The sequence below is a fragment of the Cydia strobilella genome, chromosome 10 (genome assembly GCF_947568885.1).
Source record: "Cydia strobilella chromosome 10, ilCydStro3.1, whole genome shotgun sequence".
Taxonomy (NCBI): Eukaryota; Metazoa; Arthropoda; class Insecta; order Lepidoptera; family Tortricidae; genus Cydia; species Cydia strobilella.
The window spans coordinates 12,868,348-14,021,780 of NC_086050.1; the positions used below are offsets into that span (position 1 = coordinate 12,868,348).

At 37.6% G+C, this 1,153,433-nt stretch overlaps 30 protein-coding genes across 33 annotated transcripts; 17 read left to right on the top strand and 13 right to left on the bottom strand.

The window, feature by feature from the left end:
* The first annotated feature begins 149,826 nt into the window (after positions 1-149,826).
* Positions 149,827-216,347, top strand: LOC134744628 (early growth response protein 3). Of its 2 annotated transcripts, none has more exons than XM_063678512.1 (2): positions 149,827-150,568; positions 213,032-216,347. In XM_063678512.1, the coding sequence occupies exons 1-2, from the start codon at positions 150,319-150,321 to the stop codon at positions 213,919-213,921; spliced, it is 1,140 nt and encodes a 379-aa protein (XP_063534582.1). In that variant the 5' UTR covers positions 149,827-150,318; the 3' UTR covers positions 213,922-216,347. The 2 variants fall into 2 exon arrangements, with proteins under 2 accessions (XP_063534582.1, XP_063534583.1); XM_063678513.1 differs by lacking the exon at positions 149,827-150,568 and adding an exon at positions 210,557-211,004.
* Positions 216,348-226,434: 10,087 nt separating this feature from the next.
* On the bottom strand, positions 226,435-233,749 carry LOC134745012 (protein TAPT1 homolog). Its single transcript, XM_063678980.1, has 10 exons — positions 233,479-233,749; positions 233,127-233,391; positions 232,109-232,422; positions 231,448-231,545; positions 230,719-230,957; positions 229,616-229,804; positions 228,938-229,087; positions 228,520-228,643; positions 227,846-227,992; positions 226,435-226,605 (listed from the first exon to the last, which is right to left on the bottom strand). Exons 1-10 carry the CDS (start codon positions 233,606-233,608, stop codon positions 226,450-226,452), a joined length of 1,812 nt encoding a protein of 603 aa, XP_063535050.1. The 5' UTR covers positions 233,609-233,749; the 3' UTR covers positions 226,435-226,449.
* A 1,800-nt stretch (positions 233,750-235,549) lies between these two features.
* On the top strand, positions 235,550-252,531 carry LOC134744577 (eukaryotic translation initiation factor 2 subunit 3-like). 3 transcript variants are annotated; one of them, XM_063678427.1, is made up of 9 exons: positions 235,571-235,791; positions 236,160-236,334; positions 240,947-241,183; positions 243,377-243,594; positions 244,346-244,531; positions 245,588-245,770; positions 250,179-250,316; positions 251,352-251,500; positions 252,353-252,531. In XM_063678427.1, exons 1-9 carry the CDS (start codon positions 235,729-235,731, stop codon positions 252,408-252,410), a joined length of 1,407 nt encoding a protein of 468 aa, XP_063534497.1. In that variant the 5' UTR covers positions 235,571-235,728; the 3' UTR covers positions 252,411-252,531. The 3 variants fall into 3 exon arrangements, with proteins under 3 accessions (XP_063534493.1, XP_063534496.1, XP_063534497.1); XM_063678423.1 differs by lacking the exons at positions 240,947-241,183; positions 243,377-243,594; positions 244,346-244,531; ... (2 more) ...; positions 251,352-251,500; positions 252,353-252,531 and adding an exon at positions 236,935-239,676 and having other exon boundaries at positions 235,550-235,617; positions 235,694-235,791; XM_063678426.1 differs by lacking the exons at positions 240,947-241,183; positions 243,377-243,594; positions 244,346-244,531; ... (2 more) ...; positions 251,352-251,500; positions 252,353-252,531 and adding an exon at positions 236,935-239,676 and having other exon boundaries at positions 235,559-235,791.
* Positions 252,523-256,175, bottom strand: LOC134744558 (cullin-5). The gene is made up of 4 exons (XM_063678396.1): positions 256,033-256,175; positions 255,386-255,947; positions 253,043-254,673; positions 252,523-252,716 (listed from the first exon to the last, which is right to left on the bottom strand). The coding sequence occupies exons 1-4, from the start codon at positions 256,039-256,041 to the stop codon at positions 252,579-252,581; spliced, it is 2,340 nt and encodes a 779-aa protein (XP_063534466.1). The 5' UTR covers positions 256,042-256,175; the 3' UTR covers positions 252,523-252,578.
* Positions 256,176-256,431: 256 nt separating this feature from the next.
* On the top strand, positions 256,432-258,937 carry LOC134744677 (uncharacterized). The gene is made up of 3 exons (XM_063678584.1): positions 256,432-256,601; positions 256,684-257,099; positions 258,735-258,937. The coding sequence occupies exons 1-3, from the start codon at positions 256,519-256,521 to the stop codon at positions 258,905-258,907; spliced, it is 672 nt and encodes a 223-aa protein (XP_063534654.1). The 5' UTR covers positions 256,432-256,518; the 3' UTR covers positions 258,908-258,937.
* A 409-nt stretch (positions 258,938-259,346) lies between these two features.
* LOC134745013 (protein CREBRF homolog) lies at positions 259,347-274,204 on the bottom strand. Its single transcript, XM_063678981.1, has 6 exons — positions 272,988-274,204; positions 271,404-271,587; positions 267,938-268,139; positions 266,648-266,898; positions 265,151-265,270; positions 259,347-264,674 (listed from the first exon to the last, which is right to left on the bottom strand). The coding sequence occupies exons 1-6, from the start codon at positions 273,714-273,716 to the stop codon at positions 264,580-264,582; spliced, it is 1,581 nt and encodes a 526-aa protein (XP_063535051.1). The 5' UTR covers positions 273,717-274,204; the 3' UTR covers positions 259,347-264,579.
* A 427-nt stretch (positions 274,205-274,631) lies between these two features.
* LOC134745016 (peroxisomal N(1)-acetyl-spermine/spermidine oxidase) lies at positions 274,632-280,132 on the top strand. The gene is made up of 3 exons (XM_063678984.1): positions 274,632-276,059; positions 276,495-276,615; positions 277,331-280,132. Exons 1-3 carry the CDS (start codon positions 274,705-274,707, stop codon positions 277,538-277,540), a joined length of 1,686 nt encoding a protein of 561 aa, XP_063535054.1. The 5' UTR covers positions 274,632-274,704; the 3' UTR covers positions 277,541-280,132.
* Positions 280,133-282,827: 2,695 nt separating this feature from the next.
* On the bottom strand, positions 282,828-284,640 carry LOC134745014 (8-oxo-dGDP phosphatase NUDT18). Its single transcript, XM_063678982.1, has one exon. The coding sequence runs from the start codon at positions 284,415-284,417 to the stop codon at positions 283,422-283,424; it is 996 nt and encodes a 331-aa protein (XP_063535052.1). The 5' UTR covers positions 284,418-284,640; the 3' UTR covers positions 282,828-283,421.
* A 787-nt stretch (positions 284,641-285,427) lies between these two features.
* Positions 285,428-288,438, top strand: LOC134745015 (ATP synthase subunit O, mitochondrial). Its single transcript, XM_063678983.1, has 4 exons — positions 285,428-285,568; positions 285,646-285,900; positions 287,515-287,706; positions 288,215-288,438. The coding sequence occupies exons 1-4, from the start codon at positions 285,542-285,544 to the stop codon at positions 288,368-288,370; spliced, it is 630 nt and encodes a 209-aa protein (XP_063535053.1). The 5' UTR covers positions 285,428-285,541; the 3' UTR covers positions 288,371-288,438.
* An 8,936-nt stretch (positions 288,439-297,374) lies between these two features.
* LOC134744778 (c-Myc-binding protein) lies at positions 297,375-298,257 on the bottom strand. Its single transcript, XM_063678689.1, has 2 exons — positions 298,067-298,257; positions 297,375-297,804 (listed from the first exon to the last, which is right to left on the bottom strand). The coding sequence occupies exons 1-2, from the start codon at positions 298,079-298,081 to the stop codon at positions 297,556-297,558; spliced, it is 264 nt and encodes an 87-aa protein (XP_063534759.1). The 5' UTR covers positions 298,082-298,257; the 3' UTR covers positions 297,375-297,555.
* Positions 298,258-299,783: 1,526 nt separating this feature from the next.
* LOC134744588 (T-complex protein 1 subunit theta) lies at positions 299,784-305,738 on the bottom strand. Its single transcript, XM_063678446.1, has 7 exons — positions 305,551-305,738; positions 304,691-304,928; positions 303,966-304,285; positions 303,408-303,782; positions 302,453-302,679; positions 301,664-301,859; positions 299,784-300,461 (listed from the first exon to the last, which is right to left on the bottom strand). Exons 1-7 carry the CDS (start codon positions 305,608-305,610, stop codon positions 300,240-300,242), a joined length of 1,638 nt encoding a protein of 545 aa, XP_063534516.1. The 5' UTR covers positions 305,611-305,738; the 3' UTR covers positions 299,784-300,239.
* A 4,731-nt stretch (positions 305,739-310,469) lies between these two features.
* On the bottom strand, positions 310,470-321,756 carry LOC134745017 (kelch-like protein 5). Its single transcript, XM_063678985.1, has 11 exons — positions 321,383-321,756; positions 320,967-321,127; positions 320,646-320,848; positions 320,084-320,281; positions 319,495-319,619; positions 319,047-319,104; positions 318,764-318,916; positions 317,056-317,216; positions 316,180-316,387; positions 315,694-315,883; positions 310,470-313,480 (listed from the first exon to the last, which is right to left on the bottom strand). Exons 1-11 carry the CDS (start codon positions 321,610-321,612, stop codon positions 313,341-313,343), a joined length of 1,827 nt encoding a protein of 608 aa, XP_063535055.1. The 5' UTR covers positions 321,613-321,756; the 3' UTR covers positions 310,470-313,340.
* Positions 321,757-330,620: 8,864 nt separating this feature from the next.
* Positions 330,621-332,574, top strand: LOC134744947 (uncharacterized; the record flags this gene model as incomplete). The annotated part of the gene is made up of 3 exons (XM_063678894.1): positions 330,621-330,939; positions 331,172-331,463; positions 332,136-332,574. Coding segments are annotated over exons 1-3 (1,050 nt in total), but the record flags the coding sequence as incomplete, so codon positions are not given.
* An 8,717-nt stretch (positions 332,575-341,291) lies between these two features.
* Positions 341,292-540,337, bottom strand: LOC134744690 (uncharacterized). Its single transcript, XM_063678599.1, has 4 exons — positions 540,186-540,337; positions 469,009-469,518; positions 347,582-347,742; positions 341,292-347,318 (listed from the first exon to the last, which is right to left on the bottom strand). The coding sequence occupies exons 2-4, from the start codon at positions 469,358-469,360 to the stop codon at positions 347,259-347,261; spliced, it is 573 nt and encodes a 190-aa protein (XP_063534669.1). The 5' UTR covers positions 469,361-469,518; positions 540,186-540,337; the 3' UTR covers positions 341,292-347,258.
* On the top strand, positions 513,400-518,503 carry LOC134745018 (uncharacterized). The gene is made up of 2 exons (XM_063678986.1): positions 513,400-514,385; positions 518,167-518,503. Exons 1-2 carry the CDS (start codon positions 513,426-513,428, stop codon positions 518,200-518,202), a joined length of 996 nt encoding a protein of 331 aa, XP_063535056.1. The 5' UTR covers positions 513,400-513,425; the 3' UTR covers positions 518,203-518,503.
* On the bottom strand, positions 535,603-849,259 carry LOC134744616 (spondin-1-like). Its single transcript, XM_063678489.1, has 8 exons — positions 849,002-849,259; positions 837,067-837,278; positions 836,237-836,341; positions 835,521-835,700; positions 834,729-834,970; positions 833,857-834,008; positions 829,573-829,786; positions 535,603-535,614 (listed from the first exon to the last, which is right to left on the bottom strand). The coding sequence occupies exons 1-7, from the start codon at positions 849,174-849,176 to the stop codon at positions 829,584-829,586; spliced, it is 1,269 nt and encodes a 422-aa protein (XP_063534559.1). The 5' UTR covers positions 849,177-849,259; the 3' UTR covers positions 535,603-535,614; positions 829,573-829,583.
* Positions 582,955-584,393, top strand: LOC134744779 (phospholipase A1 2-like). Its single transcript, XM_063678690.1, has 2 exons — positions 582,955-583,363; positions 583,438-584,393. The coding sequence occupies exons 1-2, from the start codon at positions 583,231-583,233 to the stop codon at positions 584,382-584,384; spliced, it is 1,080 nt and encodes a 359-aa protein (XP_063534760.1). The 5' UTR covers positions 582,955-583,230; the 3' UTR covers positions 584,385-584,393.
* LOC134744626 (D-beta-hydroxybutyrate dehydrogenase, mitochondrial) lies at positions 618,775-712,293 on the top strand. The gene is made up of 8 exons (XM_063678507.1): positions 618,775-619,011; positions 630,958-631,091; positions 634,527-634,706; positions 678,440-678,643; positions 692,262-692,415; positions 694,411-694,598; positions 699,476-699,649; positions 708,947-712,293. The coding sequence occupies exons 2-8, from the start codon at positions 630,981-630,983 to the stop codon at positions 709,103-709,105; spliced, it is 1,170 nt and encodes a 389-aa protein (XP_063534577.1). The 5' UTR covers positions 618,775-619,011; positions 630,958-630,980; the 3' UTR covers positions 709,106-712,293.
* LOC134745019 (DNA fragmentation factor subunit alpha) lies at positions 736,087-738,864 on the top strand. Its single transcript, XM_063678988.1, has 2 exons — positions 736,087-736,683; positions 737,476-738,864. Exons 1-2 carry the CDS (start codon positions 736,205-736,207, stop codon positions 737,588-737,590), a joined length of 594 nt encoding a protein of 197 aa, XP_063535058.1. The 5' UTR covers positions 736,087-736,204; the 3' UTR covers positions 737,591-738,864.
* On the bottom strand, positions 741,238-741,942 carry LOC134744780 (guanine nucleotide-binding protein subunit gamma-1-like). Its single transcript, XM_063678691.1, has 2 exons — positions 741,849-741,942; positions 741,238-741,772 (listed from the first exon to the last, which is right to left on the bottom strand). The coding sequence occupies exon 2, from the start codon at positions 741,675-741,677 to the stop codon at positions 741,465-741,467; it is 213 nt and encodes a 70-aa protein (XP_063534761.1). The 5' UTR covers positions 741,678-741,772; positions 741,849-741,942; the 3' UTR covers positions 741,238-741,464.
* On the top strand, positions 745,783-748,547 carry LOC134744950 (uncharacterized). The gene is made up of 2 exons (XM_063678897.1): positions 745,783-748,169; positions 748,489-748,547. Exons 1-2 carry the CDS (start codon positions 745,796-745,798, stop codon positions 748,545-748,547), a joined length of 2,433 nt encoding a protein of 810 aa, XP_063534967.1. The 5' UTR covers positions 745,783-745,795.
* Positions 754,662-763,426, top strand: LOC134744710 (uncharacterized). Its single transcript, XM_063678629.1, has 4 exons — positions 754,662-754,781; positions 757,324-757,386; positions 762,444-762,566; positions 763,204-763,426. The coding sequence occupies exons 3-4, from the start codon at positions 762,447-762,449 to the stop codon at positions 763,390-763,392; spliced, it is 309 nt and encodes a 102-aa protein (XP_063534699.1). The 5' UTR covers positions 754,662-754,781; positions 757,324-757,386; positions 762,444-762,446; the 3' UTR covers positions 763,393-763,426.
* LOC134745020 (uncharacterized) lies at positions 766,458-776,948 on the top strand. Its single transcript, XM_063678989.1, has 4 exons — positions 766,458-766,611; positions 766,721-766,895; positions 774,591-774,758; positions 776,298-776,948. Exons 1-4 carry the CDS (start codon positions 766,541-766,543, stop codon positions 776,736-776,738), a joined length of 855 nt encoding a protein of 284 aa, XP_063535059.1. The 5' UTR covers positions 766,458-766,540; the 3' UTR covers positions 776,739-776,948.
* LOC134744894 (uncharacterized protein K02A2.6-like) lies at positions 768,845-772,979 on the bottom strand. Its single transcript, XM_063678841.1, has 3 exons — positions 770,500-772,979; positions 770,015-770,187; positions 768,845-769,582 (listed from the first exon to the last, which is right to left on the bottom strand). The coding sequence occupies exons 1-3, from the start codon at positions 772,967-772,969 to the stop codon at positions 768,845-768,847; spliced, it is 3,381 nt and encodes a 1,126-aa protein (XP_063534911.1). The 5' UTR covers positions 772,970-772,979.
* Positions 778,895-784,270, bottom strand: LOC134744951 (uncharacterized). Its single transcript, XM_063678898.1, has 6 exons — positions 783,938-784,270; positions 783,110-783,235; positions 781,947-782,108; positions 781,375-781,475; positions 780,493-780,779; positions 778,895-779,825 (listed from the first exon to the last, which is right to left on the bottom strand). The coding sequence occupies exons 1-6, from the start codon at positions 784,082-784,084 to the stop codon at positions 779,386-779,388; spliced, it is 1,263 nt and encodes a 420-aa protein (XP_063534968.1). The 5' UTR covers positions 784,085-784,270; the 3' UTR covers positions 778,895-779,385.
* LOC134744781 (probable methylthioribulose-1-phosphate dehydratase) lies at positions 785,216-788,795 on the bottom strand. The gene is made up of 6 exons (XM_063678692.1): positions 788,637-788,795; positions 788,385-788,479; positions 788,059-788,172; positions 787,375-787,525; positions 786,403-786,605; positions 785,216-785,732 (listed from the first exon to the last, which is right to left on the bottom strand). The coding sequence occupies exons 1-6, from the start codon at positions 788,652-788,654 to the stop codon at positions 785,630-785,632; spliced, it is 684 nt and encodes a 227-aa protein (XP_063534762.1). The 5' UTR covers positions 788,655-788,795; the 3' UTR covers positions 785,216-785,629.
* Positions 791,468-802,172, top strand: LOC134744952 (uncharacterized). The gene is made up of 11 exons (XM_063678899.1): positions 791,468-791,626; positions 792,608-792,711; positions 793,835-794,009; positions 795,335-795,547; positions 795,979-796,215; positions 796,285-796,470; positions 796,868-797,386; positions 797,577-797,672; positions 799,146-799,286; positions 801,594-801,857; positions 802,167-802,172. The coding sequence occupies exons 1-11, from the start codon at positions 791,468-791,470 to the stop codon at positions 802,170-802,172; spliced, it is 2,100 nt and encodes a 699-aa protein (XP_063534969.1).
* Positions 801,959-806,426, top strand: LOC134744782 (uncharacterized). The gene is made up of 2 exons (XM_063678693.1): positions 801,959-802,004; positions 805,194-806,426. The coding sequence occupies exon 2, from the start codon at positions 805,208-805,210 to the stop codon at positions 806,423-806,425; it is 1,218 nt and encodes a 405-aa protein (XP_063534763.1). The 5' UTR covers positions 801,959-802,004; positions 805,194-805,207; the 3' UTR covers position 806,426.
* A 98,975-nt stretch (positions 849,260-948,234) lies between the features above and the next one.
* LOC134744613 (spondin-2) lies at positions 948,235-1,006,143 on the top strand. Its single transcript, XM_063678486.1, has 8 exons — positions 948,235-948,426; positions 975,711-975,973; positions 985,823-986,022; positions 992,806-992,910; positions 993,843-994,022; positions 1,001,439-1,001,659; positions 1,002,085-1,002,269; positions 1,004,076-1,006,143. The coding sequence occupies exons 2-8, from the start codon at positions 975,784-975,786 to the stop codon at positions 1,004,276-1,004,278; spliced, it is 1,284 nt and encodes a 427-aa protein (XP_063534556.1). The 5' UTR covers positions 948,235-948,426; positions 975,711-975,783; the 3' UTR covers positions 1,004,279-1,006,143.
* Positions 1,006,144-1,036,045: 29,902 nt separating this feature from the next.
* On the top strand, positions 1,036,046-1,037,290 carry LOC134744783 (glycylpeptide N-tetradecanoyltransferase 2-like). Its single transcript, XM_063678694.1, has one exon. The coding sequence runs from the start codon at positions 1,036,070-1,036,072 to the stop codon at positions 1,037,288-1,037,290; it is 1,221 nt and encodes a 406-aa protein (XP_063534764.1). The 5' UTR covers positions 1,036,046-1,036,069.
* The last annotated feature ends 116,143 nt before the right edge of the window (positions 1,037,291-1,153,433 follow it).

Sequence of the window (1,153,433 nt, forward strand, 5' to 3'; positions counted from 1 at the left end):
TATATATACTTTCATCATTAATGTCCAAACTTTTATGAATGGAAGCCCCCAAAGTAATGTTTCCGTGATATTTTTCATTAGTTGTTATGACTGACGAAGCCTTCATCTTGTTACATGAATGGCTGCGCATTGCCTTTGTATGTGAATCCACTTGAATGTAGCACGTGCGCGTGCGTCGCGATGTGTTAAAATCATTTATTTAATCATACGAGTGCGAATAACGGCCCACGCACTGAACGCATTACTTGCGCGTCTTATGCCCTTCTTTATACAACAACCTTAATTGTATTCTTAATACATTTTACCAAAAGTAAACCACCATCTGTTCAAAGTTACGGTTTGATTTATTTATACAGTAATCTTTTTATTTGTAATTTCACAACTCCAGATTAGACCGTAACGTAACGGTGACATTTTAAAGTATCCATTTTACCGATTCACTTTGCAATGTAAAGAAGAACCTGTAAATAGCGTTATTTATTCGGCTTTCCGGCATTAAAGATAAAGCCATATAATAGCCAAAGGTGGTCGTAATTTGTGGAGACTCAATTGAAAGGTCACTCGAAGCTCGTACACGCACTCGTAGAGATACGGCTCTCGGCCGTGCTCTTTCCGAGGCTTTCCAATTAAGCAATTTAGATACGAACTCGGACTAACATTGCGTTATACGAATGTAAAACAACGACTATCCGAATGATAATTCAGTGATGTAAATAACAATAAAGTTATCAGGGGAGGCAGGTCGGTATGGGTTTTGACAATAAAATGCAGCATGGAGTGCAGGGCCGGGCCGGGCCGGGCAGGTATTAGGACGAATTTATAGTCCTGGTCATTGTCTGGACGCTGGGTTATCTCCCTCGGGTGACGGCTGGCCGCGACGTAGACCATCGACGCGTCCAATAGTTATTTACGCTCGCATAACAGCCTAGACTCATAAATCGACCACTTCTGAGGTAACATTTAATATCAGTCCGATTTAGTTATTACATACACATATTTTGTTATTTCCTTTGGTACAGTCAGTATCAAAAAGTTGGCCATATAAATATACATATTACAATATATTTAGCCACTTTGATACCAGCCCACCAAATAATATTTAAAAAATCATAAAACTCGCAGTGATGTCACTACCCTACGCCCGGTTAACTGTGAGTACCTAAACTTTGCTGGTAAGCTTAAAATCCCGTTGAAGTCTTTGATAGGCAAGCGCGTAAACCAAAAGATTCTGGTATCAGCATATGACGCTACCATAAAACGTCAGACAGAAACGCCAATAAATAAATACACAAATATAAAGATAATAATAAAATTAGTATAAACAAGATTTACATACAGACTTACTTATGTTCGATTGTAACAACATAATGGATCGCTGAGCGTAATCTATTGCTATTTAAATAACAGATGAAACAAGAAAGGCAAGGCAGTGTCGGCTGCATTATTGGGAACCTGTTTCTGGTGCTCTAATTAACAATACACAAATCGTAGCTTGTATGCAAATGAGGAAGGGATCGGGACGGCTCCGGCGGAATTCCTGCCTGATAACAGGAAAGGCGCGTTTTGTTGCACGTGTAGCCTTTTTATTTTACAAAGAGCACATTATAATTTATTGTATATTTCCATCTACTATTTAGTGCTTTGTTAGAAAATATTATGTATTTTATTTTTACGAATATTATTTACCTTTTGCCTTCTGTTTGTTTCTCAATTTTCCATTCATACGTCTTATCTCATATTCATATTCCATGAATTGCAGGAGCTTTACTGGAGTCGTTTTAGTATGCGATGATAAATATAACCGCAAAACGAACTCCGTGATGAAAGTTTTTACTGCCTAGTGACAGATTAGTGCGGCTTCTTAGCCTCAACTATGGTCCCATCCGGCAGAAAGCACGAAACTTGGCATGCAAATAGCTTTTACGTTTATAAGAATAAATAGAAGTAGAAACACGCTGAGAAGTTACCTTTTCCCCCCCTCTGCTCCATATGACACTCTTCGAATACGGAACCCAAACAAAATCCAATATCAGAGCAATTGAATATGATACCTATATGTAACGAAATAAATGATATTTTTCCATTATAGATATCATAATGATAATATATTGGCATAATATGTGTCCGATATTAAAATATCAATGACCGTCAATGCCAGTAACTTTACAATGGGTCGCTGTTGGTATCATCATAAATCTCTGAGACCGTTTTTTCGCATCCATTCGTTTATGATTTTTTCCTGCCTGCCGGATCCATTGTGTCGACAATGTGATTATGAAATATATTTCGGTTTCCGGTTATTATTGTTATTCTAATTCAATTCATACCTATCTATAATTAGTAACAGCGCAAAAACCTACTGCCTACTGGTACCAGCCCAGTACAAAAACCAGTCGGTTTATGGTTGTCTCTCTGGACAATTTATAAGTATATAGAGGTCGTACTTCTAAGTAGGTGAAAATTCTAAGTTGCTTAAGTTATTTTTTAATACAGTTGCTCAAAAAGTGCTACTTTTCGTGGCTGTTTAGCGTGCGGAAAGTTGGTTTTCGCGAACTAGTGCTTTTTACTTTTCTAATTTTTTTAAATTTATACATGTTCTAATTCATGACTACTTATTGATGAGTGTTTATATTAGTTTCATTTAAACGTCGTAATCAACATAAAAACCTACTGTTAATGTAAGAATACGAAAAATATGCATATTTCATATTTTATTACTTACCTCTTCATCATTATAAGTATTATAACACGTTTATTTTTTAATGTTGAAAAACCGTTCTTAATAAGTTGTCTGAATGGAACGGAACGCCTGTCAAAGAAGAGGCGTATTTTCTTACTGCAAGAATGTTTTAAGTTTCCAAAGGCAACGTTCGATATTGTTTTTATAAATATACGAGACACAAATAATCGTAAATAACGATATTTAGGTAATAATAGTACAATGTTTTAATATTTACAATTGTTTCTGTCTTATAGAACATGCATTTGAAAAAAAAACTTTCATTGAAGTGGGTTCAATAATAATAACAAAATCTATTCTAGTCGAACAAAAGCTAGAAAAACACCTCTTCATAATGTCAATGTCAATGATGTCACAGAATTAATAATATAAAAAGTTTCGAATTCCATTCCTTAATACTTGTTGCTTTTCTTATTTTTTCGCAACTGTATTAAAAAACGTCGTTCGATACACGTGCGGATATGTCATTCTTCACTCGTCCCCAGTCTTGCCACGAGCCGTAGGCCGTATATCTCGGTACTCGTAGAATAATGACATACTTTCCGCACTAGCATCGAAATGTACTATTAAAAGCCGGCTCTTTACTCGATTTTTTTTTACCTATCTTATGAAGTCTTGGAATTTCTCCGCGCGACTTCTCAATAGTATCACAAGTTAAACAAAACATACTTAAACTATATACATTTATATTACGTATACTAACTAGTGTCTATATTTAAAGCTTATAAAATATATACATACACTTTAAGTATGTATTCACCTAATCTCCTTCTTAAGAGACTATCAGTGATTTGCATTTAAAATCTTTGGCTGCCAATGAATAACCGAGTCCATTGTGATATTGTATGTTATTATGGAAATTATTTGAAGTTTGGCATAAATGATTGACAAAAACATAAGCTGTTTTAATATTTATCTCGAAAGCTATATCGATAATAAACATATAATATTTGATGTCTAGACTAATTACTATAACTAATAATAACTATGTGTTTAGATCTTATTTAAATTATCAGGCATTATTATTCTAAGTGCATTACTCAGAGGAACGGTATCGTAATCGTAAAATAAATGACGCTGTGTGGGGCGATAAGGCAGCCTTTTTTAAAAAAGAAGAGAGGTTATTGTTTTCGAGTATATACAATATTTTTCTGATCATTTATTGGAATGCACTGCAGCCTAATCACACACAGTTTGATTTTAAGCTATCGTGAGATTCACTTTATTGTATGAATGAAATTTAATTTAGGTACATTTGCAGTATTTACATAACTGAAATTTTCCAATTTACTCTTTCTAATTATAATCCGTAGAGAGCCAATATTTTTTTAAAGTTATGGAGAAATCGGAGATTTGCATATAAACTATAAATATAATCGCTAACATTCTAAAATGTCCAAAAACATTTTAATAATATTGTTAGTGTGATCATTCTAAGTTGTATCTAAACATTAAATTTTATGAGCTCGCGCGCATCAGTCAATGCGACGTTATCGTAAAATTGAATTAAAAAAAGAACAATAAAAAACATCGGCTCGCGCGACAACGCAGCACTTTTATTTGAGACGCGTGTGGCGGGGGGAGCCATCATGTTCTTTTTACGACTGCAAATTAAATTCCAGTTTTGCCATTAACGAAGTTTGCAATAGTAAAAATAAATTGTTCATTTTAGACGACAGTGGACGGGCGCGCCTCGAAATCGCCTTTCCATACAAATGTAGTCCTCATTTTCCTATCTGGATATTAATGTTATTGGAAATATTTTGACACAATTTGACGTAGTAAATAAACCACAGTTATTTATTTATTTAAAAATTTTAATTAGGTAACAAGGCCTATATTACAAATACCTTACAGACTAACATATATATGCATTTTATAAATTTAAAAACGAAAAAATTAAAAAATTTAAAAACTATCTAACAACAGTAATATCGCAACAGTAATATATATATATATATATATTATTACAATAACTTAACTTAGTTATGCCCCTTCTTTTGATATTTTGGTATACTTAGTATAGTTGATATTTTTAATTTTTATAAGAGTTACATTACATAGCATTATTCACCATAGCTTGATTAGCTATCAGCATATTTTTAACAATTATGTAAATTATGTAAAAATAATTTCCATAACGTCAATAAGTGGTCTTCCCCTTTCCTCTTAATTATTGTTTATAAATAGCAGCGCCCTCAATTAAGTGAAACATAATGAAAATGTCGTCTTATTAAGATCAATGAATCAGCATTCAAGTCGCATTTTTTATACCGATCCGATTGAAAACTAACTCGTTGCCCTAAAACAAAGTAAGATAACAAAATAAATCATAATTTACCCAAATATATGTGGAAGAAAATTATATCACTATTTATAGGTATTTGTTATAACGATGGGATAGAATTGTTGTTTTTAACCCTATTCTGAACAAAGGTTCAATAGTCAAGGTGCAGTGTGAAGCGCAGCGCTCGTTATGGGCCGCGCTCGAAGGACCTTTTATTTATACCGGCCGGGTCTCGCGCCTCACCCGGCAGACCCAATGCTTGACTAAAGTGCTTCAAAAACACATTCTTGGCATGTACAGCGGGCTGCAAAAGTGCATACCCACTTTATGAAAGGATTTTTCAATCAAGCAATAATGAGCATAGCCGTAATTGAGTAAACTGTATGCTTAATTGTGAATAGGGCATAGCATAATAAGTTTCTCTTCGTAGTTCCTTAATGAGATGACACCCGCTGACAAAAATCTATCTCGGCCGCTCGCTATAACTTTTTTTACAATGAAGTGTTATGTTTATCTACTTACAACTTAAATACAACTTCACAGGCAAAAAACTGAGAACAACATTGCTACTTATGTATGTATTTACTTGATTGTATATTAACCTTTTCGACGCCGTGTAACGTGTTAAACACAAAAGCAGTCATCCAGACGCCACGTCACCGAAGTGTCAAAACTGAAATTGAACTTTATACATATGCACGTAGGTCTATGTTGCTCTGTGGTCTATGACCGCAGCAGCATGTATATTATTATTGTCATTTTTAGTGACATACAATCAGTTATTGATTTTAGAAATGATTATATATTAACAACTATGAAATAATTAAAAGTTAAATAAGACATTGTCAAAGATATTGTACATACATAAATCAATCTTTATCAACAAATATTAATTGTTAATTCGAACGGAACATGTATTATCAATCATTCACGTAGGTACTACTTTATTTAACGGATAGGAAAGGTCGTAAGGTTAGCTTTTATGTTTGTTTTATATTCTTTATAATTATTCGTACGTATACTATACCGCATGAAGAGTGTACGAACAATAATATCTGCTTATATCAAAATCCTCCATTTATATTTAATTTCGCGATGGTAACAAATGAAGGGTACACGGAAAGAACATGTCTAGTCACTTTTTTTGGAAAATGAGATTTTAATCTCGGAATGTAGAGCCCTTAATGAACTATTAGTTACAATTTCTGTTACCGCTGCAATTATAAATATAACTCGTTTTTGTCTCACTTTAAAAACACCTATACACAAAAATAATATGGTTAATTACCCACATCGTTCCTTTCAAACCGCGATAACTCAAAATGTTGTCAAAGTGACTAGACATGTTCTTTCCGTGTACCCTTCAAATAGAGTATAGCTCCTACAATGCTCAACAGAAACAGTATTTACATTTAGGTAGTTAATAAAAAAATAAAGAATTAAGTTAGTCACCCGAGAAGGCATTATGTTGTGGCCTTAGAACAATATTTTTATAGCTGGCGTAAGATTGGAAGCGCATTTTTCCTCAGGCCGGCGCAGGCGCGGCTGTCCGAGCTGACTTGTAATTTCAAGTGTTTACCCGGCGCGCGCAGCAGGGCGTCCTCCAACAATGCCCGTATCCTTTTCACATAAAATTATATGAAAAGTCCAGCTACCAAGGCTCGGATCGACGGCGCGATACTGCCCCGCATTATCCCTGCTGCCTACCGAGAACTTTTTATGAGGGATCAAATTGATTGGTTCGGTGATAATATCGGAGTCGCGCATTGTGCGCGCGGGAGCGAGCTGAACGGTACAGCACGGCTTCCGTGCCCATCGATTATGCAGCTTAACTTCTCACACCTTTTAAGACGTGTAATTTGAAGATGCGGCCGATACTAGTAGCACGTAATAGATATGCACATTTTAATGCGAGAAACGGTGCGAGATTATTGATCCGCTTTGAGCCGGTCGATGAAGCATTGAACTCTTATTATAGCTATCGAGCAGTATCGACACCGCGTGTAAATTATCATAACACGTATTGAAATAATGAGAAAAGACCTTTTTGTGGCAGAAATACATTATAATGTCTTGTTTTACCAAAATTGGAGATCGAGATACCGAAAATTGAATCAAAGTCACAGATTGTAATTTATTGGATGCACACAACGAATCATACGCGGGCGGGCCGGCCAGGACGTGCGCGAACGAGAAACACAAAACCACGAAAACAAAAATATATTACAAAATGAGGCCCACTTTGTGTTTTGAAATTACAATCAAATAAATTACTTTTTATTGCTCAATCTTGTTGGGTTTTATTAAGGTATCGGCGCTGAATGCGAGAGAATAAAACATGGCGGGTTTACACGAGATACAACATGTTTGGAGCGCCATCGCCATGTGACGCGGACGGCTTTACATGGCCCTCGAGTTTTTGGAGATAAGCCATCGTGCGGGTCATGTCGACAAGCGGACAATGAAGGAACACACTGGTCACTTTCTCTCCTCCAACCTGAACCCTACTCACCCTACTTTAGCCACTCATGCATTCTCTCACTCGGATTGAAATACGGCACGCTTGTGAATCACACGAGTCCAAATTCAAATAAGCTGCTAAAATACTGAGCCCTGAAGCAGGTTCGGTAATAAATTGTCATTTGTGCCATCATTTGTTTAAAATATCACTTATGCGCGCGCAAATAATGGTGTGGCCTATTTAAGTTGTCTAGTGTTCATCGCGAGCTCATAACAAAGTGTCAAACCATATTTTCAGTTCAGGGTGAAAATAAACAAATCACAATGACATGGCGGCAGGCATGCGAGCATATTGTTGATTAATGCTGATTGCTAAAGTGCGTTAACGCATGAATAAGTAATGGTTCAGCCCACCGCGGCGTTTCCGTCTCAACCGGTCCTAGAACAATGTGCCCAAACATTTTCCTCACTTATTATTCGACATATGGAGTACCCATGACTTATCAACTAGACTCATTTACGTACATACACACATTCCGGTGTGCATTAAACATCGGACGTTCTGATGGGAATGAGAGCAAAGGTAACGACTCACTTTGGTTTCAGCGTGTTAATGACAACCATTTCCAATTGACTTTAGATACCTGTACAAATATGTACCTACTTGGTTGACTTCCTCTTAATTTAATTTTAACAGTAACAAAACAATTCGTGAGAGATGATTAACATTGGAACTCAATTTAGGAAAAGGATGCTACAGCTCATAGGTCGATAACCGAACTCAATTTCTCTAATGTATAGGTATGTATGTATATGTAAGAGCTAAAAGGTTCCATATTTCAGCGTGCGAATTTATCGTTTAAACTTTCTTTTCTTTATTTAAACTTTATAACACAATATAAAATTGCACAAATGACGGACTTAATGCCTTAAGGCATTCTCTGCCAGTCAACCATGGGTCAAACAGAAACTAATGATGAGAAAATTAATACAATACAATACAAATCCTCTTTATTGCACTGTAGTGTGTCTTTATTCTGGATAATGTTCCAAAGTGCTAGCGTATATATAATACGAGGCTATGTAAGACAGCACAACCTCAGAATAAATGTACATGGAAAGACACATAATACATCAAGACACAGGTAAACAACGCGATCTCTTCCAGACAAGTTTTGGTAGTGGAAGTGGATGTAGATTATAGGTATGTATTTATTGTTGTAATAATGTTCTCTTAAACAAAATCTGTATCTGAGAATAGGAAAGTAACTATACCTACCTTACCTATACGACACAATTTGTTTTGACGTCAGTGCGTCGTTACCCTCACTTATTCCGAAAGTATGCTTATTCTATAGTCCCTGCATGCTGGCATACTAAATAGCCGCACGGTACTACAGTGTAAATATATAAATATATTATTTCCATTAAATATTGTGTCGTAGGTACACCGTAAGTAAAAATCGTTAAAGTTAAGCATAGGATCTCAAACTGGTCTACAGATCTGCACAATGCTGGTGTCCCGCAGCTCGCGATTTGTCATCGTCACCAGCCAGCGGCTTGTAATTGAGCGCGTGCGCCGTATTGTTGCCCTGAGTTATGGCAGCGCTCGCGAATTCGATCTCTTCCGCTTAAACCGTGCTTAGGAAACGAGCTTATCTTTAACCATACGGGACCATAAGTGATTTATTTACTACTACTACTACTACTACTATCGTACTCAATTGAGGATTTCATGTGTCAAAATGATATGGTTTCCTGCGGTCGCCTGTTTGCGAACGCCACACACTAGGACTGTACTGTGTATAAGTATGTAATCGTAGTAATGAAAATTTTATGCTACTGCTTGATGCTTTGCTGTCCTGTTAGTGCCGTTGCGTATGTTTGTTTTGCACGCTATTAATGTTATCACCCTTCGATATTAATTTTTCAATAAGTGGCGGAAAATCCAAGTAATAATATTTAGGTATTAGAATCAGAATCAAATCAATTTGAATATCGCATGTAGGTGGCCGTATTTAAGAGGCGCGAGCGTACTATAGTACGTATTGTATACAATACGTTTTCAAAATTTCGATGTATTTTCATATGTAACTTTGGTTGTTATGTTATGTACCGAACCATCACGAGAAAGCTTCAGGAAAATTGTAAAATTCCGCTGTAAATCCCAAGGAAGACAAAAACATAAATGAACCGCTAAGACGTTAAGACGCATGTCATCACAATATCCTTAAATGCTCATTGTTGCGAGAAACACTGGCAGCGAGTGGCGAGGCGCGGACGCCGATGGCGGATAAGGACCGTCATAAGTCGGCGCGTCGCGTCGGCAAATAACGACAAATCGCGTCGTGCGACCCGCGCCAGCGGATCTACTGCTTGGCTGGCTCTATTACGGAACCACGAGTTGTATGTCCAGCATTTCGAGATTTGAATATTTGCCCAGCTTACCACAACTGTGGGCCTAGCTGTGGGTAACTGTGCTGAGGGCGCCAATCAAAATTTAATGTAAGGAAATCATGACGTGATTTCTCGCTCGCATCCGTCATCACTATACATTTTTACTTTTAGATTGATGTACGTCGATAAGCGATGGCCTTTTTGGCTTTAACCACTAAATTATCGAATCTAGAGTATAAACTAATCGAAACGAAACACAAACACCAACAGAACCTGGTTACAAAAAACCTACCTATTGCCTCGATCGAATGATAATAGCACAGGCCAAGAATAAAAGGCTAAAAAGAAGCACTCTATTTATGACCAATTATGTCATTAAGACGAAACTATTAGATAATCATAATCATAATCATAATCATTTTATTCATAAAACCAATTTACATGTCAAAAACTTATAATTACAATACAGTTAAAATATAAATCGAGATAAAACTTAAAATTAATATCTAAACAATAAATATACAATTAGGTGTAACAAAAACAAAAAATTAAATAAAGTAAATCATGTTCGAAATTAGAAATAAATATCAAAAAACAAAGAAAGAAAACAAAAGTCAATTCACATGTCACAAAAAATTATATTAAATTTATTATAATTATAGAGGTTTTTTTTCTTGACTACAATGCTAGGCACTGACCTTGTGTGCAACGAATTCCCCATAGGTGTAGAACGAGCGTTCGACGAGCCACTTTTTTAAGCCATGCTTAAAGATACTATATGGGCTCTATAAGAACAGCTTATTTTGCTCCTGACATTAGTGAGTAGATTACACAGCCCTGAGCGGAGCGCACCGACGGCGCTCGATCAACGCTACCCGATGCACGTGCGCGCTGTTTTATGCTCACTTTTCTACAATCCCTTACCGCACGTATTGTCTCCACACTGACAACTGAAATATATGGGAAAACGATGCGATTTTTGTCTAGTGGCGCTGCGTGGGGTACGCTCCAAGTGAAATATTGTACCTTAGCCTCTAAAGGAATGATATCGATATATGTGATCTAATAGTTTTGTTTTTTTATTTATAGTGTAATGTAGGTAATTAACTTATTATAACTTTAAATAAGACATGCTTGGTTTGATGAATGGAGAGGAAAAATTGTAGAGTATCTATATTTTATTCTCTTGGTTTTCAAAGGATAATTTAGTTAAATTAATTGTAGGTACATAAAAAGGGTGTAAATTTAATTAATATGAAATTTATATGATGGTAATATATAACTTTATATAGGTAGATAGTAAACTAGTATCATAAAATGATTACACATCATCTAATTATTATTCATTCTTCATAATGAACCTAGTATAGTAAGTCAGAGTTGGTAAAACTTTACCTACTTTACCAATTACATATAAAATGTTTAAGGGCTGCATTTTTGCCTGCTTAGCTACGGAACCTTAAAAATAGTACATGTGCTACTGCTGATGTAAATGTCGGATAAAATAATAAAAGCACTACTTCACTCGTAAACATTTGTAACCTTCGGTTAAAAAGGATTGCTACTATTCACTACAATCACTACACAACCATATTTTCTTTAAATGCAGAAATCTCGATACTTTGTGGCTAAGAGATTTATACCGAGGTGTGGCGAGACGTGCTTTTGTCGCGATCCTATCTCGGCCATTATTTGTACATCATTACATCGGATATATTACGCATATGCAAATTTATGAGAAGGCGATCACAGGGAATTCGATACCTATGCATTCTTTGGATTAGTCTTTGGCTATTATTTTTGTCAGTATAAATTCCACACTACGTGAATGTGCAGTTGATATTTCTCGGCCTTCGTAATTTTCTTAGTTACAGATTGCGTCGTATTAGAGGGTACAATAATTTATAGATTAAAATATTACTTTTCATCCCTTATTAGTAATAGTCAGATTTATGAGATAAACATCGATTATAGATACATCATAGGGAAAAGGAGGAACATACAGGGCATGATCACTTTCGATTCGAATTCGAATAGATTTTTTTAAAAGTTATATGGCACACCTAGCTATATATGCTTAAAAGTACGTATTCAAATAAAAAGCTTTTGGAGGTTTAATAGTCAGGCTGAGGCTTCTAGCCCGCCCGCCCGGAGCGCTCGGCCCCTATAATAACCGCTCGACGACGCTATCGCGGCGATCGCCGCCGAAATCAATTTTAAACAAACTCTTACTCTAGCCACCACCTACAATTATCATACGGAACAATGACTGGTACCCACTAAATATAAGCCTAGAGTTTTACGAATGTCGCTTGTTATCGCTTGCCTAGAATAGGCGAGATGATCTCTAAGGTCGTCCAGCGTTTGTGTTCTTGGTTCTTCGATGTCTAACGGTAGTGACTTTTAGGTGCGCGACTTTCAATTCAATCTATTTATTCAATTTATTTTTAAGTTTAGTTTTTAATTTTAGTTTTTAATTTAGTTTGTAATTTTGCTTTTAATTATTTTTAGAGATACTTGTTCCCCAAATATCAATTCATACAAAACTTGTTTTTGCAAAAATACATTGTTTTTTTTCGAAAGAAGCTCGAAGAGAAAAAAATGTTTCTACGAAAATTCAATCTGAAGGGCTCAGACCTTGACATCGTATCAATAAGTTTCTCGGCACTTATGTACGGAATTTAATTTTTAATCGGCCGTGTCCCAACACGGAGGCCTATTCTGATTGTAATGACAGTTTTAATTATCTGTCAGTGTCAAAAGTGACGTTTCTGGTTAAATAAATGTCACTTTTGACACTGACAGATCGTATCCACAACAAGTCCAGATCAAATTAAACTATTATTACAATTAGAATAAGCCTCAAGATCGAATTTTACCTCTACTAAAATGTCAATCTTTGATCAAACCCCAAGCTCTTTTAAAATACACTAAGAAAAGCTCTGAGTTGAAGATACAGATATCAAAGTAACAGCTAGCCTTGTTCTCACACCCTGGTTCTCTGTGTACAACTCGCCTTAGCTCGGGAAGCAATTATAATTATCGGCCTAGTGTTAGAGGTCATTCGGCTCCATCGATAATGGAAGGTTCTTTTTTGGATCGCACGAGATACGATCGCGATGATTTGTTGACTGCACACAACTTAAATATTGAAATTAACATTCATTTGTGATTTTTATCTCATAAGTAAGAATTTATTTAGTGAATAGACAATGTGTAAATCATTACATTGTCATTTTTTGTGATATATGCCTGGTAGATATGGAGAACGATACGGAATTTTGCTACGATTTTTTAATATATCAAGATTGTGTACCTAACCGAACCGACAAATACGCATTTTTAGCGGTACCATCAAAAGTACCTACTTAAACAATTTCACAAGGAATATCCGACTTGCTTAATGATATCTTGTGATCATACTGCTACTAGTGAAATTACACCTCAACGCTTGTCTAACTGATTCGCACATAGCGAAGAGCTTGTCCCCTTTCCCGCGCTAGTGTAAAATACGAAAAGCAAACATTCTGATTTACCGCGAGCAGTCGTCCCGGCAGCCGCGGGGCCCATGTCCAGGTTAGTAAAATTGAAATTAATGATCACGTAAGCTTTATTAGTAGACGCATAAAAATGTTGAATAAATCAAAGAACGCGCCAGTATATTGCAAGGCACCGCATGATCTACTATCGGGCACCGTTAACACTTTATTGCCCTTCATACTTGCACCATTCCGAGAAAGTAAATTACTTGTGGCGATCGTAAAATTAATGCCCTATACGGTAATACGAGTACTTTGGCTTGTCAGTGTCAATTTTTATGACGCTCTCATTTGATATCGCGACGTATTGGAATCTATTAAAGGAGATACTTTCCGTCCATAAACTGGGATTTGACGGATTTTATTAAAAATAATGCGTTTTTATAATACGGCGTGCAAAATGATGCTGGCCGTGCAAAGAGACGAACGCAATGCGACATAGCGCCAGCGACAATGTCAAATTCCGCTGTCCCTGCAATATGTAGATGTGGTCGAGTACCTAAAAAATGTTGCAAAAATATGAAGATCGCGGTGCACCGCGTCGCCTTGGGCATTCAGGCTAGGACAACGAGTAGATAAATATGCGAATATTTTTTCTTAATTTTCAATGAAATGTAGCTGTCTATGGTAGTTGTTGTTAAATATTGCATTTCAACGAAATATTTACGAGGGTAGTAATTTTTCAAGCTAGACAGGCCCCGCAGCGAGCGGCGCGCGCCGCTGCCCGGACATGGTCACAATAACATGGAACCATGCTTCGCCGCGCTCCGCCGCGGTACCCCGACGAGAGAATTTAAGTGTTTCATCAGTGCAACCCGATTAGTTTATGCATCTAAAATAGCTTGAACTTCTGCGTCCGATGCTTAGATCTACTTTTAACGACAAAGTTTTCTTTTCCATACATCCATACTCCGTAGTAGCCGTGCATGCCGTAGCGTAGGATAGCCGGGGAAAACTCGCACTTCGCTAGTCGGAAGTTTTTTGGTATTTAAAATAAAATTACCAGGGGCTGCTTCCGCGGTTCCTATGTGAAATGGGCTGTGCGTCATCATTTTGGGGGCGGTGATGAAAAGGATAGCGCGATTTGTACACAAATTTACTCAAGGTTTAAAAAAGCTAGATCGCCCATCGTTGCGGGGCGCTTCAATGCAACGCGTCGTATCGTATGTTTTCCGCCATAGAAACAACTAGCCTTATCTTAAACACCGTTTTGTGCTAACCTGTAATAACTAACTTTGCAACTCGAACAATTACACTTACCTATATTATGCCCGGTGTACCCAAGCAGAGCGTTATTTAGGTACCGACCAGCTTAAGTTAGTCTAGGCTTTTGTAAAACTTTTTAGACTAACAAATAGTTTGATAACTTTACGAATTATCTATTTTATATATTTATAAGCATTTTAAATAGTAAAATGCTACTTTCTTTGGCGCCTATATGATCTAAGCTACATAAGGTAACTGGTATAGAATCAAACGGGCTCAATAAATATAGATAAAATTTAATAACCTCGTAGAAAATATGATTATTAATCATCGTAACCCTTAAATATATTATCGTTTAAAATATCTTCATGTTTTATATACTTTGATCGTTGGCATAAACTTAATGTATCGTTGGTAGTTATAACATCACTTAATTATATATCGATCATAAATTACATTGTAGTAAACTACTTAATTGCGTAGTTTATTTACACTTTCCGCTTAGAAATGGATAACACCTAAAGTGCATTAAACAGACAGGATATACCCGTGACTATATTATGAATATTATGACGAATATTTAAATTGGAAACTACAAATAGACGTAGTTTCCACTAAAATCAAAAAAATTATTTATGCCATAAAAAAACTGAAGCGTATCACTTCTGACAAAACCGCGCTACTTGTTTATCATAGCTATGTTGCTTCTGCACTGCGCTATGGAATAGTATTATGGGGAAATGGCACAAATGTAAAACAAGCTTTCATAGCACAAAAAAAAAATGCGTGAGGGCTATAGCGGGAGTCAGGTGGTCAGAGTCATGCAGGCCGTTGTTTAAAAAGTATGGAATCTTGACAGTTCCGAGCTTATACATCTTATAAATGTGTAAATTCGTTAAATGCAATTTTGAATTATTGGATCAGAAATGTAACATTGGAAAGCGCACAGTCACACATAAAGCTTTGATTGTCCCAAAAAGTAGATTAGAAGTGAATAAGAAAAATTACCAAGTTACCAAGCAACAATTTTTTCTCTAAGTTTAAAACCTTTCTATTAACTGAATGTTTTTACAATCTCGATGATTTTTTTCTCAGAACAGAACAAAAAATAATGTAAATTATAATGTATATTGACTTGAATTGTAATGTAAACTATACTAATATTGAATTGACTCTGTCTTTGGAATGTAATTTATCTGGCTATTATATACATATTACTATTTTATTTTAGAAATAAGTCTATTGTACACCCTAAACCGGTTGATTGTGACACTTACTATTATAAGATACTATTGTAACATCTGTATACTGACATGCACAATCTGACAATAAATGATTACTTACTTACTTATATTGGGAAATTTATATTTAATATTAATTTGATGCCAAAGTAATAAAAATTCAATTAATTTCACTCATAAATTAATGTGATTGCAAATATGAACGAACGAGTGCACGCAATCAATGAAAAGATTTCGATATATAATAAGTTTGTTACATAAAATTCGAATTTAGGAATTAGTAGTTTCCTGGGGTACCTAACGGTATAGCAAGATATAGGTAGCTATTTATGCAACAAGGAAGTTTCATCTTCACGCACGTGTATCATACAATGTTTTACTATGCATTGTGCGAGTAAATAAAAAAACATATCATGGCAAATAAGTTTAATTATTAAAAGGAGTGTTTTAAATCGACACGAGTTGCAAATTACGTTACGTTAATTAGTGATTCGTACAACGTTTTATAGTACATATGGCCCTTTAAACTTTCGACATATGCACGAAAAGTGCTCTTTTCCGCACTAGTGCGAGAAAGTAGCACCATTTGTACTGTAAAAAAAAATTAAAAACAAAAAGCACTAGTGCGGAAAAGTAGTACTTTCCGCATGATATGGCTCCGTAGGAAACGCACTTTTCGAGCACATGCATTGTAAAATATAATTTAATATACTATTATTACTTATAAATAGAAATAATACAAACATATACTAAATTATAATATTACAAAATTAAAACTAAAGTTAAACCTAGAAATATAATAAAATGTTCGAAACAAAATATATAGAAATTGCCATCATATAACTTTTGAATTCGGTGCCCCGTCACTTCAACTCAGTTTAAACGGATTTTTATTTTTGATCTATTCGAATTTCATATTAAGCGTTCGTACGCCTCAAAAGTAATTTCCTTTTACCTACATCAAAAAGTTGTATTACCAATTTGCGCTTCTCTCTATTCCCATTGTCTAAACAAAGCAGGCTCGAACAAACGTTAAGCAGTTTATAACCGATGGTACTCATTATAGGGCGCCGCGGGCTCCCAGACGCAGGATAACGCAGCATCTTCACACAGAACATCACTCAACTCAACAGTTCTGCGAAATTCGTCGAATATCACCCAAGTAAGTTGATATATAAATGGATGAATTGATTAACCGTAAAGTTGAGGTTGGGAAATATATTTTCCCCTCACTAGCTCGGAAAGTTGTCGTTTATCCTTCAATACAAGCGGGGAAAAACGCGTTTTATCCACTAGTGGGGAAAGTAATTTGACCTTGGATGGAGCGTGTTTAAGTAGCTTGACAGATAACAAAACGTAAAACGCTCATGATAATGGTTCGTTCGATATTAATTATCATTAAATAAATGGTTTGAGAATCTAATAAAAAATACCAAATTTAGCTTTATTTAATGATTTTAAGTCATACACCTTAAAATTCCATAAGAAACGTTTGTTTTTTATAATGATGTTAAATATAATTCTGAACGCACAAGTTGAGTCGACGCAATTTCAAAACGCATCGTTGACATTTCATACATCAGAAACATGGAGACTATATAAAGGAGCCAAATCTCTCTGTATGAAAAGTGTCCATCAAAAAACAGTAATTAGGCGGCGCCACCATACACCGAAATACTACCAAAAACAACCTACGTAATTTGGTCGGGTTATTTGTTGGTTCATGTTATACTCATGTCCCAGAGCCTAACTAGCGCCACCGGAGAGATTAGAAACTATTATTTAAAGCTGAAAGCGGTCACTTTTGCAACAATTCTGCCATAAGAGATTGGCATCCTTTCTATACCATCCATACTCAGAAATGTCAACATTGTCAACTAATTTTTTACTTAAAACCTTTTCTCACCGACTCGCGTAAAAATACACAACTTCCAGAGTTTTCTGTTATAATATCGTAAAGAAATGAGTGATTTCAGTGATGAAGATGATCTAACGTGCGGATGTGGAACTTTCCTCGCTATAGTGAGGTGAAAAGTTTTGCGTTACACACGGGCGCAAATGTATTTTACTTCTCGTGTGTTGAAACACTCGCTACGCTCAGGATTCTATTTTTCTATTTCACCTATAGAATCCTTTCGCTTGCTCGTGTTTCAATTCTACACTCGCGGGTAAAATACAACTTTGCACCCTTGTATAACAAATAACTATTGAAACTAGTTACTACACCAATTCTAGGGATTACTTACACAGAGGTAGTGTGTCTCCTTCAAGATACAACTGAAAAACAGCCATGGGATTAGGTAGCTAAGAAATTGACCATGTCAAGAAAACTCCCATCGTCAGGCGCCGTTAATCTAATTAGTTGCAATAAATCCCGGTAAGTACACGTTTTGCACAGGACTGCTCTCTTAGTACATAATATACGAACGTAGTGCGTATGTTATGTACTGAGATGAGAAGGGGTAAGACAAACACCGGGGCAAGAAGAACAAACTATGGAATCGTCAGTGTTCGTTTTGCCCCGAGCAAAATAAACTATGTATGTTAATGCTTCTTATTAATCCATCTCTCCTTGAAGGTACGTACAAATATATACTTACTTACATAGTCGTAACGTAGAGGCATCAATGACCGACAAGAACCAATAACCGACCATTTTTAAGTGAAATTTTTATTCTATCGTCTCGAATTTTTTGTTCCGCCTTTAGCATGTCGCGTTACAGAATTACAACATTAGTAAAATTCTACTTTATTTTTAGTACAGTCAGCTGCAGAGAAAAGGTACCCCCCTGCATATAAATTTCTATGCAAATGTGCTAAGCGAATAGTATTGCTGACTGTACCTACTTAAGTTTTTGAAATATTATAATACTTAATTCACGAAGGCTGATATTTGCTTGTTATTTCAGAATACTTAAATTTAAGGACAGTAGACCTTATTAACCTTAAATACGGTGAGTTTTAATTATACGTCATCTGTCAAATTCTACGGTGAATGGCAAATAGTCATATCATAATAGGAAGTTTACAGTCACATACGACTTTTTATTTTCACACGTCACGGTCGTCACGGACGTCACGATTCCGTCAAACAATTTCCAATGGTTGGCTACTCGCAAACGTGTAGACATCTCGAAAATCCCAGTATAACGAGACCGGGAGAGGTTGTTAAGGATAACAACCTAGATGCGTAATCAGAGAACTTTTCCTTATACCGGTTTCTTTAGTCCTTCACTCGCGTATGATACGTAAGCGATAATTAATTACAGCGCCATTCCGTGTTGAGTAGCTGAATTACATTGGCGTAGGGCGAGCTTTTGTAAGATACTTTAAAAGAGGATATTGATAAAGTTAAGACTAAAAACGCGATTTTAATACCCTAAATCGAATATTTTTTTGAAAATTTTCAGTTAAATGCCTACAATCCGAAAAAAGTTTCACTTGCATCGTGGTTTCATAAAATCACACAATCACTTTATTTTTTGTAAAAAGTAAGCGTAGAAACAGATTTCTTAATTTTGCAACACTGTGCACTAGAGAGCACACTGTTGACTGACACCCATTGAAATTTGAGCGAAATCCGTCTTTTTGTTTGAAAATGGCAGCGTGAAAATCCAGTGCGGATAGGGATCTGGTGAATGAGTACAGTTTTTTGTTAATAATCCCAATTTGTTAATAATGTGATTTACTCGAAATTGATGTCTTTAACGGGTTATTATGAGAACTATAGGATATATTTTTGTTATAACGATACTATTATTTTGATGGAAATTGTGGGTGTCGATTACTGGTTTTTACAAACGTGTCTGTACCAATTATCGACATGTGTCGATATTTTTTTTAAACGTATTTCATTTGACAAGCGAATATGATTTCTATTGCTTTGCCTCTTTGGTAGATATTTGAAATAGATTAATCAAATTAGAGTTACCAGAGGGCCTACCGCGAACACCGAAGTTAGCAAAGTCTGCGCGGAAAGAAAAGAGTCAGAGAATGTTTTGATTCTTTTTTAAATCCACGACTGTTTACGTACAGACCCTATTATATTTATTATGTGTGTTTATTTGTATAATTAATACACTTACCACGAATGTTTTTAATATGTGGTATTTTCTAGAAAAAGGGACCTTATTGTCGATGGCGCTTACGCTCCGATGTGCGGCGTAAGCGCCATCGACAATAAGGTCCCTTTTCATAGAATATGACCCATATAATGGGCGCTGTAGACAATAAATGAATACTTATTGAATAGTTAATTTAATTTAATTTAATTAACGACGAAGATATCATGGTATCATTGTGGTGATCTAGCATAAGCATATTACGGGTAATTAATAATCGATACCTGGTAACTGTCGATAATTGGGTGTTGGTTACTGGAGATTTAGTGTCGATGATTGGAGATTTGTACACATTTTCTTTTTTTGGATTTTCTTCTAGCCTGTTTATAGTTAATATGATACCCTAGATAAGATCTCAAGTTTCTCAAGAATATACCTTACCATACTCAATTGTGACTTTTGGCTTAATGATGACTAAATCACACTTAACTTTATAGAGAACCCCACTATCTCCTAAAAGTATCGATCATTGGTGCCACTATGTTATATTGCCATGGAGTTTTAAAATACTTTCAGTTTGCAAATCATATACCCGCGCTTCATCAACGCTATCTTCATCTCAAAAAACATGGAAACATCGGTCTGGAGCGTGTTCCGCAGAAAAGCAACTCAACGGCGCACTTTGATAAATGCCTCGAAGAAGTCTTAACCCGGGGGCTCTTGCAAAATAATTAAAACTACTTAACATTCATGCTGTAAGTACATACAGTAGCCTGGATTGTATTCCTGTTGCGTACAGATTGTAAGCTAGCGGTCGCCGGAGATAAACCAGTAAGTACGAGTATAAAATTTTTTTTCGCTTATGACGTATATTTAGTTCATACCTAGTTAATTAATAGAAATGAGGAGAGATACAGATAAAAATTGCAAGGCTGAATTACAGAGAATGGGGCATTTCACATAGGAACTATAGGAAGTATGAGCGTTGGAGCTCAAAGCTTTGAGTAGCGAGTAGCGACCAATGGAGAATATATCGCGGAAAGGACCTTAATAAGACAACGATTCGAAGGGTCATTGAAATTTTGTTCGGCATTGTCATGCTACTGATATGGATGGTGTCGATGTTGGTAGATGTTAGATGTCCAGGATACTGGCATACCTAAGCCCAATGCTTGGTAAGTAAATAGAATCCACGGCCAGTTTGTGGCTCATTTAGCGCTTGGGCCGGTCGGCGCGGGCCCATTACTCTGCCTCGCGATTGATATATTCCTCCGCGACATGCGATCGCGACACGTCAAGCACTCCGCTCGCCGCCTCGATTGCAGCTATTTGCTACTGAACTATGCACGGTAGCTAAAGCGATTTATAACTTATGCTTAATTGTGAAATCCGTAAATGTATCTATAATAATTGACGACGATTTGACGAGCGGTCTGGCCTAGTGGGTAGTGACCCTGCCTGTGAAGCCGATGGTCCTGGGTTCGAATCCCGGTAAGGGCATTTATTTGTGTGATGAGCACAGATATTTGTTCCTGAGTCATGGGTGTTTTCTACGTATTGAAGTATTTATATGTTATATATATCGTTGTCTGAGTACCCATAACACAAGCCTCCTTGGGCTTACCGTGGGACTTAGTCAATCTGTGTAAGAATGTCCTATAATATTTATTTATTTTATTTATTTTATTTATAATTATACTTAGCTCCTGTTTTATAATAATAAAATAAGCAGTTAATAGCAATAATTTTAGTTGTAAATGTTTAACATACATTTTCTATAGCACACATGCGTATAAAGATGGGAAAATATAAAGAAAACAAACGCGATTAAATTTCAGCTGGATAGAGCGCGACCACTATTGCAACTTTATAAAGGTCTTTAATATAAATAAATAAACAGCCTGATAAATATCTCGGCTAACACCGCACGTGACCATAAATTCACTAATTCTTTTATTGTAGGTTCTAGGATCTAGTCCGCCCCATATTAAAATCTTAGTTAATTAACCAGGCCCGATACCGATCGAGATAATTATTAAATACGACCGTTACGCCAGCCATTTCAAATTGTTATCAAGATATCGTAATAATATATCTGGTTACAGTGCGATTGTAGCAAGAAGTAATAAGTCGGATCAAACACAAATATTTACATGTGTACAAGCGGAAGGCGGGAAGGTTTCACCTTTTACAAGCAATTTGAGGTTATTTATCATGCTGAGTGCGCGCGCGTCGGTTTTGGTGCAACTTCTTTACACACAGAAGCCATTATAAGTATCAGTTTCAGATCATAGATCATAAACGCGTTTTTATTTAGAGGCGGAGGTCGGGTTATGGGGGGTCCTGTCGCGGGAGCCTCTCCATTCATTGTTGACTTTTTATTCTCGTGTGTATGTCACAATTTTTGTGGGCTGCACCATAGATCTCGGGACATAAATATCGACGGAATGTTTCGTAGGTATGGATTCACGCTTACCGGGTTCCTAAATCACATATGTAGATATATCGTTGCAGCGTAATCTGTACTTTATGATTATCGTAAATTTCAATTTTATTTTATTTAATAACTTATTTACTGTTTGTAATGTCGCCTATATTTAGAAATTAATCTAGATAATCCTTTTAAAGCATATAAAGACACAATTTTCTCCTTTCAAAACATGACATAACTTGGGAGATAATATTTGAATTATTATATTTATATGCTTCTAAAGCCTGTTTATTGTATACGCATTCCTATATTTATGAGACAATTAAATTTATTGAACCTAAATTAAGCTGAAGGGCTTATTTAACATGTTTAATACCAGCTGTAGGTAAGGTGTATTAAAAATGTAAAAGAAATTAACCCGATAAGTGTTGTGTAATTAAAAATTAATCAAAGAATGGAACTAGCCAGTTATATACCCACACCATAATCTAATTGAGCAAAAGGCTTCTAGGTAGTTACCATCATAATAGACATGAAATAAGCTTGTTTTAGTCATAAAATCTTAATAAAGTGCGTAAATCAATATAATGTCAAGTCAAGTTAAGAGCGTTCGAGACAACGAAATACTCTGAGGCAAGGTGGAACTTTATACCTACGTGTGACTGCATAACTCTCCGATCCAATTCGGCCCGTGTTCCTGCGTAACGTTTATCAGTTGCTGCGGCCGTGGTAGAGAAACAGAATTTGGGGCATCACGGTGAGTCAGTTAAGAGCACTAAAATTTTTAGTTATTAACAATATATTTACACGTCATTACAGAAAAGCCAATACACCGAATAATTAAACATTACAAAATACACAGTATACAAACACATGAAATATATAACGAAATATAAATGTAGGTGACATTAAACATAAGTGCTCGACAGCCTGCCATCCATCAACTCTCAGAACTTTAGACATTCACGGCACACAGTCGCCCATCTCCAAGCAAACAAGTCACATTCAAGTGCCAATGTCAGGAGCGCATTGAGCAGCATCGGCGCACGACAGAGCGGCGAATTCCTATGCGACACCATACTGCCAGCAGTGGACGCCCTCGCGGTCTCAGTGATTTTTGGCAAGTGCGCACTGAAAAAAATAATTAGCCGAACTCGTTGAGGTATTCAGAAAATTACTGAACTTAAGTAATAAAGAAATGAATTTTGATCAATATCATACAACTGATTTCGTTGTACGATACCGACCTGTTGGCTGGGTAACACATAGTTCGCAAGTCCCAATTTTTGGATAAGTAATAAAAAAATATTTTGTTACTGTTATGCAATCATTCCTTTCAGTGCTGGACGTACAACATTAAAACTCGAGCCACAAGCTCCACAATTTCCTTAATAAAATGGGTGTCCTTCGCCGCCGCATTACTACCGCGATTATGACATTGAATCCCGTCCCTCATCTTATCAAGGAAATTGACGGATAGAGCGCCCGCGTCAAGGCCGCAGCAGTACTGTCACAACAGTAATGCTGCTGCAGTTGTCATCCGAACGTCACCTTTAACGACGCTTAACTCTGTTACTGTCAAGGAAAGTGATACGCACGTTCAACCAACATTGTTTAATATTTTTATAAACAAACAAGCAATATTAAACTTTTAATCATTAAATAACGGGTACTGACGTAAAGTAGCGACAAATTTACAGAGCATTGTTTGGTATTTTAAAGGCTTTTGCTTTGAGCTAATTTTCTATCTAGGCAAAGACAAATTAACACGTTTTTTAAACTTTCATAGATTACTATCTACTATTGTCGTATTTACAGGATAAACGCGATTTTTCAAGACTACAACTTAATAGTAAATTATAGTACTAAATATAACTTTTATGTGTTTTCTTGAAACATCATGATACCTACCTTGTTCGGTATCATTGTATCATGCACTGCAGTAGCAGTCGCTTTATATTTACGATCCAAATTCAGGTTGACCTCGTAAAAAGGCCTTAGTCAATACCAAACGTACGTAGGTTATCTACATATGTATTTTCACAGCCAAAATATTGATACCATTAAAAAGGTTTAACAATACTTTTATTGGTCACTAAAATACACACAGCAATAATAAAATGTACGAGTTTATTGTTAAAAATAAGCTCTTACGTGTTGTTACTTCATATCGAGTACATATACCTATTAAATCACTCATGAATTTAAGTATTTTATAGCTATTCCAATGTGAAAACAATATAAAAGGATTTTACGTCACCTTTGATTTATATTTTATAGGTGAGATGTGATATAAGATTTATTACGGATCGATTGAATACCATCCGCCTCTACTTCTTTTATTGCCTTATTTTGAACATAATAATATTGGATCTGTTTTGTTATTACCTGATACCATACTTCGATACCGTACCTAGATTTTTTTTTCTAAGAATGCATGATGTTGCATGATGATCTTAAGAGGCCGTAGTCGATTTTGGAGCAAAAATTTTAAATTGATAGATTTAATCGTTGAAATTATACACGTTTTGTTACGTAATATCTAAATAACAAGTATTGGTTTCTATTAGCACGTTTTCTCATCTTGCCTTTTAATAATGAGGTCGCGAGCGTGCATCACCGGTAATATATGAAGAGAAGGGGCAGTTTTTAAAAATTCATCAAAAAATTATGGTGGTAAATTATACAAATTGATGTATACGAATAGTTTCAGCAAATGTTGTAGATTGTTCAAGTATCCAAATTACGTTGAAATTAAGTCGATTTTCAGAGAAATTGTAACTTGTTTTGAAGTAATTTCTGGAGAAAATTGAATTCGTTTAACTTTCATTTCCTCGAACTCTAAGTCATATAACAAAAATGTAATCTGATAAAAATCCAGTACAGAATATGTGTAATAGAAATTTACTATTTTTAGCAGTCCAAACTTTACGAAATTTATAAATAAGAGCGACAAAATCAGTGCTTTACGCGCGTTTACCTAAACGTCCTTCAGAAAAAAAATCATTACTAATTTAGTGAGTCTGTTTAAAAAAAATTGATCTGATAAAAGGCAAGATAAGAAGACGTGCTAATAGAAACCAGTACTTGTTATTTCAATTTGGTAACAAAAGGTGTACAATTTCATCGACGAAATCTATCAATTTTACATTTTTGCGACTAAAATCGACACCGGGCCCTTAATACGGTTATAATATACCATGTTCTCTACTATGTTAATTTCCATTATAAACGTTAATATAAATAAAAATGCTGGCAGAAAATGCTAATTATTATCAAAAATTAACTTAAAACTATTTTTATAAACATATTCTCTGCCGCAACAACTAAAATCAAAGGCAAATGTCGTGTCTTATAGAGACCTAAAGAGCTTGGCCGAGGACCGCGAAGACTGGCGCATACTCCACCGACAAGAGCCATGATGATTCTCTGCCGCGTCACGTTAAAAAGAATAGCATTAAAATGTTCCGCTGGCATACCAATTCCCAAATTTCCCCCGAAGTATTGCTTATCAGACCTGATGGCGTTTTAGTTATTTGACGTATGTGCGAATTAGTCGATATCAAGATGTAATAAAATGCAAGCGGTTCGGAGCGGCAGACGGCCGAGCGGACATCGCGCCGGCCGCTGGGTGGCCGCTACTCGTCTTACGACAAACTTATCTTCTCAATCGATCCCTTCGATAAAAATAAAACCACCGATGCCGAATGCTTCACGCAGTACTACGTAGCAATAACATTTCGAATTTTATAGAAGTAGCTGTCCGCATTTGCATCTCTATGGGAACCAATACATTCTGTTAACATATTATTAGCATTCCTCCACTCCACCACCTGCTTTAGATTCATCCAGAGAAGATTTTTTGAATTGTAAGTGCTTATTATTTCGCTTTAACCTTCGATTGAGTGTAAATTATTGTGAAAATAACAAACTAAATTTGGTTAAATACCCTAATTTAGCATGCCAAATTTTATTTCACTTATAACTAGTTAAGTATATGACTAAATCAAAGATGATCAAAATACTATTCTTATACACGAATACTACATATGTGTCGCTTAACTTCAAACTCGGATAAATCCATTCGACCCTCTTAGAAATTTTCTACCCTATTACCTTTTCATAATACCAAAATCGCTAAATCTGACAGTTGGATTTATCCGTTCTCATTCTCACATTCAGTATACTCGAAATCTAATCACCAATCTATTGATCACTTAATGTCAATCAGGCGAAACAAAATTTCAATATCATGATTGGAACATAAACAGAGGAATAATGGTGTATTGTGTGCTAGACACTAATGCTGGCCAAGCCGTATATTCCTTCCTTACAGAGCCCAGGTGAGTCGCACGATCATTTAACCCAGTGTTACTTTGACTTTGCTGCCAATGACGCCTAATCGTAACATCGTAGCTTCCTAATATTGGTTTGTTTGAGTGTTTGACTAGATAAGCGACAAGATTAACAACCCAGAGATGTCCCAGATGTGTGATGGAGCGGACCAGAGCCACACACGCCAAAATGTCAAGGCCCTATATTCCTTTCGCTTTTTAAATACATCGCCTCAGATTCTCCAATATAAATGTATCTCGATATTCGTTCTAACGCTTCTTAATTGAGATCAGATATATACTGGTAGGTTAAGGCGATAAACTGGAAAAGAAGAATAACAGCCAAGGTCCGAGAGACCTAATCTGATGGCGAAGTGCTCGTGATCAGTGTGATCACATATCGACACTAATCTATTGGTACGTAATGAAAACGGTAACGTATAACAACAATTGTGCGTAATAGGGAGCTCACGACTATCATGACTGTTCCTAGTAAAGTGAACATGATAGACGGATGGGTTATAATTTTGTTTATAGATTATAACATGCGGATGAGTACATGTATTAATGATGTTTATTAAAGATAAACGGTATGATCAGTAGGTATGTAAAAACGAACATTATTTAAATGTTGATCACAGTAAAATAGAAAATTTCGACCGACCGAAAAGTGGACTTTGGTCTAGAGGAGGATCTCTCTTCCTTTGCAGGTACCTATTCTCATTTAAAAATGTTTAATTTCTATATGATATAGAAAGATATAAAATGTGATAAAAAACAACTCTGTTTATAAATTTATGTTAAGCAAATGGTTTAGGTTTAGGAGATATGGGACCAACATTCTATTGTTTTATAAAAAACGAAATGCTAGAAAAATTATATTTAAATATTGGTAACCGTACCGTACTGATGAGTTTTTATTTATTTGTATACTTTTATGCCTGTCTGGCTTTCTATATTTTTTTCTAACTTACATATTACCTAGAAGAAAGTATTGCAAGGGAAATAAGCTTTGATTCACATCTGAATAACACTTAAAATAGGTAGGTATAGGTATTATGAAATACATAAGTTAATATTAGATTACTTTCTCGTATGAATAAATGTAAAACTGGATCTACATTTGTCTAGCCTTTAAATGATTATTTTGAAAAGACACATTATCGATGATAGATTTTATGCAGTACGTAACCAATCGTTAAAATTTCATAACTACAATAAGCCGTAACTAAACCCTGTAACTCTGAATAGGCAATAGCAGATTAGAACCAGCCATTAGTGATATTCATTCAACACTAGATACGACACTGACAAAACTGGGTAACACCTAGATAACAAATCTGGCCAAAACTTGTTTTCTCTACAAGAACATTAATCAAGCAACTCGGTTTTAGGATCACAAATAACTGTAAACAGTAATCTTACATAAGAGTCCTTAAATGGAGTATTAAAACCAAGTGCTTGCCTTTCAAGTATTATGGATACGGGTATCTGTAGCAATGTGTCTTGTCTATGCACCATTAGATAAAGTGAACTTAGTAGTCGCTGGTCTCGGGTTCGCAATGAATTAGTAGCGTTAACCAGGAAAACGCAAAGGCATTACGGTAACGAAGAAATGCAACGGTTATGCGATGTTTGTATACATATAGTTAAAGTTAGAAAGTAGGTAATAAACCTAAATGAACGAAGCCGTTTAAAATTCAACCAGCTAATAAAACAATCTTATTTGGTGCAGTTTATTGCTGAACTTTATAAGAGTAATCGCAGCTACATGTAAGTTCGCAATAACTTACGTAGATAAATCCTGAAGTCAAAAGAATGAAGATGACGCTTGCGATTAGTGCACGGCCACGGATATAGCCACGTACGCGGCTTTTGTCCGCGTGCTGTCCGCCGGAGACAGTGCTTCTCAATGGCCGGACAAGAATGAATGAAATAATCTCCGCAGCGACGTTATTTATATCACATATCTCCATAAACGTCGTAGCCATTGAAGCGGTCGTAAAGCGGCAGGCGGCTTCTGTTCGACAATTAGGCAGGGCCCGTGCAGAGCACGACACGGCAATGCCCGTATCGGCACTCGGTAGTTGACAATCGCAGCGCAATCTCACGAAAAGCCCATTTAGAGCTGCACCTGTCATAAACGCGCAGGTTCAATGCCCGGAAACTTTCAATTAACCACAAAATGGAACATTTTAACAAAGCTGAAGATAAGCAAACAAACGTGATCCTCGGGCTATTTGGTTATGGCGGGCACTCATCAATAATGCTTCGGGGACGATAATATCGCGGACGCGTGTCTCTCGTAGAAGAACCTCCAACACCGTTATTAACCCGGCGATAGTCATCGCGACCGCGAGATCATTTAGTGATACGCTTTATATTAAATTACTCGGTCGTGCGTTGATAAAATATTCCAGGTATTCTATTACCGAAAACGAGATAACACTGCCGGAGGTATCAAGAATTATTTTAAATAAGCTTTATGGAAATTCGGGAATGTCCAAAACGGTCATGAGAGAGTCGTTCATAACGCATACGAGTATAACCGATAAAACCGGATTTTGACAAAAAAATATCGAAAAGAAATAAGTACCTACAGACGCGGATTTTCTAACCATCAGAAATATCTATTTCTGTCTCGTCTAAAAAATAGATTCCAGTATGCCGTTGCTTGGACGATTGTAATTGATGGGTAAAGGTAAATGCGCCAATGTGAGGACGTCGCGTCAAGTTGCGTGCTGATATAGCATCATACGTCGCAGTTAGGGGCAGTTAATCCTCACTTCACATTAGTCGCCTTTTACCCGCTGTCGCGTCGCCGCGTGGTCCGCTGTCGCTTTAATCTACATCTTCATCGACCTACGTTATTGTGAACCATTACTGATATTTATCTATCATACATGTCCACATAAGTTGATTAAAACTTTCATCTCTTTAATATTAAACAGTTGTAAGTCAAGGATACAACTTAAACAAATCTTATGTGGCCACATAAAATTAACATTTCAATAGAATATTTGACACTCAACTTCCAATGATTGATTGATTGAACTGCTATACATTTAGACAGGAGGTGCAAACCTATATAAACAGTGTAGAGCACTGAGATATTTGCCTTATCTTAAACATAAACGCGCTGCCGTGTACTTTAAACACAACGGAAAATACTTAACTCCCATCTCTACTTATTCCAATCAATACGCGTTGTGGAGATGGCGGTAGACGTCCAGCTACTGTCGATATAAGTAAGGACGACGTTCATTACACCGCTAAATTACTAAATAGCGTGCGCACGCCTGCCCCGACCGCATTCTCCCGATAAACCGTACACGGATAAACTGTAGTATATTTGCGTGAAAAATAAACCGCATTACCATAACAAACATTAGGCGTATGCGAAATGATGCAACTAGCTGCCTCTAATCAGGTTCTAAATATGTAATCGTTAGGAATAGTCCGGGTTGGATAATGTTGCACTACAGTGATACCGTTTTGTTTTGCTGTACATATACGCTTTGGAATGTTTGTTTTTGCGAATAAACAGAAATAACTTAGCCGTCTACGAAGTAATCTATGGAGGAAGTCTAAAACCATGTAGTAATAATATATGTAAATACATTATACATCATCAATTCATCATTAACATAACCCACAGACATAGAAAATCTTTTCCTATAAGGTATCGCTTATTCAAGTTATTACCAATATCTGATTAAATTTAAGGCGTTGGCAATCTCGGTAATACTTATAGCAACATAATTAAATTGACCATCGGTAGACCTAATCTCATTGCAATAAGGTTTTCCAAAGATCAGCCAATTGTGCCGTCGATAGTGCAAAAGTTTACGATCAACTCATAAGTCCCGCATACATTAGGACTGCCTAGAAGAGATGTTACATTTGAAATTGTTACTGATACCACTGGATGCACGCGACTGCCATTTGATGTTGACATTAAAAATATCATATGTATAGCCAAACTCACAAAATATTTTTTTAGAAAATAGGAGCGATAATTTTGTTGCGTTAGTACGTAAATACACAATTGCACATAGGCACACTTGGGGGGCCAATAACACAATCGTACATCAACAAACGCCAAATCAAACGATAAAATGTGGGGTAGGGTAGCTAACAATGAACCGGTAGTACACATTGAACCAATGCTTTGTTTTGGATATGTGACGTTGCCAAACCGTGTTGTGAGCAAAAATATGCCGTAAGTTGGTCCCCTTCCGCGCTCCCTAGTATATGACCAGTCCGCGCAAAAAATCACATGAGTAGCCAGGAGTTAAGTGATTTCCGATACAAACACAAAGAAAAGGTAAAGTTTATTTTACTTGCTTTAACCCCATGAAAATAATGTATTTTGTAAAGTACCTAACTAAATTTTTCTAAAACGTAAATAACCTACACTCTATTATTCTAAAATTTCTAAAATTCTAAAATTTTAGTCTCAAATTAAAGCCAGATAGTTATAACTAAGAAATGTTCAAACAAAAACATATTTTTGATACATTTACAAAGAACTGACTTATGAAGGTCCAAACTTTTGGTGTTTCTTTGTTGACCAAGATGCTACGAAATGTCACGTGATTATTTCCATTCACTTATACAAATTACAAAATACCTAATATCTGAGAAAAAGTGCCGTTGTATCACGAAATCCCTAGAAGTTAATTTAGGTACTTATATCAACACGGAGAAAATTTAACGAAGTATCTTGATGTTCACATGTTTGATAATTAATCTTAATACCATCGACCTTAATCTACCTACTTAATAAAAGCCCGTAGATATAATTTATTTGGTTTGCGCATTAACATTCATGTAACCACTATCGAGATATAAAATTAAATGACGTTAGAATCACTTCCATTAAGGGCTCATTAATTTCTTAATCTTCGCTCAGGGGCTTCCTTGTGTCAAATAGGTACTTGATTTAGATGGGTAGGGGGGAGAGCGGACACGCCGCACCGCCGCCACAAAAGCCGCAAAGGGCATAATTTACCTCTCCCACAATACTTCTAATTAAGATCATTCGTGAGCCCAATGAAGTCCAGAACTATGTACCTACTGCACAAACTGGACGCTATAAATAACTCTCGCCGTAACTCATGCCTTTTTCAAGTTACTCTCAATGAAGAACTCGTTTTGTGAGGATGCAATTTAGACCCTAATTCTTTATATTTAAAGACCGTTATAAAATGTTATTAGTCGAATATTAGAAAACGGCAAGGGCTCATGCCACAGTATTGTTACACGGACTAAATAAACCAAACGAACTGAACTTATTTGTTCCTTCGGGCAGGGCAAGCAGACGTAAGCTTAATCTTTTGAAAAAATACTTCGTACTTATTTTGTGTAATACAAATCACGCATCGTCGAGACACTAGGCCCGTGGGGTAGAGGGGCACGGGGGCTCCACAAGGCGCTCAGCAAACGCCTAAGGGAGGCCACAGGTGACCCTCGGGCAGGCGGCTTTCTCGCGCAAAGATTGGCCATAGCAATCCAGCGCGGGAACGCTACCTGCGTGATGGGCACCCTACCAAGGGCACAAAATTTTGATAGGTATTTTTAATTTTTAGCTTTAGTTATTATAATTGTAGTTAGTTTTAGTTTTAATTTTTATTTTATAACTTTTATTATCAAATAAATGAGTTTTGCGCATATAAGCAATACTGTAATTCAATAGCTGATGACGTTTACGATTTGGTAATAAAACATACGGTAGTTGATGGTAAGAGAAGGTTACAACACTTACAACAGTTACAACGAAAGAACGCTTGCAACCCTAGACTCCCTAGAGGTGTCAATAACTGTGAGGTTAATTCGAACTTACATTCTGATACCAAAGTGATGTAATTTTGTTATCATTCGCGAGTGCATTCGCTAATACCTACCTACTTGTTCGTACATGTACAGGCGCGAGGGTGACGCACGGGCGTATAATAACAAAATGACATCATTTGATATCAAAATATAAGTCCTAATTAGCCTCTGTGACACCTAACGTTTATTAAAATGTGACCTTTACGGGAACCTCATAAAATATCACTTAAACAAATACATAATAGTAATGGAGAATACGGCTGTCCAGCAGAATATATGTTGGGTCTGTGCCTTGATAATGTCAGTCCGCAAATGAGAGCTGAATGGGGAGGAATGCAACCATGAAGCCTGTGATATGCTGCTGCGTTGCGTGGTCATAAATTAACATAGTCCTGATGTTTGTTCTTACATGTCGTATTTTAGGATTAGCTTAGGTACTTTAGTTGAGTTCTTGATATCAAGAGTGACAAAACAAATAATCAAAGGATCCGTTAATCCAGCATAGGAACGTTAATAGATTAGAAGTGCCTTGCGTGTTTTTTCGCCATGTATGCTGACGGGGGAATATAAAATTCAGCGATTTTTAAATTAACTATGAAAAAGAGAAAGTTCAGGATAAAACTGCAACAGCCCGTTGTACGAGTTTACAAGAAAAGCAGCACTCAGAAAGAAAGCTCGTCAACTGTTTAAATGATTTCCACTAAAAACAGTAAAAGTGAAGAAGAAGATGTAAAGTGCATTGAGACATTTCCGAAAGTCTCCTTTGAAAGACAATTCTGTTCAATTGTTCACCATAAATTGAGATGGTTCGTTAAATGTTTATGGTCATTTTTCATTTAAAATTCGCAATAGAGAGAATTGGGGCACCTATTGTCCCTTTTAACGTAAGACAAGGCAAGCATGACAAGAACAGCCGTCTGTTTATATATTATGTTCGATGTCGCGGTTGAATTGTCACGTATGTCGTTAAGTTTAGACAATGCCTTTTCATGTATGTGTAAACGTTATACCTATTAATAATTATTATGCTTAATGCTTGATCGCAGGAAGTTCTTAAACACATTAACATTACTCTTAATACAACCTCCAACTCCATATCTATTATGTTTATCCATTTATGATAATGAGATACGGGACAGAAACAAACCAGTTGTCGCAGGAGGCGCATTCCTTCTCGAGCTGTCAACAGAATCAATAGAGTACAATAAAATGGCTCCTTTCAATGCAACGTAGTTAGGTTTAAATGAGCTTTGAGTAATGCGGCAAGCACACGAAGGGCTCGCGTGGAGAGACGCATTATTGTCTCGGGGTCCTGAGTCCTGTACTGAGTCCACAAGAACTCACGAAGAGCCTCATCGTTGGTACCTAACTAAGTAATACCTTAATAAAGAGATAATTGAAGCCCTTCTGTGTGATTAGTGTAGCAACTGAGTTCCTGTCACAATGTTAACCTGAAGAAAACGCGCCGTTAACAGTCCATTTTATATATATATATATTATAAACTACGTAGTATAAAACAAAGTCGCTTTCCGCTGTCTGTCTGTCCCTATGTATGCTTAATAGATCTTTAAAACTACGCAACGGATTTTGATGCGGTTTTCACCTATCAATAGAGTTGAGGAAGGTTTTAATGTATAATTTGTAAAGGTTTTGTGTAACCCGTGAGAAGCCGGGGCGGGTCGCTAGTATATTATAAATTATAAAAGTCCTAAGTTTCCAGCGGTAATGGGACGTCATTCCTATAAAACAACACTTGGTCCCGTATTTTTCCCTAAACTTAGGACCTCTTCTGATCACGACTAGCTAAGAGGAAAGGGGAAGGCCGCTTCGCCATACAAACGTAGTCCCCATTTTCCTCTCTGGATATTGACATTATGGAAAATATTTTTACATAATTTGATGTATATTAAATTAACCATAGCTATACCCCTACGTTTGACTTTTTTCGATTTTTTGATTATTGTAAAAAATAGGAGCAAAAGCCAGATCTCATTTAAAAAAATGCTTCTAACTAAAAATAATTAAAAATTCGAAAAAAAATCAAACGTAGGGGCTAACATAGCTATGGTTGATATACAACAAATTGCGTCAAAACATTTTCTATAATGTTAATATCCAGAGAGGAAAATGAGGACTACGTTTGTATAAAAAGGCGATTTCGCGCGGGTCCTCCACTTTCGTCTTAATAAATTTTAATTAAACCACATGCGTATCCTGTCGTGATGTAACTAGGTACCTTGATGCCTGATGGTGCCCTATTGATTTTCCGACAACGATTTTTGTTTCGCCGACAACGATTCGCCGACGGGTTCTTTGGCCGAGTAACGATTGGCAGAATCTTATTACGCATAATAGTATTTAATAAGCAGAGCATTGATACGCATATTTACTATTCGTAGAATAATCATTTAGAAACTGTCACAATTACCCGAGAAACCATTGGTCAAAACACAAGAGGTCGAATGTTCATTTGGCATTAGTTAATATTGATTAGTAGGACTTCTCTCAGCGATTACTCCGGCACCCATGGTCTGATTTGAGTAATTATTTTTTTGTTTGAAAGAAGTTACCTCCGAGGTGTTCCCATAAAATTGATTCTGCGAGGTTCTGATCTGATGATAGAATCCATAAGAAATTGAGGGAACTCCACAATTTTTAAAGGCACGACGTGTAAGGTGATTTCGATGTTTTCTAAATGTACAAGAATTATATGTACAAGAATAATATAAAATAGTAGGTATACCTAAAATAAAACTGCTTATGCGAAATACCTAATTTGAATCACTTGAGTGTATTAATATTTTGAGGATTTCACTCCAAACTCATATGTTACAACGCCGACAAAGGCTGGAGCATTGACCGCTACGTCAATTTATAATGCGATTAACAAAGACCGATCCGACTGATTACGGATCTTTGCCCAAAATTCAACAACAAAATAATGACGACCGTCTTCTTAATCGTCAAAGCAATCAAACCACCGAGCATAGGTAATAACTTATCGACTTTCATTTATTTCGCCATATCGATTTGGACTTTGACAGTGCTTCGAAATGTCTCAATTAATATTTAGCCTAGAGAAAGGCTGTAATGAGGCCCTTTATCTGGGAGCGCGTAAGCCAAGTGGGTCCGCAATCGGCTATTAATAATGTTGATGAAGCGAAGACATTCATCGAGGATGGTGCTGGGGGCCGGACCACCTCGGCGGAGTACCCGGCTCCGCTTGGCCAGAGTACATTTTATATAATAGCAATCCATCTTCAAACAAAGGTATAGTGGGTATACAGGCGGGGAACACGAACAAAATCAACTGATAATACACACTGCAAGAGCTGTCCTAGCCTGGATTACTATGGCAGAGGTCGTTGTGTTCAAGATTTGAACGAGAATTCTTACATTGCCGGAGATAGGTTACTGTCATTGGCTATAATACTATGACTGGTCAGCCTCCGTAATGTAATGCTATCAGCATACAGCGTTAATTGCCCTCAATTCTTTTCATTGCGTTTCACGTGAGAAGGGATTAACGTTCTCTTATTTGGATAATCCATGGCTAGTGATCTAGTGAATCGAATGGTTTATATTTATACTATTAACAGTCGTCAGACATTTTTGGGTTAAATGTTTTAAATATCCAGATAGGTACCTAGGTAATTGTTTTTTTATTTTTACTTTGATGATACATATCATTTGTTGCCATAAATTAGCAGTGTTGAGTACACCTATTCCAATTTTAAAATACCCTATTATCCTTCAGCCCGCCTCCAGTAGCAGACGGTCTGGTGCAACCAACCCTAATACTTAGTAAGTGCTCTATATTAAGTGTGAACCTGGTATATAAGATATTTTGGGGTTATTTCCACTAGTTACCATCAATTTGTTACCAGTGGTAACGGAGAATCTCTACACGATAGCCCAGCGTAGGCCAGTCTAAGGGACGCAGCTATGCGGTGGAATGAGATAGCAATATCACGTGCTCCCTCTAACGCATAAATGCGTCTCTTGGACTGGCCTATGCTGGGCCATCGTATAGAGGAGCCATGAAAAAAAATCTTGCTATTTACCACCAAATTCCCAGTTCTAAAACCTAGTAAGGCTGGATGACCACGCCGAAACTTAAGTAGTATGTCTCACATCCTTACTAAGTTTTGACATGGGATTTGTGACTCGCTGAGTTTTACAATGGTAGACAAAATTACGGACAATGTAATTTAAGAGCAATAGATAGTTTCCGTTTAAAGTTTTGAAAGTTCTCGTGCATAAAATTTCGAAATACCATAATTTAGTTTTTAATTTGAAACCACTTGTGTGAAACTGGACCCTTTAAGGCGGCCCAGCTCTATCACTGAGCTTTTGTTCAAGTTTATGGTGTCAAATTTAGAATATATGTTTATTGAGATAAAGTTGCATGAAAGGGACATAATTTAAATAGAACCTTTAAGTTAACTTCAAAACTGGGAAGAGTAAATAGGTTAATAATAAGTTTGTTATAAATTGGGACGGGTACCGCCGTGGCGAGGTGTTCATGGCGTTAGCCGCGATAGCTAAAGACGCCGGTTCGAATCCGGCCTTCACCACTGGAGGGCTTCGTAATTTTTTCTTTAATATATGACATCTATTATAGTTTATAATTTATATACAAGTAGTGTGACTACTTAACAAAACACAAATCAAAATATTTAACAAAATAATTTGATTTGTTTCCATAAACTTGTTAATAAGTTTGTTAGTCATAAATTTTGGTTAATTATTTCTCCTCTTAACTTTCCTTCAGCAAGGGACTGATATCATACAGTTTAATTTATATTTTCATTTAGTTTTTTGGTTAACATGGCTTTACCCATTTTGAACAAGCGGGAGCTTTATTATCATTTCTTTTACCCTTTTTAAAACAGCTATGTTACAATGGGGTCCGTTCCGGACGTAAAATTGTTCAAAAATATTTATTATTTACATTGTTATAATTGTAGAAAATGCAAGTCACACAAAATAACTTAACTGACAAACTAGTTGAGTGAGTCACAATGTCCTAAAACCTGTCCACCTATGCTACAGTCTCAAATCACATAAAAGTAAGACCTCATCACGATGGCGGACAAATAAAGTCGTATTAGGAGTTGACAAAATTAGGAACTAATAAAATGGATAGTTACAAGTTTCCCTATACGGAGCGGCTCTACGATCGACACACAATAACTGATGGGAGTCAACGACCAACCAAAAAAGATGTTATCTCCTCGATTTACCGCCTATCGAAAACGGTTACGAGCGTTAGCTTTTCTCACTTCACTAATTTAGACGTTCCCAAAGTAGCTCAGCGTTAAATGGAGGATGAGCGGCCACAGTAAATACGGGCACTTTATGTGACCAGTAAACAGCGCGTGAACTGTACACAAGGTGATTTTTTATTTGTGTGTGCTGGCCCAAAGACCCGTGAGAAGGCGCGCGCCTCCCAGCGAGCCCTGGGACGCGGCATAATCTTGAATGACACAGCTCGGCGCTCTATCGAGACCAATCAGCACATTGCTCAGATTAACAGCTAGTTAACACATGTCATGTCATACCTTATGCTGTGACAATGTTGTCATAATAAATGTACAATATTAAAATTTCCAGAAGCAATGCCCTGAGACATTTCTTAACTTTAATTAAACTTTGACAATTATATCAAAATGATGATAGCAGCCATTAAGAAAAGATTGTAAATCTATGTCGTAGGTACCTGTCTAACCACTGATATGCAAGATATAAAATGATTACTTGGTCCAACGGAAGACATAAATTTTACGGCGCTGATAATACAATTATTGAAGTTCAAGAGGTCCATTTGGGGCACTTATCCTAAATTCTACGATAATTCGAACACAACTACTATAACAAACCGTGAAGCTATTTCTGCCCACGAACGCTTTGGAATATCAGGCTAACAATTGACAACATAAACTTAAGATTACCTGAAAATCCTATGAGTGAGAAATTTCCTCAAGCCGTAAGCGAATGTTATTTGAATGTAAATTGTATGAAGCGCGGTCGGGCCGGCGCGCGCGCCGCTCGCCGGACGCGCGCTCTACCCCTCATTGTGCGTATAACAAGATCAGTATCGACTTAATGACAATATATTGCTAATAAAATTAGATAGTCCATACCGTCACCGGGGCGAACATCACTGAACACTCCAACGCTTCAACTCTCATATTTATTGCAAACTAACTAGAAACATTATCGAACGACGTCGGTGCTGTGCTCTGGATACCAATATACATCTTGACCTCTTATGTTTCTCGATTCAAAATCTTAATCATATCACGTTAAGTTTTATATTTAAACGAAAGCGTAGAATCTAGAAAGCGCGCTTAAGTTTATGACAGTGGACCATAAGAAAGCAAAGTTATGTTATAAATATTATGACACTTTTATCTGTGAGTGCGGTTGGAAAGTAAATACTGTGGCTTAAGAAGCCTACAGGAAAATGCAATTTTGCACTTGCTGTGCACGCGGTAATATCCCTATCTATTGTAATTCAATGACATTTGATTACGGATTATAAGGTCAAAATGCTACTATATGAACAAATTTTATATACGTACCTAGGATTCATTTTACGTGTGTTTTATATAGGTATGTGTAAATCATATTTAATCATTTCTTCTAGAAAATTACAAGTCACAATGTATTAGGTACCTATTATTAGTCATAATTATCATAAACCGTAAAACCTGAGTACTTTGTGGCTCCCGGAAAAGATATAATAATAATTATTATTATTATTCTGTATCCCCACGCACGCCTATCAAATGACCGGGATGTATATACCCGTGAGTTGATACGAGATACAAATAATAATAAAATCATTTCCGGTTGTTCTCATCTTTCTAACGGCGAGTACTTGCACAGACATAACCTCGTAGCCAGGATTATTCACCAGCAACTTGCTCTTCTATACGGCCTTGTGGACCGCGAAGTACCGTACTACAAGTATTTACCTGTGCCAGTTCTCGAGAATGGTCGTGCCACGCTCTATTGGGATCGATCTATCATCACTGACAGGACTATTGTAGCCAATAAGCCTGACATTGTGATAATATATCGATCGCAACGCCGGGCCGTGCTCGTCGACATCACCATCCCCCATGATGAGAATCTCGTGAAAGCCGAGAAGGACAAGTCCAGTAAGTACCTAGACTTGGCTCACGAGATAACCGCCATGTGGGATGTTGATTCGACGATCATTGTCCCGATAGTCGTTTCGGCGAACGGTCTCATAGCGAAGAGTCTCGACCAACACCTTGAGAGACTCGCTAGGTGGTTGGATCAAGGGTCAGATGCAGAAGGCGGTGATCTTGGACACGGCGCGGATAGTCCGGCGGTTCCTCTCTCTGCAGCCCTGACCACCGGCAGCTTGGGCCCTGCCTCGCTGCTGGCGGCACCCTAGGTTAGGTTTTTTATAATGTGTTTATATGTATTTTGTATTGTTTTGTAAGTGTTTTATATTTTACTTTTATATGCATATTATAAAAATCCTAACTTAAGAAAAAAGATTAATAAAGAGAAATAATAACCACTAATCACCTTGTTTTGTTAAAAGTGTATCGGCCGATTTTATTTTATTGTATGTTTAAATAGCTCTCACTGCTTATCATGGCTACGTCTCATCCATACTTAATTACGGCCTTATTCTATGGGGTAACTCTGTTGATGTCGAAAAGGTATTCAAACTCCAGAAGAAATGCGTGCGTGCTATAGCAAATGCTCATATACGGACTAGTTGCAAACCACTTTTTAAACAGATGAACATATTACCTCTAGCTTGTATGTATATACTGAAAATCTGTAATTTTTCAAAGAAATACCTAAAATATTTCCAAAAGCGTATGTTGTTGTGTGTTCACTTAACCCAAGAACACAATACAAAGATATCTTACATCAGCCACGATGTATGACAGATATATACAGAAAAAATGCTTATAACATGAGTATAAAAATCTATAATAATTTACCTGTTCAAATAAAATCACTTGAAGGCAATAAGTTTAACACAACTCTAAGGAAATGGCTTCTTGATCACTGCTTCTGCAACATTAGTGATTATATTGCCTATAAAGAGTTAAATGATGATTTCACTAATTGTACATAATGTTTAATTTACTGTTGTTCGTTCTTTATATTTTTAGCCTAAAGTTAAAGTAAAATGATGTACGCTTGCAAAATTCCTGTACCTTATAGTTTTTTTATTTGCATGGTTTAATTCATTATTAACGATGTGTAAATTTGCATGCTGTTTAAACAGCTGAAGAAGGTGAAACGATTGTATGTAATGTACATTTAACCTAAGACAATTATTGTACCCTTTTTCTGCAAATAAAATTATTTCTATTTCTACACTCTATGTTATTAGTTCTTTCGCTAATTTCATGCAAAATAAATGTATTTGTGTAGTTTTAAGTTCTCATGTAAGTGAATTGTCAAATTCTTAGTGAGAATAAAGAATCTTAAACCTAATAATAATAAATCCGTTTATTAAAAGACAACATAGGTCCACACATTACAATGTAACAAAGCATAATTACAATTAAATAAATTAAATAATATATATTAGTAATATGATAGTTAATATTAGTTATACATAATAATTTAATTAGTAATAAAGGGGTCTCGTCCATTTCATAATCATTAATTCATTTCAGGATAGAATCGCAATTCATAAATTCTCATAAGTTAGGCCAAGCAATAAGAAGATATAGAGGGAAATGCTAAGAACACAATTTTTGACTCCGTAACTTTGTTTGGACTAGTTAGGTGAACATATCAAAAGTCCCCGGCCGTAAACCTGCTGCCGAAGGGCAGAGGGGGGTTGAATGTCCCACTTTTCGGTTTTGCACATATCTTGGAAATTTTGCATCTTAGCGACATGACTACTTAAACAAAACGAAAGCTGATTAAATTTGCTACAAGTTTAATTTAGTCAAATTTTTCGATATCTTAAATAGTTTTCGAGATATTCTCTATTGGACGCTTATTTGGGGCTCTCAATTTTATCTTAATATCTACATCAATAAAGCTATTAGGCCATGTTTGGTATCGTTTTCGTATATAAATCGGGAGTACCAAATTCATTTATGGTATCACATTGACACCATCTACTTTGAAGTGAATTGATTCAGATTCGTACATAAACAATTTGAATTATTGGCAAAAAAAGTTGTTACAAGAAAGTTCCATTAAGGTGCGTTACAGTGTTCAATATGACAGTTTGTGAGGATGCCATTATTAATGTTTTGTGAGTGTCCATGGCCAACATTCTGTTTATTTAAATGTAATTCAAATCAAACCTTCAGTAAAACTTGCTCGCACATATTTATTTCGAGTTACTCTATAAACGGAAAAGTTTGTGTGTTCTATCATACTTAAAGCAAAGACTTAATTTTATAGATGTTAGCACATGTAATTAACAACCCTGCAAGTATAATTCCGTGCTTTAATTATACACTCTGCCTTTGCCTTCATTCTAAGAGGCATTGATTACTGAAACATTTATCCTAATACTCAGCAGGTCCATGACACTTGCACACGCTCATTTTAGTCATATTTTGAAGTTTGTTTGACAAAGGATCAGAACTGAACGCGCGAATTCATAAAAATCCAATCAAATATTAATACGTCATCGGAGAATCGGCGCACATGTGCAGGCGCACCACAGCGGCCGGGCGCGAGCTAACACGCGATCATCTCGATTGCGATCTACAAGATTAACGACTCGCGGTGCGACATCGCCTTAATTACTCACACGATAAACTTTATCGATCGATTTTCGAGAGGATAAATAAACTTGACTGGACGTCGTATTCGATGTAGAAATTACCTGCTCTAGGAAACATTAAAGTGGCATATTGACGGAGTCGCTTTAGCTTTGAATTTTACTACAACGTTAGCTACTTTTGCGTAAAGAGTTTTCATTTTATTCATTACTTGAATGTATAAGTACTGATAGGTACTTAAGGTCTGTTTTTTTTATTCCGTAGACTAAAATGACGTTTCATGTGTAAGACAAGACATGACATTTCTTAGTACCACATGAAATGTCATTTTAGTCTACGGAATAAAAAAACAGAATATAGTTCCTAATATATTTTTTATATTAATTTCTTCTTTGAGATGAAAAACAAAGTATTGACCGAAACAGACGGTCATTGGTGAACGTCTTGCAAGGTTTCTTATGAAATAAAACAATAAAGGGGTTTGATCCATGAGAACGTAGCGTCCTAAATACGAGCGGGCTCCAGATTATTCCTATCCCTTGCCGATCACAAACAAATGCCTTTTTTGGGAAACCAGTATAATGTAACCTCCAATATTAATATAGTTTTTACGAAACATGGGGTCATATTAATACTGGCTGGCATGATGCAACTACACCTACAATCGCCAACCGACGGGAGCAGTTCCGCCAATGCGTAAAATATAACAACATGTCTTTATTCAATTAAAAGCAATTAGGGTCACTCGAACGGGCTCTCCTTGTTGCTTGTGAAGGTTTAATTGAGATGGGATAGAGAAGGAGGTCGACTCGACTATAAATTTGACGTATTTACTAGATTTAGAATGAACCTGTAGGTACATCCGTTATGCGAATTCGATTACAGTTTGTCAGTCAAAATGGATAAACTTTATTAAGAAAGACAAAGTTTTAGAGCTTTTTTACAAGAAATCTTATACCTATAGTGAGAGGAAGCCTGTGCTCAGTTATCAGTGGAATAAGCCCGTAACCTACTACTATTTCTTCTTTTTAATTTTGTGCGTATTTTTACTCATAAGTGTTGACATACTAGTGTAACTTAAACTTAACTATATTAAATTCATGTTTAATTTATGCTGTTTGTTTTCCTAAATAAAAAAAAATAAAATGATGACGAGACGATTAAATTATGTCTTAGTAACATTATAGTTTCGCTTAGTTAGTATGCAGTGACCGTTTACACCGTCATCAGTTCGATCAAATTGGTTGGGTGACTCTTACGCCATACATATGTAAGTGAGGTTGACGAGTTTACCTTTTTCACAATAAGTGATAACAAGTTGAGAAAACCGGCAAACTTATTTATACTTGTAATAAACAACACGTTATCAGATAATCAATCAAATTTAACCAAAACTGCTACGCAGCCGCAGCGAATACTCCAATCTACAGAACAGATAGCATCAATCCGGTGGTGGATAAATCACCAAACGTTAAATATATGAAAAACTATATGGCTTAATGCAAATGAGATATAATGTACTTTGTTAAATCTGATCTTTAATTTAGAAAGTAGTTAAGTAGCTGTTAACAAATGAATACTAATGTGGATACGTGTTGCGGCATCAGTCACTGGAAGCGGCCATAGTGCTACGCATTACCCACCCATCATCAGCTACTCGCGGATTCCGACCAAGACGGAACCAATTTGACTGGAGACTCGTCGTCATCCATTCTAATTATCTATCCAGTATCGGCCGACCGTTTTCATTAAGATTCATAATAGCGTCGAATCCGTTTAATTCATCAAATTATTGTCTCTGAAACGCGTATACAGCGTACAGTTTGTTCGGCTGCTGTTAGAGGAGCGGACATCTGTAGTCGTATTTAATGGTTTATCTGGCTCATTAATCTCATAGTGAGCGCGTGCTGATGTAGATTAATGGGGTGGTACGGGCGCCGACGATAGCATCGTTGGATACCATTTATTCCGGGACTGATGTGGATCTGTGACTCGGCCGGGCACTGCACGCGACCCGAACGCACGCTTACTTACTTAAAACACTCCTTTAAATGCCACTTAAGAAGCACTTGCTCTGTGTCGCGACAGCTTCAGAGAACTCATTTTCTGAGTCAGTTGCAATAACTTTGTAAATAAAGCTTTTTACTCGATAACGGTAAAGCCAGAATTTCAAATATACGAGCAGATGCAAAACAGTTACTTAGGTCATCATAGTATTTTTGAAACTCGACGGGTAGGGTGACAGGTGTCTGCTCCATATAATTTACAACCTAAAAATGCCAAATCTCGCAAAATTGTATTAAGATGACATATCTGTCAGTGTACCCAGTGTCGAGTTTGAAGATGCTTATACCTATTTGAATCAATTTGAACTCAAAGTGATGATTGTTTCGACGTGATAAATGTGAACTTTTGTAGATTTCTATTTTCATACTATGATTTGTGTCAAATAATATATTTTTCCAGTTGAGAATTTTTCATCTTGGGAAAATCTGTGTAGTCCACCCTCCATCTGGAACTAAAACCTGGGCCGTTAGCAGTAAGCCGAGCTAGGGGATTATATAATCTGAGCTAGGGGCGAAATTTCTTTGAATTTATAGAAATAAGCTTTTATTATATGGGATGTGTGTGTACGATAGTGAAGCCCGCCAGGATCTATTCGAACTTTTTAAATCGATTTGTTCTTGAAAACATATTTTTTTATATGAATGTCTCTACAGGTGCCTATGGGATACATTAGTAATTTGACAGTCCACAAATATCAAATGTTACAAATCTAAGCCCACAAAAAATATGTCACATCGAGACAATTATTCCTTTTAGTACCCCTCAACACACTGCACATAACCTGTAACTTTGAGTCGAGAAAAAATATTATTAAGTAAAATACTAACAAACCGTGATTCATACCTAAGTTTACTGTATCATATGTGCCTATACTTTGTATAGTTTGCTTAGAATGTATTGAGCTAATAACATAACAGGATTGTTTAAGAAACTGTTTCGCCGTTTGTGTAAAGTGGTTATCTTATTCACGTTTGCTAACACATGTTATTTGTCGAGCCGACATCTATAGCCTTTGTGAGTTTATTGCTCTGGTCAATGAAGCTGCCTTGTTCTACCTTAATATCTGTTAAATCCGTTTATTATAAAACTGTCCTTACGATAGGTATAGGCTGTGGTATAGGTACATTATAAATAGATACTTATCTGCTCGATGTTATCTTCATTCATACGTACAGGTTTATCTCATCTTCGCACCTTTCCTTATGCATAAGAAAGAAACCCATTCTGGTTTGCTCGGCTAACCATCTCATGTTTCGGCATAAACACCAACTGTTACACAATCAACTGTTAAAGATAAGTAACAAAATATTTATAAAATCTTACGCAAATCGAACTATTTAGTTAGTCCCACATTAAGCTCTGTAAGGCTTGTGTTATACCTATATATAAATACCCATAACTCAGAAACAAAAGGAACATTATTATGACATACATAATGTTACATACCTAAAGGTTGGCTGGAAGAGTTCGCTCTTTAGATCGCTAAAGAGCGATTTCGAGCGAAGACTGCCTGTTGCTACCTCTGTCTTTAAGTATTATGTGTTTTTTCTAAATGTTATTTTGAGGTTGTGCAATAAAGAGTATGTATTGTATTGTATTGTATTGTATTGTATTGTATTGTATGTATGTATTAATTCTATACAGAGTCTAAATTGATAGTAGGGCTATTGAAGTATGTATGTGAGCTTTTGTTTATTTCACCAAGTTTTTCCGGAAGACTGTGCATCTGATTCGCAGGTTTATTCCGTTAATTAAATGTTCCAGAGATGGCTTTCCTTCTTCAACTCAAGCTCGTGCACGCCACCCGCTGCCTCGACATTATCAATAAAAGTTTCCAACTCAATTTATCTTATCGCACGGTAGTATCGGGAGTAGTTTCCACAATGAACGACGTGCCGATAACTTCCAATTTCTAATCTGAATGATCCACCTTGTTAATTAGGGTCGAATATAAAAAATGTATCCTATGATAGGGTAGCAAGGTTAGGATTCGCTTGAAGCGCGAGTGACATTTATTTTTAATTTAATAACTTAATACATGAATAGGTATAGGAAGGCAGTGGTGCGCACGCTATCGACGCGATAACAACGTCTGGCTGTCCGTGTGTGCCCAATCAAAGTACTTCATTAAAATCTTATCGACGCTAGATAAATCACCTAACGAGTGCGATCGATTATTTGGATAATTAATGGGCGCCGTCTTAATATGTTGGATTCTTGTCCCGTGGCACTGGTTGCACGGGTGTCAACTGGAGGCTTCAGATAGGTATGCAAAAGAGACGCTATGCGACATGTAACACCATTTGAGGTACTAAATACTATTAGACTATCGAGGAAAGTCGGCATCGAACCTCTTTCGAACGTTGACGCGCTTGTATAAGGTCATATTATCACAATCAATCAATGAATAAATCAGTAAATGAATAAATGAATAAATCAGCGAGCTCGTATGCGCGTATATATGCCGAAACATGCTTATGTGCGCTGAAAATTCGCTGAACACAGATTTAAACTTTCACGGTTTTTACTCATTATTACTCACAACGACGGGACTTAATCGCGTAAAATAAGTTTTAAATTTACCTCCGACGTTTCGAGGAGGGCGACGGCGGCAGCGGGAGGAGGGCGGCGGTTTTAAAACTTATTTTACGCGATTAAGTCCCGTCGTTGTGAATAATAATGAAAATTCGCTGGTTTGAAAATGATGTGACGTAATGCACTGCATTTTTTATCCCACAGTCGAAGCCACTGGTATTCACTCTCTCGATTGCTTTCCTATGTTTTTATTTTTTATCGACGGCGTGTGAATAATTAACCATTTGGTGGCCGCTAGTGTTAGATCTCGGGATTAATTAACAAAAAGTAACGTTAGTAGAACGTGTACAAACTAATGATCGAGAATAGGTTCATTTGCATGAAACACCCGATGCAGGATTTCGTTGGGAAAATTACAAATTAACTAAAAATTTATGGTCGGACCGCTGACCCAGCGGAGAGGTTACACAATGCTAATAATTAACGTACCTACCGTATATATTTACATACAAACGTTTTATTGGACGCTAAAGAGCTATTAATGTCTACCAGGTAGGTAATGCTCGTTACAGTACCTATACAGAAGCTACCGACTCTTTATACCTATCGGGTGCAATGTACGAAACCTTTGTACGAGTATATTGTACTTTGACACTTGCAGACCTTTTAAATGTTGCTTGCTATGTATTTTTCATGGCATTATATGATGTCACTGTAAATGTTGCAATACAACAAAGCAAAGGCTTGTAAAAGAGCCCTTGAGACACTTAAGTCGGCACTTATATAATACATTTTCGAAACTTGCCACAACTTTTATAAAATTATCTCAGTTATCAGGTACCGTAAAACGGGGTAGCTTTAGGAAAGTTTGGGGTGAATTTGATAGTTTTAAAACGGCCATAAAATTATCACTATTCATTATTTACTAAAACAGTTCATGTACCTAACTAGTTAGATTACTATACATTGATGTTCACCTACTGTAAAAAATCTCGCATTAAAATATATTTATGTCTTAAAAACTAAAATATCAAAGTCGCCCCCGCATTTGAAAGCCACCCCGTTTTACGGTACCTTCTTGTTTTGCGTCAAAGTTCTTATAAAAACAGCGGCCCCGGAGGTTACGTTAAGCATATTAATCTTAGTGTTAGACAAATTTCAAACAGAAATGCAGAGAGGTTAATGCTGTCAATCCCATCTTTAGGTTTGTTTAAAAAAATGTTACATTAGTAACCATTATCCTTTTGCTGGCGCCGTCCGGCCATTTCTTTCATGCGCATCTTTAGGTAGGTACCCTATTCTATGTAGAGTAACATGGGTAACGATTTCAACAATAAGAACAAATCAGCGGCGTATAAAATAGGTTTATCTACCTATATATGGAGGTATCAAGGTACATGTGCGATTATAAATCATCTTATCTTCGCATTAAATCGGATTTAACTCAGACTTTGTTCAGAAATATAGCTTCAAAGCCATAAATTAATCATGTAGGCTGTCGCTAAAATATCGCGTTTCTAAGGTGAAGCGTGCGCGGCGCGGTGGGGATACGGCTAGGGCGCATCGCGGCTCGGCGCTAGAACAAGAGCGCAGGCGCGGCGCGATCGTTTCCTGGCGGCTAACCCCCGATACCATCAAACCTCGACGACTATCCGGATATAAATCAACGCTAACGCCCCACCAAATCTCTTAAACTTCATTTAAATAAGCTATCAACACCACACCCCGTCCTAATGAACACGAAACTCCAATAAACCACGAGAAATAATAATAGCACACAACTAAAGCCACTTTACCGACACATCTCATTTGAATAAAGTAAATTACATTCCAATTCTAAAAAGTTGCCTGCAATTAATTAAACGAGCATTTCTTAATTATCTATTAAAATAATAGTAAGATTTAATTGGAAACTTTTAGGCGGACATGCAAAATAATTAAGTGATCAATTAACCGTACACGACGATGTATATCCAGCGGCACTCTTATCTACTCGCATCTACAACGCCGGCAAAGAGTATGCGGCACGCCTAGACCCTGGTCCCTGTAGCCCTATAGATTTTTAATTATAGTTTATTAACTCATAAACACACACCTTTCAAGAGATATCATTGTCCACATTAATGCAGCTGCAAATTCTGTCAGACCAGCTCATCCCATACCAGTTGGTATCTTAGTTAAAAAGCGTACTTAGATTCTGGATATTCATTTATTTAATTGCCCGTATATGTATAGTGTTACGTTCCTTCGCGTCGAGCAGTAAGCTGCGTGCCCAGAATCGAATGCGCAAGCGCAGGGAAATCGAGTTCTCAGTCCAACTGGTGTGACATGAACTCGTGATCCATAATAACCATTTGTTACCAGAAAACATATATACATTACTGGTCTTACGACTCTCTCGCGCTCGGACAGCGATGGGAGTATCATCCCCATTGCGTGCCCACTGGATGTTTACGCAGTAATAGCCAATGATTGACGACTCCTTCCACGCACTTGCTCACTAATTTCCACATACCCCGCGGGCCTAATTAACACTCAAAACAAATACGACTGTTTGTTGAATATGCGATGTTTATCACTCTTTCTAGATAAAGATTTTGATGTTAATTAATTGATAAACATCAACGTCAATCGAGTCTTAATATAGACATCAAAAGAGACGTTCGCCACCCATGGTCAGTAAGAATGGCTGAAATTACTCTGTGTGTAAGACACGACCGCGTGAGTTATTCAAACTATTAGTTTAATCGGCGACGGCGCTGCGTCGCCGATGCACCGTCACTTCGTTCTATTAAGTCAACAACTTTCCTTCAAGTTTCTAAATATAGATCCAACGGTCAAATTTCGTTCGATCGGTTTTTTAAATACAATAAACTTTCCTGTCAGTAACGTTATGTACACGAATTAAAGTAAAATTTCAATGTCCCCGTTTATTAGGTTGTTGATTTTATTCAAGCTATTCCAAACAATCTAATCACACGAAAATTACCTACGACCCTACAAGTACCTTCTGGGTACCGCTATAGTAAATAGGAAAAATACTTAAAAAATTAAGCAATTATTACATTTACGTACACCAATAATACCAGTAAGTAATATATAAGATCCATAATAAATAAACGGTTAGGAGCTACACATTTTATTGCCCCAAAAAGCATACATCGGTCAGCGAAGTAATTATGTCAATAATAGAGTTGTTTATCGTTACCCCTGATTACGTACCACAGTAATTGGACCGAAACATTTTCCCATGAATATTTAGCGATCAGTTTTATTATACCCAGATGTTCACGTCCGCATGACTTAAACTGTATGATTAAGTATTACATCTTAAGTCTTAACTGTCTTAAGCAAGCATCAGATCGCCTATTAGTTGTATGCGAAAGTCGGAACTTAGTTACTATAATTCTTCGGTCAGCGCGATGAATATTACAATGTTTGCTTTGATCAGAGACGGGTATTAAATTTACTAAGTTAAGTTTAAGAGAGGTTTAATATTGCCGCGTATAATTAATGAGTTTATTTCCAACTAGATGGCATCATATTAGCGATACCCAAAACCTACAGGCTATATTATCCAAAAAATATGATATCAGTTTAAAACTGTACCCAAACCATATCTAACTTACTAACAAATAGCAGCTACTCTTATTAATCTGGTAACTGGTACTAAACCAAAACTGAGACGTGAGTGAGTTTTGATTGTTAACCATGAATATGGTAACGAGATCTCTCTAAGTGACGCATGGGTATCAGATCAACTATTTAAGCTAGGTAACCATCTATGGATACAGTCTTTATTATTTATTCGTCTTTTCCGTAAAGAAGATTTTACCATTATAATGACGGCATGGGTTCATTGGTAGCGCGATCGCGGAGTCAACTAACTAGACGGCGAAGTTCGTTAGGACTCGCGAGGGCGCGCGCCGCCGCGCCGCCTGTCCTGCGCCGGCACTAAACGCATAAATATTATGCACCTCACTACACCTTCAATATGGATTTGAGATTTGTGCCCAATTATTACTGTTTGGCTGTTTAAATAAATATTATGCAGCAGTCTTGAACGTAAAAACTAACGAAAGGTAGCGCCCCGTTAGCGAGAATCCACTCAGATTTAGATCTGAACGAGTAAGTAAGTAATATTCTTTATTGCACCAAAATTATACATTTTACGTACATGTAAAATAAAACTACAAAGAAATTTTAAAGAATTTTTAAGTGTTTGTTACCTACGAATACATTGTCAAAAGACAGCCACCGTACTTACATAATTGACTATTACCGCTGTTATGGTGACGGGGCATTACACCTAAGTCACTAGCAAATATGACACTGTTCTTAGTACTAGTAGCAACATATTAGGTAAATTCATCTCTTACTCTAATTGTATACTATTTATTATGTATATAACTAACAAATTGAAAATAATTGTCAGTATTCGGTGACGCCTATGTGTGTAAGTATAAAGCTTATTTAAGTTTAGTATATTTAATGTCTTTAACTTTACTTGTGAAGTCTCGGATCGCGATAAAGACTGAACGTGTATCAGCCACTGTATAAACGCTGCATTCACTGAAATCGATATAGATTTGATTTTGCCTTCATTAAGAATCCGGTTCTTCATTTCAATGAGCCTTTAGCCATAATGATTCCGCGGTACAACCATGTTACTCTGTTTAATGCCGTATTTAGTAAGCGGCCCTTTTGAACTCGCTGCCAAGTCTGAATAAGTAGACGTTATTTTAGTTCGTTTCGATTTTGTTCAGTTTTGTCTGTCGTTAATGTTAACTTTATAGACTGTTTGCTCAAGTTGTTTGCAGATTACTTAGCGGATTGTTTAAGTATAGGAAATGAAATCAGGTGGTCATTAAACTTTAGCCCTGGTGCCTCAATTTTCGCTAGGAGACGTGCCAGAGTGTTTGTAATACATGACATTATAAAGCATTACATCATTTATCAGTCTAGCAAAAACACGTGCACTGTTGGACAAAGGCCTCCCCAGGGATCTCGACATCGCTCGATCGTACGCTGGCCTCATTCAACAGTTCCTAGAGACTTGAACCAAGTCATCTACTTACATTCTTTGGGTTGTACCTATATTTTTAGCAGATTGTGCTATGAAAACTCATTTATGCCATATAAAGTTGAAGCGAACTATTTCGTGATGTTGCTTCCATGTCAAAACAATTTCACTACCTATTATTAGCTGTCATCAAATCAAAACAAAGTCTTTAACCGCTCCCGCTTACTAAATCGTTCGTAGTACGTAATGGTGTGCGCGGTTGGCCGTCGAAGAGATAGCGCCTATCCAGCCAATTAATATGCCTAATGCTAACATCATTATTACTAGGCTCGGTGCACTTAACATACTATATCCATTTACATTTTGATTTGTGTAGAGCTCGCTGCGATTAATCGGCGAGCGGGCGGCGCGAGCGCAGTGCTGCTGATTTATAACTTTTACAAGGCGCGCCTCGCCTAGCGCACACGGCGCCTGCGCTCACCGTGCCATCCACGTAAGTGGCTCACACTTATGCCTAGCTCACATATAGCTTCCCAATACTCAATCCCAGATTACTACTGCTGTTTTAACGGTTAATTTCAAGCCAATGGTCATTTGTGATCCTCCTCCTCACCTGAGCGCAATTCTGTTTGCATTCTTATAGAGCCCGAGATCCGCTAGGAGGCACAGGCACTGGTTTTTCATAAACGCATTTACCATGCCACCAGTGCCTCAGTGTGACCTTCCAAGTCAAAGGGGAAATGAGATTAGCCCGGTTTCCTGTGAGTAAGTAAATAAATATTCTTTATACACTTAAAAATGCACATAAAATGGAACACAGTTAGAATCTAGGTAACAACAGGAGTTCTGATGGCTAAAAAGCTTTAGATAAATCTAAAGATTTGTCAGTGTCAAAAGTGACGTTTTTGGTTGAAGAAATGTCACTTTTGACACTGACAGTGACAGATCAGTATCGTGTAAGTATTGGAAACAGATCAAATAACTAAAACTCGAATTGGTCAGTAAAAATATTTATTGTTCTTTTAGGGCACCCTAATATATATAAAATTAAAGAATTATACTTATTGAACTTGATTGTCAAGAAATTTTCAACTTTGTAGTACTATAAAGCCCTGAATGCAATCAACAATTAGGTACCTATTCTTTTGGTAGTATAGTCTAAACTTGTGACAACAAACGGCTTGGTATTAAAACATTAAATGGCTGACTTGGTATTAAAACGAAGGCTAGAAACTATCGTGTACCAGAGCAGAGGGCGGGGATTCTTGATTTACATACCGAAAGACATAGAATCAAACCTTTCAGTACTTTGATGGATTTATTAGGTCAATTACCATTTAATTGCATTGACTAATGGCGCATTGTGGCAAATACATTTTTATTTTACTAACACTGGAAGAACTGAAAAGCATGAATGTGCAATTACTCAAACTGTTTAAATTTCTTCTCATCGAAATAAAAATGGCTAAGATTTTTTTGGGAATATTTAATGTGTTTACAAACAAAATATACACGTTTGCATTATTTCTATAAATTGCAGAAAAAAGAGATTGAGAGGCCTATTCTACATTTCTTCTAACTAGTATTGTCACTCTTGACAACTGACAGATCATATCCATAACCGTTTGATAACAAGAAATTACTATCTAAATATGTCACTGAGACAGGGGAACTTACAATTGTATATACCTAAGTACTATGTAGGTGTAGTCAAGTTTCGTGCAAAAATAGGACATTCGATGGTTGGCAGTCCTCAACTATGCGTTTCTCCAGAAACTTCCTGCCTCGCACAACTAAACTGTGGAATAAACTGTCGTCTGCGGTATTTCCTGACCGTTACGACCTTCAAACCTTCAAGAAAAGAGTTCTTAGCGGCCTCGAGCTTATCTTAAAGGCCGGCAACGCACTTACAACCCCTCTGGTGTTGCGGGTGTCCATGGGCGACGGTAATCGCTTACCATCGGCGATTCGTCTCCTCGTTTGCCTCCTATATCATTAAAAAATACCTACAAGAATCCTTCAGCAAATTTTTAATCATTCAAGGGGCCAACCTGTTCCTAGCATACACTTAAACCTTGGTATTTGGAAAATTGATTCAATATAGGGTTTCCTGCAGCAATATTAAATCAAGTATCAGATGATCAGAGGCAGGTAAACGGTAGCAGTTATTTAGCCGGGCAGCGCCGGGAGCGCCGCCCACTCTCGTGATTTATCCGCGGAGCAGAGCCTCGTGGCAATTTACTGCCCTGGTGAAATATCAGCAGATCCGTGACGAAATATGCCTCCGTTCTATCGTGTAAGCTTCGAGCTGATTTGTCAGGAATCAGTCGAACTCGTTTGATAAATCACACGAACGTGGGCGCCACTAGCCAAAATATGTGCGAAATGCTCGTGTCAAACCCCTTTAAAATGATTTTGATGACTTGCGGAAAAATAAATGTTGAATAAAGGATATTTATGTAGATACTTATGCATATTTATGTCCCAATTTTCCATGAAAATACCAAAGAATACACGTGTTACTTTTTTGTTACAGCTAGGGATGTTATAAATAACACAATAAATTTATGCATATTTACTCGTATTTTCCATTGTTACAGGACTGTTATATAACGTAGGTATTAATCAATATACACGTGTTTGTAAATAAAATAAACCTCGGTCTCTTGTGTAATCTATCAGTCAAATAGGCCTGTAAATCATTGAAAGCGCCGACTATTCTGTTCTGATACAAGCGACACTTTTATAGACCGCTTTCAGCAAGCTCGTACCGTCTGTCAGTTCAGTTCGAGAATAATATACAGAGCGGATAGTGTGCCTCCGACATTACCATACCCGTCGGTTTATGAGGGCTTGCAGTGTTTAGGCGCCCACTCGAGATCACCACCGGTCTACCATTTGAAATTATCACTGCTGTGGATTATTGCTTATTGCAGTTTGGACAACGACCAGTTTATCTTAAATATGCAAAGATAACGCCACATAAATCTACCGCGTCATACAACATCGAATCAATCCCCACTAACGTACATTTAATAAAACCAACACGAGTAATGTTTTTATATGAGTGGTCGGCACTGGCACACGCAATCTGGGATCTCAAATAAGCTACATAACATCTTAAGCCATTATCTTTCAATAGTGTTGCGCGAGCGCTCGACTTATCTGGCAATTAAATCGACATTCAGAAGCCGATGTGGCTTTAATTCTGTGCACGCCACCGCCAAACACTTTACAATGACTCGGATGCATGACAAATAACGTTTTGATTGGACACCCGGCTAGCAAATGCCGTCGCGTGCGCATCTCCATAACACTGTCAGCAGTTATAGTGAGATATATATATATAGTGTTTTTTTTTTAGCAATGGTTTGCTATGAATACAGGTGTTGGTTATAGATCGTAATGATAACTGCTGTCCTCCAGTAGGTAGGGATGATGACATCCTAAAAAGAAGAAAAAGAAGTTCATCGCAAAAACAAAGCATGTATAAAATCATCCTTATTACATATGTTATAATATCGTTAGCTGCTTGAAAACAAGTACGGCATCTGAATATTGTTACTCGTCCTATTGTTGTAAAAAGCCTATGAGGACCCAGAATATTCATGTGATCTGATCATCAATTATCAATGAATTTTCAGCAAAAAATTGTTCACAAATGAGCTAATACGTATTCTCAGAATATACCTAATTACCGACGTAATTCACAAAATCATCATCATCTTCCTCGCGTTATTCCGGCATTTTGCCACAGCTCATGGGAGCCTGGGGTCCGCTTGACAACTAATCCCTAAAATTTACGTATGCACTAGTTTTTACGAAAGCGACTGCCATCTGACCTTCCAACCCAGAGGGGAAATTAGGATTAGTCCGGTTTCCTCACGATGTTTTCCTTCACCGAAAAGCGACTGGTAAATATCAAATGATATTTCGTACATAAGTTCCGAAAAACTCATTGGTACGAGCCGGGGTTTGAACGCGCGACCTCCGGATTTAAAGTCGCACGCTCTTACCGCTAGGCCACCAGGCCCCTATTTCACCACGGTGACAGGTGCGACAATTGTCAAACTCAATATTACTGACGTCACAGGCCTCCATAGGCTACGGTAACCGCTTACCATCGCACGGGTGTTGTGCTTGTTTGCCACCAATATTTTAATTTAAAAAGAGTCCATTATATCGCCAATAAATAGGTACTTATTTTGCGAAGCTAATGACAATAGTCACAAGAAACACAACAATTGTCACGAAATTCCGACACAGAACTCATTTCCTGTCAAGAATTACCGAAAATTCTTTTAAATCTGTGACAATTGTCATCATCATCATCATAAACTTACCTGTTTTTTGCCCATTATAATAAAGTTTTTTTAAATAATACAATGATGGTGGCCAACAGGAATACGGCCCGCCCGATGGTAAGCGGTAACCGTAGCCCATGGAGGCCTGTGACGTCAGCAACAGTGATGTCGACAATTGTCGCACCTGTCATCGTGGTGAAATAGGGGCCTGTGCTCACCTTAATTCACAAAATATCGGTTAAGAATGGACACGCAGTCGGGAGAATGATAATAGTCATCTGCGTCGTTATTACTTTCTATAATGAACACGGGGTGATGAACTTTAATATTGGATAGGTGGACCATGACATTTTAAGCCACCAAGCCCTCATCAATTATAATAACGTTATGATCTGTTTTAATCAATTATCATTACTGGATCATGTTGCATGAAGGCATACTTATACGCCATTCGATAATGTCGTCATACAAGAGGAGTTTGCTTAAGCAATTGCTAAGCGATAAATAATATTTGACCTGAAACGCTGACAATGGCCATAAATGCTAATTTATACGCAGTCGCGCTGTCTACGAGATTCATCAGCTGGTTCTGAATGTCGCGTTTGATTTGAGATTCAGATTCAGGGTGTGTTGAGGATGGGCTTCCCGGGAATGGGCAGGACTCGTAAATATTCATAGCCGCAGCTGGCGACAAAACGCTTTTCATCGACGCTGGAGAGGCCACCCGACGCGCGAGTTATGGCTCGCAGTACCGGAGCTGACGCGCCTTCATATATCCCCCTCTTTAACTTGGGCCCGAGCCTTCCATCGGAGCACCAACCTTTTAATAGTGCCCCATTATGAAGGCAATTTTTACGGCTTTATTTTGGGACAGCTAATTTTCTTTCAATCTTTCGCGTAATAACTTAAGCGTCGTGCTGCGCGACTCATGATTATTATGCGACAGCGTCCGCTCCGAAGCCGATATTCATGACTGTCCCCGCCATTAACAGCGAACTTGTAGGGCAACACGACACTACGCCGCTTAAGTAAACAGTTTAAAGTGGTAAACCACTTTTAGTTGCTGGATTAAAATAGAAATACTTTCCCGTATGCTTTCATTTAAATTTCGGGCTTAATGTTCAATATACGTATGTAGTTAAGGTAGGTAGATTTATCTATCTGCCTACATGTATATCTAATATTCATTTATTTATGTGCCATCCAATTAGGTTGTTCGCTCTTGCTCGCAGAAATTTAAATCTGTATAGTGATACAAAGCGGCAGGGCCCCGCCTCAGGGCTCCAATTTCGCCGTTCCCACAACAAATCGTCGAGTCAAAGTTCACCGGCTAATTGCGCGGCGTTATCGACAGATCGACCGCTTCGGGAGAGAATATATCAATAACATGTAATTAAAATTATTTAGTCGAAGTCGGGCGCGGCGTGTCCCCGAGGCGGATTATTACACATTCGCCGCGAGAGGTCCAGCCCGTCATTAGGCGGGACATTTTTATTCCTTTCTCTTTAATTTCCGTCAGTGGACATAAATGATGGCGCTAGTACCGCTGCAGCGCCGCGGGGTCGCCGCTGCGGTCGCGGGTCAGCTTGTGTGTTTTATTAATAACGTTGTTGCCGTGCTCTCGATTGGCGATGCCGCTCTCCTAATATACCCACTGGACATATTAAAATAATTATAATTAGATACGACCTTTACTCCCCATAAACATGAATAATAACACCGTATCAGTGCCCCGATATGGGTATAATTTACACAAAATTACGGGATCTTAACGCTTGACCGTCGCCTCAATCGGTAATATATTATCAGCCCGCCATGTTGCCTAAACCCAGGCAGAATTAATGCAATCATAAAATCATTAGCGTTTCATATTCGTGACATTCCCTAACCTAAGTCGCAAACCTGTCTTAAAGCTGCTTAAAAGCAGCTGTGTATGAGTTACATTATTTTATAGTGAGCCATATAAGAAGACGGTTCATTTTGTTTTCCGACAATCGAACTGTCATCGCACAATGGGCGTTTTGACAGTTTACTTTAGCCGTCGCTACTGCATTGACGCGAGTCCGTCCGTCATAATACCCTAAATCGGCGTGACCAGATAAATGCGCTCAAAAGCCTCATACAATGGCGCCCTGCATTTCCATTGTGCTACCACGCTGCGAGATAGTAACGAGAACTATCTGATAAAACGGCACTAAGTGGTCGAGCGCTCACGAACGTCCACTTGATGAATTATACAAACACCAATCAGTTAATTATTTTATTCAAGTCGCTCAACCTCTTATCTGGCTTTGTGTTCGACATAATTGATATGTTAAGTCGTCGGAACAATCGACCCGTCTCGCCGGAAGATAGGCTTCGGAGCGTCTCAGCGGTCAAAAGGCCCGGCCCGCGCCACTATCTGACGACTTATTTTAGCCGACACAATGAAAAACTTTTACATAATACGACTAAGTCCATTCTCTTACATCTATTAACGTATAGAAATCATAATCTGTCATGTAAGCGGCGGTACACTTTTTTTTTTCTTAAAACGGAAAAAGAAGGTGGTTACACGTGTTAGGGGTTCATAAGAACTACAACTCATGCTCATGTGTACAGCGAATTGATAATAGTGTACACGTGTGGCATTCAGGTCCACGTGGCGAACGTGTAGCCGTGGCGTCAACCCGTGGGTTTACAATATCAAAGCACCATCCTTAAAGTCTACAAATATAAACTTATCCTTATTCTACTCGGAAGTACCTATCTCAGTTTACTCATTTCGCTTTCACGGCTTACCGTAGACATCAATGATCGTTTGTGTAAAGTCCATATATTATTAGTTTATAACCTACTGAGAAACGGGAGAATAGGGGATTATAATAGTAGTTAGTTTGTGCCGGTTCTAGCCCCTCCTCCTCCTCCCGTTCTAGACCAAAACTTTTCCGCTAGGGGGCGCCACTAGTTAGTTTGGCAAAGATCCGTCAGATGGCGCCACTAGTTAGTTTGGCAAAGATCCGCTAGATGGCGCCACTTGCTAGTTCCATAAAAGTCCGCCAGAGGCGCCACTAGTTAGTTCTAAAAATATCCGCTATGAAATGTATAGATGGCGCCACTTGTTAGTTCCGCAATGATCCCCGCTAGATGGCGCCACTGTGTATGTGTAAGAGCGCCTGTTGTTATTTTCATAGCAAATCCGTTAGATGGCGCCACTTGTGAGTTCCATAGAAATCCGCCAGAGGCGCCACTAGTTAGTTTGGCAAAGATCCGTCAGATGGCGCCACTTGTTAGTTCCGCAATGATCACCGCTAGATGGCGCCACTTTGTATGCGAGTTATCGATTCGCTTAATGGTTCTCGATGAAATGTATAGATGTCGCTAGAGTCAGTGGACGTGGAAGTTTTAGTTCCAAAAACATCCGCTACAAAAAGGTATAGATGAGCTGCCGTCCGAGTAGTTCTAAAAAAGTCCGCAGCTAGTTAGGCAAAGATCCGTTAGAGGAAGCTACGTTTCAAAAGTGCGCTAAGAAATGTATAGATGTCGCTAGAGTCAGTGGACGTGGAAGTTTTAGTTGCAAAAACATCCGCTACAAAAAGGTATAGATGAGCTGCCGTCCGAGTAGTTCTAAAAAAGTCCGCAGCTAGTTAGGCAAAGATCCGTTAGAGGAAGCTACGTTTCAAAAGTGCGCTAAGAAATGTATAGATGCCGCCTCGTCAGTGGACGCTGCTAGTTAGTTCCAAAAACATCCGCTATGAAATGTATAGTGTAGTATAGATGCCGCTAATGCCTCGTCAGTGGATACGTGCATCTACAGCGTAGCCTATGAATGACGTCATATGGCCCAAAACTGTCACTACAAAGTACGGAATTCTCAGTGCGCGAGTCCGACTCGCACTTGTCCGTTTTTTATACCACGTCACTTGTTAGTTAGGCAAAGATCCGTTAGAGGGAGCTACGTTTAAAAATGTATAGATGGCGCTAGCAGCACCGAGTACACTTTGTAAGCTAAGTTTGTAATGGAAAAAAAAACAAAAAAGTGACGGGGTGGCGCATCCATGCACAGCACAGTGGCTAAGGTCGGATTCGAACCGGCGCTATTCTTTAGCTAACCGGGCTGACGTCTCTGATGCATGATGATGATGATGAACCTCTAGGCCGCCTCGTCACTGTGTAACAAGTTCGAATTTCGAGACTATATGTGAGCAGCAGCAGAATCATAGTGAGACTAGGTGTTGTGTGAAATTCGCGGCAAGTCCGACTCGCACTTGTCCGGTTTTTTTTATACCACGTTAGTGGCAAACGAGCAGACGGCTCCCCGCCCGATGGTAAGAAGTTACCGTAGCCTATGAATGGTGTCATATGGTCCACAACTGTCACTAAAAAGTATGGAATCCTCGGTGGGCGAATCCGACTCGCACTTGTCCGGTTTTTTTTAATACCACGTCAGTGGCAAACGAGCATACAACCCGCCTGATGGTAAGCAGTCACCGTAGCGTATGAACGCCTTGTCCGGTTACTCCGGTTCCTCTAACAAAAAGTACGGAATTCTGGGTGCGCGAGTCCGACTCACGCTTGTCCGTTTTTTTTATACCACGTTATTCTTTGCAGTTGGGTTTGTCGCTTTTGCTTATCAAATGTATGGAGTTTGTAGTTTACCAACCGCAAAAAGGTACAACAAGTTTGTTTTCTTATAGCACATTAGTGGCAAACGAGCAGACGGCCCCCGCCTGAAGGTAAGCAGTCACCGTAGCCTATGAACATCTTGTACTTACGGTTTTTTAATACCACGTTAGTGGCAAACAAGCAGACGGCCCGCCTGATGGTAAGCAGTCACCGTAGCCTATGAACGCCTTGTCAGCTTTTTTTAATACCACGTTAGTGGCAAACAAGCATACGACCCCGACTGATGGTAAACAGTCACCGTAACCTATGAACGCCTTGTCCGGTTCCTCTGACTAAAAAGTACGGAACTCTCGGTGGGCTAGTCCGACTCGCACTTGTCCAGGTTTTAAATATGCCGTTATTTCCACCTCAGTTTAGGTATTTATCTGCCGCCCGCCGACCGTCGCGACATTAACGTGACCTAAGCGTGTAAGCGCCATGGAATTTCACGGCGCTTTTGACCTTTAGTGTGGGATATACGTACGAGACTACCAGCGCATTGCCGAAAGTTAAATGTATATATTTTTCAAAATTATTACCTGTACCACGTCAGTGGCAATCAAGCATACGCCCCGCCTGATGGTAAGCAGTGTCACCGTAGCCTATGGACGCCTGCAACTTCATAGTTGCTACATGCGCGTTGCCAGACCCTTTAAACACCTACTTACTCCTTTTGAATAGGGAATGGGGAATTGCGCAATAATTTGGGTGTGTAGATATAGTTGGTTAAACCAAATTGTCAGTAAATAAGAACAATACAAACTATAATCATCCTTTTCTTTTGGGTGCTAGTACTATGTAGTAGTATGATTCTTTCTATAAGAGTTTTGAATGATTCACGGAGTTTTGAACAATTCAAAAAGTAATCACGGTCTATATCCCGGTCAATATAAGTCTAATGATTCTTTCTGTCTATGCTTGAAATGAGACAGTCCTTTGGCAAACTATAGGTAGGTTTTACTGAAATAAAAAAAGTTTAAAAGTGAATGAGTAATTATTTATTTACCAATCATTTAGTTATTTTATAATGTCCTCATACAAGGGTTTTAAAATTAATCTCTTTTCATCTTTACCATAGAAAATTTTCTCTTTTAATTTGGGTGTACATATTGTGCTTATCACTAATAAAATTGGACATGTTATCATAGAGAGTTTTACTCAAGTCTAAACAGGTAGATAATAGTATTTATTAAAATTTGACTGACATACAGTTAGTAGCGGCGTTAACATCTTTCAACGTATTCTAAAAGTTAATAAATATGACGTCACCCAATTTCTTGTCGACTATATATATATGCTAAATTCGCGTCTATCGACGGGCAAACAAGCAGACAGGTCGCCTGCAAATACTATTGTATGTTTGTACTGGCGCACTTTTCTTTGCAGTTGGACTTTTGTCGCATGTGGTTATTAAATGTATGTAGTTTGTAGTTTGCCAACAAATAAACAAACAATCAGACAGCCCGCCTGATGGTAAGCTGTCATCGCAGCCTATGGACGCCCGCAACTTCAGAGTTGTTACATGTGCGTTGCCGACCATGTATTTGAGTACTTGAAGACCAACTATAAAACAAGTTACATAATATTTGAATTACTTATACTGTTCCAATTCTCATCTAGTTTTGATGCTAATTCAATTCTCATCTCATTCATGCAAAATGTTGTGTAATTCGTGTATATCTGGATTCGGGGTTTATTTATTGAATCTTTACTGCGCCATGTGCTTGAAAGTGAATTTGGCCTGCGCTTGTCTGATAGCGAGATTGGGAGAACGTTTAAAAGTCTGATTGTGCCTATTGGTCACGAAACCCATGCGATGCTAGTGGAGTTGTTAGCTCATTAATTCGCGTATATCGGAGTTGACCTACTCTTCAATTTTTAGGGTTCCGCACCCAAGCAAAGGGTAAAAACGGGGGCGCTATTACTAAGACTCCGCTGTCTGACTGTCTGTCTGTCTGTCTGTCCTAATACAAGTTATATCAACTTAAACAGAGGATTCGACACAACTGTAACCCACTGCATGTTATACAAATAAATAATTTTGAATTTCTGTTGCCGCTATAAAAACAAATACTGAAAACAGAATAAAATAAGTATTTAAGTTGGGCTCCCATACAACAAACGTGAGTTTTTTGCCGTTTTTGCGTAATGGCACGGGACCCTTCGTGTACGTGTCCGACTCGCACTTGGCCGGTTTTTAATATTGAACCTAGTACCTATTTAATATAGATAGACGTGCCGTTCGCGTGCACGCGTGGTCATGCAATGTGGCGAAATTAAAAACACGTTTTAAGATTCATGACAACATACCAAACATAACCTTACGTGATTTGGTCGGGTTCTTTGTTACCACCATAAACCATACTAAATTAATTGTGGTGAATAAAAAAAATGTGACAAGGACAAACAATAATAGCGCTTTCTCTGCTACGATACATAAGACTATCCCGTTTGGTCATTTCCCCCCACCGCTCATGACTACGTAACACAACCATACATGTTCCAATTAGGCTATCATAAATGAGACCACAATACCGGCAACGTGCAACTGGTGCATACGCATTCTAAAATTAATTTAAAAAATCAAAAAATAACAATGGAGTACGTCATTGAACTCGTTGTGAGGCTGTGGTTCAGTAACAAGGGGTTTGGGTACAATTATAAATGTGGAGATAACGATGAAACAAATATTGCATTCATCTCAGCAATCGAGGCGCTAGCACCTGACGTGGACATTTACAAGTGGGAAGCGGCCCGGAGCGATCTCAAGAAGCTGATCAAAGAACTCCTGGAGCAGAGGTCCATCCTCCAGTTACACTCGGGATACCATGCGGAGGGGCTTCTGCTGGAGGTGCTAAGAAAACACAACATTAGATCATTCCTCTCAGTGCCTCTTAAACAGAAAACTTTAATGTGGAAAGACGCAGGGGTGTGGTTCGTGGAGGTGATTAACCCGAAAATCATAAAAAGAACGTATGTGTTTTTTGACTGCGAATAAGTGTATGTCTGTGTACCGAAATAAAAAAAAGTTTAAAGACGAATGACTATTTATCTATTTACCAATCATTTAGGTATTTTATAATATCCCCATGCAAGTATGGGGAGCGGGTTTGATATCGATTTGTTAACTGCATAAAAACGTAAAATTCGTTGTTAAGGGGCTACCTGGCGCCAAATACCTTTGATTAGTTTTCTAATGCTTTTGGATCTAATCATATTAACAGCAACGGCTTTAAGCAATAAAGTATGCCATATTTACTTCAAAGTTCATTGTCGATGAGATATTTGGTATCAAAGTTGAAAAATTTTAGGCCAAAAGACAAGAACTGAGTTGATCATGACTTGTGCTCTCACCCTCCAATATTCGTGTTAGTTACCTATCGATCCACTTAATTTTATGCAAATCAATGACATCATTTAAAAAAATGCTATGCCATGATTAGTAAACTCAAATTTGTCAATTCAACTGAGACAGGAAATGAGTAAATACCCGCTAAATTCGTTATACCTAATTATATCGGCAACGGCGACGCTAGCTCTGATATGGCTTGCAAAACCAAACTTACTCTTTAAAAAGCTGTCGCAGTAAAGTTTACCAGAATCATTGTAGGTATAATTATAGGAGGGTTTCGGCCGCGATTTACGTGTCTCACGTATCGCATCAAGGTCAATGAGAAGAGCGTCTTCAAAATTTTAACACGAGAACGCCATTCTTACCGCAGAGAAGCATATATTATACATTTGTTGGAAGATTGAGGCCTGTCTGCCCATGCATTATTGCATTGCCTTTCTTGGAACTCTTCTACGTACATTTGTCTCTATTAGAAGGTATTTCTGGTCTGTGTACAGTTTGGTAAAATGACATTCGATGTACGCGTCACGTCATGTGTTCAGTGGGCATGCTAAGGGCAAAAACCCAGGCCTTGAGTTTAGTTAATGCTTGCAGAGAGCGCCATGTGCATTTGGCGTTGCAGGCTGCTTAAAGTTTCTATTGCCGTCTTTTGGCTGGTTTTGTTACACCAAACTGCGGAGGCGTAGGTGATAATGGGTCGCTGTTATATATTATATAATCGAATGGCAGGAGCAAGATGGGGCATAAGACCCAAAATCGAAGCCCATTATCACCTACGCCTCCACAGTCTGGTCTGGTGTAACAAAACCAACCAACCAAAAGACGGCAATATAAGCCTGCAACGCACTGCTCGTTTAACAGGAACCCCTGGGCCTTCTCCTCGGCACGCCCATTACAATAATTTAAACTTTACAGTAGAGGAAATTATGTCGAAATTGCATCTACGATTTTTATTTTTGAAGATAGACACATCTAGCGTTGCATAATGAAATAAGCTATGTAAGCTATGATATGAAATCCCTCCATGTGTGATATTTCTTGTCCGGCTGGAGTTTTTGCACTCCAAAACAGAACAATGCGGCATATTTGTAATTTTAAGCGCGATATTATCGACTCTGAAATCAAGTGTTATGCCGCCGATATTTTGTGTAATACCTATATTTTTCATTGAATAAGTTTGATGAAAATAAACCAATTGTTTGTTTTAACATAAACCCTTATCTCTATTCCCCATCGTCACCACCTCCAAAGTATACTTAAAAATATGCAGTGTTGTCTTTGATTGATGATGCAATAATCACAATTAAAAATAATAATCATAATAGCCGACTTGAACACAATCAAAATCGAGGCCCATTATCACCTACGCCTCCGCAGTTTGGTGTAACAAAACCAGCCAAAAGACGGCAATAGAAACTTTAAGCAGCCTGCAACGCCAAATGCACATGGCGCTCTCTGCAAGCATTAACTAAACTCAAGGCCTGGGTTTTTGCCCTTAGCATGCCCACTGAACACATGACGTGACGCGTACACCGAATGTCATTTTACCAAACTGTACACAGACCAGAAATACCTTCTAATAGAGACAAATGTACGTAGAAGAGTTCCAAGAAAGGCAATGCAATAATGCATGGGCAGACAGGCCTCAATCTTCCAACAAATGTATAATATATGCTTCTCTGCGGTAAGAATGGCGTTCTCGTGTTAAAATTTTGAAGACGCTCTTCTCATTGACCTTGATGCGATACGTGAGACACGTAAATCGCGGCCGAAACCCTCCTATAATTATACCTACAATGATTCTGGTAAACTTTACTGCGACAGCTTTTTAAAGAGTAAGTTTGGTTTTGCAAGCCATATCAGAGCTAGCGTCGCCGTTGCCGATATAATTAGGTATAACGAATTTAGCGGGTATTTACTCATTTCCTGTCTCAGTTGAATTGACAAATTTGAGTTTACTAATCATGGCATAGCATTTTTTTAAATGATGTCATTGATTTGCATAAAATTAAGTGGATCGATAGGTAACTAACACGAATATTGGAGGGTGAGAGCACAAGTCATGATCAACTCAGTTCTTGTCTTTTGGCCTAAAATTTTTCAACTTTGATACCAAATATCTCATCGACAATGAACTTTGAAGTAAATATGGCATACTTTATTGCTTAAAGCCGTTGCTGTTAATATGATTAGATCCAAAAGCATTAGAAAACTAATCAAAGGTATTTGGCGCCAGGTAGCCCCTTAACAACGAATTTTACGTTTTTATGCAGTTAACAAATCGATATCAAACCCGCTCCCCATACTTGCATGGGGATATTATAAAATACCTAAATGATTGGTAAATAGATAAATAGTCATTCGTCTTTAAACTTTTTTTTATTTCGGTACACAGACATACACTTATTCGCAGTCAAAAAACACATACGTTCTTTTTATGATTTTCGGGTTAATCACCTCCACGAACCACACCCCTGCGTCTTTCCACATTAAAGTTTTCTGTTTAAGAGGCACTGAGAGGAATGATCTAATGTTGTGTTTTCTTAGCACCTCCAGCAGAAGCCCCTCCGCATGGTATCCCGAGTGTAACTGGAGGATGGACCTCTGCTCCAGGAGTTCTTTGATCAGCTTCTTGAGATCGCTCCGGGCCGCTTCCCACTTGTAAATGTCCACGTCAGGTGCTAGCGCCTCGATTGCTGAGATGAATGCAATATTTGTTTCATCGTTATCTCCACATTTATAATTGTACCCAAACCCCTTGTTACTGAACCACAGCCTCACAACGAGTTCAATGACGTACTCCATTGTTATTTTTTGATTTTTTAAATTAATTTTAGAATGCGTATGCACCAGTTGCACGTTGCCGGTATTGTGGTCTCATTTATGATAGCCTAATTGGAACATGTATGGTTGTGTTACGTAGTCATGAGCGGTGGGGGGAAATGACCAAACGGGATAGTCTTATGTATCGTAGCAGAGAAAGCGCTATTATTGTTTGTCCTTGTCACATTTTTTTTATTCACCACAATTAATTTAGTATGGTTTATGGTGGTAACAAAGAACCCGACCAAATCACGTAAGGTTATGTTTGGTATGTTGTCATGAATCTTAAAACGTGTTTTTAATTTCGCCACATTGCATGACCACGCGTGCACGCGAACGGCACGTCTATCTATATTAAATAGGTACTAGGTTCAATATTAAAAACCGGCCAAGTGCGAGTCGGACACGTACACGAAGGGTCCCGTGCCATTACGCAAAAACGGCAAAAAACTCACGTTTGTTGTATGGGAGCCCAACTTAAATACTTATTTTATTCTGTTTTCAGTATTTGTTTTTATAGCGGCAACAGAAATTCAAAATTATTTATTTGTATAACATGCAGTGGGTTACAGTTGTGTCGAATCCTCTGTTTAAGTTGATATAACTTGTATTAGGACAGACAGACAGACAGACAGTCAGACAGCGGAGTCTTAGTAATAGCGCCCCCGTTTTTACCCTTTGCTTGGGTGCGGAACCCTAAAAATTGAAGAGTAGGTCAACTCCGATATACGCGAATTAATGAGCTAACAACTCCACTAGCATCGCATGGGTTTCGTGACCAATAGGCACAATCAGACTTTTAAACGTTCTCCCAATCTCGCTATCAGACAAGCGCAGGCCAAATTCACTTTCAAGCACATAGCGCAGTAAAGATTCAATAAATAAACCCCGAATCCAGATATACACGAATTACACAACATTTTGCATGAATGAGATGAGAATTGAATTAGCATCAAAACTAGATGAGAATTGGAACAGTATAAGTAATTCAAATATTATGTAACTTGTTTTATAGTTGGTCTTCAAGTACTCAAATACATGGTCGGCAACGCACATGTAACAACTCTGAAGTTGCGGGCGTCCATAGGCTGCGATGACAGCTTACCATCAGGCGGGCTGTCTGATTGTTTGTTTATTTGTTGGCAAACTACAAACTACATACATTTAATAACCACATGCGACAAAAGTCCAACTGCAAAGAAAAGTGCGCCAGTACAAACATACAATAGTATTTGCAGGCGACCTGTCTGCTTGTTTGCCCGTCGATAGACGCGAATTTAGCATATATATATAGTCGACAAGAAATTGGGTGACGTCATATTTATTAACTTTTAGAATACGTTGAAAGATGTTAACGCCGCTACTAACTGTATGTCAGTCAAATTTTAATAAATACTATTATCTACCTGTTTAGACTTGAGTAAAACTCTCTATGATAACATGTCCAATTTTATTAGTGATAAGCACAATATGTACACCCAAATTAAAAGAGAAAATTTTCTATGGTAAAGATGAAAAGAGATTAATTTTAAAACCCTTGTATGAGGACATTATAAAATAACTAAATGATTGGTAAATAAATAATTACTCATTCACTTTTAAACTTTTTTTATTTCAGTAAAACCTACCTATAGTTTGCCAAAGGACTGTCTCATTTCAAGCATAGACAGAAAGAATCATTAGACTTATATTGACCGGGATATAGACCGTGATTACTTTTTGAATTGTTCAAAACTCCGTGAATCATTCAAAACTCTTATAGAAAGAATCATACTACTACATAGTACTAGCACCCAAAAGAAAAGGATGATTATAGTTTGTATTGTTCTTATTTACTGACAATTTGGTTTAACCAACTATATCTACACACCCAAATTATTGCGCAATTCCCCATTCCCTATTCAAAAGGAGTAAGTAGGTGTTTAAAGGGTCTGGCAACGCGCATGTAGCAACTATGAAGTTGCAGGCGTCCATAGGCTACGGTGACACTGCTTACCATCAGGCGGGGCGTATGCTTGATTGCCACTGACGTGGTACAGGTAATAATTTTGAAAAATATATACATATAACTTTCGGCAATGCGCTGGTAGTCTCGTACGTATATCCCACACTAAAGGTCAAAAGCGCCGTGAAATTCCATGGCGCTTACACGCTTAGGTCACGTTAATGTCGCGACGGTCGGCGGGCGGCAGATAAATACCTAAACTGAGGTGGAAATAACGGCATATTTAAAACCTGGACAAGTGCGAGTCGGACTAGCCCACCGAGAGTTCCGTACTTTTTAGTCAGAGGAACCGGACAAGGCGTTCATAGGTTACGGTGACTGTTTACCATCAGTCGGGGTCGTATGCTTGTTTGCCACTAACGTGGTATTAAAAAAAGCTGACAAGGCGTTCATAGGCTACGGTGACTGCTTACCATCAGGCGGGCCGTCTGCTTGTTTGCCACTAACGTGGTATTAAAAAACCGTAAGTACAAGATGTTCATAGGCTACGGTGACTGCTTACCTTCAGGCGGGGGCCGTCTGCTCGTTTGCCACTAATGTGCTATAAGAAAACAAACTTGTTGTACCTTTTTGCGGTTGGTAAACTACAAACTCCATACATTTGATAAGCAAAAGCGACAAACCCAACTGCAAAGAATAACGTGGTATAAAAAAAACGGACAAGCGTGAGTCGGACTCGCGCACCCAGAATTCCGTACTTTTTGTTAGAGGAACCGGAGTAACCGGACAAGGCGTTCATACGCTACGGTGACTGCTTACCATCAGGCGGGTTGTATGCTCGTTTGCCACTGACGTGGTATTAAAAAAAACCGGACAAGTGCGAGTCGGATTCGCCCACCGAGGATTCCATACTTTTTAGTGACAGTTGTGGACCATATGACACCATTCATAGGCTACGGTAACTTCTTACCATCGGGCGGGGAGCCGTCTGCTCGTTTGCCACTAACGTGGTATAAAAAAAACCGGACAAGTGCGAGTCGGACTTGCCGCGAATTTCACACAACACCTAGTCTCACTATGATTCTGCTGCTGCTCACATATAGTCTCGAAATTCGAACTTGTTACACAGTGACGAGGCGGCCTAGAGGTTCATCATCATCATCATGCATCAGAGACGTCAGCCCGGTTAGCTAAAGAATAGCGCCGGTTCGAATCCGACCTTAGCCACTGTGCTGTGCATGGATGCGCCACCCCGTCACTTTTTTGTTTTTTTTTCCATTACAAACTTAGCTTACAAAGTGTACTCGGTGCTGCTAGCGCCATCTATACATTTTTAAACGTAGCTCCCTCTAACGGATCTTTGCCTAACTAACAAGTGACGTGGTATAAAAAACGGACAAGTGCGAGTCGGACTCGCGCACTGAGAATTCCGTACTTTGTAGTGACAGTTTTGGGCCATATGACGTCATTCATAGGCTACGCTGTAGATGCACGTATCCACTGACGAGGCATTAGCGGCATCTATACTACACTATACATTTCATAGCGGATGTTTTTGGAACTAACTAGCAGCGTCCACTGACGAGGCGGCATCTATACATTTCTTAGCGCACTTTTGAAACGTAGCTTCCTCTAACGGATCTTTGCCTAACTAGCTGCGGACTTTTTTAGAACTACTCTGACGGCAGCTCATCTATACCTTTTTGTAGCGGATGTTTTTGCAACTAAAACTTCCACGTCCACTGACTCTAGCGACATCTATACATTTCTTAGCGCACTTTTGAAACGTAGCTTCCTCTAACGGATCTTTGCCTAACTAGCTGCGGACTTTTTTAGAACTACTCGGACGGCAGCTCATCTATACCTTTTTGTAGCGGATGTTTTTGGAACTAAAACTTCCACGTCCACTGACTCTAGCGACATCTATACATTTCATCGAGAACCATTAAGCGAATCGATAACTCGCATACAAAGTGGCGCCATCTAGCGGTGATCATTGCGGAACTAACAAGTGGCGCCATCTGACGGATCTTTGCCAAACTAACTAGTGGCGCCTCTGGCGGATTTCTATGGAACTCACAAGTGGCGCCATCTAACGGATTTGCTATGAAAATAACAACAGGCGCTCTTACACATACACAGTGGCGCCATCTAGCGGGGATCATTGCGGAACTAACAAGTGGCGCCATCTATACATTTCATAGCGGATATTTTTAGAACTAACTAGTGGCGCCTCTGGCGGACTTTTATGGAACTAGCAAGTGGCGCCATCTAGCGGATCTTTGCCAAACTAACTAGTGGCGCCATCTGACGGATCTTTGCCAAACTAACTAGTGGCGCCCCCTAGCGGAAAAGTTTTGGTCTAGAACGGGAGGAGGAGGAGGGGCTAGAACCGGCACAAACTAACTACTTATAATGCAATATCGAATCTCTGATGACACGCAAAATGTTTCAAGTATGGCAGTTGAGCGGCGTGAACATATTACCGTCTTATCCTACTCTTTATCTTATGTATATAGCACTTTTCCGGCTGCATGCCTTGCTGCATGCTTTGCCTACTGGAGCCCCTTGTACTGTTCTGTGTAACCGTCTGCATGTGGTGTAATCTTTCAACTTGGAGAAGAAACTAGGCCTTATCGGCCATTTTCTCGATGTTTACTTTAAAAAAAATTGTGGTTCATATCAAATGAGAATCTCTGTAACGTATAGTTCAGAGAAATGTATAGGGACAACAGCTATAAGCTGTAGCGTCTATTAACCATAAAATATAAATGGCAACCATCAATAGAAGCCACGTGCCGACGCTAGCATATACTCTCTTAATATATCCATCTTCCCGACTCGAGCGGTAGCAATTAAGTCATTCGGTTTTAAAATACCGACCGACTTAACTTATCTGAAACGCATAGGATTGAATTATTAAGACATCTCTTTAAATACACGTTATCAATATTTTAATACAGTAGCCGGTTGTATTAAAATGTTATGTACGCGTGACTGTGCTCGTTAAGGAATGACCCAGCCGTGAGTGGTTGCTATCGGTCAAATAGCTGAAATCGTGCAGATAAAAGCCTCACGTCGTTACTTTAGTTCGCGTTAGAAACTTTAATTCCATCTACTTATTTATAAAATGTATCTATTAATTTTGTAAAAACAAAAATGCCGCTAATATGACGAGATTGTCTCGAAATTCATAATTTATATTGTTAAATGTAACTGAGAAATACTTCGTTATTATTCTTCCTCGATTCCTCATGACTGAGGTCGTTATTTTGTGCACCAATGTTCTCCATTCTGCACGATTTTCCGCCTTCCTGATAATTAGGCGCCTGTGTTGATCCCTGGCAAGCCTTCTTTACAGTGTCCACCCAGCGGGTCGGTGTCGTCCTCCATCCACCATGCCAACCATAATGGGCTTTTCAAGGTTGTCCGGCTCCCGTCTGGTCACGTGTCCAAAGTAGTTAAGGATCCGCTGGAGGCAATTGGCTGATAAACGGCACTGGATTTTCAATTCCGTCAGGAGTCAGGATTGACGCAATTAATAGTGCGGCGCACCGTCCAAGGAATACCAACATCTTGCGCCAACACCACATCTCAAATGCGTCAATTGCAAATATGTACTTTGTTATGTAGTTATGTTTTGTTGAGAAATAAAGTATTAAATCAGGTTGTTGCGTGCGATTAACTTCGATGTTGGGCTATCTGTATCTAAGTCGGCGCAACAACATCACTCGTATAAACACTGCATATATAAGACAATTGTTTACAGCGTGCCCTTTCGGTGCTTGCAACTTACTTATGTAAAAGTAATAACTGCCATGACTAAATAAGCATAAGTAAGCATAAATGAAGATCCCTCACAATCAGAACACCAAGAAAAAATTCTAATTGCATAGATCATATGGTAAAAAGTTATAAATACCCATGTCATGTTGCTGGTAATATTCGTCATCTTAAGAATTTTCATTTAAGTACATAGACAGACCGATAATTATATTACCTTCATTAAAATTTGTCTTTAAAATTATATCTGCGCAGTATTGCAACATAGTCCGGTAGGGATCAAATGTTAGAGCGAATGAACCGACTGCAGCCGCGGCGGGGGCACTCTATTTTCTAATCTTCATAAAGCCTTCAAGCGGCGTGACAGCCCGATATCATTATAATACAGTCGCATGCCGATCGGCCCTATCAAATAGGAATGCGTCCGTAGGGCAAACGGGATAAGTGTTGGATTAATAATTTGTAAATATTAAATATTCATGAGGCGAGAGCACGGGTCAAACATTCGTTTTTATAAGAGCCCAAGAACTAAACCCGCACTCGTATTTATTAAGGAGATGCACGTAATTATCATAACTGACTTAACGGGACAAGTTTTGGGCTGCGTCGCGGAGCACAAGAGTTACGGTGGAGATTCCCTTTACATATATTGCCTTCGCGAATGAAATAATCCTGTTGTTTGTATTGTAACATGTAGTCAATATCCTATAGGGAAAATTTCGCGCTTTTGTGAGCTATATTCAAACATGGCGCGAAGTGTAGCGCTTTTTAAACTCTAAGGTAAAATTAACTTTTCATATCTCATGCTCTGAAAGTGGGTCGTTGTTGTTCTAAAAAGTGCACAGAAAGTGATACGTTTCTGCTCTAGTGCAGAAAAGTGGTGTACTCCTCTACGTCCCCGTTCCACGAACAACTGAGTGGAAACAAAATGGAAAATAATGTCTTTATTTCCCCGCCTGGAACAATTGGTAATTGCTTTAAATTTACTAATCCCGCATTGAGTCGTTTTTATCAAAAATGATGTAAGTAAATTGTTAAAACAAATTATTATTGATTTCTTTTGTTGAATTGTATTTACCTATTCGATTACATAAGGCGGGAATCAAAAGAATTGCACCAACAATTTTTTTTTTCAAACCTTACACTTGATCAGAAATGAAACAGAATCTTTTATAGCCACAGTTAAACGTTTGTACGATATTAAATGGGTTTTTAAAGTTATTTAGCACTATATTCATGAAAATAAAATAAAATATAAGATAAAAATTGCTTATGTTTTTATTCATTCAATTGTTATTTAATATTTAAATACTTTAAAATACTTTTATTATGTTGGCTGAATGACTAATGCCATTGATTATTGGGAGTTTTAGAACGAAAAAGTAAAAAAATTAAAACCGGCCAAGTGCGAGTCGGACTCGCGCATGAAGGGTTCCGTACCATTACGCAGAAAACGGCAAAAAAATCACAATCAAATATTTATTTTATTCTGTTATAGCGGCAACAGAAATACATCATCTGTGAAAATTTCAACTGTCTAGCTAACACGGTTCATGAGATACAGCCTGGTGACAGACAGACGGAGAAACAGACAGACAGACAGGCGGACAGACAGACAGGCGGATAGACAGACAGACGGACAGAGAAGGCTTAGTACCTAATAGGGTCCCGTTTTTACCCTTTGGGTACGGAACCCTAATAAGAGGCAATCCCGCTGATTTTCATACTGTAATGAAAAAATCATTTTAAAATTCTTCTCTAGGAGTTATTTATCTTCACACATATAAAGTCTCCGATTGCAAGTAGTTGCGAGGCCTAAGGAATAAAAACATGGCCACGTCTATACTTTAATTACTGATTTCGCAAAATTGTCTTGTCTTGTTTGGTTTCCTCGCATTCGATATGAAAAGTAGTGTTTAACTCGGATGAAAGGCACCATGTCCGTCTCGGACTATTGTCGCTCTCACACAGAAATGGGTGCCTTTCAACCCTTGGTTAACAACCTACTATTCTATTGTAGTTATTTTAAAAAACGTAGTTTCTTATCATTGCCTCAGTTATTTTCATCTGAAATTTACAGTATTTTTTTTTCGGTACACCCCTTATGAATAACTGAAACAGAATTTATGTCAACACATTAACTAAGATACCAAGCTAACGTGATTACACATAATGTGTGTTCACTATTTTATGTTATGTAATGTTTCTACTACAAAAATACATATCATTAAAGCTCTGACGCAACAGTTTCCGTTGCACTATTTTCAGCCCTGGCAAATGCTGCACTAAAATGTATCTGTCCCCACTGTCTTCCCAATTATAATAAACAAACAATAACTCTTATTCCTTCAAAATACTTATAAAACAACGTCTCAAAATAAATACGAAAAACTGTAGAGTGAAAAGCTACTCCATATCAGTGATTTTATTTGCTTGCATTGAGTTGCTGATGGTCGATTTGTAATAATTTAAGTAATAAATGTAATTACATTTTTGGTCGCAAATTAAACTGCCAGCAGTTCAAATAAAATAAATTAAAATCGTCGGCACAAACTTCATAATTTTTGAATAAACCGGAGGATATCGAGGTGAGGCAATTCATTTTTGAAATTAAGTATCGGGATATTTAAACTCACAGAATTTCATCAGGTCGTAAGTTTAACATTACATGCTCTATATGTTTGAATATATTACAATTTTATTGAGATCATTAAAACCCAATGAAATACGAAACGAAGTTATAGTTAATGGTGTCACAAATGAAACCGCCATTATGATGGTGAAGATTGAAAATGAAATAAAATGTGATATTCTACAAAACTTAACTACCTATTTCTGTAACTGAGCGCGTGGGCAAAATAATCTTTATAACATATTTATTAACTATTATATATATATATATTCCTCGACCGTTATTCCCATTTACTTGGGGTCGGCCCTCCTTGTCCATCTTCTCCATTGCACACGATTTTGTGCGGTGTCTTTATTGACGTTTATTTCTATCTATTATAATAATATTATGTTCGGCCAGTTACAAAAGTGTTTTGAAATCGCACTTAAACTATCGTGAGACATATTTCAAAATATTTATCAGTACGGTTTTTACTCACTATTATGTCGCCAAAAGCGACTAAAAATAATAGTGAGTAAAAACCGTACTGATAAATATTTTGTTTTGAAATCTATTAGTTTTCGCAGAAATCTCCTCTTTGTACACCTTCGTCACATTACTTTAGGACAGACCTCTAAAAATGGTGAGATTGTCAATAGTCAAGTGTCAAAACACAAAACAAATTGTATGAATAAAAATTACATGTAGGAATTTCATCGAACCAATAAGCGGAAATTTTGTATATGGTCAATAAGCTTTATGATCTCATGCGGAGCAATGTTACCAATTTTTTTTTTACATTTTAGATTGTTTCTTTATTTATAAATATATTCTACGCATCTATCTTATTCAGATTTAGTAAATACAATTTTCATTTCAATAAAATCTTATTAATGAATACTCAATCATGGACCTATTATTTACATACCATACAATTAGGGAATTATTAAAACATTAAATCTTTTTTGATTTGTGTTTTTAAGTAGTCACACTACTAAATATATAGGTATATGTTAATTGTAAACTGATATAGATGTCATATACTGAAGAAAAAAATGTCTGTTCCAGTTCGATTCCGGCCTCGGCCATCGGGCTTACAGCGCGATTCGGGAAATGAATAGGAGATTCACTAGATATGAAATAGGAAAGTTATGTGACGTCCCACGGGTAAAGGTACCTTATGGTTGTTGGAGCTTACGCTATTATTAACGCCGCTCAAAATAATATTGGATGGCGCTTACGTCGCATAGCGCCGCAATAATTTGCGACGCTATGCGACGTAAGCGCCAGCCGCCATAAGGTACCTTTTGCCGTGAAATGTCACATCTTTACTATTTCATATCTAGTGAATCTCTAATTCATTTCTCGAATCGCGCCGTTGGTCACTTTTTCTTTAGTATACGACATCTATTTCAGTGTATATTTACAATACATACATTTAAATATAAAATTTATCAAAATAAGGATGTTAATTTTGTAGGCGTTTAGGTACTATTATATAAGTGTGGGTAAGTATAATAAAAACCTGAATTGAGTATCATTTTGTAATTAATAACACAAAATAATTTTTATCATCCATGACACCGGTAGCAAACGAGGCGGCGTTACAAATGGGAGGCGTGGGCCGCGCGCGCGCGCGTGCCCGACTGCCCGACTGCCGACTGACCTTTCCTCTTTTAGGGTAAAGTGAGAAAACTCTTATAAACATCGATTTTAAACTAACTTTTACTATCGGCTTTTAAGGTAGAAACCCTTTAATTGCAAAGTCCTCTATTCGATATTAGGTACGTTAACTATGTCATTGCGGAAAATTGCAAAGATTATACCCAACTATATACTTGTTATATATTATGTATTATGATAATTATATATTATGATTATTACAGATCTCATCTTCTATAATATTTAAATTTTAATATAATAACGGTTTCAAATATTAGATATGACTGAAACTCACAAAACAATGAACTATCGAAAGGAAAGTTAATAGACGCAATCAAACAAAGCAATACTTTTATAGTACCGACAGTTAAATTATGTGTAGACAGGTAGAATTGTAAAATACGTGATAGCGCCATAAAAATATGAAGTCTCACTGCGCGGACATGTCGCTAGACAAAGTCGAATGGCTATAAATGATGTGGTACATGGCTAGGGTTACCTTTACTTACCGTTTCTCTTAATACAACCCATTCCTCTTTTGAAACACGAGTATAATGCTATGTTTATAATTGAACAGACAATATGTTGAAAGTACCTTTATAATTTTGTACACAAAGGTAAGTCGCGGCAAGTTCCTTCCCTAAAAAACAGGTGAGGGAGAGTAAGTAGGTACTTTAGTGGACAGGAAGATAAATTCACAAGTGCACATTAAATAAAATAAAAATAAAAATTATTTATTTTAAAATTTAAAAAAAAAACATATTTTGTTAGTAATACTTAAACTAGGGAACCTATAAACTAAGTGTTAGTCTAATTATAACATTTACAACATTTACTATACAATTAAGAGCTAGCCATAAAAACAGCGTCAATTAAGCGTCAACTAGTTAAGGTGGGGCAAGTGCCTCTCAGTAAATATTTATCTTCTATTTTCCTACGACAGCACTTTTTTCACCTGACCTTAAGGCCGTTCCATCGGTTTGCCGCTGTCTCTGTCACATTTCGCAAGAAAGAACGGGAAAGATCATGCGCGCCAAGTCACAGATTAATAAATAGTTTGGCCAAGTGTCAATTTTGATCGAATTTTGTCGATTTTTATTTATTTTAAAAACGTTACCCTACAAGATCGAAATTCGAAAGCTATGAAATTACTATTTAAGTTAAGATTGTTTTTTCTTCTTTTTTTGTTTATAGTATCACATAATAAATAACCGAGTAAAGTTGGATTAAAAGTCCGAGTTAGAGGTTACTTTGGGAAATAATTGTATCGAGCGAAGTGTCATAATTCGTGTATCGGAAGCTATGATATTAAAGATAATATAGTTAAGAACTACATATATTTTTTCCACGTCTACGAAAATCAACGCCTCTTAGAAAAACAGGTACATATAAGAAGATTTTCGCTCTTCTGGCTCAGGGAACCGCCTTAAACGTAATATGCCCACAAACTCTCACTCTCAATCTTTTTTCGGAAGTTGGCAACGCCTAAACCGTGTATTTCTGTCAAAGTTGAAGTCTAAGGCAGCATATAGGTGACGGTCGAAAGTTTCGATAAGTACCTGACCATTATTTAAATGTAAGCGCATTGTTCTTTAATATTACAATGTTGGTAACCCTTATATAGTTCCGGACAAACGCGCGGTGACGCGGCGCGCGCGTCCGCGACCAGCCGTCCGGCGCCAGGGCACCGCCGTGCGGCGTTTCGTTGACTTATGGCTCTTGTAATGTATCGCAATGCCTCTATCACTCATGAATATTTATCAAAAAATATATATTTTAATATTATCGTCTTCTCTTTACGTACATTAAAGCTATAAATATATCACGAAGAACATTAATATCGGATATTACATGTGTAATTATTTTACTTTTGGGTAAATAAAATGAGACGGGCGGTCTAATAAGCGCATTAGGGATGCTGTTAACGGCTCCGGAAAGACTCCAAACGCGTGTCTCGCTCCACGGGCGAGGAATATATAATTTATCATATCGTATTGAACTAGTAATGAACTTAAAAAACTGGGACTTCACACTGTTCTATTTAGATCAGAGACTGGAATCTGGTTGGATTGATGCTAGTAGAGTTCAATTTGTACGAACCGAAAATTGTTGGTAAGAATTCGTTCTTGTACCAGCAGCAGCAACTCCTCAGATACAATGTATTCCGGGAAATAAAAACATCGTCATGTTGACATCTCTCTTTGAAGTAGGGGTTTTTATAATTAAATGAAATGAACTGAGTGAGAACGCTAATAGTTCGTTCAAGTCAGAGATAGTGCAATCACCCGAGTTAAATACTCTATTTTTCGTTTCGAATACGAGGAAAGTAAAATACAGTATGTCTATTTTACAAAACATAACTATTTTTTATGATATAGTAGTAAAACTCTTTATTGTACAAAAAGAAACATAAAACAAGAGAAAAACGCATCATTTGTACAAAGGCGAACTTATCCCTTTCAGGGATCTCTTACAGTTAACCTTACATATATTATAAACGAGCAGACGAATCGCCTGCATGATGGTAAGCGATTACCGTCGCCCATAGACACCCGCAACGCAACAAGAGGAGTATGCTCTTTTCTTGAAGTAGAATCGAGTGTTTTACGAAAAATCCATATTGAACCAAATATTTATTGCTTATCTTAAAAAAAATACTCGGAAAGTAGGTAAAACTCCCAGGGGTCGTATCGTATCACTTTCAACTCGTTTCACAGATAAACAATGAGTCACTTTCAGAGCATAAGAAATGCTTCAGGATAAGTGAAAGCGGCAGCGGAAAAGCGCTGAAATGAGAAGGACAACTTTGTAACAAATTGTACGTAGTTCAGATCACACCTGGCGCTGCTCCATTTCATGTTATTACAAAATATTTACGATCTCCAATTATAATAAAATTAATGAAATATAGCGGCAAGTGTTAAAGTATTTTAAATTATACTGAAAATGCCATTCCCATCTGCATTTTAGCTTCCATAATTTAAGATTAATAAGACGCCATACGTTTGAATCATAAACTGCATCTTGTTTGCGCTCAATTAATTTAAATCTGAAATAAAAATGTTTAAAGGCTATAAAATAAAATGTATGTGTAATTTTTTTAATCTGTATCAAGTTGGGGCGAACCCGGAGTCTCTGAGCCGATAAAATACTTTTAGGGTATAGGTAGTCGTTAAAAGTATTTTTTATCGTGTTTTAAATATTTAGATATTGATCTGGTGAAAGTTCATTACTAGTGCGGCGCGGGAAGGGGTATGAATGCCATCTACAGTACATTAAGAGCATCTTAGATGTCGGCTACCAAGCGGGACGTGCCGTATTTTTACAGAATATTGTTTTCTTAATTAGCTTTAATGGTTTTTTTTTACTTTAATACTACCACAGTATTATGAACATGATCCATTAAATTGTCGCATAGGAATTAGAGGAAATTTATTTAGATTTCATATGTATTGGAAGCTGTAAAGATCGCCACAGGCTGTGTAAGCTGCAATCAAACCTAATAAAACATAATATTTCATACCTATAAATAAGTATTCGTAATTTGTATTTTGCACTGCACGGTGAATTACAGTTTCGATAGTTATTGTAGTCGAGCTGCCAGCAACCACTTAGTATGTGATTAAAAGTAAATATTCTAGAGCACCGGCCCAATATAATATTATCAGCATTTTTAATTTGTTATTAGTGTTGATTAGGTACTTTATTTTATACGATCTTGGGTGACGAATTTACTATCGTTAGTTACAGTATTAATTATTATCCTACCAGCCCTGGAGGTAGCCATGGAAACTGTAAGAAAGCAACGCAACTTTGTTGAGTTTAGTCTCGTTGGAAACGCATCCTTTGTTGAATAGTAGATGACTGAGTGACTGCCGAAGAAAAGTAGATTTAGTCGGCAATAAAAGCATGTATTGAAAATAATATCATGTTTATTAATAACTGATGTTAATATTTTTTGTGGGTATTTCACATACATATATGTATTTTCATTATAGAAGATTAGGTGTGGGGGGGTGAACTTTATTGCCTATAGTGGTTTAATAGACGAAGATTTTTTTTAAATGTTTCAAACACAGAAATGAATGACTGGTAGGATATCCGTTAGCAGTCGATTATGGTACTAATATATTAATAATATTGCCGAAACATTAACACATGCCTCCTCAACACATTCGTAGTAGAATCTACCGCTACCTGTGCGCACACGCATGGCAGCGATAAGGCAGCCGCCTCATTATACGCCGATGAAAGCCATTTCACAACCAATTCGAAAACCACTAAATTTAATTAGAAAACTTATGATTCATCCAAAATGATCGTTAATCGACTCGGTTTTTTTATCTTAGTATATGACAAGAAGACAACATCACAACTTACTAATTGCAATTGAATTAATTCAGCTACTTAATAAGATTTATCTTATTTTCACCAAAAACATGAGCTTTAAGTTGACCGTTTTACAGCCATAATGAGATAGATGTCGCGTGTGCATTATGAGATCAAACCAAGGGTCAGAACCATTGAATAGTTAATTTACAAGCAAAGTCAATTAAACTCAGTTTAGGTATGTTCTTTTCCTTCGTTAATGTTTTGTTATGTTAGAAGAATTTAAATGCATTCCGATAGCATGGATAAACCGCTACCTAATAAAAACTAATGTATGCTTTCAAAAAAGAAATAATTAAACAGAAATCTTTTGTGGTTGTTTTAGTGCAAACAGTTGACAACTGCGACATATTAATATTGACTATAGTAGAAAAACACTTCATATTAAATTAAATCAAAAATCAAAGGACAAAGAAGTGAACTTTGCTTGAGTTTCTCTGCAAGATCGAACTAAAAATTTGTGAATTAAAATACAATACTGTATGCAAGCTTAAAAATTTGACCTATCGGAATTCAATACAGACCCTGCAAACATCTAAATACCTGACCTATACTTACCTCATGAAACAGCACCTATCTCTAGATCTAATATATCAAACTTTTTTGAAATTCCTTCCATACCTTCATTTCTATACAGACAGGCTTCAATGATAAACGAGCTACAAGATTGTGGTAATGACCCCGTACTTCACGTAACGTGTAAACCATTTCCATGACAAAACGACGCGCCAGTATCACTGCGTCGTATCTTATACTGATAGTGTTATGATATTATTTAAGTGTAAACATTTATCATACTGCTAAATGTATCATTCATTCCCTTAACTTTAATACGTAGGTATTTCTAATTACACTTTAATTTAATCTGATCGTAATGTGCATAACGAAAATTTCAGTCTGAAACCTTGACCAAAGTAGGTATGTGTAAATAGACGGTGATTTATTTTATTAAGAATTACCTACTTTTGTTATTTTGGCCAAAATATGATTAACAAATAATTGGATTTTTTTGTATTAATAAAAAAAAGTAAAGCCGACTTCAAAAAGGATAAATAAAAAATTATCCCATTTTTTATGCGCTAGCAAACCAATACGTTTGAAGTCGGTGCCAAGCCAAATCTTGAAAGTCGATGAAGTCACCGTCAAACCGAATGCCAACCCTGGTATAGCTCGATAAGAACAAAAGAACCAGTATTGTAGCCAAGTTTGGCTTGGCACCAACTTGTAACGTAGGTATCAGTTTGCTAGCGCATATAAACGCACGTGTAGGCTGTCATATAGATAGGGTATGTTTCAATAACATAAGCTATGCCGATGACATGGTACTGTTGAGTCCGTCGGTCGGTGGTCTGAGATTGCTTATTGAAAGGTGTGAGTCATATGCCCTAACGCATAACCTTAAATATAATGTAAGCAAGAGCGAATATATGGTGTTCAAAGCGGGAAGCAAGTGCCCATCACACGTCCCACCCATTCGTTTGAATGGCGTGGAACTGAAAAGGGTTTCCTCATTTAAATACCTTGGGCACTTGGTAACCGACGATTTCAGTGATGACGCCGATATTGAGAGGGAGCGGAGGGCCCTGGCCGTCAGGGCCAATATGATAGCTCGCAGGTTCAGCCGGTGTACAGCGCAAGTTAAAGTAACATTATTTCGAGCGTTCTGTACATCGCTGTACACCTGCAGCCTGTGGACTCGGTACACGCAAAGGGCTTTCAACGCCATGCGCGTACAATATAATGACGCGTTCAGGGTGCTGTTGCGGCTGCCTCGGTACTGCAGTGCGTCGGGCATGTTCGCGGATGCTCATGTGGACGGATTCCACGCGACACTGCGCAAGCGCTGCGCCGCGACGCTCCGCAGGGTGCGCGGCAGCCGCCACAGTCTCCTGACCGTCGTGGCTGACAGATGGGACAGTGGCCTGATAAGACACTGGTCCTCTCTGCATTTATCTTTAGCACCTAAGATAGTTATTTAAGTTTATTTTTAAGTTTTAATTAACAACTAACAAAATATTATGGACCATGTTTGTCTGAAATAAATGAATTTTATTTTATTTTATTTTTATTTATTTATTTTTATAAAACGGAATAATATTTTTTGAAGTCGGTTTTACTTCTTTTTTTTAACATAAATTTTATATATCCATTTTTAGTTTTTCTTTATCTGTATGGCCAAACTGTCATGTCACTAAACATTGTTGCGGACCTCATGGAACCTATCATCAGAACTAAATCTTAGCACAAATGTTCGTTCAGAACTTACTTGCTTAAAAAACATTACAAAGAGGACAACTCGCCAAAATTTAAATATGCGTTGTTAAAGAGTCCCGATCCTAATCATCATTAGTAGTTCCACATAATAAAATGGCACTGTTCTGGATGAAAGTGCTTGATTTGTTGATGAAAATACTAAAATCGATATATGTATGCCTATTAGATTTGAGGAGTTCCCTGGATTCCTCATGGATCCCATTATCAAAACTGGATTTTAACAAAAACAGGACCAACTACTGACTACACATTCAAACAAAAAAAATCCAAATCGGTAACATACATACAAAAAAATAAAAATACAGTCGAATTCATAACCTCCTTTTTTTGAAGGCGGTTAAATATCTTCCCCATAATTAGTCGAGGTCGCAAACCGCGATTAGCAAGCCGCATGCAGCTCTTTTATCTGTCCAAAATTGTAAATGTCAATGTCAAATTTGTAAATGTCTAATGTAAAAAGAAGTTTCCAAAAAAATTGGCGGTTTCTTGCCTAGCGTGTAAACGGCCTACGGAGCCTAGTGGATAGTAGTGATGATGACACCGAAGAATTCATTTAATACAAAGTTAAAGTGCTCTTGGTATTAGCAATGTCACAAAATATCAAAAACAAGATTGAAAACAAAATAGCGTTATACGTATCGCTACTAATTGCGGATCAGTAGATGTTCACATAAATAAGATCTGCCTTGAGCGGCTGGTTGCTCATTTGTACCGTGCGGTTGTCATGTCGGAGTATTAATATCGATGAATAAGAAATTCGTTATGGATGGCGTACACGGGCAGCTATTACTGCGATGCGCCGCCGCTACCAGTGCCTCCTGGCGTCGTATGTAGCGCGGGCGCCGTTCTACTCGCTCTTTGACCGCTCGTGACATTGACAGTAATAAAGAATCTGTGACACACCGTTTGCGCAGTGAAACTGAAACGTATAACGAAAATACGATAAAAGCTACTCGTCATTGAATACACACCGAAACTTTTCACGAAAATGTTCATAAAACCCTACCCCACTGCCTACTTGTTATGTTTTAATGCATTTCGAATAACACATTTGACATTTCCCAAACCATTTCAAGCTAAAATCGAAATGTCTAATGCGAGTAAATATGGGGCATTTTCTATGAAAAGGGACGTTATTGTCGATGGCGCTTACGCCGCACAGCGTCGGCGGCATTGTATTTATATCTGAGCATCGTTAATAATGGCGTAAGCGCCATCGACAATAAAGTCCCTTTTTATAGAAAATACCACATATATACACTATTTTAACTACCCGAGGAAAGTGAACCCGTGACATTTTTTTTAATTCGCAAAGATTCGCGGCATACTCTCCCAACTGCACCCACACCCGCTATTTAATAGTGAATTTACTAAATAGTGTGACGATATTGACGCCATGTCACGAGTTATCGTAAAAATAAGCTGAATTCACCTCTTGTGTACCTGTATCTCGGCAGTTCGTTGCTCATTAGTCTTCACTGTCAATGTTACTGTTAAGGCTGTCAATGGCAATCTTACTATTAAACGAGTGATATTCGTAGCTATCCTCCTCCTAGCGTCGTTTTTTTCTGTGCTGGGGGTCGTGAACCCTTGTCATCTCTCGATATCTAAAAAGGTTTGTAATGATTTCCCGCCATTTTCTATCCGAATTCAATATCCATGGTGAACGTATCTGAAATTAAGCGACGTCTTTTCTTACTTGCCTCCTCTAATTTGTTAGTCGCAATAAGTCACCTACGGTTAGGTATTTCCACTGTTCTTGCCAAGGTAACCAAATATCTTGTACTGTTTAGTGGTTTGAGTAAACATGAATACAATACAAAACATAATATGTGGGTGAGGCATTTCTAATTTTATAAATGTTAAAGGTTGTTCCTCAATCGTGCAAAAACATTCTTCATTCTCCTATATTTTTCATTCACGTGTATTGGTTATAATCTGGATTTTGGAATAGTATCCGGAATTAAGGGGCGGAAATGTACTTAGTCGAAACATACTACAGAGTAGTAGTAGGTTATTAGTATCCCCCCTTGGCGGGACAATTTATAGATAAAATTAATTAATAAAAAGCTTTTAGGCATTTCAGGCTGTTACTGTTACCCTTTATGTTTTATACTTCGATAAAATTACGCACAGAGACTAATTTATTTATATAATAAAAAATTACAGATAACAGGACCTGTAATAATGCCATCCAAGACTAAATGCAACTAAGTATCTCACTTATGACTCTGCAAATAAGATCGTGTCTCATGTATTTGCGCGCTTCGTGCAAAATATTATTGCAGCATGCACTATGAATGACGTGAAACGCCGCTTACTTTATGGTTTTCAGTTGCAAAATGGCTACAGAATTTAATCAGTAGGTCGTTGATAGCGGACACGGGGGGTCCGCGGCGGAGATCTATCACGAACCTCCGAAACGCCGGAGCGCACAATTATTACATTCAATAATCGATGAGCATTAAGTGAAATTAATTTTATTGGGTAATGACGGCGGCGCGCGCGCAAACGAGCCGTGTTAGTAGCGCACGAACTACAGGGGTACTCTTACATAATATTTTATAAAGTTTTCTGTACATTTTTTACAAATCAATATATTTTTAACCGACTTCAAGATTTTACTTCACTACCTGTACCTTATCAAGACCATCAGCTCCAAAAAAAAAATGGAAATTACTAGGATCCTTTATACATCAGTAGTAATTATTGAGTGGATAGGTACACCTACCAAAGTAACAACCAATAATGTCATTCTACTTGTAAATAAATAATTTAAATTAATTGACATGACCGCGCTAATGCACCAGTAACATACTTACCTGCAACATTTGACAAAGAAGTGACTGACAACCCTGCCAGCGACCCCGTGTAGCGTCGTGACCGCGCCCGCGCCGATTACCTCCAGTATGCCCTAATAACAACAATCATACTCAACTGTTAAATTACATCGCCCTGATTAATTGTTAACCCGTTCGACGCTCAGTAACCCTTCCACGGAAAACATGACGCATTGTTACTGAACAAAAATACTTTTTTCACCATCAATACTTAATCCTTCAATACACGTGTTTCACAAGCTAAAAATAATCGTCACTCCTCATCGAGCTTGCGGGTCAGATTGACTGTTTAACGGAGCCTATTTATCCAACACATCAAGAAAATTAATCTATCGATCATTAAAATGTCCTTAAGAGGTATCCCACTGTTAGATGAAGTAATGCCAGTGGCCGATGCAATTTACTAGGAATTGGCTTACGTCATTCTCTTATAGTGCGATAATGGTGGTTCCATTTTAGTAAACTATTGCCCTAGTTCACCTATGGGCTTGGCAGCCACGAAACAGATTTGACCAAAACAATGCAGGTTTCAAGTTTCGATATATCGAAACAATTGCCCAGATGGCTGCGATGATAAATGTCCTAAGTAAATATAGGACCACTTATACAATAGACGTTGTTGCTTGAAATTATGAAATATTTTCACATAGAACAGGCGTCAGGCGTGAACAAAAAGAAATAAATGATGTGGTCGGATTTATACATTTGGTAGTATGTACAAGTTAGAGTTGAAGTAGCTCTTATCACAACAGATTCAAAAGAGAGAACAATGACGCGCTGTAGGTACCGCATCATTACCGGTGGTCGATCATTTCCGAATAGCATTCCATTTATACGCAGCGACAACAATATCATTTTGGGTAAATGACAGTAGGTTTTTTTCAGATGGTTATATTAATATAGATATTTAATTTTTACTTTGAAAGAAAGAAAGAAAGAAAATACATTTATTTGACGCCACAACATAGTACATAAAAAAGACAAAAAAACATTTGGACGCCAAAAAGTATCCCCATTCAGCATAGAACCTCAAACCAAACCTAAAGAGTTATTTCATTTGTATACCTCCTCGAGGTGGATAGATTTTGATTACCATTTATTTAGTTTCAGATGGTTGAAAGCATCAAATCATTAAACTTTAGATAAGCAATATGCGGAGAATTATTCAGCAGATATATTTTTTCTGAATTTTGAAATAGTGATGCTCATTGTTCATCATATTTACGTCTATGTAAATCGTATAGTAGCCGTATCATGTAAGTTGTAGCCCCAGTGACTGCGCCATAAACTGAGGCGCAAGGCCGGTATTCCCAACACTTCAAACGCGAGCTACTCTCCGTCTGAGGAAAACCAGTACACATGAGTTCTCGAGACCCAAACAAATCAATAAAACGGACTTCGAGGTTGTGATCTCGAGATCACAGTTTTACTGGTACGCTCGAGCTAAACGCTGCCTAAGTGAAAGGAATGAAGCGCCAGCGCGCGTGTGGCCACCGTTAACTGTCGCGCAACAATGCCCTACTGATATAAAGAAAATATTTATTCTCCAAATTCTACAATAAAATGCAGCCGTCAATGCATTATGTAACAGTATTTTGTATTTATGTAGGCTAAACTGGGCATAACACATCGTTTTCCGATAGTACAGTAATTTATGGTCTACCTACAACAATGTAAACATGGCGATGTCAGGATAGGATTAAAGAAAGCAAAGGTTGCCGTAATCGAAGCACATAAATAAAGATAGACACATTTGCTGGACAAGCCCAAAGAAAAACCTGCATAATTATGCATAAGTAAACCATGTTATATTGACGTCAAATATATGCGAGTGACCCAGCTGTATGCTGCCGCAAAGATGGGTGTATATGATATTCTCTTATAAATAATTTCATGTGCAATGATCCACAATATCTAAAAACAGCGAAATTCGCTTTCCAGCATGAAGTATCAATGGCTTAAAGAACTATACCTACTTACTTATCAAGAGATAAATATTTTAGCTGTATCTGACCAAGTATCAATAAATCACAAAGATCTCAAGTTGCAACATCTCGAACGATATGACTTAGCTTGAGCAGACAACAATTAACGGAAATTAATGAAAGGAGCCGGGTTAACTCGGGGAACATTTGGCCCGCTCTAAATCAGCCGATATGCCGACACGCGCGGTGCTGCTCATATTCCAATAGCTTACTGAGCGAATAAGATCCTTACATTCCTTACCCAAAAGATCGAGCCATGTTATAAGTACTCATAGTAGTTTTTAGTGCACCTACCTACAACAAACTTTTTCTTACGTCTATTCTATCTTAAATTATCTAAGTATTCCCATATCATAATAAACTCTATTACATTCAATGTGGTCTTTCAAGTGTAAATAAATAAATATTTTTATTTGCCCTTTGTATTACCAGGGGACATGATAAACGTAGTTATCGACATGATAACAGCTTGATAAAACAAACGTCACTTTTGGACACCACTCAGTTAGAAAAACACAGACTCGTTATCCTGTCATTGTCATACATTAATGGGGTTGGCCGTTAGTCTAAGGGTATTTAGCAGATAGCGCCAGCATAGCTTGCCCTGTCAATCCCTAGAATTGTGTCAAATTTTTGTTTTATATGCCCTGGATGCCAGCCCTTTAAGCCAAATCTCATAGAAAAAGGGGCAAGCTATGATGGCGCCATCTATGCAAACCTTTGACAGGTGATGCCAACCCCATTGGCTCGCTTAATCAAAAGGACTAAAGTGTTAAAATAAGGGATGAAAAAAAGAAAATTCAAAAACAATAATTTAGCAGAATATTTTTTATATATACCACGTCGGTGGCAATCAAGCATACGGCCCGCCTGATAGTAAGCAGTTACCGTAGCCTATGGACGAATGCAATACCGGAGATATTACACGCGCGTTGCCGACCCTAACACTCCCCTCCCTCGTTGAGCTCTGGCAACCTTACTTACCGGCAGGAACACAACACTATGAGTATGGTCTAGTGTTATTTGGCTGCGGTTGTCTGTAAGGTGGAGGTACTTCCCCAGTTGGGCTCTGCTCTAGATCTGGAATGGCATCCGCTGTCCTGTGCCCTACCACACAAAGCGAGATGTCATTCACAGTGCCCATACCTCTCTTTTGGACGTAGTTTAAGGACATATCCGGGTCCGATTTTTGTATGTATATTACCTACATAAGGCGCCATTGTGAATTGTGTTCCCATCTGATTGTGGGGTCTGCTTTTCTTGTCCTTTCTCTCCACTTCGCACGATCGGACGTGTCGTCTACTGAAACGTCGCATCATGTCTTTTGCTATGGTATCTCATCCTCGGTCTTCCTCTTGCTCTGGACCCAGCGATGTGTGTTTGTGTTCTTAAATACCTACTCAGTTTTTACAGATCCTTAAATTTTCGAAGCTACATCAGTCCATATCTATCTAGGTATCTATATGACTGACTGGCTGATTGAAGTGGTGTGTGCTCGGTAACCAGCGGGAATACATAGCATGCTCTCAATTAATTAGTGCCTTCAAGGGGCCCGCGATCACGAGCGCAATCATAAAACAATATTACTTCAAACAATTATGTAGACACATCTCTAAATGCCGACTTAATGGCCAACTGTTCGTAATCTGATTAGTCTTGTTATTGTACCTTATTATGGTACTACTTAGCCTGCGTATTGAAAAAAACCGGCCAAGTGCGAGTCGGACTCGCGTTCCAAGGGTTCCGTACATTACACAGTTTAAACAATGTATTTTTTATGTGAAACGTGAGTGAAATGTCTTTAAAAACCTGTAGGGGTCGGATCAAAAACTAAGTAATTAAGTCCGACTCACGCTTGACTGCACATTTCTAATAGGTTTTCCTGTGATCTAAAGGTAAAGATCTATTTTGTGTATTTTTTTCAAAACTTTTGACCCAGTAGTTTCGGAGATAAAGGGGGGGAATGGTTATTTTTTGCCTATTTTCTTAAATAACTTCTAAATTGTTTATCCTACAGTTATAAAAAAATATATTTGAGATTCTCATAATGAGCTATTTCATTTGATATGTAACACAATATAGTTTAAAAAACTTTTCTCATTTACCCCCTAAAAGTGGCCCCCGTGTTTAAAATTCATTTGTTTACGTTACATGTCCATCTTTGGGTCACAAACTTACATATGTGTACCAAATTTCAACTTAATTGGTCCAGTAGTTTCGGAGAAAATAGGCTGTGACAGACGGACAGACAGACAGACGCACGAGTGATCCTATAAGGGTTCCGTTTTTTCCTTTTGAGGTACAGAACCCTAAAAAAGTAGTTAACTATCACTGAAAATTTTTGGTGATTTTTTTTCTTTCTTTTCTATTTTGTGAGTATCAAATATACAGTAAAATAAATATTAGATAAAAGTCAGTCTTTATAACAACTTGCAAGCTACTAAATGCATGAAAATTAAGCAAATTACTTTTTCATATCTCATGCTCTGAAAGTGGGTCGTTGTTGTTCTAAAAAGTACGCAGAATGTGATACGTTTCTGCTCTAGTGCAGAAATGTGGTGTACTCCTCTGCGTTCTCGTCCCACAAGCAACTGGGTGAAAACAAAATGGAAAAATGTCTTTCTTTCCCCGCCTGGAACAATTGGTAATTGTTCTAATATTACTAATCCCGCATTTAACCTTTTTTTTATCAAAAATGATGTAACTAAATTGTTAAAATAAATTATTCGTGATTTCTTTTGTTGAATTGTATTAACTCAATTTCATAACGCGGGAATCAAAAGGAATACACCAAAAAAAAAATTTTAAACCTTACACTTGCGTAATTGAGCAAAGGCGAAATCTTATACAGCCACAGTAAAACGTTTGTACGATATTTAATTGTTTTTTTTTTGTTATTTATCACTATAATCATGTTAATAAAATAAAATAAAATATAAAAATTGCTTATTTTATTTATTAAATTGTTATTGATTGATTTAAATACTTTGAAATTAACGCCATTGACTAACTATTGGGAGTCTTAGAACGGCGAAAAAGTAAAAAATTAAGAGGCAATCCCGCTGATTTTAATACTTTCATGAACAAATCATTTGAAAATTACTGCAATTTGTTAAAATATGTGTGTTTTCGTAAATATTGCAAACTAAATGTTTTTCGCTAGGGGTTATTTATCTTCACACATGTAGTCTCCGATTGCAAGTAGGTCCTAAGGAAAAAATCATGACCGTGTCTATTAGGTACTTTAATTACGTTAAAATATAAGGAACCGAATAAGGTTTAAAACAGGATTTCCCAAACTATAGGTTGCGACCCATTGGTGGGTCGCGAGCAAATATTGAGTGGGCCCTGAAACTACCAGGGAACCTGAACGATACCATAAACATTTTGCCCCCTTTTAAGACGGCCAAAAGATGGGCCCCGAATTCGGCAGTTTTTGTTAGGTGGGTCGGATCCCAGTCAACTTTGGGAACCATAAAAATAATGTATTTTTCATTGATCATTTTCAATGGGTATTTATAATACCCATGTATGTTTATTGCAGTGTGTAAAGAATAATGCGTCGGTTTTTCGATTCAAGCATTGCTGATAGGTTTCCGGTATTTACGTACCTACAGCCACCTTTCTTTACGACGTAGGCAAATGCGTCGATGACGTCAGACATGTCCATGATATTTATTCTGAAATAGAGCTTGCATATAGGTACATTGATGACTCACTCTTATGACATTGGTTAGTATTTTTAAACATCATCGATTTGATTTAATTACTTAGCAAAAACCTCTAGACGAAGCGAAGTAATATTAATATGATGTTACAAAATTTATTAATGATACCCGACACTTATTGAATTTAAAACGTTTTAAAGCTACCGTATAAAATCCGTTGATTTGCTAATAAATAAAAAGAAACCGTAGAAAATACGCGACGGTTATTAACTACAAGTAGACAAGTAATCGTTTATTCCTTCAGAGTATGTCACCTGTGTTGGCTGTGGTACCTCATACAGCGGTTTTATAGAGGTAAGTGAACATTGTGTTGTATGGCTGTTAAACTTTACTTATTTTAGGCAACTCCAAAATTACTCAAAAAGTCCAAGGGTACTCAAAAAGTGGCCCAAACCAACAAGCCTGTGTGTGCCAGGGTAGATCGGTAACCCTTCCCAACATATTAAAAGGTTGCCAACTTTGGGTAGGAAGACCAAAATCCAAGCCCTTATCAGGAATTGCAGTCACTCAGCTCAAAAATATCCGAACTCTAGCGTTTTTTTTTTTAAAGTAAGGATGCGCAGATATTTATTTTCTTGCCCCCTGGTCTCAAATTGCAGCCGTCTAACGCGACACTGAAATCATCATCTTTATCTTCCTCGCGTTGTCCCGGCATTTTGCCACTGCTCATGGGAGCCTGGTGTCCTCTTGACAACTAATCCCAAGATTGGCCTAGGCACTAGTTTTTACGAAAGCGACCGCCATCTGACCTTCCAACCCAGAATCCAGAGGGTAAACTAGGCCTTATTGGGATTAGTCCGGTTTCCTCACGATGTTTTCCTTCACCGAAAAGCGACTGGTAAATATTAAATGATATTTCGTAAATAATTTCCGAAAAACTCATTGGTACGAGCCGAGGTTTGAACCCGCGACGGCCGCGACCTCCAGATTGCAAGCCGCACGCTCTTACCACTAGGCCACCAGCGCTTCACGCGACACTGAGATATTGGCGAATTTTACAACATGACAAATTGAGTGCAAAACAGTGGATAGCTCTTAACAGCACGAAAACCGAAGTCCGCCGTCCGCCCGTACAGCCCGTCATCCCTATTGGGGCAGTGTCACTGAGGGTACGATTAAGTACGTTACCGGTTTGTCCATTCCACTCGCCTGAACTCAACAACCTATTGGAATCCATGGTTAGTTCACGGGACTACTCCGTAAGACATCTATTTATCATTCGCAATCAAACCTCGTCGCGGTAGCGTTGATTAAGCGTTCGTGTAATCGCACCGGACCGCGCCAACACCGCTCATAAGGTGCGATGGATCAGAGTATGTTTGGCCAATACGTCGGGCCAGCAAGCCAAGTATGGCTGATGAACTACGCAAAAAGGAATATCAATTTTATTGCCCATAAAAGAAACAAGAAGCTAATGCGTAGGACAGATTTGTAAATAAAATTAAAGACACTTCCTGAGGTGACTGTACAAACCAATACAATATAAATACGACTATAGGTATTGTAAGGCAAAAATTACCAGCTTATAATAATATAATATATCAATGCTTGAATTGTGTTTTTTTTATAAATAGTGGAATCTCTAATAAAGGGTATGTCTTATTAACATTGCGTTACGCTCGTATGCATTAGAGGAAGTTAGTGCGCAAGAAAAATACATACTTATATGAAATTTTTGTTCCCGTTTTGACCTTCAGCGTTAGCAACTATCAATTCTTCATCCGCTCAACAGGCCTTCATGAAACTGGTGTCATTCGTTATTTTTCCTATCATACTCGCTTTTGCATACGATTGCGTCACCCAAGATTAATGCTTCTATATTCCAAACTACTGCTGAGAATGTTATACATAAACAAATGAACCGGCTATCATTAGTTAACAGTGTTCTTGAGAATATGTCCCGTAACCGATGATGACAGACAAGTCCCCGCACTTTTACTGCGATTTTATTTCCTAAAACCTGTTATGCTTATGTAATTAAGTACAGAAGCGCTCTAATCAAGCCAAGTGGATTTTTTATAAAATGCAGTTTAAATGGTAATTAATATTAGTATGTATCGCTGGAACCTGTAATAACATTATACGGTGAATCCTACAAAGTCTCATGTATCTATGAGGCTTAAAGTTAGTTAAGACGTTGTCGTATTAAGAATTCGACAACGTGTGGTGCCGAGACGAGGACCTGCAATCAAACGCTTGTCGTGGTTGTATTAATAGTGTCGCGAGCTCGATCACCATTAAATAAGGACATATGTCTACTAAAATAGCAGGGCACTTACGTCATTTTAAACTAATGTTGACTGTGTAGCCGCCCTGGCCACTTCTCAGCGTTTGTGCCATATCATTATTGCAACATAACTGCACCAGGGTTGCTAGATGACAGACTGACATGTAAGTTTTAATAGTTTCGTCATGCTGAAGTTAATAGCACGGTAAATCTTGTAATTGGACCATGACTACGGCCATTTGCGTGATTTGCGTAAAACGTGATTGTTTCAATTGCAATCAAAAGTCAAGGCTATAATTTTTTTTTTACAGTTATGTTGAAAAACAACACAAAAAAATTGGTGGTCCTTTACTATAACGAGACAGACGTTAGGTATATTAATTAAATAAGGGGATAACCAAATATACAATTTTGCCGCTTAAGCAGTAGTTATGCGCAATTTTAGTACCTAACCTACGTTCAAGGTGACACGTCCGAAATTGCAATAAACCTTATGTCCCTATTATCCTTTATTAAAATTAATAGGTAACCTTCAAATTGTAAAAAAAATAGTGGTCATAAATTTCATAGTGATCATAAATCACTATATCACGAAATGTGATTAGAACAAGTCGAGTCAAGCTGCGCAACAGTTTAATTTAATTGCTACTGGGCAGCGTGCGAAGTGCGATAGGAATCAGAGCATGACCGGGAATTTCAACGGCTAACAACCCTAATTTTGGCCTGCGGCCCCATCAAATAAGAATGAGAGATATTTCAAGCGGCTGCGTTGTCACATTCACTGCCGCCTAATTACATATTACTCCTATTATTATTAGGGTTGTCACGTTAATATATAGAATTTAATTGTAGCCCCGGCTCAACCGGTATTGGTTACAGAACTATGTTTACAAACAGTTATTAATAACAAAATTATTCAAACTTTGATATTCCTTTACGATGGCTTCAGATCCAATTAATTGATAGAAATGTGATAAATTAATAAACGGGTCCGGTTAGTATTTAATTATTTTATTTGTGTGTTAATTATTTTAGAAACTTTTATTAGCCGTGTAAATTATTCATTCGACACAATAGCACACTCAATATTATACCTTTGTATTATGATTATCTACAAATTAAAATAACTAGCCACTGATGTTGTTGTTCCGATTTATTCTTCCGTAGGTAACCATTATTTTTTAATTTTTTAAATTAATTAAAAATTTAAAAGCCTAAGTAACAAGATTTTGACTGAATATGGAACATTTTGAGGATAACCTAGGTACGTGACAATATCGTACCTTATTAGTTTTAATTTTAGTTAGGAGCATTTAGTCAGTTAAGTGCTTGTCAGACTGTGACTTTTGTATTGCTTTGAGGCAATGGGTCCCATCCCATATAGACATTTGATCCTCAAAACAAACCTGATCGACTGACACCATTAATAAAAAAATGTCAACTACCCTATTACAACAGTTGCCGTAACCAGCGACTGTACCGCGACTATATTATGACTGCCAAAAGTCGACGTGTAACGATGTTGCATCAATAGGAAGTCATGGGCTATTTATGAAGTTATGACGGAAAAAGCATTCCACACACACTGATATGTTTATTCTTTATTACGCGATCAACGCGAATAAAAGTAAAGACAAATTAGAACCTACGTATATATGAGCCAAAGTGGGGCAGAAAACTTCAGCAGTTGTGCGTCCGGCGCCGGTGGCCCGCTTGTTGCGGCCATTGTGCGGCGCCGGCGCACCTCACGCCGATGATACATTATTTTTATAACAATAAATCCCCGCAACTAAAGCACCACGGCCGGTGGTCCACCATTGCGAGCCGTTCGGGCCACGTTCAGGCCAAATATTCTCATAGATGAAACGAGTTTAGTTCTTCGGCGGACCAGTCTAATATGATTTCAAGGTCCGTAATAGGTATGCGTAATCAAAGAGCCTATTCAAATACGGATTGCTCAAGCGATCAATTCGCCCGGCGCTCGCGGGCGATTGGATTTGCCGTCCCTGATGCGCATTTGACTTAAGAACAACTTTACGACCCCACTTTACAATTAATTTGTTAGCGAACGAGTTTTCTTCATCACTTTATGATATACGCCAATATAAAGAATTACAATATAATTTAAAAAAACGCTTTGAAGAGAATTTTAGTACACGGCGTCATAAAGAATTGAGCGTTCGGAAGCTTACAGTAAAATTAGGTCAACATCACATTCATCTCATTATTCTGATCGAAGTTTTACTACTAACATAAATCAAGTATCATTATTGTTGAATTTGTAGATTTATTGAGCACAGTAAATACTTACATTGTTACCTACATCTTATAGCCTGGGTACGTCAATCGAATACGTGATCTATGGATATGGATCCAATCTGCATTATCCTAGTTTTTAATATTTCTTATGAATATTTAGTAAATGAAAAAAATATTTTAATCATTAAAAAAGAATAAATACTTCATTGAATTTAGTATAGTTGGGCGAATCAACTGTATCACTAAATAAAAAGAAGATGATAGTCTCATTCTTTCTGTAAGCCCAAATAAGACGATTTGTAGCTGCCTAAGATTGACATTACTAATAGGTATGAAATTACTCATTATAGTTGGTCAAGCAAATCTTATCAGTAGAAAAAGGCGCCAAATTCCAATTTTCCATGGGACGATAACCCTTGGCGCCTAATTTTTTTAATTTTGCCGCCCTTTTCTACTGACAAGATTTGCTTGACAAACTTTATCCAAATTACTCTTACAATGTAAAAATTGCAAGCTTACAATAATATTTCTCACAATTACAAATTAACAATCGATATCAGCAGCCAAGATAAACCAAGTCATACATAGATGAAGCTCCCTCGCATAGCAGTAAAAATTAATAGTGCTTGACACGAAGCATTTCAATTTGCTTTTTAATCAGCATCGCGACCGGTCGAGTCGATAGCCTATCGATATGATCCTCTATCGAGAATCGATAATTCATTCCCTTAATCAGCAATGAGTTTATAACGCTATCGGATCGGATCGTGCGATTAGTGCCGATAGGTATTGAGCTTTTGACTGCTTTTAACTGGGCAGTTTTGTAGGGCTCCGTGAACACAATAAGCACGTAATAATTTCACATTTTTGTTAACCGACGGATATCGAAATTCTGAAAAATATTTTTTTTGAGGTCATTTAAATATAAGTGCGACATTAGACGGAACGATTTCCCAACGACTCTTCATGGATATCATTTGATCTCTAACAAAAATATAACCGTTCGGGAAGTTCAAGCTTTTAATATATTTGAATGACACGAATTTTAGAAGAAATAAACGAGTAAAAAAATTAAAATCGCCTGTCGAGGCCTTGGTCGATTTTCTTTTCGTACATAACATCTATTTCAGGTACCTAGTGAAAATTCGGTCACTTAAAAACACGCGCAAAAACTCAATACAATTTATTTTGTTTTGTAAGTAGTTAGATTTTAAAACTAACCGAAAGGTTAACCTTTGAAGGTGGATCAAATAAAATGTAGTTTTTATGTGCGAGTCAGTAGAATAAAAGCCGATAAACCCAAATAGCATTTAAAATGTTCCCAAATGGGACCACCAACACTTTGTGTTGTAAGTATCCAAAAATTCGACAGGCCTCATCTTACGGGCCATTGCAACATTTCCATGGAACATTGAACTATTCCAAATGATCTTCATTGCGAGAACTAATTGATTTTTAAAGCCAAGGCCAATATTCAGAAATGAAAGTTTCAATACCAATATAATATAATCATCCGACGACGAGCTACATAAATATCATACAGGAGGACACGTTAGGGTTAATTATTTTAATAAGTACGATTTTTAGTAATTTACCTATACAACAGTAATGCAACTGTAATGACAACTGTATGTTTGTTTGGAAGAGATCGCTCTTTAGCGATAAGACCCCCTTTTGTCTAAATGTCTACCATAGGTTAATTTATATGCCACCAATATGCATAGGATAGGATAATATATATATGTTTAATTTGTATGCCACGTATCTTTCTATATTGATGAGAAATAAATAATATTTTTATTTGTCAATAACTGTGTTCTAAATAGTTATATTTGACGTGTAAGGTAACATGGGCTGACTTACCATCGTGATATTGGTTGATCACCTTTTTTTAAGGTTCCGTACCTCAAAAGGAAAAAGCAGAACCCTTTTAGGATCACTTTGTTGTCCGTCCGTCCGTCTGTCTGTCTCAAGACCCTTTATCTCGGAAAGGCGTGGAGGTATCGAGTTACAATTAAAACCATATACTCAGATCTACAGCCCCTTGAAGCTGTGAAACCTTCTAAGTTAACGAAAAAAAAGATACGGTCGTTTATGCCGCAACAAAACGTATACATATTTTGACAATCACAAGGGAATCAAAATTGATAGGGTACTTCCCGTTGACCTAGAACTATGAAATTTGGCAAGTAATATCGTCTTACACTACAAGTACAGGGAAAAATCTGAAAACTATAAATTTGTAAAAAAAAAATTAAAAAAAAAAAACATTGTACGGAACCCTCGGTGGGCGAGTCCAAATCGCACTGCCGGTTTTTATGTTATTAGTAACGTAATTGGAAAACCGAAATAAAAAATGATAAAACGGATAATTTTAAACACCTTGCCCGCTTAGCTACTATCACCTACCGATGATGGACACGTCAAAAGTACCTACATCGGAGAATAAGAGCCAGGTTTCTGCTTAAATATGCGCATTTAAAGTAGAGCTTGAATTAAAACGCATTAAAATGGAATGACGCGCAAATTATGTATAAACTAAGCTCCAAATTAATTTAACCTCCCTCATTACAGGTCGATATCGTTGCGCGTCCAATTTTAGTGGCGTATCAAATTAAGTAAACTTAAAGCTGGATCGGAATAGCTTTAAACAGTTATAGGAGAACCGTTACTCGGAGTGGCCACCGCGCTTACTCCAGCGGATATAACTTGTCATATTGTGTACAATGTAATTTATGTGTATTTCACAAAAACATACAATTAAGAGAGGCAATAACGCAGAGTCTTCTCTTAATCAGATGTCAGATTTAGTCAATATTTACTTTAATAATAGCCTTCGTTGAATTAAGCTCGCATGATTAATAATGATAGCGAGTATGAAGTCAAAATCAAAGAGTCGGACGAGTATTTACTATTGTATAAAAACAATACACTCCTTTTTTTGGGCAGTCGTGTAAAAAATATCTCGTAGTCATTAAATACTTAATTATTTATTTGTTTAAATTTAACCAACTTACATTTACAGCAGATTGCCAAACATGAAAGTTAGGTCACAGTACAAAAATATAAAATTATTAATAATATAACCCCTTACCGTGCGATAAATTCTAACTCTTTTGTTTTATAATATTGTCTTCGGTTACCGCGATAGTTACTCATGAAATAAAACTATGAAAACGGATTATATCGCGTATATTGAATTTATAATACATCCCGACGTTTCGAACTCTTTACAGCGTTCGTGGTCAACGGGTGACTGAGGAAAAATTACAAAATGCAAAAATACCCACATACTAAAATAATGAACAATCATAGACTACAAACTTTAAGGCTGGTTGTACATGCAAAATCGGTTCATAAGGCTAGTTATACACTATAATTATTTTTCAAGTAAAGATATATATATATACGCGATAAAAATAAACTATGCCGGCTCCAACCCTACACCACGGACCCGAGAAGATTTAATTCCCTCCTAAATTGTAGGAGGGTATCCCAATATGGGACCGGCAACAAACTCGGCGGGACACATCTTTTCAAAACATCAGAATGTCCAGCATCATCCAACACTACGGTCTCACAGTCTATGTCTCGCTTGCTCCTTTATCAGGTGGACTACAGGATCCCAAGCTGGTGGTAGAGAAAAGCCATCTTCCCTATTAAAGTTTGGATATTTCTTAATCTCAATGGCCTCGCGCAGCATTCTGGGTATGTAACGCTTCTCCTTGGCAAGAACCAGAGGCTTATCAAACTTGATTGAGTGATTGGCTTTATCCATGACATGCTCACAGACAGCAGACCTAGGTCGACGGTGCTTGACATCAGCTATGTGTTCCTTCACCCGAGTGGAAATGCTCCGTTTCGTCTGCCCGACATATGATAGGCCACACTCACAGTCCAGCCTGTACACTCCTGCAGTCTGTAGAGGGGTATTGCATTTTACAGGCCTCAGGAATTGTGACATCTTCTTCATTGGCTTGAAATATGTTTTTATAGAAGCACGCTTCAAGATGTGGCTGATCCTGTCCGTGACCCCCCTGACAAAAGGCAGAATGGCAGGCCTGCGCTCGACTGTGGGGATCTTAATGTGGGACCTCTGGTTGACCCGCGGTATCCTGAGCTCGTTTGCCTGGAGCGCGCGCCTGGCATGCTGGAGCTCCGCGGCCAGATGCTGGTCATCACATATCCTCTGGGCTCTCTGAAACAAAGATTTGCCTACTGTAACAAGTTGACTGGGATGGTGATGCGATTTGCCATTTAAGTACCTATCAGTATGAGTAGGTTTCCTATACACAGTGCGACCTAGGGTGTTATCAGGATTTCTTTTTACCAATACATCTAAGAAGGGGAGAGAACAGTCTTTTTCCAACTCCATAGTAAATTTTATTTTGCTATGGATGGAATTTAGGTGATCCAAGAAAGTTGAAACACTACTTTTTGGAAGTATAGTAAAAGTGTCATCTACGTATCTTTTAAATATCTTCGGTCGCACAGGAGCCAATGAGAGTGCCCTCTCCTCGAAGTCCTCCATAAAGATGTCAGCGACTACTGGAGACACCGGAGACCCCATGGCCACGCCGTCGACTTGAAGGTAGAATTCACCATTCCATAGCAAGTAGCCAGATGTAAGGCAATGTTCCAACAGCTTAGCATATTCCTCTGACATGTTCTGCTCACATAACCTCTTCTTGACAATTTCAATGCAGTCTTGTACCGGTAGGCTTGTAAATAGCGACTGGACGTCAAAACTGACCATGATCTCATCATCAGTCAATGTTAGGTCTTTAATCTCACCGATGAAATGGTAAGAATCCTTTGTATGCGTGCTAGTGTTACCACGTAATGCTGAGAGGGCTCCCGCGAGGTACTGAGCCAATTTATATGTGGGAGCATCTATCTGGCTCACTATGGGACGTAGTGGGGCACTAGGTTTGTGTATTTTTGGCAACCCATACAACTTTGGAGGCACGGGGCAGTCAGGAACTAAACTTGCAACATTCAGATCAAGGCTCTCCGAGTAATCACTAATTAGTTCTTTAGTGGTTTTCAATACTTTCATAGTCGGGTCCGTCTTTACATGTTTGTAGGTTGTAGTATCCGCTAATAATTCCCTAATTTTCTGGTTATTATTATTATATTGGGATACCCTCCTACAATTTAGGAGGGAATTAAATCTTCTCGGGTCCGTGGTGTAGGGTTGGAGCCGGCATAGTTTATTTTTATCGCGTATATATATATATCTTTACTTGAAAAATAATTATAGTGTATAACTAGCCTTATGAACCGATTTTGCATGTACAACCAGCCTTAAAGTTTGTAGTCTATGATTGTTCATTATTTTAGTATGTGGGTATTTTTGCATTTTGTAATTTTTCCTCAGTCACCCGTTGACCACGAACGCTGTAAAGAGTTCGAAACGTCGGGATGTATTATAAATTCAATATACGCGATATAATCCGTTTTCATAGTTTTATTTCTTTTGTTTTAACTGATACGGATGAAGCTGAAATTGACAGCATTATAATGACTCTCAGAAATGACTGCGCTACTGGTATTGACAAAATCCCCTGTTCTTTTATAAAACAACATAAAACAATCTTGACCCCTCCTTTGACCCACCTCTTCAACTCATGCATTTCTGCAGGCGTTTTTCCCAAAATTCTAAAAATAGCTCTCATTAAACCAATCCACAAAGGTGGCAATAAGAGTTGTATTAATAACTATCGTCCAATAGCTATCTTGCCATCTTTATCAAAAATATTAGAACGTGTAATATCAAAACGATTTGTTAAATTCTTAGACAAGTATAAACTCCTTGCATCATCACAATATGGTTTTAGATCAGGGCTATCAACAAACGACGCAGTTCACGATCTTACAGACTATGTTATTAGACAGCTTGACTCCCAAAAAAAGTGTTTAGCCATATTCCTGGACCTGGCTAAAGCTTTCGATACTGTTACAATTCCAACACTTATTGACAAACTAGAGTACATAGGAATAAGAGGTCACCCTCTAAGAATTTTTTAAGATTACCTTTCTGATCGAAAACAAAGAGTATCGATTGAAAACCATGTAAGTGACGAACTCCCCATTGAGTATGGCGTCCCACAGGGAAGTATCCTGGCTCCATCGCTTTTTCTGACGTACATAAATGACCTATGTACCCTCCCTATCCCTAATGGTCGAGTTATATCCTACGTAGACGATACAGCCCTACTGTTTACTGGCGATACTTGGAATGACGTGTTCAAAAACGCGCAAGTAGGTTTTAACCTAGTCACCCGCTGGCTCAAAACAAACGCACTTACATTAAATACCGATAAAACAAAATATATCACGTTCTCCTCAAACATATCCACCCAACCGCACGATAACTTACACACTTTATTAGCACATAACTGTCCAAATCCCGACACATCGTGTGTCAACCTCTGTCCTAATAATTGCCCAAAACTCAGTACCACTAACAATATCAAGTACCTAGGTGTTATCATCGATCAGCATCTTAACTTTAAAGCACACATTGAATCTCTGACGGCTAGAGTTAGAAAGTTAATTTATGTTTTTAAAAACCTAAGACATGCGGCAAATCGGACTTATTAAATCCGTTTATCTTGCACTTTGTCAATCACTGCTAGTATACTGTATCACGTCCTGGGGAGGAGCTAACAAGACAACGATCATCGACTTAGAAAGAGCTCAGAGGGCAGTTCTCAAAGTTAGCACTTTCCGTCCCTTACGTTATCCCACGGCCCAATTGTTGACCGAGTGTAAAGTTCTCAGCGTTCGACAGCTATTCGTCTTGAACACAGTAGTAAAACAACATTTACTCATACCCTATAACCCCCAGATCTTATCTGGCAAGCGACGTGCAGACATCGTTTGCACCAAAGATTCATTCCGCTCCGCAAGCACACGTAAGTTTTTCTGTTTCCTCGGCTCTTTCCTTTACAATAAATTCAATCTGTTATTGAATATTTACCCAATGCCCCGTAAAGTCTGCATAAGAGCTGTACAAACATTGCTCATCGGCAAGACGTACGAGGACACAGAAATGCTACTAGAAGTAGTTACATAGAAGTTAAGTAAAGTAGGAGAGATCTATATTACACTGTACAAATTAATTATTTATTTATGTCACCAATTAACTTTCTAGACAGTAGAAGATTAGTCATAGTCACTTAGTTTATTGTTATTATAAATAACCATTTTGTCCGGTAAGCATTTACCCACTGATACATTGACCTACAAAAAGTGCATACCTAAGATACAAGTAAATGTTTACTTAGTTTAGGTATTGTTATCAAATTTCCATGAGCGACAGAAAATACAAATTCGTTCGGTATTAAAGTTTTTAACTTGACCTGTACCTATTTTGAGTTGAATCTATGAATGTACTAGTATTTAAGTATAAATTGTATATTTACCACTGTATAAAACCAATTAGCATAAGTTTTAAATGAATAAATATTATCTTATCTTATCTTATCTTATCTTATCTTATAATATTTATAAATAGCATTTTGTTAAATACTACATGTTACTACAATAGACTACTGAATTTGACGTCTCATGTAGATATCATGTGTGTTGCTTGTGTAGCGACGACATAATCCCGCGCTGTTGATCAAAAGCTATTCGAATGCCAATAACTGATAAAAATAAATGTTAAAGTGGATTTTCTTGTAATATCACATAGTTAACAATCACGAACTGCCGATAAAAATGTGTAAGCAAATCGCACATTGCGATAAATGTAAAAACAACATACGTTTAGTTTTGTTTAGATGCAGGCAGTGGCGTAACTAGGGGGGGCGGGGAGGGACAGAGGGGGCAAGTGCCTCGGGCGCCATCCAAGGGGGGGCGCCAAAATGGGCAAAAGGCAGCAGCAGGGAAACTTTTGCCAGTCGTCAGGGGGCGCAAATTTGGTGACTGCCCCGGGCGCCATATCCTCTAGCTACGCCCCTGGATGCAGGAGAAGTGGAATCATCTAATACATCTGCCGGCCTAGCCAAGGTGACAATCGCTATCGCTTCGACAACGAAATGCTTTGTGTCTCTCTATCATTCTTCCACATTAGTGCGACAGTGCCAGTTGCATTTCGATCGCTACTGAGCGTAAGCGATTGGCATGTTTGCTACGCGGCCTCGTATGTCAGGCATATATTATGTTAATGTGAACGCCAGTGTGGCGGCTGCGCTACCAAGGTACGAGCGCGGTCGAAAGAAATTACTACCACACAGAGCTTTGTGATGCGCAAGAGATTAGTACAATGTTAATATAAAATATAATGTCTACATTGCTCTAGGACTATAAGTTGCCTTCTTTTTATCCATAGGGTACCAGCGAAAAGACTTGCAGTATGCTAAGGAATTAAATTAATTCTCAATTTACACAAATTGAATAAACAAAGGGTGAATCAACAAATAAATAACACAGACACCTACACAAACCTTAAAGATCATATCCGCAACTAAAATCCGGTATCAAAAAGAAGAAACTCACCCAGGAAGCGGTTTTAAAACAAATTTATCATAATTCATTAGATGGTCATTGAGCACGCGCGCGCTGGGCCCTGGCCATTACTGGGGATGACGGAGCGCGTGCCGCGCCACCGGCCAACGTGGAGCCCCCGGTCCCCCGCGCCCATAGTCCCCCAACTAACCACCGGGGCTCACACTTAAATGGATATGTTACGCTCGCCGTCGCCTTTAAATAGGAAACGACACGTTTATCCAATTAGAAATTCACCATATCTTTGTGATAGTTGAAGAGGAAATTTGAGCAATCAACTTGCAGAGCGCCTCGTCGTTCCTATCACAGTTTATTCAATTGAGTGCGTAATGAAGCTATGCGAGGTATGTACAGAATGAAATAAGCGCAGCGATTAAGTAGATGCGGACGGTAGCCGAGCGCCGCCGCCGCGCCGGCCCGATATAAACTCACCATTTCAATTACTTTATTTTATATTATTGGTATTAAGGATAACAACAGCCGTAAATATAACTAAGACATAATTATGCTTACATAAAACAAGGCCAATAACAGTCATCCATTGAATTACATTATGTAACGATTAAAAATAACAAAAATAAGGAAACACGAGAATGTACAATACATACACACAAATGCTCGCTGCGCTAGAAGTACTACATATTGGTTGTAAAATATTTAAGTAATAAATAGTTTAGTTTACTTCTTAACATTATTTTAGTTTCACTTAATTTAATTCCGATACAAAACCATGACATTGCATTAATTACAAGTAAGACATCAGCCAAAATCCACAAAATAAGCACCTGGACCTGAGACCCCTTAAATCAAGCGTTGAACGCGAGAAATATTGCTCCACGTAAACGCGTATTACACCAAAAGTGATAGAAATTTACTTTTAAAATTGCTGCAGTTATATAGCCGGTCAATCAACTTTGTCAGTAGAATAAGGCAGGAAATTCAAATTTTCTATAGGACGATATTACCTTTCGCGCCTACATTTTTTTAAATTTGCCGCTTTTTAGGATTCAGTACCAAAAAAGTACAAAAGGAACCCTTATGGTGCGTCTCTGTCCGTCCGTCTGTCTGTCACATTGCTAAATATCTCGAGAACTACTTGAGCTATCGATTTGAAATCCCCTAAAACGCTATCCCCATTTGACCCCATTTGGCCCCATATAAAGAGGGGGCAAAATTTCCAAGTCTAGTTACTAGGTCAAGTGGGGTATGGTTTGAAAGGGCTCAAATTGTAAATTTCAAAAGTTTTAAAAAAAAATTCATAGTGAAAAAAAGTTATAATTTATAAAGGAAAATGTAAAAAAGTCCATTCCCCCCCCCCCACTTATCTCCGAAGTTTACCAATGAAAAATCATTAAATTTTTACATAACATTAACATATATCATAAATATTATAGGAAAAATATAATCTATAAATTGTATATACAGATGTCAATCACAATGAAAAAATCAACGATGATCAACTCTGGTCAACGTGGGACTCGAACCCACATCCTTGGATTGCCGGTCCAATACAACAACAACAACAATTTATAGATTGTAATAATGTGGTACGTCCCACAATAAAAAAAGGAAAAATATATTAACATTTAAAAATATAATCCCGCCTCTACCTTGAAAACTTTTAACTAGGTATCAAAACACTTTTCCGAATTGAATTTGCAATTTTGCCACCTTTCCGAGTGTTTATTATACCTACTTGAAATTTCTATGAGTACAATTGAAACACCTTCTTATAAATATTATAAAAATTGTTGAAATCAGTTCACACGATAAAGAATTATCCCTGAAAAACCAACATAGATACTACCGGTCTCGCAAACAAGCGTGTTTTCAAAATTCCACTTCCCAAAGTAGGTTCCAACTTTGGGAAACGCTTTGGGGACTACATCAGGGTATTCATCTACAACTATATGCTGAAACGATGTAATCTCAAAGACTGTACTATGCCACAAGCAAAGTTCTGTTATTTAAACTGTTAAGCTCACTTGATTATGCCGAGACAGAAAGTATTTTAAATCAGGTAGATTAGTTTAGATTAGTTTAGTTCTATTTATAAGGTATTGTTTAGTTTTAGGTGCCAAACTGTATGACTTTAATGTTAGGTACTTAGTTAATTTTTATCATAAGTCAAGTCACTTTGTAATTGTAACTAAATTCTGATACTCTAATTGTAACTGGTTCACCGCGATACAGGCCATGCCTAGTGCGGAGACCTCTGGTAAATTGTATATTTTGTAATTCTATAGAATAAAGATTTTATTATATTATTATTTATTATATTATAGTTAGCCGATTTGCCGATAGATGGCGCTGTACATAATTATACTTAGTTTACATCTGATCTCTTGTGTTTATAATTACATGAGATAATTGAGTTTGTACGGAACCCTCGGTGCGCGAGTTAAGGCGGGATTCCACCAGTGTAAATTTACTAGTGCCGCACACTGGTGGAATCCCGCCTTTAAACGAACGTATAAAATAAAAATGTAACCACGACACGAAAAGAAGAAGTATAGTATAGGTAATAAAAATCAAAATGTGAAATCAGACAGTAGAGCATTTTTTTACTGTTTGTCTGGCACTCCTTGACGTCTATAGACGTCGTGGTGTCGGTCTAAGCGTCAAGTTTTGCCTAATATTTCGCTCTGTAAGTAATGCACTGCCTTACCTGTAACCCGACGCCAATTTAACTCTAACCTTTGCTAAAGATCGATAAGATATGCGAAAATAGGCGCCGTTCCAAAATACCGTTGTCAATAAATATCTCAATTCAGCTTTACTGGTTGCGCAGTTTAAAATACCGCTGACATGCTAAGTAGGTAAGGTAAGGTAAGGTAGGAAAAATAGCATGTTGCTTGGACAAAAGTTCGGAACAACTTGTTTAAGGATCCGGCCTTCACCACTGAAGGGCATCTATTTCAGTTTATAACTGGTTTTCTGTTTTATTGTTACTTGACATTAGCAACAATCAATGTGTCTTTATGGCAACCTTGTATTGTCTATAATTTATAAATAAATCGACTATGTTATAAACCTAATATACCTAGGTACCTACTCACACAAATTGATTTTTATGACTTTAGAAGTAGAATATTTACCTAGTACGCGGCGCTTAAACATTACCTCTGACTTCTCCTTTGTATCTATCCTCTATCCTCTTTAGCTAAGTAGTCGTAACTTTCATCTTGGCCTTTTACTTCTTAACATTTATTACAATTATTTATCATATCATGCCAGCAAGGTGACAATGACCTCAAATAATATTAGCAGGCTAACAAGACGTAGCTTTAAATCTCACCTAAATTAGAGACAATAGGTGGCATTACCATTGTATCTTTTATTTAAAAGCACAACCAAGCCCGTAAGATATCAAGGGTCCCGTCCTTGCATCACAATAATTGAAATAAATTGTGTAAATATAACTTAATTGCTGTGGCTTTACTACGGGGAGACTTTCGCAATTATATTTTTTACCGATGCTACTATTAACTATTATCAAAACCAGGATCCAATTTTGCTTCAAGTAAATCTCATTGTACTTCGTCAATGCTTCGATAGATTTATGACTTTTAAGAAGAAGAAGAAGAAGAAAGACATTTATTCCATAAAGCACACATACACAGGACAATACAATGAAAGAAAAAAAAATGTTTAAAAAAGGGAATATAAAAATAATAGCAAAAACAAAAAATTAAATTATTTACACATTAAAAACATAAAAAACATAAAAATTACACACGGGTCCAGCAATGTGTGCAGTAGGGAAGAGGCCCTGTCTCAGCATATTGTTGCAATTTGCAAGCGAGGCAAATTCCAACGCTGTTATTCTGCCAAGGCCTTAGGGAGTGACATATAAATATTAATAAGATGTATATAAATATATATAAAAAAAACATAATAAATGAATAGTCATTGAATGCATTGTAATATTTGTAATTTTTATAATTTAATGTAAGGATATGAAAAATGATGTCAATTTAGAATAGTATTGTAATGTAATTACTATGTGTAAAATTGTAATTTTATTAATAAATAATTGACATGACCTGAGCTTGCCACACAACGACTGGCTAAAACTAAAAAATGCCTTAACTTCATTGGTCCAAAGATTTATAATAAGATCCCTCCGGCAATAAAGCAGGCCCCGAGTTACGCTTAATTTGTACGTCAAATGAAAACAAAATTAGTCAAAGATGCATTGTACACCATTGACGAATTCTTTTTGTAAATAAGTATTTAGATTGTAATAGTAATAGTTGTTTAATGTATATTTAATATGTAATGTAATATGTAATCGTAAACCGACGGACGTATAAAATGTAAAATTTTATGAATAAATAATTGAATTGAATTGAATTGAATTGTAATTGTAATGAATACTTATTGGGTGGTTTATGCAACATTTTTTGATATTTTAAAGAAGAAAAATAAATACAAATAACTAACGTGCAGCGGGTCCAGATTTAATTTGATTGTCAAAAAGTATTTTACGCAGTTTCCGTTTCAAACCGAATTTGGAACCACAGTTTCTAATAGGCGGCGGCAAGTCATTCCAGCACTTGGTAGCTTGGAACCGGAAGCTGCCACGGAATGCAGCACATTTATATTTCGGGGCAATGAGCGGCTTCAGGTTAGCTATATCACGGTCGGTCCGCCTTTGTTGACGCCAAAGCAATTTCTCCAAAAGATAGGACGGCTTGCCGTATTTAATTACACCAAACAGAAGAGAATCTAAGTGAAGGTGTCGCCTATGTTCCATCTTAAGCAGCCTTGCACTGGATAGGTAAGGTGTAACCGAAGTTCGAGGGGGAATGTTGAAACAATAACGGGCACAGGCATTTAGAACCCTTTGGATCAGCTTTTGTGTTTTCTTGTAAAAACACGGGCCGATAACTGTGTCACAGTAATTAAATTTAGACAGTACCAGAGCTTCACAAAGTTTTATTCTCAGGTCTATAGAAATGAATGGACGGATCCCGTAAAGCACTTTCAACCTATAGAAACAGTTGCGGACCGTCTCCATAACATGCTCCTCGAAACTAAGGTGACAATCCATTAAGATACCAAGATTACGAGCTTTATATACTCGCTCAATTGGGATACCAGCAACTTGAACATTATCGTCACTCTGCGTAAAGCTTGAAATTTGTTTCTTACTTCCAAGGACAAGGAATTTGGATTTAGCTGGGTTCAAGACTAGGGAATTTTTCGCAGACCATTAAGCAATGTTCGAGAGGTCTTCATTTATACGGTGGATTGCTTCCCCGACGTTGTGTTTATGAAAAGGGACCATCAACTGCAAATCATCAGCGTATAAATGAAATTTACTGTTTTTGATGCTTTTTACAATGTCCGCCGAGTACAATATAAATAACAGTGGGCCAAGACTAGATCCTTGGGGCACGCCTCTTTTAACAGGCTGGGCGTCAGAATGTACGACCAACCCATTGGACTTCCTAAGCTGCTGGCGACCGGAAAGATAACTATTGAAAAACTTTATAGCTGAATTATCAAAACCGTAAAAAGCTAACTTTGACAGCAAGAGTGCAATATTAATGGAGTCAAAAGCACGAGAAAAATCAAGCAGCGTCAAAATTGTCCCACAGCCTTCATCTTGAGATGCAAGAATATTATTTACGACATCCAGAAGAGCCGTGCTCGTGCTATGCTGCTTCCTAAAGCCCGATTGCATTTCTGGCAGTAGACAAAAGAGTTCGCAGTATTGAAGTAACTGATCGTACATAGCTTTTTCCAGGACTTTAGACAACAAAGGTAACAGACTGATCGGTCGTAATTCGCGAAGATTAGAGGGACTATTACTTTTGGGTATTGGCCGAATGACTGCAGTTTTCCAGATATCAGGAAAAGTTGAAGTCGAAATAGCTCTGTTAATCATTGCTGTAATAACTGGCAACGTTTCTGGCAAAGTAAGGATTATCATATCCAATGAAATACGATCAATACCCATAGCATTAGATTTGAAACCCATGATAATTTTGGATATAACATACTCATTGACCGTGCTCAACCTAAAAACTGAAGTTCCGTGCCTTTGAAATTCGTAAAAAGTCAATAGTGAAATGTCTTGGCTGTTTGACCCCGGAACGTCAAGAAAATGATTGTTTATTTGTTCCGGATCATTTAAATGGTCAGGGAGGTCTACTGTATCTTTCTTACTAGGGAGCACAAAACTCTTGAGATTGAGACTTTTAGAATCTTTTAGATGTCTGTTTACATGTTGTTCATAGAAAGCTCGCTTCTCAAAGTAAAGACTGGTATTGAAAGACTTCTTAAAGACTTGTATTGTTCTCTATGAGCTTCTTTATTTGACTTGCTATATCGAGCATGAGCATGATCTCTCAATTTTTTGATGTATTGCAAATTACTCGTAAACCAAGGTGTAGGTTTATGCCGAACCGTAATTGTTTTTACCGCAGCGTATGTATCGAACAGCTCAATAATGCGGGAATTAAAAAAAAGTACGTTTAAACCTACCTAAACTGAAATTTATAGCCAAACTAAGGGCAAATCATGATCCGTCTAAGCTAGCTTTGCGCTTATTTGGCAACGGTAGGTGTAATACGCCACTATTTTAAGCACCATATTTCCATTAGATATGGCTTGTGTGATGGCTCTATCACACTCTTCCCTCGGTGCAGATTTAATATAGACGGACTATGACTGCTAGTTATATTTTGATAAAAACATGGAACTACTCTTCGACTTTTGACACAATTTTATTCGAGAATAACTAGTAACGATGCATAGGAAAGAGGAAGTGGCCTCTCGGGCTCGGTTAAGTGTTGTTAGGTTGGGAGCAGGCAAATGCCATCGTGTGCCGCGGCGCGTGCCGCGGCTCAAGATTGACGCCCGCCCGTTGGTCCGCACCCGCACTCGCCGAGGTCACTTCCCACCGCTTGTTGAGTTGAACTATCAGACCAACCAGTATAGCCATGACCTCTTGATGTGCGTAAAGTTATACACAATTGTCACATACAATGTAGTGATGCAGCGTACGGCGACTACCAGAGATTAAGGTCTAACAATTTAGTGCACTTAGGTACGACATTCCATCCATACAGAAAATTAGGTTAAGGATGAGATTTATTTGTCTACTAAAATTTAACCTGTAAATATACCATTACGTATACAATCATGAATCCACGAACCATTTTGCTCTTACTGATGAGTCGATTAATTGTTGAATGAGGAATGTTAATAAATATTACTAACTCTACTAACACCTAACTGCTAACCTTTTTTTTTTTTTTTTTATAGAGGGGAAAATGCTTTTCGCATACCACCCAGGCGCGGGGACGGGCCTGGGATGGTTATGTGGGACTCCCGTATAGGCTCATGGGACCCACGGTTTACCCACTAAAAACCCCTCTTGACCGCCTCAGGGCTATAAGGCGAGGCCACAGGAACACTGGAGCACACTTCCGCAGCACCTAACTGCTAACCTAACCCTGCTAGGTAACTAAAGGAGCAAACCCCGAGGTACCTCCCTCAGTTATTCAAAGTTTTACTTCAATGGCGTTAGTTTTGGAGGAGGTTTTGGTGCTTTGGTTTAGAACTGTAAACTTGCATATTTGGAAATAAAATAAAATAAAATAAAATGGAAACAATACAGATCGGAACGGTGAAATTGAAGTGTATGTACAGTCAATCAATTTAATTTCCGACCGATTTCCTACCTTGTTACAGTGACAGTCAATACATATGAAAACCTACAAAATGGGTAGGAAATTTAATTGTTTGACTGTACATACGGACGAAAAGTTCGTTATGTGAGCAATTGGAATCGCACTCCGACCTCATTCATAAATCGTCATTTAAACTCATTCCAAAGAGCAAGGGTCCGCGACGCCACATAAATTACGGATCATCTCGAATTATGTTATCCGCCAATAAGTAGCTCGGACGTGACGACAGCATAAAAAATAATACAAGCTTTACACTGATAAATTGAAAATTATAGGTAACACACACTTACAAATAAGTCGTTTTGATTGGGACGTAAATTTATTACCGTGCCGTCGCTCATTTTAATTTTTTAAAAATCAATTAAAACTTAAAAATTCATAGCACTTTTAAAATTTACATATAAATTTAATAATTAAGAAGTTAAATAATTAAGTGGCGACACGTACTACAAATTCGAATATGCTAAGTAAATTAGATAAGTAATTTCGCAGCGTATGATAGCAGTAACAAGTTGAAATATAAGTATATGTTTTAATATAGGAAAATGTTGTAGTATGGCCAGACTTGAACGTGCTCATAACACATAAACTCTTCAATCGTAGCACTTTTAGTATAAATATAAATGCTAAAGGAAACTTCAAATAGGTAATTTTGTCGATTCATTTATATAAAATTTTACGTTTTTTACAATCAGTTTAATAAGTCAATAAAAGACTCTTTGTTTATAAACTGAAATAGATGTCATATATAAAAGAAAAAACACATATTAAAATATTTAATTAAATTCATTTGATTTTGTTCCCAAAGTTGTGACTCTTTGTTTCTTTGGGCAATTGGGCATATTGTGCGGTCACCAACTGTCAGGAGAAACGAATTATTCTCGGATATGTGGAGGGCGAGCGCGGTAAAGGACTATTGAGAGGGCTATTAATGGTAGCCTCTATCAGACAGTCAAATTATCAAAGAACCGGGCTGCATGAAGAGCAATTGCATATGGTCACGATCTCAGACGTGAGGGAACGAATAGAATAGAATATATATTTGTAATCGAACATACAACCATAGATAAAATAATATTACCCTCTTCTATTAGTTAATCGGGTAAAGTATGTCACGGTATGAGATGATGCCAGAGCCAGATCTATCTGGAGCGTCAAGACATTAAGTCTAGTAAGCTCTTTACACAATGACCACTCCAAATTAATATATCCTGGCTCGCGCCGAGATTCCTAATATTATATTTAGACGTGACACGCGCTCGTTTGTATCAATTGGTTCCGTCTGCCGCACTGATATACAGCCGAGGCTACTTTAGAACAATGACAGAGGCAATTGTGCGATTACTAGCTTAGCACTGCTCTGAACTGGCTACTGAGGTAGAGTAACAGACAAGACATTCCAAGTAATTTGCAGGATTAATTTTGGTAAAATGCATATAATAGATAGGTCGAGCATACACATCTAAAATATTTATCTCCAATAAGCACAGCCTTCAAGATATAAAAAACCGATTTTGTTATTCCAAACGAGGCTTAGGCCTAATCTACACATTACCTCATAATAAAATAGGTATAGAATAGGTAGGTAGTAATGTTCAGAACAGAAACGCTTTCGGCATTATTAATATTTTGGGAAACGATACATGGTACATACAAAAAAATTTGAACGTCCATAGGTTTTATGAGCGCTTTCGTAAACCTCGGCAGCAACTTCATTGTAACCTAATCGTCCTATAAATAACACCCTCCTATTCCGATGAGCCCGATGACTGACCAGCGGCATTTCATGTAAATTAGAAAATGTCAAACTAACGGCCAACGATAAACGAGCACACAAATGATTCTCATGTCAGGGACAAGCGATTACAATGCTCATTAATAACTCCTTGTGCGGCGCCGCGGCTGCACAACTACAAATCAGTCTAATGAGCGGATCCCATGAAAGCCTTTTAATTTCCCATTTGGTGCGGCCACCTCCGATATCGGTGGACTGTTATTAATATAGGGCTGCGTGGCATCCGCTGAGCGGGCCCGGTGGCGAAGCTCCCGACGAACTCGATTACGGGCGAGACTCTGCGCGACTTATCTCCCTTATTAATTACGCTCAGATATGCACCGGACAAGTTTTAATGCAACCGCTTCATTTGTTGCAGCACTAAAAGTGCCATATCAGAGACGTTATAGGAGTGATAACTTTGTACGAGTGACAGCCGGCCAGTCGCGCGGCGAGACAACAGATTGTGCTTGGACAAGAAACTTATTACTATCGGACCGCTCGCATAGGTAACCGATAACTACCATGGCTGTATAGATGTTGTGTTTTTAGGGTTCCGTCTTCCGTCAACAAGGGACCGCATATAGTTTTCGACATATCCGGCTGTCTATTCGTCCTTCCTGGCGTTCGTCTGCGAGTCCCAGTATCCATATAATAATGCACTAAAAGATAATGTTTAATCTCCCCTACAATGAAATAAATAGGAGTGTTTTTATTCTCTTGAACCATAATAGTGGTGACGGACAACTTTTTCTCGGTTTAGGAATCCGTTTGCCAAAAAATATTTACCTTTCAGTGATTACGTGAAAGATTTGATAAGGTAATAATTTTGATTTTATTGGTTTGATTACTTAAATGTAGGTATGCGTTAAACGTTAAAGCTTCAATTAATATGTAAATATTTAAATCCTCAGGCATTAGAACTATCAGTACTATCACTTTTGAAATTCAAAAATTACGATAACAAATTATAAGTGAAGCGACACAATAGCTTGGCAAATTTATGTCTTCTGCCTCCTTTGTGCATGATTCGATATCGCTAGATTACCCCGGAACCACAGAATAACTAATCCGGAACTTCCGAAACACGACCCGGACCCGGGTATGTCCTTAAACTACGTCCAAAAGAGAGGTATGGGCACCGTGAATGACATCTCGCTTTGTGTGGTCGGGCACAGGACAGCGGATGTCATTCCAGATCTAGAGCAGAGCCCAACTGGGGAGGTACCTCCACCTTACAGAAAACCGCAGCCAAATAACACTAGACCCTACTAATAGTGTTGTGTTCCTGCCGGTGAGTAAGGTTGCCAGAGCGCGAGGGAGAAAAGTGTTAAGGTCGGCAACGCGCATGTAACTCCTCTGGAGTTGCAGGCGTACATAGGCTACGGAGACTGCTTAACATCAGGCTTGCTTGTTTGCCACCAACGTAGTATTTAAAAAAAAAAACGACACCCTTCGCCATCATGCACCAGTTATTGTAGTTAAGTAGCGGTAAAGTCACGCCGATAGCCATCTAGCACTAAAGCGGTCAGCGTTTTGCAAGCTCGAGGTAGCGAACAGTGGCTGTTGCAATTACAGCTTGCTTTGAAAGAAATCGGCATCGGATCGGCGGAGCCGCGGGCCAGCAGCGGCTAATAACACCCCACCGGGAATATTGACTGCGGTTACAAATTAAACTAGTATCGCGCTCTATTTAAAACACTATTTATTTCACTGCGAGCGCACGCAATTGCCTAAGCCTAGCATACAAAAACGTCAGCCCTAAGGTACATAGCTGTATTGAAATTTAACATACGACCGGAAAAGGAAAACATTTTTAGGCATTCAACTCCGCCCCCTACGAAAATTTTCTTGTCCTCGATGGAACCTTGAAAAATCGTATTGATTATTTATTAATACTCCATAGAAAGTTCTACATCGAAATAATCAGGCGTATATTTTGAGATCCTTCGATATGCTTTCGAGAGGCAGTCCAAGAAATCAATCACCCTAAATATCCGATTCTATTTATTTTGTTTTATCCACTTGAATACAAAATACTTACTCAATTTCGTTTCATTTTAACGTGGGCAGTCTGGGCGCAGTGAAATGATTATCTAAAATGTAATGATTTATTTCATCATGTTTATTAGACAGGGTAATAAACAAAACCAGCTCAAAGTAGGGACTTAATTATTCTGTCACTTGCGGTGACTTAAAATCAAATCGAATCTATCGACAATTGATATTACAGTTAAATTTCATTGCGATTTGCGCGACAGTTTGTAGGGTTGGAGCAGAACCAAAGCAATTTAATAGTTCTTGCACCTACAGGTGAAATATTTTCATTTTTATTTTATTACTTAATACATTTCTGGATTCCGTTTTACTACTTTGCAAGGCTTATAAAAGTTGGGTAGTCGTTCTAAACATATGTTGTACCTATGTCGTATTAGTCATATCTATCATTCATGAAGTAAACTCGTGAAAATATCTGCCAAAATATCAGGAAAGCCATCTCATTTGTGCGCATCTCGTTAGTACATTAAGAAATTATTGCAAAACTAGCGGTTGCTTTTAAATTATCTTCCAATATTTCAGCTCCTGAACTTTAGTTGAATAATTTGAGCCCTGCACACGCTGACAGCAGCGCAGGCGTGGCTGACTGAGATGGTATCGTGCGCATTACGCACGCGTGATCATCCCGCACCACCGGCGTTATCTCCGCGCATGACGGACGGACCTCTTGAAACCGGAGCCCTCCGAGAATCTCTTCAACGAACCTCCAATCTGTTGCCATAATTCAACCAGATAAAAATAAGCCCGTAGAACTGTTAACGACAAATAACATAGATAACGTAACGGGCACGTAAGCGGTCCTATCTAATAGTCAATAATATTTAATAATTATTTACATATCTAGTTGCATTTATCAGATGTGATGACGAGTGCGCTGTGACAAAATTGCCTCCGAGCTTTTCGACTAATTTGTTTGAGGCGTTTAGTTACTGCCGATGTAGCGATAAAGTTAAATATTCGTGATATAACATCATTTTCAGATAACGTACTAATAGACAGCTTTAGTTGAATAGTTTCACAAGTAAATTAGATTTCCTGTTTACTTTTCGAAGAAGCCACAAAGGCGAATTAAGGCGTTTTTCTAATGAGGATGCTTGTCGGACGAGTTTTACAGCGATTGCCAACAATTAACTGCAGTTAAAGCACAGGGCGCCATAGGCTAATGAACAGAATTAGCATAGGAAGCTGGCACTAACTAAATAAATCTAATGACCAACTCGTTACTACCGGCCACGATTATATTTGTTTTGTATGTATGTGCCTAATGGTTCAATTAGTGGGAGAATGGTATTTAGTTTGCATAGATTTTTAAATTTAAAAAAGACTACACTTAAAGTTGTTAAGCATAGTTAAAGAACTCTGGCACTATTTATTTAGTGATAAAAATGAAGCTAAGAAGAGTAAGTAATATTCGACAGTCACAGTTTGGCTCGAAATTATTAAATAAGTAAATTAAATAAGTAAATTTGTTGTGCTCGGCAAAACCTGGAACCCGACCATGATATATTAAATATTAGTGGCAGTGATCCTTATTGACGATTTTTAATTCGTTATCCGTAGTAAACCCCTGGCCATTTGACCTTCAAGTCACAACGTTATCATATTAAAATTAATTAAAAGCTAGTTACCTGTGTTTGATGCTCCGTAGCTTCCCACCCTTTTCCATGGATTCCAGCCCTATTAATTAACAAGTGTAAAATATAGGTACTTATTAGACTCCTTCATTAATAACTGGCCGGAAAAAGCTCAACATGCAACGGGAGTCGTGGAAATCAAGGGGAGAGGCCTTTGCCCAGCAGTGGGAAACTATAACAGGCTATTAAAAACAAGTGCGAGTCGGACTTGCGCACGAAGGGTTCGTTCGGGTTACGTTTTTTATATGGGATCCCCACTTAAATATTAATTTTATTCTGTTTTTAGTATTTTGTTGTTATAGCGGCAACAGAAATACATCATCTGTGAAAATTTCATCTGTCTAGCTCTCAAGGTTCATGAGATACAGCCTGGTGACAGACGGACAGACAGACGGACGGACAGCGGAGTTTTAGTAATAGGGTTTTACCCTCTGGGTACGGAACCCTAGAAATTACTTGTAACTTAAACACAACACTGGTGAAGGTCCCGGGAATTCGGTAGATGCGAGCGGCACAGGATCGGTCGGAGTGGCGAGCCTTGGGGGAGGCCTCTAGCTTGTTTTAAAAAGAAATTAAAAAATTGGCTTCTCGAGCACACATTTTACAGTTTTGACGAATTTTTAAATCTTAAATTATGAGTTACCTAGAGTATAATTATTATAATTACCTATATTATTAATCAACTTTTATTCAATATTGTTTGTAAATAACTGACATGTAATATTAATATTATACAATAAATGATTATGATTATGTCCAGCAGTGGACGTCTATCGGCTGACATGATGATGATGATGATGAAACACAACAAAGTATTCCCCTAAATTACTCATCTCCGACGGACGCTAATAGCTACGATTGCGAGGATAAGAAGTTGTTACATGAGTAAATAAAACTTCCAAGTAATTAATCAGCGTCATTATATAATACCGAAGTCTGCGACGTTCAGACCGTATTTGGAAGCCGGAATAAACTAAGATCCTTTTGCGTACATAGTAGGTACATGGTACCTATAGTCACTAAGTACATAGTAACCTATCTATAATGTGCGGTAATAGCAAAAAAGATAGACGATATAACTATTTATATGTATATCTAAGTAAGACAGACAAATTGACGTTTCTTGGCGGTAAAAATGTTGCCTGTATTAACTTCAATACAGACACAATACAGACGATAGATTTTTGAAAGTTTTGACTTTAAAACTGAACGGCTCTTCATTATATTTGTATCCGACACATGAGGAAATTTGTGATACTCCACCACAACAAGATTTATATGTATAATGCAATTTTAATTACCTACCTAGTGCACAGTATTCCGAGAAGAATGTGACTACAACCCTGCTGTGTGCTTGCGAACATACTCAACATTTGTCCCATAGTTACCCCTTATATGTTCGTGGAAATATTGTGCGGCAAATGCTAATTGCCTGTTTCCTTTTTTTGAAGATTTTTATAAATCAATTTAATGTACACTAACAAAATATGGATCATTTGTTATCTGACAATAAAGAAATTTACCAATGCAATAGTTTCTAATAGCAAAAAACTACTAAATTAAATGTAGTAAAAATGCGTAACTTTGTAGTTTGCATGTGTCACATCTCTGGTTCTTTTAAACTAATTTTTATGTATAACAAGATTGATGGATGTGAACGCAATCAATGTTATAATTTGAGCCTCTTTGCGTGTCAGGGTCTCGGGCACAGCTCGGCTGTTGATAGAGATCTCAAAGATTTACGTGCACTTTACTCATTAAAGGATCAATTGACATTGTTAACTGCTCAGTACTTACTTAAAGAATTACATATTACAAGTATGCTAGAATAGTTATTTACGATACAAGTGCGGAAAAGAGGAAATTAGAAACGAGTGGCGATAAAATAAAACACGACCGCAGGGAGTGTTTTAAATCGACACGAGTTGCGAATTACCTATTCGCACGTGTATCGTACAACTTTTACAGTACATATGGCCCTTTAAACTTTCGACATATGCACGAAAAGTGGTCTTTTACGCACTAGTGCGAGAAAGTAGCACCATATGTACTGTAAATATCATTATACAATTTTGAACAAGATAATCAGAAGAACACTAAAACGTCAAAATTTCATGGTACTGAGACCGATTTAAATTTAAAGACAACAAAATTAACTGCAGACGAAAATGCTGTTGGGTAAATAAATAAACCAATTTAAGTTCTTACTAATTTGATTATAAGATAAATTAACATTGTTATTTTTTCTTGTCGGTTATAAGGGCCATCATTGCAAAACCTATCGTACTCGTATCAGAATGCTGGTGTTATCTGCCTCAGAACTCGTCCGACGCGGACCGTAGCGGTCGCCATCGCCACTCAGCCCGCTCTCACTTAATGTCATAAATAACTTTGTCAATCTGCTAACTTAATAGCATAATTTATCCGTCGCAGGACAACATAACGAGCAATGCCGATAATAAACCAGAAAAGCCATGAGGTGATAATAGCAGTACGTAAATAATGATGCCTGATTGCCGGTCCACACCTCATCGCGCGGAAATATAATCCTCGTGACGTAACCCCGGCACTTGTTATGCTCATCTAATAGGCCGTTTTGAGGCTAAATGATGATAAACCCGCTATAAATTTCAGGATTTATCCTCTAGCTAGAGTAATGTATAATGTACTATTCAAACGATTCTGTAGTATATTTTGATAGCAGTACTTCTGCTCGCAAAACTTAGCGCTCCTACGTTGGGTTTTGATTTTAGGTAAAAACGATACCAATTTATATTGTGTGATGAACACGAATATTTCTTCATCTATCCTCTTCCTCTCCCTTGTTCCTCTTGTAACTACCAAGACAGGAGACTGAGGAGACCTTTACTAACGTAACTAACGTAGAAAAGCTGGCGATTATTACAACTTTTTATGTAAGAATATCGTCGGGAGGTAGGTGCAAGTATTAAGTATGCCTACCTATATACATATTTCTTAATCTCGGACGAGATTGACTTGTCTTGTAACAGTCCCCGTCCGTTTTCGATACATCTTTTGAAATATCAGCATTCAGTTCCTTAGTTGTTTAATATTTCTATATGTATTTAATAGAAAGAGCCTTTCAAAAAAGGACCGCGCTATCTATTGTCGACGCAAACAAGATCTGACCTCCAGCTCATGTCTTTTGCCTCGAATGCAATCTAAGCCTAATTAACTCTCGGACATGGCGAGGATGTACCGATTAGAGCTGCGCCCGTTAAGGAGAAACAATCACTTCTCCTATATGGTATATCTTTACAAGGTTAGTTGTTCTGGTCATGTCGTGTTGCCTTTGCTTGCACAAGCGCCAGAAAGTCGACTTCAACGAAACAATGTTACCTCGGCATCTGCTGCAACTATGCACAATTGGAAAATTCTCTCATAGGTACCACGTGAGATATCAACTCGTTTACGGTGGCTGAGCGATTGAAATAGCACGCCTAATAGTCAAACTAAAATCAGTCTTAGCTAAGATAATAAAATTGCTACAAGTATTTATGGTGGTCATATGATAGCACAATGATAGTCATGTCAGCTTCTGGAACTTTTCGGAGCCAAATTCCCAGTTTTGTGTTCATATAAATTGAAACTTTATCAATTCATCATTTGAACGCCAAGAACCCATAATGGTGTGTTTTTGTTTACTATAGCGCCAAGAAACGAAAGAACTATTACATACTTACGTTACCTGATGAGTAACAATCATACTTTCAAGCTAGGTGTTTATTTGCTAGTACATCAAACAAAGTGGATTGACACTCGTTTTTCACGACAGCACTGCCATCTGACTTTTTAGCCTCTGTGAAGCTCAAACGATGAATTCATGATCACTTCATTAAAACATTAAAACATCAAAACACTTGAGTAGAAGTTTTGTCGCACCGAAATTCAAGCGAATAAAATTGCTACAGTACTTATGTAGCCATTAGTTGGGTATAGCGGTCACGGAGTGCCCTACGAGCCCGTTACGCGTGCATTGCCGTGTCACATATTGAATGGGCTGGGTGTCCGAGCATTGGTAGACTATTGGGAGCTGCACTGTCTCGATATGTTCCCCGATACGCTCGCCGACACCATTTATTCATGGTGCAATAAATTCAAATTACTGGATTAACAATAGTACGGATACCATCTCCGGGAGCGATGCTGGCCGCCTGATACTAGAGTAAATGCATGCTTCCGAGTTTACGCTGCTTGGGCTAATTTTATTGTATTTTCATTCAGAATGTTTACACATTTTCAGAATGTATACACTGTTTCTATACAAAAACAAAAGTATCATCAACTACAGTGGAACCTCGATAGCACGAATCTCAAGGGAAACGCCAAAAACTTAACGAGGTTTCGTCTTATAGAGGGCACGTCGTCTTAGGGGGGTTCGTCATAAAGAGGTTTCGAGTTACAGAGATAAGACGTATGAAAAATTCGTGTCTTAAATGACTCTTTTTATCCGCATTAATATTTAATTTGACATTATCAGGGTCGAAGTCAAAAGTACCCAGGTTTCTCACGGCATTACTTAGGTAGGTACTTACCTAACAACAAAGTGATACAAAAGTGAGAAGTTAATGACGACTGTAAATACTTCTTTAGTATCTAAATATAACTAGTATTAATACCTTGAAATACTGACGTCAAATTAAAACTTAACTGGCTGTGCTATTAAAACATTACGACTGCCTATATTCTACAATCTCCCTCGCTTACCACTGTTGTAAATGTGTGATATGCAGCGTCGTAATCCGACTAGTGCGAAATTGGATCTAATTTTAATAAACACAGTTTTCTAGAGACATTGCCATCAATAAACGTCGCTGCAAGAAAGAGCATGTCGCGAAGACACATGGCTCTTGGGCACAGATTACATCATTCTAGAACAGATACGACGCTCGTATGAAAACAAAAAGCAACCTTATGATCGGTTTAAGTGTTTTGACATGTCGAACTCTGAGGTACGGGAAATTGATTCATTAACCAAATTAGCAGGATGTTATCAAGTTGGCTTGACGTTCTGGTAAACACTGAAGAAAACTGCTAGTTTAGGCTAGAGGCACAGCGCAAGGCAGATCATCGGAAAAGGGTTTTTTGAAAGGCGCGTATTAAAAATTTTCGGCTAATTTTCAATCATGTTTAAACTGGGTAAAGTAGGTATAGAGTAGGTAGGTTATACTAACCTAACCTAACTGGTGCGTTTTTATAGCATGCAGAATAGAATCTCAGCGACGGTGCAGTAATCGCACAGAATTTGCAAGATGACGACGCTTTGTAACATTTCATACGCTTAAATATTACTTAGAGCTTGCGATGTAAACCAGTAAGAACTCTTACCAAACAGGTTGTATGAATCTTGAGGCCACTGTTACATTGGAGGGCCTGAGCGTTCAAGTCAACTAAGCTCGGTAAGAAATGGAAATAGACGTTGAACCCTCGCGGGCGGTGCAATGAAACCAGACACCGCGACGAATCGAACTCGAGCCTGTCGCATTTGAGGTCCGCGCAATATTTCTACCTTTTCACGGAGATATCCGCGCCCGTGTCTGACGCCGGACGTGAAACACAATATCGCGTCGCGTCCAATTTATACCGTCGCACTAGCCTCGATTCGGGATAAGTACTCCAGCTAATCATGGGATTGTGGCTGTGATAGGGCAATAAAGCTTATTTAATATGTGCGATCTTATATCGCTGATTTTATTAAGCCGATTTACTTTAAACAACAATGCGTTAAGTTTTTGATATTTACATTTATCGCTTTCGCTAATACAGTAACTTGGGTATTACACACTTAATACTAATAATAATACGCAGGGCAGCTTGTGACGATTTGTAGGGGAGTAGCGACCCCACGTACCCGAGTGCTGCTGGGGAGTTCTGTTTTACCCGCAAGGAGGGTGGGTGGGACAGGAATCTCTGCCTCTGGCTTGCCTTAGCCTGCCGGCCAGAGTGGAGTCGTTAGAGCTATAAGCTCCAGGGGTGGAAGTAAAAGATGCATAAGACGCGAGTTGGCACAGTGGCTGTTAACAGCCACTGGGTAGAAAGCGGCGCACACCTCTCGACACCCCTGCGCTGCTCACACCGGTGTTGCCCTTGAGCCATCCTAGATGTCGCTTTTTGTGTGGGCCCATCTTGTGAAGGCGAGTCACCGTGTGCCGTTTGCATATTACCGTTTGCATATTACCGTTTTAAAATTGCATACCGTTTATTAGGCAGGCGTCCGGTTTTTTGTCCCACAGCTCAGTACGTGTCGTCCATCCCTATCACCCAATAACCTAGTACATTTTAGATTCCATTAACTCTCAATAGCCCTTACACCCTGTAGGGTGCTGCCTCTGCGTGCATCCCATGACACGGGCAAGGGCAGCATCCGCTCGGTGTGCCCCTTACATTTCATGAAAGTGTCAAAACACGCACGCCTCCCAAAGGTCCGGAACACCATTGTTCCGTGATGGGAAAGACATAGTAATAATAATTCAGCCTATATACGTCCCACTGCTGGGCACAGGCCTCCTCTCATGCGCGAGAGGGCTTGGGCTATAGTCCCCACGCTAGCCCAATGCGGATTGGGGACTTAACATACACCTTTGAATTTCCTCGCAGATGTATGCAAGTTTCCTCACGATGTTTTCCTTCACCGAAAAGCTAGTGGTAAATATGAAATGACTTTTCGTACAGAAGTTCCAAATAAACTCATTGGTACAAGCTAGGATTTGAACCCGCGACCTCCGGATTGAAAGTCGTACATCATAATATATCCACTCGGCCACCACCGTTTCCACACCTGCAAATTGTACCTGTAACTTGGATGATAAATTTACAGTTAGGTTAGCTTCAAAGACTAATCACGAATAGAAATTTGTATGCAGTGTGGCCAGTTCGTTCATTATTTACTAGCAAGACAATGCATGGGCACTTAAATACAGATAGTCCAGCAATACTTAAATACAGAAAATGAATGATCAAGATAAATGAGGAAATGCAAAAATATGTCAAGTCCAATAAAGAGGAATGTAGGTACTGTATGTATTAGGTAACTAAACGTTTTTTATCAACAGTATTTTTCTTTAATTATAGGTAACTAACTATTTATTTCTACTTAGTACGGTGCCAAGACACTAACACCAAAAGTTTTCATACGTCAAACGCAGAGGGATTTCTTATTTATGTTCTTGATTAGTTTCATTATGAACTTTAATTAAAGACTTTCTCGATAAGTGAGAGTTAAGTTTGAGAAGTGTAGGTCTTGTGTGCTTAAACTATAAGAAGGTAAATATTAATACAAGTAAGTAAGCAGATATATGGGTAATCTCATTGCTTGTAACACAGAGATGCGAAAGTTACAAAAACCTTTAACATAAGCGTGTTAAGCTTTTGTGTTTCAAATAAGGTGGGCAGCAACAGTTAGCTATACCTAGCTAATGTATTTAGTAGGCTGAATCCTAAAGGAGATTATCTCTGCTTATACCCTCCTCAACTAACTTAAAATTATTTTGTTTTAAATGGCAATCTATCGTATATTAAAATCTATAAATAAACGAAAGATAAAAAAATACCTGTCTTAATTATAGGCACTAGGCACCCTTTACCAGGAAATCGTGTCCAAACGTAAAGGTACATCCCATCCCATAACACAGCCCTCCATAAATCAATGAAAATGAAAGAGTAAGAAGAAGCTTGCACTTCTTTCAGGAAATACAGACAGTAAAAATTCTTATCATCCTAGTTATTAAGTACTTACGTTTAACACTTCTATGAGTTCTATGAGGTTCAGGTTGAAGTGCAGATTTCCTGCATTCGTGGAAATATCTTAAGTCTACCAAGACTAATAACCTGAGTCAAGACACTAACTAATAATCAAGTCAGACGTTAAGAAATATATGAAAAGCCATAATAACTATAATGTGACGGTTTTTTTAACCGACTTCAATTTCATAGAAGGAGGAGGTTCTGTATTCGGTTGTGGCAATTTTTTTTTATCGATAGTTTTTCATAGGTACTTTAAAACAGGACTGTAATATGTTGATACCTGCTGCATATTTTTACTGTGCGAGAAAGTTTTAATAAATAAATAAACCCATAGGGAATCGTTCAGTAATTTTGCAACGAATTATGAATAAAAAAATACTTATTTTATTTGCGAAAAATTTAATTATGAAACATCATATTAACCATATACCTGTCTAATATAGTTTAATCTGTTAATCAAACTCCTTGTGTATTGAAACTATTGAATAACCGGGAATGCAGGATATGGTATGAACACATTATTATGCAAACAACGTGGAACATTCGCCAGAGGATGGGGAATGTATTACAAAATTGTCATATGCGCTTATCAAGATAGCGGACACTCTTACTTCAACTTAGTTATCGACCTCTCTACGATCACCTAGTCTATAATTTGCGTCTCCTGCTTACATTTTACATGTAGGTACTTATTTACGTTCTTATTATTATATTCTCAACAATTTAATTAAATCAACCGAATATAAGTAGGGATATAAATAAAACTTTGGCTTTGTTAACACATTCACTGCCAGCGGTAGGCGGATTCTTTGTTCGTAAGCGCTACGTAGCGGAAAAATAACGTATTCGGCTACACACGCATACCGCGTAACTCAAACTGGCAGTGAGCGCGTTAATAACCTAACACGAGGTACACAATAAAACACATAACTCTATTAATGAACTGAAGGCTGAAGATGATGAAGGAAGGACCGTTAGTTAAATCCAATTAGCACTGCAAAGGTTTGAAGATGTCGTAGAAAACAAAATATGAAGCTAATGAAATTTGTTTTGTTATGACAAAGGTTTCAAATAAACTATTGATAGCATACAGAGGACTGTCTATAAACACGTAATAATAAGGAGAGACTAGACTTTACATAACAAAATACTTTAAAAACAGGTAACGCGGGAGTGCGTAGGTAATTGCGCGCACAATCTCGCAAGCGTCGCGCCCGTTTACCTAAATAGATTCAAATGAATGCGCGCGATTAGCTCGCTGCGCTGGCGCATCCAGCACAGAACATATCTGGACAGAAAGTCGTGTTGTGGTCGTGTTGCTCATGATGTACTGTAAAGGTGGTCTACTTTTATAGTTTCTTTGCTTTCACTGACACATTATTTAGTTAGGTATTTTAAATTTAAAACTCTTTCTGATCCAGTGAAAGGAAAAGTTTTCTGGAGCATTCGTGAAGTGGCAGCCAGGGTACCTATATAAAAATAATTGAAAAACATAATTGAATTTGTGTGAAAGCTCTCCCCATCAGACCGTATTTCTTTACACGATGGAGGTGCGAGATTTGTGTGGTTGTGACCCCACACAGCACACAGGGGATATCGTTTTGCGCACTAAATGCTCTCTTTGCTTTTGGACTTGATTATGGCTTGTCAGATCTCTTACACTTGGCACTTTCCCGGTTCTTTCATACAGTTCCAAGTATAAAAATGACAGATGTACAGTTTTTACGCTCGGTAATCGAATGTCAAAAATTGGCGGAGCCACAATTTTGTTCGAAATGACTGACATCATAGCATCATACCTTCTCACCGAAAAAAGAAACTTCTAAGATTTGTCAAATTTTTGTATATGCATACACAATGTCAACAAATAAATTTACGAATGTACATACATAACTTAAAATAAGGTGCTAACTAACGCTGGTCTAAAGTTATCACGAAAAAACCTAGTTCACTATCTTCGCTCAACTAATCTATATGTCAGATCCTCGACAGAAAAACGGGTTTGATGTGTTACTATATTTTAATTGGGATCAGACGGGAGACTGACGGGTCGCCTCAAACCGATCAGATGGGTTTACGACTATTACTTACGAGATATAGATCTCACCTTCTTTATGCCGTAGCAAAATAGCAATTAAACTCTTTACTCAACTCGTTTGTAATCATTTTTATTATTTTTTTACTAAGACATATCAAAGAGGTAAAAGTATCATTGACGACCGGTCTGGCCTAGTGGGTAGTGACCCTGCCTGCGAAGCCGATGGTCCTGGGTTCGAATACCGGTAAGGGCATTTATTTGTGTGAGGAGCACAGATATTTGTTCCTGAGTCATGGGTGTTTTCCATGTATGTATTTAAGTATTTATATATATAATTTATATATATATATATATATATATATATATATATATATATATATATATATATCGCTGTCTGAGTACCCATAACACAAGCCTCCTTGGGCTTACCGTGGGACTTGGTCAATCTGTGTAAGAATGTTTTTATTTATTTATTTATCATTATAACTTCTACACCTGCTGATACTTTGAAAATTAGAAAGCATCCATTGTTTAGTAACGTTTGTTAGCAACGTACCTTACGTACCTATAGGTAATGTAGAGAGCCCACCTACCTAATATATTATTTTATCCCCTACCGCGAGCAGGGGGCTATGCAATGAATTAATTTTTTACCAATTTTTATTTTTATCAAGTTTATCTATAGAGCATCCCAGGAGCATGCTGAAAGAATTGAACCCTAGCTGACAAAAGCAGCTGATAGAAAAATAGACCTAAGTACGTTGTTTTTTTTGTTGCTTTATCCATACTAATCTGGCATGAGTACACTTCTTAATTTTCTAACGTACGAGTGCATGTCCAGAGCACGCTATCAATCTGGCTGACCGTCACGGCTCACATTGTGCACACTTAGCCCACCAGTGATCAATCAACCGGCCGTGTCCCAATCTCACACAGACCAGCCTTTGGTGCCCGAGCGCTCGTAAATCCAGTGCTTGGGCGAACCAGATTCTATTTCGTGATGCCACTGCCAGTGGTATGAGGTGTGCGTCATTTTGTAGACGACTATATAGGTCCGGAGAATATCGTAGCGGGCCGGCGAATGTTGCGATCGGATGGGCTCTGACCGCTTTACTGTTGTTTTTAACGTGATATCGACTTTCGTAACGAGTATGCGTTAGTATCAGTAAACGCACTTATCAGCACTTATTAAGTGATCGCCGAATAAATACTAGCACTTAGATTTGGTCGTGCTCGGTATTCGACTCGAAGCCTGTCGGCTTTTTCTTTTTGCCCTACATTTCATCCAAGTGTCTTAGACTGGAACAGATAGCATTCTCAATCGATTGATTAGTATTTAGCGTCACACTAATTCATGTAAAATTGTACCCGTTTATGTGAGTACGTGAGCTAAAATTGTCAAAATATGTGTTATATAGTTGATCAAACCAAATTGGCAGTAAATAAGAACCAAAAAAACTATACTCATCCATTTCTTTTGGGTGCTAGTACTAGTGTAAGACGAAGATAGTATGATTCTCTCTGTCTATGTTTGAAATGAGACAGTCCTTTGGCAAACTATATATTAATTACTATATAAGGAACATTTTCCCATTTTTTCCCCGATAAAGAAGAGGGATTTTCTGACAGCGAGTAACGCAAATGATGTTCATCATTATATTAACAATGCTATTTTTAAACACACTCTCTAAACGAGGTACCTACATATGTAAATCATATACATACATATGTTTTTTTAAGAATATACTAACAAAAATAAGATCATTGTTATTGTTTGTAAATATTTTTATTTTTAACAAAAATATTCGGAATTGTATGAAATAGCCATGTGCGTCGATTTAGTGACAAAATGTGTTTCCTATTTATAATTAAATTCATTACATTATTTGTAGTATTTGTGAGCAGCATCGTGGTGTTTCACACGCTGCAACAATGTTGCTGAAGAAATTTGATAACATTCTAAAAATAATCGAACGCTGGCAACTGCCCAAAACAAATTACCCAGTAACAAATTAATAACAATTTGTTAGCATTAAGAGATCGCAAAATATAGCGACACTTATGTATGAACACACTTAAACAAATGTAAACATGCACATTGTAGGTACATTTATAAATTCATGCTGAATGCTGCTATATAAAGCAGGGTGCAGGGTCCGCTGTTTTAACAGTACCTGGGCGAAAAAAGAAAAACTGCTGATAACATAATAGTGTGTAATATAGTACGAGTAGTAGTAATCGACTTTTGTCAATGACATGTGTTAATTTTGTATGGTCATCGTCAGTGACGCAGTCAAGTTCTTGCGTTTGTTGCTTTAATTTGGGCTATATACCCTGCTTTTGATTATCCAGCATACGGCCAAAAACATCTGCTTATGCATTTGCTGCGTGCTCATGTTAGCCGCGCTCTTTCATCCGATCCGATCCGATGGTCGGCCGCGCAGCAAACAATTTATGCATCAACCACGATAATGGCCGTATTAATGGAAATTGACACCAACGGCACCAACCTCACCTCGTGGGATCTCTTCCATACCCGCTTAAGGAAACATAATATTAACGATGCAATCGTGATATAATAATCTCGTCCTCACACTCCGAAATTGCCTGTCTGTGCGTCCATCATAAGGCTAAGCGGCGATAATTAATTCGTCGATGGCATCAGCTTTCAATTTACTATTTATGATTATGGCCCATTTTTATTTCCGTGCTATTTGAATTATTATTGGGTGTTGCTTTACTCGAATGCGTGAACGTAACCACATTTCACAATTAAATTCATTTAAATTTGTTATTTTACTACTGTGTTAATTTAATTTACGCAATCCTCATTATTTTAATTAGCTATTTAAATATCCGTATATTCAAAACGCTTATACCTAATCATATGTGTATTTACCGTCATTTCTATTAGTGATCATTACTGCGACATGAGTTACCGCGAGACTGCGAGCCGGACTGTCTCCCCGCGTTATTTATTGGCATGTAATGGCTTCTAATGGGGGGCTATTGAATCCGCCACCTGGACCTCTTTTATTTCTGGCGAAGAGGGCGTGCCGTCGTCTCGGACCATGTGAATATTCATAACGCGGGCCCCGATTCAACCGATTTAATTGATACCCGACCATGCTCTGTTGTCTGCAACTCTGCACGTATGGACAAAACGTAATTGCTCGTTAAGGCCCGATTCGCGATTGTTTCTTGATTATGAAAATAAAAACAATCACGACTGTAAGAAGTATCTTAAAGGAAACCTGACAAACGATCCAACAGCGGGCTGTTATTATTTTGCATTTAAAAACATATCTTTGTAAGGCGATGCGTACTCATAAAGCTTGTACATTAACTAACATATATAATGAAAATGAACGCACGGTTTTCTACATAGCTTGGGTAGATGATGATATCAACTACGCAACAAATAAGTACATATTCGAATTTATGTAGACCTTTCGTCGATAACACGCAGTACTCGGTTCTTTTATTTGTGCAACACGACAGACGCAAGTGCAATTTATTGATACAGTGTTCGATAACCAGTAGGTGCGTCCCACGCGGCGCGAACACAATAAGAGATGAGCGCCCAATGCCCAACATTTACAAGTATTGTGCTCGGAAGGAAATAGCGAAGGTTCATGCTAAATACGCCCAATAAATAGTGAGTATTATGGTGTTATAAAAACAAAGCACAGATCACTTGACTACTAGAAGGAGCTTATGAGACGGCTCGTGATCACCACGCATGGACGCTCTCGTTCATATATATGAGAGCGCACCCGCTCATTTCAATTGCATCGACGTTTACGTTCAGTAGACATGTTATAGTTACAACAGCGATCAAGCTCCAATGGAAACATGACCTGGTATAGTATAATTAAAATAAGTGTATAATGTAATGCGGAGTGTATGGAAAGTAGTCGATTAAACAAAGTCAAGCTGCGCGGACAGCAGCGATAAGCTAGGAGAGTCATCCCGCGTGTCCCGTGTTGCATTTGCATTGTTTCCAAGCACCTTGGACATGTTAAAGTTATATCATTGGCTGGCCGTTCCAATATAGCACGTAATGAATCATATGAAGATACTTTATTCATATGTACCTTCTATAAATGAAAAAAGCTAGGTTTATAAAAGCCTACATATCTACGGCTATTTATTTTATTTAAATACCTACAATATTATATGTGTGTCATAAAGTTCTATGTTATGTTATGTTACAATTCATTCTTCAGTTTATAGTTTTTGTTCTGCTTTAAGACAAGGTACTTAAGTGCAATAAGATTGTGTCAGCTTTTGTCGAGAAATGGAAAACTATTGTCGTTTTCTAGCTTATTAAAAAATACTTTGAGGAAAATTGTTACCTATGTCATTGAAATGCATTCAGACTTTTAATAACCACACACCTATATGTCATATTTTTTCTATCTGAATGTAATAGGCAGGACAGGTAGGTATATATACATTACATGTTTAATACACTTAAGAAAAAATATTCCGCTATAAAAGTTCCCATGGCTAAAATAGCTTTCAAGTTAATAAATTCAAAATTGTCATTAAATCGTGATGATTTTTGAAATGAAATGAAATGAAATATATGAATGAACCTTAAAATTTTATTACTAAATTCTGTATGTATCCAATCCAATGAATTAGATTTTACGACACCCTGTGTACACATTCTATTAAATTCTCATAATAAAAACTGCATAAATTATATTTATATAAACATTGACTTTTACCAATAAATGTGGAAAACAAATAAGAAGCGACAAGTGACAGTCGGTTATGGGCATTACGGTGCTTGGAGCCATCAACGACCGAGAACTAACACGATAGAAAACACCTTCAAATATCGTTTACATGGGGCATTCCATCTGCATACGTGAGTCTAATCTTCAAGCAAACCAGTGAAAATGTGCCCTTTAATTACGTAAAACTGATTTTAAAAATACTGGGAAATTTTTAAAATTCACTAAGTACCTCCACGTTGAATCTGTACTAACTTGCGGCTCTCCGCTAAGAAACCAATTTTTACTCGATCGCGGCAAATCTCATGTTTCGTATGGTGGCAGAATTGTAGGTTTCTCTGAGTTAGGTGTTTCAGTTTAAATTTGGCCCGAAACGGTGAGTAGTTGTGATTTTGTAGGTAGGATCTTGCTCAGCTGAGTGCAGTTATTTTTTTGTTTGAATTAATTTGTGCATACCTAGTTGTTACGGGTCTCAAGGTAACAAGGGTCATTCGAGAACTCAACGAACTCGCGCTATCCACTGATAAGTTTGGAATATACAGGCATTTCGGATGCTCCACCATAGGTATGTGAGTAATCTACGCACGCTGCGCCGATGCGTCTAACTATCAAAACTGCATTAACCTCAAGGAATTTTACATTAGATTTAACTGCTTACAAATATAACATATTTTTATGATAGGAGCATCTACGATATTTAGGGCGTTGACACTTTTTTTACTTATGTAGTTATGTCTATCTTGGGAAAAATCATTCGGATAAACATTTTTTATTTATTTAGAAAGTAGTAAGCAAAATGTATTTAAGAACACCTTTTATTTTGAAAAATTCGTTTATTCACTGTGCGTCTACAGTAGGTAACTTCGAAGTTAATTACTCAAAGACGAGAAAGGTTTACTCGCCGTGCTCGAGGTTCAGTAGGTAATAGAGAATCTTTCGCTTCCTCAAAACCTACACCAGCGCCGGTAATCAAAAAGTTTACTTCCAAGTTGTACAAATTATGTTCATATATTTGGGTAAACGATATTTTAGGTGTGCCCGCTAAGTATGTGTATGCTACGACTGTTGATCAAAAGCGTCAGTAATTGCGTGTGCAATATTGTCAATCGCGAGTGAGTAATAGTGAGAGAGCTCGCTCCTCCGGCACAATTATAAGATGCCCGCAGGCGAACGCGTGGTGCCTTCACCACCGCTCCATTCCAAAAAGACAAATGTTTAACACATTTACGCTATTACAATAAATAATGTATTATACCAAACGGCAACGCGGCGCCATCAAAAGTACCACTGTCCTAGGTTTATATATATGCTTCTGATAGTCTGGTTGCTATCGTAATTTTGTACAATAACATTGCTCACTTGAGTATTGTATGTAATTACAGGCCGGAATAGTATCATGTATCCTAATCCCCTTTAATTCTGAGAAATACCTACTCATATTTAAGACACAACTGCCGTACATATTCCCGTCGGCAACAGCGAGATACATAATACATTACATAGATAAATATCTATCGAATAATATCTAGAACTGGACACAAACATACAACCTTTCTCAACTTCAGGCAATCCATAATTCCATACTCGTACCTACTAATACAATATTTTCACGGCTTTGCTATTGAAACGGTTTTTAAAAGATTAATATGTCTAAAGTGTAAGCCCTACTTAGGAACAAATATAGGCTTTTTTTAACTACCTCCTCTGGTAAAATAACCAAATGAGTACCTTAAGTTTTTTTGCGAGATGAAGTAAACACAAGGAATAGTAGATTGTTAACCAAGGGATGAAAGGCACTCATTTCTGCCGAGGTATTTTCTCACTGCGTTCGAGCGCCAATAGTCCGAGGCTGAAATGATGCCTTTCACCCGAGTTAAACAATCTACTTTTCATTTCGAATACGAGGAAAGTAAAACGCATGTTTTTAGGGTCCCGTACCTCAAAATCAAAAAACGGAACCCTTATAGAATCACTCGTGCGTCTGTCTGTCTGTCTGTCCGTCTGTCACAGCCTATTTTCTCCGAAACTACTGGACCAATTAAGTTGAAATTTGGTACACATATGTAAGTTTGTGACCCAAAGACGGACATGTAACGTAAACAAATTAATTTTAAACATTGGGGCCACTTTAAATGAGAAAATTAAAAAATTAAAAATTTCAAACTGTATCGTGTTATATGTATATCAATTGAAAGAGCTCATTGTGAGAATCTCAAATATGTTTTCTTTATAATTTTAGGATAAACAATTTAGAACTTATTCAAGAAAATAGGCAAAAAATTACCAATCCCCCCTTTATCTCTGAAACTACTGGTTCTAAAATTTTGAAAAAATACACAAAATAGATCTGTAATTATTTATTACAGGAAAACCTATTAGAAATTGCAGTCAAGCGTGAGTCGGACTTAATTACTTAGTTGATCCGACCCCTACGGGTTTTTAAGACATTCACATAAAAAATACATTGTTTAAATTGTGTAATGTACGGAACCCTTGGAACGCGAGTCCGACTCGCACTTGGCCGGTTTTTTTTTAAACATGACTAAATATACATTTTTATAGTATTTCTTAAGGGTACTTTCAGTTAAGGCCGTTCCATCGGTTTGCCGCTGTCTCTGTCACATTTCGCAAGAAAGAACGGGAAAGATCATGCGCGCCAAGTGTCAATTTTGATCGAATTTTGTCGATTTTTATTTATTTTATAAACGTTACCCTACAATATCGAAATTTGAAAGCTATGAAATTATTATTTAAGTTAAGATTGTTTTTTCTTCTTTTTTTGTTTATAGTATCACATAATAAATAACCGAGTAAAGTTGGATTAAAAGTCCGAGTTAGAGGTTACTTTGGGAATTAATTGTATCGAGCAAAGTGTCATAATTCGTGTATCGGAAGCTATGATATTAAAGATAATATAGTCAAGAACTACATATATTTTTTCCACGTCTACGAATATCAACGCCTCTTAGAAAAACAGGATCATATAAGGAGATTTTTCGCCTTCTGGCTCAGGGAACCGCCTTAACGATTTAGGCAAAAGTATATCGTTATTTATGGAATGGAGAGTCAAATATCAGAATAGAAATTGTATAACAAATCCATTTAAACTCAAATTTCAATTGCCTATCGTAAAAAAATCGTACTACGAACGTAAAATGCTCCAGTGCAGACACGTATCATTTTCTGCACACCTTTTAGAACAACAATGATCCTCATGAGTTACCCTACAATATCGAAATTTGAAAGCTATGAAATTATTATTTAAGTTAAGATTGTTTTTTCTTCTTTTTTTGTTTATAGTATCACATAATAAATAACCGAGTAAAGTTGGATTAAAAGTCCGAGTTAGAGGTTACTTTGGGAATTAATTGTATCGAGCAAAGTGTCATAATTCGTGTATCGGAAGCTATGATATTAAAGATAATATAGTCAAGAACTACATATATTTTTTCCACGTCTACGAATATCAACGCCTCTTAGAAAAACAGGATCATATAAGGAGATTTTTCGCCTTCTGGCTCAGGGAACCGCCTTAACGATTTAGGCAAAAGTATATCGTTATTTATGGAATGGAGAGTCAAATATCAGAATAGAAATTGTATAACAAATCCATTTAAACTCAAATTTCAATTGCCTATCGTAAAAAAATCGTACTACGAACGTAAAATGCTCCAGTGCAGACACGTATCATTTTCTGCACACCTTTTAGAACAACAATGATCCTCATGAGAAATTAAAAGTAATATTGCATGTAGGTTTTATTAAGATCATGAATATCCATGACATGTGCATGATCAAATAAATAAAACTAGTTTACCAAGATAAGGCAAAAATAATAAGCTCAATCAAACAGTATGGTGTAAGCTGGTACGTAAGTGTCAAAGTTATTTACAGGTCGTAAATATATTAATTGCCTTTCGATTAGTTAGATTTACAGACAGTGAATATTCTTCGACGGAGTTTATTTGAGTCGTAACTTTAGTTAGTGAGCAATTAATTTGTTATGCAAACTGCTACTTAACGCATATTAGAAAACTATACTGAAATAAAGTAGATCATCAAGCATCTCTTTTGACTAATTGAATGGAAGGCATTTTAGGAAATTATATAAAAAAATATTATATTTAATTCGTAATAATAAAAAAAAAATATTCCGCAGGGCAGCTTGTGGCGAGCTGTTGGGGAGTGACGACCCCACGGACCCGAGTGCTCCAGAGAGTCGGTCAGGGTCTCCGTCTCCGGCGTGTCTTCGTCGGTCGGAGTGGACCCCAAGGGGACCCGCAGGACTCTCAGCTCTGGCTGTCATTGGCCGTCCAGAGGGGAGTCGTAAGAGCTATATGCTCCAGGGGTGGAAGTGAAAGATGCATAAGACGCGAGTTGGCACAGTGGCTGGTAACAGCCACTGGGTAGAAAGCGGCGCACGCCTCTCGACACCCCTGAGCCGTTCACACCGGTGTTGCTCCTGGTCGTCTTCACGACGGCAGTTTCAGGGGCCCATCTAGTCAGCGGCAAGTCACCGCCTGCCTCGATAACGTGTTTTAACATTGTTATGGCAGGTGTCCGGACTTCTTTATAATAGCCCAGTCTCATTGTCCACCCAAACTTCAATCCATAGACCGGTATACTGTTCACTTTTTCTACGATAGTCCCAATGCCTGCTGCGACCGGTTCATGGGTGTCTATTGTTGCGCCTGTGAACGGGTTCCAGCAGGCGTTCTACATGACATTAAAGCTCTCCAAGGGGCCTCTACGTGTTGGATCTATATCCCCACGCAAGCCTATAAAAAGACCGGGATGCATAGGCCCGTGATATCCAAGGAGATACAAAAAAATATTAGTTTAATATTTGAACTGTTGAAAATTATATCCGCCATATATGGTTTCGTATGCGGTAAAGGGTTAGTATTCAATGCAGTGTGAAAAATTTATAATAGTTGACAATTTTAAACAATGATCATTGGGGCAGAAAGGATCTTAAGTAGAAAGACCCCCGGGAAGATACTCATTGGGTGAGGGCAGTGCAGGATTGTAGAGATTGTAGAGATCTTCACGGGATGTCTTTGTTCAGCTTTTAGACGTCGACCAGCATAATAGTGTGATGATGATGAATTATTTCAAAAATTATCGTTTTTTTATCTACTTAATTAGTAGACTGATGCATTCCTAATTTTCTCGAATGATCAGAAGCCGATTAAATTCAAGCGTAATAAAATTTATCCCTTAGAAATAAAGAACCCGTTGATAGGCAGTTAATCGACCGTTATTACATCATAAAGTCCAATTTTGGACTAATTGAAAAAGGAAAAGCGGAACCCAGTCACAAATTACCGACACTATATCAAGTGTTAAACGGCACTTATCGACGCCGAATCGGCGAGCGGTTATTGACGATGAAAAATACACAATTTGTGGCAATAAATCTACGTCAGCGGCCGTCGGTAGCCGCTCCGATGCTTTACTTTATTATTTATTACTAAAAAGGTAATTTTTAAGAGGAAGCACTTAATTACAAGATGAAATGGTACGAACGAGCTTCTAGTTCTTTGCACAGAAGCATTCAGGGCTGGCAAGAATCTATGGCCAAAACACTTTATTTTGGAATGTGTTTTATAATAAATAATACCCGCATTCTCATGTAATTGGTGATTTTGTTATATAAATTTATTTTCAGACTTATGTAGCTACCTAGTTTAAGTAAAAGTAATGCATTTTGTTTAGGGATAACGTAGAAAGGTGTTATTTTTAAAGCCGGGTCGAGACGGGTGTAGCGTGTAATGTAATCCATCGTGTAATGTAACAGGAATTCTGCGTGTGGACTTACATGTTACATGTAACGCTCTCGTGCCGGAATCCATCGGCTGTCGGTTTTTAGCGTGAACACAAAGGCGCTCGCACTCACAGTGCCATCCACACGTTGATGCTATATTATATTACACGTAATCTTACATTACACGTTACGGCTTAAGAAATATTGGGATACCTAATAGACTCACAAAAATGCATCATGTTTTTCTGCCAATCGAATTTAATTCATATGTACTTTATTATTTTTAGGGTTCCGTACCCAAAGGGTAAAAACGGGTAATTACTAAGACTCCACTGTCCGTCTGTCCGTCTGTCTGTCTGTCACCAGGCTGTATCTCATGAACTGTGATAGCTAATACAGCTAGCACAGTTGAAATTTTCACAGATTGTATTTCTGTTGCCATTGCCACTATAACAACAAATATTAACCCTTAAATGCATAATGATGTATATATGCATCGTATATTTGATGGTCCGTGGCTCAATATGCAGCTATCCAAAATATTATTCCCTCAATCTATACAACATGACACATCTATTTCAATTTATTAAAAAGTTATACAAAAAATCATGCATTTAAGGGTTAAAAAGTTCGGAACCCTCTGTAGGCGAGCCCGACTCGCACTTGTCCGGTTTTTTTTAAATATGATATTCTGATCGAAGTCCTACTTTAATGTATTTACTAGTTAATTCGTAGTTCAAATACAAGATAGCCAGTATTTTGCCCAGCCCTGCAAGCACAGATTAGGAAATAATAGGTAGAAATTCTATGAATAACCAATTGATAGTTCTGCTATTTTTGCTATGCTAGGGTTCAGAGTGTTTATACATATACAAGTTACCTGTGCGATATGTGGGAAACTACAAAGAGCTTTATTAATTACAATAGTAGACTGATAATGTAAATATTATGGTATAGGTTGGAAAAACATACAGGTTGTCCCTAAAACCAACGCCAGGACTTAAAGGGCTTATAGTGCCGATATCTCAAAAACTATGAGACACCCGATATACATAGTATGAAACATTTTCACTTAAAAATAAAATAAATGTTTATTAGACTTTTAATCATGGACAAAATTAAATGTAGGTTATATAACCTAAATAAGGGATAAAAAAATCGTAGTTTTACAAGGTTACTTTTACGAACGGTTTTCTTTAAACTATCCTGCTTTACTCTTGACAGATGTTTAATAGGTGGCCGTTTGATTTGGTTGAATTACCTACCCTCCTGCAGATTAAATTTGTAAGGTTTCAGTTTTGCTTATGCTTGAGTCATTTCATTAAGGCCAAAGAAAGGAATACCAACAGTTGGCCAATACAATAGACGGATCCCGTAACTTTTTATGACTACTAAAACAATCGCTTTAGGAAAAGTGTGCTGATCTTTGAGAAACAAACTCAATTTATTGTAAAACTAGTACCTATCTGGCATACACGCGTACCGTCTCCATTTGTATTCAATACGCATGCTCTAATACGGAGCGCGACACAGACAGCCCGACGATTTATCTCGCCCGAGAATCGAACCCCAACCTTGCAATTGGTGCGTGTATTTCCTGCTGCACGACACCAAATTGCTTCTGCAAACGGCGCGGAATGTAGATTGTACTATTATTGCTTTGTTCTAGCCATTCGTTGCATACGTTTTAGTCTTGCACTAGGGACATGTAGGAATTAGAAGTATTGAATTGAACCATTAGGTAAACACGTTTTCTTCTCTTTTTACAACAATAAACCTACTAGATTAAATTTATTTTAACTTTTATCCACAGAAGATAAAAACAAGCCTGTTGGCGTGGCGGACTTTATGTACCTATTACCTTTAACAATAAATACCTACTAGCAACCATCTGAGAAACAAGCAATTTTTGCAAATATAAGAAGTTGGCTTTTTTTTAAATGTGCAAGACACGAAAGAATTAACAGACAGGCCAATTCGAACGTACACCGACATCAGAATGAATTTTGAAACATATTATTTATTTATCGTGCGTCTCGCCTGCGGCAATACATGTACGGACAAGTACGAGTGATATTCATAATAACTGAATGACATCACATTAGTTAGAGTTCATTCTGATATCAGTGTAGGGGAATGGAAGGTATAACGGACCCTGTGGGTAAAACGGACCGGGCTAATAACTTTCAAACTATTAACGTCATCTATTTAATTATCGACTTATGTCAACTTGACAGTCGGCTCTCAGTGTACTTGGGCAGTGAGTTTTTATCAAGGTAAGTTCATTTTTGTCTAGTCACTTCCCGGCCTAGGCCTGCAACTTTATGAAATTTCATTACAGACCTCTCGTCTACTCGCGCCCGAGACGTGAATGACGTGATACTTCCCAGCCTAATATAAAGAACATAATATCAATATTTCATTGCATGTTTGAGAAAAACTTCATACGTCAAAGGATACCTACTCCATATCCAATCATTCCAGACATGCCATCCTTTTGTCTGTGTGTCATTATATGTTTTCTTGTTTGTTTTGTTTATGTTAGTCAACTTTATAACATTGTTTTATGGTTTTCATGATCAATAACGGATTACAATTAATAAAATATTAGATTCACTCACTTCACTTCTATATTTATGCTTGTTTGTCAATTCTGTCATTGTCATTGAATTTAATGTCATGTAGCCACCACTGGCGCTAGTTATGCACGCTTAATGTCGCGCCACGATATGGTCCGACCGGACCGGCACATGTTCGGTCGGTTGATCCGTGTAACTTAATGTTATGTACTTATGTTATGTTCTTATGTCGTCATATTGTATCTCTTTTTGTATTAGTTTGTGTAAACGATGTGTAATTTTATTTTTCGCCATATTTTATGTCTCTTTCTTTTATGTTGCTTTCTTTTTGTCTGTTACCTTCCGTGATTCTCACCTGATGGTCTCATCGGAAGATCAGCGCTGGAAGTCGCCAGCAGCATGCTGAGATGGGGCCATTTCGTGACACTTTATTTTCATGTTCTTTTAATGTATGTCTATTGTCTGTGTGTGTGTTTACGAATAAAAGTATTCTATTCTATTCTATTCTATTCTATACGAAACAAATCGGTAGAAATAGAAAACAGAGTATAAGTAACTCAAAGCAGACTGGACGCATTATGAATGCGCTTTAGACTTGCACTTTAGATTACTGTAATAAACTTTACAGCCATGCCATGCGTCACATGCGTGCCATGTATTCCCATAATTTATTTGTCACAACCATGTACCATGGTTCGCAATAAATTATTTATTTATTGCATTAAGTTACTAATATAACATTAAGTTACTAATACTAATGTTCTTATACAGTTTTTGGTATTTCAAATTATGTCTTTTTATCAAATTATATAACTTAAAAACATTTGCTATATTTTGCAGTTTTATTTATATAATTGTCATGAACATATTAAGAACACATTATTAACAAATTCCAATAAATGTGAATTGCTAATTTAAATACACAAAGTTAACTAATGTTACGTTAAAACATAACATTTAAATTGACTCTAAACCTAACAACACTTAGCCTAAAATAACCCCCCCTGCATCGTATCTGGCTTTTGGTAGGAATTTTCAATTTATTCTGAAGTGTAATCCAGACAGGGCACGGGACATCAATAAAGGCCCTTTAGGTATTTTTGCATTGCAACAAGCGTGCATCAAAAGTCAAAAGTAGCGAACGAAACAACGCTCCAAAAGTATCTGCCAACCTGAAATTATTTTCCAAATTTAGATATATGATATACTCTACAGTTCGCGTTCTAAAGTACATATCTGTCATAGTCTAACTGTTCTGGTTCTCTGCCTTTTCGCCGAAAATTGTATTGCAGAATTTCACTTGGCAACCAATTTTTCGCCAAAGTTTCATTTGGGCGAATTTCATTTCCCACCTAGTACGTCATTTTCATTTCGCAACTATAGGGTTGGGAAATGAAATGGTTGCGAAATAATTATTTGGTAACGATTGGTTTGTCAAATGAAACTTTGGCGAAAAGTTGGTTGCCAAGTGAAATTCGGCAATACAATTTTCGCCAAAAAGGGAGTACAGCAACTGTTCTACATATAAAGACATTTATTTTTGTTAAAGTATTACAGAATGGTAGATACTTTTGACGCGTAGTCTGATCCGTTACTTTTGATGCTGACCTTACCATTATTACTATTACTCGAATTAAATTCCTATTGAATTATTGTAGCTGAATGCAGGCTCTGGACCTGTGCCGTGTAACCGTCACGAATATTGATAGTCGGATTTGCGGGTACCCGCTTGAATAATCATAACCACGACGACGTGGTTAATTACCCCTCTCCGCACACAATATTAACCGACCGCATAACCCCGCTATGCCAACCATCTACCGCACTCAGCCTCAGAGCTGGCCCTGTCTAATTAATCTGTGATGTAAAACGTTAACTGAATAAATTATTATAAAAGCTTATTAAATGCACGTTTGTTCCGCCTCTTGGCCTTATTAGGTCGCGTGGGTTTTGTTCAGATATCGATAATATGTCCTTAAAAGTACAGGTAATCGAGTTAGATTTTTTTCTCCAAATATAAGACAACACTCGTCATTTACGACACTCGAAGCGCATCGCTTCAGCCGGACCTGTATAACTCTGACCTGTGATTACAAATAGTAGTAACGTGTCTTTAGGCCGACACATACGAGGTTGGATAAATGGAGTTGAGATAAATGTGTTATGAATGATGTGGCAGGTCGATAGTTACGGCGGTGACGCTAACGCGCGTCCATGCCTTATAAGTCAATCTTCCTATTCGCCCCCGCATTGGCCGCTGACGGAACCTCGGGCGCTGAACGTTTTTCCAACACCAACCTTAACGATATGCTAATGCCAATAATTTAATTTTAAAAATGGATGGATGTTATAGTCTATAGAACGTTTACGTTAACAAGTAGTGTTAACTGCATAAAATATCCGATCCAATAGGCAAGTATAAATACTTTGCAACGATAACATAACTTCACTTTTCTTTGAAAGTGAAAAACAGAGTTTATAACTACTTTAATTCTGACCTCGGATAACAACTGCTATAAATGTATAATGTTTTTACACTTGTCAACTTTGGACAGCTTTTCGACGAAAGTCGTACAGCAGCATGAGGGTGCAATACAATAATGCATTTCGCGCCCTCATGAGGCTGCCACGCTGCTGCAGCGCGTCCGGCATGTTTGCCGATGCGCGTGTGCCGGACTTCTACGCGGTGAAGAGGGCACGTGTAGCTTCCTTTTGGGAGAGGCTGGGGCGCTCACAGAATGAAATTTTGAAAACCATTTTTAGGGATCCGGATAGCCTATTTTTCCGATATTGGCTGTCTGTACACCGAGATGAGAATCGGAAATAACGTCGTATGATGTACTTGTGACATAATTGCAATTTATTTATTGTAAGCTTAGTTAAGTAGTAATTAGTGTTAAATAGTGTAATTGTAGTTGTCTGTAAATTTTTCATGGGTGATCCTTGCCTGTTATTAAACGTTTTATTATTATTTATTTATTTTTATTTATTATTTATAAACACGCACATTACGCAACACTAACATAATCCAATTATTTTTGGATTATATTTCATATTCAGATTCTATATTTAAAAAAATACAATTTCCCCGGCTCTGATAACTTAATATTTGATAATCGTTACCTTGTTTATAATCTGCCAAATATCTAGATTCCCTTTTCCACGTTTATGTCATATATGTGAAAAATATATTACCTACTTATTAGTTCACGTTTTAACTAGATTTGTATGATATCAATATATCTTATTTTTATGAGGATCAAATGGGACCAAAATTGTATCAAAGAACAAAACTGCAACACAAAATAAAGATTTAAGCTAAATTTACCTAAACGCCTCATAGGGATTTAACACAGCTTATTTACAAGCGGGGTATTTTAATACTGTTTTCAGTCTAAAACTAACTGCCACTAATTCTTTATTATGTAATATCATAGAGTAACTTATACTAGAGCGGTACTGTCATAGTAAATTTTGTAACCCCAGTAAATTCACTGCCATCTGTCGACACACTTTAAACTTTAAACTTTAAACTAAAAATAAAGATTTATAAAAATACGATAGAATGTATTTAAATATAGATAAATGATTTTTTTTATTTGCATTAATTATTTTTATGATTTTGACCCATGTTCTTTCACTGATATGCGTTAAAATTGTTAAATAACAAACGAAACCGTCAACGCCATCTATACGACTGTAGGCCAAAACTAGTAGCGCCCTCTGATCGAGAATCAAATTTTCTTGATTTTCGAGGCACGTTTTTTCCTTAGACTGTATCCATCTATTACGGAGTTATATCTATCTTTGGTAATATTGTTAAAAAGCAAAACCCACGCAGGATATCCGAACGGTACGCATAAAGAATACACGTACTCCCTATAGTACCATAACTGTCGCAATTCGGCACCGTGGGCGCCGGATGCGCGTAGGCCTATCAGTCGACACATTTTCACAATTTCCACGTCGCATTTATTCGCTTTGCAATCCGTCTTAACGTTATTGATATCCGCCCATACTTTTGCCTAATTAATATCGCCACGCATTTCTAATAATAAAATGCTGACATGTTCAGTCAACACATTTTCACTATTTCCACGTCGCACTTATTCGCTTTGCAATCCGTCTTAACGTTATTGATATCCGCCCATAATTTTTCCTAATTAATATCGCCACGCATTTCTAATAATAAAATGCTGACATGTAGTGGGACAAAATAAATTATATCATTGAAATAAATAAGACCGTTCCTAGAAATCTTTTTATATGGTTAATGGGTCCTATTGATAGACTAATTAAGGGATTCTGCTTATTTTTTCACGTGAGATGTTTCATTTTTGTAATGGGGTTCGTTTAGTTCAAGATATACTTTGAGATTTCATTCAGAAAACGTATTAAAATTTGGGTATCATTTAATCGATCTGCAAAATATTCCTATTTTGATGAACAAAAATATACATTTGGTCAGCCAAAATGTAATTATATAATTGGTAAGCAACTTAACGTTAGCAAGTATTTCTAAACTAGTTCGCAATTAATGTCATACTGAGCTGTTCTAAATGGATTTGGTTGGAAAATTAATTGTATGATCGGCAGTAAGCGATCCACCATTAATAAAATTTTGTTAAGCAATCAGTGGCTAAGCGGATTATTTAATTTTGGATTACAATTTAACTGATCCGCAAAAATTGGTTAGCTGAAAAATCTGTTGATCGGTAAATGTCAAGCCGAACCTAACCTACCCCCTTTGCTGATCAGCTGATGTTTTAAACAAAAAATATATTAGCCATCATTTGTTTACATACTTACATACATACATTATTTTATTTTATTTTTATTTATTTATTAATTATTGTGGAGTGGCGAGCCTTGGGGGAGGCCTATGTCCAGCAGTGGACGTCTATCGGCTGACATGATGATGATGATGATGATTAATTATTGTAGCAGTTGGTTTCTGTGAAGGTCGCAGTTCTAACCTAACCTAACCCACTTTTCTAGTAGCAGTATGTTTCAGTGAAGGTCGCAGTTCTAACCTAACCTAACCCACTTGTCTAGTAGCAGTATGTTTCAGAGAAGGTCGCAGATCTAACATAACCTAACCCACTTTTCTAGTAGCAGTTGTTTTCTGTAAAGATCGCAGTTCTAACCTAACCCATTTTCCTAGTAGCAGTTAACGTCTCACTTCACACAAACCGTTAGGTTTTTCCACTAAGGAGATATATATATTCTCTGTGCACGAAACTTTATGGTGGGTAGGTCGGTATTCTTGTTTGACACTAACTGCCACTGTCTGTCATAGCCTCATTGATAGCTGACATACGTGCGTTTCAATACTATTAAAAATATCGCAGTATCATTTATTATATATTAACTATCAAAACACATAAAAGACTTAGTTTAGAAAAATACTTAGGTTTTTGGATTTTCAATTTTGGTTTAAAGTTTAGGGATGTAAATGTATTCAGAATAATTATAATATTTAACGAAACGCATCCGTATTTTTTCAATCTGTCAAATATTTGCAAGCACCGCCATCCTTAAATAAACCTTATTGTTGTTGAAAGACGTGTTACAAATGGTCAATTAATATGTTCAATGTCTTTAGGAAATAATAAACTACAAACAAGATCAAAATATCGCTGCAGAGTTAGCTTGGTCTAACTGTAAACAAGTACCTAAACTAATAAAAATTAAAATAAACATTAAGTAGTTGACATTAAACTTAATTTACCTTGAAACAAAAACTTAGTTTAGTAACAAAATTAGGTAGAGTTAGACCAAGATAAGTCTGCAGCAACTTTGATAGCACACTACTGCGACAAGTAATATCGATCAATCATCATTCATTATTTCACGTGAGATGTTTTATTTTTGTAATGGGGTTCCTTTAGTTCAAGATATACTTTGTTCATTATTTTTAGTATATGGGTATTTTTGCACTTTGTAGCTTTTCCTCTGTGACCCGTTGACCACGAACGCTGTAAAGGGTTCGAAACGTCGGGATGTATTATAAATTCAATATACGCGATATAATCCGTTTTCATAGTTTTATTTCAAGAAGTATAGATATTAATGTGTATATTTCTTACCTTTTCATGCTTAGACCGATTTGACTGGAGGACCGATTTGGATGATATTTGCCATGGACTTGATTTGGATAGGTACAGTCAAGGACGTAAAAATACAAAAGTGGTACTGGATCGTCCAACATACACCTACTACTTCTCTATGTCGCTTAAATCACGTCAAAAATTTGGATAAGGGTGAAAAAAACTGTTGATTTTGGAGTGTAGTTTTATGGAGCGGTACCTAATTGTAAAATATTTTATCTAGACTACAGTCCTCTAGCGTATGCATCTGTCAACTTTACTTCAAGTTCCGCCGCCAGGGGAGAGGGAGAGAAATTAGGGGTGAATTAGCCGCTTACTGACACAGACCGAATTCCACGCGGGCGAAGCTAGTAAGCCAATAACTTGAATTTTAGTAGAAGCTCTCGAATGTACGAACCTATACATATATTCCGCCGAGGGGCTACATTCGTAGATAGGTAGGGAACATACAGGACACATCAAAATTATAACTATCAAATATCGTCTAGCTTGGCCATGAAAATAGCAATGATGTATATACCTAATAAACTAAACGTTAAAACCGTTTAACAAAAACATACATTTCAGTACCTACAGACAGGTTTAATTATGTAAGACAATGTTCCTTGCAAAACATTTTTGGCCGACGTCAAATATTCTTTATCTAATAATGTGGATCTAGTGTCTTCTTGCTTATGATTCCCTACCATTTTTGGAAATTTTGGTAATTGGGCTACATTCGTACTTACAGTTTGTCTTTAATACGAATGTGCCCCTGTAGTAGTGTACGAATCCACCACAAAGGTAAAAAAAAACCTGCCCATCGATCATGTAGAAAAACCTACAAAATATATACATTATTATATTAACTCGTTATCGTAGTTTCTTACGATTGAGCAATAGTTTCATAGAATAAGCACGAAACATCTGAGAATATGGTCCAAATATTTTATACTTTGAGGGTGCAAAAACACATTACTTCCATTCATGTCGCTTGCGATGGCTGCGTTGGCGGCTAACTCCGTGGACACCTGACTCTCGCCACTTAAATCGCAAAGCTGTAATAAATACGCTGTTCTGATAATATATTAGTGAATGTATGAAGCTACCCCGTGTACGAATGGTGCTAATCTACCCCTAATTGGTCTCTATATTTTCATAAGATTCCTCAAGTGTGGATAATTCATCCCGAAAGCTCAAGCTAAAACTATTCGAATTAAAAAATAACTCGCAAATATAAGATGGCAAGTACTTAACATTTGATTATGTATATACTATCAATTTCTTATGTAAACTGAAGGCGGTGCCTGGTCCTACAGACGTCTGAATACTCTGTACTTGCGTGACCTTTTCATTGATGAATACAAATAATATATACCTACTTAGATAGGGTAGGAATAAATAAGTTAAATCGATCATCGGTACGCGGGGATACAATTTAGGGAAAATAAGCGCCGCCTACTACTAGGCCCGTGCACTCTGACATTTGGAGCGGATCAACAGGTGGTCGCCATGGCAACGCCGCGACCTTTCCTTGTTCGGGAATATCGCGTATCAGTCACCTCGCCGCTGCCGGGAACGTTTTTTCCCCGGGGAACCCGCACGTCTACCTACATACAAATTGTATGGGATCAATTGTATAATAAACTTGTACGGGGTATTAATATGATATGTACCTCAAACGTAATTAACGTTTTTCGCCCTATTACAATGGAATAAGGTGCAAAACGGCAAGCACATCTTTGACCTTTGTACCCTTGACATTCAGCCATTCATTATTCGAATAATTTACCTAAATCATCTTTGCTTCTCAAAATTAACTAATTGTTTACATACTGAGAAGTATCCTAGTATGTTTAGTCTAGTTATTAAAATAGCTGCTTGAAAGTTGTCACATTTTAATGCTTAGCATTGTTGCTAATTAGATACTTTTATATCAACGGGACAGACGTAATTAGACAATTAGGCTGATTCAAATATTTAATTTTTATTTTCCGTTGTGCTAAATATATCTTATGTAGTAATAGAGAATCGTTACGTAGCTATGACCAGGTGAGTATTTTTAGATGATTTATCCGTTCGCTCTACGTAATGCTGAAAATATTTAGACCAGTGAGCTCGACGTCACGGGCTCGTCTAATTACGGCGTGACCAAAAACAACCGCGCGCCGGCCGCCTAGCGCGCGAATGCGGACTATGATTCATTCTACGGAAAAAAAGTTAATTTAAACTGCTAGTACACTTTGTATGCAACTTTTTCAGTAGTGAAGTTGCCTCGTTGTAGTATGAAGCAGTCGCGTCAGCTACTGGCAGCATGGCGCTACGTCACACGCGCACGATCAGCCGACGCGGCGAGCCTCCGCGCCCACGTGCCGGCACCCACGCGCCGCCGCCGGTGCTCAACCATCACTACACTTGTGCGCCGCGCGCTTTTCGCGCGCCTCCCTTCATCGTCGCGACGCCGCGCCATTTCTGCGCACGTGGGCGACGACGGCTGAGCGAGGGCGCCTGGCCCGCTCGCCATTAACGCAGCCGTCGTGAATGAACGCCGACCTCGACCGGGTGGCTGTCCATTGAACAGGGCTCGCAGCCGACGACCGGCCGGCGCTCCGGGGGCGGCAGCACGCCCTCACCGCGATCACGCCTCAGTCGAGGATGTGGCGTTGACGACGACTCTCTCTCACTGCGAAATCTGTGTTCATTTACCTGTAGATTCTGACTAAGTGATTATCGTGCCGCATATTCGTAGTTTCCTAAATGTTCTGTGATTGCGTCAATTTCATTAGGACGTAGGTAGAGATAATATATTAGTGAAGTGTCGTGCGAGTTGATGCCGGCAAGTGTCGGTGGTGAGTGAGTGCGCGCGAGTGCATGTTGTGTTGTGAGGCAAGCGGGGATGCGCGCGTGCGATGCTCTCGGTGATCGCGATGCGTCGGCCCGAGGACGAGGAGCTGGGGCGCGGCGACGGCGACGAGTTCGTGGACATCTCACAGATGCAGCTGCTGGTGGAGGCGGGCCCGAGCGGGCTGCACTACGGCGGGCCCGCGCCGCCGCTGGCGCAGCCGCAGCCCTACGCGCACCCCCCGCACCCCGCGACCGTCACCTCCACTTCCTCCGTCGATGATCTCTTCGCGATATACTTCACTCCGGCGCAGCATGGTAAGCTAAAACTTCGCGTATTCAAATCTCGCCGCCATGACACCGTCCATGTAAAACCGGTTATAATTTAAGGTTAGGTTAGACTATATCTCTTGAACTATCTACATGTGTGCAAACGGAACTCGTTTGGCGATAGGAACATTTATCACTGTACTAATAATATCGTCGACTTGGCCACACTTACAATGGGAGTTTTGCATACATTTTGCGTTTATTAGTTTTACAGTGGAGCATTTTCAAATGATACCTATATATATATATAGCTCCTTCAAATCGGCTTTTTTTCGGAACGACGAATATAATGACATTATTGAAATTACCAAGTTAAAAATAATAATCTAACGCAGCTAAGAAGTCAATTTTGACAGTTATGAATTGACCCTTATATGTATATATATTATGACACAGGCTATCAGTTAAACGGTAGGTCTTTAAGTAAATATAAGGGTAATATAAGGGTAAATATAAGGGTCAATGCATAACTGTCAAAATTGACTTCTTAACTTACAGCGACTACAGTATTAGAACTTTATAGTATAAGTAGGTGAACTTCTGAGAACTGCCCTCTTTCAGGACTTAAATAATAATCTACAAGATCCAAAACTGACTAAATAAAGGTCGTATGTAGCGATTAAGTTATTCACTTTTTACAATTTTTTCAGTTTATTTAGAGCTATATTTTAGAATTAGTTCCCGATTATAGTTAAAATGTTGCATGTTTACACATGCAAGCTGACCTGGTGATGGAGACCAAAGATGCCATAGCGACTCTTTATAAAACACTGTTTGGGCTCGTAAGTATTGTTTTTAAGAGGCCGGTGTCGGTTTTAGTCGCAAAAATGTAAAATTGATAGATTTAGTCTGTGAAATTGTACACCTTTTGTTACCTAATTGAAATAACAAGTACTGGTTTCTATTAGCACGTCTTCTTATCTTGCCTTTTATCAGATCATTTTTTTGAAAACAGACACAAAATTACTAATGACTTTTTTTCTGATGGACGTTTAGGTAAACGCGCGTAAAGCACTGATTTTGTCGCTCTTATTTGTAAATTTCTTTAAGTTTGCACTGCTAAAAATGGTAAATTTGTATTACACATATTCTGTACTTGAACTTTATAAGATTACATTTTTGTTATATGACTTAGAGTTCGAGGAAATCAAAGTTAAACGAATTCAATTTTCGCCACAAAGGACCTCAAAACAAGTGACAATTTCTCCGAAAATCTACTTATTTTCGATGTAATTTTGATACTTAAACAATCTACAACATTTGCTGAAACTATTCTTATACATTAATTTGTATAATTTACCACCATAATTTTTTGATACATTTTTAAAAACTGCCCCTTCTCTTCATATATTACCAGCGATGCACGCTCGCGACCTCATTATTAAAAGGCAAGATGAGAAGACGTGCTATTAGAAACCAATACTTGTTATTTAGATATTACGTAACAAAACGTGTATAATTTCAACGACTAAATCTATCAATTTTACATTTTTGCTCCAAAATCGACACCGGGCTCTGCTGAGCTGTCGTGGGTTCAGCCAGCAGAGTTTTTGAAAGATCGTAGCGCTTTTTTATGTCACGGCTACACGGTTGCCAAAGAATATAAATAGGCATCTTGAGGCTGTTCTCTAGTAACTTCATCGATTCGAAACCTGAAAAAATTTCGTTCGATTGAAAAAATCACGAGCATAGGTCTAAATCGCACCATTAAAAATGTATAACAATTTTCGCACAAAAGCTATTAACTTGAAAATTCCTTCTAAAAATGCGTAATGTTGTTTTTAATCTCGAACTTATCGATTACTTTTTTTGTTGTTTATTTATAAAACTAAAAATAACGTACGCACGGCCGTCCGCTCAGTGCTCAGCGAACTGCGTTGGGAGAAGACCTGCTGAACTCACTGCACCTTAAGACGAAAGTGGAAAACTTGTGCGAAATCGCCTTTTCATACAAACGTAGTCCAAATTATTCTCTCTGGATATTAACATTATTGTGCCCACTATTGTGTACTATGCCTCTACTTTTGTTTTTTTTTTCGAATTTTTTATTATTATAAGAGATAGGAGTATTTAAATATTTGTATGAAATCTGTTGTACGCTCCTATTTTTTACAGTACTCGAAAAATCGAAAAAAGTCAAACGTAGGGTCAAGCTATGGTTATTATACATCAAATTATATAAAAATATTTTCCATTATGTCAATATCCAGATAGAAAAATGGGGACTACGTTTGTATGGAGAAGCGGCCGGCCCCTTTCCTCTTAAATCAACTTTAGAAAACTTTACCCGACTCATAACAACAAAACAAAGTCAAAACTGTTTTGATTTCAGACTTTCATTCTTATTAAATACACAAAAAAACTCGATAATAAAGATTATGTGAGGCTAGGTATATAGTTACGTTTTTCCTTATTAAATAAATTAACACAATCGAGACAGAACAAAGGTTGAAATCTCGAGAACATTCGTGAACAGTAATGTATTATAGAGACTTCTTTTTATTTCACGTTTGGGAACCTTCGATGAATTGTCTCCACCTTGAAAAATATTCTATTTTGGAAAAATTCGTCTTTTACTCTAAATCTACGCACTATGAAAATATGGTCTAGGTAGGTACCAACTCTAAGATTACCCAACCCCAGGATAGGGGATATTCAGGATTTGAATTTACTATATTTAACCGCGTTATGGATCCTGGCCCGACCACGGCATGGTAATAAGATTTAATAATTGCACAAAGTCATCATTTTCAGGTGCTATTTAGTGCCACCATCGCATGAATTTGTGCCGCTTAGTTTTAAGGCTGTTTTAGTCGGGCGGGTATACCGGGATGCTGGCCAGACCACACCACTCAACAAGATTACATGCTATTATTGCACATGTTCATTATACTTTATGTTCTATTTATTACGTACACAGATTATGTAGATTTAGAATAAAAAGCGAATTTTCATTCCAGAATGGACGCTGGCGAGAAGAAGTTACTTCAAAGTTAACAAATAGTATAAAATAAAAATGGGATCTCTTTATATTAATTTTTTGAGAGGGGGGTAAAGCCAGGAACTTAGAAAGGAACAAAAGATGTGGCGCACCGCACGAAACTTGCACCGGAAGATTTAGCGATTAAACAGAACAAAAACGTCATCAAGGAAAAATAAATGTAAGAAAAGAATCGATAGGTGTCTCGATCGAGATCTCGATCTGAGAGAACGAAATATGCATGCAAATTGCATTCGTGTAATGAAATAATTCGCATCAGCGTTCCGCATAATGTTATCTGAACCGGACGGCGCTAATCGGCGTCAGCGCAGCCTTATCAACTTAGACACATTATTATCGCATTGTTTACAGCTCTAAAGCTCCCCCCTTATACCAACAGCAGAATATGCAATATGAATATGTGCCCACTTATAGCACAGAATAAGAGGCCAATTCTAACTTACATTCTGACGTAAAAATTAAAAACTTTTTTCGGCAGATTTTGGCCAGAAACATAATTTAACTCGAGGAAGTGACGAGTAGCTACTGAACTTTAAATACCTTTAATATCGTTTCCTACCTACAAAAAAAATTTATATCTAAATGATGTCAGTGCAGTGCGTCTCGGTCGTGCCATTACGGTACGGTAAAGGTAAAGTCTGTATACAGGATACATGCATTAGGGTATTTAGAACCAGTATACAAAGTATCATAACAACCGGTGTAGCGGTTAAAAAGAAATTAACAAATTACGATTTTTACTTTGGAGCAGCCTGTGTTAGTAGTAGCTCCTGAGGTAATAAATAGTATGAAACCTTCTTCGACCTTTTTGATTACCTTTTTTATTTATGACACTACTAAGATTCTGACTATTGACAAATGTCATCATTGCCACACATTTTCGAACAAATTGTCAAAAGCACTGCCAATGAATACAGCATGTTTCTTTTTGTTGTCGATTATTGGAAATAACTTTTGTTTGAAATTTTTTTTTTTTATCTTTTGTTCTAATCAAAAAAAATATGAACGTTACAGCAATAGCATTCCTGAGAAGTAACCCTACGTGGGATTTCAGGGTTTATCCAATGGCTAAGGACACCCTGTATAAGAAGAGACAAGTAGGCATTTCAGAGGTAAAATAAACTTAACGTTATACAATCCACATACAATTCATAAATACTTTATATTAAACCTATGCCAAATCGTTTCGAGATTTTAAAGTAAACTAATTAAATAATAAATGTCCGGACAGCAGCGAACCCAAATTAAAACTGGACTAAGAATCAGTAAACAAAACGAAAGTTGATAAAGGCCATAAGGAACGGTCATAAATTGACGTCATCTCAGTGCTCTGTACTAAATAATAGTTATTTGTTATACAAGGGTGCAAAGTTGTATTTTACCCGCGAGTGTGGAATTGAAACACGAGCGAGCGAAAGGATTCTATAGTTGATGATTCTAAAATAAAATCCTGAGCGTAGAGAGTGTTTCAACACATAAGAAGTAAAATACATTTGTGTAACACAAAACGTTCACCTCACTATAGCGAGAAAAGTGCAACATGCAAAAAAACAGCTCATAAAAAATAAGTTTATTTGTACACATTATAATCGTCATCAATATAGTATAACATAATGTAAAATTTTGAAACGACGACGACGACGATTTTGACGGACGATGCGTTTTGAAATTGCATCGACTCAACTTGTGCGTTCAGAATTATAGTTTGTCACAGGACTGTCTCATTTCAAACATAGACAGAGAAAATCATACTATCTTTGTCTTACACTAGTACTAGCACCTAAAATAAAGGATGAGTATAGTTTTTTTTTCCTTCTTATTTACTGTCAATTTGGTTTGACCAACTATATATTTAACATCATAAGAAAAAACAAATGTTTCTTATGGAATTTTAAGGTTTATTACTTAAAATCATTAAACAAAGTTAAATTTGGTATTTTTTATTAAATTCTATTAAGAATAATTAATATCGAACGAACCATTATTATGAGCGTTTTACGTTTTGTTATCCGTCAAAAGCTACTTAAACTTGAACACGCTCCAAGGTCAAATTGCTTTCCCCACTAGTGGATAAAATGCATTTTTACCCGCTTGTTTTAAAGGGTTAAAGACGGCTTTCAGAGCTAGATGAGGGGGAAAAATTAGCCGAACTCATTGAGTATTTCGAAAAATATCTGAACTTAAGTATTTGTTCCCGAATCATGGGTATTATGTAGGTATGTATTTTAGTATTTATACATTATATGTCTTTGTCTAAGTACCTACAACACAAGCTTTGAGCTTGCCGTGGGACTTAGCTAAGTCAATTTGTGTAATAATGTCCTATAATATTTATTTAAGTACGACTAGGTACGATTGAAACAGCTCGTATATTTACGAAACTATCTCCAGGAGAGTGAGCTTTTCAAGGAGAAAGAGAACCGGTGCGTAGCAGTAAACAAGATTCTCAGCGATGCTGCGCCCTCCGCGTGGAAATACGTGTGCAGATGTGTGGATACATTGTATTTTTTGCATTGATTTATTTCCAAATATCTTAATTATTAATAATTTATTATAACATATAAATATAATTCACATTTTATAACGGAGATTTATCAATTACTAATTTTGGTGTAGGGTCAAGGCGGGAACAGTGGCTCAGTCGCCCAAATATCGCTATACACTGTAGCACCCTTACGTGTTAGGATAGCCATTGCTCGTCCATTTGAATTTGTGTGAATTACTGAATGTTTCTTCTGTATTTGAACAACGGTTTTAAACTGGTTTTTTTTTGTTCTGGTTTGAACTGCCATCAGTCGGTAACGACTATAATCAGTGTTTCTGTATTAAATATATTTTTTGGGTTTTGGAGACCATCGTCCCACTGCTTTCGTTTTGCACGATGTGCTTCCTTTTGAGTCTTTGTACTGTTTCAGTCTTGTCCAGTAATTTTGAAGCCAGTGAATTGGGATCCCTTGCCAGGCGCTCAATATAATTCTTAGTGATTTTTCTGATCTCTTCCTTTACGGTGGTCATGTTGAGATAGTCGTGCACTTCATCGTTTCGAGTGAACCAGGGAGCGTTGGCAATCACACGAAGGATGGCGGTCTGAGCTCTTTGAAGGCACATTATGTTACTGTCGCTAGCAGTTGCCCATAGCTGGATCCCATAGGTCCAAGTGGGTTTAATGATTTCGTTGTATAGGAGTAGTTTATTGTCCACTGAGAGGGTTGAGTTGCGTCCCATTAGCCAATGACTGGTTTTATGAATAAAAAATGATTATGATTATTATCAGGGAAGCAAATAGCCTCTTTCATGTTGGAATTTGGAATTAGGTTGAGTGAGCCACTGTACCCGGCAATTTTTTTCCGAGTCACTGTTCCCTCCTTGATCCTAGGCTGTTTTGTTTCTAACGTGTGGTTCCTTTTTATTGGCAAACCAAGGGTTGGGTACGTACGGTTGTAACAGAAATACCTAATTTAATAATAAATTGTTGTCTGCTAACGTGAAACAAATCATCACATCAAGCGGTGCACACTGACAATTTGGTGGATTTGACTATAGAACTTAAAGTGATATAAAGACAACAAAATACATCAAAATTTATTGTCGCCTTTAGATGATTTGATCAAAATTAGTTTAGAGACTATTCTAAACATTCAGCTAAGTGAGCCTTCCTGGTCTCAAGCGTCCCTCCCTATTCGGTTTGGAGGTTTAGGAATTCGCAAAATTTCCAGTGTGGCTTCCCCAGCCTTTTTGGCGTCCACTCATAGCACGTCTGGTCTCATAGGAAATATTTTAAGGGCTTTGCCCACAAACTGTGAGATTGCGGGCTTTGAGGACGCCAAAAATGCTTTTAAAATTGCTTGCCCGGGAAAACAATTTCCAGACAACCCAAATTCACAAAGGAGTTGGGATAATGTTTACTGTGATTTAACTTACAATATTCTCCTAAACAACTGTACAGGTCCAGACCGCGCGAGGCTTTTGGCGGTCGGAGCCCGGGAAGCGGGTTACTGGCTACATGCCCATCCTTCGCCTAATACTGGTACTTTCTTGGATCCGGCCTCCCTTAGACTGGCGACTGGTTTGCGACTCGGGGTTTCGGTGTGTACGCCACACATATGCTCTTGTGGCACGGACGTGGACCGACTGGGACACCATGGATTATCTTGTCAAAAAAGTGCCGGCCGTTTTTCAAGACATGCGTCGCTTAATGACATAATCCGTCGGTCTCTTGCCACCATCAATGTACCCGCTCTTCTTGAGCCGACTGGCATTATCAGAGATGATGGCAAGAGGCCCGATGGGATGTCCTTGGTTCCTTGGAGCTTGGGACGGATGTTGGTGTGGGATGCTACCTGCGTAGACACACTGGCACCGTCCCACCTCCAACGGACTAATGTAAAAGCGGGCGGAGCGGCGGAAAGCGCCGAAATTTTAAAACGTAATAAATATAAGAGCCTCGGTAGAGAGTATCATTTCGTTCCATTTGGAGTTGAAACTCTAGGTCCATGGGGTCCCAGCGCGCATAAGTTGTTTGCAGAAATCGCGAAGCGTCTGGTTGACGTAACTGGTGACCGAAGAGCTGGCGGCTTTCTCGCACAACGTATCAGCATTGCGATACAGCGGGGAAATGCCGCCAGCATCCTTGGTACAATGCCTCAAGGGCCTATTTTAGATTTAAGCTAGTTATTAATTTCGTTTACGTAGTACCACTGTATATATCTTGTATGTAAATAAATGTATCCAACTATAAGACAACATCAACATCGACTCTAAACATCGATGTTTTAATTTAAATAATATATCCGATTTATTTAAATGAGATAATAAATAAATAAAAACGTTGTTCGTCAGACATTGTAATGCAAGTAAGGTTTAATTTAATTGTCAGGCCGTAACAAATGTAATGTGTCCTACCCGCGGGCTCGGTGGAGCGATGAGCCTGCCATTGTTTCGGAAGGAGCCAAATTGTCGCACCAAGGCACTACGTTCCCATAACGGCGGCGGCGGTGCCAGCATTTAACTCAGATAAACTAGAATAAGTCCTTGTCTCTGGCTGACGTTGCATAAAAGAAGGCAACATTACTATTGAAAGTGATGCAATGATGCTATACGCGTCGTATGGTAGCGTATCAAACGGAGGCCAAGGCTTATAAGCTTTTGATATTTACCAGTTTCTGTTCGGTACATAGTACATCCAGGGACCGGCCCGCTATCCCTTATCGGGGTTTTATAAGGGTATTGCATAAGGCTTAACTCACCATACCCTTTGCCAGACGAAACCCTTTGTTTTGGTTTTAAAAACCCTTATATAAAGCTACCACATTTGAGTAATCGGTAGCCCAAATACCCTTACAAAACCCTTATCATCCGCTCACCAACACCTTGCATATTGCTTATAAGGGTTAGCCTTATAAAGGGCTTCCCTTTTAACATATAAGCGTGCTAATTTAAGTCGTCTACCTTGTTCATAAAGCACACATTACTTCGAATCCGAGCGACCGTCGGCGGCAACGGCGGCGTTCTTTGACTAGGCACGTATTTTTTTTCCTTTTCATACACTACCGTAGATATATACTAATCCTGTCTCTTTCACGCAAAGGGAAACCTTTATAAAAAGCGCTTAAAGATAAGGGTAACCCTTATTAAGAGCTAGCCTTATTTTTGGTTAGCTTTTCGGTAAGGGTTAGTCAAAGGTAAGGGTATGAATGGGTTTGCAGTTCAAAAGGGAAAGTCTTTCAATGTGTTAGTCGTGTTTAAGTGTCGCCCATTGAAAAGGTTTTATCGCGGAAAGGGTTGTCCAGTCCCTGGTACATACCTAGCTACATACATCTGCAAAGAAATTCTACCTAGGGTAAGGTGGGGTAAATATAAGACACGAGTAAAAATAAGACTAAGTTTCTAACACTCAGAAACTTATTCTACTTCATTCCTATTAATCCAATTCCATTTAAAAAGATGCCTTGTGTGTAGACTTCTTTTTAAATGAAATAGGAATGAAATAAAGACTGTACACAATGAAACCCGGGCCCTACCACGCCTGATGTGGTAAATCTATTAAATGAATGTACATTTTCAAGCAGTGCTTTTCTCTTAATAATTTGTGGTTATCAAACAACATAATAAAATTAGAAACATAATATAAAGTTAGGTTGTCTCTGACTTGGAGCATTATATATTCCACAGTACCAATTTTTTTTGTCCACGGTCTTCTGACAGTCTTTACCAAATTTTTCAGTTAAAGATATTTTATTATTTTTAATTATACAAACCGAATTATACCTTATTAATTTTTTTTTTTTCACAATACCTAACATTTCTCTGATTGTGTTCAGATTGAGATAGTTCTGATCTAAAGTGTTTTAACTTTGGTGAATTTGACTTTTTAACAAAAAAATGCCTCCCATATAAAAACAACTTTCGGTGCTTGGAGTAGAAAGTTTTCCTGGCTACCTCAAATAGAAAAGAGTTTCAAAAAGTATGTTTTTGGTAAGATGACATTCTAATGAGCATACTCGTAAAACAGCTTATGAACGTATAAATACAATTGTGGCATTGTAGTACGAAGCGAGTGAAGAATAGCAATAAACGCTGGACAAAAAATTAAGGTATGATGGAATATATTTGGCAAAAACTCACAGAAGCCCATACATTGTAATATGATTGTATTTTTATTATAAATAACAATAATTACAGATTATTAAAAATGGTTCGCTAAAGGTCGATAAAGCGGTTCTTGAGATAATCCACACTGCATGTTTTGCACTACCTGGCCACGTGGCCACTCGTAAACATTTGCCCGCGGGCGTAGGAGGGGGAGCCACACACTACACTGGACTGTAGGTTGCACTTTCGGTTTCGCCTGCCCGAATTGTACAGAATCTCATAGGGAAAACACTTGTGTATATTCCAAAAAAAGCACTAGGTCGATGGTAAGAACGATTTGTGCTCTGGATATACTAGATTACGGTCAAAGGGTAGGTGTTAAAATCACACACTATTTATAGGGAATTAGGGCTCCTATAAGGTTTAGTCTAAATAACTGATTGTTTGTATATATTTCACTTTTAAAGACTTCAAATTGTTGTCTAAATCTCCCAATCTTTTAATGTATCTGTTTTTATAAAGTATTTATAAAATCTTATTATATTTTTAGCAATTAAATTTCTGGTTTTCTGGACTAGAGACGAGATAATGGGTATTTCATTCGGGTTTCCAAGGTATTTACAAAATAAATTCTTAAATATCAAGCTGGATTTATGAACACAGACTATACTGAGATAGAATAATTGAAGAATGGTTTTTTTAGGGAACCTGTATTAGGCAAGACCATGTCTAAAGGGTACTTTAAGTTGAATGACACTTGTCTTGATATTCTTAGTCTTATAAAAATTGGTAACAAATAAACTTAGTACTTCGTTTGTATATCAAAAGACTAGAAATACAGTCTATACTTTCAGTTCTGGGAAATGCAAGTAGGATTAGTATCCCTAGTTTTTGAACATAAAATAGAATTTGATTGGCTGATGATACTTGGCGCTTCTTTCATCAGATCATCTAAGAATGCTTAGGTGGCGAAGCGTTGGTCACAGCCCGTCCGGCTAAAGAGGCAGGTTAGGTGTTCCGATTGCTATTGCTGATCGGAGTAAGAGCTTTCAGACCTGCATCAAGCATACGAAGTAGCACATGTGAACAGATCACACTTCGTTTAGTATGTGATAGTTAATTATATTTAATCTTAAAATACTAGGGTGTAAATGCGCTTATCCCTGGAGTGCTGCTTCTATGTTATCCCGAAAGCTTAATAGGTGTAGCAGGATTTTACCAAAAAATATTTTATTATTCTTAGTAATAACATTTATACCACACCATAAAACTAGTTGAATTCACTATTTCTGTAATTTAATAAAATATTCTTCATTTTTTTTGCAACGTATTAAATTATTTTAGTACTATAAATATTTGTTCCTTAAAATCTAGGTATTATTCAAATAAATCCAGAGTCCAAAGTATAGCTGATACTTATTAAAGAATTTGGAGCACCGCGGTGCACTTCGAGGGGTCCTACTCTTAACTAGACGATCACATGGCAAATTTAAGGGGGTAAATTTAAAGGGTCGGGGGAGGGGTTAGATTATATTAATTTTTCAAATTAAATTGAGGGGAGTTACACCAACTAGGGAACAAATCAAATTATTTTATGAAATATTTACGCCACCGACTTACACCACTTAGTGTGGGAATTACTCCGTTTACGAATTATTTACGAAAAACTATAAAAAGGCACGTTTAAACGTCAAAAGCTCGGTAAGCGATCGGAACAACATCCAAGGTCTCATGGTACTCGTATGGCAATCGCCCAATTCCCTGTTTAGGGTCGGTGATTTTGAATACTGCCAATTAATGTAAATATAGTTATTTGTTATACAAGGGTGCAAAGTTGTATTTTACCCGCGAGTGTTTTAACACACGAGAAGTAAAATACATTTGCACCCGTGTGTAACACAAAACTTTTCCCCTCACTATAGTGAGGAAAGTGCAACATCCACAGGCGTTAGATCATCTTCATCAACTGGAATCACTCATTTTTTACGATATTATAACATAAAACTCTCGAAATTCTGTACATACTTTTACGTGAGAAGTTTTAAAGTAAATTTTTTGTTGTCAATGTTGACATTTCTGACGTATGAAATGTCAATTATGCATTTTGAAATTGCATCGACTTAACTTGTGCGTTCAGAATTATATTTAAAATAATTATTAAAAAACAAACGTTTATTATGGAATTTTAAGGTTTATGACTTAAAATCATTAAATAAAGCTAAATCTGGTATTTTTTATTAGATTCTCAAACCATTTATTTAATGATAATTAATATCGAACGAACCATTATTATGAGCGTTTTACGTTTTGTTATCTGTCAACCTACATAAACACGCTCCATCCAAGGTCAAATTACTTTCCCCACTAGTGGATAAAATGCGTTTTTCCCCGCTTGTTTTAAAGGATAAAAGACGGCTTCCCGAGCTAGTAAGGGGAAAAAGTATTTTCTTACCTTGTTCCTGTCAAGGTTCTTGCAGCTTTGGACTGTATTCACAGCAAACTGGAGCTAAAACACAGATTAAATAATTTTAACAGGTATACCAACAGTAATTTCCACTCTTAGGCTAATGCGTCATCAGATCATCAGTTACAAATCGAAATCTAGTAGAGAATAGTTTTTCCCCGTATATAGAAAAATTTCGCAGTGTAAAGAGACTATATAATGTTTTTTTCATTCATTATATATCCTTTCCTCAACCACTGAAAATTAGCGGCATGTAGTTATATATAGTAACAAACTTACCCCTGTTACCGTTTTCGATGGAAACATAAGTTGCCAAATTGATAATGTAGTTATATACCTCAGGTGCAACTTTTGAAGCACCCATAGCCCATAATTAATAATCTATACATTCTAAACATTTATGAAAAATTTGGTCCAAATGCATTTTAGCAACCTTTAGATATCCCATCTTTAATTTTGTTATATGCAAAATTTCCAAAGTAAATCAGCTGTGATAGGTTGACAGTGGTTATTTAAGTAAAATCTGAATATAAAAGGAGAGTGCAAATTGTAAACGTATAGCATATTCAATACTATATTATAAAATTTAACGACAATAGACATGCAAAAAAAATATTGCGTTACTTTTCAACATAATAATAGGCAGTCAGTATTTTTTTCTTGTTGGTTACGTGAGCTACGTTGAGATCGTTAAACGAAATAGGCGTTTAATACTTCTTTCTAAAAACTTCCGAATGTTAACTCTTCCCACTCAACATAGACATAAATCAGGAGCCCGATTTTGATATTATTTCTTGTTATGAATCTGTTACGGATTTGACCTGTCAACTGTCAAAAGTTACATTTCTGGACCAATAATGTCACTGATACAATGGCAAATACTGTTTAAATTCCGGTATCGATCTTTGCGTTTTCAAATATTATAGAAAACTTATCCCGAATGTAACGAAGGTCATTAAACATTACATCAAATACAATATTAATACTTTATGTTGACTACAAGAATGATAAGGTATATATTGATTGACAAGGCCACAAAAGCAAACTGAAATCATAACCATATTTTACCCGTTATCAGGTAAAATAAAAATAAAAACTTGGGCCAGGCTTAAGAACAAAAGAGGCATCGTTATAAATACTTCTGAAGTACAGAAATAAATGTCTACCTGATACTTCTATCGATATTCGTGTGGTTCCATTAGAAGCAGAATAATTAATAGATAGGGGCACCTTCCGTATTCAGGTATAAATAACTATATGACCTTTGAACTTTCTTAGCTATTTCTATAAGTAGACATAATTATAGACTTACAAACTGAAATAGATATCATACACTAAATAAAAAGTGACCAAGTCCACCGGTGGCCGAGGCGGGAATCGAAAAATAACAAAACAAATAAAAAAAAAACATAAAATAATTTGATTTGTTCCCTAGTTGTATATAGACTTACAGTTTATCATTAAGAGTAAATAATATGTAGTATACATTACTACAGAGGCCGGAAAAGAAAGGCTTACCGGCTCAATAGGTATAACTCTACCTAATGGTAATGTTATACTCGTATACCTATAGACCGGACCGGATAGGGATAGGGATATGAGGCTGGCAATGGCAAGCCCTTTTCACGCCGAAGCATGTATCGAGCTTTTCTCAAAAATGCAATGAAATAAAGAAAAACAAAGGAAAATCGAATTATACAATGACAAGAAAAAAAACAATTGTAAGGTCTCTGTTTTTGCCATTTTGAAGTGGCTGTTAATTGTAAAATACGTCCCTATCTTTGCCAGATCCGATTACCTTATCTTACAATAACTTCACTTGTACCGTTGCTTGGCATGGTTAGACAAATTAGTGATAATATCTGACATCGGCATTGTAACATTATAAAAGGCATATTTGTGGTACAGTCAACGCACACAGCGCCAAGATCTAAAACAAATGCCGTAGATATCTGTTCATCTTAGCCAAGACGTGGCGCCTCTGATGTCGATTTGTCAAAAAGCTTCTGGTTAACCGCTGATACTGTCACAAAGGTGGGCATCCCACGCCTCGGAACCACAGAAAAGGCGGCCTGTCAGAGGTGCCCACATGCCGGGCCATTACACCTTTAAGTGACTCTCGTGAAAGACGGAAGTGTATTTAGCTTTCTGTATGTATATGCTCTTTTAAGTAGGTTTGTTACTTCTGGACGTTACTAGATGCTTGATAGGCGCTCTCTTTGAGTGGCCCGCGGTTACCACCGGGGCCACGCACGTGCCTTTGTGGCGGGGCATGCCGCCTCGCGTCACCGCACATAAATTGACAATCTAGCCTTCGCCAGACGAATACCAGCAAGTTCCCGCGCTACCGAATGTATGAAATCATACGTACGATCTCGTGAATTGCAAAACACTTCCGAAACAACTTAAGAGAGTTGCTTGGAGCTTTTTTATGACCTCTACATTGTTTGGCATGAGATTTAGGTAAATTCAACTGTCAGCACAACGAATCCCTGTGTCAATAACTGCACGGTGCATACAGTACTAAGCGCCCAAAATCCAAGGTTTCTGCTTCCAAACACGTAAACTGTACGCTTATTTTTAACTGTTCCAACATAAAGACTAAGCTTAGTATATGTGTGTTGTAATGTACCTAGTACGAGTTAACTCTTAGTAAGTATTGTGTATGTAAATATATTACCTACCTACCAGGAAATAACGCGAAAATGCTAAAGAAAATTATATTATCACGTTTATCACCTTAAAACACAGTTAAATATTTCATTTAAATTAAACGCAATTAAATTCAATTCCTTTAGAAATTCTAACAATTGAACCCTTAACTTTTCCTTAATTATGGTTCCACGCTTTGATAATCAATTAATTTTACGGAAATTTCCACTGTTACGTAGAGCGCCTAGAGAAAATGATGTTCTTAACTTTTCAAAAGATTAAGGACCACTTGCACCATCCCACTAACCGGTTAAACCTGCGAGTTACCATGGTGACCAGTACAATTTGACACTGGGTGTACGGGTTAACCCCGGGTTAGTGGGATCGTGCAAGTGGCCCTTATAGCGCCATCATTGTAGGTAAAGAAGTCTCTGAAGACGTAGTACATTTTCCATGTCTCCCTTACGTCCGAGGCGCACCTGCGCGCGTCCAATGATGGAGAACAATTGCTATCATTAGGGACCATCGCCCTGCGAACCCACACACTAGTTACATATTTAAATAATGCCAACTACAATACGAGTTTATTCCAAACCCAATAAATTATCGCTAATGCCCAATTTGCGTCGACCGGTTAACAATAGTAGTTCCCGCAATTACTTAAACGCGTGTAACTGCGTACGATACGATCTGGCCGTGTGTTTCCATTACAGAGTGCAGGTGAGTCGATCGTTCATGCTAGCAACTTTTGGTTTGTTATCGCGTTGCACAGTCAGCATCAATAGTACCGGATGAAACAACGCGCCAAAAGTATATGACACCCTGGAATAGGTACTCTTCCAAATAGAGATATACGTACTCTACAGTTCGCCTTTTTTTCGCCTAAAATGTTGGCCTTTGTATGGAGGGCTGGCCGACTTGGACAACCTGCCCCATAGAAAAAAAATTTCTTCACGTCAAAAAATGTTTCTTCTACTTTTTTTCTAATCAGAACACGATACTGAATATTCTCTTAAACATCTTTTTTTGTTAAGTTTTTAGAGAATGCGAACGAATACTTTTGAGGCGAAGTCTGATCCACTACTTTTGATGCCGACTGTACTACTGCGGCATTTTTGTTTGTCATATTACTAAAGAGATTGCTCACGTATGTCTGTGTTGATAGAATTGGGTATTTGACTGTATTTAAAATAAATTATTTTACACCATGCATGAAATAAAGCAACAGGTCATTAATACAGAAACAGCACAGCAGTTATTTTTAGACACAATTTCTATTTTAAAACTCGTATGAAACTATAAAGAGTAGGTAATTTGATTGTGACGTCACATGCTAGTTTTTCATATAGATTCCATAGTAGTAAACTCGTTTTGACAGTTCGAAAAAAGAAACTGATTTGACTAGTTGTCAAATACCCTATTGTGGCATTGCTCAAACTACAGGGATTTACAAACCACGGCTCTCGTGCCGCATGGCCCGATGCGACTCTTTCGGTATGCAATTGCTTTTTCTGAAAATAAACATTTAGTGCACTCAAGCTGGATTGATTAAAACTAGTGGCTCTTTAAACCTCCAGGAGCCGATGACATTGAATTGAACACATTCTTACTATAACTAGTTTGCCTGTTAACTTCTTTCTCTAATTTCTCTTGACATCATCGTTGATATTTATTTAGCAGTGCTGTTGCTATATCGCTTAATTTTGCGGGTGTATTAATGCTCCGAGCCGCGCGGAGCATTTAATAATGTAATCACTACTAAATTAATCACCCCAAAATAATCTAATAAGAACCAGCCCTGCATTATGGAGGACCTGATGATTCGCGATCTTCAGATATCAGCTGAATGAACGAAGTAGATACCTATGTACCTATCTATGGACTTGTTGCCTGAAAATAAACGATATTTGATTTGATATCATTCTTTACTTTATTTCATTATTCAATCAAACTGGTATACCTTTCTGTTCGACTCCATATGCAATGAAAATAAATGGCCCGCGCTCGGCTGCGACGTCATTGTCTCTCGGTACATGCTCCGCAATTACACTGTATCGATTACAACTGACTCAACCGATTGAACCGATTGACTGCGCTATAAAACATACTTTTTAGTAGCTGTAATTAGTCCGGGTAACAATATTAGCCTTCTATGTAGGTATTACTTCCACGATCCTCCTTTTGAATCTCAAATAAGCCTTTGTTGGCCACCGTCTTTTGTTTGTTGAGTCACGCTTGATTTTATTCAGAAAACGTAGCTTTATCTTTTAGGCTACTACCGTGTGTCAAAATCCGGTTAGAACGGTTGATTCAAGCTATTTTGTTATCCTTTAGATCGCCGGATGTCATTTACTTAGGTACACGTTAAAATTCTTGTGTTGAATCGTGTGTAAACGCCTAAACGGCATTTGTTAGATGGCAATGATGGAAGTTTCAGCAAATAAATCTTAACCACAACGCAGTTCACATGCTTAAACCACTCGGCTGGCGACTAACACTGTGATAATTAATTTTTGAGTAGACCTACCTAACATTTATGGATCAATACAATAAACATAAGCACTTTTTCAATTAACAAAAAATAAACGATTTGAACCTTTCTTTGAACCTTGGAGCTCTGCTGCATATGATACCAGCAATAAAACCATCAAAGAAAGCAAATGCCAAGGCCACCGAAGTATTCCATTGAATAAAACACTTTAATATGTAACGGCCAAGAAAATGGACAGACATACTCCGCCGTAATCAAACAACCAGGAAGACGAAAGATAATCTGGCACTGAATTCCTTTAAGTGCGAGAACTGTAGACGACGTGACATCTCGACGGGACCATTCACCACGCACCCTATTACCATTCAGCCACAAAAATACCTCAATCTCAACCAAACACGTAAGTTAACTTTAATGACGCATGTTACTTTTTTCCCGACTAAGGTAAAGCAAAGGTATTTCTTTATTTAAAAGGTGATTATACCTACTTAAGATATATAATGTTACCTATATGTTACATATATAATATTGTATATGTATATGTGTTTGACGACCGGTCTGGCCTAGTGGGTAGTGACCCTGCCTGTAAAGCCAATGGTCCTGGGTTCGAATTCCGGTAAGGGCATTTATTTGCATCATGAGCACAGATATTTTGTTCCTGAGTCATGGGTTACCGTGGGACTTAAGTCAATCTGGGTAAGTGTCCTATAATATTTATTTATAACGGCCCGATTCGAACAATGGGTCAAAAGTGACATTTTTCAAACTAAAACCGTCACTTTTGACACTGATAGATCAGTATCGTATCGCTGTGACATCTTATAAGCATTATTTGAATCAGGCCGTGACAATTCCAGTATTATTTTCTTGTTTCATACATTTTAGAACGCGAGTAGATATGTCAGCCACATGTTATTACCTAGACATCATAAAGTCTTATATCATATCATAAAATCATAAGTAACATAATTAGATCAGGAATTATGATTTTAGCTATTGGAAATGCAGCAATTGTTTTTGCAATACATATTTGTCATGATTTAAAGTTGCTGGTAACACTAATTATTTGAATTTACTTACTTTCTGTAATACTCGTATCTCTCGTAACATGTAGGTATTAATTTTATGATGAAAATATTCCTTATAGACCTATGGACAGAGGGACTTATTCGCGTATGTTAACTGATAAGTGTTTTGGAATAACTAACTTAATTCATAGTAGATATACTTAGATTTCAGATTTCAGTACCTTACTTATTTATTTTACACTAGGTAAACACGGGCATCAATTTGTCGTAGAGAAACAATATTGTAAACTACTAAAAACAAATTTATCTACGCAAAAAATGTACCTTTGTCTCCGCGATTTCCTGAGCTAATTCGTGAGTGCTCGACAAACGAGATGAGGACAATTTAGTATTATCAGTGCGCCGACTGGACGGGAGCCAAGCTGTTTTGTGCAATCGGCCTATTTTTCTAAACCGAAACAGTTGCACGCGACACGGTATTCACGAAATGGGCCACACTTTCGTTATTACACAGACGAATGTTACATTTTCACAATTTCTACGATCTTAAACACGATGATACGATAACGAACATGTTTATGTTAAAAATATTTAACGGAGGAATGGACACAAAGACTGTCGTAAAAAGAGTAAACATCAGTTATTCGCATTTAAAGGGCCTCGAAAACGTTGTCTCTCGCATATTTGAGCGATAAAGCAGAGCAGATAGAGAAATTTCGTTTTTAATACAGTTGCTCAAAAAGTGCTACTTTTCGTGGCTGTTTAGCGTGCGGAAAGTTGGTTTTCGCGAACTAGTGCTTTTTACTTTTCCAATTTTTTTTAAATTTTTTACTCGTTCCAATTCATGACTACTTATTGATGAGTGTTAATATTAGTTTCCTTTAAACGTCGTAATCAACATAAAAACCTACTGTTAATGTAAGAATACGAAAAATATGCATATTTCATATTTTATTACTTACCTCTTCATCATTATAAGTATTATAACACGTTTATTTTTTAATGTTGAGAAACCGTTCTTAATAAGTTGTCTGAATGGAACGGAACGCCTGTCAAAGAAGAGGAGTATTTTCTTACAGCAAGAATGTTTTAAGTTTCCAAAGGCAACATTCGATATTGTTTTTATAAATATACGAGACACAAATAACCGTAAATAACGATATTTAGGTAATAATAGTACAATGTTTTAATATTTACAATTGTTTCTGTCTTATAGAACATGCATTTGAAAAAAAACATTCATTGAAGTGGGTTCAATAATAATAACAAAATCTATTCTAGTCGAATAAAAGCTAGAAAAACACCTCTTCATAATGTCAATGTCAATGATGTCAGTGGCACAGAATTAATAATATAAAAGTTTCGAATTCCATTCCTTACTTGTTGCTTTTCATATTTTTTCGCAACTGTATTAAAAAACGTCGTTCGATACACGTGCTACGGCTCGTGGCAAGATATCTCGGTACTCGTGAAGTAATGACATACTTTCCGCACTAGCATCGAAATGTACTATTTTCACTTAGGTACGTTTTAAAGTAAATCATGGACTGATTTTGCTTTGTTTTTTCTTCTTGCAACCTGTTTTTTTTTCTTGTCATCTTTATACAATATTACATATATATATATATATATATATATATCTAGTACTGCGCAAATACATGTATACCTACTGCTAGATAAGAGTACATGTGATCCGGGAGAGGTGGTGCTTCCTGCCGTCATACAGTTTTTACTAGTACGGAGGAATCGTTTCCTGCTCTTATGAACAACATGATGTAAAGTTAAAATTGTACTTAAAGGAAATAAATAAATTGAAATTGAATTGAAATTGATTGATTACCGCTTTACATATTGTATAGGTACAGGTATAATCTCATTTATCATCATCAATCATTAATGTTAGTATTATTGACTTTAATCGATTATTAAAACTAATATTTTTTGACCTAGGTAAAACAGGTTCTGTGAAAAATTTGTTTAAATTATAGCTGATTATTTATCAGTGAATGGCGCTCAGACACCGCTAACGAGTGTGCACAAATCAATCTTAGGCCCTTACATATTTACTTTGAAATCAAATGAATATTCTACCAAGAAAAAAAATGAGATATTCTACCAAGTCGATATAAAATACAGCTTTATACCAACTTGATAGAATATCATACAAATTAATACATTTTAAATTGGTTATGGGTATTAAGTACCGTTTACCTCCCACATCGCCTACCTAAACAGTGGGTGACAGTGGCGTGATTAGTACATGCATAATAAAATGTTGATTTATAGTTTGAAATCAGGTTTCTAACTACTATTTACCGTATAATTATTTATACATATATAGAATGAAGCTAAATTTATAAATTCTTAAGTGGATGAAAGTAGGTAAACAATAAGCATACCCTTCTTACGTAGGATTTCGTTTCATTGAATGTTTTATCACCCACGCAGAATTTTCATTTTGAGGAACCCTTTTTGTCTGTTAACTTTTCAGAATTAATCAAAACAAACAACTCACTTGACTCGTAGAGAGTGCTTTTAAGCATTACATTGACTTTATATCTACCTATCTTACGTAAGGCAAAATTTTACTATGAAGGAAAGACTCAAGGTGTTTTGTTCCCAACTTTAATTTGCAAATATGTATTAAGAAAAATATCCAAAGGTTTTACATAACTATGTAAGCCTCTGTTCCATGGTTATTGCTGTAAGCGCTGTCCCGCTGGATACATCTCGTATACGATACGAAGACAGCAACGTATAAAAACATGACACGTAACCTTAGCTCAGTTTTTTTAAATGCGAATACCCGCAATCGTTAACCGACGGGAATGCACGACCATTGCGTTAAACTAATTATCGTTGTCGCGTGCCCTCGCGTTTGACTCACCAGCGTCCTCGAGGAGCACTAATGTAATAAACGGCCTAATAGAAAAAATGCGGATACTCTAATTGATGGGCAAGCGCAAGGCTCCGACGATGGACTACAGACAAGTGACAACAGACTTATTGTCTAAGTACTTACGTCTATGTACCGAGACACATGAAATACAAGTGCCTATTTCTTACTTTTCGAATTCAAATTCGGATCTTGTTTTGTGTAACGAATAAGTTCATAGGCAATCATTAAGGTAAGAAAAAATTAAGTCGTGCGCTATTTTATGAAACTACAATTTACAATTTTACAAGTCTATAACATAACTGACATACTGACACAAGCTTAAGAAATGACAAATCGTCATTTAGTCAGTGCTGGTTTAGTCGCAAAATTGCAAGTAACGGGTAGGTAGCTTTATAAAATAGGGTCCTAGATTCGACCATAAATCTATTGAATGTGCTTTGCAAAGCACGCGAAGATTGGTATGCTTTGTCAACCCGCAACCGGCATACATTTCTGTGCAAATAACTAACCTTGAAAGCAAAATACTAAAGCACAGTGTATGCTCCGTTTGAACTGTCAACTTGTCAAATAGATAATGGCTGAAAAGAAATGATTTGTATATACTCCGAGATGACAAGTCATCAGTCACACGGGCTATTACGCTGACCGCCACAGACTTCCTAGTATTTCGTAAGTGTTGCAGACTAATTTTGAACAATACTGATTAATTAGTACGAACGTAAACATGCTACAATGTGACAAGGAATGAAATGTCATGGACGCGACATATGTTTAGGTGCCTGCCCGTGCGCTTTTTTGCAAATCTTCATTCAGTATATACTTACGTAATGTTACAATGTATATTAATAAATAAAATAATATTATGCATGCTCGAATTTATGTGCGTGTTTTCGTCTAGCGCCACGCCAGCGAGCCTAAATTTACACAGATATTTAGTAAACCGACTTGTCGGACATTATATCTGCATAGCAACGGTAATGGGCACACAAAGGCATAGGTATATTTATAATCATAATAAGAATTTCCTGCCAGTTACCCTTTAATTTCATCATGTAGTTTAATTTAATTTCAACGCCTGGCCTAATTATTACCTTATCAGGTCATTCCGAACGACTATTACTTACTATGGCATCAATCCCGAAATTGCAAACAAAATATTGGATGTTCCATAAGCACGTGTAAACTTCCGAACCGAAATATATAAACACAATTAATTTATTGATTAATGTCCTGAAATAATACTTAGTATTTTTCCGCGATTTCGGAATTGACCTCATAATAAATGTCGCGATAAGTTTGTTGGGAAGTCAAATTTGGCGAAAGGTATATTTGGGCCAAACGGAAGTACACCGTCGTTCAGCTTCAATTAATTACTCCATGTATGCCTTTGTAGAATAAATACCCTTTAGTTATGAGCAAACTTGATTAGAAATTATAAACTGAAATAGATGTCAGATATCAAAGAAAAGTGACCAAGTCCTTCAGTGGCGAAGGACGGATGAGTGTGACTTACCTAACTTAAATAACACAAATCAAAATATGTATATAAATGCCTGGCATTGTGCCCGGTAATTAATGAAATAATCAATAACCTTTTAACCACCGACAGACAGAGGGCACCGGGGTGCACGATTATCTCGAAAACCACGAAACTTTTACTATACCTATAAGTCAATTTTCTGGACGCTTAAGGTGCCCTGTGTGGTTAGAAGGTTATCCATGAAGTACAGAACACCCGTTAACCCGGTATAATAAAATAATTTGATTCATTCCCAAAGTAGTGATGAGAAATGCTTTGTGAATTAGATGGCAGGACCGCGCCATGTGACATGAGTCAGAGTCAGTGCGTCCTATATCGTTGATGTACGGGCGGTGGCTGTCGTGTCGTAATTGCGGTCCCGACCCCGCGACTTACGGCTCGTTTATCTAATTAGCGAGAGCGGGCGAGTCTACCGACACGTCTGCTTATACCCACTGTAACTGTAGAGAATCCCGACAAGTTTCGAGCGGACCTACCGCGCCGACGTAAATGCTCCTTTATTTATGATATAATATCTATTTGCAAATAAGAATTCTACTTAAGATATACAATATAGATATTATTAGATATAGATATTTTGACTTTAAATTGTGTGGAATTACTTTAGTACAATTTTTTTTTCAATAGCAGTCAATGTGTATCTCAATGGCATCTTACGAATACATACACCGTTGGATAATGACAGAAGAATTACTCGTAGATAGGCATGTACTTTAGCACTCATTTTCTAATTAAAATAATATAGGTGTTACCTGCTTAGTTCATCGATACTGGATAATTGTTATTAAATACAACCTACTTCACAAATAATCGGAAGCAGTATTCGACTTCAATGAAACGAAGCTATAACAAAGAGCATGATACGGCTGTGATGTCACATGATTACCACCTTTGCTAGCAACTCGGTTATTCCAAATAAATCCCGCATTTTTCAATCCTATCAAATCAACAAATACAAAACAAGTTAGATGAGTATTAGGTATGTAGGTATAAATAAAAAAAAAAAGCCTTTTTATTTTCTTATCAACTACTTACAAACTTGGTAACACTTAATATTGTTAATTTATTTTAATTAATATATATATGTTTACTTTTTAAAACTTATTTTACTCGGTTAGTATAATTATTTTACTTATTTTTATGTTTATGTATTTAAAACTAAAAGTTGATAGAAACCCCACTTTATTGGGTAAAGGCCTCCTCCAATTTGTTCCACTCGTCTCTGTTTTTTGCCTTATTTAGCCATCTTAGACCGGTCGTGGCTACTATGTCGTCGGTATGTAGGTATAGCTTACAATAAACAATAGTTGCTCGTTTGCCTCACAACACAATCCTGATACATTTACTTTGCATCTGACCAACTGGTAACGACAATGATCTCTCGGCCCATTCGTTACAATGTTGAGGTCGTAACACAAAGTTGGAAAGCTGCTTTATCATGCAGGGAGCGTAGCCAAGATGCCAATCGTTTACGCTCTGTAGCGAACGAAACGCAAGTGTCTCTGTCGCACTAATATGGAAGAGCGATAGAGAGAGATTGCCGTATCGTTCGCTACGGAGCGAACGATGGCAGCTGGCTAGGCAGAGGCACCCAGGACACCGGGCCGAGCGGTCGCGAATCATTTCAGCTTAGAACGAGGGACGAATGTAGAAGTAATGCATACCTGCTAAAGTAAGGTTTGTTTGATAGGTAGGTATCAAAGGTCTCGCCTCCTAATTATTGCAATACAATAACCCTTGCTGCTCTCATCCTATCCCTCTCCTTAACCTGGGGACCTTGACCAGATCATCAGCATGTCTTATATCTGCTGCTTGTAACCTATAATTATGGTTTGAATTGTATATTTGTATTGATTTCAATCTTAAGCAATTTGAGAATAAATGGAGGCATTTTCCTGCTTGGCAGACATCTGTGGTAGTATAATTTCTACATATTTAAGTGATTGCCATTGATATGAACGGTTTCCGGGCAGATGGCAACAAGTGTGTTGGCGGAGACAATGCTCTAATCTGTGCGTGGAACCTGCAGGCCTTACCTTGACTCCTACGCCCAATACCTCCTTTTACCGGTCGACCGAACCTTGTCTACAAGCGCTTAGATTACGCACTATTAACTTAATCCAAGGCTGAATACAGTTGGTTCAATTTAAGACAAGTTAGATGCTAATATCTTAATAGCATATTAGCTTAAATTGTAGGAGAAGAAGTTGTGTTGTAGGAGAGATTCCTGGACGAACAGATTTTAATTAGGCGTCGCAATACTCGCAATGATACCAAAACTGGAACGTTAGAAGGCGATTGACCTTTGTCGCAGGTCAAACAATAAATACAAATACTTACTCCCTCATTTAATTAAAATATATTTGGTTTTTAATTGAGGACCAATCCATATAGATGAAAGTTCAACGGTGGGATGGGCCATGGGGAATAATTGAGCCTATACACGTCCCACTGCTGGGCACAGCATTAATTAAACTTTTGTAAAAAATACGCTAAACAAAACGATGTCATCTTAAGATTCTAAACTGTAACTGCTGTTTCATGGCCTGCTTTGTCACATTCTCATCACAGAGAAGACACAGGAGCCAGGACACCACCCCCCGGTTCCCGCCACCCGGGTTCTTATACAGGAGCTATAAACTCGATCAGCTGCGTTCTACCTTTAGTGTTATCGTCAAGTTTGTTGTGCTATTATTTATAAGGAATGGCCTCGAAGCTAATGAATGGGCCACGCTTGCCGCCGCCCACGAGTTAGTTCATTCATACTTAGCCCTGCGTGGTCGCGCTCAATGCCGTCTTGCACCGCGGTCGCACGACACACTATACACACGAAACACGTGGCGCCACATTTCAATCAAACATTTCGTATCTACTAATTCACCAAAGCAAAGCAAAATTCTCTTACCAAAGCGTTAACAACTGACAACGCAAGCCCACACACGATGCACGACTATAACAGGACGAGCGCCCGCGAACGGTAGCAGCGGAAAATATTCGCTAAACATTAAATGTCAAATGTTAAAGCTTTGTGAATGATAAAAGACTCCCTAAAGCTTTTAAGTGATAAAAGACTGCCTAAAAAGCAACCCATTTAGATACTACTGTTCGACCCGTAAAGGTCAAAATTTTTAAGACAGGAATATCAAACTTCGAGATAAATTAGGTGAAATGTTTACCGGCAGCGGCATCTGCAGAGCAGCCGGCATCACCGCAAATGGCTAGCATGATCGGTATGGTTGCTTAATTCCGAATGCAAGTAGATGGAGAGGAGATCGTGGAGATTTGTCTCGTTTGGGTGTGATGCTAGGCGGATGTTAGGGGTGGGTCCGATGAATGGGGCTCGGAGGATGAGTGTCCTCCCTGGTTGTGTTTGGGTGTGGGGGGGCGGCACGTGTTTGGTGGCCATGGCCACGGGATGACGTCTGACATTCGAGGCGCGTGCGCGCGAGCGACAGGGTTCAAGGACGGCGCATCGATCGCACTTAGTGGCGGGTTGCTCGGGGCCACGGCCGGACGCCGCTCCGCGCCGGATCGATGCCGCTGTCGCCATTCACATGCACACACTACTTACCACTGGACATCCAACTATCCTTCCTAGCTGAAAAACATTATGATCCGGTTGCATTAGACCAAAAATTTGACCAATTATGTAGGTATGATGGCACCGACCGACTGACTGCCATGTCAAAACAGTCGAACATCGTAATCGTAACCTGAACAAACGATAATTTTTAAACAACAATTTAACCCTGCAAGTGGTTAGTGGTTTATTACTACTTATTATCATTAGGTACTCCTATCTTCACACAGCTTGAGCTAAATGTAACAGGAAACATGTTTATCTACTTCTTATGCTCTAGTTGAAAGCGAACGAACAAAACCTATTAAAATTAATTTATCTCTATTGAAAGCTAATTAGCTAATGTTTGTTTAATCCAACGAAAGAACTGTGCAATGTTTGTAACAAACAAATGTAAAATTTTAAGGTGGCGATACATGGCACTAGGGCCAACGCACCATGTCAATTTAAGTTTAAATTATTATCATGTAAAAAGACTTGGTATAGGAGATAAAGTTACAGGTAGACAGGTTATTCTGTTAATAACTACAAAAGAATAAGTACCTTATTCATAGAAAAATTAACAACTCTAATATGTGTTCCCGTTCCCACCCAAGTTATGTAATAGGAGATTCGACTGCAGAGTCGGATTCTCAGAATTCAAGATTATAAAATCTCTAGATGATATGGAATATCATAACCAATTTTTATGCACCACTAGTCGCTACCAAAACTTGATTCCACAGTAATCTCGATGACATTATAGTTATAGCTGTCATCAAACGGTGGTTTTAAAATTATAATAAACAAACTTGCTCAATATTCAACGAAGTGCCACCTTAAGGTCTACATAATGTGTAAAGGGCAATTCAACCACAATGACAACTGTCGGTTACGTTACGCGTATGGGAACTAACTACTGTCTACTATATTAGGTGATAAAAAGCTCGAAAATATACTCTTCGACAAAGGTAAGCTTCTCAGCTTTGTCACGAGTATTTTAAATGTAACGTTACATACGTGCCACCTATATATACATAAAAGTATTACAGGTTTTTGGTATGCAATTTTGTGTTTGTAAAATTAGGGTGCGTTGGGGTAAGATTGAACGGGTTTTTCATGAGGGGTAAGACAAAAAATCGTCCGTATCCCGAAGAAGATATTTTATGCACTTATTTGTGCAAGTTATTATTCCTGCCGGGCTAGCACATGATTGGCGCGAGAGTATCTCGCCGCGACATTGACTACCCGTCCCCCTTTAATTCATACAGTTAGTAAAAGACGGGTAGTCTATCTCGCGACGAGATACTGTCGCGTCAATCATGTGCTCGGCCTACAGGTGACATGCATTACACATGACTTCTAGACTACATAATTCCGAAAACTCACTTCGGCTAACTACGATTCAAACCTGATGTGGTCTGAAAGTTGCACGTCTGAACTGATGAGTGGTAGCTGAGATTAAGTATACAGAAGAATCCGCATATAATGACATCAAATGGAAGTGACATACACGTCATACTAAGCGGATGTCATATAAAGCATAGTTGATTAACTTCTTATTTTTGTTGTCACGAGAATCAAAAATAAAACAACTTACACGCCACGCACGCACCAAACGTCCTCGCAGGGCAAGACGAGAGAACGTCTACGAAAACCAGCGAAGTGTCAGTATAAAGGATGACTCACCTTAGACCGGGCCGTGACTTTTCTATTACATGACAGGTGATCACGTGATGCTTTCCATAGAAAACGAAGCGCCGGAAGCTCCGGCCCGGTCACGGCCCGGTCTAACGTGAGTAATCCTTAACCGGACATAATAAATCGAAGTCTAAATCTAAATCATAATAAACGGATTCCACTGTATTTACATTTAAATACAGTTCCAATCACGCAATGTTTATAAAAGAATAACGTCATTAGGGACTATCGATTTTGGATTAGCAAACAAGTAGATAATTTTTGGTACTGGATGACGCAGTTGGGGTTTACCGCGGTTCTGTGATAGCTGATAGCAATGTATTAGATAGTGAAAACTATGGAACGGGCTTAATGAAAAAGTTAGTCTTGCTTTGCTGATTTAACACTCACGCAGTTACAGTTACAGAACAAAAAACGTATAAGATAAGAACGATAGTGAAATGACTATGTAGGTAATGTAGGTACCTATTAAATTCAAAGATCGTTATTAAAACATGTGAAGATTGTTGTCAAAAGAAATGATAGTAGAAACATTTGTATGGAATTTGAGTGTACTTTTCAACCACTTGTGGTGGCACCTGATTGGCGGAAATTTGGCAAACCTACTTACATAATCGGTAACGATGAAATCACAGAAAATATTAATAAAGTTGAAGAAAAATACTATATTATTTTATTCCGTGGACCGTGGAGGAAATTACATAGTTCCCTCTGGCACACAATAAGCAATATCATCTAGGTAGATGATCTAATAATTAAATGGAAAAGTATAATATGATGGACTCCTAAACCATACATGATAAACCCATCACAGTTTGGTTTGCCATATTTGTAGCTACCTAAATGTACCATCACGTCATGACAGGAAAAACATTGTGAATTATAAACTGAACTAGATGTCATAGATATATAATTAAAGAAACAGTGACGAATCAAAAATATTTAATAAAATAATTTGATATCCCAAAGTTGTACAAAAGCATTAATTTAAAAAAAATCGACTGCAATTTCAATCGCACCCTGAATCGGAACCACAAATATCAAAATGGTACTCCGATGTCCGCGGATGAATTCACAGATCAAAAGTACACATTGTGCGCCTTGTCACACGCGGTTTGTATTTTTGCGGGAGCGAGCTGATTGCGCGCGCATAATCCGCCGTAAATAAGAGGCGCGTGCGTCGTTGATTACACTCAAGGACAGGGATGCCGAGAGTCGCATTTTAGAATACTTAAATTAAAATATAGCCGACTCATAAGCACAAAGTACAGACAAGAGGAACCTTCTGTCGAACACACCGAAATAATGGTCCATATAAGTCACTAAAAAGAAACCCTGCCAGATGGTTATTGCAGCAAAGGCAGTCGGAAAAAGTGGGTAAGCTGAACGCTGAATCCATTAGGTAAATTAGGACGGACAGAGGACGACGATATTCAGAAAAGAGGCCGCAAGGGTAACAACATATGTAGGTATCTTCCTCGCGTTGTCCCGGCATTTTGCCACGGCTCATGGGAGCCTGGGGTCCGCTTGGCAACTAATCCCAAGAATTGGCGTAGGCACTAGTTTTTACGAAAGCGACTGCCATCTGACCTTCCAACCCAGAGGAAAACTAGGCCTTGTTGGGATTAGTCCGGTTTCCTCACGATGTTTTTCCTTCACCGAAAAGCGACTGGTAAATATCAAAAGATATTTCGTACATAAGTTCTGAAAAACTCATTGGTACGAGTGATGGGTCGTTACCAGTAACTTACTCAAAAGTGGGAATATTCCCGGTAATGCTACTAGTAACATTACCCCGATCGGTAACATTGAGAAACTTTGAAAAAATTATTAAAATAAACCAATCAACATCTAAATATATAAATGAAGAAACTGACTGACTGACTGACTGCCTGACTGACATATCAACACGCAACCCAAACCGCTGGTTCTAGAGATTCCAAATTTGGCACAAAGGTTTCTTATAAGGTCTAGGGGTGCACTAAGAAAGGATTTTTCAAAATTCACCCCCCAAGGGGGTGAAATGGGGGTCCAAAGTTTGTAAGGGGAAACAAGATTAGTTAGACTATTTTATTGGAAACTTCACAAAAGTATTCATAACGATAAATGAATAAACACGTGTTACAGGTTTTTTTGCAAATTCAACCCCTAAAAGGGGGAAATGGTGTGACAAAGTCTGAAAATCAACATGGGTATTGTTTCTATGGTTTATCGGGTCGCTAATAACGAAAACAAGAACGATTTTAAAATCAAACGTGACGGACGTGAAAAACAATGGGGTTGAAATGTCTAAATATCAATATGGGTGTCGTTTTTATGGTTTTTTGGGACGGTAATTACGAAAATGGCATCGATTTTGAAATTGAATAATGTGTTCATGAAATTTTTTGAAAGTACTCGTATTTGTGCCAAATTGCAATTCAAACGGTCCAGTAGTTTCGGAGCAAATCGGTTGTAACAGACGGACCGACAGACAGCAACACGTGATCCTATAAGGGTTCTAATTTTGCTTTTGTGGTATGGAGACCCGCGTTATCCTAATAGATTTTTAAATTTGTATTTGGTGCCATCTCGATCGTCGTCAATCGGTACCTAGGCGAGTGCGGGCGGCGCGGCGGGACGGATGGGGTGGGAGGAGTAAGTCATCGGGTAACTTACTGCATCCGTAATGAGTATATTCAAGGTGCTACAAGAAGATGGTTGTCTGTTTGCTTCTTATAAGTTTAGGTTTCCATGCTAAGTAAAATACAAAACATCGTAAGTACCTACATATATACACGGTGGCTAAAAAATAAGTGCATTCCCGTTGCCATATTCTACCTACGAACCATAAAGCATATAAACCATCTTTTGTAAGTCGTTATAAAACCATATTTTCGTAGATCTCCTTCCCCTGCTTCCCCCGCACCCTATACATGAGACAAAACGACATTAGATTCTTAAATCACGCCGGCGAAGCCGCGGGCAAAAGCTAGTTTTGAATAACGTTTCAAGTTGCAAACGTCATTTTTGAGTTGTTGGAATTTCGATTTTATATTAATTAATCAAATTTGAAATTAGAGTAGTAGTAGTAGAGTAAAGGGATAATAAATAATGATCACAGTTTCATATAAAATACTTACTTTTGCCCGCGACTTCGTCTGCGTGGAATTAGTAATTTGGGTAGCTTATTTTTAAACAATCAGCTAGATTTATTGTTTCCCCATACAAACTTCCACCCCTTTTTACTACCTAAATTTTACCCGCTGAACATTCAGCTTGTGGTAGCCCCCTAGTCCTGGTATCAGCAGCGTCTCCAGCAGAAACTTGGTCACCAAAGTCTTCCAGGCACCGAGTGACCCATGGGAAGTCACCTTCAGGTGTTCTAGGTCTTGGAAAATTCAACCTGATTACAGCAAACAGTATCTACTGCACGTTAAGCGTGTGGTAGCTCTGGTCAGACGCCTGCTTCATCTGGCAGACCTCCAGGTGTTCCCGGTCTTGAAGAACTTAACCTGCCTACAGCATACTCTACCAACTTCGGCTTAAAGGAGTTTTATCCTCATCAGATACATCCAGCAGCACTCCAGGTGTTCCCGGTCTTGAGCTATCTCCATCATACACTACCAACGACACGTTGAGCGAGTGTTACCCCTGGCCTTTTGTACCCAGCAGCACTCCAGGTGTTCCAGATCTTGAGCTTTTCCCATAATACACTACCAGCGGTACGTTGAGCGAGTGTTACCCCTGATCCGTTGCACTCAGCAGCACTCCAGGCGTTTCAGGTCTTGAGCTTTCCTCATCACACACAACCAGCGTCACGTTGAGCGAGTGTTACCCCTGACCCTTTGCTCCCAGCAGCACTCCACATTGTCTTGAGCTTTATCCATCGTATACTACCAGCAGCACGTTGAGGGATTGTTACCCCTGACCCGTTGCACCCAGGTGTTCCAGTTCCAGGTCTTGAGCTGCCTCCATCATACATTACCAGCGGCACTTTGAGTGAGCGTTAGGAGAGTGGAGAAGAGAAGAGAAGAGAACAGGATGACTTCGGGAATAAAAACTACTCTACACCCTCCCCATCAATTAAGACTATCTCCATATCAAATTTCATCTAAATCGGTTTTATTGGGTTCCATACAAATTTCCACTCCCCTTTTCACCCCCTATAGGGTTGATTTCTAGGGTAAAACCTATCCTATGTCCCTCACGCAAAATAGGCGCAATAGTATGACGTCGAGTTGCGGAAACCAATCCCGCGAATACCTATCCTATGTCCTTCTTCCCGAGGACTCAAATTATCTCCATACAAAATTTCATCTAAATCGGTTCAGCGGTTATTGATTCCCCATACAAATGTCAACCCCCCTTTCCATCCCCTTAAGGGGTGAGTTCTGGGATAAAAAGTATCCTATGTCCTTCCCCGGTACTCACTATCTGTATACCAAATTTATAAAATTGACCCCATAGCTCTTATGTCAGCGAATTAATAACTATGGGACATATTTTTGAGTGTTGTACTAAAAATATAACTTTTGAACCTTATTTTATCTCATATAAGTCATCACTAGCATCAGTTTCGTATGTTACCATCTTTTGGGAATGTTACTGGTAACATTGGTAACTTACTAGTAACAATCCAAAATGGAAACTTACTGGTAACGGGAATGTTACCGCTGCCCATCACTACGTGATATGTGGTATCAGCTTTTTTCTTATCCTATTGGTATAACTACGAGTATTTTTTCATATAATAAATTTTTCATATAATGTATAATTAATGAAATTAATATTGGATTAGTTTGCTATTATTTAAATTTATTTCTGACGATCACAAAGTAGATTCTTATAAATTGAAATTAATGTAATTTGTACTGTAATCATATGTTGTGAAATAAATATATCTAATCTAATCTATTGGTTACGATCATTTTAGATTACTTCTTCCCACTTCATCTGTAAGCTTCACGGGACAATGCCACGTTGCCAGAAGTCCGCAACACTGGCTAGAAAAAAAAATGCAATTTTTAAATTAACTAACAAATAATTCTACATAAACACAAGGCATGTCAGTGTTCGCGTGCAGTGATTGCGAATGCAAGAGTCGCGAGTGCGTGTCAAATCGTTCTGCGCCCACGCAGCACATCCCGCTGTCGCGAAGATTCGCCATACTACCCTACTCTTCAAAACGACGTATATATCCTTTAACACCTTACACACATACGACTGACTGCGTTACTGGCTTCTTTTGAAAAGACTGCGTCTCTTCCGTCTCGTTAAATTTCTCAAGCATTCAGGTCTCTTTGGACAAGCCAACCCGCTTAGCATAAATAGACGGCATGGGACATCAACGTTTCTTTAATTACTATTGCGTGCGATCGAGTGCTGTTTAAGAAAAACGTTGACAGTAGGCCATTTGTCGTTTAAGATTCAATAATTCGTCAACTTAACAGATTAGCCGGCCTAACCAAGGTGACAATCGCTATCGCTACGACAACGAAATTAACGCTTTGTGTCTCTCTACCACTCTTCCATATTAGTGCGACAGTGACAGTTGCGTTTCGATCGCTATTAAGCGTTATCGATTTGCATCTTGGCTACGCGGCCAGGCCAGTCTAGACAATTTGGTTTACCTACATTGCCCCACAACTATCGACGCTACCCTTAAAAACGGTTTATTAGTTTGATGGAAATAAAAGCATAGGAATACCTTTATTCATAGTCCGATAAATGCAATATAAAAAAATGCGTTCCGGATAGTTCCGAATTTTTATTTTGTTTTAGGGAAATAAAGAAGCATATAGCAGTTACAACAGTTCTTATAACTAGGTAGGTATTTGTAGAGTTAGAATTACTGTAACTCTACAAACTGATATCAAAATCAGAACACAGCATCTAATGGTCCCATTATTATTTGATCCATTACCTTTTGGTAAAGAACTTCTACCTACAGACCCTACAGTTGTTGTTTGCTGCAAATGCAAACCTACCTACATTGTTATATATAACCTATAGGTACATTGTTAAACCGTACGAGTGACAAGAGGAAATTATTGGGTAAAGTAAACTTCTTATTGGGTAAAGAACTTCTGCCTACAGACCCTACAGTTGTTGTTTGCTGCAAACCTACCTACATTGTTAGACCGTACGAGTGACAAGAAGAAATTATTGGGTAAAAAAAACTCCTTATTGGGTAAAGAACTTTGGTTTGCAGTTGTTGTTTGCTGCAAACCCTACCTACATTGTTAAACCGTACGAGAGACAAGAGGAAATTATTGGGTAAAGAAAACTCCTCGATTAAAGGCAAATTTTAAGAAAATAAATTCTATAATGTTATGAATTAGAAACAATGGGGATATAAAAACCCACGCACGTTGCGTATTTTAGATACGCCCACTATTCGTAATTATTATAAACAAAGTTGTAGGCTGCCCACATAATATCCCTTCTAGAGAGATGAAAAAGGACGTTTGGCTCACTAAATGAAGGGCACGCCCTTTTACCCAATTTTCTACTTGCAAAGTAAAGACGTTTTTTGTACCTAAGTTTACTGCTGGGAAAAATCCTCATTGGATGTACGAGAGATGTTGGGTTATTGTTATTAGTCTTTTAGTCTCCTTTACACACACCATTTAATTTTAAATTCTTCGCGGCTCTAAATCTTTTCTTTATGTTTTCAGAATCTTAAATTAACATTCCAATGATATTCCGTACACAACTTTCCAAATACGCATTAGGACGAAATGGACTTCGTAATGGATATGATCCATCAGCTGTCAAAAGTGACATATCTAGTTGAAACACTGGGACTGGGACTCGAACCGCGACTTCCGGTTTGACAGCCGCACGCCTAGCTCCTCGGCAACCGATGCTTTTGATAAAAGTGACGAATCCCCTCATTATATAACGTATAATGAGGGGATAAATATTATACGTTCACTAACAAACGTCCTAATAACGTAATCAGGGCGCAGACATGACCTGTAGTGGGCGTTAAGTAAACAACAGATTTGTTAAAAGTTAACCTATTTTTAAAAGGGTAAATATACCCCCCCCCCTTCTTCTCCTCTTCCCCCTTGTAACTAATATGTATTGTTTGAAGGTTTGTAATTATTTTTGAGTGAAAATGCTTGATTTGTTAATGAAAATATGAAAATTGCTATGTGTGCCTATAAGATTTGGGGAGTTCCATCAATTCCTCAAGGCTCCCATCATCAATACTGGATTTGACAAAAATGGGACCAACATAGAACTGTATACTTTGGGGCAAAAAATCAATTTTCCTAATCGGTTAACACATGATGGATCAATGTTCTGAGGTAACAAAAATACAAAAAACGGTCGAATTCATAACCTCCTTTTATTGAAGTCGGTTAAAAAGGCCTGACATTAAAATTATTTACTCTATTTTATTGGGTACCATTCATCTTTTCTGACTATAACAGATGTCATGAAATGTAAATAGTAATAGTGTGCGGCGTCATTCATGAATTTCCACCCACTACGGGAACTTGGGAGTGGTGTGGGCCCCCCCTTTCGCTGAGTAAGGGTGGGGGGGGGCCCTATTCATGAATGGGGCCGTACGTCATAGGTATCGATTTGTGCAGAGGGTAAGGTTGCCACGCAAGGGCAATGTTGGGGACGAAGCAACAGGTGGGTATACCTACTGACGCACGGGGCAATACTTTCCGCGGCTCGTATTCATAACTTTTGTCACTTGACGTCATACATTGATAAACACAACCTTCGTAGTTATAATGAGATCGTTCAGGCATTTATTATTATTCAATCAATATAATAAACAGAGCCAGAGGAACTGTAATGTTGTTAACTTACCAGTTACCACCCTGTCTATATCTGTTTCGGTTCATTTAAAGTTTCAACATAAACAAACAACCAGTTAGACAATGTTCGGGATTCTGGATCGGATCTACGAGTATTTTGTACGTAAAAGTACCTAAACTTAATTCACAGAATTATCATCTTCGAATTAAGCTTAACCTTCAGCAATTAAAGTCAAGCTTGTTGCTGAGCGGAAAACACGGAAACCTGAAATTATTTGAAACCGTACTGAACTTGGATATTGACAGTGTAAATACGTAATAAGGAAGTTATTAAACATATGAATTAATTTACTCAGTGATTAGATATTTTGTAGGTTAGATACAGTAGGTATATACATACTATATACTATACATAGGTACGTTTGTTGTCACAATCAAGAGGTAATTTCAGATGTTAAAAGCTCGTAAAAACGACTCAATTCGAATACTGTATAACATTCTAACGCCTTTGTTTTGATGAAAAATTGAACTTTTCAGGAGCGAATAATACTCGAACATTTTACGCCAGTGAAAAGGTGAGCGATCTTAACTACCCTACGAAACTGACAAACTTTAAAAGATTTAAACGAGGGATTTCAATAACTTATGTGCATTACCAGATCAACGCACCTAACGCCTCGGTGTTATTACTAGCTAGCTGTTGCCCGCGACTTCGTACGCGTGTATAATGTTGGTGGTTATATATTCTACATGAGCATAACATTAAAACATTATGCAGCATCTGATGGCGACTGTACATGACTCAGGAACAAATATTTGTGCACATCACACAAATAAATGCCCTTACCGGGATTTGAACCCAGCACCATCGGCTTCATAGGCAGAGCACTACCGACTAGGCTGACAGGTCGTCAAATTATGACGATATTGGATTGATAGACAACGATTTAAGTAGGTAGGTAATCTATGTTTAATGTCTTTACGTTGGATGAGTGATTTTATAGATCACATGTGATACAGCCTTTCTCGGTATACTTATTTATTTCTTCTGTCGTCGTAAAGTAGATCGTATCATCTAGTGCATGATAGGCAATGATACGAGGTTGCGCGTCACAACACTCCCGGAGGGCGGTGGGCCCGCCTGACGTCAGTCAAGACACTTGCCGTTTCGCTCTATCGCCAAAGATTTGCAATATTTTTTAAGTCAGAAACCTAAATAATTTTTGAGATTTATATTCCCTTGCATTGCGTCAGTCCCGTCGTAATTTAGAGATATGGGGTTGTGAGTACTTAAATTCGCTGTCAAGGGGGTGGCGGGCCGTGTGACCTCACGACATTACGACTACTATAGTAATTGTTTCACTCAATAAATAGCAATTGCACCTGCAGTTTGACGTTACGGAATCGAACGTGAATATGTGATTGTATAGAACAACATTTATTACGTAATTTACGTACTTAAGACGGCAAGCTCAGTTCTCCATACAAACGTAGTTACGCTCTCATTTTAAAACCACTGGCTAGATTGCTCTAAAACTTTGTACTTACAATGGGATAAGGTATATCTAAGCTGTAATTAGTTTATCTAGCTTCAGATACCATAGTAAAAAAAATACCTACAGCGAATTTAAGTTTTTCCTACAAAACTTGTTTTTGCTCTATTTCGTTTGTGTTATATATAAGAGCTATATGTGGTATTTTCTATAAAAAGGGACCTTATTGTCGATGGCGCTTACGCCATTATAAACGATGCTCCGATACAAATACAATGCCGCGCGACGTATGTGCGGCGTAAGCGCCATCGACAATAAGGTCCCTTTACGTAGAGAATGCCCCATATAAACTAATTACAGACCTAGATATACCTCATGTCATTGTATGTGCAAAGTTTCATTACAATTCAACACGTATTTTTAAAATAAGAACGAAACTGTTTGTATGGGAAGGTAAAATTCGTACGGCATGAATACAAGTAAAACAATTAACTTAATAGTAGAAAAAAAATGGTTGTCTGTAGAGTCGGTTTACGGGCGATAATTTTGCGTGATAACGTCATATTAAGGTCATAAGAAAACATTGACGTAACGTTACCATGGAGATCTGTCCACAACGTGACGTGACACTTTTTCGTGCATGCTACCGGCGTTCATCGATTTATAAGACGTTATCACGTCAAAAAGTATAGGTATTAACTAAAGAGGATATAATAGGATAGTGGTACTGTCATAGTAAATTTTGTAACCACAGTAAATTCAGTGCCATCTATCGACACACTTTAAAACTAAAAATGAAGTTTTATAAAAATACGATAAAATGTATTAAATGATTATGATGTTGTTTATAAATGATTTTTTTATTTGGATTAATTATTTTTATATGATTATGACCCATGTTCTTTCACTGATATGCGTTAAAATTGTTAAATAACAAACGAAACCGTCAACGCCCTCTATACGAGAGTAGGCCAAAGGTAGTGGCGCCATCTGATCGAGAATCAAATTTTTGTGATTTTCGAGGCACGTTTTTTCTTTAGACTGTATCCATCTATTACGGAGTTATATCTATCTTTGGTAGGTATTAACTAAATCTAGAAAAAATAATAAAGCTAAATTAGGACAAAATAAATGTAAACATACCCCTTCATTCATTTAGCAATCGTTTACCTGTTATAGCCGTTAACTAACCGTTTACTAATAAAAATATTTTTTTGAAAAAAAAAACCATTTTAATTTTTTTTATTTTATTTAAAGATGTAATTTTTTTTATTGAAGATTGACCATAACGTCAGTTTATTAAATCCGAATAATAATAGGTAGTAGGTACAGATGTCATTTCTAAACTAAACGATAAAGTACAATTAAAACATTACATTAAATGTCATCATAATTACATTACAATACTATTCTATAATTATCCTTAATTGTAACAAAAATCATCTGTCAACAACCTCTTACTACTACATATTTAAAAACACAAATTTAAAGTATTTAACTAACCTAAGAGCCGATCTGTGGCATGCCTGGTCCAAAAGTCCCCATCACACTCGCAGCGTTGCCGCGCTGTATGGCGATAGAGACTTGTTGGACAAGCCAAGACCCAGATCGGGGATCGCTCCCCTTCTCTCTCAGCCGCCGACCCAGTTCTCTGAACAATTCGGACGCCTCGCTGCACCATGGTCCGGCTGTTTCGACAGCAACGGGCACAAAATCGTACGCCCCCTGTAACCCGGAGTATTTGGCATGCTTATTTTTGGCGGCAATTTCTGCCGCTGAACCTGCCGCTTTTACCGTGTGTCTTAGATGGGACGCAGCAAATGTGCTAACACATGTTGCATCCCATAAAAGACACCGCCCCTCCGCCAGGGAACTAAGGTGAGCCCGTCGGGTCTTTTACCGTCTGACCGTGACAAGGCTGGTGGTTCCAATATGCACGGGATATTGGCCGACACCATTGCCCGCCGCACAATTTCATTTAAAGAGTGGTGTCTCGGGAAACGACCGGCGCACCTCTGGCAACTCAGCCCGCGCGTGGTGACCATTCTCCTCAACCATCATACCACAAATGCATCGGTGCGCGTTGCACACTTTGCATCCCAACCTCAGGGCCACTGCAATTCTCAGAGAGTCGTTGTCCAACAGTGTGCAAAATTTAAATTGCTTTTCTTCAGGTACACAAAGCCCACTTAGACTTTCTATTTGCGACAGTTCGAAAATAGCACTGCTAATTTACCACTTTTGCATGAAGGCGTAACATGGATATCATTAACGAGGCGCTATATCTAAGTAGCCTTATATATATTTTTTTTTAAATTATATATTATAATTAATTAGAAGCGCTGGTGGCCTAGCGGTAAGAGCGTGCGACTTTCAATCCGGAGGTCGCGGGTTCAAACCTCCGGCTCGTACCAATGAGTTTTTCGGAACTTATGTACGGAATATCATTTGATATTTATACCAGTCGCTTTTCGGTGAAGGAAAACATCGTGAGGAAACCGAACTAATCCTAACAAGGCCTAGTTTTCCCCCTCTGGGTTGGAAGGTCAGATGGCAATCGCTTTCGTAAAAACTAGTGCCTACGCCAATTCTTAGGATTAGTTGTCAAGCGGACCCGAGGCTCCTATGAGCCGTGGCAAAATGCCGGGATAACGCGAGGAAGATGATGATATTATAATTAAATATTAAAGCTATGAAAACGGATTATATCGCGTATATTGAATTTATAATACATCCCGACGTTTCGAACTCTTTACAGCGTTCGTGGTCAACGGGTGACTGAGGAAAAAATTACAAACGTCGGGATGTATTATAAATTCAATATACGCGATATAATCCGTTTTCATAGTTTTATTTCATTATTAAATATTAAAGCTTTAGAATAGTGGTTCAGAATGATGACGAGCCCGGAAGTGCGAAACTCAAATTAGCATCTACGTGCCAAACACGGCACGGCAGTCCCGTGGACGGTATCCAGATATCGTAGTCAGGTCACAAGCTACGTATGTAGCGTAGGCGTGGATTACGCTCGATTACTCAGACTTTAAATGAAACGAACATATTTTCAGGTGTCGCGTACGTCATAGGATCCGCTCGAGATTAGCTTTCGAGTGTTGTCGTAATTATAACTCTGCTGTATATTCTGATTGGTTTTGCAAGCGTCAATTCTTGTTGAGACCAGTATTACGTGAGCCCGTATAATTTTATTATTTAATAACGTGACAAATGTTATTGTTCAGGCATAATAAAACATGTCTATCGGCTACATAATTCAAATGACGCGGGAAAACGCCGCCCTTGCGCCGATCGCGCGACAGTCACGCCACTCTCCGGTGAGCTCCGCCCGTGGCTAAAAAGGGAATCAAGTCGCAAGAGAAAACAAAATACGGGCGGCACGTTTTTGCTGTCGCGCTGTAATAAAAACTGTTTTATTGTGAAAATGCTGTACATTTGACCTGTGGCGGTTCTGTGTTTGTGTAAAAGGTGTTAAGGAACTCGGAACATTTGATTTAAGTACCTATTCATTACTATATCGGCGGTTAGTTCGGTTTTTAGTAGATTTATCTAAGATTGTTGTTAAGTAGGTAATATAGTGCTTTCGGTGCATATTTAATTCATAGGTATTGGTATTGTTATTACGGCGTGCCTGTTGTGTTGTGAAAAGTTTTATGATTCAAGATGGCGCTTAAAAGTTATGAAGTAAAATTTAAAATTGAATGCGAGTGGTTTACGGACACGGCTGTTATGATTAAATCAAAGGATTACTCATCAGGGATATTATCGGCTCGTATTCGTAAACTTGAAGACCACTATAAGAATCTATCGGACTCTTATGAGAACTTGTTAACAAAATTAGATGATGAAAAGGATAAGGCACGCGTGTCGGTATATGATGAGCAATATAAGAAGGCTAATATCTGTTACAATGAACTTGAAGCTTTTTCTGTAAAATTACCGAATTCTGATGGTTCACACATGACAACGGAAAGTTCAGTGCATGGCCGTCTGCCTAATATTGATCTCCAAAACTATCACGGAGAACCATTCGAATGGTTCGGATTTATTAGTTTGTTCAACTCGCTAATATTGTCCAGAAATGATCTCTCCAAGACGCAAAAATATCACTATTTGTTTAGTCATGTCTATGATGAGCCCCGGACGCTTATACAACACCTGACTATGACGGACGAGTCACTAGATACCGCCCTAGAAATTTTAAAGAGTAGATATGATAATAAAAGGATGATGATTGACCGATATTTAGGACGCTTGATTAATTTGCCCGTCTTGACGAATTCGCGAAATCTTCGCGTAGGGTTACTTAATCCGCTATTAGAATGTACCAGGTCCCTAAAAAATCTAGGATTATCTATCGAAGACTACATGGTTCTATATATGATGCTTGGGAAGTTACCCACAGAGTTAAGAACTAGATTTGAACAAAAACACGGTGGGTTAAATAATGGATTACCGGAGTTTAAAAATTTTATAACGTTTATTCAAAATGAATGCCATTTCATTGACACTGCCTCGGATTACAATTCGGTTACAGTGAAACCTGATGAACGGACTCGAAAGTTAAATACTTATGAGCAACGTAAACAATCCGTCGGGTGCCTATTCTGTAGTAATGCGAGTCACAAGGTATTCGATTGCTTTAAATTTCTAGGCTCGACTCCCGATGAACGGCGTACGTGGGTTAAGACAAAGGGGTATTGTTTTAGATGTTTCGGTGGACATTCGGCTATTTCATGCACACGTAATGTAGCATGTGCCTTTTGCGGTAACGTTGGTCATCATAAATTGATTTGTTTGACCCAAAACGACAAGTTAAATAAAAATGAAAAAATAAATAAAAACACGCGTCACGTATCCGCAGGTGTATTCGATTACAATGGTGAACGCAATACTTATTGTAACGATGATAACGATCATTTCGACAATCGGTCGATCGACAGATTTGAGAATAACGCCCCGCATTCGGCTTATGGGCGATTTGAGACGAGTCGTGAGTACTCGTGCCGTTTCGACTCAAATGACAATCGTTTGACGGCGCCGGCGCCGGCGACGCAAAATGTACGCGAGAATAACGATTCTCATTTCTCGACTTCGCCCACTGCTGGGCAGAATAGAAACGCATAGCAACTAATTGACAGTCGTGTCGCTTCATCCGTTCCTAAGTTACCGGATAACATATTACTACCTACTGTCATTGTTTATGCACAATCTGCTTACGGTAACTTTGTACCTACACGCGCCTTGTTAGATATTGGCTCACAATTAACAATAATTAGAAGTGCATTTAGTAATTTACTTTTATTAAAGCGACATAACTGTCAAACCTCTGTTTACGGTGTTGGCGGAAAAGGTAGGCTTAATGATCAAATGGTAGTATTGAATTTGAAGCCTAAAGGTAATGATAATAAGGTTTTATCTTGCACGGCCATTGTTATGAATATTCCTACAACCTATATGTGCAGGTTAGCGAATATAATAAAATTCATAAATAAGGTTCCGATTTCAGACACGGATTTATTACATCTATCAAGGATCGATATTATTATAGGATGTGATATTTTAGGCGAGATTTTAACCGGCGAAATTGTAACGTTAGGGCCAGGTGGGCCATATGCGTTAAATACGATTTTCGACTATGCGGTATTCGGGCCATTTAATAGTGGTTTTTCGGCTCAAAACCTGGTTTCGCATAACCTAGTTAATGAAAATTCGGTTTCATTCGGTTCGGTTTCGGGTAATATGTTTAACTCGGTTGGAGAAAATTTAGTTTTAGTCGGTTCTGATTCGGTTAGTGATAATGCGGCTTTATTTGATTCGGTCTCGGTGAATACATCAACCTCTGTCAATGACAATTCGGTTTTATTCGGTTTAAATTCGGTTCATAAGTACACTACGGTTTTAAATAATAATACGGATGCTGATAATATTTTGTTTTCGGGAAGCGCACTTGTCGAAGCTGTTGAAAGGTTTTGGTCTTATACGTCTTATACGCTGGTGAAAAACTGCAGAACGATATAGTTAATATAATTTTGAACTTTAGATACCATAAATTTGTGTTCACCACGGACGTAAAAATGATGTTTAGGCAAACATGGATTCACCCCGATGATCGAAAATATCAACTAATATTATGGAGAGAAAACAGTTCGTTACCCTTGACTGTATACGAGCTTACCACTAATACGTATGGCTTGAAGTCAAGTCCGTATGTCTCGAATCGTTGCTTGCAACAATTAGCGAATGACGGAGAAGTAGATTTTCCCCGAGCGGCTAAAATTCTACTTCACAATAGTTTTGTAGACGATTTGAACGGTGGAGGTGATTCTTTAGAGGAGGCTTTAAGCGTGCGTGACGAGCTTATTGCCTTGATGAGCACTGCGGGTTACGAACTGCGTAAATGGGCAGCTAACGATGCTCGGTTAATACAGGACTTTCCGCGAGACCATTGTGAGATGCCCAACAATTTCGATAAAGATGACCAATATGGATGTATCAAGGTTTTAGGTGTACAGTGGGATCCGAAAACCTTGATACATCCATATTGGTCATCTTTATCGAAATTGTTGGGCATCTCACAATGGTCTCGCGGAAAGTCCTGTATTAACCGAGCATCGTTAGCTGCCCATTTACGCAGTTCGTAACCCGCAGTGCTCATCAAGGCAATAAGCTCGTCACGCACGCTTAAAGCCTCCTCTAAAGAATCACCTCCACCGTTCAAATCGTCTACAAAACTATTGTGACGTAGAATTTTAGCCGCTCGGGGAAAATCTACTTCTCCGTCATTCGCTAATTGTTGCAAGCAACGATTCGAGACATACGGACTTGACTTCAAGCCATACGTATTAGTGGTAAGCTCGTATACAGTCAAGGGTAACGAACTGTTTTCTCTCCATAATATTAGTTGATATTTTCGATCATCGGGGTGAATCCATGTTTGCCTAAACATCATTTTTACGTCCGTGGTGAACACAAATTTATGGTATCTAAAGTTCAAAATTATATTAACTATATCGTTCTGCAGTTTTTCACCAGCGTATAAACAGTCATTTAGAGAAACACCGTTCGACGTTTTTCCACTTCCATCAAACACCACACGAATTTTTGATTTGTCATTGTCACCACTGTCACCAGATTTAAAAACTCCATGATGAGCTAGGAAATAGTGTTCATCAGTATAGTCACAAAAGTCTGACTTCTTCATATGTCCCAGTTGTATATATTCCGTCATAAATTGCATATATTTTTCCCGGAATACAGGCTGAGCCTTAAACCGACGCTCTAAAGCTTGAAATCTCCGATAAGCCATTTGTCTAGAATCGCCTAACCGAGGATGTGTAGGTATAAGTGGCAGACGTACCGTGTATTTTCCATCAGACCCCCGATTTGTTGTTTCAATAAATAAATTCTCACATTCAATATTCATGGGGTCCTTAATTTTCATCATAGGTGGTTCTTCCGAAGACCAAAACCTTTCAACAGCTTCGACAAGTGCGCTTCCCGAAAACAAAATATTATCAGCATCCGTATTATTATTTAAAACCGTAGTGTACTTATGAACCGAATTTAAACCGAATAAAACCGAATTGTCATTGACAGAGGTTGATGTATTCACCGAGACCGAATCAAATAAAGCCGCATTATCACTAACCGAATCAGAACCGACTAAAACTAAATTTTCTCCAACCGAGTTAAACATATTACCCGAAACCGAACCGAATGAAACCGAATTTTCATTAACTAGGTTATGCGAAACCAGGTTTTGAGCCGAAAAACCACTATTAAATGGCCCGAATACCGCATAGTCGAAAATCGTATTTAACGCATATGGCCCACCTGGCCCTAACGTTACAATTTCGCCGGTTAAAATCTCGCCTAAAATATCACATCCTATAATAATATCGATCCTTGATAGATGTAATAAATCCGTGTCTGAAATCGGAACCTTATTTATGAATTTTATTATATTCGCTAACCTGCACATATAGGTTGTAGGAATATTCATAACAATGGCCGTGCAAGATAAAACCTTATTATCATTACCTTTAGGCTTCAAATTCAATACTACCATTTGATCATTAAGCCTACCTTTTCCGCCAACACCGTAAACAGAGGTTTGACAGTTATGTCGCTTTAATAAAAGTAAATTACTAAATGCACTTCTAATTATTGTTAATTGTGAGCCAATATCTAACAAGGCGCGTGTAGGTACAAAGTTACCGTAAGCAGATTGTGCATAAACAATGACAGTAGGTAGTAATATGTTATCCGGTAACTTAGGAACGGATGAAGCGACACGACTGTCAATTAGTTGCTATGCGTTTCTATTCTGCCCAGCAGTGGGCGAAGTCGAGAAATGAGAATCGTTATTCTCGCGTACATTTTGCGTCGCCGGCGCCGGCGCCGTCAAACGATTGTCATTTGAGTCGAAACGGCACGAGTACTCACGACTCGTCTCAAATCGCCCATAAGCCGAATGCGGGGCGTTATTCTCAAATCTGTCGATCGACCGATTGTCGAAATGATCGTTATCATCGTTACAATAAGTATTGCGTTCACCATTGTAATCGAATACACCTGCGGATACGTGACGCGTGTTTTTATTGATTGTTTCACTTATAAGGTCAATGTGCCCGACGAAAAACAACAAGTTACTCGGCGCACTATACTATCATCTACTGCAAAATTATTCGACCCACTCGGGTGGATCAGTCCAGTAATATTTCGGGCCAAACTGCTATTACAAGAGCTACTCAGTAATGGAGATGGCAATAACGCCGTCGATTGGGATTCACCCGCCCCTGAAGAACTTGTACAAAAATGGCGTGAACTCCTCTCGGATCTACCTAACATAACGAGGCTTTCAATACCTCGATGTTTGAAATTATCGGATAGTAAAAATAATACCTACTCAGTGCACGGATTCAGTGATGGATCTGCTGTAGGTTATGGTGCTGTGGTTTACTTACGCACAGTTAGCGGAAGTGGTGAAGTTACTATTAGACTTTTATTAGCAAAATCGCGAGTTTCTCCCCTACGGAAAAGGATGACAATTCCTCAGTCGGAATTGAACGGTACTTTGCTTTTGACTAACCTTATTAATCATGTATACAGCACACTGCTTAACGAATTGTCTATAGAGATCAATGACGTTATTGGCTGGTGCGATAGCACCATTGTACTTTCTTGGATACGGACACAACCTCACAAATTGCAGGTTTACGAAGGTAATCGTGTATCAAAAATCATAACATCTGAAGTAAAAATTACCTGGAGACATGTTCCAACTGATCAAAACTGCGCAGACGTGGCCTCACGTGGTACATCTGCTGCTAATTTGTTAAACCATTCGTTATGGTGGAACCCGGCATGGTTAACCGGTAAACCCAGCACTTGGCCAAGTAAAGGACCCGAATTTCCTGAAATATTACTTCCTGGCTTGAAATCTAAATTTGTCACAAATGTTGCAGCTACTATGCCTACTATAGACGAAAAATGCGATATAATTGAGCGATATAGCTCCTTTAAAAAAATTGTAAATGTTACGGGATTTATACTGCGTTTTCTCCATAATATCCGTAACCCTAATTCGCGAATTTCAAGGACTTACCTTACAGTGAACGAACGTAGGAATGCTATAAGAAAACTTATTATTCTGGTTCAAAGAGATGCGTTTAGCGATGAAATAAACTCACTTAACTTAAAAACTAGGATAAAATCACCCTTAAAAAAGCTAAATCTCTTTTTGGACAGTTTAGGTATTGTCAGGGTCGGTGGCCGCCTCCAACATTCAACTTTGCCATTTGATGCGAAGCATCCAATATTGCTCCCGGGGAAGGGTTCGTTTGTTAAATGTCTAGTTGAAGATTATCACATCACATATTGTCATATTGGAGCTAATACGCTCGAATCAATATTATCACGTAAATACTGGATCCTGACAGTCAGGCGAATAACTCGAAGTGTAACGTTTAAATGTGTTCAGTGTTTTCGAGTGCGTCCACGCTTTACTCAACCACTCATGGCCGATTTACCACCAGATCGTGTTAGGTCTTTACGTCCATTTCAAGGTGTAGGCACGGACTTTGCAGGACCTTTTAACATTAAGACCAGCACTTTAAGAAATGCTCGAGTAGAAAAATGTTATCTATGCATATTTGTCTGTTTGGTTACAAAAGCTGTACACTTAGAAGTGGTTTCTGGACTTTCCGTAGAAGCTTTTGTGGACTGCTTTACACGCTTTGTTTCGAGACGCGGATTACCATCTCTCGTTAGATCCGACTGTGGCACTAACTACACTGGCACTGATAAATATTTAAAGGACGTTTATGTGTACCTGCGGAATCATAATACAGATATTAGTCGGGAACTTGCTAAATCTGAAATAACCTGGTTATTCAATCCTCCGAGTAGTCCTAATATGGGAGGTCTCTTTGAGGCAGCAGTAAAAACAGCTAAAACGCTTATGCGTAGAGTTCTCGGCGAACAAAACCTGACTTTCGAACAGCTTAGTACATTCTTCACCCGTGCGGAGGCAGTTATGAATTCTAGACCTTTGACACCCTTAAGTTCGGATCCAAATGATCTTGATGTCCTTACTCCCGGACATTTTTTAATAACTGAGCCTTTGACGGCCCTGCCTGAGTATGACTTTGAGGAGACAAATATCGGTCGACTTAATCGTTTTCAATTGTTACAACGTCTCTCACAACACTTCTGGTCACGTTGGCGTAACGAATACCTACATACCCTACAGTTAAGGCATAAATGGTCGGATCCGACAGACTCGGTTAAAATCGGGGACCTAGTCCTTATTAAGGAAGATAATTATCCTCCCTTACAATGGAGACGTGGACGAATAACTAAGTTACTACCGGGTAATGATAACGTAATAAGAGTTGTAGAACTTCGTACTCAAAAGGGGACTCTAATGAGACCCGTTGCTAAATTAGCTAGACTTCCACTTGACGCTTAAGATCAACCAAGCTCTACTTGGTTCGGGGGGGGAGTGTATGTTCAGGCATAATAAAACATGTCTATCGGCTACATAATTCAAATGACGCGGGAAAACGCCGCCCTTGCGCCGATCGCGCGACAGTCACGCCACTCTCCGGTGAGCTCCGCCCGTGGCTAAAAAGGGAATCAAGTCGCAAGAGAAAACAAAATACGGGCGGCACGTTTTTGCTGTCGCGCTGTAATAAAAACTGTTTTATTGTGAAAATGCTGTACATTTGACCTGTGGCGGTTCTGTGTTTGTGTAAAAGGTGTTAAGGAACTCGGAACATTAAATTTAAGAACCAACGAGAGCGGGGGCTCTGCCCCATGCCCCATTGAAGCCGGCTTCGAGGCGGTTAGCAACAGGTAATTACCGTGTTATTTGTTTGTGTAGTTGATGATGTGTATTTGCCTGAACATGGGGTTTATGATAGTATAGTTATTAACAGTTATATTATGAATTAATTGGTGCCTGTTTTTATTCGCGGTCTCAATTGATTTTGTTTTATGTAAGTATGTTAAGATACTTAAGATCAATTGTCTAAATGGAGTGCTAAAGTTAAACTGAGAGTTTAAGTCGGTCGTGTGTTCTCAAAGCACCCAAAGCGCTTAGTACTAAATAGCCGTAAGTCACGCATGTCTAGCCGTGACGACCGAAACTCAATGATCGAAAAAGTTTACAGATTTCGCACTTCTCGCAACTATCGGATGACATTGAAAATGGACATCAAAAAAAAAGTTAAGTACTTATCTAGTTCAGCCCTCTGCTCGACCATTGAAATCGTAGTTCCATTTTTCCAATTTTATTTTATAGCAATGACCCTAGACCCTAGTCCTAGACACTGGACCCTAGTTCTTGGACCCTAGACTCGACTCGACTCAACACAACTTTTTGTCCCAAAATACGGAAAATTTTGTCGTTTTTTCCCACCATTTTCGATATTTTATAAAAATTTACTTACATACTTATCGATTTTCGAAAATTTGATACGATACGATGCCCTAAGCTCCTGCATCTTTTGACACCACTGCCTTTTGTCTATCTATATAGGCTTTTGTTTTCAGAATAATCTACTTTCTGTCCGAAAAACCAGGAAAATTTGTCGTTTTTTTCCACCATTTTCAATTTTCCAAGAAAGTTACGGACCTATTTTCGAAAATCTTGTAAGTACCCACCGCAAGCTCCTGCATCTTTTAATACCACTACCCTTTGTCTCTCTTTATACGGAAATATTGCCGATTACATTCCCCCACAAAAAGGATCTGGGCCTCCTTTTCTAATTAAGTTGAATTAGAAAAGGAGTTCCGCTTGTAATATAAAAATAAAAATATCCGCAACGTAGGCTTCGTCATGGGTACAACCATAAATCGGCAACAGGCGTCGTCATTACACACAAACAATAAAGCTATCCGCAACAGGCTTCGTCAATATCCCTTATGATAATAATTATTACAAAGTCATTTTAAAGGACCGCCCCGAATCGCATCGGGCCCAAAAGTTCCCATCACGCTAGCAGCGTTTCCACGTTGTATAGCCAACGAAATTGTAATATTAGTTGTCAATGTTTTCAATGTTAAAACTACTACCATTATTGTTTTGTTTGCTGACTACTGCGTTTAAGTATACATTTGATGTTGCGTTTAAGTATAGAGTTGATAGACAATAAAATTCTACATCTTATTTTGGAAGATGTCAAAATGAATATATTTTCCTATTTTTACTTTTAAGGGCGCTCCAGTTATAAAATTCAAAACATTCTAATAATGCTTAATCGGAAACAGTTGTGATAATAATTCAGCCCAGCGATCAACGTGGTAAGTGATTGCAATGACGCCGTGTGACGCGCGGGCGATTTTGCGCATTACTGTCCGATGAGCACGCGCTATTCGGCGCGTTTGCATCACTGCGCTATTTCGGCGCGCGTTATCGGTCAACGCTGGGCGGGCGGCAATCCAAGTCCTATCCTATATGGCACTTCGGTTGAACATGAGAACATGACTAAGAATTCTAATAGTAAATTTCACGATTTATTATTTCAGAGAAGCATAAAAAGAGATACTTACATCAGAAGATGAGCAAGTTCCAGAAAGTTTTCAGAGTTGGGAAAGTTCTTGGGGACTTAGAAAATTTTAAGGTAGTTAAAGCTATAATCCCAAACACAATGCTAAGACGTGCTGGGAACATATAGATAATCGGCACCGGCTCTTATGACTCTGCACTTTTCTACTTCATATACTGAACTGAAAACATCCCCTGAAAATCAATAGACAAAACAATCGATAACCGATATTGCATTCTATGAATAGAAACGTTCAAATATAAACGAAGTGGTTCTATTTCAGGTCGCTATTGGCATCGTGATAGCTTGCAGTAGGAAGGGGTATTGTCAGCCGTAATACTCCCGTCGCTTACCTAAACCAAGATAAGTTTGACCTCGGGATTCGATACAATAATGTGCAATCGGAGATCACTTTTTAGTTGCTAGCTTGCGATGCACTATGCGCGATTAGCTTGCAATGTCCCGAAGGAACAGCCTTATGATTCTACCTATAATACTCGTAGCTAACCACGCGAGCCAGTAGATCGCATGGATGAACCAATAGCTCTTCGATTCTTCTGCAGTCGTTCCCTCAATGCTGAGGATCGTGGCATCATGTCCTTCTGTTGAAGATCAGGTTCCTCCATAGGCTTCTGTTCCTCGTCAACGGCATGTCCTCGTGCAGTTTTAATTGCATAGGTGCAGTAATTTGAGCACACCGTCTAGCAGGGGGAGGGTCCTGAGGTCTCGTGCCTTCAATTTTGCCCGTCATTGTCACTGTCTTCAGCAGGCTATCAGGGAAGCGACGTGTGAGGTGTCCAAAGAAGTATCTGGTCCCGGCATATCGTTGACAACCGGCGTTTTATGCGTAGTTCTTCCAGTATCGGCTGATTAGTACGCATCGCTATCCAAGGTATTCGTAAAAGTCGGCGCCAACACGTTACCACATCTCAAATGCGTTGATACCCTTGGTTAAGTTTGCTCGGCTAGTCCATGTCTCAGAACCATAAAGAAAGATTGAAAATACCAGAGATCGCACAAGTTTCTTCGATTACATGTAGATATTAATTACTTATCTCAAAGGAGTTCATAGGATTATTGGTGGCCTAAAGGTGCGCGATTTACGAACCGGAGGTCGTGGAGTCAAACCCTACAGTTAGTTAATTGTTAGTTTAGTGAAGGAAAACATCGGCAGCATACCGGACTATTGCCTAGTAATCTCTCGAGGTCGGAAGGTCAAATGGCAGCCGCATTAATAAAAACCAGTGCATATGTAAATTTTTGGGATTAGGTCGCCAAAACCGGTTTCCGGGAAGCACTAAATCTAGATCGATTACGCGTCTCAGTCACGTTACGCGCGCTGGTTTACCCCAAAACTTGATGCGCCCGAGCCGAGCTCGCGCAACCAATAAGAATCCACAGCACTATTTGCGCTCGCTGCATAGATGACTTTAGTGCGCGATAAAATGACTTGCACACGTGACACGGGAATGATTCATGTGACCAGTAGCTAAACAGCTGAAGACTTTGTCCAGACTGCTGGTCTCTTCGCCTACTCTGATTTATTTAACGATAGCGACCGTTTTATCTTTATATGAGGGAAATTGAATCCGTAAATTATTGAGCAAGTAATTCACATGTTTAACAAATACTAACTTTATTGTCAAATATTGTTCGACAAATCAAAAGAAAATACTACCTAATACTGCATACATGAGAATTTCTATAATAATATTTCGGTTCCGATTTGTAGAGTTCAACCTAGAAATTCTAAACGTACGAGTAGTACAACTTTGTAACAAGTGTGATATCATAAGCAATTTTTTTTTATTGCACGCCTGACAACTTGACAGTAAAGTCAACCAGATATGATATTCCATGACCTATCAAAGTTTTGCCAAACCAAGAATATGTAACCTATTTCAACATTCCGTACTTATTACGTCATCGATTGTTTCAGAGCTAATGTGATGACAAACTGCAAGAATTGTATCTATTTGAACGTGTTCTAGAGATATTCTGTTGAACTGTCACATGATCACTAGTACACACTACCTACGTCCTTCGTTGACCCAGCCATCCGCTCACCAACCCTGCCTTGCCAATGTGAGCCGTTATCTGCAATAGAACGGATCGGAACTCATCCAAAAGCTATCGAACTATCAAATATGTATATTGTCAAATCACTGTGCTACTACTATTACATACATACTGCGTCCTCGATTGACCCAGTCGTCCACCCACCACCGGCGCTTGGGCCGTGGGAAGCGCTCGAATGCCCGCTGTTTGTATACTCATTCAACACACGAGGTGACAAATATGACTCACTGACTACTGGTTTTCAAAACTATCATCCTTTCTCTGACCCGTTGTCATAGTACAAAATTTAAAATGACGCGGCATTGCGATCCGTACATTTTTGCACATCTACCTCCTACGCGACTACATAGACTGAACTGAACTGATAGAACAAGTGCATAAAATAACCTAGTTGTTGTTAATATTGTCGTTGTAGCTGGTGGTGCTGCACCCGGCCACTAGCCGAATGGCAAAATTGACCTTACAGTCGTCAAGCTCGTTGTTAAAGGACGATAATGGGATTAGTAAAATACGTTATTTTAGTTTTCTTATTTATATACCCAATATCCTCTCCTGAAACTATTACGTAAGTACCTACTTAACAATAAACTACTGTAAATATTACTGTACAGAAAAATAGACCGTATTAAGGAAAAATGTTTTATTCATATACCAACTATGTCCGAATCCGAAATAAACGAAAAGGAACAATAACAAGGCTGTAAAGTACCTGCGAGAAAAACAACTTTCCGAAGTTGTTTTCGCAGACTGCGAGAACTATTAAGTTATCCTGCCAAGCCCGAAACAGCAACATAAATTCGGGTTACTCACTTCACAACAATAGCAGACTTGTTTACGCAATTAAACATTCATAACAGTCCAAGTCGATATGAATAAACGCGTTAGAAATAGACAACGGTCATTGAAGCGCTGTGGAAATAGCACCCCGCCTCCGGACCAAAAGCAGTCAAGTTAAATTTAGAGCGATTCCCACAGAACCGTTTTCATCTAGTGATTCACCTGCTGAAAGCTCGATTGTCCGCATTTTACGTCAATTGGTTGCATGGTGTTTACGAGCCGGGAGCGTCAGCTGACGGCCAGGAATAGCGCTGACATGGCGGCCACGCTATGCCGGTTGCGCGAGCGCACCCACAAATAGCGCGCTATAATTAGACCGCAGTGAAATCGTGGGTTTGTTATTTTTCTTTATCGTCTCCGTTACGCGATAATTGGGTTAGCGGCTGCAATGTGGGCCCGAGGCGTCGGCGTGTCTCGTGCGCTCGGCTGGGGCTGCCCAGCACCCACCACCGGGCGGCCGTTGTCGCCCGCCACCGCATGCCCTCCACCGCAGCTACTCATCTAATTGCTTATTATTAAAGTGAAACCTTTATTATATCGACGCAAATTTTTTTGGCTGTCTTTAGCATGTCGCGTGATGCATTACAGCATTAGTAAAATTCTACTTTATTCTTAGTACCTAATACTTATAGAGTTCATACCTAATCTTTAAAATAAGCATACGACTTTTTGTTTTTGAACATCACGGATACAATACTTAATTCATTATGGCTGATATTTGCTTATAATTTCATACAAAATTGGGCTTCTGTCAAATTCAAATAGAATCAGTCAAAATACATAAAGAATAATGGGTGTGTACGTTAGTAAAATTCTACTTTAATTCTAGAAGTTAGAGTTCATAATATTTCATATTATTTTTAATATTTCATTTAAAAATATGAAAGATTAACATCTTATGAAGAGATTATGATCTTTTGTCATTATTCTTTAACTCTTTCTTTATCTAGAACTAGCGACCCGTCCCGGCTTCGCACGAAACAAATTTACACAAAACTTTTACAAATTATACATATAAACCTTCCTCTTGAATCTATTAAAAAAAACGCATTAAAAATCCGTTGCGTAGTTTTAAAGATCGAAGCATACATAGGGACAGACATACCTACAGACAGACAGCGGAAGAAGCGGAAGGACAGTTTTATACTATGTAGTGATATTCGATATTCTAAATGTAAAAGAACATTCGCTACTTTAGACTGTTGTTTACTGTCAGGCAAAAGTAAATGTCGTAAACAGATATAAAGTAAGCTTTATTTTTGTCGATTAATTTTAAAGTGCAACCGAATAAAAATGGAGCAAGCGTTACACACGAGAATGATTCAAATAGGGAAATTAGCCTCCCAATATTAAAACATCTGGAGGCTTAAAACTTTAGTACTCAAGGCAATTTTGATTATGTTCACGACAACCATGTCCGATGACATTCTGCAAAAAATAGTGCCATTTGATTCCGCTAAAGGCACGTGGAGGAACTAGAGCGCATCTATGGAGGTACCTGCTTATACAAGAGATAAGAGCTTAGCTGAAGTTCTTCAGCTACAAGATGAACCCGAATCATGACATCATTACTCATGTATTAATTTTAAAGAATTTCTGGAGCAAACTGTGCGGAGCTATAGAGCGTGGCGTGGTGATATTACCCGAAATTCTCCTAATGTGATACCTAATTATTGGAAAGGAAAAGGATATAGAGGCAGAAGCTGCAAGCGCGGTGGATTCAACCTACTTGGTACTTACACCTGCTCTTATTAGTTACTAATGTTACTATCTTTGTATAACAAATTGAAAGCAATAAAAAATACTTACTTTACTATTATGTTTTTATTTTCATTCCACTCTTTAATACCTTTAAATTTCAGTTGAATGCCTACAATCCGAAAAAGTTTCACTTGCATCGTGGTTTCCTAAAACAATTATTAATAACACAATTATTTTTTTATTAATGTCACGGCGACACACTTAAAAGTAAAACCATAGACCACCCCGGAGTTACAGTATCCAAAACTTGTTAGGGTACCGTCCCGAGTTGCAATATTCGGCGTAGGCACCTATGTCCATGTTTTATTGTATTTTAAAACAGGATATTCACCCATAAACCCATATGTTTACTGTTTATAAACAACCCAATCATTTGGAATAAAATAATAATCATTTACCACCAGCAAAATGCTATCAATGCCTCAATATATTATAACGTCGGTTAGGTTGGTACGATTTGTACATACCTACTAGGAGACGTTGAATACAGAATATCGCTTCCTGCTCGTAATGGCAGATTCCGTTAGTTTTTACAATGTTTACCTGCCTTATTGTGTCAACAGTTTGCGGTCATGGAGGTGTAGGTTTCGAGTGGGCGCGACCTGCTAATGCGAACAAGATCAAGGCGATCCATGCCAAACAGTTGAAAGGATAACACTTAAGCATGCATGCATATATTATTCATACTTCGAAACGAGCTCAGGTATTGGTTTTATTTGCATAGAAATAGATATTTATTATTTATTCCGCGCCTTAAATCCAACTTGTATGAACATCACTCATAAACCAATCCGATTTCAATTTAATTTCGATATCTAGGTACCTACAGTAATACAGTTAGCGCTTACTTAAATAAGTCCCCTGCGTTGTTGGTAACTATATAAGGTCACCTGAAGGAGTATATTGCACAACAATATGACACGCTCTTAAGGCTCAGCTCTACAAGTAAGATTGTGACTGATAGGTACCTATTGACGTAGGGTGATGCTTAGATATAGGATGGATCAATTGACCAAAGATCAGTCTAGAAATTGTATTTAATGTAGGTAGGTATTTAACTTGATAGTTTTGAGTGATAAATATTAAAACGTACTATTTTTGGATTATACCTATTAGTAATTAGGTTTACTTATAACAAATAGGATATAATAGGGTAGAGCGGTACTGTCATAGTACATTTTGTAGCCACAGTAAATTCACTGCTATTTATCGACACACAATTAAAACTAAGAATATCAAAAAATGTATATATAAATGATTTTTTTTATTTGCATTAATTATTTTTATATTATTCTGACCCATGTTCTTTCACTGATATGTGTTAAAATTGTTAAATAACAAACCGTCAACGCCATCTATACGAGAGTAGGCCAAAGGTAGTGGCGCCATCTGGTCGAGAATTTCCTTATTGTTGAGGCACGTTTTTTTCTTAGACTGTATCCATCTATTACGGAGTTATATCTTTGCTTATAACATCTAGTATTTGCTTCCCGATGGTAAGGTGAAAAAGAACTTATTGCTAACATTAAACATAATGTTCCTATTCAATGACCTGTTCTTACAAAAAAAATTAAAACCACTCATAGCACAATCGGATTAGGACTAACTTCGAAATCTCTGGAACAGTCCTGAAATTTGGTCACCACGACTGTGCAACCAACCAAAACGACTCTACCCTATTAGTCCAACGATATTGATCTTAAATAAATCTTTTTTGATTTTCTTATAATCAGAGTGTTATGTTAATACATACAAACATGCTCTAATGCACAGATCATGTATTAGTATTTAGTAGTATGAAATGCGTTCATATTTTTTATTATCAAAGCAATTTTCTACAAATCTTATAATCCACATAAACTTAATATTAAATTAGCGTGTTCGGAAATTAGGCTCCTTCAATAAGCATTCTAACCGATTAGTTGCATTATGCATTTTAGAGATTTCGTTACGTAATATGCAATTTTCAGGATAAAGTGGAAAATATTGGAAATAAAAGTTTACAAGATTGTAACTGAGCTTTTTTAGTAATGGTGTATATGTATCATAATTTTATGAAGCTATCCAATATTTTTAATAGAATAAACCAATTTCACAAAACAGTTAGAAAATGCCGTTTAAATTAACCATCGGACGGACGGACGGACGGACGGACAACAAAGTGAGCCTATAAGGGGTCCGTTTTTCATTTTGAGGTACGGAACCCATAAAAAGTAAAACCGAATTGAGAAAGATGTAGAATTTTGGAGTTGGTTAAAAAAGGATAAAATTCTTACTTATACCTACTCCAATTTTCTATTTGCAAAGGAGTCAGAGGATTAGATTAGATTGTTATTGTTACTCGTACCCACACTACCGCTCCAAAGTATTTAGGCACCCGCAATTTTCACCATACAATTGTATACAAAAATTATTTTCAAGATCATACTGTTCGATCACAGGCAAATGACTCTCTTACATGTTGGATTGAATTTTTATTTAGGTAAATTATATTAAGCCTCAAATTTTTGCCAAAGACATCCCTTAAAATTTCGAGTTTACTTTATGCAACGATTTAAAAAACCCTTATGTACTAGTTCATACAAAATAAAACGATTTTGTACTGGAAAATGATTTATGGATTTTTTTACGCTTGCCATTTGGTAAATAGGCAATGTACACGAATATTCTGCACATCATTTTGAAGCTCGATATGTCTGTTAAATTAAAAAAGTAAACTGCACAAAAAACTGTTTCCCGACTGCGATTTAGCGGTATAATTCTGAAAGTCGATTTTGTATACAATTGCATGGAAAAAAATTACGAGTGCCTAAATAGTTATGAGCGGTAGTTTACCTCTACTTTTGAGACTGATTTGTACCGTTTTCTTTTATTGAGGTGTGCACCAAAAATTTTAAGAAACAGAACTCGATGACATTTCGGTAATTAATTTCAACTGAACCCCGCGTATACCTACATAGATAGATACCCTATACATAATAATATGGTATTGGCAGTCACTGCGTGGCTATACAATTTAGTTTGGTATATTAATAATTAATCTCTACATTACATTAAAATTTATAATTTGATGTATTAAGTATAGTTATTTTGTTTAATACTTATAAAATTAATTAAATTTATGCCTTACATTTAATAACGAACAATTAATACATTAGTCATTCTTTTATATTACGTTGAATTTCAAGAAATGATTCACGCAACAAAATGAGTGTGCCTATACCTAAGTAGAGCCAGTAGTCATATTTTATAGTATCTCAGGAATATATATTTCATTTCTTTGCATGGACTATTTATTTTTTAGGGTTCCGTACCTCAAAAGGAAAAAAACGGAACCCTTATAGGATCACTTTGTTGTCCGTCCGTCCGTCTGCCTGTCTGTCAAGACCCTTTTCCCGGGAACGCGTGGAGGTATCGAGTTGAAATTAAAACTCAGGTCTACAGCCCATTGAAGCTGTAAAAAAATCAAACTTCTAAGTTAACGTAAAAATATATATACGGCCGTTTATGCCGCAAAAAACGTAAATTTTGACAGGGAATCAAAATTGATAGGGTACTTCCCGTTGACCTAGAACTATGAAAGGCAAGTAATATCGTCTAACACTACAAGTACAGGGAAAAATCTGAAAACTATAAAGGAGGATGGGCAGATTTGTATGGACTCTGGCCTAGAAACTGTAATATTGACAAGCCATATATCATTGGAAAGGTTTTTTTCATATTCTACAACTTTTTGTATGACAGAAAATCTCGACTCGCTGTGTGAAAAAACTTATGGCAAGATAAAAAAACATTCCATTACTGAGATCATTTTTATTGTTATAGGGCTAGCTTTAGCTCTCTACATCTGTTTTTAAACGATTTATAACCAAATACACAAAAAAACACTAAGTGTTCCGTACCATTACGCAAAAATCTGCTATAAAATCACGTTTGTTGTATGGGAGCCCCACTTAAATATTAATTTTATTCTGTTTTTAGTATTTGTTGTTATAGCGGCAACAGAAATCCATCATCTGTGAACATTTCAACTGTCTAGCTATCACGGTTCATGAGATACAGCCTGGTGACAGACGGACAGCGAAGTCTTAGTAATAGGGTCCCGTTTTTACCCTTTGGGTACGGAACCCTAAAAACCTACAGAAACGATTCAGCTCAAACTACTTTTATGCCTCGTTAACTTTTTTCACGCAAAGATTTGGGGCTACCTGTCATAGTAAAAGTTTTAGAACTTACAATTAGCTATCCAGTGACATATCGCTTGACCTTATTGGTCATATAGGGCAATTTGCCCACCCTCCTTTGTAATAAAAAAGGTAAATTTGTACGGAACCCTCGGTGGGCGAGTCCGACTCGTACTTAGCCGCTTTTTAACTTTTAATACGTTATTTGACCTTTATTTTAAATTTTTTATTTTATATTTATTGGTTCACCGACAGTGGTTTACACGTTAAATATAACTACAAACGTTTTGACTATTATCGCTAAGCGTAACAATTAGGTACTTAAAGGTAAATAAATTACACCACTTGCATTGAATAAAGTAAGGAAATTGCATCTACTTATACGTAACATACTGTTTACAATAACAATGCAGAAGGGGTATAATTCTTACTTAATTAGGTAATTAATTTTATCTGGTATTTTTTTGATAAATAATGCAGTACAATCAAATCCTAAAATGTATGAATACCATTGCATAGTTATTTTAAAGTGTTAAAAACTTTAGTAGATGTGATAGGTATGTATTACTAAATTATACTACTATTTACTACATACACTACAAACTACTAAATTATAAACATTAAAATATTGTGATATTATTATATTAATACTGTCACAACGCTTTTACTTAAAAGCATATATTAGCAAATATTTACATCGATCGTGGTCAAAAAATTACATATCAAGATGGCTCTATCGAATAGGTCAAGTCAAAGTTGAATGAAGTTGCGATCCTCGGAAGCATACGCGACGGAATCGGAGGCTGCTCGGCTCGTGCCGGCGGCGCGCGGCGGCAGCGGGCAACGGCGGGCGGCGGGCGGGCGCCCGGGGTGGCGCGGGCGGTGGGCGGGCCGGGCGGTGACGTCAGCGCCGGGGGGGCGCAGCGCCGCGCGATTGGCGGAGCGGCGCGCGCCGCTACCGAATATGGGACCGCTTCTCCATTGATAAAACTGCGACGCGGGGTCGCGCGGAGCCAGTCCCCTTCGTACCGGCCGCGCGAGAGGCCGTCTTCACGCTGGCGTTGTTCGTAATTCCACTCGGCCAGTGGGCCGAGGAGCAGGTGGTGCCCGACGGCATGGGCACGGACGCGGAGCCCCCGATCGGGGCGCATCTACTGTCCCTGGCCGACATGGGCCTGGGCTTCGACTGCCCGATCAAGCCGGCGCCTGCGCCCGCGCTGGGCCACATGTCGGCGGACCTCAACACGCCGGTGTCCACGTCGGACCTGCCGGCGTTCTTCCCGAGTCTGCTGGAGCCCCCGCCGATATCAGGTGCGACCCTGGTCACTCGTATGCGCCGGGTACGTAGGCGGCCCGCGCCCCCGCAACCGATAACGTTGTAAATAAACAATGCGATTTCTTCCCGTTGCGTGTCCTTCACCTTCATTAAGCCGTAATATTGCCTCGTTTATACATTAATTCACGCGTTGTTACAAAGTTTAGTGTTTTAAAGTTAGTGTGAAATGGAAAGTCCTATCCCGTAGCCGGTCGGATCGATGCGCGACGTTGCATGGAACTCGACGAGTTCGTGAATGGTCTGTTGTCTGCCTTCCTCCCGTCATAAATTCCAATATAGAACGTGTCTTCGTATTTGTGATGAAATGTGTATTTTGTGCCAGTGTTCATAGTGAAAATTCACCATTCGTAGTGAAACTTAAGACCCTATTGGGCAACCGGGTGAATATGCAAATATTTTTTTCTGAATTAGACCAACGCATTTTCAAAACCGCTTTCACATTTCTCATTAAGATATTCTTTACACCAAAACTTTGATAACATTCTTTAATTGTGTTTTAAATAGGTACCTACACACCTCTTTCAAATTTTTATAACATGAATTTGTACCGAACTGAAAACAATTTTTAAACTTTTTACAATTATGAAGATTTATAATCATAAATGTAGGCACAATTCCAGTATAATTTGGCTTAAGAATAACAGAGTTTTAACTGCTAATTTATATATTAAAGTACCTATTGACGTTTAAAATATAAAAAATATATATATCCGTTCAATTAAAAGTTATTCATCTTCAATCATTAGTAGGCATGATTACTATTTTAAAGTACCTAATGACGTTCAAACTAGAAAAATATATCCGTTTAAATCCGTTCTGTGGCACAAATATCATAGCAGCAACTCTGTTTGTTGTTTAAGAATTTCCGATTAGGATGTGAAATCTGACAGTTGGGTGCGTAACCCATTGGCCGGGCGACGGGTGGTGGTGGTGGCGGCGGCGGGCGCGCTGGGCATCGCCGCTGATACCGATGCGCGCAGATACGCGGCATCCTGCGAGTTATCACTTATCAGCTCTTCCGTTCGCAATCCTAGTAAACGAATTAAAAAAAAGAACAAATGAGCTGGTTTTGACAATTAAAACATGTTTTAAGTTATTTTTTCTGGAATAGGTACAATATTTTGCTTGAACGACGTATGTACAAAATATAAAATCTAAGCTACGCTATGCATATTAGTTATGGCATATTAGTTATGGCATATTAGGCTAGGTTAGGGTGTACTTACTTACCTTACCCTGTAAAAATCTGCTTAAGAAGTTTTGTAATTACCTACATAGATTAAACAAGTTTAGTATAAATCTAGATTATCTAGAAGATCGACCAAAAAATATGTAGGTAGTTTCAATAAAATACCAAACCAAACGCAAACGCAAATAATTAACCGACAAACCACAAAATGTTTTTCTTGGATTTTTCAAAATGGATTTCGTATCAAACAAAAGTAGTCTAAACTAACCCATTAGTGTAAATAATGTTTCCCGACGGAATATTTGTCTATGTGAATGAAGGCTTAATTAATTAAAACATGAGTTATATGAAAATGGTAATGCAAAACTAATTTCAATATATCAATAGGTTTGGCGGGAAAGTCTGCAGGTAATTGATACTTTCAAATAGGTCGATATAGGTAAACTTAGGTGAGTAGGTGTAGTTGTAAAATCCGTGAGGAAAAATAACATGAAAGTGCTCCATGAAATAAGGAATTTAAGATGATCAAAACGTATGAATGTTGCGTAAAGTTCGGCTCTGGTTCTATCTTTACAAAGTGGTAGGACCTCTATTGAGAAACTTTAAATTGTATAGGTAGGTACGTTTGTTTTAACTTGATCCGACCGTATCGTGTATACATTTTATATTCGGTGCGTTGTTTTAGAACAAAGTTTAAGCAATTTAATTACATCGCGAAAAAGATCTCAGATCGTTATGATAACTCGTTCTGACAAAGCCAGACTACTCTCGACTGAAGTGTGCCAATAACAGTGCATCGTTTGCTTGTTGCAGGTAGCCTACCAGGCGATGAGTTGTCACTGGGTTGCTCCCCGCGACGCCACAAGCATGAGGCGTCGCTGTCGCCCGGCGCGCGCGCCGAGGACGCCAGCAACGCGTCCAGCGCCAGCGCCTCGCTGTACGGGCCCGCGCAGCCGCCCGCCGGCAAGCACGCGCCGTCGCCGCCGCTGCAGTGGCTGCTGCCGCCCGGCCCCGGCCCCGGCGACAAGTACTACCAGGAGTACGAGGAGCGCGTCGACCTTCTCCCGCCGCCCGAGTGCCAGCCCTCCTACTGCGCGCCCCCGCAGCCCTCCTGCCCCGGGCCGTGCGAGTACCGCGCGCCACCGCAGCACTGGGAGCAGGAGTACCAGCCCGCGCCGCAGCCCGCGCCCGGCCCCTCCGGCCTGCCCAAGCGCGAGCCCTACCCGGCACCGCCCTCCGACCGGCCCGTGCAGCTCGCCGAGTACAATCCGTCCACGAGCAAGGGCCACGAGATCCTGTCGCAGGTCTACCAGCAGAGCGCGCAGCCGCTGCGGCTGGTCGCGGTCAAGCCGCGCAAGTACCCCAACCGGCCGAGCAAGACGCCGGTGCACGAGCGGCCGTACGCCTGCCCCGTGGACGGCTGCGACCGACGCTTCTCGCGGTCCGACGAGCTGACGAGGCACATCAGGATACACACGGGCCAGAAGCCGTTCCAGTGCCGCATCTGCATGCGCTCGTTCAGCCGGTCGGACCACCTGACGACACACGTGCGCACGCACACGGGCGAGAAGCCCTTCGCCTGCGACGTCTGCGGGCGCAAGTTCGCGCGCTCGGACGAGAAGAAGCGGCACGCCAAGGTGCACCTGAAGCAGCGGCTGAAGCGCGAGCGCGGCGGCGCGCATGACCACCCGCCGCACCTCTAGCAGGCGGCGCCCGGCTCCGCGTCCCCACATTCCAGTGACAGTGAGCCCTCCACCTCCGAATCAGTGGACAACTGAACTTTTACTTTCACGTTGAAGTTATGAAATAATTTCATCGCCTAGCCGTAAGAGTTGTCTTTAACGAAGCTTTATTAACTCTACATATGTAAATTCATTGAAATTTATATATCTTTTTATACATAATATTTGTAAGTAATATGATAGATGATCAGCTCGATGTATTTATTTTTAATTTAGATAGGCTAATTGAATGAAATCGACTGGGAACAAGGTACGAAGCGATGTGGCCTAAAGTGTCCTAGTAGCGCTTCTCGCGACCGATGGGTACTCGGACTCGCCCGGGCGAGGCTGGAACATATCTTCTGTAGGTCTGCCGACAAGTTTGTAGCTTAACTGAACTTGTCTCTTACAGTGCATGCTAGTCGATGCACGCGTCAAAACTATACCATGAGAAAGTGATACGTAATGAGCCTATCCACAGGTACGACCAAGGTTAGAAAAAGTTTACCTACTAGCCTCACACAAATATTATAAAATTGACAAAATTCCATTACAGGTGTAAATTGTCCTACGTTTAAGATAGGAGTAATGTTATGTGTCAAAGAAATGAGGTGGTGAACCTTCTCTGACCGCGACTACCTAACTTAAGTATTGTATGTTTAATATTCTTGTACTTGACGAAACTAACGTGAAACTGTGCCATTAATTTAACTTTACAACGTGCCACTGCACTTATTGTTTAATACTAAGTGTAACACGACTGCTGAATACGTGATAAATATTATTTTATTTTATATTTTCTAGTCGAAGATATGGGCATGATAATGTCGTCTACAATATCTTACGCTGTTTTTTACATATGTATATTTGGTACCTTTTTCTATTTCTCGCGGTGCATTAGAGAGCTGCTGTCGAGTCTTCTCTTGCTCAAAGATTTGTTTAACAACATTTTGCTCAATCCGCTTCTTCTGTAGGTAACAGACCTTCTCACTAACCACCCTAATAACTATTCTTTCTTCTGCACTTCACCTGTTCAATCTCGCTATATTGTTTTACGAATTTCGCTAAATATTTCGGGTTATCTTCAGTGTTTTCCCAGTGGCATATATGTTTTTAATGTTCGTATTATAGACTAATCTAGTGAAGAGGGTAATGTTAGCGTTAAAATTATGATCTCTTAATCAATATTAATTAATTTCAAATACAGCGAGTGCTCCTTATTTATAATACTCATAGGTTTTTGTATAAGTAGTTAACATAACGTGTAGATAGGTTATTTGTACAATGTAGGCTTCAGTAACTGTGATTATGTTGATTGTTACGAACAGTTTCTTCCGTGCAATGTGACATCTGCAGTTCGTTTCTCGAGTCATAGCTGTAACTGCATTATTAGATTTCATTTATAGTACAAAATTAAGCACAAATAGCTTTTAGAAATCGTATAACGTGAGAACGAGAGTTTATGAAATTGCCTTCAATACCATATACCTACTGTTAAAAATCACTAGTTATTATTATAAAGTTATAATTGTTGTGTTAGCCATGGCGCGTCTATTAGACTAAAAAGAACATAAATCAAGGTAGTGCAATTATACCTACTGAAGAACTGACAATAATATTACTAATTCTTGAGCCTAAACAGTTTTGAAAAGCGAGTAAATTAAATTTTCACGCAAAAGAAAAGATAGTTCCGAATTGCCAAGTAGTCCATTGTCGAGCGGGCAGCCGCGCCCGCGCCCCTACGACCGCAGACGCGAGCGGTGATGAAATGATATACAAGAGAGGTGTTCGAGTTATATCTAACGTTTTTACTGTTGTAGGCGAGACGACGTCTCCGATAGAGAAGGCTAGAGTAGATAGGTTTTAATAAAGTGTAATCTGTTAGTGAAATGAGTGACAATTGAAACGGAGAAGACTAAATTCTTACACGTTTTACGTAATGTTGCATCGCGTTAAAGTTATTCATATACGGTGTATGTATGAAATAAGACATGTGACCCAGTGACATAACGCGCACTCGGAGCACCGGTTACGACTACGTCCTAATACATGCCTACACGTTGCTATTACTAGCTGCCGAACCGACTCTAAGAGAATTATGACTACATTGTGGTGTTCATTCAATAGTGAATGAGAACGAATTCTTTACGAATTTTGTGTACCTATGTTTATAATTTAAGCTATCTTATATATATATATATTTCACCGGTGTGAAAGTTGTTGATGTTCTAAGATAGTTTTAAGTATGTAGGTATTGTTAAATCTCACTAATTTTTACTAAATTCTATTTAATATATTTGTAAATACACTGACTAAATTTGGATTTAATGTGTATATAAGAGAAAAAGAAATTTTTTATTTAATATGAATTCACCTAAGGTGATAAAATACAAATTGTTGAAAACTTGGACTTTTATGGTTTTATTCCTAATAATAATTCCTAATAATGAAAAAATAAGATGAAAAAGAATAACAGAAAATGATATATTTTTTTAATTTAAAAATACAAGTAATATTAATTAGTCTACAAAATAACAATGACCAAATATTATATGCAATGCATATGCAGGCAATGGTGGAATAATTTATCAGTCATTAAAAAAATATTGAACAAGTGCATGAAGTTGAAGCAATGGATAAAAAATCTGAAACTATTCTGAAGTAAATTCTTTGTTAAAGTCACACACTTGGCACAGAAGGTGGGATGTTAAGTAGTTAAATTTAGCAACAACAGAATATTGGCACACTTCAATGAGTGTATGTATTTTTAACATTTGTAACAAAAATCTAACGCGTGGAAACTCACTAAATTGCCGTGCTATATTTACCTAACCTACTTGTAATATAACTATATAACAGATGTATGGATGGAAAAGAATATCTCAAATGACTTGAGGAAAATTTGCGAAAAATATGCAAGATCACAGGTGATCTTCCCTGACCGATAAACTACTAATTAATAGAGTCAGACCAAGAAAAGTCTGCAATGATTTTGATAGCACACGCAGTGCAAGTGTTATTTTGAACGTCAAACTTCTATGAAATTATGACGTACAAATAACACTTGCACTGCGTATGCTATCAAAATCGACAAAATCGTTGCAGACTATGTAACTTGGTCTATGTAACTCTAATAGTATTTTATGCAACCGTTGATCAAGTGGTAAAAAAAGGCGAGTGGCGTGAGTAACAATTTAAGGCGAGTGGACTTCTACCTACGGTATCTACCTATTTCAAATAGTATAATCTGAAAAAAAACATGTCTATGGTTCACTTATTTGTCAGAGATGAAGATGACATTTAAAATAAGGCAACAATGTATTTCATACGATATTTTTATGCACAAATGCGTTTTTGGGGAATAGACTAAAGACTTATCTTGACAACTAAGGTAGGGTTTTAATGATATGTGCACGACCCTTTATATAAACGTAGTGGTTATATACTCTTTGCTTTATATGACAAATAAAAGTATGGGAGTAGAAAAGAGTAAAAAAAATGTATTCCATACAAAAATATAACCTTAAAATTTAATCGTCATTGTAGTAAATTAGGAAAAATAAGTGCTCTTATTTTTAAAATGTCATAAAATTGATGACTATTCACACTTATGCAATATGCAGACGGTGCACACCACTCTACATAATAAACCCTAAACAAGGTAGATAGCGACATCTACCGTCAGCAACGCGCCGTGATGTACTTACTCAGCGAGGGAGCTTAAAACTAGCTACATGCATAGCGAATGCGATGTGGTCAAGTTCGGTGTGTAGTAGTGCGGCCGAAACTCGACAGATGGCTTGCGCTTCTAATCTGATCCGTGGCACGTTTACAGATTGCTACTACTTTATACTTATAGCAAAGATAGATATAACTCCGTAATAGATGGATACAGTCTAAGGAAAAAACGTGCCTCGAAAATCAAGAAAATTTGATTCTCGTTCAGAGGGCGCTACTAGTTTTGGCCTACAGTCGTATAGATGGCGTTGACGGTTTCGTTTGTTATTTAACAATTTTAACGCATATCAGTGAAAGAACATGGGTCAAAATCATAAAAATAATTAATGCAAATAAAAAAAATCATTTATCTATATTTAAATACATTCTATCGTATTTTTATAAATCTTCATTTTTAATTTTAAAGTGTGTCGACAGATGGCAGTGAATTTACTGGGGTTACAAAATTTACTATGACAGTACCGCTCTAGTATAAGTTACTCTATGCTTATAGTAAGTTACTCTATGCTTATAGTTTATCCCATTAGGATAGATAGGTGTACAAAATTAAGCAAATTTGATCCAAATTTAATTTTTTGATAGTCGAAATGATGGGGGGAAATATATTAATCTTGTCTTATTAAGGGTAAAATATTTTTATTTTAAAATTTCACCTGTCCCAGTGTCTTTATTCAAATATAATTCAAATCGTTTAAAGTGAAAATGACCCACTTTTTAGTTTCCTATCGAGCAGTAATTTTGCATGTCAGTGTAAGCATAGAGTAAATCTATCTTTGGTGTAAGTAAATTGGATGATAATGCAATAGGTATATTATTATAGTGGCTTGAGAATGATCTGACGATAGAGCCGAATGATGGCCATGATAACTCCGTAACAAAACACGCAACCTCATCTCTGCATTGCTCGTTTTTGTCGGTCTTTATTTTCATATATTGCCAATGGTCGGATTCATTACCTCGAACGAATAGGAATAGGACATTTAATTAATTGGTCATTGGATAACATCAATCCCCAGAAAATGGCTCTTTCGGAGCATATTCATTGTAATAAGGATACAACGTGTTTTTAATATTTTACTGATACTGTGTTTTCTTTCTACAGCGCAGTCAAACACTAAATGTTTTGTTTTCAAGAATCTGTGCGGTTTCGCCCATTTTTATTATTATAAGAAATTTTGGTAAGAGGAAAAACAAGACATTAATAAACAAATAATAATTTATTTCATAGAAAAACTCCACATCAACAAAATCATACAATACACGGTGGCTAAAAAACATGTGCATTCCCGTTGCCAGGGAGGTTTGTGGCAACTTTCACTATGGGACCAACCCCGAAAGCGCGAAAAAACTTTAGCTGTTTCATACATTTTGGCTGGTCCATTTTCTATGGGGGGGGGGTAAATTTTTATTCGCGATTTCATTTCGTGGTTGGTCCCATAGTAGAAGTTGCTCAGTATAATCCCAAAACCTCCCTGGCAACGGCAATGCACTTTTTTTCAACCCTGTATAACTATCCCTATTCTGCATACACCTAGGTGACCTAGGTTTAAAGTAGACACCTCCATGCATTGTCCCAAAAGATACAGTGTTAATGTGTTACACTGACTGATGAGGACTAATGGACAAAATTTTAATTAATAAATCGTAAAAATAATGTCTTATTTACAAAATAAGTTTTTCCTTGAAGACTGGAACATGTCATATTTATTCAGCTTAAAAATATATTCAATGAATGCGATTTGAAATATGTGGTGCCACAGGAATGATACAATTACTTACAGTTGTGTGCAATATAATAGCAGTCAATAAGAAAATGAAAATTAGGTGAAAACTGTAACTTTCGATCGATTATATTGGATCTTCTTCTATAATTCTTCTGCATTACTTGACATTGTTTCATAATTAACTGTAACCTTTACTTAAATAATATTGGAAGTAAAAATTTTTTTGTGAAAACCGGTTTTTTTTTTAAATGTAGAACTCTATGAAAGAAGTAGAATTGTGTATAATTGTATTGTAACTTGGTATCTCGCTATTATTTCCAATCAAAGCTTTACATCTAAAGTTTAGATCTAAACCCATGTCATCCAGAAAAAAAGAAACTTTTCTATAAGACCATCTTCGTAGCAGAGTGTACTAGCTAGTAGTTCATCATTCGGACTCTGTTGTTGATTTATGACCAAATACTTGGTTTTGTTTGTTTGTTTGTTTGGCTCTAAATAATAGCTGCCCATGACAAACCAAGTAGTCGGTCTAAAATCAACAACAAAGTAACAAAGTCCGAATTGGTCCGAATGAACACACTAGAACACGAAGATCGTCTTATAGAAAAGTTTCTGGATGACGGGTTTAGAATTAGATGTAAAGCTTTGATTGGAAATAGGCAAGATACTAAATCACAATTAAAGAGTCAAACCAAGAAAAGTCTGCAGAGAATTTGAAAGAATTTATTTCCGCGAATTTCCGCTAGTCCGTAAAAAAGCCGGTTTTTACTTTCAATATTATTTAAATAAAGGTTACAGTCAATTTTGAAACAATGTCAAGTAATTTAGAAGAATTATAAAAAAAGATCCGATATAATTGATCTAAAGTATTGTTTTCGCCTAATTTACATTTACAGATTGCTACTACTTTATACTTATAGTAAGTTACTCTATGCTTATAGTTTATCCCATTAGGATAGATAGGTGTAGAAAATTAAGCAAATTTGAACCAAATTTAATTTTTTGAGAGTCGAAATGATGGGGGGAAATATATTAATCTTGTCTTATTGAGGGTAAAATATTTTTATTTTAAAATTTCACCTGTCCCAGTGTCTTTATTCAAATATAATTCAAATCGTTTAAAGTGAAAATGACCCACTTTTTAGTTTCCTATCGAGCAGTAATTTTGCATGTCAGTGTAAGCATAGAGTAAATCTATCTTTGGTGTAAGTAAATTGGATGATAATGCAATAGGTATATTATTATAGTGGCTTGAGAATGATCTGACGATAGAGCCGAATGATGGCCATGGTAACTCCGTAACAAAACACGCAACCTCATCTCTGCATTGCTCGTTTTTGTCGGTCTTTATTTTCATATATTGCCAATGGTCGGATTCATTACCTCGAACGAATAGGAATAGGACATTTAATTAATTGGTCATTGGATAACATCAATCCCCAGAAAATGGCTTGGTACTGTATTGGTACACAATTGTATTTATTTCCGCGAATTTCCGCTAGTCCGTAAAAAAGCCGGTTTTTACTTTCAATATTATTTAAATAAAGGTTACAGTCAATTTTGAAACAATGTCAAGTAATTTAGAAGAATTATAAAAAAAGATCCGATATAATTGATCTAAAGATATTGTTTTCGCCTAATTTACATTTTCGTATTGACTGCTATTATATTGCACACAACGGTAACAAAAGATCCAATATAATTGATCCAAAGTTATTGTTTTCATCTAATTTTCATTTTCTTATTGACTGCTACCATAAATTCAAACCATCATTAGGAACAATCCAAAAAAACAATCATTATTCATAAGGAATTAGGAAACGACTTTTTTCTAAGCACCCAAGTGACATCAGTCTTAAATTTTAAGCTAAATTAAATAACTACTACTGTAAGTAGTTCATGCTTTATACCTCATATAAGTCACATATATACATACATAATTATTAATATATGCAACTCTTTTAGTCTAGGATACTGTAATCTTACAGGCACTCATTTACGCAAGTTTTTTTCTATAAACATTTTTTTGTCCCGGATCCTAAAATGACAACTGGATTGTCCCAATAGGACCAACCGTTCTGTCATTTCAGTACAAAGTACATATTAATTTTTTCTTGAAATAACAGATCAATTAGACAGATTGTGGCAATCGAAATGTAATTTCACTATCTGAGTTTTAGTTTTTCAGCAATTATTATAATTAAAAAGTGTTGGTAAATTAAGAATTAGCCTCATGCATGAAGTTTATATTTGAACTAAATATGTTTTATTCGGATGTTTGTTACCGTTATATCATGTTACAAATGCATTTCCGTTTTTAAATTACCATTTAATTACTTAAAATTATAAATAAAAAGTACAAAAATTTGCCCGCGAAAAGCTAGTGAGCGAAACGCTCGAAACGCCACGTGACGTCACGCGTTCGACAGATTAGTGTCATTAGTAGCAAACGTCAGTTGGGCCGCCCAACGTGTGACGTCATCACGCTCTGTCGAATTCGCGCCAAAAATTATGAGCGTTTCAACCGCTCAAAAATTTTCAACATTTTATATATTTTTTAATAAAATAATGTTAAGGTTTACAAAAGTATTTTTATCATTTCCGGTGTTCCAACGATATAAATTATGAATCCAAAAATAAAAATAAATTCATGCATGGAGCTAATTAGTATGTCTACCTGTTCATTTAGCACGTTGTTTGTTTATTTTCAAATAAAACATTATAATTTGTCATGTTTCTCAGTAACTCTATGGATAACTGTGTAGATATATGAAATGGTAATTTATTTACCACGAATAGTACTTTACTGCACATTATCTCTTCTGAGCTATATAAGTCAAAATATATTAGTTTACTTCTATTTCACTAATACTTTTTTTTTTTTTTTTTTTTTTTTTAATCTGGTTTTTATGGAGGCTTTGGACACTCTAGGTGAACATGTCAGCCTCATGGGTGCTATCATAGTTCCCTACTCAAGGGAGAGGTCAATAAAGTGGTAAACACTGATTGCTTTGTCCGATATAGGCTCTGCCAACCAACAATTGATCTGTCCATTGTGCATGGAGCCCAGACTACCAAAAATTCTTTTTCTCAAGTCCGAATTCCGGACGCATTCCAACAACACGTGAGACAAGTCATCAGTCTTCTGACAGTTTGCACACAGTGGTGACGATTTAACACCCATCATGCACAGAAAATCACTAATACTTAAAACAGTTAATCCCGCAAAATATAAATACCTACATATCATTCCGTCAAAAATGGACCAAAGTAAACTGAAATTTTTAAACACACTGAATAAATGTAAACAAAGGTGTGTGTGGCCAGTGACAAAAAACTTTTGCACGATAATGATGATGGTAAAACATATTCTATGTTTTCTCAGGCCTCAAACTATCCCCATAATAAAATTATATGTAATAGTGTGCCATTAATAAATAGTTTTTGAGAAAATTCATTTCTTACGTACATTTATTTTTAAGTTTTTCTGCGAGCCCTTACTTTGAGAACCTTTACTTGCCTGCAAGGGTCACCTTGACAGTGACAGTAGTTTGTTTAAATTAATTCCGTGTGTTTAAAAATTCCAGTTTAGAAAGTGTCAAGGCGAGGAAAAACATATTTTTCACCACACCAGCTGGTAAAGGCTCTCTTGATTGTTCAAAAACTGATAGGGAAGTTGCATTTTATTAACATGTACGGCACGCCGGCGCAAACGCACGTGTCAGCTATATTTTGAGCAATGGTGAGAAAATGTGTTTTATATTTTGTCGCAAAAAAATTGGAAGTTTTCTACTACTATTTTTACATTGTTCTGTAGATAAATTACTTGGCTATAGGCATGGTATTTGCGGATCCCTGAATTCGACGCCACTTTTACTCTACACGCGGTGAAACATATCGCAGCGTCGATTTTGGCTTCCTTTGAGGAATGTTAGGCGTCATGACAGTGATGGTGACTGGTGTCATTTTGTACGTACGGGCGCGGCGCACACCCCCCCACTTCCGCGACCTCCGAATGCACGGAATTGGCGCGCGGGCAGTACATTTTCTTCATTTTTGTGGCAATTCACTCGCAAAGTAATCAAATGCAAATTTTGATTTGATTTCTTATGGTTCCTGGTCGAATTGACTTTTAAATGATGATTTTGAACGATAAATATTTAATAACATTCATTTTGAATCGATTTGCTTTGATTTTGTTGATATTTTACAGTTAGTATTTTCCTTGAGTTGGTGTGGTAAAAAAAATTGTGTTTCACTCGGTGGCAAAATTTGTTTAACCCTCTTGCCTTGAAACCCTTGCAACGCTCAAGTTTCCATTTTTCGAACCACTCGCTACGCTCGTGGTTCACGTTATGACACATTGACATGAGTGGTTAAACAACAACTTTGCCTCCTTGTAAAACAAATAACTATTATAGAAAAAATAATAACTTCTTAAAAACCGTATCACGTAATAGAGCACAAGTGATAGACTAGACCGATCGGATTAAAAATAAATAATTTATTATGGTAGTTTTTTATAAATCTCTTTAAACTCGGCGTGTAGACTAGGCGTTAGCTCGACGATAATGGCATTTAGGCGATAATGCAGTAAAATCTAGTCATCCTGACACCTTCCACAAAAAGGTATTGAGAATAAGTGCCGCATGTCACGTTGACGATGTCCCGTAGAGACTGCCTTAGTCGAAAAAGATTCATAAAAGCCTTAGGTCAGCCTTATACGGTCGGAATACCTTACTGAATGCACTGCTGGAATTCTGGCATTAATTTCGCACCACGTTTCCTTCAAAACTTAGGTTAATGTATCTTTTTCTGTTACATGGCAAGTTCGTAGCGCAATAGCCGGTTAAAAAGAAAACTCAGGGTCAATCGCAGCAATCATAAATTGACGGACTGAACAACGGCAATCAGCAGTAATATATGAAATTTCCCATAGGTACAATAAAATTAACTAGTTTTAAGGGTGACCGACGGTTTGGTGCATCTGTGTCTCTAAATTTTTTTTCGTTACTATCTATTGACTTGGGAACATAAAACTTTCGAATTCAGATTTTCGTAAGTTCATAAAAAAACGGTACCTATATACAACTATGTCAGATACGAGGGGCGTTCAATAAATTCTCGATATTGATATCTTACAACCTTTTTGAGTATTTCTTTTGTTACTGGCCACTAAGAGTCATTCATAGACTTTAAAAAAAAAAGTAAAATTCAAACCGATATGTTCTCGTTTTTCTGCAATTGCCGAACAAACGTGAGCACCATGAGCGATTTAACAATGTTAATTAAATTAGAGCATCGAGCCGTAATAAAATTCTTGACCAATCAGGGTAAAAATCAAAAAACTATAAAAGAAGAAATGGATTGTGTTTACCGTGAGTCTGCTCCTTCTTTATCTACCATTCAAAAGTGGTCAAGTGAATTTAAACGTGGGAGAGAGAGTATTGAAGATGATCCTAGACCAGGCCGGCCTGTAGTAGCTACTTCACAAGAAAATATTATCAAAGTGGAAAAACTTATATTGGAAGACGGCCGAGTGAAGGTAAAATCAATAGCTCAAATAACCGGTCTTTCTGTTGGTACCATACATGATATTATCCATTACCATCTTAATATGTCAAAAGTAAGTGCGAGATGGGTTCCGCGAATGCTGACACCGGTTCAGAAAGATATGCGAGTAGCTTGTTGTTCCGATTTTATTGACCTGTGCGGTGAAAATCCTGATGAGGTGCTGCAAAAGATAGTTACTGGAGATGAAACCTGGGTTCATTATTATGACCCAGAAAGTAAACAGGAGTCCATGCAGTGGCACGTTAAGGGTACAGCTCATCCCAAGAAGTTCAAGGTCATCCCTTCAGCTGGCAAGGTCATGGCCACAATATTTTGGGATTGTGAAGGAATATTACTGATCGATTACAAACAAAAGAGTGTAAATATCACAGGACAGTACTACGCTAATATTCTACGTCAATTAAGGGGTGCAATCAAAGACAAGAGGCCAGGAAAATTAACCAAAGGTGTTCTGCTTCTGCATGACAACGCCCCTGTGCATACTGCTCATATTGCCAAGGCGGCTATTCTTGAATCTGGGTTTGAAACTATTACTCACCCACCGTATAGTCCGGACTTAGCCCCCAGTGACTTCTTTTTGTTCCCCAATCTTAAAAAGGATCTGCGTGGAAATCGATTTTCTGACGATGAAGCGTTGAAGGCGGCAGTGGAGGAGCATTTTGACACCAAAGATAAAAATTATTTTTATGAGGGATTAAAAAAAATAATAGATCGATCTTTTAAGTGTATCAACATAGGGGGGGAGTATATTGAAAAATAAAAATATTAAACTTATCGTATTTGTTTGTTTTCATTCACATACCGAGAATTTATTGAACGCCCCTCGTAGTTGAGATAGTACAGTAAAAAACTGTGTCAAGTTATGCAATATATGAATTTAATTGTAAGGGAAATGGCGTCGCTGCGCAGTTGCGCCAACGTTGCGTGGAGCAGCAGCCATAGAGTTGACTAGACGCCGGCGCTCGGGAGACGATAGACGGGGAGCTTCTAGCTACGGAAATAGGTTTGTAATTTATGGAGCAACGAAATCCCTCTAGTTAGTGCCATACTATCATTATTTATTAATTCGGGCGCCTGGCAGCTGTTCAGCGGTGGGTGTGAGAGTGGATGGGCAACAAAGGGGTTGTAAAATCAATTATTGAAGGTGGTTATAGGTTATAGAGCTCCGAATTTGGTGTGATATAATAGCTAATTATGTATTTAACTCGAATATAACATTGCCAGGCGTTTTAATTGGGGGGAAAGTAGTGTCAGGTGACCACTGTCAGCCACCGCTGAACAGCTGCCAGGCGCCCGGATTAATTAATAATGATAGTATGGCACACTAACTAGAGGGATTTCGTTGCGCTATAAATTGCAAACCTATTTCCGTAGCTAGCTCCTTAACTTAGTAGTCTAGGGGAGTATGGGGTGGCCCTAAGATTCAGAATTCCACAGCCGAATTCAGCAAAATGTTCTCAAGAAGTTGATACCGCTATGTGGGCTCAACGTCGTCGACGGTGGCGAGGTTGGGCTCGGACTCGGAGCGGCGCGGCGCGCGCTCGGCGTCGGGCGCGCGCGCGTGCGCGTGCGCGTGCGCGTGCGCGGGGGGCGTCGCCGCCACGTCCGGCGCCGAGCGGCTCATGTCGCCCTGCACAGACCATGTTAAGCGGGATTTACATTACGAAATTAGTGTCATGCATGTTGAAATCAGTTTCACGAAAGTAGTTTCGATATATGCGAAAGTAATTTCGTGAAATAATTAGTGTCGTGAAATTCACAGTATCGCAGTGACCACGGCCCCGGCAGCATCGAAGCTACACGTGCGCACAGCGCAGGCACTTTCGTAATGTAAATCCCGCTTAAGAGCCTACCCACACTAGGGTCTTTTGAGCGGCGTCTGGTCAGCGCTATGGAAAATGGCATCGCTGCGCTGTTGCGCCAGCGTTACGTCGAGCATTAAGGCTTGGCCAAACACAAGGCGCGACCGCCGCCCATGCTAACAGGTTAGCGACGTCAAACAGACTGTGTCCCGCCGGCCCCTTGCGTCCACGCGGCGCGGACGCGGCGCTGCGTCACGCCGTGTGATTGGCCAAGCCTTTAGCCATAGACAATCGACGCTCGGGAGACGCTAGTGTGGGGTGGCCCTAAGAAAAATCGTGCTTCTTGCAACAGGTGTAGTGTTTAACAGCTCAAATAGATGGCTCTGTACTGCACCATATGTTTTGTGGTCACTGGACTGTTGGCAACCCTTAGGACGTTTCTAATATATGCCTACTTTCTAATAAAAACATAGAACAACCCCTTTTTTTTATTTGTAACATCGTAGTTTCAACTCAGCGGCGGCCTTAGTCCTTAGAACAAGAAAGCGAGTTCTCACCAAGTAGGGGTCGAGCAAGTCCCCGGGTTCCTGCTTGGGCTGCGGAGTCATCTTGTTGTTGCTGTACCACACGCCGTTGATGTCGATGGCGCCGTTAAAGATGGCCCTATTGTAGAAGAAAACGAGTTCTCACCAAGTCGGGGTCGAGCCAGTCTCCGGGTTCCTGCTTGGGATGCGGAGCACACGCCGTTGATGTCGATGGCGCCGTTGGAGATGGCCCGATTGTAGAAAAAAGCGACTTCTCACCAAGTCGGCGTCGAGCAAGTCCCCGGATTCCTGATTGGGCTGCGGAATCATCTTGTTGTTGCTGTAGCCCACGCCGTTAATGTCGATGGCGCCGTTGCAGTTGGCCCTATTGTAGAAGAAAACGAGTTCTCACCAAGTCGGGGTCAAGCAAGTCTTAGGATTCCTGCTTGGGCTGCAGACTCATCTTGTTGTTGCTGTAGCACACGCCGTTAATGTCGATGGCGCCATTAGAGATGGCCCTATTGTAGAAGAAGCAAGTTCTCACCAAGTCGGCGTCGAGCAAGTCCCCGGATTCCTGCTTGGGCTGCGGGCTCATCTTGTCGTTGAGGTAGCACACGCCGTTGATGTCGATGGCGCTGTTTGAGAAGATGGCCGCTGCTCCCACTGACACGTCTACTAGTGCTTCCGTCTTCTAAATTAATTAAAAATACATGATATGTTGTAATCAAGAGTCTACACCACCGTGCTAGGTTTTGAACTTAATAAGGGTCTTAATAAATGATTTTACTTTGAGCACCAGCTGAACCATAAAAAGACCTTTTTTTTAAATGTAGGATACACATAAAGACGAATTTTAAGAGCATAAGAAATGAAAACAATAAATCTGTAGGTACCTAATATATACTGATTGATTCACCAAAGCTGGCGTAAATAAACCAATTGAATAACAGTGAACGCATAATATACGTCAAAATTCTTATAAGAATTTTCAGGTTGATGACTTTACTGACCAGCCGGACTAGCACAGAAGTGGCGCGACAGTATGTCGCCCGCGAGATAGACTACCCGTCCCTCTTTAATTAATACATTTAGAAAAAGGCGGGTAGTCTATCTCGCGGGGGAGATAATGTCGCACCTGCGTCGAGATACTGTGCTAGGCCTACAGAGCATAGAAATATAGAAAAAAAAATTAAGAACAATAAATAACTTAAAACTCACAATAACTTCCTCGGGTTCCTCGAACTTCAACTGAACAGTTTTCTTCGCGGGCGGCACTTCCTTCTCTGGTGTTTTTAAATTATACGTGCAGGGAGTTTCCTTCGGAATGAAGTCTTTTGGTTCCCTAAAAAATATTGCCGACATGTAACTGTTTTAACTTAGAAAAAATATTTACAAATAAACTAACACTTATAATATTTGCAGGAAGGGTTGCGTCGTTAGGCTGAAGGACAGTCCTACTACGGTGCAAGATAAAGCAACATACGTGTATTCGTTCCCTCTTCTGTGAATAAAAGACAAATAAACTAACTTAACTTGTTTATGTGTGTAGCATGTAGGTACACAGGTGTGTTTCCTAAGCTATAAAATAACACTTTCTAAAGTAAAGCTTAGACAAACAATAAGTAAATATACGCACTTTTTAGGCGTCGTATGGTGGCTGTCGTTTTTATCAGTCTGGTGCTGCGAGATCAGATCACACGCTTTCCCCAAAATGACAATGGACACAAGCACCCTGATTGATATCAGAGACAAATACGCTATTATTATCAAGAACACGGCAGCAAATCTGTAATAAAAAAGAATAGTAAGAAAGTAATAAAACAAAACGCATAAATATGAAAAGTATTAGGTAAACAAGGCACTTATATCGGTGCTATAAAAATGTTTTTCATTGGATAATATTGTCCTTCACAAAACATGTGGGTCATAAAACAAGCTATCCATGTTTTATCTTCGATGTGTAATTTAACTTTCGCGTATAATTTCCGTCCTATGGCAGCATTTTTTTCCATTTTATGTTCACCAAATATTTAAGCCAAGATACGTTAACGATACAAGGTCACATAAGTAATTAGATATTAAGCGTGATAGGTAATTAAAGGATGATAAAGCCTATCTATTCAGTTTTATATGTACCTATTTTTGTTACGTATGCTAATACTTTGGACTCACCCGTCGACTTTAACAACGTGAACCAGCACTCTAGTAATGACGACTAGCGGCAGCGGGATGAAGCCCATCCTCCTCGCCACCAGATCCGAGTGACCACTCTGAACGCGTGTTTCTGTCGCGTCTGCCAATACCATGGACTCACCCGTCGACTTTAACAGCGTGAACCAGCACTCTAGTAATGACGACGCCTAGCGGCAGCGGGATGAAGCCCATCCTCCTCGCCACCAGGTCCGAGTGGTCGCTGAAGGCGTATTTCTGTCGCGTCTGCGCTACGTCGTACGCCAAACTGACCGTATATTCCCGGTATACGCCAAATGGGATCTCGTTAAACCTGAATAACAATTTTTTGTGTGATGCTTCGTTTGCCAAGTTTTCTTTTAACCGAACCCGGTTTTTTAAACAATTAAGTTTTCTAAAAATTTTAAAAGGCATTCTGTAGATGCCAATTCTGACGGTTTTCCAAAAAGGTTGCTGTAGAGTGTAGGTAACCAATAATGGTAAACTAATATAATATAGGTACATAAAGACAGATATCTGCTGAAAACAAACCGGTTCTACTAATGTGTTATGTGCCGTTTTCAATTAAAAAGTATCATATTGTCGGTTGCTGATAAGGCTGATTCCTAATTGCATTCTTATGGCAGTAACGCCTTAATAACAGTAGATAACAAGTTACCTTTTTCTTGAAAACAGTATGAGTTACTGACCAGCTTGATACGTGATGTCAAGGTCACAGATTGTAACTTCCCAGATTATTACAACAGTGGAAACTTATGCATATCAAACATTGCCATAGTGCAGAAAAAGGCCGTCTATGCTAAGTTTGTACCAACTAGGCTGTAACAATGCATTGACACACATCCCATAGGAGCGCCAAAATACTTAATGAAAACTAAAAGTGGTCGAACTCTATTTTTAGGGTTCCGTACCCAAAGGGTAAAAACGGGACCCTATTACTAAGACTCCTATGTCGGTCTGTCCGTCTGCGTGTCACTAGGCTGTATCTCACGAACCGTGATAGCTAGACAGTTGAAATTTTCACAGATGATGTATTTCTGTTGCCGCTATAACAACAAATACTAAAAAGTACGGAACCCTCGATGCGCGAATCCGACTCGCACTTGGAAGGATTTTCTAGTTAAATAACTAGTTTTAACAAAGGCGTGTACAAATAACTTGCGTGTTTTTTCACGACAGGCATAATATCTGCTGTTATCTATAAAAATACTCCTTATTGAAATTTACCTAGTAATAAAGGCATGCTTCACCCAGTCAATAATGACCTCAAAGGTCAGTACGAGCACACAGTCCGGCGCGAGTATCCAGAAGCGCTCCTCGCGCCACATATACTCCTTCATGGTTTGCAGCACCACGATGAAGAGTAGCACTGACAGGTGCAGCCGCTCTCTCACGTCACTGCATGATACTTGGAACAGGTTGTTCTTGTCAAATTTCTTGAAGACGCTGCCTTTTAGCTCGACAAACTGCAAAATGAAATGATTTTCAGATGTCCTGTAAGGAAATTAAGAGATAAGAAGAATTGGGGGTTAGGTACACGTTTCCTAAAAAAAAGAACAATTGGACATTATAAAAAATATTCCAAATGCAATGTGAACATGACCAATTGATCATCAATTTATTTAAAGAATTTCACTAATCTGACTTCTAAGAATGTCTGATTATACTTGCTTTTCAAACAACATTTGCAACATTTTTCATTATTCAACAACATATTTTATTGTTGTATGAAACATGATAATAGTAACTATGTATGTATTTTATTCAACAACAGTAAATTGGAAACCATTCACTATAATAAAATTTTAACCTGAAACCACTCACTGTACACCAGCAATAAATATTATCACACTACTGCACCTATTATCATTGTACTTTGAACGTTGCCACTAATTGTATAAGGGTGATAATCGGCATGCTGGTCGACAGCTGTTAAAAACCAGTTTAGGTACTTACGTTATTAGTCATCATAATGATGAGGAGGCTTTTATTGTTAGAGTTGAAGGCTACATTTAGTGTTGTCGCTTGAAACAACACCAATAAGCTGTGGAGGACTGAAAATGTATTTAAAGAAATTTTTAAATATAAAATATACTATAATAGTTGTTAAATTTTTCCAATATTATGTTTTAAACTATATTCTGATTGGTTCCCAAACTATTTAAACATTCCTTGGAGTACTTTTGTGACATCACCAAATGTTAAATACAATTATATGCTAGATTCTTAATGACCAGTCTGGCCTAGTGGGTAGTGACCCTGCCTATGAAGCCGATGGTCCTGGGTTCGAATACCGGTAAGGGCATTTATTTGTGAGATGAGCACAGATAAGATATTGGTTCCTGAGTCATGGATGTTTTCTATGTATTTAAGTATCTGTATATTGTATTTATTGTTGTCTGAGTACCCATAACACAAGCCTTCTTAAGCTTACCATGGGACTTAGTCGATTTGTGTAAGAATTTTCTTTATAATATTTAATTATTTATTTATTTATTCTGAGTTTTCCCTGAAAGGATTTACAAATGCTTAATAAAAAAGGGAATAGGCAAAAGCAAACCCATTAATGAGACCATGTTTGATTTTCATAATAATGTTAAATGTTTAAAAAGGATACACACATAAATCATGGCAAATAATAAGTGAGGAATGACCCCCAAATGCTCCCTTCTTCTATCTCTAGGCTCCGTGGCTGTCCAAAACAGAGCATCTATTGTATCCTGTCCAAAGGCTGAAAACAACCGGTCTCCAACCTCCAGCATATTGAAAAATATGTACAACTTCATCACACTTTGACTTTTTACTAAATGATACATCATATTTGTATCGATATAACACATTAAAATACTGCAGATCAGCAGGATGAATCCTTTTAGTACATCACATGTCTCGGCAGGCTTTAAGATGCTCTTCCATGGGTGAGGATGGATTCTGAAAAGAGGAAACAATGAGTAAACTTGCTAGTAGTAAATAGTCTCACTGCAAACATTTGTCTGTAAATTCAATGTATGAGTCTTCCATTCCAAGGGCTCTAAATTTGCAGTGAAACAATGTTGAAATATTAAATTTGGATCCAATATTGTGTCAGTGTGGAGCAAGGGATTAAATAACTAAAATAGGTATTTGCTATGAATATAATGATATTATTCATAAACACACTATAAACCTCAAGGAACTATTAATTGTTTTCTTATTTGTTACTTTGACTTATGTATTTGGAAGAAAGGGATAAAATATAAATTAACTAATTGAGGATTGTTTATGAATATGGGGGTTAAACTACAAGCCTTATTTTTATTAGTTTGAAACAATAATAAATAAATATTATAAGACATTCTTACACAGATTGACTAAGTCCCACAGTAAGCTCAAGAAGGCTTGTTGTGGGTATTCACACAATGATATATATAATATAAGAATACATAAATACATAGAAAACACCCAAGACTCAGGAACAAATATCTGTGTTCATCACACAAATAAATGCCCTTACCGGGATTCGAACCCGGGACCATCGGCTTCACAGGCAGGGTCACTACCCACTAGGCCAGACCAGTCATCAAAACAAGGTTGTTTTATGTAAGATCCTGCAATATTATTAATTATTCTTAATTGTTTAGTAGTTTATAACTTACCCAAAACATTTTCTAAATAATCTGCTAAAGAATGACCAAAAAGCCATAATAAATCTTAATGGAAGAAAAGTGTACACAAACAGTAGGGAATCTGCACATTGGAAGAAACCATAAGCCATGAACTTCTCTAATTCCTGAGGGATTTTTATAAACGAGTAGACTTTCTCGCGGCGCGCAGAAAAACGCTCCTCGTCATGCTCCAGCATATAGCCCCTCGTCAACTCAACGTGTAGAAAAGTGAATAAAGAAGCAGATTTGCGTCCATCTGTAAAAACCGGTTTAATTCTGTAAAAATACATAAAGACATCCATATATCTTATGATAATGATGAAGGAATAGTTGAAGTTCGTACCTTTGCTCTTTACTTCTTTCGCGCCTTTAGCTTCAAAGTTATTATCACTAGTAAATTGTTGAACATTGGACACAGGTTTAAAACGTAACTTTTTAGTGAGTCCCTCCGATTCTTCACTTTTCACGACCATGGTGAAATCGAACTTTAGTATCTAATAAACATAAACACATTTGTCAGAACGGAAACACAAACGATAATCTAGTAGTATTGTGGATTTTATAAATACAAATAGTAAATGATACAAGTCTACAAGATCATATCATCGGTGACAGACAATGACAGCATGTGTTTTTTTTTTATTACGAGCATTGGCAAATGATTGGCAACTTGGCCATCGGCTCAAACCGTTGTCTGTTCTCTTTGACGGCGCAGCAAGTAGTATTACTTATCTCTCCTCGCTCTTGTAAAAATGCCATTTGTCAAAAAAGGACAACCATGCTGTTGACCAGATGAACTTCAAACAGTGTTGCCAACTCGGAATTTGAAAAAATGCCAGACTTATGTCTAAATTATGCCAGAAATATGCTAAATAATTTTGAAATGTGCTAAAAAAGATGCTAAAATATTATAGGTAACTAAAAACCGGCCATTATGACATATGACATGACATTGACTATACCATAGATAACACAAAAAGATTAGTGGGTGTAGACGAGACAATTTTTCGCACAATCTGATTGACAATTTAATTGGTAACGCGTATGAAAAAAAGGTCGCGGTGCGGTGCGGTAGTCTGTTATGACTTATTATAATTCCTCGTATGCATGGAGACTATATAAAGGAGCCAAATCTCTATGTATGAAAAGTGTCCATCAAAAAACAGTAATTAGGCGGCGCCACCATACACCGAAATACTACCAAAAACAACCTACGTAATTTGGACGGGTTATTTGTTGGTTCATGTTATACTCATGTCCCAAAGCCTAACTAGCGCCACCGGAGAGATTAGGAACTATTATTTAAAGCTGAAAGCGGTCACTTTTGCAACAATTCTGCCATAAGAGATTGGCATCCTTTCTATACCATCCATGCTCGTATGTATAAAATTTCCTTTGGCGGTTGTGCCATGGATTGTCTATCACTGCCAAGTAGGTTTCAAACTTGGCTTAGGGACATAATCACTTGATTCACTAAATTATGCTAAAAAAGATGCCAGATGCTAAATGGAAATTTTCGATGCCAGAGAGTGTGAAATTATGCCATATCTGGCACCAATTATGCCAAGTTGGCAACACTGACTTCAAATGAGGGCTAAGGGCTAAGGCGTATGAATTCGCCGCTAGGGGCGCTAGTACATGGTGGTCTTTTCCCATTTCCTTAGTCTTTTGGACCACCATCAACAGAGGCGCCAACTGGTGAGCAAAAAAACGATAGCCCTCACCGTTTTGGGGCGTTTTGGTGGTTAACGGCTGTGTATGTGTGCGTAAAAACGTGTATGCTGCGTTTTTAGGGATGTGAAAAGTCGATTTTAATCATATATATCGATAAGCGCTACACAGTGGCTCGGAAAAGCGACTATATCTTCGCTAAAAATAAACATGATTGAAATGCTTCGATTATAATATATTAAACTAATTCAATTATTGCGGAACACATATTTTAGTAGGTATTTATGTATTGTAACTAACAAAAAGCCTAAGAGGATATAACCAAACGGAGTAGCCATTAACAGGCGTTCCCCTCTTGTTCCCCTGTGTCGAAAATAATCGGCCAATGGTCGTACACAATGTATGCCGTATGGACTAACGTTTATCTGACATGGCTATTTTTACGTTACGTATACATTTGACGTTCCTCTCCCCCGCAAAAATCGGCAGACTTTTTTGTACCGAAAATTACAGACATGACGTCTCTGTTTGGTTATACCTCCTAGGCATCAACTAATCACCACGAGGTGATAAGGCTGATTACACACAAGCTCTACATTTTTTTGTATTTGCAACACTAACAGTACTTTAAGAAGAAAAAAAACCATTCCAACCCCTTGTTTTACCGCTCTCAATAGAGGATCTAGAATCTAGTTGTCTATGGAGCTTGTCAAACACGTTTAAAAAATTAGTAATTAGTTTATGTCTGTACATCCATCCATCCATGCCACTAGCCGCGCCATCCCGCCACGAAATCTACAAATTTTGTGAGGTGAAATAGTTTAAATTTATGGGCAATAGGGCACTAAGATTCGAATAAAACTATTTATTATTACCATTATTTGTAGACGGCACAACAAGAGTTACTATCTGCGGCTGAAACATGGCATCGAGTGAAGGACAGACTGCCAAGTCAAACTTGCATCAGCAAGACTTAACCAAACTTGTAAGTACAAAAAAGAGATAAAGCACCATTTTGCTTGAGTCCAGGGATTTCTTTGAGAAATAAGCTTAAAATCCAAATTTGCTATTGCGTTACGTTTTGACGTTAGTAGATTTTTATGCTGCATTTCGAAAGTAGCACATGAAATTTTCATACTCTGAAATTCGTTGAAAATATAGTGAATACAAGCCTGGATTGGTTTTTTCATTGCTTCTACTCTGTTACTTTATTTGAACTTGGTGTACATTGCTATACTATTCTGTTCTGTAAGTGTGATCAAATACAGTTAGGTTCTAATGATATAATTATTTGCTGTCTTAGAATCATCATTATCTTATTAAAATAGTTAATCATAACTTTTACTATTTCAGGATATCACAAAATTGTCAGCTCTGTCTCCTGAAGTGATCTCCAGACAAGCCACAATTAATATTGGTACCATTGGTCATGTAGCTCACGGAAAGTCAACAGTTGTGAAAGCAATCTCAGGAGTGCAGACTGTCAGATTTAAGAATGAACTGGAAAGGAATATTACTATCAAATTAGGTATGTATATATTTACCAACTTTATTTAGTGTATGTTCTGGTTCATTAAAAAAAAACCATTGATTACCTATATTTTTATACAAAATTATTTCTTAAACCTTAACCTCTAGCCGCCCTAGACCTTTAAGTCTCCCATTCCATTCTAAATTGAATCTTTATATTAAAACAAACTAATCTCATAATCCATCATGCCTTCATTAAGGTATTGCATCATTATAGAAACTAATAATCATTACCTTTTTTTTTCTAATAAGTGATATATTTTTTCATTGTAGAAAGTTAGTATAATTTGCCACCAAATTGTTTTATGTATCGGAAAACCCTATGCTTTGCCATTTAAGCTTCATGTTTCATTTTAATTGAGTATGGATTTTTTGATTTAGATTTAGTTAAGTGTGAGCTAAGAGTGTATTAACTCACACATAAGACTATAAATAAAAATCAGTTTTAAAGTATCTTTTTTATGAATTATGCAGTAGTTGTACAATGTACCATGTGAATAGGTCTATAAGTAAGGTAAATTTAAACATATTTACGCTGTAAATTCTTACCTGAAGTTAATCTAGCATTTACTAAACTTATTCACATGGTATGTTGCAGAGCGCCTGTCGGACTCAGTGTTGAGGTTGTTCCGTGAAAGAGCTGATGAGAAAGATGAGAATATGTATGCCAAAAAGTTGAGAAAATCGAGAAAAAGAAACCATTCACTAGACCCTGGGGAAGAAGATATGCCCGTTGCCAAGAGACAGAAGAAAGGCAAGGTGAAGCAGGAAGAAGATGACTACATCATAGAAAAAATTGTTGACATCAAATTCGAAGATGGCATAGAATATTTTTATATAAAATGGAAAGGTTTTGATGATGATGAAAACACATGGGAACCACTGGCTCATCTTGACAACTGCCCGGAACTTCTGCGAGAATTTCTTACTGATAAAGAATTAACATACTGTGAAAGTATTGATAAACTAAAAAATGAAATTTCATTTGGAGATTTACTCAGTGAAGATAACTTAGTAGCTAGAATAGATGAAGTAGATGAGACTGACATATACAAACTAAAGGAGGCATTAACAATTAAATTACTCTGCATGATAATTTTACCTGCAGAAGAGGAACAATTTGCTGCAGAACTTGTTCAAGATACTAGAAATATATATCAACTCTATGTGTTGTGTAGAAAGAGATGTCGACAGATGATGTCCTTAAAACAATGGGAAGAACACATAAATCAAGTTGATAAATCAAAGAAACTTACTATAGAAAATGAGGTTGATTTGGCTGGTCCTCCGGAAAACTTCACGTACATAAATCAGTCTATTCCTGGTGTGGGGGTAACCATTCCAGATGATCCTCCAATAGGGTGTGACTGCACTGCCTGCAACTGCCGCTCTAAGTCCTGCTGCGGAATGCAGGCAGGCCTGTTTGCGTACACTGTCAACAAGAGATTACGCGTCGCATCTGGGACGCCAATTTACGAGTGCAACAAAGCCTGCAAATGTTCATCAGATTGCAACAACAGAGTTGTTCAAGGAGGAAGAAATATCAAGCTATGTATCTACAGAACGGCCAATGGCTGTGGGTGGGGTATCAGAACAGAACAGAACATAAAACAGGGACAATTCATCTGTCAATATGTAGGAGAAGTAATTACTTTTGAAGAGGCTGAGAAACGCGGGAGGGAATATGACGCTAATGGCTTGACATATCTGTTTGATCTGGATTTTAACTCTGTGGAAAATCCTTACGTAGTTGATGCAGCGCACCTTGGGAATGTATCACATTTTATAAACCACTCCTGTGATCCTAACTTGGGAGTCTGGGCCATATGGGCTGATTGTCTTGATCCTAATCTTCCAATGCTGGCATTGTTTGCGACACGGGATATTGATGCGGGAGAGGAAATTTGTTTTGATTATTTGCAGAAAGCAAATGATAATGATGAAGAACCTGGCAGCCACGCGCCACGGAAACCCGTGGTAGAGGCAGATGACGCAAGTATTCCAAACGGTGATGAAGCAACCACTGCAGACTCCCCTGCCTCTCCTGCTAAATCCAGATTTGAAATTCAACAGCAAAATATGAGCATGCTAAGAAACAGAACTGAATGCAAGTGTGGGACCATGAAATGTAGAAAATACTTATTTTAAATGGTACTACTAGCTCAGTTTTACAAAATGGATATAATTTCCAAGCGTTTATTTTACTTACAGTATCACAAGTGTCTACACACTGAATCTCTTTAAATCTGGAATTAAATTAGTGCCTTAATCTAAGCGCCTTTGATCTTTATGAAATAACAACCATTTTTAGATGTGTGTTTAGATTTTTATTTTATAAAACATTTATAGACGTTTTTATAAAACTTTTGCTGATTGTTAGCTTTTAGGTCTTATACAATGTTCTCGTTATTAATGAGAAGTTTACTGTGTAAGATAAAAATGTAAGGTTCATTTTCACAATGAATTATTATTGTTATTTGTCTGTCTTTCCATATCTCGGGACCATGGGGTCCCGGACCTTTGGGAAGCGTGGGTGGGGCCAACAGCGCAGAGTCCCTTTAATACAAATTAATCTGAAAGCAAGGGATACACGTGGCGGATACCATCCCCGAACGCACAATGTGATACATCCGGAGATGGTCCCGGCCAGGTGCAGAATATTGCAATGCAGCACTTTAGTGCTGGGAACTTAGATCATAGGCTAGATTTGAATGTTGGATGGACTGGATAATGGGAAGAGACTACCGGTCACCTGCTATGACAATCAGGCTCAAAATTGTGAAACAGGTGGTGACTCGCTAACTCAATTGTGACGTTTTCAATCAAAAGGTACCACATTGTCGCTTGTTGATAAGGTTCATTTCTAATTGAAGCTATATGGAAATAGCGCCTTACTATCAAGCGACAATAAGTACCCTTTTGGTTGAAAATGGCACAAATAGTGGCATGAAAGATATGTGTATTAGGGTATTGTAGATGTTTATTAAGTAAGAAAATTGGACGTGTAGAATTTCGGCATTTAAGCTGAAATATTGAGTTCTTCCTTAGATATTTCTTTTTAGAAAATTGTTTATAAATATTAGAATGTTTATGATTTCAGAACCATTGGTTGTTGTCTCTACAGTCAGCAGCAGAAGTGACTAAGCGGACGAGGTGTTTCAAATAATCTGAACATTACTTTTTGGCAGACAAAGAACCTGTGTTGATAAAATTATACATAAACAATTGACCCGCTTAGCCACTTCTGCCATTGACTTTCTCTGTAACATGCTCTGTGGTGCATGCTTTAATTTTATGCATTGTATGTTAAGTATTATGGTAATACATGTATTAATATTCATTATTTATTGTTTTATTATTTTACAGTTGACCGTCTCTATGTAAAATAGAAGTAAAATATTGTATGATTTTGCATTTTCATCAAAATAGTAAATTGTTAATCACATGGTACAGACCTTTTTTTGCTTTATAGGCAATAATGTCTTCGTAAAAAACGCGTTTTAGTGAAAAAACTGAGAAAACTAGTTTTAAAATCGATTTTTTCAGTTCCGAGTTTTTACCGTAACATACATGAAGCAAAAATGTTGTCTTTGTAAAGGATTAAAGACAAAAGCAAGCAATTATCTTTTGAGCCAACTAGGTCAAGATCTATGACAAATCATTTCAAATAAATTAATGTGGCCTGTTTTCTATATGCTTGTCACTTTCTTCACAAAATAACTAAATTAGACCAGGAGTCGGTATCTAAGTAATGCGTGGTTCTTTGGATTGCGGCTCTTCAAGTCAGCAAGTCACCCAGAAGAATCTTGGAGTTCTTAGACCACCTAAAACGACGATTTGAGGTTCCTTGAGATTCCTAAAAGTGGTTATTTCTATTACGCTTTCTACTCTTCTTAAGCTTACCGACCTCTGATACTACCATGATTTGCACCATCCCACTAACCCAGGGTTAAGCGGTTAAACCGTTAACTCAAGTGTCAAATTCTACTGGTAACCAAGGTAACTCCAGGTTTAACCGGTCAACCGGTCCGGGTTAGTGGAATGGTGCAAGTGGGCCTTAGAGTCAGTCCAAGATAAGTCTGCAACAATTTTGGTAGCACACGTATTTTAAACGTCAAACTTCTATGAAATTATGACGTAAGGCCAGGATTACACTTGTAAGTTTTACTTAGGTAAGTAGGGACAAAGCTATTTGCTAGAATGAGATAACGATATTCATATCTCATTCTGTAGTATAGCTGTGTCCCTACTTACGTAAGTAAAACTTACAAGTGTAATCCTGGCCTATAAATAACACTGGCACTGCGTGTGCAGCGTGTGCTATCACAATCGTTGCAGACTTTACCTCGGTCTAACTCTATCAACTGTTTGTTAGATTTGACACACGTTTATGAGTAATGCCATAAAACTAAGTAGGTACCCATAATGAGTTTGATACTGATCGAGAGAAAAAAACACCTGTAACTTTAGCAAAATCAGTAGGTAGATATCATCTTCGAGTATTAGCAGTAAGAACCACCGTGACTAACAGAAACTACAAAACTTATAAGTAGCAGTAGTTATGAGTAATTATAGTCCCAAAATCTAACAACATTGCATTTGTAACCTAGGTTACGCGAACGCGAAAATCTACAAATGCGACAACCCGAAGTGCCCCCGGCCCACGTCGTTCATCTCCGGCGGGTCGTCGAAGGACGACAACTTTCCGTGTCTGCGCGCCAACTGTTCCGGCCGCTTCCAGCTCGTCAGACATGTCAGCTTCGTCGACTGCCCCGGGCACGACATCCTCATGGCGACCATGCTTAACGGTGCCGCGGTCATGGACGCGGCTCTACTGCTCATTGCTGGTTCGCATCATTCCCTATGAACAGGATAGGGCTTCCAGCTCGTCAGACATGTCAGATTCGTCGACTGCCCCGCACGACATCCCCATGGCGACCATGCTTAACGGCACTGCGATCATGGACGCGGCTCTACTGCTCATTGCTGGTGCGTATCATAATAGACCTGGTAGGGCTTCCAAGTTGTCAGACATGTCAGCTACATTGATTGCCACAGGCAGGAAATCAGGGCCACTATGCTTAACGGTGCCACGGTCATGGACGCGGCTCTACTGCTCATTGCTGGTACGTATCGTAGACCGGGTAGTTTCCAAATTGTCAGACATGTCAGCTTCGTGGACTGCCCTGGGCACGACATCCTTATGCGTAAGTAACGGCGCTGCGGTCATAGACGCGGCTCTACTGCTCATTGCTGGTGCGTATCATAATAGACCTGGTAGGGCTTCCAAGTTGTAGACATGTTAGGTACGTTGAACGACTCTTCTTCACACAGAATTAATGCGAGATTGACTTACGCCAAGGGTTTCCCCTTTTCCCCCGAATGTTTTTTTTTTAAATCCAACTCACTTTTTTTTTAACCGACTTCAAGATTTCAAAGGAGGAGGTTCTAGATTCGGTTGTATGTTTTTTTTTTAATGTTTTTTACTCCACAACTCCGTCATACAGATTCGGCCCGTTTTTGTCAAAAAGCAGTTCTGATGATGGGATCCATGAGGAATCGAGGGAACTCCTCAAATGTTAAAGGCATACATATAGTGATTTTTGTATTTTTATAAACAAATCCAGCACTTCCATTTTAAAAAGTGACATTTGATGAAGTGGAACTGCTGATGATGATCAGAATGGAACTCTTTAATGACGCATAGTTTACGTTTGGCGATTTGTCCTCTTCTTTATGTTTGTTAAGCAACTTAAGTTTTTAAGACATATTTTTGTCAAGCTCGAGTTCTGATGATGAGACCCACGAGGAACCGAGGGAACTCCTCAAATGTGAAAGGCATACATATAGTGATTTTTGTTTTTTTATCAACAAATCCAGCATTTACATTAAAAAAAGTGACATTTGATGAAATGGAAACTGCTGATAATTATCAGAATGGAACTCTTCAATGACACATAGTTCACGTTTGGCGATTTGTTCTCTTCCTTATGGACCCAGACCTAAACTTGGACCCGGACCCGGGTCTGAACATGGATCCCAACTCGGACCCGGACCGAACTCTGACCCAAACTTGGACCCGGACAGCCGGACACGGACCCGGACTCTGATCCGGACCCGGAAATGCTACTAGAAAAGTGGGTTAGGTGGGTGGTTGGGTTTTGAGCTGCGATTCTCACAGAACAGAACTGCTATCAGAAAAGTAGGTTAGGTTAGAGCTGTGACCCTTACAGAAACGAAATGCTATCAGAAAAGTAGGTCAGGTTAGGTTAGAACTGCGACCCTTACAGAAACAAAATGCTACTAGAAAAGTTGGTGGTTTTACCTCCTTTTCTACATAATTAGGCAAAAGATGCTGTCTTTTTCATTTCATTGTCTGGAATCTAAGAGTGCACCATCAACAATAAGTGAACTTTAGCGGCATCCCCCATTGAAGTCGGTTTTTTTATTATTATTATAGGACATTCTTACATAGATTGACTAAGTCCCACGGTAAGCTCAAGGAGGCTTGTGTTATGGGTACTCAGACAAAAATATATATAATATACTTAAATACATAGAAAACACCCATGACTCAGGAACAAATATCTGTGCTCCTCACACAAATAAATGACCTTACCGGGATTCGAACCCAGGACCATCGGCTTCGCAGGCAGGGTCACTACCTACTAGGCCAGACCAGTCATCTAGTAGTTTTTGTTATGCAATAGGTATTCTATCTTTACTATCATACTGAATTTTAGGTTTGAATCCAAAAAAAGAGCATTTGACTTTAGAAACTCTCACGCACCTTTTGCAAACAAGAGCATCGCGTTCCTGGTTCTCCTAGATCTGGATAAGCCTTTAAGCGCCACTTGCACCATCCCACTAACCCGGTTAAACCGTTAACCCAGTGTCAAATTGTATAACTATGTATACTGGTAACCATGGTAACTCCAGGTTTAACCGGTTAACCCCAGGTCAGTGAATGGTGCAAGTGGTCCTAAGGGTTAAGAAATAATATACCGCGAACCCTTGATACATTTATATGCATTCCACAGGCAATGAGTCATGCCCCCAACCGCAGACCAGCGAACACTTGGCCGCCATCGAGATCATGAAACTGAAGCACATCCTCATTCTGCAGAACAAGATCGACCTGGTGAAGGAAGGCCAGGCCAAGGAGCAGCACGAGCAGATCGTCAAGTTCGTGCAGGGAACCGTGGCTGAAGGGGCTCCGATTATCCCCATTTCAGCTCAGCTCAAGTACAATATCGAGGTAATAACATCAACCAACTGAAGTCTGTTGCTAGAGGTGAAGACCGCTTCAACAAAACCTACCACAAAAGTTGGTCCACGTGTTTTATGGCCTAGGCTATGTCTCGTCATACCTTTATCCTTGTAAGGCCCACCATACCAAGTTTCCCTATTTTTAATTTGAACCTTGTTGTATAGAAGATTAGGGTGACTTTCGTTTGATTTAGAAAACAATGAAACAAAAGAAATGCTACTTAATTTAGTTTGTGTAAGGTTCAAATTAGACATACACACAGAAACAGAGTGTACATTGTAATGCACATTAGGCCTTACGAGGTTATCAAATTCGTCTCTACTACACGGTTACCCACAGTTTTTGGTCTTGTTGATTGAGATTTAAGACGCCCTAATGTAGAATGAGATCTGGTGAAGGAAGGTCAGGCCAAGGTGCAGCATGAGCAGTTCGCCAATATCCCAAGGGTCCCATCATCCCTATTTCAGCTCAGCTCAAGTAGAATATTGAAGTTAGTTTCAATAATAAGGCAGTGAAGGAACTTCCAATACTGTTATGAAAGGTTAGCTATTTTAGGGAAGAAACTTTAGGGTTTAAAAAAATTCCTCGTATTACGACCTGTATTATTAACATCGTGTTTGTTAACGCTTATTTGTGTGGTATTCTTATGTAAAAACCCGAGTATTAAATTCGTACTCTTAACATTTTTCCAGAAGACGAAATTAAGAATCCAAGAAATGACTATTGTTTTCTTACGCAGGTACTTTGCGAGTATGTCACAAAGAAGATCCCCGTACCGCTGCGAGACTTCACCTCCCCCCCGCGCATGATCGTCATCCGTTCCTTCGACGTGAACAAACCAGGTTGCGAGGTCGACGACCTTCGTGGGGGTGTCGCTGGTGGCTCCATCCTGCAGGGAGTGCTCACTGTCGGCATGGAGATCGAGGTACCTACTGTCCCACTCTACCACTACTGTCTCACTCTAACACAGGTATGATCCGTTCGTTCGACGTGAACAATCCGGGCTGAGGTCGATGACCGTCACGGCAGCGCCGCCGGTGGCCCCATCGTGCAGGGAGTGCTAACGGTGACAGATGATTTGGTGCAACAGTGTCACACTCTACTCTCTCACTCTAACAGATTTGAGCCGTATGGCCATTCTAACGTAACGTAGCGCGCTTCACCGTTTCCTATTTTTTTCATCATCACAGTGCTAGAGTAGCATTCGCTTTAAAACTTTTGAGATCTTATAAGTATTTGACCTATACCACCTATTCATACGTTTTGTCTTGTAAGTATTTGACCTTTGTGCCGGTCAGCAGAATATTATATATAACTAGATATTAGTTGGCGCACGCTGATCCAGGTAAAATTATACATGCATCGCCGTAGATTAATAATGTAGTATTAAGATAACACCACTGTATATAAATAAGCACTAGTTAATACAAACTGAAATAAATGTCATATACGAAGGAAAAAATGACCAAAGCCTCCAGTGTTCAGAGCTGGAATCGAACCAGCGTCCCCCGTTTACCGGACAGGTGCCTGAACCGCTCGGCTATCCGGTCACATCCGGTCCGGTAATATTTTCATAGAAAATAATTTGAATTGTTCTTAGAGTACTAGTTAATACGGAGTTAAGTAATTTGATTGTTATTTGTATTTAAGCTTTCTCTTATTTATTTTTTACATTGTGGCCACTTAGGTATAGTATAACCCATTTACTGAGTGCCACCTAGTCCATCTACTGGGCCTTACTGAAAATCAACGTCGCGGAGTGTGCCATGTTGGCTCATACCGTGACACCTAGCTGAGTAAGGACCATTTAGCGCAACCTGTGTAATTATTTTTTTAGTTTTAGTTTTATGTTATGTTGTGCTAATAAATGCTTTTTCTTTCTTTCTTAAATACTCCACCCTCCAATAGAATGAAGGGAAACTTTACTCACGCAGCCGCGGGCCCCTAAAGACTCTATGTAACCTTTCTTTACTATACGCAGGTGCGACCGGGCCTGGTGTCAAAAGACGCCGACGGCAAGCTGACCTGCCAGCCCATATTCTCGCGCATCGTGTCACTCTACACCGAGCAGAACGAGCTGCAATATGCTGTACCCGGCGGACTCATCGGCGTCGGCACCAAGATCGAACCCACCCTGTGTCGCGCTGACCGACTTGTCGGGCAGGTTAGTTAACCTTGCTGTATACATCGTGTCACTCTACACCGAGCAGAACGAGCTGCAATATGCTGTACCCGGCGGACTCATCGGCGTCGGCACCAAGATCGAACCCACCCTGTGTCGCGCTGACCGACTTGTCGGGCAGGTTAGTTAACCTTGCTGTATACATCGTGTCACTCTACACCGAGCAGAACGAGCTGCAATATGCTGTACCCGGCGGACTCATCGGCGTCGGCACCAAGATCGAACCCACCCTGTGTCGCGCTGACCGACTTGTCGGGCAGGTTAGTTAACCTTGCTGTATACATCGTGTCACTCTACACCGAGCAGAACGAGCTGCAATATGTAGTACCCGGCGGACTCATCGGCGTCGGCACCAAGATCGAACCCACCCTGTGTCGCGCTGACCGACTTGTCGGGCAGGTTAGTTAACCTTGCTGTATACATCGTGTCACTCTACACCGAGCAGAACGAGCTGCAATATGCTGTACCCGGCGGACTCATCGGCGTCGGCACCAAGATCGAACCCACCCTGTGTCGCGCTGACCGACTTGTCGGGCAGGTTAGTTTACCTTGCTGTATACATCGTGTCACTCTACACCGAGCAGAACGAGCTGCAATATGCTGTACCCGGCGGACTCATCGGCGTCGGCACCAAGATCGAACCCACCCTGTGTCGCGCTGACCGACTTGTCGGGCAGGTTAGTTAACCTTGCTGTATACATCGTGTCACTCTACACCGAGCAGAACGAGCTGCAATATGTAGTACCCGGCGGACTCATCGGCGTCGGCACCAAGATCGAACCCACCCTGTGTCGCGCTGACCGACTTGTCGGGCAGGTTAGTTAACCTTGCTGTATACATCGTGTCACTCTACACCGAGCAGAACGAGCTGCAATATGCTGTACCCGGCGGACTCATCGGCGTCGGCACCAAGATCGAACCCACCCTGTGTCGCGCTGACCGACTTGTCGGGCAGGTTAGTTAACCTTGCTGTATACATCGTGTCACTCTACACCGAGCAGAACGAGCTGCAATATGCTGTACCCGGCGGACTCATCGGCGTCGGCACCAAGATCGAACCCACCCTGTGTCGCGCTGACCGACTTGTCGGGCAGGTTAGTTAACCTTGCTGTATACATCGTGTCACTCTACACCGAGCAGAACGAGCTGCAATATGCTGTACCCGGCGGACTCATCGGCGTCGGCACCAAGATCGAACCCACCCTGTGTCGCGCTGACCGACTTGTCGGGCAGGTTAGTTAACCTTGCTGTATACATCGTGTCACTCTACACCGAGCAGAACGAGCTGCAATATGCTGTACCCGGCGGACTCATCGGCGTCGGCACCAAGATCGAACCCACCCTGTGTCGCGCTGACCGACTTGTCGGGCAGGTTAGTTAACCTTGCTGTATACATCGTGTCACTCTACACCGAGCAGAACGAGCTGCAATATGTAGTACCCGGCGGACTCATCGGCGTCGGCACCAAGATCGAACCCACCCTGTGTCGCGCTGACCGACTTGTCGGGCAGGTTAGTTAACCTTGCTGTATACATCGTGTCACTCTACACCGAGCAGAACGAGCTGCAATATGCTGTACCCGGCGGACTCATCGGCGTCGGCACCAAGATCGACCCCACCCTGTGTCGCGCTGACCGACTTGTCGGGCAGGTTAGTTAACCTTGCTGTATACATCGTGTCACTCTACACCGAGCAGAACGAGCTGCAACATGTAGTACCCGGCGGACTCATCGGCGTCGGCACCAAGATCGAACCCACCCTGTGTCGCGCTGACCGACTTGTCGGGCAGGTTAGTTAACCTTGCTGTATACATCGTGTCACTCTACACCGAGCAGAACGAGCTGCAATATGCTGTACCCGGCGGACTCATCGGCGTCGGCACCAAGATCGAACCCACCCTGTGTCGCGCTGACCGACTTGTCGGGCAGGTTAGTTAACCTTGCTGTATACATCGTGTCACTCTACACCGAGCAGAACGAGCTGCAATATGCTGTACCCGGCGGACTCATCGGCGTCGGCACCAAGATCGAACCCACCCTGTGTCGCGCTGACCGACTTGTCGGGCAGGTTAGTTAACCTTGCTGTATACATCGTGTCACTCTACACCGAGCAGAACGAGCTGCAATATGTAGTACCCGGCGGACTCATCGGCGTCGGCACCAAGATCGAACCCACCCTGTGTCGCGCTGACCGACTTGTCGGGCAGGTTAGTTAACCTTGCTGTATACATCGTGTCACTCTACACCGAGCAGAACGAGCTGCAATATGCTGTACCCGGCGGACTCATCGGCGTCGGCACCAAGATCGAACCCACCCTGTGTCGCGCTGACCGACTTGTCGGGCAGGTTAGTTAACCTTGCTGTATACATCGTGTCACTCTACACCGAGCAGAACGAGCTGCAATATGTAGTACCCGGCGGACTCATCGGCGTCGGCACCAAGATCGAACCCACCCTGTGTCGCGCTGACCGACTTGTCGGGCAGGTTAGTTAACCTTGCTGTATACATCGTGTCACTCTACACCGAGCAGAACGAGCTGCAATATGCTGTACCCGGCGGACTCATCGGCGTCGGCACCAAGATCGAACCCACCCTGTGTCGCGCTGACCGACTTGTCGGGCAGGTTAGTTAACCTTGCTGTATACATCGTGTCACTCTACACCGAGCAGAACGAGCTGCAATATGCTGTACCCGGCGGACTCATCGGCGTCGGCACCAAGATCGAACCCACCCTGTGTCGCGCTGACCGACTTGTCGGGCAGGTTAGTTAACCTTGCTGTATACATCGTGTCACTCTACACCGAGCAGAACGAGCTGCAACATGTAGTACCCGGCGGACTCATCGGCGTCGGCACCAAGATCGAACCCACCCTGTGTCGCGCTGACCGACTTGTCGGGCAGGTTAGTTAACCTTGCTGTATACATCGTGTCACTCTACACCGAGCAGAACGAGCTGCAATATGCTGTACCCGGCGGACTCATCGGCGTCGGCACCAAGATCGAACCCACCCTGTGTCGCGCTGACCGACTTGTCGGGCAGGTTAGTTAACCTTGCTGTATACATCGTGTCACTCTACACCGAGCAGAACGAGCTGCAATATGCTGTACCCGGCGGACTCATCGGCGTCGGCACCAAGATCGAACCCACCCTGTGTCGCGCTGACCGACTTGTCGGGCAGGTTAGTTAACCTTGCTGTATACATCGTGTCACTCTACACCGAGCAGAACGAGCTGCAATATGTAGTACCCGGCGGACTCATCGGCGTCGGCACCAAGATCGAACCCACCCTGTGTCGCGCTGACCGACTTGTCGGGCAGGTTAGTTAACCTTGCTGTATACATCGTGTCACTCTACACCGAGCAGAACGAGCTGCAATATGCTGTACCCGGCGGACTCATCGGCGTCGGCACCAAGATCGAACCCACCCTGTGTCGCGCTGACCGACTTGTCGGGCAGGTTAGTTAACCTTGCTGTATACATCGTGTCACTCTACACCGAGCAGAACGAGCTGCAATATGTAGTACCCGGCGGACTCATCGGCGTCGGCACCAAAATCGAACCCACCCTGTGTCGCGCTGACCGACTTGTCGGGCAGGTTAGTTAACCTTGCTGTATACATCGTGTCACTCTACACCGAGCAGAACGAGCTGCAATATGCTGTACCCGGCGGACTCATCGGCGTCGGCACCAAGATCGAACCCACCCTGTGTCGCGCTGACCGACTTGTCGGGCAGGTTAGTTAACCTTGCTGTATACATCGTGTCACTCTACACCGAGCAGAACGAGCTGCAATATGTAGTACCCGGCGGACTCATCGGCGTCGGCACCAAAATCGAACCCACCCTGTGTCGCGCTGACCGACTTGTCGGGCAGGTTAGTTAACCTTGCTGTATACATCGTGTCACTCTACACCGAGCAGAACGAGCTGCAATATGCTGTACCCGGCGGACTCATCGGCGTCGGCACCAAGATCGAACCCACCCTGTGTCGCGCTGACCGACTTGTCGGGCAGGTTAGTTAACCTTGCTGTATACATCGTGTCACTCTACACCGAGCAGAACGAGCTGCAATATGCTGTACCCGGCGGACTCATCGGCGTCGGCACCAAGATCGAACCCACCCTGTGTCGCGCTGACCGACTTGTCGGGCAGGTTAGTTAACCTTGCTGTATACATCGTGTCACTCTACACCGAGCAGAACGAGCTGCAATATGCTGTACCCGGCGGACTCATCGGCGTCGGCACCAAGATCGAACCCACCCTGTGTCGCGCTGACCGACTTGTCGGGCACGTTAGTAAACCTTGATACATCGTGTCTTATAGTTTTAGACTTTCCCATACTGACCGATCTGAATGGGCCACCGTGTATATGAATACTTAATTCCACCAGGTCCTGGGAGCCGTGGGCGCGCTGCCCGGCATCTTCGTGAAGCTGGAGGTGTCGTACTACCTGCTGAAGCGGCTGCTCGGCGTGCGCACCGAGGGTGATAAGAAGGCCGCCAAAGTACAGAAGTTGACCAGGAACGAGGTAAACTCAAAGGGATTTCTTTAATAGGGATGGACACATGTTGAATTTTATAACAAAATCTAGTAATATAGATAGCAAATGAGCAATTTATCGCAATAATGTGGATATTAAAATAATATATCGTCAGGGGACAAGTAAAACAACTAATCTTAAAATATGAGTCTGTAGTTACTCGAAATAAATGATGTATATTTATTTATTTAAAACTTACTAATTCACTAACTCAAAAAAGCGGCAAAAAAATCACGTCTGTCGTATGGGAGCCCCACTTAAATATTTATTTTATTCTGTTTTTAGGGTTCCGTACCCAAACGGTAAAAACGGGACCCTATTACTAAGACTCCGCTGTCCGTCCGTCCTACTAAAACCGGCCAAGTGCGAGTCGGACTCGTGCATCGATGGTGCCGTACTTTTTAGTATTTGTTGTTATAGCGGCAACAAAAATACATCATCTGTGAAAATTTCAACTGTCTAGCTATCACGGTTCATGACATACAGCCTGGTGACAGACCGACAGACAGACAGCGGAGTCTTAGTAATAGGGTCCTATTTTTGCCCTTTGGGTACGGAACCCTAAAAATCAACCTTATTTGGATAATAATACGGTTCACTATGGCTATGAACTAAGTGACTTTTGCTTGTCACCCGACGATATGGAAACGATAAAAAAGTACAGGATCTATGGGTTTCAAAATTTTAAGTTTTTTTTAACATCCAAAAAGGAATAAAGTAAGGGTACTATTCGATTCCCTACATTTTATCCAAAAAAAGATTGTACAGCAACTATATGCATAAACGAAATATACCACCGACAAAATCGCAATTTTTCGCGACTGTCGAACTTTGACTATCATTTCTGACTTTTGTATCTGTGCTTTTGTATTGTTTTAATGCAGTGGGTCCCATATAGACATTTGATCCCAAAAACGAACCTGATCGATTGCTACCATTAATAAAAATTTGTCATCAAGCCTATTTGTCACAGAAACTTGTTTTCGCCAATGTAGGTATTATAATAGAAGTTTTCGATTGCAGGTGTTGCTAGTGAACATCGGGTCGCTGAGTACCGGCGGGCGCGTGATCGCCACCAAGGCCGATCTGGCCAAGATCACGCTCACCAACCCCGTGTGCACAGAGATCGGCGAGAAGGTCGCGCTCAGCAGGAGAGTCGAGAACCACTGGCGGTATGTTCACCTTACTACACCTTACCACACTACAACTAATAAAGATCCTTTAACATATTCATTGCCACCCAGCCACACAAGACATCAGCCGGGCTAGGCGGCTAGCACCTGATTGGCGCGAGAGTATCTCGCTGCGACATAGACTACCCGTCCCCCTTTAATTCATACAGTTAGTAAAAGACGGGTAGTCTATCTCGCGGCGAAATACTGTCGCGCAAATCATGTGCTCGGCCTACTGGGAACGTCGGGTTTTCGGCATTGAATGTATTAAGCTTCATCTGCAATAAGGACCTTTTTATCTGAATTTCTATTGGAATTTCAGATGGAAACTTTTTTATTGTACTTGAAGCATGGGGACCCTTTTCCAGGCATAGTACGATTTATCGACCACATACACGCCAATATACATTCAACTTAAATATTCAGAGTTAAGGTTCAAATTAGATTACATTTTCGGGAAATGTGACTTGTCTCCAAAGAATCATCAAAGCTGGATTAATTGGAATATGTTTGGATTTTTTGGAAAAAACCAGTTTCAATCGAAAATGAGACTGGTGCCTTATTGCTCTATTTACATTCATTCTCCAAATGACATTTACCTGGCTGAACAAGAACATGCTCTTGTATTTATCACAACTGCAAGCATAAAATCTAACATGATTTGTTGTTACATGTGCATTTTAAGATTTTTTTTTATACTACGTCGGTGGCAAACAAGCATACGGCCCGCCTGTTAAGCAGTCTCCGTAGCATATGTACGCCTGCAACTCCAGAGGAGTTGAGGAGTCATGTAGATTTATTCATTTCAAAATGTATGTTATGTTATAATCATGTAAATGTTATTTTTTACAGGTTAATCGGATGGGGACAAATTCAAGGAGGCGAAACGATCGAACCAGCCAAGAATTAACTGCGTTGTCAAGTTAAACTTTTATATTATGCTATCATTATATTTAATAAAAAAATATATGATAAACCACTATTATTATTCAAGCTACTTTACAAATAAAAAGTAGATATAGTACATTTCATTATGATTTTATTTCATTTTGTGTTTGTTTACATTATTGAAGGTGATTTAGGCCATGTATATAAAAGTGTTGATATCCTCGTCGTCCCGTCGCATGTACTTGTGTTCGATCAGCCACTCTAATTGCTCTTTGATCATCTTTTTCGATGGCAGGAACATATTTTTCAATATTTCAATAAGCTCACTCTGTAACAATAATATGAATAACGTAAAAGAAAAATTCATTAGTAACTAATTAGTGAAATTAACAGTTTTAAAATACCACAGTAGTATCATACTCTATAGGTAGGTACAACTGCAAAAACTAAAGGCGATTTAGCTGTTAGTGCTGATTGAATGAAAAATAAATAAAATTAAATACTTTTCAAAGGAAACGTATTGTATGCAAAATCATTTTATAAATCTGTCTGATAGGAAATTCGAAAAAATTGCGCAACATACACGTGTGTACAAAAACAGTAACACTGACAGCCTCTTTGTGGAAGTCCGACATATGTAGCTGGTAATCTTACCTGGAGAGCAGTGTTTGTGATGAGTTTCCTCATCTTCAAGATCTTTATGATGGCTTCTTGCGTCCGCAAGATTCGTAGCTGCACGATCGAGTGATTGTCCTCCATTTGCGAGCGCTCAGTACTTAGTTGCAATCTTCCGATCAAGTTAATTTTACCGCGTCTCTGGGGTTTCCCGTTCTTGATCAGAGCAAACTCTTGATTGACCCAAAACGTCGTGTTTTCTGCAAAATCTTTAGGGTTCTGCACGGCCGGGGCATAACACAGCAGTTGTCGCTTTAGTTTTGGAAACGCAACTAACGACCACAGGGTTCTTCTCAACTCTGGGTCGGGAAGTTCGGTGGCCAGGCGCAAATTTTCGTAGCTTATTTTCTCCATAGGCCTTTGATTCCACGCGAACAAAACCGCCATTTGGAAAGTTGTGACGTCGAGATCGAACCTTCCCACGGCATTCGCAAACGTTATGGTTCCGTTGCTCATGTGGTGGTACCATTGTAGCTTTCTGCCAGAATGTTTTTTCTTATAAAACTCTTCAACTTCTGGTATGTAATCTTCCAGCTCTAAAGGAAGACTGACTGTGACCCTTTCAGAGCCGCGAGCCCAAGCTCCTGCATTAAGTATTTTAATATTAATGGCGTCGTGACGCGTCGTGTCTGCTCTGAACTGCGTATTGAGATCTTCACTAACCTTGATATCCTGGAACATTCGCGCCAGTTTGTTCACATAGTCGGCAGGCATGCCGACTTCTCTTAGCCATTCTACCATGTCCTCCTCTCTCTCTGAATCAGCACTAGAATCTAATATTAACCTTCTAGTTAAATGGGCCTTATGGTACCTCATAAACACGTCTTTGTTTTCAATGTATTTCAACACTAACAACACATCCTTTAGTCTTGACTCTATTTGCTCTGTAGTTAAGCGTTTACTTAATGGCGTTTTTCGTAATAGCATATCACAATAATTAGCCAGCAGTTCAGGGCACTTGCTCTCTGGAGCAGTGCCTTTTGTCCCACGAAGAAGAGCAGATGATGGAAGTTCGAGTTTGAAGACTGTAGTGTCATTCACAACACACTTGTATGCCTTATCCCTGGCAGTTAAAAATCTAGGGTCATCCATAAAAGCGTCCTTAGCTAAGGTACTAAATTTCTTAAATAAGTCTAATAACCTCTCTACATATTTTTCTGAGTCTGTAGTTATAATATCAGCAGAAGCAACCATGTCGGCTAAACCGGCTGATACAATATGGGCTTCAAGGTCCCTTAGTATAGGTGTTACACCATCTGGCACTCTGTCCAAGAGCCGGAACATCAGCTGAAGCTTATCCATCTCTCCAGCTTTGATGAGAGGTGCACTCTCTGCCAGTAAGGTGGGGAGATGTTCCCCAATCAGCACTCTCTCGCAGCATTGAGTAAGTGCGGCCACACTGCCACTGCCAGGCTCCAGGTATCTGTGGGCCCGAGATTCTTCTTCCTTAAGCCTCTGATCTGCATATCTCATGTAAGATTGCACACCATTTGCTGATAAATGCTCGTTGGCTTTGAGTTTGTAAAACTCTTCCGTTGCTTGCATGTAAGCTGCCTCGAAATTGTCTCTATATATTTGTAATTTGTCAACAGAGTTGGAACACAAATTGACTGTAAGAAAAAAAAACCATTAGTGAAAAAAAATATTAGGAAAAGGTAACTAAACTACACTACATAACTAAAACACATAAATCTCAAGCATTTGAATGTAAAGGTTTTAACTATTATAAGCTGTATTCCTCTAAAAGGGTACTTGTTGTCAATAAGAAGACCAAACAAATATGACAAGAAATCAACAACCAACATTGTTGTATCTTTTGGCCAAAAACATCACAAGCTAATTATGGTTATATGGTGTTTTCCACTGTAAAACTGTGTTCAAGATTTTATCATACAATTAATTCATTTAACAAAACTTAAATTTGCTGTATTTTTTTAAGTATGGTATCTGAAGCTACATAAACTAATTACAGGACTAGATATAGTTTATCCTATTGTAAATACAAAGTTTCAGAGCAATCTAGCTAATCGTTTTAAAATGACAACGTAACTATGTTTCTATGGAGAACCGAGCTTGCTGGGGCCTTAACAAAAACTGCCAAATTTGGGACCCACCTTTTGGCCGTCTTAAATAGGAAGCATAAATATTATTAGCACTGGCTGTTAACCCGATCAGTTGGCATGTTGTCTTATGTGTCAGGGCCTGCTCAAAGTTTGCTCGCGACCCATACATTGAGAAATGCTGATCTATAGACATCTTGGCAGTGTGTGTCAATACACTAAAACCAGTACTTGTCAAATAGTGGTTATCATAATCACTTACCATAAGATTCCCTTACTCCTATTACTAGCTGAGAATCAAATGACTCTCCATTGCGTTCTGCCTGCACAAGTTTCATGGCCGAGTCCTGCAATCGCTGCTTAATGTCCATAAAGATACTCTGGTTCCATGAGTCAAGCATCAGCTTCCGCACGAGACTATCTTCATTGTTATTATTGTTGTTTTTCTTCTGTTGATTGGATGTATTTGAAGTAGACATTTTACTCATGTTATTGATTGTATTTTCCAACTGCCTAAATGGTGTGGGTAGATAATTACATTGTGTAAAAAACTTGCCCCATTCTGCTATATAAGCTTTCAACAACGCTTGGTCTTCCCTTTGTGCCAGCACCCTCGCCTGAGCTTGCTTTATGTACATCATTATATCTTGCTGCAATGCATCTCTTAACTTGTAAGGCCCCCGATCGTCCCACAAGCACACAGAATGGACAGCTCCAAAAAGGTCTTGCCATTCCGGCTGGGTCACAGTCTCCTGCTTCAGTAACTTCAAGACAATAGGACGCATCGAAACCCATTTATCCTCAAAGGTGACTTGTCCTTTTTCCTACGGGAAGAGTAAACGAAAGGTATTACTTTAACATATATTAAATCTCGATAGCAACTCATACAAACAATAAATCACAACTTACCTTTAACATGATTATTTATTTTAAAGAAATGGTCTTTATTTTCCATACGAAAGTTCACTAATCGTCATTAATCAAATCAGTTTTTTTTTTATTGAATGACCCTGAATTTTCTAAGCGATGGATGGCAGGCACAGATCGTAGAACTACACAGCCATACAAGGGCTCGGTACGATTTGTAGAGCCCATTAGGGGATGTACACATACATATAAGTTGGTCAAAGCAATTTGTCAGTAAATAAGTATTTATTATCTCTGTCTATATTTGAAATGAGACAGTCCTTTGACAAACTATATATCACTCGATGACTGCATGGATAATTTGAGTGTAAAAATCGTTTAATAAAATAAAAAAACACTAATGTCAAATTTAAAAACAAACCTTGATTTTAGCGACTCATCTTTTTCATTCATTTTATTTTAACTGTATCATCACATGGTTTAATTTAATGTTTATATTTAAATTCAGAATTATCAATCCACGTAAATATGACCACTTTTGGCGAAATAGCTGAGCCAGGTAGCCGTAACCTTTGGGAAGACTGGGATGATTCCAGTCAGGATCTGGTCAAGTGAGTTGTCGTGTTTTAGTAACATTTTTTTGGTTCTACTTTTTAGTCATGGTATAATAAATATATTTAATGTTTTTTCCAGATTACAATGGCAGAATTCCTTAGAAGCACCGAAAGAAATTGATGATGTGATCATTTTTGAAGGGCGATATTTATCAGACTACATAAAACATCAAAGCCAATGCTCTTTAGTAAACACTGTCTCTGGAGCCAGCATTAATCTGTATAAACTGAATAATTGTAATGGATACATTTGTACAGTCAGAGATTACAGCATAGTTCAAAGTAGCAAAATAATAGAATTGCTGAAGGATTATTTGTTGCACAGTCGAGAAGTGATTGCTGTCCAAACAAAACCACTGTCCGACTACAACACCACTGCGCCAGTACTGGACTGCGTCATCAGAAGCGTATCCACGACAAAGCTTCCTAACAATTCGAGATTTACATATCCTAAACTGGAACAACCAAATATTATTTCTGGAGTAGCAGCAGGAGGTAATTCTATTTTAATTTTTAACTATTATTATTAGCGTTGTCAGTCCGTGCGAACATGCTGGCCCGCAGATTTGCATGTTGTACAAATTCACTCAAAATAACCTTATTTAATGCATACTGCACATCACTGTACTCGTCAAGTAGGTGGGTCAATTACACACAGCGGGTTTACAATGCTCTGCATATACAGTATAACAACGCAGTTAGGGTGCTACTATGGCTTCCACAATTCATAGAAAAAGTGGCACAACATAAATGTTAAAACTTCGATCTAATTATACAATACTTTATTGAAACAACTCTTATGTATATTTGCAAGCTGGCAAGTCAACTTTTTAATCTTTTATCATCATTTAGAAGAGAGAAAATGCAGTTTTGTTTCTTTTTTTAAATAAAAGAATGTTTCCTTTAAGTAAAATGAGCTAACTTAAGGTTTTAAGGCACTTTCCCTCTAGGGCCCATAATTTTTTCCATCCTGTATATGTATACTAATAATAAAGTCTGACAAGAAATTGTATAAAATTGTTGGGAGCACCACTTCCTACGTAACTGTTACATGTTAGACGTAAAATGCTTTAACATGGCAACAATTTCGTATAAGTTTTCACTATACCTATTGCAAGGCTTTACGAGTTACATAGAGAAGGTACCAAGGTAATTTTTTTTTGCAGTGTTCCACCTTTACTAGGTTGGTGAAACTTGAGTATTATGTAGATGAGATGTTGGTTCACATTTAAAAAAAATGGTGTTAGTACCACTAGCCGAACTTGTTATACAGGATGCTACAATTTTTTTTTCAAGAAGGAAAAGGTATAGAAGGCTCTTATTTTTATTTAACCTTTAGGTTTGTACAAAATATGAAATTTGAAATCTGTCAGTTACATAGTTTAGGAGAAAATAAATAAAAATGTTTTAAGGTTAAATGGGTTAAAAATTTGTATGAAATTTTTGCATCTCATGGGGCATCATCTGGTAATAGTTTTGAACAAAAATCTCTGGGGGCAATTATTCAAAGGCTATCCTGCTACACCCTTTAAGGATTTAAGAGAATTACATCTGGATAAAATTACTGATTTATCGTAAAACCTGGATAGGGACATGCCAGGGAAGAGACATTTTGCATGTTTGAGTTGCAATCGTGACAAAACTGAGTTAATTGATGAATTGAAATTGACTGTCTATAAAGGAAATGCAATCTTTTAAGGGAAACGACCATAATTTATTTAAACTGTTTAAGAAAAGTATGGATATGTATCATGGATATAGTTAATACCCAGTGCCGGCCCGAGCCCAAGATCAGGGTAGAGCGAAATCGGGTTTTGGCGCCCTTCATTGAAGCTTTTTACCCAAAAGCAAAACGAACCGTATTTTGGACCTGCGTCACACTCGCGTCTTTTAAAACTTATTTTTTTTTCTTATTTGCCATTTTGGCGCCCCCTTTGCCATCTGGCGCCTAGAGCGGCCGCTCCATTCGCTCTACCCTAGATCCGGCCCTGTTAATACCTCTTAGAATGACCCTAATGCTACAGCAAGTGTTTTGCAGGCAGTAAATTAACATAAGTAACAGACTTACTACAACCCTTCCACTTTATAGCAACCACTTATAACTAGTTAATCTTGTTCCTTCTTTTCCAGCTATTTCCTTGAGAGAGCACATGGACCTGACTGGAACAGCGATAGTATGTTACATTGAACACCCGGAAGACTATCAAATAGAAAAAGTTAAAAAACTTTTGGAGAAATTCAACTTGTACCGAAATGACAAAGCAATGCCAGGCACACTTTTAAATTCCAATTTGTATATTTGATTCAAAAATAAAAAGTTTTAAGAAAAAAAATTTTTTTATGTGTATCATTATCAAAGTTTGATATCCAAAAATGACACACACACATGCTAACAACATTGTTACAAGTTAGCAAATAACCTTTCCTGAAATCATGAAAGTTATTTGACAGTGTCACCCAACAGGCTCAATGGACACAGTACCATGTGTCTGTTTTACACATTTTAATCACTTTTGCTAAGGATATTTTTTTCTGTAGCATGACCGCGGCTGGAACGCACGATGTTACGTACGCACGCATAAAACTTCTCAAGAACCACCTGCTTTTGGCTTACAAATATATTTTTTAACTAATATGGTTTCTTACGGCACAGTATTATTTTCAATTCTAGCTAGCAAGCATGTTGGTTAGCTTATTGGTACATCATATTCAGCTTATCAGAATAAAAATGTAATAAAACCATTTCTTTTTACCTTAAATTGGTTTATTAGACATCAATTATACAACACAATAAAATTACAATGATATAAAATACAATTCATAAAGAAAATAAAACAACAGAATCCTAAAAGTATAAGTAAGCACAGCCTATTGAATCGCAGACCAGTTTTGAGTTTGGTTATTATAAAGCAAACACGAAATACGCAAAATTCTGATTTAGTCTTTTAAAATCCTACTCATTTGCAGCTATAGCTGCTGCTGGTGACAGTTAACAGACTGCTTTTCCACCAAAACTACGCGCTTCCATACATCATACAAAACAAATCAGTAGTGATATGATATCAGGGACCGGACAACCCTTTCCGCGATAAAACCCTTTCAATGGGCAACACTTAAACACGGCTAACACATTGAAAGACTTTCCCTTTTGAACTGCAAGCCCATTCATACCCTTACCTTTGACTAACCCTTACCGAAAAGCTAACCAAAAATAAGGCTAGCCCTTAATAAGGGTTACCCTTATCTTTAAGCGCTTTTTATAAAGGTTTCCCTTTGCGTGAAAGAGACAGGATTAGTATATATCTACGGTAGTGTATGAAAAGGAAAGAAAATACGTGCCTAGTCAAAGAACGCCGCCGTCGCCGCCGACGATTGCTCGGATTTGAAGTAATGTGTGCTTTATGAACAAGGTAGACGACTTAAATTAGCACGCTTATATGCTAAAAGGGAAGCCCTTTATAAGGCTAACCCTTATAAGCAATATGCAAGGTGTTGGTGAGCGGATGATAAGGGTTTTGTAAGGGTATTTGGGCTACCGATTACTCAAATGTGGTAGCTTTATATAAGGGTTTTTAAAACCAAAACAAAGGGTTTCGTCTGGCAAAGGGTATGGTGAGTTAAGCTTTATGCAATACCCTTATAAAACCCCGATAAGGGATAGCGGGCCGGTCCCTGTATGATATGAAAGCCTCAACTTTGAATTCCTTGGGAACTAAAATCTAGACCTTGTCCTTTCAACTAAACAAGGCTTAACATAATTTTAAACGTATTTTATGTATGCATAATATTTATGTAATAAGTGTTAACCATTTTTAATGTATGTATCGACAGATATGGCAACAAGTTAGTACGTACGGCACCACACTGGAGAATGAACCTTAATGTTATGAAATTGAAGTTGCAATTCTAGTGGTGACTGAGGTTGCCGAACCATTGTTATTGAAATTGCGACCGTAATATTATAGCATTATGGTCCATTATTGTTCTATATCTTCACAATCTATAGTTGACAAAATAATTACTGTAGGTAGGTACTATTATCTCCTTGTGGCTACAGTTGGTTTTATTGCATTCGAATGTCAACCTTTATTCAAAACCTAAGAGGTTACTTATTGCTTAACCGGCGCTTTGTAATACCACAAAACATGTAGATACTGATACAAAAATGAATTCAAAGTGTTAAATCATCTGTCAAAGCTTTTATCTAGGTGATTGCTGTCTTTTCAATTTGAAATAGGATTTTTATTTACTTTCTTCATCATGTATCGAGCAATACTTAAAATTTATTATTTACATCTCAACCATTGTAAACATAAATAACCGAACTTATTTGATTTTCCATGTAACCATATTTTATAGAAAGTTCCGCAATTGACATTTTATATACAAATTACCTTTTTCGTCCATTGGAATAATAAACATAATGTAAAATAAGTTCAAACAGTCAACAAAACCAACAATATTTACAATAATATGATATGAGTAGTTCCATGCATGTACTATGGTAATTCATTAATTATCTCTTGGGGTAAAATAGCTACGCTAAAACGAATACGGGTTTCAAAATGTAGGGAACGTGAAAGAAATATTTTGTTGCACCTGAGACGGCCTAATAATATAGACAGCTAATCACTACAAAAAGTAGCGCTGCTACAAAATGTTACTTCTACGTGACCTGGGGGCCTAGCCAACATGACAATCAATAATAGAAAACGCCAATCGCAACTTAAATAATGTATGGAAATAGTCACACGACTTTTCGTAGCATATCTCATCCCGCGATACATTTTTAGGGTTCCGTACCCAAAGGGTAAAAACGGGACCCTAGTACTAAGACTCCACTGTCCGTCTGTCTGTCACCAGGCTGTATCTCATGAACCGTGATAGCTAGACAGTTAAAATTTTCACAGATGATGTATTTCTATTGCCGCTATAACAAATACTAAAAAGTACGGAACCATCGGTGGGCGAGTCAGACTCGCACTTGTCCGGTTTTTTTTCTTTTCGTATGGCGTTTGTCGAAGTACGATTGCCATTTTGGCTAGGCCCCTGGGTGGCACCATCTAAATAAACACTTGTACGAACGCAACTTGGTTTGTATTTAGCTGTAATTATTATTAACTCGTCTTGGTGCGACAACAAAGGGTTTCATGAAGGCCACTTTTGTCTACTTTTGAACGCGCACTAATTACAAAATATTATTTCAGCTCTGTTTTAACTTGTCAATATATTATTTCCGTAATTAGTAGAATGTCAAAACGATTTGTCTACATACTTTCTTAACTTGTAAGAACAACAAATAAAATTTCAGAAAATATCAATAATGACTATCAAATATTATAGTTTATAGTCATATCAGTTTTAAACCGGTCATTAAATAGAAAATATAATAAAAGTTTATTAAAACTATACCCATAAAAAAATTAATTTGGCTACCATTCTATACCAAAATGGTTCTTAAATAATAGCATTCGTGATTAACATAACATTACAGATCAGTTTAAAACTATATTACAATCTTATCGTAATTATATATTGTATTATTATTAATAAAGCACTTCCATACCCGCCACATTATATTGCTACGACTAAAATTAAGTGCTCTGGGACAATTCCGAGTAATTTCGAAAAATAATTTAAAATTATACTTTCGTAGTTATATTGTATTTTCGGAATCAACCCAATGCTCCTTACCTTAAACAAATATTTGACTCAACATATTTTTTAACAAATGTATGACAATGCCAATGCAGTTACATATTTTTCCTCATCAAGAGAGAAATAGAGGACAATATATAAACTAAAAACTCGCCCATTGTATGGAAGTGACTTGTAAGGCCTACACCTATCTTAAATTGACTTTAAAATATTTTTCTTAAATAAGTAACTATTCATTATAATATATTAAACTCTAATGCAGACCGAACACGCTAGCATTTGTTTCACTATTGCGTACAAGTACGAAAGGAGTATTGTTAAAATACAGTATGTATTTGCCAATAACTAAAACATCATTTTCAGTCATGCTACCTAGAGTTAACCTCTCAACTGGGTTTAAATTCGCCAGCCAAAAAACGACCTTGACTTGAAGTTTTAAATTGGAATCGAATCGAATTTTGATTATCTTTGCTGACGGGAAGCGTAACAAGTTAAAGCCCTGTGGGGTGGCCCTTTTCCTATCGTTCCTATCTCACATCCAACTAGGGAGCACCGTCTCTCTCGCTATACCGTAATCCAGTAAAGTATTCGTATAGGAGGTGCAAGCACATACTGCTCGTCCTTAGAGTTGGTCAAAGGCGCCTAGCCTTTCAAAGATAGCATACACCAGAGAATTTAGGACGGGTACCGCGTAACGTGAGCCGCGTAAGCTGAAGACGCGGGTTCGATTCCCGCCTCGGCCACCGGTGGACTTGGTCACTTTATCTTAGCGTATGTTATCTATTTCAGTTTATAACCTATCTCACATGTAAACATGGTACAAATACTAGCGTGCTGATCCTGCTGGTGTTATAGTTTCATTATAACATTGTATGAATTAGTACACGGTTCCATTGATTTTTCTACAACGTAGCTAATTGCACAGTTTCTTTTCATACATTGATACGGTTATTGCTTATTACACTGATCCACTCGCCGCCCTGCATGGTGTGTGAGCAAGACAGCGCTATGCATGTATATAGCAATATCCCGCTCCCACACCAGAGCGGCTCGCAGACCGCCATACTGTATGTATCTATTGTATCTGTATGATATTGATATTGCACAACGACTGCACTGTAACACCTAATGTATTATGAACATGACTGCAATACAATAAAGAATAAATTCCGCATAAAACTCACTCTGTATGGAACAATTTGTCCGGCTCGATAATAGTTGGCGACTAATTAAAATTTTATATTTATGAATATAAAACATAATGTCACTACTACAATCAAGATTAAATCTTGCGCTTTCAAATGTAGTTACTACAGAGCTTAGAGTGAGTTTACACTAGGCCGACTGCAACTTTCTAACAACTCTGTGTAAACGAACCCTTAGTGTATTTTCATACATTTTGATTATTAGCATGTTTAGGAGAAAACAAGCAATTAGTTACGTTAGTACTCAAAACACTTTGATATCTAATGGCTTATAATAATACTGTGACAAAGTGCTAGCAGTAGGTACTGCGGTATTTTGTCACAGTATCGCCGTTTTATCGATTATCGTAATAGCGACTGAGATGGAAATAATCGCATATTGGCTTTCTCTCTTTAACAAGTTGGCCATATATAACTGGGTTTATATATAGGCTTTAAAATTCTTAGTTTCATGGATTCATAGGTTATCTGTATAATCTTCGATTTCCAACGTACTTTAATATGTATCGCGTTAAAATAATCATTAACAAATCTAGTTTTAAAATTATATCACTTCCAGTTTTACTGTACCTTAGAATCTAAATTATAATAGCCATTTATTAATTAGAGTTGTAATTAAAATGCATAATTAATTGATTTGATAATATGTACATATTCATAAAATCTAAATATCTTCTGGCTTCTAAAAATACAAACGAACTTGCAAATGTTTTGCGTATATAAATATTATTCTGAATGGATAATTAATTCGCCCTTTTATTTTATTTTTAGTTAGGCTTGGTATCCACAGGCGCGGATTCAGAAAGGGGGGAAGAAATCCATATGGTGGTCATATAGTACTCTGTATCAGAGTCCAAAATTGTGTTACACTTATTCCAACATGACACCTATGTTATGGCATGATTTATACATGAATTATTAAAAAATAAATTCTACCTCTTAGTTGCCTTTAGAAGCTTCTAATGACTATTTCTATAACTCTGTTACCATACAAAAATAAAATTGTCTTAGACAATTAAGCCTTTATATGATATACATAATTTTTCTTTGCTAAATTAACTTTGGAGGTACAATAAACAGCCTTTCGTTTTGCAGTTCACACAGATTTTACCTTATATGTCTTTGAGTCCACCATTTGCCTGGCCACTTTTGACGTTGTCCAGAATTTTGTTTACATACTCTGATGTTTTACCAGCAATTTTTAATTCTGAAAAAAAAAAAACTATTTATTTAGAAAAACAAATTTAAAAATACAAACGCGAGCATACGCGCGAGGCAATTTCCTCGCGCACAAAACGGCCAGTGTAGACATGCCTCGGTCGATACAACACGCGCGCCTCGGCCAAGGTACGTCTACTCTACCCTGGCCGTTTTGTGCGCGAGGAAATTGCCTCGCGCGTATGCTCGCTCAGTGTGGATCCGGCTAATGATGAAGAATCTATCAGGCCAATTCGAGTTTTAGTTATTCGATCTATTTCCGGTATGACACTGAACTGCCAGTGTCAGACCAGTTCAAAGAGAATAATAATATATGTATTCACGACAGATAACCGAACAAGAAAGACGACGACGACGAAAGAGACCGCTCACGTAATAAATATTAAACAGGGGGAAGGGGGTCAACCTATTCTTATTTTTTCTTACATTCATACATGAATGGCGCCGTATCGAAAAAATAAATACCTGTTGCTGTGTTGACAACATTCTTAACATGAGCATTCCAGTCGACACTGGTCTGGGCAGTTCCTGTGGCCTTGTTCGCCAGCACTTGCTTTAGCTGACTTATGCCGTTCAGCAGTCGTCCTGAAACATCACATTACGCACGTAAACAACACGCACTTATACAACTATAAAAAAATATAGTTTATCAATTGCGTTGCACAATTGTATAAGATTTTATGGCCAACTGTAACTTGGTACCTAGAGTTTAACTTTTAACGGGCACAATGTAAGGGCGTCAGTTTTTTCATTGGTTTTAAACTCTATCAAAGATTGATAACGTTCAAAATAAATAGAAAGGAAAATAAAATAACCTTATAAAGGGTTAACAACTGATAGAGACTAAAGGCAAAGGCAGGCAGGCAGGCAAAGCAAGCGCCCCGCTTTCATCGCGCCAAGCTCAACGCCATCACCGCCGCGCTCAGTGTGACGAAGAAACGTTTAAAACAAACTAGACTAAGAAACGGCTCTTCAATCTGAACATCGAGATCAGCTGCATCAAAGAATTGCGAATTTTATAGGGAAACAAGTTATTGAACACACTTATGACGCAACTTTATCTCAATATTTCATAAGTCATAAACAAAGAGATTGTCGACTGTGAATTAATGATAAAGTCTAATAAAAAACGTGCCTAATAGATGGCGCTACAAGTCGCCGTGTTTATCGGTAACTGGATTTGTTTATTTACTGGATCTACTAAACTAGCGCAATTTACATAAGCAGGGCAAGGTCTGAGCCCCAAAAATGTGTAAGATTTGGTCTTCCGCGAATTGCTATCTATAAGAACATTATGGAGAAACACAACTTTATACTATTTAATTAAACTTTTACAACACTTAGGTGAATATATTCACACCATGATTTAGGACTTTATTTTAAAGTGATAGAGTTCGGTTTCGTGTCATTTCTGATGTCCATATATGCCCGGTTTAAGGGTAACTGTTTCAGTAGGTGTTAAAGTATGTGTGTGTAGCTACCACAGACTACATAGACACCGCATAACGCCGCGTTTTCAAACAGTGGGTCACCATAGATAGGCGCAAATTTGTATAATACTACGATGTGGCAGCACAACTGAGTCATATTACACACAATTTTACACTATAACAGCCCATGTGCACTCCAAAAGCTTATTTTTTGTAAATATTTTTAGGGTTCAGTACCGAAAGGGTAAAAACGGGACCCTATTACTAAGACTCATCTGTCCGTCTGTCTGTCACATTTGAAATTTTCACAGATGATGTATTTTGTTGCCGCTATAACAACAAATACTAAAAATTACGGAAACCTCGGTGGGCGAGTCCGATTCGCACTTGTCCGGTTACACGAGTACTGGTCGTAATTGTGGGCGCGACTGAAATAAGTGGTCGTACTTCCATACTAAATTTGTACGGGAGCGCTTATGTGTGGTGTTATGTAGTCCGTGTAAGTAGACTAGGTAGTAGGTAGTATACTTACTGTGTTCTTGTTGTAAACCATACAACTTGAGTTTATTGGCCTCATGCTGCGCCTTCTTCTTTAGCCGACAGGCGCGGGACGCGAGCTTGTTTTTCTCTTTCCTCGTTTTGGGCCTGACGTTGAACGGTAGCTCGCTCACGGGTATCATGTCGTTGATTACTTTGCCCAAATTATCCAGCTCTTTTCCAATTAAGTATAATTTTCTAGGGTTTGGGGTCAAATCGTTTCCATCGCCTTTTCTGGCTTTACCACTGAAATGCAATAGTTATTAAACTTTAGGAACAGGCTTTAGGTTACTTTTCGCTCATGTCGTCGCAAACATGGACATATTTGGTATCAGAGCATTCAGTGTGATGTCCTGAACACAAATACATGAGATGACTAGCGCGAAAGTGGTGGGGGTAGTTGCTGTGACGTCAAAAAGTCGGCAGTACAAAGTTTTTACTTTCTTTTTTAATCATACCATGTGGGGTACCAAATGAAAGGGCTTTATGAGTAAATCACAAATATATAACATACTGTAACATTTTCACTACTTCGTCTAACAAATTATTAGAAAACGTTCAAAAATTTCACAATCCACAGTTAACTTTGAACTGCTCCAAATTGAAAATGACTGAATGGATCATTCCAAAATACATACTAAGTGACTGTGAATATCTCTATATAACGTTAAAAAATAATTAACCAGATATAACCAAAAATAAGAAAAGTACATCAAGTTGAAAAAAAGTATAATTTTCTGTTACATTAAACTGCAACTATTATTAAAACAAACAAATTTACATATATTTTTGAAATGGTTTTTTCAATAGCTTTCATTTGGTACCCATATTGCTATAGGTAGTAAGAAAAAAAAAACAACCTACCCCACCCTTTTTTCATTAGGGGGCGCCATTTTCAAAATTTGTATAGCCTATCTCACTAACACAATTATTCTGACGAATCCAACCACATCTCATATGGGCTATATATAGGTTGCTTCTAGACCAAAAACCGCCGTACTATGTTAGTAAATGTTGTTGCATGGTAATGTTTGTGTGTTGTGTGTGACCTACGAACGAAGCAGGGGCTCCAGGGTTTGAATCCCGGTATAGGCGTTTGTTTGTGTGTTAAATATCCGGGTCCACACAGAGCGAGCATACGCGCGAGGCAATTTCCTCGCGCACAAAACGGCCAGTGTAGACGTGCCTCGCGCGCGCAGCCTCTTATCAAGAATATTTGTATGTATTTATTTAAGACCTTGAAACCTTTATCACTCCGTAATGCTTGAAATAATTTTATAATTACCTATGTTTGATTCCTCTTACGCTGCACTGCGGACTAAATACAGGATCCGTGACACTGTTCAACACATGAGGATCCTCGGACTTCTTTTTCAAGACCAGCCGCTGTCCTTTAGGACCCTTAGCTTGAACATTGTACTGCCAGAAATACCTTTCCTTTTTAGAATTCAGTCGTGATTGTTTACTCTCGGACTCGTCATTTGATTCTGAAATAGAATAGATATTTGTGCTATAAATTCGAAGTCCTAAATGAGTAGCGATATGGCGACATTTTATTACAGATAAGACTATTTAGGAGGGGAGTAGGGTCGACCATGTCTTATTTCTTCTTACAATGGGGGTGGAGGGAGTCTTGATAGCTCTTACGCTAGATTACAAATATGCGCCGAGTATACTTTTAAAAAGCACGGACTGGCCAAAATCTTATATAAAGATCCCACATTATCTGTTGTCGATAAGGTTGATTTCTTATTCTAGCTATATGGAAATAGCGCCTTACTGACAAGCGACAATATAAGTACCCTTTTGGTTGAAAATGGCACACATTCTTACGTAATAAATAGATATTAAACACTACAGGGGGGAGTGGGTCGGCCTATTTTTTTTTTTTCTTACATAGGGGAGGGAGGGCAAAAATCGTCTGTAGTAAAAATGAACGGCGCCTATTGAAAAATCGAGCGAATACCACTATTATAGGGTTAGTGTGCTAGATACCGTCCAGTGCTAGTTTCCGTCTGCTTGACGGAGTTGTTTCAAATAATTGCGTATAATTTAAATATAAACCTACCTTACCACACAATTTTGGACTTATTGCAATCCTATATATGCCTAAACAATAGATCTATCTACATGAGAATGATATTTTGCGAGTAGCGAATTAAAAATACATATTACATACATTACATATTAGTTGCAGCTTCGCATTCGTTCCTTTCAGAGGTCTTAAAACGAAGAAAAAAAGTTTAGGCGGGAAATGTTCATGGTAAGTCTGTTCTAGCTATTTAAGTAATTTTTTTAGCACGTACGTATACTTAGAAGTATAATAAAACCAAAAATTATCAGTTTAAATAAATCTTAGAGAAATTTAGTGGACGAGAACTAACATACCCATTTTATGAAGTATTTAGTTTTCGTCCACTGACGAACGGAAACCCAAATAGCTAGCAGAATATTTAGTATTATGTATAAGTATTATGAATATTTAGTATAATACATTTGTTTTTCCTTTCAATATGATCTGTATCCCCTATTAAAGCAGACATTTAGTTTACGTCCACTCCTTTGTCAACGGTGTGTGAATAGAATGGTATTTTGTACTATTGATTCTGGACCGATTACTATTAAGGATTGTTGAATTTGGTATGAAAATAGCTTGCGTCCCGTATATAATCGATTTTTACTCAATAATGCAGTGGTCGAAAACTAGCTCATAGGTGGACGGAAACTAAAAAAACACTATTTATGCAAAAAATATTTTTTTATATAATAAAAAGTAAATATTATTTAAGGTCAAGTATCAAGTAATAGACAATATGAGCAATACAAACAAATATAACATATTTAAATAAGTACTTTAAGATTTTTTATTTCGCATTTCAAAGTTGGCATCTCCTATAGCGTCTGCTAAATGCATAGTTAAGGATGCAGCCTACACAACAAAATCATACAATTTCATACATAATTAGATAAAATCGACTTGTTCCTGTATAATTATTCTAATAATAAATTAATACATTTTCCAATTTTTTATTCAAATTTAATTTTAGTTTTAAAAATTTACATTCATTTTAAGACGAAATGGCGGTAAATTTGGAAAAAGCTAAAAGTTGATGATCTTTATTCTTTAGTATGTGATTGAGGCGGTTTTTTCGGTGTTTGCAGTTATTTTATATTTAAAATCTTTATTATAGGTATATCATAAATAGTGTACATAATAATATATTCTTTATTGTGCATAATTAAAACAAATTTAGATACATTATAATTAACATAGCGAACTAAGCAACAACAGGCGGTCTTATCGCTAAAAAGCGATCTCTTACAGACAACCTTCAGGTAGTAGAATTTACCGTATGGAAGAAATAAATGGGTAGAAAAATAAACGGATAACAAGAGTAGATTTTTTTTTAAATAAAATCAGCACAGATAAACATATAACAATATACATACATAAATAGTTAGGTGCATACATATTAAAGATCATACTATTAAATATTAAAAATAAATACATATATAAATATCTATACACATATGTATGTACATATATAATACACATTTCAGATGGTGGTAAGATTTTTCATATATCTTTTACGAATAATTGTATATTTACAAAATTTTGGGATTTTCACAATTGTCTCGATGAATACTAGTTGCCTGTTGGAAGAAAAGTACAGTCAGCGACAAAAGCGTGTAAGTATCAAAATTGAAATTTTTAACAAAAATACTTAATGTAAGTTAGCGTCATCCACACCCTTTTATTTTTTTTCGTTTCGTTTCTATTCTATGTCAATTGCACTTATAAGTGTTAAAAACACGCAAACTTTTTGAAATTTCAACAGGCTAGAGCTAGAGGTCATCATTGTTGTGCGCTTGCAATACATGTTGTCCGTCCGCGAGTTCTGGACACACTGTGGTCAAGTGTGGTCTGCCACCGTCTAGCCAGACAACTCAGACGGACCCACAGACCAAGGTCAGACCAAGGTCGGACGGTCTGAAGGCTTGTCAGCGACCGTCTAGCACACGCTTATAAGTGGACGAGATCTGACACACCTACCCTACACGTGTCGAGTTCGCCTTTTGGCACGTGTTTCATACTACGTTTAACAATGCGAGGAAATCGATAAAATGGATTTAAAGTACGAATGAATGTTACTTTAATGTAATTTTAAGGAAACATAAATAACATAATATGAATATAAATAAGTACCTACGATATCATCTTAATACATATACAACCTTGTACAAAGCAGTATGTATGGTTTGATTAAATAATAATACATGATAAGAAATTGTACATTGGAAATAAATATGGAGAATTTGATTGATCAAGATTGTGACCAATCTCAGAAAACAAAGCAGTAGCTATACTCATAGTTGATAACATTGTAGTGGTTTATTAAATAAATAGGTAGGTACAGGATATTTGGACCCGGAAAAGACAAAAGAGTTCAACGAAAAATATGGGAGGACCGATAAGACGTTATCCGAATTTTAATCGTAATTGGGGTTGGACGGTAGATGAAGTACGGTGGTTAGTGTAGACGGGCCTTTAGTAAGTGACATTACCAAATCAGCTAAAAAAACATTCACGGGCGTTGTCAGGCGAGGGGGCATGTGGGACAGCTGCTACAACAACAAATACTAAAAACTACGGAACCCTCGGTGGGCGAGTCCGACTCACACTTGTCCGGTTTTTCTTTTCTTAAATCCTAATTTGTGCAAAATATTGTCCAAGAAATAAAAAAACATACCATCTGATGATAAATCCTCATATCTATCACTATCTTCATCCGTCTCATCCCTGTCATCTTCGTCCTGTGAGAAGTCAGCCGTGCTAGGGCTCAGGAGTCCTCCGGATAGCGAGGACACGGACCCAGCTTCAGCCAAGGAACTGGTTGACAGAAGGTGCTTGCGGGGTTCGCGCCTTTGCCATATCTGGTCAGAGAAATTTTGTATGCAAATTAAATATGCATAAAAAAAATTATAACCAGAAAAGGTGTCATTATTATTAATACATAGTTAAGATACTTAGCTTACAAAAAAATAAGTGATATTAAAATGTAGGACCCATTTTCAGTGCTGAATCAAACACTATGTAGGAAAATGTAAGTTCTAAATTTAATAAGCACATCCTGTATGTTGGTATGGAAATATAAGTACAATTAAATCTTGTGTTTTCATTCACTCCTGTCTTCACAAAGTTTTGGTAAACAAGTTTCTAACCTTAATGTGCATTTCTAACAACACACTCAGTTATTGTTGAACTATTTAGATTACTACACATATAATAAAATTAGTAGGCATTGATAATGTTATGTTGGATCCCTTATGAGGTGTGTGAGGGAGATGTCCTATTCTGTTTGAAAAGTCTGTAATGCTATGATTAGCTTTATACACCAATTACACCATCTTATTCTAAAGGATTCTAGGGGCTTAATTAAGATAGGTATAAGTATAACATAAAACTGCTAAAAGGTTTTAGTCCATAAATTGTTGATTTTGAAATACTTTTTTGTTTGCAACTTTGTTTGTTTTAATAGTTTTGATAATGTATCTTGACACAGTTATTATAAAGTCTATATTAGAAGCATGATAGCTTATAAAATTCATGATTTACTTATGTCTATATATAGATTGTATTAAGATAGAAAATAATTATTTAAAATCATCTGCCAGTCAAACTATTTAGCAGGACCTGTTATGTAAAATAATCCCTATCTTACATAGAATGGTTTTGTTTGTTATGTAATCATGAATAGGTAAACTGTGTAGGTATTTGTTTAAATTAGACAAGTAATGATGACTTATTAGCATAGTACAGTGTTTATCCATTTATCTGACTATGATTATCTATATCAGTCATTTATGAGTTCTATGAATCGGTAAAAAGAACAAAAACAAAGTTGTTTACAAACATGCCTTAAACTAGTTTAGTTTAGTTTTAGTTTTAGTTGTAGTAGTTTAGTAGGCTGGGAATTCCAGAAGTTGTTTATTTCATTTCATATCCTACCAAGTACCTGCTAAATAACCAAATATCCTTTTTTAGTTTATTATAGGACATTCTTACACATATTGACTGTCCGACAGTAAGCTCAAGAAGGCTTGTGTAGTCCTTTTGAGACCCACTCCCTGGGTAGCCATATTTTATATTTACTAGAATATGGGTCCGGGTCTCAAAAGGTTAATGTTATTTATATGTTCCTCTTCAGACCCAGGGCAAATTTTAACTGTTGAATTTGGAACATTCTTTTATTTCTATAAGTGGTAAGCTCCATTTTAATTTGTACTTGTGTAAGTAGGCGGGGACTTATGAGTTATGAGGATATAAATCAGACCTGTTCCATAGTCAGGTGAGTAGGTGCTGATGATGACAGTTGTGCATTCTGCGGCTGAACGGTGGGTGTGAATGGTGGCAGCACAGTGGAGGCCGGCACGGACTGGCCCAGGGCTATCTCCCCACTGTAGCCATCCAGCCGTAACAGCAGCTCCGGCAACTGGTTCATAGGCTGAGCAAAACTGGATGATGCCGAGCTGTGTTGACTAGATGGAGAAAATGCCAGCTGTGCTTGACTGTAAGGACTACAGGGACTATCTGAAGCAGGCACATTAGGTGCTTGAACAGAGCTAGGAGCGCGTCGCGACCCGCTCATAGCTCCACCTATTTGAATACAATAGCCACTCTCCTCAGGCAGAAGTAAATCGTCAAAATTTAGGTCATCTAGCAATGTATCTGGGTTAGCATTTAATTCGGCAAGAGTCGGCCCTAGTATTAAATCAGCTTTGTCTACTTGAAATATATCATCATCATCCATTTTAAAGTTTTCAGTTTTGGTAGAATTGTCTGTGTCGAACACCATTTTGCTGTACGTCATTGTGGGGGCATAGGAGCCTGAGAGGCTGTCCTGCAGGCACAGGTCCAGGTCTGTGCCGAAGTCGCCGAGGTCCGTGCGCCGCTGCGGGATCGGCACGGAGGCCGACACCGACCCTAGCTCGAAAGGGGATTCCTGTTTGATCTCCACCCCCCCATCTAATAGAAAGTCATGTGTGTAAATAGAATCAGACATTGCACGTGTTTTGAATCGCGACCTTGACTTAAAATCGTCTCGTTGATAGAGACTGGCGCGCGCTTCCGTCTTTATCGATCGATTCGCTGCGAGACCCACGTGTCCCTGTTTGTGTTTATTTATTCCGTCAGATTGTTTATACTGCCACTATATTTACACTGACCACTGTTTTACCATAGTTAGCGGAATACAACATGATATTTATCAGTTACATAACTATATCAGAGCATATTAATTCGTAAGCACTTGGTTATTCCATAGACGCGATTATTCACAATGACTTTTGATATCGAATTTGTCAGTAGGACAAAAAAAATGTTTCACAATCACTTGCAACTTTATTCGCACATCAGGTCATCATATTCGGCTTGAAAATAATGACAAAACAAGATATTTTCAACTAGATTTCGGATTCACTACAATTGACAATATTTTCGTCACGACAATAACAAAAACACTCGCCCGTGTACAGTCGAGGAGTAAACAAAGTACATATGACATATCTATAATATGTGGTGTATATATTTAGCATGTTCAAAGGTCATTGAAAAGAGATACCGTATACGCCACAATCAATAGATAGACAGAGATAGACGAAAAATGGTGGGGAGAATAGTGTGATATAGAAATGTATATGCGAGATGACGTTTTTCCGGTATTTCTAAAGGTAGGTATACAACAAACAAGAAACTTGTAAGAAATTAACATTTATTTTGATTAACATGTAAGAAGCAGTAAATCATCTAATAAACAAAAACATTGTTATATTTATTATAACATCGTGGGCAACATATCTTGCATTGTTTCGATATATTTATATGAATGTTTAAAATTTTTAAGAATTGCTTCTCTTTGATGTACAACTACCTTACAATAACTTTTTAAATAGATGGTTTAAAAAAATATTTTCATAGATGTCGTAACCAACCAGCTGAACGTCAAATCAAAAGCGTAGTGCTAAATAATATTATTTAAATTTAATATTATTATGGGTGACGATAATTCAAATTCCAGTAAAAAATGTGATACAAATAAGTGTAATGTTTTAATAATTGGTGGCGGCATGGCCGGTTTGGCTGCCGCCAATGAACTTATCAAAAATGGTTTGGACGACTTTAGAATATTAGAAGCAAGGAAACGAATCGGTGGTAGGATTATTTCTATTCCACTAAAAAACCACGAAGTGGAGTTAGGGGCGAACTGGATTCATGGAGTTCTCGGCAACCCGATATTCGATATAGCTATGGCTAATGGTTTAGTGAACATAATAAATATACCTAAGCCGCACAAAGTGATAGCGGCGACTGAGGATGGCAAACAGGTGCCGTTTGGTGTGCTGCACGAGATCCATGAGGCGTACGTGGTGTTCATGCGGCGCTGTGAGGAGTACTTCCTGTGCCAGTACCTGCCCCCGCCAGATATCCATAGTGTAGGAGAGCATATTAACCTGGAGGCCACCATATACCTTGAGCGTCTTCCTGACTCTGAAGAGAAAAAACTCCGCCGGCTCATATTTGACTGCTTGTTAAAACGGGAAACATGTATATCAGGTTGCAACAGCATGGATGAAATAGATCTTTTAGAATTAGGCAGCTACACAGAACTTCAAGGTGGCAACATCATGATTCCTAAAGGTTACAGCTCTATATTACAACCTATGTTAAAAAATATTCCACCTGAAAAAATAATATCTAATCACCCAGTAAAAAAAATTGTTTGGGATTCCAACCAGCACAGTACGCGGCCTGAAGATTTGGGAGAGGAGTCAGAAGACTCAGACCAGACAGTGATAGAAGATATAACTAAGAACTCTGCCTCTGAGTCTATGGTTAACCCTAGTGAAGGAAGTTTAATGTCTGAAAATGTGCACAAACCAAAGAAAAAAAATGGACACTATGTTGAAGTTACGTGTGACAATGGAGATACTTTTTTTGCTAATCATGTGATATGTACAATACCTCTTGGTGTGCTCAAAGAGACTGCCAAGGATCTCTTCCAGCCTTCGTTGCCTCAGTACAAAATGGAGTCAATAGAAAGACTGCTATTTGGGACAGTCAATAAAATATTTTTGGAATATGAGAGACCATTCTTAAATCCTGATATTACTGAAATAATGTTGTTATGGGAGAGTCCGACGACACCTGAAGACATTGCCGAGTCATGGTATAAGAAGATTTACTCATTTAGTAAAGTAACAGAGACCTTGTTGCTGGGCTGGGTGTCAGGGAGAGAGGCTGAATATGTGGAGACATTGACTATGGATCAAGTTGCGGCAGCTTGCACAAACATTTTAAGGAAATTCTTGAATGATCCCTTTGTACCAGAGCCACAAACATGTGTATGGTCAGTATGTCTAGATATTTAATGTATTGACCTCTGTTGATCCTAATCCCAGGTAGTTTATTTTAACTGATTATTTTATACACATGAAAGTGCGATGACAATGAAATATAAATATCAATTAGCTGATCTGATGATGATGATGGAATGCAAATAAGATCAATAAAACCCACAATTATTAAACATGCATGTATGTAGCCAGATGCTAAATGTGGCTTCAATATCTGAGTTAAACCATTTCATGTTTATTTTAAGATCTTGCTAGACTGTCGCCGACAAGCCCCTTGGACCGCGTGGCCTTGGTCTGGACGGACCGTGTAGACAGTTGTTTCCAACAAAATATCATACAAACATTACCAAGGTCAGACGGTCTGAAGGCTTGTCAGCGACCGTCTAGCACACGCTTTAATTACTAATTATTATATTGTATTATTACAGTACAAGTTGGAACAAGCAGCCCTACACGCGAGGCTCATATACGGCTCTGGCTGTTGGTTCCAGTCAGACAGATATTGAGAGTTTAGCACAACCACTATTCAGAAATGTTCATGATAAAAAGGTGATTTGTTTTTATTTATTGGTAAAACGATTAAATTTATTTTTAATAATGACTAATGACAGAGTGCCCCTCCATATTCGAAAATTGAAAACTGAAATCTCTGCAGCTGACTGCACAAAGGAATAAGGGGGTGATCATTACAAATGTTTTAGATTTATAATATTTCGATTCCCCTTTCCCCATTATAAGATTTCGAGCCACCCTCTCCTTCTCCACTAAATGGTTTACATAAATAATGGAAGCCCCTTGAATCTCTAATGAAAGTAATGAGACAGAAAATACTGCAAAATATTGTAGTAGTTTTGAGGACTGAACTATAGGTAGATGTTGTCGCAAGGCGCCATACTTTAAGATAAACTAATGACAGTAATGACGTAATGACGCGCCATTTACTTCCTTCTGTCAACAACCTTTTTCTATGATGCTAATCAGAAATCTGCTAGACATGCAGGAGTTTTGGGAATCAAATGATGGCTGATTTCAAAGTTTTATAGCCACTTTTGTAGCGTCCGACTTTCACTTGCGAGCTAATCCGTCCGTCTCGTCTCACCTCGCACAAAATCCTATTTCACGTCCCTCATTACTATAATAAGCTGGTATAATTCAGATAAAAACCTACCATTGCTTTACTTTCGATCGGCGTTTTCTTTTAACGATCGTCACTAGGCTCATCGAGAACCGAAGATTTATGACTAAAAGTTATCATTAATTCCAGCCCACGCTGGTGTTTGCCGGCGAGCACACGCACAGCAGCTACTACTCCACAGTGCACGGCGCCTACCTGTCGGGGCAGGCCGCCGGCCGCCGCCTGGCCGCGCCCGCCCCCGCCCCCGCCCCCGCCCTCGCCCTCGCCCCCGCCAGCCTGCTGGACGCCGCACGAGGGGCCGACCTCACCGCCTGGATAGAGGGCATACAACTGGGATAATCGGTATCAAACAAATTAATAATGCATAAATGACAGGTTATGGGTAGATTACAAAATAAATGTACACGTTAAGGACCTGTAATTAGTCTTAAGTTTATTGATGACAAGCGGTTTGTGCCTAATTTACATGCGTGAATATGTGTAATCTATCTTGTGGCCTGAATCTAAAACATAAACATATACATTGCCAAAGCAAGTGCTGCCATCTACCGTTCGCGTACGTTTTCTTGTGCAGTAGGTTAATTCTGCCATATTGTGGGCTACATCGGAAGCATAAACTTCACATTTACGCCTCGCGACAAAAATCTGACGGCTCCTGTGCTGCCCCCTATAGTTCATGCACGCTCCCTGTACGATACATTTTACATTGTTAATTTTCGTAACACAATGGAATCAATTAACTTTAATTGCAGGTCCTTAACTACATGCGTAATTTTTTTAGCAATTCACCCTTATGCCTTTATTAATTGACACTAGAATAATTGTTCCTAGAGGAGACAAGTAAATATTAAAGACTGCTTATCGCAATACTAAGTCCACTCGATAGTCTTTGGACTCTCTACTAGATGGCGTTGTAATATAAACATATTGAAAACTTGATCAGTAAAAGCTATCAATTTTCTAAGGCCATTTAAAGTCTTTATTATTTAACCGTGTCTGATAAAAGTAATGTTTGTATTTACACCTAGCATTGTTGAATACTGTACAAATCAATAAATTTGATGGTACCCGACTAATGAGATTTAAGAGGCTTTTATTAAGATTAAAGCTTTTGAGTAAAAAATAATAAAAAATAACAAGCCAAGACAAAATGCTGCAAAAATTGTAAACAAATTGCATTAAACGGAACATCTGATTGAATCTAAAAATGATACAATGAAGTTACCTTTGCCTTAAAAGAAAATTCTTAATATTAAAAATGGTGCAGTCAGAAAGGTTGTATACATCCTATTTATTTTAGTTATAATTTATGTAGAAATAAGTAGCAATCAGAAGATATAACAATATTCTGTCTGTACCCTTAATAAAAGCTGAAGCTATATTGCGGAATGAAAATGAACTGGAAAATCCCTTTAAGGGAAAGCTTACACATGTATGTATTATTATTATATCAGTGTATCGTGCTCGCACATAAGTGACCACGATCATTTACATACCATACCTTTTTTTATAGCACAGTGCTACTACGTGGCTAATTCAGGGATGCTTGCTTAATATAACTTAACATAAGATCTTATAGTATGACGCAAAAATTATGAATAAAATAAATGTATCTATAGGATAAAGTAGCCTGCTCTCTATGTTCTGATTGTTTTGCCAGTCAAGTTAATCTCTTTGTAGATTTTTCTCGCATTTAAAAAAAACAGTTGTCCTTACAGTTATAAGTTGCGTATCCGACACTATTAAAACAGTGGAAGGACCCCTAACGTGGAAGTCCAAAATAATAAAAATTCTAGATAGCGTATCTTTAGCACCTCGACGTAGCTCTATGATGTGACTATACAGGGTGGCTAAAAAATATGTGCATCCCCGTTGCCAGGGATATTTTGGGATTATACTGAGCAAATTTTACTATGGGACCAACCCCGAAATCGCGAAAAAAAATTTGGCTGTTTCGTACATTTTGGCTGGTCCATTTTCTATGTGAGGATAAAAAATTTTTTCGCGATTTCGTGGTTGGTCCCATAGTAAAAGTTGCACAGTATAATCCCAAAACCACCCTGGCAACGGGAATGCACATATTTTTTGACCATCCTGTATAAGTGTTGCTAACTACATAAACTCTTTGGACACTACTTCGTATGGAAATGTTTCTTTATTATTCAACTATTCTTTCATAACTAGACATCCCACCTAAGAATTTATTTCATGTGTGTTGTTTACTTCTGAACTTCGTATGAAAATTGTGTTGTACACGTATACTTATTGTATTATCTGTCCACTGAAATAATGGGTATTGTATGTGTCTCTGTTCTGTTTAGAACCATTCAAACCATATCCATGATTGTCTGAGGAATGCATTAGGTATGCAGAGGCGTTAAGCAGTGCAAAGTAAAATATTGTACCTTCAAGCTTGACAGCTGAAGTAGATGGCGCAGTACGGCCACGTAGTCCCCGTAAATTTGTATAGGTGCTGGCAAACATCTTGAACATGTGACCTTGCTTTTAAGTTCGTTTAATCCTATCATTTTTTGCGCGACAGAGGTGGAAATATAGTACAACAATGTAACTTTGTACTGTATTTCCATGTCTGTCGCGCAAATAATGATAGAATTAAACGAATTTAAAGGCAAGGTCACATGTTCAAGAAGTTTGCCGGCACCTGTAAGCAGCGATAACTAGGTACTCACGTCTCAAGATCTATACTTATTGTTTCACAATCCAGTTACCACAAAGTGTGTAATGGCGTATCTACAGCGCCATAGTGGCTACATTTTGCACTACTTTACGCGACTTAGTATTCCTTATCTTAGTATTTCTTATACATCCCTGTACCAATGAGTTAATTTTTAACCCTCGCGTAATCAAGTAATTTATTAGCATTATTTTACAGAATCTTTTGTATTGTTACTTTCCATAATATAAAATTTTGGTAGGTGGGGGTGGGCTGTATGTATCAAGATAGTTTAAATTCGATTAGAGACTACTCGCAGAATTAAGAGATTTTCTATCAGGCACTTCATGCGACAATCTTAATCTTAACTAGCACGATTATTTATTATTCATTAACATTATTTAATTCCGAATTTGATCACATAATGTGCGAGCCTCCGATATGCTGACTTGTGTAGGTGTGCAAATGCTTGATAGTATTATATGTAAATACTTTTGCGTTTGCCTTAAAAAGGTACTAATGCGGAATGTGTCTCGCATTAAATCTATAATTGAAATATTTTAGTAACAGCTACTTTTGTAAAACATTACAACATGCTGCAGTAACAACCTGCATTGCTTTTCTAATTTCCCAAAAAAAATTCAAAACACATGTCTGGTACCCAAATGCGGCCGCGCTTCAGAACTTTAGTTTACTTAGTTCAACAGATGTATTAGTTTAGCAGAGACAAGTTAAAAACAAAGACAGCAGATGACACAACGCATCGAGATTTGGATCGCTTTGGCCTCTGCTTAACAGCGTAGGCATAGTGAGCGCTCTGATATATAGATGAAATTTATATAAGTTAAGGTCCAACTGTCTTTACAAAATACCAATTCTTTCTAGGTCTAATTATTGCTAGAGGGCTAGCACGTCTAATCGCGCGGTCTAAACTGTCCATCTATATCTATTTAATAAAGTGGGATAAAGACGGAACTCTTGCGCGACGTCGTGCTAGCTACAGCTAATTGTTAGAACTATGTTCCAACTTTGGGCCTGATTGCAATAATTTTGCATTTGTCAAGCGAATGAAAACATACAATGTTATTTAGGTTTGGTCTTAAACAGAATGTTTCGTTTTAATTTGTGGTTGAATTCTATTGATGTTTTGTTGCATTTATCATATCAATTCTTTTTAAATTTTGTATAGGTACCTACTAAGAAAAAAATTGTATAGGAAATATGTACAAGTTGTACCACTTTTGATTGCTTTTGACTGGCTATATATTTCATGAAATTAAGAATATTGTAAGACATGACGATGTATGTATGTACATATATATTATATATAATATACAATCTGCTTATAACTTATAAAATGCATTTTCTTTAAAATATAGAACAAAATAATTATTATTAAACAAAATTTTCTGTTATGCATTTCGATCGGATAGGTATATTCAATTTTCTAGTCAGTGAAAGTTTTTTGTATCGCTTTAATAAATCAGTTAGGATGACATGAAATATATTGTTTCATTTTATTACCTAATAATGCCTTTAATGGTTTGCCCAAAAAATTGTTTTATCTAAACATTTACCTTTATTATTTCTGTAAGCTTGATAAGAAGCAGCCAGCGACTGAAGTTGATGAGGATGATGTGGATGAAGTGTTCAAACTTATCCGAGCATCACTTTATTGTCATGGGAGTAAAAACGTGTGAAGATTATATTGACCGCCTCACCCGCTTAACTACTGCTGCTGGCTGTACCTAATACCTACCGTTATGCCGGGATAATCCCAGTGTGGCCGTATTGCTGGGGCCACACTAACGGGAAACGCCGTTGATTATCGCGATAATCCCAGTGTGGCCGTATTGTTGGGGCCATCGGCCACACGAACGGGAAACGCGTTAATTCGACGTTTTTCGTACGGCCACACTGGGATTATCGCGATAATCAACGGCGTTTCCCGTTAGTGTGGGCCCGGCATTACCGCCTATTATATCGGCACGGTGAATCAACCCATCTGCACAAAGCGTCGGCAACGCGCACGTGACATTTTTGGCAGTGCAAGCGCAGCGCGGAAGCGCGCAAATGCTGTGGTATCAACTTTACATCAAACGCAACGCAAAACGGTACCTATTTGTTGTTGTTGCGCCAGAATAGAAACTTCATTAGAAGAGGATGTTATCCATTTTGCAGTTTTATGATAATGATGATACTTATCAAATGTCTGAAATACCATTGTTTTACAATGTAATTAAATATGAAGGAATGTGGGCTTTGCAAACACTACTACTTATATTTACTACTACTTGCATTTGTTGTAGTGCAAATGGTTGAATGAAGATTCACTCACCCATGCCCATGACATTGATGATATGACAGTTTTACAATTCGATTCTCTTAAAATTAGTAAATTGAGCTCTTGATTATATTTCATGAGAGCTACCTCTCAAGAGATACCTTTGGCGTTGAACCTACGGTGCGTATATATCGGTCATTGGAGTCCAAAAGGTTAAAACATGTAATAATTCAATATTAAAATACAATTTTGCGTTAGCCCTCTCTTAAAGGTTCTTGATATTTAACTCATGTGAGGAAATTTTTTAGCGGAGTTACTTAATTCAAATATGGCTATATATACAGTAACAGCAATGCGCATGTAATATCTCTGGTGTTGCAGGCGTCCATAGGCTACGGTGACTGCTTACCATCAGGCGGGCCGTACACTTGTTTGCCACCGTCGTGGTATAGAAAAAAAAAAGAGTATACACGGATTAAAAATGCTCCAGACAAAATAAACAGACAAAGACGCTGCTCCTTTGACGCCACATACACGAATCTTGAAGGAATGCAACTTCGCTATATGGTTACCAATACACATTATTATTATTGACATGTCTTATCTATCACAATAATGAAATATCGAAACAAGCACTTGTTATAACATTTTATTATGTAGTGTAAAAATATTGATGTATAATAAAATTAACAAGTACCCAGCACATAGAAATAAACTTACACTAAAAATAGTAGAAAAAAAATACTTGGTTACAGTTTAAAGCAAATATCATGTGATGCTCTTGGTTTGATACCTACACATTAATTGATATAATTTTCAGGTATGTACTGCAATAACAGTCTGAGATTACAAATTAACATGTCTTGTAATCTAAAATAAAACTAATCATATGTAAGAATGTTATGTGACACAACATTGGGTTGGGCCAAGGCAACATTGGCATCAATTTTATTAATATCTATTTTTTAGATAAATTTATACAAATCATAGCATAATCACATGGATAAAAGTCTATATAAAATGGAATGTGTCAGTATAGAACTTATAGAAATGGAAGTAGAATGTATTTTAACATTTTTAAATCTTACAATCCCTCTGCCATTAAAAATATGTAAGTATGTATTGTTGTTCATAACAAATTAGTAGGTTAGTTTTTTTGTTGTTAGTACAGTTGATTAACATAGATATAAACAACCCAAAACAGTAAATTGAGTATTCTTGATATAAATAATCATATGCATTATGTTCATAATAGTCATGGATCAACGAACAACATGCAGTTCTACAGTAGAATTTTTTGTTGTTATTTTAGAGAGCAATTGATGTTCTGATTCCTGCGACAACTCATGCCATACACATTTACCAATTAGAGGCACCTCTTCTAAAGGAGGCCTAAATGCTACCAACAGGGTCAGACAACAGCCATCACTCGAAGGATCAGCCTCCACATTGAGCAGGCCCAGAGGCCGGTGTTGCCCGACATCAGCTCCAAACATTTCCACCATAAACCTCCTCAATGTTGAGTGCACGCTCTTCGCTGGGTTAATTTCACAAACCGGAAAATGTATGGCAGTTTTTTCACTCAACAACACATGGAGCCTGTTTGTACTTCGTTTTTTAATAACTACAATCAGCCTTAGCAAATCTTTGACATGAGGAACAGAAGCAGGTAAGAGGTCTTTGTGCCATCCCTTTCCAGGATGACTTTGTTTGTACAATTGAGTCTTTTCAATTAGGTGCAAGATATCATTGGACCTCAAAGTTATCTCTTGTAAGTTTGAAATCCACTTTGCTTGTAATGATTCCTTATCAGCTTTGGCGGGAGTCTTGAGTTCGCCTCCTGTGACGTCAGCGGTGAGCACGAACCTGTACCACATACCGCCGGCGGTCTCCACGACCAGCAGCGTCGTGGGGTTGCAATGCAATCCTGTTTCTTCAAGCACTTCCCTCATAGTGGCCTGCACTATAGTTTCACCTTTCTCCATGCGTCCTGCGGGCAAATACCACTTGCCGGCACAACTTTCCTTCGCTTCCTGCATCATTAATATTTCATTTCGTTCGTTAATTATAACACAGGCCACAACGTATGTTACATTTTCTCCGAGTATCAGTTTGAAGTTAGACGGCGTTGTCGGTGTGATGCCTTGAGATTCCGCAACAGAATTTTGATCAGCAATGGTAAAGTCACAGAACTCTTCACCTTCCAATCCTAAACCTTCCAGTAACCGAGCAACATTTGTATCTACTTGGCGCGACATATTTACCCACTTTCAATTCTAAAAGAAATGACACAGCGTACTTAACAAATGATTTGACTGATCAATAGTAACGAACTGGATTCGCAGGTTTTGTTTATGAAATTTTAATATCCATTAACGAGCATTAGGAATTTAAACAGAAATATTTCGCACACTTTTGTGTTTACGTCATAATTGTTCCGTTTCGTTTCCGAATGACGTTTGATTGACAAGACAAGTATTCCGCAGGCAATGGATTGGACCACATTCCACAATACAGTACAGCTATGTGAGGTGTGGCGAAAAAAAAACAAAGAGGTAAATAAAAATTCCTTGACTACGCAAATCAAACGCAAATTGAACATGCGTGATTGGGAAATCAGAAGTTCATTATTAAAATATAGTTTGTCAAAGGACTGTCTCATTTCAAATATAGACAGAGAGAATCATACTATCTTTGTCTTACACTAGAACTAGGACCCAAAAGAAAAGGATGAGTATGGTTTTTTTTGTTCTTATTTACTGACAATTTGGTTTGACTAACTATAAACACTAAAATATCTAATGGCTCCTCTACACGATGGCCCAGTGTAGGCCAGTCTAAGGGACATATTTATGCGTTAGAAGAAACAAGTGATATTGCTATCTCATTCCACCGCATAGCTGCGTCCCTTGGACTGCCCTACGCTGGGCCATCGTGTAGAGGAGCCATAATATAATTTATAGCTGGTCAAGCAAATCTTGTCAGTACAAAAAGGCGGCAAATTTAAAAAATGTAGGCGCAAAGGGTTATCGTCCCATAGAAAATTTGAATTTCGCGCCTTTTTCTACTGACAAGATTTGCTTAAAAGGAGGTCTGGGCGCCTGCCGCAAAAACCGCAAATTGCGGGGATCTTTCTCTTTTACTCTAATAAAGGCGTAATTAGAGTGACAGAGAAACTCGCGGTTATAGCCCTGCATATCTGCATTGTTTGAGACACGTTTTATACCTCTGAGTTTAGCAGCGAAATGTCAAAATCTGAATGAATGAATTCGAACTCCGTTTGACTGACAGCTAGCGGGTCGAACAGCTTTTGCTTTTCTTTCCATCATCGTGCATTTGGTGATTTTATAAATCAAATTACGCCAAATTCCAAGCAGAAACAATGTCTTTGACTAAAGCAAATATGCTGGTATGTACCTGTTTTTCATTAAAATTAATTTTAATAATGTTTATAACCTTTCTGACACTTACGTAATGTTTCTCTAGGTGCGATCCCTGAGCACCTCGTCCGCTGCTGCTCAACTTGTAAAAGCTCCTGTACAAGTCTTTGGTTTGGAGGGTAGATATGCGTCGGCTTTGTACTCGGCGGCCTCCAAGACCAAGTGTTTGGATGCTGTTGAGAAGGAACTTTCCTCGTTCCAGCAAAACATGAAGACTGACGCAAAACTGAAGGAGTTCCTTATTAATCCGACCATGAAAAGGAATCTTAAAGCGGAGGCCCTTAGACATGTTTCCAGCAAGGTAATTTGCTTTATTTATAAATTTTACTAGCTTTCATGTTTTAACTGGATTCACTTGTGAGCAGTGGGTGGTGGTAAGATTATATACCTATGTGGCGCCACTGTGCCAGCGCCGCACTTTTTATCTCATTTAGTTATTTTATCTCATTTCTTATTGTATTCATGTTAGAACCATTAACTTACCCAATTCGTTTTATCTGTGTCAATTTTGATCCGCGGGACCAATCAGGGTTTGCCTACCTATTAAAATCTGTCTACCCTTGCTATTTATAGTCTAACTAAGCCTTCGCACAATGTAAGCTAAGGTTTGGATCTCTCGGCCCAGGCAAAACATTATTTGTGTTGTTTTCAAGCAAAAGGTACCACATTGTCGCTTGCCATAAGGACGCTCTGGCAGGTATTTCGTAAAGATACAAGCAATTTTCGTCCTTATGGTAAGCAACATTGTGGTACCTTTTGATTGAAAACGCCACATTTCATTGTAGTTATTGCCTACATAACAGTCAAATTACAATGGACATGAATATACATATTAATTATAAATAAATAATAATTAAAAAAATATATATATAAATAAATAAACATTCTTACACAAATTGACTTAGTCCCATGGTAAGCCCAAGGAGGCTTGTATTATGGGTACTCAGACAACAATATATACTATAATATATAAATACATACATACATACATACATAGAAAACACCCATGACTGGAACAAATATCTGTGCTCATCACACAAATAAATGCCCTTACCGGGATTCAAACCCAGGATCACCGGCTTCACAGGCAGGGTCATTACCCACTAGGCCAGACCGGTCGTCAAATTATGGCAAGTATTACTAAGATTTTATTATTATTATAGCAGGCCGGCAGTTATGACAACTGATATGGCCTGTATCTAGTAAGTAATCATAAAGATAGTTATCATGAACGAAAAAATAATATTAAATAATAATTAATATTTAATTTTGTCAATATTTAAAAAACCGGCCCGGCCTAGTGCGAGACGGACTCGCGCACGAAGGGTTCCGTACAATTACGCTCAAAAACGGCAAAAAAATCACGTTTGTTGTATGGGAGCCCCACTTAAATATTTATTTTATTCTGTTTTTAGTATTTGTTGTTATAGCGGCAACAGAAATACATCATCTGTGTAAATTTCAGCTGTCTAGCTATCACGGTTCATGAGGTACAGCCTGGTGACAGACGGACAGACAGACAGTCGGAGTCTTAGTAATAGGGTCCCGTTTTTACCCTTTGGGTACGGAACCCTAAAAAATGTTTTTACATATTTGTGCTGCTTAACACTTTTACTGTCCCTCGCTTTTAACAATAACATGGGTCGATACGTCTGTGCATTATATGTGATGCATAAGCTTACAGAGCTATCCATTTCTGACGTCACGTAGACGTGACAGAGTTAATTGGACGGTGTAATGCAAGGACAGTGAAAGAAAGTGTTAAAAGTATAAATTTGTAAACTCCTATAACATACATACAGGACAAGATAACATTAAAGAAATACATCCCTGTTTTACAACTTTTTAGTAACAAAAATTTATTATTATGTGTACTAAATGAACTAATGCATTTTTTTTTTATCATTGTCCACAGATCAACCTGTCCCCTGCCACAGGCAACTTGTTGTGCTTGATGGCTGAGAATGGCCGCCTAGGCAAGCTGGAGGCTGTCATCAACGCCTTCAAGATCATGATGGCTGCCCATCGTGGGGAGGTTACCTGCGAGGTTGTCACTGCCAAACCCCTGGATGCAGGGCAGAAACAGAACTTGGAAGCTGCACTGAAGGTACTATTAAGAATATTAAGATCAAGTTGCTAAAGATAATGTATTTGGAGCCTCAGGAATGAAGTAGATAGGGGGTCAGTGGTTTGATTATTCAAATTTTGTGCCTAGATAGAAGATATAAAGATCTAAAGCTAGTATCAGGTTTATAGAAAATCAATAGCCATTAATGAACAGTCCCAGTCTGTAGCGTCACTCAAGGCTAATCTGAAGAAGCTTTGACTTTCCAACCAAGCGTGATTTGGTTAAGTACTGATGTCTATTACTTTTTGTTGACACTTGTGATATTTTTTTTGTATTTATTTATGTAAATACGTTAGTATGTATTTTATGTAAACGTTGTGTATACAATAAACAACTACTACTTACTTATGAATTTTTTTATTATTATTTTACTTGCTTGGTTTATGTGAAGCTTTAATACATATGTTTTTTACAACTTACTAAGTTAAATTGATATAAATATTGCTAATTGTTAAACTTGAATAAATTTTTGTCTGTTCATTTCCAGAAATTCCTGAAGGGCAATGAGACTCTCCACCTCACGGCCAAGGTTGATCCCTCCCTCATGGGAGGAATGGTTGTCTCCATCGGTGACAGATATGTGGACATGAGTGTTGCCAGCAAAGTCAAGAAATACACAGAGCTCATCAGCACCGCTCTTTAAATTATGTAAACAATAGTTGTCAAGGATACCTAGTGAAGGATACATTAAATTAAATCAGTTGAAAATCATTTGTATTTGTTTTAATAAGTAATTTAACCTTGTATGACATGCAGCGGACATAACATACAGGATCAAAATATTTTTGTATTTAATAAGAGAGAGCATAACCTGCATAACCATTACAAAACTATACATTTTTTGACAGGCTAGTAAGAGTAGGGTGTATTCGCTTCATATAAATCATTGCCATTTGGCATCACAAATGGAATACACCAAGAGCAGAGCATCCCTTTTATAAACAATTGTAATTATTTAGAAAACATTTATTATTTCAGTTTTAAATTTCATAGTTTTTCAGTGCTTGATATTATTACTATTAGAAGGTAGATAGACTTTATCACAGACTATCTTACTTTTTAAAAGTCTTATTACAGAACTATGTTTTAATGAGTTGAAGAGTATACGGAAAGAAAGAAGAATGTCTAGTCACTTTAATAACATTTTGAGTAATCGAGGTTTTAAAATTTGGAACCATGTCAAAATGTATGGTAATTCCGTGACCAGCGGCCCATTTCTTGAACGGTATTAGTCTAATATTATTAGTGTGTTGCCATGGGAACCCATACGATTTGACAGTTCGTGGACTAATAATATTAGTCTAATACCGTTCGAGAAATGGGGCCCACGTCTTTTTAATTAAAAAAAATTGTGTTACATATATGCTGTTTTGCCTCTCTTCCTGGACTAAAAGTTTTAACAGGAGGGACCCTACAGATGTTATTTATCTTGACTATGAAAAGGCCTTCGACAAAGTTCCCACAGAGAGGCTACTTCATAAACTGGAACACTTGGGAATCCGTGGGAAACTATTAATATGGATAAGGGCCTTCCTACAACATAGAACCTTTAAAGTTAGAGTTGGTGAGACCAAGTCACAGCAAAGAGAGATACAGAGTGGAGTACCACAGGGTTCAGTTTTGGGCCCTGTGCTCTACATACTGTACACGGTTGACCTTCCATGCCGCCTCAAATGCAGTATTAGTACTTTTGCGGATGATACCAAGTTATTTGCTAACCCACTCGTAGATTACAGCCAACTACAAGATGATCTAGATGCAATAGCAAGCTGGTCAAAAGAATGGTTAATAAATCTGAATACTGCCAAATGTACAATACTTCACATAGGAAATCGGAACCCCCGTCTGACTTACAACTTGGAAGGCGCTCCACTAACGGCTGTAAAAACACAAACTGACCTAGGTGTTAAGATCTCGGAAGATCTAAAGTGGGAAGAGCACATATCTACAATGGTTAAGAAAGCCAGAAGCATGATTTACCTCATTAGGAAAGCTTTCAAGTCCTTAACACCGGATATGATGCTAAAAATATACAAGACATTCGTCAAACCCATACTGGAGTATGCGTTTCAAGTCTGGAGTCCTTACTTTGCCAAGGACATTGAGATGCTGGAGAAGGTCCAACGGAGTTTCACGAAACTGCCAAGGCAACTTAAAAACAAGCCATATGAGGAGAGACTAAAGGAACTGAAACTAAACCCTAAAGCACCGCAGAGAACGCGGAGACCTAATAGAGAGTTACAAAATACTATCTGGGCACTATGACCTCAAGGATTTTCAAGAGATGTTCAAGCGCAACAACAGCGATCGTCTGAGAGGTCATCACTTAAAGCTAGAAAGGCATAGGTCTCACAGTAACCCTTACAACCACTTTCTGAGCAACCGAGTAGTAAGGGCTTGGAACAAACTCCCGGAAGACGTAGTTTCAGCACAAAATGTGAACCAGTTTAAAAATAAATTAGACAAGCATAACACTACATCTAATACTCGTTCATGATATATATCTTTATGATTACTGGATACAGGCCATATCACTTGCCATAACTGCCTGCCTGCTTATTAAATAATAATAATATATTATACAGTGGTAGCAAAAGGTATTACTGATAGTTCATTAACACTCTCAGCGCCACGTGGGCCGCCGGCGGCCCACAATTTGTCGAGTACAGTAGGCCACTATGATTTTTGAGTACTTTACCAGCGGGCCACGTCGTCCGCCGGCGGCCTACATGCATACGAGTGCAGCAGGCCACTATATTTTTTTTAAGATTTTACGGGTAAGCCTCATGGTACGCCGGCGGCCCACAAAAGTTCCAGTGCCGCAGGCCACTATGATTTCTCATCAGTTTTAATTTGCTTTATCAGCAGGCCACGTGGGCGGCCAGCGGGCCAGTGTAAACTTTACCGGCAGGCCACGTGGTACGCAATGATCCCACAAAAATTTAATTACCATATTTTCATCTTGCGACTCCTCTTCTCGTATAATGCAGATGCAGAATAGGCATACGCGTGGTACGGCGTCAAAAATAGGTAACTTTCGTTCTGTTTTGAAATAATGCAATTTTATATATTTGTGTCATTTAAAGCTCAACCAGATATTTATTTTGTTTCATTTAACAAAATCGACGGTTGCCCTAAGTTTTGTGTTATCAAGGTATATATTACGAATTTACAATGCCCAGGTTAGACGTGGGTAAATACCTACTAGAATCAACTTTGAGTTCATAGAAATATTAGAAATAAAGCTAAGAAAGTGCGAAGACAACATTTGTATTTTTTCTAAAAAAATCTATTTAATTACAACTAATCAATTAATGAACAGATAAATTCTAAACTGTATGGTCTATAATAAATTTCAATAGGTACTACAAATAATGAAGAAAATTTAGTCTAAAAACAAAAGGGGTGATCAACCCTCCCCAGTTTCCCCTATGTGTGTGTGGGTGTGTTTTTTTTGTATCTGCGCACTGACTTTACATGCTACGAGCTGGGGTGGGGAATACAAAATGCATTTTTTTTCTAAAAACTGTGCATACGAGTCGTAGATCCACGCGGATTTACAGTGTTAGTTTACGCACGTGTCCGTCCAGGCGCGTGAAAAAATTTTGAATGCCGGGTTCAAAAAATTGGCCAATGGAAAGTTTGGCCTGCTGAGTTAAAACATTGACTTGTCCAGAACTAAAAATGTATTATGATTATAAGTTTCTGCTTTTGGTACGCCGGCGACCCACGTGGCCTGCGGGTAAAGTTGTTAAAAAATCATACTGGTCTGTGTTGGCAATCGAGTGCAGCGCTGACGCCACCTTGCGGAGGAGCGAGGAACTACACCGAATGTCAACACATCAATCGATGGCTCGAAAGCGCCATCTACCCAACGGCGAAGGAAACTGCTTCAAGATCAGTTAGGGCAGAGGAAGGGGTAGAACCAGTTGTGTTTAAATAGGCCGACAGAGGCATCAGAACTCGCTTCTTTCTGAGATTTCATGGGCGAAGCATAGGCGAGATAGGCTATTCGTATTTTTGTAAATAAATTGTAATTTGGCTGTTGAAATCAAATAAAATTATTAACTTCACAAGTGTTTATCCATAGCAATCCACCTCCCCTTAGTTTGGTAGATTTAATCAGAACTGGGGATAATCAACGCCCACCATGGGAAAACGGAAACGCGCCAAGCACGTGCGTGCGCGTTCAACTTCTACTTCAAGTAGCAGCAGTGGTCGGACGAGAACTCCGTCACCTCCACCGAAACAAACAAGAAAGGAAAAGAAGAAAACAAAGGTATCACGTAAGGCTGATACCTCAACTGTAAGTACAGATAAAGCTTCTACTGTGGTGAACAATATTATACCGGAATTTGACCCTTTACGAGACGACATAGGTGCTTGGCTTAATATTATTCAATCTTACGCTAAAACTTTTTCATGGTCAGATGGTGTGGTTAAATTTCAAGCCCTTAACAAACTAAAAGGGTCCGCTAAGACCTGGTACGATTCTTTATTGCGTACGGAACAAGAGTGGCCTTCGTGGCGTTGGGCGGACTGGCGCCGCAGGTTAGCTTGTAGCTTTCAAATAAGACGTGATATGTTTCAACTTTTGAAAGAAGTAGTAGACAAGAAACCGACTGAAAACCAATCATTGTATGAATTTTATTTCGAGCAGAAGAGCAAAATCGATCGTTTGTCACTAAATTTCTCGGAAATGGATATTATATCAATAATTGTTGGCAATATAGGAGATTCTGGGATAGGTGCGTCAATCGAAGCGAGCAATTTTACAACGTGTGATAGCTTGGCAAGTTTCCTTCACGGACGTACTTACAAATCCAGAACCTCAAAACAATTTAGTTCAAATATACGCGATGGTCAAGGCAAGATAGGTGCACATGTCACTACCACACAGCCTAGTACTTCCGCGAAGATAACAAGTCAGTCAGGCTCAAGTCAGACCGTTCCGTCCAATAACAATCAGGTTTATAACCAAACTCAACGAAAACCAATTGAATGTTACGTATGTGGAGGTAATCATAAAAAAGCAAATTGCGACAAGTTAAATCGAAAATGTGAATTTTGTGGCAAAAGGGGGCATGATGAAGCAGCCTGTTTTCATAAAAAACATTCAACTAAAACCGAAAAACAGGAAGAGACTAAATTCATTTCTACCCTAAATTCACGTGATAAATTTATAAAACAGATTTACGTGAATGACACCTACCATTGTGATGCATTTATAGACATGGGGAGTAGTTGTTCATTAATATCACAATCACTGGTAAACAAATACTCCCTTAAAGTTATTCCTTTGCCATCCCCCGTCTTGCTGCACGGTTACAAAAAGGATATTTCAGAATACGTTCAACAAAAGGTGGTACTTGATTTTAAATTGGATTCTGTGTGTTTAAAAAATATTGATTTCTACATATCGAATGATTTATCTGACTATGAAATGTTAATTGGACGAAACGTGACTGAACGATCTGACTTGGTATACTCGCGGATGGGGAACCGCCTCCTGTTTGATTATGCGAAAACATTTACAGAGTTTTGTAACAATATCGCTGAATTTGAATTGGATGCGGACTCTCATCAAACCGAATTGACAGCACTCTTTAGGACTTATAGAGACTGCGTTGCGTCTAACACTAAAGAGTTGGGAAAGGTGGTTAATCATGAAATGATTATTGAGGTTACTAACCCGCAACCTATTCAATGCAGACCCTTTAGGGCATCTCATGCTGACAGAAAGATTATCAGAGACATGGTTAACGAGCTCTTAGAAAATAAAATAATCTGTGAAAGTAACTCGCCATATGCGAGCCCCGCATTACTGGTTAATAAGAAAAACGGGGAAAAAAGGCTGTGCATTGATTACAGGTTGCTTAATAAAGTCACGGTTAAAAAACAATACCCCATGCCTCGTATAGAAGATCTCGTTGATAGGCTTCAGGGTCATAAATGTTTCACCAGCTTAGACTTGAAGAGTGGGTATTACCAAATTCCCATGCACCCGGATTCGATAGACAAAGTAGCGTTTATTACAGAAGACGGGCACTATTCCTTCCTTCGTGTCCCGTTCGGGCTTGTCAATGCCCCGTCAGTATTTCAAGAAATGATGAATAAGGTCCTAGGGAATCTCAGATTTGAAAATGTGATCTTATATTTAGATGATGTATATTTGGTCACAGAAACGGTTGAAGAAAATATAAAATTGCTTGAACGAGTTCTAAAAATATTTCGCGAAAATGGCTTAACCCTGAACCTAAAAAAATGTCACTTTTTCAAATCTGAAATTGAGTTCTTAGGATATAAAATTAAACCTAATTGTGTCATGCCTAATCAATCCAAATTGGAAGCTGTAGGGAACTTCCCGGTCCCAAAAACCGTACACCAACTTCGACAATTTTTGGGCCTCATAAGCTACTTTAGAAAGTTTATAAAAAACTGCGCTATGATTTCTGCCCCTTTGACGAGGTTGTTAAAGAAGGATGCGGTTTGGGTATGGGATACAGTTCATGAACAAGCGTTTCAGATATTAAAACACAAACTTACATCGGATAGTGTGTTGTCGATTTATGACCCAAATAAAGAACACGTTTTATATACGGATGCTAGTAGGGAAGGTCTTGCCGGCATTTTAATGCAGATTACTGATGAGGGAGAAAAGCCTGTGCATTACTATAGTCGGCAAACCACAAATGAGGAAAAGAAATATCACTCATTTGAGTTAGAGCTGTTAGCTATTGTTTGTTCTCTTCAAAAATTCCGGTTGTACCTTTTAGGATCGCCTTTTAAGATTGTCACTGACTGTAACGCGGTTCGATACGCGTTGACTAAAAAGGAGATTATTCCCCGGATAGCACGGTGGGTTTTATCGACACAGGAGTTTGCATTCGATATCACACATAGAGAAGGAACGCGAATGCAACATGTAGACGCATTGAGTCGTAACCCCGTGCCGTCCGGAGAAAAATCTGAGACCGAAATTGTTTTATCAATAACCGAAGCGGACTGGCTATTAACGGTTCAATTACAAGATCCCGAATTAAAACGCATTAGGACGATAATTGAGTCAGGAGACGCCGATAACAATAAAGACATTTTTACTTACTATGAGGTCTTAGGAGGCAAAGTTTACAGAAGAACGTCCCAAGGCCGTCGTTGGGTGGTTCCAAAAAACTGCATATGGCAGATCATTAAATGTAACCACGACGATTTGGGTCATTTTGCTGTAGACAAAACCATTGAACGAATAAGCTTACAGTATTGGTTTCCTAGGATGAGACATGTTTTAAAAAAATATATTAAAAATTGCATTAACTGTATTTACTACAAAAAGAAAGGGGGGGCTAAAGAAGGTGAGTTGTACCCGTTGCCAAAATATGCAAGACCTTACCACACGCTTCATCTTGATCATTTAGGCCCTTTTGTTAAAACTAAAAGTAAAAATCAATATTTATTAGTCGCTGTGGATGCTTTTACAAAGTTTGTGTTTATCTTTGCGGTAAAATCAACAAAAACTTCATGTGTTATTAAAGAACTTGAAAATCTGTCAAAAACGTTTGGTAATCCAAAACGTTTAATAACCGATGCCGGTAGTAGTTTTACCTCAAACGAGTTTACTCAATATTGCACTAATAAGAACATACATTTGCATACGGTGGCAACGGGCATGCCTCGTTCGAATGGCCAGGTGGAACGATTCAACAAAACTATCCTCGACGCTTTAAAAACACTAGGCGCCAATACAACCGATGACAGATGGGATCAGTACGTAAAAATATTACAGCAAGGTTTAAATAGTACCATACACAAAACTATACAAGCAGTCCCTAGTGAAGTTTTCTTCGGATATAGGTTACGTACAGATAGCGATAGTTTAGCGCCAGGATACGATGATAACTTGATAGACGTGACAAGGTTGCGTGAGAATGTAGATAGTAATATTAAGTCAAATGCACAGTATCAGAAAGAGAGGTTTGACCGATCTCGAACTAAGGCACCTGCATACAGTGTGGGAGACCTAGTTATGGTAACGATTCAAAGTCAGAGTAATGATGGTAAAAGCAAAAAGTTGTTACCTGTATACAAGGGCCCGTTTCAAGTCAGCAAGATTATGGGAAACGATAGGTATGAGGTGACGGAGGTAATTGGGAGTGAAAGGAGTAATAAAAAGTACACTGGAGTAACTGCCGCTGAAAATATGAAACGGTGGATCAATATTGGTGATTGGAGTATTAATTAATATCAATCAATGTGTATAAGACCATGTTGGCAAGGTAAGATGATAAGTAAAACAACCTTGCTTTGTTTATATTCCCTTTACTTCTTATGATAAATACTAAACAAAACATTATACCTATTTACAATTTCAGTACTATTTCATTTATTTCATCAATAAAAATATTTAAATTTTTAAATACTGTTACAAAGTTATCTTACACATAGTCCCTCACAAACTTAAAATGGATTAATAAAGTTCAGAGTTAAGATAAATGCTTCAAAATTTATGAATCTGCTTTATGTGTGACATGCGCTGTATTATATCAAAACTTAATCTCAGTGAAGTGACAGTGGAGGTTGTGAGTGGTAAAAATCGAGTTGGGTACACGTAAAATCTTAACTGTTGCGTGGCAAGCTTTTAAGTAGGTATCCACCGATGTGAAACCAAGGCGAACGTGTTTAAGTGAGAAAACCTCTTTGAACATAGGCGGCCTATAAAAGTAACTTACACTGTGGCTATCACTTAGGTATGAATATACAGCTATGTCACGTGGAGACGTGGACTCGATAATGTTTTAATAAGTTTACACATTCTTAACTTATGTATATGTTTCAGCATGTATCTTAACTCGTGAGGCGCCTGAGGCAGGCGCCATAGAGGACGGCCGTGTTGGCAATCGAGTGCAGCGCTGACGCCACCTTGCGGAGGAGCGAGGAACTACACCGAATGTCAACACATCAATCGATGGCTCGAAAGCGCCATCTACCCAACGGCGAAGGAAACTGCTTCAAGATCAGTTAGGGCAGAGGAAGGGGTAGAACCAGTTGTGTTTAAATAGGCCGACAGAGGCATCAGAACTCGCTTCTTTCTGAGATTTCATGGGCGAAGCATAGGCGAGATAGGCTATTCGTATTTTTGTAAATAAATTGTAATTTGGCTGTTGAAATCAAATAAAATTATTAACTTCACAAGTGTTTATCCATAGCAATCCACCTCCCCTTAGTTTGGTAGATTTAATCTGCTACAACAGAATCAATGTGGGCCGCCGGCGGCCTACTTGGCCTGCCGGTAAAGTTACTAAATATCACAGCGGCCTTCTGGACTCGATTTTTTGGGGCGGCCGGCAACCCACATGGCCTGCCATAAAAACAAAATCGTTTGCTCTATGGCGCTGAGTGTGTTAAGAGCTCTACATTTTGAAATGAAAATCTCATTTTCCGAAAAAAGTGACTAGACATGTTCTTTCCGTGTACCCTTCAGTTATAGTAATGGTTAATTATTACCAATCTGCAAGAGAAATTAATTTCTAGGCATCTATTATTTCAGTCACTGTCTAGTATCTACTAAATTTCACGTTTGGTAGACTTCCTTTTTTCTTGAGTTGGTTAGTTTGGACAAATTATTAGGAATGGAAATGAAATGCAAATACTTAAAAAAGAAACTGAAAATTTTATTGTGCGACCTGCACATCAAAAAAACTTAAACAACAAAAATACTCTCCTTATAACACAAGTTATATTTCTTTAGGATCAACAACAATATTTATATCTGAGATCATTGTACAATCAGGTTCTGCGAGATCAGTGTTACTAAAATAAGATAATATTTTTTTAGCCTTCTGTTGGGGCTGCATCTCCTTTTAGAAGCGCGTTTTCAGCTTCTAGTTCGGCTATACGAGCTCTAGCAGCCTCCAACTCGTCCTCTCCGCCATCAGTGCCTAGATGTTTCCTCATATATTCTAAGGCATCCTCAGGCTTGTCTGGTTCTTCATATAGACTGACTAACACTTTGGTAAGAGCATCCATCACTCCTGCTCTTTCTAAATATCTTCTGAACTCTTCGCGTTTAGAATCAATTGGCTGCAATAAAATATAAATGGTGTAAATTATTTTTGAAACATTTTTTATGAAAAGGCAGGTAGGTTATGTAGTGTCCAGATAACGTTTTTGGTTAAATTTTATAATTCAGAATAGTTAAAGGAAATTGGGCATGTCAATAGTCAATATATTCTTTATTCAAATAGGCCTAGCAACAAGTACTTTTAGATTGTCATGCTGTTTGAATTAAAAGATAAGGGTATTTATTTCATTAAGAGTAAAAATCTATAAAATAAAAGCTCACCTTATAAGACGACATTGTAAAATTTTACTACAGTGTCCGAGGGCAGAACTATTGTTGAGTTATTGTAATTATTTCACGAGACTTCCTCTAGAAGATATATCAAAGCTTTCTTCAATTTGCTGCAAAGCCGATCACGCACAACACAACAACAAAATAGTCAATATTTTTCAAAGCGAATTAAGCGAAGTAAAGTGACGTATGTTGTCTATGTCATTGTCAATATTACTTCCGGTTTAGAAATAGCGGCGTAAAAACAAATGAATACCTAATATATCAAGAATGTGTCCAATAATAAAGTTGTTGCAAATCGTTTTTTTCTAAAACTGTTATTTTATTACATACAATAATAAAAAAATATTTAAGATTTAGCTATTGAAAAATGTCAGAAACCAGGCGGAAAAAGCAAGAAAATCATCTAGACGGCAATGCGGTGCAAGGCCTATTGACTTCCTAAACAGCCTATTGAACATCTATTGAAGAGCTTACTCCATAGAGTATATTGAATAGTAGGCTTACTCAAGCGTTCCCTAAAATTAATTAGTCATTAACTTAAAAAAAAAAAATTGTCGTACAAAAATATTGCATATAAAACATGTTCTATATTGCATGAAACCGTCTACTAAGAGACAGTTTTCATTGTCATGTATTTCCAAGTGACAGTGTTACAGAATGGAGACTATATAAAGGAGCCAAATCTCTATGTATGAAAAGTGTCCATCAAAAAACAGTAATTAGGCGGCGCCACCATACACCAAAATACTACCAAAAAAATCTACGTAATTTGGTCGGGTTGTTTGTTGCCTTATATGATTCATGTTATACTCATGTCCCAGAGCCTAACTAGCGCCACCGGAGAAATTAGGAACTATAAATTAAAGCTGAAAGCGAAAGCGGTCACTTTTGCAACAATTGACTTTGCAATGAGGGCTATCCTTTTTTTTTGCTCACCAGTTGGCGCCTCTGTTGATGGTGGTCCAAAAGACTAAAGAACAGCTGTCAGTCATTGAAGTGACATTTCCAACTATGGAAAAGACCACCATCTACACTAGCGCCCCTAGCGGCGAATTCATACGCGTTAGCCCTCATTGGTCCGCTGGTGAGCATGCGTATTCTAATTTTGTAGCCTTTTATAAGCTGATATTTTCTTTGAAGCTAGCCATCCATGTTTATTATCAATCGCAGGTTCTATTGAAATCCGCGCAAAGTAAGATGGACTCTATTATTATAGTTATTTGACTTATTTGTATTAGAAGGAGGCAAAGTTATTAACTCCTCGTGCATAATATTGATACCAGCCGGGCTAGCACATGATTGGCGCGAGAGTATCTCGCCGCGACATAGACTACCCGTCCCTCTTTAATGCATACAGTTAATAAAAGACGGGTAGTCTATCTCGCGGCTACTGAGCAAGAGAAATGAGTCCACAATTGAACCAAGAGCGTAGAGAGTGGTTTGAAAAGTGGACGAATCTTGAGCGTTGCGAGGGTTTCAAGGCACAATAGTTAACCCTTTTCCAGGCATAGTACGATTTATCGACCACATACGTGGCAATAGAATTTCAACCTTAGGAAATGAACGCGGATCCGAGAATCCGAGTACGAGGAAACTATTTAAAAAAAAATTGCGGCACACGACCTTACTTTTACCTCGACATGTCAAACGAAAGGGACGGCAGATAGACGGCAGAAAAATACTCGTAGGTAATAAAACAACAGCAACACTTGTGTAAAATTGTATTTTTTGTAGTGCCACAAACGCATTTTTGTGACATAGAGACCAATACATAGGTAGTTTTAAAGTTTCAAGCTCTGGAAATAATTAAATTATTAGTTCAGTATCATAACTTAACAGAAAAACATTTCAGTTGCATAGATCATAAACTAAAGTGCACCATTATCATCTTTAGTAATTCAATTAAATTACCACATTCAAAGCTAATAATATGGAACTTAGATAATTATTGTTAATGTAAAGTTAAGAAAATAAAATGCAAGTTGTATTGCTAAATTAAAATACTTGTGTTTTAGTATAAAGACAAGTTCACACTACGCTCTTAGTTTGCGGCTGACGATAACCACTGATTGGTTCACACATGTACAGTATATACCCAGCTGTAAGCGCTACGCTGCCAACTAGGAGCCTAATGTAAACGAGCGATAGAGTAGCGTAAGTATTAAGATTCGTCGTCACTGCCTTGCGGTTGCCGTGCCTTGGGTCCGCCGGCGCGCTTGGCCATGATGATCTGGTCCACCTTGAGGATGGTGGTGGCCGCCTCCACGGCGTACTTGAGGCCCCATCGCTTGAGTACGAAGGCGTCGAAGATGCCCTTTTCTTTGGCGTCACATACGCCGTTATTTTCCGATTCGATGTCGTATCCGGCGTTCTTGTTCCCTTCCTGCGAGTTATAAAAACACTGAATTATCAAAATAACATGAATTAAAAAAAAACTAATTTCCACGAAAATTTGGGATTCTTTAAACTTTACCATAATTCGGTTGCGCATCTCAATGGAGACAGGTGAATTTTATTTGAAGTCGTTATACATTTCATATTTAGGCGAGTCCGAATGGTAAGTTCTTATAGTAAGGTAAAATTAGGTATGAAAAAACCGGGCAAGTGCGAGTCGGACTCGCGCACCGAGGGTTCCGTACTTTTAGTATTTGTTGTTATAGCGGCAACAGAAATACATCATCTGTGAAAATTTCAACTGTCTAGCTATCACGGTTAATGAGATACAGCCTGGTGACAGATGGACAGCGGAGTCTTAGTAATAGGGTCCCGTTTTTACCCTTTGGGTACGGAACCCTAAAAAGTGATCAGGTTTTGTAACTTTTTCCCTCACCCTAGCATTTAAGGTACAAGTTGAAACCCGGCGACGCGTGGCGACCGCAGACGACACGTCGCCGCGTCACGTCTGGTTTTTATGTATTTCTATGAAATACCATCCGTACTCAGCGACACGAAGTCGACGCGTTGCCGAGCCCGACCGCAGACCAAAAGTGCCGCTGACGTCAGAGCGAAGTACGTGGTATAGTTTGAAACTTCTCAAATTATTTTTACGCAAAAGACCCTAATTTTTAAACAAAAGCCATTGTTTCTTTTATGCGAGCGCGGGGCCATTGTGTCTGAGCGCGTGGCCATTGTCTTACCGCGTGCCACAATGGGGTTGGCCGGTCGAAATAATTAGCAGATGGCGCCAGCATAGCTTGCCCTGTCAATCCCTAGAATTGTGTCAAATTTTAGATTTTTTAATGCCTGGATGCCAGCCCTATTTAATAGAATAGAATATCATTTATTTCAGTATAAGTACACAGTTATACAATACATACAGAGAAAGAACGAGAAAAAAAAGCTTTAAGCCAAATCTCATAGAAAAAGGGGCAAGCTATGATGGCGCCATCTCTGCAAACCTTTGCAGTTGCCAACCCCATTGCCACGCGCTCGCACAAAAGAAACAAAGGCTTTTGTTGTTAAACAGGGTCTTTGACGTAAAAATAATTTGAGAAGATTCAAACTGTATGCTTGGCTGGCCGGCTGAATGGCTGTATGGTTCGACATGACGCGGGCTGTACGGGCTATTCCGATCCGGGTAGGTACCTTGTGCGCCTTGTAGATGTTGTTGATGACCTCGGTGGCGTTGGCGCCCGTGTTCTCGGCCAGCGCGCGCGGCACGGCCTCGAGCGCGAGCGCGAACTTGCGCACCGCGTACTGCGCCAGCCCGGGCAGCGTGTCGGCGTGCTGCAGGAGGCGCGCCGCCAGCGATATCTCCGTCGCTCCGGCGCCGGGCAGGAATCTGTACACAAACCACAACCACATTATCAACCCTTTGAGGCTCCCGCCGCCTCTTCCTTTTAAACTTAAGCATGTGCCAGACGGCAGACAACCACAGTTTCTGCAACATGACCTTGGTAGGAAAACAGTGGTTTTAAGCCATGCAGCAAGTGGTTGAAACCAAATTCTGCATGACCTTCAAACGCCCTCGGTAGACAGGCGTGCTCTGCCAACCAATGGCAGAAGCAGTGGTTTAAAATCGTCTAGCCGCTTGTTGTAAACCACTCGCTTCTACCTAGGTCATGTTGCAGAAACTGTGGTTGTCTACCGTTTGGCACATGCTTTACCGTGCGCGGCTGGGACCGGACTTTGGCGGTCAAATAGTTATCCTCTCATAAATTTTTAAAATGGATTCATGTAAACATATCCTCCTCTTAGCTCCTTCCCGATCGCATCTTAAAGATACTCTAATCGTAATGATGAGGGAATAGCAAATTTCGTCGTATAGCAGCCATGATGTACCTTTCCGACGTAATGTTAATCAACCTTACATACTTAACAGTAATAATAAGAATGTACATATCGTTTAGTTACAAGTTTAAGCGATATACATACCGCCCATCTCGAGCACTGTTCTTGAATGTGTTGACGCCATCATCGATAGCTCGCTCAATATCGTCCATGTAGTTGTCGGTGGAGCCTCTGATGAGCACAGTGGAGATGCGAGACTCGGTGCTCTCCATCCGGAAGATGACAACGCGGGTGTCGCCCACTTCGTCTACGGCGACTATGTCGCAGTAGCCGAGTTCTTGGGCTGTGGGGGTGGTCAGTCTCGGTAGTACCTGAAAAAATAATAAACATTCATAAAATTTTTGATAAAGACATTTTTTTTTTAATGTTTAAATTTCCTGATTTATCTTTAACCGTTCAGGCTGCATACGATATTTTTGAGTAATTGGAATAACTATGAATTAATTTACAAATTAGATTGCCAGCTGCCCTCCTAAAAAAAATAGTGCTATCTCAATAACAAATTATTTTGAAAATGGAATTGGGGTTTTTGGTGCAGGAATGTTTTACACTAGCCAAAAAATAGGTAAAAACTGATACTATTTTAACATTTTTTAGCACATGTGGAGCTTACTACCTATTTTTAATACATAGTTTGGTAATTATTTTACAATAAACAAAGTAATAAATACACGAAATCATTCCCGCACTAAAACCCCCATGTATGATTATCAGCTGTAGAAACAAAAGTATAAGATAGCAATGAATTTTCTTTTGAGAAAGCGCTATTTGGCTTAGTAGGGCAGTATGGCTGTCTTAAGGGATGTTATTCATAATTTACACCATAATGCTGTAACATCATTATTTAAATTGCCTGTAAACACTGTCTCGTACTGGATAACAATTTATCATTGTTATAGGTAACCAAAATATGAGTAATAGCATGTTTAACGGTTTATACTGATCCTTATCTTCGCGTAATTTGTTTTTTTTTTTTAGTTTTTCCTTAATAATTTTATTGGAATTGTAATTTTTAATTTTATAACACGACAATACTTACAGTAGCATTAACAGTCTTAGCAACACGTCTAAGGTCGAATTTCGATGGAAGACGTACAGCCATAATTCCATATTTGTTCAATAAGTGCAGTGCCATGTCACCAAACTTCGCGCCCGCTACAATAACCTTTACACCAGTGTCAGCAATGTCTTTGATTTGTTTCTCCAAAAGAGATTCCTCGCCTCTGCTAAAGTTGAGAAGTTCATCAGCGCTTTTGATGAGAACTGTTCCTTTGGTCTCTGTTTGGGTGATGTCAATGGGGCATGAGTATATGGCTATCTTAGCTTTCTCGACAGATGTGACATCTCCTTCGACTTCGCGCTTGAAAACCATTCCCGAGAGGACATCAGACTGCAGGAGACCAGCTCCAAGAACCTGGAATTGTAAGGTATTTTGATAGTTGTTTTTTTTGTTAAGCCAAGAGATCCTAGTACCAATCCATTAAATCTTAAAGATGGTAATGACTTCAAGATAAATAAATTGAAATTGAAACAGACTAACAACAGAGACCATTAGAATATCACTAACAAATGTTTTTTTTTAAACAAAAAGTGTTACCTTGCAAATTCTGACATTGTCCACATTGAATGTAGTTTGCTCTGGCAGGATGGCAATGCATGCCTTAGCAACAAGTCCAGCAATGAAATCCTCGTTGCCATATTGTTTAGCCATGATGGCTGGCCTCACACTCTTAATAACTTCATCTGTGTTTTTGACATCCTTGATCTCATGGCAGACAAGATCAGGTAAGATTTCAAGGCACTTTTCGAGGGCAGTTTCATAGCCCTCGGCAATCTCGCTGGTGGTCACACCAAGACGGAGAAGTTCTTCTGCTGCTTCCAGGAGAGCTCCAGACATTACAATGACAAAGTTTGTACCTAAAAACCAGAGGTGGTTTGAAAACGAAAATAAGCTTGCTTAATAGAAAAAAAAAACACTAGACCAGCCTATTATATCCCACTGTGGGCACAGACCTTTTATTGTATGTGTTTGGGCACTTTGGTTTGGGCTACAGTGCCCATACTATCCCAAAAATATTATATGTTCATGCATTTAATGGTTAATGGACACTGCCTTAGTGTGAGGACCATGGACACTTATGTTAATGTAAAGATATAGTCTTTACCATAGCGCTTTCCCAGTCCTATCTTAAAAATGCATAATAAATAAGCCTTATTGAAAAAAACAACAGTTTGGGCTAGGTTGATTTGTCTAACATTGTTGTATAGAATATATGTATAGTTACATATCAATAATTCAAAATCACAAAAAAAATAAAGTACCATCTCCAACTTCAGCATCTTGCATCTGACTGCCCAGGACCATGAGCTTGGCTGCAGGGTGCTCTACATCCAGTTCTCTGATAATGGTGCCAGCATCACTCGTCACGAACTGCTTGTCAATGTGGTTAATGATCATTTTGTTCATGCCATTTGGACCATAGGCAGAGCGCACACTTTGTGCAAATTGCTTACAGGCAGTTATGTTTCGGTATACAGCTTCTTCTAAACCAGAGAACATCTGAAAATCGCAAGTAGCATGGTGAGCGGTATTTACTAATGAAATGTATAAACATGCTTGTCTTAGGGCCACTTGCATCATCCAACTAACCCGAGGTTAACTGGTTAAACCATTAACTTGTACTAGTGTCAAATTGTACTAGTAACCATGTTAGTGGAATGGTGCAAGTGGCGCTTAGCGTTTGATAGGTCTGTGTCTGGTCCACAAGTTTACATATTATAAATAAAAATTATGCTTGTATATACCATACGTACTACATATTCCCATGGTAAATGCTTAAACAATGCCTTTCTCAGTTAAAAATAAAAAGAAATGTTAATTAAACTAAATATTTATTTATTTTATACTCAATTACAAATTATGTCAAAAATTACAAAACAGTTGCAAAAATTTATGTTTTAACAAAAGACTGATCATAGTCACGGTGAACCCAGTAGTCCAGTTATTTTGTAAAATAATCATAAGTTAAACCATTCAATTATAGTTTTCGACAATTTGAAACTCAATAAACGATTAAACATAAGAATTAGAGCAGTATATTATGTACATAAAGAAATAAAAGGAAAAATAAAACCATAATTTCCGATACACATGACATGAGAGAAGTAAGGTTATAATTTACCCGTGCTCCATCTTTCATCATTGAGGGTACACCCGGGGCTCTTGGAACATGTAAAGCCATCTTTTTTGGATTATTGAAACAACTTCAACTTAAAACCCAATATATTTATTTCAATTCTGTTACGAACAAAAAGATAGTGGACAAAATGAATCACACGACCGACACCGACATTAACCACAGATTAAGATAAATCTACATACATGCAGCCAATCGGATATATACTGGATAAACGCAATAACGCCAACTTAATAAACAAAACTAAAAATATCATTAGGTCTATGAGAAATATACTCTAGCAAGTTAACTTTGTGAGTAGAAAAGGCGCGAAATTCCAAATTTGTTGAGAGATGTCCCAAAGAAAACAAAATTAATATTTTATGTTTTCCGTGGAACCTGCGCCTACATTTTTCAAATTTGTCGCTTTTTTGTACTGAGAAAGCTGGTTGGCTAAAGTTAGTTAAGGGTTAAAGAGGGCTTTCTAAACACTTGCCTTCTTTTTGTGGTCTAAATAGCACTATTTTTCTTCAATTTGGTTAATTTTTCGCTTCGACTTCGCATCGATTAATCAGTGGTACGGTCACGTCTCAAAATATTGATACGGATGAGACAAAGTGCCAAAAATATGTATACATCACAGAGTCCCCGGCAAGCTCGGTTCTCGAGTCTCGACATACGTTTGTATCCCATACTGTGTTTGTATGTTTGTATTGTGTGTATAAACTACGTTTGTAGTTACGCTCTCATTTTAAAACGACCAGCTAGATTGCTCTGAAACTTCGTACTTGCAATAGGATAAGGTATATTATATATAAGTTTCAGACTTCAGATACAATATGTAGCTTCAGACTTCAGATATCTACAATAGTAAAAAAAATAGAGCGAATTTAAGTTTTTCATACAAAACTTGTTTTTGCTCTATTTCGTTTATTTTATATACTAGAGCGATATAAACTTATAACAGACCTAAATATACCTCAATCATGTCATTGTATGTGCAAAGTTTCATCACAATCCACAATCCAACGTGTAGTTTTAAAATGAGAACGAAACTCCGTTTGTATGGGAAGGTAAGATCCGCCGAGCTTGCCGGGGACTTTTAATATATGGGCAATAAGGTCGTGTATAGGTAGATATTTTTGGCACTTTGTACGTATCGATATTTTCAGACGTGAATGTAACTATAGTCTGTCAAGCCATTTCCGCCAGTAGAGAAAGGCGGCAAACTTACAAAAAAAATATAGTTGATCATGCAAATGTCGTCAGTAGAAAAAGGCGCGAAATTCAAATTTTCTATGGGACGATATCCTTTCGCGCCTACATTTTTTAAATTTGCCGCCTTTTTCTACTGACAAGATTTGCTTCACCAACTATAGACGCGAAGGGTTATCGTTCCTTGGAATATTTGAATTTCGCGCCTTTTTCTACTGACAAAGTTGATGATATCCCATCAAGAACAGGGTGCAGATATATATGGGTGCTTCAAACTTCAACATTTATTCAGCAAATAGACTACAAGGGCACTTTTACACGTCAACATTGAATTTACATAGAAGCAAAATAATATAAGTACAACTAACTGCAACTACTTTTATGATACTTATCTGTAAGGAATAAGTAACAAACTAAGTTTAAAAAAAGTAACAGACAAAAATATAAAATAGCGTGTACGTAAAAACTAGCCAAGTGAAATCCTGAACTTTAATTACATTCCAAGCGAACTAGAACTAGGCACCCATATAGATTTCAATTCTGTTCCGGCGAAGTCAACAACGACGCATATTCTTATATAATATTGAACTTGGCTCTCATTTCACATGTATGTTTTTGCTGGGATGAACCTACGATTTACATCTTACATCGACCGATCCGGCTCCGTATAGCTCAGCCTCGCAGCAGAAATACCAAGTACCTTGAAGTGGGGTAACTGGGAATAGAAGGGATAACATTAGACACAGGAAATATAAGATACATTATTAGTGTTGAGCATGTAGGTAGGTATAATCACTACAAAAGGACTAAGGAAGTCTTAAATTTTTAACACTTCCTTTGTTTAAAAACGTTTGGTCCTGGCTGCAGTGGCTGTACCTCTTGGCAACCATCGTTTTGAAGATACGACCACCTTGCAACGGATTTAGGGGTTCATACTTCATGGTTTAGAAATGGTTGAGGATTAAAAGGAGCAGGTATTACATTATTGATAAGGCGCATTTGACATACCAAACTATTTATTCATAAAAATATACCGTACATTCAAGTTATAATCTAACAGTCGATTATGATATCACTAAAAATAAGTCTGTGATTAAGTAAGTAGGAATTAGTACCAACTAGTAGTTATAGTAAAGGTGATTTTACATCCAGTAAGATGCTAAGATACCTCTTACTCTTTAATATGTAAAAAAACATATAGGCAGTTATTAAGTAAATAAATCATATCTAAATCGTATTTTCATGTTTAGGTATGTAATTATGTAGGTACACTATAATTGTGCACAATGCCGTATCTAAACTACTATTACTACGTTAAAAATGCAGTTAAAGTAATAGTATATTGAAATGTCGTATTGTAATTGTCAGTTTAAGCGGGATTTACATTACGAAATTAGTATCATGCATGTTAAAATCAGTTTCATGAAAGTAGTTTCGATATATGTGAAAGTAATTTCGTGAAATAATTAGTGTCGTGGAATTCACAGTATCGCAGTGACCATGGCCCCATCAACATCGAAGCTCCACGCAGTAGTACACGTCCGCACAGCGTAGGCGCTTTCACGGCACTAGTTTTCACGTCGCATTTTCACTACGAAATTAGTTGCATGACACTAATTTCACAAAAAAATCGCACAGGACACGAAATTGATTTGCTTTCATGAAATGGCAATGGCATTGTACGAAAATATTAAAGCGGGATTTATATTACGAAATTGGTGGCGTAAAATTGATTTCCTTTACCATCAGTTTCAAGTGTAATTTAATATTTTCGTGAGGCATGCATTAATTTCATGAAAGCAAATCAATTTCGTGCCCTGCACGATTTTTTGGTGAGTGTCATGCGTCATGCAACTAATTTCGTAGTGTAAATGCGACGTGAAAAACTAGTGTCGCGAAAGTGCCTGCGCCGTGCGCACGTGTAGCTTCGATGCTGATGTAGGGCCATGGTCAGTGCGATACTGTGAATTTCACGACACTAATTATTTCACGAAATTACTTTCGCATATATCGAAACTACTTTCGTGAAACTGATTTTAACATGAATGACACTAATTTCTGTCACTGTGACACTAATGTCACGAAATCAATTTCACGCCACCAATTTCGCAATGTAATTCCGGCTTAATGAATGTCGAATGTCAATATGTAGTAAGCAACTTGGTTGTTTAAAAAAGTTAAATTTCTAGGGTATGAATATAAACAGTTCATAAAATCCTAATTCACTGAGATCTGCATTGTAGAGTAAGCAGTGTATTCAAGCTAACCGTGCTCTACCGTATCTAAATAAGTCTGTAAGACAGAATGTAATTTTTTTTTAAGAACCGACTGTTTTTTTTTTTTTTTTTTTTAATTATTATTATTATAAACTGATCGGCGATTGGCCCTAGTCACACCTGATGGAAAGTGAAGACAGGGCCTAAGATTGAGCTCACCGGTTCAGTAACAGCCTATTCAGTTTTGTCATTACAGTCCGCTGGAAAATTACGTAGCGTCTGTTACTACAGAGTAAGCCTTAAGGCGGTTCCCTGAGCCAGAAGGCGAAAAATCTCCTTATATGATCATGTTTTTCTAAGAGGCGTTGATATTCATAGACGTGGAAAAAATATATGTAGTTCTTGACTATATTATCTTTAACAACATAGCTTCCGATACACGAATTATGACACTTCGCTCGATACAATTAATTCCCAAAGTAACCTCAAACTCGGACTTTTAATCCTACTTTACTCGGTTATTTATTATGTGATACTTTAAACAAAAAAAGAAGAAAAAACAATCTTAACATAAATAGTAATTTCATAGCTTTAGAATTTCGATGTTGTAAGGTAACGTTTTTAAAATTAATAAAAAACGACAAAATTCGAACAAAATTGACACTTGGCGCGTATGTTCCTTCCCGTTCTTTCTTGCGAAATGTGACAAAGACAGCGGCAAACCGATGGAACGGCCTTAAAGTGATATTGATATACATGTGGGCACAGATGTGCAGGTTCCTGAAAGTTTCCAAAAAGTTAAAAGTTTTCAAACTTTTTGAAAAATTTCACAGAAATAAAATAACTCCATTTTATGTTTCGGAAACTTTCAATCCCTATACAAAAATGTGAGAAGGTTCTGAAACTTTCCCATGTGGGCCCTACGGACTTACGCCATTATAAACTAAATATGCAACAACATAAATATTCTGGACATAAGCGTCAATCACCTTTACGACCTTATCTACAGAATAGAACGGCACAATTCATGGAAATTATAAAATTCATCTAAGAAATTTGTAGCACGAGAGCATTGGCACGTCTTTCTGGTTTGAGAAACATATCTCGTACCGACATTGTAAATATATCAGGATAATATTGATATAAAATTGATGGAACACCTTCAGAGACGATTAAATTATATGGACTGCAATCTCTATTCAATATTGTGTTCCTTCAGAATAAATTAGTGTTTATCATTTACTCGTCTTTGACAGCCTATTACGTAGTTCATATTCGATTAAGTTCATACAAATATTTTCTGCAGATGTTTTATAAAAATACGGTTACAAGTTAGGTATCTACCCTAAATATTTTAATGCACTAGAACAAATCTAAATATGTAGTAAGAGTTACCTATAATTTATCACTAAACCTTTTTCTAGCTTTAATATCTCTAACATCACAGGAAAGGTCCCCTATCAAATAAAAACCTACCTAAATTAGCTACAAAAAGCTTTTAACCAAATCTAAAAGTATAATAATACTGATTTTATAAAGCAAATAATATATTGAGCGATCAATGATGATAAAGGGACTACAAATGTAACAATTTTTCCACCAACTTGTCGTTGCAATTTGGTAAATGATCGGAATACATACCACTATCTGTTATGCGGTATACAGAAGCAACGACATTGCACTCAACTTATCTTAAGCCATAAGGCTAGGTACAGCTATCCGATGGAATAAGAAAGCAATGTATAGCTTTCATTATAAATAAATAAATAAAATAAAAATCATTTGTATTCATAATTTCAAGCCTCAATTTATAAATATTTTAGGGGACCATTAACTAATGCTTACCCACAAAACCTTTTTAACCCCCGACGCAAAAAGAGAGGGGTGTTATTTCATTCCTAACTCATGCTGTCTTAATATTATGCCTTTAAGATACAAAAAATAGCACTATGATAGTATGTAAGGTAATATAGGTAGTATGAGAACTTGCTTTAGGTTGGTATTCCTTGGTCCAATGTGCATTGCGTTTCACTCTCTCACTAAGCAAAATGTGAGATGCAAATACACATTAGACAGGTGGAATGCCACACTTAGGCAGAAAGGTTGAAGTCTAACTAATCGTTTCTCTAAATAGTTTGTACTTTATTCACTGTTCTAGTATTTTTAGTGATACTTAAGATGAACAAACTATGGCATACAAAACAAAATACTTATTAGAAAACATCATCACATTGTAATACAATTTTTAAATGCATAAAATGGCATCCAGAATTTTGATAGAGTAACTTGACATTTTTTTTAAAACATTTTTTCCAATAAAAAAGGTACGGTTGAACCATAAAAATAAACGTTAGGTACTACAATCTTAATAAAGTATGCCTTCCACTATGTGCCTTCGATAAAAGATAATTTACAAAAACTGTCAGGAAAATTGAACTTATTCGTTCTGGTTTATTTGTTAATATTATATGACGGTTTTAAATTTATCCCTTCTCAAGCTTAATTATAGGATAAAAATAAGATACAAAAAAAATCTAAAATTAGGAGAAGTAAGTCTCTTTTTAAACTAAAGTCATTCTACTTCGAACGCTAAGCAGTTTTCTTAAATGATAAAATTAATAACATACATTGATACTGAGATCAAATCCAATAAGGGAGGAACGTTTAGATATTTCTGGAATTGTGTATTCCTTAATGAGCTTAGAACGGATAGAAATGCAAATATCCCTGTGCAATTTGAGAAAATAAAAAAATATTATACTTTTATAGTAAAAAATATAGTCGTCATACGCGGATAAAAAATACAACTTAAATTCTAGGTAAATAAAACTAAAATAAACCTCAATAAATTCGATATAGCTGCATTATAGTGCATATAATAGTTTTTTTAACAGTTTTTAAATTCCAGCTAAGTGTCGCCTAATTTATTAGGCATTATGCTATATGAAATAGAATGACTAGATCATATTCGAAATTCAGACATATGCCGTTATTCAAAACGTATCTTAGTAACAAGCAGTTTATATCAGAAATAGACATAAATAACTTTAACTAACAGAGGCATGTTTAATGATCACACGTGAACTAACTCAGACACGAACACTAAAGTGATGTTTATTATAGTTTATTACCTTAAGACCTTCGATATTAAACATGTTATTTAACCTCTTTACAGTAACAGAGGATTTTCAATAAGCAAATCCATTAAAATACTTACACTAGTGGTTCTGTGAGCTGTAGACCTCGCGAGCTTAAAAACTCAAAAAAATTATGCCTTAGTTATTTTGCAAAAATTCTAATAACTATTGGACAATTTTTTTATTTAAATATCTAATCGTCGAACCAGCTCACAAAATTTCACCAGAATCGGTTGAGATTTGAGAATTGCGACCTGTAGAGAACATCTGGATATACGAAAGCATTTTTGGCCAAGCTAAAATGAAGACCTTCGCTAACACTTCAATAATAAACATCACTTTAGTATTCGTGCCCCGAGTTAGCTCACGTATGTTAAACACATTGAGTGCCGGGAACCCGCTCGGCGGGTTCTCTGTTTTTAGTCGCTTTCCTCTACAAAGCGTAGCGCTACGAAAACAGTGGCAGTGAATGCGTTTATGAATAAGGAGGGCCGTGACATTAGTGACCAAGTTGATGCAGAATAAGTTACACAAGCATAATTCTGCACTTTGGCTACACTTTTTTTTGTCGTAAAACACTACTCCGGTTATCTTCTTCATCCGTGCGGCAATGAGATGATGGATGAGAAAGAAGGAATCCGAAGAGCCTCTTTCAGTGAACGGGAATGAAAAAGTGCTACGCCGTAGCATTGTTTTCGTAGAACGTATCACGTAATAATGTTTGTAGTAAATGCTCTCACTCTAATGCTATCGGCGACATATTGGTATATCATCGTTTATCATCGGCAAGATCATCGTGCAAGCATCCACATGATCGTCGGTACAACGTAACCATCCCGCGAGTCCCTTTGATGCGTGCCCAAAAAAACGACAACTCACGAGTCGCAGACGATGACTGGCGGGGACTACCGGGTATGCCCTCTACACTATCATGCCCGCCAGTCATCGTCTATCATCGCCGATAGTGTAGAGGAGCCATAACATTTCGTCAATGGGGTTGGAATCTGTCACCGGTTTGCATGAATGGCGCCATCATAGCTTGCCCCTTTTTCTATGGCATCCAGGCCATAAAATTTCATTTAAAAAAAAATTGACACAATTCTAGGGATCTACAGGGCAAGCTATGCTGGCGCCATCTGCTAAATAGTTCGACGGGCCAACCTCGTAGCATGATCTGCAGCTCGGTTCAGGTCAGGGCCCGCATGCTGATAGTTTAGAACAGAGCAGATCAGAAGAGGCTTGGCGGCGGCACGGCCACCACGGCGGCGCCGGCGCGGCCGGTGCTGAGCGGCGCCAGCTTGCGCCAGCAGTCCGCCTCCGGGTCGTACACCTCCACCACGCAGAGGTACTGCACGCCGTCGTAGCCACCTGATGACAAACTATTCATTACAATCAAAGAGGATATAATAAGATAGAGCGGTACTGTCATAGTAAATTTTGTAACCACTGTAAATTCACTGCCATCTATCGACATACTTTAAAACTAAAAATGAATATTTATAAAAATACGTTAAAATGTATTTAAATTTATTTACATTAATTATTTTTATATGATTTTGACCCATGTTCTTTCACTGATATGCGTTAAAGTTATAAATAACAAACGAAACCGTCAAGAAACCGTATACGAGAGTAGGCCAAAACTAGTGGCGCCATCTGATCGAGAATCAAATTTTCGTGATTTTCGAGGCACGTTTTTTCCTTAGAGTGTATCCATCTATTACGGAGTTATATCTATCTTTGATTAGAATGAAAGAAAAACCATTATCATCACACTCGCTCAGTAAATGTGGAATTGCACGCAGGCTTAGCGAAAACTATAGTAAAAGCGTTTTCCCTAGGGAGTTATGACTTTTCTAGTATTATAATTAACAGTTTTTATCTTTATAATTCATTTTTGTATCGCAAGTGTGATGACTTTGTGTGTAACTCGGGGCGTAATAATATTGTAAACTCGAGTCTATAAATCACTCCGGCGAGCCGTCGCGATTTAACTATACTCTCGTTTGCAATATTTAACTTACGCCCCATGTTGCACAATGTACTATATTAGCACAATAACATAACTATAAAACTTCCGTGAGACTCAAACATATTAAATTATTTTAAAACGGGTCACTCGACACTCACGTATTATTAAGTCGAATGTGTGTGTGTGTGTGTGCACGGTTGCCAAAGTGTTTGATTTTTGCTTAGCCAGTATGAATTTACGGAGTTGAATTTGAAAAGGTGGAAACGGTTTTAATAGGGGACATTACTGCAATGTTCTACCACCAGGGTGCAGCACTATAGTCTTTTTAGTAAAGCATAGAGTAACTTATACATGGTTTAACAGGTTTTTGACAAGTTTTCAGAGATAATAAAATATGACTGATGCATCAAGGCGGTTTCTTTACAGAGGACCTACGCGAATCCGAAATTTCGCTATCTGCCTCTTTATCGCTCGAATATGCATTATACTCGTATGCAAGAGTGACAGAGATGTTAGATAACGAAATTTCTATTATCTTGTTTCGCGATAGACCCTCAGATTGTGGTCGTGGCGCCTACTACGCAGAGTTTCGCGTAATATTCCCTATCACACGTCGGTGGCAACAAGCATACAACTACAACCTACCTGATGGTAAGCGATCACTGTAGCCTATGGACGCCAGCAACTCCAGGGATGTGAGCCTGTGAGGTACATGCACGTTGCCGATCCTTTAAAAACCTGTACACTCCTGTTTAGGGTTCCGTACCTCAAAAGGAAAAGACGGAACCCTTATAGAATCACTCGTGCGTCTGTCTGTCTGTCTGTCCGTCTGTCACAGCCTATTTTATCCGAAACTACTGGACTAATTAAGTTGAAATTTGGTATACATATGTAAGTTTGTGACCCAAAGACGGGCATTTAACGTAAACAAATTGAATTTTAAACACGGGGGCCACTTTTGGGGGGTAAATGAGAAAATTAAAAAATAAAGTTTTTCAAACTATTTCGTGTTATATATCAAATGAAAGAGCTCAATATGCGAATCTCAAATGTATATTTTTTATAATTTTAGGATAAACAGTTTAGAAGTTATTCAAGAAAATAGGCAAAAATGACCATTCCCCCCCTTTATCTCCGAAACTACTGGGTCAAAAATTTTGAAAAAAATACACAAAATAGATCTTTACCTATAGATTACAGGAAAACCTATTAGAAATGTGCAGTCAAGCGTGAGTCGGACTTAATTACTTAGTTTTCGATCCGCGCCCTTACGGGTTTTTTAAAGACATTTCACTCACGTTTCACATAAAAAAATACATTGTTTAAACTGTGTAATGTACGGAACCCTTGGAACGCGAGTCCGACTCGCACTTGGCCGGTTTTTTGAGAAAACCTCGGATCTCTTTTCACAGCCGAAGCGACCGCGAGAGGAAATTCCTCTTAAACAGTGCGCGATCATGAAGATTCCAGTGTGTGAGGGTGATGCGAACAGCGATATTTTAAGTATATATAAAACTAAAAGCAAGCATTAGCCGCCCGCAGCGTTAGTTAGAGCATCGGCTACGGCTTACAAGTGTACTGGCAGGGTGTAGCGTTGTATAGAACTCACCCACGGCAACGATGCGGTCCCCGAGCAGGCAGGAGCCGATGGCGTCGCGGCCGTAGCTCAGGCGCGCTAGGAGTATCCATGTGTCTGTGGTGGGATCGTAGCGCTCCACGCACGCTAGTCGGCCGCCCGCTGCGTTAGCAGGAGCCTCGTGACCGCCGAGTGCGTACAGATATCCGCCCGCTGCGCACACCTGCATAATACCAAGGTTTGGGTTAAATTCGGCGCAAAGTACACATGACATACCTAAATTATTAAAGACGTAGTGACGCAAAATTTGTATGGCCACTTTCAAAATCGGAAAGCCGTCTAGCCGTGTGGACGATTTTGAAAGTTGCCATACAAAGTTTGCTGTCACGGTATTCGATAAAATCCCGTATACGGTATACGAGAAATTTACGCTGTGTGAACCTAGCCTAAGCTTACTGCGTACCACGCCCTTGCGGCCCACCTCCCGCCTGTGAGTGAGAGTAAGTTAAGATAACTCACGCTAACTCCTCCTCGCCGGCGCGTCATGGGCGCGCAGTTGGTCCAGTGGTTGGTGGCCGGGTCGTAGCACTCCACGGAGCGCAGGCAGGCGCCGCCGTCGCGCCCGCCCGCGGCGTAGAGGCGCCCGCGTAGCGCCGCTACGCCGCACGTGCTACGCGCGCCCGACATCGGCGACACCATCGTCCACGTGCGCGAGCACGCGTCCCATCTGTCCGAGTAAACGTGATAAAACTTAACAAAAAAGCATTTAATGTACAAAGGTCTTAGAGCTATGTAGTCTTAACATGAACTCTGCGAGCGTATAGTAAAAGGATCAATTTATTAATGTGTTTAGCCTATGTATATTGTCATGTAGTTAAGCGTTGAGCAAACGGCCCCACACTCCGCGGGTTTGCAAATTGTGTACGAAAATCGCGAGACCTTTTCACACTGATCGCCGAATTGCGAGACAATGTCTTGTGAAGAAAATGTATAAGTAAGTGGGTTGGGGTAAGATGGAAAGGGTCTTTCATGAGGGGTAAGATGAAAAGTCGCCCGATACCTCGGCGTACGGACGATTTTTTGTCTTAACCCTCTTAAAAACCCTTTCAATATTACCCCAACCCACTTACTTATACTGTACCTCCCAACTACAGACAAAATAGCCAGCCACAAGGCGTACGACCTGATGTGCAAATAGGATTGGAACGGCGCAAGTCTTTTTCTGTGTAGGAAAAGGTCAAAAAGGTGGCGCGATTGATCTACCTCATGTGTTGCAAAAAACATGCGCTCATCGCTCGACCCCGACGAGGTTCGTGCCGGTGCGTGTTCATCGGCGCTATGGTGCTCCATGTGAGCGATGTCAGGTCGACTCCACCTACAAGTAGGAACGCTCACCGCTCGACGGAGTTGAGATAGATCCAGCCGTCATGGCCGCCGACGGCGTAGACGGGCGAGTTGGGTCCGTCGCCCAGCACCGCCACCCCGAGCCCGTGCCGGTGCGTGTTCATCGGCGCTATGGTGCTCCACGTGAGCGATGTTAGGTCGAAACACTCCACCTACAAGCAAAAAATTAGATCAACCGTGATGTTATGTGAAAATTTAGGTAGTACTATACCAAAGAGGATATAATAAGACAGAGCGGTACTGTCATAGTAAATTTTGTAACCACAGTAAATTCACTGCCATCTATCGACATACTTCAAAACTAAAAATGAAGATTTATAAAAATACGATAAAATGTATTTAAACATGGATAAATGTTTTTTTATTTGCATTCATTATTTTTATATGATTTTGACCCATGTTCCTTCACTGATATGCGTTAAAATTATAAATAACAAACGAAACCGTCAACGCCCTCTATCCGAGAGTAGGCCAAAGGTAGTGGCGTTATCTGATCGAGAATCAAATTATCGTGATTTTCGAGGCACGTTTTTTCCTTAGACTGTATCCATCTATTACGGAGTTATATCTATCTTTGACTATAACATAAGGGCCCTCCACACTCATGCACGATCACGGCGCGAAGCCGCGAACGTAAGTGTGGCAGAATTTCGCAGATTGTTCACGCCTTCGCGCATAGTTCCCAGTTTTTGTCGGTGTATTAGCCCGCGTCAAAGGAGGAGCGAAGCGCAAACTGGCAAGACACACTATTACACACTATTTTAACTCATATGTGCCAAGATAAATAATAATTATATAAAGCGGCTATATTTTACGGTTTTGCAATAAAACAAAAATAGCTACAGCACGTATGATGCCGTAGATAAATGACAGTTAAACTCGATCCGCTGATGCTTTTCCGCCATCTTGGTGCGAACCAAACTGCGAAATAAATCATTTATTTTCGTGATAAACTTACATACTATCATTACAAGGAAAATTAAAAAAACATATTTGCAGTGTTTACCACGAAATGGGCTCGCCTCAGCATAATGCCGACCCAAGTGTCGGCGCTGATCTTCCGGCCGTGAAGGTTGCGAGTGTGGAGTCATACGTCAACGTCGCGACATGTTCTCTCCGCGAAGTCGCGCCGCGATTCACGCGCATAGTCTGGAGAGGGCTATAGAAGTACTATTTCTATAGAATGTACAGCATCAACCAGAGACCAAGGCCTTCCTCGTGTACAGTCAGTTGCAGAGAAAACTTTCGACTCCCCTACTGACTATCAGTAAACTTTATAGCAACGTGACAATATTTACAAATGGAGGCTTATTCTGATTCTAAAAACTGGTTATGATATTGATCTGAATTGTGGTTGATATCATCTCTGTTAGCTGTCCCTGTTGATAGCTGACAGATCATATCCATAAACAATCCTGGTCAAGTCGTCACACAGTCCCTTCCGCCCACGACTATGAGCTTGTTCTGATGCCGATGCCGAACTGCAACCTTCTAGCTCCCACTCTCATCCACGAATTACCGTACGTACCTAAGCGTATTACTGTGAGAACGTACCGTGTTTAATGTCTTCAACCCGTCCCTGCCACCCACGACTACGAGCTTGTTCTGCAACACAGCGACGCCGAACTGTAACCTTCTAGCTCCCACTCTCATCCACGAATTACCGTACGTACCTAAGCGTATTACTGTGAGAACGTACCGTGTTTAATGTCTTCAACCCGTCCCTGCCACCCACGACTACGAGCTTGTTCTGCAACACAGCGACGCCGAACTGTAACCTTCTAGCTCCCATCCGCATGAAAGGCGTCCACGAATTTGTTCGGGGATCGTACATCTCCATGTTGCTGGCTCCCTGTGCAGAACAATTATTATTTATATTAACCTTTTTTATGTCGTAAGTATTGATTTAAAACTAATTGAAATTACAGTTAAATAAAAAAATCTACTAACTTACTAACGTTACTTAAATGCACTGCTCTTACCTTATAGCCATCCATGCCGCCTATAGCTAGCAGTCGTCCGATGGTGGAAGTCCTCGGCCTATCATAATCAAATATCAGTATTACCTCCAGTATTATAGTAGTACCTATAAAGTAAAATCTCTGTTTCAAGAAAATCGGCAGTCAGAAACTTTGGCTTTTTTAAAACAGTTTTAAAATTATAAGGCTGATTTTAAAATAATCAATAACCAAAACATGTGTTTGCCTCTGCTTTTTCAGTAAATTTTCGTAAATCTTGTTTTCTTTCGTACCTATGACTGCTGTTTTTGGAAGTTAAAAAAACTTTAAATTTTGAAACTTTTAGATCATGTATTTTTTATCATTTCGGTATATTATTTTTATATCCACATTATTGTGATAAATTGCTCATTTGCTATCTATTTTACTAGATTTTGTTATAAAATTCAACATGTGTCATCATCCCTATTACCTGGTTCTGTGTGAGAACAGGAGAGACCGCCGCTCGGGCAGGAGATGCCACTTGACGGCCTCCATGATGAGCGGCTGGCATTCCGGCACATTGCCGCACGCTTGCTCCACTTTGTCGATCAAATACTGAAAAGGTACAATATGAGTAAAACACTTAAACCTCTAGCGACCTTTCGCGTCGAATGATAGTTCCAATGACAGTTCATTTTTATATAAAGTAGCTGTCACGTAATATGTGACTAGACATTTTTTGGAGGTTTAACAAATACCTATTTAAACATACGGTAATAACTAATAACATATTTCTTTAATTATTTTCTAAATTTAAACCCAACCAAAAGATACTTGTACGAACTGTCATCATTCGACGGGAGAGGTATAAATTTTACAAACAAAAGATAGTGGCATTGGCCCTTAAGGAACGTCCAGCAGGTTCAGCAGTGGCTGTGTTTTTGCTAATATGATGACATCCTTCAGAGGACACTAGCGTCCGTGGCTTGGCTCATCATCAACAAACTGTCAAACAGATTCTCCTCAGTAATTATGTTGAAATCGCGGCTACTTATCTCAGAAGGCAGTAGCTAGCTTACCTCAGAGGACAATAGAGGTAGTTTGATCAACTTCAGTAGCATTGGCAGGTGTTCCTCCCGTTTGGCGCTGTCATGTTGAACCCACGTCATCAAGCACTCAAACACATTCTCTTCAGTAACCACGTTCAGATCATCAGATTTGAGCAGACTGGCTAGCTGGTCCGCTTGTAGTGAAAGAAACTCTTGATGTTTCACTACCTGAATTCAAAAACAAACTGTTTAGGATATGTTAGGTACCACTGAACTGAGATAATTCTTGACAAGCTATAATAGTAAATGCTAAGTAGAAAGCACTTCACAACATAGGTTACAATGTTTTTTTTTTACAAAAATTAAGGAAGAAAGGCATGTTAACTATAAAACCCTTAGAATATTTTTATTAATAGTAAGCCTCTTTATTTAAACAACTCAAAGTTAATTAGGTTTCTAACATATGTACAGATAATACAGTGTTAAGGGGTTTAAAGCATAGGAATACAGATTACGTTTGGGTAAAGGGCTTCCATTTCTCCTTCTCTACTTCTGCCCTAGTTCACTCTGATCTCAGATCGGACTAACTTACTTGCATGAAATGTTGATAGGTGTACTCCAAGGCACTCCGATGCAGGGCCAGACAAGACTGTTGTTCCGCAAACAGTCCAATCCCCAGACAGTTGCATGGATCAAGCTGTTTCTTCAGGAAAGCGCAGCAGGCAGCTGTGACAGTGTTGAGCTGTAACAAGCTTGCTGTGGACAGCAGGACTTCTACTGTCTCTTCTCTTAATTCTGAAAGTTGTTATTTGTTGAAACTTATTGTGTTTTAGAATAGAATAGAATAAATTTATTTGCAGAAAATGGTACAGTTAAGTGAAAATGCCCATAAATAGAAATAACAACATGTTACCTATAGTGCCAGTGTAGCAGTAATGAACAAGTGCCTGCAGTGACTGGGAGTCCACCCGCTCCAACGTTATCTCAGCTAGCTGTGCTTCCCGCAATGATCCCGTGAACATAGCAGCAAAGTATTCGCTACATGATGTTAATACTATCTTGTGCGCTGATATCCTGTCAGAAGCAATAACAAAACTATAGTTGTGAGGTATTTTAATGCTAAATATCTGTTTAAATTTGTTATTTTGTGAGACAATAGTCTTTAAGTACGTAGTTATTGACTTAACATTTTTAATATTTACAATTTATTGCCTTACTGTTTCACTTTAGTTTTAAGGTTGTTCTTTGTGATTACTGTATACTAATTCCTTCCATATAATAAGTGGGAATAAATAAACACAGTTTAATTCAAAAAATACTGGCACTAACCTTGTTCCACCTGCTATTAAAACTACGTCACATAGCTTCTGGGCCTGATAATATCCGTATATATTTTTCAAAGCTGTTTCGGAATGTCCTTTATCACAGTAAAACTCGTCTTGGCTTGATGCACTCGACAAACTTAACTGGCTAAGTTCTCGAGGAAGGCCTTCGTCGATGGAATTGGTGGATATGTTGTCCTTAGAAGTTTCAGCTTTCTGGGAGTCACAGCCCGACATGATTTGGCAAGTTACAAGAGTTTTAACAAAGCAATGGTTCACATTAAATTTATGAACGTTGTTCGTTTCTAAACAAAGCGAATGTATGAAAACAAAGAAACGTCACACACGGTGTCAACAGTTTGACACACTTGACAATTTCACTTTTTTATTTATTCGTCCTTCTGGACAGGCTAAGACCATAGGCCATACTGCCTCGTCTTTCACTTTTTTTTATTCGTCCTTCTGGACCATAGACCTGGACAGGCTAAAGGGCATATTACATCCATCCTGCCGCCAGGCCTTGCCATCGAAGCCAACGTCGGTTCTTGAAAGGCTCGTTTACCGTTTCACGAAATATAAGAATATAGAACTAAATCATTAATGCAATTCAGACGGCATGACCAAATCGACCGACTTGATCAGAAAAGAAATTGGCGACTAATTTTAGATTTATGGTGATTGGTGATATTTTGCCAAATTGGTGTTTGGGTCCACAACACCATTTGATCAGACAATTTACTCAGACTGGCGAAAAATTGTTCTCCTTTGGACAGGTCTTCATATTCACTAGCTAGTTGTAATGCGTTTTAGAATGAACCCTCCGTTATGCGCGACCCAACACGCCCTTGTTTATAATATCTTAACTTGCTTCATCTTGCGTAATAATATAAAAGTATAGTTTATTTTATTTTTTACCACATTGTATTTATTTATTTATTGTGTACCTGACCTGACCACTTTTTTTTTGTTATTCCAAAATCCGAATTTCCTTTATTCCTTTCCGCGTTATTTCCTACCCTTTTACATGACGTTGGCTACGGGCAACACCGCCCTCAAGTCCACCAAGAAGAAAAAAAAAAAACGCCCTTGGCCTTGCCGGTTTTTTTCAGGTTACTTTCGAAAGGGGGTCGGTGTACCTAACCTACCTATTCCCGTCGGGCTGTTCTTAAAAAAATACTTTCTCTCGAATTGACAAAAATATTTATTATTTTATGTTTTTACTTATACTTAAACTCAAATTTAGAATATTATAAAAATGTCGTAGATTTATTTTATTTTTATTTATACGGTATTTATATTGGTAACGGTGTGGAATGAAAACTGCTGTTAGTTTATCTATTTGCTTCTCTATCGCTCGAATAGGCAAGAGTGATAAAGAGGCAAATATCGAAATTAATTATTTCGATTTTCGCGGTAGACTTGCGGTAGACCCTCTGACTATGGTGCTATGGTGTTAGTGGTGGTCAGGTACGCCCGTCTGTTATAAATTGAAGGGGGCATCCTGCCTGGCATTTTGAATTGAACTGTAAAACCTGTCAAATATTTTGTTTTCTTCGAAGTTTAAGGCGGTTCCCTGAGCCAGAAGGAGAAAAATCTCCTTATATGATCATGTTTTTCTAAGAGGCGTTGATATTCGTAGACGTGGAAAAAATATATGTAGTTCTTGACTATATTATCTTTAATAACATAGCTTCCGATACACGAATTATGCCACTTCGCTCGATACAATTAATTCCCAAATTAACCTCTAACTCGGACTTTTAACCAAACTTTACTCGGTTATTTATTATTTGATACTATAAACAAAAAAAGAAGAAAAAACAATCATAACTTAAATAGTAATTTCATAGCCTTGGAATTTCGATATTGTAAGGTAACGTTTTTAAAATAAATAAAAATCGACAAAATTCGATCAAAATTGACACTTGGCGCGCATGAACTTTCCCGTTCTTTCTTGCGAAATGTGACAGTGACAGCGGCACAGCGGCAAACCGATGGAACGGCCGTAATAATTAATCTTATTAATGTATATAAAAGCATTAAATATAATACAAGCTAAATATAACGTTGTGATTATACGCTTTTTTAAACAAGCTTAGTGTTTAGTTTATGAACTTCATAATATGGATTTTGGGAAAAGGAGTAAAATGGAAGCATGTTACGCAGGTTACGAAAAGCAAGAGCGCACATGGAATGGATGAAGCACACTGTGAAATCATGGTGAAATCAGACAGTATCAAGTACTTGTTATTTTTGAAGTTTGGTTTTTATTTTAATTTGGTATGTCCCTGTCATTCGGCCTACCTAAGGGCAGTCGAAGGGCTGGAAGTGCTTGCCGCCTGGGCAACATCCAGGCGAAATAGAGTCATACTACGAAGTGCGTAAGCTAACACCTACGTCGAACTGTTGTGTATCTGTGTTTAAGTCATGTAGGGCCGTAAGTATGGTGCAACCACCGCGAGCACTGGCCGGTGATAAGAAAAAACATGATCTTTGCGCTCGGCTTTTGTTTTGGTGGTGAAAATTTTCTCTCCTTTCACCGACGCTACGAAATTTGATTTGTATTACTACAAGTTAAAAATTACTTAAGTAAGTATTGTATATAAAGGCTGCCACTTATGAAGGTACCTAACTATTGTATATCTATTTGTTTTTAAACTTGTTCAGTCATTCAATTCTCGTATTCTTTGTCACTGGTCTGCAGAAATAAGACTTGGATGAATTACAAACTAAACTGTGTAAAAAGATACGACTATGATTGTTCCAGCGTTTATAAATTTGGACTTTTTTCAGTTTTGTCCGCCATTAAAATGTGAAATAAAAAAACCGGTCAAGTGCGAGTCGCACTCGCGCACGAAGGGTTCCGTACCATTACGCAAAAAACGGCAAAAAAATCACGTTTGTTATATGAGAGCCCCCACTTAAATATTTATTTTATTGTTTTTAGTTTTTGTTGTTATAGCGGCAACAGAAATACATCATCTGTGAAAATTTCAACTGTCTAGCGGTTCATGTGATACAGCCTCGACTTCCGAGCTCCCCGCCACGGATGGCCCCCCTAAGTGCGAGGCCGTGGGCAATTCCCCATTCGCCCACGCCTAGCTACGCCACTGACTAACGACTCTCGTGTTGACTGAAAACTTACCTACTAAGGTAATTTTTAGGGTTCCGTACCCAAAGGGTAAAAACGGGACCCTATTACTAAGACTCCGCTGTCCGTCTGTCCGCCTGTCACCAGGCTGTATCTTATGAACCGTGATAGCTAGACAGTTGAAATTTTCACAGATGTATTTCTGTTGCCGCTATAACAACAAATACTAAAAAGTACGGAACCCTCGGTGCGCGAGTCCGACTCGCACTTAGCCGGTTTTTATACTTCATCATGTTAACCATTTCTATAGATGCCTCAGACAATGTCTGCGAGAGGCGTTGGCGTCCGCAAGGATTGTTGATCGTGGACATGACATCGCCGACAACGAGTACCTATCAGGGAAAAATCGTCATATTGGTAAGTGGTTTTTAATGCATTGTAGGTACTTGTTGTGCCACAAGATGATTTTAAACTGATAGGCGGAATAGTAGGTACCTATTCCATGTCGAGCGTCAATATCCTATTATAGCCCTCATGCCTACCACTGTAGTGTTGCTGAAACGTCTATTAAAAAAACCGGTATCAACGTCTGTTAACGCCTCGTCTTTGTTCGGGCATCTTCGGGAGCCGTCGCCGACGCAATGCATGGTGCGGGGCGCGGGGCAGCGGGGCCGGCAACGGCCATTCTCTCAGCATCAGCATTCTTGCGACGGACGGTTGAGCCCGTCCGCTTACCGTGATATTATACCACCTCTGTATCACCAAGTTATTATGCGTGGACAACGTCTAATATCTAAACACCCGGCAGCGTATCAAGCCTAGGTAGTTCAAAAGAACTGGCGATGCAGCGGCCGTGTTTTAAATTACACGAACATGTTTTTTTATGCCGAAACCTACCTGTCGCGCCAATTCGAACAATGATCTAGATATCCACTTTCTCGTTTCTCGAACTGCTAAAGATAACTATATAGTTGAGAACTAAACTATAACGTATCTATTAGATCTCGTATCTAGTAATTATCACGTTGTTCGAATTGACCGGTATTTCACTGACCTAGAAGTCAGTCGCGCGTGAATTTCGCTCGTACTTGTCCGTACACGTACCTATTGGCGCAAGCGAGACTGACATCATTTAGACATCATTTTGTTGTCACAATGTAAGAGGCCAGTTCAAACGTTCACCGACATCGAAATGATGTTATTTAGTTATCTTGTGTCTCGCTCGCGCCAATACATTTATGGACAAGTACAAGCGAAACGCACGATAAATGACATCATTTAGATATCATTCTGATGTCAGTGTATGTTCGAATTGGCCTAGGCATGTGTAAACTTTCTTCATGGAGGGCCAGAAAATTTAAGAAATTTCAGAAGAGGGCCAGTATTGCAGCAAAAATGCATTTTGATGATTTGATACCGTTAAATAAATCTTATAAAGTAAAAGTAAAAACATTTCTTAATTGAAATCGCTTAATCAAATAAAATCCTAAATATTATACACTTGTGTTTTATATGTACGGCTAAACCGTCAAAATAGAAGTATCAGGGGCCATATAATATTAATAATATTTGGACAGGCCGGCGGCGGGCGGCCGGGTAAAATCCTGTCGCAGGCTGGATCTGGCCCGCGGGTCGTCCTTGGCCACCACTGCTCTAGGCGGTACTGTTTTTCTGAGAAATACAACCTGAAAACGTATAGTAACCTAAAAATGTAATATACATACTTACGACGAAACAAAAATAAATCGTTTGTTACTGAAATGCCACTGTGCGTGGGCGGTTGCAAATTAAACTTTCTAAATATACTTGCTCAAAGGTTTGTGCTGTTAATAGCTTTTACAGGATGAACTTTTGGTTTATGTAATTTTATTTTAGCATATGGTTAGGTTGTACTGTAAATTAGTTAAATAATTATATATGGTCGTGATAGTATCAAGATTAGAGATTATTTAGGGTTCCGTAATCAACTAGGCACCCTTATAATTTCGCCATGTTTGTCTGTCTGTCCGTCCGCAGCTTTTCTCCGTGATCGTTAATGTTATTAGAAGGTTGAATTGGATATATAACTACGCCTTCTAAGTCGTACAAAAAAACTAGAAAAACATTGTTTTAGGGTAGGTAATAGCTCCCCTACAAGAAAATCGGGGATGATTTTTTTTGGCTTCAACCCTTCTACCCTTATATGGGGTGTCGTTGGATAGCTCTTTTAAAACGAATAGGGGACATAGGTAGAGTAGGGTCTAGCTCTAGGTCTTTAAGAACAATTTTTTGATAAAAATCTGACCCTTTTCTTTCTTTCGAAGCGACTAATTATGCCCCCCCCCTCTAATTTTTGAACCATGAGTCCAAAAATATGAAAAAAAAAAACGTGAAAGTAAAGCTTAGCAAAAAATTTCAACGTTACCTACTAAAAGATTACTTATTTGCCACCTATCGACTGTAATAATAACTAAATGTGCCATATTATTATTATTCTGCTGATGCAGAAAATAGTATGCTGTACTGGATTAAAAATGTCCAATAAGCAATATTTCTTAACACCAATAAGACACGTCTAAATCGCAAGAATTTTAACATAAAACCATGGATTACCCCGGGACTTCTTCGATCAATGAGACACAGGGATAAACTCCACTTGAAAGCTAAAGCAAATCCAGACAATCTTATATTGCAATTGTCGTATAAAAGATATCGTAACTTTTGTACCAACTTACTGAAAAACGTAAAAACAAACTACGACAAAAAACAGCTGGAAATTGCTGGAAAAAACAGTAAATTAGTTTGGAAATACCTTAAAAACGTAACATACACGGCAAAACAACGGGAGTCATCTGCAAGTTTGTTGCAAGTAGGTCCGTCCGAATTGTTGGCGGCAAATAGCACAAATGAATTTTTCGTTAACATAGGCAAAAACCTGGCAGAAAAAGTCCAGGGCGAGCCGTCTGCATTCCCTTCAAGAATACTTTCCGATACAAATAATTCATCCAAATCATTTGTGCTATTAAATACGGATGAAGCTGAGGTGGAAAGAATTATCATGAGCCTAAAAGACGATTCCGCGGCTGGTTGGGATGGGATATCGAACAAAATAATAAAGACATTCAGACACATCTTGGTTCCACCACTGACACACATATTTCAAAAGTGCATCTCTGAAGGAATATTTCCAAAATGTCTGAAAAAAGCCGTTGTAATGCCTGTCTATAAATCTGGTAGCAAAATACAAGTAACAAATTATAGACCGATTTCTCTTTTACCAGCGACATCTAAAATCCTGGAAAAAATTATTAATAATAGACTTGTTCAATATCTGGAGAAAAATGCCTTCTTGGCAAAGACGCAGTTCGGTTTTAGGTCCAAGTTATCAACCGCAGATGCTGTACACGAATTGACTGACTATTTAGTGCAGGAACTAGACAAGGGAAACAAGACAATTGGAATCTTCCTGGACCTCGCAAAAGCTTTTGACACCGTTTCTACTTCCATTTTACTGCACAAGCTTGAATCACTAGGCATTAGAGGCACACAACACAAATTAATCGCGAGCTACCTAGACGGACGAACTCAATGCGATAGATAACATTATCAGTTCCGACTTAGATAACACATCTTTTGGCTTGCCACAAGGAAGTGTCCTGGCCTCGACCTTATTTTTAATTTATATTAATGACCTATGCAATCTAAAAATAGATAGTGGCAAAATCATTTCCTACGCAGATGACACTGCCCTACTTTTTTCCGCAAAGTCAACAAACGAGGTCTACGAGTTCGCACAACGCGGATTTAATGTTGTAACTGACTGGCTAAAACGTCATCTACTAACACTGAACTCTGACAAAACGAATTTAATAAGTTTTTCCATGCGGAAAACAGATCCGGTCGCACATAACCTCAAACTTTACGCACATAACTGTAAGGAAAAATCGAATAATCCCTGTTCATGCCCATCTCTAGCTATTACTGACAAAATTAAGTATTTGGGAGTCTTGATTGACGAAACCCTCACTTTCAAAAATCACATTGAATCATTATGCAATAGAGTCCGAAAGTTAATATTTGTATTCAAAAAACTTCGTTCGATTGCTGATCTAAATTTAATTAAGCAAGTATACTTTGCACTATGTCAATCAATACTAACCTACTGCATTTGTTCCTGGGGTGGCACAGCTAAAACTACCCTACTAACCCTAGAAAGAGCCCAGAGAGCGGTACTAAAGGTAACTACTTCCCGCCCATTTTTATACCCTACTGACCTCCTTTATAAATCATGGGAAGTACTAACTGTTCGTCAATTATATATATTAAGCACAACACTAAAGCAGCACGCCAGAATTCCTTTCAACCCTGATAAGATATAATAGGTATTCAAACCGTTCAAAGGAAACACGTATTTTCATCTAGATTTTTTGTCTTCTTGGGCCCATTTTTGTACAACAGGTTAAATGTAAAACTAGACCTATACCCACTTAGCTATGCTTGTTGTAAGAATACTCTACGACGCGCCCTTCAAAATATGACGTACGATGATACAGAGAACCTACTAATAGTCGTAACATGATTGTGTACTTTGAAATTTAATACTTAAGACCCATTTTGTTAAGGCGATAAGACTTCTATTGTGTAAATACTACTATTAATTTATAATTAAGTGAATAATTAAAAATTGATTAATTTTGTCCTTCGCTGCCTGAAACACAGGAACTCCTAGTTCAGGCATTCGTAAACCACTTTCCTCTACTAACAACTCTTAGTCTTTAAGATGAACCTCTGTACAATACTTTTTTCAATAAATTATTTGTATTTGTATTTGTATTTGTATTTTCAACCAAAAGGGTACTTATTGTCGCTTGTCAGTAAGGCGCTATTTCCATATAGCTTCAATTAGAAATCAACCTTATCGACAAGCGAAAATGTGGGTTTTGGTTGAAAACGTCACAAATATGCCCCGTAGGCGGGCGCCAATCTCGCGCGTTCATGCAGCTATTAGATCACGCGCCGACTATGCGTTCTTTCACCTCTATGAAGTGTAATTTAGTTAGTAAGTAGATGCTAGTCCGTCATATCTGGCTACGGTAATTGTGATAAGTAATCAGTGGTTGAACTTCGGTTTCTATTTGAAATGAATGAGCCTCACATATATATATTATTGAGTTAGTATGTATGTGCTCTCTGAATAAATTTCGGTAAGTATTCCGTATTATATAAACCGTGTAAACAAAGTACTTAATCAATCTTTGAATTTTAGGGATACATAATCAACGTTCACGATCAAAGTTCAAATCTCGCACGCCACTGCTCTTTATTACCTGCTAATCGCATGGCTCCTCTTCACGATGGGCCATCATACTAATTACTGGCCTACTAAGATGGGCTAGCGTGTAGCTCTCTGGGTAGTGGTGTCGGATAGCTTATGGCGTGGCGGGATGGCGATGGGATGGCCAGGGTGTCGGTTTTTCGTCCGCACATCAAAGGTGGGCCAGCGATGGTGCGTACGCATCTACACGTGGCCCATTTCATAGTGCGTGCTCTCAACCATCGCCATTGGGCCATTTGGCTGGTCCAACGCTGGGCCATCGTGTAGAGGAGTAATAACCATCGCATGGCCCTCTCGCTGCGCCATCGTGTAGAGGAAACCAATCCAGTAAACAAACTAAACCACGGTAAATCCAGTCTAGCCTAGTTATGCCGTTGTACCGTACGTCATCAGATCATCACATACTTTGTGCGTGCGGCTCGAACATTTCCGTTCTTTTCGACTACCTACTCTAATAAATGTACTTTGTTTATAGACACATCCAATTTAAGATTATGACTCAGTATCCCGCAAAATATCAAGCAATGTTCGAACACCGATCACTGGCTATGAAGTGTTTTTCTTTCATAACCCTTATTAGATTTTCTAACATAGAATAGATGGTGTGCTTCGAAATTTTACCCCTAATTTTATATTTAATAAAAAGGAATAATGATCTTCCCATTTGGGTTTAAGGTGCAGTAGGTTCAGCCAGCAGAGTTTTTGAAAAATCGTACTGCTTTTTTAGATCAACTATACACAGAAAAGGGTGAGAACCTCTTGACAGCTCTTAGAACCTATTTAGCTAAAGACACCACTGAGTACATCGATGCCAATCTCATGTGGTCAAACTTTGAACAAATGTGCAAAAGTGAAGCTTCGAACATCTTGGGAGTTTCAAAAGGTGGTATAAGTACTGAGAAAGATCCTACTTGGTGGAATGAGGAAGTCAAAGAAGCTGTTAAAATCAAGAGAGAACTCTTCAAACTTTGGCAGCTCACGAAACTGGACGTGGACAAGATGGAGTACATAAAAGCTAAAAAGTCAGCAAAACAAAAGGTGGCACAGTCGATTGCTAATTCAAAAGAACAATTTTATCGTAGACTTGAGGACGCCAAAACGGATGTTGAAGTATTCAGAATCGCGAAACAACGGCACAAGACCTCACTGGACATAAAACGTAATAAATAGATCCGTAACACAGATGGCCAGCTGTTAACGTCAGATGCGGACATTAATAGTTGATGGTGTCAGTACTACAAAGAACTACTGAATGAAGAATTCCCCAGCCAACCGCTACAAGATATCGCACCAACCCTAGGACCTATTCATGCAGTCACTGTCGATGAAGTGCAGAGAACCGTCAATAAAATGAAGAACCACAAAGCTGTAGGACCCATCTTCTTCCATAGGTAGCTGGTATGAAATACCAGCTGACCTATGGAAGAAGATGGGTCCTATAGGATGGGAATGGCTGGCACGACTGTTTAATGTGATTTTAGCGACTACTAAGATACCGAATTCTTGGCGACAGAGTTTTCTTATACCTTTCTTTAAAAACAAAGGCGATGTAAGTGTGTGTGGAAATTACCGTGGAATTAAACTTACCTCACACACTTTGAAAGTCTGGGAAAGGATTATAAACAATCGCCTCATAACTCTGGTGGATGTGTCGGTAAACCAGTTTGGCTTCACTGCTACCAGGTCGACGACCGATGCGATCCAGGCCGTCAGAATTATTATGGAGAAGCACTGTCTCAATCGTGAAGACCTACACCTTGTATTTATTGACCTGGAGAAGGCATTTGACCGCGTGCCTAGAAAGCTCGTCTGGCAAGCTATGAGAGCTCAAGGAATACCGGACTCTCTCATCAGCTTAATCCAAGACATGTACGACGACATAAGCACGAGGGTCAGAAGCCCGGCGGGAGTCAGCGAACCGTTTGCGGTAAACGTAGGAGTCCATCAGGGATCTGCACTGAGTCCACTACTATTTAACTTGGTGATAGACTTCCTAACCAGGAGTATTCAATCACCTCTTCCATGGTGCCTGCTGTATGCCGACGACGTTGTGCTGGTCGATAAGTGTGCACAACATCTGCAAGAAACCTTGGAAGCATGGAGACACGCACTGGAAAGCAATGGTTTGCGTATCAGCAGAAGCAAGACTGAGCACATGGAATGCCTATTCAGCACTGGCACCTCGCATCCATGCACCATAAACCTCCAGGGAAGTCCTCTACCAAAAGTGCATCAGTTCAAATACCTTGGGTCGATGCTCTCAGCGGATGCCACTATTGAAGCCGACGTCACACACCGAGTCAATGTTGCTTGGCAAAAATGGCGAGATCTCACAGGGGTTCTGTGTGACCGAAGAATGCCGATCAAGACCAAAGGCAAAGTGTATAAAACGGAAATAAGACCTGCCTTAACATATGGTGCTGAGTGCTGGGCGCTGAAAAAGGTGCACGAACAAAAAGTCCATACCAACGAAATGAGGATGCTGAGATGGGCTGCGGGTGTAACTAGACTTGATAAAGTGCGTAACGAGCACATCAGAGGAAGTTTCAAAATAGCGCCCATCACTGAGAAACTCTCCGAACAGAGGCTGAGGTGGTATGGACATATTATGAGGCGTGGCGATGACCATGTCGTGAAAAAGGCACTGGCCCTTCAGGAAACCAAAAGAGGACCAGGGCGCCGGCCTGCTACTTGGTGGTCTACCGTGTCAAAGGATTTAGAACGAGCCCAATTAAATCCACAGACAACCCAGGACAGACGGTCCTGGCGCATGAGAACGAGGAGAGCCGACCCCAAATAATGGGATAAAGGCAAAGACGAAGAAGAAGTACTGCTTTTTTAGATCACAATACGTTTGCGAAAATTTTTATTAGTAGATAATTTTGAGACCTTTCTCTAGTCACTTCATCGACTCGAAACCTGATTTCTTGACTTTTACTCCATAGAAAAAAAAGTACGAACATAAATCTAAAACGCACTTTAAAAATTTGTAACAATTTATGCACAAAAGATAAAAAATAACTTCTAAAAATGCGAAATTTTATTTCTGATCGAACTTATCGATTAAGTATTTTTTTTTGTTAAAGCTTACAAAAAAATAAAACAACCATAATATAGAGCTCATATACACTTACAGCGAAAATTAGCCACATGCAAGAAGTTTATATTTTAACCAAATCTTTTTTATTCTGATGTTTGTTACCGTTATATCATGACAAATGAATTTCCGTTATTGAATTATCATTTAATTGCTTAAAAAAATGAAATTCAAAAACATGACTTCCGCGATCCCGGGCACGCACAGCCATCTCGCTCACGCTCACGCTCAGTGAGAGTGAGAGAAGAACCCGAACCCACGGGAACCCTTACCCCCACCACCGTCCCACCCCACCGTCATCAGCCCTAGTGGCATGCTAGCATAGCGTTTATACCCTGCAATAGCTGTACTTACCTAACCACATACCTACGAGTAGATAATGGTGCATACTCTACGTCGGTAATAAAAGTATCCCCCCAACATTGCTGCATATAAGTAAGCATAATCCACGGTTCGTTAAGTTGTATAGGTATATATATATAGGTTATAAACCTACTCTTTATTATACATAAAACCTGTTCAAGTGCAGGGGCACGTGTAGAATAACAACTTTCATAGCAAAACAGCGTAGGGTAACCGGTAAGCTATCATATCATATTGCCTGGGCACGAGGTACCCCACGCATTTTCCCTACGTTGTTTAGTATTTACTCATTCGTTAAGTCTTTGGAAACAATAATAAACAAAACTAAAACCTTAATATATGTATATCAACGTAGCTATCTATATACTAAACTTAAATGAACATATCCTGTTCTCTGGAATAAGCCACTCCGCATCCTGTGCAAAGGCGTCCATTACACTCGCTGCATTGAATTGCATCCAAAGCACCTACGCTGTCTGTTCTCTTTTCAAGTACATATAATTATCATTGTATGAAATGTTGACACTATCGATATGACTTTATCGATAAACGCACACTGCGCAAAGCATCCTTTGGTATATCGTATATAAAATTCATGTAGGTACGCTCTCAACTGACCTTGACTATCTCTATTTTATCCTATGTCTTTGGTTGAATAGCAATGAACAGCCTATTAAGCGCTAGCCCACTCTTTGTCGTTCCTAGGACACCGAGTGGCCGTCAAGACCCCTCTCCTGCAAACCTATACGCACCAACAACCTGACTTGTAATTAATAATTAATTAATTATAATAAAGGTGGGCTTGCCTTAGCCGGCCGTCCAGAGGAGCTCTGGAGTCGCGAGAACTGCGTTCTCGAGGGTAGATGTGGAGCCGTAAGTGGCGGGTTGGCTATGGGTGCGGTTCACTCTATATAACAACTATTGCTATATTATTGGTCGATATAACGATCAAGGGTTATAATAAATAAAGCATATACATACTATTGACATAATTATCCTTATCGGGTATAACTCTCATGCATTTGATCTATACATATAATAAAGCGGAAGAGGGTCGAAAGTCTGTACATGGAAGATATTCGAAAAAAAATTGCCTGGGGATACTTAGAATCGATAACAGAACACATTCCAACAGTTTTTAGAATTTTTGTCTGTTTATCTGTTTGTCTGTTTATCTGTTTGTCTGTTTATTTGACCGCGCTACAAATGAAAACGGCTGAACGGATTTTGATGCAAACTTTACTAATCTGTCGAAAAAATCCACGGCCAGGTTTTAGGCTATAAAAATTTGAGAAATTTTACCCCTAAGGGGGTTAAAAAGGGGATGAAAGTTTGTATGGGGTTCAAGATTTATTTTAAGCTAGCAATTTGAAACTTCGTAAGAAGATATATTATTGAAATACAAGAAAACTAATTTCAGCGTTTTTGAAAATTCATCCCCTAAGGAGGTGAAATAGAGGTTGAAAGTTTGTATGGAGATCAATTTTTTTTTGAGTGCGTTACTTGAAACTTTGTATAATGAGCATATTATTATAATACAGGAAAAGTGATTTTAGCGTTTTCAAGAATTCGTCCCCTAACAGGGTTAAAAGGGGGTTGAAAGTTTGAATCCATTACAAATGCTTTGAAACTTCTTAGAAAGGTATGATAGACGATTACAAAAAAACTAATTTTGACGTTTTTGGAAATTTAACCCCTCAAGGGGTTGAAAAGGGGATGAAAGTTTGTCTTGGGGTGCAAATTTTATTTTAAGCTAGGAACTTAAAACTTTGCAAAACGTTATTATATTAAAAAGCAAGAAAATTACTTTCAGCGTTTTTAAAAATTCATCCCCCATGGTGGTGAAAAAGCGGTTAAAAACTTTATCTTGATAACTATATCATTTTAGCTACTAGGCCAAGTTAGGTATCGATTTTGTATAAATCGGGTATGCCGAATTCATTTATGATATCAAAATGACACCATTCCCGAGTGAAAACACAAAAAATATGAAAAAACTTTTTTTAATTTCTCTTTACGCTTAAACCGCTAAACCGATTTAGATAAAATTTGGTATAGAGATAGTTTGAGTCCCGTGGAAGAACATAGGGTAGTTTTTAACCAAAAAAATGGAGACTGCGTTTGCATGGAGAAGCGGCCGTGCCCTTTCCTCTTAATAATGGTCACGAAGGTGGGTACTTTAAAAAAATCATTTTTCAGTAAATGTCAAACGATTTGGGACTTAAACGCGTTACCATGCCTTGCCGAAAAAAATCGAATCTTTCGCAAAAGTCTCGCAATGCATTGCGGCCACAAGGGGCACGGTCTCAGGAGACTGAGAAAAACCACGGTGAGAGACTCAGTGGCGCTCTAGCCAGGCAGGTCGCTTCGCTTTCGGCTGAAACGGCAAGCCAGCGCGAGTTCGATTGTGATCCCAAATATATCGTACGTAATACATATGTAGGCGCAGATCCTGACGGAGTGTGGCGCCGGAGAAGCCGTGTTCATCCCGCGTATCCTTCTCATTCCGAGCAACTTCCCGTTCCGCTTCAAGCGCCTACAGGTCCCCGTGAGCGTCTGCTTCGCTATGACCATCAACAAGTCGTAGGGGCAGATGCATTTCAAACGAAAAAAAAAAAGGGGCAGACGCTGCCCGCCGCCGGCGTCATTTGACTGATTTGACTGGAGGACCGATTTGGATGACATGATTTTGATGGGAACACCCAAATATTCCGAAATATGTTTTTCCGATTTTTATAACCACGACTTTCATAATCCCGATTATTTATAAGTCCGAAATATTAAAATTACGATTTTTAAAAACACGATGGAATAAAATCACGAATGTGCTATTTCCGAAAACTTAAAATCCGATTGTCACTTGATAGAAAGCTTAAAGTTCCGATTTTACACTTTTCCGAAAAAATTTTTTTTACGAATTCCTAAATTCTGAAAAATCATTGTCCGATCGGAAATAAAATAATTCGGTATTCAGAAATTCGGTTTTTTACAAGATCGGAAAAATGAAATCCGTGATATTCAAATGAAGACTCACGTTTTAGTAATTATTACGGGTACCTGTCGTGCCGCATCATGTTAAATTCGGCATAAAATATGTTTGGCATAAAAATTCGGCATAAATAAATTAGACAGAACTGCGAACCTGCGAACCTGAACTGTTGCTAGAAGTGGGTTAGGTTAGGTTAGAACTGCGACCCCAAAGAAAACGAACTGTTGCCAGAAGTGGGTTAGGTTAGGTTAGAATTGCGACCCCCAAGAAAACGAACTGTTGCCAGAAAAGTGGGTTAGGTTAGGTTAGAACTGCGACCCTAAAAGAAAACGAACTGTTGCCAGAAAAGTGGAAATTTAAAAATTGGGATATTTAAAATAGGAATCACGTTAATTCGGAATAAGGGCAATTCCGAATTCGTGATTTTGAAAATCGTAAATGTTAAATTCGGTGTTTGCCACCATCGGAATTGTTATAGTCGGAATTATGTAGTTCGGAATTTACAATATTCGGCTTTTAGGGTTTTCGGAAATATAAATCTTCGTGATTTTCATCATTCGTAATTATGACAGTCGGAATTTTGATGGGTCGAGCATTTAAAAATCGGAATGATAAAATTCGACATTCTAAAATTCGAAATAAAAAATTTCGGAATTATGTAGTGTACCCGATTTGCATAGGTACAGTCAAGGACGTTAAACAAAAATGGTACTGTATCGTTCGAAATAAAATAATATAATTTGAATAAGGGCAAAAAAAAATATTCATTTTGTAGTGTAATTTTATTTAGTGGTAGCAAAGAGGATATAATATTATAGAACGGTACTGTCATAGTAAATTTTGTAACCACAGTAAATTCACTGCCATCTATCGACACACTTTAAAGCTAAAAATGAAGATTTATTAAAATACGATAAAATGTATTTAAATATGGATAAATGATCTTTTTTATTTGCATTAATAATTTTTTTATTTTGACCCATGTTCTTTCACTGATATGCGTTAAAATTGTTAGATAATAACAAACGAAACCGTCAACGCCCTCTATACGAGAGTAGGCAAAAGGTAGTAGCGACATCTGATCGAGAATCAAATTTTCGTGATTTTCGAGGCACGTTTTTTCCTTAGACTGTATCCATCTATTACGGAGTTATATCTATCTTTGGTGGTAGGTACCTAATTGTAAAATATTTTATCTGGACTACAGTCCTCTAGCGTATCCATCTGTCAACTTTACTTTAAGTTCTGTCTCCAGGGGACAGGGAGATAAATTAGGGGTGAATTAGCCGCTTACTGAAACAGACCGAATTCCACGCAGGCGAAGCCGCGGGCACAGCTAGTATAATATACTTCAGCCTAACGCTAAGGTACCTGGTATAACGAACATACATACGAACTTTCCAGATAACATTCACTAACATTGGCTAATTTGTATTATAGATATATAATAAGGGGGCTCGTATAAACAAAGAAGAGCAAGTACAATCACTATTTTAAATAGGGTAGGTTCGTTAGTTACCTTTTGACCCTCAGAGCGGAAAATAGAAAGATGTGCAAAGCGGGGTTACGTCGACTTGTCACCAAGTTGTATTTGCTATGTAAAAACCCATATTAGTAAGAAAAATATAGGTACATGAATTTTATGGTTTCTAAGATTCAGTTATGCTCATTTTATGGCATTTACTATAAATGAACACGGGTACATAAAAAAAGTACATATTTCAGTCATTTATTAATGATATGGTTTTTAATTATTTTTCGATTAATTATTTAGTGTATTTAATCAAATTAAGTCCGACTCACGCTTGACTGTACATTTCTAATAGGTTTTCCTGTTATCTATAGGTGAAGATTTATTTTGCGTATTTTTTCAAAATTTTAGACCCAGTAGTTTCGGAGATGAAGGGGGGAATGGTCATTTTTTGCCTATTTTCTTGAATAACTTCTAAATTAACAAGTTTGGGAACAAATCAAATTATTTTATTAAACTGGAGGGCTTCGTCACTTTTTCTTTAATATATGACATCTATTACAGTTGTTAACTTCTAAATTGTTTATCCTAAAATTATAAAATAAATATATTTGAGATTCTCACAATGAGTTCTTTCATTTGATATATAACACGATATATTCTGAAATAGTTATTTGTCCAACAAGAGAGGAAAGTTGGTTTTTCTTGCGAGTGTTTATCGCTACGCTCAAGATTCTACCTTAGAATCACTCGCTTCGCTCGTGATTCAATTATAGAATCTTTCGCTTTCTCGGGACTCAAAAACACGAGATGTAAAATAACTTTGCTCTCGTGTTGCACACATAATTTTTCATCTCAGTAGTGAGAACATATTAAAGGTTAAAATGTATATCGAATTACACAGAATAAACAGAAAAAAAAAAGTATTATAATATGTACGATACAATAAGATACGATACGATACGATACGAGACGAGACGAAACGAGACCGGACCGGACCGGACCGGACCGTACCGTACCGTACCGTACCATAAAAAAAATGTAATAAAAGTATGAAGTTCATGGCCTTCACTAAATTAAAAAGCTACATTGTTTCACTCCCTGGAGTGAGGAAAGTCGCACTTTCCTCACTCCAGGGAGTGACGAAAGTAGGCTTGTTCGAGCTGCTGAGGTGAAAACTATATTTTTTAATTTTTTCATTTACCCCCCCATGTTTAAAACTTGAGAATGGTTGAGAATGTCTGCTACAAGAATTACATACAATTCTCCGAAGATCAAATTAGGTCTCGCTCAAAGTATTTGTGGAATTTTATTAAGTCTACTACTTCAAATAAAGGTATACCGCAAACAATGTATTGTGGCGGTGCCTCGGTTTCTGACGGTCCAAGCATTTGTAACATGATTAATAATCATTTTCAATCAGTATTCGAAATCCCTAATTTGCCGCCTTTGGACGTTGGCTGATTGGAACCTTCGTTAAACCCAGTCTTTAACATCAGCACTATTAATTTATCAAGTGACTTAGTTTTAAAATATTTAAAATCAGTTGATGTAAACAAGGGAGCTGGACCCGATAAAATACATCCTTTATTAATAAGGAAATGCGCTAATACATTAGTAGTTCCCCTTACAAGAATTTTCGTGCAATCAATTAATGAGGGGCGTTTTCCACAAATCTGGAAAAGGGCGTGGATTACACCTATCCCCAAAGGTAACATAAGCCAACATATAGAAAAATATAGACCTATTTCCAAATTATGCCAGTTTGGCAAAATATTGGAAAAAAGTGTTACTGACCAGCTCTCCCATGCTGTGCGCCGTCATATCAACCCAAACCAGCACGGGATCTACAAAGGTCGTGGCATTGAAAGCAATCTCTTGTCCTTTACCGAGGTCATACGTCATGCCATGGATAATAAATATTGATGCTGTATATACAGATTTTGCAAAAGCATTCGATAAAATTTCTCATAATACGCTTTTATTAAAAATATGGAACCTGGGTATACACGGTGATCTCTTTCGATGGATTAAGTCTTACGTAGAAAATAGGACACAAGCTGTAGTATTGGGAGGCTTTACATCAGCTTTCAAACAAGCCACGTCGGGCGTCCCACAGGGATCTCACCTGGGTCCTCTGTTATTTATTTTATACATTAATGATATAACGGAGTGTTTATCTAACTCGGAAGCCCTTCTCTATGCCGATGACACCAAAATATTCCGAGTCATTAAGACCCCCGCCGACTGTTCTATGTTGCAAGAGGAGTTACTTAAATTTGAGGATTACTGCACTAGAAGTAGTTTGTTTTTAAACAATAGCAAATGCTCCGTTATTACATTTGCACGTAAAAAAAATCCTATATTATACAATTATAAATTATGTGGCAGTACTCTTACGTGTCAGGATAGTATACGTGATTTGGGTGTATTAATTGACACAAAACTATTCATCCCTCATATCGACAACATTTTAAATAAGGCTTATAAACAATTAGGGTTTATACTTCGCATTGCTAAACCTTTTCGTAGACCGTTAACTTACAGGATACTTTATAATAGCTACGTCAGAAGCCGCTTGGAATTCGCTTCGGTAGTATGGAATCCCTGCTATGATGTACATAAAAAGAGAATAGAAAGGGTACAAAAAATATTTATTAAAGCTCTTGAATTCCGAATAAGGGGTAACTACGAAAATTACGCCTCCTCAATTTCAAGACACAACCTTCAACCTCTGTCATTAAGGCGTTCATGTAATGATTTGATATTTTTATTTAAAATAATAAATAATCTTGTAGATGCCCCTGAACTTCTACATAATATAGGTTTTCGAGTGCCTCGTAGAACAGAACGTGGTTGTCGGAGCAAAATGCTATTCAGTGTTGGAACATGTCGCACTAAATATGCACAGCAATCATATATTAAACGCGCATGTAGGTTGTATAATGAAAAGTGTATGAACGCGGATATATTTGGCAGTTCGTTAGGGTTATTTAAGAAGAAAGTTTATTCTTTATTAAATTAGTATTAAAGTTAGGTTAAGTTATCTCATTATTTGTTAATTTCACAGTTGTCTCAGATAGCATTTCATAGTATTAAGTTTATTAAAAATTTACATACAGCAAACTATTATAGGTCTACATTGTAATAAATTCTAGCTGTAAGCTTATTCACCTACATGTTTTATAACTGTTTCTAAAAAAAAAAAATTGTTTGCGTTACATGTCCGTTTTTGGGTCAGAAACGTATATATGTATACCAAATTTCAACTTAATTGGTTCAGTAGTTTCGGAGAAAATAGGCTGTGACAGACGGACAGACAGACAGACAGACTCACGAGTGATCCTATAAGGGTTCCGTTTTTTCCTTTTGAGGTACGGAACCCTAAAAAGGGCCTCTACGTGTTAGCTTCGGCTCCGCGCACACCTCCCAAATGTCCGGAACACCATTGTTTCGTGATGGATAAAGACCAATAATAAATAATTTATAATATTTAATGAAGTGGACAATGTGGGCCTTTCCCTTTGAATAATATTTAAAAACAATTGCCTTAGGCGAAGACGTGGGAAATATCGAAATAAAACTCTCATGTCATCTGGCTGAGGCATTTATTAACATTTATTTTTTGTTTTCATTTTTTATCTTAATACAACATACATAGTAATTAACAATACATAATAAATAGTCCAAAAGTATATTACGCCTACAAAATAGCGTAGTCGTTATGAAGCCACGTTTATATAGCGAAGTCGACCCTGAGTCGAAGCCTATATTAAATCATATTTGTTTTACAAATACTTTGACTCATTCATACAATATAACTCCGTATCAAATGTACGTAATATAAGATGACACTTATACTGGGGAGACCAGCACCTAATCTGATAAATATAAACAATTCAAATAAGACAAGTCATATTTATTGAAGCGGAGGACTTACTGTCGTATGCTTCAATAAATATTCTCATTTATTATAAAATCTAATTACTCTTCTATATCGTAAATAAATTTCAAGTAAATCGCAAAAATATAACGTAACTTATTACTCGTAGCTTAGACACAGGGTCGACTAGGTAATATTACACCTGACTTATTAGATTATCGCCATATGAGTTGCATACATATTCTGCGAAATGACAAGTCAAGTGAACTCGTGCATGACACGGCTAAACGCAAGAGTCTCAGAGAGTAGGAGAAAACTACATATCAAACTTAGTTGATAGGCATAAAGGGCCGTCGCCAAACACGAGTAATCTTATACAGTGATCTTTTAATACATGTCTGTTTTACTCGCGCGTAAAATAGTATTGCCACGCGATAAATTTAATGAAGATGAGCGCGTGTGACTCATATAGAAATACATAGATACATGTATACCAAGCACAACGTACGATGTTCTTTGTATTCAGTGACGGTCCTTTAGTTTTGACGTGCAAGTGCGGGGGTCGCTTCACTTGGGAGAGCTCTGTAATCATGGAACCGTATTAATTTGACAAATATTAAGAGAATCCTTGGGATTTGATTTATAACGTAATAGTTCCATGTTGACTCGGGCAGAACTCTACTAGGTCGACCAACACCCACTGATACCGGAGCTGACGGCTCAGGCAGACTTTCTTAGTCATTACAAGTCTGCCGACCCTAGTTCTACCATTCTTGGCACATCCACCGTATGTTCTTGAAAACTGGTTAGGTACGAACAATTTTTCTAATGCACATGCGACGATGGGTATGCTAAGCACGACAGAGTTGGGAACCTATATACATAGTCCGAATACGTCTCTCTCCACGTGCTGTTTTCCAAAGTAAATTTTTTTTGAAGGTTTTTCCCTGAAACTTAACTTTCCACAATAATTCGTAAACTTGGTTGCCAAAAAGAAGTTCACATAGGTAAACAAACTTTGGCAGACATATATTCAAAGAAATAATTCGGAAGTATGATAGGTAAAAACACTAGAGCCCCCTAGAGACATATTTAGACTAAAAGGTTGATTCAACATGATAAACAATGTGAGGAAAATTCCCTTATGGTACTGTTGGCATCATATTTTCGAAAACTGAATATACCGCCAACATCTTTTAACAGCGCGTCAATGAGCTGCGGTGTCAGTGAATTTCATGGTGCATAAATGAATATTCGTTTGTCTTTACATCGGCAAACGTAACACTATGAGAAAATATATACTATGTAAATCTCTATCTAGTGGTAATCAAATAGATAATATGTATCTACAAAAATAGTTGCATTTTTAAAGTAACAACTACCATCAAGAAAATTGGCGGATGATTTTTTTATATTTTTCATCACTTAACTTGCATGTTTCTCGCGGAAAAATCTTTGTAGCGTTTTGTCAGTGCATCTAATAATTGACCAAATTAAAAGCATTTAATGTATGTAGTTTATGATAACTATCAAGGGTGACATCTAAAAATATTTTACTTCAACAATAAATATCGTCGAAATAGTTTTCCCATTTGAGCGATTATTGTTAATATATCATGTCTGAGAAATAGGTCGGTATTACAAATATGTACTTTGAACTGAGTTCGGAAGATTCCATGAGCATACGTTGTTACTTCTTGAATATCTGTATTTGTCGCATGTAATTTGCGAAATATAAAAGTGACTAGAAACCTTGATCAACATTTAATTTACCTTCTTACAGGTTAAAGGTACTTAATAAATGTGTAGAAAAATTGTGCTTGTAGTTGTGTGCTTACATAGTTAATTAAATAATATTATAACAATAACTAGATAAATATCATGGTGAGGTGCAATGAAATAATAGTAATCGCGGAGTTACAGCTTAGGACGACGGTGGACAACGATTAGCACTTCATATTTTATTTATTTCTACGTACACAAGTATCCATAAAATTGACGAAAATTGCTAAAGATTTCGAATCAAATACAAACAGTGACAGATCTGTGATGCGGCGTCCACTCTAGTTTAAAATAGAACCTTTTATGTGATAATAGCTTTTTACATTTGATTAATTTTTAAGAGTTTGTCCCGGCCGTCTAACAGTCTTTCTAGGGGGGATGCCGCACGACGCAAGCATAAATAGGCTCTAGCAAAATTACACGAGGCTAAATAAGTAAATGGTCTAGCCGGTCTAATTTAGGTAGGTATAATATAAATAAGACGCGTCCATATTCAATAGAGACTAATTTGACATAATACATATTTAATTTATATGTAAATTAATTATAATCACATTGATATAGGTACAGTATAGTCTACTCGCGAGATCATGATTTGCACTTATCCTATAGTATTTAAAATATCACAATAAATTGCTGTGCACATACAAAACAGGCAAATGTCGGTGCAATTACATTAATAATAATCCATTATAGGTAACATACAATCTAATAAAATATGTACAATCACACTCCTTGATGAAAAAATTTTATTAGTGAAGAACAATGACGTTGTTTAGAAAGACAAACTAAACACAAAATCTGTAGGATATAATGTGGAAAGTGTGTTCATTCAACATATACCTGACATGCCTTTTCTAATAACAGACAGTTGCGGTGAAAAGAGTTAAATAAACTTTTGATTTTGACCCGAGGTTATTTGATTATTGAAATGTTATGAGCTGCCATTGTGGTGCCATCCAGATGATATTTTGTAATTAATGTAGTTGTCTGATATTTCACGCTATCTCTCTGGGTGGGTGAGTCTTTCCTTTAGCTGAACGGGGCTTTACAATTTTATGCCTGTATATTGGGAGTTATAAATTAATTTCAAAGTGTTTTTGTGAATTTATTGCCACAAGGATTAGGTACACAATATTATAGTAACAGGGAATACTTAATTGCTTTTTGATATTGTGAAATATAAAAAAAGCTGTATCATTATGACGCAAACAAAATAGTTCTGGATAGAGGCTTTATGATGGACTAAACCACCGGAATGGAATGCGCTCCCGCCATCTGTATTCCCTGATCAATATGACCTCGATCTCTTTAAAACAAGACTGAATAGGCTGTTACTGAACCGGTGAGCTCCATCTTAGGCCCTGTCTTCACTTTCCATCAGGTGTGACTAGGGCCAATCGCCGATCAGTTTATAATAATAATAAAAAAAACGATAAAGTATATATGAAACCATGTCATCAAAGCAATAACATTCAAAAAGTAAACAATTTCCTAAATTGTCTGCAGTGTGGTATGTGTAAAATAAACTTGACATGCAAACGATTCTAAACGGGTGTATAAACACCGTCGAGTCTGCTGGCTCAAGAACTAGTGTTCTAACAGACTATAACGTTGTTTATTTGGGTTGAAAGTTGTAACATGATGTTTTTATTGCGACATCTGGATATTGTATTCAAATAACCGAACTATAATGTCAAATATTTTTGTATTGCTTTGATGAGCCTCCATAGTCTCAAAATCTTTATCGCGGTGAAAACACTTCAGTTCACATCCTATTCTAAAAATAATTATTATTCTATAGCTACTCTTTTATATCTATAAACGTTATGCCATTTATTTTAAACTGTTTTAAATAAACACTTAATTAATACAGTGAGTTAGTCTCTGACATAGGGAAATCCTACTGTTTCGTATTTTATGCCACTTTATACCAGTAGCGGCCGAGGTCTAGGTCACTCCAATGTTATTTGAGGTGGCCTTTTGGAATCAAATATATTATTTAAAAGTAATGTTCAGACACAAAACAAACTGCGATTTAATTCACAAGAATCACACTGGTAGATGCTTTGCTGCATAGTCACTGATTCTTTGATGATGTTTTTGAAATTAAAATACGACAAAAAAATTGTGTCATTACTAGGATACCCAACAATTCTTATATTTACGGTGCTTGTTCTTAAATATATACTAACTGCTACTTGGTTTGGTGCATTCGATTCCATTAAATACGTCTTACCTACCTATAAATGTAGACAGCTTCTACAGTATCTATTACGATATTCCTAAAAGCTTCACTTATTTACTTTTAAAAATTTTACACAATCTAATATATTTTCATATGCTACTTGACTTTTAAATTTAAGTTTTTTTTTCTTATATTTTATATAGGTACCCCAAACAAAGATACACTGACATATGTATCTTATAACATCGAGTTAAGTAATATCTATTTAAAATATATTTTATATCTATCATTATAAGCAATATTATAATAACATAGCGGATGTGAACTGGAGGGTAAAATATTTAAAATTATTTTTTATAAATATTTATAGGGTGCTAAAGCAATCACAAAAGGAAAATGAATGCTTTCTTTCTATCATTATTGGAAGAAAAGGTCTTCGCTAGATATTGAATGTATACATCGGAATTGAATTTCCAAATCTCTTGTGACAACGAGTTCAACAATAGAAGCATCAATCAAGTATTGAGAAATCTTGTACAATTGTAGGTGAAGTATTGACTAGTTTTGGGCAATAAATTCAAAGGAAATTGATGAATTGTTTATAATACAACTATGTAACATTATGTTTTCGTCTAGGAACTCATTTGACTAGATGGTGTTGATCACTGCTATGAAATAATGTTAATTAATTATTAAATTAACTATAAAATTAATATTCAGTCGAAACCGTTGTGTTACGTATGTTGTAAACTTAAGTAAAACAAATCAAGTAAACAACATGGAATGGAATAGTATATACAGAAAAAAAAGGTATAACCTTAATGACTTGGTATAACTTAATTTATGTGTACTTAAAAGTAATGTAATGAATAAAAAGCCATCTTAATAACTAATGTTTTACATACCAATATACAGTAGCTGCCTTATTCGAGATGAAGTTTGTTAAAGTCTACTGAGACATTATTATATCATAAGCGTTTTGACAAAACTTGGAATGTGCAGAGCTGTCGCGAGCCACGAGACGCAGCTAGCGGCTCAAACAAGCTTCCTTCGTTACGTGTAGGCCGCGAGAATAAACCAATTCAATACACAAATATTCGTATTATATACATTTAAGAGCTTTTTTATCTATATTACAACCATCATAAAGTGTGGAATGCTGTAACTAATAACAGAGTAAAAAGGTAAATACATTAACAAATCGACAAACAATGTTTCGTTAGATGAAGAACTATTCTATATTTAATAATATAATGATCTACCGACTAACAATGTCGACTACCAGTCTCACATTTTAGTTTAATAAATGCTAGAAAGTACGAAATATTCATGGGAAAGTAAAATTGCTGCGGAGAGGCTACTTGGGACGAAACCAGAACAACACTTCCTCGTTCCAACCGATGCACTCTCGCGCATCTCCTACAGAATCGTCTTATCCGTTCACGCTCGGAGTCCTTACCCTTACACACTACACTTTTAGTGGTCATGTTTTTGGCATAGGCTGAACCACTACTTGATATGTTTCATTACGTTCGTTTCAACTCGTCTACGAGTAATCAGCTGGTCGCGTCCGGAACTTCGGAAAATAAATCGCAGCGTTCGCTATTCATAAGAGCACACTGGCTTAATTTCAATCGAGGGTTATAATGATGAGGTCGGAGATGTGGTAGGGTGTGGAGCACTGGGTCAGGGTCCGGAAGGGAGCTTAGCGGCCGCGCGCCCACCGCAGCAGCGCGTCCGCGAGCACGTCCAGGTGCGCCTTGGTCTGCAACAAAACCAATACTCAGTTAATTCTGTCGCTGTGTGCTAGGAATAAGTATTACGTTATATTAGCTCTATGTATTTAGTAGTATGTAGGCCAAAAATGTTCCTCATTGAAATGTAATCTGGTTGAAATAATAGGTTATGAATTTGATATGGATATGATCTGTCCAATTCCACTTTTCGTCAATCGTGGTCGTTTTGGTACAGCGGTAACGTTCCGCCTGGTCCGGTGCGTATTCTGTACAAGCTACAACTAGTGCGTACCGTCTTGTAGAACATGCATGCCTGCCGATCCTCGTCCTCGCCGTTGGGGCAGTCGATGAAGCCGTCACAGAGGACATGATCGTCGATGCAGCGGTAGCGGCCTTGCCGGTCCGGCGTGGGGCACGCGAAGCGCTCCATACCGTCTGCGGCCGGAGGGCATTCTGGAACAAGTAAGTTTTGATGAGTTTCAGTCTACAATTTAGTTTAGATACAATTTTGGGCTAAATTTAGAGGGATCTAACTAAAAATACTTTGCTTTACCAGTAGTGTAATATAGGCGCGGGAGTATGTCGTATTATTTTTCTGCGCACGGGTGCTACGATTACTACGGTGTAGACTGTAGAGCATAGAACTATTTACTTTGAAACCGACTCGAACTTGCAAATTGATGGTAGTTGGTGGCCAAATCAAATGGACATCACTCGTCAGTGCTTGTACTTTCATATAGGAGTGATTCAATTTATCACTGCTGTGTGCCGGTCCTATTGTTATAACATACATAATGTATACCGTATCGCAAGTTGCGCAGTGAAAAATCTATATTTTTTCAAATAAATTTATATGGAGCTATTTAAATCAGTTTTTAGAATATCTCCCCGAGATGAGACTATATTTCTAGTATTAACCCGGATTCATTGAGTCAGTAGAAAATTTGTTGATGTATATTTTAGATCACTATTCTGTAATATGCTATTCCAAGTAATCATTCGTATTTCTGCACTCTAACTATATTGTGTTAATTTGTGTTTCAGTTACCTACTTATTTTAATTTGTGTTTAGTTTGTGAGCACGTTCGGTAGTTATAAATATAATTATTCTGTCGTTTCGTTTTTTGGAAAATGTTTAACATGGTTTAAATTAGCATAAAGGACTTAGGTAGGTGCCAGTACGGTCTATGGCCCTCAAGACCATTCTGAGTTCGCTGTGATAATGACTCAACAAAATAAGTATTTTTTATTTTTACATTTTTTAGGCTTATGAAGCTTATCGTGAGGTCTACGGCTTACAGAGCCACTAAGTTTAGTATTATAAGCCGCCATCACGGCCGGCCATAGCTTGTATATATAAATTGAAAAATTTAAGTATAAAGGTAGGTTGAATGAGTTGCATATAGACCTACGTCAACATTACGACTGAACGTTAAAACAATCGCGCTTTTTCGGCGAGTTGGTTCTCGGCAAGTTTCATTCAGTCCGCGCGCAAGCTAACTCTGTCGAGCGTCTATTTTTAGACTCAGGGGAAAGTGAGGCCGGGCTCGCTGCTTGCCGTGTGTTCTTATTGATCGCGCGACTGCGAGTCGAATTATTTTGCGAACCAGTGTGACGTGCCCCTAAAGATCAGTAACTATAGGTACTTATTCCAAGAACATTTTCATAGTGGTTCGCTTCAGTGACAATATTTAATCGCGACTGAGAAGCGTTTGGAATGAGGCTTCGCTATACAACCTATCTATTCACTTTTGTGGGGACTTGCGAGCGTGCTGTGCATTCGAAAGCAGTCGCGATTGTTCAGGTATACCGATGTCTGAAGATGGTACAAAAGACAGTTAATAGGGGCTTATCTTTATGTATGTGATTTAAACTGGGATCAGATCAGTGAACGTTCTTAATAGAAGCTTAACCTCGTAAGTGCCGGCATACTTGTCGACCTTTGAATTCTTATGGAATTAAATGAGATTCAAAATACAAAAATGCAAACATCTTCAGGAATTTAGGTATCTTCAAGATGTTTACCTAAACTCCTTAAATAAAATAACTTTCTGTAGTTGGTCAAGTATGCGTGCAGATACTACAGAAAACTAGATCCTGCAGAAAATCGTACCCGCAAAAAACTAAACGTCAGTAGGAAAGCGGCCTAAGATTTTTTAAATGGTTGTCCCTGGAATGCCTATAGAAGTTTCTATCTCACGGTATATCACAAGGCGATCTTCGACGATCCTATTAACTTGTACCATCTTCGGACATCGGTATACCTGAACAATCGCGACTGCTTTCGAATGCACAGCACGCTCGCAAGTCCCCACAAAAGTGAATAGTCGGTTGTTGCAGAAAACCGTAAGAGCTTTTACATGAAGAGCTAGGTGTAAAAAAAAACTCTCGCCGGATGCCACATTTGCTTATTGACCAAAAAACGGCTTGCTTTATATGGTGCCGCAAAACTTTACAACAATTCGATCCAGGAGATTCAAAACTCGTTTGTGATATTGTTAGTGGTGATGAATCTTGGATTAATGCTTAAGATCCAGATTCCAAACAGCAATCCACCGTCTGAGTGTTCTAAAACGAACCGAAACCGACCAAATAAGTCATACGCTCAAGAAGTACTTAAAAAATGGTCACCTCGTTTGTCGCCAAAAGTGGACACGTTGCCACTATCGAGTTAAATAGAATATCACAAAACAGTTAACTCTGACTACTATATCACACTGTTTACTAGAAGCAATAAGTGAATTCTGAAAAATCAACCGAATACATCGTATGGTACTGTGCCATGACAATGCAAGCTCACACACCTCCTGGCAAACAATTGCGTTTTTACAAGAGCAATACGTCGAAATTCGCGACCACCCGCCGTACAGCCCTGACTTAAGCCCTAATGATTTCTTTGCTTTCTCTAAAATCTTGCAATGTTTTTGTGATTAACGGTACTGAACCCAAGAACAGGCGGTAGAAGTATATAAAACGGCCATTTGGAGCTCCAACTTCGGAGTGGAATAAGTGGTTTCAAAACTGTATCGACCGAATGAAAAAGTATTTCGTGATAAATACTTTTCGCGAGTTCCTAGAAAAATATTAAAAATAGTACTTGAGCTTTAAATTTTCTTTAGATTTTACAAACGATACAACTTAAAAGGCACCCCTCGTATGGCCTCCTTTATTTACACAATGCAAAGTAATTACGAAATGGTTTTCTTTCAGTAAGATTTACCTACTTATTTTCTTAGAAATTGTTCCAATAGAAATTGGCTTAACGAAATGTGTAGGTACCCTGAGTGATTGGTGAGGTGTATACTTTAGGTGTATTTATGTGCTAAAATTAATGCAACGTGTCTCTGCCTTCATCTTTCCTTCAAATAAGGACAGGAATATAAATTGGTTAAAACCCGATTTAAAAAATACGTATATGCCCGGTCTATGTCACACAAACTCGAGACTTTCTAATGACAGCTTACACGTTCTTATTATTCATCCCTTTTGGCTATATACACGTAAAGAATAAGACATAAAGTACCAACTTTGAAGTTTGACACTAATTACATTCGGTCGTTTATTTGACAGTCGGGGAAAAAAAAAGGAAATTTCCGATATCGGATGTCGGAAGGCGCCTATGACAAAAGCAGCAGCTGCAGGCTCTCCTGCTGCCATTGGCATTAAGTCGGCCTTATTTGCGTTATTTATCGTTTTTTGGTAAAATGATTTATTAAATGCATAAATAAATACAGAGAAACACATATATCTTACATTTTACTTCCTTCCGACATCCGATATCGGATCGGACAATGTGAAAACGCTCTTAAGCTGTGGTTATTATTTGAGAAACGTTATTACTTGTAGGTACTTAAAGTTGCAGTTAACAATCCTGTGAAGGTCAGCGATAGCTGATCGGTTATTTCTTTTATTTTTTGTCATGTTAAATTAATTGTTTTTAAATTTTAAATAAATTAAATCGAAATATTTGAGTTAGGTATGAAATGACAACGCCATAATCTTACGTAACCAACACATATTCTCAAAAATCGGATGCCAGAAATGACACAGTAAGTAAATTGTTAGTATAGTTACCTAATACGTGTGAATACCGAGAGTCAAAGGTGCGAATTGCGATTGTATAACCAGATTCCCAATCCACGGAAATCAAAGCTATAGAAAACGTTGGGCCGTTATCTTTTGAAAATGACTTGATTAAATATTCCCAGAGTTCAAGTCAGCATTGAATTATTTACTCTCTTAAGACGTGAATAGGAATTTAATTATGGTTGAGGTGGGTGATTAGCGGTGAAATAAGTATATCAGTGTTTATTCGTTGATTGCTATAAATCTGAGTGCCTGTACAATAAGATACCTAGGGCGGAAAATTAACAGCAGTGTGTTTGAGGCAATAACGTGCGACGGTAAAATTAAAGACCAGAAGCGAATACGATCCGAGTGTTTCTTAATTATCTAGCACCCGTGGGGCGCATAAAATCTTTCTTTTCAAGGAATAAATATAATTATTACCAAGCGATAATTGCTCCTTAACAACGAAATAAGGAAATACTGTTTGTTCAAATATGAGGGAAAATTTCCTTTGGAAACCGGAAGTACTAACGTTAAACTTAAAATTAATTGACAAAATTGAAAATAGGAACGGATATATAAGTACCTATTGTTCGTGCAGGTGTACTGCTAAATCGTATTATGCTCAAATAAAGCAGATATATTCTTTTTTTTTTATGAAATAGGAGGCAAACGAGCAGACGGATCATCTGTTGGTAAGCGATTACCGCCGCCCATGGACACCCGCAACACCAGAGAGGTTGTAAGTGCGTTGCCGGCCTCTAAGATGGGAATACGCTCTTTTCTTGAAGGTTTGAAGGTCATATCGGTCCGGAAATACCGCGGGCGACAGTTCATTCCACAGTTTAGCTGTGCGAGGCAGGAAGCTTCTAGAGAAACGCACAGTTGAGGACTGCCAACCATCTAAGTGGTGAGGATGGTAATGTTGTCGCGTAGGGCGATGGCGAAAAGAAGCTGCAGGGATTAATCCGAACAATTCCTCGGACCACTCCCCGTTATACACGCGATAGAAAATGCAGAGCGAGGCCACATCTCTACGCAGCGCCAAGGAGTCAAGCCGTTCCGAAATACGCTGGCAGTCGACAATTCGAGTCGCTCTTCGCTGGATGCGGTCCAGAGGGAGAAGCTGGTATTGGGGTGCCCCTGCCCATAGATGAGAACAGTATTCCATGTGTGGGCGAACCTGCGCTTTATACAGCTGTAGGCGGTGGGCCGGCGTGAAATACTGTCTCGATCTGTTGAGCACACCGAGCTTTTTTGAGGCTAATTTGGCCTTACCCTCTAAATGGCCGCGGAACTGGACTTCACTCGAAATGTCGACGCCGAGGATTCCGATACTGGCTGCGGCAGTCAGGGGAGTGCTCTCAAAACGAGGTGATACGACAAACTCTAACTTTTTTGCGGTAAACGCGCAAACCTGTGTCTTAGCAGGGTTAAAACGGACTAAGTTTAGTCGACCCCATTCAGAGATTTATTTTAGGGAAGTCTCAATTTGAGACACAAGTTTGTTCCGGCTCTCGATGACGTTTTCCCGAGAGATATTGGTGCGGCCGGTGTAAGAGGCATCACCCGTATTATCATCAGCATAACAATGAATTCCGCTGATTTGCAGCATGTCATTGATATGCAGAAGGAATAGCGTGGGGGACACCAGCATTCACAGACATGGAGTCTGAGCATTCGCCGTCAACTACGACCTTTATGCTTCTGTCTGCTAGAAAGCTACTGACCCATACACATAATCTCTCGGGAAGCCCATAAGATGGTAGCTTCGAAAGAAGTGCTTTGTGCCAGACGCGATCGAAGGCCTTCGCTATATCCAAACTAACAGCCAATGCTTCACCCTTTGTCTCGATCGCCTGTGCCCAACGATGTGTCAGGTAGACTAGAAGATCACCAGCCGAGCGGCCTCTACGGAAACCGTATTGTCGGTCACTAAGCAACTGGTGGTCCTCTAGGTACCGAAGGAGCTGGCAGTTGATAATGGACTCCATTATCTTCGAGAAAAGGGAGGTTATAGCTATTGGCCTGTAGTTGGATGGATTTGAGCGGTCGCCTTTTTTAGGGATCGGGTGCACCAAAGCTGACTTCCACGAGGTCGGGACTACGCCGGAAGAGTAAGAGAGCCGAAAAAGACGCGTTAAGACCGGTGCCAACTCGGGAGCACACATCTTCAGCACAACCGCAGGGATTCCATCGGGCCCACTCGACTTATGAGTGTCGAGGGAAAGAAGTGCTTTGCGCACCGAGCTTTGTTTGAACCGGACATCCGGCATATAGCTCTCGCACCGCGGTATGGTCGGCGGCGCGTTTCCCCCGTCATCCAAAGTCGAGTTGGACGCAAAGAGTTTGCCCAGAAGATCGGCTTTGTCTTTTGCGTCGTGGGCCAATGAATCATTCTCCGTGTACAGAGGTGGAAAAGATGGCGTGCAGAAATTCCCCTGGATAGCTTTGGCAAGAGACCAGAACGCACGAGTTCCCGACGGGAGGCGCTCTAATTTCTCGCCAATTCTACCAATGTGCAGCGACTTTGCTCTGGCAATAACTCTTTTGAAGGACCTGGAGGCAAAGTTAAACTTCTTTTTTAATGCGCTAGTCTTTACATCCCGTACTGTCGCTGCGTCTACCCAGGCCTGGTAACATTCCTGCTTTCGGCGAGAGGCCTCTTTGCAGGAACGACCAAACCAAGGTTGGGATTTGCCACCAACAGGGACCACAGAGGATGGAATGAAAAGCTCCATTCCCTGCAGCACCACGTCAGCAACAGAATCAGCAACGACGTTGGGATCATCCGGCGTGAAGCAATCCTGCCTCCAGGATAGGATGCAAAGAAGGACCGCATCCCGTCCCAATCTGCTGACATATAGTGCCACACACGGCGGCCACAAGCAACTCGCCGACGCGGCGGGTACGCGAGTGGCACCGTACTCCGGATCAAGCAATGATCCGAGGAACCGAGTGGGGCTTCAACGGATACATTGTAGTCAACCGGATGAGAGGTCAGCAGAAGGTCCAACAGGGAAGGTTCATGGCCTTCCACATCTGGGATTCGCGTAGGCGCAGTAACCAATTGTGTCAAGCCATATGCCAGAGCAAAGTTATAAACAGATCTGCCCGCATGATCAGTCTTGCTAGAGCCGAGCCATTCGGCATTGTGGGCATTAAAATCACCAAGTACAATGATCTCAGCGGAAGGGATCAGCTGCTGCACAGAGTCTGCAGCCGTTTGGATCTGCTCAATGAGTCGGTCAGTTTCGGCATCACCGCTATGGGACCTATATAGGCACGAATAGACACGGGGATGGTGATCGTTGTCTATACGCAGCCATAAGGTGGAGAGGTCCCTACCTTCAAGATTGTTGAGGCGACGAAAACTGATATCGTCTCTAACGTACACGCACACCCCAGCCCTAGACGAAAAGGAGTGTTCCAGTCCGTACCCAGGGTAGGAGAGGTAAGATGTGTCCGCCGGAGACGCTATCTGCGTCTCGGTCTAAAAGAGCAAGGCCGGCTTTGCTGTCTCGAGGTGTAGGTGGACAGCATTAAGGTTGGAATGTAAACCCCTGATGTTGCAGAAGTCCACGGCCAGCGTGGCAAGGGGTGCCGAAGTTGCTTTGGTCTTGCCTCGGGCAGATGACAGATGGTTGAGCGCGGTTTTGCCCCCCTCCCCAGAGTGCGAAATGGGGCGGCCTCGGCGTCCACGCTCAGGTAAAATGTTAACTGAGCATGGAAGCCCAGTGAGGGGTTCTCCAGCGCTAGTGCAGCAACTGGTACCCTCCTGGGGTAACCTCTTTAAGGGGGGTTTGGGGGTTGGAGCTATCTGGGAACCTTACTCACCATCAGGAACACAACACTACATGCCTACAAAGTAGGCAGCAGTGCTATTATGGCTGTGGTCTAGATTCATATTTTTGATTTATAGGATGAGTCGCACAAAGTAAAATTTAATATAGATTAGAATGTATAAATTAGATTAGATTAATATAATAATTATTCATAATGTAATGGGTTGATACCTAAATAAATAACATTTTTATTTTTATTTTTATTTATTTATTATTTATTTAATACACCCTTAACTTTTAACCTTGGTTCACAAAAAAACCTTATTCCCTTTTACGAGCCAGTGATGTATGATGACAATGATAATACGTTGATTAACACATAAAAAGTAGGAAAGTTGTCATATATCACAATGTACGTTGACAGAAGACTGAAGGAGTCCCTAAGGCGGTCGCAACCGGAATTTGTCGCTTATTTGCTATTCCCAACACGTCCCACTCTCCTGTGCCCACTGACCCTCATACTTAAGGATTACCTATAAAAAGACTACGTCAAAACCACAGACATATTGTATTATACATATAGTGTACCAATGGTAAGAGCGCGTGTGAATTAATTGTGTTAGGTAGGTATTATATAATTATCTATATTTATGACGTTATTTAGAAACGCGCTACAAGCCTCAATTAGGTATTAACTATGTTGACTATGTATTTGTAAGGAAGAGATAAAACGTAAATGATCTACAATTAGTTTATTTATGTTAACTTAACCTCAATAGATTTGAAAAGTTTTATGAATAAAGTTAAGCTTTAAATATTGTCTTCGGTTACCGCAATAGTAGGTACCTAAGTTATAAAATAAAACAATGAATTTTATCGCATATAATGAAATGCCGTTTTTACAGTACGGATGTCTACCGTATCCAATTCTCCCTCAATTGGTCAAAGGTTAACTGAAAGAGATCCCTTGGATCAGTTTGCTTTTAACTAAGTACTTTTTGACTATTAACTAATGATGCGTGTTTTTCCTGTTTTATGTTTCTTTTCGTAGACTTAAGTGTTTTGATGAACTATAGACTTATATTGACCGGGATATAGACTGTGATTACCTTTTGTATTGTTTATGAGCTCCCGATATTAAATCGGGAATATCGGGAGCTCATAAACAATACAAAAATTAATCACGGTCTATGACTCGGTCAATATAAGTCTAGTGAAACTAACGGTGAATCATTCAAAACTCTTATTGATGACAATATTTTTAATTTTATTGAATTTTGGACATCTTTGCGTAGACTATATAATCGTTTTCTCTTCCGTCTAGCTTATCTTGTGTCGGCTCGCCTGTCACGACTATAATAATATCAAGCGCGACTTGGCTTATGATGTCGCGAGCGACAGGGCAGTGCGTACTAGACATGCTACTCTGCTCTGGTGAAGAAGGAACACAAGGTAACTAACGAACCTATCTAGGTAAAAATATAGGTAATATTGTAGTTATTTGACAAAAATAAATTTGAGCGAACATTTATAATCCAAGTAAAACATTTGAAAAAAAAAACAGTAAAAAAAAACAGTTGGTCTTATAAAAGTTGCAAAGCAACAGTTTGGGACATGATCATTTTGTCGGATTTTAAGTTTGTCAAATGTTTGTATGGGAAAGATTGAGTTGACAAACGTGCAGTTGGTAAAATTCGGTTGGGAAACGAAATTTGGTCAAAAAAGTTTCGATAAATTAAAAGGATTCCGTCATTTACCTATTCGCCATAGTTTAAGCTCGAACCAGTGAATTAACATCAACAATAAATCAGTTGCAAGCTTCAAATACCTGTTAAATATTTCCGCTTAATTTATTCATAAATAAAATCATTACAAGGCGTTTTTATACCATCACAAATTTCACAGTTTAACGCAAATTAATTGAAATATTAAACATTAGCCCTTAAATTTCTTTGACGACCGGTCTGGCCTAGTGGGTAGTGACCCTGCCTGTGAAGCTGATGGTCCTGGGTTCGAATCCCGGTAAGGGCATTTATTTGTGTGATGAGCACAGATATTTGTTCCTGAGTCATGGGTGTTTTCTATATGTTTAAGTATTTATATTTTATATATATCGTTGTCTGAGTACCCATAACACAAGTCTCCTTGGGCTTACCGTAGGACTTAGTCAATCTGTGTAAGAATGTCCTATAAGATTTATTTATAAACGCACAACAAAAAACGTAATTTTATGCATAATTAGATAAAATCGATTTGTTCCTGTATAATTATTTTGAAAGTAAATTAATACATTTCCGATTTTTTATTAATATTTGCGCAGTATTTTAGTTTAAAAAAATTACATTTGTTTTAAGATTTGGGGATTGCAATTATTTTATATTTAAAAACTATTATATATATATATTTTAATTATTTAGAACACAAACAATCACATAATATGCATGTTACATATGTTGTACACCATGTACAAAAATTGAGATGCGATACAAACAGTACGTCTTACTAGCATTTTAAGACTTTTTTAAAGAGGTTATTAAAAGGATCAATATCGAACAAATATTTATTATAGAAACGGGACTCGTCTGGAAAAGGTATCACAAATAGTGTAAATGTCTGATGATCGTAAGATTTTTCATATATATTTTACCAGTAATTGTATATTTAATAAATTATGATTTACCATACGAGTATGTAACTTCTAACACTGATTTAGCAGTGAAAATGGATGTTTTAATTTTATTTATTATTTTCCCAGTATCAGTAAACAACTACGTGACACATGTATTAATTTCGGGCAAAAAGAAAAAAAACATGCATTTAAGGGTTAAGAATAAAATATAGACTTGTCAAGTTATTATATTACTTACTAAAATTTATGCAAACAGAAAAAGAGCTAGTTAAATCAAGAAGTATGTTCTATTATTTATAGTAAGGAAAGTGTAGATAATAAATGACGTCACATAAGCCTAGCAGTGGGTATTGGCACGCTTTGTTTTCATACACATTTTGGTACATAGGATATTTAGATATATGTCTGTAGGAAAAACAAAACGTAATTATTCCGATTGAGTTTATGCCGGCCTCGTTAACGTTACAGCGACTATGGCCGTTTTATTTCGCTATTTAGTTTCGACGCTACAACTGAAATCCAATAGACTATTAAATTTACGCGTTTGCATGGAAATACACGGTTAAAAAGTAAATTGAGTTTTACTCCAATGCAGAAAAAGAATATACAGTAGGCTAGCTCTCCTATCGGTCAATTTAGCTGTAGATAAATAATTTACAGGAGGCAATGGCGATATGGCCGTAAAAATAAGTTTTGAAAACAGGAATCTGAGCAAACAGTATCGTTCATGTCACATCACATCCCGCTGACTCTGACGCTGTCGTTCGTAGGCGAACACTCGCGAACGCGAAGCGAAGAAGCGAAGAATTGGCACCCGAAACAAAACAAAAAACATTTTATGATCCTTTTCAGATGTATTGACTGAAGGACCAAAATTATTTTGATCACGTTTTACTATTTCGAACACAGTTGCAATCACAAGTCGATACACAGTGTAATAATACTACGAGTATTTTATCTTCTCAAGAGAAAGTTCGTGGAAATCCTATTTTTGTCTGTTTCTCGTTGCAATAACCAAGATATCTCCATCATCAAATTATCATCACGGGCCTATGTATAAACCAGGCACCAGACACGCTGCTTCGTATAGGCCTATAATTTAATTGTACAAGATGGTTTGGCTAGGGGGAAAGGGAGTTGGTTTTGTGAATTTACCACACCATACTATTAAAATTAAAATAAAAGAAACTGTACAAATGGCAGATTTAATCCCAAATGGAATTATTTATCAGTCAACTATATAAGGATAAATATAAACATATAAATCTAATGTAATGGAATAGACCTGAGTCCACTTTTAAAATCTAATACTCGGTCTCTGGATTAACGTGTTTATCCAACTTAGGTATGGGCACTTGTAATTTTATATGTCGCTAAAGGACAAGCCTTTCGTAAATTATTAAGTTACTTCAGTAAGGGTCGCTTCGTACTCGTATCCTTGAAAGGATACAGAGATCTCTGACATCTCTGTAAAGGATATTAAGTAGTAACTATATGTCCTTCGGCAAATGGTGTCACTATGTCGGTTCTCACTTTGCCCTATACATAGACATTTTTGTCCTCTTTTATTTAGAACTAGCTGTGCCCGCGGCTTCGCCTGCGTGGAATTCGGTCTGTGTCAGTAAGCGGCTAATTCACCCCTAATTTATCTCCCTGTCCCCTGGAGACGGAACTTAAAGTAAAGTTGACAAATGGATACGCTAGAGGACTGTAGTCCAGATAAAATATTTTACAATTAGGTACCTACCACCAATGATAGATATAATTCCGTAATAGATGAATACAGTCTAAGGAAAAACGTGCCTCGAAAATCACGAAAATTTGATTCTCGATCAGATGTCGCTACTACCTTTTGCCTACTCTCGTATAGAGGGCGTTAACGGTTTCGTTTGTTATTATTTAACAATTTTAACACATATCAGTGAAAGAACATGGGTCAAAATAATAAAAATAATTAATGCAAATAAAATAAAAAACATTTATCCATATTTAAATACATTTTATCGTATTTTTATAAATCTTCATTTTTAGTTTTAAAGTGTGTCGATAGATGGCAGTGAATTTAGTGTGGTTACGAAATTTACTATGACAGTACCGCTCCATAATATTACATCCTCTTTGCTACCACTAAATAAAATTACACTCCAAAATGTTTTTTTTGCCCTTATTCAAATTTTTGACGTGATTTAAACGGCATAGAGTAGTAGGTGTATATCGAACGATACAGTACCATTTTTGTATTTTTACGTCCTTGACTGTACCTATCCAAATCGGGTACACTACATATTTCCGAAAAAAAATTATTCCGAATTTTAGAATGTCGAATTTTATCATTCCGATTTTTAAATGCTCGACCCATCAAAATTCCCACTGTCATAATTACGAATGATGAAAATCACGAAGATTTATATTTCCGAAAGCCCAAAAAGCCGAATTTTGTAAATTCCGAACTACATAATTCCGACTATAACAATTCCGATGGTGGCAAACACCGAATTTAACATTTACGATTTTCAAAATCACGAATTCGGAATTGCCCTTATTCCGAATTAACGTGATTCCTATTTTAAATAAATATCCCAATTTTTAAATTTCCACTTTTTTGGCAACAGTTCGTTTTCTTGGGGGTCGCAGTTCTAACCTAACCTAACCCACTTTTCTGGCAACAGTTCGTTTTCTTGGGGGTCGCAATTCTAACCTAACCTAACCCACTTCTGGCAACAGTTCGTTTTCTTGGGGGTCGCAGTTCTAACCTAACCTAACCCACTTCTAGCAACAGTTCGGGTTCGCAGTTTTGTCTAATTTATTTATGCCGAATTTTTATGCCAAAAATATTTTATGCCGAATTTAACATGACGCGGCACGACAGGTACCCGTAATAATTACTAAAACGTGAGTCTTCATTTGAATATCACGGACTTCATTTTTCCAATCTTGTAAAAAACCGAATTTCTGAATACCGAATAATTTTATTTCCGATCGGACAATGATTTTTCGGAATTTAGGAATTCGGAAAAAAAATATTTTCGGAAAAGTGTAAAATCGGAACTTTAAGCTTTCTGTCAAGTGACAATCGGATTTAAAGTTTTCGGAAATAGCACATTCGTGATTTTATTCCATCGTGTTTTTAAAAATCGTAATTTTGATATTTCGGACTTATAAATAATCGGGATTATGAAAGTCGTGGTTATAAAAATCGGAAAAACGTATTTCGGAATATTTGGGTGTTCCCATCAAAATCATGTCATCAAAATTGGTCCTACAGTGAAATCAGTCTAAGCATGACGCTGGCGGCCGGCAGTGTCTGTCCCTTTTTTTTTGTTTTCGGAGTGGGAAATGCAACTGCGTAGCGTCTGCCCCTACGACTTGTTGATAGTCATAGCGAAGCAGACGCTCACGGGGACCTGTAGGCGCTTAAAGCGGAACAGGAAGTTGCTCGGAATGAGGGGGATACGCAGGATGAACACGGCTTCTCCGGCGCCACACTCCGTCAGGATCTGCGCCTACATATGTATTGCGTACGATGTATTTGGGATCACAATCGAGACTCGCGCTGGCTTGCCGTTTCAGCCGAAAGCGAAGCGACCTGCCTGGCTAGAGCGCCACTGAGTCTCTCACCGTGGTTTTTCTTAGACTCCTGAGACCGTGCCCCTTGTGGCCGCAATGCATTGCGAGACTTTCGCGAAAGATTCGATTTTTTTCGGGAAGGCATGGTAACGCGTACAGGTCCCAAATCGTTTGACATTTACTGAAAAATGTTTTTTTTTTAAAGTACCCACCTTCGTGACCATTATTAAGAGGAAAGGGCACGGCCGCTTCTCCATGCAAACGCAGTCTCCATTTTTTGGATAAAAACTACCCTATGTTCTTCCACGGGACTCAAACTATCTCTATACCAAATTTTATCTAAATCGGTTTAGCGGTTTAAGCGTAAAGAGAAATTAAAAAAAGTTTTTTTCATATTTTTTGTGTTTTTACTCGGGAATGGTGTCATTTTGATATGATAAATGAATTCGGCATACCCGATTTATACAAAAACGATACCTAACTTGGCCTAGTAGCTAAAATGATATAGTTATCAAGATAAAGTTTTTAACCCCTTTTTCCATGGGGGATGAATTTTTAAAAACGCTGAAAAAAAATTTCTTGCTTTTTAATATAATTAACGTTTTGCAGTTTTAAGTTCCTGGCTTAAAATAAAATTTGCACCCCAAGACAAACTTTCATCCCCTTTTCAACCCCCTGCGGGGTTAAATTTCCAAAAACGTCAAAATTAGTTTTTTTGTAATCGTCTATCATACATTTCTAAGAAGTTTCAAAGCATTTGTAATGGATTCAAACTTTCAACCCCCTTTTAACCCTGTTAGGGGACGAATTCTTGAAAACGCTAAAATTACTTTTCCTGTATTATAATAATATACCCATTATACAAAGTTTCAAGTAACGCACTAAAAAAAAATTGAACTCCATACAAACTTTCAACCTCTATTTCACCTCCTTAGGGGATGAATTTTCAAAAACGCTGAAATTAGTTTTCTTGTATTTCAATAATATATCTTCTTACGAAGTTTCAAATTGCTAGCTTAAAATAAATCTTGAACTCCATACAAACTTTCATCCCCTTTTTAACCCCCTTAGGGGTAAACTTTCTCAAATTTTTATAGCCTATAACCTGGCCGTGGATTTTTTCGACAGATTAGTAAAGTTTGCATCAAAATCCGTTCAGCCGTTTTAATTTGTAGCGCGGTCAAATAAACAGACAAACAGATAAACAGAGAAACAGACAAACAGATAAACAGACAAAAATTCTAAAAACTGTTGGAATGTGTTCTGTTATCGATTCTAAGTATCCCCAGCCAATTTTTTTTCGAATATCTTCCATGTACAGACTTTCGACCCTCTTCCGCTTTATTATATGTATAGATGTTCGGATAGACATTTTTCATTCTGAAAATTTGTCTGAATTTTTTTATGATATAGAATTCAAACGAGCAGAGGAATCGCCTGATGGTAAGCGATTACTGTTACAGGGCATACATATTTACATATATTTAGGTAGTTTCATTAATCCTGGAGGTGTATTCGGATTGTAATAACAGGTTATAAATTTGATTTGGATTTATAATGGATCTGATTTGTCAGTGTCAAAAGTGACTTTTCCGGTTGAAGAAATCATTTCCAGATAAAATTTATAACCTGTTATTTACAATCAGAATACGCTGCCTGTTTATTTATAATCTGTGTTCATCCACAATTTGATGTACTTTTTTATTTTTGGATATATCTAGTTAATTATTTTTAGTGTTCCGTACAAAACTTTGTTTTGACAAACGGATATCACTTCGGTCTTGCAAATCAGTTAAATGCGTTTTTCTCAGAGATCGTTTGACATAGATACCTAAAATTTGAAAGAGTTATAGCAATTACCACCACTAATATTGTAAATAAGTCAAAACCGCTTATTTCTTATTTTAGGGGGTAATTTAGGGGGTTGAGAGGGGTAACCTGCTTTTTTATTTTATTTGTAAGAATCGAGTGGGGTACCATTAGAAAGCTTGCAAAAAATTGAGTCGATAGACTGATTTTGACTTCATTTTAGACTGCAGTAGTTTCGATAAAAAATGCATTTAAAGTTGCAAGTTTTCATACAAAAAGATTCGCCTCTGTCCTGGGAATTTTCGGAAAAAGTATAGCTAACAGGCATCTAACCAGCCAGTAACCAACTAAATCGAGTATGGAGACGGCGGGAAAATTATCAGGTTAACCTTATCTTTATTAGTTTTTTAACTGCAGCCTGATCTTAGGTTACTTAGGTTCAGTTACTAGCTTGGATCAGCTTCTTAGACTGGTAATTTCATATTAGGAAGTCGTTTTAGCGAGAAAGATCTTTACTTAAAACTTTGGCATTGAAATTAATGACTTATGTGTGTGACACAAAGTTTAATTCAACTTGCTTATTTTTGTGGGTTATTTCATTTTTTTGTAATACTCTACCAAACGCATGAGAGAAAAAAATATCTACAACAAAACAACCTTGTTATAATGCAAATAAGCTTAAATTTCGAACGGGCTTTCCAACCAATGGACTATCTCAATGTCGTCGCTATACTTACTCAACCTCATATCTGCAACAATCATTTGATGCAAATGTCGCTTTTCTTTCATTCGGAATACGGGTGTTTTTGTCATCAAATGAGTGTTGCAGATACGAGGTTGAGTAAGTATAGCGGCGATGTGTTCAGTAAGAATTATATTTATTGTTCAAGTAAACTTTAAATTTTTAAATTAAGAATTCCGTTCTTCATTGTCGTTTTGTTTTTTACACAATAAAGCACATAGAGTTAGTAAAACGTATAGAGATAACAAAGTCATTTAATATTTATTAGAGAGTATCTAATTCGTCGAAACAATATACACAATATCCCTTTGCATTAAGTACGATGACATTTGTGTATAATTGTATACAGTATGTATATTTTTGATAGGATCGGTGAGAGCAGCGACCAGATCCCGTTCGGTTACGAGAAAATAATCTTGGAAGACCTATAGTATATGACAATTAAAAAAAATATTCTAGTTTTTGGAAACAGGTAAAGTTGACGAAATTGAGCCGATGTTGTTCAAACTTGTTTGAGAGATCGGCTCACTTTATCGGCCCGATTCGAACTTTAAGATACGTCAAATATTACCATTATATTACGATACGTTTTTGTTTGAACAAACGTCACTTTTGACACTGACATACCTAATACATATCGTATCTAGTCGTAATATTTGACGTATCTTAAAGTTCGAATCGGGCAGTATATTTCGTCAATCTTAGAGCTAGCGACAAAAATATCACTTAAGATTTGGTACTCATGAATCCAAGTTCTACTAAAATATATTTTTCCTCGTCCTAAATTCAAGACGTGCAGAAAATATAAATAACTTACTCATAACTTATACTTTTTTGACAGCTTAAGTAGAGTAATAACATTAATGCGGTTTATATTGTTATAAAAACTTAATTATAAAAACTCGGACTGAATTCAGTATCAAGTAAACGTAGTTTAGCGAAAAGGATTCATCCATAAAATATTATGACATTTAAATTAATTGATTTTCTGTTTGAAAGAAAGATATTTTTTTTAACAAATTGTGGATTAGATACTTTTCCCTAAACTACGTCCAATTATTGATAAGTCCGAGTGTCACTATGTCATCATTAATGTCAAATTTTTATGAAAATATGACGTTTATCTCATTCTTACACTACTTACTTACACTCTCTCACTTTGTTAGCTTAGACAAACTCTACATTTTTAGCAGTTCTAAATAATATTAAAGTCTATATATATATGGCATGGAACTAGAAACAAAATCAAATCAAAATAATAAGTTCTAAATTTAATTCAAATTGAAGCAGTATAGAAGACCGAGCTATAATGGTGAACCATAAAATTGACTTTTTCGAGTCTGAGCGCTTGGATGTAACGTTGCACTTGCCGTTTTGACTGCACAACTCCTATAAATTATCTCGTAGGTTTTTGTCGAATACAATGGCTCGCTTTTCGTATATACTTGCGAATGACTACATTGAGGATGAATGTGTCACTGAGTTTCATAGGATACTTTCCCAAAACACAAATTATCGTCCCCGCGACGTACTCGCCGTCAGAGGCAACATGCTCGCTCGACGGTTTTCTAAGTGCAGCAAGGATGTAAAGACCACACTCTTCAAGGCGTACTGCTTAGGCATGTACACCTCTCAGCTATGGATAACGTTCACGCAGAAGGCAATGAGCAGAATAAGAGTTCAGTACAATGACGCGTTCCGAGCTCTTATGCGGCTGCCGCGGTGCTGCAGCGCGTCGGGCATGTTCGTGGACGCGGGGGTCCCCGACTTTTTCGCGATAATTAGATCCCGCGTTGCCTCGTTCTGGAGGAGACTGCGCTGTTCCGACAACAAAATACTTGTGGCTGTTTCTGACGATATAAGGAGTCCGGTGTTTAAGCGCTGGATTTCTGTTCACATGGATCAGAACAGAAAATGACTGAACCTAGATATAGACTTATTTTTAACATGACTGGCACCCCTTTACAGTGTCAATTAGTTCTTAAGTAGTATTTAATTTTGTACGCAATATGGGTAAATGCCTGAAATAAAAGCTTTTTATTTTATTTATTTATTTATATTTTGATGCAGGCTATGCATCTAATCGAGCCCGTTCCCGCCGAAGAAGATCACTTACTTTGACTATTTAGTACTTCCTTTGCACTTCCGTATCCAATCTGTTCCTTACAAATGGCTTAATATCTAAGAAATTTATTTTCTGTGATCTCTTACCGACACGGTACCGACCGATCATAAGAGACGGATTCTTATGAAAGGAAGACGTTTTGCGATAAGCGATAACTCAAAAACGGCTTGACTGATCATGTTGCCAGTTTTGGCTTAATGTCTTTATTAAACTCTACAGTCACGTTTTTTTTCATACTTTTCGACCCATGATTCAAACATGGTTAGACATGGCGAAACTACGTCTGGCTTTAAGGTTAGGAACCTTGTTGGCTACGGAACCCTAACTAAAAACAGGCAAACAACCTCTGTAAAGTATAACGATGCGCACGGAACACTAAATGCCTCGAGCTTTGACTCGGGCTTGGCCAATTATTTAACACTAGCTGTGCCCGCGGCTTCGCCTGCGTGGAATTCGGTCTGTGTCAGTAAGCGGCTAATTCACCCCTAATTTATCTCCCTGTCCCCTGGAGACAGAACTTAAAGTAAAGTTGACAGATGGATACGCTAGAGGACTGTAGTCCAGATAAAATATTTTACAATTAGGTACCTACCACCAAAGATAGATATAACTCCGTAATAGATGGATACAGTTTAAGGAAAAAAAGTGCCTAGAAAATCACGAAAATTTGATTCTCGATCAGATGTCGCTACTACCTTTTGCCTATTCTCGAAAACCACGAAGATTTATATTTCCGAAAACCCAAAAAGCCGAATATTGTTAATTCCGAGCTACATCCGACTATAACAATTCCGATGGTGGCAAACACCGAATTTAACATTTACGATTTTCAAAATCACGAATTCGGAATTGCCCTTATTCCGAATTAACGTGATTCCTATTTTAAATATCCCAATTTTTTAATTTCCACTTTTCTGGCAACAGTTCGTTTTCTTGGGGGTCGCAGTTCTAACCTAACCTAACCCACTTTTCTAGCAACAGTTCGTTTTCTTGGGGGTCGCAATTCTAACCTAACCTAACCCACTTCTGGCAACAGTTCGTTTTCTTGGGGGTCGCAGTTCTAACCTTTTTTTTTTGTTTTGTTTTTTTTTTTTTTTTCGTTGGAAAAATGCTTTATGCATACCCACACCCTCGGGGGAGAAAGTGCGGGTTATGTGGGACTCGGCAAAAGGCGCCACTACCCACTAAAAAACCAACGGTATGCCTGCGCGCCGCCAATGGGGCGTGGCCACGGGTTCTCTTAAGTACGCAACCGTGACCACGTCGGCGCCGCCCGCCACTACCACATGCAGCGGGCCCTTCTCTGGGGGGGGGGGGGGGGGCTAGGTCTCTGGGGGGGGGGGCTAGGTCGCAGTTCTAACCTAACCTAACCCACTTCTAGCAACAGTTCAGGTTCGCAGGTTCGCAGTTCTGTCTAATTTATTTATGCCGATTTTTTATGGCAAAAATATTTTATGCCGAATTTAACATGATGCGGCATGACAGGTACCCGTAATAATTACTAAAACGTGAGTCTTCATTTGAATATCACGGATTTCATTGTTCCGATCTTGTAAAAAACCGAATTTCTGAATACCGAATTATTTTATTTCCGATCGGACAATGATTTTTCGGAAAAAAAAAAAATTTTCGGAAAAGTGTAAAATCGGAACTTTAAGCTTTCTGTCAAGTGACAATCGGATTTTAAGTTTTTGGAAATAGCACATTAGTGATTTTATTCCATCGTGTTTTTAAAAATCGTAATTTTGATATTTCGGACTTATAAATAATCGGGATTATGAAAGTCGTGGTTATAAAAACCGGAAAAACGTAAGGAAAATATTTGGGTGTTCCCATCAAAATCATGTCATCCAAATCGGTCCTCCAGTCAAATCAGTCTAAGCATGACGCCGGCGGCGGGCAGCGTCTGCCCCTTTTTTTTTTTGTTTTCGGAGTGGGAAATGCATCTGCCCCTACGACTTGTTGATGGTCATAGCGAAGCAGACGCTCACGGGGACCTGTAGGCGCTTGAAGCGGAACGGGAAGTTGCTCGGAATGAGGGGGATACGCGGGATGAACACGGCTTCTCCGGCGTACATATGTATTACGTACGATGTATTTGGGATCACAATCGAACTCGCGCTGGCTTGCCGTTTCAGCCGAAAGCGAAGCGACCTGCCTGGCTAGAGCGCCACTGAGTCTCTCACCGTGGTTTTTCTTAGACTCCTGAGACCGTGCCCCTTGTGGCCGCAATGCATTGCGAGACTTTCGCGAAAGATTCGATTTTTTTCGGGAAGGCATGGTAACGCGTTTGTCCCAAATCGTTTGACATTTACTGAAAAATGTTTTTTTTTAAAGTACCCACCTTCGTGACCATTATTAAGAGGAAAGGGCACGGCCGTTTCTCCATGCAAACGCAGTCTCCATTTTTTTGGTTAAAAACTACCCTATGTTCTTCCACGGGACTCAAACTATCTCTATACCAAATTTTATCTAAATCGGTTTAGCGGTTTAAGCGTAAAAAGAAATTAAAAAAAGTTTTTTCATATTTTTTGTGTTTTCACTCGGGAATGGTGTCATTTTGATATCATAAATGAATTCGGCATACCCGATTTATACAAAAACGATACCTAACTTGGCCTAGTAGCTAAAATGATATAGTTATCAAGATAAAGTTTTTAACCCCTTTTTCACCACCATTGGGGATGAATTTTTAAAAACGCTGAAAGTAATTTTCTTGCTTTTTTAATATAATAACGTTTTGCAAAGTTTTAAGTTCCTAGCTTAAAATAAAATTTGCACCCCAAGACAAACTTTCATCCCCTTTTCAACCCCCTGAGGGGTTAAATTTCCAAAAACGTCAAAATTAGTTTTTTTGTAATCGTCTATCATACCTTTCTAAGAAGTTTCAAAGCATTTGTAATGGATTCAAACTTTCAACCCCCTTTTAACCCTGTTAGGGGACGAATTCTTGAAAACGCTAAAATCACTTTTCCTGTATTATAATAATATGCCCATTATACATAGTTTCAAGTAACGCACTAAAAAAAAAGATCTCCATACCATACAAACTTTCAACCTCTATTTCACCTCTTTAGGGGATGAATTTTCAAAAACGCTGAAATTAGTTTTCTTGTATTTCAATAATATATCTTCTTACGAAGTTTCAAATTGCTAGCTTAAAATAAATCTTGAACCCCATACAAACTTTCATCCCCTTTTTAACCCCCTTAGGGGTAAAATTTCTCAATTTTTTATAGCCTATAACCTGGCCGTGGATTTTTTCGACAGATTAGTAAAGTTTGCATCAAAATCCGTTCAGCCGTTTTCATTAGTTGCGCGGTCAAATAAACAGACAAACAGATAAACAGACAAACAGATAAACAGACAAAAATTCTAAAAACTGTTGGAATGTGTTCTGTTATCGATTCTAAGTATCCCCAGCCAATTTTTTTTCGAATATCTTCCATGTACAGACTTTCGACCCTCTTCCGCTTTATTATATGTATAGATTAGAGGATACCTATTCACAGTCACTTGGTATGTATTTTGGAATAATCCATTCAGTCATTTTCAATTTAGAGCAGTTCAAAGTCAACTGTGGATTGTGAAATTTTTGAACGTTTTCTAATAATTTGTGAGACCAAGTAGTAAAAATGTTGCTGTATGTTTGTGATCTTCTCACAAAGCCCTTTCATTTGGTACCCCATATGGTATGTTTAAAAAAAAAGTTTAAAACTTTGTACTGCCGACTTTATGACGTCACAGCAACTACCCCCACCACTTTCGTGCTTGTCATCTCATATATTTGTATTCAGGACATCATACTGAATGCAGATACCAAATATACCCATGTTCGAGACGACATGAGCGAAAAGTAACCTACAGCCTGTTCGGCCACCCTACTAAGAGCGGCCTTTGTTATTTTATTTACCAATATATCGAAACGGAATGTCATGTATGTTATGCATGTTCCTAATTGAGTCCCGAAAAAAAGATACTTAGGTATCTTTTGTCTGCTACGATTTACTTTCTTCCTATAGGTACCTAACCTTGCATATGTCTGTATGTGTGTGGCATTCAAATAATGAAAATATCGTCTTGATTTAATATTGGTATTTAATAAAGATTATCAGTGTTTTAATGATCGATTTTTGCCCTTTCTGACTTAGAAGAAAGAACAAACTACTTGCACTTTTTTACTTTGATAAACTCCCTCTATTTTGCTATGAAACGCCTATACACCACGGTAAGCGATACGACTAATAGAAATCTCGTGACGTACGATTTACAAAAGATATTGGCAAATTTTTTGTCGCATAAGATAATAGTTTTGGTTAGACCAAAGTAAAAAGCCATTAGCGTTATCCGATGTGTGTGTACTTGTGTAGTAATCGACGAGTCGAGTGCGCGGCAGACGCGGCGGCGCCGGCTGCCTCCCGAAGGGTGTCATTCTAGTCGTCGAGCTTCGACCGAACCAGTATATCTATATGGCGGTTTTAATCTTGTCCTTTCTACTTCTAGCGGCCAGTTGTAACGCTCGTGCATAATCTGTGCGCTTTAGGTGGGCTTCACAATGGATATACACGCCGCTCCGATTAGGTACAGTCGAGTTAATAAATATGTATATTTTTTTACCTCACTGCAATGGATTAAGGTAAAGAAATGTATATATATTTATGAATTCGACTGTACGCTTTGATTAAATATGTTTGGTTAGATCAAAAATGTCAGAATAAAAGTAAATGCAAAAGTTTGTCTGACAGTCGGTGCGTACCATCGAGGAGACTGATAGGTACTAGATTATAAGCGTTCCTTGATTAGTGATTACGCATAGTTTTTAGAAATCTAAAAGTATCGTTGCACTGGCTCTGCCGATGGAATCAACTCGCCCTGCCTTGCTTGTTTGCCAGAAGGGAAATATGTCACGTTAGTAAGAGTCTGTAAACTCGTGTCGGAAGCCAATACTCATTTTGGGTCGCTGCGCCATTAAGGCGGTTCCCTGAGCCAGAAGGCGAAAAATCTCCTTATATGATCATGTTTTTCTAAGAGGCGTTGATATTCGTAGACGTGGAAAAAATATATGTAGTTCTTGACTATATTATCTTTAACAAAATAGCTTCCGATACACGAATTATGACACTTCGCTCGATACAATTAATTCCCAAAGTAACCTCTAACTCGGACTTTTAATCCTACTTTACTCGGTTATTTATTACGTGATACTATAAACAAAAAAAGAAGAAAAAACAATCTTAACATAAATAGTAATTTCATAGCTTTAGAATTTCAATATTGTAGGGTAACGTTTTTAAAATAAATAAAAATCGACAAAACTCGATCAAAATTGACACTTGGCGCACATGTTCTTTCCCGTTCTTTCTTGCGAAATGTGACAAAGACAGTGGCAAACCGATGAAACGGCCTTAAGTATGAGTAGTAGTAAGAGTCTGTAGCAAATACGTCGCGTTTCTTATAACTCGCGTTACTAAGAGACAAGATAGGTAAGTACCTATCATGTCATTTGTGCGTGATAAGTAGGAATGTAATAAGAGTTTGAGCCGTGCACGCACAAGTCACGCAAGCGGTGTGCCGTTTTCCATAAAGATATCTATATTACAACGCGCACGTGCACGTCTGCACAGGCCTATAGCTAATTAATAAAAGTGAAGACAAACGAGTGATACTGCAATTTATGGATACTGTGACAGAATGACTCAATTACTCAGTTCGGCTTCATAACGGTTGCCAGTACTCACCGTCTAGGCTTTATTATTCTAAACCTTTACGTGAACCTAGTATGCGATTTCTAGAGGTTAACATAAACAAAAAGTGCCACGCTAAAAAGCCGCCCAGTCGACAGCCGTTTGATGCTTGTAAAAAATATTGATCTGTCAATCGCAAAGTAACGGCAAACGCGTGAAGCTAAATAAAAGCTTGTAAAAGTCGAACAATGCCCTGCATAGTAGCTGATTGCACGATACGGTAGTGCACCAGCGTAGTGCATTATTTATCGAGTCTAATTGAAAATACGACGAATCAGAGTGACGTCTGTGTGACGACTGTTTATTCATGAAGTACGTCACGGTCTCTTACGTCACAATCATAATAGGCCAAAGAAAATACCTGGCAGTATTCAAATATAAACACTAATATAAGTGCTCTGCCTTTTTCTCTTTTGTGTTGCTTCATAATTATGCTTAAAATTTACTAAGAAAGAACGAGTATGCGTTCAAAGCTATTAATGGTCAAGTAAAGTTGGTTTGTTTACAAATTGCAAGTCGTTCTCTGGATTGTTGAACGCTTAAAGCTGCATTTCGCAAGCATCTGGCTCGCTCGGAGCGAGTGCCTCCTTCGTTTCTATTATTGAATTTAAAAGTTTCCTTTCAGCGCAAACTGGACTTTCTTCAGACTTACAGATTAGATAGACTCTTAGGAAAGTTTTTTATCTAAGTAAGCTACACCGTATAAAATTGACTTTTAATTTATTTTATAATAGACGCTAGCTGTATTTTGCTTTGATTTTGCAAAACTTATAGTTAAAACTTTTTTCAGTTTTTTTTGAAATACTCTATTTTTAGTTCTCTGATTTCGCCCATATCATTGCCTTTTACCCAAAAAAGCCTGCCAAGTGCAACTAGGTCTCGCGATCCAAGGGCACTTCACACAATTGGTATGATGACAGCAACAAAGAATCATGGAAATAATGGTTTCATAAAACATAAGTCCTTTAATATGCTTGTTTTCGATACACTTAAAATTACTTCGAAGTTTCGTGCATTTCATAATAAATAACTAATTTAGGTTGTCTTTTGAACAGAGGTCTCGAAGCGGCAGACCTCTAGGAACAAGTGACCCTTAAGGTGACTGTCCAATTGTAACTGCCGCTGCACTGCAGTTGCGACGTTACGCGGTGCCGCACTACTGTAGCAGCACGACTGCGGCTGTTGCGGCGTGCAGTCGCGACAGCGTTCGTTGATGGCTTGTCAATGTCAAGTCATATAATGTCATACGTACAAATAAAATACTAATTTACTTTTGTATTTTTTACGTGAAGAAGCGAGTGACGATAATGCTACATGCTACATGAAAAAGAAGACCAGTTTGCCTTTCTACAATAGTCAGAGTCCGACGAAGGCAGCTACGCAATATTAATAAAAAATCTGATATTTAATGGTGATCCTTTATTCAGATAATATTGCCGATTAAATGAAAAGCAATTCAACATTGAATGAGACTTAATAATTGACGAAATACAATCAAATTACTCAAATAAAATTAATGCAGAGGAAAAATTATTCTTAACATTAAGGTAAGTTCACAATGTGAAATTTTCTTCCCCATCCTCTTGCCTAAATGCGTGACCACCGCACACAGCAATCCGACGGAAACGGGACTCATGGAGTTCGTGATATATACGGGGGGAGTGCGCACTTGATCCACCTGCATCACGTATTATAGGTACTCGGCCGTCAGAAACGTGCGGCTGGATTTAGAAGTCTGTAATAAACGTCCCCTCAAAACCATGCCAGGTAGGCTCTTTTAGCAGGCCTTTTATTGATTTCTGCAAAGTGATTCGTGGGTTCTGGAGATGACGATGCGACACGTAAGAATAAAATTATCCAATGGTGGGCAGGCAGTCGTTCGGTGTTAGCAAAATATTACAGATTTATCTTTCTAAGTATCCATATTAAGCCAATTTTACTTTCCTTAGGTACCAAACAGTGAAGTATAATGAATAAAATAATTTGTAATTTACACTTCATATTGTCCAGTTGCAGGTGTGAATGGGCGACGGCACTCTATGATATGACCGCACCATCCATATAAAACTTGACGGGCGAGACAAGAAATCCTTTATGAAGAAAGATATTTCCCTCGCCTTGGCCGATAGAAAGAACTTTTAATAAATTAATTTGAATAATAAATGGTTTCCTCGTGTTGGTGTGAAGAATTACGTGTTGCACTGTAACACAGTTTGTTTAACCCTCATGCCTTGAGACCTCCGCAACTGTCAATATTCTAAATTTTAAACCATTCGCTTCTCTCGTGGTTCAATTTTGTATCGTTTCGTATGTTTGGATATCAATATGTTACCATGAGGTATTAAATAACATCTTTGCCCCTTGTAATAAAAATAAATGATTGCTTGTTTTATTTAGATCAGGAATGGCTTTGCAATGACAAAATGAGAAATTGTCACCATAAACGACATTATATAATATGATATATTACAATACAATTACAGTTGCCAGGAATATTCGGCAACTATTCGGTATTTGGCCACTTTGCCGGATATTCGGTATTCTATTTGCCTCTCTATCGCTCGTGCCCTATCGAGCTTATAGCTATCCTCGCAAAACTACGAAAAAATAAAAGAACAGTTTATTTAATGAATCTATAAATAATATCGTCGTATTATTTGAATCCCTAAATCAATAATCTCAAAATACGCTAAATTTGTGAAAGCTGATTCCACAAATCTGCCTTAAGTATATACCTTAGTTTTATTGGATGTATATAATGTACAAATTTCTAGAGAAGGCGGAGAATGTAAAGTTATAGCAAGAATAGTGCCTGGGCGTGGGCATAGATTTAATAATAAACTATACAATTATTTTCTGGATCAACAAGAGTAGAACCTAAATCAACTTCAACTGAATGCTACTAAACAAAGCCCTCAATGTCAACCTTACGTGCAGAACATGTTGAACATATAATGTATACACTTTTTTGGGAAACAGGTTTTTCGTAAATTAATAAAAAAGTAAAAAATAAGACATGTTTTATTTTTCACAACTCTTTATTAACTTTAGTTTTGTCCGCCATGATCGTGATATCAGCAGCCTGAGCCTTGAACTGCAACTTGTAGGTACCTGGAAATTAGAAATTATCTTTTCAGTTTCATGTTGTATTTTGAATATAACTATGTATTTTTGTGTGTATATGATTTATTGCTTGCAAGTTACATATATGTATGTCTGTTTGTTGAATTTAACTTCAAATCAGTAAAACGGAGCTAGTAGCGGACAAGCTGTGTTAAACGGTTTGTCTTTAGATATTCTGGCCACATCATCACAGAAAATAAATAGGTAATATTGACCCGACCACCAAAATGGACTTTTAAATATTCGTAGTAAAATAATATTAATTTTATACTTACATCGACGTGATCCTCACAGCAATATTGTGTGTAACACTTGAAGTATTCCATTCCACATTTACTTCACGACAACACCGTCTTTCACGTAGGTCTTCGCGGACTATAATTTTTGTAAATCATTCCCACAAGTGGAAACAAGGTTTTTGATATATTAAGCAATCAAAATCTACTGTTTAGGTATTAAAAATTATAAATCAAATCGTAAGAAACTAGCGGTTTAATTGAATTTTTTTATTATGACAATTGATGACAATGACATCTTTGACAATTACGTGAGTGACGGATTTATTTATTATGGTTCGATAACTTTTACTATACGATGACATTATTATATTCAGCCTCGCGAGAAGGTCAAAGGTTTGTTGAAATATCTTCAATCCTCGATTATTATATCGCAGCAAATGTCGGAAACTGTTTAAAAACCTAATATCTCGAAATGGTTTTCGAAATAGAACATTAAAAAAAAAATAACAATCCTAATTAGAGATTGGATTTTGCAAGTAGTGAGTGAGAAGTGCGACTGTGTGCACGTTTTCCCCCGCAAAAATGGCAGAACGATTTGTACGGTAAGATATCGCTTGGGCTCCTCCCTTCCGACGTGTCGGAAGCCGGTGTTGCTCGAAGGGTTTGCCAGACTATAGTTAACTTCCGAATTTGACACTCTCTTTTTCGGACCTATCATTCTAGTTTCCTAACTGGCTCTGTGATACTCGTATGGCTCAATATAGATTAGCAAAAAAGTTTACAGTAGTACTACAGTCGCCATCAGATATGTCGGAGCGACCGAGGTGCTAAATATATCTGAACATGCACTCTAGCGCCTTGACAATAAATGCGTGTTCAGATATCTGTGAGCTCCTTGGCCGCCCCGATATATCTGCGATATATGGCGACGGTACCATCGGGGTTGTTTATCCGTGGGTGTAATAACTCCTTAGAACGTAGTGGTTATATCCTCTTTGCTTAAAACTACTAATATCTGTGATCAAAGACAATTCAGTGCAGGTGACAGATTTGACGTGCGGTCTGCAGCCGCAGTTGCAATAATACACCAAATACGCAAAAATGGCCATGCTACGTGCAGTCGGTCTCGTCATTCATTTTACTATGGAAATTGACAATAACACCGACGTGTCGGAGCAGTAGTGCAGCTGCGGTCGGGAAAACGTTAAAATCACCATATTACGTGCAGTCGATATCGTCATTCATTTTACTTAAAGGTGACTGTCCGTTTCCAACCGCAGCTGCACTGCTGCTCCGACACTACTGCGGCGGCCCAAACGCGTCGGTGTTATTGTCAATTTCCATAGTAAAATGAATGACGATATCGACTGCACGTAATATGGTGATTTTAACGTTTTCCCGACCGCAGCTGCACTACTGCTCCGACACGTCGGTGTTATTGTCAATTTCCATAGTAAAATGAATGACAAGACCGACTGCACGTAGCATGGCCATTTTTGCGTATTTGGTGTATTATTGCAACTGCGGCTGCAGACCGCACGTCAAATCTGTCACCTGCACTGAATTGTCTTTGATCACAGATATTAGTAGTTTTAAGCAAAGAGGATATAACCACTACGTTCTAAGGAGTTATTACACCCACGGATAAACAACCCCGATGGTACCGTCGCCATATATCGCAGATATATCGGGGCGGCCAAGGAGCTCACAGATATCTGAACACGCATTTATTGTCAAGGCGCTAGAGTGCATGTTCAGATATATTTAGCACCTCGGTCGCTCCGACATATCTGATGGCGACTGTAGTACTACTGTAAACTTTTTTGCTAATCTATATTGAGCCATACGAGTATCACAGAGCCAGTTAGGAAACTAGAATGATAGGTCCGAAAAAGAGAGTGTCAAATTCGGAAGTTAACTATAGTCTGGCAAACCCTTCGAGCAACACCGGCTTCCGACACGTCGGAAGGGAGGAGCCCAAGCGATATCTTACCGTACAAATCGTTCTGCCATTTTTTGCGGGGGAAAACGTGCACACAGTCGCACTTCTCACTCACTACTTGCAAAATCCAATCTCTAATTAGGATTGTTCATTTTTTTTAATGTTCTATTTCGAAAACCATTTCGAGATATTAGGTTTTTAAACAGTTTCCGACATTTGCTGCGATATAATAATCGAGGATTGAAGATATTTCAACAAATATACTGATGACCTTAGTTTGACCTTCTCGCGAGGCTGAATATAATAATGTCATCGTATAGTAAAAGTTATCGAACCATAGTAAATAAATCCGTCACTCACGTAATTGTCAAGATGTCATTGTCATCAATTGTCATAATATAAAAATTCAGTTAAACCGCTAGTTTCTTACGATTTTATTTATAATTTTTAATACCTAAACAGTAGATTTTGATTGCTTAATATATCAAAAACCATGTTTCCACTTGTGGGAATGATTTACAAAAATTATAGTCCGCGAAGACCTACGTGAAAGACAGTGTTGTCATGAAAATGTGGAATGGAATACTTCAAGTGTTACACACAATATTGCTGTGAGGATCACGTCGATGTAAGTATAAAATTAATATTATTTTACTACGAATATTTAAAAGTCCATTTTGGTGGTCGGGTCACTATTACCTATTTATTTTCTGTGATGATGTGGCCAGAATCACGACATCTAAAGACAAACCGTTTAACACAGCTTGTCCGCTACTAGCTCCGTTTTACTGATTTGAAGTTAAATTCAACAAACAGACATACATATATGTAACTTATAACCATCTTGCAAGCAATAAATCATATACATACAAAAATACATAGTTATATTCAAAATACAACATGAAACTGAAAAGATAATTTCTAATTTCCAGGTACCTACAAGTTGCAGTTCAAGGCTCAAGCTGCTGATATCACGGTCATGGCGGACAAAACTAAAGTTAATAAAGAGTTGTGAAAAATAAAACATGTCTTATTTTTTACTTTTTTATTAATTTACGAAAAACCTGTTTCCCAAAAAAGTGTATATATTATATGTTCAACATGTTCTGCACGTAAGGTTGACATTGAGGGCTTTGTTTAGTAGCATTCAGTTGAAGTTGATTTAGGTTCTACTCTTGTTGATCCAGAAAATAATTGTATAGTTTATTATTAAATCTATGCCCACGCCCAGGCACTATTCTTGCTATAACTTTACATTCTCCGCCTTCTCTAGAAATTTGTACATTATATACATCCAATAAAACTAAGGTATATAACTTAAGGCAGATTTGTGGAATCAGCTTTCACAAATTTAGCGTATTTTGAGATTATTGATTTAGGGATTCAAATAATACGACGATATTATTTATAGATTCATTAAATAAACTGTTCTTTTATTTTTTCGTAGTTTTGCGAGGATAGCTATAAGCTCGACAGGGCACGAGCGACAGAGAGGCAAATAGAATACCGAATATCCGGCAAAGTGGCCAAATACCGAATAGTTGCCGAATATTCCTGGCAACTGTAATTGTATTGTAATATATCATATTATATAATGTCGTTTATGGTGACAATTTCTCATTTTGTCATTGCAAAGCCATTCCTGAGCTAAATAAAAGAAGCAATCATTTATTTTTATTACAAGGGGCAAAGATGTTATTTAATACCTCATGGTAACATATTGATATCCAAACATACGAAACGATACAAAATTGAACCACGAGAGAAGCGAATGGTTTAAAATTTAGAATATTGACAGTTGCGGAGGTCTCAAGGCATGAGGGTTAAACAAACTGTGTTACAGTGCAACACGTAATTCTTCACACCAACACGAGGAAACCATTTATTATTCAAATTAATTTATTAAAAGTTCTTTCTATCGGCCAAGGCGAGGGAAATATCTTTCTTCATAAAGGATTTCTTGTCTCGCCCGTCAAGTTTTATATGGATGGTGCGGTCATATCATAGAGTGCCGTCGCCCATTCACACCTGCAACTGGACAATATGAAGTGTAAATTATAAATTATTTTATTCATCATACTTCACTGTTTGGTACCTAAGGAAAGTAAAATTGGCTTAATATGGTACTTAGAAAGATAAATCTGTAATATTTTGCTAACACCGAACGACTGCCTGCCCACCATTGGATAATTTTATTCTTACGTGTCGCATCGTCATCTCCAGAACCCACGAATCACTTTGCAGAAATCAATAAAAGGCCTGCTAAAAGAGCCTACCTGGCATGGTTTTGAGGGGACGTTTATTACAGACTTCTAAATCCAGCCGCACTTTTCTGACGGCCGAGTACCTATACGTGATGCAGGTGGATCGAGTGCCCACTCCCCCCGTATATATCACGAACTCCATGAGTCCCGTTTCCGTCGGATTGCTGTGTGCGGTGGTCACGCATTTAGGCAAGAGGATGGGGAAGAAAATTTCACATTGTGAACTTACCTTAATGTTAAGAATAATTTTTCCTCTGCATTAATTTTATTTGAGTAATTTGATTGTATTTCGTCAATTATTAAGTCTCATTCAATGTTGAATTATCTGAATAAAGGATCACCATTAAATATCAGATTTTTTATTAATATTGCGTAGCTGCCTTCGTCGGACTCTGACTATTGTAGAAAGGCAAACTGGTCTTCTTTTTCATGTAGCATGTAGCATTATCGTCACTCGCTTCTTCACGTAAAAATACAAAAGTAAATTAGTATTTTATTTGTACGTCTGACATTATATGACTTGACATTGACAAGCCATCAACGAACGCTGTCGCGACTGCACGCCGCAACAGCCGCAGTCGTGCTGCTACAGTAATGCGGCACCGCGTAACGTCGCAACTGCAGTGCAGCGGCAGTTACAAACGGACAGTCACCTTTAGGCCCATCAGAAAGATTGTTAATAGAATTTGCGCCCGCCCCCGCATATATGCGGCTAAAGTGAAACAAATATATAAACAAACATAGTATATAGATTCGTACAAAAGTTTGGATAGCTACAGTAACCGAAAATTTGCGTTATTAATTTCTAGGCAAAGTCGAAAATCATACAATTTCCTTCGTACAAAAAGTCGCATTTTGTAATAGACGATGAGCAAAGTAAGACCACCATACGTCCTGCAGTGCCGTTCTCTTCTATTCATGGGCTCAAATCAAGAGTGTATTAAAAGAGAAGGATAAAACAGCCAAAAAACTTTAACAACTCCAGCAGGTGTTGGGATGGTGCAGGCAAATATGAAAAACAGCTCCGTAAAAAGCTGCCACTGAATGCGCTAAGAACAAGCTGCCTATCACTTCCACAGAAAATTGAATAATAAAAAAACTTTTATTTAATTATTTAAATTAAAAGTAGCTTTATATTCTAGTAATCCTAAAATCCAAAAATCCTTATCAATTGCATCAGTGTTTTTCTTTTTTATATTTACAGTTTTTTTCGGTACATCCCTTATATGTTAATATGGTTCTAAAAAATGGCCCAATTTCAGTATTTATAAACATTAGGATTATTAATATTTTCAATAAAATAAAAGTGCAAAATTCTCCAATCGGCCATTTTGGCTGAAACACCAATCTTGGCCAAACCGTGAAGTCATCATTCCATGACATATTTCTTTGAGCAGCATAGACAACCTCATTGACCATAATCCATACATTCCATACGTCCTCACCAAAGAGTTCGAATGTTCAAATTCTTTTTTTATTTCACCATTAAACATTTATTACGTACAAAAAATATTATTACACGATATAAAGTAATTTTTTATTTGTTATTACCTATATAAATAAAATGCTAAATAATACAAAAATTCACCAAAAAAACTTTTTGGCTGAATGTAACTATCACTGCCATGTTGGCTGTCTTAAACAGAAAAAATGTTTTTTTATTTTTTATTTAATAAAAAATTACAATCGGCGCCCGGTAATTCATCTGAAATTGCAACCGTGCGAGTCTTTTTTGTATAAAATTAGTTCATGTGATAAATTTTTGTAATGTATTTATTATCTCTAATCGTAATATGTAGTGCTGAAATATCATTCGGGTTCAAGGGAAATTTGTAACTAATAAAGCAAAGTATAGTATGTAAAGTAATATATTCGTATGTAAAGTACTCATGCAAACAATGTCTACCACCACCCAGACCATGACGTCACAAATGGACTCGAGGCGTTTACGCGCGCGGTTTAAACTACCTATAGCTATAAAAAATGCAATTATTTATGAAAAAACTTATAGCTGAAATATTGTGTTTTTCGGAACCCATACAAGTGTACCGACAATATTAAAAGGGATTTCAAAATTTGTCATCATGCCAATTGTTGACAATATTCTATTTTTTATTAAATCGAGCACTTATATAAGGTCAAGCCTTATAGGGTTTCCGGTGATAGATTATAGGTATAGTTGACGAAATATAAATGGCAATGGCACCGATTAGTCATAAAACTTTATCTTTACGAATACAAAAGGACAAAAGAGTAGTCTCGACAAAGTACGTGCCCTCCGTATAGTGCGAATAACTAGTTAGGATAATTTGTGTTTCTGGGATAATATCCCGTGGAGCACCCTAGTATCACACGTGTGATACTAACTCAATTTGGGTCGTAGCGAGTCAGTATCAGACGTGTGTTACTACAGATCAATATGATCAATATGATGATGGTGACAGATGACAATATGATGACGGGTGACAGAGATGTATGGAAGAAAAAGACATGCTGCGCCGACCCCAAGTGAATGGGACAAGGGCAAGCGAATGATGATCAATATGATGATGGTCGTTCGACGGGATATAAATACGTTATTATGTAAATGAAACCTTTTTTCGATACCATTGAGTTATTATTACTATACAATTGGGGGACAATTGTTACTGGGGGACAATTGTTACTCGAGTCGGCAGGAATAACCTACCACAACCCTGCACGTGTCCCCTGGGTGGTGCTAAATGAGTAATGCCTTCCAAACGCAACCCAGCAATCAGAGAGATACACTATGGCGATCAGAAATGTCAACGATTCTACAGATATGAGCTCACTCGAAGAGTGCACTCCTAGGAGTCTTCGAACAAGGGATGTCGGACCCTCGGTACGCATCCTGCAACTGAACATAGAAGGAATAAGTTTAGCTAAGAGTGACTATCTGACGAAGGTAGTAAGGGACTACAAAATTGATGTTGTTAATATTCAGGAAACACACACGAGGGATGAAGCTGATTTGGATAGAAGAGCAAGACTACCGGGCTACACCTTAATTAAAGCCATCCACCATCCTAAACACGGCATAACCACTTTCGCCAGGTCAGACATCTCAAACATCCATGTAGTCTCCGTCAGCGCCAAAGATTCTTTATATTACATTGTCACGCAAGTAGACAACATTTCTATCATCAATGTCTACAAACCTCCAAGTGTCTCATGGCCCTCCGAGCTACTCCCTGTCCAATCGCACCCGAGCGTGTATGTTGGAGATTTCAATAGTCACCATACGAACTGGAGATACTCAGAGGTTGACGCAAATGGTGAACTGCTGGCTTAATGGGCGGATTAGAACAATTTACATTTGGTATTCGACGCAAAAGATAAGGGAACCTTCCATTCTGCCAGATGGAGAAAGGACTATAATCCTGACCTAGTATTTATGTCCAAAGACCCCTTCGATCATCCGCTTCCCTGTAGTCGCTCGGTACTGTCTAATTTTCCTAACAGCCAACACAGACCCGTGTTTTTGGAGATTGGTCTTAGAATTCCCCTTCAAAACTCTATGCCCCTACCGCGATGGAATTTTGCCCGAGCGGACTGGAAGACTTACAAAGAACAGTTGGATCTTTAGGTGTCTTCTGCTAACCTGGACCCTGTGGCCTCCAACTATGGAAACTTTTTTAAGCTGACCATCAAGGCTGCAAAGGCCTCTATACCAAGGGGTTACAGAAAGGAGTATATTCCTGGATGGAGTCTGAAAAGCGAGGATCTATATAAAGAATACCAAGAAACAGGAAACCCTCATACTGGCGCCGAACTCCTCGCCTCTCTGGATGAGAGCCGTAGAGCAAAGTGGGAAACCGCAGTTGAGCAAATGGACTTCAAACGATCCAGCAGAAAAGCCTGGAAGACCATCAATAGCCTAACTGAAAAGCACAGCCAAAGCAGAGATTGTCCAAGCGTTAACCCATGCCATCAGAATGGTTGTATTAACTAGAGCCAAACGTGACAAAACCTTCACGAAGAAAATTAAGAAAGAACTGACAGCTCTCAAGCAGAGCTCCCCAAGAAACCATGAGCTAGCCAGGCCATTCAGTGTAGAAGAAGTTGTCACCGCTATTAAGCAGCTCAAAAACAATAAAGCCGCTGGCCCTGACAACATCTTTAATGAGTTCATCAAGCACATGGGGCCCATCGCAGTCAGCTGGCTTACAGTCTTGTTCTTTAACATCCTGGCAAACAATAACCTGCCAAAAGAGTTCAAGCTGGCAAAAGTAATAGCCGTGCCCAAACCAGGAACGCCCGAACACCTTGTCGAAAACTATAAACCTATTGCTCTTCTTAGCTGTTCACACAAGCTGCTAGAACGTCTCCTTCTAGGCCGCATTGAACCTTACATAGAAGCTGTCACACTGCTCGAGCAAGCCGGATTCAGGAAGGGCAGGAACTGCGTCGATCAGGTGTTAGCTCTCACTAACCATATAGAAGCCGGTTTTCAAAAACGCCTTAAATCGACCGCGGTTTTTATCGACCTTACGGCAGTCTACGACACAGTCTGGAGGCACGGCCTGATTAATAAGTTACGGTCAGCTATCCCAAGCAGAGAATTAGTAGACCTCATCTCCAACATGCTGACTGAAAGGACCTTCGAAGTTTTCTTGGGAAACAAGAAGAGCAGGAAGCGCAAGTTAAACAATGGCCTTCCTCAAGGTTCGGCCTTAGCGCCTATGCTGTTCAACTTGTATATTTCAGATCTTCCGCATACAGACGCTACCAAGTTTATATATGCCGACGACATCGCACTTGTCTCACAGAGCAAAGATTTTGAATCTGGAGCCCAAACACTATCATCGGACTTAAAAGCTCTGACAACATACTTTAGCGCGTGGCGACTTATACCCAGCCAAAGTAATGACTGAAGTTTCCTGTTTTTACCTATACAACCAGATGGCCGGCTATCGCCCAGCTGTATATCTGAATAATGAAGCACTCAAGTACAATCCTTGCCCGAAATATCTCGGTGTTACGCTAGATAGGTCCCTGACCTACAAGGAACATCTGTCCAAGCTCTCGCAAAAGGTAGCAACGAGAAATAATCTTCTCCATAAACTCTGTGGCACCAGCTGGGGAGCTTCGGCGGATTGCTTACGCACATCAGGTATCGCGCTTGTGTACTCTGCCGCGGAGTACTGCGCACCGGTATGGCTAGGTAGTGCACACACCAACAAAGTGGATATCAAGCTGAACGAGACCATGCGCTGCATCTCTGGCACTATTAAATCTACTCCGGTCCACTGGCTGCCAGTACTGAGCCATGTAGCCCCGCCTCATCTCCGACGCACTCAGGCTTTGAAGAGAGAGGCGGAGAAGTTTTTGAAAAACCCAACGGGCTGGTAGCCATAAATAATTCTGCCACCCTCCTCCACAACGTTTGGTTTCTCGAAACCCACCCTGTGCTATCGCCAAGCCTAAACAACTTTAACATCTCGGACAGGTAGAAAGATGAATGGTCTACTGCCACAGCTGAAAAAGACGCTCCCTATCTCCCAGACCCAACGATAAAAACCAAAGGGATTCCATCTACCTCGTAAGATCTGGTGTCGTCTGAATAGGTTGAGAACAGGTCATGGCCGCTGTAATTATTCTCAACATAAGTGGGGTTGGAAGGAGTCTGCCCTCTGCGAGTGCGGCGAAGAAGACCAAACCACTGAGCACATATTTCGGCGCTGCCCGCTTCACTCCTATCGTGGCCCAGCTGAGGACCTGGATGCCCTGACACCCGACGTGGTTACCTGGCTTAACAACCTCAAAGCTGTACTCTGATTACCTAAATATGCATGCCATACGATTAAATAAATAAATTATTACTATAGAGAAGTCATACTAAACAATGAAATTGTCGCAATCGCAACCTGTACTGAATAGGTAATTCGCAAATCGACACGAGTATTACCTATTCGCACATATATCGTACAACGTTTTACAGTACATTATCGCCATTTAAATTTTAGACATAGTCACGTAATGTGCCAATTATCGCACTAGTTCGGTGAAGTAGCACCATAATTATGTACTGTAAAGAATATTTTCAACACACTTGCACAAAACGACGTTTTTATTCCACCGATTTTTGGCTTATAATCCTAGATATAAAACACGATATTTAGATCAGTACGGTTTTTACTCACTATTATTTTTAGTCGCTTTTGGCGACATGTTTCGGATTCTTTGGGAATCCTTCCTCAGGCCCGAGTGTCCGCGGCGGTTGTACGTCGTGCACTGCCCGCGCCGCCCGCCTCGTCGCTCGTTACACTCATTATGAACACCGCGATCGTCACAACACAACACACGATCGCGGGGACATAGTGAGTGCAGTGTGCTTGACTTCGTTCGATACAGCCGCCCTACCAGACCTTCACCTGACGACTCCACCTGCGGACTGCCCCGCGCCCCCCGCCCCCGCCACATCAGCGCGTGCGCAACGAGCGACGAGGCGGGCGGCGCGGGCAGTGCACGACGTACAACTGCCGCAGACACTCGGGCCTGAGGAAGGATTTCCAAAGAATCCGAAACATGTCGCCAAAAGCGACTAAAAATAATAGTGAGTAAAAACCGTACTGATCTAAATATTTTGAAATATGTCTCACGATAGTTTAAGTTCGATTATATAAAACACGCGTGCTTTTTCAGTATATTATAACACTCGTGCTTTTTCATTATATTATCCGACTGAGTTAAGAAGGTAACTGATTGCTAATAATATGCATGGAAACGGAGCCTTCTTTAATTGGTCGGACTGGCAGGCACGCCCGCGGCCGGGGCGAGGGGCGGCCGGCAGTATGACAGATGCAATACTGCATACTAACTGTTTTAACAATTAAAATTTGATTATTATGAAAGTTTCTTATTTTTTCCTCGCAAATGTGTTGAAAAACGTCGTATGAAACGCATGTGCATTGGTCATTACACACATCGGCTTTCTTATTGCGCAATATCGCCTCGTGTGTACTGACCAACTTAGCACACTTGTATCACAATGTACTATTTTTATGTACTTGAATTTTTTTAGCCCGGTAGTTTCGGAGGATGGGTGGAATGGTGAAATATAACTTCAAAATTATTAAAGAAAACATATTTAATTTTCACAATGACATTCCTTTCGTTTGATATGTCACATATTATAGTTTTTAGGGTTCCGTACCCAAAGGGTAAAAACAGGACCCTATTACTATATAAGACTCTCATAACCCGCGATAGCTAGACAGTGGAAATTTTCACAGATGATGTATTTCTGTTGCCGCTACAACAACAAATACTAAAAAGTACGGAACCCTCGGTGGGCGAGTCCGACTCGCACTTGTCTGGTTTTTAATTTTAGAGTTAAGGTTAAAAAATGTTGTTTTTGACGGACGTGTAAGCTCGACTAGTACTATATGATCAAGCGCCATGTTGCGAAATTTCATTGGAATTATTTTTTTCATACTAAACTAAACTGAACTATCACTATATAAATGAGAATAACAGCCCTCTTGAAAATGATCATATATTACTGGGTAGGAATTACGTATGTATGAGTACCAAATTCCATTCGGTTCTATAGGTGCGGAGCAAATATACACGGATATATGTATACACTAGTAATCCTATAAGGGTACGAAACCCTAAATTTGGCTATACGATCCAATGCCACTGTTGCTGCTTGTTTTGTTACTAAAAACGTAGAACTATTAAACAATACAAATTTTACTTAATCAAGATTATACTTTCTCAATAAAAATGATATAAGTTAGCCGACCTTACCTAGCCATATTTTTCTCCTTTTCCTAATTTTAGACAGAAAATCGTGACTGGGCTCAGAAGCTAAACGTTATATATTTTATGTACCAGAACGCGGATTTTCTCATTCACAAACCACTTAGTTAATTAAATTACCGCGAATTGTGCAATTAAGATAATTGAGATATTACATATGCCGGTCACGCCGATCGATAACCATTTGGATACCCTTTTCGTGCGTTCAGTGTCGTCCTTAATTGGAAGATTAGAGAACCAGACTTCAAAACATACGAAACGCTTGGCCGAAAATTCGGTGTAGCCCTTCATCAGTCCTCCGAAAGTGGTAGATCAATTTATAGGAACGGATTTGATTGTGTTGGACAGTATATGGAGCATATTTAAATAAAAAAATACTCTATCAGACACGTATTTTTTTGTCACTTAGTTGTGAATATGTGTGTAGTTAATGATGTGTTTTCTGAACTAATATCTTTTTATTCTTGTCTTTGATTTAGCTAGAAAACGCTGAAGTAAATGTAAATGTGCCGAATACCTGCCATAAGTGTCGAATGTTTGGGGAATCACTAATTGAAACATAGGACAAATTGAATTAACATTAGCAGCAGGGAACTAAGCGTGGCCCAGGTTAAAGTAGGTAATGGATTTCTGTCCAGAATTAATCAGAGATAGAATGCAGCTCGACCGCTGTTTTTCTAGCCGAGGGCAGCACCGATAAATATTTACGACGCGTCGCGTACGTGCTTAGTGGCCGGCTTGTGAGCGAGCTCTGTTCGAAGTTCAAATAGGGATGTTGACTGACACACATGTTCAATTTTATCAAGTAAAATGTAAAATATAGTACATTACGATATAAGTGCGTATTACCTATTCGCACGTGTATCGCACATCGTTTTACAGTATAATATATATGGCCCGTTAGCTGTTGTAAACAGAAAAAGTGAAAAAGTAAAACCGGCGCCTGCTATTTTCACTCAAAATTTAGATCAAAATAATTAATCTTAAATGCAACCGTGAGAGTGTTTTTGTGTGAAATAAGTTATTGTGATTAAGTTGTGCAATGTATATATCATCGCTGAAGGTAATATATAGTGCTGAATTAACAATATCATCCAAGTTCGAGGGGAAACTCTAAAGTGTAAGTGTAATACAGATATAATCAATATTTGTTTTATTGTGATTTTTTCGCAAATGTATTAAAAAATGTCGTTTATGGTACGTGCGAAAGTTTTATTATTATTTCTCTTTATTAATCTTTTTTCTTAAGTTAGAATTTTTATAATATGTATATAAAAGTAAAATATAAAACACTTACAAAACAATACAAAATACATATAAACACATTATAAAAAAACCTAACCTAGGGTGCCGCCAGCAGCGAGGCAGGGCCCAAGCTGCCGGTGGTCAGGTCTGCAGAGTGAGGAACCGCCGGACTATCCGCGCCGTGTCCAAGATCACCGCCTTCTGCATCTGACCCTTGATCCAACCACCTAGCGAGAGTTTTATTATTATTTTTATACCACGACGGTGACAAACAAGCATACGGCCCGCCTGATGGTAAGCAGTCACCGTAGCCTATGGACGCCTGCAACACCAGAGGTATTACATGCGCGTTGCCGACCCTTTAAAAACCTGTACACTCCTTTTTTGAAGAACCCCATACTGTAGCCCCTCGGGAAAACCTCGGCAGGGAGCTCATTCCACCGTCGAAGCGTACGCGGGAGGAAATTCCTCTTAAACCGCACAGTACGCGACCATTTAGGTGCTAGGGTGTGAGGATGAACGCCCTGCCGATGGCGAGCGGTGCGGTGATAGAAAGCGGCCGTTGGCATCATGTCAAACAATTCTTCAGAGCACAGCCCATTGTACAGGCGGTAGAACACACAAAAGGAGGCAAAGTCTCTCCTTAGACTAAAAGGTTCAATACCGCTTGTGAGTTTGGGATCGTCGACAATTCGTACAGCGCGCCTTTGGACCGAGTCGAAGGGTCCAAGCTGGCATCCAGGTACTCCTGCCCAAAGGTGACAGCAGTACTCCATATGGGGTCTGACTTGCGATTTATATAGCAGCAGTCTTTGCCCCGGAGTAAAGTATCGCCGTGCTTTATTGCACACCGAGTTTTTTGGATGCCAGTGCAGCCTTCCCTTCCAGGTGGCTACGGAATTGGACGTCACTGGAGATGTCGACACCGAGGATCCCAATACTCCCCGATATGGTAAGGGCTGTGCCTTCGAACTGAGGGACCATAGTAAATGGGGTTTTCTTAGCGGTAAACGCGCAAACTTGTGTTTGCGCGTTTACCGCTAAGAAAACATCTCGGTACTCGTACATAATAACACACTTTTCACACTCGCCACATGAAATGTAATAATATATTATAAATTACTCAAGATAAAGTCAAGTGTCAAATAAATATTGACGGCAAAATGGCTAAATATATTTCCACATATACTCGTACTCGTCCTTATTTCAATGGATTGGATATTACGATATATTTAGCCACTTTGGCTGTCACTATCTATTTGATACTGACTGTAGCATCTAATTCCTTAATTATTTTAATAAATAATGGTTTGTACAACAACTATAACAGGGTTAAACAAATATTGGATTTCTGGTTGGGAGCTAACTTAATCATAACACACCATTTATATACTAAGCTTAAAGGAATGAATCTTCAATTTTTACCTATGTCATTCAAGTTTTTTTGAATTAAATGTACTTTTTTATGCCAATAAATCAAATAAAGGTACCATAAATTGAATTTACAAGTTTTGATAAGCAAGGCAAATAGCGCCTTGGGATACGAGTAGAGTAGAGGCCATAATGCTGATATCCCAAATAAGCGATAGACAATGTTGAATTGACTCCCTAGAGCTTAACTGGCCGGAGCGCATCGCCTTGCTGGTTGCTTCGAAAGGTCGAACCTTCATTATTCTTGTAGCTTTTCAAATCCGGTTTAAGCTTCTTGCTTCCCTAGGTTCAACTTGTTCAAAACTAAGCTAACCTCGACTGCTATAAAGTGGTCCGAAGGAGGGATTTAAGACTAAAAGGACATGTCTGAAACCTTTATACGTATTTTTATAGAACGACTAATGATTTGGGATAGGTTTATCATACAAAGACGTTCGCTACTCAATAGGAACTACATTAAAATATTAGGACAAAGACTCCTATTATGGGCATCCCATCACCAAAGCGATTGGAACCTTATATTAAGACAACAATGGTGATGACGACAGAAAAGGCTAAATAAAGGATAAATGACTTATCGTTGAAAATAACAATGCAATATTCAAATCCCTCTGCATCGAATGAAAAACTTAATTGCTATTTGTTACTTCCATCAAATGAAAGTATTGACTCCACTAATAACGGCACTATTGAATGCTATTCTAGCCATTAAATTAGTTACGAGTGGCGAATTTTAAATCGACACAAGTTGCGAATTACCTATTCACACGTGTGTCCTACGTTTTACAGACGTAACAATTTTCGACGTAGTTACGTAATGTGCTTATTATAGCACTTGGTGTCGTAATGTAGCACCAGATGTACTGTAAAATTAATAACGTAATTCCCACGCTTCGAATCAAAACAGAAGATATCTCGGCGTCTACGGCGTAGCAGCTACGACGTAGGCAGTCAATCTCATGCTACGGAAAGTTCAACGTGGGCATCAGGAGATATATTAACTTAATAGAAAGTAAAACCATAACTTATTCACATGCACATACTTTATTTTTTTGTGCCATAGCGAACTAGCGTAGCGACAATTAAAATGCGTGTATTTTCGCGCGCAATCGAAAATAAGTACCAAAAACTGGCCAAGTGCGAGTCGGACTCGCGCACCGAGGGGTTCGTACTTTTTTAGTATTTGTTGTTATAGCGGCAACAGAAATACATCATCCGTGAAAATTTCAACTGTCTAGCTATCACGGTTCATGAGATAGAGCCTGGTGACAGACAGACGGACAGACGGACAGCGGAGTCTTAGTAATAGGGACTCGTTTTCACCCTTTGGGTACGGAACCCTAATAAAATGCAATATCCTATTTGGAAATGACTAAGGTCGGGTTGCACCAACCTGTCTGTTACCGTTTTAGCGTTTGCTAAATTATATTGTATGGGAAGTTTCATAGTTCTCTGCTGCTTGACGTTAATCAGTCTGTTAATTGTGGTTGGTGCAACTGGCCCTAAATGCTACGGTATCCTCAATATGTATGTTAACGGACAATAATTGATTGCAAACATAATTTCTTACCAATTTCATGTAATTTAGAGATACATCATAAATAGTAAACATTGGTTCAGTTATGCTACTAACTGTATATTATAGTAATTCGTAAATAATAACATAAAATTTAAAAGGGCGCTTAATAGTTTTGACCGCGGCTATTCTAAATTCGAATTGTAACACACAATGTTTCGGTATATTTACGAATGGGCTTAATGATACTCTTTTTGAGAAAATAAAGAAAGAAATATACATATACATTAATTTAACAAAGGGCCGTCATAGCGCCGGTTTTCAGTGGGTACCGAACTTATAACTTTATCTTATTTGGTGTACCTAACAACATTTTCCAGTTTTTGATTCAATCAGATAAGGATCATGATACATCAGTTCACTTCAAAAGATGAAAAAATATTTTACTCAATATTTACTTATCCGTGCGCAACTTTTGGCGTAGGAGTTTGACAAAATATGTATTGTGAGTGTATTAAATATCTGTTTGGTCGTGAGTCACCGAAGACGAGGAACGCGTGGGCGTGGGCGGGGCTCATTTATCATTTTAGTTGTGCTTTATTGCGTGGATGGGGCGCCGATAGTGTGCGACGTTTGTGAATGAGCCGACGAGAACGTCTCTGCATGATCTTTAACACGCTAATAAAATAGATCCCACGCTACTTTGACTGTATATTTTGATAAGCCTTTATTTATTTATTTATTCTTCGATAGCTGCTTGTATAGAAATATTACAATATATATAAAATTATAACTTACTAGCATTTGCCCGCAACTTCGTCTGCGTGGAATCAGTAACAGCAGCTAGAGTAAGTTTGGCACCTGGATAAAGTGTAATAGCAATCATTTAATTTGAGCATAAGCTTAATTAATATTGTCTTCGGTTACCGCGATAGTTACTCATGAAATAAAACTATGAAAACGGATTATATCGCGTATATTGAATTTATAATACATCCCGACGTTTCGATTCATTAAATCTCTCAATGTCACCCCCATTTTCACTCTCTTTAGGGATGATTTCACACAAAGAAACTATTCTGTCCTTCCCTGGGACTCAAACTATCTCTATGCTAAATTTCAACTAAATCGGTTCAGCGGTTTAAGCGTGAAGAGGTAACACGCAGACAGACAGACAGACTTTCTCATTTATAATATAAGTTTTCACACCACGCCATGAGCGTGTCCTAAATTGCTTCGGATTCATTATGCGGCCTTAATTAAAACAAATGAACTTGAGAAGCAGATATTGTAGGTCAAATGAATAGCACGTGTGATGTTTTTTCAGGAAACCTGAAACGATATCTTGTATAAGTAAAATGAATTATCTCAATTTATATCTTAATATATTTAATCAAGAAAAAGGATTTGTCATGCGTGAAACAGTGACATATTATTATTGTAAAGTTATAATGGTAAAAACGCTCGACACCCGAACGCTCGAATTGGCCTGTAAGTATCTATATATATGTATATATGCAACGTGTTGTACTTAGCACTGATTTTTCATATTAAGAGTCCTTGGCCGAATTTCACCTTCTCATACAAACGGAGTTTCGTTCTCATTTTAAAACTACGTGTTGGATTGTAACGAAACTTTGCATATACAATGACATGAGGTATATCTAGGTCTCTAATTAGTTTATATAGTTCCAGTTTATAAAACAAACGAAATAGAGCACATTTTTTTACTATTGTATCTAAAGCTACATAAACTAATTACAGGACTAGATATACCTTATCCTATTGTAAGTACAAGGTTTCAGACCAATCTAGCTAGTCGTTTTAAAATGAGCGCGTAAACTACGTTTGTTAGGAGAACGTACCGAGCTTGCCGGGGACTCTTAACAGAAATCTCATTAAGATTAGTCTAGTAGTTCTTGGGTTTATTGCAAACTGGTTATTACTTTGTAGGCCTTTGTTTTGTTTTGGTTTGTAGGCCTTTTCAAAACGAAATGACATACATGATATTATACTACAGTTTAGTCAGATCAATCCTAGATTTTGCGTGTATCATTTGGAACCCTTTCTTTAAGTGTCATATCAATAGGATAGAACGTGTACAAAGGAAATTTCTCAAGTCTATCGACTTCCGTATGGGACGGAGTCGAAACTCATATAAAAATAGTCTTGTTCACTATGGATTGCTGACACTTGAAGATCGTCGAGCACAGTTTGATATAATGTTTCTCTACAAAATCATTAACAGCTTTATTGACTCCCCCTCACTTCTTGGTACGTTGTTATTTAAGATACCTCAACGCACTGCACGCCATAAGAAATTATTTTCTATTCCTTTCTCTCGTACAAGATATTGCTCAAATTCTTATTTCAACCGTTGTCTCAATTATTATAATATAAATGTGTCCCACATTGATCTTTTTTCGTATAAAACCTGTGAAAGTTTTAAAAAACAAATTATTACTCACTTCAAATCGAAATTGTAAACAATAACAAACTGTTTATTTAAGTAGGTATAATTAAACTTTTGTAACAACTTCTATAATTTAACATTGTAATAGGTAACTTATGCACAAATAATTTATAACTTTCCTTGTGTACCCCGTGTGGATGTATGTACGAGTAAGCAACCTGCCCGTGCATACATATACATGGATGAATGAATATAGATACACTTCAAGTTACTGATAAGTTTGTTAATTAATGATAACTTTGTTTTCCGCTTACTGCTCCTACACTAGCTACTTTAGATTAGAAATTATTTAATTAAGGTAGGGCACTCAAGGTCTATTAACACATTGCTTATTATTACATCATTTTTGTATATGACTGTTTGTTGCCTAAATAATAATTTAAAAAAAAAATACTCCGGGTTTATTGTATAAACAATTTGGTTTTTAATTTAGTCTTCTCTTCGGGCTGTAAGCCATTTTGTACGCACGGATACTGCTTCCCCTGAGTAAGTACCTAATCGACTCACCAAAGCTCAGTAAACGATTGAAATATGAACCTTGATTGGTAGCGAGCGTCTAGCGCGGTCCGCTATGTGAATGGCTTCCGGGCCGCGAGTTCGACGGGCGGAACTATAACACAGCGACGGAGCCGCGGCGGCATATTGCCTATTGTTTGGCATCTTCAACTCTTGGCATCGAACCTTAAACACAACCCGACCGACTGCACTGTCAGTTTTACTGCCTTACCGCCATAACGTATGCACATTAAAACATGACTTTTGAACTAACCATTAAATGTCTAAATTTGATTAATCGTTTACAATCTTATTAAAATAGCTTAAGTAGGTTTGTAAATCATTTTCCAATATTTTTTTATGACAAATTTAAGTGTCGTTGAAAGTTACTTTATAGCGTTTTAACCAATATTTCTGGAATCGTTTCGTAGTAGACGTAGCAGACGATTCAAGATTACAAAAGTTAAAGCTGGAACCGTGCCACGACATTAAACGTATTCTAATTGTAATATAGTACAAGTTACACCTACTTCAGGTGCTCATATGCTTAGAGTAAGACTAAGCTAAGTTGGCAGTGTTATTTTAAACGTCTAACTTCTATGATATTATGACATTTTTCTGACGTTATAACACTCGCATAGTTTGGGCTATCAAAATCGCTGCCAACTTAGCTTGGTCAAAAACAGTCTAAGTTGAATGTCCGGCCGTGACTCATCTGATAGATATTTGCGAATTTTGTTATCGCGTAACCATTGTAAGTACCTGTACCTAAAAGCAGGATTCCACCAGTGAGCGGCACTGTGCGGCACAAGCATATTCGGAAATGAAGCTTATTTGGAACTAGGTACTATTACAACTAAGGACTGGACCTAAGGGTGAAGTTCGACATGAAATGTTGGAGAACATTTATTTTATCTGTTTGGGTACAACATAAATCTTTCCTTAAATCAAAAAAAGGATCACGTCATATAACTATTTTAAACATCACCAAGGTCATACCATTATAGAACACTCTTAAAATATATGATAATATGAGATAATAGGCCAAGTATCCGATTCCACATCGATCGGTTCGCGTCGTACTAAATTATTTAGCCCTTACGACGCTAGGGTTATTTATACCAGAAACGTCAAGCCAGTTCTTATTCTTACATGGCTTGGCGGTTATGTTGAAAAACAGAAAGTGATACATGATATGACTACCAAACTTTCTAAGGTTTTATATACTGTTCTAGTTTTAACTATACTTAGTAAAACGCGTTTTCCCTAGTCAAAACTAGTTTTATATAAAATTAATTTGAAATAATTTATGAAAACTAGTTTAACTAGTGAAAACACGATTTTACTGAGACGATATGGAAAACAAGTTTTAACTAGGAAAAATGCGTTTTCACTTAAAACGGGTTTTTACGGTAACATTATGTAAATGCGTGTGTCCTGACCAATTGACTGACTCATTAACGCAGAGCCGACACTATAATAATTGTTTCCAAGAAATAAGCATACGTAGGTATGGGGTTCAAGTTTTATTTTAAGCTAGGAACTCGACGGCTTGTAAAAATAGATTTTAAGAGGCTGTCAATACTGAAAGCGCGCACACTGTCTATTATTTGTATCGGAGTAAATAAGATAGCACTGTCACTTTTACTGGGCCTGGTTAAGGGAATAATAAGAAAACTATTGAAATAAAATAAAAAATGATTATTTGTTAGCGGTATTAATATTTTGAAATTGATATTTTAATTGCAGACCCATAAGTCAAAAAAATAAAACATACTTAGAGCCGTTTCATGGTGACTTTAAGACTAATATTTGCAATTATAGTTTGTCAAAGGACTGTCTCATTTCAAACATAGACAGAGAGAATCATACTATCTTTGTCTTACACTAGTACTAGTACCCAAAAGAAAAGGATGAGTATAGTTTTTTTGGTCTTATTTACTGACAAGATTGGCTTGACCAACTATACTTTTTTCAATCGCCGATTTCGTCCAATCATGTATCGAGTACGGCCACGGTCTTTGAATATATCGTCAGGTGATAACCAAAATTCACTAGTTACTAAAAAAAATATTAAACAAAAATCAACCTTATTCTAGTCTAAATATGGTTCACTATGAACTTGTGATGGTAATTAGTGAGTTTTGGTTGTCACCTAAAGATATAATGAATATTAACATTTTTTATATTTACTAAAACAAATAGTTTTTCTTAAAAAACTGCTTAAATAACATCAATTTCAACGAAATTGGGTGTTTACAGCCCTTTAAAAAGAATAAGCTTGTGCATGAAAAGTAATGTCAACGTATTTTAAAATCTAACCCTTAGTGAAAAAGGGGTTGAAAGTTTGTACCGAGAGCATACATTTTTGTGAGTGAAGGACTTGAAACTTCCTTGGAAGACACAACATTACAAAAACAAGAAACATGATTTCAGCGTTTACATCTTGTACAGTGTGATGGCGATACCGATGACCGTGACGCGAAAAACCGGATTAGCACAGGATGGATGAAATGGCGACTGGTCGCGGGAACCATTTGTGACGCCCTTAGGTGACGAATGAAAAGAGATTGCATGTGGCGGAGATGATAATGTTGAGATAGATGTGACGAGAATGGATAAAATAAGGAATGAGTATGTAAGAGGAAGCCTGAAAGTTGCACCCATAACTGTTTAGTAACTCTATTATTAATAATAATAATAGTCAACTCTCAATTGTCCTTACACCCTGGCGGGTGCTGCCTCTACGTGCGTCCCATGACATGGGCAAGGGCAGCATCCGCTCGGTGTACCCCTTACATTTCATTAAAGTTTCAAAAGGGTCTATACGTGTTGGCTTCGGCTCCGCGCACGCCTCCCAATGGTCCGGAAGACCATTGTTCCGTGATGGGGAAGACATATAATAATATAAAAAAACTAAGATCAACTTTATCCTTACAACACTATCTACTTATGCCTGCCTATGTTTATTTTAAAAGTTGTACCGCTTGAAAGGAACGCCTTATCAACTAGCATATGATGGCGAAAATACCATTTAGTTGAGGTTATACCGTGCTTGCAGTTGCAGGCAGTTTTAGTTTTACCAGTAGCCGCTGGCGCTAGCAGCTGCAAGCTGGTTTTTGACAGATGGTATGGTCGCATTCATAATTATTAATTGTCTATGGATTTGTTTGTTTGTTTCTTGAATGTTTTTCTTTTTTTTTCTTGTATACTTGTTTTTTTTTATTTTTGTTTGTGCTCTTCATGTATTTCTTTTTGGTTTGGTTAATATGTTTGTATATAATTAGGTATTCTTTGTGTGTATCTTTGTAATGTTTTAATATGTATCTTTGTGTGTTATCTGTCGTGGCATCACCGAATGGGCCCTACGGAAGACCAGCGCTGTCTTTATAGCTAGCATTATGCTGAGTTGGGTCCATTTCGTGATGCACACTGCACACTTGATGATCTCTTCTTTTCTTGCTGTTGTTGTCTGTACATGTTCGTACTTGTGTTGTGATCGTCACGAATAAATGTCTTTTATCTTTTATCTTTATCATATATTTAAAACCAAGGTTAAACTAAAAGCCACCATTGGATTCCAAAAAAACTACCAAAGATAGCCGAATGTCATAGTGACACATGTCATTGTCATTGTGACGTTCCAGGTGTAACCAACCTATAGAGAGTAATAAAAAAATATTATTTTGCTATTAGGTACTTAAAATTGATAAAACTCATACTACGTTGTAGGTAGATCATTTAGATAAACAAAAAACAAAAACTCAACAATGGACATCACCACGACGAGCACAGAAAACAATCGAGCAACCCAAACGTCAGATGTCGAATAAAGTGACAATAGGGTATTTGACAACATTAAAAATATATAACGAATTGCTGTCATCCTGAAAGATAATAAACTAATAAAGTATATTTCACTATATTTGAATGTAAATTATGTTTATTTTTTGGAAAATAAACGAAAGAAAATTTAATATTTTTTGAAATTTCATCAGGGACGTGAACGCTCTGTGATTGGTCAACGCTCGGATGACGTCACACGCGGGTAAAAATTCTTGATTGCCTTGAGTGTTTTAACTGTTTTATTTGTATTTAGTTAATTTTAGTTATTGTTCCACAGTTTTCTGATATATTCCGATTTATCCGTATATCTAGTAGCAAAATATTCATAAGAATCTCAAAATGGAGCCGAAATATGTGAAAGCTGATAGAGCAACCTACCAGACAGACGCATTAATGGTTGCACTTTTCTTAAAAGATAATCCGGATTACTGTGCTGCGGAACTTAGAAATGTAAAAACAGCTGTGTGAGTATACGTAGAAATTGTTTATTTTAAGAACATTTCGATTTCGATGATACGAATACGACGACGATATATATATATATATATATAGAATACGATGACGAGAATAATATCTCCATACTGCACTTTAGTTTGAAAGAAAAAGTATGCTACTAACTACCTACTAATGCTGAGAGCTATGTTATGAGGTTATGTAGTAATACATTAAATACCTAGATCTTGTTTCGTTAAATAACAAAATCCGCTGCTTTAATTACCATATTTATTTACAGTTAAATATTACTTAAGTACATCGAAGTGGTCTTCACACATAAAAACATTTATATGCGCTAAAATGCTCTTTGGGTCTCTTCGCGCTAGTTTTAAACACATTTTTCTTAGGCGTTTTTAAACATTGCGGCACTATACACCATTTATATACCATTTTACAGTGAAATAATGAATTCAATGCACATAAACCATAAGATTAACTAAGATCATTGACTGAGTTTACTTGCGCGTGACGTCACACGTGTCACGTGATTAGCCCCTTTGCAAAAACAGCGTTTAAGGCGCGTTCAAAATAAATAAACTTTAACATTGTTTTTTTATATTTAATACAGGAAATTTCACGGAAATATCAATGTAGTGTAATGATTAAGTCATAAACAATAAATTAAAACCATTTTCAAAAATTAGTCAAATAGCCTATAGGAGATGTCATGGCCGCCACAGAACCACCATAAGCACCACAATAAGTTGTGATTTTTTATAATATTCATAATAATTAATAATATAATACGCACATTATGAGAATAATATTTGGTACCGAATGTAGTTAAAACCTGAAATAATACCTATGTAATATTAACATTTCTTCTACAAAATAGATTTAAATAAATGTCAATTGGTGTGACTAGTATTTATATAAGATTGTTTTTTTAAACTGTTGAATATAATTTTATTTCATAAATATAAATAAAAAAATTAGCTACATACATCGAGAAAAGTAAAATTTACTTTCGCAAAAATATTTCATTTTAATGGCAAGACATGGGTAGCTTTTTTGGAATCTATTTATGGTTTTTTGTTTAGACGCACTCTGTCATTATTGTCCATATATAATGAAAATAAAAGTAGACTCGCTATTCCTAAGTTTAAGGATATATTTATAGCTCTTAGTGACTAGTGTGTGTGGTCAAAGAGAGATTCAATGTAACTAACAAGCGGCGCTCAACGGCGCGGCGCGGTGCGGTCACTGCGCGCCGCGCCGCTTCGCGTAACCGTGCGTGATATTATCTCTTTACTGGGTTATTTGGTAAAAATAAAACAAGATAGAAACACAGTTTCACAATCAACTTGGATAAACGTAGGGTAATTGTTAATAAATTGAGGCTCTAATTAGTGCTCTGTGTGACTAGTGACTATAGGTACCGTTCGGATTCAGACTACACCAACATTATTGCTGCAGTAATGCGGCGCGACATTGCTGCCGACTGAATTGCTGATACATGTGTCAAAAACCGGGCAGCAACATCGATTTTGACATTTTGCTGTAGCAATGCAGGGAGGCCTGTACTGTATACTGTTGTAAGAAAAGTCATTTTATCGAGACGTATATAGGTATTAAATTTGACGTTTCCTGCAGTAATGTAACCTGTGCACGGTTGTTTCTTTTCTTGGGTCATTTGGCTAGGATGAAAGTTTCAATTCTTTTTATTTACTACTAGTGACATTGCAAGTATTGTGAGCAGAGTCTGCTCTATGCCTCGGAGATCTAGTGTCTGTACAAAGGGTACATGAAATGTTTACAGTTCATCTACGACGCGACGTCTCCGAGCAATAAGTTATGGTCGAGGGTATACTTTGGGTATATTATGCAGTGTTTGCTCCTGAAAGGCCAATTCCGTTGATATGGGTAGCTTGTACGTATGGCACCATGAAAACTGCCTATAAAGTGTCAGGTGGGAAAACGCAAGTATCTGCGCTACAAGGATATTTGTGTGATGAGCACGGATATTTCTTCCCGAGTCATGGGTGTTTTTTTTGTGTACGAGTATTTATAAATATTTACATACTATATACTGATTTATATATCCATACCAAATTACACTAATGATCACGGAGCAACGTCGCGGACGGACAGATAGATAGACAGACATCAGATGGACATGGAATGACGAAACTAGAAGGGTTCCTGGATAACTACAGAACCCTAAAAAAGCTTGAAAAGTGCTTGACCTTGTTTTTTCTTCGGCATTTATGCGTTTTTGAATAAGGTTGTAATAAAGGACACGCAGTGGCGAGTGGTGAGTACTCCAGCACAATTGATGCCCAGCCGCGACTGGCTCGCGTCCAGCTATTGTATCCCTAACCCTTACCGAAAGCCTGACAAACCATTCCAGCTTAACACTGACCTCAGATCCGTGAGAATTCGGCCTTCATAGATGACGCTATGACTGGAACCAGGACGTTCAGTAAGTGGTAAGAATACATGGCTAGTTCGCCGACGGAATCGTTAGCGGGCTACCCCGCGATCTAATAACTTTGCCGTCTTTCGGAGACCGCGCAATCCTCTTGTTTACATTTGCTTTAAAATCTGGAGCACAACTCTTTATACAAACTGGATACATTGAAATACTATCTCTTTTGATTCTGGATAAGTGGGCTAAGAGCAAACATGTGTTGGTCAAAGTTTACTAAATAGCTATGAATTTAATCAACTACTGATTGTTGTTATTTTAAGCGCCTCTTGCCCCATCCCACTAACCCGGGGTTAACCGGTTAAACCTGGAGTTACCATGGTTACCAGTACAATTTGACACTGTGTTAACGGTTTAACCGCTAACCCCGGGTTAGTGGGATGGTGCAAGTGGCGCTAAGTGTATTTGCATTAAAAACCCATTGTACGTATATTTCTCTAAGTGATAGGTACTTACTAATATTGTCTTCGGTTACCGCGATAGTTACTCATGTAAGTCATGAAATAAAACAATGATGAAAACGGATTATATCGCGTATATTGAATTTATAATACATCCCGACGTTTCGAACCCTTTACAGCGTTCGTGGTCAACGGGTGACTGAGGAAAAACTACAAAGTGCAAAAATACCCACATACTAAAAATAATGAACCATCATAGACTATAAATTTTAAGGCTGGTTGTACATGCAAAATCGCTTCATTATAGTTATCGGCTAGTTATACAATACAACTATTTTCAAGTAAAGATATACACACATATATAAAATAAAACGCGATAAAAACTACGCCGGCTCCAACCCTACACCTCGGACCCGAGAAGATTTAATTCCCTCCTAAATTGTAGGAGGGTATCCCAATATGGGACCGGCAACAAACTCGGCGGGACACATCTTTTCAAAACATAATATTATACTCAGAATGTCCAACATCATCCTACAACGTAACTTCACGGAAACGCTCGTACGTGTTATGCTATTTCAGTCAGGCTCATTACAAAAAAAAACCCGGCCAAGTGCGAGTCAGACTCGGGTTCCAAGGGTTCCGTACATTACACCATTTTTAACAACGTATTTTTAATGTGAAACGTGAGTGAAATGTTTTTAAAAAATCCGTATGGGTCAGATCAAAAACTAAATTATATTAACTCCGACTCACGCTTGACTGCACATTTATTCTAATAGGTTTTTCTGTGATCTATAGGTAAAGAACTATTTTGTGTATTATTTTCTTAAATAATTTCTAAACTACAATTTGATATGTAACACGATATTGTTTAAAAAACTTTATTTTTTAATTTTCTCATTTACCGCCCATTAAACATAGGGGGCCACTTTTGGGGTGCCCCCTATGTTTAAAATTATTATTTTTACGTTACATGTCCGTCTTTGGGTCATAAACTTACAAACCAACCACCAAATTTGTACCAAATTTCAACTTAATTGGTCCAGTAGTTTCGGAGAAAACAGGCTGTGACAGACAGACAGACAGACCCACGAGTGATCCTATAAGGGTTCCGTTTTTTTCCTTTTGAGGTACGGAACCCTAAAAAAAGTACTGAGGTTGACTGAAGTGTAGCATGACAAATTCGAACGTTTCCGAGAAAACACGATGGCAAATAATTATGCATTACATCTGTACTTACATATAACTGCTACGAGATGTCACACGCACATGTCAGACATCAATAAAAGTTTACATCTAAATCAGACATAAATTGTGTTCCAATCATTGCCCAATTTGATTGTTTTCCCACAGAACATTGTTGGATGAAATTAAAGCTCGCTGTCCTTTGTCTGTCCTACATAAAATCAAACGTTACAACGTTTATGTATGTACTATTTATGTAGAAATATGGTTGTAGTTTTGTATTGTACATTTTGTTCGATACTGTATTTGCAGGTAGGTATGTCAAAACTGATGTTTGCTTATAATTATCTTTTAGTTTCTTTCCCATTTTACCATTTAGTTTTGATATAAGTATATTTTTGTTTAGTTTCTTATGTAAATATCACAATCCGTCAAATATCGCAATTCCCAGAAAAGTTTTATTTTTAGTTTTGTTGACATCGTGTTCGAAACTACCGAGAACCGAACAATAGTAGCAACGGTTGTTTTACGGACGATAGCGATCGGTTTTAATTTGTCAAACAAACACCGACTACTCGCACCGGGTTATGGTTTCATGAGTAGTGTTAGTAACTCAGGTCACCTCAGGTGAACCAGTATAATTACACCTCGAAATCCGTAACAACTATTTATGTTTGATACAATACAAAGGCCGCACTAATTCTGAACTATAAGAATATACGCTTCGAAAAAGGAAGCAAATAGCCGAGCCAGGTGGACACCACTGTTAAGCCATAATTGCGCCGATTTCGAGCTGTCCTGTTAATAGATCGGTTTACAGATCGGTCGGTTGGCGTTTAGAGTAATAGCAAAAACGGTGGATTTTTTTTGGAAAGGGTACCCGAACACTCAACCTGGTGTACAACGTCGTAAAATAGGGGTTCAAACCTTAATTAGAGCTTTAACTGTAATTGCCGATTGCCAGTTACTTGTAAGCCGCACTAAAAATAAACTTTATAGATGCGTGCGTGAGAAGGTTTCGAATAGCTAACTGGAATGACCGCGTAGAATGAGGTCATTTCCCTTTCGACGCTATTTGTGTTGGATTTTATTTTTGCTTCTAAACTAGGTGACGTGAAATTATTTATGTAAACAAGTTTTCCTATCGATTATTAGTGAAACCTTATGGCTAGTTTCTCAAATCCTCGCAGAATTAATTTCTTTTTACAATTTAAGCTGCAGTAGGTTCAGAAAAGTTTTTAAAAAGTCGTAGCGCTTACTTGGATCTCAATACGCCTGCCATAAATTTAATTAGCAATCTTAAGGCCTTTCTAGAGGGACTGTATCGATTTGAATCCTGAGATTTTGCCTATCGGTCGATAGAAAAAATCACCAACATAGGTGTAAAATGCACTTTAAAAATTTGTAACAAATTATGCACAAAAACTTAAAATATGGAAATTGCTTTTAAAAATCGGCAATATCATGTTTGAGGGAACGTATCGATTATAATGTGCACCACTAACATCTCTCAGGAGTACCTTAACAAATTATATCGCCTCCTCAATAATGGCATACGCTTCATCTACGGCCTTCGTAAACACGATCATGTGTCCTATTATCACCGTCGGCTCAATTGGCTTTCCATTCGTCGTCTTAGATCTAGATTCCTTCGTATTCTTTGCACATTATTTTCTAACTTGTACGAGCCTTCTGCTCCAGGATATCTCAAAAGTAAATTTAATTTTGATGCCCCCGTCCCGGATGTGAACTGCGTTCCTCCCGCTCACTTAGACTTTCAATCCTAATAAATAAATAAATATTATAGGACATTCTTACACAGATTGACTAACCGGTCAATTCGAATAACGTGATAATTACTAGACACGAAAACAATACGAGATCTAATAGATACGTTATAGTATAGTTCTTAACTTTCTATCTTTTGCAGTTCGATTCGAGAAACTAATTGTCATTTCACTGCTTGCACTTGGCGGGCCATAATTCTGTAACATAAAATATATAAAATAAAGTTTTATTCTATTCTATTGTATTCTTGTCGTTTCACGCTACAATTATTGTGACGTTTTGGGATATCCATTAGATATCTAAGTAATATCTTAAGCAAATCTTAAAGAGATCGTTCAAGAGGACATTCGGAATCGCGGAAATGTAAAATTAGACACATTTCTAAAATACCTCTTTATCGTTTCTGTTGTGTGTGTGTGTGTTGTGTGTTTCTAGTGGATATCTAGTTGATATCTAGATCATTATTTGAATTGGCCCGTAAGTCCCACGGTAAGCCCAAGGAGGCTTGTGTTATGGGTATTCGGACAACGATATAAATACTTAATACATACAAAATACCCATGACTCAGGAACAAATATCTGTGCTCATCACACAAATAAATGCCCTTACTGGGATTCGAATTCTTTCTCACCGTACCGGTTTTATGTCTGATTCTTTCGCCGTTCAGGCAATCCGTCTCTGGAATGCACTCCCTCTCCCTATAAGACAAGCCCCAAGCAAATTAGTTTTCAAGCGGATGCTCCGTCGTCATCTGTTCAATGAAGAACTCGTCTAGTGTCTATCACCCATATATTAGTATATTAATTTATATAATATATATGTATGTTTATGTAAGTATATATATTATACAATGTTGGCCTTTGTAATGTATTTGTCAATTGTCTTTACTGGATTGTTCGTTTCTCCTTACACCATTTTTTTGTGTTTCTGTTTGGCTCTATGGTTGACTGGTAGAGAATGCCTTCTGGCATTAAGTCCGCCATTTGTACATAATTGTATATCTTTGTGAAATAAAGTTTAAATAGTGGGCCTTAAATTTAATTGAAGTTGAATCCTTTACGTAAATAATTCCAACAACGTTTGCCTTAACTAACTTAGCGGTTTACACTCACGTGTTTTTAGTCACTCGCGCGACATGTTACGCTATGTAAGACATGTTATGTTATTGTGGTACGTGACGCCCATCCGTCGTGATCGCTACTCACTCAGGCACTGTTAGTGCTTGAAAATGGAGACCTAGGCTCTCCGAAACATGACGCGCGAGTGACTAAAAACACGTGAGTGTAACCGCTAAGTTAGTTAAGTTAATATGTCTCAGGATAGTTTAAATTCGATGAACGTTTGCCTTTTTACGTCGCATAGCAACTACATTTTATTTACCTGGAGGACTTTTACATCAATTGACAAATTTCCGGACCGTGTTGACCGCTTGAATAATTCAAAGCAAGAAAGGAAAAGCTGGACAAGTCCAGAGCTTCCTTTGTTAACATATACACTAATAAAATTAATTATACCTACTTTATGCTCTAATTTTACTTCGATTGAAAATGTTAGTTGCATGTTCCTAAAACAATAAAAAATTAAATGTTTTTTTGTAAAACAAAGACTTTATTATAATAAAATGTTTGATTTCAGATTTAAGATGATTTATTGATATTATTAGTCCCCAGTTTCTATAATAAATATTTGTTCGATATTGATCCTTTTAATAATTCCTTGTCTAGTCTAAAAATGCTAGTAAGACGTAAACTCTTTTAGTAATTCTGTTTGTTTGTTATGTATTCTTAAACTACTACGTTGTTCTTACCTTACTTTTTATTTTATTAATATTGTTTTTATGAACATTCAGGTATGTTTGTATCGCATCTCAATTTTTGTACATTGGGTACATATGTAACATGCATATTATGACTGTTTGTGTTCTAAATAATAAAAAAATGTACATCTCATTTACATGTCAATACAAAATATTGGAAGATAAAATTAAAATAAAATTAAACTAATTTTGTGAACCCACCCACTGTTGGGCAAAGGCCTCTCTCTTATTCTTCCACGTATCCCTATCCTCGGAAGTCTCCCGCCAGTCCCTGTCAAAGGCGTCAAGCTCATCTCGCCATCTCCGTCGAGGCCTTACAATTTGTGGGTGGCTGTTTTGGTCCACAGGTCATCCGGCAATACGACAGACGTGTCCTGTCCAGTCCCATTTAAGCTTGGCGGCAGCAGTTTCAGCTACATCAGTTATTCCAGTTTTAGAACGTAGTATTGTATTTTTAATGCAATCGGTTAACTTCACGCACAGAATACTACGTTCCATGGCTCGCTGACAAAACAAACCTTGAGTTTGGATTTCTGAGCCTTTGTCAAAGACCAAGTCTGTGCTCCAGCTGCTCCATAGGTAAGGATGGGGCGAATGCACATGTCCATGAGTTTTCTTTTTAGTGATAAAGGTAGGTTTCCCTTCGTGTGCTCCTTCATGTACCAAAAGCTCCTCCAGGCATTCTCGGTCCGTCTTGCGACTTCTTTGTCTTGCCGTGCCTGGAAGGAGACTATTTGGCCCAGGTATGTATTTGTCCGAATTACCTAACTGATATGATTCCAATACCATTCTAATATCGGTTTGATGGCATTGCACGTTCGAATTGACTTGTACGTCATCCTAGGAAACGTCCTAGCCGCTTACAAGCCGCGTAAGCTGCAGACGCCAGTTTGATTCCGGCTCCGGCCTCGGCCACCGGGGGGCTTGTGTCACTATATTAGGGTTCCGTACCCAAAGGGACCCCATTACTAAGACTTCACTGTCAGTCTGCCCGTCTGTCTGTCTATCATCAGGCTGTATCTCATGAACCGGGACAGGTGAAATTTTCACAGATGATGTATTTTTGTTGCCGCCATATAGTCTGCATCTTCTCAAATATTTTTTTCGCCAAAGAGCCTAATCTGTTAAACAAAAGCTTTTGTTCCGTTTATGCGTGCGCGTGCCCATTGTTGGTGAGCGCGTGACCATTGTGTATCAGCGAGTGGCATACGCTCACCAACAATGGGCACGCGCACACACAAAAGGAACAAAGGCTTTTGTTCAACAGATTAGGGTCTTTGGCGAAAATATCATTTGAGAAAATGCAGACTATAACAACAAATACTAAAAAGTAAGGAACTCTCGCTGGGCGAGTCCGACCTCGCACTTGTCCGGTTTCTTTAGTACAGCGGTTCTCAAACTTTTTGCGACGGAACCCTTTTCGAAAGCAAAATATTTGACGGAGCCCCAAAATAAAAATATAGGAGAGCCGGTTATTGATTTGTTTTGTCTCGCGGAGGGGCTTTGCGGAGCCATAGGGGTCCGCGGAGCACACTTTGAGAATGACTGCTGTCATATACTAATGACATATATTTCAGTATTATCAAAAGACTAAAAAATACTACTTTACTTCCTTCATAATTTTAGGCACCTATTTGATACAAAACAAAATTTAAAATATAAGTATACATAACTTTAGTATTCCAAATGTAGGTACCCACTTAACAGATACATAGACATAGTAAAGACCCCTTGTTTACTTTACAAAATGAGATACTACAAATCCACTTAACAACTATATACCCACGGACATAAACCTGAAACCCGACGTGTTGTAGTGGTACATTTACACAGGGTTTAACCCAAAATAGTACCTACTTAATTTAATTTTCGTGGAATTTCAGTTCCCGTGGGTAACAGAACACATTTAATTAATTCGCCTTGGTTCGATTTCGTTTAAATTGCCAAGTGCAATATGTAGAATGTAGATATTAGTCGAGTCAACCAACAAGGTCGCAAGAAATCTTAAACCATGGCAGATTAGGTATATTAATTATGTCTTTCTAGATTAGAGCTTCACCAAAACAAAACTGATCATTCTCTGTTTTCAAATGTAAAATTTTTTGGTTCTCTACGCTATTATTAGAATTACGACGCAATGTTTTCGAATATATTCGTTCTCTGGCTAATGTTTTGAGGGCGTACTTATAATGGTCGCGGTTATCTCCGTGTCTCCATGACTATGATAGTGGCTGTCTCTGTTAATCGCCCGGTGTCAAAAGTGACTATAATTCCGGAATTTATAACTACTTACTCGTAAACAGAACCAGTAAGCTTCATCTTTGCCTCTGCCGTTATTTCCCATCAGGTGAGATTAATAAAATAAAAACAGTCCTGACCCTGAACAAGTTTGGTAACAAATCAAATTATTTTATTAAATATTTTTTTTAAAGTAGTCACACTACTATATATAAATTAAAAACTGTAATAGATGTTATATATTAAAGAAAGTGACGAAGCCCTCCAGTGGTGAAGGCCGGATTCGAACCGGCGTCCGTTTTCTTCCCAAGTTTATTAAATCAGGTTTTCCAGAGAACTTCATAACTTTTTGACTACACCATAAAATCCTCATAGTGGGCGGACTTTATGAACAAGCAAATATAACCAACACAACGAATGATAACATTACAATAGATAAGTAAGTAACGAAGACTGACATACCCATACCTTTGTACCTATATACCTCTCCATTCCTCATCATTGTTGTATGTAGATGGCTCCATCTCAAGCCACTTGGAGGGGTTTCAAACACAAATAATAGGATAGTGCTTTTAATCTTCGCTAACGTCGTAACCCCCCGCCTAGTACCATCTTCAAATCTTGCCATTGTCAAATCGCCTTAAAATATTAAACATTAAGTAAATAATTTCACGGTTTGAATCACTTGTTTTAGTCACTGGCGCGACATGTTTCGGAGAGCCTCGGTCTCCTTTCTCTAGCACTAATAGTGGGAGCAGCGTTCACGATGACCGTGTATTGCGTCCGGTTGGGGGAGGTCTTGCGCTATCGTTGTAGGCGGGCATAGTGGTGTGTTTGGGTTTGGGTCACTATTAGTGCTTGAGAAAGGAGACCTAGGCTCTCCGAAACATGTCGCGCGAGTGACTAAAATAAGTGAGTCTAAACCGTGAAATTATTTAATGTTAGTATGTCTCACAACAGTTTAAATTCGATTATTGCAGGCCTTAAAATATATGACACTTTAGTACTTGCAAATGTTATGCTATGCTATCTACAAAATAACAAAATGAGGAACTCAAAGAGTGCAACATTGTACTTATGGCGTTATTGATAAACGCGTTACTGGCCTGAAATAGCCATCAATCGTTTGTCTCTATTTGTCATTTTGATTTATGTATTTGTAAGGAAGGGATAAAACATAATTTAACTAAATCACGCCCGTAAAGTTTTATGAATAAGGGGGTTAGACGATAAAATATTTTTTTATTTACATTACTTGAGACTCCTTTCGCCTTATATAATGTTGTTTACTTGATCTCTATCTATGTTTGCTAAGTTTAACGACCGCTCAGACGAAAATAGTTGTTGGTACATTCCAACGACAGAAACCAAATGACTACGTATAGCTTGTCCGGCGGTTTAATAGTAAAGAGCCATAGAGACATAAAGATAAGCTAATGTATTGTGTTGTGCACATTTTTCTGACGCAGCGTGCATCACGACACGTCGGACAAATGTGAACGCAACCATATTAAATGTATGAAACCGATTGCCATTCTGATACGTCACGACACAACACAACACGACAGACAAATGTGTAAGCCGGCTTGATTCTCGCGAGAAAAAAGTCATATTGAGAAACTCGTTTTTGGGAGTCAGTTGAAAAATAAGGAAGTGAAACCGCCAGTTAGCTCATTTTAAGTAGACGATAGGGAAATGGCGGTTTACTCGTAATTGTAGTCGTTAAGTAACTCCTCGGCTTGCGTCCCGCCGCCGGGCTGTCTGCTCTCCGGACTGAATAAACAACTCAACAAAAACATAATAACTGAAGGTCTTTGTGCAGGATTAAAGGTCATTAAATATACATCAAATTTTTGAATAAGTATATGTTTTAAGCAGTAGTATATAGTTCCTAAACATCTTTAAGTTACTATTATTTATACCTACATGTCGTTTTGAAATCCTCTTTAAGAGTCCGTTCTCCATACAAACGTAGTTACGCTCTCATTTTAAAAGGACTCGCTCGACTGCTCTGAAACTTGTCTGTAATTAGTTTATGTAGCTCCAGAATTTAAGTTTTTCATACAAAACTTGTTTTTGCTTAATTTCGTTTGTTTTATAAACTGAAGCTATATAAACTAATAACAGACCTAGATATACCTCATCTCATTGTATATGCAAAGTTTCGTTACAATCCAATAAGTAGTTTTAAAATGAGAACGGAACTTCGTTTGTATGGGAAATGGGAAGGTGAAATTCGGCCGAGCTTGTCGGGGACTCTTAAGAGGCCGTAGTCGATTTTGGAGCAAAAATTTAAAAATTCATCGAAAAATTATGGTGGTAAATTATACAAATTGATGTATAAGAATAGTTTCAGCAAATATTGTAGATTGTTTAAGTATCAAAATTAAGTTGAAATTAAGTCGATTTTCAGAGAAATTGTCACTTGTTTTAAAGTAATTTCTGGAGAAAATTGAATTCATTTAACTTTCATTTCCTCGAACTCTAAATCATATAATAAAAATTTAATCTAAAAAAGGTCAAGTACAGAATATGTGTAATACAAATTTACCATTTTTAGCAGTCCAAACTTTACGAAATTTACAAATAAGAGCGACAAAACCAGTGCTTTACGCGCGTTTACCTAAACTTTTTTTTCAAAAAATTGATGATAAAAGGCAAGATAAGAAGACGTGCTAATAGAAACCATTACTTGTTATTTTAATTAGGTAACAAAAGGTGTACAATTTCACCGACTAAATCTACCAATTTTACATTTTTGCGACTAATATCGACACCGGCCTCTTAAGTTTAACACTATGCTGGACACTACGCCAGACACAATAGAAAGAACAACAGGATTACGCCTATAGGCGTTTAGTGCCCACCAAGGTGTTAAGCCAGGACAGTGATACATATATAGAAATAGTCCGTGGCCATCAATTTAGCTTTTTACGAGCTTTTTATTAACTTGCAATGTACCTATGTACTTATGTATGTACGGGTCAAATCTTGCAAGTTAAATTTGACCTACTTCCCGACTTCCAATGAAGCTGAGAATTTGCATACATATGTAAGTCGGGTGACAATGCAATATTATGGTATATCTGAGCTGATCTGATAATGAAGACCAGGTGGCCATAGGAACTCTGTGATAAAACAACGAAACCTAATTGTGTTTGGGGTTTTTAGAATTGTTTATTGGGTATAATATTATTAGTTGCCTGCGGAAAGAAAAGTACTGTCGGCGATAAACGCTTAGTACCAGAAATTAAATTTTTGCCAAGCACTTATTTATTATTTATTACAAACTGACAGGCATCAGCGACACTAGTTTCAGGGAAATGCAGAGTAGGATAGGCTGGGAAAATGGGAAGTAATGGGAAGTAAATCCCTATCCTAGTTAACAATCTATATATATGTAGATTTTGCTAAGTTATTGGCCACAAAATTGTACTTTTATTAAAATAAACAGTTTAAAAGTTTTTTTTTAACCGGGTGAATGATGAAGCTTACTGATTTAAGGTAAATAGTCTATTAGTCTAGTTTTATTCAAATAAAAAAAAATCGGAGCATCTTATGAATCAAATCCCATGCATTTCTCACGAGTGTGTTTTTCGGACGAGTAAACCTCTTCTGTACACCTCTAATCGTAAGGAGTGAGTAGGATAACGTGGCCGCCAGACAACGCTGCAGTATTCGAAAATACCTACTCCTCACCAGACTATTGCTGTTCATCGGAATACCTACTTAAGTATCTCCCCTATGCACTCTTTATTATACGTAAATATGAGTACAACTAAAATGCATGCCTCTAAAAGTTAGTCATAATACTCATAATTAATGAAAATGAGACAGCTGATAGAATTGTTTTTAAATAATCGATAGTACGTAAGTAGAATTTGTTACTGAAGGCAGGTCATGATCGTACGTGGAAGCCGTGACTGGCGGGTGGGAGGGGGAACACCTGCGAGATGCAGCTTGCATTCGTCGCGCCAGTCAGTCTGGCGCCTGCACCGCCCCCGCACACCGCGCACCCCCGCCCATGCCTGCGCTTGTTTTCAACTTTGATTGATAATTTGTTATTGGAGTGCGTATCCCATTTCGAAAACACTTCACTGTTTTATCCGATTTGTAATTAATGCCTGTGATAGAAATGACGGGTTAGCTACAAAACTGTCAATTGATAGATTAGTAGGTAACTACTGGAAATATATAGATACTGTTTTAGATTGCAGGGAACAAAAAAAAAATGCCTTCTGTCTCCTGTGTGGCACATATAACTTTTGAAACGAAGTTCCTTATCGGACGGTTTGCGGATGGGGGCTAGGCGAAAAAAAGTGTAAGATTTTACCGACACAGACCATACGAGTGCGATAGGTGCAAATGTTTGATATTGGCGTCACAAGCCATACTAGTGCGATAGATGCAAATATTTGATATTGGCGTCGGCGCCGGTGCGCGCAGTGGACGCTGGTCGGGTACATACCAGCTCCGCCATCTTTGTCTCATTTTCATAGTACCAAGCCGCGGCAGCCGAAAGTTCAGCGATTAGTACGTGTTACGAGTAGATATAATATAGGATAAGTGCGCTATTGGTAAAAGAAATATACAGATAACGGATCAAGTCTCAGTTTTCATTCCACGTCACCACGTGCATACCCAACCTACCGAAGCAGGTATTTCTCGTCACACGCGCAGCCGCGAGGCGGGCTGCGTGTCACTGAGCTAGCTGGAGAGCTGGCGTCCTCGACGGAGCGCGGCGAAAGCACCAGACGGCCAGGGCAGCTGCGACACAGAGCCACGTGTCTCGAGTATATGTGGAGGCTAAGTGCCCTAGGGATATGGTAGCGCCAGGCTCGTGGAATACATATGCTGTGAATAGCTGGTGGCCACTAGATAGTATACTAGCCGTCCAAGGTCGGGAATCTAGGATTTCCTGGCTTTGTTGGCTTCATTTTGATGGCCTATGACGAGGAGCTGTGACAGCCACCTTTGTAGTCATCATTCTTGTGACCTATGTCGGGGAGACTGGGTTTGTAGTCAACATTTTGGTGGCCCATGAGGGGAGCTAGGGATAGCCTGCCTTTGTCGTCAACATTTTTGATGGCCCATGAGGGGAAAGGATCAGTACGATCAACAGAAGTCCGCAGCATGAAAAATAAGAATCAAGAAGTAAAAAGAAGATAACCTATCGTTGCGATATTTCAAGGTTAGAGACAACGCCGAAGGTCATCTACGCTCGTCTACAAAGAAGAATCACCGAAGCGGTCGCAGAGAGATAAATCATCATTCATATTTCATCAATATTGATCCATTCTGATCAACACTTGATCAAAACTCATCGAAAGTCATCGGGTCGTCACGTCGTCTTTGCGGTGGACAAAGCACGCGGCGAGTTACGCGGCATTCCAGCGAGACAACATATTAAGTATTGTCGCGTCAGTTAGTCATCGTGTCTCATTTCTCGTTAAATTCAGTGCGTACGGCGTCCTAGTTCGGTTTGGGATATAAGAGTGTACAAGGTCAATCGTAAAAATTGCGGATGCGTGCCTGCCATCTTTAAAATCCGAAGTACGTGTTGAAATGGTAAAAAATTACGTACAAAGTCAATCAAGTTAGTGCCTTTCATTCCGCCAACACGTGCCTACCTCAGCCCTGTAGCAGGACCCTTACCACACAGCCGCGAGGCGGGCTGCGTGTCACACAGGCAACACAGATGGCTGGAGAGCTGGCATCGTCGACGGAGCGCGAAAAAATCGATAAAAAGCAGATTGGACAAAATAAAAGCTACCCAAATTACTAACTCCACGCAGACGAAGTCGCGGGCAAAAGCTATTTATTTTATAAGTGCCAGTTGCACCATCCGCACTTGACAGACTGATCAACGCCAACCGGCGCGCCGCGGCGGTTTACTATGAAACTTTCCATTAAAAAACCACAAATTAAAGCAAACTTTTTTTTCATACATTTGCTATGGACAAACCGTGAAATTTTATTAAATTTTTTATATCTCACCCAACTTATAATAACTAGTGGCTCTGTGAGCTGTAGACCTCGCGAGCATAGCTTAAGATAAGATGGATGTGTAGAGCTGTCCTGCCGACTAACCACCAAAAGATCAGTAGATTCGTAATGTAAAGTAACCTAGATAGCGGATGGAATGCTTATTGTTAAAAAAGATTAGAAATTAAATTAACATTCTTGTTTGAGACTTTGACAAGGCACTGATATTTTCAGACATTAATTGTCATGTGCTCGTAGCATCCGTAATCTCTTGTTTGAAAAAAAAATTCAGATAATAGCTGAGATACGAGATACCTACATGGTTCAAACCCCGACGGTGTTAATTTTTTTAAATAATTTTAACGTTATTTTTCAAGTTAAGCGTATGTTATTCTTATTATCAATTGAGTGTCGCGAATTCTTCTACCGATAACTACAAAAACGCTTCTATTGATAGCTTAGTGCTGTTGACGTGCGAGTCACATTTTTGAGTAGGTAACAAAATTTTACATTTACTATGGAGAAAACGTGAAGTTTTATTCACATTTTTCTATCTCGCCAATTAGTCCTGTTACGTTTAAGAGGGTAGAATAACTACAGACAATAGTTACTTTTTTCATACAATTTCCATTTCGGCAGAAAACGGTTTCCACTAACTAAATCTTAACAAATCACTTTTATTTTGATGTTTATCGCTTCAGCATAATATATTGTAGGTTTGTAAATTTCGCTTTAAAAATAATTGTCATAAAAACGTGGCGTGGAAGTTATTGCGAAGACTGTATAGATTAATTACCCAAAATTTTTGTTTCCCAATAGCTTTTGTTCCATTCGCGTTTATCCCCATTCTGCTTTTTAACCAGGCGTTCATTTTTTCAGTACTTAATTTAATCACACGCGTATGTCCCAGTCGCTTTTTTCCCCAAAAAGTAATATTTCCGAGAACAAGCCCTTCTTATCCTGAGCCGACGGAGCCCCGCTACGCGGGGCTCCTATTTCTGGGCGGTTTGCCCTTCGGGCATCTGAAGCTACCTAACGAACCTAACCTACCTATCTATCGACTTAGTGTGACTATCGTGAAAACATTACTCTTTGGGAAAAAAAGCGACTGGGACAAACGCGTGTGATTAAATTAACTACTGAAAAAAATAACGCCTGGTTAAAAAGCAGAATGGAGAAAAACGCGAATGGAACAAAAGCTATTGGGGAACAAAAACTTTGGGTAGCTAATCTAAACAGTCATTGCGAAGACCGCATAGGGCCGCTTAGGGACCTCATAGCGTAAAGCAGGCGCCCTGTATGTAAGACTTAAATGTTGGGCTTTACCCGTGGGCTTTACCCTAACCTACAGTGAAAAGGTTGTAGCTAAGGGAAAAAGGTGCCGCAGGCGCCCTGTACGTAATCTTTTCAGTGTAAAAGGCGCCGCAGGCGCCCTTTACGTAAGGCGCGCTTTTGATTGACGGGCTTCGCTCGACCCTACAGTGTAAAGCCTGTGTGGAAAAGCGCGCTTAGTGCGCTTGAATGTCGGGCTTCGTCCGACCCTACAGTGTGAAGCCTGTGTGAAAGAGCGCGTTTCGCACGCTTGAATGTCGGGTTTCGCCCGACCTTACAGTGTAAAGGGCACCACAGGCGCCCTGTATGTAACCTTTACAATATAAAAGGCGCCCCAGGAGCCATGTATAAAAAGCGCGCTTCGCGCGCTTGAATATCAGGCTTTACCCAACCCTATGTTGTAAAGCCTGTAGGTAAGAGCGCATTTAAGCTTTTTATGCCTTAATTTTCGCACACGGTGGCCTCAAACAAACGCAGTCGTGATATTCTTGTAAAAATGCTACATTTTAACTCTTTTCCAGCTTTTTATAATACCGCGTATTTTATTTTTATAATATTTCAAAAAGATCTATCAAATGAACTCAATTGTATCGAAATCGGTTAATGGACTGATGAGTAATTATTAATTAAACACTGCAAATAGGGGTCATTTTAGCTCCGAATGCGTCGTTTCTAGCGCAGAATCAGCGCCATATATGTCAGCAGCACACGCAGTTCCGAGTTCCGAGTAATGGCTACTTTCGTTGATACACTGATTTCAAAACCATTCATAATATACCGCCACTGCGCCATAACACTTTTTCGTTAATATTGGTTTTCGATCCGAGACCCTCTACGGGTTTTTAAAGACTTGCACCTTACGTTTCACGTCAAAAAAAGTTTATGACCTTTTTCTCGGATCCTGTACCTATGTTTTTTTCCAAAATCTGTAAACCCCAAAATTCATTAATTTGAAATTGAGGGAAGGCTTTCTAAGACCATTTTCGCGTAGCAGCACGGGATCTGGTAACTGCCTTCAGAGGGACAGAGGAGTCTTAGTAATAGGGTCTCGTTTTTACCCTTTGGAATTTGGATACGGTACGGAACCCTAAAAATCGGCCCGCTTCCACCTGACGATGTCACCACCTGTCGAACAAATTAGGTACTACTTAGTTAGGTCAACTGTGTTAAAGTGACATTTTTGTTAGTTATTATTTATTAAACAACTTGATTGACATGTATAGTGTAAAAGTCACTCACACAAACAGGCGTTGAGTAATATTTTCTCAATTTTTTATTGAATTTTTCAATAATATTATTGAATAATTGGCTCCATAAACCCGCTCAGACAAACGAATCTATACTACCTCAAAGTTTTTGGTGCAAGAAATCTGCGTATTTTAAAAGAAAAACTGTAAATAAAATTGTGCGAAATTCGGAAAAAAGGAGAGAACCACCGTTTAAAACACTTTAGAAAATTAAAATAACAAAAATAAAACATATTTTTAGGGCTAGTTAAATAAAAGCTTGTAAAAGTGAAACGAATACGCTAAGCCCGCGCTTGATCAATTAATTTCAAAATAGAAAATAAAAAACAAATAAAAAAAACAATACGAAATTTAACTTTGTGTAAAAAACAAAATACAAAAAGTTATGTAGCAGCATACACAATTACTGGGGATCGAACCAGGGACCACCCGATGCAAACGAAAAAAGCGAATGTTTGCAAAACACGCCACGATAGTGCTGACCTAAGCTGACGAAATTCAGCTACTCATTCTCGAGTAAAAACTAAATATCTAAATACCGCCGAAGCCAGCAATACAAAATTTCTGCATTTTTCGACATTTAATCTGTAAACATATCTTAAAAAGAACATACTGTTATGATATCGATACGACTATTTGTTTAGGCGCGAGCTATCACGACTCCGCCATTTTGAAAAATTTGCAAAAACCGGATCGACAAAAAAAATCTATTTAGTCATAGAATTTGGTCACAAAATTTCACGAGAATTGGTTGAGAATTGCGACCTGTAGAGGAGAACATCCGGACATACAAAAGCAAAATGCGCGAGTCAAACCGTAGACCTTCGCTACGCTTCGGTCAATTAAAAAATCGAAAATAATCTAACGAAGTGGCATAGGTGTGGATAATAACATAAAATTACGTAAACATATTTTCTATAATGTTAATATCTAGAGAGGAAAATGGGGACTACGTTTTTATGGAGAAGCGGACACGTGACTTCGTCCCCTTTCGTCTTAATATTGTGAAATATGTACAACGAGGAGCGGTCATTCATTTTAACGACCACGCATGACCTGGTTTCTATTTGGCAAATCATGCGAAGGCAATGTCCAATATTTTAGCTGGTGCGTAGGTGTGTCGGTGGATTATAGCCGTGCATTTTGGTTCGCGTTCGAGAAAACCAGTATAACGTGATCTCTAGATCCAAAGTGATGCCAGCTAAGCATTTTTGGGGTGCACATGCATACTGGTTCGATTGATCCTTTGCTTCGTCCGGAAAGCATTTACAACACATACTCATTACTCATGTTCAAAGGCCTAAACTTCCGTGGCTGATCCAAGCACCGGTCATTCGTGGCTTCTCTCTTTTATCTTTAATATCGCCTTATCGTTTCAAACAATAAATAGCGCCCAATTTGCTTTTCACGTGAATCAAAAAAGGAAAATTCATACTCCCGAGAGATAATTCGAGTGGAAATCGGATCTTATAAATCTACCTACCTTCTGTTGTCGATTTCTGTTTATTTTAGTTTTCACCTAAATAACAGATCTATATACCCTTGTCAATTCATCCAACTATAAAGTACTTACCTGGTGTATTTATTAGTATTTAGAGGAAATTCTCTAAATATGAACTTTGATTGTAATATACGAGTATAATATATTATGTTGACAATCCTTATTGGAGCTATAATTTTATTTCATTAGTATTGTTATTATTTTCATTTTTAATTTATTTTGAAATTAAAAAAACATGTCTATGGTTCACTTATTTGTCAGAGATGACATCTAAAATAAGGTTGGCAACAATGTATTTCATACAATATGTTTTAAGTGGTCATTACACGAAGTATCGAAGACTTACTTGTCTTGACAGCTATAAGGTAGGGTTTTAAAGATGCGTGCACGACCCTTTATATGACAAATAAAAGTAGGGAAGTAGAAAAAGTAATTAAAAATTACTTGGCAATTTAAATCATCAGTCAATCAATCGTAAAAATAAAGTTTAGCAAAGAACTGAGGACGACTATCGCGCGTAGGTATTTTTCCGCGCAACATTTTTTCTCCCCACGGGTGAGGCGTGGCCATTAAATGTTATGAATTACCCTTTATTACGAACTATAATCCTTTAATCCAAAGCGTGCATGGCGGCCAGTCCCCTACGTAATATGTGAAGACTCATTTTTATCTTTAATAATACAGTTAGTGAGAGTTAATGGCATTACACAGTTAGGAATAAGTCAGAGCAATGTTTTTGAAGTTTATTAGACAATATTTAGTATACCTTTAGGATAGGTAATGTGCGCTTTTAGGGTATGCACGCACGAGCAACTTTTGTCGCCGCGACTATTTTGTCACTTACACCAAGTCTATGGGCTTGTATGGTAGTGCGCACACGAGCGACGTGACTCCCGGGAGACTTTTTTGTCCGCGGGTTCGGTGACAAGCCCGCGACGAAATTGTCTCCTTCCCTATTGATTTCAATGCAAGTGCGCGCACGGGCGACAAATAGGTCGCCGGTCGGCCAGAGGGCCTGAGGGTCGAAGCACGTTCGACGTGTTGCCTCTCTGTCGCAATTGTAAATTCGTATGTAAGTGTGACAGGGAAGTAACAAGTCGAACATGGTTCGCGGTAGGCCCTCAGAAAGTCACCCGCTTGTCACGTCGCTACATGCGCACAGTTTCATACTTACCCATAGGCTTGATGTGTGAGACAAAATAGTTGCGGACACAAAAGTCGCCCTCGAGCGTGCATAACAAGCAACTTAGTCGCCAGGCGACTTATTTGTCGTAAAGAGACAAATAAATGGCCTGGCGACTAAGTTGCTCGTGCGTTTAAGTTTATCGTATGTGTGTGTGTGGAGAGACCTCCACGGTACCTATAGACACGATTTATCGTCACTATAAAGCAGGGGACCGAAATGTATGAGATTGTATGGAGTCTCTTTTATACTATCCTGAATGATATCATTGATATCGTTCTCGATATGAATACATCCAAAAGACCATGCTGATGTTTATGCAAGGGACAGGTTCGCTAAACCGAACTGAAAAAACTATCAGTAACGTACCGTAAATACTGCGGACGGCGACTGTGAGCTCCAGGCAGTCAGAAGAGCTCAGATCGCAAAAGCAGCGGTTAAAACGTACCCGATGTTTCGAACCCTTTACAGAGTTTGTGGTCGAAGGGAAACGTCGGGATGTATTTTAAATTCATTGAACTACATCACGGAAATCGATGACCAATATTAAGGCCGTTCCATCGGTTTGCCGCTATGCACGCCAAGTGTCAATTTTGATTGAATTTTGTCGATTTTTATTTATTTTAAAAACGTTGCCTTACAATATCGAAATTATTTTCGAAAGCGGTAAAATTACTATTTAAGTTAAGATTGTTTTTTCTTCTTTTTTTTGTTTATAGTGTCACATAATAAATAACCGAGTAAAGTTGGTTTAAAAGTCCTAGTTAGTGGTTACTTTGGGAATTAATTGTATCGAGCGAAGTGTCATAATTCGTGTATCGGAAGCTTATAAATTAAAGATAATATAACCAAGAACTACATATATTTTTTCCACGTCTACGAATATCAACGTTTCTTAGAAACATATGATCATATAAGGAGATTTTTCGCCTACTCGGGTATTTACTCGCTAATTAATTGAGGTTAAACTAGAATCTTATTTTGTGTGCATTACGTCCATCCTATGTGTGACCGATGCGCGCTTCAGAAATGGAAAATATGATATTTCGGATTTGCTCCAGATACCATATTTGGTTTGGATTCAGCTTGTTTAGATTGAGTTCATCAGGCACATGTGAAATTGCGCATCGAAACATTCGAAGCGACTGCGAGTGAAATCAAATTGGTATCATATTTTACGCTGCTGAATATGTAAGTACTTAAATAGTAGAGGACAATTTCACACAGATCGACCTAGTCCCACAGTAAGCTCAATAAGGCTTGTGTTGTGGGCAGTACGAGTAGACGACGATGTATATAATACATAGGTATATATAAATATTTATATACATAGAAAACATCCATAACCCAGAAATAAATATTTGTGATAAACACACAAATAAATGCCCTGATCGGGATTCGAACCCGGGACCTCCTGCTTCTAATTAGACTGGGTCACTACCGATTAGGCTAGGCGGCCGTTATATGCACATTGAAGTGGAATTTCTTTTAGTGCCAGTTCTAATGTGTATTCCGTTCATAAGTAAACAAACACATGACGCAAGTTGTTTTCTGTAAGACGGAGGAAAATAGCCGGAGCCATTGTAAATGCGAGGATAGCGAGGGACTTTAGTCCTTGGCTGACCTCTGAGATACGTGGGATATATCCCACATTTCTTTGCGACTGCGTCAACACCATCTAAACCATCTGCGCCCAGCCAAAAAAAGTTCGAGTTTTATTTCATTCTTAGACATTGGCTGAATTTCGTTTAAGGCGCGTTTTAATAAGATTTCATTGTTAAAATATTTCATAATTCCTCGGATTTTACTGCCTAGTGCTTTTAGTAGATATGCAGAGGGAAAGTTGCCTACTTACACAAAGTTGGCGCCAAATGTCTATGAAAATATTGACACATCCCGTGCCAGCTCCTATGAATCGACCTGTACTGAGAGTGAGTCACCTACTTAAGTTAGATATTTTAAGCTAAACTCATAGTTTTAAGACTAGATAGGCACCCTCTGGTTATTTACACAATAGAATATGTAGAGGTTTTCTCCTCTTACAAATACCTGCGTTATCCTAACTTTTGGTGCCTAATAATAATTCATCTTGACATCTTGACAATATAACTAGTGTAAGGTAACTATTTATTGCTAGAATTAATAGAGTTATTAATAGACCAAGCAAAGTCTGCAGAGATTTTGACAGCACACGCAGGTGTTATTTTGAACGTCAAACTTCTATGAAATTATGACGTATAAATAACACTGGCACTGCGCGTGCTGTCAAAATCTCTGCAAACTTTTCTTGGTTTAACTCTAACGATCTCATCTAACGATCTCATTTTATTTAGGGATAGTCAATTGACTCTTTGGACAAGTCAAGTGACAGACCACGTGACTTGTTCAACAGATCGACTGAGGGGGTTACCCTGTTTTTAAACCGGCTGTTCCCGCCACCAGTCTACCGTAGACTGGCGGGAACACTTTTGTTGGAGCCCCGCTTGCAAAATTTATTCTGTTTTTAGTTTTTGTTGATATAGCGGCAACGCGGTTATGAAATACAGCCTGGTGACAGACAGGCAGACAGACAGACAAACAGACGGACAGAGGAGTCTTAGTAATAGGGTCCCGTTTTTACCCTTTGGGTACGGAACCCTAATAAAATGGAGCTAAAGCTGAAACAAAGTGTAATTTCATTTCCAGTTAAAACTAGATTTCACCAAAATGCTTTGGAAGACAAGTTTTAAAACGCGTTTACATTTAAAACGGACTTTCACTGTAACCTACGTGATATACATACGTTTATGACATAATGTCTTGATTACGTACCTATATATAACGATCTATGTCCCAAAAATGTCACAACGAAGTTTTATTTACCCCAACAGCTTTGGACAAAGATTTGATTTAAAATCAACGAAATGCTTCCATCTCATGTTTACATTATTCATATAAAATTTGATTTCGCTGCCAGTCGAGGAGTTTGCAAAGAAGGTGCGAAAATATCCTGTCTGTCGTTTGAATGGAATGGAACGGAATTCAAGTATTCGAATACATACTTACTAACAAAACTTCCGTGAGACACAGACATATTAAATATATTTAATACATACTTACTTTCCATATTTACGTACATATAAGTTATTTATTTAATTATTTCTTGGCCGCCTGACTTTTCAAACTTACCTTTCAAAGATCGGACGTACGGACAGTCGGTGTATAGATCTATGTTTATTAACCTTTTCGACGCCGTGTCAAACACAAAAGCTGTCATCTAGACGCCACCGAAGTGTCAAAACTGAAATTGAACTATATCCATATGCATGTAGGTCTATGTTACCCTGTGGTCTATGACGGATTAATCGGTGTTTGTCGTTGGACCTGCGGTGCGTAATGCGTATATATCCGTCATTGGCGTCCAAAAGGTTAATAAAGTGTCGTGTTACTCTTTAAGCACGTAACCATCGAAATAATATGAGTTGCTACACTTGCAGGTTAAGACGAAGTTACTTATTTAGCATCCGGTAACTGTCCTGTAACTGGCATTTACAAATCTTTGTAAGAATGCAGTAAATTAATATATATTATGATAATCATGTGAAACCCCTATTTAGGTCATTAAAACTGCCAAGTATCTTGTTAAGGTCAGGTGGGGTAAGAGAAAGATACTTTATTTTGCTCGGGACAATAGAAACCGTATGAGGAAAGTCATTTTACGTAAGTATTTTTAAGTTATGTTGATTTAAACTATTTAACACGATTTTCACTCATAGAATTTAAAAACTGAAATGGGATTAATCCTGTACACTTAACTACGTTTACCTATATGGCCTAACGTTTCGGACGTGAGGTTATGTAACCGTTTCAGTTAAAAAAATATTTCTAAGTTAATTTTTAATATTATCACTTTTTCTTCTTCCTCCTTTCCTTAGTCCCAGTTCTATCTGGGGTCGGGCCTCCTTTTTTTTATGAAATAGAAGGCAAACGAGATGGTACCTGATGGTAAGCGATTCCATTGCGATTCCTTGTACGGCGGCTTGTCATAGGGGTAAGGTTCTGGGCTTTCTTCATCTCCCGCTTGATATTGGACCACCATGTGTCGGGAGGTCTTCCTCTTCCCGGGGATTTAGTGGGGATATTTAGGACGGATTTAACTGGGAAACGATCATCTCGTCTCATTATGTGGCTGTACCGTACGTTTTAATATTATCATTTAATGATTAATATTTTTATGTATCTCAAAACTTAAGTAAAATAATACTATTTGCTATTTGCTATTTAAGATAACTTAACTTAAGTTTAAAGATAAATAAAGGAAATAATAAATTTGCTATGTATGTGTTCATTAGGAATTATTAGGTATTATAAAAATAATTTTTATTTCTCTTTCTTTTCTTTCTTTTTAAAATACCTAATAATTCCTCACGGCATCACCTAAATATTCACATTACTTGTTTTTTTTTTGCCTTGTCTCCACTACTCTAAGGTTGTTTGGAAGAGATCGCTCTTTAGCGATAATACCGCCTGTTGTCTAACATAGTTTAAGTTATGTGCTTGTATGTCATGTTCTTTTTCATATTGGTGAGCAATAAAGAATATTTGTATTTGTATTGTATTGTATGTCTAACTGCTTATTTTTTCTTGTTTCTCTTGCCCTCGTAGTTTCTCTACCCCACCTAACCTTAAATAGTTTGCATTCTGTTTTGAAAAATATAGTGCAATTAAAATAAAAATAAAAAATTAAAATTATTAAAATTATTTATTTTCGTAAAATATACAGGTGTCTATAAGTAGGGGATAGTGCTGCCCGGTAAGCAAAATTTGCCTGGTTTGGGCAACACCGCTCTTCCTTAATTAACAGATTGTTACAGATTGCTGCAATGGTATGCAGGGTAAAGTTGTAATGCATGTTTTCGTGTTTTTTCTATCTAACCAACTTTACATTTTTGAGATTGTTTTCCTTTTGCCCTTGCCCTGGATTTTGCCCTTGCACATATTATTAATTGTTAATTTTCCATGTGAAGTCCCCTTTACGTCGCCACGTCAATGATTACTTCATTACACAAATTATACAAAGTGCCATCAACGCCATGTCAAAAATTGCACGTAGACAACCCGTATACCAATATCAAGTCAATGGCGGCGAAGGTTAAGGAAATGACATTAGCCCTTGATTGAAATGGGTAAAAAATCAAAATAACAACTAGAATTTTGCGTAAGCTTAAGTTGTGTTGAAAATACTTTAAAGATTAAGCCTTTTGGGCCCTACGGCGTGTACATTTTGTGAATAAACGTTAGCTTATCACACAGTTTTATTCGCATTATGAATTGCGCAGAACTTGACTACAATAACGAGTCTAACAAAAGGATGGAATCAAAACTTTCATCCGCGCTACGATTTCTATCAGGAGCGGGTTTGCGGCGGCTATTCAAACCAATCTCTTGTAGTAATGTTGGCAATATCATCTAAGCCTTGACTGTCGCTGTGAAGAGATAAAATCTATTAAACAGAAATATAAAGTGATATTGTAGTAGTTTTATAGTTATATATTATTAGAGACGAAGGCTGGCATCAATTAGTTTTGGACAAGTAAACATTTGTATTTGAAGAAGCTCATGGGAATGCCCCTTAAAATGGTAATTTGAGCATAAACTTCGACTCTTAACTTTAAGCCTGGTAAAAGTAAGGTGTTCATTACTGCGTTAATGACCAGCATAACGGCCATTTACGAGTATAAGGCTATTAACATTTTAATCTCCAGCTAATTTAATATAACATTACTCGTATTTGTTGGTTGTTCGTCAAGGAAACAAAATTAGGGCACCCAACAAGGCCCGCTGTCACAAGCACCGGGATCAATTTGGATTCAATCAACCATCAGGCGGGCCGTATGCTTGATTGCCACCGACGTGGAATAAAAAAAAACCAGCGAATAAATAAGCAGAAATAAGCTTTCAGAAATCTGTTCTGCGATTTCGGGTAATAAATTAAATAAATGTCGGTATTGGTTAAACAGGACTTATAAAAAATGTACTGATTACTATACTAAAGATTTAAGAATATTTAAACAACATATCATCACATCATCAGTCATACCGACACCATGTTTATCTAACTACAAGAAAGGTTATTATAATTTTAGCAGTCTATATGTATGAAATATACCTTATGAAATGTAATGTACAGCCAGCAAACAAATTTTTGGATGTTCGTCAAGAAAATAAAATTAGGGCACCTAACAAGGCCCGCTGTCACAAGCACCGGGATCAATTTGGATTCAATTAACTAGCGAATAAATAAGCAGAGATAAGCTTTCAGAAATCTGTTCTGCCTTTTCGGCTAATAAATTAAATGGATGTCGTTATTGATTTACCAGGACTTATAAAAAAATGCCTTATTACTTTACTAAAGATTTACCAAGAATATTCAAACAACATATCATCAGTCATACACAATCATTTATGTACTGACACATATTAAATGACATTTACAATCTGGTCTATCGCGAATTTATTTTGTTACCTTTATTTACCGACGTTTCGACACAGGTTTCACTGATCGTGGTCGCGGCTAACTGACGTCCCAGCAAAATGTCAAAACAGAGATTTGTGTGACTACCCGACGAAAAGTGTATTTAAAGTTTGTACGTCGGTAAATAAAGGTAACAAAATAAATTCGCGATAGACCCGATTGCAAATGTAATTTAATAATTATGTGTTCAAAACGCGAAAGTTTTAAATGTTATATATACAGATTTGTGGGCTACAAGGGTCCTTTTTTAATTATTTACACAGAGATTTGTGTGACTACCCGACGAAAAGTGTATTTAAAGTTTGTACGTCGGTAAATAAAGGTAACAAAATAAATTCGCGATAGACCCGATTGTAAATGTGATTTAATATGTGTTCAAAACGCGAAAGTTTTAAATGTTATATATACAGATTTGTGGACTGTCCTTTTTTAATTATTTAGGGTTTACGGTTTGTTATTTCAAACATTTAGTAAGGCGAGATACTTATTATTGCATCCATTTGTATTGAGAGAATAAGGAAATTGTAGGCATTCATCGGTGACAATACAAAAAGCGTCTTGCTCATTTCCCGCGACAATATTTATTGTGTGATCAAAATTCCGTGCCTTTGATACGACCATTTGTCATTCCAATCGCTTACCGGACACGGAACTTCAATAAGACTTTTAAAAGACTCCAAAAATTTTTAAGCGCAGTCACGTAAAACGAATTCAGGTTCTTTAGATACTCTCGAAAAATCCTATCAACCGTAATGTAGGCTCAAGCGAGCCATAAATAATTAATTACGCATAGTTACGCATGTCACGGTCTCAGAATGTGTCACAACTTCGAACTTGATCTTGTTATGCTTCGATCGACCTTATTTTGTTATGCTTTACCCTTGCATTTCGGGTTGATAACCGATTTTAGTAGTTCGAATCCAATGCCATTCGTTCAGCGATGGATTCACGAGAATAGTTTTTATTAATCAATCCGAGCACAATTATTGATTCATTATCACCGATTATGGCGATTACGATAATTACAGCCATTGGAATGCATTTTGAGTCTTGTTCGCCTGGAAGGTACTCGGTTAGCATCGTAAATCGCACTCAGGGAGGGCACCACAGGGCACTGTAGGTATACACAATCACTATTAATGGAATCTATTATATTTCATAACAATAGTTATTTGTTTTCCAAGGGGGCAAGTTGTTGTTTAACCGCTCGTGCTAATATTGATACCCGAGCAAGTGAAATATTCCAAAATTAAATCACGAGCGTTGCGAGTGGTTGGAAAAATTTCATCTAGAGCGTTGCGAGGGTTTCAAAGCACGAGGGCGAGCTTTTGTAAGATAATTAAAGAGGATATTTATTAAGTTAAGATTGAAAACACAATTTTAATACCCTAAATCGAATTATTTTCCGGAAATTTTCGGTTAAATGCCTACAATCTGAAACAAAACATCATGTTTAATAAAACCACAAAATTGCTTTTTTCAATTGCGTCACGTTTAAGACTTGAAGTAATGTAAACGAAAATTTGTTACTAATAAAAACATGGGCCCTGAGAAAAACCTCGGTAAGGAGTTCATTCCATAGACAGCCAGCAAACAAATGTGCGTTTATGTGTGGTAATTGTGTTTACGTATGGGTCGCGCACGAATATAATATATGAATCGAAATGTCACCCCGCTTACCCGCCCGACCCCCCCGCCGCTCTCCCGCTTCCTCAACCCCTAAGATAAAAACTGTATATCTAAATGCATAACGCATGCAGAATCTTCGCAGCGTACTATTCTATGTAGTTTATAGTTAACAAGTGGTCGCACGATATGGCAATCGACCCCGACTCTAGTTTGTCTCTGAATTAAAAAATAGCCGGCCAAGTGCGAGTTGGACTCGCCCACCGAAGGTTCCGTACTTTTTAGTATTTGTTGTTATAGCGGCAACAGAAATACATCATCTGTGAAAATTTCAACTGTCTAGCTATCACGGTTCATGAGATACAGCCTGGTGACAGACAGACGGACAGTGGAGTCTTAGTAATAGGGTCCCGTTTTTATCCTTTAGGTACGGAACCCTAAAAACTACGGACGCGTGACATGCGAAAAAAGTTTTAATTTGCCGCCATTTGACGTACAGTTTATCTTTTCATTACTTTGTAAGTGAAAAACTGTAGCATATTTTTAAATTAAGTAATAGCAAAAGTTTCGTGTAAAATGTGCGATAAAGATATTTCGGAGACGCCACCTCATATCCGCGAGTTCCGCCAGAGAGCAACTTATGCCCCAATGTGACATTGTATTTCTGTTACCGCTATATTTAACAACACTACAACACTATAATTTTTTGTTATACTATACTAAAATTTTAAATACATACATTAGACCAGAAAGTTATACTGATATTCAATTTCATGTACTTTTCTTATTTTTGGATATATCTGTTTAATTATTTTTAGATACAATATAGAGGATATTCACAGTCATTGTATATAAATTTTTGAATAATCCATTTAGCCATTTTCAATTCAGAGCAGTTCAAAATCAACTCAGGATTGTGAAATTTTTGAGCGTTTTATAATAATTTGTTAGACCAAGTAGTGAAAATGTTAGACTATGTTATATGTATTTATACTATATATTTGTAATCTACTCACAATGCCCTTTCATTTGGTACCCCACATGGTATGTTTAATAGAAAAAAGTTAAAAACTTTGTACCCGATTTTGTGACGTCACAGTTATCCCTCCCACACTCTTAGAAAGTGACAAGTTATTATTTCGTACTACTGAGTATACCGAACACAACGATACCACTTGTCGGGGAACACCCAATAATTCCGAAATATGTTTTTCCGAATTTCATAAGCACGATTTTCATAATACCGATTTTTTATAAGTCCGAAATATCAAAATTACGATTTTTAAAAACACGATGGAAGAAATCACGAATGTGCTATTTCCGAAAATTTAAAATCCGATTGTCATTTTACCGAAAGCTTAAAGCTCCGATTTAACACTTTTCCGAAAAAATGTTTTTCCGAATTCTTAAATTCCGAAAAACCATTGTCCGATCGGAAATTAAATAATTCGGAATTCAGAAATTCGGTTTTTTGTAAGGTCGGAAATATGAAGTTCGTGATATTCAAATGAAGACACGTTTCGTTTGAGTAATTCGGAATTCAGAAATTAGGTCTTTTGTAAGGTCGGAAAAATGAAATTCGTGATATTCAAATGAAGACACGTTTCGTTTGAGTAATTCGGTATTCAGAAATTCGGTTTTTTGTAAGGTCGGAAAAATGAAATTCGTGATATTCAAATGAAGACTCACGTTTTAGTAATTATTACGGATGCCTGTCGTGCCGCATCACGTTAAATTGGGCATAAAATATTTTTGGCATAAAAATTGGGCATAAATAAATTCGGATTCGGAGATTCGACCTCCAAGAAAACGAACTGTTGCCAGAAAAGTGGGTTAGGTTAGGTTATACCTGAGACCCCGGAATAAACGAACTCTTGCCAGAAGTGGGTTAGGTTAGGTTAAAACTGTTACTCCCAAGTAAACGAACTGTTGCCAGAAGTGGGTTAGGTTAGAACTGCGACCCCCAAGAAAACAGACTGTTGCCAGAAAAGTGGGTTAGGTTAAGTTAGAACTGCGACCCTCAAGAAAACGAACTTTAACAATATATTCGGAATATCGTTATTCGGAAATTTTAAAATTGGGATATTTAAAATAGGAATAACGTCAATTCGGAATTTAATAATTCGGAATAATGGCAATTCGGAATTCGTGATTTCAGAAATCGTAAATTTAATTAATTTCGGCGTTTTTCACTGTCGGAATTGTTATAATCGGAATGATGTGGTTCGGAATTTAAATTTTCGGAATAATCGCAATTCGGAATTCGTGATTTCAAAAATCGTAATTGTTAAATTCGGCGTTTTTCAATGTCGGAATTGTTATAATCGGAATTATGTGGTTCGGAATTTAAAATTTCGGAATAATGGCAATTCGGAATTCGTGATTTCAAAAATCGTTATTGTTAAATTCGGTGTTTGTCACCATCGGAATTGTTATAATCGGAATTATGTGGTTCGGAATTTACAAAATTCGGCTTTTCGGCTTTTCGGAAATATAAATCTTCGTGATTTTCATCATTCGTAATTACGACAGTCGGAATTTTGATAGGTCGAGCATTTAAAAATCGGAATAATAAAATTCGGTATTCTGAAATTCGGCATAACATTTTTCGGAATTATGTAGTGTACCCCACTTGTCGGTAGTATACTGTACAGTCGAATGGTGTTTTAGGCCATCTGGCCGCTGTACTATTTTTTTTAATACCACGACGGTGGCAAACAAGCATACGGCCCGCCTGATGGTAAGCAGTCACCGTAGCCTATGGACGCCTGCAACACCAGAGATATTACTATGATGAGAATCTCGTGAAAGCCGAGAAGGACAAGTCCAGTAAGCATCTAGACTTGGCTCACGAGATAACCGCCATGTGGGATGTTGATTCGACGATCCTTGTACCGATAGTTGTTTCAGCGAACGGTCTAATAGCGAAGAGTCTCGACCAACATCTTGAGAGACTCTCGCTAGGTGGTTGGATCAATGGTCAGATGCAGAAGGCGGTGATCTTGGACACGGTGCGGATAGTCCGACGGTTCCTCTCTCTGCGATCCTGACCACCGGCAGCTTGGGTCTTGCCCCGCTGCCGGCGGCACCCTAGGTTAGGTTTTTTATACTGTGTTTATATATATTTTATAATGTTTTGTAAGTGCTTTTATATTTTACTTTTATACACACATTGTAAAACCCTAACCTAAGACCCAAAATAAATAAAAGGAAAAATATTAGGACTAGGATAATCCAAATTTGTTAGTTATACGCTAAAAAGTTAATGATATATTATATTTTTTCTGAAAACCTTCACATTTGGAAAATAGACTGACTAGATAAAAAAAAAATATTCATCAGGGTACTACTGTCCGCGCGCGAATTTCGTGCATGGATGAGGAATGTTCGGAATGTTGGGCGTCAGGACCGAGTGGTGTGATTATGTCGATATTACGCTATCGATAATATGCAACTTGTATTGCCGCCGCGCGCAAGTTAAATAGGTACGTAATTATGAAAATAAAGATTAACTATTTAGTATGTTTGTGATAAAATAAAATAGTTACACTTTACTAAATTCTATATAATTTGTATAATGAAGTGAAAATAAATGAAATATATTGATTGTCAGGCAATTATTGCCCTTTTTTTTACGCAGGGGTAAATGCATTTACGCATCTCACCCCCGGGCTGGGGAAGCCCATTGGGGGGTGGTATGTGGGACTCGCTCCTCCCGTAACTTCCTCTGCTAGCCAGAGGAAGAGGAGGAGAATACCCACATCCCCTGCGGCGTTTCCGTCTATGCCGTTGAGGGGGGTGCAATGGGGTCGCAAGCATGTCGACCACGGCACCCCCCCGAGGCAATTATTGCCCTGTAAACAAATACATTAAAACTAGAATACGTATTAAAAATAACTTAAAAACTAACAACACATTATTATTGTAGCTACAAGCAAATTTACACTAGTAGACTGAATCGACAAGACTCGATAAACTTGCATTATGCACGGAATTGGCGCGCGGACAGTACCTACCAGTAGGTATAGTGCGACATAAAAAAGTAGAAATTAAATAAAATGGAGCTAAAAAAATTCCATACTAAATTGTTGCCATGTTTAAGCATTTTACGTCAAATATGTGACAGTTACGTAGAAAGTGGCGGCCTCAATTATTTTCTACAATTTCTTGTCGGACTATAGGTAGTTCAACGTATTTTATAATTTACTAATAGGTGGTTAGTAGGTAACCTATTAGTGAATTACCTACCCATCTATCAGTAAATTATTAAAATCCGTTGAATGATGGGATATTTATTTATAAGATTCATTACATACATTCTAACCTAATGGACGGGATGGATGAATTACATACCCACCTATTAGTAAATTATTAAATACGTTGAATTGTGGGATATTTATTAATAAGATTCATGACATGTATTCTAATAGTAATATTATTAATTAATTTAGTACTTAACATAGTTTTTAGGTTTTTTTTTATACTAACACCGTTATGGATCAATGCAGATCTGAAATAAACGATTTTTATTTTTTTATTTTATCTAACCTAATGGACTACCAACGGAAACACTCGTTGTACTACTATTATCATTAAATATTAACAAATAGACTAGAATCAAAGGCAGTTAGGTAAATATGCCGTGTTTCCTTCTTAACTTACTTAAGCTTGGCTATTAGCCACGTGTCGGGGCTTAGAGCGAACGTTTTAAAGGCGTTCGAGCATTCTCGGCGCGGTTCGCGAACAGAAAGTTAAGTGGCCTGCGAACACTCTAATAGTTCAAAGATACTAGACCCCTGCGCAATGTTATAGCGACAAAATCTGCTGTATTTATATACCTTGGAAGTAGAAGTTGTGGCCTGAGATATGCTCGAAATAGTATTTTAACCTTTGGGGTTGTTGCTTACGATGAATCGGACAAAATAAGGACTCCATGTCGTTTGCTGCACTACTAGATAACACCTTAAAGTCACGAGTCAAGACTTAAACGATTTCGCAGGAGACTTGAATAAGGGTATTTATTATAAACATCTTTATAAAATAATATAAAATAGTGGTACCTCTTTAACGTTGCTCACCCGTTACCATCGAAATGTCGTCTCCTTGACTTCCCCAATCCAAGTGAACGAGACCAAACACCCGTCTCTTTAACTCCCGCTTAGTGTTGCCAGGTAAGTAATTTTTTTTTGTTTCATTTATTAACACACATTCTAAAAATTATGACAGTGAACATTCCCCATAAGGCTTAACTGCCGCTGTAATCGCTCTTATTTACTCTTAATATTATCTTATCTTATATAATTATATATAAGACAAGATAATATTAAGAATTAAACATTACCCATCACCCTAATATTAAATTCAGGTATTTTAAGAATGTTGCCAAGTAAAATTCATACTTGCTTGCACTTTTTGATATAATTAGTAAAAAATCATGACATTCGGCCATCCTACTTTGTGCAAATTCAAACAACCTAATATCAATATATCTATATTCCAATAAAAAAAATATTATTATAAAAAAACAAAAAACCCGACTGCACACTAAAAAGAGGAAAACAAGTCCCACAAGAAATTTTGTTTAATCAAATGCTAAAAGCAAGCTATGGAATACCGTATACCGTTTAAACAATATAAAATGCACTATGAAATGTGTTCGTAATCGATAGTTAAATAAATAAAAACTTATTCTAAATACTAACTAAATATAATTTGTAAATGTTGACGGTAAGTATCGCAGGCGGGGACCCCTCCTCCTTTGGCAGTCGGGTAATAAAACACTCGTGTGATGCTTTTATGAAAGAAACGAAGCGAGTAAACCCACAAGCTTATTTTGATACATTTCATTAACCTACCGTAATCTGTACAACGTAATATAAATAATCTATTAAATAAACCCATTGCTGCATTGGTGTTTCTTCCTCATACATTATGAGTATCTAGGGAAAAAGTCCACCAAATCTTTACGTAGGCGGTAGCAAAGTTTTATCGAATCGTTTTTACTATGTAATTGGCAAAGTTCACACATCCAATTAATGTTGAGATAAAATATCGATTCTTTCAAGTTTTTAACCGACTTCAATTTCATAGAAGGAGGAGGTTCTGTATTCGGTTGTGGCTATTTTTTTTATGCATGTTCACCGATTACTGCGACACCCGTGGTCCGATTTGAGTAATTCTTTTTTTGTTTGAAAGGAGTTAACTCCAAGGTGGTTCCATAATAATTTGGTTCTGATCTGATGATGGGTTGGTTCTATTTTCAAAATTTTTATAATTGACTAAACCGTATCGATAAAATTCTTATGCTCGAGTCGGAAGTGCCATAGACTATCCAACGTTGAAAAGAGTAAGGTATTGCATATGAAGTTGTAATACACAGATTATACTCGACGAGTAGAAAAACGTATATTTCGACACTCTCAAGGGAATCAAAATTAATTGGGTACCTCCGGATAACCTAGAACTACGAAATTTGCCAAGTAGTTAATATCGACACACTACAAGTACAGAGAAAAATCTGAAAACTATACATTTGTAAAAAATAAAAATGTAGAAGCAAGAAGCTACTGATTAAGGTGTACATCTGGTGTATAGCCCTTTACAACAACATAATGACTAATTATTATTAGTCTGCCTTTGACCCAAGATAATAAATTCGTTAATAAAATTTCCATTTATTAGAACCTTCAACGAAAAGACAAGTATGTACGATGATAAAATTAACCGGATAAAATTAATTAATTATTGACTTAGTTGAGGTTATCCGAATTAAAGACTTAGGAAGGTGGTTGCTTGAGACTGAGCGCTGGCGGTATTATTACAGAGGAATAGAAGCTACCGCAATCACGTTTAGCAATAGTGGCCGGCGAATGACATCTCAACAGAGGTCGACCTTTACACGAACTGCCCTTTAATATCAATATTAGTTGTTATAAAATAATTAATTTGAACTGTTCTGTGTCGTTGTCTTGACCGCGGTGAGCTGTGATTGATCAATTTCATTATAGTTGACTAAACCGTATCGAAATGAATATTATAGTTGAGTTGGAAAAATGAAAAGCCCATACATGAAAAGTACCCAATTACAGTTTGGTATACGAAATCTCAATTCAACCATTACAGTCAACTAGTCGAAATAGTACATTACTACAGAGGCTGGGAAGAAAGGGGTTGCCGGCCGAATGCATATAGACGATATACGGATAGTTATGAGGCCGACAACCCTTTTCACGTCGATGTATGTGCTTTTTTCAAACATGCAATGAGATAAATAAATAAATCTCCACGAAATCAAAGTTATATTTCCAAAGAAACTAATAGTGAACTATTATTTATCTTTGATTTTTTCGCCTTGCATCCGTCTAGTCAGACGGATGCGACGTTTTAGCCACATGACTAAGTTTACATAGTTTTCATGTTGGTATTATGCTTCACATACATCGTTGTCTTAGCATGGAGTATAATTTCCACAGTGTTGACGATTTTATAGTTACATTCAGTCGTTTGAAATATGCCACAAAAACTTACTGGTAAACTGTGATATGAGCATTTTTCCGAGTTTTTCAATTTATAAAATTGCCTTAAGCATCTATATACTTCGCCTTTTGATTTTGGCGGCAGCAACTTATTTTAAGGCAATTTTGCTTCCGCTCAAGCCAGCCTAGAATATGTAGAACATAATATCAATATTTCATTGCATATTTGAGAAAAATACTTTTAACTTCTAGTACACGCGGAAGACTTCATAATAAAATGAAATGAAAACAGCCTTACGCTTGTGACAACAAGTAAGGCTTTTACGAGTACATAATGCGTAGGTGTTGTAGGTATACGAGTGTAAATATTCGATGAATGAGTGTAAAGACTGATGAATTATAAACCGCCTTGACACATATCTTAACGTAATCCTCTAATATCGTAATCTCGTAGGTTACCTTACGAAAAAAGAAAAAAAAAACAAATTTCCTACTATCTGTCTTACGAGTAATCTGAAATCTATGTAATCTGAACAGCCGTTTAAACTAGTTCTATATAAACTAATTTATACTATATAGACTACTATACACATATGCTATACTTATATATAAACATTTATACTATATTAAACTGTTTTTTAAAATCACCATTAAAGTCTATCTCGATCTCGTTTAGTCTATATGTACGAGTATACCCGTGTTTCAGGGCGTAATCATTACTCCGTTTCAGTGGAGCCTTGTCTGCTATTGTGGGGTGTAACGACTACCAAAAACCTATAACTCCGTATAAGATGAATAAAGTTTAAGGAAAAAACGTGCCTCGGAAATCAAGAAAATTTGGTTCTCGCACAGATGGCGCTACCACCAATACCAACCTTTGGCCTAGTCTCGGCTAGATGGCGTCGACGGTTTCGTTTGTTATTTAACAATTTTAACACATATCAGTGTGAACATGGGTCTAAATCATATAAAAATAATAAATACAAAAAAAAATATTTATTCATATATATATAAATTTTTTGATGTTTTTATTTTTAGTTTTAATCGTGTGTCGATATACATGACAGTATTATTTATTTATTCGTATGGCATAATTGTTCAGTCGTTTATAAAGATATTCTAAGGTTCTGTATCCATTGGATTACGTCACTGTCGAGGGTAAACAAGTCTGCAGGGTTTCCGTCGTATTTGCTAAGTGGGCAGTACTGAATGATGTGCTCGATGTCCTGCACAGGGGCCCCGCAATCGCACTCTGGAGACTCTATCCATCCACATTTGTGCAGGAATGCTCGTGAGCGACCGCAGCCGGTTCTCAACCTATTCAGTTGGCACCATTCTTTTCTAGGCAATGAGAAGCCAGGTGGTTTTACAGTAGGGCTGATAGTAATCCCATTATTCCCAATCCTTTCGGGGGGGTTATCGTTCCATCCCTCTTCCCATTTGTCCGAGATATTAAAGTTTTCTTTCATGAGGTTTCTTGCAGTTCGGTGAGGAGGGTGTCGAGATTTTAACCGGTGTGTTGGAGGGTTCTCAAATTCAGCGTGGGCAGCTAGTTTGGGGTGGATCAAGATCTTCCGTGCCTCACGTACTAGCGCCTGCTGTCTCCTTAAGTGTGGAGGCGGTTTGTGACTGAGGGTTGGAAGCCACTGGACCGGAGTACTTTTGATGGTTCCGGAAATGCACCCCATGGTTTGGTTTAGGTGAACGTCTACTCGCTTTGCGTGCGCACTGTTTAGCCAGATAGGTGCGCAGTATTCCGCTGTTGAGTAGACTAGGCTAAGAGCAGTGGTACGAAGTACGTCCGCTTTTGCCCCCCATGTGGTACATGACAGTAAATTTACTGTGACTGCAAAATTTACTATGATAGTTAGTAATACCCCTCTATCCTATATTATATTCTCTTTACGACTACTAGACCGCGAGCCAGGCGCAAATTTCGTCAGTCATCGCCTCCCGGGCGAAAACTCGTATAGCGGTTAACGGATATGTATGATGAACCCTCGTGAACGTCAGCTGCCGCTCCGTTGGTGGGTTGAGGAATGGCAGCCACCGATACGCGTAACACGGTCTTTCCACCGCGATACAACAGGCTGACGATTTGTTTTATTAACAATAGCATCTAAACTATCATCTGACAAAATATCAAACGGAAGACGATGACGCCGATGACTGAAAATATTTTTTTAGGGTTCCGTATCCAAAAGGTAAAAAGGGGACCCTATTACTATCCGTCTGTCTGTCTGTCTGTCTGTCACCAGGCTGTATCTCATGAACCGTGATAGCTAGACAGTTGAAATTTTCACAGATGATGTATTTCTGTTGCCGCTATAACAACAAATACTAAAAAGTACGGAACCCTCGGTGCGCGAGTCCGACTCGCACTTGGCCGGTTTTTTTTACATGGTCATGTTAGACCAGCTGACGATCTTTCCACAGCGATACAAATGGCTGACGATTTTGTTTATTCACAATAGCATCTAAACTATCATCTGACAAAGTATCAAGCGGGAGGCGAGAGGCGATGACAATTTTTTTTTTATATAATTTATTTGCTGCCATTCCTCAACCCACCAACGGAGCGGCAGCTGACGTTCACGAGGGTTCATCATACATAGCCGTTAACCACTATACGAGTTTTCGCCCGGGAGGCGATTGGTCATGGAAATCTGTTCCTGGCCCGCGGTCTATACGAAAGTGCGTCACCTCACCTGAGCACAATACTGAGGTTATGCGTTGATATTTTTAAACTGCCTCCCCATTTATCTTGGGTTAACTGCAGGCGTTTTATTTTTAGTACGATTTGGTATAATATTATACATTACTGTCGTGGATATTTAAGATAACCACAATTTATTTAAAAAAATTTTTTTTTTTTTAATGAAATAGGAGGCAAACGAGCAGACGGATCACCTGATGGAAAGCGATTACCGCCGCCCATGGACACCCGCAACACCAAAGGGGTTGTAAGTGCGTTGCCGGCATTTAAGATGGGAATACGCTCTTTTCTTGAAGGTTTGAAGGTCATATCGGTCCGGAAATACCGCAGGCGACAGTTCATTCCATATCCAGTTCTTTAATAATCCGCACGTGTAGCGAAATATTTTTCTCAGAAAGGGTGAAAGGTCATAGTGCTTCATTTTAATGGTAATGGTTACAGTCGGTTTCGCTTCTATTTCCAATAGGATTGATACTGAGTTTTGAATCCTGAAATATTAAGTTATACCTGACAATTGTGCTAATAAAGGCAAATTAATTGTTGAATTAGAGACAATTACTGTTCTCAAATACTACTTGGATAAAACAGATGACTATTCTACATGGGTGAAATTTTAAATTTACAGTAGGTTTCGCCTCTATTTCCAATAGCCTAGATAGATATTGAGTTTTGAATCCTGAAATATTAAGTTATACCTGACAATTGTGCTAATATAAAGGCATATTAATTGTTGAATTAGAGACAATTACCTACTGTTATCAAATACTACTTGGATAAAACAGATGACTATTCTACATGGGTGAAATTTTAAACATAGTTGTAGAATGTTGGTGGTTGTGTTAGTGTGCGGGTGTGAATGGCGAGGGTCGCGCGGAGGGACGGGTATCGACGCGCGCCGCGCGCCTGCGCCCGCAACTCACCTGTTGCCGCGAGGCCGTGGAAAGATACTCTTTCAAATTAAGGCGGACACCTGATACGGAAGAGCAAAGTTTTGATACTAAGTCACAAAGCTATAAAATAATACTCCTTCATCTTCTCATTTCAAATTTTAAGACTGTCTGTCTATGGCGATATAGCCATCCACGCTCTTGCCGCGATCCGGATAGACTACTTACTGATGAACATCCGAGATTAGCAAAACATAAAAAAAGTTGCACGATTGTGTGTCTTAATATGTATTTAGTAGTTTATGTGACTGCTACATAATGAAAGGCATTAAAATACGAGTGTGGGTTTATGAAGCAAATGAAATGAGTTTCATAAAAGGATCACACGAGTATTTTAATGCCTAATTTAGTAGTTTATATGTGACTGCTACATAATGAAAGGCATTAAAATACGAGTGTGGGTTTATGAAGCAAATGAAATGAGTTTCATAAAAGGATCACACGAGTATTTTAATGCCTAATTATGTACAGTTATATACACTGCTTTATCTACGTTAGTATCATAAGCTTCAACAAAACAAAGGAATTTTATACTTACAAACTAATTAAACGTCAAGTGGCGGTAATGCAAACTTTTTAGCGCATGTCACGCATTTGTTGTTTTTAGGGTTCCGTACCCAAAGGGTAAAAACGGGATCCTTCTTCTTCTTCTTCTTTCCGTGCCTCTTCCCATTATTTGGGGTCGGCCCTCCTCGTTCTCAAGCGCCAGGTCGGTCGATCCTGGGTTGTCTCTTTGTTCAACTGGGTCTGTTTCAAATCCATTGATATGGTGGACCACCACGTAGCAGGCGGGCGGCCTCTGCCTCTCTTATTATCTGGTGGTGCAAGGGCTTACCTCACGACATGTTCTTCGTCACGTCTCATGATATGTCCGTACCATCTCAATCGGGATTCTTGAATCTTGTCGGTGATGGGGGCGACCTTGTAGCTTCCTCTGATGTGTTCGTTACGTACTTTATCGAGTCTCGTCACACCGGCCGCCCACCTTAACATCTTCATCTCATTTACATGGAGTTTTTGTTTATGCGCTTGTTTGATCGTCCAGCATTCTGCACCATACGCCATAGCAGGTCTCACAGCTGTTTTGTAGATTTTGCCTTTGGTCTTTATCGGCACACGGCGGTCACAGAGCACCCCCGAGAGCGCCCTCCACCTCATCCAAGCTACATTTACCCTATGTGACACGTCCATGTCCATATTTGCGTCCGCGGACAAAACCGAGTCTAGGTATTTGAACTGACTTTCGGTACCGGGTATCCATCAATGGTGATTTTTGATGCTGTCTGTTCCGCACATTTATCAATAAGCGTCTGCGTAGCGTCTGCGTACAGTAGGCACCATGGTAGGGGGGACTCGATGTCTTTGGTGAGGTAGTCCATAACAATGTTGAACAATAGCGGGCTAAGAGCAGACCCTTGGTGTACGCCAACTTTAACCTCGAAGGGGTTGCTTGTACCAGCTAGGCTTCTCACTTGTGTGCTTACATTGTCAAAAACGGGATCCTATTACTAAAACTCCGCTGTCTGTCTGTCTGTCACCAGGCTGTATCTCATGAACCGTGATAGCTAGAGAGTTGAAATTTTCACGCATGATGTATTTCTGTTGCCCCAATAACAAAAAATACTAAAAACAGAATAAAATAAATATTTAAGTGGGGCTCCCATACAACAAAAGTGATTTTTTTGCCGCTATTTGCGTAATGGTACGGAACCCTTCGTGCGCGAGTCCGACTCGCACTTGGCCGGTTTTTTTGTAATTCAGACACAAACTAGAGTCGGGGGCTGACTGCCATATCTTTCGACATCAAGTAACATGCGAAATTTGACAAAATTGTTTGCAAATGACACTACATTTCGAATAAAACGTCATCTCGACAAGTTTTGTTTGTCTTCCGGGCCGGGCGTGAACCGAACTATCGCCGGTCCCCGCGGAACTGAGGCCGAGTTGTTTCCGCTCGCAATTACGTGCCATGGTGACTTTTCCACTGTTAGTTAGTCAAATCCCGACGGGGCGAAACGGATAAAACTTTCCGCTTAGGCCAACTTCCAAATAAATCTACCGCGGAATTTTGTTTATGCAAATATAATTTAGGAGTATCGTCACGGTTTGGAAACTGAATGCTTAGTTTGTTCAACAAAAAAAATCTACGATTCTTATAATTATGATGTTTAAGTGTGCACTCAAGTACCTACTTAACATTTTAAAAGAATGTTGCGCTAAAATATTAACGGTTATTAAACTTCTCTAGACTTCGTTAGGCTAGAGGATAAAAGCCGTAACATATATAAGTATAATATTAACATAAAATTAATATAAATATGTAACAATAATTAGTTAGTAGGGTTTACTCGGCTAATTCCGAAAATCGGGATATTCCGAAAATTACTAATATCTACTAAACGCGGCTACATTATTTGCTCTGGCAACACTCCCTATGACGTTCAAGTATCTCCCTCCCCGCGTTAGAAGGCTCGGGACGCTAGCGACGAAACTACGCGTTTGGCGCATCAGATTAATGAGCGGGTGAAAAATTCCCGCTTTTTTGACATTCGGAATTAGACGACCATTGCTAACTCTGTAATTTGGGGAGTAAATGAATTGACTGCTTTTGTGTTTAAGAGATTATCGTTTTTTAGCCATTTTAAATGGGCTCAAACTATTCTAGCTTGAATTTTATTACATTTTTAGATTTACCCGAAGTGGGGAATTCCGTGTCATAAAGTGTTCCGGAATTACCCGACCTTGTTTTCTCAAAGTGACAGCCAGTGGTTCTCAAACAATCAAAATTAACCTTTATTTTTTTTCACAGGCTATTTTTTTTTCTCTCATAGTAAATTCTGCTCCACATGTATGGAAAAAGTTTTCTTTAATATGTGGATTTTTAGTAAGTAGGTACATTATCATAAGTCGACCCCTAGGAAACTATTGATACTGGATAGGAATGAAATCGATTGGCTTAAAAAAATAAAAGTTTTCATTTTCATACTTATTGTATGGGAATGTTTTCCTCGATTCGTGGCATTTCAAGCCGGATTTTTTTTTGTCCTCTGCAAGTGTCATTAATTTGAGTACCACAGATTCCTGATCGGGTAATTCCGAAATAAAAGCTTGACATACACATGAATAAGTACTCCTATTAGCCTAATCGAGTAAAAAGAGCAGGGAGGGTAATTCTAATTAAAAGAGTAATATGTACCTTATGCGACATACACATTAAACTCGTTTTCAAGTGTATTCGGATTTACCCGAACCAATTCGGAATTGCACGTTCGCAACGAAAAAAAAACTAGATTTGAAACGCTTGTATTTTAAAAATCTTACATTATTTATGAAAAATTCTGTAATCGATTGTTAGGCTAAACCATCTAGTAAGTAAGTTACTCACTATTTCCGTCTAAAAACTTTGCTATACTGACTGGTTCATGGAGACATATACACCTTATCAACTAGTGCAAAAATCATTCGGAATTACCCTAGTGCACCTTACCTACCTAAAATGTAAAATTATTTAAGCATAGATATTATGTAATTTATTGACTTGTAACTTGTAAAATGACTGCTTTTTACCAATAAAACATCTGAATCTGAATCTGTATCTGAGTAATATGTTTAATTTCTACTTTAATTAATGTATCGAAATAAAGCCATCTTTAAGGGTATTAAATTGGAATGCTTAGGGAATTAGGTAAGGAACACTTTCATAAAATTACGTAATCGAACGATGCGAGTGCGTTTTTTTCGGATAATAGTGTATTTTGGGCAGAAATCTCGTAATGTGCTGAATAAGTGAGTAATAAAATATAAAGCCTGGCTATTTTCGGCGTAGGACGTGGTCTGATCGTGTCAGCTGAGCGATTCTATTAAAAATAAATAAATAAAAAGCTTTTATTTCAGGCATTTACCCATATTGCGTACAAAATTAAATACTACTTAAGAACTAATTGACACTGTAAAGGGGTGCCAGTCATGTTAAAAATAAGTCTAAATCTAGTTCAGTCATTTTCTGTTCTGATCCATGTGAACAGAAATCCAGCGCTTAAACACCGGACTCCTTATATCGTCAGAAACAGCCACAAGTATTTTGTTGTCGGAACAGCGCAGTCTCCTCCAGAACGAGGCAACGCGGGATCTAATTATCGCGAAAAAATCGGGGACCCCCGCGTCCGCGAACATGCCCGACGCGCTGCAGCACCGCGGCAGCCGCATAAGAGCTCGGAACGCGTCATTGTACTGAACTCTTATTCTGCTCATTGCCTTCTGCGTGAACGTTATCCACAGCTGAGAGGTGTACATGCCTAAGCAGTACGCCTTGAAGAGTGTGGTCTTTACATCCTTGCTGCACTTAGAAAACCGTCGAGCGAGCATGTTGCCTCTGACGGCGAGGGCCCTCCGCTCGCGCTCAATATCATCGTCGTCCTGCAGCCGTTCCGTCAACAAATGTCCTAAATACTTGAACCGCTTAACAACATTAATTTTCGACCCATTTAAATACACCGCAGGTACGCTGTCCGGCCCAGAACCCGACGCGAATACCATCATCTCCGTCTTGGAAACATTATATTTCAGTCCATGCGCATTACCATAATGCTCACAGACCGAAAGTAGCCTCCTCATTCCCTTGATCGAAGGGCTGAGCAGCACCATATCGTTCGCATAACTAAGGTTGTTTACACAAACATTCCCTACATGACAGCCGACATTGGTGCTCCTCAGCTCCTCGATCAAGCCATTCACGTACAAGTTAAACAGGACCGGAGAGGTGACCCCCCCTTGACGGACCCCACACTCTAGCCTGTACTCGCTAGAGGTTGCGTCGCCCCATTTTACAATGTTTGTTTGGTTTCCGTACCAGAATCTCAGCAGATTAACCACTCCATTAGTCACTCGGGATGCACGTAACTTCGCCCACAAGATGTCATAGTTAACGAGGTCAAATGCACGACTAAGATCTAAAAAACACGCATAGATCGATGTTTTGCGCGACGTGTAGTAGCTGACGGTGCTTTTTAGGCTGAATATAGCGTCATCTGTTGAAAGACCGGGACGGAAACCAAACTGCGCGTCATCAATTTTAATGTTCTTAAGCAGCTCAGGATGAAGAAGACGCTCTAATATTTTCTATTGCAATATCATCATATAATTACCTCTTTTGTATAATACATCGGTGGCAAACAAGCATACGGCCCGCCTGATGTTAAGCAGTCTTCGTAGCCTATGTAAGCCTGCAACTCCAGAGGAGTTACATGCGCGTTGCCGACCCTAACACCGCACCCTCCTTGGGCTCTCTGGCAACCTTACAGGAACACAACACTATGAGTAGGGTCCTCTACAATTCCATTGTGACAAATAGGTAGTTAAGTAGGTATCCCAATTACATACGAGATACTTTAACATAAACAATTGAAGGGTGAAAGTAGATTTCCTCCATAGGTAGTTAAGATTTAAAGCGGGTTGCATTAAATAAATGCCATTCAAGAAGTTTATATTCTTCGGATCTGGTTCGTGTTTCGTTGGTGGTTTACGTAAACAGTTAGAAAATAGAAGTTTTATCGTCATTGATATTAACTAGATTTTAACTGGAGTAAATTTACAACTGTGTGTAATAGAATATCAATTTATGAATAAATAACAGAAAATTAAGGACCGAATATAATATTTGCGGCGTCATTCATAAACGCCTGTTAAGTCTAACAAGCTAGTATTTACGACGGATGTTGTCCTATTAACTAATGGGACATGAATGTCATCCCAAAGTCTGATGATATTGCCTCAAAATTTGCTTTCAACGAGGTACAAGATTCTTGACCGTACGATAGTTCTATTAGCTAACTGACTTCTAAATGAATGAAATGATGAGTCAAATTGTGTAGGACAAGGAATTTTATCGGAATGACGCGTTTAGCCGTGGGAGTTACTGCATTCGCCTCATAAAAGTAGGTACATTGTCTCTTTATGCGCTGGGAAAAGCATTATTTTTCGTTAAAAATCTTTATGTAGCCCTCTAACCGACGAAGTTAGTATAGAAAATACTAACTTCATCGGTTCGGTATTTAAAAAAAAGGTATCTAATATTGTTACGGTTTTAACACCCCTGGCACTGACTAAAATAACCGACTTGGTTTCACATTACATCTCAAAACTTTTTTGTAGTAGTAGAACTGCGTTGCGAGACTTGCATCTTTTTACATGTAATGTTTTTGATGGGATCTCATCTCTTTTTGTAGGCAGTCCTTCTTTTCGTGTACTCATACTCATACCATACTCATACTTTGTATACACATATCATAATTATACACATTCTTAATTCATACTCACATCGTACAACGTAGTGTACCTATACTTAACCTACTAATTGTAGGAACTGCAAACGTAACTTTGTTATCGCATATGTTTATTGTTATCGCTTATATTTATATAGGATTACAAACTTACTTGTGCAGTTATTAAATCTTTAAAACGTGACTGATCGGACTGATGGACCCGGGTATGTCCTTAAACTACGTCCAAAAGGACCCGGGTATGTCCTTAAACTACGTCCAAAAGAGAGATATGGGCACTGTGAATGACATCTCGCTTTGTGTAGTAGGGCACAGGACAGCGGATGTCATTCCAGATCTAGAGCAGAGCCCAACTGGGGAGGTACCTCCACCTTACAGAAAACCGCAGCCAAATAACACTAGACCCTACTAATAGTGTTGTGTTCCTGCTGGTGAGTATGGTTGCCAGAGCTCGAGGGAGAGGAGTGTTAGGGTCGGCAACGCCAACGGCAACGACAACGGTCCTCTGGAGTTGCAGGCGTACATAGGCTATGGAGACTGCTTAACATCAGGCGGGCCGTATGCTTGTTTGCCACCGTAGTAGTATAAAAAAAAACGTGACTGATATTGCAGTATTTTAAAGTTTTTATTGGCTTAATACGCTAAAAACTAATTACGTTTCAAATTTGGAGCTTGTGGGTCTGGTAGAAGTACCTTAGAATTATGATGATCGTGAGTGAGTGTGTCAGTGACAAAACTAAGGAACTTTGACATGCAATAATTCCTAAACTACATGTTCAAATTACATGTTATTGAGTATATACCTAAATCATGTTATGCTCTATAGGTCACTTTAGCTTTAGCTATCACAAAATTACAGGACGTTAAAAATGGCCTGAGTGGCTTCGAGAAAAGGATGGTACAGCCGTGCCTCTTTGTTTTGCTCGACTTGGCGGGATTGGTGCCCCCAGATAATTTATTGCTGTACGTGAACTTCAAGCAAAGCTTTAAGAGACAAATGGATTAATGCCAAAAAAATGACAATTTGACACAAATTTAATCACTTATTGAATCTGAGATTATATTCTGTATTTTAACTTTTTATTTAATATTTTCGATGTTCATGTGCAGTTTTCGTTTTTAAATTGGAAGTGTTTGATCGAAAACCAAACTTCAGTGTTTACCTGGATGTACAAGTACAAGAAGACAGTTCATAAGATACTATTATCAGAGATATAAAGTCATGAGGCGTACGGAGTACAGCATGTGTGGCCCAGCCAAGCCCTGAATTATGTACTACTTCATTAAAACTGCTCACCTGTGTACATGTACATAATAATAATATATTCTTTATTGTCCACCACATAAATGAAAAAGGAATACAGAAAACGAAACACATTACATTAATTTAGGTAACAACAGGCGGTCTTATCGCTCAAAAGCGATCTCTTCCAGACAACACACACATACATGCACATATTTACTCTTTAAAAAACATTAATCTTCTTTAAAATGCAGCATATATACATATACATATATATATATATATATATTTGGACTTTGTCGTGTGCCTGTTTTTAATACGCAAAGCTTTTTCCCACCGATTTCTGCATGTCGGGTCAAAGGGAAATCCTAAGTAAGCTCCTATGTTTCCACAATTTGACGCACAAAATTAAGGCATTTGTGTAAAAAAACGATGTTTATATAATTATTTCGAAAAAAGTTATGTGATTTGTGATTACGGTATTTGTAATGCGCCACTTGGCGTGATAAAATGTCTGTTTTTCTCCTAATTTGAAATCCAAGTGTAATGAACTATTAGATACGAAGCTTTTTAATACGTTCGGGAACGAGGGATGGGTTGAGGATAATTTAAAAATAAAGTAGTGGCTCTGTGAGGGACAAGCTTCGCGATAAAATATGTAAATTATAAAAATACGTAGTTACTTTGCTGAGCCATTATCACAGCGAACTCACAGTGGTCTTACTGGCACTTACGTCCTTTATGCCATTTTTCACCATTGTAAACATGATCAAACAAACGAAACGATAGAAAAATTATATCTAACTACAGAACCTGCTCACAAAGTTTCACGGGAATCGGTTAAGAAATGCGACCTGCATAGGAAAACATCCGGAGATATAAAAGCATTGAAGTAGGTCAAAAAAAAAGCTATGCTCGATATACACTAAGTAAAAAAAAACAGACAAATTAATTAAGTCATTGAAAAATTCAAATAAAACTCGTAATTATAGCTCGGAGTGAAAAGTCGGTGAAACCATAAACTATTATTGGTTCATGGTCAAACGAATAATTTATTATGCTAAATTGAGTTTCCTTGTAGGCTTGTTGTAGTACCCAAATATACAGGTTGTCTCATTTAAATCGGTCAGTATGGGAAAGTCTGAAACTATAAGACATACGGAGATCTGTTAGTAGGAACCATGTCATCGATTTTAATATGAAGAAAAACTGCATTCATACATTTAAGAAAACCTGTACTTAGCTTGGGAATCGAACCCGGTTGTTTTGAAAAAAAAAAAAACACTATTTCTATTTAGATAACGATTGTGTAGGTCTTAAGCAGTAAATGGTTAAAGGTTTTCTTAAATGTATGAATGCAGTTTTTCTTCATATTAAAATCGATGACATGGATCCTACGAACAGATCTTCGTATGTCTTAGTTGCAGACTTTCCCATACTGACCGATTTAAATGAGACATCCTGTATAGCATGAACTATAATTTCAACGATTTTAATTTCGTAAAAAACGCGCTTCTGGCTTGTTTGTTTTCTATACATGAATATAAATAGCGGTAACGGGGAAGGTGGTTTTATAACCTACGCGAGACATTCATCTAAGTCATATGTAATTTTATGGTTAGCAGGCATCCATTCCGTGGGCAATATATCTAAGAGCCTTAAGAGCCTTGCACTCCGCAGGTAAACGAGAGAACCCATTATATCATTTAGAAAAATAAGTTTAATAAACGAGCTTATTCCTTATGACATCCAGTTGCTTTTACGAGTAGAACAATAAAAGTATACATATAACGTGAGCGAATCTGAGACATTCCATCAAACACAACTTCTTTAGGCGCGACTAGAGGGTAACTCAGATTTTTTTCTGACAGAAGTAACGCTCAGTAGTGATACACGCACAATAGGACACACGTCAAAGTGCCAACATAGTGATAAACGTCATCGTCAAAGAAGTTTTACTTCAATCGCGCGTAAAAATTAGAAGCACATACTTTTTTTTCAATTTCTTGTTTTTGTTAGCTGGAGGCGTATTCTTATTAACATGTAATGAATTTGATCTAGATTTGATACGATCTGTCCGTGTCAAAAGTGACGTTATGGTTGAATAAATGTCACTTTTGACACTGATATCATATCCATAACAAACACAGATCAAATTCATAACCTGTTATTACAGTCAGACTACGCCTTCAGTGTGATTCTGGTTATGACCAATGTTGTAATCATTTGTGATCAATTTGGGTTTTGTTTTTAGTAGGTTGGCAAATCAGGTTTTAGGTTACTTTCCGGTGGTTCATGTCATCTCGGATATGGGCAAATATGGTATCATTGCATTCAGTATGATGCCCTGAACACAAATATATGATATGACCAGTATGATGGAGTACAGTTATTTTCTTTTCTTTTAAACATACCATGTGGGGAAAAGGGATTTGTGAGTAGATCACAAATATATAACATACTATAACATTTTCACTACTTGGTCTAAACAATTATTAGAAAACGTTCAAAAATATCACAATCCAGTTAACTTTGAACTGCTCTAAAATGACTGAATGAATTATCCTAAATTTTATACTAAATGACTGTGAATATTCACTATACAAATAATGCTTTTTAACGACAAACTTGAACAGTTTAAAAGAAAGGTGACGAAATATGTTGGCTCACTGGATATCCCAAAGTAGTTAGTTAGTCTTTGTTTCTTAAAAATTCTTAATAATACTTAATAAAATATTTATAGGAAATATTTGCATTCAAGTACTAGTATTAGTTAATGTAATGTACTAGTTCATATAACCATAAGTTTACTGCATGTTAACCATTATTCACAGGTACAAGACACTTATATAAGTTGTGGTTACCTATAATAAGATAAGCATCAGTCATGATTGTTATGTAAGATGTAGGTATTATCTGTTGGTAATCCTAAATAAAGAAAAGAAAATAAAATAATGTTTATAAATAATTGATCAGATATAGCCAAAAATATGAAAAGTACACCACGTTGAAAAACAATATAATTTACTGTTACAGTTGACTACTAATAGTATTTTATACAATCGTGATATAATAGAGAGCTTTTCAGTCGAGTGCTGTGTTTAAGCAACGAAGCTTGCTGAGTTGCTTAAGTTAAGGTACGAGATTGAAAAGCTTGATTATATCACTATTGTATACAATACTTTTTCTACGAGACAAAAAAAAATACTTTCAACTAGTAGAATCATATACTTAGGTAAACAAACCAAAATTATACAGCTAAGATACGCGAGCTGCCGTAGCCCGCGATACCTTCATACTCGTACGCGCACCGGCCGCCGGGCCCGGCGCCCCCGGCGGGTTGGTCTACGACACCTCCTCGTAACTCATGAGGCCCTGGTTCCTGCTCCGCGCTAAATTCAATTTTAAGACAGTTTTTTTCTCGATTTTGGCCACCGTAGCCTATGGAGACTAACAAGCAACGCTAAGCGGTTTTCGTAGGATATGGATGTTGCTATACGAAGGGTGTCACATGCGCGTTTATGACTTATGAAGCAACTGTTGGCCAACCAATCACAAAGCAGATGCGACGCAGCAGCGTGTTTAAGTAGGCTAATTTGCATTGAATCGAGTCTCCTTAAACAAGAAATATTTTACTGAAATGTATGAAGTTCTATTTTCAAAATTTTTATACTTGACTAAACCGTATCGATAAAATTCTTATGCTTAAGTCGGAAGTGCCATAGACTATCCGACGTTAAAAAGAGTAAGGTTGTAGTGTTGCATATGAAGTCGTAATACACAGATTATACTCGACGAGTAGAAAAAGTATTATTTTTTTACTGAAAACATAACTGAACATCCACCATTCCATCCATCATTACTGAACTCCTCTGGAGTTGCAGGCGTACATAGGCTACGGAGACTGCTTAACATCAGGCGGGCCGTATGCTTGTTTGCCACCGACGTAGTTTAAAAAGTATTTTAATAGTTTCTTATAACAGGAAATTATACTGTTATTAAAATTGATGTACTTCTTTTATTTTTTAATATTTCTGGTTAATTATTTTTTACTTACTTCACAGTCACTTGGTGTGTATTTTGGAATAATCCATTCAGTAGTTTTCCATATAGAGAAGTACAAAATCAACTCTGCAGCCCTTTCATTTGACACCCCACATGGTACCTTTACATAAAAACAAATTTTCTGTGTATCGGCGATTTTATGACGTCACAGATACCACCCCCACCATTTTCGCGCTTGTTATCTCATATTTTTGTGTTCAGGATATCATACTGAATGCATTGATACCAAGTATACCCATATCAGAGATAACATGAGCGAAAATCGATTTCTAGAAGACATCTAGACAAAATACGGACTCACTATTTCAGTTCTGTTTCGTATGTTTTTCATACCAAAATTGAGTCATAGGTATGACTATTGTTAGATTAATATCTAATTGTATAAACAATTCTAATGAAGGTGCTGTACGAACCTACACGCGTGTACAAAGGGCTACACTGAAAACGTTCTAACACTTCATTGCCAATCTGATAAAGCGCCAGATGCCACTAGTCTTGTTACTTGTTATTTATGGCCCGGCTGTCGGGCTGTTAAGGTGTTAGTTGGCTGTCGGAAGTTCTAATTAACCTGTTGCGTGAGTGATGGACAGGCGACGTCTAGGAATTCTTACTCATGATCGGACACGGCCGGGCCCTCCTAAATTTAAAGCCTTCAAATGCCTGTCCGATAATAATATAATAAATACTGCAGTGAAAAATCATAAATAGCAGCTGGCAATCCCAAACCATGCGTATGCAATAATTTGTGCAATGTCTGGCCGAGTATGAAGTTTCATAAAGAGTAAGTAAATAATTAAGTGCGGCCAACTAGATAAAACACGGGTTGGCGGGCAATGTTCACATTACTCGTACTTGATGTTAGTACGGTATAAATTGCTAAAGTGTGTGCGTATGTTTGATGTCGACCTACAAAAGCTTTACAATGGATAATAAACACGCCTAGTTTATTCAAGCTCATATCGCAACTACGAAATATATTTTACAATGCATGTGCTCGAAAAGTGCGTTTCCTACGGAGTCATATCATGCGGAAAGTACTACTTTTCCGCACTAGTGCTTTTTGTTTTCAATTTTTTTACAGCACATATGGTGCTACTTTCTCGCACTAGTGCGTAAAGAGCACTTTTCGTGCATATGTCGAAAGTTTAAGGGGCCATATGTACTGTAAAAACGTTGTACGATACACGTGCGAATAGGTAATGTTATTCGCAACTCGTGTCGATTTAAAACACTCCTTTTAATAATTAAACTTATTTGCCATGATATGTTTTTTTATTTACTCGCACAATGCATAGTAAAACATTGTATGATACACGTGCGTAAAGATGATTTTCGATTCGTATTCCTTTATACACTCGCTCGCTTTGCTTGCTCGTGAATAAAATTCCACTCTTCGGAAATCATACACTTTCCGCACTTGTTGCATAAATAGCTATTTTAATGTAAGTAGTTGCTCAAAAAGTGGTACTTTACGTGGCTTATTTTTATTTTCATTTCATTTCTTTATTTGCATTCAACATGCTATACATTATACCTATATATAGTACATGAAAACCCTTGGGGTTTATGTAATGTGTGTATATAATGTATTAGCGTTCGTAAAGTTCGTTATTGCGAACTAGTGCTTTTTAATTTCCATTTTTTTATATTTCTGATCGTATCGTACTCCATGTACTATTTCACCACACCAGCTCGTAGTCTCTCTTTATACTTCAAAACCTGTTGGGAAAGTTGCATTTTATCCACAAGAGTGGCAAAGTAATCTGATGCAAATTTTGAGTTGCTTTCTCATGTTGGCTGGTAGAACTGACTTGTAAGAGCACTGCTGCAAACTATAATTACAATAGAATAGAATAGAATTTTCGTAGACACACAGACAGTAGACATAGGTACATAAAAAAGAACGTATTAGTGAAAATAAAGTGTCACGAAATTGCCCCATCCCAGCATGTTGCTGACAGCTAGCGAAGTATTACTTGGTTAACCTTAATGGTCTAAGATACATTATAAGGAATAAATATACCCCCCTTGGGGTCCCTTTGTTTGACTTAATTATTGAAAGTCATAATGTAATGTCATATTATCATTAGTCATAATTCTGAAACCGTTAACTTTTCAGGATTTTCCTCAGGTTATCCTATAGATAGGTTAGGTTAGGTTTGTTTTATGGCAATCCTGAAAAGTTACGCGTTTCTGAGAAAAACCAAATTATGACTAATGATAATATGACAATCATTACATTATGACTTTCAATAATTATGTCAAACAATAGAGACCCATCTACCCTCATCTGTTATTTATTTGTGATAAGAAATAAATGATACATAATATTCACATTGACACATTGCAAATAGGTAGCCTAGTAAAATTGCGTACACGTACAAAAATTTTTTTTTTCGTTTTTTAATTGTATTAAATGAAAGCTTATTTTTTTATACAGTTTCTAACTGGATCCAGTCCATGATAGCCTACATTTTTGATAAAAATCGGTAAATCAATTGTAGGGTAAATTGGGGACAATTTAAACAATTATTGTTTGAAGGCCTGTAACTATTTTATTTTTAAAGTTAGAAAGGTATGCACCTGATAAAATATGGGTCTAGTTATTTTTGTGTACCCACCTAGGTATAGTACTTATGTAGGAATGTTACGTAAAAGTGTAAGTTTACTTACCTATATCGAGTGGAACAGAATGAGAGACTGTTATGCAAACGGAGAATCGTTTAGGCTACGTTCTTTATTTTTTACTTATAAATCACGTTAATATTTCTAACCGTTTTTGAGTTACAGTTTGTTAAACATTAGTGCAAAAATCTATATGTTTCTACCCTAGCAAGTAAATTCGATGAATGACATGTGTCAATTTAAAATGTAAATAACTTGTCCCCTCACTAGCTCGGAAAGTTGTCTTTTATCCTTCAATACAAGCGGGGAAAAACGCGTTTTATCCACTAGTGGGGAAAGTAATTTGACCTTGGATGGAGCGTGTTTAAGTAGCTTGACAGATAACAAAACGTAAATCGTTTATGATAATGATTCGTTCTATATTAATTATCATTAAATAAATGGTTTGAGAATCTAATGAAAAATACCAAATTTAGTTTTATTTAATGATTTTAAGTCATAAACCTTAGAATTCCATAAAAAACGTTTGTTTTTTTATAATGATGTTAAATATAATTCTGAACGCACAAGTTGAGTCAATGCAATTTCAAAACTAATCGTTGACATTTCATACGTCAGAAATGTCAACATTGTCAACAATTTTTTTACTAAAAAACTTTTCTCACCGATTTGCGTAAAAATACACAACTTCCAGAGTTTTCTGTTATAATATCGTAAAGAAATGAGTGATTCCAGTGATGAAGATGATCTAACACCTGTGGATGTTGCATTTTCCTCGCTATAGTGAGGTGAAAAGTTTTGTGTTATACACGGGCGCAAATGTATTTTACTTCTCGTGTGTTGAAACACTCGCTACGCTCAGGATTCTATTTTAGAACCACTCGCTTCGCTCGTGGTTCACCTATAGAATCCTTTCGCTTGCTCGTGTTTCAATTCTACACTCGCGGGTAAAATACAACTTTGCACCCTTGTATAACAAATAACTATTGTAGGGTTGTCATTGACATAAAAATATTTAATTTTAATGATTTTGTTTTACTTTTTAATCCAGCTTTACGATTATAATAACTCGATTGTAGATCACTTAGATAGCACTATCCCAGTCTCTAGAAATGTTCCATCCTAGACTACCGCTCAAAAGTATTTAGGCGCCCGCAATTTTCACCATACAATAGTACATTTCGATGCCAGTGCGGAAAGTATGTCATTACTACATGAGTACCGAGATATCGGTACGAGTGAAGAATGACATTTCCGCACGTGTATCAAACGACATTTTTTAATACAGTTGCGAAAAAATAAGAAAAACAAGTAAGGAATTCGAAACTTTTATATTATTAATTCTGTGACATCATTGACATTGACATTATGAAGAGGTGTTTTTTTAGCTGGGTGTTATTATTATTGAACCCACTTCAATGAAAGTTTTTTTTAAATACATGTTCTATAAGACAGAAACAATTTTAAATATAAAACATTGTACTATTATTACCTAAATATCGTGAATTACGATTATTTGTGTATCGTACATTTATAAAAACAATATCGAATTTTGCCTTTGGAAACTTAAAGCAGAAAGAAAAAAACGCCTCTTCTTTGACAGGCGTTCCGTTCCATTCAGACAACTTATTAGGAACGGTTTTTCAATCTTCAATATAAAAAAATAGACGTGTTATAACGATGAAGAGGTAAGTAATAAATATAAAATATGTATATTTTTCGTATTCTTACATTAAAAGTAGGTTTTTATGTTCATTACGACGTTTAAAAGAAACTAATATTAACACTCATCAATAAGTAGTCATGAATTGGAACAAGAATAAATTTAAAAAAATTGGAAAAGTAAAAAGCACTAGTTCGCGAAAACCAACTTTCCGCACGCTAAACATCTACGTAAAGTAGCACTTTTTGAGCAACTGTATAAAAAAAAATATTTTTTTATTAGCTTTTTTTGTGTAATTTGACATTTATATTTATGTAATTGTTTTTTTTTCTTTTTGTAATTTTGGGTTAATTTTATTGTTTGTAAAAATTGACATGTAAAAGTGCCCCTGTGGCCTATTTGTTGAATAAATGTTTGATGTTTGAATTCGTTTTAATATTTGTTAGTTGTTTAATTCAGTATTTTGAATGATTGCCAACCATTGTTACGGGGTGCGGCGTAACACGCGTAGTAATAACATGAATAAAAATAGCTTCTAATTAGTCATGGAGGTCGATTGTGATTTAATATTTTGTTTTAGTATTGCTTTTCTTTTGATACAACCTTGTGACACGACTCGTGCAGTGCACCTCACCCGCACCAATAAGTGCTAGTGAGATACATTTGGCAGTGCATTTGGCGCGCACTAATCGGCGCGAGCGATCGTTGAGGTAGTTTCATAATTAGATTAGGCAATTTATTAAATCAGAATAGGCATCCTGTGCTCTTGCTTATATAGAATACAGTTTCGCTGCGAGCGCGACGCCCAAATTCACAGGTTTCATTCATTCAAGTTTTGTTAATCATTTCAAGCCCTGTTCTGGGGCTGCTATCTGTATTTTTTTCTACAATTCAATTAAAGGTATTGGAAATGCCTTTTATAGCTAATATTCAGATCACGGCTTAATATAGAGCTTACTAAAACTCACATTGTTTCAGAATGGCTTGTCGAAATTTTCCAAGTATATGCACTTGTTTCTGAAGGCTAAGGCGCCCCCTGGCCATCCCTAAGGTAAAACAGTATGGTTCGACCTTCTAACTGAATCAACCATGTGATTTCGACCTATGCCGCTGTGGCCCAGTGGCCGAATGGCACAGGCACCTGCCGCGATAGCAGAGGACGCTGGTTCGATTCCAGCCTGGGGCACTGGAGGCCTTGGTCACTTTATCTTAGTATATGACATTTATTTCAGTTTATAGGTAACCTCCCTAAAGTTCATTTTAGAGTTCGAGAAAAAACATTTAAGTTAACAATTTCTGCTAGGTAGAAATAACATTTAAAACATTCGCGTTCTGAACACATGAATTTAAACATATTATTGCAAATAAATTGCGCTATGAATAATTGGCAGGGGGTTACTTTTAGACTTTTAATCAAAATATCAAACTACGTCGAAAAAAATGTCCCGTCCTCAAGAGACTAAGGAACACTGTGAATCGTCCTGAAATGCTGAATTCGTAAGCCCATAAAATTACGATAAAAGATTGTTCATACCCACCAGCTTAACTATATTTAGACCTAGAGTCGCCAAGGAACTGAAATAAATATATGGCAGAGGCATTGGTATGTGTCGCACGTACAAGGACCGTACGTGGTGCGTCGTTGTTCGAATCGATATACCGACTGGTTCCTCGTGAGGGTTCCGTAGTCAAAAAGGAACCCTTACGGTTTCGCAAGGTTCGCCTGGATATCTATTAATCTATCTCCGATTTAGGGGACCCTCAGTAATAAAAAAATGAAATTTAGTATGGGTAAAAACTTTACATATACCGATAAAAAGGTAAAGTAAAGTAAGTTAAAGTTTAGGACCTATTGCCAGTTTTTAAACCTTTTATTGGTTAGTAAAAAGCCACCTTGTTATAAAATGAGAAGTTTGAAAATGACGAGAAAGTAAACAAATAAAATAAATATAAATAAATATTATAGGACATTCACACAAATTGACTAAGCCCCACCACAGATTATATAATAGTTCTTACGAACAGATACTTATCTCTCAAAGAAAACGCAAATACCTGCCGTTTTGATATCTACACAAAAATACAATGGAGTGACCTTCAGCGCGCCGCTCCCCGCACCGCGCGCACTGACACAACGCTAGGGTTGCCGACGCTTAGATATGATAAATACCAATAGGTATTTGTCATTTCTAACAGCGGAGTGAAATAAAATGAAATCTAAATCTTAAATTATGTATTTTAATCATTCATTTACAACTGTTTTACTTTTATATAATGTACTTATGATTTTTTTCCTTCTCTAAGTGATCTGTTATTAAATTTGACTGTGGCTGGTTTTAGTGTAGGTTTCAGGTTTATTATTTAAATGTGTCTTTTGAGACAGTAGGTATTGCGATTATAGATTCTAAGGAAGATACCTACCTACTTAGGTACAAGTATAAATTTTAATTCGTGTGAAGACCTCGGTCTGACACTCACAGCTCACAGCTCGGTTCGGTCCTCTCTAAAACAATTGATCAAACTAACATTAGAACCTGCCATAAGGTACGTATAGGTAACAGCATATCGCAAAATAGCTACATATAAGCATGTTAAATTCTAATAATTATAACATTCCGTTTATGCGTTAGTGTTTGCGAAATACTCATTTTAAAAGGTCATAAGTCCCAGCAGTAACCGCAGTATTTACGCCGTTTTATAAACCGCGCAATGAACCCAGCAATAATTAGTTTTAAAACTTGGTGTAATTTTAAACCAGATAGAGATTAATGTTACACAATAAAGAAAACTAATAGAGAGCCGATGAATACTAGTAGATATCTAACTATAAATTTGTCGTAATAAACACTACATGTTTAATGAAAGAAATTCAATAGTAAGTCCCTATGTAGCTTGTAGCTATCGTAAAAATTGCAAGTGCGGCGCGCGGTAACGTGCGTGCGTGAGCGCGTGTGGCAGCCAACTGGCTTGCTTTTCTACCGTGAACGGGAGGCGATTCGTAGGTATAAATCCGAGCTCGCGCGGAGAGTTCCATAGGCCTGGCCCCACGGTAAGCTCAAGAAGGCTTGTGTTGTTGGTACTCGTTGCTTACATCCGCTTGTTTCGCCACATTACGCACGCATAATGCGTACTCTTAAAGCACCGACTGACAATATTCCAAATGCGATTATAAGATGGAAAAGGTAAACAGTTTAAAAATATATACTTAATAAATACCTTAATACAATTACCACATTTTTACACCGTGTCTAATAAGTCCGAATACAGTACAATTATTGAATAAAATAAATGGACGAATAGTTACTTTACTACAATTAAAATTATATTTTATTAATGGCACACTTATATAATATATTTTCAACAAATGTTTCGGAATAACTCCACCTTTAACTTTTTTTACCAGCCTCAAACGCTTCTCGAATGAATCACACGCAGCACGCACCATTTCCATTGACATTTCGTCCCAAATACGCTCGATAACCTTTTTGAAATGATTTAGGTTTATTTTATAATCATGTAGTTTCGAAAGCATGTACGACCACACAAAATAATCTAATACGTTCAAGTCTGGAGAACTGGCCATTCATATTCATGTTTCGGCAAAAAATCTGTCAAATTTGCCTGACACCAAGCGTGTGTGAAGGAGCTACGTCTTGTTGGAACACATAATATCTATCTTCTCCAAAACCTCGGTTTTATAGTAGTGCGTTAATTTTAACGCCTATCTATCTATAAAATTTATAGATAGGCGTTAAAATTAACGCATTTATAGTATAAATACTGAAGGTGGTTTACCCCTCTTACATACTGCACCCCACACCATGACCGATGGTGAGCTTTGGAACCTAGGAACATTTTTCGGGTTGTCCGGTATGTCTTCTATCTGTGGTGCTCACAATCGATCATTTTGGGCATTGTGAGCCTGTTCTAACACAAACAGTTTCTCTTCAGAAAAAACAAACTCGTCACCTACATGCCAAGAAAGTATTATATTAGATCGATGCACTATCTTTTTCTTGGTCGCTTCGGAAATGCCATGTGCTTTGCGTTTTTATAAGCATGGCATCCAAGATCCACCCTCAAAATATTGTGCACCGATCCTCTTGATAAGAATTTGATGGCCTGTAATCCGTATGTCTTTAGAGCCAAGGTAAAAAGATGTGTATTCGGACTTATTGGACATGGTGTATATACATTAAAATGCATATTATAACAGCAGCAAAACCAAAACAAAGTACAAGGTCAAGTATTTTTAGAAGGTATAATCACAATTTTACATCCTAAAAATACTGTAAAAAGAGGACAAGAAAGACCGTTTACCTCATCGATGAAATCTAGTGAAAAAGATATGGAAAGCCTAAATTTAAGTAAGGAAGACGCTCAGAATAGAACTGCGGGAGACTCCAAAAAGGAAAGCCTTGGTAAAAGCCATGATTCCATTTTACATTTACCGTTTCTTGATTAGAGTTAGGATTTAAATAACTACAATTATAGTTACGAGTATTTAAAGTTGGGTTTGGCTGTATCTGTTTTAAATGCAAGCAGCCATCGGCTGATCGACTTACTTGGGACCCGTAACCCGAACTGCGTAATCCGAGAAGATTTATGTCATTGCATTGTGGGTTTTAAGCTTAAATGAATATTACCAAGTCTTTATACTATAGCACCTACACCTGACCCGTTATGTGGACAGCGGACCGACCGGACTTTCTCAACTAGACACAACTACAAATTACAATACTAGCTATAATAAAATAAGTGCTTCATCTCCTAAGCAAAATAGTGAAGAATCGGTCATGGAGTACCCGTTGAGTACGACGAAAACAAGTGGCGATGTTTGTGCCGTAACGGCCGGGCAGGTAGCAACGACCGCGGTGACGTCACCTACACAGCTGAGCGATATCGGGCGAGCGACGGCGCCTGATCAGCCGATGCCTATAATAAATGCAAGTACAACAAATAACAAGGATATAAGTGATGTTCATGTTTCCAGTAAACCATCTTTTAGGGATACACTGGTAAAAAATGGCGATTTTAAAATAGTCCAGAATCGGAAGTCTAGAAATAAAACTAGGAACGCCTATCGCTATGCTGGTAAAACTGGCTGTAATAATCCGATTGACTGCAAATTTAGGGCAGCTGAACCGCAAGTACCTATATTTATTACAAACGTGGACAAAGAAGCGTCAATGGAGGATATTTCTAACTATATACGAACCAAGACTAAGGAGTGTGTAAGTCTAGAAAAAATCCGAAGTAAAAAGGACAAAAGGTACAATACAACGCGTATAAGTTCTTTGTATTAGAGCGTAAAGTTGAAATGTTTTTGAGCGATACACTGTGGCCGCAAGGCGTTAGTTTTCGGCGTTTTGTGAACTACAAGGACCGGATTAATCGGATAACCGGCAACAGTCATGTTGCAGACGGCGTAAATAATGCTCTGAATACAGGATAAGACCCTATATACATTTGTGAGTTTTAACTGCAAAAATGTTAAGAGTTCTAAGGATGACATACGCCAGTTATGTAAAACATATGACCTAATTCTAAATATTTTGAAATATGTCTCACGATAGTTTAAGTGCGATCAATCGAATGTCGTTAGATGGGCGGGAGCATTTTCGGATGCATACAGGTTGAAGTGCGGAGTAAGGCAGGGAGGATTGACTTCGCCTAAGCTCTTCAACCTGTATGTAAATGCACTGATAGAGTAACTCAGCAGCACCCGCATCGGGTGCCATATTGATGGAGTATGCGTAAACAATATCAGCTACGCCGACGATTTGGTGCTGCTGAGTGCCTCTCCCTGTGGGCTCACTAAGCTGATAGGTGTCTGTGAGCGGTACGCTAGTAGTCACGGTTTAAAATATAATGTCAGAAAGAGCGAATGTATGGTTTTAAGGTTAGAAACAAATGCCCATCCGATATCCCACCTATCAAATTAAACGGGAAGGTACTCACTGTAGTGTCACAATTTAAATATCTCGGGCATATCGTGACATCTGACCTTAAAGACGATACGGACATTGAACGAGAACGAAGAGCATTGTCTATTAGAGCTAATATGATCGCCCGTAGGTTCGCTAAATGCTCTAATCAAGTCAAGGTCACTCTTTTCAGGGCGTACTGCACTTCCCTATATACTAGCGGCCTATGGGCGAACTACACAGTGGCACGGTACAATTCTCTTCGTGTATAGTTCAATAACGCTTTCAGGGTGCTGATGGGGCTGCCGCGATACTGCAGTGCATCAGGGATGTTTGCCAAGGCGCGGGTGGACTGTTTCCACACGACTATGCGCAAGCGATGTACATCCCTGGTGCTCCGGATCCGCGCCAGTACCAACAGCATTCTGAAAATCATATCTGACCGTTTAGACTGTGCATATCTCAACCGCTGTTGTAGTATACACCTGAACCGGGATGTACAATACCTACACTGACACCTGAAAACTTGTAAGAAGTATGAAAGTATTATTGTATGAAGTGATATTTTTATTTAATTTATTTCTAATTTATGATAATACCTATTATACATTTTTAAATTTTAATTTTTAAACATATTTTAGTGACGTTGATATTAATTTTATTGAATTTTGTTTTTTATTGTATTTTGTTTGATTTAATTTCACTTCTTTTCAATTTTTAATTAATTTATTTATTATTAAGTTTATTGACATTCGTTATATAGTGTATAATACTAACCATATATTTAAGCTTTATGTGTACTAACAACAATGATCTCAGTTGATCTATGAATAAAAATTAAATTAAATTAAAAAAAAATATTGTGTTCATTACCCTAAGCTGATTCTGACGCAGGATAATATTTTAATTTTGTAAGGCGTTGTCAGGTTTTGCTTTTATTTGCTTTGATCTGCATTTTTAACCTCGTTTTTTATATTTATCTTGTGGAATAGCAAAAAGTACTGTTTCGAAAAAAAAAATACTGCGAAAGCTAGACAGCTATATAAAGTACCTATTTTTGAGCAATTGTAATAAAAAATAATGTTACGAGTATTTTTCCTGTGTATAAAATGTAAGTCTCGCAATGCACTTTTGCTACTGCAAAAAAGATTTGAAATGTAGTGTAAAACCAAGTTGGTTAATTTATTTAGCACCGTGCTTATTTAATAGAACTCTAATACTGTCAAAAATTGTGACCTAATAATTATTAGTTGACTAAATACCTGTAACAGTTAGCGCATTAAGATGTTTTTTTAAATAAAATTACTTCAAATTGAACTCTTTAGTATTTTAACGTGTATTTTTTCCACAGAATCTCAATAAAATTGTACTCTAGATTTAATCTTGCCTGTCTAGGTCGTATTTTTCACTCCCGTTCATAATCGCTCTCCATACATGATGCTCCCACTATTTGGTGCTAGAAGACACCTTAAATTGTTGAAATTTTTGTATGTATTTGTAAAATTCTAGTAGGATCACGCTTGTCTAATAATCATTTTAAATCGATTATTTTACTTATGCTATTTCACATTAGCAGGCGAATTATTGAAGCTAATTGCGCATGCTATGATAATTATAGTATAATATTTTAATATGTTACTTTCTGACCCCCAAGCAAGGAATGTGCGCTATATATAGTCATGTGGTTATGAAGCGCCATTAAAGGCCAATAGTTGTTTTGTAGAGAACTAGCGACCCGCCCCGGCTTCGCACGGGTTACACAAAACCTGAACAAATTTTTATACACCTTAACCTTCCTCAAGAATCACTCTATTGATAGGTGAAAACCGCATGAAAATCCGTTCAGTAGTTTTCGAGTTTATCGCGAACATACATACACAGAAACAGACAGACGCGGCGGGGAACTTTGTTTTATAAGGTGTAGTGATATGGCTTAAGATACTAAGTTCACCTTTACTAACTACTAATTTGTTTTGCAAGATGTAAAATTAATATAATAATTTAAACAGTCTATTATCTACTCACTGTATTCTGCTAATTTAAATTGAGGAAACTACTCATTTGCACCAATGAAAAGGAATAATAATAAGCTTTAAGAGCCGTGGTCTAATGGTAAGGTCCTTTTTATTAAGTGAATAAGCCCACGAAAACGGCTTGTTTGACTGAAGAGCAAGGTTAATTAAGCCGAAATATAATCGAAATATTAAGGCGGGTAAAATGCTTGCCTCGGATTTATAATTTGAGCCTTATCACTTATTTTTAGGTCGGGTAAAGCGAACACTCCAGGCAAAGCGAATTCGGCCTCCCAATCCTAATTTATTTGTCTTTGTCGCACCACGCGCCTAAGATATGATGTTCAGGATCCTTCATACAGAGCGTTCGCAACGAGCGTCGTCGGTGACGAGTCAAAATGTGTTTTTAGTGTAAAATATTCGATTTTGAAAGGTAAGTAAGTACATTGTCTGTTATTTTGTCATAGTAATTATCTCGAAATTTAATAAAAAAAAGCTTCTTTTAGTCTTCAGAGATGAGTATTCATATGCTTATGAAGTCAGTGAAAATATACCAAAAGTACCTTGTGATAACTTTTCTAATTAATATTATTGAAATGTTCTTATGTGGATTTAAATTCACATAGTTCTTAAAAAGGATACTACGATTTTATGACTGATAAGTATTTACGAAGTTTCTAGTATTATAATTGTTATCTAGTATAATAATGTTTCTTTAAATTAAAAGTATATTAAATAAAGACTAATCGTAATCAATAATTATAGTATTTTTTCATTTCTTCCTTGTTAAACTTTTCTGTTATGTCAAGTCAAAGGTAAAGGTGTTCACTATGCCCGGACTTCCCCTACGTCTTGTAACACCCGAATATTCCGCAGCCACAGGGTGATAAAAAGGTCAGGGGAGGCCATAGGGCGAGTGCGTCGTCTTCTCTAGAAATACACGTAAGGTTAACAGCAGTGCCCGACTCGATGGTACAATATACACCTATACATACGTTTCGCGTCGTTTAATGTAAAATATTATAGCTCTGACCGTTATCCTGTTGAAGCTTATGTAATATTTGTCTCTTTACTAATGACATAACTGACATAAGATACCATCTTGCAAGTTTACGTATGATGACTGGATCTTAAGATGATCGTGGACGACCGCTTCTCCATACAAACTTAGTCCCCAGATATTAAAATTACAGAACCCAGATATTAGAATTTTGTCGCTTTTCGGTGAAGGAAAACATCGTGAGGAAACCGGACTAATCCCAACAAGGCCTAGTTTCCCCTCTGGGTTGGACGGTCAGATGGCAGTCGCTTTCGTAAAAACTAGTGCCGACGCCAATTCTTGGGATTAGTTGCCAAGCGGACCCCAGGCTCCCATGGAGCCGTGGCAAAAATGCCGGGACAACGCGAGGAAGATGAGATGATATTAAAATTACAGAAAAAAATAGTCCCCTTTCGTCTTAAGGCTAAGTAAAATTAATGGGATAAATATCAATGTTAAGGTAAGCATATTAGAGCTACTCAATGATCGACTAAGCTTTTCAAAGGGAAGGGTTGTTTTTTGGTGGTCAGTACATTGGTTAATAGCTGTTTCTCCGTGGCGTAATTTTCCCAAATCGTTTTTGGAACTTACCGGTCAATTCGAACAACGTGATAATTACTAGATACGAGAACAATACGAGATCTAATAGGTACTTTATAGTTTAGTTCTCAACTAGTTATCTTTTGCAGTTCGATTCGAGAAACCAATTGTCATTTCACGCTACAATTATTGTGACGTTTTGGGATATCCATTAGATATCCATTGGATGTCTAAGTAATATCTTAAGCAAAAAACCGGCCAAGTGCGAGTCGGACTCGCGTTCCAAGGGTTCCGTACATTACACAATTTAAACAATGTATTTTTTATGTAATCAAAAACTAAGTAATTAAGTCCGACTCACGCTTAACTGCACATTTCTAATAGGTTTTCCGGTGATCTATAGGTAAAGATCTATTTTGTGTATTTTTTTTCGAAATTTTTGACCCAGTAGTTTCGGAGATAAAAGGGGGGGGGGGATAGTCATTTTTTGCCTTTTTTCTTGAATAACTTCTAAACTATTTATCTTATAATTATAAAAGAAATATATTTGAGATTCTCACAATGAGCTCTTTGATTTGATATGCAACACGATATAGTTTGGCAAACTTTATTTTTTAATTTTCTCATTTACCCCCCAAGAGTGGCCCCCCTGTTTAAAATTAATTTGTTTACGTTACATGTCCATCTTTGGGTCACAAACTTACATATGTGTACCAAATTTCAACTTAATTGGTCCAGTAATTTCGGAGAAAATAGGCTGTGACAAACGGACAGACAGACAGACAGACAGACGCACGAGTGATCCTAAAAGGGTTCCGTTTTTTCCTTTTGAGGTACGGAACCCTAAAAATCTTAGAGATCGTTCGCAGAAATGTCAAATTTGAAATGACTTTCTTAAATATCTCGTTATCGTTTCTGTTTTATATCTAGTGGATATCTAGATCATTGTTCGAATTGGCCTGGAAGTTCCTTATCGGGCGGTTGGCGGATGACGAAAAAAAGTGTAAGATTTTTCCGTCGCGGCCCTCTTTTGTTTAAATTATTTCTCGAGAATAAGTAGCCTAATTTCACTGACTTACCTTTACCTTTTATCCTTGGTAAACAGCCGCTTAGAAACAGGCGGTAACAGCCTAACCTGGGTTCTAACTCCGGAAGTGTATGCAGAATTGCAGATATAAATTTTTGTACTTTCTTGCACTTGAATTTCATATTTTTGATTGACTAAGCGATTGCGAAGCTCGAGCTAAGCGTATCAGTTTTAGTTTGTACCATGTTTGTACAAAAATGTTTTCTTATGTTTAGTTGTTCAAGTCGCATTTCTGAACTGATTTGTGAAATTGTGTAAACAGTTTCTAGAATTATTATTTTGCCGCTTAAGTTTTTTATTTTTTGTATTTGTTAATCAATAATATACTACGTTTATCAATAATAATATACTTCGTTCCAACCGAGTGTTCCACGACACGCATTTTTTTTGATTACATAAGACATTACGGTAGAAGTAATAAAACGGGCTTGCATTACAAATAAAGCAAATGCACATTTCATTACGATGAAATTTGCAATGCATGAGCATAACACGAAACAGAAGATCTGTTTCTTGTTCGCTTAAATATTTTATTCAATGCCTATTATTAATTACATTAAATTTGCAAACTGTTCTGATAATTACTGATTTAATATTATTGAATAACAAACGATTTCTAACATGATAAGTATGCAAAATTGGTGCTGATAAGACCCTGTACATTGTGACTATGTAATCGGCAAATAAGGGCGTTATGCGTTGAGCACAAAGGCCGCTCCGACAGGCAGTCATGCTGTACATATTAAACGGATCACAGTTGCGGTGAACCTGTGCACACGCCACCTATTACGTGGGACTAGTAGCTTTTGGCATTTGCCGCCTATCCGCACTCGACATGCCCACTTGATGTCCTGCAGTTCGCTCGGATGTCTGTTATGACGGCTACACATTTCATTGGGGGAAACCCGTGTGATGATTGAAGTAGGTCTGTTCTCTAAAGCGCAATTGACATCTCAATTTTATTGATTGCGTGTGCTCATTTACACTAGAAGTAGCAAAACAAATCATATTTGTGCAAAACAAAAGTAATCTATCTCAGGAGATGCACATCCCACTATAAAGACGTGCCTTTGAGTGTGTTTAAAATTATGCTCGCTTCGTTGTGGGTATATACAGTTTTTAGGGTTCCGTACCAACTTATGGTGCGACTCTGTCCGTCCGTCCGTCCGTCCGTCTGTCTGTCACATTGCTAAATATATCGAGAACTACTTAAGCTATCGATTTGAAATTGGTAATAGTTGTGAACAATGCTAACCCAGATATCTTGGAAGTGTATTTTTTAAAATTATTTTTATTATTAATTATGGAAAATACCCAATTTAAAGAGGGAGCAAAATTTCAAACTGTAGTTACATTACCAGGTCAAGTAGGATATCATTTGAAAGAGCTCAGATTGAACATTACAAGGATTTTTTTTTTCGTAGTAAAAAAAAATGGAGTCATGAAGGAAAATGTGAAAAAAAAATACCATTCCCCCCCTTATCTCCGAAGTTTACCAACAAAAAATTATGAAATTTTTACATAGTAATAACATTATCATGAATGAAATAAAACTATGAAAACGGATTATATCGCGTATATTGAATTTATAATACATCCCGACGTTTCGAACTTTTTACAGCGTTCGTGGTCAACGGGTGACTGAGGAAAAACTACAAAGTGCAAAAATACCCACATACTAAAAATAATGAACCATCATAGACTATAAACTTTAAGGCTGGTCGTACATGCAAAATCGGTTCATAAGGCTAGTTATACACTACAATTATTTTCAAGTAAAGATATATATATATATATATATACGCGATAAAAACTACGCCGGCTCCAACCCTACACCTCGGACCCGAGAAGATTTAATTCCCTCCTAAATTGTAGGAGGGTATCCCAATATGGGACCGGCAACAAACTCGGCGGGACACATCTTTTCAAAACATATTATACTCAGAATGTCCAACATCATCCAACACCAAGGTCTCACAGTCTATGTCTCGCTTGCTCCTTTATCAGATGGACGACAGGATCCCAATCTAGTGGTGGGAATTTAATTTGCAATTTAAGCCCCTTTGCGGGTATTTATTATAATTGAAATTTCTATGAGATTACACTATAAACACCTTCTTTCAAATAAATCAAAAATTCGCACTTAAACTATCGTGAGACATATTTCAAAATATTTATCAGTACGGTTTTTACTCACTATTATTTTTAGTCGCTTTTGGCGACATGTTTCGGATTCTTTGGGAATCCATCCTCAGGCACGAGTGTCCGCGGCGGTTGTTCGTTGTGCACGACGAACAACCGCCGCGGACACTCGTGCCTGAGGATGGATTCCCAAAGAATCCGAAACATGTCGCCAAAAGCGACTAAAAATAATAGTGAGTAAAAACCGTACTGATAAATATTTTGAAATCAAAAATTGTTGAAATCGGTTTACATGATAAAGACTTATCCCTGAAAAACCAACATACATACAGGTCGCGCAGATTAGTTAGCCAATTTGCTGATAGATGGTGCTGTAAACAACTATGCTTAACTATTACAATTTGTGCTTCTGGTCTAAATTTAAAGTTTGTACGGAACCCTCGGTGCGCGAGTTAAACGAACTCGCACTTGACCGGTTTTTTTTATTTCTTTTAGACTAGTCGACTACTATGAACGATCGTTATTATATAATTCTTAACCGTTGTGATATCAGCAACCTCACTAAACAGTATTACAGCTAAAGCTCACTCCGGACTACGCGGCGCGAAGCCGCGAATGCGAGTGTGGAGTCGATTTCGCTGATCAGCGAACTTATACTTATGACGATATACTTATGACGATGTACAATTACTACAAATGAAATATATTCTATTCTATTCTATTCTACTCCACACTCGCGTTCGCGGCTTCGCGCCGCGATTCGCGCACGAGTGTGGAGGGCCCTTAAGATACACGAGCTGCCGCAGCCCGCGATACCTTCATACTCGTACGCGCCCCGGCCACCAGACCCGGCGCCCCCGGCGGGTTGGTCAACGACACCTCCTCGTAACTCATGAGGCCCTGGTACCTGCTCCTTGCTAAATTCAATTTTAAGGCAGTTTTTTTCTCGATTTTGGCCACCATTGCCTATGGAGACTAACAAGCAACGCTAAGCGGTTTTCGTAGGGTATGGATGTTGCTATATGAAGGGTGTCACATGCGCGTTTCTGACTTATGAAGCAATTGTTTCTACTACAAAATAAAATAAAATGTTTTTGTTGGCCAACCAATCACAAGGCAGATGCGTGTAAGCTAATTTGCATTGAATCGAGTCTCCTTAAACAAGAAATATTTTATCGAAATGTATGAAGTTCTATTTTCAAATTTTTTATAATTGACTAAACCGTATCGATAAAATTCTTATGCTTGAGTCGGAAGTGCCATAGACTATCCAACGTTGAAAAGAGGTTGTGGTTGTAGGTAGGTAGGTTGTAGTGTTAAATTGCATATGAAGTTGTAATACACAGATTATAGTCGACGAGTAGAAAAAATAAATTCTAAACTTACCAATTTGGGGTACATCATAAGGTCGACTGGACCGCGAAGCTCGTAGCATCATCTGATTCGCGATCTCCGAAGGGAGGCGCGGAGCACGTTTAGACCAGGCTCGGTTCCGTCGTCGTTCTTTGTGGAGAGCGCCAGCGGGTAGAGACGGCGGGACCTGGTGCGCCGGCGCTGGCACAGGCGCGGGCGCCAGCGCCGCCGACTCAGGCTCGGGGTCGAAGAGGTCGTGCAGGGGCCGCGCGTGCGCTAATTCGCGGTCGCGCGCTCCGCGCCACTCCGCTGCGTACCGGCGCGGCGCGGTTTCGGCCGCCGAGCGCAGCGTTAGCGCCGCCAACAGCATGCAGTACACCCGCATGCTGTCACCCACCTCCCACCACTTGCGCGTACTAAGTACACAATCTACGCACACCCCGTGGGCGCACGCCCGACCACATTATAGATTTTAATCGCTGGTCGGGGCCCGATATGCTACTGTCTGATTTCCTTAACGATTTGTAATTAGCGTAGGCAGACCTGAAACAACACGAAAAGTTCTATAAGATATTGATAAAATTTTATTATGCTAATATTAAATTATTATTGTATGCTTTTGGCACATGTTTTTGAATATTAGGGAAAATATTCAGTACAATAAAAACAAGTTTTCGTAAAGTAAGTGTCAGCTACCTTCTCCGAGACTTTTGGCACTAGTGAGTTTGTTCTTAATCTTATTTGTTGTTTAAGGAGAGATCATCTCAGCAAATTTTGAATATCATTTGTTACTTCAACAAATTAAATTACTTTTTATGAAAATATTTTAATTTGTGTTATTTCAAGTAGACACACTACTATTCGGGTTGGAATTTAAATAGTAGTGTGTCTACTTGAAATAACACAAATTAAAATATTTTCATAGAACGGACCTTAATTTGTTCTATTAATGGCAGCGCCATCTTTCTTCGCTAGCCCGAAATTCATTTGAGTTGATTTGGCTAGGAGGTCGAACCATACTGTTCTACCTTAGGGATGGCCAGGGGGCGCCACAAGCCCTCAGGAAATTGTCATACTTGGAAATTTCGACCCATGCTACCGTAACCGAGTGGCCGAGCGGTTCAGACATCTGTCGCGTAAAAGGAGGACGCTGGTTCGATTCCAGCCTTGGACACTGGAGGCCTTGGTAATTTTTTCCTTCGTATATGACATTTATTGCGGTTTATCATTTCTTATATAATATTTATTCATGGGAAAATTTGTATCAAGTAAAGGATTCGAACTTAAGCGTAAAAAAGTGCTATGTCACTGTTTCAATTCACCGTGAACTAAATTAATTTTTAACAGATATTTTTGAGCACCTTGCTGGCCGCTCCGATATGTATCTGATGGCGAATGTGAATGTACCGCGAATTCTCACGCGAATCCGTTCGCTTTGCTCCCTCCTCAGTTTTTGACTACGACAACTAACTAATAAATACGATAAACATATACAATGCATGTTTTTAGTGTGTCTTTCGCGAATTTATTTACCTGTATTATGATTTAATATGTGTATAAAACGCTATAGTTTCAAATGTTAAAAATTATGAAATCGAATAAATATTACAGTGACAGTATTATGCGCAGAAAAAAATATGGCCAAAGACAAGTAATAAAGCTAAAATTTTATGCAAAAATGTATTATCATTATGATATGTTGTTACCAGCCAGGGCCATTCCGGACTAAATGGAAACGAGGAGTGGGTTTTTAGGTTTTGCGGCTAAAAATGTATTACCAAGTAAATGATACAATATGGGTGACGTCAAAATAATAAAATTCCACTGCGACGTTTCATGTGACCAACATAACCTAATTACGGTTTAGTATAATCAATAATTAATCATTAGTAAAGTATTTAAAAGTTAGTTCAAAATATAATACTAAACGGAAGTAAACGGGCCGAAACCTGTGGCGTGTTATCGGCATGGCTATTTATAATCGGGTGGCGGTGCTCGGTGGGCGGTTGACGTCATCGCGGGCGCCCGCCGGGGGAGGGGCTGGCAGCGGGGGACAGGCGCGCCCTCCGATACGCACTCGCAAATTCGCACCTCCATGAATGGACGAATTAAATTATCCTCTGTCGAGCACTGAATTTATACAAGCCTGACCTGAACACCAAACGCCGTCTTTAAGAGGTTCTGCCATAATTTATCATCTTGACACGGCTATTGCGCCGCCGCCGTGTATGTTAAATAGCTGTTTCGTGCTGTGGTAAGCGGTCTACCTACTGGAGAGATGCCGTGCGTGGTTGTCTCGAGCCTTGGCGTGGATTAGTAATGAGCTCCAAATAAATAATACTTGTAAATTATACAGTCAGCTAAGACTGGTGTAGCATGATTTTAGTTCTATTCGAAATTTATGACTGTTTAGCTAGTACTTTTAAAACGAACACGGGACTTAATCGCGTAAAAACTTGCGTTTATTTAGAGCCCGACGTTTCAAACGTGACGTTACGTTCGTGGTCACAGGAAGACTGGCGAGGAATTGTATCATATCAACATCTTGCTGCGCGGGTTTTGCGAACTACCCGCACTTGATCTTGATTATTAACTTGTACGCTAGGGTTGTCACTTTGCCTACACACAACACTCACGACGTCCGATGGTATGTGGTGGGATGTTTTTCCCCCCTTACATTTGCTAATCACTGGATTCCACGAAGACGAAACCCCCTGTCCCTCATTTTGATTGAAATTTCGATGTTAACTGATTTCAATTGCTTCACGCAAGTGCCGTGTTAGTTTTAAAAGTATAAGTGAAAAGCGTGTTAGTTTAAATCAATATATTGTTTAGTTAGTGTTAGTAAGGTCAAAAAGATCATAAAACAACACGTAACGTTAATGTCACGGTGCCATTTGCGTAAATATTTAGTTACCTGTTACCAAAGAGGATATAATATATTATAGAGCGGTATTACTGTCATAGTAAATTTTGTAACCACAGTAAATTCACTGCCATCTATCGACACACTTTAAAACTAAAAATGAAGATTTATAAAAATACGATAAAATGTATTTAAATATGGATAAATGTTTTTTTTTTATTTGCATTAATTATTTTTATTATTTTGACCCATGTTTTTTCACTGATATGGGTTAAAATTGTTAAATAACAAACGAAACCGTCAACGCCCTCTATACGAGAGTAGGGCATAGGTAGTAGGGACATCTGATCGAGAATCAAATTTTCGTGAATTTCGAGGCACGTTTTACCTTACACTGTATCCATCTATTACGGAGTTATATCTTTCTTTGTTGTTACTAATAATTCATTGGAAAGGAGTTTCTGAGATTGATCATTTTGTATAGGTATTTAGGCTGGTATTTTGTGAATTTATTTCACATGTAAATTTGGCTACGAATGTTACAAAATAAAAGTGTTTTCACGAACCAATTAAAACAAGTTCTGTCAATTAGTTTGATTATAATTGGCCGTTATTTTGGTCCGATATTATAATCATATTACCTGCCATGTTTTTTGACCAATTAACCTATTAAAAGAAAATTAAGAGTATTGCATGTAAAGGTATGCCCTTAACAAATTATAACATGTCGGCAAGTATGATTTGAATTTAGTACGGATACAGAACCGAGCAGCACTGTGCGTGTGTACCGCTGTAATAATCATTTTGTTCCGTGTCAACAAAATAATTCCACTTGATGTGGGTTTCAATTCAATTATACTTATCACGCAAACAACTACCTACCTAATCGCAGTGCTGGTACAAGAACGACGACCGGGGGCGTATTCGACTTTATTATAATGTCAACTTTTTATTAGGTACCTACCTATAAATTAATTAAGTCATTTATCGTACGGCTTTACAGTTCCTGAATATAATTTAAAAAATAATCTAAACATTGTGGTATGCGCTTTCCAAATGCACATTGGCCCTTTCACTGAGGTTCGCGAGGTCTTCAACCTCTCCCTTGAGATTGGTGAACGGGCATTCCAGGACAATGTGTGCGGCCGTCTGCTCGATATCACTGAGTCACACTGAGGGGATTCACACCAGCCCCATTTATACCTATGGTAGGCGCAGTTTCCTAGGCCTATGCACGATAATATCTACTCTCGACATATAACGAACTTATAACCACTTTTAAACAGACAGACATGAACAGATAGTTGTGAATATAAAAAATGTATGTTCCTTTAGGCTGAACGATTTTATTAAGAGAGGAGCCGTAATCAGTCTGTTGGTAAAAGGTTTTCCAAAGGCACCGGTAATCCAGTTAACTTTGTCGCCTTTTGTAACGGGGTTCGTTTGCGTCAAATCCGGTAGTTCTGATTTTTTGCAGACTTATTTATGATCTTGGATCAATGGATAATCACAGTTTGAGACCTCGAGTGCCGAACGCAACTTTGTCAAAAATTAAAAAAAAGCGCGAAAATTTCGGTTTTTTTTATAGATTTGGGCGATTATAACCCTAAAGAACTAGTTTTAGATAGTACCTTCTCAAAGCATTTTTAAAGTAGACTTAATTTGCTATAATACGAGACTTCACATGTCTGTAGTACTTCAGATTTTCTTTCTGAGATATAGCCTTTCGTTTATATTTTTTTCTAACTTGAATTCGTAGGCTAAGTGAGTGCAGTAAGTATGTACTTTTGTCTCAGGCGATGCCGCTTGGCACGTTTGTTCCTAAGGTCAAACAAAGCTGAAGTGGTCCGGTAGCCACGAGATCGTACCGTGCCTATCCCCTAAAAAGGGGCGGGGAAAGGTCGGCTCCCCGAGTCCAATCTATGCTATATTTCTTCCTGCTCTTAGCAACTAGGGCAAGTTTATATAATATATCATTTTCATATAACTTTTTGGGGGGTATGCACGGTACGATCTCATGGACACCGGGCCAAATCAGCTTTGTTTGACCTTAGGAACAATCGTGCCAAACGTCATCGCCTAAGACAAAAGTGCATACTCACTGCACTCTCATAGCCTTACGAATGCAAGTTCAAGAAAATTATAAAGTTCGGAAACTATAACATCTACGGAGACAATTCTAGTCTCGTATTGTAGCAAATTTAGTCTACTTTAAAAACGTCTTGAGAAGGTACCTAAGTCCTTTAGGGTTATAATAGCCCAAATAAAAATAAAAACATAATTTTCGCGGTTTTATCGATTTTTGACAAAGTTGCGTTCGGCGCTCGAGGTCTCTTAAACTTTGATCATAAACAAGTCTGCAGAAAATCAGAACTACCGGATTTGACGCAAACGCTAATTGTATAAAGTTACTGTATTACGGCAACTGTTCCTTAATGTTTAAAATACACAAATTATGATCATAATCCTGAAGACTTTACAAATATAAATATCCTTCTTCCTTCTTCCTCGCGTTATCCCGGCATTTTACCACAGCTCCTGGGAGCCTGGGGTCCGCTTGACAACTAATCCTAAGAATTGACGTAGGCACTAGTTTTTACGAATGCGACTGCCATCTGACCTTTCAACCCAGAGGGGGAACTAGGCCTTGTTAGGATCAGTCCGGTTTCCTCACGATGTTTTCTTTTACCGAAAAGCGACTGGTAAATATCAAATGATATTTCGTACATAAGTTCCGAAAAACTCATTAGTACGAGCCAGGGTTTGATTGCAAGTCGCACGCTCAATCTCAACTAATTGTTAAATCTGAATCCCGCTCCATTTAACAATGACCACGGCCGACAGGTACTACAAGTGCTACGCGTAGATCTGCGCTGAGTGCTACGCCACTAAATGTTCACGTATTAAAAGTAGACAGTAACTCACTTCGTTCGTATCATAATAGAATCACACGAGTGTTTTAATGCCTAATTACTTAATTATGTACAGTTACATACACTGCTTTATCTACACACATATTATAAACTTTCTTTGATATAGGTATTCACTAACCTCATATTACAGCCGACATTGGGCCATAGTTGCTCTCTGGCGGAACTCGTGAATATGAGGTGCCGTCTCCAAAATATCTTCATCGCACATTTTAAACGAAACTTTTGCTATAAGTAGTTACTTTAAAAATAACAAAACAAATATTTTTTTACTTATAAACTAATTACAAGATAAACTGTACATCAAATGGCGGCAAATGAAAACTTTTTTCATGCTTATCACGCATCCGTAGTTTTTTTTAAGGCATCATATAGAGGGTTTATGATATGTACATACATACATACATATAATCACGCCTACGCCAATTCTTGGGATTAGTTGCCAAGCTGACCCCAGGCTCCCAAGAGCCGTGGCAAAGTGCCGGGACAACTCGAGGAAGAAGAGAAGATGAGAAGAGTTTCATATGTTCTGTTTGTAATGATCATATATTATCCAATTATATTTCGAGTTTAATTTGAATACAATAAATAAAATTATAATAATACTAAACTAACACCATTAACACCATTTACTTTGAACAGCATTCGAACTTTAATAATATTGAACGCCCGAATCAATATGTTAGCACGAACAATCTTGTGTATATGCACGCGCAAGGGATGTCAAATTTTATCAATTTGTAAGTTCGAATTGGCTTCCTTAACTTTCGGGAGAAACAAACTTTTGTTTCCCAGTGTATGTATCCAGCAAAAACGTTAATTAAATTTATTAGGTTGATCAGGCGTCGGGTGGATGAATTGAGGAGGACAGGGAAATCCGCATCCGCAACCTTTCGTGGCACGTTATCTTACGGTCGTTGAAGCCGAGCATAAACGCCGCCTACGCGCAGCTCGTTTCAATCAACAGCGCTAGGGTTTATGCCAGCTTAATGGCTAACTACACGCCAAGCGACTCATTAAAGTATAGCTAAAGCCAAACGTCGCGCTGGAATATAGTTGAGTATACTATTGCTGAGAATTATGTCAATTTTTTTAGAGGTATTTAAAACACTTTAACGGAAAGCCGTGTCCACATGCTACGGTTAGGTATGTAGCTAGCTTTGTTTTAAGTCACTCTACTAGTACGATTTTTTACCCGCTTACATACCGAATATAACAGTTTTGAATAATTCACAGTTAGTTTCACTAGACTTGACCGGGATATAGACGGTGATTACGTTTTCTATTGTTTTTGAGCTCCCGATATTTCGACGCAGTTACATGCATCTTGTTCACGGGTAAACAGAAGATAGCGGGTGGGTGTCAAAGTTGTGTAGACCGCGCTCGGTCTACCCTCATTCGTGCGCGTAGGCTGCGTTCGCTTTCAACGTTACCATCGGTCCCATTCACACTCGTTGCAGGTCTGGTTGCGTTCACACTTGTTGGTCTGTCTCACTCACATTGTCACTACGCGTGTTTGATTCGGATATCACTGGTTTTTTGCACAAACAAATCACAGGATTCCACACATTTGAGAGTTTAAACCCATCTTCACGATTGACGACGATAACTCACGATTCTTTACGATTGATTGACGAGTGTGAATGCGACCGGTGGTAACGTTGAAAGCGAACGCAGCCGACGCGCACGAATGAGGGTAGCCCAAGCGCGGTCTACACAACTTTGACACCCACCCGCTATCATCAGTTTACTCGTGAACAAGATGCATGTAACTCGGGAGCTCAAAAACAATACAAAAGGTAATCACGGTCTATCTCTTTTTCTCCGTGCCTTTTCCCATTTCTTTTGGGGTCGGCCCTCCGAATATTTTTCCGCCATTCGGCTCTGTCACACGGGTGAGCTGGGATTTTCTCTGACAGTCTTTGAAGGTTTCTTCAGCAGGTTGCTTTTGGGCGTCCATGAGGTTGTTTACCTGTGTCAATATTTAATGCCATTTTAACTGGGTGGTCGTTGTCCCGGCGCAAGACATGTCCATACCAACGCAATTGGCTTTCTTGCAGTTTTTCTGGAATTGGTGCCACTTTGAAGCTACCTCTTACATACTCTTTTCTGACTTTGTCCAGTTTGGTTACCCCTCCAGCCCACCTGAGCGTTTTCAATCACGGTCAATATAAGTCTAGTGAAGTCCAATATAATTCTTGTACAGCTATCACCAGTTTGGCACTGACATAAACGCTAGTGTGAAGTTGTGAACGTAACTTACTTTCTATGCATCTCGCTCGTATTGGCATATTAGTGCCAGCGAGATGTATATAGAAACTAAATAACGTAGACGTTAGAGTTTAATATGTCTGTGTTCACACTGTCAGTGACTCATGGTACAGACACTTGTATTTCTTTTGGTTTCTTGTTGTTATAGCGTTAGGGAGCACAATAAGCGCATAAAGGATTTAGTTACCCATTTGTTAATAAAAACCAAATGAAATCCTTTCGTAGAATAAATCAGCGACGCTTGGATGAGTAACTGGTAATTTTCTTGCATATAAAGCATTTGACTTGACAATCCAAACAGTTATTTGGTACAAAGATTCACTTAAACTTTTTTGTCCACTCTAAATTAAGACTGTGTCGGTCAGTCGGAAATTGGCCCTAGAGCAAACAATTTATCTATCAATATACCTAATATAAGTAGAGCTAAAAGGTCCGAGAAGCCAGCTTTACAATTATTTTGTATTTGAGTTTTTCTAGAGTTCCGTAATGACACCATCATCTGTTCTTCTGGTTGAAGAAATCTTACTTTTTACACTGACAGATCAAGCCCATAACATATCCAGATCAAATCCATAACTAAATAAGTACGTTAGACTTCGGTCTTGCAGATCAGTTAAATGCGTTTTTCTCAGAGACCGTTTGAGGTAGATACCTAAAATTTTAAACAGTTATAGCAATTACCACCACTAATATCGTAAATAAGTCAAAACCGCTTATTTCTTATTTTAGGGGGAAATTTAGGGGGTTGAGAGGGGTAAACAATTTTTTTTTATTTGTAAGAATCGTGTGGGGTACCATAAGAAAGCTTGCAAAAAATTGAGTCGTTGGACTGATTTTGACTTCATTTTAGACTGCAGTAGTTTCGATAAAAAATGCATTCAAAGTTGCAAGTTTTCAAAAAGATTCGCCTCTGTCCTGGGAATTTTCGGAAAAACTATAGCTAACAGGCAGCTAACCAGACAATAACCAACTAAAACGAGCATGAAGACGGGGGGGGGGGGGGGGGGGGAAATTATCAAGAGAACGGCGGGCAGTTCGTATTGTCGGCAATCCCGAACTTACTGACGGCTTAGAACCTCTTAGTCTTCGGAGAGACGTTGGCTCTCTTTGCATGTTCTACCGTCTGTACAATGGGGAATGTTCCGAAGAACTTTTTGATCTGGTGCCATCGTCTCGTGTCTATCACTGCACCTCCCGCCAAAGGAGCAAAGCTCATCCTCACTTCTTAGACACATGGCACACCATGAATAAGCGGGCATCTCGCTCGTTTCTTCCCAGAACGTGCAGAATGTGGAATGAGTTGCCTCCTGAGGTATTTCCTTTGTGCTACGACATGGGATTCTTCAAGAAGCGGGTATTTAGGGTTCTCAAGGGTCGGCAATGCTTAAGTGGCTCCTGTGATGTTGCTTACGTCCATGGGCGACGATGACTGCTTCCTATCAGGCGGCTCGTCTGCTCGTTTGCTGACTATCACATTAAAAAAAATAACCTTATCTTTTTACTAGTTTTTTGACTGCAGCCTGATCTTAGGTTACTTAGGGAATCAGTACTTGGTAATTCTGTACTTTACAATGGTTGCCCTATTACCTTAAAAAAACAACCTTATTCGAATAGAAGTAAGTTCAAATTTGGAACGGGATTTTTCACATATTTAAGTCATTTAGTAAATTTGTTCCTGGAATTTATATGTGCATAGAGTTACTAAATCGTATATAGCTAATTTAATATTTATAGTGTTGATGACTTGATTTCTAATTTTGACTATGACTGACAGTTCACTATCTGATTAGTCAAATTACTGTCAAGTAAACCTGGATAAGGGTTGTGTGATGGACAGATAGGAACCTTATACATATTACAAATGAATGGTCATTTATACAATATGGTACAACACAGTTTCATGGCAATAGTATGTGCTTACTATAAAAGGCGTTTTACCTAGTCAAAACGAATTTTATGTAACACCCCAGTGAAAACCCATTTTCACGAGTAAAACTAGTTTTCCAAACCACATTTTCACTAGTTGTAACTCGGATTTTTCAAAACTAGTTGTCGCAAAAGTACATTGGTGAAAACTAGTTTTGACTTTTCGGGAAAACGCGTTTTCACTAGGTGAAACTAGTTTTCACGGTAGATATTCTGCCGAGAATTAAATGTCCCAAAATTAATACTGAAACGGGATTTAATAGAATGCACTCACTTTTATCATTTTGGCCTGACGTTTTGAACGTCACATTACGTTCGCGGCTACAGGCAAACTCAAATCATATACGTACCTAAATGTCTCAAGTCTTACCTCCTAGATAAAATGTATTTTTAGGGTTCCGTAGCGAAATGGCAAAAACGGAACCCTTATGGATTCGTCATGTCTGTCTGTCTGTCCGTCCGTATGTCACAGCCACTTTTTTCCGAAACTATAAGAACTATACTGTTGAAACTTGGTAAGTAGATGCATTCCGTGAACCGCATTAAGATTTACACACAAAAATAGAAAAAAAAAACAATAAATTTTGGGGGCTCCCCATACTTAAACCTAAATTTTTTTTTCATCAAACCCATACGTGTGGGGTATCTACGGATAGGTCTTCAAGAATGATATTGAGGTTTCTAATATCATTTTTTTCTAAACCGAATAGTTTGCGCGAGAGACACAAATTATGCACCTAAACCTTCCTCAAGAATCTCTCTATTGATAGGTGAAAACCGCATGAAAATCCGTTTAGTAGTGTTTGAGTTTGTCGCGAACATAAGTATATACACACAAACAGACAGACGCGGGGGAGACTTTTATAAAGTGTAGTGATTATAGGAGTCATCATCATAGGTGTCTAGAATAATTAATGCTGTCACTGTATTGGTATCGCTTGATTAGAAGATTTTTTGTACCTTAATAGGTAGCTTTATTAAACCCAATACGTCGTAATTACCCAGTCGTCCACTATCGTCTTAAAACCTGTTCGAAATACCTTTCAGCAATGATAAAAGCTTTATAGCTAATAAGGCCCTGTATTTCATTGTGTTTGAGATATGCCTAAAATTTAATCCGCCATAACGATGCGTACGATATTAGATGGATAACCTACGCAGGGGACACTTGCTACCGCAGTTATGACTGAGGGCTTGTCCAATTTTATTAAGAAGAAATGCCTTCAACTTTTTTGCAAACGTTTCGTCCCTCCTCTGACCTAATGAAGTTTGGAAGATTGATATACGTACGTGTGTTGTATGTACGTTCATTTGGATATGATCCGTAATGTTTTACTGTTTCACTCGGTAGCAAAGTTTGTTTAAGCCTCGTGCCGTGAAACTCTCGCAACACTTTTAGAACCTTTATTTTTGGAATCTTCGCTTATCCGGGTATCAATATTAGCATGAGGGGTTAAACAATAACTTTGCCCCCTTGTAAAACAAATAACGGTTGTAGTTGTAAAACAAAATAAGCGTAGGTAGTTGTTATGATTCATCATAAATAATGTTTACTGGTTTCAACCAGTAAACATTTTTTCACATTTAGATGTAACCACTGTCGCCACTTTTTTTTCTTATGCTTCAGAACCGCGTGAAGTAGGTACAGCCAAGGGTATAAATATAAATACATCCCCAAAGTTTCAAAAATAATTGACCGTCAGTTTTGTTACGATTCCTACCCGGCCGTTAATGGTACATAGTTAAGTGAAGATTGCCATTAAGAACTTGAGTACATTTTTATAAAATATAGCAAAACAATATATTATGTTAGTTCTATGTTTAAGTTTTTTGTTTTTTGTAACTTCGATTGAATAGCGGCATCTTTGTTCATCACACTTAAATGACCAGGCCACGCTAACTCTGCGGCGATTTTGATAGCACACTGTGTAAGTGTTATTTTAAACGTCAAACTTCTATGAAACTATAACGTTTAAAATAATACTGGCACTGTCTGACCTATCAAAATCGCTGCAGAGTTAGCTTGGTCTGACTCTAAACAAGTAAAGAAAAATAAATAATAAAACATTAGACATGACTATTTACCTACCTTGAAACAAACTTATATTAGTAACAAATTTATGTACCTACGTATGCTATCTATATTCTATAATTTTCAAACAAAATGTCTGCACGCAAAAGAAAATAAAATATTATTATTATTACGAGCCTATTGTGTCCCACTGCTGGGCAAAGGCCTCCCCCCTCTTCTTCCACTCCTTCCGGTTTTGAGCTACATCTGGCCAGTCGCTCAAAAAGGAGTCCAAGTTATCCCGCCATCGCCGACGAGGTCTGCCGGATCCCCGGTTTGACTCATGGGGCACCCACTCTGTGGTTATTTTGGCCCACAAGTCATTCGGCATGCGGCAGACATGACCAGCCCAGTCCCACTTTAACTTGTCCGCTTTCCGAGCTACATCTATTATTTGGGTTTTAGAGCGCAGCGTGGTGTTCCGGATGCGATCCCCGAGTTTCACACCTAATATGCTGCGCTCCATACCTCTCTGACAAACCCCGAGTTTGGACTTCTGAGCTTCCGTCAAAGACCAAGTCTGAGCACCGTAGGTGAGGACTGGAAGTATGCACATGTCCATGAGCCTACGTTTGAGTGATAGAGGTAGGTCTCCCTTCATGAGGTGTTTCATGGACCAATAGCTCTTCCAGGCGTTCTCGGTCCGTCTGTCGACCTCTTTTTCTTGTCGCGCCTGGAAAGAGACTATTTGGCCCAAATAAAGGTATTCATGGACATATGCAATGTGTTCTCCGTTTACCTCAATCCTACTTTTTGTGCTGTTAGTCATGACATAAAATATGAAATGATTTATTTATTTAATCTTTATTGCACAAAAGAAAATACAAACGTACAAAAGGCGGACTTAATGCTACAAGGCATTCTCTACCAATCAACCTTCGGGCAAAGCAGATAACTTGTAGATTTGGTTGGCTTTAGTTAATATTTGTTTACTTACCGATGATACGTTACGCCACTATTTTTCTTAACGGTGGATGGATTTTTACACATTTTTAAGGCGCAACATGGCATTATCGCGTTTTGTAGACACACAGGCAAATGCTAAGAGCGTCGCATCGGCGAGTGACAAAAATCTGTTAAAATGAGTTGCTGCCGCCCAGCATCAACGCATGGAGCAAAATACATTTTGCCTGTGACGGTTCTATACGAAGTAAATAATGGTTCAATGCTTTTAATAAAGTATTGCCGTCTTATAATCTTCCTAAAATTTGAAGAAACCTTCAAAAGATGACGCTGAGATTAATATTGCGGGATGAGTTTTACTTTTCCTTAGTTCACGTAAATTAATAAGGCTATGGTAGAACTCTTTTATTCTGTTTCATGTCAATCTCAAAAGCCGACCATTTGCATATTTAACCAGTTTTAAGCAAAAGCGGGACGGATTTATTCGATGAATTTCATAACTAAGAGTAGGCATAATGATAAAGGTGCTGTCTATTTTGTCACGTTTTGGCGTCATATACCGGGTGTGGCCTGTAACACGAGCAATCAATTAAACTGTAGGCTGTACTTCTCAAACGCATACCAACATTTGTTCAGCGACTAAAGGATTCATAATTTTTAAAGGTTGTTAAACAAAAGTTTTATCGTTTGAGGAGTACAATATATTAGCACAATCGGAATAAGACAAACTGCGAAATCTCTTGGACAGTGATAAAATTTGGTATATATGTTAATTAAAGGTCCCTTTTTTATGTCCATACCATTTGACATTTGGGGACCTCGAGGAACCACAGCCATCTTGAAAAATGTATGTTCCTGGAAAAATTGCATGTTACTCTGAATTTACCTTACATGTTACCTTTGCGGAAAAATTAAATCTTATTGTTACTTGCTAAATCCAGATTGAGCGCTTATACTTTTCCAGGGGACATTCTCATGATATGAAACTTGGGTGAATAGGAATTCTACTTATTTATGTCCATACATTTGTATATGATCTACCCCAATATCAACATTTTACTCGACTGCGACTTAACCAGAAAGCAGGGTAATGGGTTTAAGTACTGATGATTCTCTACACCCTGAAGCCCAGGCTACTGGACGGATTTCGTCAAATGACGTATAGATGGATTCCTCTTGACGTTCACAACTTATTTAAACTTAAGTATTTACACTTGTTTTATTAAAGAAAAAACAATACAGCCGTCTTGAAAGGACGCTGAATGTGAAATCATATTTTTCCTTCTAGTGCCTAAACTATTGAGCAGGTTTCAATAAATAATACATCAGAAGGTAACTACCTAATTGGAACACCAGTACTAAGCAATACATATTTAGTAAAATGAATGAGGGAGAAATTCCTAGGGCTACATAATGTGACGGCAAAAACAGATTTTAGGTCTTAAATGGGGCTTTAAACGAGGCTTCGTTTTAGAGACATGGTGTTGTGTACCTCTTTTGTGTGTAATTTAAAAAGCTTTCGTTTCGCCATACACAGTATTCACACTAAACCCAGATATTCCGATAAAAAAAGAAAAAACAAAAATATCGTATACTTTTCAAGATGGCGTTTGATCCCCTGGGTCCCCGAAGCTCAAATTTTAAGACATGCAAACAGGGATCCCAGGAATTGAAGGTGTCAAATTTTATTACTGTCACTATTGTCTAAGCCCCATTTGTATTGCAATTTGCTCTTGTTACAGGCCACACCCGGTATTAAGTACAAGCACATCGAGGACACGTGTCGCTTGTATACATATCAATCAATGTGTAAGTTGCTTGACGCTGTTTGAAAATATTATGGCGTAAGGCAACAAGTTAGAAAAAAAGTTGTTAGACCAGAAAAAACGCGTACTTTTAATGTTTCACCTATTTGTGTGTTTTTTCAAGTGAAAAAGAGAAACGAACTGCTTTACCAACAATTGTAAAATTATTTATTGAACTTGACAAGAATCCCATACATTACATTTTAAACCGGCGGCGTTTTAAAGGTTCCGTTATCGCATTGCTAATCGAAATGTTATATGGTCAATCTTCGGTGAAACGCTGCCGCGAGGTACCTACATTTGGGACGGGGCGGAGCATTGCCATTCTGTATGAAATAATAATTCTTGTTCTTTGGTACAACTTTAGGAATAGGTACTTATTTCTAAAGGTTCTACTTAATCATTGGTAAAAACTAAAAATAAATGTTCTAAATATTGCTTCCGATTGCGACTGGAGCTACCTTACTGCTGCCGCGTTGCTGGTACAATACAATAATTGCAGCAGATGAAAGGCTTATGTTTAACTGATCACCAGATATAGTAAAATATATCGTCAATAAAGCCGTTTTTACTGTCAAAAATAGTAAAAGATCATCAACATTAAAACTCCATTTCAATGTGAGATTATCACCAACATTTTTACTTATTGCTATCCTATTAAAGCAAATGACTCCAAACTAATTATTGTTAACCCAAAAATTGTTAATGAAACACTAACATTTTAAACGCATTTAAATTTTAAATTTCATGCAAATATTTATTTGTAAATCATTATATTCATTATTTACCCAAACATTTACTAAGGTCTCAGCATTTTATGTTTTCGGTTCTGTAAGTGTCGCAGTACCTAACCTAACCCTCTTTTCTAATAGCAGTAACATAACCTAACCCACTTTTCTAGTAGCATTTCGGTCTGTAAGGATCGCAGTTTTAATTAGCATCATTATACTTTATTTGATAAATATGCGTACATTTTATGGCAATCAAAGTGGTTTATTTAGGTAGAAATAGCGCATTAATTTGCTCGCTAAGCTCTTACATTAATTATATTTGGTGTTTGAATACAATTTGAAGTGCATTCGTAACTAGAACAGCTAGAACTAGAACTAATGTAATTTTTGACTTAATTTTTAGGGTTCCGTACCCAAAGGGTAAAAATAAAAACGATACCCTATTACTAAGACTCCGCTGTCCGTCTGTCTGTCTGATTTGACTTTTTAAAAATGCAGGAACGAACAAAACGACGACTAACTGTACCGGAAGATACTTACTTGCCAAATACCTAAGAATCAAGAGTTGGATATTATTATAAAAATCCAGAAAACAAATGACACCGCTGGGTTATTTTTACTGTGTGGGTGAATCTAATGGTACCTATTATTAGTGTTCAGAAATAAAATCTGAAAGTTAGAACTTTAAGTTAGAACTTTAGGCTCTTTTAGCCAGTGTTGAGCTCGATATGAAAATACAATACGTTGGTCGCGTTTCGAGAATACAAACGAGGCGACGCTGGTCGGGCCACTACATTGTGCTCCCAACCTACTTGGCGCTAAATCTTTACTTTATGCAAAGATGCAAGAAAGTAAGTTTATGCAACTTTTCCTGACTTTTCATTTTAAATGAAAGTATTTTTATTAGGCATTTCAAAGAAGCGTCTATGCTTAAAAACAAAAAATAAAGTGGAAACATTAATTGCTTCGGGCGAGACACGAACACGCGACTCTGGGATACCAGCCGGCCGCTAAAGTTCGAACGGAAGGTAATTCCGTTCATTTTAACATTAACATTTTTTTTAATCACAAAACTTCCATGAGATCGGTACAGTTTTAAATAAAATAAAAAGTAACCGATAAGTTCCCTCAAATATGATGTTTCCGATTTTCAGAAGCAATTTTTATACTTTTAGCTTTTGTGCAAAATTTTGTTACAAATTTATTAAGTGCATTTTAGACGTGATTTTTTTCTATCCAGCGAAAGTCAAAAACTCAGGATTCGAATCGATGAAGTCCCTCGAGGAAGGCCTCAAGAAACTTATAGCAGCCGTATTGTGACCAAAAAAGCGCTACGACTTTTTAAAATCTCCGTTTTCTGAACCTACTGCACCTTACATCGGGTCACTCGCGTATTTCTAAGTTGAAGATTGCTCTACATGTTTCGCTCCATACGAGGAGCTTCAACGGGGCACGCGTTGGTGGACCGTCGCAGACTGCGGACTGCAGTTTTCCAGGGTAGGGCAGGGCTGGATCTTCGACTTAAAAATACGTTACCGACCCGTTTGAATATATTTAATTATGTAGTTACATTGTTAGCTAACGGCTTTCTAGGCATATCTCACTTTACTCGTACTAAGAAAAATATGTTTAGATGTAGGTACTAAGATGTATTAAAATATAATGTTTCAATTAGTTTAGTAGCTATTTGAAAATTTCAAGATTAACCCGCTTTCGAAGTTATCCTAATGCATGTAATGCACCTTACCAACAATTTAATCGTGACTGGTATTAAATGTTACGTGCTCTTTCAAAGTAGCATCATCATTAATTTCAAACTCGCGTATTCATTAAAGTGCCATTAATCAATTTAATAACAAAGCGCGACGCCTTCGAAAACTCAGTGTTTAAATTGTATTAGTAGGCTTTAATCATAATCTCAAACCGAGACAACAACCCACCAATTACGACTAAGTACTTATAATTTTATAAAATACGACTAGAATTAATATTACGAAATTGTAACTACTTTATTTAAATAAATAATTAATGCCAGCGGGGTAATGCCGTGAGCGTGAGCGGGTTTGGCTAATAGTTACCTGTAATTAATACAATTATTTGTAAGGAATAAATAAATAAATATTATACTTTGGACATTCTGGAAATGCCCCATAGTAAGCTCAAGAACGCTCGTGTTGTAGGTACTCAGACAACGATATATACTCGTATTATATTATACGAATAATTAAATACATAGAGAAAACACCCATGACGCAGAAACAAATAATGATAATATAATGCTAAGCGTGAAAATAAATTAGGACACAAACAGAGATAAAAGCAAATAATCACTGCTCACATGCTGCTATGCTATATCTATACATATAATAAAGCGGAAGAGGGTCGAAAGTCTGTACATGGAAGATATTCGAAAAAAAATTGCCTGGGGATACTTAGAATCGATAACAGAACACATTCCAACAGTTTTTAGAATTTTTGTCTGTTTATCTGTTTGTCTGTTTATCTGTTTGTCTGTTTATTTGACCGCGCTACAAATGAAAACGGCTGAACGGATTTTGATGCAAACTTTACTAATCTGTCGAAAAAATCCACGGCCAGGTTTTAGGCTATAAAAATTTGAGAAATTTTACCCCTAAGGGGGTTAAAAAGGGGATGAAAGTTTGTATGGGGTTCAAGATTTATTTTAAGCTAGCAATTTGAAACTTCGTAAGAAGATATATTATTGAAATACAAGAAAACTAATTTCAGCGTTTTTGAAAATTCATCCCCTAAGGAGGTGAAATAGAGGTTGAAAGTTTGTATGGAGATCAATTTTTTTTTGAGTGCGTTACTTGAAACTTTGTATAATGAGCATATTATTATAATACAGGAAAAGTGATTTTAGCGTTTTCAAGAATTCGTCCCCTAACAGGGTTAAAAGGGGGTTGAAAGTTTGAATCCATTACAAATGCTTTGAAACTTCTTAGAAAGGTATGATAGACGATTACAAAAAAACTAATTTTGACGTTTTTGGAAATTTAACCCCTCAAGGGGTTGAAAAGGGGATGAAAGTTTGTCTTGGGGTGCAAATTTTATTTTAAGCTAGGAACTTAAAACTTTGCAAAACGTTATTATATTAAAAAGCAAGAAAATTACTTTCAGCGTTTTTAAAAATTCATCCCCCATGGTGGTGAAAAAGCGGTTAAAAACTTTATCTTGATAACTATATCATTTTAGCTACTAGGCCAAGTTAGGTATCGATTTTGTATAAATCGGGTATGCCGAATTCATTTATGATATCAAAATGACACCATTCCCGAGTGAAAACACAAAAAATATGAAAAAACTTTTTTTAATTTCTCTTTACGCTTAAACCGCTAAACCGATTTAGATAAAATTTGGTATAGAGATAGTTTGAGTCCCGTGGAAGAACATAGGGTAGTTTTTAACCAAAAAAATGGAGACTGCGTTTGCATGGAGAAGCGGCCGTGCCCTTTCCTCTTAATAATGGTCACGAAGGTGGGTACTTTAAAAAAATCATTTTTCAGTAAATGTCAAACGATTTGGGACTTAAACGCGTTACCATGCCTTGCCGAAAAAAATCGAATCTTTCGCAAAAGTCTCGCAATGCATTGCGGCCACAAGGGGCACGGTCTCAGGAGACTGAGAAAAACCACGGTGAGAGACTCAGTGGCGCTCTAGCCAGGCAGGTCGCTTCGCTTTCGGCTGAAACGGCAAGCCAGCGCGAGTTCGATTGTGATCCCAAATATATCGTACGTAATACATATGTAGGCGCAGATCCTGACGGAGTGTGGCGCCGGAGAAGCCGTGTTCATCCCGCGTATCCTTCTCATTCCGAGCAACTTCCCGTTCCGCTTCAAGCGCCTACAGGTCCCCGTGAGCGTCTGCTTCGCTATGACCATCAACAAGTCGTAGGGGCAGATGCATTTCAAACGAAAAAAAAAAAAGGGGCAGACGCTGCCCGCCGCCAGCGTCATTTGACTGATTTGACTGGAGGACCGATTTGGATGACATGATTTTGATGGGAACACCCAAATATTCCGAAATATGTTTTTCCGATTTTTATAACCACGACTTTCATAATCCCGATTATTTATAAGTCCGAAATATCAAAATTACGATTTTTAAAAACACGATGGAATAAAATCACGAATGTGCTATTTCCGAAAACTTAAAATCCGATTGTCACTTGATAGAAAGCTTAAAGTTCCGATTTTACACTTTTCCGAAAATATTTTTTTTTCCGAATTCCTAAATTCTGAAAAATCATTGTCCGATCGGAAATAAAATAATTCGGTATTCAGAAATTCGGTTTTTTACAAGATCGGAAAAATGAAATCCGTGATATTCAAATGAAGACTCACGTTTTAGTAATTATTACGGGTACCTGTCGTGCCGCATCATGTTAAATTCGGCATAAAATATGTTTGGCATAAAAATTCGGCATAAATAAATTAGACAGAACTGCGAACCTGCGAACCTGAACTGTTGCTAGAAGTGGGTTAGGTTAGGTTAGAACTGCGACCCCAAAGAAAACGAACTGTTGCCAGAAGTGGGTTAGGTTAGGTTAGAATTGCGACCCCCAAGAAAACGAACTGTTGCCAGAAAAGTGGGTTAGGTTAGGTTAGAACTGCGACCCCCAAGAAAACGAACTGTTGCCAGAAAAGTGGAAATTTAAAAATTGGGATATTTAAAATAGGAATCACGTTAATTCGGAATAAGGGCAATTCCGAATTCGTGATTTTGAAAATCGTAAATGTTAAATTCGGTGTTTGCCACCATCGGAATTGTTATAGTCGGAATTATGTAGTTCGGAATTTACAATATTCGGCTTTTAGGGTTTTCGGAAATATAAATCTTCGTGATTTTCATCATTCGTAATTATGACAGTCGGAATTTTGATGGGTCGAGCATTTAAAAATCGGAATGATAAAATTCGACATTCTAAAATTCGAAATAAAAAATTTCGGAATTATGTAGTGTACCCGATTTGCATAGGTACAGTCAAGGACGTTAAACAAAAATGGTACTGTATCGTTCGAAATAAAATAATATAATTTGAATAAGGGCAAAAAAAAATATTCATTTTGTAGTGTAATTTTATTTAGTGGTAGCAAAGAGGATATAATATTATAGAACGGTACTGTCATAGTAAATTTTGTAACCACAGTAAATTCACTGCCATCTATCGACACACTTTAAAGCTAAAAATGAAGACTTATTAAAATACGATAAAATGTATTTAAATATGGATAAATGATCTTTTTTATTTGCATTAATAATTTTTTTATTTTGACCCATGTTCTTTCACTGATATGCGTTAAAATTGTTAGATAATAACAAACGAAACCGTCAACGCCCTCTATACGAGAGTAGGCAAAAGGTAGTAGCGACATCTGATCGAGAATCAAATTTTCGTGATTTTCGAGGCACGTTTTTTCCTTAGACTGTATCCATCTATTACGGAGTTATATCTATCTTTGGTGGTAGGTACCTAATTGTAAAATATTTTATCTGGACTACAGTCCTCTAGCGTATCCATCTGTCAACTTTACTTTAAGTTCTGTCTCCAGGGGACAGGGAGATAAATTAGGGGTGAATTAGCCGCTTACTGAAACAGACCGAATTCCACGCAGGCGAAGCCGCGGGCACAGCTAGTTTAAAATAATTGCCTGGTATGCAAACTGTGCGCCGTCGAGCTCGGCAAGGGGATGATGTATTATAGGTACCTATATATATGTTAATGCAGCCGAGAAGTGGCCGACAGAAGGAGTGTGGGCCGGCGGCTGGGTAGACATCGTGCCGCTAACCTAATTGGCGACGATTTCTCGCAAAATGCAAATTTAACGACTATAGCCATGTTGGTCTATTGTCGCTATGAGACTTTGTCGACTGAAAATTTACAAACTGCTGAAATATTATTACCAATACCAATGATTAAAAAAATTACCGTATTATTTTTATAAAAAAAAACCCTTTTCGAAGATTACGTCAGCGGCTACATAAAAGTTTTAGTGTTTTAACTCCAACTTAATATATTCAAGGAAAAACAGTTGTTTAAAGTATTTTTTAAAGAGGTCTAAAGAGTCTCCTAGTCTAGTAGATTTTTAGTAGGATTTAATTTATAAACGAAGTCGCCTTGAAATCGAAAATACAATTTCTTCAAATTTACTTAAAATAAACATTTTTGATTAGGATTCAATTGATATATTTTAGGTGCATCGAATGCTCATAAAAAGTCATAGAGGGAAATGGAACACAATTTTGACGTCGTTACTTTGTTTGGACTAGTTAGGAGGTGAACATAGCAAAAGTCCCCGGCCGTAGCCCTTGAGCCGGGGGGGAGGAGGGTTTGAAGGTACCATTTTTCAGTTTTTCGATTATATCTCGGAAACTTTACTATGCGTCTTAGCGAAATGGCTGCTTATACAAAATGAAAGTTGATTAAATTTGTTACAAATTTTATTGTTACAAGTAATACAAGTTGAACAATTAATGTAAAAAGAAACTCACATACATACAAACATGAACGCTGAAAACAATACACTCCTTTTTTGGGCAGTCGTGTAAAAAGTACACAAGGCTGCCCCGTGTGTTTTTTAAAGTCCGTTAATTTCAAGAGGCCCCTACGAGCGTGTACACTTGCCTTAGGGCCTGTTTACATATAGATTAGTGTTTAGTATGAGTTTATACATTTGCTACTAAACGCATATATCTCGGACGATCGATATTCGAAATGTCATTGATATGTCATAGTTTTCAATTGTTTGGTGGATTTATATATAAGGTCCGTGTTACAACAACGCTATTAATGACTTTATACGAAAAAAAATTGAACAAATTAAAAATTAACTAAGTCATCACTGTCATCAGTTTCCTTAAAAAAACACCGTGTACAAGGTGTAACAAAAATTGTGGGGATCCGTTTAAGGGCATATTTGGTATCATGTTCTTACTTGTTAGTTGTTACAACCTGTATAATTGAAATCTGACTGGTAGTACGTCAGGGTCACATAATTATAATGTATGAACATTGAACGCGCCGTTGTACAACATGCGCGGATACTCTAGTAGTGTGTTGATTATAGTAGTATCTAGTATGATGCGCCTTTAGTAATTTGAAGAAGCGTTCAAAGAGTTAGTTTCGGTAAACGATTAAAGTGGACTACCCGTGCTACAAAGAGCCGGCTTGCGTGGTCGAGCCAAGTGCCTCGTTTACAGTTTCAACCCTTAAATCAAGCCAATGTAGCCTTCAATTACGCGCACAGACCACTCACCTATATGTATAAGATAAAAAATGTCAAGTGCACTTGACACGTGCACTACTCCTATCTCAGTTATATCCATGTTTACGACGTTTTTGTGCATGCATAAAATAAAAATATCAATAAATGAGTTCTAAGGTGCAATTTGCAATAAAAAATAAAATAAAAATAAAATCGTTTATTTCAAGCTTTTAGCCCATAATACAAATACATGACACAACACAAAATAATAATAAAAAGAAAAATAATGTCAACAATGATTACATATAAAATATTACTTAACTAAGTATATACCTACGTCATTTAGCCCAGTTATGGGACACTGGTGCATGCAATGACAACCAGTGTCCCATAAATGAACCATGGATGGATGGATGGATGGATGGATGGATGGATGGATTGGAATGCAATCAAGCGGTGCAGCTGAAGTACATCACAAGTATAAGAAATCCTTAATGTAGTAATTGAAAGTCTTCGTATATATGCTTGCTGACGCAGTTTGACGGGAATAAGAATGTACTAGGTACTAGGTACCAGTGCTAGTGATTAATTTAATATCGATTCAAGTATTGTCATAATTACAAATGTGACCCCTCCTTAAAGCAAACATTATATATTTAAGAGGAAAGTGGACGACCGCCTCATTTTATACAGTACCTATATGTATCTGATCGTGAAGCAAAGCTTTAAACTGGCTAACGTCTATCAATGTAGTATAGTGGCATGGTGTGCAGCAGTTTTTAAAGAGGTGGGTAAAGCAATTAGTTAAAAAAAAAAACAAGAACTCGTGAAGAAATTAAATAAAATCAATCGTCGTATTCGGCAATACCCTTTACATTTCAAATGACAGTAGGTATGACATTTCTGTTTGTATCGTTCCTGTCATTGATAATAGATGGTAAACAACTAATATAGGGGGTTATACAAAATGATTATATCGTGTTTTTTTTAACCGACGGTAAAAGTTACTGGATTATCATATTTATTAATTACGTTAAATACGATTATTATATTTTAGAGTTACATATAGGTAACGGTGATATATGACATGCCGTAATTTGATCGGTATCGACATATTAGGTAAGTTTTATTTGCTCTAGCACTATTTAACGTCTAACCAAAATTGCACCTCTTCATGTCACCCGGCTTTATGTCACCCCTCATGTTCATAGTGCTGAGTCTATGGAAAGAAGTCACGGATAAGCCTAGACCACTGAGCCTCCGACCCTAACCGCACCTCGCTTTTTATGTTTGCATACAGATTCCATGTTGGAACAGGACAACCCTTCCCAATCTATTTATAAAGGTTTAGATTTAGTCATTTAATAATTAACTTAGAACCCGATGTGACAACCTACTCTGACTTAAAAAGAATTGCCGTCTATTTATTTATTCCTCTCACTACGGGAAATATTTATTTTACCCATAAACAAGTTCATAAGCGACAGGAAAATTGGACTTCAATGACCTATGTTTGTACACGTGACAATAATGATTAAGTAATAAAATCAATTATCACACGCACGGTTAACACTGGCTTAGCTCATTGCTCAGGGCTCTTGTCCCTATGAGCTTATCTACTTTTTTTGAGTTTTAATGGACCGATATTTAAAATATAAATCAACAAATAGAAGCTACGGCAGCATCTCTTAGTGCCACTACTGCTACTTGCACCATTCCACTAACCCGGGGTTAACCGGTTAAACCTGGGGTTACCATGGTAACCAGTATAATTTGACACTGGGTTAACGGTTTAACCGGTTAACCCCGGGTTAGTGGGATAGTGCAAGTGGGCCTTATCTGCACTGCTGGAACGCTAAGCTTTAACCCACTTGTTATACCGACGCATTAGTTCGACCTTGCGCATTCGCTCCGACACACGGCTGAGCTGCGGGAATCCAGAGAGACGTGCGGATCCGCATTAAATGTGTTGACAGACCGCCTTTAGTTCAAACGGTTGGATACATAGTTTCGTAGCTTAGCCCTCGTTAAATGTTTAGATACCTCCGCCCTGCTACCCTGGTAACCTTTGGTTAAAATGGTTACTTACATAGTTTCGTAGTTTAGCTTCCACCTCGCACAAACTTTAGCTACCTCGCGAATCCGCTCAACTACATCACTGAATTTTAATTTAAATGGTCGCATAGTTTTCCGGACCACGCTTTTGGTTCGTTGTCTCGCGTAGCGGAGCGGCCTGAAATAATTTTTGGGGAAAGGTTTGTACACCATTGAGGAAAATTGGCACAAAGAGTTTCATGACTGCAATCAATTTATTCTAAAGTTGGTAAAATTCTGTGCCCATGATTGCTGCAGAATTTCGGCAAACCTATCCTAGTTTTTTGAGTTGACTTTGTATGCCATACTGAGTTGTTCACCCCACTAAAATTCATATGGATGATAAACGTTATAATCCATAGTATAATGTGTGATTTACGTATAAAGAAGAGGCACTTTCCACACTCGCTTTCCGTGTTTTACAATTTATACACACGCTGAGAAATAATATATTATTATATCAATGTAAATCGTCAATTACTGGCCACTGTTTAATAACTGGAAACAAGAAAATTAATTATATTTACCTATAAAAATAATTCATTTTAGGATGTAGGTATAAGGTGTCAATAACTGGCCACCCTTCAATAACTAGCCACCTTACACTAAAATGAATTCTGTTTATAGATGAATAGAATTAATTTTTAGTATAAGGTGGCCAGTTATTAAACAGTGTAACACTTTAAATTTCGAGTTTTGAACACATTTAATTATACGAACGGGCCTACCGCGATTTTATTTTATTGCTTTTACCTTAAATTTCGACGTTTCAGCTGAGTAGCAGCTGAGTTGGATCCACAAATTACTGTCTACTTAGGGACCAGTGATTCAAATGTTGAAACCAGCGTATATATCTTCGGACCCGTGTGCGGATATTGTGAGTGTTGGGTGTCGTGCCGTGGACAATAAACATTAAACTTTAACGGGTAGGTGCAATTTCCGTGTCTACCCCGAACATTTTTATAAACTAATTTAGGGTAGTTTGGTGTTGTTTACTATCTCCGTTGACATTTTGCTGGGACGTCAGTCTTTCCGTGACTACAGCTGATGCAACTCAGCTGAAACGTCGGAATTTAAGGTAAAAACAATGAAATTTAATCGCGGTAGACCCGTTCGTATAATTAAATATGTATTAAACAGTGGCCAGTAATTGACGATTTACCCTACGTTAATGTAAGCATCACAATAGTTAATATCCTATATATGGCCTAATACTACTGATAATTACATGTAGTATGTACCTGGCTTTATACTTTTGATTGTTGTATCTATGGTCATTTGAGTTTTAGAGGGAGAGCTGTCAGATTTGGCGGCAGGCCTGTGCGCGAGGTTATGTTACTCATGTTCGATTTGATCTTTATGTAATCTTATAATTAATCCTGTATATCAATGTAATAAAAGAAATGTCAAAGCAAGCAGTGGTTTGTGTGCTAAACCCCTTTTACTGAGCATTAAATCTATGGATGAGTTCATCTCAGAAAGCGGGATTGTGAATTCAAATGCCCACATAGAAATTGGATGATTATTTTCACCTGTATAGAGATTAAGCACACATCTCGAAGAATGTGAAAAAAAAAAACGCTTAGTTAAGGCGTATATCTGGAGCATTGCTTTAAATGCTTGTGAGACGTGGACAGTGACACAACGGGACAGAGAGCGATTGGAGGCCTTTGAAATCCGGTGTTGGCGGAGGATGCTAAGGATTAGCTGGACAGAAAGGAAGACGAACGTTGAGGAACTGAGCATGGCAGGAGAGAAGAGATGCCTGTTAGGCACAACAGCTAACAGAAGGGGCAAGATGATTAGTCATCTAATACGGCACGACCCGCACGACAGATTCTTTTTAAACATCCTGAAGGGCAAGATTGAGCGAGAAAGACGCAGAGGAACACATATCTCAGCCAAATGAAAGATAGAGTTTCTGTCATGTTGTACGAGGGAGTCAAAAGGCTGGCCCAGCAAAGAATGGTAATTACTCCATCAACAAGAGCATAGCTCTTAAAATTGATGATGATGATGAAAGATGTACATAGTAATGTAAGTTGCTTGGTCTTTTGAATGTTAATTTCATAATCAAGACAATAGTGTATATATATATTAATATATATGATACACGATTTCATTAGTTTGTTTTGTACGGTAAACAAAATGATTGACAATTGGTTTCATTTGTTTAAAATAAAAGTTGTTTTAAATTTGCAATGCACTGGACATTTGCTATGTATTGATCTAGTTATTAACCTGTGTTTTTTGTCATTGTTTGTTTTTGGACTGACACGTTGAGACACGTTGGAATACAATGAGAATAGATCTCGACGAAAATGCAAGTAAACGACCATCACGGTGAGATTGGTGAGACGCAGAGAACTATCATTAAGAGCCAACATGGTTATAAGAAGTCAAAATGGTAAGGATGGTATTGTGCACTGTTCAGGTACAATTCAGGTGCTCAGTGAAGTTAATTATTAACAATGAGTTGTATAATGACAATAATTGAATATTTACTAGGTATTATTACTATTATTTTTTGGATAGTCTAATGACACTAAAAGGTTTTTTTTTGTTCTAATGATGCATGAGTATATAATGCCTATATATGGTAAGAGATAACAAACAAAGGTGATTGATTAGTATTGCAGAAGTTATTGCCATGATGAAATGATGAGATAGCAAAGATGAGAGGTAGAGACTGACAGCGGGCTAGAATTGTAGGAGATTGGCCCATGACGGTTGTCAATGGGAAGATTTAGAAAAGGCCTTTACCAAGCATCACAGAGATAAATACCCCGGTCTCTAATTCAGAATAAAAGAATCTTAATAGATAAATGTGCATATCGGTTATTTAGGTGAAAAGACAAAGAAATTAGTTTTTGTTTTGATGCAAACAAATTATTTATAAACATTTGTATATAGGCAAATGTAAAAAAAAAAAAATGTTAATTAAAGATATTGAATGGTATATTCTACATAGTAGTACTGTAGGTACATGCATTTAGTTGCCAATCATTGTTGTACTGAAAATTATTAGTCTGGATACTCCAAGAGAGGCATATAGAAACAATAATGAATTAATGGAATTACACACAGTATGAATTCTAAATTTGAAATGAATGACATTGATAGTTTTACATCTATTTCATACTACTGTTTTAAATGTCATGCAATTGAAAATCAAAGTAACAATTTTAAAACATCATTATTATCATTCAGGGAGCATGATTTACATGATGACTGGTTGCGTTGTGGATATTGACATAGCATATGAAAATGAAAAAAATGAAAAATAAATGTTTATTTTCTGATAACAGTAAGTACAGTTCACTTTCAGTGGTTAAGTAGGTATTTTAAAGAAGTTGTATTTCACTCTATTTAGAAATCTTGAATACCTACTTCATACCTTTGAATTGGTGACAAGCGGTATTAATATTTAAACCTTATTGCACAAAATATACACCAATGTACACATTTGTTTCTCTAAATTTATAAGTTTAGTGCAAGTCCTGTCTAGTAAAAGCAGATTGGCTAAACAAGAACAGATTACTTTTTCCATGCTGTTGACACAATACTCAATATTTGTATTAAGCATATTGCATAGTATTCAGTTATATTTTTAAATTTTTACTAGGTATGCAAAATTGAAACAATGCAGTTGTACAATACAATAACAAACCACAAATGAAACTATGAATTGTTGCTATGAAATACAATTAATTTGTGACTTTATGGTTTCATTTGCATAAAGGGTGAATCTGAAATAATTATTGTATGACAGATTCAGGTTAAGAAATTTTACAGTTAGTGATGCCTAACTAAGTTAATCAAACTCTTAGGTCACAAATTATAAAATTCAGGTTACTAATAGGTAAGGACCATAAAGTGTCAAGAAAAGGCAAAAGCAGCATACTTGTGTATACATTATCAAGTTAAGAAAGTCTATTTGTAAAATTAAAAAGTTTACAAAAACAGCGCCTGTTTGAAAAAAAACAAGACTTAAAGAATTCTCATTAAAAATTGACTTGAAATGCAAAATCGATGAATAAGTTCAACCACTGTCACAAGTGTTAGTACAAAATTTTAGTATGGTCCTGAGCAGAAGTCTGTGACTGACCTTAACAAAAGAATCAACACCAGAGTAGGTAAGTTAAATAAACGAAGCTAAAAGTAGATAACATTCAAACTTAAAGAAGCCTTATAAAGTAGGCTCAAGAAGCCTTATAAGGAGCTTGGAACTAATTTTTATTTTTCATTTCAATTCATGAAACTTTGTATTCTTAAAATTTGCTTGACCAGTAGGTTTAACAGAAGGTAGCATGGAAGGTAACATGTATGATTTAAATGACAGACACAGTGATGACAAGAAATAAGTTGGTAATATTAATTAAAGTATAGTAAGGCGAAAGAACCATGATTCATAAAGACAAAATGTATGGTTGCATTTTTGTCATTAAGTGCGTTGTCGCCACGATTAGCATAGCCAGGAAATATTGGCTGTATCAATTAACAAAAAGTGAATAAATGTATATTGGAATAACTTTTAATCACTTCCAATACTTCCAATAATATAGTAGGTGGGGTAATGACACTAATGACGCTAGTATATGTTACGGTGTACTCGGTGTAGTACCTATACGCTATTATTTAGAGCTACTTTTTTTTGGGTGCATGTCATCCCGAGATATAGTTGCTGCGTTCTTGCCGATTCCTGGGGCTGAATATTACCATTGTGAAATACTGAACGAAGTTTAGGGTCATTGAATAAATAATTATCTGTTTATATAAATAAATTAATAAAAACCTGTTTTAAATGTAATCTTCTTAAAGTTGATGAATCGATGGAATATTTGTCATTTTATTTAATTAATGTTGAGGATTTTTCGATGAAGATAATGACTGATATCCATGACGTCATTGACGTCTGATTACGATTTCAGTAACGATGAGTAGGTATCTAAGGAAGATCTTAGGTAACAGAGGTCCGAGAACGATTATTATGTATATGACCGAACATATCGATTACAGTGTCGATGTCAACGAATGTTTGCCTCGATGTCCACGACAGGGTCAATAACTGACCATATCGATGATGAAAACGGAGCTGAACGACTTCGATAACAATGTCGGCGATAATGCTTGACTGACCATATTGATGATGATTTCGATGATGATTACCGAACAGATCGATTTTGATGACGATATAGATGATGATAGATGATGATTAGGTATATAGTAAGATTAATTGATGATGATAATGATTGACTGAGTCGATGTTTATATTTCAATTATTAAATTGTTGAGGATGACTGTGACTAAAATTATCTTTGCTACTGCTAATGATTATAACTATTTTTATTTTTGTATGTTTCAACGCTGGTAACCTGGCTGAACGGATGAAGTTGATGATAAGCGAGGGCATCGCAGCAATCGCAGCAAGCGTGGCAAGTACGAACAACTGCCATCCCCTCCCCTACCAGTAAGTGCTATCGAGAATCCACCATGGAATTTTCGTAAGGCTGATTTTAGGGCACTATATTCGAGCATAGCAAATATAGACTGGAGTGAGGTTCTCAGTACACAATGTGTGGATGCAGCTACTGAATTGTTTTACGCAAAGCTAAACGAATGTATTAGTAACTGTGTACCACTGAAGAAGAAGTCGGCCCCTAAGCGCTATGTATACCCATCATGGTACACGCCGGAAATAATCCACAATATACAAAACAAACATTTTCATTTTCGAAAATTTAAAGAAATTGGGATGGATTTCAATCGAGAACTGTACCGCTACTATAGAAGCCGTGTTAAATTCCTCATCGACAATGCCCACCAGCAATACCTCCGAAACCTTGAGAAGGACATTACAGAAGATCCATCGAGGTTCTGGAATTATGTAAAGAGCAAGCGAAAGAATAGGAATCAGACGACCGAATTTACCTATAAGGGTGAGAGGGTGTCGGGACAAAGAGCCGCAAATGCTTTTGCTGACTACTTTAGCTCGGTATTCCATAGTGACGAGCCGCAACTCGACGAGGCGGAAGCAATGCAGGTGGTGAGTAATGCAGAGTCTCAGGCGGCACGAGTCACTGTAGATATTGTGGACGCCGTAGGATTGCGAAAGGCTGTTAAGCGACTTAAGCCGCGCAGTGCAACAGGTCTTGATGGCATTCCTCCATATCTCGCAAAGGACTGCATATCCGCTTTAGAGGATCCGCTCTTGCATATTTACAACCTAGCGTTGAAATGTGCAGTCTATCCTGGCGTATGGAAGAAATCTAGAGTCACTCCTGTACCTAAGAGTGGTTCAAGTAATACGGAAGTAGAAACGTATAGACCCATAGCAGTCCTGTCTGTCTTTGGCAAGCTTTTTGAATCGATGATAGACTGTCAAATTAGCCATCAGATTTCCACCCAGCTTGCTGACGGCCAGCACGGGTTCCGTAGGGGACGCTCGACTTCCACCAACCAGACAGTTTTTGTCGACTATGTCTCCGCAGAAATGGATGCGGGCCACCAGGTTGACGCCGCGTATTTTGATTTTAAGAAGGCGTTTGACCTTGTTGATAACGACATCCTCTTGCAGAAGTGTGCTTCATTAGGTTTCTCGCCAAAGCTTCTTAAATTCTTCGCAAATTACTTAAGGGATCGGTGTCAGGTGGTCAAGGTTGCTGGATGCGAGTCGAAGGCGTATTTCACCCGATCTGGAGTGAGCCAAGGAAGCACCCTAGGTCCGATGCAATTCATAATCATGATAAATGACTTGCCGGAAGTTGTAACCACTGCCAAGTGTTTATTGTTTGCAGACGACCTCAAACTCTTCCTGAGTGTCGGCGAAATAAGCGACTGTGAGGCGCTGCAGCGGGATATAGATGCGGTGGCTAAATGGAGTGAAGTTAATAAATTACATTTTAATGTCTCCAAATGTAAAACTATCACCTTTAACCGAATCCGCAAGCCGATAAATGCACCGTACACTCTGCATGGTATCCCGTTGGAGCGCGTCACAGAAATTCGTGACCTTGGACTAACGCTTGATAGGGAACTTAACTTCCGGCAACATATCACTACCACATGTTTGAAGTCGAGCAAAACACTCGGATTTATCATGAGGATGGCATACCAGTTTCCTAATCCGAATGTTGCCATAAGGCTTTACAATGCATACGTTCGCAGCAGACTGGAATTTGGGGCTATAGTTTGGGATCCCCACGAAGCAAAATATATCCTAAGTATAGAGAAAATACAGCGCAAATTTGCTAGGTTTATATACAGGCGTAAATATGGGTACTACCCCTATATGTATCCGTCACTATTTGTTACGGCTATGGTCGGATTGGACACTCTGGAATTGAGAAGGAAGTTGTTGCTCATAGTGCACTACTATCAGCTTCTAAATAATAGAGTTGACAATCCGAGTGTGCTAGGGCAGATAGGATTGCACGTCCCCGTTCTGAGGCGCGGAGGTGGCGCAGCAGTGGAACCGCGGCGACGCCCGCACCCGTTTGCGAGGAGCGTTGCGCGCACTCGACGGGGTGGTAATGCTCCCACGCGGAGAGCACTTTTGCTGCTGAACAAATTGTACGCGCAGGTTGCTGATACAGATATATTCCACGATAGTATAGGTGTTTTCGTGAGACGTGTTGGGCTGTGTCTTGGCAATTGTAACGCAATATAGGTGGGCAATTAAAATTAATTTTAATTTGATTTGATTTATACATGTGTAATTTCAATATGATTGATTTATAAGATGAGTGATTTATATATACTTGATAATTTTAGGAATAAGGTTTAATGTGCAATTTGAATTATTTATAATGTAATTTAATCATATGACTGAGTACAATTGGTAGTTTAAGAAATGATTTAAATTATAGTTTGACATGTAAATTAATATAATGTAATTTAATAATATGATTTATTGTAGTATGTAAGTGCTTTGGTTTAGAACTGTAAACTTGCATATTTGGAAAATAAAATAATAAGAGCTGACTGAAGCAAAGGAGGTAAAACTGTTAAGACAGTGCTGCCAGCAGTGGGCAGGGCCCAAGCTGCCGATGGTCAGGGCCGCAGAGTGAGGAACCGACGTACTATGCGCCGTGTCCACGATTACCGTCTTATGCATCTGATCAAGCGACTCAGCGAGAGTCTCTCTCGGTGTTGGTCGAGACTCTTCCGCTGACACGACTGCTAGTTATTATATTAATATTATGAATCTAGAATATAACCGTTGAGTTTTGGTAGACTGTCTAGTGCAGGCCGTAATGGCAGACTGTTTATTATGTTAGTTTATATTTTGGCAAAGATAGGTACTTGTAATATGGACCTTGTAGTTAGATTCAAAAATAAATAAATAATTAGTTATACTTTGGCAAACTGTCCAGCGCAGGCCTTGAGGGCAGACTGTCTGGGGCAGGCCGTGATGGCAGACAGGCCATAACAAATTAAATGATTAGGTTGGCTATAGGTATGAATGTTGGCAGACTGTCTAGAACAGGCTTTGATAGCAGCCTGTCTTCTAGAGCAGGCCGTGATGGCAGACTGTCTAGACTGGTCTAGTCTAGAGCAGGCCATAACAACAGTCTAAATAAATAATTAGATTGACTAGGTTGAATGTTGGCAGACTGTCTAGAACAGGCTTTGATAGCAGCCTGTCTTCTAGAGCAGGCCGTGATGGCAGACTGTCTAGACTGGTCCAGTCTAGAGCAGGCCATAACAACAGTCTAATTAAATAATTAGATTGACTAGGTTGAATGTTGGCAGCCTGTCTTCTAGAGCAGGCCGTGATGGCAGACTGTCTAGACTAGTCTAGTCTAGAGCAGGCCATAACAATTTTTATACTTTGGAATGATGTCTAGAGCAGGCCTTAAGGGCAGACTGTGATTGTTTATGATGAATTATACTTTGCCAAATTATTTAGAGCAGGCCTTAAGGGCAGACTGTGATTGTTTATCATGAATTATACTTTGCCAAACTATTTAGAGCAGGCCTTAAGGGCAGACTGTGATTGTTTATGATGTGTTATACTTTATATATTGCCAAATTGTTTAGAGCAGGCCTTAAGGGCAGACTGTGATTGTTTATGATGTGTTATACTTTATACTTTGCCAAATTGTTTAGAGCAGGCCTTAAGGGCAGACTGTGATTGTTTATGATGTGTTATACTTTATACTTTGCCAAATTGTTTAGAGCAGGCCTTAAGGGCAGACTGTGATTGTTTATGATGTGTTATACTATTTAGAGCAGGCCTTAAGGGCAGACTGATTGTTTATGATGTGTCATACTATGTCAAACAGCTTAGAGCAGGCCTTAAGGGCAGATTGTGATTGTATATGATGTATTATGCTTTGCCATAGAGCAGGCCTTAAGGGCAGACTATGATTGTTTATAACGTGTTATACTTTACCAAACTGTTTAGAGCAGGCCTTGAGGGCAGACTGTAAATGTTGATGTTGGTTTATACTTTAACAGACTGTCTAGAGCAGACCATGACTGTAAGTTAGTTCATATAGTGAAAGACTAGAAGAAGGCTGTAAATGCTACTATAGGTGCTGGTTGTATGAAATGACTGTTTACATGATCTCAGGTTAAAGCATCAGGTTGATATACATATTGTCACTGGCTGCGATTGATTAATGAGGGACTGAATAGCCAGAAGGTTAAAATAATGTTGTTATGTATGTTTATCTTTCGTTAGTGTTAAGGTGGATGGCATGTTATGATATAAGGTTGTTGATATAAATGTTTAATTACTTTTAGTGAGAGGACTCACTAAAATAAAAAGGATGGCCGAGCTGTAAGCATCACAATAGTTAATATCCTATATGTGGCCTAATACTACTGATAATTACATGTAGTATGTACCTGGCTTTATACTTTTGATTGTTGTATCTATGGTCATTTGAGTTTTAGAGGGAGAGCTGTCAGATTTGGCGGCAGGCCTGTGCGCGAGGTTATGTTACTCATGTTCGATTTGATCTTTATGTAATCTTATAATTAATCCTGTATATCAATGTAATAAAAGAAATGTCAAAGCAAGCAGTGGTTTGTGTGCTAAACCCCTTTTACTGAGCATTAAATCTATGGATGATTTCATCAAGAACCCATAATACCTACTACACCAGTTATGTTCTATTTTAACACTTCACGAGGCTATATAAATACCCTCGACGGGGTCAAGCCCGTCTGTAGACGTAGACAAATTATTGTAATGTTTTTCGTGACGGTAATAGAATTAAAAGACGGATATTTGTGTAAGGCACCACAATTAATTGTGTCTACCACAATTATTATCAATAGGCATCACTAAAAGAAAATATTTAAGGGGCTGTCAACACCCAATGTCCTTGAATCTGATGTTACTTAAGCAGTTTTTTAAGAAAAACGATTTGTTTTAGTAAAGCAAACATTTTTTTTAATATTCATTAATCATTATACATTTTAAAGACCGTGGCCGTACTCGATAAATGATTGGACGAAATCGGCTCGATAGAAAATAATTGCAAAGATTGGTCTTAAAATCACCATTAAACGATCTATGTCTTTATTTTTTTGACTTATGGATCTGCAGTTCAGATCACAATTCCAAAACATTTATACCTAAACCGCTAACCAGTAATATTACACAAATATTTTTTTTTTTATTTCAATAGTTTTCTTATTATTCCCTTGCCCAGACCCAGTAACATGCGACAGTGCTATCTCATTTACTCCGATACAAACAGTGTGCGCGTTTTAGGTATTGACGCCTCTTAACTGAAATTATATCGTTTTAACACAAGGTCTACGAATGGCCAATTTTTATTGTTTCGACAAAGGTACAGTCAGCAGCAGAAGTTGCTAAGCGGGCCAGGTGTTCAAAATGATCTTGACGCGACTTTATTGTTAAGAGAATATAAGCATGTCAACCCCTCGCCCGCTTAGCAACTTCTGCTGCTGACTGTACATACTACTAGCTATATATTAACTACGAGATACGGTTATACAAGTAAGTAAAGCGTCCCAGGTCCATGTCTTAGTATCATAATACCCCTATATCTAAATTAGGTAATTGTTTCATTTAAAATTCGCCTAAGTATTATGTTCACCTTTGTACTAACTGCCTATCCTGTGCCTTATTTGTGTTTTTGTGTTCTGTTTATACATACATAAAATTGACGTAGTTCTGTATAGCACATAACATATGTATATATACTCTGTATCTTTAGGTATTTAAATAAAAGTAAACAAACAATTTGTACATTTTCGGGTAGTTATAACATTTATTGGTTAACCAACCAAATACAAAACCACTTGGATCTGTCACTGAACGACCTGACTTTAACCTACATTATTCGATCATGTAATGTTTTCAACTACCCTCAACTGACTTAAGGAGCCATTTGAGGGTAGATTTTATTTACTTTTATTTAAATACCTAAACATACATACAGAGTATAAGTAAGCACATCATTTTTACCTACAGTATGCTACAGTGGTTGAATATGTAGTTAAAGATAAACTATACTATCATTAATCATAATCCTCAAATAGTATACCCGAATGTAACAGGTTTCCACACCTGCAATGCTATTCAAAAACCAACAATAGTATTCTTATTCTGGAGCAATTCCACAATTCAGGTCTAAGGATATAGGCGAAGCGGCAAATTCGATATATTTTGCGTGAACACCACCTTGAACGTCATTCTTTAATAATTGCGTTGTCGTATGTAGAGAGTTTCAAAAGGTGCCGCAGTCTCAGAGAATTTATGGAGAGGAGGGGTGGGCAAGTAGTTGTTGCGAGGGGCAATTTTTCTATTTACTTTACTATGTACTTTAGTAGTTACCTACAATAGTTAAAAAGCAAGACCTCTACGTATTTTAAAAGAAAAACTGTAAATAAAGTTGTATTAAATTCGGAATAAGGAGAACCACTTAAAGCTAACTAAATGTATGGCTCCGCCGTTCTGAACACTTTAGAAAATTAAATTAACAAAAATAAAAAATATTTTTTAGTGCTAGTTAAATAAAAGCTTGTAAAAATGAAACTATTACGCTTAGCCCGCGCGCGCTTGATCAATCAATTTCAAAATAGAAAAATAAAAAACAAATAAAATAATCAATACGAAATTTAGGTGTAAAAAACAAAATACAAAAAGTTATGTAGCAGCATACAATTACTGGGGATCGAACCAGGGACCACCCGGTACAAACGAAAAAAGCGAATGTTTGCAAAACACGCCATGATAGTACTTACCTAAGCTGACGAAATACATCTACTCATTCTCGAGTAAAAACTAAATATCTAAATACCGCCAAAACCAGCAATACAAAATTTCTGCATTTTTCGACATTTAATCTGTAAACATATCTCAAGAAGAAAATATTGTTACTATATCGATACGACTATTTGTTTAGGCGCGAGCTATCACGACTCCGCCATTTTGAAAAATTTCCAAAAACCGGATCGACAAAAAAAAATCTACTTAGTCATTAGGATTTGGTCACAAAATTTCACGAGAATCGGTTGAGAATTGCGACCTGTAGAGGAGAACATCCGGACATACAAAAGCAAAATGCGCGAGTCAAACCGTAGACCTTCGCTACACTTCGGCCAATTAGAAACCTCAATATCATTGTTGAAGACCTATCCATAGATACCCCACACGTATAGGTTTGATAAAAAAAAATTGAGTTTCAGTTCTAAGTATGGGGAACCACCAAAATTTATTGTTTTTTTTTCTAAAATCTTAATGACTTAGTTACATTCGTTTTATAGATACCCTATCCGTGAGCGTGAGACAATTGGTGCTGCACACCATACTTACTACGAGTAAACCTATACAAAATTACTAAGTACACATACAACGTTAAGTTTTATCTACATAGGTATGTAACCTATGTAGATAAAACTTAACGTTCCCTTAGTCAACGGGGTGAAAAGGGTTAAACGAGCAATCCACCGCTAGGTAATTATTACACGTGCATCTACCCGTTATTACGGTACAGTGGCTTTGCTTCATAAAGCGTCAGTTGTACGTAACATTACATAGTAATATCTAGCTCGCACGGCCGCCGCATTTGCTGCCCATTCATTGTGCTGCAATGAATGAATCCCTAACGAACTCTTTTTGTAATTCTGCTTTTAACGTATGTAGAAACATTTGCTCAAATCGTTATCTATCTATCTATCTATACATATAATAAAGCGGAAGAGGGTCGAAAGTCTGTACATGGAAGATATTCGAAAAAAAATTGCCTGGGGATACTTAGAATCGATAACAGAACACATTCCAACAGTTTTTAGAATTTTTGTCTGTTTATCTGTTTGTCTGTTTATCTGTTTGTCTGTTTATTTGACCGCGCTACAAATGAAAACGGCTGAACGGATTTTGATGCAAACTTTACTAATCTGTCGAAAAAATCCACGGCCAGGTTTTAGGCTATAAAAATTTGAGAAATTTTACCCCTAAGGGGGTTAAAAAGGGGATGAAAGTTTGTATGGGGTTCAAGATTTATTTTAAGCTAGCAATTTGAAACTTCGTAAGAAGATATATTATTGAAATACAAGAAAACTAATTTCAGCGTTTTTGAAAATTCATCCCCTAAGGAGGTGAAATAGAGGTTGAAAGTTTGTATGGAGATCAATTTTTTTTTGAGTGCGTTACTTGAAACTTTGTATAATGAGCATATTATTATAATACAGGAAAAGTGATTTTAGCGATTTCAAGAATTCGTCCCCTAACAGGGTTAAAAGGGGGTTGAAAGTTTGAATCCATTACAAATGCTTTGAAACTTCTTAGAAAGGTATGATAGACGATTACAAAAAAACTAATTTTGACGTTTTTGGAAATTTAACCCCTCAAGGGGTTGAAAAGGGGATGAAAGTTTGTCTTGGGGTGCAAATTTTATTTTAAGCTAGGAACTTAAAACTTTGCAAAACGTTATTATATTAAAAAGCAAGAAAATTACTTTCAGCGTTTTTAAAAATTCATCCCCCATGGTGGTGAAAAAGCGGTTAAAAACTTTATCTTGATAACTATATCATTTTAGCTACTAGGCCAAGTTAGGTATCGATTTTGTATAAATCGGGTATGCCGAATTCATTTATGATATCAAAATGACACCATTCCCGAGTGAAAACACAAAAAATATGAAAAAACTTTTTTTAATTTCTCTTTACGCTTAAACCGCTAAACCGATTTAGATAAAATTTGGTATAGAGATAGTTTGAGTCCCGTGGAAGAACATAGGGTAGTTTTTAACCAAAAAAATGGAGACTGCGTTTGCATGGAGAAGCGGCCGTGCCCTTTCCTCTTAATAATGGTCACGAAGGTGGGTACTTTAAAAAAATCATTTTTCAGTAAATGTCAAACGATTTGGGACTTAAACGCGTTACCATGCCTTGCCGAAAAAAATCGAATCTTTCGCAAAAGTCTCGCAATGCATTGCGGCCACAAGGGGCACGGTCTCAGGAGACTGAGAAAAACCACGGTGAGAGACTCAGTGGCGCTCTAGCCAGGCAGGTCGCTTCGCTTTCGGCTGAAACGGCAAGCCAGCGCGAGTTCGATTGTGATCCCAAATATATCGTACGTAATACATATGTAGGCGCAGATCCTGACGGAGTGTGGCGCCGGAGAAGCCGTGTTCATCCCGCGTATCCTTCTCATTCCGAGCAACTTCCCGTTCCGCTTCAAGCGCCTACAGGTCCCCGTGAGCGTCTGCTTCGCTATGACCATCAACAAGTCGTAGGGGCAGATGCATTTCAAACGAAAAAAAAAAAGGGGCAGACGCTGCCCGCCGCCGGCGTCATTTGACTGATTTGACTGGAGGACCGATTTGGATGACATGATTTTGATGGGAACACCCAAATATTCCGAAATATGTTTTTCCGATTTTTATAACCACGACTTTCATAATCCCGATTATTTATAAGTCCGAAATATCAAAATTACGATTTTTAAAAACACGATGGAATAAAATCACGAATGTGCTATTTCCGAAAACTTAAAATCCGATTGTCACTTGATAGAAAGCTTAAAGTTCCGATTTTACACTTTTCCGAAAATATTTTTTTTTCCGAATTCCTAAATTCTGAAAAATCATTGTCCGATCGGAAATAAAATAATTCGGTATTCAGAAATTCGGTTTTTTACAAGATCGGAAAAATGAAATCCGTGATATTCAAATGAAGACTCACGTTTTAGTAATTATTACGGGTACCTGTCGTGCCGCATCATGTTAAATTCGGCATAAAATATGTTTGGCATAAAAATTCGGCATAAATAAATTAGACAGAACTGCGAACCTGCGAACCTGAACTGTTGCTAGAAGTGGGTTAGGTTAGGTTAGAACTGCGACCCCAAAGAAAACGAACTGTTGCCAGAAGTGGGTTAGGTTAGGTTAGAATTGCGACCCCCAAGAAAACGAACTGTTGCCAGAAAAGTGGGTTAGGTTAGGTTAGAACTGCGACCCCCAAGAAAACGAACTGTTGCCAGAAAAGTGGAAATTTAAAAATTGGGATATTTAAAATAGGAATCACGTTAATTCGGAATAAGGGCAATTCCGAATTCGTGATTTTGAAAATCGTAAATGTTAAATTCGGTGTTTGCCACCATCGGAATTGTTATAGTCGGAATTATGTAGTTCGGAATTTACAATATTCGGCTTTTAGGGTTTTCGGAAATATAAATCTTCGTGATTTTCATCATTCGTAATTATGACAGTCGGAATTTTGATGGGTCGAGCATTTAAAAATCGGAATGATAAAATTCGACATTCTAAAATTCGAAATAAAAAATTTCGGAATTATGTAGTGTACCCGATTTGCATAGGTACAGTCAAGGACGTTAAACAAAAATGGTACTGTATCGTTCGAAATAAAATAATATAATTTGAATAAGGGCAAAAAAAAATATTCATTTTGTAGTGTAATTTTATTTAGTGGTAGCAAAGAGGATATAATATTATAGAACGGTACTGTCATAGTAAATTTTGTAACCACAGTAAATTCACTGCCATCTATCGACACACTTTAAAGCTAAAAATGAAGATTTATTAAAATACGATAAAATGTATTTAAATATGGATAAATGATCTTTTTTATTTGCATTAATAATTTTTTTATTTTGACCCATGTTCTTTCACTGATATGCGTTAAAATTGTTAGATAATAACAAACGAAACCGTCAACGCCCTCTATACGAGAGTAGGCAAAAGGTAGTAGCGACATCTGATCGAGAATCAAATTTTCGTGATTTTCGAGGCACGTTTTTTCCTTAGACTGTATCCATCTATTACGGAGTTATATCTATCTTTGGTGGTAGGTACCTAATTGTAAAATATTTTATCTGGACTACAGTCCTCTAGCGTATCCATCTGTCAACTTTACTTTAAGTTCTGTCTCCAGGGGACAGGGAGATAAATTAGGGGTGAATTAGCCGCTTACTGAAACAGACCGAATTCCACGCAGGCGAAGCCGCGGGCACAGCTAGTAATATTATAGAAGGTGTTATTTTAAGCAATGTTTTCCACTAACTAATATTATATGTGCTACATGGGTTTAAGAACTTGTTAACACGTAAAGCTTTTACGTTTTCTTAGGAACGCGACTTTTCAGTATTCATAAGATTCAGCTACGAAATCTAAATTTTCTAATCAAATGCATATCATTTTACATTCATGTTATAATTTAAGTTAGGACTAAAAATAACGGGATTTTTTAACACATCGAAAGACAAGCCGAAGTGACCAAAGTTCCATATGAACTGAAGGTATTATTAAAGGTGACTGTCCGTTTCCAACCGCAGCTGCACTGCTGCTCCGACACTACTGCGGCGGCCCAAACGCGTCGGTGTTATTGTCAATTTCCATAGTAAAATGAATGACGATATCGACTGCACGTAATATGGTGATTTTAACGTTTTCCCGACCGCAGCTGCACTACTGCTCCGACACGTCGGTGTTATTGTCAATTTCCATAGTAAAATGAATGACGAGACCGACTGCACGTAGCATGGCCATTTTTGCGTATTTGGTGTATTATTGCAACTGCGGCTGCAGACCGCACGTCAAATCTGTCACCTGCACTGAATTGTCTTTGATCACGGATATTAGTAGTTTTAAGCAAAGAGGATATAACCACTACGTTCTAAGGAGTTATTACACCCACGGATAAACAACCCCGATGGTACCGTCGCCATATATCGCAGATATATCGGGGCGGCCAAGGAGCTCACAGATATCTGAACACGCCTTTATTGTCAAGGCGCTAGAGTGCATGTTCAGATATATTTAGCACCTCGGTCGCTCCGACATATCTGATGGCGACTGTAGTACTACTGTAAACTTTTTTGCTAATCTATATTGAGCCATACGAGTATCACAGAGCCAGTTAGGAAACTAGAATGATAGGTCCGAAAAAGAGAGTGTCAAATTCGGAAGTTAACTATAGTCTGGCAAACCCTTCGAGCAACACCGACTTCCGACACGTCGGAAGGGAGGAGCCCAAGCGATATCTTACCGTACAAATCGTTCTGCCATTTTTTGCGGGGGAAAACGTGCACACAGTCGCACTTCTCACTCACTACTTGCAAAATCCAATCTCTAATTAGGATTGTTAATTTTTTTTAATGTTCTATTTCGAAAACCATTTCGAGATATTAGGTTTTTAAACAGTTTCCGACATTTGCTGCGATATAATAATCGAGGATTGAAGATATTTCAACAAACCTTTGACCTTCTCGCGAGGCTGAATATAATAATGTCATCGTATAGTAAAAGTTATCGAACCATAATAAATAAATCCGTCACTCACGTAATTGTCAAAGATGTCATTGTCATCAATTGTCATAATAAAAAAATTCAGTTAAACCGCTAGTTTCTTACGATTTGATTTATAATTTTTAATACCTAAACAGTAGATTTTGATTGCTTAATATATCAAAAACCTTGTTTCCACTTGTGGGAATGATTTACAAAAATTATAGTCCGCGAAGACCTACGTGAAAGACGGTGTTGTCGTGAAGTAAATGTGGAATGGAATACTTCAAGTGTTACACACAATATTGCTGTGAGGATCACGTCGATATAAGTATAAAATTAATATTATTTTACTACGAATATTTAAAAGTCCATTTTGGTGGTCGGGTCACTATTACCTATTTATTTTCTGTGATGATGTGGCCAGAATATCTAAAGACAAACCGTTTAACACAGCTTGTCCGCTGCTAGCTCCGTTTTACTGATTTGAAGTTAAATTCAACAAACAGACATACATATATGTAACTTGCAAGCAATAAATCATATACATACAAAAATACATAGTTATATTCAAAATACAACATGAAACTGAAAAGATAATTTCTAATTTCCAGGTACCTACAAGTTGCAGTTCAAGGCTCAAGCTGCTGATATCACGATCATGGCGGACAAAACTAAAGTTAATAAAGAGTTGTGAAAAATAAAACGTCTTATTTTTTACTTTTTTATTAATTTACGAAAAACCTGTTTCCCAAAAAAGTGTCAATAACGGCCATAGAAGTCTCTCAAGCAGCAAATAGATGGCGCGATGGTTGCCTCGATGGAGCAACGTCACTGCCATCAACACGTCAAACCAGTTCGTTTTTCATCATGGCCGCAAGAAAGCGCTCGTTCGTCACAACAATGATGCCAGCATTCCCGCCAAAACGGACCAATCAGCGGCGTTCGTACCAGTCACGCTACGGGAATCTCGCAACGTGATTGGCCGAGGCAACTGTAACCAGATTATTGGAGGGAGTTCGTTATCCGGCCGTTCCAAAATGTAGACCGACGCGGGCATTACGGCTTGAACTTTTGTAGCTAACACAAGTGTATAGTGGTTGTGCGGTCATAGTGCTAAAAGATAAGTACTAAATTTAGTCATTATAGTTATTACCTGTGTCTTTGGTAGATTTTGGTGCTTCTCGATTTTACAATTGGTATATAACGGCTGTAGGTTGCTTTCTTTGTTGTATTTCCATAACGGTCGCGTTTGTGCTTAATATTAATCCTTAACTTAAATTATAGCGTTTTGAATTTAACCGTTAAATTATAGTGATAGTGATTGGTTTTATAGACTTGGCATATTTGTTTAATGATGATTAATAGTTCTATTTCGAATGCATAGTTATGGTTTATTATTTAAATTCAGTTAAAGTAGTTAACGCTTAACGATTCAGTTGTGTGGTTTAAATTGTTTGGAATCATTTGTAATTTGTTGTTCCTATTTAATATTGCCAGTAATACTAGAATACCTGGGTATCCTAGTACTTAGTACTTATTATTTAGGAAGCTATGTTTTCTAGATTTAACGATTATTGTGCATTATGGTTTCTATAATCGTGATTGTGAAAAATATACTTTATTAAACATGCATTGGATTTTGAAAGTGTGTTAATAAATATTATACCTGCATAACGGTTTTCCTTATTCGAAATTAACATTAATAAAGTACCCCTTATTTGATTTTACTCTCGAATGCCATCTTTGAGCAAGTAGTTAAGCAATAACTGCATTTTATTATTTTGCTATTAATAAATGGTAGGAGTAGCGGTGATTAAATGAATAGGACTCGCTTAGGTCTTTTGAGTATTATTTCTTTATTAACAATTGTTTAACATTTTCAGAAGTGGGATATGGATTCACGTAGCAGGAGCAGGTCCCGTAGTCCAGTGCGGTGGGACAACACGCGACTGGAACGACGAGGACGCAGCAGCAGTAGCCGCAGGCGCAGCCGTGAGCGTACACCGAGGCGTTGGGCTCCTTGGCGGCCGCGACAATCTGTGGATCGTGAGCCGCCTGCTGCGCTGGATGAACCTGGTAGGATCAATCCAAATTATTATGGTGTAATGGTGAAACCTGACATTATCCCGGAGTTCGATCCTGAAAAGTCGGAGCTACCAGCGCAACAATGGCTCAACAAAATTGAACAACTGGGCGCCATTCACGGTTGGTCTGATAGTGTTAAAAGCTATTATATGCAGTCACGCCTGTCGGGCTTAGCAAAAATGTGGCATAATGCTTTACGGAGTTACGAAATGACATGGCTTGAATGGAAGGAGCGGATTCTTGAGGCTTTCCCTCAAAACTTGGACTATGCTGAGGCTCTTAAGGAAATGATCAATAGAAAGAAATCATTTAGTGAAACAATGACACACTATTTTTACTCTAAATGCAGCTTGTTAACGAAATGCGAAATCACTGGTGATAAGGCTGTGTCTTGTTTGATTGAAGGGCTACCATTTCACTTAAGAACCTCAGCTAGAGCAGGTAACTACAGAACCCCTGGTGAGTTATATTCTCAGTTCTTGTGTATGAACGATGACAAAAAGGGACCTCCAAGCCGACAATATCCAACACGTGGCAGAGATTTTAACGCTCCTAGTACGTCGAAGGAAGTGACCGCAGGAGAACAGAAGCCTACATCATCATCAAACAAACCATCTGTAACCTGTTTCTTATGCAAGGAAGCAGGTCACGTCGTGCGGTCCTGTCCGAAGAATCCCAACGCTGTTAAATGTGACATCTGTGGGAAGACGAACCACAAGACGGAGCAGTGTTTCCGGAAGGCTTCGGTGAATCTTGTTGATTCTCAGGTAAATGATTGCTATTATAAAAACATCAATTTAAATGGTCATGAGGTAAGAGCCTATTTAGACTCGGGGGCCCGGCGGAATCTGATAACATTGGAGTGCTCTCGTAAACTAAATCTCAATTTACAACCATGCAACATGTTTATTAATGGGCTTTACGGGCCACTAATCAACTGTTGTGGTCAGGTGTCGGTAGAGTTCATTATCGACGGAATCAAAGTTAAATCTGAAGCATTGGTGGTCAACATTCCCCTGAAAGAAGCCGATATATTTATAGGTCAGCCAGTTCTTAATAATGGTCTCTACAGGTTAGTTATTCAAGGATCAACGGTTACCTTCGAGAGAAGCAAACAGGAGCCTGCCAACGAGGAGGTAGTCCACATAAGTTCAATTAGTGCAGATGCAGAAGTTTCCAAGGTAAGATTAGTCTGTTCTACTGATACCGTTATTCCTGCTAATACGGCTCAATTTGTGGAGACTGGTAGTAATGAGGTTCTTCAAGATTCCACTGTATTGTTTGTTGATGCTCGCTCTTGTAGTTTTGATGATGTGGAGTACAGTATTCCCTCTTCTCTTTACTGTACTCCAGTTAATTCTGTCTTAGTTATAAATCAAGGTACGAATCCCTTGGCCTTTAAGAAGGGACAGCTGCTAGTTAGAGGGTATGTAGTAGAGGAAACATCCGTGCCTGCTCCTCAAGGAACAAATGTCTCTGGAAATTCGATAATGAAAGTAGATGTTAGTAAGATTAAATGCGGGGTTCAGGATCCATCGGTTTTAAATCAATTGAGTCAAATTTTGCAAGAATTTTCGGATTGTTTTTCAGAAAACACGCGTGAATTGGGAGTTACTAACAAGGTCGAACTTAACATAGAGTTAAATTCTGATAAGCCGGTATGTTATAGACCTTATAGGTTATCTTATTCTGAGAAGACCATAATGAGGGAGAAGATTGAGGATATGTTGTCTAATGGAATCATTAGAGAATCCACTTCCAATTACGCGAGCCCAATTATCCTGGTACGAAAGAAAAATGGAGACTTTCGTCTTTGTGTCGACTTTAGGAAACTTAACAGCATTACCGTGAAGGACAAGTATCCCTTGCCGGTTATAGAGGAGCACATCGAAAAGCTAGGTGGTAAAAAGTATTTTACAAGTCTCGATTTGTCTCAAGGGTTTTATCAGATTCCGGTAGCTACAGACTCTATTCATAAAACTGGTTTTGTGACACCTGAAGGGCATTACGAATTTCTTCGCATGCCATTCGGCTTGGCGAATTCACCTGCCGTTTTCCAGCGGTTGATGGATCGTATATTTTCAACTCTGCGTCATGACAAGGTTTTGCCTTATATTGATGATGTGCTACTCCCTACAAACTCTATAGAGGAAGGTCTTGATCTTTTAAAGGTAGTATTGCAAATAATTAAAGATGCAGGCTTGACTTTAAATTTGGAGAAATGCTTCTTTTTGCAAACAAATATTGATTACTTGGGCTATGAAATCTGTGAGGAAGGTATCAGACCAGGCAGCAAAAAAATTGAGGCAGTGTTGGCGTATAAGGAGCCGACTAACATTCATGAGCTGAGAATGTTCCTGGGGCTCACCAGTTATTTCAGAAAGTTTGTCCAAAACTATGCAGGTATTGCTTACGATTTATACCGGTTGCTGCAGAAAAATGTTGGCTGGGAGTGGGGTCCACAACAACAAAAGGCTTTCCAGGAGTTGAAAAAGGTATTAACGACTCGTCCCCTTCTCTCTCTCTTTCGCCGAGAAGGTGACATCGAGGTTCATACAGATGCCAGTAGCAGAGGATTAGCTGGTATTCTCCTTCAAAAGCAAGACGGCAATTTAAAACCTATATCCTACTTCAGTCGTAAAACGAGCAAAGAAGAATCGATGTATCATTCTTACGAGCTCGAAACCTTGGCAGTCGTGGAGTCCTTAAGAAGGTTTCGAATTTACCTGGTAGGTAACCATTTTAAAGTTGTCACAGATTGCTCTGCAGTGCGTTACACCTTCCAGAAAAAGGATATAACACCAAGAATAGCACGATGGTGGTTACTCATTCAGGAATACGACATGGAAGTAGAACATAAACCTGGTAAGTCCCATAGCCACGTAGACGCCCTCAGCAGGAGTCCGGTCGAGCCTCCTCAAGAAATTGATATCAACACCATTGATGTCTTTGACTGGATTGTCTGTCTTCAGAATCAGGATGAAAAGATTCGTATCATCAAAACCAAACTGGAATCAGGTGAGGCGGAGCCCGATATTAAAAACAATTATATGTTAAAAGAAGAGCGGTTGTATAGAGTAATTGCAGGTGGTAAGGAAAAGCTGGTTGTACCTAAGTACGGGAGGTGGAATGTGTTGCGAAAATTTCACGACTGTATAGGACATCCCGGGTTAAAACGCTGTGAACAGATCATCAAGGACACCTTTTGGTTCCCTAGTATGACTAGATTTATTCGTAAGTATGTAAGTGCCTGTCTAGATTGTCTGTACAAAAGAAGTCAGTATGGGCGAGCTGAGGGTGAGCTTCACCCGATTGAGAAGATCGCAGAACCATTGCATACAGTGCACATCGATCATCTGGGACCGTTCTGCAAGAGCCGTGCAGGTAACTCTTACTTGCTAATGGTTGTCGATTCCTTCACAAAATTCACTTGGGCGGTTCCTGTGAAAACCACGAGGGCTCGAGAGGTAATAAGTTCTCTATCTAATATATTTTGTTCGTTTGGATATCCCAAACGAATAATATCCGACAGTGGTTCCTGCTTTAAGAGCAAAAGTTTCAAACAATTCTGTTTGGACAACTTTATCAAACATATCATTAATGCAGTAGCGTGCCCTCGTGCTAATGGACAGGTTGAAAGGTATAACCGTACATTATTAGACTCATTAAACACCAGCGTGGACAACGAGAGAGACTGGGATATGAAGCTGTCCGATGTAACTTGGGGTATGAACAATCTACAGAGTGCATCTACTGGATTTACTCCCTTCAAATTAATGTTTAGCGCAAGCCGCAGCAGATATCAAGCAATAGCAGGAAATTCCTTCGACGATGAACAGACTGCGGAGCAAACTCGGTGCACTGCATCAGGTAATCTTAAAAGAACGGCAGAGGTCATGCAAAAACATTTTAATGCAAAGCGGAAACGACCAACGAAGTACAAGGTAAATGATTTAGTACTGTGGAAAGGCGCGGCCGATAGAAACATCAACGTGAGGCGGAAGCTGAAAGAAAAATTTAGTGGACCGTATAAGATCACAAAAGTGGCAGGTAACGACAGGTACGTAATTACTTCGCTTAAAGGAGTAAAGGGCTATAAGCGATTTGAAGCTTTAGTATCTTCAGATTCGATAAAGAGATTTCAGAAGGAGACGGATGTGCCAGAAAGCAGTTCTGATGAGAGTCAGGTAGATAGTACAGAGGAGTTAATTGATTTACTGGAAGGATAAATTATCTTTGGGCATTCCTATTTATTTAGGATTATAAGACTTGGATTAATATATATGGTTATTTATTGGTTTAAAAGACAAATATGAAATATTTTTTGGACGAAAAGGTTTATTATTGGATATAAATGTTGGATATTAATGGACTGATTATGGTTTAAGAATGGAAATGGATATAGATTATCATGGATTAATTGATGGAAAATTAAAGTGGATAAGATAAAAGGAAAATGGAAAATATGGTTTTTAAATAAGTAATTTATACTATTTCTGTTAGTCATAAAAATCAGATAATCCTTGTTTTTTTCTCCTTCCTTTGCAGAGTCGCAAAGTCGTCAGGATGGACGAGTGTCAATAACGGCCATAGAAGTCTCTCAAGCAGCAAATAGATGGCGCGATGGTTGCCTCGATGGAGCAACGTCACTGCCATCAACACGTCAAACCAGTTCGTTTTTCATCATGGCCGCAAGAAAGCGCTCGTTCGTCACAACAATGATGCCAGCATTCCCGCCAAAACGGACCAATCAGCGGCGTTCGTACCAGTCACGCTACGGGAATCTCGCAACGTGATTGGCCGAGGCAACTGTAACCAGATTATTGGAGGGAGTTCGTTATCCGGCCGTTCCAAAATGTAGACCGACGCGGGCATTACGGCTTGAACTTTTGTAGCTAACACAAGTGTATAGTGGTTGTGCGGTCATAGTGCTAAAAGATAAGTACTAAATTTAGTCATTATAGTTATTACCTGTGTCTTTGGTAGATTTTGGTGCTTCTCGATTTTACAATTGGTATATAACGGCTGTAGGTTGCTTTCTTTGTTGTATTTCCATAACGGTCGCGTTTGTGCTTAATATTAATCCTTAACTTAAATTATAGCGTTTTGAATTTAACCGTTAAATTATAGTGATAGTGATTGGTTTTATAGACTTGGCATATTTGTTTAATGATGATTAATAGTTCTATTTCGAATGCATAGTTATGGTTTATTATTTAAATTCAGTTAAAGTAGTTAACGCTTAACGATTCAGTTGTGTGGTTTAAATTGTTTGGAATCATTTGTAATTTGTTGTTCCTATTTAATATTGCCAGTAATACTAGAATACCTGGGTATCCTAGTACTTAGTACTTATTATTTAGGAAGCTATGTTTTCTAGATTTAACGATTATTGTGCATTATGGTTTCTATAATCGTGATTGTGAAAAATATACTTTATTAAACATGCATTGGATTTTGAAAGTGTGTTAATAAATATTATACCTGCATAACGGTTTTCCTTATTCGAAATTAACATTAATAAAGTACCCCTTATTTGATTTTACTCTCGAATGCCATCTTTGAGCAAGTAGTTAAGCAATAACTGCATTTTATTATTTTGCTATTAATAAATGGTAGGAGTAGCGGTGATTAAATGAATAGGACTCGCTTAGGTCTTTTGAGTATTATTTCTTTATTAACAATTGTTTAACAAAAGTGTATACATTATATGTTCAACATGTTCTGCACGTAAGGTTGACATTGAGGGCTTTGTTTAGTAGCATTCAGTTGAAATTGATTTAGGTTCTACTCTTGTTGATCCAGAAAATAATTGTATAGTTTATTATTAAATCTATGCCCACGCCCAGGCACTATTCTTGCTATAACTTTACATTCTCCGCCTTCTCTAGAAATTTGTACATTATATACATCCAATAAAACTAAGGTATATAACTTAAGGCAGATTTGTGGAATCAGCTTTCACAAATTTAGCGTATTTTGAGATTATTGATTTAGGGATTCAAATAATACGACGATATTATTTATAGATTCATTAAATAAACTGTTCTTTTATTTTTTCGTAGTTTTGCGAGGATAGCTATAAGCTCGACAGGGCACGAGCGATAGAGAGGCAAATAGAATACCGAATATCCGGCAAAGTGGCCAAATACCGAATAGTTGCCGAATATTCCTGGCAACTGTAATTGTATTGTAATATATCATATTATATAATGTCGTTTATGGTGACAATTTCTCATTTTGTCATTGCAAAGCCATTCCTGATCTAAATAAAAGAAGCAATCATTTATTTTTATTACAAGGGGCAAAGATGTTATTTAATACCTCATACACATTGATATCATATATTGGTAACATATTGATATCCAAACATACGAAACGATACAAAATTGAACCACGAGAGAAGCGAATGGTTTAAAATTTAAAATATTGACAGTTGCGGAGGTCTCAAGGCATGAGGGTTAAACAAACTGTGTTACAGTGCAACACGTAATTCTTCACACCAACACGAGGAAACCATTTATTATTCAAATTAATTTATTAAAAGTTTTTTCTATCGGCCAAGGCGAGGGAAATATCTTTCTTCATAAAGGATTTCTTGTCTCGCCCGTCAAGTTTTATATGGATGGTGCGGTCATATCATAGAGTGCCGTCGCCCATTCACACCTGCAACTGGACAATATGAAGTGTAAATTACAAATTATTTTTTTCATCATACTTCACTGTTTGGTACCTAAGGAAAGTAAAATTGGCTTAATATGGATACTTAGAAAGATAAATCTGTAATATTTTGCTAACACCGAACGACTGCCTGCCCACCATTGGATAATTTTATTCTTACGTGTCGCATCGTCATCTCCAGAACCCACGAATCACTTTGCAGAAATCAATAAAAGGCCTGCTAAAAGAGCCTACCTGGCATGGTTTTGAGGGGACGTTTATTACAGACTTCTAAATCCAGCCGCACGTTTCTGACGGCCGAGTACCTATACGTGATGCAGGTGGATCAAGTGCGCACTCCCCCCGTATATATCACGAACTCCATGAGTCCCGTTTCCGTCGGATTGCTGTGTGCGGTGGTCACGCATTTAGGCAAGAGGATGGGGAAGAAAATTTCACATTGTGAACTTACCTTAATGTTAAGAATAATTTTTCCTCTGCATTAATTTTATTTGAGTAATTTGATTGTATTTCGTCAATTATTAAGTCTCATTCAATGTTGAATTGCTTTTCATTTAATCGGCAATATTATCTGAATAAAGGATCACCATTAAATATCAGATTTTTTATTAATATTGCGTAGCTGCCTTCGTCGGACTCTGACTATTGTAGAAAGGCAAACTGGTCTTCTTTTTCATGTAGCATGTAGCATTATCGTCACTCGCTTCTTCACGTAAAAAATACAAAAGTAAATTAGTATTTTATTTGTACGTATGACATTATATGACTTGACATTGACAAGCCATCAACGAACGCTGTCGCGACTGCACGCCGCAACAGCCGCAGTCGTGCTGCTACAGTAGTGCGGCACCGCGTAACGTCGCAACTGCAGTGCAGCGGCAGTTACAATTGGACAGTCACCTTTATCATCATATCATTATCAGATTTTTTAATTTCGAATATCGCTACCAGGAATAGCAACAATAAATGAAACTTGTGCCAAAGAATAGCCCTGCATGCTTACAATTTGAAATCAAAAGCCTCCGCTAACGATCAGGGCGCGTAGCCAACGTGCCAATCGTTAACGCTCCGTAGCGTATCGTAGTCATCTCTCTCTATCACTCTTCCCTATTAGTGCGACAGTGACAGTTGCGTTTCGTTTGCTACGGAGCGTTAACGATTGCACGTTGGCTACGCACCCTGATTCGATTCCAATATCAATTAAAAGTGTAGAATTGCACATTCGAGTTTAGCTCTTTGCCTTTAATTTTTATTTCATTATTAATTATTAAAAGACTGAACATGTTTCCGATACTTTGGAGTATCTTATAGTAAATTTGAGTTTTTAATTACAAATACTTACTAATTGACAAATAAGTTTCTTTAGGTACTTGAAATTGTGTCCGCTCACGTATCCACTCACAATTACCATCGTCATGAGCAGACGCTTACCGCTTAGCCGGGGTCTATGCTAGTTTGCCACCGACGTGGTATTCAAAGGTAATACTGGGCTGTCCCAGAAGTAAAGAGACAAGACTTAAATGGAAATAAATATTTAAGGAAATAATTTTTAAGAAAAAAAAAACCGACTTCAATGGGGGATGCCGCTGAAAGTTCACTTATTGTTGATGGTGCACTCTTAGATTCCAGACAATGAAATGAAAAAGACAGTATCTTTTACCTAATTATGTAGAAAAGGAGGTAAAACCACCCACTTTTCTAGTAGCATTTCGTTTTTGTAAGGGTCGCAGTTCTTTTTTTTATTTTTTTTTTTTATTTTTATTTTTTTATTACCCAGGGGGAATCCGTAATGGATCCCACCGGCCCGGGAGAAGCCTAAGGTGGGTATGTCCGACTCCCACGGACTAAACCCCCTGGGGTGTTCCGCCGCGCGCTTTGTGGGCGGGGTTTCGGGAACGTGACTTTAGGCCTCCGATACCCCGCCGGCGTTGCCCTCGCGGGCTCGTTTTTTGGGACTGCTCCAGCAGCCTACTCCGCTGAAGGCGCCTCGGAACACTTGAGGGCCTTCCAGCTCAGAACCTCTTCAGGCGAGTGATGGAACTCCCGGCCCATCACCCGCAGGTCCCCGTTAAGGCGGCATCATTCGGGCTGCGTAGGCCCTTCGCCGCCGGCCTGGCCTCCTACGGCGCTGAGGGAGCGAATTTGCATCGTCCTCGCGCACTCTTTCTGCAGCCTCCTTTTGTGTCAGGACGGTGACACTAAAGGTGGCTACTGCCGCCCATACCACCTCACTGCTGACCATGCGGCGTATTAGCGCCGGCAGTGAGAGGTCTCCTCCCACAGCTGCGGACAGGATAGCGCGGGGCTCCGCCCACGCAGGGCATTCTTCGCGCGTGTGTTGGGCCGTATCTACGGCTCCTCCGTTGCAGTGGTGGCACGCCGTCGTCGGCTCTCTTCCTAACCTCTCACATAGGTACCAACCGAAGCAGCCGTGCCCCGTTAGGAGCTGTGAGAGATGGAAGGAGGGTGCGCCGTGCTTGCGTTCGACCCATTCCTTAAGAACAGGCCGCACAGCGGCCACTAGGTCCCGGCTAGCACCCGGGATTTCCAGACGCTCTGACCACTGCTGGTAGAGGGCGTCTCGCGCCTCTTCACGCCACTGGCGGACCTCACGTGGGGCGGGCCAGTTCTCCTCTTTCCTTGCTTCCAGCACTCGCCAATAAACCGCGGACTGAACCTTAGCTTCAAGGTCCCATGGCGGGCTCCCGGCTAGGAGGCCAGCTGCTGCGTGCGAGTTGTCGCGGTACGCTCGAGCCACCCTGAGAGCTATGGCCCGCTGCGGACGGCGCAACAGGGCCGCACCCCGAGAGCTCAGGGTACCCGCCCATATTGGCGCCCCGTAGAGCGCCATTGAGCGCACCACACTCAAGTATAGCCTCCTGCAGGCTCCTCCTGGTCCGCCTAGATTAGGGAGGATCCGTCCAAGGGCTCCAGCTGCAGCCAGCAATTTTGGAGCCAGGCGCTGGAAGTGCTCCTCAAACTTCCACCTGCCGTCGAGAACGAGTCCCAGGTACTTCATCGTCGACCCGGCGGCGATGGAAGTTCCTCCCACAGTTATCTGTGTCCCATCCGGTGGTTTATTTCGAGGCCCGTGGAAAACCAGAACCTCTGATTTATGCAGGGCCACTTCTAAGCCTACAGCACGGATCCTGTGGACCACCAGTGCCACCCCTGCTGTGGCTAGGTAAGCGGCCTCCCTGTGGGTCCTGCCACGGGCCGACAAGAGAGTGTCATCAGCGTAACATGTAATACTGACCCCCTGCAGAGTGGCCCCGCGTAGGACCCAGTCGTACCCAATGTTCCACAGGAGCGGCCCCAGCACCGAACCCTGTGGAACACCACACGACATCTCCCGTCTCCCCCAGCCATCCTTTGTGGGAAATACCACAACGCGGCCTGCAAAATAATCCGCCACTATTTTCTGCAAGTACTCGGGCACGTTATGGTATTTTAGAGCCGCCTTAATTGTTTCCCAGGGCAGGGTGTTGAAGGCGTTGGAAATGTCTAGTGACACACACATCGCAACCCCACCCTGAGAGGTCTCCTCCTCGGCTAAGTCCCTAACTCGGGCAATCGCGTCCAGCGTCGAGCGCAGTGGGCGGAAGCCATATTGGCAGTCACTCAGACCCGGCTGCAGGCTCCTGGCGAGACGACTTGCGATTATGCGCTCGAAGAGCTTACTGATTTCGTCGAGCAACACTATTGGGCGGTAGGCCGATGGCTGATCAGGTGGGCGCCCATCCTTCCGGAGGAGCACCAACTTGCCTGTTTTCCACCTGTCGGGGAACCGCCCTTGAGTCAGGCAAGAGGTGAAAAGGCCTCTGACTCCTTCTTCCAGCTCGGCGAGTGCTACTACCAATGCACGACCAGGTATGCCGTCTGGTCCGGGAGCTGTCTTTTTCGACCGGAGTTTTCGGGCGGCAGCATCGAGCTCGACTTCCGTTACTGGCGGGACCTCTCTCGCCACTACCGGCGGTCTTATGTTGGGCGCCATAGCTGGCGGCACAAACTCGCCCCTCTCTGGAAACAGAGTACTGACGACTCGCCTCAGAAGGTCCGTTTGGAGACTGCTGGTCAGTGGAGGCGCCCAAGGTCGGAGCTTATTCCTAACAGCTCGATACGGCCTGCCCCAAGGATCCCTATCAAGAGTCTCGAGCCACTCCTCCCAAGCGACCTCTTTGGCTTTCGCAATAGCCTTTTGCAGAACTAAGCGTGTTTCCCTGTAGGCATCGTACCGGGCCTCTTCCTCTGCCTGGTCTCGGATCCGCCTTCTCCTATATCTAGTATACTGGCGACGCGCAGCCACGCAAGCGTTCCGCAATTGGCGGAGTTCAGGTCGCCACCAGTACACTTGGCGTTTGGGAGAGAAAGGCTTAGCCCTTGGCATTGACGCATCACACACACGGGTTAGAGTGGCGTTGAGAAGCTCCGCTTCCTGATCGACCTGTACCACCTGCGCTGGGTCATTAGTAGCCCTCCAGGACTCGGTTATGGCCGCCTCCCTTGCGATCTGTCTGTCAAGCTTTGACACCATCCACCTTGGACTGTCCCCCACAGCGGGTCGGTTTTGTCTGGGGGTGGCGGGCAGGGTTGTGACATCAAACCGGATATATCGGTGATCCGATAGCGTCTCTGTGCCAATCTCCACCTTCCAATTTTGTACACGGCGGGCCAAGGCGTTGGACGCAAAGGTAACGTCCACGATGGACTCCCCTTGGGGCCTCACGCATGTACTCTCCGACCCGGTGTTGAGGACAGTCAACCCCATAGAGATCGCCCACTCTTCCAGCACCTCCCCCCGGACGTCTGTCGCTGGGGATCCCCATGCCATTGACTTTGCATTGAAATCCCCAGCGACCAGCACCGGGATAGGGGATATCTGACCTATCAGGGCTCCAACTTCTGTGAGCATCTGCTCAAACTCGGAAAGGACACGTCGGGGTGAGAAATAAATCCCGATGATGCCTAAGCCACCTATGACAGCCAGAACAAACCCCCTGCCCCTCACAGTCTTTTCGATGGCCGGAGATCCGGCTATAGCGGGGGCAATTATGGCCACCGTCATGTCTTGGTCCGACACCCAATCGTCCCGATTCGGGATAAAGTAGGGTTCCGAAACTACAGCCGCCTTGATACCCCACTCAGCCATGGACTGGAGTAATAGGTCCTGAGCCAGAAGGCAGTGGTTAATATTCGCCTGGATACACTTGAAGGCCATATTATTGGGATGGGTTCATCGTTTCCTCCACAGTGTTTTGCTGGGAAGGTGGAGGTGAATCTTGACTCACTCCTGGCGTCTTCCTTTTCCCGGCGCCTTTGTTTGGGCGAGCCTTATTATTCTGGCACCCTTTGCCACCAATCGGATGATCAGCTGGTTTCTCAGCTGCCTTGCAGACAGCACAACTCGGTTGGGCATTGCACTCGCGCGATTTGTGTCCGGGTTCCCCACAGCGATAACAGAGGTTGCTCCGGTCGACTCCCTTGTTGCACTTAGCACCAACGTGGCCCGTCTCCAGACAACGGTAACACCTAAGGGGTCTAGCGTCCAAGAGTATTACGCGCGCCGAAATCCAACCTACTTTGAGGCGACCCGCATCCACAACTTTTTTGGCAGCAGCCACAGGGCAACTCAGCCAGAGTGACCTAGAGCCATTCTGGCCACGCGCCATCACACCGGACTTGACGGCCTCAACAGCGCATTTCCCGAGCTCAGCCACGGCCGCTACAACTTCTTCAGCGATCGCTGAATCGTCCAGTCCCATGACGCGGATGTCAGCACATTTCACGGGCCGTTGGATGTGGACCACATTAGGGTCGAGAACCTCCCGCAGTTTCTCAGCTAGAGTGTCCGCCGCGATCTCCGCTTCTTTCGTGTCAGGAGGAAGCTCCAGCATTCGAGCTCCAGTAACTGCTGTTCGAAAGCGAACAGCAGAAATCCCGAGATCCTCCAGGTTTATGCGTCTCTTGGCTTCAGCCAAAACCGTCTCATATTTAGCTCCAGCTTCCACAGCTTCCGGCTTCAATGTGAGACTGACTGCAGCAGTGCGCGGAGGCCGGAGTTTTCTTTTACGTAGTGACTTAGGCGCGCGCGTTGTGGTAGTTGTCGCAGCTGTCGGTCTCTTGGCCGTCTTTTTGGCCTTTCTGCCCAACGTGTCTTTCCAGCTTTCACGCGGAGGAGCCGTAGCAGGCGTTGGTGCTTCCTGTGGTACTTCTCTAGCTGTAGCCGCTTCCTTGGCAGCCAGAGTAGTTTTCTTGCGCCTTGGTTTTGGTTTGGCGCCTTGTTTACCGCCTAAAGAGGAACTAAGGAAGAGGCCTACAGGGGAAGCAACCGCTGCCGTTTCCGCTACAGAATCAGGCTGGGTGCCTGCAGAGTGTGCAGACGTAGCTCGCTCTGCAGGCCAGTCGTGGGCGAAGGGTGGCCGCATAGGTTGGGCTGGCAGCAGCCTGCCCTCTAGCTCCAAGGCTCCTAGCCTGGCATCCAGCATCAGACCTATCTGGGTCGTCATGGTTCGCATCATATCTTCCATACTAGAAGCCTTTGCAACACCCTTGCGGGAGGTACTGGCCGGCTGTGTATTTTCTTTTGGCTGAGACGGAACTGGGGACGCTCGCCTGAACTGGTCCCGAAAGTCCGCTCTCAGCTGGGTCATTTCTGCTTTAAGCTCAGTCATCTGAGCTCGCAGGGCGTCATTTTGCGCCTGTAGTCGCCTTGTTTCTTCCGTAGAGGTGCGCTCTAAAAGGCAATCGACTGTCTCTTTTATAGACACGGCGGCATCTTTCAGTGCCTTCACGAAGGTGCCTTTTAGATGGCCGGAGTTTTTGGCAACATGTGATATTGCTTCCAGGCTGTTCTGCACGCGCTGGGAGAGTGCAGCCGCACAGAGGTTATCCTGCGCACCGGGCAGGCCAGAGTCAGAACTTAAGCCGCCTGTCTGGCTTCGAGTAGACAATGGCCGCTGTATACCAGCCACCTCCTCTTCCGCCCTTACCCTCTTTTCTCCCCGTTTGGCGCGGTTTAAGTCTTTCTTGGCCTTGGGAAGGCCAACGTAATGTCCGGTGGAAGGAGGCCGACCGCGACCTCTCTTTGGTACGGACTGAGACCTCTTCTCGGTGGCTCCATCAGTCTCTGACCCTGAGCTGAGACCACGTTTCCGCCAGAACCGTCTCTCGTGGTCACCGATTGAGTGAGAACTCATTGCTGAATCCGACTCAGCCCGCTCGTCTCTAAGCCTGTCATCAGGAGCTGACCCGGAGCGCACAGTTATCATGCTCTCAGTATCTTCGTCTACATTCGCTTCTTTTTCGCTTACACATGCTCCTGTCTCTTTTTTATTTGTGGTCGTAAAAACCAGTCCCGTGCATCTGCTCTTTGGAGCTGGAGAATCACAGCGGGTTATAAGCACCCGGTCGCTAGCCACAGGAGAATCAGACTCCGGCAAGCGAAGGGGTTCGACTTCTGTGGTCGCGTGGGGACTCGCACCTACTTTGTCGAGGCGCTCCAGCGACACCCGACACTCTCGCACTGGTGCCGCCGCAGCCTCCTCTGTATGCATCATTGGGGCGCTTGTCTCCGCCGGGCCCTCGGAATCACTGACGTCGGCATCCGATTCTCGGGGGGAAAAGAATTCTCCCCCACTGGGAAGGTCACGGGTGTCCAGCCTTGTGGGGGAGAAGAACTCCTCCCTACCTGGGGAGAGCGTATCCGGCGCACCACGAGCCCTCCTCCCACAAAACACCCTCGTGGGAATTGGTGTGGGCGACCGCACGAACTCCTGCGGTGCCACGGGCGCCTCCTCCTCTCCTTCCTTGACTTCAGGGACGGCGTGGCGTACAAATCGCCCCCTTTGATCCCGAACTGGGCGAAACTCCATAGGTAGGGGGTTTGGAGAGGGTGCAGTTTTCGCACCTTCCTCGTCCCCTCCTCCGCGCAACCTTAAAACTACTCCGCATGCATCGTTGTCCGGTAAACGTTTGCCATGGTCGTCGGTTTTCGTCCTTGAGCGGTGTGCCCCCCCAGAATACGGTGGGCAGCATGGCACCACAGCGCGGGCATTTGCCCGTTCTGTGGTGTCACAGAGGATTGGGACCTCCTGGGGTAGTAATTTACTATTTTGGCCACTCATGATTTGCTATTTTTAGGGGGTATGCCCCCCCTTCTGACGTTCGTGACTGGGCTCCCCCCAGCCACGCATCCCATCGGCACGCCAGTCACACCTTGGGATTGGGGATTTTTTATAGTGGTTAACTCCACGTGACCTTCCTCTCAGTGAGGCAGGTCCCCGGTCCGCTCAGTGCGGGTTACGGGTTGCCCGACGGTGGCCGAAGCCACAACGCCGCACCGGGCGGTCTGCGCCAACCCACGGCAGCTCGTTTCCGAGCACCGACTCCGTCCCAGTGGGACCTGGCGTCTCACACTGTGCCCTCTGCTGGTTTCAGAGGGACACGCGGAGCCGCACATCGGGACCCCTCTCCTCAGGCCTGTCCGGTTTGGGAGGCCCTGTCCGGCATAGCCCTGAGGATCATTGGAGCACACAAACACGGCATTAAAGCCAGCGCAGGAGAAAACTCGACTGCCATTGCCGACTGTGACTGGTAGTTTGCAGAGGGAGAATAGCAAACGCGCAACTGAGCGGCTATCCTCCCCCTCCCAGGGTGCACCACAAGGAGGTCTACCAGCCCTGCACAAGGGTCGCAGTTCTAACCTAACCTACTTTTCTGATAGCATTTCGTTTCTGTAAGGGTCACAGCTCTAACCTAACCTAACCTACTTTTCTGATAGCAGTTCTGTTCCGCTAGCATTTCCGGGTCCGGGTCTGGGTCCGGATCCGAGTCCGGGTCCGTGTCCAGCTGTCCGGGTCCAAGTTTGGGTCAGAGTTCCGTCCGGGTCCGGGACCGAGTTGGGGTTCATGTCCAGACCCGGGTCCGGGTCCGAGTCCAGGTCCAAGTTTGGGTCTGGGTCCATAAGGAATAGAACAAATCGACAAACGTGAACTATGTGTCATTGAAGAGTTCCATTCTGATCATCATCAGCAGTTCCACTTTATCAAATGACACTTTTTTAAATGTAAATGCTGGATTTGTTGTTGAAAATACAAAAATCACTATATGTATGCCTTTCACATTTGAGGAGTTCCCTCGGTTCCTCGTGGGTCTCATCATCAGAACTCGAGCTTGACAAAAATATGTCTTGAAAACTTAAATTGCTTAACAAACATAAAGAAAAGGACAAATCGCCAAACGTAAACTATGCGTCATTAAAGAGTTCCATTCTGATCATCATCGGCAGTTCCACTTCATCAAATGTCACTTTTTAAAATGGAAATGCTGGATTTGTTGATAAAAATACAAAAATCACTATTATGTATGCCTTTCACATTTGAGGAGTTCCCTCGATTCCTCATGGATCCCATCATCAGAACTCGAGCTTGACAAAAATGTTTCTTGAAAACCTAACTTACTTAACAAACATAACGAAGAGGACAAATCGCCAAACGTGAACTATGCGTCATTGAAGAGTTCCGTTCTGATCATCATCAGCAGTTCCACTTCATCAAATGTCACTTTTTTAAATGTAATTGCTTGATTCATTGATGAAAATACTAAAATCAATATATGTATGCCTTTAACATTTGAGGAGTTCCCTCGATTCCTCATGGATCCCATCATCAGAACTGCTTTTTGACAAAAACGGGACCAATCTATATGTATATACTTACAATCAAAAAAAGAATTTTCAAAATCGGTCCCGAAATGACGGAGTTATGGAGTAACAAACATTAAAAAAAAAAACAAAAAAAAAAACATACAACCGAATTGAGAACTCCTTTGAAATCTTGAAGTCGGTTAAAAATATAATGAAGTGCTAACATTTACATAAAGTCCAATATAGAATAAAATCATACATATGTTATTTTAAACTAAATTTGCTTGTGCAATGTCTTGTGAAATTTGAAACTTCTCTTTATTTCTGGGACAGCCTTTAAATAAACCAACCAACCAACCAACCAACTGTAAATTTACGAGTGCCTACCTTTTCTGAATATAACTTGAGTTCTGATTGCAGAACGCAATTCTGTTGAAATTGAGTTTCTGCTAGATGTTGGAGCGCTTTGATTCTCTGGGGCCTAATTAGGTTATTGCTGCTCTGAGCCTACTTAAAATAGGTTTGTATCCTTTGTAACTTGTCTATATTTTACGAAAAGCAGCTATCTTATAGGCTTGCCTTAGCCGGGTGTCCAGACCGGAGCCGCAAGAGCTGCGTTCTCGAGGGTAGATGTGGAAAAATAAGTGATGAGTTGGCTACATATTTAAAGTCCAGTGACACTTCACTACCCTCAGCCCTTACACCGGTGTTGCCTTTGAGCTAAGATCCTAGCTTGTTGCGTTGTTTTATCATAGAGTTCCCATGGCCACCTCCTGCCGCCGTCATCAGATCAGCTCCATATCATCATAATATAGTCATCCGATTTACATTCCGATCCGAGTCATAAGACTGCAAAATTTCAGCTCAATCGGAAATCGGGAAGTGGGTCAAAGTTACCATCCAAGATTTGACCCACACTAACTAACTAACATACAATACATACTACCAGCCCGCGCAGCATGGTTTCCCCTATCACTAAGTCCGTCACTTTCGCACTCACATACTTGTTAGAACGTGACAGGCATGGTGATAAGCGTACCGTGCTACGACTCCAGGGGCCCATTTCTCGAACGCAACCTATTAGTGTAATATTATTAGTGTGTTGCCATGGGAAGCCAGATACGACTTGACAGCCCGGTTTCCACCGCGAATGACAAATGAGCGAGAATTGGCTAAGCTGAGCGGACCTCGTTTTTATAAAGTAGGTTTGCGTTTCCACCAACAAAGAGTATGGTTGTTTGTTTCCCACCGCAAAAGAGAAATGAAAAAGAGGAACGAGCGGAGTCGGCTGAGCGGAAAATAAGAAATAGAAAATGAAAAGTCGATAGTCCTTTTCAAACTAGTCGGCCGGACCTTGACGCAGCGGACCCATTTTAAATCGTTTGACTCGCTCCGCTCACCTCTTTCTCTGTAGAAACGCTCCTATATTTTACCATTGCGAGTTGAACGAGCTCCGTAATGACACCTCTCCGCTCTCAAGAACTGAGCGAGTTCATTTCAACTATTTTTGCTTGTTTTGTCATTTCCGCTCGACTCTTTCTTGGTGGAAATACAAGTACGTAGTTTACTCTTGCGAGTTAACCTAAGTCATTAATGAGTCCGCTCCGCTCGCGGTGGAAACTGGGCATAATACTAGGTATACAGTGTGGAAAGAAAGAATGAATGGGCCCTAGAGGGAAAGTGCCTTAAAACGTTAAGTTAGCTCATTTTGCTTAAAGGAAACATTCTTTTATTTTTGATAATAAACAATGAATAAAAGAAATGAATGCAGTTTATTAAAAAAAATTTTTATTCATTTTGCTTGTATATTCTTGAATACTAAATACATATTTTGTATCCATTAAATCGAATATTTAGTATGCGTGCGGCGTCACCCTCTCAGACGTTGTATGCCCATCATGGGCTCGCGCATTCATTCTTCCACCATGCCCCCGGCGGCTGTAAACCTACGTTTAGCCGTCGCATCCTCCGTACGGTCGTTAAGAGTCCCCAGCAAGCTCGGCCGAATTTTACCTTCCCATACAAACGTTCGTTCTCGTTTTAAAACTACGTGTTAGATTTTAATGAAATTTTGCACATAGTTACAATTACATGATGTATATCTAGTCCTGTAATTAGTTTAAATAACTCCAGTTTATAAAACAAACGAAATAGAGCAAAAATAAGATTTGTATGAAAAATTTAAATTCGCTGTGTGTTAGTTTAATTTATTTGTTTTTTATTATTTATTTTATTTATTTGATAAAATACAGAGTATTCTTACAATTAATAATCATAGCCCCACAAAACTCAATAAAGAGTTTGACTGTGGGGTCATCAGTCTCTAATAGTTACATATGTACTTAACGTAATTTTATAGTAGTGCAATTACTACAAAATATTGAGGTAGTGTAATTTTTTGTTGACAGAAGTCGAATCAGCGGAACGTATGTTGCAATGGGTGGTTTACAGTCGAATGGATTGGATTTTTTTATTACGGAGGACTAGAAAAACGCTCATGGCATATCTAATCATCGTAACCTGTCTGTATAATAATCTGACACGCTCGAGTATTTCAAGATGGCGGTTTTTTTTTTGCGACTTTGTGACTGCCATTTGCTTACCGCTCGCTGAAATCGTCAGATTATTGAAATAGACACTTTTGTAGCGTCCATTTAATAACCCCTTTGAATATCTGACGCGCTCGACTAAATTTTTTTTTTTCCAAATTTTCTACCCTCCCGTATGACCACCGGCAGATTAATATACTTACCCTTGTTATCAGAGACATGTTGCGCAACTGACACTACCAATATGTGACGTGCTCGAGTAACTACACATGGTGTTTTTTTTTACATTTTTAAGAATCTGTAGACGCTTTCCTGCTCGTTAAAAAAGAAAGTATTATATAACATTTTTTTCTTCCTATCATCTAGATAATCTTTCGATTCCAATAGGTCTCTACGACGCTTGCGTTACTACATATTTAGCATCGTCGCCTGCCCTGCTATCGGTGCCGATCTACGGTACTCGGATATGTAAGAATGTGAACGCGGGTTTACGACTTCTAACAGCGTCGTACGGATGCGAAGAGCTTTTCGGAAAATCGCCGTAATCCCATGAAAAGATGCCGATTCGCGTCGGCCGAGCCGAACGACGACTTTTTCGCTCTTATTGCGCAGACAACTTTCTTCTATCGGATTTGGCCGATTCCGCTACGACATATGTGGGGAAACCCTTAGTCTAATGCCGTTCGGGAAATGGGCTCCAGGGCAAATTAAATAAAAGCTTGTAATACCTACCTAATAAAAAGTATTGTGATGCGTGTTATCCCAAGTTCGAATCGTGTTTCAATAAAACCTACTTGAACTTGAGAGGTTGTAAGGGCTTTTTATTAAAATTAATAACGTACCTACCTAGTTTAACAAAAAAAATTGCCGCATGTTTCAAAACAAAATATTGTTTTAGACTTCTTTGTGAACAAAGTTATTTTGCTACAAAAAGAAGCCCTTAAAACTGATTTTAAGAATAGGCAATGTTTTAAACAGAGAGTGAGAGGCCTTTTAACAATTTTGCCAATAAAAAAACAATCATATTTTGCTGCTATTGTTTTAAGTAAGTAAGTAAATCTTTATTGCAAACCATGGTATGCAAATTATGTAAAGTTTCACATGGACCCCGGTGGGGTGTAGCAATTTTTCTTATAACTAGCTTATACATAATTATACAAACTAAACTTAACTACTTTCATAATAAAAGCTCTAGGTATATTTATAATTTGTGAATCGAGATATATAAAGGCTACATGTAATAAATAAATTAATTGTGTCTTCCATAAATTCTTTAACAGTGTAATAGGTTTTTTTTATCAAATGAGTCTTGAGCTCTTGAGTTTAGTTATGAATAAGTTTTTGCTCTCAATGTTTTTCATATCGGAGGGTAATTTGTTGTAAATTTGTATAGCTTGATAATATGGATCTTTTTTGTATATATCTAGGACTGGTTCCGGAGCTACAATGTTATCTTTTCTGCGTGCACTTTTGCAGAATTCGAACATATCGATATTGTTTCTGACGAATTAGCATTTTCCAGAAAGTACACAGAAGGTAGAGTCAATATGTTTAGGATCAAAAAGTGGGGTTTGCAGGTGTCTATCTGAATATTATAATGCATTCCTTTTGGTGGATGAATAAATCGTTCTAGTCTGTACTATTTCCCCATAACAATAAACCATAGCGAAGCCAGGTCTTAGCGTACGCGTGATAGACAGATAAAGATTTTAGTATGCTTAAGGCGAAAAGAAATGAAGATAATTTAGGGCAAATTTTAGCAACGTGTCTTTTCCAGTTGAGATGTGAGTCTAATATCAGTCCTAATAGCTTGAATTCTGCCACTTCTTCTATGTTCAAGTTTAGTAAAAGGGTTGTCAAGTCTGTAGGTCATTTTTGGGAAGGTCTTAATTGGATTATCTTAGTTTTGTTGGTGTTTAGTAGTAAGTTGTGGTCCTGTAGCCATTCGGAGATATCATTATAAGTTTTATTTAAATAAATGGTCGTAATCGCTGGAATTATTGTCATGGTTGAATAGACATGAAATATCGTCGGCGAATAAGATACACTTGTGATTGGATATTTTCGGGAGATCATTAATATATCGACTACCGTAGGCTCAAAGAGCGTAAGGGACAAAATGGCGAAAATGAGTTATGAATGCAGTTATACAGATTTTTTTCTCTATCGAATGGTATATTTAACGTCTCGATAACTAGAAAAAAATGTCCGTTACGCCCCACGATAAAATGGTGCTTGAACTCAATTTTCCAACGTTTTAACATTCTAAGGGCATTGTTATTTGTTTTAAGGGCATAAATTTGTCAAGTAGTGTATGTAAGTGATAATGAAAAATGTTGTAGTTAGCGTTAACATCATTATAAATCAGTATATTATCCCATTCTATTGTTTCTAATGCTTCCTTAAATTTCGCAATGTTATTAGGTTTAAAATTCCTTTTTAAAGTGTCGTTTTCCTTTAATTTTAAGTAATTATACCTATGAGTGATTCCCATTTGTTCCATAGAACAGCGACATCATGACCTAAGTAATATATATAGTATATTTAAATTTTTAATTATTCCATATATTTATTGTTTAGTTAAGTTGCATATCAACAGCTAACACAAACGCAAAGGAGCCTCGTCTGCCAACAAACCACTGTGTGGTTTGGCAGAAGAAAATAGGTATTTAGTTGTAAGTAAGATCTTTGAATAAACGTTTATTTATTTTTTTTTTTTTTTTTTATAGAACATATAAGATTACCAAAAACAAGAAAAAAAACTGCAACAACAACGGAAGTAAGAATAAAATTCCGGACACAAAATATATTTTAATTACTGTTTTATGTACTCAAATTACTTACGAGTAGTAGCATAAAATATACATGCTCACTTCTGAAAATTTTATATTTGAGTGGATTTTTTCACATTTTCACAAATAGTCTAGGTACTCTGAAATTTTCCATATGCAAAACCACTAACCTATAGAAGAATACCTTGTCGAACCGTACAAAGCTGTCTATTTATCTGCGTATATGTCAGTGTTGATATTGTCAGTGGCTCGTGGTACGGGTAGGTATACTAGTCAACAAACGCGACAATCGCTTTGAAAGAGACCAATGCCAAAAGCAGCTATATCAAAGCTGTAACTTGTCATGTGAAATATATATACTAATTATAGGGGGCGTAAGTTGAGCCAGAACAGCAGGTTAAAGTTAGACAGAATAATAAAAAAAACATCTGCCGATTGTAAAATATAAAATAACAAATATGACTTCTGTCCTTTTGTTAATAATTTTCATTGTCGATAGACTGTTTCGCACTTTTGACTTCACTCAATAACTTTAAATTTAAGCGCTTTTTAATAGTTCCGGTATATTGTTTTGTTATTTAGCTAGTTTCTAAATTCTTTACAGGAAACGTGAACTAAATAGGTCAATCGATTTGGAGATAGATGTAAACGTTTGTTTGTACAACACACATAAGCCCCGTTCTGTCGTTGGTAAAAAATTAATAGGTTGCTACTGTATGAGTTAAGCGTTCGTGGAGGACGCTAGTCCCGCTGGAACCACAAGCTCTTAAAATATCATTATATGTCGAATTTTAAACTAAATATTTTGTACGAAATCCTGATAATTTTGGGGAATGAATATCTGGATATTCATTCTCCAAAATTATCAGGTTTTCGTACAAAGCCCGGGCTTATCACACAAATATGGGGAATATATTTGTGTGATGAGCACGGATATTCATTCCCCTAAATCATAGGTATTTTCTTATCCGCTTATTCATAAAACTAAGCAAACCTTTGTTAAATTTTGTCCCTTTCTAACAAACACAAATGTAAAAATGACAGATAAGGATACACGATTATCAAGGGCTTATTAGACTTGACAGGCGGTCAACTAATTAATCGAATTTGAGTAGTTTAAATACTAAACCGGCCAAGTGCGAGTCGGACTCGCGCATGAAGGGTTCCGTACTATTACGCAAAAAACGGCAAAAAATCACGTTTGTTGTATGGGAGTTTGAGTTTGCTGTTTGTTTGTTTGTTTGTTTTTTTGTTTTGTCTTAGTAATAGGGTCCCGTTTTTACCTATTGGGTACGGAACCCTAAAAGATAGAAATGGGTACTAAAATTATATATTGGCAACTACAACGGAGCCTTAAAATATATCAATATCAATACCTATAGTCCGTGGTGCACACGGAAAAAAAGTGCGATTTGCGGCAAATGATGATGGTGGAATTTCCTTTTGCACAGTTGCACCTTTTGACTTACAGATTAATTTAGGAACGAGAGCCAATCGAAGTTTTGATGGAAAATTTTGGACACCCCCAAAATTTGTAAAAATAAAGTTTTGTTATGTGAAATAAAACTATGAAAACGGATTATATCGCGTATATTGAATTTATAATATATTCCGACGTACATCCGTGGTGTAGGGTTGGAGCCGGCGTAGTTTTTATCGCGTATATATATATATATATATATATATATCTTTACTTGAAAATAATTGTAGTGTATAACTAGCCTTATGAACCGATTTTGCATGTACAACCAGCCTTAAAGTTTATAGTCTATGATTGTTCATTATTTTAGTATGTGGGTATTTTTGCACTTTGTAATTTTTCCTCAGTCACCCGTTGACTACAAACGCTGTAAAGGGTTCGACACGTCGGGATGTATTATAAATTCAATATACGCGATATAATCCGTTTTCATAGTTTTATTTCATGAGTAACTATAGCGGTAACCGAAGACAATATTTTGTTATGTGGTCAAGTTTGGTATCATTTTTGTATAACTCAGGGATGCTTAATTCATTTCTGATATTTAATTTATACAGTTACATATCAATATTTTGAAAAAAAAAGAAAAAGAAAAAAATTGATATTTTATGTATGCCTGAATAAATGCCAAAATTTTTCTTATATTTATATACACACAAAAAATAAAAAATTCATAAAAAACCCTATTATTCCTCGTTATAAAAAGTATACACATGGCATATTTATTGTAAAAAATGTGAACAAAATAAAAAACGTATACCTACTTTCGACCACAAGCTCACTGAATAGAATACAACGATGTGTTACGAGAATTACGGCGTTTGATGATGATAAGTTACCCTTTAGCATAGTGAGGCATTAGAATCCTTAGATCATTTGTGCCATTCTCAACCAAAAGGGTACTTATTGCCGGCTGTCAATAAGGCGCTATTTCCATATAGCTTCAATTTGAAATGAACCTTATCGACTAGCGACAATGTGGTACCTTTTGGTTGAAAACGTCACATTTTAGGAAAGGGAGCCACCAAGATTTTTGGTGCGGTGTAAATGAAAGGAAGGGGGGTGATTAGTGCCATACAATCATATGAAAGCATCACCTGTTTAGTGTTTCGGTTTCTTTATTAAGTTTAGTAAATAAATAAAAAGTTAATGAACTAACATAAATTATTTTGTGTAAGATTTTACTACCTATATATTTGTTAACACTTTTTAACATTGTTTATGCTCGGTGCAAAACGTAACCCGTTTTTAGGGACGTAGCTATACGAAGGAAAATAATGTTAATATTATCTAGTCAATATTTACATTACATATTTTGAATTTTTGAAGATTTACCTAAATGATTTCTTCCTTTTGATTTACTGGAAAATGTCACTAAACTTATTGCAGAATCCTAAACAGGTGTGCTCATAAATTTATGATTGTATGGGACAAATGCCCCCCCCCCCCTTTCATCCTCACCGTACCAAAAATCAAGGTGGCACCCCTACCTAAAATGATCTAAGGGTTCTAAGGACTCGCAATGTAAAAAGGGATCTCATTATCATCAAACGCCGTAAATCGCTTAGCCTAGCTCACGTCGTTGTATCCTGTTCTATGAGGTTGTGGTCGAAAGTAGGTCTACCTTTCATTTCTTTTTGTTCATCTGTATACTTTTTATAAGGAGGAATAATAGGGTTTTTACATGAAATTTTGATTTTTTGTGTGCATCTTAAAATAAGAAAAATATAAGCATTTATTCCGGTAAAATAAAATAGCAAATTTTTATTTTTTCCAAAATATGTATATGAAACCGTATAAATTAAATATCAGAAATAAATTTAGCATCCTTTAGTTACACGAAAATTATGTGAATGTCAATGATACAAATTTCGGGGGCACCCCCTTAATAAGTCAAAATTTTGCATCAAAAATTCGGATGGCTCCCCTTCCTAAAGGAGCAACTCTGTGAAAGGAAATTCCATCATCATCATTTGCCGTAGGTATAATTAAGTGTACACCACGGACTAATATGGGTTGTTTTTTAATGCCGTTACCTACAGCTTTTGTTTATTTTTAGGCAGGTACAGTCGCCATCAGATATATCGGAGTGGCTAAGGCGCTAATATAAATTTATTGGCGCTAAAATATTAATACACAGCCAAATTATATTGTTAAATGAAATTGATATTACCAATGAAAATTTTTGTTTAATATTTTAGATGCCCGAATAATAATAAGCCATACTTAAATAGTAAATGGTATTTGAATAATGCAAATGTAATCGAAATATAACTAGAAGGATATTAAAATCATAATAGCATGCGTATGTTTTAGCATTAATACTTAGTTCCAGTTAATATAAAAAAGTCACTAAAAATAATCTATTTTTTTAACCCAGAACTTCCCCTTAAAACTGTAGTAGACATGAGTATCTCAGATTGCCTATTAAGCTACGTGATACGTCGAATGATTTGAGGATTGTTTCGTTTCATACAATAACTGAACTGCGCCTACCACCAGCATTCTGGACACCATAATGATACTGCCCGATTGATTTACCCTGGATGAATATTTACAGTTAAAAAAACATTAAATGTTACTTTTTAAAGGCAGCTATTTTTAAGCTAGTATTTGTTATAACCAGGGAACAAATAAACTATAATATGTATATTCGTTATCTTGATATTCATATTGTACTTATACTAAACTAAAATGATGCATTTGTAGCAACTTGATTGTTAAGAAATAACCAACATCTAAGAAAACGTCATTAAGTCATATTAAATACATACTAGTGCAATTTAACTGCATTTGATTACTTGTTTTTACAAGTAGAAGACTAAATATTGAAAATGTAGAATTTGTGAGTACACAATTGAGATGTTGAATTTGTGAGTACACAATTGAGATGTTGAATTTGTGAGTACACAATTGAGATGTTGAATTTGTGAGTACACAATTGAGATGTTGAATTTGTGAGTACACAATTGAGATGTTGAATTTGTGAGTACACAATTGAGATGTTGAATTTGTGAGTACACAATTGAGATGTTGAATTTGTGAGTACACAATTGAGATGTTGAATTTGTATGACGTCAATAAAGCCGAGGAGTGTACGAGAGGGCAAGGAGTGTGCTTGAAGAAAAATAACGGCAGACTTTTTGGCGCTACTTTCACAGGAAGATTGTTTTTATTTCACTTATGCTATAAAAACAACATAAAATATTATGTTAATGTTAACATCGCGAGGCTAGACAGTAATTTTATGTTACTTTTTTCAGGTAAGTAAACTAATAGCCGACCTTACGAGTCAAATTAGTAAATAATCCTTTAGTTTTCCCTACCTACATTATACAGTATGACAATAACAATAACTATCTTGTCACTGAGTTATTTTCGTGGTGTCAAGAACCATATTAATTAACGTATTGAAAACTTACTTGTGTTTAGAGTGGTCGTCCGCTGTCGGCGTGATCAGAAGCACATAGTATCACAAGGGCACCGAGAGTTTGTTGTGCCGGCGGCGTTGGAGGTGGTGAAGGCTTTAGCGGAGCGGCGACGGGGGTGCTTCCGGGACGTGCGCTCTGGCCGGCGGCGGGCAGGTACTGGAGCCGGGCGGGCGCGGGCGCGGGCGGGCGCCGCCGAGCGCGCGCCGCCCACGGCCGGCCGCCGCCGCCGCCGTCGCCGCCACCGTAGCGCGTCACCGCAGCACCTACCCCATAATCTTAAAAATCCACGTTGAACATTGCTATTCATCAGATTTATCAAACATCGAATACTCTTACAAACTTATGTACCTACCAGTATACTTGACTTAGTCATGTATCTTACCAACGACTACATTGTTTATTTATTTTGGAATCTAATCTCTAAATTATACATAATTATAGATTTTTTGTCATAGCCTTCGACCTGGCACAAGATCCGAGTCAGTAACTGCGTGTTTCCATGTACCTAGTGCTTTCTCAGGCAATGTGAGGATATGATAAAAGTGTTTTGAGGAATGAATTCCCAGCAAGCTGGAAATCGTTTTAATACCTTTATATTGATATTGGTCATGGAAATTTGTTCATTGGCTCGCGGGCTATGAGGCATTTCGCAGGGCTCTCCTATTTCAAATAGCTATATAAGAATAAATTACACAACGCTTTTGGAATAAACTATAGTTTAGAGTTGCTTCTCATTGTATTAGGTACAGTTGTGTGCAATATAATAGCAGTCAATAATAAAATGAAAATTAGGGGAAAACTATAACTTTACGAGAAGATTAATTATATTGAATCTTTTTTTATATTCTTCTGCATTGCTTGACATTGCTTCAAAATTAACTGTAACATTTACTTAAATAATATTAAAAAAAAAAAAAAATTATCATATAAACCGGCTGTTTTACTGACTCGCGGAAATTCTTATAAAAATGTAGAACCCTGTGAAAGATATTTCGGTTTTCGTGATATATTTTTTACTTCCAATATTATTTAAGTAATTTTACAGTTAAGAGTCCCCGGCAAGCTCGGCCGAATTGCACCTTTTCATACAAACGTAATAATTCCGCTCTCATTTTAAAACTACGTTTTGGATTGTAATGAAACTTTGTACTTACAATGACATGAGGTATATCTAGGTCTGAAATGAGTTTATATAGCTCCAGTTTATAAAACAAACGAACTAGAGCAAAAATAAGTTTTGTATGAAGAACTTAAATTCGCTGTATTTTTTTAACAGTGGTATCAGAAGCTACATAAACTAATTACTGACATAGATATACCTTACCCTATTGTAAGTACAAAGTTTCAGAGAAATCTAGTCGTTTTAAAATGAGAGCGGAACTACGTTTGTATGGAGAACCGAGCTTCCCGGAGACCCTTAATTTTGAAACCATGTCAAGAATTATAAAAAACCGGCCAAGTGCGAGTCAGACTCGCGTTCCAAGGGTTTCGTATATTACACAATTAAAACAATGTATTTTTTATGTGAAACGTGAGTGAAATGTCTTTAAAAACCCGTAGGGGTCGGATCAAAACTAAGTAATTAAGCCCGACGAACGCTTGACTGCACATTTCTAATAGGTTTTCCTGTAATCTATAGGTAAAGATCTATTTTGTGTATTTCTTTCAAAATTTTTGACCCAGTAGTTTCGGAGATAAAGGGGGGGGGAATGGTCATTTTTTGCCTATTTTCTTGAATAACTTCTAAATTGTTTATCCTCAAATATAAAAAAAATATATTTGAGATTCTCACAATGAGTTCTTTCATTTGATATGTAGCACGATATAGTTTGAAAAACTTTATTTTTTAATTTTCACATTTACCCCCCCTTAGTGGCCCCTATGTTTAAAATTCATTTGTTTAAGTTACATGATCGTCTTTGGGTCATAAGCTTACATATGTTTACCATATTTAAACTTAATTGGTCCAGTAGTTTCGGACGCGCACGAGTGATCCTATAAGGGTGCCGTTTTTTCCTTTTGAGGTACGGAACCCTAAAAAAAGATCCAATATAATTCATCTACACTTATAGTTTTCACCTAATTTTCATTTTCTTATTGACTAGTAGGGGTCATCCATTAATTACGTCACACGTTTAGGGGGGCAAGAAAATGTGACATGTTGTGACAAGGCGGAAGGGAGTCACAAACTTTGTTCCAAATGCCCCATAGTCGTGACACTTTTACATGTTGTTGGTCGTGACAAAATCAAAAAGACGCCACCTAGTGTCAACATTTCTTAACCTTTTCTAAGAGCTCACTAGATGACGTTCTAGGTGAGCTCTTAGAAAAGACACTAGGTTCGTGTTCTTCTCTCACTCTCACTGAGCTTAAGCATGAGCGATATGGATGTTCGTGCTCGGGACCGCGGATATCATTTTTTGAATTTTAATTTTTTGTAGTAGTAGTAGTAGTAATCACTTTATTGTACACAACACAGGTTTACAAAAATAAATTATAGTAATGGAAGTACAAAGGCGAACTTATCCCTATAAGGGATCTCTTCCAGCTAACCTTCGAGTAGATGAGTGGAAAACTATAGCCAGGTCAGATAGACAAACTTACAGGATGTACAAATTAATATTTAAAAAAAGAAATAACACTAAAGATTAAAATACATAAAATACATACTAGCATATATACATACAATACTAAATATATATTATAATATATATAAATATCACAAGTGTAAGAAAATAAAAATAAAGGTTAGTACTTAACCAGATCACGCTGATTGGAAAGCCAAAGCTTCTTCAGATTAGCCTTGAGTGACGCTACAGACTGGGACTGTTTGAGCGACAGGGGCAACTCGTTCCACAACTTCACAGCGCGAACCGTGAAAGAATTTGCATACGATCGCGTCTTATTAGGAGGAATAGCAAGCATGTTTAATTTTTTGTAAGTTTTAAAGCAGAAAAAAGTAATCGCCGAGTTCTCTTAAAAATAAAATTGCGTTATTTTTAAAAGCAATTTTCATATTTTTACCTTTTGTGCATAAATTATTACAAATTTTAAAGTGCGTAATTTTTTTCTATCGAGCGAGTCAAAAAATCAGGATTCGAATCTCTGAAATCCTCAAGATTGCTAATTAAATTTTTGGTAACAGTATTGCTTAAAAAAGCGGTACGATTTTTCAAAAAACTCGCTCTGACTTTCGCGTTTTGAATTCATTAAATCACATTTTCAATCGAACCAGTCCAAACCAGAATCCAGTGAAACCTGTGTCAAACGTCGGTTACTAAAGGTAACAAAATAAATTCGCGCTAGACCCGATTGTAAATGTGATTTAATATCCGGTCTCTGAACCTAGGGCACCTTAAATAAAAATGTGCCTTAAATGTTTTGTTATACTTCAAATCTACTTTTATGGCTATGATTGTGGTCAGACAAGTCCAATTTTACGTTTCGAAAATTTTATTATAGTTATACCTACTCCAGTAAACATAAAGTCGCTTAGAGTTTTGAATGATTCACGGTTAGTTTCACTAGGCTTATATTGACCGGGATATAGACCGTGATTACCTTTTGTATTATTTGTGAGCTCTCTATATTTCGACGCAGTTACATGCATCACCTGATGGTCTCATCGGAAGATCAGCGCTGGAAGTCACCAGTAATATACTGAGATGAGGCCATTTCGTGGCACTTTAATCTTATTTTATGTTGTAATGGCGCGCCTAGCCGCGCATTACAACATCATGCAACGGCCACGTGACAGACAGCGGAGCTACCTATCGAGCCGCGACCACCGATCGAGTGCCAGCCCACTCGCCCCACCCGTCGCGCGCCGGGCCGAGCGTATAAAAGCGGCGCGCGCCCATACAACAGCGTCAGTTGGGCTCACCGCCTTCTGCAGTGAGGACAGCTGATCTCCCGGTCGAGCCGGCGTGTTTTCAGACGCGTAGGCACCCGGTTCCCCTCCGACCCTTCCTGCTTCCCGTAGCCCAGTCAGAGCCGGCGTGTTTTCAGACGCGTAGGCACCTGGATTACGTACCCCATCCTACCCTGTATCTTGGTCCGAGCCGGCGTGTTTTAGACGCGTAGGCACCCTTGATACTCCCTATCGCCCTGGTCAGAGCCGGCGTGTTTTAGACGCGTAGGCACCCTAGGCGCTCCCCCCCCCGATTCGCATATCCTTCCCGTCTCGCCATCCCCTTCACTCTTAGGGGATACCGTTCCCAAATCCGCGAGTAGCTTAGGGTCCGCGCCGTACCGTTACAATAATTAGAAGCCACCCCGCGTCGTACCTAGTTTAGGATACCTAGACTTAAGGAATCTTAATTTATAATAAACCGGCATAAAAGCCCGCCGATTTGTATTACAACATTAAAACTGTGTTTCCTTATTCTCACTCTGCACCCTCTCTCTCCTCTGAGCTAAATAGGAAACCCTTGCTCCCGTCTGGAACAAGGGAGGTGTATGAGGTCGCGCCCGCCCCGGCGAACGTGACCCCATCACATCTGGCGCCCAACGAAAAAACTCACATAGGAGTCCATAAGGTATCCTGGAAGGAACCATTGCTCGAGTGAGGACAGAATAAATAAATAAATAAATATTTAACATATACCGCCCCGTGTACTCATATATTCCATACAGCCGCTACACGTAGCATCACCGCACCGAGGCAACTGGGACTGTCGCATCCCGCCCACCCGTAGAGTACACCTAGCCCGCACAGAGGTACACCAGGACCCCCGACACGCTCCATCCAAGTTATAAGGTTAAAAAAAAAAAAAAAACACTCCCGCACGGACAACCGTGCACCGTACAACCGCTGCTTACCGGTAGGTATTAGAAATGCCTACAAGGTGGATATACCGACTGAAAAAACCTGAATATTAATACAAGAAGCCACGGCACGTGGCGTACCGACTGAAGGCTTAACCATAGAGGAGATACGTAAGGGTTTGGTGGAGATCCTGAAGGAGGAAGAAGCCGAAAAGATGGCAGAAAATAACGCTAAGGTAATAACAAAGCTAATAAAGGAGTGGAACCTGTCATTTGAGACCACAGACAACGCCGTCGAGTTCATCGAAAGATTGGAAGAGCTCATCGACGCCAGCAAGGTCGGAAAAGAGGACATACTACCCGCATTACCACGCATCTTAAAAGGTAGGGCACTGCTCTGGTACAGAAATTACGTAGACTCATGGACCGATTGGAATCAATTCCTGCAAACATTTAAGCTGTACTACTACCCGGCCAATTATGAAGAGGATCTCATAGCCAAAATTGTCACTAGAAAGCAAGGAGCCCAGGAGAGGTTTACCGACTACGTCACAGACATTCTGACGCTGATGCGCAGGTACGGAAGTCTCGACGAAGCAGCGAAATTACACCGCATCCACGAGAATATGTTACATAGCTACAAGCTATACATCAAAAGGCAAGACTATAAGACCTTACCAGAACTATTGAAATTAGGAACCGAGTATGAAAATATAAGGACACCCACGTACGGTGCAACGACGTCGTCAGGAGCGTGGCGAGACGCCAGCGACAACAACAAATGGAGGGAGGACAAACAAGCAAGTAGCGAACAAACGACCCAAGGTAGGGACGACCGACGCAGCGACAACCAGAAACCGAAACCCGAACCGAGAGAGAGTACGAGCCACACAGTGCATCCGAAGTACGACCCCAAGACCAGCTGCTGGTCCTGTGGGAAACCGGGACATAACGCGGACGCCTGCAGGGGCAGACGCCAAGTGTTTTGCAGCCAGTGTGGAAAACTGGGAGTGCTGAGTAAGGCCTGCTGCAGGAAAGCAACCTGGATAGGGCAGGAAAAGCTAGGAGCAGCCGATAGCCCACAGGCGAGCGACAACCGCATATACACCGATTTGCACATAATGGGAAGAAACTACCGAGGCGTAATAGACACAGGATCCACCAACTCGTACATCAACCAGCAAGTATATAATGAATGTAAGAACATCGCGTACCAAAATAAGCTAAAAACAAGAGAAGTAATACTAGCGAATGGGACCAGGACACAAACCCACAACAACTTGTTGGTCGACATAGAAGTCAAAGAGGTAAAAATCAGACACTGGCTGAGGGTGCTGCCGTCAGCGACGGACATTATAATAGGAATGGACGTCCTGAAACGACTTGGAATGTCTATAAAATGGCCAGGAGACAGCCAAGACTCAGTCGACCGTGATGACAAGAATACCCAGAGAAAAAATCCGAAAAACGGAGAGGACAAGCAAAAAGTAGACACTCCAGAAGAAAACCAGAATAGCATAACCGCCGAATCCAGTCAACAGCAGCCAACCACACCGCTCACAAAGGTACAACACAGAATTAAACTAAAGCAAACAGAACCCGTAAAACAAAGATATTATCCACGAAATCCGAAGCAGCAAGAAATACCCGACAAACACGTGAGTGACATACTTCAACAGGGCGTGATCGAAACGCCACACAGCCCACATAGTTTCCCCGTCGTACCAGTGGAAAAACCGTCAGGTCAGTACCGATTCCGTGCAGATTACCGTAAGCTTAGCCAGATATCCGAAGAAGATGCGTACCCGCTATCACAGGTACATTTCGGTAAGATTGACCAGACATCCGGAAAAGCAGCCGCAAACCGAATCACGCGCCGCCGAGCAAAAGCGAACCTTACGCAGCACACACAGAGACTAGCGACAAAATACAACCGGAAGAAGAAAATTCGAAAAACACAAACCACGCAGCGCGGACACGAACCGACTTCAGAAATGGAACATGGGACCCTTAAACGTCAATTTATTAGAAGAAAAATAGATATACGATGGATACCAAAAAGTAAGTTACAGATCGCCAGCCCCCTGGCACCGGCACCGTCCTCGAGACCAGACACGGAGGGCGGAAACAAGAAAAGGACGCGCAGGGCGGGCAGAAAGAGGAACGGCGGCCAACAACACGGCCATACGAGAAGGCCGCGAACGCGGCAGGCGCACCCGCCCTACGAACGTCACAGCAAAAGAAAAAAGGGGGGAAAAGAAGACTAAATAAAAAAAATTGTGAAGTGAAATAATATAAAAATATAACAGTGATTATATTAAAGTACCGTAATAAGAAAAACAAATAGTGTAGTAAAAAAAAAACCGTAATAGTGTAGTAAAAAAAAAAACGTCAGCAGATTTAAGTACCGTAGAAGCATTAAAAAAAATGTGTATAAAAAAAAAAACCTATTGTTTAAATAAAGTAAAGTAATAAAATGAAGAATAATTACCGTGCAATCAAAAGTGTGACCAGTAAACCGCAATAGATACTTAATATAAACATAAATAAACCCGCGACATGGTGAATAAATAGAATAAAATAATACAAGCACATAGAAAGAATAGGTTACAGACCAAGTAAGTACATAACAGTGAACGTGAATTGGTAACATTAAGTCAAGTGAACAACAATATAGTGGGAATATACTTACAAAAAATAACTTTAAAAAAACAAGACGCGGGTCAAACAGAGAACGTAGGCTCAAAATAAATAAACGTGTTGCAAATAGGAAGACGAATACTTAGAATAAATACAAAAATGAGAGATAAACATAATAGCATCCAGTAAATAAAAAAATAATAATAAAAAAAAAGAAAAAGAAATGGTATCGTCTTTCAGCCAGCATATTCTAACGGTGATTTTTCCCCATAGGTAAAAATCTCCAGACGGGTGACGGGACTGTAATGGCGCGCCTAGCCGCGCATTACAACATCATGCAACGGCCACGTGACAGACAGCGGAGCTACCTATCGAGCCGCGACCACCGATCGAGTGCCAGCCCACTCGCCCCACCCGTCGCGCGCCGGGCCGAGCGTATAAAAGCGGCGCGCGCCCATACAACAGCGTCAGTTGGGCTCACCGCCTTCTGCAGTGAGGACAGCTGATCTCCCGGTCGAGCCGGCGTGTTTTCAGACGCGTAGGCACCCGGTTCCCCTCCGACCCTTCCTGCTTCCCGTAGCCCAGTCAGAGCCGGCGTGTTTTCAGACGCGTAGGCACCTGGATTACGTACCCCATCCTACCCTGTATCTTGGTCCGAGCCGGCGTGTTTTAGACGCGTAGGCACCCTTGATACTCCCTATCGCCCTGGTCAGAGCCGGCGTGTTTTAGACGCGTAGGCACCCTAGGCGCTCCCCCCCCCCCGATTCGCATATCCTTCCCGTCTCGCCATCCCCTTCACTCTTAGGGGATACCGTTCCCAAATCCGCGAGTAGCTTAGGGTCCGCGCCGTACCGTTACAATAATTAGAAGCCACCCCGCGTCGTACCTAGTTTAGGATACCTAGACTTAAGGAATCTTAATTTATAATAAACCGGCATAAAAGCCCGCCGATTTGTATTACAACATTAAAACTGTGTTTCCTTATTCTCACTCTGCACCCTCTCTCTCCTCTGAGCTAAATAGGAAACCCTTGCTCCCGTCTGGAACAAGGGAGGTGTATGAGGTCGCGCCCGCCCCGGCGAACGTGACCCCATCACAATGTTTTCTTTTGTATTATGTAATGTCTTGTTTGTTTGTGCTTACGAATAAAATCTCATACTATTCTATTCATCATGTTCACGGGTGACTGAAGATAGTTCCCGTCCCCCAGTTCCCGTTAAAATTTGGAAGAGGTACGTGGATGATGTGTTCTGCATAATTAAGGGTGGTAAACAGGAAGCTGAACTGATGCTAGGACACCTTAATAGCATGCACCGATCCATGTCGTTTACACTGGAAATGGAACAAGAAAGGAGTATTGCGTTTCTGGATGTGAGACTGAATGTTACAGGTTGTGGCATGCTGGGACACTCAGTCTATAGGAAACCGACTCACACGGACCGCTATTTACACGCGAGCTCGCACCATCATCCCAGACAGTTAAACTCGGTTGTGGCATCACTGACTAATCGAGCACACGGTCTGTGTGACTCGCTACATCTAAACCAGGAGCTGAATCATGTTCAGAGTGTCCTGAAGATGAATGGCTTCAGAGTTAAAGATAAAGATAAAGATAAAGATAAAAATCAATTTATTCAAGTAGGATCTGTTGGATCACTTTTGCATCGTCAAAAATCTACATATTATCTTACACGAAATTAATACTAAACTAGAAATAAAGCATGCATACGCATAAAGTGCGATTACCTAATGGTAGTTACATAAAAATTATACATACCTACTTGTGGGCTGAATCAGCATTTTGCATCGTCAAAAACAAAATTATAAGCACAATAATCAAATTCTAACAATAATAGGTATATAATAAATTTACAATAATTTCCAAAACAGACAAAAAAAGAAGTTTTAGGTAGTTACATTAAACAGTTATTTAAAGGTCTAATTTATATAAAAATAATTAATTATTAAGCTTCATGCAGTCGTTCTTGTTTTGATTCAATTTAGGCCAAGCAGTTTTATCGTTAAGATAGTCTTCGACTCTGTAGTATCCTTTTTTCACTAAGGAGGTTTTTAAATATTGTTTTAAAGCTTTCATTGACAAATTAAACACCTCTTTGGGCAATTTATTATAGAATAATATACATTGTCCCGGAAAAGATTTATAAATTTTACGCACACGAAACTTGTGCATTGCAATTTTATGATTGTGTCTAGTACTATTCATTTTCTTAAAGGAATCTATGTGCTTAAGAGCATAGACAATACACTCGTAAATATATTGAGATGCTGCTGTTAAGATGTTTATTTCTTTAAATCGATCTCTTAATGATTCTCGAGACCCCATCTTGTAAATAGACCGGATGGCTCTCTTTTGTAGAACAAATATTGTTTGTATATCCGCTGCCTTACCCCACAGTAAAATTCCATATGCCATTACACTATGAAATTGGCTGAAATATACTAAACGTGCCGTCTCTACGTCAGTCAACTGCCTTATTTTTCTAACTGCGAAAGCTGCTGAACTTAATTTGCTGGCCAATGACGATATATGTGGACTCCATTGCAAATTTGTGTCCAAAGTTAAACCCAAAAAGATGGTTTTATCAACTAACTCCAGACGCTCTCCATTCAAATGAATATTTACGTTATTGTCAAGCTTAACATTAGGCAATGTGAATCGCATGCACTTGGTTTTTTGGGGATTAAGTAGCAGGTTGTTCTTTGTAAACCAGTTTAAAGCTTTCGCAAGAATATCATTGATGTTGTCGTAATCAACTGTATTTCTATTTACTTTAAAAATTAAAGATGTATCGTCTGCAAATAGAACAATTTTGCAGCTATTTTCGACAAAGGAGGGCAGATCATTAATATAAACTAAAAAAAGAAAAGGCCCTAAAATAGAGCCTTGAGGCACTCCTAATTTGACAGGCGCTCCGCTAGATTGTGTTCTATTTATGACTACTGTTTGAGACCTATAACTAAGATATGATGAAATTAGTTTTAAAGCATTTGCAGACAACCCGTAGTGTTTCAGTTTTAATAGAAGAGTACAATGTTCAACGCAGTCAAACGCCTTTGAAAGGTCGCAAAATATGCCTATTGCGTCGCAAGAATCCTCCCATATGCTGTAAATATATTTAATGAGTTCTGAAGCAGCATCAGTTGTAGAATATCCCTTCCTGAATCCAAACTGTTGGCAGTGAAATAGATTATTGGCTTTAAAATAATTCTGTAACTGTTCCAGCATAATTTTTTCAAAGACTTTACTCAAGGCAGGCAGAATTGATATAGGGCGAAAGTTTGTTACGTTGTTTCTTTCGCCTGATTTGTATAAAGGTACAACTTTGCTTAGTTTCATTAAGTCTGGAAACACTCCCTGTTTTACACAACCATTAAAAATATATGTTAAATAAGGAGAAATTAAATCTATTATATTATCAAGAATTTTCACAGTTAACATTGACAAGCGGGACACAAAAACCAAGCGCCTCACTCATCGCGTTGAGAGACAGCCAGCGTTTATGCCGAACGTCAAGGGTGTGACAGACAAGATATCAAAAATACTAAATAACTACTCTGTAAAAACTATCTTCACCCCGCACAGGAAAATTGCACAATTTCTGCGGTCGCTTAAAGACAATTTTTTCCTGGAAAAACCTGGTGTATACAAAGTTGAGTGCAGCTGTGGTAGTTCGTACATTGGGCAGACCAAACACACTATTGCCTGCAGAATTAAAGAACACATTGCTGCGGTCAAGAACAATGACGTTCGCAAGTCAGCTATTGCTCAGCATCTCCTTGAGTCGGGTACAAATCACTGGACCGAGTTGCATAGTCCCAAGGTCATTTCGACAGAACGCCACCATATACCAAGATTGGTAAGAGAAGCCGTTGAAATTCACAAATACAAAAATTTCAATCGTGAAGATGGGTTTAAACTGTCAAATGTGTGGAATCCTGTGATTTGTTTGTGTAAAAAACCAGTGATATCCGAATCAAACACGCGTAGTGACACCGTGAGTGTAGTGTGTTTGGACAGACCAACGAGTGTGAACGCGACCGGACCAACAAGTGTGAATGCGACCGATGGTAACGTTGAAAGTGAACGCAGCCGACGCGCAAGAATGAGGGTAGACCGAGCGCTGTCTACACAACTTTGAAATCTTCAGTCACCCGTGAACATGATGCATGTAACTGCGTCGAAATATCGGGAGCTCACAAATAATACAAAAGGTAATCACGGTCTATATCCCGGTCAATATAAGTCTAATAAAGTCGCTTATTATGTTCTAGAGCATAAAGTAAAATCATCTATTACGACCCTTAATGACTTAGCAATAAAGTGGAAAATCTACCATACAAACTGCCAGCCCTGCCGGGGCGCCCACAACCGGCGCGCTTCCAACCGGCGTGCCCCGCGCCCCCGACACAACCGAGTACAAATTTCTTTAGTCTTAATAAATACTGTAAAATAACCTAATATATTGGATATTTTTAAATGTATATTTTACTCACAATCAAAGTGAAAAACAGTGTATAACTCAGGCATAAATGTCCATTTTTATCCTCGACTATAGTGGTCCTCGCTGAGCTCGGACCAATAAATTGCCTCGGATAAAAATGGATCGCCTTATGCCCTTTAATCTAACCCGTTCGTATAAAAATACCGCAAATCGATGTACAGGTTAGCCGTTTGGCACACACATACTAGAGGTCAAAACAAAATTTTTGACCCGCAGTTCCTAAAAAAATTTCGCTGGGGGGAGTGGTAAAACATTTTTTTTGTATGAAAAAACAAAGAATTTTCCAAAACCTATCGTGTGTGGTATCATACGAAAGGGCTTTTTGAGGCGATTCTAAAAATATATCACATCATTACATTTCGGGCATTTTTTTTAAATTAAAACAAAAAGAATTTTCGAAACATACCAAGTTTGGGCTCCTCCAGACACGATATGGCTGTTTTTTTTTTTACAATATACGACAAATGATACGTGATATCCTCATGTCTAACCCCAAGAAAGCAATTTTGAAAATAATATCATTAACAATTTTTTTTTAATTTTTCAATTTTAATTTTAATCATTTTATGATTAATATGTACCGTATCTGCAGTATAGTTCCATAAGCCTCGTGAAATAGGTATTGAAGTAGAACTGTGTCACTTTGTAAAATTGAAAAAAAAAAAAAAAAATTAATGATATTATTTTCAAAATTGCTTTCTTGGGGTTCGATATCATGATATTACGTATCATTTGTGGTATATTGTACAAAAAAAATCAGTAAGGTATATCGTAGCTGGAGGATACAACCTTGATATTTTGTGTCAATAACAACAAATTATACCAACTGATGAAAAGGCGCAGTTAAAGGGTTAAAGAGGTATTTCCCGTTGGATATATGGATATTACGTATCATTTTATGATTAATATGTACCGTATCTGCAGTATAGTTCCATAAGTCTCGTGAAATAGGTAGTGAAGTTGTACTGTGTCACTTTGTAAAATTGAAAAATTAAAAGAAAAATGTTAATGATATTATTTTCAAAATTGCTTTCTTGGGGTTAGACATGAGGATATCACGTATCATTTGTGGTATATTGTACATAAAAAAATCAGCCATATCATGTCTGGAGGAGCCCAAACTTGGTATGTTACGAAAATTCTTTCTGTTTTAATTTAAAAAATATGCCCGAATTGTAATGATGTGATATACTTTTAGAATCGCCTCAAAAAGCCCTTTCGTATGATACCACACTCGATAGGTTTTGGAAAAAAAAAAAAAAAAAATCCATACAAAAATTTTTTTAGGAACTGCGGGTCAAAAATTTTGTTTTGACCTCTCGTATGCGTATGCCAAACGGCTAACCTGTACATCAATTTGCGGTATTCCTTTGAAATTAGGGTCGAGCGGCTTCCGCTACTTGTTTTACAATCTACTATTAGCACCATCTACAACAGTAATGATTCTCGCGGCGGCGTTGTATGGAGTTGTCAGTATTCTTAAGAGAAAAGGGGACGGCCGTTTCTCCTTACAAACGTAGCCCTCATTTTCCTCTCTGGATTTGACATTATGGAAAATATTTTTACATAATTTGATGTATATTAACCATATCTATGTCTCTAAGTTTGACTTTTTCTGGATTTTTGATTATTGTAAAACTTAAGCGCGAACAACTGGCAAAAAAATTTTTTGTGACACACTTTTATTGCTGACTGTACTTCTTCTCATTTGCATGTCTATCGAGTACTTCTTAAGACCTTTCTGATGAGCCTAAACTTGATGTGTTTGTGTTTTTCCATCGAGGAGTTCCTTTGTCTATCTACCGGCTGCATCATCAGAACACCTTCATGTTAGCATATTATTGCATTGTCACCGGAATAACTATAGAACTCCAAATTTCAACTGAATCGGATACCGGGAAGTGGTTCAAATTTTAGGTTCAAGATTTGAAGCACTATATATACATACAAAGGTATATGTACGCAGTGAAGCTAAATAAAAGTGTGTAAAAAACACTTTTCATACAATAAATATGCTCCTAACTTATAATCATTAAAATTTGGAAAAAAAAACAAACGTAGGGGCATTGCAGTGCTGTGGTTAATATATAATAATAAATAAAAATGTTTATTGAGTTCGCACAAACAAACGTAATTATAACTGGGCAGGTGCCTCTTCTTAAAGGTGAAGGTGGTTTGTCCATTTCTGACTGCCGCTGCACTGCAGTTGCGACGTGACGCGGTGCCGCACTACTGAGGCAGCACGACTGCGGCTGTTGCGGCGTGCAGTCGCAGTTGATGGCTTGTCAATGTCAAGTCATATAATGTCAGACGTACAAATAAAATACTAATTTACTTTTGTATTTTTTACGTGAAGAAGCGAGTGACGATAATGCTACATGCTACATGAAAAAGAAGACCAGTTTGCCTTTCTACAATAGTCAGAGTACAACGAAGGCATCTACGCAATATTAATAAAAAATCTGATATTTAATGGTGATCGTTTATTCAGATAATATTGCCGATTAAATGAAAAGCAATTTAACATTGAATGAGACTTAATAATTGACGAAATACAATCAAATTACTCAAATGAAATTAATGCAGAGGAAAAATTATTCTTAACATTAAGGTAAGTTCACAATGTGAAATTTTCTTCCCCATCCTCTTGCCTAAATACGTGACCACCAGGTGACCACCGCACACAGCAATCCGATCTGATGAATAAAATTATTTTTAAGAGCTATAAGTAATTGCGCAATTTACACTTCATATTGTCAAGTTTCCTATTTGAAACTGAAACACAAATTAAAATCCCTCTTGTGTTGCAGGTGTCCATGGGCGGCACGGCACTTTATGATATGACCGTGCATCCATATAAAACTTGACGGGCGAGACAAGAAATCCTTTATGAAGAAAGCTATTTCCCTCACCTTGGCCGATAGAAAGAACTTCTAATAAATTAATTTGAATAATAAATGGTTTCCTCGTGTTGGTGTGATGAAAAATTGCGTGTTGCACTGTAACAAAGTTTGTTTAACCCTCATGCCTTAAGACCCCCGCAACTGTAAATATTCTAAATTTTAAACCATTCGCTTCTCTCGTGGTTCAATTTTGTATCCTTTCATATGTTTGGATATCAATATATTACCAGGAGGTATTAAACAACATTTTTGCTCCTTGTAATAAAAAATAATGATTGCTTCGTTTATTTAGCTCAGGAATGGCTTTGCAAATTTTGCAATGACAAAATTAGAAAGTGTCGCCATAAACGACATTATATAATATGATATTACGACTAGAGTTGCCAGGAATATTCGGCAACTATTCGGCCTATTCGGCCACTTTGCCGATTATTCGGTATTCTATTTGCCTCTCTATCGCTCGTGCCCTGTCGAGCTTATAGCTATCCTCGCAAAACTACGAAAAATTAAAAGAACAGTTTATTTAATGAATTTATCATGAAATGATAAAAAAAATCACGTAGGAAAATATAGCTTGGCCAGGATTAGGGATAATTACGCGAAACTGCGTAGGGGGCGCACGGGCGCCAGTACCACAATCTGAGGGTCTAAGATCGCAAACCAAGATGAAAATCGAAATTTCGTTATCTAACATCTCTGTCACACTTGCATATTCGAGCGATAAAGAGGCAGATAGCGAAATATCGGATTCGCGTTTTCCGGTAGGTCCTCTGTAAACAAACCGCCTTGATGCATCAATGTCATATTTTGTTATCTTTGAAAACTTGTCAAAAACCTATTAAAGGTACAGTATGTATACTACAGTATCATGGAGACTATACCACGTGTTTCCTGTAACAGGAGCAATAAATTAAACTCGTAATTAGGCTGTACGCCTCAAACTAACCAACATTTGTTCAGCAACTTTTTAAAATTATGAAATTTTTAGATTATATCTTTTTCATACTAATTAAATATTATTTTCAATGTACGCTGCCATCCGGTGTACCGCCCGCCCGATAAATGCAAATCGCACTTTGTAAACGAGTTATGTTCAACTATAAACCACATCGCCGACAAAAACAAATTGATAATTATTGGAGATATGAATATTGACCTGAAGAAACAAAATAATATTAATACTATGTATTTAAATAGACTTTCTGAACTGGGACTAGAGAGTGGCATAACTCAATTTACCCGTGAGTAAAGTAAAGGAAACATTATGTCAAGATCCTGTATAGATCATATCTTCTTGAGGCCGATCAATTGCCACTCAGTACATACCGGGGTCATTAACATATCTATTGCTGATCATTACATAACGGGCTGTGCGCTACCGATAACGGGCGCAAGCGCCCGTGCGCCCGCGGCGCGATTAGTGACCGTGCTAGACAACGATAAGATCGATATTGCGCTGCAGCAGGTTGAATGGGATGAGGCACTCGCCTACAACTGTCCGAATAGAATATTTAACTTCGTCAAGGAAAAAATTCAAAATGCATACGATGAATGTAAAAAGACTATAAGGTGTAAAAATATAAAATAAATGTAAATGGGTAAATAAAAAAATGCTTAGAATGTGTAAACAAAGAGATAAAATGTACAAAATTTGGAAAAAAGCGCCGGAAAAAATTTAAAATAGAATTTTATATAATAAGTATCGTAACAAAACAAATAAATATATTAATTTCATTAAAAGTAAGTACATTAAACAAGAAATTACTAAAAATTTTAATAATTCGAAAAAAATATGGCGCATAATTAATGAACTGTGCGGCAAAATAAATTGTTCCATTGATGATGTAATCATGAAATATTTTAAAATGAATGAAAGAGAAATATGTAGTAATTGTGCCAAAGAATTTCAAAATAATGTAAAGAAAATATCAGTTACATGTAAAACACAAATTCTGGACCATACCGGGTTCGCCGGGGGCGCAGATTTGGCAATGAGGGTTAAAAAGGCGACATGCGACAATATTTCTAAAATAATCAAAGGTCTAAATGATAGAAAAAGCCCTGGGTATGACAAAATTCGAGTCATGGACATTAAAAAAAATTGTATTAAAATAACACCAATTCAACGGGTATAATACGCCCTATTTACAAAAAAGGAGCGCATAGTGATTGTAATAACTATAGACCAATTACTATATTGTCGTGTATCGATAAGATAATTGAGAGATACCTCGGTAACGAAATCAGTAACTTTTTGACTCAAAACAATATAATTAACAGTAAACAATACGGTTTTCAAAAAAATCGAAGTACCTCTCAGCTACTTCGCGACTTCAACAATGAAATCAACGAGCACATGCATGAAAAAAGGCATGTGCTCGTTGTTTTCATTGATTTCAGCAAAGCTTTTGAAATGCTAGATTATGAAACGTTATATTACAAATTAGAGCAGAGCGGTATACAGGGCCCTCTAGTTAACTTGCTGAAAAGCTATCATAAAAATAGACATACACGAGTAAAAATAAACAATACATACAGTGACGAAATAAAAACCGAAAAAGGCACGGCGCAGGGATCCATAATTGGTCCAACGGAATACCTGCTATATGTTAATGATATGTGCAACATAATAACTGAGGGCTCTGTCTATCAGTTCGCGGACGACACATGCATTATCACAGCCGACCGTGACATAGCTGCCGCAGAACGCATAATGCAATCCAACTTTAACACCCTCTGCAAATGGGCGCACGATCAGGCCTCCTTCACTCGCTCAAAGCCACGCGCTATATGCCTACCGCTCGGCGTATCGTCGACGATATAATCGACAGAGGGCCGCCAAACGCCCGCCTGAGCGCTCGCACCGCACGTTTCCCGCGCTTACGCTTCGAAATGCCGAAACCACGTAATTATTGTGCAGTAGATGGGTGTAAAAGTCAAAAAACAAAAGAAAATTTGTCGTTTTTTTGGGGTTTCTTACCCAAAGGGTAAAAACGGCACCCTATTACTAAGACTCCGCTGCCGCTGTCCGTCTGTCACCAGGCTGTATCTCATGAACCGTGATAGCTAGACAGTTGAAATTTTCACCGATGATGTATTTCTGTTGCCGCTATAACAACAAATACTAAAAAGTACGGAACCCTCGGTGGGCGAGTCCGACTCGCACTTGGCCGGTTTTTTCATTTCCGAGAGACGAAGAAGGTGAGTAGTATTTTAAATCTATCTTTATGAATTTTGTCACTATTTATTTCTTTGAACATAAGTAGATAAATCGTAAATTAAGGAGTTTTTTGAGTCAGGTATTATAAGTGTTGTTTTTAAATATTTGATTGACTAATATAAAATATGGTTGATTCGCAACATTCGTTTTATTACAATAATAACATAAGTTACATAAGTAACAGTACAACCCTAGCGCATTCTTACGATGACGCGTTGGCACGTGGCTCGCGCGGCGAGCAAGGCAGTCTCGACTCTTTGTGCGCATACTTATGGTACATTTCTTCTCGTCCTGAGCAGCAGGTATTATTATTAAGATTTTGTAGGCTATTATAGCGTAGGTATTTTCGCTTTTGTATGGGAATGATGTATCTGTTACGTAGTAACTATTTATTAATCTGTGGCACGATGTCGGTTTAGTAATTAACGCCCAAAAGACCAAGATAATGCATATTCGTTCAGCTCACAATAAAACTACTCATAATATCACTGTATTTGCACACCAACATAGCTGCCTGCACCAGCATAATATCACAACGTGTAACTGTGAAAAAATTGAAGTGGTCACAGAGCACATGTACCTTGGGTTAATAATCGACCACAGATTCAACTGGGGACCGCACATTAATTATGTGTGCGATAAGTTGAGAGCCATCCTAAGTAAAACATTAAGATATAAGTTACCGTACAAAACCCTACGTATGTTGTACTTAGCCCTTGCTGACTCTGTTATCGGTTACGCTCTGGGTACTTACGGTAAAACCTATAAAACATATATAGAAAAAATATATAACTTACAAATAAGATTATTGAAGACACTTGTACCTAAGCATATCAAAAAGAAGTACGAAACAGACTATTCCCAACTTTTCAAATACTGTAATTTACTCCCAGTTCAAAATATGTGTAAACTAGCCATACTAACAGAAGAATATCACCATGTTACTAAACTAAAAGAACACAAAAGATGTACAAAACTAAGAAGTCTACAGAACCAAAACAAATATTGTATACCCAAATATAACAACATATATGGAACTAGGCTGTACACATATATATTACCTAAAATATTGAATGATCTGCCAGAAGTTGTTTGTGCTAAATATTTAAATGGTAAACATATAAAAAAGTCGTTAAAATGCACTTATTAAAAACTAACGACACAAGCTATGTATACTAAGAATCATATTTATGATGATATAGGATATAGGATATAATATTGTTTTTCTTCATGTTATTCTCGAACTTCCCATCGGCACACAAACCTCCATAAGGTTTTGCCTACGATGGGTCTTGTAATGATCTTAAACACTGTAATTTGCTTCCTTATTCAATAAATTAAAAAAAAAAAAACTGTGTGTGTGTGTTGCTTGTCACCCTTTAAACATAACAAATTTTGCAATACATTGCATCTTAGAATAAACTTTAAAGTGTAATGAAAATCAAAACACAAGTTATTTTTTAAAAGTTGCTGAACAAATGTTGGTCAGTTTGAGGAGTACAGCCTATAGTTTAATTTAATGCTCCTGTTACAGAAAACACCCGGTATAAAGGAGCCAAATCTCTATGTATGAAAAGTGTCCATCAAAAAACAGTAATTAGGCGGCGCCACCATACACCGAAATACTACCAAAAACAACCTACGTAATTTGGTCGGGTTATGCCTTATATGGTTCATGTTATACTCATGTCCCAGAGCCTAACTAGCGCCACCGGAGAGATTAGGAACTATTATTTAAAGCTGAAAGCGGTCACTTTTGCAACAATTCTGCCATAAGAGATTGGCATCCTTTCTACACCATCCATATACAGTATGTTAGTATGTATGTGTATGTAGTGGATACAGTGTGTTACTCTATGGTTTACTAAAAAGGCTAGTCCTGCACTCTGGTGGCAGAACATTGCAGTAATATGCCCTTTTGTCGTAGGCTAGTATACTAGTACCTAAAGGAAATGGATGAGTAGATTTTTGTTTGTTCTTATTTACTGACAAATTGGGACACTATTTCCTCTCTGCCGAGGTACAAGATCAATTGTGCATGCATACAACTAGCGCGGTGCGTGTTGTACACAATTATTGTGTACAACACACACATTTCTTAATTGGCTCTGTGATATGGCTCAATATAGATTAGCAAAAAAGTTTACAGTAGGGACAGTCGCCATCAGATATATCGGAGCGACCGAGGTGATAAAAATATCTGAACATGCACTCTAGCGCCTTGACAATAAAGGCGTGTTCAGATATTTGTGAGCTCCTGGGCCGACCCGATATATCTGCGATATATGGCGACTGTACCATCGGGGTTGTATATCCTTGGGTGTAATAAGCTCCTTATTAGAACGTAGTGGTTATATCCTCTTTGCTTAGAACTACTAATATCTGTGACCCAGACATTTCAGTGCAGGTGACAGATTTGACGTGCGGTCTGCAGCCGCAGTTGCAATAATACACTAAATACGCAAAAGTGGCCATGCTACGTGCAGTCGGCCTTGTCATTAATTTTACTATGGAAATTGACAATAACACCGACGTGTCGGAGCAGTAGTGCAGCTGCGGTCGGGAAAACGTTAAAATCACCATATTACGTGCAGTCGATATCGTCATTCATTTTACTATGGAAATTGACAATAACACCGACGCGTTCAGGCCGCTGCAGTAGTGTCGGAGCAGTAACGCAGCTGCGGTTGGAAATGGACTGTCACCTTTAAAATCACCATATTACGTGCAGTCGATATCGTCATTCATTTTACTATGGAAATTGACAATAACACCGACGCGTTCAGGCCGCTGCAGTAGTGTCGGAGCAGTAACGCAGCTGCGGTTGCAAATGGACTGTCACCTTAAGCGTACAATGACACTTGTGTCAAGAGACACCGCTCTCCCATAGGTGGTAACAGAATTTATATAAAAGCAATAGTTGTGGCTTAAAACTAATGTTTCTTCAAAATTACATAAAAATAGAAAGAAATTAAGTATATAAAGCTAATTTTAACAAAAATCTGTTCTTAATAAAGTACCTAAGCCTTTATATGTAAGGTACAATGAGGTGGACTACAATTTTAATAAAGTTTTAATAATCGAGGGAATGTGTGTGTGTGTGTGTGTGTGTGCATGTTTATTAAATTTAGGTAAATTTTCTGTGTGCGTGTGTATAGGTTCTGGATGCGTAAAAATGAATCTGAAGACCCATGCATTAGCTGCAGGATTTTTTTTTTCTAAGATAGTATACAGTATACAATTAATATAAGACGACTCCAACTAATATATTTTCAACATCATTATAGCTTTTAGTGTTAATCCATGTATTTAGTTTACTTAAACATTCTTTAGAGCTTGCGGGGTAAATATTTAACAACTTATTTATACAATTATACAATTTTACCGACTGAGCTACGTACTGCCTCTTTGCGAATACATATTTAGGTACAGGAGCGGATATTACGTCGGGTTTTCTTCTTTTAGATTTATTATCGTCTGTTTCAGGTTTGTATACGGTTTCTTTATGTACATATATGTACAACAAATTGTGTCAAAATATTCTCAATAATGTTAATATCCAGAGAGGAAAATGAGGACTAAGTTTGCCTGAAAAGGCGATTTCAGCGGGTCCTCCACTTTCGTCTTAATTTAGTAAACTCTGGTACAATATAAGAGTTTCATACCAAGGTTACTAAACATGTACAGTCAGCTGCAGAGAAAAGGTACCCCAAGTCCATACTAATTTACAGAACTTTGTATGCAGGGGGGGTGCAAGCTTCGTTGCCTTTTTACCTATTTTTTTTAATGGATGATGAAACATCGCTGTAAGTACTTAAATTCCGACGTCATCGATTGTCTTAAACTGAAATGGAACCCTAAAAACGATACATAAGGTTTTCTTTTCTTAAAATTTGACAGATAACGTAGCGGAATTTACGAGCGAAAACAGAAAGAAATATTTTATCTGGCTAGCAATCTGGATAGGACACTGGACGCAAAATAGTTGCTCTTCTTATTAGTTTATGGTCCTTCATATTATAATATACTAAAATTATGTCGACATTAGATACATTTATTTAGTCCAAAATTTAAAAAAAATAAGAAAAAATATATATTTCTAATCTTGTAATTTATTCATAGTTATGCAGAAATTGTACTATAAGCATTAATCTTTATTAATGATTCATTAATAAACTAATAGCAATGAAACATCGATTGAAATACGAAACAATGAATTATGTGAACGCCAATAAGAGTGTCATTATGCACACTAGCATCCCAACTGCACTGGCTTATCTAAGTAAGTATATAGTCAGACATGCACACGTTATCGATATCGAACAGTTTTCGCTCCAACAGGTGATAAAAGTAGCACAAAAAATTAAAAGAAAAAGTTCTCAGGATATTAATGATATGAACACAAAATTCTTAGATATAGCGCCACAGTTTCTTTTTAGTATTCTGTGCGACCTATTTAATAACTGTTTGAACTGTGGAGTTTACCCCACTACCTTAAAAAATGTAAAAGTTCAGCCAATCTATAAAGGTAAAGGGGAAATGGACAAACTTAAACATTTTAGACCCATATCTCTGATTCCTATTTTTTCTAAAATATTTGAACGCGTTCTAAGTGATGTTCTCATGTCACACTTTAATAAAAACAACTTATTGAATAAACAACAATATGCTTACCAGCCAGGTCGTTCTACCATCGACGCAGCCCGAGACGTTCATCTAAAGGTCATAAGTCACCTAGAGGCAAAACGACAGGTTGCGGCTATATTCTGTGACCTTTCTCGTGCCTTCGAACTCGTGCATCACCCGCTCCTCCTAGCGAAGTTGGACCATTATGGTGTGACAGGTAAACTTCATCACATGATCGCCTCTTTTCTCCAGGGACGTAAACAACTATCGTCAGTCAAGGGAGAACGATCAGAGCTGCTTGACCTCGGAAATTGTGCTGTACCCCAAGGCTCCACAATGGGAAATAACCTGTTTCTCATTTTTATGAACGACTTCTCAGAAGCATCCAATGAAGCTTGTAGCATCTCATACCTGGGTCCTGACTCCCAGTCCTCTTTTGCCTACTCTTCCTGTCTGATTCTCGTCTTCCAAATTACTCCCTGAAACTTTTGATTTAAAATGTGTACTTTCTGGCTACCATTTCTAAATTCTCCCTAAACTCCTTCTACCCTATTACGGCCCTGACCCGTCCGGTTACTTACCTTGCTGTTTTTCTAATCACTTCATGTTTTTATTATAATTTCGAAGCTAATCGACCTAAAATTCACTATAAATTTTCCTTGACATATTTGTTTCTTTGTTTCGACATAATCCGTCAAACTATTAATTTACTCTAAATTCCTTAGCATGAAGTTTAGGTCGTATAGTTTTCAAGTAGTTTGTTCTAAATTTTATCTAAAAATTGTTACTGGTGAACAAATATTTTCAAATATTTTCAAAAATAATAATAAGGTAAAGAATAATTCTAGAAAATGTTATCGCTAGCTATTTAAGCGGCCCAGCGGACATCTGAATTCAGTTTGCTTCTAGTTCCCAACAAAGGAACGTCAGTTATAAGGGTCCGTGCGGGGCCAAGCCAGGCCCCGCACCATCAAGAAACCCTCGCTCGCGCTCCTTAAAAGTACCTGTGTTCCTGGCAAAGTCTGGCGCTCTCTCTGCACGCGCCCAAGTCCGGTGGTGTTTTGCGGTTGCTCTAAGGGAGCGCCTCGTCTCCTAGGCGCGCGCTATCGGCGCGCCTCGCCTCAACATGCGCGTGTTGTCACCGCGCCTCGCCCGCTATCGGCGCGCCTCGCCTCAACAGGCGCGTGCTGTCACCGCGCCTCGCCTCTTCGAAGAGCGTGCTATAAGCGCGCCTTACCGTGCGCGCGCTATCAGCGCGCCTTACCGTGCGCGCGCTACCAGCGCGCCTCACCTTGCGCGTGCTATCTGCGCGCCTTACCGTGCGCGTGCTACCAGCGCGCCTTACTGTGCGCGTGCTGCCAGCGCGCCTCACCTTGCCGCGTGCTATCTGCACGGCTTACCTTGCGCGTGCTATCTGCGTGCCTTACCTTTGCGCGTGCTATCTGCGCGCCTTACTGTGCGCGTGCTGCCAGCGCGCCTCACCTTTGCGCGTGCTATCTGCACGGCTTACCTTGCGCGTGTTATCTGGGCGCCTTACCTTTGCGCGTGCTATCGGCGCGCCTTACCTTTGCGCGTGCTATCTGCGCGCCTTACTGTGCGCGTGCTACCAGCGCGCCTCACCTTGCGCGTGCTATCAGCGCGCCTATCCGTGTGCGTGCTCCTGCCTTGCGCGTGCTACTAGCGCGACTATAATCATTTTTATTCTTTTTAATTAAACCATCTGTTAGCGTGTCATATTTAGACAAAAGCCGATAAATAAAGAACCTACCCCTGTTATATCTATCCTTTCCTTTCTACCTCCTCACTCCCAGCTTCGTTACTCACTCCTCCAATATACGTGGAGGAGGGAGTAACGTGACAGTTTTGGCGCCCAACTTTTAAATTTACCGGCTTTCTTAACCCACTAAATTCTAAATTATAGACAGCATCCTTGTCTTTAAATCTTAAATAACTTTTCGGCCTTTTTCTGTTTAATTTTCTATTTCCTTAGTCAATATGGCACGTCTTTTAGGTTATCAGCTAAATTAGACTAGTAGCTACTTTTTTTAATCACTTTTATTGCTAAAGATGTATTTTTCATAGGTCTTTAACTTTATAATAATTGTACTTCTTTTACTCTTCAGCTCAGCCCGTCCTCGTCCTCCCCTTTTTTCTTCTTCAAGCTCGTTTTCATTCTTCATTAACTTCCATTTTACATTTCTTTCATTTTGTGTGAGTGTGTCATCTGTAGATATTTCTTCATATTCTCGGGTGGCTTAATAAGCCAGGTGCCCTTCTTTTTCTTTTCTTCACCCTGCAGAGCGGTAGTCCAACTCTGAAGAAAAAAATAAGCCTTATGGTCAAACACTCTTCTTTTTTACTCTACTGTGGTAGGTCTACCCCTACCACAACCTAGAAGTAGGCTCTACCCCTACTCTCTATTCTCGTCGGCTCTAAACCGACTAGAACTTGTACATAAACTTATCTTCGCGGAGCGGCTGACTACTCCCTTAAAATAAGCCTTAGGTCGTTCATTATTATCTTATTATCTTTTCCAGTGGAGCGGCTGACTACTCCCTTCTATAAAGAAGCCTCAGGTTATAGCGAGGACTTCCTAGGAGTGTGCGTCATAGAGCGTGAACCACATCCCCTTCCTTTGCCAGAGACTTATGAATGCGTGATTATGACAGGCGATGTATGAGTGCAGGGAAGTTCCTCGATCTATTCATCTTCTTCTCCATTATATCACTCATCCTCTCATTCCATTTATTCATCCCCATTAACGAGCTTGCTCTTTCTTCTGACTTACTGACTTACCTACCTACTTAATTATTTACCTACCTACTTACTTAACTACTTACTTCCTTTACTTTACCCTAAACTTAACTCTTCACAAAAAAAAAACTTTTCCGTTTAAGATTACGACAAAGTTTTTTTTTCCGTGGTTTTTGGGGTAATGTAGCATCTCATACCTGGGTCCTGACTCCCAGTCCTCTTTTGCCTTCTCTTCCTGTCTGATTCTCGTCTTCCAAATTACTCCCTGAAACTTTTGATTTAAAATGTGTACTTTCTGGCTACCATTTCTGAATTCTCCCTAAACTCCTTCTACCCTATTACGGCCCTGACCTTACCTTGCTGTTTTTCTAATCACTTCATGTTTTTATTATAATTTCGAAGCTAATCGACCTAAAATTCACTATAAATTTTCCTTGACATATTTGTTTCTTTGTTTCGACATAATCCGTCAAACTATTAATTTACTCTAAATTCCTTAGCATGAAGTTTAGGTCGTATAGTTTTCAAGTAGTTGGTTCTAAATTTTATCTAAAAATTGTTACTGGTGAACAAATATTTTCAAATATTTTCAAAAATAATAATAAGGTAAAGAATAATTCTAGAAAATGTTATCGCTAGCTATATAAGCGGCCCAGCGGACATCTGAATTCAGTTTGCTTCTAGTTCCCAACAAAGGAACGTCAGTTATAAGGGTCCGTGCGGGGCCAAGCCAGGCCCCGCACCATCAAGAAACCCTCGCTCGCGCTCCTTAAAAGTACCTGTGTTCCTGGCAAAGTCTGGCGCTCTCTCTGCACGCGCCCAAGTCCGGTGGTGTTTTGCGGTTGCTCTAACGGAGCGCCTCGTCTCCTAGGCGCGCGCTATCGGCGCGCCTCGCCTCAACAGGCGCGTGTTGTCACCGCGCCTCGCCCACTATCGGCGCGCCTCGCCTCAACAGGCGCGTGCTGTCACCGCGCCTCGCCTCTTCGAAGAGCGTGCTATAAGCGCGCCTTACCGTGCGCGCGCTATCAGCGCGCCTTACCGTGCGCGCGCTACCAGCGCAGTGATTTTCGAGGCACGTTTTTTCCTTAGACTGTATCCATCTATTACGGAGTTATATCTATCTTTGCTATACACTTTACATACTTACAAGAACGCCAACAAAGACTTATGTACCTGTCCACTTTAAAAAACAACACATCAAAAAAATGTCTGACTTGTTTACACTTTGCAGAGGGGGGTCACTTCTGTGTAGACGGCGAGTCGATTGTACAAACTTAGCATGAGTAGTTTGGGAGATTTATTCAAGCCAGGCCCCGCACCATCAAGAAACCCTCGCTCGCGCTCCTTAAAAGTACCTGTGTTCCTGGCAAAGTCTGGCGCTCTCTCTGCACGCGCCCAAGTCCGGTGGTGTTTTGCGGTTGCTCTAACGGAGCGCCTCGTCTCCTAGGCGCGCGCTATCGGCGCGCCTCGCCTCAACAGGCGCGTGTTGTCACCGCGCCTCGCCCGCTATCGGCGCGCCTCGCCTCAACAGGCGCGTGCTGTCACCGCGCCTCGCCTCTTCGAAGAGCGTGCTATAAGCGCGCCTTACCGTGCGCGCGCTATCAGCGCGCCTTACCGTGCGCGCGCTACCAGCGCGCCTCACCTTGCGCGTGCTATCTGCGCGCCTTACCGTGCGCGTGCTACCAGCGCGCCTTACTGTGCGCGTGCTGCCAGCGCGCCTCACCTTGCGCGTGCTATCAGCGCGCCTATCCGTGTGCGTGCTCCTGCCTTGCGCGTGCAACTAGCGCGACTATAATCATTTTTATTCTTTTTAATTAAACCATCTGTTAGCGTGTCATATTTAGACAAAAGCCGATAAATAAAGAACCTACCCCTGTTATATCTATCCTTTCCTTTCTACCTCCTCACTCCCAGCTCCGTTACTCACTTCTCCAATATACGTGGAGGAGGGAGTAACGTGACAAGCTGAGTTTGTCCTTTTTGCCGACGACGGCTGTGTAATTGTTGCAGCCGACAACCAGGACCAACTAATACTAAAACTGGACACAGTGATGCAGCAGGTTGCGGCGTGGTTCGCGGCGAACGGTATGTCCCTCAACATTGAAAAAACTAATATTGTCCATTTCGGCCTAAGGGGAACTAGAGAGCACACCCTTAACATCACATGCAACGGATTGCTAGTGCCGCAAGTCGACCACAAAATATTTAGGCCTTACATTCGACTCTGGCCTAACATGGGGACCACATATCGATTCTCTGTGTGACCGCCTTGCTGCCGCTTGCTTCGCGCTCTCAAGGTTGCGCCAAAGTCTGCACCCCGACAACGTCATAAAGGCTTACTTTGGCTATTTTCACTCCCTATTAACGTATGGTATAGACCTATGGGGTGACGCCGCGGAGCGCGAGAGAGTCTTCAAACTACAGAAGCGCGCAATTCGTGTAGTCGCCGGTGTCAAATGGGACCACCCTGCCAAAGAACTGTTCACTAGTAACAAAATACTAACGCTACCCTGCCTTTATATCCTAGAGGTAGCTAAACAGGTAAGGTTTAATTACGAACAGTTCCAGTCTAACGCTGCGGAACCCAAATACAACTTAAGGCGCCGCCACGAACTTCGTCCACCCCGCACACGGCTGGCTAAATCTAAAAAATGTCTGCACACAATTGGCCCTAAAATCTATAACCGAGTCTCTGAAGACATAAAAACTGCGAATAGCTACAATTCTTTCGTACTCAAACTTAAAATATACCTAGTCTCTGCTGCCTTTTACTCGTTAAACGAATTCTTCTGATAGGAATAGAATGTCACATGAGTCCTGCATATTTAAAACATTATAATATTATATATAATAAACATTTGGTTAACAATTGTGTACCGAATTTATAATAATGCATTGTAATTTTAATAATTTAATGTATGTGAATAATAATGTAATTTAGAATAGCATTGTAAATTACTATGACGTGTAAAATTTTCATTTTATTAATAAATGATTGTATTGTATTGTATTGTATTAAAAATCATATCATATATGCGTTAAAATTATAAATAACAAACGAAACAGTCAACGCCCTCTATACGAGAGTAGGCCAAAACTAGTGGCGCCATCTGATCCAGAATCAAATTTTCGTGATTTTCGAGGCACGTTTTTTCCTTAGACTGTATCCATCTATTACGGAGTTATATCTATCTTTGCTATACACTTTACATACTTACAAGAACGCCAACAAAGACTTATGTACCTGTCCACTTTAAAAAACAACACATCAAAAAAATGTCTGACTTGTTTACACTTTGCAGAGGGGGGTCACTTCTGTGTAGACGGCGAGTCGATTGTACAAACTTAGCATGAGTAGTTTGGGAGATTTATCTCTAGCAAATTTACCCGGTTCGTGACTCACAAGGCATGTCGCGAAGTAAAAATATTCAAAGTAGTACTCGGACGTGACAGTGAAACTGAAACCTTATAATTTTGTTCATCTGTTTCGTATCAGCTGAAAATTCATTCCTTCGGCATTATTATTTACAGAGTTGAATGATGATAAATATTTCCCTATTTTCCTAATATCTTGAAATTATAAAATAGTTATTTGTTATACAAGGGTGCAAAGTTGTATTTTACCCTCGAGTGTTTCAACACACGAGAAGTAAAATACATTTGCACCCGTGTGTAACACAAAACTTTTCCCCTCACTATAGCGAGGAAAGTGCAACATCCACAGGCGTTAGATCATCTTCATCACTGGAATTACTCATTTTTTTACGATAATACGATATTATAACAGAAAACTCTGGTAGTTGTGTATTTTCACGTGTCGGAGTCGGTGAGAAAATTTTTGTTGACAATGTTGACATTTCTGACGATGCGTTTTGAAATTGCATCGACTCAACTTGTGTGTTCAGAATTACATTCAACATCATTAAAAAAAACAAATGTTTCTTATGGAATTTAAGGTTTATGACTTAAAATCATTAAATAAAGCTAAATTTGGTGTTTTTTATTAAATTCTCAAACCATTTATTTAATTATAATTAATATCGAACGAACCATTATTATGAGCGTTACGTTTTGTTATCTGTCAAAAGCTACTTAAACACGCTCCATCCAAGGTCAAATTACTTTCCCCACTATTGGATAAAATGCTTTTTTCCCCGCTTGTTTTAAAGGATAAAAGACGGCTTTCCGAGCTAGTGAGGAGAAAATAGTTATTTGTTATACAAGGGTGCAAAGTTGTATTTTACCCGCGAGTGTGGAATTGAAACACGAGCAAGCGAAAGGATTCTATAGTTGAACCACGAGCGAAGCGAGTGGTTCTAAAATAGAATCCTGAGCGTACGAGTGTTTCAACACACGAGAAGTAAAATACATTTGCACCCGTGTGTAACACAAAACTTTTCCCCTCACTATAGCGAGGAAAGTGCAACATCCACAGGCGTTAGATCATCTTCATCACTGGAATCACTAATTTTTTTACGATATTATAACAGAAAACACTAGAAATTCTGATTTTTACGTGAGTCGGTGAGAAGAACAGTAAAAATTTTGTTGACAATGTTGACATTTCTGTTCTGACGTATGAAATGTCAACGATGCGTTTTGAAATTGCATCGACTCAACTTGTGCGTTCAGAATTATATTTAACATCATTATAAAAAATCTAACGTTTCTTATGGAATTTTAAGGTTTATGACTTAAAATTATTAAATAAAGCTAAATTTGGTATTTTTATTAGATTCTCAAACCATTTATTTAATGATAATTAATATCGAACGAACCATTATTATGAGCGTTTTACGTTTTGTTATCTGTCAAGCTACTTAAACACGCTCCATCCAAGGTCAAATTACTTTCCCCACTAGTGGATAAAATGCGTTTTTCCCCGCTTGTTTTAAAGGATAAAAGACGGCTTTCCGAGCTAGTGAGGGGAAAATAATATTTATCATTCCCACAACGAGCCCTTTTATTTGATATGTCCCACAATATGAATAGTTTAAAAATCTTTTTTTTTTGTTTTCTAGTTTACCCCTCCAAAAGTCTTTGGGTCGCTGACTTACATATATATGTGTACAAAATTTGAACTCAGTGGGTCCAGTAATTCCAAAGCAAATTGGTCGTGACAGATGGGCGGACAGACACACAAGTGATCCTAATACGGTTCCGTTTTTTCCCCTAAAACAGCCTACATATACATACATTGGGCTCAGAGTCTAAGTTGTATCTTACAAGCTGTAGCTTGTTGTTAAATTACTGTTGGAATTACTTTAATTGTGTTCGTTTGCTCATTGTGTGGGCGCCGGGGCGCGCGAATAGCACAAAACTTGGAACATTAATACATACCGCGATAACGATCACCAATACGTCCTTATCGACATTCCTCTTCACCAAAATATTTTCGTAATTACGGCACGCGTCAGCTGGCATTTTTATACCACAATGGCGACAAAGCAGCCTGATGATAAGCGGTGCTCGCTTATCATCAGGCTGCTTTGTCGCCTATGTGTTGAAATATTAGATTTATTGCATACCTACATGTTACTAATTCCTTACATATAAATTTAATGAGGTTAATGAGGGTCTACTCAGCTGTGTCTATTGTGGGTTCATTGCTATCGACATGCTTGTGTTCTGAAGCATCATTCGAATTGAAATAAATTTCATTTACTTAACAGACATACTCGCTGTGCATCTCGTTCGTACCTACAACACATATTTATGTGCGTGCGAAATGCTCTATGATAAATGTCAAATCAATAAGCTTTTCTAAAGCTTGTTCAAATGCAATTACAACTATTTATTTTATGAAATATTTTTTGATCTGTGTTTTATATAGTCACACTACTATATATAAATTACTAGCTGTTGCCCGCGACTTCGTACGCGTGGATCTGTATGTTGGAGGTTATATATTATACATGAGCATAATATAGAACATTATGCAGCAAAAGATATCAGTAGGGACGGTTAATCATTTGTTAATAATTATACAACGCATGAAATTTGTCTTTCACAAACTACGAAGTTTCAAGACCCTAACTGAAAAAAATTGGTTCCGATATAATCCCTCTCGACCCTCTTAGAAGATTTACAAGTACACTATTTAAAAAAAATATTCGCTCCCGAAACTAATTATACTAACTTTTCAAAAACGGTGTAAGTAACCAGTTTTCGTCTATTTTAATATAATGCCCTTTTTACCATGTTTCAAGTTCCTAGTTTAAAGACAATTTGTACCACATATAAACTTACATACCCTTTTTAAACCCTTTAGGGGTTGAATTTTTAAGAACGTTGAAATAACTTTTTTGGAATCTTATACAATGCCTTTCTAAGAAGTTTCAAAGCATTTGTAATAGATTCACTTTCAACCCCTTTTTAACCCTTTTAGGGGATGAATATTTAAAAACGCTTAAATTACTTTTCTTGTATTCTAATAATATGCCTTTATACAAAGATTCAAGTCCCGCACTCAAAAAAATATTTAATCTCCATACAAACTTTCAACCCCATTTTTACCACCTTGGGGGATGAATTTTCAATAATGCTGAAATAAGTTTTTTCTCTTTTAATTATATATCTTTCCATGAAGTTAATAATGCCCTTTTTACCAAGTTTTAAGTTCCTAGCTTAAAATAAAATGAGGACCACGACAAACTTTCAACCCCTTGTTACACTTTAGGGGATGAATTTTTAAAAACGCTGAAATCACTTTTCTTGTATTTTAATAACATGCCTTTATGCAAAGATTCAAGTCGCGCACTTAAAAAAGTGTTTGACCTCCATACAAACTTTCTACCCCTTTTTCACCACCATAAGGGATGAATTTTCAAAAACACTGAAATTAGCTTTCTTCTCTTTTAATGAAATACCTTTTTACGAAGTTTCAAACTCTTAGCTTAAAATATAATTTGGATGCTATACAAATTTTCAACCCCTTTTTAACCCTTTTAAGAAATGAATTTTAAAAAACGCTGAAATAACTTTTCTTGTATTCTAATAATATGCCGTTATACAAAGATTCAAGTCCCACACTCACAAAAATATTTTATCTCCATACAAACTTTCAACCCCTTTTTCACCACCTTGAGGGATGAATTTTTAAAAACGCTGAAATGAGTTTTCTTGTTTTTTTACTATAATTAATAAACATTTAATATTAGTATGTCTCACAACAGTTTAAATTCGAACATTTATATTATAAAATTTTAACTCCAAAACAAACTTTCATCCTCTTTTTAACCCCCTTAGAGATTGAATTTCCAAAAACGTCAATATTACTTTTTTTTGGAATAGGCTATTATGCCTTTCTAGGAAGTTTCAAAGTATTTGTAACGGATTCAAACTTTCAACCCTTTTTTAACCCATTTAGGGGATGAATTTTTAAAAACGCTGAAACACTTCTTGTATTTTAATAATATGCCTTTATACGAAGTTTCAAGTCCCGCACTCAAAATAAATTATGATCTCCATACAAACTTTCAACCCCTTTTTCACCACCTTAGGGGATGAATTTTGAAAAACCCCTTCTTAGTGGATACTAACGTCATAAAAGCTACCTATTGTGAAAAATTCAGCTCTCTAGGTGCAACGGTCTGGGCTGGGCGTTGATTTAAGTGAGTCAGTCAGTCAGGACTTTTACGTTTATATATATAAACTGAAATAAATCCATACTATCCATACTATACTATATACTGTATTTACTATCCATACTATCCATCCATACTAATAAATACGAAAGTATGTCTGTCTGTCTGTCTGTCTGTTACCTCTTCACGCTTAAACCTTCTTGAAATTTGGCATAGAGATAGTAGAGTCCCGGGGAAGGACAAAGGGTAGTAAAGTTTTTATTCCAGAAATCACTCTTTATTTTAACGGGGTGAAAAGGGGGGTAGAAGTTTGTATAAGGAATCAATAACAGCTGAACCGATTTAGATAAAATTTATTAATATCACCGCACCCGTTACGGAAATATGAATAACTAGAGACCTGTTGCGGCGTCAAAACGCCGCTAGAGTATGGTTCTAAAAGTTAGGTTGCCTGTCCACTGAAGCGGAGCGGTAAGCGGGGAAAAAATCCAGCAATAGAATTTCATTAAAATTTCAGAGCGGAGATTTTATGCCATTCAGTCGGTGGATTTTTTCCTCGCTCATCGCTCCGCCACCTCGCTCCGCTTCTGTGGACAGGCAGCCTAAGACTGAACGCTTAATTAAATCAGGAAATGTGACGTCTTCAGATGAATCACTGGCTGTCACTATCTATTTGATGCTGACTATACCCACAGAATATGAAATCTTACACATAATTATTTCTTATAAAATGGCGACACGTTTGTATAATTTTAGCATATTATATTTCGGTCGCGTAGCACCTACCAGCATGTTTTGTGATCGTTAGTTTTGATGCAAAAAAGACATAATTATATGCATCTTTCTAAACTAAAAATCATGATACGCGACCGCGATATGATACGGTAAATCAAGATTTCGTGGATAGGATGCCTTCTTGTCATTTGGCTCTCATGCCTAAAATTTCATAGGGCTAGAGTATAATTTATATTTAATTCTCTTTTTCCTATTATTCATGAGACTGAAGTTTACAAACATTTTACAAACATTCCGTGACATTCCGTGTCTGGGCTATACCGCGGAAATCGAAGTTCAAATTACGGGCATCTTTCTCTGTCACTCTAATTACGCCTTCATTGGAGTAAAAGAGAAAGATCCCCGCAATTTGCGAATTTCGGTTTTGGCGGTAGACCCTCTGACCTAATAATAGACATAGTATATACACGTACTTATAGACATGAAACCGAGCGACCAGGGTATGGATGGTATAGAAAGGAGAAGCAGAACTGTTGCAAAAGTGACCGCTTTCAGCTTTAAATAATAGTTCCTAATCTCTCCGGTGGCGCTAGTTAGGCTCTGGGACATGTGTATAACATGAACCATATAAGGCAACAAATAACCCGACCAAATTACGTAGGTTGTTTTTAGTAGTATTTCGGTGTGTGGTGGCGCCGCCTAATTACTGTTTTTTGATGGACACTTTTCATACATAGAGATTTGGCTCCTTTATATAGTCTCCATGGACCAGGGGTAAGAGAAAGACATATTCATGTATTGACAGTTTCATGTATGGCAGCATAATCCTTTTTAGGGTTCCGTACCCAAAGGGTAAAAACGGGACCCTATTACTAAGACTCCGCTGTCCGTCTGTCTGTCACCAGGCTGTATCTCACGAACCGTGATAGCTAGACAGTTGAACTTTTCACAGATGATGTATTTATGTTGCCGCTACAACAAATACTAAAAAGTACGGAACCCTCGGTGGGCGAGTCCGACTCGCACTTGGCCGGTTTTTTCTCTTTCACTCTTATAAATTTCGGTATTTCGCCATCGCCTCCATTTCATTCGGCATTTTTTCATGGTCGGGTTATGCCATCATAGCAAACCCGACCATGAAAAAATGCCCGGTCGGTGATAAAAATAAAGCATGGCACTATTTTCTCTTTCCTCTTATAGGAATCGCAATAAAACTATCTTTCTCTTTCAAAGAGTGTCAGGCCCTTGAACCTAATTTAGGTTTTTTTTTAATTTACTTTTTTGAAAGTCTGTACAACGACTGGACCGCGACCTTGGTACCGTCAAAATATCTCTTTCTCGCTCTCGGCGTACGGCCCCCACCTTAAGCGCCTAACACATTACCGCACCGCACCGGTCATTGTTCGATGCACCTATAAGTAAGAGCGAGAAAGAGATATTGCTTTCTCGCTCTTACTTACCCATAAGTCACTCAATGACCTTGGTAATGTGTTAGCCGCTTTATAGCCGTATTTAACAGACTATCGTAAAAGACGTTAGAGACTACCACACCTCACCGCGGCCTTTGTGCGGTGCGGCGCACGTATCGATAGTGTGCAAGGTTGTCACTGTACATACGTTAAGGACGCAGCTATAAGTTAGAGCGAGTAAGAGATTTTGACCGCACCAATACGGCTTTTTGAGATATTCTCTTTCTCGCTCTCACTTATGGGTGTGGCGCACCAAGATCGCGGTGCGGTGCGGTAGTCTGTTACGGCTTTTACATGATGTAGTGTATTGACGCTTCGAGCGCTTACGTCATGGTGACGTCACTACAATACATACAGTACATAAATACAGTACATTACACATACGATCGCACATACGCCGCACCGCACCAAGGGCGCGGACCGATGCGGAAAATGGGGTTGGCCGGTCGACATAATTAGCAGAGGGCGCCAGCATAGCTTGCCCTGTCAATCCCTACAATTGAGTCAAATTTTTGTTTTTTCAATTCCCTGGATGCCAGCCCTTTAAGCCAAATCTCATAGAAAAAGGGGCAAGCTATGATGGCGCCATCTCTGCAAACCTTTGACAGTTGCCAACCCCATTGGCTGACCGTTTACCTTAAAGATCCGACATCATTTAACATCCTCATAAGAACAAACCTCGCCATACGTGCTTTTTGAATTAAATATAGATGCTTTTCCCCACCGTTTTGTATGGTTTATGGTGGGCTGGTGGGCTACAAATTCTGTCCCTCACGGGCACACGCGGTAAGCCACTTCTATAGGATCCTACCTTCTATGTGCCAAAGCAGCAATAAAATATTTTTTAAGAAAAAAAAACCGACTTCAATGGGGGATGCCGCTGAAAGCATTCTTAGATTCCAGACAATAAAATGAAAAAGACAGCATCTTTTGCCTAATTATGTAGAAAAGGAGGTAAACCGACCCACTTTTCTAGTAGCATTTCGTTTTTGTAAGGGTCGCAATTCTAACCTAACCTACTTTTCTGGTAGCATTTCGTTTCTGTAAGGGTCACAGCTCTAACCTAACCTAACCTACTTTTCTGATAGCAGTTCTGTTCTGTGCCAATCGCAGTTCAAAAGCTACCCACCCACCTAACCCACTTTTCTAGTAGCATTTCCGGGTCCGGGTTTGGGTCCGGATCCGAGTCCGGGTCCGTGTCCGGCTGTCCGGGTCCAGGTTTGGGTCAGTTCGGTCCGGGTCCGGGTCCGAGTTGGGGTCCATGTTCAGACCCGGGTCCGGGTCCGAGTCCGGGTCCAAGTTTGGGTTTGGGTCCATAAGGAAGAGAACAAATCGCCAAACGTGAACTATGTGTCATTGAAGAGTTCTATTCTGATCATCATCAGCAGTTCCACTTCATCAAATGTCACTTTTTTAAATGTAAATGTTGGATTTGTTGATGAAAATACAAAAATCACTATATGTATGCCTTTCACATTTGAGGAGTTCCCTCGGTTCCTCGTGGGTCTCATCATCAGAACTCGAGCTTGACAAAAATATGTCTTAAAAACCTAACTTGCTTAACAAACATAACGAAGAGGACAAATCACCAAACGTGAACTATGCGTCATTGAAGAGTTCCGTTCTGATCATCATCAGCAGTTCCACTTCATCAAATGTCACTTTTTAAAATGGAAGTGCTGGATTTGTTTATAAAAATACAAAAATCACTATATGTATGCCTTTCACATTTGAGGAGTTCCCTCGATTCCTCATGGATCCCATCATCAGAACTCGAGCTTGACAAAAATGTTTCTTGAAAACCTAACTTGCTTAACAAACATAACGAAGAGGACAAATCGCCAAATGTGAACTATGCGTCATTGAAGAGTTTCGTTCTGATCATCATCAGCAGTTCCACTTCATCCAATGTCACTTTTTTAAATGTAAGTGCTTGATTTGTTGATGAAAATACTAAAATCACTATATTATGCCTTTAACATTTGAGGAGTTCCCTCGATTCCTCATGGATCCCATCAAAATCGGTCCAGAAATGACGGAGTTATGGAGTAACAAACATTAAAAAAAAAAAAAAAACAACCGAATTGAGAACCTCCTCCTTTGAAATCTTGAAGTCGGTTAATAAACATGTGTCATCTTGATGAGTACGATGTGGATGACACATGTCTGACATGTTGTCAAACACAATAATAAAATTTGATGGTGTTTTAATATAATTTTTAGTGTGGTAAATGCATGTTACAGTCTCAAAACAAATATTTGAATGGATTGGATACCTTACATACCTTACATATATAGGTTTGAGTTCAATTCAATCTCAAGTCAGAACAAAGGTCACGTGGTACATTTTTTCAAATTAACTTTTTAGTACTTTTTCGGAAAAAAATCAAAAAACTAAGAGCTTATTGCAAATCTGTAGCATGAGACGAATCAAATGACATATAATTTATTAAAATCGGACCATAACTGTAGATCTGATGGGATGAACAAAAATCGGCCTCGCGTAATATAGGTATAATAATATAGATAGATGACAAAAAAATCACAAATAATTCGTGGTATAACCAACCGAGGGTAAGAATTTTTTCAATTTCAATTTCAATTTATTTATTTCCTTTAAGTACAATTTTAATTTACATCATGTTGTTCATAAGAGCAGGAAACGATTCCTCCGTACTAGTAAAAACTGTATGACGGCAGGAAGCACCACCTCTCCCGGATCACATTTAATCTTATCTAGCAGTAGGTATACATGTATTTGCGCAGTACTAGATATATATACATATATATATGTAATATTGTATAAAGATGACAAGAAAATGAAAAAATAAAACAGGTTGCAACAAGAAAAAAAAAACAAAGCAAATAGCATTGGAAATAAGTGTTTGTGTATGTGCGCGCGTGTGAGTGTATGTGTGTGTGTGTATGTGTGTGTGTGTGTGTGTGTGTTGTATGTGTGTGTTTGTGTGTGTAGTTGTCATCACTAGTGAGATTCTAAAGATCATGAGAAGCATAGCATGTATGGAAGCATATATGGATATATGATGGATATGTAATATGTGAGGGAAGCACAACGTATATAGAAAAAAAAAATAGATATCAAGATTATCAAGCATTGCGTGTTCATTTTAAGTGGAGGGTAATTCTTTAAAAGTCCAGGTTTTAGTAAGTTAGGTAACCTTTTTGTATTAATTGTATTTAGTTTAGTTTAGACAGTGATTTTTAGGAGTTTTTCAGTGTCATCGTAGTCGTATAGTTTCAAAAAAGATGTAACGGCCGCTTTACAACGATTCACTGTTAGTTGAGTTAAGTTAACATTTTTCGAGATCTTGTTGTACAGAAATGGGCCAAGGAAAAAGGCAAAGCCATGGGCAAAGCTAGTTCTACTAGGTGGATTGATAAAAATTCGGTTTCTCCTTCTCTCAGAAACTGCTGAAGATGGTGCTTTTTTGTGTTGTTTTAGAATGATGGACTTTATATATAATTGTCTTACCGATAGAACATTAAATTCTCTATATATAGCGGTCGTTGAGTATCTGAAATTTTTAAATGTAGCTACCTTAATAACTGCTCTTTGAGCTCGTTCTATTGCAATCATGTGAGACTTTTTGGCACCTCCCCAAGCTTCAATGCCGTATGCTATAATGGACTGGCATAGTGCAAAATATACATTTTTGACAACAATAGGATCCCTCAAATGCCTAATGTTTTTAAATATATACATTAGTTTTCTTACTCGAGAACATAGAGTATTAATGTGGTAGTTCCATTTTAGATTTTGATCTATATTTACACCAAGATATTTAACAACATTAGTTCTTTCAAGTGTGTAGCAGTTGCAGGGAGCCGCGTAAGTGTCTGGACAAGTGTGACCTTGAATATAGAAGTTAGATGGTTGCATGGAGTTCTTTATGCTAAACGTAACATATTTTGTTTTGCTTAGATTGAGAGAGAGGGAATTTTGATTGAGCCAATTCATAACGTGATACAGGCCTTTTTCTGCGGTGTACTTAACATCATGCCATGATGGTCCATCAAACATAAGTACAGTATCATCAGCAAAGGTCACAATAGCTGCATTTCTTAGTTTAAGGCGACAGAGGCCATCTATATATATTAGAAATAAAGTAGGGCCAAGAACGCTACCCTGCGGTACTCCGAATTTTACCAGCGTCTCATCACTTTTATGTTCACCTATTTTAACAACTTGAGTTCTATCAGTAAGATAGTCAGTGAAGAGTTGGTGAGGAGTTCCTCTTATGCCTAGGTTCTGTAGTTTATCAAGAAGGATTGGGATAGAGACAGTGTCGAAGGCCTTGGCTAAATCAAGGAATACTCCTATGCATTTGGATTTGGAATCGAGTTTGTTGACAATATGTCCGACAACGTGATTAATTGCATCTGTAGTTGAAATATTATTTCGAAAACCATATTGATTACTAGACAGTAGGTTAAAACTTTGCAGGAAATGTGTGAGACGTTTATTTATAACCTTTTCAAGAACTTTAGATACAACAGGAAGTAGTGAGATCGGTCGATAATTAGTGACACTGTCTTTATCCCCCGCCTTGTAGATAGGAACAACCACAGACTTCTTAAGCGCTTTGGGGAATACACCAGTAGATAAGGCTAAGTTACAAATGTGGGCAATAGGTCTAGCAACTGTGGAAGTCGAAAGCTTAAGAAGTGCAGATGGTATACCATCCCAACCTGTAGAAGAGCTGTTTTTTAGTGACATAATTATATTTAGTACTTCAGTTTCATCAGTAGGCAACAATACTAGCGAATTAACCGGGGTCTCTATACAAGGTTGTTCATCTGGCGCATTAGAGGGAGTGTGAATGAGGCGCGTAGTAATACTCGCGGCAAGGTCTTGTCCTATATTGGTAAAATATTCGTTGATAAAGTTGACCGAGTCTTTAGGATCTGATTTAATTTTAATTAGGTTAAACGGTTCACTTTGAGGTTTTTTCATATGACATATCTCTTTTATTATATTCCAAGTCTTTTTCAAGTCATTTTTGTTTTTATTGATCATGTCACGTTCATAACTTCGCTTTAGTTTATTAAGTATCTGATTACAAGTATTTCTATACCTCTTGTATGAGATCTGTAGGATTTGATCTGTAGGATATTTTCGTGATTTTAAATGAAGTCTGTCTCTGTGTTTCATACAGCGAAGTAAGCCAGGTGTTATCCATGGCTTGTGTCTTCTTTTCCTATTTGAAATCCGTGTAATAGTCGTGTTTTTTTCTATAATGCTGGTGACAATTGATAGAAAATTGTATGTAGACATATTAGGATCATTACAATCTAAAATAGGACTCCAGTCAGTAGTTAAGGACTCCAGTCAGAATATTGTAGACTTGAGTCTAAATTATAGACCTCGTTTACGAAATCTCGCTTACCCCCCTCGTTGCACAATGTACTAAGTATATTTATTACCTTTTTACATTTTCACTGCAACTGTGTTACGCAGGATGTAATTTAACTTTTTTATGTGGTAATGGTAATTAATTTTTTTAATGGTTTAATCAGTATCGCGACTTGGCGGTAATCGCCGGGAATAACCCGTCTCGTGCAATGAGTAGCGGCCATACCGGGGGTTGCTAGAGGTACTCCATCCCGGGTCTATTATTAAGTTCTTAGGGGTATATTCGCTTATGGTGCTTGTTCGGTATACCTGACTAATCTTTGAATAACTTGGATTATTGTGTAAAAATGTGCATAACTACTTAAACTAGTTAGGTAAATAATTAGTTAGGTTGTCAGCAACGAAGCATATAATGAGATTTAGTATATTTAAGAAATAAAACTATGAAAACGGATTATATCGCGTATATTGAATTTATAATACATCCCGACGTTTCGAACTCTTTACAGCGTTCGTGGTCAACGGGTGACTGAGGAAAAATTACAAAATGCAAAAATACCCACATACTAAAATAATGAACAATCATAGACTACAAACTTTAAGGCTGGTTGTACATGCAAAATCGGTTCATAAGGAGGAAGGAGGAAGGAGGTATTATAAATTCAATATACGCGATATAATCCGTTTTCATAGTTTTATTTCATGAGTAACTATCGCGGTAACCGAAGACAATATTAGTATATTTAAGTCATTTTCAGATAACTAATGATATGAAATAAAACTATGTAAAAGGATTAGATCGCGTATATTGAATTTATAATAGCGCGCACAAGTTGTTTGCAGAAATCGCGAAGCGTCTGGTTGACGTAACTGGTGACCGAAGAGCTGGCGGCTTCCTCGCACAACGTATCAGCATTGCGATACAGCGAGGAAATGCCGCCAGCATCCTTGGTACAATGTCTCAAGGGCCTATTTTAGATTTAAGCTAGTTATTAATTTCGTTTACGTAGTACCACTGTATATATCTTGTATGTAAATACATCTGTTTTATATATATAAAAAAAAAAAATACATCCCGACGTTACGAACTCTTTACAGCGTTCGTGGTCAACGGGTGACTGAGGAAAAATGTTGGATGTTGGACATTCAGAGTATAATATGTTTTGAAAAGATGTGTCCCGCCGAGTCCGGTCCGAGGTGTAGGGTTGGAGCCGGCGTAGTTTTTTTATCGCGTATATATATATATATATATATCTTTACTTGAAAATAGTTGTATTGTATAACTAGCCTTGTGAACCGATTTTGCATGTACAACCAGCCTTAAAGTTTATAGTCTATGATGGTTCATTATTTTTAGTACGAGTATGTGGGTATTTTTGCACTTTGTAGTTTTTCCTCAGTCACCCGTTGACCACGAACGCTGTAAAGGGTTCGACACTTCGGGATGTATTAAGAATTCAATATACGCGATATAATCCGTTTTTATAGTTTTATTTCATGAGTAACTATCGCGGTAACCGAAAATTGATTAACTAATGATATATTTAATAATTAGACTTATATTGACCGGGATATAGACCGTGATTACCTTTTGTATTATTTGTGAGCTCCCGTTATGTAACTGCGTCGAAATATCGGGAGCTCACAAATAATACAAAAGGTAATCACGGTCTATATCCCGGTCAATATAAGTCTAGTGAAACTAACCGTGAATCATTCAAAACTCTAATATTTAATAATTATTTCGTTGGGTATGTCATACAAATAATACGTATGTCTATATTATAATTTACAGGTGGTGATTTATAATAAGATGAAGCAGGTTTATTCGAATTACTTTTTGATTCGTTCTACATTTTTTTACTGGTATTTTATATATCTGTCTCACGTCAACATAACAAGTGCATATAATTAATGTCATTAACGGGTCTAACGCGATTAAATATCATTCTTTAATGATGTGTACAAAACGCGAGTTTAAAGTGTTATATAACAAGTGCATTTCATGAATTCACTAGGTAATTAATTAAAACATTGTACTTATATTAAACAAATATTGCATGGAGATAAACAAAGATTGAGAAACGATTGTTATAGTTTTAGGGGCGTATTACACAGTGAAGTTTAATTCATTTACACAATGGAGCGGCTTTTAAATAATTAACAGTCCAAATTAATCTTACAATATTGTTATGTCAGCCGCGTTTGCCATTTCACAAAGTTCATTAGTTGAGCAATATGCAGTTGGCAATAAAAATGTGCAGTACGTGTATATTGTGATTCGTTTACGTAATGGAGAAACGAGTGTCCGAGAGCGAGTGTGGCGGTGCGTGTAAGTGGTCTAGATAGTCTCCCCCCTCCCCCTGGCGGCTGCGAGAGAGACCTTTCTCCGCTAGCCTGCCAGTGACACAGTGACCGTGTTACTGCAGGGCCTATGCCATGCACCAGTACAGTTTCGTCGTGCCGCTACTGGCCGTGTTGTGTCTGATACCGCCGTCACAAGCGCAAACCCCAAGCGCCGACTCGAATCTGTCGTTTGCTGAAAACGTCTACATTAAACTATCCGGTGCATGTGAGTGTTAATGATATACAAGTGATATTTATCCAGTTTGATGTTCTACATAACACATACCTGTTTTTTTTCAGGTAGAGCAATTATGGATCTTCGGTACACTTCGATGAATGCGAATAATGAGCTAGTTAAAACAATGAAAATTGTTTGGCTCAATGGAAATGAGATGAAAACATATCCTATCGATGAATCGTTCAAGGCCTTGACGTCGGGCTTAATGTTTGATATCACTAAACAGACCAAGGTGATCATCCACGGATATAGAGATAGCTCTCAGTCTCAAGTGCCACTAGACATGGCTAAAGCGTACAATGAAAAAGCTATGTTTAATGTTATAATGGTCGACGCAGAGTACCTGATTAATAAGGGTTATATATTTTCCGTACACAACTCTCGTTTGGTTGGAAAACGGCTCGCTAATCTTTTGGCCAATTTGGAAAAGTTCGGAGCTAATTCGGAGGATTTTCATCTTCTCGGCATCAGTCTCGGGGCGCACATCGCCGGATGGGCGGGGAAGTATTTTCGACGGTACAAAGGCCGTAATTTGGGCCGCATTACTGGATTGGATCCAGCCGGCCCGTGCTTCTCGTACGCTTATGCTGACCAGAGATTGGATAAATTGGACGCGAACTATGTTGACGTGGTGCATTCAAATAGACTAGTGCAAGGTGTAATCGAACCGCTGGGCCACGCAGATTTTTATGTTAATGGCGGAGGCCCGAACCAACCAGGCTGTATATCACCCTCGTGCAGTCATTTGCGCGCGGCTCAACTATACACAGAAAGTATTAGAAGCCCAAAAACTATAGTTGGTGTTAAATGTGTGAACTGGCATTCTTTTATAATCAACAAGTGTGAAGATAACGATTTTGCAGTGCTAGGTTACGGATCGTCGTCCACAACTCGCGGTTTATACTACTTGCGAACCTCCTCTAGTGCTCCCTTTGGACTCGGTATGAGTGGAGCTAAAAATAAAAAAGTGAAGTTAGATAAATGGTTAGCAAGTTTAAATTTAACATAATTATGGTTGGCCGGTCTAGTGTTTGTTAAAAGGTGCTGTATATTGTTGCCATATTGTTTTTAAATGTTGATTTATAAAAAAAAAAAACATTTTTTATGCTAAACCAGTATTGTTTTTTTATACCATTGTAATGGCGCGCCTAGCCGCGCATTACAACATCATGCAACGGCCACGTGACAGACAGCGGAGCTACCTATCGAGCCGCGGCCACCGATCGAGTGCCAGCCCACTCGCCCCACCCGCCGCGCGCCGTGCCGAGAGTATAAAAGCGGCGCGCGCCCATACAACAGCGTCAGTTGGGCTCACGGCCTTCCGCAGTGAGGACAGCTGATCTCCCGGTCGAGCCGGCGTGTTTTCAGACGCGTAGGCACCCGGTTCCCCTCCGACCCTTCCTGCTTCCCGTAACCCAGTCAGAGCCGGCGTGTTTTCAGACGCGTAGGCACCTGGATTACGTAACCCGTCCTACCCTGTATCTTGGTCCGAGCCGGCGTGTTTTAGACGCGTAGGCACCCTTGATACTCCCTATCGCCCTGGTCAGAGCCGGCGTGTTTTAGACGCGTAGGCACCCTAGGCGCTCCCCCCCGATTCGCATATCCTTCCCGTCTCGCCATCCCCTTCACTCTTAGGGGATACCGTTCCCGAATCCGCGAGTAGCTTAGGGTCCGCGCCACACCGTTGCGATAATTAGAATCACCCCCGCGTCGTACCTAGCTTAGGATACCTAGACCTAAGCAATCTTGATTTATAATAAACCGGCATAAAAGCCCGCCGATCTATACTACAGCATTAAACCTGTGTTTCCTTATCTCACTCTGCACCCTCTCTCTCCTCTGAGCTAACTAGGAAACCCTTGCTTCCGTCTGGAACAAGGGAGGTGTATGAGGCCGCGCCCGCCCCGGCGAACGTGACCCCATCACATCTGGCGCCCAACGAAAAAAACTCACGTAGGAGTCCATACGGTATCCTGGAAGGAACCATTGCTCGAGAGAGGACAGAATAAATAAATAAATAAATATTTTACATATACCGCACCGTGTACTTATATATTCCGTACAGCCGCTACACCTAGCATCACCGCACCGAGACAACTCGGACTGTCGCATCCCGCCCACCCGTAGACCATATCTAGCTCCCACGAAGGTACAACAGGAGCCCCGACGCTCCATCCAAGTAATAAAGTAAAAAAAAAAACCGCACGGACAACCGTGCACCGTACAACCGCTGCTTACCGGTAGGTATTAGAAATGCCTACAAGTTGGATATACCGACTGAAAAAACCCGAATTAATACAAGAAGCCACGGCACGAGGCGTACCGACTGAAGGCTTAACCATAGAGGAGATACGTAAGGGCTTGGTGGAGATCCTGAAGGAGGAAGAAGCCGAAAAGATGGCAGAGAACAATGCAAAGGTAATAACAAAGCTAATAAAAGAGTGGAACCTGTCATTTGAGACCACAGACGACGCCGTCGAGTTCATAGAAAGGTTGGAAGAACTCATCAAGGCGAGCAAGATTAAGAAGGAAGATATATTAGCAGCATTACCACGCATCTTAAAAGGTAGGGCACTGCTCTGGTACAGAAATTACGTAGACTCATGGACCGATTGGAATCAATTCCTGCAAACATTTAAGCTGTACTACTACCCGGCCAATTATGAAGAGGATCTCATAGCCAAAATTGTCACTAGAAAGCAAGGAGACCAGGAGAGGTTTACCGACTACGTCACAGACATTCTGACGCTGATGCGTAGGTACGGAAGTCTCGACGAAGCAGCGAAGTTACACCGCATCCACGAGAATATGTTACATAGCTACAAGCTATACATCAAAAGGCAAGACTATAAGACCTTACCAGAACTATTGAAATTAGGAACCGAGTATGAAAATATAAGGACACCCACGTACGGTGCAACGACGTCGTCAGGAGCGTGGCGAGACGCCAGCGACAACAACAAATGGAGGGAGGACAAACAAGCAAGTAGCGAACAAACGACCCAAGGTAGGGACGACCGACGCAGCGACAACCAGAAACCGAAACCCGAACCGAGAGAGAGTACGAGCCACACAGTGCATCCGAAGTACGACCCCAAGACCAGCTGCTGGTCCTGTGGGAAACCGGGACATAACGCGGACGCCTGCAGGGGCAGACGCCAAGTGTTTTGCAGCCAGTGTGGAAAACTGGGAGTGCTGAGTAAGGCCTGCTGCAGGAAAGCAACCTGGATAGGGCAGGAAAAGTTAGGAGCAGCCGATAGCCCACAGGCGAGCGACAACCGCATATACACCGATTTGCACATAATGGGAAGAAAATACCGAGGCGTAATAGACACAGGATCCACCAACTCGTACATCAACCAGCAAGTATATAATGAATGTAAGAACATCGCGTACCAAAATAAGCTAAAAACAAGAGAAGTAATACTAGCGAATGGGACCAGGACACAAACCCACAACAACTTGTTGGTCGACATAGAAGTCAAAGAGGTAACGATCAGACACTGGTTGAGGGTGCTGCCGTCAGCGACGGACATTATCATAGGAATGGACGTGGTGAAACGACTTGGAATGTCTATAAAATGGCCAGGAGACAGCCAAGACTCAGTCGACCGTGATGACAAGAATACCCAGAGAAAAAATCCGAAAAACGGAGAGGACAAGCAAAAAGTAGACACTCCAGAAGAAAACCAGAATAGCACAACCGCCGAATCCAGTCAACAACAGCCAACCACACTGCTCACAAAGGTACAACACAGAATAAAACTAAAGCAAGCAGAACCGGTAAAACAAAGACATTATCCACGAAATCCGAAGCAGCAAGAAATAATAGACAAACACATGAGTGACATGCTTCAACAGGGCGTGATCGAGAGGTCACACAGCCCACATAGTTTCCCCGTGGTACCAGTGGAAAAACCGTCAGGTCAGTACCGAATCCGTGTAGATTACCGTGAAAATAACCAGATATCCGAAGAAGATGCGTACCCGCTATCACAGGCACATTTCGGTAAGATTGCCCAGATATCCGAAAAAGGTAAATACACAACAAACCGAGTCCCGCACCGCCGAGCAAAAGCGAACCTTACACAACACACACAGAGTCCAGCGATAAAATACAACCGGAAGAAGAAAATTAGAAAAACAGAAACCACGCAGCGCGGACACGAACCGACTTCAGAAATGGAACATGGGACCCTTAAACGTCAATTTAATAGAAGAAAAATAGATATAGGATGGATACCAAAAAGTAAGTTACAGATCGCCAGCCCCCTGGCACCGGCACCGTCCTCGAGACCAGACACGGAGGGCGGAAACAAGAAAAGGACGCGCAGGGCGGGCAGAAAGAGGAACGGCGGCCAACAACACGGCCATACGAGAAGGCCGCGAACGCGGCAGGCGCACCCGCCCTACGAACGTCACAGCAAAAGAAAAAAGGGGGGAAAAGAAGACTAAATAAAAAAAAATGTGTGAAGTGAAATAATATAAAAATATAACAGTGATTATATTAAAGTACCGTAATAAGAAAACCAAATAGTGTAGTAAAAAAAAAAACGTAATAAAGCGTAGTAAAAAAAAACCGTCAGCAGATTTAAGTACCGTAGAAGCATAAAAAAAAAATGTGTAAAAAAGAAAACCTATTGTTTAAATAAAGTAAAGTAATAGAATGAAGAATAATTACCGTGCAATCAAGTGTGACCAGTAAACCGCAATAGATACTTAATATAAACATAAATAAACCCGCGACATAGTGAATAAATAGAATAGAATGATACAAGCACATAGAAAGAATAGGTTACAGACCAAGTAAGTACATAACAGTGAAGTGCATGGGTAACATTAAGTCAAGTGAACAACAATATAGTGGGAATAGTATAATAGAATAGCAATATATTTACAATAAATAACTTTAAAAAAAAACAAGACGCGGGTCAAACAGAGAACGTAGGCTCAAAATAAATAAACGTGTTGCAAATAGGAAGACGAATACTTAGAATAAATACAAAAATCAGATAAACATAATAGCATCCAGTAAATAAAAAAGAATAATAATAAGAATTAAAAAAAAAAAAAAAAAAAAAGAAATGGTATCGTCTTTCAGCCAGCATATTCTAACGGTGATTTTTCCCCATAGGTAAAAATCTCCAGACGGGTGACGGGACTGTAATGGCGCGCCTAGCCGCGCATTACAACATCATGCAACGGCCACGTGACAGACAGCGGAGCTACCTATCGAGCCGCGGCCACCGATCGAGTGCCAGCCCACTCGCCCCACCCGCCGCGCGCCGTGCCGAGAGTATAAAAGCGGCGCGCGCCCATACAACAGCGTCAGTTGGGCTCACGGCCTTCCGCAGTGAGGACAGCTGATCTCCCGGTCGAGCCGGCGTGTTTTCAGACGCGTAGGCACCCGGTTCCCCTCCGACCCTTCCTGCTTCCCGTAACCCAGTCAGAGCCGGCGTGTTTTCAGACGCGTAGGCACCTGGATTACGTAACCCGTCCTACCCTGTATCTTGGTCCGAGCCGGCGTGTTTTAGACGCGTAGGCACCCTAGGCGCTCCCCCCCGATTCGCATATCCTTCCCGTCTCGCCATCCCCTTCACTCTTAGGGGATACCGTTCCCGAATCCGCGAGTAGCTTAGGGTCCGCGCCACACCGTTGCGATAATTAGAATCACCCCCGCGTCGTACCTAGCTTAGGATACCTAGACCTAAGCAATCTTGATTTATAATAAACCGGCATAAAAGCCCGCCGATCTATACTACAGCATTAAACCTGTGTTTCCTTATCTCACTCTGCACCCTCTCTCTCCTCTGAGCTAACTAGGAAACCCTTGCTTCCGTCTGGAACAAGGGAGGTGTATGAGGCCGCGCCCGCCCCGGCGAACGTGACCCCATCACACCATCAATCAAATTCATTTTCTTTCAACATAAATTACTCTATAGGTACCTACAGAAATGAATATTAACAAATATCGTGATCTTACGTTACTTACAAATTTATGTATTTTTATCTGGCCGCAATAAATAATCACATGATATATTTTCTGAATCGTAGCAAAATATTAGCTTTCTTAGCGTACCTAATAAATAAGTGCTTACAATTCAATAAAAGTGTAATCAAGTGTTACGGCAAAGTTTCGCAATTTCGGAACTAATCGTACTGTGACAAATAAGGCTATTGGTAACCCAGGACAAATTAAACATTGCTAGAATTGCTTCACAAGATGTTTCAACGCTTGAATGGGTGATTATTATATAAAATAGAAAATTTCCAACCTAGAAACTAGAAAATCTATGAAAATTCATTAATTCGGCTGCGTTAAGCTTTTACATTTTGTAATAGGAATAAAATACTAACAATTAAATTCAATGTTATGAATGTAGAGCAACCGAACCCAAACTACAAAACTATCAATTTGATTTGATATTAACCTTTACATAGTAGCACAAATAATTAAATAAAACTAACAGATAACTTATTTACAAATGTTTAATGATCCCGAACTGGAGCTTGTACACATGATGCACATTTCATTGCAATCCTGTGGTCACACTTATTTAAAACTAGCTGTGCCCGCGGCTTCGCCTGCGTGGAATTCGGTCTGTGTCAGTAAGCGCCTAATTCACCCCTAATTTATCTCCCTCTCCCCTGGAGGCGGAACTTGAAGTAAAGTTGACAGATGGATACGCTAGAGGACTGTAGTCCAGATAAAATATTTTACAATTAGGTATCACTAAATAAAACTACACTCCAAAATCAATATTTTTTTGCCCTTATTTAAGTTTTTGACGTGATTTAAACGACGTAGAGTAGTAGGTGTATATCGAACGATACAGTACCAAAGTCGCATTAGAAGTTTCACTTCAAAAAGTTGAGCGTAATCTTCCTTCATAGTTATGTTCACCTGGTACATGTATGTATATTTAAACAAGTATACACAGAGAAAGAAAGAGAGAGAGAGAGAGATATAAGAGACACCGTGCTGGTCGAGCGAAAGTTTAGTGAGTTAATAATAGAGTATAAAATTTAATTATCTATGGTAGCGTTAAACGTTTAACGCAACCTTGTTGGAAGTCGCATTAGAAGTTTCACTTCAAAATAGCTTTTAAACCATATAAGTGAATACTAAGAGATGTACCTATAACTTTTTTATAACTTTTTCAGGAAATTAAACAACATACCTTGTAACGAATTCAACTATATGTAACATAAACAATATCATCATCTTCCTCGCGTTATCGCGGTATTTTGCCACGGCTCCATGGGAGCCTGGGGTCCGTTTGGCAACTAATCCCAAGAATTGGCGTAGGCACTAGTTTTACAAAAGCGACTGCCATCTGACCGTCCAACCCAGAGGGGAAACTAGGCCTTGTTGGGATTAGTCCGGTTTTCTCACGATGTTTTCCTTCACCGAAATGCGAGTGGTAAATATCAAATGATTTTCGTACATAAGTTCCGAAAAACTCATTGGTACGAGCCGGGGTTTGAACCTGCGACCTCCGGATTGCAAGTCGCACGCTCTTACCGCTAGGCCAGCAGCGCTCTCTCTCTCCCTCTCTGTTTATGTATGTAACATAAACAATATATACAATTATAATAATGTACCAAATAAAAAGTTGTTTTAATATTGTCTTCGGTTACCGCGATAGTTACTCATGAAATAAAACTAAAAGTAAAATACACATACGGATAAAGGTTATATAGATATAGTTTAGTTTAGTTTATTTATTTCGCAATACAATGTTCGTTGTTAATGTAAGATAATACAGTTAAGCAATTACTTATCCTATAGCGATCGTCGGATACAAAGAAAATAATTCAATTTCAATTTATAAGTATTCTTATGTTTAGGAGTAGTCAATATACAATGGTATAACAAATCATACAATGTCAAAATTAATAAATAATAAAAATAAAAACAATTATAATATAGAACTTACAAAGTACCAATCCATAAATAATTTGAATTATAGAAACATGTCAAATGAAAAATAAAATATAAATATAAATTCAGGTAAACGACTTAAAAATAAAAAACAAAAAAACAATATAACAATTTACATTTGGTAGGTACATGTAATTGGTCAATGTCAGTTTAATTTGAGAGATATTCCTTTACTGATGATTTGATGAGATTTCTTTAGAAGAAAGGTTCTTTTAGTTTGCGTCTGAACGTTATATCACGGCTCATTTTTTAAGTCATTTGGTAGGTGCTCGTAGAAAGTTGGACCTTGGGTTTCTTGCATGCAGTGCTGTGCGACGCGGTACTGTCCGAAGTTTTCCCGTACTCCTATTGAGACAGGTGTATACGCGTGAACATAATGACCTCAAGATGTACTGCGAATAGTGGGTCATAATCTGGTGTTCAGCAAACAATGCTTTACAGGACTGCCTCTGTTTTAGCCCGAGTATAGTCCTCAACGCCCTTTTTTGCATGAGCAACACTCTGTCCGCGTCAGTCGAGTTACCCCACAAGATCATGCCGTATACCATAAGCGAGTGGAAGTATTCATAGTATGCGTGCCTTAGCACAGCACTTGAAATTGAAACCAATGGTTTCACCATGCGCAGTGCAAAGATCGCACCACCCAGTCTACCACACAGTATGTTTATGTGCTGCTTCCAGCTCAAGGTGGGATCCAATGTAAATCCTAAAAACCTGCACGTATTGGTTGTCGGGATAGGACACTGAATATTCGCGTTAGGGACGCACCTACCCGAGAATAGCATGAATCAATCCGTTTGCCGAAAACCATCCGTTAAGCTGGTCGCATACAGTCGTGACCTTGTAATTAAGTTGCTCATAAGTTGGAGCGCTGACAACCACAGTTGTGTCATCGGCAAACAAAATTATTTGGCCGTCTGTGATAGCAGATGGCAGGTCATTTATGAATGCGAGAAATAGGGTATTTCCCAGAGCGGAACCTTGAGGAATTCCCACCGTCACGTTGCCAGTCCCTGATCGCATTCTTTTCCCTCCCACATAGGTAAAAATAAAATACAGACAGACAGAAATTAAACTACACACCAGTTTTGTAACTACTAAAGTGTCAGAGGTGACCACGTTTAATAAAGGCGTACGTAAGAGCAATTACAGCGTGACAGAGTACCGGAGACAGGCTGTTACCGGCCGTCATGACCCCCGGCTGTTAGCTGCCGTAAAGCCTTTGATTTGCGAGACAATCGATTCACTTTAGATAAGTCATAGAATTATAAAGTATTTTATTTAACCCTTTAATGCAGTGATAGATGCAGCCTACACAACAAAAAACATATAATTTTATGCATAAATAGGTAAAATCGATTTGGTCCTGTATAATTATTTTGATCGTAAATTAATACACTTTTCGATGTCTTATTCTGCGCAGTATTTTAGTACAAAAAAAAAAAAACATTTGTTTTAAGACGAAATGGCGGAAAATTTGGAATAGTTGATGATGTTGTGTGGTAGGGAGCACAGCACAGCGGATGTCATTCCAGATCTAGAAAAGACCCCAACTGAGGAAGGACCTCCACCTTACAGAAAACCCTATAATCCTATAAAGTCGGTAAAACTAACTCCAATAAAAAATCAAGATAGCTCACTCTACAAAATGTGGCAGCTTTAACTAAATGAGGTAAGATACACACGGCCCTATATAAAGTTACAGCAAACAATTTGATTCGTTGTTTGTTAATACGGCAGTCTATAAGGGAGTTATGAACTGAAATCCTAATTTTATTTCACATTTTCCGCTGAACACGGTCTAATGAGCGACCCTCGACAATTCAACTCGACGTCTCAATTTCAATTTTGCTCGACTAGATGCGGGTCGGTTGTTTTACTTACTTAAAACAGGTATGCATTGTTAGAACTGGGCGTAAAAGGAAACTATGAGATCATATGAAGATTATATATTTGTCTAGATAAGCACTGATAACAATATAGACCGGTTAGCAGGAAAGTCGAAAAGAATGTGACGGCATCACGCACGCGAACGAAAGCTGTTATATTATTCAAACATTTAAACTTGTTCCACGTACGTTTATGCAGTTACATTTAAAACAAGATTCTTTCAGTTTACGAAGACACATTCTAACATGTATTTGGCAGAAACAATTCTTAACGAGGGTGACATTTAGAGCACTGCTGCAACAATGTAGGTAAAGCAGGCTCGCATACGTAGTGAGATAACATTAGTCGTTATTTACGGAGACGTGAGCTTTGTTCTGTTTGGATGTATACAAAACAAACACTTAACAGTAGCACTGAAGTATTTTAATCAACGTATGTTACAAAATATTCGTTTTTCAGTTTCAAAAACATCCATCCAATATTATTTAACTGACTGACTGACTTAACTGAATATTTACATATTTTGTGCCTCGGTTTCTCATCGCAAGTCCGTGTGCATCCACTACATACCCACTATCGGGAACTTTGGCAATATAAGGCAGCGTGACATTGCATAGATCGGGTTAATAAAGACCCGGAGCCTGATTTAGATAAAACAACTAGTAATGGTTTTGAACTGGTTTTGATACGACCTTGACGATCGTCTTAGTGATTGGCGCGCATCTCAAGCACGACTTTCATTTCATTTCCTATGTACTAATCTTCAAGGTCGTATCAAAACAAGATCAAAACCGTAACAAGTTGTTAAATCTGAATTGGGCTCCGGGTTGGGTTGGGTTGAGTGTAATCATAACCATATCAAAATAAAATAAAAAAACTGAATACCTACCCCTCTTGATTAGGTTATTTTAATGCAATGATTGTTAAGACACGAATAGACACGTACAGTCCATTAAACTATTACTACTATCGTATAGAACCGTCACAGAGAACCAATATTTTGCGCCATGAGTTGTTGATGTTTTGACAACAAACCATAGAAGCGGAGCGTGAATTTTGCGACCTAAACGCGTAAGCGCCATGAGTTTTACGGCGCTTACGACGTTTTGGTCGCGTGGTACCTATTGCGATTGCGACAATTTCAGTCCCCGACTTTGCTCAACAAACGACAAAATAATCTGCTGCTCTACTATCATGTCATGCTTTGCGATAAGTAGCTTGGTTCAAACATGTGAAAATTGTATAAATTAAATATCTTAATAATATTTTTTCTTTATTTTCTAAGGTAAGCTTTTGATAACATAACAATTAAGACGTGTCAATCTTGCTCTATCCGCTCGTATAATTTAAGAAAAACCCATTCTTATACTTAGCATGCGCGATGCGCGTCATTGCTGTTTTCCAGAGAATAAATAAGTACCTACTCTATCTGAATCAATTAGGTAAGTAACTTACTGCCTGTTTAAGAAAAACCGAGATTTAAAATAATGTTGTAGTTCCCTTGGCCTCGACTCCGTCTTGGCGTTGCAACGGTTGGGGGCATAATATGTGGGCGTCAAATTCTTGTAATTGAAACATATTTTATTTGTTATTTCCTATTTACGTGTGACCTCATTTTTACTCCGTCGTTAAATAATTTCTTTCCTTTGATATAGTCGTAGAATTATTTTTCTGTAAAATGTAGTTTACAAGACAAGAGTACTTAGGTATAAATACTTACTAAAGTCGAATAAGTAGCAAGTGGATTTTCACTAGTGTTTTTTAACTAGGTACTTAACTAATACTGAAGGCCAATGAAAACGGGCACAACTATAAAATCTCCCAATTTAATCTAAAAGCTCTCAACCGCAGTCCGAAATCAACTCGAAGGCATATTTGCATTTATGTACCACTATAATTTGAATCAAAATATTTTGGATGATAATTGTTTTAATGGAACTGGACTATTATATTACAAAGTTATTCGGTACATTTTGTATGGGAATTATAAACAGACTGTGTGCCTACAGTAAATATGTATTATTGTTCTTTAAAAAAAACATGCTTACCAGAAATAATCGCTAAACCGAAATGAGAACGTAAGCAATAATATGCTTAAGTCCCCGGCAAGCTCGGTTCTCCATACAAACATAGTTACGCTCTCATTTTAAAACGACTAGCTAGAATGCTCTGAAACTTTGTACTTACAATAGGATAAGGTATATCTAATTCTGTAATTAGTTTATGTACTTAGCTTCAGATACCATTGTTAAAAAAAATACAGCGAATTTAAGTTTTTCATACCAAATTCCGTCACTTGTAATATGAATTAACGTAACCGCTAAAATTACGAACATGAGTTAAGTATACAGTTCGACTGCAAATTTGATGATCTGTCGATTACTGCTATTAAAATTGCGTTATCTAAAAAAAAATTGTCGATTACGTTAACCAAAATCAGACCATTTTTTTCATTTTAGGGACTTTTTTTTAAATGTATGGCACATTTTTTATAAATGGCTTACCATAGTTTAACGTAACGTCACATTTTTGACTGTGTATTGAGATCGTTTGAGGTAAAGACCAAAGTTAAAAAAGTAATTAATGTAAGAGTCATCAGATCTGTATACAGATATGACCTTACATTACTCAGTTTGTGGCACATTATAACCGATTGACTGTTACGCTAAGTTAAAAGCTAGGTATTAATATATTTAAAAAAAATAACTACATTACGTTTGATTTTTGTAAATATTTACCCAGATCAGACAAGTTTCAAACTTTATAACGAGATTGCTTATCTTGTAATATGAATGAACGTGGTCCAAATGACAATTTTTCAGGTGAAACCAACAAAAACTAATTTGCAAATTAGTAAACGTGCTGTAACTTTTTATATACAAATCTTATTGAAATCGTATTTATAGCAATTATTTTGAATTCGTAAGATGTTTAAGCTAAATGAAGTATTAAAAAGCCTACTGTTATAGTTTAGAAAACAGCATGGCGCTTAAGTTAATTTTTTTCAAATATCAGGAGTTACATTAGGATTAAGTTAAAAAAATTAAGAACAGTGTAAGGTATGTATAGGAAAAATTAAAGTAAGTGACACGGTTTTTAAAATGTCGACTTACGTTACAAGAAAATAATTAAAGCATTTTCAAACTTATTCTCTAGTAATAACTTTTTTTATAACGTAAGTCCACAGTTAGAAAACTGTGTCACTTACATTAATTTTTCGTAACATACCTTAAACGTTTTGTGACATACCTTAAACTGTTCTTAATTTTTCTAACTAAATCTTAATGTAACTCCTAAATTTTGAAAAAAAAAATTAACGTAAGCGCCATGCTATTTTCTAAACTATAACAGTTTCCTTATTAATACTTTATTTAACTTAAAGAGCTCACAAATTCAAAATAATTGATATAAACACAATTTCAATAAGATTTGTAAATAATAAGTTACAGCACTTTTTCTAATTTGCAAATTAGTTTTTGGCTTCTCTTGACAAATCATTATTTGGCGGTTACGTTAATTCATATTACAAGTGACGAATTTTCTTTTTGCACTATTTCGTTTGTTTTATAAATTGGAGCTATATAAACTAATTACAGGACCAGATATACCTCATGTCATTGTATATGCAAAGTTTCATTACAATCAAACAAGTAGTTTTAAAATGAGAACGAAACTCCGGTTGTATGGGAAGGTGACATTCGGCCGAGCTTGCTGGGGACTTAATGAAAATATACGAAAATACAAGTTCAAACACCCACACCTAACAAAATGATTAAACTCTAAAAAGTACATTCAGTTAATGTTGTGAAGAGTGACCATCAGTGTTGTTGGTATTTTTACGTAAGAAAACAAATCCAATATCATCTTCCTCGCGTTATCCCGGCATTTTGCCACGGCTCATGGGAGCCTCGGGTCCGCTTGACAACTAATCCTAAGAATTGGCGTAGGCACTAGTTTTTACGAAAGCGATTGCCATCTGACCTTCCAACCCAGAGGGGGAAACTAGGCCTTGTTAGGATTAGTCCGGTTTCCTCACGATGTTTTCCTTCACCGAAAAGCGACTGGTATAAATATCAAATGATATTCCGTACATAAGTTCCGAAAAACTCATTGGTACGAGCCGGGGGTTTGAACCCGCGACCTCCGGATTGAAAGTCACACGCTCTTACCGCTAGGCCACCAGCGCTACAAATCCAATATCACGTCTGGTTACATTTTGCCCGCCGAGCGCCTAAGAATAACTAGAATATTGTGACAAAGATCACAGTATTCTAGTTATTCTCAGGCGCTCGGTAGGCATTACCCCGAGTTGCGAATGATCTCGAGTTCATCTTGTAAGGAAAATCACATAGGAAATGTGGGGTATCGAAGGTTGCCAACGGTACCTACCTCCGGTGTCCTTCGCTCCACATGTTTGTCAGCGAAGGGTATCACATGAACCGTAATATAAATAAAATAAAAATAAAAAAGCCTTTATTATTCCAATTCAGTTGATACATAACATGATATATTTTGTTATCGATAGTTTACCTTTAAAATATTTATGTGGTGTTCTAGCAAATAATATTGAATATAATTTATTATTTTAATTCACATTCGTGCAATTACATATTATAATTTTTCATTATTTATAAATTGTTCATTGAAATATTTAGATAAGAATAATTATTAATTACTTAGTGTATTTTTTTTTTTTTTTTTTTAATTTGAACACATTCTTTAGGTGTGGACCGTAATATACAAGAAGATAAGTATTTAGTTGAAATTTTCACACAGTTGTATATCTGCTGCCGCTATTAACAATAAACAATACAAAATTAAATGAATTCACTGTGCACACGTAAATATAGGTTATTTTCTTGTATTAATTGTTTAAGCATGTCAGCCTAAGAAAAAAGTTAAAAATATGTCTGACAGATTGATGTTTACTAACGGATCCATCAATGCACCAAGCCGGTTCGCACAAGGTTATATACCTAAGTTTTTTTTTGTAATAAAAGAAACAGGTTACATCGGCGAACTGTCAAATTTTGATATTAAAAGTGAAAAAAAGTTGAAGTTAAATAATATATACATATAACTATCATATAACACATTAAACTCTCGCGTTTCGTACACATAATTAATGTCATTAACGGCTCTAACGCTAAAAAGGTAAAATAATGAAATATACATACTTACCTATTACTTGAGATGATAATAATGATATGGCCATAATCATTAGTTTTGTGAAGTTACAAACTGACAAATAAATAGCACCCTTAAGGATCGACGACCTCATAATATAGTCGGTCAATAGCATGACGGCAACTCTAAGCCACTCTGAAAAGTAAGCAAAGTTGGTTTTTACTCCATCTCCATTCACCATTCAAAGCGAAAAGAATAACTGATGAAATTCCAAGTCAACTCAAACATTACTTAGATTAAGAGGAGCTCAGTGAACATTATTATTTGCTGAGAGAACATTATTATTATCGGATTAAGTTAGCACTTTGATTGCCACCGACGTGGTATAAAAAAAGGTACATTAATAAAATTACGAGGATAAAAAGTGATGTTGTTATGATTGGTTAGTATTAGTACAAAATTTATGTATACACGGTGTTTTTTTTAAACTTAGTTAATTTCGGGGTATGGCTAAATGCATTCAAGGTAACTGAATGGCATAGTTCGTTTTATTTTTTTTATTTTTTTCATAAAAAGTAATTTTAATAGCGTTGTTGTTACACGGACATTGTATTTAAATCCAACGAAAACGATGAGATATCAATGACATTTCGAATATCGATCGTCCGAGATAGTACCAGTACTAATAGTGTTGTGTTCCTGCCGGTGAGTAAGGTTGCCAGAGCTCGAGGGAGAGGAGTGTTAGGGTCGGCAACGCGCATGAAACTCCTCTGGAGTTGCAGGCGTACATAGGCTACGGAGACTGCTTAACATCGGGTGGGCCGTATGCTTGTTTGCCACCGACGTAGTATAAAAAAAAGTACTTGTAGTACAAGGCGGGGAGAGTGTGAGAACACATCCATAGTGAATGCAACCTAATATGCGGACTCTATCTCACCTGACGGTCTCGCTCTTGTTCGCGTCTATCTAGCATAGGTTAAGATATAAATGGCCGACTGATTGTAAGAATTAAATAATAAAGTGCTTGTTAATAAATAGAGTATCTTTCAAATATCACGATCAGAAAGATACCCCATTTGTGATAAAGTTTTTAAATATAAAATAATTACAAACCCCAAAAAAAACGTTCAAAATCACATACCTACTAAAAAATCATCTCCTTCTGGATTTTTCCAAGTTTTCCGTCATTTCGTCTTAAAACGAATGTAATTTTTAGGGTTCCGTACCCAAAGGGTAAAAACGGGACCCTGTTACTAAGACTCCGCTGTCCGTCTGTCTGTCTGTCTGTCTGTCTGTCTGTCCGTCTGTCTGTCAGGCTGTATCTCATGAACCGTGATAGCTAGACAGTTAAAATTTTCACAGATGATGTGTTTCTGTTGCTGCTTAAATAAATATTTAAGTGGGGGTCCCATACAACTAACGTGATTTATTTGCCGGTTTTTGCGTAATGATATGGAACCCTTCGTGCGCGAGACCGACTCACACTTGGCCGGTTTTTATAAATTTAAATACTGCGTAAATTCAAGTAAAAAATCGGAAAACGGATTCGTTTTACTATTGTAATAATATATAGGAACAAATAGATTTATAAAATTATATGTTTATGTTTTGTAGGCTGCATCCTACACTATACATTTCAAGGGTTAAGATGTGGCTTTTCATTACAAAAGGGTCCTTGTGCTTCAAGTGCAATAAGGACGTTTCCATCTGAAATTCCAAAAGAAATTCTAATAAAAAGGTCCTTCTTATTGCAGATGAAGCATAAGGAACCGTAATATTGTCTTCGGATACCGCGATAGTTACTCATGAAATAAAACTATGAAAACGGATTAACACGGGTGACACACCCGTTGACCACGAACGCTGTAAAGGTTTCGAAACGTCGGGATGTAGTATAAATTCAATATACGCGATATAATCCGTATTCATACATTTATTTCATAAGGACCCTTCTCTGATGTAAAGCCACAGATATTTTTATGCCATTAGTGCCTTAAAATGATTTATTTCGGGCATATGAGCGCCACGGCTGGCTGCTGGCTCGAATGAAGTTTAATCGGGAAGTCCAGTTTTCGACCACTTTCACTAGACTTATGTTGACCGTGATTACCTTTTGTATTGTTTTTGTTTGTACGAGTGTGAAAGCGACCGATGGTAACGTTGAAAGCGAACACAGCCGACGCGCACGAATGAGGGTAGACCGAGCGCGGTCTACACAACTTTGACACCCACCCGCTATCTTCAGTCACCTGTGAAGGCTGTGAACAAGATGCATGTAACTGCGTCGAAATATCAGGAGCTCAAAAACAATACAAAAGGTAATCACGGTCCATATCCCGGTCAATATAAGTCTAGTGAAACAAACCGTGAATCATTCAAACTCTTTTCGACCACTTTTTCGAGCAACTGGGGCCGTATCGGCAATAACGCGGCGAATATTGGCTTCCAAGTGGTCTAACGTCTTTGGTTTATCTGCGTAGACCTGACTTCACATATCCCCAAAAAAAGTAATACATAGGTGTGAGATCAGACGATCGTGTTAGGTATATTTTTTATCGGTTGTACGAGTAGTTTAGATTTTTTTTATATATACCTATATTATTAAACTGGTTTTAAAATTAATGGAATTAGTCTCTAAATTGTGTTTCAATCAGTATGACAGCAAGCTACTTATTAAAATTGTAATCGAACCAATTACGCACATTCAATAGTCACATTCGTCTTTAAATTACAAATACCAGAAAAAAACCTACTAACTCTTTATGGATCTCTTATTTGAAATAAACTAATTGAAATAAAATGAAATCGTTATTTGTGCAACAAGAGAGGAAAGTTGGTTTTTCTTGCGAGTGTTTATTTTGAGTCCCGAGACAGCGAAAGATTCTATAAGTGAATCACGAGCGAAGCGAGTAATTCTAAGTTAGAATCTTGAGCGTAGCGAGGGACTAAAACACGAGATGTAAAATAACTTTGCTCTCGTGTTGCACACATAATTTTTTGACCTCAGTAGTGAGAACATATTAAAGGTTAAAATGTATTTCGAATTACACAGAATAATACAGAAAAAAAAAAAAAACAATTGTAATATAATTTTTAAGAAAAAAAAAACGACTTCAATGGGGGATGCCGCTGAAAGCATTCTTAGATTCCAGACAATGAAATGAAAAAGACAGCATATTTTGCCTAATTATGTAGAAAAGGAGGTAAACCGACCCACTTTTCTAGTAGCATTTCGTTTTTGTAAGGGTCGCAGTTCTAACCTAACCTAACCTACTTTTCTGGTAGCATTTCGTTTTTGTAAGGGTCGCAGTTCTAACCTAACCTAACCTACTTTTCTAGTAGCATTTCGTTTCTGTAAGGGTCACAGCTCTAACCTAACCTAACCTACTTTTCTGATAGCAGTTCTGTTCTGTGAGAATCGCAGTTCAAAAGCTACCCACCCACCTAACCCACTTTTCTAGTAGCATTTCCGGGTCCGGGTCTGGGTCCGGATCCGAGTCCGGGTCCATGTCCGGCTGTCCGGGTCCAGGTTTGGGTCAGAGTTCGGTCCGGGTCCGGGTCCGAGTTGGGGTCCATGTTCAGACCCGGGTCCGGGTCCGAGTCCGGGTCCAAGTTTGGGTTTGGGTCCATAAGGAAGAGAACAAATCGCCAAACGTGAACTATGTGTCGTTGAAGAGTTCCATTCTGATCATCATCAGCACTTAGTTCCACTTCATCAAATGTCACTTTTTTAAATGTAAATGCTGGATTTGTTGATGAAAATACAAAAATCACTATATGTATGCCTTTCACATTTGAGGAGTTCCCTCGGTTCCTCGTGGGTCTCATCATCAGAACTCGAGCTTGACAAAAATATGTCTTAAAAACTTAATAATAATAATAATAATATATTCTTTATTGTGCATAGTTAAAACAAATTTAGATACATTATAATTAACATAGCGAACTAAGCAACAACAGGCGGTCTTATCGCTAAAAAGCGATCTCTTACAGACAACCTTCAGGTAGTAGAATTTACCGTATGGAAGAAATAAATGGGTAGAAAAATAAACGGATAACAAGAGTAGGAGAATTTTTTAAATGAAATCAGCACAGATAAATATATAACAATATACATACATAAATAGTTAGGTACATACATATTAAAGATCATACTAATAAATATTAAAAATAAATACATATATAAATATCTATACATATACATACATATATAATATAGCAGAGATAGTAATCGAATGGTTAACAAGCTTAAGGAAGTGACAGATAGTGCATTTTAAGTTGAGCCTTAAAAATAGGAAGCGATTTAGCATGTCTTAGATCAGACGGCAGAGCATTCCACAACCGAATCGCTTGGAAGGTGAAAGAATCCTTATAGAATTTAGAAGAAGTAGTAATTTGGGCAAGCAGATAATTCTTGGAGCATCTTAAAGAAGAAAGGTATTTGAAGTGCTCTTTTAGGTACAGGGGGGTAGTGGGGTTGAAGAGTATACCATACAGGAGGGCTAGAATGTGAGAATTGCGTCGCAAACGTATGGGAAGCCACTTGAGCTGCGAACGGTAATAGGAAACATGATCATATTTTCGCAGGCCATAAATGAAACGGATGCATAAATTTTGAAGACGTTCAAGTTTATTAAGTTGTTCTTCACAAAGATCGAGATAGCTGATGTCCGCATAATCTAAAATGGGAAGGAGCAAAGCTTGAGCTAACAAACTGCTAAGTTGCTTAGTTGCTTAACAAACATAAAGAAGTGGACAAATCGCCAAACGTAAACTATGCGTCATTAAAGAGTTCCATTCTGATCATCATCAGCAGTTCCACTTCATCAAATGTCACTTTTTAAAATGGAAATGCTGGATTTGTTGATAAAAATACAAAAATCGCTATATGTATGCCTTTCACATTTTGAGGAGTTCCCTCGATTCCTCATGGATCCCATCATCAGAACTCGAGCTTGACAAAAATGTTCTTGAAAAACCTAACTTGCTTAACAAACATAACGAAGAGGACAAATCGCCAAACGTGAACTATGCGTTATTGAAGAGTTCCGTTCTGATCATCATCAGCAGTTCCACTTCATCAAATGTCACTTTTTTAAATGTAAGTGCTGGATTTGTTGATGAAAATACTAAAATCACTATATATATGCCTTTAACATTTGAGGAGTTCCCTCGATTCCTCATGGATCCCATCATCAGAACTGCTTTTTGACAAAAACGGGACCAATCTGTATAAACGGGACCAATCAAAAAAGGAATTTTCAAAATCGGTCCAGAAATGACGGAGTTATGGAGTAACAAACATAAAAAAAAAACAAAAAAAAAACATACAACCGAATTGAGAACCTCATCCTTTGAACTCTTAAAGTCGGTTAAAAAGTATGAAGTGGCAGTTCATGGCCTTCACTAAATTAAAAAGCTACTTTGTTTCACTCCCTGGAGTAAGGAAAGTCGCACTTTATTCACTCCCTGGAGTGACGAAAGAAGGCTTGTTCGAGCTGCTGAGGTGAAAAAAATTTTTTTTTGTGTCTCCTAGGTAAACATGGACAGAGCATGGGCTGTTGTAGTAGATATTTATACTTACACTTATCATCGAGCTGCTCATTAGGTCAGGAAACGAATGCTCAAAAAAAGATATAGAGGGAAATGCTTGGAACACAATTTTTGACTTTTTAACTTTGTTTGGACTAGTTAGGAGCTTGAGCCGGGGGGAGAGAGGGGTGTGAAGGTCCCTTTTTTCAGTGTTTACTTATATCTTGGAAACTTTGCGTCTTAGCGACATGACTATATACTAACACAAAACGAAAGCTGATTTTTGCTACAAGTTTAATTTGTCGATATCTTAGAGTTTTCGAGATATTCTCTCTTGAAAGTTTATTTGGGGCTCTCAATTTTATCTTAATATCTAGGTACTTCAGTGAAACTACTAGCCCAGGGATTAGGGCTTAGGGCAGGCTTAGGGCTACGGCCGGGGACTTTTGATATGCTCACCTCCTAACTAGTCTAAACGAAGTTACGGAGTCAAAAATTGTGTTCCAAGCATTTCCCTCTATACCTTCTTGTTGCTTGGCCTCTGTGGAATATATTATTCATGAGCAATCGCGTATGTAGTTGATTGCTTGAGGCATCCCCGGGTACTCCGGAACAACATGGTAATGTGCTTAATAGGCAACCTGTGGATTACTTAATTAATACCAAATTCTGTTACGGCATGTATTGTGTCAGTTACTGACAGTAATTAGGATCAAAGATTATCAACTGAAGCTAGTTTGCGCGCACGTGTACATATAGTTTGCGCAAAATGTGAGGAAATGGAGACTACGTTTGTATTGAAAAGCGATCGTTCCCTTTGCTTTGACACCGATAAAAAAACACATATTCATTTCAGGAACGAATATGGCATCCCGATTAGTATTCGTGTAAAAAAATATCTGAGGCGACGGGCAGAATTGTGTTAACATCCAGCCAGGGCGAACACTAAACGTTTGTTAAAATACGTGTAAATATAATTTAAGTTTATTGTAAACAGTTTCTTCTTTTATGTAAGCGAAGGAAAATTATTCACGCGTAAAATTAGTGTTTGTTAGACGACATGCACGTGCATGATACTGAATAGTGATAACGTCTGTACTTAGGAAAACATTGCGTTTGTAGTCCGAGTAGGGTAACCAAAAATTATGAAAAGTGGGAATCAACTTGCTTTTTTAATGATTATTATTTACGAGTACGTATCTCATTAATTGCGATAAGCACTATTGCTTTGTGTTTGTCTTCAGCAGCAGTATCGGCCAAATTTAAGATTCACGATTAAAAAACCAACCTCTATAACTCGAGTTTAAGAGTCGACGAGCACAGGTTCTGGTTAGAATTCGCACTGTCAGACTGCCATTTTATAAATATTGCACACAAATGTTAAGCCCTGACAATGACCATGTAAGTTTAAAATTCGCTGTAATCATTTTCTAAGCTAACAATGCCGCCTTCAAAACGAGTATCTAATTTCGCAGATGACCTTTGAATAAAGGATGACTCACGTTAGACCGGGCCGTGTCCGTGCCGGAGCTTCGTTTTCTATGGAAAGCATCACGTGATCACCTATCATGTCATAAGCGTCGTAAGTGTGTGTAAGCGCCGGAAGCTCCGGCCCGGACACGGCCCGGTCTAACGTGAGTCTTCCTTGATGTGGTATAACATCGTCAGGTTTATAAAATAACATAATACTCAAGTCATAAACAGTATAATTACGTTCCCTCTAACGTTAGTAGGCACCGTAACGTTTACTGTCGAGCCTGATAAGGTCAACATGTGGTCAACACCTTTGTTACGTTTGTTCGAATAAGACAGTGGGTAGCTGTACTAGCTGTTTACGTCATCAGACATCATCAATATATATATATGCTAGCGGCTCTCCGAAAATAGAGTAAAGGTGACTGTCCATTTCCAACCGCAGCTGCGTTACTGCTCCGACACTACTGCAGCGGCCAGAACGCGTCGGTGTTATTGTCAATTTCCATAGTAAAATTAATGACAAGGCCGACTGCACGTAGCATGGCCATTTTTGCGTATTTAGTGTATTATTGCAACCGCGGCTGCAGACCGCACGTCAAATCTGTCACCTGCACTGAAATGTCTTTGGGTCACAGATATGAGTAGTTCTAAGCAAAGAGGATATAACCACTACGTTCTAATAAGGAGCTTATTACACCCAAGGATATACAACCCCGATGGTACAGTCGCCATATATCGCATATATATCGGGTCGGCCCAGGAGCTCACAAATATCTGAACACGCCTTTATTGTCAAGGCGCTAGAGTGTTCAGATATTTTTAGCACCTCGGTCGCTCCGATATACCTGATGGCGACTGTCCCTACTGTAAACTTTTTTGCTAATCTATATTGAGCCATATCACAGAGCCAGTTAGGAAACGTGTGTGTTGTACACAATAATTGTGTACAACACGCACCGCGCTAGTTGTATGCGTGCACAATTGATCTTGTACCTCGGCAGAGGGGAAATAGTGTCCCAATTTGTCAGTAAATAAGAAAAAACAAAAATCTACTCATCCATTTCCTTTAGGTACTAGTATACTAGCCTAAGACAAAAGGGGATATTACTGCAATGTTCTGCCACCAGAGTGCAGGACTAGCCTTTTTAGTAAACCATAGAGTAACACACTGTACCCACTACATACACGTATACATACTAACATACTGTAGTATACATACTGTACCTTTAATAGGTTTTTGACAAGTTTTCAGAGATAACAAAATATGACATTGATGCATCAAGGCGGTTTGTTTACAGAGGACCTACCGGAAAACGCGAATCCGAAATTTCGCTATCTACCTCTTTATCGCTCGAATATGCAAGAGTGACAGAGATGTTAGATAACGAAATTTCGATTTTCATCTTGGTTTGCGATAGACCCTCAGATTGTGTTAGTGGCGCCCTGGCGCCCCCTACGCAGTTTCGCGTAATATTCCCTAATCCTGGCCAAGCTATATTTTCCTACGTGATTTTTTTATCATTTCATGATAAATTCATTAAATAAACTGTTCTTTTATTTTTTGTAGTTTTGCGAGGATAGCTATAATCTCGACAGGGCACGAGCGATAGAGAGGCAAATAGAATACCGAATAATCGGCAAAGTGGCCGAATAGGCCGAATAGTTGCCGAATATTCCTGGCAACTCTAGTCGTAATATCATATTATATAATGTCATTTATGGCGACACTTTCTAATTTTGTCATTGCAAAATTTGCAAAGCCATTCCTGAGCTAAATAAACGAAGCAATCATTAATTTTTATTACAAGGAGCAAAGATGTTGTTTAATACCTCCTGGTAATATATTGATATCCAAATATACGAAAGGATACAAAATTGAACCACGAGAGAAGCGAATGGTTTAAAATTTAAAATATTGACAGTTGCGGGGATCTTAAGGCATGAGGGTTAAACAAACTTTTACAGTGCAACACGCAATTTTTCATCACACCAACACGAGGAAACCATTTATTATTCAAATTAATTTATTTGAAGTTCTTTCTATCGGCCAAGGTGAGGGCAATAGCTTTCTTCATAAAGGATTTCTTGTCTCGCCCGTCAAGTTTTATATGGATGCACGGTCATATCATAAAGAGTGCCGTGCCGCCCATGGACACCTGTAACACAAGAGGGATTTTAATTTGTGTTTCAGTTTCAAATAGGAAACTTGACAATATGAAGTGTAAATTGCGCAATTACTTATAGCTCTTACAAATAATTTTATTCATCGCATCGGATTGCTGTGTGCGGTGGTCACCTGGTGGTCACGCATTTAGGCAAGAGGATGGGGAAGAAAATTTCACATTGTGAACTTACCTTAATGTTAAGAATAATTTTTCCTCTGCATTAATTTTATTTGAGTAATTTGATTGTATTTCGTCAATTATTAAGTCTCATTCAATGTTGAATTGCTTTTCATTTAATCGGCAATATTATCTGAATAAAGGATCACCATTAAATATCAGATTTTTTATTAATATTGCGTAGCTGCCTTCGTCGGACTCTGACTATTGTAGAAAGGCAAACTGGTCTTCTTTTTCATGTAGCATGTAGCATTATCGTCACTCGCTTCTTCACGTAAAAAATACAAAAGTAAATTAGTATTTTATTTGTACGTCTGACATTATATGACTTGACATTGACAAGCCATCAACGAACGCTGTCGCGACTGCACGCCGCAACAGCCGCAGTCGTGCTGCTACAGTAGTGCGGCACCGCGTAACGTCGCAACTGCAGTGCAGCGGCAGTTACAAATGGACAGTCACCTTAATACAACATTGCATTTTTATTTACTTGTGCTCATTTATAATCATCATTGGCCACAGCATCTTGACAGATGATTGTTGCAGCGACAGTTTATTAAGAAGAAGAAGTCTGTGCGCCGTCGGAGATCGGAGGTGCGGCATATTTTTTCCTGTTGCTGTTAAGTCCAATTGCAGCACGGCACTTCCTGTCACAAAGATCTCAAGTGAAGCGTGAATCTGTTGCTGGTTCCTGTGAAGTCCGGAGTCTTTTCTGCTTTAAATCATCGAGCCAGACTTCTTCATGCTTCGCTGTGCCGTTATGTAAAAGGTTACGCCATTCTGCTCTTTTAAGGGCTTCCGTTTCCCAAGTGTTCGGGTCGATGTCAAAGGACACCATGTCCCGCTTGCAGAAATCTGTTTTCATAAACCATAAGGCTACACGAGGCTACTTTGTCAAACCACGATTTAATACCAAAACAGTACGCAGCCACACACGCACTGCCGAGTCAATCCGCAATCGCTATGAGAATGAGAACAATCCGCTAACGTTTGGGTAAAATTATTTCGGTAGGGCGTCGTCTGGCACGGATTCAATCGCCCGCCGGCCCTGTATTGCCATCGCTTGGAGAGCGTCCGACTTCAGGCAACCAGAGTAGCTAAGACCTCAAGATACCAAATAATTTTGATTGATTTGGTGTCAGAATTATGCTGGCGTACTTTCGTCTGCGTTTCGGTGAGCAACGAATAATGAGGAATAGCTTTGGTGGATTTAGACTGGCGCACGCCGTGTCGCGGCGCCTACGCTTGTAATCCGCGCTTTTCCATTCTTGTCGCCTTCATGACACTTTGATTATAATAATATTTCATAATATTAAAACCAGAATTCAATATTTTTTGACATTTATTTTGAGTTGTTATACACTCACGCCTGGCATGCAATTTGGCATTCACATGTTTTATCAATTAGCCGAAGCTATTAGGGAACATTTTGAATGATATACATTTGCGAGTAAATATAAATAGGTATTCAAAATTTCCGAATGTTATCGAATCACTACATAGTATAAAACCACAATACATAGTTTAAGTGCTTAATTTGTATGTCATGTTCTTTTTCATATTGGTGAGCAATAAAGAATATTTGTATTGTATTTTATAAAACAAAGTCGCTTTCCGCTGTCTGTATGTCTGTTCCTATGTATGCTTAGATCTTTAAAACTACGCAACGGATTTGGATGCGGTTTTTTTTTAATAGATAGTGATTCAAGAGCAAGGTTTATATGTATAATTTGTAAAGGTTTTGTGTAAATTAGTTGAACTACCTACCCGTGCGAAGCCGAGGCGGGTCGCCGGTTTATAATAAAACAGAAACCCGTTTCAATAGTAATTGCGTTGTGTTGCGCTTGATTAGCTATATAGATTTTATGTGTCGCCGTAATTTTTCTTGCAGAAAAATGTGCTTGGTATATAACTGGGTACATCAACGCCTACCTACAATACATTGCTGTCATCGATCTACCGGTATTATTTATATGTAACAATTATAAGACACATCGTGAAGTAAATCTTAGGCATATATTATTATTATGAAAATTTCATAGTATACCTAGGAATTTCACGATTTGGCGGATCTTACGATCAATACAATAAGTACATTGTAATAGTACATTATGATACAAGTGTGCTAAGTTGGTACACACGAGGCGATAATGATAACGGTGCCGCCCTCAGAATCAACCACAGATGACCTGCGCACTGTATCCACGATTATAACCTGTGCACGCCACGCATAAAATAAAATAACAACAAAAGTTGAGTTCCCGACTTATACACTATAATTAAATTTAATGTTATATACCTACGAACTGAATAAAAAATAATAGTACATTATGATACAAGTGTGCTAAGTTGGTCATTACACACGAGGCAATATTGTGCGCACGAGCTGTAAGCGAGCGCGCAATAAGAAAGCCGATGTGTGTAATGACCAATGCACACGCGTTTCATACGACGTTTTTCAACACACTTGCGAGAAAAAAATGAAACTTTCATATTAATCAAATTTTAATAGTTAAAACAGTTAGTATTGTGTGTTTCATCTGTCATACTCGTACTGCCGGCCGGCCCTCGCTCGCCCCAGCCGCGGGCGGCGCGGCGGGCGGGCCGGCCGGGCCGCGCGCCGCGCACTCGCCTGCGGGCGCGCCCGTGCCCGCCAGTCCGACCAATTAAAGAAGGCTCCCTTTCCATGCATATTATTAGCAATCAGTCAGCTTCTTAACTCAGTCGGATAATATAATAAAAAACCACGAGTGGAATAAATACACTGAAAGAGCACGCGTGTTTAATATCTAGGATTATGAGCCAAAAATCGGTGGAATAAAAACGTCGTTTTGAGCAAGTGTGTTGAAAAATCAGTTATCGTGGCAGGTCGCATTGTGAGTGTGTGGATCGCTTATCTTGTATACCTAAAGAGTACGGGTCTTATTATTTGCTTGTCGCTATTTGTTACGAACCCAATTCCACCGTAACTTTGTCATAGCTCATGTACGCTTGCATGTGTATTGTATATCGATTAGTCGGCGTAGGTGGAGAACCACCATACATCAATCGTGAACAGTTGCATAACAGCGTAGATTTGCCGCACTCATTCTTCGCCGATTGGATCATAAATAACCTCGCGTTCCCACAATATATTTGCTAAGAAAATATTATTGTGTCCATCATTATTCAATCTCCTGCTGAAAATGATAACGGTGCCGCCCTCAGAATCAACCACAGATGACCTGCGCACTGTATCCACGATTATAACCCGTGCACGCCACGCATAAAATAAAATAACAACAAAAGTTGAGTTCCCGACTTATACACTATAATTAAATTTAATGTTATATACCTACGAACTGAATAAAAAATAATAGTACATTATGATACAAGTGTGCTAAGTTGGTCATTACACACGAGGCAATATTGTGCGCGCGAGCTGTAAGCGAGCGCGCAATAAGAAAGCCGATGTGTGTAATGACCAATGCACACGTGTTTCATACGACGTTTTTCAACACACTTGCGAGAAAAAAAAAGAAACTTTCATATTAATCAAATTATAATAGTTAAAACAGTTAGTATTGTGTGTTTCATATGTCATACTCGTACTGCCGGCCGGCCCTCGCTCGCCCCAGCCGCGGGCGGCGCGGCGGGCGGGCCGGCCGGGCCGCGCGCCGCGCACTCGCCTGCGGGCGCGCCCGTGCCCGCCAGTCCGACCAATTAAAGAAGGCTCCCTTTCCATGCATATTATTAGCAATCAGTTAGCTTCTTAACTCAGTCGGATAATATAATGAAAAACCACGAGTGGAATAATACACTGAAAGAGCACGCGTGTTTAATATCTAGGATTATGAGCCAAAAATCGGTGGAATAAAAACGTCGTTTTGAGCAAGTGTGTTGAAAAAATCATTTTCCCCTCACTAGCTCGGAAAGCCGTATTTTATCCTTTAATACAAGCGGGGAAAAACGCATTTTATCCACTAGTGGGGAAAGTAATTTGACCTTGGATGGAGCGTGTTTAAGTAGTTTTTGACAGATAACAAAATGTAAAACTCTCATAATAATGGTTCGTTCGACATTAATTATCATTAAACAAATGGTTTGAGAATCTAATAAAAAATACCAAATTTAGCTTTATTTAATGATTTTATGTCATAAACCTTAAAGTTCCATAAGAAACGTTTGTTTTTTAATAATGATGTTAAATATAAGTTGAGTCGATGCAATTTCAAAACGCATCATTGACATTTCATACGTCAGAAATGTCAACATTGTCAACAAAATTTTTACTTAGAAACTTCTCACGTAAAAATACAGAATTTCCAGTTTTTTTTTTATAATATCGTAAAAAATGAGTGATTTCAGTGATGAAGATGATCTAACGCCTGTGGATGTTGCACTTTCCTCGCTATAGTGAGGTGAAAAGTTTTGTGTTACACACGGGTGCAAATGTATTTTACTTCTCGTGTGTTGAAACACTTGCTACGCTCAGGATTCTATTTTAGAACCACTCGCTTCGCTCGTGGTTCAACTATAGAATCCTTTCGCTTGCTCGTGTTTCAATTCCACACTCGCGGGTAAAATACAACTTTGCACCCTTGTATAACAAATAACTATTATTTCGGACCACAGAAATCTATAACAGGTTAGTCGAACATGCAGGAAATTAAAACTATGTTAGACACAATTAATTGCTTGACATGTAATTTTTAAAAAAAATCCCCTGCGGGGGGTGTGGTAAAACTTTTTTTTTTTTTTTTTTGTAAGGAAAAAAAATTCCAAACCTATAGTGTGTGGTATCATACGAAAGGGCTTTTTGAGGCGATTCTAAAAATATATCACATCATTACATTTCTGCCATTTTTTTTTAATTAAAACAAAAAGAATCGATACACCAAGTTTGGGCTCCTCCAGATACGAAATGGCTGTTTTTTTTATATTTTTCATGTGTATAATTTTTCAATATTTAAAATTTTAAATTTTTAAAATAATATGAATAAATGTCTATGTCTATGTCTATATGGGCATGAAATAATATTATATTATGATGTAATATTTAAAATATTATGAATAAATGTCTATGTCTATGTCTATATGGGGTGAGTCTTTTTACAATAAAATGACAATAAAAATGGTGATGATTGATGATTGGTGACGAATGGTGGTGATTGTAGATGAAAATGGTGATCGCGTGCCGTAAATACTTCACAACGCAAAGTCTATGGGAGGTAGTCTATAAAATAAATGAAAGAAGGCAAAACCTACGCGTTCCTTTTGTGCAAACACTGTATAGGATTAAATTTGGACCTCACAGGAAGCACGTGGGAGTTTCTTTGGAAAGCGATGAACTGGGACTACCAAAACAGGTTTAGAGTAAATATTACTTTGTGACAAGTAAAACAACAACAAGGAAAATAAACAGAAAGAAAACCCGTTGGACCGCCGTGACACCATACATAGGTATTATTTACTTTTTTTTTATACTACGTCGGTGGCAAAAAAGCATACGGCCCTGATGTTAAGCAGCCTCCGTAGCCTATGTACGCCTGCAACTCCCGAGGAGAGGAGGAGGGGAGGAGAGGGAGGAGGAGAAGGAGGATTATTTACTTAAAAACCAAGATCCAACTTATAACGTTATAAATGAGAAGGTTTGTTTTAATGGGTACACTACATAATTCCGAATAATTTTATGCCGAATTTTAGAATGTCGAATATTATCATTCCGATTTTTAAATGCTCGAGTCATCAAAATTCCGACTGTCGTAATTACGAATGATTACAATCACGAAGATTTATATTTCCGAAAAGCTTAAAAGTAAGCCGAAATTTTGTAGATTCCGAACCACGTAATTCCGATTATAACAATTGCGACAGTGGCAAACGCCGAATTTAACATTTACGATTTTTGAAATCACGAATTCCGAATTGCCATTACTCCGATTCCGATTTTTAATTTCGATTTGACGTGATTCCTATTTTAAATATAACGACCGAATATAACGATATTCCGAATTTATTGTTAAATACATGAAGGTACCTACGTCGTTAAAGTAAGCAGAAATGCCTTTTCTGGCAACAGTTCGTTTTCTTGGGGGTCGCAGTTCTAACCTAACCTAACCCACTTCTGGCAACAGTTCGTTTTCTTGGGGGTCGCAGTTCTAACCGAACCTAACCCACTTCTGGCACCAGTTCGTTTCTTGGGGGTCGCAGTTCTAACCTAACCAAACCCACTTTTCTGGCGACAGTTCGTTTCCTTGAGGATCGCAGTTCTAACCTAACCCACTTCTGTCTGGCAACAGTTCGTTATATTGGGGGTCGTAGTTCTGCCGAATTTAATAATGCCGAATTTTTAGGATTAAATTTGGACCTCACAGGAAGCACGTGGGAGTTTCTTTGGAAAGCGATGAACTGGGACTACCAAAACAGGTTTAGAGTAAATATTACTTTGTGACAAGTAAAACAACAACAAGGAAAATAAACAGAAAGAAAACCCGTTGGACCGCCGTGACACCATACATAGGTATTATTTACTTTTTTTTTATACTACGTCGGTGGCAAAAAAGCATACGGCCCTGATGTTAAGCAGCCTCCGTAGCCTATGTACGCCTGCAACTCCCGAGGAGAGGAGGAGGGGAGGAGAGGGAGGAGGAGAAGGAGGATTATTTACTTAAAAACCAAGATCCAACTTATAACGTTATAAATGAGAAGGTTTGTTTTAATGGGTACACTACATAATTCCGAATAATTTTATGCCGAATTTTAGAATGTCGAATATTATCATTCCGATTTTTAAATGCTCGAGTCATCAAAATTCCGACTGTCGTAATTACGAATGATTACAATCACGAAGATTTATATTTCCGAAAAGCTTAAAAGTAAGCCGAAATTTTGTAGATTCCGAACCACGTAATTCCGATTATAACAATTGCGACAGTGGCAAACGCCGAATTTAACATTTACGATTTTTGAAATCACGAATTCCGAATTGCCATTACTCCGATTCCGATTTTTAATTTCGATTTGACGTGATTCCTATTTTAAATATAACGACCGAATATAACGATATTCCGAATTTATTGTTAAATACATGAAGGTACCTACGTCGTTAAAGTAAGCAGAAATGCCTTTTCTGGCAACAGTTCGTTTTCTTGGGGGTCGCAGTTCTAACCTAACCTAACCCACTTCTGGCAACAGTTCGTTTTCTTGGGGGTCGCAGTTCTAACCGAACCTAACCCACTTCTGGCACCAGTTCGTTTCTTGGGGGTCGCAGTTCTAACCTAACCAAACCCACTTTTCTGGCGACAGTTCGTTTCCTTGAGGATCGCAGTTCTAACCTAACCCACTTCTGTCTGGCAACAGTTCGTTATATTGGGGGTCGTAGTTCTGCCGAATTTAATAATGCCGAATTTTTATGCCAAAAATATTTTATGCCGAATTTAACATGATGCGGTACGACAGGCACCCGTAATAATTACTAAAACGTGAGTCTTCATTTGAATATAAAAAATATTTTTTTCCGAATTCTTAAATTCCAAAAAATCATTGTCCGATCGGAAATAAAATAATTCGGTATTCAGAAATTCGGTCTTTTGTAAGGTCGGAAAAATTAAATTCGTGATATTCAAATGAAGAATCACGTTTTAGTAATTCGGTACTCAGAAATTCGGTCTTTTGTAAGGTCAGAAAAATTAAATTCGTGATATTCAAATGAAGACTCACGTTTTAGTAATTAGCCTCCTCCTTTTTGGTACGGACGGCTAAAGAATAGAATGCGTTGGTAGTTGCAGTTAGTTGTCACTACATAGTATAAGACAAAGTCGCTTCCTGCTATCTGGATGGATGTCTGTCCCTATATTTACTACTTTTTTTATTACTTATTAACTACGCAACGGATTTTGATGCCGTTTTTTTAATAGATAGAGAAAAAGAGTGGTGGCGCCCTGTCTGGCCTAGTGGGTAGTGACCCTGCCTGTGAAGTCGATAGTCCTGGGTTTAAATCCTAGTAAGGGCATTTATTCAGTGATGAGCACGGATATTTGTTCCTGAGTCATGGGTGTTTTCTATGTATTTAAGTATTTATATATTATATATATCGTTGTCGAAGTACCTACAACACAAGCTTTATTGAGCTTACTTAGCCAATTTGTGTAATAATGTCCTATAATATATATGTATGTATGTATTCAAGAGGAAGGTTTATATGTATAATACATCAGAGAGTTCGTCTCTATTATTTAGGGTTTTCAACTTTAATTCTATTTCAATTTTTAAAGCAATGCTATGCAAACATTTATATTTGGATCGATGCCATAAAAACAAGTTAGTAATCAAGACTGTGTCACTATTTTAGATGTCAGGGCCACTTGCACCATTCACTAACCCGGAGTTAACCAGATAAACCTGGAGTTATCATGGTACTAGTACAATTTGACACTGGGTTAACGGTTTAACCGGTTAACCCCGGGTTAGTGGGATGGTGCAAGTGGCGCTGATTTCTTTAAAAAGGGACCTTATTGTCGCTGGCGTTTACGCCATTATAAACGATGTTCCGATATAAATACAATGCCGCGCGACGCTGTGCGGCGTAATAAGGTCCCTTTTCATAGAAAATGCCCCATATTTTATCAGGCCTATCAGGGAAAAATCATAATTATGTACGCTCGTAAAACGCTTTACGAAACAATAATTTTATTTGTTGTTAATTTTATGTACGCACGAACCTATTTTTAGGAGAAGGAGTTTTATTTGAATTTCCACCATTTAATTTAATACGTGAAAACTTCACAAACGACAACTCGTTTGAGACATGCTTTTGGTAGAAATGTGTGAAATTTTTCTTAATTAAAATAAGGGTTTAAAAGAATAGATAGAATAGACAAGAGGTGATCTAAAAGTAATGATAATTAGTATGAAATACACATCATGACGTCACATGTTTAAAAACATATTTTATTTTTCAATCTAGTCTCCTAGTAAGTTTACACACATAGACCATAATTTCTCAAGACCTTCTGTTCATTAAAAAAATGTTTTTGTTGACCCTTAAAAATCCCCGGCTATTACCACTAATTTGTTACTTCTAAGATCTTCCTTCAGCAGAGCTGTGGAAAGTTCGATTGTATTTTTCGAGAAAAATAAAATAAAAGTTAATATCAGCCTCCTCACATTAGGATTATTTATAAATTGAAATCTAGCAAGAACAGAAGGAGTACATGTATGGCCCAGTCTCATGTAAAGCATGATATTTCACGTCAATTAAAATTTTATTGTAAAACCACGGCCTGATAAGGATGTCGCTTTGAATCTTAAGGTAATAATAACTTCCCGATTCCAAGCTGTTCCAACACCAAACGAACTCCCAAGATAACTTGAGATTATCTTTTGGGGAGCAATATAATATCATGGCAGTAGTCTTATAGGGAAATTTATCACCAGAAACAACAGCATCTGCGGCCAGTCGATCAGCTTTCTCAATGCCAGGAATTTCACATTGGCTTGGCATCCATACAAAATTTACAGTGAGCCCTTTATTTTCGCATTTTAACAAAATGTCTCGGATATCATATAACAGAGGGTAATTGTTTGCTATTTTGAGATTTTTACTAAAGGGCCTTGCCAGAATGCCATAGTAAAATCGCCCCTGGCTGAAAATGAAATATTCTTATGCAAGTTTATTTTTATTATACCTGCTTTAGAAGTTATGAGGGAACAAATAAACAAAGATACACATATATATATACCCATACCGTTCAAAATCATAACACTCCTTTTTGCTTTGCTGTAGTTGGGTATAAAGTGGTTTCAAAAACTACATGTTACGGACAATACTCATCTTAAGTATAAGTACCTACTTACCTAAGGAAATTGCAAGCTTTGCTTCGGTAGCATATAGTGCAAATGTAGAAGCATTGAATTCCTCTATTTTCACTCCAAGGAGAGAACGTCCGTGTTCAGTTTCAGTCTTTAATCACAAAACTTATTTACCAACTATTTCGTGTCAGTAAATGCAGCTGCTAGTTATTAAATCCCTAAGTTTGGGAGACAAACAACCGTTGCTCGTGCAAAATTAAAAATCGTTTGTTTTTAGGGTTCCGTACCCAAGAGGTAATAACGGGATCCTATTGCTAAGACACCGCTGTCCGTCTGTCCGTCTGTCTGTCACCAGGCTGTATCTCATGAACCGTGATAGCTTAGACAGTTGAAATTTTCACAGATGATGTATTTCTGTTGCCGCTATAACAAAAAATACTAAAAAGTACGGAACCCTCGGTGCGCGAGTCCGCCTCGCACTTGGCCGGTTTTTTTTACAGTTTATTTAAAATAGTACTGTACTTTGATTTCTGGGTTTACATCAATGAAGATTCTTTAATTAATGAAGTAACGCCTTATTACTTAGGTGTTTACTGTCAAATTATAACTCTCAATAGAAGTGAATAAATAATCCGTACTAATATTATAAATACGAAAGTGTGTCTGTTTGTCTGTTTGTTACCTCTTTACGCTTAAACCGCTGAATGAATTTAGTTTAAATTTGGCATAGAGATAGTTTGAGTCCCGGGGAAGGACATAGGATAGTTTTTATGTCGGAAGTCATAAAGGAGGTGAAAAGGGGCGTGAAAATAAGAAAAATAATAAATTGCCTGATAATTGGTGTAAGCAATTAAGCATATTATGCTCACAATTATTGCCAATAGATTTTATCCAGGCGCTATTCTTACTCTAACTGGTGGAACTAATTCCATGCACACGAAGTCGCGGGCAAAAGCTAGCTTCCTTATAAAATTACCCGTTCAAAATATGTGAGTGTCTAACCTTCATATATATCGTCGTATGTACGAGGAAATTTGTATTAAAACTTTTATTTTTAATAGTTTGACAGTTTTTTATTTGCACGATTTTAGTGTAGGTAACCGAAAAATGAGATGTAGCATAATTTGTAGCCAGTTCATCTTTTTGCAGATATCTCGAACTAGACCAGTTAACAAACAAATTTGAGATAAGAATTGGGTAACTTTTTTTAACTCACCTAGATATATCTAAACTTTAACAAAAAAAAAACACTATTATTTTCTTATGAATATTTTGAAACCAATGACATTGATTCAAAACCCCGATGTTTTGCCAAAATACATTCCAGTCTGGCACTCTTGACTATCTGATTTTACAATCTAAGCGAAAATGTGGTAATAAATAAAAATGCGTTAGCGTTTATATTTGGAGCCGCGCGCGCGCCGCCTCTCGCGCCGACAGTGATCGCCCGCTTCGACGCGCGAGTACGTCGATCGACATCCGCGCACCCTACTACGCCGTCGCCTCGGAGACGAATTCTTCATTACTAAAATGTACGTGTACAACCCTAAAATGGTGTTTATTAGAAGTGGCCAAACGTACACATACTCTCAACAGTGGAGTTAATATTTAACAAAATTGTGATAGGAGGAAGAAATTTTTGACGATGATCAAAATTAAATACCTATGTAATTTAGTATCGTAATTAGAACAAATTTGAAATAACATATTTGACATTCTTCTAGCTTTTATAAATATTTAGTTGGATCTTAGTGTAAACCAAAAACACATTAAAATTTGGCCACTGTCAAATTTTTCATTCTGTAGATATCAATTTTAACCGCCTTTATAGCAAATATGTACTTTTGATCGTTAAATTAGTAAAAGTTTAATTTGTATGTGATTTTGCCACGTTTTATAAATGTCATTTTACGTATTAATTTATTATTGTGATGTATATTATGTGAGCAGGTAATTGAATAGTGCAGTGTATTGAAATATTTGGAACGCATACTTTAGCCACTCTTCATACGTAAGTGCGGTTATAAATATTGTAGATGACAAATAACGAATAGTGAATAATCGTATACCAAGTATTTCTCTCTTTATAATGTAAACCGTTGTATTGAACTATTTAAAGCCCAGTAGGCTAATAAATTTGGAATTATGAAATTAATTTACCTTGAGTCCGATATCTGTGAAATAATATTCAAGTAACGATTATAGTAATTAACTAAGGTAAGTACTTAATTTCAAAAACTTAGCCCAAAGAGTTTTTAGTACGTACCCGTAACTGATGTTTTTTTTTTACTAAATACATTAAAAAATATTACCTACCTATAATATAAGAATAAAAAGATTAGCTCACAGAACTGCTACAAAAATTTGGTCAAACTTTAAGCATAGGTATAACGTGAACGAATATTAAAACTATTATGCTGGACATATACGAATATTAAGGCTCAATAGAAATTACAATGGGATTACGTCTGTAGGTGTCTACAGTATCTAGTGTCGTGTCCACCAAGGTGTTAAAACACGCCTCTATTACCAATGCGTTGGAATGCATGCTCAGATATTTTTGAGCACTTTGGATACTCTGATATATCTGATGGCGTCTGTACAGGTACAATCACACACTTCACCTTCTCTGTTCTCTTCTCTTTTCAACCTGAGAACTGAAAAACCTATTTAGGTTCATAATCATACCTCCATATGAAATTACACTCGAGTAATCGACAAGACATGAGCACATAATGTAAATCGGAACGGAAACCCATCAAACACGTTTATTTACGTACGTCGATAAAATTAGTGTATCGATCCATACGTTACGGTTGCCTCGTCCAAGAAAACCTTATTGCTCTACGATCCGTAGAGATTTCGATCGCTTAATCCAATGTTGATTCAGGGTTAAAAACCAATTATACTTACGGTAGGTACGATTAGGTAAACGAGCATTATGTTTTTGTTTGTACAACTCCAAGGATTTTGATATAAATAAATGTTTCTTAGGTCTAAAAATGTATTGTTTGATATATTCATTGCGAAATGAGTTTCTTTTATGCTCACAAACAAAACAAAGTGATTATCCAACAAGAAACATTCTACTTATTTATATTTTTTCTACATAACATGCCTATATTAGGCACACACACAACGAAACAAAACGGTTATCTAATATATGCATACTTGCTCCGCCTCGAATTTGTCTGGTTTCCAGAGATATTAGGTTCTATTACGTCTTTTTACCGACATCAAAAAAGTAGGAGGTTCTCAATTCATCGAAAGCTTTTATTTGTAAATTTTCTAAAATTCTTTTTTGTTTTATAAGTGTTTGGTTTCTAGTTGGTCCCATCGTCATCAAGTCATGATCTGATGACGGGATCCTAGAGTAATGGAGAGAACTTTCAAATACTTATGATACCCTTATAGTTTGTGTTGGTATTTTCTAAAGTAACTCGTGCATTTGCTCTAGCAAATCTTTTTTCTGTTTGTAAGTGCTGGCTATTTTTTTGTTTCATTACATAGGATCCATGAAAGTCGGTTGTTAGAATGTAAACCTACCAGTTTAAAGGTTTAACATAGAATAAATAGTCAGCAGGAAAGATTTTACTATATACTCGTAATTACTATATATACAAGTAGAGTTAAAGATCATTGGAGCTCGTTACAGCAGAGCTGGCGTGGCAGCCTGTAACAAGGCCACGAAACGCCCTGGGATAAATCACAATTACAGGGATCCTATTCCTGCCGCATACCAAAAATGCGTATCAAGTGAAGCAGTATTATAGTTATAGCCTTGAGATCCGTAATAAATTGATTATCATATCAGTGACCAGTTACTCTCCTGCTGTTCATGGTCAATTAGGATTATATAATTACCACAATACTAGGAGCTCATTCGATCTTTTAAAATCTCAACATAATTATTATTTTGATTTAACATTATTCTCAGTTCATCATGCGAACTTTGCTATACAAGTATGACTGAGACGTATTGCGAGTACCAAATGTCAAATCAATATTAGATTTTTAAATATAACAATGTGGCTCCTGGTCCCCGATTGCCCACTCCAGGAGGTTTATTCAAACTAACATTGTGACATCAAAATGATATCTAAATGATGTCAGTCGCGCGTGCATTTCGCTCGTATTTGTCGGTAAATGTATTGGCGCGAGCGAGACGCATGGGCGACTGACATCATTTAGATATAATTTTGATGTCACAGTGACCACAATGCAAATTTGAATTGTCCTCCAGGCGACATTTGAAATATTATAAGATCAGATCAGAGTTCACACTTGTACTAGTATCGCCTGAAGCAAATGTTTGCTAAGCATTAAAAATAGCAAGTCAGTTTATGTTCAGTAGCTCACGCTAAACCTATTACTTACCTTCTTAAAGCGTAATAGTAGATTGTTAACCAAGGGATGAAAGGCACCCATTTCTGCCGAGGTAGTTTGGTCAAATAGTCTGAGACAGAAATGGTGCCTTTCATCCCTTGCTTGGGTAAACTACTTTTCATTTCAAATACGAGTAAAGTAAAATACACGTGCATTTAAAAAAAACACGGCTAAGTATAAACTTCAGTAGTATTTCTTGAGACTTTCAATCAACAATTTAGGTAAAAATATCGTTATTTATAAAATGGGGAGTAAATAAATTATCAGAATGGAAAGTGTACAACAAATCCAATTAAAAACCAAAATTTTAATTGGTTACCTATCGTAAAAAAACGAAAAAAAAAACGTACATAATTTAGAACGTACATACAGTGCTCTAGAGCAGAAACGTATCCTTCTCTGCACACTTATTAGAACAACAGCGACCCACTTTCAGAGCATGAGAAATGAAAAATACTTTTTCAATTGTCATGGAGATAATAAAATAAATCTGCTCTTATATTACTTAATCACTTTGAAAATAATAAGTCTGAATTCAATATTCTGCCCCACCACGCAACACAAACCGTAACTAAACATCGAAAACTCATTCAACTGTATTAAGCGTGCTATAATTCCAAAGTAAATAGGTACAAACCACAGGTACAAACTGTAAAATCGTTTCAAACCTCTGGGTTTGAACATTCACAAAGCCAAAAGTCTCACCGTACCTGTGTTAGTCAAGATGATGTCCCACTGAACAAAGGTCACGCGCTACCGGCACATCATACCCATACTTTTTATATACAGCTAAGCCAATTGAAGAACAACGTTCAGGTGGTGGCGACTCACCTCGCACAACTGGTACAAACATGTTACGAGTCAAACTCACCCTATCTACCCTAGGACCCTATTACTAAGACTCCACTGTCCGTCTGTCCATCTGTCTGTCTATCTGTCTGTGTGTATCTCATGAACCGTGACAGCTAGACAGTTGAAATTTTCACAGATGATGTATTTCTGTTACCACTATAACAACAAATACTAAAAACAGAATAAAATAAATATTTAAGTGGGGCTCCCATACAACAAACGTGATCTTTTTTCCACAATGGTACGGAACCCTTCGTGCACGAGTCCGACTTGCACTTGGCCGGTTTTTTTGGGCAGTCGTGTAAAAATACATCACCATCAATTTCCGTTGACCTTAATGGATTTATTTCGGCCCTGGTAATAATAGAAATATATATTACCTACACATTATTTATAGACATAACAACAAACTGAATTAAAAATATATCACCACCACTTTCCATTAATCTTAATGGATTTGTTTCCGCCCAATATTACGTACAAATTATTTAAAGATATATAATTTAACCTCGTGAGTCTAACTGTACATTAAAATGTACATATTCATTGCAATCTAATTTGAACCTTTCATGAAACAAATAAAGTAGCATTTCTTTCGTTTCACTGCGTTGTAAAACAAACGAAATTCGTTCCAATTTACTTATAGAACAAGGTTCAAATTAAAAATTGAAAAACTTTCTATGGTGGGTCTTACGAGGATAAGCATATATACAAATAGAAATGAATAGAAACTCATCCACGAGTTGCGGCCTCTGCAATAATATACTATTAAAAATTCAAAATATATCGCTGCTGCGGTAGTTATTAGAAGGAATTTTAGTGCTATTTCAAAAACCGGCCAATTGCGAGTCGGACATTTTAACAATGTATTTTTTATGTGAAACGTGAGTGAAATGTCTTAAAAAACCGTACGGGTCGGATCAAAAACTAAGTACTTAGGTCCGACTCACGCTTGACTACACATTTTTAATAGGTTTTCCTGTGATCTATAGGTAAAGAACAATTTTATGTATTTTTTTCAAAATTTTAAACCCAGTAGTTTCGGAGATAAAGGGGGGGGGATGGTCATTTTTTGTCTATTTTCTTGAATAACTTTAAACTGTTTATCCTAAAATTATAAAAAAAATATATTTGAGTTTCTCATAATTTGATATGTAACACAATATAGATTGAAAAACTTTATTTTTTAATTTTCTCATTTACCCCCCAAAAGTGACCCCCATGTTTAAAATTCATTTGTTTACGTTACATGTCCATCTTTGGGTTACAAACTTACATATTTATACCAAATTTCAACTTAATTGGTCCAGTAGTTTCGGAGAAAATAGGCTGTGACAGACGGACAGACAGACAGACGCACGAGTGATCCTATAAGGGTTCCGTTTTTTCCTTTTGTGAGGTACGGAACCCTAAAAAGGAGAGGTAAGGATTATTTTAGGAAAATGTTATCATCTAGACATCTAACCACGCTTGCACATAAGACCAATAATCCAATAAGCCAAACCAATAAGTCCTACTTAAATATTTATTTTATTCTGTTTTTAGTATTTGTTGTTATAGCGGCAACAGAAATACATCATCTGTGAAAATTTCAACTGTCTAGCTATTATGGTTCATGAGATACAGCCTGGTGACAGACAGACAGACAGACAAACAAACAGACGGACTGACAGACAGACAGACATACATACAGACAGACAGACAGACAGACGGACAGACGGACAGGGAAGTCTTAGTAATAGGGTTCCGTTTTTTACCCTTTGGGTACGAGACCCCAAAATGAATTATTCGTTCGTAACGGATACGAATATCGGATACCCGATTACGGATTAATAAATTAATTAAAAAATGAAAAAATATTCTTAAAGTCCGACCAAGACAAGTCTGCAACGATTTTGAAACGTCATAATTTCATAGAAGTTTGACGTTTAAAAAAACACTTGCACTGCGTGTGCTATCAAAATAAAGTAAAACAATAAAGTAGAAATTCGTCGTGGGTGCATGTGCTAAAATAAAATTAATCTTTAAAAAAAAGTAAGGTTTACTTTGATAAGAACAAAAGAACCAGTATTGTAACTATTTAGCTTGGCACCGACTTCAAACGTATCATTACTTAACAAATATACCAAAGAGGATTTAAATCGCCATAATTGAAATATGCGTTGTTAAAGAGTCCCGTTCTGGTCATCATCAGTAGTTCCACTTCATCAAATGGTACTGTTTTGGATGAAAGTGCTTCGTTTGTTGATGAAAATACTAAAATCGGTATATGCCTATAAGTTTTGAAGAGTTCCCTGGATTCCTAATGGATCCCTTCATCAAAACTGGGTTTTTACAAAAACGGGACCAACTAGGGACTATATACATTCAAACAAAAAAATAATTTTCCAAATCGGCTCGGAAATGACGGAGATCTGAGGTAACATACATACACAAAAAATACGGTCGAATTGATAACCTTCTCCTTTTTTTGAAGTCGGTTAATCAGAACATGTTTTTATTTACGAAATAGTGAATGTTTACATATGTTTTAAAATAACATCAATCAATTCATAAACGGTTATTGATATAATTTTTAGGTCGGTCGCAGCGTGTATTCCAGAAATAACCTCGTCCGGGCGGTCACCACGCGACATTTACATCGCGACTGTGCACTTTCTATTTGCGAACCGCACCGGCTGCCCAGGGATCCACTACAATTATAAAATAAATTACGTCATATCGTCAGGTGAAAGGTTATTATATTTGTCATGTTTTTTTTGTTGCACGTAAGTCTATTGTTTAATTATTACATTAATTAGGTAGCTTTTGAGACTCTAGGGTTTAAAACGGTGGTACTGGAGCATTTGCCGCAAACAGCAAACAAATATACATACATGTCATGTACATATATATGTAATAATTATAAAATAATGCAAATTAACAACAATAGACCGTGAGCGAGGAACAGATTTTCATGAGCAATCTCCTCCAGGCGACCTCGTATAGTGGTTCATGGCTATGTATGATGAACGTCGTGGACGTCAGCTGCCTGTCCTTGGTGGGCTGAGGAATAGCAGCCACCGAAAGTACCGAAACACGTAAAAAAAATGTTTGTCATCGCCTCCCGTTTGATACTTTGTCAGATGATAGTTTAGATGCTATTTTAAATTTAAAAAACCGCCAGCCAGTTGTATCGCGGTGGAAAGACCGTCAGTCAGTTGTCAATTCATCGGGACGTTTTTTAAGTAGTTCTCCTGTGTCTTTCGTGTGGGTTTTGAGACTTTTGACTAGACATAGAATGTATCGTACATTCTATGTATAGTCAAAACCCACAAAAAGGTTTTTAAAATGTACCTACCCGTTTTTAAGTTTCAAACGTAGGTATTATTGATAATAGTAGTTAAGTACCTAGGTATAAGATGATTAGAATACTTACTTACTACGGTGACGCAACGACCCAAAGTGAGTCCTTGCCTCCGACACAAGATCACGACATGCCTCTCGGTCTAGCGATAGCTCTCGCCAGTCGCCATGGCCGAGATTGAGTAGGTCTTAAGTTGAGCAACTGCACACTTTCACACTTTATCATTGCAAAGTTTGTGTAGTTAGATAGGTCCGAATCCATCTACTTACGAAATGTCATTTGATGTTCCTTTATTACTAATTCATATTCAGCCGGGCTAGTACATGATTGGCGCGACAGTATCTCACCGCGAGATAGACTACCCGTCCGTCTTTAATTAATACAGTTAGAAAAAGACGGGTAGTCTATCTCGCGGCGAGATACTATCGCGCCAATCATGTGCTTGGCCTACTGTCAAGGAAAACGTCGTGAGGACGCCTGTATGCGCGGCCCGTAAAATGAAATAGTCACGGCTACATCATCTCGATAAAATCATCGATCATTTTTTCATTTTTTTTACATCTTTCGGATGAATAAAGACTTCTTGGGGCTCGCACGTACCTTACGCACTTGCATGAAAATGTACAAGTTTTTTATGGAACTATATCTGCGCGTTATTAAAACACGCTTCGTGAAAATTAACACATCAAAAACGTATCATTTGGTTCGAGGCGATAGCTCTTCCTTGCTCAGCAACCGATTGCAAAGAGCACGGTCTTGGATATTAAGGAGATTACACCGCGGCCTTCAAAAGGCAGCGCAGTGCAACCCGCAGGGAGTGCGAAATAATATATTTTTTCTGGGACGACTAATGTTCTGGGATTATTCAATATAACCCGGTAAAATGAAAATTAAACTTTGTTTTTAAATTTAGCCATATGCACTTATGAATGTAAAAAAATGCCATCGGCTATAAAACAAATGACGTGTTTGTGATAATTTCAAACGATATTATTTAAACTACTAAATTTTTAAAAGCATAGTAGGTAAATAAAATATGTCTAAAAAAATACTTCCGTAGAATACTGAAACAGCAGCTGAGGATGCAAGACTAAGCTAAGAGCGAGAGATTTTTTAATAGTAAATAGGTAGGTATGTTTTTGTTTTTATTGTGTATAAGAATTGTTCGAATAGGTACCTCGCTGCTAGGTTGGTATTCGGACAGGGTTCTAATGATTAAGATCCTGACAGCCTAGCTCCTATTTTTATTCATATTAGATTTTTTATTTTCAAGATTTGTTCTCTTACATTTATGACATTCTTGAAAACAAAATATTCATTATATTCCTGATAGCCTTTTGTAGACCATTTTATCTTTATCTTTATGTTAAAATAAAACTGTACAAAAGAAAAAAAAAACTGCTGTGCGAAATTTTATGCTGTTCACTTGGTTATTTGAAGTTTCTTTGCGAGATCAAAAAACCGCGTAGTAACTGCAGAGCTTTATTTAAACTATAACAAAACAACATCGCATTACTATATTCATCGCTGACGTGTCACCAGAGACGAGCGCAATTGTGGAATAATACATCGTGCAATAAGGGAGCCTACATATGTATAAGGGTAAATTGATAACGAGAGTCGAGTTTTAAATTTTAATATATTTCTTCACACACAAAAATCAACGAAGAAAAAAATTAAATTTTAAGTGAAACAATTGCTAAATACGGTAAAATTAAATATATCGTCCGCCATTTTGTTTATTCGGCATACAGCCACGATTTAAAGTTGTGTAAAAAAAATATCATACATAAAAGAAACATCACTATTTTGAAAGTACAACTCATTTATAACAAGTTTTATTGTTATGATGAACACACCTTCTATGACTCAGTGTCATTTTTATTTGCCTATAAGTGTCCCACGTATCCCTTCTTTCCCGCCATTTAGTCCTATGTCCTATCCAATGCACACTCCAGCCACTCTCCACTATTATTCTAACCCGTTCGTATAAAAATACCGCAAATCGATGTACAGGTTAGTGGTTTGGCACACACATACTAGAGGTCAAAACAAAATTTTTGACCCGCAGTTCCTAAATAAATTTCGCTGCGGGGGGAGTGGTAAAAGAGATTTTTTTTTCGTATGGAAAAAAAATTTTTTTTTCCAAAACCTATGGTATGTGGTATTATACGAAAGGGCTTTTTGAGGCGATTCTAAAAATATATCACATCATTACATTTCGGGCATTTTTTTTTAAATTAAAACAAAAAGAATTTTCGAAACATACCAAGTTTGGGCTCCTCCAGACACGATATGGCTTTTTTTTTGTACAATATACCACAAATGATACGTGATATCCTCATGTCTAACTCTAAGAAAGCAATTTTGAAAATAATATCATTAATATTTTTTTTTTCATTTTTCAATTTTGCAAAGTGACACAGTTCTACTTCAATACCTATTTCACGAGGCTTATGGAACTATACTGCAGATACGGTACATATTAATCATAAAATGATACGTAATATCCATATATCGAACGGGAAATACCTCTTTAACCCTTTAACTGCGCCTTTCATCAGTTGGTATAGTTTGTTTAGTTTTTGACACAAAATATCAAGATTGTATCCTTCAGATACGATATACCCTATCGATTTTTCTTTGTACAGTGACCACAAATGATACGTTTTATCTTATTATCTAACCCCAAGAAAGCAATTTTGAAAATAATTTCATTTAGATTTTTTTTAATTTCTCAATATTGTAATATTGAAAAATTATACACATGAAAAATATTAAAAAAAAAAAACAAAGAAATTATTTTCAAAATTGCTGTTTGGGGTTAGATATAAAGATATTACGTATTATTTATGGTATATTGTACAAAAAAAATCAGTAAGGTACATATATCGTATCTGAAGGATACAATCTAGATATTTTGTGTCAAAAACAAAACAAACTATACCAACCGATGAAAAGGCGCAGTTAAAGGGTTAAAGAGGTATTTCCCGTTCGATATATGGATATTACGTATCATTTTATGATTAATATGTACCGTATCTGGAGTACAGTTCCATAAGTCTAGTGAAATAGGTATTGAAGTAGAACTGTGTCACTTTGTAAAATTGAAAAATTAAAAAAAAAATTGCTTATGTTATTATTTTAAAAATTGCTTTCTTTAGACATGAGGATATCACGTATCATTTGTGGTATATTGTACAAAAAAAAATCAGCCATATCGTGTCTGGAGGAGCCCAAACTTGGTATGTTTCGAAAATTCTTTGTTTTAATTTAAAAAAAAATGCCCGAAATGTAATTATGTGATATATTTTTAGAGTCGCCTCAAAAAGCCCTTTCGTATAATACCACACTCGATAGGTTTTGGAAAAAAAAAAATTTTTTTTCCATACAAAAAAATAATGCTTTACCACTCCCCCCGCAGCGAAATTTTTTTAGGAACTGCGGGTCAAAAAAAATTGTTTTGGCCTCTAGTATGTGTGTGCCAAACGGCTAACCTGTACATCGATTTGCGGTATTCCTTTGAAATTGGGGTCGAGCGGCTTCCGCTATATATGTGTCTAGGTCGTCCCGCGATTTCCTATTTGCAACCTAAGGGCCACCCACACTAGCGTTTTGTGAGCGTCGGCATCTAGTCAGCGCTATGGAAAATGGCGTCGCTGCGCAGTTGCGCCAACGTTGAGTCGAGTAGCAGCCATAGAGTTGACTAGACGCCGACACTCGGAAGACGCTAGTGTGGGGTGGCCCTATCATCTTTCGGTGAATTTATAATACATATTTAACTATAGGTACATTGTGACAATTTAAAATTTTAAGTAAGTAATTTTCAAAATAAATAAATCTGATCTATAGAGAATCTTGTGTATGTCTGTATTGTCTGGTGTATAGGTATTGCAATGCCCACATACTTATTTCATTCATAAAATAAAAAATAAAACCAATTTACTTGTCAAATAAAGTATGGTACAGTATAATATAGAAAGAGCATTAGTGTACCTACGCACCAAAATAAATGTAACGAGTACAAATCATAAAGGCTCGTTAAGAATCAACGTTAAAGCTGGACCATAGGTCCTAAAGACTGTAGTTACCTAATTTTACGGTACCTACTACCTCTTACTAATCTAACTCCAATGTCAGACATTTCAAAATGGATATTAGAACAAAAAAACCCTTACAGTTGAGTTGTTGTGTTGGTTAAATAATCTTTCTACCTAATATCTCTCCTCTATATGTAATTCTGCTCTATAAAAATAAATGAAAACACTTACCATCCATACCATCAGTAGGACTGTTGGGATCCCCATAACGTCACTTATTTTTATTATTTAGTACCAAGCTATTAAATAGCTCACTAAACGAAAACCAAAAATTGCCAATCGGGGGAAATAATGGGGAAATAATGGGGGTGACAGTATTCACTTGGAAAGCCCTCAAAGTAAATTTTGAGAGTTAACATTCACGAGGTATGCAAGCTGTCTTTTCATTTAATTTCTACTACTAGGGGTCCTACCTCCAGTGTCAGTTTGACGTGATATTTTTGGAACATCCTGTATATCTATTTTGTAGGAAATTTAATACATATTATTTACGTAACAGACTATTGTTTTCTATTACGAGTTTCGTTTACGAGTTATTTACGAAAAACTAAAAAAAACGACCGAAAAAATTATAAGTAACTTTCTCACTAACATATTTCGAAATATTGACGATTTATTTCCCTTGTATTTCATTAGTTTGGTGGCCTAAGAGCCTTCGGCAGGCATCTCTGACTTAAATATTGCTTTAACGTAGTCCTATTTAAATTATGATCCCATAAAAAAGGACTGTGGATACCATAGCAGTAATTAATATATGTACGAATATACATTTTTATACCTGTATTTATTTGCAGAGTGACGTGGTAGAGCCAGCAGCATGGTGGCGGGTGACGTGACGAGGCGCGCGTCGCTCACGGCGCCGTCTATGCACCGTCGGTCCTCGGTGCGCCGCGGCTCGCTCGTCAAAGGCTCTCAATCTCAATCCCAGGTACGAAGATAAGTAGAAAGATGATAGCACCTCCCCAATACTTATAAGAGCTGATTTTCCATACGAGTAAGCCGAGTTAAATTGCGAGAAAGCGTCAGAGAGAAGCTAAACTATGTAGCAAACATCAAAAATGATCCACTCTGGGCCTTTTGCCATGTCAGTCAATCTATTTAAGAGGGGATTAACGCAAAATTGTAGTTTTCACATTTAATTTTTACACGTTTTAATCAAGGGCAATTGCCAGAAAGAAATCACACGGAAACTAGACTGTCATTGCAAGGGCAGAATCACCAAAGCCACTTTTTTAGGGTTCCGTACCCAAAGGGTAAAAACGGGACCCTATTACTAAGACTCTGCTGTCCGTCTGTCCGTCTGTCCGTCTGTCTGTCTGTCTGTCTGTCTGTCACCAGGCTGTATCTCGTGATTTGTTATCACAACAACAGCCAGCTAGACAGCTGAAATTTTCACAGATGATGTATTTCGGTTGCCGCTATAACAACAAATACTAAAAACAAAATAAAATAGAGATTTAAGTGGGGCTCCCATACAACAAACGTGATTTTTGACCGAAGTTAAGCAACGTCGGGCGGGGTCAGTACTTGGATGGGTGACCGTTTTTATAGTTAATGGTACGGAACCCTTCGTGTGTGAGTCCGACTCGCACTTGGCCGGTTTTTAATGCTTGATTTGTTACCTGTCACTCACTGTCTGTCAAATCACTTTATGGTATTTAAGGTGTAGAGTTTGTGAAGTTAGGGCTTGTAGAGTTAGAAGCTTGGCTCTACAAGAGATCTGATAACTTTTTGACAGTGCGAGCCTTATGGTTTCGTCTTGGCAACATTTTACATGAAAATGTTTTTGGTGGGATTAAAAAGTTATCTCAAAGGCTTTTTTTAATTCGCAATCCTTTCTGCATTAGTGAATATCATTTTATGTAAATAAGCTTTCGTTGAGTTAGTTCAAAAATTAGAAATAAAAATCTGTTCTTTCCTATATATTTTTGCATTCGTTCTTCTTTACTGGGATCAAAGAGCCTATAGTAAAGCTTCAAAGAACTTTTAATTTTGTATTGTTTTATGGAGTAGTAAAAGTATGTATTGTTTTAAAAGTGGTAGGATTGCGTTTCTATTTCTCCTAGACTTTGTTACGATGTTTTTTTTAATGAGTAGGAGTGACTTTTTACACGCGTTTACTTGGCTTCAATTTATTTATTTGTGTATTGTTTGAACCTATATTTAATTTCATTCAAATCATAAATATCTCTACCTATCTCTCTCTATATATCTGTACCTATTGCTTTTATTAAATTTTAATGTGTTTAATTAATACTTATGGATCTAAAAATTCAAATTTTATTGAGCTAAAATGCCCATAACAATCTTATTATATATAGTGCTAGCGATACGCCAAAAAACGCTGCAAATTGTGATAAAAGCATGAAAATAGGTACAATTGAATCAATTTGACTCGTAGCACCAAAAAAAAAGGAGAGGAGTTATGACATCTTTTTTTTGTATGCGAAAAAAAATTGTCTAGAAACCTATCATGTGTGATATTAAATGAAAGGGCTTTTTGAGCCGATTCTAAAATTATATCACATCATGGGTTACACACGATAGGTTTCTGAACAAATATTTTTAACCATACAAAAAAAAGATAACGTCATAACTACACTCCTTTTTTTTTGTTGCTACAGGTCAAATTGATTCAAATGGCCTAAAGATCAGTCGTACCGATTTTCATACTTTTAAGAGCCCGGTAACGATTTTAGAGCAAAAATGTTAAATTGATAGATTTAGTTGTTAAAATTGTACACCTTTTGTTACGTAATGTGTAAATAACAAGTATTGGTTTCTATTAGCACGTCTTCTCATCTTGCCGTCTTACAGATCTATTTTTTGAAAAGAGACTCAATAAATTAGTACCTAAAGTTTTTTTTTCTGATGGACGTTTAGGTAAACGCGCCTAAAGCACTGATTTTGTCGCTCATTTCTAAATTTCGTAAAGTTTGGACGGCTAAAAATGGTAATTTTGTATTACAGATATCCGTAAAGGTGTACAATTTCACCGACTAAATCTATCAATTTTATATTTTTGCGAGTAAAATCGATAACGGGCACCATTTGCAGCATTTTACTGAATTTCGGGGTGTACCGCTAGGACTAATACATATACCGAACTGATCTGACGTTGCAGTTGGAATGGAAGGTGACCAAAAGAACTAGTTAGGGCTCATATTAAATCACATTTAGAAACGGGTCTATCGCGAATTTATTTTGTTACCTTTATTTACCGACGTTTCGACACTTTCGACACAGGTAACAAAATAAATTCGCGATAGACCCGTTTCTAAATGTGATTTAATATGTGTTCAAACCGCGAAAGTTTTAAATGTTATATAGTTAGGGCTCATTTAAAATTGATAGAAGTGCAGAATATCCAAAAAAACGGTTCCTTTTTACATAAACCAAACCTGAAAATGACACTAATTTTATGACAAAAATAGATTTGTATTCTATGTTTTTTTATTTATAAGAGAAAGTTCTCAGCTTAGTACATAGGTGTAAATATTTAGTGGAAATATAAATAGGACTAGAAATAATTAACCTTCAATGAGATCTACCAATGTTAAATAAAAGTTATTTTTACTTTATCTGTCTTATAAAACTGCGCGCAATAATATAATTATAATATATCAAAGCAGGGCTCCAGTCCACGGGGGAGTGATTTAGCTGTATCTTACTATTAGTAGTATTTATTAGTAATTGCATAAGTATTTAATTAAGTTTGGTGATTAAGTAAACGAAACTTTATTGGTAGGAAAATAAATACATTAATTAAACAAATTAAAAATATTATGGGACTAATCTTACACAAATCTATCTAGCCCCACAGTAAGCTACTAAATCACTCGTAGGAATACACATTAAGAGACAGACCTCAGATCACAGAAGGTAAGTATATAATGGTCTGTCACAGACAACCTAATGTTAAATATTGTTTGTAATTTTATTATGTAGTTTGATAACCACAAATGCGTGCCAGGATTTTGTCCTGTATAGTCTTTATAGGTATCAATTGAATAGCGCGTGTCGTAAACTTCAAGGTCCTACTTTAATTATTTAGGATGTGCGTTTTCTGTCCCTAAATATTTCAGTAACGGAACTCTTAGAAGAGCTAAAGCTTGACAAGAAATAGCAATCCCAGATTAAAATACTTTTCAAAGAAAAATAACATGATCAGGCACATGAAACAATAAGTTTTCGAGCTAATTTGCTTAACTCTGTGAGCAGAGAAAGCCTAAGAACCAGCATCAGTTGCCCTCAGCTTTTTCAACCTTGCTAATGTAGTATTCGTGTGATTAGTGTCCTTAGAAATGTCTCAATAGTAGGAGTCTTATTATTTTTGTTGTTATAAGTGTGTTTGTTATTGCAGGAGGTGCCGTGGGACATAATCGACCGGTGCGCGCTGCCGATCGTGCTGTGCCATGCGTTAGCCGTGGTGCTCTCAACCGTGCTCAATGCTCTACATCTGAGCAGCATTTCTGTGTTTACGTTATTCCTCTGGTTCGCCATCTCCGTCACCGGTTCACTCTGGTTCTACCACAATCTGCAGGTAAATAAATTAGAAATTTTTTGCGCTAGTGATTAGACTTGGAATTTCCAAAAATCTCTCCCACTGCATCCAACTTAGAAAGGCTCTGTTAGCCCTTCGGTTGTCTGGTAGAGGACACTTTGAAGTATTCAGTCGAAAATACCACATCTACACCTCTTGAAAAAAGTAGGGTTGAAAAGTAGGGTAGGGCATATGAGTGCTAGCTCTAATTAGGCAGAGAAATATATTTATCCAATAGCTCCGTTACTCTTAGGTCCACTTGCGCCATCCAGGGTTAGCCACTAACTCGGGGTTAACCGGGGTAAACCCAGAGATACCAGAAAAAATTAACCCTGTGTTAACGGTTAACTCCGAGTTAATGGCTAACCCTGGATGGCGAAAGTGGCCCTTAGAGTAACGGAGCTATTAAATAAATATATTATATTTCTCTGCAAGAAATAGAGAAAAAAGAAAAAAAGAAGAAGCAAAAGAAAAGAAAGCTCTTTTTATTATTACACACTTTTATTTAGCTTCACTGCGTATATACCTACCTATCTTTGTATATATAGTGCTTCAAATCTTGTAACTAAAATTTGAACCACTTCCCGGTATCTGATTCAGTTGAGGAGTACTGTCGTAATTCCGGTGACAATGCAATAATATGCTAACATGGAGGTAACACATCAAGTTTAGGCTCATTATAAAGGTCTCAAGAAGTATTCGATAGACATGCAAACGAGAAGAAGTACAGTCAGCAATAAAAAATGGTGTGTCACAAAACATTTTTTTGACAGTTACTTGTTTATCTTCTATTTTTGTGCTACATTCAGAGGGCCCCACCCCTCTGAATGTCTATTACGAGTATGTCATATAGATTTATATATTTACTTTATGTTCTGGATCCAATTTATAGCCCACGTGTTACAAGTGTATGCCGTATGCGCTCCAAACGCGTTATGACGATGGCGTTTAAATACGTAATAAAAGGCGTGATACTTATATCAGGATAAAGCATCCATCTGAATATTTATGTCTTAAAATTTATTGCATGATATTTAAATATGATACATTAATATGTATTATAAGTAGGTAGGACGATCAAGAAATACTCTAAATGAATAATTACAGTATTTCTTAAATTAAGATCAAATTATTAAATTATAAACTGAAATAGATATCATACACTAAAAAAAAGTGACCAAATCCACCGGTGGCCGAGGCGGGAATCGAACCTGCGTCTTCAGCTTACGCGACTAATGTCCTGCCACTAGACCACGACCACCCGGCCACGGCGGTACCCGTCCCAAATTATCTGGTGTATGTAATCTTTGAAAGGCTAGGCGGCTTTGACCAACTATATTAAGGGCAAGAAAGCCATATACCTAGTAGTGTGACTACTTAAAAACACACAAATCAAAGTATTTCATAGAATAATTTGATTTGTTTTCTAGTTGGGCAAATTATTAAAGTTCGTTGGCGCTTCTGAGGTTGATTAGTGACAGGCACGCCGCAGATGACTCAATTTAAACAGGAGATTACATTCCCGTTTCAAGCACATTTCCACCAACTTCATCGCGTATGAACTCTCTCATGTGTGAATTAAAATGGTACGCGGTTTTTAAATTAAGTCTGCTTTTAGGATAAAAGAGCGTTGCTTATTCCTCTTAAATAATTTTGCTCACCGTAATTGAGTTTATGTTAAAATTTACATTTTTTTTTATTGCAATCATGTTCATTTCATACAGGTGGTAAATAAAATATAGTCGGTACATGATACCCTGTTAGGGCACAGCAAAATTGTCTTAAAAACTAAATTAACAAAACAATTTTTTATTTTATTTTATAAGTTACATATTACATTCTGATAGAAAATGACATAATTACTGATATTAATTATTCATTCTATATTATTTCGTTATTCGTTTATATTATTATCATTTAAATATTCGTTCAATGTGTAATAACATTTTTTTAATAAAAGAGATTTAATTAATTTAAACATTTTTTTATCATTTTCTACATTTTTTATAGCCTCTGGCAGTTTATTAAATATTTTTATTGCCATTACATAGGTACTATTCGAGTGCTTTTTAATTTTAGAGGCCGGTAGTAGTAATTTGTTTTGATGTCTCAGTAGGTGGGTTGTGGGTAATTCGTATCTTTTTTTAAATATATGATTATTTTGTTTTCAAATTTACACATTTCGAAGATGTATATAGATGGTAATGTGAGAATTTTGAATAGTCGGAAAAGTGGTTGGCATGTGTGTGTGTAGTTTACGTTGGCCAGTATGCGGATCAGCTTTTTTTGTTGTATAAATAATGATGGTACGTCAGTACTGTTCCCCCATAAAATGATCCCATACCTTAGCCATGCGTTGGCGTACGCGTAGTACACGGCGAGAGCTGTCTGTAAGTTTGTGGTTTTCTTTATCTCGCTCAGCGCGTATGTAAAACTAGAGATTTTAGATTTTAATAATTGTATGTGTCCCTTCCAGTTTATATTTTTGTCTATAACAAGTCCAAGTAAAGAGGATTCTTCTACTACTTCTATCTGAGTGTTATTATAATGAAATACTAAATCTAATGAAGCTTTTTGATGAGGGTGGAAAGTCATTAATTTTGTTTTCGTGTAATTTATTTCGAGATTATGGTCATACATCCAATTTGTTATATTCTGTAATACCGACGTTAGTTTGTCATTTAATTGGTCGTTATTTTCGCATTCAATGAGTAATGAAATGTCATCAGCAAATAGTATGCATGTCTCCTCTAATATCTTTGGAAGATCGTTAATGTATAACAGAAATAGAAGGCATCCCGCAACGCTTCCTTGGGGGATTGAGGAGTTGACTACTTTGCTGTGTGATCGTATCATTTTTATTTCTCTGTGATTTATGTCATAGTATTCTATCTCCGTAAGTTGTACTCTATCCTTTAGGTACGATTCAAACCATTTGTGGGCTGGTCCTCGTATCCCCACCCCATACAATTTATCCAAAAGTATTGTATACTTGACTTTGTCATAGGCTTTAGTCATATCCAGGAGGACGCCAACTCCGTATTTTTTGGCATTTAGAGTGTTTGCAACCTCCTGCATGTACTTATAGACTGCTGTTGTTGTAGATCGCCCTTTGCGAAATCCATTTTGGCTTTCGGTTAATATTTTATATTTTTCACAGAAGGCGAAAACACGGTCGCACATGGCTTATTCGAAGAGTTTAGATGCCGTTGGTAGCAGGGCAATTGGTCGGTAGTTGTTGGGGTCAGTTTTAGACTTCTTTTTGTGTATCGGCTTTATAAGGGCCGTCTTTAGTTTGTTTGGAAAAACTCCTTCGCTAAACGATTGATTTATTAATTTGCAGAAGGGGAGCGCAAGTGAATCAGCACATTGTCGTATGAGAGATGGTGGAAGTTCATCTATGCCGCTGCTGTTTTTGTTTTTTAGTCCTTTTATACTTTTATAAATCTCTTGGTAGTTTACAGGACTGAGAAACATTGTGTTTTCTGTATAATGTATTACTGGTCTGCCGCGGCGTTCGTGATCTTTGTTTGATGTTTCACCTATTTCAGCGAAGTGGGTGTTAAAAGCATTAGCTATGGTGTTGGGGTCATATATTATACTATTATCTATTTGTAGTTCAATATTTTGTTTAATTATTTTTTGTTTTTTGTTTGTTCGTTCGTTGATTACGTTCCACATAGTTTTTACCGTATTATCCGACTTTTCTAGTTTTTTAATGTATTGTAATCTTTTTGATGTTATTATAGTTTTCTTAAGTGTCTTTTCATATTTTTTATAATGTTCCATTAATATCTTGTTGCTGGATTTATGTGCGATGATTTTTAAAAGTCTTTTGTTTTTGCATGATTGTCTGATGCCTACGGTTAGCCATGGTTTTCTATTACTATCTTTTATTAAGATTTTACGTTTTGGAATGGTATCGTTAAGAATGTTTTTTAAAGTATTTTCAAAATTTGAGTAATTTTCATTTATTGTGTTATTTAAGTGAATAATGTTACCCCAATCAACTGTTTTAAGTTGTGACTTAAAATTATTTATATTATCTTGGGTAAATATTCGTTTTTCTTTATACCAGGTAATTTTGTTTTTAAGGGGTACGGGCATTTTTGGCAGTTTAATGAATTATTATAACCTAATATGATAATAATGTTCTTAGGCCAAAATTACGGGTCTTTAAATTAAAAATAACAAGATATTTAATATTTTTTTATGAGACTTGCTCGATAAGGGTGTTATTCCACTCAAGCATAAGCATACCGGGAATAGGTATCGAATAGTTTTTAACTAAGTAGGTATGTTACTACATCGAGTTGTATGGTTGACTCAAGAAGGTTATTAATGTTATTATACTTATTGGTTCGTAAGTCAATAATTGTATTTAATAATACTTATTTATCTTAATCAAGTCATTTATTTGTGGTTATAATTAATTTTTGAGTAGCATTAAGGATGACTCACGCTAGACCGGGCCGGAGCTTCCGGCGCTTCGTTTTCTATGGAAAGAACCACGTGATCACCGATCAGCCGTCTGGAAAATGACATGTCGGACGCCTCGGCCTGGGCCCGTCCCCGTCTAGCGTGAGCCATCCTTTAGAGTTGGAGTTAGCTGCTTGAAATGTTTTAAACTATTCTTAATATGAAAAGGGATTTCAAAATTTGTCATCATGCCAATTGTTTCTACTATACAACTAAAATAAATCATTCATTCGAGCTATCGTTTTTTTCGTCCTCTTGGCCGCGGTGAGCTGTGATTGGACAATTTTAGTTTTAAACTCGCTTAAAACATAATATGAAGCTTAAAATTTACTTCAAATAAGTTTTCACAAAGCTTGCTTAAAACTGTTATAAATGAATTTAGCAGGTAACATAAGCCAATAGAACCAATTTCGGGCATAACTCTTCGACCTCAGAATGTACTTATATGTATATCATATGATACTGTTTTATGATTTTTATGTTTTATGATACTGTAAGTTAAGTTGAAACGAAAATAATTCCATGAGATTCAAAACATGTTAGTTTTGTATAACAATAAAAATGTATTAGCAATTTGCTCAAATCCTAAGGGTTTACATTCATATTTGTTACACATTCAGCCCGTGAATTGCTTGTAAATGTATTGTAACTTTATCGAAGCTATTACAACTTTGACGGTCGGCATGCATTAGCTATCAGTATTCGACGGGTGAGGGTTGCCACGGCATTATCCTTGTGGATTGACTTTTGTTGTTTCATACTTCAACTTAGTCATAATACGATGCACCTACGCTTGGGAGCTTAATTTCATTAGAAACTCGAATCAGCGCTTACCGGTACCAATACTGGTTTTGCATGTGAAATTTCATTTCTTGGTTTCCGATTACGCTGAAATATTTATGCATGTAAGAAAGTAGCTATAGGAATCCTAAAATAAAACAACGCAACCTAATTATCGGTGATCGGAATAGGCAGAGTATAAATACCTAAACTTGGCAGAACAAAGTCATAAAGTGGAGACTGCCTTGCGATAATATCTTTTTCCGGAACTAAAGTCCCGGAAACGTACGAAGTAAATAATATTGTTATAAATACGGTAAAAAATCAATACATTCCTCGTTTTTCTCCAATACAATGAATAGGCGTAGAATAAAACAACCAATTTTTTTCGTAACTTTCTATATTTCTTAAATCTAAATACATCTCGCTACTCAATGTAAATAAAAAAATATTAAAAATTATATATCGTCAATTATAATTTATATTAGTTGTGAATATGATCCTGATTCTGACGACACTGACGATATAATTTAAGAAATATATATAGCTAGTTTAAAAAATATTGGTTGGTTTATTTTACGAAAACGAGGAATGCTTTATTTTATACCGTATTTATAACAATATTATTTACTTCGTACGTTTCCGGGACTTTAGTTCCGGAAAAAAATATTATCGCAAGACAGTCTTCACTTTATGACTTTGTTCTACCAAGTTTAGGTATTTATACTCTGCCTATTTCGATCACTGCTAATTATCTTTTGGCTCATGAGAATACTCTTCTTCTTAAGGTGACTGTCCATTTATAACTGCTGCTGCACTGCAGTTGCGACGTTACGCGGTGCCGCACTACTGTAGCAGCACGACTGCGGCTGTTGTCATATAATGTCAGACGTACAAATAAAATACTAATTTACTTTTGTATTTTTTACGTGAAGAAGCGAGTGACGATAATGCTACATGCTACATGAAAAAGAAGACCAGTTTGCCTTTCTACAATAGTCAGAGTCCGACGAAGGCAGCTACGCAATATTAATAAAAAATCTGATATTTAATGGTGATCGTTTATTCAGGGAATATTGCCGATTAAATGAAAAGCAATTCAACATTGAATGAGACTTAATAATTGACGAAATACAATCAAATTAATCAAATGAAATTAATGCAGAGGAAAAATTATTCTTAACATTAAGGTAAGTTCACAATGTGAAATTTTCTTCCCCATCCTCTTGCCTAAATGCGTGACCACCAGGTGACCACCGCACACAGCAATCCGATGTGATGAATAAAATTATTTGTAAGAGCTATAGGTAATTGCGCAATTTACACTTCATATTGTCAAGTTTCCTATTTGAAACTGAAACACAAATTAAAATCCCTTTTGTGTTGCAGGTGTGCAGGTTCCATGGGCGGCACGGCACTCTTTATGATATGACCGTGCATCCATATAAAACTTGACGGGCCAGACAAGAAATCCTTTATGAAGAAAGCTATTGCCCTCACCTTGGCCGATAGAAAGAACTTCTAATAAATTAATTTGAATAATAAATGGTTTCCTCGTGTTGGTGTGATGAAAAATTGCGTGTTTCACTGTAACAAAGTTTGTTTAACCCTCATGCCTTAAGACCCCCGCAACTGTCAATATTCTAAATTTTAAACCATTCGCTTCTCTCGTGGTTCAATTTTGTATCCTTTCGTATGTTTGGATATCAATATATTACCAGGAGGAATTAAACAATATCTTTGCTCCTTGTAATAAAAATTAATGATTGCTTCGTTTATTTAGCTCAGGAATGACTTTGCAAATTTTGCAATGACAAAATTAGAAAGTGTCGCCATAAACGACATTATATAATATGATATTACGACTAGAGTTGCCAGGAATATTCGGCAACTATTCGGCCTATTCGGCCACTTTGCCGATTATTCGGTATTCTATTTGCCTCTCTATCGCTCGTGCCCTGTCGAGCTTATAGCTATCCTCGCAAAACTACGAAAAAATAAAAGAACAGTTTATTTAATGAATTTATCATGAAATGATAAAAAAAATCACGTAGGAAAATATAGCTTGGCCAGGATTAGGGAATATTACGCGAAACTGCGTAGGGGGCGCCAGGGCGCCACTAACACAATCTGAGGGTCTATCGCAAACCAAGATGAAAATCGAAATTTCGTTATCTAACATCGCTGTCACTCTTGCATATTCGCGCGATTAAGAGGCAGATAGCGAAATTTCGGATTCGCGTTTTCCGGTAGATCCTCTGTAAACAAACCGCCTTGATGCATCAATGTCATATTTTGTTATCTCTGAAAACTTGTCAAAAACCCATTAAAGGTACAGTATGTATCATGGAGACTATATAAAGGAGCCAAATCTCTATGTATGAAAAGTGTCCATCAAAAAACAGTAATTAGGCGGCGCCACCATACACCGAAATACTACCAAAAACAACCTACGTAATTTGGTCGGGTTATTTGTTGATTCATGTTATACTCATGTCCCAGAGCCTAACTAGCGCCACCGGAGAGATTAGGAACTATTATTTAAAGCTGAAAGCGGTCACTTTTGCAACAATTCTGCCATGAGAGATTGGCATCCTTTCTATACCATCCATAGTATGTATACTACAGTATGTTAGTATGTATACGTGTATGTAGTGGGTACAGTGTGTTACTCTATGGTTTACTAAAAAGGCTAGTCCTGCACTCTGGTGGCAGAACATTGCAGTAATATCCTCTTTTGTCTTAGGCTAGTATACTAGTACCTAAAGGAAATGGATGAGTTGATTTTTGTTTTTTCTTATTTACTGACACATTGGGACACTATTTCCCCTCTGCCGAGGTACAAGATCAATTGTGCATGCATACAACTAGCGCGGTGCGTGTTGTACACAATTATTGTGTACAACACAGACGTTTCCTAACTGGCTCTGTGATATGGCTCAATATAGATTAGCAAAAAAGTTTACGGTAGGGACAGTCGCCATCAGATATATCGGAGCGACCAAGGTGCTAAAAATATCTGAACATGCACTCTAGCGCCTTGACAATAAAGGCGTGTTCAGATATTTGTGAGCTCCTGGGCCGACCCGATATATCTGCGATATATGGCGACTGTACCATCGGGGTTGTATATCCTTGGGTGTAATAAGCTCCTTATTAGAACGTAGTGGTTATATCCTCTTTGCTTAGAACTACTAATATCTATGACCCAAAGACCATGGTATAGTATCTCTGAAGAGGAGTAATGTAATGCTGATAATAATGCCATCTCTGGGTTATGCTGGACATATATTCCTCAGCCGTGGTGCCCTGCTGAGCTAAAAAGCGGTATCTCAATTGAAGATTGCATGCAAATAAGTACCTTAAATTTGAATCATAACGTTCCATTTCCAGTTCATTCGTTTTTGAGATACCGCCTTTAGCATAAGGAGGGCTGAGTGTGGCTAGATATCATTCTTGTGTGTAGATAGTAGAAAACAAAATATACCAAAACAAATATTTAAGCAGGTAACTTAATCGTATTTAATTAAATCTAGAAGAATATATTTTAATAAAAAATGTTTTGATAGTGTTACTAACCTTACGTTGCAAATGAACTAGGAAACAAAATAAATTTGAAACGTAAAAGTAGTTTTTTTAATATGTAGTGCAAACACCGTACAATGACAGACTGACGTATTTAGACGAATAAAAAAACCAAATGACGTTTGGTTTGACGGGAAATTTTGAAATTATTTCTAAGTTGTTTTTTAATATAAATTCCGTTTAAACATATTTTTGGTCAGATTTATGTTAAGATATTAACAAACAGCGTTTCTTTATATCACAACCAACCTTGTAAGTTGTGTTGAGTTGTGCTCTTACTCATTCAACCAAACCAACGCAGGCAAGATGAAAAGCAATGCCGGCCGGGCCGCGCCGAATCTGTGTACCTTCTTGTATGTACATCGGTATAAGGGCAAGGTAAGTAAATTTTCGAGTTTATAATATATATATACCTCCTGAACATTTATTTATTATTTCATCTTTATCAAAAGCTTTGATAGAGGCTTCGGGTAAAGCATATTTATGAAATGTTGGCGATGGAACATGGAACATTGTAACATTTCAAATAACAGCCGTTGATCTAGCACCAATCTTAGTGCCCGTAAGGCCCGTCATACACGTTGCTCTGATTATCATAATTAAGATACTATTTTCCGTGCCTAGGTCTTAATCTGATAAATCAACTACAACCTGCCAAAATTAGAAAGACATACATCTACTGATAAAATCCAACCACAATACGTTACCTTTGTCGACATTTTACATGAATAATATCCCGATTCACTGATTTCTTGTTACCTAACATTAAATGTGACAATAGCACACCCTTAAAATGCATGCTCAACACTTGTCCTGTTTCGCTGTAAAATAACCTTTTTATACTTTTGATAACATCTTAACTGTTAATATATTTTCAGGTATTAAAAAGCTTTCAGAATAAAGTTGCGACACGGCAGGTATCGTGCTTTTCTTCGATAAGTTTTTCGATGTTGTCAATGGCAATTTCAGTGAACCTAAAAAAGGAAAATCTACCTAATCTAATGCGCTGTAACACCCAGATCACCGCACCACAAATTGTGGATAAAAAGCTTGAATGTTCTCAAAACTATGAAATATGCGACAAAAATGGATCTAAATTAAATCAAAAAAAGTTGGATCAAACTATTGAAGCTTTCCAAGTTATTTTGGGATCAAGAAGAAGAAATGAATTAGGTTGCCTCTAATTATTGTTTAAAACATAGTCAGGAAATAAATTGTTACATACTTGCTGTTAAGTTATTTTCACGGAAGTGCGCTTAAAGCGTCGCTGTATTTGCATGTGTCTTAGTTACTTGGAATGGAACGTATGTAAATAAGTAGGTACTTATAAATAATATATTGTACTTGATTCAACATAAGTTTTCATTTATTTATTCTGAAAAACTGATTTCAATATTAAAGTTGTTACATGTAGGTAAAGAACCCATAAGTACGTGTGTGTGTGTGTGTGTGTGTGTGTGTGTGTGTGTGTGTGTGTGTGTGTGTGTGTGTGTGTGTGTGTGTGTGTGTGTGTGTGTGTGTGTGTGTGTGTGTGTGTGTGTGTACATGTGTGCGTGTTTACTGCATATACAGTCTAATTAGTTGAGAGCAGGACCACTAGGGGCAGCACTAGTAGAGACGTGAACGTGAAATGTCCGAGAGTTTCTTATCTATTACAGTAATAACATATACTAATCTATGCCAAAGACATTTCAGTGCAGGTGACAGATTTGACGTGCGGTCTGCAGCCGCAGTTGCAATAATACACTAAATACGCAAAAATGCCCATGCTACGTGCAGTCGGCCTTGTCATTAATTTTACTATGGAAATTGACAATAACACCGACGTGTCGGAGCAGTAGTGCAGCTGCGGTAGGGAAAACGTTAAAATCACCATATTACGTGCAGTCGATATCGTCATTCATTTTACTATGGAAATTGACAATAACACCAACGCGTTCAGGCCGCTGCAGTAGTGTCGGAGCAGTAACGCAGCTGTGGTTGGAAGTGGACAGTCACCTTTATGGTGCCGTCTCCTGCCGGAGGTTAGCTATCATTAAGGCTTTTTTCACTTTTGACGCTACAGCTCGAAACAGCGATCTGGTGCTTATCTTGAGGTTTTTGAGCCACGAGGTACGTCTTCTTCCAGGTTTTCGTTTTCCTTGGGTTTTCCCCTGTATTATCCTAGAGGAGGTGGTATTTGTCATTTCGTAATACATGACCAAAGTACTGCAGTTTCCGAATCTTAATAGTCTCTAAAATGTCTCTTCTCTTTTGCACTCTCTGCAGCACGCTCACGAGAATCAGCAAATTGATAAGTGCCTAAGGAAAAACGAAGTCGTCCCACAATGATTTGACAAAAATGTTTTTCGAGAATACTTAGTTTTTTTTTCTGTACTGTAAATGTCGGTTGTCGACACAAAATCGGAGTCAATCAAACAATGTTTCGCATAATTTTGGTGTATAGTTTCGGCAACGTTCCAGCAATGCGTGGGCAGAGAAACGCTGACTAACCCATTGTGCAGAACTATGTCAGGCGACATTCTTCATTATGGTTTAAATGTGGGTGTTCCCTTGCAGATTCATTTCCATATTCAGTTGTTTTTAACAATAAAATACTCGTGTTTCGTGAGTCACTGTTTGTACCGTAAGGTCGGGGTACTTTAGGCCTCCAAGGTTACTTTGCACACCCATGAAAACCTATTGAATTGAATTGATACATTTTTAAAAACGACATTATGTGATTAATCTGTTTTTGTGTAAGCGTTTAGTGTCGTTTTTAAAAATGTATTAATTCAGTAAATGGGTTTTCATGGGTGGACAAAGTAACCTTGTAGGGCTAAAGTACCCTGACCTCACGGTATTAAAAATATAGGCAGATACTCACAAAGGATAAAATGAAAAGAAACAATAGGGTACCTCCCCTACCGCATAGTGGGGATGTTTTTTTTTTCGCTTTAACCCTATAGTGTGAGATGTCTTTGGAAAGATCTTTCAAAACGGGTATTCAAAAATTATTAAGCTGTTTTTGAGTTATTGCAAAAAATCTTTCCTTCTCAGTAAAAAGACGTACAAACCTACCTATCCGTTCAAGGCAGCCTATTGTGACAGAAGGAACCCGACACCGAGGATGGCCCGACATGCTTTTGGCTGGTTTTTTTTCTTGCTTTCAAGTATTATATTTTTATTTATTGATAAGACATTTTCTGCCTGTTTTCAAATTTATTTTTTATGAAGTGAAGCCATCGCTCGACTGTTTAGTTAACCTATATACAATGTGTTTCCAAGGACAGCTATAGTGGAGCCGTTAAGGTTTGCATCGGGTACGATTTTTTTTTGGCGATTCTCATTTCTCCAGAAACTTCCTGCCTCGCACAGCTAAACTGAAATATTTTCCGGACCGATAAGACCTGCAAACCTTCAAGAAAAGAGCGTACTCCCATCCCCCCGGCCGGCAACGCATTTATAACCTATCTGGTGTTGCGAGTGTCCCTGGGTGACGGTAATCGCTTACCATCAGGCGATTCGTCTGCTCGTTTGGCTCCTATACCGTTAAAAAATACTTGAAAGTTCGTTGAAAGACAATATATAAAAAAAATAATTAGCGTTTTGATTGATAAACGTTTTAACAAAAGCGTTAAAATCGGGTTTAAAAATATGTTTTCAACTGAGAGACTTGACTTCATAAAAAGGCAAATCTTCCTAAAAAACGTAAGCGTCCGGTTGAAAGTTTGTATCGGGAACAAATATTTTTTTGAGTAAACTTGGGAATTTTTGCTGCACAATGTTCATGTAAAATTAAAACAACCAATATAGAAATTCACTCGAAAGAAGTCGTGGGCAACAGTTACTTACTTTATATTTGAACGAGTGTTGAAATTGTTTCTGCTCAAGCAAGCTTTTAAAACAGGGTACATATAAAGTGTAATTACTATATAGCGATTTCTTAGCAAATCTGAGATGTGTTTGTCATACGTTGAGCCTAAAATGTCAAACATTTCCTTAAAGTGCTCCGTGTAAAGTATTTTAGCTTCACCTTTCCTAAACATATCACGTATCTAACTTGATCATTTGAAAGGTCATGCATATGTTAATAAGAAGTAAAGGCCTGATTTAAACTTTAATATAATCGAATTTAAACTGTTGTGAGACAACAGTTCTTACATTCACACAACAGTTTTTACAGATCTTACATTTTTATTCATAAATTAAATTAAGACCCTAACCAAACAAATATCCGTAAGTACATTATTAGGCACAATCGGATTAAGTCTCACCTTAAATCCTTTTAAAGATATGAAATTTGGTATGTATGTTAATTAAAGGTCTCTTTTTCATGTCCACACTATTTGACATTTGGGGACCTCGAGGAATCGCAGCCATCTTGGAAAATGTGTACCATCCTGGAGAAATTTGCGCTTTACTCTAAATATACGTTCTCTATGAAAATATGGTGTAAGGCAACATTAAAGCTTATTAAATTCTACACAAAAAAATCCTAGATAACTTTGCGGAAAAAATAAATCTTGTTATAGAAAATAATAGCTGAATCCAGATTTAGCGCTTATACCCTTTCAGGGGATATTCTCTTAATATGAAACTTGGAGGAATATGAATTCCATTTTTGTCTATACATTTGTACACGTTCTACTCCAATATCAACATTTTACTCGACTGCAACTTAAACAGAAAGTAAAGTAAGTTAAAATACTGAAAATCAGTACACACTGTAGCTCAGGATACTGGACGGATTTTTTAAAATGACATATCGGTAAATTCCTGTTGCCCTACAAAACCTGTTTACACCTGTTTTATTAAAGAAAAATTAATACAGCCGCCTTGAATAGCCGCCGAATAGTAAATCATATTTTTACTTCTAGCGCCTAAACTATTGAGTGGATTTCAATAAAATACACCATAATATCCATCCATAATTTCAATAGGTCCATAATTGGTACACGAGTGCTATGCAATACAAATTTACTAAAATAAATGGAGGCAAATTGTGTAGAACTTAAAAATGTGACTACAAAATTAGATTTTAGGTCTTAAATGGGGTTTAAACAATAGTGACAGTAATGAAATTTGACACCTATAATTTCAGGGATCCCTGTTTGCGTGTCATAAAATTGGAGCTTCGTGGACCACGGGGATCAAACGCCATCTTGAAGGAACATTTCGCTCAGCTTATCTATTAAACACCAGCTCAAATTAAACGAAATATTTTCTAAGGGTTCATTGGATCCAATATTATCTTGGGGACCTAAGAAACTAAAACTGACACAATCTGATTTAGAAATCATTCAATCCTGTCTCCAGTATGGCTTTTTCGGTTTTTCTTTTTTTCTCCGAATATCTGGGTTTAATGTGAATACTGTGTATGGCGAAACGAAAGCTTATTAAATTCCACACTAAGAAGTTATACAACACCATGTCCCAAAAACGAAGCCTTTTTCTAGAAATAGGGCTTACAAGTTACAAGGGAAGCTTACAAGTTTCCACACATTTTTTTTTTTCGTGGTTGGGTAGATAATGTTTTTTATTCCAAAAATTGGTAAAAAAATTATACAAGTATTTTTTTCGGACCCGTCTTAAAATAAAATTTTAGTAGGAGATGATAAGTATAACCTTTTGACTTCTGAGCCCTATTTCTAGAAAAAGGCTTCGTTTTGGGACATGGTGTTGTACAACTTTTTAGTGTGGAATTTAATAAGCTTTCGTTTCGCCATACACAGTATTCACATTAAACCCAGATATTCCGAGAAAAAAAGAAAAACCAAAAAAGACTTATACTTTTCAAGATGGCGTTTGATCCCCGTGGTCCCGAAGCTCCAATTTTATGACACGCAAACAGGGATCCCTGAAATTGTAGGTGTCAAATTTCATTACTGTCACTATTGTTTAAACCCCATTTAAGACCTAAAATTTGTTTTTGTAGTCACATTTTTAAGTTTTACACATTTTTCCTCCATTTATTTTAGTAAATTTGTATTGCATAGCACTCGTGTACCAATTATGGATCTACTGATGTCTATATTATTGAAATCCACTCAATAGTTTAGGCGCTAGAAGTAAAAATATGATTTACTATTCGGCGGCTATTCAATTCGGCTGTATTAATTTTCTTTAATAAAACAGGTGTAAACAGGTTGTGAAGGGCAAGAGGAATCTACCGATATGTCATTTTTAAAAATCCGTCCAGTATCCTGAGCTACAGGGTGTACTGATTTTCAGTATTTAAACCCATAACCCTACTTTCTGTTTAAGTCGCAGTCGAGTAAAATGTTGATATTGGAGTAGAACGTGTACAAATGTATAGACAAAAGTGGAATTCATATTCCTCCAAGTTTCATATTAAGAGAACATCCCCTGAAAGGGTATAAGCGCTAAATCTGGATTCAGCTATTATTTTCTATAACAATGTATTTTTTCCGCAAAGTTATCTAGGATTTTTTTGTGTAGAATTTAATAAGCTTTAATGTTGCCTTACACCATATGTTCATAGAGAACGTATATTTAGAGTAAAACGCAAATTTCTCCAGGATGGTACACATTTTCCAAGATGGCTGCGATTCCTCGAGGTCCCCAAATATCAAATAGTGTGGACATGAAAAAGAGACCTTTTATTAACATACATACCAAATTTTATATTTTTGGAAGGATTTCGAGGTGAGACTTAATACGATTGTGCTAGAAGTCTTACGGCCTGATTCGAACTTTAATATACGTCAAAAATTAGCTCTAGATACGATATGGATCGGATGTGTCAATCAATCAAAAATAAAAAACGTCACTTTTGACACTGACACATCCGATCCATATCGTATCTAGAGCTAATTTTTGACGTATATTAAAGTTCGAATCAGGCCGTAACACTTCTAATAATGTACTTATAGATATTTGTTTGGTTAGGGTCTTAATTTAATTTATGAATAAAAATGTAAGATCAAACCCAAATATTTGTCATAATTATTCCTTTAATGTCACGCATACGACCTATTACAGCACCAATCACCTTCCAAATAAAAACTAATTGAGTGCGCAGATAACAACAGCACTTTGATGTAATACGAACGCGCGGTGATTAATTGCTTCATTACAGCCAAAATATTCAGTAGGTACACGATAACGGAGTAGGTATTCACAGATCACATACCAACCTACAAGATGGAGTATAATTAGGGGAGACTAAGGACAGTTGTGACAATTTTTACGTCAGCTGGCATATCTCAGCAACAAAGCATACCATCGCTATGAAGTTTATAATAATGTGTAGCTTAATTCATACTTTTCCAAAACCTGTTACGAACATGTATAAAAGTATTACAGTTTTTGAGAAAATCTACGAAAACCAAAACAACTCCCCGTGTCACAACTCTCCTAACACCGAGGGAAGTTGTGACAGGCTCCGTGGTAGGTGGTGATACCCCTTTATTTTGACTATTTGATGAATAGAATAATACCATTTTACCGTTTTTTTACAAATTAATATATATTAAACCAAAAGGGTTCCGTCCATTTGGCATAACATCCGTGACCCGAAACGCATCTGGCATAATCTATTTGGCAGAACTGTTTTTCGACGAATGTTAACTTTGCCGAAAGCTTCGGTTTGCATAATATACAATTGCCCGAATGTTTGCGACTTCGAATCTCAAATAGCCTATTATTATCTTGGCCGACTTTTGATACGAATAATTTTATTTTGCGTTTGTTCAATTGTCCGAAACTTTATTGACATAATCTGTTTAGCACATAATAGGTTTTAGCCGAATGTTTACTTTGCAGAAAGCTCATTTCGATACCTTCTATTTGGCATAACTTCTATGACCTAAAACGCATGTGTCATATGCTACGTTTGATAGAATTGTTTTTCGACGAATGTTAAAATTAAAGTAAGCGTCGGTTTGTATAATCAAATTATACAATAATATATGAAAACAGTAAACACCAAATGGGGTGCGCTGCATGAATGATGTTAGATTTCGATGAAAAAAATCATTAATGTTTATATATAGGTATGATATTTTGCATATATTCAACTGTCCGAAATGCATAATTGAATTCAGTTGTGGGTGTTTAGTTAATTATGACAGTTACGGGTAATAAAACAAAAAAATGGGAAGTAATTAAATGATCAGCCTTTTTAAAACTGATTTGCAAAAAATACCCATTAAATCAGGAGGTCACCAAAATGTTAAGGTTATCTAAAACCGAATCAGAGCACCCCACTATCCACGTGGTCTTGTCTGTCCTACCCCTAGAGAGCAATTGCGAAAACGGAGTCGTGGAAGTCCCGTTTTTACCCTTTAGGTACGGAACCCTAAAAAGCGCACAATATGTGATGACAATCGCGGTCTTCTTAAACGCTATATAAAATGTAGCTCATGAATGGTAATCTATGGGCACAATATGTACCTACTTATATCTACGGCTTTGGAAGACGCCCAATCGCCCACGCGCGCGCGTCAAATGGCGGATCTCTCGAGTATAGAAACCTCTCAAGAATAACTACGCTTATTTTATTAGAAAATGTTACATATGCTCGTATAGCACATGCCAGTAGTAGCACCGCCCACAATCTCTCTGCTTTGCCCTAAGGTTGACTGGTAGAGAATGCTTTTGGCATTAAGTCCACCTTTTGTACGATAAGTATTTCTTTTGTGCAATAAAGATTAAATAAATAAATAAATAAAATATATACATGCAATTGTAATAATATACCAGAAGAGAACAATAGGTTCCTATTGATCGCCAGCTTGGCTCTAAGGCCGGGAAACTGCAATTCGTTATAGTTGAGAGATGAGTGATACGACTATATTGTACATTTTGCTATTTCTAAAATGCTATAAGAGAGAGTCATTACTATGGTCATTGGTCATAGTAATAAGGTGGATTTTTTAAATAAATTATCAGTACATTGTACAACGAATAGGAGTGTCACATCACACTTGCGAAAAAAAACTAAATTAGACACAGACCTATCCAGCATTCAGCCACGATTGAAAATTGTGTATAAATATTTTAAATGGTTATTAAATGAATCAAATTTTATATTTTTTTTTTCAACGTAAACAAAATTATTAAATAATGAACGTCAGTATTTTAAAAGTAAAACTCATTTATACCTTGAATTTAAACTTACTACTTGGTTCGGATGAACATAATTAATAAAAAAAGCTATAATCCTAGGGACTTAAAGCTTTTTTTTTTCAAATTCCATAACTCCCGCGGGAACTATATAGGCCTTTGTCCTGCAGTACACCTGCATTAAACAAGATATTTAGCAAGTGTGATGATATAGTAGTTTATGTGACTGCTACATAATGAAAGGCATAAAGGATCTCCGGAAAGCTGGGTTGTCCATACAAACGTAGTTCCGCTCTCATTTTAAAATGACTAGCTAGATTGCTCTGAAACTTTGTACTTACAATAGGACTATAGGTAGTGGCTCTGTGAGCTGTAGACCTCGCGAGCATAGCTTAAGATAAGATGGATATGTAGAGCTATCCTGCCGACTAACCACCAAAAGATCAGTAGATAGCGGATGGAATGTTTATTGTTAAAAAAGTAGAAATTAAATTAAAATTCTTGTTTGAGACTGACAAGGCACTGATATTTTTAGACATTAATTGTCATGTGCTCGTAGCATCCGTAATCTCTGGTTTGAAAAAAAATCAGATAATAGCTGAGATACCCACATGGTTCAAACCCATGGTGCAATTTTTTTTTTAATAATTTTAACATTATTTTTTAAGTTAAGTGTATGTCATTCTTATTATCAATTGAGTGTCGCGAATTCTTCTACCGATAACTACAAAAACGCTTCTATTGATAGCTTAATAGTGCTGTTGGCGTGTGAGTCACATTTTTGAGTAGGTAACAAAATTTTACATTTACTATGGAGAAAACGTGAAATTTTATTCACATTTTTCTATCTCGCCAATCAGTCCTGTTACGTTTAAGAGGGCACAAATACATTGTAAAGATTACATGCAGGGCGCCTGTGGCGCCCTTTACACTGTAGGGTCGGGCGAAACCCGACATTCAAGCGTGCGAAGTGCGCTCTTTCACACAGGCTTTACACTGTAGGGTCGGACGAAGCCCGACATTCAAGCGCGCGAAGCGCGCTTTTACACACAGGCTGCACTGTAGGGTCGAGCGAAGCCCGACAATCAAAAGCTACAGACAGTAGGTACTTCTTTCATACAATTTCCACTTCGGCAGAAAACGGTTTCCACTAACTAAATCTTAACAAATCACTTTGATTTTGATGTTGATCGCTTCAGCATAATATATTGTAGGTTTGTAATTTTCGCTTTAAAAATAATTTTCATAAAAAATAGCATGTGAAAAATAAAAGTTTTCATTTTCATACAAACTGTATGGGAAAAGATTTCCTCGATGGGCTGTATCAGGGATACAGCCGCAGTAGTTGATGTGAAACGTGACGTGGAAGTTATTGCAAAGACTGTATAGATTAATTACCCAAAAATTTTGTTCTCCAATAGCTTTTGTTCCATTCGCGTTTTTTCCCATTCTGCTTTTTAACCAGGCGCTTATTTTTTTAGTAGTTAATTTAATCACACGCGTATGTCCCAGTCGCTTTTTTCCCCAAAGAGTAATATTTCCGAGAACAAGCCCTTCGTACCCTGAGTCGACGGAGCCCCGCTACGCGGGGCTCCTATTTCTGGGCGGTTTGCCCTTCGGGCATCTGAAGCTACCTAACGAACCTAACCTACCTACCTATTTAACGACTTAATGTGACTATCGTGAATACATTACTCTTTGGGAAAAAAGCGACTGGGACATACGCGTGTGATTAAATTAACATATGAAAAAATTAACTACTGAAAAAATATAAAAAAATATAAATATAAAAAGCAGAATGGAGAAAAACGCGAATGGAACAAAAGCTATTGGGGAACAAAAATTTTGGGTAGCTAATCTAAACAGTCATTGCCAAGACCGCATAGGGCCGCTTAGGGACCTCATAGCGTAAAGCAGGCGCCCTGTATACAGACTTAAATGTTGGGCTTTAGCCTAAGCTAGAGTGAAAAAGTTGTAGGTAAGGGAAAAAGGCGCCGCAGGCGCCCTGTACATAATCTTTACAGTGTAAAAGGCGCCGCAGGCGCCCATTGCGTAAGGCGCGCTTTTGATTGTCGGGCTTCGCTCGATCCTACAGTACAGCCTGTGTGTAAAAGCGCGCTTCGCGCGCTTGAATGTCGGGCTTCGTCCGACCCTACAGTGTAAAGCCTGTGTGAAAGAGCGCACTTCGCACGCTTGAATGTCGGGTTTCGCCCGACCCTACAGTGTAAAGGGCGCCACAGGCGCCCTGCATGTAATCTTTACAATATAAAAGGCGCCCCGGGAGCCATGTATAAAAAGCGCGCTTCGCGCGCTTGAATATCAGGCTTTACCCGACCCTATATTGTAAAGCCTGTCGGTAAGAGCGCATTTGAGCTTTTTATGCCTTAATTTTCGCAAACGGTGGCCTCAAACAAACGCAGTCGTGATATTCCTGTAAAAATGCCACATTTTAACTCTTTTCCAGCTTTTTATAATACCGCGTATTTTATTTTTATAATATTTCGAAAAGATCTATCAAATGAACTCAATTGTATCGAAATCGGTTAATGGACTGATGAGTAATTATTAAATCAACACTGCAAATAGGGGTAATTTTAGCTCCGAATGCGTCGTTTCTAGGGCAGAATCAGCGCCATATATGTCAGCAGCACATGCAGTTCCGAGTAATGGCTACTTTCGTTGATACACTGATATCAAAACCATTCATGATATACCGCCACCGCGCCATAACACCTTTTCGTTAATATTGGTTTTCGATCCGAGCCCCTCTACGGGTTTTTAAAGACGTGCACCTTACGTTTCACGTCAAAAAAGTTTGTCAAAAATGACCTTTTTCTCGCATCCTGTAGGTACCTATGTTTTTTCCAAAATCTGTAAACCCCAAAATTCATTAATTTGAAATTGAGGGAAGGTTTTCTAAGACCATTTTCGCGTAGCAGCACGGGATCTGGTAGCTGCCCTCACTGACCCAAACTTGCCCAAACCAACCTGTATACCTGGCTGATTTTTGAATTTCTAAAATTATTGAAATGCTTAGTAGTGGAGATATGTCGAAGGGAGCCACACGAAATCAAGCGCACGAAACTCAAAACCGCACAAGTGCGGGTCGGACTCGCCCACTGAGGGTTCCGTACGTTTTAGTATTTGTTGTTATAGCGGCATCGGCAACAGAAATACATCAATTGTGAAAATTTGGGTTCATTAGATACAGCCTGGTGACAGACAGACGGGTCTTAGTAATAGGGTCTCGTTTTTACCCTTGGGTACGGAACCCTAAAAATCGGCCCGTTTCGACCTGACGATGTCACCACCTGTCGAACAAATTAGGTACTACTTAGTTAGGTCACCTGTGTTAAAGTGACATCTTTGTTAGTTATTATTAAACAACTTGTTTGACATGTATAGTGTAAAGGTCACTCACACAAACGGCCGTTGAGTAATATTTTCTCAATTTTTTATTGAATTTTTCAATTGAATAAACCCGCTCAGACAAACGAATCTATACTACATAAACCTCAAAGTTTATGGTGCAAGAAATCTACGTATTTTAAAAGAAAAACTGTAAATAAAATTGTATGAAATTCGGAAAAAGGAGAGAACCACTTAAAGCTAACTAAATGTATGCCTCCGCCGTTCAAAACACTTTAGAAAATTAAAATAACAAAAATAAAACATATTTTTTTGGGCTAGTTAAATAAAAGCTTGTAAAAATGAAACGAATAAGCTAAGCCCGCGCTTGATCAATTAACTTCAAAATAGAAAAATAAAAAACAAATTAAAAAAAAAAAACAATTTGAAATTTAACTTTAAATGTAAAAAACAAAATACAAAAAGTTATGTAGCAGCATACAATTACTGGGGATCGAACCAGGGACCACCCGGTGCAAACGAAAAAAGCGAATGTTTGCAAAACACACCATGATAGTGCTTACCTAAGCTGACGAAATTCAGCTACTCATTCTCGAGTAAAAACTAAATATCTAAATACCGCCAAAGCCAGCAAAACAAACTTTCTGAATTCTTCGAAATTTAATCTGTAAACCATTCTCAAAAATAAAATACTATTATGGTATCGATACGACTATTTGTTTAGGCGCGAGCTATCAAGACTCCGCCATTTTGAAATTTTTTTAAAAACCGGATCGTCAAAAAAATTCAATTTACTCATAGAATTTGGTCACAAAATTTCACGAGAATGTGTTGAAAATTGCGACCTGTAGAGGAGAACATCCGGACATACAAAAGCAAAATGCGCGAGTCAAACCGTAGACCTTTGCTACGCTTCGGTCAATAAGGTATGTTTTATGTACTTAGTTTATCTAGCTTCAGATACCATAGTTAAAAAAACAGCGAATTTAAGTTTTTCATACAAAACTTGTTATTGCTCTATTTCGTTTGTTTTATAAACTGGAGCTATATTAACTAATTTCAGACCTAGATATACCTCATGTCATTGTATGTGCAAAGTTTCATTACAATCCAATACATTCCATTCCATCCATCTATCCATCCATTCATCCATCCAATTTTTTAAAGTTTATTAATACGTAGTTTTAAAATGAGAGCGGAACGACGTTTGTATGGGAAGGTGCAATTCGGCCGAGCTTGCCGGGGACTCTTAAAATACAAATGTGGGCTTATGAAACGAATGAAATGAGTTTCATAAAAGGATCACACGAGTATTTTAATGCCTAGTTATGGACAGTTACATACACTGCTTCGCGCCGCGATTCGCGCACGAGTGTGGAGGGCGCTTTAGGCATCCGGAGCTTTTTTTTAAATTCCGAGACAAACTAGAGTAGGGGTCGACTGCCATATCCATGAATCTATAGTTGGTCAAACCAAATTGGCAGTAAATAAGAACAAAAAAACTATGCTCATCCTTTTCTTTTGGGTGCTAGTAATAGGGTAAGACTATTGTGTGCCCTTACAGGGTGTCATGATCTGACTTTATATAATGTAACACCTATTATGTACATGACAATACAATAAATAAATGATAAATGATAAGACAAAGATAGTAGGATGAGTCTCTTTGTCTATGTTTTAAATGAGACAGTCCTTTGACAAACTATAGGATAACTGGATCGGTCATAAGGGTGGGGGGGGGGAAATGACCGAACGGGATAGTCTTATGTATCTTTCAGTAGGAGTAGCAAAGAAAGCGCTGTTATTGTTTGTCCTTGTCACAGTCTCAGTTTTTTTTAATTCTCCACCGTAAATTTTGTATGGTTTATGGTGGACTACAAATCTACTCGACCAATCATATTGTCGCATTGCATATGTTCTGTCCCTCGCGGGTGCACGCGTATAGCTCATCTATGTAATGCTAGGTCTATGGCCATATCCTATACCGGGTGTGGCCTGTAAAAGGAGCAAACAAATAAACTGTAGGCTGAACTCCTCAAACTGACTAACTTCAGCAAGTTTATTCTGAGACGCAATATATTATGTTTGTGTTATGTGTTACGTGACAAGCAACCGTATTTTTTTTTCGTCCGTCAATTACAATGATTTATTATTAAATATTCTCAAGTACGTTTCTAAGCGCACTAAATTAAAATGCAAGAAGATTTAAATTTGAAATAAAAAACCGGGAAGTTTCAGCTATAAAACAGTTTATTTGTTGCTACTACTATAACTAGCTGTTGCCCACGACTTCTTTTAGCGTGGGTTATTATAATGGTTTTTTTTTTATTTCTTCATGAATATTGTGCAGCAAAAAGTAGCATTTGGGTTAACATTACTATTTACTTAAAGCATATCAGTTGCTAGTGCATGTATAAGGGATGATATTTTATGTTATCTATTTTGAAATCGGTTTTTTTAGTTATTTTTTATTTATTTATTTGATGCACTGTGTGTGTCTGTGAGCATTTTAGAATGTTGGGCCGTTAGCTCACAAATAGCTAGACTCGTGCGAGGATAGATTTCTCATACGTGTCTGTTCCCAGAGGATACTTTCATAGTTTCGCTAACAATAGAACTCGTACGGGAGCATATTCAGAATCGTTTAATGTGATACCAATGAGGTTAATAACTAGAAGCTAATTCACTGATTTATTTTTAGAAGCTAATTGTAGAAAGTGCCTCAGTGCATTAAGTCCAATCACAAAATAGATACCTTACATAAATACCGTATAAATGTCATTATCATTCCAACGTGTTAGATAAATTCTCAATTTATATTATTACTAGCGACCCGCCCCGGCTTCGCACGGGTAGTTCAACTAATTTACCTACCTATTTACCTTTACAAATTATACATATGTATAAACCTTCCTCTTGAATCACTCTATCCATTAAAAAAAACGGCACCAAAATCCGTTGCGTAGTTTTAAAGTTCTAAGCATACATAGGGACAGACATCCATCCAGACAGCAGGAAGCGACTTTGTTTTATACTATGTAGTGATGAGGTACAGGTTTTATGTACCTGTTGACGTCGCTGTCTTTACCCATATACCTACATATTTGAGTTGCCTCTGTTTATTTAGGCCAAAGATTAGTTGCAATTACGGCAAAGTAATTAGGAACCACAGAGCTGTCTTAATGTACACACAAAAGAAGTAATAGTGCCGCGTATGTGGCCTTTGTACTCGTACATAAAAAATCCTGGGACGATCTACAACGAATAGTTGGCAGTTTATAACTTCATATGATATCGCGTCAAACTATCTATACTTAGTATCAGTTTGATGCTCCTGCATTTAGCCTTCCTGCGCGGAGTTTACTCGTCGGTTCAATATTACTAATCGGCACGACGGCGTCTCCACGGCGTGTAATTTTTTATGGAAAAGCCGAGAAAACGAGGCGCAGAAACGCTAGTGTGTAAGAGCGCATGGTCTCTAGCGCACTATTTCGTGTTCTGAATATGCCACTAAGATTGGCGCCCACTAACCGAAAAATAGCACAATTCCGGCGAGCGTATTTTCGACGACTCCTGTCGCTTAAGGCAAATTGTGAAATATTGCCTCCCTTCTCCGCTCCATTCTCGGAATATGGGTTTTAGGGGGTTCACTTTTAATGACATTACCTACTGTTATATTTATAGTCTCCTTATCATATCACGGACCGATTTTGTTGCTGACAAGTTACTAAACTTGAAAGAATTTGCATTCATTTATAAATTCAATTTTAAATAGAAAAAACATTTTTATTTTCAAACTTACTAAACAATACCACACAATACACTGAAATAGGTACTATCCGTACTATATATCCTCCTTCTATAAAATTGAAGTCCGTTAAAAAGTGTATATATATGTATACACACATATATATATATGTATACATACATACATAGATATATATATACATATATATATACCTTATCCTATTGTAAGTACAAAGTTTCAGAGCAATCTTAGCTAGTCGTTTATGAGAGCGGTATTACGTTTGTATGGAGAACCGAGCACCGAGAACCCTTAAGAGTGTTGCTGTTTGTATTATGCATACCTATAAAAGTTAATGAAGCCTATTATATTTCTTAGTGATTTTTAAAATAAACTTCTTGAATAATGTTTATAATTTCGTACTTAACTTGACCTTTTGCTTTGTCTATTTAATTTGTTTTTAGTTGAAGGTTGTACGTCGTGGATAAGGTTAAGTTAAACTTCTAATTTAAACCGCGATGCATGTGACTAAGTATTACAGGTAACTTGTCTAAACATATTTAGGTGGAACACATTAGGATGTTGCGACATTTAGACATTATTACATTACTGCTGACTGCTGCGGCCTTGAAGCGGGCGCGGGAGCTTTTTGTAATATCTCTTTATCCGATATACCTATTATAAGCGTAACCCACCCAGAAACAGTAACAATAGGGGATATTACTGCAATGTTCTGCCACCAGTGTGCAGGACAAGCCTTTTAGTAAACCATGGAGTAACTTATACATACTGTACCTTTAACAGGTTTTTGACAAGTTTTCAGAGATAATAAAATATGACATTGATGCATCAAGGTAGTTTGTTTACAGAGGACCTACCGGGAAACGCGAATCCGAAATTTCGCTATCTGCCTCTTTATCGCTCGAATATGCAAGTGACAGAGATGTTAGATAACGAAATTTCGATTTTCTTGTTTCGCGATAGACCCTCAGATTGTGGTAGTGGCGCCCCCCGCAGAGTTTCGCGTAATATTCTCTATTGACATTTCAGATTTCTCACGCTACACTAACGCCTCTAGCGACGAATTCATACGCGGCAGCCCTCAATGCAGACCCCAGGCTCCTTTTGCTACCGAGAAAACTCTAAAATGTTAAGGATGTTAGATGTAATTCCTCGTATCGTAACGGTGTATCGTTACAGTACGTCAAGTTTCAGTGAGTAGCACGTATGTATGTACGATATGTACGTACGAGTGTACTGTACATATATAACATTTGCTAATATCTCAAGCGATCACCTAGCGTAACGCTCAGAACAAGATTACACCCCTCAGGAGACTTCACTGGCTTCTTTATTATTTTTAACAACATAAGCTCGATTGAGCTACGGTAAAGAGCTTGTCTTTTTAATACCATAAATAGGTTTTATAAATATACCAAAATTACGAGAACTGGCACCAAAAATATTTATGACAGTATTAACGAAATTAATTTTTAACAAGCAGAAACGTCTGCGATCGATGCTATTAAGCTTAGAATAAATTCAAATCCAGAGGCCGTGAGTTCAAGTCTCACCCAAGGCAGTAATTTTTCCACTTTTAAATTTATTCTAAGCTTAGTATTAACGAATTATTACAAAAAAAATTTTCAATGTTTTCAGCTTTCACTTTGCTTCTCCTCAGTTGAAACGAATAACGAAACATTACGTACAGTGGTTGTGTAATGTGTACTGAAAAAATTGGCATTATAATTTATAATCGTCGAATAAAAATGATATACCTACGGCTATTATGTATTTTTAAAATGGAGACCAGAGACCTATTCAATCCCACGCACGTCATGATCATGCGGTAAATTCGGTTTAAACAAAGATTGACTTGTACAGAGCACTTAATATTAAAAGCTGCATAAAATTAAAACAGAAAGGTGGTTTATTGTGTAAGAAGGTTCAGCTTATTAAGTAATAATATTTAGAAGCTTCTTCTCAATAGATACAATTGGTAGGATGGGATAGGTATGTGTTGTAGTTGTGGTTGTATGGCATGGGGTAGGTAATGTAGGTATTGGTAGGATGGGATGGGAAGACCGTGTTACGCGCTTCGGTGGCTGCCATTCCTCAACCCACCAACGGAGCGGCAGCTGACGTTCACGAGGGTTCATCATACATAGCCGTAAACCGTTATACGAGTTTTCGCCCGGGAGGCGATGACTGACGAAATTAACCATTTGTTGCTGTGTAACTAATATTTGATCACAGCCATCACAGATGCGTGTACAATTCAGACCACCCCGGGATATAATGACATTTCCCGAAGCCTGCCACAGATCTAATTTCAAACCTCCCACGCTCACGACTCAATAAAACTTTCATCGGAAAATCTTGCTTAAAATTATACAATTACGGTATTTAATGTCGATGTCGAAATTTAAATATCAATGAACCTGCTTCCTGCTTCTGTTTATATTTGTCTCCTAATAGACCTGTACCAATAACTTCTGAGGTTATAAGAATATTAATGTTGCTTATTTTTTATATATAGTTTCCAGACCATATACTAAACCTAAAAATAATATTTTGTGTCATCCTAGGTATTTGCTTAGGTAGAAATTTAGGTATTTCTTTTTTCAATCAGCATTCTGTAAAAAAAATATTCGAGACGAAATTCTTTGTTTCCCTGTAAAGGCAAAGTGGCTTCCGACGTACACACGCATTTTGTGTCATTTTCATCCACGGGTATAATGGCATTTAATAAATACCTAATATTGATCCTAAAACGCCTAAAAAAATATTAGAGTCGGTAAGTGAAGTGTTGTACTTTACAGAACATTGTTATATGTTATTCAAACAAATCTGTGTCAAATTCATCCACCGCTTTTATTTAAAAAAAAAATTTTTCTAATTAACACCCTGTATCTGCCACAAAAAAAAATTCATGTTATTAAGTTTACGTCTACAATATTATAATACCACATTGAGACATCATTCATAATTTGGGTCATTTTGATCCACGGTTTTTTTACTATCTGGCAAAATAAAACTCAATTGAGCAAGAAGGGCGTGCGCGGGGAAGGGTACCTACGCGGGTGGGGTGCTTATTATACTTGCCGCAATATCAGCTGGCGACTGAGATCTTAATACTATCTCCTTTACCCTTGTTAAGACCAACCAAGAGATGGCATTATGAGCTGTCTCACCACTTAGTTTTGCGATACAGTGTATTTATTTCATTCGTAGGCATAATTACATTGTCTTAATCTTACCGTAGTAGGTATATAAATATAATTAAAAATAAACTGTAGGCTGCACTCCTCATACTGACCAACATTTGTGACGTTCCTAATCAAAAGGTACCACTTTCTCTGACAGGTTATTTGTATAAAGATATAATCAAATTTCGTCTTTATGGTAAACGACAAAGTGGTACCTACCTTTTGATTGAGAATGTCACAACAGCGATTTAAAAATTACTTTTGTTTCGATTTTTAGTAGACTTTTTAAGTTTATTTTAAGACGCAATTTATTGTGATTTTTGTTATGTTTAAGCGTGGCAAGCAACATTAATTACATTGATGATGATGTTCATTAAATACAATATTTTTTCATACTATACTGAACTGTCACCCTATACATGAGAATGAACAGCGCCCTCTTGACAATGATCATATATTACTGGTCAGGCTTTAATATGTGTCATAATTTAGTAAAGTCCCCTTTGTGGATTCTAAGTTTCCGAGTTACAGCAGTTTAGTGAAAGCGTTTTTTTTTAAATATAAATTAAGGGTTCAATAAAGAGGAAAGAAAATTTGATTATTTTTGCGCTACGACGCACGGTTTAGGAGATACAGCCCTATAAAGTTTTTTTTATTGTTTTTTTCTTTTTTACATTGTGTTTTTTGTATATTACTTTGAGGTTTCATAAAGGGGAACGAAAATTTAATTATTTTTGCGCTACGACGCATGGTTTAGGAGATCAAGCCCTATAAAAAAAAACTCTTTTTTTGCGTTTTTTTTTTGTATAAATTAATGGTTACATAAAGGGGACCGAAAAGTTGATTATTTTTGCGCTACGACGCACGGTTTAGGAGATACAGCCCTATATAGATTTTTTTCTTTTTCTTTTTTACGTTTCTAAATCTTAATTAAGGGCTTCTTAAGGGGAACGAAAATTTGATTATTTTTCGCTACCATGCACGGTTTAGGAGATACATCCCTAAAGTTTTTTTTGTTGTTTTTTTTTCTTTTTTTTGTCATTGCGTTTTTTGTTATTACTTTGGGGTTTCATAAAAGGGAACGAAAATTTTATTATTTTTGCGCTACGACGCACGGTTTAGGAGATACAGCCCTAAAATGATTTTTTTCTCTTTCTTTTTTGCGTTTTTAAATCTTAATTAGGGGCTTCTTAAAGGGGAACGGATATTGATTATTTTTGCGCTACGATGCACGGTTTAGGAGATACAGCCCTATAAAGTTTTTTTGTTATTATTTTTTTCTTTCTTTTTCTTGTGTTTTTGTATATTATTTAGGGGCTTCATAAAGGGGAACGAAAATTTTATTATTTTTGCGCTACAACGCATGGTTTAGGAGATACAGCCCTATTAAGATTTTTTTTTTAAATTTTGCGTTTTTTTTAAATATAAATCGAAAATTTTATTGTTTTTGCGGTACCACGCACGGTTTAGGAGATACAGCTCTATAAAGTTTTTTTTCCTGGTTTTTTTTGTTTTTTTTTTAAAGTATTAATTACGGGTTTCTGAAAGGGGTTTTTTAAATTATTTTTGCGCTACGACGCATGGTTTAAGAGATACAGCCCTATAAAGATTTTTTTATTGTTTTTTTTTTCTTTTTTTCTTTTTTACATTGTGTTTTTTGTATATTACTTTGGGGTTTCATAAAGGGGAACGAAATATTTATTATTTTTGCGGTACCACGCACGGTTTAGGAGATACAGCTCTATAAAGTTTTTTTTCCTGGTCTTTTTTTGTTTTTTTTTTAAAGTATTAATTACGGGTTTCTTAAAGAGGTTTTTTAAATTATTTTTGCGCTACGACGCATGGTTTAAGAGATACAGCCCTATAAAGATTTTTTTATTGTTTTTTTTTTTTCTTTTTTTCTTTTTTACATTGTGTTTTTTGTATATTACTTTCGGGTTTCATAAAGGGGAACGAAAATTTTATTATTTTTGCGGTACCACGCACGGTTTAGGAGATACAGCTCTATAAAGTTTTTTTTTCCTGGTTTTTTTTTTTTTTTTTAAGTATTAATTACGGGTTTCTTAAAGGGGTTTTTTAAATTATTTTTGCGCTACGACGCATGGTTTAAGAGATACAGCTCTATAATGTTTTTTTTTAATTTTGCGTTTTTTTTAAATATAAATTATGGGTTGCATAAAGGGGAAAGAAAATTTTATTATTTTTGCGCTACGACGCATGGTTTAGGAGATACGGCCCTATAAAGATTTTTTTTTTAAATTTTGCGTTTTTTTAAATATAAATTATGGGTTGCATAAAGGGGAACGAAAATTTTATTGTTTTTGCGGTACCACACACGGTTTAGGAGATACAGCTCTATAAAGTTTTTTTTCCTGTTTTTTTTTTTTTTTTTTTTTTTTTTTTAAGTATTAATTACGGGTTTCTTAAAGGGGTTTTTTTAAATTATTTTTGCGCTACGACGCATGGTTTAAGAGATACAGCCCTATAATGTTTTTTTTTTAAATTTTGCGTTTTTTTTTAAATATAAATTATGGGTTGCATAAAGGGGAACGAAAATTTTATTATTTTTGCGCCATCACGTACGGTTTAGGAGATATTATATTCGTTCAAAATTTCGCGCCGACCTCGAAATTCGAATAAATATGATGAACAAACCGACCAAAACAAACAATGCGCTGTCGCCATTCCGTGCGCTAGCGACTGGTCGCTGCATGCATCACTCCCGCCCGCTCCACTGACCCCCATCCCCACCGCATCATCTATCCATCACGCCGCGTGAGTTAAGTGAAAGAACGAACGCTGGCTCACTCACTTCATTGCAGTGCTTGGCTTGACTAGTTTTTTTATGTGATAGTCAGCAAACGAGCAGACGAGCCGGCTGATGGGAAGCAGTCATCGTCGCCCATGGACATAAGCAACAACACAGGAGCCCTTAAGCATTGCCGACCCTTGAGAACCCTAAATACCCGCTTCTTGAAGAATCCCATGTCGAAGCGCAAAGGAAATACCTCAGGAGGCAACTCATTCCACATTTTGCACGTTCTGGGAAGAAACGAGCGAGATGCCCGCTTATTCTTGGTGTGCCATGTGTCTAAGAAGTGAGGATGAGTTTTGCTCCTTTGGCGGGAGGTGCGTGCGGTGATAGAAACGAGACGATGACACCAGATCAAAAAGTTCTTCGGAACATTCCCCATTGTACAGTAAGTTCGGGATCGCCGACAATACGAACTGCCCGCCGTTGGATGGAGTCAAGGGGAAAGAGCTGGTATTGTGGAGCGCCAGACCAGTGATGAGATGAGAACAGTACTCCATATGAGGTCGAACCTGCACTTTATATAACAAAAGTCGGTGACCCGGTGTGAAGTACTGTTTGGCTCTGTTTTTTGGAGGCCAGTTTGGCTTTTTGTTCCAGATGACTACGAAACTGGACTTGGTTCGTAATGTCGACACCAAGTATCGCGATACTTTTAGCGGTGGTAAGGGGAATGCCCTGAAACTTTGGCGCCGTGACAAATGGGTTTTTTTTTGGCGGAAAACGCGCAGACTTGTGTCTTACTAGGGTTGAACTGGACGAGGTTACGTCTACCTCATTTGGAGACCTATTCAAGGGACGTCTCGATCTCAGACACAAGTCGCATCCTGCACTCCGACACCTGCTCAGGGGGGGGCGTTTGCACGACCTGTATAACAGCTATCACCAGTGCTGTCATCCGCATAGCAATGAATATTGTTAGTAAATAACATATCATTGATATGCAGAACGAACAGGGTAGGCGATATTGTATTGGGAACAAAAAAAAAATGTTTCCTTAGCTTGCAGGGTTGGCGCGGTCACTTTTAAGCATTCCAGCTACAAGTACACCCAGTGAAAGGGTGTTTTCTGTAGCTGGGATGGTTTTGACTGCTAAGCGATCGCGCTTAAATCCGGCAAAGGTGAACAAAATATTTTTTATTCACGATAATTACAACCACTGTAGCTGTACTGTAAACAATTTTTAGTCAGTGATTGATGGAGATAAGAAATAAATGTTTATTCCTAGCATAGTTATGTTTTTTTTTAATTATTCCTCCTAAAAAATGTCCTCACGCCGGCGACGCCGCGCCGCGCCGGGTTCAAAACCCAGCGCGCCGCCGCTGGGTTTTTTGGCTGCGGCGTGGATCTCTAATATATAGCTATAATAGCTCTATAAAGTTTTTTTTCCTGGTTTTTTTTTAAGTTTTAATTAAGGGTTTCTTAAAGGGGAACGAAAATTTGATTATTTTTGTGCTACGATGCACGGTTTAGGAGATGCAGCCCTATAAAGATTTTTTTTGTTGTTTTTTTTTCATTGTGTTTTTTGTATATTATTTTGGGGTTCCGTAAAGGGGAACGAAAATTTTGTTCTTTTTGCGCTACCACGCACGGTTTAGGAGACATAGCTCTATAAAGATTTTTTCCTGTTTTTTTTTTGTTTTTTTTAAAGTATTAATTAAGGGATCCTTAAAGGGGAACGAAAAATTGATTATTTTTGCGCTACGATGCACGATTTAGGATATGCAGCCCTATAAAGATTTTTTTTTTGTTTTTTTTTTTTCATTGGGTTTTTTTGTATATTACTTTGGGGTTCCGTAAAGGGGAACGAAAATTTTATTATTTTTGCGCTACGACGCACGGTTTAGGAGATACAGCCCTAAAATGATTTTTTTTCCACTTTTTCTTTTTTGCGTTTTTCAATCTTAATTAGGGGTTTCTTAAAGGGATTTTTTTAAATTATTTTTGCGCTACGATGCACGGTGTAGGAGATACAGCCCTATAAAGTTTTTTTGTTATTTTTTTTCTTTTTTTTCATTGTGTTTTTATTATATTACTTTGGGGCTTCATAAAGGGGAACGAAATTTTTATTATTTTTGCGCCACCACGCACGGTTTAGGAGATATTATATCTATATATATAGCTATAATAGCTCTATAAAGTTTTTTTCCTGGTTTTTTTAAAAGTTTTAATTAAGGATTTCTTAAGGGGAACGAAAATTTGATTATTTTTGTGCTACGATGCACGGTTTAGGAGATGCAGCCCTATAAAGATTTTTTCCTCTTTTTTTTTTTTTGCGTTTTTAAATCTTAATTAGGGGCTTCTTAAAGGGGAGCGAAAATTTGATTATTTTTGCGCTACGATGCACGATATAGGAGATACAGCTAATACAGCCCTATAAAGATTTTGTTTCTTTTTTTTTTTCATTGTATTTTTCATGTATTACTTTTGGGTTACATAAAGGCGAACGAAAATTTTATTATTTTTTCGCTACGACGCATGGTTTAGGAGATACAGTCCTATATATTTTTTTACAATGCATGTGCTCGAAAAGTGCGTTTCCTACGGAGCCATATCGTGCGGAAAGTACTGCTTTTCCGCACTAGTGCTTTTTGTTTTCATTTTTTTTTTACAGTACATATGGTGCTACTTTCTCGCACTAGTGCGGAAAAGAGCACTTACCGTGCATATGTCGAAAGTTTAAAGGGCCATATGTACTGTAAAACGTACGATACACGTGCGAATAGGTAATTCGCAACTCGTGTCGATTTAAAACACTCCTTTTAATAATTAAACTTATTTGCCATGACATGTTTTTTTATTTACTCGCACAATGCATAGTAAAACATTGTATGATACACGTGCGTAAAGATGATTTCCGGACTTGTTGCATAAATAGCAATTTTTTTTATCAAAGAATGAAAGAAAGTCACGGTATTAATAACCAAATTTTACTTTAGTGGTACCTTTTCCCTATCACTGTCACAAATGTATGTGGCGTTCACGTAAACGCGATATTTTTAAGATTTCCCTGCGCAATGTTGCCAGCTCGCTCGCAAATCAAACATGTACTTACAGTTCTTTTGCATAATGGTGACATTGTACAATATCTATGAGTTTTAAATAGGTAAAAGATAATTCGACGCATTCTTTGCTTGCTTGTTGCTTGTTGTTGTGTTGTTTGCGTAACTTCTTTGAATAAGTTGCGTTAATTTGGCGCACAGGCGAAGTAAACATGCGTTGCGTACGGCAAGGTCACGCCGCGGCCCCACCCTGCACGGCCTCCGTTGCCCATTCAGACCGCCCGCTAGCTTCGTTTGAACGCAAATAATATTTTTGTAATATTTGTTTATGCAGTGGATGAAAGTGACACAAATTCATACATCTTATTTATCCCGCATTTCAAATTAATAAGATGTAAACTCTAATATCTTTAATATTCTTTTGTAACGGTGACAGCCTGTTACAACAAAATCATCAAATATCTTATGAAGCTATGCCTTAATAAGACACAAAATCATTTAATGGACCTATTTAAACGATTAAATTCGACCTAAGTAATTTTTTTTAACTCTAATTTTTTTTTGTGTCTTTTAGAATATTATGACATAGTATCAGATTGCAGTGGACGTAATTGACACAAACTATGTTTTCACACTAAAAACACTATCCTAAATGCAACACAGTTACATGTTTTCTCTCGAATATTTTTTTCTCCAAGATAATTCAAAATAAAAAATAATTACCACAAAATAACAAATTACTAGAAAAGCAAATTATATATATGACACAAAACAAAATGTAAGATTTACATCTTAACAAAGTATTCATAAGCGAAAACAGAATTGACTTTAATATTTTTATAACCTAGGGGTCAAAATATAGCCAGCGGTACAGGTCTATGGGGTTCAGGGCCACAATAACCAAAAATAGTTATAGGCCTTTAACTACATTGTGATTACAAGTTTGCCTTATCAGATTATTTCCTCGACTCTAGCTAAACGTCTCTTTATTGTATTATACCTAATTGGTAAAATTATTGACGTGTTAAGGATGACTCACGTTAGACCGGGCCGTGACCGGACCGGAGCTTCCGGCGCTTCGTTTTCTATGGAAAGCATCACGTGATCACCTGTCATGTCATAGAAAAGTAAACGCCGGAAGCTCCGGCCCGGACACGGCCCGGTCTAACGTGAGTCATCCTTTAATCGTGATGCCCTGTGACCTTTCATTGAGTTTAGATCAGGGTGCGTAGCCAACGTGCAATCGTTAACGCTCCGTAGCGAACGAAACGCAACTGTCACCGTCGCTCGCACTAGTGTGGAATAGTGATAGAGAGAGAGATGACTACGATACGCTATACGCTACGGAGCGTTAACGATTGGCACGTTCGATACGCGCCCAGCGGTGGCAGCATGGTTCCATTTTTATCGCCTGTCACTATGCCTGTCACTTTCGCACTTGCATACTTGTTAGAACGTGACAGGCATGGTGACAGGTGATAAATATGCGACCGTGCTACGGCCGCAGGGCACGCAGGTTAATCGCGTGTGCTCAAATATCGGCATCGCGGTTATCGAAATTTGTTCCAATCCGAATTACCTATTTTACAATCACTTTTTTAGGGTTCCATACTCGAAAATGAAAAAAAAAAACGGAACCCTTATAGGATCACTTATGCATCTGTTTTTTCGTCTGTCTGTTCGTCTGTCGAAGCCAATTTACTCTGAGACTACTGTTTCGTCATACTGTATGGTGTACGGTGACCCAAAGACGGACGTGCAATGTTAATAAATAAATTTGAAAATTGGCGGCTACTTTTGCGGAAAGGGGGAAATTAGAAAGTATTAAAAAAAAATTGCGAACTGTATCGTGTGACGTATCAAAAGAAGGGGCTTGTTGTGAAAATGTTGCCTGTTGTACTTATCAGCAGCTATCGCTAGAGTAATTGTTCCAGTTCAGGCTTTAAATATCTAGCTTAAATTTACTAAACTCTGCAGCTTTCCCAGCTAATGAACTGGGTAATTCCACCAAATCAAGCTTAGTGCTTTGGATTTATCATTAAACAACAGGTTACGTAAATTAAATGAACCACGAGCCCATTTCAGATATGTGAATATACACAGTGGCATTATTTATGTACTTGCTTAAATTTTATAACCCGAGAACATTTGGACCGCGACCCAGATTCCTATGACCAAGGTTATTTTGAGCATACTCGTCAAGTGGATAAGGAAGATGCATCACAATTCACAAAACCGTCGTGTAAATGTCAACTGTAACACCTATATAAAGTTGCAAGAGTTTATAGTGCCCATAGGACAGGGTAAACGCTTTCCATCAGGCTTGTCGACGGAACTACGACACATTACATAAATAAAATAATAATTCCAGACTGTTCCATGCGTGCAAATTCAGGAAAAGTAATTTTTTCGGTAATTTTATCTAGCTACGAGTACATCAATATTTCGTCTTCGTAAACATCAATAGGTAACGTACATTCGGAAAACGAATTTACAAATACATTTTATAAAAAAAACCTTATTAATCGAACTTCAAACGACACCCGCTTTCAGTTTTTTCATAAAGCAAAGGTTATTTTTAGAAAAAGCCTATGAACGAAATTGAATTATTTTATCCATCAATATTTTTAAATTAAAATGGCTAAATTCTACGGTACAATTCGCAATGCCCTCAGGAATACGTTGCTACAGTTGGCGCACTTCCTTGCCACCTACTGTAGCGGTTTACTTACTTTACTATAGTTGGTCAAGCAAATCTTGTCAGTAGAAAAAGGCGCAAATTTCTTTCTATGGGACGATAACCCTACATTTTTTTTAATTTGCTGCCTTTTTCTACTGATAAGATTTGCTTGACCAACTATATAAAATCTCGTTCGCGTTTGTCGCTTTGTGCTGGCCGATTATTGATTTTTTTGCAGATCTCGTTCGGTAATTTGTCACAGGAAAAAATAGTGATCTGTGAGATATTGTTGCGAATAATCTTTTAAACATCCTTAATTTATAAATATTGGTACTATTTTCATCAAGTTTTATTAAATTATCAATTGCCCTGCGCCTCGTATGCCTTCTGCAGGTTGCTCCACGCTTCGCGAGCTGTCTTGGCATTTCTAATTTGTAGAAATACACAAGGCTTCACGTTCAAGGCGATTTTCGCGAGCGCCTTTTCCTGCTTCTTCGCGGTTTCGTTTTTGTTTTCAGTTGTGCCCACACAATGCCAAAAATCGTCGTGGATGAGCACCATCCGCATCATAAATTTCCAGTATGGATAATCTTTGATCCCGGATAATTTTTCAATAGAAACATTCTGAATGGCAGTTGCCATCTTTTGTTTTCTTGCGAATAAATTTTGAAAATCATTTCACGAAACCACGCGCGCGCACTTTCGGAAAATGGTAATTAGCTAGAGTAGCGAATGTAGTACACGCTCTGCTACCATGTTGATGGTTATTCCGTGCACTACTCAATAAAATACCATATAAAGAATCCAAAATATATTTACTTATTTATTTAAACTTTATTGCACAAAATATATACAACAATGTACAAATGGCGGACTTAATGCCAAATGGCATTCTCTACCAGTCAACCATAGGGCTAAACAGAGATACCTGCAATAAAATTGGTGCAGAGAGAGAAATATATTGAGTGAAATTAAAAAAGCAAACCATACTTATAAACTACATAAATAAATAAAAGATATATAAACTTACCACATATTTATAAAATACATAGTATAAATAGAATAATGATTATATATTGTGCATCCGCACATGCAGGCAAACGATTAGAAGAGAATGTTTGTAAATGTGACATCTGTCTGGGACATACATACCATGGAGACTAATATAAAGGAGCCAATTCTCTATGTATGAAAAGTGTCCATCAAAAAACAGTAATTAGGCGGCGCCACCATACACCAAAATACTACCAAAAAACAACCTACGTAATTTGGTCGGGTTATTTGTTGCCTTATATGATTCATGTTATACTCATGTCCCAGAGCCTAACTAGCGCCACCGGAGAGATTAGGAACTATAATTTAAAGCTGAAAGCGGTCACTTTTGCAACAATTCTGCCATAAGAGATTGGCATCCTTTCTATACCATCCATAATATATACGAACACTGTAGATATATTAGGCACATGCCAACATCATTGTTGTAATTAAGTTAGTTCCAATAAAACATCACACTACCTAATATGGCAGGATTGCAGCATAAAGTTAGGTATAAGTATATGTAGGTATGTGTACCTGCACATTTTGCTGATTTTAAATACAAGCATTAGTGCGATAAAGAATAAAGCCCCTGGATTATAACGAAGCGGCGTTGACTTACGTGTCAATTCCTTTCAAAAGTCCGATTAAATATAGGTTAATGATTCTGTTTATGCTACTGCAGTCGCTCATAAATAAACTGACTTGCATTGTTTATTTGTAAAGGTACGAGTATATATGCGTTTACCTCACGGTCGAGAGGGATAGCACTAGTCCTAACTAGGTAAATTCGTTACAAGTTCGGAACTTTATAGACATGCTTAAGTTCGTGTTAAGTTCCTATAATGCCACGTTCCTATAATAATTATCTATTAAATATGAAGCTCCAAGGCAAACCTCGGGAACTTGTGGACATGAGCCGTGACGGCCCGTGACTATGCTAACATGGAGAAATCACTGAAAAACACAGAGTATCTACTTACTTCATACTACTAGATGGAGGCTAGAACCGGTATGACTTAACTATAAAACTCCCGTGAGACTCAAACACTCGCCACGTGAATACACGCGAGTACACGGCGCGCCCTCGACCAGTGAAGACGTGTCGTTGCTCCGTGAAGAGGATCCTCGTAAATTGGATCGAAACATGTCGAGCTATTCGACTTAATAATCCGTGAGTGACCCGTTTTAAAATAATTTAGTCGATTTTATGCCGCTAAAATAATAGATAGAATGGGAAAATGCACTACATCAAGGTCCCCCGACTGCAATCGAAATAAAATACACAGGTAGAGTCATGTCATAAACTCATAAATGTGCATAAACCTTTGTATTTACTGTAAATGACCGTAAGTGTACATTTATATTCCAATTTAAATTTATCAAGTTATGTAACTAATATCAAAATTATTTTTAGCTTTTCAGTTCGCTTAAAATTCCGCAGTCGTGTTTTTAATTTTTTAATTAATTTATTTTATTTACGATAAGCAATTGAAATATGAGGTTAAATGGAATATAAAATTTCCACTTCCAAATTTCAATTCCGATATTTAACTCTCCATTCCATAAATAACGATACTTTTGCCTGAATTGTTAATTGAAAGTACCCTCAAGAAATACTATAAAAATGTATACTTAGTCATGTTTTTAAAAAGCCACATGCATTTTACTTTCCTTGTATTCGAAATGAAAAGTAGAGTGTTTAACTCGGGAGAAAGGCATCATTTCAGCCTCGGACTATAGGCGCTCTCACTGCGTTCGAGCGCCAAAATACCTCGGCGAACATAAGTGCCTTAGTCTCTTTTTTGCTAACGACGTGAAAGAGACAAAGAGAATAGAATCTAAGTATTTCAAACTTGTATTAGGCCCCGCATGTTGAAATGACATTTGAATATAAAGGTCACTTGAATGTCATTTTGTCTTACTCAGTGAGCAAAATGCGATTTTGCTAACTGTTTTTAAGTAGCAAAGTACCCTTGTTCGAGCTGCTGAGGTGAAAAAAAAAGTTTAAATGTCTGCCAAATAACGTGGCGGGTACAAAGATTTCAAAATTAAAGAAAGATAGGCCTGTTCATATAATTTCCACTGAACAAACCATCTACGTATAAGCAAAACAGCGCCATCTATTGTATATTGCGTAAACTACGTGGCCGACGCCATAGACATATATAGGGTATGTGACTGTATCTATACATATAATAAAGCGGAAGAGGGTCGAAAGTCTGTACATGGAAGATATTCGAAAAAAAATTGGCTGGGGATACTTAGAATCGATAACAGAACACATTCCAACAGTTTTTAGAATTTTTGTCTGTTTATCTGTTTGTCTGTTTATCTGTTTGTCTGTTTATCTGTTTGTCTGTTTATTTGACCGCGCAACTAATGAAAACGGCTGAACGGATTTTGATGCAAACTTTACTAATCTGTCGAAAAAATCTACGGCCAGGTTATAGGCTATAAAAAATTGAGAAATTTTACCCCTAAGGGGGTTAAAAAGGGGATGAAAGTTTGTATGGGGTTCAAGATTTATTTTAAGCTAGCAATTTGAAACTTCGTAAGAAGATATATTATTGAAATACAAGAAAACTAATTTCAGCGTTTTTGAAAATTCATCCCCTAAAGAGGTGAAATAGAGGTTGAAAGTTTGTATGGTATGGAGATCTTTTTTTTTTAGTGCGTTACTTGAAACTATGTATAATGGGCATATTATTATAATACAGGAAAAGTGATTTTAGCGTTTTCAAGAATTCGTCCCCTAACAGGGTTAAAAGGGGGTTGAAAGTTTGAATCCATTACAAATGCTTTGAAACTTCTTAGAAAGGTATGATAGACGATTACAAAAAAACTAATTTTGACGTTTTTGGAAATTTAACCCCTCAGGGGGTTGAAAAGGGGATGAAAGTTTGTCTTGGGGTGCAAATTTTATTTTAAGCTAGGAACTTAAAACTTTGCAAAACTTTATTATATTAAAAAGCAAGAAAATTACTTTCAGCGTTTTTAAAAATTCATCCCCAATGGTGGTGAAAAAGGGGTTAAAAACTTTATCTTGATAACTATATCATTTTAGCTACTAGGCCAAGTTAGGTATCGTTTTTGTATAAATCGGGTATGCCGAATTCATTTATGATATCAAAATGACACCATTCCCGAGTGAAAACACAAAAAATATGAAAAAACTTTTTTTAATTTCTTTTTACGCTTAAACCGCTAAACCGATTTAGATAAAATTTGGTATAGAGATAGTTTGAGTCCCGTGGAAGAACATAGGGTAGTTTTTAACCAAAAAAATGGAGACTGCGTTTGCATGGAGAAACGGCCGTGCCTTTTCCTCTTAATAATGGTCACGAAGGTGGGTACTTTAAAAAAAACATTTTTCAGTAAATGTCAAACGATTTGGGACAAACGCGTTACCATGCCTATCCGAAAAAAATCGAATCTTTCGCGAAAGTCTCGCAATGCATTGCGGCCACAAGGGGCACGGTCTCAGGAGTCTAAGAAAAACCACGGTGAGAGACTCAGTGGCGCTCTAGCCAGGCAGGTCGCTTCGCTTTCGGCTGAAACGGCAAGCCAGCGCGAGTTCGATTGTGATCCCAAATACATCGTACGTAATACATATGTACGCCGGAGAAGCCGTGTTCATCCCGCGTATCCCCCTCATTCCGAGCAACTTCCCGTTCCGCTTCAAGCGCCTACAGGTCCCCGTGAGCGTCTGCTTCGCTATGACCATCAACAAGTCGTAGGGGCAGATGCATTTCCCACTCCGAAAACAAAAAAAAAAGGGGCAGACGCTGCCCGCCGCCGGCGTCATGCTTAGACTGATTTGACTGGAGGACCGATTTGGATGACATGATTTTGATGGGAACACCCAAATATTTTCCTTACGTTTTTCCGGTTTTTATAACCACGACTTTCATAATCCCGATTATTTATAAGTCCGAAATATCAAAATTACGATTTTTAAAAACACGATGGAATAAAATCACTAATGTGCTATTTCCAAAAACTTAAAATCCGATTGTCACTTGACAGAAAGCTTAAAGTTCCGATTTTACACTTTTCCGAAAATATATTTTTTTTTTCCGAAAAATCATTGTCCGATCGGAAATAAAATAATTCGGTATTCAGAAATTCGGTTTTTTACAAGATCGGAACAATGAAATCCGTGATATTCAAATGAAGACTCACGTTTTAGTAATTATTACGGGTACCTGTCATGCCGCATCATGTTAAATTCGGCATAAAATATTTTTGCCATAAAAAATCGGCATAAATAAATTAGACAGAACTGCGAACCTGCGAACCTGAACTGTTGCTAGAAGTGGGTTAGGTTAGGTTAGAACTGCGACCTAGCCCCCCCCCCCAGAGACCTAGCCCCCCCCCAGAGACCTAGCCCCCCCCCCCCCCCCCCAGAGAAGGGCCCGCTGCATGTGGTAGTGGCGGGCGGCGCCGGCGTGGTCACGGTTGCGTACTTAAGAGAACCCGTGGCCACGCCCCATTGGCGGCGCGCAGGCATACCGTTGGTTTTTTAGTGGGTAGTGGCGCCTTTTGCCTAGTCCCACATAACCCGCACTTTCTCCCCCGAGGGTGTGGGTATGCATAAAGCATTTTTCCAACGAAAAAAAAAAACAAAACAAAACAAAAAAAAAAAGGTTAGAACTGCGACCTCCAAGAAAACGAACTGTTGCCAGAAGTGGGTTAGGTTAGGTTAGAATTGCGACCCCCAAGAAAACGAACTGTTGCTAGAAAAGTGGGTTAGGTTAGGTTAGAACTGCGACCCCCAAGAAAACGAACTGTTGCCAGAAAAGTGGAAATTAAAAAATTGGGATATTTAAAATAGGAATCACGTTAATTCGGAATAAGGGCAATTCCGAATTCGTGATTTTGAAAATCGTAAATGTTAAATTCGGTGTTTGCCACCATCGGAATTGTTATAGTCGGATGTAGTTCGGAATTAACAATATTCGGCTTTTTGGGTTTTCTGAAATATAAATCTTCGTGGTTTTCGAGAATAGGCAAAAGGTAGTAGCGACATCTGATCGAGAATCAAATTTTCGTGATTTTCTAGGCACTTTTTTTCCTTAAACTGTATCCATCTATTACGGAGTTATATCTATCTTTGGTGGTAGGTACCTAATTGTAAAATATTTTATCTGGACTACAGTCCTCTAGCGTATCCATCTGTCAACTTTACTTTAAGTTCTGTCTCCAGGGGACAGGGAGATAAATTAGGGGTGAATTAGCCGCTTACTGACACAGACCGAATTCCACGCAGGCGAAGCCGCGGGCACAGCTAGTTTAAAATAAATTATCTTACACCAATGCATGAAATAAAGCACCAAAAGATTAATAGAGAAACGTAGACAGCATTTATTTTTAGACACAATTTCTATTTTAAAACCCGTAAAAACTATAAAGAGTAGATAATTAGATTGTGACGTCACATGCTAGTGTTTCATATAAATTCCATAGTAGCAAAATCGTTTTGACAGTTCGAAAAAAGAAACTGATTTGACTAGTAGTCAAATACCCTATTGAAGTAGACTATACTTAATGACTATACAAAATACGGTTGCTGTTAGTGGAATACATCGCTTTAATATGTTAGTAGCCTTATCTCACCCGGTGTGAAAGTGAAGGGGTTCAGTCTCCCGCGACATGAATGGTGCAAGCTGAATAGAATGCGGACAGGGTTCGGCCGTACCGCACATTTTAAACATCTTTGTGGATGGATCGACTCGCCCAGATGCGACTGTGGCGCCGAGTCGCAGACTGTCCAACACATAGTCCAGGAGTGCCCCCTCAGAGCCTACCCCGGAAGCCCGATGACCTGTTCTCACTTACCCCTGACGCACCCCAATGGCTGAGAACCTTGGATATAAACCTGTGACATACCTGTTATATTTTCGATTTATTTGTGACTTTTTATGCCATTCGATTAAATAAATAAATCGCTTTAATTGTTATGCAGGTGACAGCAGCCGGTAAAGCGGTGTTGGTGACAGGCTGCGACAACGTCCTAGGCAACGCCGTGGCGAGAAGACTGGATGACCTGGGCTACCACGTGTTCGCCGGCTTCCAGAATAAGGCTGGGAACATCGACGCGGACATGCTGAAGGAAGACTGCTCCGGGCGGCTGCATACTCTGCAGTTGGACATCACTTCTGAGACCCAGGTATTTACCCGGGCCACCCACTAGCAATTGCAAACTTTGTTGTGAGATTCCAATTCTACCGCTTTCACTTTCACTTCGGCCTTCTACCTTACAAACTCTATAAAACTGGGGTTACTTTAAATCGCGGAGAAACACTGATCATCGATTTCTGAGAATTTTATGATATGGTTGGCAACCTTAACCAAATTTATGATAAAAGCATTCGGAAACCAATTCCTTATAACTACTCGTAGTTTAAAAATCGATGATCAAAGTTTACCCAGTTTACCGAAGTTTACATACTTGTTTCAATCCCCAAACTTACAATAACTTCTTTAGCAATCGCTTGAGATATGTAAGTAGTAGACTATAGCTTTTTAAACTTCTTGCGTTAGTGCAAACCTCTTCAATTAGAACAGGGTGAATTATGTACGCCAAATATACCTTCCCCAAACACGAAAAATCACGTTACAAGTAATCAATTCAGACTAAACTAAGCCTTTTCCTCAATTATAATCCTCATCGTCATAGCGCTATTACGGTCACAACCTAAACGCTAAGCTCTAAGTGAGCTATAACGTGCCTTCCAATTTGCGGAAGTGATCTCTTAATAAGCTTACTGCAAAATTGTATGTTACATATTTTTACTCTGGCCATGTTTGTTCTTTTGTGGCTCAAAGAGGGCCACAAACTTCTACTGACGTTGCTTAGCATAATAGTAGAAGACATAGACCGCGCCAAATTATGAGGATTCTTCAAAATTTTACAAATTTGATAAGTATAACTCTGGATATTTGTGCCATTTTCAACCAAAAGGGTACTTATTGTCGCTTGTCAGTAAGGCGCTATTTCCATATAGCTTCAATTAGAAATCAACCTTATCCACAAGCGACAATGTGGTACCTTTTGGTTGAAAACGTCACATTTTAATTAATAAAAGGAATTAGCGTCGGTGGTCTAGCGATTCGCACCAATGAGTTTCTTGAAACTTATTTAACTATCGCTTGTCGGTGAAGGAAAACATCGTGAAGAAATCGGTCTCGTTACAAAAGCCCAGTTTCCCCTTCAAATGGCAGGCACCTTTCAGAAAACTGAAAGGTAGTGCCTGTGTCAATTCTTGGGATTAGGTTGCCGAGCAGACCCCAGGCTCCTCAAGTGGCAGAATGCTGGGACAACGCTTAGCTAGGATGATGGTGAACTCCGGATATTCCAATTAAGAAGGGGGAATTTCCCCATATGATAAGACCATAGCGGAGTATAGACATAACTTAGCCGTGGTATGCCACTAGGGCTGCCTCACGTGATACAGATTTTCGTAACTTTCGGAGTGGAAAAATAAATTTGTTCAATTTGTTACATACATTTTCAATATGGACATTAAAGTTACAATGCTCATCCAAATGTATACCTAGAAACTTTGCGCTGTGATCTTTATCAACTTGTTCTCCGCTATATGTGATATCAAGTTCTTTAGGTTTGCTCTTTCTAGTAAATAATTGTACATGTTTAGTTTTAATAATGTTTATGGACAGGTTGTTGTTTCCTAGCCATTGTATAGTCTTTTGTAAGGTTTGCTTTATCTCTTGTTCATACGTCAGATCATTGATGCATGGTATAATAATCGATATGTCGTCAACGAATAAAACTGATGGATATCCTATAATTTTCAGAAGATTATTTATAGGTATATAGAAGGAAAAGAGCAACGGCACCAAGACCGGTAGCTTGAGGTATTTCTGTACACTGAGCTCTCTCACTTAGGTAAGATTTAATCCAGCAATGGATATTACCTCTCACGCCGTACAACTCTAATTTATCCTGTAGCCTCTTGTGACAAACCAGGGGCCCTATTCGAGATGCACAACTGTCAGTTTCGGCTTCAACATCAGTTCAACAGTGGAATGAATCATTTGTTCATCAACTGTGGAAAGTATCATTTGGTACGACCAAAAGTCATTCATTGAAAAAATTATGCAACAAAAATCAACTTTGTTTTCTTACTACTATACGGTTTAAAATGGTTTGGTTTCGTTGTCACCTAACCGTTGTCACCTGAAGTTCAACACGAAACGTCACTTAACGCATGTCGAATACCGCTCCTGGTCAAATGCTTTTGACATATCTAAGAAAAGAACGCTTACAAATTGACCTTGGTCTACATGAGAACATGAGGTATTACTTGTTTTAACAAAGAAAAAGCAGCAGTGGAGGTTGATTTGTGCTTTCTAAAACCATGTTGACAGTCAGTAAAAAGAGTGTACTTAATAGCAAAATTGGTAAGCCTTTCAAATATTACTTTTTCAAAGATCTTTGAAAGAACAGGTATAAGAGCAATGGGTCTGTACTTCAGTTTTCTTTCCTTCTTTGTATAGAGGTTCAATAACTGACTTTTTAAGTCCATCTGGGAAGAAACCTTGTACTATTGAAAGATTTATGATATATGACAAGGGGTTACATATTGATTTAGAGCAAGATTTCAGTATTTTCGAGTTATTTTTTGTCGTAACCCGCGGAAGTAGTATTTTGAAGCTTCATAATATATATTTGTTGTATCTTAATCTGACTTATAAATAAAATAAAATAAAATAAAATAAAATATCGTTTATTTCAAGCTATTATTAGCCCATAATACATTGAGACACACACAGTTATACACTTAAACGACACAATAGCATACTAAAGTAAGGCTGTGTTAAATATACATCACATTGCGTACGAGTATACATATTTTCTAAAATGTAGATCCCGAGAGAAAAATGGGGACTACTTTTGTATGGAAAAGTGGTTAGGTACGTGACGTCGTCTCCTTTCGTTTTTATACCTACGGTGAAGAAATTTCATAAAAGGAGGTACCTACCCTACGTGATCTTTTATAATATCTGTTACATAAAGACTGTTTGTAGAAATGCCATGACCCGTAATATCCACTAAATTAATTTACGAAAGTGATTTAGGTCAAAATTTAATTAATTTGAGATTTAAATTTTCATTAAGTTCATCAAATCGAACTGCTGGAATGAGTTTGGATAGTCAGTTATTAAGTTATAAGTATAACTTTTTGTTTATTGCAAAAATTATATATTTTTAATTAAGTAAGTAGGTACTTAAACATTATACATATTCGCAAAATACTAATTGAATTTTAATTGAAATTTAGATAAAATTTGTTTGCATTAGTGTCTCATTCACAACACTATAAAGTAATGCAAAAACCGGCCAAGTGCCAGTCGGACTCGCCCACCGAGGGTTCCGTACTTTTTAGTATTTGTTGTTATAGCGGCAACAGAAATAAATCTGTGAAAATTTCAACTGTCTAGCTGTCACGCTTCATAAGATACAGCCTTATGACAGACAGACGGACAGTGGAGTCTTCGTTATAGGGTCCCGTTTTTACCCTTTGGGTACGGAACCCTAAAAGGGTACTTTTAAGAGAATTTCAGTTTGTATATTTTACGAATTATTGGAGGGGTGACGCCGCTAGCGTCCTTGCGACCAGGCCTGAAGGGGGTGATTTGGGGGAATTCTTTTATATTTAAGGTTTAGTTTTAGGTTTTATTTTTAGCATAAGTTTAAATTGTACTTGGACTTTATTGTGAATGTGTTAAATGTAATGACTGTGTTAACACTGTCATTATTGGATACTTCATAATTATCAGCTATATCAACCTCCTCCCATAATACGGGACAACTTTAGACCCTACGCAAGCTTAATAAGGATCGGGGACTTCTCATACATCTTTTAATGTCTCCACAGATGTTACCGCAATATGTATTTTTTTTAAATTTTGAATTACTTTGATACAATTTTTACAAACCTCAAGATAATATTTGTTACAAATCTCAAGGTAGGCCTTAACTAATCAAAATTGCTACGCTCTTTTTAGGCTTCCGTACCCAAAAAACGGGACGCTATTACTAAGACTCCACTGTCCGTCTGTAGTACAGGTAAAATAAGACTAAATATGGCCATTTGGCGGCAAAATGTGTACATCCATGAAACTTTGTTTTTTATCTTTATCTTGGAACTAGAAATGAGGATCTGCTGAGTCCTATCAACATTTAGGGTTCTGACCCCCTTTTCGGGGGGTATGGTCAGGGGGTTCATTTAAAAAAATGCACAGTTTACAAACTGGGCATGTGAGGTGTCATTTTCGTGTATTTTTTTGCAATACGGCTGCAACACACTCCCGTAGGGCAGGATTTTTCTCGAGGATTTTGATGAGTTGTTTTTTACCTTTGCCGTAAACAGCGCTGGTTTATTATTTATAGTACTTGATAAATAAATAAATATTATAGGACATTACGAGTACTACACAAATTGACTAACTAACTTGCGTTTTGGGTACTTAGGCAGGGTTATATGATACCTATATAGATACTTAAAAATTCTATGTGTTGTACATGCTCGTGCTCATGCCACAAATTAATGAGTTGTGTAATTAAATAAAGTACGTTCTTTGTTTTGTAATTACACCATGATGTTGCACGCACCTTCTTCTTCCGCACGTCTTCGCTATTGTCTCGAAAAACAGCCTAAGGGATCTCACGGAGCACCTCAATACCAGGCATCACAAGATCCAGTTCACAGTGGAGGAAGAAAACGAAGGAAGCTGCCGTTTCTGGATGTCTTGGTTATGCGTAAACCTTGTGGGCGGATACAAACCACAGTGTATCGTAAACCAACACATACAGATCGATATCTGAGGGCAGATTCGCACCATCATCCGTGCCACTTTTCTTCTATGCCCAGAACACTGTTTAATCGGGCCTTGAACCTCTGTGATCCGCAGTACTTGGACTATGAACTGGGTCACGTGAGGCGTGTATTGGAATGTAATGGCTATAACTGGAGGCAGAGTTATCGTGTTGCGAACGCATCAGCGCGTCCCCGTTTAACTACGGCAGAGAGATTGCCCCTATACCTACCTTACATTAAGGGCGTGACGGATAAAATCGGACACTTATTACGCCGGAGATACTGCATTAAGACGATTTTCCGTCCTCATATGAAGCTAGGACAGGTGCTGCGTTCGCCAAAGGATAGGGAGCCTTTGAACAGTCCGGGTGTATACATGATTCCTTGCTCCTGTGGGAAAAACTACATAGGAGAGACGGGCCGAAACATTACCACCAGATTGTCCGAGCACATACGTAGTATGAAGAACAGGGATAGCCGGGGTTCTGCGGTGACGGAACACGTATTGGATTCGGATTCGACTCACTATATACGGTTCGATAAGGTAACCGTGCTGGCGAAAGAAAAGTTTGTGACTCAGCGAAAAGTACGGGAGGCTATCGAAATTGGTCGTCATCCGAATTTTAACCGTGATTGTGGTTGGTCAGTGCCTCCGAGCTGGAAAACTGTTTTGGGTACTACGTCGGTGGACAGTGTGGACGAACCATTAGCGAATGACGTAGTGAGTGTTGTGTGCAACCCACCATTTGACAATAATGCCGTAAACGAGGGTAGTTTCTCGCCCCCCCTGCCGCCACCGGTGCCGGTGAGAGCTGCGGCCCGCAGTCTGCGCCGGTCCGTCACCGTCGACGCAAGCTCCTGATGATGCTACTCGGTACGGAGTGAAACATGTCGAGCGTTTTCGACTTAAAACACGTGAGTGACCTGTTATCAATATATTTAATACTAGCTGTGCCCGCGGCTTCGCCTGCGTGGAATTCGGTCTGTTTCAGTAAGCGGCTAATTCACCCCTAATTTATCTCCCTGTCCCCTGGAGACAGAACTTAAAGTAAAGTTGACAGATGGATACGCTAGAGGACTGTAGTCCAGATAAAATATTTTACAATTAGGTACCTACCACCAAAGATAGATATAACTCCGTAATAGATGGATACAGTCTAAGGAAAAAACGTGCCTCGAAAATCACGAAAATTTGATTCTCGATCAGATGTCGCTACTACCTTTTGCCTACTCTCGTATAGAGGGCGTTGACGGTTTCGTTTGTTATTATCTAACAATTTTAACGCATATCAGTGAAAGAACATGGGTCAAAATAAAAAAATTATTAATGCAAATAAAAAAGATCATTTATCCATATTTAAATACATTTTATCGTATTTTAATAAATCTTCATTTTTAGCTTTAAAGTGTGTCGATAGATGGCAGTGAATTTACTGTGGTTACAAAATTTACTATGACAGTACCGTTCTATAATATTATATCCTCTTTGCTACCACTAAATAAAATTACACTACAAAATGAATATTTTTTTTTGCCCTTATTCAAATTATATTATTTTATTTCGAACGATACAGTACCATTTTTGTTTAACGTCCTTGACTGTACCTATGCAAATCGGGTACACTACATAATTCCGAAATTTTTTATTTCGAATTTTAGAATGTCGAATTTTATCATTCCGATTTTTAAATGCTCGACCCATCAAAATTCCGACTGTCATAATTACGAATGATGAAAATCACGAAGATTTATATTTCCGAAAACCCTAAAAGCCGAATATTGTAAATTCCGAACTACATAATTCCGACTATAACAATTCCGATGGTGGCAAACACCGAATTTAACATTTACGATTTTCAAAATCACGAATTCGGAATTGCCCTTATTCCGAATTAACGTGATTCCTATTTTAAATATCCCAATTTTTAAATTTCCACTTTTCTGGCAACAGTTCGTTTTCTTGGGGGTCGCAGTTCTAACCTAACCTAACCCACTTTTCTGGCAACAGTTCGTTTTCTTGGGGGTCGCAATTCTAACCTAACCTAACCCACTTCTGGCAACAGTTCGTTTTCTTTGGGGTCGCAGTTCTAACCTAACCTAACCCACTTCTAGCAACAGTTCAGGTTCGCAGGTTCGCAGTTCTGTCTAATTTATTTATGCCGAATTTTTATGCCAAACATATTTTATGCCGAATTTAACATGATGCGGCACGACAGGTACCCGTAATAATTACTAAAACGTGAGTCTTCATTTGAATATCACGGATTTCATTTTTCCGATCTTGTAAAAAACCGAATTTCTGAATACCGAATTATTTTATTTCCGATCGGACAATGATTTTTCAGAATTTAGGAATTCGGAAAAAAAAATATTTTCGGAAAAGTGTAAAATCGGAACTTTAAGCTTTCTATCAAGTGACAATCGGATTTTAAGTTTTCGGAAATAGCACATTCGTGATTTTATTCCATCGTGTTTTTAAAAATCGTAATTTTAATATTTCGGACTTATAAATAATCGGGATTATGAAAGGCGTGGTTATAAAAATCGGAAAAACATATTTCGGAATATTTGGGTGTTCCCATCAAAATCATGTCATCCAAATCGGTCCTCCAGTCAAATCAGTCAAATGACGCCGGCGGCGGGCAGCGTCTGCCCCTTTTTTTTTTTCGTTTGAAATGCATCTGCCCCTACGACTTGTTGATGGTCATAGCGAAGCAGACGCTCACGGGGACCTGTAGGCGCTTGAAGCGGAACGGGAAGTTGCTCGGAATGAGAAGGATACGCGGGATGAACACGGCTTCTCCGGCGCCACACTCCGTCAGGATCTGCGCCTACATATGTATTACGTACGATATATTTGGGATCACAATCGAACTCGCGCTGGCTTGCCGTTTCAGCCGAAAGCGAAGCGACCTGCCTGGCTAGAGCGCCACTGAGTCTCTCACCGTGGTTTTTCTCAGTCTCCTGAGACCGTGCCCCTTGTGGCCGCAATGCATTGCGAGACTTTTGCGAAAGATTCGATTTTTTTCGGCAAGGCATGGTAACGCGTTTAAGTCCCAAATCGTTTGACATTTACTGAAAAATGATTTTTTTAAAGTACCCACCTTCGTGACCATTATTAAGAGGAAAGGGCACGGCCGCTTCTCCATGCAAACGCAGTCTCCATTTTTTTGGTTAAAAACTACCCTATGTTCTTCCACGGGACTCAAACTATCTCTATACCAAATTTTATCTAAATCGGTTTAGCGGTTTAAGCGTAAAGAGAAATTAAAAAAAGTTTTTTCATATTTTTTGTGTTTTCACTCGGGAATGGTGTCATTTTGATATCATAAATGAATTCGGCATACCCGATTTATACAAAATCGATACCTAACTTGGCCTAGTAGCTAAAATGATATAGTTATCAAGATAAAGTTTTTAACCGCTTTTTCACCACCATGGGGGATGAATTTTTAAAAACGCTGAAAGTAATTTTCTTGCTTTTTAATATAATAACGTTTTGCAAAGTTTTAAGTTCCTAGCTTAAAATAAAATTTGCACCCCAAGACAAACTTTCATCCCCTTTTCAACCCCTTGAGGGGTTAAATTTCCAAAAACGTCAAAATTAGTTTTTTTGTAATCGTCTATCATACCTTTCTAAGAAGTTTCAAAGCATTTGTAATGGATTCAAACTTTCAACCCCCTTTTAACCCTGTTAGGGGACGAATTCTTGAAAACGCTAAAATCACTTTTCCTGTATTATAATAATATGCTCATTATACAAAGTTTCAAGTAACGCACTAAAAAAAAAATTGATCTCCATACAAACTTTCAACCTCTATTTCACCTCCTTAGGGGATGAATTTTCAAAAACGCTGAAATTAGTTTTCTTGTATTTCAATAATATATCTTCTTACGAAGTTTCAAATTGCTAGCTTAAAATAAATCTTGAACCCCATACAAACTTTCATCCCCTTTTTAACCCCCTTAGGGGTAAAATTTCTCAAATTTTTATAGCCTAAAACCTGGCCGTGGATTTTTTCGACAGATTAGTAAAGTTTGCATCAAAATCCGTTCAGCCGTTTTCATTTGTAGCGCGGTCAAATAAACAGACAAACAGATAAACAGACAAACAGATAAACAGACAAAAATTCTAAAAACTGTTGGAATGTGTTCTGTTATCGATTCTAAGTATCCCCAGGCAATTTTTTTTCGAATATCTTCCATGTACAGACTTTCGACCCTCTTCCGCTTTATTATATGTATAGATAGCTGTGCCCGCGGCTTCGCCTGCGTGGAATTCGGTCTGTTTCAGTAAGCGGCTAATTCACCCCTAATTTATCTCCCTGTCCCCTGGAGACAGAACTTAAAGTAAAGTTGACAGATGGATACGCTAGAGGACTGTAGTCCAGATAAAATATTTTACAATTAGGTACCTACCACCAAAGATAGATATAACTCCGTAATAGATGGATACAGTCTAAGGAAAAAACGTGCCTCGAAAATCACGAAAATTTGATTCTCGATCAGATGTCGCTACTACCTTTTGCCTACTCTCGTATAGAGGGCGTTGACGGTTTCGTTTGTTATTATCTAACAATTTTAACGCATATCAGTGAAAGAACATGGGTCAAAATAAAAAAATTATTAATGCAAATAAAAAAGATCATTTATCCATATTTAAATACATTTTATCGTATTTTAATAAATCTTCATTTTTAGCTTTAAAGTGTGTCGATAGATGGCAGTGAATTTACTGTGGTTACAAAATTTACTATGACAGTACCGTTCTATAATATTATATCCTCTTTGCTACCACTAAATAAAATTACACTACAAAATGAATATTTTTTTTTGCCCTTATTCAAATTATATTATTTTATTTCGAACGATACAGTACCATTTTTGTTTAACGTCCTTGACTGTACCTATGCAAATCGGGTACACTACATAATTCCGAAATTTTTTATTTCGAATTTTAGAATGTCGAATTTTATCATTCCGATTTTTAAATGCTCGACCCATCAAAATTCCGACTGTCATAATTACGAATGATGAAAATCACGAAGATTTATATTTCCGAAAACCCTAAAAGCCGAATATTGTAAATTCCGAACTACATAATTCCGACTATAACAATTCCGATGGTGGCAAACACCGAATTTAACATTTACGATTTTCAAAATCACGAATTCGGAATTGCCCTTATTCCGAATTAACGTGATTCCTATTTTAAATATCCCAATTTTTAAATTTCCACTTTTCTGGCAACAGTTCGTTTTCTTGGGGGTCGCAGTTCTAACCTAACCTAACCCACTTTTCTGGCAACAGTTCGTTTTCTTGGGGGTCGCAATTCTAACCTAACCTAACCCACTTCTGGCAACAGTTCGTTTTCTTTGGGGTCGCAGTTCTAACCTAACCTAACCCACTTCTAGCAACAGTTCAGGTTCGCAGGTTCGCAGTTCTGTCTAATTTATTTATGCCGAATTTTTATGCCAAACATATTTTATGCCGAATTTAACATGATGCGGCACGACAGGTACCCGTAATAATTACTAAAACGTGAGTCTTCATTTGAATATCACGGATTTCATTTTTCCGATCTTGTAAAAAACCGAATTTCTGAATACCGAATTATTTTATTTCCGATCGGACAATGATTTTTCAGAATTTAGGAATTCGGAAAAAAAAATATTTTCGGAAAAGTGTAAAATCGGAACTTTAAGCTTTCTATCAAGTGACAATCGGATTTTAAGTTTTCGGAAATAGCACATTCGTGATTTTATTCCATCGTGTTTTTAAAAATCGTAATTTTAATATTTCGGACTTATAAATAATCGGGATTATGAAAGGCGTGGTTATAAAAATCGGAAAAACATATTTCGGAATATTTGGGTGTTCCCATCAAAATCATGTCATCCAAATCGGTCCTCCAGTCAAATCAGTCAAATGACGCCGGCGGCGGGCAGCGTCTGCCCCTTTTTTTTTTTTCGTTTGAAATGCATCTGCCCCTACGACTTGTTGATGGTCATAGCGAAGCAGACGCTCACGGGGACCTGTAGGCGCTTGAAGCGGAACGGGAAGTTGCTCGGAATGAGAAGGATACGCGGGATGAACACGGCTTCTCCGGCGCCACACACCGTCAGGATCTGCGCCTACATATGTATTACGTACGATATATTTGGGATCACAATCGAACTCGCGCTGGCTTGCCGTTTCAGCCGAAAGCGAAGCGACCTGCCTGGCTAGAGCGCCACTGAGTCTCTCACCGTGGTTTTTCTCAGTCTCCTGAGACCGTGCCCCTTGTGGCCGCAATGCATTGCGAGACTTTTGCGAAAGATTCGATTTTTTTCGGCAAGGCATGGTAACGCGTTTAAGTCCCAAATCGTTTGACATTTACTGAAAAATGATTTTTTTAAAGTACCCACCTTCGTGACCATTATTAAGAGGAAAGGGCACGGCCGCTTCTCCATGCAAACGCAGTCTCCATTTTTTTGGTTAAAAACTACCCTATGTTCTTCCACGGGACTCAAACTATCTCTATACCAAATTTTATCTAAATCGGTTTAGCGGTTTAAGCGTAAAGAGAAATTAAAAAAAGTTTTTTCATATTTTTTGTGTTTTCACTCGGGAATGGTGTCATTTTGATATCATAAATGAATTCGGCATACCCGATTTATACAAAATCGATACTTTGGCCTAGTAGCTAAAATGATATAGTTATCAAGATAAAGTTTTTAACCGCTTTTTCACCACCATGGGGGATGAATTTTTAAAAACGCTGAAAGTAATTTTCTTGCTTTTTAATATAATAACGTTTTGCAAAGTTTTAAGTTCCTAGCTTAAAATAAAATTTGCACCCCAAGACAAACTTTCATCCCCTTTTCAACCCCTTGAGGGGTTAAATTTCCAAAAACGTCAAAATTAGTTTTTTTGTAATCGTCTATCATACCTTTCTAAGAAGTTTCAAAGCATTTGTAATGGATTCAAACTTTCAACCCCCTTTTAACCCTGTTAGGGGACGAATTCTTGAAAACGCTAAAATCACTTTTCCTGTATTATAATAATATGCTCATTATACAAAGTTTCAAGTAACGCACTCAAAAAAAAATTGATCTCCATACAAACTTTCAACCTCTATTTCACCTCCTTAGGGGATGAATTTTCAAAAACGCTGAAATTAGTTTTCTTGTATTTCAATAATATATCTTCTTACGAAGTTTCAAATTGCTAGCTTAAAATAAATCTTGAACCCCATACAAACTTTCATCCCCTTTTTAACCCCCTTAGGGGTAAAATTTCTCAAATTTTTATAGCCTAAAACCTGGCCGTGGATTTTTTCGACAGATTAGTAAAGTTTGCATCAAAATCCGTTCAGCCGTTTTCATTTGTAGCGCGGTCAAATAAACAGACAAACAGATAAACAGACAAACAGATAAACAGACAAAAATTCTAAAAACTGTTGGAATGTGTTCTGTTATCGATTCTAAGTATCCCCAGGCAATTTTTTTTCGAATATCTTCCATGTACAGACTTTCGACCCTCTTCCGCTTTATTATATGTATAGATGTCTGTGTCTCACGGAAGTTTTGTTATTAAAATACTTAGTATTAATAATACTGAATGGCGAATCTACATTTTATTAAGTTTATTGTGTAATTTTGTATACAACGCAGAGGCTTTGATCATCATAATTCTGCCTAGAGCGCGGCACAAATTTATCTCATTTAGTTGAAACCTTCTATCTTTGTGTTGGTTCTTTATTGTAATATACTAGATATTAAAGCGTTTCATCTGGCTTTGAACTTCTGTTAAATAACTGAGTTTACGCAAATGTCACAGAAATAGCTTGACTTATTTTAGCTTAATATTGTCTTCGGTTACCGCGATAGCTACTCATGAAATAAAACTATGAAACCCGTTGACCACGAACGCTGTATAGGGTTCCAAACGTCGGGATGTATTCTACCTAAATTCAATATACGCGATATAATCCGTTTTCATAGTTTTATTTTATTTTTGCTTTTTATATACTACTTGGTTTCTATTATAGTTAAATTACTTTTCGTATCATATTATCTTCAATAGGATTGAAATATTTTAAGAAATAGATTTAAAATAAACAGCAAAAGGTAAGTAAATAAGTAAATATTCTTTATTGGCACCACAAAGTAAAAAATACACAGAAAGCGAAATACAAGCTTAAGACTAGGTAACAACAGGCGATCTTATTGCTAAAAAGCGATTTGTTCCAGACAACCTCACAAAAAAAAACAAAGGCGACTCACAGAGAAAACATATATACATCGAGATAAAGATGGTTCCCTTACGATAGATTACGTAACACTCATGTGTTATAATGTAGGAAACAAGAATATAATCACATGAGGAATTTAATGTATTGATAAAATATAATAAAAAAGCTCTGAAAATGATTTTGCGTATTCATTATTTACAAAAGCCCTTATGTCATATCATAATATTCATAATACTTAATTCATTTGTGGAACTCATGTAGATAATCATTTATTATTGCATTTTGGAATTAAGGCAGTTACAAAATTTAAAAAAATCCTTGTCAGCTCATTAAACGAATATTGGTACCGCGTTCCTGATAAGTACAACCCGGTCACAATATCTGTGCACCTCGCTGGAATGTGGCGCCTCTCCCGCTTCCCCTGTCACCTCTCCGCGCACTCCCCGGTGCGACAGTACGGTTAGCATCTTCGTTGCCGCTACACCTCCACATTTCTCGAAAAAACTTTTTTTCACACCGTACCCAGACCGCCGATATGACGTCACGAGGTCAGGTGCACAGATATTGTGACCGGGTTGTAACTACGATCAACTTTAGCTTAGTCAAATTCCCTGTCCCTAATTCCGATTTGTTTAAATTGAGTTAGAAAGGCTGGTGTTATTATTTTACTCTTAACGCACCCTATGAGCGAAACCCCTGTTCTTCAGATTCTCTCCGCATCGCTGTATATCGTGGATCACCTACCAGAGGGCGCGCAGGGGCTGTGGGCGATCGTGAACTGCGAGTCGTGGTGCGCGCTTGGCGAGCTTGAGTGGGTGCCGTTCTCGGTCATTCGGCGCGCGATGGAGGTGAATTTGTTGGGTGAGTGAGCTACGCTAGGTGGTTGCTGTTGTGATTACGTACTGAGAGATGGCGCTAGTAACAATATTTTTACATTTTCATTGATATAAAAGCCCTGGTATGTATAAAGCACTGGTATGACCATCATACACTAACACATACGATCGGATTTTAAGGTTTAGTACGCTTTTCAATCTTAGCCATAAAGAAAGAGGTAATTTAATTTCATCAGACGTCATTCGTTTTTTCATACACATGCTTCACATTTTCTTCCACTTAGTAGCTGACGGAAAAAAGGTAAGTGGCTTCGCAACTGCGAAAACTTATGTATAATAAATTTTAAAGCCACTGCGTTAAAACCATCATTGCGTTAAAATAATGTGCGAAAAACGTAAATATTACAAAATAAACTACTCGGCACAGTAAAAGCCCGTCTTTTACCCGCCAGAATGTCATCAATCTAATTTAATTTTCCTCATAATTTCCCAACCAGCGGTGTTGACATCGCACGCACGATTTTGTAATCGCAGCCAAGAATTAAAATATGATTAGATCTGAACACGCTACAGCGATTACAAATCCGCGATCCACGATCTAGCAATTTTATTCTTCAGGATTAGTTGACAATCTTCGTTCTTTTTATTTTTGCATATTTCATTTATTTTAATAACAAACAACTTAGATCTATTATTATATTACAGTATCCCAATGGAATAGTGTATAGCCTAAAATCTCGTGTTAAAACTTTCAATATAAATGAGTTCTATAGGGCCCTCCGCACTCATGCGCGAATCACGGCGCGAAGCCGCGAACGTAAGTGTGGCGTCTATTTAGCAGATTGTTCACGCCTTCGCGCCTTGTTCCTCATTTTTTGTCGGTTTTTTGGCCTCGTCAAAAGAGACGCGAAGCGCGAACTTGCACGACTCTACATTACAAACTATTTTGGCTCATCTGTGGCAAGATAAATATTAATTATATTATATTAATCGGCTACGGTTTTACAACAAAACAAAATGGAAAAATAGCTACTAGCTACGTAGATGTAGATGTAGTGCAGGGACGCCCGGCCGGAAGCAAGCGGGCTGTCGATCACGTGTCGCGTTCATTCAGCCCAGTTCCCTGAAGTTGGAGCTGCAGGTTACTGTTCCCACACTATTCTCCTCATATCTTCTTGTTTTCCTGCAGGACAGAAGGACAAGGACGTTTCCTTTCAGTGTGTCACTACCGAATGTATTATATCGCGGTGCCGCATACATAATACATTCTGCTAATAAGTGTAAGCCTTACTACAATACGGACAGGAGGCGTCTCTACTGATTCCAATTATGCTACAGCACGTATGATGCCGTAGATAAAAATGACAGTTAAACTCGATCAGCTGATGCTTTTCCGCCATCTTGGCGTGAACCAAGCGGCGAAATCGCCGTGAAGTTGTGCGAGTGTGGAGTCATACCTCAACGTCGCGATATGTTCTCTTCGCGAAGTCGCGCCGCGATTCACGCACATAGTCTGGAGGGGCTTATGATTTATATTGCTGGTGTTTAATTTTAAAACAATATGGTTGACTGCTGTTTAATGTTGCGTGTAAAATTAAATGTTATTTGAACTGTCTGCGTGTTATAGATGATGATGTCACGATCGGTTTCGATTCTCGAAAACGACTGCTTAACTTTTATGACAATATACACGGTGGCTAAAAAATAAGTGCATTCCCGTTGCCAGGGAGGTTTTGGGATTATACTGAGCAACTTTTACTATGGGACCAACCCCGAAATAGCGAAAAAAAATTTAGCTGTTTCATACATTTTGGCTGGTCCATTTTCTATCGAAGGGTAAATTTTTCTTCGCGATTTCGGGGTTGGTCCCATAGCAAAAGTTGCTCAGTATAATCCCAAAACCTCCCTGGCAACGGGAATGCAATTATTTTTAGCCACCCTGTATACGACGCGCGACGCGCTCGGATCGCGCCCTCGGATAAGTGATTGTAAGATTTTACCAAATATTCATTCCTTCCAGGTCCGTCCCGCCTGGTGCAGGTGATGCTGCCGCTGGTGCGGCGCGCGCGCGGGCGCGTGGTGCTGGCGTCATCGATCCTGACGCACGTGGCGGCGCCGGTGCGCGGCGTGCACGCCGCCTCGCTCGCCGCGCTCGACGCGCTGGCCTCCTGCCTCCGCCGTGAGCTCAAGCCGCGCGGAGTGGACGTGGTCAGTTCATACAGCTACTATGAGAGCGTTTCTAAACTATAAGTCTACCGTTTAACTCAGGCGATCGGCAAGAAGTTATTGTGGCCAGCTACTTTTTAGATTGGTTGAAGGCTTGGCTGCGTGAAGCTCATTTGAATAATGTTAAGCGAGTAAGAATTATGCAGTTTGTAAACTAGTCCCAAAACAGCTACTAGAAAATTATACAGCTTCGAGTTATTTCGTAGTTGACATCTAGCGTCAAGTAGTGGATTTATCAGTACCGCTACTTGACACCAGATGTCACAAGTGTTAACGAAAAATGTACTGTTAAAACAATTTACAACCAATATTACAAGCAGAAGGAGTTGAAAATAGAGTAATATTAGCTGAAAATTGTTAAGCATTAGACTTTTCGTTCGTCGCGACATCTATTTTGTCAACTAGACTACGAAATAACTCGCGTTTTGGTGAGAAAACTGATGTATAGAGTTTACTATTCTTTCCTTACTTAATTATCTATGCTCCGGCCAAGACTTTTCTTTGTGAGGTGAAAATAGCCTTTCAAAGCATTTCACGGCGTCCCCCGGGCAATAACGCGACAGTTGCACTCGTTGCTATGTTTCACTATATAAAGTATCTTCATGCTTTTACCTGACAATATTAATATCACTGAACCGCAAGAGCTGACCCTAGTCCCTAAGGTGTTCTAGTGTTCTAAGGTGCAAACAAAGTTTAAATCGATATTCTGAAATAGAGCGCTCGACCGAGAGAGTTTATTTTTTGTTTCTATTTTATGCACCTCGAGACACCGGTAGAGAAAATTGCACTATTTTGAAATGTCTCACTTGGGATGGAAAACACGGTTGTGAATAAAATAGGAGAGCGTAAACAATTCCTGTTGTGCATTGCAAAGGGTTTAGTTTAGACCATGAGTTTCCAAATGGGCAGGTTTTTTTTAATAATACCTAGTTTAATAGTACCCTACCTATTTAAAAAAATATTAAGCCTCGTATAAGTATCAATCTACGGAATCTAACGTCTAACCTTATTTTATTAAACACGTTTAAAAAGATGAGTGCTTAAGTAATTCCTACTAATATTACACCTACGTAGTAATATTATAAATGCGAAAGTAACTGTCAGTCAGTCTGTCTATCTATTACATCTTCAAGCTTATTTATTTTATTTATTTATTAGGAAAACATACAGCACATAATAATACAATAAGGTAAAAGATATAATTAGAACATAGGCCAAAAGAGTTTCCACTTATAGTTAATACAAAATTCCTTTGCTCAAAAAAAAAGATTTTTTAAATGAAATTTGGTATGGAGATAGTTTGAGGCCCGAGGTAGAGATAGGTTAGTTTTTATCAATCATCATCAACATTATCCCACGCCGACGAAGTCGCGGGTAGAAGCTAGTACAGTCGCCATCAGTTACATCGGAGCGGCCGAGGTGCTCAAAAATATCTAAACACGCACTTAACGCCTTGACAATAGAGGCGTGTTCAGATATTTGTGAGCACCTCGGCCGCTCCGATATATCTGATGGCGACTGTACCTAAATAAAGAAAATGGCAAAGGAGTAAGTCAATAGTACATTATTGTCGAGGCTCGGAAGTAGCTACTTGCTGGCTGAGGATTCGTTTTAAACGGACGACCTTGGGAGTCCGTTTAATTGAATCCGAAGCCAGCAAGTAGCCTTCCAGGCGATTCATACATAGTGCTTCTCTCATAAATGGCGCAATAAATGCAAATATAATAGAAATATTTTACAGAAGCAACGTTCTTATGTATATATTTTCACAGAAAAAACTAAAAAGATTTGCTTTGTCGCCGTTTTATTTTTTAAATTAAAAATGGAAGTGTATTTTTCTGCTGAAAATACGCCAACCTATTTGAGACATCTAAATAGTCGCGGTACCAACATTATAATAATAAGTACTGATCATCTGTTTGGCTGTTTAATGGACCTATGCCTTCATTTGATATGGCCACTTCAACTTTTAAAAAGTTTGGAACTCGACAAACAATGGAATTTGTATGCAACATTGCAGTCCCGAAATCGAGACTGCAATGTTTTTAACTTTTTAATTTTTTGACTGACCATAAACTACGCACTTCGCGACCTACTTTTTAACCGGCAACGTCGACTTTGCCGTCCATTTTTGAGAAAAAGCATTTATTGCAAACATATTTTTTACATAATACCTATGGACCCTGCACGGGCGCAGTAACCTGCCAACATAGGTACCTCTTAACTTCACTGAATTTTAACATCCGACATATTGCTACCGTATTGCCACTGCCATTTGGCTACTGTATAAATAAACTAAAATTTGTTTTATTACATCGAATCAACCACTTTATGGAAATTGCCTAAACGAAAATGTGGGATGCAATAAAATGCGAAAAGTAATGTCCACTCATAAAAGTTCTAATATGTACGTGCCATATCCACCGTTTAGTACACACCTAAACCTACTCTTTTTCTACTGGTATACCTTAATATTTAAATTAGAGCGCCACATATATTTTTGAACAACTAACCGAATGTAAAGGCCTAGTTTCAGCTAACATGCGGGATAAAAACATTGCATGCAAGTATATTCAAATGTGAGAAATGAATCATAAAGCAGAAAGAAAGCAAAGAATAATTATTAACTACTCTTAAATATATTTGCTATAAATATTACTTTAAATGTATATATTACATAAAAGTATACAAGTATACTATACTTATACATCTACATTCAATTCAATTCAATACTTTATTGATAAAATACAATTTTACATGTCAGGTTACATTCAAATGTTAAATACTTAGTGCTAAGTCATGCTGCATTCGACACTGAATAAGGAATATTCGGATAGCATTTCAACAATTTAGGTCAAATTAGAGGCATTGTTTAGTGAAACGTAAAGCCAGAACGCCAATAAAGTTAATGAAGTGGATACCTTTGTTATTATCACATTATCGAATTTGCTTCAAATTTGTATCTGAATTCTGACCCAATTGACCCATGATAGGTATTTTGTGTTACAAACACAAGTAGAATATCTGGCTACATAATTTTAGAGTACCTACCTACATTTTTATGGAGATAGCCTAAGTCCCGGGAAATGAAAAATTGGTCATATTTATTTTACTCGTTTCAACACGTAGCTTTTTTTATGCATAAATATAAACAATTTTATACTGACTGAATAACTGATAATGGTACACGACAACAACTAATGGTACATTAGAAAAACTACTTATAACTAAACAGAATTTTCCCTGACAAAAACTAGTGCTGGAAAAATTAAACATCAAGAAACATTTTGTCGGTGAGCCTCTCAAAATCAAAAAACAAATAAATCGTCAGATGACAAGCAAAACTCACTAATTACTGAAAAATAATTATACAAAAATTGAGTTATTCGGATAATAATACGGTTCACTATGGCTATGAAGTTGTGGTGGTACTTAGTGACTTTTGATTGTCAGCCGACGAAATAATCTTACCTAGGTACATATATATATTTTTATTTAATGCTCACTGATAAGGTACAAAAATAGAAATTAAATTCTAATCGACACAACAATATGCATTTCCTCACTATATTTCGTACCTAAATATAAAAACGAAAAAGTTTGTATTCAGTATCTAAATGTCTAGGAAATCGTCAATATATATTGAATAGTTAAGATGGCCGCCTGGTGGCTGGCTGGCTGGCTGGTGGCTGGTGGCTGGCTGGCTGGTGGCTGGTAGATGGTAGTTATAATTTTTTACAATATAATTGCCATAAAGTTAAGGTACATATCAACTGAACTGTTATTTCGGTGTTTCATTATGTCAATCCCTTGTTTTGGCCCGAAAAAGGTCTAGGTATACTTATAACTTCAAGCAACCCGACTAGAATATACTTCTAATCTAATTAATAATAACTTAATGCCAAATTTCACGCAAACGAAGTTAGGCAGTAGGTAATAATAACATTATGGCACTAAACATAAGGATCAAACGTGACTCCGTGGTCAGTAAAAAAAGTTCCCTATAACGGGAGATGTCTAAATTAAATTAAAAGTCAAAGGTAGTTAACAAGTCCCTAGAGGCGTGGGCCAGTGCCTGGATATTGCTTAGAAACTCGCGATTGGTAATTAAATTAAATCACAAGACAACTAACTGGGCAGCTGGTGTCGGAGGTAATCAGAATCTACAAATTTACACTTTCAATGTTTAACTACAATAGGCAATACTAGGCAATCACGGTTTAATTTGTAAAAATAATTATACTTCATCAATCAACGAGCTAGAGTCAGACCAAGATAAGTCTGCAACGAAACTATATGTCGTCGGTTGTTATTGATCAGCAATCAAAGTAATAAACCCTTATAAACCGAAATAAATATCATATACGAAGGAAAAAATTACCAAAGCCTCCAGTGTACAGAGCTCGAATCGAACCAGCGTCCCCCGTTTACCGGGCAGGTGCCAGAAACACTCGGCTATCCGGCCACGGTGACATGGGTCGAAATTGGTTCGATTTCAACTCTGGACACTCTCGTAAGTTATTAGCAGCTGTAATGAAATATAAAAAAGCTTTTTGTTAAGTACTTACATCGGGATCAAGATTGGTATAAAATATGAATAACAGGAAAACCTTTTATTCCAATACCTTTAAGTAAGTATCTGCTCAAAGCAGGAAAACAAGTGGATCATCTCATATCAAGGCCGTCAATTTCATATCGTTTTGAAGGTACATTTATGCCAATCCCTGACAACGCGTATAGGTAATATAAAATGTTAAATAATTTTCTCAAACGTGTGAAAATATCTCCATTACGTTCGTAATAGTAGGCAAGCTTGACTTTTGAAGTACAAAATTTTTATTAGCCAATATTGTTGACAGGTGATTGTGGCCGCCGGGGAATATACGACGGGTAGCGCTTGGCTGTCAGAGGAGAAACTGCTGGAGCAAGCCCGGGACATGTGGAAGCGGCTCAGCGATGAGCAGAAGGGCGCCTACGGCGAGGACTACTTCGAGACCGCGCTGCGTAGCCTGGAGAAATACACCAAGGGCGCTGTAAGTATAATATACGACTGACATCGCCTAGCTGTCAGAGGAGAAATTGCTGGAGCAAGCCCGGGACATGTGGAAGCGGCTTAGCGACGAGCAGAAGGGCGCCTAAGGCAAGGACTACTTCGAGACCGCCCTCCGCAGCCTGGAGAAATACACCAAGAGCGCTGTAAATATAATACACGACTGAATAATTTTAGGTAGTATCCTGGAAAAAAAGAGTACTATAATTAATCCGTCAGGTACCAAAAAATATCACACGTGTTTTTCTTTTACCTCCAAACAAAAAATGGCAAAGTTAGAGCGCGTCTACGTTCAGGAATTGGGGCTCGTACTAAAAAGTGTAGCACGGCTGAAGACATGCGGAACTTTAAGAGGCTTTAAATAAAATAGCCCAATATATATATGTATGTGTATTTGATGTAGGCATGTGTATCGTATTAGTAGTTCGTTCTTCAAAGATATTATCTTCATCGTTAGTTATTTAAAGGATAACGGAACAAATATTAATTTTTTATTTGATAATCTATGTAACTGACGGACGAATTATATTACTCTAGGACACTAAGCCTGTCCAGTTTCATTAAGTGTGTCACGGTTTGATACATAAACGTCTTGTGAGCCGAGAAAGAAACGTACAAGCCAATGTGATTATAATCTAATCTTTATACGTCAGCGCTTTCTCGAACAAAACTCTGGACTTTTGGCATGACGATGATGGGATCCATAAGGAAATATACATATAGTGATTTTAGTATTTTCATCAACAAATCAAACACTTACATTTAAAAAAAACCGGCCAAGTGCGAGTCGGACTCGCGTACCGAGGGTTCCGTACTTTTTAGTATTTGTTGTTATAGCGGCAACAGAAATAAATCATCTGTAAAAATTTCAACTCTCTAGCTATCACGGTTAATGAGATACAGACTGGTGTAAGACAGACAGACGGACGGACAGACGGACAGCGGAGTCTTAGTAATAGGGTCCCGTTTTTATCCTTTGGGTACGGAACCCTAAAAAAGTGACATTTGATGAAGTGGAACTGCTGATGATGATCAGAATGGAACTCTTTAATGAAGCATAGTTTTCGTTTGGCGATTTGTCCTCTTCTTTATGTTTGTTAAGCAACTTGAGTTTTCAAGACACATTTTTGTCAAGCTCGAGTTCTGATGATGGGACCCATGAGGAACCGAAGGAACTTCTCAAATGTGAAAGGCATACATATGGTGATTTTTGTATTTTTATCAACAAATCCAGCATTTACATTTAAAAAAGTGACGTTTGATGAAGTGGAACTGCTGATGATGATCAGAATGGAACTATTCAATGACACATAGTTCACGCTTGGCGATTTCTTCTCTTCGTTATGGACCCAGACCCAAACTTGGACCCGGACTCGGACCCGGACCCGGGTCTGACCATGGACCCCAACTCGGACCCGGACTTGAACCCAGACCCCGACTCGGACCCGGACCCAGACCGAACTCTGACCCAAACTTGGACCCGGACAGCCGGACACGGACCCGGACTCGGATCCGGACCCGGAAATGCTACTAGAAAAGTGGGTTAGGTGGGTGGGTGGATTTTAACTGCGATTCTCACTAAACAGAACTGCTATCAGAGAAGTAGGTTAGGTGAGGTTAGAACTGTGACCCTTATAGAAACGAAATGCTATCAGAAAAGTGGGTTAGGTTAGGTTAAAACTGCGACCCTTATAGAAACGTAATGCTACTAGAAAAGTGGGTAGTTTTACCTCCTTTTCTACATAGTTAGGCAAAAGATGCTGTCTTTTTCATTTCATTGTCTGGAATATAAGAGTGCACCATCAACAATAAGTAAACTTTCAGCGGCATCCCCCATTGAAGTTGATTTTTTTTTCTTAAAAATTATTGTAATTAAAATTGGGTATTTAGGTGAACACTTGATATTCCGAAAAAAAATTAAACAAAAAACCTAACCGCGAACTGTCTGAACCTAACTTAAAATTTTAACAAGCTACTCAGCTAACGATGTGGCAGAATGACCTCTCATATTTCAAAGTACTTAATATTAATCCAGACTACCAGCCGGCGGACAAAGGTCGGGCTGATTTATCACGATGTCATTTAGATTGGAGTTAATTTACGAAATTAAATAATCCGTTTACTGAAATTAGTATATACATTGAACTATTATTATTAACCGTATGGCTTTATTCAAAAATTAAATGTACAAAGGTTAACATTATATGTACACAAACATGAACATTATATGTTCCAAATATCTAGGTTTTAGCAATTTCATTATCTTGATATTCTTGATCTTAAATTTAGTACCACATTACAAATGTTAACTTAAAGGCTCTGCAAATGTAAGATTTGCAAACTCATTAGTTACTTATCTAAGAAGTTTGATTAAACCTATCCACATTTTTTTTTATAACGTTAAAGAAATATGGTCAAGTAATTTATTAAATTTTTAGGGTTCCGTACCTCAAAAGGATTTTAAAGGGTTTTTTAAAGACATTTCACTCACATTTCACATTAAAAAAAATACACTGTTAAAAATTGTGTAATGTACGGAACCCTTGGACCGCGAGTCAGACTCGCGCTTGGCCGGGTTTTTTTTTGTAAACATACAGCATGCAAGAGAGGCATTTAGCTAGGTTTTTTAACAACGTTGAGTTTTTAATCTCAATACGTCAATCATTCTGGAATAAAGCCCTAGGGCTGTTTTCACATGTAGCGCAGTGGTAATATGCGAGTGCTGTAGGACGTAAGTATAGACCTACAAATTCTAGTTTTAACTATGGGTTACTTTAACTAGAATTTGCTGCACACATTTTTATGCTAATATATGATATTGTTTTAATCTATATATATAAACGTGAAAGTCCTGAATAACTGACTCACCTAAATCAACGCCCAGCCCAAACCGTTGGACCTAGAGAGCTGAATTTTTCACAATAGATAGCTTTTATGACTTTAGTATCCACTAAGAAGGGGTTTTTCAAAATTCATCCCCTAAGGTGGTGAAAAAGGGGTTGAAAGTTTGTATGGAGATCATAATTTTTTTTGAGTGCGGGACTTGAAACTTTGTATTAAGGCATATTATTAAAATACTAGAAAAGTAATTTCAGCGTTTTTGAAAATTCATCCCTTAAGGTGGTGAAAAAGGGGTTCAAAGTTTGTATAGAGATCAAATATCTTTTTGAATGCGGGACTTGAATCTTTGTATAAAGGCATATTATTAGAATACAAGAAAAGTAATTTAAGAGCTTTTAAATATTCATCCCCTAAAAGGGTTAATCCACGCGTACGAAGTTGCGGGCAACAGCTAGTACTTTATAAATCTGAATTCGCCTTCGTAGTGCCCAATACTGGCATTTCACTTAATGGTTCGAGTGTGCTCTGCTCATGACTGCTCCGCGAGCAGTCATGAAGGCTCAGTCTAAGCGAGAAAGAGAGCGCGTCATGCGGCTGCTGCGTTAGAGATGGACAAGGTAAATCTCTCACTGATTTAAACTTTCACGATTTTTACTCATTATTATTTACAACGACGGGACTTAAGTCTTACGCGATTAAGTCCCGTCGTTGTAAATAATAATAAGGTAAATCTCTCTCAAATATCGGTTTTGTTAGTATACTCTTAATACTCAAATAGTCATTGTCTTTAGTTTGTTATTATCTACACTACGCAATTAATTTCGTAGCATATTCAATGCCCACATCCCGTGTCACCCATGTGTACAGAAAACTCTCTATTGCGTTATGACATTGTGTCCCACGAAATGAGAATACATATTTTAACTTCAAAAGTAGTTAAGGCACGTTCTAATGGCATTCCATAATTTTGAATAACAAATTGTAATTCGTTGGAAAAGCCTGAAGTATTTCGGGAGACCAAAGACGAAGCTGTTGTTGTCTCTTGACGTCGTGACTTTGCAGTAAAAGGCTTGGTAATGGAATTATGAGCAGCGGCGAAATTGCCGATGAAAATTGTCTGTTTCATCACTCCCGCCATATCTACAAGCCCTACCTTTTAGGCAATTTCAAAATGTAAGTAAATAGATTATGTACCTACATAGAGGTCCCGCTGTGATACAAAATCAGACTTTTAGCTTGGTCGAAAATTGTGATCTCTTTTTCTTCCAGTAACGTCGGGTTTACCACCGAACTCTTTATTCATATAAATAGGTGGGAATTAATTGTTTGGAGCGAAGTGTCCTAATTCGTGTATCGGAAGCTTATAAATTAAACATAATAGGTGTTTGAAACATTCTGTCGGCACATCACTAATTCATTAGTCGTGGGCAGAGATTAGCAGGCCAATAAAATTCGAATGTACCTACACTGAGATCAAAATGATATCTAAATGATGTCATTTACTTATAGTGCGTCTAGCTCATGCCAATACATGTTATGAAATAGTAATGTGTCTACTTTTAAAAAACACAAATTAAAATATTTTCATAGAGAGTAATTTAATTTGATCTTAAAGTATGTGTGTTGTTCAACATAAACATTCATATTTAATATTCCATTTTTCGTACTTACATATTTCTTGCGTCTATCACTGCTTGATCTCTGTTTTGGCCCGAGGGTTAACTGGCCTTCTAGCATTAAGTTCGCCTTTTGTACAATTAATACTGTGCAATAAAGTTTAAATAGATAAGCGAAATGCATGATAACTAAATTACATCATTTAGATATCATTTTGATGTCAGTGTACGTTTGAATTGGCCTGTAGTAGGTGTTAATATAGGTACGAGATTGTACAATTCGTACATCTGCATTGAGAAGGCAGGTGTGGGGAACGGAACGTTTTCCTCTCTCGATGACGCGACGACGCCGACTGAATTGTAATCTTGCTCCAAAAATATGGTTTTTAAGTAAAGCCAATTAATTAATTCGGGCTATTGTTTCAATACGTACCTAAGTAATAATAGCAGCCGGGCTAGCACATGATTAGCGCGAGAGTATCTAGCCGCGACATAGACTACCCGTCCCTCTTTAATTCATGCAGTTAGTAAAAGACGGGTAATCTATCTCGCGGCGAGATACTGTCGCGCCAATCATGTGCTCGACCTACTGGTACTGTATGAAAATGAAAATGAAAATTGTTTTATTTCCTTGTAAGCTTAATCTAAAAATTGCCAACAGTGGTTGTAAACGTATTGTATAATATAGGCACTATTATATATTATATAATTATATATTTGCGGCACTTGCGATTGAAACTTTCGGTCCTTGGTCGTCAGACACCAGAAAACTAGTAAAAGAAATGTCTACCAAACTAGTCAGGGTGTCTGGCGACCTACGAGCTGGCGCATTTTTTGCGCAGAAGCTCAGCCTCACTGTGCAGAGGGGGAACGCGGCCAGTGTCCTGGGAACAATGCCTCAGGCTAATTTAGGTTTAGATTTAGTTTAATCACTGTTTAAATTAGACAAATATTTTCGTATTTACCTCTTATCGAAAACAGGCAAATTGCAAATATAGGCACGAGATACTGTTGACATATATGGAGGATTTTATAACGGGCGGTTAATTAAAACGCAGGTCGGAGGCTTACATTACACAGGTTTTTACGATGTTTTAGCAGAAGATTAATATCAAAACCAGTAAAAGTATTATTTGAATTTCGCTTGTGAGTAAAATTGTTTCAAGCCAGTTTAATTACATGATTATACCGGACTTAACTTTTGTAAAAAACAATACGTGAACGACGAGTATTATAGATGTTAATAAAAATATCATATTTTTTATGGTATTACAAGTAGTGTAAATCGCGTTTTCTTCAGATGGCACATGTATTTAAAAAAAAAGTACATCAACTCATCGCATATATTCTTGATAAAAATAACTGACTACGAGGCACAATAAATTTTACGTCTGTGGGCACAGGTGCCTTGAAATCCTGTCAACCACACGACATGGGGCATACTAAGCAACATATACATTGTCATCATCATACATACTTATATACATAGAAAACACCAATGACTCAGGAACAAATATTTGTGTTCATCAGACAAATAAATGCCCTTACCGGGATTCGAACCCAGGACCATCGGCTTCACAGGCAGGGTCACTACCCACTAGGCCAGACCGGTCGTCGTGCGTCATAGACGTGTCGTGTCCCTAGAAACTTCGTAAAGATTGTGACATTAACATCTGATTTTCCAGAATGTTCGTATTATCGTTTATAATTTTTTTCTTGTCTCTAAATAAATAAGAATGTAAATATATGAGAATTTCTGACTGAAACCTGTAGGTACATGGCATATTGATAGTTGTCTACGAATGTCTAGATGCTGTCATTTTGTATGCAGGTATTGTAGGTATGCTAATATTGACAGAAAAAAAATATTTTTTCTGCAACAAAAGAGAGCAAAGTTGATTTTTGCTTCGAACGCTGTTTTTGAGCCACGAGGAACGTTTTCATGTGGCATAAACAACTTTCTGATAGGCAGCAAAAATAAATCAGAGAGAAAATCAGAAATAGAAGGTTAATTTTGAAGTCGTATTTGTAGTCGAGTCCCGAGTAGGTACCCGAGTCCCATTTGTCCAGGTGTTATTGAGCTTTTGAAATCCCGGCGTCCTGGAGTCCCGGAGTTAAATCCCGGAATCACGGTGTTATGATTTCCCCCAGAGTTTGCCTATTTCGTCGTGTTTATATCGAATCCTGGAGTCCCGGCATCCATGGGTGCCGTATTCACGGAATTGCGGGATTCTAAGGTCCCGCATTCTCGTAGGTACGGGGTCTAAAATCCTGGAGCCTATAAATCCCGGTCTTTTGATAGCCTTGCGTAGGGATATAGATCCAACACGTAGATGCCCATTGGAGAGCTGTTATGGCATGTATATAGAACATATTAATTATTTATTATTATTATTATTCCTTTGTAATATCCAACGTACTATCACACTCACGCTTTTCAGTTTCGTCGCGAATAAACATCAATGATCCAAATTCAAAGCACACAGGCAGTTCAGTTCAAAGCGACCTTGCCAAGTTTGTCTTCTGTTTCACCCTCTGCAGGAATACTAGGCGTTTTATATTCCTGCAATATGGAACACGACGACTTGACTTGAATAAGACAACGCCACAGTATGTTATCTTTCATAAATTGAGAAATCCAATAGGTTTTTGACAACACTGTTGTATTTATTAAAAGCAAAGAAACATCAACGAGTATTTATTACTTTTAAGAATTGTATTTGTATATTAAAGGATATTCATACTCTCCTTCTTAATCGATCAGCTTCTTTAGATTCCGATTCAATGCAAATAATAAAGCAACATAAAAAAACGTTTGTACTAAATTTTAAAATAACCTTTTATTCAACGTCAAAACCTGATCGAATCAGATTATAATAGTCTACTAAGTTATAGTTGTTGTGTGCGAAATTATACTTAATACCTTGGCCACATACTCGACGAGTGGCATGGGACATAATGCGAGGGCAGTAGGCAGAGACGTAGTGTGGCCGCGCAACTGTCCGCGCGCGAATTCCGTGCACGGCTGAGGAATGTTAGGAATGTTGAGCGTCATGACCGAGTGATGTCATTCTGTACGTATGGGCGCGGCGCGCACCCTCCCACTTCCTCGACCTCTGAATGCACGGAATTGGCGCGCGGACAGTACTTGTCATCGGCCGCCCTACTGCCATGCATACTTCCCATACCACTCGTCGAGTATGTGGCTGGGGTATATAGTCAAGGGTGAACTCCGTCTAGACAGTGCTCGTTACGGCATGAAGGACGTGTATTTATATTCTTTAGAGATCTTTCAGACCATCATATTATCGGGGTTGTATATACCAGGTGGAAAGAATCTCGTCGTTTCGCGTTCTGTATTATTTTTAAGTAGTTTACTACTTCCAAAGAAAGGCAACAACATAAAAGTTACGAGTAGCTATGCCACCTAAAGAGTTAAGGAGTTTTCATTTGAACTGGTAGCAGGCGTTATTTGCGGTAACAGGTTATAATCGCGTCACTTTTTCTGAGTCACCTACTTTTAAACACAGATAAAATGCTGATAGTCTGATAATTATGTCTGAAAGCGCATTTACCGAGCGCAGGTGAGCGTTTGTGTCGACGATTACTAATTACTAACTCAACTTTGTACCTAGGTATTTGTTAAACCGCTGTATGTTTTTAACACTATGATAATAATAATAATAATAAACTACATCAAAGTTGGTGTAATCTTGTGACATCTTTTATTCAATGAGCTATATTTGAAGGAATTAGTACATTTCGATGCTAGTGCGGAAAGTATGTCATTACTTCACGAGTACCGGGACGAGTGAAGAATAATATATCCGCACGTGTATCGAACGACGTTTTTTAATACAGTTGCGAAAAAATAAGAAAAGCAACAAGTAAGGAATGGGATTAGAAACTTTTATATTATTAATTCTGTGACACTGACATCATTGACATTGACATTATGAAGAGGTGTTTTTCTAGCTTTTATTCGACTAGAATAGATTTTGTTAGTATTATTGAACCCACTTCAATGAAAGTTTTTTTTTAAACATTGTACTATTATTACCTAAATATCGTTATTTACGATTATTTGTGTATCGTATATTTATAAAAACAATATCGAATGTTGCCTTTGGAAACTTAAAACATTTTTGCAGTAAGAAAATACGCCTCTTCTTTGACAGGCGTTCCGTTCCATTCAGACAACTTATTAAGAACGGTTTTTCAACATACACAACGGTGTTATAATACTTATAATGATGAAGAGGTAAATAATAAAATATTAAATATGCATATTTTTCGTATTCTTACATTAACAGTAGGTTTTTATGTTGAATACGACGTTTAAAGGAAGCTAATACTCATCAATAAGTAGTCATGAATTGGAACAAGTTAAAATTTAAAAAAATTGAAAAAGTAAAAAGCACTAGTTCGCGAAAACCAACTTTCCGCACGCTAAACAGCCACGAAAGTAGCACTTTTTGAGCAACTGTATTAAAAAAAAATATATGGATTAGAGTTTTGTGGAGTAGGTATAGGTAGTTTTCTTGAGTGTTTTCGATTTTTAGTCGTAAAATGATTCTATGTCACATAGGTGGTTTTATTGATTTAAAGATACACATATTAAACTAAAACGGGACTTCGTTACATACTCGTTCATTTATTATTTTTTCTGAAGTTTCGAGTTTGCCAGAAGTTGTATCAACATTTTATAGCTGCGTGAGTTTTTTGGAACTACCCGGTTTCGAATCCGTAAGCTCACGAACTCATGATCAGTTTCCTCTGCACTTCGTATGTTTGTTAGTTTAAAATAGCTTTATTATTTCCAGGATGCTGACTTGACGGCGGTGACCCGCGCGCTGAGCGACGGCGTGACCCGCACCTTCCCGCTGGCCCGTTACACGCCCGTGTCCCCGCGCGAGAAACTCAAGTCCATCCTGGCCGAGCACCTCCCGCGCTCCCTGTACGAAGGGCTCTACACCGACTAAGCTAGGATTCACTGCTTTCGAACTGCCCCGCATTTAGCTTTCCGGTATTTTTCTTACCATCCTATTAAATATTCATTACCTACAAATATCTGAATACAAGATAAATACCTAGTTACCTAGTAATTTTGTCATCGCAAGTTTTATTCCCGTGACGCTGTCGCCACCTTTAGCAAAGTGTGCGCCATCTACAACATACGCAAGCATGTCACTTCTACATAGCATAGGTACTTAACTATTGTACCTACATAAACGAAAGCTCCGTGAATAACATTGGTTGACCTTTGGCATCGTTTTATTCAAGAGAAAGAGACACGCTCAAACAGTCTCTATTGTATTCTGACATCTGTGTAATGTACCATATTATCTTCGAACGAGCGAAATTATAAACTGTCCCGGAAATTTCCTTTGTGAACGAAATTTATATCTCAAAATTACAACGCCGTTGTGTCTACACAAGATGCAAATAACTGAATAAGGAAATTAATATGAAATCCATCAGCCCTGATAATTAAGTTAGGTGAAGTTGCTCGTCCAAAATGAGGCTATACAACGTTCGGCTCGGGCTTGCATAAGCTACAAAGTTAGAGCAACTTCGTTGGTCATTTAACCAGCATCTACTATCCACTTAAACACGTTCGCGGAACTCCAACACGAACTGAAACGAGTTTTCTATTCAACTTGAAATTTCCGTTTCAGTACAGTTAAGTAAATTTCACTTTTTCTTACTAGTAAAAGTTAAGATATAATATACTTGTGTATTTCCGAATAAGTCAAGTTATTTTCGATCGAATCGTTTAGCTAAATACTTACACATAGGCGGACAGTCTAATCTTTTTCAGTCGACAATTTTTGTATAACCACAGACTACATGTATATAACATACCCTCGTCAAATATATCAGATAACAAACGTCCGACTGACTGTGGCTGACAGCTTCTAATTACGGAGGTCTGTAGTATTTCTGTGGTCATAATAATTACTTCATTTGCCTAACGTTATTTTATCTTAACGTTAATTTCTGCTAATAATTCCTTAAATCCTAAAATCGATACATATTTGTATGTCAAATTATTTATAAATGTTACATATACAAAAACAATGCTTGAAGGTTAATTTTAGTACTTACCTAATTATCTGAAAATATGCATCCAGATTTTGCTATTAGTTATTCTTGGAAACAATATTATTACACTCTAGAGTCTACAATCACACAAGAAGTTACTTCCCACAACCTAACGTTGTTATTTTCCGTAAGTAATGGATACTTCCAGCTATGAATATATATTACAGTGGCGAAGTAATTTCTGTTTATTAAGTTGGTCGGTATTTCACTGCGAAAGCTCGACACTAAATAATTCCACCTTGCAACTGAAGCCTAACTCACGCCTTTTGAGTCTTGTGACTACGGTAGAGCATATTTTACTAATACGTATATTTACGCTTATTTCTGTAGAATACTCGTTTGTAGTATTTTTATACCAGGTTTCTGAATTCCGGTGATTAATTGCGAACTGCAAGCTACGGCCGACGTTTTGATTTTATAATTACCTCTCGATCAACCGTGTCAGCGGCATATGTTTCGTTGAATTTTGCACTTAAAAAGCTTTGAATTTTAGTTTTGCTTTACCTTTTGCTCATAAATATTCAAAGCAACACCAAACGCTAATAACACTACTATACTTAATATGAGGCGAGGGCGTCATAAAATAACTTTCTAGCGCGTTTTAGACCACTTAGTCGAGTCGCAGATGCACAGAAGGCTAGTTTTCAAACTTCTTTGTGCTAAAACTTACACCTTTTACCATATTTTATTATTATAGAGACCGTTCACACCAGTGTTGAAAGAAGTGAATTTCTACCGTTTACTTAGCAAAATATATGACAAAAAGTCATATCCCGACGTATACGTTGGCCGGGCCTAATCGTTAATATAAATATTACTTAACATGTAGAGAGTAACATTTTTATACCCGCTGTAGGCGAGGCAGCGTCAACCAAGCATATTGTAACCAAAAACGATTATTATTACCTTGAATCTCTCTGTGGTCGCTCCCTCATGACTGAGGATCGTGGTCATCAGTGGATGTGGATGCTGTGGATTACCTTGAATAACAAGCGAAAATATCCAGATATTGAATTTATATATATTGACCTGACACGCTGACCGCCGCGCCGCCACGATTGCAGCGTAGTACGTAGAAAACCTATTTCGTTATGTGTTCACTTTTATTGTGTCCATCCAATTTTATGTCGTTGAATTTGTTGATTAATTATGTTGTTTTTAGAGTTTATGTTTAAAATTTTAGAATAACGGCTTAGAACACTTACACTTGTAGAACAGTGAAAACTGGTACCTACACTTTGTATTAAAGTTTAATACTAATAATGGCCCGTTATGGTTATTTTGATTATTATGTAGATTTTGCATTTGGCATGGATCTATCCCTAAAGTAAAACATTGCTTATGTATTGTTTGTTAATCTCATTTTTTTATACGAATATAATTATTGCAAATGCCCAAATACAGCTGAAAACGCAACAGAAATCTCTGTTGTTTCCTATTAACTTCATTATAGGTACGTGGTATAGATATGTGTGATATATTTACCACATATTAGTAGAAGTACAAGAATGTCTAACTTCCATACAGAATTAGCCGATTCACGAGGAAATTGCCACGAGAAGCAGCTCGGTCTGGTCAAGTAAATGTAGACCGAATAATAAAAATAAGACCAAACTATTTCACGCCGGAATTTCCTCGCGAGGCATCATGTTCAATGTGGACCCTATTGTAAATTTCTCTTACAAGGGATAAGTCAAGTAGATTTTAGTTGTAGTGCCAATGTGTAGCAGCTGAAGTAGCAGAGCAGGCGAGGTGTTTAATACATCTTCACCCGCTATTATTACTACTCGTATAAATAACATTAAAGTTTGGTTTTGATCACTTTGAACACCTCGCTATTGTACTTCTGCCGCTGACTGTACTTTTCTCTGCTTGTATTTATAAATTTAAATGGTATTGTAACAAAGAGCGTGAAAGATTTTCGTCATCCAGCCAAATCCATTTGGATGACTACAGGCATTTAACTTACGAGAGAGCAATTGACAAAAGTTGATAGTTTTACGTGTGGATATATTTCGAATTATTGTGTTTGTATTTTTAATAAAATAATAAAGCTTAATAAAAAGGTTTCTTTTAACACTTAAATAACTTGATAACTTCCCCGAGTGTATTAACAAGCCGAGACGCCCAAATCCTATAAATAGTATAAAAACTTTTATAAAAAAAAGATAAACCGACTTCAAAAAGGATGAAATAAAATATTATTATTAAGTATATGCGTTACCAACTGATATGTTTGAAGTCGGTGCCAAGCCAAATTTTAAACCATATATTCATAGGGATTTTGGTGCAATTCGATAAAGATGCGGCTATATAAGTATGTAAGTTGGATTACCTAATGCAGCGTACTACGTAGGCGAACAACACGCGAAAGCGAAACGGCGCGGCACGGCGCCTTAATTAATCCTTTGATTCCTATATAGAAGTGTCCTACGTGGGCGATCTCGTTGCGAACTCGAACGAATTGGGCCGGCCGCGCCGTGCCGCGTCGCTTCGCTTCGTATTCGCGAGTGTTCGCCTATGTAAGACGCAGCGTTACACGACGACAATAAACTTCCTGTACAGTGTACACCTCAGAACAGAACACACGGTTGAACCTTCTTGGCGCAGTTCGTACCATGCTTGTCGGCACGTTAGTGTAAATCTAATACGTTTTGTCGTCGTATTTTTTTAAAGAGCATTTCTTACTAATTCTTAAACAGTCATAGCACGCAAGTGTGGGATTGGGACTGAGTTATTTTCTGTCGCTTATCCAGAGGACTACATTTCGAAATATAAAACAATTCAAGGAACCTTCATGCAAAATTTCAGCTAAAGCGGTTCAGTTGTTTAGCCATGAAAAGGTAGCAAAGAGGCAGACATAATTGCTTTCACGTTTATAACATTTGTACAGTTGTAATGGGATTTATAGACATAAAGCTGATTATTTTTGACTGGTATTGTTACTACTTGGAGTACTTGGCTTGGCACCGACTTCAAACATATCAGTTGGTAACGCATATACTTAAACACGGAACCCTAAAAAGGATAATATTTTATTTCATCCTTTTTGAAGTCGGTTTATCTTTTTTTAATAAAAGTTTTTATTTTTCCATTTTTAGTTTTAAGACATTGTTAAGAGCGTGACGCATGAATGAAAAACATAATCATGTTTATCTGTAAATTCGTAAACTTTATTAAATAATCAGAATTTTCCTCGAGTCCGTCTGGGAAATCATTCCTGTCAGTAAATCCATTCTCCGCCCCGCCACTGACCCAATCCCTCAAACCCCCCGATCACTCAACCTCACAGCACATCAACCCCTGATCACTGAACCCCTCGACCCTAAACCACCAACCCTTCAACCGCCATTCCCCAACCCCTAACCCCAGACCCCTAAACTCCTAACCCTAACCCCCAATCCCTTAACTCCCAACCCCTCAGTCTCCGACCCATCAACTCACCTCCCCTCAACCCCCAACCTCAAACCCCCCAAACACTAATACCCTCTACCTTCACCTCTCAGTCTCTTTGGTTGTTTCCAACACTACCTACATCAAAAATAATACACATACGAGGGAAGTTATCAGTAGCCTTACCACGAGTTTGACATTGATATATTCGCTATCGTGTGCGTAACTTACTGTTTATGCATCTCGCTCGTACTGGCGTATTAGTGTACAAAGTAAGTTACGAAGAATATTTAGTGCCAAACTCGTGGTTAGGCTACAGTTGCACTACATCAAATTGGTGGTATTGGTGAGGAAATGCTTGAGTTACTTTAGAAAACACCGAAATTACCATACACGTGCCTTTAAAAATTGAGGAGTTCCCTCAATTCCTCACGGATTCCATCATCAGATCAAAACCAAAAATATTACGAAAACACCTTGGAGAGGTAACTTCTTTCAAACAGAAAAAGAATAACTCAAATCGGATCATGGGTGCCGGAGTAATCGCTGAAATCATTATCATCAAAACAATCATCATCATCAGCTCCACTTCATCAAATTGGTGGTTTTCTAGAAAAAATGATCAAGTTGCTTAAGAAAACGACCAAATCACCATACATGTGCCTTTAAAAATTGAGGAGTTCCCTCAATTCCTCATGGATCCCATCATCAGAACAGCACCAGATTAATGTGGAACCACCTTGGTGGTAGTTCCTTTCAAACAAAAAAAGAATTGTTCAAGTCGGACCACGGGTCTCGGAGTAATCGCTGAACATCCTACATTAAAAAAATCATCATCACTATCTTCAAAACAATCATCATCATCAGGTCCACTTCATCACATTGGTCGTTTTCGAGAGAAAATGCTCAAGTTGCTTATGAAAACACCCAAATCACCATACATGTGCCTTTAAAAATTGAGGAGTTCCCTCAATTCCTCAGGGATCCCATTATCAGATCAGAACCAAATTAATATGGGACCAACTTGGAAGTAGCTCCTTTCGAACAAAAAAAGAATTACTCAAATCGGACCACGGGTCTCGGAATAATCGGTGAACATACATAAAAAAAAAAAAAAAAATAGCCACAACCGAATACAGAACCTCCTCCTTCTATGAAATTGAAGTCGGTTAATAAATGAGGATCAATGATTATGTTGTTGTTTATCAACATTGCGGGTCTCCGTTAGTTACATATTTTTTTTAGTTTTCCATTAACTATGTGGTCGACAGATATCATCCGACTGGATAAGGGCAAATGGATTCTCAATCCAAGTACGCTTTAAACGGTTTTACACTGCTATCCAATGCAGTTTGATAAACCCGCTGAATATCATTTCCAGGGCATTATCTTATGGGAAGTAATTAAATGATTAGCCATTTTTAAAACTGATCTACAAAAAAAATTGCCATTAAATCATTTGGGCAGCATACAAATATGTTTCCGGCAATAAATAAAAATCGAGCTGCAACTCTTGTTCAGCAAATAATTCACAAACGGTCAACATTATAACCAACATCCATCTGCTTAATAAATATTTGAGCTGCAAAATTATTATTTGGTTAGCAAGATTTAAAAATTGGTTGGCAGTTTAATTGAGACGTATGCATATTAAAGAATGGTATTCTGATATAATAAGATGGGTTGCGTTTGATTTGAAAAATCGGCAGTTGCAGGCGGAGCGGAATCAGCTCACGTGACCATCACGTGACACGAGCAGCCAATAGTGTGCGTGCATTTCATTCGATGATTATTAGCAGTCACATTGCGGTGTTCTAACGTATTTGTTGGTGATATTTATCCATTTTGGTACTTTGAGAGTATTATAGGTGTAAAATGGAAGATATTAGCTACTAGAAAAGTGGGTTAGGTTAGGTTAGAACTGCGACCTTCACAGAAAACAACTGCTACTAAAAAAGTGGGTAAGGTAAGGTTAGAACTGCGACATTCACAGAAACAAACTGCTACTAGAAAAGTGGGTTAGGTTAGGTTAGAACTGCGACCTTTACAGAAACCAACTGCTACTAGAAAAGTGGGTTAGGTTAGGTAAGAACTGCGATTTTCACAAAAACCAACTGCTATTGGAAAACAGTTAAGTGGGCAGTTTTTTGAAGAACAAACCGCACAATATGACTGGTTTGGTCAAATTCGGCAAAAAACTTTTTGTGTGTGTGTGTGTGTGTTTTCTGCATATGACACGTTATATCTTTTTACATCTTGGAGAAGAAAAAAACTTTCCAACGAATAAGTAGTTTTTTATTTACAGATAAGTCATGCGACTTCCTTTAAAACTTTAATATCTGTCAGTAGGTATGTCTAAACCAAGTCACATAGTGGCAGTGTCGCAGCCAAAAAGGCGTTTTGCACTGAGTATTACAAAAACAATTTTTCATAAATAATGACAATTGTCGGGTTATTCGAGCCCACGGTGTATAATATATTATATACGTAAACGAGTAACATGGTAAATTATATTCAGCACTCGTCTCAGCCGAGGAGACTCAATGTCGAAGAATACATAGAACATGATTCCGTTAGGAGCACCAAACTTTCCGACGTGGAAACGGCCTACTTATCTTTTAAGAAGGCTGGATATTTTCGACTTGAGCAAGGCCTCGTATATCGCTGCCAAATATTATTACATACCTACCTGTGTTAGGTAAATATTATACGACCCATATTTACTCGTACATTAGCCATTAGGGATGAAAAATATTAACTGTAAGATATCAAACAAACTCAAACCAAATCAAATCCAAATGAACGTCATTTAATTATTCATTATTATTTATCATTAAAAATCACCATTTAAAAGCCAATTCTACCATCTAACGGAAAGAACTCAAAATTTGTATCTGATTACTTTGACCCACGTGTGGATAAAATGCAACTTTCTCATCGGTTTTTGAACGATCAAGAGAACCTTTTTACCAGCTGGTGTGGTGAAAAGTAACTTACCAACTCATATTAACTGTCAGACTGTACAATCACTCGTACACAAAATTAATAAGTATACAAGAAGAATAAACGAAACAGAATGTACCTATACAGTACCTATTTCATTTTATTTCGTATTAACTACATAGTTTAACACGCGATAATCGAAGTTCAAAGCTTAGCAACAACATTCTGTTCCCGTAGGTATTGGATTTCTTTTGTCTTCTAGTTGCCTGTTATAGAAAGTAACACGAAACCAGCTTGTTAGTGCCGGCTCGCTTTCTGTAGATGGACGGAAATAACTGAGACTGAGTTACGGATTAATCAAATCAATAATATAAGCAACAATAACTATGTATAGAATTATTATCAATAGCAGTCTCTTTGGACATAAAATATTAGTAAGTTGATGTGTGGTTGATTTATTTCGCCAAATTTCACTTGGCAACCAACTTTTCGCCAAAGTTTCATTTGGCAAACCAATCGTTGGCATAACCTTACTTCGCAACCATTTCATTTCTCAACCCCATACTTGCGGAATGAAAATGACGTACTAGGTTGGGTTAAGTTAGGTTATGGATTATGTAAATTTGCAGGGCAAGCGTCCCAACATGGCTGCGCAGGAAGCTGCCGCGGTGAGACAGGCCCCTGCGGTACCTACCGGTCAATCGAGCCTGAGTTCGGAGCCCACGAAACAAAAATGGAGTATCATAGCGGGCAAAAAAAGCCAAGGCAAGGCAACAACCCAGGCGGACAAGACGCCCAAGACGCGGAAAAATGCCAATAAGACGACCCCGAGGAAAACCAAACTCAAGCCGCCTAGAACTGCTGCTATTACTCTAACGCTAACGCCAGAGGCAGCGGAAAAAGGAGTAAAATACGAGACGGTCCTGGCCAAGGCTAAAGGAAACATTAAATTGGAGGAAATTGGCATCTCTCAAGTCCGCTTTAAAACTGCGGCAACGGGTGCTCGAATATTGGAAATTCCTCCGGAAACAGCAAACGCAGAGAAGGCAGCCGATGATCTGGCCGCAAAACTTAGGGAGGTTCTCGGCACCGATGTGCATGTTCAGCGACCCGTTAAATGCGCGGAAGTTCGTGTTACTGAACTGGACGACTCTGCAACCACTGAGGAGGTTGTAGCCGCACTGGCTGCGGAGGGCGACTGTGCCGTTGGCGCAATCAAGTCCGGCGTCATCTCTCGTAATCAGAGTGGATATGGGTCGCTCTGGCTAAGATGTCCGGTAGTAGCAGCTAAGAAAGTGGTTGAAGTGGGCCGTCTCAAAGTGGGATGGGTATCGGCGCGGGTGGTGCTACTGGAAGCTAGGCCACTAAGATGCTACCGTTGCCTCGAAGAAGGACACGTGGGTGCGAAATGTGACAGGGGTATAGACCGCAGCAGCATCTGTTTCCGCTGCGGACAACCCGGACACAAAGCTAGAGAATGCTCTGCTGCTGATCCGCACTGTGTTGTCTGTAAGGCTGCTGGAAATCCAGCGACACACTCGCTGGGTGGCAAAGGTTGCCGTGGTGGAAAGCCCCAAAAGGGCAAAAAAGTAGGTAAAACAACGACCGAAAGTGGATCTTCCCAGATACATCCTGCTGATCGGCCCAGCAACCAATCTCAACTGGACGAGGCGGAACGCATGGACACCACAAAATAAAATGGCTCTTAAGTGTCTGCAGGTGAATACTAACCACTGTGTCATGGCCCAGGACCTTTTGGTGCAAGCTATGGCGGAATGGCAAATAGGTGTGGCTGTGGTCTCGGAGCCCTACTTTATCCCCAACCGGGACGACTGGGCCTCGGACCGCAACGAAACAGTAGCCATCATAGCACCCGCTACAACTGGAACCCTTGAGAATGTTGTGAGAGGGAGGGGGTTCGTTCTTGCTGTTATAGGTGGCATCGCTGTCATTGGCGTGTATTTCCCACCTAGTCTCACGCTCCTTGAGTTCGAGCAGGTGATCTCGGATGTCGGCGCTCTGGTCGGACAGATATCTCCCATCCCTGTGCTGGTCGCCGGAGATTTTAACGCCAAATCCACAGCGTGGGGATGTCCAGCGACAGACGTCAAAGGGGAAGTTCTGGAAGAGTGGGCGATATCATTAGGACTGGCTGTCCTCAACACCGGGTCGGAAAGCACGTGCGTGAGGCCACAAGGCGAGTCCATAGTAGACATAACTTTTGCGTCAAACGCATTGACACGCCGTGCTCAAAACTGGAGGGTGGTGGTTGATGCAGAGACGGCATCGGACCACCGATATATCCGTTTCGATGTTGTTACGCTTCCTGCTGCCACAATGGGAAACCGACCCGCTGCAGGGGACAGCCCAAGGTGGAAGGTAACGAAGCTGGACAGGCAGCTTGCAAAAGAAGCGGCCATAGTCGAGTCTTGGGGGCACAGTATTGGTCCAGTGGAAGTAAGAGTTGAGCATGAGGCCGAACGACTCGGCGCTGCAATGATCCGCGTGTGCGACGCAGCGATGCCGAGGGCTAAACCTTTCTCGCCGATGCGACGAGTGTATTGGTGGCGACCGGAACTCCACCAACTGCGGAACGCTTGCGTGGCTGCGCGCCGTCGGTACACGCGAAGCAGAAGAAGGCGCATCCGAATCCAAGGAGAGGAAGATGCTCTTTACGAAGGGTATAGGGCCGCTCGTAAAACACTGCAGACTGCTATCGCGCAGGCCAAAGAGGCTGCGTGGGAAGAATGGTTGGAAACGCTCAACAGGGATCCATGGGGCAGGCCGTATCGGGCCGTAAGACAAAAGTTCCGACCCTGGGCGCCCCCACTAACCAGCAGTCTCCAGCCAGATCTCCTGGAGCGAGTCGTCGGTGCTCTGTTTCCAGAAAGGGGCGAGTTTGTACCGCCGGCCATGGCGTCCACCACAAGACCACCAGACGTGATAAGGGATGTTCCACCAGTCACAGAGGTCGAAATGAGCGCTGCTGTCTTGAAACTCTGCTCCAAAAAGACAGCCCCCGGGCCAGACGGCATACCTGGGCGTGCCTTGGCAGTCGCACTCAGCGAGATGGAGGAAAGAGTCAGAGACCTTTTCACCGCGTGCCTGACTCAGGGGCGGTTCCCCGATAGGTGGAAAATGGGCAAGCTGGTGCTCCTTCGGAAGGACGGACGCCCACCTGATCAGCCGTCGGCCTACCGCCCCATAGTGCTGCTCGACGAGATGAGCAAACTTTTTGAGCGCATAATTGCAACTCGTCTCGTCAGGAGCATGCAGCCGGGTCTGAGCGACTGCCAATATGGCTTCCGCCCGCAGCGCTCGACACTGGACGCGATTGCCCGCGTAAGGGATTTTGCCGAGGAGGAGGTCTGTCAGGGTGGGGTTGTGATGTCCGTGTCACTCGACATTTCCAACGCATTCAACACCCTACCCTGGGAGACAATAAAAGCGGCACTCAAATATCACAACGTGCCCTATTATCTGCAAAAAACAGTGGCGGATTACTTTGCCGGGCGCGTTGTGGTATTCCCAACTAAGGATGGCTGGGGGAGGCGGGAGATGGCGTGCGGTGTTCCACAGGGCTCGGTGCTGGGCCCGCTCCTGTGGAACATCGGTTACGACTGGGTCCTACGCGGGACCACTCTACGGGGGGTCAGCATTACCTGCTACGCTGATGACACCCTCGTCTCGGCCTGCGGCAGGACCTACAGGGAGGCCGCCTATATAGCCACAGCAGGGGTTGCACACGTGGTGCACAGGATTCGGGCGCTAGGTCTGGAGGTCGCACTGCACAAATCCGAGGTTCTGGTCTTCCACGGGCCTCGGAACAAACCACCGGGGGGAGCCCAAATTACCGTGGGAGGAATTTCCATCGCCGTCGGGTCGACGATGAAGTACCTAGGACTCGTTCTCGACAGCAGATGGAAGTTCGAGGAACATTTCAGGCGTTTGGCTCCGAAATTGCTTTCTGCAGCCGGAGCGCTTGGGCGGATCCTCCCAAATCTGGGCGGACCAGGAGGAGCCTCCAGGCGGCTCTATATGAGCGTGGTGCGCTCAATGGCGCTTTACGGGGCACCAATATGGGCGGGCACCCTGGGAACTCGAAGTGCGGCCCTATTGCGTCGGCCGCAGCGGGCCATAGCTCTCAGGGTGGCCAGAGCGTATCGCGATAACTCGCACGCAGCAGCCGGCCTGCTAGCCGGAAGCCCGCCTTGGGACCTTGAAGCCAAGGTTCAGTCCGCGGTCTATTGGCGGGTGCTGGCAGCAAGGAGGGAGGAAAACTGGCCCGCCCCTCAAGAAGTTCGCAAGTGGCGGGAAGAAGCACGAGAAGTGCTATATGAAAAATGGTCGGAGCGTCTGGAGATCCCGGGAGCTAGCCGGGACCTGGTGGCCGCTGTTCGACCCGTTCTGAAAGAATGGGTCGAACGCAAGCACGGTGCACCCTCCTTCCACCTCACACAGCTCCTAACGGGGCACGGCTGCTTCGGCTGGTACCTGTGTGAGAGGGTGGGAAGAGAGCCGACGACAGCGTGCCACCACTGTGATGGAGAAGCCGTGGACACGGCTCAGCACACGCGCGAGGTATGCCCTGCATGGGCAGAGCCTCGCGCTGCGTTGTCCGCGGCTGTGGGAGGAGACCTCTCACTGCCGGCGCTAATACGCCGTATGATCAGCAGTGAGGAGGCATGGGCGGCAGTGGCTTCCTTTAGCGTCACTGTTCTAACGCAAAAGGAAGCGGCAGAGCGATCGCGCGAGGACGACGCGAACTCGCTCCCTCAGCGCCGAAGGAGACCAGGTAGGCGGCGAAGAGCCTTCGCATCAAGGATAATGCCGCCTTAACGGGACCCAGCGGGTGATGGGTCGGGAGTTCCATCACCCGCATGAACAGGTTCGAGCTGGAAGGCCCTCGAGTGTTCCGAGGAGCCTTCAACGAAGAAGCTGCTAGAGCGGCCGTAAAGAATGGGTTCGCAAGAACAACGCCGACGGGGTATCGGAGGTCTACAACCGAGTTCCCGAAACCCCGTCTACAAAGCACGCGGCGGAACACCCCAGGAAATGGATTATGTAAATTTGCGAAATGAAATTTCGCCAAACTAAAAATATGGGATACATAGTTTGGGAGATGAAAGTTTGTCAAGTAATTTTCGCCGAAACATCAGTAAGCCAATTGATGTTTGTACAGCCAGAAATCAAAACAGAATTTTGGCGTTATAGAAATAAAGACTGATATTCAGTTATGAATGTCGAAAATCAGCACGCGTAACATACTCGCGCAGCAAGCTAATTGACATGTTTTCTCTAGCAGTAAAGTATATTTGTTTGATATGGAAATTTCTGTCAGTTTAACAGTGGTGTCTGCTAGATTTAAGAAATCTGTATCAGAGCACTGGCTTCTTTTTAACAAACGTAGCCATAATATATCGAGTTCGGGCTTATTTCAAGGAGTAGTTGGCGTAACTGAGCTACAAAGGAATAAACTCTAAAAACGAACTTCTCCCTAGCGGCCTAGCCAAGGTGACGATCGCTTGCGCTTCGCCATCGAATCACTTTGTGTCTCTCTATCACCTTCTATATAAGTGCGACAGTGACAGTTGCGTTTTGTTCGCTACGTAGCGTTAGCGATTGGCATGATGTCTACGAGGCCTGGAGCGTTACCTAGCGAACGTGATAGAACTTTCTCACTTGGCGCAGAATTGAGATAAATGGCCGTTCTTAACAACATTTACAAGTCTAAATGTACTCGATGGACTAACTTAATATTTGTTTTACTTTAAAAACCTATTTTAGCTTCATACAAGTCCAAATAGCAGTAAAAACTACTTGGTGAAATTTTATGTGTAAGGTTTTGTCAGATTCATTTCAGACCGCTCAGCTAGACTTGCGTTGTCGCGCGCGACTCTTCATAATACCTATCAAGCGCTACTTTATGGCTTCTCTACACGATGGGCTATTATACTGGCCCACTAAGATGAGCCAGCGTGTAGACAGGGTAGTGGTGTCGGATGGCTTATGGCGTGGCGGGATGGCGGTGGGATGGCCACGGTGTCGGTTTTTCGTCCGCACATCAAAGGTAGTGTAGTGGGCTAGCGATGGTGCGATCTACACGTGCCCCATTCGATAGTTCATGCACTCAATCGCATGGCCACCTCGCTGGTCCAACGCTGGGCCATCGTGTAGAGGATCCATTAAGTGTGGACCTGTAGAGTCGCGCGCGACAACGCAAGTCATGGTAAGCGGTCAGAGTGCCTAGCCTCTTGGTTTGCCAATCGTTTGCGTCGTAACGAACGAAACGCTAATGTCCCTCTGTCGCAGTAATATGGAAGAGTGATAGAGAGATATTATCGTTTCGTTCGCTACGGCCCAAACGATTGGCATCTTGGCTAGGCCCTCTGGAGTAAAATTTGCGAAAATAGGTAACTGACCGAGCGAGAGCCAAGTTCTCCGTTTTAGTTTTGGGCAAAAATGCTTTCGTATATCCAGCTGTTCTCCTCTACATGTCGCATTTATTAATCGATTCTAGAGAAATTTGGTGAGCAGGTTTTGTCGGTTCAGTTTTTGGACTTATTCAAAATGGCGGAGATATCGAGGGTCGACATGTCTGTGAGCTGTGAGTCAGTCAAAGAGAATTTTTTTTTGTTAATTGACTGGTTTCTCTTCCCATTAAAATATAAGTCTAATATAATTAAGAAAATATATCACAATCAAAAATAAAAAAGCAGATCAAATTTGTTTTGAAAAGGATTGTTTTGTTAACAAAGAACGCAATAGATACCATTGTTTTGTTATACCAGCGTAGAAAGGAAAAGTACATTTCAAATAATTAAGACTACATTTAAAGACGGTATACTGGCTAAATACAATTAAACCAGAATGATTCAGACGAAGGCGGTAAACTTTCTTGAAATATACTTTAGCGATTTACGAATCGTAAACATTTCATTACTTGATCCAAGTTTGTCAGAACTTTTAGTAGAATCACTTAAGAGGTCTGACATTACCTGACCCCGTTTACGAATTTAAGTAAAAGTACTTTAATAATTATATACTTTAGTCGCGCTGTAGTAGGCGGAACGGAAAGTTGGAGCCAAAAAGGCCGCAACTGCAGATCTGAAACAAAATTTTAATCTAAGATACTTATTTGCGAAATCTTGGGAATTTAATTATAATGAAATATTTTTGTATCAAACCGTTTTGATTTTTGTGCATAGGTGTTATTGTTATGGTCGTTATGGATGCTAGGAATCTATTAGTGACCTATTAAGCTTTATTCAATAATTGTAAAAAAACGGCCAAGTGAGAGTCAGACTCGCGCACCGAGGGTTCCGAACTTTTTAGTATTTGTTGTTATAGCGGCAACAGAAATACATCATCAGTTAAAATTTCAACTGTCTTATACAGACAGACAGACGGACAGACGGACAGCGGAGTCTTAGTAATAGGGTCCCGTTTTTACCCTTTGGGTACGGAATCCTAAAAAGAAAAAAAGAGTTACAATAGCGGTGATATTAAATTTATAATCTGAAATAAATGTCATACTTAGAAAAAGTGACCAAGGCCTCCAGTGCCCCAGGCTGGAATCGAGCCAGCGTCCTCTGCTATCGCGGCAGGTACCTGTGCCATTCGACCACCGGGCCACGGTGGCATAGGTCGAAGTTTCCCAAGTATATGCACTTCATACTGAAGGCTTATGGCACCCCCTGGCGCAAAAACAAATTAAAATATTTTCAGAAAATAATTTAATTTGTTCTAATTCTTCTAATGATATTAAAATTTGTTTTAAAATATATTGTTAAATGGCTAAAATTATACAAGAAATAGTCGATAACTTGTCTATGGAAATACGACCATTGTTTCCCCCGCAATAGATATTTTTAGTCAGTCTGCAATTCTATTAAATTTTTTACGGGCAAACTTTTACAATATTTTCTCGTTTACAGTTAAATTATTGGCATGGTTATTAGTAGTAATGTAGGCCTCATGTGAGGTGAGCACAGACATACCTACATAATCTAGGTACAGTCAGCTGCAGAGAAAAGGTACCCCCCTGCATAGAAGTTTGTATGCAAAGGTGCTAAGCGAATAGTATTGCTGACTGTACGTAGATCACGCAAGCACTAGGCCCACGATCGAATGTAGGTAATTCAATTTTTTACAACCTTGACTAAAGGTCAGACTTAACAAACTCAGTTACAGTTACACGAGTATAAGATTTTTTTAAATATCTTTTGTTTACTTTCCATAACATTATTCCAATAATCAGATGAATGACGAGTAAATATTTTCCTTTTCTACTTTCGTGTTAAGATTCCTTAATTAATGAATAATGATGGATGCCTTGAAGGCAGCAGTGTTGGCATTCGCGTCCCTGGAGTCAAGTTATTAACGTATTATGATATTTATGATAATCGTGAAATGATCATGACAGGATAATAACGTAACTCCACAGTAAAACTAACCACGGTAACCAACGTAATTATAATTATATATTCTTTCTACATATTTTTATAAATAGGTACCTACTTATAATTACGTATAAAAAATGCAAGTCATGTGCAATTTAATAACTATGCGACTCCTAGTTAGATAATTCGATAAATGGTATGGTATGGTATGGTATGGTATAGTATGGCATGGTATGGCATAGCATAGCATGGCATGGTATGGTATGGCATGGCATACCATGGCATAGTATGGTATGGTATAGTATGGCATGGCATGGCATGGTATGCCATGGCATAGAATGGCATGGTATGGCATGTCATAGCATGGCATGGTATGGTATGGCATGGCATAGCATGGCATGGTATGATATGGTATGGTATGGTATGATATGGTGTGGTGTGATGTGGTGTAGTGTGGTGTGGTGTGGTATGGTATGGTATGGTATGGTAGTGTATGGTAAAGTATGGCATGGCATGGCATAGCATGGCATGGTATGGTAGTGTATGGTATAGTATGGCATGGCATGGCATGGTATGGCATGGCATAGCATGGCATGGTATGGTAGTGTATGGTATAGTATGGCATGGCATGGCATGGTATGGCATGGCATAGCATGGCATGGGATGGTATGGTATGGTATGGTATGGTATGGTATGTTATGGTATGGTATAGTATGGTATGGTATAGTATGGTATGGTATGGCCGTCACTATTTATTTCAGGCTGACTGTACAAAACATACATAACACGTGACTATTTATTTTCAAATAAGAATACTTAAGGCACTAATAAGAAATATTTGTTTTGAGTAAAAATCAATCAATCAAATCAATAAGTTGCAATCAAGTAAAATAAGACTAGTGATACTATATTGAGCTAATGCGCTACGTCGCGTCGGTACGCAATGTTCCACCAGCGACTCGGTCCAGATTACGATACAAGCGAGAATCACTTGCTACCGGCTACGGCGTAGCACTTTTATAAAGCTACGCCTTGAAGAAGCAACAAGCAGAATACAAAGAAAAACCGTTTTGAACATCATCGCCCATTGTATGTAACGTTATCGAGGCCTGACCTCGACCTACATCCGCGCCGAAGGTCGCTGCAGCGGCTGCGGCAGCCGGCAGCACAAGTCTCGCACTACACCTACGATCATTTCATAATTAAACTTCGCAAAATTTTTAGCATTTAGGTGAAACTACTAAACGCCACTATTAAAATTAACCCGTTGTGCTTTTGAAACGTTTATTTAATATGTAGGGTGTCTCTGACCATGGGGCTTTAAATTCAGGGCTCGATTCTACTCGCTAAACTGAGCTACTTTTATTATGGGACCGACCCCAAAATCGCGAAAAAAAATTGGCTTTTCCATAGAAAACGTCGACATCTGATCAGCCAAAATGTATGAAAAAGCCAATTTTTTTCGTGATTTCGGTTTTAGTCCCATAATAAAAGTAGCTCAGTTTAGGAAGTAGAATCGAGCCCTGAATTTAAAGCTCCCATGGTCAGAGAAACACTGTGTACTTTCAAATAAGATACCTGCGCCAAAAAGGTTAAGGTTCAGCGGTTTAAGCCTTATTTATCTTTCCTTATCCCACAGGCCTAAAAGTAATAAAAACAGATCTAATTGGCTCATACCTTGTTGTAATATGTTTGACGCCACAATAGGTATACATACATACCGAAGGTAAAGGAAATTGAATCAATTTTCATCCTTGTCAATCCTATTGACCAAAATAAACTTTTATTTGTTTTTAAGAAACTTTCTGCCTTCTGGGAAATTCGTCACGGAGCTAACTGAGTACTTTTTCTATGGTATTAGTGCTAGCGGTATGCCAAAAAACGCTGCAAATTGTGTTAAAGGCATGAAATTCGGTACGATTGATCTTTCTTTAGGCCATTTGAACCGATTTGACCCGTAGACCTAAAGATCAATCGTACCGATTTTCATACTTTTAACACCATTTGCAGCATTTTTCTGAATTTAGGGGTGTACCGCTAGGACTACATATATCCAATGTCCACTTAATGTCACACTTGAAAACTGACAGGAAGAATTGGAAAGTTAGTATTAAGTTACACATAAAATAAACAACGGAATTCAATTTGCTATATTACTGCTATGCTATAGGTACAGTAGGTATTATAACTAAACGTGTGCAAAAGACCATCACGCTTTTCTGAGTCATTTCATCTTTTGTGTTTAACTTTGCTTAATTTTAAAGTCCTTTGTAACAAAATAACGAGAAAACTTGATTAATTACGAGTGAAAAGCGAAAGGAATGAAGAAATATCACGTACATTGGTTAGGCTCCTTGGCTGAGGAAATAAATGCACACCACGTTCTCGCCAACGGGGAAAACCGGTAAATATATATAAAAGTACGACGAGCGACGTATACAGCTTTCTTAAATATTGGACGATATATAATATAAACAAACAGACTGGCAATTTCTTACACGAGGACACACCAAGCGACAGATTATGACAAAATGAGACATTAACAATTATGACAATAAAATAGTTATTATTTTATCATATGACAGTTTTCGAGTTCAACTATATAGTAGTTATAGACATGAAACCGAGCGACCAGGGGTAAGAGAAAGACATATTTATGTATTGACAGGTTAATGTATGGCAGCATAATCCTTTTTCTCTTTCACTCTTATAAATTTCGGTATTTCGCCATCGCCTCCTACCTATGCTGCCATAACCCGACCATGAAAAAAAAAAACCCGGTCGGTGATAAGGACTAAGCATGGCACTATTTTCTCTTTCCTCTTATAGGAATCGCAATAAGACTATCTTTTTCTATCAAAGAGTCAGGCCCTTGTGACAGGCCGATATCGTCCGGCGGACTGGTAATCAGTGGGCCCCTTAAGAAAATTTAATGCCCCTCAGTTTGGCAACTGATCTACATGAAATATTTTGTGGTTACTGAATTGAGTGAACGTCAACTTGTGACAATTTTCTGAGTTACCGCAAACTCTATAGAGCGCTATCTATTTATAGTTTGTTAAGCCATTTCCGTCAGTAGTAAAAAGCGGCAAATATAAAAACGTAGGCGCGAACGGTTATCGTCCCATAGAAAATGTGAATTTCGCGCCTTATTGACTGTTACTTATTGACTATTACTGACAATTTGACAAAGTTGTTTGACCGACTATAGCTATCAAATTCAAAGCACGAAAACTCCACATCTAATTCGTGAATCTTTGGTGTAACTATTATGCATTCTATGCAACACATCTATAAATATTAATAATAATAAATTATTCAATATTATAGGACATTCTTACACAGATTGACCAAGTCCCACGGTAAGCCCAAGGAGGCTTTTGTTATGGGTACTCAGACGATATATATAATATATAAATTCTTAAATACATAGAAAACACCCATGACACAGGAACAAATATCTGTGCTCATCACACAAATAAATGCCCTTACCGGGATTCAAACCCAGGATCATCGGCTTCACATGCAGGGTCCCTACCCACTAGGCCAGACCGATCGTCAAAACTAGTCTAGTCCTGGAACAATGCCAAAAACCTAAATATTATTAACTTCGAGAATAGACCCACTGATTTAGAGTTAGCTGTAACAACATGAATTAATCCCATTGGGAAGTCTATCATTCATGCATTTCTAAAAGCACCTGGGCTGTTTAATTTTCTAAATGGAACACGTTTTCAATATTACTAAGAATCACTCTGTGTTTACCAAGTACGGATATTGAAATACAGAATTGAAATGTACCGGTCGTTTTAGTATTATTTGTTCCAACTCCAAACAATTATAGGTATAGACAACGTTATGAGACGAACGCAACGAGGACGTAAACATTGTCACTGAACATTTTTACTTGTTGAATTTTTTTGATTGAGAATGTTATGAATTCTTAGAAACAAGACATGTGCTGTAGGCCGAAGGCCGAGCACATGATTGGTGCGACAGTATCTCGCCGCGAGGTAGACTACCCGTCTTTTACTAACTGTATAAATTAAAGAGGGACGGGTAGTCTATGTCGCGGCGAGATACTCTCGCGCCAATCATGTGCTAGCCCGGCTGCTACTGTAACTCAAAAGTTTACGTACATATTTAAAGGTGCCTAATACCTGATATAATAGTGAGTGAAACCGTACTGTCTAAACATTTGGTGCAAACACGTGCCTACCTGTGTCATCGATGTAAAAATGTCAAGGCGTTACACGCATAAATAAAAACTTAATTGAAAGATCGACTGCACAGATTTAACATCTGTGTTATGTATATCTAACAACCGCTGATAGAACGTAAAGCAAATATTTAAGACGTTATTTACCTTTTAGGGTTCCGTACCCAAAGGGTAAAAACTGGACCCTATTACTAAGACTTCGCTGTCCGTCCTTCTGTCTGTCCGTCCGTTTGTCACCAGGCTGTGAACCGTCTCGTGTCTCATGAACCGTGATAGTTGACATTTTCACAGATGATGTATTTCTGTTGCCGCTATAACAACTAATACTAAAAACAAAATACAACAAATATTTAAATGGGGCTCCCATACAACAGAAGTGATTTTTTTGCCGTTGCTTGCGTCATGGTCTTCGTGCGCGAGTCCGACTCGCACTTGGCCGGTCTTTTTTCTTTCCTTTAAATATATGGCAAAGCTTTTAGCTATCAAGCAACTTTCAAGGGAGTCGTCTTGTTACTCCTCTACATACACGAGATGTCATTCAGTCATATTTCTGCTCCATTAAATCCAGCGAATTCCATATTATGTAAATATAAATATGATCTTGTGTATTTCACTGTCATTTGCGGACCGTTTGCGTGATACTGAATCGAACCTTTGTACTTGCCTAATCGCTAGAATTTTCCTTAACTTAATTTTTTCTTTATTTTCAGTACCTGGGCTAAAGGTAAATATGGTTTAGTGGCAGCGAGTGTACTGCGGTCTCGCGGGACGAGATGTTTATTTCAGCGGGTATTGCAGATATGCGTCGTTTGTTCTGGCCTGACCTTTAATAATGCAGGGGTTAATTCCAGCGGCGGAGCGTGATAGCTTTCCTGTCACGAATACGTACCTATATGTATATGCAAAGTTGGAGCGACTCACAGATGAGATGAGTAAATATTAAAGACTTAATTTCCATACTTAGTTAGTTGCATTTATGCACTACCTACATCTGTCGCAGTGGTAAAAAAGGACCTAGCTATGAAATATCATCAAACCAAAAGTCACTTTCTAGCTTTACGTATGGTGAAATGCTCCTATAAAAAACTATAAACTTCTAAGCCTCTTGGTAGCTTACTCGCCATCAGGAACACAACCCATTGAGCTTATGTTATCAATGTGGAATGGCTTTTCAAGACAGATTTCAGAAAAATATCTACAAGAAAGAAGCCAAAAGTTTACTAGTCTTTGTTATTACCCTGGCTCTCGTATCACGTCGTGTCAGGGCTATAACCGCGAAAATCGAAGTTCGCAAATTGCGGGCATTATTCTCTTTCACTCAAATTGCGCCTTCATTGGAGTAAAAGAGAAAGATCCCCGCAATTTGCGAATTTCGGTTTTCGCGGTAGCCCCTCAGTAACGAGGCCGCACACCGGAACAGTGAACACTAGCTGCAACATACATTGCGGACATCAATCACAATGTCGATTTGTGAAATGCAGCCGGCGCTTCGCTTTGATGCACTGTAATTTCAGTAATTTGTGCACTACAAATCCGGGGATAAATGATCTAAATGGAAAGCATCGTTCCGCTGTTTGCTTGTACCAAGGGATTGGAAGCCGTATTCGGTAAATGAATATGGAAGTGATGACGGACCTGTCAAAGTGATATAAAACAATAACGATTTTCGCTGCTTGTAATTGGTATTGGTATCAGTCAAGGGCGCACTTGCCCTAGTGTACGATACATAAAGTAGTAAATAACGGATCTTCCACCGTGACAAACTTTCCCTTTCTTTACTAGGTAAAGAGCGCTCACAAAGTAAATAATGCTCTACCTTTTAGTAAAGAAAAGGAAAGGTGTACGTATGTATGGAGAGTAGGTAGGTGCAGTTGACCCTATGAATGAACACACTTACCTACCCCGATTGGTTATATTTTATTTTTGTTCTTATTCAAAACATATTGTATCTCAAAATATTACTTATGTGTCCGTAGGTTTAAAAATATGAAATACAAGTATGTACTTAGGTATTAGCTAAATATATATTTATCTACAGCAAATATTGTATTAGCAACTTGCAATATTGGTATAATTTTAAACATTCTAAATACGTACGTTTTGCATTGCAATGAAACAAAACATAAAGGCTGATTCTCAAAGAAACTTTTCATCGACAACAGTGCAAAATGAGAAATATCCTCTCCGGTATCCACGATGCTAGTTAGGTAACAGAGGAAGTTTTTCACTTTTTTTCGGCACGCTGCCGCTGCTGCATAAAAGCTCGTAGTCCTTAGTCCGTAGTCGTAGAAGTGCAAAGAGCAACTATTAATCTCTGGGTGCTACTAGGTACTATAACAAACAGCACTAAACAAACTCGGAATTATTACCGCACGTTCCACTAACAACCCATGTCTTATATTATGAGTAGTTCAAATGATGCTTATATAATGATTTTTGTAAATGGGACATGGCAGGATTGGTAGGTATTAAAACGCCTCATATAATTACATAATAGGGGCAAGGATAAATATTTAAGGATAATGAGTGATATCTAAAAGGTATTAATTTTCATCCGAAAACTAATTAAATTAAAGTAAGGACGCTAAGCACTGACACAGACTGGAATTCAATGAGTGCATATGAAAGGTAAAAAGGGGATTACAAACTTTTAGAGACTTTGTGGCGGATAAAGTCGCGGGTGGAGGCGCAAGTACCTACCTAAACAGTCAAATAAACAATAACAATAAACAGATGAGGGTAGAAATTAGTAATAACAGATGCGGTACCGTAAAACCGTCCTACTTTGCTCCAATATTTGCTCCACTTAGTCCCCGACAAGCTCGGCCGAATTTCACCTTCCCATACAAACGGAGTTTCGTTCTCATTTTAAAACTACCTGTTTGATTAATTGTAATAAAGCTGCACATACAATGATATGAAGTATATCTATGCATGTAATTAGTTTATATAGCTTCAGCTTAAACAAGTTTTGTACGAAAAACTTAAAACTTAACTATGGTATCTGAATTCTGAAGCTACATAAACTAATTACAGGCATAGATATACCTTATCCTATTGTAAAAACAAAGTTTCAGAGCAATATTTTATCGGTAAATTATGAAATTTTGTTTTAAATATCGGAAGTTATGAATAAGGAGCAAAAATACCCCAAACAATGCGATTCTTTAGTTTACTTAGGGTCGCAAAGTTACCCCATTGTGCACCAAATTCAAAGGCCCCGCCAAACAAAAGATTATTTTATGATAAAACGTAGCAATTCAGAATATATATACAATTTCGTTTATATATTTTACCTGTTTAAATAATAATATTGTTTGAATTTATAAGACGATGTCCATTTTTTGAATTGGAGCACTATGCACCGGGGAGCAAAGTAGGACCATTTTACGGCACTTAGTTTTCGTGTTAGGTACGTGCTGTTCCGCGCAGCTCCAGGGGCCCATTTCTCGAACGCTATTAGTCCATTATTTGACTAATATTATTAGTGTGTTGTCATGGCAACCTATACGATTTGACAGTTCGTGGACTAATAATATTAGTCTAATACCGTTCGAGAAATGGGCCCCTGCTGTTTGTTTATTTGTAGATGGTTTGTAGCTTAGTTATGATACCAGAAACAATGGAAAATTCGTTAATGTGTATGACATTGCTCTAACATTTTAATGAAATCTGTTGCTGTGCGCTAGACGGTATATTTATATACTTACTTTTTAAGAACTGCTGGGGTATTTCACGATTTTCTTATCGGTCCCATGGGAAATCTTTTTTAGTATGACCATCCAAATACGAGTACACAAACTTGAAATAAATACATTTTTGACATTCGTGATCATAACCACAAAATCACCCAGCAGGTGACGCCGCAGGGGGGATATAACTATTTTATTTTAAGTCCTAAACTAGGATGGTTTCACTACGAAGAATATCCTATACATTATAGAGGTGCCCATATACCAATGATAAAACCTTTTCTTCACGTTTAGGTAGGTACCAAAGCTACGTCTTAAGATAAAGGAAAGTCCTTTCGTAGTAGATATGTATTCCTGGATCTGGATAATATCTGGTTATACTTGTTGACTTGATGATACCTACTTTGATCAAAACGACGATGCCACTAAAACGATCGGGCATGATCCGGTAATTAATTTAGGTACCTACACTTCGAGAGTGAGATTCGCTTTGCTTTGTTATTGGAATGGTAGTGGCAACAGCGAAGTCAGCGAAAGAACGGTTCGTATTATATAATTTTCAATGAAACAGAGGTTTCTTAGACAGTGTACTATACAGTGTGGAAAAAAATTATGGGCCCTGGAGGGAAAGTGCCAAGTGCCTTAAAACCTGAAGTTACGAGTAGCTCATTTTACTTAAAGGAAATATTATTTAATTTAAAAAAAACAAAACTGCATTCACAGATGTTTTTAGGGTTCCGTACCTCAAAAGGAAAAAACGGAACCCTTGTAGGATCACTCGTGCGTCTGTTTGTCTGTCTGTCCGTCTGTCACAGCCTATTTTCTCCGAAACTACTGTTACGAGTATAATGATAACTGTAATATTATAAGAGATATCTATAAAAATACCTGTTTGCGAAAACATAAAAATCGTAGGGACTTCCATCGCTGTAGTTTTTAGGGACATACTTAATTTGCTAATAAAACATTAGTGGTAGTCCGTTATACATTTTTCATCTTTAAGTTTACAAGCGCTATTCTTTATTTTTCCCAGGTCTTAAGGTGTCTCAAGGCATTATTCAATTATGATGAAAACCCTGTTTTTAGCTATATCAAAGCAGAGCAAGGTAAAGGATAAGTTTAAAGAAATAATGGTCGGGTGAAAGTATAGCAGGTGAGATACGTTGCAAGAAAATGGTGGGATGGGCGGGGGGAGCCCTTGGGGGTTGTCTATTGATCCCTGCCCGTCGCGCCGCACTATGACCGGTTGTGACCCCCGCCGCCCTTGCATCGTACGACCGTCCGAGACCGCGAATCTCTCATTTGCTCCAGCTGTATTTCCAATTTGAGGTTGAATAAATGATGTCGTAGTTAATAGCCGTAATTGCTGTTCCGCGTCAGAGCTCGGCGGCGAGACAAGTGGACACATTTCCCTCGGGACTGCGGGCGATTGTATAAATTGGGATTATGGAATTGAACTTCTATTTAGTAACGATCGTGCGGAAACTTTATGACATCTGTATCTGGTGAAAGTACCTATACGTTACAGGCCCATCCATCAAGACTGTAGGTTGAGGATAATTGCTTCTCGTGGGATCTCGTGGTAGTAGCACCTTATTGACAATTACGAAACGTTGATGATCGTATTAGTGATTGTCGCCCGTCTAACGCACGACTTTCACTTTGCACTAATCAGCGTGAGCGATATTCGAGGTAGTATCAAAATAAGATCAAAACCGTAACAAGTTGTTAAATCTGAATCAGCCTTAGGGTAGACCAATAAAATATCAGTTTGCTTTGGCTGCTATGAATTGCTACGACGCCGTAGCCCGTAGCATTATTTTTCCGCTTTGTAGCGAAAACATCATACCTACATAGTACCAAACTATCTGTGCTGTGACTTAGTTTAAACTAACTAGGTACTCGTATTATAGGTAAGTATGCACTAGAAATAGTATAAGTATAGGAAGTAAGTACTTAATAAACACATTATTGTACGAAACAAGGATAGGTAACAGCAGATATACATTAGAAAATACAAAGGGGAACTTATTCCTACGAGGTATCTCTTCCAGCTAACATAACATATATCGTCTATTTTTTTCTTTGCCCATTGCTGTTTCTTTTTTTTCTGCGACAATAAATGCCTTTTTTTTAATAAGTATGTGCATACATTTCATAAGGTTCTTTTAATAATGATTAGGTAGGTACTTTTGGTTTAGGTACGATAATGCACCGTCTACAATCTTATCTACTTTGCCCTAAGTTTGACTGGTAGAAAATGACTCATGGTATTTAGTTTGCCTTTTGTACATTAAGTTTATCTTTTGCGCAGTAGGTAAAGTTAAAATAAATAGACTATATATAGCAACTATCGTCTCGGATATAAAATTGAGCAGCAGTACCGGCTTACTAGAAAATGGATGTAAATTGATTTACCGAGGCTCAAATAAGAAATTTGCTGGTCCAATTATTGGGAGATTTTCTAGTAATCTCGGTAGACAGCGCGTTCAACATACATTGGCACCTATCTCTCTGGTTACAATGTGGTTTGCTACAATGAATTTTATGAATAGTAGGTAATTTGGTCGATGTTTTCGATCTTACAAAAGTTATATAACATTTAAAACCTTCGCGTTTTGAATCACATTTACAATCGGGTTTATCAAAAGTATAATAAATTAGGAACTTGAATATAACAGCCGAGCCAGCTATATACTATAACAGGCGACTTTGGTTATACCTAATAGTTGGTCAAGCAAATCTTCTTGGTAGAAGAATTTAAAAAAAGTAGGCGTTAAGGCCTGAAGGGTTATCGTCCCATAGAAAATTTGTATTTCGCGCCTTTTTCTACTGACAAGATTTGCTTGACCAACTATATGTAGATTTTAGGAAAGTTAGCGTTATGACTAAGAGTCTGTCTGTGCTTGTTCAGGTGATTCGCTGAAGGGGCGGCGGTGCGGAGTGAGGCGGGCGTGAAATACACGGCAGAGTAATGTTCGGCGGAGTCGCGTTTTCACGAGCACATCCGTCAGTCGTCTCCATGAAAATATTTACGTTCACTACTTATTTCTTTTAAAAATATTTTATTAACAAATATTTTGAAACTTTTTAGAACATTTGGTGAATTATCGCTTCAACTTCAATTTCAATAACAAAAGTTGTTGCAGTTTATTTATTTATACTGGCAACATTTTAAAAACGTCAAATCAGTTCATTATTTCTTTCTATCACGGGAGTTATCCTGATTGTTATAGAAAATTAAATTGTATTATAAAGTGAATATAAACAATATTATTTCAGTTAATGAATAAATTGTTCTTACTCTCGTAAAATAAGTCGAAAGCCATGGAGAACGATATCAACAAACCCTACAAAATATGTGATGTGAACAGAGACAAAAAGAAGGGTACGGTAGCAACGTCGTTAGAAGATTTACTCAGTAAAGTGCCCGAAAAGCTAGGACTGCCAGCAGAAAACCTGACTGTGGTGTTGGAGTCCGACGGGACTGAGGTGGACGATGAGGAGTATTTTTCGACATTAGAGAATGATACATCGTTGATGATTCTCCACGGGAACGAGAAGTGGACGCCAAACATGCCGAAGTGCCAGGTGTCGCTGGACCAGACGGACGACGTGGGGCTAGGGGAGAAGGAGCAGGTGGCAAACCTGGTGGGGCGTCTGCAGCACAACCTGTGCCACATCTCGCTGCTGGGCGGCCAGGACCTGGAGCTACTGTCCGACATGGACCCGGACAGCCTCGCGGATATCGTCACGGACCGCGACAACAGAATTATACTGGAGCACATCAAGGAAGCCTCTGGAAGGTATGTAAGCATGCCTTACAATATTTATCTTTTCTAAAAAGCTTGTGTGTACAATAGAAGTTGAACTATTAACGTGAGGGGCTTGTTTAACCTCTTGCTGACCGGAGCCATAATGACAATTTGTAGCTAAAAACCAAAACTCTGGCTTAAAACCATTTTTTTTTTGCTATAATTTCAAGTAAGCAAGACATGCCACAAAATAGATGAAATAAGGTGGTAGGCTTCTTAAAATAAAGCAACAATGAGATACCATTTAAAAATATATTGATTCTGTGACGAGGGGTGGAAGACACGGGAGGCCTTTGCCCGGCAGCAGGAAACAATATAGGCTGTATAAAAATATATATATTAAACAAATATTATTATTGCAAGGCTAGATCCTCTGACATTTCATGCTCTGGCATTTTTTGCAGCTGTAAATATAACCCAAAAGCATTGAGCAGTCTGTTGCCTTTTCTTTGTTCCATAAATATGTCATTCTTGATTATTAATATAATTTAAACTAAAAACTACATAATTTATTTTATGTAACAATTGTTGTAAAAAATAAGGGTATACAAAATATGAAGGAGAAGAGTTTATTTGATAATAAAAATAGATTTTAGTGTTGTGACAGAGTAAAAAAAAATTAAGTGAATATAATGTGTTGTATTTTATATTTTATTCACTAAAGAACAACAAAAATGGGTCACTTAATATGGATTTTTCCATGTTAAACCTGTATTTACACTACATCGATTTTAAATACTCTGATAAAGTAAAATGCTAATATGTTCATTGTATCTATTTAAGGATCTTATTGGAGAAGCGGCAAGCACAGGACGCCATGGAGCTGTTGAAACTGTACCACCAGAGTGTTTCAAATGGCTCCGAGGATGTGTCACCGCCCAAGCAGGAGAGAGTGTAGGGCCTGTCACATACTTATACAATACCTGTAACCCTTCACTCATTTGCATTTGGAATGGTAATGCTCAAAAGTTTACAAACTTTGTTTTGTTCCTCATTGCCATGATTCAAACATTTTCATGAAGCATATACAATTAAAATAATCATTTAGTTAGAAATTAAGTAACTTATTGAATACACCAAATGAAAGAGGCCTTTTTTTCTATTAAAATTAAATTAGTTTTGATGCTCTATTTAGTTGTGTTTTAATGCAATCATTTGTCTTTTAAAACATTGCCTCAATAATGATTTGTAAATAACAATCATGTAAGTAAATCAAGAAACAGTAATAGTTGATCAAAGTAAAGGTATGCAGGTAATACTCGGGTAGTTATAATATAATACACTAATCTTATGAATATGAGCTGATACGGAATATGAGATGATATACCTACATAATAACATAATAACCACATTCTAAATATTGTATGTATCTAGTGTGTAACCCTTAAACAGTATTTCCATTGTAGATATCTTGAATTGAATTCCTATTTTATGAATGTATGCAAAACTCGGAAAAAAACCTCAGAATATCATTTGCCAACTTGAGCTCTGCCATGCTAAGTATATCCACTGCATGTAAATAAATGAAATATTGTATAAAAATCAGGGCCGTGTTGCATAATAAACTACAACTAATATTACAAGCGGAACTCCTTTTACTCCTTTTAGTGGATTTAGAAAAGGAGTTCCACTTGTAATATTACTTGTAGTTTATTATGCAATACGCCCCTGGTATGGTACAATTAAATAATGTTTTCAAATGCTCATTTGGTGCATATGCTAGGCATTTCATATTTTCTTTAAGTAATACATATTACTACATTTTTACTCCTTCAATATGTTACCAATAGTTACTGTCAAGATATTTTGGTAGCTGTATAGTAAAAGGTCTGACAATAGATATGCTAGAACATAAGCATGTATACCCTCTAGATTGTTAAGGTTTCTTTATTGTAAACTTTTGAGAGACAAATTGCCACGAGGTTGACAAGTCAACATCAATTTAAAAGACTGATAGTTGTTAATTTTTTTTAAATATTATATTTTACCCCTAGAATAAGAATTCTTTGTTTAACTCCAAATTGCTCAAAAAGTTTCGAATATTATACCTATAAGTTTCCAATTGTTATTCCACTGCCAAATGTCAAAAGCATGCTCATATTGTGGTAAGTTAGAATGCGTAGGGAATGTATGGTCTGAATAGGTGTGTGGTAGAATAATGATTGGTTATCACTTAGAATCCATTTACAAAGTTTTATTTGGCATTCTGTACTCAATAGTCCCAAATCATTCATATATATTATATAAATCATAGCCTATAGTTGAGTGAGTCAATATACAGTCATGCTTGTGGAAACTAACAGTGGTGTAGAGGGCTTGTCATACATCTCAGTCATATTAATTTATGTAGCTTATTGTAATGTCTAATGATTATAAAGACTAGTGCACCTATTATTAATACTATTGTCTAACACCTTTGACATTGGGCACTACCTCTGCTACAGGAAATCAAGATAATTCTGAATACAAGGGTGATATAATTATTTGATTATTAAGTTAGGTATTTATACAATATTTTTATATTATTAAATTCAGTGATGGCTTAGAACATTAAAAATACACCAACATTTACCAATGTCACCCAATTATTCAAAGTTACCAGTATTAACTGTATCTGTAGGAATTTTATCTAAATAATGGTCACAAATAAAATATATATGTATAACTCACATAAAATAGTAGAAATTAAATTAAATGGAATTAAAAAAATTCCATACTAAATTTTTCCCATCTTTAAGCATTTTACGTCAAAAATGTGACAGTTGACAGTTACTGGTCTCGAGACCACGGAGACACCGCCGTCCTCGAAACGTCGGAGGTAAATTTAAAACTTATTTTACGCGATTAAGTCCCGTCGTTGTGAATAATAATGGTCTATAAGGACTAGTCATTACAATGAAACTATCACCATAACTGCAACAGTTAATTTAAAATGTTTTTGTACCAAATAGTGCCAAGTGCGCCTACTCGTTCTAAAAATACATGTCCCCTACGTAACTAAGAGGGGGAACTTCCCTCTATTTAAACAATTAGTTGGTACTTAACTCACAATCTGTTAACTATAATTATGTTGTTGAACATTTAAAATTTTATGTTGCAGTATGTTGATATCTTTTCAGAAGAAAATACTTGTTATTTTTAAACCAAACAGTCTTGTTCTAATGTGCAATCCAGTAAATGTTTAAATGTGGCTATTCGTTTTTGATATTAGCCATTGTGATGGTGTAATGGTGTTTATTGGCAATGTGATGTTTTATTCCATACCTATACTAACGGCCCGGCCACGACATCGCGTGGCGGCGGCAGCGGCAGCGGCGAGCGGCGGCCATAAGTTGGAGCGAGACACAGCGATCGGACCTTTTGTTCCCACCTATGGCCGCTGCCGCCGCCGCGCGATGTCGTGGCCGGGCCGTAAGCTATGCTATATATGTACTTTGGAGTGCTGTGAATATTGTGTTTATTGTTAGGAATTGTTGGGAGCTTGATTCCTATAGTGGAATTGAATAGTAGGTTACTTCTTTTTACTGCGCACTAATAATAGCAATAAATCATTTAGCAAATTATGTCGTTTTATTTTAATTCGTTCAACAATTGCATTGATCTAGATCTAGGCTATCCAGGGGTACAGTCAGCATCAAATAGTGACAGCCAGTGTTAGCCGAAACGTTAATTGCAATTAACCAGTACAAATTGAACCATAAACTGTAACCGTCCGTTACGGTTCAATTTGTACTGGTTAATTGCACTTAACGTTCGGCCAACACTGGTGACAGCTAAAGTTGTTACAATATCCTATTCCTTATGTTTGTGCCCAGGTTTAGCCACTTTGGCTGTCACTGTCACTATCAAATTCATGCTGACCCCGACTGCTTTTTAACTTCGCAATACCAAGATAATTAAGGTCATGTGAGGGAAGGGTATCTAGACTCATCAAATCCCACTGAATAACAAAAAATATGCCAAATGATGAATTTATAAAAATAACTGCTCGGTGGCAATAGTCGGGTCGATACATGGCAGTTGATGTCTGGTATAATGTCTGGATGACCAGTCTGGCCTAGTAGGTAGTGACCCTGCCTGTGAAGCCGATGGTCCTGGGTATGAATCCCGGTAAGAGCATTTATTTGTGTGATGAACACAGATATTTGTTCCTGAGTCATTGGTGTTTTCTATGTATTTATATATTATATATATCGGTGTCTGAGTACCCATAACACAAGCCTCCTTGGGCTTACCATGGGACTTAGTCAATCTGTGTAAGAATGTTATGTATATCATCACCTAGCCCTAGCACCCATAGTACAAGCTTTGCTTAGTTTAGGCAAAGATAGATATTGGGGTTAAGTTGATCTGTGTAAGATGTCCGCTAATATTTATTTAAAAAAATTTAAGCTTTTATTGCCTACTGATCAAAAACCACCTACTAATTTGAAGTTAGTTGTTTTTATTAATTGAAAGTTGTTAGCATATAGTTAATTGGTCTGAACTTATTATTTACAATTGCTAAAAGGTTTCAGGAATGAGTGAAATGACAATAAAAACAAATAATTTTTAAAATATATTTATTTTATGACCATAAGAGACAGTGATTTTTCAGAAGTACAAAATTGTTTTGCAAGCATAAAATCTGTTTTACGTTGGATTAGAAACATAGTTAACACGTACCACTTGGACTTAAATAAAAAGTTGAAATGTGTAGATCATCGACGGCTTAGATGAGAAATTCCAACACCCTTAGGTACATTACAGCAAGTTACACGTAAAATACTTTCTTAAAGAACAGTGCACGAGCTTTTTTCGCGGAAAGGGTTGACTTTTTGACTGGAGAAGCCGACGAGCAGGCAGTCTTCCTGCTCGTGCTCGCTGATGTAGCGCACGATGTCGGTCACCGCCGACGACACGGGAATGCGCTTTATAGCTGCCTCTCTCCGCAGCTGCTCTGTCACGGCTCGCTGTTGTTGCAATGTCGATACCATCATATCCATAACGGCGGTGTCTGATAGGCCTATGTTGAAGGCAAATTAAACAATCCACGACAGAAATTTGGGCGTAGCCTCGCTACTTGCGATGTGTCACCTGACTGAAATAACAATACGACAATTCTAATAGAACTAAGAGAACCCACCGATAATTTTTCCTTTACACTAAGCACTGACAATATAAACAGTTTATTTAAATGGATATTATTCCGAATTTAGTAATAATCTGCAAATAATAAAATGGTGGCTGAGGATAATTTCACTTCTATGTATGTGACGTATATATTGACATTTAAAGATACTCAATGAACTCAATTTACGCTGATTCACGTTCCAGTGCCATCCATTCGTACAGAATGGTACAGAAATAGAATAAAGTAAAATTAGGAAATTACCTTAAATATTTTTTTTATGAAAACAAATACACGATTTGTTAAAACTAATAAGGGTTTCAGCGTAATGCTCATTTTACAAAGTACTGTACAGGCAGCGGTGTTAGTGTGAAGAGGTTTTATGAGCAATGGGCGGAACGGAACGGAGAGCTGCCTCAGGGTTGCCAGAAGAGAACAGGTGGAATATCGTACTCTATAGCGTACCAGACCGCGACCTTGAATCAGTGTTCCAAAAGGGCCCTCCACACTCGCGTTCGCGGCTTCGCGCCGTGATTCGCACATGAGTGTGGAGAGGGACCTAAAGAGTAAAGGGCCCTAAAGAGTAAAGGCTTATCAGCGAAATCGACTCCACACTCGCGTTCGCGGCTTCGCGTAGCGTAGTCTGGAGTGAGCTTAAAGTAAAGGTCGTAACACACCATCTCACCAGCACCGCGACCTTGGAGAAGTTCTAAGGGCCCTCCACACTCATGCGCGAATCGCGGCGCGAAGCCGCGTAATCTGGAGCGGCTCTAGAGGGTCCTCCACACTCATCCGAGAATCGCGCATGAGTGTGGAGAGCCCTTATGAATAGGTAGTACTCAAGTACTGGCGTGGGCTTCCACAATGTTCCACACTATCGCACCGAACCGTCAAAATGGTGCGATCCTACCTTAAGGTCCCTCCACACTCATGCGCCAATCAAGGCGCGAAGCCGCGAACGCGAGTCTGGAGTCTAGTTCGCTAATCAGCGAAATCGACTCCACACTCGCGTTCGCGGCTTCGCGCCGCGTAGTTGGAACGGGCTTTACAGACTGCCGCACACGTGCGCCAGTGTTGCCAAGCGGCCCATATTTCCTCAAATTGAATCAATTTTATAGTGACATCTGGTGACGTAGTTTGCATAATCGGAAGTCTCCTTTACGCAATTTTTCTTTCATTCTTTCAAATCTCCGCCATCACCTCTATCTTTAATGACGTTAACTATATTCCTAGTGTCCCCCGTCCCCCCCTCGATGACAACCAAACAGCAATAAAATGACAACTTTAAAGTAATAACTTAAAACCCTCTATAAATAAATAAAGATAAAAAAAAACTTTGAAGTATGCAAGAAGCTGCACTTTGGCTGCACTGCAGTCAGTCTAAATTAGTGATTTTCAAAACCATAACCGAATATTTCCTTAAAACAATGTACCCTCAATATGAATATGATAACCGTTATTGAACTTACTTAATCTCCTAAAAAATAAACGATCACTAGTAAGTTTTCCTGCTACCTACTTTATTTACAATGCATATGGGCACAAAAGGGTTTTCCCTCATAGACAGTAATACTTTTTCATCACACTCGTTCAGTAAATGTGAAATTGCATGCAGGCTTAGCGGGAACTATAATAGAAAAAGCGTTTTTCCTAGGGAGTTATGAAGATTCTAGTTTTAGAACCAACAATTTTTTGTCTTTATATTTCATTTTTGTATCGCAAGTGTGATGAAAAACATTGTGTGTAACTCGGGGCGTAATAATATTGCAAACTCGAGTCTATAAATCGCTCCGGCAAGCCGTCGCGATTTAACTATGCTCTCCTTTGTAATATTGCACTTACGCCCCATTGGCATGTTGCACAATGTACTATTCCGCACGTGCGGAAATGGAAATGTAGGTACACCTACACAATTCATGGTCTCTGGGGATCGATCCTCCCTATGTATATATACTTATTCGGTAATTTATGTATGTAATTTATTATTTAAATTTGAATTATTTATTTTAACAAATGTGTAAATTGTAGGAATAAGTAAATCTACATTTGCCATAAGCACCATGTTTTGTGTTACGCGTTGTTAAGTGTGAATATTTGTAGATTGTAAACTTGTAGATCTGATATGTACACTCGCGTGCAAAAGTATTGCATCACTTTGCATTTTTTCAACTGGACCCAATATCTTGGTATCAACTGAAAGCTTATAATGTAACGCATTAGAAAATTGGTAAATTCAGTGGAATTTCGAATCTGAAGACTAAAAACTTCAAAAAACTGAAAGTAGTCGCATAATTCTCCAAAAATAAATCAGGTAAGTTAAGAATAAAAAAGTCATTTTTTTATACAATATAAATTAATATTATTATTAAATAAATACTTGGTATTGCCACCCTAGCCCTAGCCCTCCTCACACAAATCAAGCGGTTATTCATAGACCTAATTAATTTTCTAACTTGATCTTGAGGAATAGCGGCCCACTTCCTCAAGGCTCCCTTCAGCTCCTCAACATAGGCCGGGGCAGGAATCCGCTTCCGAACCCTCCTTTTCAGGTAGTCCCATACACGTGTTCAATGGGATTAAGGTACAGGCTTATCGCTGGCCAGTCCATGGTGTCGATGCCCACTTCGAGAAGGAATAAGGCTGCTGTGGCCCTAGCGGTATAACACGGGGCATTATCCTGCATTAGGATGAACCCCTCATCAAAAATACTGGCATAAGGAACAACATGTTCCTCCAGAATATCAGTGATGTACCAGCGAACCGTTCTTCTCGCTTTCTGTAGACTCTTCGTTCACATCCATTCAAGCACATTCTGGACTCGTCCGAGAAGAGAACTGGGGTCCATTGCTCAATGGTCCAGCCCTTATGATTTTCAGCAAATTCTCTTCGGGCTGTACGATGTCGCGCCAGCAATCTGGGCCCCGATGCGGGCCTCCTGGGTGTCAAGTTCGCTTTCTTATGTCTTCTTCTTATTGTCTACTCACTGGCAACCACTCTTCGTACCTCATGCAGACCCTGCTGGATGGCAACGCTTGTCTGGTGTCGATCTCGGAGAGATGTTATGACAATGAAGCGGTCGTCCTTCTCTGATGTACACTTTCTGCGGCCGCTTCTTGGTCTTGTCTTGAAGTAAAGGATCCAGTCTGCTGGAACCTCTGGTAAACTCTGCAAACTTTAGATATGCTTAAATTCAGCGCGGCAGCTACTGAACGTTAGCTACACCCCTCTTGCAAGAGCTGGATGACTTGGCGGACTTCAGCTTCAGTGGTTTCCATTTTTCCAGGTCTTCTTCACGGAAAAATATGCGAAATGTGTACCGGTCGACTTATGATAAGTGACTGATAACAACCCCTCCTCTAGCCCCCGTTTTATAGGGGTCAAGGGTAGCGCAACTCGTGCGTGTGATAACGTGAAACCGCTCACAAATCGGGAAAATGCCGATAATTTGAAAAATACTGGGCCGGTGTCCATGTTTTTTTACTTTTCGTAAAGCTAAAACTTCAAGGAACACGATCACATTAAAATACGAGTAATTTAGCGAAATTAACCGGTTTACAAATATTTTGAATGCAGTTAAAAAAATGCAAAAGTGATGCAATACTTTCGCACGCGAGTGTATTTATGTAATAATTGTGCATGTCATTATCTACAACTTAACAATATTGTACTTGTACATTTGCTTGTAAAGTTCTTTGTGATAGGGCCTAGATATCGTTAGATCATCTATTGCGAAGTATATTATATTATGATTACCTACTAATAAATACCTAACATATGTTTTTTATTCTCAGGCATTATAAATCAAATCTTTTAAAACTTAACGATAACCTGCTAAATCTTAACACGCTAAACGGAAACGATCATACTTGTTATAACGCTCTATTTTACTTTGCTTAAAACCCTTATTATTTAAAGTTCAAGGAAAATAAGAAATTAATACTAAAGAAATTGTAATTTATATTATTTTCCAACAACATAAACTAATATTTGAAAATGGATACATTTAGTACAGAAATCATTAGCCAAAGCTATTCTAGTCTTTCCGGCCATAACAAGTATGAATTTAATAGAATAGATTATTATAGTATTACTAAAAACAATAGCAGCGAAGCCGAAGTATTGAACGAAAAATATACGAATTCCAAAAACGCATCTAGTCCCACTATCGGACAACTAAGTGCACAAGTTATGAATCTACCATACAATGATTACGAAAAAGTTAATACAGAAGAAGCATTTGAAAGCTCTAATAAATTTTCCTTAAGAGAATACGATATCTTAAAACGAATAAAAGAAGCATATGACGCTTGTTCTTGCAAGATTTGCAGGTGTCTTATGGGGCCAACGATAGCACCTCGTGACGAATATTGTGATTGTGAACCTTGCAAATGTCAAGACTGCACACTGAATAACCTAAGGTTCAATACTATTAACGTACAGTCTCGTTCAGGAAATGAGTTTCTCTATAGAGATAACGTAAAAGAAACAACTTGCGATTGCACGCCTTGTCACTGTATGGAATGTATTCAAAATTGTAGTTTTAGAGGTAAACCTGTTAAATGTGTTGGGAATAACATGGACGCAGCAAGGAATGAGATAAAGAATTCAACTGCGAAAATAAACAGTCTTCAAAAAAAATATCCAACGCATGACATACCTTTTGGAACCAATATACTTTTGGGTCGTCCTATAACCACAAATAAAGCTTATTCAAATAAGAAATGTGCGTGCAGTAAATGCGAATGCATCATATGCGAATCCCAAGGAAATGCTTTGACTTGTTATTCGTCGTTGCGGTATGGAGATATTAAACCATTCCAAAAGTTAACATGTCCTGAATTCAGTAAATGTGCAACGTGTAAAACTCAACATACCTCAGATTCAATTGATTATACGAATTGTGAATGTGATATGTGTAATTTTGCACAATGTGTACGAAACTCTGAAGCTCAAAACGATTTATACAAACTAAATCCGGATATCAATCATGGAGGCTCAAACAAACCCTCTATAGAGCAAAAAAACCCAACATATAAATGCAATGAATACGCACATGATAAATTCAGACGTGGCAATATATTTTACGTGAACAATGTGAGAACATACGATCCAAATAAGATAATATTACGGCCGGAACAACCTAGAATAAAAGAAAATACAGTTGCCGGCTTACCTGTTCCTAAGGATAGTAACCAAAATTCAAAGAACAATATTAAGGAAAATCAAAGGAAATCGATTCAGTTTGATAAGTATAAGACTGTGTTAACTGCTGTTATCAATACAAATGCCCTTGCACCCAAAAACTCACTTAACAATATTTCAGCAGTTTTTTATCCTCGTTTAAATAAACTTGGAGATTTTTTACCAATGAAAAATGTACACAAGACAAGTTCATATTCATTTTCATCGGGATTCAGCTCTACACGGATAATCACAGAATCGTCGGTATTATCATATCAAAACAAAGGATGCAGCAAACGTACTATTTCCTTACCTGATACAAATATTTTTGACAATCTTACGAAAAATGGTTCAAAATCCAATATTACTGAAGTTCGGAAATATGTTATATCTAATTATACGAATCAGCATAACATTTACCATTGCTCTAATATCGAATCTGATTTTAATAAAATCAATAGTGTTGGTGTCAAGACTGTCAAGTTAGTACGTGAGCGACAACATAAATATCCAAATGATATCGAAAACAGAGTTGCTGGTGACGTCTTATTTGATCATTTAAACCAATTTTTTACAAAAAGATGTAACGTTGAGCAAACTAATACAGTCAATTATAATAGTATACATAAAACAGTGCTAAATACTAAGCAATTTAGTATTAATTTGACTAAGATTTTACATAAGTACGAAAAAGCGAATTTGGAATTTAAAAGCGTTTCTAAAAAACTGAAAAAGTCGCTGTATATGATTTTAAATGGTTTGAGCAGTAGTAAATGTGACTCTACTATAAAGCAAACAGCGGTTATTGAAGAAAAAAATGGGGTAGCAAACGCGAGTACACAAAACGATTCAGACTCAGACTACTCAGAGTGTTTTGAAATTGTTAACCAATCTAAGTTAAAAAAATTAAAAGAAGCGAATAAATCACTTGAAGTAGAAAGGGCAAAAAACGTTAACATTGATAGACTGAAGAACTATAATACACATTTAGAACAACATGAACAAGTGTTAAAAGTAATAACAAAAGTAAAAAATGAATCACAAGATAATATAGAAAAAGAATGCGATAAAAGTGATGATACGATCAATAGAAAGATTGTAATTAAAAGCGCTCTTGTGGATAAATCACAAATACACGGCATTACAGAACAGGAACCTGTGGCTAGTGAGGTAAACTTTGTAAATCGTTAATTAGTTGTCATGGTATGTATGTATCTACGACACCTAGCTAGAGTGGAGTGTAGCTACGTGGGTCATTGTCGTTTAATTAAAAGTGGCACATTACATATTTTCCAAATTTGAGAAATTTTATGCTATTTACTTTTTTGTACTCAAAACCACGAGCTTTTTAGTTCTCTTGGGAGGCCTTTTTTCTCCTATTAGGATTTTTTAACGTCGACTGTAGAAGCCGGGACAGTCGCGCGCTATACCACTTGATTACCAACGCTTCTCGATATTCTCCATATTCTTCTATTTTTAGGTACAAATGGCAGAATTACTCAGAGCGAAGAAAATACGTGATATTTTGAAACAAAACATGATGCTGGATCTTTTTACAGAATAAATTTCATCACAAATGACCATTTCCATGATTTCACGTAACACGTCAATAAAAAAAAGTATATTTAAGTAAATAAAACTTTATTTTACTACTACATATTTGACGTTTTAACAACCACATCATTATTTTTTACAGCTTTCCACAAATTGTAGTTCTTTTTCCAGTTTTTAGGGTTCCGTACCTCAAAAGGAAAAAACAGAACCCTTATAGGATCACTCGTGTGTCTGCCTGTCTGTCTGTCTGTCCGTCTGTCACAGCCTATTTTCTCCGAAACTACTGGACCAATTAAGTTGAAATTTGGTATACATATGTAAGTTTGTAACCCAAAGACGGACATGTAACGTAAACAAATTAATTTTAAACATGGGGGCCACTTTTGGGGGGTAAATGAGAAAATTAAAAAATAAAGTTTTATAAACTATATCGTGTTACATATCAAATGAAACAGCACATTGTGAGAATCTCAAATTTATATTTTTAATAATTTTAAGATAAACCGTTTAGAAGTTATTTAAGAAAATATGCAAAAAATTACCATTCCCCTTCATCTCCGAAACTACTGGGTCTAACATTTTGACAACTGAAAAAATACACAAAATAGATCTTTACCTATAGATCACAGGAAAACCTATTAAAAATGTGCAGTCAAGCGTGAGTCGGATTTAATTATTTCATTTTTGATCCAACCCCTACGGGTATTTTGTTTTTTAAGTCTTTAAAAAACAATTTCACGCACGTTTCACATAAAAAATACATTGTTTAAATTGTGTAATGTACGGAACCCTTGGAATGTGAGTCCGACTCGCACTTGGCCGGTTTTTTAGTTTATTATCAGGGAAACAACTGTTTGGAAACACGCCAAACAAAAGCATTATTTAATCCAGTGGCCACCGATCTCTTATGATGCACGTGCAGACTACAGTTGATTTATGATTATAAGTAAATACTAATTAGGTACTCTCTTATTCCGTGCTACAGTTAGAACGCACCACGCTGGGCCACGTTTTTAGTGGCTCCCGTAAAGCAAGTACTTACACAACCATAGAGACTATATAAAGGAGCCAAATCTCTATGTATGAAAAGTGTCCATCAAAAGACAGTAATTAGGCGGCGCCACCATACACCGAAATACTACCAAAAACAACCTACGTAATTTGGTCGGGTTATTTGTTGCCTTATATGGTTCATGTTATACTCATGTCCCAGAGCCTAACTAGCGCCACCGGAGAGATTAGGAACTATTATTTAAAGCTGAAAGCGGTCACTTTTGCAACAATTCTGCCATAAGAGATTGGCATCCTTTCTATACCATCCATACATACAGTATTCCAAGTGGTCACGTTTTTGAATTGGTTGCCTGTTTTTTTCGCACTCATGATACGTCCCCCCTTCTCCCTTCTTCCTTCATGATAATGTAAGCGTAATTCTACTCTGTTCTACTCTCTCTTTACCAATTATCCAACTCTTTGCACAATTTCGATTGGTAAAAAGCATAATAATATGACAATTTCGACTCTGGTTTTGACAATCTGACAAGCAAATTGTCAATTTTTGAATAAAACGTAAAAAATACAAGAACATCCTTTCAGAAACTTAATAATATGATGAGAAAATTACAGATTTCATCTAAAAACTACACCATACTAAAAGCTCCCATGTAAGGGGGGGCCACAGCAAGAATAAATAAATCTTATGAGGAACTCATCTCGAGTTACTCATAAGACTTTCCCATAAACCTGGACAATCCTGTGTGACAAGGTAGTAGGTACATATAGTTATAACGTGTTCTAAGTTACTTGCCTACTTAAAGCGAATGGGTCAGAGTATAGCAAAAGGGGCCCCATTTTAGGACATGAAATTTTTCATAAAAAAAATTTTTTTCTCATTTTTGCAACTTTTTTGATTAGAACTTTAAAGAACACATTAAAATAAGCATCTTTTATTGATTACAATTTTTTGATTAACTTGCCCGTTTAAGAACTACAGCGGTCCAAAGGGGGCGCATATGTCCCAGACGCTTTTTTCCCCAAAGAGTAATATTTCCGAGAACAAGCCCTTCTTACCCTGAGCCGACGGAGCCCCGCTACGCGGGGCTCCTATTTCTGGGCGGTTTGCCCTTCGGGCATCTGAAGCTACCTAACGAACCTAACCTACCTATCTATCAACTTAGTGTGACTATCGTGAAAACATTACTCTTTGGGGAAAAAAGCGACTGTGACATACGCGTGTGATTAAATTAACTACTGAAAAAATTAACGCCTGGTTAAAAAGCAGAATGGAGAAAAACGTTATTTTTTTTCATCGTAAATTTTCTAAGTGTCTGGCTCCTTAGTAATCCCATGGCCGAACTCGCAACTTCAGATCGCTCTAGTTCCTAAATGATCAAGTTTATAAAAAAACTTCTCTCAATAAAAGAGGCTTATTTTAATGATTACTTGAAAATAAAAAAATAAAAAGGAGCAAAAATGCAAAAAAAAAATTTTGCTCGTAAATTTTCTAAGTCCTAAAATCGGGCCCCTTTTGCTATACCCCAACCAGCGAATGTCTTATCTTTTACTACTTATCTATTTCCTTTTCATGTACAGAAATTTGGTCACCTAAGTTATAAGTGAGTTATGAAGACTCCCCAGAAAACAAAATTAAACCCATAACACTAAGTTAAGGCGTACGAAGGATTTTTATATTAAAAAACTAAACGATTTTAGAACAAAGTGCGACCCCGCTTTCTACATGTGAAAGCGGGGTCTGACGTTAGTCCTGGATATTTTATTAATCTTGGGTCATGGTCCAAACTTCTCGAATTTTATTCTGCGGGAAAGCATATCAAGGGATTCAACCTATTGTGTACCTAAATCGCAATGAATTGTCAAAAGAAATTCACCATTAAATCACTAGATAGCTGCAATGAACTCTCCTGTAGTGATAGCTCAGGCTCGAAAAAAATCAATTTGTCATCAGAGTCAGAGGAGTTTTATACATATAATATTTTTAAATTGATATCAGCTATTTGTAACGCATGGGTGTGTACGATATGCAAATATTTGTCGAGGCGTTCATTGCCTTCTTTCGTTGATCCCTGCAATTGTAAACCCTGTGATTGCGAGAAGTGCACTAAGTTTTCCAAAAACTACGATAGCAACAGCATTGAACATCGCATACTATGCGAAAATAAATCACACGATGATTTAATATTAAATCGTCTTGAATGCAAGAATAATATTTGCAAAGTATCTCCATGCAACTATTCAAATTGTCATGCCGAATCTATCATTTATGACGGAGAGAATCCAGCAACCATAGCTCTTTTTGAAGACGTCGGCCAATCAGACAGCTGCCAGTATTCGCCTTGCTCGTGTGCTCACTGCATTCAGCATTGCCTGAGTTTACCGGGAGTTAAAATGTTAAAAAGTCTTCACAAAAGTTGCTTAAGCAACTCCTGCAGTCTTAGATGCGTATCCGGTGGTGATATGGTTGGAAAGCCTATCGAGGAACATCATAACTTTTATACCACTATAGTAGAAAATCATCAACTGATACCACAGACAGTGGATTTTACAGACGCTGCTATGTGCAAGTGTTCGTTTTGTGAGTGTTCGTCATGCCCTTATCAAGGACAAGCATCATTAGCAGGATCTCAGGAAAATTGTAAAACTATTAGTCTTGTAAAAAAATATATTGAAGATGAGTGGAAACGAAAGTTAAGTAAGTTGCATTTTGTGTTCATAATATGAATTTGAATGTCTATCATATATATTTCGAAGCATAAACTAGATTTAGGAATGGCTAGATGCACGTGGGAACATGCTAGGTGGGAACGTACTCTTAAGAGCATAAGACTGTGCTACAAGTTTTTATGATAAATCGTAGGTACGTCATATAAGCGACCATTATTTGAATTTACCAATTATATCACCTGCGCGTCGACATATATAGTTATTCAGTCTCGATATCACAAATACTTTTAAAAATGACGTTTCTAATTAACAGTGGAACGTAAATATGACTACGGGCTTCATGGATGTGATCCAAAAAGTACAATAAGTAAAGTTGGTGTCGTGAAAAGTCCAGAAAATTGTAGTAGATGTAAAACAGACGCTACCGCAGAGGCAAGACCTTGCCATTGCTCTATAAAAGAAATGTTAAATAATCTATACGAGCATGATATTGACATTGAAGAACACAACAATAAAGTACTGAATGAACAGCTCTATAACAATAACTATTTATGTACAGTAGCAGATGTTGAAACAAATACTGAATATATCACAGCAGAAAAAAGTACCGAGATGAATAGCAATCTTCGGTGCGTAGAAAATAAAGTAAAAAATTATGAATATACATTAAAAATTGATATTACTGCACCCGACCTTGATAGTATATCTAAGCATGGTACTAAACAGAAGATAAAGAAAATATCTAAAAATAAAATAAAGGAACAGGCGCAGAAAGTGATGACTGATATTATAAATGATATTTCGAGAAATACTCTAACGGTACAACCACAACAAACTTCAACTATGGACCTAACAAGTCATAAGGTAAAGAGGGTGATCTATCTTTAAAAAAAAACATAATTCTCATATAAGGCTCTTTCAGGCTCCATTGCAATATGTAAGTTAAAATACCTACGTATCAATTATCAATTCTGTATCATATTGAAATGTTTACTAACCTTTACTCTCCGAACGGAGCTGAGCAAAATCGTGTCTGAGTGTACGTCAATATTTTAGCATCAGAAAGAACACTTAAAATGTAGCACTGCTGTCTTTTTGGAAAAACTCAAAAGTGGCTCAATCCATCATGTTTGAAATATTTTCCATTGAAATTCTTTATTAGACTTGAATGTTTTTTTTTTCTTCATATTTCTTGAAACCATGGTAAAAGGGGAAGGACACATTGTTTCGGAGCAACTACTGATTTCCTTAAAATAAAACTTTATCAGTCACCCGTTGACCACGAACGCTGTAAAGAGTTCGAAACGTCGGGATGTATTATAAATTCAATATACGCGATATAATCCGTTTTTCATAGTTTTATTTCATGAGTAACTATCGCGGTAACCGAAGACAATATTAAAACTTTATTATTCAAAAATTGTTATTTGTTTTTCAAGAGGGGAAACTTATTGTTTAACCGCTCGTGCCAATATTGATACCCGAGCAAGCGAAAGATTCCAAAATTGAACCACGAGCGTAGCGAGTGGTTCGATAAGTGGAACCTTGAGCGTTGCGAGGGTTTTAAAGGCACTAGGGTTAAACAATTTTTGCCACGGAGTAAAACAAAATTATTCACCACACCAACGCGAGGAAAATGCCAACTGTAAAACATCAAACAATATGAAATCAATTAAAATCCAAATGAATTATATTAAATATTTATAATTCAAAATCATCATTTAAAAGTCAATTCTCTCAGCCAACATGAGCACACAACTCAAAATTTGCATCAGATTACTTTGCCTCACATGTGGCTTAAATGCAACTTTCTTATCAGTTGTTGAAGTAGGTACAAAGAGAGCCGAGCTGGTGGTGTGGGGAAAAGTTTATTTTTTTCGACGAAATATTTACGTTGTTATGAAGTTTATTTTTTTATAACACCACCACAAATTGTCATATATGACTCGTGGTTGATGGTTAGGTACTATATTACATCCAATATCTTTTAAATCCATCCTTATTTATACACAATAAAGATATTCCTTGTTTTGTTGATTATATAACCTAATTAGTGGACGTGGTGGTGGTGATGGTTTTTAGCGATAAGACTGCCTGTTGTTCACTTCTGTTGGTTGTTTTCTTTCTGTATTGTTTTTTTTATTGAGGCTCGTGTCGGCGCGTTATTTTCTACAATATGTTGTCTGATTGCCTGACTGTGGTATTAAGCCAATTACTCTGAAAACGCATTTTAATATTCTTTTAAAACACAGACTATAGTCCGGCAAGAAATTGTAGAAAATAAACGAGGGCGCCACTTCCTATGTAACTGTCACATTTTTGACGTAAAATGCTTAAACATGGCAACAATTTACTAAGGATTTTTTTTAGTTCTATTTCATTTAATTTCTACTATTAATTTTATGTCGCACTATCTGTATAATTTACATTGCTTTTGCAGGTGGATGATTTCATTATTGGCTGCATTACCCCGATTCATCATGTCATAGTCCATAGTACTGGAAAAGTTGCAGAAGCAAGCGAGTCGAAATTACCGTCAAAAGATGGTTCCTTTCTGTTTCAGGTATTTATTGGTTAATTATATTGTCGTGATAACTAAAGTATTAGTAATCGATTGACTGTAGAACAATTTTGTTCACCCCGGGCTTCCATTATGAACTGTTTCAAAAAACCGTGACAAAGCTAGGACGATGATGTTAGGCAAAATGGGAAATAATTTTAAAACAAATATATTGGTAATTAAGAGTTTTTAAAGGCCTTAACTGACCCATGTACTTAAGGCCCGTCTTATTATTTAATATTTAAATAAAACTATGAATCATCGACAGACTAATAGAAAACATTACCGTTTATGTTGCGTTTATGTTAAACGTTTTTGTAAATATGATCTAAGTATAATTTAAAAAATGGGCTATATAGGCACTGGGCCTTGCATGGGTCAAGTACGTAGCGCGTAGGTATTCAATGCATGGAATAATCAAACTATTCGTTAAAATATAGTTCGCGCTAAATTCTGGATAAGTTGTTATAAGTACACAAGTAAGTGTATATCAAAGTAGCCTACTACAGTCAACATCGAAAAATCGAAAATCCTTATCTGACTCTTTGGTAGCCTTTGCTTGTGCGAGTGATATAGCGGAAGCCGCTCGACCCCAATTACAAAGAAAAACCTAGAAAAACCGCATATCGATGTACAGGTTAGCCGTTTGGCACACGCATACTAGAGGTCTAAACAAAATTTTTGACCCGCAGTTCCTAAAAAAAAATTCCCGGGGGGGGGGGAGTGGTAAAACATTTTTTTTTTGTATGAAAAAAAAAATCCAAAACCTATCGTGTGTGGTATCATACGAAAGGGCTTTATGGGGCGATTATTCTAAAAATATATCACAGCATTACATTGCGGCCATTTTTTTAAATTAAAACAAAAAGAATTTTCGAAACATACCAAGTTTGGGCTCCTCCAGATACGATATGGTGGATTTTTTTTTGTACAATATACTACAAATGATACGTGATATCCTCATATCCAACCCCAAGAAAGCAATTTTGAAAATAATATCATTAACAATTTTTTTTTTAATTTTACAAACACAGTTCTACTTCAATACCTATTTTACGAGACTTATGGAACTGTACTGCAGATACAGTACATTTTAATCATAAAATGATACGTAATATCCATATATCGAACGGGAAATACCTCTTTAACCCTTTAACTGCGCCTTTTCATCAGTTGGTATAGTTTGTTTTGTTTTTGACACAAAATATCAAGATTGTATCCTTCAGATCTGTTTTAATTAAAAAAAAATGGCCGAAATGTAATGATGTGATATATTTTTAGAATAGCCTCAAAAAGCCCTTTCGTATGATACCTCACACGATAGGTTTTGGAAAAAAAAATTTTTCATACAAAAAAATAATGTTTTACCACTCCCCCCCCCCTCGGGATTTTTTTTAGGAACTGCGGGTCAAAAATTTTGTTTTGTTTTGTTGTGCCAAACGTGTACATCGAAATGCGGTTTTTTAATTCGAACGGGTTACACTATTAGAGGCAGATAACGATTTTCAATTAAGTAAGTATTATAACTAGCACAGAATAACTAATAGTACTACCGTACAGAAAATTCACTCCTTCACAAAAGTCAAATTTAGGTATAAAATTATACCTATACTCGCCGCCTGCAAGCAAAATTGAAACTTATAACCGCGCACGAACCGTGAATCTTCTTTGCGCGCCGCAGTTGTATGACCGAGCTGTGAGAGACGGCACGGGGTTGTCACTTGACAAGGTTTTGGACCACTGTTTATTTTTTTAAGATAAGTATGTAGGAATTACAAACGTTGATTCTGTAAACATAATTTTTTTATCCGGAGATAGTATGTCTGATTCTCACGGAATACGTACGTACGGAAGTAGGTAGGTATTGTTCTTCCGTTTATTCAGACATCCGTAAACAGAACAATATCTTTTATACGGATTAGATCGAGATTTAGGTTTCGACGCCATTGTGTATTTTCAATTTTGCGCGAGCGCCACGTGACACAACTATCGTTCGAGCCGAGCGGCAGCCCACTGCCATACACCTGCCCGAGAGGCGCGCCGGCCAAATGTACCTAAACTGCGTAGTGACACCCCCCTGTAACTAGGTAGGTATGGGAAAAAAAACGTAAATTGTCCCTTTTATACAAAGTGTAAAGGCCGCTCCAGACTACGCGGCGCGAAGCCGCGAACGCGAATGTGGAGCCGATTTCGCTGATTAGCGAACTAGACTCCACAGTCGCGTTCGTGACTTCGCGCCGTGAATCGCGCACGAGTGTGGAGGGCCCTTAACAAAAATAGTGGGGATCCGTTTAAGGGCATATTCGGTATCGTGTTCGTAAAAAGTAGAAGAAAAAAAATTTTAATGCAAAAAAAATTTGGCCTTTGTATGGCGGGTTGGCCCACTTGGACGACCTGCCCCATAGAAGTAAAAAAAAAATTGCGTTTTAAAAAATCTTGCCTTTTCCTAATCAGAACACGATACCGAATATGCCCTTAAACGGATCCCCACTATTTTTGTTACACCTTGTATTGCTCTTCAGTTCATTATGCCTTCGTTTTTCAGAATGAAATATTCAGTCCAACATCGCCAGTGGAAATCTCAAAGGCCGCCTCAATCATAGAATCGGTAAGATAAGAACTACATATAAGAATTTCATGTAAAAATAAAAGATTGTTAAAACTTCTTGTATCTCAAACTAAAAGTGAGGTATTACGCTGTCACTATAAGCAATATTGTAAAGTATTAAAAAAAGTTATAAGCAAATCAAAAAGAATAAACAATAAAAATAAACAAGAAAAATCGAATAACAAACCGCGAACTATGTGGAAAATCGTTAACTGTGTAACGAACAAAAATAAACTACAAAGAAAAAAATATAATCTTCAAATTAAGAACGCAAATGAAACAGTAATAAATGAACCAACACAAATAGCCTTCCTTCCTTCACCTTCAAAAACTACTTTACGGCCATAGGAAGCACTCAATCAACAGCTAAAAACAGAGGGCCATTAACGAATGCAATAAATAAATCATTCTTTCTCAGTCCAACAGAGCCTAAAGAAATACAATTAATAATAAAAAATCTAAAAAATAAAACCTCATTCGGCATAAATGAAATTCCCTCCTCCTTGATTAAATCGTGCGCGGATTTTTTAACTCACCCACTGATGTGGCTTATAAATCAATCATTTTCGGAAGGAATTTTTCCTGATGTTCTTAAGACCTCAGTAGTAAAACCTATTCATAAAAAAGGTGACAAACAAGACATAAATAACTATAGGCCCATTTCACTTCTCTCAACAGTAGCAAAAATATTTGAAACAGCAATGATAAAACGACTATACTCTTAATATTGTCTTCGGTTACCGCGATAGTTACTCATGAAATAAAACTATGAAAACGGATTATATCGCGTATATTGAATTTATAATACATCCCGACGTTTCGAACTCTTTACAGCGTTCGTGGTCAACGGGTGACTGAGGAAAAATTACAAAGTGCAAAAATACCCACATACTAAAATAATGAACAATCATAGACTACAAACTTTAAGGCTGGTTGTACATGCAAAATCGGTTCATAAGGCTAGTTATACACTACAATTATTTTCAAGTAAAGATATATATATATATATATATATATACGCGATAAAAACTACGCCGGCTCCAACCCTACACCACGGACCCTACCCCGTGGGGTTCTGTATACTATGCATACGCGTATTCAAGAATGATTTACGGTCTCGTTTTATGGGGTAATATTACTGACATGGATAAGATCTTCATTCTCCAAAAGAGATGCGTCAGAATAATAACAAATTCTGATCAAATGGAGTCGTGCCGACCTCTTTTCAAGAAACCCCAAATACTAACTCTACCGTCAATGTACATCCTTGAATCATGAAACTTGTTAGGAAACATACGGAGTTGTTTACTCCGACAGCATCAAAAATCAAAAGGAACAATAGAAACTTAAACTAACTTCAATTACCCCTCTCAAAACTAAAAATAGTCTCATCGAGCCCTCACTACATGCTAATTTAAATATACAACCACCTACAAAACTCCCTAAAAAATATTGAAAAACTGCCGATGTTTAATAAACACTTAAAAACATTTTTAGTCAACAAATGTTACAATGTGAATGATTTTTTAAACCATAAACATGATTAACAATGTAAATTTAAATGCATGTTAGTTCTAAGTATATTGCTGTGCCCTTGCAGGGTGTCACATGTTAACCCACCTACTTATAAGCTCCCACCTAATAATGTGTAATGTGATATGCAATAAACAATTTTGAATTTTACATATTATAGTCTGGCAAATACTTACAACCTTTCAGTCAATAAGATCCAGGAAAATTATACCCAGCGTAAGACAAAGACAGTACGATTCTCTGTTTATTTTTGAAATGAGAGAGGCCTGAGCCAAACTATACATCCCAACGATGGTGTTGCGGCAGGTTATACAGAAGACTGAGGAGTATAACCTCCCCCTTTGCCTTGCATTTGTGGACTACGAGAAAGCCTTCGATTCGATCGAGACTTGGGCTGTGCTGCAGTCTCTCCAAAGGTGCCAAATTGACTACCGGTATATCGAAGTGCTGAAGTGTTTGTACGAAAACGCCACCATGTCCGTCCGACTACAGGGCCAGAGCTCGAAGCCTATTCCATTGCAGCGGGGAGTCAGACAAGGAGATGTAATCTCCCCAAAGCTGTTCACCGCTGCATTGGAGGATGCCTTCAAGGTTCTGGACTGGAAAGGACGAGGTATCAATGTAAATGGCGAGTACATCACTCACCTTCGGTTTGCCGATGATATCGTAGCCATGGTGTTAAGACCTATCTTAACAAGTAGCAGATAAGTAGGTATTAGCATACCTAAGTACCTACTTACCTAATCTAGACAGATTAAGTCTCTCAATCGTCCTATGATATGTAAAGGTGACATCTACCGAAACTATTGTGTACTAGTTTAAGTGCTCAATAAGCTGTTAGCTATGTCAATGTATGTAATAGTTCCTAACCAATCCGTAGTGTCATAGTGTGGCGCTGTACTTTACTATATAAGCTTCTACATGTATGTAGATAAGCCCACTTTTTCTAACCAGCCTTCTGTAAAACATTAAATTAAGATATCAGATTCTCTGCTTTCATTTGGTCGCCATTACCTCCAACGCTGAACATAATGGTGACCCCGAGTTTAAATCGCGGTTAATCTCAGTACTTTAAAGCGAATCGCTAGTAAATTTAGTAAAATTTGCGAGCCGGTACGTCGAGGAATCGCCGCGTATCCTGATTTAGGCCGGGAGAGCAACGTTACCACGTAGGCAGCAACCGCGTGGGGCTCCGCCGACCTGAAGAAGCTGAAGAGGTGACTAGGAGGCGACCACACCACTCGATCGAGCGGCCTGAGCCAACGCGACAGGCGCCGACCGAGCCACCAAAGCGGGACCACGTGCGTGGCACCGCAGCCGCAGCAGGGAACGGCTACCGCAAGCACCAAAGGGACCACGTGGGTGGTACCACACCAGAGGCAGAAGGAGCGCCCAAGCGAGGGCAATCACCAAGCTACGCCACGCGCACGAGCATCAATCGAGAAGGCAAGTGAGCTGGCATTCCCTAACCTATCTACCAAATCTCCCTACCAAATTTAATTGTAATCGATTTATTTCCTACAAATTGTAAATTGTAATCGTTCTTAATCATGTTAGAAACTTCCAAAAACACTCTAGAAGAGTTAGAAATTAGGCAGTTAAAAAATAGACGAGGTGTCTGTAAGCGAAAATTAACTGTATTTAATAAATTTATAGAAAGAATCGACTCAAGTGCATTGACGGCCGAAATAATTGTAGACATAAGCTTAAGACTAGAACAATTACCAAAGTTATACAATGATTTCTCTGAGATACAGGACCGGATCGAGACACTGTGCAGCGACGAAGGGGACATCGAAGCCCACGAGGCCGAGCGTATGTCATTTGAGGACACATTTTACCGACTTAGCGCTAAGGGCAAGCTGCTGGCGAAGGTAGATACCGATTCAACACCAAATGACCATAGTCCGCAAGCCCCGCCGCAGCAACCCCTCGGTGAGTCGATAAAATATCCCGAAATTAGCCTCCCTAGCTTCGACGGAGACCTAACACAGTGGCTGCAATTTCGAGACACATTTGATGCCCTAGTCAACCAAGCTAGCTTAGCACCGATCGTAAAATATAAGTACCTACGCAGTTGTTTACAAGACGGCGCACTTGAGGTAATTAGTTCGCACTGATGGCCGGTGGGGCCGGAAGGTTCTGGAGTGGCGTCCGCGTACCGGAAAACGAACTGCCGGTAGGCCTCCAACAAGATGGAGCGACGACCTGGTGAAGGTCGCGGGAATTCGGTGGTTGCGAGCGGCACAGGATCGGTCGGAGTGGCGAGCCTTGGGGGAGGCCTATGTCCAGCAGTGGACGTCTATCGGCTGACATGATGATGATGATGATGATGATAATTTCATTTCCCAACCCCATAGTTGGGAAATGAAAATGACGTACTAGGTTGGGTTAGGTTAGGTTGGATTATGTACCCCCCGCGGGTTGCTCATCTTGTCGTGGTGGAGGGGCTTAGTAACCGTGGCTTGGTCACCCACGGTGAAGCGAAGAGGCAACCAGGGCCGGCCTGTTTGAGGTGCGGGCTGGCCCGAGGAGGACGCCGAAGGTGGACTGTCGAGGAAGAGGAGTGTCGGTATTGCGGTAAGCCGTTCTCCCTATCCTCGGCGGCCGAGGTGGGATCGCAGGGGAAGAGGAGTGATGGTATTTCGATGCGCCACTCTCCCTATCCCCTGCGAACTTGGCGGGGCCGTTCCGCTGTAGCGGCGTTGGTGGGGCTGCAGAGGAAGAGGAGTGTCGGTGTTACGATGTGCCGTTCTCCCTGTCCTCTGCAGCCGAGTTGTGGTTTTGCGGCAGAACCATAGACCTGATCTGTCGCCGGGCGCCGGGGAAATTCCTGGCGCCCGTGGCTTCCTTGTGGCGGGCTCGGGGGGGTCCGCTACAATACAGAATGGAAGCCGAGGAGGAAGGCGCGTCTTACCATCTGGCGCGCCTAGCGTGAAGGGCCTTCGGGCTTTCGCGAAGGAGCCGCGCTCGTGGGCGGCTGCCGCCGGTGGGGTCGCGGATGACAAGCGCAAGCGTTCCTGTAACCCCACCAATAGGGCGGCGAGGCGGCATATGGGGGTTTTTTAGTGGGTACACCGTGGCCTCATTAGCCTAGACGGGAGTCCCACATAACCACTCGGGTCGCCCCCCGCACCCGGGTGGTATGCGTAATGCATTTTCCCCTCCTAACAAAAAAAAAAGATTGGATTATGTAAAGTTGAGAAATGAAATTCGGCCAAATGAGACTTCTGCGAAAAGTTGGTTGGTAAGTGAAATTCGGCAATACAATTTTCGGCGAAAAGGCAGAGAACCCCCAACGATATCTGCATCCTGCATCTATAGCCCGCTCCAGACTACGCGGCGCGAAGCCGCGAACGCGAGTGTGGAGTCGATTTTGCTGATTAGCGCATGAGCGTGGAGGGCCCTTAAAAGATATAGTCGGACCAAGCTAATTCGGCACAGGCTTTGATATTCTCACCGGTTCTTCCCAAGTTCCCATCTTGCACTTAAATACGTAATTTGCTTCCATAATCTATTGACAGGATATGGAAAAGTATTTGGACGAGCTCAGAGTCCAAGAACCGTGTGCGCGAAGAGTGTCACATCATACAGTTAGTCTCAAGTGGAAGCTACCCAAAGTAATCGAGGAAATAATAGGATACGAAGTAAGTTTCACAGCTGACCAGTGTACCACAGTTAATAAACTATAATAACAATAGCTGATCAAGCAAATCTTGTCAGTAGAAAAAGGCGGCAATTTTAAAAAATGAGGGCCGAAGGGATATCATCCTATAGAAAATTTGAATTTCGCGCCTTTTTCTACTGACAAGATTTGCTTGACCAACTATAGTAAACTATATAAATTTGTATTCTACCTAATTTTGGGATAGGGCAGCCAAAAAGCGGCTTCTCGATTTCGGGGTTGGTCCTATAGTAAATGTTACTCAGTATGACCTATAATACCATTCACCTCGCAAAATAGCTAAGGGTTGAAAATATATCCTCTATAACGTAGGTGGGTGAATCAACTATTTCTTGTCACTCGTTGCCATGGTTACGTTCTCCTGGGTCACTTAAAACCCCAATTTTATGGTAATTAAAATAACCAAACATGCATTTTTGTGGTAGATATAATTCCTTTCCACTGAGCTACCACTAATAAGCACGTTTGTGGATTGTTATACAACATTCCGTCTAACAAACTGTGCTAATATTTTCCCCTGGCTGACAGGACACAATAACAACAAGAAATAGTTGATTCACCCAGGTACATATCATAAATTCAAATTAACTTATTTTTAGATACTGGTTGACGGCAAATCTATTGAAACAATAGTCAATCCAAGACGCTGCATGGCAGTTATCAGCTGCCTCCCTCCCGTCCAGCGACTCCTGATCACCATCCGCACCATCACCAAAACAGGCCTGCAGTTTCTCCCTTGCACCTCTATCGGATATCACCCGCGTGATAATACATATATATGCGTTTAAAAGTTAATAGCTGATCATGACACTATTTCCCTATCTATGTTAGAAGCGGTTATTTTAATTTACCGTTGCACCGAATCCGTGCTTCGAGAACTGATTAAGAACGAAAACGTATCGTGGACTCAAGAGGTAAGAAGTTATTACGAACGGATCTAGATGTAATACTTGTTTGGAGATCAGAGGCGCTACCGCAAAAAACTAAATTTCTTTATCTGCCTCTCTATCTCCCGAAAATACAACAGGGATAGAGAGGCAGATAACGTTTTTCGATGTTGGCGGTAGCCTCAGACTGCGTTAGCAAGTATCTGGTGCAAGTTGCAACGGTAAACGTAATAAACGTTTCTCAGGTTTATTACCTATTTGGATTTTTATTCTTGTTTTATACCTCCATAAAAGAGTTAACTTGTCTTATTACTTGCCAAGAGTAAAAATAATATGAAAATTGTGAATAATAAAGTAATACTTGAACTGAACCAATGTTGTATGCATTTTGAGCTAATTTACCGCGTGATGTGATTAAACGTAATGTAGTAAAATCACAGATAATTTTAAAACGTAATAGGTATGGGGACTTGTGTGATTGTGTCATTTTTTGTCTAAACTCACTAGATGGTGTCCTTAAATGATAACATAGCTAATTTGTTAATATGCTTTAATTGTACTTTTGTGCATGCCCATGCCAGCGGCCAGGCAAGTCGGATTAACGTTTAGAAGTCGTAAATAGCAATGAGGGCTATCGTTTTTTTGCTCACCAGTTGGCGCCTCTGTTGATGGTGGTCCAAAAGACTAATGAACAGCTGTCAGTCTTCTTCTTCTTCTTCTTTTAAAATTATGGCTTCAGCCCAGTGGGACTATTTCGCCAGTATCAAGGTATTAAGAGGTTTAAAAACGACAAAAATTGTACGGTTGTACAAGACAGTGTACGGTGATTTGTTAGCTCTTGTAAATCGATAGCTAGACTTTACAAGAAGCACGTGGACTAACGGCCGTTGACTCCAAGATGGTGGTTAAACGCGCTTCAAAATTAATTCTCCATTCACTGCACACTACCACATTAGTTTACTGTATAATAAGCTATCGATATTACACTTTAAACAATATTAATGAGCAAAAAACAAAGTAATTAATCACGATGCTAACTATCAAGATGGCGCTCGAACCGGAAGTCAGCTGTCAGTCATTGAAGTGACAAGTGACATTTGACATTTCGAACATATTTCGAACTATGGAAAACATTATGTGGACTGGGCTGAAGCCATAATTTTAAAAGAAGAAGAAGAAGAAGAAAACATTATGGAAAAGACCACCATCTACACTAGCGCCCCTAGCGGCGAATTCATACGCGTTAGCCCTCATTTAGGTGAAATATTTTGTAAGCATAAAATGACTTAATAGTAGAAAGCGCCACCTTACAATGTTGAGGCACGCGGGGAATGCTCTGTAGTATCTACAGAGGTCCTCCGTCTTGAATATTTACCAGTCTCTTGTGTTGTAAAATCCTGAATCGTGCTAGGTACTTATGCTGGTCAAGCAAATCTCGTCAGTAGAAAAAGGGGCGAAATTCAAATTTTCTATGGGACTAAACTCAAGTAGAACGTCAACCCACAGACAATCCTGCGCGGCGGACTGCAGCGGTGGGCGGGGCTTATAGGACTTGTAGAACGCCATGTAGTCCCGCGACCACATTCACAATCCTACATAATGAGGCGGACTACGAGGCGGACTACCATGTAGGAGTGTGAATGGGGAGCTTAAGTAATTTAAGAATAACACACAGGCGTACCGGACCGCATTTTTGGTCCGTCAGAATATCTCTTTCTCGCTCTCACTCATCGCTGCGTCCTTAACGGACGTACGGCGGACCATCTTCCATTCCATAAGGCCGCTCCAGACTACGCAACGCGACTGTGGAGCAAACTGTGGAGTCGATTTCGCTGATTAGCGAACTAGACTCCACACTTGCGTTCGCGTCTTGGCGCACGAGTGTGGAGGGGCTATACGATCAGACAGGCTTTGGACAGGACCAAGGACGCGGTCCGGTACGTCCGTCTGTTACGTTTAATAATACTCTGCGTATAAAGAGACCCCCCAAACACGCGTTCGCAGCTTTCGCGCGATTCACGCACGAGTTTGGAAGGCGCTTAATACATGAATCTAGTATAACTGGATCAGGCATGAGGGGGGGGTGACCGAAAGTGATAGTCTTATGTATCTTTTAGTAGGAGTAGCAGAGAAAGCGCTATTATTGTTTGTCCTTGTTATATTCTCACTTTTTTTTATTCCCCACCGTAAATTTAGTATCCTGGTTTATGGTGGGCAAGATGGTGGGCAACAAATAAACTCGCCCAATCATTTTATCGCATTGCGTATGTTCTGTCCCTCACGGGCGCACGCGTAAAGCACATCTATAGGATCCTACCATCTATGGTAAGCACCATTTGTTACTGAACGCTAAGCGCTCTCCACACTTGCGTGAATCGCGACGCGAAGCCCCGAACGCGAGTGTGGAGTCTATAGTTTGTCAAAGGACTGTCTCGTTTCAAACATAGACAGAGAGAATCATACTATCTTTGTCTTACACTAGTACTAGCACCCAAAAGAAAAGGATGAGTATAGTTTTTATTTTACTGACAATTTGGTTTGACCAACTATAGTTCGCTAATCAGCGAAATTGACTCCACACTCGCGTTCGCGGCTTCGCGCCGCGTAGTCTGGAGCGACTCAAAATGTCAATGTCATTGTGACAACCGAGTTGGTTTTCTATATGGATGGTATAGAAAGGATGCCAATCTCTTATGGCAGAATTGTTGCAAAAGTGACCGCTTTCAGCTTTAAATAATAGTTCCTAATCTCTCCGGTGGCGCTAGTTAGGCTCTGGGACGTGAGTATAACATGTAAGGCAACAAATAACCCGACCAAATTACGTAGGTTGTTTTTGGTAGTATTTCGGTGTATGGTGGCGCCGCCTAATTACTGTTTTTTGATGGACACTTTTCATACATAGAGATTTGGCTCCTTTATATAGTCTCCATGGTTTTCTGCTTACTACATATTATTAATCTGTGGTTTTCTGCTCCTGCTGCTTCTGGTTAAGTTTGTTAATAAAGTTTGAATTAAATTTACGTTTGTTATTATTTAAATTGTAGCCATAATGAGCAAGTGTGCTGTGATTGGATGTAAATCAGAACACAATCCATTTAATAGCGGTGTAACGTTTCATCGGTAATCCTATTCTAAATTACTTACCTATTTGTTTCTTCTATGATCTATATCTTGATTAATCATAAAAAATAATAAAGCATGATTACGACATCATTAATAATTATTGCAGTGTTACAAGAAACAAGAAATATTTGCCGTTATGGGAGAGGGTCGTAAAAATAAAATCGAAATCAGTACATGCCAAGATATGCAGCCTGCATTTCAAGGAGCTGGATTTTGTTGAAGGCAGAGGGTGCCGTGTCCTTAAACCGGGTGCTGTGCCGTCTATAAATATTGTTGAAAAGGTATTTTATTCCTCCACATTATATCAAAAAATATATCTCTTCAGTAGTAAGAGGCTGATAGCCTGCAGAATAAAATCTACCAAATTTCATATTTGGGTCATTTTTTATTTTGTTATTTTTATATCTTTCTCATATTTCGATAAAATTTGGTGGATAGAATTCTGTACAATATAAGCGCAATTTCATTGTATGTCCAACAAAATCTTCCACTGAGTTTCATAAAATGTATGGAATGTTTGTAACTCAAAGAGAATTTTTATAATTTGTTTTTGTCTAACATTTGGATTTCATGTTTATTCCGACCAGAATAAAGAGCTTTTCAAACCTAACAATTTTTAACAAAATCTGAAAAGAAAATTACAAAGAAATAAAAAAATTGTCCATTTAACACCTTGACTGTGGCGCCAGGTAGATCCTGCAAGTATTCATAATTGTGGTGTTAACTGCAGTGACGGTTTTCATTGGTTTTCTATAGCTTTAAATTAACCAGCCAAGAAAAAACATAGTTTTTTAAATTTTAATTTTATAATGCCATACAAAATCAAATAAAATGTCAATTTTAAGATTACTTATTATTAAGTCTAACCTCGAAATCCTTCCAAAGATATGAAATTTGGTATGTATGTTAATTAAAGGTCTCTTTTTCATATCCACACTATTTGACATTTGGAGACCTCGAGGAATCGCAGCCATCTTGGAAAATGTGTACCATCCTGGAGAAAATTGCGTTTTACTCTAAATATATGTTCTCTATGAAAATATGGTGTAAGGCAACATTAAAGTGAATCTGGGTTTAATGTGAATACTGTGTATGGCAAAACAAAAGCTTATTAAATTCCACACTAAAAAGCCACTACACCACAATGTCCCAAAAACAAAGCCTTTTTCTAGAAATAGGGCTCAGAAGCTTACAAGCTTCCACACAATTTTTTTTCGTGGTTGAGTAGATAATGTTTTTGTGTTCCAAAAATTGGTAAAAAATTATACAAGTATTTTTTCTGACCCGTCTTAAAATAAAATTTTAGTAGGAGATGATAAGTATAACCTTTTGACTTCTAGGCCATATTTCTAGAAGAAAGCTCCGTTTTAGGGACATGGTGTTCTATACCTTTTTTTGTGTAGAACTTAATAAGCTTTTGTTTCGCCATACACAGTATTCACATTAAACCCAGATATTCCGAGAAAAACCAAAAAAGACACTTTTCAAGATGGCGTTTGATCCCCATGGTCCCCGAAGCTCCAATTTTATGACACGCAAACAGGGATCCCTGAAATTGTAGGTGTCAAATTTCATTACTGTCACTATTGTTTAAACCCCATTTAAGACCTAAAATCTGTTTTTGCAGTCACATTTTAAGTCCTAAATATTTTTCCTTTATTTATTTTAGTAAACTTGATAGCACTCGTGTACCACTTATGGATCTACTGATGTCTATTTAATTGAAATCCACTCAATAGTTTTGGCGCTAGAAGTAAAAATATGATTTTATATTCGGCATCCTCTCGAGGCGGCTGTATTGATTTTTCTTTAATAAAACAAGTGTAAAAAGGTTGCGAAGGGCAAGAAGAATCTACCGATAGTCATTTAAAGAAATCCGTCCAGTATGTTAGCTACAGTGTACTGATTATCAGTATTTAAACCCATAACCCTACTTTCTGTTTAAGTCGCAGTCGAGTATAATGTTAATATTGGGGTATAACGTGTATTCATATTCCTACAAGTTTCCTATTTGAGAAATAGGGGTGAAGGGGTGTCCGACTAAGGGTTGCAGGAATAACACACGTCCGTTCGTTGCAATATTTAATCGAGACAAAGGAATCTATATCTACCTACTTTATGTGTTACCTATATTTTTGGCTAAGTACCCACATACATCACACCTCCCCACTTAATCATGAAGTAATATTAATTTATACATTATTACTACAGTACTTTAAACTAATTATAACTAATCTATCTCTAGTCTAAGTCTACGACTTGGCAACGGCCTCAGCGTCATCGGCGATCGCGCTGGTGGACGAGGATGTGGGGAAGGATTAGCTGTAACGTCTACATCTGACGTTTTATTAGGTACTACCTCCCCCCTTACTGTCTCTGTCTCTACCTCACCCCGATCCACCGAACCACCAGGTTGTACCTCGTCTCTCTCTAATTGTTCAGCCTGCTCATCCCCGTCGGCCCCCCGGTCCGTAGGACACGGAATGCTCGACAAAGCTGATGATCTGCGCCTGATTTGGTCTACATGTCTAACTAGAAGTCTCCCGTCTCCGCTATCCAGGGTATACCGACGTGAACCCTCCTTGCCTACAACAGTACCTTTGATCCATTTATCGGCACCAGTATAATTACGCGCCCAAACGGTATCTCCCGTTACCAAGTTTCGCTCCGCGGTCGCGCTCTGAGCGGCCTGCACCTGGTGGCGCTGCGCGTCACGGACCCGGTCTTCCAGCCCACGATCACTACGTAATAAGTCTAACCTCGAGTTTAAATTCCGCTTTTGTAGAAGCATCGCTGGGGTTTCTCCTGTGGTACTATGAACGCTATTCCTATATGCTAGCAAGTAAGTTTGTAAGGCGACGTCTACATCTAGCCCGTCCCTAAACGATTTCTTTATCGCCCGTTTACACAACTTTACTGCTTGTTCTGCAGCTCCATTGGACGCCGGGTGGTACACGGGTGAAAATGCCTGTTCAATGCCGTTTTGCGTTAAGAATTGTTTGAACTCTGCGCTTGTAAAAGGCGGTCCTTGATCTGAAACTACGACTGACGGTAGCCCAAAGCGAGCGAAAGTCGCCCTAAGTTCCCTAATTACGGCGGACGAGTTTGTACGTGACATCTCAAACACCTCAATCCATTTAGAGGTCGAATCAATTAGAATTAAATAGGTCCTACTTTTATATTGCAAAAAATCTACGTGAATCCTAGTCCAGGGCTTCGTAGCATACTTCCATGGACTGGGCGTAGCCCGTGGCGGTGCGACCGCCTCCGCTGCACACGTCTCGCAACCTCTACACAACGCCTCCACCTCCGCGTCTATGTTAGGCCACCATACATAACTTCGCGCCAGTGATTTCATTTTAACAATACCCATATGACTAATATGCAGCTGTTTAAGTACCTTTTCACGCAGCGAAGTAGGTATAGTCATACGATATCCCCACATCAAGCACCCGCGGTCAACATACAACTCGTGTCGCCTTATAAAGTAAGGCTCTATCTCTTCGTCGGGACAGCTAGCCGGCCATCCTGATTGCGCGTACGCGATTACCCTACTCACTAACCTATCCTTGGCTGTCGAAACACGTACATCATTATTAGTTACCGGTAGAAAGTTTTCCACAAAATTCACGTAAGTGACTTCCTCCTCTCTACCCGCTGCACCCTCTTTTACCTGAGGTAACCGCGATAGTGCGTCCGCACAATTTTTTTTCGATGCGACATATTCAATTTGATAGTCGTACCCCGATAAAAGAACCGCCCATCGTTGTATGCGCGAAGCTGCCATTACCGGAATTCCGACCTTATCTCCAAAAATGTACGTGAGAGGCTTGTGATCAGTTCGTAATATAAATTTGCGACCGTATAGATACTGGTGAAACTTACGAATTCCGTAGACAATTGCTAGTGCCTCCCGGTCTATTTGTGCGTACGCACGCTCCGCCGCTGTGAGCGTGCGCGAGGCATATGCCACGGGTCGCTCACCGTGCTCCGTGACGTGCGATATCACCGAGGCAACCCCCACTCCAGATGCATCGCAAGTCAAAATCAGGGGCAATTCTTCTGAATAATGCGTTAGCACTTGACTCGACCCGAGCGCCCTCTTGATTTGTTTAAAAGCCGCCTGACATTCCCTATCCCACACGAACTTAACTCCACTTTTTAATAAATTATACAAGGGTGCCATTATACTACTGACATTACCGACGAACTTCGCGTAATACATTACCATTCCTATAAAGGCCCTCAATTCGGATACATTACGTGGCGCCGGCGCGGCCTCGATGGCCTTTACTTTTTCTGGGCAAGTATGTATACCATCTTCACTAATAACGTGCCCTAGATAATTAATCGATTTAGCAAAGAAAGCGCATTTCTCTTTTTTTACGCGCAACCCATAGGCTTGCAACCGCTCGAAAACCTTAACTAAATTGTCAATGTGCGATTCTGTGTTGCTGCCCGTGATAATCACGTCGTCAAGGAATACGCCTACGTGTGGTAAGTCCGCAAACATTTGTTCCAACCGTCTCTGAAATATACCCGGGCTCGAGGACAATCCATACACAAGACGATTATATCGAAATAAGCCCTTATGAGTATTAATCACGGTGTATTTTCGAGAATCGTCTAGCTCAAATTGCGCGTAGGCCTGCGATAAATCGATCTTACTAAATCGCTTTCCGCCATACAGGCGTGCTAACAAATCGTCTACCCTAGGTAACGGATATCGATCGACTTCTAGCATTCTATTTAAAGTTAGTTTGTAATCAGCGCAAATTCTTACATTACCGTCCTTCTTTACTACCGGGACAATGGGTGTAGCCCAGTCCGAGCGGTCAACGGGGGTGAGCACACCGTCGCGCACCAGTTGCTCCAGCGCGCGCTCCACCGGCGTGCGCAGCGCGTACGCCAGGGGCCGCGCGCGCAGGAACACCGGCCGCGCCCCTTCCCGCAGGTGGATGCTCACGCGACCGCCGGTGAACCGCCCCAAACCATCCGCGAACACGTCACAAAATCTGGAACTAAAATCCGCCAGGTTAAACTCATTTTCATCTACCTCGGTTCTATTAACATTGCAAGGCCTGCATGGCGTAGGTATGGGTATATTTAATTCCGCCAGCCATTGTCTGCCTATCAACATGGATTTACCATTTTCAATTACATACATCTCCAAATATTCCTGCTTATCTTTATATTTTACAAGTGGTTTTACTACACCCACCGGCTTTACAAGTTCTCCCGTGAAATAACGTAATCTAACATTACTACTATAAAGTATTAACTGCGAAAACAATTGTTCGTAAACTTTTTTGCTGACGCATGAAATCGCACTGCCTGTATCACATTCCATGTCGAGGTCAATACCCTGCACATTCATTTTCATAAAAATGGGTTTGTAATCCGCTGCCTTTAAGTTATTAACATGTATAATAATTACCTCGTCACTCATGTCACTGTCCTCACTATATGTTTCCCGCTGACTGGTTATATTGGTAACTTCCACGCTGTGAGTATCTGCCATTAATGGACACACCCGCTGCAAGTGTCCCTGCTTGTTGCACACCTTGCATACATAGCGGGCGAACCGACAGGTTTCTGTGCCGTGCGTCCCGCCGCAAGCCTTACAGTGTGCATCACGTCCTTTTCCCGCCGACGGCGCCGTCGCCACCTGCCAACCGCTGGCGCGGGCCCCACGCCCAGCGCTGGCGCCTCGCTCTGCGCCCCGCGGCCGCCATGCTCCACGCGTCGCCTCGCCCTTAATACGACGTGACGAACTCGCCGCTATCGCTTGACAAGACGCCAACGCACTTGTCCCGTCGCTAGCAGGCTTCTGTGACCCCTCGACCATAGCGGCGTCCTTCTCAGCCGCTTCCATACTGACTGCCAGATTAAAAGCTTTAGTGAAATCTAGGTTATCCTCTGCAAAAAGCCTTTGTCGAATGGTCTCGCTGTGAATTCCGCATACAAACTGATCCCTTAAACTGTCTTGGAGCCCCGTCCCAAAGTCACACGTTTTAGACATTCTTCTCAAAACTGCCACGTAATTAGACATCGACTCACTATCTCCCTGTTTTCTATGCCTAAATTTATAACGTTCTGCCAGTACACTGGGTTTTGGTTGCAAATGCTTTTCTAAAATAGCAGTTAAGTCGGCGAATGTTTTTGAAGTAGGTTTATCCGGCGTGCATAAGTTGACTAGGAGTTCATAACACTCGGCGCCAATCACGGTCACTAACGTAGCCACTTGCAACTCGGCTTTAATGTTGTTACACAAGAAATACTGTTCAAGTCGTTCTACATACAACCGCCAATTGTCCGACGCGACTTTAAACTCGCCTATTTTGCCTATTGACATTGTTTTTTTTTTTTTTTTTTTTTTTTTTACCACACGCACAGAACACGCACTAAACGGTCCAAACTGCTCGTCGCCACTGAGAAATAGGGGTGAAGGGGTGTCCGACTAAGGGTTGCAGGAATAACACACGTCCGTTCGTTGCAATATTTAATCGAGACAAAGGAATCTATATCTACCTACTTTATGTGTTACCTATATTTTTGGCTAAGTACCCACATACATCACACTATTAAGAGAATATCCCCTGAAAATATAAGCGCTAAATCTGGATTCAGCTATTATTTTCTATAATAAGATGTACTTTTTCCGCAAAGATATCTAGGACTTTTTTGTGTAGAATTTAATAAGCTTTAATGTTGCCTTACACCATATTTTCACAGAGAACGTATATTTAGAGTAAAACGTAAATTTCTCCAGGATGGTACACATTTTCCAAGATGGCTGCGATTCCTCAAGGTCCCCAAATGTCAAATAGTGTGGACATGAAAAAGAGACCTGTAATTAACATACATACCGAACCCAAGTTTTTCAAGCTTCAAGATTTTTATTTATTTTAGTTTAAATTTAATGTTATAAATCCGATTTCTTTTTTTGTAACCAATTAATTATTTGCCATAGTAATTTTCTTCTAGTTTTGCCAACCTTTGTTAATTATCTGTAATCCGCATTTTTAAAACTTTCTCAAAATTCAAATAGCCTCATTTGACGGGCGTTATAAGTATTCGGTTTAGATTTCTTTCATCTATTGATTCAGCCATCATCGTCCATACCACTCACATTTCATTAATCCATTTTTCCTTCACAGCTAAATTTTCAGCCGAGTTCCTGTTTATACCTATTCCTTTTCCCTTTATGCGGAAGACAGACATCCACAACCATCCGTTTAATTATTCTGTTGAAAAAGTGTTTTTATAAATTTTAATGAAAATTGTCGTTATTTTATACACCGTGTTAATTGTGACCCTAATTACCGAACCGAAATATTTCTTGTATAAGTGCTAAATTACACGTGTAACGCAGAAGAAGTTGTTTTACTGCAAATTGGCAATTTTTCTCATATCTTTGGAAGGATTTCGAGGTTAGACTTAATCCGATTGTGCTATTAGAAGTATTGAAAGTTAGACTGTTGTAGTTTTATTAGAGAGGGTGGCATTTGTTTAAAAACCCTATAAATGAATAAAGAAAAAAAAACTGTTCAGTGTGTTATATGGATTACAAATGGCGCTGCAATAAATAAAATAAACATGTTATTTGATATGCAAAATCCAAAGAAACATAAACCACAAACTAAAGACTTGTTTTGTATACCTGACAATTGGAACCGTTTATCCTCCTAAGGCCCAGCCATACAAATGAAAAACCCAAAATATGCCACTGAAATTTAAACCTATGGTGCACGGAATAGGGTTGGTTTTTATTTGTTTGAAAATTTAGCAAAACAAAAGAAATGCAACTTTGTTCCAACTGAATATGGTTTAAATTTAATCCAACTGAAGAAGTACTTGTAGGTAGGACCTTGGGCCTTAGGAGGATAAGGACTGTAATGTCTGCAATTAAGCGTTTTTTTAAAAATAATATGTGATTTCTTAATCTCATTAATCTTCATTATAATTAATTTCAGGACAGTTCAACAGATGATGATGATGACAATGAAAAGTTGTCCTTGCTGAAGAGGGCACTTTCAACACACCAGGGAGAATATTCTACCACTGGAGGTGTGGAGAACACAACTCAGTCAGATTCTGATGAATATGACCACAATCCCATTTTACCTCAGAACTTCCAAATGGTAGGTATTTCTGCGACAACAGTAATAATAGCTAAGTAGATCTAATGTTATATACAGGGACCGGACAACCCTTTCCGCGTCCCTTAAACACGGCTAACACATTGAAAGACTTTCCCTTTTGATCTGCAAGCCCATTCATACCCCTACCTTTGACTAACCCTTATCGAAAAGCTAACCAAAAATAAGGCTAGCCCTTAATAAGGGTTACCCTTATCTTTAAGCGTTTTTTATAAAGGTTTCCCTTTGCGTGAAAGAGACAGGATTAGTATATATCTACGCTAGTGTATGAAAAGGAAAGAAAATACGTGCCTAGTCAATGAACGCCACCGTCGCCGCCGACGATCGCTCGAATTCGAAGTAATGTGTGCTTTATGAACGAGGTAGATGACTTAAATTAGCACGCTTATATGCTAAAAGGGAAGCCCTTTATAAGGCTAACCCTTATAAGCAATATGCAAGGTGTTGGCATAGAGTAACTTATACTAGAGCGGTACTGTCATAGTAAATTTTGTAACCCCAGTAAATTCACTGCCATCTGTCGACACACTTTAAAACTAAAAATGAAGATTTATAAAAATACGATAAAATGTATTTAAATATGGATAAATGATTTTTTTTATTTGCATTAATTATTTTTATGATTTTGACCCATGTTCTTTTACTGATATGCGTTAAAATTGTTAAATAACAAACGAAACCGTCAACGCCATCTATACGACAGTTGGCCAAAGCTAGTAGCGCCCTCTGAACGAGAATCAAATTTTCTTGATTTTCGAGGCATGTTTTTTCCTTAGACTGTATCTATCTATTACGGAATTTACGGAGTTATATCTATCTTTGGTGTTGGTGAGCGGATGATAAGGGTTTTGTAAGGGTATTTGGGCTACCGATTACACAAATGTGTGTACACAAATATAAGGGTTTTTAAAAGCAAAATGAAGGGTTTCGTCTGGCAAAGGGTATGGTGAGTTAAGCCTTATGCAATACCCTTATAAACCCGGATAAGGGATAGCGGGCCGGTCCCTGGTTATATAATAGGTAATCCTAAGCATGCTTATTTATTTATAAGCAGAGAGAATGTCAGTGATATGATTAAAGTTTGCATAATTTCTGACACCCACATTAAAAGGTTAACTTGCAATGATTGCTAATAATTTGATTAGATTAAATCTTTTAAACCAGTTTTCAATGCCAAATTGAGTTGGAAGCAAATTGGGTTGGTTATGTATTTAATTTTGATGACAATGCAATGTTATGGTATCATCAAGCTGGCCTAACATAACATGGCCAAGCTTTGTAATAAAAAAAATAATCCTCATAATGACTGTGTAAAGTGTACCCAAAGTGTGTCTGGAAATTATCACTCTTCTAGCGATAAGACTGCATGTTGTCTACCTTAGTTTACTTTATATGCTTCGTTTGTATATACTGTTTCAATTGTTATTAGTGAGCAAAAAATAATATTTGTATTTTATTGTATTCTGACGTTGGAAATGTATTGAAAATTAAATTTATTTAAAAGATTACTACTAATTACAGGTGGTACCATGCACATGTTGCAATTCAGTCCAGTCTTCAAACTCGCTCATCCGAAAAGAAACTAGCAATATGGGAGTACAAACGAAAATGAAAACAAGTAAGGAAGTATCACTACAAGCAAAAGTGAAACTCCTGGAGTTGAGACTCAGAAGGCGAGATGCAAAAATCAGCTACATGCAAACAGTTTTAAACATGATCAAGAAACATACTAAAGGTACAGACGTGGAGTACAAGTTATGTTGTGAACTGCAGAATATTTCCGAGTTTTCAGAGACAATTGAGAGTAATCAAAAGGATAAAAGAAAAAGTAATAGAAGTAAAATTATAAATGGTACAGTTGAAAGTCCTGTTAGCGAAGTATCAAGTGGCGATGAAGATACTTGTACGTTTTTTGAAGTGGTACATAGTCCTAATTTAAAGGCCTACAATGGATTTAGTTGAAATCGACTAAGTTACAATCCTTAGATTCTTTAGCAACATTTTTAGGTCCGTGTCACTAATTAATTTGGTAATTTTCATTCGGGATGTGGTAAAGATGTGACAAAAGGCTAAGTGTCTTTTAGGCCAAATTTGGAATGGATGTACTTTTCTTATTTTTTGATGTATCTGTTTAACTATTTTTGAACATTATATAGAGGATATTCACAGTCACTTGGTATGTATTTTGGAATAATCCATTAAGTGGTTTTCATTCTAGAGATGAAAGTTTTTGATGTTTTTGTATGTACATGTACATTTGTTTTTACCTACGGTGCGTATTTATCGGTCATTGGCGTCCAAAAGGTTAAGCATTTTAGCTTGGTCCGACTTTTAATAAAACAATGTTATATCTCCAATCTCAATACTTTATTTACACTTTTTTAATGCTGTTTGTCTTATAGATAGATGTAGAATTTACCTCCAATATCTGGGATTTAGGCTGCCTTTCCACTAAGGGCGGAGATAGTGGAGGTGAGAGGTGACGTGCGTGAATCAACCACCAGCAGTTGTAACTTGTAAGCCACATTTTTTCTCCGCTCCGCTGGATAACAACATTTAAAACTATTGCTATTGCATGGTGGATTCCCGCAGTATCCTCTCATCTCCGCTCATCTTTCTTATATTCTAGAACGCAGGCATAAAATACGCCCATGAGAATTATATCTCTAAGTAAGTGAGAACTTATGCCAAAGTAGGTTTTTTTATTCCTCATCTTGATTGTTTTTCATACTGGCAAAGGGTTTTGCAAGGTTTAAATCCACATTGTTCTTTAATCTTGTAGGTATCCAAAGATTTTATGAAGACAGTACCTATAAAGCAGAGGTAAATCTTGCAAGCCAAGTTGGATCATTTTACACAGGCCATATTTTTTAGAACCATTTATAGGTACCTATTCTGGAAGTGTAGGATTCATCAATGATTCAAAAGTAAGCCATGATTGTGGACATGACAAGGAGCTTCAGAACTGCTGAAATTGTTTTACTGAATTTACTTTATTGCAGTATTTCGTGCCATATTAGCTTACGACAATGTCGACTTTAACGCTCAATGATATTATTTAGCCATTTTGCCTGAAAATCGAATTTTCAATGGTTATGTTTATGTATCTAAAATAAGTACATGTCAAGAGGGCAAGAAGAGTTATATTCTCTTTGGATGTCAATTGAGTTTCCTCGAAAAGGTTCTACAGTTCCATTCCTACAAATGCTTCTTTGTTCTTGCATATGGCGCATGTAACCCGCGCATATGGAGGCGCGGGTTAGGTAGGTTAGGTACACGTGCCAATAACATGCTCGGTCTGTGGCATTGTAGCTCTTCAAAAGAATTTGAAAGCGAGTTTTCTTGCGGTGGTTTTTAGCTATGTTTCAAAGACAACATTTTGGAGAGTATCGGCTATGGATGGTATAGAAAGGATGCCAATCTCTTATGGCAGAATTGTTGCAAAAGTGACCGCTTTCAGCTTTAAATAATAGTTCTTAATCTCTCCGGTGGCGCTAGTTAGGCTCTGGGACATGAGTATAACATGAACCATATAAGGCAATAACAAATAACCCGACCAAATTACGTAGAATATTGTTTTTGATAGTATTTCGGTGTATGGTGGCGCCGCCTAATTACTGTTTTTTGATGGACACTTTTCATACATAGAGATTTGGCTCCTTTATATAGTCTCCATGGTATCAGCTCTTTTCCAAAATGCAAGGCATTTTTGGCATAAAATGCATTTTGTTGGCATATAGCGTAGGGGGTTTTTAAAACTTTTAAATTAATAGTTATATTTTTAACCCATTATTGAATTGAGATGAAACCAATGAGTAGTATAATATATAGATGAAACTTCACATAAGTACACAATGTAAGTTGGGCAAAAGTTGGGTGATAATCTGATAATGTAATATGATGATACAGTCAGCAATACTATTAGCTTAGCACGTTTACACAAACTTCTATGCAGCTTTCTATGCTTCTTTTTCTCTGCAGCTGACTGTATCATCGAGCTGATCTGACGATGGAGACCGGAGGTGGCCATAGGAACTGATAAAACAACGCAACCTAATTGTGTTTGGGTTTGTTAGAATATTTGTTGACTACGGATCGTAATAATAAAAATGAAAAAGGGTTTTTTTCTTTCGTATTTTTAATTTATTAATACGATGTAACAAAACTTCTGATAAATATTCACAACCTGGTTACAATTTGTAACGAACTAGATTTATTTGTTTATGGAAAGTGCACAATATGATATAGACGCATAACTTTATTCAAAACTATCTACACACCTTCTTACCTATTCTTAAATTTCTTAAGAATAAGAACGTGTGTAGATAATTTTAAACACTTTAATCGCTTAGCGACTTTTCCTGCTGACTAATAGGTAATCATTTTATTACTGAAGTAGGTGGCACTGTACTTATATTATAATTTAAATGTTACGTTTTATGTTAATTCTAATTAGGTTGTCTATCACTATAACCTTTAATCATCGTTATCCACCTACTTACAGCAAACATATGGCGCCGAATAGCACCGTCTACTTTTACCATTTCTTTGTCTATGGTACTATTAACGTATGACATTCTGATGGTAAAACTGAACTTTCACTTGTTTTTCAAAGTTCAGCCTCACGCATCAACTCGTTTATCAAACTGTTCGACAGCACACACTTCGCATCGTTCACTTCATCTCTACATTTAACCGTTCGTCTATTAATCCCGTAAACGCTCGATTCGCATTTTTTCAAAATTAAATCTTTAATTTCCTGCAATTCTGCTTTGGATAAGAGATTAGTGTTGGAATAGTCGCAGTTGACAGGTGGGCTCTCTCGCTTAGCCATCTCGTACAGACACATTAGGTCCAATGTTTCGCGTCTCTTTTTGTTTTCGAGTGCCTGCTTCCGTCTCAGCACTCGCTTGAGGTCCTCTAGTAATGACCTGTTTTCAGGTATCTCGTTGTCTATGATTTCTATCTCTTTCTTGTTTAGTTTCTGAAGGTCTCCGTCGTCCAAGTTGAAGTTGCGTTTTACACCAGATGGGATGGACGGTATGTTCTCTGTAAAAGATAATCGCGATATAGTCAAGCGAAGTGGTCATGGGATAGCACAGAATTCAAGAAGCCTCGAGGAAAAACCTGATTTGTATTTAAACAGCATCGCCAAGTTATCACGTTTCGTCAAAGAATCGCCAAGTTACTTTCAGTCCTTGCAGTATATAGGTAGTACCTACCTACCTATTAGTTACCTACTAAATGTGCCTACCTAATAGCTTTTGCTGGTCCTTATCATTTCCTATGTCACTTTCTGCAAAAAAGCACTAGGTCGGCTGTAAGATGCCCGTGTAACCCCCCCTTACGTTAACCGCATAGGAGCATTCCACGGGCTGTCCCGAACAAACGCATTTTATTTCGTATATTAGAACTTTTTTGTCGGCGTTTAAAGCCGACGATTATTTTTCTGGTTTTATTTTTGACAATTTCTTACAGAAAAAGCAACTCCTATACCTGCAAATGTTCAGAAAACTTGCGTTTGTACGGGACAACGGTAGCTAGACAATTTCATGGAATGCTCCCAAAGTGAACACTGCACTGCGGATTTTTAGGGAAATTAAATTCACGTACTTACAATCTGAATTTTCTTGTCCTACTTAAATGTGCTAAGATGAAGATTCGTAAAATATATATTAATTTATTTTTTTGGTCAAATCTATATTTATAAATATACCTTTGTTGTTGTCGCCTCCAAAATCTTTCATTTTTATGGAGAAAAATGCCCTCATTTTCTGCGTCGGCGCCGCGGGGTCAGCCGCGTTCAAGTCGAAAATATCGTACTCCAGACAAACCACCCTCTCTTCAAGCTTGCGGACCTCAACGTTGTTCTTTTTGAACTTCGAGAACTTCTCAGCGATCCGTTTTACGTGAGGTGTTTCCGATATACGAATATTACTACGAACCGACGGAGTACGCTTTTTATCTGAAAACCGCAAATACACAAAGGGTATAAACGGGACCCTATTAGGTACTAAGACTCCACTGTCCGTCTGTCTGTCTGTCACCAGCTGTATCTCATTAACTGTGATAGCTAGACAGTTGACATTTTCACAGATGATATATTTCTGTTGCCGCTATAACAACAAATACTAAAAAGTACGGAACCCTCGGTGGGCGAGTCCGAATCGCACTTGTCCGGTTTTTATTTTTGTTTATAATTTATAGGCATATGGCATATATCACATAAATAGTCATAATGGACCTAACCGTATTGTGACCATATTATGAACTTCGGGATGACAATCAATGAAATATATTGATCAGCCGATTCAAGGCTTCTTTCATAAAACAGGATGTTGATGGTTGAAGCATTTAAACTCACTCACCAAGTTATAGATTAGGGCCACCCCGCACTAGCGTCGACGACTAGACAACTCTATAGCTGCTGCTCGACGCAACGTTGGCGCAACGCTGACTAGACACCGACGCTCAAAAGACTAGTGTGTGGTGGCCCTAAGTTGGTAACGGAGCAATTGGTTACCATTATCAGCTACAAAGCAGAGTGCAAAGAGAAATTGGCGGTTTAATTGTTGTCTCTAGAGCACCAATGCTTTACACACCTGTCGGGACCTCGATCCGCTCTGGGCTCGGCACTCCTGACAGAAACATGTCCGCGTCGCTGACGCTGTCGATGGTCTGCCACTGCACGTCGTCCATCTAATGCCAAAGGGTTCATTATAAGATACTGGCGTATGATGGATGACGTTATCTACGTGATAAAATAAGTCACTAGCTGTTTAACACGACATCGTCTTCCGCGCGTTTACTCGGCTTTTTGCCATGCTCATGGGAGCCTGGGGTCCGCTTGGCAACTAGTTTCAAGAATAGACTTTAAAAAAATCGTTAAATTCAGACTTCATAATAAGACACTAGTTTTACCGAAAGTGACTGCCATCTGGACTTCCAACCCAGAGGGGAAACTAGGCCTTAGGTACCTAAAGGGATTTGTCCGGTTTCCTCGTGATGTTTTCCTTTACCGAAAAGCGGCTGGTAAATTATATCACCTCCACGACTTCTCGCATTGATTGAAAGTCGCACTGTCATTATCGCATTCAGACATCTATCGCATCTATGACCATCATAACCGTTCAGATGAGGATAAAAATGGTAAACGAAAATTAGACCAACCAGGTCCGCCATCACGTGTTCGTCTAGATGGAGTACGCTGGCCGGGTCCACAAACGCCGAACGGGTCTGCACCATGGATCCTTCGCAGGCATTCTTCGTCACCGCTTTTGTCGTGTCTGGCGTGGACTCGTTGCAGATTTCTTGAATAAGGTTCTTGTAATACTGATAAATAAGTATAAAGGGCCCTTCACACTCGTGCGCGAATCGCGGCCCGAAGCCGCGAACGCGAGTGCGAAGTCTAGTTCGCTAATCATTCAGTTCGAAATCGACTCCACACTCGCGTTCACGGCTTTGCGCCGCGTAGTCTGGAGCGGGCTTATGGTTCTTGTAATACTGATAAATAAGTATGTCGTCAACTATTTAGTAATGCTACAGTACCCATTTTCATATTGAAAGGAAGGATGAATTGTGAAGGAAAAAACTGAATAAAACGTTTTCCTCGTAAATCGGGTTCTAAAGTGACTATCAGAACTAAATAAAACAAAATATATTTGCAGTACAAAAGTGCAAGTTGCGGAAACTTTAAAATAAGTTGGAAAACTTCTCGCAACGTTTCAGAGAAAAAATCAGAAAATTAAGAAAGCTTTCATTTTGCAAACGGAATGTTTCGATCCCCAATAGTCCATTACCATACAAAAATATGTAAAGTTTCCGAAATTTTTGCGGAAATTTCACAAGTCTCCTCTAATTGAGGGGGGGATTTAAATCTTCTCGAGACAGAGGTGTAGGGTTAGAGCCGGCGTAGCTTTATTTGTAGTTCATAAGCGCAATAATAAACTATCTTTATCTTTGGTAACTTTCCGACGGCATATATCCAGTAGTTTGTAGGTAGTTTGTCATATTTTTGGGTTTGGGACCGATAGAGGAAACAGATGATTCGCGCGCAGTAGGAACCCTCAATTACAAGTCCCTACCATCTCAAAAATTGCCTGTCTGTGGCTTGCTTGAGAAAACTGCGATTCTTTATCAAACAGCTATATCTATGTCTGAGCAGTTCCTATGGCCGAATTTCCTAGTTTGTGGAATGAGGTATCTATGCAATTATGTAGAGTATATAGGTACCTACGTAGAGAAATACTGGTTTTTAAGGATTTATATATGGTCCTTTAGCCAAAATAGCAAAGAACGGAACTATAAGGATAGATTCGTCCGTTTTGACTTACATCTTTCGGAGGCAAAGCCATATCCGTCAGCTGCCCGAAGTCTTCATTACTGGGTCTGTAGAAGGTGCACCGATGTGATTTGCTTCTTGCAAAGGGATTTTCGCGCCCATTAGTAGCAACTTCCACCTTTGAAAGAACAGACATGTCATTATTATGTTAGGTACCTAAGTATTTTTTTTACACCGTATAGCTCTTGGCAGCGCGATGTAATCTTGTTTCTTGTACTTAATTTTAAAACACCTACCAAACGAAAATATATTTGGTTAGATATTATAAGTTACTAGCTTTTTCCCGCGACTTCGACTGCGTGGAATTAATTTTTTATCCAATCTGCTTTTTATTGATTGCCCATACAAACTTCCTATTTGAGAACTATAACTCATAGATAAAAGTAATAGCAATCATTCAATTATTTTCACCCGCTTTTTACCCTCCTAAGGGATGATTTCCGGGATAAAACCTATCCTATGTCTTTCTCTGGCATACTATCTCTATACCAAATTTCAACTAAATCGGTTCAGCGGTTTAAGCGGGAAGAGGTAACAAACAGACAGTATGGATTTAAAAGTTTGTTAAAGTATTAAAGCAAGATGATGCATTCAGCGGGTACAAGTAGTTCCAAAATATATATAGGTAACATCAGTGGGCCGTCAGCAGGGCCAGATTTTGTAAGTACGTAACATGTATTTTGGTGGATGCAATTTTCACTCTATATGAAACCTTTTTTGTGTGCACGCGGGGCCGCTAGCCGATGCCGGGTCTGTAGGCAGGTACCTGCTCTGCCTTATGGTCAATCCGGCCCTGGCGGTTACGTATATAGGTACTTACATCTTCCCCGCATCTTTCCTTAGGAGGTGGAAATACCTCCTCAACCTCAGGCGAGACAAATGGCGTCTTATTGATGTTTCGATTGGTCTCATATTTCTCAAACTTCCTAGGGGGACTGCGGCCCTGCCTCCGTTTAACCCTCTTCATGTTTGAAATTACCGGAACATTTCAATTACATCGTATTGTTTTTCTAAAAATCTACTAGAATTTTGCGCTGTTTTTTTAGTTGGGCCAGACACGACTGATTTTTATTCTATTTGACAGTTGACAATTCCATTTTTTAGCAACGCAACGTATGGCCTGTGTTTTGAACTAGCGTTTTATTTAACCGAACTTTATGCGAAGCTCGAGCGAATAGGTAACGCGAAACTCTGCGTAGGGGGCGCCACTACCACAATCTGAGGGTCCAATCTCTGTCACTCTTGCATATTCGAGCGATAAAGAGGCAGATAGCGAAATTTCGGATTAGCGTTTTCAGGTAGCCTACCGGCGTTAGGTCCTCTGTCAACGAAGTAGAATATTCCGTCGCGGCCTTGATGCAATCAATGACATATTTTATTATCTCTAAAAACTTGTCAAAAACCTGTTAACCTTTTCGACGCCTTGTCAAACACAAAAGCTGTCACTCGGACGCCACGTCACCGAAATGTCAAAACTGAAATTGAACTTTATGCACATGCACGTAGGTCTATGTTGCTCTGTGGTCTTTGACCGATAAATCCGTCTTTGGCGTTGGACCTGCGGTGCCGATATATCCCTCATTGGCGTCCAAAAGGTTAAATGTACAGTATGTATAAGTTACTCTATGGTTTACAAAAGGGGCTAGTGCGTCCAAAAGGTTAAATGTACAGTATGTATAAGTTACTCTATGGTTTACAAAAGGGGCTAGTGCTGCAGTCTGGTGGCAGAACATTGCAGTAATACTATTACTAGACGCGCGAAACAGATTTGTCTGCAGGCATGCAGCATGGACACAGCGCGAGAGCGATTCGCATCTTTGTGTGCTAGCGACACATTCACCAGACTTGGCGAAAGCTGCTAAAGCTGATCTGTTCCTAGCGAGTATTGTATTCTTTGTGTTAAAGTCTGCGCAATGTTAGCTCCGGCTCTGCCCACTTCGAAACGAATATTTCATGTATTCGCGCTTTTGTGATCTCCATTGATACTTAAAAAGTATATATCGACATAGGGTTCAGAATGAAAAATTGGTTTCACAATGCTGATAATACATAAAAGGCATTTTTACAGAAAAATAGATTTATTTTAAAATTACTAGTGGTGTTGCGATATGAAGTATAAACTTTAATGATAGTAACAAAACTTAAAACTAATTAACAGGTATGGATCTAAAGACTGCGTCGACCGTCCAGTGGCGCCCTCATTAGGGGCATTGTGTTTTCTGATAAAACAATTAATTTATGTATAAATCAGTATATTTATATTATTGTCCTACTGATTCCTCAACTTTTGGTCTTTTTTTTGCTTATTTAATGCTTTATCACCTAAACGCAAAAATGTGGCCACAATTTGCCGTTCAGTTGCTAAGAAAAACTCCGTCCAGATCTGGCAAACCCGCACAATCTTACTAAAAAATGCACGTGAGTAGTTGGTGTATATATTAGATTGTAAGCTCTTTTTTGAATTGGAGCATAGTTACCCACCAAGGAGCAAAGTAGGACCATTTTAGTTTCCTTAGTTAAGAGATTTGTTCTGTGCTTCCGGGTTGAACCCAGGATCTAGGCCGAGTTTCTTCATCTCAACCGCCATCTCGAACAGGTAGTCATAGCACTCGGACCTGGAAACACGAATATATTCTAATTAGGAAAGGTGTTGCTGCAAATGTCACAGCACCTATTCGGAAAACGGCTTTTTCTTCCTTCCTAGCGAGGAAGTCATCAAAGTGGGACTTTTCTTCCTTGCTAGGAGGGATCAAAGTAAAACTTTTCTGTCCTAGGATTTTTTTTATATTTTCTTGCATACTATTTTTAGGGTTCCGTACCCAGAGGGTAAAAACGGGACCCTATTACTAAGAATCCGCTGTCCATCTGTCTGTACCAGGCTGTGTGTCATGCTCTCATGAACCGTGATAGAAATTTGAAATTTGAAATACACTTGAAATTTTCACAGATTATGTATTTCTGTTGCCACTATAACCACAAATACTAACAACTTAATAAAATAAATATTTAAGTGCTCCCATGTAACAAACGTGATTTTTTTGCCGTTTTTTGCGTGGTACGGAACCCTTCGTTCGCGAGTCCGACTCGCACTTGGCCGATTTTTATGGTCGTTTTAAGCTCCTGCCATAAATGAAAATCGTTTCGTGCCCAAAGGGTAACCATTGGGTACAAAACCATAAAATCGCGAGTTCAATGAATAAAAATCAGGTTTTAAAGAGTGGCCCAGAAGAACGGAACCAAGACAACGAGCTACAAAAAAGTTGATTACCCTAAAATTATACTAACATAGTTTTGGCTTGCTGCCAAGTGTCCCCCCACACATAGACCCCGTGTCTCCGAACTAGCACAGCACTGGTCCCAGGGTACTGCGTCAGAGCCTCGCCGAGACTGCCGGCCAAGTCTCGCTCGAAAGGCGTGTTCTCAATGATGGGGACAACTAGCTTCTCGTCGTAGCGCAGAAACCGATCCAGTTTGGCGTCTTTTATTCCCTGGAATTCAGAAATAATTTCGTAATTAATATGTGTTTTAAAAATTGATATGCCGTAGACATGTGTCATTCACGACTTTCACGAGTGAATAATTTTTTTGAGTATCTCTAATATGCCGCATAAATATAAATTCAAGGGATCTTGAAATTTGTGTAGTTGGAGTTGGTCCTTGATCTTTTCAGCAATGGCGTGCTTCGTTTCATCGAGCTGATCGGATGACAAATACAGAAGGTGGCCATTGATGCCTTAGAATCCTCAATGAGTATTAGTTCTGTTAGGCTAATAATAGAAAAGTACAATCGGCAAAGAATTCAGTAAAAAAAAACTTCTTCTTTTCAGTTCACGATAACTATACCTTGATGATCTCGTGGTGGGTGATGGTGAACTCCTTGTCATAGAGCAGTGTGCAGCAAACGTTTATGTATTTGTATAAATATTATGATGTTTGTATAAATATTTGTATTACTGTCATTTTATTATGTGAATGACAGCGCCGGCGGTGGCGCCGCGCTCTTTATACGCCAGTATGAAATTAATAGAGGCGTGCTTTACCTCTTCTTCAGTCTGTAAAGATTAGAAGAAGAAACTAAACTAAGTACCTTAATCATCTCCTGGCGGGTCATTGATGAACATCACCATACCATAGAGCAGCGAACGGCGTGCTCGAGTGCGTGTGAATGACGGCGCCGCGCTCTTTATACGCCAGTATGAAATGAATGCATTACCTCTTCTTCAGTCTGTAAAGATTAGAAGAAACTAAACTAAGAACCTTAATCATCTCCTGATGTGTGATGGTGAACTCCTTGTCATAGAGTAGCGTGCAGCGAACGGCGTGCGGCGAGTGCGTGTGAATGACGGCGCCGGCGCCGCGCTCTTTGTACGCCAGCATGAACAGAGGCGTGCATTGACTCTTCTTCAGCCTGAAAGGTTTCAGTAATTTTTTACAAGCTTTATTGATAAATGAAATGGATGTTTTATATTAACGAAAAAGTGACCAAGCTCTTCAGTGGCCAAGTCCAGATTTATACTTGATCCGGAGCGTCTGTAATCAAACATTGGAAGTAAAATGTGACAATACCTATAACAGAAGTCCTAGCCAATGGAACAACTCCTACGTTAGTCTTCGTCCAAAGCCTTTGTACTTTGACACTTATCGGTCTATAAAAATCTGGCATTCATATATGATTCATCATACGATTTTGGAATTCACACTAATTTTGGATATTGGATAGGTGGGCCAAAATTATTTTCGTTGTCTTGGTTCTGACCACTGTCACGCTTGTGTTAGTTGTATTTTTGTCTTAGACAACAAAAAGAATTTTGACCCAGGTATATATGGTTAAAAAAAAAATTGTAGTAACTTTTAACATATACTATAAAAAGGACACTCTTGTATCAGCATTAGTGCTGGATTAGTGAGATTGTACTGTAGATCCTATATACATTCACTTACTGTTTCTCCGGAGGTGGAAGTTCTAGATCTTCATCATTAATTGTCTGCACAAACAGGTCATCTGACTTCATCCGTTCCTTTTGTACTCCTGATGGTGCTATGTAGATCTTTTCCCTGAAACCGATAGAACATAAATTAAAATTGTAGACATAGATATTTTTTACTTTTCAACCTAGTAGTGCTTTTACCTTTTGTATTGTTTGTGAGCTCCCGATATTTCGACACAGTTACATGCATCTTGTTCACGGGTGACCCCGGTCAATATAAGTCTAGTGAAACCAACCGTGAATCATTCAAAACTCTTAATAACATATAAGTCAAGTTACCCATCTTTTATGGAGATGCCACCGCCAGTTCCCGTTACCCATCCTAAATGATAGAACTGATTGCACAGCTCTGGGATAAGGTTACGAGGATGCTCCTAGAACATATTAATTATACCGTCAAGTTTATTTCAAGTGCAGGTTCTAAAACCTATACGTAATTTAGTTGAGATGTTCTAAGATTATCAGAGAAAATCATACCAGTTATCTTCAAAGTAGCATTTCCATTCTAATACGTAATAAAATAAAACTTACTGGTCCGTACGCCGACATTGTTACCGAGGCACTGAGCAAAGAGTATTGTAATATATAGGAGGCAACTGAGGCAAACCAAACGTTATCTTATCTCTAATTTTATTTAACAAGCATTACGAAGAGTAAGTATAATAAAAATAAATACTGTCTATGACAGTGCGAGAGGTTATATTATCAATCAAATTTCAAAACGTCAATGTCAAAATACAAACGTCATAATCAGGCACGTTCGAAATCCACGTAACAAAACTACCATTTCAAAATTTTTATAAACAAACAAATATTGAAGTCACTGATTTCCACAAATTCCCATGAATTTCTACTTGTCTAAAGGGCCCTCCACACTCATGCGCGAATCACGACGCGAAGCCGCGAACGCGAGTCTGGAGTCCTATATATTATACTTTTCTTTGGTCTGGAGTCTAGTTCGCTAATCAGCGAAATCGACTCCACACTCGTGTTCGAGGCTTAGCGCCGTGATTCGCGCATGAGTGTGGAGGAACCTTTAAACCAGATAAAATAAACACTTTTGTGGGCTAACGCGTATGAATTCGCCGCTAGGGGCGCTAATGTAGATGGTGGTCTTTTCCATAGTTCGAAATGTCAAATGTCACCATCAACAGAGGCGCCAACTGGTGAGCAAAAAACGATAGCCCTCATTGAATACGCCGCGCCTTTTTTTTAAATTCGCGACTACAAAAGCTGTTTGTATTATTATATAATTATTTATATATTTATATTTTGAACATGTGTTGAACGGACCATCGTCGCGGTCCGGTACGCACGTCTGTTACGTTGACAGTGGGTTTGGCTCGATTGGCGCGAAGAGGGCACAAAACAAATGACTTGAGAAAACATGGAGGAAACTCCGAGAACGCGAAGTCATTCAACCATTGGGAAAAGAAGTAATTAATCAGGTTATTTGATCTAATGCATAGTTAAATAAAGCGAACTGATTTCTAATGAAATAACACCGTATACCTATTTATAGTTTGCATGTAGTTTGCTCAGTGTTGTTTTTCTTCGTACTGGGTTCTACTGGCTACTAATAAGAACTGCTTTAAAACTTTTATCTTTATCAAAATAACCTGACAATTATCTGACAATGGTGTCACTTTCATTCATTACGTATTTTTAACAACAAATGTAAAAATTATTTCCAGTGTTTATAGAGCATGACAACTAATTAAAAAGACTAAAGATTTTTGCGCTCTAGACTTCGCTACATATTTTAAGTTGCACGTAAGGTTTTAATGCGTATTTACTTACACGTATTTAAACCTAAATTAAACACATTAAAAGTTTTGTTTTTAATCATAAAACTTCTTCGCATAATATTTCATCATCTCTTCAGTTCATCAGCTTGCCAAGCAATGTAACAGAACTTCCAAATTTTATTAAATCGTGTAAGGTAAGCTGGTTAACAGTGGGTTGGTGGTGCCCAATAATTATCGCAAATTCTGAATAATATTTCTAACGCAAAATACCTATTTCTAATACTTTTCTCCGCATAAAAGGTGCCCCGTGGCAACAAGTTTTTACTAATCTAAGTAAATATTCAATAAAGTGAACACAACGACAAGATCTGTTTACACACCAACAGGCACAAAGCTTCTTTTTAACCGACTTCAAGATTTCAAAAGGTTTTTTTTTTATAATGTTTGTTACTCCACAACTCCGTCATTTCTGGACCGATTTTGAAAATTCTTTTTTTGATTGTAAGTATATACATACAGATTGGTCCCGTTTTTGTCAAAACGCAGTTCTGATGATGGGATCCATGAGGAACCGAGGGAACTCCTCAAATGTGAAAGGCATATATATTGTGATTTTTGTATTTTCATCAACAAATCCAGCATTTACATTTAAAAAAGTGACATTTGATGAAGTGGAACTGCTGATGATGATCAGAATGTAACTCTCCAATGACACATAGTTCACGTTTGGCGACTTGTTCTCTTTCTTATGGACCCAGACCCATACTTGGACCCGGACTCGGACCCGGACCCGGGTCTGGACATGGACCCCAACTCGGATCCGTACCCGGACCGAACTCTAACCCAAACTTGGACCCGGACAGCCGGACACGGACCCGGACTCGGATCCGGACCCAGACCCGGACACGGAAATGCTACTAGAAAAGCGAGTTAGGTTAGGTTAGAACTGTGAACCTTACAGAAACGAAATGCTATCAGAAAAGTAGGTTAGGTTAGGTTAGAACTGCGACCCTTACAAAAACGAAATGCTACTAGAAAAGTGGGTGGTTTTACCTCCTTTTCTACATTATTAGGCAATATTATAATAATTAGGCAAAATTAGGCAAAAGATGGATTAGGATAATTAGGCAAAATATGCCGTCTTTTTCATTTCATTGTCTGGAATCTAAGAGTGTACCATCAAATAATAAGTAAACTTTCAGCGGCATTCCCCATTGAAGTCGGTTTTTCTTTTCTTAAAAATTATTATTATTAACAAATACTCTTGTAATATTGAAAACTTATTCCGGCGAGCTGTTTACAATCTCTGCTGTCTCCCTAGGTAGTAATCGACGGTCTTTTAATAGAATATTTTTACTTTTTTGGTCGTTTCTGGGATAGACACCTCATTAGGTCTCCAACTCCTGGGACACGCCATTGACACTTTGTCGTCTTCGTATGAAATCATCTACCCAACTACGGACGGTAATAATTGAGAAAGCTGAAAGATTGCAAATTACGATACAGAAGGAATTTATATCAATATCTTGAAACATAATTGTCGTTTTCGTTTTTTATCAACCTACTCTCGTAGCCTTTATAGTCATAAATTTATGTTGAACGTATCAGGTAACCATGCGGCAAGTCCCAGAGTGTTTCGAGCGCCGCTACCAAGCCATGGACGCGCTGGTTAAAGACCTGAGTTCGGAAACAAACCTGTCCAATGACTACGGTTTCAAACTCATGTGCAAGTTTTGGAATATTCTAAAAGAAGATCCTGTCTATGATTTGCAGGTAAACACTTCATGTAAGGTCATGTAAATACCTATTAAATTCCAGGGGGCCAAGCCGAAAAACTACGAAACACGTACATCGAAAAACTCTAAACGAATAGAAAAAACATTATATAATTTTACGGTTTAGACTCAATTGTTTTTAATCACTCGCGCGACATGTTTCGGATACCTAGGCTCTCCGAAACATGTCGCGCATGTCGTGTGTAATTATTTTATGTGTCTCACAACAGTCTAAATTAGAATAAAGAAAATGTACCGAGATGGCACATGCTAAGTCACGTGACTATTTCCGTTCATTATTTAGGTTTCGTTTGGGGTTTTTTATAATATTAGCAACCTTGCTAATTAGCAACATTTATTAATTTATTCTTTATTGCTCAAAATAACAACTTAGTGTACAAAAGGCCAACTTAATGCTATAACGCATTCTCTATCTTGTATCTTGTACCAGTCAACCTTAGGGCAAAGCAAAAAGATTGTAGGCGGTGCAAAATGACTTGATATAACATGACAGGCTCACCAAGGAACATACGAAATACGAGTAAGTAACAAAACATACTTACTTTATTCTTAAGGCCAGTCCATACGGGTGATCAAATCGATCGATTTGATCACCGCCATGCTTCTTCTGATTTCGCTTTTTACTGTTACGAAACCGACACAAGGTACCAAAACATACAAAGGATTAATGTTTTTGGTGAGGTTTACTCTCGCTTGGCATATAAAACGTAGTAATATATATTTTGTCCTAATATTTAATTAGTTGAATTGATACTAAAACAGTTGCGAATTTCATATGACATTTAAAACTAGCCTGAAAAAGTTCAGTTTCCAATTTTCCACTTTAGAGAAATAACAGAGGAATAATCCTTTAGAATGTAGGTAGGTAATTTATTTTTGATTAAAAATTAGGTTTAAGCCCCTTTTTACGATTTTTCTTGTTTTTACTAAGTACCTCAAATTTATGCTTTCTTTTCAGAATGCAATTCAGCAGAGGTCAGAAGGAGGAAATAGTGGCATATTTGGGTCTCAGAAGATCTCGTGCTACCAAATGGGTAAAAACGACCCAAAGTCTTCAAAAGTGTAAGTTTTATGATTAAGTGGTTAATTTCCATATATGCAACGTAGATCGCAAGCATGGAGACGTTCGAGTACCATTATACAATATACATGTACATGTATATATCAGTACGGTTTTTACTCACTATTATTTTCACTCGAGCGACGAGGCGGGCGGCGCGGGCAGTGCACGACGTACAACCGCCGCGGACACTCGTGCCTGAGGATGGATTCCCAAAGAATCCGAAACATGTCGCCAAAAGCGACTAAAAATAATAGTGAGTAAAAACCGTACTGATAAATATTTTGAAATATGTCTCACGATAGTTTAAGTGCGATGTACATGTATACCTACGTATGCGATATTCATTGTGAAAATTTATGCACATACCTACATTGTTGTCCTCTATATGTACAGTCAGAATCAAATAGATAATAGTGATGATCCAACTAGGGAACTTGTGTTTTTACGTAGTCACACTAATTATATAAATTATAAACTGGAATAGATATCATACACTAAAGAAGGACGTTAGCCGCGTAAGGGGTTCGATTCCCGCCTCGGCCACCGGTGGACCGGTGGACTGTAATTTTTTTCTTTAGTGTATGATATCTATTTCAGTTTATAATAATGATGATGTGTTTTATTTATTTAATATAATTTCATTTTGACGCTTGGAGAGCGTCATCTCCAAATCATATTAGTTTTAGTACTCTGACATTGGGGACCTTCTACATCTCTAAATTTAATGTATTATTAACCATAGAGACTATACATCTCTGTTATATTGTAGTATTTTATAAAGATCATTATAATGTAGATCATTGTATTTATAAATGTTGCTATGTATTTGTCATAGTTCTTGGAATTAGGTCAGTGAGCGTTGGTACTCTAGGCTCCCCAAGGGTGCCGTGATAACGCTAGATGGATGATGATGATGGTTTTGAACTTTTACAAATACGAGACCTTGGTCGCGTTTTAAATGTAAAATGTACAATTTACAATTTCGCTGTTTGCCTACTAAGAATCATATTTGTTAGAAAGAAAGGCAAACAGCGATATTGCAATTTGCAATAACACGCTACCCATAAAATAAATTATGCAAAAGAATTTAGTTACAGATATGCAAACTTTATTTCCACACAGAACATGTGGCAAGGGTTCCTGTGCAAAAACCGTCGATCTCGAATCCAAAGCGTCAGGCACTTCTTGTTGTGATAAAAAACCTAAGCCGGAGACTCCGCCTCGCGGGACTTGCTGTTCCAAAGGTGGCACTGAACCAGTGACGCCTCTTTCGCAGGCGCTAGAAAACATGAAGCTGGTAAACTATGTCTATGTATTCAATATATGTATTTTTTATGTTGGGTTAGGAAGCTTTTGTACTATGCCGTGTTAACGACACCAATGCTACTTGCTTGCCATTGCTAGTTAGGGCAACTGGTTTATATTTCACCTACTTGACAATTATCATTGTCAACAAGCAAAGAAAGATGCTGGGTGGCAAACATGGACAGTCGGCAGTCGTTAAGTAAGCAAGGCCGCCTTTGTAATGATACGCACGTAGTTTAGGTAGAACAGCCTCAATGCCACTGGACTGCTTAAACCTCGGACCCGGGTATGTTCTTAAACTACGTCCAAAAGAGAGGTAAGGGCACTGTGAATGTCATCTCGCTTTGTGTGGTAGGTGGTAGGGCACAGGCGGCACAGCACAGCGGATGTCATTCCAGATCTAGAGCAGAACCCAACGGGGGAAGTACTTCCACCTTACAGAAAACCACAGCCAAATAACACTAGACCCTACTCATAGTGTTGTGTTCCTGCCGGTGAGTAAGGTTGCCAGAGCTCAATGAGGGTGCGGTGTTAGGGTAGGCCACAGAGACAGCTTAACATCAGACAGGCCGTATGCTTGTTTGCCACCGACGTAGTATAAAAAAAACCTTAAGAAACTTTACCTCCCGTGGAATACCCATCTAATAACGAGCGTAGTTAAAGGCATGTTTTACATGGATAATAAGAAAGCTAGCCTAGCTGGTCGATAAAAACGAAATAACTTAAACTAGATGTTTTTTTTCTCGTGGAAGCTTTCCCCTTGTATATATTTTGAATGTCATTGGCAAAAGTATATTTACGTAATTATGCGTTATCGGAAAACGGAGTCACAGCCTTAGCATGGCAGACTAAAATCAGCGCGTCCAATGACATAATTACTTAAAAGGACTATGCGTCAAAATGGTCCAAAAACCAACAGAGTTAAGAGTTTAGTACTTCATTTTGTTCTGTGGGCACCAAACAGAATTCCATTGCAGAACTGGGATATTGGTATTTTAGTCAAAATGTTGTCACCCTTATTACCTAGGCAATAGAGTCCACCGCTGGGCGAGCACGGCGAATGGTGCGCGAACATCTACCCTGCAGCAATTCATTTACTTACTAGGACTCTATTGACTAGGTAATAAGGTTGACGACATTTTGGCTAAAATACCAATATCTCAGTTCTACAATGGAATTCCGCTTGGTGCCCATAAAACAAAATTAAGAACATAGAAATACCTATCTAATGACCTAACTCTCATTTCTGTTGGTTTTTAGACCAGGCTCCATACAAGGTTGCCCATGGTCCTTTATGATGTAAATCATCTAATTTAGGCTGCTTCAGCGGAGAAACAGTGTTACGAGAAAGCAACAGAGCTTTTGACTGTTCAAGAACAATTGAAGGTGCAAATCGCTCAGTTAGAACGAAGAGAACAGGATGAAATTAAGCTATTGAAAGAGGCCGATGCCATTTGGAAGGCGATGGAGAACGAATACAAACAGAAGCTGGAACAGTCAAAGAGAAGGCAAGAGGAACTACTAAAAGAGGTAATCTATTATTGTAATATGAAAACATAATATTAAATGCCATTTTAAGGGCTCCGTACCCAAAGAGTAAAAACGGGACCCTATTACTAAGACTCCACTGTCCGTCTGTCTGTCTGTCCGTCTGTCCATCTGTCTGTCTGTCACCAGGCTGTATCTCATGCACCGTGATAGCTAAACAGTTGAAATTTTCCCAGATGTTGTATTTCTGTTGCTGCTACAACAACAAATACTAAAAAATACGCAACCCTCGGTGGGCGAGTCCGACTCGCACTTGTCCGGTTTTTTATAATTTAGAAAATTTAGATATTAGTAAACTAGTTAGGCTCTGTTTTTGGGTTATTTGATTCTTGTAAACTATATGGGAAACATTTAGAAATCTGCCTTAAATTTGTACTTGATTTGAAACTTATTTATTGTCCTACGTCGACCAGCTAACCGAAGTCGAAGTGAGTGCAAGTAAGTGGAAGAAAAATAAAAAAAACCTTGAAGACCAGATGTCAACAATAGATAAATGTATACAAGAAATGAAAGATACATGCAGAAAGAAAACAAATGATCTTAAAACTCTACAAGCGGAGACGGCTGATTTAGAAAAAAAACTTGCAAAAAATACGAATGACATAATGACCTCATCGGAAACTCTTGAAGCCAAAAGAAAGTGCCATGATGTAAGTTATTAAGTAATTTTAGCTGTTTCAAGTAAAACGAACAAGTGTGAGATTATTGTTTGTTTTTAGGATTGCATGAAGAAATTGACAGATGAGTCAAAAAAATTACAAATTGTGAAAAAAACTGAAGAACAATTAAAAAAAGAAAAAATTGAGAGGGGCGACGAATGTGTTAAAGAAGCGAGAGAAGAATTAGCTCTGATTTGCAGAGTTTTATTGAAAAAGAAGCTCGAAAATGAAGATCTCCGAGCAGAGGTCTGTAGAATGTAAAGTTTATTAATACCGTAAAATGTGCTTACTTTGCTCCCCACTGGGTAATTGTGCTTCAACAATTTTTTCAATCACAACCTCATTTAAGTGTTACAATGTAATAGTAGTAATCGGCATATAAATCAACAATATCAACAATTCAACATACCTACCACAGTATAATAAATTGAAAAAATATATTTAATATTAAATTTTGGAGCTAAGCGGCACATTTGACCGTCTATAATGAATACAATAAGTCTGGGAAGTTTAAATGGGATTACAGATAAAGGTAACCAAAAGGCTCTTAGTTCTATGTCCATTACATTCACTTTGACCTGGTCTGTGAGAAAAATGTAAGTATTTGGCGACCGGACCTGTATTTTTTGATTAATGATTGCAGACCAAAGCTCTTGCGGAAGAAATAGATTTGCTTCAAACAACATGCGACAAATGTGGTGAAAAATGTAAAAACAAGGAGCAGTCTTTGAAATCGGAAATCGAAACGTGTGAATGCGACATTAAAAAATTCCAATTGAGGTGTACCAAGTGCCACGTATCATGTGATACAGATAATTTAAGAAAATATTGTACTGACTGCCCTAGGTGTAAAGAAGAAATGGAATCTTGTGCATACAGTGGTAACACATGTGATGGACCTGCGAAGCCATGTATCTGCGTTCATATTAAGACCCAGTTTATGAACAATGTGTTTGACAATATGCAGACAGTATTAGAAAGGCAAATTAATACTAGACCTGGTAAAGTGGTGGCAGCTCAAGTTTTGCAATGCTTGAAAAATAGCACTAATGGAAAGTTGGACTGCGCAACTAGGAAAAAATTGCAGGATTTCATTTTAGCAACAGTGAAAACTAATTTGAATTTGACTATTATTGGGGGTGCTGTAAAAACGCGATGCGAAGTAAGTACAGTATTATTGATTTTTCATAATATATTATTCTATTTTACAGTACATCTGGTGCTCCACGACACCCTGTGCTATACTTCCTTCGGTCGTGTTTTAATTTATCGCCACTCGTTGCGAATTCCCTATTTTTCGCACTTGTGTCGTAATGTTACATCATAACTATTAATGAAAATATTTTTAATAGATGGATCCTGACACATACAAAGAGCTGATGAAGTGTATGACTATGGTTAAAACTAAAAAACCAGAAAAAGCTGATAAAGGAACTGATGCAAGAAAGGTATTCATTTTACAAATATCGCTCATATTCATATATACCTACTACATGAATTAAATAGATAAGGTTAGGCTCATTTCCTTCAATTAAGTAATAGACAAGTAGGCAAGTTTTGAGGGTTCCGTGTCAAAATGGTATAATAGAAGATTGTTAAAAATGGTTAAAAGTTTTGAGTAAAATTTAGTCACGCGTTTCGTGAACGGTATTTTCAAGACATTTGCCCTTAATTAATCTTGTAAAAAAAATTAATATAAAAACTACCATTTTTGCTTTAGAGCCCTCTTAAATCATTTTTTTCTTCGCAACTGCTTTGAACAATATTGGGTGTAACACGGGAGGCATTGAAATTGTAAACTTGGTTTCTATACACTCTCGTTAACAATTTTGTCCATACCTCCCTTATTGCCCCATGTACAGTAAGCAAAACTATTAGATTATCACCCTTGCATACAAATGTGTATGCAGGGGTTCGAAGTTAATAGCTATGCTGACTGTCCCACACAATAATGTGTTACTCTTCGAAGGCCGCAAAAATATCTGACACCATCTTATTTGTAGAGCTATAAGAGCGTAACAGTGTCACATATTTTTGCGGCCTTCGAAAAGTAACATTTGCAGGTGACTGTACATACTAGTGTGGGACAAATGGCATTAGAGCAATATTATAATATATGAATGTCAGAAATGAGAGTCAGTCTGACATTTGACTTAAAGCGCGAAACGCTCTTTAGTATTTGCAAAGATAGATATAACTCCGTAATAGATGGATAGTCTAAGGAAAAAACGTGCCTCGAAAATCCACGAAAATTTGATTCTCGATCAGATGGCGCCACTAGTTTTGGCCTACACTCGTATAGAGGGCGTTGACTGTTTCGTTTGTTATTTATAATTTTAACGCATACCAGTGAAAGAACATGGGTCAAAATCATATAAAAATAATTAATGCAAATAAAAAAATCATTTATCCATATTTAAGTACATTTTATCGTATTTATATAAATATTTATTTTTAGTTTTAAAGTGTGTCGACAGATGGCAGTGAATTTACTGGGGTTACAAAATTTACTATGACAGTACCGCTCTAGTATAAGTTACTCTATGGTATTTGGTACCACGGCGTGATTTCACACCGAGTCTAACAGCCGTCTAAACTAAACCCCTCGTAGCTTAGACACGGATATGCTGTGTGTGTGAATTTAAATCTATTGTTTTAAATGTCAAGGTCACTTTTTCAATGATTATATTTGACAGGCAGTTAATAGTATAGAAAAATTGAAAATTTTGCTTTTTTGGCGTACTACGTTTATGGATATAGTTGCCTTAATACATTGTTCAACAAAATCTAAGAATTCGAATGGTACCATTTTTTTCATTCTGAGACTTAAAAAAACTGAAATATTGGGGTGTTGTATTTTTATATTTTTCATTATTTCATCTTTTGTCAGCTTATCTATCGGCTTTTCTTTGGTTTTGTAGGAGCCCTGTGTCCGCTGGGGTGGTTCTAATGAATGCAATTGCCCGAAAGGACCTAAGAATTGTATATGTATGAAAAAGGCTCCAAAGCCTGCTTCTGACCCAGAGCCTTGTGGCCAACTTGAAGAAGATAAAAAAGATATTGTAAGTTCATATTCTTAATAAAAAAATAGCCACAACTGAAAACAGAACCCACTCCCTGAAATTGGAGTCGGTTAAAAATTGCTTTAGTAACTGACCGCAGCATACTAAGGTAGTATGCATGGTATAGTATCTCTGAAGAGGAGTAATGTAATGCTGATAATAATGCCATCTCTGGGTTATGCTGGACATATATTCCTCAGCCGTGGTGCCCTGCTGAGCTAAAAAGCGGTATCTCAATTGAAGATTGCATGCAAATAAGTACCTTAAATTTGAATCATAACGTTCCATTTCCAGTTCATTCGTTTTTGAGATACCGCCTTTAGCATAAGGAGGGCTGAGTGTGGCTAGATATCATTCTTGTGTGTAGATAGTAGAAAACAAAATATACCAAAACAAATATTTAAGCAGGTAACTTAATCGTATTTAATTAAATCTAGAAGAACATATTTTAATAAAAAATGTTTTGATAGTGTTACTAACCTTACGTTGCAAATGAACTAGGAAACAAAATAAATTTGAAACGTAAAAGTAGTTTTTTTAATATGTAGTGCAAACACCGTACAATGACAGACTGACGTATTTAGACGAATAAAAAAACCAAATGACGTTTGGTTTGACGGGAAATTTTGAAATTATTTCTAAGTTGTTTTTTAATATAAATTCCGTTTAAACATATTTTTGGTCAGATTTATGTTAAGATATTAACAAACAGCGTTTCTTTATATCACAACCAACCTTGTAAGTTGTGTTGAGTTGTGCTCTTACTCATTCAACCAAACCAACGCAGGCAAGATGAAAAGCAATGCCGGCCGGGCCGCGCCGAATCTGTGTACCTTCTTGTATGTACATCGGTATAAGGGCAAGGTAAGTAAATTTTCGAGTTTATAATATATATATACCTCCTGAACATTTATTTATTATTTCATCTTTATCAAAAGCTTTGATAGAGGCTTCGGGTAAAGCATATTTATGAAATGTTGGCGATGGAACATGGAACATTGTAACATTTCAAATAACAGCCGTTGAACTAGCACCATTCTTAGTGCCCGTAAGGCCCGTCATACACGTTGCTCTGATTATCATAATTAAGATACTATTTTCCGTGCGTAGGTCTTAATCATTTCGTGGCTTATATTATTTATGTTGTGTTTCCTATGTACGTGTTTTCCTCTTTTTTGCCACGAATAAACGCTATCTATCTAAACGCTATCTATCTATCTATCTATCTAATCTGATAAATCAACTACAACCTGCCAAAATTAGAAAGACATACATCTACTGATAAAATCCAACCACAATACGTTACCTTTGTCGACATTTTACATGAATAATATCCCGATTCACTGATTTCTTGTTACCTAACATTAAATGTGACAATAGCACACCCTTAAAATGCATGCTCAACACTTGTCCTGTTTCGCTGTAAAATAACCTTTTTATACTTTTGATAACATCTTAACTGTTAATATATTTTCAGGTATTAAAAAGCTTTCAGAATAAAGTTGCGACACGGCAGGTATCGTGCTTTTCTTCGATAAGTTTTTCGATGTTGTCAATGGCAATTTCAGTGAACCTAAAAAAGGAAAATCTACCTAATCTAATGCGCTGTAACACCCAGATCACCGCACCACAAATTGTGGATAAAAAGCTTGAATGTTCTCAAAACTATGAAATATGCGACAAAAATGAATCTAAATTAAATCAAAAAAAGTTGGATCAAACTATTGAAGCTTTCCAAGTTATTTTGGGATCAAGAAGAAGAAATGAATTAGGTTGCCTCTAATTATTGTTGAAAACATAGTCAGGAAATAAATTGTTACATACTTGCTGTTAAGTTATTTTCACGGAAGTGCGCTTAAAGCGTCGCTGTATTTGCATGTGTCTTAGTTACTTGGAATGGAACGTATGTAAATAAGTAGGTACTTATAAATAATATATTGTACTTGATTCAACATAAGTTTTCATTTATTTATTCTGAAAAACTGATTTATGTAGTTTTCTAAGCAAATGGAAATTGGTACGACAAAGATTACTACATAAATCAGTTTCCAATATTAAAGTTGTTACATGTATATAATGTTCGTTAATTGAACTGCGGAAAATAGACAAGGCATATACCTGAGCTCTTTCATGTAACCATTGCTTTCCCTTACAAATGACTGATTGTTGATATCGTTGGTAATGTCGACACGAGACTCCCATTAACTCATTGATATGGAAATTAGTGTGTCCTTAAACCACACCAGTCGTGGTATTTGGTGACTTAAAATTCTCATGGATCTTGATGACAGAACCTGTTTTTCCCAGGGCCAGCTGTCAATTTGTCCTCACAGGGATAGTACTCCGTGCGGTCCCTTGTGTGGCAACGCCCCGAAGTCCGATATAGCCAAAACGGTGGCGAAGTCTTACAAACCCAAACCTTGCTGTGGCGAAAAATGCACATTTAATAGTAATATGAGAGCAGCCCAGTGTACGCTGGGTAGCGATTGCATCGACAACAGAGTAATAGCAGGGACCAAAGGTTACAAGACGAAAACTCCCATTATTCCAGTTTCGTCTGATATGGATCAGGTTAGTTTAAGTTTAATTGGTTAAGAATTTTTTATGTATATTTAGAGCCGATGTTTATTTTGTTGTCAATTTTTTAAATAATATCTATGAATTTCCAGATGCAGTGTGATTGCAGTACTGTATATAATACCTGCAATTGTTGCGAAAGTAAGTAGTAACACCGAGACACACAGGCTATTCTGATATTAATAACAAGTTAGAAATTAGATCTGGATTAGATATGAATCTCATCAGACAGTGTCAAAACTGACATTTCTATAACCAAAAACGTGACTTGATACTGACATATCAGATCCATATCTATTCCAGATCTAATTTTTAACCTATTATTAAAATCAGAATAAGCCTGACAGTCGTGCAATATAGCAAAATTCGCGTCAAAACATGTAAAGTGGAGCTCAATAGAAATTGCGGATGAAATAAATAAATACGTAATAAATAATAGTACATTATGATACAAGTGTGCTAAGTTGGTTATTACACACGAGACGATATTGTGCGCGCGAGCTGTACGCGAGCGCGCAATAAGAAAGCCGATGTGTGTAATGATCAATGCACACGCGTTTCATACGACGTTTTTCAACACACTTGCGAGAAAAAAAAGAAACTTTCATATTAATCAAATTTTAATAGTTAAAACAGTTAGGGCCAGCTGCACCAACCACAGTTAGCAGACTGATTAACGTCAAGCAGCAGAGAACTATGAAACATTCCATACAATAAAATTTAGCAAACGGTAAAACGGCGACAGACAGTTTGGTGCAACCGACCCTTAGTATTGTGTGTTGCATTTGTCATACTGCCGGCCGCCCCTCGCCCCGGCCGCGGGCGGCGGGTGGGCCGGCCGGGCCGCGCACCGCGCAGGCGGTCGGGCGCGCCGGTGCCCGCCAATCCGACCAATTAAAGAAGGCTCCCTTTCCATGCATATTATTAGCAATCAGTTACCTTCTTAACTCAGTCGCATAGGTAATATAATGAAAAAGCACGAGTGGAATAATACACTGAAAGGGCACGCGTGTTTAATATCTAGGATTATGAGTCAAAAATCGGTGGAAAAAATACGTCGTTTTGAGCGTGTTGAAAATAAATATTATAGGACAATTTTACTCAGATCGACCTAGTCTAGTCCCACAGTAAGCAGTTACGTTTGTTTACAATAGGCATGATGACAGATTTTGAAAAACAGTCCTAAAAGTAATGTTAACAAAACATAAATTATTTACTATGTATTTCTGCATGTAATAAAGGTTTGGTAGGAAAAAACTACATTTTAGTTATTTGATTTAAAATTCGCTCCAAAACGCTTGTGTCATGGCGTCCCTAGTGACGTCAATGTCATATAAACAAAACGTACGCACTAGACGTTCCTTAGAATTCTTAGAAGCTTATTAAATACATAATTTGTTTATTTCGTATTCCTTCTTCCTTCTTCCTCGCGTTATCCCGGCATTTTACCACGGCTCCTGGGAGCCTGGGGTCCGCTTGACAACTAATCCTAAGAATTGACGTAGGCACTAGTTTTTACGAAAGCGACTGCCATCTGACTTTTCAACCCAGAGGGGGAACTAGGCCTTGTTAGGATCAGTCCGGTTTCCTCACGATGTTTTCCTTCACCGAAAAGCGACTGGTAAATATCAAATGATATTTCGTACATAAGTTCCGAAAAACTCATTGGTACGAGCCGGGGTTTGAACCCGCGACCTCCGGATTGAAAGTCGCACGCTCTTACCGCTAGGCCACCAGCGCTTATTTTATAATTTGTTTATTTCGTATTACGAGTATTAAATATGAATATCAAAGTGTATAAATGTTGTGCGGTACCTCAGTGTAATAACACATCAATAAAAATATTTTTTATCAATAAATGATCGTATCGTATCGTAATAACAACTCCTAGTAAGTAATTTGTGCATGTATTTTGATGAACAAAAGTCTTCGCTTTATTGTAAAAACTTTCCAAGCATCCTCACATCGATTCTAGACAAATTAGTACTGTAATACTGTTTGCCTTAGTAAATCCTTGTTCCATGACTCAAGTTATTAGATAATAGTCGGTTTGAACTAAATTGAATCCGTGAATCGTAAATAAAAAATAGCCTAGTACTTTCAGTACTTTGGATATTTGTTTTCATGAAGGTGACGTCATTCGCTCTGATTGGTGATCAACGTATTCAACGGACTTCTGTATTTTGTAATAATAATTTTATTTTAACAAAATATTTACCAGTGACGCCAAATATAAAAAAAATGCGTTTTACGTATTCTATGACTGAAGTCTCATTAAATAAATATAATATTTTAGTGACTTTTAATTACTGTCATCATGCCTAACACCAATTTAACTTCATTACTTCGTAATTAATCTCAATTTTTAGTGAAATTATATGTTGATTATTAATATTTCAATCGAAAGAACCTTCATGAAAATGTTAGCTAGGTTACATATAGGTATGTCAAATGCTTACAAAATCTGTCATATTTGTTTACATTATGTGCCATTTCTGTTAAAGTCCACTTTAAATAATACTTAATAATAAGGCAGCTTATTGTTGACCCAATTTTTGTTCAAAAAATGCAACGAACTCATTCTTTTAATATGTTGTAGAGAAAAAATACGTGGGAGTACAATTAAATTTTACTTGTTACATGTTGTGTAAGATCTTTGGTTATTTTAGGTGTCCATCATCTTCGTAATGAAATGATCGAAGAAGTGTATCGTCCCATATGGTAAAAGCCTGAGGTAAAAGTAATTTCTACACGGTCTGCATCTCTCTATAAGTAGTCAGCAAATTCACCAATAAGGAAATTATAATTATACCTACAATTAATAAAAAAATAACAACAAATTAACAAATTGGTACTTATTTCTTTAAATTATGGGGCCTTATAGTTAATTTTTCATAATGTCCTATTTGATTAAATAATATTTTATAAGTTTACACGCATTGGGATGTTTAACCTTTTCGACGCCATGTCAAACACGAAAGCTGTCACTCGGACGCCACGTCACCGAAGTGTCAAAATTGAAATTAAACTATGCACATGCACGTAGGTCTGTTGCTCTGTGGTATTTGACCGATTAATCTGTCTTTGGCGTTGGACCTGCGGTGCCGATATATCCGTCATTGGCGTCTAAAAGGTTAAATTAATATGATATGTTGATATTGATTTTTACTTCATACTGTACGTATAAATAAAATCTAGATAATTAAATGAATCCTTAATTAACAAATTTAATGTTAGTAATTATTACCATTATTGTGTTCTTCTTTTGTACTCCCACGTTTATATACAAATTTATATAATTCGTCCCAGTAATTAACTAAAAATATACAGTTACAGACAGAAAAATGAACAAAAAACGGCAATTTCAACCAGAAATCTTGTTGCCATGTGAAGCAGAATTCGAGAAAATGTTCTATCATAACAATACGATTCTACCGGTAACAGTTTTGGGTCAAAATGGAATATCAGCAGATTTTTATGCAGAACTCATAAAAACATATTCTGGACACATGACTTTGGATGTTAGAAGATTGTCTGATTATGGTGAAATTGCAAGCCCAATTACAGAATATCCTGTATCGTTATACAAAACTAGTTCAAGTTTCAAGTTGATGATTATTCAAAATAATAAACATGCGAATGCGGTGTTAAAGAGAGGTTCTGCAGGGGAAATTAATGTGGTATTGAAAGACGTTCATGTGTGTTCAGGAAGTAATTTTGAGACCCTAAAACCACAAGAAAAACTGTTTCATGTAACAGTAAAAAATAAGGAAGGAAAATATTCTAAAAACACTTTTCTAAGAGCAACTCCCTCTGGGAACTATGAATTTATTTTAGAAAAGGAATTTGAAAAATTGCAAAAGGAAATAGTCAATGAGTTTCTGGGTGACATAAACGAATGCCCCACTTACTTGTCTAGAAGCATATCAGGAACCTTCGTCATAGATTTTGATGAAGATAGTAATTGTAACTCAAATTGTCATAAAGCATTATTAAAGAAGTCTGATTCAGGAAGTGTGAAGTTATTAGTCAACGTTCCTGACACAAAAATTTGTAAAAAACATAAATTATCAACTACCAATCGTACACTATTTGAAAGTTTATATGAAAAGTTATTAACTTTCTCGGAAGACCTTGTTAAGGAATCTCCTAAACAAAAAGATTTGCATAGAAATCTAGAATGCGGGTTAAAATTAGATACCACTATAAGAATAAACATCCAAGATCAGAGCCACTTTGTAGCTAAGCTTTTTGTCTGCCTAAATAAAATGTCTCCGGGACAATACTCTGTTATTTTCGAGAATAAAACTGAAGAATTGTTTATTGGTAATTTGTTGACCACATGGCTTGGTCGTTTACCTATTCAGAAGTCGACGGCGAAAGAACTCACCGTATACTTAAATCAAGCGGGTGAAGTTAAAAATCAATATGGTTGGTTAAAAATGTCTTACAACGGTAAAATACTAGTGGTGGTTGACAAACCTTCAGAAAGTGTCCAAACTGATTCCGCAGGTTGTGAAAAAGGAATGACTACTACTTGCCATCTCAGTACCGATTGTTAAAACTGTAGGTAATCTACATGTCATGTCTACCTACATGTTTTTGTGATAAAAAATTATTGATCTGTTAGATAAAGTAGGTACACAATAAATTAGTAAGATTTCTGAACAATGTTAAATTCATAATATTGTCTTCGGTTACCGCGATAGTTACTATATAATCCGTTTTCATAGTTTTATTTAATGTTAAATTCGTTTATTTTTCTTAATTTGTAGTTTGTTATATGAAAATTAATTGTAGATTAATTTGTATCAAGGTTTTTATAATTAAACTTTAAAAAAAATGTATATCTCGCGACTGTGACTTTTTTGTTAATGTTGTTTATTGGAAACGATTATTTCAAAATAAACTGGATGGGTAAATAAATAAACAATTCAAAGTTTATTCTTGACATTGCAATTTAATATCGCGTTAATAGCTCAATTGATTTCATTTGTAAGTACAATACTTACTTACCTCTTTCAAGGAAAATTTTAGTAACAAGTTTAATCATATACTTATAATAAAAGAAGCATGTTCCAGAGATCAAAACTGGTAGTGTGCACATTTAGTTCTAAGTTGACTTGATGAATGCTCCTATTTGTCTCCACAAATTTTAACAGTTACTATGTTTTGCACAAGTAGCAAACTAAAAGTGGAAGCTGGAAAAATGGGCAAAGTTGTCACAATAACAATCGTATCTCCAAAATTTGTTATTATAAATTGGCTCAGTAGTCGTGGTCCTATTGTCCTAGATTTTTTTACATCAGGAGAAATATATATATTTCAAAAAAAAAAACAGATACCTACTGATATTAAATTTTAACTTCGCATACGTAAATGTTCATACCAAGTGTAAGAGTAAAACACCAGAGGCTCTGGTGTTTTACTAAGCTTTGCTCCAGAGCACCATTTTAACCAAAATTTATTAGGTTATCACAAACTATGAGAGTATAATACGTGACGCCGCTCACGCTCAAAACCGATCTACAAGATAGACGACGCCCCTATAGACCGCGGGCCAGGAACAGATTTCCATGACCAATCGCCTCCCGGGCGAAAACTCGTATAGTGGTTAACGGCTATGTATGATGAACCCTCGTGAACGCCAGCTGCCGCTCCGTTGGTGGGTTGAGGAATGGCGGCAAATAAAGTCTATAAAAAAAGTTTAGTCATCGCCTCCCGCTTGATACTTTGTCAGATGATAATTTAGATGCTATTGTAAATAAACAAAATCGTCAGCCGATTGTATCGTTGTGGAAAGACCATCAGCTGGTCACATGAACATGTAAAAAAGAAAATTATTTTCACTCATCTGCGTCATCGCCTCCCGTTTGATACTTTGTCAGATAATAGTTTAGATGCTGGTATTGTTAATAAAACAAATCGCCAGCCGGTTGTATCGCGATGGAAAGACCGCGTTACGCGTTTCGGTGGCTGCCATTCCTCAACCCACCAACGGAGCGGCAGCTGACGTTCACGAGGGTTCATCATACATAGCCGTTAACCGCTATACGAGTTTTCACCCGGGAGGCGATGACTGACAAAATTTACGCCTGGCTCGCGGTCTACTAGTCCTGTGTCATTCCGGTTACGGAATGACGAAGCCGCCTTTTACAAGTTTCTGTCGTTTTAAAATGAGAGTGTAACTTAGATTGTATAGGAGCGGTTTTTTGGCGGTAGGTTTGTATAACTTAAGTTAAGAAGTGGGACATAATTTTAAATAAGTCGTAATTACAGTTGTATTCACCCATATTTTTATATTTGTCGTGGCATCACTCTACTTATAATATTCTTCATATATTGGAGCAATATCTCGTTAAGCTTTGTGAATAAGTAGTCCGCGCAGTAGTGCACGTAAGCGAGTGCAGGATGAATGCCTAATGCCTGTCGCATTAGTTCAAACAACTCATTTTTATTCACCGGAGCAGCTGATTTGCACGCGGTATGCCGAACTTAAATGTGTTTTTAATGTTTCATAAAATGCACTTAGGGCTAGGTCATGGACCATGGTAGTAAACTAATGCTGTACATTTTCTAACTGCAGAGGGAACTAGATACCGGGGCTTAGTAAGAATATTGTTTTAAAAGCATTGCATTTTCTATTATTAACATAAATTTTCCTTAATTGCGGAGATGTTAGATAACGAAATTTCGATTTTCTTGTTTCGCGATAGACCCTCAGATTGTGGTAGTGGCGCCACCTACGCAGAGTTTCGCGTAATATTCCCTATTCATTGTACTCTGTAGTTAGAGTTAGACCAAAAAAGTCTGCAGAGTTTGACAGCACACGCGGTGCCAGTGTTATTTATACGTCATTATTTCATAGAAGTTTGACGTTTAACCTGCACTGCGTGTGCTGTCAAAATCTCTGCAGACTTTTCTTGGTTTGACTCTAGCAATGTATCGAATATTGCATGCCAATTCTCCCGCCGCTGTGTAAATGGGGCTTTATCCGCTACAAATTGCTAGTTTCTTTGCAACGGAACACTGACAAGGGCTCTCATCTGTAGTCGGGCTCTAGTCCGTGTCGGATTACTCGTTTGATACACCTTCATAATCGGCATCGCATTCTATTTGCAGTCAACAAAGCCCTTTGGAAGAGTCGGGTTTCTTTGATATCCTTTTTGCTAAAGCTAGATGGTCTGAAAAAGATGGATCGGGTTCGAGACTGCTTATAAATTAAATCAAAATTCTTAGGAAACACAATAGAAATGTAGAGTAAGGACGATCGCATTTTGGGTTGGGTATTTTTGGTTCGTAGAATTACTGGATTATCCTACTCATGTTATTCACGTCTAGATATTTGAGAAACACGTGAAAAAACAGCTGAATAGATTAAGATGAAATTAGACACACAGGATTTATACCTACTTTTTATCCCAAAATTCGACTACTTTTACCCCGAAATTGAGAGGGTTGAAAAATGAAGAAGTCGGGTAAAGATCTTAAACTATTTACACAGACAAAGTCGCGGGTCGAAGCTAGTCAAATAAAAGGTCTATTATTTATTACTCATTAACCCGCATATTTCATTTAGGTGCAAAGGTACCGCGTTGTTATATAAAACAATACATTTTTGGCAAAAAAATCATTTTTGGTACATGCTTTTATTTCGGTAATAAATTTCGGTATTTCGCCATCGCCTATCTATGCTGCCATAACCCGACCATGAAAAAAAACCCGGTCGGTGATAAGGACAAAGCATGGCACTAATATTTTCTCTTTCCTCTTATAGGAATCGCAATAAGACTATCTTTCTCTATCAAAGAGTGTCAGGCCCTTGTATTTAGTACATGGTTGTGACAATCTTGACACATTGGCGTAGCCGTACGACTTGCTCAATATAGGTTCCGGAACCTATATTTGATGGCTCACGATCGAGCGCCTGGTGTCATATCTACCTCCCTTTACTTACATCCATGACTCATCGAGACAGTTCTAAAAAACTCAAAACAATAAGGTTACGTTGTTTAATTACAGAGTTACTATGGCCACCTCCTGTCTCCATCATCAGATCACCTCCATGTCACCATAATATTGCAATGTCATCCGATTTACATACGTATGCAAAATTTAAGCTTCATCGGAATACGGAAATAGGCCGGTCCGCACAGTTCAAAATGTATGAGAAATCTACATTAATTCTCACATTAGAGATTTTTTGAGATGTGATTACCTATGTTACAAATAATATATTTTGAAAAAAATCTCCACAAAATATGTCAATTTGTTTTTATAAATCCGAATTATTACTAAAATAGAGAAATAAACCAAAACATCAATCCCCACACTAGAGATTTTCTAATATGCTGTTCTCAGGCATATACTCATTAAGTATTTATATTTTCTTCCAGCTTGGCACAGAAACCTGCCCCCAATAACTTTCTTTATTAAATTTTTTTTTACATAAAAATAACAACTAATGTTTACATAAAAATTACATGTTAATTAAGCTCTTTATATTTACTATATTCTACAAAAAAATCTCTAACGTAAATGAATCCGTTTAATTACTATTAATTATTTTTGTTTCGAATTTTTTTTTGTTGCTTATAGAAAATGGACACTCGACTTTTGTTTCACCTTCATAAATCTCTTACTCATGTTAGTGTAATAACAAAAAAAATCTCACGTATATGTAATATTGTATGGAATACAACCATAATTATTACGACGTCCAAGCTATTTAAATTACCCACGCAGGCACTAACTGACGGGTACTGATTCACTGTAGAGAACGTTTGATCGACTTCCATATCTCCGTCTCACTTCAATGTTCGCGGTAGACGATCGGTCCGCTTGAACTGCCGAGAGTTCGCGATGCGGTCGACCGTTAATTCTCCCATGACTAACTTACCCAGTTTCATCGGTACGCGTAACGATTGTTTACGCATGTTTAATTTTGATTGCGCGCTTACTTAACACACCTCAGGCAAAGCTCCGATAAAACGCGCAATGCATACATTGCGGCATATATCTCACGTATGTCAGCTATGAGGCTATGACATAGCAATGACAGACAGTGGCAGTTAGTGCCAAATTAGAATACACACTTTTTTACCAACCATAAAGTTTAGTGCAAAGAGAATTTTAAACTCCTTAGTGAAAACCTCACGGTTTGTGCGAAATTGAGCGTTAAGCTATGCTATGCTAATAAAGATGATGGTGTGATTTACGGAAATTAATAATAGATATAATTTATTTTATTGTATAATACATTCCCGTTTTATTTACACCCAATATTATATCTTTTTCCGTAATCAAATGCGTTTATAATTACTGTAACCGTCTGTGTAGTGTACCATAATATACGCGATGGTTTGTACTCCGGGCCCAAAATCGATGATCCCCTTTGATTATTTATTTTAAATGAACGTCAAAATCCAGACAGGAAATTTGATTTTGACATTTACGGCTACTGCCGTAGCAGTCGACAGCAATGTCGCGCTTCAATATTGCTGCAGTCGACTGCATTGCTGCAGAAAACGTGAAAAAGGTCATTCAATTCAATGGGTAGTAGGGTTATGAGATGAAATGACGCAATAATGAAACTTTAGTTAATTAACAATATTATATTAAATCATTATTACATACTACTCGTATTTTACTCGCAAAAAGGTTTACTACCAACATACTTCTTGGTGCCCAAATGAAATAAATAGTACATTTCGATGCTAGTGCGGAAAGTATGTCATTAATTCACGAGTACCGAGATAGGTATCTTGGCAAGACTCGGGACAAGTGAAGAATGACATTTCCACACGTGTATCGAACGACGTTTTTTAACACAGTTGCGAAAAAATAATAAAACAACAAGTGAGGAATAAAAACAACAAGTAAGGAATAAAAACTTGGAAATATAAAACGCCGCTTAGTAAGAAAAAACGCCTCTTTTTTGACAGGCGTTTCGGCAGCTATTCCTTTAAAGTGATATTTTCCAGAATGAACAATAAATGGGCTACATTGTCCATTTTTTTATTTAGTGCAAATCGCCACACTGTAATTGTAACAGGGAAAATTGTCACAAAAAATTACATAACATTAAATTTTTTTGTAAACAACTCAGTTTTTTTTGTATGGAAAGGTCTAATCATTTTTTCAAAAATTAATTCCTCGTTCTTAAATTATACGAAAATGATATATAAGTTGCCCTAGTTGCTAAGAACAGGAAGAAATATAGCATAGATTGGACTTGGGGAGCCGACCCTTTCACCCCCCTTTTGGGGGGCGTTACGATCTCGTGGCTACCGGGCTGAATCAGTTTTATTTGCCCTAAGGAACAATCAATCGTGCCAAGCGGCATCGCCTGAGACAAAAGTGCATACTCAATGCGCTTACTTACCACTATAATTTAATAATCAAATTAATGGGCCCTGGAGGGAAATTCTCTGAAAACCTTAAGTTAGCTCATTTTACTTAAAGGAGACATTCTTTTATTTTTAAAAAGAAACTAAATTGCATTCAAAGGTTATTATATTTTTTTCAATTTTGCTTGTCTAAAAATATTCTTGAGTACTAAGATTCAGATCAAGCATAATAGATAGTTGTAAGACTTCAAGGGTCTATTTATATCTGACACAGCATCCAGTATTCTAAACGTTTTGTGAATAGATATAAAAATTTGACAGCTATTGTTTTTCATATAAATACAGACACTTAATGCATTGAACTATTGATAAGCCATAAGGTATACTTTCCTAATATACCTTGAGGCTAATTCGAACTTTGTTATTAAAAATGACATTTTTTTAATTTGCGTGTGCGTTTCGCTCGTACTAGTTAAAATATGTTTTGGTGCGAGTGAGACGGTCGGGCGAATGATAACAAAATTATATATTATTGACATCTTAAATAAAGTTCGAATTGGCCTCTGTGAATGCCTGGAAATACCGTATACTTTTTAAATTTTTTATGCTGGAAATTGATTTAATTATCGAGAGAAAAATGAATATGTTATTTTTCCATAACTTGTGCAGTTACTGGCAAAAAACTAGAAATGTCCATTAATTGTGCAGAACATTATTTGCTGTTTGTTTCCAAAATCTTGCTGCTATTCTACAAATATAGTAGTGACTCGGGAGATTTTTAAACATGATCGATACAACTACTTCACAACCACCATAGTAAACTTTTCTCTCGGTGTGGGAGTTCCTCGGTTATGAAAAACTTACAAAATAATAATTTGTTTCAATAAATCTATAATTTACATTATTGTCGAGAGATATTCTGACCGTGTAGTCGTATAAGCTTCATAACCCATTCTACGAAAAATATCTTATGTGGGAATTATTGTTTAAGTAGTATAAAAGATTTAAAAAAAAGTTTTATTTCTCAAAAACGGGAACTGATATCAAGTTGTTACTTTACAGACGGGTATTCAATATGATATAGAATTCGACCATGTAGAAAAATTTGAGTGTGCATTTAATGTAACTTAAACTTTATATTGACTCCACTAAAAGTGGGTCAAATTTAACTTGCAAGATTTGACCCGTACAAACATACTTCGATACTTACAAGTTAAATAAAAGCTTGCAAAAAGTGGATTTGTTTAAAGAGCGATTACAAGAAATGTTCGCAGTATTTTTATTTTCTCTACAGACGTTACATCGTATTCTTAAGACCTTTAAGGCCCCGTAGGTTCGTATCCTGATCTCACTCTCGTAAGCGTGAGCGAGATTGATGTGCGTGTTCGGGACGGGACCGCAGATATCATGTTTTTGAATTTTAATTTATTGTAAGTTTTAAAACTACAAAAAATGAGTTCCCTCAAAAATAAAATTGCGCATTTTTAAAAGCAATTTTCATATTTTTAGTGTTACAAATTTTTAAAGTGGGTTATAGACTATGTTCGTGATTCTTTTTCTACCAAGCGAAAGTCAATAAGTCAGGATTCGAATAGCTGAAGTCCCTAGACAAAATCCTCAAGATTAAATTTTTGGTAAAATGGTTGGTTGGTTGTTATCTAAAAAACCCGGCCAAGTGCGAGTCGGACTCGCGCACGACGGGTTCCGTACCATTACGCAAAAACAGCAAAAAAATCGTTTGTTGTATGGGAGCCCCACTTAAATATTTATTTTATTATGTTTTTAATAGGTATTTGCTGTTATAGCGGCAACAGAAATACATCATCTGTGAAAATTTCAGCTATCACGGTTCATGAGATACAGTCCAGTGACAGACGGACGTACGGACAGCGAAGTCTTAGTAATAGGGTCCCGTTTTGACCCTTTGGGTACGGAACCCTAAAAAGCGGTATACAATGTTTCAAAAAACTCCGCTCTCTGCTTCAGTAAACGTGGATGGGTTCATTCCCGTCCTCAATACGTTGTACATAAAATTGGCAACGCAGCAATATCTCCAGCCCTCCCCGCGGAGGCGTTATTGAATACAAATTGTTTCTTTATCGCGAGTTTGCGGGCTGCGGGATGCGAATGTTAGCTAAAAACGAGTGCTTCTGCCATAGTCCTGATAGGCAAGTAGGTAAAGTTGGCTCGATATAAAAAAAATGTCTTATTTTCATTTATATATATCGCTACTCTGCATACCATCAGTATAATATTATTAGTATCACATAGTGATATTGCCGAGGGATCATACAAGTATAAGAGCAAACTTTAGAACACAAGTTTATGTAAGTAATAAAGTTAAAAACCCTCGCAATCGCGATTTTTTCCGCGAAGTTTTGTGCGGCTTACCATATATTTTGTCTCCCTCTAATTTCCTGGCTTTACGCCCCCTTTTAAGGACCCTCCACTCTCATGCCCGAAGCCGCGAACGCGAGTGTGGAGTCGATTTCGCTGAATAGCGAACTAGACTCCACACTCGCGTTTGCGGCTTCGAGCCGTGATTCGCGCATGAGTGTGGAGGGCCCTTTAAGTATTTTAAGTAATAAAAAAATAAGTAGGACAAGTTAAATCAATAAAAATATTTCTACGTCCAATATAAACTACTAGCTGTTGCCCGCGACTTCGTACGCGTGGATTTGTATGTTGGTGGTTATATATGGTTGGTGTTACTATTGTCCAGGCGGGCAATAAAAACCCAGCAATACTTTCCAAAATTGTTTACTAGGTTTACAGTTTGAATTAAAGTTACGAAAATACAGAAATTGGCTCTGCGCAGCGTGCGCCTGCGTCAGAGTATGCCCGTCGACATGAGCATAGAACATTATGCAGCAAAAGCTATCAGTAGGGACGGTTAATTATTTGTTAATAATTATATACAACGCATGAAATTTGTCTTTCACAAAGTACAAATTTTCAAGCCCCTAACTGAAAAAATTGTTCTCGATATAATCCCTCTCAACACTTAGATTTTCAAGCACTATTTAAAAAAAATGGTTGGATCTCCATACAAACTTTCAACCTCTTTTTTACCACCTTGGGGGATGTATTTTCAAAAATGCTGAAATAAGTTTTCTTGCCTTTTAATTAAATACCTTTCTACGAAGTTTCAAATTCCTAGCTTAAAATAAAATTTGAACCCTATACAAACTTTCAAACCTCTTTCAACCCCTTTAAGGGGTGAATTTTTAAAATCGCTGAAATTACTTTTCTTCTATGCTAATAACCTTTATACAAAGATTCCAGTCCCGCACTCAATAAAATGTTTGATCTCCATACAAACTTTCAACCCGTTTACACCACCTTATCACCACCTTAGGGAATGAATTTTCAAAAACGCTGAAATTAGTTTTCTTGTATTTTCATAATATGCCTTTATACGAAGTTTCAAGTCCTGCACTCAAAAAAATTTATGATCTCCATACATACTTTCAACCCCTTTTACACCACCTTAGGGGATGAATTTTGAAAAACCCCTTCTTAGTGGATACTAACGTCATAAAAGCTACCTATTGTGAAAAAAATCTGCTTTCTAGGTCCAACAGTTTGGGCTGGGCGTTGATTTAAGTGAGTCAGTCAGTCAGGACTTTTACGTTTATATATATAGATTATAGCTTTATTCTGTGTTGGTTGACACAAAATAAATCTATGGTTCTGACTGTGACACAGTGCAAATACTTAAATTATATAGCATAGAGTAACTTATATATACTGAGATTATATAGTACCTTCACTTCATAATGCCTACCTGCCTGGTTTCTATAGGTTTATTAAAAGTTAAGTAGGTATTTTAAAATACAACTGCAACTTTTCTCACGTTACGTAGTATACGAACTTTATTTCCATGTGAAAATAATATGCAACTTTAGAACGGGCATGAAGTTAATTCTAGAGAATTCAGTTTTACACAGATACTTATAGCAGTTTGTAGCATTTAATCAAAGTAGGTATTGCTAGGTTCAAGAGTTAAAGACTGGCGAGAAACTGCACAGGACCAGGATCAGCGGCGAGCAGTCGTGTTGAAGGCCAAGACACACTTTGGGCACAGAATAACTAATAGTACTCTTTGAGTCGCTGCGCCAGAGGAATAAGTAAGTAAGTGAGTAAGTAAGGAATTTTTATGAATGCCTAGTGTCTTAATATCCGTCTTATTTCTTATTTTTAAACGATTTGATTGGGTATCTTTGAAGAACATGAGTTAAGTCTAAGCAAAGATAGATATAACTCCGTAATAGATGGATGGATGGATGGAAACGTGCCTCGAAAATCAAGAAAATTTGAGTCGATCAGAAGGCGCTGCTAGCTTTGGCCTACTGTCGTATAGATGGCGTTGACGGTTTCGTTTGTTATTTAACAATTTTAACGCATATCAGTGAAAGAACATGGGACATGGGTCAAAATCATAAAAATAATTAATGCAAATAAAAAAAATCATTTATTCATATTTAAATACATTTTATCGTATTTTATAAATCTTCATTTTTAGTTTTAAAGTGTGTCGATAGATGGCAGTGAATTTACTGTGGTTACAAAATCTACTATGACAGTACCGCTCTATCTTATTATATCCTCTTTGGTCTAAGTAATTTGACATCTGAAGAAGACGCTCACTGTACGTCCCCGTAAAGATGGAGTTAAATAGAAATTACGAATAATGTAAACAAACCAATTTACACACACTACCTTTTAAAGACAATTACGTTCTTATCAACAGCTTTTATTGGGGAAAAAGACATTAACAAGAGCTTATAATTATTATATTTAAATCTGTATTTATATCAATTTCTACTCAAATTATAATACCTTTGGCACTGTAAGTATAGTGCCTAGTGCCGTCTAATACAAGTTCTGATATCAAACACGGGGGCTCGATCCGCACGATCGTTTTTAGACTTAGACTTCACGCCTCTCCCACAATCGATAACTCTTTGCTTTGAAGTAATAAGCAAGAGTATAAAGGTAACGTAGATTTGTCGTACCATGCACAGATAAGTTGGTTAGGCTTAAGCGCTCAATAGTGAATGTGAGTGTTTCGCAAAATAATTTGTTGAATGTTAAATACTAACGTGGGCACACGTCTGCGTCTTTGATTGCGTGGGATGGTGACGATGATGATGATTGATATAAAACTTAAACTATGTTTTGTTTCGGGTATCTCCATACCAAATTTTATCTAAATCGGGTCAGCGGTTTAAGCGTGAAGAGGCAGACAGATAGATGAGACAGACAGTTACTCTTGCATTTATAATATTAGTAGGGTTTTTACAGTCAATATGCTTTTTATTCGCACAGACAAACAATTGCTTATATTATATGGTAACGTTTTTAACGAGCCCGACTTTGCTGACAAACATTTTATTTTTCCCTATTCCACCTAATCCGAGCTTACAAAACATCGCCAAGAAATCCAAGCAAACGGACTAAGGTCCTCTCGGCTGCAATTTTTCGGCCTAGTATCAGGGGATGTTTTTATAACCCCCCCGATGCCTTGTCTGATTGATTTATGAGCAACGGCTCTCTCTCAGATGTTTTTTGACCCGGGATGTACGTGATCATAATGTATTTAAAGTTGTTCCTGATTTGTACAATATTTTCATACTACACTTCAGTATGAGGACAGTATAGTTGTTTGGTGATGGTGACGGATCACGGAACCCTTTTGGCAAGCAAATTATATTTGGCGGAGCCCTATTTGGGTTTTTCTTTTGAGGGTTTATGATATGTGTGTAGATAAAATCTGTAATTTTCAATAATAAATTAAAACGTTAGGGAAAGTCCCCTACGACTATATTAGCGTAGCAAAACGGGATCTGGTACCTTCCCTCAGTTCCCCATAAAAAAAATCCATCCTGTAGATTTTTTTAGCAAAAGTGTTTGTTACATATGTTTATTTATTTATTTATATATTTATGTGCGAAGCATGTAGTGGGGGAACTGTAAGTGACAACGACGGAAACGGCATGATAAAAATGTAATATTGGTCTGGCCGCATGACACGTGCATAATAACCGCACATAATTTTGTTTTTATTTTTTAATATTTTATATATTATGTACACTGAGTAAATCTAATATGAGCCATAAATTAAACCAGACATATAATGTATCAATGTAATCATTAATTAAGAAGTTTTTTAAGTTATACAGTACACTTAATTATGTTATGTATGACCCAGTAATTAATTTTTGAAAATTTACCGAGTAGCAATATGTACTGCAAACATTACATGGCAGCATTACACGTACCTTGTGTGTTGCTTTACATTACGGGCCGAATTATTTTGTAAGGTTAATATTTTCACTATTTCATTCCTATGCTAACCACCGTTTAAAGATTCGCCCGTATTTAATTTACACACTGTATACTTATACATTTATGTATGCAGTATCTAAAAGTGTAGGTAAAGTTCCGAGACTCAAGAAAAAGTTACCGTCTAAAAAACCGGTACGCTCCAATGCCCTTAGCGCACTAGGACTTGATTCTTCGATTGCAAAAACTGTGTCAATTTGTCAATCCATCCACCCGAACGCTTAAAATGGGCTGTAAAACTTTTAACATCCGACCTTAGACGACTCCCAGCAGTAAAATGGAATGGCTGAATACAAAAGGAAAGGTTGGGACAGTAAAACTAGCATGTACGGAAAAAAAGCGCTTCCTGGCGCGTCCGGTCCGCATGTCGACTAGTTTCGTTACATGTTCCGGGAAAGTAAGGGTGATGTAAAACAAGAACTTGCACGGGAAAATCATCGATTTAAAAATAGTTTAAAACATACAGTACCGGCCAAAATGTACCTTTGAGTGTTTTTGTATGAGCTTGTATATAGTAAACAATACAGGTTTTTTGTAGATTGCATATTTTACTAGTCATTTTATACAAATATGTGATGAATATTGCAATGAAATACTGTGAATTACAATAGGATACTCAGCATACTACTAAAAAACCTCTATGTAAAAAGCATTACATCGAGACCAATTTTTCCCATCGCCCGTACAAAAGGATACTACTAGACTATCTAAAACAGTGAGGTGGAAGTCACTTACAAATATTTAAAAAAAGTTGCACCGTAAAATCATGGAGGTGATATATTATTGGCCGGTACTGTACCCTGACTAGTTTATGGGTTGTAACTAAGTATATGGGTTAAATTTTTTTTTATTGATAATAGTTTATATGTTTTTTTACCTCGGTGACATGGTTTTTTTAGCTTAAAGGTGACCCATTCGGGTAATGTTTGCCGATTGCATATAGATATATTATGCATGTTTGTACGGCTATTACTTTGGCACACCTTACACGCCAAACACCTTGACGGATTGGAGGGACAGGGCTTCATTTATTCTCTACATTGTTTTTACAGCCAAAAACTGTGCTCTCGTCGTGATCAAAATGATTTACACACACTTTTATTCTTCTAACAAAACATTTGCGTCCACATTATTCGGACCCCACCAAAGATTAGCGTTACAAATTAATTATTCATACCAATCACAAAATCTAGAACTCACCAGCACCTGCCCACTACTCGGCTTGAGTATCGATGAAAACCTTAACTGGAAAGCCCACATTGATAAAATCTCGGCCAAAGTATCAAGTTTTGCGTATGCGCTCAAGCAAAATCTAAAAACTGCTGTATCTGCGTACCATGCTTTTGCCCAGTCATGGCTCCAATATGGCATAATTTTGACCTATTTTTACTACAAAAAAGATGCATACGAGTTCTAGCCAAGACAACAACTGAAGAAAGTTGCAGACCACATTTCGCGAAATTAAAAATACTCACCCTCACATCATGCATCTTGGAAACTTGTAAATTTGTGCGAAAATACGAAGACTTATTTAAAATCCAAAACACCAAACCACAACTACATAACTTACGTAATCGAAATAAACTTGTGCAAGCAAATCCAGCTAACCTCCAAATGTTCAGTAAAGGCCCTTACTCAATGTCCATTCGAATTTATAACCACGTCCCTCAGTTTATAAGAAATGAAATCAAATATTATAATTTTGTAAACAAGCTCAAGAGCTACCTTCTAACTGAATGCCCATACACCCTACAAGAATTTATGAATAATTAGACAAAAAATAATAATAATAATGTACTTAATAAACATGGAGCATGATAAATGTTATAGTGATATAATAATATAACTACTTACATAGACAATATATGATTTTAATTATTGTAATACTATAAATATTTGATTTTAATTACCTATTTTATTTATTATTATTGTTTATAGATTTATTTTATAAGACTACCTTAGAAATAAGTAGATATAAAATGTTGCTACGCCCTAGTAGGGTCCATGATTGTACTCACTTTATTTTAAGAACATCTGTAATACCATGGTTGCAACGAATAAGTGAGATGAGATGAGATGAGACACCTCCTCCGCTTAGCTATTTCTGATGATAACTGTAGAAAATAAAGAATGTATACTGCATGAGAATATCAAGTACATACATATTAAAGAAAGCATGGATAAACAGAATTTCCATTTCGACTAAATAAAGTATCGCAGACATAAAAGGACAAAGTTCCATCACTTAAGCATAAATTTCGTTACCGCACCAAGTCTATTATTGGACGGATTTGTATTCAATCGGGGTACATTCAAATCAGTCATTGTTATTTGGTATAGGGCCCGAGATTGAATATTTCCGTGAGGGATGGAGATTGTGATTGTGCTGTACCTAACTCGTCATGCTACAACTTTGGCAAAAATAAAGTGGCGTTTATGCGACGAGGATGGCTGTTTGATATTTACGTCTCTTATAAGCGGTTATAGTTAAAGGTACAGTGGGTTCGACCAGCAGAGTTTTTGAGAAATCGTAGCGCTTTTTTTGGATCATAATACGATTAAAAAAAATATGAATAGCAAGCTTGAGGCCTTTCTCTAGTAACTTCATCGATTCGAAATCTGAACGAGCGAAAGTTGTTGATTTTATAATATAAATTATTATATACCTCAACTGAAATTGATACCGTTCACTATAGGTATGATATAGGCACTAAGTATATTTTGTACTGATATGCTGTAGGCATTTCCAAATCATAGAAGAGTTACGTATTAATAAATGGTGTGTGAAATGAACATAAAATTTAATGAGGTGCGTTTATCAATCGGATATTGACGGATCAATGAGCAGGTATTTAATCGTATTTGGAATTCTACTGAATTATATGGAATAGAAATTACGTCATGGCAAAAATATAATGTAGGAAATTTTATCGCAAAATGTTCATATCGTACAAAAACCCTAAAAGTATATCCAGAAACACCAACTTGGTATAATTATAGAGTAACTTATACTAGAGCGGTACTGTCGTAGTAAATTTTGTAACCCCAGTAAATTCACTGCCATCTGTCGACACACTTTAAAACTAAAAATGAAGATTTATAAAAATACGATAAAATGTATTTAAATATAGATAAATGATTTTTTTTATTTGCATTAATTATTTTTATGATTTTGACCCATGTTCTTTCACTGATATGCGTTAAAATTGTTAAATAACAAACGAAACCATCAACGCCATCTATACGATAGTTGGCCAAAACTAGTAGCGCCCTCTGAACGAGAATCAATTTTCTTGATTTTCGAGGCACGTTTTTCCCTTAGACTGTATCCATCTATTACGGAGTTATCTTTGGTATAATTTTCAAAGAAAGCATATAAAAAAAATCAATGCCTATACCTAACATTTTTTTTATAATCTACCCATAAACTATAAAAAAATGGTGGAAAAATGTAACCTTACTGTACGAACATGATGATTCCAAGTTTATAATCTGTAATGTCATGTCAAGCTCTGGGCGGTATGTAGTAAGCAAGACAACTTAGCGTTTATAGGGTTAAGATTAAAACCATCTTTTAACAGTAAATTTTCTGTAATAGCAAAATTCCTACACGACATTCTGATTACAAATTTAATTTAATTACACGCATAACGTATTTTATAATTCTTGTTACATCGCCTGGAAAATATTTTAATGAACTATTCTCTAAATGGGGCGGTAAATCAACTTAATGACTCGCTGTAATTAGTTAAAGCTTTGATTCATGACTCAAATGAGCAATCGTGTGTAGAAATTAGGGATTTAGATTCGATTACGCTGACTGGCAAAAATTGTAATGGCAGTTTTGCAAATTATTAGTAACTTCCTATGAATTTTACGAAACCTGCATGCATGATTCTTTATATATTATAATATATAAATGCACGTGTCCTGACTGACTGACATATCAACGCAGAGCCGAAACTATTGCATAATTTTAATAAAATACAAGAACACTAATTTCAGCGTTTTTGAAAATTTATCCCCTAAATGGGTTAAAAAGGGGATAAAAGTTTGTATGAAGATCAAACATTTTTGTGCATGCGGGACTTGAATCTTTGTGTAAGGGCATATTATTAGAATACAAGTAATTTTATGCGTTTAAAAAAAAAGTCATCTCTTAAATGGTTAAAAGGGGTTGAAAGTTTATATGGGGTTCATGTTTTATTTTAAGCTAGTAACATGAACTTCGTAAAAAGGTAAGATAAAAGTAAACTGATTAAAGCGTTTTTGAAAATTCATCCCTCAGTGGTGAAAAAACGGTTGAAAGTTTGTACGGAGTTTAAACATTTTTTTGAGTGCGGAACTTGAATATTTGTATAAAGGCATATTAGAATATAAGTAAAAGAATTTCAGCGTTTTTAAAAATTCATGCCCTAAAGTGGTTAAAAAGAGGTTGAAAGTTTGTAGGGGTTCATATTTTATTTTAAGTACTTGAAACTTCCTAGAAAAATATTATATTAAAGGAGAAGAATACTGATTTCAGCGTTTTTGAAAATTCATCCCCCAAGGTGGCGAAAAAGGGGTTGAAAGTTTGTATGGAGTTGGAGATCAAACATTTTATTGAGTGCGGGACTTGAATTTTTGTATAAAGGCATATTATTAGAATACAAGAAAAGTAATTTCATCGTTTATATAGTCATCCTCTAAAAGGGTTAAAAAGGGGTTGAAAGTTTGAAGCCATTGCAAATGCTTTAAAACTTCTAGAAAGGCATACCTAGTATAAAGGTATACTGATAGTCAGTGGGCCCCTTTAGTTACGCTTATATTTGAAGAAACTTACCCCTAATTCCAACCGCTTTTTTATGGCTTCATTCAATCAAACATTTCCCCAATTCCAGGTAATCGAGCCAATCTAAAGCTAGTTACTGTTTATGATCTCAGATAGATTTGGACAAAGTTCTCTCAAAAATATCAATCACTAGATTCGTGGGTCGGATCTGAAATCAATCATGCTCGAATCGGTTGGCAACGGGTAGTCTCTAATGTATTGGAAAATTGGATCCCGTCGCTGTAAGTTGTTTAAGCGTTCCTGTTTATTTGCTAACAGATTTCGGAAAAATTCAAAGTGGATACGTGTTGGTATCGACCGGGACCGACTTCAGGGTTGTGTCAAATTGTGCCAAGTGTTCGGTCAGCGTGTTAAAGCAGGTTTAAACAAAAATTACATTTTTGATAGTACATGTCTACAGCAACATACTCGTACAGTCAGCAGCAAGAGTTGCTAAGTGGTCAAGGTGTTCAAAATTACCTTGACACGCTCTTATTCCCTTCACAATAAAGTCGCGTCAAGATCATTTTGAACACCTGGCCCGCTTAGCAACTTCTGCGGCTGCCTGTACCTATCTTTTTAGCTACTTGTGAGGAAATGATACAACGTATTTTTAATTTCCTCGCATTGCGTATGTATCTGTCCCTCAAGCATGTGATAACTCTATAGTAGTACGGCTCTTGCTTTAATGTTTGAAAAACCTAGTAGGTAATACTTGAATGTCTTTTAATATGACTTGTAATTAAACAAAAGTCGATAAAATAATAATTCATCAGAAAAATTTAACCTTAGTTTATGATAAATAAACAGGCTTCCTTTAATTAAAATATTCTTACATTCGTAACGCACCAACTAAACTCAGGGTTTCTACCGAGGAGCATCATTGACATTCAATATTCGAATATCTGCAGAAACATATCAATAACCAGGCCTGATCGTTTGCAGGCGTTAGGAATATGACACAGGACATAGTTTACGTGTTGACTCAGAACTTTTTTACCCACAGACATGTTTTGATATAAGAATCTTTTTTAGAGTTCCGTACCTCAAAAGAAAAAAACGGAACCCTTATTTTAGGGTTCCGTACCTCAAATGAAAAAAAAGGGAACCCTTATAGGATCACTCGTATGTCTGTCTGTCCGCCTGTCACAGCCTATTTTCTCCGAAACTACTGGACCAATTTTGTTGAAATTTGGTACACATATGTAAGTTTGTGACCCAAAGACGGACATGTAACGTAAACAAATGAATTTTAAACTAACGGGCCACTTTAGGGGGTAAATGAGAAAATAAAAATAAAAAAGTTTTTTCATACTATATCGTGTTACATATCAAATGAAAGAGCTCATTGTGAGAATATCAATTTTTTTTTATATTTTAGGATAAACAGTTTAGAAGTTGTTCAAGAAAATAGGCAAAAAATGACCATGCCCCCTTTATTTCCGAAATTACTGGGTCTAAAATGTTGAAAAAAAGTACACAAAAAAAAGTTCTTTACCTATAGATGACAGGAAATAGTTATTTACGATATAAGTGCGGAAAAGAGGAAATTCGAAACGAGTGGCGATAAATTAAAACACGACCGCAGGGAGTGTTTTAAATCGACACGAGTTGCGAATTACCTATTTGCACGTGTATCGTACAACGTTTTACAGTACATATGGCCCTTTAAACTTTCGACATATGCACGAAAAGTGCTATTTGACGCACTAGTGCGAGAAAGTAGCACCATATGTACTGTAAACATATTAGAAATGTGCAGTCAAGCGTGAGTCGGACTTAATTACCTAGTGTTTAGTTTTTGATCCGACCCCTACGGGTTTTTGGGGTTCCGTAGCCAAATGGCAAGAAACGGAATCCTTATAGATTCATCATGTCTGTCTGTCTGTCCGTCCGTAATCCGTACGTCACAGCCACTTTTTTCCGAAACTATAAGAACTATACTGTTGAAGCTTGGTAAGTAGATGTATTCTGTGAACTGCATTTAGATTTTCATACAAAAAAAATTAATAAATTTTGGGGGTTCCCCATACTTAGAACTGAATATCAAAAAATTTTTTTTGATCATAGGTATTATGGATAGGTCTTCAAAAATGATATTGAGGTTTCTAATATAATTTTTTTCTAAACTGAATAGTTTGCGCGAGAGACACTTCCAAAGTGGTAAAATGTGTGTCCCCCCCTCCTGTAACTTCTAAAATAAGAGAACGATAAAACTAAAAAATATATATGATATACATTATCATGCAAACTTTCGCCGAAAATTGGTTTGAACGAGATCTAGTAACTAGTTTTTTTTTAATACGTCATAAATCGTAAACCGCAATTTACCTTTCACTTAAGTTTCACATAAAAAATACATTGTTTAAATTGTGTAATGTACGGAACCCTCGGTGCGCGAGTCCGACTCGCACTTGGCCGGTTTTTTAAAGACATTTCACTTTACCAATTCCGCAAAGATGTGGGTTCGAGTCCCACGTTAGCCAGAGTTGATCATCGTTGATTTTTTCATTGTGATTGACATCTGTATGTACAATTTATAGGTTGAATTGTAAAGTTCCAGTTAACTTTAACAACAAAACTTAATTTCCTTTTTAACCTTTTTTTGACGTTTCCTCTTTGCGCGTTTCTTAGTTTCTTAGACCCGCAAATAGATAGGTACGTCAAACAAAAATGAAACACTTGTATCGCATTGCTGTGCCAAAATCTTTCGGTTTACGATATCGAAAAAATATTTCTCTTCCGTTTCCCGGATTAGGCACAGGGCACAGGTTGAAGTGATACCGTTTTGGATACGTTCAATAACTTTCGAATATTTTTGCTACTACTATTTTGCGCAATATATTTTGCGTGTTTCGATAGAAAATATAGAAATGCTATGTTGCCGCCGGTTTTTTTTAATGCTAGTGAAAAAGGGACTGACTTGATATGGTTAGCAAATATAGTTTTTATAAAAAAATTGTGAGAGTTGTGGAGCCAAAGGGTTTTTGAAAACACCCCTAAGAGAGTGAAAATTTAACATTTTTGACGATTTCTACGCGGGCCATGTCGCTAACGGAGGCTAGTAAATTTTTTTTTAACGTCGACTACATCAATCTTCTGCCAGTGACCTCTACCTCCACCACTTAACCTCAACAATAAACTCGTGGCAGTTGGCGGCGTGTCGTCTGTGCGCGCGTTCAGTATGACAGACCATGAGAAACACTCCATTGGTGTTTCCAATCGGGTGTACAAGAGGGGAACTTTCTAGAGCTGCATTTCCTAAAAATATAATTTTCGGTTTCGGTTTTACATTTTCCGTATATGACTGTATAGTTAGGGGTAGTTTAGGGTGCAATTACACTGGATCGTTTAACTAAAGCGGTTACTGAACTGAATCAAAATATGGTGTAGGTACTTAGCCAGGCCACCGATATTGTTTGATGCGGCGGACGACCCAAAATCAACGTAGTGTGATTGCGCCATTAGTGTTGGGTTTAAATGCACCAACCATCAGTATCATGAGACTTTATTCAATAAACTGGTTTTTGTAACGAGTTTTTTCCTAATATGAACGTTTTAAAGAATCTTCTTTATTTCTTTCTACGTAACAAATATTCAGATGAAAATGATAGATGGCATATAAGTAATAGCTATAGTTAAGGGGCCCACTGACTATCAGTCCGTCGGACGATATCGGCCTGCAGTTAGAACAAAAATTTTACAGTTCCGAACAACTGACAGGCCGATATCGTCCGGCGGACTGATAGTCAGTGGACCCCTTTAAGTACATCTCCGGTGTTGCTCTTTTAAAAATAAGGTTTTAGATTATTTAAAATTACATTTAACATGGTTTCATGTGATACTCAGATCTGTTTTACAATACTTATGTTTACAAAAAGTTAAGTTTCTATTTTCTCCCAGCCGATGAGACAAGACAATAAGAATTATTTAAACCTAATTGATCTATCAAGTTTTATCAGCCCTATATAAAATACCCGGGAGCATAGAAATCGAATCACATACTCCTTGATTTTGAGAAGATCACATCTCGAATACAAATGAGCTGCGGATCGATGCCATCGCCAGTGAGATTTTACTGCGAGCAGGAGGATATTCGAAAAAAATACGCAGACACATGCGCTGTTATGGACAAGAGGCGAATAAAAAAAAGGCGAAAGTTTATGGCGCTGAAAATTGTATAATTTTTGAAGTCTCAGCGCTGTTTTTTATAGCTTCTTTAACTACTCATCGATTCTTCATCAGGCATTTTAAGAGTCCCCGGAAAGCTCGGTTCTCCATACAAACGTAGTTACGTAGTTACACTTTGTACTTATACTGGGATAAGGTATATCTAGGTCTGTAATTAGTTTCTGTAGCTTCAGATACCAGCGAATTTAAGTTTTTCATACAGAACTTGTTTTTGCTCTATTTCGTTTGTTTTATATACGAGAGCTATATAAACTAATTATAGACCTAGATATACCTCATGTCACGTATGTGCACAGTTTCATTACAATCCAACAAGTAGTTTTAAAATGAGAACCAAACTCCGTTTGTATGGGAAGGTGAAATTCGGCCAAGCTTGCCGGGGACTTAAAACAAACTAAATACACAATTGTGTATTTAACAACAGATGTACGAGTTAATACTTTTAACCTATTCTGTATTCGTTTCTTTAATTCTTTAGAGAAATAAATAGCGCCCACGCCCACAGCGCCTTGAATGAGATATACCTAAGTGTATTTCACACGATTTTATTGTAATTTTCATGCTTTCAAAGCACGCTTATATTGGCACGTTTGTGTCAATGATTTTCAGTGTATGTGAGAGTTTTATTTGTCGCGTATTTTAACTGGTATGGTGGTGGATATAACCAAAGATAGATATAATTCCGTAATAGATGGATACAGTCTAAGGAAAAAACGTGCCTCGAAAATCACGACAATTTGATTCTCGATCAGATGGCGCCACTAGTTTTGGCCTACTCTCGTATAGAGGGCGTTGACTGTTACGTTTGTTATTTATAATTTTAACGCATACCAGTGAAAGAACATGGGTCAAAATCATATAAAAATAATTAATGCAAATGAAAAAAACATTTATCCATTTTTAAATACATTTTAACGTATTTTTATAAATTTTCATTTTTAGTTTTAAAGTATGTCGATAGATGGCAGTGAATTTAAAGTGGTTACAAAATTTACTATGACAGTACCGCTCTATCTTATTATATCCTCATTGATATAACTGAGCATACGAACAGTCTGATACTAAGCGGAACTGTTTTATTGTTGTCCATGTCCTACATTAGCTACAAAAGGATTTTAGCACGGTTTTGACATCTCAAGGGACAAAGCGTTACCCTATTACATAATGAGGCACTACTAAGAGCCAAAAAGAAAGAAAGATATAGGTATAATAGGTTTTCCCACACAAAATTGGACCACTTTAGTGTAGGTACAGACAAGAATTAACGATCTAATTGAACGACGAATTCGTACTGAATGATTCAAGTATTTTAATATTTAATTCATAATCTTGCGCACGCAGCCGTTTTATCGGCGCGGACCCCTATAAAAGTTCCATCCCTTTACGACTGTCCTTGCATTGCCTTATGTGATTAAATTATTTATTCCTGTGTACCCACTTACTTAGTTACGGGTGATGGGACTTCCCTAGGTATTCGTTTAGTCTCCCCTTTGACTATTGGATAATCTATTCATATGTACTTATTATATATTTATAACTTTTATAAGCCTGTTTTCTGGAGGGGTGGGCAGAGATTATGACAATTGATACGATTCTAATATTTAGTGTCCTTTAGTTGCATTTACGGGAAAGGGAGATTTCAAGTCACATCTAACTAGTTACCTAAATAAAAACCAAAATTTTATGATATTACTTATTATTCACAACGACGGGACTTAATCGCGTAGAATTAATTTTAAACAACAGCAACGACAACGCCGTCCTCAAAACGTCGGAGGTAAATTTAAAACTTATTCTACGCGATTAAGTAAGTCTCGTCGTTGTAAATAATAATGAGTAAAAATCGTGAAAGTTTAAATCAGTGCTTTTATGATATTGATACGGCGCTCCCACCCTCTCGCCCTCCTTTAGGTAAATACCCTCTACTTTCAATTAAATATATGACCCTGGCCTATTCATGTTTAAAAGCAATAAGTTTTAAAATAAGACACGCAAAACATATCAAAATCACATATTTATTCTCTAAACATTCATCCTACCAAAATATTGCATTTTCGAACAAGAATTGACGCGACCGCAATGCTGACGCTCCTTCAGAGGGGGACAGTCGCGGCCCTCGTTCTGTCTCGCTCGCACAACCGTTCTCGTCCGGAATTTGTCACCGTAGCCGCAGGTTGTCGAACATGGTGTCCATTCGCTCCATCTGGATACTAGGCAGTCGTCAGCTGAAGCAAATACAGTAATTTATCAAAACAATGAATTGGAATCGGTATAATTGTATAGTTTACAGAATATCGCCCATGAGCATGCCCGGACGTAGAGGCAAAATATTACCAAAATGATTTGTTTTGTTATCATTCGCGCGTGCATTTTGCTCGCACTCGTCCGTACACCTATTGGCGCGTGCGAGACGCACGGGAGAATGATAACATTTACATATTTTGTTGTCTAATTGTATGTTTGAATGAACCCTAAACCCTAAATCTATGATCCTTGAGATCGCTGCCTTCTGTTGTTGTAGTTCTTCCAACAAAACATACTTACGATTGTGTGGCTGACTATGGATGGCGCCCAATGATCGAGAATCAAATTTTCGTGATTTTCGAGGCATGTTTTTTCCTTAGACTGTATCTATCTACTAGTGGCTCTGTGAGCTGTAGACCTCGCAAGCATAGCTTAAGATGGATGTGTCTAGGATGGTTTAAATAAGAGGGTAGAATACCTACAGACAATAGGTACTTTTTTCATACAATTTCAATTTCGGGAGAAAACGGTTTCGACTAACTAAATTTTAACAAATCACTGATTTTGATGTTCATCGCTTCAGCATAATATTTTCTAGGTTTATAGATTTCGCTTTGAAAATTATTGTGGCTTTTTAGTAGGTACATTACTATTAGTTGAACCCTATGAAACTATTGATACTGGATATAAATGCAATCGATTGGCATAAAAAAATAGCATGTGAAAAATAAGTTTTCATTTTATACAAATTGTATGGGAAAAGTTTTCCTCGATTTGTGGCTTTCCTAGGCGGAAGTTTTTTATGGTCCCATACAAGCTTTTGTTCGTGGATAGGAATGGGATCGATTGGTATAAAAAAAAACATGGGAAAGGCTGTATTAGGACTATAATTAGCTCCCTAGCTAGCTGCAGTGGTTGACGTGAAACGTGGCGTGGAAAAGTTATTGCGAAGACCGCATAGGGCCACTTAGGGACCTCATAGCGTAACGCAGGCGCCCTATATGTAAGACTTGAATGTTGGACTTTGCCCTACCCTACAGTGAAAAGCTTGTAGGTAAGATAAAAAGGGCGCCGCCTTTTTCTTGCATCCTGTAGGTACCTATGTTTTTTCCAAAATCTGTAAACCCCAATCTTCATCAATTTGAAATTGAGGGAAGGTTTTCTAAGACCATTTTCACGTAGCAGCACGGGATCTGGTAGTTGCCCTCACTGACCCAAACCACCCTGTATACCTGGCTGATTTTTGATTATCTAAAAGTATTGAAATGCTTAGTAGTGGAGATATATTGAAGGGAGCAGCACGAAACTCTAAAAACCGCACAAGTGCGGGTCGGACCCGCCCACCGAGGGTTCCGCACGTTTTAGTATTTATTCCTATAGCGGCAACAGAAATACATCATTTGTGAAAATTTCAAGTGTCTAGTCATCACGGTTCATTAGATACAGCCTGGTGACATGCAGACGGAGAGACGGACAGAGGAGTCTTAGTAGGTAATAGGGTCCCGTTTTTACCCTTTGGATAAGGAACCCTAAAAATCGGCCCGTTTCGACCTCACGATGTCACCACATATCGAGCAAATTAGGCACTACTTAGCTAGGTCACCTGTGTTAAAGTGACATCTTTGTTAGTTATTATTAAACTTAACTTCACCGTCTTGTTTAACATGGATGATCACTCACACGGACAGGCGTTGAGCAAAATTTTCTCAAATTTTATTGAATTTTTCAATAATATTATTGAATAATTGGCTCCATAAACCCGCTCAGACAAACGAATCTATACTACCTAAACCTCAAAGTTTATGGTGCGAAAAATCTACGTATTCGGAATAAGGATAACCACTTAAATCTAAATAAATGTATGTCTCCGCGGTTAAGAACACTAGAAAATGAAAATATAAAAAAAAACATATTTTTTAGGTCTAGTTAAATAAAAGCTTGTAAAAATGAAACGAATACGCATAGCCCGCGCTTCAATCAATAATACGATTATTTTCAGTTCCTGAAAATAGAAAAATAGAAAATAATTAAAAAAACAATACGAAATTTAAGTGAAATAAAATACTAGTTATGCAGCAGCATACAATTACCGGGGATCGAACCAGGTACCACCCGTTGCAAACAAAAAAAGCGACTGCTTGCAAAATACGCCATGCTAGTTCTTATCTAAGCTGACGAAATACGGCTACTCATTCTCGAGTAAAAACTAAACATCTAAATACCGCCTAAACCAGCAATTTTGCATTTTTCGCCGTTTAATCTGTAAACATATCTCAAAAAGAAAATACTGTTATGATATCGATACGACTATTTGTTTGGGCGCGAGCTATCACGACTCCGCCATTTTAAAAATTTCCAAAAACTGGGTCGACAAAAAAATTCTATTTAATAATGGAATTTGGTCACAAAATTTCACGAGAATCGGTTGAGAATTGCGACCTGTAGAGAACATCCGGACATACAAAAGCAAAATGACCGAGTCAAACCGTAGACCTTCGCTACGCTTCGGTCAATAAAGCCATGAGCGAATTTGAGCGTTTTATGCCTTAATTTTCGCACACGGTGGCCTCAAACACACGTAGTCGTGAAATTTCTGTAAAAATGCCACATTTTAACTTTTCCAGCTTTTTATAATACCGCGTATTTATTTTAATAATATTTCACTTTACCATCTTGTTTAACATGGATAGTGTAAAGGTTACTCACACAAACAGGCGTTGAGTAAAATTTTCTCAATTTTTTATTGAATTTTTCAATAATATTATTGAATAATTGGCTCCATAAACCCGCTCAGACAAACGAAGTTTATGGTGCAAGAAACCTACGTATTTTAAAAGAAAAACTGTAAATAAAATTGTATGAAATTCGGAATAAGGAGAACCACTTAAAGCTAACTAAACGTATGGCTCCGCCGTTCAGAACACTTTAGAAAATTAAAATAACGAAAAATAAAACATATTTTTTAGGGCTAGTTAAACAAAAGCTTGTAAAAATGAAACGAATACGCTTAGCCCGCGCTTGATCAATCAATTTCAAAATAGACAAAAAAAACAAAATGAAAAAGTGTAAAAAAATACAAAAAGTTATGTAGCAGGTACAATTTCTGGGGATCGAACCAGGGACCACCCGGTGCAATCGAAAAAAGCGAATGTTTGCAAAACAAGCCATTATAGTGCTTACCTAAGCTGACGAAATTCAGATACTCATTCTCGAGTAATAAATAAATATCTAAATACCGCCAAAACCAGCAGTACAAAGTTTCTGCATTTTTCGACATTTAATCTGTAAACATATCTCAAAAAGAAAATACTGTTATGATATCGATACGACTATTTGTTTAGGCGCGAGCTATCACGACTCCGCCATTTTGGAAAATTTCCAAAAACCGGATCGACAAAAAGTTATATTTAATCATAGAATTTGGTCATAAAATTTCACGAGAATCGGTTGTGAATTGCGACCTGTAGAGGAGAACATCCGGACATACAAAAGCAAAATGCCCGAGTCAAACCGTAGACCTTCGCTACGCTTCGGTCAATTACGGAGTTATATCTATTTTTGCTATGGATGAGGTATTGGTGGCTCAGTTGGCAGAGCGCTGGAGTATCGATCCAGAGGCCGTGAGTTCAAGTCTCACCCAGGGCAGTAAGTTTTCCATTTTTATTCTAAGCTAAATAGCATCGTTCGCAGACGTTTCTGCTTGTTAAAAATTAATTTAGAATGTGTAGCTGGTGAATTTCCAATATGACTTGGAACTCCGGTGGCTGTTTAAGAAGTGTAACGCTCTTATGGTAGATGTCGCTAGGGTCCCCTAGACCCATATAGTGAGAAGATTTGCTGACTATGGATGAGGTCTTTGTGGCTCACTTAGCAGAGCGCTGGAATATCGATCCAGATCGATCTAATCGCATCCTATTAAGCTTAGAATAAATTTATAAGTGGAAAAATTACTGCCTTGGGTGGGACTTGAACTCACGGCCTCTGAATCGATACTCCACGGCCTCTTGAAAGATGGTTCAGAGGTTTCTGCTTGTTAAAAATGAATACTTACGCTGTATCTTGTTAACTGCGTGGTGCAGACGGGACCTGAAGTGACGGGGCAAACGCTTGCCCAGGCCCATCCTGTGGCCCTGAGCTACAGCCAGCACCACATCGTCCATGTTCCTAAGGTCGCTACCAAACTCTGCCTCTGTTGTCGTGGTTCTGAAAATATATGTTTTAGGGCATATGTAAGTACCGTAAAACCACCAGTCCAGGGTTCCATTTCTCGAACGACTAATATTACTAGTCCACGAACTGTCAAATCGTATGGGTTACCATGGCAACACGCTAATAAAATTAGACTAATACCGTTCGAGAAATGGGCCCCAGTACTGCAACTGTGGTCCAAAAGTTCAATAGGTTTGTAATTAAATATAAATAGTATGAATACCAATAACATTTATGGATATGCTTGAGTTTTTTTTTCTATTTATAATAGTACATTATGATACAAGTGCGAAAAATAGGAAATTTGCAACGAGTGGCGAAATAAAAACACGACCGAAGGGAATGTTTTAAATCGACACGAGTTGCGAATTACACGTTTTACAGTACATAGTGGCGCTTAAAATTTTCGACATAGTCACGTAATGTGCCAATTGTCGCACTAGTGCAGTAAAGTAGCACCATATGTACTGTAAATAAACTTATTTTAACTACGAGTAGACCGGTAATAAAAGAAATATAGTAAAATCACATGGTTTAAAACACGATACATTCTGTCGAATTAAACTATGCCTCTAGGCAAGTCAAGATGACGTGTAGTTCTCTTATTACAGCTGGGTAGCACGAACACACCAAAATGCTCTGTACATATACTCGTAAAGTTCGCTATGACATTAGAGATTTATCAAGTGAAAAATATTCTAGCAGATTACTTACGTAGTTGGTGCTTGAGTTACAATGACAACATGATTCTCGGGCAAGTCAGGTGCCGGTGTACCAAACGGCTCTTCTTCCAAATCCATAAGCTCCTCCACTGGGTTCTTTGTCGCCATTTCTTCCGAGTCTGCAATGAACGCCCTGAGTTTCGGATGCCCTTTACGATCGTTCTTCTTACGTAATTTATTGATGAATTCCTTCCGGACTAAATTGTTTATATCGATCGTAGAATACGCTTTAATCTGAAATAATCAACGTGAAATTAATGTTACATTATTTATACGATTAAGGAGGCAAACTATTAAAGTGCAACTAATTAAGACACCTAAAGTACCTACTCGAAAAGCCGGGAGTAAATCTGTTATAACTTGCTAGCACATTCTACAAAATACACGAATTGACAGGTCTAAATAAGCTAAGTTAATATAGCAGGTTATTTATGTCGATCTTCATTTAAGATTTCTATCATTACTTGATTATTACTGTCGAAACTTACTAATAAAGTTGTTTTAGTTGTTACTACTAATGGCCGTACGCCGCACGCTTTGGGATTTCATTTTAGATTCACCTCGCCTTCGATCTCTCATTTGGTGTTTGTATTTTGAATTCTTTTGATCCATCTAGGACCTTGTCTGATTTTTCATCATCAAGCTGAATAAAGAACCCAGCCAATATCTAAAACACCTTGCCTGGCAGATAAATAGGTATTTACTTTGATAATTTCAAACTTGTTATGCGTAGCAATGTAGGTACCTTATATAAACGGTGCTTTCATACACCTGTACTTTATACCTTAGTAAATTCCACTTTAGCAATAGCAGGAAGTTCCCTTAGTGAGGGGTAGTAGAAGCCAGACGCCGGATGGTTGGGGTAGCGAGGCCTGTGCTTGAAGACAGGCTCTGGAGGGTCATTGTCCCAGCGAGGAGCGGTGAACGTCAGGCCCTGGGCTGCTCCGACGTCCAATGGGTACAACTGTAAGGAACAATAACTACATTACAGTCAGATCACAGATTGAGAAGTTCAGACAATCGCATACTTAAGACCATCTCTGAGAACCTAAACAGCCCAATATTCCGTTACTGGTCACCCGTTCATCAGAATGAGAACAAATAGTAAACTTGTAAGTTATAAAATAAATATGTGACTGTATATCGTCAGGTGACAACCAAAACTCACTAAACACATCCGACGACTGGTCTGGCCTAGTGGGTAGTGACCCTGCTTGTGAAGCCGATGGTCCTGGGTTCGAATCCCGGTAAGGGCATTTATTTGTGTGACAGATATTTGTTCCTGAGTCATGGGTGTTTTCTATGTATTTAAGTATTTATATATTATATATATCATTGTTTGGGTACCCATAACACAAGCCTCCTTGGGCTTACTGTGGGACTTGTCAATCTATGTAAGAATGTGCTATAATGTCCTATAATATAATATAAAATCTAAATCATCTTAAATGGTTTACGTACTTTATAGTAGAACAGTAAATATATATTGTAGCTACTCACATCTAAGGTGATTTGGTCTACCCATGATGAGTCGACACAGAGGTTGAGGCTGTCTACTCCAATGAACCAATCCGGAGACGGTATAATGCGGGACATCAGCGACACCTGAAACAAATGAATGCATCAGTAGCAAGGGCCTGACACTCTTTGATAGAGAAAGATAGTCTTATTGCGATTCCTATAAGAGGAAAGAGAAAATAGTGCCATGCTTTGACCTTATTACCGACCGGGTGGCATCATAGGTGTAGGAGGCGATGGCGAAATACCGAAATTTATAAGAGTGAAAGAGAAAAAATCCTATGCTGCCCAAATTTTATATGAATATTCTTTCTCTTACCCCCGGTCGCTCGGTGGCGCGTCTATAACTCCTTGTATGTATATAGTATGTCTATGATCAGTAGTAACTTTCAATGATGCATTTTGAAATTAACGTAGCATACATTTATTATTTATGACTTTGAATCCGTCTAAGCTAACTCTGCACCCACGTTGGTAGAACAAAATGTGGAAGTAGAAACGCCATGACAGTTCCACACCTTTTTATTGCAACCTTTAGTTTGTAGTTTTGTACGTGTGATAGGTCTAGCAAATCGGATTCTACGTTTGAAGGGTGTAAATACCAGATGATAGTGTTCATCTTGTACAAATTGAATGATTGCTATTAAACTTTATCCAAGCGCTAAACTTAGATACTTTAGCTGCTGTTACTGCTTCCACGCAGACGAAACGCGGGCAAAAGCTAGTTGTTAAATAAAAATCAAACTTGATGCCCGCAATTTGCGAACTTCGGTGTTCGCGGGAGGCCCTCAGGTAAGTTGTCGGTCACTAACCATACTGTGTTCAGCATCAACAAGCACCGTGTTCTCCGTGTCTCCCACGCCGGCCGCTATCCTCGGCGATGAGAACTGGTCGTACACTCGCGGCTCGTCGTCGCCTTCCTCGACCAGTGCGTCCAGTTTGCCGAACTGGGCGAACTGGCGGACTGGCGGGCGGGCGGTGTCGCCTACGCGGAACAGTGTGTAGGGCGCGCTGTGGGATTGGCCTGGAACATGGGAAATTACAAGGAGATTAAGGGTCGGTTGCACCAAACCGTCTGTCACCGTTTTACCGTTCGCTAAATTGTATTATATGGAAAGTTTCATAGTACTCTGCTGCTTGACGCTAATCAGTCTGTTAATTGTGGTTGATGCAACTGGCCCTTAGAGTCCCCGGCAAGCTCGGTTCTCCATACAAACGTAGTTACGGTCTCATTTTAAAACGACTAGATTGCTGTGAAACTTTGTACTTACAATAGGATAAGATATAAAGGGTGATTCAGGAGACGTGAGCAGGATTAAGACTACACATTCAGTAACTTATAACTTATAAGCAACTGTTTCGTATCAGTATTAGTGAGATTAACGTAAATGTTTTAGTCGTATTGAAAAAAAAAAGTTAATAATTTATTTACAACATGCATGGTCGCCCTACAATTAGAAAGTACTAAACTATGGATGGTATAGAAAGGATGCCAATCTCTTATGGCAGAATTATTGCAAAAGTGACCGCTTTCAGCTTTAGATAATAGTTCCTAATCTGGGACATGAGTATAACATGAACCATATAAGGCAACAAGTAACCCAACCAAATTACGTAGGTTGTTTTTGGTAGTATTTCGGTGTATGGTGGCGCCGCCTAATTACTGTTTTTTGATGGACACTTTTCATAGATAGAGATTTGGCTCCTTTATATATAGTCTCCATGTACTAAACTACCGATATTCTGTGTCAAATTGAGTGTCATCACTGTCGTCAGAGTCTGGTTACTTTTGAAAACTTGTATCTCACTCAAGTTTGACAGATTTTCTTCATAATAAAAATGCTGTCATTGCGGTTAAAGAGGTTTTATGTTTATTAATTAGGTGTTGTAGGGTAACCATGCTTGTAGAGAATTAAATTTGTCCTTACCTAAAAGTTGAAAAAAAAGAAAAAATGTGGTATGGTTCAACGCATTCTACCCCAAATGGTGGGAAAATGCCGATGACAGGGTCGAGTGGAGAAAACGAGGGGAGGCCTTTGCCCAGCAGTGGGACCCCAAAGTAAGCTAATAAAAAAAAAATGTTTCAACTAAATACGACGGTGATCGATCAGTGAACAGTTACTGAGTGTGCATGATTAGTCCTGCTCACGTCTCATGAATCATCCTGTATATTATCTATGCCTGTAATTGGTTTATGTAGCTTCAGATACCAATGATACCATACTTAAAAAAATACAGCCAATTTAAGTTTTTCATACAAAACTTGTTTTTGCTCTATTTCGTTAGTTTTATAATGAAGCTATATAAACTAATTACAGGCATAGATATACCTCATGTCATTGTATGCGCAATGTTTCATTACAATCCAACATGTAGTTTTGAAATGAGAACGAACCTCCGTTTGTATGGGAAGGTGAAATTTGGCCGAATATAACGATGTCTTATGCGTTCAAATTCGTTCAGAGGGCGTAGCCAAACTTATAATCGTTAATAGAAAACTCCGATCGAAACTTAAATAATGAATGGAAATAGTGACGTGACTATTTGTTGCATCTGTCATCCCGATTCTTTTTTCGTTTGGCGTTTGTCGATGTACGATTGTCATTAACTCCCAAGCAAGATACGCATGGAGTAATTTGTAGTATTTTAATACCGTTTTTCTTTCGTGTGAATTTTATTTACTCGTCATGTTGGTAGTAATGAAGTCAGTAGTTGTTTTATTTTCGGAACTAGTGACAATTCTAAATAGTCATATAATTAGGTGCCTACATAAAGTTCCAACAAATCAAAAATACCTGTCCGTTAACTCTCAGAATGACCTTCGGATTTTAGAAAGATACATCGGGTATCGGCGATAACACGCGAAGGTGATACTGCTGTTCTGCTTTCTTATTAACTCACAAAAAGTTTTAAACCTACCGCAAAAATTAAGGATACGGATAAGGATATAAGTGAATTTAATGGCATTATGCTTAATATTCGGTTGATGACTATATTGCGATTTGACTTTTTGTCATAATCTAAATAGAATCAGAATTTGAAATTCGAAAACAAATTTGAAGTTATATAGAGTTGATAATACCAGTCACATATTTCAATTCATATGGTAAAATTATACAATTGGAAAATTGTGATATTAACTACTACTCTTAATATATAGTTTAAGGCTGAAAAGACGACTGCACTCTTTGGGTGTTGGATTGCAACTAAATCAGTAAGAGACTGTCATTTTCTATTACGCGATTACGTCCGATTTTACCCGAAAAACGAATGTCATTCTGAGAGTTAACGGACTGTACCGCAGATTTGGGCTGAATTCGTCTTAAGTCAACTTGCAAAAAAAATAGTTAATGCGTAGGTACAGTCGCCATAGTATATCAGAGCAGGCGAGGTGCTCAAAAATATCTGAACACGCACTCCAATGCTTTGTCAATAGAGGCGTGTTCAGATATTTGTGAGCGCGTTGGCCGCTCCTATAAAACCGATGGCCACTGTACATAAGTACAAACAAAAAAACTAACAAGACAACATGGACAAGCCCCTGAAATTGCGTAATGGTACGGAACCCTTCGTGCGCGAGTCTGACTCGCACTTGGTCGGTTTTTTGTAGGGACAAGTTCATAAACTACGCTTTCCAGTTACCTTAGCTTTTACCGAGCTTAAGACCATTGCGCCGGGAGATATGCAAATCAAGCCATTTCTTGGCTTTTATGACCGCTCTATCCTAATTATGGAGCGATGTTCGCTTAGTGGGTATAACCTTAATTAACGTAATCTAAAATGAACAACGTAAAAATGTACACATCTGCAATAGTTATTTGTACAATAAGTCATATTTTGTTACAGGTAAGTACTTTATTATTACGACAAATACGACAATGAACAGGCCGGAGGTTATCTCACGTGTTCATCAAGGTTTCAGAAGAAAAAATATAACGGTGGAAAAGCAACTGAAATGAAAATATCTTACAATAATTTTAAACATATATACTGGTCATAACTTTCCTTATTACGAAGTCGAGTAAAAACGGGTATACAGGGTGGATTTTCTTTTTGGGTCAGTGAGGGTAGCTACCTGATCCCGTGCTGCTACGCGAAAATGGTCTTAGGACCTTCCCTCAATTTCAAGCAGATTTTGGAAAAAACATACAGGGAGCGAGAAAATTGTCTTTTTTTAATTAATTTGAAATCGAGAGAAGGTCGTCGACCATTTTCGCGTAGCAGCACGGGATCTGGTAGCTGCCCTCTCTGACCAAAAAAAAATCCACCCTGTATAATTGGGCTATTAATTGTCCAGTTGTATGATATTATCTTTTATATACTTTATTTATTAAATAGGTTGCTTCGTAGCTCATTCTGAACTTTCAGAATAATTAAAAACTGATAGGTATTAAACAAAAATAGTTTAAGCTTCGTAATGCTTCGGTTTTATTTTTAATATATCTCCATATTTCCATATAAAATAACCATCTTTTATTACTGACTGTAGTCATCTCTATAATTATAAAAAATATTTATGACAATAGCAGCTAAATTCTCCGTAAATTATACTACAACTACGAAACTTTGTTTTATATATATTCAAATTTAATTTTAAAATTACGAGTCTTAACAGGTTTCACCAATACCACAGAATATTAATAAGGCTCGGAGTAATTTAATTATTCTGTAATTTTGCTATAAAATAACTTTACTGTAAAATATTATTAAAGCTTTCGAGATTGATACTTTTGGGCCAATTCTCGTGTTTGCGTAAACTATGTCATTTCATTAAGTATTAATTTAGCTGTCGTAATGTAACTTGTCAATCTTAATATAATTTTAGAATAAGTTGCTAATTGACAAATAATACTAATTTGGTATTTTAAAGCTTGTATTAATTGTATTGTACCACAGAATAACTAATAGTACATTGTACTAACGTGTTGTTAAATTTAATAGGAATAATATCATTATATACATATCAATTACGTTTCTAAATATGTCTCCTTCTTTTAGTTATTATTAAAATTGTTAAATTTCAAAAATTACTAACTCTAGCCAAGTCTATTAAATTTCTTCGTCATTGCTATATTGTGAACTAGCTGTGCCCGCGGCTTCGCCTGCGTGGAATTCGGTCTGTGTCAGTAAGCGGCTAATTCACCCCTAATTTATCTCCCTGTCTCCTGGAGACGGAACTTAAAGTAAAGTTGACAAATGGATACGCTAGAGGACTGTAGTCCAGATAAAATATTTTACAATTAGGTACCTACCACCAAAGATAGATATAACTCCGTAATAGATGGATACAGTCTAAGGAAAAAATGTGCCTCGAAAATCACGAAAATTTGATTCTCGATCAGATGTTGCTACTACCTTTTGCCTACTCTCGTATAGAGGGCGTTAACGGTTTCGTTTGTTATAATTTGACAATTTTACGCATATCAGTGAAAGAACATGGGTCAAAATAATAAAAATAATTAATGCAAATAAAATAAAAAACATTTATCCATATTTAAATACATTTTATCGTATTTTTATAAATCTTCATTTTTAGTTTTAAAGTGTGTCGATAGATGGCAGTGAATTTAGTGTGGTTACAAAATTTACTATGACAGTACCGCTCTATAATATTACATCCTCTTTGCTACCACTAAATAAAATTACACTCCAAAATGTTTTTTTTGCCCTTATTCAAATTTTTGACGTGATTTAAACGGCATAGATTAGTAGGTGTATATCGAACGATACAGTACCATTTTTGTATTTTTACGTCCTTGACTGTACCTATCCAAATCGGGTACACTACATATTTCCGAAAAAAAAAATATTCCGAATTTTAGAATGTCGAATTTTATCATTCCGATTTTTAAATGCTCGACCCATCAAAATTCCGACTGTCATAATTACGAATGATGAAAATCACGAAGATTTATATTTCCGAAAACCCAAAAAGCCGAATTTTGTAAATTCCGAACTACATAATTCCGACTATAACAATTCCGATGGTGGCAAACATCGAATTTAACATTTACGATTTTCAAAATCATGAATTCGGAATTGCCCTTATTCCGAATTAACGTGATTCCTATTTTAAATATCCCAATTTTTAAATTTCCACTTTTTTGGCAACAGTTCGTTTTCTTGGGGGTCGCAGTTCTAACCTAACCTAACCCACTTTTCTGGCAACAGTTCGTTTTCTTGGGGGTCGCAATTCTAACCTAACCTAACCCACTTCTGGCAACAGTTCGTTTTCTTGGGGGTCGCAGTTCTAACCTAACCTAACCCACTTCTAGCAACAGTTCGGGTTCGCAGTTCTGTCTAATTTATTTATGCCGAATTTTTATGCCAAAAATATTTTATGTCGAATTTAACATGACGCGGCACGACATTACTAAAACGTGAGTCTTCATTTGAATATCACGGACTTCATTTTTCCAATCTTGTAAAAAACCGAATTTCTGAATACCGAATTATTTTATTTCCGATCGGACAATGATTTTTCGGAATTTAGGAATTCGGAAAAAAAATATTTTCGGAAAAGTGTAAAATCGGAACTTTAAGCTTTCTGTCAAGTGACAATCGGATTTAAAGTTTTCGGAAATAGCACATTCGTGATTTTGTTCCATCGTGTTTTTAAAAATCGTAATTTTGATATTTCGGACTTATAAATAATCGGGATTATGAAAGTGGTGGTTATAAAAATCGGAAAAACGTATTTCGGAATATTTGGGTGTTCCCATCAAAATCATGTCATCCAAATCGGTCCTCCAGTGAAATCAGTCTAAGCATGACGCCGGCGGCGGGCAGTGTCTGCCCCTATTTTTTTTGAGTGGGAAATGCAACTGCGTAGCGTCTGCCCCTACGACTTGTTGATAGTCATAGCGAAGCAGACGCTCACGGGGACCTGTAGGCGCTTAAAGCGGAACGGGAAGTTGCTCGGAATGAGGGGGATACGCAGGATAAACACGGCTTCTCCGGCGCCACACTCCGTCAGGATCTGCGCCTACATATGTATTGCGTACGATGTATTTGGGATCACAATCGAGACTCGCGCTGGCTTGCCGTTTCAGCCGAAAGCGAAGCGACCTGCCTGGCTAGAGCGCCACTGAGTCTCTCACCGTGGTTTTTCTTAGACTCCTGAGACCGTGCCCCTTGTGGCCGCAATGCATTGCGAGACTTTCGCGAAAGATTCGATTTTTTTCGGGAAGGCATGGTAACGCGTATAAGTCCCAAATCGTTTGACATTTACTGAAAAATGTTTTTTTTTTAAAGTACCCACCTTCGTGACCATTATTAAGAGGAAAGGGCACGGCCGCTTCTCCATGCAAACGCAGTCTCCATTTTTTGGATAAAAACTACCCTATGTTCTTCTACGGGACTCAAACTATCTCTATACCAAATTTTATCTAAATCGGTTTAGCGGTTTAAGCGTAAAGAGAAATTAAAAAAAGTTTTTTTCATATTTTTTGTGTTTTCACTCGGGAACGGTGTCATTTTGATATCATAAATGAATTCGGCATACCCGATTTATACAAAAACGATACCTAACTTGGCCTAGTAGCTAAAATGATATAGTTATCAAGATAAAGTTTTTAACCCCTTTTTCCATGGGGGATGAATTTTTAAAAACGCTGAAAAAAAAAATCTTGCTTTTTAATATAATTAACGTTTTGCAAAGTTTTAAGTTCCTGGCTTAAAATAAAATTTGCACCCCAAGACAAACTTTCATCCCCTTTTCAACCCCCTGAGGGGTTAAATTTCCAAAAACGTCAAAATTAGTTTTTTTGTAATCGTCTATCATACATTTCTAAGAAGTTTCAAAGCATTTGTAATGGATTCAAACTTTCAACCCCCTTTTAACCCTGTTAGGGGACGAATTCTTGAAAACGCTAAAATTACTTTTCCTGTATTATAATAATATGCCCATTATACAAAGTTTCAAGTAACGCACTAAAAAAAAAATTGAACTCCATACAAACTTTCAACCTCTATTTCACCTCCTTAGGGGATGAATTTTCAAAAACGCTGAAATTAGTTTTCTTGTATTTCAATAATATATCTTCTTACGAAGTTTCAAATTGCTAGCTTAAAATAAATCTTGAACTCCATACAAACTTTCATCCCCTTTTTAACCCCCTTAGGGGTAAAATTTCTCAAATTTTTATAGCCTATAACCTGGCCGTGGATTTTTTCGACAGATTAGTAAAGTTTGCATCAAAATCCGTTCAGCCGTTTTCATTTGTAGCGCGGTCAAATAAACAGACAAACAGATAAACAGACAAACAGACAAAAATTCTAAAAACTGTTGGAATGTGTTCTGTTATCGATTCTAAGTATCCCCAGCCAATTTTTTTTCGAATATCTTCCATGTACAGACTTTCGACCCTCTTCCGCTTTATTATGTGTATAGATATTATATGTATAGATGACAATTAACTATAGACGAGACCAATTAAAGGGAAGCCTTTCATGCAATATTGTTGTATTATTTAACTACCATTGTGATTATTTATTTAAAAAAATTGGAGTAAGTACGTTATACAGTGCTAATTGGTTAAAATTATTTGACGAAAACTATCAATTTGATTAGTCTATATGCACTCTTTGTAAGTAATGAATAACCCTAAAAACATTCATTTGGGCTCTCAATAACAAATAGAATTTATTAAAACCAGCCATACAGAATAAAAAGCTACTTGCCTGACATTTCTTTTTTAACAGAGCCAAGAGTTAAGTTGACATACCTAAAAGCAAAAAGCCATTAATAATTTTGTTTAAACCCCAAAAGCTTCAGACACCCCTGCAGTCCCCTATGAAATGTAATTTATTTAGGTACAATATACCAGATTCCTTCTAAATCCTTACAAGGTTCTCCACCCCTGAGTGTTTACACAAAAATGACGTCGACGCACAAAACAAATTTTATTTGTGTGGCATACAACTATTTCCTGTGGCAAATCTATTTGATCATGTTCTGTCTACATGTTAGGGCTGTCACAAACTTTTTATTGTGTTCTACTTGAGAATTCAGTCTTGGGGAAGCCTATATAAAAATAAATAATATATACCTACTTACTATTAAAGATGTCTTACATAATATACTCTACTTTTTTTGAATAAAGAGTAGTATTCATGTTGTAAAAATAATATTTTATAATAAACTGGCTTAAACTAGACCTGTTAATATTCTGTAATTTTCAGCGAAATCTCAAACGTATTTAACAGTATTTAATCTTAGAATAAAGCAGGAGTATTGTTTTGTAAATAAGAAAACTTTAATCATTGATTGACTAATCTGATATAAATTGTTTGTATCCAGTATTTTATTTTAAGACTCCACTGTCCGTCTGTCCATCCGTCTGTATGTCTGTCTGGCCGTCTGTCTGTCACCAGGCTGTATCTCATGAACCGTGATAGTCTTCGGAATTTTATGTCTTATAGGTAACGTGCCATCCCTGGCTCCCTCTTTTTGATTGAAAACAGACAAAAGACGTTTTTTGCCTCGAAAAGAACAAAATGCCTTTCAAATGCCCGCGCTGGAGATTTATATCCGGAGATAATTCAATATCGTCTTTCATAAAATAATGGAGACGGCATCGTTTCGGCTTAAAAAGACGTTTTATATTTTTTAGGTGTTTTTTTTATGGAGTTTATTAATGAAATATCTTTGTCTTGTGGTGTTTATCTTTGTTTATCCGTAGAAAGTACACAATTTTATACAAATAATATTTTGTTTTTGTGATATCTTTGCGAAATAAATAGGGTATTTGACTGTAATTAAAATAAATTATTTCACACCATGCATGAAACAAAGCATCAGATAATTATTAGAAAAACATAGATAGCAGTTATTTTTAAACACAAGTTCTATTTAATAAATCGAATTGAAGTATAAAAAGTAGGTGAGTTGGCCGTGACGTCATTGTGTAATGTTTTCATATAAATTCCATAATATCAAATCGTTATGCCAGTTCTAAAAAAGAAACTGATTTGACTACTAGGAGAATACCCTATTCAGTGAGTTAATAAAAAAAACCTGATACACACAGAGTCGGACCCAGCTAACTCTGCATGGCATTTGCAATGACAAAGTGTGGCAATGTCATCATTAATGTCAACACTTCCTCAATTTGATCCATTCAAACAATGATATATTTATATAACTATATGTTATACTCATACTAAGTGTGAGTATGGAATTTTTTTTTTGTGCTCCTTAAGTCTTAAGGAGCACAAAAAAAGACTTTCATATTTATTTCTATACCTACGAAGAAATCTGTTATTTTTGATTAATTTTCACATTCCATCCATCTTTGTCATGCTCGTTGTTCATAAGCTTTTATCTTTCTCTTTCGGTGTGCGGGAGCTCGTTAGCACGTGCACATTTCTCGTTTGCCCAGGAGCGACTAAAGGCAACTTGTACAATTTGTCACAAGGCGAGTGCTTCAATTTTGGAGCGTGTACAACCGTTAAATATCATTGCGTTCCAATCGGTGCAAAGTTAGTTTAGACGGACTCTAAAGGGGCCCACCCATTACCAGTCCACCGGACGATATCGGCCTGTCAGTTGTTCGGAACTGTCAAGTTTTGTGTCTGACTAAAAGGCCGATATCGTCCGGCGGACTGGTAATGGGTGGGCCCCTTATAATACAGTAGGTACCAAGATTTTTTTCAAAGTATGCTTAAACGTATGACTATTTACACTTCCCAAAAGTTGAAAGACTTGCTGTTTTGCCTATGATGCATGTTATCTCATAAGTTAGTGTTAAGTATATTGCTATACCCTTACAGGGTTCATGTGGAACTGTATTAAATAGTTTTAAGAACTGTATACTAATATGAGTGCAATAAACAATTCTAATTCTAATTCTAAATCTTTTTCTGCGTTAAGTTTGTAATCAGGTCATCAGATAGCGCTCTGTAGAGGTAGGAACAAATAAATACGGCCTTATCTTAACGCCACGAAATATCTCTTTAAGCAAACGTTACAAAGTTACATTTGCGGTCGTCGCAGCGCTGCCAGCAAACGAACTACTTTAAGGCCCACTTGCACCATTACACTAACCCGGGGTTAAACCGTTAACCCAGTTTCGAATTGTACTGGTAACCAAGGTAACTCCAGGTTTAACCGGTTAGCCCCGGGTTAGTGAATGGTACAAGTGGCTTTAAGGTGACATGTTGCGAATATAGTTTTCATCAGTATCAAAAGATCGGTGTTTTTAACAATAGTTGTAAAGTATGATTTACATTTGATGTACCTTTACATTATGAGCATTAAAAATTCGACGCGAGCACATTCGATGGGGATCCACACGCTTAAATTTTCATGATAATTAACTTACAACTAATGTATCATATATACCAAAGATATTAATATTTGTTCACTCCACTGTCAAATAATTCATGTATCCATTACCATCAGGCAGATTTGTGTACAAAGGTAGTTAATATCTTGCGCTGTGTGCAGTGTAAAGCGTACTGTAGGAAACTTCGTATTTTTATCGCCCGGCAGCCATATTGGATTGTTTCATTAATTACGTTGAATGAAAATACAACACACGGAGTGGGCCAATTGGATTTTATCTGCGGACTGCGATCTTTCAGCTATTTTCGAAGAATTTCTTTAGTAGCCATTTATTGTTGTCGAAACAAAGACGTTTTTCTTACAGTAATTGGTTGGGACAAGGTTTTTCCGCTATTTCCGAGTTAATTTGCACTGCGGAAAAATATATTTTGTTCTATTGAAATGACTTGCACGTTTTTTTAATGCTTAAACCCATATAAGATCTATTTTGCTAAAATTTAGGGATAAAATGATCAATCAACTTGTTTTATTTGTAGTTCTCTCCTGGATCATACATAACTAACTAACGTGATTAGTTATGAAAGAGTGGTTTTATAATTACCAAAAAATGCTCATGTGCTACTATAAAATCATAATACAATCACAATTTCAACCAGTAAAACTTCATGTGTTCAATAAGATTTTATAAATGGAATTCCCTTGTATTTATGACAATGGCAATCTGTTAGTATTCTAGCCATACAATAGGAATATAATTACAAAACAATTCTTTTATTGGATTTAAAAAATATTTTTCCACCATTGGCAAAGGCTGGGACATTTTAAAGACAATATTTTTTTTATAGCTACGGGTAATAAATGACACACAGATGTGCATCAGCAGAAAAGCAACGCGGGTATTTGGGAGATTCACAAGACAAGCAATGATTGACTCATCGCAAGTTCCTACATATGTAGCGCACGAGACGCTTAAAGGAATGATTAATATTTTTTGCATTTATAATTTAAAACATTGAGGTTAAGTATGATTTCTCCTAGATCTGCGAGAATACGGAGAAAAATAACCCATTAGGCGATTAGAAATAACAAAAATCATCGCGTTTGCTAAATGTCACCTTTATTATTGTGTAAAAAAATCATAATTTTTGGTTGTAATATCAGTTTGAGCTCTTTCAAATGATATCCCACTCGAAGACTTGAAATTTTGCCCCCTCTTTATATTGGGCATTTTCCATAACTAATAAATAAAATATAAAAAAATTACACTTTCAATGTGTTTGCGTTCTTCATGACTAGGTATTCCAAATTTCAAATCGATAGCTTATGTAGGTATTCTCGAGATATTTAGGTGTCACATTGCTAAATATCTCGAGAACAGAGACGGACGGACGGACAGAGTCGCACCATAAGGGTTCCTTTTTGGTACGAAACCCTAAAAAGAATAACCTTTGTTTGCTTACCAAACACGGGAGACCATTGCGCCTTAGGCCAGTTGTCGGGATAATCCTTAGGAAACGTGTGCTCGCTCCACAGTGTACGAACGGTCACTCTATACGCCGCCACATCGTCGTCATCACAAGCCCAACAAGCACAGATAAAAAACAAAATGGCCGCCACGTGCCGGCTGGTTCCCATTTTGAAAAAGTTTCAGTTATGGGACGTATCGTTCTTCTTTTGTTTACTTTTGCTTATTTAAAAAAACGCATGTAATTACAGCACGTTTCCGCACCGGCGCGTGCGGCTGCGTTGGGCGGGCGCAGTTGACTTTTCTATTTCGGAATCTCGTCGTTCGCGGACGGAAATAAACACAGGCAACGTACGAATATTATTTGGAATTATTTGGACTCTGAATGCATGCTGGGTATGTGGGAATTTTGTAATTAAAATTAAAGTATTTAACCCTTTACCTACGGGGACTTTAAAAACCCAGTCACCGCTCAATACGGGCATGTATTGGCGAGAGTCAGCGGTTTGACATAATTTCACTTACTTGTAACTTTTGAAGTACTACAGCTACGTGCTTGAAATGTCATACACACATTAAGTATAATATGTTTTATTAATAACTAATCACTTGGTGTATTTATATTCACTAATCATTCTTATTTCACGCTTAATATTAATCACTAAGAAATTGAAGAATATTAAGTTACTATTAGCGAATTTCTCAAGATTAAGGTTTAAAGTATTAGTTTGTTATATATGTAACACAACTAAACACTTAAATGATGATGATTATTGAAATATTGCAAAAAAATCAATCACTTAAAATGTTGCACAGAAACAGATTTCTGCTACTGATGAACAATAGTGATGTGCGCATATCGACACAATTGACGATATTTCTGTAAGTACGGGATATAAGGCTTAGCAAGTTATGTTTTTAATTAAAAAAATATTACATTCCAATTTTGTAACAATTTGGACAAAGAAAAGTGTAAAAACTAAAAATAACATTCAAATCACCCACACGTCTCATTCCTACAACAAGTCGATGAAATATAAAACAACACTAGGTCCGCCATATTGAGTTCAATTATTTGCGCTTCTGCAGTACGGGTGTCAACCCCAGTTGACAGCAAAAAAGCGGTAATTTTAAAAATATGTTTATGTCAGAGCCATCTACCGAAATATTATGATATTTTTTTCTTTGCACCTATATTAATCCCAATGCATAATGTAACGCTATTACCAAGACACAAGGTCTCGTTTCGATTAAAATAAATGTTGAACATGAACCTATCTTCGATCAACTATAGTTGACACCCGTACTGCAGCGGTGTTGCCTTACTGGCAACTCTGGTTGACACCCGTAGGTAAAGGGTTAAAAAACTCTTTTATTCAAAATAATATGCCTACTGTATCAGATAGGACGAGAGTCTTTGCCTTTAATAACAGATTGATATTTCCGTAACTGAGAGGCATAATACTGTAAGTGCCATTTTAGTAATTCCAAAGGAGAAGCGATTTTGTGTCAAAATTTGTCTTACAAGGATTTTGGAACAACATAAAATGATACACAAGAGGTTTCAGTCCCAGCTTTTTTCTATAAATTAACAGTATAAATAATAGCTAAGTCAAATATATTGGTCATTAATATGAGTTACTTTCCGAGATGTAATTTTGTATTTTTATTACGGTATATACTTTTCTATGACATGAGCTCCGGCCCGGACACGGCCCTGTCTAACGTGAGTCATCCTTTACAGTAATATTATAGTATTTTGTGCAACTGGTACATACCTAATAAGGGTTCTTAAAATTCAAGGACCGAAGTTACAAAACGAAACGAAGTTGAGTATTGTAAAGACATGCCCGAGAATTTTAAGACCTAATTATGTACCTACAAATGCACACAATATTTTTCAGGCAAACTTAAATATTATGATTGAAATCAAAGTAAATATTGGTTTGTAGATCTTTGGCTAGAAGTCAGAATAAAAAAAAAACAACAGTTGCATAATATCACAGACTACATACAAATGTATGAATACACTAATGTAAACACATATTAATGTGTTTACATTAATGTAGCACTGCTGTTAGGCTCCCATGGTCAGGGGCACCGGCAAGGGCATCGACAAATGAGAGGGCTGGAGTAGAAAAAAATACATACAATACTGTTTTAACACGTTTATAACAATAACAAGTCCATTTCAATCTAAATGACCATTGTAATTAACTTTAAATAATTATAATTGGGAAATTTTTAGTTTTAATCCAGACATAGTAAAATGCCTTACTAATACTACTAATTATCTGGACATACCTTCAAGCGCAACAACAACACCCGTCTGAGAGGTCATCACTTAAAGTTAGAAAGGCATAGGTCCCACAGTAACCCATACAAACACTTTTTGAGCAACCGAGTAGTGAGGGCTTGGAACAAGCTCCCCGAAGATGTGGTTACTGCTCAAATCAATTTAAAAACAAGTTAGACAAGCATACCTCTACATCTACCATCTAAAAATAACAGTCAATGATAACTGGATACAGGCTATATCAGTTGTCACAACTGCCTGCCTGCTTACTGAATAATAATAAATGTCTTATTTCGTTGCGGCGCTGATGACGACTTTTGTGTAATCCTTAAAGGGTTGTGTATTTGGCAACCATAGCATCTGCTAACACCTATCACGGTATTCAAAATTTTTAGAAAATACGTGTTCTTATCACATAACCATGAACACATTAGGGTCGCTATGTAGGGTAATATTGGCCGCCATCTTGAATATCTCACTTCCGGTCAAGATTTCGATCGGGCAACCGGTAAATTTGAATTCATCGGGTTAGGTTAAAAAATCCGGTTGCCAAAAAGTAATATGATTTGCCAGTCGACATCGATTTTTTCAGAAATATTACCAGACTATGTCAACTTTTTTGTTTTCAATCAATATTATATGTCGTCGTTATTTTAGGCACCTCACGCAACTGTTCTAAGTAAGATAATAAAACTACTTCGCAGATCAAGTGGCCACTAAAAATATACCCCAATAAAACCTAAATCCCAAATTGCTATCATTCCTTCCACTTAGTTACGTATTGCTAGGCCTATAACAATAATTTTCTTACCTTTAATAATTCAGTATCGAGTGGTGTCAGGTGCGGTTTTTCCAACAATTTCATCCTTAAATAAGGGTGTTTTCTGAACCCTTCTACGTCCGGGCCTGATTGATTGATAGTAGTTTAAGATAAGATGGAATCTGGGACTGAAAGGCGTTTTAGTTGCGCGGAAATTAAATTGTTTCGGTAAGGTCTTATCGATATCTATAGGAAAAGAACTTAAAAATGATGTTCGTCTGTATCTCTAGTACAGGTATGTATTCTTTAGAGTACCTGTTACGTTTACAGCAATCAATGAGTTAGTCTATTTTGACAATTTTTCTTCTTCTTTTCATTCGGTTACCTTCCTCAATGGTTTAGGGCTCGAATCGTATTCTTGCTTCTGTCTTTGTCAGTTTTGGTTACCTCCTTCCATCCCATCCTCAACACACATCTCTTGCTCTTGCATGGTGGTAAGTAACTTCTGTTATTCGATATTCAAAAAGTTTATTTATTTATTTGTACGTAAAATAATAATTATTATTATATGCTCCAAAAGTTCACTTTGAACCGCGCGTCAACAGTTTTCGGTAAATAATGTTTATTTCCGTCCCTATCGGTTTCTCATTATCATTTGTTCGACGACATTATTTTAAATGTGGTATAGTTTCATCGCACTTCTGAGTTTTCAATGTCACGAAATCTGATGGCAAGTTATGAAAGCTTCTGTGTACCCTAAATCGGTAATCATAATATTGCCTTATAGGCTGATGAAATACAGAATGATTCCACGTCTTGCTTGAGACAATTTTTTCGAGCTAAATATGTAGGTCACACTAAATACTTTTACTACAAGATTTACATTTATCGATAAAGCTTATCGGCCTGATTCGAACTTTAAGATACGTCAACAATTTGCTACAGATACGATATGGATCGGATATGTCAGTGTCAAAAGTGACGTTTTTGGTTGAAGAAACGTCACTTTTTAACACTGACGTATCCGATCCATGTCTTTAGCAAATTTTTGACGTACCTATCTTAAAGTTCGAATCAGGCCCGTCCCGTAAAAATATCGACATTATATTTGTTGAAATAACTTGTATGATACATAATATACGTTTCATATCAACTAATTTTAAAAGTAACTTTTTAGCGTATTGGGTTTTTCAACCATATTATGTGCAACAAAAACGGATATTGCTTACTGAAATGCGTTTATGTAGGTACGAGTATTTCAAATAACGTTGACCTTGTTTCAAGGAAATTATTAAAGCGAATTTGACCCGTGAAGACCCTTGAGGACCCTCAAGATTACCTAAATCAAACTTAAAGTGCGTGCGAGACCGCGGCAAGTCATTAGAGTGTCCCATACGCTGTGATGTTACCCGGACATGTCTCGACCCGTCCTCGAAGTGATCGAGATTGATGGTCACCCTACACTTAAAGGTGTCTCCACCTGGTCCCACTTCAACTGTTTGAGTGATGCTGCTCTAAAGTGTTTTGTTTTTGTTGCGACGGAGAATAAAATGTAGTATCAATTTCAACTTCCTGAATGAACGCGAAAAAATAACTAGGTACGTCTTAATGCAATTTAATATGTTTTCATCACACTTGCTCACAAAGCGTGATATTCCACTCAGGCGTAGGTAAGTAAAATGCCGTGAAGTCAAGTGCATGTGGTGTTTACCTTTAAGTAATTGTTACGCTAAGCGATAATAGTTTAAACGTTTGTAGTTATACTTAACAAAGTGTAAACAATTGTTGGTGAACCAATAAATATAAAATAAAAAAATTAAATAAAGTCAACAGTAAACAAAATTACTAATGAGAACTATAAAACCGTTACACTGTGCCGGTCGTTACACTTGCACTTCATACACAAAAATAAAGCTATATTTCTTGCATATACTTTTATGAAAATGATTATATAAAAGGTAAAATAGGTTCCAATGTGGATTGCCTTTAGGGAGCCTTTGCGTCATGTCATGTACTTAGACGTGGCGGATCTAACGCGTCGAGTTGTTTAAATTAATTTAATTAATTTTGTAAAAACGTGTATTGTTTAAACCAAATTAATTTTGTATCAAGCAGAAACGTCTACAAACGATGCTTTTAAGCTTATGGGGCCCACTGACTATCAGTCCGCCGGACGACATCGGCCTGTCAGTTGTTCGGAACTGTCAAATTTTTGTTCTAACTGACAGCCCGATATCGTCCGGCGGACTGATAGTCAGTGGGCCCCTTTATTAGAAACAAATTAAAAGTGGAAAAATTCACTGTCTTGAACCCATGACATATAAAAAACTAAGTAATTAAGTCCGACTCACGCTTGACTGCACATTTCTAGTAGGTTTTCCTGTGATCTATAGGTAAAAATCTATTTTGTGTATTTTTTTCAAAATTTTAGACCCAGTAGTTTCGGAGATAAAGGGGGGAATGGTAATTTTTTGCCCATTTTCTTAAATAACTTCTAAACTGTTTATTTTAAAATTATAAAAAAATATATTTAAGATTCTCACAATGAGCTCTTTCATTTGATATGTAACACGATATAGTTTAAAAAAAATATTTTTTAATTTTCTCATTTACCTCCAAAAAGTGGCCCCCGTGTTTAAAATTCATTTGTTTACGTTACATGTCCGTCTTTGGGTCACAAACTTACATATGTATACCAAATTTCAACTTAATTGGTCTATTAGTTTCGGAGAAAATAGGCTGTGACAGACGGACAGACAGACAGACAGACAGACGCACGAGTGATCCTATAAGGGTTCCGTTTTTTCCTTTTGAGGTACGGAACCCTAAAAAACAACAAAAAAATCACGATTGTTGTATGGGAGCCCCATTTAAATATTTATATTATTCTGTTTTTAGTATTTGTTGTTATAGCGGCAACAGAAATACATCATCTGTGAAAATTTCAACTGTCTAGCTATCACGGTTCATGAGATACAGCTTAGTGACAAATGGACAGACGGACAGCGGAGTCTTAGTAGTCCCGTTTTTACCCTTTGGGTACGGAACCCTAAAAAACAAAATTGAATTTGATTTTGGGTAAAAATGACATAAAATAGAAAACATATCAATTGCGTGCGATTTTCCCTACTATCTAGAGCAGAGCTACATCAGAGTGATTCACTAACATACAAATTAAATTAATAGGTAGGTATTTTACCTGTTTCAATACACCCCCAATAAACTGACCCTGAAAAAACTTGAAGTGTCATTTCCATGAAACGAGAGTACTGAAGACCGCAATAAAAACTTCAAAATTATACACTCGAAACTTTAAACTGCTGAATGCCAGCATTGAATTGAATACGAATAAAAGTCCAACTGTATCGAACTAGCAGCAATAACGCAAATGTTTCGAACGCATCAGTATAGCTCAACTTTACTGATGCTAACCGGTCCTGAAATAACTTTTTTTACCGAAGCATAAAACCTAATTTACTGTGGCGCTTTAGTTTATAAACTGAAATCTGAAACTGTCCGTCAAATATACCTTTATCCTCAAATTAGGGAAATATAGAGTTTATCGCATTTAAAATAAGGGTGATTAGAATTGGATTTTGAGTTTGTATGTGGCCCAATGCAGGGCAAAGTTAGGCAAAGTTTCCGCTAGACAGACGGCAGGGATCGAGTTGTAGGCGATTAACTCGATTCATCGATTCAACTTAATTTATAGCCATTTAAAGTTAGAATTTTAAAACGGTATTTTATGCTAATGGGAACGTTGAGTTGACATTTGACAAAGTACTCTGTAATTAGAGAAAAGTTTGCACAAAACAAACTTTCTGGAAATAGTAATTTGTTATTAATGCATTGGGGGTTTTGCGCGAGCGCTTTTATTAAAGATCGAGCAAACTAGTAAAGAAGAAAAAGTTTAGGCACGGGAGTAACTTTGTTGTTTCACGTAGTTTTACCTCTTTTTAAGCATCATGCCCCATCTGACTGGAATTAAAAAAAAAACTGAATCTATATATAATTTCCATAAGTATACTTATTGAACCTTAAAAATTTGACGAGAATCGGCTGAGAAATGCGACCTTTAGAGGAGAAAAAAAAAACTATGAGCATTGAGTCATATTTACCACTATCGTGAGAAACTAAATTAACATCACCCTTAATTTGCGCTAGCAGAAATTATAGGTACTCTCTAGTTTTGCGCACACGAACTATAAACCTTGCCGGACTGGTGATGATAACTATGATTTGCCACTATACATTGTTTATTTTGATAAAAGTGGCCAATGTACGCTTCAAATTGCTCTCCATTTTCATAGACATACACGTAGATAGTTTGGCGAGCTGCATATCGTCAAATGAAGCCGGGCTATTGTTTCCATTTATAGTTACAGGCAAAAACTTGAAATTCAACCAACAGGGAGAAAGATTTTTCATCCCGTTAAACATCAATGCAGCCGGCAGAACACAGAACAGAAGTTTGCGCATTCACTTGCATCCCGACTTACTCAGGCGTCTCGCTATGAGGCCATCATTCGAAATATTCTTCAAACATTTTTAATATCGAAGCTAACCTTTGTTGTTGTTTTTGGAGTTGCAATAACTCTAGAAACTTGTCTGGTGGGAGTGAATTGGAAATTCTCGTAGTTTTCGCTTTGTTTGCAGAGAATTAAGTTTTGTGTTTGAGTTATGTACAGATAAAGTGAAGGTCTTTATGCATTTGACGACGGCGTCGTGGCGTGGGTGTCTTGGTCATAACAATCCTCGGAATGCCTGAATAGTTAAAACAAGGGTCGGCAAACTTTGCGTGACCTTGCTTTGTGCAAGCCCCATGCGTCTTCTTTGATATACAGTCGCCATCAGATATATACGAGTAGAAGCGGCCAAGGGTTCACAAATATATGAACGAAGCCTCTATTATTATCATCAGGTGCATGTTCAGATATTTTGAACACCTTGGCCGTTCCTATATATCTGACTCTGACGGTATTTTACATGTTTGGCTTTTATACGTTTCTTAATAACATATTAAATTCAGGATGATTTAGGATTGGATTTTTCCGGGTTAAAAACTGGCTAAATTATGTAGGTACGTAATAATTATCATAAGTAGTATTCATTTATGTCTATCAAATATACAGCCATATTAATTTACAGGATCGTTAATCTTGGTCACAGGTGCGTGACACGGGTTAACGGGTTTAACCCTACATTTTACAAACGATCCACGGGGAATTCATCACACTACGGCCATGACGGGCATGTCGGAACTAGCGAAGTGATAATGAAGTTTAACGGTGGAAGTTTAAATTTAATAGACCCTCATATCACAGGTTATAACCTAATAATTATAATACTATGAACTATTGTTCATACACAGCATAACATAATATTTCGGGTATACTTTAACTGCAAGGTATTTTCTTAATAGTTAATTTAATGGGTAACAAATTGGTAATTATCAGTCGGAGGTCTAACGGTTTCAAATACCAGATATTGACTTTTTTTTTCATATTATCTCGCAAGCAGAAGCCTGATAAACAAAAAACAACAAGTGCTGTATTGAAACATTGAACGTTTAAACCAGCGCCAACTTAATCAGAAAGATAAACCTAATTGGCGAATAACTATTATTATTATGATGCCTCAAATTGTTTCAATTGCATCCTACTGCCTCGGAGTTCTCTGTTTTGCGGGTAGACTTAAGGCAAATAAACTTTTATTGTCTACAATGAAAGCTGCATTACATGAAGCGGATATTATGTAGCGCACATAATAATATGTCGACAAGGGCAGTGGCCGGGCCGTAAAGTTTGTTCGCCGTAAATTATCCGGACTCACCTGGGTGATGATTTTGCGAACAAAATATATACACGGACAATTAAGGCCTATTGCACGGTTGCCATCAGATAAATCGGAGCAACCTAGGTATTCACAAATATCTGAACAAATCCTCTACTATCGAGACGTTAAAGTGTATGTTCAGATACTTATATATATATCAGATACTAATATCTTAGCCGCACCGATTTATCTACTGGTGACTGTAGTATATCAAAGCAACATCAACAGATAAGAGTACTCAGCACAAGAGAGTTTGGGCTATAGTTCCCATGGTAACCCAGTACGAATTGGGTCTTCACAAAGACCTTTGAATATCTTCGCAGTAGATAATCACTGTATTTTAGTGCTGATATTAAAATTATCCCTTTGAAAATCGCTGGACACCCTGTCCGTATCTATAGCGAAAATTGTATAGCAGTTATCACCGTGCGGCATGCCCGCCAACCATATACCTCTGAAACTAAGAAGTATGACATGACGCATAGCTACGATTAAACTGCAAAATGCAATTTAAAAAAATGCAACCTAATTTGCAGGATTTAGCAGTTTGCATTTGTTTGGTTAGGTTGGATGGGCTTTTAGATGATTGCTAGTACTTGGAACACAGATTGCGCATCGCAGCTGATTCTTGAGTGCCAGGAACAGGAACGATCTATCCTTTCAATATAATTGGATTACTTCCTCCCAGCAGTTTTATTGACTAAGGTACACAATGCGATGCCTAAAAAATGAACTATAATAAACAAGGACTGTCGCTACTTTGATATATACATGAATTAGAGCGAACCAGGTGCACATATCAGAATACAACAGCAGCAGTATCTATTGCAACAGATTTAGACATAACGGATGAATTGAAAAGTACAGTCACCTGCAATAATGTGTTACACAACGAAGGCCGCAAAAATATCTGACACCTTAATTGTAGAGCCATAAGAGCGTGTCACATATGTTTGCGGCCTTCGAAGAGTAACATATTATTGCAGGTGACTGTACATATGTAGGTAGTCGACGATACATAAAGAGGCATACTTTTTGAGAATAGACAGAAAACTGGAAAATTCAAGAGTGAGATACAGGAGTTCGGTACCTAATAGTTCTCGTTATGTTATTTTCTGGAATAATCTACATTAGTGTTATAATAGTAGAAGAAGTTCTTATGTTCCCCGTCCTGGGTAAGCATAGGGAGTACACAATCCAATATATTTCGCCAACGAAATCAGTGCCCAGCCACAGTATAAAACAATACAGTCATTCGACGAAGCCGTCTGTTATTTTATTCCGTAGGCTAAAATGACGTTTCTTAGTACCACATGAAATGTCATTTTAGTCTACGGAATAAAAAAACAGAATAATCGACAGGTGCGAGGGGCGAGGGGTGTACCGCGCGCACCCGAGCTGGATACATTCGCCATTGTTAGTAGCTCGGTACACATCAAAGTCGTCGGTCCACTGTATACTTTTTACACTGTGGCCCAGCGGTGGGACGTTTATTAGGCTTGATAAAATTACAGGTTTGTTTTTAAGGCAAATTTTTTATTTTACTGACAATTATTTTCAAAATGTCACGTACAACCACAGTCAAAATATTACAGCTGTCATCGAGTGCCCTTCTATACCCCGAGGGACAATCACCACCGCTGAACACCGCATCAAACGTCTCAAACGTTTCATTGCGTCCTTCTAGAGATGCTGTTGCGTGAATAACCAATCCAGGATTAAACTCTTGGCCCCGAGCTATGTCAATCAAAACTGTTTGACTATCTCCGCTTGTCGACCCTTCATCGGTATTATTTTGGGAAGTAAAGTCCGTTGAGCTTTGGGCGTACACAGTGAACCCATTTGCTTCAAATAAGAAAACTAGTACAAGCAATATTGCGCACTTCATATTTGATAACTGATACACTTGAACCTACACAAGAGCCTTTATATAAAAGTTATTACAAGTATTACTTGTCATAACTGTGTATAACAGGAACGATTATATGTTATTTTTATGACGGCCGTTAATGTCGTAGCAAGCAAAATCATTTTGTAATTGCGCTGTGCTTCAAAATTATGATTCTGAAATTCATGTTGCAAAATGTTGTAACACGTCGGTAATATCTAATATTGCACTCATTATGCCATTATCTCTGAAATACTGCTATAATAACGAAGGCAACTGGCATGTTCTACTTAGAATAATAGACGGACGGACAACAAGGTGATCCTATAAGGGTTCCGTTTTTTTTCCTTTTGAGGTACGGAACCCTAATAAAATATAAATTATATTTAAATAATATTTTTTTATTTATAAAAATATAAGTATTAAGTACATATTGTTTCGAACCATGATTTAACCCTAGCAATCAGAAGTCCTAATAATTAAAAAATCCATAATTGGAAATAAACTTTTAATTAACATCAAACAAACATACAAGTCATCCCCATCAATCCCACGGTAATCCCCGCGACCCCAACAACGATCAAAAGAGCTAATTGCCAATCAAATTATGTTTACAATGCCGTTGTGTGGCAGACTGGCAGCGGACCAATTATGTCTTGCAATTAATCCGTGCATGCGGACTGTCAAATAAATTAGGCCCCTGATTGGCTAGATCTGAATTTGACTGACGAGTGGATCTAATCAAGCAAAACAAAGGGTTACACGATTATAAATTATAACGTACAAACATCACAAAATATTCACGTTTTTGCTCATTGATATCAGTGGCAACGAAAAACCTTGATTTTACTTCCTAATATAAATTGTGTATTTGTTATATTAGCTGAAGCTACATTATACAGGACTAATCATTTTAGACGAGTAGGAAGCTGATTTTGGATCTAGATTTCTTGTAAGTAATATTTCATAAGTCCATACGTATATCTTGTGAAATATTTTTTTTTTAAATTAGACAGTGGTAGAATTTTGTACCCTTATTTTACTTGGCTAAGAACATTATCATTGTCACAATAACACAACGAAAAAGTATCATGTAAGTAAGAGTTAAACCGAAGCAAATCAAAAGAAATCTACAACCGGGCGACACGTGACTATATTTCAAGCTCCAACAAAAAACAAAAATGGAAAAATAAAATGGCGGCCTAATCCGTCAAATGCTCGTTAAGGATCAAGATGTAATGGACGGCAAACATTGACACTTCCGAGACGTGACCGCACAGTTTATGAAAGGATCAAAACCTTTTTCTTTCGGCCCCTTTTTGTACCTGCCTTGAGCACTCCATTAATTCGATACCTCTATTAATTCAGCAAGAGTCTCTTGTTCTAAATGCGATTTATATTTACAAAATGTGATAATATCTTGTTTTGTTTCGTATAGGGAATTCGACAAAAATATTTCCTTTTTAACGTTTTTTTTTTATTGTGATATTATGTAACCAGGATTTATAGGTGTAAGTAGAGTAGGTAATGTAAAATATTAGTCCTGGAATAATTTTAGGTAAGTTTCCCAGTTGCGTACAATTAATTTAATAATCACGTAATCTGTGTAAAGGCACAGACGCGACGCGTCCATCCAAATTTTAACTAAGCTACTTAACCAAATGTATTCATAACAAAATTACTAACGCATCAAGTAGCCAGAATGGAAGATCACTGAGGGCCCTCCAACATAGTTGGAAAGTTCGAGCGTAAGTAGTTGCGAACTGTGTCTTTGTGATAAAACGTCATAACATCTAAGGTGTTACAAGTGACATACGCCATTTGCGACATTGTTGCGAACTTTCGACCTACAAGTTCCATCGTTAACCCTATAAACTGTCCTCGGCCAAGTGGTGATATGAGATGCGATTACATCCAAGTGGACTCTAAGTTGGATAAGATAATCTGCGCAGATGACGATGACGTGGCCTGATAAAAGTTTAGCAGTGCTACGAAAGTGCTACGAGTGCTACGGTTTAGTAGTTTAGTAAAATTGGTTGTGCTCTGTATAACGGCTTTGTGAGTTAGGATTATAAATATTTACGAAATTTAAACGTTGAACAATCGGGTAGGTACGTATTTATACACGGTGGCTAAAAAATAAGTGCATTCCCGTTGCCAGGGAGGTTTTGGGATTATACTGAGCAACTTTTACTATGGGACCAACCCCGAAATCTTTTAATCACTTTTAAATGGGCCTCACGGCAAAGCAGCCGAAGCCGTGAAGCCGTGAGGTCCCATTTAAAAGACCCTAATTCACTAGCTTTCCTGGTGGGTGTCATGCTTCAAAACTTGTATCACCGAATTAGGCGTCTCACCAAATAATGCGAGTTAACCCTAGTTTGTTTTCCTCATACGTATGCCACATCTACGTTAGTTTACTGGCTGTGTGGTTGTTTGAGTAGGGCCGACACCGCATTATCTCCACTACACGTAGGATTTATAACGTAATGAGCAGCTTTGAGGAGCGGTTTCACTGCTTATTTTATGTATTATATTTAGTTGCGTTTATAATATTTGATATGTTTGAAATGCGAATACAAGGTGACAATTATTTGTTTATATACACGAAGAAGCATCCGCTTTTGTGTACATGTCTTTGTCCTAAAAGCATATTATTTTTCACATCACCTATTCGGAAAGGGGCTTTTTCTACCCTGCTAGGAGGGATCAAAGTGATACTTTTCTGTTCTAGGACACAATTTTTTTTTTCATTTTTGCATACATTTTTTTTGTTTAAATAATGTTTTGAAACCTGACAATTTTCTCATGGGTGATGTGAAAAGCAGTACCTGTCACATGGTAGCAAAATTATCCCTCACTACGCTCAGGATTCAATATACGTCCTCGCCGAAATATGTCACTGCTCCCTTGTGACACAATCTACCATTCTTTCTATCTAATATGGTTAATATGGTTATGGTGGTTATGGTGGTTATGGTTTCTATTTATATGGTTAAGACATACTCTAAAAATGCAACGCCATTGCATTGACGGCAGACGAATGGGCAAGGTCTTCAAAAGTTGCTACGAAGACTGAAATTTTGTACGGAGCCCTCGGCACGCGAGTCCGGGTCGAGTTTACATTTTTCGCCTTATCACAAAGAAGTAAGGAGCAAAAGTGTAAACATATAATTTTTTGACATCAACTGTACTTACCAATCATACTTTTTAAATGTCTGAGGCGATACCACCTATATATATTTACAAATTATATGGGTGCTTTTGCATTGCTCAGAACATATCAACTTTGTACATTTTTATTGCACTAGGCAACAAAGTGTTTCACACCACAACTTTTAGCAATAAGTAGATTACCAATATTGTTTTCTTTTTCACGTATTCCCAGCGCCTTGGAACCCGATACAGATTCAACCATTTGTTATAATTTTGATCTGGTTTTGATGCGACCTTGAAGGATCGTTTACGCTGGTGCATGCGAAAAGCAGTAAAGTAGTGCGCGTCATCACAAAGACATCAATCGTCAATGCCGTATCAAAACCGGCTAATAACTACGAGTATAACAAATTGTTAAATTTGAATCGGACTCCTAGATTGTGAGTTTAATAATAATATGAGATTGTGGTAATGGTAGTGGAGGCTCTGCCCCGTGCGCTAATGTGCGATTAATAATGCAGAAGTAGCCCTTTATGAGGTCATATTATGCGACGCGTTTGAATTTTGTTATGTCCTTTGCGCCCTTGGGGATTCAACCACAATTAACGGGGCAATTAACCTTCAAATTGTTATTTTATTTAGTATCACAATAGTAAATACGACTACTGCACAATAGACTATACTGTTTCTGTTTAGCCTGATGGTTGACTGGTAGAGAATGCCTTTAGGCATTAAGTCCGCCATTTGTACCTACTTTACTTGTTATATTGTGCAATATAAGAAATAAAAACAAAAAGCCTTTTGTTTCTTGAACCTTTACATTTTTTCGTATTTGATTAAAATTTTAGATATATTATTCAAGAACGCCGTGTTCACACCCCCTGTGTAACCCCCTAATATCGTTTTATTCGACGTTTTATTCGAAATGAAATGTCAATTGCATACAATTTTGACAAATCTCGCTTGTTAGTTGGTATCAAACATAGACATAGTATTGTACAAGTAGTTATAGACATGAAACCGAGCGACCAGGGGTAAGAGAAAGACATATTCATGTATTGTCAGTTTCATGTATGGCAGCATAATCCTTTTTCTCTTTCACTCTTATAAATTTCGGTATTTCGCCATCGCCTCCTTGCTATGATGTCATAACCCGACCATGAAAAAATGCCCGCTCGGTGATAAAGACAAAGCATGGCACTATTTTCTCTTTCCTCTTATAGGAATCGCAATAAGACTATCTTTCTTTATCAAAGAGTGTCAGGCCCTTGAGTAGATATTATCGATTTTTAAAATTATCCCGCTTTTGAAGTTACTACAAAGCACCTTACTAAATACGTCGATGGGAAACAAGCGTACATCCCACAGGCTGATCAGCGACTGTCGTCGTAGCTAAACGGGTACTTGAGATTCTAAGCGTGTAATATATAAAATAACGCATAATATATTAATATTGCAATGCCGAGTTTCATAATACAGTTTTATTACGGTCTCGCATATTGCAGATTGGATAAAAAAATAAGCTACCCAAATTACTAACTCCACGCAGACGAAGTCGCAGGCAAAAGTTAGTTTTAAAATAAAACTGAAGTTTCAAAGTGATAAATCAGTTTAATAGGTCACCTGAGCATGCAGCCGACCAATTAATAATTCAATGTGCTCCATAAAAATTAATCGTTTTTCCAATAAAGGTAGACGGAAGGATTAAATATCGTAACAAATTGGATTTCATTTGGATGTTTGCTTTATAACTGGAGCAAAACTGGACAAAGTACATTTATCTTAAAAAAAATAATCGACACCATTATTAACAAAAATAAACTACTGAAAAGATTGAAAAGGCATTCCTAGAGGTCAATTTTTCTTGTCTATATGTACATATGAAATGAATTAATTTATTATGTAGGTATATACTAAGTAGTGTGTAGCAGTCGTGTATGAAAATAATACATGTCAACTTACATAACTAAGGAGTATAAAAAACGTAAAAAAAATAAAATTAAAAATCAATACAAAATACATTAGGCACTTGCGTAAATGATTACCCTTATAAGATGATGATTTTATAACATGAGATACCCTTTAATACAAACGAGGAGATTGTATCGCCTTGTCACACCTTTCCTTCCAAAACGCAGAGGTTCACGTTGATTATTTTTAACCATTTGAATTTTGAAGGTCACGCCTATCGTGCGCGGCATTCTGAACTTTGCGTTTATAGTTTCTGACCTGAATACTACCTATATGTATAGTGTAATATTTTGCAATTTCGAGACCTTCATATCTATGTTATTTAGCATTATATATGTGGAAGCTTTGTAATATGCATTTAGTAGATAAGTCTATTAACCTATGTATATTAGGCAGTAAGAATCCCGAATAAAATAAAAATAAAATTATTGCAACAGTAATGCTTGTACAGTCTGAATCCAAACAGTACCTTTATGATCGAAAATATTTTTCGAGCTTTATTTATACGTGTTTTATTTCCAGTATTTGTTTGATAGTCAGTTGTTAAAAGTTTAACAACTGACTATCAGATTTCACAGCGTAAAAAGAACATAATTTCCACGAATAGGAGACCACTTTATCAACATAAGGCTGGTGCCTAAACTACAGATAACTGCCGAAACTTCATAACATAATTAAAAACTCTGTAATCGATTCTGCTGGCCGAGTAACTTAGCACTTAACTCAAACTTAACTCTTGACCGTAAATTGTAAGTTATCCTACAGCCCCTTATGCAAGTTTAGCTCCTTATTTAAGTTATGAAAGTTACAGCTGAAACAGCAAAATTTGTTGCCTTTTTGCTTAATGATTTAAGTAAGCAACTGCTGGTGGAAATAGCAAATAAATTACTTCTTTTAGGGTTAATGTTTTATATTTATTTGGGTAGTTTTCATCGTTCTTTTGCGGAAAAAATGTTAAGTACATAAATTTATTCGGGGTGCGCAATTTTAAAATGTGTGGAGTTGTGGACAATTACTGAACAAATTCATCTTATCATAAGTATATTTTATGAAAATGTGTGTTTGAATGCAGATAGTTTATATACGTGTAATAAAACATAAGATTGAGACTTTTTTATCTCGTTCAAAAATGAGTACATTTACTACGGGGTTAGTACAGGGTAGGGAAGGGTGAAATACAGTTTGCTCGCGAACGATTTCGTGGGCTTTAACAATTATTAAATATATCTGTGGTAGATTTAGAGAGAGGGCAATAGAAAGTACTCTCTCCAGGCGGGTGTTATGCCTGGGGACCGAAGTCCACTGAGAGTCAGAAGGAGTATATATAGTTAGTGACATTTGAAACTTCGTAAGCGCGATGTAGGTTTCTAGCTAATTGCGCTCTAGCTCCCTAACGCCATCTGTTAGATGACGTCGACAGTGGCAGCTAGTGGGGACGCCACATCAGCCCCCCTTTGAGCGGAGGGGTCAGCGACGACGTATGAAGCGTGCAGCGAAACCAGGTGTGTGCTCGAGCCAGTGTGGCGAGCGAAGATGCTCAGTCACAGGCGAGCGGAGCTGCTCAGAGCCAGTGTGACGAGCGCAGTTGCTCAGAGCCAGAGCGGCGAGCGAAGAGAGAAGTTGATGTGCCAGGCATGAACATTTACAAGATATATATACATATGTACAGAACTGTAGAGAGGCATGCAAGGTGGCACACAGAGAGGAAACTGTTTTTGCTGCGAGGCGTCGTCATCAGGATCTTGAGGTCTTCATAGCTGTCCAATGTCGGAAGGTCACCAATGTGGTAAGTGTAGAGAGAGCCAATAGAGAGTACTCTCTCCAGGCGGGTGTTATGCCTGGGGACCGAAGTCCACTGAGAGTTAGTCAGAAGGAGTATATATAGTAAGTGACATTTGAAACTTCGTAAGCGCGATGTAGGTTTCTAGCTAATTGCGCTCTAGCTCCCTAACGCCATCTGTTAGATGACGTCGACAGTGGCAGCTAGTGGGGACGCCACATATCAATAATGTTCGCTTAACCTCTCTGTAGGTACTGGGTGGTACTGGGTAAGAAATATTGTGACTATGTATCCTCACGCGAGATTCATTTACTCTACAGGGTGGCCCATAAATACGTTTATTGATAATTTTCCTGACGTGCACGTTTATATTTATAGCTAAGCTATAGGATAATATTTTAAAGTGAAACTCTTTTTTTCTTTAAGCGATTTAAATTTTATTGACACTTTGTTAAAAAACATTGAATCAAGAAAAAAATCCTAAATATTATTAGTCAACAAAATTTTGGACTTCCCTGTACCTCCCTTTGGAACTCTGGATAACGAAGACTTAGCCGGTGCCAGTACCAATGTGTGTCTTTACCCGTTACTGACCACATTTCTAACTCCATAACCGAAACACGTTGCACAGACACCGCATCTGTTCCGAAGTTCGGGCAGCGATAAATCTAACGTCGCGTCGGTAGTCTCGAGAGGCAGCCAACCTTCCGCTCAGTTCTGACCCACTTACCAGATGTTCTTTTGTTTTGCTTTTAAATAACAGAACGTGATTCGCAGAGTTTTGGTGTATACTTAGGCGAAACACCTTTTGTTGGTACCGTAACATGTGCCTATGTACTTTGCTCCCCAGTGGGTAATATTGTGCTTCAAGTTTTATATTTATATGAAAACTATATCACAACCTCATGTTTAGAACATGATAGTAGTCCATGGTCTACTTTAAATCGATATTTAAATATCAACTTACCTACCACAATGTAATATTTTAAAAATTAAAGTTACACGTGGAGGGTTCGGCTCGAAAACCTGGGACTGCCGCTGACCAAGCCCAAACAATAAAGCGCCGCAAATACTTTTTTTAATGAATGAGTATGAGTTTGTTGCGCTTGATATAGAAACTATGGGTCCTTAGTCGTCCGACACCAAAAACATTTTTAAGAAGGTGTTGGAACGTCTGATAGGTTACTCGGGGGACCACAAAGCGGGCTCCTTCTTTGCTCAGAGGTTGAGAAGGAGAGGTTCTATTGTCGAGTAGCAGTACTGAGAGTTCCGCTATTTGACGCTAGATGTCGACTACGAAATAAAGCGCGGTTTGGTAAGAAAACTGATGTATGGAGTTACCACTCTTTCTTTATTTATATTTCTCTATGATCCAAGGTAAGTATGTTAAACATTAAGTTCGAGTTGTAAACAGCCAAAAATTTTATAATAGTATACAAAAGGTTCAATGCGACAAAATATAAACCGTATGCTGATAATGCTAGCCAGCTGTTGAATGAGCTACATCAATATTTACTGAACAAAACGAATTTGAAAGGTTTCATAACACCGCACCAATAAACGCAATAAAATTGCATTAAACCTTTCAACACGATGTGAGCGTTTAAGCAGCGTACACAAAAACAATAACTTTTCGTTTCGTCATGTAGCAGGTCCACAAGAACTGGAAATAAAATACATATGTCTGTATTGAGGAGTGCAATAAAGAGTATTACATTAGTGTTTGTTTACTAAAAAGTAAAGAAGGAAAAAGGCATTGGGCTCCACTGTGTCGCGGATTTATGAGGTTTAGGTATCTTATTTAGATACCTAATATTTACGAGTATTAAAGTAACATTAATTTATCAATTGGTAAATAACGCAAGAATTATTCCAAATTAATACTTAGATACAGATGTAGTGCATAATTGTTTCCCATCGTATTTTCTCGGAAACGTTCGTATTTGTCATGCTACTTCAGTCAACCTCAGTACTTTTTGTACCGAGACTGACTGAAATAGCTTGACACGTTCGTACGTTCCGTGAAAATACGATGGAAAATAATTATGCACTACATCTGTACTACGATTAAATTAATACCTGTATGATCGGTATAAAATTTCAGTTTATCTACCTTTCTATCACTTTTGTGTATCCAAGTGATTTTGTGGATTCAGAAAAGCGCAAGGCAACTAATAATGAAATAATTTTCGTTTTTCGCTGTTGGCCCTATGGCCTCAACCGTTAGGAAAACGCAGTGATTTCGTGTGGGGCAGGCTGTACACTAACGAATGCGTGAACACGTTGCCAGCCAATTTGCCGAGTGCTCTCAAACGTAACTGCAACATTACTACACAGATATTTGCACTACATATGGCATGGCATATGCGCTACGCAGTTACTATTACTGTTAAAAATCACATAGGTAGTTACGGTCTAGTTAAGCATGTAAATGGTATACAAGCAAATTACGTTTTGTTGTATCAGCAGTGTGATTTCTGCACTTCAAACATTTATTGAGTTACAAAATGACACAGGTACGTACATATGATTGTTATGTTTTCATATAGAGGGTAGATGTAACCTAAGTCAGTCTGTGTTCGAACATTAAATGTAGCACATCAGTGTCCTAGAATTTGGAGTTTTCTTTGGAAACCTATGTCAAGACACAACAATTGGCGACGAGGATGGGAAGGGTACCGGGGGAAAGTGCACCCCCCGCCTCCGTAGTCTCGCCTGCTGCCAGGCCGGTGTCTGATGATGATGTTTTTATGGACTGTGGGACGGAGGGTACCGAGACCATCTTGGATCCTACGACGGATGCCGATCGTCGTAATATCCGAGCCACTCGGAATCCTAACCCAGTTTATAAATGAGTACCGATGCCCATTTTAGTACATAAGTTAATTTTAAGAAGCTTTCTTTGCTATTGGTCAGAATCAGAATCAGAATCAGAATCAGAATGCATTTATTCGTTATAACATAGGTACATTGTATTGGTCTTATAGTTAGAGCATATTGCGAACGCTATGTTTTGCCGCTAGGCGTACGAATTTGTTTACCTATATAAACTAAGTTAAACATGCGCTAGTCTAAGGTATTCATGCTTCAATAATCAAATCAATTACAAAAATAATAAATAAGAACAGAAAGATAATTCACAATAATAATAAAATTTAAAACAATAAATATTAAAGAATGTCAACAATGAAAATTTCAAAGAAAACTACAAAAGATATACAAAAATAGAAAAACGAGCTATAAATTATTATCATTCAAGAACTGCTGTACGCTATAGTAACATTTCTTGATTAGCAGTGATTTTAAAGTCTTCTTAAAATGTACAATATTTAATTCTTTTATAGTGTTCGGAATTTTATTATATATTTGAGGTGCCATTCCTAGTACACTTTTGCGCATCATGGCTGTTTTACATACTTTGTGGCATAAATCATTTTTATATTGAGATCGTACAGGGAGCTTTCGTGTGTCAGAAATTTTATCAAAAAGGTTTGGATTACATTTTACAAAGACAGAAATTTCCAGGATATATAGGCAGGGCAGAGTTAGGATATTTAGTGATTTAAAGTACGGAATAACACTATCCATCATTCTTAAACTACACATAGATCGTATACACCTTTTTTGGGCTTTAAGTACTGCGTCTTTATCAGCTGCATTGCCCCAAAAGATGACTCCATATCGTAGTACCGATGCAACAAGTCTATGATAAGCAACAAGTAAAGCTTCATTATTTACCACCTTGGAAAGCTTATGAAGAGCGAATGCTGACCTACTTAATTTTTTACACACATCATTTATATGGTATTTCCAAGTAAGTTGGCTGTCAATGAATAATCCTAGAAATTTGGCCACTCCTATAGTATCTATTATATTTCCATTATAATTAATATTAATATCCTCTGGTTCAATTCGCTGGTAAAAATGCATAATATTCGTTTTTGTCAAATTAATTACTAAATTATTATTACTAAGCCAAATTATTATGTCAGTTATTACATTATTAATGTCATTTTCATAGTTAGTCTGGTTACTGCATTTTATAATAGAGGTACTATCATCGGCAAACAAGATCATAGGATAGGGAATGGCCTTGGGCATGTCATTTATATAAATTAAAAAAAGCAAGGGCCAAGAACACTTCCCTGAGGCACGCCATGTCCCATACATCTTGCATCCGATATGTACACTACGTCTGTTTTCCTTTTAATACACTTTCTAGTAATTTCAGTATATTGCAGTCTTTTTGTGAGGTATGATTTTATGAGTTCTAATACATTCCCTCGAACACCATATCTATTAAGTTTACCTAGTAGTATTTCATGATCTACATGATCGAAGGCTTTGGTCATATCAGTAAAAAGAGCACATATTGGTATTTTATTGTCAACATTTTCCATTACTATATCTAAAAAATTATATAAAGCCATGTTTATACTGATATTTTTTCTAAATCCTTTCTGTTCCGTACAGAATAAGTTAAAAGTATCCATATAGTTATATAGCGACTGGTATATAAACTTCTCGAAGATTTTGGAAAATACTAGAATGAGAGCTATGGGCCTGTAATTCTGAGGGTCATCTTTATCACCTTTTTTGTGTAAAGGCTTAATAATGGAGACTTTCAACTTATCTGGGTAGATACCTTTGTTAATACACAGGTTAATTATGTGACTTAGAGGAGGGGCTATTATATCACTTACATATTTAATTACAATTGTACAAATTTTGTCAAAGCCTACACTTCTAGTGTTTCTTAAAGACTGAATTATCAATTTTATGTCATATGCTGTGGATGGTGGCATAAACATGGACTGGGTACTATTGGTAATTTTATATTGTAAAGCATCATTCTTTGGTAAATCTTTAATACATTCTATGAAATACGTATTTAAGGTATTTGCTATATCTGTGGGATTCGTTACAATATTTTGATCGGTTTTTAATCTAAGAATATCATCATTCTTGGAGTAAGCTTTGGTAGAATTTATTATCTGCCAAGTGGCTTTTGATTTATTTTCTGCAGAGACAATTTGGTGGAGGAATTGTTATGTTTTCATATAGAGGGTAGATGTAACCTAAGTCAGTCTGTGTTCGAACATTAAATGTAGCACATCAGTGTCCTAGAATTTGGAGTTTTCTTTGGAAACCTATGTCAAGACACAACAATGATATTATAAAAATAAAATGCGATGTTCAGTTGGAGAAAAAAGACAAGTTTGTATTTATATATCCTTGGATTCACAACAATATTATACGTAATACATAAAAAAACGTCAAAACCCGTTAGCTTTCTTTGTCAGCGACGAATTCTCTGTTCGTAGGCGCTTTTTGCTACAAAGCGGAATAAACACGTATGTAATCGTCTACAAGCGTAGCGCGTTGGTAGTGAATGCCTTTTGTAAGTCACTGAAAAACTATATATGCTCGATGTCACTTAAAATGTTACATTAAGAATACGTAACGTTACATTAAGATTACGTAGACCATACGATTCTCTTAAAAAAACTTAATGCGTATGGAATACGAGGAAATGTGTTGGACTTATTCAGGTCATACTTAAGTAACAGGGATCAATATACAGAGCTCACTCAAATTTGTTTAAGAACTAAGCATCAAAAGTCTTTTCAATCAAATAAACGTAAAATAAAGTATGGCGTGCCGCAAGGAAGCGTTCTTGGCCCTTTGCTGTTTTTACTTTATATCAATGACCTTCCACGAAACGTCAAATATCCCATGGTCCTGTTCGCTGATGACAGTACCGTTATAATAGAATGTAAGGATATTTATAAGTATGAGTCCGAAATTAATAATACAATTGTTGACATAGTTAAATGGCTTAATATAAATAATTTATTGATAAATCAAGATAAGACTAAAATTATCCATTTCTACCAACGGAAAATACCTCCTCCAATTTGCTGCAAATATGAAGGTCAATGTATAGAGTCTGTTACCGACACAAAGTTTTTAGGAGTACAAATTGATGAAAACTTATCTTGGAAAGCCCATACGGAAGAAATGTGCAAAAAAACTTAGTCAGTATGCCTACGCCCTACATATATTAGCCAAAAAAGCAAGCCCTCACGCAGTTTTAGTAGCATATCATGGTTTTGTAGCTTCAAAGTTGCGGTATGGTATTATCTTTTGGGGAAATTCCACAAATAGAGAATTAGTTTTTAAGGCACAAAAGAGGTGCATTAGGGCAATGTGTGGAATCAAAACACCCGACAGTTGCGTACCGTATTTCAAGGAATTAAAAATTTTGACGATGCCCTCGCTTTTCATTTTTGAAGTAATAATGTTTGTAAAAAACAATGCAAGTTTATTCAAAAAACATGTTGATATTTCTCATAGAAATCTGAAAAACAAGCATATACACAATCTTTGCACAATTCCTGCAAAAACATCATTGTTGCGAAAAAGCCGACTTAATCATAAGATGTATGGCTTATAAAATAAATAAGATTAAAAAAAAAACATTGTTGCGAAAAAGCGTGTATTACTTGGCCAGTAAAATTTATAACAAGTTGCCGACTAATTTTAAGTCACTAAGTTTACTAGAATTAAAAAATAAGCTAATGACATTATTGATTCATAAATGCTATTATTCCATTGCAGATTGTTTAAATGATGACTTAGAATGATGTTTATTATGACAATTTGTTCTATCTTTTTAATAGGCATCTAATATTAATAATAACAATAATAGAAATCTATATTTTATATTTTGACATCTACAATTCTTATAAAGTATGTACCCGATATTCATTATTGATTTGTCATAGCTTTAAGTAGGATTACAAACTCGTACTTATTGAGCATGGTAGTTTATAGTTTCTAGTACTAAGTTCAATGTTTTTGTACGCCGTTTGGTAAAATATAGTGAAACTGTACATAATTATATAAACTGACCACCACTGTAATTGTACCTATATTTACAAATAAAACACTTACTTACTTAACGTAACTACATAGAGATGAGGTTTAACGGTCGCTCACACGAGCAAACCAAGACCTTCGGCCTGATTACAACTTTAATAAACGTCAAAAATTTGCTTTAGATACAATATGAATCGTATATATCAGTGTCAAAAGTGACGTTTCTTCAAACAAAAACGTCACTTTGGACACTGATATATCCAACCCATATCGTATCTAGAACTTATTTTTCACGTTTATCAATGAGGATATAATAAGATAGAGCGGTACTGTCATAGTAAATTTTGTAACCACTGTAAATTCACTGCCATCTATCGACATACTTTAAAACTAAAAATGAAGATTTATAAAAATACGTTAAAATGTATTTAAATATGGATAAATGATTTTTTTATTTGCATTAATTATTTTTATATGATTTTGACCCATGTTCTTTCACTGGTATGCGTTAAAATTATAAATAACAAACGAAACAGTCAACGCCCTCTATACGAGAGTAGGCCAAAAGTAGTGGCGCCATCTGATCGAGAATCAAATTTTAGTGATTTTCGAGGCACGTTTTTTCCTTAGACTGTATCTATCTATTACCATAGAGTAACTTATACTAGAGCGGTACTGTCATAGTAAATTTTGTAACCCCAGTAAATTCACTGCCATCTGTCGACACACTTTAAAACTAAAAATGAAAATTTATAAAAATACGATAGAATGTATTTAAATATAGATAAATGATTTTTTTATTTGCATTAATTATTTTTATGATTTTGACCCATGTTCTTTCACTGATATGCGTTAAAATTGTTAAATAACAAACGAAACCGTCAACGCCATCTATACAACTGTAGGCCAAAACTAGTAGCGCCCTCTGAACGAGAATCAAATTTTCTTGATTTTCGAGGCACGTTTTTTCCTTAGACTGTATCCATCTATTACGGAGTTATATCTATCTTTGCTATAACGGAGTTATATCTATCTTTGCGTTTATTGATGTTCGAATCAGGCCGCTTATCGTTTCAACGGAAATATTTTAAACGAAATTTTCATATAATGGAATTATCTAACATCAAAGCCTGATTCATGTTTGGATGAACAATTTTCCATAAGTGTGCGTTAATTTATACATTTTCAGAAAAGCGCCACTTCAATTAACAATGAAAGCTTTTTGCTGGCAAATATAATTTGAAGGACCCAATTCATAATTCAACTACAATTCGAATAATGAAAGCTTGGCAGAATAGAAAAATATTACTAGGTTCTATTTTTATGGAATGGCCCAAGTTATCGGAGTGAGCGAAAATAACGTGACTTTTTGTTTGCACCTTTTTTTTATGATGTATGGCAGGTGTTTGAGTTTGACCATGATCCCAGTGGTCGGCACAATACATTTTTTTCTACTCGTCGAGTATAATCTGTGTATTACGACTTCATATGCAACACCTTACTCTTTTCAACGTTGGATAGTCTATGGCACTTCCGACTCAAGCATAAGAGTTTTATCGATACGGTTTACTCAATTAAAAAAAATTTGAAAATAGAATTCATACATTTCGATAAAATATTTCTTGTTTAAGGAGACTCGATTTAATGCAAATTAGGCTACTTAAACACGCTGCTGCGCCGCATCTGCTTTGTGATTGGTTGGCCAACAAAAACATTTTGTTTTATGTTGTAGTAAAAAAATTTGCAATAAGTCAGAAACGCGCATGTGACACCCTTCAAATAGCAACATCCATACCCTACGAAAACCGCTTAGCGTTGCATGTTAGTCTCCATAGGCTACAGTGGCCAAAATCAAGAAAAAAAAAACTTTACGAGGAGGTGTCGTCGACCAACCCGCCGGGGGCGCCGGTCCCGGCGGCGGCCGCGGCCGGGGCGCGTACGAGTATGAAGGTATCGCGGGTTGCGGCAGCTCGCGTATCTTAGCTGTATACTTTGGTTTGTTTACCTATATAATTCTACTGGTTGAAAGTATTATTTTTTTGTCTTGTAGAAAAAGTATTGTATACAATAGTGATATAATCAAGCTTTTCAATCTCGTACCTTAACTTAAGCAACTCAGCAAGCTTCGTTGCTTAAACACGGTACTCGACTGAAAAGTTCTCTATTATATCACGATTGTATAAAATACTATTTTGTTCGATTCTTGTTTATCGATAAACGATTATGATCTTGGCTACGGCCCTTGTTCCCTTAACTTTCGGAAACACGAAAAAACTATTTTATCTTTCTGTAAGAAGAAGAAGTGAATGTGAAGTGAGTGTGTGTGTGTGTGTGTCACATTGGATGCGAGTTCGCACGGCGCCCCGCTGCGCGAGCAGGATGTGTCGTAATATGATCATAATCATAATCATTTATTGCAACCATGGTATTACAAGATGTTGGTTCTTTTATTTGAGACAGTACAGACATGGATTTTATTACTATAGTGCATAGCTGTCCGCATCAGCGTTATAGCTGAGTAAAACGTAAAATATGTGGTCTCGGAATAGATTCTGAGGGCCTACCGCGAACCACGTTCGACGCGTTGCATCTCTGTCGCACTTGTAAATTCTTACTTAAGTGTGACAGGAAGGCAACACGTCGAACGTGGCTCGCGGTAGGCCCTCTAGTACTCATATTCAGTGAGCATAGAGATTGGATTGTCCTATACAAAAAGACATGCCATAGACAATATCTGAATTTATTAAGTGGTCATAGTTTGAGGCTCTGAATTCTTGAAAAAAAATCAGGTCTTGTTTCATGTACAGTGAGATTCAAAATTGCATGGATGTACTCACTGTACCTCTCGCCGCTTGCACCTGGCCCTTGCGTGTCCAGCGCCCGCCGCCATATTGGATTACTGACGGAATCTGCTGACATGCCGCGGTCTGTCACCGCCTTTCCCGCCAACGTTTAGTTTCCGGTCGCGCTCCTTTGTTCCGGTAAATTGATATAATTTTTATTATACTTGTTCATATTTTCATCATATTTTTTGGTTTTATTTTACGTGAAAGCCGATACTGGTTACCTAGAATAGCTACAATTTATTTTTGCCTTGAAATTGATACTGCATTTAGGATTTCCCGGTACTGATTTTAATTTGAACAGTACAGGATCCGAAAATCCGCGGTTATTACAATACAACATCAGTACCTTTAACTAAATGAAAAATAAGTTATCTATTATTTTTAGGCATTGTACAATTTTTGAAAAATCAAGATTCAAAACCAGCTTACCTACACAATCGTAAACATTAAAAATAAGAATAAACCCATCTTAAAGAACATTTGTTTGATTGAAGGAGCAGATTACATAAGCAGTTTTTGAGAGAAATGATTTTCTTGCCGTCGTCAATCTTGTACAAAAAATCTCAGTAATCCTGGATTTACTAGAATCCTAACCTAATGACCTGTCCATCTCAATTGTATTCGAAACAGAATAACCTCGGTATTTCTTTCTTTTCGAGTGATTATCGAATCGTTATAACTCCTAACAGAATACGACCTGTCTGATGGATGAACATTAGTAGTTAAGTCCTTTTTGCCAGTGTATGAAGCCTAAAATAGTATACAATAAAAAAACCGGCCAAGTGCGCGTCGGACTCGCGCGCCGAGGGTTCCGTACTTTTTAGTATGTGTTGTTATAGCGGCAACAGAAATACATCATCTGTGACAATTTCAACTGTCTAGCTATCACGGTTCATGAGATACAGCCTGGTGACAGACAGACAGACGGACAGACGGACAGCGGAGTCTTAGTAATATTAATAAAAATAAAAATAGTTTATTTACCAAAAATTGTACATAGTTTTATTAACCTATGATCTCCACACTAGGCTAGGCCTGTCTTGTGGAATCAGTTGAGACAATTCCAATTTTTAATTAACATCTTCCTACGCTAAAGTTTTGACATTGTACTAATACTAAGTAATACATATTATAGCTTACAGTATTGTATAAAAATAAAAGCTTAATCTATATCAATTAATTGTCAAGATCTTTTATATTTTATCATTCAATTATCAAATGCTTAGTCAATTTAATTTTAATGGATCTATCTTTTATACTTAATCTTATTTATTTTTTATTTTTATTGCAAATGTTTTGTATGTTTTAATTATGGATCAATGTTATCTGGATTAAATGATTACTTACTTATATAGAAGATAAATCACAATTTAGGTTTAGTAAAGAAATTACATCAAGGCACATTATTACTATTTAATTGTAAACAGCAGGTGTGTGTGTGTGTGTGTGTGTTGAATTGAGCGAAATAGAAGGATAAGTTTTCCTGTAGGTACTAGAAAGAGAAAGCCTACCGAGGATTTGTCCAGCAATTTTACCATTTATTAGATTTCACTAGTTGTTCTGATTCATTATAAGTGAGATTTTTTAACCAAGAGGTAACTATTTAGCTTTACTAGCAGTACAGTTTTTAATATCACAATCTTTGTTAACTTTATTAAATATATGCGGTAAAAGGAAATCTTGAAATCTTTTTGCGAAAGCAGACTTGGTCCTAGGGACGGGCAACTTAAAAACACGTTTACTATAAGAGATTCCATTTGCTGACTTGACTAATTTACGGTGCATTAACATTATTAACCTAATGATAGCAAGCTTACGGACACTTCTATACACGTCTATTGTAGGGTAAAGCTTTGGCTTTTTAAGGGTTACTTTAAGTAGAAATCTCTGTGCTCTTTCTAAGGTAATCATGGCCGAGCTAGTTGCCCTTCCCCATACGGTGTTGTAGTAGGTTAAAATTGGCTGACAAAGTCCAATAATAGGTGTGAGTGTAATAGGGTTCCGTTTTTACCGTTTGGGAACGGAACCCTAAAAAGTAGCTAAAGTAAAACTCAATCCGATTTCATTACTAACTAGCTGACTAATAGTCTTACAACTTCGAAGGCTAGGTATTGATTTTTGTTTTTTTTACTATGAAACGCTATTCCTTGTTTCATTGTGGTTGATTAAAGCAAAGTAAAATGTTTTTAAATCTTTCAGTTAGGCATAGATTTATTAGTTACAGCAGAGTCTAGTAAAAATAAAAGACCAATCTCTATACAACATCGCGTGCCCCGCATGCTAATGCCAATACCGATTCTCGCGGCGTCTTCTCTTTTTTTCTAGCGTATGTAGCGTAAATATCGTCGTATTCGAGTAAATTAAATCTGTTTGTCTACACACATATCATAAACCCTCTATGGCGCGTTCAAAAACCGCAAATTACGGACAACAAAAGATAAACTGTTTTCTTAGAACAAATTTATTATCTGTGAAAATGTGCATGATAATAACACCGAATTAAATTTCAGAATGGCATTCCAATTTCGAACATCTCTGAATAACAAAGGAATCTGATTTGACCTCTTAACATCAGTCACATAATCTACTATTATTTTTATTTGAAATAGATAATGACTATTATGCAATACGTACAAAAATATTGCCAAAATTCTTTCAACTCTTCAAAAGTTACTAAGCTGTCGTATTTTTATTTATTTATTTATACTTTATTGCACATAAAATAAGTACAAATGGTGGACTTAATGCCTTAAGGCATTCTCTACCAGTCAACCACTGGGCCAAAAAGAGACGTTTGTTGGTGCAGGCAGGTATTTTGCTCGGAAAACCCGCAATTCGCTGGTCAAATCAGCGGAATAAATTTCGTTATGATCGAGCTAAAGCGTAAATGTTCTTCCCCTTTGGCCTACGAAGGGCCCGTCAACACCAGATGTGGCGGATATTCAAAACTGTCCGGTTAATATCGGCCACGTGCTGCTGACATTGTATTAAACGATGGATTCACCTTTATCCGCTTTTACAGCGAAAGTGTCGGGTAAATTAGTTTGGAGTGAAGATACTCGTATTTATGTATTTATTGCTATAGAAGGTATATCTGAATAAGTAGAGCTTCCAAACAATGATATATGTAATAAGAAGTGTAAGATTTTAATCGCACTACAAATGAGGGCTATCGTTTTTTTGCTCACCAGTTGGCGCCTCTGTTGATGGTGGTCCTAAAGACTAAAGAACAGCTGTCAGTCATTGAAGTGACATTTGACATTTCGGACTTTGCGAAGACCACAATCCACACTAGCGCCCCTAGCGGCGAATTCATACGCGTTAGCCCTCATTCAATAAGTGATCGGATTTTACCCCATAGCTGATAGAGGAATAGGTACACAATATTTGGAAATAAACACTACTTAACATCACTTCTATAACACACTTATTGAAACATTGTTTTAATAAGGTCTGTAAAATATAGTCTGACAAATCAAGTTTGTTGGTACAAAAGTTAGCAAGTTTGAAATGTTTGGGCGCGAAATATCATTCTCCCACGAAAAAATTCGCTACTGAAAAATTGGTTTGCCAGAAAATAGTTTTTTTTAAGAATAAGGAGAAGAGCTTTAGAATTTATTTGATCAAACTAGGTAAAATACTTTTAGTACCTATACGACCAATTCTGTATGGCGAAGTTTAGATAGCACTTTCTTTAAAATCAACGTCTTAGGTATGGTCTCGTTATGTCTATCCAACTTTTACTCGAGTATACCCAACTAGTACCTATATAAAAAAAAAAAATTCAAAATTTTCTACCATCAGCTTCGCTAATTTTCAAATTTCAGTGGCAATTTGCGCCGCGCATAATGACGTATAACGTAATTCAATATGGCGGCGGCACCATGGCCGCAGGCGTGTCATAACCTCAAAATCGCATTAGACACCAGATTACCGTTAAATTAACCCAATGTCGTTATGCACGGATACGGGTTTAGGCATGGCACCCTGTGGCGACTGAAATGGTGATAATTTTATAACGCGGCGATTGGCTGGTGATAATTAAAATTTACTGTTTGATTGAAATATTGATTTTTCACTATGGTATTTTACAATGTATTTTTTTGAAGATTTAGATTTATTTACTCATTTCATAATATAGAGATTATTTTGAGATTACGCTTAAGATGCACGATATGTAGGTTACTTATACTAGTACGCTATTATTAACTTATGTGTATAATTAACTTAGTATTTTATAATAATTATAGCCTATATAATATAAGTAGGTATGCGAGGGTCCCTCTTTTTTGTCTGGGTTGAAAATCAAATTTTACAAATCCTTATGAATTTTCTCAATTTCATTTTAATCAATCGCAGTGGAAAATGTATCTCCTTTAGGTATATTTTATATAGGTATTTGGCTTGGGCTTCGTCAGTCTTTCTCTATAGCTACTAATTTATCCTTTATTATATTATAATCATTTGAAAAAATCGCTTACTTTTCTTTTTTCACTACAACCCAAAAATGGAAGTTAACCACGCAACGTTGGGTTCAAATTATTCGTCGAAAAACGCCCGTTGCAGTTAAGTAAAGTAAGCTGTTCTGTGCATCCATCGAAACAAAACGCTTGAATTCTATACATTTTTTATTCCCCTGGACAAAATATGATTGAAAATAAAACGTTTTATATAATAATAGTCATTATAACTTCATAAGAGTAAGTCAGTATTCTCAGTATAACTTCATATGGCAAGCCTTAAGAGCTCAGGGCGTCCATGAATGCTATGTTGGACTTATAAAGGACATGTATACTGAACTGTGTTGTACTGATGTACAAACACGGTTTAGAAGCCCATCGGACTTTTCGGAGAGCTTTAGTATAAAAGTAGGTGTAGTAAGCCCATTACTACTCAATTTAGTAATGAATTATCTGACTACAAAAATACAAAAACCAACACCGTGGAACCTCTTCTATGCCGATGATGACACAGTCTTAATATCGAAAGACCCACACGCACTTCAAGAAAACCTCGAACAATGGAGAGAGTCACGAGAAACCAATGGATTGCGCATCAGTAGAATAAAAACCGAAAACATGATCAGCAATTTCAACCCAAATGAAATAGGAAGGCAATCACTTCTAGGTACCGTTGGTAGCAGACGTGACTAAGCCAGGTTGCCAAAATGATCTGATTCTCATTCTCTCTCATTCAAATCTGCTCGCATGTGGCTAGTGGCAGAAGGGTTTTATTTCCAGGGCAAGATACTGAACCCGGGTCAAGAGCAGATGTTTCAATGGAATCACACCATTGCCTAAAATAAATAGTGCTTAGTTTTATTAAATTTAATTAAGTAGTAGAGCTATTTGCCTAAATCTAAATCGTGTAAAACACCTTGAATGCTTGTCTACTTATGCTCTTGACAGTTTAAAGGATGACTCACGTTAGACCGGGCCGTGTCCGGGCCGGAGCTTCCGGCGATTCGTTTTCTATGGAAAGCATCACGTGATCACCTGTCATGTCATAGAAAAGTAAGCGCCGGAAGCTCCGGCCCGGTCACGTCCCGGTCTAACGTGAGTCATCCTTAAATCTTATATTCTTCTTTTCAACTTTCTCCGTAGTCAAGTAAAAAAACAACGCATTAGAAGCTCGTGCGCCATATTCGAGTGTAATCGGTCCTTCATCTATTTTTCCACTAGCTAATCAACATCTAGAAACCTGACGCTAAGTCCGCATCAGGGGGTCGATTCCCAAATTGTAACTCGTTAGCATTCGGACGCGATTTCCGAATTCGTTAGACCTTAACAAGGCTTCGGGAACTTTAGTTTGGCAACAAAATGGCCGGACATGCCTCAATTAGTAGCGGCCCAGGAATATAATTCTGGTTGGATGCGGTATTGGTACGCATTGAAATCTTTTCGAGGCAGTTTCATCCAAAATAAGATCGGTCAATTAATAAGTTCAAATTTGAATGAAATATACATCATCTTTGAGACGTTCGCTTATTTAGACGGTTCAGATTTAGATGGTTCATGATGGGCCAAGAAGGTAGTTCAGTAATTTAAATGACTTCGTAAGAAAATGATCTAAATCTAACACCTTAGGTACTTATACCCATACCTGATATGATCGAAACGTCTCACAGTCTTCCAGGATTGCTTGTGACTGAACATTTGTTTATGGCTTCGATATTCTTATTAAATGCCTAATATATACCCCCTGTAATTTTTTTTATAGATTTAGAGAAAAAAAAAAGTTGTAATTTTCCGGTTGGTATTGAAAAGGAAAAAAATACTAATTTTCGGTAAATATGTATTTTAAATTCATTTAACGCGAAAAAATCCGTTTACATAGTTTTATGTCTTGAGTAACTATCGCGGTAACGGAAGACAACATTTTCCACGTTATAATTTTATTTATACACACATTCAGCTTAATTTACCACATCCATATAATTTTCATCGCCAGATTCAGCAGCAAACAGTCGGCGGCGGGATGAGTCATGTCTAAAGTTTTGAGTAGATGCTCATTTGCGGCTCCCACGGGCGATTTAAAAACGGAAACATTGCTTTTAATTATGTTTTGTGCTGGGAGATAGAGTTACTGATTTAAGAGTGGTTCTCGTTTTGTATTTATTTACACTATGTATATTTTTACGGGAAAAAGTTACAAAGTTGTGGATATCCATTTTATTGTTTTCACTTTACAAAAAAAAACAAGTAATATGTAGAAACTAATCAGTTTTCGATTCGTTGCACAGGAGTGTTTGAGCTATAGTATCCACACTAATACAATGAGGATTAAAAAATAAACCTTAAGTTTCATCTTAGATGTAGTATATATTAGGGGTTCTCATTCCTTCAGCGGAGAACAACTACTGGTATCTAACTACGAAATAACAACTATATGGGTACGAAAGTCCTGAAACACTTATTGTTACGACCCGGGTTTGAACCCACAACCTTTGGTTTGAAAGCCATCATGTCTATATTCCACGTTTTATGCGAGCCTTGCACAATTTGCGCTAATATTTACGCGCGCATGCAGACGCAAACATACGTGCGCACTTGTGGAGCATTCGCTAGATCAGACCTTTACCTACTGGTCAGTTACCAACGCTTCGCCTGACTTACAAACTATCTACCCAAGTCCTAGAGACAACACTTTGTATCACGCCATCTCATCAATTATGGACAGTTTTATTCCATCCCACACATTGCAATATCGCGTCTCATTTTCAGGCCATTACGCCGAAACGAGTTTACGGAGCGCCGTCAGGGATGTTCATTCCTAGCGCTTTCCAAGCGTTGCGCTTCAGAATGTTGTGCAACGCGTCAGGGGGCCTATCCAAGATGACAAACGTTGATAGAGAACGCAACTTATATGATGAATGGAAATAGTCACGTGACTTTTCGTAGCATTTATCATCCCGTTACACTTGTTAGTTTCGTGTGGCGTTCTTCGATGTACGATTGTTATCTTGGCTATATATAGCCATTTTTAAAACTGCGCCCCTCTAAGTAGGTGCCTTACATTTTATCAAATTTTTCGTTGCGTTGCAAGCAAACTAAAGTATGGTATCCCTAGGAAACGAATAAAAAGCAGCAATGTACATCGAACAACGATGAAATGTAAACAAAACAGTTCCACAGATAAAATATAAATATCACGCGATTTTCAAACAATGAGGGCTATCGTGTTTCTGCTCACCAGTTGGCGCCTCTGTTGATGGTGGTCCAAAAGACTAAAGAACAGCTGTCAGATGGCTGTCAGTCATTAAAGTGACAAGTGACATTTGACATTTCGAACGATGGAAAAGACCACCATCTACACTAGCGCCCCTAGCGGCGAATTCATACGCGTTAGCCCTCATTTAAACGTTAGTGTTGCTAACACGCGATTTTTCAAATTTGCCGCCTTTTTCTACTAACAAGATTTGCTTGACCAAGTATAGCTAGGACGCGAATGGTCTGTGTGGAGTGGAGCTGCGTTGCAGCATGCGGAGGGGGCCTATGTCTGTCCCAACTGCCCTACCCTACAAAATCTGCAAAATGATGTGCTGCGTCGCCTGCGTCTCAGCATACGCTTTGCCTGGCGGATTGGACATTTTAATTGCAGCAGTAATGCGGCAACAAAAGTCACTGAACTTTTATGAATGAATGAATGAAATTGTTTATTCACAATGAACATATGGTAACATAAGATCTTAATTTATATACATTGCTTCCCACTATACATTCAGTCAAGATAGACATTATCAAAGAGATTGACAGTGACAGCGCCCCCGTTAACTGTTAAGGTGGCTTTCGAACGCCAACTGCAGCTGCATTACTGTTACGGCGTCATTGTTACCGCCGCTGTATCTGTCAAATTCCTTGATGAAATGAGTTACTTTCGCCGCCGCATTAATTATGTGATTATGACGTTCATTCCGTTACTTATTTTATCAAACGTCAAATTCAACCTTACCTTTTTGACGTTTCCTGCAGCAACGCAGTCAGCTGCATTACTATAGCAGCATCGCAGCGTCACGTTCACCCGCTAAGCGTTAGCATTAGCAGCAGCTTTTAATATCCATGTTGCGGCGGGATCAGTCTATTTTCTCGTTTCGTTTAATTCGATTTTGTAACGGAATATTGAGCGATGTTTATACGGTCGGGAGGACGTAATTTTACAATCATATCTTAATAATGTGTGGAAATTATGTTGTATTACCACTATTTTTATGTGTTTATATGGTAAATTCGACAGCCACATTTTTGTGTCAAGTAACTTAAAAATCTAGTAGGTATATAAGGGTTGGTTAATAAAACTGAAATCTATCAATTATAAATTTAGTGCCGAAGGTTGCTTTGTCAAAATGTAAATAAAAAAATAAATATCACGTATGAAGTCCGTCGGCAAAGGTTGAAAAAAATATAGCAAGTCCTTCAATAATAGTACAACCAAGCGTGTCTGTTGTGCCTAGGTACCTATTGGTGATAGCAATATAGTGATACAAACCCCTTTATTTATTTATTCTTTATTACTTATTGTTGCAATTCCACTTTAAGAGCACTCGCTACGCTTTGCCCTCTTGTAAAAAAAATAACTTTTGCTGTGCAACGGCATATGTAGCAATGTATGTATATTTTCGGGCTCCTAAATGCAAATGTGCGGCAAAGTTGCGCTGGGACCTTTCGGCCCTGCAACAATACACCGCAATGCACTTTAATTCCGGCAAAACGCTTCCGCGCCCTAATGGCGGCCGTCGTTAGCGGTCACTCGCAGCCCTGCCTAGAGAGGCAACGAGAGAAATGCTTGAGCAATATGGATCTTGCGGGTCCAAATCAAAGATAGATATAACACCGTAATAGATGGGTACAGTCTAAGAAAAAAACGTGCCTCGAAAATCAAGAAAATTTGATTCTCGATCAGATGGCGCCACTACCTTTGGCATACTTTCGAATAGATGGCGTTGAAGCGCTGTGCAAGTGATCTCAAAATGAAATTACCACATCACTTAGGTCTCCCAACAACAACTTATTTTAACGCAGTTTATTTGTAGTTTATAATATTTTTATTGTTAAGTGTATTTATAGTTTACTATTATGTTCTGAGTAATTTCACTAAAATCAATATAATTGTTGAATTTATGGTTTGAATTGAATGAATAAAAAATATAATAATTTCATTAAGTAGGTATCATATTTAATACAATGCCAATCCCTCGACAAACTAGTTGCCTACTTTTTAGAAGAAAAATGTGGAATTTTATAATAATAAAACATGTAATGCAACAGAAATCATTATTTATTTTTATTAAACCGCAATCTAAAGCATAAAATGACTATTTACACCTGTAAAAATAAAAGAAATATATACGAATACCTGATTACCATGGTAGATTTTTTTATCCCGTAGACATTTAAAAAAAACATGTTAACAAAAAGTTGAGTAAAATAGGGAAAATAAACAAATAATTATAATAGTAAAAAACGTTTTTTAAACGTAGGAGGCATTTTTTGCCCTAAATAAAATTTGCCGCGCTACGGTCTACGCCGTAGCACTAAGGCTACAGCGTACGCATATTCATTTATTTAAAATTAAAATGAACCCCGCGGGCTAGAAACAAATTTCAACGACATAATGAATTTGACTTTCCTGTGGAATGTTATTCCATCTGTTTTATAAGTAGAAGTCTTAGATGACTTGCCACACCATTTTACGCTGCAATATCCCATGATTTTTCAACGAATTCAATAGTTTATGATTTATTTTCTTAGACACGTGCACACTGACTGCTAACATGTATTAACCTTGGACGCAACTGTTCGGAGCGGCGCGCGAGCAATATTTTATAAGCGCTATTACTCGTACGCGCACGAGTGGTGACCACGAGTCGTCCTATAAGCTCAGTCTATAGGGGTTGGTCTGACGTAAAGTGAAGCACGACTCCGATATTTGCCAAAGCTTGTAACTCACTGCCCTTTCTCACGCGTCATCCCCGCCCGTATTCAATTATCATTGCAAAAGTAAAATACGAATGGCGATGGACTCGTAATAGGACCCACGGGTCGTGCCGATGCATAAATTACGCCCACTTAATTCCACAGGGCGACACTCAATAATATGTCCTCGAAATTATTAACGCGATTGAAATGGACGAAGAAGATATTTCGGCGGTTGAAATTCGAAAATGTTTCAACAATAAACTCGTCTCAATTATGCGGGGTGGCCTCGAATAATCCAATAATTGCAGTAAAATAAGCTACATGTAGCGTAGGTGAAAGGGAGGAACACTTCAGTTTAAGAGGAATCCTTTTTAAAGAAATAACTAATTACGAAATTCCTATGAAAAATCCTCCTATTATCTAAGCAAATATCATACTTCAGTTGACAATTGTTATTATTGAATTTTTGCCGCTTGAAAGGTAACTGTATGTAGCAACAACAAATGAAATGATAAAGACTAGAATAAATTGCCACCTAATATCGACAATACAATTGAATAATTACAATAAAAATTAAAGTAAAGACAATTTAGTGAACTAGGACAATAACGCGCTTCTGAAAATAGTGAGAACCGGGTGTAGGTACGGGTAGTCGGGCACGTAGCACTTAAAAACAAAAACAGAACCAAGTGTCTCCTACTAATCGTATCGGTATAACAATTTAATAGGAACACGTTGAGAAGAACTAGTTGGAGGTTCTTGTCAGTAAATTAATCGCGTAAATCGTAATTTGAAGCAGTGTGATTTAAAAAAAGGTGGGCTACTTTCCTAGGAAGTGAGCGCTACAGGGTGCAACTAAGTATAAGTTTTACCGCATATACTACAACACAACACGGATCTTTAAACCTCGTATAGTCGTTCGATTTGTAGCTGGCCCCGAACGGCTAATCCTTTGTCTATTGTTAAGTAAAACCGCACGTGCCACTACCTGCAAGAAAAGGGTCTTGTAATTCTAATTGGCACCTGAGCGCGGGCTAGTTCAACGCTCAAAGAAACAGTATAGGTGCGCTCTCCGATAACGCGCCTTTGTCACTCATCTCGATGACACATTATAGACTGGTTCTGTAGCGTTCGACTCGCCGGCACTTAGTAACTGTAGAGTGACCACACAAGAAATCGCAAAAAGAAACATCAAAATGATGATTGAAATTTCCACAGGAGTCGATTTAATAACCGGTTAAAGTGACAACCATTTTTTTATGCAGGTAGTGGCTCGCGTGGTTTTACTAACCAATAGACAAAGGATAAGCCGTTTGGGGCCAGCTACAAATCGAACCACAATAAAACATGATCGTTTTCTTTGATCACTTTACAGATGATTTTACCGTCGGAAAAAACTCGCCCAGAGGGCCCCAGGCGACAGAGTAACAAATCTATAATTATTGTCTTATCTTTATCTCTGTTGGAACTGGGTAACTTGGTTCCCTTTATCTATCCATCCCATAAATCATTTTAGCCTGTCGCTTTTTATTAGGACCTCCAAGAGCCTAGCAAAGGGTCTAAATGATGAGAGAAAGCGGTTTTTTTTAAATTGCAAATACAATTAATCGATTTATATTTAAAATATGACTTGAAAGCTGAAAAGAAACCTTAATAAGTACAAACTGAAATAGAGATGTAGTATACCATCGAAATAGTGTTGGTGAACAAGCCCTTCACTGGTCTTGGCCGGAGGCGGTAGCGGAGGCTTACCTACATAAAACATAATACTTTTTGCCCCTTGCAATGTGTTCTTTGGAAGTGGAAGTGGTCTCTTGCCATGAACTGTTAGTGCGCTGTATACATAGACTTTCAACGGCTTCTTTGGAACTGCCTGTAATTCTACTCTAGACACATTAATTAAGTAATCTGGTTGGGCCGTGTCGTACGGCTGCGATCGTGACCCAAAATGGTCCCGCCGGAAGATCAGCGCTGACCTTCGGTTCAGCATTATGCTGAGGCGAGACCATTTCGTGGTAAACTTCAACTCCTACCTATTTTATAAGTTTCTATAGCTTTAGTATACTTTTGTATGTAATTTTAGTTTTAAGTTTATCATGAATAAAACATTTGAATTTGAATTTGAATTTAATCTTGAGCTGTTAGAACAGCCTGCTGATTTAGCGTTAAGTAACTAAGAAATGCTTGAATACCTGAATTACTTTTCAAGAATATTGAGCTCTAAACAAAATAGTTTAATTTCTTCTCATCATAGATTTACCTTTTTAGGGTTCCGTACCTCAAAAGCAAAAAAGCTCTACCTATAGATCACAGGAAAACCTATTAGAAATGTGCAGTCAAGCGTGAGTCGGATTTAATTACTTAGTTTTTGATCCGACCCCTACGGATTTTTTAAAGACATCTCACGTTTCACATAAAAATAGGTACATTGTTAAAATTTGTGTAATGTACGGAACCCTTGGAACGCGCGTCCGACTCGCACTTGGCCGGTTTTTTATACACTACAGAGTGAATTGGCGCCCATCCCTACTTCTTAATTTCTATTCTTGATTTAGTCCTTTACTCAGAGATGTCTAAGAATTTCACAGACGTGTAGTGTGACAGCATAGCGTGTAACCCTGAGAAATCCCTTGATAGTCCATAGCTCTATAAAACGTAAGAAAAGCTGTGACACTTCTACATTTCTAGTTATTATTATTTTAAGAGTACTCAAAACTGCGAAACTCTTGTGCTTTGTACCATGCATTACGTCTTTTGTTTCCCGTATCTAAATTCGCTCTGATTAAGCCATTGTATATCATAAAGTCGTTTTTCTCCTCGTTAATTAGTCTGTTTCCAGAAGTTCTACTGGTAGCACTGGTAAATAAAACAAGTAGAAGTAGAAGCAGAGTAGTAGTAGAGAAGATTAATGGAATCGTTTATCGAGTTCTATAGGATTATAGAAAATGTATCAAAATAAACGAACGAAAAGGAAAAACACGCAATTTCAATGGGTTCATATCCAACGTATTTTTCTGCAGCTGCTGTAACGCAGCACCAGCAACTCTGCAGTAGTATCGCCGTTGCAGACGGAAACCGCCGAGAGTTAGCAACATCAAACAATTGATAATGCGTACAGTTGACAGCAGATAAGAAATCACTTTTGACCTTAATACATACCTACCAGTTTTTAATAATCATCTATAATCATCAATAGTTTGACTTATAAATTCTTATTAAAACGTGTATAAGTATATTTTTCTAATCCAGTACCTTATATTTGATAATCAAATGACCAGTGATATCGAAATCAACTTCATTAGAAGCGCGGCGCTTGGGGCGAGCCGGCGCTTCTTGTCTATAAGATTATAATACCAGTGTAATTATAAATATTCATACAATATATGTAGTACAACTGTTGTATTTTCTTAAAACTCGAAGGTCATATGTATAATGGTTCGTTGAGGAAAGTTACACGTATGTTTTGTGAATAACTGATGTAATTACTGCCGCTTTAGTTCTAAATCAGGGGTTTAATAGTGCCCGATTGATTGGTTACCGATTGAAAATTACCGTAACTACATATATCATTAGCTCCTAATTAGCATATTTAAATCTAGAATTTGCACGTACCTAATGACTAGATTGCGTCGCTATTTCACTGTACGTACTTGAAAATCTAATTTGTTGCTGTATACGCGATGAAACTATGCCTCTGCCCGCGACTTCGTACGCGTAAATAAATAGAAATTAGAGTACATAGAAACAACTAATTATAGATAGATGCAGACAACAGGCGGTCTTATCGCTAAAGACGTATCTCATCCAAACAACATTTGAGTACCGAATACAATAAGAGCTTGATTCCGCTTTCAAAAAGATTATGTAGGTGTTGAAAAATGTTATGAATTCTACTTATATATATATATATATATATATATATATATATATATATATATATGGTCTGTCAAGTCATTTCCGTCACTTTAAAAAAGCGGTAAATTTATGAAATGTAGGCGCAAGGGTAATCGTCCCATAGAAAAATTGAATTTCGCGCCTTTTCCTACTGATAAAAGTGTTGACCGGCTATACATAATAAATATAGTTAAATAAACATTCACATATAAAAAAAAAACATGAAAAATATATAAAATATACCGAAATCGTATAGGTAAATATTTATAGAATAGAATAGAATAGAATAATATAGGCAACACATCATCATTACAAAAATACAATAACAACAACAACAAGAAAAAAAAAGTGAAAGGTGAAAAATACAGAACAGACAGATAAGGATGTGAGGCTGAAAATGGTGTCCACTCAGCAATGCAGTTGGCACGACTAAGCGTTGTCAATGGCGCTGGTTATCTGTGGAGCCAGCGAGGTGTGCGGAACGGCATATTGCGCGACTTGTGTGTCAGGTCACAAATATAACTTTAACATGTCAGCCACGGAGTAAAAAAATAACTGTATATAATTATTAATCGCCTATTATTTATTAGTCGTTCTAGAAATTACCCGGAAATGCCTCGGACCCGGGTATGTCCTTAAGCTGCGTCCGGACCCGGATGTACTTAAACTACGTCCAAAAGAGAGGTATGGGCACTGTGAATGACATCTCGCTTTGTGTGGTAGGGCACAGGACAGCGGATGTCATTCCAGATCTAGAGCAGAGCCCAACTGGGGAAGTCCCTCCACCTTAGAGAAAACCACAGCCAAATCGCCTGCGGTATTTCCGGACCGATATGACCTTCAAACCTTCAAGAAAAGAGCGTATTCCCATCTTAAAGGCCGGCAACGCACTTACAACCCCTCTGGTGTTGCGGGTGTCCATGGGCGGCGGTAATCGCTTTCCATCAGGTGATCCGTCTGCTCGTTTGCCTCCTATTTCATAAAAAAAAAAAAAAAAAAATAACACTAGACCCTACTCATAGTGTTGTGTTCCTGCCGGTAAGTAAGGTTGCCAGAGCTCAACGAGGGAGAGGAGTGTTAGGGTCGGCAACGCGCGTGTAATATCTCCGGTGTTGCAGGCGTCCATAGGCTACGGTAACTGCTTACCATCAGGCGGGCCGTATGCTTGATTGCCACCGACGTGGTATAAAAAAAATGTGACTGAAAAGATTTTCAAAATCAATGTGAGAAATATATTCTCTTTGCTTAATAACGGCTGTTTGCTTAATTTTAGGGTAAAGTATCGTATATCTTTTACCAGGTTATATGTAAATCATGTATTGTATCAAATTTCATAGACATTAGTTTAACCGTTTTTGCGGGATTGAGGAATAAACACCTAAATATACATTTTCACATTTATAATACGAGTAGGATGACCACGATCAGTTATAGTTAATGATTTTCCCCCAAAAATAATAAACAAAATAATGCTGCATCACGAGTGGTAGAAGTTATTTCTTCACCCGTCCGTAACGGCGAAGTGCAAGTCACTCGTTCAGAAACGAATGTGTCCAGATCGATAAAGTATTAAGCGCCGTAATGAGCTAAAATAAAACTAAACCTTACAACAATGATGACAATGTAAGAATTCCTTTAGATTTTGAGTTGTCAGTATATTTATTTTTCAGTGTGAAAAACTGACCAACAAATGCGAAAATAAAATGCTTTGTGTACAATTATTGCTTTACTTTTTTGCGCTGAACAAAATTAATATTGAACAAAATAGAAGACTTGTCTTGGAAGCTAAATTAGAACCACTTCCTGAGTTTCGATTAGGTTTTATTCGATAACAATTATGTACTTACGTACTGCGGTGTAAATGCAATAGGTACTTGTTGTCACCGATTGTGTCTGTCTCCAGCAATCTAATCGAGTTTAGGTTTGTTAGAATCGTCCCGATGAGTATTAGTTAGAAAAGGTACTTTCAGTTATGTAATATCAATATTATAGTTGTTGAATACATTGTATTTATCTATGAATACTCTTACATATTTAAAATGTAAGTACCTGCTCTAGATTACTGAAATATTCACTTTGTTTAGAAATATCCATTTTTCACATTATCAAATCAGGTGAGTGTACCTATATGTTTTTAAATTATAGGGAAAATTATATTAATGCTACGCATCTAATTTCTACTCATTATTGAACAATCAATCCTTTTTTTCTTAGAAAATAGGACACAAACTGCATTATGACGATACTACTGAAGCTAAATGCACAAACATCTTTAAGTGCACTAACTTTAATATCCATTTATTTTCCAAGGGTAAGTCTGGCTTCAAAGGAAAACACATCCATTCGGCTCTGAAAGATTTAGGCACGTATTTAAGCCACTTGAATACTTAGCATGTTCTAGTGATTTACAGGTTTAAGTTAGTAGATTCCTATCCGATACAATCTTAAATAAGTAAACCAACTACTCGAAGCACTATGCATAAAAATATTCCGTAGTCATAAATTATATAGGTAAATAAAGTTTAAAATTTCACTTCAATATTATATATACCTAATACTTTCGCTATTTATAATACCTTCTTACACGATACAAATATTACTTAAACCCTTCTTACGCACAAAGCACAAATATATAGTTCTCAAATCCTGGATATATGAACATAATTTTTATTTAACGCAATTATTTTCCCCCACAACATTAGAAGGGGCAATCGCCGAATTGTCCGCTCGTCCCCGTTTGATTGCGGACTGTCCGCGGTAATCCACCATTAGTGGGCACCGTCCCGCGGATTACCGAAGCCGTGGTCACCCTATTCTGTTATGCGATTATTTAATTCAGTAGGAAGCGTAATGTTATAATTTAACATTCATGTGCTTAGGAATGAATTTCTAAGTCAGTTTTATTCATATTCGTAAAACTTCGGTTATTTTTAGTTTCTTATATATATTTTTGGCAACGGGATACAGGGAGGCACATTACTTTTGACCTTCTTTTTGTTTTTTTTTTCTCTAACAGAATCATTAGCACTATTGAGCTGCTTGAACTCACTACTATCTACATTTTTATCCAATTTAAGCCTTAAAAAAATCGCACCATGTATGTTAAGTATGTATGTATATTATTAATTCCTTTATTTTTAAAATGAAACTTAAACTTAAACTTTATTCTATCCCCCCAAATTTTTTGGGCTGTCTTTAGCATGTCCCATTACAGCATTACAGCATTAGTAAAATTCTACTTTATTCCTAGAAATGAAATGAATTTTATTATTTATAACACACAGTTATAGGTCAATACATAATTAGAGAATATACATAATTAACTCGGCTGGTTTTTTAACGTTCTAGATGCCGTGTGCTCGGGCCCGGGCCAAGTTTCCGACATTTTGTTTTCTATTGACAGCCAATTCCAAGCCTCGGTGATCACGTAATGCTTTCTACAGAAACGAAGTGTCGGACGCCTCGGCCCGGACCAGGACCGTTCTAGCATGAGTCATTCTTAATGCTATATTAAAAATAAATAATAAATAAATTCATTTATTTCGATCAACTTAGGATTTCTTACTTAGGTTTTATATTTATAAACTCTTTACTTTTTATGGTTCTATACCTAAAATGTGACAAACTGAGCCCTATTAAGTACTTAAAACTCTGCTGTTCGTCTGTCTGTTTGTCTGTCTAATAAGACGACAGTTTAGTGTTTTTCTATTTCTTTATTTGCCGCTTCAACAACTAGTAATAATACAAAATCAATAGGGGGTCAGTTAAGGGGCCCACTGACTATCAGTCCGCCGCAATATATGATCACGCGCCATGTTGCAGAATTTCACTGGAACTAATTTTTTCATACTATAATGAACTGTCACCCTATACATGAGAATGAACAGCGCCCTCTAGACAATGATCATACCTATATATTACTGGTCAGGCTTTAAGTTTTTATCATTTTTATTAAGAAGAGGCACAATTATTACCTTATAGGTAATATTTATAACAAATACAGAAAAAAAATCTCGTTGGAGGCCTACCGGCAGTTCGTCTTCCGGTACTCGGACGCCACTCCAGAACCTTCCGGCCCCACCGGCCATCAGTTCTGCGAGCAATGTGCCCCGCCCACTGCCACTTAAGGTTTGCAATTCTGCGAGCTATGTCTGTGACCCTAGTTCTACTGCGGATATCATCATTTCTGACTCTATCACGCAGAGAAACCCCGAGCATAGCTCTCTCCATTGCCCTTTGCGTGACCTTGAGCCTTCTTATGAGGCCCATTGTTAGGGCCCACGTCTCAGATCCGTATGTCATCACTGGCAACACACACTGGTCAAAGACTTTTGACTTAAGACACTGCGGCAATTTGGACGAAAAGATACTGTGGAGCTTTCCGAACGCTGCCCAACCGAGTCGGATTCGACGAGTGACCTCTTTCTCGAAGTTGGACCTACCTAACTGGACTGTTTGTCCTAGGTATACATAATCGTCAACAACTTCGAGCGCAGAGCCTCCGATTAATACGGGAGTTGGCACAACATGGACGTTAGACATGATCTTCGTCTTGTCCATGTTCATTTTCAGACCAATTCGTTCAGATACTCTGCTGAGATCAGCGAGCATCGCACTGAGGTCCTCCATGGTCTCAGCCATGACTACGATATCATCGGCAAACCGAAGGTGAGTGATGTACTCGCCATTTACATTGATGCCTCGTCCTTTCCAGTCCAGAACCTTGAAGGCATCCTCCAATGCAGCGGTGAACAGCTTTGGGGAGATTACATCTCCTTGTCTGGTGAAGGTCGCGGGAATTCGGTGGTTGCGAGCGGCACAGGATCGGTCGGAGTGGCGAGCCTTGGGGGAGGCCTATGTCCAGCAGTGGACGTCTATCGGCTGACATGATGATGATGATGATGACAGAAAAAAATCAAATATAATTGTCAAATATGAAATGAATTTTTTTTTTAAAAGGCTATACTTTGATACAACTCTAAAAATAAGAACACTCTTTTTATCCTGAGTTATGATTACCCAATTGAAGTAAAGCCCCGTCATCATTACAACAGATGTTAAGTAAACAGATGCGGTTATTGCTGTCAGATGTGCTGGTATGCGAGCCGGCTTGTGCCTAATGGTTGCTGCTGGTCGTAGTTGGACGAAAATGGTGGAGCGGTGACGAGGCTCAGGCAGAGCAGGCCCAACACCAGCATCGTTAAAGTAGGTTTGAACATGGCTCTACAGCATGGCATGGCATGTCTACACAGAAAATTTATGATTACCTAGTCCGATATATCTGATGACGGTAATGTGGTCGCAAAACGTATCGTGCCATTGGGTAGTCAACATGAAACGGTAAGGAATCACGAATACAAAGTTTGTTTCGTTAGAGTTATTGATAGGTATTTGATTAGTTCCAAGTCTGCCGATGTCGGTTTTAAAGACTATTCAGTATTCACCATAAACGATTGCAGTGAAAAATTTATACCCATGAAGAGCCCAAGTCAAAATTCGAAAATAAATTATACGACGTAAATAAAATTGACAGACATCTTTTCTTCTGCAGCGCTGATGCTTGCGACGTCACTGTCTAGTCATTTTCTTCCCGGTGAGGTGAATTCCATTCAGAGTTGGTTAAGTCGTGGCTATTCTGTAACAAATGCTATTGCCTATTACTTTTTCTATGCCTAAAAATTCCTAATAGGCCCATTTGCCATACTTACTTATTAAATGTAAGTGTAATTTTTTTATTTTTGTTGATAATTAGTTTTTATTTGTACAGGGTACAGTTGTAAAAGATGGAGTCTTCTAGTAAGTACAAAATACCTGTGATAGAAGAGCTCGCACAAACATATTAATCGAACAAACTTATTAAGAGTTGTAAAATGTTATTAAGTAAGTAACTGTCCCAAAGTTCCCGGCAATCACGCTATTTTACAACCTGCTTCAACGGTAATACAAAGTACCGTACGGTAACAGTTAACAGGAATATTTATCGGCCCCTGTCAGATATTTTGTGTAAACAATTTATAGATTTGGATCGGCATGGGAATTGTTTTCGTGACTGAAGTCGTTTGAACATAAAGTCGAAATGGCTTCGCAACTCGCAGGGTGATTTAACAAATATACCAAATCGTCACTGCGCTTGTAAAATCCGACGCGTTATTTTTTTAAGGATGACTCACGTTAGACCGGGCCGTGTCCGGGCCGGAGCTTCCGGCGCTTACTTCTCTATGACATGACAGGTGATCACGTGATGTTTTCCATAGAAAACGAAGCGCCGGAAGCTCCGGTCCGGACACGGGCCGGTCTAACGTGAGTTATCCTTAAATGGTTTTTGACGTATTTTTCAACTACTTTTAAAGGCGCATATTGTTCAAGAATACTTTTTTTCTCTATTTTAATTGGTTTACAAAAAGTTAAAATCAGCTATCTAAAATAAACCTAGTAAGCCGTGCAAAATTCGCTAAATGTTCAAAAATACACAGCGGGTTTTATCAAAGTACGTCAGGTACGTATTGCGCCATTATGGCACATAGCGGGTATTCCTTATAAGTGGGTAGCCAATTAGTTCTTATAAATCTTATAATGCATTCATTACAAGAATACGCGCTTAACTTATATAAGTGAACGGAGGTTAGAAGTGCTGTGCGGAAAATAATTAAAATTCAATGAACATACAAAAGTTACGTACGTTTAAACTTTTTGGTATGCTGTCAGGAAAGTTAAATCTATGACGCTGTTCGCAATTAAAACTACTCCCCTTTCCCTTTCCTTCACCCTAGCAAAGATTACTCTATGACCCTAGTGACATGGCCCTTTAAATATCCCATGCAACGCTAATATCAAGAGTTCAAAATGTAGGTATAATGCTGGTCATCTCCTGCCATTTGGTCCCATAAGGCCCACTCAGTACTCAAAACTTTAGAATGATGTTTGGGTGATTTGGAGAGCGCAAAAGTCATTTGGCGAGTAATTTAAAAGTCCCGTCCTAAATCGCAGGGTCAGGGAACTTGCTGATTGCTAATTAGTTTTGCAGTTGCGGTGACAAACGGACGGTTGTTATAAGTTTTAATGCATAAAGACGTAATCGCCTTATGTTTGTAGTATTTATACGCCTTATATTAATAGCCGGGCAATGGCGTTCGGCCTTCGAATGTGTCACGACGTCGATGAGTATGATAATAGGTATATTAAGTCTGTGCAAATAATTGACCTAAATTTGATGAAGTTTTTATGTGCCATATGTACATGCTTTTACTAACAAACATTTCGATTTTGCTGGCATAATGTCTTACGAAATGAAATTAAATCTCCTGAAGGTTCCATTATATTATTTCTTCCTACCTATAATTGGCATCCTGTTTTGCATGGCAATTGCTGGAATGTATATGCAACTATACGGGGCAATGTCTATATAGTATTGCTGCGGTGAGCTATACAGAGCCTATCGTCATTTTAAACGTAGGCAAATTTTAATTTTAAATTCACGCGCGTATTTTAAATGTTACCTTCTGTTTTATACGCGCCTGTGTTTATTGTCTAGCCTTATGGTTCACTGGTAGTGAATGCCACTTGGCATTAAGATCGAAAGTCAAATTAAGACCTACAGCGTTTAAAAAATCATTTCCATTCATACTTAACACTTTATTTAAGTGGTGCCTGTTAGTTATATTCAATTCAATTCAATTCAATTATTTATTTCAGGCAAATGCCCATATAATTTGTTAGTAATACAATTAAATTAATCTTAATATGCTAATGTTAGTAAACACACATTAAATTACAAATAAAAATATATATCACATTTAACTATTTACATAATGAAGACTGCCACATTCCAAACACTACTGCTGTACATGCAACAGCATCCAGTGGTGTTGGAACGGGCAGTCTAGCCTCTCGGCCAGCACATGCAACAGACTGTTGGAGCTACTGCGCAACCTCCGCATCAGTGAGGCAGTACGCTTACGCATTATGGCCTGGAATCCATCAGTTCGAGCCTCCGCAAACATACCTGATGCACTGCAGAAGCGCGGCAGACCCAACAGTACCCTAAACCCATTATTATATTGTACTCTCAGGGTGTTGAGAGTACTCTGCGTATATCTTACCCACAGGCTGCACGTGTAGAAGCTCTGACAGTAGGCCTTAAACAATGTTATTTTGACTTCTTTTGTACACCGTGCAAACCTGCGGGCAAGCATATTACAACGCACAGCCATGGAGCGTCTCTCCCTTTCCACGTCTGTGCCATCTGAGAGGTCCGCAGTCACCCAATGGCCCAAGTATTTGAACTCTGACACTTGTTTGAGTTCACTGCCGTACAAGTAGACGGGGGGTACTGTCCTAACAGTACCACCACGCGGCTTAAAAACAAGGAGCTCGCTCTTGGTTATATTATACTTGAGCCCATGTGCAACTGCGTACCTCTCACATATCCCGAGCAGCTTTCTAAGTGCACTAATCGATGGACTCAGCAACACCATGTCATCAGCATAACTGATGTTATTGAAGCTTACGCCATCAATTGAACAACCGACCTTGGCATTGCTGAGCTCACCGATTAATCCGTTCACATATAGGTTGAACAGCTTTGGCGAGGTTAACCCCCCCTGACGAACACCGCAATTCAACCTATATGCGTCAGATAACTCTCCTGCCCATCTAACACAGTTTGTTTGGTTGGCATACCAAAACTTAAAAAGTTGTACTATTTCAGACGGCAGATCTGTCTCACGACGCAACTTGTGCCACAACACTTCATACGAGACCATATCGAAAGCCTTCGTTAAATCTAAGAAACACGCATAGACCGGCGTTTTTCTATCCGTGTAGTACCGAACGGCGCGCTTGAGGCACAGCACAGCGGTTTCCGTCGATAGGTGTTATAAGGTACTTATTTGAGTTTACGGTCAATAAAATTGAACTTGAACCCAACTTGAACCTTGAACTATTTAATCTATTTATTAAGGACTCAGGGGTTCATTATACTGAGGTACTTTTTGTAGTTGTTCAAAGGGAAAACTTTCCTTGACATCAACAAAAATATAAACCCGACTCAGTAAGCCTTCTATTTATATTGGACTCCGAGGGCCCAAAAATCTAAGTAAGGTCGACGACCCGCTGTAGTTTAACGTCCTAATGCTTTTAGCTGAATGAAACTACCTGCTCGGGTCGAGAAAGAGGCACGAAGAATGCTTTGGCCGCGCAAAGAAAATACTGGGTAATATTCGATTTGATGTCAATACAATACAAAGGCCCCGTCTATATTTTGCTCGATAGTTTAATTGTTGACGTATAACGCGCATGTTGATAAAATAAATACATCAAAATATTTAATAATCTTATGCGATTAATGTCAATACAATTAGGGTAATTACAGGATAGATGCCCCAGTGGGATAAATGCCTCGATTTTAATTTCTACTAGTAGCAGGGCAGTGGAACTAAAACTCCACTACATAATAGCAAGCGCTCCCCCTGAAAGCCACAGGGCCGCTGTTAACATGAGCGCGAGCGCACGCGTATAGTCACTGAACGTGTGTCAAAACATTCCGCGACTAGGCATCGAATAGCGTGAAAATAATATTCATAGGTATTTATTTTCGAATGACTTTTGACTCGCTCATGATTCCTGTTTTTCGTCAATTGGTTTAGGTGCACGGAAGCTTAAGCTGCATGGATAAATATATTTTATTCTGGTTTTATTATTACTATATTTGACATGGTTCACACATACATTTTGACTTGGTTCAAAATGAAATAAAACTATGAAAACGGATTATATCGCGTATATTGAATTTACGAACACTGTAAAGGGTTCGAAACGTCGGGATGTATTATAAATTCAATATACGCGATATAATCCGTTTTCATAGTTTTATTTCATGAGTAACTATCGCGGTAACCGAAGACAATATTATGGTTCAAAATTTTAAAACCGCGATTACTCAAAATGTTACTTAAGTGACTAGACATGCTTTTTCCGTGTACCCTTCAAATGTATTCCAAAGTTTCAGGTCTTAGTATTATTTTAAAAAGAACAAAATGTTGATACCTAATACTAAGTATCAACATTTTGTTCTTTATAAAAGACTCCCCTAAGTCTTCTGGACCCCTATTCATGAGATTAAAATCCGTACTTTAAGAGATAAAGTCCAGTCTTGTCTGGCACTCATAGTATGCGCTCCGGGCGAGGTCTGACACGTATCGTTATTCTGGCCAGAAGTTCCGCACATACCTCCATCTGTGAAGTTCCGAACTATATAGCACAGTAATGTATGGGGCCGCCCAAACGTAGTAGAGAACGCATACAGAAGAACAGTTTTGCTACACTTTCATTTTATTAAAGACATGAATTGACTAACGGCCCAATTCGAACGTTAAGATACATCAATCAATCAATCAATCTTTATGTAGAATGGCTCCATCGATACTGTCGATGATTTCGCCAACGTCAAAGTGGGATCCACGTGGGATAGAGTTATATTTCTTCAATCTTGATGTAAATCAGCCAGTGTACGGTAAAAGTATAAATAATACAATTATGGCCTCTAGGGCTCTATCCAGATACGGTTAGAGGTAGAAATACCAAATGCTCTTAGAGCACGACGTTGTTCGGTAGTTGTGATATTATGAGCTCTTGTATAGCGATAGCGACTATACAAGGGCCACGTGGAGCTACTTGGCGTTGACGCCAAAACGGTGGATAAACTCGTATCTAGATTAATTCTTCATTATCCGCACACGTCTTCATTAGTTTACTGCATAATAAGCTATCAGTATTACACTTCAAACAACGTTAATGAGCAAAAACAAAAAATTAATCCCGACTCGAAGTCACCAAGATGGCGGTCGTCAAGCAACCCAAGATACATCAAATATTACGTCTAGATACGATATGGATTAGATATGTCAGTGTGAAATGTGACGTTTCTTCAAACAAAAACGTCACTTTTGACACTGACATCAAGTCCATATCATAACTAGGCGTAATAGTTTGACGTATCTTAAAATTCAAATCGGGCCGTAAGTGCAAAGTACACATGTGAAAAGTAAGACTACTTAATGCTACAGACGCCTTTGCAGTCCTGCAGGAGCAGGACGAATAATCGTTATTCGTCCTGCTCCTGTGGCTGACGCCAGACCGCGGGTTCCATCTAGATCCGTTGTGTTGGGAAGGGTCCCAACCCAACACAACGGATCAACACGAATAATTCTACCGCTGTGTTACAAGTACGAAGAGAAGGTAAGAAAATTATAATTATATTCTAGCTGCTGTGTCTGTTTTATTAAGGTAATTCCCTTGACCGTTAAATATTTTATTAGCTGGCTACTTTTAAAATAATTACCCTGATGGAAAAGACAGAACACGTGCCATAGGTATGTGGATAAGCTTTGCCTCGAATATTTATTCTACTTTCAAACTCCAGATAAAAATCATATATTATTATGTAAGCTTTTACGAAGGAGTGATCTTACTGAAAGTTGGCCTACTGTCGCTCTATATCTTGAGTGTTTCCGGGTTCAAAGCTTGCGAGTCTAGCGACGAATAAATAATGTTTGGCGTCTGGCTTTTCAATAGGTTTAGACTGAATCATTTCGAAGTAAAAATATACATTTTAAATAATTTGCAGTAAGGAGAATAAAATTTAAACTTCACGTTTAAATTCTGCAAAGCTGGCAGAATGATAGCGTTGTAATCTATATGTACATTGTAAAATTATAATTATATCTCACGGTCATAATTATGAAGAGAAGAATTAGCAAAAATTATTTTATTGAGTATGTCAAATGGAAAAGCCGTTTATATTTATTTTATAATATTTTAATTTTTATTTCTTTACGTTTAAATTTAAGAGATTTGAGGTAGGCTATGTTATTTTCGTAAAATTTAAAATAATTATAAACTGAAGACCGGATTCGAACGTTGCCGTTGACATGAACCCCTAGGCCACCTCGCCACGGCGGTACCCGTCCCAATTTCTTGAGTATATGCCATCTTAGTAAGACTAGGCGTTTTTGACAAGCTCTAAGGGCAAGCAGTGCGCGCTTGCACCTCCTAAACGAATTCCTTACGGAATTACGTTATACGTTTAAAATAATTATTAAATAAACAACGTTGATGCAACAGACGCCCTTAACAGACAAGAAAAGTATTACCGAAAATGCTTTTACAACGTAATCACGAGCACTTAAAAATGAGCAAGCCGTACATCCCCAGCTTCCCCTTAATTTGGAAAAAAATATTAATTTGGCATCTCCATCAAGATGTCATCGTTCCTCGAGGGGAGACAGGGGAGAGATAATTAACAATTAGTTAATGGAACGGGAGGAATGTTTGCCGGCTCCTTGTGGCCACAGCGCAGGGATTCCACGCAGGAGTTAAAATGGAGTAAACATTAGGAAAAATGTTCAGTCGAACTTTTAGATGCGCTTTCTGACTGTTATTTAACACTTCGTTTAGGTTCCAACGTTAGTATAACAACCCTACTGTGTTTATTTCGGTAATTGTGCAACCGATAAAAACGTTAGCAACAATATTATAGGGCTAGCACAAGTGACAACACTGTGACAAAGGTTGCTCACTAAAAATACCACCCATCTCCTTCTATTAAATACGATTAAAAATCGCATACGATTGGATAGGATATATACATACACTATATCTATATTAACACATGTCTTATGAATAAAGGAAATTTCTTTGCTAGTGAGCTAAGTGTTAACTGAATCTAACTGTCCCTCTAATGCCTTTTATTGCTTTATTAGGTGACAAAAAGGTACTGAAAATAGCTACATTTTTATCAGTTACCTATAATGTCGTAAACTTTACCCAAAAGTTTGACGGTTAATGCCTACCTTTTTTTTTCATAGAAATTATTTGAAATATTTATGTATACTGATAAAGTATACCCAGTATACCTACTATAAAACCTTAGTACTGATTTCGCCCATTTTACTGTGATAGAGATGAGTGACTCGAGCACAAGGGACTCGGCTACATTGTCTCAAGATCCCAAATGTATTGACTTTTGTTTTCTACAGGTAGAAAGCTGATTTGATTCCATACCGCTATATATAGCCGCTATCTACTAAGAACGGAACAAAAATTGATATATTATATTGTTACTTTATTGAGCAAAGAGCTATAATATTATATAGTTAATTAAAATCAGTTATTGATATCCCGAAAACATTTTCATGTAAAATGTAGCCAAGACGAAACCATAAGGCTCACACTGTCGAAAAGTTATCAGATCTCTTGTAGAGCCAAGCTTCTAACTCTACAAGCCCTAACTTCACAAACTTCACTTTAGTCAAAATAATGTGGCTAAGCCGTTTCGTTACCGCCACATGGGTAACGAATAAAAATAACGAATAGTGAAATATCTATTCACTATTCGTTATTTTTTATTATACAATAGTTCTTGTAGTAATCATATCCCGAGAATTTTGTTTATCTGGTATAATCTGAACCCAAGTTATGAGGGTTCAAAAAAACGACGAAGCGCTTCGAGAAAAGGTAGATAGTGCCTTTGCGCTTCGCTTTGCTCGTCTTGGCCGGGGCACTGCCGTGCCCCCAGTTTTTAAAACTTTAAATAAATGACTGTTTAATCTTATACGAATCAATAAAATCCAGCCCAATCAACAGTAAAATCAATAAGTTTAGTTTTTTACACGTTTTTCAGGTAATAATTTACGAACAAATATTTAGAAACAAAATCCCTCACCGGGATTCAATTAAACCGAAGACCTCCAGTTTCGTAGTTTTTTTACTCAATAGACTGTCTCCTGTTACTGAGGTTAGGTTAGTACCTAAAGGTAAATCTATGAAGTGTATAAGATAAATAAAGTCTAAAAAAAAACGTGCCTCGGAAAATCAAGAAAAAAATAATATGATCGGAAACATGGCGTCATACCTATGGCGATATACATGGGTCAAAATCATATGGCGTTCTAAAAAAAAAATTTTTTTATTCATATTTATTTATTATTTTGATATTTTTATTAATATTGATTTTTGAGTGATTCTCAAAATAGTGGCATCGACAGGTTAAAGTGAAACCTTTTTTTTATTTTTACTTTTTTCACATTTTAAGGATGGAAAAATATTATTAAAGTATCACTTTTAGCATTTTTACTAAAGGCCACGAAAAAATCATACAAATGTAAAAGTTATAGCCTGTTAAAGATTTGAAGGTACAGGTGAGTGACATTAGACAGGTTAAAGAGAGTTGTATGGAAAATAAAATAAAAGTTATCAATTAATCAATATATTTTTGAAATATTTTTACAACCAACGTTATGATCGTAGCTAAGCCGAATCTGAAAGTGCTCTGATTTTAATTAGTTTATACCAAAAATATGTGCGGTCGAGTTATGGTAACAATACCAATCATGTTTAAGAAATTTGTTAATTTTTATTATGCTTATTTCTACGAACAATAACTAGATGGCAGTAACTATATATTTCACAACCTCAGTATAATCATTCACAATCACCATGGACATAGAAAAATAAGTAAGCTTATAGAGTCCTCACTCCATACATTAGTTTCCTTACTTAATAAGTAATATTAAGTTGTTTGGTTTGGGAGGTATGATAAAAAGTTTTATTAATAAGTTCAAAACTCGCTTAAAACTTAATAGCAAAGTACTTATTATCAACTCTAAAAGTGTTACAAATATAATAAAACTATAATAAAACTATGAAAACGGATTATATTGCGTATATTCGGTATATTGAATTTATAATACATCCCGACGTTTCGAACTCTTTACAGCGTTCGTGGTCAACGGGTGACTGAGGAAAAACTACAAAGTGCAAAAATACCCACATACTAAAAATAATGAACCATCATAGATCATAAACTTTAAGGCTGGTTGTACATGCAAAATCGGTTCATAAGACTAGTTATAAAACACAACTATTTTCAAGTAAAGATATATATAGGTATACGCGATAAAAACTACGCCGAGTTTTGAATGATTCACGGTTAGTTTCACTAGACTTATATTGATCCCGATCTATATCCCGGTCAATATAAGTCTAGGAAAACTACGTCGGCTCCAACCCTACACCTCGAACCCGAGAATATTTAATTCCCTCCTAAATTGTAGGAGGGTATCCCAATATGAGTATAATATGTTTTGAAAAGATGTGTCCCGCCGAGTTTGTTGCCGGTCCCATATTTGCATATTTCAAATGACTACAATTTAGGAGGGAATTAAATCTTCTCGGGTCCGAGGTGTAGGGTTGGAGCCGGCGTAGTTTTGAAGTTATATATATATTATTTAATTTTGCCCTCTATTTAACATATCAAATTTAAGACATAACACACTCATCCAAACAAAATAGACAAAGAAAAGCACTCATATTCATCGTGTTCGAAATTCAAATGACTTTTGCACGCTAGCGGATAAAATAGACTTTTGCACGCAGATTTCGCGCTATAAACTGAGGTTTTCCGAGCGAGTGAGGTGAAAAAATATTTTTCCCCTGGCAAGCGTCCCATTAACATCCATCCATTGTACATGGGGCTCTTTAACCTGTCTATGATCACTTTAACTTGTACATTGATTACAGGTTAAAGTTACACAGGTTAGAGTGAAAAGTGTTGTTTATTTTTTTATCTCTAAAACCGTTAATCATACGCATTGCTCATTTTTAGTATCAATCAGTATTACTTATTACAACATTAAAATGGTATAAGCAAAAAAGGCTCCATACCAAAATGATAAAATAATTAAGGTAAGTTAAAGTCAACATACCTGTTACAAACTCCGGATTCTTTCCTTCAATTAGTTTTATCCACAAAACTACGACACCTCAGGCACGAAAGTTTACTACGACGGGTAGTTCGATACTGGCCGCATGTTTTGCAGGGATTATGATCTTAATATGTTTTTCTATGTGTGAGTCAGATGCATAACCACGGATGTACAGGTTACAGTGAAAATACCGCTGGACAAACTTCGTGCGCAAATATTGTTGTATAAAAAATATATAAAAGACCAGTGCTATAAAAAAAACTAAAGGTATTATTCTTGTTGTTATATAGCATGATATTTGTGTGACATTAATTGGTGCTTATAAAATCTAAAGAACTAAAACTAGAACAGCGATGCGTTTGGACAAGACAGGTTACAGTGAAAACTGGTACTCTTTATTTTTTTTAAATATAAGTATTAAATAAAAATAAAAATAAAGACTTGGCCTCGATAAACATTGTTTTTGTTTATCTATACATATTTTTGTTTCATATGAAAAAGAGAAAATAAGCATACATTCCATTCAAAAACTCGATGACAGGTTAAGATGCCACTATTTTGAGAATCACTCTTTTAGTTTTAATCCTGTGTCGAAAGATGGCAGTTTTACTGTGACTACAAAATTTACTATGACAATAAGCCTCTATACACTCAAAACTCTTTGCTAAAGGCTAAGTGGCTAAATAAGTGCTGAAATTTGTCTACGTTTTTCTCAAGAAATTCCTATGTACTTTCATGATTGTGAGACCTTTAAAATCATAAATAAAGCCCATTAATTTTATTTCTTTCATGTCACATTGGAAAGGTAGTATGTGAGATGCATTTTCCAGGGAAATCGTTTGATGTTTATCCAGACTATCCCCATAAAACTGTCCAAACGAACTTACCTGGCACAAACACTTACAAGAGAACAGACAAAGGGGTCGTAGATTCAAATCCACGATAGTGATCTCCAATTTAACTTTAGCGATTCGAGTTTTGCTCAACAATACAAGTGCAGGGCGCAACTCGTTAACTTTTCCAATATATTCGAGAACCGAGTAACAAACGGCGCGGTATGTGTGAGCTCTGGACTCTGGGCTCGGTTAAAATGGTTTACCTGGGAATTAAATTAAGTCGCTCGATATATTATGAGCTTTCCAACGTTACGTAATCGACATTTGCACGAATATTTGACTTTCTAAGCCTGGTACCTACTCTTTTGGCTTTTCGTTTTATCGTGTGTTATTAGTATCACCTTAAAGCCGCTTGTTTTCTTAAAAAAACCTTATAACCTACTTTTACTATAATATGTAAGGTGACAAAGAAATTCGGCATTAAAGCAAACGTTACGTAAGCGACTCGTACTCATAATTACGCCAATACTTTGAGCTACATTTAGGAATTTAAACTATGTTTTATAAAGGAATAAATGAATGAATGAATGAATTGCTTAAATAATAGATTTTGTTAAACTGTTGCTTTACTGAACATATAGTTGGTAGTTATTCTAACAAATTCTACTACATAAATTAAGTCTCCTGCCATAATAACAACAATGATCCATACATGGCATACCTATAAACATTTCAGGGCATTCGTTTTTTGTTCTGAGAAACTTTTTTGTTGAAGATAAATTTTAATAAATACTAGAAAATAAATATAGACCTAATTATAATTTTCACAAAATTAAATAATAAACATTATTGTTGTATGTGTGTTTGTGTTTAATATTCTCCATATTTAGCTGTCATGCACTACCTGTTGACTTTTGTATGAGTTCTACATTTCCTGCTACCCAAAGGTTGTCTGGATGAGATTGCTTTTTAGCGATAAGACCGCCTGTTGTTACCTGGTTCTATTTTTCATTAAAAATTTATTTGTAGTTTTACATGTATGTAAAATGTATAATTTTGGTGCAATAAAGAATATTTACTTACATAAACAACCACAAATAACCGACTAATAAATAAAATGGACTAATTTTCTGTTTTTATTCATAAACTATTGTGTCCGCCAAGTTTAATATCTAAAATTTCGATACGTCGCGTGTCAAAAAATTAATTTTCTGGTACAAAATATATTGAACTGGCAGTAGGTCTCGAAATAAACTTCTAAGCGCCGTATAATGTAACGTATAATACCTACCAAATTGTTTTCTACTCCCTTCTTAAGACAGATGTAAACAATCCATAAACCGATTTACTCGATGCTATCCTCGGGTCATTGACACCCGTTTTAAAACCCTCGGTCATGATTGGATCCATGTGCCTAAAGTGTAGGACAAACACGAGGGAACCCACCTTCCAATAAGATAAGTCCCCCTGATTTGCGACGTTGCGATGTTTCTAGCGGTTGTGATTATTTCATAGATACAAGTAACTTTTAGCCAATTCAGTGATATCTCGGAAATATTAGTTTGAAAAGGCGCAGATCTGCTTTTGTGCTTGACAAGTTTGGATATATATTGGATAATAACCTATTGGTGACATTTATTATATCAATTAGGTACAAAATTGCTTTATGTTAAGGTTAGACGTCTTTTTCAAGTATAATATCAATTTAATTTCAGTATTTGTGGAAACGTGACGTACTTCGTGAGTAATTATTATGAATTCGAATAAAATTGATAATTTTGACCTTAAACTTGGTTCTTGGTTAAAATTTGGTTCCTGTACGAGTACTGTAATGTTAAGTATATTACAAAGGCCCCATTGATATAATAACTAACAATTTCGTTTGGGAATATGTAGAAGTTATCTTACAATTAACTGGTGAAAATATCGAACCCTCTCTTAACACATATTTTATATACAAAAGCTTGTGGGTATAAAAATGAAAAACCAAACGTTTAACACTGACATAACTTTTGAAGTTTATTACGCCAGAGTATCAAAGCGCTCGACATTTTAAAGACGGCACGCTGCACTTTACAGAAGCTGGAGTGGAAAAATATGGGTGCAACACATTTTTAAATTTCATTATTATATGTTTCGTCGCAAATCAGGGGGACTTATCTTATTGGAAGATGGTTTACCTCGTGTTTGTACTGTACTTTACCTTTACCAGAAACTATGGCGATTAACACTGACAGCGCGATCTTTCGTGGCGAGCGAATCGACAGATGTAACAACAAAAGTCTTTCAGTTTGTTAATAAAACAAGTGCAGTGTAAAGACGAAATTCGGATGCCAATTGCAGCTGCATAACTATGACAGCATTACTGCTGCGGCCTTGACGCGGCCGCCGTAACGCAGCGTACTACGTAGGCGAACAACACGCGAACGCGAAGCGAAGCGATGCGGGGCGGGGTGAATCAATGCTTTGATATTTGATACCTATAGAAGTGTCGCTGCTTCGCGTCACGTTTGCGAGTGGTTCGCTTACAGGTGACTGTCCATTTGTAACTGCCGCTGCACTGCAGTTGCGACGTTACGCGGTGCCGCACTACTGTAGCAGCACGACTGCGGCTGTTGCGGCGTGCAGTCGCGACAGCGTTCGTTGATGGCTTGTCAATGTCAAGTCATATAATGTCAGACGTACAAATAAAATACTAATTTACTTTTGTATTTTTTACGTGAAGAAGCGAGTGACGATAATGCTACATGCTACATGAAAAAGAAGACCAGTTTGCCTTTCTACAATAGTCAGAGTCCGACGAAGGCAGCTACGCAATATTAATAAAAATCTGATATTTAATGGTGATCCTTTATTCAGATAATATTGCCGATTAAATGAAAAGCAATTCAACATTGAATGAGACTTAATAATTGACGAAATACAATCAAATTACTCAAATAAAATTAATGCAGAGGAAAAATTATTCTTAACATTAAGGTAAGTTCACAATGTGAAATTTTCTTCCCCATCCTCTTGCCTAAATGCGTGACCACCAGGTGACCACCGCACACAGCAATCCGATGCGATGAATAAAATTATTTGTAAGAGCTATAAGTAATTGCGCAATTTACACTTCATATTGTCAAGTTTCCTATTTGAAACTGAAACACAAATTAAAATCCCTCTTGTGTTACAGGTGTCCATGGGCGGCACGGCACTCTTTATGATATGACCGTGCATCCATATAAAACTTGACGGGCGAGACAAGAAATCCTTTATGAAGAAAGCTATTGCCCTCACCTTGGCCGATAGAAAGAACTTCAAATAAATTAATTTGAATAATAAATGGTTTCCTCGTGTTGGTGTGATGAAAAATTGCGTGTTGCACTGTAAAAGTTTGTTTAACCCTCATGCCTTAAGATCCCCGCAACTGTCAATATTTTAAATTTTAAACCATTCGCTTCTCTCGTGGTTCAATTTTGTATCCTTTCGTATATTTGGATATCAATATATTACCAGGAGGTATTAAACAACATCTTTGCTCCTTGTAATAAAAATTAATGATTGCTTCGTTTATTTAGCTCAGGAATGGCTTTGCAAATTTTGCAATGACAAAATTATATAATATGATATTACGACTAGAGTTGCCAGGAATATTCGGCAACTATTCGGCCTATTCGGCCACTTTGCCGATTATTCGGTATTCTATTTGCCTCTCTATCGCTCGTGCCCTGTCGAGCTTATAGCTATCCTCGCAAAACTACGAAAAAATAAAAGAACAGTTTATTTAATGAATTTATCATGAAATGATAAAAAAATCACGTAGGAAAATATAGCTTGGCCAGGATTAGGGAATATTACGCGAAACTGCGTAGGGGGCGCCAGGGCGCCACTAACACAATCTGAGGGTCTATCGCAAACCAAGATGAAAATCGAAATTTCGTTATCTAACATCTCTGTCACTCTTGCATATTCGAGCGATAAAGAGGTAGATAGCGAAATTTCGGATTCGCGTTTTCCGGTAGGTCCTCTGTAAACAAACCGCCTTGATGCATCAATGTCATATTTTGTTATCTCTGAAAACTTGTCAAAAACCTATTAAAGGTACAGTATGTATACTACAGTATGTTAGTATGTATACGTGTATGTAGTGGGTACAGTGTGTTACTCTATGGTTTACTAAAAAGGCTAGTCCTGCACTCTGGTGGCAGAACATTGCAGTAATATCCCCTTTTGTCTTAGGCTAGTATACTAGTACCTAAAGGAAATGGATGAGTAGATTTTTGTTTTTTCTTATTTACTGACAAATTGGGACACTATTTCCCCTCTGCCGAGGTACAAGATCAATTGTGCACGCATACAACTAGCGCGGTGCGTGTTGTACACAATTATTGTGTACAACACACACGTTTCCTAACTGGCTCTGTGATATGGCTCAATATAGATTAGCAAAAAAGTTTACAGTAGGGACAGTCGCCATCAGGTATATCGGAGCGACCGAGGTGCTAAAAATATCTGAACACTCTAGCGCCTTGACAATAAAGGCGTGTTCAGATATTTGTGAGCTCCTGGGCCGACCCGATATATATGCGATATATGGCGACTGTACCATCGGGGTTGTATATCCTTGGGTGTAATAAGCTCCTTATTAGAACGTAGTGGTTATATCCTCTTTGCTTAGAACTACTCATATCTGTGACCCAAAGACATTTCAGTGCAGGTGACAGATTTGACGTGCGGTCTGCAGCCGCAGTTGCAATAATACACTAAATACGCAAAAATGGCCATGCTACGTGCAGTCGGCCTTGTCATTAATTTTACTATGGAAATTGACAATAACACCGACGCGTTCTGGCCGCTGCAGTAGTGTCGGAGCAGTAACGCAGCTGCGGTTGGAAATGGACAGTCACCTTTAGTCTGTCAATTTCCTTCATGAAATGAGTGACGTTCGTCGCCGCATTTTTGTCACGATTCGAACTTTAAATAATCCGTCAGTCATTTTATCTAGGCAATTATGGATGGTAAAGAAAGGATGCCAAACTCTTATGGTAGAATTGTTGCAAAAGTGACCGCTTTCAGCTTTAAATAATAGCTCCTAATCTCTCCGGTGGCGCTCGTTAGGCTCTGGGACATGAGTATAACATGAACCATATAAGGCAACAAATAACCCGACCAAATTACGTAGGTTGTTTTTGGTAGTATTTCGGTGTATGGTGGCACCGCCTAATTACTGTTTTTTGATGGATACTTTTCATACATAGAGATTTGGCTCCTTTATATAGTCTCCATGTAGGCAATTGACAGTGACAGTGCCTTTTTCCTGTTTTAGTACCAATTTTGTACTAAAAATGATAATCGGAAAAATCTGGTGCAACCAAATTGTCCTTTAGTATACGGAATAATAAAAACAAGGTTTCGTGATTACTTTTTCTCATGACATATTTGTTTGAAAACAAATAGTTATAAATCCTGCCTCTAATGATGGTCCCAATGACTGTTCATTTTTATATGAAGTAGCTGTCACTTAAAATGTTTGTAGACATTGTTTGGAAGTTCAGCACATTCATTGTTTGGAAATATAAAATTTAGTAATAAAAATACGGTAAAAACATATATTATCTTTAATTATTTTTTTATTAAGCCCAACTAATAGAGACTTGAAGAAGCTGCCATATGGACGCGAAAGGTATAGGGTTACCGCGAAAAGTATAGGTTTAATTGAAAGATAAAAATTCGTTAATTAATCCACCTTGCCTTCCATTGTGCAAGTTTATAGCTGTAGTGCTGTCAGTTCCGATTGTGCAGCAATCTTGAGCGTTGTAAAGCTGGAAAGTTAAGGCATTGTTGAGAGAAAATAAGTCGTTTGTATGCAGCTTGTTAAAGGGCTGTCACTTTCTTATACATAATAAAGCTTTCTTATACATACAAAATAAGCGCATGGTCCGCTGAATAAACACGTTATGGCTTGGTTTGTTAAGGAGGCATGCGACTCATATTATGGATGGTATAGAAAGGATGCCAATTCCTTATGGCAGAATTGTTGCAAAAGTGACCGCTTTCAGCTTTAAATAATAGTTCCTAATCTCTCCGGTGGCGCTAGTTAGGCCCTGGGATATAAGTATAACATGAACCAACAAATAACCCGACCAAATTACGTAGGTTGTTTTTGGTAGTATTTCGGTGTATGGTGGCGCCGCCTAATTACTGTTTTTTGATGGACACTTTTCATACATAGAGATTTGGCTCCTTTATTTATTTATTTATTTATTTTATTTAATACAATTCTGGTTTAAACGGCATTACAGCAAACACCAATGCGCCGAGAAACTTAACCTAACAGAAAATTTCATTTCCAGAAAAATATAGGATAAAAGTAGGTACAAGATACAAAATACACAGGAAGAAACAGAAATAACACCTCACATAACATAGTATTATACACCGACTGTGGAAGGCCTATCATCGATCGTCTCACAATACTTCAGACATTCACGGTACACAGTCGTCCATCTCCATGCAAACAAATCACAATCAGGTGCTGACATCAGGAGCGCATTGAGTAATGTTTATATAGTCTCCATGACTCATATTCTGCCACCGTCGTAGAAAAAGTGAATAATTAAGTCTCGCAACACTCGTGCGATCTCATAATGAAACTCTTTTCATAAAACCATACTTATGTTTTAAGACCTCATTACGAGTATGTATCAGTTGCATAAAATATTAGTGAGGGTTTATGTAAAACCATACTTCACTATGTGAATATTCTGTATCCTTAATGCAGTTTATGACAAGCTTTACTACCCTAATTAATAAAACGGCTCGCTGGTCAAACCTACACTGGCGCTGCAGTTCCGTGCAAACTTATTGGACTCAGCTGCATCTATCCCAAAGTAAGCAGCTCATTCAATATTTACGATTGTTTTACATTGCGCGTGTTTCAAGTTACAAGCTAGTAAATAGTTATTGAAAATGAAATTTCTACCAAATCATTTTATTGTTACCTTTTTGAGATAAGTCAAGGAGACCAACGAGTGTGAACGCCACCGGACCAACAAGTGTGAATGCGACCGTTGGTAACGTTGAAAGTGAACGCAGCCGACGCGCAAGAATGAGGGTAGACAGAGCGCTGTCTACACAACTTTGACACCCACCCGCTATCTTCAGTCACCCGTGAACATGATGCATGTAACTGCGTCGAAATATCGGGAGCTCACAAATAATACAAAAGGTAATCACGGTCTATATCCCGGTCAATATAAGTCTAGTGAAACTAACCGTGAATCATTCAAAACTCTAAGTCAAGGTGAGTCATATTTACCCTTCACGCGTAATCTTAGATGACATTCGAAATCTTATTTAATGTTTGACCGTTGTCTCGCACAATAGGTATAATTACCAACAATTACAAATTGGTTTTCTAATGTCACAAACATACAGCATAATTATACGCCATGTACGGGATATTTATATACTTACAGTAGCGGCAAATAATCTATCATATTTTTTCAGGTACATTTGCATTTTTTTTTATTTCAAAAAAACGGCTTTAGTCATTTTGATGAAATTTACAAAATAGGGGCGTATGAAAACGACAATTCTAATAAATTTGGGTACATTTTTGAAATAATTAGTTTGCCAGAGTTTTCGCGGTAGCCTGGTGGGTATTAAATTGTAAAGAAATGATACGATTTAATTTTCAAACCAGGGCTATAACCGCGAAAATCGAAGTTCGCAAATTGCTGGCATCTTTCTCTGTCACTCTAATTACGCCTTAATTGGAGTAAAAGAGAAAGATCCCCGCAATTTGCGAATTTCGGTTTTCGCGGTAGACCCCCAGAGGCTAACGATGGCGAAAAATCCATCCATCTAGGTTTTATTGTTAGTAAGATTCGCTTTTGAGTGGCTGCCTGTTGCCACGTACTGTGGGACGTAAGTTTACATATATATGGTCGTGATGATGATACAATCAATTTTTATATGATATAAAGTCTAATTTCTCGAATTTTCGAGTGAAAGCCTGCAAAAAAATAGCAATATCATAGTTTTTTTGCCGCTACTGTAAGCGGCGTCTAGATTTTATCTGGCAGTGGCCACCTTATATCACTGATAGATATCTATATCATGAAATGATAGATCTTAGCATTCAATACATGTCTGCAAAGAAGATGGTTTTGGTTTTATAAGGTAAACCTCCTAGTGCTCGACTGCTGTTACCTTTAACTATTGTTTCTGATTGATAAAAGTTTAAAGACGATTATGTACTGGGACAGTAACGAGCATTATATGCAATATATATTATCATTAAATAAATGGTTTGAGAATCTAATAAAAAATACCAGATTTAGCCTTATTTAATGATTTTAAGTCATAAACCTTAAAATTCCATAATAAAGGTATGTTTTTTAATAATTATGTTAAATATAATTCTGAACGCACAAGTTAAGTCGACGCAATTTTAAAACGCATCATTGACATTTCATACGTCAGAAATGTCAACATTGTCAACAAAAATTTTACTTAATAACTTCTCACGTAAAAGTACAGAATTTTCAGAGTTTTTTGTTATAATATCGTAAAAAAATGAGTGGTTCCAGTTGATGAAGATGATCTAACGCCTGTGGATGTTGCACTTTCCTCGCTATAGTGAGGAGAAAAGTTTTGTGTTACACACGGGTGCAAGTGTATTTTACTTCTCGTGTGTTAAAACACTCGCGGGTAAAATACAACTTTGCACCCTTGTATAACAAATAACTATTGTCTTGTAGACAACTCTTGTTGAGTGATGTATGTCATATATCTAGTAGTTAAACAACAAGTTTCTATAGCGGTCTAGGATTCAAATTGGTTGATTGTACATCTTCTATTAGGAACTTGGTTCATAGCCAAGCGCTTACACTTATAACTTGTTCCACCACAAGCTGTAAGTTCTATCTTGCACATTGGGTCTCATGCGCCCGTAGAATGGGCCAAAGCCCGGGCCCGGAGTATTACATATTGGTTATGTATATAGCCACCCATTGCTCGCTAATAACAATCGCTGTTTGGAGCTGGCGATGCCATCGTGTGAGTTAGCATCTGTAACGTCTTAGATATTTGTTTGTTATCAATTAAGTCTTATTAAAAATGCAAAAAATGCACTTTAGGGCGAGAGGTAAGACTATATAAAACTGGTAGCCTTTGCATGACTGCAAATAGTAATGATGAATCTAATTCACAAACACATCTTAGAAAGGTTTTATATATCCTTGGTTTCTAAATTACCTTCGCAGCATCAGTACTTTGCATCATAATAACCAATGTACCCTAAGAATCTACATCGAAAACCGTCAATTTGTGTATGATATACTTCTTTACAAACCAGGGGCCTTGCTCATATTTTTAAGTGATCTAATCTCTCTACGTACTATAATAGTAAAAAAAAACACAACACACTTGGCAAAGCCTTTAAAGGTCTTGTTCACCGGAGCGACCGGAGCAATATCTTAACTACTGAAGTTTACCGTCGTAAAGCGTGGCACTCTAGATATGCATTATGGCACTTTCGCGGCACCCGCGGCTGAATGGCACAGGGCCTACTCCTCGGTGCAAGCACCAGGGTGGTGAAGAAATGGCGATTTTGAATAAGATAAGACATGCCTCAAAATACGTGTGCAACTGATTGAAGATGGAAGAGTGGTGCTAATATTTAACAAACTTTTGTATACCTAATATCATCATGATCATTGGCCTTTGCGTCTGTTCATATAGGTATTATATTCTATCGAGACATTGTTTTAATGGCTATAAAAGCAGATGCATTAACAATACGATCTTCCTCACTTCTGGTAGAAAAAACTTCATTTCGAACTCTCCAGAGGCAGTTACTTTTCTGTGCAATCTAATATCAGAGTGATATGCAATGATTACAGTATGGCGTAAATAAAAAGGTTTTCACATGATCGACAGTGCAATTCATTCCAATTTCCTTTATTACACACCAATATAAAGAACAGAAAATCTAAAGAGCAAATTACTAACATTTCGCGCTTTATATTATAACTTGTCAGCTAAGTAAGTAATCGTTTTTCTTATTCCACCCGCTTGCTTCTATGTCAGTAAGCCGGCAATTTCCAGCGCCGCACGAGCCCACATCGCTCCGATTGAAGGGCGAGAAAGCCTCCCTTTGTCAAGCTGGTGCACTCAATAACTTGTCGCGCGGAACCTGAAATGTTTCACAAAGCTCTGTCACTCCACAAACGGCCTCATTATACTCGTAAGGCATCGCTTGACCTTCGGCTTGATCGTGTTGTAAAAATGTAATAAGTATGATCTAATTTTCTAGTATCAGCTGTCTTTTCTAAATGTTACGCAAGTTTCCTGTAGTTAAACCAAACTTGTTGATAATGTTATGTTAAATGCCACCTTTACTGTTAAATGGGCCCTGGAGGGAAAGTGCCTTAAAACCCTAAGTTAGCTGATTTTACTTAAAGGAAACATTCTTTTATTTTTTTAAATAAACAGAACTACATTCAAAGATTTTTATTTTTTTTTGTTCAATTTCGCTTGTCTAAAAATATTCTTGAGTAATAAATATTGGATTTCATGGATATTGTGTACGACAGAGGAGTGTAAGACCTAATGTTTCTTGGAGAAATTTTATCAGTAACATTAACTGTATCGAGTAGTAGAATAAAATAGCGAGTGTACCTATATTTTTTTGGATTTTTAGTTGGTTCGATTCCCGGGCGAGACAAGCGAATTTAAAAAATCTTTAAATGCAGTTTTGTTTCTTTAAAAAAATAAAAGAATGTTTCCTGTAAGTAAAAAGAGCTAACTTAAATGAGTTTTAAGGTACTTTCCCTTCAGGGCCCATTAATTTTTTACACACTGTACCTATAGCTAATTATATGGAAAAACATAGAAAAACAAAGTTTACTTTTACGCCGTTTCCCACAGAAAAATACACTTATTTAATATCATCATCATCATAATTTTAGGAGCCTGGCTCTTTTGTGAGTGGAGTAATCGTCATTTTGTTCTTCTCCTGCCAATGTTTTGTTTTGAGTACTTTTGAGCTCCTGATACGTCACTACGTTGACTTTCTCTAGGTTGGTCTATAAAGGCGCGTGCCGGTCTTACTCTGTTTTTCCTTTTTTCTATTCTCCCTTTAATTATAGTCTTAATGAAGGTATATCAGGTGCCCCAACAAGATTCTAAACTAGGTAGTTTATGAAGTTTAGTACCAACTTTAGCACCTACAACAAGAGTATATCTGATGATGATGATGTCCTCCCAGACGCATCCGTCGACGGCAACACCCGGACAAATCAGTATTCAGTAAATTCTGACGTGCATGGGCTCGAACGTGACTTGCGAAACCAATTTTTGTTTTAAACTTCCGGCCGCAAGACATGCAGTAAAGCTCGCCATTTGAGTCGTAAGTGTAGGAGGGCTTGGGCCGCGATTTTCGAAGCTGGCGTTTAGCGTCAAGATCAAGAGTCGAGAGTCAAAATATTCTTTATTCAAATAGGCCTAGCAACAAGCACTTTTAAAGGTTCGAGGCGTGCGCTTTCGAAGTCTTTGATCGCAGTTTGCCAGTCCGATCTCCGTGTTGCAAGCTCCTCCCATGACACACACGATAAACCGGTGGCCAGCAGGTGGCGTATCTACTATTGTATTAACTATTATAGTGTACCTGCCTCTCAAAATATCCTGGAACTGACTTCACTGACGTCAATCTTAATGACTGTATTATGTAACTTTATCTCATGAATAATTTTTACGTCTTAAACAATGTTTTATGTTAATTCGTGCCAAACGTAAGGCTGATAACTAAGTAACAATCTAAATTGTGATTTCAAAATCTCTCTCAAGTAGGTAAACTGCTTACAAACAAACATTAAGGGCGTACTTAAACAGAGATATAGATGTAAGATTATGACTACATTGAAACATGATCCAAGTCGCAAAATTAGTTAAGTTATTGCGGCCACAAACATGGCTGAGCGAAGTGCCGGGTAAATTATACCTCAAGGTGGAGGAGGATTTATAACTGAAGCTGCAGAGAAATGCTGTCCAAGACAGGAGCTTTCAACCTTCAAGCCAATTAGAATCTGCATTGACATTAGAATTATATTTGAATCATATTACTTAGTTATCGTGCGTCTCGCACGCGTCAATCATGTACGGACATGTACGAGTGAAATGCAAGATAATTCAATATTAACGTGATTCAATTATCATTCTAATGTGTGTACGTTCAAATTGGCCTGCGTTTCACCGGAAGATGACCTTTACGTACCTATACGTATTCGAAATTTAGTGGTAAACTAGTTAAGTTAAGATAAAATAAAGATCAAGAAGAAGAAAAATCAAGAATATTGTACAAAGAGACGGCAAAGTAAAATCCAAGAGAGTCAAGAAAGAATCCGATACTTTAGCAATAATGTGGCACTGGATGGAGCAGGTTAGGTCTACTTTGACCTATATCAAGTGACCTAGGTGTGAAAAAAAAATGTAATTAAAAATACTTAGTGTATGTAACTAATATAGCTTTTAAGTTAATGTAACTAACCATATATGGACTTATGGGTCTGAAATAAAGATATATTTAATTTAATTTAATTTAATTTTTAGTCGGTGTATGATCCCGGTGATGTCAGAAAAAAAAACTAAATGAAAATAAAATGGTTCTAGTGACTTCTTATGAAGTGAAGTTCAACCTCCATTTATTTTTGATCGTCATTTAAACACTATGCGCTCCTTTAATTCCGTAAGTACACAAATGCGTTAATATAACATTTCTTTCATGTTTGGTTAATATTTTTTCGTATTTATCTATTGATGGAGTATGTGAGAGATGTTATCAAAAGAAAGCAGATAAATGATGAGATGACGAAAGCCGTCAGTTGTGAAACAGAAAGACATGCTGCTCCGACCCCAGAAAAGGGCAAGCAAATGATGGTGATGATCTTTCAATGGTATGAATTTATAAAAAAAGCCATGGTTATAGCATAATTAATCGGATTCTCAGTAAGAATGTCCCCTTAACCCTTCCCATGCCTTTGTCAAAAATTTGCAACTGAATTAATAACCTTTAAACTGTACATTACAGTCCAAATTCATACGTATACGGGACATACAAGGCATACGAAAGGTTAATCCGTCGCTCACTGATGTGTTCTGACAATTTTTTGTTGCTGTGTGATCACGTTTGAAAATTTTGATTGTCAAACACTTTGCAACTAAAGCCTACAAACAAACGTCTGTGAAAAACGTGGAAGTGATCACATATTCTTTGCTAGGAGTAAGTTTGGTACGGAACACTAAAAACGTAAAGTTGTCAAGCAATCATTCCATAAAGTAGGCAACTACAAACAACTTTTTACTTTAAAGAGTAGTTAGCATATATTACTGTTCGCCCCTGGTTAGAACTTGGACCATAAGTCAACGTTGGGGACAAACGCGTTTATTATAGTAACAGTTTACCGCTTAATTAAACTTTGTACCTAATGCAAAGTACGACATTGTTGATAAGTTAAAGTTGGTGTACAGTTACTGTTTTTAAACTGCAAAATCTTTAACAACATTTTTGTTAATTTAGTTATACCTACCAAGCCACACACACTTACTTTACTTTTCCTATAGTTGGCCAAACCAAATTGTCAGTAAAATAAATAATAACAAAAAAACTATACTCATCCTTTTCTTTTGGGTGGTAGCTCCTACTAGTGTAAGACAAAGATAGTATGATTCTCTCTGTCTATGTTTGAAATGCGACAGTCCTTTGACAAACTATACTTAATTTAATTTTAATTTTGACGTGTAATTATATGTAATTATATTATTAATAAATGAGTATGAGTATACATATTATGAATTAACTAAATTGACATGTGGAGTAAGTACCTATCGAAATTAAGTCTGGTGGATGATGGTGAGTTTTTTTATAAGTACTTTTACTATACAGGTTGATTCATATATACATCTCGCTCGCACGAGATGCATAGAAAGTAAGTTACGTAGAATTTAAACTGTTGTGAGACATACTAACATTAAATAATTTTACGGTTTAGACACTTGTTTTTAGTCACTCGCGCGACATGTTTCGGAGAGCCTAGGTCTCCTTTCTCAAGCACTAACAGTGCGAGCAATGTTCACGACGGCCGTGTATCGCGTACTGCCGCGCGCCGCGTCGTGCGCTGCGCGCGCGAGGTATTCTTGCGCTGTCGTTGTAGGCTGGCATAGTGGTGTGTTTGGGTTTGGGTCACCTAACACTTGTAGCGACACACAGCACGAACTCATTATGTCCACTACACTGTCACAACACTCACAGGCATTATCGCTGAAGAATCACAGGCTTCCATGCTGGCGGCACAGCCCAGCCGCTATGCCGATTAAAATTAGGGCGCCGCCTTGATTGAATCTCGATCGCTTCACGTATTTTACGTGGTACGTAGTATTTTTCTCGTACCAGTAATCTCGCCTTGTTGAACCGAAGATAGTGCGACGTGCCTGTATCTAGGACGTGCTCTGCCACTGCGGAGTTGCTGCAGTCCATCTTCTTCACACTCCGTATGTGTTCCACGAGTCTAATAGTGGACACGTTGCGTCCGGTTTCTCCTATGTAGGACTTACCGCAATCGCATGGTATCTCGTAGATGCCCGGGTTACCCAGCGGATCCTTGTCCTTTGGAGAGGGCAGCACATTTCTAATATTTATATGAGAACGGAAAATTGTCCTAATGTTCTATTGTCCAATTTCGTCCGTGACTCCCTTAATGTACGGTAGTTATAAGCAGGTGCTCTCTCCACTGTATGCATCTTTCGAAACGCTGACGAACTTGCTGCATACTGGCTCTCTCTTCAACCATACCCATTCCTCTCTAACACGTGTCGCAGCTCGCCTTGTAGATATTGCGGATCACAGAGACGCAGCGCTCTGTTAATCAGTACACGTGGGACTGACGACAGGTGTGCGGGATGATAATGTAAACCAGCCTGCAAGTATCTGTCTGTGTGTGGCTTTCCTATGCACCTTATGCGACAGATGTCCGTTCTGTCATGTCGCGCGAGTGAGTCTAAACCGTAAAATTATTTAATGTTAAGTTACGTAGACGTTAACGTATATGTGTCGCTTAACTTCAAAGTCGGGTAAATCCATTCGACCCTTCCAGCAATTAAATCTTTATGTCTGTAAATGTTGTTAATTAATCTGAGGGCCTACCGTGAACATCGTGAATCGAAAATTTGACATAAGGGTCAAGGTGCATCGAGATGAGTTTAACCTGCTGAGCGCCCAAATATGGTCGACACAACCATATTTGCGAGCTTGGCCGATTCGCACACATGAGAAAGCAATTAACATTTTTTTTTGAAGGTGAAATTTAAAATGAATGTGGCCTTAGTCGCACCACAATGGGCCCTAATAAAACTGGACTTGTAAGGGTGAGTCACCAATTCCTTCACTGGAACAAAGTGCGTCACGGACAAATACAAACAAAGGTACGAAAACATCCTCATAATATCAAACATTAATTTAACAGGATAGCTCCGTTTATGAAAACGATTGAGCGTCATGAAAATAAACGTCATAATAATCTTGGTGTTAATAACAAGCATTTCCTGTACACAAACCAAACATGGTGTTTCAGTAAACTGGAACGAACGATGTTTGGGATGTGTGCGTATAGCCGAACCGAAACCGTAGAGTCCCTTTCGGGAATTTATTGGAATATAAAAGGTACACTGAGCGGATGTTGCTACTGTAACTAACTGTGTCATGGGACGCATCCACTAAATACAGTGGATCCTGATTGTCATGAAGATAATCAATAGATCACAAATGAGGGTCGGAGTCTGACATCTGGTACTTGATATCTGCTCGAAACACGTCTTACTAAATCATATACATATAGACGTGACGTCACACAAATGCAGCAGTCGTGTAATGTATGAAAAAACAAGAAAATGTATTTTGATTGTAAAATATTGCATTTAGCTATATGTATAGTTATAATACAATTAATTTTTCAGGTAGGTACCATCTAGACACGCGGTGGCGTGTCCAGCCAAGTTCAAAGAAAAAGGAACTGGCGCTGCTGGTTGCTGGGTAGCAACCGTGTGTTACAAGAACCATTTCGAGCTACTTTTCCCCTTCACAACTTGAAACCTATTTTATCTACACACATGAAATTTGGCACATTTATTGAAACTCCTTTACTTATCTAAAATCCAAATTTTATAAACGTAGCTCAAACAGTTACTGATAAAGTAACTTTGAAAAACCGGCATTTTTGTGACTGACTGACTTATAGATCAAAAACGTAACCCACATCCAGATGACCTAGAAACTTGATATTTGCCATGAAGGTAGACTATTAGAAGTATACAAAGGAAAAAATCTAAAAACTGAAAAATTTTGACAATTGACCGCGCGTTAGTGAGGGTGTCCTTTTCATCTTGGTCAAAACTGCTTGAAATGACGTTATAGTAATTTCTGTACAAAAAATTATGATAAGTATCCCAACAAAAACATTAATGTAAAATGAGAGCCAAGGTCAATATTAAGAATATATGTCATTGTTGACTCGCCGACAAAAAAATTGAGATCTATATGGGTGCCTAGTTCTGTGCTTTGTAAAAAATCCTGAAATTATAAATTATTTGTCTTGGCTAGTTTAGTACTAAGTATTTCATATCCTCCTTGTTATGATAGTTTGTTAATATTATATCCATTTTATGGGATTATAAGTCTGCTAAGAAGTTAAATTCTATTGTTTGATGTCTCCAATACACTGGGCTCTAGTATAGATCGGTCTAATCTGTCTTATCTACATAAATACAAGATCATGACTACGTGTATAATAAGCTAGGTACTAGAACTTAATTTTCTCTTTTTTCTAATCCATTTAATTATTTATTTGTTATAAGAAGTAAAGTTACAATGAAATAATCAAAGATTTATAAAAATGCTTTTCTCCTCCTTGTCGTATACTCGTGGCCGAGTGATGTGACGAATGCGGACATTCTTCACCAGTGCTTTCCAGGCCGCTCTGTCTTGGGCCCAGTGCATACTAGCCTGTAGTGTGGCGTTTGTCTCTGACGTTATTCTGTGTAAAACTGCTTACAATCTAGCAATCCTTTAAAATAATATGAATCAACGAGTTTCCACCGTCGGCCGTCCACATTTCCGTTTGCTTATACCCATCGACAGGCTATTCCGTGACGTCAACCGAATTGAACCGAAGGTGACAACGGTGTCAAACGGATTGTGTTGTTATGACAAAAATAATGGTGAACTAGAGAAAATAGTTAATAGTAAATAATAACTACTATGTAACTACTACTAATCAAAACTCTAAAAATAATAATAATAGTAGGATAGAAATTTCTTTAATTATAAATATGCGTACTGTAGCTAGCTTCTAATGTATAAATCATCACAGTGTTGAAGAACCTGTATGCGACCTTATATCGATGATAACATGTAGTACGATATGGACCTGGTTTTAAACTCGTTCTTACATTTATGGTCATTTAAATTTTTACAGAGGGCTCTTAGAATAAAAATATTTTGGAGGGAACACGATTTACAGTTGTTAATCAAAAACATTTTGTAAACAATAAATGATAAACAATAAATGTGCCATTTTCAACCAAAAGGGTACTTATTGTCGCTTGTCAGTAAGGCGCTATTTCCATATAGCTTCGATTAGAAATCAACCTTATCAACAAGCGACAATGTGGTACCATTTGGTTGAAAACGTCACAAATATAGGTACCTATTTAATTAGCTTTATACGAGAATATATATGTATGCCAGTCTTTCTTTGGGACCGTGGCCACCATGTCATCTCTTCATCATACTGTCCTGGCCGGTTTTGACCACGGCGACTGTTTAGTACTGACTATTGAGATCGATATTAGTGAGCTCTCAGGTGGTTGACATAACCGATGTTAGCAGCAAATGTACGGCCACATACACTGCAGGTCAGCACCCCTCCGACAAAATTGTAATTGATGACCGCAGGTGGTCGCGGGCCTTTAACTCGTCACGCTTCGCATCGAGATCTACTCGCCTCTGCTCTTCGAAGGCTTCCACTTTTGTACTCACTGCAGCATGCCTCCACTTTGACCGATCTTGTGCCGAAGTCTCCCAATGCCTCTTCATATTTTACCTAGGAGAATACTAACAACCACCAAAAAAATTTGCAATAAAAGTGTTTAAAAAATTTACAGCCTTTTAGGGTTCCGTACCCAAAGGGTAAAAACGGGACCCTATTACTAAGACTCCGCTGTCTGTCTGTCTGTCGGTCCGTCTATCACCAGGCTGTATCTCATGAACCGTGATAGCTAGACAGTTGAAATTTTCACTGATGATGTATTTCTGTTGCTGCTATAACAACAAATACTAAAAACAGAATAAAATAAATATTTAAGTGGGGCTCCCATACAACAAACGTAATTTTTTTTTGCCGTTTTTTTGCGTAATGCTACGGAACCCTTAGTGCGCGAGTCCGACTCGCAGTTACCCGATTTTTTTTTATCCCGACAACAATTTTATTTCATATATATCACGTAAAACTCGAGCGTTCGCACGATGACCTAAAAAGAGCATTTAAACTTAATTATGCAAAATGGCATAAAGAAACGTGGCAACTGCGCAATGAATCAGCGGGACAGTCCGCGTTCGCTGTAAATCTTGGACACTGTAGTGCGGAAGGAATTCCTTTTGGCCGAGCGTGGAGACACTGCAGCTGGTATTTTGTAAAATTGTGTTTCTTTCTAACAAACACAAATGTCAAAATGTCGGATAGGGAATAACGAGGTATCAACGGGATTTTAGTTTGACAGACGTTTTTGAGTAGTCTTTTCTGTACCAGAAAGTTAAAAACAATGGTTAATACCCTGAAAAGTTAAAAGAGCAAAATTATTGAAAACAGGTTTTATGATACAACCAAAATTACTTAATTTAAACCTGCATTGCACTAATTAAAATCGGATAATAGATTTAGTAATGGATTATACACTGGACTTTAAACACAAAATAATTTTATATATGTATTCAAAATATTACAAAATTATTTATGCTTTGACGTAGTCTGTGATAATGTTGTTTTATGACAAAGTTTGAATCCATTCTTCAGTTTTGTTGTCAAACCACAGAATAACTAATAGTATGGTCAAACTTACGTTTAAGTACTTTCATTCTTAATAGTTAGACCAAGAAAAGTGTAACGATTTTGCTAGCACACGCAGCGCAAGTGATATTTTAAACGTCAAGCTTCTATGAAATGATGACGTATAAATTACACTTGCACTGCGTTTGCTATGAAAATCGTTGCAGACTTATGTTGGTCTAATTTTACGAGTAAACTCATATCACGAAATTGCTCTCAGTTTTCCAGAAAATCTATTGTAATAATTCTAAAACACCTGTTCATTAAAAACTAATAATTATAATGGGCATGTAAAAAGGACATCTGTATTTTTTAGCTTAAAAGCTTGTCTTTCAAAGACGGCCATTTGTAAAGGACACCAGAAAACAAGGATTTTTAAAAGTCTTTTAAAAATAGCTCACTGTTTGCACGCGTGCGATACGAGTACCGGACAGGACCCGAGCGTCCAAGATTTACGGCGCAGCGAGGACAGTCCTGGATTCGCCTGACAGCGGACACCGCTCGGACAACTCGCAAGATTAATTACCCGAAACTATCCCCGTTGATTTTTAATCCATTCGCATTCCGAGAAATTTTCAACTGAATCCTATCTTAACTTATAAAATTATTTAAAAGTCTATCGTATTTTCGTACAACTAAAGTAGAATTTCTAATGATCGGTCAAAAATTAAAAAGGCCTTGCGAAAGTCCCTTGGGTATGCGATGTTCGAAATTTAAATCCAAATCGCTGTATGTAATCCGATATTGCGGATTGATTGCGAATTTCAAGCGTTTGATATTGATGGTTTAAAAGGGAGAGGGAGCATTTATAAGCTCATGTGACGGTTTTATGTTTGACTGGAATTTTATCTGTGTATCTAAGGATGGAAGATTGTATTTCTAACTAATAGATTGGATAATATGAGATAAAGCGATAGCAAACGCTTGAGTTGCGGTGTCGTTGGCTTTTTTGATAAATGGAATGGATGTAGTTAGACCAAGAAAAGTCTGCAGAGATTTTGACAGCACACGCAGTGCCAGTGTTATTTATAGGTCTTAATTTCATATAGAAGTATGACGTTTAAAATAACACCTGCACTCGCGTGCTGTAAAAATCTCTGCAGACTGTTCGTAGTTTAACTCTAGGTGTTGGCAAAGAGGATATAATAGGATAGAGCGGTACTGTCATAGTAAATTTTGAAGCCACAGTAAATTCACTGCCACACGACACACGATTAAAACTAAAAATAAAAATATATAAAAAACCGGTCAAGTGCGAGTCGGACTCGCGCACCGAGGGTTCCGTACTTTTTAGTATTTGTTGTTACAGAAATACATCATCTGTGAAAATTTCAACTGTCTAGCTATCACGGTTCATGATATACAGCCTGGTGACAGACAGACAGACGGACAGCGGAGTCTTAGTAATAGGGTCCCGTTTTTACTGATATGCGTTAAAATTGTTAAATAACAAACGAAACCGTCAATTCCATCTATACGAGAGTAGGCCAAAGGTAGTGGCGCCATCTGATCGAGAATCTAATTTTCTTGATTATCGAGGCACGTTTTTTACTTAGACTGTATCCATCTATTACGGAGTTATATCTATCTTTGGTGTTGGTGAGTTTTGTTATTTTTCACTTAAATGAATGAATAAATCAAAGGAACCCAATTTTGTTCTGCAAATTAGACTTTAAATTAGTTACAGTAATGTAGGAATACTATTAAGTTTCATATTTTCACCTTCAGTGAAATACAGATGCGAAACAGTACTAGAAAAAACGTTCTAGTTACATGAATGCTAGTTAGTTTAGTTTAAATAAGGCCCTCGCTTCAGGCCTTATCCCGACTCTGAGATATCTTGGCTACTTAGCCTTATCAGTGCCCGTTCGTATTTCGTACACCTTTAAAATGCTTATGTGGAGTCCTATTTGTAATTTCTTTTCGTGAATTAATAATATATTTGTTGCCATGTACATTGTATTTCATGTACATGCAGTATATGTACATTGTACATGCACTCATCACTGTAGGCGATCACGCAGCACTAATTTTGTGCAGTGTCCATAAATAGATACGAGCTGTATCGAAACCATAGGATGATATTACTTGAGTGCACTGAAATCTGAATATTAATTCATAGCTATGCATTTCCGTACCGGTCCCTGAACTGAGTGTAACTAAATCTGGTTGCAACCAGTATCGCTCAATATTATTAATGTTTGCAGAGGAAATATGAGAAACTAGGGTGTAAATCTATCTCACTACCTACGAGTATATACAGTAAGTGCCCCAACTCATATAAAAAGGATAAGTTAAAGGGATAAGTTCGCCACAAATGACGAGTTTTTTTTCCTGTTTTGTTTTCTTTTTTTGTACAATAAAGTACCCCCTACCCTAAATACCCATCCTACTACTAAATATCCATCTCACTATACTCCTATACTCATCTTATAATATGCAATTTTTGGAAAGCTAAGTTTGTCAGCGTTCTTGATTATTTTACAAACCCTAATCTTCTCTTCAAGCCCGTACAAATATAACTAAATTAAATCAAAAGTAAATACAAAAACATGGCAGCATTTGAACACGTCTCGTAAAGATAACTTATCGCAATCCAACAAGAAACCGAATCATCGAATTTTTCAATCGTTCACTATAGCCTTAGGGCATAAACTTCACCGGCCGAGAAAGGTCGTATAATCCCCCTTAACTCATAAATTTGTACCCTTTTAGTCTTGAGCTGTAGCATTTTGTTTTCAGTTGCTTCTTTGTTCGGTCTGAGTGAAAGGACCGCGACTTAAGGGTTCCCTTGAGAGCATGAACTGCATTGGATGGAATTCGCTAGAGTAGAGTCTTGTTTCGTTGGATTCTCTTAGAAAATGCTCCTTTTTATTTCAGTGAAAACTACCAGAATCTCATTTTATGGGTAAGATGAGGTTGGCCACTTGTGGTTGTTTAATTATATGTTTCGTTGGATTCTCTTAGAAAATGCTCCTGTTTATTTCAGTGAAAACTACCAGAATCTCATTTTATGGGTAAGATAATTGTGGCCACTTGTCTTGTGGTTGTTTAATTATATATGTATTTCATTGGATTCTCTTAGAAAATGCTCCTGTTTATTTCAGTGAAACCTACCAGAATCTCATTTTATGGGTAAGATTTTTGTGGCCACTTGTGGCTGTTTCATTATAGTGTACTTTAATAAATCTATACTAAATAATAAGTACTATATAATACTAATATGTACTAATACTAATATAGTAGTAGTAGTACCTAATCTCTTTATAGTACAAAAAGACATATTAAAAAATAACATACAACTAGTAAAAAAGTACAATGGCGAACTTTATAGGTATCCTTCTTCTTTTGTATAACAGTTGCTTTTGTAAAGTGTCATACAATAATTTGCACTACTCGTAATTTCTACGGCATCGTGTATTTCTTACAACATCTGTACAACCACTCTAAGTGGCGAGCAAATGTCTTGAAATTTGCATTCGGTGTATGTACGGCGCTCTAAGTGTTGGTAATTTGAGTAGAACACGTTAATGGGACAACAAAGGAGCTGACTTGGCAGCCTAAAGGGTACGTTTCTCAGTCTCTATGGTAATGTTGGTGTATAAATTAGATGGTGATGGCTGGTGGATGATAGATAATATTTCATATGTGTCTTAGTACCCACGTTTAATTATTTTACAAGTATTATTTGTTACAATAGTAACTTCTTTTCATATATTGTATAGTAATGGATGAACCTACGCGTCTACGCGTCAAGAGGTAGGTAGGCAACTTATTAAATACTAATGGCGTTATTCATAAATGCTTGTCAAGTCTAACAAGCTCTTGATAATCTTTTGTTCTTATCCGTCATTTTGACATTCGTGTATGACAAGGGACAAAATGAACAAAGGTTTGCAAAATGCACAATTGATGAATAAATGATTCTAAATGATTCTAGATTTTATAAATAAGGGATTATAATCTGTTTACAACAACGATTTTATATTTGCCGTTATTTAATTATTTGAGAGCTTTAAGTAATTCCCTGTTTTTGATCAGTTAAGGTTAAAAGTAATAGGTACCCACAGTCCGTTCTGAACTTGCCTTCGTTACGCTTAAAACAAAACTTAAATTTTATCTTACTTCCTCTCCAATCTTATGTTTAATCTCCTGTAAGAAAAAATAAGTAACGGATCTAAGCAATCTTGTTTCTTTCATTAATTATTAAACTTTCACAGGTGTTATAATTAAATACACGTTAAAGCAATGAAAAATAGTAACTTTGTATGTACATTCATACACCAGTTTATCTTGCTTTTGAGTGTATTAACCCTTATTACCTATTATTCATAAAAAAATAGCATTTCATAATTCGCCTAATTTCCTTATTTCAATCTTAGAACTTTTTAATTAAACACCTTTCCAATATAGTATCAACTCTAGATTCCTCTTAGCATTTTCTAGTACCACCCCAATTTCTTTGGTCCCTAAACACTCAAATAACCTTTCGTTTGTCTAAGTCCCGATAAATCAATAACCTCTCGATCTTATAAACGCCTTAACGAATTTAAGAAGTTCTCCACGGCTTACAGACGTGGCTAAATTAATTTATTTTTGCAGCGCTAACACCTGGGACAGCATTGGCGGCCGCCGATCGCGTCTGCTACTAAGATACCACGAAAGACGTTCATTTTATTAAAAGGTCGACGATCGACAATTCGTTCAAGTAACTGTAGTACTAGATATAGAACCAGGAAAAACTGCTATAACATACATGCTAATTCTGGACTATAAAACAGCTAGTAGATCATCTCTCATATCTAGTTGTTTGTCACTAAATAGAGTAACGTCATCAAAATGGCCCAAGTTGGGTTTATAATACATTACCCAATTAAAATAAAATACGTTAAACGTTAGGTAAAAATATAAATGAATTAAGTGACCTATACCCGTACCATGAGTCACTGACAGTGTCAAAACTGACATATACGCTAACATCTACGTAATTTACTTTCTATACATCTCGCTCGCACTAATATGCGAATTCGAGCGAGATGCATAGAAAGTAAGTTACGTTCTCGATAGCGTTTATGTCAGTGCCAAGCTGGTGGTAGCCACACTTGTCTAACCGAGCCAAGGGCCTGACACTCTTTGATAGAGAAAGATAGTCTTATTGCGATTCCTATAAGAGGAAAGAGAAAACAGTGCCATGCTTTGTACTTATCACCGACCAGGTGGCATCATAGGGTAGGAGGCGAAATACTGAAATTTATAAGAGTGAAAGAGAAAAAATTCCTATGCTGCCCAAATTTTATATGAGTATTCTTTTTCTTACCTCCGGTCGCTCGGTGGCGCGTCTATAACTACTTGTATATACTATAAATAAAAATAAAAAAAATAAAAATCATTTATTTCAGGTCTTACATACCCATATTTATGCACATTACAAAAATTACAAAAAGAAAAATAGAAAATAAAAAATGAAAAATATAAAATAACATTAATAAAAATTCAACATTAAAATTATACAATATTAACCCTATCATACTATGTCTAGGAACCGAGCGCTATAATTGCGACATGTCAAACGTGTTAAATATAATAATAACGGATCACTCACGTGTTTTAAGTCGAAAGCGCTCGACATGTTTCACTCCGTACCCTAATGACGCTCCTCGGTACGGAGTGAAACATGTCGAGCGTTTTCGACTTAAAACACGTGAGTGACCCGTTATTAATATATTTAATATGTCTGTGTCTCACGGAAGTTTTGTTATGTCAAACGTGAGTACAAAACCGAACAGTTCGTCTGAATACACAATGTTGAAACTTTTATACGAACAAATCTAATCTTGAGTAGGAGATAAAAGCGGTCAAGAGAGAGCCGGTTACGTACAGGGTCCTATGATAATTATAATATCTATTTTTAAACAGTCCATTTAAATTTTTTAAAATCCTAACTTGATTTGTTATTGAGAATTTTATTATGATACGAACTTCACGCTATTCGTACCAAAAAGCGCGAGCGAAATGTACTGTGAGTCGTGTCATCGCTGTATGATATATCAGTATCAAATCAAGTAAAAAATGTATAATCTGAGTAACGCAGAGTACCTTACCTGTACATTATTAAGGATTTAATATGATCAATGTTTGTTTTTCAGAATTTAGTCAATTCAATTCAAGAGTATTGTCAATCTCTAGTTTTTGATTTTCTTCTATATCTACTCACGAATGTCAGCAGAGTGCTATATAAAAGCAGTGGAACCCTAAATACGTTACAGAGCCAGGGGGAGTGAAATGGAAGGGTTCAACGGCTTGGTGACTGAACTTGAATTGGGTATACCTTACGGAGGCGATTGCAAAAGTGAGTAAAGTGCCCTTTGTTACTTTACTCCGCAGCTGAATGTATTACAAATGTTCTTGAAATTTTCTGGAAACTAGAAAAGAGTGAGTTTAGAGAATTTTTCCTCTTAGATATTAGGGAACTGGAAACTTTACTCTTAAAACGGAATAACAATAAACTTACATATAAAATAAAGTAATATATATGTAAGTTTATTTAATTATAGTATTTATAGTATGTAAGTTTATTTTCGTTAGTGTGTATTATTTATCGCTATATTTTTTGTTTTAATTTACCTATTCTGCTTTTTTTTTGTTCAATGCCTGCACCTATTACTATTTCTGTTTAGCCTGATGGTTGACTGGTAGAGAATGCCTTTAGGCATTAAGTCCGCCATTTGTACTTTATTTGTTATATTTTGCAATAAAGTTTAAAATAAAATAATAAATAAATAACAGTTACTATATAAAATTAAATCAAATAATCATTTTATTTGATATATTAATATTAACAACAATAAATTGCTCTGATAATTAGCTTAAGATAATATATAGGGTGGGCCAATGATAAATGAATGTTAACGAAATACGTCGAGACAAAAAGAGAATTTATCACTGGCCCACCCTATATATGTACATATTATTCACCATTGATAAGTTCTTGTTGCTTAAAGTATATTTTGAGTTTGAGAGTTTGAGTTTATTATAAGTTTTAAACCTAACATATAAAGTTTTAAAATAAGTTATTCTTATTGATGGCCCTTAATTTATTTCTTGTTTTAATTCATTTTTATTTAACCTTAGGGCTAATTTCTTAAATCCTTCCTTAGTGGAGATTTAGGTCCAACATTCGAAGAGTAAATATTTCAAATTTCAAGGTTTTCAGGCTGTGTATACGCGGCTATCTTCATTCTTTTCTGTTACAAAACAACACTTTTAAAGTTATACATTTTAATGGCATAAGTAGTTTTTGACAGCACGTGAGTTGTTAGGCTACATTATGAAGTCAAAATAAAGAAAACCCAATGCATTTCAAAGATGCACATTGCATATCATGCGATAGAGACATAGCGCAAAGACAAAGCTCCACTTGCTTTTTGCATTCAAATAAAGATTCTAGTGCAATATTTTGCACGAATATAACTCGAGACATCCGAATGCAATCTCAGAGATTGTCGCCTGCACAGTGGTGTGTGAACTGCAGTAATTCTTACAGACATCAATTTATACCTGAATTTATTTCAATTATGAAAGATTATTGTTTATTTATTTAACACAAACATTGCCACAATAAATGGGCGGAGTTTTTCATATTTAAGCATTCGTGCTAAATCCATTTAGTAGATATTAACTAGGAACTTAATTGTTAATATTATTTAATAGAAAAAAAAAACTCACACTTCACAAAACAGTGTAAAAAGCCATTTAATTATTTACAACCATAGTACATCTCATAATAATTATAATTTTATTAGCGCCAAGACTGAAAAAAACTTTTGTCGTAGAGGAGTTTCATTCTGCTCTTCATGAGCAGTTTTATTTTACCAATTTTACCAAATAGCACTATTTGAATGCAAATACTTGGTTTTTAGATTAAAACTAAAAAAAATGCTATAAGTATGCTTAAGAACCTAACTTGCTTAATAAACATAACGGAGAGGACAAATCGCCAAACGTTGAAGAGTTCCGTTCTAATCATCAGCAGTACCACTTCCTCAAATGTCACTTTTTTTAATGTTAATGCTTGATTTGTTGATCAGTAAATACAAAAATCACTATATGTATGTATGCCTTTAAGATTTGAGGAGTTTCCTTGATTCCTCACTTCATAAAGTAAATCAATGTTTTCATGGAAAAAAATACTCGTAATCTCCATTATTAATCAATAAAACGCTTTTAATAAGCAACTTGGAACCCATGGAACATATAGAACATATAGTGGTGGGATGTTTGATGATGATGATGAAAAACATCCCACCACATACCATCGGATTTCGTGAGTGTTGTGTGTAGGCAAAGTGACAACCCTAGCGTACAAGTTAATAATCAAGATAAAGTGCGGGTAGTTCACAAAACCCGCGCAGCAAGAAGATGTTGATACAGTTCCTCGCCAGTCTGCCTGTTGTGACCACGAACGTAACGTCACGTTCGAAACGTCGGGCCATAAATAAACGTAAGTTTTTACGCGATTAAGTCCCGTGTAAGTTTTAAGAATTTAAAATACTATTTAATAATAAATTAATCCACTATTACATGATTTCAAACTAACCATCACTGAATAACTTCATGTCACTGATTAGCCAAGGTTTACCCTACCTAGCCTTATACCTAATACACCTTACCTAATATTTAAATTCTCAATTGTGAAAGCGCTGCGGCCCCACAGTGCACTTTTGCGACGGCTCGGTATAAGATTGCCCGCATTTGCATGCGCCACAATAACGCCGTTTTCTTGTTAGTTTTGAATTATTTCGCAAATTAGACTGCAAATATTTTGCCCATGTTTTTCAGTTAGGTTTAGTGGAAAAATACGTCTTCATAAGAAATAGAAATAAAAAATATATATTACAGGACAATTTTACATAGATCGACTTAGTTTAACAGTAAGTAATGTCGTAACGATACGAGTACTAAATAACTTTCATGATGTATTTCAATCCAGTGATAAAATTGACAGATCGTAAAATAATTTCACTTTAATTTAATTTGTAAGTTTTTCAAGCGCGGAAAAAAACAGATTTTATTTATAAACTACTACGACTAAACCTTTTTTTATCTTCTTCAGATATCAGTCCATTTGCTGTGTTGAAATGAAATCGTAACTCATTCGGCAAATAAAACATACATTTCTGTTTTAAATAAAAAATAACTCCATAAATTCAGGCACACGTATTGCAACAGGAAACTCCCATCAGAGTTCGATTATAAAAATTGACTGATTTTATCACTCGACATGTAACGTATCGCTTTCTGTTATCGGGAAATTGATCAATCGTTTAAATTTTACGTTGTATACGTAGAGCTAGCCCCGACCGTAGTTCTGTAGAATGCGACCAACTTTTTATTTTAGTTTTATTAATTTTGGTTGGCCGGTAGAGAATGCCGTGTAGCATTAAGTCCGCCTTTTGTCACTGTATATTTTTTACTGTGCGATAATATTTAAATAAATACCCTTTTTTGGAGTAATGAAATCTTTAATTTCCTATACTGTATAAATAGATCAGCACTGAAAGATATGTTTGCATAACAGTATCAAAATATTTTTTTGATAGCGTACACACACATCTGTTTTTGTTAAGCTTTTAGGAAATGTCGGTCCAGACCATATTACTCGTACATTCGTTTTAAAATTTTAATATGATTTTGATATGTAAATCAGGATTTACTGTATTGTAATGGCTTATAACTACTATGGTTATTCATAGGCGAAACGTTTGTATTTCTCCATACATCCCTGTACTGTAAACGGCTCCCAAATGTACCTAATGTCACAGTCAAAGGCCCCCTTACTGCCACGTAAAGGAATTTCAAGCTGATTCAGTTGCCAGGTAACGCTAATTAAATGAAACTGGTAGGTAGGAGTGTTTACTTTGTCTGCGTTTGTTTAGGGAATAGTTTAATTCGTTACCTGATATCTGCGCTTTAGGGCGCCCGAGGACGGATTGTTTTAGTCGCTAATATTTGTTTAGATTTAAGTTGCATTTCCTTGTTTAAGTTGTTATTTTCGTCTTAGAGAGAATGCATGTTACATAATAGTGTGTGTCACTTATGTATGAATAAAAAATAGTACATATCGATGCTAGTGCGGAAAATATGTCATTACTTACACTACAAGAATTCCGCACGTGTATCGAACGACGTTTTTTAATATAGTTGCGAAAAAATAAGAAAAGCAACAAGTAAGGAACCGAATTCGAAACTTTTATATTATTAATTCTGTGACATCATTGACATTGACATTATGAAGAAGTGTTTTTCTAGCTTTTTTTCGACAAGAATTGATTTTGTTATTATTATTGAACCCACTTCAATGAGTTTTTTTTTCAAATGCATGTTCTATAAGACAGAAACAATTGTAAATATTAAAACATTGTACTATTATTACCTAAATATCGTTATTTATGATTATTTGTGTATCGTATATTTATAAAAACAATATCGAATGTTGCCTTTGGAAACTTAAAACATTCTTGCAGTAAGAAAATACGCCTCTTCTTTGACAGGCGTTCCGTTCCATTCAGACAACTTATTAAGAACGGTTTTTCAACATTAAAAAATAAACGTGTTATAATACTTATAATATTATTATTCGCAGTGACGATCAGCCGTGAGATTCAGAGAGAACAGTACAGCTGCCAAGTTTATTGCACTTTTAGCACCACCCAGGGGTCACGTGTAGGGTAGCGGTGGGTAACTTCCTACGGACGTGGTGCAGTATCGACCACTTATAATGATGATGAGGTAAGTAATAAAACATGAAATATGCATATTTTTCGTATTATTACATTAACAGTAGGTTTTTATGTTGATTACGACGTTTAAATGAAACTAATATTAACACTCATCAATAAGTAGTCATGAATTGGAACAAGTAAAAATTTTAAAAAATTGGAAAAGTAAAAAGCACGAAAACCAACTTTCCGCACGCTAAACAGCCACGAAAAGTAGCACTTTTTGAGCAACTGTATTAAAAAATATTTTTTGGAAAAAAGTAGCTGTGACATACGGACAGACAGACAGACAGACAGACAGACAGACAGACTGACAGACAGACAGACAGACAGACAGCCAGACATGACGAATCCATAAGGGTTCCGCTTTTTGCCATTTGGCTACGGAACCCTAAAAATGGTACCTATTGATATTTAATTACGCGTTGCACTTGTGGAGCATAGTAAAGTTGTAGTACTGGAATATAGTTGGGTCGTTTACGGTACCTATTGCAGAAAAGATAAAAATCTGTTTACCTTCCTATTATTATATGAATGAATTGGTTTGTGATGACGACCACAGGCTGATGAAGCATTAAATAAATCTAATTTTGCGTAAGTGTAGATCTGTGCCCGATCTACACTTACGCTTTACGGTTCCGAAGCTTAAAGCGATGCGTAAAGGCCTATATTTTTTGGCACTTGTCTTTGTAACTTTCAATTTTTGTAACCTTTCAATTTCAGTGACCTGACAATGCATAAAATATGAAAACAGCAGCCACACTTTGAAGATCCCAAAGACAAAATCGCTAAGTCAATAAAACTCCCTGCAATAAAGTACACCCACCGCGCTACGGTGCTCCATGTTTACACAGTTACACACTCCAGTTTACGAGTAGGTTTTGTGACTAAAACTAGGCTCCCTAAGGAGCAAGGAGAAAGTTAATCGGGTGCGGGTGTGACATTCTAGTCATCGTGCATAGAACAGGCGAGTCTAATGCCTCGGCCACGGAGAGCGCACGCTCCGAGCGTCACGAGCGTTCACGCTCGCTGACTGCCATATTTGTGGCATCAAAGTCGAGCGCGCATATCCTGACGCGTTAAGCGTGTTTTGTGGTGATGCTCACACGTATCCTTAAAGGTCTCGCTAACGTTTACCTTAATTCATCCATGAAATAGTCCACCTTTGCTTGATTATTTCCTCTATGAACTAACGAATAATACTTAAATCCGTTGCGTGCAATGCGTCCGATGCGTACGATGCGGCTCTGTGGACGTCTACCTTTAAGGAGAATATCTAGAGGATATGGTGTCTGCTTGACCTTAAATTTAATATCAGAAAAGTAGCAATCTATTTACTTTAGACCAATAACTTTAGTAACTAATACTTGGCAATCTATTGAAATATATGAATGTCGGGTACGCAAAGTTTATAATGAGTCTCAAAATATCTTGCTCGCTCTAATAATAATATATAAGTACGACTCAAGCTGAGATCAAATAGTAGTTTCGCAACATTCGGATGCCGCTCCTAACCATGGCTGGAGCACTGAATAACGAAATCCTTTCCGACCGCTCGAAAATCTACTGAGATTTTAGCTGAAGTACCCGCTGTTAGCGTATCGCATGGATATGGAGCTGCTGAATTCCATATACGAGTAGGTACCTAATGTGTCTATCACGTGGTAATCGATTTCTTTTACTTATCCGTCGTTACAGATTCAACTAAAGACGTGAATTACATTAACGATTGTGTTCAATTGTTGGCACACTACATACATACACTACAGTCTTAATATACATATTATATACATAATTAAACTTCAAACTTTATTAACTCCGCGGCCACAAGCAGGACAAAAGTGACTACAATACAAACTGCATTAACCACTCATTTTATCTGATATTTAGTCTACTCTTTATTCATCATCATTACCAGTCGTATCGTGTTCGATCTGCCTATTTAGCTAATGACGATGCCTGTAATGCGACCTGGGGATCATGTAATGATCGTTTTCCCAATTACTTGAACGATACAAGGGCAATTCGTAGAAATATCTTCGATTGAGAGGCTATAAGCCATTCCAACAGGTATCGCAATTAGAATAAAATAACTTGCCTTTTATCGTATTGTTGGGCTGAATTGCCCAAATTGCTTTATCGAGGAAGAATTACTTTTTAATTTAAAAGTTAAATTGTAATTGCGGTTTTCCAGGCTCTTTTTATATACATACTTTCGATTAAGCTAGGTATATTTATTTATTAGAAAATGCAAATTACAGGTGATTGAGAAAAATTAAACTTCAAATATACAATTGTTTTGTTTCTGTATTTTTGACTTGTGTACTTATAAAAAAACACTATAAAAAATACGTAGGTAAGTAAAAACAAAATATTACTTATATGAATATAAGCGTACAACAAAACGACTGACACATAAAGCTAATTTGAATACTAAAGAGGCAGAAATCTAAACAGCTTTCCTGATAATTTAGACAGGAAAAGAAAAAAACTCCGAAGTGCATTTTCACTAACCAATAGTAAAAACGTGTTATGATACTTATGATTCATTTTACTTACCTATCGCTTTTTGTAGTGCATTCACGTATCATCGAACCATTGTAAAATAAAACAATCGCAACATATTTGCACGTTGGTTTTTTCTTGTTCCTCCATTTGCATATGCAATTGCATTCTTTTATAGATAATAGCCATGCAGAATTGAAACACTGAATAGAGATATAAATAATTTTCAATAATATGCTGTTGGATCATTTCAAGGATCTTATAAGACAATCTTCGTCGATGAAGTTAGTGTACCTGCAATAATATGTTACTCTTCGAAGGCCGCTAAAATATGAGACACGCTCTTATGGTTCTACAAATTTAATAGTTAAGATCGTGTCAGATATTTTTGCAGTCTTCGTTGTATAACATATTATTGCAGGTGGCTGTACCACGTTTCTTCTTGAAATTTTATTAGCAAGAATAAAAATCGTGGACTCTTATATCGTTTAAATGGTAGGAATCCTAATTTTAAAATAATTTGTAAGCTTTCTGGACATTTATGACAATTTTGTATGCGTTTTGTTCATTTCATTGATTTTACAGAACATGAACTGAGTTAAATCAGACTTTGACTATGCCTTTTCGTTTTATAATTTTTCATGGATACTCTAAAATGCGAATGTATTCAAACAAAACCTGAGTTCAATATCAACAATTTAAAAAAAATCTACAAATCACATAAAAAATCCGGCCAAATGCGAGTCGGACTCGTGCACGAAGGGTTCCGTACTATTACGCAAAAAAAAAACGGCAAAAAAATCACGTTTGTTGTATGGGAGCCCCACTTTAATATTTATTTTATTCTGTTTTTAGGGTTACGTACCTCAAAAGGAAAAAACGGAACCCTTATAGGATCACTCGTGCGTCTGTCTGTCTGTCCGTCTGTCACAGCCTATTTTCTCCGAAACTACTGGACCAATTAAGTTGAAATTTGGTTTACACATATGTAAGTTTGTGACCCAAAGACGGACATGTAACGTAAACAATTGAAATTAAAACATGGGGGCCACTTTTGGGGGGTAAATGAGAAAATTCAAAAATAAAGTTTTTCAAACTATATCGTGTTACATATCAAATGAAAGAACTTATTGTGAGAATCTCATTTTTTTTTATAATTTTAGGATAAACAATTTAGAAGTTATTCAAGAAAATAGGCAAAAAATTACCATTCCCTACTGGGTCTAAAATTTTGAAAAAAATACACAAAATAGAACTTTACCTATTAGAAATTGCAGTCAAGCGTGAGTCGGACTTAATTACTTAGTTTTTGATCCGACCTCTACGGGTTTTTTAAAGACATTTCACTCACGTTTCACATAAAAAATACATTGTTTAAATTGTGTAATGTACGGAACCCTTGGAACGCGAGTCTGACTCGCACTTGGCCGGTTTTAGTATTTATTGTTGTTGTTTTTTGTTGCTATAGCGGCAACAAAAATACATCATCTGTGTCAAATTTCAACTGTCTAACTATCACGGTTCATGAGATGCAGCCTGGTGACAGACGGACAGACAGACAAGCGGACGGACAGCGGAGTCTTAGTAATAGGGTCCCGTTTTACCCTTTGGGTACGGAACCCTAAAAACTAAATTGGTAACTTATTGAAGGCCGTAAAGGCCTAATTACTTTTCTGAGAGTAATCACGGCCATAAACAACGAACGATATCGGCCCTTCGTGCGTCTCATGCACAAGTATAAGGCCCAAGTAATTCGGAAAGTAATTGCGTCGGATTTATGACCAGTACTAGCACTAATGTGATTGCGAGGTCAGGTATGGATGGAGGCGCGTTTAGACCGAACGATTGAGGGTTTCATATTCTGTTAACTTTTGTTGGTAACCCTTGTTTTGTCGTAAATTGATTCTTTTGGATAATATTTTTAGCAGACTGTGCTTACGGTTTCATGCGAATCTTTGTTGCCAATTCGATGAGAGTAGGCTCATGCTTTTTTTTATTAACCGTATCTAAATGAGAAAGTTCACGAATCTCGAAACCGTTTCCTTGACAGTATGTGGTTGGCTCTCTGTTGTAAGATCCATTCACGATTAGCTTAGGAGGGTAATTAAATGGCTGACAAACTGGAATGTAACTATTAAATTGTGTGATAGCCTAAAGCTTCTTCAGTAAACAGACTAAACAGTTTACGGGCATATATAAGTTATTTAGATACATGAAGGTACCTGATACATAGCTAAATAAAGTCGAGGTGCGTCACTAATTATGAGAGTGAATGAACATATGATAATGTAAATGGAGAAATTAATATTTTTACGTGAATAAAATAAAAGATTATTGTGTAATTGATATGATGATATTTCTAGTTGTTTGGTAGTAGGCACGGACCTCTACCAGATAACCAAAAATATCATGCAAATGAAAATGTTGAAACACTTGGGCTAAAATGTGTTTATAAATAAGGGGACAAAACGCTCAGCTGAATTTTAGGCTGTTCCACAGGTAATATCTACATATGATTCACCAATATGTATTTATGAAGCAATATATTTTTTTTGCGTTTTCTGAGTTGGCCGCATATTAAAAGTTGTTAGTGTACCTCTACACATTAACCTTTTAGAATAATATAAAACCATCCTTTATAAGGTGTACCGCTAAGATAAGTTGAGATTTTTAATGTTCGAATTAGCTCCAGTATAACGAGAATATTGATAGTGTAACTTTTGCCAATAACTCGCCCTATCCAATAAATATTCGATACCGTTCGAAACCTTAAAAACGCTCAATTTCATACATATTAATACAAAGCGTAAACGTGCCGGGCGTTTTTATTGCACGCATAAACAGTGTTAGCTACAATGAGAACGAAATGGCCCGTGTGATGCGACCTTTTTGATGCTAATTTACTTTTTTCTCGGAACGATTATGGTATTCATAACCTCTTGAAAACGTTTAATTTGAGTTCACAAAAGACTTTTTGGGGTAATAAATCGATTTAATTATGATTGTGATGTTGGTATTAAGAATAACCATTAGAACGTAATTGGGACAGTTCAGTTTTTACGGTTGATTCGAGTATCGCGTGTTTTAGATAGAGAAACACGAAATGATAGCTGATGTTATTTTCGTTTGTGTTTCTTCGAATAGCGATATAGTGGAAGTAGTAAAGTATTTACAAATTCATTATGTTCTTTCTAAATAATTAAAGCATAGCGCGTAGTTAAATGATAAATATAGAATTTGGAATGTAGCTGTAGTGCGACATCAAATAGTAGAAATGAAATAAAATGAAACTAAAAAAATTCCATAATTACTAAATTGTTGCCATGTTTAAGCATTTTACGTCAAAAATTTGACACTTACGTAGGAAGTGGCACCCTCATTCATTTTCTACAATTTCTTGTCGGACTATATTTAACGTATAAATGAGGATAATTTTTATGTTTTATAGAATATTTTATTTCTATCCAACAGTTTCGCCTAATAATTTTGTTTTATCAAATACACGATTGACAGTTTCCCCTATGTCAGGTAAGTACCTATTATAATATTGCTTTTGTGTTAATATTATCATACTTACCTGGCATAGGGGATAAATAATATTAACAGAAAAGCAAGCAAAGCTATTTCAGCTTTCAACGTCACCTTGCCAAGCCAGAAGTGAAGCAAACTATCAAATTGTATTGTGCATCGAACTATTAAGAGATAGTCACGGTTGCTTGTGAGTTTTGGAAATAGCAGAACTTTTAACTCGGCTTCAATAGCATTTGGCATCTTCTGAGAAACTATTCCTTCTTGTGCTAAAGCTGGACCGTCGCATCGAGATATTCGTGAAACTATTTAAAACACGTTTATATTTTTTTTATGAATCAAACCGTATTCTCTTTGTTGTACTAAACTGTTCCTTATGTTTTCTTGAATGCACAACATAAGACCATAGAGTAACTTATAATAGAGCGGTACTGTCATAGTAAATTTTGTAACCCCAGTAAATTCACTGCCATCTGTCGACACACTTTAAAACTAAAAATGAAGATTTATAAAAATACGATAGAATGTATTTAAATATAGATAAATTTTTTTTTTATTTGCATTAATTATTTTTATGATTTTGACCCATGTTCTTTCACTGATATGCGTTAAAATTGTTAAATAACAAACGAAACCGTCAACGCCATCTATACGACTGTAGGCCAAAACTAGTACCGCCCTCTGAACGATAATCAAATTTTCTTGATTTTCGAGGCACGTTTTTTCCTAAGACTGTATCCATCTATTACGGAGTTATATCTATCTTTGATAAGACACACTAGGTAGCTTTCGACAATGTAAGAAAGAGAATTGGATCAGATACAAGGCCCTCTGGTTCGCTCTTGTCTCCTTTTTACTCTACTACTCATGAAGACGACAGGCAGGGTTATGATCATTCCCCGGGATTTGGGTTCAGAAATTATCTCGGGTTTTTATAACTTTGATTTTTTTTATACCACGTCGGTGGCAAACAAGCTTACGGCCCGCCTGATGGTAAGCAGTCACCGAAGCCTATGGACGCCTGCAACACCACAGATATTACATGCGCGTTGCCGACCCTTCTTCTTCTTTTCGTGTCGTGGTTCCATTTTTATTTTTATACGATGGATGGCCAGTAGGCAGCGGTGTTGACAGCCCTGGCTGTCGCGTCTCTCAGATCCAGTTCCGAGCAGTGATGTGGGCATGAGGGGCACGCCAGTAGATGTCGACCCTTTAAAAACCTGTACACTGCTTTTTTGAAGAACCCCATACCGTAGCCCCTCGGGACAATCTCGGCAGGGAGCTCATTTCACAGCCGAAGCGTCCGCGGGAGGAGATTCCTCCTAACCCGCACAGTACGTGACAATTTAGGTTCTGGCGTAGGCTAGGGTAGGTATTGTAAAATAGTCACCAAACTATGAATTTAACATATGTAGTAAGCTCCAAATGTGCTTAGGGATGTAAATATAGTTTCTGTTTTTACAGTTTTTATTTATCTATTTGGACTAGTGTAAAATCGTCCCGTACTTTAGAAAACAAAACAAAACATCGAAAAAATATAAATCAAATTATCATAAAGCTATAAAAAAAATTTGACATACCTAGTTCCAGATTGTATACTGTACCTTGTTTGTATGTATTACTTTCTGTCCTAAATTTCGCAGTGCATTAGTACCTACTGTAATGCTGTGTAATTTTTTTTGAACCAATAAAAAAAAAGGTTTAAAAGTATTTTTAACTCATTCAGGTTTAACTACTTGGTCAGGTTTGGTAATAAAGTTAATTAGAACAAATACTTAACTGCTTTGACCTGTTTCAAAAATATTTTACATTGTAGCTAAAAACTTTGCTATTTCCGTTAATTTTGCACATTCCATACCGCTGGTTTTTTCATTAAGTTAATTGTGTACAATTAGGTATTTTAACGTTAAGTGAAAATAGCTACTCTTACTATGTAGAATATTCTTACATGTTTCATACGATTCCATATTATTATAACAAGTATAGTTACAAATGAATTAACTTTCATAAGTTTTACTAAAAACTTTCATTTTTTCTCATTTAATAATTCAGCACGCAATGTATCAATATTTTGTTCTTATCATAGAGAAATAAGTAAACTCTAAGCTTTTAAGTTTTTAAGCGAGCTTTGTGAAAACTTATTTGTAATAAAACTTAAGCTTCATTTGTATTTATTTTTAAGCGGGTTAAAAACTTATTTATAAGACGTTTTAACATCCCTTCCATACAACTTATTATTTATTAAGTAAGGAAACTGATGTATGGAGTGAGCACTCTAAGCTTACTTTTTTCTCTATAGTTCATTTCATTTCATTTATTCAATATTGCATTGTCATGTACATAATAGTATGTATGTATGCATTCAAAACGTACGCGACTGTCACGAATACCTAATAACTTATTTACGCAAAGTATTGTATTACACAGTAATATAAGTTAGAGAGGTCACAGAATGTATTGGTTCCCTTAAGGATGAAGTTAGACCGGGCCGGGTGCGGGCCGGAGCTTCCGGGGCTTAATTATCTATGACCGGTAATCACGTGATGCTTTTCATAGAAAACGAAGCGCCGGAAGCCCCGGCCCGGTCTAACGTGAGTCATCCTTTATATTATACGACTCTTCTCTTTCCGGACAGACCCTAAGGCTAAAAAAAACAAACATTTAAAATCATTTCTTAGCTTCTAACCTACGATTCGTTTCGATTTGTATTAAAAATACACGCCGCTGACCATATATTATGTCCTTATTCCACTGCGAATATTAACGCTGAGTCAGGTGAATCATAAGGTTTACAATGCAATCTCTCCGGAAATTAAACAGGCTTCAAGCTATAATTCATTTGTACGACAAATTAAAGCAAAACTTGAAATAGACGCTCTGTACTCGATTGATGAGTTTTTTTTTAGTAAGTAGTATTCAATGATTAAATAATAAATGGACATGTAATATATAATATAAAATATCTAATTTCGTAATATGTATAACTAACTGATAGCAAAATGTGTATTAATGTGTTAATAATAAAAAACTGTATATGTACCTTTGAAAAATTTGATGTGTAAAATGTATATTTTATCAATAAAATATTGAATTGAATTGAATTGAATCCAATCCAATTCGCATCTTTTATATTAAAATTGAGTTTCTTTTATTGAATTTGTCAAATTTATAGTCCTGCAGAGTTGCCTTATCCAGAGGAGAATTAAAATTGAATTTCGATGAAACGAATTATACTCGGCCGTGGTTGCCATAAAACAGTTTTAAATTTTATATTAAAACAGTGAATTTTGGGACGTACGTGATCGGAATTGGCATAAAGAATGAGCTTCATTATTGACTCTGCCTCAATGGAAACGGGTCAGTTTGTGTGTAAATTTTCTTAATATGATCTGCTTTCATTTCTCTTGACTATATGTATATTTTATCGCCGCAGGAGTATACAGGATGAGAAACCAAAAGGGTCCATATGAAACAATTGACTTTGTAATGTATTTACAGAAAAATATTTTTGTGAACGATTGCTATTTTACTGAAGAAAATTTGCGATTTAAAAAAACTGCATGCACTACATAAAAACAAATCTATTTAAAAACAGAGGTCGCTTGTTTGCATTGTTGTCATGAAATTACACGAACAAAGTGAAGACAAGGGTGTCTGCTAGCGTTCAAACCAAATGCAATATATTTTTTCAAAGTCAAAGTCAAAGTGTTTATTTGTAAAACATAGGTAAAACTGTTACAGTGGTGTATAAAATTATAAAATTGGTCTCACTATGTTTTGCCTTTTGGCGTACAAAAACATGTTCTTAAAATAACTTAAATAACAAGATAAATCTTAAAAATTAAAACATTAAAAATATTGCCAATCTTAAATAATAACAGTAAAATTAATAATGATAACAAATAAATAATGATAACAAAATATGTTCATCATCATCATTCTCGCGTTGTCCCGGTATTTTTGCCACGGCTCATGGGAGCCTGAGGTCCGCTTGGCAACTAATCTCAAGACTTGACGTAGGCACTAGTTTACGAAAGCGAATGCCATCTGACCTTCCAACCCAGAGGGGAAACTAGCCTATTGAGATTAGTCCGGTTTCCTCACGATGTTTTCCTTCACCGAAAAGCGACTGGTGAATATCAAATGATATTTCGTATGTACATAAGTTCCGAGAAACTCATTTGTTACGAGCCGGGGTTTGAACCCGCGACCTCCAGATTGCAAGTGGCACTCTCTTACCGCTAGGCCACCAGTGCTTTCCAACCAATAAGTTATTAAGACATTTTACTCTCAATAACAAACTAATTAATTGTATGAGTAAGTCATAAGGAATCAAATAGTAATCATGAATTGTGTGCATATGAAACACAATCGGAAAAAATAATTATAATAACTGGCTAGAAAGGAATATACGTGTAAATTTCCAAAGTTACTCCTCTAATATACCAGGACTTCATACCCAGTGAGCACGTCCAAACGCCTCTTGAAACTAGGAAAAAACCGGCCAAGTGCGAGTCGGATTCGCCCACGAAGGATTCCGTACCATTACGCAAAAAACTCCAAAAAATTACATTTGTTGCATGGGAGCCCCTTCAATATTTATATTATTCTGTTTTTAGTATTCGTTGTTATAGCGGCAACAGAAATACATCATTTGTGATACTTTCAACCATCTAGCTATCACGGTTCATGAGAGACAGCCTGGTGACAGACAGATGGACAGACAGACAGACAGACAGACGGATAGACGGACAGAGGAGTCTTAGTAATAGGGTCCCGTTTTTACCCTTTGGGTACGGCACCCTAAAAAAGCACACGCTCCTGTTGTCCCATTACACGTAGCCACATAAACATCTAATTTCTTTCCTGCGCACCTGTGCCGTCCCTTTCCCGCAACGCGTCCCGCTCTCCCACTCGGGATATGGAACACGAGAACGAGATGCGCCCAGTTTCAGCCGCCGGCTCGCACGGGACGGACGTGGCTCACTGTGCTGTTTACCCGTTTCGACACGTTCCATGCGCGTTTTTAAAGGACCTTAATGAAAAATTGATGAATACGCTCTTAACGACCCCTCAGAGGTGTCCCTGTGGTTTTTAATTAAACTTTGTGTGCTAGGATTTCAAAGAACATGTAGCGATGCCCGGTGAGTATTTTCAGTGGCAATTTCAGGTAGATAAGGCAGACGATTTTGTGCGTTACGTTTGTTATGTTAATTTAATTTGCTCATTGGTTATTTAATCCTGCTAATTGCGTTCGGTTTGCGTTGATAATTTTTAGCGCGTATCTGAGGTACTTATTACAACATGACGATCTAGTTGATTACGAAATTATTTATATGGACTTGTTTAACTACAAATGTGTACTGGATAGTTGAGCGTACACTAAAACTGAGCGTAAACTTGGAAAACCGTTGAAAGCTTATTATTCTTGTTTTGTTGCGAAGTAAACAAACACTCTTAGGCCTAGGTCTGTGCTGTTACAGCAGTAAAATTGAGGTTAAACACAAAAATACAAACGTATTATAAATATTTCAAGAGAAATGTGTTCTTTCATTTATGCATTTGGAAGGAATTCCAGTAAACGTATAATTGGAAAAGCATCGTTATTCTTTGCACCTAGTATTTGTTTATTAATCCTTTTATATTATTTACTTAATTTAATGTACTTGTATTATATACCTACCACCGATTTGCTGGTTTCTGTTTCGAGCTTCTTTATCTTTGTAATAAGCCGAGAGTCCTGTAATAAACATTTTATGTCTTCATCTCTTAGTTAACTTGTAGAATTTCTTTTCCGAACTCCGAAGAGCTGTAATACTTTTTATTATTCACTCGCCTCCACCTTTTTTAAGCTAATAAATATTCAGGGTAATTTTTATTTTATCATCTGTAGTCATTACTTTATTTTGTCTTTTATCTATCTACATAACATACACACTGTGTTGGCATATTCTATCGCTAGTAGTAAATTATTTTTAACCCACTTATTTGTAGTCGTTCAGTATTTTTTGTGTGGCAAATTAGAATACGGTCATCAGCCCACTGGTGAGCCACTAACCGGTCAATTCAAACAACGTGATAATTACTAGACACGAGAACAATACGAGATCAGTTCGATTCGAGAAACCAATTGTCATTTCAAGCTACAATTATTGTGACGTTTTGGGATATCCATTGGATGTCTAAGTAATATCTTAAGCAAATGTTAAGGAGATCGTTCAAGAGGACATTCGGAATCGCGGAAATGTCAAATACATGACTTTCTTAAATATCTCGTTATCGTTTCTGCTTAATATATAGTGGATATCTAGTTGATATCTAGATCATTGTTCGAATTGGCCCGTAAGTACTGTAACCATTACATCTTATGCCTCTTATGGGGTGTCACATGCGCGTGACCAATGCTTTAAAAACTTGCAGACTTTTTTTTAACCCTTAATAAAGTACCTAGTAATTTAGTTCTCAAAAAAAATACCGAAAGGAAAATTAATTCATCAAAAACCTAAATATTAAATATTTGCATTTCTTGGTTACACCTGTAAAACTAGTTATGTAGAATCATTGAACCGAACCTCGTAGCTCATGCGTAGCACTTGTTTATACCTCATCGCTACGCCGTAGACACAACCCACAGTTTTATTTTATTATTATACCTCTTTCATATTGGTATTTCCATTATTCTTTCATCATCGATTCTTTATAGCACTTTTATTACGAGATAAAATAGTTACTGTTCTGCGTTCCCGTCTTTGTACTGTATTTTTTTTAATTTTGTGGGAAATGCCGTAGTCAATTGTTTTGCTGTTGAGGTTTTAACTACCGCAGATGAGCTTACTTGTTTTTTTTAATACGTCTGTGGCAAATACGGCCCGCCTGATGGTAAGCGGTCACCGTAAGAAAAGCTTACTTGTATGTTTTTAAACCATTTTTATTTACCACGTTTAGGGTCGGTTGCACAAATCCGTCTACGACAGTTAAGGAGTTAGGGCCTAGTTACAAATTGATGAGAGTTAAGTGCGAGTTCATATAGGTAGTTAGTTGCTTTTGTATGAACTTAGACAAAATAGTAACCCAATATTTAAAAGTGGAAAAATTACTGACTTGGGTGAGACTTGAACTCACGGCCTTTGGATTTTTTCCACTTTTAAATTTATTCTACGCTTTATACCGTCGTTCGCAGACGTTTCTGTTTGTTAAAAATTAATTTAAAATAGTAATCGACGTGTAAATAGATAGGGCTTTAACTATATTTCCTTGCATGGGAATTTTCATACTTCACTGTTGAGTGACGTTGATCAGTGCGCTAATTATTATTTTTTTCAAGTGGCCCTTAATTTCCAAGTTTACTATAGTTGGTCAAGCAAATCTTGTCAAAACTATACTCATCCTTTTCTTTTGGGTGCTAGTACTAGTGTAAGACAAGGATATTATGATTCTCTGTCTATGTTTGAAATGAGACAGTCCTTTGACAAACTATAATATGTATTTTCTAGAAATAATTATTATGTATTTTGAATACCTGAAAAAAATATACTTACTAACACAGACATAATTATTGTAATGTCAAGAAATAATATGATCATTGTTTTTAAGTAACTAATAGTAAAATAATAACGTTTCGACGATGAAATCTTCGCTTATTACTTCATTTATGACTAATACCAAAGAGAATCTAATACGTAATTTCTGCGCAACCGTGGACTTGGGCCAATAATGCATATTCAGAATCGTAAAACATGATATCAACTCGATTTCAATATCGGTATCGCGCTCATACGAACGCGAATGAGCTAACATATATTGATATCAAATTGATAAGTATATTTTACAATCTAAATACGCCTCAATGTCATTGACATGATATCTGCCAGTTCTTATGAATGTAATATTGCAATGATAACAAATGGCGGCCAAGGGTGCGATAAGCTTCCGTTATAAATGACTCGTCATTGCATTATTTTATAATAGTGCATTCACTGTTATCATCATCATCATGTCAGCCGATAGACGTCCACTGCTGGACATAGGCCTCCCCCAAGGCTCGCCACTCCGACCGATCCTGTGCCGCTCGCATCCACCGGATTCCCGCGACCTTCACCAGGTCGTCGCTCCATTCACTGTTAACTGGGAGAAAATGATTTATGGCATTAAGTTCGTCTTAGGTACCTTTTTGTTATAAGAAGCAAAAAAAAATGGTACTATAATTTTATATTTAAACTGAAATAGATGCACGCGAGAAAGGGACCTAAACACTTAACTTGATCCCAAGATTAGTGAGCGAAATTGGGTTTCACACGATATCTAGTTTGAAAGTGATACTGATATATTATTGCTAGCTCTCAACAGCCACTCAAAGGTTATTACCGTTATTACGTACAGTTGGGTTCAGCTATTCAAAATAAAGGATATTACCTACGTTCGTAATAAAAAGGGTTACAGATGGGCGTATTGTTTTTTTCTTAATCATTAAAGACTGAACGAACATGAGTTTATATTCAGCAACGATCCTTTCAGATAAATAATTTTTAAGAAAAAAAAAACCGACCAATGGGGGATGCCGCTGAAAGTTTATGGTGCACTCTTAGATTTCAGACAATGAAATGAAAAAGACAGCATCTTTTGCCTAATTATCCTAATCCATCTGTTACCTAATTTTGCCTAATTATTATAAATAATGTAGCCTAATAATGTAGAAAAGGAGGTAAAACCACCCACTTTTCTAGTAGCATTTCGTTTTTGTAAGGGTCGCAGTTCTAACCTAACCTAACCTACTTTTCTGATAGCATTTCGTTTCTGTAAGGGTCACAGTTCTAACCTAATCTAAACCACTTTACTAGTAGCATTTCCGGGTCCGGGTCTGGGTCCGGATCCGAAGTTTGGGTCAGAGTTCGGTCCGGGTCCGGATCCGAGTTGGGTTCCATGTCCAGACCCGGATCCGGGTCCGAGTCCGGGTCCAACTTTTTGTCTGGGTCCATAAGGAAGAGAACAAATCGCCAAACATGAACTATGTGTCATTGAAGAGTTCCATTCTGATCATTATCAGCAGTTCCACTTCATCAAATGTCACTTTTTTAAATGTAAATGCTGGATTTGTTGATGAAAATACAAAAATCACAATATGTATGCCTTTCACATTTGAGAAGTTCCCTCGGTTCCTCATGGGTCTCATCATCAGAACTCGAGCTTGACAAAAATATGTCTTAAAAACTTAAGTTGCTTAACAAACATAAAGAAGAGGACAAATCGCCAAACGTAAACTATGCGTTATTAAAGAGTTCCATTCTGATCATCATCAGCAGTTTCACTTCATCAAATGTCACTTTTTAAAATGGAAATGCTGGATTTCTTGATAAAAATAGTAAATGATCACCAAAAGTTTAACCACATTTTAATTAAAAATATCATGCAAATATATCTGGTTATACTATTAAATTAATTAATCCACTTCGTGACCTTTTTCTAGTAACATTTCGTTTCTGTAAGGGTCGCAGTTCTAACCTAACCTAACTAAATTTTAGTTTTTTTTTTCTTCTTATTTACTGGTTGAGGTACATAAAATATGTTGGATAAGATGTTCATTTCTTAATATCGATTCATCTGAATATGATTTAAAATAGTAAAAAAAATATTCATAATATCGAGCTAATATTGTAGCAAAGTATGATCATTTTACCGAAATAGACATTCAAATTAGATTGTAAGTTACTCATAAGGATATTAGTGAATCCGAAATGGTGTAATTTCCACTACTACAAAACAAAAAATGCATTTTCGACTGTATTGCATCCTGGTAAGGTTGGAATTGGAATACGTTCCTGCAGATTAGGTGCACTTCGGGCTCTGCCTGGCTGCGCAATTTGGCAGTGAGCTGACATTTGCTGCGGCGCAAATTTACTGCCAGCACATTGAACATGACTTATTCGCATATCTTGCCTGTGAAGTTATAGCAGAGGTCGGAAATGGAGCCTATAATTATTTCCTTTCTCATTCTTCTCGGTTTTTGCATTACACGTAAGCACTTTTAATACACATATATATATATTATACATATATATATACATATATATATATTATACATATATATATATATATATACATATATACATATATTTACTAGCCTATTATGGTGTCCCACTGCTGGGCATTTATTATATTAATTAGTTTATTTTTAGGGTTCCGTACCCAAAGGGTAAAAACGGGACCCTATTACTAAGACTCTGCTGTCCGTATGTCCGTCTGTCCATCTGTCTGTCACCAGGCTGTATCTCGTGAACCGTGATAGCTAGCCAGTTGAATTTTTCACAGATGATGTAATTCGGTTGCCGCTATAACAACAAATACTAAAAACAGAATAAAATAAATATTCAAGTGGGGCTCCCATACAACAAACGTGTTTTTTTTAACCGTTTTTTTGCGTAATGGTACGGAACCCTTCGGGCGCGAGTCCGACTCGCACTTGGCCGGTTTGTAAAATCGATAACACAGTGACTAGACGCAGAGTTTACGCAGTAACGTGGATTATTATACGCTGTGATTAAATTATATACATATTTACTTTCGTGAACGGTTCGTTCAGGTAGTATGTTTGCTTGTAGTTATTAAAGAATATCTGTAACTTTGTAATTAACTTATAAAAAACCTTACGAACGAGTGTCATATTAGTTGCATTAACAGTAGCTAACACGTATATACAAAGCAGGAGGATTTCGTCAGTCCTCCAGAGCGCGGAGACTAAATCCATTTGCCGGTTTCAAAAGAACCCACTCAAAAAGCCCGAAACGTCCCCTTTGTCTGTCGATTTAAAATCCTATTCGAATGTGATTGAAAATGAAGGTATATACGCTTTACCTTTTTATGCCCGTGACAGGTAGAGCTGAAGGTTATTTTTTCCGTAACGGTTTGTAACAAAGTTTCTTATAATGTAATGAACGAATAATTTATAGTCGATGTCGTAAATCCTCCCATACAAATAAGTAAATGGTTTTACTAGCTGTTGCCCACGAATTCGTTCGCGTGGATTTAGTATTTACCGATACACACCTTAAACCCCTATTCAATTCTATTAGGGGATGAGTTTTTAAAAGCACTAAAGTTAGTTTTCTTACTTTCTAATAGGAATTTTATCTAACACTTTGAGCTCTCGCGTTTTGTACACATAATTAATGTCATTACCGGGTCTAACGCGATTAAATTTCATTACTTTACCTTTTTCTGACGTTTCAACTAGGTTGCACTAGCTTGTAACGTCGGAAAAAAGCTAAAATAATGAAATTTAATCGCGTTAGACCCGGTAATGACATTAATTATAGGTATTTTATATTTTTACAAATTTCAAGTCCCTGCTCAAATCGTTCCCGTTACAAACTTTCAAACCCCTTAGGGGAAGAATTTTTAAAAACGCTGAAATAACTTTCCTTGTATTTTAATAAAATACCTTTTTACGAAGTTTCAAATTTACTAGGTGCCCATCACGCTTGCTGACTTACAAACTACAGACTGTCTCTAACATTTTTCCGTTACATGCTAGTTACAATAAATAATATAATTACGCAACTCTCAAGACGGAACTGTTTCTAATGTTCTTCGCTTCATTTTAAAAACTACTATCATTTGATGGCGGCATAAAACTAACATTTTCTTAAAATTTATTTGTACCATCACCCACACCGTTAAGTCCGTTAACTGACAGTTCGTAAACCTTATTAAAAAGGCATAAGGTCCACCGATGGACAGTTAAGAGTATTGCTGTTCGTACTCGATAAAAAAACCGGTTCCGTTTCGTTTCACAGAAAACCCGAAACGAGCGACCCAGCCCTAGCGGCAGGGAGTGCAGAAAAATTTGCGCTCCATTATGGAGACCTGACATAGCGGAAATGAATTTATGTCACGTTCAATTTACTTCTTTAGTAAACTCGCCACGCATGATAATTTTAAGAACCATCATGTATGGTGTTATTGGTGTTACGAGGAAAGAAAAGATGATTTGTACTATTATGGAAAGTATTTTGAATCAAAAATTGTTATGACGTTCATTACGAAGTCACTTGTTTTTAAGGTAATTGACAGATACAGCGACGGAAAAAACGTCGCCACAACTTAATGCTGCTACACTGCAGTTACAATTCGAACGTCACCTTTTTGGATTTCCCGTAATATTGCAACCACGCGACATTGCCACGCGTTGTGCGGTTGTGGTTTACTCCATCTTCATTTCGACCAAATAAATTACCTCTGTCTGAATTCCTTTTACCATACCTATTTTTCTAGAAATATAGTGTCCTATTATTTAAAATGAAGAAATTATCATATCATAGATAAGGTATAACAAACCAGCTTTTAAATTCCAGCTATTCCGTAGCACATTAGAACTCCGAACATCCATTAGCTTATCTCGTGCTGATTTACAGTAACGTTATTATCATATTTCCACTTCTCTTACGCTCCGATGGAATTTTAAATCGCTCTGAAATTGCACTTTCAGAGACGCCTGTTATGTGAAAGAGATATAAATTTTTGCTCATTCTAGATTCAAAAAATATAATCAAGAACACTCAAAATGGGTACCTTGATATGGAATTTTGCATACAAGCTACTTACTCATATTGTGCAGTGTCCAAAAATGGCAAGTTTTGTACAAGTAATTGTTCATATTTAAATAGGATAAATAATAATAAATCGTTCCTCAAAAAATACTTACAGAGCAGAATGCTGTTTTGCTTTTGCAATTCTTTTTTAGCCGTGCAATTCGTCTTTAGGTTACATAAAGTGACATTCGAATGTCAACTGCAGCTGCATTACTCTTGCAACATTTCAACGGCGGCGATGATGTCGCCGCTGTATCTGTCAATTTCCTTGATAAAATGATTGACATTCGCCGCAGCGTTACTACCGTTCATGACGTTCAATCCATCACTCATTTTATTATGATCGTGTTGTAAATGCAGAATGATTAAATTCTATATGGACAGTAATTCCTTTGGTTCTAGCTAAGTGCTCTTCGGCTTTGCCGGGTTGCTATAAATACAATACAATACAAATACTCTTTATTGCATACCTCCTTACAGAAAACAGTACAAAGAATAAAGAAAAGAAGAGGTTCAACAACAGGCGGACTTGTCGCTAAAAAGCGATCTCATCTAACCTTTAGGTAGCGGAAATTAATAAATTTGTGCAATGTCAGTAGGTGTTTCAGCTGCAATAAAAGAAATAACACATTAAATAAATAGTAAAATAGTACATTAGTTACATGAGACTCGCTTAGGACCAAAAGAGTGCGAAAACTGTTGCTATCAGCTATCCCACCACCAACACCACTTCATAATATTATAATTATAGTATTTTTTCAAACCAAATTAATTTGGTAAACATACAAATGCATTCTTTGAAATTTATAGAAATTCACTCATTTGTAACAGATAGGTGCTTGTTATAATTGCTACTGTCTATATCATCGTCTACCAGAATAGTAATAATTACAAAAATCAACAACGTTCAAATAAAAAGCTAAAACTGATACATCACATTTTAAAACACGACAGAAATAAATCTGTCACAATAATAATACATAAGCTTGAATATAGAACTTCATTATATAACTAAGTTTAGGTATTTCCTTGTATAGATAGTAATAAAACTGGAAATGTTCATATACTAGCTCCTTGAGAGCGGCAAACTGTTTAGAATATGTGAGCAGCACAGGGGCGAAGAATAAACTCGATAGCGTATAATGAATATATTGAATCGGAAAATTAAATGTAAATTGAAACAATACCTAAAACTTGAAACAGTACTATTGATTTAAAAATAAACACTACAAACTGTAAAGTTCCTTTACTACCAACTATCCACAAAACTAAAATAGGTGGGAATATGTAGCTTTTAGGTACCTATTATATTTAAGTATCTTAATGCTAATAATAAATAATAATACTAATAATGAAATGATAATTTGATAAACAGGCGAACTTTAAACATTTTTATGAGGTTTGTTTTATTATCCAATGTTTAATGTTATATCGATTTAATTTCATTGGCTCATTCACGTAGGTATAACATGGCTTTGTACAATCATAGCGCTTCTGTGCCTATTGAAAAAATAAATATAAAAATATTTGAACACCCTTATTTAATTGTTTTTCTGTGGACAGCTATCTAGATTATTGGAAACCGATATTTGAAGGATCAATTAGCTTCCACTTCAAATATTTGAAGGTAGGACTAGTCATTGATAGGTAACGTTTTTTGATAGCCAGAGCCAAATACAAACAGTTAAAAATAGAATAGTTATAAATAAATAAATAAAATAAATAAATAAAAATGTTATTTATTTAGGTATCAACCCATTACATTAAGATAATATTTATTATTAATCTTATTTATTCATAATAAGTGTTATATTATATAATATGTGTTTTGAAATTGTAAAAAAAATAAAAACCTTAGTATTTATACGCGCAGGTATTTATATTACTTATAACTCTATTTTATATTTCAGGCTGTTATTGAAATAGGCTTTCTTGAGAGGACGAATTTATACTTTTACTTTACCAAAACTAAGATGATAAACAGATTCAGATTCAGATTCAGATTTTTTATTTATAAACATACATTAATACAGTTTACACGTCAATGTCTTATAACTAAGTTGATGTAATTTATAACTAAGTGTTGCATATTATTTATTTACATGTTCACAATTGCAGAATCAACAGTAACAGTAAGTATGAGGGCTTTATACACAAATTACACATGGTAACAGTAGGCGTAAAATATAATACAAAATTTATAAGTGGGTGCAACGATCCCTTTGCAGAAACTCGTTAGTACTATAGCATGCTAATTCGATGAGCATGTTTTTAAGCTTTTTCGAAAATATGGCATCGCTAGGCGAATTTTTAATGTCAATAGGGTCACGGTTGTATAGGTTAGGTCCGACAACATCGAGCATCGCGCGGGCCTTTGCCAGTCTTCGGCGAGGTGGTACTAGAAGGTGTTGTCTGCCTAACCTTTTATTCTTGTCGCTGTAAGTTTTATAATTGTGTAGGTTAGACCGAACATATTTACAGGCAGTTAAGATAAAGACACAGGGCAAAGTCAGGACTCGATGTTTCCTAAACAGGTCCTTTTTTGTGATATTAAACTGTTAACCATATTTCATATGTACCAAAGAGGTATACGGTAGCGGCAACATTTTATTTCTTCTTCTTCTTATGTTGCCGTCTCCTGCCGGAGGTTGGCTATCATTAGGGCTATTTTCACTTTTGACGCTGCAGCTCGAATCAGCGATCTGGTGCTCATCTTGAACCAGTACCTGAGGTTTTTGAGCCACGAGGTACGTCTTCCTCCACGTTTTCGTTTGCCGTGGATTTTCCCCTGTATTATCAGTTGGAGGAGCTGGTATTTGTCTGGTAAAGTAGGTACCTACTGCAGTTTCCGAATCTTTAAAGTCTCTTAAATGTCTCTTCTCTTTTGCACTCTCTGCAACACGCTATCATTGGTTACTCTATCCGTTCATGAGATTTTCAATATTCTTGTCCTGTACACCCACATCTCAAACGCCGACGTTTACTTATAGCTTTAGTGAGTGTCCATGACTCAGCACCATACAGTAGAACCGAAAATACAGCACCGTGCCAATCCCTGGTAGAGATTGGATGGACCGGTTGCAAAGAAGGTAATTTATTTTCAAGACGGCGTTACGAGCTTGCTCTATTCGGCACTTGATCTCGACGCTGTGATCGCCCTGGCCATTATCAATACAGCACAGGTACTTATACGAGCGGACCCTTTGTACAATTTCGTTTCGGACTTTCAAGTCAGGTAATGCCCTTTGTATTCTACCTCAGCAAATTCAGAAATATTCCAAGGTTGCGTCAATCCCTTCAGTGTATCGGCGTTATGCCAGTCACGGCTAAGCACAGCCATAAAGCGCTGTTTGCTGAAAATTGAAAGTGACTTTGGTTGTAAAACGTATCCCAGCGAATGGCTTGAAGCGCTTGCGGAAATATCAATTTAGGGTTACGTTTTATCTTATATTTTTACTTACTGGTAGGAAGATAATATAAAATACTTGTATAGGTATACTAAACACTTGTAGTCTACGGGATATTTTAGGCTTCGGTTAGTATAAATATTGCATGTATAAGTTAGGAGATAATTTGGAAACTTAAGTACCGAGCTCCTTCAGACGACCTTTGAATAACACAGTTTAGTAAACACAATAAATTATATTGGCTTGATATAAGCGGTTTCGTATATTCGAAGGGTTATTTTATTATGTAAGCAGCATTAAACTTTTCGATGCCAACTTAGCAATAATCACGGTATAGGTAACTACATTTGTTGACGAAATGTGTTTGATGTTTACCAGAGCACCTCAGAGACGGATAAGATCGTGAGAAAACGTGCACAGTGCACACAGCTGCCAATGAATTCAAAGGCGTATGAAGTTCCCAATCCATCTCCTGTGCAATGAATAGTAGGACGTATGGCACCAGATGCCAATCCATACTCACAGATTATCTGTGAGTATATTTCAATAACGAAGGCTAAGGCTTCAGTTGAAGTTATAGTTTTGGAAATCACATTTTAGCGCGACATGCTTCAGGCACTAGACTTATATTGACCGGGATATGGACCGTGATTACCTTTTGTATTGTTTTTGAAATATCGGGAGCTCAAAAACAATACAAAAGGTAATCACGGTCCATATCCCGGTCAATATAAGTCTAGTGAAACTAACCGTGAATCATTCGAAACTCTTATGCTTCAAGCATCCTTCAAAATACTGCATAGGTGCAATTAGGTCGGCCCGCGTTCCGGCCATGAGAAATTTAAATTTAAAAAAATCTCTAGGTTTTAAAGTGTTACTAGCTTTTGATATGATGTTATGATTATAATATGTTATTAAATGTTTATAGTAAATGTAATTAGGCTGACACATTTGGCACTAAAACTGGGTCACAATACTGTGTTTTTCCGTCAAACCCACGGTTTATAACTTAAAATTCAACACGTTTAGCCGTAATGCCTCGTCAAAGCATTTAATAAACGTCGCTTTAAAACTGAGAGAGATTTCCGCGAGTGGAGTGGCGACGTGAAAGCATTATTCTGCAAGGTGAGAGTTTCTTTGCAAAGACGAGTGTGGACGGCGGTTGTGGTCTGAAAGTCGAGAAAATGGAGGAAAAATAAAGGTACATCAATATAACTGGTTCAAAATGTTTTTGAAGATATAGCAGCCCATAGATGCACATAGCCTCAAAAGAAAAATCTAAATCTAAAAATTAATAAAGCTAAACTTAAAATAAAAAAGTAGTACATAGTTAATAAATTAGCACAAAATTGTAATAACTAAGGAAGCTCGGGCAGGACCGATGTAGGTCTAAAATTCATTTTATGCACCTTTTTTTAAGAAAATCGTACCTACAATGTATTTTTTGAGTCTGCCGGTATAGGTTGGAATATCCTTTAGACGTTGTTTTATGTTTTTTAACAAAAACAAGTTCACTGTAGGTTTTTTATAATTTTTATAAGAAATAAAATCTAAGTAAATTGGATATAAATAATTTAAACCGCCAATCGCTTTTGTTTTGCTCCGCATGGAACATCTGCGAAGATTTATTCGTGGTTCGCTTTTGACACTATAGTGGCCTTTCATACTTCTAAAACGTTGTTTACTCGTAATATTTGCGGACACCCGCTAGCAAAGCCAGGTAAATACTGACTTCTTGTGGCAAGATACTGTGTAGTTTTACTTTAGGATTTATATTTGTGGATAAAAGCCATATGCATGCTACCTACGTGCAAATGCCCTGTAAAAGGAAGTATTCAATATCTTTCTACAATACTCAAATTGCCTCCATACTAACTGTCATCGTTAATGCTTTTAATACGGTGCAGGTCAAATGTATGAAGTTATTTGTAATTTACAGGTATTTTTATTAAAACATCAGATCTGTGTTATTTGTAATTAACTTGTATTTCCGATGATAATTAGTCAATTAACTAACCTAAAAGAGTCGCGGTAATACAAGTCAAAATTATCTGGTACCTACCACATCAGTGCGCTTCATTTCAGCTAATTTTGACTTGATTTTTTACTAGATAAAGGGATTTACAGTCGTAGGTAAATGACCAGATTTACTTTTTTACATATCTACATTTATTTAGCTAATATCTTTTAAACGTTTTAAGAAAAAAGCTAGTATTTTATAAAGCAACAGATAATCTTAATCCGGTGAAGATAAACATCGTGAGGAAACCGAACTAATCCCAATAAGCTTTAGTTTACCCTCTGGGTTGGAAGGTCAGATGGCAGTCGCTTTCGTATAAACTAGTGCCTACGCCAATTCTTGGGATTAGTTTCCAAGCGGACCCCAGGCTCCCATGAGCCGTGGCAAAATGCCGGGATAATGCGAGGAAGATAATGATGATAACCTTAATTCTACGTAAATCAAAAGCGTTGAACCCACGAGCAACGCAGCACAACCACGTGCACTCGATCGGATTCAACGAAAGCGACTACTTCTCGCAGTTACGAGACAGCGGGGACAGCATTTGCATTTGTGAGATGCTTGAGATGATCCGTCAGTGTAGGTATAGACCTTGATAAACTTTGTTGTTTGATTAAAACTATGCTACTTAAATATTTATTTGACTTATGTCAGAACAGTTTAATGACAAATATATTTTATAATATATACCCATGCTAGTTTTAAGTTTATGTTTTGACCTGAAAAACATAGCTTTAATTTTTTATGTAAAAAATGTAACAGTAGGATTGAACAACTTAATGTACAGTGAACTTCAATCGCATGGAGAAATTACGAATGGAATTCAGTCATAATTTCTTCATGCAATTTCGAACCTGTACATAGTATAGTGCAAAAATTTATAAAATTTAAAATAAAAGTTTGGAAAATGCTAAAATTTTCTTATAATGCGTTAAACATTACAACAAAACTGGAAACGATTACCTTGTAAATTGCTTTACTTTATGACTAAACTTTGAAAGTTCTTTGAATTATAACATTAATAACACAATTAAAATCGTATTTCTACTCGACAACACTTAGTAACTACTTAAGTTTTAAGTTTCATTGAAACAAATGTATGTCTACTTTTACTCTTTCGTGCCAAAGTTTCACGATCAAGTTCTGAAAGACAATCTAGTATTCTTAGGTAAATGACATTGGTTTTAAAATTAAGATGTATTTAATCCACTTTGTTTCACATCTTTGTACATTTTTCTTGGAGTTATTAATGCATTTTCATCATTTGAAAAAATATAATTGTATGTTAATAAAATAGAGAAATGAATCGACGGGCGCTTTTATTTGGATCTTTTGTATCGAAAAGTAATATCATTAAAAAAACAGACGAAAGTAATACCTAATAATTATTTAAATTTAATACAAAAGTAATAATGTTAAAGTAAAAAATAATAAAGCCCATGAAAGTGGGGATCAGAACAAGTGGAAATCCGGTATCTGCCTATTGCCATCTTCCAGGAAATAGGCGTGATTGTGTGTATAAATCAATCCGTTTCACGGAAAAAATACACGTTGCGTTGAATTTTTACGCTGTGCACCTCGTGGCGAGAGATCTCTCGGTCGATATCTTAGAATAGACGCAAAATGGGTCATCGCTCGGCGACAACAGACGACCAAAGCTCCAGATAAATTTATCGGGCGACTCTCGTATGAACTAATAGATTGTTTTGTCGCGGAAATCGACTGAACGGTCCCGTTCATGCTCTTTTTTGGTGTTCATATCGAGTTAAAAGTTGCAGGCTGAAAATGGATTTAAACTTTTTAGCTAAATGAAAAAAGCCAGAGCAAAAGCGATAGTTAGAAAAGTTTTATCGTTGTCGTTGATTCCGACTGTTTTATTGAAATGGACATGAATTTAACCTGGAATCAATTTTAAATAAATTTTAAAATATTTTTAGTTTTACAATTTGCGTTGTTGCCTTTAGGTTGCGTGAGTAGGATTAAATTGATTAATGATTATATAGGCTTTAGATCTATAAAATATATTTATTTCCTACATTGGAAAACTGCTTTATGCGTTATTAGCTAGCTCAATGTTTGGCAATTACATTTAAATTACTAGAATGTTAACGTTATTTTGGTGCCAGCAGCAGTTTGTCGTAAAGTCATAACATAATAACTCAGACACAGATCATAATACAGTGGATTTGTCCCAAGGTCACATACCTCAGATGTTGACAAAAGTTTCTTTCAGTTGTAAACGTTAATGAGATTCTTATATGCAGAGATAGTAAGCCCCTTGTTTATGTTTTACGATGTCATTTTTAACTATCTACTTATCTTATTTACTATGCGGAAGACACACTAGTTGTTTTTTTTTTAAATATATTTATTCAAGGCGTTATTCATAAACGCGTTACTGGCCTGAACTAAAAATCGATGAATCGTTTTTCTTTATCTGTCATTTTGACTTCTGTATTTGTAAGAAAGGGATAAAACATAATTTAACTAAATCAGGCCCGTAAAGTTTTATGAGTAAGGGAGTTAAAGAATATCATAATAAAAACTAAGTAGCATGACTATAAATCTGTAATCCTTAATTAAAGTTACCTATCAATTCATTTAAACTTGTGCAGTGTGCTTATCTTATAGTATTTACTAATTATACTTAAGAAAACGTATTTTTATTAATTATTTCCAGCTTATATAATAAAGCGAAAATGCATTTTTTGTACAGTGTGTTGTATGTGTAATCAGAGGAACTACTTAGTTGAGAAACGACACTGATCAATAGATATGTTACACGTTTTGTTGTTTGTTGATTGATATCATATCTATTATCAAATCTTTAAGTAATTTTTTTCATGCATATGATTTTCGCATTTAAGCTTAATTATTTGTAACGGTCTGATGGATTCAAAAGCAAGCAAATAAAATAGAGAAGAGTGAATCATGTTTGACGTATAATAACAAAAAGTAATACACAAATTGCTAAGAACCTTTATTTTGATATTTCCTTTATCCTTTCGACTGAACTAAACAATCGAAAATCGTAAGAGTCCATTACTTCGACGAATTGGCTGTCAATTCTGTGAAAGCATTGCCGTGTAGACCAAACAATAGGTATTTTCCCCCACACCAGCCGACCATTTCGATTTTACATCGTTCCCTCGATAATTAAGATAAATGATCGGAGTATGAACGATTTTATCGTACAATGGACAAATTTGACAAATCAGTTTGAGCCTTTTGTTGTTTGGTGTAAGGTGTAAATTGGTGCTGATTAAAATGTTGACGTTATCTGTCTCAATTAGTAGTCAGTATTAAAACTAGCTTATGCTCTATTAGCAACTTTGTATGCTTTTGGTGTGTTGATGTGTTTTTAGGTATGAAAAATTTCGTTACATGCCCCCTGGGGCGCGATTCCTAATGTTTTTGACAGCACAACAATAATAACATAAACTCAGTTTTAATTTTTGTCAACTCATAACAACTGCCTAATTTTATGACATAATGAATATTCGCCTGTGATTTATATAAATATGGTTATATGAAAACCAATTTATTTTAAAAATGGAGGACTTATAGGGATAAGCTCGCCTTTGTACCTAAATTTATATGAATTTCATGTTAACAATTTTTGTTTTGTACAATAAAGTGATTTACTACTACTACTACTACTTATCATGTCAATTCAAATCCCATTATATCGATTTTGATTTCATTCTCAACAAGAATGACTCAAAAAGAACACTATTACGCAAAGGCTTGCAAAATAAAATGAAAATCTAAAGTTGCAGCTTACTTAACAGCCGAATCAATTAACATTTTTAAGTTCCCCGTAAACTTACATCCCCGCAGTTTAGAAACATTTTGAATTATTAAATCTTCATTAGACACTGTATCTCAAACTTGGCATCGTAACTTGGCGCTAGTATTTTAATATGCCGGGAATATTTACTTTGCAATGTTGTATATTGCGTTTGGGTTATTTAAGTTGGATGGAAGATTTATTAGGTTATTCCGGGTGATTTAATTTAAAAGTTTAGGGTTACAAATTATAAATAAGTAAAAAGTTAAAGAAATAAGCTGACAACGCATTTTTTTGGACTGTCCTTAAAACAGTATGTCGCCTTATCATATTTATCAAAGTTGGTTTATTAGCATATTGATATTACTCACTACTGTTCCTGTGCCCCTCGCATCCACCGAATTCCCGCGACCTTCACCAGGTCGTCGCTCCATCTCGTTGCGGTAGTTCGTCTGTGGATGCGAGCGGCACATTAGGATCGGTCGGAGTGGCGAGCCTTGGGGGAGGCCTATGTCCAGCAGTGGACGTCTATCGGCTGACATGATGCTGATGATGATGACTACTGTAGTTAAAAATATTACTTTGCTAATCCGTGAAATAATAACGAGCTAGTCAATCAGAGCTATCCCGTTAAACTTACTTGCGTATTTTTACATGCAATTAATTTTCCCACCCTCCCACCGCAAAAATAAATATACCTAACAAACCACCACCAAAAGCACAAAACTCGACACCCGTTCCGCTTCTCTACTAGGCATCCTCAGGAAACGCTGGAGAGATGTTGACGGGCTGACGTCCGGAAACGAAACCAAAACACCAAAATATTTTTGTTTTAATTAATATGGATTTCCGCTAAGTAACGCCGGATTCTATTAATTAATCACTAATTTAGACTGCAGTGGATCGTACATGATAACTATAATAATAATAGGTAAACATTCTGCTTGACACCAATAATCCTTCCTTTTGGCATTTCTATAAATAGTTAAATAAACAGTAGTAAATACAACATTATTTGCGAGGTCAAAAACATATTTTTTTTATTGAATTCAACCTGCATATATTCTGATATTTTTATGTTATGACTTATTTGCCTATAATTAATGTGTCCAAAGCGCGCTGCCAGTGCAGTGCAGTGCAAACAAAAGCTTTGATGAATATTATTTTTTATTCTGAATTGAATTAGGCAAGACACACGTTTATACATGCATTGCTTATGTACTATTTACTACACCACAAATGTGATGTGATTAATTTCATGGAAACATACCTAAATCGATCTAGGTACAATCAAACGTCATAATTATAGTTAGTTGCTGTCACTACAAATAAATACATAATTATAGCGTTTGTCATAAATGTTTGTCAAATCTAACAAACCGTTGATAATCGTTTGTCCCTATCCGTCATTTTGACTTTTCTGTTTGTTAGAGGTTGCAAAATTTTATAAATAAATAAGATAATCACTCCCTATTTGCAATACAAACACAAATATTGAAAGCTTAGTTGTAAAAAAATTACGGGCTTGTGTACAAACAAGACTGCACATTACCAAAGCTTGCACTATGGGTACTAAGCGATGTTATACATACTTAAAATATAATATATATACATACTGTGTATTTATATATAGAAAACACCCATAACTTAGAAACAAATATTCGTGATAAACACACCAAAAAGCCCTTACCGACTGACTTTGCAATATAAATACTGATTCTCGACATAATAGTGTTATCGGTAACCACGGGCGTTTAAAACAAAAGGGGATCGTGGGGTAACTTGACAACGGCGAGGGGAACTGGGGTTTATGGTACGATCATAAAATAGGGGCAAAGTGCAAGACAAATATTGGTGGTGAAAATTTGATGATTTTATTAAGAAAGATAAATTAAGGTTCGTGGTTTTTTGGAAAAAGGGTTCATTGGAATAATTGAATTTTTGAAAATATATATCTTTGAGAATCCACCTTACAATATACAGTTTTTTGCAATACTCGGATATTATAAAACAAAGAAACATCTTACTTGACATATACAAGTCAAATCCTACTTACAGGTGCATTCCGTACTTTTGTACTTTGCTGGTATCAATCACCATTTTGTGTTCTATATCAATAAAATATGCCGTCATAGAAGTTATCCAAAACGTTCTAAATCAAAACTAAATTAAAAAAGATTATAAACTGAAACTACCGCAAACAACTATACTATGTTAGGCGCGTAAGAATTATTGATCAAATCTTTATTTTCCTAATTTTTCTCCAATTTCCGATCGACTTCCGATTTTAAATCCCAGTCACGCTCGCGCGCTCGTTCCGAAGTTCTTACGTTTAAATTGAATGGTGCCTTGTAACGCATTCAGGGGTGATTACAGCTTATTGCTTACAGGTTAGGCCCCAAGATTTCATTGAAAAGTTACGGTTGCTAGAAATCTTAGCTGCCGAAGCTTTATTTGGTTTAATAACTTTCATTCCGTAGTCGAAATAAAGTGGCAGTTTTTTCTGTAGTTCTACTCATAAGTATATTTAGTAGTTTAACTGCAGGCAAAGATAGATATAACTCCGTAATAGATGGATACAGTCTAAGGAAAAAACGTGCCTCGAAAATCACGAATATTTGATTCTCGATCAGATGGCGCCACTAGTTTTGGCCTACTCTCATATAGAGGGCGTTGACGGTTTCGTTTGTTATTTATAATTTTAACGCATATCAGTGAAAGAACATGGGTCAAAATCATATAAAAATAATTAATGCAAATAAAAAAAAACATTTATCCATATTTAAATACATTTTAACGTATTTTTATAAATCTTCATTTTTAGTTTTAAAGTGTGTCGATAGATGGCAGTGAATTTACTGTGGTTACAAAATTTACTATGACAGTACCGCTCTAGTATAAGTTACTCTATGCTGCAGGTTATGCTTCCAGAGTTCATTGTGTATTGACTTATACTAAAGATTGTGTTTTCTTTTCCTTGATATTGGATTTGCAGTCCAGACAGTAATTACATAAATCAATCAATCAATCAATCAATCAATATCATTTATTTGCAAGAATACTTAATTTTAGTTACAGGATGTTATTGTAGTATATTGAACAGTATTCTATCGTGATTAAACGATGCGCAAATTTTATAGTCCCTACATAACAATTAATTATCAGTCTAGCACATATGTTAGACTGAAAATAATTCTATTATTGAATTTAATTTTAATGCATGCAATAACAATTACAATTACGATTAATATATTTCACTTGGACTAGTATCATATAATACATCACATTGGTTGATTATAACTACGTTCCATAACATTTATATTGAATTTGATTATTATAAGTATGTAATATTAATTATTCGCATTATTGTGCTCAATATACTCCTTGACACTATAAAAACAATGTTCTAATAGAAAGCTTGTCATTTTCTTCCTTAATTCAGTTGTGTTTAGACTTCTTAAATTGACAGGCATACTGTTGTATAGTAGGATACACATATTATACGCGTTATTTTTGTATATAGCCGTGTTGCATCTTGGCTGATATATTAGATTTTGATATTGAGATCTCTGAGTCCCTGAGAAGAACTCAGATCTCATTTTAAATATGTCTGGGCGATTTTTTACAAATAGAACCGCTTTTAAAATATACATGCAAGGTAATGGTAGTATGTTTAATTCCTTAAAGAGTGGTCGGCAACTGTCGGGTACCCAAGCTCCCATTATTGCGCGGATGCATTTCTTTTGTAACAGGAGGGCTCTTTCGGCATCTACGGAGTTACCCCAAAGTAGCAATCCATAATTTAGCACCGAGGACACATAACCATGATAGGCTGTAATCGACGCCGCAGTATTAATAGTGTGTCTCAGTTTCCTTAACGCAAATACGAATCGATCTAATCTGCTGCAGACAAAGTCGACCTGCTCCTTCCAATTAAGATGCTGGTCAATATATAATCCCAAAAACTTTATACTTTCACAACTCGATATGGAAGAGTTATTATAATTAACATTTAATTGCAATGGATTACTATTATATGAATAAAATTGAATAAAAAATGTCTTTGTCATATTTATGTTTAAATTATTATGAAATGTCCAATTATGTATGTCAGCCAAGGCATCATTAATATTATTTTCGTATGTTAGAATATTCTCTCCCTTTATTAATATTGTAGTGTCATCCGCGAATAATATGCACTTATGTGGAATAGTAAGGGGAAGGTCGTTTATATATACCAAGAATAAAAGGGGGCCCAAGTTGCTCCCTTGAGGTACACCCGTCTTAATTTCTCGAAAATTTGACCGATATCTGACCTTAACAAAATTATTCTTATTTTTTTCAATTTTTACAATTTCGGTACATTGTTTCCTATTAGACAAATAACTTTTTACCCATTGAAGTGCTACTCCTCTAATTCCATAACATTCAAGTTTCGCGAGAAGCTTGCCATGTTCAACATAATCAAAAGCTTTGCTTAGGTCCAAAAATAAAGAGACTATAGGTATTTTACTATTTAAACACTCTGACACATGCTTCACAAACTCGAAACATGCCAATTCAGTAGAATGACCTTTTCTGAAACCGTACTGCTCCGGTTGTAGCAAATTGTTCCTCTCTAAAAACCCTGTTAATCTCTCACTCATGGCTTTTTCAAATATTTTAGCGATTACAGGAACGATAGTTATCGGCCTATAATTGTTGGGATCACTACGGTCGCCTTTCTTAAATAAGGGCTTGACGACAGATAATTTCAATTGTTCCGGAAAGATAGCTTGACATTTGGCAGATTGCTATTTATACTAGGTTTTGATGAGGTAACGTCAATAAAATAATTATTAAATTGATTACAAATGTCTTCAGGATCCTTAAATATCTTATTATTAAAATTCACACAATCAATTTCATTATTATTATTAGCATTTGACGAGTTGGCAGATATGACATCCCATGTAGCTTTACATTTATTTTTGTGTTTTGATATGTAGTTTATATTATTAATTTTTTGCGATTTGGTAATACATTTTCTTAATATCTTGTCATATTTTTTTAGATGAATACTATTGCCCAATTTATTTGCTTTTACTAATTTGTAACTAAGATATAATTTACGCTTAGTTTGACATGATTTACGTATGCCTCTGGTCAACCACTTAGCTTTTTTGTTACGGTTGTTCACCTTTACCTTGATGACTGGAAAGCAAAGGTTATAGTATAAGCACAGAACTTCATGAAACGATGTGAAAGCTACTGAAAGGTCGTCTAAAGATAGTACATCAGAGAAAGATAAGGCAGATATACACTGAATAAATTTAGCAATATTATCTTTGCTTAAATCTCTTTTATAGTCAAACCAAGACAGACATTTCTTTTTCCCTTTTACTTTAAAAGTTATTGTTTGTGCCATATCATGATCAGATAAACACAGTTTATGTGTATCCGCTTCAACTCCCCTCACGTTACTTGCTATTTGATCTATACATGTACTTATCCTAGTAGGCGAATCAATATGCATTGTTAAATTATAATTTCTAAGTGTGCTTTTTAGCTCCTTTGTGAAGGGGCCATTTTTTAGTATGTCAATGTTCCAGTCTCCACAAAGGACTATCTTCTTATTCTTATACTTAGAAGTCAATCGAGAGAGAAGAATATTAAGTTTATGAATAAAAATGCCAACGTGAGATTTAGTTTGTTCCGGAATTCTGTATATAGCGAAGACAACAACATTCAAACCGAGAACTTCTATCCCGCAACACTCAAAGTAATAGTTTGAAGCTAAATTTGACTCAAGCTCAATTTGTTTAATCTGGAGATCTTTGTGAACAAAAATGGCCGTTCCGCCTCTACTGACTTTTCTACTAAAGAATGCTCCTGGTATAAAATTCTCATATGGTTATCATATGGTTCAATAATCATATGGTTAGTCCTTCATATTATTCCTATTTTCATATCATTTAAATAAACGTACACTGTCAATAGAAATGTACTTTCTTAAAGGTATTAGTTAGGTGAGGTTCTTACTAGTGTCTAATCCACCATAAGAAATCTCGTCTGATAAATGTATATACTTACATATATTATGTTCGCATTATTTGTACTGTGTTCATAAAAACACCGTTTGAACAATGCGTGGCTATCGGCAATGGTTTGGATTTCGAGATAGTTCGATATATTATTTTCAAAATACGAAGAAAGTTAATTTAAGTAAAAGAACAACAGTTTCAGAAGAGGTGATTGACATGAATGTAGTCTAGCAGCTGCTAGCACTTTTATTAAGGTTAGGTTAGTAAACTTTGTTCATTCAACCTACGCTGATATTATCAAATACAACCGTAACACATGCAACCGTTCGTTGACCTGCAGAAGTGAATGAAATTCAAACAATATTACTTTTTATACGGTGAAAATGCACATTTTTTCAGCATGTACATGTTTGATATTACTTTAACCCTACCGTTTTCCATTAGCGGAAGCCGTTCACGTATAAACACATAGTTCAGAAAGGGTGAATAGGATTTAAAAAACCCATACTGTGACGTCAGCATTTTCCGGACATATTGAAAAATATTGCTGCAGAACAGAACAGGCTTAAGCGCCTTACCGTTGAAAAGTGATATTTAACCTCTTTTTATTAGCTGCTCTGCTATAAAGCGAACCACCTTATATATTAGATATTGTATTGTGTGCAAAAAGGGACCTATGTCCATGCGTAATGCAACGCGATGTAAAACCACGGGCCATCTCCTCTTCTTCCTCGCTACCTTATGAATCGTGAGGAGCGCATGAGGATTGTGATATTCCTATTATAACGAAGGCCATACGACGCGTATAGTACCTACTTCAGTTCCTTTTTCTGCCGCCCTGACCACTGGCAGCTTGGGCCCTACCCCGCTGCCGGCGGCACCCTTGGTTAGGTTTTTATATGTATTGTGTATTGTTTTTATATTTTACTTTTATATTCAAACTATAAATAAATAAACGAGTACCTACAAAATTTTAGAGTTAGTGCTGGCTGATTAGTTACTCACATAGTACCTGACAGCTATATTTTTATACAAAACGTCCTATCTATTTATTTTAGAGAATCGTTAATAATGGTATAAGATCCTGTCGCAATTAGGTCCCTTTTCTATGAGATCAACACAATGTTACTTGCGCTTTTATGGTCCCGGCCGCCGTGGTCCAGGGATGACCCTTTAGGGCGGCTCATCTCGTGATATTTATTGCCCTTATGTTGAGTGCCTCGGTTTTTTGGAATGAAGGTTTCAGGTGCCATTTGCTTTATGGTGTTTATGTTTTATGTTAAATTTACCGGGCCGTAAGAATGCCGCCATACTTTTCGGGACTAGTACGGCTTTTGTTTTTTGTTTATTCGACTAGAAAAATCGAAGTAAAATCATTACAGCTAATTGAGCTAATAGAGATAGATCAAGATAAAATTATGACGTATATATAACACTTGGAAAAGGAGATGGCGGGACGCCTTGGACGCATTCTACCCCAAATGGTGGGAAAACGCCGATGACAGGGTCGAGTGGAAAAAACGAGGGGAGGCCTTTGCCCAGCAGTGGGACACCAAAGTAGGCTAATAAAAAAAAATATATATAACACTTGCACTGTCTGTGCTGTCAAAATCGTTGCAGAGTTATCTTGGTCTAACTCTATATGTTTTACTTGTAGTTTTAAAATAAACTAACTTCTTCTTGTGACCTATTTGGCGCATGATGATGATTTCCATGATAAAAACTGTCCTACGTGTAAGTACTTAAGTCATAAGTCATTTACTCATAAAGCTAATTTACACTCACTTACTTACTTTAGGACTCATACTAACTATCATCATTCCAAATTTGATCTAAATCAGTTCAAAGAGGTAACAAGCAGACAAAATTACTTTCGCAGTTTTAAGAGATTATGTGCGTAAAGAGAATAGTCGTAGAATCTATGGTTCCCATATATGTCACGACTGCTCTTTCCGCACAGACTCTATTAATATATGTATACTAGGGATGTGTTTACGTCATCTCATCAATCATATTGTATTATAATGCTCTAGAAAGCTTAATGTGTCCTCTAAATCCATACGACTCAGGAGCTATGTCAGTTCGGGCATTGAACTTATCTATTTTAGGATGTTATATTCGAATTTCAAACATTGTATCGTTATTATAAAATATATAGTAATTTTTGATGTGTAATTAAGGGTTGATAAATTTGTATTTTCTATGCTAAGAAAACATATAAAGAATTGAAAATGCGGCTAGTTATTAGGTAATTAAATTATGTCATTGCGAACAGGGAAGGTACTAGACTGTTGTTGATGTCTATGGATAACGCGGTAATAAATTACAATAAATTAGTATCTTTGGACATGATAGTACATTAACTCCATCTTCTATGACTTGGTGAACTTTAATTATAAAACAATGAAGCAGCTGATTTAATCTTTCACGATTTTTAAAAATTATCATTAACGAAACTACTTACGGACTTAATTGCGTATAGTTAGGTCTTAAAAACTTCATCCCCGTTTAAATAAAAAGAGTCCCGTTTTCGTAAAAATAATAATGAAGAAGCTATTAGTACTATTTTGATGAATATCGAGTTACTAATATTATAAAGGTAATATATTAAGTTAAGCATGAATATGCATTACGCGGGCCATTTTATAAGCAAATACCTATCGTATTAAGTTAATTGGGATGATGACACATGTTCCACTTTATCACAAATTCTATTATACTAAAAAAATACCAAACTTTCAAAATCGAAGAATTCTTGTAACTAACAAAATGAAAACATACTAAACTTACCATAAAAACTCAACCTCACGAAGTTTCATAAAACAGTATCCTGGATGCTAAAACCATGAATAAAAAATAACTCAATTTAAAAACAAATCATGTTCCACCCTAAATAAGTAACTGGAGGGGAAACAAATAATTGCCTAACAGACTACGTAATAGCATATCGTAAAGTACTGGCCAATTAAACATTTCTGTATCGACGTTTAGCGACAAATTGGCCTATTACGATGTAATTGACAAACTATTAAAAAGTTGGTCATTCCGTATCCATCATGGATAAAATGTAGAATTGTCGACTTTATGGTAAGCGCGTTTTGACTCAATTTCCTTTAAAACAACAAATGCTTTAGATACCCTTCCATACAATTCTACATTATTGCGAGTAGGTGTGGCTGTAAATGGTCTGATTACCCTCACACTAGATTTCGCTTTACATTTACTCACAGCATAATTGTGACTTTTTAACCAAAAGGTACCACATTGTCGGTTGTCGATAAGGTTGATTTCAAATTGAATATATATGGAAATGGCGCCTTATTGACAACCTACAATAAGTACCCTTTTGGTTGAAAATGGCACATATATGAACGTTCATTCATAACGTAGCCCAACCTTAGCCTAAGGTACGTACAATTTTATTGCGTTTGTGATTATAAATATGTACCTACGCGTAGTATTTTTATTAATTCAATGACCAGATAGCCTATTCTGATTTGCCAATGTGTTATGGTTTGATCTGGTTTTGATAAGACCTTGAATATCGCTCGCGGCTGATTGGTGCATGCGAAATGAAGCGAAAGTCGTGCGTGAGACGCGCACCAATCACCAAGACGATCGTCAAACACGTATCAAAACAAGATAAATAATTTTACGGTTTAGACTCACTTGTTTTTAGTCACTCGCGCCGCTCGCGCGACACGTTTAATGTTAGTATGTCTCACAACAGTTAAAATTCGATTAAGATCAAAACCATTACAAATTTTAAATCAGAATTGCCCTCATGGTTTGTTTTATAAAGGCGTGCCATGCCATGACTGCCATGCAACTGATGAAGGGTGTGTCCAACAGCATAGTACCTATTATATTTTACATGCAAATATTTTTATTTTAATCACAATCGCGAGTTTTTCTTTATTTGTAAAAAGTTATCTCAGTTACCTATCTGTAGTACGACCATGAGCAAGCGGGTTCGCGTAAGTTCTTAAGGCTTAACAGTAAGGTCTATTATTGTCTGGCTCAGTCGCTGGATCCCTGGCTCGCTTTAAGTAGTTTTCAGTGTAAGTTCTTGGAGAGATTTTCTTTCTAGAGAACCTGCCATTAGTTCAAATTTTCTTTTCACAACAGGATTGTATCCTTCTTAAGTTTTATTTCTTTTAAACGGAAATTTATTCCAAAGTTTGTAAGGTAGTGTACCTTTCTCATAAGTACATAAAATGTAGAGGAAAAAGTTTGACTTTGTTTCATGTTTCCAGTTTTCCGTCCAGTTTTTGTACAGTTGTAAAATAGCAGCTTTTTATTTGCCACGTTAAAAAAAGAAACAATTATTAGTCACTAAAACAGGACTTAAACGCTTATTAAATTCACTTGAAATTTACCTCCGACTTTCCGAAGACGACATTGTCCTCGTGGTCCCGGAGAAAGTCAAATAAAACAAGTAAAATAAAACATCAAAAATCTAAATACGCTATATTTACTTTTGACCTGAGCTTAAGCTTTATCTTTATTTAGTTAGATCCTATTCTTGTATCTGCATTGAGACATATGAATATTCAAACATCACACAGAATTCCCATTTTAACAAGCGTGTTCCATTGTTTCAGGTACAACCGTCATAATGTTGTGACAATGAACATGGACTAGTGTTGTGCGCGTGTCGATATCCGTGTCGATAAAATGGCCCGGTGGTTCCTGTTGCTAGTGCTGCCCGCGCTCGCGGTGGCACTGCAGCCGACCGACAGTGACACGTGTAACCCGGACAAGATGACCGTGTACCGGATGGTGCTGCACACGTATTGGACAAGGGAGAAGTTTCCGAAACATTATCCGGATTGGCGGCCGCCGGCGCAGTGGTCGAGGGTTTATGGTGAGCACACAGTTCCTTCATTAAATTTCATGCACTGCTAATTGCCTAGGCATACCCCATAGACGTAATTAAAAGAAAGATTCTAGACGTTATATGCAATTGCCTCTACTTTTTTTATGTATAAAAACTATGTACTTATTTTAAGTAATAAAAGTATAAACGCTTTAAATAATTATGTAAACAATGTATTACATATATTTATTTACGATTTAAAGAACAACAATTAATTAGCAAACTAAAAAGAATAACCACTTACTCTGATCCAATTACTACGCATCTTAAACTGCTCATTTTACAAAGGTAAAATAATACAGAAAGGTAAAAATATTATAATTGCTAATTATCCATTCATTCACAGATTTGGGATGTTCAAAGTTTTGAGTTGATGCATAAATTTTCTCAATTGTGCGAATTTGGTCGAAATAACTAACAACGAATGAAATTTATTGCCCAAATTTACATTCTTAAAAGCTTCGTGTCGCTTTTATTACTTGCTCGGATCAAATTAAATGTATTCTTTAAGTTTTTTATTTTTTTGTATACTTTAACGATCATTCATATGTTTTACCTGACTGTGACACTGGCTTACATTACATAGTTGATAATTGTCAAATAATACAATAAAATTTTCCATGAACATACATCATTTCTACGGCTAGCGTTGTCATGCTTAAGTTCACCCCCTCATATTTTCAATACAATATATATCACATACATTTTATTATAATAGTAGCCAGATCTGTTGAGGATTACTTACGTTTATTTTTTCACTTACCAACACTGCGAATGCTGCAAGTTTACACTCTATGGCAGTCACTTATTTTTCGCTACAACTATTGTAGGTACAAATACACATCCTACATAGAAAATACAAAGTACTAACTACAAACACAAAGATACCTCCTATTATTTTAATAAGTTATTTGAACTAACAATTGCAATTTTTAATTATATACAAATTATCATTCATTCAATTACATTTATAAAAATATGGCGTTCGATTTGATATTCATTGCAGAGTTATTCCGAGAAGCTTCTGAATAAACAATAGGATATGATTCAATGCCGATGCCGCTATGATTCATTTTGCAGCGACCAGAGCGGCTCGTCTTGATTAACTGCGTACAAAATGCATTCAGTTTCAATTACGAGAGAGACTAATATATATTGTGGACACTCCTTTGTAGTTTCCGTTTGGGTGATTCAATGCTGTTTTTTGCTTTTATTTGTCATGGAGTCTTGAGATACAATCTTTATTGACAAATTCACAGTATGAAATGCAAATGTTACTATTCCTTACTTACTAACGGCCCGATTCAAACAATGCTTATAAAAAGTCACAGCGGTACGATACCGATCTGTCAGTGTCAAAAGTTACGTTTTTGGTTGAAGAAATGTCACTTTGACACTGACAGATCGGTATCGTACCGCTGTGACTTCTTATAAGCATTATTCGAATCGTGCCTTTACTCTCAGGCAAGCTTTGTATTTACTTGTTCGCTATTGATACAGCCCATCATTGTTTTCCCGGACTAAAGCAACCATTCAGTGTTTTGTTTACACACTACTTAAATATATTTCGGTTTAGTAGAGCCACTTGACTCTGTAAAACCTTAAGTAGTTATAACACTTGTAAATATCTAAAGCTTTATTGTGCTGCAATATCGTAAAAAGCTTGTTGCACAAACTATAAAAAAACACTCTTTCCTTTGATCTATCATTGTAATTTAAAAATACGTGGCCGCATACTTAAACCAATCGTAGTAAAAATAACCGTAGAGCCTATTATACAATTTAACAAGATAAACCAATACAAATACGCTCCATTCATAAATAACTTCAAAGCTACAAAAATCTCAGAATAGACGATTAATTTCCACACGCTGCCTAAGTCGGTTTGGCGCCGTGCCAGCGGCAGGCGTTAAAATAGCTTCACTTATCGATAGGACAGGAAATACGGCACTGTCACAACACTATCATATGACGGGAAACTTTGTGAAGGGATGCAAATGGAGACAAAACTATCGACATTGCCGGAAGCCTTTGCGACAGCTCTATTAGGTTTCACGGGGCAATTTCACGTTTCGGAGTTAGAGGACAGATTTGGTTCTGCAGAATTAGGCTCGGATGACTATGAACTTGCATCTGCAAGATAGATTTACCTACATTAAAACTATATTAAACTATACAGACACGAAACGAACGAGAAATATTGTTGTGAGCGTCTATCTTAAGTAGATAAAACTGGTAAGCTGTTCGTAGATGTACACACTTAGGTACATATCTAATTTGTAAATTGCATCTCATAATTCCGTCATGTTAGAATGTATCAATCTGTTAAACGAAATTTATTGTAAATAAAGCAGGCAATAATTATAATATTATAAGTAACCTGGCTTACCTCTATTACTTAAAGCTATTATAGATATTAAAAATCTTGGTACTTATACATTAGGTAGTTAATTGTATACAGCCTCGATTTTTACGATATTGCAGCCTCACTTAGTATACGCAAAAAAAAAACAAAGAAATTGCCAACCTCCTTCATAGGGGGTTTTATAGATGTTTAACAGCACTATTTAGTAATCTATTTACTTATACAAATTTAATGTTGCATTTTTTGCTAGGACACCCTATAATTTATCGCTAACCTTATCACTGATTTTTTCTTAAGAAATATTCCAAAATCGCTGCAAAAGCGTAGCTAATAAAATTAAATGTAAAAGGTAAATCACTAAAAGATCTTTTAGTCGAAAATCCCATAAAATAGAATGAAAGCTTTGAAGTTGCGAAATCTGTTTAACTCTGAGATTTTCCCGGGTCTCTTTGAGGCCAAAATTATTATTTTATTAAATAACTACGCTTCGGATTGAGTACTCTGGTAACTTTGTAGCTAATTAGTAGATTAATTCCTGTGCAAAAAGTACCAAGTGCCTTAGGTATACGGAACTTCTAATGAAATACGCTCAAACTAGGGCTTATGCCAAAGAAATAAGGTTTTTAAACGCTGGCAAAACATACATTTTTCCAAGATAACCTAATTACGAACTTTGCTTCACGCTACTTGACAAGTAGGTGAAAAGGTAGTTAAAATAAAACCGTGTAATTATGATATAATCCTGTGGAATATATTTCTGTGCGGTTAACGGCTTGAAACTCGTGTTATTGTTTTTGTGGTATTATTGTACGTATGACTTGCTGTGGAGGTTGTCATTGAACTAAATTTTGAAACTGAAAATCATTTTGTTTCCATGTAGTCACCGTTTCTTACTTACCTACCTAACTAGAGAATTCTATTAAATGTTTAAATCATAAACCGTGTTGCTCAGGTCAGCACTTATGCTTACCCTATATGTTTTGTTCTTTGAAGCGTACTCTACGACAACAATATTAACTTAACAGTCAGCATCAAAAGTAGCGGATCAGACTACGCGTCAAAAGTATACTACCATTCATTACCATTAGCAACTAAAAAAGAAGAGATATGTACAACAATTCAAGTAATTTAGGGTGACAGATACTTTTGACGCGTTTTCATTTGCTACTATTGATGTTGACTAAACAATGTGTTAGAAATTTGATATATACTTTGAAACCCTTATAGTATAATGGCGGGATATTATTTATTTATTGAATAAAATACAGTAACATTCTTAATAAAATTATAGTCGACGGACGATGATTTTCGAGCATTGACAAGGACAGCTGCATACTTTAATTTGTTTGTAAAGGACCAATAATGTTAATAATGTGGATGTTAAGGTAACCGGGTTCCAGTAATATTGACTTGAGTCTGAACGCGTTTGCCAAATGTATACAGAACGATGTGCCAAATAATCTACAATTGACCTCCAGAAGGTGGAAGGGCAGATGCAAAATTGGAAGCGTTTTTTTTTGTATTTTTCAGAAGGTGTTCCCAGCAAAGTTCCCAACAAAATAACAACGAATGTCAGCATCTCACTAACCACAGTCCAAATATAAGGTCCGTTCTAGAGTACTAAATAAATTAACGTCCCGACATAGATCCAAGTTTTTCCAGCAAAAAAAAAAGAAAATTAGGGGAGTGTAAGGAAAAACACGACCATTAGTTTTAGGTGGCCCGTCCTAATTACAGCTGATGTACTGGGGATATGTCCCTGGGATATACAAGGGTATGTACCGCCATCCCTGGCGTGTAGGGAGTTAAATAGACCCTTTGTAGTGCTCGAAGGCTTGTCTTAATTAAAATTGCTACGAACTTGTACTACACTGTGTTTTTTGACGAAATTAGATAATTTTCAAGCGGTGGACGTATTTACGAGTATATATACATGAAAACTATTTTGCAGGCCTTATACGGTTTCCTGATGTTTTTCGTTTTAAAATAATTATGTTTTTAGTAGATTAGTAGTCTATTCGACGTGAAATTAGGAGAGCATAGTACATGTACACTAAGAAGAAGAAGAAGAAGAAGACTAATGGACATGGTCAGAAAATAAATCTATTGTATTGTATGGTACTTTTGTTATAGGTACATAAAAATATCTTTGATAAATGTTGTTAAAAACTAAACATAAAATTCAATTAAATATATTAAACCGGGTCACACGTTTATAAAGTCAATGATTGCTCGACATGTAATAATATATTTAACATGTCAGTGTCTCACGGAAGTTTTGTTATAAAATTCAATTGATGGGAAAACTAAATAGAACATCTGTTATTAGTTCCTACAAAACTAAAATATGCCAATGATAATAATACTGCATCTTCCACATTTACTAAATATTCGAAATTCTGAATAATTTAACCCATCAAAAACTTTACATGTAAAAAGATGCAAGTCTCACAAGGCAACAATAACTTGGTCATCGCACGGCTCAATAATGACGTAAGGATCATCGTCAACTATTAAAAATAATTCTAATTGAACATAACGCTATCTAACGCTAATCAGTACAGAGTACAGTACGAGTAAAGCATTGTGTGCGGTTGCCAAGTCATTATATGTATTGAACAATAAAGATATCTAATATTGATACGGTTTGAACATCCCCTGGCACTGAGTAAAATACCGAGTTGGTTTCACATTACTTACAAACTTTTTTGTAGTAGAAGAATTGCGTTGCGAGACTTGCATCTTTTTACATGTAATGTTTTTGATGGGATCTCAACTCTTTTTGTAGGCAGTCCTTCCTTTCGGGTACTACTTCTTGTACGTCAGCTACCACTTTTCTCAAAGCTCATACTCATACCCATCACACATTATACTCGTACTCATACCTATACAATACTCATGGCCATAGTGCCGCGCTAAAGCAATACGAGTATCCTTACCATACTCATAGCCATACTATACACATAGACATAGACATATTATAACTATACACATCTTCATACTCACATCGGACATCGTAGACCTTTACTTTACCTACTATTTGTAGGAACTGCAAAAGTAACTTTGTAATCGCATATATTTAGTTGGATTACAAACTTACTTATGCAGTTCTTAAATCCTAAAAACGTGACGTTGCCATATTTTTAGGTTTATTGTGGCTTGATAAGCGAAAAAATACTTATGTTTAAAATTTTAAGCTTGTGGGTCTGCTAGAAGTACCATAGAATTATGATGATCGTGAGTGTGTCAGTGACAAAACTAAGGAACGTTGACGTGCAATAATTCTTAAACTACAAGTTCAAATTGAATGTGCTTTAGAATATATCTAAGACATATATATGCCCTATGTGTCACTGAAAAATCAGGGTTCTAGCTTTAGCCAACACAAAACTACAGGACGTTGAAAATGGACTGACTGGCTTCGAGAAAAGGATGGTACGGCCGTGCCTCTTTGTATTGCTCGACTTGGCGAGGGCACTGCCGTACCCCCAGCTTTTACACGGAAGATAGGCGTAATTAGAAGAGGTCTAAACAAGAACTATAACGTGAAAATGTAGCCCCGTTTATAATCTAATTAATTTTAAATTAATACTTAATTAGGTATTAACTCTTTATTAGTTAAATAAAATACATCATATCGATTACCTGTATTCTTTGAAGTGTGTACAACTGTAGATAAATAGTAAATAACTAACGTAAATATTTTGGTGTTATAAATATTTAACTTATTATAACAACCATTCCATTTATTCTTGTTCGCTTATAGTATATATTACAAAAACAGTTGATGTTATACATATTTAAAACACTTTCAAGTTGGTGTGGGTATTTGTATGGCACGCGTAAATGACTAACTAGGTATATACTAATCTATTTTCTGCTACAACGCAATTTTCCTCGCGGTAAAAACAACCAAGGGCCGAAAGTAAATATAGGATTGCCTTGTTTGTCGGCCTATTTAAAATGGTCAGGCAAACATTTTGATGGCTTAAGTGGCTTTAATGGTTGTTAATGAAATATTTAATTATTTATTGGTTCAATGATTATAATTAATTTTGTAGCACTAGTTTCATGAGTAATATAACACGCATATACAGGTGATCAATCCAAATGGGTCAGTATGGAGAAATCAGAAACTATGAGAGGTAGCGAAATCTGTTCTAAGGAACCATGGCGTCAATTTTAGATTTAATAATAATGACATTCAAACTTTTTTTTTAACTCTCATACATAACCGGTAATCGAACCTGGTCAATATTCTTTATATAATCGCGTGTAGTATTTGTTTGTATAATTGATCCTGAAAGTATAAAGGTTATGTATAAAAGATTTAAAAAAAAAATGCCATTATTATTAAATCAAAAATCGAAGCCATGGTTCCTATTAAGAACAGATCTCTCATAGTATCAGACTTCTCCCTACTGACCCATTTGGATTGATCACCCTGTCTATGAATAAATATTAGGCAGGTTTGGGTTGATTTATGTCAGTCAGTCGGAACTTTTACGTATATATATATATATGTAGGTAAAATAAGTAGGCAAGTCATTTCAAGATTTAATTATAACACAGTTCGTTTATTAGGCCAAGGATGACTCAGTTCACCAAAAAGAAATGTAGGCACAGCACATTGAGGTTGCCAGTTCCGCAAGAGAGCTTTAGTTATTGAGGAGCACCAAAAAAAATAACGCTGATAATAATCGTTCAGTAGGTTACAAATTTAAATAAGTGTTCCTATAAAATAATCAGCATCATAAGTCAAATTCTTACATGGAATTTAGAGTTGACATTACCTGCTACATAGCATCGCATTTTTTCTAAAGAACCACTTATTTAAAAAAATAACACTTTTTACATGTAGGTATTTAAGTATTAGGTTATCACTTTTGGAAATTAAAATCATTATACAGACAGAACTACAATGGGCTGAACGATAAATTCAAATACATAATATTGTTTAACCACCAAAATAACAGATTTATTTATAAAATTTATTTGTATAGAACCACTCAATGGGAATGAAGTTCAAATTAATTAAAGTCCCCAAATCCCAATTACCAAGAATTAATTCCCTCCTAAAGCCCGCTTCATTGCACCTGTCACTGCGCACAAATAAATTATTCAAACAAGTCTTGCAACTATAGGCACTTGAAAAACAGCGCAAGTCCCCGAAGTGTGAAGTAGCGTGTGTCGTTCTACTTTAATTCGCGTATTGTTTATCCCAAGTGCGCGTGCGACTGCCAATTGGCAGCGAACTGGGTTCACTAGCCGTTGATTCATCGTTACGTAAACATAGTATTAATATCTGTAACTAGGATTCCCTTAGGTATTATGACTAATATTGTCGTACGTTCGACCTCATTTTGAACACTTTACTCACTAAGTAGGTACCTGAATATACTTATTATATATTGCTTTCCACGAGGCCTGTATCGTGTTATTACATTTAAATTCTTCTTAATTGTTAGAGAAATGTTTAAATTGCATTTTTTTCTTTACTTGGACAGTAATATTTTCTGTAAGGTTGTGATAGCATGCAATTATTATCTTAGTTAAACTTTCATAATACAAAAATACAGATAAAACCAGAATAAAGGCCGTAATTAAAGCGTAACCGAGACAGAGCCCCTGATAATACAGGTAAGAGAGATTTTTATAGCGCTGGGAAAAATTTAATTAAACCTCGGTAAACTATAAAAAACAAGCAAGCAGCAAATCCCAACGCTATTAAGATTTAATTTTATATTCATACGTGCATTTTGGCAAGTTTAGTTTTAATAAAGTGATAGCGGTCTAGTTTATTTGGTAAGAACAGGTATTTCGTAGTAGCATCAGTCATCGGCATAAGCACAACATTAAATCGCAAAATCTGACAGTTGGATTTACCCGAGTTTGAAGTTCAGCGACTCATTTTGCCTTGTTATAACCATAGAGTAACTTATACTAGAGCGGTACTGTCATAGTAAATTTTGTAACCCCAGTAAATTCACTGCCATCTGTCGACACACTTTAAAACTAAAAATGAAGATTTATAAAAATACGATAGAATGTATTTAAATATAGATAAATGATTTTTTTTATTTGCATTAATTATTTTTATGATTTTGACCCATGTTCTTTCACTGATATGCGTTAAAATTGTTAAATAACAAACCGGTTTCGTTTGTTACGCCATCTATTCGACTGTAGGCCAAAACTAGTAGCGCCCTCTGAACGAAAATCAAATTTTCTTGATTTTCGAGGCACGTTTTTTCCTTAGACTGTATCCATCTATTACGGAGTTATATCTATCTTTGTTATAACTGATGGCTGACACCTCTCGTATCTCACTTCTTCGACTGCCAGTAGGATATGTCTGTAGAGCCCACTTTTCAATGTGGTGTCTTGATAATCAAATACAAAGACAGCTGTTTCTGGACTACTTATTCGTCTATATACTGGTTCGAGAAATGGACCCATGCCCTTGCAATTTGATATTTGGGAACTACATAATACTATAAAATACCGTTATAAAGAACCGGGCCCTAGAGAATTATAGGTTCAAAACGCCATTGTGATATTTGTGATTAAACTTATTTATTTACTTAACAATGTATCGTTTATTAGTATTTTATTATTTTGTGCATAATATATACTATGCATATAGTAGCTGTCGGAACAGTATGGCTACCACCCGTACCTATGACACTGACATATTCTCTCTCGTTCTCGCATATTAGCGCGAGCGAGATGTATAGAAAATAAGTCACACAGACGTTAGAGAATATGTTAGTTTGACACTGCTAAGGCAGTCGTGGTAAGGTTATTGGTTCAACCAACGAGCGAACATTCGCTTTATGTGAACTTTAAATCTAAGTTCTAGAATTGAACCCTAAAACGGGCAGTACGTACTTACCCACAGCTCAGCGAATAGTCGTGGAACTCGTGGACGAATTGCTGGCAGCGTAAAGTTTTCATTGCTTTTTCAGTCCGTCTTTGCATCTCAAAAGAGATCCAATAGGGAAAGTACTTTTAGAAATCGCATTCTGTTTACTGTGCAGAGGTTGGCGATTTGTATTTACGTATTTGAGTGTATCCTTACTTTTAACTAGGTACCCAAAAACCCTTCCTCAATGTTCCGGTTACTTTATCTTTAATGCTTTAATATCGGGTAACTATAGAAAAAAATAAACAAAAAATTGTTAATTTAATTCCAATCATCTTCTTCTAAAATACACTAAACTCTAGACTCACTTACTTTGAACTTATTTTTTTTCTATAGGTACCCGATATAGTTTAGTGCACTCATTTCTAACGTCGAAGTTAAATATTTCTATTCAATACCTCATTGAAAAAACGGGAATAAGGGGCCTCATTGAAATAATCACGTGGATTTTGTTCACATCTGTCATCCCGTTAATTTTTAATTTTTGATTGTATTTGTCGTTACGGCTTAAGTCTCCTAACTCTATATTTGCTATTCTTTGTTCCAGGCGTCTCCCACGACCGCTCATATGTGCTGTTCCGCCTAGGCCGCCGGGTCTCGTCCCCAGTCCGCCAGTTCGCGGAGTCCGGGCGCGCTGAAACGCTCGGTTCAGCGCCGGGTACTATGGACGTATTCGGCGCGCCAGCTGTCATGCAGGGCGCAGGCCGGACAGAGGCAGAGTTCTTTGTTGATGGGAACCACTCAAGAGTAAGTGATGTCAATCAACAGAATACTAGGTATACTATGTAGAACAATGGTCAAGTCTGGCGCGCAGCTGCGCTTGGCTCGGACGGACTACTAGGAACGTATAACCCAGGTAGCATTTATGACGTCATTATTACGTCATTACGACGTCGCCGACGTCACTTTGCTACCTGGGAAGCACTGCGGCGGCTGGGACTAATGTAGTTTTCCTTGTCGACGTCAACTGTGTAAAGGTAATCTAATTTAAACTATCGTGAGACATACTATTTAACAATAAAATAACACGTAAGTCTAAAACCGTAATAATTATTTTAATGTGTAAAGGTACGCTATGTTAGGTAATTTCGGGCAACATCACCGAGACACAGCGTTTATCAAAGGGTTGTAGTTAGATATTGCCAAAGTAGTTACAGTATAATATTGTACTCGTACCTACCTTTTCTTTCTTCAAATATACATACGACATTTGGAAATTTCGAAATTGACCTCTTTTCGAATTTACTCAAATTGACCTAGCATTATAACATATAAATTGAGTTTGGAGCGAATGTCTTTACAAAAATATATACCTACGCAAGATCACTGTCTTGTAAGAAACACGAATAATAGCCTTTACGGCGTCATTAAAAGTAGGTAGCTTATAAAATACAGACAGATAATAACTACATTTTCATAGTAAAATCTGAATCCGTTAACAAAACATCCCCGAAATACAGAACAATAAAAATAAACTTTCGCACGCCAATAACTCCCCAATTTAACCAACGTTGGTACTTATAACACAAAGCCTTCCACAATGCCTGGAAATATCGTATTTCACCACTAATTAAAGCCCTCGGGAGCAAACAACAATTACGATACGTCAAACTGTTGTTATCGAGTAAAAATGTATCGAGTCAAATTTGTAATAAAGGGGGAGGTTTTATTATGATGAGAATATTAAGAGCAGTATTTTGACTCTGAACAAAAGGAAAACCCTGACTAATTCGGCTTGGTGAAGACAACTAAAGTATTATAAAGTCAAACTGCAGTATTTTAATGCCTAAAACATAACGCCAAACAGGACGCGTATCCTTTCGTATGCCTTGTCCCGTACACGTCCCAGAGAATTTGGACAGTAATTTACAATTTTAAGGTATGTAATTAATTCAGTTGCAAATTTTTGACAAGAACATTCAAAGGGTTAATGGTTATTTCACGGCCGTCATAAAAGTAACAAAGAACGTCAAACAGATCATTAGGTATGTTATAAAATACTAACTACTATGCATTTTATGAAAATCATTGTGTTAGTAGCCGCTGTTAGAATTTTATTAATGGTTGGCAAAATTTTGATGAAAATTGAATTACAAAATAAATATCATCTTAGATTAGGTGCGGATATAACATAATTGTTTATTTTAATCCACATGAATTTACACATTTTCCGGTATCGTAACTGAAAAAGCTTACGAAACGGTGCGTAAATGAAATGAAGCTAAACATGTCCATAACCTACATACTTCATTCGGAAAAGTAAAGGTACTGTTTCATAAATACTTGCGGTTTTATCGCGTTTGCATCGCGTTTGTTTTATCTGTCCAATTCAGTTCGTTTACAATTAACGGCAATGCCGGTGGCGGCAAATGTAGTGTGTTTAAATCGAACGTTACTTTACTCGAATGCAAGAACGTTAATGGTAATGTGTGACGCATAGCGCATAGATAGGTATCTAGTTGTAAGACTGTATTATTATTATTTGTATCTCCTTAGATCCCGGTCTTTTGATAGGCTTGTGTGGGGATATAGATCCAACACGTAGAGGCCCATTTGGAGAGCTTTAATGTCTTGTAGAACGTACGAATGTATTTTTTATTTAATTCTTTTATTAAGAAACAATCGGTAATTGACATTGTGCGTAATAATAAAACATTGCATTTAAAAATTAGACCTACAGTTTCCTTAATTAAATATAAGGGTGCAAAATTCTATAAACTATACATTTGAGTTTAGTAATTATATAATTATTAAACCATTATCAGCAAATTATTGTGGTCTACAAGTGAAGGCATGTTTACAAAAACAACTACATTAGACATGAATTTACAGGAAACGAAAAAAACTAAAATAAATGTCTTCTTATATATTAGTTATTGGACATAAATATTGTATAGGTGCTTTTAGTAAGTGGCCAATAGTTCCGAAATATACGATTACACATTTCAAAGACCAGTATTTTTGGAAACAAATTGAAAAATAAGTTCGTCACTTATGCTATTTTTGTAAAATTTTGTCAGTTATGTTCATTTTGTAAGAAAATAAAACAAGTTTCTATAGAAATAAAATTATGTTTTGTATTCTATAGAGAGGTACAGATTTATCTTACTAAAATAGTGGATTTATTTTAATCCTCACATCCGCTGCTGTTGTCAAAACAATGTAGACATGTAGCTTTTGTAAAATAGGTATATTTTTGGGGACTGATTTTGGATAATTGGGGTCATTTTTGGACACTATATTTTGCTCTACGTGTAGATCCTGCTTAGACGAATGCTATGATACCAAAAACTCAAATCCGCAAAAAATGTTAGTTATGTTGTTTTTGTAAACATGCCTTCAAGTATTTATTTCGAGTAATTATTTGTTCCTAAATAGCATTGATAGCCGAACGGCACAAATTATGTTGGCCCTCCCTAATAATATACTTATAATACATAATACGTTTTTCGGCTCATAGTTTGCGCGTCATACGTGCCCATCGATACGTCTATTACCTACATAATATTATATACATAAATATTATATACATATTTTTTTTTTTTTTTTTATTGTTTTAGTGTAAGTTTTGACATTGTAAATTTACTTATATTTTGGATTTGTAAGTATTTATCTACTTACTCTTATTGTAATTGTGTTGACAATCCTTATTGGAGCTATAATTTTATTTTCATTAGTATTGTTATTATTTTCATTTTTATTTTTATTTTGACGATCATGATAGAAATTCTTATATTTTTGACATTAATGCAAACTTATTATGTAAATTGTCTTTCATGAAATAAATCATCTAATCTAATCTAATCTAATCTAATATCAATTAGGTATTCATATTAAATGATAAACAAAATGATATTATGTATGTCTTTACCCATCACGGAACACTGGGGTTCCGGGCATTTGGGAAGTCAAGACGTAGATGCCCTTTTGACACTTTAATGAGATGTAAAGGGTACACCGCGCGGATGCTGCCTTTGTTCGTGTCAGGCACGCACGCAGAGGCAGCACCCGCCAGGGTGTAAATACTATTGGAAGTTGATGAAATCTAAAACGAACTCGGGTAGGGTGAAAACGATGGGCTAAATACTAGGCTATGGAATAAAAACCGGACGCGTGCCTAATAAAACCGTATGCAATTTTATTTCCGGCATAGACGGTGACTCGCCCCCACAAAAAGCAACATCTAACATGACTCAAGGGCTTGCCCTTCACCGCCGTTGACTGGTGTAAGGGCTGAGGGTAGAGAGGACTGGACGTCCCTCGAGTCTGCAATATTATGTATCATTCTTATTTTGTACAAATTAATAATATGCGGATCAATAGTTACCTATATATTTGGCTCTCGGGTTTACGAAGTACTATTTCTGGATAGACATGCGTAGTTCCATCATTATCGCCCTTTCAGCTTCACCGCACATATCTATCTTGCGAAACGAACCAGATGTGATTACCAATAACTATCGGTAACTACAGCCTACCGAGATTGATTTATCCGTACCAGAAAATACATTTATGTATCTGAGACGTATTGATATTGTTTATTAGGGAGCAAACTCAATAACCCTCAACCACAGACTACCCCTTATAGACTTCATATCGTGAAAATCATACTTAGGCTCGCAGTATCCACCACACTAAGAGAACGCTTATCTCTCATACTTGTTTAGTACTATGCTACCATTCGTAATACTGTTATTTTCATATAAATATAATTATATTGCTTGTACGGCTCATATTTTTTTGTAAATGCATCTTTGTTTATATTTTTACGTTAGGCAAGCAACGTTGTGTTACTTATGTTGTAACCATAAGTCGTGTTATATGATCGCTGACCTTCGGACCGAGTTTGACGGACATTTTCTGTTCGTGAGTAGGGCCGGGCTAAATGGATTAGGCTTTCGGATAAACATGCCTGAAAGGTAGAGTAGAGTTTGTAGTTTGTACCTACTTTCATTGTATTAGTCTACTTGGCTTATAGCTTCAAACCGGGTATGCGCTTTAGGGTACGAAATTTTGCGGTCCGCTCTTCTACCATATTTATATGTATTAACAACTCTCTCTCTCTCATTCTCTCTCTCTCTGTACTCTTTTCTTATTTCCTTCTATAAGCAAAGTTTATTAGTTGACAGATTGGTTCAATTGTGGTAATAAAAATGTATCCACGCTTTTACAGTATTATGACCACAGTTTTACGTGTCTTACTAGACACAATCCTACCGAAGCAAAGTTTACTTTGGCTTCTTTTAAAGATAAAGTATACCTTGAAGAAGAGATAATAAGAAATAGATAGGGCATAAATTCTTATACAGCCCAGGATTATATTTAAACCTAGCTAAGACAGTAGGCTTATTAAAACTTTCCCAATTAACACATAATACGAGTATATCTTGGAGTTCACACTTACCACTTAACCTATACGGGCACACTTCGGTGTTAGAGACACCGACTCGGTAAACAAGAATTCGAATTATTCCGCAAACTTCCATAATACGCAAACAACAATATCGGAAGTTGGGGCGACAGTTGGGACCTACATAAACAGTTTGTGAAGTTACGGCCTGTAGAGTTAGAAACTTGGCTCTACAAAAGATCTGATACCTTTTTGACAGTGCGAGTCTTATGGTTTCGTCTTGGCAACATTTTACATGAAATGTTTTTGGTGGGATTCGTTATACAATTTCCATTCTGATATTTAACTCCCCATTCTATACATAACGATACTTTTGCTAAATTGTTAATTGAAAGTACCCTCAAGAAATACTATGAAAAAATATACTTAGTCATATTTTACTTTCCTCGTATTCGAAATGAAAAGTGTTCGAGCTCCAAACTACCTCGGCAGAAATGAGTGCATTTCATCCCTAGGTTAACAATCTACTATAGGCACATAATTGAATAGAGCTTTAAGAAATGGGTCCCTGCGGAAATAATTTATGTCAATTCCATTTTAATTATGCGAAATGAATGTAATGTGGAGGGTAATTTGACGAAGGCACCCGTAAGTAGCATCCTCAGGGGAGGACTGATTAGGAACGTGTGCCGCCGGGACGGCAAGTGGATTAAAAAGGAGATTTAAAATGAAATGTAAAACGAATTTGATAAATTTTCTTTTTCTTTGTAGAATTTATATCTATAACATACCTACCTTTCAAATTGCAAATGCATTAATAATTTATTCTTCTAAGCTTTCGTATAAGTCATCATAAGTAAATAAAAACCGACATTAAGTAGGCCTTTACCCGCCCAAAGTAAAATATAGGTACTGCAGTATTTATCAACCACCAAATATAGTTACCGTCAACCGGGGTTAATAGGGATGGCTGGGGTGAATAGGGGCAAAACTTAAAAAGTGATTAATGTAAACGTAAAAAATACCTACACTAATTGTATCGTACAAAATCTACTATTGTTTTCAATCGAATGATACAATTTGAGTGGGTATTTTTTGAGAAACCTTCAGGTAAATCACATTTTAAGTTTTGTCCCTGTTCACCCCAGCCATGCCTATAAACCCCGGTTGACGGTACCTATTTATTTTCCTCGAAAATGTTTTTTGTTGCAAATGCGAATCAAAAAAAAATCGTGTAATATTTAAAATCACCATATAATATAGCGAAATTCAGCACCTACGGTGAAGTTCAGGTTCCCTATGATAGATACTTTTGCCAACCCTGATTTTCAATAAATTTCAACAGTGAAAATGGGGTATAGTTATATTACAATCGCGAATTCCAAAGGTTAAGTAAGGCTCGGGCAGGACGCGCCTGCCCCCGACATATTAATTACCGACTGTCTAAACCACGGCTCACCTGCGCGCTTGACGTGTGATGAGATTTATTTCAATTTTACCAGCAAAACCGGCTAGATATAATTGCGTCTGACCCTTTTTGTCTTTAATTGAGAGGGATTACGCCTTGCTACGGAGAAAAAATAGAATTACAGGTTCGTCCAGAAATATGCCAGAAATATATATATTTTTTAAATATTTTTCCTACTATACACGTTTTTTACAAAATGTTATTCATAACTACAATAATTTAACTGTTACAAAACGTATTATCTTCAAAATATTGTCTTTTAGCTTTGATACACTAACGCATACGTTTATTAAAATTATAAACAATATGCCGCAGCAAAAAAATGTCGACGCATTTTTGGGCCATCCTGTACATTAATCTGAAAACAAGCGCCCACGTATATCGACTTATTGTGATGTGAACATTAACTTATACCAATACTGTAAACTTCCATAGCAAACATAGCTTTTCAAACAACTGTCTAATTCTAATTTATAATAAAGGTGGATATTATTAGGAGATAGCTGTTTATTATAACTTATATCGTATTATCCGATTAATATAATTTAAATGTCACATCTACTCGGTCATAATATTTATAAAAAAACAATAGTTCTCATAAAAGCGGTTGCCAACGAATATTCCGACCGAAGGAACTTAGCTGCTCTTCCCCTAACGCGAATGGTAATTAAATAACAAGAAGTATTATCATAACATCAAATGTTTGTTTCAGGTATCAGTAATGGCCAGGATGATCCCCTCCCCCGACTGGTTCGTGGGAGTGGACAGCTTCGACCTCTGCGTTGACGGCAACTGGCTGGACAGCATAACGATAGAGGTATTAGAATTCTCTAGCTAAGTAAAAGTTCATCAGCAAACTCTAGCTAAGTAAAAGTTCATCAGCAAACTCTAGCTAAGTAAAAGTTCATCAGCAAACTCTAGCTAAGTAAAAGTTCATCAGCAAACTCTAGCTAAGTAAAAGTTCATCAGCAAACTCTAGCTAAGTAAAAGTTCATCAGCAAACTCTAGCTAAGTAAAAGTTCATCAGCAAACTCTAGCTAAGTAAAAGTTCATCAGTGAACTCTAGCTAAGTAAAAGTTCATCAGCAAAATCTAGCTAAGTAAAAGTTCATCAGCAAAAGACGTCTATTGATGTACAAAAGCCTCGCTACTGTCGCTAATTAAATAGCGATCAAATTGAGAAGAGATTTTAAGGAAACCTCAGGGTAGATAAATCATAATTTCTACAAATGGAATCGAATGGTATCTGACTATTATTTCACAGTTATAATGAGGCACATGCTAATAGTACTACATTTACTATGATTCACTTTCTAATCAGATTGTGAAGGATATAATAAGTTATATATAAATATATTAAATACTTAAATACGTAGAAAACATCCATCTTAGGAGCAAATGTGACGTTTTCAACCAAAAGGTACCACATTCTCGGTTATTGATAAGGTTGATTTCAAATTTAAGCTATATGGTAATGGCGACTTAGTGACAACCGACAATAAGTACCCTTTTGGTTAAGAATGGCACAAATATTTGCTATGAATACTCATATAAATGCCCTTACCGCGATTCGATCCAGCTTCGTAGGCAGCGTCACTACCGACTAGGCTAAGGAGGCCGTTAAAAGGACAACTAAATACGTAAAGCGTTAGGTAAAGTATGTTTTGTGGCACGCGGTGTTCAGCAGTAGGCTATCGTGATGATAATATAATAATATTTATGTACATTGCTAAACATTTTTATCCTTCAGGTGGACCCACTAGATGCCGGCACAGACAACGGGTTCACGTTCACAGCACCCAACTGGCCGACGGCTCCTCAAGGAGTCGCTTACCGCATCACCTCCAAGTATCCTTCACATCCTGCTGGCTCCTTCTTCTACCCGCATCTGAGGAGACTGCCGCCTATAGCCACTTTCCAGTTCATTAAGGTATGGTTCGACTAACAGCCCTGAGCCCACGCGTTCACTATCACAAGGATTTACTTCCCACACCTCTCATAAACGGTCGGGGGCTTATTGTACTCGTATTTACCGTAAGAGATTACTTTCCCAAGTAATTTTTCTGATTAGATGTGTTGTCTCACTTTCTAAAGACGGCGCCGAGTGCAAGAATTTTAAAAAAGTAGGTCAAGATTTGTAGGTAATCTAATTATGACTTTTTTGTGGCACTGACACATCCATTAATTTGATGCTGTGCTGATAAATCAGATCAGTAAAGATGTGGTGGATATGAATCAGTAATAAAAGACTTGAATTTTCCGAAAGTTCTTAAAATATACCTGTTATATTATGTTCTCAACAAGAAAAACTGATTTGTGTTTGAAACGAAATGAATACATTCGGAATTTGTTAATAAACAACGAACCTACACCCGACCAAACCTAGTTATTTTGTGCAATTTTTCCTTATGCCTTTAAATTAATCTTAGTATAAACATGAAACGGTGTTTAAACAAAACAAGTTGTTACGTTACCAATCATTTATTTTCATATTTGACAGTGTCCTCTATCAGATTCTATGATAAAATTGATAAACTAGCGTTACCTAGTTTGCGTTTGGAACAACGCCATCTTTTAGGAAATTTGGACAACAAACTAAATAACTCCATATATATAGGCTCGAACAACATCAGCTATTTTATAGTTAAAATTTGAATTCTTAATGATAGCTACCGCGTTTAATTTCGCCGCTAGGTGCGCTAGTGTAGATGGAGGTCTTTTAAAATGTCAAATGCATAGAAGTTTGGGGGGTTTTAAGCTTTTTTATCGGGAATTTTCACTCCTTATTCATAGTTGTGTTAAATCTGTGTCCATCTTTGATTAATCATGGTAAAAGACATAACTCAATAAATGTTAGTGGTTTAAAAAAAGTGCCAGTATAGAAAAATTTTGAGATCTGTTTTTTTGGACCTACATCTACAGAGGCGCCAACTAATGAGCACAAAAATGGTAGCCCTCATTCCATTTTATTTTACCGGATGTGTGTAATTCCATTCATTCATAATTTGTTTAATTTGCCTCTCTCTCTAACTGTCAAGCATAATCCTCCTGTAATTTATTAAAATTCTGACATAAGCAATATGAGGGTAACATTCAATGCTGTAAGATCTGCGGCATTTCTCAAATGTCTGAGCGTAAGAAGACAAACGATAATAGTAACATCGTTACGTAATAAGCAAAGAACATTCTCATGTATCGCTTTCAAACGGTTAGCGTCTTAGTCTGATCCTTGGAGGTTTCTTCTACTTCGTTCTAAGACTACCTATTCCAGTTTATAAAATACCGTTTTAAAAATAATATCTAGAAATCTAGAACTAATTAAATAGTTAATGTTAGTATTGTTAGTATTCAAATACACATAACAACAGTAGAACAGATTTAACTTAAGATTAGTTCGACTGACCTTGGATTTATATATATATATATATATATATATGGTACTTTTTGATTCCTAAGGGGTGGAATGGGGGCCAAAAGTAAAAAAAAACACCGTAAAAGTCACTGTGTGTTTTCATGTACCTAATAATTAGAGCAGTAATATTTTTTTAATCCAAAATCCATTTGTTTTGTTACCTACATAAAAGTTTTTAAATTCTACGTTATGACAGTTAACGCTTAAAAAGAAAATGATAGCATAAAAACGTTTCAATCCAAAGCAATAGCTGATCTGCACATGGCTTAGAGGATATAACCAAACGGAGTAGCCATTAACAGGCGTTCCCCTCTGTCGAAACTCTATGACCAATGGTCATACACATTATATGTACTGATGTCAGAACATGGCTATTTTTATGTTACGTATACATTTGACGTGCTTTTCCCCCGCAAAAATCGGCAGACTGTTTTGTATCTAAAATTACAGACAAGGCGTCTCCATTTGCTATTATCCTCCAAGGCATATGGCAAGTTTTGTAGGTAACATTCATAATAAAGTATGAGTAAAGAGTATTAATAATAAATTAAAACAATATGCACTTGATTATCTACAAACATGGTTTGAAATTTAAATTAACTATTTAGTTTACATTGCATGTTTTATAGTGTTCTGTGTCCAGCGATTAAAAACTGATGCAAAAAGATTTTTTTGTTAACAAGCCGGTTCCATTAGGAGTGGAGTTCCACAATACAGCTGACAACACATTAGCCCTGCGTCAGACAGATACAAATTGCGTAATTTGTAACTTTAAGTCTTCGCCTTACTCGTACCAATGGCTGCTGCTGACGTACTGTTTTAAATTATACTACTGTTAACCTAATAACATTTGTTTTGTTTTTAATTTTAATTTTCTTTGGAGACAAAGAAGCTTTGGTCTTGTGAACAAACCGAATTGTTGAGAGTTAAGGTGACTGTCCAATTGTAACTGCCGCTGCACTGCAGTTGCGACGTTACGCGGTGCCGCACTACTGTAGCAGCACGACTGCGGCTGTTGCGGCGTGCAGTCGCGACAGCGTTCGTTGATGGCTTGTCAATGTCAAGTCATATAATGTCATACGTACAAATAAAATACTAATTTACTTTTGTATTTTTTACGTGAAGAAGCGAGTGACGATAATGCTACATGCTACATGAAAAAGAAGACCAGTTTGCCTTTCTACAATAGTCAGAGTCCGACGAAGGCAGCTACGCAATATTAATAAAAAATCTGATATTTAATGGTGATCCTTTATTCAGATAATATTGCCGATTAAATGAAAAGCAATTCAACATTGAATGAGACTTAATAATTGACGAAATACAATCAAATTACTCAAATAAAATTAATGCAGAGGAAAAATTATTCTTAACATTAAGGTAAGTTCACAATGTGAAATTTTCTTCCCCATCCTCTTGCCTAAATGCGTGACCACCGCACACAGCAATCCGACGGAAACGGGACTCATGGAGTTCGTGATATATACGGGGGGAGTGCGCACTTGATCCACCTGCATCACGTATAGGTACTCGGCCGTCAGAAACGTGCGGCTGGATTTAGAAGTCTGTAATAAACGTCCCCTCAAAACCATGCCAGGTAGGCTCTTTTAGCAGGCCTTTTATTGATTTCTGCAAAGTGATTCGTAGGTTCTGGAGATGACGATGCGACACGTAAGAATAAAATTATCCAATGGTGGGCAGGCAGTCGTTCGGTGTTAGCAAAATATTACAGATTTATCTTTCTAAGTATCCATATTAAGCGAATTTTACTTTCCTTAGGTACCAAACAGTGAAGCATGATGAATAAAATAATTTGTAATTTACACTTCATATTGTCCAGTTGCAGGTGTGAATGGGCGACGGCACTCTATGATATGACCGCACCATCCATATAAAACTTGACGGGCGAGACAAGAAATCCTTTATGAAGAAAGATATTTCCCTCGCCTTGGCCGATAGAAAGAACTTTTAATAAATTAATTTGAATAATAAATGGTTTCCTCGTGTTGGTGTGAAGAATTACGTGTTGCACTGTAACAAAGTTTGTTTAACCCTCATGCCTTGAGACCTCCGCAACTGTCAATATTCTAAATTTTAAACCATTCGCTTCTCTCGTGGTTCAATTTTGTATCGTTTCGTATGTTTGGATATCAATATGTTACCATGAGGTATTAAATAACATCTTTGCCCCTTGTAATAAAAATAAATGATTGCTTCTTTTATTTAGCTCAGGAATGGCTTTGCAATGACAAAATGAGAAAGTGTCACCATAAACGACATTATATAATATGATATATTACAATACAATTACAGTTGCCAGGAATATTCGGCAACTATTCGGTATTTGGCCACTTTGCCGGATATTCGGTATTCTATTTGCCTCTCTATCGCTCGTGCCCTGTCGAGCTTATAGCTATCCTCGCAAAACTACGAAAAAATAAAAGAACAGTTTATTTAATGAATCTATAAATAATATCGTCGTATTATTTGAATCCCTAAATCAATAATCTCAAAATACGCTAAATTTGTGAAAGCTGATTCCACAAATCTGCCTTAAGTTATATACCTTAGTTTTATTGGATGTATATAATGTACAAAATTTCTAGAGAAGGCGGAGAATGTAAAGTTATAGCAAGAATAGTGCCTGGGCGTGGGCATAGATTTAATAATAAACTATACAATTATTTTCTGGATCAACAAGAGTAGAACCTAAATCAACTTCAACTGAATGCTACTAAACAAAGCCCTCAATGTCAACCTTACGTGCAGAACATGTTGAACATATAATGTATACACTTTTTTGGGAAACAGGTTTTTCGTAAATTAATAAAAAAGTAAAAAATAAGACATGTTTTATTTTTCACAACTCTTTATTAACTTTAGTTTTGTCCGCCATGATCGTGATATCAGCAGCTTGAGCCTTGAACTGCAACTTGTAGGTACCTGGAAATTAGAAATTATCTTTTCAGTTTCATGTTGTATTTTGAATATAACTATGTATTTTTGTATGTATATGATTTATTGCTTGCAACTTACATATATGTATGTCTGTTTGTTGAATTTAACTTCAAATCAGTAAAACGGAGCTAGTAGCGGACAAGCTGTGTTAAACGGTTTGTCTTTAGATATTCTGGCCACATCATCACAGAAAATAAATAGGTAATAGTGACCCGACCACCAAAATGGACTTTTAAATATTCGTAGTAAAATAATATTAATTTTATACTTACATCGACGTGATCCTCACAGCAATATTGTGTGTAACACTTGAAGTATTCCATTCCACATTAACTTCACGACAACACCGTCTTTCACGTAGGTCTTCGCGGACTATAATTTTTGTAAATCATTCCCACAAGTGGAAACAAGGTTTTTGATATATTAATCAATCAAAATCTACTGTTTAGGTATTAAAAATTATAAATCAAATCGTAAGAAACTAGCGGTTTAACTGAATTTTTTTATTATGACAATTGATGACAATGACATCTTTGACAATTACGTGAGTGACGGATTTATTTATTATGGTTCGATAACTTTTACTATACGATGACATTATTATATTCAGCCTCGCGAGAAGGTCAAAGGTTTGTTGAAATATCTTCAATCCTCGATTATTATATCGCAGCAAATGTCGGAAACTGTTTAAAAACCTAATATCTCGAAATGGTTTTCGAAATAGAACATTAAAAAAAATTAACAATCCTAATTAGAGATTGGATTTTGCAAGTAGTGAGTGAGAAGTGCGACTGTGTGCACGTTTTCCCCCGCAAAAAATGGCAGAACGATTTGTACGGTAAGATATCGCTTGGGCTCCTCCCTTCCGACGTGTCGGAAGCCGGTGTTGCTCGAAGGGTTTGCCAGACTATAGTTAACTTCCGAATTTGACACTCTCTTTTTCGGACCTATCATTCTAGTTTCCTAACTGGCTCTGTGATACTCGTATGGCTCAATATAGATTAGCAAAAAAGTTTACAGTAGTACTACAGTCGCCATCAGATATGTCGGAGCGACCGAGGTGCTAAATATATCTGAACATGCACTCTAGCGCCTTGACAATAAAGGCGTGTTCAGATATCTGTGAGCTCCTTGGCCGCCCCGATATATCTGCGATATATGGCGACGGTACCATCGGGGTTGTTTATCCGTGGGTGTAATAACTCCTTAGAACGTAGTGGTTATATCCTCTTTGCTTAAAACTACTAATATCTGTGATCTAAGACAATTCAGTGCAGGTGACAGATTTGACGTGCGGTCTGCAGCCGCAGTTGCAATAATACACCAAATACGCAAAAATGGCCATGCTACGTGCAGTCGGTCTCGTCATTCATTTTACTATGGAAATTGACAATAACACCGACGTGTCGGAGCAGTAGTGCAGCTGCGGTCGGGAAAACGTTAAAATCACCATATTACGTGCAGTCGATATCGTCATTCATTTTACTATGGAAATTGACAATAACACCGACGCGTTTGGGCCGCCGCAGTAGTGTCGGAGCAGCAGTGCAGCTGCGGTTGGAAACGGACAGTCACCTTTAGATTGCAGTCGGGTATTGTCCTCAAGTAATTGTCGTGTCGTGTCGTATGTCAAAAGCGTAGAGCATTTATTAAATAGGTTCAATCTTCCTTCTTATAACGAATTAAGTAATAAGTTAACAACACTTAACAAGAAGCAAATAGATAAGTAGAAAATACAAAAAATAATAAAAATACAACACAACATTATATCTCCTGTCAGTAAAAATAAATAAACAGAAAATTAGTCAAAAAAATAATAAAATTAATTAGGAGATGGTAATTAGTTAGTAGAATATAAGTCACAAATGTAAACATTTAATTGAGTAAGAGTTGAGCACGGCGCGCAAACAAACTGGTTACTCTAGTTTGGCGCATTTATAGTATATATGTAACTGTGTAATTGTTTTATATGAATAAATGCATTAATAACAATAATAAAATTGGTGTGGGCGTACTTGTCTCCCGCTTCTAGTAACGATACCACTATCACCTGATTCGCATTCACCCTGCTGATCGAGGAACTGCAGTTGGATTAGGTGGTGGATGTGTTGCGTCCTCGTCTGAGTCAGTAAGGACAAACTCTTGATCACTGTATCTTTGTGTGACCATTGGAGTTGTTGGGGAAGCTAAAGCGGACGCGCTTTTGTTCCGCTGTAAGATTTGTACCCGATTTCTTCGATATATTCGACCGTTGTGTGTGGTAAGCCAGTACGAGCGCTCTCCGCGTGCGACGCCTGCTACTCTAGCGGGTACCCAGACGTTGTTGTCACTCATGCGGACGGGTTCATCCGGTATGAGCTGGGGCGGGCTTCTGGTACCACGATCGTAATATTCCTTGACCTGTGTTGTTTTTTCTTGACGTACTTTTTCAATCGTAGCGGAATTCCCTGTTTCGGGTTTCAAGCTTTCGTCCGTACATGGAAGTCGTGTTCTCAGCCTGCGACCCGTCAACAGTTGTGCTGGCGAATACTCCTCTCCAGATATTGGAGTGTTCCTAAAATTAAGCAACGCCAACTGCCAATCAGTGCGGTCCTCTTGTGCCTTGGTAAATACCTTTTTTTACTGTCTGTACATTCCGTTCAACCAACCCGTTAAAACGGGCATAAAGCGCTGAATTCTTCACATGTTCAAATCCATAGAATGTAGCAAATAAATGTATTCTTGCACAGAAAATTAATGACCATTATCAGTTAGCTTCCGTGGGATTCCTAACCGCCCAAAAAAGCTTTTCAGATGAGTAATTATAGTGTCACTTGTTAAACTGTTTAAGGACGCCACTTCAAAAAATTTCGAGTAGTAGTCTACGACCAGTAAATAATGTTTTTGTTGAAACTCGAAAAGGCCAGCTCTTGCTTATATCTTATTCCTCAAAGTTACACATGGAAAAGCAAAACTTACCAAAACCTTCTTCCACAGCTCCGCGAATACGAGCTGTCAGAGGTGTTTCACCGCGACAGTGACGACCGACGATACGACGTGATCCAGCTGGACAAGCTTAGCCACAATAGCATCGACGTTCTTGATGGCAACAGGGCGTTGTCCATAGCAGAGGAGGTGGAGAGAGAAGAACAGGCGCCTAGGATTTATTCAGAAGGCGCTATGACGACACCAGATGGAGCGTACTCCTATTATTTTCTGTAAGTGTCTCTTTTTTGGCTAATAAATACTTTGGTTTAGGCACAACAGCATCGATGTTTCTGACGGGAACAGAGCATTGTTCATAGCAGAAGAGGTGTAGAGACAAGACCATGCGCCTAGGGTTTATTCCAAAGGTGTCATGACCACGCCAGTTAGAGTACGTACTCCTATTATTTTCTATATGCTCCTCTTTCTTAGCTGAGTGATTAGCCTAAAAGTTGAGGTAACACCCTAAAAAATACCTTAAAGCTGGATAAGACAGCGCTATCGCGGTAATCAAGACTGACTTTTCTGATTACATAGCTCGTACGGCGCATCAAAAACTTTCACTTCATTTCGTCTAACCAAACCAAAATAACAATTTGTAAAGTTTGATCTTGTAGATAATTTATGCCAGAAATTATAACGATTGTGTTGTTCTCAGGGTAAACACGACAACTAGTACAACGGAAGAGCCACGCTCAGCCAACGAGTTACCCACATCAGGCCCGACCGCCAGCGAGAGATCGGCGCTCCGCAGTCTAGCGCGCCGGTATCGGGCGCGGCGGCGACGCAAGCTGCGCGCCGACAACACCGACCCGGCTGAGCGGAGGAAGCGAAAAAGAGCTAGTAAGTACTACAACTGAAGAGCCGGGCTCAGCCAACAAGTTGGGCAAGGCACATCAGGCCGGACCGCAAGCGAGAGATCAGCGCTCCGCAGTCTAGCGCGCCGGTATCGGGCGCGGCCGCGTCGCAAGTTGCGCGCCGCCGGCAACGCCGACCCGGCTGAGCGGAGGAAGTGAAAAAGAGTAAGTACTCTTAGCACCGGGCCACGTTTCAATGCTGACGCTGACTGCCATACGGTCAGCACCAGCGTCGAATATGCTCACTCATAGCGTTAGGAGGCCTAGCCAAGTACCAATAATTTATAAAAAAACTCTAATTGAACTTTAAACGTTACTTTTCGTCGCATATTTGATCCTGATGATTGGCGTTTGTCAATAAACGATTATCTTGACTAGGGCCGTAGGTCTTGATAAAACATTTAGGACTTAATCTCATAGGATAGATTCGTTCGTAAGTGTCAGCGGGAAAAAAATGGAGATGCAAGGATTTATGTTTGCACTCTGTATCTATTATAATATATTCATGAAAATTTTTTTTTGAAATCTTGAGCAACAATTTTTTTTTTTTCTAAACTGATCGGCGATTGGCCCTAGTCACACCTGATGGAAAGTGAAGACATTTCGTCAACGTTTTAATTAAGTAAGATAAAAAGAAGCTAGTTCCAAAGTTTATTTAAGTTTTGCAGATATTAATCAAACCAGACTTTATTTCAAACGGGTTCATTTGAAGTGTCTTTGAATTGTTACAACATACAAATAAATACTATAAGAGCTGCTTAAATTAAAATAAGTGCTTTACTATCCCTGCCAATTGGCGGTCTACCTGTACCGACCGCAAGTACCGCAACCCTCAGACTGGCTTAACGCGAGGAAAAATGGAAGACACGAGTAAGAATTACGAAACCTTACAGTTACAGTATACCAAGTTTGTCGGCTATTTAAAATTTAGCGATGGTTATAAACATAGTTTCGTTTTTTTTCTATATTTTTGCCGCATTCGCAAAAATTTATGGTTATACGCTTTATATTCATAATTAAACTTTATGTAGGTATGTGAACATTGAGTATTAAGAATTAAAAAATTGGCCAAGTGCGTGTCCGACCATGCATAACGAATGGTTCCGTACCTTTATATAGGTAATACAAAAAGCCATACAAGCAAAAGAGCGTATCTTCCCGGCACTTACGTCGTTTTAATAAGATCAGTTTTTTGAAAAAAATATTTTCGTGGATAGTATTTATTAAGCTTTATTTTGAGATTTTTTTTTTCACTCCCGGTTCAAAAGGTAGAAGTCACTACCCCCCGGACACAATACTTTTGGCTTTCGGAGCGATTATTTTCATAAGGTTTCAGTGAATCAAAAAACGGTTTTTGCAACCTTTATGTTATTTTTGAAGACCTATCAATTGGTGTGCCACATGTTGATTATACAATTTTTTTTTACTTTTTTTATGATTTTTTTTAATTTTTTTCTTGTTTTTTTTTTACAGTGGATCTCCTAAAATTAAACTAAGCAGTGGCTTTTAACCAAAATACACCTATGTTCCAAAATGCACCTATGCGACGCAGCTCCTTTCCTACAAAAACACTAAAAAAACGCTCCCACGGTCACTGCGCGCGTCACAAGCAATGCGCATCCCGTTTCTCGACATTGGTACGTCCCCTCGCGCCACTTTTACTTAACTTATCCTTGAAATGCTCGGGTTGTTAGCGAGATAGTATGTGTGTCCGGCACTATATGCTGTCCGTGGTTACGGGACTTCCCCTTACGTACTATAATTTGCCTCAAATATGTATGTTTCTATCTAGAGCTGCTAGACTGCCGGGTGTCGGACTGGGGCGAGTGGAGCACTTGCCGCACGGACGGCGGCTGCGTGGGCTCGGCTCACCGCATGCGCCGCGTCCTGCGTCGCCAGCGACCCGGCGGCGCTCCTTGCCCGCCCACCGCGCAGTCCCGGTGGTGCTTCACCAACTGCACCAACACTGACGACTGGCGGAACAATCTCACGTAATTCCGTTTGTTTTGATGGAGATCGTCTATTAATTTGTGGGACCGGCGTCTATTGATTGTAAAGGCCCGTTGGAGTTTTTTTTAGAGACCAACTATGAATGCAACATAAATTAAAGCGTGCTTACTCAACTGTCGCACATATAGAACGCGGTTTGTAATAGAATAACACGAGTACATACTATTATATTTTGCCGTATTTCACGTATGCGGGTGAGGCGTAACATGCATACTGCCATAACGATGTTAGCAGCAGCGCCGTCGAGACATCCTTTGGCGTACTGCTGCAGTCAGCGCCCGCATCAAAACTATCACTATAATATTATTTATTAAGTTTCTTTAAGGATGTTAGTCTCAAAAAAAAAAAAAGTCTTGCGGTGCTGGAGACGTTGCTCTTTTTAGAAAAAGTAATGCTAAAAATAATAAATCACAATGATACTTAGATACCAGTTCTTTGAGACCTTATATTTATAGGTAATATTCTTTCTAATAAATACCTGGATTATAAGTACCTATGTTATTCAAACTTTCCCTGTTTGTAAGTACCTACCTATTTGCTTTTTACGTCTATGTCTGTCCGTCCAAAGAGATGTTTCTTCTATTAAGTTTCACTACCTAGTTCGTTCGATGTTTTCACTTCAGTGTAAATTCGAAAGGTGTAAAAATAAATTAAAAATGACGTGTATAAAATACTTAGTAAGAGACTGTCGATGTTCGAAATTAGATAGAGGTGTCATTTTTTTTTGCTGTAACTACGTAAGCTTCTTATAAATATTTTTCATTTTTTGTCAATTATTGTTAGGATAAGTGAAGTTAAGATTAAGCAGAGTCAGAAATAAGTTTCTCTTAAGTTTCAGAAAATATGTATCATAACAATGATTTAATATAGTATTTCCTTTAATCTATTTTCTATCTAGATATAATTATTATGTTCATTCTCTATATACATTACGTACCTACATTTTCAGCTCTAGTACAAAATAATATCGTGTCTTATGCTAGACTATATAAATAAACTTTAAACATTTTTTAGTTCATTATGTCTTTAGCTGTAAAAATTTCATATTTTATTAAGGTTTCCTGACAATATACACTGGGGGTTAAATAATAAAATAAACATATCGTTTACTTAAGTGTTTCACTCGTGACAGTAACTCAATAAATATGGTACGAGTAGTGATTTACTGGGTTCAGGGAAGGGAAATAGCTCCAAAGATGCAGCTTTTATTTAATTAATATTAGTTAAAGAAATTGACGTTTCTTGCACTGACTCATTTTATTAAATAACAAAAACTCTAAATTCCAAATAACTAACTGGAATTCCATCCAAAGTTAAGCGATGGAAATTTTAATTGAGAGATAATCTTTTGATACTTGTTGTTAATTTTCGAGTAGTTTTTTATTGTTAAAAATTATATCACAGTTGGTTGGGTGCAAGCGTCAATGATAATTAGTTAAGTCTGTACTTAGATTAATATATGTATAGATCAGCAATGCCTTCTGCGTGGTTCTCTGTTTTGGTACCTTTAAAATCTATGTCTGTTTTTGTAAATTGCACCTTTTGCAATGCATGCTTTTAACTTAATATTGAGAATCCATTATTTTAATGTTAGAACATATCTAATGAATCGATTCCAAAACAGCGTAGTCGCTTTCATGCCAAAGAAATATTTAGGCTTAATTTGGGAGAAAATTTTGGTTGAAGTCAACTCACATATTTTGATTTCATCCGTGCAAATGTTTCCAATGTATCCGCGCAACTTGGTAAAGTTTTCGAGAATCTATCTCGACCATAAATGATAAATATGTCTTGTTTGTTCGAACGTCCTGAGTAATAGCTGGCTGCCGTTTCTTGAATAAAAACATAAATAAACGAGGTGAAATAGAATGATTTGTTCATATTTGTACAGATTCTTTACTTTAAAAACAAGAGCAATTAAATCTAATTCTAAAAGCAATTCTAAAAATGAGCGGTATAATAACCGCAACTCCATATACTTCAATTGCCTATAAAATTGTCGTGCTAAATAGATGGTAGTAATAATTTATATTTTAAGCATAGTTTTGATGAGTTTTGAGATTTGTACTGCACTGAGAGGCTAAAGTGGTTTTCAGCCAGGGATTAATGTAAGTAATCCTGTAAATTTATGGTGCCCATACGCTCATACCAATTGGATTAGAATGGACAGAGCTGTGGCCGAGTTTATTTGTGGACGTAAATTTGAAGTTTTGCGTAAGCGTTTTATATAGATTCTGTACTTACAGCAAATATAAAAAAAAACATAATTATTTGGCCCCGGAGGATAAAGTTCAGTTTCTTTATTCATAACAAGAGTTACATTACATGTCAATTTTATTATACATATTTACATCTTGTGTCTATTTGTATAATTATTTTAATTTAATTTACCTGCTAATAATACCCAAATATAATTAAGTTTAAACTACAACATAAAACATTACAAAGATCTTAACCTAAACTAAAACCTAACAAACACAAAAACTATTCACAAAATGCGCCCCGCGCCCCTCCAGATGCAAAGGAGCCCATCACGCTCGCCGCGTTGCCACGTTGCCGCGTTGAACAGCGATCCCGGAGGATTGACATAATATAAATAATTATATAAGTTGTGTCCCTGGACATTAATGTATAAAAAAATATTATTGCCGCTCCAGGAACATGGTTGAAGAAATGGAATGTCAGTTTTCAACTTTTCGCGGCTCAATTTTACCGATTGGAGTAGTTAAAGGATAATTCACGCTAGAATGGGGCGAGTCCAGACCGAGGCTTCTGACATTTCGTTTCCTATGCAGTGTTGGATGCCTCTGTCCGGACCTGGACCATTCTAGCGTGTCATTCTTTATTCGACCACGTGACAACACGCAGATACTGCAATCCATACATGTTAAAGTCCGCAACGCGACAATGAGAGCGGTTTTTTATGCTGTCCCTTTGCGTTATAGGTATTTCACTTCAGCTTAGGACAATACTTTAGCACGATGTCACGAATATGTGAGTTGATACACAATTCTAGTTTAGAAATTACTCAAAAATACCTTGTAATGTCAAAGAATTCTAGATTATTCAGAAATGAGATTTAAGCTATAGTGAAGATTGTAAAATAGAGCCAAAAATTAAAGCTAAAATGTTAACCTTAGTGTAATAACTATTGGAGTCCGTGTATTTTTTACAATGTAAATTATTCTCATTTCAATAATAAAATCTTAAATAACATGAATCGAGTTTTATTTTGACCACACATTTGGTTCACGCAGGTTTCTATTTTTTCTCACAAAGTTTTAAGTCATAAATGTCATAATGCATTATTTGTCCGCATTTTCTTTAGTCATAATTTGGTTTTTCTCAGAAAGGCGTAACTTTTCAGGATTGCAATAAAAAAAACCTAACCTAACCTATACTTAACGGTTAACGGTTTCAGAATTATGACTAATGATAATCTGGCAATAGTTACATTATGACTTTTAATAATTATTTCAAACAAAGGGATCCGGGTTCACGCACATTAAGAGTCCCCCGCAAGCTCGGCCGAATATCACCTTCCCATACAAACGGAGTTTCGTTCTCATTTTAAGACGACGTGTTGGATTGTAATGAAACTTTGCACATACAATGACATGAGATATATCTAGGTCTGTAATTAGTTTATATAGCTCTAGTATATAAAAACACCGGACAAGTGCGAGTTGGACTCGCCCACCAAGAGTTGCGTACTTTTTAGTATTGGTTGACAACAGAAATACATCATCTGTGAAAATTTCAACTGCCACCGAAGTGTCAAAACTGAAATTGAACTTTATGCGAATGCACGTAGGTCTATATTGCTCTGTGGTCTGTGACGGGTTAATAGGTCTTTGGCGTTGGACCTGCGCTGCCGATATATCCGTCATTGGCGTCCAAAAGGTTAAAAGTCTTACAAAAACAATATCAGGTAAAATGACAAAATAATATCTCCGTAGAATAAGGTCAGTGAGACACCTACTTCGCTCGGAGCCACTGAGGAAAATTAGGTTGGATAATTACGTTCCCGAACTCGAGGCTCACGGGGCGCGGCTTGCCGTGTTTTCTTTACAAGGAAGTGGGTAATAAAAATTTAATGATCTAACGTATTGTTCAGGGGTAAATAATGCGTAAAGATAGCCGTTGTGATGGCTAAGATCACAATACAGAAAAGATCAAGCATTTTCAAGTAAGGTACATTTTAGTAAGGTATTTTTTTAATGTGAGTCTAACGATAAAGTAAGAAAAGAAATTAAGTAGGTAAGAAGATATTCTAATTGTATAAAACCACCAAAACGTTTTATCCAAGATTTTGGTCATTTCTATGATTTATAAAATTGTAATTAGAAACGAATAAATCATTAACTTACCTACAAAATACAATCCTTAGGGATCAGCTTTAGAGCTGGCACAAGAGATAGGGTCCTCTTCTCAACCGTCCGCTCGTTCCCTGACCTCTCACTTCACCCGTCTTTACTACTTCGCTCATTCGTACGTAGTTAAACGTACTTTCTTTCTTTAATCCCTTCGCGAATATAAACTCTAAAATGTGAGCAGAGCCTTCTAAATGGCATGCACGTTTCAAATCTCCAAGTTGTGTCTTGTTTAATGTTCTGCCAACTCGAGTTCGTTACGTAGATAGAATCTTTAATTTCCTCCAGTTGTGTCACTGTCATTCGTTCTACAAAAGGTCGTTTATATTAGAATCGCTCAGAAGTGAGAATTATGCGGAGTGCTATTAGGGAAAAGAAAAGTTGAGACATTAAATAACCCTTTCTGACAGCGGCCATTTGAATTTATTCGCGTTGTGCTGTAATAACTTTGTTTCAAATCGCATGGAGTATAAAGTTACAAGCAATAAACTGACAGGTAATCCCCTCATTTTTAACCGACTTCCAAATCTCAAAAGGAGGAGGTTATCAATTCGGTGGTATGTTTAACCTTACCTTAGCCATTGGACAAACCCTGAAATCCCACTTAGGGTAACTTCTCAGGAATGCTCTAACGTTAATATTTTTTAAATTAGAACAAAAGATAAAAAAATAAATTTTCTAACAAAAATTAATTCCAATGATCGACAACAAAAAGAAACATACTATCTTTGGCAGTGTTTTTGACAATTTGTTCGAAAATGTGCGGCAATTATGACATTTGTCAAAAGCCAGAATCTTATTTATGTCATAAATAAAAAAGATAATCAATAATTACCAATATCAATAATTACCTCAGAAGCTATGAACACATACACCGCTACACCGGTTGTTATGATACTTTGTATACTGATTCTAAATACCTACCCTAATGCAAATATACATTTCGGCTTTGTCCAATGGCTAAGGACACTGTATATATATTTTTTGTTTATATTTGTTACTCCATATCTCCGTCATTTCTGGACCGATTATGAAATTCTTTTTTTGATTGTACGTATATATATACAGATTGGTCCCGTTTTTGTCAAAACGCAGTTCTGATGATGGGCTTCATGAGGAATCGAGGGAACTCCTCAAATAATAAAGGCATACATATAGTCATTTTAGTATTTTCATCAACAAATCCCGCATTTGCATTTAAAAGAGTGACATTTTTGATGAAGTGAAACTGCTGATGATGATCAGAATGGAACTCTTTAACGACACATAGTTCACGTTTGACGATTTGTCCTCTTCGTTACGGACCTAGACTCGAACCCAGACCTCGACTCGTAACTTGGACCCAATCTTGGACCCGGACACGGACCCAGACCCGGATCTGGACATGGTCCAGGACCAGTACCTGAACCTGGCCCGAACTTAGACCCAGACCCGGTCCAGTACCCGGGTTACCCAGACCCGGACTCGGACCCGGAAATGCTACTAGAAAAGTGGGTTAGGTTAGGCTTGAACTGCGATCCTCACAGAACCGAACTGCTATCAGAAAATTGGGTTAGGTTAGAACTGCGATCCTCACAGAAACGGAATGCTACTAGAAAAGTGGGTGCTTTTACCTCTTTTTCTACATAATTAGGCAAAAGATGCTGTTTTTATCATTTCATAGTATGGAATCGTGCACCATCTCACATATGGAAGTCGGTTTTATTTTCTTAAAAAATTATGCTTTAAATGAATACATTTTTTAGCTACAAGAAGTAATAGTAGAAAAAAATATCGAAGGCATTTAAAAATAAGGCTTAACTGCTAATAAATTATGTTTTTTACATTAATTATTATGATGAAGTATATAATAATTAATGTAAAGAACATAATCATAATCATACTACATCTAATTATGTTTGTTTTGATCATTATGAGTAATAACGAGTAGAAAAAAACAGGTCTTTGTTTTATTAAACGTTACAATCTGCACGTAGTTACTGGTGTAAGTATGCATACAATCCGGACATAATTAACACACTTTCGGTCAAAGTAAAACAATTTGTGCTGCAATGATTAATATTTTAACTAAAATAGGACATGCATTTTTAATCAAATTAAATTATCAACGAGGTTTAATTAAATTTCACTAGAGTGGACTGAAATGGACAAAAACGTAATAACATAGATTGAAGCTGTTATAATTTATACTAGCCGCATAGTTAATTTCTAGAAATATATTTAAATAACCATTTAAACGGTTAATTTTAGCACACGTTAGTTTACTTAAGAAATTAATAAGTAGGTACATACTCTGGAAGGATGATATTAGGTACTTATTTGTAATTTTTGCCGCATTTCTATTCTATATCGTTTCACCAAAAATGTGTACACCTATTAACCAGTCACAACCGCGTACCTACACACTAGGTATCAAAATGGTCACACGTGAGCAGGGGTCATGAACCCGGTGTCATCGAATTCGAAAAAACCGGTTATACAGCCAATTGCAAAAACCGGGTTTTAACTATAATAAAACCGGCTTTCTCGAGTTTTTTGATTTTACACGTGACGTGAGGTAACATATGAGATATAATTTTTTCACGTTTCCGTACCAAAATATCATGCACATTGCACAGGTGCAAAATCGAAATCAAGGTTAAGACTTATCGCATGTCCTGACGAGTCGCTCTTAACCAGTAGTAGTATTAAACTAACCAATATTTGTTTGAAGAATTTATGCATAAAACACAGCTAGGAGAGGTATAATGCATTCCAACAAATTAAAGACTATGTCACTTTTACTATCATAAAATAACAATAGTATGTAGTGGTGGTTTGATTTGTTAATTTTAGAATCCCAATCCGACGTTTCAAAAAACTGTCAAAAAACATAAAATAAGTGTATTTTCCCGCAAACTTGGCTGCTTTATTTTCATGCGTCAAAGTAGTAAGTACCTATTAATTTAATCACATATATTATTCAGAAAGCCATTATTTATATATGATACCTTAATTTACATATGTAAAAAGTTTACATAAATTCAGACAGCGATGAAAATCCTCCACATAATGGCATTATCCGATTACATTAATATAGAACGGCAATTAATATTACATTAATTCGTAGAAGCAATTATGGTATGGTTAACTGTTTCCGATATTTTAGTTCATGATAATAATATTCGGTGATTTACATAATAGTTAATTATTAATTTGAATTATTGAACTTCCTCTGTAGCGAAAATGTATTTTTTAATAGTTTGAATTATAAGTTACTGGTAATTCCCGGTAAAGGCACATCAATAAAGGGATGCGTTTGATCTGTAGTTATGTCTGTTGTTTCTGTCTTATGTTCCTTCACAACATAACGGCTGAACGGATTGTGAAGAATGATTATATTGTTAGATGCGTATTAATTGCAGAAGTCTGGTTTACCTTTAAGCTTTAATGAATAAAATTTTGTTGAAAATAAAATCTTTGGAATGGGTTATGAAAGTCAATAGTAAATAATTTCTTAACTAAGGGCAGGATATATATTTTTCTAATAATTAAATATGCATATTCTTGCGAAATTGAAGTTGCTAACTGCAAACAGTATCGCGAAATAATTATAGTATCAATTTATACAGTATTAAATTACTAAAACTACAATATCACCCCACAGCGTTTCGTAGACATTTCGATTTCAAATTCCTCAATTAGACCCCGGCTATCCACAAAACAACAATGGACAAAGATTCCACCTTGGATATCTTAGGGAGACTCATTGGAAATTAATCAAGGACCGACAGAGGCTAAACGTTGAGTCTGATTCGTTATTAACATTTCATATTTTTGTCATCCTATTCTGATACGACCTAGATCGTAACCACCAATCAGCATTAGCGGCTCACAGTAATAGGTGGTCACGAAATGCAACATGGAGTCGTTTTTTTTCTCGAATTGATCTCGCTCGCACTTACTAGTGCACGTGAGACACTTGATGAATGATGACACAACTGAAGGTCATGTGGTTGGTTGGCTTACTACTCCTCCCGTCGCCGAACCTAGGAATACCCGTATTGGTCATCAGGTTTGGTTTCCCTTATGTTATCGAACCTAAAGGTCTGGATCCGATCTGGCAAACCTCTTTGTTTGGCTTACTACCGCCAGTGAACACCGGCCGCAAGCTAACTTTATGTTTACTTTGTCAAAAATGTTGAATATTTATTCTTGCGATGTCAATAAAAATATAATTCCTGTTAATGTATAGCGATTAAATTATTTATTTATCTCGAAATAGTAGTCCCACAGTCATAACAAACAAAAATAAAAACCATATAACTTTTTTAAACATAATCGGCCTCCGTGTAGCCTCAGATTGAATTAAACCCTTTCACTGTCATAAACATTGATAGCGGTCCTTTAATTAATAAATAATACGTGGATCTCTGAAATCCGAGTTTTGAATGTTTATTCATCGTGAATAATTAATGTGGCCGGTAAGATAGGCTGACGTCTTGAAAAGGAAATGTGGTTGAGCGCAAGCTAATTGACACTGATTTCTGTTAAATTAGTTTTTTTTAATACCACGTCAGTGGCAAACAAGCATGCGGTCTGACTGATGGTAAGCGGGTGCTGTAATGTAGCCTATGGACTCCTGCAACTTAAGGGGCGAACTGCAACATGCGCGTTGCCAACCATTTAAAACCTGTACACTCCTTTTTTGAAGAACTGTAGCCACGTTTGGCGACTTCTTCGTTTAATTTGTGTTCAAGCCGATATGTAGTATTTAGTTTACAAGCTTTAATTTGTTGTTCAAATATGTCGTTGTTCCCGACGCAAACTAGATAACGCTAGTATTTTATAAAACCTATGTGAGAAACTGTCACATATCGGAATAAATGATTGGTAACGTAGCAACTTGTATCTTATATAAACAAACTGGTCCTTCGAACGGTAGAAGTGAAGTGACTAAAGTGACATTGACAGTGCATTCAAAAGTGAACTTTAATTACAGTATAATAGAATCTAATATTGAACTTAAGTCACTGTGACTTAGAACATTTTAAAATATTTCGAGAAGCCATCCATCAAAATTGACAACAAAATTACAAAATTAAAATTGAAGATTTCGAGAAGATTTATAAATAAAGCATATTTTCAAACCTACGAGTAAACTCAGAAAATTGGCCGCTTCAAAACAGTGCTATTTACAAGATCGAAATTTATTGACTTGGAAAAAAAAGGATTTTAGAAATAGAAACACGTCAAAAAAAATCACGTCAGACAAAACAAACATGATTTCGGTGTGAATTTTTTCGTAGTTTTTCAAGAATAATTTCTCAAAATGTCTCAAGAATTACCGGGATTCATAGCTGAGCAAGAATATTTGTGCATCAAAGCGCAAGTGATCTAAAACCTTGAGAGATTTAGTACGAGTTTAGCAAGATTTCATGAGCTTTCCTAATTTCAAGCCCCTCGAGATTGTGTTTTCAAGTTGAGATTTCATTACACACCAAGATGTCGGAAGTATTGCAAGACTTACTCGAGGAACAATAATTTACGTACGGTAGGATATAAAAAGCTAGAGAAAATTTCAATAATCTATAAAACAAGAAGCTGACGTTCGGGCTTGTCAAAATCAGAATAGAATCTAGAAGAATATTGGAGCCGATTCTCAGCGAATCATAGAATAAAATAGTAAAGCTAGAGGAACGAGACGCTTTCCACTTTCTAAAGCAAAACAAATACTTCGAGTGCGAAGAAGTGTACATTGAGTTGAATGAGTGCTACGTTACCAATCATTTATTCCGATATGTGACAGTTTCTTCTATAGGTTCTATGAAATACTAGCGTTATCTAGTTTGCGTCGGAAACAGCGACATCTTTGAGGTAATTTGGACAACAAACTAAAACTTGTAAACTAAATACTACATATCGGCTTGAACATACTCCCGCCTAAAATGACAGAATGTCATTTCTTTCTAAAGTAACATTACTATGACAAAAAAATATCTTCTCCTCGATAGATCGTGCATATAAACTGTGTTCACTTCCACTTTTCTTTTACTCGATTTAGAAACTCGGACTGCCAGGGCTTCCAGAGACAAATTCTTCATATTGGATGGTTTACTTCAGCGCCGAGGTTATTAGAGCATTGTTTAGAGGCAATGAATCGCGTGTTAGACGAATTTTGAATCTTCCTGTCCCTGTGTCTCACGCTTTTCTTTTTCCCGCACAAAACATTCCCAGTAGACCAGCAGTTCGACGCTATCTCTCGATTCTCATTCTCTTCTTTTAAGACTTTTTTTCGTACAACTCTTCGCTTGTCTCTTCTGTCGCATGTTTCTCTACCTCTCTGAATTGTAACTTCTTTGGCATGTGAAAGTTCGATCTCTTTGCACGTCTTCGTGAATCTCGACTTTTCTCTCTCGCTTATACTCTGGTTTAAAATCTCTGTTCGTCTCCGTATCTTTTTTAGGTTCGTGCTTCGATTTTTCCCTCGTTTTTAGGGTTCTGTACCTCAAAAGGAAAAAACGGAACCCTTATAGGATCACTCGTGCGTCTGTCTGTCTGTCTGTCCGTCTGTCTGTTTGTCCGTCTGTCACAGCCTATTATCTCCGAAACTACTGGACCAATTAAGTTGAAATTTGGTACACATATGTAAGTTTGTGACCCAAAGATGGATATGTATCGTAAACAAATTAATTTTAAACACGGGGGCCACTTTTGGGGGGTAAATGAGAAAATTAAAAATAAAGTTTATCAAACTATATCGTGTTACATATCAAATGAAAGAGCTCTTTATGAGAATCTCAAATATATATTTTTTATAATTTTAAGATAAAAAGTTTAGAAGTTATTCAAGAAAATAGGCAAAAAATGACCATTCCCCCCCATTATCTCCGAAACTACTGGGTCATAAAATTTGAAAAAAATACACAAAATAGATCTTTACCTATAGATCACCGGAAAACCTATTAGAAATGTGCAGTCAAGCGTGAGTCGGACTTAATTACTTAGTTTTTGATCCGACCCCTACGGGTTTTTTAAAGACATGTCACATAAAAATACGTTGTTTAAATTGTGTAATGTAAGTACGGAACCCTTGGAACGCGAGTCCGACTCGCACTTGGCCGGTTTTTATATCTCGCTTGAATTCTTGCTTGTTTTCTATCTCGTAATTTGTATCTATGCTTTTCAACTCTATGTTTTCTGAATCTTTTTATTATTATATTTGGATTATTATTATTCAGCAAGTTATGTTTAGGTATAAGCAGCATTTTTATCAAGGTCGAGTCATGAGGAATTGTAAGCATACCAACCAAGCATTTGCTATGCATTTAAACGGTGCTATTTGGTGAAATGGAACTGCTCCTGAAGACCAAATGGAACTTCCACGACAGCTATTTCAGGTCTTGGGGCCAATTGTAATTTTTATAACATGCCCTATGTTTTTAAATAATATTAGGTAATGTTATTTCAATCTTTCAATGGCTATTGAAAGAAATATATTAAACATAAAATTAATCGAGAAAATTAGACGTGACCATATACGATAAAAAACAAAATGCATTGATGCTCTAGAATTAAGATCAAAATGGAAGTAGGCCGGCCACGTGGCAAGAATGCACAAAGAGAAATGGACTAAGATCTTCACGCTGTGGTCTAGGCCAAAAGGAACGAGAAGACAGGGCAAACCAAACGCTCGTTGGGCAGACGATTTACAACGTAAAGTAAAGAACTGGCAAGAAGTAGCTCGTCAAGACAGAGCGAAATGGCATAATTTGGAGGAGGCCTTTACCCGAGAGGGGTCCAAACCTACTTAGTTTTAAATACATATGTATAGATCCAATTAATGATGTTATGTTAAGTGATTAGTTTAAAATTAGAACTCTATATTTATATTTTTTTTGTGTACCTATAGTTTAAGTTGGTTTATGGAATAAATGGGCTTTTTATTTCATTATTTTATTTATTTCAATCTGTTTTGTGAAGTCGGTTTTTTAGGGTTTCGTAACCCGAAGGTAAAAACGGGACCATATTACTAAGACTCCGCTGTCCGTCTGTCTGTCACCAGGCTGTATCTCATGAACCGTGATAGCTAGACAGTTGAAATTTTCACATGATGTATTTCTGTTGCCCCTATAACAACAAATACTAAAAACAGGATATAAAATAAATATTTAAGTGGGGCTCCCATACAACAAACGTGATTTTTTTGCAGTTTTTTGCGTAATGGTACGGAACCCTTCGTGCGCGAGTCCGACTCGCACTTGGGCGGTTTTTTTATTAAAGGTTATCAAAATTACAGCATAGCAAACAAAAAATATTATAAATGCGTTGCACAATATTTAAAGTCATCTAACTAATTTCATGTTAGGTACAGAGGTGTCAAGCTGCAGAGATAACTGAACCCTCCTTGCAAATAAGTTTCTATGCAGGCTGTGATACAAGGCATCTTACGCAATTGAGTAAAGGATGACTCACGTTAGGCCGGGCCGTGTCCGGGCCGGAGCTTCCGGCGCTTACTTTTCTATGACATGACAGGTGATCAACTGATGCTTTCCATAGAAAACGACGCGCCGGAAGCTCCGGCCCGGTCACGGCCCGGTCTAACGTGAGTCATCCTTAAATTAGCATCCAAACATAGAACCATCAGCAAACCCATTTGACTGCATCAAATGGTTTATGTTTAATTTATCACGCTTCCCCTAAATTTCCCCTTACCTTTATCACATTATTACCGGCTCGCCCTAATCGGGAGGAAACGTCATATCTCGTACCGACTTTGCTTTCCTTTCTGCAGTTCTATTCTCTTTGATTCTACGAGTGCGGAGTCAAACTCTCGCTCGAACCAGCGCAATATGACCTGCGGCGGCGTTCACGCAAATTCTTCTGTTCTTCTGTTTCTTGTTTATGTGTGTTGTATATGTGTGTATTGTTGCAAACGAATAAATGGTTTATCTATCTATCTATCTATCAAATTCTATATCTGCGAATTTTCTTGATAAAATGAGTGACGATCGAAAGTAATGCAGCTGCACTTGCCATTTAAAAGTCACCTTTATACTGGTTTACCCTGACCATAGACTCAGCTATGCGTAGTCTGCGACGGGGAGGGACCCTTGCACTCATCTCTGTCTAAAACCAAACGGCCGCATCTGACATGATACCTTTTATAAAATCTTACAATCTCTTCACTTTCGCTGCAAATAAAATACTGAAATCCAGCCGTAACGTTCAGTCTTTCCCTTTTGAGTGCCTACCTGACAAGTTTGAAGAGTTACGAGCTTGTCTAATATCTATTATTATTAATTAAATTAATACGCGAAAGGCATTATATCACACTTTTACATAGGGTGAGTAAAACAAACAGGACTGCATTGCTACAAAGGGAAAATGCGTGCACAGAACACAGAGATACTTAGGTACTTGCGCCATCCTAAACTAAGTTCAGTCATTATATGTATTATGAGAAGTTTTAAAATGAATTAGAAGCATTACGAAAACATATTCGTCCTGTGCAAGGCGAACTTCGCTTATGTACCCGAGTTAGCGGAAGTTTACATTCATTCATTCATTCATGGCGGGAGCATGAATAATGCCGATCGTGGAACGGAAGCTTCCGCGAAACCGGTCACCGCTCGTGACCGGCGCCTTATCGCATTCGTGTTTCAGCCAGAATTTTTTTCACAACTTAAGACAGTCATTATAGTTTTACAGTCGACTTACTGATAATCATAATCATATTTAATGGTAATATCATATTACATGTCAAAATAAATTTTACACTTACTTACTGTTGTACATATGTACTACATAATGTAGATAATTAGGTATTTACAATTTAACACCAAAAATACAGTACAACAGTAAATATTTTCTCTTATTCTACATCAAAGCGACAAAATAGCTCGTTATGATTGTAGAAAGCCTGCTCGACAAGCCAGTTTTTCAGTTCTATTCTAAATACTGACGCCCTAGGAGCAGCAATTATTTCGCTTGGAAGGTGATTATAAACCTTGCGACCCATAGCGTGAGCGAGTTTTTTCGATTTGGCAAGTTTGAGAGGTACGAGGGGTAGTTTTCCGGCGCGCGCTTTGGGTTTCGTGGTGGATTCTATTTCACCTCGTGTGGTCACAGCCATTTGTAGTATTAAAAGTGAAGGCAGCGTTGAAATACCTAGGCTCTTAAATATTGGTTTCACAGAAACAGTTTGTGGGACGCGCGCTACGCACGTACTGCACGCTTCTGAAGCCGAAACACTCTCCCACTCCGCGGCTCCTGCCCAAAACTCAACCCCGTACTGCAGGTGCGCGTGTACCGAAGCGAAATAGCAAGCACGGACCGTTTCCGCTGGCAGGACTCGTGATAGTCGTTTTAACGCGAAACATGCTGTAGCGAGTTTACTGCACACCTTATTGATGTGATAACTCCAGGTGAGGCCACTGTCAAATCCCAAAAATGTTGGGTTAGTGACCTGTTCAATCACATCACCCTGACAACGATCTCATTTGGCGTCCAGAAAGATCAAAATTAATGAGATGTGTTTTTTGAGTGTTTAGTATGAGACCACTATACTATATACTAAACCAGTTTGCTATTATTGCGGCCGTCACATTCAACTTCCTTTCGAGCTCCTCGTGTGACGCAGCGTGCACAACAACTGCAACATCGTCAGCGTAGATGAAGCTCCACAGCCAATAGCATTGGGTAGGTCATTCAGCAGCAAGGAGATAAGTATATTAGATACTGACGAACCTTGAGCGACGCCCTTGTTTTGATACCTTTGTCATTTTAGCAACTTGTATTATTTGACCCCTGGGGTACCTACCAATTATTAGTACCTCTCTTGGAAATATAGTTTGTCAATTTGGTTTGACCAACAACAGTAAATAATAACGAAAAAAACTATACTCATCCTTTTCATTTGGGTGCTAGTACTAGTGTAAGACAAAGATAGTATGATTCTCTCTGTCTATGTTTGAAATGAGACAGTCCTTTGACAAACTATACCATGAAACTATTTTTTAGCACTGTAGTTCGACTGAAAGGGTCAACATTTTTACCTGAATTTTTTTTTTAAGTATAAGATGTAGACAACATAGGTTTATGAGTAGATATTGTTAATATTCATTAAGGTGACACCTAATATTTGGCCAGTAAAGTATTAGGTACTCATTACATTTATGACAGAGTATTATAAAAAGCATAGTAAGTTTATGACTTATACAGATTTTGTATTAACTCAACAACGCGCCATTTGATAAAATCGCGAAGTTCCGTTAGTTTAAGGTACCTATTAAGTAAATAGAAACAAACTAAACAACAGTGTAAACCACAGCAGCTTTGGCGACTATCGCATAGCATCCGCAACCTGCATTTCAATGGGTTAAAAATAGGGCAAAATGTGAGCCTAGATACTTTATGTGCAGCATTATTCTTTTGTGTTCTTCAGGAAACCATAAAATATGGCGTCTTGTTCATGGCCACAAATCAAAAAGGCTTACCTTCCATCAAGTATTGTTTTCTACAGCGGAAAAACAAATGGAATAACTCTATTACTGGTGACCAAGGGTCATATTGGCATAGTTTTGCTTTGAAAAGCCGCACGTTTTAAGTTTGTACACCTGTCTAAAGGAGTTGTTTATATGTTTGGTTTTGGCTGTCGTGTTGGTGTCCATAAGTCTTTGTATCATGTTAACACGGCAATCATGAATTATTGTTATGGAATCCGTAGAAGCCATTAAAAAAAAGTCGTGCTAATTTTTTTCCCACGACTGAGTTCGAAAACCGAGAGATGGATTTCATTGGCAGTTGCAACATGTTAGTAACTGCACTCTAATTGTATTTTTTTCGTGCAGTTCTCATAATAGATGCTAAAATGCAGTCCATCACTCTCAGCCCCGAAATGTAAAGATCCACCCTAATAAAATCAAACTTATAGCATTGAAGGTATTGTTTTCATTTTGCTATATTTATTGTTTTATGGTTGTTGGTTGCAATAAGCCATGCTTCTAAGCAGTTTGGCGAAACTAAGAGTAGGTATATCATTGTAATTACTTATTCTGTGGTATAGTTTAGTAAGATTGAGGCATTTCGTGCGATACGACTGTCATTGTAATTGTGTCTTAATCATCTTTTTAGCATTAAAACAAAACTAGATACCTAGCTAAAAAGCACTTATTAAACCATTAAACGGGATTAGTTTCAAAGTGATACTTTTAAGTTTTGGATACGATTAGCGCCTGCTTCTCATGCGGTTAAAACATACTTGTTTTTTAATGTAAAAGCTAAAAAAATCAGTGAAACCTCCAAACCTATATCCCAAAAAGTTACAGTAGAATCGCACATTTAATTCAAACAGCACCAAGACATAAATGTCGATTTCGTTATTATACACAAAATGTCTTAAAATCCCTTGGTAATCATATAGCACTTTGTACCTTTACAAATGAAGCTACAAAAATCCATCATACGTTCAAGTTCACGAGCTCATCTGCATGCGTCGCGCTCGCGCAGTCCTTCATTAGGATATATTTTGTTTCCCGAAAACATTAATATAAACAGGAAAAGTGCCTGTACGTAATAGGCAAATAAACGCGGCGGTTTAATGCATTTTCCAAATTCCCAATAGTATTAATAGTCATTAATAAAAAAAAAAAAATTACGTTCAATTGTTTGCATAACTCCATAATCAATCATCGTTTCGTTTCGTAATAATCGTTTTGATTGTCAGGTGACAATCAAAACTCACTAATTACTACTACAAGTTCTAGTGAACGGTATGAGTACCAATTTTTAAGGTTGATTTTTGTTTAATTACTTTTTAGTAATTAGTCAGTTTTGGATGTCACCTGACGATATTAACGTGAACATATTATCGTCAGGTCATAAAACTCACTAATTATTATAAACAATATTAAACAAAAATCAACCTTATTTAGATTATTATACAGTTCACTATGGCTATGAACTTGTGGTGGTAATTAGTGAGTTTTGATTGTCACCTGACGATGAATAAGGTAACCTAAACGTAATGTGACCTCATGGCTATTTGAAATCCTCAGTCTGCAAACTAGTAGTAAGTACTAGTATAATAAGTTTTAATAACGCACATTTCATTTTTCACAAATTGCGTTATGGTCGATGGTCGTACGTCCTACTGATGGTCACAGGCCTCTTCTTCTCATAAGAAGTTAATTTATACTATAAATACACCAACAAAAAACTAGGGACTTTAAATACACCTTTCATTGGTGTATGTTCAAAATATTAAATTATATATTATTGCTTACATAAGTTCCGAGGAAATAATTGATCAAGGATTTGATTTAAACCACGACGAGTTTCGAAGCATATCACACCGCTCGGCTACCAGTTCTACCACGTATCTATATACACTTCATTTATGCGTCTGATAAAACGCTAGTAAAACAACACAGCTTTTTAAACTCCAATGCGGTAGTATCCAGCGTGTTCATTATCATTTGTATTCAGCGCGGGGCACACCTGGAGGGCTGTCAGCTCCAAGATTTATGTCCCCGCGAACAAAACTCGCAGCTTTTGTATGGAAATGTCCGTCCCGTTGTTTCGTGACGGGTCCTTGAGGATCTTTTTGCCCGTTTTGAAATTTGAAGCGGATTTGCCATTATAAATTATCTTTTAGTTGTCGGTGGAGGTAGTCATTTGTTTCGTTTTACCTGTGCTAAGTAAGATAATGTCGAGATACATATTTATTCATGAGACACGAGTGGCGGCGCGGGTAATGAAAATTATCATAAAGTTTATATGTTAATTAGAGTTTCAATTTTGTTAGAATGAGTTTAAAAAACCTTAATAAAATCGTAATCTAGAAATATAATATACCTTAAAGCTATTAGGGATGACTGATCTCAGGCAGACCCACCAAGTATATCTGTTTGATCTGCCAACGCAAACATAAATACATAAAAATTGTTATTTACGATACAAGTGCGGAAAGAAGGAAGTGAATTTCCTATTCGCACGTGTATCGTACAACGTTTTACAGTACATAATTGGCCATTTTAACTTTTGACATAGACACGGAAAGTGCTAATTATCGCACTAGTGCGGTAAAGTAGCACCATATGTACTGTAATAGTACATTATGATACAAGTGTGCTAAGTTGGTCATTACACACGAGGCGATATTGTGCGCGCGAGCTGCAAGCGAGCGCGCAATAAGAAAGCCGATGTGTGTAATGACCAATGCACACGCGTTTCATACGACGTTTTTCAACACACTTGCGAGAAAAAAAAGATACTCATATTAATCGAATTTTAATAGTTAAAACAGTTAGTATTGTGTGTTGCATCTGTCATACTCGTACTGCCGGCCGCCCCTCGCCCCGGCCGCGCACCGCGCAGGCGGTCGGGCGCGCGGCGCGCCGGTGCCCGCCAGTCCGACCAATTAAAGAAGGCTCCCTTTTCATGCATATTATTAGCAATCAGTTACCTACTTAACTCATTCGGATAATATAATGAAAAAGCACGAGTGGAATAATACACTGAAAGAGCACGCGTGTTTAATATCTAGGATTATGAGCCAAAAATCGGTGGAATAAAAACGTCGTTTTGAGCAAGTGTGTTGAAAAAACTATTACGACTGTTATAATACAGGATTGTATAGGTGGGTTAAGTAAGTATAATAAGTAGATATTTGAGTTCTTGAAAATATTAGTCCGTTCACTTACCGATGTATTTTTGTTATTTTAGGTTTCGCGTTTGATCTTTGAGTCCTGAAATTAGTTTACAACTTCTAAGAGATCTAAGATTATGTATTACATTTCTTATTCCATAAGTAAATCAAAATAACTTACTTATCTATATCTAATATCATTCAAACTGTAGTTCATAACATGATTAAGATTTGTAATCGGTCGAAAACAAAAATTTACTACAAACAATTAAATTTATTTCTTTTTTTTTTCAAATAAAGCTTAAGTAAGCAAGTTATATATTTTATTTTTGTAACCCAATACCTACACACACTTTGATTTGAGTAGGTATATGTATTTCACCTAAACTTAATAAACTTTAGAGGACTAAGCTAGTGCCAAAATCAAAACAGAATCTTCTCATTAGACCCACACTAATCAACACCAACAAGTGCGTTCTAATTGAGCCCTGTATAATTCACCGTATTCACCAGACGTCCCCATACAGACTGAAAGAAACCGGTTCATAATTATTTCCATTCACTGTGGACTACACCTGAGACCTCGAGCATTCTAAATTCGACGTTAAATCGTTTCAAAACAGTTTGAACTCGTTTGTCAACAGTTAAGCTGATATTCCTTTGACGCGTGATACTAGGAGATATATGGAGGTAAAATCGTTGACAGTCGTTGCTGAAATTATGTATACGGAGCATATAAACAACCTTTCAATTGAGTATATGGAATAGACAAAATAGGTTACTTTTTTTTCTTATACGTCAGGGGCTTACTTTGTATTTTGTTTTGGTATTAAGCGCTTTACATTTGCTTAGTACTATGTACGAATGTGAGTAGATATTACACACATACATCGGATATTAAAAAAAAAACTTTTTAATAAACGTGCTCTCCATAGGATTGCTTTCATAGGATTAGTCTTTTTTCAATTAATTTAGGTACGAACCAATTAAATAAAGTATTTTTTTATACCTACACGTCCCTCACAAAGCAACGTTCCGTATTGAATTTATTGTGTTAATCTGAAAAATTAAATAGTTTAGTTTAGTTTGACCACGAACGCTGTAAAGGGTTCAAAACGTCGGGATGTATTATAAATTTGAATATACGCGATATAAACCGTTTCCATAGTTTTATTTCATGAGTAAAGCCTGATCAGTAATATATATTGATCATTGTCAAGGGGGCGCTGTTTATTCTCATGTATAGGGTGACAGTTCATATACCTAGTATGAAAAAAATAGTTCCAGTGAAATTCCGCAATATGGCGCGTGATCATATATTCCTGGTCAGGCTTTAACTATCGCGGTAACCGAAGATAATATAACCTTTTTTATTTATTTAAAGAAACAAATACTGTCTACACAAGTGAAAAAAAAAGGTTTCATTTCCATGCCAAAATACTTACTTTCACTCTTCTTTGCTTGTAGGTAGTAAAATTTTAATAAACTTAATTCATTTCCACGTAGCTTTACTTTGAAAATAATTAATCACTAGTTTTACTCGCGAATAATTCACTCGAGCCCTAAATCATAATTAATTACTTATTAACGCGCCTTACAAAAGCGGAATAAATGGTAATTATGACGAATTGCGCCTCAAGGTATCGAGAGGGTTGAAGAAGGGAGATTCTTGTTTAATTTAGTAATGTGGCGTGCTTTATAAGGTTTACAAAATATATAAACAATAATATTTATCAGTACGGTTTTTACTCACTATTATTTTTAGTCGCTTTTGGCTTTTTAGTGCACGACGAACAACCGCCGCGGACACTCGTGCCTGAGGATGGATTCCCAAAGAATCCGAAACATGTCGCCAAAAGCGACTAAAAATAATAGTGAGTAAAAACCGTACTGATAAATATTTTGAAATATGTCTCACGATAGTTTAAGTGCGATTATATAAACAATGTTGAAATGTTATTATTCTAATGTGTAGGTTTGATCATTTTTTTTTTCAAGTATGGTACTTAGGGTCATGTTTTTTTTGTCTATTAGGTACCTTATATAACGTAGATTTAGGATACATGCATAACTCCATAACGAGTATAAGGAACCTTTAGGCATGGAATGCCAAAATTAATTTGTGTTTATGTAAAAGTGACGCAATCGAAAACGTATTATCATTGATAAATGAAATAAACCGCCAACTTGTCGAACAATAGGACTATTGCTAGTGTGGACGCACTTGCCCCAAAATACCTTACATAGAAAAACATCCCAAAATAATAAGTGTTAATCATTAGATTTATGATTTCTGAGCACAGTTTAGCATAAGGACCCTTTTTAAGTAAACTTTGAAACCAATTTTAACATAAAAATACTTAACGTATACGAGTGAAACTAAGCGAGAAAGACACGTCTATTCCTACATTTTATTATTACACAGAAAAGAAAAAATATATAATTTTGAATTATTTTTCAAAAACGTTCATATCTCCGTAACTAGAAATGAGTATAAGGACCCTTCTTCCATTGATACGCACATTTATGTAAAACAAAAAGTAGGCAAATAAATTATATTCTGATTCTGATTCTGATATGATATTTTACTCTCTAAATGCGTTCAAGAATACACCTTTAAAATCTGTCGAGTTTTACCAGCCCACGTTGTACATAATATATCCGTCTCAGAGATAGACCCGATGATGGCGTACAGTTGACTGGTTCAGATAGAACTTACGTGACCTCGCTGTGTTGCTATTTAGCTTGCGTTTGCCCGTAGGCCTACTCGCCTGTGAACATTTTCTACGAGCAATTTGTTTTATGTGAAATACAGGAAAATTGAGGTTAAAATATAGTGTGTGACTTGGAATATCAAAGCTTAGTAAACGGATTTAAACATGTGTAGCATGTTGTTCGATTTTGTGCCACGTTTAGTCCGCCGCACCGTGCTTACTCTTTTATGTGCTGCCGCGAAATCATTCTACGTATTCATTGGAGATAGAAATTATAGATAATTAATATTTCAAAAAATGTATTTGTCGCTAAAATATATCAACACAATCTCGAATCGTTTCGATGTAAGTATCTCAGACAATTAATATTTATATAACAAATTACAATTTTGATGAAATTGATAAAATAACAATAAAGCAAATCCCAGATGAAATCAAATGCTATTGTAATTTTAATTACGAAGATGGAAAATATTTTTACGTTTCACGTTTATAAGGTTTTAACTCATTGCTTCAGGCTACAGAGACAAATTAAGCACTAAACAATTAAAGTACCTATTTACACTGTTTCAAAACAAATTATACCTAGACATTGTAATGTAGGTAACTAAAGCGCAATCTGTCGAGCTATTGTTAACTTTTAACCCGCACACCGCCCGTCTGATGGTAAGCGGTTACCGTAGCCTAAGGATTGCTTAGAAGCCGTTTCGATGTATGGAAAACAAGAAAATTGCGATTTTGTTGGTGAAATGTTGCATTTATGTATATTGTTGCTATACAATATTTTTTTTAAATATAATGTAAGATAAAGATAAAGAAAATGAATTAGGTAAATATTGAAACTTTAAGGTCTTGTAAATTTTTATTACCAAATATTCTGTAAGTTTCTAATTTATTGTGATAAATTGCTCATTTTCTATCTATTTAACTTGACTTAGTATAAAATTCAACATGTGTCAACAACCCTATAGGTAATCGAATACCTATTGGTGTTGAGACTTGGGAGTCGTAGCCGCTAACGACTTATCGATTGGGTCTGGGCGTGTTTAGTATCATCCTAGTGGTATCACGCTGGCTGACTGATAGCTTGCAGCTACACATCGCACTTCTGTAGCACGGGAGTTGTTTCATGTTGTAGCTTATTATGTTTATTTATTGGGTAACTATTATGGGATTAATGTTGTTTTGCGTGTCAAGACCACCAGCCCAGTATAACGTAAGGTTTCTGCCTTGTTTCCAAAACTTTACAGATACTTAAAGCAATGACTCGGCTTGAACTCTACATATAGTCGTCCATCGAAACTCACTAGGTACCTATTAGTTAATCAAATATATGGTGGTGGGTATCGGAGCTGCTGACGACTTATAAATTGAGCGCCCGTGTTGGTATCATCAATGATATCTCTGGTATCACGCTAGCGACTGATAGCTTGCAGCTACACACGTAGTACGGGCGTCCATAATGTTTCTTATTATGACATTAAGTAGAAGTAGGTTTTTGAGTGAGCAACCGCTTTACAAGATGACCCAGTATAGGAAGGCTCCCAAATATCTAATTAATATCTCAAGAAACATTAAATGAGGGCATGCATTAACTATTTTTGTCAACATTTCTCCCTTATAGGGATAAGTCCGCCTTTGTACATTGAATATATTTTTGTTCTTTTATTGTGTTTGTAATCTGTCTTATGTACAATAAAGTGTTTACATACATACATACATTTCTGTTTCTGTTCTGTTTTATTTTCATAAACCTATTTAATGATGTTACTGTTTTTTAAATAGTTATTACTTTATGTTGTACAGTCAAAAAATTTAATTGCCTACCCATTTTGTACTTTGTCACAGTGACAACAGTATTAGGTCTAGCGAATTTCATGTTGATTGTCACTGTGACAAGGTACGAAATGGGTCGGAATTTTTTTTTACTGTACAAACTAAATGTAATATTTTCTATTTCTATTTCAATAATAGAAGCTACTAAGTGTTATTTAGCTCAAATTTTTTGTAAGTTAAAGTTGCTTATTCTTTAACTTGAAATGCTACAAAATTTTGTTTCCATTTTGCCCCGCCTAGTAACTGTTAATCTTATTTTAGTAATTAGAAAGGTAGTCATTGAATAGTTAAGTAACCAAATTTGTATGGGTACTTAAAAGAATCCATTAGGAACACTACGCTAAAATGCGATGGCGAAATAATGAAAATAAATAATTTACGGACTAACTTTTGAGCTTCATACTCGTAGTACTGTGAGATTGAGATTAAAACTAGACGTAATATATTGTAGGTACCTACACACAATGTGCGCAGCCATTTCTAGAGCTCGTCACTACTTTTGCTCCCCTGCCCTGCGGCCATGATTGTATTTCTCTCGCTGGCCGCCAATTAGGCTAAAATTGGCCGATCAAATTACCGGGACCCATAACGCCGCCAATTTCAGTGGGAGTGAACGGGAAATTTGACTCATTCCGAACTAACTACGATTCCGAATTAAACCAAAGTAGTCACAATAGTGTAAGAAAGAGAATAAAAGCAAATATTTGGAAAAGGTTTTTTTTTTTTTAATCTAATTTAAGTAAACTTGTAAGCAGGTTCACCTTAAAAAAATACCAGTACCCACACAATTGTCGTTAAGCAAAATGTTTAGCCATAACACTTAGGGAAAAACACATTGGAAGTGTTTTTTTTAATGTATACTTAATGTAACTACTCGATAACCCTGACATGTTCTTAAAAACCAACATTTCCCGCCTGCCGACATTTCCTTTAATTTTATTAAGAGTAAAGGGGACGGTCGCTTCTCCATACAAACGTAGTCCTCATTTTTCTCTTACCCTCTAAGGATATTGACATTTTGGAAAATATTTGTACATAATTTGATGTAGGGTGACTGCTATAGTTCCTACATAGTAATTGGACACTCTTAACAATAATAAGGCTTCAATTGGCTTGTTTCTTTCTGATTTTTTTAATTGTACAAAATAGGAGCGAAAAAATCAAACATAGGGGCATAGCTGTGGTACATAGGTGTGGTGGTGGTGGATGTGGTGTGGTAGCTGTGGTAGTGGTGGTGGTGGTGTGTGGTGTGGTAGCTGCGGTGTGGTGGTGGTGGGGTGTAATACCTACAACAAATTGTGTAATAATATTTTCAATAATGTTAATACCCCCCTTTCGTTTTAATACATGTCTAAAAAGTGATTTTAGAGTTATAAATACTTTCATGTTTTGTTACCTTCATCAGCTGGCTTTTTCAGTTATCTTGGTACCTACTTATCCGAATGAAAATGACATGCCTGCTCCCGTACTTTCATAGGGGAAGCGACGCCAACGCCCGAATGCTCATTTATCCGAAAGTGATAAATAGACTGAGCCGCGGTACCCGAATAATGAATTTATTATAAGCAAATCTTATCTGCTTCAATGGTTTCACTCTATGCTATGCAGTCTTCCCTCATAACCTTTTTTGACAAGACGGAAATTGAATCCTTAAAATGTGGCCAAAATGTGCTTAGAACTTTGTATAGAGAATAAATAAATAAATATGTTGTTTAACACAACTTACACAACGTGCGGCGAGCAACATAGTCCAACTACAACTACAACCAATGTACAGTCAGCTGCAGAGAAAAGGCACCCCCCCTGCATACAAAGTTCTGTAAATTGGTATGGACGTGTGGCATAATATAATATAAATATGGAGCAGATCTGCTCCTAAGCATACGAAAGGTTAAGAACTACATCTTTGGATTCTTGCAGTTTTCCTCAAAATTAAAACGAAAATTTAATACTAAAAACCAGTCGCTGAGGGTGCAACCGCGATAAACGCTAAGATGAGAAAGATTATCTTTTCTAAGCCAGCGAATTAATGCGGTAAGTTCTATGCGGATGCGGTTACTTTCCTCTACAAGCAACTGTAAGTACCTATTAGGTATAAAAGTCTCACCGCGGCGGCGGAGAAATCCACAGTATATTCAAAATGATAATTCTTAATTCAAAATTACACTTAAAGTGACCGGTACCTATACCTACACAATATAATTATTAAAGTCGTATGCTTGGCCGCTATCCACCTAAATGGCGCAAACTTACATTGATATGTATGCAAATAAAAAAATACCTTCATTCGGTTTTAAGTATCAATACAAAAAAGAATGACTAGGTACTTTAATCACTATTAATATTTGATAGTTTCTATTGCTAATAAAATTAATATTTATTTGCAGATTTTCACGTCACAGTAAATAAAACAGCAAATAGAAAGTCCATGCATAGATCGTGATCGGCAACGCAGGCTTCGTCAAGTGGACACAAATCAAATCAGCAATAGGCTTCGTCATCTACTTACAAATGATGTAATCCGCAACAGGCTTTGTCAATCTTAACCACTAAATTAAACTATTTAGGCTAATTGATAATTGAAATAAAGTAGGGATCACTGCCAAGGATATACCTATGTATGTAATCTATGTATACGAATGAGAGTATATAACGCTTAACTTTGATATTCATTAATTGACAGCTAGTTAACGACTAGTCATGTTATAAAAATGCGACCCGGAATCTTTCAATCATTATTGATTCCAATATGCCTACTAGACACTTCACACATAGCCAATGGTGGATGATTTAAAAAGTTTGTTAACTCGATGAGGGATGCACTTACGTTTAGTGACGGCCAAACCAATTAACCTACATCCTCGCATGTATCTTGTGCTTTTTATCACACATAGTAAAAGAGATTTACTTAGACTCTGAAATGGAGGTACTTAATATGCAGGCAAAACGTCATACGGTTTTATTAGCAGCTATATAATCCTTGGTGGTGCTGGCGGAGAATGCTCCGGATTTCATGGACTGAACGCCGTACAAATGCGTCTATTCTCGACGAACTTAACATTACAACGAGGCTCTCCACTGTTTGCTCCCAACGTGTACTTGGTTTCTTCGGTCATCTGAGCAGGACAGGGCCAGATAGGCTGGAAAGGCTCATAATTACTGGCCGCATGGCAAGGAAGCGTAGGAATGGACGTATGGCCACGCGTTGGGCGGACAGAATAACATCAGTGACAAACGCCACACTGCAGGCTAGTATGCACTGGGCCCAAGACAGAGCGGCCTGGAGAGCACTGGTGAAGAGTGTCCACACTCGTCACGTCCCTCAGCCATGAGGTTACGACAAAGAAGATATAATCCTTAAGATATACGCATTATCTATATACCTTCATGTGGACAGTAAGTTGGACATGTAGGTGAATGACACAAAATTCACAAAAACTTATTTAATGTGAGTAAAAGTCTACGTTACTTTTTGTTTTTCCTGTAAGCATAGTAAAATATATGGAAATTAGTCCAATTCATCAAATTTTATAGAAAAATGTTTCTCATATAAGTGTAATGTAATTTTTTTGATAAAATAAATTATTCTTTAACCTGAATTTCTTGCTGGAAGCGTGTTCTGATTATAATAGCAGGTTATATCTATAACAGATCATATCCACAACAAATCCAGATCAAATTCATAACGTCTCTACTCCCTTATTAGGCATGTTCAAACAACAGAAAAACCACCCGTTTTTCGGAACATTTTTGATCAAACTGTTACTTCCCAGGTAGCAGCAGCAGTAGTGCTGTTACCCAGACATTATTCGGCTGCTATACAGCTACTGTGCTACCTGGGTTTTAGTTTTAACGGTACCATTCCACACAATAATGTACTAAAACAGCTCACCATCATCACATTTTAATTACGCTAAGGTGCTTTTATTCCTATCCACCCATTGTGGCCAAGTCGAACACTCAGGGGAGCCAATTGCTCGAATATCATTGGACCAATAGGTATTATTATGTCGTTATGGCAACCCATACGATTTCAAAGTTAACTAATATCTAAGTACCTATACCTAAATACCTTAACCTAATGCGTGCGACTTTCAATCCGAAAGTCGCGGATTCAAACCCCGGCTCGTGTCTCGACTCAATGAGTTTTTCTCATCGTGAGCAAACCGGACTAATCTCGATAACGCCTAGTTTGTTTGGTTGGAATGTCAGATGGCAGTCGCTTCCGTAAAAACTAGTGCCTACGCCAATTCTTGGGATAAGTTGTCAAGCGGACCTCAGGCTCCCAGGAGACATGGCTAAAAATGCCGGGATAACGCGAGGAAGATGATGAGAAATAAAATAATATATGTCATAATTCGCCGTGATAATATCATGATCAATATCATCACAATTGCTAGTAGAATATTCGAGGTCACAGTTAACAGCGGTTCGCCTCAGCGTTCGACTCACGCATTCTAAAAGTCATACGAATAAAGCTTTTTTGGACAATGGTTAACAAGAAGTAATACGCTCCTCTCACAAATGAGCCCATATTCAATTCCAAAAACATTAAGCCCCGATTGTTTTCCGGCTCCTATAACATGACATCCCGATCCATTATAAATATGCCCAATCTAAGATCTCATATACCCTGGTTCGTGTGAAACCATGCGCTTGATAACCTATTTTAATAATTATGTACGGGCTCCTACTGAAAGGGCCATGTTCCATTCTAATAACTCTATTCAAAGTCCTATTCAACGCTTTAGGTACATCAAAATTAACGTCGCTTATAAAATGGGGTTTACAAAGCGAGTATTACCAACCTTACGATACAATAAATTTCACTGAATTATATTTAGTGATGCTATTTTTATAGATTTATTTAAAAGTATTTTCGTTTTACATTTTGATCTATTCACAGTATAGTATTCCATTCTGAATGCATGGGTAATCCAAAAATCCTGTATAAATTTAGGCGCAAAAATGCAATTCGTCCATCAATATAAAAACAAATGATGCGACCAAATGGTTGTAAAATAAACAGACTGACAGGCCAATTCGAACTTTCATTTCGCTCGTATTTATTTTGTCGGTACATGTATTGACGCGAACGAGACGCACGATAACTAAATGAAATCATTAGATATCATTCTGATATCAGGGTACGTTCGAATGGGCCTGTTAGTGCTCCTGGTCAATGAAAATCCGCAACATGGCGAAGGCCAAATAAAACCTTGCCAGGTTCAGGTTATTTGGTGACACTAATTCGTTGATAAAAGTTTTGAAGCATGACACCCAGGAAAGCTAGTGAATTAGGGCCTTTTAAATGGGATCTCACGGCTTCACGGCTTCGGCGGCTTTGAAGTGAGGCCCATTTAAAAGGCCCTAATTCACTAGCTTTCCTCGGTGTCATGCTTCAAAACTTGTATCACCAAATAATGCGAGTTTACCATATACCGCTCCAACTTCAAGGAGTTAAATTGGCTAAAAAGTCAGGACTTGGTTCTAGTTACTTTTTTACTTCCATTCTATCCGTGTGTCACAAATGTGGCTCTGAACGCCAAGCCAATTTATCTAGCTAGAACTTCAAGATGGAACAATTTACTATTTCAACAGTTCTCTGTAAGGCATGACCTTACGCCCGGCTCTTCATAAATGCAATACAGTTGCATTTGATGGCATACACAGCATCGGAGCGTTACCTGGCAAACAACTCTGAGGCACTGCAGTGGCAACGTATTGCCAATGCCAACAACGTTTTGAATTAAATTGGATTCAAGGTATACTGTTTTTTGGGTGTTCGTAAAGAACAACTACAGTTTTCTCGCCCTTCTTTCAAAGATTATATTTTAATTATTGTTTTTAATATTTGTTGTTATAGCAGCAACATATATACATCATCTGTGTAAATTTCAACTGTCTAGCTATCACGGTTCATGAGATACAGCATGGTGATACAGGCAGACAGACAAACAGACAGACGAACGGACAGCGGAGTCTTAGTAATAGGTTCCCGTTTTTACCCTTTGGGTACGGAACCCTAATTAGTAGGTTAATAAAAACAATGTTGCCAAACAAGTTATATGTATAATAATATTATACATTTATTTATTTATTTAAACTTTATTGCACGATATAAAATTGTACAAAAGGCGGACTTAATACCTTAAGGCATTCTCTACCAGTCAACCATTGGGTCAAACAGAAACGTGTAGTTAGTGCAGGATTGTAGAAAGCGAGAGGAAATATGAAACACAAATCGAATTATTCTGAACAATATATATTTTATTTATACACTTACACATAAGAATAATAACAATATATACCTACATATATACAAACATGCATACATACATACATATATAAATAAATATTGTATTATGTACCCAAGTATACAAGTAACATGCGGATCATTTATTTTTAAGCGAGTTAGAGAGGTGCTTACGTAATTTTCTTTTAAAAGAAAATTTGCTCTGTGCTTGCCTTAAAGGAAGAGGGAGATCGTTCCAAAGACGAATTGCCTGAAGGGCGAAAGAGTTGGAAACAAAGCCAGTGCGGTGATGGGGAATGGTCAGTTTCAGACTTCGAGATGTACGCAACTCGCAACCGGGACGTGGTGCTACAAAATTGAATTTAGATTTAAGGTAATCAGGAGCGGCAGGATCAAATAATATAGAGTAAAGGGTGCAGAGAATTCTTAGTGACCTGCGTTCACGGATGGGAAGCCAGTTCAGTTTGCGGCGGAAGGCCGATACGTGATCGTATTTACGAAGTCCATATATGAACCTAATGCAACTATTCAGTAGTCTGTTTAGTTTGTTGAGTAACTCCTGGCTAATATTAGAGTAACACACATCTGCATAATCAATCACGGGTAACACCAATGCCTGAATAATAACAGTTTTTGTGCTAACTGGGAGAGAGTTCTTGAACCTATAGAGAGATCTAAGCATGTTGGTTACTTTGCGACAAATTTCAGACACCTGGGAGGTCCAAGTCAAACCACTGTCAACGATAAGACCGAGGTTTTTCACGGTAGACTGAAACGGAACCACATTATTTTCGAATTTAATCGGATCTAAGAGCGTGCATGATACATTAACTTTGTCGCCTAAAAGTACGGGTTTAATTTACGTCAAATCCGGTAGTTCTGATTTCATGCAGACTTGTTTATGATCTTGGCCCTGTTATACGTCATAATTTCATAGAAGTTTGACGTTTAAAAATAACACCTCCACTGCCTGTGCTGTCAAAATCTGCAGACTTTTCTTGGTTTAACTCTATAATATAATATTATATAAATCTGAGTGATTGTTATGAAATACCTACATAAAATAGTGAGCTGTGGCTGTGTCACCTATAACTCTAATCCTACACATAATACAACGATTTCAATTGTTACTTGTTTTTATTACAGTTTCTGGTTTGGATGTTTGTCTGTCAAGTAGTCCTCGACTCTGTAATAAGCATTCAACATCAATGACTTTTTTAAGTAATTCTTAAAAGCTGGAAATTAACGCTTAAGCGACTCAGATAATCTAATGACACTAAGACACTTTATTGTTTTACACGGTAAATGCAGCGATAAGCGCATTGTCATTTTAAATACATTCCGTTAACGCATGCGTTCAACGCTGCGTTTATCGCATTAAACAACCGCGCGGTTTAACGTCTTGACAATAGAGGCTTCGTTCAGATATTTGTCAACACCTTGGCCGCTTGTGTCTTGATATGAGGCGTTTTAGCAGAGGGGACAGAAAATGAGAAGTTAAACTTATTTCCGCCTATAGTCAGCCTTATGTACTTGTTCTTGTGCAATAAAGTTTAAAATAAATAAATAAATATTAAATGTATGTGCAGTTCAGTATGTCTATGACCCATTGCCCAATGCACCTCCGTGGACTTATGTCATACTATTGTCAAAGTCATGTATTCAGAATGTATTGACATAGTGTATTAAGAATTTGCTTTAATTATAACGTTTTATATCATGGATTTCATTAATCATCTTATTACAAAATTATTCTGCAAAATAAATGACAAAAGTGCTACAAAAACAAGTGCAAAACTGCACAAAGACAATGAAATCAAACCTAAACAGAAGAATAATAAAAAGAGAAAGCCTAGTAGTGACGATTGCAACTATTGCGCATCAAGTTCTGCCGCCGATGTCATAGTTAAAGAGACAAATTCTGGTGCCGCTGACGCAAACATATCCATTGAAGATATAAATTTGACAATGTATGCCACCAATCTACAACCGAAACCAGCTAAAAACATTGAAGAAGCTTTCCACAAGTCATATCAGTTTTGGTGTACGCAGCCTGTATCTAATATTGATGAAAAAGTTGTTTCTAATGATCCTATCGTGGCACCCGAGCGGCTTAATGTGGAACCTTCAGATTTAGCAGAAGTCAGCTTACCTGATGGCTTTAAGTGGGATACCTTAAATTTAAACGAGCCTTTGGTCTTGAAGGAGTTGTACACACTGCTAAATGAGAATTATTTGGAAGATGAGGACTGTATGTTCCGCTTTAACTACCAAATGGATTTCCTCAAGTGGGTACTCCATCCTCCTGGTTTTAAACGAGATTTACTCTATGGTATGAGGGAGGTCAAATCTGGAAAATTAGTGGCCTTCATTTCATCTGTACCAGCCCGATTAAGGATTTATGATCAAGTGCAAACTGCTGTTGAAATGAACTTTTTTTGCATACACAAGAAACTGCGTTCTAAAAGGTTAGCCCCAGTTCTGATGAAAGAGATGTATAGGAGAGTTAAATTGAGTCAGATATATCTAGCTGTTTACACGGCTGGTATCGTGTTGCCTAAACCAATTTGTACATGCAACTATTGGGTTAGATCCCTCAACCCTAAAAAACTGATTGCTGTTAAATTTACTCAACTGCCAATAAACATGACTATGAAAAAAGCTCTGACACTTGATAAACTCCCAAATTTGCCTAAGACGCCAGGTTTTCGGAAACTAGAGCCACAAGATTGTGAAAAAGCATTTCTTTTGTTAAAAAACTATTTGAGTAAGTTTGATTTGACTCCCATCTTTAATGAGGATGACTTTAAACATTGGTTTATGCCACAGTCAGATATTATTGACAGCTTTGTTGTGGAAGCATCAGATGGATCTATCACAGAATTTGTAAGCTATTACACACTGCCATTTACTATGGTAGCTCAACACCCAGTATACGATACAATAAAAGCCGCTTACGCGTTTTACAATGTGTCAACCAAAACCCCATGGGTAGATTTAATGCATGATGCGTTGGTAACTGCAAAGAACTCAGGGTTTGATATATTCTACGCATTGGACCTGATGGATAATAAGGAGTTCTTGGAACCACTGAAATTTCACCTAGGTAATGGTAATTTGCAGTACTATTTGTATAACTGGCGGTGTCCTAGCATAACACCAAATAAAATTGGTTTAGTTTTACAATAACGAAAATATTGAATGGTTTTGTGTTGTTTTAAATAGAACATGTTGTTTTGAATAAAAGAATTTGGAAATTGTTTAATTAATTAATCAGCCGATCTTTTCAAAATTATAATGCCCATCACACTCAATTTTATTTGTTATATGTTTTCTAATGTTACGAAGGGTGGTGGTGGTTTACCTTTTTTTAATAAAATCAATAGTTGTTGATTTACATAGTCATATAAAATATATAATACAACTAAAGGTGAATTCCACAATATTTGAACATGACGACGATTTAAAATGTAGCCTTAAGTTGTCAATTGTCATAATGTATTTAATTTCGTCGTGAGACTAGAATTTCTTACACGAGTAATTTTCCTTTTCTTATAGTGTGATGCTTCTTTTAAGTTTCAACTTCCCTGACGCACGCTCACGTCAAACAAAATCAAACTAGACGCACGCTCACGTCATTTAGGTTTCAACTTCCTTGACGCACGCTCACGTCAAACAAAAATCAAACTTTAGACGCACGCTCACGTCAAACAACAATCAGACTTAAGACGCACGCTCACGTCATTTAAGTCTCAACTTCCTTGGATCCTCATTTGATTTACAGAAATCACGATAATATAATCTATATAAATTCTCATAAATACATTATCTATCACAATACTATCTGCCAATTTCTTGTTTTCAGTTGCTAACAAAGAAGTAGGATACTTATCAATGACTATTTTTACTCACGGTCACGAGTTTTAAAGCTACCTGCAACTTCATCATGCATTTTTTTTGAAAATTTCTAATATGTACCTATAAAAGAATAATCTGTGATAAATAGCCGTTAAATCGATGGGTACATAATTATCAACTCTTTCCAATATCTTAAGTTTGCCCCTTTAATACTACAATAATTGTTATTTCATTGTAGGTAAGTATCGTAATTTTACCCGACTAAAATTATTGCAAGTACCATTCAAATGATATTGACAATTATGGTTATTGCATAGAACACGTAACTAGGTCAGATACTCTAATTTAATACTGTCAAACATTATTCTGAAATTAACTAAGTAACACACTCCTTATTCTTACTCATCCATCTATATAATTCTTCATTAAAACAAACTAAACAAAATTCAATAGTTTTACAATGAATTGATACTATGCTTGTCAAATACGAACTGTACAACTCATTGATATATCAACTACCTTATTTTTTTTTGAAATAAAATATCTTAATAATGTAGAATATCACTACAAAGCAACAATGTAACGAAAGTCTAAGCTTCTTACAGCTACAAAACTGCATTCGAAACACATAATCACATTAATCACTCAAGGTTTATAACGACAACTTACGTTTTTATTCTACCGATCGAATCTAAAAATGCTATTGTGGGTTAGTGGTACTTTAACACTTCTGATTTGTGATGCTTCTTGCATGGTTACTCTAAATTATTACCAACACAACAATGGAGGTACTTACAGGTACTCTGACTTAACCAGTCCTTTGCGATGCGTCCTCTTTGACCGCCTCAACCCAAGTGAACGAGTGTCCCCGTTACTCCGTGCCCCACCATTTGCTAAAACTACCGTGTTGCCAACAGTATAATGTTACTTTTCCAGCTACCCCTGTATTAATCGGGGTAACGTACTAATGTTGCCACAGTAGAATTATTATTTAACTGCTATCTTAAATGTTAACATAAATAAATCATGACAAGAGTACTTAAGTAAAATTGGCGAATCGGTTTTGCAATTCATCCATAAGCAAGCCAGCTTAAAAAAGGTCAGTCACTTCTATCAAAATTGTTGTTTGTTTTGCACTCAGTTCTCCACTTTTCTCTTTCACCTAGTTTATTCATATTACCCCGATTTCATCTTCAGCTACTGCTTCGGAATCCAATATCCGCTTTCAAATCGGTATCATATTTTCCAAATCTGAATCATTTTCGTCATCGCACGTATTGTATTGTATGTATAACTCGTCTTGTTTGTACTCACTCTAGTGCATTTAGGCTTCCTGTCACGTGTTCACAAGCAAACTAGTTAATTTGAGGCCAAATCAATACACCTGAAGATCTTATCGACGTGTATAGGCAATCAGCGATACCTAAGAGCTAGTGTTAAACTAGCTCTTAGTTTTAGCCAAAATCCTCGATAATCTAATCCAAGAGGCTTTGATAGCAGGTGTACCTACACATTTAGATTTAAATTTTAAGATTATAATATCACACAGTTATCGCGTACAACATTTATTTCATATTCAATTTATTTTCATTTTTGATTTATAAATTATAATGCTTCTAAAACAAGTAGAAAATAAGCGTTTATATTTTTGTGCTCTTTTTTTAATTAGTAAACTGCAGATTTAACAGAAAATAGTGAAGCATAAAGGTGCAGGCAGGCAGATAGCAGCAGCGTCACTGTCAATTTATATTATGAAGGAAATTGACGTTGACAAGCTGCCGCAGTCGTCATCTGAATGTTACTTTACCCTTCAATGAGTAACAGGACACACAGTAAAAATTGCCTTTGACCGTATTTTTTCTTAAGCAAAATCATTAGTACTATTTGGCACTATTGAGCTTCAACGAAGCTTGAGCTCACGACCTTTCACGTTTAGCGCCAAATGAAAGGTTAAAGCATAAGAGGGTCATTTTATTTAAAGGTGTACACTACACTTTTTTTTAGATTTGGCAAACTTTTACGTTATTTCTACTCTGAATCACCTCATAGCATTCAGTTTGCCTTTCGTACATTAAGTTGTTCTTTTGTGCAATAAAGTTTAAACAAATAAATAAATCACGAGCTCTAATAATAAAGAAAAAAATTCCTAAAATTTCCACATATTTTCCGTTACTTTCATTTCATTATCTACGCTACGCTATGAAAAATAGTAACGAAATGGAACTAATAAACTTGAGACATATGTTTCTTCTAATAGGATCTGGAGAGTTCGTGATTCTAAGTAGAAATAACATTAAAATAAATAATACCAAATCTAAAAAGAGTGTTCGTTTTAAATTTAAAGTTTATGATAAAAATTTACATCATGCCGTCGCAGTCAACTCCTAGACTATAAATTAAGTATGTAAGTAAGCCAGATTTCACAAACAATTGTTCCCCTCCGATACCAACTCTAATCCCGGGACATAATTATCGCCAGAAACAAATGAACAAAGTTCGTTCACCTTCCAGAATCTTAGCGAGTTTAAACTCACAATGGGATTTCGTTTCGCCTTTATACACCAATATTAAGGTGCATAAAATATGTTAAGAAAACTTTCGTCTCTTTTGGGTTAAGTGAAGTAGAGAGGGATAGGGTGTGTTATTGTTCCAAGGCTAGTAGGAGGGCTTTTAATTAATCGTTTGTAATCAAATCAACAAGGGTTCGGCCGTTTAATATAAATTGAGAGCAGATAGTGTTGTGCCTCGGGGATCGCGCGACAATGCTGCTTTTGCACAAAAAAGATCGTATCTTACAAGCAATTGGTTGTGACTTACGACGTTTTGAAGGATAGGATGAACTAGCGAGAACTAGTACAAATAGGGAATTGTTAGTCTCCTCATTATATTGATCTATTTCATTGTGAAGAAGTGGCGACACATTAGCAAGATCAGTTTTTATTTTCGCTTTGTTATTTGTCAAATATCGTTATCGTTACTACATGGCATTTTCAAAGAGCAATACAAATTTGTGAAACCAGTGACAATATAAAAATTCAACACTATGGAATTTGACAATCATTCTGATTTAAGGTCTCTGGTGTTAGTGATGCCCTGTTTGTATTACATTGCGGGTTTTCATGTTTGTTAATCAGTGTTGGCCGAACGTTAATTGCAATTAACCATTAACCAGTACAAATTGAACCGTAAACCGTAACGGACGGTTACAGTTTACGGTTCAATTTGTATTGGTTAATAGTTAATTGCATTAACGTTTTAGCCAGCACTGTTATTAATGTTTTCTGATAGTTATGTATTTTTTTACGCTTCCGTATGCTGTATTGAAATAAACTTAGATTACTGACTGCAGGCGATTATGGTGCAAGTAAAAGATCTTGATGTATGTGAAATAGGGATTTAATATCCGAAACTGATACAAGGGTTAAATTCGCGTTTATGTATGTAAGACGCGTGCGGCGCTGTGGCGGCCGCTGGAGCTAATGGCTTGTGGTCGGGTCCGTCCCCCGCGCGCCCGCGCCCCGCGCGGTAACTTGTTGTCGTAGACATGCTGGGGGGCCGTTGGAGGAGGTGTCGGTAGCATTGGCTGGCGCTGAAGCTTCTTCCAACATCTCATCATTGTCATCAGGGAGGGGGCACACCTTATTCAGTGCCCGTCGTTCGATCCCTCTGATCGTTCTAAAATCGCCTACCCTGGCGATTCCGTCCTTGCCATAGTATAGTCGATGGACACGTGCAAGTTTCCATCTCATTGGAGGTAGGTTATCCTCTTTAAACACTACCATAGCGCCTTCCTTAAGATCTCTGTAGGGATGTCTCCATTTTGTTCGTTTTTGTAGCTCGGAGAGGTACTCGTTTTTCCACCTCTTGGCAAAACTGTCACGCAGCGACTCGAGCAGCTGATAGCGCGTCTTTATGCCCTTTCCGGATGCAGCAGGAGGGGACGCCAGCGAAGTCAGGGGACGCCCGATGAGGAAGTGCCCTGGTGAGAGGGGAGAAAGGTCGCTGGGGTTACATGTAAGAGGGGTAAGGGGTCGGGAGTTAAGAACTGCTTCAACTTCCGTGCAAAGGGTACTTAACTCCAGAAACGTTAAGCTAGAGTTACCTATTGATCTTTTTAAATGATATTTTAAGCATTTAACATTGGCCTCCCATAGCCCGCCGAATGTGGGGGAATAAGGGGGATTAAATATGAACTGAATGCGCTCTTCGGCTGTGTAATTATATATGGACCTCATGCCTGCTTGTAATGCTCGTCCCAGTTCATTGTTTGCACCAACAAAATTAGTACCGTTATCGCAATAAATTTTACTCGGTCTTCCTCTACGCGAAATGAATCTGCGAAGGCAGGCAATGAATGCTTTAGCACTAAGGTCACTAACGGTTTCTAAGTGGACTGCCTTAGTCCAAAAACAAATAAATATACAAATGTAGCATTTGCTAATTCGATTTCCGCGTCCTATTTTGCTTGAAATTGGAAATGGACCACAGAAATCTGTTCCCGTTATAGCAAAGGGGTAGCTAGGAGTAATTCGACTAGCTGGTAGGTGGCCCATCAGCGGCTCCATGGCTTTGGCTCTAAGACGAGTGCATATTACGCAGCAGTGATATATGCTTCGTGCCAACGTTCTACCTCCCAGGGGCCAAAACTGGTCTTTGAAGCTTGCCAGGAGTAGCTGAGGGCCAGCGTGCAGTAAGCGTAGATGCTCGGCTCGCATCAACAATTTTGTTAAATAATGTTTAGCGTGTAGTAACACTGGATGCTTTTTATCATAACTATATTCGCTATTATTAAGCCGACCACCTACTCTCAGCACGCCGACGTCATCAAGAAAAGGAGACAGCTGTAACATATGGGATGAGGTAAGTTTTTTATTTTTTTTTATTAGTTTAAGTTCATCTTTAAATGGCTCTGACTGGGCTAGTTTTATAAGGTAAGTTAAGGCTGAACTAAGTTCATTTTCTGTAAGGGGTCCTACTGATCGATTATGTTTTTCTTTGATTTTACAATTACTTATAAATCTGTGGACATATGCAATTATTCTTTTTAAGTGTAATGAACTTGAATATCTTTTTATGTCAATTAAGTTATTAGTTTCATTGTTTTGATTTATGTTTGATTGTAAGACTTTTATTTCAGGTAAAACGGTCTCGGTGGTGGGGTTTTGCGGCCATTGAGATTTGTCATGTTTCAGGAAAACTGGACCTTCCCACCACAAAGATGACTCAACAAGGAGACTTGGAGCTACTCCTCTCGAGGCCAGGTCAGCGGGATTTTTATCAGTAGGTACATGTCGCCACGAGACTCTAGAGGTAAGCTCACGAATCTCATTCACTCTGTTACACACGAATGTTTTAAGTATTTTAGGGCTTGTTTTTATCTAGCCAAGTGCAATAGTGGAGTCGGACCAAAAAACCTTTTCCTGTATGGAGCAACGGAGAGCTCCGCTGACCTTGGAAACGAGTCGAGCGCTCCAAGTCTCCTTGTTGAGTCATCTTTGTGGTGGGAAGGTCCAGTTTTCCTGAAACATGACAAATCTCAATGGCCGCAAAACCCCACGAGACACTGACTGAATGACATTTTGATATATTTTGAATTTTGAACTGTCAGAATATCCCGAAAAGTGAATAACAAGTATTCATCAAAGACGTCAGAACTTCACATGGATGACTGGGACAATGAAAAACGTATCATGTTTAACAAATGTGGCCGAAGCGGCCAAGGTGCCCAGAAATATCTGAGAACGCCTCTATACTATGTTTACCACTACATTTTTGCAAATAAATATATCTTATCTTTTCTTATCTTATCTTATAAAGGATGACTCACGTTACACCGGGCCGTGTCCGGGCCGGAGCTTACGACGCTTCGTTTTCAATGGAAAGCACTACGTGATCACCTGTCATGTCATAGAAAAGTAAGCTCCGGCCCGGACACGGCCCGGTCTATTAACGTGAGTCATCCTTTACTCGTATCAAGGCGCTAGAGCTGAATGCGTGTTCAGTTATTTTGATCAACTCGGCCGCTCCGATGTAAATCTGATGGCGCCTGTACCGTACCTATGTGTTCAAATTAGCTTTTGAAGCCTAATGAATCTACTAATAATACTATCTTATTTTCCTTAGTCTAGTTATTGGCGTCTATTCTCTTGTTTTTTGTAGATCTCATAAAAAGTTCGTCAAGGTTCAACCTACTTTAACGGGTATTTTCTTACGATCAGAATACTTTTTTTTACTGCATCGGTGGCAAACAAGCATACCCGGCCCGCCTGATATGTACGCCTGCAGCTCCAGAGGAGCTATATGCGCGTTGCCGACACACTCCGCACCCTCGTTTAGCTCTGGCAACTTTACTCACCGTCAGGAACACAACACTATGAGTAGAGTCTAGTGTTATTTTGCTGCGGTTTTCTGTAAGGTGAAGGTACTTTCCCAGTTGGGCTCTGATCTGATCTGGAATGATATCCGCTGGGCTGTGCCCTACCACATAAAGCGAGATGACATTCACAGTGCCTCTCTTTTGAACGTAGTTTAAAGACATACCCGGGTCCAGGAAGTAGTTTAAGGACATACCCGGGTCCAACGTTAGATCATGTTTGTTCTCATTAGTGGTGGGATTACGAAAAGTATAAGTTCAGCAGTGTGACTTTGAAATATAAAATGAATATGCATAAAAATAGAAACCTCACTTAACAGTTTTTATCTCGGGTCTCTATTGTTTGACATAATTATTGAAAGTCATAACGTAATTATTATCATATTATCGAATTTAAACTAAAATTAAATTATTTAATGTCATATTATCATTAGTCATAATTTGGTATTTCTCAGAAACGCGGAACTTTTCAGGATTGCCATAAAACAAACCTAACCTAACCTATCTATAGGATAACCCGAGGAAAATCCTGAAAGTTAACGGTTTCAGAATTATGACTAATGATAATATGACAATCATTACATTATATGTCAGTTAACCAAAGGGACCCCTTCTCATGGTCTACCTTCGCCTTTCAGAATACTATTGGGTTGACACACTAGAATGTATCGTCGCGTTGCGTTGCGAACAGGGTACGAAAATACAACCGCACAATTGCTGCTATCCGGGAAGACAGGCGTTATTACCTACGTATTTCCTGTCTTATGCAGTACACAGACTATATCCAGTAATATAGAGATGTGCACAGAAATAAGAGCTAGCCTTTAGTTTGCCTTTAGCGAATTCTCTTAACAGCCCGATTCTCGTTCAGTATTTGCAGGTGATCAAACCAGCAGGTATTAAGGGAACTTTAAGCGAACATACTATACCTGCGGCGTGGGAAAAATTTTACTTGTCATGGGACCAATTTTTCACAACATTTGAGAAGTGTCAACTTTACTGTCACTGTCATGATAACGAATGTGTCCCATAGGCGCTAGGGCGGCATCGCGGTCATGCACAGAGCAAATCTGCAGCTTCACGCAGGATAGACATGGCGTGCCACAATAGTTAGGTTTGGGCAAAGCACTTCTTTACATTGTAAAAAAATCGTAGATCAGTAGGTATTTTAAAAGTTCCAGTTTGTAACGTTTCCTTTTAGTTACAATGTGTTTAAGGGGCTTTGTAAAAAACGACGCTGTTGGATACCTACTGTTTACAATTTAAGTGCCAGGCATTTCCCTCGTGCGATCGTTAAAGAAGTCCGGGTTCAGAAGCCGTTCCGAATCTCCAGGAAATGTTCTTAAAAACCTCCGACAGTTCCAAGCTCTTCTTAAGTCCCCGGCAAGCTCGGCCGAATTTCACCTTCCCATGCAAACGGAGTTTCGTTCTCATTTTAAAACTACGTGTTGGATTTTAAGGAAACTTTGCACATACAATGAAATGTTATAGGTATATCTAGTTTTGTAATTAGTTTATATAGCTCTAGTATATAAAACAAACGAAATGGAGCAAAAACAAGTTTTGTGTTACAAACTTAAATTCGCTATATTTTTTTAACTATGGTATCTGAAGCTACATAAACTATACAGGCATAGATATACCTTATCCTATTGTAAGTACAAAGTTTCAGAACAATCTAGCTAGTCGTTTTAAAATGAGAGCGTAACTATGTTTGTATGGAGAACCGAGCTTGCCGGCGGGGACTCTTAAGTAGAAATCAAAAAATAATAAATATCCCTATTATTTATTGAATAAAGTACCTATTCTTATTTCCAGTAAGCGCTTACCATGATTCAATTTGCTATCATTAATTATTCTATTGAGAATACAATACAATTAATACATATGCAAATCTATTTGACCGAGCAAGCTAGGGCAAAGCGGGATCGAAGTGTGTACGTTTCGGATTGGGCAAAAATGCCTTGCTGTTTTGTATTCGCTCATTCGCTGTTCTCTTTTTTTTGTTAAGTTTTTGGAATATTTTAAATTCTGAAGCCATTAATGTTTAGGAGGTCTACACACTCTTTACTCTACAGCTCAAGTTGCTACCGCTAGCAAATTAATGTAGCTACGTTATTAGGAAAATTTAAAATATTCTTATACAAACAAAAATATCCTTCGTAAGTATTGATGAAAACAAAATCTCGAAACCGTCGTCGTTTTTACATAAAAATACTTATAGGCCCTTTATTTCGTAATAGACGGACCCAACCAGGTCATTACTGCAGCAAGTAAACATAATAAGGGCTCCAGAAAAACTCTCCCAATGACACTCCAACTTTTAAAGATGCCTCGGAGTTTAATCGTGCATCGTGCATAAGTGTCGGGAGTGTCGCCGAGAGCGGCGCTTTACGCGCAAATTGCGGGCATGTTTGGTGTCTGAGAGCTGTTATGGGCAACTTCAGAGCGTATGATATTTTCCCCCTTTTTCCTTTTTTTGCTAAGCTTCTGAATGTGTGCCTACCTTTTGTGCATTTTTATACTTGTTGGTGCATTTTTACGAAAAAACCTCTTGTTTTAAATGAACGAAGATTTTTTCGAAATAGAGAAAATGTAGAGACTATTTGATATAAGTATGATGTTTTGATGTAGTATGATATGTTCCATTTTTATAACGTGTAAATTAGCTTTATGAATAAATGACTTATGACTTATGAGATTTTTTGTATGGATGTCTTGTTCGAGGAACTTGAACTTCTTAATAATCTACCTAAGTCGTTCTAAGTATTTCTAACGTCGTTATAACAAGTCATAGTTTTAATGAAACCTACAATGACGACCAATTTTAAATAAGAGGTATAACGGCTTTGCCAACAAGTTGTTCTTTTACAGGATAAACGTATTCCGATGCGAAAATGTTTCCCATAACTGTGCATTTCCAACAGTTTTTAAGCCTTTTCTAGTCTCCAAACGGACATGTGGAGACTGCGGTTCATAAGCACAGGCTTTGAGGGTTAAGCAGCTCTTAGGCTGACTTCACGCCTAATTAGGTCCCGGCTCTTCTATCGTCTTAAAGGGCCTCGTTAGTTCAACTAGCGGCTCGGTTGAATTGTAGTGGCCTTTTATTTAACTTCGTTTGTACAATGTGATCTAACTATTATTTCGCTAACGAGAACACGAACTTTATTCGTTAAGATGTATCTGGGTTATTCCGATGTTTTCGGGCGAATTAAGATGGTTTCGTCAGAAATAGTACTAGTTTAAAAATAATACACTAAGATTGCCTTTTCTACAAAACGAGGTTATATGGTTTAAGGTGTCCACAATCAGCATCAAAAGTAACGGATCAAACTACGAGTCAAAAGTATCATTGTATCTTAAGGCGGTTCCCTGAGCCAGAAGGCGAAAAATCTCCTTATATGTTCATGTTTTTCTAAGAGGCGTTGATATTCGTAGACGTGGAAAAAATATATGTAGTTCTTGACTATATTATCTTTAACAACATAGCTTCCGATACACGAATTATGACACTTCGCTCGATACAATTAATTCCCAAAGTAACCTCTAACTCGGACTTTTAATCCTACTTTACTCGGTTATTTATTATGTGATACTATAAACAAATAAAGAAGAAAAAACAATCTTAACATAGATAGTAATTTCATAGCTTTAGAATTTCGATATTGTAAGGTAACGTTTTCAAAATAAATAAAAACCGACAAAATTCGATCAAAATTGACACTTGGCCGGTATGTTCTTTCCCGTTCTTTCTTGCGAAATGTGACAAAGACAGTGGCAAACCGATGGAACGGCCTTAACAAAAACATGCGTTTCTGTATGTAGAACAGTTAGTCTGTGACAGCGATTTATGGAAATATTATCTCTATTTGGAAAATAATTCCAGAATGACTGAATGAATGACTTTTGGAGCTGTTTCATGCGTTACTATATTGATGGTGACTACATCTCAAAATGGCTGCTAGCGACCGAAGCTAATTATAACAAAAGCTCAAATAAACATGGCGCCTGGAATAATTTTGCCAGTCAATACTTACCTAACGCTTAATTTAGGAGATTTTAAAATTAATATACACAATGCTTGTGCAAGTATCGCGATATCTTACTTAAGACTATTTATTTTTAATTTCACTTACCTAAATAAAATATTCAATTAAATCAACGAAATCTACAGCGATCTATAAATAAATTCACTACAACAAAAGTTTCTTTACCTCTACAAGTAAACCCATCCCCAATTCAGTAGGTATAGTGTAAGACGGACACGACACAGCTATCAATATCCTCGTATCAAAAGACAGCCTCCTAAATGCATAATGTAATGTGATGCTCCTCATTAGTTGTCCCTGAAATGGAATAAAATAAAATTCAGGGGCCTTATTCCGCGAGGCAGTATCGTACCAACTTACTTTTGTTGTTTTGATGTAGGTACGATTTTTTTATTGCGTCAATAGGGCAGTGTGTGTAAATTTTAACTGTACCTATATCTATAACTAATGGTTGACTTTGCTGTTGGTTGCTGTCAAGCTTAGCACCTTTCGGATAAAGCACCCTAAACAACCTTAAAAAGCAAGTCCTTACGAGTATCAAGCAACTAATATGTAAGTATATGGATACATTATTCCAAATCAGGTGAAATATATAATAAATAATAATAACTAGTGGCTCTGTGAGCTGTAGACTTCGCAATAAGCGTAAAAAAATGTAAAAAAAACTTAAGCGGAGCTGCTGAAACGGATACCTTCGCTAACCCTTCGGTCAACAAAATCAGAAAATCAACGTCTTTCGTTGCAGCTTTGGTAACGAAAGAAGGTATAGGAAATGACGGTGACATGTAAAATCGTTATCGTCAAGTTAAACTGTATTCTTAATTGTTATAACTAGTTTTCTTACCTGCCTTGCTGAAAACTGGTTTTGATTAATTATTCAAACTATTTAGTTTAAACAACTCGTTTGAAACACAAAAATGGATTAAAAATTGCTACAAGACGAATATATATGAAATAAAAAATTTATAAACAAAGAAATCTTTTAAAGATACATTTTCTTGAAAGGAAACTAATGAACAAAGTTTGCTTATACACGTTTGTTAAATATTTTCATTCCTCGATAACAACGAAGATATGAATAGGTACATGTTTAAACGAAGTTTTATCATAAGAAACTCTAGTCCGTGACTTATTTGTATCAATTAAATGTCATGAGATTGTAAGAAAGGTTTTATAGTACACGAAACATTCATATTTATACCTCCTAAAGTTCCTAAAGACTCAAGTGTGTTTATAAATAGTTTAGTCGAATAAACATCTCAGAAAAGCTAAAAAGAAACTTGCTAAGGTCTTAATGGTTATGTGGAGCTAACGTAAATAGAAGACTGCAGTTGCACCCACTAAATAACGATCTGGTCGGTTAGCGAGAATATAGTGTTATTGGAAGCAAAGAAAGCGCTTAGAATAGAAATATACCCAGGTAGTTATGTGGATTAATCAATATTGGTCGGAAAATATTTTCCATTGATATTTTGTTTATATCATGCACAGAAAGGTCAATTTCTGATCTATTGATAGTCTTTAAAGTTACATTGATAGTCTTTAAAGCCTTATAACACTCGGAAAAAACTACATTAGTCTTACTTTTAAAATCTTCACTACTAAGTATGTATAAAACAAAGTCGCTTTCCTTTGTCTGTCTGCCCCTATGTATCCTTAGATCTTTAAAACTACGCAACGGATTTTGATGCGGTTTTTTTAATAGAAAGAGTGATTCAAGAGGAGGGTTTATATGTATAATTTTTAAAGGTTTTGTGTAAATAAATATATAAGAATTATTTATTTTATGAAACTTGCATTATAACGTATTTGTGTAAATTACTTGAGCTACCCGTGCGAAGCCGGGGCGGGTCGCTAATTTAATATAAATAATAATATTATGATGTTAATATGTTTGTATTTATATACCTATACTAGGTAACTAAAATAAATCACAATTGTGAATAATTAATTACTCACCTAACTAGCATAACACCTTATATTTTAGGCCCAATTTCGTCAAAGTTGACGGCAATAATGACAAATAACCGAAATTTATAACAAGATAAGTTTGGGAAACTCGAAAGTAGACGAATATTCCTATGAATGCTTATTCACGTGAATTAATTCTATTATAAATAATTTACTGAATATTGCTCGTTTGAATCGAATGAACTGGTAAACATCGATCGTCTTGTCATTACAATTCTGTATTTGAAATCAGTGCCACCAATAAAATTTCTTATGTTATTTTATCGTATAACTAAATGATTTTTAGTCCTTTATGTTACCTTTCAAGTAATAAATGAAAGCCCTATATTTTCATAGAAGTAGATGTGTTCCCAACCGCACTCAGACTTTACCAAGTTTTATTCCCCATTTTAAATGAAATGTCTTATGTGCGTTTGCTCGTCGTGTGTTGTTACGCTATTTTCGAATAACGTCAGCATTATCGCGGATTTGTCCGTCTGTCCGTACGATTAAAAGTATTAAAACGTACGTGAGTTCAAATGCTAGCTAATGGCCTGAACGTTGTTTTGTTTTTTGTTAAATAACAGTTTCAAATGATTTAAGCTAGGAAAAAGAATTCTTTTTGAAGTATAATACTATACATCCAATAAAAATAAGTCACTTCCGTTTATTAAATGAATTGTTTATGTTTTAAGTTAGTATTTAGAGTAACGCTTAGTTAAAACTGGTTTAATACTACTTTTCTTGCTGAAAACCGGTTTTTACCAGTGATTTAGAAAAAAACATCGACAGGTTGTACAGTCGACGTCAAAGATTGTAAACATATCTTAATAATAATTAACTAATATAATGTGTAATTAATGTTCTATTTAACTATTTTTGATATCAAACTGTAACTATTTTTGATATTATGTACAGTTTGATATGTTTACACTTTTGCATCTTATTGCAACGGAATAAGATGCAAAAGTGTAAACATATCAAACTGTACATAATATCAAAAATAGTTAAATAGAACATTAATTACACATTACATTAGTTAATTGATTACATTATTACATTACGTTATTTATTACATTAGTTAATTAATTATAATTATGTTTACCGTGTAAGCGATTTGGTATATTACTGTAAGCTTATATGAGAGAATAAATAAATGAAATGAAATGAAATTTGTAAGCAACTTCTGTCGGTTATGCTATTAATTCAAACCAGTTTTCTGTTAAAATACAGTCACATGAAAATTTGACCATTTTCCTTTCACAAATCTCAACCTAAATAACGCTAAATCAAGCAACAATTATATAGCTATACGCTTACTTGTTAATGAGCTCGGCAAAAAATTAGCCAGGCCAAGGCTGATTGATTGAACTCGGTTATAACAAAAAAGTTTCAAAGAACCCTTTCCGTCTGATTAGCGCCTCGAACTCCGTGGAAAAAGTTGTTCCAAATAATGAACCTTTTGTTTGTTCCCAACAAAAACAACGTCAATTAAGCGTAAGAGTTGGAACTTCGTTTTTTACATTGTTCAAAATTTCAAGACAGCGAAAGTTTGTGAAATTTTTTCAGTCCGTATCATCCGGCGTTAAAAAGAAAAGTAATTGTGAGGGATTTTTCGAGAAATGATATTTTGAGTGATGAGATGGCGTCGAAGGCTTAGAGATTCTATTTTGGTATTCTTTCGTAGGCGTTGAAACTTCCTGATAATATCTTCCACGGGTATCGCCTTTACAATGTGGGTCGTTAATGTTGTACAGTTAGAAATAGCTTTCATTGAGCTTACCCATGTGATAAACGTATCCTTAATTATTATTTAGAAACTTTAAAGCGAGATCTACTACTTGAAATTGTGATACATGATAATTAAAAAAAATGAGTCATGATTTAGGAACTAGAAAAGATAGGTGGACTTCTAAATTATAATAAATTCCATTATTCATGTTTTAATTGCATCTGAAGATTCTGATATAAAAGAAGTGGGTAAATAAATGATTGGATCCAGTGGGGATCATAGATTCAATTATTTATTTTATTTCAGTGCTACCTTTTTTATTGCTGGCGTAAAACGCGTGACTCAAGTCGTGAACCTAGAAAGTTATTGCACTTGATGCTGAAACGCCTTATTTTACGACTGGCCGTATTATACCGGGTTCATTTCATAACTGAAACCTTTAATTCTACTTAAGCGTTAAAGTTTCGCAAGAAGAAGTTGTTCATATCACTTTTGGATGCACTAATTTCACTGGTTATACTTTAATTGCATTTGAACAGTTTCACCTGAAAACTGCTTGCTTAATGGATTGCCGCGGTTAAAAGCAATTTTACTAAAATTACCAGGGTGCTAAATAATGTTGTTTTTAATTTAAAATGCTTTTTCATCATTGTTCATTACAATTATTGTCTGTAAACTCAAGGCACTGATTACAATCAAAATCAAGAAACTTTTGAAAAATACTGTGCGGCTATATTTTCTATAAGAACCATCATTTGTTCTAAGTCAAGTATCAACATTACTTTGCCGTTATAATTTCAAATTAGCGTAAATGGAAGGCTTTTACTTAAAGGTTTTCAAGTTTTTCTAAATAATTATTACATTTCTCCCGTTTCTGCATTCGAGAGTGGTGAACAGGGATTTACCAATTGAGATGCACCCTCAGGGCCTTGTAGCTGCACCTTCTGGACATCATTAATGCTTTAGGTGCCAATTAGCTAAGTGCTTGAAATCTCTCTTTAATTTTAGATGAGGCTACAGATTTACAGTTTTTGCAAAACTTATTAGGTAGGTGATGATTAAATTCATTTAGAGCTATAATTTTGTGAGTACAAGGAAACGTAAAAGGTTTATAGTGTATTGACAAGTTTTATCCATCATTTCTGAAAAAAAAAAAGTAATTTGTTTAAAAAATCCTGCCTATTAATTTACTTTATACTGCTTATAAATTCGGTTAACATTGCAGTTGCGTCAGCGTGCTTTTTTAACTATTTTCTTAAATGATTATTGTTTTTACTGTTTATTTAAGTCAACTTCGCTTTTCGAAATTTCCCCGTAATAGAATATAATTATTAAAATTTCATACACATTAACAAAGTCTTTCATTTTTTATTTTTTATTATTGAACTACAGGGAATTCGATAAAAACCTCCTCCTCCACCACCACCACACACACTTAAACAATGTATGTTGTTTCTTAAATATGTTACGAACATTGTACTTTAAATCCATTTGTATATGTGACTGCTTGTGTTCTAAATAAAAAATATGAGCCGAATAAAATTTAATTTTGGAACCTTTTGAAGTTGCCAGCATTGATTTAGCTGGGTGTGCGCTGTTCCTTGGTCCTTTAATCCGGCTTGGACCGTTATCGTTCACGGCACACTGGGTTTATTGCGTGCCGCACTAAATCGCATTATGTACGGTTAATTATTCGGTTCTTTATGCCTATGTGTAGACATAGCATTAGTGTCACAGTATCGATAACTGCTGTAAAACGTTTTGGTTACTGGGAACGGGGTGTCGTGTTTAGTATGTATCAAACCAAAACCAATGATAGAGGACCTGAGGAGCTATGGAATGAACTCTCTCGCCCATGTATGGATCAGGGAAAATTAATGGTTTCGGAGAAATCACCGATGCCTGTTACGAAGCGGTTCATCCAAGTCATGTAGCAAGTCCAAGGTATTCCGCGGCGAACCGCGGCGGCGACGGCCAAGATTGAAACGATTCGTAATCAGCAAACAAGTGACAATAAAAGCTTCACTCCTCTATTTAAGCATCCTACAAATTTTGTACTTATGAATGTCAAAATACTACTGCCGTCTAACAGCCCCGAAAGATACCGGAGCAAGAAGCTAGGTGGGTCCTATCTTTTAAAATAATTATAGATTCATACATATTTTAATTCTTCGTCGTTAATTCTTAATCAAATTCTTCGAAGGCTTCGTTACTACTGTCTTGATAATTAGCTCCATGTTTGAGTTTTTTTTAATTTTTAGGGTTCCGTACCCAAAGGGTAAAAACGGGACCCTATTACTAAGACTCGGCTGTCCGTCTGTCCGTCTGCCCGTCCGTCTGTCTGTCACCAGGCTGTATCTCATGAACCGTGATAGCTAGATAGTTGAAATTTTCACAGATGATGTATTTCTGTTGCCGCTATAACAACAAATACTAAAAACAGAATAATATAAATATTTTAATGGGGCTCCCATACAACAAACGTGATTTTTTTGCTGTTTTTTTTCGTAATGGTGCGGAACCCTTCGTGCGCGAGTCCGACTCGCACTTGGCCGGTTTTTGTAATCATTATTTATATCGTTTGAACACCGGAAAAAATAAAAATACTTTTGTAAACCTTCACATCATTTTATCAAAAAATATTTAAAATGTTGAAATATTTTAAGCAGTTGAAACGGCTCAAAATTTTTGGCGCGAATTCGACAGAGCGTGATGACGTCACACGTTGGACGGTCCAACTGACGTTTTCTACTAATCACACTTATGTGAACTAATCTGTCGAACGCGTGACGTCGCGTGACGTTTCTCGCGTTTCGCTCTCTAGCTTTTCGCGGGCAAATTTTTGTACTTATTATTTTGAGCTATTAAATGATAATTTAATAACTGAAATGCATTTTTAACATGATATAACGGTAACAAACATACGAATATTTCGTTCAAATATTAACTTCATGCATGAGGCTAATTGTATTTTTTTTTCAATTCAATTCAATTCAATTAATTTATTTCAGAATAAAAAAATCCATATACAATTACATTTACATTTAAAATAAAATAAAATAACTAATCCTAAATTAAAACTAAATATGTATTTACTCGATACTTTACTTTTATATTTTTAAAAATTATTTCGTACCCCATCTCTTGACAAGTATCCTTCTTCATATGGACACGCAGTTCATTTGCAACTTGGATGACTTACCTAGCCGTAGTAAGCCAGATTGTATTATTCCGGTTTTATGTTAGAAAACCGGCTAGTTACGTGGGTGAAATATTACACCTTGGCCCGGAAAAGGGCTCTGGTGATATTGGTTGCAAGAGTTGGCCTTACAAAAGTATCAGAAGTGGTGAGAGAGAAGAGAAAAAGTAGATGAGTGAGAGAGAGGGAAAATAGAATCACTTCTGCGTGGTTATTCACCCTACGCCACAGACTCCCTCGGCGATGGGATTAATCTTGTGGAAAAACGTTGATATCCGCGCCGTAGCGAGTTTGTTTTGGAAGCAACGCTTCCTACACGGGGACTTGAAATAGCAAAATTTATTGACTTTCAAAACTTGCACGAAATAAAAAGCTACTTTTCTTGCTCCTTCAATTTCGTTATGTTCGCTCTCGTTGTCTTGAAGTATTTTCTGTCATATGTCATGATATAGGTACACGTAGGTACCCACACTACGTACATATTTTTACTGAAGGTAATAGAGAATCAGCTATTTATGAACTAGCGAGCTATATATTTGGTCCCTTCGTTATTTTCCACCAGGCAAGTGTATTGATGGCCAATCTTTACTTACTTTGTATGTAGCCGTGTCTGATAGAGTTGAAAGATGAGTATCGTAATTCCGCAAGTTTAGTGGCGTGGCGTTAGGTACATGGAGCTGAGTTGACGATGAAATCGAAAAGTGACAAATGGTACATCGAAAAATCGAAAATAAAAACATCGGATTCAACCCCTTGAATGCTACATTACGCGGCGTCGTAAACCTTATTGGAATGTATGAAAGTTTATATTACACTATAACTGTGCGCGTCAATGGCTATCTTTTACGGTCAAATGGTTAATAAGGATAAGGAGGCTTATTAACCTATTACCTACCTACCTATTAATTACCTATAATTAATGTGAAAAACGTGCAAATGACAGGAAGTACAGTCAGCAATAAAAGTCCATAAATGATGAAAGTCACTTCTTAAAAGGGTCAAAACGATGATATGAATTTTAACGATTTGGGTACATTTTACTAGGGCTTTAATAAATCAGCTATTAAGAAAAAGAAGTTTGAACATGCCTATAAGTGTTCGGAAACAAAATACGCTTTAAATCTTATTTTCTTTTATAATGTCCACATCTAGCTCTTCTTGGAGCCTCTGTAAACGAAGTGCGGCAAAGCGTCAGTGTTCTGGCAACAGAAGATAAAAGTATATCACACGAAAATACCGAGTATCTCCATATGCGTCGTTATACAAAAAAACCCGCGTTCCACCCCAAAATCTAAGTGTAGCAGATATATCTAGTGTATAAAGGTGTGGCAAAATTTAAATACTTAGGCTGCACCGTTACAGACACCAAAAATCGTGACAAAGACGTCAAAATCAGGATCCAGAATACCCTGCGATGTAGTGCGGCTCTTCATAAGTTGAGTGTTAGTGTCCAAGCTTCTAAGTAGATGCACCAAGATCCGAATCTACAAAACCGTAATACGCCCAATTCTAACCTACGGATGCGAGGCTTAGACATTGACACTTAAGGAAGAAAATATATTGCTAGATCCTCCGTAAGATACTGGGCCCCAAAATACCGGATGGAAGCTGGACAGAGTGGACAGTCCTTAAGAACAGCGAAATTGAAAACCTAGTGGCTGAACCTAACATCATGGGGGAGACTAGAGCTCACAGACTCCGTTGGTTTGAAATTTGAAAGAAAGATCGAAGTGTGAACCTGGGCCGCCTAGCAGGACAGGAGCGACATGGTGGAGGCGGATCTGCGCGAACTCCGAGTCAACAAGTTTCGAGAAGTAGCGTAGGACCGAGAAAAGTAGCGCTGTCTTGTGTCGGAGGCCAAGTCTCATTTTGGGTCACTGAGCCAGCAGTAATGTCCACAGGAATGATACTTTACGTTTTTGATCCAAAAGTGTATACATTTTAAAATTAAATTTTCTGAAAATGATTTATTTTATCAAAAGCAAACAATACTCCGTGCATAGGCTTAAAGTGTTTAAAGGTTACCATCACTAACATAGGTTTAGTATAATAATAAGCTACTGATATACCTAAAGGTAATAAGTACCTAAATTTCAGAAATAAATGGAATTAAAGGAAATTTCCTATTTGAAAGTGACATGAACCTCTCCGCTACCATTGTATGATTCACTGTTTGTCTCATTTGCATACCTCGTATCAAATAAATGACTCGCTGAGCTCCAACTTCCTAACTGAATCACCTTGGTCCCAAAATGGTGCATGTAAGTGTAAGTCCTTGTAAAATGTTTGCGTACGTACATCGTACCTGCCCTTAAGCTCGGCTTAGGACAGCAAATTAAGGGCTTAGCTGATATCCCTCCTTTAATTGTGTTTTTAAATGAAATAGAAGTTTTTAACAATCATTAATTTATGGAAAATAGTAAATCACAACAATCAATTTTTATATATTAACAACTCTGGTAATGATTCAAATGAATATTTTTTTGTTTTTTTATTTTATCGAAGGGCTTGTCCACTTTTTTAGTTTGTGACATCAATTTCAGTTTATAACATTATAAATAGTAACTTCACAAATATGTCGCTTAACTTCAAACTCAGATAAATCCATTTGACCCTCTTAGGAAATATCTACACTCTTACCTTTTTATTTCATAATACCAAAATCGTAAAATCTGACAGTTGGATTTAACCGAGTTTGAAGTTAAGCGTCTCAAAATATTATATGCACAAAAGGCTAAAATTATATCATAAAATTCTTTAAGTACCATCATTTAAGCTGCTTAATCAAGCATCAAACATTTATTCAGCAAATAGGCCACAGGGGCACTTTTACATGTCAATTTTTACAAAAAATAAAATTCACCCAAAATTTCAAAAAACAATTACAATAATATAAATGTCAAATTACACAAAAAAAAACTAATAAAAAATATACAAACAACAGAAGTACTAAAATTGTTTAGAGATGTGAGAGAAAAAAGATCATCAAATTATCCAGAGATGTAAAGGGTCTCCAAGACTTGAATTGTTATATAATTAATAAAAAGACAAGATATTAAATCAGACAAACAGACAAGAACCGAATGAAGTGCCTCACGTTAATGCCACTCAAAAGTAAAGTTACATAGGTAAAATGAAGCCGGTGTAAACTTAAACAGACCGGTCTCCACAATATAAGCCCACGAACCCTGTAACTAAATGATAGGTACTGAATATTATTATAACAAATGGAGGTTTAAATACAGCAGACGATGTACACCTCAACAAAAGATCAAAGAGAAAAAAGATACTTCTTACGCTACGCATGTCCTCTCCCCCATCTAACATCCAACATTTTTAAAACGACATAAAAATCAACAAAATTTCCGATCCACGTCTCCGATGACTAAATCCAATTTAAAACTTGTATTTACATAGCATCCCCTGGCTTCAAAATTAGAGCAGACGTTTGCGTTTTCCTGGAGTATGCTTAAATGCGTAGGCAAATGTAATTATCTTTGGATGAATGTCGCCCCTCGGATGGTGATTAAATCAGTCAAATTTAAAGTCCGCTGGAATGTCTGTAATGCTATTTAATCATGCGATGCTGCTTTGATGGGGTTACGATGTTTGTTACGAAGTTTGGAAGATTAGAAGCCTTCCCTGTTAAGGTAGAAAGAGGGAAGTAAATGAATGTATCGAGAGAAACATTTCATATTAGGTATCGTTATTTAAAAGTCACTCGTTTTAAAGATGTATTTGTTTTATAGATCAATTTCTGACAAAATACTACTACGTACACAAAGTTACAAAAGTACCTAACACAGCGCAAATTTATAAACATGTGTAACATAAATCTGATACAAAAAAATACAAAACGAAATTATCAATACAACCTATCAACGAGATTAGTCTTCTCAGTACGTCTTAATTATCCGGAATCTTCTAAGGAACAAATAAAATATCGTAAAATTCCACGCTTCCTTCGAACTCATTCAGGTGAAGTAACGTTTCGCTCCACTTACCTTTAATGTGATTACAATCTTACGCACCCAGGTTAAGGCGCAAATTCAATTGATACGAGTTAATAAGTCGCTAGGATCCAGGGCTGTAACACAATAAAATCCTCGGAACGGCAACTTGGCTGTCAATTAGCTGCGACACCCACTTGGCAACATTGTGATGGAAATTATATGAGACTTGCTAATTAGGTTGGCTGGAACAATATTGTTCTGCGGCAAGACTTTAGGCCTTATTCTCGAATGTGCATTTGACGTTAAATTATATATATATATATATATATATATATATATATATATATATATATATATAAGTAGTAAATTTATCGGTTGCATGCACTCGCTCGCTCTTCAAGTCTACCGAGGTACGATGCGAGTCAAATACGGATAAATTAGTATTGGTATTATATTGAATTAGGTATCTATTGAACACCGCGTCTGACTGAGTTACTGTTATGTTTTGTAGTGTGGGATTTGGAATTGCAAGTAATGTTACTTGCAGTTTGAATATAGAAATATTTTGTCAGGTGACATGGTGGCTAAAACGAAGCAATTTTGTATAAAAGTTTTTTTTTTGCCTATACAGGTACTTACAGAAAACAATTTTATTTTTTCCGTCAACCGATTAATTTAAATGTTGAAAGTATTCCTTTTTTATTATTAATTTGGCAATTGAAACGTTGTTATGTGTTCTAAACAGAAATAAATTTTAACATAAGTAAAATCGTGTGTAGTTAGAAACTTGGTTTGTAAGTGACTTCACAAAATGACTGTCTGCATAGCAACCAAAGTTAACTATTATAAAACAAAAATGGCGGCGTATTGTAGTTAATGTGAAGTACACTGTGTACAATAACAAAGTTGTGGAAAGGAAAAACTGGGGCACGCAAAACTCGGGCATAATGGGGAAGCGTAATATTAACTGTTATGTATAAACTTTGTACATAAATGAGTTACTTACCACTCGCTCATAAAACTTCAAGAGCATACGGCATACGAACGACGCTTTGTGATGGGTTTGACGCTTTCCCTGTTTGCCTAAAACATCAGGAGGTCGATTCTAATTTAAAAACTTGTTATGGTTATGAATTGGTTGTGATACGACCTTGACGATCATCTTGATGATTGCGCGCATCTCATACACGACTTTCACTTCGTTTCGCATGCACCAACCAGAGTGAGCGATCTTCAAAATTGTATCAAAATAAGAAACCGTTACTAGCTTTTAAATGTGAGTCGGGCCCTAGGTCCCCAAACAGTATAAAAATAAATTTCGGCCTGATATGAGACAATGATAATTGTAAGTTTATAAACAAGGTATAGTACCTAGAGTTGATATCAGGTAAACTTTTCGACTTGGGCTGTTCACCTGATATGAGCTTATAGGTGGAATTTTGTGGTTTAGACTTAAAACGCATTTAAGAAAACAACTAAAGTAGCAGTATTATTGTTATATCTTTATTTTTCAACCATAAGCAAGCTCGCGGATACGCACAAATTCAACAACGGTAACAGTGTACAAACACAGCTACGCAAACAAGCTCCTTGAGCGACTTCTAAAATGAACTCAAGCGGTTAATGAACAAATGTTTTCGCCATTCTCCAATCATAGGGACAACCGGTAATTTTTCATCATAAAAATGAGGCGAACCATGCCCTGGGGGAGTTTTGTGGCCCCAACAACGGGTGACAGACAAAGTTCGACTGCTCTTTATAGAGGCTACGGCTTTGCGCTTTTTACGAGACGACGCAGGGTGTATCTGGAATTTTCCAATAGCTTGTTACATTCGTTAAGATGTGACGTGTTCATGATGATTTTAAGTACATGTTGATTGATTACTTTACTTTCGGCTCTCATCGTTTGCTAGAGATTAGGTTCGATTAGGTCCCGAGACGAGATACCTTCATCACCCAGCGGTATTATTTATCGCTGACTGAACTTTTCGTTCCACAGGCAACTAATACATCGATACAGGTTTCGTTGTTTTATCGCAGTTCCTATGGCCACCTCCTGTCTCATCATCAGATCAGCTCAATGGTATCTTAATATTAAATTGTCACCTGATTTACATGTGTTTGCAAATTTTCAGCTTCATTGAAACTTGCAAGATTTGACCCGTAAAAACATAGTTACATAAGTACATACATACATACATTTCAAGTTAATAAAAAGCTTGCATGTAGCGGAGATGAGAATGTTAAGGTGGATGTGTGGCGTGACGAGAATGGATAGGATAAGGAATGAGTATATAAGAGGAAGTCTGAAAGTTGCACCCATAACAGAAAAAGTAAGGGCAAATCGCCTAGCATGGTACGGGCATGTGATGCGGAGGGATGAAAGTCATGTGACGAGAAAGGTATTAAGAATGAATGTGGAGGGAGGTACGAGGAGAGGAAAACCGAGGAAAAGGTGGATGGATTGTGTGAAAAATGATATGAAACTAACGCAAGTAGATGATGAGATGACGGGTGACAGAGAGGTATGGAAGAAAAAGACATGCTGCGCCGACCTCAAGTGATTGGGACAATTATGCATTAGAAAATACAACGCAATGGCTTGAGAAAAACCAATTTAATTATGAATTTATCACACACAAAAATTGTACTATTTCAACAACCACAAGCAAAACCTCACACATTAGACATTAAATTTAAATATGAACAATTAAAATTACGAGTAGACAACTTGTAAAACTTCTGAACAGAGACTGCAATTACTGCTTACTACGGTCATGTCCAATGATTGACCACGTAACCGCATTGTGTTTTGGGGTAACTCAACAAATTCGCACCAAGTATTTCTTATACAAAAGAGGTGGCATACGTGCAATTGCCGGAATACGGACTTGGGAAAGTTGCGAACCCTTTTTTAAAGACCTTGGTATATTGACTGTCCCCTCATTATGCATACTGAAGTGCCTAATGTTCGTTAAAAAATATGATAGTTTTAGAGGAACATAGTTGGGTGAGTAAAAGGTACCGTTGACGGGTAGACTTAGACTGATTTATTAAATCATAATCAAGTGCAAAATTTTAGCATGGCTGTTAATTTTTTTAACAAACTGTTACCAAAATCGATACACTTTACCGATAAATAGATTCCGCAATAAAAGCTTTATTGAAAACCAAGTCCTACCTACTAGTCATAGTAGTACTTGTAGGATTCGTTTATGTCAATAAAATAATATTTAAATGACAGGGAACTTTTTTGATGCATGTTAATGTACCTATTGTATTCTCTAAATTATATAAATTAAATATACGCTTTGATTTACCATTTAACAATTAGAATTTTGACATTCATTGATAAGCACGTGTACCTGTGTAAATAGTTGACATTTATTATTATGATGATGATAATTAATTTGAATCTCATGAGCTTCAACGCCACTTACGTTAAATATTTGTATCTCATATGGCCAAAAGTGGAGCACTTTGTTATATTTATGTATGTAACACCTGTTTGCAACACTACCTGCTTTTCGACAAATACTGTATTCAAGTATTGTTTTTTTTTTTCGAAGAGTGTAATGTGTAATCTAACAGTAACTAATTTATTAGTGATATTTTTAAATACGTAATGCATACCTATGACACCCGGCCGAGGTCCCTTAAATTATAAAAAAAATACACTGTCAATGTGTTTGGGTTAGCGTTCAGTAGTTCTCGAGATATTCAGCAACGTGACAGACAGACGGACGGACAGAGTCGCACGTCGCACCGTAAGGATTCCTTTTGTACCTTTATGAAACGGAACCCTAAAAAAGGATAAATTATTATTTAATAGGGCAAGATTATCGTCGGGTAACGTGCTTGGATTTCAGTACATACGTATTTAAATCAAGCTTTGAAACAATTAAAATCGGTATTTTTCTAGAAAGCTTCTGAACATAGGTATCTATACTTTATCGCATCAAATACCTATTTTATTAGAAGATTAAAGTATCGATACTGAATTGTCATCTACCAATCTTTAGTGTTCAGCAGACGCACCCTCATCTTTCAGGGGTGGGTTTTATTTAAAGAAGCGAAAGTTTGACTCGGGCGCAGCCGCGCGTAAACATTTACTTGAAAGGTTTATTGATGTTGGTCACCGCAGTTTGGGTTAACGGCGACCTAAGACTTGTTGGGTTTACACGCCCGGGAATTATTTCGTTATAACGTTGGCGATGAACGTTTTATAAACATATGGAATTTGTTTTTTCATAATCTATTATACTTTTCTTATAAAATACGCTTTATTTACATACAAGATATATACAGTGGCACTACGTAAACGAAATTAATAACTAGCTTAAATCTAAAATAGGCCCTTGAGGACCAAGAATAGGTACCAAGGATGCTGGCGGCATTTCCTCGCTGTATCGCAATGCTGATACGTTGTGCGAGGAAGCCGCCAGCTCTTCGGTCACCAGTTACGTCAACCAGATGCTTCGCGACTTCTGCAAACAACTTATGCGCGCTGGGACCCCATGGACCTGGAGTTTCAACTCCAAATGGAACGAAATGGTACTCTCTACCGACTCTCTCTTTAACTTGTATTTTTAATGATACAGCCATAAGCGTAGGTATTCTCGTACTTGTCATCATCATCATCATGTCAGCCGATAGACGTTCACTGCTGGACATAGGCCTCCCCCAAGGCTCGCCACTCCGACCGATCCTGTGCCGCTCGCATCCACCGAATTCCCGCGACCTTCACCAGGTCGTCGCTCCATCTCGTTGGAGGCCTACCGGCAGTTCGTACCGGTACTTGTAACGTTAACATAATACGAGTATAACCGTCAACATATATCATCATAATGTATATTATCAACTTTTATATGACATTAATTAGTTTAATTTACAACCATGTAAATTAATGGCATAAGGAAAGGTACCCAACTGTCCGGCTCCGATTTTATTGATTTTAATATATTTTTAAATATGTTTAAAATAACAGACACGTTTTTTTAGCCGCCCAATCTCAGCCTATTGAGCCTATTAGACAAATTCTCCTCCAGAGAACTGAAAAAAGTGACTAAAGGATGACTCACGTTAGACCGGGCCGTGTCCGGGCCGGAGCTTCCGGCGCTTACTTTTCTATGACATGACAGGTGATCACGTGATGATTTTCATAGAAAACGAAGCGCCGGAAGCTCCGGCCCGGACACGGCCCGGTCACGGCCCGGTCTAACGTGAGTCATCCTTAAACCCTCAGAAAAATATGAGTTTAAAGTTTAAACCTATATAACCAAACACGTGTTCATTATGTTTTCATGGTCTCAAACATATAATCAAACCAGTACCTAATTATTTAGCAATTTGGTTGAACCAAATTCTCTACAGAAGATAATTTATAGCTACACGGCCTCGTCATAGCTATTGGTATCTAAGAAGTTGATTATTAGTCGAACACATCTTAGCACATAATTAAACTATTCATGTTACTACTAAACTTAAAAGCCCCACTTACAGCCTACTGTAACCTATACATCACTCACAACCTACATTCTTACTTCCAAGTACCATCTTCTCCACCTAACACCCCAAGTTCAGTTCTCTAACCAGACACTTATAGCCCTTCGGTTAGTCCTTATTTGGCCACAAAAAATCTTAATTCCACTTATTACGAGTCTTTGAAGCCTCGAACCCCGCCGCGGCATTTATAAGGCGTTTGAGGGGGAATAATCCCAACACAATGCCTCATAAACGAAGGCTCCACTGAATTAGAAACGTATGTTTCCGGGACATGCGTAAAAATGGCGACGATATTTTGGTTTGAAATCGAGGAAATATTGAAACGTGTTAGCTTTGAATTCTTGAGAGAAATATGAGGGATCTCGCTTTGTGTGGTAGGGCATCAGCACAGCGGATGTCATTCCTGATCTAGAGCAGAGCCCGACTGGGGAAATACCTCCTAGGCTACGAAGACTGCTTAACATCAGGCGGGCCGTATGCTTGTTTGTTTCCGAAGTAGTATAAAAAAAGAGACAAGTCAGGACTCCGGCTTACGTACTCTTGTGAGATAACATATTTTTTCTACTCGTCGACTGTAATGGTTGAATTAAGATTTCGCATACCAAACTGTAATTGGTTACTTTTCATGTATGAGCTCCCAATTCAACTATAATATTCATTTCGATACGCTATAGTCAACTATAATGAATTTGGCCAATCACGTGGCGCCGCGGTCCAGTGGAAAGACACCAACGCGCGACTATCTCGTACCTTTATTAGGCCACTCAGCAAGCTTCGTGGCCTAAACACGGTACTCTACTGAAAAACTCTCTGTTCGGTACTTTTATATGTACGCACAAATACTACGTATTTTTCTGTTCTTATTTCTAAATCGGTTAATACTTAATCGAATAACTAGCATAGTCCAAACGGGACAAGCCTAAAACGGAACGCTATTCAAAGCGCGCAACACCGAAACTCGAGTGTTGCCATACTCTCTCTATACAACGATCTCGTAACACGAAAACGCCGTCGCATCGCTCGCTCCGAAGCTTGAGCTCAAAACCCAAAATCAAACCATACCAAGTGTCCAGCACAAATAGAAGATCGTCTGTCGACTCCAGCCTATGAGGTTGCTACATTCATCATCGAAGGAACAGGGGCCCCTGGAGAAAGTCTAACACGTCATCAGGTTAGTCCCAAATTACGGTCTATGCTAGGCTATCAACTACATTTCCCCAACATACTTGTGTTTCGAGCCGGATTCCACTATCTGGTATCGATTTATGCGTATTATTTGTGCTGTACATAGTTATTTCAACTAAACTCCCTTTTCTTTGTTCGTAAGTTAGCGAGAACCTACCTCCGCTTACAATTACAAATATCGAGTTTCCGACAACGTCGTGCAATATTTCTTAAAAATACCGATACGTACAGTTAGATCTCAACGAGATCATTCTAATTATATATAGTTTCATATGGTTTTGAGCACTTTTAGCAAAATTATATTCATTTATAATTTTCGGAACCGGGCGGTAGATATACCTACAGCGGCGTGCGAGTCACTTGCCTAGTACATACTTCTAGGTCTAAATATAGTTTGTCGCAACTCATTTCTTTATTTTGTACAACGTACATTACATTACATTTAGTATTTACGTACTTAAGTGTATTTTTAAGGTTCAGGTATAACATACCAAAACCAAGTTATCGTTTGCTGTCATAATTACAGTATCGAGTAAACTGTCGCCCGTATTGCGTACGGCACAGAGTTCAGATTTCTTTAGCTCGGGTTCTACCGACGGGAACTATTATCTTTGTAATTAACATTGCATGTTTAATTGCAACTTACTTTTAATTTGCGACAGATTATATAACTATTTTATTAACTAACTAACATTTTTGCTAGTACCTAGCCATTTTAGAGATCTTAAAAACTTAACATAACGTATACACTATACATACATACATTGTTCAAATATATTTACACAAGTTTAGTCTCTTACCTCGTGATAATATTATTATTTTCCACAGTAAATTAACTATATTTCTTATAAAATGACCGCTATGGAGATTGAACAATTGACATTCGAACGTGATTTAGCGATTAACAATATTCAAAAAATTGTAGACTGTTCGAATAATATAGCGGAATTTCGAGTTCGAGTTAAGGAATTAGCTTCAATCAAAAAATCATTTTTCCAAGTTCAAGCGAAAATTGAGAAATTATCGGCAAAGAATGAGTCATTCAACCGCGATGATAATTTAGCTGTGAGAAATCAATTCGATTCTTTATACTTTAAGGTCCAAGTTGCCTTGGACACGCTTAAGGAGGAGCGTAAACAAAGCATTACGTCCGTCTGCGGCGGACTTAATGGGGTATCACATGCGAGTTGCTGCGCTCAGCAATCAAATCAATCGCATATTCGCTTACCGCGCTTATCGCTTCAAACATTCACAGGTGTTCTAACTGAATGGAATGCTTTCTACGATTTATTTAAATCACTTGTACATGACAACGTCACCTTAACAAATGTCGAACGCTTCCGGTATTTGTTATTGTTTTTAAAAGATGAACCGTATAATCTTATCAAATCTATTCCTGTTACGGATGCTAATTACGAAAATGCCTTGCAGGTATTAATTTCGCGTTATGAAAATAAACGAATTATTTCAACAAAACATTTTGACAACATTTATGACTGTGAATCAGTTAATGAGAAAAATGTTGAATCAAGTTTACGCAACTTGATGAATTGTTATCACGAGAATATTACTGCTTTGAAATCATTAGGTTTACCAGTTGACGACTGGAGTTTCGTACTTTTAAATATTTTGCTACGCAAAATTACACCTAATATTCGTAGGCGTTTTGAATTATCATTAAAAACTTCATGTGAAATTCCTGACGTGACCGAATTACTCGATTTCCTCGATAAGGAATTAGCGGCATCTGAAGTGATGACCGCGTCCGCGCGTACTTTAGGTACTCCCGCGGGGCCTGCGCAGCGCGCGGCGCCCGCGCTCGCTGCGGCTGGCGGAGCGGCCGGCTCGGCCCGCCCAGCTGCGGTGACGTCATCGCGCCATGCTATGGCGGGAAAACGTGCGATGTCGCTTACTCGCGCGCACTCCGATGTGCAATATAATGCACTGCGCAATAATAACTCTTCGTTTGCGCGTAACTCGCGTACTATGAGCGTCCATGCTACAACTGCGGTGGATTATTTAAATAAATGTAAATGCGCGTATTGTAAGGACAATTCTCATCCTTTATATAAATGTGAGAAGTTTAATGCGCTCGCTCTAAAAGAACGAAAACATTTCGTGGAACAAAATAAACTTTGTACCAATTGTTTATTCATTGGCCACGAACTAAAAGATTGCAAGTCGCGCCATACTTGCCGCGTCTGCACTCAAAGGCACCATTCCTCATTGCATGAAGATGCGCCTACTCCAACCGTCTTACTGACTACGGAGTCTTCTTCTTCCCCTGAGTTGCGCTCAGTAGCGGAAACCTCCTCGCCCACTCCATTACATGGAGCTACGGGGCATCCTTCTAGTAAGAACTGTACGGTCTTACTCACGACTGCGCTTGTAAATTTACGACCCTTGAACCAGGGGCCTTACACGCCGCGGTCCGTTCGCACCCTTGTGGATCAAGGTGCGCAGACCACGCTCATTTCTGAGTCGTGCGTCCAACGTCTCGGCCTGCCGCGGTACTCCGCGCCCACGGGCACCACTCTCACCGGTATTGGTGGCGAAGTCCAACCACGGGGTTACGTGTTGTGCGAGGTCACACCTCACAACAAACCCGAGCCGAAGCTTCACATCGAAGCTTATATCTTAGCTGACTTGACAAGCTACACTGCTTATATTCCTAAATCAATTGGGAATATTCATAAGTTTCAACACCTTCAAAATCTTGATCTAGCGGACCCAGAATTGCGCTCAACGCGGCCTGTTGAACTGATACTGGGATCTGATTATCTTGATAGCATACTGCTACTGGATAATATCAAGGGTCCACCGGGCACACCCGTGGCCATTAACAGCATTTTTGGTTATCTGATAGGTGGTCCAATTTCATATGAAAGTATGAAACGATTAAGTGTCAACTTGAGTACTTGCCAACTTGACATGAAACTTCAAAGGTTCTGGGAGTTGGAATCCATACCAGAACATCCACATCTTACAAAAGATGAATTACGCTGTGAGTCGATCTTCGTCGATACTCACACACGGGATGCAAATGGGAAATATACAGTTTCCCTACCCTTCAAGGAGAATGCTCCGCCCTTGGGCGAGTCTCGTGCTATAGCTCTCTCACGCTTAACTAAACTAGAGGCACGCCTGTCTCGCGACCCTGCCTTGCGTGAGAACTATAATAAATGTATCCAAGAATACTTAGACTTGGGACATATGGAGCCAGTCACTGACTCAGCGAGTCCTGGCACTCCCCCCTACTATCTACCTCACCACGTCGTGGTGAAGAGTTCCACATCCACTACGATTACTGCGAAGAGTACGAAGTATCGTATTGTGTATGACGCTTCATGCAAGACTACATCAGGTCGTTCTCTTAACGATAATCTTCTCACTGGTCAGAAATTGCAGCAAGACATTTCTGATATTTTACTGAAGTACAGACTTCATAAAATAGTCTTTACGGCAGACCTCAAAATGATGTATCGCTACATCGGTCTTTGTAAAGAACACCGTGACTTCCATCGGATTCTTTGGAGATTCTCTCCCCATGATCCCGTAAAGGAATATCGTATGTGCTCTGTCACATTCGGCGTCGCTTCCGCGCCGTTCCTAGCTTTGCGAACACTTCGTCAATTAGCAATTGATGAAGCTGCTAACTTCCCACTTGCCTCGCAAGTACTCCTTAACGAAGTATTCGTTGATGATGTCGTTACTGGAGTTGATACGGTTGAAGATGCTATCACTCTTCAGCATCAACTAACTTCCATTTGTAAAGCAGGAACCTTCGAACTCCGCAAATGGACCAGTAACAGTTCTGAGTTTTTATCGCATTTAAGCGATGACGCTTCCATTCATGATGACGCTCTCATTTTGTCAGCACTTGACACTGACGCTTCTGTAAAGGTCTTAGGGCTTAAGTGGAACCCTAAATCTGACGTCTTTTCCTATCAAACGGATGGAGTGGCTAACTCACGCAAATGTACGAAACGTATAATGTTGGCAGAAATCGCTAAGATTTACGATCCCCTCGGATTTCTAAGTCCAGTGACCGTATTCGTGAAGCATTTAATCCAACTTTTATGGGTATCAGGCTCAGGATGGGATGCTGCCCCTCCTCAGGGTATATGTGACTTGTGGTTTCGGTTCATCGACGAACTGCCGCTACTACAAGACATTGCGTTACCTCGTCACGTGCTTCCTAGCACACATCAAGTGTCACTTCATGGCTTTTCAGACGCATCTGAAAAGGCGTACGCCGCCTGCGTCTACATTCGTGTCGTTGACTCGAACGGTGCCATCAGCACCCACCTTCTCATAGGTAAAACAAAAATTGCGCCTTTGAAACGGCTTACTACCCCTCGATTGGAGCTATGCGGTGCTCATCTATTGTCAAAATTGATAAAAAAGGTCCTCACTGCTTACAGCAGTAGATTGTCTTTCGACCAAGTCTACGCTTGGTCCGATTCCACTATAACTCTTGCCTGGTTACGTTCGTCTCCAGACAAGTGGCGGACATACGTATCTAACCGCATCGCGGAGACAACAAGCAACGTGCCTGCCTCTCATTGGAACCACGTTCAATCCGCAGACAACCCCGCAGACCCCGCGTCTCGTGGTGTTCTCCCATCTCAGTTGAACCATCAACTATGGTTCACGGGACCTGCTTGGCTCAGTAAAAATGAGTCTGAGTGGCCCAAGACTAACGTCGTATGCCACACCGACGAAGAACGTCGCAAGCATGTTCTTCTCACACAAACCAATGAACCTAAGAGCTTAGAGTTCATTGAGCGATTCTCATCGCTTCCAAGGATGCTACGCGTCATTTCGTATATGTTACGATTCGTAAATAAATGTCGTAAAGCCAATAGTCCTACGACTAAACATGTCACAGTTCCTGAGACAAAACAAGCTCTCAGTCGAATTATATCACTTGTCCAAAGTGAATGCTTTTCTGAAGACATCTCGCGTCTTAAGGACGACGACAGATGTACAAAACGTCTTCAGAAACTGAAACCTTTCTTGGACGATGCCGGACTCCTCAGGGTCGGCGGCAGAATAAATCGGGCCAACGTACCGTATGATGCCAAGCATCAGATTCTGTTACCCAAGAAACACCATTTCACGAATCTTCTCATAGATTTTTATCATAAAACACATTTACATGTGGGACCTCAAACTTTGCAGTTTGCCCTCGCACAGACCTACTGGATCCTGAGTGCTCGCGACGCTGTGCGTATGCGCACACGACGCTGCGTATCTTGTGTTCGTGCACGACCTGTCGCACCACAGCCATCGATGGCTCAGTTACCTACTACTAGGGTTCGATCACTTCGTCCCTTCTTAAATACGTCCGTTGACTTTGCGGGACACTTCTTTCTTAAATCAAGTAAACTTCGTAACGCGAAAGTTTACAAATCATACGTATGCGTGTTCGTTTGCCAATCAACGAAAGCAATCCATTTGGAATTAGTTCCCGATCTCTCAACCGAATCTTTTCTGAACGCATTGCGTAGGTTCATATCCCGACGCGGGTATTGCAAAACAATCCGTTCCGATTGCGGACGGAACTTTGTAGGTTGTGACAGGTACCTTTCCGAACTTTACACGTTTCTGCGAAACGAGTCAAATCAGACTGCTATAAACAACCAGCTGACAAACATGCAAATCACCTGGCAGTTTAATCCTCCGTATGCTCCGCATTTTGCCGGTCTCGTCGAACGAGCCGTAGGTAGTCTGAAACGACACTTACATCGTGTCATAGGTACACTAAAACTGACTCAAGACGAATTTAATACTTTGATCTGTCAAATTGAATCGGTTTGTAATTCAAGACCTCTCTGTCAACTTAGTAATGATCCTACTGATCCATTACCCCTTACTCCTGGACATTTCCTCATCGGGGAACCATTAACGTCTTTACCTGAATTTGACTTGTCTAACGACAACCCAAACCGCCTCGCTAGATGGCAGGTTATTCAACAAGCTGTTCAACATTTTTGGAAACGCTGGAGCGTAGAATATTTACACCAGCTACAACCAAGAGGTAAATGGTTCCACGACAATACTAACACACCCCTTCGGGAGGGTTCTGTAGTTGTGTTGATAGACAACACACTGCCACCACTACAATGGCGTCTCGCGCGCGTGCATCAACTGCATCCCGGCGCCGACGGTATTACCAGAGTCGTAACTGTACGCATCGGCAATACTCTTACCAAGCGACCTGTAGTTAAGGTCTGCCCACTGCCTGTTGAATAGGCATCTCTTAGGTAAAGCATTACATGTCTTAGCCCTAAGTTAGCATAGTATTCTGTATGATAGTTCTTAAATAAAATAAGCATTATTTTATGGCCGGCGGCATGTTCGGTACTTTTATATGTACGCACAAATACTACGTATTTTTCTGTTCTTATTTCTAAATCGGTTAATACTTAATCGAATAACTAGCATAGTCCAAACGGGACAAGCCTAAAACGGAACGCTATTCAAAGCGCGCAACACCGAAACTCGAGTGTTGCCATACTCTCTCTATACAACGATCTCGTAACACGAAAACGCCGTCGCATCGCTCGCTCCGAAGCTTGAGCTCAAAACCCAAAATCAAACCATACCAAGTGTCCAGCACAAATAGAAGATCGTCTGTCGACTCCAGCCTATGAGGTTGCTACATTCATCATCGAAGGAACAGGGGCCCCTGGAGAAAGTCTAACACGTCATCAGGTTAGTCCCAAATTACGGTCTATGCTAGGCTATCAACTACATTTCCCCAACACTCTCTATTACATCACGATTGTATAAAATTATTAGGTTATTATAAAGTCGTTGGCAAAGTCAACTCCTATTAAGGTGATATTCGGATGTCAACTGCAGCTGTATTATTTGATAAAATTTATGACATTCGCCGCCGCATTACTGCCGCAATTAAGACGATCAATCCGTCACTAATTTTATCACAGAAATTGACAGATGCAAAACGGCGTCCCCGCCACGTCTGTCTGTATGTTCGCGATTGACTCTAAAACTACTGAACGCAATTTCATGCGGTTTTCACCTATCAATATAGTACTTAATTCTATGTATAATTTGTTAAGGTTTTGTTTAAGTCCGTGCGAAGCTCTTGCGGGTCGCTAGTTTTTTTAAATAATATTTAGATCAAATTCTCGAATAAGTCCCCCTGTTTTGCATGCTAGCTGTGAATGCTAATGTTGCTTGTGCAAGTTGCATACGTTCTGGGGAAAAGGTTTAAAGTGGCAAGTTAACGACTTTGAATTGCAATTCGACTTTATCGATCTGCTGAACTTTATTAGTTAATATGCATTGAAAATTTAGCGTAGGTAATTCAAATACTTTCGGGGTACTATTTAGTTTTTGTGAAAGACAGTTACCTTTATACATATTTTGGCTTTCCTTGTAATAATTATGATACAAATATAGTTCTCACTTAATTATAATTGAGAGCAGTATCTTAATAAATAACATAATGGCTGAATACTACTTAAACTGAACGCAGATACAGATACTATGACCAATGACACAAAAGTGAACAGAAGTATACAGAATCAGCAAAAGTGAACTCACGATTGCGTTTCATTGAATGTAATGAAAGTATTGCGTTATGATATGAATCTTATATATTTTGTAACTTGAAGTTAGTTTTAAGCTTAAGTGGGACTGGGCTGGGCATGTCTGCCGCATGCACCCTGAAAGGTGGGCCAAAATGGTTACCGAGTGAGACCCACGGAACACCATAGATGGTGCTGGCCGGGGTGCAGGCAGGCCGAAAAGGAGATGGCGGGACGACTTAGACGCATTTTATCCGGATTGGCGGGACACTACAAACGACAGGGTCGAGTGGAGGAAACGAGGGGAGGCCTTTGCCCAGCAGTGGGATACTAAATTAGGCTAGTAAAAAAAAAAAAGTTAGTTTTAATGTGGCTCCATATATAACGCTCAATAATTTTTACGGGGTCCCTTTGTTTAACATAATTATTGAAAGTCATAATGAAATGATTGTCAGATTATCATAAGTCATAATTCTTAAACCGTTAACTTTTCGGGATTTTCGTATGGTTATCGAGATAAGTTAGGTTAGCGTTGATTTATGGCATTCCTGAAAAGTTACGCGATTCTGAGAAAAAACAAATTAGACTAACGAAAATGCGCACAAACAATACTTTATAAACTTTATTGGAAAAAATAGAGACCCAATTGTTACATACATACTTAAGTACCAAAATAAAGTTAAGTTCAAAAAATCGAAGTGCTTGCTGTCAGTATTTACTCTACCTAATTCTGAATATCACAATATTTTTACACGACTGCGTAAATAAGGAGTGTATTAAAATTACTCGTACCAAAAAACATCTAATTTATTTTCGATTCACCCCTAAAAGAGGAAACCGGCTTAACTCGATCGTAATACAGATATTGAAAGATATTCGCCAACTTGCATAAAACTTTGTGATTTCTTTCATGCAAAATTACATTCGGGAGGCCCCGAGAATAGAAATTTCTGAGGGTCGGGATTACATTGAGCGGTGAGAATATTAAAAAACTTTTGCTGCCAAACTTGGATTGTCTTTTTTGAGAGGTTCAGGTTGTTTACTCCCTGAGTTGACCGCTTTAGCTGGCTTTTGGCGTTTTAACGCCCGGTTGGTTAAATTAAACAAAACTCTTTGATTTCCTTTCAAATAAATAGCTATAATATGTATACGGTTGAATACAGCTTCCATTTTCATTTGCGTTTTTTAAAAGAAAAGTACGCTATTAGTTAAAAGTGCAATTTTTTGATGAAAGTGAGAAGTGACTGTTATTCGTTACATGTCACGTTATAGGTACAGCCAGCAGCAAAAGTTGCTAAGCGGGCGAGGTGTTCAAAATTACCTAGACACGCAAAATTACAAAGTCACGCCAAGATCGTTTTGAACACCTGGCCGCTTAGCAACTTCTGCTGCTGATTGTACATATCATAAAACACCCATACGTCACATTTAACCTTTTGTAAAGTCTAATCTACTTAATTATCGACTAGTTGTAAAGAAAAGCTATGTATTTACGTCATTTTTTTAATCCCGTCCCTTCACTTATAATAACATGATGGATAGCAGAATTTAGGTATGTATAAACGTGTATCAGGATGAAAAATCGTTATGTCTGTATAGGATTTAATTTGAATTCACGCCAATTATTCCTAGTACCTATCTACTGCTATTCGAATAAAATTTTCTACCGACATTTTACTACGCAGCATTACTCATAACAATAAGCGTCCCCCGCATTCCAAAAGTTTGAACACCCTACATTCCATCAGTCTACGTAAAAGCCTCGTGTAGTATGAATACACTTCAGATTCCACCCGGACAATGCGAGCTCCGGCTGGGTCCTTTGTAACTATACTTTGAAAATGGCTTTTACATTAGGAATCAAAAGGATGACATGTTTGTAAGGACACTGGTGAATTAACAGGGATCGTGTAAATTGTCTACCAGCCTTACAAACTTCAGTTTTTACCACTTATGTATATATGTATTTATAATGCTTCATTCTTGTTTCCATATCAACAACAAAATAGTCGTTGATCTCCAAAAAGACAAGCTAGAAAACTAAAATTTACACTTTTAAATTTAAAATTTACAATTTCCATAAATTAGAAAAATGTCTGGAGCATTGCACTGCACGGAAGCGAAACGTGGACAATGAGGCAACGTGATAGGAAGAGGCTGGAGGCTTTTGAGATGTGGTGCTGGCGTCGAATGGCTAAGATCAGTTGGACTGAAAAAAAAACCAACAAAGAGGTTTTACGTATAGTAGGAGAAAAGAGGACTTTGTTAAGAACTATAGATAATAGAAGAGGAAAGATGCTTGGGCACCTGATACGACACGACGAATTTATCAAAAACATCATAGAAGGGAAAGTTGAAGCAAAGAGGAAGGAGGGAAGACCAAGGAGAGCGTACATGCATCAAATAAAGGAAAAACTCAACGTCGTGTCGTATCAGGCTGTCAAAGAGAAGGCAGAGGACCGCGAAACATGGAAATTGCTCCACCGACAAGAGACTTACTCTTAAGTATATGATGATGATCCTGAATATATAAAGTCGCTACTTACATAATAGGTACATAATAGGCACTGGCCTTCGCAATACAGGCTTGCCTAGTGCGGGGACCACCGACACCGAGTTTGCATCGCACGTTAAGATAAGTTTCTTACATAGTAATTTAGTGAATAAGTCTGTATATATAGGTTACTCAATAAGTTTATTGTACCTACTTATCTTAAATAAATATTTTTTCAATTCATTTTCATTTTTCATTTTCATTCATTGAGCCCATTCCACAGCTTACTGCTACTGGCTGCATCAGTTGCAAGAACGAACTAAAAGCCAAGTCTCGATATTGCTTTGACCGCTCAAACCATTCGATTTTACCGATGCTTTCAGAGCAAATTGCCAACGATGCGCGATGTCGGAAAGAAAGCGCAGCGCGGGTAGTTAGCGGCATGTCCGAACCGAGCAGCGGGGCGGAGCGCCTCCGTTTCTTGCGGACCGGACTTTGGCTTCAAGTTACGCTGTCCAAGTTATAGACTTCAAGATTTTCTTTTTATTCTATATAATGTATATATGTTGTGTTATGTGATTTTAAATGTAACAACCAATCGTGGCTCAACTTGTAACAAAAACCAGGGTATACAGTAACATAGTAATTATAACTAGGGAGGAAAATATAACAAAAGAGATGTTACGTATTAAAATTATATATTTATGTATCCAGCAATTCATAATTTCACCAAAATTTTACACCTTAATTGGATAATACTGGTAACTAGTTATATCCACCTGCTTTATTAAAGGATAATTTACAGATGTACTGGAATGTGATCGGAGAAGCTCCAACCATGGCAACCGGCTTCACTCAAGCAAATTTCCAACGATGTCGGAAAGAAAGCGCAGCGGCATGTCCGTGTCCGATCCGAGCAGCGCGAGCAGGTAGTGACCGGACTTTGGATTCGAGTTTAAGTAAGCTATCCATGTTATAAACTTCAAGGTTTTCTTTTTTATTATGATTATAACCGTTTAAAATTCAAGTTCATTATTGTTCGTCAAGCGCTGGTGGCCTAGCGGTAAGAGCGTGCGACTTGCAATCCAGAGGTGGCGGGTTCAAACCCCGGCTCGTACCAATGAGTTTTTTGGAACTTATCGGATTAATCGGATACCATTTGATATTTACTTTACCAGTCGCTTTCCGGTAAAGGAAAACATCGTGAGGAAACCAGACTAATCCCAACAAGGCCTAGTTTCCCGTCTGGGTTGGAAGGTTAGATGGCAGTCGCTTTCGTAAAAACTAGTGCCCACGCCAATTCTTGGGATTAGTTGCCAAGCGGACCCCAGGCTCCCATGAGCCTTAGCAAAATTCCGGGACAACGCGAGGAGGATGATGAATGTTGTTCGTCAAGCTTTGATGGCGGGTTGGTGGGGTAAACAACGAAAATGCCGTGTTTAAAAGAAGGCAAAATTGAAAGTTCTAATATAAAGCTATCCCACTGGGCCTTGGTGTTATTATTTCCTTGTCAGCTCTATATGTGTCGTTTTCAAGTAAAAGGTACCACATTGACGCTTGCCATATTGACGCTCTGACAGGTTTTTCGTATAAAAATACAAGCAATTTTCGTCCTTATTGTAAGCGACAATGTGGTACCTTTTGATTGAAAACGTCACATATAATACTTGCTTTTAGCAATTCTTATACCTCAGCCAGTTCTTAACTTGTGCCACTGGTCGATCCGTCACTGCACGCGGCGGAAGCGAAGCAACGAGCTGCGGAAATTGGCCGACTGGGCGAATTAAAGCGGCCGATACACGGCAGAAAATTTCACAATTATCCGCTAGCTGTGAAGAAACGTGTCAGACCGGTGTCTAGCGTAGAATTCCTCTAGTGTCGCTAAGGCTGACATTCGCAAGGATGGCAACTGCTCATTGTAATGGGTAGTGGGGTAGAACTGAACCTAAGACATTTTCCAATTTCAATTGTAAAGTAGTCCATTTGATTGATTGCTTTTATAGTGTTCAGAATACAGAAGTTATCCGAGCACCACAAATGACACACTAAGGTCTTGTCGGGTGATTCTGAAAATTGACTTAATCTAAATTTGGTAGAATTATGGATGGTAGTCTGATTAACCAGAAAACCTGAAGTATTCGAAATTATAACGTATACCTACACCTTAATTTTATGCATGGATATTAAACAATAAGATCACAATAACAATTTTATGAAAAAATAAAACAAAGAAAATAACTATATCTATACAAAATCGAGTTTTTCTAACATTCAGCGTCACTATTGAATGTGACTTGTGTTTTTTTCGACAAGAGGTCTAAGCGCCTAACAAAATGGGTATAACTGAGACCTGGTTGGCGACGCCATTTTGGAAAAACTTAAATGCTAGAGGAACGCAATTTTGTATAGAAATTGTGTTGTTTCATTCGTCCATGCTAATACATATGTAGATGTAATTGGTTAGGTACCACCAATTACAGTGGTATTTCCAGCATTTCACGCTCCTTTCTCTTATCCTAGGCAACATGTTTTGCATCAGGAAACTACATTATTGTGAGATGTGGATGAACCTAGCTAACTCGGAGCACCTGCGAATTGTCAGAACAAAGCAAACAATACTGTATTGTTTGTACCTACGTATTGTCGAGCGTGGCACAATGCCAGTTTCCTCGTCATTCACAAGACATTCTATCTCGATTGAGAACTCATCCCTGATGTAACTTGATTTAGGAATCCTTTCTATCTGCGATTGACCATAATTTCACCTGGTGGTAACTAGTGATCTACACTTCAGAAAGCTCTGTCCTCTCTGACCTTTACTTGGATATATTTTTGTAAGGGAATTTAGTGGTACAGCCATTGGGTGCAAATTCCTTGATAGTTCGTTTTATATGAAAGGTACTTCTACTTACCTACACTTTCTGACTCTTGCAACGGGTATATTGGAAATGTAAGGATAAATCGCTTCCGCTTCCTAAGCTTGATGATTTACCTTTAAAGGTAGTGCAATCCCTCTGGGACATTCTTCAAAATACATTAAGGTGCAGTAAGGCCGGTGTATCCAATGTTATCCTTACCCGATTTCATTGGATATGGAGCTCGTAAATTATTGAATAAATTTGTCTACAAGCTTAATCAATTTTAATGCAATAAATCAAATTCGTTAGCATTCATAACTTTGTTTATTTTATACTTCATCCCACTATAGTCTAAACCCTTATTTACTAAACTTTAGTATTACTTTCCAAAAGTTCAATAGTAGAGTAGGTAGAGGAAAGTTTCATTATTTAAGATTATAAAGCTTTAGTAGTAGAGCTTCTTGGCCTGGTAAAGACATCACACTACGCCATATTTCAAATTTCAAATATGGAACGTCTATATTAACTTTACTCACACAAGCAACCTTTTTAACTAACTATACCCTGAAACGATAGTCAAAATTCAATTTTGCATTACATGATGCGCTTTCAACAAATTGTGAATAGCAGCTCAACTATACTCGCTTGATCTTTGCCTCTTTGGCATCAAACATTCTGATAAAAGTTTCTTGCACAAGAGATATATTGAGACAGAGTTGTCGCGGTAACTGCTCCGGAATGGCTGAGATTTGGAACTGAATTAAACCATGCAGGGGACCATCGAGCATCGAGTGTGTCGGCTTCTGTTGTTTCGGAGGTTCCGGGGCAAACTACCGAATCCGACACAAGAGCCAGCCGATTCAACGGAGCCACGCCGTTTTGTCTCATAAATAGTGTTTAGTTTTAAGTTTATATATTATGTATGTTAGTGTATAAGGTATTATTTGTAATATGGGCCTAGTTGCCTGATTTAAATTTTAAATAAATAAATAATTAATTTTGCTAAAAGCCAGAATTCATGTAATATAGAAATACTTTCAAATATTTTAGTTATTTGGGGTAAAAATGAGCGGTGACAAATGAGTTTTGATAACAAGTATGAATTTTGATATTCAATTGTATGTATTAATGTCCTATGTGAAAATATATCCTATTATCGAACGAGCGAGCGAAGCGAAGTGAACAACTATTCAACTTGGAACACGGCTGGCTAGGGGCACGTCTCGGCATTTCGATGTTTTTAAGCTGAACTATCAGAGGATAGCTTGATGGACAATAACTTAAGTAAATTTGTTCTAATTTAAATGAAATTCGGTTAAAGAGTACATGAAGGCATTATATTTTAGTCATTAAATTATGAGCAGGCTGGATCAAGGGGTTATGGAGCTAGAAGAGCCTAGAAGGCCAAAAAGCAATTTGTGAGGGGTCTTGCTATTCTGGTATCTAAATTTCAAGAAGGTATGGTCGAGTTTGGTATCAAATAAATGAAGGTGCTCGATTTGCACATTCATTATATTGTTTTTTTATTTTATTTACGATATTAAAATAATTACCAAGATTTAAAAAACGAAATAAAATAAACATAAATAACATAATATAGGTAGGTATTTGACATTTGACAAGAAATATTACGGCTTACCACAGATAGTTTATTTTAATCTCTATGGTTACTTGAATCTATCAGTTAAGTCCACAGACGTTGCTAAAAATCGCAAGCGGTTTTCGATCCTTTGCCGCCTAGGTAGGTGCATTCAATTAATCTAACTTTTTGGCAAACCGCGAGTTCTTAGTTCGGGGCGAACTACTAGTATATATAGATTAGACCTCATAAAGGTGAGGTTCGGAAATTAACTGCCGCTACACTACTGTTGCGGCGTCGTTGTTGCCGCCGCTGTAACTGTCAATAAAATTTACTTGATAAAATCTGTGACGTCATAATTGCGACAATAATGCGGCATCGGACGTTACTCATTTTATCAAGGAAATTTGCAGATACAGCGGCGACAACAAAGACGCCGCAGTAGTGCAACTGCAGTTGACAGCCCAACGTGACATGATGTCATGCGTCACCTTCTCATAAGTAGAAACAAGTGGTTTATTATGTCATGACCTACACAATAAGCGCAACCAGAATACGTCTGAATTAAACAAAATCCCGGAATAAGTATATAATTGCAGTTAATGAAACCCATAAAAAAGAAATGAGGTAAAGCGGCGGTCGGACTGGTCCAACTTTTAATTGACTCTGGTTCGTTTAATTTAATATAACTATGGCGGTTAACAACGGCCAGCCAAATGATTGTAGGTAAGGTTTACTATCATGTCTTTGTTAAAATATTTTTTCAAACAAATAACGACAGATCATTTATACATATTTAGGTAGGCAAAATAATTGATACCATCTCTACCATTTTTGGCGAACAAAGGTTACGGTCTAAAAGGGGCCCCCTGCTTCTCCCTGTCTCTTACAATCCACCCTCTTTCTGGGCTCTTGGAGGCCCTGGGGGGGGGGGCCTTTATGGGGTCCACTGACTCAGTCCGCATGACGATATCGGCCTGTCAGTTAGAACAAAAATTTGACAGTTACGAACAACTGACAGGCTGATATCGTCCGGCGGACTGATAGTCAGTAGGCCCCTTAAAAAAGGACTACAGCTTAGCAGTGTATTTATACCTACCTATGTGTGGAGGTATTTCTACTGTACCATCAAAACTCGTTAAAAAATTCAAAAATCATTACTTTGAAGGGAGACACGAGAAGCATCGTAATAGTACGGGTAGTGATTTTTGAATGAATTTGTAGTTTGTATTTAATTATACGAAAGGCTCTACCGCGATTTAATTTCATTGTTTTTACCTTAAATTCCGACGTTTCAGCTGAGTGTTGTAGTTTGTACCCGAGTACAAACTACTCGGGTACTTGCTGCTGCGGCTCTTTTCCGGGGAAAAGCATGTACCCGACACGGCACCCGCGATTCGGTCTTTATGGCGCGAGCCAGGAAAGACCATGAGGAGGTGATGGGAAATGTACCATCAAAACTATATGTCTCATTTATGAATGAGGTGTCAATATGAATAAGTTTGGAAACAAATCAAATTATTTTATTAAATATTACTAGTAGTAGTCACACTTATACTTATATAAATTATAAACTGTAATAGATGTCATATATTAAAGAAAAAAGTGACGAAGCCCTACTTCCGCGAAGGTTTTACGTAGGTATGCTGAAAATACGTTGTCAAGAGGTAAAGGTTAAAAGATGATAGGTGTGATTAAATACGCTGCACAAATATGATGGTTGCACTTCTATCATATATGCGTCACTTTCACACAGTCAGCATCAATAGTAGCGGATGAATCAACACATCAAAATAACTACTTGTTCTACATATCTCTTTTTGTCAAGCTATTGAAAAATCGTAGATACACTTCTGACGCGAGCTCTGATCCACTATTTTGATGCTGACTGTACTACACTTGTTAAAAGTGACGGCCACGATAACAGATGATAAAAATGCCAAGAATAATTCAGACAGTCGCCTTGGTTTTGCGATTGTATCTTACGGCCCGATTCGAACAATGCTTATAAGAAGTCACAGCGGTACGATACCGATCTGTCAGTATCAAAAGTGACATTTCTTGAACCAAAAAACGCCACCTTTGACCAATCATTCAAAAAAAAGTAGCAACAAAACGATTGCTATTATTTCCGCCGCGCGGACCGATAGCAACAAAATGTTAATTAAATACGAATATTCTCAGTATGACGACTGTTTGAAACGGTTCTAGACCCTGATTTATAGCAGCAAGAGTGCTTCAGAAGCATTATCTAGGAATATATTCTGTCTGACAATAACCGCATGTTTTAGTTTGTGTTTCAGTTCAGCAAGTTCTGCTTGAACTGCTATTATATATGTTAAAACATAAACTAAAACCACGCTAACAGACTTCAGTATAAACTTTAAGTTCTTAGTTTGAAGTTTGAAACTTAACGCAAATATCAGTAATAGCCAAAGATAACATAAGAGAATTATGTTTGAATTAGGCAGTGACAAAAACAATGTGTGCATTTTGGGGCCTTCATCGGCAGTTGCACTCGACCAAATATTGTACACGAATTACTTACTATAAAAATACACAAATCACTACAATGCCAGTGTATCTACGTTATACGTTATATTAAGAATTATCTCGATTATATGCACTCCCTGTCTAAACAGGGAGCAAATGTCAAGCAGTAAGAGAACGTTGCTCGGTACCGGTAGTTGCTTTTAGTAAAGTGATAGCGGGACTTCTAACCGTGTTATCAGATTCTGCTATAAAAAATACCTACTCAATATCTTTTAAAAACACCTCACAGTTTATATCTAAGAAAAACATTAGGCAAGGACTGGAGTCTGCAAAAATATCTGCGAACTTCTATCATTGGAATAATATTTGAAAGCGCCCTCGTGTTCGGATGTTATTGAAAAGTCCAAGTGCCACGATGTCTGGGATATTTTATGTGAAGAAAATTCTGCGCTTTATAACCTCATATTTTTCAATCGGGATTATCGCCTTTTTGAAGTTTTTTTGGAGGATTTTAGAAGGAAATATCTTATGTAAAATACATACCAATAAATTATGTGTACCAAAAGTACATTAAGTATGGTACATTTTAAACTTATATTACATAGGTTCGCCAAACTTACGCTTACTAAATAAGTTACTTATTAAGTTAGATAGGTACTTAGGTACCTAAAGTACGAGTACCTATTGTAGCTACTTATTAAATTAGGTAGGTACTTATGTCAATTCACACAGTTTTTTGCCTCATTATCTATTTTAGCATTTGGTTGTAGTTGGTTAACATTGGTTAACTTGTTCTGTACTCTCATTTTTGTACTGAATATGCTTGTGCCGCACGCTGGTGGAATCTCGCCTATGCATAGGTATTAAAATTCAATATAATTTATAAAGTACTAGTTCATAGAAAGATGCATACAGTAGCGGCAAATAATCTATATTTTTTTTTTGGTAATTTCTCAAAAACGGCTTTAGCGATTTCGATGAAATTTACGATATAAGGGCGTATGAAAACAACAATTCAAACAAACTAGGGTAACATTTTTTAAATAATTAGTTTTCCTGAGTTTTCGCGGTAGCCCGGTGGGTATTAATTAATTGTATAGTAATGATTCGATTTAGTTTTCAAACCAGAGGCTAACGATAGCGAAAAATCGATCTATCTAGGTTTTATTGGACGGGGGTAAAATTCGCTTTAGAGAGATTTCAAATAACAAATTTAATATTTATAAAATACTTACATTAATGGGTGTGTGAAGTCCCCAATCCGCATTGTGGTGGTTGTTTGTTGCCTCGTGCTGTGGGACGTAAGTATACATGAATATATGGTCGTGATGATGATACAATCATTGTTTTGATATAAAGTCTAATTTCACGAATTTTCGAATGAATGCCTGCAAAAAAAATAGCAATATGATAGATTTTTTGCCGCTATGCAAAACGCTTTTGCGTATGTAAAACATCCTTATAAACGATTCGCAGTATTTTCACTAATCTGAATAAATAAGTTAAACCTATAAGACGTTCAGTTCCTTCCTGCGTTTCTCGTATACGGCTGCATTCGGCCAGGCTCTGCGGGGGTCGGTCGATCAGTTCTGCGTCGGATTACAATACGATGTGGTATAATCTTGCAAGTGACGGCTTATACATAACAGTAGATGCGTAACAGTAGTTCAATCACAATAAGTATTTTATCGAATTCATTTTTTTTATTGTATTATCAGGACTAGGTGTCCTCCTCCTCTGCAACTTTTGCTGTTTACATATTAAGGTTGTTTTTTTTATTTGCTTAATTTAGTGTCGCTTGGCAAAGGCCTCCCCTCAAACCCGTCGTTGGTATTTACCAATTTTTCCGGAGACAATAAATTCTTGCATCACTTGTTATATTATATGTGATGCCGTATGGAAGAAGAGGACTATGTCGTCAGCGTTAGCAAATATAAATACATATTTTCATTTTACAAAAACAAGCAGCTATTTACTTTTATCATTCCATACAAGGTTCTACATAGCCGAATTTAAACTATCGTGAGACATATTAATTTAGCTAATATTTTGTGAGCTAATGAAAATAAAATTGCAAAAAACATTGACAATGATTGGCCGAAACATATGCACATTTTTCGAAAGTGTTTGGTATGACCTATTATCTCGCAAAATGTCTTACGATGGAAATAACCCTGATACTCCTGTTCTAGAACTACCTACCGTGAACAAGAGAGGTTTCCTGAGATACGGCTTTGATGAGCCGTCCTTAACGAAAATGGGTGTTCAATCAGGAACTCATCGAGAAACGGATGAACCAAGCCTTTTGTAGGAAAATTTATTAAAATGCGGCTCTTTGGTGGTACTGGTAGCAGCTGTGGGAATCCCTTTCTAATGTAGGACGTTCATTATTATACCTGATAATAATATATGTAAAAGATTGCATCTTCACAGGTTTTTGAGTGATTGTTACTCGTATGAATCCGATACGTATATAGAGAGATATGTAGGTATGTATACAAAGAGGATAGATTGTTTTGCTATAGCCACTCTTAGTGTGTATGTGACGTATTTTTACGCATTGTTTTTAGGGTTCCGTACCCAAAGGGTAAAAACGGGACCCTAAAAACAATGCGTAAAAATACGTCACATACACACTCCGAGACCCAAGACTCCGCTGTCCGTCTGTCCGTCTGTCACCAGGCTGTATCTCGTGAACCGTGATAGCTAGACAGTTGAAATTTTCACAGATGATGTATTTCTGTTGCCGCTATAACAACAAATACTAAAAAGTACAGAACCCTCGGTGCGCAAGTCCGACTCGCACTTGGCCGCTTTTTTAATCTAGAGTTCTAGACTATCTAGAGAACAAGAAACAAGCTAAAGTGTTGTGACAATTGACTGTTAAAATTCCTTCTATGGCACAAACTTATTCTTACAAGCTTCTCGTCTTCCTGTCTAAGCAGGATATATAAGTAGGTAATGCCATATTTTCAAAAATACGTAGTAAAATTTTATTAAAATTAGCAAAGTTGGATATAAACTCGTTAAAACTTCCATAAAGTTCTTCAAGGATTACTTGGTACTTAGGTACACACGAGAGTACATTGATCCATTATCATCAGCTTATAGCTCCTGAAACTTTCAAGATGGCGTGAAACAAACAGGTTTCCTTGTAAATCACATTAGTTGTAGGTATGTGGCGGTTCATATTAATTACTGGGCCGAAGAGGAAAACATAATGGTATCTATGATTTTTCAACGTATATACAGTAAGTACCTACCGGCCAATAATATATCACCTCCATGTTTTTACGGTATAACTTTTATTTATTTATTTATTTGTGAATGACTTCCACCTCACTGCTTAAGGTAATCTAGTAGTATTCCTTTGTACGGGCGATGAGAAAAATTGGTCTCATGTAATGGTTTTTTCATAGTGGTTTTTTTATGTATTGTTAACTTCATTTTTTTACTAGAGGTTTTTTAGTAATATGCTGAGTATCCTATTGTAATTCACAGCATTTCATTGTAATATTCATCATAAATTTGTATTAAATGACTAGTAAAATATGCAATCTACAAACTAACCTATATTGTTTACTCTATACAAGCTCATACAAAAACACTCAAAGGTGATATATTATTGGCCGGTATTTGTATGCGTATATAAGTTTGCCAATTTGAGAGCGCTGGTGGCCTAGCGGTAAGAGCGTGCGACTTGCAATCCGGAGGTCGCGGGTTCAATCCCCGGCTCGTACCAATGAGTTTTTCGGAACTTATGTACGAAATATCATTTGATATTTACCAGTCGCTTTTCGGTGAAGGAAAACATCGTGAGGAAACCGGACTAATCCCGACAAGGCCTAGTTTCCCCTCTGGGTTGGACGGTCAGATGGCAGTCGCTTTCGTAAAAACTAGTGCCTACGCCAATTCTTGGGATTAGTTGCCAAGCGGACCCCAGGCTCCCATGGAGCCGTGGCAAAATGCTGGGACAACGCGAGGAAGATGATGATGATATAAGTTTGCCAATGTCTTTGCCATGTTACAGCCTAAAAGGCTAGATTGATTTACCTGCATAAGGTTACGGACTCCTAGCCAAGTCGGTATTGTAGTGACCCTGCCTACAAAGCAGGAGGTCTCGGGTTCGAATCCTGGTAAGGGAATTTATTTGTGTGTTTATCACAAATATTTTTCCTGAGTTATGGATGTTTTCTACCTTATATATTATTTGTATCGTCGTTTAGTACCCACAACACTAGCCTTATTGCTTACTGTGGATCTACTTAGGTTGATCTGTGTAAAGTAATCCTATAATATTTACTTATTTATATATAAGGTGACGCTAGAATTGTGTCGATTGTGAGAGGGATAACCTAACGGCAGCAACGGTAAGACTAACTACAAAATACCCCGTGTAGGTAGGTAACATATCTCAGCCAAATCTATCAATTTTATTATAATTATAACGAAGGCTATGCCATAACGTTTAAATATGTTCAATAAATTACCTTTCCTTCAAGCAAACAGGATATAATAGGATAGAGCGGTACTGTCATGGTAAATTTTGTAGCTACGGTAAATTCACTGCCATCTATCGACACAAGATTAAAACTAAAAAATGAAGATGTATAAAAATTCGATAAGATATATTTATATATGGATAAATGATTTTTTTATTTGCATTAATTATTTTTATATGATTTTGACCCATGTTCTTTCACTGATATGCGTTAAAATTGTTAAATAACAAACCAAACCGTCAACGCCATCTATCCAAGAGTAGGCCAAAGATAGTGGCGCCATCTGATCGAGAATCAAATTTTCTTGATTTTCGAGGCACGTTTTTTCCTTAGACTGTATCCATCTGTTACGGAGTTATATCTATCTTTGCTTCAAGTAATCAGATACCTAAGACGTAACATTTCACGTGAGTAAGTAACACGTTGAAATATTATATTTTATGTTCATATCAGGCATCATTCTGTGAGATCTCATTTCATCCTGTACTGATATACACGTCGGTTTGACACAGGACATTGAACCTCGCTTCGTGCGGCGTTTTGTGTGAAGTTCAACACATTTATCGTCGGGTGAGAATACTACGTTTGTGCCATACGCCACTTACAGCAGTTTGCAGCAGTGTCAGCATAGTTACATTTGTATCACCTGTCACTATGCCTGTCATTTTCGCACCTACATACTTGTTAGAACGTGACAGGCATGGTGACAGGCGATAAAAATGCTACCGTGCTAAGCCCTCGGGAGAGCGAAAAGAAGCAAAAAAAAAATTTACGAAAAATTTTACATTTAAGAAATATTGAACTTATTTATCTTTTAGCACATATGTTTACTATTTGTAGTACCATGCAATTATTTTGAATATAGTGGTAATCATGAAATAAAAGCATTTTAATTATTGCCATATCCGTTTTTAATGAGTAAATATTAAACGTACAATGTAACATGACACAAATGTTTTGGATATGTCTACTGAACTATTATTACTAACGTATAACAAGAACCGGCACAGAGAACCAGTATTTTGCGGCATGAGTTGCTGCCGTTTTGGCATCAAACCATAGAAGCGGAGCGTGAGTCTCGCGACCTAAACGCGTAAGCGCCAATCATTTTTAAGGCGCTTACGACGTTTCGGTCGCTTGGTAGAGGTTGTGATTGCGACAATTCAACTTAATGGATATGTCACACTTTTGTGATATTTTTTTGTTAACAGTGTAATTATTATTACGAGCACATACGGGGTAGTTTTAAGGTCGCGCCTATCACAGACAAAATGACAGAATCTCGCCTTAGATGGTATGGCCATGTAATGAGACGCAGTGAAGACCATGTGGTAACAATCGCTCTAAACTTACCAGAACGTAAGAAAGGTATCGGCCGCCCGCCATTGACCTGGTGGTCTAACATAGAGAGAGACCTCAAGAAAACCCAATTTTATTGCCAAAACCGACAATCCAGGACCGACGGGCCTGGCGCAGAAATGTGAGGAGACCCGACCCCAGATAACGGGACGGACGGACAAAGAAGAAGGAGAAGAGTGTAATTATTATCCTATGGTAAAATGCGGATATGACGAATAATATTTACGACGTTATGCTGCTGATAGTGCTGATACAATGTTACAACACAATATTGTAATATACTATATGTACCTAACCGTAAAACCACCCAACTATGGTCAAATACTACAGCTATATATTATGGCCTACAGTTTCAAGACGCATTAATTAGCAATACACAATATACACAATGTTTTGTCGCTTTACAATATGCGCAATCTAATTCTGGGATAGTGTACCCTTGCTATCGCTGTAATAAATGACTGGAGAAACTCACAATATTTCTTCGGGCTCGTACGAAGTCCTATAATATTTCAAACAAAACTTTAAAACGCGAGGCCTTTGATAGATGTTCTTTCCAACGGCAATAAAAGCAACGTGGCGCAGAACACGCAAAGTGGACAAAAGTAAAAGTGAAAGCTCTAGAGGTAGATCTATTGTAAAATACTGAAGGTGTAAATAATTAGCTCCATGCATGAATTTATTTTTATTTTTGGATTCATAATTTATATCGTTGGAACACCGGAAATGATAAAAATACTTTTGTAAACCTTAACATTATTTTATTAAAAAATATTTAAAATGTTGAAAATTTTTGAGCGGTTGAAACGCTCATAATTTTTGACGCGAATTCGACAGAGCGTGATGAAGTCACACGTTGGGCGGCCCAACTGACGTTTGCTACTAATGACACTAATCTGTCGAACGCGTGACGTCACGTGGCGTTTCGAGCGTTTCGCTCACTAGCTTTTCGCGGGCAAATTTTTGTACTTTTTATTTATAATTTTAAGTAATTAAATGGTAATTTAAAAACGGAAATGCATTTGTAACATGATATAACGGTAACAAACATCCGGATAAAACATATTTCGTTCAAATATAAACTTCATGCATGAGGCTAATTGTTGAACTTGTAAAACAAACTACTCGTAGTGTAATAGCAGCATTTAGGTATGATACAGGTTTGTTACTAAATTGTAATATAATTTTCCATAAGTGAGCTACTACGAGTATATATGAGAGTCTGACCAAGCTAAGTTGCCAGCGATTTTGATAGCTCAGACGGCACGAGTTTAAACGTGTGTAAAAGTAGTAAACGTCATAATTTCATAGAGGTTTGACGTTTAAAATAGCACTTGCACCGTCTGGGCTATCAAAAAGCTGCCAACTTACCTTGGTCTGATTATAGAGTCAGATATAAATCCGACGTGACGTTTTCACGTTATATCACAAGCACAAGTAACGTAAAACCCCAACTTTAGTGCAAAATCTCCCAATCATAATCCAAAACTAACAAATATCTAGGTTTAGATGTAACTATTATTTTAATGATAGTCACATCTAAAGTTCTGAGGAACAGTTTCATAAATGGCGAAAACCACCCAGAAAATACTGAAAATAACATTGAGATTAGAACTTAAACAACTGATGAACTTGTAGACTATATTGAGGCCCATTTCTCGAACGGTATTAGACTAATATTATAAGTCTACGAACTGTCAAGTCGTATGGGTTACCATGGCAACACACTAATAATATTAGACTAACACCGTTCGAGAAATGGGCCCTTGGACTATAGTCAGGTGGTTTTACGGGGAGCTAATTACAATCCATTCATTACAATTAGCATTTAATTCAATTACAGATTACGAACAGGTATTTCCAATAGTTACTGTTACACCTGACGCCATTGCATTTTTCGTGGATTTCGAGGAGTCTTTAACATAATTATGCCTGTCTTGTCATTTCGGACTTCCGCTATTTACTTATACCAAAGAGAATATAATAGGATAGAGCGGTACTGTCATAGTAAATTTTGTAGCCACAGTAAATTCACTGCAATGTACGGCACACGATTAAAACTAAAAATAAAAATATCAAAAAATGTATTTATATAAATACATTAAAATAAATGATTAATGATTGATGATGATAAATGATTTTGTAGATTATGTTCTTTCACTGATATGCGTTAAAATTGTTAAATAACAAACGAAACCGTCAACGCCATCTATACGAGAGTAGGCCGGTAGTAGTGGCGCCATCTGATCGAGAATCAAATTTTCTTGATTTTCGAGGCCCGTTTTTTTCTTAGACTGTGTATATCTATTACGGAGCTAATCTTTGCTTTTACGGAAATAGTTATTTACGATGCTAGTGCGGAATTTTTCTTAACTTCGTATATTTTAATACCCCTTTATAATAGACAATAATATAGTGTCGCTTCCGTAATTAGGTCAACGGAGGATAAGTAGCAAAAGGAACATTGAATACGACGACGGAAGCTAAGTAAAGACATTATTCTGGCTTCGACATCGCATCATTAATATCGGCCCTCACTTCACAGAAGTTACATCTACGTACTAGACATTTTTAAATGTAGGTTTTATATATTACGCAATAAGGTGCATTTCATGTTAGCGATAGGAGCAAAATTTAATAGGGTATTTTAAGCATTATGGCACTGGTTATAAATAAATAAATAAATATTATAAGTAGGTCAATTTTACACAGGTCGGTCTAGTCTAGTCGGTCAGTAAGCTCAATAAGGCTTGTGTGGTTATACAATTCTGATTTGGATAGTTTTAGAAGTCCAATAAATAAGAGGTAGGTATATATAAGTAGGTAGTAGGTACCTATAGTATAAATGTGTGATTTCATTTCTAAACGTTTTATAAAATCTGTTAATATCACAAAGTTAGTGAAAATAATTACTTATCGGATCCTTAATATTAGACAACAATGTAGGTAACATAGAAAAAAGTAGTGTTCATTATTATATCGATGCAGTTATTCCCTTAAACAAGGCATTTATTTAATATCAGTGCTCACTCCATAAATAGATAAAAACTCGTTTAAATAATAAATTTTCAGCGCGCTGCGAAAACTTAATAAAATTTAAGCTTAAGTATTAATAAGTTTCAAGCGAGTTAAACTTTTTTAATAATACATTTTACTATAGGTACCCTCCCATAGAAATTATTATAATGAAGTAAGGAAACTGATGTATGGAATGAACACTCTAAGCTTACTAATTTATCTGTGATATCACCTAGTTCAACCAAGACTCAACAAATTCACAACTTTGCAGACACACAATTGATTTTTGTTTACAATTCGATTTTTCCAGAAGGTTTTAGGCGCCACAATCCGTCTGGCATTAACATCCAGTGGCGTGAGGCATCAATGATTCATAGATTCATTTTTTAAATTCGATGCAGGCTGGTGCGCGCTGGGATTTGCTTCCGATTCGTCACAACAAAAAAGGCTCTCAAATATTTTGTGGGTTCAGGTTTTTGGCTAGTTTACTTTTATTGTTTTTTGTCAGTAATTTGTGATCGGTATACTTATAAACAGTAGACCGCAACTGACTAATTTCACTTATTTTAATAGCATTTTTTATTCTCAATAGTGTGACTACTTTGTAAAATATGTGCTGGTTTAGCGTGATTACATAACAAATATCCAAAGTTTCACGTTTTAAATAACAAGTTTTGTCATTTATAATGATTCAAGACTATTGCACATAAAATTAATGACCGTAGTTTATATCAAAATTAATCTAACTTAATTCGAAGATGTCTCAGGAATGTATGCTACGAATGAAAATTATTTGTTACTCGCGCAATTTATCGCTCAATTATCGATGGACATATTTCGAACCTTTACGATTTTAATGTTTAAGTCTCATGATAGTTCTATAGTTAAAATGTAGGTACCTCCCTAATGTATGCCTAAACTGCGACGTTTTAAATCAACCAAACGGTTACCTCCCGATTGGGTACAGGCCCACTCTCTTAGGCTCATTCGGGAAGACCCGGGAGTTATCATTTATTCACCGCGCCAGTGTTTTTCGAACGCGCCGTGCGTGGAGTGCTAATCTGGTTTGTATTTAAATTGTTGCTGTAACTTCGAAAAGTTATTTTAGGATTTAGAAGGGTCTGTACGAATGTAGGTCATGTGTAGCTAAATCATAACCATACCGTCAGTCAAAATCTAAACCAAACTCTGATTTGGGTTTTATCTTTGAAGTAGCAGCTAGAGTAATAACCATAGGCATTTTCACTTAAAAGTGTATCATTAATTTTTTAGAAAATCCATCAAGTTTTCACATGTACGTTTATGTTATGTTACGCATTTTCACATAACCACCACAAAATACACCCAAAATTTGTGAGTATAAAAAACTGGGGACACTTTTTTTCTTTGTCTGTGACTACGCACATCGCATCACACTCGTGATTCTGAGTCAAAATAACCCAATAGTTTCTCGAAAAAAAAAGTGGTACCATTTTTTTTGAAAACCGCCAATGAAGATCGCGTCTCTCTGTACTCTACATAAATCTATATTAGTTTTATAAAAAAATATATAATTTTTATAAAATTCTATAGCTAGAAGCTTCTATTTTTAAAATACAATAATATTATATGCTAAAAAGAAATTTGTACTACACTAAAATTGTCTATATCAAATTTAATACAAAATCCTCTGTTTAACGAAACATGTTGATACTGTTGATATATAATATAATTAACCAACGGAGGTTTTGCTTAAACTATTAAAACATGAAAAATAGTAGTCATAAAAACACACTGATTCGTAACAATAGTGAAGGCATTGCGTTAAAATTGGTTAATTAACTTCAAAGTTAGCTGTAAAATAAACTTGTTATCAAGAAAATTTACATCTTTAATTATTACACTTTCGAACACTTTAGAGAAAATTCTACTTTTATTGCTCTTTAGATAGGTAACTACTTTGCTATTTTTTTAAACGCACCTAAGATATTTTTAAGTAAACAGCCGTCATCACCTTTAAATAAGATTTTATTTCAGAGTCTGAGTGGCATTAGTTTTTAAAACATTGAAATACAATTTTATATTTTTTTCTGATATTGCTCATTATTTAGAAGATTATAATTAAAAACGAATATTAAAAATATTTATATTAAAACAGTAATAACTAATAAGCTTTAACCAAATTTTTTATTCGCCAAATTTTCACCTGTGCCCGTACCATGAGTCACTGACAGTGTCAAAACTGACATATACTACTCTAAAGTCTACGTAATTTACTTTCTATACATCTCGGTCGCACTAATATGTCAGTACGAGTGAGATGCATAGAAAGTAAGTTACGTTTACGTTAGCGTTTATTTCAGTACCGAACTGATGGTAGCCGTAGTAACTGCTGTTATATTGTTGTATTGTGTTGATTTTTGTATTAACCCAAGAATGAAAACGCGAGTCATATTTTTTCCTAGCGTCAGGTTGCGCTTATAGCATACTGCCCACAGATTTACTATTATTCTCTGGGTGACCCAGTTTCCTATATTGTTTTCATGAAACCGTCAAAGCTTTTATGAAAAAGCTTCAGTCTTTGCACATTATTCATTTAGTTCTAAACTCACTGTTTGGCTGAATATATTTTGTCTTTAGATTTTTCATTGTGTTGAAAGTGAAAAAACGTTGTAATGTCTACCTAACAATTGAGTTTTCAAAAACGTTTTATTAACATTTGTTACTCAATGTTTTTGTCACTAAAAATTCTGCGCAATTTGGCAGTCGCATATTTACGATTTAACAAAAGATTTAGAAGAAGATTTTTGTTTGACCAAAGGGTCGGACGGACTGACCGCAGCAACCATTAAAGTCCCCTTCGCATAAAAATAAATCCAAGAAGGCAAACCCCTTCATAATACGACGAAGGCAAAAAATCCCCTCAAATATTAAGACCACAAGACGAAATACGTATATAAAACTGTAAAAGAGATGTAATTATTTTACCTACAAGTACAGAGCTAGAGCAGGTTTAAAAATCTTAAACATTATTATGTATTACCTATTCCAACCATTAAAATACGATCGGCAGTTAACTGTTGAACAATACCGTTAAACGTAATTATTTATTTATTGTATGTATGTATATTCAGTATATTGCTTTTATATTTTCATTTAAAAAAACATATTTAGGAAGGAAATTCCTACCAAAATCAGTGCCCACCAATGTTTTTTATTGTCACTTGACAATTACTACATTTTTGGTTATACAACTAGTACCTACCCTTACCATGAGTCACTGACAGGGTCAACACTGACATAATACGCTAACGTCTACGTAACTTACTTTCTATACATCTCGCTCGTACTGGCATAATATTAGTGCGAGCGAGATCTCTCGAGAGTGACTCATGGTAGGGGTGTAGGTACAACCAGTGTTGACCGAACGTTAGTTGCAATTAACCATTAACCAGTACAAATTGTACTGGTTAATGGTTAATTGCATTAAAGTTTCGGCCAACACTGGGTACAACTAACTCAAAGATAGCTTTACGCCAGTTTCTAAATGAACGGTAAAATAAACGTCTAGTTTGAGCACAACTAGTATAAAATAAAACTATGAAAACGGATTATATCGCGTATATTGAATTTATAATACATCCCGACGTTTCGAACTCTTTACAGCGTTCGTGGTCAACGGGTGACTGAGGAAAAATTACAAAATGCAAAAATACCCACATACTAAAATAATGAACAATCATAGACTACAAACTTTAAGGCTGGTTGTACATGCAAAATCGGTTCATAAGGCTAGTTATACACTATAATTATTTTTCAAGTAAAGATATATATATATACGCGATAAAAAACTATGCCGGCTCCAACCCTACACCACGGACCCGAGAAGATTTAATTCCCTCCTAAATTGTAGGAGGGTATCCCAATATGGGACCGGCAACAAACTCGGCGGGACACATCTTTTCAAAACATCGGAATGTCCAGCATCATCCAACACTACGGTCTCACAGTCTATGTCTCGCTTGCTCCTTTATCAGGTGGACTACAGGATCCCAAGCTGGTGGTAGAGAAAAGCCATCTTCCCTATTAAAGTTTGGATATTTCTTAATCTCAATGGCCTCGCGCAGCATTCTGGGTATGTAACGCTTCTCCTTGGCAAGAACCAGAGGCTTATCAAACTTGATTGAGTGATTGGCTTTATCCATGACATGCTCACAGACAGCAGACCTAGGTCGACGGTGCATGACATCAGCTATGTGTTCCTTCACCCGAGTGGAAATGCTCCGTTTCGTCTGCCCGACATATGATAGGCCACACTCACAGTCCAGCCTGTACACTCCTGCAGTCTGTAGAGGGGTATTGCATTTTACAGGCCTCAGGAATTGTGACATCTTCTTCATTGGCTTGAAATTGTCACAATGAATGAGTGAAGAAGATGTCACAATTCCTGAGGCCTGTAAAATGCAATACCCCTCTACAGACTGCAGGAGTGTACAGGCTGGACTGTGAGTGTGGCCTATCATATGTCGGGCAGACGAAACGGAGCATTTCCACTCGGGTGAAGGAACACATAGCTGATGTCAAGCACCGTCGACCTAGGTCTGCTGTCTGTGAGCATGTCATGGATAAAGCCAATCACTCAATCAAGTTTGATAAGCCTCTGGTTCTTGCCAAGGAGAAGCGTTACATACCCAGAATGCTGCGCGAGGCCATTGAGATTAAGAAATATCCAAACTTTAATAGGGAAGATGGCTTTTCTCTACCACCAGCTTGGGATCCTGTAGTCCACCTGATAAAGGAGCAAGCGAGACATAGACTGTGAGACCGTAGTGTTGGATGATGCTGGACATTCCGATGTTTTGAAAAGATGTGTCCCGCCGAGTTTGTTGCCGGTCCCATATTGGGATACCCTCCTACAATTTAGGAGGGAATTAAATCTTCTCGGGTCCGTGGTGTAGGGTTGGAGCCGGCATAGTTTTTTATCGCGTATATATATATATCTTTACTTGAAAAATAATTATAGTGTATGTTATAGTGTGTGTGTGTGTGTGTGTGTGTGTGTAGCCTTATGAACCGATTTTGCATGTACAACCAGCCTTAAAGTTTGTAGTCTATGATTGTTCATTATTTTAGTATGTGGGTATTTTTGCATTTTGTAATTTTTCCTCAGTCACCCGTTGACCACGAACGCTGTAAAGAGTTCGAAACGTCGGGATGTATTATAAATTCAATATACGCGATATAATCCGTTTTCATAGTTTTATTTCATGAGTAACTATCGCGGTAACCGAAGACAATATCACAACTAGTATACCTAAGATATAGAGAACGAAATCAATCCAAAAACAATCCAAATGAATGGGTTCGAATCGTCTCGTACCCAATAGCAATATCGGCTACGTAATCTGGCCCGTGTAAAGTTTCCAGCAAAATCAACAGAAACCCCACCAGTCAACTTTGCTAGGCAAGTTCTGAAGCTTTAGAAATATCAAATAGTTGTGGAATTAACTAAATTGCCCTAAGCTTACGCTAAGTTTAGCTATTTCGGGTTTTCTCGCGAACACAGTTTAAAGGGCATAATTTGAATAATGTTAATGGATATTAGTGTCCTGTTAGTTTGAAAGGGTGAAGTAGGCATTTAGTGCGTGGCCTTGGCGGCTCCGGTATATGATACTTAATATGATACGATACGTAAAATCGCTACAGCTAGCAAGAAAATTTAAATATTAATAAAAACTCTACCTACCTACAAATATTATATTATTATGCCGCGGCGCCACTAAAGCCTTATGCATAATGAAGGCTATCAGCAAATGTTCTGTGGAAATATGAATGTTAGAAGGAGAAAAAATATTATAGTGTTCGTTAAATAAAAAACCGGCCAAGTGCGAGTCGGACTCGCGTTCCAAGGGTTCCGTACATTACACAATTTTAATCAATGTATTTTTTTGTGAAACGTGAGTGAAATGTTTTTAAAAAATCCGTAGGGGTCGGATCAAAAACTAAACAATTAAATCCGACTCACGCTTGACTGCACATTTCTAATAGGTTTTCCTGTGATCTTTAGGTAAAGAACTATTTTGCATATTTTTTGAAAATTTTTAGACCCAGTACTTTCAGAGATAAAAGGGGGAATGGTTATTTTTTGCCTATTTTCTTGAATGCCTTCTAAACTGTTTATCCACAAAAATATATTTGAGATTCTCACAATGAACTCTTTAATTTTATATGTAACACGATATAGTTTGAAAAACTTAATTTCTCATTTACCACCCAAAAGCCCCCATGTTTAAAATTAATTCGTTTACGTTACATGTCCGTCTTTGGGTCACAAACGTACATATGTGTACCAAATTTCAACTTAATTGGTCCAGTAGTTTCGGAGAAAATAGACTGTGACAGACGGACAGACACACGTACGAGTGATCCTATAAGGGTTCCGTTTTTTTCCCTTTGAGGTACGGAACCCTAAAAGTAGATTAGTAGCACAGTTAATTATAATGTTTCGTAAATAGCTGACTTTTCATTGCTTTATAAATGTAATATTTTGATTTGCGTTTTTTTAGGGTTCCGTATCCAAAGGGTAAAAACGGGACCCTATTTCTAAGACTCCGCTGTCCGTCTGTTCGTCTGTCACCAGGCTGTATCTCATGAACCGTGATAGCTAGACAGCTGAAATTTTCACAGGTGATGTATTTCTGTTGCCGCTACACATACAAATACTAAAAACAGAATAATATAAATATTTAAATGGGGCTCCCACACCACAAACGTTATTTTTTTGCTGTTTTTTACCGTAATGGTACGGAACCCTTGGCTTCGTGCGCGAGTCCGACTCGCACTTGGCCGGTTTTTTTTTTAAATAGTCACACTACTATCTATTATATATACATTTTTATTTTAACTTGATAAACCATTTGGCACAAATAACATTATTGCGATTGAAGCATCATCATCATCATCTCTCTTGTTATCCCGGCAGATTTTTAAGTGAACAAATCCTAAGGTAAAAAAGCGTACATTACGGATATCAGAGATCAAACAGCGTGCTTTTACATTACAGGAACGAGCTCTCAATGTTTACTCGAGTTATTTTTGCTTTTATTAAATTATACCTAAAATATGGAACATACGAACAGTCTACTAACTTTACATTTGAATTAACGTTATATTATGTTTTCAGGAGTCCGTGCTCGAAGGGTGACAAACTGTTTTTTTATTAAGAGCATATACTAGGCATTACAGTCTTTAAATTGCATGGTAATTTTCGAGTCAGATAGATTCCTTCGAGAACAGGCGGTCTATTTATCTATCGCTGATTTTATTTATCTTTGAAATAAAATAAAATATATATAAAACTGTGTACACGTACCTAACCCCGACCTACCACGGATTCACCAATGCTTTCTTTTCAATATATTTCTTAACGAAAATCTTGATACATTAAATAGTACATAGTTAAATATAAACGGCAATTTCTCAGCGAACTAAAAGGTCATGTTGTAATTACAGATCATTGACCCGCCAAGTGCATAGTTTTTAAAGAGGAATTAGTGAGATGTCACGGGTTGCGAATCATGCTTGCGGGATGCGGGCCCTTTGACGCGCCGACGGATGCGGGGGCACTATTCGCGAAGCGGTAGACATATGTCGCCGGAGTGCGAATTTGCACGTCGCTCCGGTGTATGAGCGTGACAGTGCTATGCGCGTATAGAGAGGCGATGTCGTCACACACCGGAGCGGCGTGCGAATCCGTATCCAATGTAGACCGCCTATGGTTATGATGGAGAATTGAACCCATTTCCAGTTTTCAGGTAATTAGATATACCTACGTTATAGGAAACAATGAATGGTAATATTTCTTTTAAGATATTCAGGGTGTGGCACAGTCATTCTAAATTATGGTGGTTCGTAGTTGTGAAATGCATGTTCCTGGACTATGAAATATAAAACTCACACGAAAAAACTATTTTCAAATGTGTTTGTTGTAATCAAGTTTTTCGTATTCGGATTACTTTAAACATCTCCCTTTTACATAGGTACATAAATATCGATTGCTTCTACCATTAACCCCCCAGGATTAAGGCGGTATGCGAGTCATTTCGTCGCACTTAAAATTGCATCCGCGATTATCACTGCCCTTTAAGTGGTTCATTGAGGCGATTAGTCGAAAAATGCGAGCGAGTTAGTTGTTTTTACGGCGTACAATGCTGAGTTACAACGACAGAGTAATTGAACGGTCGTATCGAAAAAACACGGGAAGCTGTTTAGACAAGGTAGACAAAATGGCATATATGTTGAATTTTATCTCATAATCTAGTTGAAAGGGAACCGTTAAACCGTTAACCCAGTGTTAAATTGTACTGGTAACCATGGTAACTCCAGGTATAACCAGGTAACTCGGGTTAGTGGAATGGTGCGAGTGGGCTTTATAGACTCAAATGAATAGGTATAGGTACAAAATAAAAAGTAAATGTTAAGACGGGACAAACAATAAAGTTTAGTTTTCATACTTAATTTTTACATTAATTAAGGCCAAATGCCATGAAAAAAAATCACTCTGAAACTAGTCATTATTTGCAATTAAGTAGATGAGAATTGCCAGCCTGAAAGATCGATAGAAATAAAATAAATTTATTAAAAAATTAAAAACACGACTGCGGAATTTTAAGCGAACTGAAAAGCTAAAAATAATTTTGATGTTTGTTACATAAATTTTTGAATTTAAATTGGAATATAAATGTACACTTACGGTCATTTACAGTAAATACAAAGGTTTATGCACATTTATGACAGCTTTTCAGTTCGCTTAAAATTCCGCAGTCGTGTTTTTAATTTTTTAATAAATTTATTTTATTTTATTCATTTTAGTGACAAAACGAACTAAAACTATGATTTATAAAAAAATCCAGGCAATTTTTAAATGTAGATATTAATTTTGACCTTTTAATTAGCTCAACGTTCCGGAATTGAAATACGGTCATCTTTTGTTCACGGTTTGGGACATTTCACATCTTTATATTTACATAAGTTTATTTACTCCTTTTTTGGGCAGTCGTGTAAAAAATCACAAAAACATGTCTAATTTTCGTTTATTTTCAGTTGTTAGTACATACATACATACCATAGCAGTACAATTTGAGTATAAAATAGCTAGTGATATAGCCGAGGGATCTGACGAGCAAAATTTTAAACAGGATTTTATTTTTAATGACTACTTACATTAATCGGTTGAGACGTAGAAAATTTTAACTTCAACGAAATAAGAAACAAAAAAAAAGCTAAAGAGGGAAATGCTTTGAACACAATTTTTGACTTCGTAGCTTTTTTTGGACTAGTTAGAAGGTGAAGTGAATATCAAAGTTCCCTGCGCGTAACCCTCTCCCCCGAGGCACCAGGGTTACGGCCGAGGACTTTTAGCTAATCCAAACAAAGTTACGGAGTCAAAAATTGTATTCCTAGCATTTCCCTCTATACCTTATTATTGCTTGGCCTATAGCAATGAGGATATAATAAGATAGAGCGGTACTGTCATAGTAAATTTTGTAACCACTGTAAATTCACTGCCATCTATCGACATACTTTAAAACTAAAAATGAAGATTTATAAAAATACGTTAAAATGTATTTAAATATGGATAAATGATTTTTTTATTTGCATTAATTATTTTTATATGATTTTGACCCATGTTCTTTCACTGGTATGCGTTAAAATTATAAATAACAAACGAAACAGTCAACGCCCTCTATACGAGAGTAGGCCAAAACTAGTGGCGCCATCTGATCGAGAATCAAATTTTCGTGATTTTCGAGGCACGTTTTTTCCTTAGACTGTATCCATCTATTACGGAGTTACATCTATCTTTGCCTATAGTATACAATTGAAGAACAAACGCTGTTCTCTTAAACATGAAACCGGCCAACTACGAGTATGCTGTAAATCTTATTCTAGTTACAGGGACCCCCCTGTAACGTGAACCCCGAAGGGGTGTGGCGTAATCTACGTTTAAACACCCTTATCTTTTCTTACCTGCTGTTAAGGAAGCTATATAAGTCGCCCTAGGCTACTGGATAAGTATCATGTAACAATGTCAGAGATTTTGTAAGTTATATCCGTCTTTGTAGGTAGGTACGTTTATAAACGGTTTATACAATTGACTAATAGGGGAAGTGAGTGTAGAGCAATATGCAACTTTGTCTCAAGTGCAATCCCGTATCCTCGAGATTACCTCTATGCCCTACGGCTAGCCCCCAAAATGGGAGGGGGAGGGGGGGGGGGGGAAGAGGCCGCTCCGGCGGTCCAGTTCACGCTCTGTGTCTACCGAACTAGCATTAGCAGGTCGTTTGCTGTCATTTTCGTATAAATTAGGGACGAGGAATTAATTTATGAAATAATCGTTTTTCCTTTCAATACAAATAATGGAGTTTTGCACAATAAATTAAAATTAGGAATATATAATTTTCTGTCACTATTTTGCCCTTCACAATCATAGTGTGGCGATTTACTCTAAGTTAAAAATTGGAAAATTTACTCTATATATATTCTGAAAAGTAGCACTTCAAAGTAAGCATTTTACATCTTTTATTTTGTTTAATAAATAATTGTTTCGCGCGGCGGTGGCAATTCCCATACAAATAAAAATGTGGCCAAGGTAAAAAAATACGAATGACGTAGGTATCTAATAAAAATCCTAAAGTAAAACGGGCTATAACTCTCATAATGAAAAATAAAGCATTTGTTTATTGTTAACTCTATGATTAAACCAGTTATTCCTTTATTTTTCAAATAATTACCTACGCCTCTTTATATTTTTACCAATACCTACCTACCTATATTTGCATGTGGTGCAATCGCTTGCCGCGATTATTGCAAGTATTGTTTTACGGGGGTTGGCACGTTCCTATCGCAGCCGTCGCCTTCTGGATTTACTGGAGGCATTAGCGTACGTTTAAGGTAATTTTGGAACTCTGATTTCATTTCTGATAGTAAACTATTGCACGAAATTTATTATATACCTACTTATATTTAAAATACTCTTACAATATAATTAGATGCTGTTATCAAATAAATATTTGAAAGAAGGAATGAAAATTTATATTGTGTATATTAGGAATTGTTGAACCTTATCGACCAAATACTTCGCGTTTATTAAGGTTTTGATTTGGTTATACCTTAGCAAAGATTAAGATTCAAGACATTGAAAAAAATACCTTATAAAGTATGAGGATTTAGTCACAATGTATTTATTGAAATACAATAAATTATAAGAAATACAATTATACACAGGAATTACAACTACATTAAATACTACTTCAATAAATACAGCTTACAAATTAAATAATAACCTATATGAATCTAGTTTGTTATCTAGTTATAATTAATAAACTGACATTACATTAGAAAATGGATAAAAAATACCTCATTTTCATATTGTGTATATTAGGTACAGAAACATGTTTAATATCTAAATAACCGAGGAAAGTAATTCGCATAAGAATTTATATTGGCCACGCTCTTGGCTCGGAAAATGGAGTAGAAATACTCGTATTTAACGCATTCCTAACCACCAATATTTTATACACTTCCAATAGGTCGGTAAGTTGCTTTTCCTCTTTAAGTGATTTTTCTTTGGTATTAAAAGTGGGCTTAGTAGTTTTTAGTCACCTGAATATTATTAAGGGCATATTCGACTTACATTCATACTTTTGGAATAATCAAGTTACAAAAATATGTATACACACAAAACTTGATGATTTCTTCGATAAGTAGGTAAGTTAGTAGGTAGATAATAATCTACTACCTACGAGCTATATGCCCTTTCGTTTGTTTTTTTTTTCTTCGATTGTTTGATTATTATAAGAGTTAGGAGCAAAAAACTAATTCCATAATTTTTTTTGAAAGAAACAATGCGCATAGTTGTGGTTGATATATGGTATACATAAAATTGCTTTAAAAATATTTTCTATAATCTCAATATCCAGAAAAGAAAACGGAAAATACGCTTGTATGGAAAAGCAGTCACATGATATAATTATCGTCCCCTTTCGTCCTAAGTCCCATCCTATCTTCCTAGTCCTGCTATCCCATCGTCCTTACGTCCTATTTTGTTCCATTTATATATTGGCGCCAACTAACAGTATTTTTCATGTTTGGCGGGCGGCGCGGGAAGTGCTCGACGTACAACCGCCGCGGACACTCGTGCCTGAGGAAGGATTCCCAAAGAATCCGAAACATGTCGCCAAAAGCGACTAAAAATAATAGTGAGTGAAACCGTACTGATCTAAATATTTTTCATGTTGGCAATAACTACAATACATATACAAAAAATACGTTATGTTTAACCTAGATATGTGTTTGATACTGTCCATGAAGTTGTCTTCCAAATTACGGCCTTCCAATGGTCAATTCAATTCCAAAATAATTTTTCATAATTTAAGTTTTTATTATATTATAAATATTACCCCCTTGCTATAACGACATAGTCATTCTACATCTTACTTACCATACTAGTTATCATTATTGCGCAGACAACTCCATACGCTCCCTTAGAACGTAGTTTAAAAGTCAAGAGTCAAGCACAGAACTCATCCTAGTAAGTCGAGAATAGCGCAACTTACTTGTTACTTAGTAGTTTAAGTATGATTTCAGTGAAATACCTCCAACTCCATCCTATAATTTGTTCCCCTCCTAGCGCATTCTCCCTTTGTATGCAAGAGGAATCAAGGACCATTTGTTAACTTAATTGAATTCGAATAAAAACTGGTTTATTAAGAAACATGTGTATATACATTACATACTGTAAAACCCTAGCCGAAGACAAACAATTTATATGAAAGAATAATATGACATATATATGTGTAATAAAATAATATAACATATATATGTGGCCCGTGAAACTGTTAGGTAATGTTATAAAATTTGTTTAATAGGTTAAGTGTATACATACTAAACTGAGCGCATCTCTCCATCAAACGTAGCAGTTTGGCAAGAATATTAAAGTTTATTAAGTAAGTTTTATTTAAATTAGATTATATAAATAAATAAATAAATATATATATTTACCCCACCTTTACAAACTGTAATGTCACTCAACAATCCATTAAGACAATTCGTCCGCCCGCACGCAACAAAATCGCGAAACGGCCTTCTTTAGTACTAAGATAAGAGGCTATAAATGCAAGCGTCGCAGACATCTACCGTAGCGGCAGTACTTAGATTAAGTAATTTCGTTACGTGTTTGTTTTACTGGATGGAGTTGGACGAAAAACGGATACCTTCGAATTTCAGTTTACGATCAGAATAATGCAAATTCCATTTCTATATCGTGACGAGCGTTTGCGTTATGTCTATTTTTGTATGGGATTTTGAACAGCGCGCCAAGCGGGACGGGTTGGAAACTCAAAATCCCATACAAAATGACACTTAACGCAAACGCGTACGTCACGTCATGTCACGCTATCGAATGAAATTTAGCGAATTTAATTAATTTATTAATGATATGAACACGTAGGTACTAACTTAAACCGGATCGAAGATGTCACTGCAATCGTTTTACGGTCCCGTGGGTTCGGGTTCTTCTCTCACTCTCACTGAGCGTAAGCGTGAGCGAGATGGCTGTGCGTGTCCGGGATCGCGGATATCATGTTTTGGATTAATTTTTTTAAGTTTTTACAAAGAAAATTTATGGATGAGTTCGACCATTAATAAAACTGCGCATTTTTGGAAGCAAATATTATTAGATTTGTGCAAAAATAATTACAAATTCTTAAGGTGCGTTTTAGACCTATGTTCTTCCTACCTACTTACTTTGGCCCACTTGCACCATTCCACTAACCCGGGGTTAACCGATAAAACCTGGAGTTACCATCGTTACCAGTACAATTCGACACTGGGTTAACGGGTTAACCCAAAACCCCGGGTTAGCGGGATGGTGCAAGTGGGCCTAATTAAGTGACACGTTTTTGGCCGAAGCGTAGCGAAGGTCTACGTTTTAACTCGGGCATTTTGCTTTCGTATGTCCGGATGTTCGCCTCTACAGGTTGCAATTCTCAACCGATTCTGGTGAAATTTTGTTACCAGGTTCTATGAATAAATATAATTTTTTTGTCGATCCGCTTTTTGGATTTTTTCAAAATGGCGAAGTCGTGATAGCTAGCGCCTAAACAAATTGTTGTATCGATATCATAAGAGTTTCTTTTTGAGACATGTTTACAGAGTAAATGGTGAAAATTCAGAAAATTTTATGGCCGGTTCAATGCGGTATTTAGATATTTAGGTTTTACTCGAGAATACGTAGCCAAATTTCGTCAGCTTAGCCAAGTGCTATCATGGCGCAGTTTGAAAACATTCGCTTTAAAGTAGGGAGGTCCCTAGTTCGATCTCTAGTAATTGTATGCTGGGGCATAACGTTTGTTTGATTTTTACAATCATTTATTTAAGTAGCGCTAAAAAAACATATTTTTTTTCAAAATTATTCTAAACGGCGGAGCCATACATTAATTCAGCTATGCTTACGAGGTCTACAGCTCACAGAGCCACAAGTTCTTACTTTTTAATAATATGTATTTTCCCTTCAAGTTTTGAATAATGTGTAGTTAAAACCCTTCGGTCAGATTTATGAGATTACTCGAGCTAAAGGTGAATAAAGTTTCGTTGCCGACGAATCGCCTTTAAATGTAACTTAAACAATAGCTCCAATTTAACGTGAATACAATGTCAAATGAAACCATTCTGCACGCGTCCCCATGCATAATGATGTGCCGTTGCTAAGAGGATTGAGAAATACAGGTGACGTTACTAGTACCTACCTGAGGGCAATCTTTGTCTACATAATTTATAAGATTTTACTTTTTATTTACAGAAGTTATAATGTTGTATCATGGGTCATGATTTAACATACATGGCAAAATAATCGCAAAAATCACCAATTTTAAACATTAATACTATTGGCGCTACTTGCACCATCCCACTAACCCGAGGTTAAACCGTTAACCCAGTGTCAAATTGTACTGGCAACCATAGTAACTCCAGGTTTAACCGGTTAACCCCGGGTTAGTGGGATGGTGCAAGAGGCACTTAGTAATAGGTTTGTAGTTTATAACACCAACTCGTCACCCGAGGCCCATTTATGTTACCGTGTTTTAGTTACCGAGAGAGATTTTGAATACAGGCAAGTGGGATGGCATTTTTCCAAGTGGGACGTAACTAGCAAATAGACTAATTATAATGATAATGAGATGAGATATTTTTAATTAAAGTACAATACTCTCCTCCTAAACAATTGTACAGGTCCTGATCACGCGAGGCTATTGGCGGTCGGAGCCCGGGAAGATGGTTACTAGCTACACGCCTATCCTTCGCCTAATGCTGGTACTTTCTTGGATCTGACCTCCCTTAGACCGGCGGCAGCTTTGCGACTCGGGGTTTCGGTGTGTACGCCACACAAGTGTTCTTGTCTTATGGCACGGACATGAACAAACTAGGACACCATGGATTCTTCTTCTTCTTATCCTGTTACCCCCTGCTAGGGTGTAGGGCTCGAATCTTATTCTTTCATTGACTTCGGTCCTGGGCAGCTTGGGTAACCTCCTCCCAGCCCCATCCCCAGCTCCTAGATTTAGGGCGCCCATGTTTTCGTTTGCCGGGGATCTTCCAGGTCAGGGCTACTTTGGGTAGGTGGGTGTCAGGTTTCCTGAGGATATGCCCAATCCAATGCCATTTTCGCGTCTGGATCTCCTTGTGTACGGGTGTGTGTCCGGTTATTTTCCATAAGTGAGCGTTTGTGATCCAGTTAGGCCAAAAGATACGAAGGAATTAATTGCCTTAAGCATTTGTTCACAAACACTTGGAGTTTCGTCATTAGATCTTTGCGGACAAACCAGGTTTCGCACCCGTACAGTAGCAAGGCCTACGGGTTTTTTTTTTTATACCACGTCGGTGGCAAACAAGCATACGGCCCGCCTGATGTTAAGCAGTCTCCATAGCCTATGTACGCCTGCAACTCCAGAGGAGTTACATGTGCGTTGCCGACCCTAATACTCCTCTCCCTCGAGCTCTGGCAACCTTACTCACCGGCAGGAACACAACACTATTAGTAGGGTCTAGTGTTATTTGGCAGCGGTTTTCTGTGAGGTGAAGGTACCTCCCCAGTTGGGCTCTGCTCTAGATCTGGAATGACATCCGCTGTCCTGTGCCCTACCACACAAAGCGAGATGTCATTCGCAGTGCCCATGCCTCTCTTTTGGACGTAGTTTAAGGACATACCCGGTTCCAGGCCCGGGTATTAATAAAAATGTTGTTCCGTTAAAGTCATTCATGTTTAGGTAGGTGTAGCGAAGTATTTTCGTTTTCCAAAAAGGTATTATGATTTGTCATCATCATCGGCATATCAATGTCGTCTAATTATAAAAATACATAATAAACAATGGTCCAACGGTTCCCTGCAATCAAATCCTCATATTTTTTAAAATCTTTTAAATGTTGCCGAAAATTAATTTAATTATTGACATACCATGTAATGCTTATGTTACTTTATGGCAAATAAACTGAAACTGAAACTGAAATATTACCGGCAAAAAACATCTTCTGTCAATGTCACCAACAAAAATATTTTACAGAATGCCACATCACTACCCATGCATTATGTATAAGACCACATTCGCAATCATGTCCGAAATTCATATTCAAATAACAAAACGCCCGCAGCTCGTATTAATCTCTATTGTGTCGCGACAATATACGAAAATTGCCATAACGCGAAACGGTCGGGCGTTATTAAAAATTCCATCACAGCGGATTGCCTGTGGCGCTGCGGCACCAAGGTCATACAAAGACTCTATTCAGACCTATTCACGTGCAAGATTGAGGTGCATACGAGATACTGTTTGGGCCCGACTGTATGGGAGCGGGTTGAAAGGCATTGGTTTCCGGTTTTCTTTATTAGGGCTTTTGGGATAACGAAAGGGTAAGGTTTTAGTCCTTCACAGTCCTCTTTTGAAAAAAAAAAACATAATGTACTTAGAATTAGAATCATCAGCATCAAATATTTATTTGCTAAAACATGGTACTAAAAACATGCTGTAATAGTGGAAAACACATTAAGGGCCACTTGCACCGTCCGACTAACCCGTGGTTAACCGGTTAGACCTGGAGTTACCATGGTTACCAGTACAATTTGACACTGGGTTAACGATTTAACGGGTTAACGGGTGGGATGGTGCAAGTAGCGCTAAGAAATCCGTCGCCTTAATACCTTATCATTTCATTTCATTTATTCATATACAATAATACATTGTGTTTGAATGTTTACATTATTAAATAAAACATGCCTATTTAAAAATAATTTACAATTAAATAATTTCATTTACAATTATACAAAATGTCAAAATAATACAATATGTCAAAAATAAATAGCCAATAGTCGAAACATGATTAAAAGTCAAATAATAAAAGTTAAAACTCGTCTACTCTGTAATATTTTTTTCCAACAGTCAGCAATTTTTATCTATAAGTACTTAAGTAGTTTGAAAATCTATTGTTATACAGATCGATAAATCTTATGAACAATCCACTCAATATTATTTATAATGTTTGTACCTCTCTCTAGTAGCGTTTCAGTTTTATTTTTCCATACCAAATTAGTGGCAAACAAGTATTCAGCCTGGCCTAACTCAATGTTAAGCTATTACTAAACTCCAGAGTTCAAAATGTCCTGAAACTAAGACAATACACCTCTGAGGAAGTCACATATAAGTAGGTACCTAAATTATGTTTACCTTGCATACCTTAGGTACTTTATATGTCTGTGTATCGCTTTGTCTAACTATTATATCAAACTAAATATATGCCAAAAATAAATCTACTAAATGTAAATCTGACTCTAGCATATTTCTGGACACAAACAGTCGTTAGGACCTCAATGAATTAATGAGCGAAAGACCTAATTTATGTTCCTAACGTAGCAAGATTACAATTTAATTTTGCATTAATTACTTTGTCGCAGACCAACTTACCAACGTTACTGTTATTTCCATGAATCTTCTTTAGTCTTGATTTATCTGTTACTATTTTTAGTTTTTAGAACTGGGGCGTATTCCGATTTGAAAAATATGTGATTTACCTTAATGCACCCTCAATATTGATGTAGGTAATGAAAATGTATTTAAAGATTTAAGAACATGGTTGAAATTATTCTTCTGTTAAACATGTATAAATGAATAAAGTTATACCTATTACATTTACACTAATTTGTGGAAAATATAAATTATTTGTATACCTATAATGTTTAATATAGTTATGTAGTCAACATTTTAATGGTCCTGTAACTTTACATATATATCTTTTTATGTCATTGTATTAAAAACCGGACAAGTGCGAGTCGGACTCGCCCACCGACGGTTCCGTACTTTTTAGTATTTTTGTTGTTATAGCGGCAACAGAAATACATCATGTGTTAAAATTTCAACTGTCTAGCTATCACGGTTCATGAGATACAGCCTGGTGACAGACAGACAGACGGATAGACGGACAGTGGAGACTTAATAATAGGGTCCCGTTTTTACCCTTTGGATACGAAACCCTAAAAACTGTCTTAATCATAAGTGAATTCACCTGTTGCCGCCATGTACCGCGATAACGAGCCATCAGAATAGGCCCCCGAGGAGCGACGGCCAAGTACACAGTTAGCTTGCACTACAAATTGCGTACACACCATGACACGTTCGTGAACACGCCGCTACGCTACATGTACTGTAGTAACGTTACAGAATAGATACCTAACTATCTAATTACCCGATTCGGACAATGTTTTTTGGTTGAAGAAATTTCACTTTTGACACTGACAGATCGGTCTCGTATAGCTGTGACTTCTTATAAGCATTGTTCGCATCAGGCCGTATCTTTGGCAGCGAAAGATCACAAATAATATCGTTGTCCCTCTATAACATGCTCCATAACAGCTCGATGGTATCATAATATACCATTTTTACCCACCTGGTCACCTTATATACTTATTATGTATGTGAAGTTTCAGGAAGTTACATGGAAAGTGGGTCTAATTTAGGTCTAATTTACCCGAACAAACACAGTACATACAAAAAGAGTTTTGAATGATTCACGATTAGGTCTGCGTCGAAATATCGGGAGCTAAAAACAATACAAAAGGTAATCACGGTCCATATCCCGATCAATATAAGTATATTACATACAAACAAACATTGCAAGTTAAATAAATAAATAAAAGCTTGTAAAAAATGTAAATATCACCACTTACAACAATGACAAGACTCGCGGCATTGTATGGAATGGTAGTTATTATTCTTGATTAACTTAAATACTCTTAAAGAAAACGTAATTAAATAAAACGACACAATTACCTTTTTTAAATTTTAGGTGTCATAAAGTAAAATAAAATGAAATAGTTAATCACCGCGTTTATTTAATTATAAAAGCGACCAGAATGAGAACAAAATGTTAAGTGCATTGGAAGAAATGTCTGAAATTCAATTAAATCTTGCACTTACTTCCATCTCTTTGAGTTCTGTTACGTTCTTCTGACTGAACAGACGAAAAATGTCTTCATACTGTTAGACTTTACGCTGTCGTAGTTCATAACTGAAAATTAACGTCAAATTAGTAAAATAAACCGATAAACCTGAAATAGTATTTTTACTGCCCAAAATGGATTATTCGATGTTTATGACATTATTTTTTCTTCCTATTCGCGATTCTGCAATATGAATTCTACACAGCTGAATTTTATCACATGCGTTATTCTTCACGCTCATTAATTTTTCACAATCTTGTTTCTTCCTATTCGCGATTTTACACAATATAAATTCCACGCAGTTGAATTTTATCACATGCGTTATTTTTCACAGTCATTATTTCTTCACAATCTTGTTTCTTCCTATTCGCGATTCTGCACAATATGAATTCCACGCACCTGAATTTTATTACATGCGTTATTGTTCACAGTCATTATTTCTTAACAATCTTGTTTCTTCCTATTCACGATTCTGCACAATATGAATTCCACGCAGCTGAATTTTATCACATGCGTTATGCTTCACACAATTCTATTTTTTTACAATTTTCGCAACTCTTATCAATGTGATTCTACACAACTGGTAGACGGAAAGCTGGTAGACATTTTGTAGTAGGTCCTTGGGGCAAGCTGAAAATTTGCCTGATACTTCTCCTGTTCTTTTGTTTGCAATGTAGCTACCTAAAGGTATGTACGGGTCAAAACTTGCAAGTTAAATTTGACCCACTTTCTGGTTTCCGATGAAGCTGAGAATTTGCATACATAATATGTAAGTCGGGTGACAATATAATATTATGGTACCATCGAACTGATCTGATAACCTGAGACAGGAGGTGGCCATAAGAACTTTGTGATAAAACAACGCAACCTCGTCGTCTTTGTAGTTTTTAGAATTGTCTCGATGAGTATTAGTTGTCTGTGTTAAGAAAGGATAGTCAGAGATCAAACGTATATGTGTCGACGAGATTTTTTTTTTTCAAACTATATCATGTAAAACCTTTATTTACAGTATACTTTTTAAAGACTTTTTATAATATTTGATATAATAATTTTTAAATAGAGTATTACAAGGCGATAACCAGGATGAAACAAATATCCAAAATTAAAAGTCCACATACAATTTTGTTTAATTGATGATGTGGAAAGTACAATATAAGACCGCCTGTTGTCTGCCCCTATCTTTATTTTTTTTCTTTTTCAAACTGTATCCTTATAATATTGTCTTCGGTTACCGCGATAGTTACTCATGAAATAAAACTATGAAAACGGATTATATCGCGTATATTGAATACTGCAGTATTACTAAATACTAGTTTAGAGCTACAATATCGACTTATAGGTGCCATGACTGCCATGTATAAGTCAATTTGTACTAGCCGCCATAATCCAGTTCGGAGCGCATCATCCAGTTAGGTGTTGCTTGGTTACTGGATTAATCTGCCCTGCGAACGGCACAGGACCGTGTTTTTAAAGTTAAAATTTAACGAAATTACTAAATAACGGGTTTGTCTATAGTAAGGGTATCAAAAAATGTAACGGTGTACCCGTTACAATAAAACGGTCAAATTTTGCATGATATACGGTCTTGGATACAAAAAAAAAATGGATACCGTAAATCCACCCAACTATATTCCTAAAACTTCCAACTATGGTGATTTCCAACTATAAGATGCAGTTCTGAGGAAAAAAATGCACCGAAAAGAATATTGGTATTGAAACTTACTTAACTAAACCTTTTTGGACCATAGTCGGTTGGTATTATCAGATATATCGGAGCGGCCAAAGTGCTCACAAATATCTGAACACGCCTATATATTTTCAATGCCCTAGAGTACGTGTTCAGATATTTTTGAGCACCTCGGCCGCTCGGATATAACTGATGGCGACTTTACATATTATAGATTTTATGCCATTGTTGTTGTTTTAATAACAAAACTTCCGTGAGACACAGACATATTAAATATATTAATAACGGGTCACTCACGTATTGTCGAGCGTTTTTCGACTTAAAATACGTGAGTGACCCGTTATTAATATATTTAATATTGTTGTTGTTGTAATAAATTGTATCGTTAATAAAATAAACGTTAAGATATCATTAGCATTAGCAGGGCTGCAGGAAATGTCAAATTCAATGTTGATTGCCGGATGTTTGGCATTTTCTGCATCAATGCAGTCGGCATAAATGCTGCATCGCAAAACTGCAGCTGTAAGGTTAGTGCAGTCTCAATCCCAAAATAATAAAATAATAATAAATAAAAATATTTATTTCCAGTTAATGTTACAACAATAGGATAATCTTTTACAGCAAAGGTTTAAAATCTAGATGTTAAAGCCTAAGATTAACGGTGGTCTCCACACTAGGCAAAGCCTGTATCGTGGTTACCAGTTTAAAGATATGTACTTAAATATATCAATTTTGACATAAAACTTTTTTTTTTTTTACATATATTGCCAATTACACTATGTATCTATTTATTTAAATTACGTGAGCAAAAAGGTGCACAAATTAATAGCAGGTAGGTATTTTAAAGTTTAATCTAAATGTAAATACAAAGGTTAGTGTGTGTGTGTGCATGTATGTGTGTGTAAGTGAATGATGTGTGTGTGTGTGCGCACGCATTAAATCATAGCAAGCAAATGTAGCCCTACGAGTAAATTTGTTCTCTTGGGATCAGATACCAACCGAAGCTACTATCTACTACTATTACCTTACAACTTTTAAAATTTCTTCACATTCGTCATAACTCCAGGATACCAGAAGAGCCTGGATTTTCATTTTGGCTTGACTTAACCGACAATCTTTAATATTACAGGTTTTGAGTAATTTGTTGTATATGTGTGGAAACAGAAATGCTTTAAACCGTTTAGCAAAGGCAGATTTTACGCGCGGTTTCGGGACTTGGAATATTCTTTTCTGTGACATATTTGTCAGGTTAGATGAATGATTAGTATCTCTGTGCAAATGTTACCTTTACTTGATTTCTGTAAAAAAACTTCCGAGAAAATCATTGGTACAACCTTGTTACCAGGGCTTATGCAGTTCAGACACTTTTCGTCCATTATTCTAAACTAAAGCCAATTTAGTCAAATGCATTCCAGCGACTCATTCCGTTCTGAGCTTCACTTTGCTTTTAACTCGTTTTACTAGAAGCATACTTATCATAAGTCTCTCTTCCCAAACACACCAATAACCATGGAACAAAAACTCCCCACCAAACATTTTTCAGCGCACAGCTCGCGCGAAAATCGGGAAATTCCGCTTAGCTCGGAATTTTCACCCCAGCGGCCCATTAATTATTTGCTCCCGGATAATTTATTTAAAATTATCCCGTGCCCTCAACAGGGCTCATTCAGCGCTGCTGTGCTAAGTCCTCGGGAAATTAATTTCAATGCCTCTTGTTGCGGCTTTTGTCCTTTCGTTTCATAATTCCTTGTATTAAATGTGTTGAGAACTAGAGTTGACCAACCAGTGATAAACATTCTAAATACTTTTAATAAGGTTATATCTAATAATTGGAAATTAAAAAACTACACATTTCCATCAAACATACCTACCTAATTAAGATCCATACACTACACATTATAGTTGTCATAAAAAAAAACAATAACCAGACCGCTTAGCTTGACCTGCGTTGTCCCGAGTCCCGCACAACTCCTTCCATACTTAAAGTCGCGCTTGACACATGAACTCGCGCGCGATAGCGCGAGTCAATCATGCTAAGCGTTCCGGATATTGTTTCTCATTTGTATGCCTTTGAATCGATATAATGACTTGTTACGTCGAACGGTGACCGCCCTTAACAATGGAGAATTTAATAGTCTTGATTCGACCACACCACATTTTCAAACTTTGCGCTTAAAAATATGGTTTCTTAATAAACTTATTTTAACATTATTAAACGTCAATTTTCACAACATATTGTTTGTCATTTGTATACCGTTGAATGGTTAATGACTTGTGACGGCTAACAGTGACTGCACTCCACTGGAGAGCTGAGCAGTCTTGGCTTGAACACGGCGCTCTTGAGCGCGCACTTATCGCATGCATGATTTGGGCCAGACGGTTTACGAGTTGCGAGAAACTGCAGTTATGACGTCACTTAGAAAGTTTTGGATCGGTGCCTGTAGGAATGTGAAATCATCTATTTAGAAAAGGACACCGACTTTATAAAGGTTTAAAAAATAAATTAATATTATCAAATAGATACGGATTTATTTCAAGTCAATCTAACATTATATTAATGAAATTAAATGAAAATTTTTATTCAAGCAGATACGTCTGCAACCGATAGGTTGGTACTAGAATTTGTTATAATACCTACCTATAGGAAAAATGGTGCTTTGCGCCTCCCTAAGGCGTATAAACGAAGAGAAGGAAGTATTTAAAAGATTCGCATGCTTCTGGCAAGCTTCCGTAGCTCACATAAGAGCGATCGAACCGGTGTTCCGGAAGGCCCAAAGTTCGAGTCTCGGCAGCTGAGTTCACCTCCAATTTTCCTTTATTATAAAATTAAAACTGACATTAAAAATGAAGTATAGAGAACAGAAGCCCGATAAGATAGTGGACAAAGACCGCTTCTTCATTGAAAATACAACATTCTTTCTTATTGATGTAAGTATTAGGTATTCCTTTCCCATAAAGCTCTGAAGACTTGCTATTAAGAATATAATACTTGTACCTAACAATATCTACTTATACATACATACCTTCTTATACATTTATAAATATAGTTCTTTAGCTGTTTTCTGCGAGCTACTTCCCTGGGCTTCGTAATTCTTAAAAGTTAGTTTTAAATAAGTCCCTATTTGTAGTTTAAAAAATCCGGATATAACTTAAATTAACACCCAAAAAGTTCATGCGTAACGGACGAGAATGAACAGTTACCTAGGAGGATGCCATTTGCTTTTTGAAAACCAACTTACATTTTAGTATCAAGAAAGCCGAATGGCTTCCTCCGTACCTCTTGGGAAATGAACTTTTAGGTAAAATATCTGTAACAATATATTTTCCAAACTGCATCGATAAGTTGGCAGCAGCAGTGCAATGGTTATTGAGTGTTGCCAGACGCATAAAACATTACCGAAAGTGGATTTTCGTTATTACGGGCACGTATTGGGTGCAAGCCAAACAATATTGGCCTTTGTTGGCACTTTAGTATGATTTATTTTACTGATTAACTTATTCTAGCATGTTACAAAGCCTGGAATATTAAGCAGGTGAAGTTTAATTACCTAAACATATAACTTAGGTTTTATTTAAACGTAAAAAGGACTGTCTGTAGGGGCAAAAGTAGGATTAAAATATTTGTTTAGGCACAACCTTTCAGCCTTAGGTACGTTAATAAGATTCAGGAGGGTAAATTATGCCTACTTGACTTGCTTTTCGGTCTACAAAATTAATTTCATTTTATGAGGTCAGGCTTAGTGTTCGAAAAGAATTATTTTTACAAGCTTTTATTTAACTTGCCCTGTTAGTTATTTAAGCTTATTATTTTGTTAGTGTGGGTAAAATTTAGGAAGCTAAATTTGACCCACTTTCCGATTTCCGATTGAGCTGAAATTTTGTACATTATGATGACATTGAGCTGATCTGATGATAGAGACAAGAGGTGGCCAACTGGCTATGGGAACTCTGTGTTAAAACAACGCAAACTAATTGTGTTTGGGGTTGTTAGAATTATCTCGATGAGTATTAGTTGATTGTGAAAAGAAAAGTACAGTCAGCGATAAAAGCTTGTACCAAAAATTATTTCTTTGACAAAAACTTATTGTTAAAATAGGTACTACGGCTTCTATAAGTTCTAAAATATTAGCCTGTGTGACTTAAAATACCGCAATTTCCAACCCTCAGAATGTAAAAATTGTAAAATGATCCATCAAGACCGTTACGATTTAAAATTCAACAAGTGATCAATAAAGAGAATGTGATCACGACAAGTGGAATTCCCCTTGTTTGTTGTAAGGAGGTCGTTCGCTCAACAATATTATCACAATTCGATTATTAGAACCAGTACAGTGACAAAAATAACGATTAATACACAATTCACACCGTTAAGCAAATTTAATCAAAAAATATGAAAAGAAATATGCAAAATAATGATTGTACAACCATGACAAAAAAACCCTTGAATTGTTTTTAGCTTTACTTGTTCAAGAGACTGGTTTACTGGTGAATACGAAAAACGAATATAAATTAGTTTAGATAAAATGATGTGTATTAAAAAAATTCGCAGTTTTAAATTAAACTTTATCATTTAATTATCAACTTATTATTCTTTAAACTACAATCAGATTTTTCGGCTACATCTGTTGACAGTTAGGTGGTGTAATATGCCGCAAATGAGGTTGGAATCTTTTTCTAATGATAACGTACTGTTAGTGTTTTTTTATCTGTGATATAGTGCTGAAAATTGTGTTGTCATGTCGGCAATAGTTTTATTGAACGGCAGTGCAGCGAACTCGCATGACGTCATAGTTTGGCAAGGGTTGTTTGTTGAGTTTCCATCGTCTACACTGTTAACTGACAATGTAAACCTTATAGCAAAGACAAAAGGTCTACCCATGGTTAGGTAGGTTAGAAGATTGGGTAAGATTAGGTTAGGTAGGTATTGCTGTTGGTACAGTCGAGTTCACAAACTTCTTTGGGCCATATAATTGTGTACTACACATATTTTTTTCAGATTCTGAATAATTTATGTTGTTTCTTGGACTAATTTTTTCCTCTTATTAGGATTGGAGAGAAACATGAAAAAATCCAAATAAATAAAAAAAGTGTAGTGTACGTCAGATATGTTAACAAAATTCGCCTTATCGCAAAGGAGTAAAGTGCTTAAAGTGTAAACATATCTTTGACGTCGACGTACTACTTTAAATAAAATGCATCATCTCATCATCATGCATTTAAGACACTACACAATAAGCTCGTGTAAATATATTTTTGGAACGTTGCCTAGTCAATGTTTGTGAACTCGACCGTACATAGTATCATCAACTAAGCTACGGCTGAGGTACGCAGTGCCAAATGATTGTATTAGACACTAGGGTAGACGCGATTTTGGAGAATTGAGATTGAAGTAGGTTGGATTGTATATCGTACCTAGGAAAATATAGTTCCAATCGAATTTAAACTGTTGTGAGACATACTAAAATTACCAACCACAGCAACTGCAGCAGCTGCAGCGGCGCGCGGCAGTACGCAATACACGGTCGTCGTGAACGCTGCTCGCACTATTCATGGTTGAGAAAGGAGACCTAGGCTCTCCGTAACATGTCGCGCGAGTGACTAAATCAAGCGTCTAAACCGAAAAATTCTTTAAATATACGAAAAAAAAAAATTGGCAACTATGGAATTATTTTAGTCACGTTATAAGTTAAATCACAATAATATTTTGTCAATATTTATGAAATGTGGTGACACGCGAACAGAAACTACTACAGTCCAAACCCAAAAACCGTTGGTATAGGGCCTCAGGAAGCGGTATGGTGTGCTACGGGTATATGACAGCGGAGGTGGAATTTTCCTTCTTGGTGTTCGAACTATAATTTAACATCAAATGTGTTTTGATAAACTTGTATGAATTTTGAGTTGTAAATAAATTTAAACACGACCTAGCAATATAATAGTCACCGATCGAGCAGATTCATGTGCTTAACTAACTTAGCGGTTTCACTCACGTATTTTTAGTTACCTAGTTAAGTTATAAGTTATCTCACGATAGTTTAAATTCGAACATTCATGTGCTATTTGACCATTATCAATTTAATCAATTTAGGTACTGAACCAACACAGTTTCTACTGGGTTGTCTTTTCTACCTACTTTTTTTTTCAGACATCATATTTCTCAAATTATCTCGCAATAAAGGCGAAGCTTATCACTTAACGACGCAAAAGATCATAATCATTTACCGCAAGTCCCTATATTATTCACAAAAGTCTGGGATAAGGGGAAATAATAGCCATTAAGCCTAACGCGATTACTTTCCATGAGTGTTCTTTAAGGCATCGTATAATATACCGGGTTAGCGAAACAATGATACGGGGATAAAATATGGGTAAAGACATAATATTTTATTTTGTGTTTATTTATGATTTACACTAAAACACAAAAATATGTTAGACTCAACATGTTGTCGACTTGCGAAATCTTCTTCTTCTTTTATTTATTTAATTGCTTTATTTTATTTTATTTCAATTGATGATAGTTTTGAATTGTGATTAAACTGACATTTACTTACTTATTAATATTATACCTAAATATGACATAAAATTTGTAATTTTATCAATAAAGGAATATGATATGAATGTGTTATATTAAAGTATGAAAATATTGACGAATCTAAAATGATCTGATTCTACTTATTTTATGTGGAAATTCACACAACAGCAACAACCAACAGTGAGAAAGAGAAAGAAAAAACAATCTACCTTGTGTACGAGTGGGTGCATTAATTTAATTATATTATCACTGCATGTTACTGTGACCTAATGAGATAGTGTGTGTTTTAGTTTTTAAAATATATTATATACTATGTATGTTCGTTTTTAGGTACTTATCCATGGGCCAATAGTTGCCTGAACATAAAGATTTTCATTTCATTTTCATTGTATAACCTACCTACATTTTGTTACTTTACTCTCTTGGCTATAGTTACTTTAGTTTATGCTAAACAAACCGGAATAATGTGCTACAATTGCATAAAACAACGCTACTACAACTAAACCACTTATCGACGTCATCCCAAAACACAATTTGGAAGCTGAAATTATTAGCTTTTGCAAGAGCCATAATATGACTATGTCAGCGTAAGTACATGATTCAACCAAAATTTGTATGTCAGAGGAAGCATAAACTCGTAATTTACAGTTTTATACTGCAGAATATGATGAAAGAATTGTATAAAACGCCTTGATATTTAGTTACTATTAGCTAAATGACACAGATTTTTAGACCTTCAGGTGCGTTCAAATTGAGTACATTTTTTAATGAAGCTTTTTTTTTAATGTAGTAATAATTGCAGGTGCAGGGTGCAATTTTAAACGTGATACATATTTTAACGTCTTCACTTAATGACATGAAATAAAAGAACCAAAAGTTCAATTTTGTTTTTAACGCCCCAAAGAAATCACTAAGTACTAAGCACGTTCATGCGGGCGCCGAAGAATGGAACTCAAATTGCTAACGACCACGTGCAGCTACGACCACGCATTTCGATGACGACGGGTCAAATTTTAATACGTTCTCGGTATAACGATAGACCCATAATCTGCTTCTTATTTAAATTCATCATTTCTGATGATTTTGTGTCCTTTATGTGAGGTTTGCCATGTTCTTGATTATACAATTCTATGCAGTTCTGTTAGTCGTATAAATACCAGTAGGTAGAATTTTATTTGATCGGACTAACGAGAAAACGATTTGCTACGAGGATTCTCGAGAGATTTAGTTTTGGTCGAAAAAGTCTGAAATAAAAACCAGAGTTTCGAGATTATCGGGATATCAACTCACTATGACCCAGTACGGATATGATGGTAGGGTAAATTTTTGGGGTCTTTTTTCCGACATTTGTATGACAATTTTTTTTTTTGGGAAAAATCTGATTTATAATCATCGTTTTAGGAAGGGGTTTTGAAGTAAATTTAAGAGCGGGTTTCCCCCGAATAGGGTAGCAGGTCGGCGCCGATCGGTTGGTAGCTGTCATTCTGTCGGCAATTGCACGAGCATGAAACTTCGAAGTCTGGTGATGTTATAACCATAATAACAATGCTTAATAAAAAAATATGTTCTCATATTCGCTCAAACTCGCCCAGCATCGACAAGCGTTTGAAAAACTCCTGAATCGATACTTTAAAAATCCGCACTCCAGGAGCCAAACCTAATTTGCTGATCCGATTCCCGCCCCTCTGATTATCGGGAAGATATATCACCATCCTTCTTCCGAGAGACGTGCTGACGTATTGTGCAATTATAAAAGGTTTGTGTAGAGTGGAAAAGAGATGGTACTAAGAATTGTAGATAAGTGAATAAAGATTAATAAGAGATGTTACGCGAAATTAAAAGATACTGAGATAACAAGATAACTTTAGGCACAAATTAAATCTTGAATGATGGTCAACGCGTTTGATACAAATTAAGCACTGACTAATGTAACAACTTATTATACTTATACTACATTTCGACTGATGTTAGATGGCATTATAAAAGTAGTAATACGTAAACCTTTCTGGAATCGAATTGAGCACCTGGCTGCTGGTGTTACCGTCCCTACTTCCTCGAAACAAAACAATGATCATAAGAGAAGCATAGTCGTTATGACGTCAAGTGTTATCAAAAACTAAGTCAAATTCCGCCCCCATCGTGTATTCTAAATCTTGCAAAATACACTTCCGTTCCAGAACGCCGGAAATCCCAAATTTGCCGACTCACAAGCAACGGTAATAGATTCTATTGCGGACATAGACTACCACCGACAGGCTCCATTTATGAAGTGTTTTACCTCTAGCGACCCACGTGACGGTCCTAATACTATTACAAGTTACCTCCAATGAAATTTGACTCATTATTAAATGGAACAGAGTCGATTTTGTTTCCTTTCGTTTGATTTTATAACGCAACAAATTAAATCCTATTTTCTGATACCATTGATTCTAATTTGAATGCGTAACGGTAAGAGCGTACGACTTTCAATCCGGAGGTCGCGAGTTAAAACCCCGGCTCGTACCAATGAGTTTTTCGGAACTTATGTACGAAATATCATTTGATATTTACCAGTTGCTTTTCGGTAAAGGAGAACATCGTGAGGAAACCGGACTAATCCCAATAAGGTCTAGTTTCCCCTCTGGGTTGGAAGGTCAGATGGCTGTCGCTTTCTATAAAACTAGTGCCTACGTCAATTCTTGGGATTAGTTGTCAAAACGGACCCCAGGCTCCCATGAGCCGTGGCAAAAATGCCGGGATAACGCGAGGAAGAAGAAGATTGATTCTAATTTGACTGTAAATTGTTTTGTATGGTGGGGCGCTAGAGGTAAAAGGCCAAGACATTGGTATATTTCACTAATTGGTATAAATTTTTTTTCGGGTGCACTTGGCTCACGACTGTTTTGGGCTAAACTTAACTAGGTACAATTTTATGAACGAGAAAGAAAACGCGTCATGTGAGTCATGTCTTAAAGAGGTGATGTCAAACATAGGTTGTGTGTTTAGTGTGTGCGAATCCGCATCTATGTATATGATAACCGCGTAAATGGTCTGTGACTGCGGATTTGCGACGCTTCCGCGTGGGAGGCGCTCAAACGTTAACGCGCGGTGAGGGATGATTTTTATAAAAATGTATGGCATTATATATTGTATGGGGTATCTATTTTCACACCAAGCTACCTTTTAATGACTTCAAATATTACGCCAAATTATGTTAGGTAGACGTACTTGAACTGATTACATCATCATTTTTTATCTGTGTTGTAGCACCGACTGTACTTAATAATATTCTTAATAAATTAAATCAATAAAAACTACTTGTGTATATGATTACTATATGTACCATGTAATGCATAAATGCGTGTGTATTTATACAAAGTACATATACATTTATCAATGCAATGTGTAGGCAAGTCTTATTTAACCGCTCCATAGATACTAGGTAAGTATTTATACTTACTTAGTATCTATGGAGCGCACTTTTAAGAGTATTCTAGATATACTAAACATTAATATACGACAAGGAAGCCGATTCTATAAAACAATTTGATATGTTTTCCTCTCGTTTTGATACGACCTTGGGCCGTGTTATCGAGCATCTCACGCGAACCAATAAGTGCGAGCGAGATGCTATTAGGCATCAAGACGATTTCTAATTGCATTTTATGACTACCAATCCACGTGAGCCGCTTACGCTGATTGGTGCTAGCGATCAAAATAAGATGAAAATATTGAAAATCAAATTGTCAAAACTGAATCAGGCTCCATAGATAAACGCTATTTTTGCCCTAGGGTGCCGTGACTGCCGTGTACAGTCAGACCCGGGATCTAAATAAGTAAAATATTTCTCCAGAGTGTGTTTTCAGAAGTCGAATTGAAACATATTTTATAACTGTGCAATTTATACCACTTTTAGGTTATCCTAATGGAGTATTGAGCACCTTTGGCCTGAGCCTTTGGTATACGAGAGACAGACGTTTGAAATGGACTACAACAGGTAGGGGACCCTAAGAGGGGATTTTAGTCTAAAATATGATATGAGTGATATCTTGCTGACCGTCAGATAAAGAAAATGCGTACAAATAATTGTCCGATTAAGTATTAGCAAAATTATGGCAGAAAAATCCCCTCTTGGGCTCCCATAAGTAGGTAAGGGGGCGTTCAAATATTACGTGTAACACCCCCCGTGTAACGCGCCGTAACGTTTTCGTGTACCCCCCTTCCCTCTTCCTACCTAAAAGTTACATAACACCCAAGTGAAAATTTTTACCTAAAAGTCGCAATTATTCAGCAAAGTATAACCATAAAATTGAAGAAATGAGCGAGCGTGTATGAGGAATGTTTTGCGAAGGAGGTATGTCAGGATTGTAGCAAGTGGAAATCCGTGGTCTCTGCCTACCCCTTTAGGAATTGTATGTATTTTATTTAATAAAAAAAAACATTGTTACGTAACGAATTGTTCCAACCCCCCTCCCACCCTGTAACGCATCGTAACGTTTTACAAGACCCCCCCTCCCCGCCAAATTGCGTTACGTAATATTTGAACGCCCCCAAAATACTTTCCCATATCAGTTGCGACATACGTCATGGTACATTATTATCTGACAGCAGTGCTATGATACCTCTTCTATATATATTTTTTTGGAGAATTTTTTTTTTAATGTCAGTGCTTTATAGTTATGTACCTACATTACTACACTTTATAAAACAAAATCCCCACCGCGTCTGTCTGTATGTATGTTCGCGATAAACTCAAATACTACAGAACGGATTTTCATGCGGGTTTCATCTATCAATAGTGATTCTTGAGGAAGGTTTAAAGGTAATATTTGTTAAGGATTTGTGTAACCCGTGCGAAGCCGGGGCGGGTCGCTAGTATAGCAATAATTAAAGAAAAAATACGGTCAAAGAATACATGAGAGCTGACGGTTTAAAGTTTGCCGCCTGAATGATGGGGCAATATACAATTGGGCGTCGTTTGTTTGTGCAATAATAAAGCGGGAAGCTTAGCGTCGGTAGTTTACGATGTCGTATATTGCGGCCCGGGTTGCGCACTAACTAACTGTATTGTTTGCTCATGTTATAGGCTTATACGTTTTTTGCGACCAAGCCTTCTTGCGGCCAACAAAATAACGTCACTTTCGAAAAGAGATCCAATTAAAAGGAATGTAAGATTTACAAGATTTAATACTAAATTTAACATCCTAAAACCCAGAGGCAGTTGTTTTGTTTTTAAATTTTGAACCTTTCATTCGTCATCGTTAAACGTTCAATTCGTCACTAACTTAATCAAGTAAATTGACAGTGGCCGCATTAGTAATGCCACAAAATAGTGTAGTAGTTGCAATAGGGAATATCACGCAAAACTCTGCGTAGAGGGCGCCACTCCCACAATCTGAGGGTCTATTACAAATAAAGAAAATCGAAATTTTGCTATATCTAACATCTCTGTCACTCTTGCATATTCAAGCGATAAAGAGGCACAAAAATCAAAATCAAAATATCTTTATTTGCTAGAATATGGTACAATGTAAGATCTTAAGGCTACGTTGTCCATGCATATTCAACCTGCATGCAGGCGTGCAAATTATTAACATTTTTATTATTATTTAATATGTCATTATATTCTAATCTAGAAGTATAATATTAAAATGTCAAAAGATTACATATAAATAATGTACAAAGTTACTATGTTTTACTAAATGGGCTAATGCTGCAGTAATACCCCCTTGTAATATACCCTTGATTATTGAATTATCCAAACCCATGCCTTAATTAAAGGTCAAACGCTTCCTGCTATGGATTAAGCCACTCCGCATGGGGGAAACGATTTACGATTTTTTACAACTATGCTTCCTGATTGTTCCATGATTTTTCATTAACCACAAAAAGGAGAAAAACATTTTTATTGCTTGTTCTTTTAACGATAATATCAAATTTAGTTGGCTACTCGTAGTGTGTTTTGGTTTTTAAAGGCCATCCATAAAATAACCCTAGGTAATCTAAATTTAATATTACGATATTTTTTGTAATATGTATATCTATAATTTATTTTAGCAAATATTTCATAATAACTATTACATTTATAAACACAGTATGTCCCCCACCATGGGCATTAAATTCGAGGCTCGCTTCTACTCACTAAATCTAGCTACTTTTACTATGGGACCAACCCCAAACTCGCGAAAAATTGTTTTGCTTTTCCATTGAAAACATCGACATCTGATCAGCCAAAATGTTAATGTGTATTCTATAGCTAAAAGTACCTAGATATAATATTATAATCTGATTAAATATAAATATATCAGGAGACATCTTACACAAATCAACCTAGCCCCAAACTAAGCATAGCTTGTACTATGACTGCTAGGAGACGATATACATACTTATATACATAGAAAACTCCCATGACTCAAGAACAAATATTCGTGTTCATCACACAAATAAATGTTCTTACCGGGTTTCGAACCCAGGACCGTCGGCTTCACTACCACTTCCACTTCAATACATAACAACTACCTACTTATATTTATATACGAGCATACCATTGTGTTCAATAAATATTCCTTTCATTATGAAATTAGATAATAATAAATAAATACAATGTAAATGGAGTGCGTGTGGCGTTTCACCCCTCGGTACCTATTCTCGGCGCAACTTTTAGCGAAGTAACTTTAGCCTATGGCGCTGGTATTTGAAGCAAGGTAGGCTTGCGGTACACAGAATTTTAATGGCCTAAAAGGTAATCAGAGACGTAAAAATAGGTAAATAACCTATGAATTTGATTTTAGCATATTTGTCCATATGCAACTGCGCTATATTATTATGCTGCAACACGCAAGCGAGTGCGATGCATTAATATTTAGGTACTTCTTATACATACTCATAATATCACATTTATTTTAACATTACCCTATAGCCCCTAAATAAATAAGTATGGAAAATAACAAAACGAATGCTTGAAACCTATCCCAAAAAATTGTGCTGTAAAGGAAACGGTGCCAAAAAAATTACACCAATTAACGAATTTATATTAAATTAGTTTACTTATTCGTTTACTGGTTGCCATTACCACCAATCACAACTCAAAAACGTAGTTTAGTTTGACTAAAGTATTTATTATTACATGAAAGAAGTATATTTTTTTTTTAATTTAACTTTATATTATCATCTGTGTTCTTCACTTCAGACATGAATTACCGGTATTTATGTAGTTACAGTTTCTGCTCTCTTTAAGTCCCAAACTTAACAACGGGCGACACGAAATTTGGGGAGCGCGCAGTAACACGATACTTTGCATTGATGACATTGTTCGACACTTCCAGATTTTATCTTTACCTACTTATTTCGTTATTTGCAAATGACGCCGCTTACCTACAGATATTTAGATTAATTTGAAAAATGTGTTGTGATTCTGATCTTGTGATCTTGAAAAAATGTTTGTCAAATCAAATGCTTTTTACCTAAGACTCACTCAGATATGAACCAGGTAAAGAGAGCAGTCGCAGTCCTTTCACCTTAACTAATGCCCTTGACTAGATTCTTGGCCCCACAGTTTCAATCATTACGACACATTACGACAACGACTGAAGAAAGTCTTGCGCTGGCATTCTCAGCCGTCGCACCGCACCTGCTTCGCAGTAGCTCGGTGTCCTGCCTAGCAGGAGCTAGAGGTATGTGTGTAGGCAAGCAAAACTACAGAGCTCCTTCCACGCAAACAAGTATAGTTGTAGGCTATTTTGGTTATATGTATACATTTTTCGCTGTTTATCTATTATGTAGTTGCGGTGAAGAAATGCGCAGAGTCGGAGACGTTTTTCACAAGACGTGATTTTTTTATTAAATAGAACATGACATAGTTTAACTTCAATCATGTTTATAGCATTCCTCATAACCGAACGAGTTAAGGATGACTCACGTTAGACCGGGCCGTGTCCGGGCCGGAGCTTCCGGCGCTTACTTTTCTATGACATGACAGGTGATCACGTGATGCTTTCCATAGAAAATGAAGCGCCGGAAGCTCCGGCCCGGACACGACCCGGTCTAACGTGAGTCATCCTTTACAGCTGTGGCTCGTCGAATTAAACAAAGTTGCCGACCATTATGACGATGCAACATTATTGCGGAATGAAACGCGTTTGAAAGCCGTACCAGGCATTCTAGAACTGCAAACTGAATTTTCTGCAGATTAACGAACACCAGTAAGGTGGTGATTTTAAAGACCGCTTTATTTAGGCAGGCTGCAGGTTTTACATCCAATACCCCAGCATAGTTAGTACAATAGGTATAATTCGCTTTAGGTACATTTTAGATTCTTCAACTCTCTATATTGTACCTATTTCTACGCAATAGCACGACACGGGCATGGCAGCATCATCACTCAATTTATCCCTTTTACCATCGCCATTCAATCCATTTCGCCATCAAAATATCTGAACACCATCAATCATCCCATGTAGGTATTTATACGAAAGATAATAAAACTAGTGGTCAATGGTGGAGGCCAAGCTATGGGAATCATAAACACACAGCGCGCGGATGCACAACTTACAGCTTATATGTAGAGTACAATTCCAATTGTTCGCTCCCAGTTTCAAACATACCAGTATAAGAGCGTTATCCGATTACGCTTAATTATTAGGATACTTGATACCACGCTACACTGGTTTGTTCGTGATCGCAATTCGTGCGCGTTCTAGCAACCAATGAAAATACACTGCCGTAGAAACTACGTGCCTTTTTACAGTAACTGCGTCCAAATACTCCGAATACGAGCCGTTTCAACTCCAATTACAGTCGTTACGGATTTCTGTTGAATTGGGAAACAAAGTATTGATAAAAAATACAAAAGGTATGCTGTAAGAGTGAGTTTTCAGAACAGTTAGAGATGCTGAACCATGGACCTAATAAAGTTAACAAAAACTACTTTTTCTAAAGGATAGCTTCAAATAAATAAAGCTAATGCTCCTATAAAATGTTTATGTTTCTGACTTTTAAACTTAAACAAAGCCATAAAAAGCCCTACTTTGTAACTGTACCTGTAAAATCCAAACGCCACGACTTCCCAATAATGCCATATTAATACACGCTTAATAAATTGAAGCTATCCAAAACCGACAAAGAATCAGCGCTTTTATCCTCGCCTTTACTGTAATTTCACATTCGAATTTCAACCCTATCTGATAGTAGTAAGGTTGTAAGTTGAAAGGGGCCTCTCGCCTTTTAATTTGCAATTTTCCGGCTTACTATTACTGAGGGATTAAGTTTTAGCTACGGATAGAATCTTTAATTTCCTCTGGGCGTTACTGTCGACCGATGACGCCGCCTCGGATTTGCAAAAGTCAAGATTAGATTTCTGCTCGACTGGGTAGAGGAATCGGTATTGTTATATACGTAACTTTAGTATGCGCCTTCAAGTAGGGCAAGGTTTTCTAAAGGCAGACATTTAAAACTGTCTTTCAAAAAACAATGCGTAGATGAAGTAGCTTTTGATAGCGGGACCAGTCTGAAAATCAGCGCGGAGCCCTCTGGCACCGCACATGCTGAGATTAGGACCCTTTGCCTCACCATAGATTTAAGTTATAGTTATTATGTTGTTGATGTTTAAATTTAAGTTTAGTTTATATTGTATTTTTAAGCTATCTTTTCACAAACTGTAAATTATTTTCCTAAGGTGTGGCAATAAAGATTTTTTTATTTATCTATTTATTTTTTTATTTCATTTTATGGATGCAAAAATCAACGAAGAGTCGGTCGTGTCAATTGGAAATAAACTAAAAGAGTCAAAAAGGTTCTGAAAGCGCAGAACGATTTCCACACCAGAGACAACAAATAAAAGTTAGCCCCTTTGACTAGGTACATACCTATATATAAAACTTAAATGCCTCTAGTAGTCATGTACAAACAAAATTGTCCAAGTGATATCAGGGTGGCTTAAAAATAAGTGCATTCCCGTTGCCAGGGAGGTTTTGGGAGTATACTGAGCAACTTTTACTATGGGACCAACCACGAAATCGCGAAAAAAAAATTACGCTCCCATAGAAAAAGGACCAGCCAAAATGTATGAAACAGCCAAATTTTTTTTCGCGATTTCGTGGTCGGTTCCATAGTAAAAGTTGCTCAGTATAATCCCAAAACCTCCCTGGAAACCAGAATGCACTTATTTTTTAGTCACCGTCTATAGATAAGGAAAAAAAAATATTACTACTAATCTGGCGTTTAACGAGAAAGTAAGGATTTTATAAATTTCCACGTTTTAATTTTGCCGCCTAAATTAAATAATTTTAAACTTTAGTAAATGCATAAGCTTAAGTGTATATATTCTAACCATTTTGCATAAAATTATTACTAGGTACTTCTTTATCTCAATCCATCCAAATTATTATAGGTACTACCTAACCAAATTTGCATGCATTAATATCGCTTCGAGCTTCATTACGTATTCCTTATGAATTGAACCTAGGAGAGTGACTTCGGTGAGAAATTACAATATGGAAAGATAATATTTGTGTTAAGTATCAGAATACCAACGCGGGCAGGTTTAATGAGCTTACCAGATACCTGCTCGAAATGTATCAAATAAGTGCTTATTAGAGCAGGTAAATGAAGTTATATGCCTTGTTTATGAGACAAATTATTACTGACATAATGTTTTAATATATTAGGTAAGAACTTGGGTTATTATACCTTAAATTTAGCAATTTAAATGTGCAATATCAAAATGCCTCTAATTTAATGAAAAACACGATGATAAACAGTGCACTATGTTAAGTTGCGTTGCAAAAAACGAAAAATACATTACACAATTATAAAGTACAAATTGGTATTTTAGGTATTATATGATTAATAACCCGGATACTAGTCGAAGTAAAAATTAAGATACATAGGAAATATCCTGCCTACAGCCAAACTAAGGAATGAACTGTCGCCTACGGTATTTCCGGACCGATACTACCTTTAAACCTTAAAGAAAAGAGCGTACTCCCATCTTAAAGGCCAGCAACGAACTTGTAGCCGCTCTGGTGTTACGGGTCTCCATGGGCGACGGTTGCTTACCATTAGGACACTTACAAGGATTGAAAGAATCCGGAGAGCAAAAATTAAAACCCTGACGTTAAAAGTTAAAGTAAGGTAGTAAAATCTCCTCCGTTTCAAATTAAAACAAGTTAACAGCACAGTGCAAGAGCCGTCGCTTTAATCAAACTTTAAACAATGCGATTAAGAGAGCAGCTAACAAAAAACGCAAACAAAGACTGAGTTGGAATAAGCAAACTTTTGAGCACTGTGCTGTACGATGAACGCCCTTCATTTGGCCGACTATCCCCTACCAAGGCACTAGTTTTATACTAGATAAACGTAAATTATAGCAATGGTAATAAGGAAATTAATATAATAACTGGTACACAAAAAAAATATTATCCTTTGACCGGCTACTGAAATGAGAACGAAATAAAGATGAGAAAAGCATATTTTTATAAAGCTTAATGGATACGTTCATACGATTATTTATATTACAATTTAATACTGTAAAAATAAAACCTCAAATCTAAACCTAAAATAGAAGTACATAGTTTAATAGGTAACTAATGAGGTTATTTCCAATGTATTGTTATGGTGCTATACTAAGTATATTTTTTAATTAACAAGTATTAATTTTTCTATTCTGCGAAATGAAATTACTTGTTCAACAATTAGCAACAATACTAGCTATTCGTACGTTTAACAAATGTATGGAATTAACACGCAATAAATGTAAGGAATTTACAAACAGCATTTTTTTTGACTACTTTCCTTATGATTTTTAGGGTTCCGTACCCAAAGGGTAAAAACGGGACCCTATTACTAAGACTCCGCTGTCCGTCTGTCTGTCCGTCTGTCTATCCGTATGTCTGTCACCAGGCTGTATCTCATGAACCGTGATAGCTAGACAGTTGAAATTTTCACAGATGATGTATTTCTGTTGCCGCTATAACAAAAAATACTAAAAAGTATGGAACCCTCGGTGGGCGAGTCCGACTCTCACTTGTCCGGTTTTTTTATAACATGTTTTGAAAACACATTCCAAAGAATACGCTACAAATCGTGTTAGTAGTACATATCCCTCCATTATCACTTAATTTATAGGCCTGTCGAGAACCAAAGCTACTCGTAGGGGCGTCAGCAGAAAACTTTTTCTGGAGAACTATAAACTACATGGGGTACTGGGTGCTGTCACTGTAAATAAGTTTGTTTCGTTGTCGGTCCTCCCTCACAACGATCAAGTATAAAGGATCGAGTACACCGGAACATGACTAGGTGACGTGATGTAGTGCGTTTTTGATATAGGTAAGTTTTGCTTTGTTATCAGAGCGCTAATTTATTTTTCACTACATCAGGTCGTGAAACCTGATTCGAAAGTTGAATTTTATCTACAAGAGTGGCAAAGTAAATTGATACAAATTTTGAGTTGTTTTGTCGTGTTCGCTGGTAGAATTAACTTTTAAGTGATGAGTTTGAATGATAAATATAACTAATACTTAAAATCGTTCATTTGAATTAGACTTTTTATGTTTTACAGTTAGTATTTTCTTCTCGTTGGTGTGGTGAAATAGTTGATTGTGTTACAAGGGAGCAAAATTACATATTAACGGCGAGGACGTACATTGAATCCTAAACGAAGTGAAGGATTCTATAATAGAATACTGAGAGTATCCTAGCAGGGAAGAAAAAGCCCTCTTTCTAATTGGTGATGTAATAAAGTTTTGTGTTTCACTAGATGGCAAAGTTTAGTTCTTCTTTTCGAACCACTCTCTACGCTTGTGGTTCAATTTTGGAATCTTTCGCTTGCTCGTGTATTAATATTGGTACAAGGGGTTAAACAACAACAAGGGGTAAAACAAATAACGATTGCTTTCCTACGAAAGTCAAATCAAGCTTGGGTCACCCCACAAGGTGCACAGGTAGGTTAGTGCCATTCTTAAATCAACATAGGGGCCTAATTTACTTAGTGACTGTTTAAATATATCTTCAATTTTGCATAAACGAATCGTAATAAAATACCTATAATAGTACAACAATCATTTATCATCAATCATATTACAAAAGTTTACTTAACAGACATGACCAATTGACCACACCGCTAAAGTGATCAAGCGGTTATTATAGTTATAGTACGGGCGGCGACCGTATGATCTGATACAAGGGAAAGCCCCATGGCACACATTCAAAAAGTGATTCTAAGTTTGGAAAAAATAGTTAAAAAAATTAGAATTGGCCAAAAGCACGAAAAAAAAGTAGCACTTCCATGAATTGGGTATACCATTAAATGCCCGACTGACGCACTTTGGGCCATTTGGGAGCTGGCAGACGGTACTTTTTTTCGTGCCTTCGGCCAGTTCTAATTTTTTAACTTTTTTTCCAAACTTAGCATCTCTTTTATGAACGTGTGCCATGGGGCTTATCCTTGTATCAAATAACGTAGTAGATCATACGGTCTCCGCCCGTACTATTATTAGGACAATAGGTCAGACAGGGACTACGGGTCATTGAGGACAAGAGCTTACTCACACAAATAAGTGTCAGGCATTTCAACATCAATTGAATTTCAATTAGTACTTTATCCTCCCGATTTAAGCACATCGTTTAAATACGCAAGTTATAAAATGGGCTAATCTCCACTGGAGGGTAATGAGTCGGTAAAATGCCACGACTTCGCCCGTTCGGCCGGCGTCAATATTAATTAAAATTTCATCGCAACTTGCAAGTTTGATGGATGAAAGCATAATTTTGTGTACATTGTACGTTACGCGGGATATTGAAAAGTTAAATGTTTGCTTACGAGGTCGTCATGACCGAAGTTTATACGTATCAATAAGAACAATGAACTGACGAGGCCGAATTATGTTTTAGGAAATAAGGGTAGATTAACGAATCGATAGCTTCCTTATAAGTGTTCAGTTATCTACCAAGTTTATCCAATATGAATTTGTGTTTTAGGATGAAACTAATGGCACAAAATACAATACAGATGACGGTGCAGAGAAGCGATGCGTATCCAAGGTGAGATTTCGCGTGGGCTTAAATAATAAAATAAAAATAAATAAATAAAATAAAAATAAATAAATAAAATAAAAATAAATAAATAAAATAAAAATAAATAAATAAAATAAAAATAAAATTCATTTATTTCAAGCTGCAAGGCTCATATTCAGTTTTTACAAATGTCATAAAATATTGTACAACAATACAGCTTTGGTAGATGTGTACATGTACTGACACGAAACTGTACCGGAGCCATGCTTGTTCCGAATATTTTACTCTTTACCATATACTCTTATACTACGCAATTTTGAAATGCATTTAAAAATGCTGACTACTCAAAGTTTTAGATGATAATAAGAAACAAAACTAGACTTATATTGATCGGCATATGGACCGTGATTACCTTTTGTATTGTTTTCGAGCTCCCGATATTTCGACGCACTTACATGCATCTTGTTCACGGGTAACAACAAACAAAACAAAATGTAATCACGGTCCATCATCATCTTCATCATCGTCAATTCTTTATTGATGTAGGCACTAGTTTTTACGAAAGCGACTGCCATCTGATCTTCCAACCCAGAGGGGGAACTAGGCCTTGTTAGGATTAGTCCGGTTTCCTCACTATGTTTTCCTTCACCGAAAAGCGACTGGTAAATATCAAATGATATTTCGTACATAACTTCCGAAAAACTCATTGGTATGAGCCGGGATTTGAACCCGCTACCTCCGGATTGAAAGTCGCACGATCTTACCACTAAGGCCACCTTACCTGATCAGGTAATCACGGTCCATATCCCGGTCAATATAAATCTAATGATTCTAACCGTGAATCATTCAAAACAAAATTAATCAAAACAATTTCGGTATTAAACAGTTTTCAACATCAGGCGCTAAAGAGTCTTTTCAATAAATAAATACAAAGAATCGTAAACGTTATTGCAAGGAATGATAATGGATATAATTTCTAGAAACTCTAGTACGCATTCACGTAGGTAGCTGTTGAACATAAGTTGTGACTTACAAGGCCAAAATTGTAGTCTCCATAAAGTTAATACGTAAGCCATGTAAGAGGACATGTAATGGCACCGTGGAATTACAACCTCAATTAAAGCTTGTAGGTCGTTAATTTTGACTGTGCTATCTTATTCATGAGGCTTGTTATTCAAATTGAAGTAAAATACGCGAAGCCCTAAATTAGTGATGTTAATGACGTATACTTATAAATATATTACGTTACGTTTTCAAGTTAGAGCAAACTTACTTTAAAACGGAAATTTACCAAAACATTTAAAGATTTATAATGTCATGAAAAACTCAGTGACTGGTTGTATTTTTTTAAAGTACTTATTATATATATAGTTTTTAATTTAATGTATTTAATATGTATGTTATATTCCCTTGTGTCTTAAGCGCAAACTCCTTGACATGTGCATCCTGCCCATCCTAACTTACGGTGCACAAACTTGGTCATTAACTGAGGCCCTAAAATCGAAACTCAAGGTTTGCCAGCGAGCTATGGAGCATAGTATATTAGGTGTTCGTAGAACTGATCGAATCAGAAACACGGAACTACGCTCCAGAACTAGAGTTGCAGATGTAGGCGTCAAGACCGCTAAGCTTAAGTGGGACTGGGCGGGACATGTCTGTCGCATGCACCCGGTAAGGTGGGCCAAAATGGTTACTGAGTGGGACCCACGGAGCACCATAGACGGTGCAGGCCGGGGTTCAGGCAGACCAAAAAGGAGATGGCGGGACGACTTGGACGCATTCTACCCAAAATTGTGGGAAAATGGCGATGACAGGGTCGAGTGGAGAAAACGAGGGGAGGCCTTTGCCCAGCAGTGGGACACCAAAATAGGCTAATATAAAAAAAAATGTATGTCTCAGGAGAGTTTGCATGCAAGCTGCGACGGATCAAAATGAACCTTCACTAGTCCGCTACAGGCCCGCGTCTAATGTAATAGGCACAGAGTGCACTCTTCCACTTCTTCAGCCCTTGAGGTCCCCGATTACGATTCTTTGAAACTCGCGAAAATCTCTTTGTGACATTCGGATAATATACTTGTACTTATACTTGTACTTGTACTTGTACTTGTACTTGTACTTGTACTTGTACTTGTAATATACTTGTACTTGTAGCTTACCACAATTATATTCAAAACAAAAAGAAACAGAAATAATGCAGTACCCTTAAATATACACTCATAAAACCTGAGTTTCCGATCGGATAGTTGCGCGGTAGTTATTAATTACCGAAGTTGAAATATTTCGAATAGGGTGCGCTTAAATTGTTTGAAAAATCCAGATATTTTTAACAGTTTGAATTTCTTTTAGCAAGTTAGAGCTGGTTGAAATATATTAGTTTTGCTATTATCTAACCCCTTTACAGATATAATTGAGGAAGTAAACAGACACGATTAGGTAATTTATATATTGTTTACATATCGGCCTCAGCCTATTTCAGCTAAATTCCAAACCTCAAGGTTACTACTGCAAAAACATTATTCCGTAAAATAACGTACAATAGAAAAAGCCCTACATCCATTTGTGTCACTGCCGTTCCCCTTGTTCGCGTTAAATTTCGATAACAATGTTTCTTTTAAAAAGTTTCTTGCAAAATAGCGTTCCTCCAGCCCGTCGCAACAATGCTATCACTACTTGGCCCACTTAATTTCCTTTTTCCTCAAAGAAACCGCAAAAGTTCCGGAATAAAAACCTTAAGCGCGTTTGCAAGTCTGCCCTAAAAAAAGTACTTAAGCGCGAGTGTACTAAGGACTGTATCGCTTATTATAAATACAACTTTACTTAGCCGTTTTTCTTTGATATTACACTTTTAGTTAAAAATTATACATGTGTTTAATTTAATTTAATAAGGTACACATTTTGTTCTGGGAGCTCCACGTAAGTAAAGTATAACCTGCCCTAGTGATAGTTCAACGCCATGAATGTCCGTTAGGCTTTGGTTTTTAGCTGATTGTTTTAGCTGTCTCTCTCATTTCGCTTGCATTAGAATTAGAAGGGAATCCAAAACGTGGGGTAAAAAATCGTTTTTATGTAAAAATAAAAATTTACCACATTTATTCCGCAGCTGCTCAATAGGGAATATTACGCTAAACTCTGCGTAGGTGGCGCCGATACCACAATCTGAGGGTCTATCGAGAAACAAGAAAATCGAAATTTCGTTATCTCTGTCACTCTTGCGTATTCGAGCGATAACGAAGGAGATAGCGAAATTTCGAATTTGCGTTTTCCGGTAGGTCCTCTGTAAACAAACCTCCTTGATGCATCAATGTCATATTTTATTATATCTGAAAACTTGTCAAAAACCTGTTAAAGGTACAGTATGTATAAGTTACTCTATGGTTTACTAAAAAAAGCTAGTGCTGCACTCTGGTGGCAGAACATTGCAATAATATCCCCTATTGAGCAATCATGAAGACGATACTTAGATAATATGTTTTGGCAGCATATTAAAACATTTTGATTATTTACCTCGTACCAAGGAATCAGTGAAATAGTCTCAAATTAAGCTCGATAGCCTTGTCCGAAATGTATTTGCTAGACGATATTGAAAGCATCATAAAGTCCCTAAAATAAATAAATAAATAAAACGTTCTTATAATATCAGACATGGCTTAAAAAAAGCCTCAGATCAAACCATCCGAACATAGTAAAACAAAATAATACGCATATCAACAGTTAGACCAGATTTTACCTGTATTTATAATAAACGATTCAGTCCTTATGAGCACACGGTTCCGTACTTTTAGGTTATACTAGTATTAGTTAAATGAGCTAGCGGCGGCTCGGAAGCGGGAAAAGTATGCGGTGTTGGCGCACTACCTAGGTATTTGTCCTTCTTGCCGTGGAAACCACTGGCTGTTGGTGTGCTCAGGCCAGGACTTTTATTGGGGAAGTGGGCAGACGGTTGCGGGAGTAGTAGTAGTAGTAATAAAACTCTTTATTGTACAAAAAGAAACATATAACAAGAGAAAAACGCATCATTTGTACAAAGGCGAACTTATCCCTTTCAGGGATCTCTTCCAGTTAACCTTGGGAGAGTGGTCATGACCCTCGCTCCGGGTCGTTCCTTATGCAAAGGTTGTCCATCGCTGTTCAACGTGGCAACGCGGCGAGCGTGATGGGCTCCTTTGCACCTGGAGGGGCGCGGGGCGAATTTTGTGAATAGTTTTTGTGTTTGTTATTTTCTAGTTTAGGTTAAGATTTTTGCAATGTTTGAAAGTAGATATTAAGGTTTTCCAAATTGTATTTCTGTTTGTTTAGGTTAATGGTAATTTTAAGTTGTTTTTATGTATTGCTTTTGACATGTGTGTATTTGATTTACAGTTAATAAATAAATTGTATCCTGTTAAATTAGAGCAATGCAAATGTTTATTTAGTATTTCTATGTGACATGTGTCATTTAAATTTATTTATAGGGTATTCTCATTTTAACTTCTGTTAAAAAGCTGTGCAAGTTAATTGTTAATAAACTTATGCATTTAATTAAGTTATTCTATATCTTAAGGTGCATTGAGAGTCCTAGAGATCTAAAGGAACATCAACCAAGAAACCTTAATCAAAATGTTTTTAATACAAAAAGGAAATTTAATACGCCAACAATCTATTAAGGTACCCGCTTTCCATGCATGCCGTGCGCTTGTTTACCCACAGCCAGCGCATCATCACAATTAAATAAATAAAAACTCCGTGTTCATCACCATTTACGTCTTAATGATTCCTCGCCACTCCCACGGTACCCTAAACAGCCTAAATTTGGAAGTTTCGTTTTGAATTACAAATCGTGTCGTCAGTCTGACGAATGTCGAGGCCTGAATTAATTTGACGAAAACAAGTCGTAATTAAATGGGAGATTAATTATTCTTCAGTTCAAGCGGCCACTCAGACATTCAAATGATTGAATATTGTTGAGACGCAAATTATTTTCGTTGTGGTTATTTCACATGTGTATTATTTATTGGTTTAGAAAATAAGGTGCTAATAGGGCATCTCTTAAACCTGTATTATTTTGAATTCCTTCGTTTAACCAAGCAAAAAATATGCATAATCTGTTCTCACTTCAAAGAGGTCTATATATCATATAAGAATCTCTGAATAAAGAAATCGTTCCTAACTGCATACGTAAGTAGGTTCTTTCTTTAGGTAATATTTGACATTGAAAAGAATGTTTGCTGATTCACAAAAAGTCATAACTTATATAATTTGCCAAATAAAAAACCGATAAGTAAGACAAAAGAAAGCCGGGTGAATTAATCCTCAAAGAGCGAAAGAGTTAATCAATTTTCCCTAATAAAGCCATACTAAAAGAGAAAACAGGGAAAAATTAGTGAGAGGAAAAAAACCAGTACAGAGTTAAGGGGCCATAGCTCACTTTTAGTCTAAATTAAGAAAAACTTTCGCCGGATTCACCTTGCGGGTTCTTTTTAGGGAATTTAATTAAATATTTTTCCCGCTGACGAAACCACAGCATGATTATTTTCAGTAAGTTAATTTCATTGACAAGACTGTCAATATGTATTTCACAAAATTCTTAAAGTACGGAACGTAAGTAAGAAAGTATATTTGGGTGAATCAACTCTTAAGTGTTCATCTCACGTACAGAGTCCCTGATCGATAATACAAATTTATATAAAATAATGCGTTTTTTTTGTATTCCGTTATGTTTCTACTAATATTATGCAAAAATGTATTAATTTTTTTTTTGTTTAAAATTTACCCGTTCTTTATTGGTTGTCCAAAATACCAAAAGTTGGTTTTGGTTGGTTGGTGTCCCTGTGCAACGGTGCACCATAAAACTTTCTATGACGAAAAAAATACTGTTGTGAAATTGATATTTTACCCATTTTTATCGATAAGTATCACAAATAAGACATACCGATTTGTTGTATTTGCATTAAACGGTTTATGTATTTTGTTAATTATCCATGCCATACATGTCAACTGGACAACCATAAATTAGTTATGAAATCTAAATATAGATACCTACTACTTACCTTACCTCACCTTACCTGACAGCTAAGATACTTGACAACAACCTCAAATTTCTGGTAAGCAGATAGGCCTAGTACCCGCCATTTTGATAACACGAAACTCGCGGCGTTATTTAGTCGGTCTAGTACTGTTAAAGAGTGTGGGTGGCTTTATTGTATGTCCATCGGACCACTGGCACAAAAACGTAAACACTTAACATATTACAATAAAAACTTAACATATTACAATTAAATTATATTGTACTAGATACTATTTTATATATATTTTACCATAAGGGTGAAATTAAACACAAAAATCTTTAAAATTTATTATCTGGCTTCAAAGTTTTAGATAAGTTCCTCGAACAACTAGTCACTTGGACAACGGAAGTGAGACATTTTGGTTGTCTCCCAAAATTGAAAAAACGTGTAATCATTATTTTGTTCTTATTGATTAAAGAACAGTTAATATTTTTTAAAGATTCAGTAACACAATATAAAACAAAGTAGCAGGAGGAATTTTCTAACATTACTATAACTATTTCGCGTTTTAATTAAAAAGCTCCGATTCTGTGAAATGAGAATTGTCCAGGGGACTATTTTAAGGAAAATATTGTGAAATATCGTGAGATATAAACTACTGATTATGATGCTTTAATTGTGATGAAACTTAGTATATTTTAATCAGATTTTAATAAACAAAGGCGATTGTCGAATTTCATCTTTCGGGGCTCAAATTAAGGATTTTTAGCTTCGGTATTCGTTACCACCATGGTACTTACAGTCACTAATTGAACGCTTGAAGGTATTTGGAAGTCCACAAAATAGAGACGGCGACGAAATGTTTTATTTATTTATTTGATGTTTCGTAATAGTAGATCTGGAAATATTATTGAAGTAAAACTTCTTTAGGCGCGATTATGAGGTAACTCAGATTTTTTTTTCTGACGGAAGGAACGCTCATCAGTAGTGACACACAAACAATAGGCCACACGTCAAAGTCATGTCAAAGTGCCAACATAGCGATAATCGTCATAGAAATCGCGCGTGAAGATTACACGCACAAACTTTTTACCGTAAATAACCATTTTGGTAGCAACAATCAATAGCGTCATTCGAATTTACACCGTCCCAGAACTACTGCTGAATTTTTGACGATTCCTGACGCAGCATTACTGCAGCCAGCAGTACTGCACGGCGACGTTACAGCAGCAGCTGTAATGCTGGTGTAGTCGGAATCCAAACGGTACCTTAATAGTTTTTTAATATCTTAATAATAAAAATAATAATAATGTGTTGACATGTAAAATACTTCTAATTTATCAATAAAAGTTTAATTGATTGATTGAATATCGCTTTCAAAAAAATCCTCGCAAACCAAATCGCATTCTACTTCTTAACGATCTACAGAGCAGACTGGAAGTACATGTATTATCATTTCCTAGAATATATTTCTATGATTTGATCCAGACAAGAAAGCAATTTTACTTTTACTCTTTTATTAACTGTTGTTACAAATTAAGATTAGAAAACGTAAAACGTCTAAATTATAAACAATTTCAATAAACGTAAAAACATTTACGATGTCACACTTTACGATTTAATCTTCTCTTCTATAATGTATAATCTACGGCCTGAAGAACAATGTATTAAGAATCTTATTTTATTGTAATAAGGTCTATAAATTCTTAAACGAGGTTTAATTAATTTGGCAAAATGTCCTGTGCAACCGTTCCGGGAGTAGGATGATCAAACGAGTTATATGTTACAAAATAAATAATAGATATTGAACAAAAACATATTCAGCTGTGCCTTAGACAAATAAGTAACCTTAGAGCATGCTCACTTCATCCATAGATAATACTCTGTCTAAGCTAACTTTGCATCGATTTGAACAAAACAAAGTGAGGATTTGTCATTATAATTAACATTTACATTAATGATGACATTCTGACACTTTCACTTTCACATTCTGGCACTGACATGCAGAGTTAGCTTGGTCCGCGAGCTTTACGAAAACTTATTAGTAATCAAATTTAAGCTTAATGAGTATTAAGTCTTAAGCGAGTTTAAATCTTATACGGTCGGTTATCAGTGTATGGTGAGAACTAAGTCTGTCAGCCATGTTTTTTTTTAATAAAATCGTCTTTTAGTTGGCACAGGCCTACTGCCATTATAATTTTAGTTTTATAACCTCTAGCGTAGTTTAAAATTTAGATTCTGTATTATAATGATCATGAAAATGTATTTATTACAGGCGAGTAAAAATCAGATTACCCTCGAAAACCGTGTTTACTTAACGGGTCGACATAAAACGAGTTATACTTGTACGAAGCCAATATCGACTTTTATATAGAAACGCGACGACGGGTAATAGCGTCGTATATTATGCATGACGAATTTTCACGTGAAGAATATGACTAAGATTTTGGGTTTTATGGATATGGAAAATATTTGATCGTAACATCTGCAAAAAAGATTCATTTTAAAAATAAGTGTGTGTTGTTGAATGGTTTGAATCAAAACTTTTAGCTTTTCTCTCGAATACAAGGAAAGAGGCACTGAAATTAGCATTAAGTCTATATGAAAACGTCGCCTAATTGAACCTCCAGGCCAATTAGAACATACACCGATATCAGAATGACATCTAACCGATGTCATTTCGTGATTGTGATGTTTCGCTCGTAATATTCCTTATATTTTATTTGCTATTAGTATGCATCGGTAATACACAAACATTGCTAATGTTGAAGTTGGTAATTCTAGCTGGGTTATTTTATTTCGTCTGCGATTTTGAGAATAATATTAGGTATATTAGTAAAATAGCATAATTAATACACCTGTTGTCCAGTGTTACACTACCTTCTAGACAATAGGGAAAAGACTAAAATCCCCAACCTATACTTTAAAAAAAAGCAAAAATAAATATTGTTTTTCACGCACGAGGTAACAAAATCCACGTATGGCAGGTTTAACGCTGGAAGGAGCCGATAGCTCTTTTAAAGGACAGCCCTGCCGCTCCGCTAGTTCCAGTGGGCCCCTAATCGCATTACACATGGTTAATTATGCACATCCTTTTATTCTATGGGATCTGCCACAAGCGTCTGTATGATTATAGCAACTGTAGCTATATTTTCTTACAGAGAAAACCATTTTTTTATATTACGTCGGTGGTAAACGGCCCGCCTGATGCTAAGCATTCTCCGTAGCCTATGTACGCCTGCAACTCCAGAGGAGTTAGTTACATGCGCTTTGCCGACTCTCTACATCTGGAATGACATCCGCTGTCCTGTGCCCTACCACACAAAGTGAGATTATTTTTCTTCAGTTGTACCTCGATATTACATAAATTAGGAAACTATAAAGAAATCAACATCCGTAGCTATTAGCTAAGTTGCTCAAATGTTTATTTTAAGATATTGTTTCTCAATAAAATAAAATAAAATAAAAAAGATTGGATAACGAAACTTTTTGGGTTCCTGATGACAACTGCAGCTGCATTACTGTAGCGGCGTCGATGCCGCCGCTGTATCTGTCAATTTCCTAGATAAAATCCGTAACATTCGACGCCGCATTACTGCCGTGATTAAGACATTCAATTCGTCACTCATTTTATCAAGGAAATTGACAAATACAGCGCCCGGCATCAGGGCCGTAGTAGTAATGTTGCAACAGTAATGCAGCTGCAGCTGACATCCAAATGTCACCTTAAAGGTGACTGTCCGTTTCCAACCGCAGCTGCACTGCTGCTCCGACACTACTGCGGCGGCCCAAACGCGTCGGTGTTATTGTCAATTTCCATAGTAAAATGAATGACGATATCGACTGCACGTAATATGGTGATTTTAACGTTTTCCCGACCGCAGCTGCACTACTGCTCCGACACGTCGGTGTTATTGTCAATTTCCATAGTAAAATGAATGACGAGACCGACTGCACGTAGCATGGCCATTTTTGCGTATTTGGTGTATTATTGCAACTGCGGCTGCAGACCGCACGTCAAATCTGTCACCTGCACTGAATTGTCTTTGATCACAGATATTAGTAGTTTTAAGCAAAGAGGATATAACCACTACGTTCTAAGGAGTTATTACACCCACGGATAAACAACCCCGATGGTACCGTCGCCATATATCGCAGATATATCGGGGCGGCCAAGGAGCTCACAGATATCTGAACACGCATTTATTGTCAAGGCGCTAGAGTGCATGTTCAGATATATTTAGCACCTCGGTCGCTCCGACATATCTGATGGCGACTGTAGTACTACTGTAAACTTTTTTGCTAATCTATATTGAGCCATACGAGTATCACAGAGCCAGTTAGGAAACTAGAATGATAGGTCCGAAAAAGAGAGTGTCAAATTCGGAAGTTAACTATAGTCTGGCAAACCCTTCGAGCAACACCGGCTTCCGACACGTCGGAAGGGAGGAGCCCAAGCGATATCTTACCGTACAAATCGTTCTGCCATTTTTGCGGGGGAAAACGTGCACACAGTCGCACTTCTCACTCACTACTTGCAAAATCCAATCTCTAATTAGGATTGTTAATTTTTTTTTAATGTTCTATTTCGAAAACCATTTCGAGATATTAGGTTTTTAAACAGTTTCCGACATTTGCTGCGATATAATAATCGAGGATTGAAGATATTTCAACAAACCTTTGACCTTCTCGCGAGGCTGAATATAATAATGTCATCGTATAGTAAAAGTTATCGAACCATAATAAATAAATCCGTCACTCACGTAATTGTCAAAGATGTCATTGTCATCAATTGTCATAATAAAAAAATTCAGTTAAACCGCTAGTTTCTTACGATTTGATTTATAATTTTTAATACCTAAACAGTAGATTCTGATTGCTTAATATATCAAAAACCTTGTTTCCACTTGTGGGAATGATTTACAAAAATTATAGTCCGCGAAGACCTACGTGAAAGACGGTGTTGTCGTGAAGTAAATGTGGAATGGAATACTTCAAGTGTTACACACAATATTGCTGTGAGGATCACGTCGATGTAAGTATAAAATTAATATTATTTTACTACGAATATTTAAAAGTCCATTTTGGTGGTCGGGTCACTATTACCTATTTATTTTCTGTGATGATGTGGCCAGAATATCTAAAGACAAACCGTTTAACACAGCTTGTCCGCTACTAGCTCCGTTTTACTGATTTGAAGTTAAATTCAACAAACAGACATACATATATGTAACTTGCAAGCAATAAATCATATACATACAAAAATACAGTTATATTCAAAATACAACATGAAACTGAAAAGATAATTTCTAATTTCCAGGTACCTACAAGTTGCAGTTCAAGGCTCAAGCTGCTGATATCACGATCATGGCGGACAAAACTAAAGTTAATAAAGAGTTGTGAAAAATAAAACATGTCTTATTTTTTACTTTTTTATTAATTTACGAAAAACCTGTTTCCCAAAAAAGTGTATACATTATATGTTCAACATGTTCTGCACGTAAGGTTGACATTGAGGGCTTTGTTTAGTAGCATTCAGTTGAAGTTGATTTAGGTTCTACTCTTGTTGATCCAGAAAATAATTGTATAGTTTGTTGGTGGCCTGTTTGTTGATGAAAACTTAAATTTTAAACATCACATTCACAAACTCTCTGGTAGAATTAGAAAATCTATTTATATATTTAAGAAACTTCGTCATTCTGCAGATGAATCTTTGCTGAAACTGGTCTGCGTCGCACTGTGCCAGTCAATAATCTGTTACTGCATTGCAGTGTGGGGCAGTGCAGCAAAGACTACCATGTTAGAAATTGAAAGAGCGCAGCGTTCAGTCTTGAAAGTAATGTTCAAAAAACCTTTTCGTTTTCCAACTGCTGATCTCTTTGCTCAGGCTAAAGTTCTATCTGTTCGTCAACTGTTTATACACAAAATTTGCTTACAAACACATAAATCGTCTAAAGTATCAAAGGAGTATAATATATTATCACAAAAACGCGTCTTCAATTTACCCGTTCCAAGAGTAAATTCAGCTTTTGGCAAACGTTTTGGGGAACGCAGCAGGGCGTCTACATACAATGCTATAAATAAACTATGTAACCTCAGGGATTGCACACAAATGGAAGCGAAAAAACTGCTTTTCAAACTGCTGCACTCACAAAATTATGCCGAGACAGAAGCCATATTTAACAAAATTTAGTTTTAATATTGTGTCTAGATTAAGCCTTAGTTTGTAGTTGTAATTGTAACAAAGTCTGATATTTAAATTATAATTGGTTCCCCGCGATACAGGCACTGCCTAGTGCGGAGACCCCTGGAATGTCTGTAACCTTTTGCTGAAATAAATGATCTTTATTCTTTATTCTTATTCTTATAGTTTATTATTAAATCTATGCCCACGCCCAGGCACTATTCTTGCTATAACTTTACATTCTCCGCCTTCTCTAGAAATTTGTACATTATATACATCCAATAAAACTAAGGTATATACTTAAGGCAGATTTGTGGAATCAGCTTTCACAAATTTAGCGTATTTTGAGATTATTGATTTAGGGATTCAAATAATACGACGATATTATTTATAGATTCATTAAATAAACTGTTCTTTTATTTTTTCGTAGTTTTGCGAGGATAGCTATAAGCTCGATAGGGCACGAGCGATAGAGAGGCAAATAGAATACCGAATATCCGGCAAAGTGGCCAAATACCGAATAGTTGCCGAATATTCCTGGCAACTGTAATTGTATTGTAATATATCATATTATATAATGTCGTTTATGGTGACAATTTCTCATTTTGTCATTGCAAAGCCATTCCTGATCTAAATAAAAGAAGCAATCATTTATTTTTATTACAAGGGGCAAAGATGTTATTTAATACCTCATGGTAACATATTGATATCCAAACATACGAAACGATACAAAATTGAACCACGAGAGAAGCGAATGGTTTAAAATTTAGAATATTGACAGTTGCGGAGGTCTCAAGGCATGAGGTTTAAACAAACTGTGTTACAGTGCAACACGTAATTCTTCACACCAACACGAGGAAACCATTTATTATTCAAATTAATTTATTAAAAGTTCTTTCTATCGGCCAAGGCGAGGGAAATATCTTTCTTCATAAAGGATTTCTTGTCTCGCCCGTCAAGTTTTATATGGATGGTGCGGTCATATCATAGAGTGCCGTCGCCCATTCACACCTGCAACTGGACAATATGAAGTGTAAATTACAAATTATTTTATTCATCATACTTCACTGTTTGGTACCTAAGGAAAGTAAAATTGGCTTAATATGGATACTTAGAAAGATAAATCTGTAATATTTTGCTAACACCGAACGACTGCCTGCCCACCATTGGATAATTTTATTCTTACGTGTCGCATCGTCATCTCCAGAACCCACGAATCACTTTGCAGAAATCAATAAAAGGCCTGCTAAAAGAGCCTACCTGGCATGGTTTTGAGGGGACGTTTATTACAGACTTCTAAATCCAGCCGCACGTTTCTGACGGCCGAGTACCTATAATACGTGATGCAGGTGGATCAAGTGCGCACTCCCCCCGTATATATCACGAACTCCATGAGTCCCGTTTCCGTCGGATTGCTGTGTGCGGTGGTCACGCATTTAGGCAAGAGGATGGGGAAGAAAATTTCACATTGTGAACTTACCTTAATGTTAAGAATAATTTTTCCTCTGCATTAATTTTATTTGAGTAATTTGATTGTATTTCGTCAATTATTAAGTCTCATTCAATGTTGAATTGCTTTTCATTTAATCGGCAATATTATTTGAATAAAGGATCACCATTAAATATCAGATTTTTTATTAATATTGCGTAGCTGCCTTCGTCGGACTCTGACTATTGTAGAACGGCAAACTGGTCTTCTTTTTCATGTAGCATGTAGCATTATCGTCACTCGCTTCTTCACGTAAAAAATACAAAAGTAAATTAGTATTTTATTTGTACGTATGACATTATATGACTTGACATTGACAAGCCATCAACGAACGCTCTCGCGACTGCACGCCGCAACAGCCGCAGTCGTGCTGCTACAGTAGTGCGGCACCGCGTAACGTCGCAACTGCAGTGCAGCGGCAGTTACAATTGGACAGTCACCTTAAAACTCTTAAGATAACTAGAACATAGAACAGAAAAGAATATATTATAAATATCTTATGATCCCAATAGAATACTCATCGCTCCAGGCAAAAATAATAACAAGAAGGTCGCTGCCTCCCATGCTTTGCATTCAAAACAGTCACGGTCCAGTACTTGGATTATCAAGGGACACGTGAAATCGTGAAATTAATTATGACAAAAACACCAAGTAGCACGGGTCCGGTCGGATTTACGGCACCCGTGCGCGGCCTTACAATTACTGCTCGACTACGCCGAGCGCGAAAATGGTAATGGGTTTCGTTAATCTAGGGAGGATTGAGTACTTCCTTTAAAAATACATAGAATTGTCATTACTGTATTAGACCCGTCTTAGAAAAACCCCGGGACCACAAGTCATTCCGCATTCGAAACTTCGGAAATTTTCAATTAATACACGATTAGGCCAATTCATATGTACACTGACGTCAGAATGATATCTGAATGATGTAATTTAGCTATCGTGCGTCTCGCTCGCGCCAACACATGTACGGACAAGTACGAGCGACATGCTCGATAACTGAATGACATCATTTAGATGCCAGTTTACGTTTGAATTGGCCTGTTTGTAACAGTTAACAGTTTACAAAATATACATGTGTTCGAAATTTCATTCAAATATAGCTTATAGTTTTCGAGTAAAACGGATGTGACATACGGACAGACCGACAAAACGAAATTGTAAAGGGTTCGTTTTCGCTATTTAAGCTACGGGACCCTAAAATGTACATACTGATGTCGTTATTCATAAACGCGTTACTTGCCTGAATTAGCTATTAATCGTTTGTCCTTATCTGTCATTCTGACTTATGTATTTGTAAGAAAGGGATAGAACATAAATTAACTAAATTAAGCCCGTAAAGTTTTATGAATAAGTGGGTAAGTATATTCGATAGTAATGCCTATTCAATGTTTACAAACCTTGAATGTTTTTCTTCTTTGCCGTATCCTCATGACTAAGCCGCTCCATCTTGGGCCCGGTGTCTACAATAATGTCTACAAACTTTGAGGTTAATTCCTTTAATTTTACTCTGAAATTTCTAAGTTATTAGTCCTTACTTTTGAACAGTTCAAAATTGGCTCAATTGTATCTGAAGCTATTGTACGATCGACGTCAAAAATATGTTAACATTTTCCGCATTTTTTTTTTGTTTTTCAAAGTGTGTCAAATCGACTGTACCTAAGAACCAAACTTTTTTCAGTTTTAGGGTTTTCCATCCTTTTGTGCACCTACATTTTGTTACTAGATTCCTAGATGGAGAATCCTCGTTTAACACTACCATGTAAAATGATACGGCAGGATTAATTAATTAAACGTAAATTTCTACTCGTACAGACGTAACATTATTGACGTTAACACCGTGTCAACAAATATGACAAGCGATGTTATGTTTCAATCAAATCCAACGGCGACATCGACGGATTATCTCATAACTTTTGAAGCTAAAGTTTTTTTTCCTTGTCATAATCATCATTTGAAACATATAGGATAGGAGGATATAACCAAACGGAGACGTCACGTCTGTAATTTTCTGTACAAAAAAGTCTGCCGATTTTTGCGGGGGAGGGAAATGTCAAATGTATGCGTAACGTCAAAATAGACATGTCAGATAAACGTCAGTCCATACATTATGTATGACCATTGGCCGACTATATTCGACAGAGGGGAACGCCTGTTAATGGCTACTACGTTTGGTTATATCCTCCTAGTTTGAAACGCATGCCGTTTATCAAGTTCACAAATGAGTTTTGAAAATGACAGTTGAAGCGCAAATTAATGAAAAGCAGTTTAATCCTATTGATTACGATATATGACGATTACGATTTGTTCATGGTATTCTTCCTAGTTCTTTTGGTTGACGAGTTCTGGAGGCGTATTCTCATTGCAATAATAGGTTATGAGTTTGATCTGGATTTGTTAAGAAAATGATCTATCAATGTGAATTTTTACACCATCACCTGATTACAAACAGAATACGCCTCTTGGTTCTACCTACTGTTCATGAAAACAGCACAGATAATTACCTACGCATAACGGTGTGAAATAATAAAGAAATGTTGGGCCTAATTCAATGTCGATAAATGACCTTTCATATCGATAATTAGTATAGTTATTGCACACATTAACATTAGTAGATTGTGTTACAAGGGAGCAAAATGACATATATACGGCGAGGGCGTACATTGAATCCTAAATGAAGCGAATTCTATAATGGAATCCCGAGAGTAACGAGGGATTTTAAAGTAAAATTGTGTGTGTAGTGAAGGATTAACGTGTGTTACGTCTAAGATGGAAATAATTTTGCTACCATGTGATACATATTGCTTTTCACATCACCTATGCGGTAAATATGATCATCATCATGTTCCTCACGTTGTCCCGGCATTTTGCCACGGCTCATGGGAGCCTGGGGTCCGCTTGGCAACTATGAGGTAATTATGATGTTTAAAAATATAATTTAAGCTAAAAAAAATATGTGCAAAAAAAATTAAAAATAGTGTCCTAGAACAGAAAAGTGTTATTCTAATCCCTCCTAGCAGGGAAGAAAAGTCCACTTTGATCCCTCCTAGCAGGGAAGAAAAATCCCTTTTCTAATTGGTGATGTGAAAAATGCAATGTTTCACGGCGTCGTTATCACGTGACACGTTTATCGTCACGTCATGCGGTAAAATAATCGACATTGTTTCACTGCTTTCAACTTCTGACGTTTAATCGATATTCAAAATGACGCTACATTTTTGATTAATATTTTTTGTGAAAACTCGCTTAGAATAAAGTTGTTGATGGATATTGTCATGTGAAATTTAATGTAGCTTGATCAATATTAATGCTTTGAGATCTAAATCAAATTCAAGCACATTTCATATCATTATATTAACGTTTGTATCAATTTCACCACCATAATCATCCTGTCCATGCAAATTTTCAGCATGGTGACCAGTATGAAATACTTTGGTTAAGTAGCGATTACCCAACATTATCAATAAGAAAAAGATTTGCCAAGAAAATAAAAAACCGGCCAAGTGCGAGTCGGACTCGCCCACCGAGGGTTCCGTACTTTTTAGTATTTGTTGTTATAGCGGCAACAGAATTGCATCATCTGTGAAAATTTCAACTGTCTAGCTATCACGGTTCATGAGATACAGACAGACGGACAGACGGACAGTGGAGTCTTAGTAATAGGGTCGCGTTTTAACCCTTTGGGTACGGAACCCTAAAAATCGCTAGCAGCTAGTCGTCTCTGATTCTGTACCTACAAAAATTTATCAACACTAATTTTTTTAGCTAGTTACAGGTTACCTTCGCATACATAAGCTTCGATTCAATATTAGGCTAGATGCGAATTTTCATTGATGGTATCAATCGATCAGGTTTATTTTTAGGATCAAATGTCTATATGGGACCCATTTGCAATAAAGCAATACAAAAGTCAGATATGATAGCCAAAGTTACACAGTCGTACTTCACTTGCGAAACGCTCCTAATAAAACGATAAGTGAACGTGACGTCAAGGTCACTGAGAGCCTAATCTTGAAGTATGGACAAAACAAGAAAATTGCGTTAATGTCGGTGAAATATTTCTTTTATGGGTATAGTTGACGTACAATCTTTTTTTGGATACAATGTAAGGAATCGAATGGTACCCTTACTTTTTTCCTTTTTGGAAGTAAAAAAAACTTTATTTTGAAAATTTCAGGTCCTGCATTTTTGTATTCCTCCTGCAAATCCAATACTTACACTAAAAAAGTTTTTGACCCAATTAGTTGAAGGTAGTTCCCAATTGCTTCCACGGTCCGCTTTAAAGATCCGTATATTCAAACTCAAGGTGATTTTAAATAGGCCAATGAATGTAAATAAAGCAATGTAAGTAGAAATCGGAGCTGATTGGTAACTCACTCGGATTTATTCCACTCGTTAGCCGCGATAGTGCGAGGAATACATTACTTGCTAATGAGGCAAATAAATCGCAGGGTTTGCCTTGTGAATACAGAGATTACAGGGTGTAAGGGAATACCTGAGTGCCTCGCATTCTAGCTATCCTGAAAGGAAACATAATATGCTGGAAATTGCATCAAATTAAATTGTTTTATGGTTTTAAACAGCTTAAATAAAAAAAAAACTTAACTAAAATAAAGTGCAAATAGACGACCAACCCTAATGTGGCTGGGGAATTGTTTTTTGCTCGTCCCAATTAATTTGCGAGGTCCTACTGTGTCTGCTTTGCCCCTTTGTATGACTATGGTACTAAAGTAAGCCTTTGGGTGAAGTACCCAGGCCGTCTGACACACCAACCAGTTTCTGTGAATTTATCTGATAAACAATACCCAACTTTATCATATTGTGTATGTAGGTACTTCCACAGTTGAGCTGCTCCAGAATTGAAAAGGATAATACGTATTCATAGGATTAATTCTTCATTCTTTTTCGAGTTCTTCTATTCACTTTTTCATAACGCGCGAACACAATTAAATCCAAACAAACTTTTGCATTACATTAAACTTTTAGATTTCACACACACACATTTCACTCCCTCCTCATAACAAGCTTAGGTACACACATACAAGTTCACACTTCAAACTCCTCTTTCTTTCCTGTCCTTATGTTTACTATACATAAATATTATATTGGTAACTCGTGGTGACCTTGACCCCCGCGATATAGGCCATGCCTAGTGCGGGGTTAACTGCAATGTGCCTCTTCTGTGAAATTGTGTTTATTGTTAAAAAATTTTTTTTAAATTGGCTATGCCTTGTGCCTTGCAATAGAAATTGTTTCCAATTGTACAGAAATTAACGCTGACATTTACAATAAAGAGCGACGTTCGTCATAAAAGTATTTAGCCTGATTTGACTACACGGAAAGAAAATGAAAATAAAAAGTGAAAACCACTATTTTTCGAATAATAAGCGCCGTTCCCCAGTCCCTTAATTGTGTCCCTAATAGGCACATTAAGTCAACACGGACGGACGTTCTGGGCCATTAAGAGTAATGCGAGAGTTATGTTTTCATTTTAATATTATTTTACGTTGCCCATAAAAGAGTCGTAACTTGCAAATATAAGCGCGTTGGCACCGTGCGATGTGCATGGTGTAGGGTGGGGGTAAGTAAAGCGATCGCAGCGCACGCAGCAACGAAAGTTAGCGTCTTTAACATTTCATACAAGTTATATGGCTCGAAATGGAACTTTAATTTACGATTACTCCTGAGATAGTCATTTAAATTGTATGGTGTAAGAGACCATTGTAATCTGTATGAAATGCTTAATTTAACTAACGTATTTATTTTGGTAATTATTAATACTGTATCCGAACTGTAAATAGCTTTGCAAATACCACATAGATATTAAGAAATACTTTTGTAGAAAATAAGAATTTATACTTATAGTAAGTTATCCTTAAAAGATAGACATACACCATAGCGGACTTTTTTGTAGACCAATGAAAGACAGACCATACATACATTGTGTTGTTATATCTCAAACGGATTGGGCAGCGTTTTCAATTAAAGCTCTTAGCCAGCGTGATTTTTTTCTGACTTCGTTAGTAAATATCGTCATATTTCAACCAATTTACACACAATCTTAACAAATTATACGCCTTAACCTTCCTCAAGGATCACTCTATTCATAGTTGATAACCGCATTAAAATGTGTTCAGTAGTTTTCAATGAAATTATTACGATTTGTTGCAATGCAACCACTGGCGCCGCTGTTGTCGTGCACGGTCCTAATACTGAGTAAAATGGAACCAGGGTTCCGAGGGGCTTACATGGTACCATGTCCAATCAATTATCATA

Coding starts and splice junctions, on each gene's coding strand:
- LOC134745012 (XM_063678980.1), bottom strand. CDS start 233,608: ATGGTCGTGAAAAGTGAAGAATCGGAGGGACTCACTAAAAAGTTACGT. Junction 231,546..232,108: donor ATTTGCCATGATTTATGTGT/GTATCCTTTTTA, acceptor ATACATTTTCAG/TCCTCCACAGCTTATTGGTG. Junction 228,644..228,937: donor CACCATACGACGCCTAAAAA/GTGCGTATATTT, acceptor AATATTTTTTAG/GGAACCAAAAGACTTCATTC.
- LOC134744783 (XM_063678694.1), top strand. CDS start 1,036,070: ATGTATGCCACCAATCTACAACCGAAACCAGCTAAAAACATTGAAGAA.
- LOC134744626 (XM_063678507.1), top strand. CDS start 630,981: ATGGTGGCGGGTGACGTGACGAGGCGCGCGTCGCTCACGGCGCCGTCT. Junction 692,416..694,410: donor GATGGAGGTGAATTTGTTGG/GTGAGTGAGCTA, acceptor CATTCCTTCCAG/GTCCGTCCCGCCTGGTGCAG. Junction 699,650..708,946: donor AGAAATACACCAAGGGCGCT/GTAAGTATAATA, acceptor TATTATTTCCAG/GATGCTGACTTGACGGCGGT.
- LOC134745014 (XM_063678982.1), bottom strand. CDS start 284,417: ATGTCGCGCCAAGTAGATACAAATGTTGCTCGGTTACTGGAAGGTTTA.
- LOC134744952 (XM_063678899.1), top strand. CDS start 791,468: ATGCGGCAAGTCCCAGAGTGTTTCGAGCGCCGCTACCAAGCCATGGAC. Junction 791,627..792,607: donor ATCCTGTCTATGATTTGCAG/GTAAACACTTCA, acceptor CTTTCTTTTCAG/AATGCAATTCAGCAGAGGTC. Junction 796,216..796,284: donor CCAAAAGAAAGTGCCATGAT/GTAAGTTATTAA, acceptor GTTTGTTTTTAG/GATTGCATGAAGAAATTGAC.
- LOC134744613 (XM_063678486.1), top strand. CDS start 975,784: ATGGCCCGGTGGTTCCTGTTGCTAGTGCTGCCCGCGCTCGCGGTGGCA. Junction 992,911..993,842: donor TGGACAGCATAACGATAGAG/GTATTAGAATTC, acceptor TTTATCCTTCAG/GTGGACCCACTAGATGCCGG. Junction 994,023..1,001,438: donor CCACTTTCCAGTTCATTAAG/GTATGGTTCGAC, acceptor CTTCTTCCACAG/CTCCGCGAATACGAGCTGTC.
- LOC134744616 (XM_063678489.1), bottom strand. CDS start 849,176: ATGGGAACCAGCCGGCACGTGGCGGCCATTTTGTTTTTTATCTGTGCT. Junction 834,009..834,728: donor GTAACTCAAGCACCAACTAC/GTAAGTAATCTG, acceptor ATATATTTTCAG/AACCACGACAACAGAGGCAG. Junction 829,787..833,856: donor CGCAGTTAACAAGATACAGC/GTAAGTATTCAT, acceptor TATTTGCTTCAG/CTGACGACTGCCTAGTATCC.
- LOC134744677 (XM_063678584.1), top strand. CDS start 256,519: ATGACCACTTTTGGCGAAATAGCTGAGCCAGGTAGCCGTAACCTTTGG. Junction 256,602..256,683: donor TCCAGTCAGGATCTGGTCAA/GTGAGTTGTCGT, acceptor TGTTTTTTCCAG/ATTACAATGGCAGAATTCCT. Junction 257,100..258,734: donor TTCTGGAGTAGCAGCAGGAG/GTAATTCTATTT, acceptor CTTCTTTTCCAG/CTATTTCCTTGAGAGAGCAC.
- LOC134744710 (XM_063678629.1), top strand. CDS start 762,447: ATGGAAAAGTATTTGGACGAGCTCAGAGTCCAAGAACCGTGTGCGCGA. Junction 762,567..763,203: donor AGGAAATAATAGGATACGAA/GTAAGTTTCACA, acceptor ACTTATTTTTAG/ATACTGGTTGACGGCAAATC.
- LOC134745020 (XM_063678989.1), top strand. CDS start 766,541: ATGAGCAAGTGTGCTGTGATTGGATGTAAATCAGAACACAATCCATTT. Junction 766,612..766,720: donor AGCGGTGTAACGTTTCATCG/GTAATCCTATTC, acceptor TAATTATTGCAG/TGTTACAAGAAACAAGAAAT. Junction 774,759..776,297: donor TACCTCAGAACTTCCAAATG/GTAGGTATTTCT, acceptor TACTAATTACAG/GTGGTACCATGCACATGTTG.
- LOC134744690 (XM_063678599.1), bottom strand. CDS start 469,360: ATGCGGGTGTACTGCATGCTGTTGGCGGCGCTAACGCTGCGCTCGGCG. Junction 347,743..469,008: donor TTATGATGTACCCCAAATTG/GTAAGTTTAGAA, acceptor TACTTGTTCCAG/AATGCCCTCCGGCCGCAGAC. Junction 347,319..347,581: donor CATGCATGTTCTACAAGACG/GTACGCACTAGT, acceptor GTTTTGTTGCAG/ACCAAGGCGCACCTGGACGT.
- LOC134744588 (XM_063678446.1), bottom strand. CDS start 305,610: ATGGCTTTACATGTTCCAAGAGCCCCGGGTGTACCCTCAATGATGAAA. Junction 304,929..305,550: donor TGATGAAAGATGGAGCACGG/GTAAATTATAAC, acceptor TGCGATTTTCAG/ATGTTCTCTGGTTTAGAAGA. Junction 303,783..303,965: donor ACAATGTCAGAATTTGCAAG/GTAACACTTTTT, acceptor TTACAATTCCAG/GTTCTTGGAGCTGGTCTCCT.
- LOC134745013 (XM_063678981.1), bottom strand. CDS start 273,716: ATGTCTGATTCTATTTACACACATGACTTTCTATTAGATGGGGGGGTG. Junction 268,140..271,403: donor TGAGGATTTATCATCAGATG/GTATGTTTTTTT, acceptor ATTCTATTTCAG/AATCAAATGACGAGTCCGAG. Junction 265,271..266,647: donor TGGTTTACAACAAGAACACA/GTAAGTATACTA, acceptor GTGATGTTTCAG/GACGACTGCTGAACGGCATA.
- LOC134745015 (XM_063678983.1), top strand. CDS start 285,542: ATGTCTTTGACTAAAGCAAATATGCTG. Junction 285,569..285,645: donor TGACTAAAGCAAATATGCTG/GTATGTACCTGT, acceptor ATGTTTCTCTAG/GTGCGATCCCTGAGCACCTC. Junction 287,707..288,214: donor ACTTGGAAGCTGCACTGAAG/GTACTATTAAGA, acceptor GTTCATTTCCAG/AAATTCCTGAAGGGCAATGA.
- LOC134744558 (XM_063678396.1), bottom strand. Junction 254,674..255,385: donor AGGAGTAAGGGAATCTTATG/GTAAGTGATTAT, acceptor TTTTTCTTACAG/TCAATTTGTGTTCCAACTCT. Junction 252,717..253,042: donor TCACAAACACTGCTCTCCAG/GTAAGATTACCA, acceptor TTATTGTTACAG/AGTGAGCTTATTGAAATATT.
- LOC134744894 (XM_063678841.1), bottom strand. CDS start 772,969: ATGTCAATAGGCAAAATAGGCGAGTTTAAAGTCGCGTCGGACAATTGG. Junction 770,188..770,499: donor AGCAATTGTCTACGGAATTC/GTAAGTTTCACC, acceptor GTGTTTCGACAG/CCAAGGATAGGTTAGTGAGT. Junction 769,583..770,014: donor CTACTTCGCTGCGTGAAAAG/GTACTTAAACAG, acceptor GGCATTGAACAG/GCATTTTCACCCGTGTACCA.
- LOC134745019 (XM_063678988.1), top strand. CDS start 736,205: ATGGAGAACGATATCAACAAACCCTACAAAATATGTGATGTGAACAGA. Junction 736,684..737,475: donor ATCAAGGAAGCCTCTGGAAG/GTATGTAAGCAT, acceptor TATCTATTTAAG/GATCTTATTGGAGAAGCGGC.
- LOC134745017 (XM_063678985.1), bottom strand. CDS start 321,612: ATGTCGGGCTGTGACTCCCAGAAAGCTGAAACTTCTAAGGACAACATA. Junction 316,388..317,055: donor TATCTCAACTCCGTCGAGCG/GTGAGCGTTCCT, acceptor TTACTCGGACAG/ATGGGACGCGTGCTCGCGCA. Junction 313,481..315,693: donor GGACCGCATCGTTGCCGTGG/GTGAGTTCTATA, acceptor GTTTGTCATCAG/GTGGCTACGACGGCGTGCAG.
- LOC134744950 (XM_063678897.1), top strand. CDS start 745,796: ATGGATACATTTAGTACAGAAATCATTAGCCAAAGCTATTCTAGTCTT. Junction 748,170..748,488: donor TGAGGTAAACTTTGTAAATC/GTTAATTAGTTG, acceptor AATTACTCAGAG/CGAAGAAAATACGTGATATT.
- LOC134744781 (XM_063678692.1), bottom strand. Junction 788,173..788,384: donor GGCATCTCCATAAAAGATGG/GTAACTTGACTT, acceptor TATCGGTTTCAG/GGAAAAGATCTACATAGCAC. Junction 785,733..786,402: donor TGGCAGCAAGCCAAAACTAT/GTTAGTATAATT, acceptor TCGTGTTTCCAG/GTCCGAGTGCTATGACTACC.
- LOC134744782 (XM_063678693.1), top strand. CDS start 805,208: ATGAACAAAAAACGGCAATTTCAACCAGAAATCTTGTTGCCATGTGAA.
- LOC134744779 (XM_063678690.1), top strand. CDS start 583,231: ATGCACCAGTACAGTTTCGTCGTGCCGCTACTGGCCGTGTTGTGTCTG. Junction 583,364..583,437: donor CATTAAACTATCCGGTGCAT/GTGAGTGTTAAT, acceptor GTTTTTTTTCAG/GTAGAGCAATTATGGATCTT.
- LOC134744780 (XM_063678691.1), bottom strand. CDS start 741,677: ATGGATATGATGGTATCGACATTGCAACAACAGCGAGCCGTGACAGAG.
- LOC134745018 (XM_063678986.1), top strand. CDS start 513,426: ATGGATTCACGTAGCAGGAGCAGGTCCCGTAGTCCAGTGCGGTGGGAC. Junction 514,386..518,166: donor TGAATCTTGTTGATTCTCAG/GTAAATGATTGC, acceptor CTTCCTTTGCAG/AGTCGCAAAGTCGTCAGGAT.
- LOC134744628 (XM_063678512.1), top strand. CDS start 150,319: ATGCTCTCGGTGATCGCGATGCGTCGGCCCGAGGACGAGGAGCTGGGG. Junction 150,569..213,031: donor CTTCACTCCGGCGCAGCATG/GTAAGCTAAAAC, acceptor TGCTTGTTGCAG/GTAGCCTACCAGGCGATGAG.
- LOC134744951 (XM_063678898.1), bottom strand. CDS start 784,084: ATGAAGAGGGTTAAACGGAGGCAGGGCCGCAGTCCCCCTAGGAAGTTT. Junction 781,476..781,946: donor AACACGTGATGGCGGACCTG/GTTGGTCTAATT, acceptor CTTTGGCATTAG/ATGGACGACGTGCAGTGGCA. Junction 779,826..780,492: donor TGGAGGCGACAACAACAAAG/GTATATTTATAA, acceptor TATCTTTTACAG/AGAACATACCGTCCATCCCA.
- LOC134745016 (XM_063678984.1), top strand. CDS start 274,705: ATGGGTGACGATAATTCAAATTCCAGTAAAAAATGTGATACAAATAAG. Junction 276,060..276,494: donor GAGCCACAAACATGTGTATG/GTCAGTATGTCT, acceptor GTATTATTACAG/TACAAGTTGGAACAAGCAGC. Junction 276,616..277,330: donor GAAATGTTCATGATAAAAAG/GTGATTTGTTTT, acceptor CATTAATTCCAG/CCCACGCTGGTGTTTGCCGG.
- LOC134744577 (XM_063678423.1), top strand. CDS start 235,729: ATGGCATCGAGTGAAGGACAGACTGCCAAGTCAAACTTGCATCAGCAA. Junction 235,792..236,159: donor AGCAAGACTTAACCAAACTT/GTAAGTACAAAA, acceptor TTACTATTTCAG/GATATCACAAAATTGTCAGC. Junction 236,335..236,934: donor GAATATTACTATCAAATTAG/GTATGTATATAT, acceptor GGTATGTTGCAG/AGCGCCTGTCGGACTCAGTG.